This window comes from Chiloscyllium punctatum, chromosome 49 (assembly GCF_047496795.1).
Source record: "Chiloscyllium punctatum isolate Juve2018m chromosome 49, sChiPun1.3, whole genome shotgun sequence".
In the NCBI taxonomy this organism is placed as follows: domain Eukaryota; kingdom Metazoa; phylum Chordata; class Chondrichthyes; order Orectolobiformes; family Hemiscylliidae; genus Chiloscyllium; species Chiloscyllium punctatum.
The window spans coordinates 18,161,543-18,984,738 of NC_092787.1; the positions used below are offsets into that span (position 1 = coordinate 18,161,543).

Sequence of the window (823,196 nt, forward strand, 5' to 3'; positions counted from 1 at the left end):
AGCATTAAAGTAGGGAAGTGATGTGCAACCATACAGACCTGAGTTATATCGTATAAGAAGCACTGCATATGGTTTGGATCTGTTTATTTAAGAAAGGTTTTAGAAGCACCATGGAGGAAGTTCACTCAACTCATCCCTGGGCTGAAGAGGTTATTTTATGAGGAACAGTTAAATACGTTGGGCCTGTATGATTTGGAGTTTGGAATAATGAGAGATGATTTCACTGAAACATACATTCTGAGGGGACTTGACAGGATGTTTCCCCTTCAGGACTAGAATGCAGTTTAAAAATTAGGAGTCTTTTATTTCAGGCAGACATTGAGACAATGTTCTTATTTTTCAAAGAGTCTATGGAATTCTGAACCCAGAGAGAGCAGTGAAGGCTGGTCATTGAATACATCCAAGTTTCAGTTAATTTGTCTTTTGTACAATAGGGCAGTCAGGCTATGGGAGACGGATAGATCTGTGGAGTTAAAGCAACAACGAGATCAACCATGATTTTACTGAATGACAGAGCAGACTTAAGGGACGGAATAGTCCTGCCGTCAATTATTGTGCTCCTGGTAGAGATGGCACACCTGACAATGCCGTGCATTTTCAGTACTGCACTGTAATATTGCCTTTGATTTTTGTACCCAATCCTTTAGGACTGGACTGAACCTACAACTTTATGAATCAGTGGTGAGAGTGGTACCAACTAAGCTATGGCAAAAGCTGCATTTTAGTAGTAAAATATTTCAAAACCAAATACTAAATAATTTAGTAAAAAAAAAATCCTGTAACTAACAGAAACCACCAGCTCATCTGAACAGCTTGCTACATCAATCAGAAGTGGTGACTAATCGATTGTTTTAATAGCTTTTAGTACAGCTTTCCAACAGGTCTGCATTGTTCAGATCAATAACTTACAATTCCAGAGTGCTGACGATGCAATGCATAATCTGAAACTTTGCCTGTCCGTTTATATAGCAGAGAGCTGGCATGCCTGCTAATGCTTTATTCAATGGCCATTCTTAATGTCAGTGTTGAAACCAAATACCGGCAAATTATTCAACTGTTGGTCATCATAATCTGACTCAACCCTGTTCATATCTGACACTCCCCTACATGATCTCTGGAAAGTACCGGTAATGGATAAACTAAAACAGGAACCACCTGTGTCAGAAATTGCAGCTGTGAAGGCAAAAGGACTTAGAACAGAAACAAATTGGGACACAAATAGTGGCACTTATTAGATTTGGATCGTAAAATGTCCAGGAAGCAGCTAACAAAAAGGCAAAAACATTCCAAATTTAAGTGGTGAAATTTCTGGATTACAATATCAAAGTAACTTGCATTTGTATAGTGCCTTTCATATCTCTGGCATATCCCAAAGCACATTGCAGCCAATGATTGCTACGATTGAGGTGTTCTCTATTCTTTACAAGTATTAGCATCTTAAGTTAAAACTTTCTGTGTATGAGATCTGTGTATCCCAACCAATTCTAATTAACAAGATGCAAACAGGAAGTGCTGGAGAAACTCAGCACATCTGGTGGCATCTGTAAAGAGAGAAGCAGTGTTAATGTTTCGAGTCCAGTGACCCTGTCATCAGAGCAATTAACGAGATACTAGGGAGGTATTCAGGGTTGAGAGGCAGCAGAGATGAGCAGTAAGGTGGATGATATCTTTTGTTAGAAGACTGGGTGAACCTTTTAGTAATTTGAAACAAAATGCGACAGAGGAGCCATGAACAGAAGGTTTGTCAGCTTTTCTAGTTATCTTTAATTATCCAGTCTAGGCACAGTGAACCAAATAGCCTGCTGTTGTGTTGAAACTGTTCAATGATTTTGATTAGCACAGCAGTTTCATTTTCCTTTAATCCTATCAGGCGAGTCCTTTTCCAATAATAAGTATATTAGAAAAGAGATGTTGGAAAAGACCTCTTGATCCTTCAAACCTGTTCCGTCATATAGAAATATGGTTTATCTCCTACCTCTGCATTCTCCCACACCATCCCACATCTCTGCATTTGTTTAGTATCCAAAAATCTATCAACCTTTGTCTTGAATGTACTCAATGACTGAGCATCCTCTCAAGTAGGGCATTTCAATAACTCACAATCCTTTAAATGAAGATGTTTCTGCCCAACCCATGCCTCATGTTAATCTGAGACTGTCACTCTGTGTTCCAGATTCTCCAGTCAAGAGAAGAATTTTCCCAGTCTCTACCTTATCTAGCCCCTCCAATATTTCATGTTTTAATGAGACCATCTAAAATCCAGGGAATATAGTCTTCATCAACTCAAAATCAGCTCATTTCAGAAACTTGTAATGAACTCCCTCTAGACCAAGATGTAATAACATGCCTTATCTTGGTTAAATAGAGAGAAATATCTAAAATCTTTAATCTAGAATATGAACAACACATTCCTGAGTGGGGAGATAAATAGACTTACAATGCATTGTGACACAAACAGTGAGAGGTAGTTCCAGTCCCCAGATCCTCTGCTGCCTCACACCACTGAGTCACAGTGGAAGAAAGCTCTTACAGAGTTGATTGCATTGTTGGGAGCTGTGCAGTCTAATTTATTATACCTTGTTTACGTACTGAAATAAAATCCCAAAGATCATTTGTAAAATAGAAATACGTAGCCATGTTGTGAGCGATGCTCCAATGCATCACCATACACAGCAGCTTGCCTTGGGCAAAATAATGCCCACTTTGTAATTTCTGCAGTTCCTCAGGATGGCCAGAAGGTGGTGGTCCAAGACTGTAAACAGCAGCAGGTTTCCCCCTTGATTTCAAAATCAAGTAACATTTTGGGTTCGTGTTGAGGGACATAGAACATAGAACATCATTGAACTAACTACAGAGTACTTATGTTTCAATTGTAAAACATCCACCCTGGAAATCTGTAAAAACTGAAATAAAACCAGAAGTGTTTTCAAACTGATTGTGGAAACAAGTGTTATAAAATACATCTCTGTTGATCTGTGAATCGATTTACTGCCTTGCTAATTTACAGTATTTAGGTAGGATAGTACCTCAGTTCGAATTCCAGACAAAACGATTGTGTCCGTGTGGGGTGAGGGCAGCACTGGATTTTATTAGCCTGAAGGTGTATTACTGGAGAAATGGAAAGTGCCAGGTATTATGCCAGCTGATGTCGCATCACGAAGCCAAGTGCAGCAATGAAGGCAGTGGAGGATCACCCTCCCAGTCATTAGTGATGCTGAACATCAACCAACATCTCCACTTCTGATCTTATAATGGAGGGAAGGTTTCTGATGAAGGTTGGGCCTAGGACACCACCCTGAGGAACTCTTGCAGAGGTGTCCTGGAGCTGAGATGACTTATTTGCAATAACCACAACCATCTTCCTATGTGCTAGGTATTACACCAAACAGTAAAGAAACTTTCCCCAATACATTGTCTCCAGTTTTGCTCGGGCTACTTGATGCCCCATTTAAGTGCTGCATTGATGTCAAGGACAGTCACTCTCACCTACTCTTTGGAATTCAGCTCTTTTGTCCATGTTTGAATCAAGGCTGTAATGAGGTCAGGAATTGAATGGCCCTGGCAGAACTCAAACTGGGCGTCACTGAACAGGTGCTGCTTGATAGCACTGTTGATGACACCTTCCATCACTTTACTGATGATCAAGAGCAGTCTGAGGAGACCTAAGGGGCAACTTTTTCACGCAGAGGGTGGTACGTGTATGGAATGAGCTGCCAGAGGATGTGGTGGTGGCTGGTACAATTGCAACATTTAAGAGACATTTAGATGGGTATATGAATAGGAAGGGTTTGGAGGGATATGGGCCAGGTGCTGGCAGGTGGAACTAGATTGGGTTGGGATATCTGGTCGGCATGGACGGGTTGGACCGAAGGGTCTGTTTCCATGCTGTACATCTCTATGATTTTATGATGGGCTGGTAAATGGCTGGGTTGGATTTGACCTGCTTTTTGTATACAGGACATACCTGAGCAATTTTCCACCTTGTCACATAGCTGCCAGTGTTGTAGCTGTGATGGAACAACTTGGCTAGGAGAGCAGCAAGTTCTGGAGCACATCTTCAGTGCTATTGCTGGAACATGGTCAGGGCCCATAGCCCTTACAGTATCCATTGCCTTCAACCATTCTTGATATCACATGGAGTAAATCAAACTGGCATCTGTGATCCTGGTGACCTAAGGAGCAGGTTGAGATTAATCATCTTTTTGACACTTCTGGCTGAAGACAGAAGCAAATGCTTCAGCCTTGTGTTTTGCACTCTGCTGGGCTCCCCCATCACTGAGAATGGAGATATTTGTGAAGCCTCCACTTTCAATGAGTTGTTTAATTTTCTACTGTCATTCACAAATATATGTTGCATGTACATCACATTGTTTTATTTGTAGAAATTACGAGAAAATACATTGTGCGCTAGAATCATTCTAATGGTGACACACTTGGGATGTACTACTGAAGTAACCTGCTTGACAGGAAACAGGAAATTGGCTCTTTGAATCTGTCCCATTCAACTCTCTGCAAGCATTAGGCATAAATCCTGTGACTAATCCCATCAAGTCAGTTCCCATTAGAGTACCAAGGTTACAATTGTCCTCTTTTTAAAATAATTTCTGTGACAAACCATTCCCTTAACCACCAGAATACATGTCCTCACTGCGAGTGTTATCTACAGGATGCACTGCAGCAACTCACCAAGCTGACTTTGGGTGGGTGAGCTCTATCAGCAGTAAGGTTGTGGGGACTGAGTCATTTCCATATTTCCCGTCATGATATATGTCATCAAACACTAGCCAGTCATTGATGAGTTCTACCTCTGCCAAGATCTTTCTGCTCTGTTCACTCAATGTCAGTCAGGACATCATCTTTCTGAATCACAGTCCCAGCCCTTCGTCCTCATTCTACATGTCCTCATCACCACCAGGGTGTGTTTGATGAGTCCATCTCTTCCTTGACTCTCTCAATTCTCACAGAGAACCCTCTCTCTCCTTTATCTCCCATGCCTTACATGTCAAAGCCTGTCCCTGGAGATAAACATTCCCTTGCATGCTCTCCAAAACCATTCTGAATGCCAAACCTTTCCCCTTTAACTGACATCTGCTCAATGACCATCATGACTTGGTCCTACACTGCTGTTCTGACCTGATTTTTGGGTGAAAATCCAGGAATTTTCCCCATCTGTCATCATAGGGAGAGCATTATCAGTGTAAGAAGAACAGCAACTCAGGAAAATGGTCCCCCACATCCATCCTAGGCCAGCTAGGACAGGCAGTGGATGCAGCCTTTCCTATGTCACCCATGTCTGAGAACAACATAAAGGTGGAGTTATTATTCATCTCCAAACTGCTTAACACACCTAAGGCATTAGGATTCTGGCTCACTTGGTCTCATCCTTTTAAAACACTAGCCAGTCATTGATGAGTTCTACCTCTGCCAAGATCTTTCTGCTCTGTTCACTCAATGTCAGTCAGGACATCATCTTTCTGAATCACAGTCCCAGCCCTTCGTCCTCATTCTACATGTCCTCATCACCACCAGGTTGTGTTTGATGAGTCCATCTCTTCCTTGACTCTCTCAGTTCTCACAGAGAACCCTCTCTCTCCTTTATCTCCCATGCCTTACATGTCAAAGCCTGTCCCTGGAGATAAACATTCCCTTGCATGCTGTCCAAAACCATTCTGAATGCCAAACCTTTCTCCTTTAACCGACATCTGCTCAATGACCTTCAGTCCATCTGTCTCCCACCACATCATCGCCCAAAGCGCGTACTTCTCTCCTTTAGTCTGACAATCACATGTTCAAGTGAATCTCCTGCATGAGTGATAAAGGCACAGTGGAGGCCATTCAGCCCATTGAAGCAAGCCAGACTCGTGCTGTTTGCTGTTGGCCATTGCTTGGTTAACTTTAGCGACATCATGTCTCTATCATAAGCCTGATTTTCCTAATCCTGTTCTCCAAACACCTTGGCAACAAAATCATGACAGTGACTATTGTCCATCCATAACCACCATGTGTTTTCCTGTAATAGTGATTTGTATTTATATCAAAGTGGTCAGGAAGGCTACTACATCCAGCATTATCAATCAGCTTTGCAGAATAGCATAAGAGTCAATCTCAGCAAAGTATGGGTAAAGGCCGCAAGCTCCCTTTAATGAGGGATAGTTCTGATTCAGTATTGGGTGGTTATGACAGTACTGTATTTTTCAGATCTCAGTCTCTAAGTGAACAAATTGATTCAAATAAATGTTATAACTTCCCACAGGGATTGGAACCCATGAACCCTGTATAGTATTATGCAGCTGGGTTCATAACCTCAACCTGACAAATCACTCAACCACTAATACCACCCTGAATTATTGCCTTTTTCCATCTACCTGTTGCATTATATACATCTGTGGGTGGGGATAGAAAAAAAAGAACTAAAGGTAAAGTTGTATCTGTAGTTACTGTATTCCATCACCTAATATTTGGAGCAGCTTAGGAATAGGGTCCCTACCCCTGAGACTGAGAGTGAAGTGAAAAACACCAGGGGCATTAGCGACATAGGCTGTCATGAGATATGGGGCAGAATGGCATGGGAAACCTGGTGAGGACTATCCTGATGTTGGGAGCAACTCGTTGCATCTCTTATGTACTTGCTGAGCGGTAGGTTTCTCAGAAATTGCTGGATAAACTCAGCAGGTTTGGAAGCATCTGTGGAGAGAGAACATAGAGTTATCATTTCAAGTCCAGTAACCCTTCTTGGGAATTGAATTCTGTTCCTTTCTCCACAGATGCTGCTAGACCTGTAGCTCTCTCTCCAGCAATTTTCATTTCTGTTTCAGATTTCCTGCATCTGCAGCTCCTACTTTTATTTTAAGGCAAGTTTTTCACTGGGCAGCAGAGCATTGCTAGTTAACAGGGTTACAGCCTGTTAACCATCTTATTAATGTCACACCTTGGTTCATTAATATTCCTTCTTCCTATCTTACCCAATGTGTGAACAAGCTAGATGCAGAGGAATCTCAACATAGAAATCAAAGCAGGATCCTGGTGTCTTAGGCACTCTGGTGACTGCAAAGGGCCTCCATGTTGAACCAGCATTTCACATCATGCTCCATGAACACCAGTCACGCACACTCCAGGCCCGGAGACATTGGTATCTAATATGTACCAGTGTCTAAGAACCCTCATGACACAACTCTGATCCACTTTACAGGACGCTTCTGCACTTCAAAGACGTACCTCAGGATGTATCATTGTAATGCTGCAGTACGGCCACTCTGTACTTAGGAAGAACACACACATCTAATGGGTTGAACCAATGACATGACCAGCCTGTTCTTTTGCTCTCTTAGCACTCACACACTCTAATCCTACCCAGGGTGCTCACAGTATCCCTGCCTCACATTGTTGTACCTTATCTTTTTGTGCTTTCCAACTCCCTCCCCAGCCAGAGATACCAAGTCATGGTCCTGCTGCGTTGCTGGGATATTGATTGCAGAGACAAAGCCATGAAGCTGATATGATTTTGGGCAGTGTTCATTTAAGGGAGATAGACTTCGATCAGGGCTGAGGTTGGGGGGGATTGGTCCCATCATAGTAACTCAGGAGCAGCTTCTGATATCAGACCAGGACCTTGGACACAGTCAAAGTGACACTCGGGGCAGTCAGAGTCAGGACGCTCTGAAAAGCTGAATGTCAGGCAGCCCACCACCATCCTGTTTCTTTATGTCTTAATATGGGCAGCTTTCCTCTTGGAACGAGAAAGAGGCAGATGTTGAGAAAGATGAAAGTGAGTGGCACAGCAATTAACATTGGTTGGGGGGGGGGTTTCGCACAGAGGGTATGTGCTAGGGTTATCAAGGTTAGTCGCATTGGGTACTGTGGTGGGTGACAGTGAGTCAGGAAGGGTGTGGCAGGTAAGAACATGAGCCTTGGTGGGTTGTGAGTGCAGTTAACAGAGATGGACTGGGTGTGAGTTAGTGGGCAGGAGATGGTCCAGTGAAGATGGACTCTGGCTGGGTACTTTTCCAGATGGCTGAGACTGCATTGATAATGGTAGCAACCTTGGACCAGGATGACATGGTCTAGTGTCTTGGCCTCCTCTGCTGCTGCTGGAATAGATTGTGTCCCATTTTTGGGATATCAGTTGCCAAATTTCCCTTGTTTGCCGTGTCTGGGGCAATTTCAGGAACCACACAGGAGACCCCTGAAATGACAGCATTTGTCTGGCTGCACAATTTCCTTTTGATGATCGTGCAGTGCCAGGAATGCCAGTCAATCCCAAGATATCCTAGCAGTGGCAAATTATTCTGGGAATGGCATGTGGTAAGATGGGGCTAGAATTAGATAAGAGGGATGCCATGAGGTGCAGTAGGTAGTTAATGAGGCAGATCTTGTAAGACATGATGAATAAACATGTTAGACCGTGGAATGAGAAGCCCTCCAAAAAAACCTAATGCAACTGCAACTTAGCCAAAAAAAAATGATTCAGCACGTTGTTTCCTGACTCACACAGAAGGTGCCGATATATGGCGAACAGTGTGGTGAAAGCTGTGACTTGCAGTCAGAAGTGTCAGTGGGTGGAAGGTTAGCTTTAAGAAGGAACTGTTATCACTGAATGTGTCCAGGGTTACCAGTCCCACAGAGACATCTTCTGAAGCCGCAGATGTCACCTAGCACTTTCCACTTGCTGCTGCATGCAGTGGAGCAAATGTGTTAACAGCGTCCCCCCATTTTGTCCTTTAACCTTCAAGAGCACATACTCTCTTCTCACAGAAGGCCATGAATTAATTGGACACAGGTGGAAGAATTTACGTCAGCCTTTCCTGATTTTCTTCTGTAACTTTAATGGGCATTTGCCAGCAATCCTGAGCTATTTATATCATTTCCCCAGGGCTTCAAGTAATGTCTTAAAGCAACTTCCCCAGTGATTCCAGATGAATGGACTTGTGTGCCTGAGCATGTACATGTGTGCGTACGCACATCCTTATTACAATGATTGTGTGTGCGCCTGTGTAGGTATGTGAAATGCAGGTAGATACACCAACTTTGAAAATGAGATTTGTATCACAGCATATGTGAGAATCATTAGCCAGCAGAGCCCAATGAAAGAAGAAAGACAGTGGATCCAGTATGGGATTGAGTGTAGGATCGTGTACAGGATAAGGTAAAGGATCAGGTGGAGCACTGGATGCAGAATCAAGCACAGGATCAGAGACAATGTCAAGTATAAAATCAGATGTAGGATCAGGTATGGGATTGAATATAGGATCGGGCATAGGGTCAGGTACAGGATCAGGTACAGGTTTGGATAAAGGATTCTGCCTGTCCTTACTGATGCTGTCTCCCAAATCCAGCAGAACCTGTCAGAGTTAAATTATCCATCACATGTTTGAATGGTTTTGTTGCTGATGTGCAGCTGATAGTTACAGACAATAGACCTCACCCCACAACCTTGCCTTCTGCCTCTGGAAAGAACTCAGCTCCTTTACCAGTTTGCTTTCCAACTTCCAATTCCCATTCCTCTGGCCACCCCCACTACATCCCCCCCCAGGACTTTGATTGCTACCAAAATTGAGCTGCTAAACTGCTTCAGCCCCAGCAAGTCACACTGCAGCTCCCACCACTCCTAACACTTCTGCACCAAGTTTCCCAGCTGCCTTTGCCCTAGGTTCTATCTTCTCGAGCCAATGCACCCTCACCACTTCCCCCTCCTCCTCTAGCCCCCCACCACCACCACCAAAACCAACTTCTCTCTCCCTTGTCTTTCCAAGGACCATGTCCCTGTGTGTATACAATGAACAGCAGTTTTCCACTCCTGAACACCAGCCTGTATATTATTCGTGGCATCTTTGAGTCAGAGCCAGTAAACAACCAATGAAGATAAATCAAGGTTTTAAAACTCCACATTTGAGTCCACCAAACTAACTTACAATGGCTATTGGGAAACTGTGGGATGGAGAGTTGGGAGGGGGGTGCGGGGGTTGCGCAGGGCCATTTTGCTGATCCCTGTCCTGCTCTCATATGGCATCCTGAGGGCTCACTGGCTCATGATAAGGAGTGTGACTCTTGCTGTTTATTTGATTCCTGACTCAGGTTGAAGAAGGACCATGTAGAAGGCAGTGTTACTATACTGGTAATCCAGTGCCCCAGGTTAATGTTCAGGGATTGTGGGTTCAAATCCTACCATAGCAGATGGTGAAATTTGAATTCAATAAATAATTAGCTAAAAAGCTAACTTAATGGTGACTATTTAAAAATTACCAATTGCTGTAAAAGCCCATTGTCTTTTAAGAAATGAAATTGGCTACCCTTTCTTGGTTTGGCCTATATATCACTCTAAATCCGCAGCAACATAGTTGACACTGAACTGCCCTCTAGGCAATTAGAGCAGGACAACAAATGCTGATATAACCAGCAACTTCCACATCTAATGAGTAACTTTTTAAAAATTACATTGTCAGGTTGCCTATTTATGCTACTTGAGTGGTTTCACTAGAATCTAATTGGGATGTCAACCATACACTGGCCACATGTCCTAACTTCTGTGTAGTCTGTTGTTAGGTAATATTGGCCAAAATGAGTTTGGAGGTAGTGAGCATTTAAGAAGAGTGCAATCTGTAAGGAAAGGAAATAAATATCAACTCCTTCAGGTTTAAGGAAGAAAAGAATAGAATGGAAGAACCTTTTAGCTCAATTTCATGGTTGCAAGTACAGGGCCTGATTCTGGACCATGTAGATTAAACTGATTTAATCTCAAATTGGTGACTCCTGTAGGTTTAGGCTTTGATGCCAACTCCATAGGTAGAACACAGAACATTGGAGCACAGTGCAGGCCATTCAGCCCTTAATGTTGCGCTGACTTGTGGATCCAATCTGAAGCCCATCTAACCTATACTATTCCATTTTCATCTATATGCCTATCCAATGACCTTTTAAATGCCCTTACAGTTGGTGAGTCTACAACTTTTGCAGGCAGTGCATTCCATGCCCCTACTACTCTCTGACTAAAGAAACTACCTCCGACATCTGTCCTATATCCATCAGCTCTCGACTTAAAGCTATGTCCTCTCATGCTAGCCATCACCATCCGCGGAAAAAAACTCTCACTGTCCACCCTATCTAACCCTCTGATTATCTTGTATATCTCAATTAAGTCACCTCTCAACCTTCTTCTCTAACGAAAATAGCCTCAGGTCCCTCAGCCTTTCCTCATAAGACCTTCCCTCCATACCAGGCAACATCCTAGTAAATATCCTCTGAACCGTTTCCAAGGCTTCCACATCCTTCCTATAATGCGGTGACCAGAACTGCATGCGATACTCCAAGTGTAGCTACACCAGAGTTTTGTACAGCTGCAGCATAACCTCGTGGCTCCGAAACTCAATCCCTCTACCAGTAAAAGCTAACACACTGTATGCCTTCTTAACAACCCTATCAACCTGAGTGGCAACTTTCAGGGATCTATGTACATGGACACTAAGACCTCTCTGCTCATCTACACTACCAAGAATCTTACGATTAACCCAGTACTCTGTATTCCTATTGTCCAAAGTGAATCACCTCACATTTTTCTGCATTCAACTCCATTTCCCACCTCTTAGCCCAGCTCTGCAGCTTATCTGTGTCCCTCTGTAACTTGCAACATCCTTCAGCACTATCCACAAATCCAACGACCTTATTGTCATCCACAAATTTACTAGCCCATCCTTCTACACCCAAGTTGGAGAAGTCACCAACACGCACAGTTCTGGTTCACACACAAGGAACAGCCATTCATTGAAGCTGCTAGCTCGAAGATAATACAATGTAACATAATAATCCCAGTTGGAAGGAACCCAGTGGATAAAAAGAATACACAAGATACAACATCCTATAACACACACATATGGAAAAGATAATATCGTTATAAGATATTTTACATTAGAGTAAAAATAGAAAGCATATGGTGCTATTTACCCTTTGAACTCCTGCATGTGGCAAGTCTAAAGTGACCAGTTTTATGATCTGGCTATTAATAGGAACACAACTGGAACTATTAAACTTTGTTCCTCTCCCTGCTAACTACCCATCTTAGTTTGAACATAAGGAGACTCTATATATTTCACCTTTTTTAGAAGTTGAGAGTTAATTTTGGGGCAATATAAAAGGAGATTTTCTTTCCTTTCAATGGTGTTTTGCCTGAACTGGCAATGATTGGGGAAGAAGAAGGTGGATGAATATTCTAATGTTGGAAACTGCCCTGTGACGTATATTTATCTCATGCTCAGCACATTAAAGGGCAGAAGTAAAGCTCCACGTTCCACGTTCCGAAGCTTGTATTTCAATTCCAACTTTAATGAAGCACCAACCAACCATGTACTTTTTCTAAGTGTGAACACAATTCTGTATCAACTTATGGGATTGTTCATACAAGGGATCTACACCCCCTGAGGCCTGCTCAGATGTAAACCAAGGGAGGGAATTAGCAGGAAAAGGGGTCAAGTTTGATAATTCCCCTTATGACTTGATCAAATCATAAAACTGGGCAAGGGAGGAGATACTGATTCTACCAGTGTAAAGTGTTTCAAGCAACATAAATTAGCAAGCGCAAGGGTGTTGGGGTATGGGAATTGCTGCAAGTTAAGAGACAGGCAGCAGAATGGCCTCAGCTTTACACAGGATAGAATGTGAGAGGCATTAAGTGATGCAGCATAGAAATGAATGAGGGTTTCAGCAGCAGGTGAGCTAGGACTGGGCAAGGTAACAGAGGTGGAAATGGGCAGCCTTAGTGATGGTATGTGTATGAGGCCATGCTAGAGGACTGCAGAATGGATTTCACAAATGTTCCTTTACAGATGGGAGTCAGTCACCTCTGTTCACATTTCTGACTCTAGTGTTGTCATTTAGAAGTGCAAGTTAGTAAAATCTATCCTTGTAGCTATTGCATCAAGCAATTCTCTAGTTTCTTTTCATTTCTAATTTACGTTACAAACTTTTTACAGTACAGAGAGCTCTCACACCCCTTCCCCTGCAAAAGAGGAAGTGCTTGGCTGATTTTTTTGCAACTAGATTCCAAGAAGCTCTTTTGCACCTCACATTGCCAATAGATGTTTATCTCTTATTTTTCAATTCTTCAGTAAGAGTCAAATCTCGAATACAGATCACATGCGTAAAGGTTAATGTTATCTCATTCTTGTTGTATTCTTGATTAAACATTTTGAGACCACATATTGGTCAATGTAATAATTTGAATTTTATGGTTGCTTTCTTTGACGTTTCCAATAGACTGGCCATTAATCACTGATGCTAGTAACTACTGAGTCCTTCTTATTCCTTCTAACCTTTCTTTGCCAGGATTCCATGAGTTTCACTCCTGTCCCTGAGTTCCTCAGCTTCATGAAGGATTCTGGTGAGTCAGAATCCCCTCTGTCCAATCTTTATTCTTGGCCAATTGTATTGTGCCCTTACGTATATTTCAGGAAGGATGCTTTACACACTTTACAGAAACAGAACCAAGGCACATTAGATATGAAAAAACTTGTTATGAAGAAAGTTTGAAAAGTTTAAAGCTGGCTTGAATTGAATTTCAAGATGGTAGCTGAGATTATGCAAATTCAATGAAGGATTCAAATTACAAATTACAACGGCCAAAAATCAATATTTAGAGATATTTGGAGGAAGAAGGAATGTAATAGAGTCATAAATTAAGGTGCTGCAGAAAACTAACCAAATGGCTTCATATTGTTACTGGAAGTATTTCTGAGAAGATAAGGCATTGACGATTCTGAATGAACACATACAAGTTTATGTATTAAATGGCACAGGTTTGTCAGGCTTAATGGCCCATTCTTGTCTCCTGTTGAAACTAAAATCAGATGGAATGCAAATAGGTACCAGTTGACTGTTGATTAATTTCACCCCAGCGTGAGGAGAGGGAAAGGAGGGGAATTAGGAAGCAAGTTAAATGTTGGTGATTGACTTTTGAAGTAAGGCTTAAGGAAGTTATTTTATTGAAAATCTAAAACCCGCATGGTTTTCTTACATTTGAAAAAAGGAGAACAGATGATTGGTAAATTCCCTGTCAAGTATTGTCTGGAGTACCACGTGCACTAGGAGCATTGCTGTATGCTCTGCTGGCACAGCCAGGTGACATCCTTGACCATTCTTCTTTGAGGCCAAACTGTTCTTATCCCCTCAACAACCTTTAAACTTCCCTGGAGTCAATCCGAGAGTTCAGGAGTTACATCCATGGAGGAGATCTGATTGCAATAATTTTGGGTGGAATCTTATAGGGGTCTGAACAATGAGAGCTATGATGAGCTCTGTGGCAGAATTGGATAAGAAGTTTGGTCAGGCTCATTTCAAATTTGGGAGCACCTCACTACATCTTTTATGCTTGTACTGAAGAACAAAGTGAGGTGGTGGCAATTGCCAATTGAAGGGTATTATTGCGTGTTAAATGCCTCATCTCATTCACAGTCAGCTTCCTATCTTACCAAACACATCAGGGAAGCTGGATGTCAAGAAAACAGAAAAATCAGAGCCAGATACCTGGTGATTTCCTCTTGGCACTGGCTGTGAAGGGCCTCCTTGCCGCTTGGCATCCAATGGCAATTCTTGGCATGATCCTTGGGCACCAGCCATATGCACCAATTGTCCACGGGCATTAGCAATCAATATTTGCCAACTTCCTGCATCCACCAGAGCACCTCTTTGATCCACTTTCAGGTCATTTAGGACAGGCTTGCATTGAAGGATGCACCAGCAACTAGCATTGAAAGGCTGCAGAAAGAATACTTTGCACCTAATTCACGGATTGAATCAGGCTGCATCTCAGTGCAGTAGGAGCATTGCTGTATGCTTCTTAGTGCATGCTTCTTAGTGCTTACCTAAATGCTTGCAGCATTCATACCTTGCCAGGCCATGTCTGTTAGAGCTTCAGTCAGAGCCAAAGACTACAGTACTGCTGCATGGATGTGCTGTACTATGCACATACGCAGACAGACTGCTGGCCATGCTTGTCTCTGGGGATCTCTCTGGGGTGCTGGGGTGTGGCTTGCTGTACGGCACATTGAGACATGAATCGAATGTGTGTCCACTGCCTGTGCAGTAAGTACATGGTATGCGTGTTCAACCAAATGGTCAAACTGAAAAGTGAGTGGGGGCTACTCCTCAGTCTAACTGGGGAGGGGAAGGTCAGAGGCATTTGTGGAAGTGGGAAACAAGGACAGTGATGGGGAAACTCAAGCTGTATTGGAGGTGGGGGGTGGGGGGGGGAAGCTAATGAGGAACAGCACTGGAGAGCATGGTATGCTACAGGGTGGTATACTACAGGGTGGCAGATTATTGACTGATTGCCATCACAGCCTCCACAGGGGGAGTGTACCGGAGCAAAGATGGGCAGTTACTAAGATGCAATGTTGGGATTCAGGAAGCAGGGAGGACAGTTGCAAGCAAAGTTCAATGTGGTGAGTCAAATTAGGCTGTGGGGGACACAGCGAGGTAGAAGAAGTGATGGAGGTTCACCAGGTGGAGCCTAATTCCAATTTTGTCCCCCCAAGTTGTGTTCCCTACAACCACTCACCGTTATCTCAATGCGAAATACCATTGGAATATGAATGAGTGAGCACCCGGGGCGGATAGAGTCAGTGTGAGGTTGAAGGCCAAAGATGTGGGATCCACGTCTATTGGGCATTAGGACACTGAAGGCGCAAATACATGAAGCATTCATTTACAAACTCTAGCTACAATCCATTTGCAATCATTTCTTAACACTAAGGTAATGCATGTGGACTGAACATGCTGATGAATTAAAGGCACATTGCACCAAGCCACTGGTGCTAGCTCAACTAACATTGTCACCTCAGACCATAAGATTGTAGGAGTACAAGTAAACCATTCAACCCATCAAGTTTGCCCCACTATTCACTGAGAAGATGGCTGATATGATAAACTTCAATTCTACACCAGTTGCACATTCCTCTCTAAGCCACGCGCCATTAAGACTTGGAACCATATCGCCATTCCTTCACTGCCACTGGGTCAAAATCCTGAAACTCCTTTCCCAAACTACATAGAGTGTTGCTATATGTACTGCAACTACTCCAGAGACAGCTCATCACTCCCTTCTCAAGGGCAATTAGGAATGGGCAAATAAAGCTGGCCCAGGCATCAATGCCCAGATCCCAATAAAGAATATTTTTTAAAAAAACATTTCCTAGCTATGTCATTATTAAAAGTACACTTTGTCGGGTGACTTCGTGGCAACTCAGATGTGGCTCAAGTCTATGTGAATGGCCCTTTAAATTGGCTCATGGAGCAACTGCACAATGTTTGATTGAGGAATGTGAGTGGATAAATATTTAGATAGAAAGTCAGAATGAAGATAGCTTATCGGCATTTATCAGATTGGCAGAAATGTGATGACTACAAAGGCCTTTGTGAAATCTCAGAAGAGAGAAGGCAAAGCCAGGATTACACGTCCTACAACGGACTCCTCCACTCACATCAACTCAGGAAATATGACTGAAACATAAGTTGCAAATTTCTAAGAAAAACTGAACAGAATGGAATGCTTTTAGTTAGTGGAAGACTGACAGATGCACTGATAGAGGCTTTTAAGGTTAAGAAAAGGTTTGCCAATGTAGATATAGAAGTGATGATCCATACAACAGTTCTAGAAGAAAGTTGACTATAATGTTTTAAATAGCAACTAAATGCTGGCTGTACCAGTCCGGCTCATATCACAAAATCGTGTAAAGATCTGAGGCAAAATGCAGTGGAAACAGATGATTCTAATACAGAGGTATGACAAAGGCCAATCCTGCTTTCACCCAATGTCCAGGTTTTCTAACTGAAGTGGCTATTAGATGTACCAGCCCCCACCACTTCATCAGGCAGCTCATTCCATGCACGTACCACCCTCTGCCTGAAAAAGTTGCCCTTTAGGTCCCTTTTAATTTTTTCCCCTCTCACCTTAAACCCTCTAGTTGGAGAGGTGGGAGGTGTGGGGTGGGGAGCAAGAGAGAAAGTTAGGGAAAGAGATAGAGAGAGAGAGAGAGAGAAAAGAAGAGAGACAGCATTCCCACGGCAGGGGTAGTCCAAGGAAGAGTCACTGGATGCAAAACAAATTCTTCTGTATGGCAGAATGAACTTCCCTGGCAAATCTCAGTCCTGAACTGCAATCATTTCTCAGTTGGCCCTTTCAGTTTTCCTGTAACATGCCATGGTCAGGCTGCCACATTGGTGCCAACTCAGTCAGTGTCAAATTTCAGCAGCTATCTAAATTTGGGAGATAAATCTGACCTCATTTCAGCCAATGCTGCGCAACTGTCAACATATGAGAAAGGTTTCCTCAGATTCAGATCATGATCCCAGGGCTGCAAGTCAGGATCAAATTCCAAAACCATCCCATCCCATTCCACACAATAACAAATCCAGGTAAATCTCTGAGTCCACTCAATCCCAATATCAGTCCTGACACCATCTAAATCCAATTCCTATTCAGGCTGAAATGCTCTTGTTACAACATTATAATTTATATAATTCAAATTATTTAGGAAGTAACTTACGAACTTCTTTGGAAAAGAGAACTCTCCCTAACCTACAATAACTAGAAAGCAGAAATATGACATTGAGATAGAGGATCAGACCTGATTATATTAAATGGTGGAGCAGGATTGAAGGACTAATGGCCAATTCCTGCTCATAGTTTCTATGTTTCTATAACAATGGGTCCTAATCCTCATTCTCTGAAGAATATCCTTACTGCAATCATTACTCCTTGTCAAACATGAATGTGCAGGGCTGTACTCGTTAGCTTTCAACCCTACCTATTTTTCTTGAATGCTGCCAACCTGTACTTCTTTCATCAATCTGACTCAAGAAGATTGCCTTCAACCCCTTCCAGCAACCTGTAATACCAATCCCACCATTTATACCACCGTCTAACTCTAATGTGTTGACCTGGCCTCAATCCTGCCAATCTAGCCTCAAACCAACTTGACCTCCAACACTCAAACCTGAAGATAGGTCCACCAATGTTGTTTTGCTTGTATTGTGGTGCTTTTGAAGTCACATTAGCCTCCGACTGACCCTCCCTCATACCCCAGCACCAACCACCTCCCCTCTTTAAGACTGAAAAACATTGAGAGGGAAATTGCACAAAAATATCACTTACCTCGAAAATGTCAAACTCATTGCTTCTTGGGTGAAGCTGTAACTGCTTAAAGATTCAATCCACGTTCACCATGATATCTTGTTACTCCGGCTCCTTTCCACCATTGTCCTGACATTTCACCACCTCAGCAAGAATCTCACCTGACGGTCTTGTGTATCATCCCTGGGAATGTGATTTATATCAGGTGCTCTTCTTGGAGCACAGGGACGTCCTGAACAGTCTGTCAGCAATTTGTATCCTTCTGCAGAGAGGGGGAAAGCCTTTTGAGTGGTAAAACCCAGAACAAAACTAGCAGCAGCTGCCAGCCAATACCCTTTGTCCTTCATCTGTCCAACTCTACTTACTGTTTGCGTGAAACTTAGAGCAGCTGCTTAAGTTTTTCTGTTTTCTGCCTATTGAGAATTTTCAGTCCATACTATTATATTTACCCCAATTTCTTGCAATCTCAAAGTGCTATGCATTGTTCTTGCCTTAAAGAGTGCATGGTTGTCCAAATGGCCCAAGATCCCAATATCAAAACGGGAGGAAGGAGGACAAATAATGTTAAAACTTTGAAAACACACATTCACTGGTCACCTTGCTTACCTTTGGCCCTCATTGTTTATCAGCTGTGGCTCAGTTGGTCACACACTGGCCTCTGAATCTAAAGGCTGTGGGTTTGAATCACAGCAGAGACCATGAGCACAAAACAATCAAAATCAATGTTTTTGTGCAGTATTAAAGGAATGCCATTGTTTGGGTGAGATGCTGAACTTAGGTGGCACAGTGGCTCAGCAGTTAGCACTACTGCCTCACAGCGCTGGGTACCTGGGCTCAATTCCAACCTTGGGTGACTGTCTGTGTGGAGTTTGCACGTTCTCCCTATGTCTGTGTGGGTTTATTCTGGGTGGTTTGGTTTCCTCCCACAGTCCAGAGATGTGCAGATTGCATGGATTGACCATGCTAAATTGCCCATAATATCCAGGGATAGGTGGATTTGCCATGGGAAATGCAAGGTTACAAGAGTGGGGTGAGTCTGGGTGGGATGCTCTTTGGAGAGTCTGTTCTGTGTGGACTTGTTGGGCCGAATGCCCTGTTTTCACACTGTAGGGATTATATCTATCTACGTGAGCTTGCTGAATACAAACTGGTTGTCATATTTCTTACAATAGACCTGTGACTACTCTTTTAAAAGTATTTAATTTGCTGTGCAACGCATCACATAAAGGTAAGACTTTCTTATTTCACAATCCCCTTCCTTTCCCACCACCCACACTTCTTCATTGCCTTCCAATCTTGATCTGCCTCAGTTTGGATGACAGCTCCACAGGCACTCGCAATCTCTAACAAAGTTTTTCAAGTGTAAGGCAAGACAATGACAGTCAATAGGCAATTCAACTATGAGTGGCAGCACTGGAATGGGACCAAACATGAAAGATCAGGCCAATCCCAAGCTTTGCTGAGTGAAAAACATCCACAAAGGTTGCAGCACAGTCAGAATGCAGCCATCGGACTGAACTTGGGGAAGAGAACTTACCAGGTATCCTGTTCAAGTCCAAACTGTGTTGGTCTGAATGTGATCTGGAATCCACTTGGGGATGTGACCGTGAGGAGGGAAGCATTTGCTTTCTATCCAGTATCTTCCCTAATTAGCTTGGAGGCAGTTTCTCTATCAGAGTTAAGGGATGGTGCTCTTGAAGCTGGAGGGCCAGAGATCTGCTAGCTTCAAAGTAGGTAACAACTACAGGAATGTATAAGTGACTGAGAGAACACTTCAGCGAAAAGCACCTCTCTTAAACTTTTTAAAAAGGTAGAGCAAGCAGCCAAGCCATCATCTATAGAACAGCCTATAGCTGTCGTTCCACCCAGGGAGGAAGGGACCTCCCCATCACATGGACAATAGTAAAATCATATTCAACCTTCTTGACTTACCTTAAGGTTCTTAAATCTGATTTGAATCATACCTGGCATATAGGAAGATGTATCTTGTTGTTGGAGATCACTCACCTCAGCTCCAAGACATCTCTGCTGGAGTTCCTCAGGGTGATGTTCTGGGCTCAACCTTCTTCAGCTGCTTTATCAATGACCTTCCCTCCATCATAAGATCAGAAGTGGCGATGTTCGCCGATGATTGCACAATATGCAGCACCTCAAATACTGAAGCAGTCCAAGCCCGAATACAGCAGGTTTAGGCTGACAATTGGCAAGTGACATTCATGCCTCACAAGTGCCAAGCAATGACCATCTCCAATGAGAGACAATTAACCATTGCTCCTTGTCGTTCTTGGCAGTTCCACCACTGAATCGTCCACTACCAACATTCTGAGCATTACTATTGACCAGAAACTGAACTGGACTAGCCATCTAAATACAGTGGCTATAAGAACAGGTCAGAAACTAGAAGTAACTCATCTCCTAACTTCCCAAAGCCTGTCCATCATCTATAAGGCACCAGGCATGAGTGTAAAGGAATAGTCTCCATTTGCTGGGATGAGTACAGCTCCAACAACACCCAACGTGACATCCAGGACAAAGCAATAGCCCATAATTGGCCACAACAATTCACACCGTCTATCCCCAATGCTCAGTAGCAGAAGTGTTTATCATTCTTAAGGCACACTTCAGAAATTCACTAAGGCTCCTGACTCAGCATTTTCCTGACCCAGGACCACTAAAATCTCGAAGGACAAGGGCAGCAGATACACCACCTTCAAATTCCCCTCCAAACCATTCCTGGCTTAGAAATATATTGCTGTTCTTTCAGAGTCGCTGGGCCAAAATCCTGGAATTCCCTCCCTAAAGGCATTGTGGGTCAACACACAGCATATGGACTGTAGCAGTGCAAGAAGTCAGCTCATCATGCTCTTCTCAAATGCTGGCCAGCCAGTGACTCTCATCCCATGAGTAAATTTTTAAAAATAAGCCTAAATGACAGCCTGTCTTGTGAGAGAGAAAAGCTCTCGCCGCTCTGAATCTGCTCCAGCTAAAATAAACTGATACTGGGAACAGGAAACCAGTACTCCAGCTAACTCTGGTATTTTTGGGCTCCATCCATCTCCATTCGCAAAACAAGCAAGGCCCCAAAACCCTATGCTGTTTTTGCATGTTGAACAGGGATAGAATAAAGTTTGGCTAGGGTGCCTGCAGCTGAATATAACGTTTGCATTCATTTTCTGAATCACAGATAAATAGAATCCAGTTGCATAAGATATACAAGAAGGAGCTACTGCCTGCACAATTGTAACCCTACCGAGAAAGAAGGGAAAGATTTAACATTGGGGGATGGAATTAAAGAAAAACATAAAATCAGCAACTTAAAATTTCAACCAGTATTCGCCTGAGACTACTCAGGGCAATTAATGGGTAGTGGTGGGAGTTAATTAGCAATGTGGAGCCTGAGGTAAATGCAAATTGCCACATTTTATTCAGCATGCTGTCATGTAAATGAGCATATGCAGAGCATGGGGATTGAAATGTTCAGTTAGATATTTCCTTCACAGATGCACGATGTTCAGGTTACAATTACCTGGAGGTAATCAGCTCTAGAAAGAATATTCACTAATAAAGAGAAGAAATATTGCAGTTTGAATTGCTAGGGTCAGCTCGTGAAGCAGTGGTTTAGATACAGGGTTATTTTTAACTGATCGGTCAGGGGATTTTATTGACTGAACAATTGAACTGTGAAGAAAAACAGGACAGTTCCTAGTTTGATTTGCAGTTTGTGCTGAATTAATTGATCGGTCGAGAGGTTGGAAACACTCTGAGTGCCCTGGAGGGTGCAGGCAGGAAATCAGCCAGCTGTTTCTGCTTTGGATCACAATCCACGGTTACTATTGGAGGTAGTGCACATGTAGGTGTCAGGCAATCAAAGGATTAGATTCTCTGGAATTTGGGAGTGCTGCTGATGCTCATTGTCAGATGTATACATGAAAATTAGTCACATGGTTAAGAAAACAGAGGTTCACCAATATCAATATAACAGTTGCCATGACCTTAATATTCCTTGTATCAAGCTATTGAAGCTTTAGTGTGGAGTCAGTAGGTGGTTAGCTCTAGGTTAAACAAACCACTATGGGTCTATCTTTGATACCCACACGTTCATGGAAACTTGCCTACATACCCAATTTGATGGGTGCTCAGGAAGCCCCTCACTCCTTACCCATTCTCCTTTGCTACCTGAGCAAGGAAGCTAAACTAGGTTAAAAAAGAAAACCACATTATGAATTATTAGGTGCCTGAGCTAGACAGCAGCTAGGCCGACATAACTCCCTATGGAGATCACCATACGTCCATTGACTTAATGATACTGCTGTATTACTTCTTCAGCCCACATCTAGTATCACAGCTAGGAAGTACAAAATCAAGAAGTTCACACATTGGCCATTATTTGTCTTGAGACAGAGTTTCTTAGACGGTAGCAAGGATGTTCTTAGAATCAATGTGGAGGTGCCCATGTTGGACTGAGGTGGACAAGGTCAGAAGTCGCGTGACACCAGGTTTTGGTCCAACTGGTTGATTTGAAATCACAAGCTTTCAGAGTACTTCTCCTTCATGAGGTGAAGACTCCACTTGACAAAGGAGCAGTGCTCCAAAAGCTTAGAATTTCAAATAAATCTGTTGGACTATAACTTCGTGTTGTGTGACTTCTGCTGTTAGAAACAACAGGCCTGTCATAATCAGGGTGCCCCCACTTTCCTGGGGTTTCTGTGGGTGGCTTGTGGGGGTTATGGCAAGATATTAGTAAAGCTCTCAAGGAATTTTATTCCTCTTGTCCTTAACTGAGTGGCAAAGAGAGAACATTAGCAAAGAAAAATCCAGATTTTTGGAATGGCAATATCTGGAGTGTGGGCATTACTTTATATATGGTGTACATTTTGTACTAGCTGGAACTAGAAGCAGTCAGCAATAAAATGTGTGACTAAACAAAAACACTTGAAGGATTTCACCCAAACTTAAAGAACATGAAACAGTGGGAGGAAAATACCTTGAAATAAATATTTAAATGAAATTAAATTGAATTGTTCCAAAGATAAGGTGTTGGGCTAGAAGCATTAATCATTGGGCTGAATGGCCTCTTTCCTTATTGTAGGGATTCTATGATTCTAACCCTCTTTCTCTCTCCACAGATATTGTCAGACCTTGCTCCATTCCATTTTAATTTTTATCAACATCTCTGTCATAATTAGCAACAAACCTTGCTACAAGGTCTATGCAAGGACAGTAGCTGCTGAGCTGTGCTAGTCTTCATGGCCAAACGACCTACTGTCCAGATTCATTCACAAAGAATAGCTGCCTGGATGATTTATTGAAAAGCATTCTACGACCATGTAACTGTGCTGTAGCAGGAATCATCGTCATCAGGAGGACAGTTGGAGGGCAAAAGATAAATGATGAAGAAAGATAAGTGATAAAGAAACTAAGGCAAGTCCAAATCAAGATTCCTGGGACAGCATGTCGAAAAAGAATTAGAAACTCGACCATTCGAAATTGTGACTTTCTCATTTCTGGCATTGCTTGACCTTGTTTGTACAATCTTTCAGCCCTGTATATTTAGGTCAGGTAGTCATAGCAACCTAGGGAGCCCAGGCCTACTAAACCAGGTTACTAAAAAAGAACAGATTTTCGAAACCCTTTCTAACCTTCAAGGAAATCATATCTGTGAAAGAAACAAACTACAAAAATACTTTCTTATCTGAGTTTTCACTGACAAAGTAATATTCCCTTCACCAATGACCCTGCATTTCTCACATTTTTGCTTTGTTTTGTCAGAGTTCCAGAGTTTGCACTTTTAATTTTATTGTGTTTGGAACTGCAGTAGACAGCAGTCAATCACCATTGTCAGTTCTCCACCAGTACACTGTCTGCGAAAGCCTGCAGCCTATTACTTTCTGAATCAGAGATGAAGTGAAAAACACAAATGAAAAGAAAACTGACATAAAGACAGAAAACACTGGAAAAAATTGAGCAGTGAGAAAGCAGATTAACCTTCGAAGTGGAATCCCTCATCATAGTCCTGAGCTTTTAACTTGCCGTAACTCTTCTATTTCAAGTAAAGACTTTCTTTGGAATAAAGAGGTCAATTCAGCACCAAATTGAGTAACCACCAAATCCCTCCCCCTCCATCCATCCCCCTTCCAGACACAGACACACATACAGTGCACAATTACTATACATATCTGATTGGCTGCAAGGTCAGTTGCTTTAAAAATGTTGGTCCCTCCTTTATCTCCAACAAGCTTCCACTGTGTGTGCCGTACTTCACTTCAGTTTCGACTTGCCCCTTCTGACTGCACTATTCTATCCAGCTCTCCATAGCATTCTTCTCATCACTTGACCTTCACCCCTTCTGATGTCCAGAGTTCCCTTAGAGAAGCAACTGAAGCTCAGCTTGTTCAAAACTGATACAAGGCCCCCACTGTCCTTATTTGTCTGAGACACTCCAGCCATTGACTGTCACATCCGTTTTCAGAGTTTCCAAAAGGGGAGACAAGTCTGCGGGGTTTATTTCAGTAACAGCGCCGGAGAGATCTGCTCCATACCTGGGACACAGGCTCACAACCAACAGGTACTTCTAAGCTGACAGCAAACTCTCTAGATTTTAATGAAAGTAGTTTGCATGTTCTTGTCTAAGTATGTATCAGCAATACTAGTTACCAATGAGATTCATACTCCTGTAAGGAGGGGATTTGTAGACAATCTAACCTTATCAATCAGCACAGAGAATTTGTTTTAAAAAATAACCTGAAAAATGTAATTTTAATGAAGAAGTCATATATGTCTCCTAATTTAGTTAATTTTAATACATTTTAGTTGTGCTAATTTTCTTCTTTCATTCTCAATGTGGCTTACTCTACCTTGCGTACAGTGGCATGTCTACCAAAGAATAGCCACTTTGGTGAGATGCCAACAAACTTCTGGTGCCCACATTAATGTATCATACTTCGAATATAGTCAGCACCCTCAGCAAAAGAGAAGGGAAGGGCAGGAACATTGGGAGAAACAGGAAGGAAAATGCTGGCTAGTTTTTGTCTTTGTCACTTTCATCTAATGTCCCTCCAGATGTCCCTTGGGCTAGTTACAGACTAATTCACAGGATATTTTAACTGGACACAAATACACTTTGTAGGAAGATAGATTTGACTGGGGCTTAGTGCTTTAAGGTTTGGATTAATACTCTGTTTTGTATTGGATCTATTATTTAGTAAATACCGGACTGTTGTTTCGTTTAAACGCCTCTGTAGATGTACATCATTGTAAGCAGTTCAGTGGCTTGTGCATTTTTGTCATTTAATTTAAAAAACCATACTAGAATCAATATCTATCATTTTTAAAGGAACTCTCATACCACTGGGCTGTACTCTTATATGAATGTTTATGAGAAGGAGATTGCTGTAAGTTCCTACAAGCCTCTTTTGAAAGATCTCAATTCCACTAATCATTTTTAGATAATTATTCAGTTTCCTTAGGCCTTATTTGCCAGCTTATTCCACAAGTCTATTCGTCTTTTGAAGTATGAAATAGAGTTTCCTTTTTCTCTTCTTCAGTTTCATATTTTTGAATTCAGTCCATTGAGTATAGAAGTTGGCATGTCACTTTGTGGCTGTATAGAACATTGGCAAGGCCACTTTTAGAATACTGCATTCGATTTTGGTCTCCCTGCTGTAGGAAAAATGTTGTTAAACTTAAAAGACCTCAGAAAAGATTTACAAGGATGTTACCAGGGTTGGAGGGTTTGGGTTTTAGGGAGAGATGAATTGGCTGGGGCTTTTCTCTCTGGAACATCAGAGGCTGACGGGTGACCTTACAGACGCTTATAGAAGAGTGAGGGACATGGATAGGGTAAATAACCAAGGTCTTTTCCCCTGGGATGGGGGAGTCCAAAGCTGGAAGGCATATGTTTAAGGGTGAAAGGGGAAAGATTTAAAAGACATCTACGGAGCAACTTTTCCCACAGAGAGTGTTGCATGTCTATACATGTCTATAATGAACTGCCAGAGGAAATGGTGGAAACTGGTACAATTACAACATTTAAAAGGCACCTGGTTGGGTACCTGAATAAGAAAGGTTAGACGGAAATGGGCCAAGTGCTGGCAAATGGAACCAAATCAGTTTAGGATATCTCGTTGGTGCAGACAAATTGGACCAAAAGGTCTATTTCCATGCTGTACATCTCTGACTCTGTAACTATTAAGCGTTGGAGCCTTTACAATCTTGAAAGTTCCAATTGCTCTCTTAACATCTTCACTACCTTATAACTTAAATTTTTAATGTGGATTCATTTTCTTTGCTTCTCTGCATCCTTTAACTAAACAATATCCTTCTTATTATAAAATTCCCAGAATGACTTCCAATACTTAGTTGTCATAGTTAGATACAACACACAGTTAGTTGTCAACAGATTTTCCCATTACATTTCAAACACTTTGCACAATTCATAAAATTGGTCCATTACAAACTCATTTAAATTAATTTCCAGACAAGGTATTGAAGTTATGTGTTTTGATATATGAGAAATGATTTCCCCTCAGAATTGTCAGATCTTGAAATTCTAACTTAAAAAGTGTTGATTCTATAATTAATTTAGAAATAGTGTTGGGCAAGGGCTTGGGGATGAGGAACTTTCAGGGCTTTGGACAAAATGCAGAGGATGGGGGATGAAGGCAACTACATTTTCAAAGGGACAACATGGTTACGAAAAGCAGAAATGGTTCCTTCTGTGCAGTAGGTTTCAATGACTCCATTAAAACTTTCTTTATGAAGCTGAAAACAAGTCATGATGTAAGAAAACCCTGTTGAATAGACTGTGCTATTGGCATTGCAAACAGAGATCTAATGTCTCTCCACAGTATGGGAGAAGACTGAGACTGAAGATGCATAAGGGTTTGGAGGTCATGCTGTGGTTGTACAAGACATTGGTAAGCCACTTTGGAATACTGTATGCAATTATGGTCTCCCTGCTGCAGGAAGGAAGTTGTGAAACTTGAAAGGGTTCAGAAAACATTTACAAGGACATTGCCAGGGTTGGAGGATTTGAGCTATAGGGGGAGGCTGAATAGGTTGGGGCTATTTTCTCTGAAGCGTCAGAGGCTGAGCGGTGACCTTATAAAGGTTTATAAAATCATGAGGAGCATGGATAGGGTAAATAGACAAGGTCTTTCCCCTGGAGTGGGGGAGTCCAAAACTAGGGGGGCGTAGATTTAAAGTGACAGGAGTAAGATTTAAAAGGGACCTAAGGGGCAACATTTTCTCGCAGAGGGTGGTGCATGTATGGAATGAGCTGCCAGAGGAAGAGGTAAAGGCTGGTACAATGACAGCATTTAAAAGGCATCTGGATGAGTATATGAATAGGAGGGGTTTAGAGGGATATGGGCCAAATGCTGGCAAATGGGACTAGATTTATTTCGGATATCTAGTTGACAGAGCCAATTTGGACCAAAGGGTCTTTTTCCATGTTGTACACCTCTATGACTGTATGAATCTATATGCCTGGCTCACTCTTGTGTCTTAGACTTACGTTCCAAGCATTGCTAGTGGAGGGCTTTGGACAGGACAGCCACCCACTCCCTTGTAGCTCAACTGTTGCCTGCAGAAAACTAATTATGGTTTAAGTAGTACAGTTAGCTCCGAACATATTCATGTTCTCTGTTTCACGCTTGCAACTAATGCACTGTGTAAAATAAACAGGTCTGTGTTAAACAATCTATGTTAAAATAGTCTGGAAAAAGATTTTTCACAGACATTCATTGGTGTGTTACCTGATGAAATAACGCAGAGAAACAACATATGAATGTACTTGCAAAATGGAAGTGGTTTTAATGATTTAAATTCTTTGCAATGTCCCATTCATTACTTATTTCTTAACCAAAGTCATGAAAATGGACTAATCAATGATTCTTACATTGCTGCACAAAATTCACTGCTGCAGAAATATGACCACAAAGGGCCTACATAGTCCTGACATTGTGAAGTCTCCATCCAGTCATTATTAAGGAGTGCTCATGATGGCACTTGGAGGGGTAATTCTCCACAACTGAAGGGTTCCATGCTGCCTCTGCTCTAAGTGCATCAAAACACTGAGTTGCTAAATTATACTTATATTTTGACTGCTACAATTGAACTGAACGACTACAAAAAGAAGAATTTCAGAGACATTATCAAATTGCTTTTTGTGGAATTTTGGTTTCCGCAAAGTGGTTGCCACGTTCCTTACATTGCAACAGTGATCACACTTCAAAAGTATATAATAGTCTGTAAAACCACTCTGAGACACCCTGGTGTTATGAAAGGTGCTATACAAATGCAAATCTTTTCTTTAATATCCCATGTGCGTATGTCTCCCTTTGGTTAATTGCAGCCTTCTGTTTTTATTAAATGTATGTTTCTGATATATAGCTTTATAATATTTTAACTGGAATCTTGTACTGAATCTTGCCCATTATTATCACAGCTTGCGACAGCACTGGCTTTCTGGGTGGCTTCTTTTGTATTTCTAAGTCAGGGCCTGTTGGTACTGTGTGGGGATAAAACTCAATGGGAACCTGCTCTCCTGGGATCAGCACTGAGTTTACAGGCCTGTATAATTTGACCTTTACATCCCAAAGGTCTTCAGCTAGTTTATGAGGATTGTCGTGTCATTACTAGTCTGCAATGTCCATTTGTAGTCTCAGTAATTAATTCTGAGAATGTGGACAGTAGTCAAATAATGTGACCAAGAGCTTACATTGTCTTCCTTGTAAAGAACCTTAGGCAGAGAGAAAGCTTTTTGCAGTGACTGTCCATCTCCTGCACTGCCAGACACATGCATCACAGCTCATCAGTGTTTTTACAGCTCCCTTAATCATCTACGGCGGGTAGACTTCTGGTTTTGAAGCGGGCAGTGGGGTTTTGTAGTGGACCAAGTAGTTTTGGAGTGGACCATCTGGTTTAGTAGCGAGTAGTTGGTTTAGTAGTGGACAATCTGGTTTTGTAGTGGACAGCCCAGTTTACTAACAGACAGTGTAGTTTTGTAATGGACTGTCCATTTTTCAGCTGGTCTGGCCATTATCTGGAACCAGAAGACTCCACAATAGTGTTTTGACTCTTAGTCCTCTCAATAAATCAATGGCTGGGCTTTATGCTTGACTCCCTCCCTATCTACATCAGCTTCGATGCAACTTGGAAGCAAGAGTAAAGTTTTTTTGATACAGTTTTTGTATTTAATTTACAACCTGCTCCCCGCTGACTGCCCAATAGAAACGAATCTCCAAATAGGATGCTGCCATTGTGTACATGTTCTCATTACCTGGCATGTGTCACCAGGGTGGCTGGTTTCAATGCCGCTCAGTACTGGCCCCCATGACCATCGTGCATTGCAATAAGTAGCACCCCTACCTCGGAGCCAAAAGCTCCACATTCGGATACCAGTCCAAGCTTTGATAGTCATGGAAGATACATTTGTGACATGACCCAACAGGTTAATTATCAACCTGCAAATCACTTCCAGCATATTTACAGCAAATGATAAGAAGTTCCATGTTAGCCAGAAGCATGCAGTGGTGGTAGTACAACAGTCTCCAATGTGAAAGGACTTCACGCAGAGGTTGTTGTCATGGGTTCCATGACAAATAGTTAGAGGGATTAGAGAAAGCGAGTGATAAACACTGCACTGCCTAACCTGTGGCACTCACATTATTCTGAATTGGAAGTGGGCTACTTATCCAGTTGTTGCTCTGATTGTTATGAATTGAATAACAGTGAGAGTTTGTAACAACAGATAGTGATCTGGTTTTGTACTGCCATAACTCTGCTGCAGATCAGGTGAGGCAATATTGAGGGTTATGTGAAGGTTGTTCAAGGAATAAATTGTGTGGAATAAATTACATGTGATTACAGTTTGTACTCAGTATCTTGCCTATTTCCTTGCCTTTCAGATCTGCAAGGTTTGTGGGTGTATGTTATTTCATAGACTGAGGCAGAGATTGAAGTTGGATCAATTTACAGTCAGTCACTTTGAAAAGTGTATAAATCATGTGGGGAGATATTCCCACTTGGGTCAACCTGACCTCAGTGTTGTGTAAACAACGAGTTCTCAGAATTCCCACATTCAGAGCAAAACTTTAGCTTTATTTATACTTTAAAATGCAGCAGCTGTCAATTTAACTTTGTGTCACTGATGGCACTAGGCTTCACTGTGGCATAACTTCAACTCAAAAAACATTCAATCCAACAGCTCGTCCAAAAATCAGGAGCTTGGAATTGGAATGAACTCACCAATTCTCTAACAAAGAAGCAACAGTGTGTAACCTTCCCAGTGAGAAACTGTTATGCTCAAGCCACAATGTTCAATCTTTTCCTATCCATTCTGGAGTTGTCCTCCCTGGCTGGAGTTATTCCTGGAGACTTGATCAAATGGTATCCTGATCCTGTATTCCCTCTATGTGCACCATTTGCTCACAGATGGTTTGATAATGTGATATCAGCAAGTTATATTGCATTTATCCTACATCTCCATTTGATTATCTTTCTGACATCAACATCCTGGAAGTTACCATTAACCAGACACCTAACTGAACACATAAATACCATAGTTACAAGAATAGATCCAAGTCTGGCAATTCTCTGGTGAGTATCTCACCTCCTGACTCCTCAATGTGAGTCCACCATTTACAAGGCAGGATTTTGATGAAATATCCTGTACTGGCGTGAATGGATACAGCTCCAATGACACAAGATGCTCAACACCATCCAGGACAAAGCAGCTGTTTGATCATCATTCTATTGAGCACATTAAACATTCACTTCTTACATTACCAACACATAGTGGTAGCAGAGTGTACCAACTACAGGAAACACGGCAGAAAATCATCAAACTTCAATAGCAGCTTCTGAACACATGGCTTTTACTGTCTAGAAGGACAAGGGCAGGACATTACTGCCTACAGGTTTTTCTCTATGCTATGCACCATCATGGAAATATATCACCCATCTTTCATTGTTGCTGGATCAAAAACCTGGAATTCACTTCCGAACAGCACTGGACTGCACAATGGAAGAAGACTGCTCAACACCACCTCTTCAATTCTCACTTATGGAAGGATAACAAATTCTGGCCCAGGCAGTGATGGTAACAATCTCGGAAAGAATAAAAATAGCTGTTGTGGATCAATACCATTCATGGTGAATAACCCCATAATAGCTCTCAATACAATTTTTCCTCTCTTCCCCTTTGGTTCTTCCAGTGTGAATCTTTGGTCTTTGTCTGTTGTCCTCCATCTCCAACACCAGAAGAAACATGCTTTTACTATGCACCAAAATATGGACCCAGGTTTTGTTCAGCTTTAGTGGTTGCTCCTCTCACAGTGCTATCTTCCCAGGTGCCCCATGCTGCAAATGTTCCCAGCCCTGCTGGAAATTATGCCTGCCCCACACTCTATTCACCTGTCTCTCGTTTTCCCACTGGGCAGAGGTGGGTACTGCGGTTGCTGGAGACTAGAGTCAAGATTAGAGCGGTGCTGGAAAAGCACGGCAGGTCAGGCAGCATCCAAGCAGCAGGAAAATCGATGTTTTGGACAAAAGCCTTTCATGAGGAAGGGCTTCTGCCTGAACCGTCAATTTTCCTGCTCCTCGGATGCTGCTCTCCCTTACCCCCTGCCTATTGCCACTCACTATAGTGGTGAAGGGAATAATGGAGCCCATAGCCTGAGGTTTCACTATGGTGATATCTTGGAGCAGGAGGGGTGGAGGGGGGGGGGGGGGGGGGGGGGGTACAAGAAGCTGCTATTGCAGTGAAACATTTAAAGGACAAAGCTCTCCTAGGCCATAACTGGGGACTGCTGACCCATCCAGGAAGGTTGGCAACATTAATTCACTCCCAATGTGCAGAATTCACAGAAAGCAACACTCATTATAAAGCAAAGTGATCCCAGTGTGTGGTATGTAATTATTAAATGGATGGAGTTTGTAACACAGTACACCAGAAGTATATCGGTGCTATTAACTGTGAGAAGATTGAGCCATTCATAGAAATTGCCAGCAGTAAAGTTGAAATCTTTCCTTATTTTGTGGGATGCTGAACTATTTCTGTTCCCTTCACAGGCTACTTTTACTGTCAATTTGTAGAGCTGTGATAGCCAGAAAACAGACGACATCCCTCAACTATGTCCAGCATCCATATTTACCCCAAGCACGAGAAATACAGAGGTGAGAAATATAGAGGTAAGCAATCATCGGGGGCCCATAATATGTTTCTGAATAAAATAAGATTCTGAGAATGTGACCACAATAACTCACGGTCTAGGTTAATGCTTAATGTACAAAATATGTTGTGGGACAGGATTTAAATCCCACTCATAGCCCAATAAATTCAAACCACTGGTGGGAGGTAAATCACTGAGTTTCTTGTTGTGTTCTCTATCTCTAGTGACACCAGAGACTACCTAATGAAACACAATCTGAGCAGTGCCAGGCAAACATTAATAATAATGCATTAGGTTCCCACACACACTTCCAAAAAGAAAATTTAGGGAGCAGTTATCCCAATTTATCACTGTGACCATCTCTGAGCACAAAATGAAGAAGTTATGAATAATCTGAGAACCGGATCATTCAAAATAGAGGCCACAAATATTTTGTGTTATTTATGTGGGCAGAAATATGAATAATATTGTGTGACATGGTTCTATGCTGGAATATGTCACTTGGTATGACAAATATATACATACTTAGGGGGTCCTGAGAGTCAACCACATGAAACAAAGCTCAGTGCAAGCTGAAAGAACAGCATCTCATTTTCCACTTGGGGACCCTGGAGACTTCAATGTCAAATGTAATAATTTTAGGGCCTGAAGACTTTCTTCTATGTTCTTTCCACCCCCACCCCAGGCCCTATCATTAAATGGGCTGCTTTCAGCAGACCCAATCCATTTTCACCTATAAATGGTCCCTATTATCAGCTTTTCTTTCTCTTTAGCTTACCATTATCCATATCTTTGTCCGCCTGTGTTTCTCTTTCTCTGGGCTCTGTCTCTGCTTATTGTGTACTCACCACTCCACCCCACCCCAACCCATATGTACCATCTTTTTTCCAGCTATCATCAGATCTGGAGAAGGGTCAATGGACCTGAAATATTAACTCTGCTTTCTCTCTATAGATGCTAGATTGATATCTGGAATGAGTGGATTGTCTTATGAGGATAGGTTGGACAAGTTAGATTTGTTCTTACTGGTGTTATAAGAGTGAGGGGTGGCCCAAGTGAAGTGTATGAAATCTTGAATTGTCATGACAAGATACACTTGGGAGAGATGTTTCATTTTGTAGATCAGTGCAGATCTTGGAGAATTGCTTTAAAATTAGAACATTAAAAATCAGAGCAGGCATAACTCATTGGCCCCTTAGGTCTATTCCAACATATGTTGGCTGATCTGCCCCAGGCCTCAGTTCCTCTTTCCTGCCAATTCTTTATAATTCTTAATTCCTTGATATTATAAGGTTGTTCCACCTCCTCTTTAAATATTTAAGTGATCTAGCCTTACAGCTCTCTGGATAAGAGAATTCCAGACACTCACGCCGTTCTGAGAAAAGAAATTCCTTGTACCTAAGTTTGAAATGAATGCCCCCTTATTCTGGAACTACATCCCCTAGTTCACTAGTGGAACGTTATCAAACATTGATCCATTTAAGCCTGCTCATTCTTCCACTTTTCATTGGGATCACCATTCATTCATCTCAGCTTTAATGCATAAATGTGTAACCTGTTTAGCTGTTCTTAATAGTTCAGTCCCTTTATCCCAGGAATCATTCTTGTGAATCTCTTTTGAATTGCCGTCTGTGGCAAGATATCCTTTCTTAAATACAGGGACCAAAACTCTACACAGGTCTACAGATGTGGCCTCACCAATACCCTGTACAGTTTTAGTAGAACTTCCCAATTTTTAAACACTAACTTACTCACAATAAATTACGTGCTGCACCTGCATGCTAACTTTGTGTTTCATGTGCAAGAATAACCAAATCAATCTGTGTTGCACTTTTATGGAGTCTCACACCATTTAAATAACAATCTGCCATTTGATTCATCCTCCCAAAGTATATGACCTAAGTTGCCTAAATTAAGTACCATCTGCTAAATTTTGCCCAAACCTTTATTCCCTTGTAAATTGCTTATGTCCTCATCATGACATGCCCTCTTGCCTGTTTTTATATCATCTGCAAATTCGATACATTACACTCTGCCCTTCCTTCAAGTCAGTAATAGATCGTAAAGAATTGAAACCCTATAACTGATCCTTGTGGCATTCCACTAGTTACATCGGAAGGATGTTGTGAAACTTGAAAGGGTTCAGAAAAGATTTACAAGGATGTTGCCATGGTTGGAGGATTTGAGCTATAGAGAGAGGCTGAACAGGCTGGGGCTGTTTTTCCCTGGAGCGTCAGAGGCTGAGAAGTGACCTTATACAGGTTTACAAAATTATTAGGGCCATGGATAGGATAAATAGACAAAGTCTTTTCTCTGCGGTCAGGGAGTCCAGAACTAGAGGGCATAGGTTTAGGTTGAGAGGGGAAAGATATAAAAAAGACCTAAGGGGCAACCTTTTCACAGAGAGTGGTACTTGTTTGGAATGAGCTGCCAGAGGAAGTCGTGGAGGCTGGTACGATTGCAACATTTAAAAGGCATTTGGATGGGTATATGAACAGGAAGGGTTTGGAGGGATATGGGCTGGGTGCTGGTAGGTGGGACTAAATTGGGTTGGGATATCTGGTCGGCATGATTGGGTTGGACCAAAGGGTCTGTTCCTATGCTCTACATCTCTATGACTCTATAACATTTTATGTAGCATTTTATTGACCACTTTCACTGTCCTCTACATATCCCAGTTTCCTTTTTTCAATTCTGCTTGTTACATCCTCAAAGAACTCTAGTAAATTCGTCAGAGAATGATTTCTGTTTAACAAAGCCATGTTGATTCTGTCTGATTACATTAAGCTCTTCTCATTATTCTTCTATTTCTTCCTTAGTAATGGAGTTCAGCATTTTACCAATGACAACGCAAGGTTAACTGACCTTTAATTTCCTGCTTTCTGTCTTCTTCTCTTCTTGAACAGGAGTGTCATGTTAATGGCTTCCAAACTGCTGGGCCCCTCCCAGAATCCAATGAGTTTTGAAAAATTTCAAACAAGGCATAGACCATCTCTGCAGCCACTTCCTTTAAAACCCTTTGATGCAGGCCATCAGATCCTGGTGACTTGTCTGCCATTAGTCCCATTAGTTTGTCAAATAGTTTGTCCGATGTGATGGAGATCTGTTACAAGATCTTTCTTCTTGAAATACAATAAGGTTTTCAAGTCCCCAGGGCCAGACAGGATCTATCCCAGGATACTGTGAGGGGCAAGAGAGGAAATAGCTGGGACCTTAACAGATAGCTTTACATCCTCTTTGGCCTCCAGCAAAGTTCCAGAAGACTGGAGAAAAGCTAATGTTGTACTTTTGTTTAAGAAGGGAAACAGGGATAATCCAGGTAATTAGAATATAGTGAGCCTGATGTCAGTGATGGGGAAGCTGTTGGAGAAGGTGCTGAAAGACAGGACTTATTCACATTTTGAAGCAAATGGACTTGTTTGTAATTGACAGCACAGGTTTGTGCAGGGAAGGTCATGTCTCACCAACTTGATTAAGCTTTTTGAGTAGGTGACAAGATTGATTATTGGAATAAGGGCAGTAGATGTTATCTACATGATTTTGTAAGACATTTGATAAGGTAGGAGAAAGTGAGGACTGCAGATGCTGGAGATCAGAGCTGAAAATGTGTTGCTGGAAAAGTGCAGCAGGTCAGGCAGCATCCAAGGAACAGGAGAATCGACGTTTCAGTCATCAGGCCTTCTTCAGGAATCTGAAGAAGGGCTGATGCCTGAAACGTCAATTCTCCTGTTCCTTGGATGCTCCCTGACCTGCTGCGCTTTTCCAGCAACACATTTGATAAGGTACCTCATGGCAGGCTGATACAAAAAGTCGAGTCTACTGGGATCCAGGGTGAGCTGGCTAGATGGATACAGAGCTGGCTTGGTCATAGAAGACAGAGAATAGTGGTGGAAGGGTGATTTTTGGAATGGAAATTAGTAACTTGTGGAGTTCTGCAAGGACCAGCGCTGGGACCTTTGTTGTTTCTAATATATATATATATATATAAATGATCTGGAGGAAAATGCAGGTGCTCTGATTTGTGGATGACAGCAAATTGGCAGAGTTGCAAATAGTGAGGTGAATTGTCAAATGGTACAGTGGGATATAGATAGTTTGCAGATTTGGACAGAGAAATCTGGACAAATGGGAGGTGATGCATTTTGGAAGATCAAATCCAGGTGCAAATTATACAATAAATGGCAGAACCCTTAGGAGCATTGACATACAGAAAGATCTGGATGTATAGGTCCACAGATTCCTGAAAGTGGCAAGACAGGTGAATACATTGGTCAAGAAGGCATATAGCACACTTGCCTTTATTGGCCAGGGCATTGAATATAAAACTGAGCAATTTGTGTTACAGCTGACAAACTTTAGTTAGGCCACATTTGGAATATTATGTGCAGTTCTGGTCACCACACTACCAGTCACCTGGTCTGGAGGGCTTAAGGTATGTGGAGAGGTTGGATAAACTCGAATTGTTTTCACTGGAAAGACAGAGGCTGAGTGGTGACCTGATAGAGGTGCATAAAACTATAAGAGACATAGATGGAGTGGATAGTAGAAGGCTTTTTCCCAGAGTGGAAAGGTCAACTACAAGAAGGTACAGGTTCAATGTGAGAAGGGGAAAAACTTTAGGGGAAAAAGTTTAGAAGTATCTTGTTAGACACATGAACGTGAGCCAACCAGAGGAATAGATACTGCACACGGCCAATACGTATTGGCTTTAAATAAGAATTAGGAAACAATGCAGACTTGCTGGGCCAAAGGGCCTGTTCTTGTGGCTGTATTGTATTGTATTATTATTGTATTGTATTCTCATTAGTAGCTTTGTTATCTGATATATTTAGAATGTTTTTAGTTTCCTCTGTGGTGAAGACCTATGCAAAATATTGCCTTAAATTATCTGCCACTTCCCCATTCCTCTTATTAATTCCCAAGGGTCCCTTACTTATCTTAGCTATTGCTTTTTCATATTTCCACAGAGCTCTTGCTCTTTGTTTTTATATTTCTTGTCAATTTACTTTCATAATCAATATTTGCCCTCTTTATTAGCTTTTTAGCCAACTGTTGCTGGTTGCTAAAAAATACCCAATCCTCTGTTTTTTATGCCTTAGGTTTTGATTGAATATTATCATTGCTGCCTTTGTTAATTATAGGCAGTTAAACTTTAAAAATAGTTAACCTTTTTGAATGGAATAAATTTTTGCCGAGTGTTTTAAATATCTGCTTAAATGTCTGCCACTGCATATGCACTGTCCTTCCCCTCAGTCTATTTTCCCAGCTTGTTTAAGATAATGCTTTCTCCACACATCTGTAATGGCCCTTATTTAAGTTGAGGACCTGATCTGAGACCTGAAACTGAATTTGAAATTCTACAAAGTTGTGATTGCTACCCCTAGTGGTCCTGAACTACAAGATCTGTTAGTAGTCCTACTTCAATACATATGAATAGATCTAAAATAGGTTGTTCCTGGATAGGTTCTGCTCTAAGAAACAAACCCTGATGCACTTCTATGCATCTATGTTACCCTCACTCTGTTAATTTGTCCAGTCAAAGTGCAGATTAAAATTACTCTGATAATTGTAATGCCCTTCTTATCTGTCCTTGTTATTTCCGAATTTATTCTTGGTCCTATAGTGAGGCAGTTCTTTGGGGCCTGTAGACAACTCCCCATCCATGACTCCTTTCGCTTACTATCCCTTAATTTCACCCAAACTCTATCAACATCACAATTCATATTGCAGTAATCGAGTTGCTCACTGTTGTCAGCTATGGCTTACTTGGTAAGCCATAGTCAGAAAGTACAAGATCTACTATATCACTACTCACCGACACAATGATACTTCCATTATTAACAAAGCAAACCAAGCTCCTTTTCCCTTTTACCTATTTCTCTGGAATGTTGAGTATCCTTCGGATATTGAATTACGACAATTTATCCCTCACACATCATAAAAACAGGTGAACTAATCATTGTTGTTTGCAGAATAAATTGCGCAAGTTGACTGATGTATTTCCCACATTGCAATATTTCTACACAAAAAGTGTTTGTAAAGTCCTTTGGGACAGTTTGAAGTTGTGAAGGATGCTATATAAATGTAAATCTGCCATTCTGGCAGACCTCTGTCTGTTTACTTCACCACGCTTAACAGAGTCCAGCTCTGGTAGTGACAGGCTGGAGTTCATCAGACTTTCAACAGTGCTGCAGCAACCCATAAAACACATCAATGACAATATCTTGTGAGGCGGTCAATGGCCGGGGAGCAGTAAAGAAGATTCAATACAATGCATATAACCTGAATAAAGAACATTTTCTTTTCCACATGGAACACACAGTCGTTACCCCTCCACAGAACAAGATTGAGGAACAAGGCCAAAGTTGAGAGTGGGAGATTCTCACTGAGTGATGAAACCACTGCTATTTAATAGGCAGGCTAATTTAATTAAGATATGAAGTTATAACTCAGGCATGTTGGTTGAGTGCAATGCAAGACTGTGATAGATTAAAGAGAACAGCACAAACTCTTGCAGCGTCTAAAAGTTTTTGCTACATACTGGCACCCGCCCTGCTCCAGTCCTTCCCTATTCTGAAAGAAAGGGTTAAGAAATGTTAATTTTTGCAGCATTTCATACCATTTTCAGCACTTTGCCACCAATGAATACTATTTAAAAAGCAGAAGCTGTTATTTTGATGACAGATGTGGCCAATTTCCAAAGTAAAATCTCAGTATTAGCAAATGACCAGTTGAAGTGGTTTTGTTGGAGCAGTCGAAAAAGGCGTGTTCATCAGGACCCCAGGGTAATTATCTTGTTATCTTTTAATTTGTGCATGGATATTTAAGTATGAGTGCAGGCAGATGGGTATTTCAGTTTAACGCTTCATCCCAAAGTCAGTGCCTCTAGCAATGCAGCATTCCCACAATGCAATCCTAAACTATGTTCTCAAGTCTGTAGTGGGTGTTTAAAGCCACTGTATTCTGATTCAGAGATGAAAGTGTTATAAATGGAGCTGTGCTGAAGTTGCTGGTTTTTGTTTAGATTCAATACTTGGTCTGCAGTGAGTTAGCTGATCCTAGTTGAGGTCATCTTACAGAATAGAGCCTAGAGTTGGCTTTTTTTAAAATGGGTTTATATTTGCTTTCATTGCCCCAGGTCAAAGGAGGAAAACTGGCCAGCATTCCTTGCTTTCCCATCCTCTTTTCTTCCCGACATACTTCATAGAATCATAAAATAACACAGCACAGAAAGAAGCCACTCACCTTCCCGTGCTTTTTCTGGCCCTTTGGGTAAAGCTAGCCAAACTATTTTGACTCCGCAAGGTTTGACTCCCTTACCTTTCCTGTTAACTTTGTAAATTTTGAAAAGAATTAGAAACAGAACGTGCAGAGCTTCAGGAGCAAAGGCAGAGTGATGTGGGGTGAATTGCTCATCAGAGAGCTAGTATTGATGAAACAGGTCCAGTGGCCACCTCTGTGCTGTACCCATTCTGTGATTCGATGAATTCGCTTTTTAATATTAATATTACATTTATTGACATCACCCATTAAGGCGGCACATTCCAAATAACACCCTAATGAGAAAAAGTATTTCTTCATGTTGCCTTCAGTACTTTTACCTTCAATCTTTGTCCTTTGGTTACTGCCCCCAACTGCCACTGGAGGCTGTTTCTCTTTATTTACTCAGATGTGCACATGTTTTTGATTAATTCCAGCTACAGGGCTCCAGCCTTTGTCATGCTTGTGGAGTGCTGTAATGAAATTCAGAAACTTTTTAAAGGGATCTCGTCATCTGTTCACAAATAGCAGACCATGAGATATCATCACTGTTTAAAAGGAGAAAATGAAAGAGTCCCATCCTCATGGGATGGCATTTATTTGCACCACTTGATGTAGTACTGAGCCAAACAGCCCAGGAAGGTCATGGGTTCAGTTCCAGTTAGTAATGTATTAATCAGTCTCAGCTTTGAAGGCACTAATTGAAAACAGCGAGGCAGGGCAGGGTAGGTGGGGTGGAAATTAGCCATGGTTCCAAGCTCTTGATTATTATCCTGTATAATCCTGAGAGAAAGTACATGCATTTGGAGTCAAGACAGAAGCAGTGATATACTATGTAGTCAAATATCTCATGAACATTTGCCACCTGGGAAAATACTATGTGCATGATTGTGGAGTCATTCCTCAGCCTTTAGGGAGAGTAAAGCAAATACTTTCTCTCGATTCCTCAATGTTTCCAGTCATTGTGGATATTTTGCAATGTGTTTGCACAATGTTGCTTGATATGCAGTCTAATATATATGAGAAAGAATGACATGGAGATTGTGCAAGTATATAACCAGGGAGGAAAGTCAGAATAGTTACATATTCTTTGAAGCCTGGGTAATGGAGGAATTCCAGGATCAGTGCTGTGTATAGATGTTTATCCCAACACAAACTTATGTTGTCAACAATAATTTGTATTTATATAAAATATTTTCATTTATAATACACATCTGAGACCTCAGGACATCTGAACAGACTCTACAGCCAACAAAGTAAAACAAAAGTATTTCTGTAGTGCAATCTCTGTTGTGATGTTGTAAGCATCCTCGGTGTTGTAAAACGTCCCAAGGCATTTTATATCATTAACAATCAAACACATTTAGACACTGAACTTTGAGATGTTAACTGTGATCAAGTCTATTCCTGTAAGTTTCATCACATGACTGGCCTCCATGCTTCAGCCATGAGTTGGCCAAGACATCCATTTCTCTATACCAATCAGAAAGCAAAAAGACTCACTAACCAATTGGTTCCTGTTTGACTATCAGTCAAATCTCTTTTGTTTCTTCCCATTTTCAATATCCTTCTAATTGGTAAAGAGAAATGTTCAAAGAAGTATGCAAAACAATCTTTTTGTTTAATAGCCTCTTGATTTTTCTCCAAGTTGCATGCAGCAGTATCCTGGAGATTGAACTCCAATTCCTGGAGATCTCAGGATGATCCTGGAGGATTGAAAACCCTGAGGTTGACTCAGGCAAATAAATATTAGGAGAGGTGGCCAAAAATGATGTCAAAGAAGTAGGAAAAAGAAGCAAGAGAGACAGTGAGACAATTCCAGAACTTGTGGCCAATGCTGTTGAAGATATAGCTGCCAATGGTAGAATGCTAACTATAGAAGTTCTTTGAGGTTCATCAGAGTAGCAGCTTTTGTTGGGCAATGTAATGAATGGAAAAGCAAGTGAAGTGCAAGCAATTGCAATTATACAAAGCCTTTTCCTTCTGCATTTAAACATGATTCTAGTAGTCAAAGACCTTCAGATCTAAGGCTGCGGTGTGGCATCTGACAAAGGAGTACTCTGAAAGCACTCTGTGATTTCAAATATACCTGTTGGACCACAATCTGGAGTCGTGTGACTTCTGACCCTATATAACTGAAGTATAGCTTCCCTACTTTTGTACTAAATAAACAATAATGCTCTGTTATTTTTCCTAATTACTTGCTGTATTTGCATACTTACCTTTTAATAGTCACACTGTAGGACAACCAGATCCCTCTGCATCTCAAGAGCTCTGCAATCTCTTACCATTGAGATATTATGCTTCATTTTGTTCTCCTGCCAAAATGGACAACTTCATACTTTTCACGTTATATTCCACTTGCCAAACATTGGCTTCACAATTTATTTTCCTACCTATCTTTGTATCATCGGTAAATTTAACAACCATACCTTTGGTAGCTTCATCCACACATTAAATGAAAAGAATTGAGGCTTCAGCATTGTTTGCTTTGGCAAACCACTTGTTATGTCTTACCAAACAGAAAATTACCCATTTATACCTTTTCTGTTTCCTGTTAGCTAGTCAGTCTTCTATCCTTGATAATATATTACACCAATAGCGTGAGTTTTTATTTTCCACAATGACGTTTGGCGTGGCACCTTATCAAATGCTTTCTGAAGATCTAAGTGTAGTACATCCACAGTTCTGCTTTATTCTCAGTCCATGTTACTTTTTCCAATAGCTCAAAAGAGAACATCAGAGAATAAATTGGTTAAACATATTTTCTTTTCACAAAACTGTTTGTGGGGGTGGCCTGGTTACTCAGTGATTAGCACTGTGGGCTCACAGCGCCATGGACCCAGGTTTGATTTCAGCCTCAAGTTCAAAGTTTGTGCGAAGATTTGTAGCTCAGGTGCTCATTGATGTGGTTCTGTTCGCCGAGCTGGGAATTTGTGTTGCAGACGTTTCGTCCCCTGTCTAGGTGACATCCTCAGTGCTTGGGAGCCTCCTGTGAAGCGCTTCTGTGATGTTTCCTCCGGCATCACATACCAGAGGAAACATCACAGAAGTGCTTCACAGGAGGCTCCCAAGCACTGAGGATGTCACTTAGACAGGGGACGAAACGTCTGCAAGACAAATTCCCAGCTCGGCGAACAGAACCACAACAATCAGCCTCAAGTGATTGTCTGTGTGGAGTTTGCATGTTCTCCTCTTGTCTGTGTGTGTTTCCTCCCACAGTCCAAAGATGTGCAGGTTAGGTGGATTGGCCATGCTAAATTACCCATAGTGTCCAAGGATGTGCCAGCCAGATGGATTAGCCATGGGAAATGCAGGGTTACAGGGATTGGGTAGCGGGTGTGTGTGTCTGGTTGGGTTGCTCTCTGGATGGTCAGTAGAAACTCAATGGGCCAAATGGCCTGCTTCCATACTTAGGGATTCCATGATTCTATGTTGACTCGATCTGATTATCTTGAATTCATTGAATTTCCCTGTAACCACATCATTAGCTTCTAATTTTCCCTATGATAGATGTTAAACTGACTAGCCTATATTTCCTATTATCTGTGTCCCTTTCTTTTTGAGTAAAGGATTTACATTAGCTAGTTTCCAGTTTAGTGGAACTTTCCCTGATCTTAGTGAATTTTGAAAAAGAAATAAAAGCAATGACTCACACAGCTAGTTCTTCAAAGACCCTAAGATGGAAACCATCAGGACCCATGATTTGTTGCCATGCAGTTCCAACAATTTGTTAAGAGCTACTTCCTTGGTGAAAGTAAGTTTCTGGATGTCATCTATCCCTTCCAATTCCTAATAGATTGCTATTTTTGAGATGTTATTTGCATCCTCTTTGGTCATGACTGACCAAAAACATTCATTCAATTCCTCTTCTCATTTTCCGTTATTAATTCCCAGTCTCATTTTCTACTGTACTGGCACTTACTTTGCTAAAAGGTTTTATTTTTAACTAGCTGTAGAAACTTCTACTATCTGCCTTTATATTTTAACTAGCTTTCTCTTATGCTCTAATGTTTGCTTTCTTATTAACATTTTAATCATTGTTTATTTTCTTTTATAGTGTGTCAAATCTTTTGATCTGCTTTTGCACAATTATATACTTACTCTTTCAGTTTAATATTATCCTGAACCTTTTTAATTAACCATGGATAGGGGGTTCTCCTTTTAGTGTTTCTTTCCCTTTGACATGTATCTATTCTGTGCATTCTGAAATGTTTCCTTAAAAGTCTGTCACTATGTTTCTATGTCTCTATTGGCCTATTCATTAAGTTGCCAGAAACACTTCCTCAAGCTCTGGTTTCATGCCCCCAGAATTGCCCTTTTTTAAGTACAAAATATTAGATTTAGTCCCACTCTTCTCTTTTTAAAACTATACGTAAAATTCAATTATATTATGATCACTGCTACTTAGAGGTACCTTCTTGAGAAGGTAATTAATTAATCTCGTCTTGTTGGTTAATACCAGGTCTAGTATAGTCTGCGATCTGGTTTGTCCAGAAGGTGCTGTCCTGCACAAACTATCCCAAGACATTTCATGAATTCCTCATCTAGGCTACTTTTGTTAATCTGATATCTCCCATCTATATGTAGACTAAAATCCCCGTATAATAATCATTGTATCCTTCTGACAAAATCATTATTTCTCTTTAATATCCTTCCCTGCCATGTGGTATTGACATAAATGACATATTTTAAAGGCTGGATCTTGATAGATGATTGTTAACAGCTTGACCCCACTATCTGATTATGTTATCAGCTCCCCATGACAGTACCCAACTAAAATTAAACAGAATAATTTAAAAGAGTTTATTTAATGTCATTAGTGAGGTGCTGGGAAATTTAAGAATGACAATGCCATCTGCTCAAGAGTAAGTTGACAGCCAATCCCATATTTATCTGATGATGAATATGTACAAATGTACAAATTCCTTACTGTTCAGTCTAATCTGCACAATGCCAAGTAGTCAAACCTCTTCACATGGACTCTTCCAGAATGAATATAAAATTCTAATGCCTCAGTTAAACTGTCATTCAAGTACTAACACACAAATATGAAGGGAGCTTTTCAGGAAATCTTAAGTATCACTTGTCACTGCTGAGTTAATGAAACACAAGCTAGATCTCACCATAAACAGCAAAGAATCCAATCATATTTGTATAAATTGCTTAATTTTCGTCAGGCTGAACTAATAATACTGGGTCAAAAAAGTTGGAAAAATGGGACCTCATAAACTGTGGTTTGCAAATTCCTAGTCTCCACATCAGCTTAACATTACTCAGTGTTTGGTTATGGAATAGTTTTGTAAGAGTAAGGTTGGGTGGGGAATAGTTTATGGGAAGGTAAATAAATGGCAAGTAATAAATTTCTATTTAAAATTTCCCACTCGATTGCAGTCCTGAAGTCTGCAGGACTTTCTTCACAAATATCTGACTATCTCTGAAGGATATCAATAATTCTGTGAAAGCTGTGTTTGCTTTTAAATTGGTAATTCATATTTTGCATTTCATCCATGCCATTCTCTATACCCCATGTTACTGGTAATTTGTACTCAATTGTTGGGAACCCAACTGAGCTCATGAAGTCATTAACTGGGATAGAGTAGGGTGCATGTGGGGATTTGCAGTTCAAGGGTACTCAGTAGGAAAAAAATAATACTTTTCAAGATTGTTTAATCAGAAACATTCTCTCTCAAGAGCTACAGCTTTCTAAAGGGGCATCAGCATGGAACAGGGATCAGGTACCTTACTCAACCTCTCAAACCTTGAGATGCTGCAGTGAGACGTGATAAGCATACATGCTTGTAGGACCAGTGAGTTACAATGATATCTCTTTCATAGAGATGACTTATGTGCGGATAGTGCTAATGCTCCAGATGTCCCTGGAGTTTCCTGGAATTAAAGATTAACCTCAAAGATAATGCTAAAAGCATGTCAGGAGATACATAAAACGGGTATTTAAAAATTTTCTTTTTAATTCGACACATTTTATTAATATTCATTAATTAATTAATTTTATACATTCTAAATTATTATTTAGAAAAATATTAGAAAGAAGATCAGAGAATAAGAACATAGGAGACCATTTGGTCCTCTGACGTGTACAAGCTCTTGCAAAGGACAATCTAATTAGTCCCACTGCCCATATTTTCTCTATTGCCTGCCATTTGCATTCTAAATTCTACCCACACATTACTTTAAAAAGGTCTGCCCTTATGTCGTTTCAATCACCTTAAAGCTGTGTCCTCTAGTTATTGACCCTTCAGCTGTTGGAAAGAGTTCTCTCTATTTACTCTATCTAATCCTTTTGTGAACTTCCGGATATTACTACCAAATTTTCTCTTACCTTTCTCTGCTGTAAGGTGAACTACCCCAGCTAACCATGTAATTATATTATTTCACAAGTAGAACTGTGCTAAATTAAATTTCTCCAAGATCATTAGATCCTTCCTAAAATGTAGTGCCCAGAGTTGAACGCAATATTCCAGCTGTAACTGAGCTGATGCTTTATGTAGGGTTAGCATTACTCCTTGGCTTTTGTACTCCATACATTTATAATGCTTAGGGTCACATTTATTTTATTAGAAACTGCTTTGTTAAGATGTCCTATCAGCTGCAAGGTGAGGTGGGGAATGTGGGGGTAGGGGGGGATGTTTGCAGAAGGATAATGAAGAGGCCAATCAGAACCCCCTTCATGGAATGACTGAAATTCTCTTCTCTTGACACCCAAAGATGACCAAAATACAGCCAGTGCAAAGGGGTGGCCTTTCTCAGCTGCAGCATGGACTGAGAGAGAGGGCAGCATTATATTAACATGAAACCAAAGAGCCCCTCCCTCTCACTAACCCATGTGACCATCCCACAATCACCATGAAGGATGGTCACAGTTTGTTGGCATCACTTGCCCTCTGAATAAGATCCTCCTCTACCATGATTGGCTAGTAGCTGTGGACAGTTGGAAGTTAGAGGGTACCTACAACTTGAGATGCAGTCACTATCTCTTTCTCTTTCTCAATCTTATGTGTGTTGACAAACTGTTACCCTGTCAGTCCTGGAGAGAGGCTTCCTATTAGCCCTGCTGTGCCCACTTACAGTCCTTAATTGGATAGCAAACTCATTGTGTGGCCATTCCTTCTGAAATCCTGTCAGGGAACTGTCTCTAACATGGTGTGGGGGTGAGGATTTGGATTTAATCCTGATGTCGGGATCCCAACCCAGAAACAAAATCCAACTGAAAGGGAGTGTTCATTTTCCAATTGGTGTGGGAATAAGACAAGGCACCATGGAAGTGATTGTGCCAGGTACCCTTCATTTGGAGAGTGACGGGCAGTTGGGTATGGGAGACCATGTGATAAGACACCTGCAATGCATTCAATCTAGTTAGCAATGTTGTATCAGTCAGTTTGACAACAACTGAATCCATAAGCTATTGGAGCAGAAGTAAGCCATTCAGCCCATTGAGTCAATCCACCATTTAATGAAATCATGGCTTATGTGATAATCCTCCCCTTAACCCTTGATTCCCTTACTGATTAAAAATCTGTCTCTTTCAGCCTTGAATATCTATAATGACTGAGCCTCGTCAGCCTCTTGTGGTAAAGAATTTCATATTTCATGTCCTCTGAAAAGAGTCAGGTGTTTTTCCAATCATCTCACCTTATGCAAGAGATTGTACGTTTTTCTGGCTCCTTATCTCTGGTATCAACTAACGTCAAAATGATCTGGTCATTATCACATTGTTCCCTCCGGGATCTTGCTGCATTGTGGCAGTGGCTACAGCTTAACATTGGCTGAAAAGTGCTTCGGGTTACGCTGAGGTCACAAGGGTGCTATGTGAATACACATCCTTTTCTTTTGTTATTTATCACATCCATCGTTGCAGCATCTGAATGATGCCCTGGGTTGAAGCTAAGCACTTATCTTTGGTGAATCTTCAGGAACTGCAGTGGTGTCCACCCAAGGTCAGTATCGGGCTTGTTTGGGCGGTGTCAGGCTTAGTCACGCAGGGAAGCTCTTTCTGCACCATTACTCAAATTGGGCAGACACAAGAATTTTATGTTTTGCAGATGAAATAGAATATGAGCTCAATGTCTGGCTGAGGTGAATTCACGGATCAAATTGCCCTTGGCCAAATGCAAGTTGGCATTCCAATGGAAGGAACAATTTTGCTGCCAAACTGGCGCAAACAAGCCATGAGTGGGAAATGAAACAGGGTGTGCTTGCCTGAGGAATGATGATGAGGCAGAGCAGATTTGTTTTTAATTTTGTAACAAACTTTCCTTGATTTAAAATCAACACATCCTCTCATTCTTGTGTGTCAACAATGTCCTAAATATAATAGACCAATCTTCCTAATAAAATCATAAGTGTTTTAAAGCATCAACCTTTATGTTATTGTGAAAAATAAAAAGTGGAAGATACCTTCCCTCCATGTTTACAATGTCATGAGTGTATAATACACAGAAAACAAAATCCTTTCAATCTGCAATATTGCTAACACATGGCCAATAAAGCATGTGATATGTTTACTGCCATGTTTACAATTTCACTAACACCCAGCAACCAGAGCAAATCCTTCCCCGAGAAGGTTTGATACTGGCACAGATATGAAAAACATAGTGTAATACCCCTTTATCACATCAAGTACAAAAATGAGTAAAACACAAGTTACAGTCTCCAATGGGTTAAAGGGAAACTCCTCAGAGAAATGAAATGAATACAGATGTCTTGGATAACTGTCAGAGAGAAACCATTAAGTGCCTTACTGCATTTTACAAGTGAAGAAAAACAGAAGATAGAATCTAGGTAACAGATGAAACTGAGAGTTCAGAAAAGAAACAGTAAACATGACATTTAAGATGCTCGTAGATGCATAAAGCGACCTTGTTAATTGAGAAGGCAGCGCAGGCATTTGACAGTTCTCAGGAAGTGACTGTGCAATGATTCTATGCAAGAAGCAGAAAGAGAGCTGCCGCTATTGCAATGGAGATTTTGTAAAAGTATGGAGGTTTCTGACTGACACAGAAAAGTGTTTTCTTCTTCTTCATAACAGTGCATCTACCATCCCTCACTGCCTTTCCAAAAGAGAGGAAATCTCTAACAACAGGAACCACCATGAGTTTGAAAAAACTAAGTAAGTGTCAACCGTTGATTTCACTAGGAGCTGAAAGAAGCATTTTTGTTCTGTGCAGATAGCTATCTTGTGCTTGTTCTGATATATTGAACTGTCAGATGATTTAAAGGGAAAGTTTCTCAATGGAAAATATGAATGCAGTCTGTGACTTTTGCTGCTTTTATTCTTCAAAATGTTTTTGATACTTTGATATCTGTCTTTTATTGTAAGAATGATGTGTCTTACTGTTATGTGTTAGTGGTGTATGTATGTGTGTGTTTGAAAGAGGGTAGTGTTTGTGTGTCTGAGTGGAGAATGTGTGTATGTGAGAGTCAGAAAGAGAGAGAGTAGTGTGTGTATGTATGTGAGAAGGAGTGGTGTAAGCGTCGCTGAGTATGCATGAGAGTTGTGTGTAAGTAAGAATGATGTTCATGTATTGAAGTGGTGTGTGTGTTTACTCTTGTGTATGTGTCATTAGTCTATGCCCTCGCCACTCAAGTAGTGTCTGCATGTACACAAGTGGTGAGTGCACATGAAGGAAGAGTGATGTGCATGTGCATTAAAGTAGTGAGTATGAAAGGTCATGGGTGCATGTGCACAAGAATGGTGCATGCGCATGATAGTGATGTGTCTGTGCATAAGGCTGATGTATGCTCATGAGAGAGTAATGCGTATGCCTGCATTGGAGTGACACGTGAGAGACGGATGTGCGTTTGCTGGCACAGGAGTGGTATATGCACGTGAGAGAGACTGGTGTCTGAGAGTAAATGTACATGAGAAGTGCATGTATGACAGTGGTATGTGTATATATGTAGGAGTGGTGTATCTAAATTGTTGTTAGTGTTTATATGTAAAAGCAGTATGATTACAAGAATAGTGGAAGTGTAAGAATGGTATGTGTGTAAGAATGGAGTGTGCACTTGCTGGATTACTGAATTTGATAAGTGTGAGTGAGTGTGTACATCTGAGAATAATGTGTGTGATCTGATTGTGAGAGTGATGTGTTTGTGTGAGAGAATAGCGTGCAGGTTAATTGTGCATGCGTGTATAATTGTGAAAGTGGTGTGTGTGCAAATGGCGACAGTGGTATGTGCACAAATATAAGAGTGGTGTGTGCGAGGGATATGTGTTATGTAAATGGGATGAGTGATATAAACAAATGGTATTTGTACATATATGCAAGAGGATTATGACTGTTGGTGGAGTGGGTGTGCAAATGTGTTATGCATATGGGTGAGTGTGTACAAATTGTGGGTGGAGGGGTAGCAGTATTTTTGTGTGTATAGTAGATGAGGTTGTGAAAGTTGGGTGTTGGTGTATTAGGAAAGGCAATGTTACTTTAGGAGTGGTCTTTTTTTTAAAATGTACTATTTGAAAAACAATCTATGACATCACTGAACTATTTGGCAACATACCCCTGACAGAGAAAATTCAGTCCCAACCCCTCAGTCTTATTATTGTCAGACTCATCAGTTTTGACATAATGAAGGAAGAATATAGAACTTTCTAAAGATAACTTTAAAATGGTACTTTTGCGCAATTTAAATGGTAATTGAAAACTTCATTGCTGCACAACTTTGTTTATAGTTCTTGGTAGAGGACACAGTTCACATTCTTACTGGTGCTCCTGCCACGAGCCGATGTAAAAAGGGAGGATAGGGGAATTGAAATACCATTTTTAAACACATGGGTAGTCAACTAAGGCTATTTCTGAATATTATCTAGTAAATGCCTGGCAGCAGTTTATCAATCTGCCTTTATCATCAGGGAATGTTGCAAAGCATGGAGAGAAGTATAATGACATTGAAAATGAGAGAATAATTTGACTCCATTTATAGTAGTGAAATTTTTAACAAGAGTTAACCACTTCCTCCTCATCTTTTCTGGTCTTAAATTCTCGACAATAATCCCAACTGTACTTCAGTGAATAAGAAGGTCCCATAAACAAGAATTAAACAAGGAGCTTAGCTTTTCTTTCCTTCAAGGATTCTGTTGGGATTCTCAGTAGCAGAAAGTAGGTCAAAACAATAACAACATTTTACATTTATGAGATACCTTTAACACAGCAAATGTTGCCATAGATCAAATTTAGATAAATGTGAGGTGCTGCATTTTGGAAAAGCAAAGCTTAGCAGGACTTATACACTTAATGGTAAGGTCCCAGGGAGTGTTGCTGAATGTAGAGACCTTGGAGTGCAGGTTCATAGCTCCTTGAAAGTAGAGACGCAGGCAGATAGGACAGTGAAGAAGATGTTTGATATGCTTTTCTTTATTGGTCACAGTATTGAATACAGGAGTTTGGAGGTAATGTTGCGGCTGTACAGGCCACATTTGGAATATTGCATGCAATTCTGATCTCCATCTTATTGGAAAGATGTTGTGATACTTGAAAGGGTTCAGAAACGATTTACAAGGATGTTGCCAGGGTTGGAAGATTTGAGCTATAGGGAGAGGTTGAATAGGCTAGGGCTGCTTTCCCTGGAGTGTCAGAGGCTGAGGGGTGACATTATAGAGGTTTATAAAATCAAGAGGGGCATGGAGAGGATAAATAGACAAAGTCTCTTCCCTGGGGTGCGGGAGTCCAGAACTAGAGGGCATAGGTTTAGGTTGAGAAGGGAAAGATATAAAAGAGATCTAAGGGGCACTTTTTTCATGCAGAAGGTGGTACGTGTATGGAATCAGCTACCAGAGGAAGTGGTGGAGGCTGGTACAATTACGACATTTAAAAGGCATCTGGATGGGTATATGAATAGGAAGGGTTTGGAGGGATAAGGGCCGGGTGCTGGCAGATGGGCCTAGATTGGTTTGGGATATCTGGTCAGCATGGACAAGTTGGACCGAAGGGTCTGTTTCCATGCTGTACATCTCTATGATTCTATGACTATATCTCAGTTGAGAGGCAAGTACCTATTGGATAAAACATTTGATGATTTTGTTTCGACAAAGAAAATTGTGAGGTGAATTTTGGAGATGTTTAAAATAGTGAAGCCTTGGTATAGATAAACAAACAAACCATTTCCAATGACAAGGCATCTAGGATGAGGGGACATAGATTTGAGATTAAACAGATTTAGGGCTGAGAGCAGGAGTAAACTGTTCACACAATGATAACCAGCACTAGTGAGTGAAGCAGAAACCATGACAATGTTTGAGAATAGGAATTGTGGAAAGGTGGGTCAAATGAAAAGGGAATAAAAGAACTTGGCAATAACATGAGCATGAAAAATTACAGCCACTTCTCATTTGGAGGGTAAATCCTAACATGAATTGTTAGGATGAATGGCCTGCTTCTGTGCTGGAATTCCAATGTAATCAGGGATATATCACTAACAAAGTATCTACAGTATCCCATGTAAAAAGATATTGAGGAGCAGATTTTAACCAGCTATATTCATAGACAGGCAATATGTTAAAAAGAAGCATTAGTTAAAACCCCAATTCTCGCAGCAGCATGTAAGGTCCCACCTCCACTCACCAAAAACCACAAGGAATTAAAAATGGGGCCCAAACCGTGAATCAATAGAGCCGATTTAAATTCTGCATAAATGATTAGATCTTGAATGAGTTAAAATCTTGCTCAATATTGTTGTATAAGCTTCAGCACTTTGTGCTGATGCCTTGAAACCAGTATTGAATTCCCAGAGATTAAAATCGGGAGCCTGAGTGGAAGGCTGCATATAAATGACCTTCACAGAAACCCTAGATGAAAACTTATTACAGTTTAATTAATATTATTTTTTCGCATTCTTTGTAATACTACAAAAATACCCACCACCTTCTCAAGAGCAATTAGGTATGGGCAGTAACTGTTAGCCTAGTCAATGGCACTCACATCCTATGAAAGAGCAATAAAATACATAGAAATGGGATGGTATAACTGCATCACGTACAGCAGCAGTTTCCCTGGGAGCAGTGCCAGTTTGGTGCAGTACTGAGCAGAAAGCAACGTGACATTCTGAAGACATCTGTGCACAGCTCATCAGAGAATGTTGCGTGGATGTTGCTTAGCTGATCTATTCAGTCCCATTGCTGCATGTGAAAGCTAGCCTGGTAACATAGAGACTATAAGCAAGGGAGAAAATAAATGCCTTCAGTTTCAAGGACAGAACATTGATACTTTACCAAACTATTCTTAATTTTATTGTCAGATAATGCACCTTGGGCTGTTTAGTCTTTCTGTGATCTGCACTTAACCTGCCAACTGTTCATTGCATGCTTGGACAAGTTTTCAGACCTAATTGTTAGATGCAGGTGAATATATTCTCATTGCAAAACTCATTATTATCTGCATCCAGGAGTAACCCAAAGCAGTAGAGGAACTATAGTCATTGGTGTTTAGAAGAATGAGAGGGAATTTCATTATAATCTTAACAGGACTAGACAGAATAAATGCAGGAAGGATGTTGCCAATGACTAGTGAGTTCAGAACCAAGAACCATAGTTTAACTAGATGGGGCAGGCTATTTACAACTGCTATGAGAGAAATGTCATCACCCAGAGAGTGGTGAGCTCATGGAATTCTCTGCCACAGGAAGCAGTTGAGGTGAAAACATTGAATGTTTTCAAGGAATGGATAAGTATAGATCTTAAGAGTAAAGGAGTCAAAGAATATGGGGAGAAAATGGGAACAGGGTACTGAGTTGGATGATCATTGAATGGTAGAGAAGGCTACAGGGCCAAATGGACTACTTCTATGCCCATTTTCTATGTTTCTATGTTTCTATGTTGAATCCTACTATGGAGAATAACAACATAAGGAACAGAATGAGCCATTCAGATCCCTTGTGCTAATTCCAATTTTCAGTTGGATCAGAGCTGATAAACTCCTTACCTCCCTTCAGGAAAACATTATTACCAAGATGTGTCAAATACAAACCACTGCTCAACACCCCACAAGCCAGAAGGACAGCAGAACAGAATAGTTGCAGGATGCTACAAGAAATAATAAATGATGATAACAAATGACTCCACAAATATAAATGAGAAATTTTGTGCCAAAAAACTGTACGCTAACGTGACTGACCATGAATAGACAAGTCCACTAGAACAAACTATCAATACTAAACAACAGCGAACCAAGACAAAGAAAAGACCAAACCTACAAGAAAAACTGGCCAAGCTCACCGACAATTCAGAAGCTTGGATAAAGAATCTGTCAGACTGACCACTCGCAGACACGGAAGAAATCGGCCTAGTACGAGGGATGAACTCCCAGGACCTGGACAAAAAGGACTTCCTTAGCAGCACTGAATCCACCCTGAAAGACAACAGACTTCCAGAAGAAATCCAGCAGGCCATCAGACAGACAGTAGTACTAAGCAGAAAGAAAGAAGCGAACACCCTCAACACACAGGAAAGGAAAGACCTGGAAGGACTCAGAAAAGTTAGAAATATTTTAATCCTACCAGCAGACAAAGGGCGCATGACCATCATCCTGAACAGAACACAATACACTGAAAAAGCAAACACACTACTTGCAGACACCGATACCTACCAACCAGTGGTGATGGACCCAACTGAACAGCTAGAAAACTGTATTACAGCATACCCTGAGGAAACTTCACAACACAGGTGAAATTAACAAGACAGACCTCCAAAGAATGAAACATGAAGGATCCAACACATCCCTTTTCTGCAGACTACAAAGGTACATAAACATAAACGTGCCCCCCCCCCCACCCCCCTCAGACCCACAGGCTCACTTCCTGGTATACTGACATACAGACTAACAAAGGAACTGCAATGCAAACTGAAACCTAGTAGAAGACTCAAGCCACTCCATCCACTCCACCCATGAATTCCTGAACATCATCAAAAACGCCAAGGTAGAGGACAACGAGGCCATGGTTTTCTTCGACATGACAGTCCTATTCACATCAATAAACATCAGCTTGGCCAAAGAAACACTGGCCTCACTGCTGGAGGTACCAATGATGCAAACACCTGACAGCACCAACTTCATTGGCAAGGACAGCATCCTCATGCTAGTGGACCTGTACCTCACAACCCTCATCACCTTCAACGACAAGACCTACAAACAAATCAATGGGATGCCTGTGGGATCACTAATATCAGGACTCTTAGCAGTGGTTAGAATGAACAGCCCTTCCCACAATCCAACCCAAGCTTTGGGTCTGCTATGTGGATGACACCTTTGTCATCACGAAACGCAACAAATTAGAAGAAACCCACAAAAACATAAACAGCATCCTTACTGGTATAAAGTTCACCAAAGAGGAAGAGAACAACAACAGACTCTCCTTCCTAGATTCCACGGTGGAACGTAAAGCCAATGGAGAGCTGCAGACCAGCGTTTACAGGAAAGCCACACACACTGACCAGATACTCAAGTACAGGAGCAATCCTCCCAACACCCACAAACAGAGCTGCATCAGGACATTATTTAAATGAACTACAATGTAATCAGGAACAACGGGTACCCGCTAAGTGCAGTCCGCCGATTCCTACACAACAGACCTAAACAAAAAGACACAACATGCCCAGAAACTCTAGCCACCCTGCCATACATTAAAGAAATCTCGGAGATGACGACCAAACCACTCTGGTCCCGAGGCAACATGGTCGCCCACAAGACCACATCACTGAAACAGCTCCTAATGAATTTACCTGCAACCATCAGAATGAAATCATATAGAATACCCTGCAAAGACTGCAAACAAATATTACATTGGACAGATGGACAGGATACTAATCACCAGGATACATGAGCACCAACTAGCCTCCAAAAGACATGACAAACTATCACTAATATCCATACCCACAGACGAAGACAGATATGTTTGACTAAGACAGTACATCCATCCTGGAACAGGCTAAACAGAGGCTTGCATGGGCATTCCTAGAGGCCTGGCCTTCAAACTGGAACTCCATCAATAAACACATTGATTTGGACCCCATTTACCAACCTCTCAGAAATAGAACTGGAAGTGATATCACTCACCACAACAGACCAAGACACACATATAGCAAGCGGCTCAGAACACCAGCACTCCATTGGAGACTCACTGATGATGTTACCTAGCATGGTAACGATACATCTAAGAATAAATCTGCCAGTTCAGCAAGCATACGTGCAAGCTGCTCCTTACCTCCATTTATGGACTGTGCTACATATCCTGAGACAGCCTTAACCAACTAAAATCCATTGACATCAGTCTTGAAAATTTCAATTTCAATGAAATTTAAATTGGCATCCTTCTGAGGCGAGATGTTCTGATTTCACCACTTTTTATTTAGAAAACATGATTGCTGAATTTGAGGCTCCAGTTCTAACTTTAATATTAATGCTGTCTCGTTGTTGATTACACCAACAGAGAAAATATTTTCCCATATCTACCTAAAGCACCTAAACTAGAATCTCACTCACAAAGGCAACAATGTCAGTCTTGAGGAAAAGAACCAGCTAAAGCTTTACACCTGCAAAACCTTCAAATTGTAAGGCGACGTTTTTGGCTCAAATCAAATGATTTGTATGCAGAGTTAGAAATGATTAAGTATTGAATATGTTATGATAGTTTCTGAGCAATTTAGATCGTAGAACTGTTCTACCAAAAAAAAACTCAACGAATGAATATTAAGCCTGGGAGGAATCTTGTGGACACCAGCTGAAGAGTTGATAAGAGTCCAAGTCACCCCTTTTCAGCAAAGCTGACCTTACCTTGTTCCATTCAAGCATGAGACTGGCCAGTGGCGGACTTTCCCCAGGATCAAGGACCCCAGGAATGAAGGGTCACCCTTTGTGAGAGCTGTCAGCCAACTAGAGGCACATGATTCTCTCCAAGGTTTTTTTGCTGCATTGTTTTAACCCCTTAACTGTTTTTTTTATGGTGACAATAGAGATTATGCGAGCTGAGAAAAGAAAATAATTAACTCTAGAAAGTAAGGTGGGAGTATCTTCCAGCTTCGTGTGACTCCTTACAAATGTCTTTTATCTGAGTGTGACCATCCATCTGCAGTGAACTACAGAGATGCTCGGACATCTGACCTACAACAGCAGCCAGCACAGCTAAATATCAAACCATTTATAGGAAACCAGACGTCTGGCCATTCTCATCTCCAGTTAAACATTAGAATTCAGTGACAATGTGGAATTCGAATTTCTGGCAATTCACCTGAAGGTTCCCAGAATGCTTTGAAAGCTTCTGCACATGCCCAGTCAGGTGACTTTTGTTGGCTCCTCATCAGGGAAAATATTGTCCACATTAAAACTTTGTCCAACTTCTCATTTCCACAGGAGCTGAGTCAGTGCATTTTAGCCTCAGCAACGTGGCAACATTTTCTATCAAAACCAATAAGAGTCTAGGAAGCGATTAATTTATTTCATGGATGCAGTGGTTCAAAAGGAGCAGCTCACCAACATGTTCTTGAGGGCAATTAGTGATGGACGATAAATGCTGGCCCAGCCAGAGACACCAGCATGCTGTGAAGGAATAACAAAAATAACTGTAGCTCACCCAGAAACCTTTGCCTGTCAGGGATGTGGAAGAGAAGACAACAAATTTATTTCAAAAGGAATTGGATCAGCATTTGAGTAAATTGAGCTTTCAGGACTACGGAATAGTGTGGGGGCATGGACCACATTAAATTAATAAGATCATAAGACCATAAGACAAAGGACCAGAAGTTAGGCCATTCGGCCCACCGAGACTGCTCCATCATTTAATCATGGCTGATAAGTTTCTTAACCCCAAGCTCCTGCTTTCTGCTGAAAACCATTGATCCCCTTGATAATCAAGAGCCTATCTATCTCAGTCTTAAATCCACTCCCCCGAAGGGTAAAGAATTGACATGATATATCTGACCCTCTGTCACAAATGTCAGCCTCACTGCTGTAGACCTGTGTACTCTGGAGATACAGCACCTGAGGCAGATTTTTTTTGTATTTGTTCAGAGAATTTGGTGTAACTGGCTAGGGCAGCATTTTTATCTATCGCTAATTGCTCTCGAGTAGATGTCATTGAGCTGTCTGCTTGAACAACTGTAGACTTTGTGATGTAGATACACACACAACACTTTTTTCGGGAGTGAGTTCCACCATTTTGAATCAATTACTGTGAAGGAACAGTGATTATACTTCCAAGTCAGGTTAGTGTTTGACTTAAATGAGACCTTGCAGATGATGGTGTTCCCCTGCATCTGCTGCCCTTGTTCTTCTAGGTGATTTAAGTCACAGGTTTGGAAGATACTGCCAGAGGAGCCTTAGTGAGTTACTAATGTATCTTGTAGATGGTACACACTGCTGCCACTGTTTCACAGTGGTAGAAGAAGTGAATGTTCAAAATGGTGAATAGGGTGCCAGTCAAATGGACTGCTTTCATCTTGGATAGTGTCTAGTTTCTTGAGTGTGGTTAAAGTTGCAATCATCTAGGCAAATGGGGAGCATTCTATCACACACCTAACTTGTGCCTTGTAGGTAGTAGAGAGGCTTCAGGGAAACAAGAAATGAATTAACTGTTACAGAATTCCCAGCCTCTGACCTGTTCTTGTTGCCACTGTATTTAGATGCTGGTTCATTATGGTTTCTGGTCAATAATAACCCTCAGCATATTGACAGTGAAGTATTCTGTAATATTTGTCCTATTGAACATCAATGGTGAGGTTCAATCTTGTTTGAAATGGTCATTTCCTGGCACTTGTGTGGCATGAATATAAATTGCCACTTATCAGTCCAAGCCTAGATATTGTTTAGGCCTTATTGCATTTAGGCATAGATTGCTTCAGTATCTGAGGAGTTGCAAATATTACTGAACATTGTGCAACCATCAGCAAACATTCCCATGTCTGATTTTATGACAGAAGGAAGATGATTGATGGAACAGCTGAAGAACTTTCTAGCTGAAGATGAAGCATCCCTTGCTGGTATCATTACAGAGCTGATAAAATGCAAAGAAACAACAGAAACTAGCACAGTATTTATGCCTGATAGCCACCAAGATGATCAGATATCTGTTAATTGGCTGGAGCACAGATTCCTGTAGCAAACCAATATTTCACCTTGTCTTATGACTTTGCAGTATTGTAACAAGAAACACAATTGAGTGTGTACATTCAGAGCATTGTAATTCAGTGTCTATCTGTAAGGCATGTATGAATTTCCCTCAGCCTCAAAGGAGATCCTGGAATATCACACCTAGTGAGTGTCAAAGAGAAAGAGTTCAAAAGGGAGAGACGAACTGCAAACTGAACTGTAATCTCCTGTGAGTTATCATAGACTGTGAACATGACAGAAGCAAATACAGCAGTGTGCTTGAAAGACATGCTTGTGTCTTCTCCTTTCAACAATACACAAGAACAGGGTTAAAATTGATTTCAGTACGTGTCTGTGAGTACAAATGAGTGAAGGTGTGTGCTGTGAAGTTCACAACTAAGAAAACCCCTACTCATCCCTGAGCTGCAAGTGAAAAAAGAGAAAGGAAGTCTCTCTCTTTTCTGAAGCCAGAAAGCTAGTGAAATCACATTGAAAGAAAATAGGGTGAAGGCATTTTAGCAGATCTATAAAGCCAAGTATATCAAAATCAATTGCTCATTCACAACAATCAGTGCTGCCAGAATCATCCAACTTACTATCTTTAATATCCCATCATCAATTCTTGATGGATCTCAGAGATTGATTCAGAATATTTTTAGCTTTTTATCTGTGTTGGATTCACCTCTTATTTTTAATTCTGTACATGTGTATTGCTTTATTGTTTCTTCTTGCGTTTGGTAACTAATAAATTCACAGTTTTGTTAGCTCAAGAAAGCATGGTAAAGTTGGCTTTTTTTGAGAGATCATTTCATTTTAATTGGTCTGTGAGAAAGCCAATCCAAGGTTAAGCCAGGTGACAGAGGGTGGTGGTGGTGGAGGGTTGCTCTTGGGACTTGAGGCCTGTGACCAGCAGTGTGTTCCACAGAGATCAGTTCTGGGTCCTCTTTTGTTTATCATTTACATAAATAATTTGGTTGAGAATATAGAAGACATTGTTTGTAAGTTCATGGACAACACCAAAATTGGTGGCATAGTAGACAGTGAACAAGGTTTTCTAAAATTACAAAGGGCTCTTGATCAAATGGGTCAATGGGCTGAAAAATAGCAGATGGACTTCAATCTGGATAAACATGAGGTATTGCATTTTGGCACAACAAACAAGGGTAGGGTGTAGACAATTAATGGTAGGCCCTTGGGCAGTGTTGTAGAACAGAGGGACCTAGGGGTACAGGTACATAATTCTTTGAAGCTTGCATCAAATATAAACAGGGTGGTTAAAAAGGCATTTGATATGCTTGCCTTCATTGCTCAGTCCTTTGAGTACAGGAGTTGTGATGTCATGTTGAGGTTGTACTTGACATTGGTGAGACCTCTTCTGGAATATTGTGTCCAGTTCTTGTCACCCAGTTATAGGAAGGATATTATCAAGCTGGAGAGAGTTCAGAAAAGATTTACCAGGACATTGCTTTGTATGGAAGGTCTGAGTTATTAAGAAAGGCTGGATAGACTGGGAATTTTTTTCACTGGAGGTAATGAGTTGAGGGGCAACCTGGTAAAAGCTTATAAAATAATGAGAGGCATGGATAGAGAGTTAATGGTAGTTGTCTTTTCCCTTGGATGGGGGATTTCAAGACTGGGGGTACATTTTTAAGGTGAGAGGAGAGACATTAAAAAAGACATGAGGCAAATTTTTTACACAGAGGGTGGTTCGCGTGTGGAATGAACTTCCTGAGGAAGTGGTGGATGTAGGTACAATTACAACATTTAAAAGACATTTAGATAAGTACATGAACAGGAAAGGTTTGGAGGGAAGTTGGCCAGGGGCAGGCAAGTGGGACTAGTTTAGTTTGGGATTATGTTCAGCATGGACCGGTTGGTCCAAAGAGGCTGTTTCAGTGCTGTATGACTCTATGACTCTATGAAAAGGATCCTTTCTAAATTAACCTTATTGTGACCAGCTGACATTGCAGATGAACAAAGAAGGATGCCAGTTCATCCTTCCTCATCCAGAAGCTTGAGAATTTGAGGTATCCTGTGTGATCCTGATAATTGCATAGGAACTGGGTGTAACCATACTAGTCATCAGCATTCCACACTGATAGGACTTTGTTAGATTATGACTTATTAGCACTTGAATGGATTGAAAATTACTCATAATTTATGCAGATGCTGGTGATTGAAGTTTCAAACTTCAAATGCTATCTCAAACATAGTCCTACTGTCTATATCTGAAGTTTTAACTTACACTACACTACACGCTGAGGTCACCTTGACTTTACACAATAGCTTAACATGATGCTCAACTACTTGTTAGACTCAATTTCTAAAATCTGTTTCCATGGGAACACAAAATGATGGGTTGCACAGTGGCTAAGTAGTTAGCACTGCTGCCTCATAGCACCAGGGACCCAGGCTTGATTCCATCCTTGGGCACTGTCTGTGTAGACCTGTGTCTGTGCAGGTTTCCTCCAGGTGCTTTCGTTTCACTCCCACATGCAAAGATGTGTAGGTTAGGTGAATTGGCTGTGTTAAGTTGCCCATGTGTATGTTAGGTGCTTTAGTCAGGGTAAATGTAGAAGATATGAGTCTGGGTGGGCTACTCTTTGGATGCTGAATGGACTGTTTCCACACTGTACTCTATGAAAATGGGCAGTTTCTAAGTGATGGTCAAATCAATACTTGAGACTTTTCTCTCATTGCCTAAAGTCAAAACCACTCTGATGTTGTGTTCACATCTTCTCACTCATGTCACGTGTGGAGACTAAGACCCGCTATATTCTATAATAATAAGTCATATTGTGAAATGTGATCTTCAAAATGCTGGAAAAGGTTGGCAATTGGCATAATGAAAGTTAGTTTAACTGACTGAGTCTCGGGCTTGGCCAAAGGACAGTTTCAGAGATATTCTTGAGCAGTTATCTGCTTTTTGAGTTATGTTAGTGAATATTCTAGATTGGAACTTTGACGAACATCCCTATCACTGGCCCAGCCGAAGTCAGTACAGAGTGACAATAAACCCTTCTCATTTAGATGGCTCGCTTACACTCTTCACATGGTCCAAAACAGTCAATGTTTGGCAACCATGGACTGTAGGCAGGATTTTCCCTATGAGATATGGGACCTTGACTTTGCAACCAAATGAAGGTCCTGAACCCACACTTTCTGGGAGACCAGCAGGTGGAGCTATTTTTCCCTCTGTGTGGGATGGGCTCTGAAATCTGGATGGACCATAGGAGAACACATGGCACTGAAAGATCAGTAGCCTCTCCATTGGAGATGGGCACCGGTGAAATATGGAGGGAACAGTCCCAGTTAGCACCCACAAATGCGAACATACTGCAGTACATTTAGAAGGCACGAAAAGATTAACAGACAGGAAGGGAAAGCTGTTGCAGTAATAGTCATTGTTGTAGCTGCTAAACAAATAAAACAAAGAAATGTGGATGCTGGAAATCAGAAGCAAAAACAGAAATAGCTGGAGAAACTCAGCATTTATTGTCCATTCATAGTTGGCCTTCAGTAATTGGTGGTGAGCTTCCTTCTTGAACTGCTACAATCCAATTAAACTCTTCCCTTAAATACCCACATTCCTGCACTACAAAGCTGGAACAAAGACATCAGTGGGAAGTGATTCTTCTTAACCAGGCTGTAATACTGTGAAAATCAGACCCTCATGGGCTGTGGCTCAGTTGGTAGTGCATATGCCTTGGGGGCGGAGGGGGAGGGGAGTGTCAGATGAATGGGATCCAATTTAATATGAGTGGCTCAATAGTAGATTGGACAGCACCGTTACTAACAGGGTCATCCAGGGACCCCAAATGTTTTATTTTCTTCAAAACGTTGGTTAGTTAATAAAAAGAAGAGTAGCTTCATTTTTGTTTGATAATACATGAGAAAACGTGTGATGCTAAAGGCACGACATAAATGCGGGTTGTTCTGGCTCACATATACATCGCTAACTTACAGAAATTGAGGGAAGGTTTGCAAAGACAGTTCCCCAGCAACGACTTATCTTTTAGTAAATGAGAAACATTCACTTTGAAACTTGTTTTTTTTTCTCTGTCCTGAATGGGACTGTGTCGGAAGTCTGATATCATGAAAGGGTTTTGTGTTCAATACATCCCTTTTAGGATTTAGAGTGTCTCTTTAAATAGTTCCTATTCATTTTCCACAAAGTAATCCACAGTTTTTCATACATACCAGGGAAGAAAAGTTTACAACCTACATAGGATTCTTAATTTATTCAGGTTTGGAGAGGAAGTTACCCAGATATTTTGATCAGTGGAAATTTGACTCTATTCCAGGACTAAATCCTACACATTCTATTCCATTAATGGCAGTCTCTCCATTAGGATCCATACTTAAAGCCAGGGGATTTTTTGGCTGGATTTGCTCCAGATTTTTTTATTATTGTTAAATTTTTGAACATTTTACAATCGTTTACAGTCATTGTACAATTGGCCAGTGCAATGGCTTGCGGTCAGCATATGTGAGCACTGTCATTTCATGAATGACAACCCATTATTGTGTAGCTGTCCTGTAATGTGAAAGAGTGAAGATGGTTGAGGAAATGCCAACTTATATTTACATAGCAGCTTTGATGTAACAAGATGTTCTAAATTGCTTCACAGAGGGATCATAAAAACAAAAAATGTCATGGGGAATAGTTGATCCGATGATGACCAAATGCCTTGTCAAATTGTGAATGGCTTCAAGGAGGTGGGGAGGGGGGTGGTGGTGATAGAGAGCTGTAGAAAAGGGAATTGTGTAGCTTAGGGCCTATGCAACATGGGAATCAATGGTGGAACGATTAAAATTAGGGATGTTAATGCAGTCAGAATGAGAGGACTGCAGATATTTAGAAGATTTTAGTTGGGGGGGACAGTGGGGCAACTGAAGGAAATTACTGAGGGCTGAAGCCATGGAGGGATTTGAAAACAAGGATCAGAATTTTAACTCCAAGACAAGACCTGGGTGAAAGTGTTAGTTCCTCCTCACCTCTATCCTAAATGGGCAACTCCTTAGTCTGGAATTATGTTTTCTAGCGCCAGAGAAATGCCAACCTGATAAACTTTCAACCCCTTGCATAATGTCAATCTATCTACCTGTGCCTTAAAAATATTCAGGCAGTCTGCCCCATGCCTTTTCAGGAAGAGAGTTCCAAAGACTCATGATTCTCTGATAGAAAATATTTCACCTGATCTTTGTTTTAAATGAGTAACCCCTGATTTCTAAACTTCCATCCAATCAAGGTCCCTCAGGATTTTATGTTTCAATCAAATAGCCTCTAAACTCCGGTGGATACAAGCCTGACATGTCCCAACCTTTCCTCATAAGGCAACCAATGCTCCACCCCACCCACCCCTCTATGGTTAATTTTCTCTAAAAAGCCTCCAATGCTTTTGTATGTTTCCTTATAATAAGATGATCAATACTGTACTCCAGAAGCAGTCTCATTGCATGGAATCTTACAGGGGTCTGAGTGATGTGGACTGTGGTGAAATGTGTGGCAGAATCGGGCAGGAAGTAGATGAGGCCGATCTTGATGTTAGACGCTCACTCCATTTTTCATGGTTTACATAAGCAGCATGGTGAGATTTTTGTTAGGCAGTGGTGAGTAAAGGAAAAGACTCACTGATTCTCCAATTTGCCTCCCTAATATTCAACTTGCTATCTTACCAAACTCCACCAAACAAGTTGGATGCCAAGGATGGGGTGGCATAGTGGCTCAGTGGTTAGCACTGCTGCCTCACAGTGCCAGGGTCCCAGGTTTGATTCCAGCCTCTGGCAACTGTCTGTGTGGAGTTTGCACATTCTCCCTGTGTCTGCATGGGTTTCCTCCGGGTGCTCCGGTTTCCTCCCACAGTCCAAAGATGTGCAGGTCAGGTGAATTGGCCATGCTAAATTGCCCATAGTGTTAGGTGCATTAGTCAGAGGGAAATGGGTCTGGGTGGGTTACTCTTCGGAGGGTCGGTGTGGACTGTTTGGGCTGAAGGGCCTGTTTCCACACTGAAGGGAATCTAACCTCAAAATTTGACATAGAAACCAAAACGTGTGCTTGGCCTCCATGTTGGACCAGGCACTACTTTCTCACTGCCTGGTCCATGGGCATTGCGAATATGCACCCAATGTCCATGGACATTGGCATCCGATATGTGTCAGCCTCTAAGAATTGTGATGGCACCTTCCTGAAAAGGTGGGGAAGCAGACTCCTTGAATTACAGGACTTTTCTGCAACTTCGATGCTGCACCTCAGGCTGCATAGGCAGTTCCGATTGTTATAATACAGCAACAAGCACACTGTGTGCTCAGAAACATGGACCAGGGACAGGCTGCATCACTGGGCTGTTCACTTGCTCACTTCGCACACACTCACTCTTACCTGGATGCTGACAGCGTTTCTGCCTTGCTTTGCCTTGAAGGTGATAGCCTTCAGTCAGAGGATCCTGGCACAGTAAGTTAAGGGCAGCCTCTGATACCAGTGCAAGGGCTTGGAAATGGTTAGTGAGTCATTCGGTGTTGTGCTCCTCACCTAAGCAGCGGGAAGCTTTCAGGGAGCCCAATAACAGTCTTGACTCTCTTTGCCCTACTGGGTGCTATTTTGATCCTGCAATGAGAAAGAGAGAGAGAGATAAGTAGTAAGAGAGATAAAAATGAGTGGTGCAGCATTTGGCACAGATGGGGAGGTGTCCTGAGTGAGTGAGTAGGCAGCACACAGGGTGTGCAGGATTTGGTGGTATTTGGGCTAAGGGGGTTGAGAACAAGTGGGGAGGATGTTGCAGGCAATAGTTAAGCTTGGTGAGATGGGTATTGTAGCAGAGACTGAGCAAATGAGTGGTAATGAAAAGAATATGGTGGCACTTTCTCTGGTGGGGTGGAGAAGGTCATTGACTTTCTTCCTACATTGCTGAGTGTTCTCCAAATGGTTAAAACCCCACTGACCCAGGTAGCAACCACAGTCCAGACTGGCAGAGTCTGATGTCATAGCCGCCACTGCTGATCCTGGAGGAGGAAGAGGTCCCAGCTGTGCACCATTCCATCCAGCAGGATCTCCAAGAACCCGCTCCCAAAGCAGGGCACTATATTTCTCTTGTCTGCCGTGTCTGGGGCAAATGTCAGAAGCCATGCAGGACAGGTTCAGACTGGCAGTGCTTGTCCGGATGCTCAGCGTCTTTTAATGATGGGGTGAGTGTACGTGATAGTGGGATAACTGCTGAGTGGTGAGTAGTTCCCAGAGCGTGTGTGGCACAATGCAGCCGGGATCTGATTACAAGGATGCAATAGGGCAGGGCTGTGCGTTAATGAGGCGAACCTGGTGAGATATGATGAAAAGACTCACTAGGCCTCACAAAGGGAATTCCTCCCAAAACTTGACACAACTCAGACTTAGCCAGAACAAGCCCAGTAAAAATCTTGCCAATCAACATCACAAGAACAAATACAAATGCCAATGGCTGAAAAGTGCTGGACGTCTGAAGTAAAAACAGGTCACGAGGTCAGGCAGAATCTGTGGAGAGAGAAACAGTTATGCTTCAGGTTGATGGCCTTTCACCTGATGGTGATATCACTTGCCTTGTAATCAAGAGGCCTCAGGATAGATTTTGTGGATAGGAGTTCAAATCCCAACAAGGCAGATGGTGACTTGAATTCAATAAAATCTGGAATTAAAAGCTATCTTAATAGTAGCTACAGTCAATTGTAGTGAAATTCCATCTGGTTCACTAAGGTCCTTCAGGGAAGGAAGTCTGCTGCTAGTACCTACTGACTCCAGACCCTCAGCAATGTAGTTGACTTTTAACTGCCTTCTTAAATGGCCCTGGCAAGACAGTTAGGTCAAGGGCAGTTGGGGATTGGCAATTAAATGCTGGGCTTGTCAGCAATAACTAGATCCGGTGAATTAGTTTTTAAAAATGCAAGTTGATTATCCTTTACAGTAGTTTTGGGAGAGGAGAGAATTGGCTTCTGCAGATAACAGCTTCAGTGTGAAATGGGAAGGTAATGGTTTCAGTGCTAAATTTACAGTTATAAACTCAAAAAAAACATTTGCATGTTACGGAAATCTGAAAAACAGACATTGCCTTTGAGTGCTGAATCTGGTTAGTCTTGATGGGTGAAACAGTTTCCTGTCAGAGATACAAATAGCTTCCCCTTAATGAGCTGCATTATAAACTGCAAAATATGAAATAATATGAGACTGAGAAGAGAGATGGTGTCACTTGAAGATGAGTGGCTTAGATGCCATCTTTTTCTTTGGAAGTGAATAGATAGCATCTGTCTCAGTGCTGTGCCCTTACATGCTTGTATCAAAACACTGCACGGCACCTCTCAACCAACTAATGCAAGACATCTCTGAGATAGCGTTAAAGCTGTCATTGCATACATTTGGTGCAGAGCGTTCATGCTCTTTGCAACATCTAAACATGCATTCGACTACCCTCACTTCCTTCCATTCCCCCACCCACAGCCCACTTTGTTTGACAAAGCTTCAGTGCAAACTGAGTTTCTGGTCAGATAAAAGCACAGTTTGAATAGAACAGGAATTACTTTAAAGAGAACATGCCCCATGTTGCCTGGTTAACCAGAGTTGTCATGAATGCAGAATATTAGCTGAGAGTACAGGATGTGGTAGTGGCCCCTCGTAGTGGTTAAAAAGAGGAGGCAGTTCTTCAACACGGTTTGGTTTTAAAAGAAGAAAAATTGGGTCAAGTTATTTAAACTCTGTCATGACCTCAGGATGTCCAACAGCACTTTACAGTCATTGAAGTATTTTTGAGGAGTAGTCACGGTTGCAATATAGGAAGTGTGGAAGCCAGTTCGCACACAAACAAATTGCAATGCCATGACCAGATCATCTGTCTTTATAATGTTAATTGAGATACAAATATTGCCAGGGTATTAAAGAGAATTCCTGTCTATTTTATAAAGTAAGGCTATGGTTTCCTCTGAAATACCAACAACTTCTCAGGGTAAATGAGTGGCAAACCCATGAGTTGCAATTGGCAGCTATGAATTTTACCCCTCACTTACATTTTTCACCAGGGTCACAGGTTCAGTGAACAAACCTTGGGTTAATTCTGTTGAAAGACACATTTCTGTCAATTGTGGGAAGACATTGAAGCTGTTGGGAGAAAGAAATATGACAGAGGAATCAGAAAGGACCATATTCAGGAAGGGAGTTGGGGTTTTTTGTTTATTTTTAAATCACTTTGAAAAGTAAAACAAAACCTAACAGAAACTGTAAAAGAGAAGCTAAAATAGTCAAACTATTTCTGATCCAACTGACTTGGATTTCTGTATGCAAATAAATTAGTGACTAAATTTAAAATTGGTAGACGATATGTATGATGTGCTGTAATGTGCACAGCAGTTTCATAAATTGCAAATGTACATCCAAACCCCAAATAATTTTGTTTTAAAGACAGTCAAAACTATAGAAAGTTTTATAGAAAACGAATGAAAAAGAAAAACTAAGATAGGCAGATCATAGAATGGCTCAGATGGGCAGATTAAAGGATTGGTAGACAAACATATAGACAGAGCTATCAGAGAGAGAAAAACAGACAAAAAGATAAATTGAAAATGAGCAAAAGCGAAGGAGAGGGAGAGATAGACAGATAAACAGACAGACCATAACCAAGAAGGAGCCAAAAGGAACTGAGATCAAGATAGAGAGCAAAACAGAGAATCAACGAGATTAGAATCTGTTTGCTCCAGTACACGTTCTGACATTATTATTCTGTTTTCTGTGATCTCTCAGCTAAAAATTGCATTTCAGATTGAGCAACAAAACAAGATGTAGACCCCTTACTCTCCGGTCATATCCCTTTCAATTGTCATTCATGTATAAACCTGGCAATCCTGACCCAATGGGAGACTAGCTCCACCCGATGGATCAGTGGGCAAATGCACAGTGTGGTAGAAGGGGAAGTCAATGTTTGCCTCGATCGATGGGACAGATAGTGCGTCAAACTTGTTCTTTCTTCACTATTGCTAGTTTTTGTTTTAATTTGACTTGAATTAACTAGTATCAATTTTGTGACACGACTAATTCACAGATAGTTGGAGAGGAAGTGGATCTGAGAAAATAACCCACCATAGTTGTACCTCCTGTCCAGTGACACCCATTGGTGCCAGTCCTCAGCGGGTGAGAAAAGTAACTGAAAACAGACAAAGGATCCTATGTGGTGCCTTCCTCCATTTTGCTACAGAAAAAGATGTGAATTTAAATGTTGGATTATCATTTTAAAATGCAGTAGAACTTGGTATTACCTCACAGTCACAAGATATTCCAGTGTTCTACAGCTAATCAAGTTTTTGTTTAAAATGTTGTCGTAGGAAATACAGTAGTCAACCTGTACACAGCAGGATCCCAAAACAGTCATGAAATAACTACCAGATAATCTGTTTCGGTGATATTGGTTGATGGATAAATATGGATCAGCACACCAGGGGTAAATTCCCCGCTCTACCTCAAAATAGATGGGAACCTATGAAAAAATTGAGAGGGCAGATTGGAGATCTCAGTTTAATATTTCATCTGAAAACTAGTGCCTCTGACAGTGCAGCACCCCCTTAGTGATTAACATCATGAGATACTCTAGGTTAAAGTAGTTTCCAGGTGTTATGCTGTGAGAGAACTGAATTAACAAACACAGCAGAAGTCAAAGTCTCGCCCAGTGAGGCTCGGTGAGTGCTCCCAGCTAGTTTCCCTGTTAGTACAATCACCATTCCAAGATTGACCAAAAATAGTCAAAAGAAAAACTCCGTGAGGAAGAAAAAAATGTAATTACAGTTTTTGAATTTTTACAATATACATAGATTCGTGTTGGGAAAAGGGGTCCTTTGACACACCAGTGGTTGAATTTCATAATGCTGTGCGGCTGTTCAATGTGAGGAAACGCACTGTTTTGTAAACGTGGTAAAATATGTCACTGGAATGTATTTGCAGCTGTTTTGCAAGCCAGGAAATGTATTTGTGGTGATTATCTTGCTGCAGACAGCTGGGGCTCAGAGCGTGAAGAAAGAGCAAGAGGGAGATCAGCTAGATGGCGCTGGTCCCTTGGGCTTTATCACCTCTCCGTGCTCAATATTCAGCATTTGCAATCAAATTCCACCTCACTGACATTTTAACGTGATGAAAAATGAATTGAAAAAGTAAGAAATATTTTAGACGGATATTCCCCAGCTCGGATTACTCAGCTTCAAACTGAAGTTTGCAGCACAAAATTCCTTTCACATCTTTCGTTTTCGGTCAGAGACTTTTGTCATGATAATCTGTACAATCATTAGGTTACATTATGTGTGGTAAACAATACATTGGAATGTTACTCTCTGTAACACGCAGAGTTCATGTATTCACGTGCAGGAGTGTTAGGTTCTTAAGATCATGTATCATAAAGTCATAGTAAACGCCTCATAAATGAGTAAAATTTTAATTATTTATTAATTCATGTTTAGCAGCAAATGCCTACTTTGTTTCACTAGTTATGCTGCTTAATTTAAACTGACGAATAAAAATGGAATAAACAAGAAAAATTTACATTTAGATAGCACCTGTTATGCCCATAAGATGTACTGAATTGCTCTAAAATTGTAAAATTACTTTTTAAGTGTCCTCATTGTCGTCAATTTATTCCCACATAGTTCCCACATAGTTTAGCAATGACCAATGTTTTTTAACCACTGTGGATGCTGAATACTAGTCAGGACACCAGGGATAACTCCCTGCTTTTCTTTGACATCTTGCCTTAGAATCTATTACAACTAACTGAGAGAGCAGACAGGACCCCAGTCTAATGTCTTATTCAAAGCATGGTACCTTCAACAGTACAGCAGTCCCTCCATAGTGCACTGGAGTGCCAAGTAAGATTATGGTGCTTAAGTAATGAGGCAGGGTTTCATCTCAAAATCTTACAGGCAAATATCGTATAAACTGAGCTGTGGTTGACACAAGAATGTGATTGATCCAATTTATTTAATGCAAAATATGATTTCATGTTATTTGATGATATACGGGAGTGCTAAAGCAAAAATGCAACCCCATTATACACATTCCACCCAAATTGTATTGTTGACATTTCTTTGCAAGAATTTAATATGTCACATGTAGAATCTTAGAATCATACAGCAGGAAAACAGATCCTTTGGTCCAACTCATCAGTGCCAACCAAACATCCCAATCTGACCTAGTGTCATTTGCCAGCATTTGGCTCATATCCCTCGAAACCTTTTCTGCTGCCTAGCAGCGCCAGGAACATAGGTTTGATTCCAACCTCAGGCTGTGCAAAGGTTGCATGTTCTCCATGCTTCTGCATGGTTCCCCTCTAGGTGCTCCAGTTTCCTTCCACAGTCCAAAGATGTGGAGGTTAGGTGGATTGGCCATGCTGAAATTGCCCATTGTGTTGTGGGATATGTAGGTTAGGTGGATTAGCCATGGGAAATGTAGGGTTATGGAATACAGTAGGCTTGGGTGAGATGCTCTTTGGATTATTGCCATGGACCTGATAGGCCAGACGGCTTCTTTCTGCACTGTAGCAGATCTATGATCTAGGTGTCTTTTAATTTTGTAATTGTACCCATCTCTGCCACTTCCTCTGGCAGCTGATTCCAAACACACACCACGCTCTGAGTGAAAAAGTTACCCCTCAGATATTTTTAAAATCTTTCCTCTCTCACCTTTATGGGCAGCACGGTGGCACAGTGGTTAGCACTGCTGCCTCACAGCGCCAGAGACCCGGGTTCAATTCCCGCCTCAGGTGACTGACTGTGTGGAGTTTGCACGTTCTCCCCGTGTCTGCGTGGGTTTCCTCCGGGTGCTCCGGTTTCCTCCCACAGTCCAAAGATGTGCAGGCCAGGTGAATTGGCCATGCAAAATTGCCCGTAGTGTCAGGTAAGGGGTAGATGTAGATGTGGGGGTATGGGTGGGTTGCGCTTCGGCAGGGCGGTGTGGACTTGTTGGGCCGAAGGGCCTGTTTCCACACTGTAAGTAATCTAATCTAAACCTTAAACCCATGTCCTCTAATTGTGAACACCTCCACCTTAGGAAAAAGACCTTGGCTTCTACCCATGCTCCCCACGATTTTATAAACTTCTATAAGATCAACCCTCAATCTCCAACACTCCAGGGAAAAAATCTCCAGCCTCTGCCTATAGCTCAAACTTTCCAGTTCTGGCAACATCCTTGTAAATCTTTTCTGAATCCTTTAAGTTTAACAACATCTTTCCATTAGAAGGGCAACCATAATTGTACAGTACACAGTATTCCAAAAATGGCCTCACCAATGTCCTGTACAGCTGCAACATGATATCCCAATTCCTACTTACTCAGAAATACATTCAGGGAAGTTATTTGGGTGGAACTGAGAAATACGAAAGGGATGATCACCTTATTGGGATTGTATTATAGACCCCCCCCCCAATAGTCAGAGGGAAATTGAGAAACAAACTTGTAAGGAGATCTCAGCTATCTGTAAGAATAATAGGGTAGTTATGGTAGGGGATTTTAACTTTCCAAACATCAACTGGGACTGCCATAGTGTTAAAGGTTTAGATGGAGAGGAATTTCTTAAGTGTGTACAAGACAATTTTCTGATTCAGTATGTGGATGTACCTACTCGAGAAGGTGCAAACCTTGACCTACTCTTGGGAAATAAGGCAGGACAGGTGACTGAGGTGTCAGTGGGGGAGCACTTTGGGGCCAGTGACCATAATTCTATTCGTTTTAAAATAGTGATGGAAAAGGATAGACCAGATCTAAAAGTTGAAGTTCTAAATTGGAGAAAGGCCAATTTTGACGGTATTAGGCAAGAACTTTCAAAAGCTGATTGGAGGCAGATGTTCACAGGTAAAGGGACGGCTGGAAAATGGGAAGCCTTCAGAAATGAGATAACAAGAATCCAGAGAAAGTATATTCCTGTCAGGGTGAAAGGGAAGGCTGGTAGGTATAGGGAATGCTGGATGACGAAAGAAATTGAGTGTTTGGTTTGGTTAAGATAAAGAAGGAAGCATATGTCAGCTACAGACAGGATAGATCGAGTGAATCCTTAGAGTATAAAGAAAGTAGGAGTATACTTAAGAGGGAAATCAGGAGAGTAAAACAGGGACATGAGATAGCTTTGGCAAATAGAATTAAGGAGAATCCAAAGGGGTTTTACAAATATATTAAGGACAAAAGGGTAACTAGGGAGAGAATAGGGCCCCTCAAAGATCAGCAAGGCGGCTTTTGTGTGGAGCCACGGAAAATGGGGAAGATACTAAATGAATATTTTGCATCAGTATTTACTGTGGAAAAGGATATGGAAGATATAGACTGTAGGGAAGTAGATGGTGACATCTTGCAAAATGTCCAGATTACAGAGGAGGGAGTGCTGGATGTCTTGAAACGGTTAAAGGCAGATAAATCCCAGGACCTGATCAGGTGTACCTGCGAACTCTGTGGGAAGCTAGAGAAGTGATTGCTGGGCCTCTTGCTGAGATATTTGTATCATCGATAGTCACAGGTGATGTGCCGGAAGACTGGAGGTGGGAAACATGGTGCCCCTGTTTAAGAAGGGTGATAAAGACAAGCCAGGGAACTATAGACTAGTGAGCCTGACCTTGGTGGTGGACAAGCTGTTGGAGGGAATCCTGAGAGAAAGATGTACATGTATTTGGAAAGGCAAGGACTGATTCGGGATAGTCAACATGGCTTTGTGCGTGGAAAATTATGTCTCACAAACTTGATTGAGTTTATTGAAGAAGCAACAAAGAAGATTGATGAGGGCAGAGCAGTAGATGTGATCTATATGGACTTCAGTAAGGCGATCGACAAGGTTCCCCATGGGAGACTGATTAGCAAGGTTAGATCTCATGGAGTACAGGGAGAATTAGCCATTTGGATACAGAACTGGCTCAAAGGTAGAAGACAGAGGGTGGTGGTGGAGGGTTGTTTTTCAGACTGGAGGCCTGTGACCAGTGGAGTGCCACAAGAATCGGTGCTGGGCCCTCTACTTTTTGTCATTTACATAAATGATTTGGATGCGAGCATAGGAGGTACAGTTAGTAAGTTTGCAGATGACACCAAAATTGGAGTTGATAGTGGACAGCGAAGAGGGTTACCTCAGATTACAACAGGATCTGGACCAGATGGGCCAATGGGCTAAGAAGTGACACATGGAGTTTAATTCAGATAAATGCAAGGTGCTGCATTTTGGGAAAGCAAATCTTAGCAGGACTTACACACTTAATGGTAAGGTCCTAGGGAGTGTTGCTGAACAAAGAGACCTTGGAGTACAGGTTCATAGCTCCTTGAAAGTGGAGTTGTAGGTAGATAGGATAGTGAAGAAGACATTTGATATGCTTTCCTTTATTGGTCAGAGTATTGAGTACAGGAGTTGGGAGGTCATGTTGTGGCTGTACAGGACATTGGTTAGGCCACTGTTGGAATATTGCATGCAATTCTGGTGTCCTTCCTATTGGAAAGATGTTGTGAAACTTGAAAGGGTTCAGGGTTGGAGGATTTGAGCTATAGAGACAGGCTGAACAGGCTGGGGTTGTTTTCCCTGGAGCGTCAGAGGCTGAAGGGTGACCTTATAGAGGTTTACAAAATTATGAGGGGCATGGATAGGATAAATAGACAAAGTCTTTTCCCTGGGGTGGGGGAGTTCAGAACTAGAGGGCATAGGTTTAGGGTGAGAGGGGAAAGATATAACAGAGACCTAAGGGGCAACTTTTTCACGCAGAGGATGGTACGTGTATGGAATGAGCTGCCAGAGGATGTGGTGGAGGCTGGTACAATTGCAACATTTAAGAGGCATTTGGATGGGTATATGAATAGGAAGGGTTTGGAGGGATATGGGCCGGGTGCTGGCAGGTGGGATTAGATTGGGTTGGGATATCTGGTCGGCATGGACAGGTTGGACCGAATGGTCTGTTTCCATGCTGTATATCTCTATGACTCTATGACTCTATCTGGGTGAAATTTCGTGTTATAATATTATAATTGCAAGAATGTCACACAGAATCTGATAATGCATTATTTGGGGAACAATGTGCTGAAGTTTATCATCAAGTCCTGCCCTTCCACTACCCCCCATTTTCAGAGTGGTGGTAAAGATGAAAGTTCACCATGGCATATCATTGTTGAATGTTAGCTGACCTCCTGTGACATTGATGACAGGTACACAATTGTTCATTAACTGTCTCTATTGCTAATTCAGTGGCCCATAGTTTTGTTCAAACTCTGACCTGCACTTGACTCTTGGGGACCTTTACACACATATGAACTCGGGGTAGAGGTAGGCTATTTGAGCTTTGAGGCTGCTCTGTTATTGAATAAGATCATGGCTAACATGTTTGTAGTTTGAGTTCCATTTACCTCCAATAACTATTGAACTCCCTGCTGAATCTATTCACCTCTGCTTTGAGAAGTTGAAGTTATGTCACTTATTTAAAAATTAATTTTGCCTTGAAAAATATAATGCAGTGAGGTATGATCCTTGACTCTGATTGGTTGCTTGTAGAATAGCACAGGGTTAGCACACATCAATCAGAAAGAAAGATGGAACATTCTATTCATGAAATCATACTGAAGCCAGTGATTGTATTATTTAGATATGTTGAGGTGTGATGTCAATAATTCACAGAATTACTGCCAAGGAAATATTCCAAAGTTTCACACAATGGATTATTTCTCTGTAAATCCCTCTGTATTCCTGGTTAACAATGAACTGTATGGTTGAATTTAAGGCCAGTAGCATATTTTTTTGTGAAGAGGTTTGCGATTCTCCCTGGCTACAGCCAATATTTGTTGTACTGAGAGGGTTGAAAATGTGTTGCTGGAAAAGCGCAGCAGGTCAGGCAGCATCCAAGGAGCAGGAGAATCGACGTTTCGGGCATCAGCCCTTCTTCAGGAAACTGAGAGGGTGTCATTCACACCACAGAGTCAGAAAGCTTTGGGTACAAATGATACTTATATGCATTATTATCTAAGCTGACATTTTAGTAGAACTGTGGGAGTGGTGCTAGAGGGGACTTTTTATCAGATGAAACATGAACCCTCACAACAGTTAAAATGATTCCACAGCACTATTCAAAAGCAGAGTTGTGGAGTTATTCTGGTCAGCATTTAACTCTTAAAAAGATTACCAAGTGATTATCTTGTTGATCTGCTCTAGAGAAGACTGTGAAGAGATTTCATCAAAATGTTTGAAATCATGAGGGGTCTGTACAATGTAGAAAAGGAGAAATTGTTTTGACTGGATGCAGAGACAAGAACCAAAGGACTCCAATTTATGATGATTGGCAAAACAAGCAATGGCGATATGAGCAATGTTCCCTTGAATTTCTCCAACCTCTACGTGGATTTCTGAGAGCTGTGTTTGGCAACAGCTGGAAAAAAGTGGAAGTGAACGCATCAGAATGAGGTTGGAATGCTACTTGGTGTACACACACTCTCAGAGTGGCCGCGCACACCTTACAGGGACACTGGACATGTGGAGACACATTTTCACACGGCAACTAGTTAGGATTAGAATGTACAACCGATGGTGTGCTGGAGACAGATTCAATCACAGCTTCCTGAAGGGTTACAATCAGAGGAGAAAAGAATTGCAGGGCTGTGCGAAAAGGCAAGGGAGTGGGATTAGCTGAGCTGCCATTGCAGGGAGTGGCACAGACATGATGAGATGAATGGCCTGCATCTGTGTTGCAACCATTTGGTTATGTTTGTGCAAGGTTGCTGTCCGCTATGTCTCTAATAATAAAAAAGTGACTACATTTTAATAGTACATAATGAGCTGAAAGTGCTTTGGGAATCTCAAGGGCATAAAAAGGTGCTTTCTAAATGCACATCTTGCTTTATCTTTTTAACAAATCACAGGAAGACATAGAACTACATCCAAGAGTAACTTCCCATCATTTCTTTCTTCATATGGTGAGGATAAGCATTCTCTTCCCCTTGCGTCTACAGATGTTTGACATCTGCTTACAGGGACCCAGTCTGGGTTAATGAGAGCTGGCTGGGAAAACTCTAACCTTGTCACTGAATCCTGTACAAAAAATGCACATTTCCATTCAGCCTTACAGCTTTAACCTCAAAGCCACTGAGAAGGCCATGATTAAAAGCAAACATAACATCATTCCCAAACTACATAATTTCATTAAACAGAGGTCTCATAGACTGATTGTTATTTTAAGATGTCATTAAGTCACTAAACCGCACCAGGCATTCTCGTAATCAACCACACATGCTGGGTTGGAATGCAATCCAGAAATAGCTGAGAGCATTTGAATTCTCCTGGCTCCCAAACAATTGAACTCCCAAGCCCTGGGAACTTCTCAACTTTCTCTTCTCCCCCGCAACCATAGATGGCCCTCACTGACTAATTTGTAAATCCCGTGACCCCTAGTTATACTGGGGTGTCAGAACTTTGTACACACACTGGCCAATAAAACTCAAATATTTATTTTCTTTTGAAAATTCCATGACTAGATGAAATTTCTAAAGTGATTTGGGGTTGGTGGGATGGGTGCTGCAATTTGGGCAAGTGAAGGGCAAAAAGAAAAGCTTCAGGGTCCCTCCTCCTGATGGCAATCTTTGTGCACACATTGTTGGACAGGATGTCAGGAGTGAACAGTTGACCAGCCCTTTGGCCTTGCCATTCAGGCGGAGAATGGTCGTTCCGCGAAGCATGTTGGAATTCAACAGCCAACCCATGGCAGCCTTACCCTAGTTCACGTTGCTGGCTTGCAAACAGTGGTTGCTGTGAAATTAGCCTCATAATGTGGTCTTCTCCCCCTACCCCACAGGACATTACACAACCACCTCCATTTGAAGAGGCTGCAGATCATGGAAAAGCTGTTGATGACAGGGTTCCTTTGGTTTGAGCTTTTGCTTGTTAAAATGTCAAAATTAAGTAAGAGATTTGCAAAGTGCAAGATGTACCCCGCCTCAACAGACTGTTCCACGTTATTGATTCTGGACTCCCAGTACTACTATTACCAGTGTGATTGCTAAAACTTACTATTATTTTAAAATACTACTTATTTATTAAACTAAGGGATCCAGACCCACAGGAGATTGATTGCATCAAATCCTGGGAGGGCACCAATCAGAATGATACCACAGTTCAACCAAAGGCAGGTCCACAATGGCTATTGAACAGGCAACTCACCGGGCACTCTATAAAAGAAACAATGCTGCCTGAAATTAGTTTTGTGAAAGAGAAAACAGCTCAATCATTTAAATTACTTCCCAGTTTTCATTTTGAAATCAAACCTATTTCAACACAAGTTCCTTAATTTAGCTGGGTTTTTTTTTGGTGGGGGTGGGAGAATGGGTTGATGGTGAGCTGCCAACATTCACTCTCACTATTCCTCTGAAACAGACCATAACTTTGAGATATTGGGAATATGCAAATTAGTACGGACATCCTGTCACTCAGGGTGACAGTGGCAGACCAGACTGTAGCTCCCTCATGAACAGGGAATCACTGAAATCAAGGGAATTTTAATTTTTCTGCCCTGTATTGCCACTCAAAGTCCTTTACAAAACTATGCCTCTTTAATGAGGTGATTATCTTTGCATGAGATGTAGACATTGCTGGCCGGACCAACATTCATTGTGCATTCCTGACTGCCCAGGAGGAGGTGGTGAGCTGCCTTCTTGAACTGCTTTAGTCCTTGTGATGTAGAGATGCACAACACCATTAGGAAGGAAGTTCCAGGATTTTGACCCAGTAACATTGAAAGATATACTTCCAAGTCAGGAAGATAAGTGGCTTGGAAGGGAACTTGTAGGTGGTGGTGTTCCTATATATCTGTTGCCCTTGTCTTTTCAGATGGTAAATATGATGAATAAAATTTACAATTGACCCTGAGAAAATGTATTTTTCAATCATGAGTTGCTCTTAAAAAAAATTAGTGAACTTTTAAGGCAAGTTGAACATTAATTTTTAAACATTTGACAGGTTATTTTAAATTCCACCCTCAATGTGTAAATCTTAATATTTATTTTGTTCTAGGTAAAGAAAAGGATTTTATTTTAGGACATTTTATTTTCTGTTTGGTGGTAGGCGATCTAAAAAATATTAATGCAATTGGCAGCTTGGCAGTTAACAGGTTTTTAAACACACTGCAACTCTACTAAGCAAAGGGTTGTTGCCAAGTAGATTTCCAGGTAGAAAGAACCTTGTTGTCAATCATTCTCGAAACCTCCCCTTCTTTTTTCTTCCAAAAGCTACATTGCATTGTACAGCTCAATACAATACAAGACACTTGATTTTCATGTTGCAAAACGTTCTTCTATTTTAGTTCTAGCAGTCCGATTCCATTTTATAATCCCCAAAATAAATAAAACATGTAGTTCTGAGAAAGGGTCACCTCGGTCACGTTAATTCTGCTTTCTCTCCACAGATGTTGTCAGATCTGCTGGGTTATTCCAGCAATCCTGCTTTTTTGGTCAAAGATATGTAGTCTCTTACACTGTCAAAGATGTTCAAAGCCATTTTGAAAAATATAAACTGTGCAGACTTTCTGAATGGGGCAGCGTCTTATAAAAAACATCTCCTTTGAGTCCCGGTTCCTCTTGAACTATTCAAAACCAAGTATACTGTTTTTAACGTAACGCTATTCATTTTCTGCGTCCTGCCCACAGGGGATGCATGGGCTGATATTTCTGTTCCAGATGATTAGCTCAAGTTTCCCTCTCACCAATAAATTCCCCAAGGCAGGTAAGGTGAGCTCATCCAGAGATGGTGGGGGCTGGGTTTGAGGTTAGGAACAATGCCGTTGTCATCCTCTGTCCAGCCACAAGGGGGTGCAGAAGAGTCAAAATAACACTTTTTTTAAAAATACACAGCAGATGTTGCGGCATCTGGAAATAGGTTAAAATGCTGTCTCGGGGAGACCTTTCATCTGTAACTTAAATGTGAACCACATTTCCCTTTTTTGTCTGCTAAGGGGCTTTTACTGCACACTTTAGTTTTTATTAGCAGTAAGATATTGTTGGAAGATTAGCAAGATATTTCTCCTCGTTGAATTTTTTTTCCCCTGTGTTTAGTTTAATTGTCTGAGTCTCCTGCTGCTGTGGAACTCTTGCCTGCTGACACCGGTTTTGTTTCTGGCTTCCCTTGCTCCCCTCCCCCTCTAATGGTAATTCTTCACCAATAGAACAGTGGGAGGAGGGAGGGCGAAGAAAGATCTGAACCTCAGCACCTCAAGACTGAATCACCTTCATCTAACTGATCATATCTGAGCTCAGACACTCACAGATCCAATGGACATACTCCCTCCCAGGTTCTATATTCTTTCACTATGTAGAAGTATTTTTAAAAATGTGTTCTTGGAATATGGGCTACAATGGCAAGGCTGGATTAATTGCCCTTCCTAGGTCTCCAGAGAGCATAAGAATCAGCCACACCTGGAATCACCAGTAAGATGGGCTGGTTAGTGGGCTGTATACCTGGAGGACATTAGTAAACCATATTGGGTTTTTACAACTTGCAATTTCAAATAAACCTGTTGGACAATAACCTGGTGAGGTGAGTGTTTTGCTGGAAAAGCACAGCAGGTCAGGCAGCATCCAAGGAGCAGGAAAATTGACGTTTCGTGCCGTAGCCCCTCATCATTCCTGATAAAGGGCTCTGACCCAAAACGTCGATTCTCCTGCTCCTCGGATGCCTGACCTGCTGTGCTTTTCCAGCATCACACATTCAACCCTGATCTCCAGCATCTGCAGACCTCACTGCCTCAATAACCTGGTGTCATTTGAGTTTTGACCTTGCCCACAACAATCTAACTCTGGCATCTCCACCTCATGGTTTTTACAACAGACCAGAACCTTTCATGGTTACTTCTCTGCTGCTGGCCCACAGTTGCCAGATTTTTGTTGAGTTCAAGTTCATTGCATTGCTATGGTGAATTCACTCCTAATGTTTACTTCTCCAGGAGCATTAAGACTCAGCTACTCTACACCAAATATGGAAATGGTTTCTTATGATGTATTTGCCTCCCATACTAGTCGGGGTGCTTAGGTTCAGGAATATTGAACCTAATCACACAGAGTTCCGAAAAACAATAATCCCTTGAGATGATAGTCCATGTTTATCTTTTACCACACAGCTTACTCCATTTTTTTTGTTAAAAATCACAACATTTTGGACCGAAGGGTCTGCTTCCGTGCTGTACATCTCTTATGACTCTATGACCACCTTATGAAGGAGCAAGGCTCCGAAAGCTAGTGGTTCCAAATAAATCTGTTGGACTATAACCTGGCGTTGTGTGATTTTTCACTTCATCCACCCCAGTCTGACACCGGCTCCTCCACATAATTTTTTCTGCTGTTACGACTACATGTTAAACAATCCTAATTGGCTGTAAAATGCTTTGAGACCATCCTGAGGTAGAGAATGGAGCTTCTAGAATGCAAATCTTTCTGATGTTCTGTTTACAGGGAATTGCGGTCTCACACAATAGGAGTCAGACGTTTTGTCCATATTGCTACAGGGAATTTCCACAGATATGTCACCAGTGAACATGTTGTGGTGCATTAAACAGAAATTGAGAAATAGCTTTCAAACATTTAAGTGTACCTCATGCATTAGAGGAACAGGGCTTACCTGGAAAGGTTTGAAGAGAGTTTTTCTTGTTTGCAGAGAAAAAATATGACCATCCCTATAAAATATCAACTGTATGCAATATCAGTAGATGAAGGCATCAGCCTTCAAACTTCAGCCCATTGCCTTGAGCTGGTGAAGTCATGGTTCTTACTCCTCAATCCTAATTTAGTCTGAATGCAGTTAACCTTTAATCAAAGGTTAAAGAGACACAAGCCTCGACTAAGATTAGAGACTGAAAGAAATACAAGTCCCTTCTCATTTCTCTGATTGAACAGCAAATCTGGCAGACTTTTAACAAAAGCATTTAAGACTAAATCTTTCTTTTGATGGGGATTTGATTGGAAACAAAGTTAAGTGTCTCCAGGGACATGTACAGACTTGGTTGATGAATCACTTCATAGTTATGGTGGTTCCTCTAGCTTCTGGAGTTGGGTTTGATGAATGTTGGCTAAAAAGGGCAGCAGAGCAAAGTTTAAGACTGGTTGATCACTAAAATAAAAGCAAAACACTGAGTATCATAATAATCTGAAATCAGAACATAAAATGCTGAGAAGACTCAGCAGGTCCGAATAAACCAGTGGAAAGAAAAACAGAGTTAACATTTTAGGTTGTGATCTTTCTTGTCGTAACATTAATCCTGTTTCTTTGTCCACAGATGTTGCCAGTTGAATATTCCCAATATTTTCGATTTAGAATTTTGAATATTATAGAGATTTGGGTGAACATCCTTGAAGATTACAAAGTATTTATATCACATAGAATTACATACAAGTTATAGACAGAAAACTCCCATTCAGTCTAACTACTACATAACAGTGTTTATGATACACACAAACCTCTTGTCATTACACTTACACTTTATCCCATTAACATACTGTGCTATCCCTTTCTCTCTTATATACATACCTAGTTTTATTGTATTATATGTTCTGCCTGTATAGTACGCAAATCAAAACTTTTCACTGTATCTTGATATATGTGATAACCATAAATCAAACTCAAACTCATTTCATTCATGTGATACTGAAAGCCATATTCTAACCACTCTATGTGTTTAAAACCAAACATTCATTGAGTTAAACATGCAGTACATGGTTCATGATGTTAAAAAGGAGTAAATAAATAACTTATAATAATATAGCTTATTTTACAGCCTTTGGCTGCCCCACAATATTTTATGGTTGATTTTGAAATGTAGCAAATGTGGTTCCCTTGTTCAAGAAGGGGAGTAGGGATAACCCTAGTAACTATAGGCCGGTGAGTCTCACTTCTGTTGTGGGCAAAGTCTTAGAGAGAATTGTAAGGGATAGGATTTATGAACATCTGGATAGGAATAATGTGATCAAGGATAGTCAGCATGGTTTTGTGAAGGGCAGGTCATGCCTCACAAACCTTATTGAATTCTTTGAGAAGGTGACTAAGGAGGTGGACGAGGGGAAAGCGGTAGATGTAGTGTATATGGATTTTAGTAAGGAGTTTGATAAGGTTCCCCATGGTAGGCTACTGCAAAAAATACAGAGGTATGGCATTGAGGGTGAGTTGGAGGTTTGGATTAGGAATTGGCTGGCTGGAAGAAGACAGAGGGTAGTAGTTGATGGTAAAGGTTCATCTTGGAGTGCCGTTACTAGCGGTGTTCCGCAAGGATCTGTTTTGGGACCATTGCTGTTTGTCATTTTTATAAATGACCTGGAGGAGAGGTTAGAAGGTTGGGTGAGCAAGTTTGAGGATGATACAAAAGTTGGAGGAGTTGTTGACAGTGAGGAAGGATGTGGCAGGTTACAGTGGGATATAGATAAGCTGCAGAGCTGGCCAGAAAGGTGGCAAATGGAGTTCAATGTAGCTAAATGTGAGGTGATTCACTTTGGTAAGAGTAACAAAAAGATAGGGTACTGGGCTAATGGTCGGATACTTGGTAGTGTGGATGAGCAGAGGGATCTTGGTGTCCATGTACACAGATCTTTGAAAGTTGCCACCCAGGTAAATAGTGTGGTGAAGAAGGCATATGGCGTACTGGCTTTTATTGGTAGAGGAATTGAGTTCCGGAGTCCTGAGGTCATGTTGCAGTTGAATAAGACTCTGGTGCGGCTGCATCTGGAGTATTGTGTGCAGTTTTGGTCGCCATACTATAGGAAGGATGTGGAGGCACTGGAACGGGTGCAGAGGAGGTTTACCAGGATGTTGCCTGGTATGGTAGGAAGATCGTATGAGGAAAGGCTGAGGCACTTGGGGTTGTTTTCATTGGAGAAAAGAAGGTTTAGGGGTGACTTGATAGAGGTGTACAAGATGATTAGGGGTTTAGATAGGTTTGACCATGAGAACCTTTTTCCGCATATGGAGTCAGCTATTATAAGGGGGCATAGCTTTAAATTAAGGAGTGGTAGGTATAGGACAGATGTTAGGGGTAGGTTCTTTAATCAGCGAGTCGTGACTTCATGGAATGCCCTGCCAGTAGCAGTGGTGGACTCTCCCTCTTTATGGGCATTTAAGCGGGCATTGGATAGGCATATGGAGGATAGTGGGCCAGTGTAGGTTAGGTGGGCTTGGATCGGTGCAACATCGAGGGCCAAAGGGCCTGTACTGCGTTGTATTCTTCTATGTTCTATGTTCTATGTTCTATGTAGTTACTATTGTAATATAATAACAGCAGCAGCTAATTCGCACACAGCAATTACACAAATGATCAGATTACTGAAAACAACCAATGCTGAAGATTATAGTGGGTCATTCAGCAATATTTCGAGAATAGGTGACTCTTCATCAGAGCTGAACAACTTTGTTGAAGAGTCATCTAGACTTGAAACGTCAGCTTGTAGTCTCTCCATGGATGCTGTGTGACCTGCTGTGATCTCCACCATTTGGTTGTTTTCAGCACAGACTTCAGCATTTGCAGTAATGTATTCCTAAATGATCAGATTATCCAGTTAATTGTTAATTGAATATTGGCTAGGGTATAGTTGGTGGAAGGAAGAAAATTAATAGGCTCAGTGGTATTCTTTTACAATTTTTTTAAAATTACAAACCATTTGTTGCTTTTGTTTCAGAGTTCTTTAAGTTTAAAGGCTTTGGCAGTTTAACCAACATCCCACGGAATCTGTCACTACGACGATCTTCAAGCAGTGCCCTTGATGAGAAGAAGAAGCAATTGGAAGGGAACCACTTGGGCCTCCAGATTCATCAGGAGATAGGACAGGAAACGGTAGATGATTTGGAAACTATACCACGGAACCCCAGCTATGCCCATTCAAGTGAAATGTACACCTGCATTGGCACAATGCCACGCCGAAACTCCAACAGGGTGCAGAAACCAGTCAAAAGTCCCAGTATTTCAGATGCACAGGCTGGAGGGCGGGGCAGACTGGGACCACTGCCACCAGTGCCAAACAGTGACCAAGGTGAGCCATCAGGGAAGGGACCCGCACCGTCTGAGTCAGGTGAAGAGGCCACACCAGCTCAGGGATGTCTGAGTCCCAGTTGTTCACAGCCTGTGATCTCTGATTCCAATGCAGCAATGTCAAATTCTGCCAAACCCTCGGCCAAATCAGACACACTTCAGAATAAAAGTGACAGGTCGATACCAGTTGAATCACAAGTCATGGAGACCCAAAGAGGGTTGAGTGCACCAGAAAACGCCAATGGCCAGACCAAAACACTTTCACCTGAAGATGGGGCAAGCGATAGCAAGAGTGAGCTAATCGATGACAGGTATGTTCATCAGAGTTCATATCTGGTCTGTATTCTAGGCTTTATTTAGTACAATTTGTCTCACATATGACAAGAAAATTGTTCTTTAATCATTTGAAATTTGATGGTTAAACCCCCTTGGTTAATTTGTTCCCTTATCATTGTGCTCTGATAATCATTGTCACTAAAGGTTAAATTGAATCAGCACCTGATAAAAGGTAGGTCTAGGCTGCTGAAGCTTGTGGTTCTGGTGTAAAATTTCACTTCAACTGTTTTTCATTTCTGCCTTTAAGTTGTCAGTTCGATCAAAGTGATTGGTAAAGGGGTTAGACGGACACGTGTAAAAGGTTTTTCACCCAAAAAGCAGTGTTCCCTCTAAATTTCTTTTCAGTATGTGAACTCTGAGGCCTGTGTACAGGAGTTACTTCCAAACCAAGAAGTCGGTGCACTGTCATGACAATTACTCCGATTGATGTGGACAAATCTTGGAGCAGCTGTATGGGAGCTGGAATACACTGCCCAGTTTGGTGGTTGAGGTGGAAATCCTCAGTTCCTTAAAAAGGAATCTGGATCAGGACCTGAAGCATTGTAACCTGTAAGGCTACAGACCAAGTGCTGAAAGTGGGAAAGTTAGAATGGGTGGCTGGTTTATTCAGCTGGCACAGATACAATTGATGGTATTAGACAGAAACTTTCAAATGTTGATTGAGGGAGGCTATTCACAGGCAGAGGGATTTTTGGAAAGTGGGAGGCCTTTAAAACTGAAATAATTTGAGTTCAAAGACAGTATGTTCCTGTCAATGTGTCGGACAAGTTGGTAAGTGTAAGGAATGCTGGATAACCAAAGAAACTGATGTTCTTGTCAAGAAAAAGAGCATGTATCAGGTATGGACAGCTAGGAAGGCAGTAAGAGTATACTTAAGAGGGAAATCAGGAGGACAAAAAGGGGACATGAGATACCTTTGGGAAATAGAGTTCAGGAGAATCCAAAGAGATTCTATCAATGCAAAAGAGTAACTAGGGAGAGAAAAGGGCTGCTTAAAGATCAATGTGGCCCCTTATGTGTGGAACCACAAGAGATGGTTAAGATACTAAACAAATATTTGTATCAGTGTTCACTGTGGAGAAGGACGTGGAACCTAGAGAACTTGGTGAAATAAATAGTGAGGTCTTGAAAAGAATTTAAATTACAAAATAGATACTGGAGGTCTTAAGATGCATAAAGGTAGATAAATTTCCAGGACCTGATCAGATATTGCCCAGAACTTTGTGGGAAACTAGCAAAGAGATAACTGGGCCCGTTGCTGAGATATTTGTATAATTAACAGACATAGATGAGGTGCCAGAAGACTGGAGGTTGGCTAATGTGGTGCCATTATTTAAGAAAGGCAATAAGAAAATGCCAGGGAACCAATGACTTGTGCGCCTTACATCAGTGGTGGCAAGTTGTTGGAGGGGATTCTGAGGGATAGGATTTACATGCATTTGGAAAGGCAAGGACTGATTAGGGATAGTCACTATGGCTTTGTGCTTGGGAAATTGTGTCTCACTAACTTGATTGAAGAGGTGACAAAGAAGGTTGATGAAGGCACAGCGTTGTCTATATGGACTTCAGCAAGATGTTTGATGAGGTTCCACGTGGTAGACTGGTGAGCAAGGTTAGATCACTTGGGATCCGGGGAGCAAATCAATTGGATACAAAATTGACTTTAACCTGGTGTTGTATGATTTTTAACTTGGAAGGTTGGAGACAGAGGGTGCAGGTGCAGGTTTGCTTTTGGTCTGGAGGCCTGTGACCAGTGGTGTGTCACAAGGATTGGTGCTGAGTCCACTGCTTTTCATCATTTATACAAATGATTTGGTTGTGAATATAGGAGGGATGGTTAGTAAGTTTGCAGATGACACGAAATTATGTGGTATGTAATGGACTAGGCCAGACCACACAAAACATTCTTAAGCAGGCAGCCCTAACCATAATTTTGCAATGTGTTTTGGAAGTGTATGGTGAAATTACCTGGATTAAGTTAATAAGGTTGACTACCAGGTTTAAAACAGATGAAAAGTTTATTCACAAAATTACACAATGAAACACAAAGAACAGAATAAAGAACCCCTACAGAACTCAGTCAATCCAAACTAGTGTTAAGTACGCTGTTCTGAATATACACAACAGTACCAATAGGCAAACCCCCTGTAAAACACAGTATAAAAAAGGATCAGATGCTGACAGGTTGAAATTAGAAGGGCCGAAGAGTTTCCACATAGCTCACTGTTGAACTCCCAACCAGTTCTGAACTGAACTAAACTGCTCAGCTAAAGAGCTAAAGAGCTGACCACTCCCCTTTTATTCTACTTCTAAAACATGACCACTTTGGCCTGAACGCTCATCTGTTGACATATAAACAAAAGGCCTCTCAAAATCCTTTTCAGCTCTGTACCAAACCAGTCTAATCGGAGCCCGGCCTGGTTGATTACCCCTCTGGAAAAAAATCAAGGACAAAGTCTCCTTGGGCCAAGGAACAGCTTTTCGAAGTAAAAGGACTAGTTTTGTGACACCTCCCCCCTTAAAGATAATGAACCATCGACACCAAAAGGGCTTCATTTTTAAAACCCTTCAAAAACAAACTGGTTAGTAGTTAAAATGCACATGTACACAATATTAAGTATTAACATGCAAACATGCACAACCACATGTGAATTCAGGCCATGGCACACCCTCCACCAAATGCCCCCATATCTCATTCGAGTCTCGATAGCACATTGGCAATCATGTATTCGTGTCCTGCCACATGCTGAATTGCCAAATTTAATGGCTGCAATAACAATCTTCATCTAAATAGTCTGGCATTTTTATCCTTAACTACTTCCACAAATGTCAATAGGTTATGATCAGTGTGTACGATTGTCTTAGATGCTTTGCTGGTAATATCAACACTGAAATGTTGCAATGCCAACACCAAGCTAAAGTCTCTTTCTCCACCGTTGAATATTTATGTTGATGCATGTTCAAAACTCCCGATGGGTCTTTCTATTCCCTCGTCATCCTCCTGCAGGAGCATCGCACCGACACCCACATCACTGGCATCGATAGCCACCTTGAAAGACTTCGAGCATTCCGGTCTGGTTAATACTGGGGCAGTGGTTAACACAGTGTCCAAGGCTGTCAAATGCCTTTTGACAATCCACTGTCCACTGAAATTTCTTGCCCTTTTTTTAACAATTTGGTGAGTGGAGCAGCCACACTGCTCTAGTTCGGCACAATCTTCCAGTAAAATCCACTCAAACCCAGGAACCATAGTACTACTTTTTTCATTGATGGTGTGGGAAATTCCCCAATTACTTTTGTTTTCACATCCCGTGGAGCCATTTGTCCATGTCCAGTAACATGGCCCAGGTGGGTGACTTGGCAAGTTCACTTTTAGCTAAGTTTACCACCAAGCCTGCCTTCCAAAGTCGAACGAACAAGTCCGATAAATACTGTAAATGTTCCTTCCATGAGTGACTAAAAATCACCAGTTCATCAATGTAAACAACACAATTGGGTAACACAGCAATGACCTTATTAGTCAGTCTCTGAAGTGTGCCTGGAGTGTTTTTCATACCAAATGGCATGACCTTGAACTGATATAGTCAAGATTAGAGTGGTGCTGGAAAAGCACAGCAGGTCAAGCAGCATCCGAGGAGCAGGAAAATCGAAATTGCGGGCAAAAGCCCTTCATCAGCAATGAGGTCCCGATGAAGGGCTTTTGCCCGAAACGTCGCTTTTCCAGCTTCTCGGCTGCTGCCTGACCTGCTATGCTTTTCCAGCACCACTCTAATCTTGACTCCGATCGCAAGCATCTGCAGTCCTCACTTTCGCCTTGAACTGATATAGTCCATTTGGCGTTATGAAAGCCGATATTGCCTTTGCTCTCTCTGACAGAGGTACTTGCCAGTAGCCTCTGAGCAAGTCCAACTTAGAAATGTAGGTTGCTTGTCCCACTTTTTTGACACAGTCCTCCAACCATGGAACTGGATATGCATCAGTCTTTGTAATGAAGTTGACTTTACGATAGTCCACACATAACTGTTGGGTATCATCTGGCTTTGACACCATGACTATGGGTGAGCTCCAGTCACTATAACTCACTTCGATTATGCCATCGTGGAGCATGTGTTCTATCTCCTTCTGAACCTGTACCAATTTTGGAGGGTCATGCCTTTAAGGATGTTGTTTAATCGGAACAGCATTTCCTATCTCTACATCATGCATAATTAGGTTAGTACTTCTCAGTTTATTTCTACATATCTCCCTGTGTGATAGTAATAACTCTTTTTCAGGTCATTTTGATTTTCTTATGGAAGGTAACTCAATAATTTATCCCAATTTTTGACAATTTCCTCATTGGCCAGTTTGATTTGAGGAAAGTCCAATTCAGAATCCCCTGAGTTTGGTTCTTCCTTCTGTGCTGTAATCAGTAACACCTTCCCCTCTTGCTTTCCCGCCCTATCAAAATACCTTTTGAGCATTTTCACATGATACACTCGGTGAGATTTCTTCCTCCCTCATTAAGTAGTTCACCTCACTCAATTTCTTCTCAATTTGATAAGGTCCACTAAATCTTGCTTTTAAAGGCTCATCTGTTACTGAAGTAACAACAAAACCTTACCCCAATTGTAAAATTGTGAATTTATGATTTATTATCTGCTTCCTTTTTCATTGTATGCTGTGATACTTTTAAATGCTGTGTAGCCAACTTCCAGCTCTATTTAATCGTTCTCTAAAATTTGACACATATTCCAAATAGGTGGTCTCTGAATTCTGACTTATGAATTTCTGTTCAATTAATTTTAACCGTTTTCTTACTTCATGCCCAAAAATTAATTCAAATAGACTGAATATGGTTGATTCGTTCAGTGCATCTCTGATCGCAAAAAGTACAAATGGAACTTCCTTATCCCAATTATCTGGATAATCCTGACCATAAGCCCTTAACATGGTCTCCATTGTTTGATACCATCTCTCTAGTGCTCCCTGTGATTCTGGATGGTACGCAGTAGATTTGAATTGCTTTATTCCCAAGCTATCCATAACTTCCTAGAATAGTTTGGATGTGAAGTTTGATCCTTGATCTGACTGGACCTATATTGGCAGTCTGTATTTAGTAAAATATTTAAGTAATTCTTCGACAACCCTTTTAGCTGTGATGTTGCATAACGGGATTGCCTCTAGAAATCTAGTCAACACATCCATTATTGTTAATAAATACTTATTCCCACTTTCTGTTTGAGGTAGGGGACCTACGCAATCAATCAAGACTCTTGTAAAAGGTTAATCAAATGCTGGAATAGGTATTAAAGGTGCAGGTTTTATTACTGCGAGTGGTTTTCCAATTAGTGACATGCTTGACACATCTGGCAAAATTCAATGACATCTTTGTGTAGTCTGGGCCAGTAAAAACGTCTTTGTATTTTAGTCTGTGTTTTCCTCACCCCTAAATGATGCAAAGTGGTAGCTCATGAGCCACTCGCAGCACCTCCTTTCTATACCCTACTGTCAAAACAATTTGATGAATCTCTGTCCATTTCTCATCTGCTTGAATGCGTGATGGTCTTTATTTCCTCATTAAGACATCATTTGTTAAGTAATAACACACAGAGATGCATTCACTCTCCTCTGTAAATGCCTTTTGGTATAACTGTTTTAATTCCATCTTTCTGCTGTAATTCAATCAGCTTAGCAGGGCTAAAGATACTTGCATGTTTACCTATTTGCTCCTTTTCTGTTCCACTTGTCTGATCAAAAAAGGTCATGGATAACACTATGTCAGCTTCCTTATTTGTGCCTTTTGATCTCTCCTGCATCAGCTTGTGCCTCTGTGGTCTTGTGACTATACAATCCGGGAAAATTCCTGGATAAATATCCTTCATGTCTTCAGTTGCCTGTGTCTCCACTGGCTTTTCAACTAGAGTAGGCAGCACTCCTACCAGTGAATCAGCTATATCATTTGCAAGGACAAGTTGTATTCCTGGAGCTGAGAGTTTGTCCAGTACTCCTACCACAAATTCTCCACTCTTCTCTAGATTCTCTTGCCTCACTTTACATAATTAAGCACTTTTTTGTCTCACTATGAATTCCTGTTATCAGCACATTTTCTGGCAATAGTCCCTCAGGAGTACATATCTCCTCACCCTTCAGCATTACAGACTGAGAGGATCTTGTGTCCGTTAATATTGTAACCTCCTTACCTACTGCTCCTGGCCTATGTGAATAAACTTTACCCTTGAATGTATGTTTTTTTAAGCAGATCTGGCTCTTCCTCCTTAATCAACCTCTGATCATCTTGTACTCACTGAGGCAGTTGTCTAACTTCCCTTGTGCTTTTTGTTACGAGTCCAACAAAACTTCCAGGCTTGTCTGGTTTTCCTACATTTGACTTTCTCCTAACCCACCAACATTGATTTTGTGTGGCCCACTTTATTACAATGAAAACACCAGAACTTTTTGACTTCTTTGTCCCCTTCAAGGGTTTCCTTTTTACACTGTGGTAAATTATCCTTATGATCTTCACTGACATCCACCTTTCCCTTTCCACATGAGGATTTCTCTTTGGCCCAATTTTGATCCCTCATGGACTGAAATTGTTTCTGGAAGCCAAGCTGAGTTTTATGGACGAGCTCATAATCATCAGCCACTTCAGCTGCTGACCTTGCTGTTTTAACTCTCTGCTCTTCCACATGAATTTACACTACTTCAGGCAGTGAATTTTTGAATTCCTCCAAAATAATTACCTCCCTAAGGGCATCATAGGTTTGCTTGATTTTTCAAACTCTTATCCGTCTATTGAAATTACTCTGTTTGATCCTTTCAAACTCAGTATAGGTTTGACCAAGGTCCTTCCTTAGATTTCTGAAATGTTGTCTATAGGCTTCTGATACAAGCTCATATGCACTTAAAATGGCTTTTTTTAACTTCCTCATATTCCTCAGATACCTCCTCTGATAGTGATGCCAATACCTTACTAGAACTACCTACAAGTTTCGTTTGGATCAACAAAACCCACATTGGCACTGGTCACTGCATTTGTTTAGCCACCTTTTCAAATGAGATGAAAAAGGCTTCCACATCCTTCTCATCAAATTGAGGCAATGCTTGAACATACTTAACCAGTTTCTCACTAGGCTTCTGACTACCAAGGGCTTGCTCATCCTCACTCTGTTCTTCACTAAGCCTACCCTCAGCCTTTATCTCCAGCCTTCAAAGCTGACTTTCCTTTTTAAGTGTCAGTTTTTGAAGTTCAAAAGGTCTCTCTTTTTCTTTCTCTGCTCTCATTTTCTCTCTCTTCTGCTTTTAATCGTAACTCAAATTGTTTCACTTCTGCTGCCCTTTCCTTATCTCTAGTCTCTAACTCAAGCTGCTTCATTTGCAATTGAATTCTTGCCATCTCTATAGATTCTGATGGTTTCTCCAGCAAGTTTAAATGCTGAGCTATTGATGTAATTATCTCTCCTTTCCTCACAGAAGCAGGCAGATCCAATCACAGCTGGCCTGCTAATTCCTGCAGCTTGGTCTTATTCACCTTCTGCAAACCTTCCAAAGTCACCACATCCACTTCCAGAAAACTTGTGGTGACTGAAAGAGCCATTACTATCCTAAGCTTTGTCTACTCAACCAAACCAACACCTGAAATAAAGAGCTGAAAATGTGTTGCTGGAAAAGCACAGCAGGTCAGGCAGCATCCAAGGAACAGGAGGATCGATGTTTCGGGCATGAGCCCTTCTTCAGGCTCATGCCCGAAACATTGATTCTCCTGTTCCTTGGATGCTGCCTGACCTGTTGTGCTTTTCCAGCAACACATTTTCAACTCTGATCTCCAGCATCTGCAGTCCTCACTTTCACCTGAAATAAAGACACTAGCACCTACCACTCGCTGTTTAAAATCCTGCGAAGAGCCCCTAGTCTATTATGGACTAGGCCAGACCACTCAAAACATTCTTAAGTAGGCAGCCCTGACCATAACTTTGCAATTTATTTCAATAAGTGTATAGTGAAAATTAACTGGATTAAGTTGGTGAGGTTGACTACCAGATTTAAAACAGATGAAAAATTTATTCACAATATTACACAATGAAACACAAAGAACAGAATAACGAACCCTAATAAAACTCAACCTATCCAAACTAGACTTAAGTATTCTGTTCCGAATATATGCAACAGTCCCAATAACAAACCCCCTTTAAAGCACAGTACAAAAAAGGGTCAGATACTTACAGATTGAAGTTAGAAGGGCAGAAGAGTTTCCACATAGCTCACTGTTGAACTCCCATCCAGTTCTGGAGTGAACTAAACTACTCAACTAGAAAGCTGACCACTCCCCTTTCATTCTACAGGTCACTTCTAAAGCATGACCACTTTGGCCTGAAGTCTCATCTGTTTACATATAAGCAAAAGGCCTCTTAAAATCTTTTTCATCTCTGTACCAAACCAGTCTGAGTGGAGCCTGGTCTGGTGTATTGCCCCTCGAGAAAAAACCAAGGACAGAGTCTCCTTGAGCCAAGGAACAGCATTCAGAAAAAAAAGGACGAGCTTTGTAACAGGTGTAGTGAACACCAGAGATGGTTATCTCACAGTACAACAGGACCTTGAGCAGATGGGTCCCTGGGCCAACGAGTGCCAGATAGAATTTAATTTAGATAAATGTGAGGTGTTGCATTTTGGTAAGGCAAACCAGGGGTGCACTTATACAGTTCATGGTAGGGCCCTAGGGCGTGTTGTTGAACAAAGGGACCTAGGGGTGCAGGTGCATAGTTCCTTGAAGGTGGAGTCGCTGATGGAGAAATGAAGAAGGTGTTTGGCATTGTTGCCTTCATTGGTCAGAACATTGAGTATAGGAGTTGGGAGGTCATGCTGTGGTTGTACAGGACATTGGTGAGACCACTTTTGGAATACTGCTTACAATCCTGGTCACCTTTTTATAGGAGGAATGTTGTTAAACTTGAGAGGGTACAGAAAAGAATTCCAAGGATGTTGCTGGGACTGGAGGGTCTGAGCTATAGGGAGAGGCTGAATAGGCTGGGTTCTTTCCCTGGAGCATCAGAGGCTGAAGGGTGACCTTTTTGAGGTTTATAAAATCATGAGTGTATAGATAGGGTTAATACCCCAGGTCTGTTTTCTGGGATGGGGGAATACAAAACTATAGGTTTAAGGTAAGGGGGAAAGATTTAAAAAGGACCTGAGGGGTAACTTTTTCCACACAGAGGACAGTGCGTGTTGAACAAGCTACCAGAGGAAGTGGTGAAGGCTGGTACAATTAGAAGGCATCTGGATGGGTATGTGAATAAGAAGGGTTTACAGGGATATGGGCCAAATGCTGGCAAATGGGACTAAGTCGGATTGGGAGGTGTGGTCAGCATGGATGAGTTGGACTGAAGGGTCTGTTTCCATGCTGTATTACTGTACGACTCTGGGCTGAATGACCTCTTTCTGTGCATCAAATGCATCTTTTCCAAGTATTATTTAAATTGTTTGAGATTTGTAAATTGTGAGCTTCAGTAATTGTGGATCCTTCATACAAATAAAACTGAGCAAATATAGTCTGACAAAAGACTATGCCCAATAAGTTGACTGTTTCCAAAGGTCAGATCAATCTGGATCTCAAATCTCCTGCCCTAATAAGCAGAAGTTATCAAATGATGTGCAGTGTATTCACCCATTACCCCAACTCCGCACTATGTATTTCTGGTCTGCAGTTTTCTCATAAACTAAAAAGAAAGATAGACTTGCATTCATATAGCATCTATGGATCACAGGACACAAATTGTGCTTTACAGTCAATTAAGTTTCTCCAATGGAGTGAAAGCAGCCAATTTCTAATGGCAAACTCAAACAAACAATAATGTGATAATATAGGTCATCTGTTTCTGTGATGTCGATTGAGGAATACATTTTAGGCAGGACACCAGGGATCACATGTTTCTTGTTCTTCAAACAGAGGACGTGGGATGTGGGAATCACTGGCAATGGCAATATTTGTTGCTCATCTCTTGAACTGAGCAGTTTACTAGGCCATTTGCAGAGTCACCCATATCACTGTTGGCCTGCTGTCACCAGACCACATCAGGTTTCCTTCGTTAAAGGACATGAGTGAACCAGATGAATTTTCAACAGTCAAGAGTAGTTTCTGAAACTGCTTTTAATTCCAGACTTTTTTTAAAAATTAAGTGAATTTATAACTTCACCAGCTGCCATGGGGAGAATTTGAACCCATATCCCCAGAGCATTGGCCTCAGTCCCTGGATGACTAGTCTATTGACGGTACCACTATACTACCACCTTCTATTTAAAACCCACCTGAGAAAACTAATAGAGTCCCAGTTTCAAATCTTATCCTGACAACGCCCCTGACAGTGCAGTACTCCCTCAATACTGCACTAGAATCTCAGGCTTGATTGTTGAACTCAGATCCTGGAAAAAGATGTGAACCTGCAACATTCTAATACACACAGCCACAGCTGACTCGACGCACCCAAACAGGAGTGGAACCATTGTGCTTTATGGAGTATTTAATCACCCTCAATCTGTAGCTGGTCCTATACCTATTAATTCTCTTCTCACCAGATGTTCATCCAGCTTTTCTTGTGAAGAATTTGAGAGGATCTCAGGCTCAACTGCTCTCATTGGTGATTCTCATTCACAAATTCATCGCTCTGTGGCACAATTAGTGCAGGATAATTTTAACAGAAACTAATGATTGAGGAGGGGTAGGCAAAAAGTGAGATGCTGGAGATCAGAGTCAAGATTAGAGTGGTGCTGGAAAAGCACAGTAGGTCAGGCAGCATCCAAGGAGCAGAAATATCGATGTTTCGGGCAAAGCCCTTCATCAGGAAGGGCTTTTGCCCAAAATGTCAATATTAGTGAGGGATACTGATTCTGAACTTTGGTAACTTGATGTATCCTTAAATCTTGATTGGCTCAAAAATTATTGTCCAGATATTGCAAACTGTCTCAATTAGAGTTTGTTCTTGTATACCAGTCACTGAAAGTAAACATGCAGGTGCAGCAGGCAGTGAAGAAGAAAAATTGTGTGTTGGCCTTCATTGTGAGAAGATTTGGATACAGGAACAGGGATTCTTGCTGCAACCACATAAGGTTTTGGATCAAAGGTTATAGGGAGAAAGCAGGTACAGGGTACTGAGTTGGATGATCAACCATGACCATACCAGTCTTGAATGGCCCACTCCGATTCCTATTTTTCTGTTTCTATGATTCAAGGGTTATGGGAGATAGACAGAAAAGTTCTAGGTTAGCTAAGTCATGGGCGTGCTTGACACTGATTCTCTCAACGACTTCCTCGTTAGGTCCACGTCCCCCACCAACCCACCCCCCCCACCCCCAGCATCTTCCCTTGCCAGCGCGAGGTGTAAAATCTGCGCACACATATCCCCCCTCATCTCCATCCATGGCCTTAAAGGATCCTTCCACATTCGGCAGAGATATTCCTGCATGTCCAAACACCTCATCTACTGTGTCTGCTGTTCTCGATGTGATCTCCTCTAGATTGAGGAGACAGGACACCAACTCATGGAATGTTTCAGGGAAAATCTCTGAGACACATAAACTAAACAATCCCACTGTCCTGTGGCAGACATACAAGTCCTGGGATGCCTCCACTGCCAAATCCAAGCCACCCGTGCCTGGAGGAAGAACGTCTCATCTTCTGTCTTGGAGTCCTCCAACCACGTGGCATCAACATCGATTTCACCAATTTTCTCACCTCTCCATTCCTCACCTTGTCCCAGATCGAACCCTCCAACTCGGCACTACCCTCTTGAACTGTCCTACCTGTCCCTCTTCCTTCACACCCTCCCCACTGACCTATCACTATCACACCCTACTTGCATCTACCTATTCCCTTCCCAGCTACCTTCCTCCAGCCCTACCTCCACCTTCCTATATATCTCTCTCAGACCGCACATTCCTGATGAAGCCGGAAACCTCGATACTCCTGCTCCTCAAATGCTGTCTGACGTGCTGTGCTTTTCCAGCTGCCACAGTTTTCGATTCTGATCTCCAGCATCTGCAGTCCTCACTTTGTCCATTACCACACACATGTATGCCACAGGGCAATGCACAGGAGAGGCAATCTTCGAAGCTCCTTTCTGTAGTTGAGTGGTGAAAAAATCCATTGCGATGACCTTCTCACTGAAGTAGGAAAAATCAGCTAACTTCGCTGAAAAGACTCTGCTGATAGTCAATGAGCAGCTTACTGACAGCTCGCCTGGTTAACATAGCAATTCATAGAAATGTACAGATTCGGAACGTTCCACATTCAGTCTATTCAAAGTGAACTGTTTTGTGACAGGGGAGAGATTGGGATGTTCCAATTGAAAGATGCGTAATGGAGTTAGCAAGGGAAAAATCAGAGTTTCACACTGGAGACAGGAAACAAGGACTATGTTTGTTGTTGAGTCATAAGCATTTGTCCACGAGATGGTGGTAGGGTGTAAGGTAGGCAGGGGCTTAGTGTAAGGATTGAGGGAGGGAACTAATTAATGTTAGGTCGTTCAAGTGGGTGAGCCCTTAATTGGTGAGGAAACAGGTTCCTTGATCAACCAGCAATGTGGAGGGTATTGGATTCTCAGGGGAATATAGCACAAACAGCCAAGTTTCTGGTATTGAGACTGGCTAATGTAATCAGGGGTACGTCAAGTTCCAAGAAATCGATTGTGTTAGGGGACTTTCTAGTCAGAGGCACAGACAAATGTTTCTGTGGCCAGCAGCGAAAAGTCAGAATGGTGTGTTGCCTGCCTGGTGCCAGGAGCAAGGATATCTCAGAGAGGGTGCAGATGTTCTCAAGGGGGAGAGGGCCCAGCAGGAGGTCATTGTACACATTGGAACCAACGACATAGGAAGGGAAATGGATGAGATTCTGAAGGAAGGACATAGCGAGTTAGGCAGGAATTTAAAAAGGAAGTCCTCGAGAGTAGTAATATCTGGATTACTCCTGGTGCTACGAGCTAATAAAGGCAGGAATAGGAGGATAGAGCAGATGAATGCATTGGTGAGGAACTGGTGTATCGGAGAAGGATTCACATTTTTGGATCATTGGAATCTCTTCTGCGGTAGAAATGACCTGTTCAAGAAGGACGGATTTCACCTGAATTGGAAGGGGACTAATATACCGGCAGGGAGAGTTGAGAGCTGTTCGGGAGGATTTAAACTAATAAGGTAGGGGTGTGGGATCCAGGGAGATAGTGGGGAAAGAGATCAATCAGAGACTAGTACAGTTGAGAACAAAAGCGAGTCAAACAGTCAGGGCATGCAGGGACAAAGCAGAACAAGGTAGGACTAATAAATTAAACTGTATTTATTTCAGTGCAAGAGGCCTAACAGGGAAGGCAGATGAACTCAGGGCATGGTTAGGAACATGGGACTGGGATATCATAGCTCAGGGATAGACAGGACTGGCAGCTTAATATTCAGGATACAAATGCTACAGGAAGGACAGAAAGTGAGGCAAGGGAGGAGGGGGAGTGGTGTTTTTAATAAGGGATAGCATTACAGCTATACTGAGGGAGGATATACCCCAGAAATATATCCAGGGACATTATTTGGGTGGAACTGAGAAACAAGAAAGGGATGATCACCTTATTGGGATTGTATTATAGACCCCCCAATTGTCAGAGGGAAATTGGGAAATACATTTGTAAGGAGATTTTAGTTATCTGTAAGAATAATAGGGTGGTTATGGTAGGGGATTTTAACTTTTCAAACAAAGACTGGGACTGTCATAGTATTAAGGGTTTAAATGGAGAGGAATTTGTTAAGTGTGTACAAGAAACTTTTCTGATTCAGTATGTGGATGTACCTACTAGAGAATGTGCAAAACTTGAACTACTCTTGGGAAATAAGGCAGAGCAGGTGACAGGTGTTAGTAGGGGAGCACTTTCGGGCCAGCGACAATAATTCTATTAGTTTTAAAATATTGATGGAAAAGGATAGACCAGATCTAAAAGTTGAAGTTCTAAACTGGAGAAAGGTTAATTTTGACGGTATCAGGCAAGAAATCTCAAAAGCTGATTGGGGACAGATGTTCACAGGTAAAGGGACAGTTGGAAAATGGGAAGCCTTCAGAAATGAGATAACAAGATTCCAGAGACAGTATATTCCAGTTAGTGTGAAAGAAAAGGCTGGTAGGTATTGGGAATGCTGGATGACTAAAGAAATTGTGGGTTTGGTTAAGAAAAAGAAGGAAGCATATGTCTGGTATAGACAGAATAGATCGAGTGAATCCTTAGAAGAATATAAAGGAGATAGGAGTATACTTAAGAGGGAAATCAGGAGGGCAAAAAGGGTTTTTACAAATATATTAAGGACAAAAGGGTAACTAGGAAGAGAATAGAGCCCCTCAAAGATCGGCAAGGTGGCCTTTATGTGGAGCCACAGGAGACAGGGAAGATGCTAAATGATTATTTTGCATCAGTATTTACTGTGGAAAAGGATATGGAAGATATAGAATGTAGGGAAATAGATGGTGATAGCTTGAAAAATGTTCATATTACAGAGGAGGATGTGCTGGATGTCTTGCTAAGCACAAAAGTGGATAAATCCCGTGGACCTGATCAGATGGATCCTAGAACTCTGGAAAGCCAGGGAACTGATTGCTGGGCCTCTTGCTGAGGCATTTGTATTATTGATAGTCACAGGTGAGGTGTCGGACGACTGGAGGTTGGCTAACGTGGTGCCAATGTTTAAGAAATGTGGTAAGGACAAGCCAGGGAACTATAGACCAGTGAGCCTGATGTCAGTGGTGGGCAAGTTGTTGGAGGGAATCCTGAGGGACAGGATGTACATGTATTTGGAAAAGCAATGACTGATTAGGGATAGTCAACATGGTTTTGTGCTTGGGAAATCATGTCTCAAACTTGATTGAGTTTTTTGAAGAAGTAACAAAGAGGATTGATGTGGGCAGAGCAGTAGATGTGATCTATATGGACTTCAGTAAGGCATTCGACAAGGTTCCCCATGGTAGACTGATTAGCAAAGTTAGATCTCATGGAATACAGGGAGAACTAGCCATTTGGATACAGAACTGGCTCAAAGGTAAAAGACAGAGGGTGGTGGTGGAGGATTGTTTTTCAAACTGGAGGCCTGTAACCAGTGGAGTGCCACAAGGATCGGTGTTGGGTTCATCGTTTATATAAATGATTTGGATATGAACACAGGAGGTATAGTTAGTAAGTTTGCAGATGACACCAAAATTGGAGGTGTTGTGGACAGCGGAGAAGGTTACTTCAGATTACAATGGGATCTTGATCAGATGGACCAATGAGCTGAGGAGCGGTAGATGGAGTTTAATTTAGATAAATGCGAGGTGCTGCATTTTGGGAAAGCAAATCTTAGCAGAACATACACACTTAATGATAAGGTCCGAGGGAGCATTGCTGAACAAAGAGACTTTGGAGTGCAGGTTCATAGCTCCATGAAAGTAGAGTCACAGGTAGATAGGATATTGAAGAAGGCGTTTGGTATGCTTTTCTTTATTGGTCAGAGTATTGAGTACAGAAGTTGGGAGGTCATGTTGCAGCTGTACAGGACATAGGTTAGGCCACTGTTGGAATATTGCATGCAATTCTGGTCTCCTTTGTATCGGAAGAATGTCGTGAAACTTGAAAGGGTTCAGAAAAGATTCACAAGACTGTTGCCAGGGTTGGGGGATTTGAGCTATAGGGACAGTTAAATAGGCTGGGGCTGTTTTCCCTGGAGCATCAGAGGCTGAGGGGTGACGTTATAGAGGTTTATAAAATCATGAGAGGCATGGATAAGGTAAATATATAACATCTTTTTCCTGGGTGGTGGAGGGCATAGGTTTAGGGTGAGAGGGGAAAAATGTAAAAGAGACCTAAGGAGCAACTTTTTCACGCAGAGTGGTGCGTGTGTGGAATGGGCTGCCAGAGGAAGTGGTGGAGGCTGGTACAATTTCAACATTTAAAAGGCACCTGGATGGGGGATCTAAGATGGCGGTGATCTGAGAAGATCACACTGCAGAGCTTCGCATCACAGCAGGAGCAGGACGGTCCTTTAACCCACCCAACCCAGGTCATCAGGATTCCTTGGAGTGTTGGAAAGATTGTAGAGCCCCAAGAAACATTTAAAAATTGACTTACCTGTATTTTCTGCTGTTCAGAAATGCCTAAAAAGGGAGGAGGAGCATCTGAGACCGGGCCTGCAGCAGCCTCAGAGCAGATTACTCTCTAGGACCTGGTGAACCAGCTCTCGAAATCTCGCGAGATGTTGGGGAAACAGATTGAAGAGAATCTGGCTCCAGTCTCTCTTATGCTGCAGAAGCGTGAGCAGCAGCTGGGAGACCTGGAGAGGAGGATGAATGAGGTGGAGCACAGGGTCACAGTGGTGGAAGCTGATGCCAGTTCATTCAAGGAAGACATCCAAGCCCTGAAGATGCAGGTTCGTAATTTGCGTGACCAAGTGGATGATCTTGAAAACAGGAGCAGGAGAAAAATTATTCGGATCATCGGTCTGCCTGAGGGTAAGGAAGGTGAGCGGCCTGCGGAATTTGTTGAAGATTGGCTTCCGAAATTCCTTGACTTGGAGACTGACATGAGAGGATTGAAGAGAGAGAGGGCTCACCGGGTCGCAGCACAGAGGTTGGGTCTGGGTCAACGCCCTCGTCCTTTCCTAGTGTGGTTCCATCATTACCGGGATAAGGAAAGAGTCATGGAGGCTTCCAGACTCCAGGGGAAGGATCCAAAGGCCCTAATTTATGATGGGTCTAAGATCATGTGTTTTCAGGACTTTTCAGCGGTGGTGATCTAGAAACGAAAATCATATGATGGTGTCAAGAGAAGATTGAAGGAACTTGGGATTCAGTACTCCGGCAGATATCCGGCAGTGCTTCGGATCACCTTAGATGGATCCATGCATCTCTTTGACACATCGGAGAAGGCAAGAGACTTTGTGGACAAAGTAACCTAAGTTAAACAATTGTAGTATGTATAAATATTGTTGCTTGGGTATGCGTTTATAATTCTGTAGAAGAAATGGAGGAAATTCGGTTGGAGCTTTGTTTTTCCCCTTTTTTTTACCTCTACTGATAATAATTTGGTTCAAACTATGTCTGGCGGTGGTTAAGATGTACATTTTAAATTTCTAAGTTAGGACATACCAAAGGATGGGTGGGGTATTTATTCCCCTTTTCTAAAAAAAAGAATTTTTAAAAAATTCATATTGATATTCTAAGGGGTGTTTATTCTTTTTAGCTTGTGCTTGTGATGCGGCTTTAGCTGGGAGAAGTGAAGGTGGTTGAGATGGTTAGATGCCTATTTATGGGCAGTTCGGGATGGGTAGTTGCCCCCTCCGGGCAGGGGGTGAGTTCCTCTACTCAGCGCTATTGGTGCTTTATATGTTGGTTTGTTTTCTGTTTTTTGTTGGTTTTTATTTTTAATAATTTTGTATGTTTGTTAAATGTAGTGGTTTTAGTTTATGTAGTTTTTATATTTGGTGGATCATGTGACACTAAGGCTCAGCAATTTGTGGTTCGGGTTCCTCCTCTCTGGAATTTAAATGTAATTGCAGAAGATTATGGCTAATGATTTGATTAAATGGTGTACCTGGAATATCAAGGGAAGTCATTCACCAATTAAGAGGAAGAAGGTACTCTTGAGTCTTAGAAAGGAGAAGGTGGATATTACTTTGTTACAGGAGACACATTTGGATGACAAGGAGCATCTGAAATTACAGCAGAATGGCTTTGACTGAGTTTATTTTTCATCATTTAATACTAGAAGTAGGGGAGTGGCTATATTGGTTAGGAAAAATCTCTCATTTAGATTGTTGGAATATGTTAAAGACACATATGGGAGGTTTGTAATTCTTAAAGCCTTGATAAATGGGGAAGAATATGGTATTTTAAATGTTTATTGTCCCCCAGCTCATCCTCTTAAATTCTTGGTAGATGCTTTTTCTAAACTGATAAGTGTCAAGTCTCGGCACATCATTTTAGGGGGAGATTTTAACTGCCTCATGGACCCCACAGTAGACAGGTTGCCTAAAGGTCCCTCGATACCCTCAGCACAAACTAAACAGTTATTGGGTTTGTGTGGGGAATTAGGATTGGTGAACGTCTGGAAGTGTCTCCACCCTACAGGTAGGGATTTCACATTTTTCTCCAATCCGCACAGATGTAACACGAGGATTGATTTTTTTCTGACCCCTGCGGTAACCCTGGATCTGGTGGCATCCTGTATGATTGGTAATATTGCGATTTCTGATCATGCTCCAATGTACCTCATGGTTAAAATTAAGGATGTTACAGTGGATTCAAGGTACTGGCGAATGGGCCCCTTTATTCTCATGGACAGCAAGTTTGTGGAGTATTTCTCTAGGGAATTTCGGGCATCCCTAGACATCAACATAGGCTCAGTTGATAGCTCATCTGTTCTCTTGGAAACTGCCAAAGCTTATGTCAGAGGGTTAGTTATTTCATATTTCACAAGTAGGAAGCGGCAGAAGGGTGAGCAGCAATGTCTCCTTGAAGCACGGTTGAAGGCAGCCGAGAAGGCCTATTTTGATAGACCCTCGTTGGTCAAACTACAGGGGATTATGGCACTGCAGTCTGCACTAAATTCTGTGCTCACACAGACGGCAAAGAAGGAGCTGGCTTTTGCAAAGCGAAGGTTATACGAGCATGGTGACAAGTCAGGCAAATACTTAGCATACCTTGCCAGAAAGAGAAGTGCCCCACAAACCATTACAGTGATTAGGGAAGGGTCTGGGAACCTAACATGTGATTCTAAAAAGATTAATGTGGCATTCCAGAGATTCTACTCTAAATTATATCAGTCTGAGAATTGTAAGGAGGGGCAGGCCAAAATGGAATCCTTTTTTAGAGATCTGAAGCTCCTGGGTGTGACTCCTGAACAACAGTCCTTTCTCAATGCCCCATTATCAGAGCAAGAAGTGCAGGAAGCTGTGAGGCAGCTTCAGAGTGGAAAGGCACCCAGTCCTGATGGACTTCCCAGTGAATTCTATAAGGAATTTATAAGTATACTGTCAGGCCCGATGCTGAATATGTTTAATGATTCATACAGTCATGTTTGTCTCCCACCATCTCTGAGAGAGGCCAATATTTCACTTATCCTTAAAAAAGGGAAGGATCTGGAAGACTGTGCTTCATACAGGTCCATCTCGCTCTTAAATGTGGACTTTAAGATCCTTTCTAAGGCTCTTGCGTTAAGGCTGGAGACTGTGTTACCTTCTATTATTAAAGAGGATCAGACGGGCTTCATAAAGGGTCGCAGATCCTCCAATAACATTAGGAGGCTGCTTAACGTAATTCAAGCATGCCAACAGCAGTCAATACAGGGATTGGTGATTTCTTTAGATGCAGAGAAGGCATTTGACCGAGTTGAGTGGCCGTATCTTTTCTATACTCTAGACCGGTTTGGTCTGGGCGAAGTTTTCATAAGATGGGTAAAGGTTCTCTACAGTGTACCTCTCGCTGCGGTCATTACCAATGGGGTACGATCAAGCAATTTTAATATTTCTAGGGGCAGCCGGCAGGGCTGTCCCCTTTCACCATTACTTTTTACGTTGGTGATTGAGCCGTTGGCAGAGGCCGTTCATGGGGATCTCAATATATCAGCTCCAAAAGTGGGGTCAAAATTACATAAGATCTCACTGTATGCAGATGATGTTCTAATTTTCTTGACAAATCCAGCAGTCTGTGCCTTGCCTGATACAATGCATTTACGCGTTTGACGCTTTTTCAGGGTATAAGATTAATTTTGCTAAATCAGAGGCTATGCCTATGGGTGGTTTTACAAAAGAGTTGGCTCTTGAGAGTGACTATAGATTCCCATTTAGGTGGTCACAGGGGGGTTGTGTATTTGGGCATATTCATTACACCAGTCCTGGATTGGCTGTTCAAAGCCAATTTTACTCAATTATTTGAAAATATTAAAAAAGATCTCCAAAGATGGGAGGCACTTCCAGTCTCATGGTTGGGTCGGATAGCGCTTATTAAGATGAATATTCTCCCTCGTGTGCTATACCCTATACGGATGCTCCCCCTGATTTTCAATAAACAAACACTCAGGAGACTGAACAGTTGGTTCAGCTCCTTTATCTGGCACTGTAAACGGCCTCTCATTAAATTAGCCAAACTGCAGTTGCCTCACAGATTGGGGGGAGTCGACCTTCCAGACATTAAAAATTACCAATTAAGCTCACTTTTGACCTACCTAAGTGATTGGGTTTGTGGGGACCCTCTTTCAATGTGGCTAGATATCAAAGTCTCCCAGGCAAGGTGCCCCCTTACCAGTTTGCTGTTTTTGGACAAGGTGAGGACAGTTAAGGAAAATTGCTATAACCCAATAGTCGTCAATACTGTTAAAGCATGGAGGGCAATTCGGCAGAGGGAAGGTAATATTGGCGAAACATCTTTGTTTACACCTTTAGTAGGTATGCCAAGTTTTCAACCAGGTATGATAGATTCAGGATTTAAACATTGGGCAGCTAGGGGTATATCTTGCATGGGTGATTTATTTGAGGGAGATGTAATGATGTCCTTCGATCAGTTCGTATGGAAGTACGAGTAACCTAATAGAGACCTCTTTCGTTTTTTTCAAGTTAGGGATTTTATTCAAAAAAAGGACCACACTTTTGACTGATCCCTACAAATCTGACATAGAAAAAGGGGTGCTATGAGTCAGTACTCTATATCACCAATTGGGGGGTGCCACCTCCGATGAGTCTGATTGACTCTGCAAGATGTGGGAAAGAGAGCTGGGTGTTGAAGTTTCTTCAGAGGCAAGGGAGGATATTTGGGAGAATGCAAGGAAGATATCAATTTGCAATAGGACCTCTGCTTTACAGTTGAAGATTCTCCACAGGGTCCACTTAGCCTCAGACCATTTGTCAAAATTTAAACCAAGGGTATCTTCAAGGTCTGTACAGGTACTCTTACCCATTGTCTTTGGTCTTGTGACAGGCTTCAAACATATTGGAGTGCTGTGGTGGGTGCAATGGAGAGGATTTTAGGTGTAGGGGTGCAGAAGGACCCTATTTCGCTCCTTTTGGGCCTACCCATTGTATTTCCTGCAGACTCGCATAAGGCAAAACTTTTCAATATTCTTACATTCTGTGCAAGGAAGAATATCTTGCTAGGTTGGATATCAGAAACCCCCCCAGGCCTGTCGGGTTGGCGGAAGATTGTTATGGAGCATATTCCCCTGGATTTTCTCACAAATATGGTACACCACAAAACTGAGAATTTTTACAAGACATGGCAACCCTTTTTGAAATACCTGGACACAGATTTATCTGCCACACTAACAAGGGCTTTTATATCGCCGTAATTATTGTGTTTCATGAGTCCAATATCCAGGGAGGAGGAATTGTGAATGTATGAGTGTTTTGTTTGGCTGGGCTGAGTTATTTGTTTGTTGGTAGGTATTTATTTAGTTAGTTAAATAGCTAGTTTAGGTTTTTTTTTAATTTTATACTTCTCTGTATATGTTTATACATTTGTATAGGAGGGTGGGTTGGGGAATTTGTTTTTATTATTTGGGTTTAGTTCTGTACTATTTTTGTACTGTTTTGAATTGCATTGTTCTGTATTTGTTGTTATATTTAAACATCTATTTTTTCTTAATAAAAATATATTTTTAAAAAAGGCACATGGATGGGTATATGAATAGGAAGGGTTTGGTGGGATATGGGATGGGTGCTGGCAGGTAGGACTAGATTGGGATGGGATATCTGGTCGGCATGGACGAGTTGGACCGAAGGGTCTGTTTCCATGCTGTACATCTCTATGACTATGATTCTATAACAGAGGCTTGACAAACTCTTGAAGGTGGCTGACCAATGAAAGGCCTTCTAATTTCAGGCAATTTTGGCCTCATGGGGAATTGAAGGATATGTGGAGTTAGTGGGAAAATGCAGTTGAAGTCCAAGATTAGATCAGCCTTAGATCAGCAGAGTAGGCTAGATGGGCTGAATGGCCTTTTCCTGCTCCTTTTTCTTAGGTTTTCTTGCAGGAGCATCATCCTGCTGTAAGAGATTAGTATCTGAGAGACAGCATTAAAAAAGAAGGTACCCTCTCAGCAACATTTTATAACAGAAGATATTAAAAACAAATCATAAAAAGCAGCGAGGTCACCATGATCGTTTGTCTGCATGGAGGAGCTACAATTTGCTAACAACCAAATCACTGCCCAATGCCAGTATATTCGCAACCTGCTGTCCTGCTTCCATTCTGCCTTTGTGGTGTGTGGATGGAGTGGGGTGAGGGGTTGAAAGCATTCATTCGTCTGTTTCAGATTCCTATTCAGGGATCACAGAGCTGGGCTAGGAGCTATCTCCTGACCATCTCACTCCAACCACCCCAGCTGCCTACACACGTGTGCACGCGCAAACACACACACACACACACACACACACACTCTACTGACATTCAAGAAGTGTGAAACATAGGAACAATGTGGACATTCGACTCTTTCAGCCAATTCCGTCACAGGTCATGACAGGCCTGAATCCTAACTGTATCTATGTACCTTGGTCCTGTGACCATGAGTACCCCTGCCCAACAGAAGTGCATCAATATCAGCTCTGAAATTTTCCAGTGACAACCCTCACGCCACCCCAACCACAGCCTGAACTACTTTATGGAGGAGGGCATTCCAGCCTTCTATTGCCAGTTGGGAAAGTTGGCAGTAGCTGTTGAACAGTGAGGAGTTAAGGTCTTCACTACCAATTTTTTAATGATCTCATGGGATGTGAGCATCACTGACTGGCCAGCAATTTATTGCCTGTCCCTGATTGCCCTTGAGAAGGTGGGAGTGAGGTGCCTTGTTGAACCGCTGCAGTCCATGTGCTGTAGGTAGACACACAATATTGTTCGGGAAGGAATTCCAGGATTCTGATCCTGCGACATGAAGGAACCATGATTTATTTCCAAGTCAAAGTGATTTGGAGAGGAACTTGCAGGTGATTGTGTTCCCATATATATATATGCTGTCATTGTCCTTCCTGCTGAAAGTTTGGAAGATGCTGTCTAAGGATCTTGGGTGAATTTCTGCCGTGCATATAGATAGTACACTGAGCATTGGTGGTGGAAGGAGTGTTTGCTTGTGGACGTGATGCCAATCTAGCATGCCATGATGGTATGGTGAGGGCAGGGGACAAACTGACTGAGAAAATAGTGAGGATAAAAGCAAGGCAGTGCAACGGGTAGAGCAGATAGCTCACTGCCTCTGAACCACTTGTGTATATTCAGTGTTTGTTACAGCATAAGCCTTTTTAGGAGAAGGCATTTTGGAGAAGGTGAGTTGCGGTTTCCCTCAGCTAAACTGAAACTGCTGATGATATGGAATCCTTTGTATTTAAATAAAAAGTTTGCCAAAATCTCTTTGGAATGTCTTCTTTGTGGTTAATTGTATGCTTTCAGGCTGGGGAAGAATGCCAATCTGCTTAAAACTCACCAATGTCCTCACTGTGTCCTGTGTTGAACACCTTAATCTAACAGTTGCATAAAGAGATGAAGAACTCAGTGTAATATTAAAACTACTTAAATTAGACAATATACAGAAAAATGCTCTGTGAACGCTTCAAGTGACTTGAACAGCTGGAGTTTTGTTTCTGGGAGAAGGCAAAGTTGAGAACAGGTTTGATGAAAGTTTTCAAAATCATGAGGGCTCTGGGCAAAGGAGATAGGGAGAAATTGCCCCGTTGGTGGATACTTTGAAAATGCCCTATTGAAACTTATAGGATTCTTCAGGGATATGACAGTATTTCACAGGCTGAGAGGTTGTTTGCCCTATGGCAGAATCTAGACCAGAGGGAATATTCATAAGGGGTCACCCACTTAAGACAGAGATGAGGAGGAATTTCTTCCCTCAGAGACTGTGATTCTCATTGATTGATTTGATTTGATTTATTTTCACACGTATCTGAAGAACAGTGAAAAGTTTTGTTTGTGAGCAGTGCCAAATGATCATAGTAAACAAGTACCTACAGATCATGGAGTGAAAAAGACTTGGACAGAGTGAGGCCTTTTACTGCACAGGACGTGTGCAAGTCAAGATCAACATTAACAAGATCAATATTATTTAAAGTTAGAGAGTCCATTCATCAGTCTAATAACGGCAGGGAAGAAGCTGTCCCTGAACCTGCTGGTGCATGTGTTCAAGCTTCTGTATCTTCTGCCTGATGGAAGAGGTTGTAGGAGGGCATTACAGGATGGGATTGGTCTTTGATGATGTTGGAAGCCTTTCCGTGGCAATGAGCCATGTAAATGGAGTCCATGGATGGGAGGTTGGCATCTGTGATGGTCTGGGCTGTGCACATAGCCTTCTGTAGTTACTTACAGTCCTAGGCAGAGCAGTTGTCATGCCAGGCTGTTGTGTAAAAGTTGGTGATGGTCCTTATGGACATGTCAAATTTCCTGAACTGCCTGAGGAAGGAGAGGTGTTGTTGTGCCTTATTGACCGTTGCATCTATGTGGCAAGTCCAGGACAGGTTGTCAGTTTTTAGTCATGCCTAGGAATTTAACTCTCTCAATCCTCTCAATCTCCACTCCATTGATATGGATGGGGGCTCATTCTCCTCCTTCCTTTCTGAAGTCAATGGTCAGTTCTTTAGTTTTGCTGACATTGAAAGAGAGGTTGTTATCATTGCACCACATCACCAAGTCTGCTATCTCCTTTCTGTATTCTGACTCATCCTTATTTGATATCCTTCCTACCACAGTGGTGTCATCAGCAAACTTGTAGATGGCATTTGTTCGCAATTTGGCAACCCTGTCGTGGGTATTCAGGGAGTACAGTAGGGGGCTAAGAATATGTCTTTGGGGGGTTCCAGTGTTGAGTTATCATAGAGGATGTGCAGTTGCTTTTCTTCACTGGTTATGTTCTATGGGTCAGGAAGACAAAAATCCAGTTGCAGAGGGCAGAGCCAACACCTAGATATCGGAGTTTTGAGATCATTCTGGATGGGATAATGGTGTTGAAGACAGAGCTGTAGTCAATAAACATGAGTTGTTGTTGTCCAGCAGGGCTAGGGACATGGTGTCTACTGTGGACCTGTTACATCAGTAGACAAATTGCATGGAATCGAGGCAGGCTGGGAGACTGGAGTTGATGTGGGCCATGACCAGCGCTCATTGCCACGGAAAGGCAGCCAACATCAAAGACCAATCCCACCCTGTAATGATTATGGAGGTCAGATCCAGTGGGCAGTAGTCATTAAGGCACATTGCATGTGCTTTTAGATTATATTAGATTAGATTCCCTACAGTATGGAAACAGGCCCTTCGGCCCACCAAGTGCATACCGCCCCTCAGAAGAGTAACCCACCCAGACCCATTCCATATATTCACTTCTGACTATGGGCAATTTTAGCATGACCAATTCACCTAACCTGCACATCTTTGGATTGCGAGAGGAAATTGGAGCACCCGGAGGAAACCCACGCAGACACTGGGAGAATTTGCAAACTCCACACAGTCAGTCACCCAAGGCAGGAATTGAACCTGGGTCCCTGGCACTGTGAGGCAGCAATGCTAACCATTGTGCCACTGTGCCGCCCCACCGTGCCGGTTCCTTAGGTCCTGGGATGATGGTGGTCTTCTTGAAGTAGGTGGGGACTTTGGCTTGTAGGAGGGAGAGGTTGAAGATACCTTTACCACAGTGGGCTGTAGAGGCTGGGTCATAAAGTATATTCAAGGTTGAGACAGGTAGATTTTTAATCAGTAAGGGAGTCAAGGATAATGAGGAAAAGGAAGGAAAGTAGAGTTGAGGATTATCATATCAGCCATGATCTCACTGAATGGCAGAGCAGACTCAATGGGCTGAATGGCTTCCTTCTGCTCCTATGCCTTATGGTCTTATGGTCAGAGGATGCTCATTTGAAGTGATTATCAAAAGAAGAAAAGATGACATGAGGAAAAGCTTGCATCAAGAATTTAGGATCTGGAATGCATTGCCTCATAGAGTGTAGTGCAGGCTGATTCTCTCATAGCTTCCAAAAGTGGATTGGATCATAATTTGAAGATGAAAGACTCTTAGGCCTGGGGAGGGGCTATAGCAGCAAAATAGGAATGGCCGAGATGCTCATGTAGAGTCATCAGGGGATGACCATTCTAAGATTCAATGATCTAAACCAATGCAGTTCTGACCAGATCTACCTAAAATTACTTGATGTGGTTTAAAATTAATCTTGACTGCTGGTTCTCCAAGATCTACCCAGGATTGTGTACATCAACCCAGGACTTGTTAGATTGATGTAAGTATACCCAGATCAATCTGAGTCTGCACAGATCTACCCACAGCTGTCCCAAGCAACATGGTATTGTCTAAATTAAATCTAATCAGATCGACTTGACGTTTTCAACAAACTGGAGAAATCAGGTCAACTGAGGCCTGCCCAGATTTATTCAAGACAGGAATGTTTTCTCCAGTTGTATCCCCTTCTAAAGACTGGGATCTGAATCTGTAAGGGTTGGGATCTATGATCCTTTAGGGGCTGGGATCTGTGATTTTATAAAAGTCAGGATCCATGATTCTATAAAAGCATACAAGTCTATTTCATAAAAGAAAATAAAACACAATCCAAATCGCATCATAGAAGAATTATGGGAACAATCTCATTATAAGTATAAGAAAGAGTCATCTTTTGAACTGTGCAGTAATGTTACAGACTTTCAAATCTCAGTGAAGAGTCATCACTATCTCTATCTTCTTGGTCAGCTGGCACAGCTGTAATCAGCTTCCTTTCTGTTGTGCATTCATTGCAAACTATTTTCTTTAGTTAATATATCTTCCCAAGATCCTTGAAACAAATGCTAACTCAGTTCACTTATTACTTAGCATTGAATCCCCAAAACGCATGTCTTCCGTAAGGCTATCTCCCATGCTATCATCTCAATGATACAGCCTTTTGTATCTTCCCACCTTTCTTCCCACTGACCCCTAAGCTTCTCAGGACTTATTCCCAGCACTGATTGCTTGGGAAACTGCTAACAACAGCACTTCTGCTCATATTGACTTCCTCTTTCAGCAAGGACAGGAAGAATCTCACTCTAGGCTTCCTTCTCATCACCTCAAAAGCTAACACCAGAAGAAACAAAAATCAGAGAAACGTCCATTCACTGAGACCTCAAGGATTCTGTAAATTTTGCAACAGTTACAGGACATTGATACAACAGCTATGGTCTCAGGTTCAACTTTGACAACGTAAGGATTCTAAGAACTTTTAAACTGCATTTTTTGTCTTCCTATTTTACTAAACTCTTTGTAAAACTTTATAGCCATGTTTCTGTGTGTTTGTTTTATCGTTTTTCTCAGCATTAATAAATAATAAATTTTCTCTTTCTTTCACTCAAGGAAGGTTTACAATTAGATCCTTAATCCAGATCTAGTACCTAAGTTTTAAATGAAGTATGATATATCTGTGTGCTGGAAAGAATTAAAAATCCTTGTTGTGACCAACCAAAGGGTTTAGAAGAGGGGAACCTATTTAGCTGTGTTCACCTGTTTGTAACATTTTAAAGTACCTCCCTGCCTCTCTTGAAGATTCTGTCTGCTCACTACAAATGTTTCATGGAATAGAGAAGTAAATTGAATAGACTAGGCTATAATCCCTAGAGGTTGTAAGAATGAGAGATCACTTTACTGAATCATAAATTGCAAGGAATTTGACAGACTAGATGGTGAGAAAATGTGGCTGGAGAGTCTAGAACTAAGGGTGTCAATCTCAGAATTGTGGTCAACCATTTTGGACTGAGATGAGAATATTTTTCACTCGGAGTTATGGGTGTGAGGAATTCTCTATTTCAAGAGCTGTGGATGCTCGGTCCCTGAGGATTTTGAGGACAGAGATCAGCAGACTTTTAAACTATGAGTCAAAAGATACAGAGATCATGCAGGAATTTCGAATTCGGGTAAACAATCAACCAGGATCATATTGGAACAGCAGGGCAGGTTTGAGGGGCTGAACGACCTGCTTCCTTTCCAGTTCCCATCCCTTACAATTCAAACAGCAATGGCAAGCTGCCTGTATCTCCTTGCATGGACAGTTTCCATGTGTATGTCACTAGTCTATTTGACTGTGGAGGGCTTAACCGTCAAGTCCTCCCCTGACAACTGCCTGTGTGTAACTTTCAAAAATCCAATTAGAAATAGAACATTGAAGAACAACCGTTCGAGATTATATTTAATCAAACTTGGAAAATGTGTTCTAGACATGGAGACTAGACAAACAAACATTCTACTGATCAGCATTAATTGTACTTTAAAAAAAAAACACGTTCATTATAGGTTCAGGAAAAGAGAATGTTGTGTCCCACAGACATGCAGGCGAAAAAAACCGACTAGGTTTAATGCACAGTCTTAGTTTACAGCATATTTCTCCAGCACCAATCCAACAAACAGAAAAGAATGGATGATGTGTGAGAAAGTGATGGAGAAAAATTTCTGGGCAACAAGACAGAGTGTTCATTCACTGTGTGGGAGAGCCTTGAGGTTTTAGTACAATCCTGTAATCCCATTCACAAGCTCCAACTCTCTAATACTATGCGTCTTTTAGTAATCCACTGAAGAAAGCTCTCACTACCCGGGTTAAATGGGATTAAGTGCCTGCCCTCTAGTTGGCTGGGATTGGTACATTCCATTAGTAGTTCTTTCCTCTCTCTCTCTCTCTCCGTCTTTCTCAACTATTCCGCCCTCCCCTCTCCGAGAGTTTTGTTCAGATTGGAGCAGTCTCTGTGTGAGACTGTCAGTTGGTCACTTGCTGTTTTAGTTGTGTAAAGCGCAAGACAACAGTCACCGTCTGCTGTCTGTGATATCGTGGGGGAGCGGTTGAGGCCAAATGGCCGAACTAACCAGTGAGGGCTGGACCATGGGTCTGAGGTATGTCTGATGGGCTTTAGTTTCTAGCCCCCCTCCCTGCCGTTCTTCAAAGTTCAGTGAGGTTAACCTAATCCAGCTGTTGGTTTGAAGGAATTTGGTTGTTCAGCCTGTGAAAAGTCCGCGGCGTTCTCTCTAATTTCTGTTTTGTTTCAGAAACAACTTTCTTCATCATTGCTACAGTTTAAGCTTGCTCTATCGCCCATGCAGACGCTCAGCTGCTGTGGCTCTCAGTCCACATCTGCCTTAGAGCGCTTTGTGTGAGGATAGATAAAGGCAGGTCCCGCTGTGAACAAACTCTGAGGACCCCCAGAAGAGAGAAAGCCGGGGACAGACTGTCAAAGAGACGACGAGAAAGTCAAATACAAGTGAGACAGAAGGCATGAGGACGACTGTTTTAGCAGATACTCAAGAGATGGACAGTGGGCCAAGAGAATGGAGACTAAAACACAATGAGAAATGTCAGAGAGTGAATCACGGAAAACAGACAGCAAGCCAGAAAGGACAATAGAAGAAAAAATGCTTTTAAAGATCAAAAATTAATTGAAAAGAAATACAGACAAACTGAAGAGAAGAGCATTCTTTCCGTTGTGTACTATTTAGGTCCAGTTATTTAGCAATTTCTAGATTTACTTGTTTAATAAATTTTTTCTAGGAATTGCCTTCTCCTCTCTCCCACTATTGACAGGTCACTGGACGGTTGCCATTATGAGGCCACCTGTTGGCTCCACTAACAGGCTATAGGACAATTTCCTCACCTTCACCTTCTGTCTAAGGCTCAGCAGTAGAATACACCAAGAGGCACTGAGCCATGTAGAGAAACGGTGCCAGGTTTGATTCCTGTCTCTTGCTCCATTGCTTGGTTTTAGTTGGGGTACCACAGTTGGCCTCAGGGTGGGGGAGTGTGTGTGTGTGTGTGTCAAGAAGGATCAAACCAACTAAGATTCCTGTTCCCGATCAGCAAACTGTGATTTATACTGGACATCAGATGAGGATGAGAGGGTTGCAGGTGAGATGTCCACACACTGTGCCGTGATTGAAGAGTTTTGCATTCTGGCTGCCTCGGGTCACATAAGGAAGGTTCCACACGGTATCAGGTACCTCTGCAGCTGTCTCACCACCGAATAGCCAATGGTTTAAGATTGTGCGAAGTCTGAAATGAGAGTAATATTCCTTTAAGAATACGCTTTGGGAAATATAATTTTTTAAAAACCAATTGGAAGATGGTTCTGCAAAAGTTCTCCTTTATGATAGGAAACACAATGATAAGGACAACAACTTAAATTTATACAGCATCTTTAATGCAGTGGCTCAGTGGTTAGCACTGCTGCCTCACAGCACCAGGGATCCGGGTTTGATGCCTCGATCTGTGTGGAGTTGCACATTCTCCCCGTGTCTGCGTGGGTTTCCTCCAGGTGCTCCGGTTTCCTCCCACAATCCAAAGATGTGCAGGCCAGATGAATTAGCCATGCTAAATTGCCCATAGTGTTAGGTGCATTAGTCAGAGGTAAAATGTAGGTAGGGAATGGGTCTGGGTGGGTGGGTTACTCTTTGGAGGGTTGGTGTGGATATGTTAGGCCAAATGGTCTGTTTCTATACTGTAGGGAATCTAATCTGAAAAAAGATGTGCCAAGGCTCTTCACTTGAGTAATATCAAGGATGTTTTAATTCTGACTCACATAAGACAATATTAGGACAGGTAACCAAAAACTGAGCACAGTTTAGAAAGCCAGTTGAAACGAGAGAGCGCGGATTAAGGAGGGAATTTCACCCAAGCAAGCTGCAGTCTCGGGCCACTGCTGGTGTAACAATTAAGATCCAAAATGATCAAGAGGGAAGAATTGGAGGAGCACAGATATCTCAGGGTGGAGTGTGGGTGTTTATAGGATTAGAGGAGATGGGGGGGAATAGAAGGGCATGGAGAGATTTGAGCATCAGAAGGTTTAAGGGTCGAGGCATTGTCAGTCTATTGCAGCACCAATGTTGCCCAGTGTCAGAACAGAAGCTTTGGAGATTGGCAGCTCCCAGTTCTGGGTGAAACTTTAAAACTGCTTCAAATGTTAGATAAACCTCACATGGCCTCAGTACAAAGGACGCTATAAATTGTTGACTTCTGCAGCATAAAGGAAGTTAGTCAGGAGCTTGTCACAAGAGGATTTCCCTTTCAATGTTTGACTTCAGAATTGTTTCAGTACTATTTTCCTGAGCTTCTCTTCTTTGAGCACTCATCTTCCTTCCCTTGTCATTCCTAGAATTGTTTTTAAAATCACTTGTGGGACATGAGTGTTGCTGAATGGCCTGCATTTATTGTCAGTCCTTAGTTGCTTCTGAACTGTAGGGCTTGCAAGGCTATTTCAGAGGGCAGTTAAGAGTCAACCACATTGCTGTGGATCTGGAGTCTCGTGTTTCATGGTCATCAGTAGATTCTTAATTCCAGATTATTATTGAATTTAAATTCTACCATCTGCCACAGTGGGATTTGAGCCCTGTTCCCCAGAACATTAGCTGAATGTCTGGATTAATAGCCTAATGATAATACAGCTAGGCCATCGCCTCCCTAAAAATTAGTGTTGTAGATTTTAAGTTAAACGTTGATTTCTGAAATGAAATGTCCTCTCCAGATTTCTCTATGGGAGGTGAATGGGAACAGAGTTGAGACATCGAGTCAGTGTGACATATGAAGCCAGGCAGAGAAGATAAGAAGTAAAAATTAATCAGATCAAGCTAGTGGATATTCTTCCTCTTTTGATCTCAAGAGCAGCTAGTTTAAGACAATTATAGGAACCTGTGGTTGCAGACAGACTGTGAAGAACAGGAAGAAATGCAACATAAAATGCTAAAAAATCTCCATCAGATGAGGCAGCATCTATCAGAGAGCGAATGTAAGAATGTACGTGAAGAAACACTGAACTTCCCTGATTCCTCACTTTCCATCATCACTAGCCAAAGTTGGACTTAGATACACAGCCCGGATGTCCTGGCTTCCATTTTAGTAGTGAGATCTCTAACATCAGGTACTGTGTATGGGTTGTCCTACCTGCCTATCTTCTTTTCCACCTATCCACTCCACCCTCCTCCTTAACCTATCACCTTCATCGCCTCCCCACTCACCTATTGTACTCTATGCTACTTTCTCCCCACCCCCACCCTCCTCTAGCTTATCTCTCCACCCTTCAGGCTCTCTGCCTTTATTCCTGATGAAGTGCTTTTGCCCGAAACGTCGATTTTGCTCCTCAGATGCTGCTTTGCTCTTCCAGCACCACTAATCCAGAATCTGGTTTCCAGCATCTGCAGTCATTGTTTTTACCCACTGTGTATGGGGAATCTATCTGCTAGAAGGCTATCACAATTAAGTTTATCCCACGCACAAAGTGCCAGGGATTTGGGACAGAAGCTCACCCAGGTTTTCCGGTTTTGGGATTGATCTTCCTAGAGATGGGTATCTAATCCATCCCATTTAGACTGTATATTTGTGGGTTTATGGGGGTGATGCTGCCATTTTCTTCCTGGAGTTGGCTGAGACCTCTATTGAGGGTCAAAGCCCCCTGGCAGCTAGTGGTGGCAGCCAGCTGGAGACTTGTCTGGGAGACTCACAGGGTTCCTATTGTTCCCCACCCTCCCCACCACAGCCACAACCATTGGTGGGGCACAGCTGAAATCACTGGCTATCACAGGAAGGAATTTCCCCTTTCATGCTCGAACAGGTAGTTCCTGAGTTGATGGAGGGGTTTACTCATTGGACTATGTATATAAGAACTGGGTTCATCTGAGAGTGTTATGGTTCAGCTGTAGTGTCCCTGCCTCTGAGCCAGGAGGCCTGGATTCGAAGTGCTAATTGCTTCAGTGGTAGGTCATAAAAGCCTGAAGCTGAGATTTTGGGATCTCATTGTGCTGCTATGGCCGTAAGGCCCAATTTTAAATCCCACTTAAAAAAGGAAAAAGAGATGGGCTCCTGGAGAGGTGGAGGAGTAATGGTAATCGCACTGACTTAGTTAAAAATCACACAATGCAAGGTTATAGTCCAACATGTTTTTTGGAAGCACTAGTTTTCGGTGTGCTGTTCCTTCATCTGGTGGTGTTGGAGCGGTGCTCCGAAATCTAGTGCTCCCAAATAAACCTGTTGTACTTTAACCTGGTATTGTGTGATTTTTAACTTTGTCCACCCTAGTCCAACACTGGCACCTCCAATTCACTGACTTAGTAATGCAGAGACCCCACTATAGCAGATGGTGAAATTTGAATTCAATAACCACCTGGAAGAGATAGGTTCTTGTTCCTTCCCTTATTTCCCCACATTTTTGTTTAGTTTTGTTATTGTGACACTGTCCCTGGTAGTCAGTACTTGTAATTTGTTAATTTTCTATTTAGATCATTACAAAAATGAGCTGAGTTATTTGTCTTTGGGGAGGGAGCATGTGGTATTCCCTGGTATTCTTGAATTTTTCAAAATAGGTGGACATAGCAGTGGGAAGGGGCATTATTTCTCCCAATAACACTATTTTGATTAAGACCCCTACCTTGTTTTCACCCACTTTTGATTTTTTTCTCTGCCACATTTGTTGGTTGGGTGGTTTGCTAATTTGATGGTTTGCCTATTTTGCAAAAGAAACTAGGGTTCTTTCCCAATTGGATTCTGTACAGGGATAGGATCAAGAAGTAAAAGGTGGAAACTGATATATATACTAATCTATGAACAACAATGATATTCTGAGATATTTCTGAGAGCCTTTTGCTGTCTATTTCAATATATGAATAGTGGTGTGTGCAACATACCTAACCTGTTTAGCGGGGTGCTATCAGATGGTGATGCCCTTGTATTCCCCTGTTCAATAGTCACAATGTCAAGGCTCCAGGCCCTCTGATTGACTCTGCTGCCACAAAGCCTGTCCACCATCCTTAATTGGACAGCAAATCTGGGAGCTTGTTCATAATGGACCAATTCTGGGAAGATGTCTGACAAGCAGAGTATGGTCAGAAACCTGGAAGTGGTCTCACTTAAAACAAAAGGTGGAGGATTCAGCCAAATAAGCGCAGTAAATAACAACTTATGGAGACTATTCAGCAACAAAAGTCTTCACAGTAATGATTCATTATTCGTTCTCTTGCAGCGCCCCAAAAGCTAGTGCTTCCAAACAAACCTGGCATTGTGTGGGGACATCACAGCCAAAGTTGGAACTTGTTTCCCATTCCTAACATCAAGTAACTTCCTGGATCATATTGGGAAGCACTTAGAGATAAAGCCATCACAGTATGGAATTGGAATCACGTAGAGGTTAAATCGGGTAACATTAGCAAATTTCCTTCCCAAAAGTACATGAGTGAATGTATTGGGTTTTGTACAACAATGAAAGAGCTTCATGGCCATTTTTGTTGATAACTAACATACTAATGCCCTGAAACATGTGCTGTACATTGGGAGTCACTGAATAATAATCATACTCAAGATCCCTTGGCTGGTCCTTTTCCTCTTTAAGTGAGTGCAAATCAACTTATGTTCTCTAACCAATACCCTGACAGAGATCATTTAACTCCTCCAAAACCAGATATTGAGTCTGATGCGGTATGAGAAATTTCATATATGAGGCTAGATTGAAGAAGTTGTGATTGTTCTCCTTGGAGAGAAAAAGGCTAGGAGGAGATGTAATAGAAGTTTTCAAAATCACGAGTGGGCTAAATAGAGTAGATAAGGAAAAACTGCTCCTGTTCGTTAAGAGGGTGCAGATTTAATGTGATGTAAGACCAGAGGAGCAGAAATAGATTAAAAATTTCAAAAAGAAGCAAACGTGGTATAAGAAAAACCTTTTCAAACAGTGAGCAGTTAGAGTCTGGAATACGCTGCCTCCTCTCTATGGTACCCTTCCTTACAAACATAGGAGATACAAACAAGGAAGAAGAGTAGGTTACTTGGCCCTTTGAGCTATTCATTAACATCATGGTTGATCTGATTTTAACCTCAACTTCTCATTCCTGAATGTTCCTGATATTCTTTCATCTCCTTGGTATTCAAAAATCTATCTATTTCTGCCAGAAGATGTTAAAGATTGTGCACCTGCTGCTTTTTGTGGAAGCGTGGTGAAGGTAGGTTCAATTTGATGCATTGGGTAGGAATAAAGTGCAAGGAAATGGGGAGTTGGCAGGAGGTAATAATGCTCATTTGAGGAGCTGGTACAGAATGATGGGCTGAATGGATTCCCACTGTGATCTTGTGAGTATCACTGAACCAGCAGATATCAGTAAGCATAATTTAGTTTTGTTGTTGTAATAACGATAAGTGACTTTAATAATATTGCATGGCACACTGACCTCATCACAAACATCTTTATTCCTAAATCTTTTGAAAGAAATTATATTCTCACTCAGAAGTCCTTAAACTGGCCTCCCAGCCCCGTTACTCTACCTAAAATCAGATATTCCAAACAATACCAAAAGTTTTGGGACAGAGTGACTGTGCCTCCTGGGTTTATCATAGTAACATTGGGGAAGTTCAACTTGTGATGCTTTGAGAGAAGCCACAGGAATTGAGGAAGGAAAATGTGCTCACCCTCCCCAAGTCTGTCTCTGCATGGAATGAAGTTTCATTCTTAGTGAAGGAAGTCAGTTTTGAACTAGACCGTAATTCTGGTTATTCAACTATCCCAGGATTAGAACTGTTTCTCACACACTAACATCCTTCTGTAAGTATGCTGACTGATATTGTACACAGTACTCCAGATGCAGTCTCTCTAGTGCCTTATATGACTGCACTCTTGTATTTGATTCCCCTCACAGAAAACCATAACATTTGATTACCATTCCTGATTACTTGCTTTACCTGCAAACTAACCTCCTGTGATTCATGCCTTCGGGTCTCTCGGCATCTGAGAGCTCTGCAACCTTTCACCATTTTGAAAATACACTTCTTTAATCTTTCCGTGAAGTGGACAATTCTGCACTTTCCCACATCGTGCTCCAATTGCCAAATCTTTACACATAGTGCATACTACTCCATTGTAAACACAATCGGAATGCATCATTATTTAACTTGTGAATTCAATTTGATTTTTGTCCCCACCCCAGAGTCAGCAATCCTACCCAATCTGACTACCATAAGTTAACACAGAACAGAAATTGAACTGCAGCAATTCAAGAGGGCAGCTCACTACCACCTTCTCAAGGGTAGCTAGGGACAGACAATAGATGCTGGCCCAGCCAGCAATGCCCATGTCCCATGAGTGAATTTAAAAAAATTTCCCTTCCAGCATTAAGAAGGGGCATTCCTTTCATGATACCTTTGGTCACTCTTTAATCGCCTCCACACTCTGTCCCCTCTCTATGGTACCCTTCCTTATAAACATGGGAGGTACAAACAAGGAAGAAGAGTAGGTCACTTGGCCCTTTGAGCTATTCATTGACATCATGGTTGATCTGATTTTAACCTCAACTTCTCATTCCTGAATGTTCCTGATATTCTTTCATCCCGTTGGTATTCAAAAATCTACCTATTTCTGCCAGAAGATGTTAAAGATGGTGCACCTGCTGCTTTCTTTGTGGAAGAGAAGTCCAAACTTTCTCAATCTTTTGAGAGGAAAAAATATTTCCTCATCTCTGTTTTAAGTGGGCACTCTCTTATTTTTAAACTATGACCCCCAATTCTAGATTTTCCCAGAAGAGAAAGCATTTTTTTGACATCCAACTATTCAAATCCCCTCAGGATCTTTTATGTTTCAATTAAGTCATCTCTGACTCTTCTAAACTCCAGACGATACAGGCCAAGCTTGTCTAGCCTTTCCTCATAAGGCAATCTGCTCATTGTAGGTAGTAATCCAGTAAACCTTACCTGAGCAGCTTCTAACACATTAACATCCTTCTGTCAGTATGCTGACCAGTACTGTACATAATGCTCCAGATATGGTCTCACTAATGCCTTATATAACTGACGTATTACCTCTGTTACACTTGCATTTGATTCCCCTCACAATAAACCATAACATTCAATTAGGGTTTCTGATTACTTGCTTTACCTTCAAAATAACTTCCTCTGATTCATGCCTTAGGGTCTCTCCGCATCTCAGAGCTCTGCAACATTTCACCATTTTGAAAATACACCTTTTTATTCTTTTTGTCAAATGGGCAATTCTGCAGTTTCCCACATTGTACTCCATTTGCCAAATCTTTACCCATTAACCCATCTATATTCCTTTGTAGGCTTTCCTACCTATCTTTGTGTCATCAGCAAATGTAGCTACCATACCTTCAGTCCCTTCATTCCAAATAATTTCTATAAATTGTAAAGTGTTGAAGCCCCAGCACTGACCCTGAGATATAATGTCTTCCCTTCTCCTCCTCCTCCTTTCCTTACCATCCAAGACCCAAACACTCTTTTCGGGGTGAAGCAGCAATTTATACGTATGTCTTTTAATTGAATCTACTGTATTCAATGATGTCTACCCACTAAACACCAATTGGCTGACAACTTAGTAGAGCAGCTGCATTTCCCATGGTGAAAGATCCTGCCCAAAATGTCGACCCTCCTGCTCCTCTGATGCTGCTTGACCTGCTGTGCTTTCTCCAGCTCCACATTTTATCAGCTCCATTTAGTCTACAAGAGTTGCCTTGAGTTTCTATTATCTGTCATTTTAATTCTCCAACTTTCTCTCACACTGACATATCTGTTCTAAATCTGCTGCACTGTTCTAGTGAAACTTTAAGAAACAGCACTACATCTTTTGATTAGGTAATATACGGCCTTTTGGATTCAACACCTGAGTTCACATTTTCATCATGCAGACTCTGTCTTCCTATTTTGTTTCCTTGTCTTTATATATTTTGGTTTTTCTCTTGGTTTCACTTTTAGACAGTAGCACCTGCTCCATGTCTTTGTCTCTTTCATTGCCTTAACACTATTTCCCCAGTGGAGTAAGATCATTTCTTCTGTCAGTCAAACTCCCTGTCTTCCATCTTATTATTAAACATCATCCCCTTGTCCAAATCCTATCACCCTTGTATAATTTCTCAATTTTCAAGAAAAGTCCTTGACCTGAAATGTTAACTCTATTTCTCTCTTCACAGATGTTGCCTGACCTGCTCTGTCTTTCTAGCATTTGCTGCTTTATATAAATGAAATTGACCTCGTTCTCGTGCATTTGACTTAATGTTTTGTACCGTTTAGGCTAAGCTCTCCCTCAGGGGTCAGGAATCTGACAATGGAACCATTTCCGACCCCAATCCTTGTATCTGAGGTCCACACTGCCCTACCCCATTACACAGGCACTCACACGTGCACACAAGAAATATTTTACAGGGGATGTCCAATGAATAAGCCAACTCCGCATTCACCATTCATTTAGGAAGACCAGTGGGTTCTGGCAGCAGGATGCAGTACAGCAGTGGAATGTAGTCTCAGCGTGGGTTACCTGTTTTAGTCCATAATTAGCAGTACATGAACCAACAACCTTCCGTCTTTGTACTACTCACCTTAGTTTTAAGGTACAGTGCAATAGATATAAGGCACCACTGTCTGTGAGACCTGTGGAAGTGCTGTGGGGGGGCTGGACCAACAACCTCTTCTCACTGCATGTTGGCAAAACTAAATCAGGGCTAATTTCCCTTTTGAAGCTCCTTAGTCTGTTACCCACCACTGCTTAATTGGTGACTGCTGCCATTGTGAGCCTGTCTCTGGGAAATTTATCATATCCTTATTCCCATCACCTCCAAAACAGTCTCCAGATGGCTGAGAAAATTTTGCCTTCACTTCACACATGAGTAATAATATTTTACCATTAAACCCAATCTAAAGTTTCTTCTACTCAGACCATATTTTAAAAAGACACTCATGTGACATTTTTCCATTTCTCACATCCTGTCTGACAGCAAGTGGGTACTTTCCTCAATCAGACTAGCTTTACACTGTGGACTTTACAGGATGACATAGAGAATTATAATCAGATTTTTAATGTATTCTCTTGTGGGATGTGGGTATTGCTGTTTGGCCAGCATTTATTGTCTGTCCCTCGTTGCCTTTGAGAAGGTGGTGGTGAGCTATCTGTTGAACTGCTGTGGTCCATCTGCTATAGGTTGATCCACACTAGAATTCCATAATTTCAACCCAATGGCAGTGAAGGAGCAGCAATATATTTCCAATTTAGGATGGTGACTGGCTTGGAGGGGAACTTGCAGATGTTGCTGCTCCCATGTATCTGTTGTTCTTGTCTTTCTAGATGGAAGTAGTTGTGCTTTGGAAGGTGCAGTCTAAGGATGTTGGACAATTTCTGCAGTGCATCTTATACATAGAACATATTGCTGCTACTGAGCATCAGTGGTGGAGGAAATAGATGTTTGTGGATACAGTGCCAATCTCAAAATTACCAAACTCAATTTGATGACATATTTTTGAAGGGTAACGTACCAATGTTGGAAACTCAACAGCCAATTAGTGCACTACATGGTCCCATAAAGAGCAATGTGATAATCATCAGATAATCTGTGAGAAATGACGTTTGCAGGATTGATATAGATAGCAATTGGACATTGTTTGTTTTTTGAACTGTATCATGAGAATGTATTATATCCAGCTGAAAGGGGAGGTAACACCTTAGTTTAATGTCTCATCAGAAAGACAGCATCTGCAACAGTTCCTCAGTGCTGGACTGTAGTGTCAATCTGGGTTATATGTCTGAGTCCCCATACAGCAGTGCCTGAACCAACAACCATATGGCTTTGCACTATCCATTGAGCCATCTTCATTTTAAAGTACGGTTAGTTACTGCATTGAGAGTTGGACAATAGGCTCAGATGAATTTGAATGCTCATCTTCTTTTCTGCAAGGTTGCTCACCATTTTATGAAGAAATGTGTCCACTGTCTCTGTACTTTTTACACACTTAAGAATCGTGTACATTAAGAGAAAACCTGAGGTGCAATTATATCCCAGACACCATGCAGCAGGACAAGACAGTAGGTTGCAGTTTAACCACAGTGGTGAACTTAGAGCATCTTGCCACCCCCCCTCAGCTGCACGCCTTACCTCCCCCACCATACCTGCCCATAGCCCCTCAACACTAGGACAGAAGAAACTCTCGACCATGGTGATTCCTGTTCATGAGAGACTGTGACACAGCAATGCTCTAGGGTCTGATTTAAGACCTCAATGCAGGAACTGTCTCCCTCCTGTCTAGGAAAAAGGAGAGTTGGGTAAAAAAACAACAAAGAAATGAACAAAATAAGTAAATGGGAGGTTATTTAGGTTTGATTGTAGTAATCTGTTGTCATGGAGACCAGTGCAGAGGAAACACATATCGTTGGGTGATTGATGGTGGAACTAATCCAGTGTCAACAAGAAGAGAGGGAGTGAGCACTACATCAGCTCCAGGCAGATTGGCTTGCACATATGATAACCTCCTCTGAAGAAATATCTCAAATGAGCAGCAGGGGATTCTGTGCTGTAGGTTTTCACATTTAACCTGCACTAATTTGCAGAGTGTGGTTACATTGTTTAATGCACTCACCCAGTTGTGTGTAGTTTGCAGACATACAGCACAGCAGGGTCTCAGCATTCAGTACCCCTTCTGGGCTGAGCTGGCTGCTCTGAGCCACCTCAGCAGCTGGAGGGAAACGCCCCTGGGTTACTTAGGAAACGAATGAAGCAGGGTTCCTGCTCTGGATGCAGCTGCAAGTTTTGTGTTTGCATGTTTTGATGAGAAAAAGGATGGAACCTGGCGGTTATCCCCTATATTGCCAACTGATACCAATTGTACATCCTATCACATGCCTTTCTCTGAACCATGACCCCTCTCCAGCACCTTCAGTGGATAAGGCGAAAATATCTGAAATAAAGGAATAGTGGCTCTGTCATGTAACTTCTCTCAAGATTGTGTTTTAATTCCCAAACTTGTGTTTGGTTTTTAGAAGCTGATGTGTTATTCTCCATACTGCTTCCAGCTGTGGCTCAGTTTGTAATGCACTCACCTCTGAGTCATAAGGTTAAGGTTCAAATTCAACACCAGAGACTTTAGGCATGAATTCTAGGTTAACATTCCAATATTGTACTGAGGGAGCTTTCCTCTGCGCTATTGGCTTCAATAACTTTCAACTGTCTTTTGAAAGTTTAACTGAAATCCTGTTTGCCTTCTTGGTTCGATGTAAAAGGTCCCCAGGCACTATTCCTTCACTATTTTGAGTCCGGATCATGGGATTTCCTTCCTAACAGCATTCCTTCCTAACATGGACTGGGATCTCATGGATCCCAGTCATTCAAAAAGGCAGCTCACCACCATCTAAGGAGAGGCTGGATAGGCTGGGACTTCTTTTTCCCGGTGTGTAGGAGGCTAAGGGGTGACCTTATAGAGGTCTATAAAATCATGACGGGCATAATTAAGGTGAATAGCAAAGGTCTTTTCTTCCCAGGGTAGGGGAATTCAAAACTAAAGGGCATAAATTTGAGGTGAGAGGGGAAAGTTTTAAATGAGACTTGAGGAGAAACCTTTTGGTGGTGCGTATATGGAATGAACTGCCAGAGGAAGTGATAGATGCAGGTACACTGCCAATACCTCAAAGACATTTGGATAAGTACATGAATAGGAAAGGTTTAGAGGGCTAAATGATGGCAAACGGGACTAGTTTAGCTTGGAAAACCTGGTTGACATGGATGAGTTAGACTGAAGGGTCTGTTTCTCTGCTGCATGACTTGATGACTTTATAACTAGGAACAGATGATAAGTGTCCAGGTCCCCCGAATGAATTTAAAAAGCTATCCTTAAGAAGAGTGGGGGAGGTTACTCTGGGTGTTCTGGCCAATATTTATCCCTCAGTCAGAATTATGTTAAAATAAATTATCTGATCATTATCATCTTGTTTGTGAGTGTTTGCTATGTACAAATTGGTTGCCATGTCTCCTACTTTACGACAATGTCTCCTACATTTCAACAATGAATGTTTGGTGACATCCCACTGTTGCGATAGCCACTAGCCGCTATGTAAAAATCAGGATTTTTTAGCTGCATTATACCTTCAACGAGATGATGGTTTTAAATGGACATTGCAGTGTGCAGACTCACAATCCGTGTAAAGTCTCAGTTCAGTTCACTTGCTTGTCAGATGCTTCGTGAACAGCTGCTTATGGATCTGTAACTTGAGAAGCACCTGTATAACAACAGATTATAAAACTGCCTGCATTCTTGACAGTCAGCACTCCTGTACACTCAACACTTGTCTAAATATCTTTCAACAAATTGCCTCCCCTGGAGAACTAGTCACTCACTCTTCCTATTCTGGCAATCAATGGATCCTGCTTTCAAAACCCCTTTAAAGTTCATCTATTTAATTTACTATTAATATTTTATTGCTTAAAATTAATTTGCTTTGCTTGTTCTGTATGGGCTGGTTAGTCTAGTTGATGATCTGATAACTAAAGGATGTAAGAATCATCGTCAGTAGAATAGACTATTCAGTGGAGAAGCAGTATTATAAAACCATCGGGTTCTTCCACCAGTTTACTGGGTGATAACACCATATTAATCAGGATCCAACTTCTCTGGTTAGTTGATCCCAAACTGGGCATCATAAATAGCCTCAAAGCTCTTGGGTTGGGGAAGGGAAGAATTATCCAGTGTTCCTGATCTATTATTAACTAGTGATCCCAGTTCAAAGCCTTCTGCACATGGGTGGGTGTTCACATTGGGAAGGAATGGTTTTACATCTAAGCACACACAACCATTGCCCACACTCACTGTCAAGGTTCACAGAGACTTGGACAAGTTAGCAAACAACAGCCTTTGAAGCCATGACACAAGTTAGTGCCTTGAAGGCAGCAAGGAGATAACACTCCATGTTATGTATTAAATAAAAGATGACTGAGAGTAGATGAGCTAACTGCAGTTAATTAATAGCATCATTACACAACCATTCATTGTTGCACAGCTACTATGTTTTATATCATGTTAATGTCTTGTTAATAGCCACTTTATCTCCTGGTAATTGCTTTTAATTGCTTCTTCATATTCCCCCCCACTTTAAATCAAAACATTACCCATAATGGGAAAGGAAACAGACTGTGAAACATTAACTCTTTTCTTGATGCAGCTCACTGCACTAGAGCACTCACTGTTGGAAAAGGATCTTTGTGTTGTGTTATTTTTTCCCCCAGTACACTCTCTTCCTGCCCTGAGAGGGCAGTGTGCTGATTCACACGCATGCTGCCCATCCTCGTGGACTTGAGACATGTGAGTTTCCAGAGTGATTCTTGTTGAGCTTTTCAATTGTGAGAGGTATTGCAACCAAACCTATTCTGCCCTCACTCGGCTTTGCACATGATCATCTGGGTAATGGATTAAGGGTGGGGAAACCCTCAATGATTTGTCATGATGTAGCTGCAATGTACCTAGTGGATTACTGTAAAAACCTATCTGGTGTCCTTTGAGGAAGGAAGTCTGTCGTCTCTAAAACCTGCATGCGTGTGTAAACTCATAGCTGTCTGGTGAGATGGTCTAGCAATGTCAGAGTAAGTTATTAATTTTTCCTGCTGAGTTAACCTTGGCACTTTTGTGTTCAGTTGAAGACGTGCTTCCTAGGGTGAATTTTATAAACTGACCCCAGCAGTATTCAAAGGTTGGTCACACTGGATAATGTCAACATACAAAGTAGCTCATCTGAAAGCTAAATCTGATTTGTGCCAAGTGCTGAATGGGTTAATCTTGGAAGTTGTCCGGATCCTTTTCTGAGGCAGCCTGAAAGGATGCACATGTCCAAAATACTAGTTCCTGAGTTTGAAATGCTTTTCACTTTGAATGTAGCAGAAACAGATGTTCCATAATGATCTTGGACATCTCTCTTGAGAGAAACTCTTTCTGTCAATTGAGCGCTAACTGGACAATATCACTGTGGTATTTGGGGAGTAAATGAATAATCTAAGTTAAATGAAATCTTTAGAGTACAGCACACATCACAATAAATCTACACGCCAGAATGTCACTTATGCACTATTAAAATAATCTATCCAATTTTATGCAGTCTCTTCAATAAATCACATTTTGTCTGGTGACTCATGCTGATTTATTCAAACTGTTTGGAAGCCAATATCCATAAATTGATCATTAACCATCAATATCTGTAAATTGAACCAATCAAATTGATATCCAGCCTTTGCCAACTCTTCCTATGTCCAACTGAAAGTAACATATACTTGACAGCAAAACTTTAACATTGTCGCAAACAGTAAAATTACTAAAGCTACCCACCTGAATTAGACACTCGCTGTCAGATTGGCCTGCATAAAAAGTTTTCCCTGCATCACCATTTTAAGTCCTGTTGCAATCATTTGTTACTCACAGATGGCAGCTCTGAGGCATGAATGCTATAGAAAATGTAATTCCTTGGAAATTTCAACCTGTCCAAAAAATGTTTTCCACATATTTTTGCCAATGCGTCACTGTCTTTAGGAAGGACAGAAGAAAGTGTCATAATTTACTGTGAGATTTTCCTGCTCTGAATTTCTTCTCTGATCATAGAGTTCATTCTTGCTGCAATAGGGCTATGTGAGCATCGTGCTCAGGTCCTTCATCCTTTGGCCTTGATCCTGTCTTTACATGATGGCTTGTGCAGGTTCCAGCAGACAATGATAAGGAATGTACTTCCTTACTCCTGGGATTCTGAGGGCAACTTTGTGCCCTCAGATTGTGCACTTTTACAAACCAGAAATTAGCAAACTCTGCACAGACCCAGGGATCAATTCTGGGAGTATTGTTTGTCTATATAGTTCAACTACTCAGAGAGTATGGAAATAGAACTGGGGTCAGAAGGAGCTGTACTTTGTTTTCAGATCAGCTAAAGCTAAATATTTCTTCCTCTGAGTGACTTTTGGCAGTACTGGTATCATTGAAGAGACAGACTTATAAACATAGACTCACAACACATACACATACAATTCACGCTTACTCTACACATACATAACACATGTAAACTCATTCACTCAACACGCACAGAATAGACACAACTCACACTTGAGAGACACACACACTACATGCACAAAAACTTAGTCACAAGTGAACTGTTTATTCTGATTGTGAAATACCTTTGATGTTACCATAACAATGCACGCAAAGAACTGGTTGCAAATATTCCTTTTGATGTTCATTAGTTTGAAATTGAGAGAGTTTGCAGTGTGGTTCTGTCTGTTTCATGCCCCAAATTTCTGGGCCAGCATTATTATCCACATTCACCTGTCAAGCAGGCGTATATGTGTCACTGAGCCCATCGTCATAAATACCTCAAGGCTTACAATATATAGAATAATATTGAGTATACAGAACTGAACCAGGCCATTGGTTCAACTGGTCTACGCTAGTGTTACCTTCAGCATGAGCCTCCTTCCACTCCTTATTATTTTACCCAATTAACATATCCTTCCATTTCTTGCCCCCGCATGAACATTTCTAGCTTTCCTATAAATGCGTCAACCCTATTCAATTCAACTATTCCTTGTGACACCCAGTCCTGTATTCAAATCAAGTAAAGTTGTTCCTCCCAAATTCCCTGTCAGATTTATTACTATCTATCTTATATTTATGACCTGCGATTTTAGTTTTCGCAACAGGTAGAAATATTATTTCTGTCTGTCCTCTCAAATGCCTGTATCATTTTAAAATACTATTAGCGTCCTCTTAAATTCCCCACAAAATAGCAACTTTCCTTTAAAGGTCAGAATTCCCTTCACTGAAAGATGAGATGACTAATCAAGCCAGGAAGCTCAGGAGGAAACAGTTCTGTCCAAATATTAGATCCAGATTCCGTTCTCAGATCAATGCGAATCACAGAGTTTGAATAGCTGGAAGTCAGATGTAACCCTGAGGTGAATGATGATTAACAAGGCCTCCTCTCCCTGTCGCTTTACAAAAGGAAAATAAGAGTTAGGCCCTTCTGCTCCTCTCTCTCTTGATTCATTGCAAGTTTCATTGTTTCCTAGATTGATGTATATCATCTCATTCCCCTTAGAACCAACCGTAGAACAATCCTCAGCTCTTGTCAACGTTCACGAATTAAACTGAATGAATGTTTTGAGACAAATAAGCCGGGTGAAAATTGGAGGAATGTTATATAGGATACCATATAGGAAATCGAAAAGAACAAGAGTGAAAAAGAGGATGGTCAAGAAGGAATGGTTGGGTGTTGTCATGTTTTAAAGCCTGTGGATGTAGGATGGAGGGATTGCTAAGTGATGTCAAGAATTCTCTGGTTGGTGAGGTTGGGGAAAGCATGGATTGTGAGAAGGAGACAATGCTGATCCTTGAATTCAGCACAATGAGGACTTGGGGTGTGTGATGCCCTATTGGATTTTAGTGAGAACAAGACGGAAAAACAGAAGTGCCAAGTTAAGTCTTTGTATTTTGTATAATTCTAGGGAGTGTTGTGGCAACTGGTCAAATTCAGGATTATGCAAAGAAACGTTGGATTCTCTTGAGTGGGTAGGAAAGGAGAAATGCTGATAGTATTTATCCTTTCATTTTCACCCCTCCCACAATTGTCTCTCACTTGTGGGTTCCCCAAGTACAGAGGTGGGTGAATGATCTATTCACAAGCTTCAGCCTCCTGCATAGATGCTTATATCAGGAAACCAGGTAAGTGCATGAGAGAAAAGGGAACAGAAAGACAGGCTGGGATACCAAAGATGCAACAGACAAAGCCTTATGTGGAGTATAAACATTAACACGGGCTAGGTAAGCTTAGTAGCCTGCTGGAATAACACAATTCCACCTCATTAGTTGAAATGATGCAGCTGTTGCGTGAATTTCTTATAACGCAAGATCGCATGAGAATGGAACTATCGTGTTACATCAGAACCAACTGTGGTTTTTGTTAAGCACAGTGAATTCTGATATAATGTGATAGTTCAGCCCTCGTGCGATCTTGCATTATAAGAAAATAGCACAATAGCTGCACCATTTAAACTAATAGCCAATACAGATAAGAAAAATTCACGTTCTAAAAATAATGCTCTAAATTCTTCAATTGCATTAAAGCCAATTCGTGTTGGAGAAGCATGCATTATAGTAGAATTGATTGTACAGGAATTTGGTCAGTATTCTCAGTTAATTTGATTTCAAAACACAGCTAAATTGGAGACTTTGTGCATTTTGATTCAATCACTAAGTTTTGAGTCATCCCCTGGGAGTAATGGGGCTGAAGAATCAATGTATTTTCCCAAGAGGGTTGTAACAGCCTCCTGAACATTTGGTGCAGAGGCTTGGAGAGACTCCTTATGTATTCTGTCTACTTCCCTTCTTGAGTTTGGCAACTTCTCCACCCTCTGGGCACAGTACATGGTTCTCCAGTTCACTGAGTCATCTCCCTAATGCCAATGGCATTGTAACCACCTGTCTAATCACCATGTGCCTCAATAATTTTCCTTTTTCTTTCTCTCTACAGTAACTTACAGAACATGGATTCCAAGTCAGAATATGTCAAGGTGAGAATAACTTGTGGTTTCTTGAAGGAGTGCCATGCTCAGTGGAGCTGACAGCCTATTTATGTACTGACTTCTCACAGAACCAATTTACCGCAAGAATTTCAGAACAATCTCCCTGGGCTTACTGAGTAAACATTCCCCTCCGAGGAGCAGCCCATTCTGGGACTGCTTTAACCAATTAGTTGTTCCAACCAGAAGATTAGATGCCACTTCAGTGTGGCAACTTCCCCAGGTGGGGCTGAGCGATCCAGTCTGAAAGCATTAGGTTCCCTTACAGTACTGTTTGCTGAGATTGATTTGTGCTGTGTTACCGTCTCTCTAGAATTGGCATCAGTGGATGAAGGTTAGCTAAGGCTTCTGCGGCCAGTCATCCTACGACTTTAAAAAAGAACTTACAAGCAGCTCCCTTGAAAATGGCGTGTATTGCATTTGCCTCCATAATCTTAGATGGCTAGAGTGTAGTGCAGAATAATGCCAATAGCACAGCACAGCTTGAATGCACTGCATCAACAGGAAGAGAAGTTGCATGTAGTGATTCTGATGACTGAATGGATGTTATTATTTAGTGTTATTGAACACTGAATATATACAGTTTTTTATTGTATGGTTTGTAATATCCAGAGTCTCCTAAAGCTGTTGTTCCCAGGTAGTGTATTATCTAAGGAATCATGCTTACAGTAAGATAAATGTATATTCACACTGTATATCTGTAATTAGCTTTAATCCCTAGGCAATTCTCATATGGTTAACTTACTAAAGTTAATAGATTCATAGAGTCATAAAGATGTGCAGCATTGAAATAGTAGGAGAAAGTGAGGACTGCAGATGCTGGAGATCAGAGTCAAAAAGCTGGAAGAGCACAGCTGGTCAGGCAGCATCCAAGGAGCAGGAGAGTTGACGTTTTGAGCATAAGCTGTTCATCAGGAATGTCCCTCACACGTAGTTTATGGTCAGAGGAGTAACGCATTTAGTGCAGGGCTTATCGCTTATGGATTTGTGACCTGCCATCCAACACAGAAGGAAAGAATGAGGAAGAGTTAATAGGAAATGAGGAACACCGGAGTGCATTTCAGCCAGTCAAATGCTAAACTCCTGCTAAGAACTCAGTATCAATGTTTAGTCAATGATACCGAGGCCTCAAACAACAGTATAATTTTAATATCACCAGAGTGTGTAAGATATTGAACAAATTAAATAAATGGGTGAGATGTCAATTCTGCACTGATCTCAACATAGAATCTTCAAATGTTACATCACAGGAGGAGGCCATTCACTCCATCAAGCCTGTACCAGCTCTTTAGTCCAACCATTCAATTTAAGCCCACTTTCAGGATCCTTCTCCATGGCTCACATTTTCCCTTCAAGTATTTATTCAATTTCCTCCTGAATGCCGGTGCTGAATCTGCTGCCCCCATTCTTACCGAACTTCCAGGTCACAACTAACAAGATGTTTTCTTGTGTCACCTGTGATTCTTTTTGCCAATACCTTAAATCTATGTCTTCTCTGGAAGTTTATTTCTCTTTATGTACTCTATCAAAACCATTCACAGTTTGGTATATGCTCGATGAAATCTTCTCCCAGTCTTTACTGTTCCAAGGAGAACAACCCCAGCCAATCCAATGTAATTGAAGTCTTCCCACTTCCATTATTATAAATCTCTCCTGTATCCTTCCTGAGGCTGGAATTAAACACAAAGCTCCAGTTGAGGAAAACCAGAATTTTTATGAAGGTTTAGCATCTCATGATGTGACATAATTTTTTGAAGAATCTTTTTAACTTAAATATCGACTTTTGAGTAGAACATGAGATATTCATTGACATGCTCAAGCAACTCTATTTCCAGTTTGCTTATAATTTTGTTTTAGCAGACATACTGAGTTGTAGATACAGGTGGGCTCACTAAATCCTTTAATATTGCAACAATTTGTTTTTGCATTGAGAGATCTAGGGAAAAGCTCAAGGCCCCACTGTCAGGACATCACCAGTTTGCAAACAGTAGGACAGAAGGGCATACAGATCAAGGAGGAGTCATTAGTGAGTTCCAACCTTGGACTAAAAGCCTTTGGTCACAGGAGGATGGATGGATGGAAGTGAGGAGTTTCAAAGTTTTCTATAAGGCTCAGTGAGTTTTAAGTTTAATAACAATGAGTTTGCAAGAAGAGAAAAGAACATTCTTGATGTTATGCTTGCAGCTCAGGAGAAACAAGATAAGAAGTTTAGAGAATTCATGATGACTATAGTATAAATAGATCAGAGACAAGTAGGTTTGTGATGAAGGGAGAGGATTAATGGAACCAAGAATAAAATTGCTGGAAAAACTAAGCAGGTCTGGCAGCATCTGTGGAGAGAAATCAGAGTTAATGTTTCGGGTTGAGTGATCCTTCCTCAGAACTGATGGTAGCTAGGAAAATGTCAGTTTATCTGCAGAAGATAGGGTGAGGGGAGTAAATCTTAAGTGGGGATAGAGCCCAGAGAGAGAGAAGAGCTGTTAGGCAGACAAAGGAGTGGGTAACGATCTGGCTAGGATGGTGAATGGCTATTAATGGGGACTGTTAGTGGCTAACAATGGGTGATGTGTAATAGCAGGCTATGTGATAACAAGGCAAAAGTTAGGACTGCAGATGCTGAAGGTTAGAGTTGAGAGTGTGGTGCTGGAAAAGCACAGCAGGTAAGGCAGCATCCAAGGAGCAGGAGAGTCAACATTTTGGGCAAAAGCCCTTCATCAAGAGTTCTAATAACAAGACCTGGTTTTTGGGGTTGGGATGAGCACATGGGAGAGCTCAAGCCCTAAAGTTATTGAACTCGATATTGAGTCTGGAAGGCTGCAGGGTCCCCATGTGAGATGATGTTCTTTCAGCTTGCACTGAGCTTCTCTAGAGCACTGCAGTAAAACACGACAACCCATCTCCTGCACTTCAGCCCTCACCTCTCTCTTCCTTTCCGCAACAACGATAGGGTCCCCTTTGCCCTTAGCTATCATCCCACCAGCACTCACTCCAGAAAATCATCAGCTGCCATTTCCAGTGAGATGCCACCACCAGAAACATTTCCCCCTCCACTGCGGGACTTCCTGGTCCACTCTTCTTTCACTACCAACACCCACTCACAGTACCTTCCATTGCATCTGCAGAAGGTGTAACACATAGGTAAAAACAAGGACTTCAGATGCTGGAAACCAGAGTCTAGATCAGAGTGGTGCTGGAAAAGCACAGCAGGTCAGGCAGCATCCGAGGAGCAGGAAAATCGAAGTTTCGGGCAAAAGCCCTTCATCAGGACTGAAGGTGTAACACATGTCTGTTTAGTTCCTCCTTCCTCAGTATCCAAGGGCCTAAACACACCTTCCAGGTGAAGCAGTGCTTCACCTGCACTTCACACAATCTAGCCTACTGCATTCACTGCTCACAATGTGGCCTCCTCTACATTGGGGAAGTGAAGGAAGTGATTGGGGTGACCACTTTGCAGAACACTTGCATTCTGTTCGCACAAAAGACCCTGAGTTTCCAGTTGCCTGCCATCCTATTCCCTAGCCAACATCTCTTTCTCAGGCTTGCTGCACTGTTCCAGCAAAGCTGGAAGAACAACACCTCCTTTTCTGCTTGGTGACCCTGCCGCCTTCTGAACTTAATATCAAGTTCAATAACTTTAGGGCTTGAGCTCTCCCATGTCTTTACCTTAATCCCCACAACCAGGCCTTGTTATCCCATACCCTGCTATTTCATACCACCCTTTGTTAGTCACTAACAGTTCCCATTAGCAGTTATTCACCCTCCTAGCCAGATCGTTATTTACTCCATTGTCTGTCCAACGGCTCCTCTTTCTCTTTGGGCTCTACTCCCACCTATCGTTTATTTCTTACCCCCTCCCCACACCCCACCTTCTGTTTAAAAACTGACATTTTCCTAGCTACCATCAGCTCTAAGGAAGGGTCACTCGACCTGAAACGTTAACTCTGAGTTCTCTCCATGGATGCTGCCAGATCTGCTGAGCTTTTCCAGCAATTTCTATTTTTGTTTCTGATTTACAGCATTTGCAGTTCTTTCGGACTAACAGAACTCACTGATTTGGGAGTTGAATGGAGATAAGCAGCTAAAGAGACTCCTGAATCATCAGAGCAAAAGCACCAGGCTGATACCTTGTCTGTATCATTGCAAACTCCGAACAAGAGAGACCCCTGAGCTTAATATTTTGAAACTATTGGGACTAGTTTGCATTTTTGTGCTTAACTCCAAGAATGAAGCCATTTGGGTATTTTCCTTCCTTTGCCATCCTTTCCATTGCAATATAAAAGGAAAGAAAAAATCGACCTTTGTAAGAGTTTCCCAGCAAGAGAAACATGAAGGATTTGAATGTATTGGGCACACAGTGGTGATTGTTCACACTCTGTTGCTTTCTGGCTGTCAACACTAAGAGAATGTAGTGATCTGAAAGACATTTGCTTGAAACGCCAGTGTTGCAGTGAGTCCACACTAAATCCCAGTCAAGCAAGTTTACACTTATTTTCTAAACACAAACAAATCTAACAGAAAGAATAAAGTATCTCTGCCCCAGGGTTTGTTGAACAATTTATTTGTGACAAGGAATTTAAATTGGTACTTTCCAGATGATATGGGGCTTTTTCAAGGCTGCACCATGGTGGACTAAAATAGGGGGCTCCAATACTGCAGACATCACCCCAATCTTTATGAGAATTGTGGCTATAAGCAGCACAATTTGAACTAGTAAGTAAAGAAAATAAAAAGCAGCCGGAATATCAGTTTCTCATCACTAGTAGTGACCTGTTGGTGGACATTGGCAGGTGAGTTTTGATACTGCTGTGATGGCCCAGTCAAATGATCAGTCAGCAGTTGCTGTGTACAACTGAACCTCTTGTATCTCTACAGCACCATTAAAGTAGCGAAACAACGCAAGGTTCTTCACAGGAACATTATTGGAAGAAAATATTGGTATTGAGCAACAGAATGAAGAGAAATGGTCAAAAGGAAATGTTAGGGTTGGGAAGTGTCTTAACTGTGGAGAGAGAAATGGGAGACAGAAAACCTTATGGAGGGACACTATAGCTTAGGGCTTAGACAGTTGAAGAGATGGCTATCACAGGTGGGGCAGGGTGGAGTGAATGAAGTGGATGATGCACAGATCTTGCTAATCAAACATAATTTGCTTGCTTTAATACCGGAGAGCAGTCTGTTCCTGTGGAATCCTACCCCTGCAAGAGTTAGCACCTTCAGGAATAGGGAGAGGGACAAATAACGATTATAAACGAAAATCCCGGAAACAATCAGTGGGGTCTTGCTTGTGGTCTCGATGCTGGACCTGCTGTGTGAAATCAAGGTGGAGAGGCAATCACTGGTCTGTGTAAATGTTTGTTCTGGGTTCCTTTTGCTTGGATGAAACTGGGTCTATTTATGTTTTCTTACCCCTGACCCAATAAACTTTATGAGCTGTATAGTATGGGACTAATGAAGTGTGCAGCATTTGACAGGACCATTGTCCCTCTCCCATCTCCTATTGCAGCTTACAGTTTGCTGTTGAATTTTGCACCTTACAAGTGAACTTCTGGCTTTGAACAGTAAACAAGCTGGTAATAACCAGGACTGAGTTGATGGGTGCAATGTTAAAGGAGTGGTAGTGGCCGGGGGTGGGGGGGGGGGGGGGGGGGTGTCGTCATTGGCAATGTGGTTGATTCATCAGAGAATGCAAAGGTTCAGATTTTGTACATTTGCATTCACAAATTGTAAATATGGCAAAAAATTTTGATTATGTTCAATTCATGCATTCAGGGAAGATTTACACTGGGTGTTATTTAGAAAAAAACTATAAAATTTTCCTCTGCACAGAAATGTTCCTGATGCCTGCAAAGCAAGAGAAGTAGATTTAAAAGGCAGAGAGACTGTGAGATTGTTGTGTTAGAGCAGCGGCTGCAAAGCTGTGAGGATTAGCAACTTCTATGTCCAATATATTCAGCAGCGTTATGGAGGAGGTGTTCAGTATTCCTTACTTGAGCTGCTAACAGTTGAGGCAGTTTCCATTTACATTCTTGAGTTTGGCTTGTCAGACAGTTGTGTTGTAAAAATCCTCTTTATTAACCGCATGGAGAGATAAAGCAAATGCAAAGAATTGACATCTCAGGAAGTGAGAAGAAAGTACCTTGGGGACTTTGGTGAAATCATTAAAATTTTTAGCGAACCGATGTTATCAGCACAATTTGGATTTTAAAAATTCTTGCAGCAGCATATATCCAACAATATCAATTTTTATTAACATTATCTCAAATTAATTTTGGCTATACCATTCCAAAACGCACCAAAGTTGCAACATAGCAACCTATTACTGCAAAGTGTCATGGGAAAACCTTTTTGCAATATCATTAATAAAGACGGAGTTAGAACTAAATGGAAATAGCTCCTGTAAAAATTAGAGACACTTTAATGAATTGTGCTGCAAATGATCTCTAGATTTTAAATTGAACACTGTATACTCATTGGTTTCTTGCAGTTTCCTCTTGTTTATTCGCTGGGGGGATAGACTACAAGTGCAGTCTTTTGTGTAGAGCATTCCCCAACCTTTCATTTCAGTAACTAATTCATTTCAGTAATTAATAAAAAGTGCTCACGACAGGACAATTTCCCATATCTGATAGCTTCCAGGGTGTGCCTACGCTGTATCTACAAAACATTAATTTGCTAATTAACACTTATATTTCGAGCGCTCTGATGGAGTTGATGGTTCTATATTAAAAAGAACTGATAGTTATATAGTCCATGCATGTTTTTAAGATATCCCAAAGCGCTTTCATGAAGTGGAGTTTTTATTGTCATGTGCATGCTCCCTGATTCAGAGGATTCAGATCCTTTTGCATTTTGAGTGGGATGCCCCTTTGGCACCTTGAATTTAAATCTTTTCGGGAATTGGGCTGTAACAGCAGCAGCTCACAGCCTGACCTTTTAATACTTTAATCTGTAAAATCAAGATGGATAGTGAAAAATATTTACACTTTCAGATCCTCCCTCTCTGCCCACTGATTCATGGTGGAAATCCTGCCTCTGACTATTAATAAATTAAACCATCATTTAATGATACTGGATTTGCTCGGGAGGTGATGTCATTGTTTCCTGTTTGGAGATTTCACGTTAGTCCTGGTGCATCTTTTTGGCCTGCTGGGAGTTCATGATGGTACATCCGACTGAGACAGGGCTGAAGGGAAATGACCGTGGTCGTCAAGAACATTGTGTGCAGGAGAGGAAACAGAAGACATTTCACAGGAAGCCTGCATAGCGACACTTGCTGTATCTTGACAACCCCAGTGCCTTTCAAGCTTGTTATATTGGCCTGATTGAATTGTCAGCTTTTTTCTAATCCCATCTTCATCATAATTAAGGCCAGCAAATTCTCACGTTCTGCAGCATTGCTGTTTCGCTGGTGTGTTTCTCCCACTCCCTTTTATCTAGCGAGCTGCAAGTGCAAGTTGATACCAATTGGATCAACTAAAGGGAATGATAGCTGTTGAAGTGGGTCTGTGTGGGTTACTCTTTGGAGGGTCACTGTGGATTGGTTGAGCCGAAGGGCCTGTTTCCACACCGTAGGGAATCTAATCTTAGGCCTGTTTTATATCTTTCCCCTCTCACCCTAAACCTATGCCCTCTAGTTCTGGACTCCCCAACCCCAGGGAAAAGACTTTGTCTATTTATCCTCTTCATGCCCCTCATGATTTTATAAACCTCTAAAAAGCCTCCCAACGCTCCAGGAAAAACAGCCCTAGCCTGTTCAGCCTCTCCCCATAGCTCAAATCTTCCAACCCTGGCAACATCCCTGTAAATCTTTTCTGAACCCTTTCAAGTTTCACAACATCTTTCCGATACAAAGAAGACCAGAATTATATGCACTATTCCAACAGTGGCCTAACCAATGTGCTGTACAGCCGCAACATGACCTCCCAACCCTGACCAATACTCTGACCAATAAAGAAAAGCATACCACTATCCTATCTACCTGCGTCTCTACTTTCAAGGAGCTATGAACCTGCATTCCAAGGTCTCTTTGTTCAAAAACACTCCCTAGGACCTTACCGTTATGTGTATAAGTCCTGCTAATATTTGCTTTCCCAAAATGCAGCATCTCCACTTCTTAGCCCATTGGCCCATCTGATTAAGATCCCATTGTAATCTGAGATGACCTTCTTCGCTGTCCACTACACCTCTAATTTCGGTGTCATCAGCAAACTTACTAACTATACTTCTTATGCTCACATTCAAATCATTTAATAAATGATGAAAAATAGTGAACACAGCACTAATCCTTGTGGCACTCCACTGATCACAGACCTCCAATCTGAAAAACAACCCTCCACCACCACCCTCTGTCTCCTACCTTTCAGCCAGTTCTGTATCCAAATGGTGAGTTCTCCCTGTATTCCATGCGATCTAACCTTGCTAACCAGCCTCCTAAGGGGAACCTTGTCGAATGCCTTACTGAAGTCCATATAGATCACGTCCACCGCTCTGCCCTCCTCAATCCTTTTTGTCACTTCTTCAAAAAACTCAATCAAGTTTGTGAGACATGATTTCCCACGCACAAAACCATGTTGACTACCCCTAATCAGTCCTTGCCTTTCCAAATACATGTACATCCTGTCCCTCAGGACTCCCTCCAACAACTTGCCCACCACTGACTTCAGGCTCACTGGCCTATAGTTCCCTGGCTTGTCCTTACCACCCCTCTTAAATAGTGGCATCACATTTGCCAACCTCCAGTCTTCCGGCACCTCACCTGTGACTATCGATGATACAAATATCTCAGTAAGAGGCCCAGCAATCACTTCTCTAGCTTCCCACAGAGTTCTAGGGTACACCTGACACCTGATCAGGTCCTGAGGATTTATTCACTTTTATGTGTTTCAAGATATCCAGCACTTCCTCCTCTGTAATATGGACATTTTTCAATATGTCACCATCTATTTCCCTAAATTCTATATCTTCCATGTCCTTTTCCACAGTAAATAATGATACAAAATACTCATCTAGTACCTCCCCCATTTCCGGTGGCTCCACACAAAGGCCGTCTTGCTGATCTTTGAGGGGCCCTCTTCTCTCCCTAATTACCCTTTTGTCCTTAATGTATTTGTAAAAATCCTTTGATTCTCCTTAACTCTATTTTCCAAAACTATCTCATGTCCCCTTTTTGTCCTCCTGATTTCTCTCTTAAGTATACTTCTACGGCCTTTATACTCTTCTACGATCTTCACACGATCTATCCTGTTCTTTTTCTTAACCAAACCCTCAATTTCTTTAGTCATCCAGCATTCCCTATACCTACCAGCTTTTCCTTTCACCCTAACAAGAATATACTTTCTCTGGACTCTCGTTATCTCATTTCTGAAGGCTTCCCATTTTCCAGCCGTCCCTTTACCTGTGAACATCTGCTTCCAAGCAGCTTTTGAAAGTTCTTGCCTAATATCATCAGAATTGGCCTTTCACCAATTTACAACTTCAGCTTTTAGATCTGGTCTGTCCTTTTCCATCACTATTTTAAAACTAATAGAATTATGGTTGCTGGCCCCAAACTGCTCCCCCACTGACACTCAGTCACCTGCCCTGCCTTATTTCCCAAGAGGTTAGGCCAATGACAAGTTTCCTCTTTCGAAAGGGAAACAGGCTGGCAGACATGCTGACACCATTAACACAGACTGATGCTTGATCCACCGTAATATTGATGACTTCTTTGGATATGTCTTAATCGCAGTCTGTCTTGTTTTCATTGGCACTGCAAAGTAAAGGAGGCATGCCAGGGATAAGGCAGCACCAGAACTGTATGGGCACATCTGCCAAGATGTAGGACAAAGTAATTCACTTGACTGAACATAAGAATATTAGAAATAGGAGCAAAGGAGTAGGCCATCTGGCCCCTTGAGCCTGCTCCACCATTCAATAAGATCATAGCTAATCTTGTTCATGGACCCAGCTCCACTTACCTGCCCACTCAACATAGCCCTTAATCCTTCACTGTTCAAGACTGGCACCTCATTTACCACTTAATCATTGCCTCCCCCAAACCACTGACAGACAATGGCTGCTGTGGATACCATCCCCAAAAAGCACCACTGTGACTTTGACATTCTCAAATTCATAATCTCCACCCTCTTGAAGGACAAGGCAGCAGGCACATGGGGACATCACATACAGGTTCCCCGTCAAGTTGCACGCCACTTCGATTTGGAAATATAAGAATATTAGAAATAAGCGCAGAAGGAGTCCGTATAACCATTGTGCCCACTCCATTATTCACTACCCTCATGGCTTATCTTTTACTTCTCACCTTCTCACCCAGTCCTGACACCCTTGATTCCATGACAGCTAAAAATTCTGTCTCTCAGCCTTGAATACACATGGCATTAGAGTACCTGCAACCCTCTGGCATAGTAAATTTCAAAGACATATCACCAGTAAGCTTCTTCGTTTTTCAGGAATAGTCTGGGGTTCAGCTTTGTTCAGTTTGAATTCTAATATTGAAAGTGACTTTACATCTAATTTGGTCAGTGTAATATCTCCCACCTAGCATGATACATAACAATTTCCAAACCAAACTTTCTTAAAAAAAAGAAGCAAATAGGTTTAAGGAGAATAAAAGGGATTGTACATTTAAAGACAAAACGGTAACTAGGGATAGAATAGGACCCCTCCAAGATCAGCAAGGCTGCCCATGTGTGGAACCACAAAAGATGGGAAATACTAAACGGGTGGTTGGCTTCAATGTTTACTGTGGAGAAGGAGATGGAAGATGCAGAATGTGGGGAAATAGATGGTGACATCTTGAAAAATGTCCATATTACAGAGGAGGAAGTGCTGAATATCTTAAAATGCATAAAGGTGGATAAGTCTCCAGGACCTGATCGGATATTTCCTAGAACTCTGTGGGAAGTTAGGGAGGTGATCGCTAGGCCCCTTGCTGAGATGTTTGTGTCATCGATAGTCACAGTTGAGGTGTCAGAAGACTGGAGGTTTGCGGATGCGGTGCCACTATTTAAGAAGGGTGGAAAAGGAAAAGCCAGGGCACTGTAGACTGGTAAGCCTGACATTGGTGGTGGGCACATTGTTTCTGAGGGAGTTACATCCAGTTGGATAGGCAAAGACTAATTAGGGATAGTCAACATTGCTGTATATGTGGAAAATCATGTCTCACAAACCTGATTGAGTCTTTTGAAAAAGTAACAAAGAGGATTGATGTGGGCCGAGCAGTGGACATGATTTATATGGACTTCAGTAAGGCATTCAACAAAGTTCCTCTTGATAGATTGGTTAGCAAGGTTGGATCACTTAGAATACAGGAAGAACTAGCTATTTGGATACAGAGCTGGCTGGGAGGTAGAAGATAGAGGATGGTCATGGAGAGTTGCTTTTCAGACTGGAGGCCTGTGTCTGCTGGTATGCCCCAAGGATCTTTGCTAGATTCTCTGCTTTTCATCATTTACATGAATGATTTGGATGTGAACATAGGAGGTATAGTTAGTAAGTTTGCAGATAACGCCAAAGTAGGTGGTGCTTTCCTTTATTGATCAATGCATTTGAGTATAGGAGTTGAGAGGTCATATTGCAGCTGTACAGGATGTTGATTAGGCCACTTTGGGAATATTGTGTGCAAAATAGTGGTCAGCAAAGAAGGTTACCTCAGAGTACAGCAGGATCTTGATCATATGGGCCAATGGGCTGAGAAGTGGCAGATGGAGTTTAATTTAGATAAATGTGAGGTGTTGCATTTTGGAAAGACAAATTGGGGCAGGACTTATACACTTAATGGTAAGGTCCAGGAGAGTGTTGCTGAACAAAGAGACCTTGGAGTGCAGGTTCATAGTTCCTTGAAAATAGAGTTCTAGGTGGATAGGATACTGAGGAAGGCTTTTGGTATGCTTTCCTTTATTGATCAGTGCATTTGAGTATAGGAATTGAGAGGTCATATTGCAGCTGTAGAGGATGTTGGTTAGGCCACTTTGGGAATATTGTGTGCAATTCTGGTCTTCCTGCTGAAGGAAGGATGTTGTGAAACTTGAAAGAGTTCAGAAAAGATTTACAAGGATGCTGCTAGGGTTGGAGGGTTTGAGCTATATGGTGAGGCTGAATAACTTGGACTGTGTTCCCTGGAGCGTCTGAGGCTGAGGGGTGACCTTTTAGAGGTTTATAAAATCATGAGGGGCATGGATAGGACAAATGGACAAGGTCTTTTCCATGGGGTGGGGGAGTCCAGAACTAGAGGGACATAGGTGTAGGGTGAGAGGGGAAACATTTGAAAGGGACCTAACGGGCAACTTTTTCATGCAGAAGGTGATGCGTGTATGGAATAAGCTGCCAGAAGAAGTAGTGGAGGCTGGAACAATTGCAACATTTGAAAGGCATCTGGATGGGTATATGATTAGGATGGGTTTAGAGGGATATGGGCTGGGTGCTGGCAAATGGGACTGGATTGGTTTAGGATATCTGGTTGGCATGGGCGAGTTGGACCAAAGGGTCTGTTTCTGTGCTGTACATCTCTATGACTCTATGACTCTATTTCTGAGTCAAAATCCTAGAGCTCCATTCATAACAGCACAGTGGGCAGTCTTGATTCGAGTAACTCATCACCACTTGCTCTTAAGAGGACACAGTGAGCAGAATCCTGGCCCTGCCAGTAATGGCCTTATTTCAGTAATCAGTTTTGTAAATAAAACTTATCATTCCTGCAGACACTAACCCCCCCCCAACTACCCCACTGCTTACGTTGCAATTGTTGTGGGGAACCATCTTCTTAGAATCTGAGTCAGCAGAGGGTCAGTGCAGTGTTGTACCACCTGCAGCTGACACATGCAATGTTATATAAAGGTCTGCTATATCTGAGCCTTTGCTGAGACCCTTAATAGGCGCTAGATAGAATAGCACAGCCCCACGTCAAACAATGTACCATCCTCATAGTCTTTCCAACTCAGCCTCTACCTAAGTAGGATTTCTCACTTGCTACTCAATGATTTTGGCTCTTAGTCAGATTCATGTGCATGTTCCCTGATTCAGAGGATTCAGATCCTTTTGCATTTTGAGTGGGTTGCCCTTTTGGCACCTTGAATTTAAATCTTTTTGGGAATTGGGGGCTGTAACAGCAGCAACTCACAGCCTGATCTTTTAATACTTTAATCTGTAAAATCAAGATGGATAGTGAAAAATATTTACACTTTTAGTAAATTAAACTATCATTTAATGATACTGGACTTGTTTGGGCAGTGATGTCATTGTTTCCATAAGATGTCTACAACCCTGGTTACCTCCCATAAGACACCAAACCCCCCTCACTTGGGTCATGACAGTCCTGATGGCACAGATATTGCCTTGCTTGATCCCTATAGACAGTCTAACACAGTGACAATGGATCTCATTTCACCCACAATCTTCAATTCTTGGTTCCTTCCAACTGTGTAGGGGTCTGAGCAATGTGGGTTGTGGTAAGATTTGTGGCAGAATCATGTAGGAATTCCAGCGAGTGCTATCTCAACATTGGGAGAAATATACTGCATCGTTTGTGATGCCAGACATCGAGGTGAAATTCTCACTAGCCAGCAGCGAGTTGCCTTTTCTTCTTGTTAATGACCTTATTAATGGCATATTTAGCCTCATTAATGTGCAACTTCCTTTCTTACCAAATACATTGAACAGCCTAGCTGCTGAGAATTCTGCACATGAAAGTCAGAGCAGGGCTCCCTGGTAATTTCAGTTGTCTGCTTTTTCCAAATGACTGGAATTCCCTCCCTAGCAATACTGCAACTGTACCTGCACCACATGAACTGGAGTGGTTTGGGAAGGTGACTGACCACCACCTACTCAATAGCAATTAGGGACAGGCAAAAATGCTGGCTAGTGATGCTCATGATCCATGAACGAGATAAATTAGCATTAGAGCTTTCTGCTTCATTTTCTCAGCCATGATATGTAAAGCTATACTTGATCGTGGGATTAGGTTAGAAGCACTCAGAGCTGTGGAGAGTTGCCAATCTCCCATCCTGGTGATCTTAAGATATAAGAGCTAAAACGATCTGGAGTAAGAGAGGTAGAAAGATGAAAGATCATAACCATTTTTGTCACTTTGAGACTTCATTTGCCTGCTGTTTTAGGCTCCCACCACTAGTGGTCCCTCTAGACCAGTGCAAAGCTGCACTTGAAATAATGGTCAATGGTTTTAAAAACTGTTTCCATCTGGATCTGTACAAAATCTGTATGTCGCCATTGAAACCGATTGAAATTTAGTCAATTAATTTACTGTTTAGCTTTGTCCAATTGCTCAGTTAGTAAACAAAATAACTCCACAGAGGCTGGTATCCCATCACCAAGTCACCCATGATTTACATGCGAAGAGTCATTGAGACTGTATTCCTCAGAGCCAGCTCTTAGAGTGACCAGCACCTCTGACACTTCCACTTCTATCTGTCAGCCAGGGGTCCCTGAGTGGACCAGATTAACAGCCTGAATCAGAGAGCTCATACTCTATGAGGTCCATCTGGCTGACCTCATTACAACCCTCTGCTTTTTCAGCCACATACAAACGGACCCCACCACCAGAGTATGGCATCACATATTTCCCATATTTCCCATCATATATTTCCCTCCCCACCCCTTTCCACTTTCAGTAAAGACCATTCCCTCTGTGACTCCCTTGTTAGGTCCACTCCCCCGACCGTCCCTCCTGGCACCTTCCCCTGCCACCGCAGGAATTGCAAAACCTGCGCCCACACCTCCCCCCTCACCTCCGTCCAAGGCCCCAAAGGAGCCTTCCATATCCATTAGAGTTTTACCTGCAGTTGCACACGTCATTTACTGTATTCGTTGCTCCCAATGCAGTCTCCTGTACATTGAGGAGACAGGATGCCTACTTGCAGAGCGCTTCAGAGCACATCTCCGGGACCCCTGCACTAACCAACCCCACCACTCCATAGCTGAACACTTCAACTCCGCCTCCCACTCCACGAAGGACATGCAGGTCCTGGGCCTCCTTCATCCCCACTCCTTAACCACCCGATGCATGGAGGAAGAACACCTTCCGCCTCAGGATCCTCCAACCCCACGGCATCAATGTGGAGTTCACCAGTTTCCTCATTTCCCCTCCCCCACCTTATTCCAGTTCCAACTTTCCAAATTGGCACCGCCCTTATGGCCTGTCCTACCTGTCTATCTTCCTTCCCACCTATCCGCTCCACCCTCCTCTCCGAGTTATCACCATCACCCCCTCCTCCTATCGCACTCTCAGCTACCTTCCCCCCCTCCCCACCACCTTCCATTTATCTCACCACCCCCTTGGCTCACAAACCTCATCCCTGATGAAGGGCTTTTGCCCGAAATATTGATTCTACTGCTTCTCGGATGCTGCCTGACCACCTGTGTTTTTCCAGAATCCCATTCTTGACTCTGACCTCATTACGATCACTGCATTAAAAGTGTGAACCAGCATAGTCGTGAAGACCAGTTAGTTTTAATTCCTTGTTCTGTATTGAGTTAGTTGAAGCCCTATGATTAATGTGAACTCAGCTGTAATCACTACTGTCTTAAATGATTGAAGAATGGTTAATTGAACCAGTAAAGAAAAATAAAATAAAAACCTTCCTGCCAATTCCAAATTTTAAAACATCTGTTACCTTTTCCTGGAAATTTAAAGCTGTCCTGCTGCAATTAGATTCTTTCTCTGTTCTTCTCTGGAAAAACTTCCTACTGTTGCCCAGCCCCTTTTCCACATTATTCCAGCTGGCAAGAGAGGATGATAATGCTGGAGCTGAATTTAGGATTTACCTCTCACTTTCCATTCCCTGTGTAAGTAATGGCAGAAGCATTCAGAATGTATTAGAATCTTTACACTGTGGTAATAGGCCATTCAGCATATCAGGTCCATACCAACCCTTCAAAGAACATTCCACTTGGACACATCCCCTATCCCATCCCTGTAACTCCACATTTCCTGCTGCTAAGTCATGTAGCCTGCACGTCCCTGGACTCTGTTGATGATATAGCATGGCCAGTCCACCTAACCTACACATTTTTGGACTGTGGGAGGAAACCGGAGTACCCAGAGGAAACCCTTGCAGACACTGGGAGAATGTGCAAATGCCACATGATCACCCGAGGATGGAGATGAACCCGGGTCTCTGGTGCTGTGAGGCAGCAGTGCTAGCCACTGAGCCACCATGCTGCCCATTGAGCCACCATACCAACCACATTCTACTGAACCCCTGACATCCTTCATTGTGATCCAGCTCTTTGGCTAAGGGTACTAATATCCATGACACAGAGTACCTAAAGAACAGGACGAGTGATGCAAACCCTGCTCCCCCTTATAGTCAATCAAAACTGAATAAGGTGGGGGGGTTGAGCCCTGAGAGGAGGCTGGAGGCAGTGACAGTTTGAGGTGGCAGGGAAAGAATGGAGTGAGAATATTTGAGTGATTTCTAAGGCTACTGGGTGGTCAGCAGTAAGGGTCAGTCTGGGAGAAAGGCATAAAACTGCTCTTCTAGTTAAAGAGTCATTCAACTAGACAGATGAAAAGAGGAGATAAAATGACAGGAAAGATGACTCAGTGACATCAAAGAAATCTTGCGCCAGCTCAAAACGAAATTGCAAAATGAGTGAAGACCATTATTGGTCTTAGTGGTTTAGCATACAGTTGAGTACAGCTCCAAGGAAGCAGAATACACATTGAGCAGAGTCCCTGTAACACCATTACATCCAAGCTGCTATGCTAGGTGCCAGGACTCCCTTCAATTCAAAAGCACTTGGATCTTGCCTATTAACAGGTCATGACTCTGAAAACTCCTTCAGCCATAAACTTGAACATCTACAAGCCCTGCAAACAGCATCACAATTCCTTGCCAGAGCACATAGTAATGAAAAAAAAATCCCTTATGAAGCAATAGTGTTAACATCTCTCAGGTCGAGTGGGTCGATATTGAGAAGCAAGTTACTCTGGCTGGTTAATTAATATTGCAAACACAATCAGAATGCAGCAGGAAAGCAGATTATCTCTGTAAATGAGTCTCGTATAGCACAAATGTGCTGACTCCATCTTTACAGTTCTGTCCAAGGTAACGTACTTGTTGGTGCACTGGGTTAGACATGGGCTCATCACTTCTGGGACCTAAATTGAAATCCAGCCCAACTGAAAGAACACAAGACTTTCCTAATTGCTGGCTGCAATGTGCTTGGGTTGATCTCAACCCAATGTTGGCTGTGGCCACACATTACAAAGCTGGCATTAATTGGCAGTCTGGCTCATTCCATTGGGATTTCATTGTGGGAAACGGAAAGAGCCACAATAATGTTCCACGAGGTTCTGGCCTGGTGTTGGTCACACTGTTGGAACAGCTTTAATCTGAATTTAAGCTGGGGAATTCTTGATCCAATTCTTCATAAAACAGTATAAAATGTGTGTGGATTATTTATTTATTTTGTCAGACAGCCATCCTTCAGCTTCCACTGATGGTTAATCTGAAGTGTTTTAATATGTCTGAATTCATCAAATTTCACCTTCATCACAGTTATATTTCCCTAAAAAATAAATTCATCCTTTGAAGCTGTTTTCCCCACCAAAGTTAAGACATGGATAAATGTGCAAATGGGTGTTTAATTAGCAAATGGATTTTAGTACAGATATTTGTATCTTGATGGAAAGATTAAAGGAGCTAGATACCCCTTAAATAATAAGTTTGAATGGGGGAAGGGGGCAAAGGGATCTAGGGGTGCATATTCATAATCAGTAAAAGAAACAACGCTGATTTATAAGGCCATTAAAAACAGATAATTGAACATGGGTTCATTTCTAAGGGAATAGAATTGAAAAGAAGAGAAAGGATGTTAAATGCGTATCAACCCTTGCTTAGACTATACTTGGAGTTTTGTGAACAAATATTATAATAAACTATTATTAATGAATTATTATAATAAAGGACACAAAGGCACTGGGAAAATACAAAAAGGATGTACAAGAATGATACCTAAATTATGATAATCAGAGGAAATCATTCTTGTAAAGAAGAGGGATGACCTAACAGAGATAAAGGGTTTAATTACTTAACTATAGACAAAATGTGATGGAATCCAATGGCGGAAATTCTGAATTTGCTTGTCTTTCTTATACCCTGTTTTTAAAAAAATGACAAAACATCCTATCTTTCAGAAATGTCACATCATGAACCAAATAACACCCAATCTGTTGTAAGAGCATTAATGCTCCAGTCAATCACAGAAATAGAGAGAAATCCTTTTCCAAAGCAAAAAAATTCTAAGAGGACACGATAGGACTCACACAAAACTGGAAAAGGGCAGTGATTCCTGCAATTGTAATATCTCCTTCAGCTGGGAGTGGCAGCCCTTACTCTAACCCTATTATTCCTAATACGTCTGAGACTCAAGGCAGTAACAGTTTAACTCCAGCATTCCTAAATTGAACATGGCGTCTTGAATAGGGTTCCAATTGGTGTTCAATATGACTTTAATTGCAGAGATTAGGGACTCGGCACAACAATGAGTTAGGACTCCAGGGAGCACGAACAAATGGGGGCAGGGGCACATGACATGCTTCTTTATCTTACTCTGCACATAGTTGTACTTGAATTAAATTATTTAAATCCCTTTCTACTCTGATCAGTCTGCTGATCTATTTTCTAATGCTGTGCTATCAAACGAGGAGCTCTCTCTCGTCCAATTGAATGCAGGGATTTATTTTTTGTCTTGGCTACATCAGGCTTTTTGGTTCTGTGGACAGAGAACTTGCTGAACAAACCAAATTGGGAAAAAAAAGAATTTTGATTTTTGCTAACTGTGACACATTTGCTGGTGTTTCTGTCAGACACTGCAGTGTCACAGGGAGCAGTTAACTCTTTCATTTGTTTCAACCTGCCATTGGATCAGCGAAGCATTATGGTTCATTGATGACATTCATGCCTCTGAATCAGAAGGTTATGGGCTTATTTCCGAAATTTGAGCAAATAAGTCTTGGCTGACACTCCCCAGTGTGGTGTTGAAACAGTGCTCTGTAGTAGAGGTGTATTTTCTGGATGAAACATTATACACGCTCTCAGATGGACATAAAGGATCCCGTGGTACTGTCCAAAAAGTAAATAGTGTATCAAAACATATAATACTTATTAGTAATATGTAACAGTCATACATAATATACAACAAGGTTAAAAACAGATTATTTTTCATTAAACTAAAAGTGTAGCTGGCAGCTTGCTAGTGCAAATTGTCTGCCATGTGTCCTCTGTGTGTCACAACAGTGACTATATTTCAAAAGTACTTAATTAGCTGTAAAGTATATTGGAATGTCCTGAAGGATACAATTGGAGCCGTCTTTTATAAGAATTTATTTACCCAGTTACTCACTCAAAGATCTGAGTTTCAGTCTGTGCTTTTTTATTACACAAGCTAATGTTCCTCACCAACATACAATTAAATACAATCAGTATTCAATTAGCAGTTTTGAGTTTAGAAAAGACACATATAAATATATATCAATTGTTTCAATCTTCTGATTTATTCTGGGGCTCATTTTCATGAGGTCTTTGGTACCTCATGGGTATGTCCATACACCAGCAATTTCACAATTGAATTTGATCTTACCCAACTTTTAAAACTTTATTTATGTAGCATCCTTGTGACTCAAGACTTTCTGAACTACTTTACATCAAATAAGTGTTTTTGAAGTATAGCCACTGTTGCAATGTCAGAAACACAGCAACCATTTTGTGTGCCACAAGCTCTCCCAAACAGCAATATGATAACGTAAGATGATATGCTGGCTGAAGGTCACATATTGGTCAGAAAACTGCAGAGAACTTCTAAAATAATGCTCTGGAACTGTTTGAGAAGGCAGACAGTATCTCAGTTTAATGTCTCATCCAAAAGACAGTATTTCTGACAGAGAGCACTCCCTCAGTATTGTGCAGGAATAACAGCCTACGTCATGTGCTGAAATTCACACATATGTATGTTAGTGGTCACTGGGTAGTGATCAAGAAACACTTGGTATTAACCTCTTCCTAATCCAGCGATGCTAAGGCTAGTTACACCATTCCTACAGTAGCTCAAACAGGGTAGGGCAACTCATCAAGGTATTGAAATCCCTTTATCATTTCACCAAATATTGCAAGCTCAGGAGTGAGCAGCAGGCAATGCTCAGCTTCATGTTTTTAATCAATTGTTTTCGCACATTGTATTGGTTAAATGGGGAATTATGTCCTAAGGGAGACATTGAGCCAAGGTCAGTTGCTTCATCACAGAAAATGGGCGGTAAAACTCACTGATTCAGCCAGGGCCTTTAACCACTTCCAATGACTGGTAACCATCCAGCATTGCCTGGGATTTAATTTACCATTCACAGTCAGCATGGCACTTGACATAAAATATTGGCAAAATATCCTTATTTAGGAAAACTGTATAAATATGCACCAAAGTTATTTATCTACTTTTAAAATATATATATTTCTTTAACTCTTTAACCATTGAATGCCTTCTCTCTCTCTCCAACATTGTTGATAGTTGAGAGACTGAGAGAGATCTATTACAAATGAACAAGGAGCAGGAGGCCATTCAGCCCCTCAAGCCTGCTCTGCTATTCAATAAGATCCTGGCTAATCTGATTGTAGCTTTGCATCTACATTCCCACCTACCCTTGATAACATTTCATCCCTTATTCAAAACAGTCTACCCACCTCTGTCTACAATATATTCAGCTGTCAGTCTTTTCAGGAAGGACTCAGCTTTCAATTTTTCAGGAAGAAAGTTCCAAAGAGTCTTAAACCTCTGAGAGAAACAATTTTGTCTATTCCCTTGCGCCATTGCTTTCCGTGTGCAATTTGTTGCTTTCCAATTATCGTTTGTCCACATTAATTTTAAAAAACAAGTTTGAAAGAATGAAGCAACAGAAAAATCACCAAATTGCAACACTCCCACCAGCCATAAATTAATCACACTAAAGGCCAGAGAGTATTCACCATGGACATTGATCTTCAGGTTTGGTTTCCACTGAGGAGCCATTCACTTTCAAACCGTGAAATGGTTAATGTCTTTCAAATCAATTCAACATGTTTAACAGTTTATCTCATCCCCTAACCTAACAGACTGACTTTATAAATTCTCCCAAATAATGGATTATTTAGCTTTCAGGCTATCTGCTGCATCCCTCTGGAGGATTAGCTGATTGAGCAGTGACCCTTTCAGTCCTGAGGACTCCAGATTAACCCTGCAAAATGATATGTTGAGGTGGTGGATCAGAGGCAGACACATAGATTGGGTTTCCAACCCTCCAGAAGAGTCCTGCTATCTCCAAGAAAGGAAGATTAATCACTGATGTGAGCAACCCAGGACAAAATTGACTGGAGCATTTTTGCATTTACGTTTCTTAAACAATGTTAGTTTTTTTGTTCATTTTATAATCACTTTCCTTTACTGGTGATAAAAATATACCAGCCAGTGTAAAATGCTGTTTAACAGGGTAGTTCCTGGGGGAGAAAATTTGATAAAACTTGAAAATTTGATTAAGTCCTATTAAAGCTAGCAACGTTGGTTAAGGGCTTTACGAATGGTGCAACTGTCAATGGAAATGTCAGGCTCCCTTCACCTGAGACTTTTGCTAATAAAATGAAGAAAAGACGAGACAGAAATGTAAGCCTCAATTCACACTAAACTGTAAGACTCCCATACACAAATCTTCCTATTCCTCCCTGAATTTTAAGGAACTCATAGCATTGGCTGCTGATTTGGAATGGCTCAGAGATTGTTACTCTTTTCCTGTTATTTAAATTCAGATTTCTGTCAGTTAGTGAAGTAAACTTTTCATCCTCACCCATTCTGGCCTACATGACACCGATATAGTTAACTCTTAAATGATACGACTGGCATGGTGGTTAGCACTTCTGCCTCACAGCACCAGAGACCTGGATTCAATTCCAGCCTTGAGTGACTGTCTGTGTAGAGTTTGCACGTTCTCCCTGCATCTGTGGGGGTGTCCCACAGTCCAAAGATGTGCAGGCTAAGTGGATTGGCTGTGCTAAACTGCCCTATAGTGTCCTGGGATGTGCAGGCTAGGTGGATTAGCCATGAGAAATGCAGGGTTATGCGGGTGGGGGTAGGTGCAGGTGGGATTCTCTTTGCAAGGTCAATGTAGATGACATCTGAAGTAGTCGAGCAAGCCACTTGGTTGTATCAAATTGCTATAACAAGCATCTCAGAGCCAACTGGGGATGGACAATAAATGCTGACCTTGTCAACCTTAACGCAAGAATCTATGACAAGCAAGAATATTCTGGAGTTTTTGACTATCAGAGCCTCTGACTCAGATAATCTCTGACTCATTACACTGTTTCCAGCCAAATGTTGCAAAGACGTCCTTGCTACAAACTGATAAATTGGGCAGGGTGAAAGTGAGAACTGCAGATGCTAGAGATCAGAGTCGAGTGTGCTGCTAGAAAAGCACAGTAGTTCAGGCAGCATCTGAGGAGGAGGAGAATCGACATTTTGGGCATAAGTCCTTCAGCCTTCCAGATTACCAGTGTGTATTCTATCCTCCTTCCTTATCAGCAACTATTGTGATGGGTTTAGGAGATGCTTTATTACAGTAGATCTGCTGGAGTCTCTAAAGCTTTTTTTATGCTTGGCTTCTGCTCCATCAGCTTCTTTGATTGATAGGACTGGTACAGATTGATTCCTGATTTAATACAAAAATCCACTGAACAAAGAACACTTATACACACAAGGCTGTAACCCCTGAGGTTGCCATATTATTTAGCAGGTATATAACCGATATATGTATATCACTTTCAAGATCTATCTAATGCCTGGAGGAAAGAGTAAGAAGTTACCAGAAAGAAAGACAATAAAAGGAGAGTAACATGTCTCATATAAAAGTATTTCCTTTCTTGCTAAAGACCATCTGCTATAACATGAGTGATGACCAAATCCATCAGTATGTTTCTTTGGATGGATGTGATTCTTAAGGAAATGGCACTCATTTTTTAACCTGCCTCAGGTAACTGTCTCACTGAAAGGTCTCAAATTGCTGAACATGTGGCCCTTTATTCTGAATGGACTGCTCCATGAATGACATCCAGAGATGAAACAGCACAGCTGTCTTCACTGACTTCATTTTGATATAATCTCACAGAGAATTCACATGGAATAAGGGGACTGTTGGCAACAAGGTAAAAGAGACAACATAAATGAACCTAGATATATTGTTGGGAAGCATTGTGGCACGGTGGTTCAGTGGTTAGCACTGCTGCCTCATAATGCAAGGGACCTGGGTTCAAGTCCAGCCTCAGGTGACAGTCTGTGTAGAGCTTGCATGTTCTCCCCCTCTCTGTGTGGGTTTCCTCCCACAGTCCAAAGGTGTGCAAGTTAGGTGGATTGCTAAATCACTCATCGTGTCCAGGGATGTGTAAGATAGATGGATTAGCCACAGGAAATGTGGAATTCCAGGAATGGGATGGGTCTGGCTGGTCTGGGTCTGTATCAGAGAGATAGCATGAATTTGATAAGCTAAATGGCCTGCTTCCACATTGTAGGGATTCTATGATTTTAGATGTCAGAAATGGACATGTATACTGTTAAATAGCTTGCCTTTATTCTAACAAAAGCTGTAAGGAGTAAAGCATGGTAACAATACCACAATTTCAGATACAAGAAAAAATGGCTTGTTAACGTTGGTATCAGATGAAATAGGTTTGAACTCACCTACAGCAATTTGCTGTTTCCATAAATAGTTATATGTAGTTATAGGAATTACCACTGGGGACAAATGTGATTGACAGGGTCCAACCACTGAATTATTTGGTCATAATGGAAGTGTTATTGGACATAATTTCATGGTGTATTACTGAAATCTCTGTACATATTATAGGGACAAAGGCAAATGGTGTAAAGAATGTAGAGAAGAAGCACGCTGCCAGTCTGGCTTACACACGACTATTCACCGTGTGGAAACTACACAAGCTGCCCAGTTGTTGAAACTATTACTTCAAGAAGAAGTCCAATCTTTGAAACAGCTCATAACAAATGCAATGGACAGGCACTAACCATACAATAAAACCAGGTTAACCCTGCAGAATAATACCAGCATAAATCTATTATAGAGAAATGAAAAATACTTACATTTATATAGCACCTTTTACTCCCCAGTGATATCCTGAAACATATCACAGCCAATGAATTACTTTTCATTACAGAGGTCAACTTGGCAGATAGTTTATACACATTGGGTCTCACAAACAGTAGTGAGGTAATTTGAATTTATGCTGTTACTTGAGGGATAAATCCACCCTGGTCTTCTTCCAAACTGCAGGGAATCTTTTACATCCACCTAATTAGACAGAAAATGGGTCAATTTAATGCCTCATCTAAAAATCAGCTCTTCCACCAATGTTGCACTCTTTTACTACTGCACTGAAATGTCAAGCTATATCAGATGCCCAAGTTCTGAGGGAATGTTAGAATGTAGAATTTCCTGGCTTTAAGAGTGCAGCTCCAGAAATGCAATGACATTATTTTTGCTTTCTTTCTGTTGAGAAATCGTGGAGTTGTCTGTATTACAGTGGAAAAGTCTATGTCGTTATATTATCAAGAATCATTGCACTTTATGTATTATAAAAGAATAGAGCTCTCAGTTTGTATGTAGAAGAGGGAGGATAGCATCAGCTTGTATGGCAATAAATGAGTAAACTACCACTTTGTGTGTATGCCACTGGAGGAATATATTAGCCAGTATATATTATAGAGGGATCAAGAAACCACCGTGTATGTAGTATCGAAAACAGCACTATCCTGACTTCTTAAAATTAATTCATGGAATTCATGGAATTCATTCATAATTCATGAAGTGCCAAGGCTAGCACTTATTGTCCTTCACTACCTGCTCTTTAGAATGTGGTATTGAATCACTGAAATCTATATTGTATAGGTACATGCACAGTGTTGTTAGGGACGAAGTTGAGGATTTTGACCCAGCGACAGTGAAAAACAGCGACATTATTCCAAGTCAATATGGTTTGTGATTAAGAGGGAAACTTTCATGTGGTAGCTTTCCCATGTGTCTGCTGCCCTTGTCCTTGTGGTTGTCGGAGTTGCAGGTTTGGAAGATATTATCTAAGGAGACTTGGTGAATTGCTGAATGAATCTTGTAGATAGTACACAATATTGTTTCACTTTGTAAGGTTAATAACTGAAAAAAACGTATCAAACATATGGGAATAGAACATCCTGCTTATGATGTGGAAAACATCACATCCTGGATATATTACATGGAATAACGCACCCTGGGTAGAAATGCCATGCCCCCCCCCGGTTGTATTGTCTTGAATGCATGATAGCAACAGTATATATTGTAGCACCACTGGATGTAGCAGAGGATAGCATACCCTAGATATACTATAGAATCCAAAGCACCCTATTGATATCAAGAAGAGCTACTCTGTTTATACCACAAAGAATAGCACAGTTAGAAGCAATGAGGAATTTGCAACAGCAATAGTATGTTGTGGATGGCAATTATAGGAAGGGGGTAAAGTCTCAGATACAGTCACATAGTTGGGTTAACTCCAGGAAAGGTAAGAGAGGTAGGCAGCTAGTGCTGGAGTCTTTTGTGGATATACCCACTTCAAATGTAGCATGAACAGCCAAGTTTCTGGTATTGAGACTGGCTCTAATGCAATGAGGGGTAAATCGGGTTCCAAGAGATCAATTGTGTTAGGGGATTCTCTAGTCTGTGGTACAGACAGACTCTGTGGCCAGCAGTGGGGCCAGCAACCATGATTCTATTAGATTTAAAATAATGATGGAAAAGGATAGACCAGATCTAAAAGTTGAAGTTCTAAATTGGAGAAAGGCCAATTCTGGTGATATTAGGCAAGAATTTCAAAAGCTGATTGGGAGCAGATGTTCGCAGGTAAAGGGATGGCTGGAAAATGGGAAGCCTACAGAAATGAGATAACGAGAATCCAGAGAAAGTATATTCCTGTCAGGGTGAGAGGAAATGCTGGTAGGTATAGGGAATGCTGGATGACTAAAGAAATTGAGGGTTTGCTTAAGAAAAAGAAGGAAGCATATGTAAGGTATAGACAGGATAGATCGAGTGAATCCTTAGAAGAGTATAAAGGAAGTAAGAGTATACTTAAGAGGGAAATCAGGAGGGCAAATAGAATTAAGGAGAATCCAAAGGGTTTTCACAAATACATTAAGGACAAAAGGGTAACTAGGGAGAGAATAGGGACCCTCAAAGATCAGCAAGGTGGCCTTTGTGTGGAGCCACAGAAAATGGGGGAGATACTAAATGAGTATTTTGCATCAGTATTTAATGTGGAAAAGGATATGGAAAGTATAGACTATCGGGAAATAGATGGTGACATCTTGCAAAATGTCCGTATTACAGAGGAGGAAGTGCTGGATGACTTGAACTGCATAAAAGTGGATAAATTCCCAGGACCTGATCAGGTGTAACCTAGAACTCTGTGGGAAACTAGGGAAGTGATTGCTGGGCCTCTTGCTGAGATATTTGCATTATTGATAGTCACAGGTGAGGTGTCAGACGACTAGAGGTTGGCTAACGTGGTGCCAATGTTTAAGAAAGGTGGTAAGGACAAGCCAGGGAACTATAGACCAGTGAGCCTGATGTCGGTGGTGGGCAAGTTGTTGGAGGGAATCCTGAGGGACATGTACTTGGAAAAGCAATGACTGATTAGGGATAGTCAACATGGCTTTGTGCGTGGGAAATCATGTCTCAAAAACTTGATTGAGTTTTTTGAAGAAGTAAAAAAAGAGGATTGATGAGGCAGAGCAGTAGATGTGATCTATATGGACTTCAGTAAGGCGTTCGACAAGGTTCCCCATGGGAAACTAGTTAGCTAGGTTTGATATCATGGAATACAAGGAGAACTAGCCATTTGGATACAGAACTGGCTCAAAGGTAGAAGACAGGTGGTGGTGGAGGGTTGTTTTTCAGACTGGAGGCCTGTGACCAGTGGAATGCCTCAAGGATTGGTGTTGGGTCCACTACTTTTCATTATTTATATAAATGATTTGGATATGAACACAGGAGGTATAGTTAGTAAGTTTGCAGATGACGCTAAAATTGGAGGTGTTGTGGACAGCGGAGAAGGTTACTTCAGATTACAATGGGATCTTGATCAGATGGACCAATGGGCTGAGGAGTGGCAGATGGAGTATAATTTAGATAAATGCGAGGTGCTGCATTTTGGGAAAGTAAATCTTAGCAGGACTTATACACTTAATAGTAAGGTCTTAGGGAGTGTTGCTGAACAAAGAGACCTTGGAGTGCAGGTTCATAGCTCCTTGAAAGTGGAGTCATAGGTAGATAGGATAGTGAAGAAGGCATTTGGTATGCTTTCCTTTATCAGTTAGAGTATTGAGTACAGGAGTTGGGATATCATGTTGCAGCTGTACAGGACATTGGTTAGGCCACTGTTGGAATATTGTGTGCAATTCTGGTCTCCTTCCTATCAGAAAGATGTGTGAAACTTGAAAGGGTTCAGAAAAGGTTTACAAGAATGTTGCCGGTGTTGGAAGATTTGAGCTACAGGGAGAGGCTGAACAGGCTGGGGCTGTTTTCCCTGGAGCGTCGGAGGCTGAGGGGTGACCTTATAGAGGTTTACAAAATTATGAGGTGCATGGATAGGATAAATAGGCAAACCCTTTTTCCTGGGGTCGGGGAGTCTAAAACTACAGGGCATAGGTTTAGGGTGAGAGGGGAAAGATATAAAAGAGACCTACAGGGCAACGTTTTCACGCAGAGGGTGGTACATGTATGGAATGAGCTGCCAGAGGAAGTGGTGGACGCTGGTACAATTGCAACATTTAAGAGGCATTTGGATGGGTATATGAATAGGAAGGGTTTGGTGGGAAATGGACTGGGTACTGGCAGGTGGGACGAGATTGGGTTGGGATATCTGGTTGGCATGGGACGGGTTGGATCGAAGGGTCTGTTTCCATGCTGTACATCTCTATGACTCTATGTCTCTAATAGGAAATAGCACAGCCTGGGCACATAATAGAGTATAGCTGACTCTGCTTATAGAGGATATTTTTCCTTGGATATAGTATAGTGAATACCTGACATATGATGAGAAGAGCATACCCTGGAATATTCAGCACCTCGTTTATAATGTAGAGGAAACCCTTACCCTCTTCATTTTATGGAGAATAGCACATTGGGTATTGGTAACGCTCTTAACTTCCTTCATTTACTGGGATGAATCATTCCTTTAGAAACGTGATGGTTGAGTTGCCGTAATTTGCCTCAGTACTCCAGGGCGAAATACCGGGAAAACCCAGCAAGGGTCCCCACCCCCACCCCGTGATCCCGCATATGTGCGGATGGAGCTCGGCAGGACTGCCTGTGAAAAGGGGAAAGGACGGGGGTGTGGGGGGGAGGGGGGAGAAGACGGCGGTGATAAACTGGGTTCCTTACTCAGAGTGTCCGGGAAAAGCAAGAGTAAATGGAAGTAAGGATGGAGACTGCCGTGTTAGGTGCAGACACAGACTGTATTTGTACCTTGACTGTTATGAAAAGCTTGCGTGAGCAACTTGCTACTGAAGCTGTAACCAACGGATACCGTAGGCTGTCCATTCAGAAACAGAGATTGCTGGAAAAGCACAGCAGATCGAGCAGCATCTGTGGAGAGAAATCAGAGATAAAGTTTCGAATCCAATGATCTTTCCTCAGAACTGATGGTAGCGAGGAAAAAAAGTTTGTTTTATACAGAAGAGAGGGTGGCGAAGGAGTAGACGACAGGTCCATCCAGAAAGCGGCTGCTTTGAGGTTTGTCTTTCTCATTTTTTTTTAAACACTCTCTCTCCCATCTCGACCCAAGAGAGGACCGGCTGTTTGAGAGCAGAGTCCAGAGAGAGCTTGACTCCGGGCATCAGCTATTGATTTAGTGTCGGACCAGGAGGTGACCAGGGACCTGGGATTTGCGTTTGTGTGAAAGTGTTTTCGACAGGGGTGTGCGGTGGTGGGCTGGGCATAGTGAGGGGGTGGGGGTGAGGGGGGTGAGGGGGTGGGGGTGAGGGGGGTGAGGGGGTGGGGGTGAGGGGGGGGGGGGAGGGTGGAGGAGGAAGAGTTGAGGTGGTCTCTCTCTTTCCCCCTTCCCCTGCACTCCCCAACAACTCCCGCCGGATCTGATTGAATTTTCATGATCCGGGAGCCTGAGTCGGCAGCTGCTGACACTCATTGCTGCATCGAGACTGAGCCACAAACTGGCAGCAGGAGAGAAGCGAGCAGGAGCGAGCTGGTGTTATCCAGACCCTATCACTCCGCCAATGTGCGTCTCTAAATATATACATTAGCGTGCCGCCAGAGAGCAGGCAGTGATTCAAGGTGAGAGTGTGGGAGGAACCCGCACCAGCGTTTATTAAAACACTGGATTACAGTCATTTGTAAAGACAGCTTGGGAAGAAGGGAAAAATGACTGACAAGTGCAGCTTGTGGAGCGCGATTTCTGCGGCAGCTTGCTGCTTCTACCGAGGCTCCTTCATGCAAGTTCAGGTAAGCAGGAACCCCCCACCCCGGTTTAGAAATGAAAGCCCAGCCCTGTCCCCACTCTGAGGGGATGCTGAGCCCCACACGGCTCCTTCACCCTGCATATTGCTACTTTATGAATGAGATTCTCCAGGTAATAGTAAATCGTGCAGTTGCTACCAGACACACCCGGTCTCTCTTGCTTGCCGAGATGCAGGGAAAGGATTTTGAAATTGCTTAAGGGACCTTAATGTTCACCCGCACCTCCTCCCCCCCCCCCCCCCCCCTCATCACACACACACACACGTATAATGTTAAAATCCTGTCACCGATACAGATCTGTATTTGAATGAGCACTCGGGGATATGCTGGCGAGATTTGATGTTTGAAAGGTCTGGACAGAGAGTCGCGGTGTTATAGTGTGGGATGCAGATTTACACATAGACCAACACAAAGATACAGAGAGAGAGATGACATAATCAGAACCGGGAAGAGATGCACACACACACACAACGTATATAAAGGCACACACACATACACACATGCTAGATAGAGAGATATTCAAAGATGCAGAGAGAGAGAGGGAGGGGTGAGGGAGGAAAATACAGATGTAGGCAGACTCAAGGATAAATAGAGGCAAGTTGGATGGAGGGATATAGACATCCCAGAGAATGACAGAACTACGCACCCATGAACACAGTTAGATATGTCGCTGGATGGATAAGGACCAGGTGTGTTCACTCAATGATACAAAGACATCGAGGTTTTAGCTGTATCCTGTATCAATGTGGATCCTTTGTGCTGATGATCTCAGGTCAGTCGCCCTGTTCCCCCGTGTCACTACTGAGCTGTGCTGGAATTTAAAATACTACCCGTGAAGGATGCGCATAGTTTGAGAATAGTCTGAGTTGTTTCAGCTTCCATTCAGTGCTTTGCTGCAGGCTGCTTCTCTTCAAATGATTAAACACTCGGCCTCTGTCACAAGGCGCTGAGCTGCTGACACGGTTTTCAACACCGGGTGAAGAGAGTGGGGCGGCCGGGTAAGGTTTTGCATCGAATCCTGAACTCTGTTAAGATGTCGGAACAATGGAACTGTCAGTATCACCATCCTCTAGGAAGGGGCGAAGTGACAGAAGCTTTCCCTCAGACACTAGAATGACCGGTGGCCCAGACAGTTCCAAACACAGACACAGAGAGCCCCGGGGGGATGGAGGGAGGGGGTAAAGCAGCCTTTAAAGAGGGACTTTGAAACTTTTCAGATGGTGAAATGCCTTCAGCTACGCAACCCAAGCAAACCATTTGCAAAGTTCCCTCAGTTCACTTCCCCTTGGTCCTTCTCACTCATCTCCTGCCGGTACTCCCGGGACAGAGGGGGAACAGCCAGAGTCCCTGCTTCCGATCGCAGGGCAGCGGTTGGCCCAGGACAGAATCGCTGGCCGCAGTGACGCCCTCCCAAGTCGAATTGCCGTCCAATTCCCACTTTAGACTGACAAAATGAGGAGCGAGTCACCCCCATCCTCAGCGGAGGAAGGAGAATAGCCTGGAGCAATGCAGATGGTGCAGACTGGGGAGCCGAAGTGAACGGAGGGTGTGTTAATTCGGAGTGAGACTGTGGCATGTTCATCTGGAGGGTGTGACAAGGCCATGACAGAGGCAATGGGCTTCTCGAAGAGTGAACTGACATCGCCGATGTAGTACGGAGATGTGGCTGAGGGAGGCTGACGATGTGAGGGAGCTGGGTTATCAGACGCAGGGACTGATAACCCAGCAATTGTACTGTCAGATCCCCTTCCTTGTCAGCTTCAGGAACTCAGCCCACCGCACACCCAAACAACGTGAAAGACATTACTCTGCTTTGTTGACCGCCTCCTTTTGCATTCCTCTATAAAGTCCCAAGCATTCTGCTTTCTGGAAAATCGATGTGATTTTGACAGGTGTGACCACAGGAGTTTCTCTCCTGCAAACCGGGTTTGTCAGGTGGAGTCCGTCACCTGGGCAAGGCCTGAAGAGCAGGATATTGGTCCCAACTATCCATTCCCCGTCCCAGGGGCAGGCCACGGCTGATTCAGAACCACAATATCTGCTCCATTCATGTTTGGGGTTATTTCGCTCATCACTCACCAACCCACCCCCCACCGTCCCAGAGGCTATTGGCTCAGGCTGGGGAATGTGCAATGCCTCATTATTATTCCGTCTTTGTCAGTGTTCAGTAGGTGCTTCAGGTGATGCCCACTCGGCCGACTTGCAACATACATTTCCAAAGAACAACGACAAAAGTTCTGCTCGCCTGACCTCTTCCAACGCACCAGCAGCACAACCAGTTACCCTCCAACCACCAGCACTAGTTACCCTCCAACCCACCAGCACCACAACCAGTTACCCTCCAACCCACCAGCACTAGTTACCCTCCAACCCACCAGCACCACAACCAGTTACCCTCCAACCCACCAGCACTAGTTACCCTCCAACCCACCAGCACCACAACCAGTTACCTTCCAACCCACCAGAACTACAGTTACCCTCCAACCACCAGCACTACAATCAGTTACCCTCCAACCCACCAGAACTACAGTTACCCTCCAACCACCAGCACTACAATCAGTTACCCTCCAACCCACCAGCACTACAACCAGTTACCCTCCAACCCACCAGAACTACAGTTACCCTCCAACCACCAGCACTACAATCAGTTACCCTCCAACCCACCAGCACCACAACCAGTTACCCTCCAACCCACCAGCACCACAACCAGTTACCCTCTAACCCACCAGCACGACAATCAGTTACCCTCCAACCCACCAGAACTACAGTTACCCTCTAACCCACCAGCACTACAACCAGTTACCCTCCAACCCACCAGCACTACAGTTACCTTCTAACCCACCAGCACTACAATCAGTTACCCTCCAACCCACCAGCACTACAGTTACCCTCTAACCCACCAGCACTACAATCAGTTACCCTCCAACCCACCAGCACTACAGTTATCCTCCAACCCACCAGCACTACAACCAGTTACATCTCCCTCTGTTTCATCCCTCATGCGAAATCCAAGCACACCGCACAGATCGGAAATTGAATCCGGGTCTTTTTGATTTGAGGTCGAGAGTGTGGTGCTGGAAAAGCACAGCAGGTCAGGCAACATCCGAGGAGCAGGAGAATCGACCTTTCGGGCATAAGCCCTTCATCAGGAATGGGCTTTCTGATGCTCCTCGGATGCTGCCTGACCTGGTGTGCTTTTCCAGCACCACACTCTCGTCTCTGAGCTCCAGCATCTGCAGTCCTCACTTTCTCCGATTTGAATTGGGGTGTTAAGTTTCACGCTGGCAGTGCATTTACAGACGGAATGACGGCAGTGGTTGAAGTTATAGAGCAAAATAATCAACGCATTTTTCTAAATGCACTTTCTGCCATCCACATTACTCCATCCCAGATTCTTTCATTTATTATTCAGATACAGGAGTCTGAATCCCACAGAGCCTCGATCATGGCACCGTGGCTCACTGCAGAAGGCGTGACCTTTGTCCATTGGTTTCCACTCTGTCTCTTTCCACCTCTGTCAAGCCACCTCGCTGTGACAGCATCTCGGCCCTCCCTCTGCAAACCCACCCAGACTCCAGTTTCAATATCTGAAGAGTTGGACTATTGGAGACACATCGACATTATTCATTGATATTTATTCAATTTTATCAGGAAAGCGAATAAGAAATACAACGACAGTCTGTCAGGAGTTAGTTTTTTTTAATATAGAGATTGAATTGGGCAAAACAGCAATTCAAATCCATCTCTATCCCGGTGAAGACAATTCATTTTCAAGATAGGGAGTTTGGGGGTGGGGGGGGGGGGGATTGTATCCCACTCATACACGCAGGATTTAATGCATAGACAGTTCAAATCTGCTGTAGGAACACAGTTGTGTTCCTGATTTATCCAATCGTACACAATGTGCTGGAGACCAGGTGAAAGGGTATATTTGCGGATTTGTTCAGTAATTTCACAGAATTTCTGTCCTGGTGTTCAGCTGTCAAGGGTTTCCAAATGAAAAGAGCAGCGAAGGAACAATGTCTGAAAAGTGATATAGTCGAAAATTACGATTGATAGTTTCACTTTAATACATTCACCGAACATCCCCTTGACTTCCCTTTTTACAGAGGCTTATACTGTTATTGTAACAAGATTAATCACCTCTGATGTCATAGCGGATGGAGAAATGGCGTTTGCATCTTAATCAATAAGCTATTTCTGATCTAACCTCACGGTAAACCTTCAACGATTTGGTTGCAGAACATTCCAAACCATCCAAACTTCTTTTCTAAATGTAAGAAAAACTCTGTAGTTTACATGCAGTGAAGAGATTTTGTCTAATAGGTGAATTCTTGACATCCAATTTAGTTATTTTCTTTTGAAAGGATCAGTTTGATTAACTGGAGCAGATGTGTGTTTAAACTTGCGAGTGATGATCTGGAATACGCTGCTTGAAAGGGTCTGGGAAGCCGGTTCAATAATCGCTTTCCAAAGGGAATAAGGTGGATCAATACTTGATGGACAGAAAGTTGCAAGGCGACTGGGATGAACAGGGGAGAGGGACTAATTGCATGGCTCCTCAAAGAATTGCCATAGAGAGAAAACAATTAGGATGTGGTTAACTCCTTCTCCAATCTGCAGCCCTTCTTGTGAAGAAATTACCCTTACCACCCACAGACCATCCCCATCCCCGCCACCCCCACTGTAGCACAGTGAGACTGACACTGTTTCTGGGTATCAGCTCCTTCAACACACCCGAAGCGGAGTGCGAGCACACCCAGAATCTGATAAGCTGGTGCTTTTCCAATGCATTTTAACATGAAACTGGGTCCATATAGCAATTCAGAAAAAAAATAGCAAAACAGGATAGGGCTTTAGATGACGAACATTATTGAGACTCAGAGCCGCCTGATTTTCTCTTCTAATTGTTACTGACATGCTGTATCGGTACAAGCTGCATGAGGAATTAGAGCTAGCGAGAGCACGGTTTGCTGCTGTTGGAGTGACATTTCAGTTCAGAGCCAGCAGCTGTTACTCTGCTGGGAGGCCAATGGCAGCCTTTCCTTTGTGGTCCATGGTTACATCATTGCTGGCCAATGACAGGGCTGTTTGATGACATCCAGAGAAAGGAGAGACAGAGAGAGAGAATCCTTAACACTTTCAGCACCAAACTCTAATTTGCAGTCTCTCGCCCCTCCCTCCTGACTTTTTAAAAATCTGGATTCCAGGACCACGGTGCCCATTAGCCTTCCTGCGTCCACTCAAATAAAAACAAAATACTGCTGGAAATCTGAACCGAACACACAGGGAATGCAGGGGAAACTCAGCAGATCTGGCAGTATCTGGGGAGAGGGAAACACATCTCGAGTCCGGTATGACTCTGCAGAACGAGTTCTGATAGCTCTTTTTCTCCCCACACAGATGGGGCCAGACTTGCTGAGTTTTTTTTCCGGCACTCTCTTAATGTTTCTTCCAGGGTCCAATTCGAGTCGTCTCTCCCTTTTCCGTACGTGAAATCAGCTGCGTGTACTAATCGTCTGTGACGGGCATCACGTTTGAAGTCAATCCAACTGGTTACTGGCATACAGCACAACTGCATGTAGAGAGTAAATCAATAAACCTGGAGTGAGTTACAGACCGGTTCAGAGTATCGGATTCCTCGGTTTACAACTGTTAGAGCTATCTAATTAGATTGCTATCTTGAACTTATTCCAGAATTAAAAATATAGTTCTATATACTGAAATCTGACGGGATGCGATTAATTTAGAGATTTATTTTATGCCAGTCAGAGACTGCTACTGCAATGCTGCCAATCCGTGCGCACCCACTCGCTGCTGAATGATGACATTTGGGCTGTCTGATTAATTGCTGTTAACGTCAGGGCTGGAGATTGAGAAGAAATCACATCCAATTCACTATCTGGAAATTCAGCTTCCCGGACATGTTAACTCTGGTTAATCATCTTTACCGATATTTACGACACTTTTCAGTTGCAAACTCAAACGGTAGTGAGATTGTGATTATGAGCTCATCTGATCTCAGGCATCACTAATATAAATGAGTAGGCAGCATGGTGTTGACAGAGGCAGCTGCTTCAGTGGAACTGGTTGGTGGTAGGTGCTGGTTGCCTATTATATACTTCCGGGCCCATGCACAATGGCAATGCAATTTTAATCTCTTTGTCTGTACACCTCAACCCCCCAGCCCCGTCTGAACTATCTCTAGCACCTTTTCAAGCAGTGCCTTTCAAACATAAACTCAAATGGTGGTGTTTCCTCATTTGTTTCCTTACTCATTTTAGGTCTGATTCATTGCAATGTTTCATCCTTGGCTCAATTGTAGCCCTCTCACCACTTAAAACAGAAAATTATGGACTTAAGCCCCATTCTAGGTAATTGATTCTATCACATAGACTGACATTTCAGTCCAGTACTGAGGAAATGCAGCATTATTGGCATCTTCTGGATAAGATGTTAAAATGTTGATGGGCATACAAGATCCAGAGACACTATTCACACAACAGCAGGGGAGTTCTCAGATGAACATATCACTCAATCACCAAAATAAACAAATTTTCTGATTACTATCAGGTTGTCTGTGTGAGTTTGCTGTGCACAAATAGAGCATTTGTTTTACAACAGAGATTTCACTTTAAAAATACAATGTTGGTTGTAAAGCAGATCAGCTGCAGTTGTGAAAAGTGCTCCATAATGCAAGATTTTCTTCTGTTGAGGTGGCAGCATAAGGGACCATGTGGTCAAAAGGTTTTTGAAAGTTTCCAGGAGCCAGAAAACTGCTTGTCATCCACCCATGAGTTAAGTCTGCTATTCCTCCCTCTACAGGACGGCAGGCAATGGCAGAGTGATAATGTCTGTGGACTAGTAATGCAGATTCCTTAGGCTAATGTTCTGGGAATGAGGAGATAATAGCTAGTGGTATTATTGGTGGACTGTCATCCAAAGACCCAGGAAATGTTCTGGCGACCTGGATTCAATTCACGCCTTGGTAGAATTTTAAAAATCTGGAATTAAGTGTCGAACGATGACCTTGAATCCATTGTTGACTGTCAGGCAAAAAGCCACCTGGTTCACTAATGTCCTTTTGGAAAGGAAATGGCCACTCTTACCTGGTCTGACCTACATGTGACTCCAGACACACAACAATGTGGTTGACTCCTAACTGCCCTCTGGGAAATTAGGGATGGGCAATAAATACTGACTTAGCCAGTGATGCCCTTGACCTGTGAATGAATATTTTAAAAAAGGTTTCAATCCCACCATTGCAAATAGTGAAATGGAGAAATGGAGCCTATAATCATCACTGTAAAAAACAATTTAGTTCACTAATGTCTTTCAGGTCAGGAAATCTGCTATCTGGCCTATACATAACTCCAAACCCAGCAGTGTGAGATGGGTAATAAATGTTGGCGTAGCCAGGGACCACCACTCATGAATTTTAAAATAATGGAAAGGAATCTGTTCATAGCTACACTGCTTCTATAAAACTAATGTTAAATGGGGGTTGGGTCCATCTCATAAAAGATAATTGGAGTTGACCTCTGACCCCATTAGCTGTCCAATCTCAGGATGGTCAGGTTTAGAGGCAATATCAGAACGCTACAGCTAGAAAACCAGGTTTGTCAGCTGTTTCCCTATTGCTGCTTTGGTCAATATTAATCTGTCTGGGTTCTGCTCGACCACTTGGGGAGAAGTGCAAAAACTGTTTGTATTGGTTAGAATAGGTCGTAACCTTCGTTTCAGGCAGTGCAGAGACTGAGAAAAGTCAAACATACTCTCGCCTCTTATAAATGAAATAGCTTTCTTGAGCAGATTATTTTCAGTTTGCGAATGTGCTGTGGTGAACTGTGCTTACAGATCTGAGATTGTCCATTTTCTACGAATGTCAGGGTTCTGACTCTGAAAATTTCTACATTTTGTCATTAGCAAAATAGAGTACTGTAAAGTCCTCACAAAGTTCATGTCTTCACCATTTGTGTATTCACTTATCCACACAAACCAGTTTGTAAACCATTTTGTGTACTGTGGGTCCAGTGTTCGCTTATCCACTGATTTCAGGAACAAAAATAAAAGAAAACTCACAGGACATGTCAAAAAATGAAACTAAGATAGAGATGCAATGATGATGTGGATCTGTGTTTCCTGGGACTGCATACATCATCTACCATGTTGCATGTGGGAATATAGGGAGCCTTATAATAAGGGTCAGCATGACAAATTACACATAATTTTTCATTTTATTACACTATTACTCCAATAGAACATCTTTATATTTGTCAAAAGCATTGCTTTATTGAATATTATTGAATTTTAATGTATGTATCATAAATTTGGATAATTGGAACATTTCAATTAATTCCCATTATAAAATAGTTTTGTCATTTGCAAATTCACTGTTTGCAAATTTTAACAGGAATCTAAGCCCTTTGAACAACTTGAGAGCTTTATTTTGAGATGGATGAATTGAGCAATGTTAGTCCTGTTATTATCAGAGTGTTGCAGTTTTGGGTAATATCAGAATTGAGAAACCTATAGTTACAATGAGAATCTTGATCTGTTACCTTGCCTTGGGATGCACAAGCAGTTTTAACTATGCAAATACATGGAGCTGGTGTACATATGCCTGCCTTCCACAACCTGAGCTAACAAAGTTAAAAGCATCTGGGAGTTTATCTCAACTGGCCTGATGAATGAAAGCGGCTTTCTTTACCTTTCTTAAGGCACTAACATTTGCTGGGAGATAGTTCTTTGGTTATTGGGCATTCTCTGATACCTTATGCAATTGGGAAACTTTCATGTTGGGATTTAGGCTATGATAATTAAGAGGCTGTCAGGATAAAAAGATTTTATTGGGTTGGAAAGATGGAACCAGTGGAGATCTGCAAGGATCAGTCCAGTGGTGAACAGTAATAAGCCAAACCCAAACTTGTCTTCACCTAAGTCCAGGAACATAGGAATATTAAGACCATCATTACCCAAGCTTCTTCCAAATTCCTATGAGATCCTGGCTGACCTGCAATCTAACTACACTTCACATTCTTTACCTCCTTTCTCTTAATATCTTTGCTTAATAAAAATCTAGCAATCTCAAATTTAAAGTCAACCACTGACAGTCCTGCATTAAATGATCATATGTGGAAGAGCTCCAGATTCTTTCATTATTTGTGTGTAGAAATGTTGCCAAAGTCTACTCCTGTAAGGTCTAGTTCTGGTCTATCAGAAGTAACATTCAGCAAGATTTCTACACAGAGTATCCACATGTCACTGGATAGTAATCCAAAATATGGTTTTTTTAAAAGAGAAATCACGATTGATAAATTTGATGGAGTTCTTTGAAGATATAATAAGCAGAGTTGATAATGGGAAATATGGGGAAATTGGTAGATGTGGTATATTTGGGTTTTCAGAAGGCATTCAAGAGATGCCACATAAAATGTTAATGCACAAGATAGGAATTCATGATATTGGGGATAATGTATTCACATAGATTAAGGATTATTTAACACATAGACATTAATACATCTTTTTCAGGTTGGAAAGACGTAATTCATGAAATACTACAAAAATCAGACTTGGGGGGAGATGGTAAATGCAATATATGAAAATTTGCTGATGGTACAAAAATAAGTGGGAGGACATGTGGTAATGATGTCACAAGGAATCTGTGGTAAGATATAGATAAATTCAGTGAGTGGGCAAAAAACCTGGCAGACAGTTTAATGTAGGAAGGTGTGAGGCCATGCACTTTGGGAGGAAGCATCAAAGAACAGGCTATTATTTAAATGTAGAGAGATTCCAAAATAAAATATGGTGCAGAGGGATCTGGGAGTTCTTGTGCATGAAACTCAAAAAGTTTTCAGGGAGGTACAAGAAGTAATCATGAAGACAAATGGAATTTGGGCTTTATTGTGAGGGTGGGAAGGAGGTTAAAAATAGGGAACTCTTGTTAGAAGTGTTGGTTAGGCTGCGCCAGAGTACAGTCAACAGTTTAGTTCTCCAGATTTAAGAAATAATACACTGGCTTTGGAGACAGTACAAAAGAGATTCATTAGGCTGATTCCTGGGTTGGAGGAGTTGCCTTATTAAGAATGACTAAACAGAATTCTGGGTAATCCAAGATGGAAGATAGGAAAAAAAATTGTGGCTGTAAGAGCTACTCCTTTTTTGAGGTTTTTGAGGTGTGAGAGGTGATGTTCTCGAAATTCAGGAGCAGCAATTATTATTTTGTATGGTGTTGCATTGTTTTGTAACTCTGGGGGACAAAAGATCAAAACACTGGCACTTTAAAAATGAGGAAGACAGACAAAGGCAGTGAACACTTGGTCAGAGAAAGAAACCTACACTGCTGTCTGACACAGCAGTGAATCTGCACAGTTACTGCCTTTGCTGTTTGAGTTCAAGTATCTCTGGACATTGGATTGCATCTAGGAAAAATTAACAAACAGCAAAATTCACAGCTGACCTTAGAGGAACCTGTGTGGGAGAACTCACAGCCCAGGAACAGAGTGCATGTATGGAATGAGCTGCCAGAGAATGTGGTGGAGGCTGGTACAATTACAACATTTAAACATCTGGATGGGTATATGAATAGGAAGGGGTTGGAGGGACAAGGGTCAAATGCTGACATATAGGTCTAGATTGGGTTAGGATATCTGGTCAGTATGGATGAGTTGGACTGAAGGGTCTGTTTTCGTGCTGTACATCTCTATAACTCAATCAGGTTAGGCCTTTACTAATGAGTTTAGAAGACTGAGGGTTGATCTAATTAAAACATTCAAGATTCTGAGGACGCTTCACAGGGTAGATGTTGAAAAATTGTTTCTACCAATGGGGGGAATCCCAAACTAAGGGGACACATATTTAAAACAGAACAGTGAAAGAATTTCTTCTCCTAGAGGGGAGTGAATGTCTGGAATTCTCCACCCCAAAGGGTTATGGAGGCTAGATCACCAAAAGCAATTAAAGAAAAGATAGACTTTTGAAATATCGTGGAGTTGAAAGCTGTAATGAGCTGGCATGAAAGAAGAGTTGAGGCTTGGGCAGATCAGCCATCAGTATGATGAATGGCAGGCAATCTTGAGGGGGCCAAATAGCCTTCTCCTGTTTCTTATGTTGTAATGAAATAGTAACTCCTTTTTGCCTTGCCAACTAAATCCCTTCTCCAACCACCTTTCTAAAATATCAATCATGAAAATCAAAGCTAAACATTTTCACCACCTCTTGACCAGCATGGATCAGAGGCCAAATTTACATCTGCTGGCACATTGGGTGCATTTACTCACAGTCACAGCAATGTATTCTTTGGCTTTTGTATGTTTCTCTGTTGCTCCCTCTGAAATTTTAAGGTACTGTTATTTACTCAGACTATTTGTCCACAGTTTTGAAGTTGGTGCTGGTTTGATAAGATATATTCATGATTTAATTAAGAGCTGTCAGGTTATTTGTTTGTTAAATAGAACAACATACTGTGCCAAAAGTGATTCATTGAAACACACTGTGTATATCACATTGAAAACTACTTCTACATATTTCATAGACTGCAGTTGATTGTGAGGTTACTATGGTAACTGCATCCTTCATCACCCTTGGCTCAAAGCCTAGCAATTTCAGATGTAGGGATGTAAGCTTTTGTTTTAAATCCTGGGTCAAATGTGGTCTTATTGCTGAATATTATCATTATTCTAAAGACAGGAGAGTGTATTCACCCTGGGGTAGAGAAGGAGTCTTGTATATGGATGGATGGATCATTGGATTGACTGAGGGTAGATAATGAATGAAGAGGCCAAGTGATCAGCCTGCAAAATTTAAATTAAAACTCAATTTTCAGCCTAAGGGTCACAACATGGATTGCTGAAAAGGCAGACAGTATCAGAATAGAGAGTTTGGTCATAAATAAAAGAACAGAGCAGTTTACTACTCTCCGAGCCAGTCAGAAATGATGCAACAAAAGCTGTTCGTATAAACTTCTTCCACAAGAAGCATTTTGTTAACAATGTACTGGTTTTGCGTTATTGATTTAAGTGCAATTCACTACAATAGGAAGGCAAAGTGAGGAATTTCTTTTATTCATTTGTAATACAAAGTGGAAGTGTTGGAAACAGTATTTTTGCTGCTTGTCCTCGTCCTTTCTAATCACTTTCACATAGGCACCACACCCAATGCATTGCTGCCACCCAGTGCTTTAGTTACCCATTCTTCAACATCACATTTTTTATCCCAGTGTTGCAGACTCCCTACCCTCAACAACCCTGCAATCTAGATGAACTATAAATGACAGACTTGTAGAAGATCTAATGGGAAGGATAGTTTACCCAGTTCGAATGATATCCTCTGAACTGGTATGAAGATCACAGATAAAATCTAATGGTTTGGAAATCTGGCTATAGTTTAGTAAAGGAAAATCATCTTATTCACAACCTTGTGCCAGGAGGTTGTACAGGAAATTGGTGAGGCCAATTTTGGCATACTGTGTACAGTTCTGGTTGTCCTGCTTTAGGAAGGATATTATCAGAACATCTTTTTCAAAGTAAGTACATTCCTCCTAAGGAGATGGAAATTGCATATGGCATTCTAAGTGTTGTCATTCCAGTGCTCTTTAACGCTACTGCCTTGCAGTATGCAGATGACCCAGCACGTGTGCACACTAAGAAGCTGAACTACAAACAATCATTGATGCATTCACCAAGGTATATGAGAAAATGGGCCTCAGACTAAACATTGAGAAATTGAAAGTTTTCTACCAGCCTGCTCTTGCCACACAACATTGCCCCAAACAATCAAAATCCATGCAAGTCCCTTGACAATGTAAATCATTTCCAGACCTCAGGAGCCTCATCTCAGTGTGAGGAGACATTGATGATGAAATCCAATCACAAATCTAATATACAAGCATTGCCTTTGGACATCTGAGAGACAGAATATTAGAAGTCTGAGATCTCAAACCCAGCACCAAACTCATGGTCTACAGAGCAACTGTGGTCCCCACCCTTCTGTATGCATCAGAAACACAGACCACATATAGCAGACACCTCAAATCCCTGCAGAGTTATCACCAGAACTGCCTTCACAAAATCCTGCAAATCCACTGTTAGGATAGACTTATCAATGTAAGTGTCCTCTCCCAGACCGATACCCCCAGTATTGAAGTACTGGTCATTCTTGACCAACTGCAACGATTTGCCATTGTTTCTGCATACCCATCATGAATGTCCCTAAACAAATGTTCTACTCTGAGATCTGCAATGATAAACAGAGGAAACAGTCCAAGGGCACCCTGAAAGCCTCCTTACATAAATACAACATGCCCACCAACACTTGGGAACTGCTTGCCCTAGAACTTTGTAAATGGTTGAGACCCCAGATGGCACTCCACTGGCTACAGCTTGCTATCCTGAAAATGACCCATTTATTTCAACTCTTTCTTTCTTCTCAGTTAGCCAATCCTTTATTCATGCTAATATATCACCTCAACATGTAAGTTCTTAACTGGTACAGTAACCTTTCACATGGTGACTTATCAAATGTCATTGCAGATCCAAATATACTGCACCTATTGGTTTTCCTTTTAACCATGCTGCTTGTTACATTCTCAAAGAACTCTTAACAAATTTGTTAAACATGATTTAATTTTCAAAAAGCTGTGCTGACTCTGCCTGATCATATTATGATTTTATAAATGCCTTGCCACTCCATTTTCTTCAAAAAAGGATATTTGCATTTTCCTAACGGATGTTAGACTACAGCACAATAGTTTGCTGCTTTTTCTTCCTCCTTTCTAGGTTTTTCCATTTGTAGTTTTCTAATCCATTAGGAATTTTCCAGAATCTAGGAATGTTTGAAAGATTAAAACAATACATTCATCATCTCTGCAACTACTTCGTTGAAGATCCTAGGATGCAAGCCATCTACAAGATGCACTGCAGAAATCACAAAGACTACTTAGACACCACCTTCCAAACCCTGCAACCATTAACATCGAGAAGGACAAGGGTGGCGGATACATGGGAGCACCCTGCAAGTTCCCTTCAAGCCATTCACCATCCTGACTTGGAAATATATTGCAGGTTCTTTTGCTGGGTTAAAATCTTGGAATTTTCTCTCCAATAGTGTTGTGAGTCATCCGACACAATGTGAACTGCAATGGTTCAAGAAAGCAGCTCACCACCATGCACTCAAGGGCAAATGGGGAAAGGGCAATAAATTCTAGCCCAGCCAGTGATGCCCACATCCTGTGCAAGAAGAAAAACAATTGGGTCAGGGGATCTTGTCAGCTTTTGGCCCCAGAAGATTTTTTTCTTAAGTAATTGCGACTGTTTTAAGTTTCTCTCTCCCTTTTCTTTCCTTATTTCTGCTACCCTTGGAATGTTTTGTCTTCTTCTGTGAAGATAGACCTAAATTATTTGTTCAAAATCGGTGCCATTTCCTTGTGTTCCTTCTTAACTCCCAGTCTAACCTTCTAAGGGATTACTCACTTTAATTTCCCCCCTTTTTTATGTACTTGCAGAAGCTTTTTCTGTTTTTATATTCTTTGCTAGTTTTCTTCCATATTCCAAATTTTTTTCCCTTTTACATTTTTTGTCATCCTTTTATATTTTCCCAATCTTCTGGCATATCATACAGTAAGATATCAGGTTTATATTTAACACCAGACTTTTAAAATAAGAATATAACAGAATCAGAGGTCTTCCCCGAGAAACTGAAGGGATTCTTCAGCCTTGCAGTGATGTTGAATCTCATTTCTGCCCTTTTCATAAAAGATGCTGAGTGTGTGGGATTGGCCTCCCCTGCCCTGTATATACAGGGCCAGCAGGTGCAGTATAAATGCTGCAAATCCCCAGGGACTGATTGCATTACAGTAACTTCCTGCCACTGTCGATATTTCTTACTTCGAGTGCATCTCTTTCTCTCACACACATTCATACATATAAAACACACACACACACGTGGATTAGTCCATTTCTACCACGGCAACAAATTCGTCAATTTCCATAATTTAATATTATTGCAAACCAAGAATCAGCCACTCTGTCTTAGCGCCTCTTACTCCCTCTCCGCTCTAATTTATTGAAGCAATCACAGCATTTTTTTTTCTGCTTGCCATCTTTATGTCGCTGCATATTGCTGGGGGTGGTGAAGGTGAGCTGTGTTATGCGGGGACAAAGCTGAAGGCTTGCGGTGAAACGCATTGTGTAGAGACGCAACGGAACCAGACATTACCTCATCCTTCTGCAGCCTCCTAGGCACAGAGTGACGGGGGAGGGGAGGGATGGAGAGAGCTGCATGAACCCAGACTGTGTCAGGTGCCTGAGTATTAGTAAAACCTCATCTTATTCATTCAGCTTGATTAATATTCAGAGCAGCATCAAACACAAAGAATATGTCTTGTTAAAGCACTTGTAGTCGTACCTATTCTCTTAATTTATACTGAGTGTCTATTAAAATATTCCTGAGATATTGCTGCTGCCAGGATGAAAAAGGAGCAATGTAAAAATCACTCATAAACTGATGGATTGTACTTGTTTTTAAAATGTGCCTTACTTGATAAATGGCATGATTTTTAGGTTGACTAATGGTCCTAATTGCTATCCTGCAGTCTATGGGAGGGCAGTTGAGGCATGGAAGATATTTTAGATTTTATATGAACACACCACCGTTACACTATTACAAATATTTATCACTCTTTCCTGCCACCACTCAATCTCATCTCTAAGTTCTTCCTCCAAAGGATATATTTGTCTTCCTGAAAAAGAGAGTAGGATTCTAGGGGATCCTAGCTGATAAAATGACTTATTTGTAGGAAAAGATGGCATAGTCTTTGGAAAGTCTCCCAGTATGTGATCAGTCCATCTCCATTCCTCCCCCTTGTCAAGTGACCTTCAGTCCCATTATGTTTCCCACTAAGACATTGCTTAGTTCTCTGGTCCCTTCCCATTGGACACTTACATTTTCTTTAGTCCAACCTATCCCTCAGCCCTGAGGAATTGCTTATTGTCCATTCTTTCAACCTGGCATTCTTCCAATTATCTTTGCCAATATTTGCTCCCCAAGAAACATCAGTTAAAAACAGATAATCAGGTCATTGTTTCATGGTTGTTTGGGAAGGGGGGGGGGGGGGAGGGACCTGGCTGTGCACAAATTGGCTGCCTCATTTACCCACATAAGTGACTACACTTCAAAAGTACATAATTGGCTGCAAAGCCTTTTGGCACTTGATGAGGTTGTGAAATATGCTGTACAAATACAAGTAATTTCTCTATACTATCTCCAGCATGCTGTAGAAGGGTATCTGCTTGCTGTTAAATATACTTTTAAGGAATATGTGGGGTGATAATGAGAGAACAACATTCCTCCATACACTTAACTGAGACAGTCGCTGTTCCCACACCCCACATGTTTCTAGTGGGTATGAATTAGAACTGTTTTATATGGTAATGAATGGCTGAATTGAAAACACTCATCATTAACTGGGACATGTAATTATCAGGCATTGGCTATTGTTTTGTCTTCCTCCTGATCTTGAAGAGCAATGGGAAAAGCTAACTGATAAGCAATTAATTAGAGTATACAATTAAACACTCCGGAATACTAAAATGTGTAACTGGGTTCAAGGGGATGGATTTTATTAGCAGGAAAGTATTAGACGCTGATCCATTCAAACTGCACCATTCAAAAAGGGTTGCAAGGGACATTACTTAATTTGTTGTTTGAGGTTCAAGGGTCACAGTTCAGCCCTGTTGTACAGGCTCACAGAACATGTCACTAATGACGAATCAGCTGCCTTAGAGGGAACCCCACATAACAAATGATACATTCAATAGGCCAAGCACAGGTCTGGTATCCAGCTGTTCAGCTTTGTAAAGTGTGATACAAATGCCCTAATAAAACTAAGATAATAGTCCATTTCCCCACGGATGTACTTTAAGACACAGAATAGCTTCCATTTGCTCAGTTTACACTAATACCAGCTTTGGATCAATCTTGCACAATGCTCAGTTGTCCAAAGTCTTGATTTTATGATAGGATACAGTATACATGATGAAACATCAGTCCATGATCTCAGAATTTCAGAGCTAAGCCTCAGAATTCACAGAAGATGTGGCTATGTATTTGCCTTTTATTGAAGCATCTGCCCTCACAATGCAAATGGGGGAATCCCAAAGCCTTGAAAACCACATATAATATCAGGTACTTCTGTAATGTTAGCAATCCAGACTAATGCCACCAAGCTCCCCCAGGTATGGCCTTGCACATTTCTCTGTTATAAGGTTGCTGGGTAGATTAGATTTTAACGAGGCAATACTGTATACACTTACATAGTGCACTTGATATACTTAAAATGTCCAATGCTACTTCACAGGAATGTAATCAGACAGAATCAGAGGAGACCGAACCAAAGAATGAGATATTAGGACAGGTGACAAAAATCTTGTCCAACGAAGCAGCACCTTCAAACTGGAAAGAGAGCTGGAGGCAGTGAAGTTTAGGGTGGGAATTCCAGAGATTTGGATCCAGATGGCTGAAAGCGCAGTCACTAATAGTGGGCTGAAAGAAGTAGAGTATGCATTAAATGTCAGATTTGCAGGAATGCGGAGTTCTTGGAGAACTATGGGAGAGATCACAGATATGGGAAGGTGTGAGGTCATAGCGGAATTTGAACAAGAAGATAAGAATTTTAAAATTGACATAGCTGCTTTGACATTAGTTCTGGGTATCCTACACTTTACATTGTATGTAGCCTAATTTCAGGGCATATATCCTTAACTCGGTCTGATTCTGGCATAGAAATAATTAACTGCATGGTCTTAGTTTTTGTGGTGTGGATGATATTCCAACTGGAGGATAAGATTAGATTCCCTACAGCGTGGGAACAGGCCCTTCAGCCCAACCAGTACATACCGACTCTCCGAAGAGTAACCCACCCAGACCCATTTCCCTCTGACTAATGCACCTAACACTATGGGCAACTTAGCATGGCCAATTCACCTGACCTGTACATCTTTGGACTGTGGGAGGAAACCCACGCAGACTCAGGGAGAATGTGCAAACTCCACACAGACAGTCATTTGAGGCTTGAATCGAACCTGGGTCACTGGCGCTGTGAGGCAGCAGTGCTAACCACTGAGTCACCATGCCACCAGTGTAGCCTGTTCAAAGAATTTTAAATCTGATTCCTCATCCTGCCCCAGGTTTTGCCTATTTTCTTCACTCCTCATTCAAAAGTGATGAAGATGGTGTAGAACTTTGACAAGTGAGTGTAATGGACATACCCTCTCCGCCCCCACCCCACTCCAGCCTATCACCCTCACCTTGACCTCCCTCCACCTATCGCATTTCCAACGCCCCTCCCCCAAGTCCCTCCTCCCTACCTTTTATCTTAGCCCACTGGACACACTTTCCTCATTCCTGAAGAAGGGCTGATGCCCGAAATGTCGATTCTCTTGTTCCTTGGATGCTGCCTGACCTGCTGCGCTTTTCCAGCAACACATTTTCAGCTCTGATCTCCAGCATCTGCAGTCCTCACTTTCTCCCCTAATGGACATAGACAAAGGTAGAGTAATGGGAGATAAAATTCAATGCAGAAAAAGTGTGAAGTGATTCTTTTTGATATAAAGAACACAAAGATGCAAATATAAAATACGGGGTACAGCATTGGTAGAAGAGATACAGCAATAAAGAGACTTGGGCATATGTGCCTTGAAGGCACAGGACAGTTTTTGATTGTGGTTAATAAAACATTCAATCTCCTTGGCTTTAGAAGTAGAGGCATAAAATTCAAGAATAAAGAGGTGATGTCAAACATATATCATAAACACTGGTTTGGCCCCAACTGGAGTACTGCATCCAGTTCTGGACGCTACAGTTTAGGGCAACATTAGAGAGAGTGCAGTTAAGATTCACAAGAATAGTTCCAGGTATGAAAAACTTTAGCACCATACATAGATTGAACAAGTTAGGACTGGATTATTTTCTTCAGAGAAAAGAAGGCTGAAAAGAGGTATTCAAAATCATGAGGGGTCTGGACAGAGTAGATAGGGAGAAACTGTTCCACCTGTGGAAGGATCAGGAATAAGAGGATGCAAATTCAACATAGTTAGAAGCACATTAAAGAAGCAAAGGTGACGTGAGAAAAAAACATTTTTACACAGCAAGTGGTTAAGATTTGGTGTATGCTATCATTCCTGAAGAAGGGCTGATGCCCGAAACGTCGATTCTCCTGTTCCTTGGATGCTGCATGACCTGCTGCGCTTTTCCAGCAACACATTTTCAGCTCTGTATGCTGTCTGAGACTATGGTGGAGTCAGGTTCAGTCAAGGCACTCACAAGGAAATTGGAATAATATCCAAAGGTGAAAACCATGCAAGGTTAGGGGGAGAAGGCAGGAAGGTGTCACTCGCTGAATTGTTCATTTGGTGCAAACATTATGGCCAAATGGTCTCTTTCTGTGCTGTAACTATTTTGTGATTCTGTGATGAGCCACTTGAGCTGGTTAAACAGCTGTAGTAAATCTGGTAGGAGTGCCTGTCAGAGATCTACAGTAAACTGGAGTGATGATGCTTCCTCGGAGGGATTGTACTTTGCCTCACTTGCTGACTACCCAACAAATGTAGTGTTGATGTGAAGTGAACGACATGGCTGCAATAGTTGTAGCCTCAGTACTTCTGACCATCTCTGAGCCCCTTTCATTTCACTCTTTTTTTTACTTCTTTCCTTGGTGCACCGTAGTCTGTAATCTCTTCAAGGCTTTTTCTCTTTCACTTGATCATTCAACCCTTTATTCATTTATCATTTCTTCATACCGATTTTCAGCCTATTCTTTCTCCACCCTCCTGAACATCTGATCTGGCTGCTAACAGGAGCCTGATGATCGGATCTCACCTGTCTCCTGGAAATCATAACTCGCAGAAGAGCTGGGTAAAGATAAAACATTATATCACCAGTTGACCTGGACTTGTACTGTGGGCTGCGTATTTGCCGCCACAGAAACAGTTCTGGGGATCATAAACCAAAAGAACTGCAGTTGCTGGAAATCAAAATCAAAAATCAGAATTCAGAAATTGCTGGAAAAGTTCAGCAGGTCTGGTTGCATCTGTGGAGAGAAATCAGAGGTTAATGTTTTGGGTCCAGTAACTCTTCTTCAGAGCTCAACACCACAACAGAATACATCATATTCACTCAACAGAATCAAAGGCAAACTGTCCTGGGTCAGCTAGTAAATCAGGATGCAGCAGGTGAATGAGATAAATAAAAATTAATGCCGTCACCGCAAACACTGATCAGCTAATTTCAGAGAAATTCTGATTCAATACATTTATGAGGTCCTGGTTATATTGTGATCCCATTTATGTAATGCACACTTCAGTATAACATATTTTCCTTATAATAACCCTCATTGTAAAAATAGCAGACACACCACACTCCCTTTATAAAATACATCCTTTCGTACAAGTCTGAAACTTAGACTGCTCCTTCAGCACACTCTTGTTGGATTTAAAAAGCCTTTCCAACACTGGAGATTATTCTTCACAGTTCCATGAGCAAGGATATGACAAAGGATGTCTGTGACTCCTTCTGTTCCAGTAACCGGAGTAAATATCTTTTGATACACTTTGATGTTACACACTTTTTCCCAGAAAGACTAATGCAGAGAAGATCTATTGTATTTATTTAATTTCCTAAATTAGAGGGAAGTAACTCCCATTGATAATTTTTTTCTTGGTATTTTTCTTAATTACATTTGATACTGCAGGTAAAAATAACTTTAAGTTTAAACATCGCTTTTTATGACTAATGGAGCCAGATAATGGAGAATATTTACCTTCAGGAACTATTTTGCACCATTGCATGTTTTATTATCTATATTAATGTTAGTTGTTGACCTATATTACTCTCTGAGTTTATAGTGAAGCATAAACCAGCCCCCAAACTCCTGTTGTCTGAGTGACAGAGTTTGTGTGGAAATGTTTTGCACCTCCTGAATTGTCTCCATTGGAATGTATTCTCAATGGATTAGTTATTGGAAAGCCAAAGTGTTCTGTGTATTAGTCTGAAACTTATCAAAAATTGACAAATGTCATGGAGGATTTCTCTCTGTCAGGCTGAGTATGCTTTCTCTGAGTTCCTATTACTTATGGTCTTACTTGTGAATGGTTGATCATTTGAAATACATGGGAGCCCAAAATGTCAGTAATATCTGTTCATTTTAGGGAATTGTTTCAAGTAGATATAGACTTTGTCAAAGCAGGATTCAAAACTTGTTTTTAACTCATTCATTGAATGTGAGTGCCACCAGCTTGGCAAGAATTTATTGCCCATCCTGAAATGCTAAACAAGGTGGTTGTGAGCTGTCTTCTTGAATTGTTACTGTCCATGGGGTATTCTGACAGTGTTGTTAGGAAAAAAGGTTCCAGGTTTTTGATCCAACAACAGTGAAGGAACAGCAACATGATTCAAGTCAGGATATTATGATTTATAGACTGATTATAGAATTTGGTAGAGCCAACAGATACTACAGATCAGAACTGGGTGACAGGCATTGAAAACAAATTGCAGTCAATAAACAGGGCATAATTCAGAGACTACAAATTATTGATTTCACTAGCGTCTAGTTTCTCTTATCTCCTGCAGTTTTCAAAAGACAAATACATCCTGGATTCCAGCCCTGAAAAACTGCACAAAGAGTTGGAGGAGGAGCTGAAACTGAGTACTACAGACCTACGGAGTCACGCCTGGTACCATGGACGCATCCCACGGGAGGTAAGTATTATTGAAGAAATGACACTTCACATTATTTTTGTATTCATGAAGAAGAGAAGAGAACTCTAAGCCTTTTCTTTTATATTACAGTGCAGGGTATATTGGAAATTATTATAACAAAGGATGTTATGTATATTGGAGAGTATTGTATCAAAGAGTATAGTATTCAGCATAGTTATCAAACAGAACATTTTGCAAAATATAATTTCAGTAGCTTCCCCAATGTGTTGTCATTGTTGTATGTTTTAAAGTTGAATTATATAGTTTTGTCAGTTTATACCTCAGTGTAGAAATCATGCTCCTTCCTCTATATCTCCGATCCCTTTTAGACAGCTGCCAAACACTTATGAGTTCAGGCTCCCCTGGGGGGCAAAGGTGGTTGGGAGAGAGTTAAGATGCCAAAGATGACAGCCAAAAAAATAGCAGAGCTTCTAGCTTTTGTGAATGTCAGAAAACAATTAGATGACAGCATTCATTGGCATTTAATTTTCACATTTTGCCTGCAAATTCTTTTGGCCAGCTCTGAAATGCATGAGTGGCTTAATGCTGGCAACTTGGTTTACACTGCGGCAGTCATTCAGCTAAAATACAAATATTTGAAAACCCAAGTATTTGGGCCTGGATATTTATGTGGCAAGTACTGTGTGCTGACCGACTGGAATCAGCACTTTCCACACTAAACAGCCTTTACAATTCTGTCAAAATATTTTGACTCTTCAATAGTTGAAAATCTATTTCTCCAGTCTATGTACTCAGTCCTTTTTAGGATATATGTCTAGATTTTATGTTAAGTCCACAGGGCTTGTAAACATTTTATAGGCTTCCACAGTATTGCATTAGGCAAGATACTGGAGTTGTACTTCAGCACAAACCTTCAGCAAAAGATGCAAGGGAATTGGAAGGGCACCATCATCATAAAAAAGAGGAAAACAAATCTGCTTCTCTTTCCTACTGGCTTTAAAAAAGAAAATCCAATTGCTCAAGCCTAAGGATAAGAATCTTCAACAACTGTGTCATGTGTATTGATGCCAAGATCCTTGAGTAAACGGAAGTCATCCTTCCGATTCTTCTATATGTAGTTTAAAACTTGGACTACATATAGATGCCATTTCAAGGCCTTGGAGAAGTACCATCAACACTGTGGAGGCAGGTTCTCTGCATCAGCTGGGAGTTCAGGCATACTGACATTAGCAAATGTAAAGAAGCCAAGAGCACCATCATCAAGGCCATGATTATCTATAACCAATTCCATTGTCCTAGCCACATGCTTAGGATGCCCGAGTTCTGACTGCCAAAGCAAATCTAAGGAAGGTGGTTGAACAGGAGGAGGACTGAGAAGTGCTTCAAAGACTCCCTAAAAGCTTTCCTTAAGAAATGCAACCTAGACATCAATATCCTCACTCAGAAGAAACTGACTTGGACGGAACTTCCTGTATGAAGGGACGCAATTCTTCAAGTTCACTTATTGACGAGGAATTATGGAAAAGAAACCTGAAAAAGGAATGTCAGCAGACTCAAGGCCAAGGACAAATCTCACATTCTGGAAACACTTGCTCTAGGATTGGGCTCATCGGCCACACAAGGACCCTCAGAGTTCATGATCAGTGACATGGAATTTCCTAGGTGGATGATCTTACTCATTAATGAGTGATTGCCAACAAAACAGAATTAAAAAAATTAAATGTATATATTTATGTATGTTTGTGATTTAATAAAATTTAAATGGACAAAAATTAAAATAGGAAAATGCAAATTATTGTACTTGCATATTATTAGGAAGGAATGAAAAAAAAGATTTGCATTTAAATAGTGCTTTTCATGACCACTGAATATCTTAAAGTGCTTTACCAATGAAATACTTTTTGAAGTATAATTACTGTTGTAATGTAGGAAACATGCAGCTGCCTGTTGGAATAACTAAAATGAAGTTGAAAGAGACCATGGTGCCTTAGTATAACCAGTATAAACCAGTAGTCAACAAAGTCAATGAGATATTGAAGGATATTTCGCACACTAAAGAACACCTGAGAGAACCTTTGCATAAACGTTATTATGCTTTTGGGGGTCAGTTAGCATAGATGGCTGGACAGCTGATTTGTGATGCAGAGTGATACCAAAAGCATGGGGTCAATTCTGGCTGAGGCTACCATTAAGGACTCTCCTTTTCAACTTTTTCCTTCAAGGATTTTGGTATCAGTACAGATAATGCGGTTGTTGAAGATTCGCATCCTTAGGCTTGAGCAATTGGATTTTCTTTTCTACAGCCAGTAGGAAAGAGAAGCAGATATATGGTGAGCCTCAGCATAAACTACCACCAATCATCACTCTCTCTCTAATGAGAGAGAGCCCATGATCCGGTAGGACTATGGCAACTTTACCTTTGATTGTGCTTTGATCAGATTCCAACTCTGAGATACGGGGGAGAACAATGAAGTAATGGAGTTGTGAAGGAAAAACACAAGACTAATCCTGAATGTCAGGGTCTTAAGTCATAACGGAAGAGTGGAGGACCTTTGGCCCTTTAAGTTTAAAAGGAAGCATTTGAGAAGTGATCTTAATGAAATAGGTACGAGATTATTCAGAATATGATAAAGGTAATTTTAGAAAACTAAGATAAATTTGACAAATATGAGAAAAGGATACAGTTTCAAACTAGGAAAAGGAGAAATTTGATATCAAGACTGATAAAGATTTTTCTTTCATACACAAGTTATTTATAAAAAGAGTGGAGTTTCAAATAGAGCAGAGCAGGTGAAAGTTTTGGAAGTTGAGGGAACAACTGGTAGTGTTGAAATGATAGAACAAGAGGGTTTTTGTGGATTGGTAAGTTATGATGGATCTAATTGTCATCTTCCTCAGTAATTATCTTGCGATTTTTAAAGATGCTCGACAGTTTATAACAATATTCTTCTGGCCACTATTTTATAATTAGAGTAAATTGGTTACTATCTCCTGAAGCCAGAGAATGTAAGAGAATTTGTCTGACATTTATACACTGAGATGGCATAATTTTTAGGTGTAGTTCCTGTTCACAAAATTTCCATGATTCAGTTAGTGCTTTCAAGGTAAAGCATTTGACAAGGAAAACAAAAGTCAGTTACCGGAAATGAATCAGATTCAAAAACAAATTGAAATGTCAAGGTGATAGCTCCCTTGAGTACTTCTATGAATATGAATTGAGCGATCAAGAGAGATAGTCACCTAAAAGCCGAGTAAACAACTGCAATAGATTTTCTGCTTTTCCTCTGCATGAAAATGGTTTGACATTTTTACTGCTGTGTGCACTACTGACATAAATATACACCACAGAGTGGCGCGTCTGAGGCACAGCTGACAGCCAAACATGCAGTCAACTTCTCAGTTTCTTCAACTGTAATCCTTCATTATATGCTTGTTTTTCTATGAATTCTGTGGCCATCCAGGCAAGATGCAAAATGGTGGAACAAACTGTTTCTTTACGTACCTGCAATAGTGATGAATGCTGACAGGTCAGGTACAGCTCAATAAAGCACCTTCTATTCTGCTCCAACAATGTGTCAGTCTCAACCATCTAGTGTACCATTCTGGCATTGTTCCATTTCTTGTTTAGGAAAGCTGTATGATCACAAACATGCTTTATAATGAGAGGTTGCTGGACAGTGATCAGGAGCAGAAATGCTGGCTGATTTTCCCCAACTCCTGATGTACAGATATTAAGGCTGATGATAGTAGCACAGCATCAAGTGCAGGTGAAATGTGAGACTTCCCAAATTTGTACGACTAGTTACCACATGGAGAGCCATGATGGCTGAATCTTACAAGTTTTGGCTAAGCGTCAATTTTGTTGTGTTTCATGGAAGGTTTCTCTCTATGAGGCCTAGTGAGGTTACTCACCACAGCATCCCAAACTTGCCTGTTTAACTATCCACTATGCATCTATGATTCCCCCGAAGTCCGATGCTAGCCCGATTCTACCACTCACCATTGAAGGAACTCACAACTCATCGGATCTCTTGGAATAGACTGACATTTCGGGAGCCAGCACCATCTTTAAACCCTTGACTAAGCACTGGTATTGTAGATTATACTCTCACTGGCAAAACAGCCCCAGCAAATGCTGCTCATAGCACATAACTGGCACAGTTGAGAGGTTCTGGCACATGCAGCTCCATTTTCTTGCCCCGTCACTGTTTAACCACCTAGTCACATAGCTTACTTGTCGTTAGCCACATCCCATTCTACTAACCTCTCCATGTCACCTCTACTCTGTCTCTGATTCCCATTGCAGACCAGCATCTTATCATTTATCCAGTGGGGTACAGTCAGAGACCGGCAAGCATTTGGACAGAGATGAACTTTTCTTCATCAAAAGTGAACTGAAGAAAAATTAATAGAATCTGCAGTTTTCCCCCACAGTGCAAGTGAAATACTGGCATGATGACCAAAGACTATTTTACAGTACGCAATTGTCAGTCACCTCTACTGGAACTGGATGTTAGTCAGGTCCTGTCTGACATGTAGCACTTGATGCAGCTGAGCACTATCATGCACAAAGAGAACTTCCTCTAGCTTAATGTCTTTATCCTCTTCCTCAGAAGACAGCTTCTGCTCTCCCAGTTTCTCAGTGTCCAACCCATCATTCTTGTTGCCTGCTTCAGTTATGGACAGCACAGCGCTCCAGGATGATGTGGCACACTCTATTTGGAATATATTGCAGGTCCCTCCTATGACTGTTCCAAGCAGCAGAACCACATCTTCAGTAGCCCTATTGTCAACTCCATCATGGCCATAGTCAAAATAAGGCATCATTGTATTTGTTCTCACAACAGACAGGGAAGCTGCATAGTGGTGTCATCAGCCATGGTTGCAGTGGGCAGGCCATTTCCCCCCCAGGGAACAGCCTTGTAAAGTATCTGAACCCTCAAATGCAGCAGGTACACAAGGGTTCTCTGGGATGTAAGGATTGTGGGCAGTTGCCAGGTTAGTGGGTACACAACTCCAAGAATTGAAATCTGCTCATTAGTGGAATGGAAGGCCTTCCTATTGATGAACTCTGCCCGCTCTCTCAGTGTTAATGTGTGGAGTTGATATCATCTGCACCTGTGGAATGCCATAATTTCCAAATCCTACTGCCCAGACTGCAGCACTGACCTCATGATAGGGAAGCAAAATGGACCTGTCTGATTTTACACAGAAGGCACCAGTCACTGTCCTGATGTATTTGTAGGTGCACAACTCTCACACAGGTTGCCCAATACACCCTGGAAGCAGCCAGTTGCATAAAGGTTCAAAGCCACTGTCACCATCACAGCTCCTGGGAGAGGATGCCTCCCCTTCCTGTAGGTCTCAGCTCCTGATCTAGCAGCTGGTACAATTCCATTATAGTGTCCCAAGACATATGCAGCCTGCATCAAAACTGCATCATGAGGAAATAGATTTAAAGATGAAAGACTCTGGTCCTCCTGTCAACCAACACATCCTGACATTCCCTATAGCTCCACCCACTTCTTGCATCTGCTTTCACCTTCTTAGCAAGGCAGCCATACGACCAACATCACACAATGGCTGGGCCCATGGCTCCTGTTGGCAGAAACCTATGTTGGGAACATAGGGAACAGAACATAACAGGTACTTAGCACAGAGAAGGTTCAGCGCTGGCAAACCCTACAGATAATGGTGGCACACACTGCTCTATAACCATAAGAAATGCTACATCCTGAAGATGAGGGCCACTTATGGAGTTTTCAAGGCTCTTTGGGAAAGCCACCTGCTTGGCGGAGGGGCTGCATTGAATAAGTGAGCAATTCAGAACAATCTCTGGGATTGTTCCATGCACTCTGAACACTTCCCACCCCAGCCCCACATCAACCATGGAAGTTATTATTACATACAGTCAGGTTTATCATTATACTCAGAGTGAACGTGTAGAGGGGATCAGTTCTGTGCACCACAGTGCTGTTGGAAGTCTGATTAGTAATGTGTTTTTGTGGCCAGTATCTGCCTCTTTTGAAGTTGGTGGTGCGTTCATTGAGATCTTCGTGTGCAATTTGCAAGGACCAGTGACATGATGGACATCACCTGTGACCAGCATTTGAAACCCCCCCCCGCCCCCTCACCTCCCCCCCCAAATTGTGTGCATTTCAATGAAATGATTGCAAGTGCAGTTTGCTCCTTTGATGTCCTCCTGTCCAGCAGAAGTGGGGCCTGCCATTTAAACCATCAAACTGACACTGACATCCCCCAGTGCTCCTGGTCACTGTTCCAGGTTTTATGAGTTGCAAGCTGCTTCTAAAAAATGGCGAGTAATGGTAGAGAATGCAGCTTGCAGTGGACACCCTCAGCACTGGGCTCTACCAGGATTCTTCCATGTGCCCTTTTACTTTGCATTTCCTGAACAGCCCATTTCCACTCATCCCTCCCCTACATACATCCCCTGAGCCCCAACATTACACTTTAAAGATGCCCTTTGTGGTCCCACTCTCCCCCTTAGCCTTCCATGTTTTCCCATTCTGTACTGCTTACTCTCTTTGTATCTTTACTTTTCCCCCTTCATTGCACTTTTCCCCACCTTAACAGATGCTTATGCTCCCCACTCCCTCAACTTGAATGCTCCCACTACCTATTGCCATAGATCTATAGTCTTTGCCATCAACCCCCATTCCCTGATTAACCCCCATTCCCCTTTCATCAATTGAGTAATCTCTTGGCCAATGACCAACTTTGATAGACAGACCCTGGACTGCTGTCGCTCCCTGACAGACAACATGCAAGTCTCCTGACTGCTTCTGATAGACCTACGGGATTGACCAATGCTAACTCCTTTGTCTGGAGATGGACATATCCCATGAACATGACTACTCAAAGTGGACAACTGACTGTGAGCCAGCCCCTGGATTGTGTGCAGATTTCACTCTTAGCTGATACTATCATGACACCGCTGAGTAATAGCAGACTCCCTTGATTAGGAGTACTACCCACCCACCCCCGTATTTTGAAATGGCCATCACTGTAGGTGTGGTGCTACTGTCTCACTGTGGCATACAGCAAGCTATCCACCCTTGGACTTATTACTACTGACAAGCGTGACGAGTAGCTTGGCTCTGTGTGAGTGTGAAATAGCAAGTCAGTACAGCAGCACTGTAGGGTTTTGGCTCTGGCTTAAGTGCCGTCATGTTAAAAGACATGGCAAGCAGGAATGCAGGTAGGCACTAAGTGATTGAGCACTAAGAGAGCAAGCGAGCAGCCCTGAGATACAATCTGAGATACAGTCTGGTCCAATCTGTACGCTGGGCCTTGGTCCCTGTGTAATGTACCCTTGCTACAGCACTTCAATGCTACTTGCCATTGTGCCCCTAAGTGCAGCTTTAAAGGATCTGAATCAAGGAGTGAATCAGAGAGATGCCGTGAGGGTTCTGGAAGGCTGGCAGTTGTCAGATGCCAATCCAGAGGAGCAGGTGGCAAGCTGAAGTCACCAGTTACCTGATCTGACTTCCATGGCAGGCATTGTCAATGACTTGCTTCCTCATGGATTGTGACAGAATAGTAAGTTGTACAGTAATGAGGTGAGATTCATTGTTAATTAAGCTATTAAGTAATTGTGCCTTTTAATAGGCAGCTTGTGTTGTTTGGTGAAAATTTTGTCTCAATGCTAACAAATGTACTGTAGCCAAGTTTGCAGATGGTGCAATAATAGGTGGGAAGATAAGTGGTTAGGATGACACCAAAACTTGGCAGATAGACTATAATGTGGGAAAATGTGAAGTTATGTGCTTTGGTAGGAAGAATAGGAGCTCAATGTTACTTAAATGGAAAAAGACTGCAGAAAGATGCAGCATTGAGGAATTTGGGAGTCCTCATCCATAAATCACAAAAGGCTACAACCAAAGATCAGTGGGTAATGGGAAAGGTACATGGAATGCTGTCCTTTATTTCAAAGGAAATACAGTATAAAAGTGGGGAGATTTTCATAAAACTATGGAAAACCCTAGTCATGCCACAGCTGGAATATTGTGAACATCTTTGGGCCCCTTAACAAAAGGAAAGATATATTGGTATTGAAGGTAATACAAAGAAGATTCACTAAGCCTCATACTAGGTATGGAGAAACTATCTTATAAGGAGAATCATAGAGTTATACAGCATGGAACAGACTCTTTGGTCAAGTTGTCCGCACCAACTAGATATCCTAAACTGATCTAGTCCCATTTGCCAGCATTTGACCCGTATCACTCAAATTCCTAACAATTCATGTATCCATCTAGATGCCTTTTAAATTTTGTATTGTACCTGCCTTCACCACCTCTTCCCGCAGCTCATTCCATACACACACCACACTCTGCGTGAAAAAGTTGCCTCTCAGGTCCCTTCTAAATCTTTCCCCACTCACCTTAAACCTATGCCCTCTAATTTTGGACTCCCCTACCTTGGGAAAGAAGATCTTAGGTTGAGTAGCTTAGGCTTATACTCATTGGAATTTGGAAGAATGAAAGGTGGCCTTATTGAAACATACATGATTCTTGGGGAATTGACTGGGTAGTTGTAGAAAGGTTGTTTCCCCTTGGAGGAGAGTGTAGAACCAGAGGATATAATCTCAGACTGAGAGGTCACACATTTAAGGCAGAAATGATTAGGAATTTCTTCTCTCAAAAGGTAATGAACCTGTGAAATTCTTTACCACAGAAGGCTGCTGAGACTGGGTTATTAATTATATTCAAGGCTGAGAGAGTGAGATTTTCAAACAGTAAAGGAATCAGGGGTTAAAGGAAAAAGACAGGAAGGTGAAGTTAAGGATTATCTCATCAGCCATGATCTCATTGAATGGTGGAGTAGACTCAACAAGCTGAATGGTCTACTTCTGTTCCCATATCTTATGGTCTTATGGTAACTCTGTTTGAAAATACAGTGACACTGAGAAAGGCCTTGCCTGTTTTCTCATGCATTTCTCCAGATTTCTCATCATAACCCACTTTATTCAGCTCTCTGTAAAAATCCACCAAATGAGTCCATCAATGGAGATGATGTTGAGGCATTGGCTGTTAGAGTTTATGAAGCATTGAGTGAGGTTAGAAATTGGAAAAGCTGAACTCTAACTCTCACCAAGAAGCTGTTGAGGTTAATTGAAAAATGTCAAAACTGCGATTAATGGATGTTTGTTTCAGTAATGATAATAAAGCTTATGGAACCATGCCAGGTAAATGGCCATCAACTGTGAACTAATTGAATGGTGTTACAAGCTCAATGGAGTGAGTCCTATCCTCATATTCCTGGACTCTATTTTTTAAAACAAAAATCAACTCTTTATTTTTTAGGTTTCTGAGAACCTGGTCCAGAAGAATGGAGATTTCCTCATTCGTGACTCACTCACATGTGTTGGTGATTATGTGCTGACCTGTCGATGGAAAAATGAACCCCTGCATTTCAAAATCAACAAGGTGATGATCAAACCTAATGAGACCTACACCCGCATCCAGTACCTGTTCGAGAGGGAGAGCTTTGACAACATCCCTGCCCTGGTCAGGTTTTACGTTGGGAACCGCAAACCGGTCTCTGAGCAGAGCGGTGCTGTTATCTACACTCCAATCAACCGCACCCTCCCTCTCCGCTACCTGGAGGCCAGCTATGGACTGTCCAATGGGAAACATGGCCTGACCCACCCACCAACCAACCAGAAAGGTGGATACATCAAGAGGCGCAGCGTGACTATGACGGACGGTCTGACGTCTGACAAGATGATCCGCAGTGACAGCTGTGGCAATAGGTAAATGCCTGGGGTTTTAAAATCCAGAAAAAAGCCTCATCTTCCCCTCCAAAGAAAACAAGGGTCAGCTTATTAGACAATAGCCCTGTAAAAAGCTCTGTCTCTGTGTAGATATGTATGTTAGTCAATAGCAGGATAAGCATCAACTCTGATTCCTCCACCTCTCTCATGATCAACTCACCTGATTGTTTAAAAGGCATTCGGCTGAGCATCTGGACCATGGTAAGTACTAAAGAAACCATTACGTGACCATGCCTTGAGGAGATGAGGTGGAGAGGGAGGGTGCATATCAAGCGACAAGCTTTTTTTAAAACGGACCATATTTTCAGAATTCCAATCTTGGGGTAGTAGTGCCCTGAAAATGGTGGGCAGACAATTAGCTTACTACTCCCCTGTCCCATCACCAGGGCTGCAGCAATGGTTTGGGTGGTGCTATGAAGTCTTTAAAAAGCAAATTGACAGTCTAATATATGGCAAAAGTGAGGACTGGAGATCAGAGTCTAGATTAGAGTGGAATCTCGATGAAGGGCTTTTGCCTGAAATATCAATTTTCCTGCTCTGCGGCTGCTGCCTGACCTGCTGTGCTTTTCCAGCACCACCCTAATGTATGTCAGACATCAATTACTCTATGTGAAATGCATTAGGTACAGATTTGCCCAACCTGAATAACAGGGAATAGGAATGCTCCTCAGGGCTGTCAGAACACCAGGCCTGTTGCCTTTCTCAATACCACAGTACATTTTTGTAGCCTGGATGTGGACTAGGGTGGTGGTTCGGAATGGCTAGCTGCCTCAGAAGCGTCTGACCTCCATCTTCATCCCGCTGTCCTGATGCTAACAAAGCTCCACCCTCAAAATTGAGTAGGCCACAAACCAGGAGCACAGGCTGGCAGGCCACTGGGGCCTGTGGTTCTGATCCACTCAGAGTGAAACATGCATTCACACATTACGAGCGGAGGCGAATTTTCTAAGTGTAGTTTGTGGCCTCTTTACAATTGAATGATGAGTTAATGAAGAAGTTCCCTCACCAGTCCCTTATTCTTTTTCCAGTATTCCATCACCACATCACAAGGAAACAGTTAGGAACTTTGCTCTGAGTATGGACCAAATCAAGGATATTCACCATGGAATGTCTCCAGTGAATGAGATTCCTCAGACTCCTGAATACAGCACAAGTAAGTGGGATATTAGCAATAATGTGATGGTAAACTCCTAATTGGTTCATTCACAAAACAGTTCATAAAATTCTGAACAAACATAAATCATCATTTAAAAATCAGTAATGTTCTGAAGGATAGAACATAGTACCCTCACGAGTTTATTTTTAAATCTAGCCTCACAATTGTAGAGGAACAATAACCATGGGTCCTGCTCCTCATCACTATCCAGTGACACCCTGAAGGAAAGTGCACTGTTTGTGGACAATCAAGTGAGATCCAGCTCTTGGTTGGGCCCATACGCTGGCTCATTTTCAGGTTGAAGGCCTGGCATCTCAGGCCTGGCCCTGTCCAAGGCTGCAATAAACTTCTGCTGTTAAAAAATCATCATAGTCCAGGCCTGTACATGAAGAATGGATACCAGCTGCAATGGGATGGGGCCCAAGCCTCATGGAGCTGTAGCCTCCAATGAGACAATGTAGGGAAGAACAGAGAAGTGTGTGAATCAGAACACTTATATTTAACTTTTTGTAACATCTTCCACAGGTTTGAAGCACAAAAGCCAGCTAGGCCGAGTGGAAAGAATGATGCCATCATCGCCAGTCCTGCGACGGTCTAGTGAGCCACAACTTAGCCCACCTATTGGTAACAAACTGTGTCAGGACCCTAATAGGGGAGGCTCCTCAGAAGCCTCAAGTGGGCCTCACTGTAACAGCACACATTCTACCCCAATGCATGGCTCCTCACAGTTGGCCCAGAGGAAGGCCTCAGATAATTTCAGAGAAGCGGAACACACCCACTACTGTGAGCTACGACCCTCTTCTCCCATCGACTGGGAGAGGCAGCAGCTAGACCTGGCCCTTAAACAAAGTCAACTGATGGCAAAGAGCTATGTAGAACGGTTGAAAGTTGAGGAATATCCCAACATCTCCAGCTGGCAGTCTGAGACAAACTTTGGGATCATGGAGACGGAAACATTCCTCAGTCAAATGCCAGTTTTCACAGAAGAGGAGGGGCTGCAGTGTCACTCCTTCACAGCCCCGATCATTGAAATGGTGTCATCCTTTAAGCCAAACGGATACCAGTCGATACTTATTCCTTCAGAGAACAAGCCACTCGAGATGACAGTGCTGAAGAAAGTCAAGGAGCTGTTGGCTGAGGAGGATCCAAAAACTACAGCCAAGCACATCACAAAAGTAGACTGCACGGTGAGAAAATCTGAGCACTGGTTTGATTTTCCCCAGTTGTATCTTCATTGTTGGCTTGTGGAATTAACAAACTTTCCTTTTTGGCAATTCCTCACCAAGAGCCTAATTATTCCAGTTGTTAATTACACTGCTTGGTGCCATAAAGTTTTCATTGATATCATCCATTTGTGTCCTCAGGATTTCCCAAAGCTCTGCAGCCAATGAATAACTTCTGAAGTGTGTAGTCACTGCAGTCCTGTAGGCATATGCCAACTGATTTAAGCACAGAAAAGTCTCACCAGCAGCAAGGAAATGAATAGTAAATCTTTTTTTTTGGACAAGGGATAAATTTTGACTATAACATCTTAGGAACACTTTGAAGTGCTGAGGGATATTCTGTATCAATCTGAATGAGTAAACAGGGAGAGTTCAAAGTCTCAACCAAACATTCGTACCTCCACCAGTGCAATACTCCTTCAATGCTGCACTGAAACCTAAACCTCGATTGTACACCCAAATCCACAGTAGAGTTTGAACCCCAGAGCCTCTGACTTAGAGAAAAAGCACCACCAGTGAGTCAAACTGAGACAGTATAAGCCTGAGAGGTAATAATCTACACTGCTAGTTAAATTCAGCCAGGAATTAGATGTTCATCTTGATACACTGATCTAGGGAAGATAAGTGAAGTTGGCCTGGGATATTACTCGAAATAGTTATCCCAGCACTTGCCTTGCTGCTAAGTACATGGGTGTATACATATCTGTATTGATAAGATCCAGTTCAATTGTGATGCCCGTACAGTTGAATAGAATTTGGACATTCATGACTGAGACTCACACAACAAGAGTAGCAACTTGGATGGGATGCTAAATGGTAGCTGAGCCAAAAACGTTTTATACTAGCAACAGTTAGCAAGCTTGAAAGAAGAAATGAAGGGTATTAATTTTTTTTTGTTTATTTATCTTGAAGTAATATTGTTGGCATATTATCAGTTGTTCCAAAATCTCAGTTCAATATAGTCTTTGGGACTGTAGTGATGCTTTTCTTTTAAAGTTAAAATCTTTCAATATGTTTGAAGGTTGACATGGATTCTAAATATTTATTATGTTTGTTTATGAGACAAATGTTTTTCCAAAATTGTTAATCAAGATTCTTGATGTTTCATACTTGGTAGAATAACTGCAAGATGCTGTTTGATAAACAGATCAATATTCAATGGGTGAATGTGATGCCTGTTATTTGTGTCTGTGTAATTGCTGAGAGTGCAAGTTGATTAATCTCCTTTATATCCTGTCCACACAGGTTGCTAGGATACTGGCTGTTTCTAAGGAACTGCAGAAGCAGATGGGAGTGAGCTCAGGCCTGGAGTTACTCACTCTTCCCCATGGGCACCAGCTCCGACTCGACTTATTGGAACGGTGAGAGAAGCAGAGAGTCGTGATGCAAACCACGTTCCTTGTTTTTGGCTATGTGGCAGATCATTTACTTTAAAACAGAAGGACTCATAGCAACAGCTTCTTAAAAGTTTGGCATCAATTCGTGAAATCTCTATTGAATTCAGTGGGACAACAACACTATATTTGAACAGACCTGTTTGCTTACACTCAATCAGACAGTGCAGCTACTGCAGCACAGATTTACAAATGTAGTTTATATTTTACATACCAACATACGAAATAGGAGAAGTAGACCATTTGGCTCCTCAAGCCTATTCTGCCATTCAATTAGATCATAGCTAATCTGTTTGTGTTTTGAATTCTACATTTCTATCTACCCTGATAATTTTGGATTCCCCTGCCTAATGAAAATCCGTCTACCCTGCCTTAAAAATATTCAATGATTCACTTACACAGCGATTTGATATGGTTCAGATGCCCTCAAAATATTTTAAGAAGGTAGCCCAGACCCTAACTTTTTCTTATTTTAAAGGCAGATGTGAAGTGGATATTCCAGGTTTGATGCAGCTTGTCAAACCACTCAGCTTTAAGCAAAATAGAATTTATTTAAACGCTGCACTTGAAACATGAACAAAAGAAAATGAAATTTAGAATAACTTAACTATCGGAAAACTAATTGACTTGATAAAGCAACTTAATTAAGGAACTGTTCCGATCCAGTAACATCCCATAAACACACCCCTTGGCAAAAAAGTAAATTGAAACACAGATTCTTACAGGCAGGAGGGAACAACTTCCAAAGAGATTTCAGAGAGAAAGTCAGTCTGGAATCATTTACTGAAGCTTGCAACCTTCCTGGACTCCAGCATTGTGTGACTGCCACAGCTAAACCAAACTATAAAAATCCTGAACTGGGAGAACTGGTCACTCTTCTGCCATTGTTAAACTAGGCTCTTCCTAGATCCTTTGGTCCCTGTGCCTTTATTACCTCTCTTTAAAAAAAGAACCCAAGACAAACTAACTTTTTTAAAGTGACAGCATTGTCACAGACTTCTCAGGCACACAGTTCCAAAGTTGCACAACCCTCCAAGAGAAAAAAAAACCTCTTTCTTAAAAGAGTGACATCTAATTTCAAAATGGCACCCCCAGTCTGGACTCACCCACAAGAGGAAACATCCTTTTTCATTTTTCTTTCCTGAGGGAAAGAGAGTGACTTGTCCATTTTCTTGCCCCTTTCTTGAAGATACAGGTCTCCCTGCTTTTCTCTGCATCTAGGCGCTCATTTCCTTCATATCGGAATTCTAAGTCATGGAGGTAAACAGGACTTTTCTCAATGAGGTGCATCACAGGATGGAGTCACTAGAGAGTAAACTGGAGCAGGAACACTTCTGATGTTTTCATCTTCCCTTCTATTGCTTGGGAAAATACAGATCAATTTTGACATTCCTACCAGTGCTGTATTCAATATCAGCTGCCTCAGTCTGTGGGCTGAACAAAACACCCAACATTTACAAGTGCCCCTCCAAGCCACCACCATTCTGACTTAGAAATATATTGTTGTTCTTTCACTGTTGCTGGGTCAAAATTCTGGAGCTCTCTCTCTATCGCCATTTTGGGTAAACCCACAGCACATGGACTGCAGTGGTTGAATAAGGCAGCTCACCAACAACTTCTCAAGTACAACTAGAGATGGGCAATAAATGCTGGCTCAGCCAGTGACACCCATGTTCCAGAAGTGAGTTAAAAAAATGATCTGGTTTTGTACAAAACCAAAGTGAATTAAAGTAGTAGGTTCTATGTTGTTGCTTTTCTCACTGAGCTTTTAGAATATGAAGCAAAGGCTGGTAACCAGCTCATATTTGTCTCTGTTGTCACCTCCCAAATTTCACAAAAACCTCAATATATGGGTCTTTAGAAGTAGAACCTGAGATTTGTTTGAGAGGGATGGTGGCCACCCCTCATTGGTGCTTTCAGGGGAGGAGTTAAAGGATGAAAAGCATAAGCAGGTATGTCAGGGTGATTGCCTTTGCTCTATCCCATTGCTTGCAACACAGCTGAGCTGAGGTGGGACTCATTCCCATAGTTAGAAAGGAAAATGTGGGAGGAACTTCATGCACTCCTTCACCCAACTTCTTGCCTACTAAATGTCTCAAAGATGATATTGGAGCAGTCTGTGTATGCTCCTTCGTTCATGAGGAATGATATTCTTCTGTGTACCAAAACAGGACCTGCACAGGAGTTGTTGCATTTCCAATGCAACTTTCAGCTATACTTTGCAGTTGAATACGTACTTGCTGTATTTTGCACAGTGAGTGAAAATTTTGTGGAAACTGTCAGGATGTTTGAAAACTCAAATCCCTTATTATCAATTACAATTTATATCTCTTACTTTGAAATTTTGATTACCTGTGAGCAACCTAAATATTAATTTAAAGCAGTTCAACATTTACTCTGAGGCTGCATAACCTGTTGAGCAGTTTATAGCAGCTCCAAATAGTGCCCTTAACAAACAGATACTACAAGTACCGAAAATGAATCTTTAGCTTGTTGGCAGGTAGATCATTGAATAGTTGCACCAGGTTAAAGCAACAGATGATAATGAGTGACATTCAGAGGTAGTAGTGTCAAATTTGAGATCTTGATTTTAACTGACTCTAAATTCATTCATTTAAACAGAGTTAAAATAAGACCTCTGAGAGTTTGGAACTGCACAGATGTGATCTAATAAATTTGGCTAATAGAGGAATCAGAGAAAGAAAGATCAAGGATAAGGAGTGTGGTGGGTCACTCAAAATCAGTGGGGTTAGAATAGGCGATGTGCATGTAACTTCACAGAATTTATTTGGTGATGTGGATTGTCCTATAAAGAGGACTCGACAACTACTGGAGGGAACTACTTCAGAATTCTGGCAGTCAACCACACAAGGAGCAATGTGGAGAACCTCTGAGTAATATTATTTTCCAAACGAATTAGCCTGAGGTCGGTGTTGCGTGCAACTATCAGACTTTGAAGAAAAACTTTGCTCTTCAACAGGAGTTCTAATGAAAAATCATCAATCTGAAACATTAACTATATTTCTTCCTTCCAAATGACTTGCTGTTTGTTTCCAGCGTTTGCTGTTTTCAACTGTGACTTTTATTTGTTTTATTTTCCCAGTTTTAATACAATGTCAATCATGATGGCGGTGGATATCCTCGGCTGTACTGGCAGCACAGAGGAGCGGGCCGCTCTCCTTCACAAAACTATACAGCTGGCTGCTGAACTGAAGAGCAATATGGGAAATATGTTTGGCTTTGCTGCTGTGATGAAAGCTTTAGAAATGCCTCAGGTAGGTGATGGAAACTGTGAGATAATTCTTTAGAGAGTTTCTTATCCTTGATTAATTTACTAGTCCCAATTGATTATAAGCCTCTTAGCAAAAAAGAAGTCTTCTCAAACCTTCCCACACATCTAGTGAGAACCAATATGGTTTGTTGAATGATTTCCCTCAGCAGCTGTATTTTGCAGGGGCCTCTCTGTTCACTGTTTTCTCAGAGACACAGGTTACAAACTTATCAGAGTAGGATGTAGTGGGGTACCAGAATGCACTGGCCTCAGTGTTTCTGCACCCCGTCTACCAGTGGGGTGCAGAAACAAAATACTGTGGATGCTGGAAATCTGAAACATAAACACTCAGCAGGTCAGGTAGCAACTGTGGAGAGAGAATAAATGTTTCAGGTTGAGATTGATCTTTCTTTGTGACCTGAAGGATTAACTTTATTTCTCTATATGGATGCTGCACTACCTACTGAGTATTTCCAGCAATTTTTGTTGTTTCACGCCTTGTTTCTTTTGTAATTTTGTGTACATCACATCCAAAAGTACCTCGACACCATGAAAATGCAGTAATTATGTCAGTCATATGCAACAACATCACACTAAATATTGTCACATAAAAAAACATTGACCATAACCCCTAAGTATTTTATGCCTGATGCACAATGCAGCTAAAGGCTTTTAGATGCCTCATTAAATGTCTTCACTCATCAGTCCTGATCCTGTATTGATCCAAAATCTATTAACAGGAAATATGAGAGCCATCCAGTAAATGTGGTTTGCTGCATCTTCTTATTTACAAGATGGCATTGTTCCAAAGATGAAGCATGTTTGTCCATTTCAGATGATGCATTGGCTTCTTTCTTGTTAGTCATGGTACATACAACAGTAGTGTTAAAATTTAATTTAAGAAATATTATAATTTTCCTTTTGTTACATTCCAGACTCAGCGTTTGATAACTGGATAATTATATAAATGAGCGACTTGTGTGTGTGAATTAAATTCTGTGCTTATTTGCTTGATTCTTTGTGGTCACTGTCAGGTGTCAGTTGGATTGCTGCAGATGGGGTGGGACGGATTGTTCAAGTAATTCAATTGAAACACAAGTATCCTTTAGACCTTTTTGTAAGACTATTTAATCCTCTCTGGCACTGCTCACAATAATTGTAAATCACTATTTTATGTAATAGAGTTGTTTTGTGAAATAACATCAGGGTTACAAATTTGGGGTGATTGAATAAATTGAATTCGATTTCCAGAAAACAGCATTTTGGTATTATTCCTGGTGTTCTGAGGATTAACTTCATTGATTTTGTCCATTATTCTACAAAAGGCTCTTGGATTGTGAGTTCATAGATTCTTACAGAACAGTAGGATGTCATTTGGCTATTGTACCTGTTCTAGATTTTTGAAACAACTGTCCAATTTGGTCTCAAGGTTTTGGTGGTGTGTCACAGACTCTATGGCTCACATTACAGAGAAATTTCTCCCCATTTCTCCTCCAGCCCTTTTGCCAATTATTTAATATTTATAAAATTGTTATCAACTCATTTGGCAGAAGAAACAGCTTTCCCTATTTAGCCCCTTATCATTTTAAACATCTCTATTAGGCATCCATTTAATTGTTTCTGCTCTAAGGAGAACAATCTCAACTTGCTCATTCTCCTATATCTTGCTGCTCAACCTCCACTCTACTCTCTCCAGGACTCTTGCATCCTTCCTTATGTATAATTCTCTAAACTTTTCTTGATGCTCATTCATGGGATGTGGAAGTCACTGGATGTTAAGCATTTAATGTTAATCCCTAACTGCCCAGAGGGCAGTTCAGAGTCAGCTATGTTGCTTTGTGTCAGGAATTGCATGTAGGCCAGACCGGGTAAGGCTGGCAGATTTCCTTCTTTAGTGCACGTTAGTGAACCAGGTGGATTTTTACAATGATTAACAGGCTAGCTTGTAATTCCCACTTTTCTTGAATTAAGATTTCACCATCTGCAATTGTGAGGTGTGAGCCCATAACCTTAGAACATTAACCTGGAGTTCCGCATTATTAATCCAGTGACATAACCACTATGTCACAGGTAAAAGGTAAAGTCGTCATAGTCTTACCAGACAATAGGGCTGTTGTCTATTATAAAGAGAGATGACTGGTGGTGATTTAACCTGAGGGTCATCAGAGCTTAGGCAAGGGGAGAGGTTGAGAAGGAGAGTCCTTCATGATAACCTCAGTCATTGCAGGAATTGAACCCATGCTATTGGTGTCAATCTGCATCACAAACCCACTGCATTATACATATTACTCCAGTTAAGGCCTAACCAGTGATAGCTTGTTTTCTTTTGTATTTTATATCCCTATTTATAAAGCCAACTTTCTCAGATGTTTTCTTAACTTGCCATCTTCAAGGATATGTGAATTTGTATCTCCAATTTATCTGCTTTTGCATCCCTTTCAAATATTTACATTATTATGCTTCTTTATGTTGTTTTTCCTGAATAACATCACATCACACTTAAACCCCATTGAATTGTATGAGCCACGTCTCTCTATGTCCTCCTGAAATTTGTTACTCTGCTGTTCATTACATTGCTAAGTGGTGCATCATCCACAAATTTTTGAATTGTACTGAATGTCAAAGTACAGGTTATTTATATAATGAAAAAACACTATTATTCTAACATTAATCCCTGGGACTTCACTACATATTTGCCATCAGTCAAACAAACATCCATTCCCCATTAATCTCTGACTCCTACCCCATGAGCCAACTTGATGCCTAGTTTGCCACTGTCCCTTTAATATCATTTGCTTGTGTTTTCTAAATAAGTCTGTTATGTGGTACTGGACTTTAATATATGCCCTTTGGAAGTTCTTACTTGCAACATCTACTGCACGATCATCATCATTCCACTTTGTTACTTCAATAAATAATCCAAGTGGAGGTGAAAAAAAACCGATGAATTACTGTCCTTTCTGATAGAAGAAGACATTGTAAAGATGAATATTGCAATGTAATTGCAAGATGCCCACCAATTGATGTCATGCAGTTTTAAAAATCCGTTTCCACACAATTATAACTTCTACTTACCTTTGTTTTCCTGCACTTTGTAGATCTCAAGGCTTGAGCAGACATGGATGATTCTTCGACAACGACACACTGAGGGGGCAATTCTCTATGAAAAGAAACTGAAGCCGTTCATGAAAAATATGAATGAAGGAAGAGGTGATTGATTCTTTAACAACTGTGTACAGCTTTTTAAAAAGAAAATCCTCCCCTTCTAGGGTAGAGGGGAACAAAGGGACAAAATCCCCTTTTAAAGTTTTTTGTCTAATGGCTGTTTCTGTGTGGCAAATCAGTCTCTCTACTATGGGACAAAATTCCCAAAGCCTGTTCGGTGCCTTGCCTGATGAGCTTGGACTTAGATTAGGAAACAACGCAGACTGGAATGGATACAGATCCAATATCTACTGACTGCTAAATTTTGACCAGGATTTTCTGGTCACTTTGGGGAGTGGGCGAGGCTGCCAAATAATGCAGAAGAGGAGTGGAGGTGCATGGAAGGGCGAAGGTCATTGACTGACATCCTCTGTACCATTTTGTCAACAGTGGGAAAGTTGGCAGAGGCTACTTTTTTTGGCCCTTCTCTTGACTTTCTTCAGGACTACTATTTGGTTTTCAGGGTATGTGGGGGCTACTTTTCCATTCTCACAAATTCCTTTATTAGATGATGCAATCACATAGTTATAATATTTTTGTATTTGTGTTGATATATGGAGTATTTGAACTCACACAGAAGCAGAATTAGAATAATTCAACAATATCCTTGACAAATTGTCTGTTAAACTTATAGCCCATAACACACAAGCAAATAATTAATTTCCTGGACTTTACAGTAAGTTAGCAAAGTTTTTATTTCTTCAATAACTGACACACACTTCACACAAAATGCCATCACTGGAAACACATCTTGTGCAGACTGGTAAGTCAGAACAAATACTTTACCCATTGCATAAGCACAAAGTTAGAAGAGTTTAACTAGGCAGTTACAAGCCTGCTTACAGCATCTCAGATAGCAATCTCAGATTTAAATTTAACAATGAGCACAATGTTCATTACAACTTCTGAATTTATGCAAACTTAAATGAGAGATTCCAAATTAATTTTCAATGAATTAATTATCCACATTATTTACAATCTTCTTGGTTCCTAATTAGTTAAGCATTTCTTTGTTGACAGATTTAGAACTGTCCACTCTCCTTTGAAGCCTCCCTTTCTCCCCCAAACCTATTCGCAGGTCCCTTCTCTTCTCAGACCCTTCTTGCAGCCTCCTCCCCCCATACCACCCCCATGACCACCACCCTGTGCAACCTGAATCTCCTTTAGATAGAATTAGATAGTACTGACAGTATTAAATGCACCACAGGATACTATAGTTCCTCTGCTACTGAGGCACTGAGGGAGACTATTTGTAGAGCTACAAAGCGAGAAGAGAACAGTGAAATTTTGGGGTTTTGTTTCAATACATCTGTTAATATTTATGCAGAACATTCCCTCGGAAGTCTGGTAGAGATCCTAATTTAACAGATAACTTAAAGAGATATTTTCTCATTCCATGCTTCATATCCTTATTCCTTTCGACTATTTCAATCTTCTCGTGTTTTAAAAAAAAACTCTATTTCAGAAGTATCTCCGCTGACCAACACGACCTTTCCTCATGTGGTTCCCCTCATCACTCTGCTTGAACGTAACGTTGTGAATGCTGACAACATGGAGGCATGGGAGATCAGTGAAAGTGGTGTGGAGGTAGTTATGTCACATCTGGAGGCTGCAAGGACGATTGCACATCATGGAGGCCTGTACAGAACAAATGCTGAACTGAAACTACAAGGTAAATGAGTAAGGAGTGTTGTTCTCCCTTTCACTTGATTAAATACTTCTATTTTTCAATAATCTCTCACTCCCCAATTGTCTCTCCACCTTCCGAATAATGGGATGACACACTGGGGGTGCAGCTTCATTGGTTGGGCCCTTCCCAGTCTCTTTAGTCCCCACCCTACCAAACTAATTTTCCATGAGTGAGATTTGAAAATGATCAATCACTGCAATAACAAACCTAACCCAATCCAACAGGGGTCACTGACAAAAATCTGAGCTGAATTTGGTTTCCCCATCTTAATTTAGAGATACTACTGCCAATTGCAGACCACTATTAGCCTGATTAAAGTCAATTAACATGGTTCAAACCAGGAAATGAAACCGAGAATCCCCTAACCTATAAAACCACACAATACTCGCTAACAATTCAAAGGCTTCATTCTAATGAAATGTACTTTGGACTTTCCATTTATATGCAATTGTTCTCAAGGGAGAATGGAAAGAAAGGCAGCTGTACCAAGGAAAAGGAGAATATGTATAGCTTCTCCTGAGCACATCCCCAGAAGGTATCTTTATGCATTTTGCAAGTACAGCCAGAGGGGAAACACTGAGAAATAGCAGTTACCTTGTCAGAGATAAGAAAGAAAATGTTCAGCAATAGGTCACGCCCCTATCCCTGTAGAACTGTTTACAAAGCAAAATTGTGAGGCCCTTGAGTCAGCTGCTTCTGAGAGTCTGGTTTGGGAAATAATACAACATGTAGTGTGGTTAAAAAGTAAGAGAATTTGTGTGTTACTACAATTCTGTAAGCACTATTAGCACATTGTCAGTTCTCAGTGCTTTCTCCTCTGAGATGTAGACTTGGATTCAGTCCAGACAGATGGGTTGAATGCCAGTGATGAAGCTCATTGTTCTTGTTGGATACAAGTCTGCAACACAGAGTGCATGTAATTCAGAACAATGGTTACTAATGTCAGTTTTATTCAGAAAGACTACGTGGGTGTCTGATACAGGGAATCGAAATATTACATGGAGTATTAAAGTGTGCTCTGTAGCAGTTAGTATGGTGGGCAGACATATTTTTACGCTGCATCTTATAGAGTCAAATAATGGTACAGTGCAGAAAGCTCACTTGGGCATCATTCCTATCACGGTTACATGATTAGTCCCACTTCTCTGACCCATGGTCCTGCAAATTTTCCCCTTCAAACATTTACTGAATTCCATTTTGGCAGTTTCAAATGAATGTGCTCCCACTACTCTTTCAGGCAGCTTATTCCAGATCATAACTTCATAACTCATTGTATAAAAAAAGTCTCCTCAGTTCCAACCTTTGACAGCTGCATTGACTGCTCAGAGTCCACTTCAGGAGCGAAAGATAGGAATATCCTACAATAACCCAGGGTTAAGATGTTTGTGGCATTCAGATAGAAACACTTGTTGTTCAGCTAGAAACACTTTTATCAAAGGAAGCTTAAAGATATGACTTCTTATTTGTTTTCTTCCTCAGGATTTCAGGAAAATGAACAAATTCTTGAAATCTTCAAAACTGAGTTCCAGATGCGGTTGCTGTGGGGGAGCCGAGGAGCAGAAGGCAACCAAGTCGAGCGATATGAAAAGTTTGAGAAGGTCCTAAGCGCACTTTCAAACAAATTGGAACCTCCAGTCCGTCATAGTGAATTGTAGCTTGGAAGGCAAAAAATAATTCACAAAGGCTCTTAAAAAGCAGTATGTGTTTGGTTAAAGGGAGCAATCACTGGAGAGGAACTTCCTAGTTTCGTATTTTTGTTTTATTTAAATTTGATGTTTTAAAAGAATTGAGTGTGTGATCGATAGAGCACTATCTTGCTAATGCTACTAGTGATTCATCATGGCTGTGCACAGAATCACAAAGAAACAGGAAGTGATGGAAATGGCAGGGTTTCTTTTAGGTAATCATAAGTATTTCTGACTCATTCTGGAGGTTAAGGAGTTTTAAAAATTCCACAATCCGGCTGATAAAGTCAGCACCCCACTTTGTACTGAGCTGAAGAGATCACATGAATCCATCATTTGCTCCTTGGTCTGTGTCAAATTAGCTCACCTTTCCAGGGGAATACCGAGTGACTGACTACAAAAATGATCAGTGATCATTATTTTGGACACAGCTGACAAAAGTCAGCTGTGATCATTATTCAGTGATAATTCTTAGAAAATGGATCATCAGACAAGATTGGGGTTGACCATGGTTAGTGGAGGGAAATAAACTTGAAGGACCAAATGGACTGCTCTCGAAAGAGCCGGTGTACATTCAGCAGGCTGCATGACTCTCTTTTGTATTGTTATGACTTAAGATGCCCTGATGCCTTATAGAGCTGAATGGGTTGTCAACATACAGTCTCCATACTTGTACATGAACGACTGTAATGTAAGTGAGGTCAGATGGTATCTGTGGAACTGCACCCGAGCAAAAGCCTTCAGGAGGAGGGAAAGAAGTTGGGGTGAAATGTCGGTAGCAATGATCAGAAAATGAATCCTAATTAAAGATCTCCAAAACATGACCACATGCAAGGTGATTAGCACTTTCTCCAGAAAGAAACTAACCAAAAAACATGACCAATAGACAACAACATGCATTTAACTACTGCATTTAATGTAAAAAAATGCTACATGTGAAAGTGAAAGAAAACTCCTGAGCAACATGAACGTTAACTCAATGCTGAGTTATCTAGCTTGAGATATTGTGAAAATCAAAGAAATTATTAAAAGGTAGATCAGTATTCCTATTGAGTAAGACAAAGGGGGAAATTAGTGAGTTTCTGTTTGGAATGTTACCCTTGAAGTGACAATGTCTGGCTGTCTCATTGTAAAGTTATTGTACAGTAAAGTTTTATTTCTCCACTCTAAGAGGGTCATTTTTGTTTAACCTATCCTCACCATTGTATTGGTGGGAGAGATTCTTCATCGATCATCATTCTCTGTGGCTTGTTGATCAAGAAGTGGCACCGTAAACACCATGAGCAGATGTCAATGAACCTGAGGTGGATAGTGTATGATAACATTCTTCTTTGGAGACAGGAAACTTAGGTACAAAATGCCATTACCGACTACGTGGTGAGGGCAACTCAGAAGGACAGTGGATATACAACCAAGCCAAGTGGCTTACTGAACAAGAACAAATTATCTAGTGAAGAACCTGTCAAACATTTTACTCCTCACACTATCCAGCGATGCTTTCACAAAATAAGCCAGGTTTGGTTGTCGAGAAAGATGCTTTCTATTTCAATGACCTGTTTGGTGCTCTTTACCTGGATTCACTGGAGTGAAGTGTCACAAATGAAGGGGAACATGTGGAACTGTACCCGAGCACAAGACAGAAAACTTGGGAGGGCGGAAAATTGAGTAGCTGTACTTTTATTAGCTTTCTATGTGGAAACTAACATTTCGCAGAGACTCCAAACCATTCCTCCACATCGAATATCTCATGCTGAGGAACTATGAAATCATGAGCATCTCATAATTTACTTTGGGATGGATGAAAGAAATGCAGAATTGAGTTTCAAAAAACTATTATAGGTGCATTTGGAGATATTAATTGTGTTATAATACAAGTAAACAAGGAAACATGCTATATATTGAAAGCCAAAGCTGATGAGCCACATACAGACCCTAAGTACTGGTCTCCATTACATAATATTTACTGTATTTCCAGGGCTAGGCTTTTGGAATGGACAGTGTTTCTGAGACAGCTGTTGTTGAACCTCCAGCCTTACCCAAACCATATGCACCAAAATAAAAACACAAAATTGTGCATTTTGACACTTATTAAGTGGAGTGACACAATATTACATGGTTTAAAACACAAAGATGCAAAATTTTTTAACCTAAATTTTATGTAAATAACATCAATTCTGCACCAAATCTTCAATTCCCAGGACTTGAGTGTACTTTACAGGCAGTCAGAATCCAAATTATATTGCATTTTTGTCTTTTAGCTCATTCTACATGAACCCACAATCCTTCAGTGTTCTATTATTCTGCTTTACAATTATGGCACAGTGTAAATACAGAGATGTACATATAAATTCTATGTCCTTGCATAAAAAACAAAGCCCTGTTTGATGTAGAGTATAATCCTGGATGTTGATGAATGTATTAATTTGTATTAATAGAGTTGTGTAAGGCAAAATAAGTAATTGTGTGTGATTTCTGGAATTCAATGGTGCAAATGAAGTAATTTTTTAAATGTACATGTGAACTATAAAATTATAAAAATAAACATTTCACATACTGAAATATAAGGAAAAATCTGATTTACAATTTTGATGTGAATAATATATTGTTTATAAATGATAAAAGTTGTAATGTTCCAATGGGTTAACTGCAGTGATCATAGAATGTCTGTGGATCTATACTCTCCCGTTACATATAGCCTACAGGAGAAGAGAAATAAAAGATACAGGATCACTAACAGTGTTTGACGGTGGTGAGAACACAGGTACCTCTCAATAACAGTTAAGATCGTGCAGCAATGCAATATACTTCCCCTTTGAATATATCTGTTGTCATTTTTGATCAATTTTATAGTTCTTTAGTAACCTTACCACACAAACTGCCCCATTGAAGCTGTGGAACTGTCCTTAATGTATCTCTCTTTGTTGGAGTTATCTGGCAAAGCATCAAACACATTGCAGACTGAATACTCTCGTTATGGAATTCAAAGGCTGTGTACACTCAGGGTACATATAAACCACAAATCTTTAATCTGCTGACAATGCTTGAGGAAAAGGCGAGCTTCACTTTACAGGCTGTTTGTAGACACTTTTAAATATATTTGTTTCTGTTATTCAAAGGGATGGATGGGAATGCTGAGGAACAGAGCTTGCTCCTTCGGAGCCTAGCACCAGTGTTGTGTGCTCCCAGATCACATAGAGCAGAGGTCAGCTGCTGAGTGAAACTTTCCTCATTCTGTCCCAACAATGCTTCAACTCCAGTTTCCAGTCACTCAGTAACCCCTAACTTAGTGTGAAATTTTCATTTTCCACTCTACGTCTCCTGTGGACGTAGAAGAGCAATTTTAGTGTCAGGTGGAGTAGCCTTGTATATTTGGTGCATAAACACAAGAATAGTGAAACTCGAGCAGCTTCATACTGCATTTAAGTTTTTGATTAAAATTATAAAATTAAATTAATCTGACAAAATGTTAAGATGACTACAGGTCTGATACATCATTCAAATCACATATACTTACAGCTTTCCAACCCTTCCAGAAGTTTAACAAAGATTATTAACTAGACAGTATACACATTATGAGACATTGTCTAGTTTCAAGACCTGATTGACAGTATTCAGGAGAGGAGTGGCAGAGTTGGAATGTGCCACATATGGTTTCAATGTGCTTCTAGACCAAAAACACAAAACTCAAAATACTTCAATACTGGCATCATTGCTGACTGAGTTAAATCAAATAAACAATCCGCTCCCTTGAGAGCTAGTGAAAATGCAAAAAAGCAGGATCCAATATATATGCAGATGTTGCATGAATTTCAAAACTTATAAATACAAACACTGAATATGGTTTCTCCCATGAACTTTTTGTGAAATTGATGACTATTGATGAGATTGACCACACCAAACAGCTTTGTCTGAAATGTGAACTCAGTGATGCCAGGCTGGTCAAGGTATGATGGCAGAGGATTAATTCTGCCCTCAATTAACAGGGTTGGATGGCCCTGATAGGGGGTCATTGGACAATGTAAATGCATGGAATTATTAGTTGATTTTCCCTGTCCTTCACCACCACATCCCAGCTTAGAGGTACAGAGATCAATATAACATGTTATCATATTGTGGGAAATTTTAACCCTAAATTTTTGCTGCAGCTTTGAATCACCTGGCAGTCTTGAGTACATTTTAATTTATCCATTGTCTAAGTGAATATTAGGAAGACACATAACAATGAGGCCATCGTCTATACTTTGGTAACTAGAATACACCATGTCACTAAATAATTATCCTATTTACATATACTCTTATAAACTGAGTGTCAGCACTCAATATCTTGAAGTTATACAGATGCAGAAAGCAATAGTCAGATGTATCCTTCAAAATTACATTTGGACAATCATCCACAAAGATTCCTTGCAAGATTTGAATGTTTGCCCAGTCTTGTTAGTTGATCATTGAATGGTATGCCTCTAGCCATTTATATCTATAACAACTCATTCTGGTATCTTTAGACGTGCATAGGTTGTGAAGCTGTCGCTGCTACTTTTTCTGGTTCCAAGCTAAGGATCTTTCTGAGCTTCTGAGTAGCTACTGTCCGGCTGGAGAACTGAGACCTTGGGTTCAAAGGGTTGGATTTCATTTTAGAAAATAGTGCTACCAAAGATGTGCTGGTTGGGTGGGCCACGCTAAATGGCCTCATAGTGTTCGGAGATGTGTAGGTTAGATGTGTTAGCCATGGTAAAACCCCCATGTGGATTTGGGGGTGGTGGGTCTGGGTGGGATGCTCTTTGGAAGGTTGATGCAGACTCAATGTGCTGAATGCCCTCTTTCTGCATGGTAGGAATTCTATGATTCTAAGCTTAAAAATGAATCCATTAATAAATGCTAAGCATACAATACTGAATATCAGGAGAAAATGTATCCTGCAAGAAACAAGAGAAATGCTAACAAATCTTTGAAGTTACATCCTGAAAGGATTTAGGGAGGAATGGGAAGAAGAATACTTTTTAAAATTGAAAGTGAACTTTAAAATAGATAAAACCTGGTCTCTAATTGGTTATCCATTACTGAATAATGATTTGATTGTAACAACAAGTCTCTCTTACTTTATCCAACTTTTGTCCATGTTGGGTTCCTTTAGAAGCAGATTCCATATCCCCCTCCCCCAAAAGTGGTCCTTCTTCATCTTGACCCTAGACTGTGAATTAGCAGACAAGTTGGATTGGGAGGTTTGGGATAAAAGAGTTAGTCATTGCTACAGTATGATCACAGATGTACAGTTTCTAGCAGTCATTCAATGGTAATCAGCAGTGGGAATTCTGGGTGGTTCTTCCCTGTTGCTAATATTGCAGCAGCAAGGTAGGTTATGGCAGGTCTCAGCTGACATATAGGATTGAATTTAGAAACTTCTCAATGTGATTGATGCATTAAAATAAGATGCATGTATTGTGCTATAGGGCACACATGAGAAATTTAGAAATTTCACCCCTGCAATTTGTGAACATTCGCACCAAGTTTTTGTTATTTATAATATGTGAGCATTTCAATTAATAAGATGGAAAGAACAATTGTGTTCTCTGAGTCATATTTTGCACAGTAGAACTATAGATGTTCGTTGGAATCTGGAAAGATAAATTTGTAATGAATATAATTTGAGACCAAATATTCCCCCATACTGTGAGATTTAAGACAAGAGATTATGCTTCCATCATCTTATGCTGATCTCAGTACAGCTTTTACTAAGCGATGCTATTTTAATCAAAGTTTAGACATATGATTGCAAACTTTCTTCTCTTTCTGAGTGTGATTGTATTTGTTTGTATTTCCAAATACATGCAAAAGAAAGGATTATTTCACAAGAAATATTTTATCCAAAGCAACATAATTAGTGTAATAAACGGGTCAAGAGGCCAGAAGACAGTGCAACTCTCCTTCAGCCCTGCATGGAAGTGACAGCTAGCGCACCCTACAACCCATCCTCCCATCCTGGCACCTTCCCCTGCCACCGCAGGAACTGCAAAACCTGCGCCCACACCTCCTCCCTCGCCTCCATCCAAGGGCCTAAAGGAGCCTTCCACATCCATCAAAGTTTTACCTGCACATCCACTAATATCATTTATTGTATCCGTTGCTCCCGATGCAGTCTCCTCTACATTGGGGAGACTGGAAGCCTCCAAGCAGAGCGCTTTAGGGAACATCTCCAGGACACCCGCACTAATCAACCACACCGCCCTGTGGCCCAACATTTCAACTCCCCCTCCCACTCTGCCAAGGACATGGAGGTCCTGGGCCTCCTTCACCGCCGCTCCCTCACCACCAGACGCCTGGAGGAAGAACGCCTCATCTTCCGCCTCGGAATACTTCAACTCCAGGACATCAATGTGGACTTCAAGTTTCCTCATTTCCCCTTCCCCCACCTCACCCTAGCTCCAAACTTCCAGCTCAGCACTGTCCCCATGACTTGTCCGACCTGCCTATCTTCTTTTCCACCTATCCACTCCACCATCCTCCCTGACCTATCACCTTCATCCCCTCTCCCACTCACCTATTGTACTCCATGCTACTTTCTCCCCACCCTCCTCGAGCTTATCTCTCCACGCTTCAGGCTCTCTGCCTTTATTCCTGATGAAGGGCTTTTGCCCGAAATGTCGATTTTGCTGCTCCTCGGATGCTGCCTGAACTGCAGTGCTCTTCCAGCACCACTAATCCAAAATCTGGTTTCCAGCATCTGCAGTCATTGTTTTTACCTAGCTAGATCATGTGTTCAAGTGGGGCTGGGCAGTACCACTACTGAGGGGAAGGTTGCACAGATCTCTGCTGCAGAGGGTTAGGAGGGGGAAAAGCAGAAATTGGTTCATGTATGTTCCCACCTGTGGGAGTGAGGTCTACTGAATTTCAGTTGTGAGTTCCAGCTATGTCTTGTTGAAGTTTACAGGATGTTGGTCAGGCCTCTTCTGGAGTACGGTGTCTCGCTCTGGTCTCCCTATTATAGGAAGGATATTATTAAGCTGGAGAATGTTCAGAAGAGATTTACCAGAATGTTGCTGGGACTGGAGCGTTTGAGTTATAAGTAAAGGCTGGATAGACTGGAACTTCTTTCATGGAGCATAGGAAGTTGAGGGGTGACCTTATACGGGTCTATAAAATCAGGAGTGGCATGGATAGGGTGAATGACAGGTTTCTTTTCCCTAGAGTTGGGGATTTCAAGACTAGAGGGCATATTTTTAAGGTGAGAGGAATAAGATTTTAAAAAAGACATGAGGGTCAATTTTAGATTAGATTAGATTAGATTAGATTCCCTACAGTGTGGAAACAGGCCCTTTGGCCCAACCAGTCCACACCGACCCTCCGAAGAGTAACCCACCCAGACCCATTTCCCTCTGACTAATTGACCTAACACTATGGGGCAATTTAGCATGGCCAATTCACCTGATCTGCACATCTTTCTTACACAATGGTTTGTGTATGGAATGAAATTCCAGAGGAAGTGGTGAATGTGAATACAGTTACAACATTGAAAAGACACTTCGATAAGTCCATGAATAGAAAAGGATTGGAGGGATATGGGTCAGAGCAGGTAGGTGGGTCTATTTTAGTTTGGGATTAAGTTCAGCATGTACTGGTTGGACCGAAGGGTCTGATTCCGTGCTGAATTACTCTGACTCTCTGACTCTCAAAGTGGCTGGAGTCAGACTTGTAGACCTCGAGCTTTAAAGTTGAAAGGGCTACCCATTGAGCCATGGCTAATATTGTAATTTTCAGACAGGCTGTTTTTTGCAGATTTGACAATACAAAATACAGTTGCCTTTTTGCATGTGCCAACTGGAACTGCTGCATGTTGCAACCAAATTAATGGACTATGTTTCACAGTGGGATTGATTGGTACTCTGTTATAAAGTGGAAAGACGTCAGACCTAAATCTCCTGTTATATCCCTGCCATACCCATTTTGGTTCATGGGTTTCCCACATGATGAGCTACCAGTCCTATGACTGGGGGTGCAGGCTACTGAATTATGGCTAACTGCTTTTAGAAGAGATGTGGGAAATCAGAGAGCGAGAGAGAGGAAGTGGTGGGGGGGGGGGGGGGGGGGCAAGGGCAGAAAGAAAAAGTTAAATCTATTCCAAAAAAGTCATGTTTATTGTGGTTTGTGGGGAGAAGCTAGGTAGATTATCACAAGACAAATTGCTGTGACAGGTGCAGTCACTACATCTGTCTGTTCTTCTGGGAATTCTAGCTTCTGGCAAAATCATTAAAGAATGGCTTGTGTTAAAGGAGCAGTGTTGTTAAGTAGAATTGCCTGTCAGGTTTGTTTCCAGGTATCAAGCTGTCTCAAAGTCTGTCCCACAAATTGAAAGATGATATAGAGCAAAATTGGAGGATAGTCAAAATATTGGCAACATTTTCTTCCCTTGAATTTTCTCTCACTTCTCTTCTCAAGGTTCCAGGGATAGTTCTGTGGATATGATTGCCCTCTGGCATTTAATGAAAGTGATTATCTCTAACCTTTGGCCAAGGCAACAGGGGCCATTTTGATTCTGGCCAATTGTTAACATACGTAATATTGGTTTGACCACTTGTAAAATACATCAGCACCATTTCACTGGCTTCAATGGGAATGAAAATCAGAGGTGGCATTTACAGGGTGGGCCAGCTAACATATTCTACTTTACACCATTAGCTAAAGTCAAAGTTAATTCCAGTGAGTTTTAGCAGGTTATGAATCATTTAGGAGCCAGATCCTGAGGGAGAGCTTGCTAACTGGATACAAAATTGGCTTGATGGTAGGAAACAGAGAATTTTGGTGGAGGGTTGTTTTTCAGACTGGAAGCCTGGAGGTGTTCTGCAGGGATTGGTGCTGGGTCCACTATCATTTATATAAATGATTTGGATGAGAATTTAGGAAGCATGGTTAGTAAGTTTATGGATCAGTAAGAAACAGCAGAAAGGTGAGTAGCAACGCTTGCTCGAGACATGTCTGAAGGCAGCTGAAAAGGCATACTTTGATAAGGCCCTTGTTGGCTAAACTGCAGAGGATCACAGTGCTTCAGTCCACACTGAACTCCATGCTCACACAGACAGCTAAGAGGGAGCTTACATTTGCAAAACAAAGGCTGTTTGAGCATGGAGATAAGCCAGGAAAAGGAATGCTCTGTAAGCCATTACCTCGATCAGGGAAGATACTGGAAATTTAATCCATGGAAATTTTACTACAAACTATACCAGTCTGAAAGTTCTGAGGATGGATGGGTTAGGATGGAGTCTTTTTTAAGAATTTGTACCTCCCAAGAGTGATCCCTGAGCAAGAGTCTCTCCTTAATGCCCCATTGTCGGTGCAAGAAGTGCAGGAGTCTGTGAGGCAGCTTCAGAATGGAAAGGCGCCTGGTCCTGACGGATTTCCCTGTGAGTTTTATAAGTAATTTATAAGTATACTGTCAGGACCTATGCTTAATATGTTTAACGATTCACATAGTCATGGCCTCCTCCCGCCATCTTTAAGAGAGGCAAACATCTCTCTTATTCTTAAAAAAGTGTAGGCCTTGGAGGACTGTGCTTCCTATAGGCCCATCTCACTCCTAAATGTTGATTTCAAAATCTTATCTAAGACTCTTGCACCAGGACTATGAACCTGTGCTGCCCTCCATTATTAAGGAGGAAATGGCAGGTTTTATAAAAGATCGCAGATCGTCGCATAATGTCAGGAGGTTACTTAATATGATCCAGGTATGTCAATAATGATCAATACAGGGATTAGTGATCTCTTCAGACGTGGAGAAGGCAGTTGACTGGGCTGAGTATCCATATCTTTTTTATACTTTAAAGCGGTTTGGCTTGGGTGAGGTCTTTATCAGGTGGATAAAGGTTTTGTATAGTGACCCTATTGCTGCATTCCTCATCAGTGGTGTGCAGTCAAGCAACTTCAATAACCTTAGGAGCAATCAACAGGGCTGTCCCTTTTCACTGTTGCTTTTCACATTGGTGGTTGAACTACTGACGGAGGCAATACAGAGGGATCCCAATATATCTGCTCCAGAAGTGGGGACAAAGTCGCATAAGATTGCATTGCATGCAGATGATGTCCTTATCTTTTTATCAAACCCAATGGTTTGGGTGCTGCATCTGATATAATGCATTAATTCGTTTGGCAGCTTTTTTGGTTCCAAGATCAACTTTGCGAAATCAGAGGCCATACCCATGTGAGGTCTCCCAAAAGTGCTTGATCCTGAGGGCAAATCTCTATTTTCCTTTAGATGGTCACAAGAAGGCTTTCCCTACTTAGGCATATTTATTAATTCCGTCTTTGATCAGCCATTTAAAATCAATTTTGCCCATTTATTTGACATAATCAAATAAGACCTTCAAAGATGGGAGGTGCTTCTGATCTCTTGGTTAGGTCGGATAGCCCTCATTAAAATGAACATTCTGCCCCGCCTGTTGTATCCTATGTGAATGCTTCCTCTGCTTTTTACTAAAGCAAATATTTAGAAGATTGAACGGCTTATTCTTAGTTTAGTTCCTTTATCTGGTATCGTAAGTGACCTCTTATTAAACTGACTAAACTGCAGGTACCCAACAGACTGGGAGGAGTGGACCTCCCAGATATCAAAAACTATAAATTAAGCTCATTGTTATCTTATGGGGTCCCTCACTCACTATGGCTTGACATCGAAGCATCTCAGGCGAGATGCCCCCTTACTCGCTTGCTATTCTTGGACAAAATGAGGACATTTAAGGAATATTGCCATAGCCCAGCAGTAGTTAATATTGTTAAAGCATGGAGGACAATGCATCAGAGTGAGAGCAATATTGCCAAAACATCTTTTTTTACACCCATAGTTGGTATGCTGGGTTTTCAGCTGGGGATGATGAACTCGAGGTTTACACTATCGGTAGCTAGAGGTGTGTCTTGCCTGGGTGACTTATTTGAGGGGGATATACTAATGTTATTTGAACAGTTGGCTGGAAATATGAGTTGCCCGCTAGGGACCTCTTCGTTTTTTTTTTCAAATTAGGAATTCCATACAAGAAGAGACCACACTTTTAACTGATTCTTATAGATCTGACACAAAGAGGGTGCTGAGTGCTGAGAACACAGTATCTGTCAGCAATGTCCATCAGCTATTGGGAGAGGGTCCCTTGGACGAGTCCGTATGGCTCTGTAAGGTATGGGAGAGGGAGCTGGACGTTGAGATCTCTTCTGAAGTATGGGAGGATATCTAGGAAGATGCAAGGAGGATCTCGATTTGCAACATGACCCATGCTTTGCAACTGAAAATCCCCCACAGGGTCTACTTGGCTCCAAGCCACCTTTCAAAACTTAAAGCTGGAGTATCTCCAATGTGTCCTAAATGCAAAATGCAGTATGGGTACACTCACTGTCTCTGGTCCTGCTACAGGCTGCGGGCATGTTAGAGCACTGTGGTAGGCGAAATAGAGAAAGTCTTGGGGTCAGAAGTGGAGATGGACCTAATCTCACTTCTTCTTGGCCTTGTTAATCCACTTCCATTAGACACTCACAAAAAAAAGCTTTTCAGTATCCTCACTTTTTGTGCAAGAAGGAACAATCTGTTAGGGTGGATGTCTGAAACCACTCCCACCCACCTCCCCTCCCACCACCCAGCATTTGCCAGCATTTTCTTGTTTTATTTCAGCATTCCAGTATCTGAAGTATTTTGCTTTAGTCTAGATTTCAGCTATGAATTAAAACCCAAGATACTTTGAAAAAAAATAATGAACACTAATCTCATGAATTAGAAACAACAGGAAATCTTATTTCAAACTTTTTTTTATGTAGCTTTTTTATTCAATTCATTCACAGGATGAGGGCATAACTGGCAAGCCAGCTTTTATAGCCCATCCCCAATTGCCCAGAGGGCAGTAAAAAGTCAACTACATTGCTGTGGGTTACATATACTGTGAGTCACATGACAGTTTCCTTCCCTAACCAGATGTGTTTTTCCTGATAATCAACAATGGATTTTGGTCTTCTTAAACTTGTAATTCCACATTTTTATTGAATTCCAATTCCACTATCTGCCATGGCGTGAGCCAAACCCAAGTCACCAAAATATTACCTGGGTCTCTGGATTAGGAATACAGCAATAATACCATTAGGCCTCCCCACACTATCTTCTAAACCGAATAATTTAATTATTGACGTTTAACCAGAGACCTGGGATGGTTGCCCTCACATTGAAGCTAATTATTGGCATGAATCTAATTCTAGAGCTGATTAAAATGTACTCCAGACACTAAGCAAACATAAAACAAACAAATTAATCCTAAAAATGAATCATGATTGGGTGCTGATGGGCAACTTTGTTTTGAAAAATGATAGGATAGGAAGAAGGAGATTTCAAAGGGAGGGTAAAGGAGGGGGTTGCAAAGTGGGGTGAGGAAAGGAGGGAATGAGGAGGCTTCAAGTGGTTGGGGGAAGAAGAAGGTTGCAGTTTGTAGGAGAAAGGAGGAGGTTGCAAAGGGAGAAGTTGGAGGCTGCAATGGGTCACTTGCAATTGAAAAGTCTGCAACAGAGTAGCAAAGAAGGAGGCTGCAAGGTGTGAATGGAGGAAGGAGGAGGCTGTGAAGGGTGGATGGAGAAGAAAGCTTCAAAGGAGAGAGAATAAACCTGACAACAATCAAATACTCAACTACTTAGGAGCCAGGAAAATTTGAAATCACAGAGATAATGAATTTCTTTAAAATGAATTTGGAATATCTAGTTTAAAGCTCCAAAGGAACAATTTTTTAGAGAAAATATACTGGATGCTATTGCAATCAACACTGTCAATAGTTAGATTTAAACCTGTGAATAAAATCTGAAGTACGGTAAATAGGGTAAAAGCAGCTTGGTTAACATGTTTCAACTATATGCATAAGCAATCAAAATGCAATAGTTGCAGTCTGTGGAAGGTGGTTCCAGGCTTTTTGTTCAGATGTACCTATCAGTCCATCAGCTATTTTTAAATAACTTTTGTTGCTAATTGCGCCTGTTGTCTTGTACCAATGTAAATACTGCTGTGTCTAGGAAATTAATGCTTTCTTTTTGTGTTGTGGTTTTAAATTTTGTAGAACACTGATAATGAGGAAAGTAATTAATTTTTCTAATTCTGTCTTTGTGTGAAGGTATGGCTATAGGTTGTATGCAACTGCATAACCTAATAAATTAACTACTGAGAATAGAAAAGGAGCCTTTACAAGTCAAAATAAGAAATCTTCAAAAATTATCAAGTAGTCTGTGAGAAAATCTCAAGAAGAGTCCTTGAAAAAATATTTTTGATATGCAGGCACGTTCAAAGAAGCAGTGCTAGTCGCATAATATGAATGATCAATCTATGTGCAGTTATTCGACAAAGCTGTGATTAAAAAGTATTATACTGGAAACAGAGCTATCAATAGATGTTGTAAATACAGGCATAGAGTACAAAAGATTTTTTCTGAACATACATAAAAAACTTCAACCCCACTGACTATGATTTCCAATTCTGGGCATCAGAAGGTTGTGAAGTCTTTGTGCAGAGTTCAGAACACATATCCTAGATCAGCTTCAGGGATGAGAGGTTACAAAGAAGCTAGGACTATTCTCCTAAGAGTCAAGAAGCCTAAAGAGATTTAATGGAGGCATGTAAAATTATAATGGGTTTAGTTAGAATAAATTGAAAATGTTCAATGGCTAAAATATTGATTGTAAAATGACTCAAATTTCACTTCATTTAAAGAAGTGATTGGCATAGATTAAATGTCTGACACAGGGGAAAACATTTAGAATGTGCTCTCTCCCTGTTATGGAGGTGGTTACAGGTTCAAATTAATGTTCAAAAGGAAATTGCATCAATATTTGGAGAAAATATAGAACAGATTGGTGGAGTGTGGGGGAGGCTGTGATAAGGCTGACTTTATTTCTCTTCGAAAGAACTGGGGCAGAATCAATTGAGTGAATGGCCTTCTCCTGTTCTGCACTATTCTATTGGGCCCAAAATGTATTGTGAAGGTGCTCAACAGAAGCCATTGAGGAGCTAGAAGGGCTGGTGAGGTGAAAGTGCTGAACGAGGAGAAGCATTTTGACTCAAGATTTCTCTCTCGGAACCCAAATTAATCTACCATTTGTATTGCTATTTCCTTTCTTTATCTAATTCTTTCTCAACATAAACTTCATTTCTGTGGTTGTGTAGTAATCAAACTTTTTGTTCACTTTGTTGCCTGCACGACTTTGTTATATCTCATAGTGCAGTGCCTTCTTTTTGCATTCTTTTACCCTTTGAGGTTCTTTCCATAAACATTGATCCATACACTCAGCATTCAGATATCTATGCTAAGCTCCATCCTTTCCAGCAGCACTCATTGACTAATCAGATAACTATAAGCAAGATAAAGGAGCTGGTCCCATGTAAGTTAATAGTGTAATAAGGACCCTTTGCAGAATGGGATAGGATGAGCAGACTTTAATACTCATTTTGCAGGTCATATTTATACAGCCATCCAGGAAGGAGTTCAGCAGCTGCACTCTTTATATATTTGTTTAACACATACAATGACCTGTCTAATCTGCATTCAATGACCCCACCTCAGCAGATGCCTGCCCTGCTGTTAGCCTCATCCATCACAGAGACAGGTATCAGCATGACAATGGTGATGCCCCTCTGTCTGCAGCTGCCAACAGGATTCCAAAAGAAAGTTACTGTGTGGTGGAATTACTAGAGATCCTCTCGGACTGTGTCCTTACATCAATTTCAATAAAAGCAAATTTATGTGAGTATTTTAAGAGTGGGGGAGGAGTTGAACACATATTTTGGTTTATGCCACTTTAAGTATATTACCACTTCATAAGACGGAGGGGAAGTACAGCAAGGACATTTGAAAGTTGCTCTTACACTGGCCCTTGTAAATACACCACACACTGTGAAACTATGCAGCAGTTGATAAAGCATGGCACTGGATAAAACACAGCAGACCAGGCCAGATATGATGAGGACGAGAGCCAACATTCCGGGCATAACCATTCTTCAGGACTGATGAAGGGCTTTTGTCCGAAACATCGATTTTCCTGCTCCTCGGATGCTGCCTGACCTGCTGTGCTTTTCTAATCTTGACTCTGATCTCCAGCATCTGCAGTCCTCACTTTCACCTTCTTCAGGACTGGGGGTGGGGGGGAGCTGAGAGGTAAATCCCTAGTTTCCATATACCCCTTCCCCCAACCCCATCCCAGATCCAATCCTTTGACTAAAATCTGGAAAATGTCTAACACTACTACAGAATTCCATCATTACCTGGATTGAATAAAGTAGAGAACATCCACCACTATCTTCTCTTAGAACAAGGGGTGGGCAATAAATGTGGCCTTGCCAGCTTTGTCCATAACTCAAGAATAAAGCATCTTAAAAATACAAGTCAGGAACCTTTCCAAATTTAGTCCATGATTGTATGCTTTGCACCTTTCAATTGGGTTGGCATGAGTGCTACACTGGCAAATATTCGTTTTGAACTCGAGTTGAAATTTAGGTTTAGATATAGATGTAGACCTTATTGTCACGTGTACTGAACTACAGAAATACAGTGACAAGTGTATAATGTCACCACACATGGCATCATCTTAGGTACAAAGGTACCTAGGTTCAGAAAACCTTGTACAAAGCAGTAAGAGAAACAGAGTTAAAAAGTTAAGTGTTACCTTCATAGAATAAGAAAAATAAAGAAATACATTAAAGTTCTTCTTAATTTAAACTAGAAAAACAAAGGAATTAAGTTAAAACTTCAGCAGTTTTTGATGAGTCCTCTGCTTATCTCGCTCTCCAGGAGACCTGATGCGTCAGTTGTTTATAGAGTCTCAATTCGAAATGTTTTGATATAAGTAATCTTAATAATGGTAAAACACTATCAGCTGTCACTATCAGAAACATCCAAGCTCCAAACATGCTACTTCCCTGCAATTTAAATAAAAGTGTTCATGGGATTTGAGCATCATTGGCTAGGCTTGCATTTATTGTTCATCTCTAATTGCCCTGAAAAGTTGGTTGGAGCTGCCTAATTGAACCACTACATTTTATGGAATGTAGGGACACCCACAGTTCTGGGTTCTTGACAGCAAAGGAATGGCAATGTAGTTCTAAGTGAGGATGGTGCGCTCATGTTCCATTCAGGTTCCCAATCCTCAAGCTTCATTTATTTAGTTTTCCCTTCCTCCTACCACATCCATTTTTAAGACATAAACTTTGAATAACCTAATTGCAATTTCTGACATAAATTGATCTCATCCAAGTTCCTAATTCTTTTAGCCTTGGGTGTCTGGCATTACAGGCTCTGGTCCTTTACTCAGATCTTTAATTTAAAACAAAACTCCAAGTTTATCCTTGCCAAAATCAGGGATCTATAAAATGTGCTGTCAAAGTATATTGAAACCAAGATGCTCAATAAGCAGCCCAAATTGGAGTCTCAATATCATCACTGATTATTCAACTTGAGAGTTTGGGACTCTTTGAATTTCAACCAACATAGGTGAGTTGGAAGGATGATGCAATCAGAACAGGGGAGATTGGGTATGAGTCAGAGGGCAACAGTGGGTTGGCATCAGCTGCGTGTTAACGCAGTGACAGGAAGAATCCTTCTGCTCCCTCTGACTCAGTGTCCATGAAAGTTAAGATCAAACATCCTCAACAGATTCTATGAGCAGTACTGCAAGCTGTGAGTACACCACCACCACCATCGGCATTCCTCCCTCCCCCCCAAACATTTGTGGAATAGTCGACAATTAGGGCAAGAGCCCTCATTCCAAAATTGAAAAGTGGTCTGCTTTGATTCTAGACAGCTGCCATGGCCCGCTAAAAAAATCTGTGTTGATTCTAGAAAAGGTTGAGCTTTTCCTGTGCAAAATTTGCCATTATTGAACTATTTTATTTTTGCAACCAGATGCAAAATGATGGCCCCACATTGCTTTCTTTAACAGAAGTCATCTCCAAATGAAGTTGTACTAGTTTGAAAGTTGGCAAAATGACACAATGCAAGAAATTCTCCATGCAAGTTGTTACTTCAACAAGGGTAAATGGTAAAAAAAGCATTTACCCAAAACTTAAGAATCATTATGCATATCCTACAGAGTGAGTTAGATAAGTGTTTCTTTATTTTACAAGCAAGTTAGCCCAGCATGTTTAATTATATCCATGTAACTATTGTTATTCTTGAAATGAACAACTCCTGTTAATGTGAGGTGTTTCAACCTGTCTAGTTCACTGAAGGAACAAATGTCATTCATTTCAGGATCACGCATTTCGATAAGACAAGAGATAATTAAGGTGAAGATTTTTTTGGAAATTGAGCAGGGCAACAAGATAACCTCTTGTTCTTTAAAAGGTTTTATTGCTCATGAAGAAAGATTGGGTTACCTTATGTTTTTTGTTTCTGATAAGATTGCTAAATGCAGTACTAAATGTATCTCAATCTTGATATTGCTTCCTTGTACAAAATTTCAAATAGTGTTTGTAATATACAAATTGAGCATTGCTGAAAAAGACATGTTGTCAAAGCTTTTCATCTTGCTCTCATCAGGATATTTTGCAAGAATACTCATTTAAAGGAAATAAACATTTGCACTGCTTGACAGCAGACCGCTGATTGGTTGGCAACTGATTTCTGACTGGTAGAGATGTTGCTATGGAGAATGCATCTATTAATACTGATTTACAGTTGACAGCAATGCCCTGACCAATCAGAATCAACTTGCTGAGTTTAAAATTTAAACAAAACCAGGCTGTTAACGGCCAATTGACTTTAAAGGGTATATTCCACAAGGCAAAGTTTCTACCAATCAGAGTTTATTTGGTAACTAATCAGCAATCTCAATCCTCACAGTATGAGTGTTGGTGTTCCTCTTTAATCGGCATTCTTGCAAAATGTCCTAATATGTGTAAGATGAAAACTTTTGAGAAAATTAATGAAATGATGTGGGCTGTGACAAGAAACTTTGGAGTTTTCATGCGATGTTGAGTGTTATGGACTAGGGAAAACCACTCAAACATTCTTGAGCAGGCAACCCAGACCATAACTTTGCAATTTGTTTTGGTAAATGTATAGTAAAAATTTCCCAGAGTAAGTTAGCTAGGTTGATTACTAAGTTTTAAAACAGACAGAAATTTATTCACAAAATTATACAATGAAACACAAAGAACAGAATAAGGAACCCCTACAGAACTCAGTCTATCCAAACTAGACTTAATTATGCTATTTTGATTATACACAATAGTCCCAATAAGCAAAACCCCTTTAAAAAAAAGTAAAAAAAGTAGAACAGATGCTTACAGGTTGAAGGGCAGAAAAAGAGTGAGAGAGAGACCATTTCCACACAGCTAGACTCCTAACTAGTTCGAGACTGAACTGCTCAGTTAGCCAGCTTACCACTCCCTTTTCATTATACAAGTCACTTCTAAAACATGACCACTTTAACCTGAAGTCTCATCTGTTTATATATAAACATAAAGGCCTCTCAATATCTTTTAATCTCTGTATCAAACTAGTCTAATTGGAACCGGGACTGGTTTATGATCCCCCTGAAAAAACCAAGGACATGGTCTCCTTGAGAAAAGGAACAGCTTTTAGAAAAAATGGGACTAGCTTTGTGACACGAGTGAAACAATGTTTTCCAAACAAGTCTCAGACATCTAGACAAAATTCTCACAAGTGAATGGCGAGAGTTCTATTTATGGAGTATATCACACATTATCATTACTATCTAATTTTTCCTCATTAATACAAACCTACTGTGTAGGTACTAGAATCTGGGAATTTCTGACATGGAAGTGTTGTGGACGAGACCAAACCTCCTCAAAATATATCAAGGAAATAGCTAAGATCTTAACTTTTTCTTATTTTAAAGGTAAGTGAAATGCTTTACATTCCAGATACAATTCGATTAGTCAAACTTCTCAATGTTATGCAAAATTTTTATACTTTATTTTTATGCTACAATTTAAATACAGATAAACTAAATTTAAAAGAATTGATTTAATTGTAACTCTATCGAAATGCTTAACAAATAATAGAAATATTAACTATGAGTAATTATCTGTTTCAATATAGTTACATCCCATAAACACATTCTTGGCAAAGGCAAATTCAATAAAATAGATTATTTCACATGCAATTCTAACAGCAGGAAGAGTATCTCAGCTTTTAGCTGTAGCAGAGAGAGGAACAAGAGCTTTCACAGCCAGCTTCAAGATCCCAGCAACTGCTGAAAACTACAACTAAAAATCCTGGTTCTGTGGGAGCTTGACTCCACACATTCAGGCTGCTTTTATTGTTCCAACTAAAAAACCCAAGGGCCCACAGGCTCTGTCTCAATCTTTCTTCATTAAGAAAAAGGACAAAATACACGTCCCTCAAACATTTCTCCTTCTTGCCATCTGGAAGAAGATACCAGACCATTTAGTCTGTCACGGCCAGATTGTGCAATAGTTTCTTCCCCCAGGCCATCAGACTCCTTAACATTGTATGATCAGACTTGATTCCATCTGAAACTCTTCAAACAACTTTGAATAGTGGCTAGAACAATGTTTATTAATTGTCATTCTTTTATTACACTATAATTTGTACATCACTGTGCCTATTGTCTTGACATGTCAGGAATTACTGTGCTATCTTGCGTGTCTTGCACTTCTTATGCACTTTATGCCACGCTGTGTATGATTGTATAGTTTTGTGCTGTCCACTTGGTCCTGGAGGACTGCTATTTTGTTTTTACTGTATCACTTGTGTATGGTAGAAATGACAAATACAGCTAATCTTGACTTGACATCTTAAAGTCACAGTATTGCCACACAAGCTTGAGCAGATATGTGGCAACTTTAGCTTGCTGCTGCTCATCAGGACCTTCAAGTCAGACACTTGGCAGTGTCAGGGGCTGCAGCCATACACACCCTACATCCATGGACAGTGGCATCTTGACACATGCTAGCCTCTCTGTATCATCATTGCACATCCCTGATCTACCAAGCCATACACTTCTGCACCTCCAAACTGCAGTTTGGAGTGCTTTGGCACCTTTCATTGGAATGCTGCATAAGAAGACAGGCACCCAACTCACAGACTGGATTGGCTGCACCTCAGTTGCTTGCTTGCTTTCTTAGCACTGAGTCACTTTGTACCTTTAGTATGTTTGGGAGGTCAGTCTGGGTGGTCATGGCCAGATGGTCTGTACTAAGATCTCTCTAGGTTTTGCTGCTGGTGCAACTCTGACAGATCTGGAACTACTCAATGTGTCTGTATGTCAACCGTTGTGCATGAATCCCAAGCAACTATATAACATGCAGCTTAGAGTTGACATTGGGACCTCTTCAGTCCAGGGAGTGAGTCATGGTCAGCCCTGTGAGTCCAGAATAATCCATTCAGGAAGTTGCAGGAAGCCACTAGGGGAGCAATACGGATATCAGATGGGGGTCTGGTCATTCATTTCTTGGGGCTATCAGGCTAAATCTCCCAAGAATGTGGGCCATGATCAGTCCTGTGAGGTGTGTTTGAAGGGGTGTGTGTAGTCAAGGGTCACTGCGACAAGAGAAAAGCTGAGGAACTTCATGGGGACTGGAGCCAGAATGCTGGGATGCAGTGAGGCTTACAATATTGAAGAGGGGCAACGCAATACATAAGTGGAGGGGAAACAATGCAGCATGGAATGGAAAGGGTTCCCTTGCATTCAGTGTGCTATTTATGCACAGGGGCAGTCTTATAATATTGTTCACCTATCATGTATATGGTATTTTTCTTCAGGCAACAATGAATTGGACGTCTGTGTGGTGTGCAGTGAGACACTACAATACCATCTGTCCATTGCAGCTGCGTAACTGCAGTTTAAAGGTCTGAGGTCTGGTGAAGTGCAATACATCATGTCTAACATGTCAGTGGGCCTCTCAGCAAGATGTCTTGTGATTGCAGTACAAATGAATAAAAAGATTTCACAACAAAAGTACATGCCTTCAGTACCCTACTGGTGACTACCTGCTATGTTTTGCATATTAGAGCAGAATTCCACATAATATTTAACTATGATTCTAGATTCTCATCTTCTGTCTTACTAATTTCCTCTCCTTTCTTCTCCAGAGTGGGTCTTTACTAAGGCTAGATTTTGTTCACTCACTGGTATTGATTCTTAACTCTGAGCCTCGGCAGTGAGTGCTGCAAGTCACTCTGTTGCAAAACTATATCACACTAACATAGGAATAGATGTAGGCCATTCAGTCCCTCAAGTCTGTTCCACTATTCAATTAGTTCATGCCTGATCAGCAGCTCAACTCCATTTACCCACCTTAGTGCGAAATTCTTTGACATCATTCCTTAGCAAAAATCTTCTTCAGCTTTGGAAGGTCCAATTGCTTCTTAGCCTTATGGGGAAAACATTTCAATTTTGACTAGCTTTTATAAGGGAAATCAAGTGTTATTTATCCACAAAGCTCTGATTTTAAGGTTATACAACCCCCCCCCCCCCCCACCCCCGCCACTTTCATTCTCCCACCAGAGGAACTCATTTTGCTGCATTCACCTTAAAAAACACTTAAGCACTCCTCACTCTTCAAAATTCTATCACAGCTGAGCCAGATCCTCATCTGAGTCACACAGTTCCCAGGATATAAAGCAGAAATGAGAATTTGGACTGAATTGCACTTTCTACCCAGGGGTCTTTGGCGAATTTCTACAGTGTATCTTGTAGATAGTACACACTGCTGCTACTGAGTGTTGGTGGATACTTATGGATGTGGTGCCAATTAAATGTGCTGCAGTGTCCTGGATGGTGTTAAGCTTCTTGAGTGTTCTTGGAGCTGTACACCCTCAGATCAACTGCAGCACAGCATGGCGCCCTGGCTGGAATAAGCTAATTCAACACAATCTCAATCATTTAGTAAAACAAAGAACTGTAGGTGCTGGAAATTTGAAACAAAAACAGAAATTTGTGGAGTAACCCAGCAGGTCAAGCAGCATCAGTGGAGAGACAGCAGAGTTAATGTTTCGGGTCCAGTGGCCCTTCGTTATAACTCTGAAACTGAAATGTTAATGAAACTGAAATGTTAATGAAACTGAAATGTTAACTCTGCTTTCTCTCCACAGATGCTGCCAGACCTGCTGACAATCTGTCATTTCTGAAACAAACACAATCAGAATGGGTCAGTTATTCCTCTTCACCCAAAGGGGAGCCATGTTTCTCTGACTTTTATGGTTTTCATGCCGAAAGTGCTTTATTGCACAGCCTTTTCTGTGACAGCTGTTTGCAATTATTTTTGTTACATATTCCTGTTTTAATAAATTAATATTAGCAACATATAGAATTGAATATTCAAGTTTTCCAATGTCACTGTTAGATATGTTTTCTGCTGTGGTAGAAATGAGAAAATGATTACTTTGGATCGGTTTCCTCTTGCTGGAAGTCATGTGGATGTTGGGTGAGGACAAGGCAGGGCTCAACTCTGATGCTTTCTAATATTTGATTTGGCTACGAATATACCTTGTTCAAATTCACACTTAGGACAGAGTTTACTGCCCTTCCCAGTGGTGGGTTTGGGGGTAGGTTGAGTTCTGATGGATGGGAACCCCACTGTCTTCTCACCCCACCATTATTAAGTCTGTGGCAGGAAGCCCATTTGAAGGCCATCCCTTCTCACCTCGAATGAGACCCTTAAGTGGACAATAAATATCTGATTGTGGAACCGGGAATCAAAAAGGAAGCAGGGTTCAATGACAAACTTCTGACCATTGTTGCCAAACTCTTGCTCAGCAGCCCTCACCCAGGACACCTTGCCCACTATCACTCACCTCTGATCCAGTGTCAATACAAGGCCTTAAGTATATTTTGTAGGTTAAGGGATAGATAGTAGATATACAGTAGAGATAATTAAGGAAATTTCAGAATAATTAGAATAGATATGCTCCAACGAGAAAGAAAAACTCAAAGAGTTGGACCCACCAACTATGGTTAACTAAAGAAGTTAAAGATAATGTCAAAGCAAAAACATATGATTATGCAAAAATATGAAGCAGGTCATAAGACTGGAGAGAGAATACAAGGATAATCCAAAAATTAATAACAGAAAGGTTACAGAACAAGAGAAAGCTACTTACTAATATGAAATCAGTAACCTTTGTTTATTCTCTCATGGGGTGTGGGTGTTATTGGCTGAGCCAATATTTATTTCCTGTCCCTAGTTGCCTTTGAGAAGGTGATGGTGAGCTGCCAAATTGAACCACTGCACTCATGTGTTGTGCGTTGACCTACAATGCCGTTAGGGAGGGAATTCCAGGAATTAGACCTAGCTCAAAGTATGTGAGAAGATTTGTAGCTCGGGTGCTCGTTGTTGTGGTTCTGTTCGCCGAGCTGGGAATTTGTGTTGCAGACGTTTCGTCCCCTGTCTAGGTGACATCCTCAGTGCTTGGGAGCCTCCTGTGAAGCGCTTCTGTGATCTTTCCTCCGGCATTTGTAGTGGTAACAACTAACTCCCATTCCTAGATGTGATGGTACAGAGAACGCCTAACGGAGAATTCACCACAAAGGTATACAGGAAAGCCACACACACAGACCAAGTCCTGAACTACGAAAGCAACCACCCCAACACACACAAAAGAAGTTGCATCAAGACACTGTTCAAAAGGGCCACAACACACTGCAGTACACCAGAACTGAAAAAGAGGAAGAAGAACACCTTTACAATGTATTCGCCAAAAATGGATACCTGCGCAATTTCATCAACAGATGCCTAAGGGAAAGACAATGGAACGAGGGCATGCCGCAACCCAAAGGACTAGCCACACTACCATACATCAAGAGTATTTCCGAACTGACAGCCAGACTACTGCGACCACTAGGACTCATAACAGCACACAAACCAACAGCCACTCTCAGACAACAACTCACCAGAACGAAGGACCCGATACCCAGCATGAGCAAAACCAATGTAGTGTACAAAATCCCATCCAAGGACTGAACAAAACACCACATAGGACAAACAGGAAGACAGCTAACGATCCGCATCCATGAACACCAACTAGCCACAAAACGACACGACCAGCTATCCTTAGTAGCCACACACGCAGGTGACAAGCAACATGAGTTCGACTGAGACAATACTACTATTATAGGACAAGCCAAACAGAGAACAGCCAAGGAATTCCTAGAGGCATGGCACTCATCCACAGATTCAATCAATAAGCACATCGACCTGGACTCAATGTACTGACCACTGCAACAGACAGCTGGAACTGACAACCGGAAGCGGCAGATTCAAACCACTCCAAATTCCGGAGGAAAGATCACAGAAGCGCTTCACAGGAGGCTCCCAAGCACTGAGGATGTCACCTAGACAGGGGACGAAACATCTGCAACACAAATTCCCAGCTCAGCGAACAGAACCACAACAATTAGACCTAGTGATACTAAAGGAACAGCAATATATTTCCAAGTCAGGATAGTTAGTGGCTTGGAAAGGAACTTGCAGATAGTGGTGTTCCCATGTATCTGCTGCCCTTGTCCTTTTAGGTGGAGGTGGTTGTGTGTTTGGAAGGTGCTGTCTAAGGATCTTTGGTGAATTTCTGAAAAACATCTGGGTGGCACGGCGGATCAGTGGTTAACACTGCTGCCTCATAGCACCAGGGACCTGGGCTCGAATCCAGCCTTGGGCAACTGTCTATGTGGGGTTTGCACATTCCCCTTGTGTCTGCATGGGTTTCCTCCCACAATCTAAAGATGTGCATGTTAGGTGAATTGGCCAAGCTAAATTGCCCATAGTGTTCATGGATGTGTAGGTTAGGTGCATTACTCAGGGGAAATGTAAAAGTAAGAGGGTCTAGGTGGGTTGCTCTTCAGAGGGCAAGTATGTACTTGTTGAGCCAAATGGCCTGTTTCCACACTGTAGAGATTCCATAATTTTTTTTAAAAATGCACGTACAAAAAAATCAGTATTAGGTAGCACGGTGGCACAGTGGTTAGCACTGTTGCCTCACAGCGCCAGAGACCCGGGTTCAATTCCCGCCTCAGGCGACTGACTGTGTGGAGCTTGCACGTTCTCCCCGTGTTGGCGTGGGTTTCCTCCGGGTGCTCCGGTTTCCTCCCACACTCCAAAGATGTGCAGGTCAGGTAAATTTGCCACGCTAAATTGCCCGTAGTGTTAGGTAAGGGATAAATGTAAGGGTATGGGTGGGTTGCGCTTTGGCGGGGCGGTGTGGACTTGTTGGGCCGAAGGGCCTGTTTCCACACTGTAAGTAATCTAATCTAATCTAGTCTGTGTGGGTTTCCTATGGGTGTTCTGGTTTCCTACCACAATCCAAAGATATGCGTGTTAGGTGAATTGATCATGCTAAATTGTACATAGTGTTCAGGGATGTGTAGGTTTGGTGTATTAGTTAGGGGTACATGTAGAGTAATAGGGTAGTAGGAATGGGTGTGGATGGGTTATTCTTCGGAGGGTTGATGTGGACTTGTTGGGCTGAAGGGCAGTCATTGGCTGGGTTGGATTGTCCCTCTTGTTGATTCCCTCATCACCTGTTGCAGACCCAGACTAGCACGATGTCTTTTAAGAACTGCCCAGCTCGATTAGTAGTGCTGCTACTTGTTTCCACACTGTAGGGATTCTATGGATCATATAGCATACATTGCTGCTACTGAATGTTAGTAGTGGAGGGTATAGATACTTGTGGATGTGGTGCCAATTAAATGAGCTGCTTATTCTGGATGGTATCAAGCCCCTTGATTGTCATTGGAGCTGTACACACACAGGCAAGTGGGATATATTCATAACACTCCTGACTTGAGCTTTGTAGATGGTGGACAGACTTTGGGGAATTAGAAGGTGAGTTACTCACTACAGCATTACTGGCCTCTGATCTGCTTTTTGTTTGGGCATTGTATTTTTGTGGCAAGTCTAGTTGGGTTTCTGGTCAATGGTAATCCACAGAATTTTGCTAGTGGGGATTTGGTGATGTTAACACCATTGAATATCAAGGGGCAGTGGTTAAATTGCCTCTTTTTGGAATGGTCATTGCCTGGCTATTTGTGTGGCACAAATGTTACTTGACACCTGGATGGTGTCCAAGACTTGTTGCATTTGAACATGGATTTCTTCAGTATCTGGTGAGTTGCAAATTGTACTGAGCATTGTGCAATCATTGACGAACATTCCCACTTCTGACTTTATGATGGAAGGAAGATCGTTGATGAAGTAGTTGAAGATGGTTGGGCCTAGGACACTCCCTTGAGGGATTCCTGCAGAGATGATCTGGAACAGAGATGACTGATCTCCAACAACAATAACTATCTTCCTATGCGCCAGATATGACTCCAACCGGCGGAGAGTTTTCCCTGTAATTCTGAATGACTCTAATTTCACTAGGGTTCCTTGATGCCAGACCCAGGTTGAATGTGGCCTTGATGTCAAGGGCTGACACTCTCACCATGCATCTGGAATTCAACTCTTTTGTTCATTTTTGAACCAAGGCTGTAATGAGGTTAGGAGCTGAGTTGCCATGGTGGAACCCAAATGGAATAGTGGGTAGATTATCGCAAAGCAGGTGCTGCTTGATAGCACTGTAGATGATATCTTCTATCACTTTACTGATGATTGAGAGTAAACAAATAGGGCAGTCATTGGCTGGGTTAGATTGTCCCTCTTGTTGGTTCCCTCATCACCTGTTGCAGACCCAGACTGGCACTATGTCTTTTAAGAACTGCCCAGCTCGATTAGTAGTGCTGCTGTTGAGCCACTCTTGGTGGTGGACAGTGAAATGTACCCAGAGTATATTTTGTACCCATGCTACCCTCAGTGTTTCCTCCAAGTGCTGTTCAACTTGGAGGAGTACCGATTCATCAACTGAAAGAGGACGATATGTGGTAATCAGCAGGAGATTTCCTTGTCCATGTTAAATCTGATGCCATGAGACATCATGGGGTCTATAGTCAACGTTGAGGGCTCCCAGGGCAACTGCCTCCCAACTATATATCACTTTCCAACACCTCTGCTGGTTTGGCCAGCTGATGGTGATGTTTGGGACATTGTCTGTAATGTATGATTCTGTGAATATGACTATGTCAGACTGTTGCTTGACTAATTGTAAGACAGCTCCCTCATTTTTGGCATTAGAAGGAGAATTATCAATGTTTTTTGCCATTGTCATTTCTGGTGCCTGGGTTAATGCCAGGTGATCCCGCCAGTTCCATTTCATTGTTGAGACTTTATAGCAATTGATACAATGGAGTGGTTTTCTTGGGCCATTTCAGAGAGTAGTTGAGAGTCAACAACATTGCTGTGGGTCTAGAGTCACATGTAGACCAGACCAGATGAAAATGGCAGACTTCCTGCCCTGAAGGATATTAGTGAACTATATGGGTTTTCCTGACAATCAGTAGCGGTTCTTTGCTAGTCATTAGATTCTTAACTTTTTGGATTAGTAGTCCAACGATAAGACAACTAGGCGGTTGCCTCCCTCACTGCAGGTATTTTAACTAAGCAAATGTTGGGCTTACAGAAAGTGAGAACTAAGAAGATGGAAGATGAATTAAACAGGTACTTTGCAGCAGTTTTTGCTAGAGAAGCTACAAACAACATCCCAGAAATAGTTGTAAAGTAGGAAATGGAAAGGAGGGAGGAATTTTAAAAAATTACAATTCATGTGGAGGTGGTACTGAACAATCTGTCGTTCCTGTAGGCTGACAAGGTCTCAGGTACTGATGAACCTCATCGTATGATATTAAAAGAATTAGCTAGTAAGACAGTTGATGCTTTGATTTTAAATTTCCAAAATTCCCTAGATTTGGGGAAGGTTTCATTAGATTAGAAAGCATTGAATGTAACTCCTTTATTCAAAAAGTGGAGGACATGGAAAGCAGGAAACTCTCGGCTAGTTAGATTAACATCTGTCCTGGTGAAGATGTTGGAAGCTGTTATTAAAGATGTCATAACTGGGCGCTTAGAAAAGTTCTACTTGATGATGCAGAGTCACCAATGCTTTGTGAGAGGGAAATAAGGTTTATCAACCTATTGTTGTTCTTTGACGAAGTAATACATGCTGTGGACAAAGAGGAGCCAGTGAACAAACTATTCCAGGGGGCATTTGAGAAGGTGCCACATTAAAGAAAATAAAAGTTCATGATGTAGTAGTGACATATTGACATAGAACGGAGATGTACTAGCTAACAGGAAACAGAGAGTAGGCATAAATAGATCATTTGGCAAGATGTAGTGAATTGGATGCCAGAGGGATCATTGCTGGAGCCTCAACTTTCTATAATTTATATAAAGACTTGGATGGAGGGATTGAAGGTATAACAGCTAAATTTGCTAATGAAACAAATATAGAAAGAAACGTAACTTGTGAATAGGACATAAGGCAGCTACAAATGAATATAGATCAGTTAAGTGAGGGAGCAAAGATCTGCCAAAAGAGTGTAACATGAGAAAAATGTGAGACTGTCCATTTTGGCAGGAAGAACATAAAAGCATATTGTCTAAATAGTAGGAGTTTGCAGAGCTCTAAGGCGCAGAGGAATCTGGGTGTTTTAGTGTAGGAATTACAACAGGTTATTAAGTACAACAAGTAATTAGGAAAGCTAATAGAATATTTATTTTATTGTGAAAACTGAATACTAAAAATAGGAATGTAATGCTTCATTCTTCAGGTCAGAGCATTGGTGAGACCATCTGGAATATTGTGTATAGTATTGATCTCTTTATTGAAGGAACAATATCAATGTGCTGAGAACAGTTCAGAGAATGTTTACTAGACTACGGCTGCAATGGGTCGGTCGTCTTCTCAGGAAAGGTTGGACAGGGTATGCTGGAGCTTATGAGTGAAAAAATGACTTGATTGATACATAATTAGAGGTCACCCTTTTAAGATAGAGATAAGGAAAATTAATTTTCCTCACATAGTATCGTGAGTCTTTGGAACACTTGTTCTCAAAACGTGATGTATGCAGAAATCTTGTCTATTTTGAAGGTGAGCTAGATTGTTGATATGCAAAATTGTGAAAGGCTATCAGGGTTTGGTGGAAATGTGCTGTAATCAAACCAGCCATGATCTAGTTGAATGGTGGAGAAGGTTCGAGCAGCTAAGTTGCCAACACCTGCTTCTAATTCGTACATTCATTTGTACTGGCAACAGCTGCATCACTCTGACGGTGCTACTATTCAATGTAGCTGGCAGCTTCTGATTGAAACTCACTGTGGGCGGGACATCAGGCCTGGTACCGTTTAATTCCTGAGATGGTCTGGTTGCCTGAGCAGGCCATCCCTAAAACAGGGATGGAGAGGTCAAACTTGCTCCCAGTCTGGCAGACAAGGGCCCCATTTATTCCATTAAAACCACACGAAGCATAGCTTACAACCTTTAAAATTGTTTTTGTTGCAAAACTAACTTCCATTGATGTTTTCCCAGACTTTAGTGGGTTGATGGATCAGCAGTTCAATGATTAGCACAGCTGCCTCACAGCAACAGGGACCTGGGTTCAATTCCCACCTTGGGCGACTGTCTGCGTGGAGTTAGCACATTCTCCCAGTGTCTGTGAGGGTTTCCTCCAAGTGCTCCGGTTTCCTCCTACAATCCAAAGATGTGCAGGTCAGGTGAATCGGCCATGCTAAATTGCCCATGGTGTTAGGTGTATTAGTCAGGGGTAAATATAGGGTCAGGGAATGGGTCTGGGTGGGTTACTCTTCAGAGGGTTGGTATAGACTTGTTGGGCCAAAGGGCCTGTTTCCATACTGTAGGGAATCTAATCTAATCGGTAAAAATAATCATTGCCCCTTTCTACCACCCAAATTAGCCCAACTCCCAATGGATCACAAGATAATCAAATGTTATGCTGGATTTGCAGTTACACACGTAAAAAGTGAGGAACACATCTAACATTAGCACTGAGCTGAAGTAGACCAAAAATGGTCTTCAGCAAAAATTTGGAAGGGCAACAATTTGAGTTGTTACATTATCTCCAAGGATAGTTCAGTAGCTATGTAACTGAACTGGCAAATCAGAGGTATGAACTAAAATCTTGAGAGTTCAAATCCTACTACTTGAGAATGTAAAGTTAGTTTAATATACCAGGAAATAAAATACTTTATCACTGAAAGTGTTCTTGAAGTTGTCAGATTATTGTAAAAAGCCAACTGGACTAATAACATTTTTAGAAGATAGCCTGTTGTTCTTTCCCAATAAAGCTGCACACAACATTGTTTCCATACCAATGTGGTTGACTTATTACTGCCCTCTGATATTGTACTGCCTTAAAAGTAGAATCAGATTCAATTATGGCTTTCAAAAGGGGATTGTATACGGACTTGAAAAGGGAAAATAAAACATAGGGCTACAGGGAAAATGCTGGAGAGTAGAACTAGTTAAATTGACCCTGCAGAGAGAGAGCATGGGCTCATTAAGCCAAAAGGTTCCCTCCACGTTATATCATTCTATAAATATGATAAAAACAAAAGCCAAAAATTGATATTTCTAAAATAGCACTTGGGTATGACAACAAAGAATTACGAGCACTTAGGGAACTATAGCACTTGAAAATGTCACTGCTTATGGAATAAAATCACTTAAATACAGTTTTATGTGTTCAGTTATCCTTCTTCAGTAATTTCTATTAATTTGATGAACTGGGTGAAATGTAGCAGTAGTACCTAGTCTGACAAAGCAGACAATTGAATGCAGTAAAATAAGAGGTAACCATGGGACAAGATTGGGAGAGAGGAGTGTGAATTATTTTGAAACAAAAACAGAAATTGCTGGAAAAACTCAGCAGGTCTGAAAAACTCTGCAGCATCTGTGGAGGGTATTCAGAATTAATGTTTCGGGTCCAGTGACTCTTCTTCAGAACCCTGGACTCAAAATGTTGACTCTGATTTCTCCCCACAGATGCTGCCAAACCCGCTAAGATTTTCCAGCAATTTCTGTTTTTGTTTCTGATTTCTAACATCCGCAGTTCTTTCAGTTTTTTAGTGTGAATTATTTGATTATTTGTATTTTGTAATATGCAGTCATGTTACATTAAAAAAATACTTTCTAAGCCAACATAAACACAGAAAGTAACCTGGAAATTAAACACTGCAATAAAAAAAAGCCTGAGAACAGTTGCCATCCTTCCTCTGCTCTACTATCATCATTGCTGCTGCACAACAGCTCCAAACATTCTCACTCACTTTCAACTTCATCACACTTAGAATTAATGCTTGTCTAAACATAAGAAGTTGCCAATAGTACAAAAAATAATATCAAAGTTGCATAATACCCAAGGTTTATAATGCAAGCGAGGTTCAATTCTGTACAGGTCAATACTGCTATCTGCTGGTAATAACAAGTCATTGCTACAGCAATCTACTAGGTTCTTCAGGATGTTCAGAAAGTGAGAGACAGAGAGATGGGTGGAATTGTCTCAGCACCAGAAAAGATGCAGAACCTGCTTCCTGCTGCAGATAATTGGAGTCAATATCACGGAGGATCTCCAAGACATGAAGAATCAGCAAGCCTTGCTCTTTGCCTTAAAGCCCTCCATGATAAATCTTCCAATTCAGGGTTTGCTCTGTGGAACAAGAGGAGACACACCTGCATTTCTTTTTCCCAGAAGTGCACAGGGAGAGCTCTGTCATTAGCAGCCTGAAGCAAGATGGCTCAGTAATGTCATTTTAGCCTGACATTTTGAGGATCAGCAATTCTTTTATGCCACACTGTTTGCTGTGAAGCCCACAGAGCACAGCTTATCAGTAATTCCAGCTATCTATCATGGAGAGCTTAGATAACAGCATGTGGGAGAGTCTGGACATACTGCTATCTTTGGACAAACTACGGCTCTCAAGTCTTTTGAGAAAAGCAAAACTCCTAGAAAAGATTGTTTACTGGCTGAGTTGTATTTGAATCTGTGGGATTTGAATTGGCCGGGGCTTGCTGGAGTATGCTTCTGGTTGGAAGCATATTCGAATCCATGAAAAAAGGCATTATTACCCTTACCTACAAGTGGAAAGGGAAGAGGAAGGAAGGAAATCAGGAACTGGCAAACAACATTGCTGAATGCAGACTACAAAATTCTGTCCAAGGTCATCGCCAACTGGGTCAGGTCTGTTCTGGGGACAATGATTCACCCTGATCTGTGCTGTCCCATGCAGAAAAGTCTTGGAGAATTTTGTACTACTCAGGGATATAATTGTCTGCAGGATAGGGGTGTGGGCTCCTCCCTCATCAGTCTGAAACAGGAGAAAGCCTTTTACTGAATATTACACACTCAAATGATGGATCGCTCTCCAAAATGGGCTTTGGGAAGGAATTCGCAATTGGTTCCAACTGCTCTACGCAAACATCAATAGTGCAGTCTTGTTCAATGAGTGGGAATTAGAACGTGTCCCAATCAAATCTGGAGTCAGGCAAGGCTCGTCACTCTCTTGCCTTGTTTGTGTTCCAAGCACAGCGTTTTGCTGAATCTATCAGGCAGGATGAGGGCCTGAGAGGGGTAACTATCCCAGGCAGCAGAATCCTGCAGGTCAAAATCCTCCTGCACATGGATAATACAGCCAGTTTCTGCATGGATCCTATGTTACTATGCAGATTCATGAGTATCTGCAACCAGCTTGAACTAGTCTCGGGAGCCAATGTAAATCGAAGAAAGAGCAAGGCTTTGTTCTTTTGGAATGAGGCCAACTGTTCCTTTATTCCTGTTACCACCAGGTCAGATTACCTAAAGGTGCTGGGCATATGGTTCAGAAAGCTTGAGGTGTGCACTAAAACTTGGGAGGAACTTACCACCAATGTGAGACAGAAACTGGGCATATGGGAGCACTGATCCCTTTCCATTGGTCATCAGGTATAGGTGTGGGTTACTGTTCATGGCACAGGTCCCCAAGCCATCTTCTACATCATCTGGAGGTTAAAGATGAATCACATTCAGAGGGGCACCATGTGAAAATCTCTGGAAAGAAGGGGGAAGAAAAAACCCAAAGTTGTCCTTATCCCTACGGCACCCTTATTTGTGGCTGCAACAGGATTTGTGTAGACCCTCTGTATGCAAACACTAAGTGTCATTATGTGCTGTGGTTCTACTGTCCCTGGTGCTGAAAAGGATGGGTCTAGTCACTTTACTATGGAACTCTCAAATTATTAGACCATACTATATCACCTGCCCCATATGGAAACGTGTTACAAGAAAACATCTTTGACTGTAAATCCATTAGGCAACAGTCAGCACATGTTCTCAAGGTCTTGTGGGGAAAGGGGGAAAATTGACCCTGTCAGACGGTTTGCCAAGATAACTATAAAGGTTTTTAGAATTTTTCAGCAAGTATCAAGATGTAGCATAGTTGGAGGTGAAACGGCCTCTACCTGTCAGATCTTTCACATACGCCCAAAGTCTTTGTACCACCAAAAGCTGCCCTCAAAATGGCTGTAGTAGTGAAGATACTGTTGCACATCATGTTCAGCTACATGTGCTTTTACAAAGGTGGTCTGGACAGAGATAGTGGTTTTTGTCCATGTTTGGCCTGAGAAGATCTGTGACACAGAACATTTTGCTATATGGATTATTCCTTGGGATGCTTTCTGAGGTGAACATCAACTGTGCCTGGAGGACCAACAACTCTGAAAACTGCAGACAGGCAAATTTTACAGGCCCGAGACTACATACTGAGGAAGGCACTAAAACTTGAGGCAGTCCTGAAGAAAGGATACATCCAAAACGTTGACTTCTCCACCTCCAATGCTGCCTGGCCTGCTGTGTTCTTCCAGCTTCCTGCCTGACTATGTTGAATTCCAACATCTGCAGTTTTTTTTGCCTCTAAAGCTTGAGGCAGCTACCATGAATTTGAAGTGGGAGAAGGCACTATTTGAGGCCTTTCTGTCATAACGTAACTTATAGAATCCCTCACCTCTTCAGTTGGAATGTATAAGGTTTCTGGTCATACTTCGTAAAGGTTCCATCTTTGAATTTGATCTGAGGTACCTAAGAGTACAAAGTGCTCAAATGAGAAATGTAATTAAAAAAAAACTGTACCTTCAGTAATGACTGACTCAAACTATTTTGTAATGTGCATGTAATTTATAAATAAAGTATATTTTGCAAAAAGCAAATCAGCAGTTTATTTCTGTGACATTCTGAATTGATACCACTGTCAAGGACAGCTTCCATCACTTCGTTGATGATTGAGAGTAGATAGATGTGTTGGTAATTGGCTGGGTTGGATTTGTCCTGCATTTTACAGACAGGGCATTGATGGGTAATTTCCACATCAGCTATAGATGAGTGCTGGAACTATAGAGGAACAGCTTGGCAAGGGGTATGGCTAGTTCTGAATATGTCTTCAGTACAACTGGTGTTGGGGCTGTTTTCAGTATCCAGGCCTTTAATGATTCCTTGTTATTAGATTAGATTAGATTAGATTAGATTACTTACAGTGTGGAAACAGGCCCTTCGGCCCAACAAGTCCACACCGCCCCGCCGAAGCGTAACCCACCCATACCCCTACATCTACATTTACCCCTTACCTAACACTATGGGCAATTGAGCATGGCCAATTCACCTGGCCTGCACATTTTTGGACTGTGGGAGGAAACCGGAGCACCCGGAGGAAACCCACGCAGACACAGGGAGAACGTGCAAACTCCACACAGTCAGTCGCCTGAGGCGGGAACTGAACCCGGGTCTCAGGCGCTGTGAGGCAGCAGTGCTAACCACTGTGCCGCCCATGTAAAAGAACTAAATGACATGAAGACTGGCATCTGTGATGCCGGGGGCCTCAAGAAGAAGCCGAGATGGATCATCCACTCATCGTATTTCTGGTTGAGTATGGCTGCAAAGGCTTCAGCTTTGTTCTTTCACGGTGTTAAGCAACTCCCCTCCCCCACCCCATCCCCAAACATCATTGAGGATGGAGACATTGCTGGACGCTTCTCTTCTCGTAAGTTGTTTAACTGACTACTGCAAGTGCCTTGTGTGTGGTAGGGCTGCAATGCTTTGATCTGAATTGTTGTTTGTGGCATGTATGTAATCCTTCAGGTTGACCTTCAATTTTAGGAATTGTTGGTACTACTCTTAGTATGCTCCTCTCAATCTCCATTGGTCAAGGGATAGAAACATAGAAAATAGGAGCAAGAGCACACCATGCAGCCCTTCGAGCCTGCTCCACAGTTCACTACGATCATGATTGATCATCCAACTCAATAGCCTGTACCTCCTTTACCTCCATATCATTTGATTCCTTTAGCCCCAAGCGTAATACTAATTCCTCCTTGAAAACATACAATATTTTTGCCTCAACTTTCTGTGGCAGAGAATTCCATAGGTTCACCACTACCTGGGCGAAGAAATTTCACCTCATCTCAGTCCTAAATGACTTACCTTCTATCCTTAAGCCTGTGACCTCTAGAATTCTCTATCATCAGAGAACACTCTTCCTGCATCTACTTTCTCTCGTCCTGTTATAATTTCATAGGCTTCTCCGAGTTTCAGCAAATATAATCCTAACCGATTCAACCTCTCCTCATATGTCAATCCTGCCATTTCATGAATCAACTTGGTAAATCTTGACTGCACTCCTTCAACAGCAAGAACATCCTTTCTCAGGTAAGAAGGTCCAAACTGTACACAATATTCCAGGTGTGGTCTCATTAAGGCCCCGCATAACTGCAGGAAACATTGCTGCACTTGAATGCGAATCCTCTTGCTATGAAAGCCAAAGTAGCATTTACTTTCTTGACTACCTTTGGTGAAAAGTGACATCCAGGTCTGGTTGCACATTCTCTTCTCAGTTTATAGTTAGATATTCATTACCTCCCTGTTTTTGTTCCCAAAGTGGATGACCCTTCATTTATCCACATTATACAGCATCTATCATGCGTTTGCCCACTCATTCAGCTTGTCCAAATCACATTGAAACATTCTGCACCATCCTCTCAGATCATTCTCCAATGTAAGTTTGTGTCATCTGCAAATTTGGAGATATTACATTTAGTTCCCTCATTTAAATCATTAATGTTGCAATTAGCTACAGTTCTAGCACTGATCCTTGCAGTACCTCACTGCCTGCCATTTGGAAGACCTGTCTATTCGTTCTCTTTGCTTGCTTCCTGCCTGCCAGCCAGTTTTCCATCCATCTCACGGCCCTCAATAACGTGCTTTAATTTTACACGCTAACCTTTTAAATGGGACTTGAGCAAAAGTTTTCTGAAAGTCTGAATAAATTACATCCATGGTTAGTGCTGCTAGTTGGTATACATGCAGGCTTAGGTCAATACTGGGCTTCAGTAAATAAGGCGAGCAAGGTAAAGGCAAACTAAGATTCTTTTATCTTTTTTAGTGTAGTGGGACAGAGTTAGGGCAGTCGTGTGCTCCTCCTGTCAATGTTGGAGATGAGGAAGCATTCTTGTGCCTCTGATGACTATGTTTGCAGGAAGTGTGACTGCAACTCTCAGCCTGTGTCATTTGACAGGAGCAGCAGTTGGACACATGCAGGTGCACACAAGGTGCAGAGAGTGTGATAAACACTAGTTACAGAGAGGCAGTCATACTACAGGTTTAGTCAGACCGATAGGCAACCACCATGAAAGGCAGGCAGATGGTACAGGAGTCTCTTATGGCTATTCTTAATAGGTATACTGTTTTGGATATTTAGATTAGATTAGATTAGATTAGATTACTTACAGTGTGGAAACAGGCCCTTCGGCCCAACAAGTCCACACCGCCCCGCCGAAGCGTAACCCACCCATACATCTGCATCTACCCCTTTCCTAACACTACGGGCAATTTAGCATGGCCAATTCACCGGACCTGCACATCTTTGGACTGTGGGAGGAAACCGGAGCACCCGGAGGAAACTCACGCAGACACGGGGAGAACGTGCATACTCCACACAGTCAGTCGCCTGAGGTGGGAATTGAACCCGGGTCTCTGACGCTGTGAGGCAGTAGTGCTAACCACTGTGCCACCGTGCCGCCCATATTGTTGGGGGGTGGACAGGAATGGCCTCTTAGGAGAGTATAACAGCAGCAGCCAGGCCTGTGGCACCACAACTGGTTCTGCTGTCGAGCATGGGTAGGTAAGAGCCAAGTGAGTGATAATAGTAAGACACTTGCTAGTTAGGGGCGCAGTCAGGCATTTCTGTGGCCTTGTTTGAGACACCAGGATGGTGGGTTGCCTCCTTGGTACCACAGTCAACGATGTCTCGGAATGGTTGCACAAAATTCTTGAGTGACAGGGTGAGCAGCCAGAGGTTGTTGTGCACATTGGTACCAAAAACATAGGTAGAAAGAGGGATGAAATCCTGTGGAATGAGTAAGGGAGTTAGGAAAGAGGCTAAAAAGCAGGACCTCGGCGGTAATAATCCTTGGGTTACTAGCAGTACCGTGTGCTAGTGAGGCAAAGAAGAATAGAAAGATAGGACAGATACATGGGTGCCTAAGGTGCTGGTCCAGGAGACAGGGTTTCAGGTTCTTGGATCATTGGGACCCCTACTGGGGCAGGAGGGACCTGTACCAGAGGGATGTTGCATTTAAACTGGAGGAGAACCAATATCCTCGCAGGTAGTTTTGCTAGTGCTACTCAATTTAAAGAAGTAAAAACAATGACTGCAGATGCTGGAAACCAGATTCTGGATTAGTGGTGCTGGAAGAGCACAGCAGTTCAGGCAGCATCCAAGTAGCTTTGAAATCGACGTTTCGGGCAAAAGCCCTTCATCAGGAATAAAGGCAGTGAGCCTGAAGCGTGGAGAGAAGGGCTTTTGCCCAAAATGTCAACTTCAAAGCTACTTGGATGTTGCCTGAACTGCTGTGCTCTTCCAGCACCACTAATCCAGAATCTGGTTTCCAGCATCTGCAGTCATTGTTTTTACCTCGTTGATATTAACCCTACTGCGAATCCTCTTGCAAGGATGCCTGCCTTGAAGAAGTTTTCCTCCTAGTCAATTTAAACCAGAGTGGCAGGAGACCAGAAACCAGAGTAACAGGTAAGCAAGTGAAGGAATCGAGGAGAAGGTAGATGTTAGGACCAGTAAATCAGAAAGGAAAAACAGGCAGAGACAGTTAATGGACATGTACTAATAGGCGGAAGTGTTTTTATTTCAGTGCAAGGAGTATTATAAGTAATGTAGATGAGCATATAGACTGGATTAGTACATGGGACTTTGATGTTGTGGCCATTACAAAAACTTGATTGCAAGGGGGACAGGACTGGCTACTCAACATTCCAGTGTTTCATTGTTTTAGAGAAGATAGAGAGGAAGGTAGAAGAGATGAAGGAGCTGCATCACTAATCAAGGAGAATGTCACAAATGTGGTCAGAGAGGACATTCTGGAGGATTCATTCACTGAGGCAATAATGGGTAGAGCTCAAAAATAAGATTGGTGCAATCACTCTGATAGGATTAATATTATATGACCCCCAACAGCCACTGAGACGTTGAATATTTAGGCACGTTACGGAAAGATGCAACAAAAATAGAGTTGTCATAATGGGTGGCTTTAATTTCCCCAGTATTGACTGGGACTCCCTGAGAGCAAGAGGCTTTGATGGGACAGAATACGATAAGTCCATCCAAGAGGGTTTCATGAAAGTAGCTCAACTAGAGGAGGGGCCGTATTGGACCTTGCATTGGTGAATGCAAGTTGCCAATGGTCGAGCATTTTGGAAACAGTGACCACAACTCCTTACATTTTAGGATAGCTATGAGCAAGGATAAGTCAGGACCATGTGGGTAGGTACTAAATTCAGGGAGGGCAGATTATGTCTGCATTAGGCAGGAGGTAGGGAGTGTTAATTGGGAGAAGCTATTATCAGGCAAGTCCACATCTTACATCTGGAAATTGTTTAAAGACCTGCTGATAAGAATTCAGGATTGGCATGCTCCAGTAAGGAATAAGGACAAGAATGGTAAGGTAAGGGACCCATGCATAATGAGGGAGGTCGTGAATTCAGTCAAAAGGAAAAAGCAGCATATGCAAGATTTAGGAAGCTAAAATTGGAAAGGGCCTGTGAGGAATACAAAGAAAACAGGAAAGAACTCAAGCAGGGAATTAGGAGAAGAAGGGGCCATGAAATGACCTTCGCAAGACATTAAAGAGAATCTCAAGACGTTCTATGTGTACATCAAAAACAAGAGGATAACTTGGGAGAAGGTAGGACCATTCAAGGATAAAAGAGGGAACTTGTGCTTAGAGGCAGAAGATGAGACCCTAAATTAGTACTTTGCATTAGCATTCACTCAGGAGAAGAGTATGGAGGTTAGTGAAATTTGTGTGGGGCATGCTAATATGCTCGGGCATTTTGAGATCAATAAGTGGTGTTGACTCTCTTGAAGAGCATTAAGGTGGATAAATCCCCAGGTCCTGATGGTATTTAAGGAGAAAGTGAGGACTGCGGATGCTGGAGATTAGAGCTGAAAATGTGTTGCTGGAAAAGCGCAGCAGGTCAGGCAGCATCCAAAGAGCAGGAGAATTGACGTTTTGGGCATTTCGGCCTTATGCCCGAAACGTCAATTCTCCTGTTCCCTGATGGTATTTACCCCACATTATTGAGAGAGGCAAGAGAGGAGATTGCTGGGACTTTGACCAAGACCTTTGTATCCTCGCTAGACATTGGAGAGGTCCTGAAGGACTGGCGAGTAGATAATGCTGTTCCTCTGTTCAAGAGGGGAAATAGGGATATTCCAGGAAATGAGATGGGCGAGTCTCACATTGGTAGCTGGGAAGCTATTAGAGAAAATTCTTAGGGGTAAGATTAATGCACATTTGGAAAAGCATTGCCAAGAGCTTTTGCCCGAAACGTCAATTTTACTGCTCCTCGGATGCTGCCTGAACTGCTGTGCTTTTCCAGCACCACTAATCCAGAAAATAATTAGGGAGTCAGCATGGCTTTGTGCAGGGCAGGTCATGTCTAACTCAGAGTCGTAGAGTAATATAGGATGGAAGCAGGTCCTTCAGCCCAAACTGGTCCATGCTGACCATGGTGCCCACTTAGTTAGTTCCACTGCCCAGTTTGGTTCATATACCTGTAAACCCTTCCCATCTGTGTACCTATCCAAATATGTTTTAAATGTTGCTATTCTACCTACCTCAACCACTTCTCTAGCAGGCCATTCCATATACACACCACTCTCTGCATGAAGAAGTTGCCCCTCAGGTCCTTCCTACATCTTTCCCCTCTCACCTTAAACCTATGCCCTCTAGTTTTCAATTCTCCATCCCTGGGAAAAAGACTGTATGCATTCATTCTATGCCCCTCATGAATTTATACATCTCAATAAGGTTGTCCCTTATTCTTCTACATTTCAAGGAATCATGCTCTATCCTGGCCAACCTCTCCCTATAACTCAGGCTTACTAGTACTGGCAACATCCTTGTAAATCTCCTTTGCACTCTTTCCAGTTTAAGTATGTCTTCCCTATAACAGGGTGACCAAAACAGAACATAATATTCCAAGTGCAGCCTCATCAATGACTTTTACAACTGTAACACAACATCCCAACTCCTATACTCAATGCCTCGACCGATGAAGGCCAGTATGCTAAATGCCTTCTTCAACCTGTGACACTGCTTTTAATGAACTACATACTTGTACATCTAAGTTCCTCTATTGCACAACACTCCTTAGGACCTTACCATTTACTATACAAGTCCTACCTTGGTTTGACTTTCCAAAGTGCAACACCTCACATTATCTGTATTGAATTGCATTTGCCAGTCATCTGCCCACTTTCCCATCTGATCAAGACCCCTCTGTAATTTTTTGATAACCTTCCTTGTAAAAATGATGCGTCCTACTTTTGTATTATCCGCAAACTTTCTAAGCATACCTGGTACATTCACATCCAGATCATTTATGCAAATAACAAATGTTCCAGCACCGATCTCTGTCGCACACCAAAACATGACTAAATTTTTCGAGGAGGTGACAAAAAGGGTAGAGCAGTGGATATTGTCTACATGGATTTTAATAAGGCTTTTAACATGGTAGGCTTATCCAGAAAATTGAGATGTATGAGTTTCACAGTGACTTGGCTATATGGGTTCAGAATTGGCTTACCCATAGAAGGCAGAATGTAGTGGTAGAAAAAGATGATACAAGGATTGGTGGAGTTGTGGAGAGTGTAGAAGGTTGTCAAAGGATACAGTGAGATATAGATCAGTTGCAGAAAGGGGCAGAGAAATGACAGATGGAGCTTAATTGGGTAAGTGTGAGGTGATGAACTCTGGGAGATCAAATGTTAACGAAATGTATACAGTTAATAGCAGGATCCTGAACAGCATTGATATACAGAGGGATCTTGGGGTTGAAGATCATAGCTCCCTGAAAGTGGCCACCCAAATAGACGGGATGGTAAAGAAGACACATGGTATGCTTGCCTTTATTGGTTGGGGAACTGCGTACAAGAGTCAGGATATCATCTTGCAGCTTTGTAAGACTTTGGTTAGGTGATACTTAAGAGTATTACTTTCAATTCTGGTTACCACATTACAGGATGGATGTGGAGGCTTTGGAGAGGGCTCAGAAGAGGTTTACCAGGATATTGCCTGGATTAGAGGGTATCAGCTATAAGGAGAGGCTAGAAAAACACGAGTTGATTTCTCTAGACGGGCGGTAATGGAGGAGAGACTCGATAGAAGTGTATAAAAATTATGATTTGCATCAATAGGATTGATGGTCAGAATCATTTTCCCAAAGTTGAAATGTCTAAAACTAAGGGGCATGCATTTAAGGTGGGGTGCGCAAGTTCAAGGGAGCTATGAGAGGCAAGTTTTTTCACACAGGGAGTAGGAATCTAGAAAATACTGCCGGGGTGGTCATGGAGGCAGATACAACAGGGGCATTTAAGGGACTTTTAGATCAGTACATGAATATGCAAAGGATGGAGGGATATCAACCAAGAGCAGGCAGAAAGGATGAGTATAATTTGGCATCATGTTCAGCACAACATCATGGGCCAAAGAGCCCGTTCCTGTACTGCACAGTTCGATGTTCACTGGCTCCCCCCTCAATTCTATGAGTTATATACTCAAAGAATTCTACTAGATTAGTCAAGCATGATTTTCTTATGGCACAGTGTGGGATATGCTAGGCCATGAGGTTATAGATGGTGGTTAAATATGATTCAACTAATGATGATAACTCTCAGCACATCATGGTGGCTCTGTTTTGAGCTGCTGTATCTATTCTTAACCTATCATCTAGCTCCATGACAATGCATTGAACAGTGCGAAGGTAGCACCAAATACCAAAGTAGGGAAATTCTAATTAATCTGTACAAAGCATTAATTAGGCCACAGCTAGAGTCTTTATTGTAAAAAAAATACAACTACATAGCTTTAAAGTTCAAAGCACTTCATATATAACTGACTTCTTTAAGTGACTGACTTGTTCTACAGTTAAACAGAAACAATTTTGCAACAGTAAGGTTCCTTACAGAGCAAGATGAAAGTGCCTTGATCACAAGGTTGGGGGAGAAATTTGTTGAAAGATAGATGTTGGCTCATATACACTGAAAGCTCTCTGACTCTCGTCAAACAGTACCACAGCATTTAAGTTCATATCAAATAGAGAAAGTTAACATTTCAGCCAAACACAACAACCCGTTTATTGCTAGATTCTCTCAGTACTGTACTATGAAGTCAGATTAAATTTTGTGCTTTAAATCCTGAAAATAATTTGAGACCATAATCTTCAAACGCAAATATGTTATCAGGCAGTTTGGACTATCCCAATATAAAAGACATCAGAGCAACAAAGAAAGTGTAATACAGATTTACCACAACAGGCACCACTCTGGAGTCATTTGTGGTAACAGCAGGAAAACTGTTCCCTATTTCAGATAAAAGGAGTGTGTACCATCTGTCCTGGAAACTCTGATGGTCTCAATAGCAGTCAGGGACCATTTGGTGACTTTGCATTCATAAAGCTATGGATCTTATCATAATGGATAGTCAAAAAAAAGGTAAAGTAATAATCTTTCTGCTAGATTTTAGATATTAGGGCCATTAGTGTACACTATTGTATCTCAAGATTTCCTCTATCTGAAAACACTAGGACAGCCATTTTGCTAATCTGCAAGCATGCAGACACAACTCCAAAGGAATGGTGATGACTAGAGTAGACCTGCTAGAAAGCAGTACATGCCCAAAACATTGATTGGTAGCTTGTAGGGATTGATAGCAGGCTGGCAGACACTCACGAAATGCAAATAGCAGCAGTTGCCTCTCAATACCAAGCTATGATAGGTGTCACATCTCTTACCCTTGAAGCCTTTGGAAGATGGGGGATGACAACCACCTCCTGTCAGTTTGCACCACTGGCATCCCTCCCTCCCTGGTTTCAACATGCACACCATTAGAAATAAAAACATTTAGATGATCAAGTAAAGCATAAAGTGGGTTGTTATTTTTTGATATTGTTATATTAAAGGTGAATGTATAATTATTTCACAAGTTTAGATTTACATGGAAAAACAGCAATGCTTTATGCTCACTTATTCAATTATATTATTTGGATTTGCAGATTAGACCTCCAAAAACTTGCAAGTCACAAAAGGGAAAGAAGGGACAATGCTAATCATGGCATTGTTAGGCAGTGTTGATTAGATCAGAATCCTTTACAGATAAGCTGAACCCTCCTATTGTCAGTCTACTGCACAACACCCAGTACCCAAGACAGCCAAGGTCACCAGCCTAAGAATCTCTGGCCAGTACTTTTCATAGAAAGGTTGTGCAATTATTTTAATGCTCTGCCACTACAATGAGAGCAACTCTTAAAACCCCAATATTTCTCCACAGCTATACTGCTTGATAGGTAACCCATGGCTGCATTTCTTGGCTGATGCTCTCCCAACTCTAGGATTGGAGGTGTGTTGAGGGGTAGAGAAGAGGTGGAGGAGAAAGAGAGAGCTAGAGAGAAGAGGAAGAGCTCAGGAATCCTTTTCCATAGCAGATGGGATTATGTCTGGATTCCTACAAGCCATCTGTTCACTTGATTATTTTTTATGAAGAGCTCAAACATGCCAGAATTCCTGATGGGCAAAAGCATCATCACAGCCTCCAGCAAATGTGGCATTGACAGATTTTTTTTTCTATACTGTCAAAAACAATTTTGGGCATCAAGTGGTCTCTATTTATATTATGGAAACTGAGTAGGTTTAACACTTAGCATTTCTACAGCTACAGGAATGAATTTAGAGCAGCTAATCACACTGAATCTGACAAGTCGCCTACCGTATTTTTGGTCAAACACACACAGCTCATATAGAGCTTCTCACTAAAAACTTCATAGGATCTTCACAGCTTGCAAATTCTTTTTGGGAGGGGCATTATCTTCGAGGGAACTTCGTCCATAAATGCTGCTTCACTCTCATTACCTCCGTTATACACTGTCGTTACTCCTCCTCCATCCTAACGGAAAACTAAGGGCTGCCCATTGGGATCTCAACCTTGGCATTCAGAAACTCTTATGTGGGATGGGCAAACCTTTCTGCAGCCTTTCAAGTCGTCAGAGACATATGCAGCTTATGCCTAGGTAGAAAGGAAACATCATGAAAAGGCTTATTCTATCTCAAGTAATCAAAGTTTACAGATTTTTCATGTGCTAATGTAAAGTCTCACTTGTTAATAACAAGTACACTTCAGTTCAATAATTTTAAATTAGGAGTGGCACTTGGGTGAGAGTTTAGAAAACACTTCTTCACATAAATTCTGTGGAACTCTGTCCTTTAGAAAAAATCATTGTATTTCAATAGAAAAATTAGCCAATGTGTGCAATTGGAACTAAGATACAGATCAGCCACAATCTGACTAAATGGTTGGAAAGGTTCAAGAGACTGAATGGTTTATGTTTGTTTCTATATTCCATAAGACCACTCTGCTTTGGCAAATGCATGGGGCACTATTCTGGAACTCTTACATTCCATGAGATCCAGAATAGTACCCCATATATTTGCCAAATGTGTTATTTTCAATAGATTTCTGTCTTTTTAAAGCAACAATCTAACTTGCATTAAGCTTGAAAGAATCCATCGACTGATTCTCAATTTGGCACTTAAACATATTTGAACTAGGGCCTGAAATTCTACAAGTGAAAATTATGCAGTTAATCTTTACTCACTTTTATTGTCAATACCATGTTTACTGGAAGATATCAGGAGACCTTTGCCTTCCTGGGGTTTGGGACAATGCAATGGCTTTTCCTTTATATACAATGAACAGTTTAAATTATAGAGTTTTATTTCAACCTATGTTTAAGTAGTTACTTAAGTAATGTTTACTTGTTCTGAACTTGAATATTGTTGAAAAACAAACAAGCTGTCAAAACTTTCTGCTTTGCACTCAAGACAGTGAAAAAGTGCTGACTTCCTCACACAGCAACAATACAGCCTGCATGAGAAAAGGGTGCTGATTGGTTAGCAAGTCAACTATGATTAGTCAACATGTTGCTATTTAGAATGAACCAGGGAGGTTTCTGAATGCCTTAAATTCCAAAAAAAGTAAAGGAGCAATATTCAAAGGATGACAAAGCATAGGCATCATTAGCTCCTTGGTGCATTCTCTTAACTACTAGTGGATCCAACAGAACTGACTAACCAATCAGTGAACACTATTTTCCTATGTTGAATTGTTACTTCTTTCAAAATTTGGCGTTATTATACCTGTCCACATGAGTGCAAGACAAAAATCTTCAATTGTGTGTCTTCTTTTTCAGCCACATTAAAAGAACTACTCTTCAAAGACACCAGAATATGGTTTGTGTGACTTCAGAATATCCAAAAGGGTTTTGCAGGGAGAGCTTTAAAAATCAAATAATATAGGAAGTCTAGCAGTCAATGGTGAATGGATTACACTAACAGAAACAAAATAAACCAAATTATCTATTTTACAGAGGTTAGTTAAAGGATAAATATCAAAGCTCTCCTCCAGTTTAAATAACCAACATAAAAAAAAGGATTGTACACTGAGGGACTGCTTGGACAGAGATGTTACATTTTTGGATTGAAAACAATAAATGCTAGAGATCACAGTGAGTCAGACAACATCCATGGAGATGTTGAGTCTAGATGAGTCTTCCAAAGAACTGAAGTGAAATGTGGAAGGGACAGCCTTTATGCTATACTTTGGGGCATGTGGAGAGGGTAATCTTCACGAGCATTAGCTTGCTGTCTCTCCATGGGTGCTGTCTGACCCACTGTGATCACCAGCATTTGTTATTTTCAGTACAGATTCCAGCATCTATAGTAATTTGTTCCTAACATTTTTGAATGATGGGTCAAGAAATGCAGTGTGAAACATTTGAACAAAAAGGAGGTAAATTATATCGACAGTGTACTATCATGGAACACTGCTGTAATCTGGGATACTTTTGGAATTTAACCTTCACCAATTTATACCTATTATCCAATATTCAGCCTTTATATGGCCCAACTGGATCAAAAGGAAGATAATTTGAACCTTGCTTTGCAGTCATTTCTAGTGGAGACTGGAACTCCAGCTGAGATCTAGATTGGGTGCCTGCCTGTAGGTGCAGCCTTCCCTCATTGCTTGATGTCTGGCAGTCCTTAAAAATCCAACCACTACTGCAGCAGCTGAGAAAAAGGAATTTGCAGACAATCTCCTGCTGGATTAAGCAACCTTGCCTTCGTTACAGTCCAGCTGATGGCATTCTCACCTCAAAGTCAAATCGCTCTGGGTTCAAATCTCCCTCCATCTTAGAGCACTATTTCAAAGAAAAGGTCAGTTACCCTGGTACAAAATAAGCATGATCCATTGGTTATGTTGAATGTTGTCACTTTGGTGCTTATGGGAGCTCATCACACAAACAAATTGCTGCCGCGCTTACTACAAAAGTGTCTACACTTCAAAAATATTTCATAGGTAATAAAGTGCTTTCAGATGTCTTAAAGCTGCAAGAGGTTCTACACAAATGCAAGTTTTATTTTTAATAAATAATTTTGCAACTTCACAGGATCCTCCAAATATAAGTAGGAAGATACATTTAAAAAAAGAGCAAAAGAGTGGATAATGTAAATGGCAGTTCTGAGAGTAGTGTGTTATTACTAACATAGGTAGAATTTCTTACATTAGGTCAAAGACAATAATTTTTAATACTGGATACATTATACCACCACGATGAATAAGACAAATATGATTTCTAATGAATGGCATTCTGAGTGCAGTGCTGCAGAAATCTAATTCTGTACCATTTAAATTTTGCTGTGAAAGGTGAATGGTGCTATTATTCTACTTTTCTGCATCTTTGATTGTTATCCCGCAGCTTGTGCTCCCTAACGTACTGACTAAGTAATGTTTTGATTCCAAAACTCCCTTCCTGTGCACAGATTTCTTGATGGCCTTGCCCTTCATTTTTGTAACAGGGGTGACAAGATGGCTCAGTGGTTAGCACTGCTGTCTCACAGGGACTCAGGTTCAATTCCCGCCTTGTGCAACTGTCTGTGTTGACTTTATACGTTCTCCCGTTGTCTGTGTGGGTTTCGTCTGGGTGCTCTGGTTTCCTCCCACGGTCCAAAGATGTGCAGGATAGGTGGACTGGCCGTGCTAAATTGCCCATAGTGTTCAGGGATGTGCAAGCTAGGTGGGTTAACCATGGAAACATGCAGGAATAGGGTAGGGGAATAGGTCTGGGTTGGATGCTTTTCGGAGGGTTGGTGTGTACTCAATAGGCCAAATGGGCGACTCCCACACTTAGGATTCTATTGGGGGTGGTGGGGGGAGGAAATTCCTACAATCCTCAGATCTCTGACCTTCTCCAGTTCTGGCCTCTTGACCATACACACTCACGATTGGTACTAACAGCTGAACAGTCTCTTGGGACCAACAATGTGAACGGTGACAAGAGCTGGCAATGTGGACTTTGTAAATTGAGAAAAATGAAGGTCCAGGAGAACCGAAAGTGATCCAGCTGGACTGGACAAAGCCATTATACAACTCCAAAACACAATCAAGAACGTGAACATAGTTCCAGGTCTGATAAACATTTCAAGTCAAAGTTACTATCATTGTATCTGATAACTAAAGCTGTAAATAATTGGAATGCTTACAATTAGACAATTGAGGCATAATTAACCTGCTTTGTTTCAGTTAAATGTATTCAAAATTACATTGTTTACCTTTGAATACAACTCCCTACATGGTAAGCTTTCCAGGATAAATAAGAAAATTGATATTTCATAATTAAGTAAAGTCATCATAGTCGTTCCCAGATCCTAAGGCTGTTTTATCTTTAGAGACAGACGACTCCTGGCGGTTTAATCCAAGGACCATCATGCCTCAGGTAGGGAGAAGAGGTTCAGAAGCCCTTCTGGTAACCTCAGCTGGTATGGGAATTGAATCCACACTGTTGGCATTTGTTTGCACTCAAACCAGCCAACTGAATTAACTGAAGAAATCAATTCTGTTTCTTCAATACTAGTTTTTGTTTCTTTCAGCTTAAAAAGCTACAAAGATGTGTAATATGCTCAAATCTCTCATGTATTTCATTCATAGACACAAGCTCCAAAATAAAGCTGATATATTGACTATGATATTTAATAAAGCCTGACAACTGACACAGGAATTGAGAGATTGATACACAAGGGATTTGAAGGGTGCAGCAGGCTGGAGTGGTGAAACACCTGAACCATATCAGTATTTTCACAAGTCTCACTAATTCACCTCTAGTGTTCCAATGTAGGCAGCTTTTGCTGCCTCCTCATTTAAATGGTTTTAGTGTGCAACCAGCTCTAAGCACATACAAACATCCCTCCAGATATTTTGAGTAATTTGATTAGTTAATCTTTCTTCCTTTATTAGTGGGTTCCCTGGCATGACAGTTATCAATATTTGTAAGAGTTATCAATTAATGGCCAAAGACATTAGATACAGCAAAGCCTACAGGTACTGACATCCTAGCTGCCGTACTCAAGCCTTGTGTTCTATAACTAACAAAGTTATTCCAATACTGGGATCTATCTGGCAATGTAGAGAATTGCACAGGTATGTCTTGTGTAAAAAAACAAGCGATATTGGATTCAGGGGAAAGACTGGCCACTGGTTGGAATCATAGCTGGCACAAAAGTGGTGGCTTTTGTCTTTGGAGACTAATCATCTCAATCCCAGTACGTTGCTGCAGGAGTTCCTCAGGGTAGTGTCATGGGGCGACACAGTGGCTCAGTGGTTAGCACTGCTGCCTCACAGCGCGAGGGACCCAGGCTCGATTCTAGCCTTGGGCGACTGTCTGTGTGGAATTTGCACATTCTCCCCATGTCTGCATTTCCTCCCACAGTGCAAAGATGTGCAAGTTAGGTGGATTGGCCATGCTAAATTGCCCATAGTGATTAGTGCATTAATCAGGGGTAAATGTAGGGGAATAGGTCTGGGTGGATTCTTCTTCGGGTCGGTATGGACTTGGGCTGAAGGCCTGGTTCCATACTGTAGGGAATCTAATCTAATCATCTTTGGCTGCTTCACCAATCACCTTCCTCCAATATCAGGTCAGAATTGAGTTTGCAGAGGGTTGCACAGCGTTCAGTGCCATTCAGATCTCCTCAGAACCTGAAGCAATTTGTATCCATAAGCAACAAGACAGAGACAACATTCAGACTTCAGATACCGAGGGGCAAATAATTATTGTACCACTTAAGTGCAAGACAATGACCAGCTTTAAGAAGAAAGAGTCTAATTATATCCACTTGATGGCCAATTGCAATGGCATTACTGAACTTTGCACTACTAATATGTCTGGGTTATCATCAATCAGAGTAACTCATCCAACTCACAAATCTTTTTCAAGGCATAATCAGAAGGGAGATGGAACATTTTCCACTTAACTGGAGAAGTGCAGCTCCTCCAATAATACTCAAGAATTTTGTCAGCAGCCAGGACATAACAGGCCACTTGACTGGTATTCTATTAATCATGTTGAACATGCGGTTCTGCATCATCTCATACAGTAGCAGCAGTATGTTCCATCTATACAATATACTTCAAGAACGTGACCTTCAACACCATCTTCCAAACCCACGTCATCTACCAGCAAAGGAGGAGAAAGACAGGATGTGCATGGAAAGACTACCATTCTACATTCCCTCAAATCAAACAGTATTTTGACTCTGAATGACTTTGACACTCCTTCAAAACGTGTGTTACACTTGTACTGTAGCATTTAAAGAACAATGAGGAAGTAAAGTAATTAGAGATAGGCAATAAATGCTGGCCTCACCCACAACAGCCCATTCTGTAGGCAAATAAAAATAAATAATTAAGGATTATTTACTTTAATTAATCCTTAGCAATTTTGCATACTTGTTTTCCAATAGTTTTTCTTGCTTTTCAGTTGTACGTTTCCTACTACTTTAGTTAATTTTACTTTGAACTGTCAACCAGAAATGCTACAGATATTTTACTTTAACTTTCATGCATGTAAATAAAGTTCAGGTACCTGCCAGGTTATCTCTCCCATCCTAAGTAGCTTTATCACCAACTTTTAATTCAACAACAGGAAATGTAGTCCACTCTTTATATTTTCAAATTAGTTGTTTAATTAAGCTTTTCATTTAGTTGTTTTAAGCTATTTGTTCATTTAAATCATTAGAAAGGGAAATGAAAACCAAATTACATTTATGACAATATTAACTCATTTCATGTTTGGCAAAACTCATTGAATAATCAAAAAAACATTTAAATCACAAGCTGAGTGCAAGCTTTCTACTGTCACAGAATAACACAAAAATATTTTGTAAATTTGTTTTCATTGAGGATTGCTGATTCCTTAATCTGAATTTTTGCTCCTTTCTTCTGGACATTCAAAGGCTCTTTGATCTTCTATTGCCATTTTGATCCCATTCCTTCTGCTTGAGTCGACTGCTTCTAGATGGCAGTGTTACTATTCTTTCAGCAAATATTCAAAGAAAACTATGTATTTTGTATATTTCAAATATTATCTGCAGCTACACAAGTCCATTCCTAACAAATCTTATCAGGTCATTTGCTGTGCCCGACTAGAATGCTCCAAAGAACAGACAGCAGTAGAGTTGTCAAGTATTGGCAAGTCTAAAAACAAATAGGGAGGACAACTCAATGGCTTTAGCTTTTGTATTTTCTTGCAGATGATGAAAATCATTGACAACTTTTAACAACACCTTCAAAACACAGAAGTGAGTCGGAAAGAAGAGATTTCAATTTATAATTTCTTTAGATTTTTGGGGATTAAGTTGATTGCTGATTTTATACCTTGCTCATGGGGGTAATTTTAACTCTTCCTTCATGTAGGAAAATGACTATTGATTTTAAATCTAACAGAGTTTTATTCTCCACTGAAACCATTAAGCAATCTTAAGTGGAATATAATATCAAGGTTCCAACCAATGTCATGGGTTTCTCAACCAGTGAGCTAGAATCAAATTGTCATTTAATGGCTAGTTGGCTGAAAGAAATTTCCAGACTTCAAACTAGACAGGCAACAAAGGCAGTGAACAGTATTTTGTAAAACAGTTCATATTTCAAATATTTTACTGAAATTATATACATAACCATTTTCTTAATGTACTTTCCCTGCCTGTGAAAATGCAGTTTTTTTCATATTCTTTATCAAGTCTTGCCTCCCTACTGTCACAGGGTGATCATATGAATGTGTGAACAGAGGAGTTTGAAAGCCTTTTGCATACTGGGCTGGAGACCAAATGTCCACTTTTACTAAAGATTACTGAGAATTGGATTATCCATTGAACTGATCTAATAAGAATCTGGAGTTCTTTCTGGAGATATTTCTGCATTGTTGTGCTCAATTTTAAAATCATTTTCAATAACAACCACTTCCTACGAAATGCTGAATTAAAAATATTTTTCATTGCAACTTTAATTTGGTTCCCATACGGCTTTACATATTTGAAACATTATCATGCTTTACTCACACTGTAATTGCTCATTCTGTACCCTAGATGTACGAGTTTAATGACTTCAGTCAACTTGTTGACCTGGCTCTTTAAGATGGCAATTTTCTCAGTAAAATTAAAAAAAAGGCAATTTTAGGCAATGATGCAAATGCACCTAGGCATATTTCTTTAAGGTCTGCACAGACCAATTCCAAATTGGAGATATGTAAAAGATGGGACGGATGTCTCTGGAAGAGATTGGTAGTTCATTTTATCTACATTTACTAGCAAAAGTTAATTGTAAGCAAATGCTCAAATCAAGTTAAATGAGAAAGCCAATACTCCCAATTTCTACTCCCTCTACTACCAGTTTAATGTTTTCTACTGATTTGTGCCTTGAAAGACCTGGAAGAATATATTTTCATGTAAAAAAAAATCACATTTAGAACAAAAACAGTTTAGAATAAATATTTGTCTGCCTTTCCTATTCAGATATAAATCAGCATGTTTTATTTGTGGATACAGACATGTTTTACGTACAGGATATATGTATGGAAGACGGCATCAACATCATTCCCCAAAACCTAAAATAAGCACAGCACTTACAGTTGTATAAACTGGAACATTCATGTTGGCACATTGTATAGGGTAACATGTTTATAAAAACAATATTAACTCAGTGCTCAGAAATAAGACATAACAAAAGTGCACATTATAGTATTTATATCAAAAATTAAAGCGCCACATTTAAGGCTCTAAATTGGCTATTTCTGGAGGTCAAAAATGGCTAAGAAGGAATTACATCATTAAAAAAAAACAAAAAAATTTAACCAACAAATATTTGTAATCTTCAAGCAAAAAAGGAAACAACTTTAAAAACCGGTTGCTTTTCCATCAAAGGTTTTTTTGAATGATTTATCCAACATATTTACACAATGAAAGGGATTAAAAGACAGTAAACCATTAATCGTAACATTCCTCTTTTTGGCTCATGTTGAATGATACATAACAAGAATCTATAGGAAAGGAAAAATCAAGGAGGAATTCCTCAAGTTACCATAAGAGAAAGCACAAAATTAATAAATTTCTGATGCCAGCTCATGCACATGCTAAAACAAGATCCTTGACTTCATCAGTAAAAATAACAAGTCATTTTGAAAACATTCTACTTGCTACTGCTCCTCAAATACTACTGCAGTCCATTGTGAATATTGCAAATATTCACAAAAACGTTGTCTGACAATAATGTTGTCTATCAAGAATTATATTGTGAAATCCAAAATATTCTTAACAGTTATTAATTTAGCCAGAAATCTAAAACTTTAACTTTATCCAATAGAAGGACAGAACTTGATCACTGATAATTGTATAGTGCACTCTAAACATAGTTGATATTGTAGCAGTTTGTGAAGAGCAGTTTTCTGTAAACACGAAGTGGCAGCAACAGACTCAGTTCTCAATACTTGCCATTTTTTCTAGATTCCTGCATGTTAAGTTTCGTAAACTATTAACAGTTGAACACTGTTAAAGATCTGATGACCTAATAATTATTTTAAAACATATAGCCCATGATGACTACCCACACACATAACATGTTCATAAACAAGTATGTATAAAGCCATTAATACATAATTGCAGTGGAACTTTTGTTTGACTTATATATTTTGTGTTGATTTTAGTCAAAAGATTAAAAGGGCCATCTTACCATAGATCAGAGAGCTTTCTTTAGCAAATTGTTTTATTTTCTTGTGGCATTACCATTTCATTAGACATGGTAATCAGAATTTGATATGCAGTTCAACTTGTAAACTGCTTTGAACAATAAAATGTATGCCCCTCTACTAGGTGTGTTCATATTATTGTTACTGGCATTTTTGTTTCTTAAAATCCTATTGCAATCTGACCATAAATTAACTGAATAGTATCAATCAGGATTGGTAATTAATTAGCAATAGAGTCCTTGTAACTTCTGGTAAGAAATCAAACAGAAGTTAGACTTGTAACTCATTTCTTGGGCAAGATTATTTTAATGTTAGGCCAATTTCGGCACCAACATGAAGTTGAAAAGGTTAAGTAAATGTACCATTCATAGACTGGCTTTTAAATGAACTGTTTTGGGTGTGTACATTTGTTCTTAAACAAGGCAACTCATCAAAGCTATTTTAGTTGGGTCTGTATTGTATTATTCTCAAATTGTGTGCATTAATTGTAAACAAAGACATTAGTGATTATGATCTATAAAATAAAATATATTTAACTTATGGAAACTGAAGTGATGCAAATACTTAAATCCATTACGATTATTAACACAATTTAACGTAAACCTTGGATCACCCATCATTGTGAAAGCAAATTACAGAATAAAAAATTTGTTTTTTAAAAAAGCGCAAAAATGGGGACTTCAATAAACTTTAGCTAACATAAGTAATAAAAATATATAAGCAAATCAAAAACAGTAAAATAAAGCTACAGGAGACATAGGTGACCGAACAAAGTTAGTAAAAAAATAAACTCAATATGTGGCTTTATACTATTGAGAATATCATGGAAATTTATGAAGTTGCTTCAGCCATTTTTGAAAAACATCTTGGAAAGTCCTTGGTATTATGAATGGACAGGTGGGGAGAGTATTATGATTTCCAATACAGAATCTAAAGTAAATTAAGAAACATAAATCCAAATTACAGCTTGTAACAGCTTTAACTGCTTGCAGGCATCCTAAACACCAGGAATCTATTGGCTAATTGATATATTAAATATTTTGTAACTGTCATAAAGGCAAAACAAAAATTGTCTCCTTCATAGAACCATAATCTTTATCAGAATTAAATTTGTATAGATGTCTACTTTTGTAATTAGTCATTAAGAACAAAGTGACGTGTATTTTTGAAAAAAAATTAAATATATGACAACCTGTATACTATAGGCCAGATTTTCTCTCAGAGTCGGGAAGACACTACTGATCTCTAAAAATGGCAGGTAGGAGTCGGATGCAGAAGTCCCACCCATTTCCAACTGGTTCAATTTTCACTGCAAGGGGAAAAGGAATGACATGAATCATGAAGAAAGGAAACTTGAACTCAGCAGGACCATTTGGAATTATCACTGAATTCAACTTGACATCATTTTGGCTATCGCAAAAGCCTGAACTATCATTGTGGGAGACAAAATTTATGGTACAAACACTCGAAGGGTGAGTAAGATTGGCATGACTGTTATAGCTGAAGTTTTTAAAATGCCCTACCTAAACTTTAAACAAAAAAGCAGGGTGCAATTGTCAGAGTTTGACAGTTTAGGTTACACAGCATCAGGTCATGCAACCTCATATGGCTCTTTGTTTCCAAAAAAAGGGCTATTTTTACTTCATTACAAATACTTAGCAAAGTTTTAATAAGCTACAATTATCTCAGTAAGTGTTGTTTCCCAGTTTGATTGACAGCTCAAAGAGGCTATGAAAGACTGTCTTTGATGTCTGTGAACAGAATTCTGATTTTAGAAGAGATCAAACATGAAGAAATTTTAACGTATTTGAAAGTAGCTTGTGGCAGTTTTGTTGCCCCCACTATCAAGTATGTAAGAGTAAGAATTGCATTACCGATTGTTTTAAGTTTATTTTTCTTCATTTTATCTGCATCCTCCAGCCCTCCAAGTCTTGATAGGAAATTTTCTAACTTGAGCTATTCACTTCAGTTGCCAAATGTCAGCCTGAGATCTCAATTGCCAGGTGATTTGAGGAAAATCATAAGACATCTGGATGAGTTTGACAGATTGCTAATTCCATTGCTGGATTAAAACACAAGACTTAACATGTTCTAGGAAAGATTGCAAGTATAGATTTGTAGGTCCTCGGGGAGGTCCAATGTGCAAAATAATTGTACAATGCAAAAAACAGAAACTCACACATGGTACCAATCAGAGAACACACAACAAAGCAATGTGCATTTTCATCCACTTTCAATTTAGTTCTCCCGTCCTACAGCTTAATGTGTTAATTTAACTGGGTCCATTTCATGAACTCAATGCATACACAACAGCTTCATTTTTAATAATAATGAATCTGAATTGTTTCACATAATTTCTGAATGCTTTCTTGATAAATAACAGCATAGATTTTTTGTTGAAAAACCAATGTTTCAGTCTAATCAATCAGGGTGTATAAAATTGATGATGTCATAGCTACACAATGCTCCCGTCTACTACTCTCCTTCAGATAAATATCTCTTGATTCAGAGAACCTTATGCACAGAGCTCCCCCATTACAAAGGAAACAACATATTTGCACGAGAGCTCCAATTCTGCAAATAAATGGCAGTGCCTTGTGTACAATTTCTGAATGCATTTGAAAAAGGCATTAATTTTTAAGTAGTTGTTTAAAACAATGCCTCCACATTTCAAAACTGAAAAACACAAATCACAGCAAACACAATGACTAGTGCTAAAGTTTCCCAGAGACTAAGTCAATCAGATGGATAATAAAAATCTTAGCATTTCATTGCAGTTTTTAGTCACAACCAATGATCTCTATGTAAAGGAAAACATTCAGACAATTATAACTCACATTCTTCTCATTGGCCGTTCATGTGCATTATTCCTTTTAGAGAGTTAATTAGGATTTAGGGCTGCTCTTTGTATTTCATTCTATCTGATGTCATTGCCAGGTGATGTTTAAGTTTTAATCCTCGTTTTAATGACTATACTTTAAAATGACTATTCAACATTTTGCTTGCATTGCTATCTGTAACTATTTTTCTTTAATTCTATTGCATTTAGTACCTAAGTATTACGGATATATTGTAGATTTGCAAACCAGTTAATTGCAACACTTTTTCTCATGTTCACTGATAAGGACAGGCTAGCAAACAGCAAAACAAGTCAAGTTTGTTGAAAGCAATCTCAGGGATCCTTACAGAAGAAATCTGATGGCCACCTTCTTCAAGTAAACTTAATTTAGGAGAAGCTAAATCTTTATTCATACCTTATCATCATTCTCCCATGACTAAATTACAATACTTACGATTTCCACCTTATGCAGATCCATACTTCCCATATTATATACTGTTAATCTTATCCCACCTAGCGATAATTCATTTTCATTTACCACCATGTTCCACTGTGAAATTCTGTACTGTTGTTATTAGGAGGTAAATGCTTAAGTGCCTTTAATAAGCAGTACAAAATACATTTAAAACCTGGCAGTAAAAGCTCATAAATAAAATTCATCAAGGCAAGTGGTTACATCATACTAAATTATTATTTTTGTTTAAAAAAAGACAATGTGGAGGTTGCCAAATACTTGTCATTTTGATACAAGGTAAAGATATGTTTCTTACTATCCCCAGTCACTGCTCCCACCTAACACCTGCTGTAGATTATGGTCTATTAACTTATATACAAAGTTCCTTATCTGCCTACACAATTAGAAGAGTTCATGAATTCTTTCTATAGGAATGAGGAAAGAAATTGAGTCAAAAAAACAAAAATCACAATGATTTCACATAACATCTGTTGATTCAACTGATGGGACTGCTGTGAGAAGCACAGGAAGAGTTTGTCACTCCACCTCCCAAAATTCATAAGGTTCATAAGAAGTTGACTGGGCTTGTATGGCACAAAAGTAAGAATTCTTTCTTCGATCTAAACTAGAAACAGACACGTATCCCTACTTCTTAGTAGGGTTTCCTGATGTAAAATAATGCTTGCTGAAGTCCCATCAAACAAACTATGATTGAGAGATTCAAACCTAGGTGGCTAAGTTGTGGTGCGACTACTGCCACACTTTCTGAACCACTTAATATTATGGAAATAAATAATGTGTTCAATCTTCAGTGATGCTTTCTGAGAAGCACCATTATATTTAGTGCCAATCTGCTCCAAATTCAATTTATTAATTTGTAAAAAAATGACCAGTAACATGACCACAGGTGACTCACTGCATGGAGTTTACACATTCTCCCTATGTCTGTGTGGGTTTCCTCTGGTTAGGTGGATTGGCCATGCTAAATTGCCCAGTGTCCAGGGATGTGCAGGCTAGGTGGGTTATCCATGGGAAATGCAGAGTTACAGATATAGGGTCAAGGGGTGGGTTGGGTTGGGTTGGATGCTCCTCAGAGAGGTGATAGGGACTCAATGGGTCAAATGGCCTGCTTCCAACACTGTAGGGATTCTATGATAAAGCAAATTATAATTTTCACATTAAATTGGAACTTTCAAACTGGAATTGTAGCCTGTTCTAGATAAAACTGGTTTTCTTTACTTGCTTATAGGATGTGAACACTTCTTACTAGACTAGCCAGAGGGTAGATAAGAGTCAACGACATTTGTGGATCTGGAATTACATGTAGGCCAGACCAGGTAAGGATGGCAGATTTCCTTCCTGAAAAGACAGTAAGGAATCAGTTGGGTTTTTACAACAGTTAACAGTGGTTACATGATCTCCCTTAGGGTAGCTTTTAATTCCAGATTTTTAAAAACGTACTGAACTCAAATTTCATTATGTACTACCTTGGGATTTGAACTGATGTTGCCAGAACATTAAACATTACCTCCCAAAATACACTTTATCAAATCTTAACTAACATATGCTCTAATGAAGCATAGACTCTGGTTCCTCCCCTGAACTTTGATACTACAGCTTCCTTCACTTCAATGTAGCTAGCCATTCAAAAACAGAGCAATGACATCAAACAGAATAATAATTAGGTAGAAAAACACACATTTAGAAGGAGTAACAAAAGCTTATGCAAGCCAATATGAAGCTGAACTTTTGCTAGAAAATAAATCAATGAGGTATTTGTTTTTTTTGCGACTGTTGTATTTATAATACTGATATAAATACAGGGTATCAGCTGAATTTGAAAAGAGACTCCACTGTGGAATTTTACTTCAGAAATTTTAGTTGATATATTTTTATACTAATCGATTTCCAACTACAATTGAGAGCAGCTTCTTAAGATAGCTTAATTCGGTTTGATAACTGAAAAATAATAGAACTGTTGATCAAATCATTACCTGCACAGAGAATTCAGAACAATCAATTTGATTGCTCAGATATATACTTAAAAATTTTTTCAAATCTTTGGACATCAATGGTAACGATTAATAGCAGCACACTTACTTGAGGAAGGATTGGAGCTGTTTCACAGAAGGGTCGCTAGATTGATTCCAAAGATGAGGGGTTTGTTTTACTAAGAGAGATGGAGTAGTTTAGGTGTATAATCTCTGGAGTTTAGAAGAAACAGAGGAGATCTAGTTGAGGTGTATAAGATGCTAAAGGGATCAACAAAGTAAACTTAGAATGGATGTTTTCTACAATCTGAAAATGAGAGGTCTAATTTTAGATAAGAAGTAGTGGATTTAAATCAGAGAAGAGGAGAAATTACTTCTCTCGAAGTGTCAAGAATATGTCGAATTCACTACCCAGAGTATGTTGGCTGCCAGGATATTGAGTACATTTAAAGAGGAGACAGACACATTTTTGATTAGTAATGGGCTGGAGGATTATGGAGAATGGACAAAAAAGTGGAATTTTGATTTTGTGTCTTGGGCCTGCAAATAGAATGTAGCAGGGAGTGTATGAATATGAACTTGAACACAATCCCCTCAAATAAAACAAGTTCCCAAACTCAGCCATTCATTTATTGGAAGAATCTGAATCGAAGTCAAGTTTGTTTGGACAGGAAGGGAAAAATATTTTGAGCAGCTCTTAGTGGCTGATTACAAAATACAACTGCTTTGAGAGCAGGTTCCATGCGTGACCTCACATGGAACAGTAAAAGGTTTAAGAGTAGTAGGTCACAAAATTAACCCTATCCCCGTTCACCCTTAACAGTTATTGTCAATTCGTTTTACTGTGGGGGTCATGGTGCCATTGATATTCACTGTTGTCCCTTGATTGCATGGTGCAGTGTAAAGCCTTTGCTTGAAATTGTGACCCTTGAAAGAGAGGATCACATATTTCTTCTCTATTCTAAATTATCCTTTAAAGTAAAAAAAACTCTGCAAAATCATTATTGCAATAATTCGATTCCAAGTGTCCATCATTCCTGGTTGTGTGTGTACTGGGAATGTAAACTATTAACTTTGAGTTTTTCTCTTGACATTTTAAAGCGGAGAAGAGAGTCATAAACAGCTGAAACCCTATTATTAAATATTTTAGCAGACAGTGGCTTGGAGGCAGCTTGAGGGAAAGCAACTACCATTCAGCAGAAACTCCAACAAACACACAGGTCAACATGCAAGAAAACAAAACAGAAGTATCACATGACCATAACTTGTATATCATATAGCAAACAAAATAAAACGAAAGAAAAATGTGCTGTTGAGTCACAAGGAGTGACCCTCAGAAGGTGGGCACAGGTACAGCAACAGGGCGAGCATGCAGATCGGGAAAAGTAGACTGAAGTTTGATATTGGGCAGTGCTATAAACAAAATAATAATAATGATGTGATGGTAACAAAGAAATCTACCACATACCAGATGTGTGTATTACATGACCACAAATACCTTTAGCAAGCCTGATTTGATTTATTTTCAATTTCTCCATGCTTTGGCAAAAACAACACAATTCACACTATACTGTAATGTGAATCAAGCATACCTGCAGTACATACAAAGATCTAAAATCATGATAGCTAGTTAAGTGGTTGTAACTAAATAACATGGCATTAATGCATAGGCACAAATGCCTCTGGCATTTTATTTGAAGAATATTAATGGGTACAACTTGAGAAATATTTGAATTGTTTTGACAAGGGATGAATGGAAATTGAGAAGAAGAAAATAAGTTATTTGAAATTCAATTTTAGAAAATATTTAGAATAGGTGAAAAGTCACTACTATTCTCTTAATGGGTAGTTACACATGAATTGTTAACAGCTCCCACACGCAACACAATTTTATCTTTGAGGAAGGGAAACCACATATTGCCTTTCCAGCATAAATTTACCCTGTAACAAAAGGGGACATTTAAAAAAAACCCTCAATATTTCCAAAGTCACATGCACAAGTTAGAAAATCAGAAACTTAAAGGAAAGCAGCATTCAGGTTACATAAATACAGGAATGGCTTGTGGCGAGTCCAGAAGATGCCTTCTCTTGTTATATAGTACAATAAATAGATTTATGAGATACCTTTAATTTCAATCTACAGTTCTCTCATTTTGCTCTCCCCCACCCAATCCCAAGAAACACTTTACTCTGGCTTGAATGTCAATTTTAGGTGTGAGTTGTCCAAAACGGTACACTGTTACTACTGTGGTCATGGAGTACATGTGTTCTGGTAAGTGGATTTCAAAATTCACTTATTTTTTGGTTCTTTCATTTTAAAAATGGGAAGCAACTTTAATAGTGGCATGCATCAGAAAACTGCTTTTGTTTTTAATATGGAAAAGTAGCCAAGTTATTAAGAGCAATGGATGGCATGCCATAAAATAAATAGCAGGCACTTGCACCTTTTGTTCATGTATTTTTAGCCCCCCCCTTTCGTGATTTGCATTTTATCATTAAAAACCAAACCAAATCAATAATCCAGCTAATCTTCCATTTTTAAAATAGTTAAGCAGAAGAATGTGTCCTTGCGTACCAGCTCGCCCCGTGATTCTTGGACCAGCACACCACCTTAGGTACCTAGAGTCCAGAAAGAGGTAGAAAGAGACATGTTAGTAACATAATGAACTGAGTTAGAAATATGCTAGAAGTCTTACAGGTCAATACCACTTTAAAAAATAAATATTACAAGAACTCTTGTACGTGGGCAGCACGGTGGCACAGTGGTTAGCACTGCTGCCTCACAGTGTCAGAGACCCGGGTTCAATTCCCACCTCAGGCGACTGACTGTGTGGAGTTTGCACATTCTCCCTGTGGCTGCGTCGGTTTCCGTCAGGTGCTCCGGTTTCCTCCCACAATCCAAAAAAAGTGCAGGTTAGGTGAATTGGCCATGCTAAATTGCCCGTACTGTTAGGTGAAGGGGTAAATGTAAGAGTATGGGTCTGGGTGGTATATGCTTCGGCGGGTCGGTGTGGACTTGTTGGGCCGAAGGGCCTGTTTCCACACTGTAAGTAATCTAAAACTTATTCAAAGATGGAAAAATGGTGAACCTGGGTCCAGCTGGAAACCTCTGGTATTTTTTGCCACAGCTACAATAAAAAGGGAACAGGTTAAGCAGGGAATGCTAGAAATCTGAAGTCTCAATAAAAAAAAACTGAGGAATACACAACAGGATTGCCAGCAGAGGACTGAAAGAGAAAAATGTTAACACTAAGTATGACAAAGTTGAAAATATTCAATTAAACAGAACATTATTGAAAGGAGTGACATTTTATCAAAGCTTTTCATTACATGTACGTAGCTGGACAAATGCTCAAATTGTAAATTTAAAATGATCACAAGGACTAATACTACAGGAGGAAACAACACTGATTGGTTGGCAAGTTAACTCAGATTGGCTGAGATGTTGCTATAGCAAAAAGAATAAGGAACTGCGAGATCCACAAAACTCCTGGTAGTTGCAAATGTTGCGTGAAGTTTTATCAAAATGGGCAACATCAAGGGCCCTACAAATATGTATTAAAACTTGCTGTCTAAAAAGGTTGATAGAGGAATTAAAGTCTTCAATGGGAGTTTGGCTTCTGTTCCCTTAAGGTCATAGGTCTCATAGCCCACAGTATATGCTCTGTTAGTTCTAGGATTCAACATTATTTGCTGTGTTTTTGTCTTAACTACAATGTCCGGTCTGAAAGATATCTCTTTTAAACACAGTCACAGATACAATCTGTGTTGTTACCAAAGAAAATAAGTTGTAGTCCCAACAAGACAAATAAACTTACATGATTTTCTTTTTAATAAACATTTGAATTAAATCAGAACTGACAATAAAAACAGCTATCAACTTGAGTAGAATGCTGGTTCAAAGTATGGTACTTTCAATATTGGAAGTTAAAATACAAAATCATACAACATGATGACACGATCTGACAGCAATAAATGCTTCTTTTCAAACATTTTGATTTTGTCTACCTATACACAGGTTTTCCTAACTTTCTGCTTATTACTTCTTCCTATAAATTGAATAATTATTATTTGAATACTAACTAAATTTAAGTGAATTTTGGCAAATAAATGCTGGCAGGTTTTTGTGAATTGTTCACACCAACTCTAAATACTATGATTCATTAGCTTGGTTACAATTTGTAATATTTCTGAGAACTTTTAATTTCTCAAATATCTTCCATGAAGGCACAAACACAGTCCCCATCACCAAATAAGTTATTTTATCATGCAAGTCAAACAGATATAGTAGCAATGAAATGATAAGATCTGGATTCAATTCCCCATTCTGAGCTATCAAACCCATCCACATTGTAGTGAAGTGATCCCAATAGAAGTTCCTTAATCTCCCATAAGACAAGATGAAGGACATAAAGTCACATAAAGAGCCACCTACAAAAGTGGCTTATAGCAGGTTTCTGCACATCCTCTTGATTACATGAGATGCATGATCTGGGAATTAAATGGAGTTGGGGTGAGTAAATGATTTGTTTTAAGAACATGAAATCTCATCACCATGCCTTCCTGAAAGAAATTGCAAAAGAGAAGCCTTTGCTCAATTTCACTGAAACATAATACAGGTACTACATTGCAATTTTAACTGCAACATAAATGCTAAACACTTTCAATGACCATTCCTTCAAAGGGCTGAGGCATTGACTTGCACTCAAACTTTATGAACTGGTAACTTTGGAAATAAATACACTTCCAAATAATGAAGCAAAAGATTAATATTTTGTTGTTGATATACATTTATTATTCTTTCATCAATTCTACACCTGCATAAAGCAGTTGTAATTTCTGACTTTGTATTGCTTATTATTCCAAAACCAACAATGAAGATATTTATCAACCAAACTATATTGTTGTGCTATGAAACCTAGAAAATTCTTGGAGTTAACTATACAAGATATAGAGGCAGAAACTGGCAACATTAACCTGCTCTGCATTCAACAACATAAGGCTGATTTTCTATCTCAACTCCAACTGCCATTCCATTCCCACACCCCTTTATTCCTCTAGTCTCCAATATAATTAATGACTGAGCATCAAGAGCCTGACAGGTACTTAAGTATAAAGATTTACAATGTGCCTCATTAAAAAAAATCTAACTTCAGTCTTAAATAGTTGAGTCCTTATCCTACAGCAATGACTCCTATTTCTAGACTCTCCAATTCGGACAACCTTCCACATTGACTCTTCCAAGTCCCATAAGAATTCTATAAATTCCAACAAAATCACCTCTCATCCATCTAAACTACAGAGCAAAGACTCTGTCTAAGCAATTGTTACACAACACCCGTCTCATACTCGACAATCTAGTGAATCTTAGCTGCAACTTAAACAATGCAACATTTACATCAGGTAAGAATATGGCATTCAGTACTCTTTAGTTTTGACCAGGTCTACCAGAATGTTTAAAATACAAATCTCAAAACCGATTTTGGCTCTATATTTTTATATATTAAATAAAGTTCAAGTTTTTGGACATAGAAAAATACTTTTTGTTGGAATCTATCAAACATGTTAACCTCATTGCTTGCTTGGCAATAACATACTGATTAACCATTGTCTGGGATTGTTATACAGCAACTTAAATGTGCCGGAAGGATATTATAGAGAGCATGCAATACGTATACTAAAACATACAAACTTGTACACTAATAACAGGAATGCATTACATATTGATTTTCTGAATTACACAGAGTTCAGCTATACATCAAAATTACATGAGGTCGTAAACAATTATTTACTCAATATAATGAGCTCTGTACTACCAGCTGAAGGTCAGCATTCATAAATGTGAATTTGGCATGATGGCAGAATGTCAGTTAGTGACATGAAAGCAAAATATAGCACAGGCTACAATTTTGCAACACAAAAATGTGGGCAATACTCAACAGGTCTGGAAACCAGAGGGTGGGTAAGAGAACAGGGGGTGGGGGGAGTGGAAGGAAGTGGAGGGAGAACAGAAAAAAAAGGGGGGAGCTCGTAGGAAGAGGAGCATGTAGGAGGGGGAAGCATCTGGGGGGGCATGTGTGGTGGAGGCAGGGAGAGCGAAAAAATGTGTAGGAGGTGGGGAGAGCAGAAAGATTTGTGGGGGGAAGAGTGTGGAGGATGCGTGCGGGGGGTGGGGGTGCATGGGGGCAGGAAGGGAAGGGGGGGCGAAAGGACACACATACACAAAGTTAATCCTTTCGTGCCTGACTTTTCAATTGAAAGTTCTGAAGAAATCTTGAACCATTAACTCTGGACAAGACATCTTGACTTCTGGGAATGGGCTTTGAACAACAGAAGCAGAAGAAATGGATAGAGTCAGGCTCCCATAAAACCAGGGTTTTAGTTTAGCTTTCAGCAATTGCTGGGGTCATAAAGATGGATGTGGAAGCTGTTATTCCTCGAGGTTATGGCTGGAGTTCTCTCTGTTCTGAGAATTGCATGTGAGAACGATTTACTTGTACTGAATTTGCCTTTGCCAAGGATGTTAATGTATTGGAATAGTTGCTGTTTAGTAGTTAAATAATCTGTTATTCTGTTCACTTTTCCAATAGGGATAAAATTAAACTAATTCTTTTTTCTTTTGTTTGTATTTCAACTGTCAGAGTCACAGAGATATACAGCATGGAAACAGACCCTCCGGTCCAATCCGTCCATGCTGACCAGATATCCCAACCCAATCTAGTCCAAGTAAGGATAAAGTGTGCTTTCTTAAAGCTGAGAAGTGTAACCAATCAAATTACATCTGGAATATATCACCTTACACTTGCCATTAAATTTAAAAAAAAAGTTAGGTCTAGGCTATCTTGATATATTTGAAGGGGGTTTGGTCTGGTCCATAACAACAGAGTGACACTCCTCTTGGAGATGTGTGTCCATGTGACCACAGGGCCACACTTCAGGGTATACTATTACAACCAGCACCACCTGAGCCAAAATAGTCCAGCCTCTGTTGCTCTCTTCACAGGTGCTGCCAGACCTGATAAAAGTTCTAGCATTTTTGGTTTAAATTACTCACATCAGAATGGATAGTACATAAGGGACAAATTCTGACACTATTTCTTAGAACCACTTCTACTTCAGATTGTGGAATCAAACTGGGTGTTTCTGTTTGTGCAATTATTCTAGCCTGCAAATAGGAATATACTGTGGAATAGTGTTAAAGATACCAAAAGGGCCTTTCCTGACATATTTGGTGAATTGCAATTCCCGCTCAGACTTTAAACATAAACTGTATATTGGATATACAAGTTGCTGTGTTGCGGAAATTCCAATATAGGATGCAACTGGTATGGAACTTAGTGCTCAGGTAACAATAATTACATTGGAAATAGTTGCATACTGTTTGATTTGGCAACAAATCCATTTTCAACAAATATAAGGAGTTAAGACATCGAGCACATGACACTTTCATTATATCAGAACTGATTAGCTTTAAAATGTATACCAAAATTTCTTTCAAAATGATTTGTTTTAGAAAAAGATAAAATAAGTGAAGCAGTGCATTAAACAAATAGCCAAACTTGTAACACTAATAAATTGATGGATCGTAACAAAGCACTTTCAGCTTGTAGATTTAGTACTGGTTCCATTCTACATAAATATCTCTGTGCACCTAACAACTCACTCCCAATATGATACTTAGACTCAGAAGAATGATAATTTGTAAACGTCCAGACTTGATTTGCAAAGCAGTTGCATTTAATACTATGACACACACAACCACTTTGCTCAGGTTCTCTTAAACACAAAGCAAGTAGATTAACAGCTGAAAAAGTACATCAATTCAAGTAAAATGTAGTTCAAACAAAGCTGCTGCCCTACACATACCTAGTATGCTAAATGGATAATAATGATCATTACCCTCATCAAATATGAACAGCATAAAATTTAAAATTAACAGCTTTTAAAAAAACTGTCAAGTAATAAAGGTATTGATATTGTAATACAGTGGACCAACTGAAATGTACAAGTTATACAATGAGTGCTATGTTTTAAAGAGAAAACACTACCATATTACTTAAAACAGATATGTCAATTAGTAAGCTAATGAATTGCATAATTCTTGATCCAGAATTTTAAGCTGGATACAACTTCAACATGGAGAAATTCAATTTTTTGTAATGACTGTTTTCTAAATTGACAATTATTTAATGTCCAATAATAATAACCAGTTCCTCAATTATAGTGGTCCTCACTGAGAACTATCCTATTAGACAGAGATGGGGAAAAAAAAGTGAAAGAGAAACAATGAATTTTCATTTATATTGCACCTTTCATTATTCCTGAACATCCTAGAGTTCTTTACAGCTAATGAAATACTTTGAACTGTAATTATTGCTGTAATGTAGCACAATGTCAGTGATGAAACAGCAAGACAGCAAAAATATCTCCACTGAAAACCATCTAGACTACAACTGGGCTTTCACTGCAGCGCACACCTTACTCTTGAGTATCTAGGAGATTCTGTTCATGAGTAAGCAGTTAAAATTTTGTTTAATAAATAAAATTAAGTAGTCATTCAACAAAAGATTAAAATATGCATACAAATTAGAAACATAAGTGATGTAATTGATTTGAGCATTACGTTTAAATTTTCTAAGATATCATTAAGTGATTTTAATTTTCAAACTTAAAAATGGGTGGGTATGGACCATGGTTATTAATTTTCACAATAAACTAATCCCAGTATTGGCACCGACATAAGTTTGTGACAAATGCAATCTCATTCAGTCAACAACAAAACACATTTGTATATTCTCCCTCTCTCTTCTACACAATCTTTTTAAAAAAAGTTTATATATGCACAATGATCCTGTATATTGCACTTAGTTGTATTCTCATTTCTGTTGTGTAACACAGATCATGCCCTGTAAGACATACGTTCACCTCAAGTTTTCTTAAAACTAGATGTAAGTCATTGCACCTTTGGTATTTCTGTCCAAATATACTTCCACATAGGATGTTGGAACGTATCCTTCCTCGTCTTCATTCCGTCGAACTCTTGTCCAACCATCTCCTTTATCCTCCTCTATCACACTCAGTGTTTCTCCTTCTGCCATTGCTATTGTTCCTTCATTTTGACCTGAATTGAAATGTGAAATAAATGAGATGACAAACACGAACTCCTTTCTTCTTTTCAATCATCCTTTTGCATGCTATAAAGCCTCTAATCTACAATTTGAGACAACAGTAGCTTCCTTGAGAACGTGTAGATTAGTTAATTATCTTCAGTTGGGATACAGAATTGTGTACTGTTGCTGCCTTTTTTTCTTTATGAACCCTGATTCCAATTAAAACAAAACGCATAAAAAGGCTTGGTCTGCGTTCCTCATTTCGCACATTTTTTTCTGTTCATATTGCAGCCATCTCAGCCCTAATCTAATGACAATTTTGTTCTGTAATTGTCTTCTGGTTAACTCTTCTGTCATCAGTGACCACCCTTGCCAAGGTAATTGAAGTAAACTTGGACCCTTTTGTTCAGTGACGTAACGGTGTGCATTTTAAACCCATTTTACTTTCCTATCGAACAGCATAAGCAAACAATCATTTTGGCATCTCTAAAAAGCACAAGTAAAAGTTTGATTCTCATCCTTTCCCACTCTCTTGATAGTTCATCACTATATCCATTTAAAATAAATACTTCCCTAAGAATTCAGTGGGAATGATTCAGTAGGGTTAGAGAGGCGTGATTAATTGACTCATTCTACTCTTGGGCCAGCATTTCAACAGTAATTAGTCCCTAGCCTCAACAAGCACATGGCAGGCCAGTGAATTTACTATGGGAAATTGTAGGGGTAAACCTAGCACTCCAAACGATATCTGGTTGGATATCTAGGAATTAAAACAAATTCAGAGAGGCTTCTGAGCAATAGTTTCCTCTGCAATGTATATATACCTTCAAAAGGATACATGGCTTTGCATGTGCCGATTGCTGCCAGTACTTCCTCATCATCAAATTCATCATCAAACTCGCACTGTGCTGCGACTTTTAATTCAGGGTCCTGGTTCTGTTCTTCGGTATAACTACCATCAGGGCTGCTCAAGAATGAAATACACAAAGTAACTATAGAACAGTGAGACCCAAACTATATAGAAATAGATGCACACACAACTGTTGAATTAGGAGAAATGGAGATGGTTCAGGAAGGGAATGAAATATCAGGTAACAACATACAGGATTTATTGCACTATAATCATAAATATATTTTCTGTCTCACAGCAATTAATAAATAAAGAAATACTTACTCCAAATAACAGTGAATTAACTTATTTCAAAAATTTACTTTATTCATAGAAATCTTTTGATATCTGTACAGTTGGTGATGCCATTCATATGTATACATTGCATGTCTTCACATACAGAGGTCAGACTGAGTCAATTGTATTTACAAGTCTGTAAGTTAACCATCCAGCCTCTTAGTGTTTAGCTGAGGCGTCAGCAGAGCCCAACTGAGAGCTCAGTGGGCAGCACAGTGGCACAGTGGTTAGCATTGCTGCTTCACAGTGCCAGAGACCCGGGTTCAATTCCTGCTTAAGGCAACTGTCTGTATGGAGTTTGCACATTCTCCCAGTTTCTGCGTGGGTTTCCTCCCACAGTCCAAAAAAATGTGCAGGTTAGGTGAATGCTAAATTGCCCGTAGTGTTAGGTGAAGGGTAAATGTAGGGGAATGGGTCTGGGTGGGTTGCTCTTCGGAGGGTCGGTGTGGACATGTTGGGCCGAAGGGCCTGTTTCCACACTGTAAATAATCTAATCTAATCAAACTACTGGGTATGACCCCGTTCTACTTTGGCAGGCAGACCTTATATGGTGGTCTTTCCCCATCACACCTTGGTGACAGCTGCTCCAAGCTCCAACGTGTCCCTCAACATCTAGAGTTGGACCTTGGAATGTGCCAGTCTGCAACACTCAGTAGGGGTCAACTCCTTTAGCTGGAAGGCCAACAGGTTTTGGGCAGACCAACGAGCTTCCTTCACCGAGTTGATGATCCTTCAGACACAGTTGATGTCGTCTCAGCGTGTTCCCCGGGGAACAGGTCGTAGAGCGCAGAGTCCCGCATCACATAGCTGCTCAGGACGAACCTCGACAAACATCACTGCATTCCTCTCCCAGACTTCCTTTGCATTGGCATATTCCAGAAGGAGGTGTGTGACAGTCTCGTGCCCTCCACAGCCACTTCGAGGGCAGTGTACAGTGGCGCAGAGAGTCCGGGCGTGCATGAAGGATCTCACCGGCAGAGCCCTTCTCACCACCAGCCAAGCCATGTCTTGGTGCTTGTTTGTAAGTTCTGGTGATGAGGCATTCTGCCAAATGACTTTGACAGTCTGCTCAGGGAACCGCTCGATAGGATTCGCTCTCCCCTTTTCGTGAAGGGTCTCAAGGACACTACTTGCTGACCACTTCCTGATGGACTTGTGGTCAAAGGTGTTTTTCTTCATAAACTTCTCCATGAAGGACAGGTGATACAGAACAGTCCAACTACGTGGAGCGTTCCGCAGCAGCGAGGCCACGCCCATCCTTCGCAACACTGGGGACAGGTAGAACCTCAGTCTGTAGTGACACTTGGTGTTTGCGTACTGGGGATCCACGCACAGCTAGATGCAGCCACACACAAAGGTGGCCATCAGGGTGAGGGTGGCATTGGGTGTGCTCTTTCCCCCCGTTGCCCAGATCTTTATACATGGTGTCCCTTCGGACCCAGTCTATCTTTGGATCTCCACACGAAGTGGAAGATAGTCTGGGTGACTTCAGTGGCACAGGTTCTGGGAATAGGCCAGACCTGTGCCACATATAACAGCACTGAGAGTACCTCACACCTGATGACCAGGTTTTATCCATGATGGAGAGCGACCGTTTTTCCCATCTGCCCAGTTTCTGCCTTACTTTACTAATACGCCCCTCCCAAGACTTGGCGCATGTCCCAGCCCCTCACATACCCAGCACCCTCAGGTAGTCAGTCCTGACAGTTCAGGGGATAGAGGATTGGTTGGCTCAGTTCCCAAAGAGCATGGCTTCGCTCTTTACCTTGGCCCCCAAGGCCCGTTCAAACTGGTAGCAGATGCACATAACACAGACAGCGGATCCGAGCAGAAAACAGCAACGTCATCCATGTACAGGGAGTCCTTAACCTAAACAGACTGAAAAGCTGTCTGATTCCCACCCATTGATTGAGACTGCACTGACAATGTTGGTGTAGAGCTGTCAGAACTAATTGCAGATTCCCTCCCCAAAGCTCATTTTGGAGAGAATATCTCTCATGTATGTGTGCGATATCCTGTCAAAGGTTTTCTCCTGGTCCAGGCTGATGAGGCAGGTGTCCACCCCCCTATCCTGCATGTAGGTGACTCTCAGCGATCTTCCTGTCCCGTACAGCACAGGTTTGGTCAGGGTGAATCACCGATCCCAGAGCAGACCTGACCCAGTTGCGATGACCTTTGACAAGATTTTGTAATCTACATTTAGCAGCAAGATTGGTCGCCAATTTCTAATTTCCTCCCTCTCCCCCTTCTGCTTGTAGCTGAGGGTGATGATGCCTTTCCTCATGGATTCACTCATGGTACCTGCCAGCAAACGGACATGCAGGTCCTGGCCAATCAAGTCCCATAGAGCAGAATAGAACTTGATCGGTAAGCCATTGCTTCCGAGAGTTTTATTTTTTTCAAAGGACTCGACGGCCTTGGTCAACTCATCCAGAGATAGCTACTGGTCCAGCCTCTCATGCATTCTGTCGTCTAAGACCTCCGTGACAGAGGACAGGAACAGCTGTCAGTTGGCTTCGAGTCGTACAGACTGGCATAGAAGGATTTGCTGAGCCTTATGATGTCAGCCTGACATGATTTTACCGAACCATTATCTTCCTTTAGACTGCTGAGCACGGAGCTCTCTTTGTGCACCTTCTGGAAGAAGAAATGTGAGCATGTCTTGCTCTGTGGAGCAGACCCTGGACTGAACATCTTTGAGGATGAAGAACTCTTGATGTTTCCCACCAGTCCACTGGAGGCTCAAAGAGGGGCTTCACGGTTCTCCAACCTGCGTAATCCCTCTTGAGCTCCTCAATGTTTCCTGAGGTCAACAACTTAGTGTTCAGCTTTCACGTTGCTCGTCCTGTAGGTGGCAGTTACCCAGCAGGAGGCAGTGGTCAGAAAAGAACACCGGCTTGATGTCGATAGATCTCACCGAGAATGTTTGGGACACAAACAGGAAATCTATCCTTGAGCGGATAGACCCACCTGCCCTTGACCAGGTGTATCCACGCTGCGCTCCATCTGCAGGGATGGTGAAGACTTCATGCAGCTTGGCATTTTTGACCGTTTCCATCAGGACTCTAGACGCGGCATCCAGTTTACCGTCCCCCCCACCGGATCATCCATCTGCATCAATGATACAGTTGAAGTCGCTGGCCAGAATGACCGGCCTGGACGTAGCCAGCAACAGTGGAAGCTGCTGCAGGACGGCCAACTGTTCACTCTTACCTGCTGGGGCGTACACATTAATTAGTCTCAGGGGAACATATTTCAAAAATAGTACAGGTAATCCAATGTAGCAGAGCATAGCCCAACAGAAACGTTACAATCTTCTACATTTGCCATGTGCGCTGCAACTATTACAGTTACATCGAGACAATACTGGAATCAGTAAATATACAAGCTTTTCAGCTAATCTAAAGAATAGCGTGTATAATGCAGATTACACTTTTTCACAAGCTATGGGGTGAAACTACACTTATATTTATTAGGTGTAGAGACAAATGCACAAATCTGGATATGACTGGACTTCCATTGCAACAAGAACAAATACCTTCCAGTCATGATTCCTTTCTCGTCATTTTAAACTCCATCAAAATTTGGGTTGGTTGTGTCTATGAAATAAGCCTAACAATTATTTGTTTCATTACATTTAATTGGCTGAGGGGAGATAAAAAGAATCAGCTAGAAAATGACTCATTAAATCTCTATATAAGAAAGGGATTTTTAAAGTGCACCATCAGCAAGAGTTCATGATATGTGTGTGTGCATTTGTGTGTGCGCTTGCATTTGTGTGCGTGTGTGGTGGGCTTAGTGTGAATAAGATAGAGGTAATGTGAGTATATCTAGAAATCCTATTCAAAGTAGAAATTTGGTGCAGTGAGGGAAGAGAGATATTTTGAGTTAAGTTTACTGCGAGAAGTTAAAGTGCACTGAGTAGGGGATTTGGTGAATGGCAAGGGCAAACTCTCTCAGCAAGTTCATTGGTTGTAGGAAATTACTATTAGAGGCTGGCTTTAAATGACTGTAAATAGCATAATATTTTTAATCAAGTGGCTATACTTGTACTTAACAGAGGAATACCAGAAATGACTCTCCCTTCTTGGCCTTCTTCAAGGCCAATATAATAAAGTAATATAAGTGATGTAAAATAAAATAGTTAATATAAAGGAAGTAAACGTAGGACATTGTAGCATAGCCTTGTAAAGTGGAATGCAAAGCCTATAGTATATAGGAAATCATGGACATCACTAGACTTCTAGATGACATGTGCAGGATGCGTTGCCAACTGCAGAAACTTGAGCTCTAGGTTTCACAGCTTGAGTGATAGTGAAGTCACTGTGACACATCCACAAGTCAGAGTTATGTGAGCAGCATGATGAGAAAAATGATCACACAGCAGCTGAAGGTCTGGGGACAGTAAGGGAATGGATGACTGCCAAGCATCCAAGATGAGCAGGAAATAGTATAACAGGGGGTGCCACTCACAATTGTGTTTTCTGATTTAGAAGCTGATAAGGGAGTAGCTCCACAAATGAGTGCAGTCAGAGCTACTATTTTGGCACCACAAACAGCTCAGCTGTACAGAAAGGGAGGGAGAAGAAAGGGAGGGAGAAGAAAGGAAGATGAATAGAGATAGGGATTAATTAGTTCTGGGAACAGACAGGTTATTTGTGGCTATAAATGTAATTCTAGGATGGTATGCTGCTGTCTGTCTGGTATAAGATTCAAGGATGTGACAAAACTGCTACCTTTGGGGGGGGGAACCAGAAATTGTCATCCACATTGGTACCAATGACTTAATTAGAAAGGGGGGGAATGTTATCCTGAAATCAGAATTTAGGGAGTTAAGTAGAAAGTTAGCAAACAGGACCTGATCAGTCCAGCGCCATATGCAAGTGAGTACAGAAATGGGAGGATAAGGCAGATGAAGAAGTGGCTGGAAAGATGGCTCAGGAGGGAAGGCTTTAGATTTCTGGGACTGAATTTGGGAAAAGAAGGCATCTGTAAAAGTCAGATGGTTTGTAGCTGAACAGAGCTGGATTGGAGTTCCTTGCAACGTATTTTGCTAGTGCTGTTGGGAGGGCTTTAAACTTATTTGGCAGTGACGTGGGAACCACAAGAGAATATTAGAGAATGCCGGGTTTCATAAAATGCCTGGAGTCACAGACAAAAGTAGCATAGAGAAGAATAACTTAACAGGTGAAACAGAATAAGGGAGAAGGTAGCAGTGTCTAGATCAGGGTTATTGTGTATGCAAATGAATGTATAGAGTATAGTAAATAAGATTAAGAGGTAGTCAGTTTGCCATATGGAAACACAATGTAATGGCAATAACACAGTTCTGGGTACAAAGTGTTCAAAAAAGACAGAAATGCAAAGGTAGCAATATTGATTAAGGAGAGAGAATTATCATGCTGGAGAAAGAGGATGTCTCAGTTCAAGCACAGAATCAACATGGTCAGAGTCAAACAGGAAAAGAATACAATTATATTGCTTGGCATAATCAATAAACCGAGTAGGTAGTATGTACAGGAACATATCTGCAAAGGAGTTACAGACAGATGTTACCATTATAGAGCAATTATAACGGGGTACTTAAATTACCCAAATGTAGATGGGGATTCCAATAATCGAGGAACACTTGTCCCTTGCACCGTGTTCAGGAGAAATGCCTAAAGAAGTATGTGACTAGTCCAACAAAAGAAGATGGACTGTTGGACCTAGTTTTTGGAAACAAAGTGGGCCAAATGGATCAAGTGCCAGTGGGAAACATTTAGGAGACTATGATTACTATATTGCAACATTTAGGGTGAATGTGGAGAATGACAATTGTCAATTCGAAGTTTAAACAAAAATCAAATGGCAGAGAGTTGACTTCAATAGGGCAAAATGGTACCCGGAATGAAAGGCTGGCAAGAAAATAACTGTAACTAAGCAATGGGCTATTTTCAAAGACAAGATGGTTTGGACACACTGAAGGCATTCTCCCTCAAAAGGCAAGTTTGGACAATCAAATACCAGGCACCCTGGAAGACAAAAGAGACTGAAATTAAGATAAAGAAGAAATGTGCTTATGACAAGTGTTAGATAGAAAATATAATTGAGAACCATGAGGAATACAGAACATTCAGAGTGAAGGTGAAAAAGCATATTAGAAAAGCAAAGAGAAATTAAGAGAAAAAAAATGTAGCCAATATAAGAGGGAATTCAAAGGTTTTCTATTGGTACATATATTGTGAAAGACTGGTAATAGGAAGAGGAGAATTGATTAGGTATCAAAGGGGGAATTTACACATTGAGGCAAGAGGTATGGCTGATATACTGTGTGATTACTTTGCATCTGTATTCACTAAGGAAAGAGATGCTGACCAGGTTTTGATGACAGTAGAGGAAACTGTCACCAGAATGTTCAAAATTGATAAGGTGGTAGATTTAAATAGACTGTGTGGGCTTACAAGTTGAAAAGGGACCAGGACCCAATAAACGTATCAAAGGATACTGAGGAAAGTGAGAGTGGAAATTGCAGAGGCACTGGCAATAATCCTTCAATCTTCATTAGACTCAGAAGAGGTGCCAGGAGACTGGAAAATTGTAAACATCATGACACTGTTCAAAAAGGTTGTAACAATAAACTCAGCAATTACAGACCTGTCAGTTTGATTTCAGTTGGCAATGTTGTTAAATGTGGTGGATATGGACTTCCAGAGGGCATAGGATATAGTGACACACAACAGACTTTTGAGAAAAACTTTAGCTCATGAAATAAAAGGGAGTAGCAACATGGATACAAAACTGGTTGAGTCAATGAATTTTTTTCATGTGCAAGGAAGGTTTGTAGTGGAATTCCCTGGAGTGTGTATTGTGACCAGTGCTTTTCCTGTTATAGATTAATGATTTAGATCCTAATGTGCAGAGGACAATTTCAGAATTTGTAGATGACATGTAATTGGAAACATTGTAAACTATAAGGAGGACAGTGCAGGACTTGAAAAGGGTAATAGGCACATTGGTGGAGTGGAGGAATGGGTCCAATGAAGGTCAAGACAAAGAAATGTGAGGCAATACATTTTGGTAGAATGAACATTGGAAGGAAGAGGATATAAAATAAAGCGTACAATTTTAAAGGGGATGCAGGAGCAGAGGGACCTGATGTAAAAATGCAGAGATATTGAAGCTGCCAGGGAAGGATGAGAGAGCAGTTAATAAAATATCTTGGTCTTTATTAAAAGGGGTATAGAATATAGCATGTGGAGGTCTGGGTGCCACACTTTGGGAACAATGTCGGTGCTCGGAGAGACTGCAGAAGAGATTTAAAAGAATGAGTCCAGGGAGGAGAGACTCTAATTGAGGACAGTTGGAGAGGTTGGGACTATTTTCTTTGAAGAGAGAAAAGCTAAGAAGAAATATGATATAAGATTTCAGTCGAAAGAGGGCTGGATCAAATAGATAGAGAGAAACCATTCCCTTTTGTAAAAGGGCCAAGAATGTAAAGTGAACAGATTTAAAAGGAGGAACATCATTTGCAAAAGAAGCAGGATGCCAGGAAAAAAACCTTTTCGCTCAATGATTGGTTCAAGTTTGGAATGTACTACCTGGAAATGTGGTGGAAGCAGGTGCAAATTGAGGTATTGAAGAAGGCATTTGTTAATTATCTGAATAGAAATAATATGTCAAGGATAGGGAAAAGGAAGAATGGCATGAGATCATGATGCTCATTTGGAGAGCTAGTGCAGACATGGGTTAAATAGCCTCCTTTTGTGATTCTGCAAATTCAGTTGAAATACATGGTACACCTGATTTTGAGTATAAACTGATACACTTCTATGGGAAAAAGTGCTGGAGTAACATGGCAAGAGGACAGATTTAGTTCCATCTAAAACATTATTGCATCAACCTCATCTGTTCTAAAATTTTCAATGTTTCTGACTTATTGATCAGATTCAAACTTCAATCTTACATGACAATATGCAGCATCACCTTTGGAAACTTCTTCGTCAATTTACTTATTGCTTCTCATCTCACATTTTACTCTAGAAGCTTTTACTGCAATTAGCAACCATACTGTACCTCTCTCGATCTTGTGCACAATTGTTTACAGCAGTGCTCTGCAACTCATGCATCTCACTTGGTCGTCTTGGTTGATCAGTCCTGACTGGTAAACGACCTTCTACCTCAGCAAGCCAAGCCTGAAATTAATTAGAGGGAAAAAAATGAAATTAACAAAGTTACTCTTAACAATGGTGACCAAAATTAGTCACACAAAGCTGGAATTTTACACTAGTGTCCATCCCTCCCTTCCACCTCACTAGGCTAGGAGGCGGCACAAAATCAATTAGGGTGGTGGTGGGAGGGATGCCATGTCAATCACATTTCCATTGTTGCTATTTGCCACTGGCCTTTTAGGTTGTGAATGGCCTGTTCTGTTAAGTCAGTTGAGATTCTTAACATACCATTTAATGGATCTGTTCCCAATGCCATTGAAGGTTTACCACTGGAAGATGAAAACTATGCAACTTGAGAAGAGTCCTCCCAGAAAAAGCTGGTGGTCACTCTGGAAGTAGTGATGCAATTCTCATCAGGCACTCTGTGAGCCTAAGCACCTTGTTCTCCTCTCTCACCCACCACTCTCCCAAGAGTAACTAGGTTCATGCACACTGAAAGAAATCCTCGCTGCCTTTGCAATCTACCCTTTACTTGTCTCAGTCCTCACCATGGCTGGGCATGATTGATTGATATGTGCAACCCCTGACCTCAACTATTTTCACTCTGGGCCTGCTAAAGTCCCAGCAGTGGTTGCCCACTCCAAATTGAGGTATCTGCCCTCTAATTAGTTGGCAGCCCCTGAAGGTCAGGCACGCACTTACAGGAAAGCTATAACCATATGCAACTGACTGCCTGTTCTAAGTGAAGTCTGGTTGCGACGTCCACGGCTGGTGAAGATGGCGTTGCTGACAATACGAACATGCCTATTAGAACAAGGGTAGACCATTAAGATTCTTTCGCGTGTTCTGCTCTTCAATATCATTGCTGATCTGAATGTGGCCTTAACTTCACCTCGTTACTTATGTCCTATACCTTTAGATTCTTCACTAACAAGGAAGTCAATCTATCTCAGCCATAAAAATATTTAATGGAACTGTCTCCATCATTCTCTTGGTGGGGCTAATGCTACCCTGTAAACTCCTAATATACATTTCTGATAGGTTTTTGAATTTTGTGAAAATAACCTGATACAAGGTGCTGCATGTATAATTATAAAAACATCAAGTTTATTAGAAAAAAAACATGATGTCACATGATGCATTTGCATAAGTTATAACTCAAACATTACAGTTCATGCAGAACAAATTTCCCAAATTAAACAAGTCCCCCCTGCCTGCGCTTGGCCCATATCCCTCCAAACCTCTTATTCATGTACTTATCCAAATGTCTTTTAAATGTTGTAATTGTACCTGCATCCACCACTTACTCTGGAAGTTTATTCCACACATGAACCTCAGCGTTTAAAAAAAAAAGAGTTGCTCCTCATGTCCTTTTTAAATCTTTCTCCTCTCACCTTCCGTGCTTAAGTTGGTTGACATCAGCTGGTATGGCAATAGGGGAACTACAATTAACACATTTCAGTACTCCTGATTTTTGAAGGATTGATGGTGTGATAATTTCAGGCAGATTTTGTGGTGAAATGCAATATTCTTTGTATGCTGCTGCACTCAATATGAATATTCAAGTGGCTGAAAGTTCTTTCCATTAAGAAAGTTAACAGAATTGCCTGTACCATTTTGTAAAGCAACACGGCTACCCAGCTATTGCACCTGGTCCTTAAACAAAAGTTCAGTAAAACCATAGGGCTTATGCTCATACCAAACATTCCAGCTCACTTGTAAAGTCAGTCAGTCATTTGACGCATACATATTGTGGAAGCAAGAGAGAAAACAGGGAACTAAAAACCTTGAATCAACAGAAGGGAATTGCCAGAATCTATTATAAAGGATGGGATAAGTAGACACCTAGTTGATAATGATTTGAATGGGCACAGTCAGCATGGATCTGTGAAGGGGAAATCATGTTTGACAAACTTGTAGGTGGTGTTATTTGAAGACATTACTAAAATTTGATAAAGAGGAGTTGATGGTTGAACCATACTTATATTTTCAGAAGGCATTTGATAAAGTCCCCCACAGGAGCTTGGTTGGAAAAATTAAACCACATAGTATAGGAGGTAATGCACTGGCATGGATGAATGATTGGCAAACAGACAGAAATCACAGAATAAGAATAAATGAATCATTCTTGCATTAGCACGCTGTGACTAATGGGATACCCCAAGGATTAGTACTTGGCACCAGTTGTTTACAATATACAGCAATGGCTTGGAGTTGGGTACCAAATGTAATATTTCAACATTTGTGAATGATACAAAGTTAATAGGGAACATATTTTGTGAAAAAGATGTAAAGCAGTTTCACAGAACGTAGACCAGCACAGCACAAGAATTGCCCTTTGGCTACCATGTCTATATTGAACATGATGTCATTCTAAACTAATCCCATCTGCAATATTCTTCTAATCTGCCTGTACATGTGTCTGTCCACATGCATCTTAACATTGCTAGCGTATCTGCTTCTACCACCTCCCCCAACAATATGTTTCAGGCACTTACTACCCTTTGTATAAAAAACTTGCCTTGCATGTCTCCTTTAAAATTTTCCCCTCACCTTGAATCTATGCCCTCTAGTATTTGACATTTCTGAGAAAAAGATTCCAACTATCCACTCTATCCATGCCTCTCATAATTTTATATACTTCTATCAAGTCAACATTAGACTCTGATGTTCTATCAAAAATAATCCAAGTTTGTCAACCTCTCCTTATAGATAATACACTCTAATCCAGGCAATATCCTGGTAAACCTCTTTTGCACCATCTCCAATGCCTCCACGTTCTTTCGATAGAGTGGTGACCAGAACTGCACACAATACTCCAAATGTGGTCTAACTGAAGCCTTACACAGCTGCAACATGGTTTGCCAACCTTTATACTCAACATCCGATCAATGAAAGCAAGCTTGCTGCACATCTTCATTACCACCTTATCCACTTATGTTGCCACTTTCAGGGAGCTATGGAGTTGCACCCCAAGATCCCTCTTGTATAACAATGCTCCTAAGGGCCCTGCCATTTTCTACATATTTTTCTCTTGCATCTAACCTCTTAAAATGCATCACCTCACATTTGTCTGGATTAGACTCCATCTGCCATTTCTGTTCCTAACTTTCCAACTTTGACCACCTTCCTCAATCATCCACAATACCACCAACTTTCATGTCATCTGCAAACTTACTAATTAGACCACCTACATTTTCATCTAAATCATTTATATATTATAAACAGAGGTCTCAGTGGATCCTTGCAAATCACTGCTGGTCACAGATCTCCGGTCAGAAAAGCACCCCTCCACAACCACACAGTCTATGATCAAGCCAATTTTGTATTCAATTTATCAATCACAGTGCTTCCCATGTGACTTAAACTTCTGGACCAGTCCCATGAGGGTCCTTGAAAAAATGTTTCAGTGAAGTTCAGGTAGACTACAGCCACTGCCCTACTTTTAATCATTTTAGTCACTTCCTCAAAAAAATGCCTAAACTTGTCCTCCCTTGCATAAATCTACGATGACAATCCCCAATAAGTCAATTCTTTACCAAGTGCGAATAAGAAAGAACCTTCTTCGATTATATCCCTAGCACTGATCTAAGAGTCCATGGCCTATAACTTTCAGGAGTACTTCTTAAACAAAGGAGCAGAGGGTGGAACGGATAGGTGGGAAGGAAGATAAACCGGGGGGAAGGGGATAGTTGGGAGGAGAAGCTGGGAGGTGGTGTAGTCCAGGTAGCTGTGGGAGTCAGTGGGTATGAAGTAGATGTAAGTGTTAAGTTGGTTGCCGGAAATGGAGATGAAGAGGTCCTCACATTCTCCTAGATCCCATCATGCCCTTGCGACTTATCTAAGTTAATGCTTTTTAAGACACCTAAAACCTCCTCCTTAATATTGACATGCCCTAGAAATATCAATATACCACTCCTTAATGTTATCATCCACGTCCTTCTCCTTGGTGCATACAATTGCAAAGAACCCATTAAGAATCTCACCCACATCCTTTGTCTCCATGCATAAATTCCCTCCTTCATTCCTGAGTAGACCTACCCTTTCCCTAGCAACACTCTGGCTCCTAACACATGCATAAAAAGAGGATTTGAGAAAACGTAATGAATGGGCTAGATAATGGTAGATAGAATATAATGTGGGAAAAATGTGAGGTTACTGGCTTAGGTAGGAGAAACTGATGTCTAATATTTCTTAGATGGTAAGAAATTGGAAGGCGTAGATTTATAAAGGGACCTAGTTTCCCTTGTTGTTTAGCCATAGAATGCTAACGTGCAGGTGCAACGAGCTATTAGGAAGACTAATGGAATATTTTCGTTTACTGTAAGAGGATAGGAGCAGTGAAGTCATGCTTTAATTGTATAAAACTTGGTTAGACTGCAACTGGAGTACTGTAGGCAGTTTTGGTTTTCTTATCTGAGAAAAGATATCATTGTTTCAAGGGAGCGCAATGAAGGTTTGCCAGAATTGATCCAGGGATGGCAAGACTGTCCTATGAAGAAAATGTGAGCAAACTGGGCCAGTATTCTCTACAGTTTCGAAGAATGATAGGTGACCTAACTGAAACTTACAAAATACTTAAAAAGGATAAACACCACACTTATGTGATCCCTTTCCACCATCAGGATGATCTTAGGGCTCTCTGCTTCTTCCTGGAAGAAAGCCTGAACTATCCCCATCTACCATCACTGTCCTCTGTCTGGCTGAGCTTGTCCTCACTTTGAGCAACTTCCGCTTTAAATCCTCTTGCTTACTTCAGATGAAAGGTGTGGCCATGGGCATGCCCACACGTTATGCCTGTCTCTTTATGGAGTCTGTGGAACCTTCCCTGTTCCAATTCCAATTTCCACTCTACTCTCACCTTCAGCTGCTCCAGCTCTAACTCTTCCCCAAAGTCTGAAGAAGGGTTACTGGATCTAAAATGTTAACCCTGATTTCTTTCAACAGATGCTGCCAGACTTGTTCAGTATTCCAGCAATTTCAACTTTCACTCTTCCTTCCCTTCTTCCAAAGAATGATTAGCTACAACCTCCAGACACTTATTCCTCCCTCGTCCCTTTTCAGCCTTCCGCAGGTTACATTCGCTCAGGTACACCTTAGTTTACTTGTCCTCCATCCCAAACGCCTCCCCACCCGCAATGGCACCCTCCCATGCAATTGCAGAAGGTGGAACAACTGCCTGTTTACTTTCTCCCTCTTCACTATCAAGGTCCTAGGCTCACCTTTCAGGTGAAGCAGTGCTTTACCTGCACTTCAATCAATCCAGTCCACTATTATCACTGCTCACAATAAGGTCTCCTCTACACTGGGGAGGCAAAATGCAGATTGGGCGACTGTTTGCAGAACACCTATATTCTGTCTGCAAAAATGATCCTGACCTTCCTGTTGCCAGCCACTTCAACGTACATCGTGTTCCATGGCCAACATCTTGAGCTACTGCAGTGCTCTAGCGAAGCTCAACACAAGCTGGAAGAACAGCACTTCATTTTCCTCTTGGAAATGCTGCCAAATCTGCAGAGTTTTTCCAGTTATTTCCATTTTTAGTCCAAGTAAGGTGTTTTCCCTGGTTGGGGAGTCTAGAACCAGGGAACTTAACTTTAAAATAAGGGGATTGCCACTTGGGTTTGAGATATGGAGAAACTGTTTTACACAATTGGTTGTGAATCTACGGAACTCTCTACTACTGAGGACCAGTTTTTCAGCATATTCACGATAGAGATTGATATATTTATGATTACTGGTGTCAAATGGGGCAAGTAAAAGATATTCAGATGTTCAATCAAGCATAACCTTACTGAATGGTGGGGCAGACTCGATGGGCTGAATGGCCTACTCCTATTCATATGTTCCTATGAAAGTAACAACATATATTACAAATCAAATTAAATAATTTTAAAAGTTTGTTAATTATAAATTAATATATATGATAATTGATGCAATTCAACCCATGTTAGAATTGAAACATGAGAATGTCTTTTACTTGTACATAATTTGAATTTCGTGTTGAGAATCAGAAATTGTTGATCGATCTAAGGCTTGAGGGAAACAGGGTCACACTATTCGAGCTCTCATGCTTGAAGCCACATGAGGTGAGGCTACTGTGGATGAAGATGATGTTCAGCTAAACAAGCTTAGTCAATTTTGTAAAACAGATAACCTTAACACAATATGGAAGATTGGCAGTCCTCTTTGGGTACAATAATCAACATCTTTTTTAATCTCCCAACTTTGAAACAGTTTCACTGCACATTATTCAGCTGAGGCCTTGAAATGAATTTGCAGATATTCTTATTAAAAGTTTTGAGAATTTCAGTTAACTATACAATTAAAACAGAAACTGAAATACAATTGTTCAACATTTAAAACCAGAAACATTTGATCAAGTTTTCAGCAGCTGCCTTTCGTTTCAACCAAGAATTTATCTGTTTTATCTAATTCCACAAGCTGACTATCTGCTCGGTGTGTGTGGCATTTTTTGTTTCAATTTAAGATTTAACTTTGGTGTTTCATTTCCTTTCTGGCAACCAATCAAGCAGTCTAAATTGATTTAATTTTTAGCCTATGCTGATCAGTGAGATGACCTACATCTAGACTGAATTTTACTATAATGTGCGTAAATTGAAACATTTGTTTAATTCTTCTGCACATAAATTTGGTTGGGCTTTTATGATGCAGTTGTAATGTCCCTACCTCTGAATCAGGAAGTCCAATTTCAAATCCTACTCGCAACAGAGGCGTAACTGAACAGGTTAATGAGAATGTTTCTATAATATTTTGGTTAGTTTCTTTTCCCGTTCTAAACGGAGGGGTCAAACTTGCACTTTACAGACACCAGGGGACACAATAATATTGAATTATAATCCTGGGGCCTGATTCAGTGTAAAATGTGTTTACAGGCCAAGTTTTGAGCTTGCTATCTTTCTGTAAGTAACTATTTAAGTGTTGGTACTTGGTGTCTGACTTAATTCCTAGAACTCGGAGTTCTTGACTGTGAATCTTGGTACCAGATGTGTAGGAATGGCTTGAACTGATGGCCTAAATTTTGCCTCCCTCCCTCTGGTGAAGCACCTGTCAACTACATATTTCATCTCAGTTGCACAATTAAGATTGTGGAGATAATCCTGGTTTGATAAGCCTGGCACCAATGTTTGTCAAATTGTTATTTTAATGAACTGGAAGTACTCAACCTTCTCCCCATTTCTACTGAAGATGTGACTTTGATTGGGATAAGACACTTCCAGTACCTCAAACAAGTAACTGTTTACATTTGATCTTAATGTCATTCGTTAACAGAATTTTTGACTATAGAAAATATCGGTGACAAGCCTAAATATGTTCTCACCTAAAAACCAATGAAATTAGATTTTCACTCCCTCATCTGAAAAAGTGCTGAGGCCAGCTATATCACTGTCTTGTTGAAGACCAGTTTATTCAGCACAAACATGGAATCTTCTCATTTGTATGGTTTGGTACTGCACTGCTTGTTCTAGGTTTTAATCTAAAATTAAGAAAAGCAAGTTTCAATCCCTTATAAAGTGCTTAGAAATCACCTACAAAAGACAGATATTTGTCAAGTGCTGTTTAAATTTGTTAAATTTAAACTTCCACAGTTGTTCAGCACTTTTCCTAATGAGTAGGCAATGATAAGCAATTTTATGATGGCTAAAATTGACAATATTTGGCAGTATGGATAAAGCGATGGTTCAGTATTTTTTTGATAAACTAACTGCCGAATTAGTGGTCAGGGTATTATAATGGTTGTTGTGTGTCATCTGAATTGTATTGTAAGTAGATCTTAGCATATATAATATTTTATGTCCAGTTGCACTAGTAATCTTAATAAAAATAAATGTTTACCATCAGGGATTAAAAATTAACACAGCCTGATAATCATCTTGTTTACTATTTAGTTCTGGTTTGGATTTCCCATGTCTCACACAGCTGAAATGTTAATTTGTACAATCAAGAAAACATAAATCAAAAACAGTAAGTGAGGTTCAATAGTGGACAAATTAATGCTGTTCCGAATAGAGTCACATAGATCACCAATACCCAGGATTGATGATCTCTCAGTTGTGCAAAGTTAGCTAATCTTGTTCACTGTTGTATAGGCAGTCCGTTTGACTTGAACATTCTGAGCTAAGATGGGGGACTAATTAAATAATTGCTACAACATAGAGATTCCTGATGGAAACTGTGTGCAAGTGAATACGTGCAAGGACAATAACAAATACCTGTACAGCATCTCTGAATGTAATAAAATGTTCTAAGTCTCTTCACAGGAGGCATTATAAAACAAAACATAATACCGAGCAACAGAGGAAGGTATTAAGTTAGATGACCAAAAGCTTGGTCAAAATGATGGTTTTGAGAAATGAGGAAGAGTTGTGGAGATGTGTAGGAGTAGGAATTCAGACCTTAGGAACTGAGCAATTGGAGATGCAAACATTGATATAGAAATGATTAAAATTGGGATTGCACAAAAAGGCAAGGAATAAATGAGCATAGATATCTGAGCCAGTGAAAAGTGCAGTGACAGGGCAAGAAACTTGGTGCATGTTAGGACATCGACAGAGTTCTTGATGACCTCTAGTTGATAGAAACAAAAACAAACTACAGATGCTGGAATCCAAGGTAGACAAGCAAGAGGCTGAAGAAGGGTTACACCCGAAACATTGACTTCTCCACCTCCTGATGCTGCCTGGCTTGCTGGGTTCTTCCAGCCTCCTGCTTGTCTACTCTGGTTAATAGAAGGCAGAACACGGGAGACCATCCAAGAGTGTGCTGTAATAGTCAAAACTAGAGATAATAAAGTAACAAAGAAACAAATTAAAGTTTTAGTTGTGGGTGAGTGGATGCAAGGGCAAAGTCAGGCAATATTATGAGGGTGGGAATAGGTTCAATGAAGAGCAGTGCTACAGAGGAAGGAGCAAGCAAGTCCTTGTGATAGTGCAAAAACTGGAGAGATTGTGGCTCTGTTGTGCTCCATGAAACAACTGAAGCTAATTTCTATGCTCATGTCAGAATAAGGGTCAACTGATTGAAGTATTGGTGGATAGTCAGAATGCATAGAATTGGACTATTCTGTGAAACAGAAGGGAAGAAACAGGAAAGCAAATATACATAACAAATCATTCACAAATGTCCTAATAAAAAAATACATTTACCATTTTTCTTCTATATTCTGCACAGAGCAGAAGCATTTTTAGACATTTTAAACCAAGTTATTGATAAAGCAGCAATATTATGTTTCAGGGCATTAATATGCAGTACCAGCAGCTCATCTACATAGTTTAAAATTTTAGCTTTACCCAATATTTAACCTGAAGGAAGGTCAAATGAAGGAACAGTTCAGCTAACATCTAAATCATTAAAACTTTGGATCATTCAACACAGGAAGGAGGCAACCAATTGGTCTACCATTAGAAAGAGCTAAGCAATTAGGAACACTAGTCCTTAGGAAAAGCTTGCAAAACTATCAAATATATTTTCAATTCCTCATTGAATGGAATTTGTTCTGCAAATCTCCTCTCTCACTTCTGGATCTTTAGCCAATTACTTTAAAACCATTTCCAGTCATAAGTAGGTTTAGTATCTTAAGCAAACATTGGAGTTCTGTTTCCCTAGCTATATTGCTAAGTTCTAAGTTATCAATGTCCCTGACAAAATTGAATCCTCAACCACTGTCATCAAAACAAATTATTCAGTCAGGCAACTTGTTATCTGTGAGAACTGTGGAAGTGTCCCTACCTCTGAATCAGTACTCAAGTCCTACCTGTCCCAGAAATAACAATAATTGTAACACCACTGAATAGGTTAACCAGAAATTTTTTAAAAATTCATTTGTGGGACATCGCTGGCTCGCTAGCATTTATTGTTCATCTCTAGTTATCCTTGTGAAGGTGATGGTGAGCTGTCTTCTTGAACTGCTACAGTCCACATGCTGTAGGTTGACCCACAATGCCCTTGGTAGGGAATTCCAGGATTTTAACCTAGTAACACCGAATGAATGATAATATAGTTCCAACTCAAGATGGTGAGTGGTTTGGAGGGGAACTTGCAGATGATACTGTTCTCATGTATCTGCTGCCCTTGTCCTTCTAGATGGAAGGACTGGTAGTGGGTTTGGAAGTTGTCTAACGATCTTTGGTGCATTTCTGCAGTGCAGCGCCATGAGTGGCACGGTGGCTCAGTGGTTAGTATTGCTGCCTCACAGCACCAGGGACCTGAGTTAAACTCCTATGTGGAGTTTGCACATTCTCTGTGTCTGCATGGGTTTCCTTCAGGTGCTCCAGTTTCTTCCCACAATCCAAAGATGTGCAGGTCAGGTGAATTAGCCATGCTAAATTGCCCATAATGTTAGGTGCATTAGTGAGGGGTAAATATGGGGTAGGGGAAATCAGTCTGAGTGAGTTGCTCTTTGGAGGGTCGGTGTGGACTTGGGCCAAATGGCCTGTTTCCATACTGTAGGGAATCTAGTCTAATCTTGTAGTGGAGGAAGTGGATACGGTACCAATCAAATGGACCACTTTGCCCTGGATAGTGTCAAGCTTCTTGAATGATGTTGGGGCTGCACCCACCCAGGCAAATGGGGAGTATTTTACCACACACCTGATTTGTGCCTTGTAGATTTTGAACAGGCTTTGGGGAATCAGGAAGTAGGTTACTGCAGTACTCCTAGCCTCTGATCTGCTCCTACAGTCACTGTGTACATGTGGCAAATACAGTTGAGTTTCTGGTCAATGGTAATCCCCAGGATGTTGATATTACCTACATTAACAGTAATAACTTATTTTTAAAGAAGCTTTTCAATGTCTATAAGAATGCTTTGGCACATGATCCTCAAGTATCAGGGGCAAGAGCTTTGTAATCATTTTGTTGGAATATGGGAAATCACAGAAGCTTATAGATTATGAGAGAGAGATGGATAAGCCTGAGGATTAAAAGCAATGAAAACCTTCTAAATTAATAACTAGATCTCAGTGGAGCACATTAAATTTAAAGGCAGCCAAGGATCTTAATATAAATTTACATGGCAAACTTGCTCATGTTCAACAACTATGATTGTGGTAAGGCTTTTTTTTTCTGATAACAGGTTGATGGCTATAACCTTTTTCGATATATGTTTAACATAATTAATTCACACATTTTTAATAAATGAAGAGAAGAATTAGTTTTCAATTATTTTACAACATGGAACAGTCATTTTTACAACTTCAATACATGCAACTTAGCAGCCTTGTTCTAAATATGGCAGTTCCCACCGAATACAAATATTGGTCAGCAGTGCTTAAATAATAACATAGTCCAACATGCAACATTTTAATAATTTAGAACAAAATCCTGGTGTAATCTTAGTCTGGGCTAATTTCTTGCCACAAGTTTATTTATTTTCCTTGGCTCAGATTCGATTGTATGCAAGATGGACAAGTTTGCAAGGTACTTCACTTTATTCACTTCTAATAGTTGACCACTGTATGGCATTCAGAGAACACAACAATGCCCTTCCAATCTTGTTTACTGACAAGGAGGATGCAATGATGATAGTTAAATAAAAGGATTTTGGCTAGAATTAATGGAGGTCATGGGGTCTCTTATCAGCTGAAGTCACAAGAAGAGTCCCATCTTGCCTGTTTTTGGGAAAGGACTGTTGCAAAAAGCATCACTGCAGAATTAGATAAATGGTGGTAGGTTTTGCCTGCAATGAAGGACCCTTGATGATACAAGTCCTGCTCATTCAGAGATCCTAGCTCTTCTGAATGGCAATGTCACAAGGAAAGCTTTGTTTTTGGACCCAGGTCAAAGATACATTATGGTGAAGGGGAGGTTGGGGTGAACAAATGGACTGGAAGTGTCAAGGGCAAGAGGATGATGCTTAGTGTCTTCTCTTCTTACTAATGCAGGTCCCTTGATCAAGCAAGAAGCATCATTGTATGATGTAACCTCTTGGGAATCAGCAAGCAACCGTACACATGTTTTCTTGTGATCCCTGCACAGTGACATCTCCTGTTTGCTTATATGTTAATACCAACGATAATGAGGCAAAGCCCTAAATCAGGCATTAATTTCCCTTTTAAAGGGTCAACTGGCAAAGTTTGTGAGAAGATTTGTAGCTCGGGTGCTGGTTGTTGTGATTCTGTTCGCCGAGCTGGGAATTTGTGTTGCAGACGTTTCGTCCCCTGTCTAGGTGACATCCTCAATGCTTGGGAGCCTCCTGTGAAGCGCTTCTGTGATCTTTCCTCTGGCATTTGTAGTGGTTTGAATCTGCCACTTCCGGTTGTCAGTTCCAGCTGTCCGTTGCAGTGGTCGGTATATTGGGTCCAGGTCGATGTGCTTATTGATTGAATCTGTGGATGAGTGCCAGGCCTCTAGGAATTCCTTGGCTGTTCTCTGTTTGGCTTGTCCTATAATAGTGGTGTTGTCCCAGTCGAATTCATGTTGCTTGTCTAATGCGTGTATGGCTACTAAGGATAGCTGGTCGTGTTGTTTCGTGGCTAGTTGGTGTTCATGGATGCGGATCGTTAGCTGTCTTCCTGTTTGTCCTATGTGGTGTTTTGTGCAGTCCTTGCATGGGATTTTGTACACTACATTGGTTTTGCTCATGCTGGGTATTGGGTCCTTCGTTCTGGTGAGTTGTTGTCTGAGAGTGGCTGTTGGTTTGTGTGCTGTTATGAGTCCTAGTGGTCGCAGTAGTCTGGCTGTCAGTTCAGAAATGCTCTTGAAATGTACATCAAGAGCATTTCCGAACTGACAGCCAGACTACTGCGACCACTAGGACTCATAACAGCACACAAACCAACAGCCACTCTCAGACAACAACTCACCAGAACGAAGGACCAAATACCCAGCATGAGCAAAACCAATGTAGTGTACAAAATCCCATGCAAGGACTGCACAAAACACTACTTAGGACAAACAGGAAGACAGCTAACGATCCGCATCCATGAACACCAACTCGCCACGAAACGACACGACCAGCTATCCTTAGTAGCCATACACGCAGATGACAAGCAACATGAATTCGACTGGGACAACACCACTATTATAGGACAAGCCAAACAGAGAACAGCCAGGGAATTCCTAGAGGCCTGGCACTCATCCACAGATTCAATCAATAAGCACATCGACCTGGACCCAATATACCGACCACTGCAACGGACAGCTGGAACTGACAACCGGAAGCGGCAGATTCAAACCACTATAAATGCCGGAGGAAAGATCACAGAAGCGCTTCACAGGAGGCTCCCAAGCACTGAGGATGTCACCTAGACAGGGGACGAAACGTCTGCAACACAAATTCCCAGCTCGGCGAGCAGAAGGTCAACTGGCAGTTGTGTTGGAAGCCAGTCCACAGGCTTGTTACCTTCAGATTTAATTAGGAAGAAGATGGGGAGGTAGCACTTTTTACCCTCCGAAGTATATGCTCCTAAGGCACCATATTCATCACAATGGAGGTCACTAAATTCCACCATATTTTTTCTAAAAACTCTATAGTATTGCATTGTGAATTCAAATTTACTTGTGAAAAATTAATAGGCAAAACAACATAATCACATCTTCGATTCTCAAAACAAAGTACAACATTGCTTAAATCCTATTTAGCTGGCTTTGCTACTAAGCAGCAATCATTTGTAACAAATCAGAACAATGACCTTCCTTCTCATTAAATCAAATCATAAAACCATTTTGCGCAGTAAAGACTACTCAATGTTAATTGGTGTCAATATGCTCAATTGGTCTTGAGATTATAGGATCTATATAAAGTTTCAATAATGTTGTGGCATGCAGGAAAATATAGAAACATCTTTATCTTATTAAAAAGATGTTAACAAGCAGCACAATTTGATTTAGATGGAAAGTCTCATTAATTAAATAGTAGAAGGTAAACGATTTTCAAAACTTTCTGCTAAGTATTATTTATCATGTTGACAAATTAACTCATGAGTAACATTTATTTCAGGATTAATGGTTCAGGAATACAAACCAGAAAGGATACGGGTAGATTTAGAGATTATAGTAGTTTCGTATAGGTCTGGAAAATACAAAAATAACATTTATTCAAATCATTCATACATTACCTCAAATTTCTGACTCTCTTGTCGCAGTTTTTCAATTGTTTGCTCAATTTCTGCCAGTTTGGGATCCACAGTCTCCGGCCTACCCAGTTGTGGATTCTTGATGTATGCATCCTTCATTTTCATTAAACCATCTCTTGAGGATTAAAAAATATAAATTCAGTGTGCCAATTTATGTTGCAGTTGGAGTTCACTCAAACAAACCAAATTAAGGTAAAAATTACCAGATTACTGGACAATTACTTGTTTTGCAAGAAAATTAGACAAATGCACATCAAAAGGGTCAAAGGATTTTAAACATGAACTCTCTCTCTCTGCAGAAGCTGCCAGATCTACGGAGTTTCTCAAGCACTTTGTTTTTGTTGGATGCTGAACAAGGTTCCAGTTACCTAAAGCACTGTCTCTTGAGAACATAGACCAACTTTCTACTATCCTTTTGGATTGCTCTTTACACATGTGTACTGTCTCTCCCGATATGTCTGTCTCAATGATTTCACACTTTGAATGTTTTTTCTTTATTCTTTCATGGGATGTGGGTGTCACTGGCATTGTTCTCCAACCTTAATTGCCCTTGAACCATGCAGCTTACTAGGTCTCATCAGAAGGCAGTTAAGAGTCAATTATATTTTGGTCTGGCATACTGTGGTATTCAGATAAATTCATAAAAGTGATTAGTAAACCAAATGACAACTGATAATTGCTTCATGGTCACCAATTCTCAGACTTGCTTTCACTTTTGGATTTCACTAATTGAATTTAAATTCCATGTGGAATTTGAAACCACATCCTAGAACATTAGCCTGGGGTCTGGATGACTTGTCTAGTGACATGACCATTACAGTACCTTCTATCTACTGAACTTCATGTCCATAATGTTATGCAATCTTTGGTCTATGATCCTCTATAACTTTACTCTTCAATATGCTGAACTTACAAGTCCTTCTAACAATGATATCTGCAATCTGAATACGTAATTCATTTTTCTTCCTGATCATTAAGTGGTAGTATCGCTACACCAGTAATTCAGAGGTCCAAACTATTAATCTGGGCACAACACATCAAAATCCTACGTTGATTCAGGAGCTTAAACAAGAATGTGTAAGTGATAGTTTCTTTTCTGTTGCTATGACAACACTGTATGAATAGAATTTGGGCAATTTCAAAATAAATTGTACTATTAGACTTGATAAGGTTGATACAGGAAATTAAATTTCATTCTGGCACTGTGGAGCTGAACGAACTGTGGTTGAACATAAAGCACAAAAATGGACTTTATTATACCGTATGCCAAAACTGAAAAGTATTCCACTTTCAATAACACTAACATGTGTGAATCTCTTCAACACCAACACTTTGGAAAAAAAAATACTTAAAATAACTGGAGTAGGCCAAAAGATTTCTTTGCATATTTTTTGGATTTTCAAGACAATCCAACACTTCAAGCACAGATCTCCAAGCAATTTTTTAATATAACGTTAATTTTAAAAAATGCACAGTTAACAATGTCTGCCTCCATCTCTTCTAACTTCTTTAAACAACTAGTTTATTTTATTGATAAAGTGTAAAGTCTCCTTGCCTTCTTCTTTGATACTGATATTTGAGAATACTGAGAAACTATTATACAAATTATGCAGAATTTTTAAAAAAATCCAATGTCAAAATTCAGTGTAAAAAGACACTTCTTTGTTGACTCAACTCACCAAATACTTAATGAATTAATACTTATTTCTCTAAGATTTTTGTTTTTTAAAAACAATCAACTACCTGCTGAAATATTTCCTGAGAAACAAATGAAGGGAGATGAACAGTAAAATGATAGTTAATTCAAGTTTCGAATTCAAGATGTGAAACACGTTTATAGACATTTAACAGATAATTATTGTTGCCAGTACTGTCATTACCTTAACATTTTTTTAACTCATTAAAAGAAAAATCACTCATGGGACGTGGGTGTTGCTGGCTGGGCTAATGTACCACTTTGGCTGGAAAACATTGAAATACAAAATCTGGGATATAATTCTAAAGAGCATAGAAGTTTTCAAGGACTTGGGTATATACGTGCACAACGATGGTGACAGAGCACGTGGAGAGGGCAGTTGAAGTATGCAGTGTTCTCAGCTTCATTAATGGAGTACAAGAGAAGGTAGGTGATGTTGACCTCGAACAAGACACCTGTCAGATTTCAGCTGGAATATGGTGTACAGTTGTGGGTCCCGCATTATAGCAAAGATGTGAATGCTTTGGAGACAGTGCAGAAGCAATGTACAAGAATGGTTCTAGGAATGAGAAATTTTAGATATTAGGATAGATTTAAGAAGTTGTGAGTGCTCTGCTTGGAGAGAAACCTACTGACAGGAGATTAGGTACAGGTTTTTCAAATCATGAGCAGGCTGGATAGGATTGTAATTCCCACTCAAAAAGGATCAAAAATAAGAGGGCAAAGATTTAAAGTAACATAAAAACAAAGCAGGAGTGATGAAAGTTTTTTTCAAGCAGCTAATTAGGGTATGGAATGCTTGGAAATGTGATGAAGACAAGTTCAATTGAGACAATCTAAGGTTTTGGATGATTATTTGGATAGAAATAGTGTGTAGGGATTTGAGGAAAAGGTAGGAGATTGATATTAAGTGACAGAGCCAGTGCAGGCACAATGGGCTGAATGGTCTCTTCCTATGCTATAACAATTCTGTAGTTTATTGCCCATTCCTATTTACCATAGAAAATGTAGTGGTGAACCTTCTTGAACCTCTGCAGTCTGTGTACTTTGGGTAGATCCAAAATGCCTTCAGGGACTGATTTCCAGGATCTTTACCTAGTGACAATGAAGGAAGGCAATATATTTCCAAGACAGGGTGATAAGTGGCTTGGAGGAGGACTAGTATGTAGTGGTGCTCCCATTTATCTGCTGCCCTTGTCCTTCTAGATGGTAATGATCTCAAGCTTTGAATGTTCTGAATTTCTATTGTGCATTTTGTAGATGGTAAATACTGCTGATACGAAAGTCAGTAGTGGTGGGGGTGAATGTTTGTGGATGTAGTATTAATCAAGTGGACTATTTTGATCTCGATTGTGTTAAGCTTCAACACTCATCCACTCAAGTGGAGAGTATTCGGTCACACTTTTGACTTATGCCTCATATATGGTGAGCAGTCAATACAAATGGAAAAAAAAAATCTCTTTTTTGTGAAGCATCACACTTACTTTTGATCAGATTCTTTTTGGATTTCTTTGTTAATCTCATCAATTTTTTGCTGAAGTTTCTTTCTTCGCTGCTCAGGTGGAAGATTGCTGAAGTCTTCTGGTCCTGAGCCCTGTGTAAATCACAATCATCAAAGTCAGAATCTCAAGCAGGATTTATATTTTTGGAGTCATATTTTTGTCTGGGTGCCAAACTTTAGTAAAGCGACAGTCATTGTAAAGAGAAACCTTTCTTGTCCAGGAGTTCTAATATGTCAAAACTAAAATAATTTAGCCTTAGTGCCATTGTGCAGACCATTTGCCGGCTTTAACCACCAGTTAATTAAAACTAGATACAGACCTTCATCAAGTATATTTTTCATTTGACTTGGAGTTGGTGTACTGTTTCCTATAATGTTTTGTGCTTAGTTCAGAAAAGGATTCCTGACACAGTAGAAACTCTCACACACGAATATTTGTGTGCATTTACTCATAGTATTCCAATTACTTCATAAAATATGAATCAGTTGCCAGTTGAAATTCTTTTGCAATTTTGGCAGCATCCCACTAACATAGGATCCCCAGAAACACTGGGGAATTTAATTGTCATTTCCGATGGATATTTTACAGTATGTGCTCCATGTTCTCAACGCTGGACAATGCAGTCATGAGATATCTTCCAGAACAACATTAGAAAGTGAACTTAATGACCACCTGGGCCACAGTTATCAATTGGAAGCTGTGCCCTTGATCTCTGCACAACTTAAGGACTAGACCTAGGGCAGGTTGGTGGTCACTGAGAGCCATCATTTACCCCTGCGTCCAATCCCCCTGTCCCAGTCTTCCCATAATCGTGAACACCAGAAACAATTGTCTATCCCCCCTCACCCTCAAATACCACTTACCTTTTCAATGGATAATCATCTATGTGGGGAATGTGAAAGAAGGGGCCATTTTAGCGTAGCCATGACCTTTGGCATGGGACTGTTGGAGTTCTGACCTCTGAATTGACTGGCAGCTCTTGGCAGCTGCCATTTCCTTATCCCTAATCCTGGTAGAAAGCCCAGCTACTTGCTGGAGATTTGGTGGGCTGTTCTATCTTTATAGATGATGGGTTACCCTCCTCCAAGTTCTTCTACTTTCAGACTTAGTCCAAGCATTTTTTTGGAAGATACCAGCCATGTTATAATTAAGGGCAAATCATAGAAATTAAAATTGTTAAAAATATAAGCAGCTGCTTCTAACCATCAAACTGAATGTTGTCACACTTGGAGAAATCAAAATAAATCTAAGCAGGCTAAATGATTACTTTAGATTAATATCAGAGAAATCTGATGTGTTCTTCCATTGCTCTTTAATCATGGAGGAAGTACATTCTCAAATTCCAACTTCAAACCAGAAAGATATTTGTGCATTGCCTGGACAGGAAAGGATTACATTAAAAATAATGCTGGTAAATGATTTTTTAAAAAATGAATATAGATTGAATGACAATAATTCCAAAAGTAGCACTGGCTAATTGATTAGTCTTTACCCTCATACAACAATTAGTGCATTTAAAAGGTACTATAAAGCATTAAGAGGGAAAATTAATCTGCAGAGTTCCCTTTCTGATGCATGCACTTCCACAAAATTTAACTTAGTCAGTTAAAGCTAATCAGCAATGTACAATATTTTAGTTATGTAACTCAATTTTTACTGCACCTTGCAGTGCATGTATGTTCTTTCATACTGTGAAAAATAATATTCCACAATGCAGATTTTGTGACAACAACATGCAAAGTCTGAAAACTGATGTTTTTTAATGTTGTTCTTGTGAAAGTAGTTCAGTCTTGATGCATCTTGTGTACACTGTGGAGTGCAGTGCTAAAAGATAAAGGGTTTCACAATATCTTTATTGTGGATACCCCTCCACATAAAGATAATAAAGAGACAAATCCATAGCAAATAATTCAGAAGGGAATACAGGTATTACAGATGACTAACTCCTTTATTTGTCAGCTTTTATTGCCCCAATATTCCCATTCCAAGAGGTTTAAAGCACTGGAGCAGTTCAGAGGTTGCCTGCTTCTAATAGAAGTGCAGCTAGAGGTGATCAAGGTGGGCATACCTGGGAAGGGATGTAGCAGTGAATTAAACATTAAGCAAACAAATTAAAGAACTGCACATGCTGGAAATCAGAAACAAAAACAGAAATTGTTGAGAAAACTCAGCAGGCCTTGCAGCATCTGTTGAGAGAAAGCTAGTTTTAAACTCTAGTTCTGAAGAAGGGTCACTGGACCTGAAACATTAATTCGACTTTTTCTTAAAAGATTCTGCGAGACCAGAGTTTTCCGAGCAATTTCTGTTTTTGTCTGATTTCCAGCATCCACAGTTCTTTGGGCTTTTTTTGCCTGCTTCTGAATCAGGTAACTAACCATGTGTTTGACTGAAAACATTCAGGACAGAGAGAAACCAGCTACACAAAAATACTCTTCATATAAGGTGGTACTTTCAAAAAGAAATTGTGCTGGTGTGGAGAATTCTAACGATGTTGCTACTTTCAAACAATGGCATTGCCAGTCTGTTTCTTCAAACCCAGATTTGCAAGACAGTTAAGTTAGCATCTCCTGTGTACAGTTTATGAAAACTACTCATGTAAAGTCGAATCCCAACAGGAATTTGGACACAGATGCCTGACTTTATCAGACTCTTTTAAAGTTTTAGAATCCATTACCCCACGTACAATCTGTACCTCTTGGCATGTTAGCTATTTCAAAAGGATATAATGAAGGTGAAAATACAAAAAAAAATTCTGGTCAATAAGCCGAAGGTCTTCTTGATGGCCAGCTTTACACATTCAGTAAGTTTGCTCTAAGCTCTGCCAGGTATCATTAATATTAACAACACGCTAAAGCCAAAACATAATTGCAGGTGAAGGTCTACATGTACTCCAAATACATTCTCACACATAAAAAGTTATTTCTGCTAATATTCATTGCTTTCATTGTCATTGTGTGTATATCAATTCATACATTGCTTTTAAAAAAAAGGTTTTAAACAAATGAAAGCTGAAGACTAAACATCGTTCCAAATTTGAATTAGATTAATTCTAAATTGAAAATCCATTCACACTGTACTGCAATTTTAAAAAATTCACATAGCAGTTTCATGAATAGGTGAGGTTACTGAAACAAACATTTCAGTAATGCTGACACTACGATCAATGATCATTAAAACACTTCCAATCATATCTTTCTAATGTTTTTTCTTGTGTGAATAGAGGTGCATGTAATAGACTAGTGATAAAACTCATAACACCTTTGTTTGCACTTTTAAGTGATCTTAGTTACTCTAAAGAGGCTAATTCATCTTTTGTAGAAAATTGAACACTGTATTCTTGTTTGGAGATTGAATTCTACTATGCAAAACCAAAATGCAAAAATTTTTAGATACCCAAAATGTGGGTACCCAGGAGGAGCAAACTTTCCATTCAATGGTTAAATATAAAGAGCCAATTAAATTCTGTGTCATCCTATTCTTGCTTTGTAGTGTATAAATTCTGCATACTACATTGTATATTTTCATTTCAATGCACAGCACAGTAACTTAATTGTTCTGTGATACACTGAAATTTACAATATGAGCATTCATGAAAATTGTTGCAAGCCATAGAGTCATAGAGATGTACAGCATGGAAACACATCCTTCAGCTCAACTCGTCCATATCGACCAGATATCCTAAATTAATCTAGTCCAATATCCCTTTAAACTCTTCCTATTTTATACCCATCCAGACGACTTTTAAATGTTGTATTTGTACCCAGCTCCACCACTTCCTCTAGAGGTTCATTCCACATATGTATCACCCTCTGGGTGAAAAGTTGCCCCTTAGGTCCCTTTAAATTTTACCTCATCACCTTAAATCTATGCCATCTAATTTTGGACTTCCCTATCTAGGCCAGATTATTGAGAAGCAGACTTTGGTGGAGGTGCCCCATCAGAAATTAAATTTATATTGCTTCTGCCCACTAAAGGCCAGCAAGCAGTAATGGTAAACTTACTTCTCTGGTTATACAATACAGGACGGGGACGGGTAGGGAAGAAAGCTTCAAAAGATTTTGGCCAGGAATTGCATATAAACAAAAGGTGCTGAATTTTCCTAAATGTCTCAAGTATTTTGTCAAATAAGTGTTTAAAATCCTGCTTTGAGTCTGTGGAATAACAGAAGATAGAAATAACTTTGAAATCATTTTTGTTATTCTGCAACCTAACTATTTATACACTACACATCAGTTAAATTATTGCCAAAGGTATGGTCTTATTTATGCACACTGTGTCAGATATGCCCTTCAGATTTGTCCAATCTTGAAATCTCTTTGTACAAACTTGCAGCAACAGTATCAATAAAAAAGAGCAAAAGCAAAATATTATAGATGCTGGAAATCTGAAACAAACAATGCTGGAAAAACTCAGATCTGATGGCATTTGTAGAGAAAGATTCAGAGTTAACGTTTTGAGTCTGGAATGATTCTTTTTCAGAACTTCAGAAGAGGCGTCATACTGGGCTCAAAATGGTAACTGTTTCTCTCTCCACAGATGCTTTCAGACTAGAGTTTCACCTGCATTCTCTGCTTGTTATCAAGTGAAGAACTCTATTCTAAATTGTGTGCTGGAGCAGTCAGACCTGGGTGTATATGTACATTAGTCATTAAGAGTGGCCAGACAGGTTGAAAATGCTATTAAGAAAGCATAAAGTATTCCAGGAGCATTAAGGAGGTTATGATGAACTGCTGTAGGACAGTGGTTAGTCTGCAACCGGAGAATTGCATAAATTTCTGGGTGCTATACTATAGGAAGGACGCAAATGCATTAAAGTGTGTGCAGAAGAGACTTACAAAACATTTTAAGGGATGAAACACCTCAGTTTAGTGAAAAACTGAAAACATTGAGGCTGTTCTCCTTGTAGAGGGGAAAGATAATGGGAGATTTGAAAGAAGTTTCCAAACACATGACAGTTCTAGACAGCAGATTAGGGGAAACTTCCCACTCATAAAAGAATTGCGAGCCAGATGGTACAGTTTTGGCATTTTTGCAAGGGTGAACAAAAAACTTTTTGACAGAGGCAGTAGTTAGGATCTGGAATACACTACTTGGAAGGGTGGTGAAGACAGGTTCAACTGAGGCATTCAAGGTAACAGCAGATAATTATTTAAATAGAAATAATGCACAGAGTTACAAGGAAAAGGAAGACGACAGAGAAATGCTTAGAGAACTGGTGCAGTCACAACGGGCCACATGGCCAGCTTCTGCACTGTAACAATTCTGAGATACTGGCTGCATGCAAAATTGTGATAAAGGTTCACTGAACACTGATCATAAAGAAGCTTTTTATTTATATTGAGCATTTAGCTTCATAGTTACGTATTATACTTCTTTGCTTCACTTGACATTAGAACTTCAAAACCCCGTTATATTGAAAACCCCAAAGCTACGGCATCCCTTCTAGCTTTCTTAATCTGATCTGAGTGTTAGTTTCACTGCGAAAAAAAGCATGTCCCTTCAATATCTGTAATTTTGCCAAATGGGAAAAAGATCTCCCATTGAAAATAAATGTTCAAGAAATATTTTCAAAGTACAGGTGAAGCAATTGCAAATAAGGTCAAGTTAGGATATACGTGTTTTGAGTTTGTGAAAGTGGATGAATGCTATTCTTTTGGATTACCTGATTATAACTTTGGGAGACAAATTCTCAGATTTGTAAAGAATCCTGCTGTTTTGAGAGCATTGAGAAAAAATATGTAATGTTTTGCAAAGTGTTTGGTAGCATTATTGGAAAGAGATAACCAGTTTTAAGAAAATTAACTACACACTGAACATGAAAAGATAATTTTTGACATTCAATACTAGACTAGTTTTTTTTCTACAAAGTATTTCAGACAATGATCCGTTAAATAAACGAGAGACACTTACTTTACAAAATTTGGTTAAAATTCTGACAGCTATCCAGATAATATGAATAATACAAGACACAACTGAGATTCATGCTTGAATTCATGGGATCATGTTTCTGTTAGCGATTTCTGTTAACTCTGTCATCTTTATCAGTGCAGTCTCTTCAAATTTGGACTCTTGCAATTTCATTACTCCTTCTTTGAGGGTGAATCCATGGTTCAAACTGCTCAAACTTCAATAACTGACATTACAAGAGACACATTTTCCTCAAGTGTATATGAAAAAAAGAAGAATTCTAGCCTAATCGACTAAGGAAGGTTTTAAGTATTTTTTCTTCACCTTTACAGAAACAGGAAAATATAAGTTGCCAGCAATGAATGATGAATATTCTGATAAATATAGTAAGGGTATGCAAGGCTTCTCAAAAGGTCAATGACAGGCAAAGAACTGAAGTCAGAGAGTCATACAGCATGGAAACAGACCCTTTGGTCCAACTTGTCCATGGCAACCATGGTCCTAAACTAAACTAGCCCCACCTGTCTATGTCTGGGTCATATCCCTATCAAACCTTTTCTGCTCAAGCAATTATCCAAAAGGTCTTTTAAACATTCTAACTGTACCTGTGTCCACCACTACTTTTGGCAGTTCATCCCAACACTAACCACTCTGTGTAAATAAAAGTGTAAAAGTAATTGTACCTTGATGGAAAATAAATTGAAGTCAATAGTAAACTTTCTTTTTTCAATACCTGCATGTATTGTGACCTTAGAATATAGAAAATATTCTATAATCCAACCTCAATATAGGCCATATGTGGATTATTTACAGTTGACGTACTTGGACTAATGTACCAAGAGTCTGTATGTGGACAAGTAAAATTAACATATGTGCTTAGATACACAAACTTATCACACAAAATACATATAAATTATTTAGTTTATTAGCATTATAAATCAGATATATGAAGATCAACAGAAAAAATGCTGCACTTTTAATTGCACGTTAATTGCTTAAAGCTTTAATTAAGACCAAGATACCATGATCACCTCAATTAGATTCCAGGCCTGTACATTCAAAGTTTTCTGACAAAACAAAACAGACATGGACAAAAGACAAATACAAGATCATCACAATTAACTTCACAGGTGGTTAACAGGATTGGTAAATCATATTAGAACTTGAACAGACACACAAAATCCAACATTGCTTACCAGTTTGAGAGAAAGCTTCACGCAAAATTGGAGAGGAAAGGTTGGAAAAAGAAAACAAAAATTGACAAGTCAATAGAAGATGATTACGTGTTTGAAAATTCTTCTTAAGAATTATCTGTATTGAATGAACATTGTGAACATTAGTGAACCTGGTTCATAAGGAAGCCATCTTAAAATGATCCATGAGGATGTGAAAATTATATTATCGTACAGTAAAAAAACTGTACAATATTAGTGCAAGGTTTGAACAATATCAAATAAGAACATAAGAGAATGAAACAGTCAGAGCATTATGTCTATTCCTACTACAGGCTATATACAATCAACTCTACTGGACTTTGTCCAGCACTGTTTACTTTCAGAAACAGGATTCTGTAAAATTTCTACCAAAGACTAAGCTAAATTCTAAGACATCAATCTAACTTCCTGAGAGTGTGGTGCTGGAAAAGCACAGCTGGTCAGGCAACATCCAAGGAGAAGGAGGATCGATGTTTCAGGCGTAAGCTCTTCATCAGGAGTGAATCCTGATGAAGAGCTTATGCTTGAAATGCCGACCTCTTGCTCCTCGGATGCCGACTGACTAGCTGTGCTTTTCCAGCAGCACACTCTTGACTCTGATCTCCAGCACCTGTAGTCCTCACTTTCTCCCTCTATCAATCTAACTTGCATTCACTGTCATATTTTCATAATTGCAGCAGCTTGGGGACCATCACATGCTGCAAATCAAATATCATCCTTACATCCCTAATTTCTAGTTACAACATAAATATTCTCTTTGGTCTTTCTGACAAGCGCTATTACAACTGCAAATTTAGTCTAATGCAAGCTTATTAGTGATATTCAAAATGACATCCGAGGTCTCTCATTCTCTTCGCCACAATCACTATTTGCATGTTTTAGCAGATACTTCTCATATCATCATGCAATTGAAGTGCCTTCAGAATATGCAATGGAAAATACGCATTAGCTGTTTACAAATCACTGATTAGGAAAAATGCTATTTACTACTTGCTTGTGAATTAGAGTGTGATGCATATTAATGAAATATAAAAATGATGTTATTTTCTGCTCCATATCCTCTGTTCCATACAGTATTATAAGGATAATACAACATTGTTTAAATTCCAGAGAGCTCAATTTTCTCATTTTCAATCCTTTCCGCATTTCACCTGTACAGAATCAAAACATACCATCTTTTACAATGTAGTACACTACCAGTGGTCTGATTAATGGCAATGTGTCAGATATGTTGTGACTGATTTTGGAGCCTGTAGACTACTGCATTCCAAGGCAAAGTGCTCATGATGCAAGTTTAAACTTGCAAGTACAATTTATTGGGATGATGATATTGTTACATTTTGATGTCACATCACAGTTTTTCTACTACATTATTCAGATAATTTGCAGGTACTATATGAGAATCAAGCAGAGTCTTTTCTATTAATTAAAGAATATTCAAAAACATGTACAATTTTCAGTAACGTTCTAACTATTGCTGAAACTCATGCCCACAGATACTCAGTCAACAACAAATGCCACTTCAACTAAACAAGACAAACAATGAAGAAACACTGTGCTTTCAAATAATGCTCCATTCACCAACTTGGCTAAAAGCTAGAAATACTTACTAAACAAAATCAAGTAATGTTCAGTGAGTAAAAGCCTACATCAAAGTTTGAATTTTACATTCAAGTGCTTAACTTCGAGGTACCATGGTTTCTATATAAAACAAAAACCAAAGACAATTTAAGTATTTCCTGCCCACCACCCCCTCACTGTACCTTATAGACATTAGTGTTTTAAAAACAGACACTTAGATTTGAAGAATAAGTGTTGGATGGGCTGAATGGCATGTGTTTCCCATGCCCTTATGGTGAGTGATTCATAGTGAAAGCCAACATATCATAATTAAGTACAACCAAGAATATTGCTTTACATGTCACAAACCTTACTGCCAAAACCATGTTATTTACATTCCAATAACATAACAGAATGGCCACCTTATGAACCTTAGCCCAGAACAATGAAGATGTAACAGAAGCTTTTCTAACAGACAAACTACTAGCACAACACAAACATGAAAAGCTTCACATTTAATGTACTACATATCTTGTGCTCTGGAAAAAATAAAACAGGATTTTAAAATCGAAATTTAGTTAAACTAAACTCTAATGCTATAAAAAAATGTTGTTAAATTGCCTTTAAAAACTCTCAAATGGAAAAAGAAATTATTCCTTTGGGGACAGAAGAATTAACTAAAAATAGGAAACTGAAATGCCAAAATAGGTTTTTTTGTATCAAACATAGACAATCCTTAAATTAAGTTCAACGGAATAAAATCATTTTCAGCTTTTCAACTGGCTTAGTATGTTGATAATTCAAGTGACATCAAGTCAGAATAATAATTATCAGGTATTTAAAACAGAACCAAAAATAAAATTAAAACTATGCATAACAAAATCAAACAAACAGAATTCAACTGAATTCAAGGTAACTTGGGATAGGCAATAGATTCTAGCCAAGCCAGTGATGCCCATTATTCTAGGAATTAATTAATTGGAAAATGAATGACAAATCTTCATAAATATCTAAATTCTAAATAAACACAAATGTTATTCTACAGTGTACATCCTTCTGGCCTTAGATAACTACACATTAAGCACAAAGTATTTATTCTGGATTCAAAACTTAATTTACTTTATTCAAATATTTAAACTAAAATTTTAAATTATTTTATGCAAGACTCAATTATGGCTAACATTACTGTAAAATATTGTAATATTGATGCATTACCTCAGAAAAAGGTTTTTACAAAAAGTACCTAGACTAGCCGCAATCCTAATGTTAGTTAGATGTGATCTTAAGTTTTATAAGTGCTGTTCAACAAGAGGTTAGTTCATTACCTAAACTATTTTAACTACAGCTACAAAATTCAGAGCTGTGAATTAATGCCCCAAACGCAGAATCCATATCAGCATGCCTTCTCAAAAATTACATCATCAAATGTGAATTTGCTGTCATCAATTTTCCTTTCACTCCACTACATTTCTCCTTTAGCTTACCCGACTGAAAACATGGGTAGATAGACGTGCTTAATTCACTGGTTAGAGATAGCAACAGTGTAGGTGTCCAATACACTACAGGTTAGAAGATCAAAGTACTGACCTATTTTTCCCAATTCTTCAATAGGCGCAGTGAAGTAATCCTCATGAAGTGAATAAATTCCCCAAAGGGTAGGTAAAATAACAAATTTCTTCTATGCAACCTACAATACCCAATTTTATCTGTTTGGTACAGTACTTGGGCTCGCTGCAGTCAACACTTACTTTTCACAAGTGCTATTCATCATCTTAAACCTGATTGTAATTTATTGTTGGCTATACTTTTCAGATTTCTGGCATGACCCATTGTGGATGATCTCAACATTTTCATAAAATATGACTTCATTCTTTTTCCATAGAAATCAGAGGTAACCCTACAGCTGAAATGAGCTATTTCCTCTGAAGAATCATGTCTATGACTTACACATATCCCAGAAGCAAAAATGGCTTAATACAAACTGAGGAGTCAATCGCAATCTGTTTGGAATTACATTGATTTACATGAAATACCCTCTTCTCTTCTTAAAAGTAGCTGTTTCCATCACCTTATTCCATTTATGTGGCTGCAGGCAGATTTGAGTAACATGTTGAAGTGGTCATGCCAGCAAGAGAAAAAGATCCCTACTGTCATGGGTTTAGCTCAGCTGTTTACAGGTCATAAATACTGATCCAAATTTTTATCTCTAACACAACAGCAAAACAGTTCTTGGCATCTACCTCAGCGATTTCAGGCAAAACTTCTTCACGAACAGTTTTTTTCCCCTCATGCCTCCCCACTCCGCAACCAACATAAATCTATATCCTAAGAATTTTTTGTTGCTCTCCAAAGAGTGGTATATTCATGGTATGTAATTAACTTTCCATTATCCATATTGTGCTTTATTTCCAGCGTCACATGTATTAGTGGGGCCCACTTTTATTTTTGAAGAGGGTTTCACTGGCATTATCTAGGTAGTATTGGATGAACACCTAAAGCATCTAAATACTTGCTTGTCAATATATTTTTCAAATTAGGGAGTGAACTATTAAAATCTGATGGGGACAATGAGAAAGTAGGCGGACTTGGAATTCCGCACCTCTGGCCAACCAAAGCAGACTTGCCTTAGGGTCAATTTCAAACAACTCAGACCAGTAGTGATATAGCACTATGCACATAAGTGACAGATAACAATTTTAAGTAATAAGGCCACTCTCCCCAGCTGGTTGAGGTGGAGGATATGTGTGTGTGTGTGTGTGTGTGTGTATTCTGACCGGTTGGGGCAATTTTATTTGAAAAATTGTTTGGAATGTTGAGTCAGCACTTCCACCTTGAGTTGTACTGTGCCTGCATCGGCACTGACAGGACGACACTTTGTCAATGCCTCATATTGATTCTGCAGAGTCAATGCTTTTGTATCATTCGGTGAGGACAGTGAGCCTGCCACTTTGAAAATCTCATTGAGGTCTACATCTGGCACAGTGTGGGGTTGTTATTCTCATGCCTGTCTTGACTGCAGGCTGAAAATGCAGCCCCTGTTGATTTCATAAGACTGAGAATTAGTTCTAATTTTTATTGCAGTATGGAATAAAACCATAAACAGCTACTGTGATTGCCAAAACAAATTTTGTATTAACTTTGCACCTAAAAAGCAGTGAGTTGCAGTGTCCCAGAGGAAAAAAATACCATAAATCTTGTTAGTGCAACATACTGATCTGACTCATCTTGCATCCTTCAAAATGGAGGTCCAGTACAATCATTTGCAAGTATCACTGTTTTTTAACCTTTGAGTTATGTTATCAAGCATATAGCTGACATCACAGACTTTACAGCTATTTTCAACAGCTGCACATATATACTTAACATTTGGGGTCTTTGGATAACAATTGTGAGAAAAATTGGGATTAATCTTTCTTTAACTCTTTGGGAGCGTGTGTTCGACTGTTGAAATACATTAAATATCCCATTTCAAAAGCCAGCAGTAGCTTCAAATGCACATCTGTTTTTCAATTTTGTTATTTTGCAGTGGTACGTTATTCAATTGGCATGCTTATATTACATATTATTTACTGGGAATTGAAGATTCACAATTTTCATTCAAAAGCCTTCAGAATTAAAAAAAAGTCAAACTGGAAAGCCAAATGAGAGATTAAAGGTACTTTGTACTAGTTAACTTCACCTGGGGCAGTAATGTATACTACAATTAGCCTCAGCACCGTTCAGTTAAGGTGGATGTTATGTTCAAATTATGCACCACTGTTTGATAAGTATTTGTTTCTAAAGGTTGAGGGTAGAAGTAGGCTCAACAGTGCTGAGCTCCATAATAGAATTTTTTTGTTGCTCTCCAAAGAGTGGTATATTCATGGTATGAAATTAACTTTCCATTTTAAGCACACAATTGCAAAATCAATTATTCCCATGCCAATGCATCAGAAAAAAAAATCCATATTGTGCTTTATTTCCAGCCTCACATGTATTAGTGGGGCCCACTTTTTTTTGAAGAGGGTTTCACTGGCATTATCTAGGTAGTATTGGATGAACACCTAAAGCATCTAAAATACTTGCTCGTCAATATATTTTTCAAATTAGGGAGTGAAATCTGATGGGGACAATGAGAAAGTAGGTGGACTTGGAATTACTATCATGGTCCTGAAATCTCCTTGTATGATACTTGAAACGTCGTGAACATTCTACTACATTAAAGGGAGTACACAAAAGCACTATACAGAAGCAAGCAGGTGTTTTTGATTCTGCATCACACAATTAGGACTCAATGTTCAGTTGGGTGAAAACCAGAGAAATAATTGTGATCCTATAAGGAATCAATGCCTTGGGAAGATGAGGAAATTACAATCTTATTGCCAGAGTAGAAATCTGCTAGTTTCTCCTTTTTCTGCATTAACTGTCTAAAATTTATTATGGTTTTAAAATTACATTTTTTTTTAAATTAAAAGAAAAAAGTGACTTGATTATTTTCTCCCACTGTGGATGCTCCTTTTTCCTAGTACACAGCATGCAGTCACCGACTCCCAGCTGTACATTTGTACCAGAGTTCCAAAATGACTTGTCTATTTTCCATTCTTGCCTGAAAAAATGAGTGTCCGCTATTCGATAGCACAAATTTATCATGGCTGAGATGAAGATTTCAAACAAACAGATGTTCAAAGAGATGAGATCATGGCCTATCATATTATAGCATGTATGTTACACTGCCAGAATGTTGAAATATTTTGGAAATATGGACATTTTCATTAAAGTACTTCTATTCCTATGAAAGCATGCTAATGAGAACCAGTACTTGGGAACATTAATTTAGTACAACACTGATTCAGGTTTTCTTTAAATAGTTTATCTTCTTGGCAAAAACGACATCACAGTTTTAAAAACCAACAATGAGAAACACAAAATCACAACCTTATGATTCATTGTATTCAGCCTGCATATGCTTCTCAATATAGCATTAGCAAGCAACTACTCTATGGATAATTATGATGGGGTTTAGAGCCACGAGATGCAATAACACATAACAATGAAGCAGCAAGTCCATGTGTTATTGTGAATTCTAGTCAGTAACCCCACTTACACAAATAAGTTAACCTCATTACAATAAACCGTACATGGCAGAGCTAGAATTAAATTTGTATTTCAAAATATAAGGTTTAGGTATAATGATCTCTTCTTTAAAAGGTACAATATTCTCATGATGAATTTTTGTTGTGTGCTGCAACTTTAGCCTTTTTGTTTTATATCTTATGAAAGATTTGTTTATTAGCATAATGATGAGGTTAACAGCTGGTGTTCTGGTGATACCAAAGAAGAAAGGCATCTCTGCGTTTATCGTCAGTATTCTTGTATCACTGGGATTGATCAACAGAGCTTCTATTTCAACACTTCCACAAGGAAAATCATGCAGCTCTGAAATAATTAACAACAAAACTGTGTCTTTAGTACTGTACTGTTGCTTCCTGGTCTTTGGGTTTGTAGGTTTTATTTACAAGCATAATATTCCAGGTATATGGTAAACCAACCACAAGGAATGCTCTGATCGGCCTTTATCATAACCCCACTCTTCACTAATCAATTAACTACTTGGATCATGTCTCCTTTCATGCCACAGCACAAATTAAAATCCAAATCTTTGAATTAATCATGCTAATACTCGTCAATATTAAAATTACCCTAGGACAAACTATGCAGTGTAATGGTAACTTTACCTCAGCAAAACACAAAGTAAGTACTTGCACAAGCACACCTTAAGCATTTTTAAACAACAGTATAAATGTTTGGGGAGTTTGGATTTGGGAGCAGGGAATCGATTTTAGAAATGCAAGTTGTCTCCAAATTGTAACATTTATTCTGTTTAACATACAATCAAGTGTTCTGATCCACAGAAAGGAGTTATGTGCTTTATCAAGTCAGGATCTTCAAAACCATGAAGAGGTTTGACAGGGTAGTCAGATATGTTTCCATTAGTGTGGTGAGTACAAAACAAAAGTCAAAAGTATAAAATAGCTATAATTTAGAATAATTAGGTGGTTGTTTCTAACCAGTGTTGACTCAATGGTCCGAAGGGCCCTTTTATGTGCTTTCGAGGTCTATGACTCTATAGCTATTAAATTCAATAAGAAACTTAGAAGAAACCTTTTTATCCAGAGAATAGGATATAGAATGTATCATATGGAGTTGCAGAAGTGAATATCATATGTACTGGAAAGCCAGACAACTGCAAATCAGAAAAAGGAATTGAAGAATATATTAATTGTGTTAGATGAAGGCAGGATGTACAACTCACTTGTTCTGTGCTGTATGTTTACCTAATTTGACCTCTGCACATCATTCCTATATATCCACCTTTTCGCAGCTGGGGACCCGTGTTCCTTCATCTACCTGAATTTATTTTCGAAGGTATGTAAAGTGACTTTCCTTTGTTGATGAACATGGATTCTGGGTAATCCAAGATGGAGGACGGGAAAAATTTCTGGCTGTAACAGCTGCTTTTTTTTGAGGTATTTTAGGTGCTGGAGGTGATTTCCTCGAATTCCAGGAGCAGCAATAACTGTTTCATATGCTATTGTTTTAGAACTTTGGAAAAAAAAAGTCAAAACAACAGCAGTTTTAAAAGGAAGATGATCAGACAAAGGAAGCATATGGTGAGGTCATTGCGAGAGAGAGCGAGAGAGAAAGAGAGAGAGAAAGAACGAACGAACCTGCACAGTTACTGCCTTTGCTATTTTGAATTCATGTATCGCTGGACATCGGAGTGCGTCTCGGAAAATTAACAAACAGTGAAATTCACAACTAATCTTGGAGGAACCAGTTCACAACATAGAATCAACTAAGTTAATCGTTGTTTTAAGTGTGGCTGACAGAGAATCTGCAGTAGTGAGTAGAATGGATTCTTTCTTGATCATATGTTTTTGGAGATATGTCTCTTGATTAGACTTAAAATATAAGCCATAACTATTAATTTAACCTGGGGCAGTGTTTTGTAGAGGAATAAGACGGTGTTATTTTCTGGGTCTGTAGATTGTGAAGGAGCAAAAATGGCCTTTAGTACAGTGATATGTACTTCTTGTCAGATGTGGGAGTTTAAAGAGAATTTAAGGATTACTGTGGATTATATCTGTCATAAATGCTGTTGGATGCGAATCTTATCAGATCGAATGGATTGGTTGGAGAGACAATTAGAAGCAATGAAGAATTTGCAACAGCAACAGTATGTGATGGAATGGCAGTTATAGGAAGGGGGGAGCGCGGGGGGGAAGTCTCAGATGCAGTCACATAGATGGGTTAACTCCAGGAAAGATAAGAGAGGTAGGCAGCTAGGGCAGGACTCTTTTGTGGATATACCCATTTGAAACAGGTATGCTGTTTTGGAAAATGTAGGGGGTAATGGTTTATTCAATAAGCTGCCAGAGGTAGTGGTGGAGACTGGTACATTAAAGAGGCATTTGGATGGGTATATGAATAGGAAGGGTTTGAAGTGATATGGGCTGGGTGTGGGAGGTGGGACTAGATTGGGTTGGGATATCTGGTCGGCATGGGCGGGTTGGATCGAAGGGTCTGTTTCCATGCTGTACATCTCTATGACTCTATGTGCATTAGCAGTCCTTACTAAAGGAAACATGCATTATTAGGTGCCGTTATGTGCCTTGACAAGAGGGCAAAAAGGTAGCAACTGCTCCAATTTTCCTTCATAATCAACAACTGATGCAGTGACAGAATTAATATCAAATAGTGGTTAAGTTAGTACTAAAACATTGCTGAAAGGAGACAAAATTTAAGCTTTTCGTAAGGACAAGGAAACAGAAAAAGGGACACCATTTTACACAACATAAGAAGAGAGTACCTATTGGATGGGTCATTGTCAGCATGAGATGCAGCTGCAACAGTCAATCTTAGGTCTCAAAATCTCCAATACCTGCTCACACCCTATGTCAAGCTGTTCAAGAACTCAGTCTCTATTTCTGAATTTGGTGCCTACAACCTCCTCCTCTGATGTGAAGTAATCATCTAACATCCTAACAATGTCCTCCGGCTACATGCTCAGAGCTCCTCCCTCTCCCCCGCCACAAAACTTGGTCCCTAATCTTTTCCTCATTATCCTCTTCCTCTTGATGTAGTTATAGAATACTATGAAATTTTCTCTAATCTTACCTGTCAGTGTGTTTTTCTGCCCCCTCTTTGCTCTAATGCTTTAAGTTTTCCTTGCACTGGCCATATTCGACAGAGGCCACGATTGATTTACTCCTTTTGTATCGATTAAATGTCACTTTTCCTTCTTATCCAATACTGAATATTCCTAGACATTCCAGGTTCTCTGAACTGGTTGCTTCTAAGTGTCACCCTAAAGGGAACACAATGTCCCCAATGTCTCCTCTCACCAAATTCTATTTTAAATGATCCCCTCTCTACTGCTCTGCAGATTTACTGAGAAGTAGCTATTTCCAGTATACTTTGGTCAGGCTTGCCTTATTTAATAAAATCCCAAACTAGTTTTTGCAGACCCTTTTCCTTTACCACAATAAATAAACTTAAAACAGAGTGTTGTGGTCACAGTTACTAAAATGCTCTCCTATTGCCGCCTCAAACACTTGTCTAGCTTCATTCCCCAGAATTAGTTTCAACATTACACCATCCCTTGTTGAACATTATACATGTTGATATCAGAAGCTCTCCTGAGTGCACTGCAAGAAATCTGCCCCCTGTAAAACCTTTAAACTATTACCATCCCATTTCATGTTGGGGAAGTTAAAATCTCGTAACACAATTGCTCTAATTGTTTTTACATATCTTGCTGAATAGCTGCTCCTCTTGGTCTAAAATACACCCCCAGCAGCGTGGCTGCTGTTTTCTTATTATTCAGCTCTACCAATAACATTTCATTTGAAGGCCTTTCTAAGATAGTGTCCTTTATTATTGCAATTATTACTTAAATTAATATGACATACCTCCTCTTTCATACCCTGCTCTGTCCTGCATGATGATCGTACACCCAGAATGATGAGTTGTTAGTCCTGACCCTTCCTCAACCACATCTGTGATTACAACATGTCAATTCTACATGACAACCCTAAACCTTGACTCATCTGTGTTACCTAAAATATTCCTAGCATTAAAGTTGGGGCCATCTAGCTTCACTTATTCCCTAAAAACTCAATACGATTGAACTCCCTCTGCCTGATTCCTTTTCTAAAGTATGGTGTGTGCACTCCCCCAGCCAAATTAATTTAAGCTCCTTCCAACAGCAGTAACAAAGCCACCGGTAGTGTTGATCCCATTCTGGTTAAGATGAAGATAGTCCACTTGTAGATGTCTCACCTTCCTCAGAAATAGTCTCCGTGATCCAGGAATCTGAGACCCTCCCTTCTGCACCAACTGTTGAGCCATGCATCCATCTGCCGTATTTTCCTATTTCTATACTCAATAGTAGGTAGCACCAGAAGTAATCCAAAGATTACAACATTTAAAATCCTGCTCTTTTGTCTACTGCCTACCTCCCCAAGTTCTTGAAGACCTCATCCCTCATTCTACCCATATCTACCAACATGCACCATAATCGGTGTCTTATTACCCTTCCTCTTCAGGATGCCCTGCAGCCAGCGACATTCCTAACCTTGACACCAGTGAGGCAATCAGGTCTGTGTCTATAGAAACACTTATCTAGTCTCCTAATTAATCCCCAATCAGTGTTGCTCCTGTTTTTTCCTTCATCTCTTCCTGCACAGTCAACCCACATGTGGTATCACAGCTTGGCTCTGTCTGCATTTCCTCAAAGAACCAGTGACCACAGTTTCCAAAATGGAAAAGTCAATTTGTCAGTGGGACTCCGTGGAACTGCTGCACTACCTGTCTGATTCACTTCAACTATCTAGTGGTCACCCATTTCCTTAATTCCTTCGGTCCCTTGAGCTGCAGTGTGACCATCTCTCTAAACATGCTATCACAGAGTCATACAGCATAGAAATGAACCCTTTCGTCCAACTCGTCTGTGTCAACTAGACATCCCAATCTGACCTAGTCCTATTTGCCAGTGTTTGGCCCATATCCCTCTAAACCCTTCCTATTCAAATAGCCATCCAGATGCCTTTTAGATGTTGTAATTGTACTTGCCTCTACCACTTCCTCTGGCAGCTCATTCCATACATGCACCACCCTCTGCATGAAGAAGTTATCCCTCAGGTCCTTTATAAATTTTTCTCCTTTTACCTAGTTTTGGACTCCCCAAACCATACGAAACGACCTTGGCTACTCATCCTATCTATACTCCTCGATTTTATAAACATCTATAGGTCACCTGTCAGCCTTGGACACTCCAGAAGAAAAGCCCCAACATATTCAGCCTCTATAACTCAAACCCTCCAGTCCCAGGAGCATCTTTGTAAATCTTTTTTGCATCTTTTCAAGTTTAACAACATCCTTTCTATAGAATGGCTACTATATTTGCAGTATTCTCACCAATATCCTGTACAGCCTTCGTCTTAAAGGGAACCCAAACTTTACAATTTTCCAGAGGACAATGGGGAAAGAGGAATGTTGAGTGGGAAGGACGATGTCAACTCCTAAACAGCTTGCAGTAGCAACATGACTTATCCATATAACACCCAAATGTGCCACTGTGTCTCCAGCCACTGCTCGAGCTCTGAAACACTGAGCTCAAGTTTCTGCGGTTGGGAGCATTTCCTGTACACATGGTCATCTAGGATGTCAGTCAAGTCCATGACTTCCCATATACGACAGGACACATTCTACTTGGCTGATCTCAGCTGCCCTTACTTAAATGTGAACGTATTTTGTTTTACAAACTTTCTTCAACCGATAAATCACAGAAAGACCTAATAAATTACAAACCACAAAAAAAACCTGTCCCTCACTCAGCCTGTGCCAATCATCCATGCAAAACTATAGCCTTGAAGAATCACAGATCATTCTATTGTGAATGTGATAAAAGGAAAGTATCCCTTGACCTGGCTGCAGACTTTGACATGTCCTTGCTCAACGCCACTGTACTATTATCCAGCTAGGTGGAACTGCATCTGTCTAGTACAAATCTTACTTAGTGAAATGTAACAACAGGATTACCTACAATGATTTCTATTCCTACTTCTAACATTCTCTCACTCACCACACCCACACACACACCCCTATTCTGGGTCTCTTCCAATTTATTACCTGGATTCAGTCCTCAGTGATTTCATCCAAAAACACATGGTAGCTCTATATGTATGCTGATAACACTGAGGTCTACCTCATCATCCCATCTCTTGACCCCTCCCTATCTCTAAATTAACAAACCATCCAGTACTGACTGAACAGAAATTTTATTCAATTCAATGAGAAAATCAAGCTAACATCTGCAGTCCTCACATCAAACACTGTTCCATCGCTACTAACACCGGCTTTCCACCTAGAAACTGTCTGAACTAGACTGTTTGCAATCTTTATGTTATTTTCATTTCTAAGACAAGCTTTCAATCAGACTATGAAGAATCATCCAGTACAGGAGAGGTCCTTCGGCCTATTGAGTCTGTACTGCCAAAAACTCATGCCGCAGCCTTGAATGATATGACATTTCAGGTTTACATTCAAGTACTTTTCAAAAGGTTGGAAGGTTATCCACTTCAACTACCTTCCCAGGCAGTGAATTATCTGTGCCACTTATAATTTCAATTTCTACCTTATGAACACTGCTTTGGTTTGTCCCTGCTTTAGCTCATCTGCTGAAATCCTCATTCATGCCTTTGCATCTTCTCAACTCGAATATTTCAATACACTCCAATCAGACTTCCAATTTTCATGTATCCTTTTTAAACTTGCCATCATCCAAAATTTCTGCTACTGGGTCCTAACCTTTTCAAGACCTCATTTAACCTCTCTAGCTGCCAATGAAGCAATGCCTCAAAATTAAAATTCACATCCTTGTTTTCAAAGCCCTCCATAGCTGCCTATATTTATAATCCTATTTGGCCTCGTAACCCAGAAGAAATTTACAATCATTTAATTCTGGCCTTTTCAGCATTCCTGATTTTAATTACTTTATAAAACTAATGGCAAAGCCTTAAATTTTTGAGACCATAAACTCTGGATTTTCCTCCCTTAACCTTTCCACCTCTCCTTTCTCCTTTAAATTGTTCCATAAAATCTATTCCAACTAAGCTTTTGGTCATCTGTCATGATAATTCATGGAATTGTAAAACTTTGTTTGTTGGTGTCATAGAGATTGGATGTTTTATTACATTCAAAAAGTGCTATTTAAATACAAGTTGTTGCTTTTGCTCTAGCTGATATGCATCAACAATATGTTCAAAAGAGTTTACTACAGTCTGATTTAAGATGGACAGTTCTAATGTTGACACTGTTTCAGCAACAATCAAATCTCATATAAAGAAACATATTTTTGAGTTAGTTTGTTCATTTTTCTTTGTTGTGTTTCCACATGTTAACCTGATCAGAGGAGGTAGTCATTCCTAATGTTTGTATATTTGGGGAGGCAATTATCTAGACTGTTAGATTGCTAGACTGTTAATTCAGAAACTCAGCTAATGTTCTGGACACCTGGGTTCAAATCCCACCATGGCAGATGGTGGAATGTGAATTCAGAATTTGAAGAATCTGGAATTAAGGGTCGAATGACGACCATTAAATCATGTCGATTGTTGGAAAAATTATATTGTTCACGAATGTCTAAGGGAAGGAAATATATCATCCTCACTGGTCTGGCCTACATGTGAATCCAGGTCAACAGCAATACGGTTGACTCTTAAACTGCCCTCTGGACAATTAGGGATAGGCAATAAATGATGGCCAAGGCAGAAATGCCCACTTCCCATGAGTGAATTTCAAAAAATATATTTTTGAGATTAGTTTCTGACAAGACAGCAATTCCTCTGAAGTTTTGTTTTTTGTGGGAAAGCACTTGGCCTCTACAAAACAAGAACTAAGTTTGGGAAAGATCAGAGACACAAACTCTTATGGGCACAGGGCTACTAATAACCTTCCAATATATGATATCAAAATGAAGCAATTTTAGCATGATACCTTAAACTGACCAACAGATGAGATTGTTAGCTAATTAGATTTTCAAATTTTAGTAATACCTCAATGACTTAAATTAATACTCCATTACACAAGCAGTTTCAATTGCTGAGAAATACCTACTTAGAAAAATGTAAACATTTTACCTTAATTCAAAAGCATATCCAGAATATAATATTTTAGACCATTAACTTTTCTAACAATAAACAAAATTAAGCTTGCACCAAAATTGTTTTCAACAAATAAAAATTAGACCAATTATGATATAGTAGTGCTCAATAGAGCTAAACACCTTTCTCCATGTCAGGTTTCTGATTTGATTTAGTGGTATAATTATGAATGCTTTCTGTATTATAACCAGTGCAAGCTATAGAAGCTTTAGAAACTGAACAGATTTTAAATTATGCCATTTTACATTTCATTGTAACATTGAATATGCAGAATGTATTTTGAAAATTTGTAATTAAATGTGTTTCTAATAATGTGAAAAGAGATCAATATATGATTAATTCCTTGTGTAAGTGGGGCTAGTAACTGTGGGTGTGTGTATGGCAAGTCACCATACATAGACTTACAACAAACTCTCTCGCCTCATAGGCATAAGTAGGTTTCCCTAATGTCCTCTTCATCAGCTCTTTGTGAAAATAGAAAGAACGAGTCTGAGGTGCACATTTGTGGGAAAGAACACATCTATGTTAAGAGCCAGCAATTCAAAACTAGCTTTTACCTGCTACATTCAAAAAAATACAGGGCAGTCCTTAAATACAGAAGTTCCTCAATCAAGGATGGAGTCTTTACAGCTTCTGCTCATGTTATAGGAATGTTCTATAGTCTAAATTTCTCTAATTTTGGAGAAATCAGAATCAAAAGACAAGTTTCATTTTTCATTCTCCTTTCCTTTTGAATGTGAAAGGAAAACATGGAAATGAAAAACATCTTAATCTTCCAATTAAACTACAGGACAGATAGTAATTTACTATTTTACATTTAGTCCAGTGTAATAGAAGGTTATCCATTGATGGCTTGTATAAGATGTACAGCAGAATTTGAATCTGTAAACATTTCAAATCAAATATTTGTGCAGCAATTTCCCTAGTTGAATAAGCATTTTTTTGAAAAAAACCTTCTTGATGTGGTGTTTTAACAGCCAAAACTACTCAGAACTTTTTACATCAATTAACTGAGCTCCAGGAAACAGTTGTGGTTAACAATAATTTTTGGGCTAATAAAAGGTTTGTGTGGAGTTCTCCAGGGGTCAATGTTGGGATCGTTGCTTGTTCATGGCTGAGACATTAGTGTCACAGGTATAATTTCAATATTTATGGATATGAAATTTGGAAGCATTATGCACTGTGAGGAGGTTTGTGTAGAATGTCAAAAGGACATCAAAAGAAGGGGCAGATAGGTGGCAGATGAAATTTAGATTAGATTAGATTAGATTACTTATAGTGTGGAAACAGGCCTTTCGGCCCAACAGGTCCACACCGACCCGCCGAAGCGTACCCACCCAGACCCATTCCCCTACATTTACCCCTTCACCTAACACTACGGGCAATTTAGCATGGCCAATTCACCTAACCTGCACATTTTTGGATTGTGGGAGGAAACCGGAGCACCCGGAGGAAACCCACGCAGACACGGGGAGAACGTGCAAACTCCACACAGAGTGTTGCCTGAGGCGGGAATTGAACTCAGGTCTCTGGTGTTGTGAGGCAGCAGTGCTAACCACTGTGCCACCGTGCCGCCCAAAAATGTTTAATGCGGAGAAATGTGAAGTGATACATTTAGATAGGATGAAAGAGAGACACAATATACAATAAATACAACAACTTGAAAGGGAGTGCAGGAGCAGGAGGCCCTAAGTAGTACATGTCCTGAAAATAGTAAAGGTGACAGAACAACTGATAAAGTATACAGTATCTTTGGCTTTATTATTAGGGGCACAGTCTATAAAGCAAAGAGGCTATGTTGAGCTTGCACAAGACAATATTTCAGCCTCAGCTGATTTATTGTGTCTAGTGCTGAGCGTATGAATGGGAAGGAAGCACAAACATTGGAGAGAGTACAGAAAGTATCTACAAGAATGATCTTAGGGATGAGGAAATCCAGTTATGACAATAGATTGGTGAAATGACTATTTTTCTTAGAAGATAACAGAATAGAGGTATTCAAAATTGTAAGTCGTCTGGACTGAGTGGATAGGGAGAAATTGTTCCCACTTATAAAAGGATTGAGAATAAGAAATCTCTGGTTTGAAATAACTGGTAAAAGCAAAAACAATACAAGAAAAATCATTTTCAATCTGTGAGTGGTTTAAGTCTGGAATGCATGTCCTGAGAGTGTGGGGGAGGCAAGTTCAATCAAGCCATTCAAGAGGGAATTAGACTGCTATTTGAAAAGGAATAATGTGCAGGATTACTGGTACAGAGCAGCAGAATGCCAATAAGTGAAATGCTAAAGGGCTCCTTCTGCACTGTAACAATTCTGTAGTTCTGTGAATTACTATCAATACACAAAGCTTATTACATAGGCAAAATAGTTTCCTGTACAAGAAATGCAGAATAAAGTTCAGATCCATTTGACCACTGTGGGCGGCACGGTGGCACAGCGGTTCGCACTGCTGCCTCACAGCGCAGAGACTCGGGTTCAACTCCCACCTCAGGTGACTGTGTGGAGTTTGCACATTCTTCCCATGTCTGCGTGGGTTTTCTGCGTGGGTTTCCTCTGGGTGCTCTGGTTTCCTCCCACAATCCAAAAATATGCAGGTTAGGTGAATTGGCCATGCTAAATTGCCCATAGTGTTAGGAGAATGGGTCTGGGTGGGTTATGCTTCAGCAGGTCGGTGTGGACTTGTTGGGCCGATGGGCCTGTTTCCACACTAAGTAATCTAATCTAATCTAATCCAAATGTTTCACAGGTCTGATGTTACTAAGACTCTACTATAATGTCTAGTGGCATGCAGAGTTTCTATATAATCCATGTTACTTGGTCCAATTGCAAATTTGATGAACTGATCATTCTGGAATACAAGAAAGTACAGAGGAGACAATTATTCCTATACTCCCTGCTTCAGAAATACATATTTCACTGTTTGTATAAGAATTTAAGAGTTTGGAAGATACATACATACATACAAGTAGAAGGTTAAAATCTTTGGATGATATTGCAACATATTTAGGAAGGCAAATTGATTTAGGTTCAAGAACACCTTTAGCTGATATGTCAACTAGTAGTGCAGTTAGATTGGCATTCTCCACTTTGCTAATGTCTTAAGATAATTTACAAGAGCACATTTATCCTCAGTATTTCTTATTTCACTAATACGGTTTGTTCTTTGACTTGGTTCTTGCCAGAAGACTTGAATCTGTAGAAAGACTTATGACTTGTCAATTTCAACTGTACTATTTTTATAGGGATTAATCAACTACAACTATCAATTCGTTCAATTCAAATTTCCAATATGATATTACACTTACAATCATTTGCACGATCCACATCAGCGTATTCAGCATGAAATTCAGGTATAATGACCTATTGATTTCTGCATGACTCTGAAGACTTTGTAATTATACTAAGCTTTTTTGCTGCATTGTGCTACATAGTGGACTACTTTATCTTGGTTAACCCTTAATTTTGCTATCATGTACTATCTGAAAGTAATGGCAACTGTACACCATCATTATTTGCAATTTGGAAATACACTGGTGGATTTTCTGATAAAGAAATTTTGCAGTATTTTTCAAAATACTGTGCAGACCCTTGATTGAGGAAATGTATCTTGAATTCTTAGTTTTCACTTTTATGTTCTTTACAGGCTAGATATAGTGGACATTATGAAAAGCAAATGTACTGAAAATGTCTGTTTTGAACTAAAAATCCCATTTTGGAATGCTATATAGAATGTGTAAAATCAAAGAAAATGCAAAATAAAAATAAATAAGAACATATTATTCAGTTTTCATACAAAGAAAATTCCAGACATTTGTTTCCATTCAGATACACCAGACATATAAAAGTTTGTACATTCAAAACATTAGTGATAGAAAGGTAGCTTAGGACACAAATGTCAAAGAAGTGACCATTTTGGTCAACTGTGTCCATTAATTGTCAATTAAAAGTAGCTATTCTCAATTAATTCTCAAATTCCCTTTATTTCTAAAAAGGTAGACACCCAGGATGTTTTGTACAGTTAAAGTCATGCACAATTTTTATACCATTGCTCTTGTAAAAACACAAATGACAATTAAAAGGTGTCTTGGAAGATATACTGACATTATGAATGAAAGAAGTGCACCATTCAGCAACACCTGCTACTTCTTGGAGCTCTATATTTTCTGAGGTGGTGAAAGATATGAGATCCCACCAATTTTGTTTTATTTTTCCAATGATTTCTGCTATGAGGTGTAAATTATTTACGTATTTTCCTACTCAAAAAGGACTTGTTAGCTAAACAGATCCACCAAATAATATGACTAGCTAGAAAGAGATTTCAGAGCTTTAAATGCATCTCTATGAACAGGAACATGGTTGATTTTTAAAAATGAATTCAATCCTCTCCACATAAAATGAAATTCAATCATAATTGGGTTACTGGCTATATTTCAGCATACATGCTGTACATTTGTGTTTATTTCAAATCCAAGCCAACCACCTTTGAATGTGTTCTAAATTTGCTCAGTACAAATGGGTCACAAGAGGATGAATTCTTTTCACAAGTTACTTACAATGAACTCCTCCATTTTATTGGCTACACACTCTTTATTTGTGCTGTGCTCCTGTGTTATGTAACAAATGGACATTGAGAGAGTTTGTGAGAATATTGAAATTGAATACTGAATCGGTCTGCTGACTGTGATGTAGATAAATTAGAAGACATCACTTTGCCAGACTTAAGTTCGTGATGTAATAGAAAAATATGAAGTTTGCAAATCTGATTCTTTGTTTGTCTTAGTGACAGTATAAAGTACAACGAATTGAACTTTCAGAATGGTAGTGAAACAGCAATTTTCACACTAGGTGATAAATAAAACTAAGCAGACATTTTTGAAACAATTAATTTCTGATATTGTCAAAATGTAACTTGAAAGCTGCATAATAAGGAATTCACAAAAATCCAAACTTTGTTTTTCAAGTACTGAATATAAATAAAATATTATTTATAAAATCACTTTGATCATCCAATGTTCAGCATTGTGGGTAAGCAAAGGTTCTGCAAATATAAATTGCAAGATGCTAAACCTGTCAAAAGAGGCCAAGTAACGCAATTAAGTTCACACTGTGTCAAACTGGTGACTTTGCTATTATTAGAACCTCTTGTTAACTTATATTTTTAAAATAGTTCATTATCCATGTAATGAAAGCTTTTCCAAATAATACAAAGGCAATTAAATTTGCTGAAACCAAAACCAGTAAGTTAACATTTGCATTTGTTTTGTCCTAAACTTCCTTGTGGAAGCAACATGAAATGCAACTTAAGCTTTCAATACATTTCTTATTCATTCATTCTTTTTAGAATTTCACTGTTTGGGAAGATACCTGTTTAGTGCAAAATTATATAATTGGTGACATCTGGTAGGATTTACAAAAATTAACCAGCAGAAAGACATATAATTTGTAAGAAATGTGAATTGCAGGTGTAGCTATTAAAGGACCACTATTAGGTCTTAGCCATACTCAAAAAAACTGATAGGATAGTGAGAATACAACTTAATTTGACAATACTATAGACGAAACAGAATGTGTACTATAAGTTTGATGTTTGTTGTTAATGGCAATCCTTTAAATAGAGTAGACCACAGCAGATTTAAAATTTTCTATAGATAGTAATGGAAAAATGCAGCATTGAGATCATAGGTAATTTACATATTGGTTTTGTATTAATTATTTTTAAGATCTCATTTCTAACAATTTACCATAGGATTGAATCAAATACCTTCCACTAAAATATTTCTAATGTGCATCATAATAATTACTAACTCCAAAGTATTCTTCTCTCAAAGGTACAGTCTAATGCTGGAATATTCCATGAGAGATATAAGCTCTCTTATTTGGTTAATTTATCATTTTTCACTTAGACAATGGAAGTTAGCAATCTAGTTGACAAGCCGCATTGAAATTAAAGCAAGCAGTATCCTTATTAAATACAGCAATATTCCAGCAGAAAATAGTTTTAAAAAACCAAGAGTGGGAATCCTATCTCTTTTGCCCTCCTAGCTCATGACTTTAAAGCCTTTCAATGCTTCACCTAGCTTTCAGCACATAGGAGGGGGAGTTTCTGGTAATAGTTAATATTCTAAGCAGACTGTTTCAAAGATTATCTCAAAGACCATATCAACTAAATCCAACACCATAATCATAAACATTACATCACAGGTCTGCTATCTGGTCCCTTGTGCCTCTGCTGCCTTTTTGAAATAGTTACCATTTAGTTCTATTCTTATCTCCTGGATCCTGCAATTTTCTCCCATGAAAGTAGTTATCCAATTCCTTTTCTGAAAGTTACTATTCATCCTTTCAGGCAAAGCCTTCCATAGCATAATAATTCACTGCGTAAAAATAAGTTTCATCTTACCTCTGGCTTTTTTGGTAATTATTTTAAATGTGTACCCTCCACTTATTGAAAATATCTTAATGTGATTTTTTTTTAAGCAAATTAGCAGAAGTCTTTTAGGAATTCTTCAGAAAGCATTGCAAAACCTAAGCTGCATTTCCATACATTTTAAAGTAATGTAATACACAAAAGAGAAATGGACATAATTTCCTTGCTGCAAATTGTTCTAAATTTCAGCCAGGATACAACATACACGCACACACACATATAGAGACGTGCAAAAGTTTAGAGAATTACGAAGAGATCGAAAGCAAACTTACCCCCCGCTTTAGGCTTCTGAAACAGTGGATTTTAGGTTTGGAGGTCATAAATTCATTCAGGCGGTGAGAGAGGGGCTCTTTTTGCTGCTTGGGAGACTGAGGGCCATTTGGAACAGCAGAAGGTGAGGAACAGGAAGGGGGAGGAGGAGGAGGCTGATGAGGAGATGTTAAAAGGGACATAAGCTACGAGTAAGAAATGGATAAGTAAAAAGGGTAAAACAAAAGGAGAAAAAAAGCAAACAGAAATAAGAACCACAAAAGCCCATGAACAAAAATATTTAAGCCATGATATTGCAAATAAAAACACACTGATACAATAAGATGAAAAAAGTTAATGAAAATATTCAAAATAAACAATACAAAAATGAAGTGAAATAAGAGAAGAATGTTTTGATAGAAAGCTCATGCAAAAGTTACAGTTTTGAAAACATGCACAGTTCAACTTCTGTAAATTATACTTCAGTAGATATGCCAAGACTTATTATGTTTCAAAACAGAAGGCTATGGTGTAACTTATCTTTTGACATGTCATGAGTAAAGTCAACATACTCGTAATCCATGTGCTCACAGAGATTGCGGTTTGTTCTGAAATTTAACTATTTGAATAGAAGGACCAGCTATGATATGTATATATAGAGATCTCTATTCTCTCTCACACACAAAAAACAACTTTCTGGTCAGTTGTAAAATAAAATGCATAGAATAAATGTCTGAGTGGGAGCAACAGAAAAAAATCCCTTACAGTTATGATTGCAATCCACCCACATAACCTAGCCTGGAGGGAAAATATATATGTCTGAAGATTCTTATAATTTGATTGTGGATGACCTAACAGCAAATGACTTTCTGAATCATATCCAGGCAAATGTCTTCTGGAAATATTATTCAGGATTCTGTTTATGAATTCCAATTTGATCTTAAATAAGCACTAATGCAACTTCTGGAGAAATTCAGAGTAGAAAGAATAGTTGCTACATGCTTGTACCATGAATTAAACTCTCAGAGGAACAGATTCCTCTGGCTAAAGTGAGTGGTTTCCAAAAGGACTCAAGAATGTAGAAAATTAAAATTCAATGACTTCTGGCTCAATGTTACAAATGAGAAGCTAAAGAAACTAAATAAAAATAAAAAAACTCTTTAAGCACTAAATGGTAACAAAATCAAACATAAAACTTCTTGGCTATTCACTCATTTTCTTCTCCGTTGCCAGCTCCATTACAGTTCATTCCCGTGACTACCCCCAAATACTTCATCCAGATACCACTCTCCATTCTTCAAGTACTGGCATAATTTTTCTCTGGAGTTCTAAGACTTGGAGCTCAAGTGATAAAACTTCGTGGCAAATCGGACAGACTTATTTGCCTAATTTGGCCAAGATTTAATGCTTGCAGCTTCCAGGTCCTGCAGAAATAGTACATCATTACCCCTTCATATAAAGCTATGTTGAGTTCATTTAGTTTTTTTATGTTTAAGTTTATATTATTCATTCATTTATTTCATATTACACCTTGGTGGAGTGGTTGGCATTGATTGTTTATTCCTTGGCTTTTTTAAAGACTTCCTCAGCTCACATCTCAATGTTATCCAAGTGCCTGTTTACCTTGTTCTATTTTACCTCAATTTCTCCTTGAAACATTAACAGGGAAAGGTTGTTAAACTTCATTTCCAATGTCTATGCTTAGCTGTCTTTCTGTAACTGCACTTAGCATTCTTTTCTTTCCAGATCTTTTTCTCAAGTCTATGTATCTTTCAGATAATTTACTTAACACTGTTCTTCATAGAATTCCAAGTGTCATTTGTCCTAAAGTCAAACTATTTCCACATCACTACAGTGTACTCTGAATTCCAGTTGTACTCGCTTGCAACTATCTCCATCCATATATTTTCTGGCATGAAATACTATCTGCTGAAAACACTAATTGATGCCTGTTCAATGACCTAGTTCATAGGAAGGTAGCTACTAGCTGGCTTCAGTTGTTTGCAGTTGAAATGTAAATTTAAATTTTAGCTTCATAAAAAGCAGTTGCTGTACTCACTGCAGCAAACTCCTGTTTTCATATTTCACCAAATGCCCATTGTTTGAGGCCTTTACAATCACTGCTCCCTCCTGTAAAGACCGTATTATTTTATTTTTATATGGACTGAAATGGAAGACAGACTGTTTTAAAACTGAAGTTTGAGAAAGGAATTGTTATTTAGAAACAAGTCACTAAGATTCACTGTACGAGTGTTTACACTGCTGCTTTGTTAAGCACTGAAAGAAGCTGTCTATAGACAGCCTGGCATTAGGGATTGTACACAGTGAGATTTGGCGAGCAACAAGTAGCTGATTCATTCCTGGGTAGCTGAACAGCGCATAGGTTTGAGTGATACAGTGAGACCTTTGGAAAGGTATGTTGAGTGTCTCCCCATTGCAGTAAAAATACCTCAAGTCTGAAGAAAGCCAGTTATTTTCTTTCACCAGTTGCTGTAAGCTGTTGCACTGGTAATAAAGAGACTTTGCAGTTAGTGTACCAGTCACCATGTGCCTCCGAAGAAGGTACCTGAAAAAATGAGTTTGAAGAACAGAAAGTCCTGGTATAACAAAAGGATCATCTCACCAAACCCTGTGGACTGATATTAGTTAAGTGTAGTTCCCAGCATTTTTCTCCTTCCACCCAAAAAATGTTTTTTTGTTGCCTCTGGTTATCTGTGTGTAGTGGTTTTAGATCAGGATTATATTTTTTGAACAGATGCTGATAATCTTTACTGGTTTTAAAGAGTAGCAGTTCTTATTAAGAACCACCTTGTCAGTATTTTCTGTTAACTTGGTTCCAACACTGGCAAATCAGGGACTTTGAGTGTTTTGGTCAGATCATTAACTTTTGTGGTGACCCAGGAGTAATGAGGCTTCAGAATCAGCTCACTTTCCCAGCTGGGTCATGATATTTTTCACCGCTTTACCAGTATTGCGTGTACCTACCTTTTTGCTTAAGCTTCCTTTTTATCTGCATTGTACTTTGAGGCTGTTCAAATGATATTACTCATTTGAGTGAGGCACATGTTAAGGATATTAGCCCACCTTGTCGAATTATATATCATCTGACCATACACAATTTACGGGAGGGTAGCCTGTTCCTTTTAACCAATATGTCCTGTTAAAAATAACAGTCTAAATGAGGCTAAGGTGCTGAATCATCTCAACTTATGAGACATAAATTTCTTGATCACTGAGACTCAGGATTAACACAGTAGTGTTGGATTGTAATTAAACCATAGCCACCACAAACAAAGCAAGAAAATTCAAAGCCAAAGCCAATGTGGTGAGGTGCTCATTAATTTATAGAATATAGATTATTACATCCATCAGATGGTCTATGTCTATATTTTAATATATTCCACACTTAGCTTTTTCATACTGCACAACAAATAGATCTAAGAATAGTTGCTAAGTGCCAGGATTACATATTATACTGATTTTTCTCATGCTCATAAATTTTGTTTTGAAATCATATTTTTTAACAATTCATATAAAATATTCATGACCCCAATATCTGAGAAGAATAGGTTTCTGACAGAAGCTTTTGTGAATCAGAACCTCTTTGATAATTACTAATATTCTGATCAATTATTAGAACAAATTTTGATGTTAAGTCGGCATACCTACTATGAACTACTAAATCCTATGAGAAAAATCAGAGGAAAGTACAAAGTGACTGTCCAGTGTTTAAAAAAAGTAGTGTCAATGCGTGACAGCGTGAGAAGAAAAAAAAATACTGCTGCACATGACGTAGAAAAATATGATCAGTTTGTTAGTCACTAGCATAGAAAATAAAAACATGACTTTTAAAGCAAAATATAAGAAACCATGCAAACACAAATAAACAAAACTACAATTTTAAAATTCAAGTAAAATCAAAAAGAATTCAATGTGATGCCACCAATCCCATTACAAAGTCATGGAATATTACATTTGTTACCAAAAACCATGATAAATATTAAATGAGGCAAATCGTCTGTAAGGTTAATAGGCACAGATGCTGAATGCTTTTACCTTATTTTTCTTGATGAAAGGCCAGAGTTTGCCCTTGGATTTGCCACCTTTAGATTCTTGTTTGCCGTCAGATCTGCTATTGGAGAGACTGCTTTCAGAAACAGTCCGCTTCATAGGCTGACTGAAATCCTCAAATTCAACATCACCAGGCTGTTCAAATCCAGATTTGAACGCTTCTATCACCAATTGTGTATCCTAAAATTACACAAAGAGAAAGACGCATTATTTTACCTTCTCTCCAACGTTTTCAGTAAAACTCTATTCAACAACAGCAAAAATAAGACATATTTGCCAGCCTGCCATGAAAATTCTTCAATCATATTGTATTTCTTACAGAAAGAAAATAGCAGTCGTTATATTTTGCAAAAAGTGTGAGAGCTAAAACTACTAAAGTATAAATGTTTTATTACTGCAACAATACCCATTTAGTCAGACCAGAATTTACTCTGCGGAAAGATAAGTCACAATTTCCAAGACTGCAAAATAAATTGGGTAGGCTTATTAATTCGGAACTCCTGCAATATTAAATTTTAAATTTAATGGGCAAAATGGGCAAAAATTTCCAGAGTTTAATGTAGGAAAGTGTGCACTTTGGTAGGAAGAATCAAAAGACAAACTATTACTTAAATTGAGAAGGACTCCAAAATAGTGCATTCAGAAGGCATTGAATGTTCTAATGCATGAAACTCAAAAGATTAGCAGGTGCAACAAAAAGGTAAAGAGAATTCTGGCCTTTAATACTAGGAGATTGGAGTTTAAAATTACAGAAGTCTTATTGCAGCTGTACAGGGTGTTGGTGAGGCCAGGTTTTGGCCCCTGCATTTTTACAACGGATATATTGGAATTGGAGACAGTTCAAAAGAGATTCATTAGGCTGATGTCTAGGGCAAAGAGACTCATATCAAAACAGCTGAACAGGTTAGGCCATTATTCATAAAATTTTAGAAAATATACAAAATTCTAAGGGAGCTTGACAGAGTACACATTGAAATAATGTTTTCACTGGTGGAGGAAATGTTAAAAATAGGTGACATAGCTACAAAACGAGGGAAAACGCCATTAAAACTGACTTACAAAGGATTTTCTTCTGCCAGAAGGCAGTGAATGATTGGATTTCTCTACCCGAGAGAGTTGTAGAAACTTGATCGTTATAGTATTTAAAGAGCACAAAGACAGAGTTTTGAAATAATGGGAATTGAGGGCTCTGATGAGCTGGCATGAACAAGGAATTGAACCCAAGGTAGATCAGCCATAATCTTGTTAAATAGAGGGCAGGCTGAGTGGTCACTCTGCAGCTAGTTCTTAAAGTTTTTCCATCAGGTTTGGGGGTGACATCTTTTTCAGTTCACAGTGAAAACCCACACAGATTCATCAACAATGTATCAAATAGTTCTGTGTATCTGAGAGAAAAATTAGACGGGTCTTTGCCTACAAAGATTCAATACTCCAACACTCTGGGTTCAATTTCATGGGACATTGCCACCAGTGATGAGGAAGGAGGGAACTATTTCAAAGAGAGATGCTCCATTTTAATCACGGTGGGACTAGAGTTCCAGCAAGTTGCATTACTAGGTGTTACGAAGAGGTGTACCTTTAAGAGAATGAAAGACTTGGCAAGTACACGGAGTGCTGGAGAATTTACAAAGTAACATTTGATTCAGAATAAACAGCACTCGCTGAGTTGCTATGAGACAAAAACACAATTTTGAATTCGGCCAGTTTAAATGATAGCCTGAAAAATATCAAACTCCAATCCAGTTTGAATTGAGTATCTTGTCAATCTTAAAAGCCAATGACACAATCTGATGCTTTGGGGGTATAAGACCAGGGAAAATTCAACAGTTGAGGGGAGAACTGCCAAGCCCGGCATATAAACAGACTGCTTGAAAAACAGCTCTCTTAAAAGTACCTTTCCTAAGAAGAAGAAAAAAAGACACAAAGATCCAAATAGAAGCACAAAAGCTACCTAGTTTTGAGATAAGAAGTGTGGTTTTGTAAATCTTAATTGGGAGTTTTATTGGACTAGTATTATAAAAGAAAAGGTAAAAGATAGGTTAAAGGAAGAAATTGTAAATAGTGGTTAGTTAATTATTCTCTGTTATACTTTAAGAAATAAAGTTAATTTTTATTTTAAATAGTTCTTGCCCACTTTGATTTTTACAGATTACTGCACAGGATAAATCTTTTCTGTATTGCTATTTTAATTTAGGGTTTACACTGTGTTCTTACATAGAGCTGTAGATAGGCCTTTAAATATTAGAACGAAAGGCTCAGTTTCATGAAAAATTAGAAGAGGTTGGTATGAGTGCAGGTTAGCATTGAGGCAAATTGTTATTGGAAGCTAAAAGGGACTGAATATGTGAATGAAATATTGCATTGAGGAATCAAAAGCATAGAAAAATTTGGTAGTGTAGAACGAACTTAAAGGCTTTTTGTCTGAATGCATGAAGCATTTGGAATAAAATTAATGTGTCAACAGCCCAAATAAAGACAAATGGGTAAGAGTTGCTATAATGGAGATGTGATTGCAGGGAGATCACATTTGGGAAATAAATACACACGGTACTCAGTGTTTCAGAAGGAAAAGAAGATGGAGTAGCTTTGTTAGTCAAGGATTCGATCAGTGCTGTAGCGAGAATGATATAGGCACTGCTGATCAAGACATAGAATCAATCCGAGTAAAAACAAGAAATAGCAAGGGAAAGAAGTCCCTGGCAGGATTATTCTATAGGTCCCCAAACAGTAATTCCTCAGTCGGTACAGTATAAAGCAGGAAACACTACGAACCTGTAAGATACAATACAGACTGGATTAACTCAATTTGCAAGGGTAGCCTCAAAGGTTAGGTCATTGAATTTATTAAAGGTTGCCTTTTGGAGCAAACTATTGGGCAACCAACCAGGGATCAGGCTAGACTGGATTTTTTATTGTGTAATGGAGTGAGATTAATTAATGATCTCAAAGGAAAGGATCATATAGGGAAGAGTAATTGTAGCATGCTAGAGTTTGAGGATGTGATAAGCCCTACAATGCCCATTGGAAATCACAAATTAATTTCATGGAGCTCTTTGAGTATGAGTTCCCTTGGTAAGAGGCAATACCTGCTTAGTTGGAACTTATCATCACAGCCTTTTACAAAGCAGGTGTCTGGCCCTCTTGTGGCACAGTGGTAATGTCCTTACCCCGGACCAAGAAGTCTGGTTCAAGTCCCACCTGCTGCAGAGGTGTGTAAAAATATCTCTGAACATGTTGATTAGGGAAAAAAAAAGCTGGAGAACAGTTTGTCCCAGACTGGGACTAGTCCACGTATGCCACAAATAGTGGTTCTATTTTGGTGTTCAAATAAGCATGTTCCTTTCTAATCAGGTTTAGTGAGTTATTACACTGGGTGAAAAAATGGAATCGCACACCTGTGCTCTGGAGTCAAACAAAGGTAATTACAAAAGGACATGAGGCCAAATGGACTATGCAAGGAAACTAAAGGGTAGGACACAGTTGATAAACAGTGACAGATGTTTAAGGAGACATTCAGTTCCTCCTAACTAAAATATATTCCAGGGAAGAAGGGAGATTGTAAAAGAAGAACAAAAAAAATCCATGACTAGACTACGAAGTTAAAGATAATATAGGCAAAAATTAAGGCATACCATTTGGAATATCAACAAAATCATAAAAAAGGAATAAAAAGAACAAAGGGTATATCATAAAAGAAAACTTATGAAAATATAAAAATGGATAGCAAAAGCTTCTGTAAGGATATAATAGGGAAGAGAGTGTTCAAAGCAAATGTTTGTCCATTGGAGACTGAGGAGTTAATAGTGGGGAGCACAAATGGCAGTGATACTAAATCAATATTTTGCCCTTGTTTCATGGTGGAGAATACTAGTACAATCCCAATAGTAATGATAATACAGAAATTATATAAAGGGAGGGACATGGAACATGGAACAATCACATGGAAAAGCTACTAAGCAAACTATTGGGACTGAAGACACACAAGTTGTCTGGCACTAATGCTTACATCTTAGGGTCTTAAAAGAAGCGGAAAAGGTAGTGTATTCATTGCTAATAGTATTCTAAATGTTCTGCATGTGGGAAAGGTTCCAGAGGATTGGAAATATGCTAATATAACACCCTTCATGTAGGGTGGAGGCAGAATGTAGATAGAATAGTTTGTTTAACAATCCATTAACGAATTGCAAAGAGGTAATTTGGAAAGTCAAAACGCAATCCATTTGACAGTATGGTTTTAGGAAAGGTAATTTATGTTTGACTGATTTGCTAGAGTCCTTTGAAAATAGAACCAAAGTAGATAATGGGAATCTTGTAGATGCAGTATAATTGGATTTTCAGAAGGCATTTATAAGGTGCTGTACAAAAGGTTAATACACAAGGTAAGATGATATGAGTTTTGAGGCAATTTATTCATTTGGATAGGGGATTGGCTAACCAACAGAAAGCAAAGAGTTGGAATAAAAGGATCTTTTTCTGGTTGACAAGATGTAACTAGTGGGGTGCCACAGGGTCTTTGGGCTCTAAATATGTACAACCTATATTAACGACTGGGACACAGGGACAGAATGCACTGTAGCCAAATTTGCAGATGACACTAAAATAGGTGAGGAACTAAATTGTAGTAAAGAAGTAAGAAAGTTATAAATGGATGTGGATAGTTAGATGAATGGGCCAAAATATAGCAGATAGAGTTTAATGTGGATAAGTGTGAGGTTATCTCTTTTGATTTGAAAAATAGAAAGGTAACTTGTTAACCAAATTGAAAGAAACTCCAGAGTGCTTTGGTGCAGATGGAGGAGTGTCCTCATGCATGAATGAGGAATGCATGCATGAAACTATGTGACAGCAGGAAATAAGGAAGGCAATGGAAATTTAACATTTTGGCATCCCCTTCTCTGTATAGATTCTGTGACATGCTCACAAATTGCTTTATCCAAGCCATTATTATACATTGAGAATTATCCGGCAGGTTTGTATGGAGGCACTAGTTTTCAGAGTGCTGTTCCTTCATCAGGTGGTTGTGGTGCTCTTAGAGCTGGTGCTTCCAGGTGGACCTGTTGGACTGTGGCCTGGTGTTGTGTGATTTTTAACTTTGTCCACCCCAGTCCAAGACCAGCACCACCAAGTTCTAGTTTAAAGTTAAGGACATTACCAATGTGCCACAACAGCTGTAAGGTCAATGCACCTGTTATTCGCAGGTAGTCTCAGGTGAGATTAGTCGCATTTTTTGGGGGTTACAGACTCACTATAGGTGAAGTGTACTTGTCAATATTTTTAATCAAACTATTCAAATAGATGATGCAAGTCTGGGCTAGTCTGAATGTAGAGTTTCTGACCCAGAGGTAAGGAAAGTGGAGTTGCAGATAGATAGAATAGTGAAGGCGGCATTTGGTTTGCTTTCCTTTATTGATCAGAATATTTAAGTATAGGAGTTGGGACATCATGTTGCAGCTGGACAGGACATTGGTTAGGCCACTGTTGGAGTATTATGTGCAATTATGGTCTCCTTCCTATCGGAAAGATGTTGTGAAACATGAAAGGGTTCAGAAAAGATCTACAAGGATGTTGCCAGGGTTGGAGGATTTGAGCTATAGGGAGAGGTTGAATAGGCTAGGGCTATTTTCCCTGGAGCATTGGAGGCTGAGGGGTGACCTTATAGAAAATTACAAAATTATGAGGGGCATAGATAGGATAAGTGGACAAAGTCTTTTCCCTGGGGTCGAGGAGTCCAGAACGAGAGGGCATAGGTTTAGGTTGAGAGGGGAAAGAAATAAAAGAGACCTAAGGGGCAACTTTTTCATGCAGAGGGTGGTACGTGTACGGAATGAGCTGCCAGAGGAAGTGGTGGAGGCTGGTACAATTGCAACATTTAAAAGGCATCTGGATGGATAGGAAGGGTAGGAAGGGTTTAGAGGAATATTGGCCAAATGTTGGCAGGTTGGACTGGATTGGGTTGGGATACCTGGTCAGCATGGATGGGTTGGACCGAAGGGTCTGTTTCCATGCTGTACATCTCTATGACTCTATGAAAAGTCCATCAGACAGCACTGGATTTCAAAGGGGAAGTGTTTCAACTGTTAGCAGTAATATATCATTTTACTTAAAACAATCCATACTCTTTATTACATCTGGGATATAGCTTTAAACACGTGCACTGGCCAAGATAAAGGCAAATAATGGTCATCTACAGATTTTCCAAAGGTTCTTCCCCATTTATGCAAAAGTTGATTCTAACTGCTTCCTGGCTATGTAATTTTCGCAAGAGGACTCCTAAAATAACAACCATAAACTTTCAATCTCCTTTACTTTCATTTCAAACAGGCAGATGCAAACCCGGAGATAATATAACTAAATAGAACATCTAGTTTCATTATTACAAACTTCAGCTTTCCAAATACCCACAGGAGCTGATAAATATTGTTTGACTGTGTAATTTTCCCATTTTGTAATGTGGAAAATGCTGCAGGGGAACAGATATACTTTAGAAAATTTGTTTATATTTTCTAAACATAGGTAGTCACTAATCACTCAGTAGCCAAATTAAATGTAGTGTTTAATTTAACAATTAGTGAATTTAAAAGAAAAAGTATAATCAACAAGGAGTATTTTTAAATCAAAGTTCACTCACCTTCAATGTCTCAAAGATACATTCAGAAAAATATTTATTTTTTCAGTTTCTAACTAATAAAGTTGGATTTGGAGGCTTCATCCAGTAAAATTACTGCAAAATATTCCTCGTCCAGTGTGGTAGAGTAGCATAGCAACAAGAAAATGTGCCAGTGGGTAAACATTTGATACTTAAAATGGAGTTTAGCTTTTAAAAACTTGTTAACAGAATAAATTAGAGCATTTTGCATTAAAAAAGTGTTTTACTTTAGTTTCCCTTTAAGTATTTCTTTTCAGGAGTGAATGCACAAATAAAAAATAAACAAATCACAATATCTCACTCTTCCCATGTGTATACAAAACCCTTGGAACAGATAACAAAGCAACATCTGGAGACAGTACAGCTTTGTTTCATCCATGAATGATGAATGAACCAGAAGGCATTACAGAGCTGTTTAGATGCACACATGTCAATTGGAAGAAGGAAGCCACCTGCAACAACGCATAGATCGCACTGCAAATCTAAATACAAGAATTCAGTCAAGCAAAAATAGCTTTCATAATGGAGCAACAATCATGCCCAAATTGACAAGCATGATGTTAACAAATCAGTTGAGCAGCAGCAAAGGAAAAACAAGAAAGGAATGAGAGATTATTTGAATAAGATGGGAAGTTGGACTTGAGAACACAAGATTCTAATAAATTCAATAAATGTGGATGCTGAAATTCTCATGACAGACAGCATCTGTGGAGACAAAGTTAATATTTCAGGATGGGATGACTTTTCCTCAGAAAAGTACATGACTGTTTGTTCTACTGTATAGTTCAGCAACTGATCCTGTCTCTATAGTCTTATAATGCTGCAGGAACTAAATAAAGAAGGCATAAGACAGCAGAGTGTCAAAAAAATCATTCACATCCCTGGGGTCCTGCTCATTACCTTTCTTCTGAAATAAGTGGGACAAGTGATCACAATTTAAACTCCACAGTTTAAAGTGACAAGGTGCTGCTCCATCAACGTAAAATCTTAAGAATGTTTGAACATCAGCTCTAAAACTAATGCACATATTAAAAGGATCAATTCCCATTTTGTTTATAGCCATCTCCATTTCTTTTGTGCTTATCATGCTCCGCAATTTTCAAAGCTGCAAAAAATTAGATACTTTGCAATGATCGCGAACTTTGTGTTTTGTCATATCCTGGCAAATTGTTAAACAGTGACTTTTGTCAATGTGCTTTTTATTTTGGACTAACGTAACAACTGCAGATGTGCTTACGTTGCAAAACATGATAAATATGTCCTGCAAACAAAAAAAAGCTAAATTCTGCCAATGTAAGTTGATTTGACTGGAACTGTTCATTCAAATTTAATCCAGTGAGTGAAGAATTAGATTTGGCTGAACATTGGACTCAGGGATCATGATGCGCTGCCTAAAATTCAGATCTGAAAGGAGAAGATGCTTTTTGGCTGGTGTGACAAATCCATACCCTAAGGTTCTTTGATGTCAAACTGGAAGCTTTGGTACAGGTGGTGGACAAGATGAGAGGTCAAGATAACCTTCAGATAGTCATCGCGAAGTTAATAAAAACAGCAAACTGTGGCAAAAACATAAATAAAAATAAAGTGCTGGAGAAACTCAGCTGGTCTGGCAGCATCTGAAGAGAGAAAAACTGAAAACTGTGGGTAGCAGTCCACTTCTAGGAACCAGATGAAGTCCTGCAAAACGCTCAATTTTCTCACATATGGTCAAGGTCAATGAACGCAAACACATATCATTTCCTTACAAGCAAATTATTAGCCCATGTGTTAGTCTATTCACATATCCCCAGTGATTTCAATTACTAATTGCCTCCCCACACAGTCTTCTGCAAGCCTCACAGATAAACCACAGCTAGCATACTTCTGCTATTGAAATGCTGTAGGTTCACTTTCACGAACATCGTTCCTCCTTCTTGCAGGACACATTTCCCCATAAATAGACAATAGCATCTAATTAGGGAGGGTTTGGGGTGTTAATTAGAGACTTGTGCAATTTATTAATCCCTTCAGCAGCTACAGCAACCCATGCCTGACAGACATCACTTTAGATATTGAAGACAATCAATTTTTCAATACAGAGAGAAATGCAAGAATACAGTGCAATCTACAAAATACTGGATTAATAATGTAGGACTTTTAAGGGTATTGAATTTGTCATCTAGTACCATAAGTAACACTGTGCTTGTTTCCATAAATTACATGACAATTCATCATCCTGCACATTGAGATGCAATCCTGTGTATCTGAAAAAAGATCAATGCACATTTCCTAGTCTTGACTGCACACTGTCTACCAGGACACTTCCTTCAGGTGATCTTCTTAGACGTAGAAAATTAGGAGAATCACTGTGGGTCCAGTTTCATCTATTTTAGAATGACAATCAGGTTCCTGGGCCTGTCGACCAAATCAGAGTATCTTCAGCTTTAGAAGAATGGCAGCCCCACTGCCAAGGATTGTGCATTGCCACTGTTGTGGGACAACCTGGCAGCATCTCCATCCTGAAATGCCTTCTAATGAATTATTCATTTGAAGATGACACAAAGCAGGGTGGAAAGGACAGTTGTGAGGAGGATGAGGACATGCTATAAGTGTGATTTGGACAGTCAGTGGGGAAATGCATGACATGCATTATACAGTGGATAAATGCAAGACTTTGGCAGCAAAAGTAGAAGGCAGATTATTATTTCAATGGCTGTAAATTGCAAAAGGGGGAAGGTTCAACGAGACCTGGGCGTTCTTGTTCATCAGGGCAGAAAGTAAGCGTGCAGGCGCAGCCAGTATCAAAGAAAGGAAATTGCATGTTGGCCTTCATAGCGAGAGGATTTAAGTACAGGAACAAGGATCGAGTGTAGTGCTGGAGAAGCACAGCAGGTCAGGCAGCATCTGAGGGGCAGGAGAATCAACGATTCAGGTGAGAGATGAGGGCTCTTGCCCGAAATGTTAGTTCTCCTCCTCGGATGCTGCCTGACCTGCTGCGCTTTTCCAGCACCACACTCTTGATTCTGATCTCCAGCATCTGCAGTCCTCACTTTCTCCACAGGAACACAGATGCCTTTTTGCAATTATACAGGACAGTGGAGGGGCCACACCTGGAAAATCATATGCAGTTTTGGACTCCTTATCTGAGAGAAGGATGTTCTTGCTATAGAGGGAATGCAGCTAAGGTTTACCCAATTGATTTCAGGATTGGCAGGACTGACAATGAGGAGAAATGGAGTCAGTTAGGATTGTATTCACTGGAGTTTAGAAAAAAAGTAGGGGTAATCTGATGGAAACCTATAAAATTTTAACAGGACCAATCAGGTTAGATACAGGAAGGATGCTCCAGATGGTAGAGGAGTCCTGAACTCAGATGGGTTCATGGTTTAAAGATAAGGGGTAAATTTTTTAACATGGAGAGAAGAACATTTTTGGACCAAAGGAGTGGTGAGCCTATGGAATTCACTACCAAAGGAAGTGACTGAAGCCAAAGCGTTACTTGTTTTTAAGGAGGCGGTAGATGTAGCTCTTCTGGTTAAAAGGATCAAGGGATTATGATGGAGGGTGGAGTTAAGGTATGAATACCGATATTCAGTCACAATCACAATTACAATGAATGATGAAGCAGACTCGAGGGGTCCCATGGCCTACTCCTGCTCCTATCTTGTACGTTAAGAAAATAAATGGCAGTTGCAGCTGTTCACTGATGAGGGTATTACAGCTCCTGGGGACTAGGTGTAGGACGTCTTGCGAACTCCCAGATGAACTCAGATGGAAAACAGCCTTCAGGCACCTGCTGAGCTGGGCTCTCTACAGGGATCCATCTGCCACTAAAATGAATCTGGCAGCATCACAATCTGCACGAAAACAAAGCAGATGGGCTGCTCCTGGATTGGAAGTCAGTGTTGGTGATGATCCACCTCCTGGGAAACCGCCTGGAAGTGTGAACACTTTGGCCTGCTGAACCCAAGCTCATCTCTCTTAAGTTCTATTCTTAAACTATCGCTTTGGAACTGCGAAGATTCTGCCCTGTAACTTCTATTATACACAGCAAATTTTTAAAAAGTGAGCATAAACAAAGATAAATTACAGATTAAGGCAATTCATTAATCAAGAAGGGTTAAAAGGAAGTTCCTTATAAAATAAGTGTAACAGCAAGGGTGAAGAATTCTGTTTTGTTATTAAAAAATCAGATGACACAGATTACAAGGTTTGCATACTCCCTTAGGCATAATTTCTCTAAAAGTTCATTGTTTTTATGCATTTTCCGTTCAGAAATGAAGACAGGCTAACCAACTCTGGGATTTCATCACAATATATTGTGAATAAAATTAGTGGTTCTTTCCCAATATAAAATACAACATTTCAGCTAGATAATTCACCCAATAGCCCAACTGAGAGCTGTTAAATCTCATTAAAAGCACTGCTAATTAAGCGGAGGAAAATTACAAGTACATTGAGGCATGAAACAACATTTGTGTAAAGGTAAAGTCGTCACTGGACAACAAGAACATATGACCATTCTCTCATTTGAGAGAGACGACTGATGGTGGTTTTACTTGAGGTAACTAAAAGAGATGGAAAGAGAAACAGAAAATGCGCTAATTTTACAAAATTCATTGCTTCTGGGGCAGCTCCAACAGATTGGAAAACAACAAATGAAGGGCTTTTGCCCGAAACGTCGATTTCGAAGCTACTTGGATGCTGCCTGAACTGCTGTGCTCTTCCAGCACCACTAATCCAGAATATGGGTTCATGAAAGGCAGGTCATGCTTAACTAATCTACTGGAATTTTATGAAGACAATAGGAGCATGGTGGACAATGGGGATCCAGTAGATGTGGTGTATCTAGATTTCCAAAAGGCATTCAACAAAGTGCTGTTGCATAAGATAAAGGTGCAAAGCATTACAGACAATGTATTAGCTAACTAATCCTCTATCCATGCTAACAGGAAGCAAAGAGTGGGGATAAGTTAGCGCTTTTCTGGTTGGCAATGTGACCAGTTGTGGGCCTCAGGAATCAGTGTTGGGACTGCAATTATTCACACTTTACATCGATGATTTAGAGTTGTGGACCACATGTAGTGTCAAAGTTTGCAGATGACACTAAGATGAGTGGTAGAGCAAAGTGCAGAGGACTGTGAAACTTTGCAGAGGGACATAGTTTATGCGAGTGGGCAAAGGTCTGGCAGATGGACTACAATGTTAATAAATGTGAAGTCATCCATTTTGGTAGGAATAACAGTAAAAAGGACTTTATTTTAATGTTAAGAAATTGCAGCATGCAGTTGTGCAGAGGGAACTGGGTGTCCTTATGCATGGATCATAGAAGGTCAGTCTTCAAGTGCAACAGATTATTAAGAAGGCAAATGGAATTTGGTCCTTCATTGTTAAAGGGATTGTATTTGAAAACACAAGAGGTTATGTTGCAGCTGTATAAGGTGCTAGTGAGCTGTACTGTGTGCAGCTTTGGTCTCCTTACTTGAGAAAGGATGTACTGGCACTAGATGGGGTACAGAGGAGATTCCCTAGGTTGATTCTGGAGTTGAGGGGATTGAGGACAGACTGAGTAGACTGGGATTATATTCATTGGAATTTAGAAGAATGAAGGGGGAGATCTTATAAAATTATGAAGGGAATAGATAAGATAGAAGTAGGAAGGATTTCCCACTGGCAGGTGAAACTAGGACAAGAGAGCACAGCCTCAAAATTAGGGGGAGTAGATTTAGAACTGAATTGAGAAGGAACCTCTTCACCCAAAGGACTGTTAATCAATGGAATTCCCTGCCCAGTGAAGTAAGTGAAGCTCCCTCACGGAAATGCTGTTAAAGCTAAGATAGATAAAACTTTAAACAGTAAAGGAATCAAGGTTATGGTGAGGGTGAGGGTAAACGGAACTGAGGCCAAAAATAAATCAGCCATGATCTTATTGACTGGTGAAGCGGGCTTGAAGGCCAGATGGCTTACTCTTGCTCCTAGTTCTTATGTATGTTCTTGCCTTAGGCAATGGGAGAGTTGAGAAAGAGAGTCTTCATGATAACTCCACTGGGAAGTGAATCCATGCTGCATCACTCAAACAACTCATCCAACCAACTGAGATAACTGACTGCCTATGTGTATTCCAGGTTCAAAACTAAAAAGATCATTTTGCTTGGGAAATTACATCCACAATGAAATTCACAGCCTAAAAAAAATGAATATTCTCTGCAATAAGAATATGAGATTGGTTGGGACTGAGGATTTGAGATATTTCCATTTGTGAGGGATACTAACACAAGATGTCTTAAATATAAGATAATCACCAATAAATCTAATAAAAAATTCAGAACATCCTCGTTTAAAAGAATACAAGGTGATTTCATTCCAACAGACAAAATTCTTACAGGGATTGATAGGATCGTTGCAAGAAGAATGTTTCCCCTGGGCCAGTGTGGGGGCTTGTTGGTCGCAGAATAGAACTAGGTACACTGCCTCAGAATAAAGAGGCAAGCCATTTTGGATTAAAATGAGGAAACATTTCTTCATTCAGAGGGTGGTGAATTTTTTGACATTTTCTGCTGCGGGGGCTGTCAGGACTTAGTTGTCGAGCTATGTTCAAAACTGAAGTTGAAAAATGTTTACAAAGATAAACAAAGGAACAGACGGATAGTGCAGGAATAAGATGCACCATGATCTCACTGAATGGCTCAGCAGAATTCCATGACCACAATGGTAAGGATATGGAACTCACTACAAGGAGCAGATGAGACAAACAGCAGATTCAAGGAGAAGCTAGGTGAGCACCTTAAAAAAAAGTAAGAAAAGGAGGACAGGTAGTAGTGCTGATGGTTATTTGGGTAGTGGGTTGGGGACTGGGGATGGGTGGGCGCAGAGTGTGGTAGTGGTGGTTAAACACTGAACAAGACTGACTGGACTTTTCCATAAAGGAATTGCTGCAGACTCAAATGAGCGATTTGACCTCCTTTTACGTCACACTATTCAATTCTATAGGAGCCAAGCATACTGTAAAGGTCCTTGACAGAAGCTGTCAAGGTTACGGGACAGGAAGGATAATGGACTCAGAAACAGGAGAAACATCAAGAGTCATGTTTTGGAATGGTGCAAGTACTTTGGAACCAGTATTCAATGAATAGGAATGCTGTAGTAGCAAATTAATGTAATTGATTGCAATATGGATCATAATTTTAACTCCATGTGGGAAATTACTTGAGATAAAGGAACAACTTAGTCCATCAGGTACATTTATTGGTAATACTAACTAGCTCGAATGCACCATTCTGAACTGTAGATTAAACGTAAAATTGGATTATGTCACAAAGCAGTACGATGTTTGAGGAGCTGAGTTAATTTCATAACCTGACACAGCAAAACCAACTCAGTTTACAATTATCCAAATCTGGAGTTTGACGCAGGCTTTTTAAACAAAATACTCTGTTTTTCATCTTTTGAATGCTTATCTCTTTATCTGACCTTGACACCAATTCAGATATTTTGTTCAGATCTTCATGGTTATTAGGTTTCTTGATGAAGCTCATCACTTTTATTAAATTGGCCAAAATATAAATCTACAATCCGAAAGCACAAAAGGAAATAAACGCAGCATGTTAGACTTATGTAACCACCGTACATAGTTAAAAATTTGTCCATCCCAGTCCAACACTGGTACCTCCACAATATTGTACATAGACTTACATGTTTTTCATCAATAGATTCAGCTGCTTTTGTGATTTCATCGAGACACTTTCCAATGATGGGTATGACTTGCCGGTCAACCTCAGAAAAGGTCTTCATTGATTCACCAATTTTAACTATTCTTCTTTCATCCAGATCTTGAATTCTCTGAAAATAACAATTTTATGGTTGAATTTTCGATATTTAAAACATGGTAAACTAAACCTCTGAGGAATGTCCCCAGGAAGAGCCTTGTGTACATTGTCATCGCTTGGTTATCTAATTCTGTTCTGTGATAAGCAGGTATTGTATCTTGCATTATATCAAAATCCTCATTAGAAATCTGATCTAACTGTAATGTGATTCAATAATTTAAAAGCCTAGAAGGAAAACCAGCGTTACTGTAAATTTATGAAAATATACAGGTGCTATAGGTCATGACATCAATTATTCTATGGATCCAGTTGCTGTAATTATAGTTATCATCAGTTTTCTCTTGACAACCTTCATTAATCATGCATCTAAATTTGATTAGCTTTTCTTTTAAAAAGGAAAGCATCCGGTAGCTGTGATGTAATGATCTAATTGCTAAAGCCACTATAATGACAAATCTTCTGTTACTATACTAACACAGACTCCAATCCCAGATTTGCTAGCCCAATAGGATAAAAAAAGTAAATGTTTTGACTTGGATTTTCATCACGATAGAGTGCCTTGGTAAATCTGGCAGCCCAGCCTGTAAATCAGAAGTGTTGCCCTAACCACGGCTCTTTCCACTTACGTGGTGTCAGGAATTATGCAGCTCAAACTTTGCACAAGCACATTTCATGAAGGCAGCCAGCCAGTTATGTCAGCAGCTGCCTCCTTTCAACCTGGATTTCAGTAGTGTAAGAGTGTAAAACCTGGAGTGTGCTGAGTAGACCTGTTAACAATATATATTAATTTGGATGAGGAAAGCAAATGTACTAGAGCCAAGTTTTTGCATGACACAGAACAGGTAACAAATAAGTGGTGAGGATGACACAAAGGGCTTACAGAGGGATATAGACAGGTTAAGTAATTGGAAATAAAAAGCTTGACAGAATAATTTGGGAAAATGTGAGGTTATGCATTTGACAGGAGAAATAGAAGAGCTGAATCTTATTTAAATGGAGAAAGACTGCATAAAGTTATAACAGGGAAATTTTAGAGTCATTTTCCATCAATCACAAAAAGCTAGCATAAAGTTCAGCAAGTAATAGGGAAGGCAAATATAATGTTGGCCTTTTTTCAAAGTGAGTGGTGTTTAAAAGTAGGGAGGCTTTGCTAAAACTTTACAAGGCCTTAGGTGGAGTACTGAGAACAATTTTGGGTCCCTTATCTAAGGAAAGATACATTGGAAGCAGCCCAGAGGCAGTTCATTCAGCTGGGATGTATAGGGGGACTATTGTATGAGAAGTTAAATAGGTGGGCCTATATTTTTTTGAAATTTAGAAAAAATGAGGGCAATCTTATTGAAACATGCAAGATTCTTCGGGGAATTGACACAGTACATGTGGAAAAGTTGCTGCTTCTTGTGGGAGTATCTAGGACCATAGAACATAATTTCAGAATAAGGATTGCATATATTACATATTTAATTGGAGACGAGGAGCAATTTCTCTCTCAAACAGTAATAAATCTGTAGAATGTTTGCCCACAGAAGGCCCTTGAGACTGGATCATTTAATATAATTAAAGCGGACATGGATTTTTACTCCGTAAGAGAACTAAGGGTTATGAAGAAAAGGGAGAAAAGTGGAGTTTGCATAAGATCCTGGGACACCTCTGGGAGAGCAATTTGGATTTGTTAAAAGCTGGAATAATTATATACAGAAATTGCCCAAACCATTTTACTTTCAAGGTCTTTGGAACCATCAATAAAACTATCAAAGTCAAGTATCAAGATTGTCAAAAGCATCTGTAAGACGATCTGTCAAAAGAGGGTCAAGAGTGTGGTGCTGAAAAAGCACAGCAGATCAGACAGCGTCCGAAGAGCAGGAAAATCGACATTTCGGGCATAAGCCCTTCGACAGAATGAAGGGCTTATGCCAGAAATGTCAATTCTCCTGCTCCTTGGATGCTGCCTGACCTGCTGTGCTTTTCCAGCACCACATTCTCGATTCTGATACTCCAGCATCTGCAGTCCTCATTTTCTCCAATCTGTCAAAAGAGCCAAGTTAAAATTCCTGACCTTTTAAAAATCAAAAGCATTACTAGAGTTAGCGAGTTTTGAGAAGATTTGTAGCTCAGGTCGAGGTTCTGGATGTAGGTTTGCTCGCTGAGCTGGAAGGTTCATTTTCAGATGTTTCATCACCATACTAGGTAACATCTTCAGTGAGCCTCTGGATGAAGCACTGCTTATGATTCCTGCTTTCTATTTATATGTTTGGGTTTCTTTGGGTTGGTGATGTCATTTCCTGTGGTGATGTAATTTCCAGTTCTTTTTCTCAGGGTGTGGCAAATGGGGTCTAAGTCAATGTGTTTGTTGAAATGCCATGCTTCTAGGAATTCTCGTGCGCGTTTCTGTTTGGCTTGTCCTAGGATGGATGTGTTGTCCCAGTCGAATTGGTGTCCTTCCTTATCTGTATGTAAGGATACTAGTGAGAGACCCCTTGGTATCATGGTAGCCCACAAACCCACCAAAACAGCAACTAATGAACTTGAAAAACCCTATACAGACAATAAGCAAAACTCTTGTCATTTACAAAATACCGTGCAAGAATTATAACAAACACTATTATTGGACAAACAGGCAGAAAACTAGCCACCAGGATACATGAACATCAACTAGTCACAAAACGACATGACCCTCTCTCACTACTATCCTTACATAAGGAAGGAAACCACTTCGACTGGGACAACTCATCCATCCTAGGACAAGCCAAACAGAGACACATACGAGAATTCCTCAAAGCATGGCATTCCAACCGGCACACTATCAACAAACACATTGACTTGGACACCATTTACTACCCCCTGAGAAAAAGAATAGGAAATGGCACCACCAACACAAAGATATAAATAGAAATCAGGAATCATCAGCAGTGCTTCGTCCAGAGGCTCCCTGAAGACGTTACTTCGTATGGTGATGAAACGTCTGAAAATGAACCTTTCAGCTCAGCAAGCAAACCTACATACAGCATTACTGGAGTGATAAAACAAAAAATGCTGTCTGATTGTTTTCATTATTGATTAGTGCAGCTCAGTTTTGCAAGTAACCATTACGACTGCAATATGCTTGCCATTTCAATGTTAGATTGACAGTTACAAATAATTATTGGTTCTTTGAAGCAGGTTTAAAAATTCCATTATGTAGTAATGAGGAATTATGCAATTGAATGAAGTGTTTGTTTTAAGACATGGCATTGAGTATAGAAGTTGGGAAGTTATGTCACAGTTGTACAGGACGTTGGTGAGGATGCACTTGGAGTGTTGTGTTCAGTTCTGGTCATCTTGCTACAGGAAGGATGCTATTAAACTAGAAAAAGTGCAGAAGAAATTTACAGGGATGGTGCCAGGACTCAAGGGTCTGAGTTCTCGGGAGAGGTTGGACAAGATAGGGCTTTTTTCTTTAGAGTATAGGAGATGGGGGGGGGGGGGGGGGGGGGGTTTAAAGAAGTGTATAATATTATGAGAGGCATGGATAGGGTGAATGCATTGTCTTTTTTCCAGGGTTGGGGAATTGAGCACGAGAGGGCATCAGTTTAAGGTGAGAGGGGAAAGAATAAAAGGGAACCTGACGGGCAACATTTTTACATAGAGGGTGGCACACATATGGAATGAAGTGGTTGAGGCGGGTATATTAACAACATTTAAAAGACGTTTGGACCAATACATGGATAGGAAAGAGTTAGAAGGATATGGGCCAAGTACAGGGAAATGGGATTAGCGTAAATGGACGTTTGGGACAGCATGGACCAGTGTGGGCCAAAGGGCATGTCTCCTTGATTGGCATTTAGCACACTGGTCGTCATCAGTAGGACTCTACGTATTTGAAGGAATGTTAATATGCCAAAGGTTTTTTTAAGATTAGGAGTCTCTTATTCAACAACTCCAGATCAGATTCTTTTAGCAGAATATTACCTCATTTTGGAATGGATGTAGAGTTTTGCCCATGAAGGGTACTAGGTGAGTTGGCATAGTAGGTGCAAAGGCAAAGGCTGTGGGTAGAAGGCATGAATTAGTACTAAGTTGGCTTTTGAACTACAAAGGACCTTAGGGTGGGTACAGGGTCATAGATGGGCATGAAAACTGTGCAGGGCTATACAATGGGTACAGGGTTATAAGGCAGAATTGAGGGGGCCTTGGCAGTCTGGACTTGTCTTCCCTAATTTCTAATACACCCATTCCCTGGAATGTAATCCTGAGCTTCAGGCAGACATAGTTAAGGCTGGATTTGCAATGATAGGAATTCTACCAATTTTATTCAACACTGAGCCCCAACTCTCAGACAGAAACCCAGGCCTTACAAATATGTAGTTATTCAATGACATTACTCTGTAATGGCTTAGATATAACACATCCATGCTGTGATGCGACACAGATGAATCTAAAATTACATATGCAGATGTTCAGTCATTTACTGGCAAGTGTTCAATTAGGTGGTCCATGCTAGTTTGAAGGAAAATCTGGACAACATTCAGCTTGACTTGATACGTGGCAAATACCATTCACAGTGCACAAGGTCCGGTCAATGACTATCTTCAACAAGAGAGAATTTAAACATCTTTCACTGACATTCAATGGCATTATCATTCTTGAATTATCCACTATCAAAAACCTAGAGTTTGACATTGACCAGACTGAACTGGACCAGCTATATCAATACTGCGGCCATATGCGCACATCAGAGGCCAAGAGATTTACGGTAGGTAATTGACCTGCTAATTCCTACCTATCATCTAAAAGCACAAGTCAGGAGAGTGATAGATTGAGAGCAGCTCCAATAATACGAGAGAAGTTTCACACCATTCATGGACAAAGCAATCCACTTAACTGGCACCCCAGTGACAACCTCAAACATTCACTCTCAGTCACCAAATAGCAATAGCAGTGAGTACCACCTCCAAGATAAAACGGAGCATCTTACCAAGCCTCCTTCAACAGCAGATCCTAAACCCATGGCTTCTTATTACCTTGAATGACAAAGGTAGCAGTGACATCTGCACGTTCCCTTCCCAGCCACATCCAATCTTGACTTGGAACTAACAGTCACGATCGAAGGATACTGGGTAGATCATTTAGGACTGAGATGAAGATCAATATGTTCACCCAGAATGGTGAGCCTGTGGAATTTTTTACCACAGAAAGTGATCTAGGCCAAAATATTATACTATTTTGATAGAGGTTGATTATAGCACTTGGAGCTAAAGGGATCAAAGAATATGAGGGAAAGGCTAATGAACTGGATGATCAGCCATGATCATAACAAACATTGGAGCAGCCTCAAAAGGTCCAAATGGTCAACTCCTGCTCATATTTTCTATATTTCTATTTAAATTACCATTATTCACTTCTGTTAGGTCAAACTCCTGAAGATTCCTTTTCAACTGCACTACAGGTATATCTAAACCACATAGACTGAAGGTGGTTCAAAGTGAAGTTCCCTACCTGCACAAGGACAATTAGGGATGGGGAACAAATGCATGCCCACATCCTGTGAATGAATAAAAAGAATTACAATGACCTTTGACAATTACAAGAATTGCACCTTTATAATAATTTAAAGTAACCAGGTTCTAACTTACCTGAAATATGTTTGGTATGTTTGTATAATAATGTTCATGTTGTTCCTTATTAAAGTTCTGCAAAACATTGGAATATTCAGTCTTACTCTCCGATGCCATGTGATGTCGGGTATGGGCCTGCTGCCGAGCCTGTTCAGAAACATTCACAAATCAATGGATTGATCAATGATGCTTTACTTGAAATTGATACTCGCCATTTATTCATTTTTATAAAAAAATGATGACTTTATTTTTCAGTGAATAATTATCAAACACATCTTGTATAAGCCAGCAAACGTAAGGTGTAAGAAAGAGAAACAAAAATTGTACATTTAGAAATGCAAGAGTGGTGGCAAACCTGAAATTAAATATGGGACTGTAAATAAATCAGTGAACTTCAGCTGTGTTCATGGCCAATGCTACATGTACACATAAATAGCTCCTCCTTTGGCTCGATGTTCATATATTTTTGATTATGCCTCCATGGAGTTCTTTTGAATGCCTTCAGTTTTAAAGGTGATAAAGTGTTTGCTATTTGTGCAAGGTAATAACAGGTTCCTAACCTTTGTTGCAAAGCTGAGAACAGGAACAGGAAGAAAAAGCAGGGAATCCCAATCATATCAGTGGTTTTTTGTGAATAATGTTTTTCTTGTTTGTGCAAAGGCAATGTTTTTCAGTTTCTTATTTGCTGAGCATCTGTATTTCTGGCAGATAATTTGTCAAGTCAGTTTGCCTTGAAACCAATTATTGAGTTGAAACTACTGAATGAAAAGTTTACATGGGCAGAAAATAGAAAACAGTGTGACATCATGGGTGTATGCACAGATTAGATTACTTACAGTCCACATTGACCCACCGAAGCGCAACCCACCCAGACCCATTCCCCTACATTTACCCCTTCATCTAACACTACGAGCAATTTAGCATGGCCAATTCACCTAACCTGCACTTTTTTTTGGACCGTGGGAGGAAACCCACGCAGAAACGGGGAGAATGTGCAAACTCCACAGTCAGTCGCCTGAGGTGGGAATTGAACCCAGGTGTCTTGGCACTGTGAGGCAGCAGTGCTAACCACTGTGCCACCGTGCCGCCCATAATTGCATTTGAAATTTGCACTCCCTAAATTCTAATAAGCATTTTACGAATAAATATGTGGATAAGGTAACATTTTACAGTGATAGCTTTTTCTGGTAATGTCTGTTAGCTATTTTAGAAAACCAATATATTCTGAAAACAGCACATTAACTAAAATTAGCTCAATTTATTATGCTGGAATTTAAACATTAGATAAAGATAATGTTGTCACTTTATTACAATTGCAGTTATTTTTTTAAACACCTACCACAGGGGAGACAGGTTGTGTCGCAAATGGGTATCTATACTGTACTTTAGCAGAAATGCAGGTTTCCAATCCTTTTGGCTTGTTTATTTCTGAGTAGTGCAGATAAAAAGGCCATTTTCATTCAGTGTATTCTTCTGACAGATACATTTAGCATATGATGCCAATGATAAAAACTAATACTTCGGCCCCTTGTCTTCTGGTTGGCAAGCTGATCAAAGTGAGGCTGGCAGTGGGATCTCAATATTTTAGACTCGATTAAAAATGACAGATGTAATTTACCAGTCTGATCACTATTTGATAAAAACAAGAACAAAGAACAAAACAGCACGGGAAGCTTGCACCGTTACATTTTGCCCTTTCTTACTAAAACTTTGAATCCTGCTGGAAAAATGCACGTGTATAAAACATGCAAAATAAGGATTAGTCTTGGTTGCGATACCCTATACAGTCCAATAATATGGCATCACTCAGAGTCTAAGTTCACAGAAGATAGCTGGTTATTTACATAAGGTGTCTCCTGCTGTTCATGTAAACAAAAGACACTATCAAAGGTTGCGGACCTAAATGACACATGTGAAAAGTTAAATGGCTGTGGGCACTGATAGTAAAAACCTCTCACCATCAACTAGAGATGGATCATAAATTTCAATGCCGATGGTGCTCAACTTCCATTAATATATAAAGACTACTATACATTTTTTTTATACACACACACACAAAATAGCACAGTAAAACTATAATAAATATTAATGACTTGTAGAGAAAACTAATTTGTTAATTACAAACCTCTAGCGTTTAATACTTTCCTGCCAAGCCACAGAAAACACGGAAATAAAGTCCAAGGAATTCAAATGACCTTAAAATACATCTTCAATAGAAAAGTAATTTCATTGGACATGGCAGCTTTGTGGTAATATTACTGGACTAGCACTGCTGAAATCAGGACTAATGATCTCAAAAGATGAGGTTAAGTCTGACCATTGCAGCTGAGAAATTCAATTCAGTCAGTTCAATAAATATGGAATAAAGGTCTCTTAATTATGAGTACAAATCTATTGGATTTCCAAGAAAACAAATTGGGTCATTTGGGTTCTTTAGGAAGAAAATCCACCTTCCTTATTCAGTCTATTTCTGACTCCATGTCAAATATGGGCAATGAAACCTCTGGGTGCTTACCACTTAATGCCTTGCTTCAGCTGATTAATCATTACCTCTCAATATTGTAAAGCAACCCAGAACAGAGTAGCAAGGGCATACAACGAACTTAGGGTTGAGGATTCCAATGTCAATTATAAATAGTGGCTTAGTATTACTGACACTGACTGAGCCCTGAAGGGAAAAACTGTCATACTGGCCCTGCAACATGTTCTAAGGGAAGTCAAACTGGGGAAGAAAAAACTATCTTGTCCTCAACAATATACAAGCCCCAGTTGCATTCATCTATGGCATTACAGGTAAGAATGGTGAACACTTAGTTTTTACCAAGAGAAAGTCCTATTTTCACAATGGAGGATACCCTACAGCACACTGTGTGGCTCTACCATCTATATGGGGTAGATTCACAGCAGATCTTGTGGTTCAAAACTGGGCATCCACATAGTACTTCAGGCCATCCGTAGCAGCATAGTTGTATACCATCAAAAAATGTAATCTCAGTGGTGATGTACTTCAGATGTGGGTGTTGATGCAATTGGTACTTCTGGCTGAAGATGATTACAAGTGTATGGACTATTTGAGTCTTCCCCTGAGGTTTCCATTCTCACAGGTGCCAATCTTTAAACAGTCTATTAATTCAGTGCATAATACAACAAGAAACAACTTAGCATATGAGATATAGCAAAAGCAATAGCCCCAACATCTATCCAAATTGGAAAGTTACCCAGGTATTTTCTGTCAATTAAAAAAGGAAGATCAAATTTAATTGATTACCATTTCACCTATCTGTTGTCAACCATCAGAAAAGTTACAGAAAGGGTCATCAACAGAGGCTATAATTTGCAATCTGCTTTCTGATGCTCAGGTTGTATGTGTTTTTTAAGGAGGGGGGAAAATGCCGTGAAGTTGGCATGCTCTTCATTAGTTGGATTTGCATCCAGTGCAAAGGAAGATGGCTGAGATTATTTTAGCATCCTCGTTTCAGAATGTCACTGTAGGAGCAATCTTGACATGAAACTGAACTAGATGGTGGCCACAAGAGCAGGTTAAAAGTTATGAATCCTGAATCAGTAACTTACCTCCTGACTCCTGTTAAAACATGGAGACAGAGAGGTGAATCAGTCAACCTTCCTATCTCTGTATTTGCAACACAGAAATATTAAAACGGTCAAAGCCTCTAAAAGTTGACCCCAATGTTCTTAACCAGATTCTTTTGAATAATCAATACTAGACAAAAGGTTTCGAACATAACTGAAAGACTTAATTTATTGACAATGCAGTAACTTCAGGAGAGAAAAGTTTAACCATAAGGTAATCAAATTAAAGTCTATGATTTAAACCCAATACTCTTGAATTCTAGCTCCTACTCTCTTACAGACAGAAACTTACAGTTACGAGATAAAAGAAAATGGAAAAATAAATGAAATGTAACTGGCTAATTCAATGAAGCAGAATGCACGATCTGCAACATCACCAGCATAAGGCACTATATTTTGTTAATTTTCCGATGACATCAATGAATGCAGGTAGCTTCTAGTAGGCTCTGAGAAATTTCATTTAATTCTTATCAGTGAGATTCTATTCTCTGAATTTTCAATAAACTGATAATGACAGGACAACTCAGAAGCAAACATACCTCCATCAAGTAGCTTTTTATAGGCTCTATCCTTGTGACACATTGTCCAAAAACCAGTTCAAACTTTGGCCTCTCTCCATTAGACTGGTTATCTCCCTATGAGACCCTGTTACTATTCAAACATCTGCTGTCTGTTTGAGCATAATGCTTCTCTGGAGTCAAAGATCTATGAAGCTCTGTGATCAAAAACCAAGCTGCAATTAGCTTGCAGGCCTGGCCTAAAAAAACCCAGCTTGTTTGTTCCTTTTTATTAAGGTAAGATGCTGCTCACAGTCCAAATGTGATCTTCAAACCAAAACTTATTTAAAAAGTACAAACAATGAAAAATTTGCAAGGGTTCCAACACTCCAGAAAGCATGTTCACCACTTCTACAAGGTAGTGGTGTCATGGAGTACTCTCCACTTGCTGGTATAAGTGCAGCTGATATAAGTGCAGTTCCAATAACACCTAAGAAGTTTACTACCATCTAGGACAAAGCAGCTTACTGGCACAATATCCACAAAATGCATTGCAGAAACTCATCAAGTCTCCTGAACAGTATTGTCCAAACCCACAACCACTATCATTTGGAAGGACAAGGGCAGCAGGGAACATCCTCAGGTGCAATTTTCCCTCTAAGTCACTCACTATCCTGACTTGAAAGCATGTCACCATTCCTTCACTGCCGCTGGAACCAAAGTCTGGAACTTCCTCCTTAACAGCCTTTTAGGTATACATATATCAAATGAACTTATGCAGTTCAAGGAGGCAGCTAATCATCTGCTCAAAGATAATTGAGGGGATAGGTAATAATTGCTAGTTCAGCAAACAAAGTCCAAATTCCCTGAATGAATTAAATCACATTCAGCTCTTCAATAACCTCTGTGATAAGGTCAATTGTACAATTTTCGATACCATTTCCAACTCAAGTACTAAGACAGTCCATGAATGAATGCAACAAAACCTGATCATTCAGGTTTGGACTGATAATAGCTAAGTAACACTGACGCCACATATGTACTGGTCAATGACCAACTCCAACCAGATAGAAATAACCACCTGCTTTTGACACTCAAAAGTATTTAATATTGCTTAATCTCTCACTGTCAACACCCTGGGCTTATCATGGAGCAGAAATTTAACTAATCCAGCTTCATAACTACTGTAACAAGTCAGTGGTTGGGACTTCTACAGTAAGCAATTCACTGAAATTCCCCAAAGCATGTCCACCATCTGAAAGGCGAAAAATAAACTGCAGATGCTGGATCCAAAGTAGAAAAGCAAAAGGCTGAAAGAACACAGCAAGCCAGGCAGCATTAGGAGGTGGAGGAGTCAATGTTTCAGGTATAACCCTTCAAGAATGGAGGTGGGAGCAGGGGGAGCTGCAGTTAAAGTTGGGGGGGGGGGGGAGAGAGGTGGGATTGAAGGAAAGGATTATGGGTTGGGAGAAGGGGAAGACTGGTGAGGTTGTGATAGGTGAATATAGGTGGTGGGTATGACCTGGTTGGTTGATGGGAAGAATGAATCTGGTTCATAGCTATAAAGAAGAATTGGTTGGAGGGATGGAAGGGAGGAGGTAGGGCTGAAAAGTGAGTCAGAGGATAGCTGGCAAGATTATTTGAAATTGGAGAACTCAGTGCTGAGTCCTCCAGGTTGTAGGCTGCCCAGAAAGGAGGTGTTGTTCCTCCAATTTGTAGTCTGATTAGCTGTGGCAATAGAGGACACTGAGGGTGGATACAAGATCTATGAAGTGATCTTCCGTTTGGATAGCCTATTTGAACATGCAACACATGCTGCTCAAGTTTTAACTGAAGAAAGAGTGAGGTGCCAGAGGACTGGAGAATAGGCAATGTTGTCCCATTGTTTAAGAAAGGTAGTAGGGGTAATTCTGGAAATTACAGACCTGTGTCTCACATCGGTGGTAGGGAAGTTATTAGGGACGAGATTCTCAGGGTCAAGATTTATAAGCATTTAAAAGCAAATGGACTGATTAGTGATAGACAGCCTGGTTTTGTGCAGGGGAGGTCATGCCTCACTAACTTTATTGAGTTTTTTTGAGGAGATGACGAAGATGATTGATGAGAGAAAAGTGGTTGATGTTGTCTACGTGGACTTCAGTAAAGCCTTTGACAAAGTCTCTCATGGCAGACTGGTACAGAGGGTGAAGTCACATAGTATCAGGGGTGAGCTGGAAAAATGGATACAGAACTAGCTTAGCCATAGGAGACGGAGAGTAACGATGGAAGGAATTTTTCTGGAATGCAGGGCCATGACTAGGAGTGTTCCACAGGGACCAGTGCTGGGATCTCTGCTGTTTGTGATCTACATAAATGATTTGGAGGAAAACGTAGCTAGTCCAATTAGTAAGTTTGCAGACAATACAAAGATTGGTGGAGTTGCGGTTAATGAGGAAGATTTTCAGACTATGCAGCAAGATATAGATCAGTTGGAGGAATGAGCAAAAAAATGGCAGATGGAATTTAATTCAGAAAAATGTGAGGTGATGCATTTTAGAAGGTCAAGTACAGGTGGAAATTATACAATGAATGGCAGAATCCTTAGAAGAATTGATATGAAGAGGGATCTGGGTGTGCAGGTCCATAGATCACCGAAGGTTGCAGGGCAGGTAGATAAGGTAGTAAAAAAAAGGCTTGTGGTATGCTTGCCTTCATTGGAAGGGGCATTAATTATAAGGAAAAGCAAGCTATGCTGAAGCTTTATAGAACTTTAGTTATGCCACATTTGAAATATTGCGTACAGTTCCAGTCATCACATTACCAGAAGAATGCAATTGTTTTGGAGAGGGTACAGAAAAGGTTTACCGGATGTTACTTGGTATGAGGGAATTTAGTTGTGAAAAAAGGCTGGATAGACTGGGTTTGTTTTCACTGGAGTGCAGGAGGTTGAGGGAAGACCTAATCGAAGTTTATAAGATGTGAGTGAATTGGATAGAGTGGAAAGTATGCAGCTTGTTCCCAAGGTGGAGGGGTCAATTACTTGAGGACACAAATTCGAGGTGTGAGGGGGCAAGTTTAGAAGAGATGTACAAGGCAAGTTTTTCACACAAAGACTGCTGAGTGCTTGGAACACATTGTTAGTGGTGGTGGTGAAAGTAGATACAATAGCAGCATTCAAGCAGCATCTGGACAAGGACATTAATAGGAAGGGAAAAGAGGGATATAAATCCTGTAAGTGAAGACAGTTTTAACATGGAAGGGCAAAATGTGATAGCGCAGGCTTGGAGGGCTGAAGGACCTGTTCCTATGCTATAATGTTCTTTGTTCAATAATTTTTCTCTTCAGATTATCAAATTCCCCTTTGAAACCATAACAGAATTTGCAATCATTAGTTTACTCCAAAATTTGGCCATTCAGTCCCTCAAACCTGTTTCTCTATTCAATGAGATCATGGCTGAATTCCATATACCTGCTTTGCCTGATATCTATAAAACATATTTGCTTAAACATTTGTCTCAGATTTAAAATTAACAATTGATCCAGCATCCATTGCCAATAGAGTTCTAAACACCGACCAAACGGTGTGTGTAAAAGTGCTTCCTAACATTTTTACTACATGGTCTAGCCTAATTCTCAGACTGTGCCCCCACTAGTAGAAATAGTTTATCTTTACCTATCTATCCTGCCTCTTCCTGTTAATATCTTGAAGACTTCGATCAGATCACCCCTTAACCGTCTAAATTCTACAGCAAATAGGCCTAACTTGTATAATTGCTCGTCATAACCTAACTCCTGAAGTCCAGGTATAATTCTTGTAAACCTATGCTGCCCTCACTCCAAGGCCAATTAATCATTCCTAAGGTGTAGGGTCTAGATCTGTTCTCAATATTCCAAGTGGGGTCTAACTAGGTTTTTGTATAACTGCAGCATATCTTCTGCATTCTTGTACTCTAGTTCTATGTATATAAATGCCAAAATTCCATTAATTTTCTTGACTATGTTCATGACATTTTAAAGTTTACACACCAGAACCCCGAACCACTTGCATTAAAAAAAATCCTTATGCTAAACTTGCAACATTTTAATTCCATTCATCTTGTACCAATTGTCTTAAGTCGGTGTATTCTGGTTCTCAATGCTCTGTCAATGAAAAATGTCTCTCAATGTCTACCATTCTGACCATATCTACCAAGTCGCTCAAATTTCTCTTCTCCAAGGACAACAGCCACAACTTCTCTATTCTCTCAACATTAGTGAACTCCTTCATCACTGGAGACATTCTGCTTTGCAAAGACAGACTTTACACCCTCATCATATAGTATCCAGAATTGGACATAATAACCCAATAACACAGTTGAATCTGTGTTTTAGACCATAAGACATAGGAGCATAAATTAGGCCATTCAGCCCATCAAGTCTGCTCCGCCACTCAATCGTGGCTGATACATTCCTCAACTGATTCTCCAGCTTTCTCCCTATAAACCTTGATCCTCAAGAACTCTTTCTCAGTCTTAAATATACTCGATGACCTGGCCTCCACAGCCTTCTGTGGTAATGAATTCCATAGATTCACCACTCTCTGGCTGAAGAAATTTCTCCTTATCTCCATTATAAAAGGTCCTTCCTTTACTCGAAGGCTATGCCCTTGGGTCCTCTTCTTTCCTACCAATGGAAACATCTTCTTAACATCTATTCTGTCCAGGCCATTTTGTATCCTGTATGTTTCAATTAAATGACCACCTCATCCTTCAAAACTCCATTAAGTATAAACACAGAGTCCTCAAACGTTCCTCAGGTGTTAAGCTTTTCATTCCTGGGACCATTCTCATGAATCTCCTCTGAACACACTCTAGGGCCAGTACATCCTTCCTGTGATATGGAGCCTAAAACTGCGCATAACACTCCAAATGTGGCCTGACCAGAGCCTTACAGAGCCTCAGAAGTACAGCTCTGCCTTTATATTCAAATCCTCTCAAAATAAATGCTTTCATTGCATTTGCCTTCCTTACTGCTGACTCAACCTGCAAGTTTACCTCAAGAGAATCCTGGAACACAACTCAAGTCTTTTTGTACTTCAGAATTCTGAATTTCTCCCCATTTAGAAAATAGTCCATGCCTCTATTCTTCCTACCAAAGTGTGCTCCCCATGTTGTACTCCATCTAATTCCTTCTGCAGCCTTTTCACCTCCTCAGTGCTCCCTGTCCCTCTACCTATTTTTGTATTGTCTGCAAACTTAGCCAGAATGCCCTCAGTATCTTCATCTAGATTGTTAATATATAAAGTGAAAAGTTGTGGTCCCAACACTGAGCCTTGCAGAACACCACTTTCGTCACCGGCTGCCACCCTGAGAAGGACACTTTTATCTCCACTCTCTGCTTTCTGCCAGACAGCCAAGCTTCCATCCATACTAGCAACTTGCCTCTGACACAGTGGGCCATTATCTTACTCAGCAGCTTCCTGGTGTGGCACCTTGTTAAAGGCCTTCTTGAACTCCGGGTTAATAACGTCCATTGGCTCTCCTTAATCTAACCTGCTTGTTACTTCCTCAAAGAATTCTAGCAGATTTGTCAGGCATGATTTCCCCTCGATGAAACCATGATGACTTTGCGCTATTTTACCATATACTTCCAAGTATTCAGAAATCTCATCCTTCACAATAGATTCCAGAACCTTACCAATGGTCAAGGTAGGCTAATTGGTCTGTAATTTTCCGTCTTTGGCCTTACTCCTTTTTTAAATAGGGGTGTCACATTAATGAATTTTCAGTCTTCTGGGATTCTCTGTGATTCTAGCAATTCCTGGCAGACCACCACTGACACCTCCAGCTATCTCCTTTGGAACTCTGGTGTGTAGAACATCTGGTCCAAGTGGTTTATCCACCTTCAGGCCATTCAGTTTTTCTAACACCTTCTCCTTGTTGATGGCCACCATACTCAGCTCTGCCCCCTCAATCTCTTGAATTTTTGGGATATTACTTGTGTCTTTTGCCGTGAAGACTGATGCAAAGTAATTATTCAGTTCCTCAGCCATTTCCTTGTTCCCCACTATCTCTCCAGCAGCCCAATGTTCTCTTTTGCCCTTTATATATCTAAAGAAACCCTTACTGCCTTTATATTACTGGCTACTTATCCTCATATTTAATCTTCTAACTCCTTGTTTCTTTTTTTGTTGCCCTCTGTTGGTCTTTGTAGCCCTCTGTTGGTCTTTGTAAGCTTCCCAATCCTCTGGTTTCCCAGTGTCCCTTCGCCACATGATATGCTTGTTGTTTTATAAAGTTTCATCATAAACTCCTTGCTTTCATACTCTGTAGATCAGATTAGAGAATGCAGAGTTCTATATATCTTTTAAACCACTTTCTCAACCTGTCCTGCCTCTTGGAAAAAAAAGGCACATTTTGGTAATAGTGGTGCAAAGGTAACGAATGCATATTTCCCTATTTAACCTTCAGCTGAAACAGCTCAGAGCGGGTGTGCTGTGTCTAATATATAAATAGGATATTCTTTGATCTCATTCAACTTGAGACTGTTATGGAAAACATTAACGTCATCTCCTTGGCAGTATTATTTGTTTGTTTATTCATTTCTGTTTAACACACATCCTTAAAAATAGTGAACTGTTGCCATTATTATACTCAAATTTACTATTCTGAGACTGTACCATTATAGAATCAAAGGAGGGAAGACCATGGTGAAGATACAGTTCTGCAGGATTTGAGAATCCAACTGTGGTATACTCAAAATTGCAAATACTTGGTCTGTGCCACCAAAGCACTTTTGAATGATAACATTATTCAGTAAAATTCAGAGGCAAGAAAGATGACTTGTTTCCTCTTCAATCCAAAGAAATTTGTCGTATTCGTGGGATTTCAGAACGTGAAATGTCATCTACTTAAAGATAGATGTTGAACAGAATAAAATGCAAACAGGTGTTTAATATTTCTTAAGCGCTGTTGAATGTAAACAAACATCTGTTGGTGCTCATACTCTGATGCCAGAGTTCATCTGATTCTGCAGAAAACTGGCATGATGTATGGCACAGAGAAGTCTCTTCTGATCAAGGTTAGGTAACACCAATCGATGAAGAAAACAAAAAGAGAAGAAACATGAAAGTAGAGTGATCTCTAGGTTGCTCACTGATAGCAAATGGATAGGTCTGGATGTATGTGTCCTTTCTGTTAGGATATGACAGCAGATAAGGATAAAGTAAAAATCTTATTAAAATGAATTGGTCTTACAATATAGAAAATTGTAAGAGAGTGAGACCTTTTAGATGGAACAAGCTTTTTTTTGTTCAGACTTTTAATCAGAGATTTTACACCAACACAAATTGGAAACTATTCACATTTTCTTCATTAGGAATTGCCTGTAACCAAGTTGGAATCTATACGAATACTATTTACGTCTACCATTACAAAACATGTAATGGCATACATCTGGCTTGTAGACAGAAATAAAAATAGAAACTGCTGAAGAAACTCAGAAGGTCTGGTAACACAGGTGAAGAGAGAAACATAACAGCTCAAATTGACTAAATGATGACTGAGTGACTGCTTTGGAGACACATCGTCCCTGTCCATAAGAATGACCCGAACCTAAAGTTGTTTGATAGTTGACCAAACCACCTTGCTCCCATGCTAACATTCCCGGCTTTGGTCAGCTACAATGCTCTGGTAAAGCTCAACACAAGCTGGAGAAACACCACCTATTTTCCACTTAGGCACTTAACAGATTTCCAACATTTGCAGCACTTTTATTTTATTTGAGGCTTGTAGGTGGAACTACTATCAGTCTTAGTTTATGCCTCTTGTTAAATTGGTCCTATTATAGTTACCGTTATATACTCAATTAATAATCAATCCTGTGTAATGGTTGAACTTAAATGTTTCATATATCTCATGTATAAGTCAATATCTGAATTCTGACCAAGAACCCCTAACACTTTCTACTCACCACCTACTCACCATGTTTCCTGCAATCAGATTCTCTCTTGCCGATTTCCTGTCCAATGCTGTCACTTTACTTTGCTAAATCTTTGATATAAATGTGGGCTTAGGAGGACAACTACAAGAGCAGGTGGGAATGAGAGAGTCAGATGAGGAATCGATGTTGAACAGGGAATTAGCAAGTAAACTAAACAGAAATCTGAGTGGTTGACAGGGAAGTAGTGAGTGAAGCATTTAGGCAGAATAGCAGATAGCAGGGAAAGGTCTCTGGTAGCAGGAGGAGCTGGTTCAAAACAGCATTGATTGGATCTCACACTTTCCATCAGCCCTGGCATAAAGTAATTTCAAGCATGCAAAAATATAATTCACACACTAGTTGGCACCTACCCTTTGATGAAAAGTTGTCTTAATCTTAACTCTAACCTGAGTCTTTATGGCATTTCTACCATTTCACTCATCAATAATTAATAATTCGATGAGATGCCATCCACGGGTAAATAATTACAAGGTATTCAGTGTTCTAATAGTCCACCAACTTGCAGCTGTTATATTCTCTTTGTTAACACCAACATTTTTAGCTGAATATATGTTTTACTAACTTCTGATGTGACTTACACTGTGCCTTCTTGTAAGAAGTACCAGTTCTTGAGCTGGTCCTAATCAGTTAAACTCTGCTGTAGGCATAGGACTAGAAGGCAGAAACTAGTCCTTTGTTTCGCCAGTAAAATAAAACCTGATGCCTCATTCAAGGCTACCAGGCTCCACTCTTCCCCTACTGAATGTAGTCAGGCAGCAGCAATGCCACAATCAAAGACAACAATGATCTCAATGGGATTCATTTAAATTCTGAAAACAAACAGCTAATTTAGCTGTTTTAAAAACAGTTTGTTTACTCAAAAATAAAATTGGACCTGGCAAAAGGTTGTTTTAACATAGCAAATAACAGCTCTGGCTTAAGAACATATGAACTGAAAGCAGGAGTAGACTGTATGACCCATCAAGCCTGCCTCACCATTCAAGAGACAATTGTTGGCTTCAATTCTACTTTTCCTCCTGCTTCTCGTATGCTTTAAGTTTCTGAGACACCAAAGATCTATCCATTTCAGCGTAAAATAGATCCAACAAACGAGAACCCACAACACTTCTGAGTAGAAAATTTCAAAGATTCATTGATCCTTTAAGTGAGCAACCTTCTTTGCATCTTGGTTCTAACTGAGCAGCCTTTACCCTGTCGATGTGTCCATGAAGGCATGGAAAAAGACCTTTCAGTCCAAACAGTCAATCCAGACCATAATCCCAAAGCCAACTGGTCCCACCTGCCTGTGCTTGGCCCATGTCAGCCCTAGTATCTTGTCAACTTCAAAAAACAGTTTATCCAGGAACTTATCATCAATTCTTTGTCACCATGGTCTGTGCAATATTTGTGACTCACACTGAGCAGGCATGCTGAAAGACTTCACTCAGAGAAAGCTGTGTGCAGCATTGTTGAGAAATTATTTCCACACGTAATTATTTGATCATCCAGCTCCATAACAGGAAAACAACTGAAATCAGATTGTGTGGATGCGAGTGGTGGCTGGCCTACTCAGCAATTGCCAAGGGGATGAAAGTCATCTATGCAGACAGCCCAGGAGAGATAATGCACAGGGGCAGAGACACTGTAGCATACGCAGCACTAATGCCAATGACAGACAGGGTTTTGTTTCTCTGAAAGCATTCTGAATGGGACAGTAAGAAAGCCTTAAAAGGCTCAGGGCAGCTGGAGCTACAGGTGATGACAGGCCTGCTAAACATTTTGCATCCTCCATAAAGCCATGTGCTCTTGATTCCACAGTCATCAGTTTACAATATGTAAAAGACATTTGGATAAGTACATGAATAGTAAACATTTGGAAGGATATGAGCCAAACACATTGGCCCAACTAAATGTTCCAGGATACAGATGCTTCAGACAGGACAGGGAGGGACGATATCACGGCTGTGCTAAAGGAGGACACGATGGAGGGCTTGAGCAGTGAGGCATTATGGGTAGAGTCGAGACATAAAAAGGGTACAGTTACATTATTGGGGCTGTACTACAGGCCTCCTAAAAGTGAACGTGAGGCAGAAGAACAAATAGGTAAACAGATTATGGAAAGATGTAAAGGCAACAGGGTGATGGTGATGTGAGATTACACTTAGTGTCAGAGGTCTGGATGGGACAGAATTTGTCAAGAGCATCCAGGAAAGTTTTCTAGAGCAGTATGTCAATAGTCCAACTGGAGAAGGGGCCATATTGGACTTGGTGTTGGGGAATGAGCAAGGCCAGGTGGTAGAAGTTGCAGTGGGGGATTTCTTTGGGAATAGTGACCACAATTCTGAAAGTTTTAGAATACGTGTAGATAAGGATGAGAGTGGTCCTAAGGGAAGAGTACTAAACTGGGCCAAGGCCAATTATATCAAAATCCAGCAAGAGCTGGGAATTGTGGATTTGGGGCAGCTATTTGAAGGGAAGTCCACATTTGATATGTGGGAGGCTTTCAAAGATAGGTTGAAGGTAGTGCAGGATAGACATGTCCCTTTGAAAACAAGGGATAGGAAAGGCAATATTCGTGAACAGTGGATGACAGGAGAAATTGTGTGACTAGCCAAGAGGAAAAGAGAAGCGTACGTAAGGTCCAGGCAGCTAAAAACAGAACAGGCCTTAGAGGAATATAGGGAGAGTTGGCCAATCTTAGATGAGGAATCAAGCGGGCTAAAAGGGGTCATGAAATAACTTTAGCGAGCATAATTAAGGAGAATCCCAAGGCCTTTTATTCATTTATAAGAAGCAAGAGGGTAAATAGACAAAGGGTTGGTCCACTAAAGGATAGGAAAGAAAGGTTGTGTATCAAACCTGAGAAAATGGATGAGATTTTCAATGATTACTTTGCATCTGTGTTCACTGAAGAGAGGGACATGATGAATGTTGAGATTAGAGATAGAAGTTTGTTTAAGCTGGATCACGTTGATATAAGGAGGGAGGGTGTGTTGGGTAGGCTAAAGGATATTAAGGTGGACAAAGCCCCAGGTTGCTGAGCGAGGTGTGACAGGAAATAGCTAGGGCCCTGACAGATATCTTTGTAACATCCTTAAACACAAATGAAGTGCCAGAGGACTGGAGGGTTGCTAATGTTGTCCCCCTATTTAAGGAGGATAGTGGGGATATTCCAGGTAACTACAGACCAGTGAGCTTGATGTCAGTGGTGGAAACTTTGCTGGAGAAGGTACAGAGAGATAGGGTGAATTTATATTTGGAACAGAATGGGCTTATCAGTGATGGGCAACATGGTTTTGTGTAGGGAGATCGTGCCTTACCAACTTAACAGAATTCTTTGAGGAAGTGATCAAGTTGACAGAAGGGCTATAGATGTCATATACATCAGCTTTAGTAAGGCGTTTGATAAGGTTCCCCATGGTAAACTAATGGAGAAACTGAAGTCACAGTGATGTTCATTTCAAAGTCCACTAAAGCAATTGCAAGACTTCTTCATTCATATTACTCTCAACGACTTGCATTATGGGCCAACATGTCATTCAATGAACCAATGCTTTGCTGTGCCTGCATGCTCACTTTCTATCTTACTTATTCATGGAAACTATATCAATATTTGAAAATTTCATGTCTCTAAAAATTAGATCTTTTTTTTTATCTTCACTATCATAGTTAGTGAGCGCATAATTCCAAACATTATGTGCCATCTTGTTACCTACTCACTTAATCTGTTCATAGCTCCTTGGTGTGCTACCCAAAGCATGCACACTAGCCACATCATGCCACCTTAAAATAACCCATTTATCCATACTCTCCACTTTGTGTCTGTTAACCAATTCTTTATGCTAATATATTGTCACCAACTCCATGATATTTTATTGTACATACTAACCTTTTGCATGGCACTGTAGTGAATGCCTCTTGGAAATCCAAGTCTACAGCATCTCCTCGTTCCCCTTTATCTACTCTACTAGTTACATCCTAAAAAATACTCTACCAAATTTGTCAAGCATGATTTCTATGTTGTAAAACTATGCTGATTTTCTCTGATCAAGTTACAACTTTCTAAGTTTATTAATTATCAAGAAAATTCAATGGCCCAACCAGTAAAAGCCAACTTGTAGGAAAAATCTATTGGTGGCATACAAATTTAAATCCATTGTTGTACAAATGATTGAATTTTTCAATAAATATGTTATTCAGCACTGGCTCCAAGCTACAAGTACACAATCCTTTATCTAAAATCCAAAAAGCTCCAAAGTGTGTCTTGTGAAGATTTTTTTCTCCGTAATAAGGTTGCTTGGCATGCAAACTCTACACCCACTTGAGCCAGGTCACTCAGATGTGACGTGGAGGTGTGGCCCAGCACTAGCAGGCATCAATTTTATCTCAGGGCTTGTAGTACTCACAGGTGCATGTGTTATTTGGTAAGATTTTAAAAGTTTCACTATTAAAGTGTCACTTATTCCAAAATGCCAAAAATTCTGAATTCTGAAAACCAGCTGGTCTTGAGGGGTTTGGTTAAAGGATTGTGTGCCTGTACTCATTTTCTGCTTTAATGGAATGTGGATGTCACTGTTGCCTATCCTTAATTGCCCTTGATTGATTTGCTGGGCCATTTCAGAAGGCAGTTAGGAGGCAACGCAGTCAGATCTGTGGATCTGGAGTTAGTACTATACTGTTGTACTTCTCTGGAGTAGATCAGAGAATCAGATAAGTTTTTACAACAATCAATGGCAGTTCCAGATTTTATTAATTGAATTTAATACCACAGATTGCCATGGTGGGCTTTAAACTCCTGTCCCCAGATCATTGATCTGGGCCACCGAATTACTAGTCCAGTGACATTACCACTGTACTACCATCTTCTCCTAATCATAAAACAAGTGTTATCAGCCTAACAGGTACTGTTTTATTATTTCAGAGTTAATTGCTAGAAATGACAATTTATTTTAAATACTGTTCCACCACATTTTTGAAGTGCCCAATATTAACATTTAGACAGTTAGTAATAGCTTACTTGTAATTTGCTGATCGAATAACGTTAGTACTAAAAGCTTCAAAATTTTGAAAAACCTAGCAGATTTCTAAAAAGATCTGTTATTGTTCAAGAGGTGTTTGGCATGAATCAGAATTATAATGATTTCCGCAAGGAACCAGCTCTTCGTCAGGTCTTGTCATTACTCAGGCTTTAGATTTAATTTCTTTTCATAAATTATATTATAATAAACTACATATAACATTTTAAGTTAAAATTTCTACCATTACTAAAATTCTGTGTAAATAAAACCTCTTAAAAGGATGTATGTATCTAAAACGATTAAACATTTTTGTGCAGATTCAGACACTCTCTCCAAATTTAAATCAATTCTACATTTTTGTGGTATAGTCACATTGGGTTAGAACAAAACAAAAGCATTATTTGAGACACAGCATGGATGACACATACTAGACGTGCATTTATCGAACACTATCCTCAGTGTTTTGTAATGTTGCTCCACATTCCATGCATTATGATAACCCTTTCAAGACTCATTCAACTCTCCATGTAATAGTGCAGTTGATACATTGATTTGATTACATATAATGTCTCAAAAATCTGAGCTTTTTTCTAGTTTACTTTACCTAGTGAAGCTCTTAGTCTTGGTATTATGTTAAGAAATCACTTCTGTATATTCTTGACAGCCATGAGTTCATTTCAAAAGAAAGAAACCTGACAATGGACACAATACTCCAACGGATCCTACGTTTAGTATAGATTTAATTTTTTTGTTAATGTTTTATCCTGTGCCCATGCTTATCAAATAGAGTCATACAACACAGAAACCCTTCCTTCCAACTCATCCATGCCGACCAGATTTCCTAAATTAATCTAGTCCCATTTGTCTGCATTTGTCCCATAAATTTCTAAACCTTTCCTATTCATGTACTCATCCAGATTCCTTTTAAATGTTGTCATTGTACCAGCCTCCACCACTTCCACTGGTAACTCATTCCATTCATGCACCACCCTCTACGTGAAAAGGTTGCTCCGGATTCCTTTTTAACTTAAATTGGGGCGGCACGGTGGCACAGTGTTTAGCACTGCTGCCTCACAGCGCCAGAGACATGGGTTTAATTTCCACCTCAGGCAACTGTCTGTGTGGAGTTTGCACGTTCTCCCAGTGTCTGTGTGGGTTTCCTCCGGGTGCTCTGGTTTCCTCCCACAGTTGAAAAAAAAATGTGCACGTTAGGTAAATTGGCTGTGCTAAATTGCCCGTAGTGTTAGGTGAAGTGGTAAATATAGGGGAATGAGTCTGGGTGGGTTGCTCTTTGGAGTGTCAGTGTGGACTTGTTGGGCCGAAGGGCCTGTTTCCACACCCTAAGTAATCTAATCTAAAAAAAATTAATTATCAGAATTGTTTTCTCTTTATACGATTAGTTCTAGATTTATCATGTTATTTTTATATGTTCGATATTAACTCCGACTTTTTTCCAATCTCTTAATTTTTTTACTTCAAACATATGCATGGTTTCTCTTTAAATTTCCTTTTCCCAAGTTAGGCAAACTTACCTTTTACTGTTTCCTTCTTTTATAAATTTTAAAATAAACCTAATCTTGTTTGTACAGGTCAAGTTATTCTTGCTTTATAGAAAATCCATGCAGCAATTTTGTGCACATAACGTGATGGGAAACAACGTACATGACCGATTTGCTTTAGTTAAACAAATATTAGACAAGGCATGAGAACCGCCCTCCCTTTCTCCATCAGTGCTACGGAATCTTTCACATTCATTTGTGTAGGCAATTATCTCTTCTTGTACGCACTATTTCTATCAACTAAGTACTCTCACAGTACTGCACGTGGGTATTAGCCAAGCTTATCTGGTCCAGTCCTGGAGTGGGTCTACAAAACACAATTCTCAGGCACAGAGTCTGTGATGTTATCACTGATCCTAAACTGATTCTGAAAGCAATCATTTTCAGATAATAGGGTAATAATATGCTAAGAAATTTATAGTAACACATGATAGGAGTTTTGGTGAAGAGTCACCAACTTGAAAATGTTAACATTGTTTCTCTCTTCATAGATAAAGCTGAGTATTTTTTGCATTTTCTGTTTCTATTTCAGGTTCTCAGTCCCTGCAGTTCAGTGCTCTTATAAAGCAGAACGAGGGACTATACAAGAGTTCTTTGAAAAAGTTGTTTGCAAAATCTGTTACAGTCTTGTTATTATATTTCAAAACTCATTATGATCAGTATTTATCAATGATGGTAGTGCCCAAGGATTAGAAAGTAGTAACATAAAACTAACCTTTGCAAAAACAAAACAGGGTCATCACAGGAAATTACAGATCAGTGAGCCTAACAGTTGTTGTTATAGTAAATTATACATTATTTTTAAATTATAAGGCATCCTGAAAGAGGATAACTGAACAGCAAGTTAGATAAATGAAAAAGGAGTTAGCACCAATTTGTAGGTGGAATTGCTTGCCTAATAAATCTACCGGAATTCCAGGAAAAGGCAAACCTAGTTAATAAAAACACTTCTGCAGAGGTGATAAATGTTCATATTTTAGCAAGGCAGACATGCGAACACACAAATAATGAACCCACCAAATTAGGATGACATAATTAACACCCAGCAAGCTTCTGAGGCAAACTCAAAATCAGCTAAATTAGAAAATGCAGAAAATGATTGTGAATGGAACTGTATCACCACTGTCAGCAATCACTAGTGAAATGCCACAAGAACCAGTACTCAGGTCAGTGCTATTTACACTGATTATAAGTGATCCGGAATTGGGACATAAAGGTTTGAAATCCACAAAGGACAGCAAATTGGTGAATGGGAGAATTTGATCAAGAATGAAGGGGAAAGCTACGTAAAGGAAAGATGAGCTGATAAACAGCACAAATGCAAGGTAGTGGCAGGAAAGAAAAATAAACAAAAGAAATCTGAATAGTTCTGGGTGATAGAACATATCACTGAAAAAGGATTGTGAATAATTCAAAAGAATGCAGAGCTAAAAAAAAACTTTGAGAATACATATAGAGGGATACACAATAAATTTCAGCACGAGGCAATGACATGCTCATTTCAAATAAACCTAGAGTACTGCATACAGATCTGTTCACTGTCCTACAAAAGGAATTTTCAGAATTTACAGCACAAATAAACTAAACTAAACTAATAAAAATTGCAGATCAGTGGAAAGTTTAAAGAGCCTTTACTCTGGATGAGATGTTGAGTATTACTGCAGATCGTTAAAGATTAGATTAATTTCTTTTCAATTAAACATTTGCTATGTCCACTCCACATTCCCAACATTGATATATACCCTCTATTTCTCAGTAATTAATTCTTTATTCTTCAGCTAAGTATCCAGAAATTATGTTGCATTAACTAAGGAGGACTAGAATTCTATTGTTCTAAACTCATTGTATAGAACTGTGCTTAAAATTGTAGCACTGTCATAAGAACTGCTAAGTTCAAATGTGGCTTAATAGTCAGGTACAATAATAACTGCAGTTCTGTATCCAAGATCATTATTAACCCCCATACCTAAAATTGTCAACCAGCTATAAACATACCGACAATAATTAACAGCTTCAGTTTTGAACTTTTTCAATGCATTGGTTAGAGTCCAATAACGCTTCTACACATATAATCCATCAAGTTACAGGTTTCGAGCAGTCAAATTGCCTGATTCATCAATGCAAACTTTGTTTACCATCTTTCAAGACACCTTAGACTTCAACTTGAAGGAACAAGATAGATGTACATTTAGATCACATTTTTAATGACTACTGAATACTTCACAACAGATTACAGTTAATTAAATACTTTCAGTGTAGGTACTTTTGCTTGTGGCAAATTTTCAAAGACAGCAATGTGATAATGACCGGATTATCTGTTTTTATGATTTGGTTGAGGAATAGATATTGACCAGGACATTTATGCATAAAACTTGAATTTTAAATTTTATTAAAAGATGACACTGCTAACAGTGTAGCATTCTCCCAGTTCTGTACCAGACTTTCAGTCTTGATTTTTGAATTGCTAGTTAAACAGAAATCACCTCACTAGCAGCAGTACTTTAGTGGAATACTACCGAAGTGTCAAATCCCTGGACATTTTGAATAGCCTTCAATGAAAACTAAAAAGCTAAATGAATTTTAACAAAAACAGGAAATTTGATAAGACTGAAGTAGAGAAGTTAAAGGTTGCAATTTTATTCAAATAAAAAGACAAAGACAGAATACATTGGATGGATACCCAGTAAAACAAATAAAAAGGAAAATACTAGAATAGCAAAAGTAACAGGTGATTAAAGCTAAATATAATGTAATTATAGATTAGAAACTACTACTGGAAAAATATGAGTGTAAATATTATTGAAATAGTTTATTGCTTGGAAGATCAGGGTGTCATGCCAAAATATTTCAGTACATTAACCTGTTGTAAACTTCATGCTTGATATTTGGCTAATAACAATATTTAAGTGCAATTAGAAATATGGCTGATAACCCAATAGTGAAGTACAATAAAATGGCTCAAAATTACTTGCAAAATAACAACACACAATATGCACAGTAACAATGTCTAACAAAAACGTGGACAAAAACGATGTAGAAATATCAGATCTCTGTTCATGTCTATCTACAAACAAATGAGATAAATGGAGGTTAGCAGTATCACAATTATGTAAAAACAAGATGCTTCTTCAGTCCCTTACATCCATAGGATGTAAGTTGTCATATTTCATCTGTTACAGATTAGAAGAAAAACATGCAGAACCAAAAGAAATCAATGCAGTTCTCCTATGATTTTATAAAAATGCACCTCATTATATTTGATCACATATTAAAAAGCACATTATATGGCTTGGCATTTCTAAGAGCAATCCATCTCTTCCACATCACCTTGCCTCAAACTATTCAGATTTTCCTGCATTTAGTTGGTTAACTTCTTACATGTATTCTCAGTCTGTTACAACAATTCTTGACAACTAATTCTGGCTTCAAATTCATGTACGGTGCTCACACTGACTCCTGGACACTGTAAATTACCAGTTTCATTTTGATGCAGCTCAATACAGAACAATCCTTTGCTCTAATTGAGTCAACTTTGACCATATCAACAGATCTCAGCGGATGTGCAAATGAAGAAGCCCAGCAACTGAAGAGAGAAAGGAAGTGAATAGGCAAGCAAATAAGCAAAAGCAGAAGCACTGGAAAATATGAAGTTGCTTATTTTTTGCAGGCATAGAGTCATACAGCAGGAAAAAAGATCCTTCGGTCCATCTCATCCATGCCAACTAAGTTTCCCAAACTAAACTAGTCCCACTTGCCTGCATTTGGCCCATATCCCTCTAAACCTTTCCTATTCATACACTTGACCAAATGTTATAACTGTACCTGCATCTACCATTGCCTCTGGCAGTATATTCCACATATGAACTATCTTGTGTGAAGAAGTTGCCCCTCAGACCTCTCAGATCTTTCTCGTCCCCTAGTTTTGAAAACATCCCCACTCTAGGGAAAATACCTTTCCTTTCACCTAACCTATGCCCTTCATGATTTTATAAATCTCTATAATATCACCCTCAAACTCCTATGCTCTGATGAAAAAGACCCAGCCTATACAGCCTCTCCCTGTAACTCAAACTCTCCTGTCTTGGCAACAATTGTATACATCTTTTCTGCATCCTCTCCAATTTAAGAATCTCTTTCCTACAACAGGACGAGCAAAGCTGTACACTGTACTCCAAAAGTGGCCTCACCAACGTCCTGTATGACCACAACATGACGGCCCTTCTTAATGTTCCTATTTACCTGTGATGCAGCTTTCAAAGAATTACATACCTGAACCTCTAGGTCTCCCTGTCCGATAACGCTATCCAGGGCCTTATCATTCACTGTGTAAGTCCTGCGCTTGCTCATTTTACCAAAATGCAATAGCTCATGTTTATCCAAATTAAACTCCACCTGCCGCTCCTCAGCCCATTGGCCCAATTAGAGTCAGAGATGTACAGCATGGAAACAGACCCTTCGGTCCAACCTGTCCATGCCAACCAGATATCAAAACCCAATCTAGTCCCACCTGCCAGCACCCGGCCCATATCCCTCAAAACCCTTCCTATTCATATACCCATCCAAATGCCTCTTAAAATGTTCCAATTGTTCCACCACATCCTCTGGCAGCTCATTCCATACACGTATCACCCTCTGCGTGAAAAAGTTGCCCCTTAGGTCTCTTTTATATCTTTCCCCTCTCACCCTAAACCTATGCCCTCTAGTTCTGGATTCCCCAACCCCAGGGAAAAGACTTTGCCTATTTATCCTATCCATGTAAACCTCTATAAGGTCACCCCTCAGCCTCCGACACTCCAGGGAAACCAGCCCCAGCCTGTTCAGCCTCTCCCTGTAGGTCAGATCCTCCGACCCTGGCAACATCCTTGTAAATCTTTTCTGAACCCTTTCAAGTTTCACAACATCTTTCCAATAGGAAGGAGACCAGAACTGATCAAGGTTCCTTTGTAATCTTGTATTACCTTCTTCATTGTCCACTATTACACTAATTTTGGTGTTATCCACAAACTTACTAACCATGCCTCCTAAACTCTCATCCTAATTTTTTTATATAAATGACAAAAACAGTGGACCCAGCACCGATCCCTGCAGAACACACTGATCATAGGCCTCCATTCTGAAAAACAACCCTCCACCACCTCACACTGTATCCTACTGTCAAACCAATTTTGTATTTAATTGGCAAACTCTCCCTGAATCCCATTGATCTAACTTTACTAGAAAGTCTACCATGCAGAACTTTGTCAAATTCTTTACAAAAGTCTATGTAGACCAAGTCTACCACTCTACCCTCGTCTACCTTTTTGGTTACAACCTCAAAAACTGAATAAAGTTTGAGAGACATGATTTCCTAAGCACAAAGCTATACTGACTATCTCTAATCAGTCCTTGCTACTCCAAATGCATGTAAATTCCATCTCTGAGAATTCCCTCTAACAACTTAACCATCACTAATGTCAGACTCACTGGTCAATGGCTCCCAGGCTGCTCCTTATAGGCTTGCATGAACTGTAATCCAGTACTTTGACACCTCACCTGTGGCTGTAGATGACTGAAATGTCTCTGTGATGGGCACTGCAATTTCTTCCCTTACTTGATTTCTTCCTTTTATTTGATTGGCCTTAAGATTTAGTCCATCAAATGCACAGGTCTGAATCAGACCGTTGACCGAGGTTCAAGTTCCATTTGCTCTGGAGCTGTACACGATCATCTCTGAACAGGCTGGTTAGAAAAATCTCTGTTTCAGACTGTTCATTCTCCAGCAACAACTAATAGCCCCAAATTCTACAGAGCAGAAAGAAATGTTCCTTCTAAGCTATGCAGCTGCTTCAAGGTTCTGCATATCGCGATAGACTTCGGCACACCAATTATAGCATTGAACACTGCTTCTGAAGTCAGTATTGGGCATGGTCATTAGAGACCTGTTTTGCCAAGAAGAAAATTAGAGGGAATGTTGACCATGCCACTTTGACCAACTATGCTAAATATTTATACTTGTCAGCTTGTATCTTAAGGTGAGTGGTGGCACAGCGATATTATCACTAGACAAGTCATCCAGAGACCTAGACGTATCTGAATCCAACTAATAAATTGGAAACTGGAAGCTTAACCAATGATGAACTTCTGCTATAGTTTGGGGGAGAGGTATGAGGGTTATGGGTGTAGGGTGCAGGTGGAGACTACCCCTACATCACTCCCTCCCTCCCTCAAAACTATTGCAGAAAATGTTGTCCCCCATCACACTTCACTTCAGCTCTGATGAAGTTATCTATACTTGAAACGTTTGCTTGCCGTCTCTCTCCATGGATGTTGTCTGACCCACTGTGATCTCCAGCACTGGCTGGTTCCAGGAGTGTCAGACATCCTGTTCACTGTGACAGCTGGTTCTCAGAAACCTGGATCTTTATAAGGACTTGCCACATATAAATAAAGGGTGATTTTGTGACAGGTCTCTGGAGTTATTTCAGTGGCGATGAGAGAAAAGCACACTCCTGAAGAAATTCATGTACAATAGTTGTATTTGAGTTATTGTAATTATTTCTGGCATCATGTCATTATTTGGGAAGATTGACTTGGTCAACCTTGAAGACTGGGCCCAGAACGTAGATAGAATGCATTGCTTTTTCTGCGCAAATGACATCAAGGCAGATGAAAAGTCAGGAGTAATTCTCCTGAGAGTTTGTGGACCTGCAGCTTTTTCTGTTACTGGAAGCTTAACTTTCCCTGACACACCAGACAATAAAATCTTTTAACAGTTGACAGATTTAGTTAAGGAATATTACGATCCCAAGCTTCCTCTAATTCTAAGTTGCTATCAGTTTTACTCAGCAATTTGAGAAATGAAGGAATCCATATCAGGATATTTGACTAGGTTAAGACAACTGGTAGAGACACGTGACTTTGGTTTAACTCGAGGTCCTGAAAGGCATTTGGTATGTGGGATTAACGATGTAACAACGCAAAAGTATCTGCTGGCTGAAGTCCAACTGGATATCAAGCAAGTACAACTGGCCTTGTTATTGGAAAATGCGGCAAGTGGACCATGAATTGCAGGGTACTCCGATGGAAATGGATACCCTTGTCAATCTAACTGAGCTTGTGGAACACCACTTGAGTGAAGCAATTGCATTGGGGGGCGGGGGAGGAGGAGGACGACGACATATCCTGAACAGAGGAACCCTAGGTCAGCCCACAGTAAACTCCAAAACAAAGTCAATCCTTTGTCAAACAGTTAAAATTTTTTTTAGGATCTGGGCCAGCAAGCCATTGTCATTGTTGCCAATATGGAGACATGAGACAGCAAAAGGGACCCACTGTACACATAAACGGAATAAAAGCACTATCCATGAGTGCGCACACCCTGGAAAGTCCACCTATATCTTGTTTGGAACAGTTAAACTGCTTAGAAACATTCAAATTACAAACAATATAAACATCTGGTTAAATAGTCACCCAGTTCTAATGGCGTGACAGTTTCAGTGATCACAGAACCAGTTTTTGACAATTTGTTAAGGGCTCCAGCCCTTTTGTGCAAGACTTCAGTTAAGCTGAGAAACTGTACCATGGAACCTTTACAGATTAAGGGTACAACTTTGGTTACGAGAAACAGTTGATTCAATTACCACTCATTGTAGCAAAAGGCTTGGGCCCAAGCTTGATGGGGTAAAAGTGTTTGACAAAGATTCACCTAGATTGGTTCAATATTTTCTGATTAGAAAATGGCTGCCTGAGGGAAGTCCTAATTAAATACATAGTGTTAAGATAGATCTGGGAACGATCAAAGGAGCCAAGGCCACCTTGGATGCTTCCCAGCAAGATATTCCACAATTTTGCAAGGCCCGAGCAGTGCCAGTTACCTTACCTGCAAAAGTACAGGCAGAGATCAGTAGGCTGGAAAGTGAAGGAAAAAATCAAACCAGCCCAGTTTTTGGAGTGGGTAGCATGAGGGATCTTGAACAAACAGGAAGATAGTGTGTCTGTGCGTCTCTCTGTGTGTCTGTGTCCCCTCCACGAAACTGGTGTGAGTCATGCATAATTGCCACTGCAGTCACAAAGTTTCCCAGAGGTATGTTCCAATTAATACCCTTAAGGGTTTTAACGAATATAGCAGAATACCATTTGGGGTATCTTCAGCCTGTGTAAATTTTCTCTCTGGCAGGCACTCGTCTTAGAAGGCAAAAATGCTTTGTTTGGGCAACAGTCGACAAGACTGTGGTATCCATTGAAAGATAAAGATAAAGCGAGAGTGGTAAATGTTGCCCTAGCTTCCACATCCATAGTGATGGTTATGTCTTTCCTTCGGGTGGTGAATTATTGCTGAAAGATCATGCATAACCTGGCCTCCATTCTGGCACCTTTGCATCAACTTTTGTAGAAGAGTCAGCCTTGGAAATGGTCACACAGCCAAGCCATAGCCTTCAGGGAAATGAAGAAACAGCTGTCATGCTCTAAAACGATGGCAGACTATAATCCCGAGCGAGATCTGGTATTGACGTACAATGCCTCCCCCTACAAAATCAGTGTAGTTCTGGCTCACAGGTGGACTAATGGAGAGGAATGCCCAATAGTATATGCATCCAGGACTTGCAGAGCATAAATACACCCAGGTAAAGGAAGGAAGGTTTGGCAGTCATACTTAGATTCAGGAAGTTCTACCAATACCTTTATGGACATAAATCTACAATAATAATGGACCACAAACCTCTGCTAGGTCTACCTAAAGAGAACCCATAGCTTCAGGCTGAATTCAATGTGGGCCAATTAGTAAATGCGGGTGCAGTGAGCCACCTCCCACTGACAGATACACCACCACTACCATGGTACCACCACTGGAAAAGTCCGTAATGGTTTCAATTTTCTGGACACAATTCCAGTCACAGCTGACAATATAAGACTTTGGACACAATGATCCAGTCAGAGCAAAACTGAAATAGTTGGTAGTGATGGTGGAAACCAAAGAACCAAAATTGAAACCTTCCTGGATCCAGGGAGACCATATCAGGTTAGAGAATGCAATAAATTATTATGGTGAGCAAAAGTGATTGTCCTGATCAAAGGCTGCTGCCAGATACTGGTTAAATTCCACCAAGGTCATCCTGGGGTTTCCAAGATGAAGATGCTGGTGAGAAGTTGTGACTGGCAGCCTGAATTGGATGCAGATACAGCCACATTGGTGGGCAGCACCCAGAGTGCCAATAAGAACAAAAGTTACTGCCAGCAGCTCCCCCCACATTCACGGGAATGGTCAGGTAAACCCTGGGCTCAAATGTTTTGAGTCATTGAGGACACCCACTCAAAGTGCCTGGTCGAGCACAGAATTCATTCAAACATCGGGACCATTATAGAAAAACTGCATGTATCTTTTGAATACACAGACTCCCGAAAGATAATGGGCAATTTACTTACCAGCAGGGAATGTGAATACTTCCTAAATTCGAATGTCATTTGTAATATAAAGACAGCCCTGTCCCATTCATCATTCAATAGTCTAGTAGAAAAAGCAATTCAAAATTTGAAGGTAGGCTTAATCAAACAGCCTACAGCTTCACTAGACACCAAACTGTCCCAGTTCCGGTCTGATTCTAGGACCACTCCTTACACAACTACAGGGATTGCTTCAGCAGAGGTGTTATTGGGGAGAAGACTCCACACCAAATTAAATCTGTTCCTTCTGGACCTGTGGGGCAAGGACAGCATCAAGGATGCTGGACACAAGAATCCACTAAGCAAGAATGACAGTTTACTTCAGGGAATAAGATTTGGTGTAAGTACCATGGGAACAGCCCTGCATGGGTAAGAGTAAGAGACATAGTCAATGTGAGATCAGGTCTGGTGGTGTACAATGTTTGGGTAGGTGGCTCTGAACAAGTACATGGACAATATGCAACCTGAAAACGTGCAAGGAGAGAAACATACCCAGTTCCTCAACAGCTTCTTTGACTGTTCTGGTACCTGTGGGTTCTCCCTCTTCATCACATGTTGAAGATACCCTCTGAATATGAGATGGACATGGCAGATGTCACCACATCAACAGATGCCACCTCAAGAGATGGAATTTCTTCCGAGATGCTCCGGGTGCAAGAGACATGCTACTGTGTGTTACTCGCTGCCTTTATCAGAAACAAAGTTGGAGGAAGTTGATCTGATGCTAAAATGCCCCAGGAATAGCTACAAAAGGCCTATGACTTTGATTCAGAGGAGGAGGGATGTAGTGATTGTAACGAGGTCAGAATATGAGTTCCCTGGTTGGGGCTGTTAATCTGGTCCAGTCAGGGAGTTCTGACTGACAGATTTAACAGGAGTGTCAGAGGTTCTGCTTATTCAGAGCTGGCTCTGAGGGAGCTGGATCAGTGTCAAGGACTTTCCATGTGTAAATAAAGGGTGACTTGGTAATGGGATACTGGCCTCCATGACGTTATTTCAGGAACCCAGGGTCATGGGGACTTCGAAGAAAAGTGGAGTTGAAGATTTTCAGATTGGCAACAATCTTACTAAACAGCAAAGCAGACTCAATTGGCCAAACATTTGGCTATTTCTGCCCTTACTTCTCATTAGCATTGTTAAAACTATCAACAACTGGGGGGAGGTTAGCATTGATCAGGGAATAAACTAGACTATCCATTTAAATATTTTGGTTACAAGAGGTCAGAGCTGAGTAATTCACCTCCTGACTCCTCAAATCCTATTCACCATCTAAAAGCTAGAAGTCAGGAGTATGATGAAATACTATCCAATAGCCTGGATAAGTGCAGCTCCAAATTCATGCAAGAAATTCAACACCACTGACAACAAAGAAGCCCAGCACACCAAATAAACTTTCAATGTTCAGTCCATCCACCACTGATGTACATTAGCAACAGTGTGTATTTTCCACTAGATGTACAACAACAACTCACCAGGACTCTTACCAGCACTCATCCTGCACCATTAAGACAGACAAGGGTCTGGATATATGCTGCCTCCACCACCAGTACTTTTATATGTTAATACAAAGAATTGAAGCAAATTTTCACCAGATTCATGACTGCCTCAAGTCACTTTCTCACAATTCTAGTCAGAATAAAAGCATTGTCATCAAAATCCAGGCACCTTCACCTGTTGAGTATAGCCTGCTCTGACCAGAAGAATGAGAATCATCAGACATAACATTTCATTATTATTTTAATAATTAAGTAACCTAAGTAATGTTTTACGTTAAATTACTACTACTTAAGTTTCCAAAAAAAGTGTCATGTCAAATCAAACTCTAAACTTCAAGGTGTGTAACAGTCACATGACATCAATTTTCAACTATTTATTAGCTGCTTTCAGCTTACCTTTTCCACATCAGCCTTTGTTACATTCAGGTCATTATCCATCTTTTCAAAATGTTGTTGAGCTCGTTCTGCTTCCTTACAATCTCGCTCAAATCTTCTTTTACTCTATTAGACAGCAGAACATAGAATTAAATGGAGCAATCCCAGTTAATACAGTCTTGCCAACTTTCAACATATGCAAAGGGCTTTAAAGCTAGCAACTTAAATTGAAAACACTTTTCAGTTTTGACTCCAACAGTGCATTTGCCAGCCTTGCAAAACATTGGGGTAAGTAAAGAATAGTCTATGTACTACAGTGTGACCAACTGGTTTCTCAATTTTCTTCCACTTCTTCATTGGTTAACTCTGAAATAATGACAAAAACCAGTCTTTTTTAAAATTATTGCTGGTTACTTTTGTCATTCATACAATTTAAATAAAACCATTTTCTCGAAACACATTCCAACAGAAAATGCCCCAATGATACTTTTGAAAAAGAAAAACTGCATTGTTATGCACCAATGACAAATCACACACAGCTCCATGGGAAGCTGATGAAATTATTTCTTTATTTAAAAAGTTGTAACATATTGCTCTTAACTGCTTCACCTCCAAATGCTAGCAGTACTAAAACAGTGCAAAATTAAATATTCAAGGATTCTTAGTTCCTGTGTAAAAATCATAATTGAAGGGATACATTCCTTTTCAAAAATGGGAAGTGACTTTTTAAATACAAAAACTGAAATCTGCAACAAAGTCACTTTCTCACAATTCTAGTAAGAATAAAAGTATTGTCATCAAAATCCAGGCACCTTTACCTGTTGAGTATAGCCTGCTCTGACCAGAAGAATGAGGATCATCAGACATAATATTTCATTATTATTTTAGTAATTAAGTAACTTAAGTAATTTTTTACGTTAAATTACTATTACTTAAGTTTCAATCTCTTCAAGATTTTAAACCTATATCTTAAGCCAGTAGCATACGATAAAACAAGTTCATTTTTGCTAACAATCAGAGCAATAACTGCCTGTAATCAAGGCAGCTATATGCATTACATGCAAACTGTGGATCAGACTTACATTCTCAAGTTGTTTCCAACAACTTTCTATATGTTGTTGTGCCCTTCTTCCTTCTTGGAAATGCTGAAAGAGAAACACCACTCATTATTATTTCTGTAAAAAAAATGTTCTGGTTCCAAACTAACCAATGGATAAATGCACCCTCTTAACTCCATCAATGATTCTAAGCCACACCGCCTTTCAGGAGAATATCAGATGATAAAATTAATTTTAAAAGCTATTTTTAAATAATGCCAATACATCTACAGCACATACATTTGCAAAAAAAAATTATTTTATGAAGCTTTTAGTAGCTATTTGCATTTTCTTTGAGGTTCCAAAAGTGTTAAAGGGATTAAAACCAGTTTTCATCATTAAAAACTTTTATTAATTTATTACTTTACAAATAAGAGTCTGGAAATTATTGCAGAACGTGAATCTGAATATATTCTAAAAGTAGTTGAGTTTTGATCTCAAATGTCAGCAAAATACATTATGTCAAGCAACAGAGAAAAAAATTTAAAGATAAAATAGCTACAGTTTTACCACGCCATAGGATTGCTCTCTCTCAAAAATGAATTGGTGGTGGTTTAACCAGAGGGTCACTATGCCTCAGGCAAGGGAGAGGTTGAGAATGACAGCCCTCACAGTAACCTCAGCCAGTATAGGAAATGAACCCATGCTTTTGGAATCACTCTGCATCACAAACCAGACATCCAAATGCAACAATTTGCAGTATATATTTGGGTAATGTTATAAACAGCAGAACTTTTGATTGCATAGAAGATATTGCAAGCGTCAGTTAACTTTTGGTCAAAGATATTGTTCATCAATAGTTAATTGATTAGTTCCCAAATTTAAAATTTTCTTTCAGCATTTAAATTTACGCAGGCACAAAGGCTTTAATGAAAGCCTAAGTCTCAAAAAATCCATCAAGCCTTAAGACATAATACAAGGCCATTTTGAACCAGTTTAATTCAGAGACACGTCCTTTATTCTAAATGAGCGGAATGACCCAGGATAGTTTCAAATATTTACCAGAAGAGGCTAAGAAATGGAGAAATTGATGAGTTAAGTACAGCAAAGGGTCTGGACAGGAGACTATGACATACAAAGTTAAAAATCACAACACCAGGTTGTAGTCCAACAGGTTTATTTGGAAGCACTTGCTTTTAGAGTGCTGCTCCTTCATCAAGTGGTTGTGGAGCACAAGACCATAAGACACAGAATTTATAGCAAAAGATCACAGTGTTATCTGACTGAAAGTATATACTGCAAAAGCCTGGATTGTAGTCAAGTCTTTTAGAATGGGTTGCAGGTTTCGGTTCATTAATATGTAAATCCAGAACTTCTTTGAATGCACATTCTTGAGATAACTTAAGGTTTTATTTTAAAAACGGTGACATCTCAGCTCAGACTTTGATGATGCAGTTTTCGGTTTGTTTTGAATGGAGTGTGTGGATTTGAAAGTACAGTCATAAATGCGCTTAAAGCAAAATTCAAAAACAGAAGAAGTTGGGCTTCTAGAGATTTTTAGTACATTGGATTGTATCAGGCAGAATACATTTGAGTGCCCCATTACATCAGAAATCTTACTTGGAAAATGTTAGCCCCATTGCAATAAGTCAAAGTAGAAGATTCAGTGGCTTCCAGAACAAAGTACACTAACAATAGAAATGCTTGCTCTTATTGATGGTAGCAAAAATATTTGAAGAATTTCTTTAAAAAAATTCAGCAGCAGCACCGATTGCTGCACTGATAATGTGTCATTGTGAGCACAATGGGTTAATAAACACTCAACAAGATGCTTGAATAAAGGAAGATTAAAGATTAACATTGCATTTTAAAGCTGATAGAAACATGGAAAATAGGAGAAGTAGGCAATTTGGCCTTTGAGCCTGCTCTGCCATTCAATTTTATCATCCAATTCAGTACTCAGTTTTGCCCCTTACCCTTTGATCTATTTAACTCTAAGAACTATATCTAACTCCTTTTTTGACAGCACTTTGCCACAGTTGAAGCTGAGAATTCCAAGGGCTCATCTCTCTTTGGGTGAAGAAATTTCTCTTCATCTCAGTCCTCAATAGCCTACCCATATCCTCAGACTGTGATCCTGGTTTTCGACATCCTAGTCATGAGAACATCTTTCCTGAATTTGCCCTCACTAGTTCCGTTAGCATTTTATAGGTTTTTATGAGATCCCCTTTCATTCTTCTAAACTCCAGTCAATGTTGTCCAAACTGATTCAGTCTCTCTTCATATGTCAACCTGGAAAACCTTTTGTGCGCTCCCCCAATAATCAGAAACACCCTTCCTCAGATAAGGAAATCAAACTACACACAATATTCCATGTGTGGTCTCACTGAGGACTTGTATAACTGCAGCAAGTTTGGTGCCTTCACTATCTAATGCACTGCATGCTTACTTTCAGTGACCGGAGTACAAGGACACCCAATCTATTGTCTTTCCCAATCTATTGTCAGTCAGGTAATAACGTGCTTTCCTGCTTTTGGTAGCCAAGTGAATAACTTTACATTTATCGGCATTATACTTCATCTACCAGATATTTACACACTCAGTCAACTTGCCCAAATCATACCGATATCCTCTTCACAGTTCACACTCCCATCCAGCTTTGTTTTGCCTGCAAACTTGATGATATTACATTTAGTTCCCTCAGCAAAATCATTAACATGCATTGCGACTAGCTGGTATCCAAGCATTTATGTCCACTGTAACCACCAGTGATTGCCTGCCACTCGGAAAATGACTCCTTTATTCTGATTCTTTGTTTCCTGCCTGCCAACCAGTTCGACCCTCAATCCCATGCACTTTAATTTACTCTGTTTTCCATCTTTAATCAGTCCTTTTGTCTTCCTCTCCTGGAGTTTAAACTATTACCAATCCTCAGGTTTGATGCTTTTTTGGCTGACTTGTATGCTCCTTCTTAGCATCTAATAATATCCCTAATTCCCCATGGTCAGGCCAGTTTTATTTTTATGCCAGACAGGAATGAACAATTGTTGTGTTCCTCCATGCATTCTTTAAATATTTGCCATCACCTGATCACCATCATCTCTTTAAGTAGCATTTTCTAATTTAACATCACCAGCTCACTCTTCGTATCATTGTCGTTTCCTTTATTTAGATTCAGGCCCCTCATCTCAGGACCACCTACATCACTCCCCATTTTGAGGAAGAATTCTATCATATTATGGTCACTCTTTCCCAAGAGGTCTGGCACAGCCAGATTGCCAATTACTCCTTTCTCATTAGACAATAGCACTCTAGGACAGTCTGTTCTCTAGTTAGTTCCTCAATGCATTCATCCAGAAAACCATATTATCGTACACATTTCACGAATGCCCCCTCTAAGGCATTGTTACTTGTAGCACAGAAGGAATGTCCCTACCTCTGGGCCAGATTCAAGTTGCATCTGCTCCTGACATGTGGCCAATCTGTATATAAATATCTTTAGGGTTTGATTAAAAATATCTACAAACATATATAAGGAAGTAGTAAGCTGCGATACTGGAGCGATAGGAAACAGGCAACCTGTGTTGTTGAAGTGATGAGTAGGAATAAAACTCTAACTCGACAATTGTGCCTGGATTCTCTCACCAATATTAAATATCTGATATTCAACAACTGCTACATGTAATTTGTTCTCCGCGAATTCATATTGTTTACTGAGTCACCGTGCTGCCCATGGATAATAATGAACATTAAAAAGTACAATAAGTAGTCATGCCAGTAAATACAACTATCATTATAACAAGGCTCACTGATAGAAGGATACTTTGTGGTAAAGCTACTGGACCTTATCTCCTGACTCTAATACCAAGCTGTGAAACATTGCAGCAATGTGAACATCATTATAATGTGCAGATAACTTGATTCATGGACCATCATTGCTCTTTTACACTCTATTCAGGAAGATCTTAGAGGGTGGGAGATGGAGAGGCAAGATGAAATATTGGGCCTAGTTTATTGTCAACAGTTAAGTAAGGTGAGGAGGATGCATAAAGGATCAGAGTTGGAGAAATTGACAGTATTGATACAGCTGTATAACTGTTTATCTGTGCAGATTCTCAGAGAAGGCAACTGAAGCTTGGAGGTAGCTTTGAGACAAGCAGAGAGATTCTCTGTAAAGAGCTGCAGGCAAATTAACTCAATTTTCTAAGTACAAATACCCTAGAACTTTCAAATTCAAACAAATGCTAATTTTAATATTAGATCACTGTGAACTTCGAAACATCCCATCACTTCTTAGAATTCCCTTAATTTGTTTTGTAGAACAGCAGTGCTGAGGATATGTAACTCTAAAAGGTAATTCTTAATTGCATGAAAAATGAAACTGTGCATTTTTGTAGCTATAATTTGAATAATTTCACATCAGAAAAAACTAATGAATTTGATCATTTTAAAATCTGCTGATAGTAATGTGCATGCGCTTGTGTGTCTGTATGTTCAGGTACATGCCTCAGACACAATAAATTTATCGCCAGCTTGTTAGAATTCTGCCCAAATCATTACATAGTTACAACACTCAAGCAGCATGGTGGCTCAGTGGTCAGCACTGTTGCCTCACAGCGCCAGGGACCCGGGTTCAATTCCCACCACAGGCAACTGTCTGTGTTGAGTTTGCACATTCCCCTCGTGTCAGCGTCGGGTTTCCTCCGGATGCTCTGGTTTCCTCCCACAATCCAAAGATGTGCAGGGCAGGTGAACTGGCCATGCTAAATTGCAGAGTGTTAGGTGCATTAGTCAGGCGTAAATGTAGCATAGTGGATGGGTCTAGGTGAGTTACTCTTCAGACGGTTTGTATGGACTTGTTGGGCAAAATGGCCTATTTCCATAGTGTAGAGAATCTAATCTCAACCCCTCTCTTGTAGCCATGCAAAGCATGCCTCTTCAGACAATAAAGCAGGTCGCTTTTAAAATCAACAATTGTTCCTGCCACTGTCACACTTTCAGGAATGCATTCTATGGAGTAACTGCTCACTGCATAAATAGGTTATTCCTTCTGTTTTTACTGACTGTTATTTGTCTACCAACGACCATGTCTGATTCTTTTGCCATTAACCTTTAAATAGTGTCTAGTTCTTAATCTTCCCAATGCAAACAACTTCTGCTTTGTCCAGACCCTCATGAGGTTGAATGCATCCACCAAATCTCCTCATCCCCTCCAAGGAGGGCAACCCAAGTCTTTTCAATTGATGTAAATGAAATTGCTCATCACTGGAACCATACTCCAGTCTATCCTGCTCTCTTTCTGACAGCTTCAGATCATTCCTGAAATTTGGCCCCTAATAAAGGGACAGAATATTCCAGTTTAGGCAAAACTAGTGGTTTAACTTTCTTGACTTTTTTGCTCTATTTCCCTATTTATAAGGCTAGAATCCTTTGTGCTTTGCTCGCTGCTCTCTCAATCTGTTCTGCCAGCTTCAATCAATCAATCAATAATGAGTACATACCCCCAGGTTTCTGTTTCTGCACCCCTGTAAGAATAATACCTATTATTTAATATTGCCCAACGCCTTCTGCTTACCGAAATGAATTCCTTCTTACTTCTCTCCATTAAATTCCATCTGTCAATTATCCACCCTTTCCAACATCCTGTCAAAGTCCTGGAGGTTAATACCATTCTGATCACAATTTGAAATATTCTCAAGAAATAGAATATTATTTGTTTCTCAAGCTAGTCTCAACTGGTTTTAGTCTTGACTGAGTTTGACTGCCTGGACATGAAATTATAACTGAAACACAAAACTAATGCACAATATGAAATACCCATGCTCATAGCACATAAGAGTGCAGCATGGGAAATGGAAAGAGACTAAGTCTGGAAATCTTAGAAATTTCAGCTTAAAGTTTGCACATATTCCTTTGCTACAGCAGAGGCATCTTCACTTTGCATGTAACTGTTCTATCATGACATTGAGTGTTTTGTTCTTGCAACAAAATCTAACCCTATCCTCACTTTTAGCAATTTAAACTGAAGTTACTAATTTATTATCTGTATCACAAATATTGAGTGCCCTCTTCGTCTCTATCCCCATGCCAAACAAGGGGCTCTAAAACCAATTAAAATTTCTGAGATTTCCACTTCAAATGTCAAACTGAATGCTAGTTAAAGCTTTATGGAGGTTTTAAATCATACAGTTCTAACAGTCATCATGTCTGTTGGAGGACTGATTTTTTTTTTCCCCTGTATAGTTTAGTTGTGTCAGTTCGAAATGATAGGGGTGATGTATAAAGGTCTACAAATAGAGCTTTGTTAGGAGCTCAAACCTTTGCATTAACAGCAGTAATAAACACAAATGGCCAATACACAGAAGTTACCAATTTCCGTTCTTGCTTGAGTTCCTGGATGTAGCGTGACAGCTCAGCAAATATTAGCCCGCTCATGTTCTCAGCAATCACCTCATGCTGGCCTGCATAATCATTTATTTCATTCAAAATGGCTAGAAATGCTTGACATGATGTGTATCTGCAAAATAATGTATTCAGTGATATGCTACTTGCATTTTCTTAAAGATTCAATTCTAAAATTCTTAAATCAAAAGTCAGATGGTTAAGATAGATCAAATCTAGAAGCAAACAACTTCCAAAATTTATCTTGAACTTCCAAAAATTGGATGTATTGATTTTGTAAATTTTCTAAAATACAAACAGAGACTAACACTAATAAATTCTTCTGACAATACTTTAACAATTGATACATAAAAGCAACACTTCAAAACAGAAATCGGCTTACAATAAATAACGCAATTAAAAAAAATCAATGTACAGTGTTGGAGAATTTGTATATCATCCAAATAGCACATGCATCAATTAATTTCAAACAAAAATAAACATAATACATGTATTTAGAATATTCCTGGATTATTAGTTTTAATTTGTGGTGTAAAGAAATGGGCAACCTTTGTTCATTTTCTTGGTTAATAGTAAAGCTCCATCAGCAGGTTTGCATGAGAAAATATATAGAAACCAAGCTAGGGTGAAAGAAATAAGCAGTGTCATTTTATCTCCACCACTTTCACGCATTTTCCCCTAACCTCTAACCATTTATCATCAACTTAACATTTCACAGGTTATTCTTCTCATACTACTAACACCCCTACTGTATAACAAGATGCTAAGCAAAGCATTAGAATAATCAGGTTTGAATGATCTTACTATTTACTGTCCATCTCCGCCACTCATCAGAAGGTGTCAACATTATATTTGCCAAATTCTGTAATTTAAAATTGTGTGCTATTTCAGAAGACAAAACTAGGTCACAGTAATTTTGGAAAAATCTTAAGTATCTGTTTCTGCTAATTTGAAAACACAACTGACTTGCATGATCATTTACAAACGAAGAAAGTTAAAGTACTGAAGAATAACTCAACACTATCTTTGAGGATCACTGAATCCGAAACGTTAACTCTGATTTCTCTCCACAACTGCTGGAAGACCTTCTGAGCCTTTCCAGCAATTTCTATTTTTGTATCCAAATCGGTGTCTGGTATTTTTGCTGCAGTTAACAATTCTTGGCTTGTGCTATTATTTTAATTAATTAAAAGGACAATCACCTCTGTTCTTCCTCTTCTCTGGAGTTCTTTTTTGGCTGATACTTCTTTGAAAGATTCCTGAAATGTAATTCAAATAAGATACATTAATTCAAAGAACTTTTTAAAAAATTAAACTTTGTAAGACATGAGTAACTGCTTAGTTAGTAAATAAATTTGTTCCAAAGTGCCTTTCCACCAAGAGCTTAAGACTGAAAATACTGACTTCTGTTTTCCCAATATTTTATTAGAGGAAGTGTCTGCTCCTTTACCCCTTCCTCCATCCATCTATTGCACTGCCAGCTACCTTCTCCCCCGCCCCACCCCCTCCCATTTATCTCTCCAGCCCAGAGGCTTCCAGCCTCAGTCCTGACGAAGGGCTCTTGCCCAAAACGTCGAATTTCCTGCTCCTCAGATGCCGCCTGACCTGCTGTGCATTTCCAGCACCACTCTAATCTTGACTCGAACCTCCAGCATCTGCAGTCCTCACTTTCACCTGGTAAAAACAGCTCTGTCAACTGTGAAATCTTCTTTACTAACGGCTGGGGTACTACCAAAATTGGGAAAGCTGGTTCACAGACTGATTAGCAACAGCCTGACATTGTTGGCACAGTGGTTAGCACTGCTGCCTCACAGTGCCAGGGTCCTGGGTTCGATTCCAAAGCCAGGCAACTATCTGTAGTTTGCACATTCTCCCAGTGTCCTCTGCATGCTCCAGTTTTCTCCCACAGTCCAAAGACGTGCAGGTTAGGTGAACTGGCCATGCTAAATTGCCCATAGTGTTCAGAGATATGTGCATTAGTTGAGTAAATCTAGGATAAAAGGGTAGGGAAGGTGTTTTGGTGGGGTACGTTTTGAAGGATCAGTGTGGAGTTGTTGGGCCGTCTGTTTCCACACTGTAGAGATTCTAAGATGATCCAGTGAGTATGGCAGACAATATCTTAGAAACCAGCAACATCATTCTGTATATGTCCTGTTCTACTGGCAAGATAGATGCAGCAGAGTTAAAGACACAGTGGTATACGGCTGGGAATGAGTTGCCTTCAGAGTGCTCAAAATGGACTCTGGGCCCAGAGAAGTCACATGGCTTCAGGATAAATATGGGCAAGGAAACTTCCTGCTGATTACCATCCTCCATTGCCGAATAAAATCAGTACTCCATGTTTGACAACACATGGAGTTAGCACAGAGGGTGGCAGGGGCACAAAATGTACTCTGGGTGGGGGATTTCACCATCAAGAGTGGCTCAGTAGCAGCACTGTTAACTGAACTGGTCGGGTCCTAAAAGACTTGCTGTTAGACTGCATCTGCTCATCCTTACCAATCTGCTGGCTGCAGATGCATCTGGCCATGAATGTTTCTGTAAGAGTGACCAATGCACAATCCTTGTCAAGAGAAGATGGTAAAAGAGGTGGAGGTGTGGCATTGTTGATCAGGGACAATATTACAGTTGTAGAAAGGATGTTTGGGGACTCGTTAACTGAGGTAGTATGGGCTGAGGTTAGAAACAGGAGAGGAGAAGTCACCATGCTGGGAGTTTTCTATAGGCCTCCGAATAGTCCCAGAGATGTAGAGGAAAGGATAGCAAAGATGATCCGCGATAGGAGTAAGAGAAGCAGGGTACTTGTCATGGGGGACTTCAACTATCCAAATATTGACTGGGATCACTACAGTACGTGTACTATAGATGGGTCAGTTTTTGTCCAGTGTGGACAGGCCTACAAGGGGCGAAGCCACTTTAAATTTAGTACTGGGTAACGAGCCTGGCCAGGTGTTTGATTTGGAAGTAAGTGAGCACTTTGGAGACAGCGATCACAATTCTGTCAGGTTTACTTTAGTGATGGAAAGGGATAGGTGTACTCCACCGAGCAAGAGTTTCAGCTGGGGGAAGGGAAATTACGATGCAATTAGGAAAGATTTAGGAAGCGTAGAATGGGGAAGGAAACTGCAGGAGATGAGCACATTAAAAATGTGGAGCTTACTCAAGGAAAAGCTCCTGTGTCCCCTAGATAAGTATGCACCTGTCAGGCAGGGAGGAAGATATAGAACACGTGAGCCATGGTTTACTATGGAAGTGGAATCCCTGGTCAAGAAGGAGGAGGCTTATGTTAGGACAAAATGTGAAAACACAGTTAGGGCGCTTGAGGGTTACAAGGAAGTCAGGAGAGACCTAAAAAGAGAGCTCAGAAGACCCAGAAGGAGACATGAGAAGTTGTTGACGGATAGGATCAGGGTTAACCCCAAGGCTTTCCACAGGTATGTCAGGAATAAAAGAATGACGAGACTTAGATTACAGCCAATCAAGGATAATAGTGGGAAGTTGTGTGTGGAGTCGGAGGAGATAGGGGAAGCACTAAATAAATATTTTTCGACAGTGTTCGCTATAGAAAATAAAAATGTTGGCGAGGAAGATTCAGAGATACTTGCATCTAGACTAGAAGAGATTGAAGTACACAAGGAAGAGGTATTAGAAATACTGCAGAGTGTGAAAATAGACAAGTCCCCTGGGCCGGATGGGATCTATCCTAGAATCCTCTGGGAAGCAAGAGAAGAGATTGCCGAGCCTTTGGCATTGATCTTCAAACCATCATTGTCTACAGGAATAGTGCCTGAGGACTGGAGGATAGCAAAATGTTCTCTTGTTCAACCCAGTGAGTCTCACTTCAGTTGTTGGTAAAGTGTTGGAAAAGGTTATAAGAGATAGAATTTATAACCACCTAGAAAAGAATAATCTGATCTGGGACAGTCAGCACAGTTTTGTGAAGGGTAGGTCATGCCTAATGAATCTTACTGAGTTTTTTGACAAAGTGACCAAACAGGTAGAGGAGAGTAAACAGGTTGATGTGGTGCATATGGATTTCAGTAAGGCATTCGATAAGGTTCCCCACAATAGGCTATAATACAAAATGCGGAGGAATGGGATTGTGGGAGACATAGCAGTTTGGATCAGTAATTGGCTTGCTGAAAGAAAACAAAGGGTTGTAGTTGATGGAACATGTTCATCTTGGTGTCCGGTTACTAGTGGCGTACCACAAGGGTCAGTGTCAGGTCTACTGCTGTTCGTCATTTTTATAAATGACCTGGATGAGAACTTAGAAGGGTAGGTTAGTAAATTTGCGGACGACACTAAGGTAGGTGGAGTTGTGGATAGTGACAAAGGATGTAGTAGGTTACAGAGAGACATAGATAGGATGTAGAGCTGGGCTGAGAGGTGGCAAATGGAGTTTAATGTGGACAAGTGTGAGGTGATACACTTTGGACGGAGTAATCAGAATGCAAAGTACTGGGTTAGATTAGATTAGATTAGATTACTTACAGTGTGGAAACAGGCCCTTCGGCCCAACAAGTCCACACCGCCCCGCCGAAGCGTAACCCACCCATACCCCGACATCTACATTTACCCCTTACCTAACACTATGGGCAATTTAGCATGGCCAATTCACCTGGCCTGCACATCTTTGGAGTGTGGGAGGAAACCGGAGCACCCGGAGGAAACCCACGCAGACACGGGGAGAACGTGCAAACTCCACACAGTCAGTCGCCTGAGGCGGGAATTGAACCCGGGTCTCAGGCGCTGTGAGGCAGCAGTGCTAACCACTGTGCCACCGTGCCGCCCACTATCAAAGAAGGGCAGCGAACACACCGCACCTGGGTGGGCTCGAACCACCAACCTTTCGGTCAACAGCCGAACGCGCTGACCAATTGCGCCACAGAGACAGGCGCTAATGATAAGATTCTTGGGAGTGCAGATGAGCAGAGAGATTTCTGTGTCCACGTACACAGATCCCTGAAAGTTGCTACCCAGATTGACAGGGTTGTTAAGGCACACAATGTTTTGGCCTTTATTAATAGAGGGATTGAGTTCCGGAGTTCAGGGAGAGCCTTTTTCCAAGTATGGGGATGGCAAACACGAGGGGACACAACTTTAAAGTGAGGGGAGATATATAAGACAGATGTCAGAGGTAGTTTCTTTACTCAGAGAGTAGTAAGGGTATGGAATGCTTTGCCTGCAACAGCAGTAAATTCGTCAAGTTTAAGTGCATTTAAGTCGTCATTGGACAGGCATATGGGCGGACATAGAATAGTGTGGGTGGGATGGGCTTCAGATTAGTATGACAGGGCGGCGCAACATCGAGGGCCGAAGGGCCTGTACTGCGCTGTAATGTTCTACATTCTATGTAAACTACTACCTTCACATTGAGAATTCTTTCCAACATGTTGTGTGGCACTACGAGTGCAAAAGGGGATAGATTTAGAACAGATTTAGCAATTCAAGACTGGGCATCCAAGAGGCGCTGTGGGCCCTCAACATCGGAATTGTACTCTCACACAATCTCCACCTTGAGATGCACAAATCCTCCATTAAACCATCACGGTCAAGACAGGGGAATAACTTTGGTTCAATGGAGAATGCAGGACAGCCTGCCAGAAGCACCACCAGGCATACTTGAAAATGAAGTGTCATAGAGTCATTGAGATGTACAGCATGGAAACAGACCCTTCGGTCCAACCCATCCATGCAGACCAGATATCCCAACTCAATCGAGTCCCACCTTCCAGCACCAGGCCCATATCCCTCCAAACCCTTCCTATTCATATACCCACCGAACTGCCTCTTAAATGTTCCAATTGTACCAGCCTCCACCACTTCCTCTGGCAGCTCATTCCATACACGTACCACCCTCTGCGTGAAAAACATGCCCCCTAGGTCTCTTTGATATCTTTCCCCTCTCACTCTAAACCTATGCCCTCTAGTTCTGGACTCCCCCACCCCAGGGAAGAGACTTTGCTTATTTACCCTATCCATGCCCCTCATAATTTTGTAAACCTCTATAAGGTCACCCCTCAGGCTCCGACACTTCAGGGAAAACAGCCGCAACCTGTTCAGCCTCTCCCTATAGCTCAAATCCTTCAACCCTGGCAACATCCTTGTAAATCTTTTCTGACCCCTTTCAAATTTCACGACATCTTTCCGATAGGAAGGAGACCAGAATTGCACGCAATATTCCAACAGTGGCCTAACCAATGTCCTGTACAGCCGCAACATGACTTCCCGACTCCTATACTCAATACTCTGACCAATAAAGGAAAGCATACCAAACGCCTTCTTCCCTATCCTACCTACCTGCGATTCCACTTTCAAGGAGTTATGAATCTGCACTCCAAGGTCTCTTTGTTCAGCAACACTCCGTAGGTCCTTACCATGAAGTGTATAAGTCCTGCTAAGATTTGCTTTCCCAAAATACAGCACCTCGCATTTATCTGAATTAAATTCCATCTGCCACTTCTTAACCCATTGGCCCATCTGGTCCAGATCCTGTTATAATCTGAGGAAACCCTCTTCACTGTCCACTACACCTTCAATTTTGATGTCATCTGCAAACTTACTAACTGTACCTCTTATGCTCGCATCCAAATCCTTTATGTAAATGACAAAAAGTAGAGGATCCAGCACCGATCCTTGTGGCACTCCACTGGTCACAGGCCTCCAGTCTGTAAAACAACCCTCCACCACCACCCTCTGTCTTCTACCTTTGAGCCAGTTCTGTATCCAAATGGCTAGTTCTACTTGTATCCCTTGAGATCTAACCTTGCTAATCAGTCTCCCATGGGGAACCTTGTTGAATGTCTTACTGAAGTCCATATAGATCAGATCTACCACTCTGCCCTCATCAATCTTCTTTGTTACTTCCTCAAAAAACTCAAATCAAGTTTGAGAGACATGATTTCCCACGCACAAAACCATGTGAACTAACCCTAATCAGTCCTTGCCTTTCCAAATACATGTACATCCTGTCCCTCAGGATTCCCTCCAACAACCTGCCCACCACTGACGTCAGGCTCACTGGTCTATAGTTCCCTGGCTTGTCCTTAACACCCTTCTGAAACAGTGGCACCACATTAGCCAACCTCCAGCACCTCACCTGTGATTATCGATGATACAAATATCTCAGCAAGAGGCCCAGCAATCACTTTTCTAGCTTCCCAGAGTTCTCAGGTACACCTGATCAGGTCCTGGGGATTTATCCACCTTTATGTGTTTCAAGACATCCAGCACTTCCTCCTCTGTAATATGGACATTTTGCAAGATGTTACCATCTATTTCCCTACCCGGTGAAGCTACCAAACAGGACTACTTTTTGTGACTGGTGACTAGTGATGGATTGAGCTGAGCAATCCCACAATCAACAGATTAGATCTAAACTCTACAGTCCTGCCACATCTAATTGTGGATAGTGGAGAACAACCAAGCATTCACTTAAGGAGGCAGCTCCACAAATAACCCCATCCTCAATAATGGAAGCACCCAACACAAGTGCAAAAAGGCTAAAAGCATTCGCAACAATTTTCAGCCATAAGCACCAAGTGGATGATCCATCTCAGCCCCTCCAGTAGTCCCCAACATTGAGACACCAGGATTCAAACATTCCATTCGTTTCATGTGATATCAAGAAATGAGAAGAAGCATTAGATACTACAAATAACTTGCCACTCTCCTAACCAAGCTTTTCCATTACATCGACAAAACTGGCAAATATCCAACAGTATGGAAAATTGCCCAGGTATGTGTTGTGCACAAAATGCATGACAAATCCAACCCAGCCAATTATTATCCTATCAGTCTTCTCTCAATCACTGAGAAAGTAATGGAAGATGCTACCAAGCAGCATTAGCTCACCAATAACCTGCTCAGTCATGCAGTTTGAGTTTTACCAGGGCACTCAGCTCCTTATATCATTACAGCCTTTATTCAAACATGAAAGAAAGAGTTTAATTCCAGAGGTGAGGCGAGAGTGATAGCCCTTGACATCAAGGCCACATTCGATCAAATGGCATCAAACAGTTCCAACAAAATTGGAATCAGTGGAAATCGGGGGCAAACTCTTTGCTCATTGCAGTCAAAGCTGACACATAGGAAAATGGCTGAGTTTGCCGTAAGTCAGTCATCTCAGATCCAGGATATTTCTGCAGGAGTTCCTCAAGATAGTGTCCTAGGCCCACCATCTTTGGCTGCTTCATCAATGACTTTCCCTTCATCATAAGGACAAAAGTGGGGATGTTTAGCACCATTCACAAATGCTCAGATGCTGAAGCAGTCCATGTTCAAATGCAACACAATCTGGACAATATCTAAGCTTGGACTGACAAGTGGCAAGTAACATTTGCACTACACAAATGCCAAGCTATGACCATCACCAGTAAGAGACAACATAACAACCACTCCTTGAAATTCAATGGTGTTACCATGACTGAATCACCGATCATCAACATTGAGTGCTACCACTGACCAGAAACTCAAATGGATTCGCCACTTAAACACAGTGGCAGGTCATTGGCTAGGAATACGGTGATGAGTAACTCTCCTCCTGGTAGCACAAAGCCTGCCTATCTACAAGGAACACTCGCCACTTGCCTGGATTGGTGCAGTTCCAACAAGAAGCTTGACACCATCCAGGTCAAAGCAGGCACCTGATTAGGACCACGTCCAGAAGGATCCATTTCTTCCATCACTGACACACAGTAGCAGCAGTATATACTATCTATGAAATGCACTGCAGAAATTCACCAAAGATCCTCAGAAGCACCTTCCAAACCCACAACCACTTCCATCTAGAAGAAAAAAGGCAGCAGATAGATGGGGACATCACCACCAGGAAATCCCCTTACACACCACTCACCATCCTGATTTTGAAGGAATGGTGATATATTTCCATGATGCTGGGTCAAAATCCTGGAATTCCCTCCCCAAGGCATTGTGGGTCAACCTACAGCATGTGGGTTATAGCGTTACAAGACAGCAGCTCACCACCACCTTCTTAAGAGCAACTTGGGATGGACAACAAATGCTGTCCAGCCAGTGATGACCACTTCCCTAAGTGAATAAAAATGAAAAACAGTGGAGGAGTCAGAACAGCAGGTGGAGATATCCAGTTGGGGGCTGTCATACAACTGATTGCAGTCAGCATATTGTGAAAAATAATGTTGTGCTTTCTTGCTGCACTGTGGTTACTGGAAGCAACAGATGTTGTTCCCCAGAGTTTGATTTTGACTTCTCATCTTTGCATCATATTTATTATGGACATGGATGAAGGAAGAGAGTTGTTTCCAGCCTTTGGTCTGAACCCCATGTGGAGTACAGTGTTCAATAATGGACACTGGATGCAGCATCTCTGAAACAAAGTTATCAAAATTCATCAAAAGATACTGAGGCCTGGAAGGTCAGATTACAATTGGATTTGTATTACACTAAATTACAACATTGAGGGCAGATTTGATCAAAGTATTTAAAATGTTTGAAAAGATTGGCAGCGGAGATGAACTTGTTTTTAAGTGGGGGAAATCAAGAAAAAGAGGACATAAATGACCCGAATTTAATTTTCATATTAAGAGAAAAATTAAGAAACATTTTTTTCACACCACAGATAGTAGAAGTCTTGAATCTGTTTCCTGAAAAGTATATTTTACATCATGGGAAATTTTAAGATTAAAAGATAGATTTTTGAGAGGGACGGATATCAAAGAAAATTGAGCAAAAGGTGCAGAAATGGGAGTTGAGGTACAGTTCAACAATGACCTTGTTGAATGATGGAGTGTGCCCAAACAGCTGAATGATCTCCTCCTTCTTGGGATATTGTAAAACCTGTTTTACCAATATAGCCAGTACATGGAATTCAGTCTTCTATATTCGGAATTGCACATACTCCAATAACAGCGCCCAAAATTAACAACCAATTATCAAAATATTGCTAGCTTTGCATAGCTGGCTTCCAATCAGATATTAAGTAAGTAGGCGTTTCTCAGTAAAATCAAAAACCTACTAGTGCCCATGAACTTTCAACAAATTACACTGAATCACAGGTCACTGATTTAAAAGGTTCAGACAAGCATCAACAATACTTGGTAAGGACTGCAAACCAACTCTAGTTGCTTCTCTAGAATGATCAGCATTCACTCTGACAATGTCACCATGAAATGATATATTTGAAGTTGGATCAATTTTTTACACAAAGCATACATGTTCCTGCAGAGTATGTATGATTACATTGATCGAATGGGAAGAACATGAGGATGCACAAACTTCATCTATGTTCATTTTGTTTCAATATAAATATCTTCAGACAGAAATACATGAGCATTCATGAACCTTAAGTGTTGTTATTTAAAATAAGTTCATTTTCCCATCCTAATTAAAATTTAAACACTTTCCCAAATACATGGGGTTTAGAATTAAGATTTTAGTTTAATTATCTTGAATAATGAATAAATTCCCTCACCACCCTTGGAATTCCCACAGGTAAGAGCAAAATACTATCCATGCAATAAGAATTAACTTTATTTATAACATGCTTTTCATAATGTGGGATTTCCAAATTACTTTAGAGCTAATAAGATACTCAATGTAAGGAAACCCAGCAGCCCATCTGCAAGCAGATAATTGGCTGCAGACATCAATGATTTGCTGAACTTTTCCTAAAAAAAGGTAATGGTCACTATTCCTCCTTCGCCCGTGGTTCACTGCAATGCCATGGCTACTACTGATAACCACTACACACCCACTGAATCCAGGGAGGAAGGGACTTATGAAAGTTCCACTCTTGAAGTACTCTGTGCCCTCCAATTCGATATCAGATCTCACCCTTCTATTTGGAGGTGCCCACCTTCATTGTCATCATCTCCCTCAGTATTATAGCATAATGAATCACATCCCAGATTTGTCAAAAGAAAAAAAATGCTGCAGATGCTCAAAATCTGGGAAACAAACACTGAGTTCCGAAGACATCATGCTGGACTCAACACATTGACACTGTTCCTCTCGCCACAGCTGCTGCCAGACTATTGAGTTGCTCCAGCACTTTTTCTCATCTCAGATTTGAGTTTCCCACTTTCCATTACACAGCATGGATGACCCCTGATAATCACACTTCATATTTACTGCCCAAATCTCTAGAACTGACCATCACCCAGCTCTGGATTCACTTATGAGAACATATCCAACTGAGTGTGGTTCAGCTACAGGAATCATGTTTCCTCAGCTTTGTAAATGATAGCCAATCTGTTATTCCCAAACTGATAGGGCTTCATGTGAAAGACTGTGACCCAATCCTTGGACTGCATGGTCTTGGAGTCCCAGACTCTGCGTGCACCAAGCACTTGACTGATTGCGGCAAACTCCCTGTACTGAGATCAAATGATGCCTTTTACTAATTGGTATGACCGCAGTCCCTCTTCATTTGACAAAGTATTGGTCCCTGTTGACTTTCAGCTATGGCAATTTGGTTGAAGCACATGTAGTGGGTTTGCCATGTAATCTACTGACATATGCTGTGGGTTCTTCACAGCACATTGCTGTACAGAAACATATTAGTCCCTTTGACTGTTCAACACTGGCAATAATGACAAGCTGCCTGCCTTTCTGGTAATACTGAAAATCAATTTAAGTCAGGAATGCTGTTAATCTTAAATTCTCATGGAAGAAGCAATTTGTGAAAATGCAAGACAAGACTTCAAGAGGTTAGTCATGGCTTATAGTCAAGTCTAGCCTTCCAGACTGCCCTGATCCCTTGCAATTCACCTTCCATCATAATAGGTCCCTGGCAGATGCCATCTCCCTTGTCTTATACTCATCCTTGGAACAGATGGATGACAAGAATACCTACATCAGGCTTCTACTCATGCACTATAGCTCCGCATTCAACATTATAACTCCAACCAAATCAAACCAAACTCAAAGACCTAGGGCTCTGCTCTTTCCTCTGCAACTTCCTGACCTACAGACTGCAAGTGAGAACAGGCAACAGCACCTCCTCTATGTCAATCGTCAACGCCCCGCAAGGCTGCGTATTCAGCCCCATATTATACAAACTGTACACTCATGACTGTGACCAAATTTCATTCTGGATTAGTGGTGCTGGAAGAGCACAGCAGTTCAGGCAGCATCCACCGAGCAGCAAAATCGACGTTTCAGGTAAAAGCACTTCATCAGGAATAAAGGCAGTGAGCCTGAAGCATGGAGAGATAAGCTAGAGGAGGGTGGGGGTGGGGAGAGAGTAGCATAGAGTACAATGGGTGAGTGGGGGAGGAGATGAAGGTGATAGGTCAAGGAGGAGAGGGTGGAGTGGATAGGTGGAAAAGGAGCTAGGCAGATCGGACAAGTCCGGACAAGTCAAGGGGACAGTGCTGAGCTGGAAGTTTGAAACTAGGATGAGGTGGGGGAAGGGGAAATGAGGAAGCTGTTGAAGTCCACATTGATGCCCTGGGGTTGAAGTGTTCCGAGGCAGAAGATGAGGCGTTCTTCCTCCAGGCGTCTGGTGGTGAGGGAGCGGTGGTGAAGGAGGCCCAGGACCTCCATGTCCTCGGCAGAGTGGGAGGGGGAGTTGAAATATTGGGCCACGGGGCGGTTTGGTTGATTGGTGCGAGTGTCTCGGAGATGTTCCCTAAAGCGCTCTGCTAGGAGGCGCCCAGTCTCCCCAGTGTAGAGGAGACCACATCGGGAGCAACGGATACAATAAATGATATTAGTGGATGTGCAGGTAAAACTTTGATGGATGTGGAAGGCTCCTTTAGGGCCTTGGATAGAGGTGAGGGAGGAGGTGTGGGCGCAGGTTTTACAGTTCCTGCGGTGGCAGGGGAAAGTGCCAGAATGGGAGGGTGGGTCGTAGGGGTGTGTGGACCTGACCAGGTAGTCACGGAGGGAACGGTCATTGCGGAAGGCGGAAAGGGGTGGGGAGGGAAATATATCCCTGGTGGTGGGGTCTTTTTGGAGGTGGCGGAAATGTCGGCGGATGATTTGGTTTATGCGAAGGTTTGTAGGGTGGAAGGTGAGCACCAGGGGCGTTCTGTCCTTGTTACGGTTGGAGGGGTGGGGTCTGAGGGCGGAGGTGCGGGATGTGGACGAGATGTGTTGGAGGGCATCTTTAACCACGTGGGAAGGGAAATTGCGGTCTCTCAAGAAGGAGGCCATCTGGTGTGTTCTATGGTGGAACTGGTCCTCCTGGGAGCAGATCCGGCGGAGGCGGAGAATTGGGAATATGGGATGGCATTTTTGCAAGAGATAGGGTGGGAAGAGGTGTAATCCAGGTAGCTTTGGGAGTCGGTGGGTTTGTAAAAAATGTCAGTGTCAAGTCGGTTGTCATTAATGGAGATGGAGAGGTCCAGGAAGGGGAGGGAGGTGTCAGAGATGGTCCAGGTAAATTTAAGGTCAGGGTGGAATGTGTTGGTGAAGTTGATGAATTGCTCAACCTCCTTGAGGGAGCACGAGGAGGCGCCAATGCAGTCATCAATGTAGCGGAGGAAGAGGTGGGGAGTGGTGCCGGTGTAATTATGGAAGATCAACTGTTCTACATAGCCAACAAAGAGACAGGCATAGCTGGGGCCCATATGTGTGCCCATGGCTACCCCTTTGGTCAGGAGGAAGTGGGAGGATTCAAAGGAGAAATTGTTAAGGATGAGGACCAGTTCGGCCAAACGAATGAGTGTGTCAGTGGAAGGGTACTGTTGGGGACATCTGGAGAGGAAAAAACAGAGGGCTTGGAGGCCCTGGTCATGGCGGATGGAGGTGTAGAGGGATTAGATATCCATGGTGAAGATGAGGCGTTGGAGGCTGGGGAAACGGAAGTCTTGGAGGAGGTGGAGGGCGTGGATGGTGTCTCGAACGTATGTGGGGAGTTCCTGGACTAGGGGGGAATAGGACAGTGTCGAAGTAGGTAGAGATGAGTTCAGTGGGGCAGGAGCATGCTGAGACAATGGGTCGGCCAGGGTGGTCAGGCTTGTGGATCTTGGGAAGGAGGTAGAACTGGGCAGTGCGGGGTTCCCGGACTATGACTTTGGAAGCTGTGGGTGGGAGATCTCCTGAGGTGATGAGGTTCTGTATGGTCTGGGAGATGATGGTTTGGTGATGGGGGGTGGGATACTGGTCGAGGGGGCAGTAGGAAGAGGTGTCCTCGAGTTGGCGTTTGGCTTCAGCGGTGTAGAGGTCAGTGCGCCAGACTACCACTGCGCCCCCTTTATCCGCTGGCTTAATGGTGAGGTTGGGATTGGAGCAGAGGGATTGGAGGGCTGCGCGTTGTGAGGGTGAGAGGTTGGAGTGGGGGAGGGGGGGGGGTCGACAGGTTGAGGCGGTTAATGTCCCAGCGGCAGTTGGAAATGAAGAGGTCGAGGACAGGTAATAGGCCAGCGCGGGGTGTCCAGGTGGATGCAGTGTGTTGGAGGTGGGCGAAGGGGTCCTCGGAAGGTGGGCGGGAGTCCTGATTGTGAAAGTAAGCTCGGAGGCGGAGACGATAGAAGAAGTGTTCGATGTCCCAGCATCCCAACTCTATCTGTAAGGTATTGGTAACACCACAGTTATAGGCTGGATCCCAAACAATGGTGAGATGGAATACAGGAAACAGATAGAGTGCTTTGTGGTGCAGTGTAAAGATAACAATCTCTTCTTTGACATCAGCAAAACAAAGGAGCTGGTCATTGACTTCAGGAAACAAAGTAGAGGGCACACCTGTATCTACATCAGTGGAGCTGAGGTGGAGCTGGTCAGACAGCATCAAGTTCCTAGGAATAACAATCACCAATCTGGTCTAGTTTATCCCAGTTGATGCAATGGCTTATACAATTAATGGTCAAGTCCTGGGTGTTGTTGTTAAACAAAAAGAAACAAGGGCACAGGTACATTCTTTGAAGCTTATGTCATATATAGGCAGGGTGGTTAAAAAGATGTTTAGCATGCTTGCCTTAATTGCTCAGTCCTCCGAGTACGGGAGTTGGGAAGTCATGTTGGGTACATTGGTGAAGCTTGTTCTGAAATACTGTGTCCAGTTCTGATTGCCCAGTTATAGGAAGGCTATTATTAAGCTGCTTAGGCTTCAGAAGAGATTTCCTTGAATATTGCCACTTATGGAAGGCTTGGAGTTATAAAGAAAGGTGTGATAGGCTGGGACTTATTCCATGAGCGTGCAGAAGGTTGAGAGGTGACCTTATAGAAGTTTATACAATAATGAGAGGTATAGATAGAGTTAATGATAGTAGTCTTTTCCCTAGGATGGGGGAGTTCAAGACTAGGGGCCATATTTTTAAGGTGTGAGGAAAGAGATTTAATAAAGACACGTGGGGCAAATTGTTTTATACAGAGTATGGTTACACATGTGGAATTAACTTTCCTAGGAAATGGTGACGTGGGTACAATTACAACATTTAAAATACATTTGGATAAATACACGAATAGGAAAGGTTTGGAGGGATATAGACCAGGAGCAGGCATATGGGACTAGTTTAGTTTGGGATTATGGCTGGCATGGACTGTTTATGTACTGTATGACTGTAACTCTTCAGAACGCCAAGGCAATTTTGGCATTCCGTAAAGACACTTACCAATTTTTACAGATGCATCACAGCTTGATATGGCAACTGCTCTGCCCAGGATTGTAAGAAACTACTGAGATTTGTGAACTCAGCCCAGTTCAGCATATAAACCAATCTTCCATCCATTGACTCCATCTACACTTCTCACTGCTTTGGAAAGGCAACCAACAAAGACCCCTCCAACACTGGTTATAATCTCTTTCTACCTCTCACGTTGGGCAGAAAATACAAAAGCTTAAACACACAGACCAACAGGTTAAAGAACAGCGCTTCTTCCCTGTTATTGGACTTCTGAACTGACCTTTCAAATTTGATGCTGACCTTGATCTTTGTGCGCCTTCTCTACAGCTGTAACATTGTATTCCTCACTCTGTTCTATTACCTTTATGCACCTTTTTTGGTACAATATGCTTGGAATGCATGTAAAACAAAACTTTTCACTGCACCTAGGTACATGTGACAATAATAAATCAATTGTTGTTGGTACATTTGCTAAGCTAGAAAGTTGGTTTGCAGACGTTTCAACCCTTTTCTTGGTGACATCCTCAGTGCTGTGGAGACTCTTGCGGAGCGCTGCTGTACTGTTTCGGTTGGAATTTATCTACCTTATATAAAGAACGTCTTGGAATTGACAGCCAGACTTCTCCAGCCTCTCGATTCATGAAAGCACATAAACTGACAGCCACGCACCAGAACAAAAACAAAATCCAACACCTATCATGCAGGACAAATATGGGGTAGAAGATTCTATGCAGGGACTGCACGAAACACCATATGGAACAAACAGGCAGACAGCTTGCAACCCGTACTCATGTTCAAATAGCCACTGAACACCACGACAGCTATCCCTTTGAAGCTATACACACACACAGACGACAAAGACCACTAATTCAGTTGGAACAATACAACAATAACAGGAAAAGCCAAACAGAGGACAGCTAGAGAATTTCTAGAAGCATGGCATACATCCACAGACTCCATCAAAAACACATTGAACTAGATAATACCAACTATTGCAACGAACAACCAGAACCAGCAACCAGAAGCAGTGGGCACAAAACCAAATAAATTCCAACTGACAAAGTAGAGCAATGCTTCACAGAAGGCTCCACAGCACTGAAGATGTCATTTAGAAAGGGGACAAAACTTCTGCACACCAACTTCTTAGCTCAGCGAACATACCCACAAGGACTGTAACTGGCACCCAAGCTAAATATCTTTACACAAACTTTGTATAATAAATCAAATCAAATGCTGTGATTGTCCAAGTAAACACAGGCATGTGACTGCTATGCAACCCAAGAACCATAAAATTCAACCTATGCAGTTGCAAGAGACGGATATGTCCCAGCGCAGGCAACCTAGCAGCACTATTGTCACACAGTGGCACAGTGGTTAGCACTGCTGCCTCGCAGCACAAGGCTCCCAGGTTCAATTCCAGCCTTGGGTGACTGTCTATGTGAATTTTGCACATTCTCCCAGTGTCTGTGTGGCTTTCATCCAGGTGCTCCAGTTTTCTTTCACAATCCAAAGATGTGTAGGTTAGGTAAATTGGCCATGCTAAATTGTCCATAGTGTTCAGGGATGTGTAGGTTTGGTGCATTAGTCAGGGGTACATGTAGAGTAATAGGGTAACGGGAATGGGTATGGATGGGTTACTCTTTGGAGGGTCAGTGTGGACTTGTTGTGCCAAATCGCCTGTTTCCACACTGTATGGATTCTAAGTTCCAAAGTGCAGTGGTAAAGTGCTGAAATGTATTACATGTTACTCTGACATCATGGTGTGGTAAAGCTGGTGTTTTGTTGATGTTGACTTCTGTGGCCAACAGGTAGAGGGGGTCACTGCCCATGATGTATGCAATGAGATATAGTGCATTAATTTTAAAATGGAGGCGCAGAATAGCAAGCATGATGGTCAAATTGGTAATTGGTGTTGTCCTGTTTTTAACCAGTGCATGGGAAAATCACAAACTGCATATAAACGAGTCAAGGTAAGTTAACAATAAAATGCAAACGAATGAAATAAGGGGCTTATTAATCTAGCTACTTAAACCTTAAAAAGGTAAAATTGGATCTGTTTCTCAATGCTGAGAATCAATATCCAATTTAGTTTCTTACCTCTGCTTTGCCCACCCATAACCCTGTAAATGAGCCAGCATTCTTCAAATACCTCAATCATCTTTTGGATTCTCATGAAATCTGATTTTGCCAATGTTTCAGGTTGCAAGTTGCAGATCATTAAAACTCTGAACTCATTTTTAAAAATTAAACCTTCCTCCTAAATGTCCTTTGCCGAAGATTTTAAATCGATGGCTTGCCTGAAGTGTGCAAATTCCAAGAACAACACGGCTTAAATCAGGAACTCACCATGTGGTAAGCACTGGACACAAAACTGGTCTTCTTCATGCTGTGTCACCATGCAACTTTGTTTCAAATCTTATGTTTGTATGTTTCTTACTTCTCCCTGTATCTCCATGGAATTCTTAATCACTGCTTTAAACCATCAAAATACCAGTATTTTACTAATTTTTTTAAACAAATTTTTTGTACAATATTTTAATTCTGACTGTTAAGACTTGTTGACATTCTAATGGTTAGCACTGGATGCTGATAAACCTCTCAAAGTCAAGCAATCACAGATATATATAATATGGAAGCAGACCCTTTGGTCCAAATTTGTCCATGCCAACTAGATATCCTAAATAATTCCAGCCCCATCTGCCAACATTTGGTCCACGTCCTTCTGAACACTTCTTATTCTTATACCCATCCAAATGGCTGTTAAATGTCGTAATTGTACCAGCCTCCACACTTCCTCTGGCAGCTCATTCCAGACATTCATCAGCCTTTGCATGAAAAAGTTACCTCCTTAGGTCCCTTCGATATCTTTCTCCTTTCGCCCTCTGGTTTGGACTCCCCCACCGATGCCCCTCATGATTTTATACACCTCTAATGTCACCCCAAAAGCCTTCTGCATAATGCAGTCTACCTGCTACTTCAATTTCAAGGGACTATGAACCTGCACTCCAAGGTCTCTTTCTTCAGCAACACTCCCCAGGACCTGACCAGTAAGCGTATAAGTCCTGCACCGATTTTCCTTTCCAAAACGCAGCACCGAACATTTATCTAAATTAAACTCCATCATCCATTCTTTGGTCCATTTGCCCAGCTGATCAAGGTCCTGTTGTACTGAGGTAACCTTCTTCGCTGTCCATTACACTTCCAATTTTGGTGTCATCTGCTAGCTTACTAACCATACCTCGCATGTTCACATGCATATAAATGACGAAAAGCACTGATCCTTCAGGAACGCTGCTGGTCACAGGACTCCAGTCAGAAAAGTAACCCTCCGATACCACCCTCTGTCTCTTACTTTTGAGCCAGTTCTGCATTCTAATGGTTCGTTCTCCCTGGATTCAGTGTGATCTAACCTTACAAACCAGTCTACCATGAGGTACCTTGTTAAAAGCCTTACTGAAGTCCATGTAGATCACGTCCACTGCTCTGCCCTCATTAATTCTCTTCGCTACTTCTTTGAAAAACTCAATCACATTAGTGAGACACAATTTCCCACAGACAAAGCCATGTTCACTATCCCTAATCAGTCCTTGCCTTTCCAAATACATGTAAATCCTGTCCCTCAGGATCGCTTCCAACAACTTGCCCATCACGGATGTCAGGCTCACCAGTCCATAATTCCCTGGCTACTCCTTCCCACCTTTCTTAAATAGTGGAACTATTAACCAACATCCAGTCTTCCGGCATCTCACCTTTCGCTATCGATGATGTAAATATCTCAGCAAGGGGCCCAGCAATCACTTTCATAGCTTTCCAGAAAGTTCTAGGGTATACATGATCAGGCCTGGGGATAATTCCACTTTTATGTGTTTTAAAGATGCCTAGCAACACCACCTCTGTAATGTGGACATTTTCCAAGATGTGGGCGAAAGAGAGTACCGCAGATGCTGGAGATTGGAGTCAAAAAGTGTGGTGCTGGAAAAGCACAGTGGGTCAGACAGCATCCGAAGAGCAGTAAAATTGACGTTTTGGGGAAAAGCCCTTCATCAGGAAACACTAGTTTCCAAAGATGTCACCATCTATTTCTGTCTTCCATATGCTTCTCCACACTAAACACTGGTGCAAAATACTGGTTTAATATTTCCCCCATCTCCTGCAGTTTCCCACGTAGGCAGCCAAGCTGATCTTTAAGGGGCCGTATTCCTTTGGCCTTAATGTATTTGTAGAATCCCTTTTGATTCTCCTTAACCCTTTTGGTTCTCCTGATTTCCCTCTTAAGTATATTCCAACTGCCTTTGTCGCCTCCTGTGGATTCAGTCAATCCCTGCTGTCTCTTATTGACACATGCTTCCTCCTTCTTCTCGGCCAAAACCTCAATTTCTCTAGACATCCAGCATTCCCTACACCTACTTGTCTTGTGCTTTACCCTGACAGGAACATACTGTCTCTAGAATCTCATTATCTCATTTTTGAAGGCTTTTCATTTTCCAGCCATCTCCTTACCTGAGAACATCCATCCCTAATCAACTTTTTAAAGTTCTTGCCTAATACTGTTAAAATTGGCTTTCCTTCAATTGGCAGGTTCTATTCTCCTTTCCATGCCTTCATATTGATACTCCTAATCCAGTTAATCCTCCACCGTCAGCACCTTGGGGATTATCACTCACCAGGAAATTAAGTAATAGTAATGTTATCGAATGTCAAAGGGGAGGTTGTTATCTTCCCTCCACTTGGAGATGGTCTCTGCCTGCCACTTGAGGGGTGCATATGTTAATTGCCATTTATTGTGCAAGCCTAAATGTAGCCCAGATCTTGCTGCATGCAACCACAGACTCTTCAATATTACATGCATTACAAATGGTGCTGAATACTGTCAGTAGCCAGTGAACAACCCTGCATCTCATTTTAAAGAGCACTGATGAAGCACCTAAACATGCCTGTCATCAGGCAGCACTCAAGAGCTATGTTCTGGGGTTCAGATGATTGACTTTCATCAGTCACAACCATCTTTCATTTATGAGGCATGACTCCACCAGTGAAGAGCCTTTGCATAGTTCCCAAGGACGTTTTGTTAAGGCTCCTTTGTGCCACATGCTGTTAAATGCTGTGTGGACGTCGAGGGCTGTTACTCTTACCTCACCAATGAAATCCAGATCTTTTGTCCATTCTTGGACCCAAGGATAAATGGTCAGGAGCTTAGTGATGTCAATAGGTATTGCCAATCACAATCTGGGAAACCTAATTAGCTGTATTCAAAATCTTTGGCAATTTCTCGATATCACAATGCACTATACTCCACATCACTGAGAATGTAAATGTTTCTGAAATCTTCAGTTAGTTGTTTAACTGACCACCAACATTAACAAATACAAGTGGCCGGTCTGTCCAGCTGTGATATTCCATGTTGGCTGTGAAATCTGTCAGCTCTGTTTGTAGGATGCTGCTTCTGTCACTTAGAACTCAAATTATGCCAATTAGGTTGGCACTTACTTTTTAAGTATGCTTCTGCTGCTCCTGGACTGCATTTCTCCACCCCTGACTGAACAAGAATCGGTTCTCTGACTTGATATTAATTACAGAGTGAGTGATATGTCAGACTATAAAGTTTTGGATTATGTTTGAACAAAATTTTGTTACTCCCAATAATCGGTCCACAATGTCTCACGGATGGACAGCTTTGAGCTGTTGGGTCTGGCCTAAGTATATTCTATTTAGCACAATGGTATTATCATACAATAAGAAGCAGGATATCCTCAGTGTGACAAGAGAACTTTGTCTCCACATGAACTATGTAGTGGTCACTTCTAGCAGCACGGTGGCACAGTGGTTAGCACCAGAGACCTGGGTTCATTTCCCGCCTCAGGTGACTCTGTGTGGAGTTTGCACATTCTCCCCACGTCTGCCTGGGTGTCTGCCTGTTTCCACACTGTAAATAAGTAAGTAATCTAATCATTATAGACAGCACACCTCCAAAAGGTAGATCAGAGGAGACAAGATCAAATAGATTTCTTCCTGTTGTTGGTTCTTTTACACCTGCTTAAGCTCAATCTGACAGCCATGTCTTTCAGGACTAGGTGAGAATTCAACAGCTAAGGGAGATCAATAAATAATAATTAGTAGAAGCTTCCTTGCCTTGGTTTGACCTAATTAACAGGTCCCTGGTCAATGTTTAAGACTCGCAGACCAATTCCCTCCTGTCTGTATACCATCTTCTGTCATCTCTGCTGAGTTTAGGTATATCCAGAATGAGGATGATGGCAGACAGGGCAGACCTGCAGTCTGAATCATACCTTACAAATAATGTTTCTGTTGAAGTATAACATGTGACAAATCTCTCATTTTGGCACGAGCACACAGATTTTAATAAGACAGACTTTACCAGGTCAATGTACCCTTTCAATGCCATTTTCAGTACGAGTTTGCTGGCAAATAGTCCATCTGGCTTTATAATTATTTAACTATTTAATCTATTCAAACTATCTAACTAGTCTGATAAACTGAGTGACTTGATTGATTACTTGAGAGGGCAGTTAAGAATCAACTACATTGATGTGGTTCCAGAGTCACACTGGACTGGATAAGAATGTTAAGTCCCTGCCCCTTCCCTCCTGGGGCATCAATGGCAAGTACTGACAAACTATGATTTTTATTTTTAACTTCTAAAAATACTCCATTCGGTAAGTAATTACAATGGTTCTAAATCATATCTATGCAGTCATTGCAGAGAAGAAAGAAACATTGAAATTTCTCAAGAGCTTCTCTAAGTTGCAAGAAACAAAAGCACTTCATACTGGTGCAGTTGTTAAGTCTGAGGTGCCGAGAGGTTCTGATAACCGAATCGACACTCATTATACTTTTACAGTTCTTTGACAGTGGTCTTTCCCCAATGCGCCGTGGCAGCAGCTGCTTCAGGCTTTTATGTAGTCCTGGAACATGGCTTGTGCCAGTTTGCAACAGTATCAAGGTCAATGCATAACACTGGAAGGCCAAAGAGATTCTTTCACTGTGTCGATGGCTCTCCAAGGTACAGTCAATATTTGTCTCAGCAAGTGTCTTGATAACAGTGTGGCAGAGCATGAAGTCCTGTGTCATGAAGCTATTCAGGACAGACCTCAACAAAAAATATTACCTTGAGACCTTCTTGACAAAGGCACACTCCAGAAGATGAGGAGCAACAGTCTTCACAAACGCAACCAATTCAAAGGCAGCATGTGTACACGAAGGATTTGTCAGACAGTGTCCTTCTCACTGCCAGCCAAGCTATGTCTTGGTGCTTAGTGTAAAGTTCTGGTGATGAGGCATTCTGCCAAATGACTTGGACAGTCTGCTCAGGGAACCATGAAATAGGATCCCGCAGGGTCTTGAGGACATTATGTCCTCTGCCTGATGGATTTGTGCTTTAAGGTGCTTTTCTTTGCAAATTTGTCCACATGGGACAGGTGAGACGGAATGGTCCAACTACTTGCAACATTCCGCAGCAATGAGGCCAGACCCATCCTTTACAACACCAGGGATGGATACAACCTCATTAAGTAGTGACATTTAGCGTTTGCATATCATGGGTCTACACACAGCTTGATGCCGCCACACACAAAGGTGGGCATCAGGATGAGGGCAGAGATGGGTACATCCTTCCTGGCCTTATCTAGAGCGTTTTACATGGTGTCCCTGCAGACACAGTCCATATTTGATGTCTAAATGAATTGGGTGGCTGTTAAGGTGCAGGCTCGGGAATGGGTGAGATCTGGGCCACATGCAGCACCTCCAACATACTTCACATCTGATGACCAAGTTTTTTCCTGCAGTGGAGAGGCAGCAGTGCTTCTGCGAGCCTAGTTTCCACCTCATCTTGGTGATATGCTCCAAGTTTTTGAGCACACCCTGGCCCCTTCAAACTATACTCCCAAAACCTTCTGGTAATCTGTCTTGATTGACAGTGAAAAGGATAAAGTTCCCAAAGAGCACGACCTCACTCTTACCTCTGTTTACCTTGGCTTCTGAGGCCAGTTTGTACTGGTCACAGATGCCCAAGAGTCTGTGCACTGACTATGGATCAGAGCAGAAAATGATGACACCATCCCTGAACAGGGAGGCTTTGACTTCCAGGCCTCCACTGCCTGGAACACAGTCACCCGTCAGGATCGCATCTTCCACTCAGCAAAAGATTCTACGCAACACACAAACAAGATAACAGAGAGTGGGCAGCCAGATAAGATTAAAAATGTTCAGATTCCCATCCATCAAGAATAGAGGACAGGAACAACTGGGAGGCTGTGATGTGTGTCATATAGTCTGGTATAAAAAGGACCTACTGACCCTCAGACTGTCAGACAGAAATGACATTATCAAGCCAAGTCCTTCCTTCAGGCTGCTAATTTTAGAGCTTTTCCTGTGCACCCCTGGAAGAAGAATCATGTGCACAACTCATCTTGCTCCATGGAGAGGACCCTGGACCACATGATGTTCCACAATAGAAATGTTAAAGGAAGGATAGAAAGGGAAGCAAGACAGGAGGGGAAGTAGCTTTTTTTGATAAGGTATAGCATTACTGCTGTACTTAGGGAGGATATTCCTGGGAATACATGCAGGGAAGTTATTTGGGTGGAACTGAGAAATAAGGAAGAAATGATAGCCTTACTGGGATTGTATTATAGACCCTCTAATAGTCAGTGGGAAATTGAGAAACAAATTTGTAAGGAGATTTCAATTATCTGTAAGAATAATAGGGTGGTTGTGGTAGGTGATTTTAATTTTCCAAACACAGACTGGGACTGCCATAGTGTTAAGGGTTTGGGTAGAGAGGAATTTGGTAAGCGTGTACAAGAAAAATTTCTGATTCATTATGCAGATGCTCTGACTTGAGAAGATGCAAAACTTGACCTACTCTTGGGAAATGAGGCAAGGCAGGTGACTGAGACAGACAGACAGGTAAAAGACATTGGGTGGGGTGGTGGATGGTTGCTTTTCAGACTGGAGGCCAGTGACCAGTGCAGCGCTACAAGCACCGGTGCTGGGTCCACTATTTTTCGTCATTTATATAAACGATTTGGATGTGAACATCGGAGGCATAATTAGAAGGTTGGAAGAGGACACCAAAATTGGAGGTGCTGTCGAAACGAAGGAGGTTACCTCAGAGTACAACGGGATCTTGATCAGATAGGCCAATGGGCTGAGGAGTGGCAAATGGAGTTTACTTGAGATAAATAGGAGGTGCTGCATTTTGGAAAAGCAAATCAGAGCAGGACTTATATACACTTAATGGTAAGGTCCTGGGGAGTATTGCTGAACAAAGAGACCTTGGAGTGCAGGTTCATAGCTCCTTGAAAGTGGAGTCGCAGGTAGATAGGATAGTGAAGGCGGCATTTGGTACGCTTTCATTTATTGGTCAGACCATTGATTATAGGAGTTGGGAGGTCATCATGCGGCTGTACAGGACATTGGTTAGGCCATTTTTGAAATATTACGTGCAGTTCTGATCTCCTTTCTATTGGAAGATGTTGTGAAATTTGAGAGGGTTCAGAAAGGATTTACAAGGATGTTGCCAGAATTGGAGGATTTGAGCTACAGGAAGAGGCTGAATACGCTGCAGCTGTTTCCCCTGGAGTAGAGACTGAAGGTGACTTTATAAGAGGTTTTTAAATTGGGGCAATGTTAATTACAACAGCATTAGGCAGAAACTGGAGAAGGTAACTTGATGGCAGTTATTTAAGGGTAAACCCACTTCATGCCCATCTCATCAATGCATCAAGGTCTTGTACTGGGCCTAAACTCGCCTCCCCGAATCTGCGCACATGCCAACAGGAAACAAACGTACCTTTGCTACAGCAGCCCTGAGTTGGCACTAGGACTGCCTCATTGATGCAGAAGCAGTAGGAATCCAAACTCTTTCTGATGCCACCACTACAAGTCTGCACTGGGCCTAATTGCCAACTGCTGAGAGTCTGTGCTGGGCCCACATGCTGACCGCCATGAGTCCACATTGACCCTATTCACCAAAGGCTCTTCACCAAGAGGCAAGTAAAATGGAAGAGAAACAAAAATGAAAAGAGAGTGGGAAAATTAAAGGAATAAAAAGAAAAGCAGATGGAGCGAACAAGCCCCACGCTCCATTTCTATCTTACCGGAAATTAAAAGGAAGCATTTACAGATGTACAGCATGGAAACAGACCCTTCAGTTCAACTCATCCATGCCGACCAGATATCCCAACCTAATCTAGTCCCACCTGCCAGCACCAGGCCCATATCCCTCCAAACCCTTCCTATTCATATACCCACCCAACTGCCTCTTAAATGTTCCAATTGTACCAGCCTCCACCACATCCTCTGGCAGCTCATTCCATACACGTACCACCCTCTGCGTGAAAAAGTTGCCCCTTCGGTCTCTTTTATATCTCACCCCTCTCACCCTAAACCTATGTCCTCTAGTTCTGGACTCCCCCACCCCAGGGAAAAGACTTTGCCTATTGACCCAATCCATGCCCCTCATAATTTTGTAAACCTCTATAAGGTCACCCCACAGCCTCCGACGCTCCAGGGAAAACAGCCCCAGCCTGTTCAGCATCTCCCTATAGCGCAAATCCTCCAACTCTGGCAATATCCTTGTTCATCTTTTCTGAACCCTTTCAGGTTTCACAACATCTTTCCGATATGAAGGAGACCAGAATTGCACGCAATATTCTCACAGTGGCCTAACCAATGTCCTGTACAGCCGCAACATGACCTCCCAACTCCTGTGCTCAATACTCTGACCAATAAAAGAAAGCAGACCAAACGCCTTCTTCACTATCCTATCTACCTGCGACTCCACTTTCAAGGAGCTATAAACCTGCACTCCAAGGTCTCTTTGTTCAGCAATACTCGTTATACACACAACGCGCTGCCCTCCAATCCCTCTGCTCCAATCCCAACCTCACCATCAAGCCAGCAGATAAAGGGGGCGCAGTGGTAGTCTGGCGCACTGACCTCTACACCGCTGAAGCCAAACGTCAACTCGAGGACACCTCTTCCTACTGCCCCCTCGACCATGACCCCACCCCCCATCACCAAACCATCATCTCCCAGACCATACAGAACCTCATCACCTCAGAAGATCTCCCACCCACAGCTTCCAACCTCATAGTCCGGGAAGCCCGCACTGCTCAGTTCTACCTCCTTCCCAAGATCCACAAGCCTGACCACCCTGGCCGACCCATTGTCTCAGCATGCTCCTGCCTCACTGAACTCATCTCTACCTACCTCGACACTGTCCTATCCCCCCTTGTCCAGGAACTCCCCACATACGTTCGAGACACCATCCACGCCCTCCACCTCCTCCAAGACTTCCGTGTCCCCGGCCGCCAACGCCTCATCTTCACCATGGATATCTAATCCCTCTACACCTCCATCCACCATGACCAGGGCCTCCAAGCCCTCCGTTTTTACCTCTCCAGACGTCCCCAACAGTACCCTTCCACCGACACTCTCATTCGTTTGTCCGAACTGGTCCTCACCCTTAACAATTTCTCCATCGAATCCCCCCACTTCCTCCAGACCAAAGGGGTAGCCATGGGCACACGTATGGGCCCCAGCTATGCCTGTCTCTTTGTTGGCTACATAGAGCAGTTGATCTTCCGTAATTACACCGGCACCACTCCCCACCTCTTCCTCTGCTACACTGATGACTGCATTGGCGCCACCTCGTGCTCCCACGAGGAGGTTGAGCGATTCATCAACTTCACCAACACATTCCACCCTGACCTTAAATTTACCTGGACCATCTCTGACACCTCCCTCCCCTTCCTGGACCTCTCCATCTCCATTAATTAGATTAGATTAGATTAGATTAGATTACTTACAGTGTGGAAACAGGCCCTTCGGCCCAACAAGTCCACACCGCCCCGCCGAAACGTACCCACCCATACCCCTACATCTACCCCTTACCTAACACTACGGGCAATTTAGCATGGACAATTCACCTGACCTGCACATCTTTGGAGTGTGGGAGGAAACCGGAGCACCTGGAGGAAACCCACGCAGACACGGGGAGAACGTGCAAACTCCACACAGTCAGTCGCCTGAGGCGGGAATTGAACCCGGGTCTCCGGCGCTGTGAGGCAGCAGTGCTAACCACTGTGCCACCGTGCCGCCCACAATGACGACCGACTTGACACTGACATTTTTTACAAACCCACCGACTCCCACAGCTACCTGGATTACACCTCTTCCCACCCTACCTCTTGCAAAAATGCCATCCCGTATTCCCAATTCCTCCGCCTCCGCCGGATCTGCTCCCAGGAGGACCAGTTCCACCACAGAACAAACCAGATGGCCTCCTTCTTTAGAGACCTCAATTTCCCTTCCCATGTGGTTAAAGATGCCCTCCAACGCATCTCGTCTACATCCCGCACCTCCGCCCTCAGACCCCACCCCTCCAACCGTAACAAGGACAGAACGCCCCTGGTGCTCACCTTCCACCCTACCAACCTTCGCATAAACCAAATCATCCGCCGACATTTCTGCACCTCCAAACAGACCCCACTACCAGGGATATATTTCCCTCCCCACCCCTTTCCGCCTTCCGCAAAGACCGTTCCCTCCGCGACTACCTGGTCAGGTCCACACCCCCAAAACAACCCATCCTCCCATTCTGGCACTTTCCCCTGCCACCGCAGGAACTGTAAAACCTGCGCCCACACCTCCTCCCTCACCTCTATCCAAGGCCCTAAAGGAGCCTTCCACATCCAAAGTTTTACCTGCACATCCACTAATATCATTTATTGTATCCATTGCTCCCGATGTGGTCTCCTCTACTTTGGGGAGACTGGGCGCCTCCTTGCAGAGCGCTTTAGGGAACATCTCCGGGACACCCGCACCAATCAACCACACCGCACCGTGGCCAAACATTTCAACTCCCTCTCCCACTCTGCAGAGGACATGGAGGTCCTGGGCCTCCTTCACCACCGCTCCCTCACCACCAGATGCCTGGAGGAAGAACGCCTCATCTTCCGCCTCGGAACACTTCAACCCCAGGGCATCAATATGGACTTCAACAGTTTCCTCATTTCCCCTTCCCCCACCTCATCCTAGTTCTAAACTGCCAGCTCAGTAACTGTCCCCATAACATGTCCGAACTTGTTCTACCTGCCTATCTCCTTTTCCACCTATCCACTCCGCCCTCTCCTCCCTGACCTATCACCTTCCTCCCCTCCCCCACTCACCCATTGTACTCTATGCTACTTTCTCCCCACCCCCACCCTCCTCTAGCTTATCTCTCCACGCTTCAGGCTCACTGCCTTTATTCCTGATGAAGGGCTTTTGCCCTAAACGTCGATTTCAAAGCTACTTGGATGCTGCCTGAACTGCTGTGCTCTTCCAGCACCACTAATCCAGAATCTAGTTTCCAACATCTGCAGTAATTGTTTTACCTACTTAATGATAAGGACCTAAGTCCTGTTAAGATTTGCTTTCCCAAAATGCAGCACCTTGCATTTATCTGAATTAAACTCCATCTGTCACTTCTTAACCCATTGGCTCATCCGGTCAAGATCTTGTTATAATCTGAGGTAACCCTCTTCACTGTCCACTACACCTCCAATTTTGGTGTCATCTGCAAACTTACTAACTGTACCTCTTATGCTCGCATCCAAATCCTTTATGTAAATGACAAAAAGTAGAGGATCCAGCACCAATCCTTGTGGCACTCCACTGGTCACAGGCCTCCAGTCTGAAAAACAACCCTCCACCACCACCCTCTGTCTTCTACCTTTGAGCCAGTTCTGTATCCAAATGGCTAGTTCTCCCTGTATTCCTTGAGATCTAACCTTGCTAACAGTCTCTCGTGGGGAACCTTGTCGAACGCTTTACTGAAGTCCACATAGATCACATCTACCGCTCTGCCCTCATCAATCCTCTTTGTTACTTCTTCAAAAAACTCAATCAAGTTTATGAGACATGATTTCCCATGCACAAAGCCATGTTGACTATCCCTAATCAGTCCTTGCCTTTCCAAATACATGTACATCCTGTCCCTCAGGATTCCCTCCAACAACTTGCCCACCACTGACGTCAGGCTCACTGGTGTCCTTAACACCCTTCTTAAACAGTGGCACCACATTAGCCAACCTCCAGTCTTCCAGCACCTCATCTGTTACTATTGATGATAAAAATATCTCAGCAAGAGGCCCAGCAAACACTTCCCAAGCTGCCCACAGAGTTCTAAGGTACACCTGATCAGGTCCTGGGGATTTATCCACTTTTATGCGTTTCAAGACATCCAGCACTTTCTCCTCTGTAATCTGGAAATTTTGCAAGATGTCACCATCTATTTCCCGACAATCTATATCTTCCATATCCTTTTCTACAGTAAATATTGATGCAAAGTACTCATTTAGTATCTCACCCATTTTCTGCGGCTCCACACAAAGGCCGCCTTGCTGATCTTTGAGGGGACCTATTCGCTCCCTAGTTACCCTTTTGTCCTTAATGTATTTGTAAAAACTCTTTGGATTCTTCTTAATTGTATTTGCCAAAGCTATCTCATGTCCCCTTTTTGCCCTCCTGATTTCCCTCTTAAATATACTCCTACTTCCTTGATACTCTTCTAAGGATTCACTCGATCTATCTTGTCTATACCTTATATATGCTTCCTTCTTTTTCTTAACCAAACCCTCAATTTCTTTAGTCATCCAGCATTCCCTATACCTACCAGCCTTTCCCAAAACCCTGACAGGAATATACTTTCTCTGGATTCTCGTTATCTCATTTCTGAAGGCTTCCCATTTTCCAACCGTCCCTTTACCTGCGAACATCTGCCGCCAATCAGCTTTTGAGAGTTCTTGCCTAATTCTGTCAAAATTAGCCTTTCTCCAACTTTGAACTTCAACTTTGGATCTGGTCTATCCTTTTCCATCATTTTTTAAAATTAATAGAATTATGGTTGCTGGCCCCAAAGTGCTCCCCCACTGACACCTCAGTCACCTGCCTTACCTTATTTCCCAAGAGTAGGTCAAGTTTTGCACCTTCTCTAGTAGGTACATCACATAACTGAATCAGAAAATTGTCTTGTACACACTTAAATTCCTCTCCATCTAAACCCTTAACACTATGGCAGTCTAAGTCGATGTTTGGAAAGTTAAAATTCCCTACCATAACTACCCTATTATTCTTACAGATAGCTGAGATCTCCTTCCAAGTTTGTTTCTCAATTTCCCTCTATTAGGGGGTCTATAATAGAATCCCAATAAGGTGATCATCCCTTTCTTGTTTCTCAGTTCCACCCAAATAACTTCCCTGGATGTATTTCTGAGAATATCCTCCCTCAGCACAGTTGTAATGCTATCCCTTATCAAAAATGCCACTCCCCCTCCTCTCTTGCCTCCCTTTCTATCCTTCCTGTAGCATTTGTATCCTGGAACATTAAGCTGCCAGTCCTGCCCATCCCTGAGCCATGTTTCTGTAATTGCTAGGATATTCCAGTCCCATGTTCCTAACCATGCCCTGAGTTCATCTGCCTTCCCTGTTAGGCCCCTTGCATTGAAACAAATGCAGTTTAATTTATTAGTCCTACCTTGTTCCTGCCTGCCCTGACTGTTTGACTCACTTCTGTTCTCAACTGTACCAGTATCAGAATGATCTCTTTCCTCACTATCTCCTTGGGTCCCACCACATCCCCTCCTTCTTGTACAGGTCACTTCTACCCCAAAGGAGACTCCAATGATCCAAAAATGTGAATCCTTTCCCCATACACCAGCTCCTCAACCATGCATTCATCTGTTCTATTCTATTATGCCCTTACTAGCTCATAGCACTGGGAGTAATCCAGATATTACTACTCTCGAGGACCTCCTTTTAAAATTTCTACCTAGCTCTCCGTAATCTCCCTTCAGAATCTCAACCTTTTCCCTTCCAATGTCATTGGTTCCAATGTGGACAATGACCTATTGCTGGCCCCTCTCCCCCGTGAGAACATTCTGCACTCTCTCTGAGACTTCCTTGATCCTGGCACCAAAAAACCAACACACCATTCTGCTTTTTCACTGCTGGCTACAGATACAACTGTCTGTACCTCGAACTAGAGAATCCCCTAACACAATTTATCTCTTGGAACCCAACGTACCCCTCATTGCATTACAGCCAGTCGCCATACCACAAACTTGGCTGTTTGGTGCTATGTTCCCTGAGAATCCATCACATCCTACATTTTCCAAAATAGCATACCTGTTTGAACCGGGTATATCCACAAAAGACTCCTGCACTAGCTGCCTACCTCTCTTACCTTTCCTGGTGTTAACCCATTTCTATGACTGTACCTGAGACTTTCCCACCTTCCTATAACTGCCATCTATCACATACTGTTGCAAGTTCCTCATCGCTTCTAACTGTTTCTCCAACCGATCCATTTGATCTGATAAGATTCACAGCCAGCAGCATTTATGGCAGATATAATCTGCAGTAACCCTTAAACTCTTTTTAAACTCCCACATCTGACAAAAAGTACATATTACTCTATTAAAGGCCACTTTTGCTCCTTCACAATCTACAGACCCAGAAATTAACACTGTCTTCTTCCTCTACAAACACTACCCCAGGTTAAAATATAAGCCATAACTATTAATTTAAGTTTAATCAAGACACATATCTCCAAAAACATATAATCAAGAAAGAACCTACTCTACTCACTACTGTAGATTCTCTGTAGGCCACACTTAAAACAACGATTAACTTCTCTGATTTTGTGCTGAGAACTTCGCCCACCAGTTCCTTCAAGATCAGTTGTGAATTTCACACTTTGATAATTTTCCTAGATGCACTCCAATGTCCAGCGATACACGAATTCACACATCAAAGGCAGTACCTGTGCAGGTTCTCTCTCGCTCTCTCTCTTCTGCAATGACCTCACCACGTGCTTCCTTTGTCTGTTATGTAAGGTTTAGAAGACTGAAATCAGAGGATTTCAGGGAATACAAAGGGACCAGTAAAGAACTTAAACAAGAGTTTAGGAGGGCTAAAAGGGCCTGTGAAATATCCTTGGCAACTAAGATTGAGGAGAATGCCAAGCCATTTCAAAGACATAAGGATCAAGAGGGCAGCTTGGGAAAGGCTAGATCTACTGAAGGACAAAGGAGGGAACTTATGCATGGAGTGAGACAAAGTTGGTCAGGCCTGTAATGAGTATTTCGCATCAGTATTCACCAAAGTGAAGGATAGAAAGATGATAAAATTAGGGAAGGATATTTTTAAATTTCAGGGCATGTCTATTAAGAAGGTGGTGATGTTGGGTGTCTTTAAAAACATTAAGGTAGATAAGTCCCCAGGACACTGAGGAAGGCAAGGGAGGAGATTGCTGGAATGTTGACAGATATGTTTGTGTCCTCTTTAGCCACAGAGAGGTCCCAGAAGACTGGAGCATAGCCAATATCGTTCCTTTGTATAACGAAGGCTTAAGGAACAATCCAAGAAATTACAGGCCAGTCAGTCTTAGATCAGTGGTAGGGAAAATTATTGGAGAATATCCTGAAGGACAGGATTTACTCACATTTGGGGAAAAAAATGATTTATTAGGGATGGGTGGCTTAGTTTTTTTTGTGATGGAGGCCTTGCCTCACAAATCTGAATGTGTTCTTTGGCGAAGTGATGAAGATGATTCATGAGGGGAGGGCAGGTGATGCAGACTATATGGACTTTAATGAAGCATTTGACAAGGTGCCCCAAGATAGGCTGATCCAATAGATTAAATCACATGGTATCCATGGTGAGTTATTAAGATGGATACAAAATTGCCTTGATCATAGAAGACAAAAGGTCATTGTCGAGGGCTACCTTGGTCCACTCCTCTTCTACCCTCAACATCTCCCCACAGTCCCATGGCAACTTCCCACACAATCATAGATGGGGCAACATTTGCCTGTTTACTTACTCCTCACTGTCCAAGACCACAGACACACCTTCCAGGTGAAGCAGCAATTTATCTGCACTTTACTCAATTTAGTCTACTGTACTTACTGCTCACAATGTGGTCTCTACACTGGAGAGGAGAAGCGCAGACTCGGGAACTGCTTTTCAGAACACCTACGTTTCATCCACAAAAATGACCTTGGGCTTCCAGTTCCATTTCAACACACCACTGAGTTCCCTGTCTTGGATATCCTACAGTACTCCAGCAAAGCGCAGCACAAGTTGGAAGAACAACACGTCATTCTGAACTTGGGAATCCTGCAACCTTCTGGACTCAATATCAAGTTAATTCATGTTATGGGCTGCCATCACTAACAACCCTTTGTCAGCCACTAATGATCCCCATTACCAGTTATTCATTCTCCCAGGCTGACCTTTACCCACTCCTTTGACTGCCCATCAGTTTTTCTTTTTCTCTGGGCTCCACTTCCACCTACCGTTTATGCCTTCCCCTTCTCCTACCCTTCTTTTCCTAGCTACTATCAATTCTGAAGGAGGGTCAATAGACCCAAAACATGAACTCTGTGTTCTATTTACTGATGTTGCTTTTACCTGCTGAGTTTTTTCAGTAATTTCTGATTTTGTTTCTGATTTCCAGCATCCACAGTTTTTTCTTCTCACTTTGTTTCTCAAGGCTTTTCAATGCATTACCTCTGCATTCTATTTCTGCACTCAAATTCCTGAAATTCTCTGTACCTCAATCCTCGAATTATGGATTAGACCACATTGCAAGACTAGATTGCTGACCTTTCTTTGAATTTTAATTTATTGTGATTTACTTCCAGCCCTTCGACCACAATCGCAGTTCTGTGAGCCTGAGATTAGCCAACCATGTTTACTGGGTTTCATTTGCGGTCTGCCCAAAGATGAGCTCTCCTGGGCTAACTGCACTCCTCTACCATTTCTGGATTTCATGGCTCGGCCAACTTCATCACCATTTTCTTTGTTACCCCATCCATCACAGCTTCTGCACATGACGTGGATTTTCTTTCTCATGAAATACCTCAATTCACACGTCTTTCAAAACCCTTCCCTTACAGTGGCTTCTGGTTCTCACCCTCCTGGCTTCAGATTTGACACCACCCTACTTCTGTCAGCCAACTATATCCCACCATGACACTTCTGACCTTGGGCTAGATTTTGTCAGGGAATGGTCTCATTCATCATTTTGGAAAAAACACAGTAAAGGTCCAATCAAATCAGGTGTCCTTCAGGCGTTTGGAGCTTCCATCAGTCTGCTCCCCAATTTGGCATCTAATGGCTCATATCCCACCTACTTAAATTGCCAGCCAAAGACCTGCTTCAACTTGCTGTCACCAATGCAACAGACCATGGAAGCTGGAGATATTGTACTTACCATTGGTCCTGGAATGTCATGGAACCCCGATCAAATTTGTGTCAGGGTGAGATGAGGTCATGGATCACAAGATGGAATGGGCACAGGGAATTAGAGGCTAAGGGGCGCCCTTTTGCAAACTCTCCCGAATCGGGTCTGCTTGAACCCCTCCAATTTAATTGGTGGAGGTTCTCTTGCCACACAATACTTACATGGGGCCTCTGTCATGGTTAAGTAGGTCTAGCCACCGTGGCTCCCACTGCACCCAGTTACATTAAATCCAATACTTTATCTCTGGACTCCAGCCTATTATCTCTTTCATGCTCACCCTCACCACTTACTGCCAAAATAGAGGTGCCTAATAATTACCAAGTATCCAGATCTACCTCAACACTCCTTGCGTCCATTATTGTACAGATTTTCCCTGAAGTTCCGGACTCAAGTCCAAGACTGCTACTTTCAATTAGAAAAAAAACTTTGTCTTCACTCCTTTCTTCAGTCATTATCCCTTCTTTCATTCCACTCTTTTTGGCGTACTGTATGAATCTAACAAATTACATTCCTGTCCAACTTATTCCTTCCAGTACTGACTGGGTGATTTTGTCAGCAGATCAGCCCTCATGACTCCTTGTCACTAACATATTAACCAGAATAAATTGTTGTTCTCTTCCCTGTATTAAAACTCAAATGTCTAAAATCTCCACTTACTATATCTAACCTCAACTCATGTCAAAGTTTAATATCAAAATTAAAACATTGCTTTTGTCTCTCCACAATATTTCTGTATACTGTCATAACTAAATATTAGTTGGCAAGGTATACTGTGAAATATCATTTTTCATCATGTTGCATCTCCAACTACAACTACTTTTGTTTCCTCTGTTAGAGCTGACTTCTCAGGTCAATCAACAAGCCACTTAAAAAGAGTCAAGAGAGTATGGTGCTGGAAAAGCACACTGATCAGGCAGCACCAGAGGAGCAGGAGAATCGACGTTTCGGGCATAAGCCCTTTATCCTAGTTGGCTATAACTTCCTGATCCCTAGTGAGGCAGTGTTGCCCTTGTCCATTAGATCCACTCCTCCAAGGAACTTAAGTGGAATTGTTGGGAACAACTTCCTAACCACAGAAGAAGTCAATCCCTTATTATTAATTATGTCTCTAGATGCTTCTTTCTTTCCTCCTTCACAGTGATGTCAATATTGGACTAACAATCAGATTTCAACTTGGCTAGTTCTATTTCAATTCTTAGATTTATTGTTGTTTCTAGTATTCAAAATAATTCGGCAAGTTATTCAGTCTTGATGCACTTTGAATGGCATGATCTGCTTGGAGCTCCTTATAAATCTGGAGAACAGGTCCAAAATATTCAACCGACTTTTCAATTTTTAGTTACCAAGCATTTTTTTTGTTTCCTGATACAGTCTGTATAGATGTCAGTATATCTGTTTGATCCATTGTCTCTTGTTGCAATTAAACATCATCTTTAGTTTAATAATTAATCAACATCAAATCATAACTCTAAGATAATCTGATGATCTGACAGACTGCTGTTAAAGTTTGTAAATACTTGAATTCAAAGAGCTGCTGGAAAAATGTTTTCTCTAATCATCTCATTCCCATGCAATACAAGAACTGAATTTAAGAAGAACATTCTTTCATTCACATTAATTTTGCTAGACCAAAATTACTGAATAGTCCAATAACACCATTTCAATCACATGCATTGATTTTAGCACAAATACCTTTAACATACAATGAAAATGCACATACCTGTGACAGGGTATGTATTTAATAATAATTTATCACCTTTCAGCAACCAAAGTAATTAAAGCAATGATTAAAAGTACTTATTTTATGTTATACTTTTCGAACAAAAAGATGGAATTAAGCATGTACATACCAAGTGGATACAAGCGCTGAGATCACAAGCCTAATGGACTGGATATGCTACTCATCTTTTATTTACTAAATCAGAAATGCAATGGATTACATTACTTTTCATAATACTCACCTAAGCTGCTTTGCATAGCTGATCTCAATTTCTGTCCGGTCCTTAACAAACTTGTTGTATCTCTCCACAAATTCAATTCCCCATTGTGTGTGTTTTTCCAAGTTGTCAAATTGATCCTGTTGGACAAAAAAAAATAGGAATCATATTTCTTGCAAAGTTTCAAGCCTATTTTCAAACTTCTACAAATTGTATATACTCGTGTACAGCTCAATCGCCTGTTTAAGTCAATCCCTTATTTTTGGCCAAAAAATCTTGTATTTTCCATATATCTCATGTATAAGTCAATTCTGGTTCTTCACAGCTACAGATCAACATTTGTGAGTCAATGTGTCTGCCTGCTGCGTTCCACTCCAGCTTTCCAGTCTGTGGGCTGTACTGCTCTGTTCCTGGTCTTCCACCTGCCAGCCATCACATTCCACTCCAGGTTTGCAGAATTACTATAATCAGTGGAGCCAGCTTCCACGGTTTCAGTTACCTGTGGTTTACCACGGAGCGAACATACTCCAGGGAATGTTCAGGGACTACACGGCTGCATGGAAGGTAAGTTTTCCATTTTAAATGACCACATGGATATTGACTTGTTTGTGCTTGCATTTTTCTTAAAAACTTATTACTATGCAAAGGTGAAATGCAAATGACAAAGACTTGAGTATAAACTTTTTCTTCACTGTGTGTCCTATACTCAACCACAGTAGATATTACCTATATAGTATGAAAACATCATAATTACTTTAGCACTTTGTTCAAGCTGGAGCCATTTTACTTTGTTTAACTTTGCTGATATCCAAGATATTATTGTTCATTTTATAGAGAGATCTGGCCCTTGTTTGATCATTTTTTTGACTCATGCCAAGCATGAATTTCATCCCCTTGTAAACAATACCTTATATATAAGTCGAACCCCTAATTTCAGCTCAAAAAATGGCCTTGAAAACTCGACCTATACATGTGTACATATGGTATTTTCACTCATCCAAGATGATATTTTCCAAGTCATATATACATCATTATTTATTTTTCCACTTGAAAAATGGAATGAAACAAAGTATTTCAGAACTACAATCAAAGCATTCATCTTCATGCAAATATTTAAAGAATTTACACAATGTAAAAATGGTTTTCTGTATTTTCTTGAATATGTAAATTGTCTTACAGTAGCATATTGCATTCTTAAGCAATACTGGAATACTGTATAGAGTGCTGCATAATGCACTCTAAAATGATGTATAGATTGCTAAATTAAGTATTTTGACCTACAGCTCAAAGTCTTGGCTTCCAGTTAGCTAGTGATTTCTTTCTTTATTCTAAAACACATTGCAATCATGCCAAATGGTCAATAATGTGCTATGTAACTGAGAAAACAGAGGGTTGAGGGAATATTTTTTTCACTGAGGGGCTGGCGCATGTCCGAAGTTCACTGCATGGAAGGTCGGCTGAGTCAGAAACTCGCATCACCCTTAAGTGGTATTTACATATTAACTGGCTTTGGTATCGCTTCCAGGGTTGTGGATCAAAAGCAGGAAATAGGATAACGCTGTAAGATCTATGTTGACTGGCAAGAAATAACATGCTAAATGTCCTCTTCTGTACTGTAAATTTCTATGAATCTAAGTCTTTACAAAAGAAACTAACTTTGTAGTGAATGAAACCTTTGAAGAGCAGGTGTGCAGGCTGGAATGGATAGAGATAGAGGAAGCTGATGTGCTGAAAATTTTGTCAAACATTAAGATTGACAAGTTGCCTGGCCTGGACCAGATTTGACCTTGGCTGCTTTGGGAAATGAGAAATGCAATTGCTTCACCACTAGTGAAGATCTTTGCATCCTCGCTTTCCACTGGAGTTGTACCCGAGGACTGGAGAGGGGCAAATGTAATTCCTCTCTTCAAGAAAGGAAATAGGGAAATCCCCGGCAATTACAGACCAGTAAGTCTCACGTCTGTCATCTGCAAGGTGTTAGAAAGGATTCTGAGGGATAGGATTTATGACCATCTGGAAGAACATGGCTTGATTAAATGCAGTCAACACGGCTTTGAGAGGGGCAGGTCATGCCTCACAAACCTTATCGAGTTCTTTGAGGATGTGACTAGAAAAGTTGATGAGGGTCGAGCTGTGGGATGTAGTGCATATGGACTTCAGCAAGGCATTTGATCAGGTTCCCCAAGTTAGGCTCATTCAGCTGGTCAGGAGGAATGGGATACAGGGGAACTTAGCTGTCTGGATACAGAATTGGCTGGCCAACAGAAGACAGCGAGTGGTAGTAGAAGGAAAATATTCTGCCTGGAAGTCAGTGGTGAGTGGTGTTCCACAGGGCTCTGCCCTTGGGCCTCTACTGTTTGTAATTTTTATTAATGACTTGGATGAGGGGATTGAAGGATGGGTCAGGGTTGTCTCATTTCCCAAAGCAGCCAAGGACAAATCTGGTCCAGGCCAGGCAACTTGTCAATCTTAATGTTTGACAAAATTTTCAGCACATCAGCTTCCTCTATCTCTATCCATTCCAGCCTGCACACCTGCTCTTCAAAGGTTTCATTCACTACAAAGTTCGTTTCTTTTGTAAAGACTTAGATTCATAGAATAGGAGGTGATTCATAGGTTGGAGGTGTTGTTGACAGTATAGAGGGCTGTTGTAGGCTGCAGTGGGACATTGACAGGATGCAGAGATGGGCTGAGAGGTGGCAGATGGAGTTCAACCTGGATAAATGCGAGATGATGCATTTTGGAAGGTCGAATTTGAAAGCTGAGTACAGGATTAAGTATAGGATTCTTGGCAGTGTGGAGGAGCAGAGGGATCTTGGTGTGCAGGTACATAGATCCCTTAAAGTGGCCACCCAAGTGGACAGGGTTGTTAAGAAAGAAATGGTATTTTGGCTTTCATTAACAGGGGGATTGAGTTTAAGAGTTGTGAGATCTTGTTGCAGCTCTAGAAAACTTTGGTTAGACCGCACTTGGAATACTGTGTCCAGTTCTGGTCGCCCTATTATAGGAAAGATGTGGATGCTTTGGACAGGGTTCAGAGGAGGTTTACCAGGATGCTGCCTGGACTGGAGGGCTTATCTTATGAAGAGAGGTTGACTGAGCTCAGACTTTTTTCAGTGGAGAAAAGGAGGAGGAGAGTGGACCTAATTGAGGTATACAAAGATAATGAGAGGCATAGATTGGCTATCGACTCAGACTATTTCCCAGGGCAGAAATGGCCAACACGAGGGGTCATAGTTTTAAGCTGGTTGGAGGAAAGTATAGAGAGGATGTTAGAGGCGGGTTCTTTACACAGAGTTGTGAGAGCATGGAATGTGTTGCCAGCAGCTGTTGTGGAAGCAAGGTCACTGGGGACATTTAAGATACTGCTGGACATGCATATGGTCACAGAAATTTGAGGGTGCATACATGAGGACCAATGGTCGGCACAACATTGTGGGCTGAACGGCCTGTTCTGTACTGTTCTACATTCTATGTTCTAAGTATTTTTCATTTAAAATGAAATGACAATAGTTTTTCCCTCTTAAAGATCAGAAAATAATCTATTAGTATGCTCATAGAAACTTCAGTTTACAATCAGTACCTTTGTGGAGATAGTACTACTGTGGTAATGTCAGTGGACCAGCAATCCAGAAGCTCAGTCCAATGCTCTAGAGCCAAAAGGTTAGTATCCTGTACAATTTAAATTGAATTAATTCTGGAATTGAAAACCATTCTCAATAATGACAATTGTTCCCATGACTATGCATTATTTCTTGTCATGAGAGCCTATCTGGTCCACCAGCATCTTTTAATGTAGATAGTCTACTACTTATACCTGGTCTGGCTCACAATTCACTCCAGATCCATAGCAATGTGGCTGAGTTTTAACTGCTCTCTAAAATTGCCTAACAAGCTAATAGGAAATAAGGAATGAACAATTCCCATATTCCACATAAGATTGAAAAAAGGGCTTAGTAAGCAGACTCAAATATGGATCAAATGAAGAATTGTATCAAGTACATGTGTGCATCTCTTCCCAGAAACATGAGAGGAATAGCAGATTGAGTCAAACAGAAGCACACTGAAATTAATCTTGTTCCAAAACCTGTTGAAGAGGCAATGTGAGAACTTGGCTAATTATGTAACCAGATTTTTATTAGGTTTTAGATCTTAATACTCAATTGCCATTATAAGACATTTATTCAGGACTTCATAAGAATGTCACAAATTTTTTCAGTTTATTTGAACACTTTTCTTACACTAACAATAACTCTAGCACAATACCATGCTAAAGAAGCCTGACGAGGTGGCCCACAAGTTTAAGAGAGGTCATGCAGGTCTTCTTTCTCCATTTGATAGTGCAGAAAACTAGTCTAATAATATGTTCTAATAACTCTGAGTGTGAATGGTCCATATTAAAACTGGATTTAATTTTTTTCCCCTCAATCAATATATTCATATTTCTCATGTTAAAGCCATGCGCAAAAGCTCAAGTTAATCCTTCAGTTTCATTTAAATATTTCTGCATAATTCATGAGACCATGCTTGGAATTTCTTTTGGCAAATTCAAAGTGAAGTAGGATAGAATTTGAAAGGTTAAATTATTTAAGTTTGACATATTTTTGATCTAGCATATTTTCTCAGACCAGCTACACAGACCATAATGCTGCAGTCCACTTTAAGTTGTTCCAAATTACTTTTGATGAGAATGTAATATTACACTAAAATTAACCATAATCAAATAATTGAACAGTTGAGGACGTCAGACAACTTCTAACAGAAAGATTCTAATTTATGAAATACAATGCATCCAAAGCCTTTAACACAGTTTCATTCCATAACCACAATGCGAATTTAAGTTTACTCACATTATCACAATGAAGGAATTTATGCACTAAATTCTTGTTCCAAATCCACAAGATATGACTAAGATTCACACAATAACTACAGGTCCCTTCAACACATCTTTTTTCTTTCTTTTTGCTGTCCTCTTGACTATCCACTCCACCCACCAAGGGTCAAACTCATGACTTCTGGATTGTCTCAATGCTTGTGGGAAAAGATCTGCCACCCTGCCAACCCATAATAGGCCCACACAGAACACAGGAAAGCAAACTTGGCCAAACTATACCAAAACACCCAGGATGCCTCAGCAGGGGCCAAGCAGACTGACAAGCGAAACCAGACAGAACTCGCAGACAAGGGAATACACTTCCCAGCATCCACTAACAATGTCAGATCAACACAGCTGTCCCAAAGCCCCGAGGGCAGTCTCATAACCCAGCAATACCAAAGCCACACAGAACAGGTCAGAGAGGCACCAAGAGCTGTGCTCCCAGACAAGCCAATGGAAGCACCTTACTGTTTCAGAGGAGACATTAGCACCGACCTGCGAAGGGAAATGGAAGCTCCAGACCCATTGATACTGTCAGGATGTTGCATTGTATCAAGAATCAGGACATTCATCCGATAACAGTTTTCCGATTAGCATCATTGTAACTAGATTACTCCATTTCCAGATTCATTGTATTTTTCCCCATTTCTAATTAGCCTTATTGTACAAGATTATTACAAAAACTGGCTTCTTCCTCAGCTTGAGGAAGAGAATTCTTGGTTACCTGGACAGACTGTCTGTGCTGTTTCAGCCTAGCCAATTTCTCTACCGTGATATCGCTGTACTAATAAACTGTTTGTCAATTTCACTTTGAACTGTGGTTTGTGATCTCTAATGTATTGGGCTAATTTCTCCGACAATGCTGTACAGCTTGTCTTTAAAATCTACTCATTTAGTTTAGTGAGAATACAATTGGACTAAAAAAAACGAATCAATTTTATCAAAGAGATGAACACAACATCCAGGGCTTAAGTGTTGCACTTGTTGATTTCACTCAGTAGTTCAGTGTTAGAAACGCATTTTGGATATACAACAACATTGCAATGCAAATATGTAGTGCTTTCACAAAACACTTTATTCAACTACTGAAAAAGAAAAGAACTGCACATTTCATTGAAGCTCAAGGTTGTTGTACATAATAATATCCACATTTCTTAACTCAAATTCCTTCACTTTATCGTCAAGTCAAAGAACCAATTAAAACAAATACCCCATCGCCATTTGATGATTCTGCCTCTCCAAACCCTACTTCCAGATTAACTTTCTCAACTATATGACCAACTCAATTTTATTATGACGTACAATGGATTTCCATCTCCCTCCTCCAACCTGAAACACAAAAGACATGCGATCTGAACTGTGAGAAATAGAAAGAAAGAAAGAAAACACCATTCAGTGTTACTTTTGTCTGACAAGAATTTAGAAATTCACAAAAGAAGCCAATCTCAACGTTCCCACACACAAAACAGTAATTTTACTTTGGTTTACACGGGGCAGACGCTACATCTAGCAGTTGGATTTTGTGGCATTTAAGGGGCAGGTTAACTGTTAAGCAAGTTTAGGAACACAATATAACTCAAAGCTTCAATAAAACTGTTAAAATCCTCTGTTAGAAGTTAAAACTGTTCAAAGCCTCCCCTAAATTGGGGTGAAATGTTGCAGATGTCTGAGCAACATTGGCAATATATGTGGCAGGATTGGACAACAAGTAAGGCGAAGCCAATCTCAGGAGCAACTCACACCGCCTTTTAAAGTGGTACAACAAGATTCTCATAAGGCAGTGTCAGCAGCGAGATGTTAATTGATAGGGATTAAGCCTTATTAAACACCTTGCTACGAGCACAACTCGACTGGTTAACATTTGGAAGACAGTAAGACATGGGCAGAAATTAGGCCGTTCAGCCCATCGAGTCTGCTCCACCATTCAATCATGGCTGATAAGTTTCTTGACCCTTTCTCCCACTTTCTCCCCATAACTCTAGATTCTTGATTGTCAAGGGAATCAATCTTATTCTTAAATCCACACAATGGCCTGGCCTCCATAGCCTTCTGTGGCAGTGAATTCCATAGATTCAACACTCTTTGGCTAAAGAAATTTCTTCGTATCTCTGTTCTAAAAGGTCTTCCCTTTACTCTACGGTTGTGCCCTCAGGTCTTAGTCTCTCCTACCAAGGGAAACAGTTTCCCAACATCCATTCTGTCCAGACCATTCAGTATTCTGTATGTTTCAATTAGATCTCCCTTCATCCTTCTAAACTCCATCAAGTATAATGCCAGAATCCTCAAACGTTCATCATATGTTAAGCTTTTCATTCCTGGGACCATTCCGGAGAACCTCCTCTGAACAAGTTTCAAGGCCAGTACATCCTTCCTAAGGGATGGGGCCCAAAACTGTGCACAATGTTCCAAAAGTGGTCTGACCAGAACTTTATAGAGCCTCAGAAGTACATCCCTGTTTTTCTATCCAAGTCCTCTCAAAATAAATGCCATTGTTGCATTTGCCTTTCTAACTACTGATTCAACCTGCAAGTTTATCTTGAGAGAATCCTGGACTAGAACTCCCAAGTCTCTGCAATTCAGCCTCCCACCTCCCCAAACAACACAAATAGACAATAGACAATAGACAATAGATGCAGGAGTAGGCCATTCAGCCCTTCGAGCCTGCACCGCCATTCAATATGATCATGGCTGATTATTCCCAATCAGTATCCTGTTCCAGCCTTATCTCCATAACCCTTGACTCCACTATCTTTAAGAGCTCTATCCAATTCTTTCTTAAATGAATCCAGAGACTGGGCCTCCACTGCCCTCTGGGGCAGAGCATTCCACACAGCCACCACTCTCCGGGTGAAGACGTTTCTCCTCATCTCTGTCCTAAATGGTCTACCCCGTATTTTTAAGTTGTGTCCTCTGGTTCGGCACTCCCCCATCAGCGGAAATATGTTTCCTCCTGCCAGAGTGTCCAATCCTTTCATAATCCTATACGTTTCAATCATATCCCCTCTCAGTCTTCTAAACTCAAGGGTATACAAGCCCAGTCGCTTCAGTCTTTCCGTGTAAGGCAATCCTGCCATTCCAGGAATTGACCTCGTGAACCTACGCTGCACTCCCTCAATAGCCAGAATGTCTTTCCTCAAATTTGGAGACCAGAACTGTACACAGTACTCCAGGTGTGGTCTCACCAGGGCCCTGTACAGCTGCAGAAGCACCTCTTTGCTTCTATACTCAATTCCTCTTGTTATGAAGGCCAGCATGCTATTAGCCTTCTTCACTACCTGCTGTACCTGCATGCTTGCCTTCATTGACTGGTGTACAAGAACACCCAGATCTCTCTGAACAGCCCCTTTACCTAATTTGATACCATTGAGGTAGTAATCTGCCTTCCTGTTCTTGCCACCAAAGTGGATAACCAGACATTTATCCACATTAAACTGCATCTGCCATGCATCTGCCCACTCACCTAACTTGTCCAGGTCACCCTGTAATCTCCTAACATCCTCATCACATTTCACCCTACCACCCAGCTTTGTATCATCAGTAAATTTGCTAATGTTATTGCTGATACCATCTTCTATATCATTTACATATATTGTAAAAAGCTGCGGTCCCAGCACGGATCCCTGCGGTAACCCACTGGTCACTGCCTGCCATTCCGAAATGGAGCCGTTAATCACTACCCTTTGTTTACCCCTGGGGTAAAACATAATAAAGAAACCAGTGGATTCAGCTTGCTGCTGTGGCTGTTTTCTTCGTGGAATGAGAGAGAAGCAGATAATACAGAAGATGAAAGTGGGGGCACAGAAATTACTATTGTTACAGGTGGGGACTTTTCCTGAGTGCGTGAGAAGACAGTGCAGAGGGCATGCAAGCGTAGTGGTTTCGTGAGTGGAGGAAGGTGAATGGGGAAGATTTGCAGGCAATAATGAAACAGCATGAGCCTTAGTGAATGTGGGTACAGCAGCAGAGATAGAACATGAGACATTGGAGGAAGAAAAATGGAGGCACTGAATTCTATTCTAGTGGACAAGGATATTGACCTGCTTCCTACAGTGCTGTGCATTCCTCCAGAAGGCAGAGACTACTTCCACTCAGGTTGAAAAGCTTGGACCAGGCTGGTTTGATCTGACATGTGGTCTCCACTACTGGTCCTGGTTCAAACTGTACACCATCCTGTTCAGTAGGACCTCCAGAAACTTGGCCACAAAATAGGGCATTGATTTCCCTGCTTGCCATATCCAAGACAAAATGTCAGAAACAGCAGCAAGCTGTGGACCAACACTGCTTGTCAATGTGAACAATGGGCTTTTAAAGAAGCATGGTTGCAAGGGATACCAGAATATTCTGGGTATTACTGATTGGAAATTTTTTTTAGGAATGGTGCATTGTAAGATGGTGGAGAAATCAGATATGACAGACACTACAGGGACATGGTCGATAATTAATGACACAAATTTGATAAGATAAGCTAAAAAATGCACTCGGCCTCTCAGGTGATAAATCCTTCAAAATAAAAACCCAACACAACGTGGACTCTTCCAAAAAATGCAAGATTCAAACCAGTATTTTTAAATATTAGATAATAATTTAAGAGAATACTTTACATGACCCTCCAGTAAAGTCTACAGAAGGATCTGAAGAAAATTGACTTATTTAAAGACTTAAAATTCAACATTGGGAATTAAAATGGAAACTTCAAATACCTCTAAATACAAGACATTAAATAGGAGAACTATGAAGTGTTCTATAAGGTTACCTTAACACAACTGCAACATCTAAACGCCATTTGGACAGGCACATGGATAGGAAAGGTTTAAAAGGGATATGGGCCAAACACAGAAAAATGGGATGCATTCAGTTCAGGAAACCTAGCTGACATGGACAATTTGGGCCGAAAGGCCTGTTTCTATGCAGTATGACTCCATGAGTGAACTGCTTCAGTATAATTTGCAGCACATTGAAGGATCCAGCAGTAGGACTTTTTATGTTCCTGTGATATGGGTCACTTTCAAGTTGCGCTGGGGTCATCTAAATAGTGCCAAATGATAGCCACCAGTAAAATAACTGGATCGAGTAACAAATTTCAAGCTTTGAAGGATATTAATGAACTAGTTGGATTGCAACAGGCATCTCACTTTTGGGTTACACTCTACAAATCACCACAGTTGAAGTCATAGAGTCATACAGCACAGGAAAGGTCTTTCAGCCCATTGATCTATGTATACTACCAATATATTAATTCTAATTCCACAACCCATAGTAGGACTTGAACTCTCAATCACTGGGTTACTAATCTAATACCATATCCATCACTATACAACCACATGTAACTCTATTTCCTTCAGTTCAACAAGTTATTCATCTGTTATGTGAAGAAATATCAAGCTAAAACTAAGTGTCTTCTTATTAAGAAAGCAACAAAACAAGTTGCAACTTGATTCTTCTTGTACATTCATAATTTACATAGAGCTAAAGAGACACGAAGTGGTCAACCACCTACATTCATGGTAGAAGTGTGCAACAGGGTAAAGATGTGGTTTGGGGCTAGGAAAGGAATGAACAGGAAACAAAACCTCTTCAGCAGAGACAAATGTTTTTGTTCAACTTTTGTTCAAAAGTTCAACTTCAAATCAATGCTAAGTTAGCTGATCACAACCAAAGCTGAGAGTTGGGCAACTGCAATTAGTCTTAGTGCACAATTGCTAAGACCTGAAATCACTCGACGATCTCACTACTGATGGCAATCAGGGATACTTTACCGGAAAATGCAACTGTGCATATGAGAGGGAAGACAGGACCTGAAACTGAACAGTTTAGCCCAGTGGAATATTCTGGAAAAACTCACAACAACAACGTCATGGTGGAAATACCAGAGAACACCAGACACATTTAAAAACAACCTCTATATGACAACAGCTAACTACAAATCATTTTTTTTAAAAAAAGTTCAATATATTTTGCATCATTTATTTTGTCTAAGATAATGGTTCTAAAGGAGTTAATGCTCATTTGCAATTAGTTCCACCCAATCATCGTCTATAAATGGAAGCAGTGGTGATCTGCTCAACAGGTACAGCCATGTTCGACTCAGCTCCTAATAATCCTAAATAATAATCATTGGCAAGTTAATATAAATTGGATTTACTACTATCATGCAATTAACTACCTTGTCACACAAGGCAAGTGCCTCATCTGCTATGCTAACAAAAGGTTTATCCCCTACCACTAGCCTCAGCATAACTGAAAAAAAGATTGCTGGTCGTAAACTATTCAAATCAGAACATTATCATATGCATCTTGCATTCATCAGATTGACTAAACACACAGTTTTAACTGAAGAATGAATTATGCAGAATATTGGGGAACTGGTAAATTGTGTGGGATAGAGATCTTTATGGATGACCAAGCTACCACTATCTTGCCCAAAGGAGAAAATTAGAAAGTAGTATCTTTTACAAGTTGGAAATCTTAAATATAAAGATTTGAAATTGAGTTCAGGTCATATAAAATCCTTGCAGCAAATAACAAGTAATGCAATGTGACAACACAACTAGCAAAAGCCACCACAGGCTTGGTTTGTACCTGGTATCATCATGTTAAATTTGAAGACACAATTCAGCTTCAGTATTTTGTTCATCCCTTTGTAGGAAAGATCAGCATACATTCATGAAAGCGTTACTGGCATAGGATATGAATTGGGGAAGGGAGAAGTTCCAGTTAGGAAAATAAGTGGTGTTTTCCACTAATGTCTAGTAAATGAAACTTTTGCAATGATGTCACCTCCAAGGTTGTGTAATATTAAGAAAGTGATGATCTCCATTGATTAGTGGAACTCAATGAAAAGGCACAAATTTAAAATAAATCATAGACAAAGTTTAGAAACAATCTTCAGATAATTTGTAGAAGCTTTTACAGGAAGAGTTATTCAATTTTTTTTCAAGTAATTAAATAATTGAAATTACTTCATGCTTCAGCTGTGCATTTGATTAAAAAAAAGTTAGCTACAGAACAGTGATTCCAGAAATTTGATTAACCTAGAATTCTGAAGCAACCTGTTAAAGAAATAATTGCACTCTCTGACGTGGCACAAGATGTTTTTCCATTATGTGCAATACATGCCTTTAAAATGGAAAGTATTTTGTGATTCAAGCGGTTGTTGTCAGACTTCCTTTTAAGTGCTCCCTATAATAGCCCTGAACATTAACAATGTGGCAAGTTGTCATTATTAATGTCATAAATATCCAAAGACTTAGATATATTTGACACTGAAAAAACAGCATTTTTATTAAGAATCCTTCAAATAGTAATAGGGAAGAGTCAGTTGCTACAGTATATTTTTGTGAAATGTTTAAAATGACTGTACTGGTAGCAGAAACCTGGCCAGATCCAATCTGCCTTTATAGGCCAAGTCACTGCAATCAAAGGGAAGATCAAGAAAGATTCACAACAAATATGTAAAATACCTAAAAATACAAAGCTGATTGGTATTGACAGTAGTGAGGAAATATTTCACTGGCTATAAAAATGTAGACACATAGGTCAAATAAATTTATCATTACTGATCTTAAAGTCGATTGAATAAACATGCTCATCATAAGTCCCTTACAATAGAATTTCCAACCTTAAAGTACCTAACAACTGCTGCAACAAATTGAAGTCTGCTCTTTAAAACTGCCACAATGTTACAGATTATGCAAAAAGTAAAAACTACTGATCAGTTCAATAAAACTCAAACAAGAATTGTGTGCATGTTTAATTCAGAAGAGGTAAAATTAAACATCCATTCTCAGTTCTTACAGAATCATATTTTTAATACAATGAAGTACTTGATTCACACATAGTTTGAATAGGCCATAGAATGAGTGAAACTTTTCAGTTTAGAACACAATAAACACCTATTTTATCCAAGGGGCAACATGTTACATGATCAGAAAATTAAAGCATGCTTGAGATTGGTTAAAGTTTTTTTTTCAAATACCAGGCTTTAAAATAGTCTGCATTCAGCACATTTCTACTTGTACTGAAAATCATATCAAGAATATAGTAGAAAGTTCCATTGTGCATTCATTCTAAACCAAATTAAGTTCACTAAATTTAAATTATCAAAAATATTTTCTCAGTCTAACCAAAATAAAAACAAATTCATTCAAGTGTTTAATTACTGAAAATGTTTTATTTCAGAATTATTTTGATATTAAAAGGTAAACTTGGTTAATGGAGGAAGTTTGCTATATTGGTATAGTTCAGCATAATACAAAAGGAAATCAAACATCCCCTTAGCCAAGGCCTTATGATATTAAACTACAAACTGCCACAATTTCTTTATTCCTATAAATCACTTTCTCACCTTACCTTTGTATTGCTCCAACAATCTCCCATCTTTACATCAACCATTACCAAAATCAGAGGTGTTTAACAAAAGTCTTCTGCATATCATTTAACATCAGGAATATGCATCCTAAATAACACAGGAAGTCACCTGCTTCATAAGTATATCTGCAATCATGACAGTGACCTATTGGCATGAAGAAGCTCTCACTTTATGACATACTTAAAAACTGCAGCAGCATGTTTCTGACCACATCCTGTAATGATAAAGCTTCAAACACATTTCAAACCACACAGCTCAAATAGCAGTTACAAAGCTATACTGCCTGAAGTACCTGCCTGAAATACTTAGTATTTAAATTTGAAGTACAGTTTAAGATCAAAATCACCTAGGCTTCTTCCTATTGGATCAGTCTATTTTTAAACAATTACGCTGTGCAACCTAAACTATAAAGTATGTAGTGAGAGAAATAAGTGACTAGACCTTTTTACAGAGCAAACTAAAGTAGGAAAGAAAGAAACTACTAAAGGTACGAACCTAAATCTCTGTTGATAACAAAATAAAATTTGCTTGTCCAGGAAATGGTGGTGGTTACAATTCAAAAACCTAAGGAAAATCTAAAAATATCTAGGCATAAATTATAATTAGACTAAGAGCAAGAGCAAACTAACAATCATGGACAATGCTGATTTACACATTCCAACCTTTTTCACACTGCCCTGAGAGAAACAGCGAAAAAAAAGAGAAAGGAAGTAGAAACACCACACTGCATATAATGGCTTCAACCAGTTACAAAGCATACGCTCTGAATATGATCACAGGATCCACATACATAAACTGATGTTTAGTAGTGCAAATTACTATTCAACTTGGAACATAATATCTAATGTTAGATATGATTCCATGATTGTTGACATTTCCTGAACAATGCTGTTTGTGTGCACACTATGAATTATACTAATAACCAAATTGAGATCGAGATCATCAGTAATTTTTAAACACTGGATAAAATTAAGCGTGAAGTGAAACTGTGAGTCAAGACACATTTGGAGACATAGGGTGATCAAGTAGGTACATTTTGCAGCACAGAATCCCTTGAAAATTTTCATTCGCATTGAAACGTGTCCATTCTGTGCATTCTGACATATTATCTTAAATGTCTGGCATTACATCTCTATGCCCATCCATTAACTTAATTTGTTTTTTCACTTTAGTCCACTGTTTTCATATCTACAGAATTGCTCTTATTTAAGAATTTTAAAAAGTGTCAGACACACTCTCCTCTCCCTTGAACAGAATGTCAAATTCAATCATATTATGGCTTCTACTACCTACAGCACTTTCACTATAAAACCATTAATTAACTCTCTCTCATTGTACAAGACCACATCCAGAACCGACTATCTGATTCGCAAGAACATGCTCTGAGACTATCCCAAAATGATTCCATGTAGTTCTTTGTAGGCTACCTTTGACCATCTGACTGTTAATGGACCAATACATCATTCCCACAAGTGTCTTTATCATTTTTCACCTTTACCCAATTGTTTATGCATCCCAGCTTCCTGAACTTAGGTTGTCCCTTTCGAGTTTGCCAAAATAATCACTCACTAACAGATTCACACTCCACTGTTTCTTGTTTCCCATCCATCTTAAATATCTTGGATCCTTTAATATATATGGTACTGAATCACATCATCTTGCAGCCAGTCTTTGGAACTGCAACCAGATTACATGTATTTTGTGACAATGCTGCCCCTTTAATAAGGTTATGTTATCCTTGATTTTTTTTCCAAGAGGGGTTAGAAAGGCAGTGGTGCTGACATGGCTGACAGAAACTGCTTAAATCAACAACCAGTATTCAGGATTTTTTTAGAAAGACAGTTGTATAATGGAAGGGGAGTGGCCAGATTTTTTTTGGTCTGTTTTTAGTAAGTAATCAAAAACTACTGGGGCCCCACAGTGAAAAGAAGTTCCATGCTTCAACAGATGTTTCCTGAACTTTCTCTCTGAGACCTCTCCTGCCTATAAGACCCTGTGTTTGAATTTACGTTTTGCCAAGGGCTGTGTTTATGGAATGTAGTAGGGATTGGAACAGCTTCATTAAGTTGCAATATCATGTTGTTTGGGTTTTTCAATCCTGTTTTGTTTTGTTTCATTCGTATTTCATCCATACTGTTTAAGTAAGTCCTGTTTTATTTAAAGCTAAGTGTTTTGATCAGCTGCATCACTCCTGGAATATCCACTATAGATATGCCTTTACAAAAAATAAAAATGTTAAGGTCTGGGTTACCTTCTTAAAATGTTTTGAGGGTGTCTGGCCTGGTCCATAACAATTTCTATTTTTGCTCTCACTTCATTTGTTTTGTTTCATTTGCTTTATCCTTGCATTCTTTCTATAATTTCTAATCCAAGGTTTTCCAAAGTGGGAACCAGGAGCCCACATGGTGTTGTGAGCTCTGAGACAGCAGTAGCCAACGTGGAACTCTGAGTTAGAACAGTTTTCCAGATATATTCTTGTTCTTACAGATGCCCAATCCCATAGTTCTCACTGACAGGTCACAGCAATGTTCAAGCCTCGAGTTAGAATCACAGTTGAAATAGGTTTTACACAGAAAAATCATCATTCTAGCCTCAACTGTTGATTTGGTCTCAGATTTATACTCCCTATCTCTTCCTGTCACATCTATTTATCATTTTCCATATTAGTAATGTCTTTTCTTTGCTTATTCTCCGCTCTTATTTATTGCATCTACCCAAATTTGATGTCTTGTCCACACTATTTATTTAAAACTCCTCTCTACTTCAAATGTTGCACAGTTTGCAATAATATGGATCCCAACATGGGATTCAAGTTGTGTCTGAGCCCATTCCAACAGCAGAGATCCCACTTTTCTCAGTACTGATGTCAGTACCCCATGAGCTAGTACACACCTTTCCCACGCCAGTTTTGAGCCCTGCATTCATCTCGAATCTGGCTTGTCTTTTGCCAATTTTCATGCAGCCCAGCCAGTAATCCAGAGATTGTTTAACTGTTGAGATTCTGCTTTTTAATTTGATGCCTATTTTCTCATACTATAAAGACCCTCAATTTTTTCATTGGCACCTACATCAAGTTTGCCAACTGTATCCCACAGCCCCCACTGCACATTTCTCTCCAACCTTACACTGGGCAGGCAACAAAACCATCGATGCTCATTTTCTTTTTTGCAAAGAATGGCATCAATCCCTCTGATTATACTATCCCCAACTATCAGTGCATTCTTTTTTGCTCTCCGCCAAAATGAATGGCTTCCTGTACCACATTGCCAAGGTCAGTCAGTTCATCTTCTCTGCAGACTCTGACACTCATCCAAACTGAAAGACCCTCAAATCTCTAAGTAACAGAGGGATCCATTCTCCATCATACTTGAATGTTTCAATCTCCATAGAATTATAGTCTGTACAGTAAACAGCCCAATGCTATACCCCGCTTGCAATGGATTGCTGCCATTTTTACTTTTGTAGTCAAAGAAGATACGGATAAGGGCTGAATCGTTTGAAGTAGGTTGAGAAAAATAGTTTAGCAGAAAAGACAGTTGAGGAAGAATGACAGACGTTTACGAAATTAGTTCACTACTCAGAGCAAAGATGTATCACAGTGGGAAGAGAACTCCAGGAAGGAATTAAACCAAAATTAATCAAAGTTTATGGACCTCATGAAATTGAGAAAACAACAATACAAAAGTTAGTGGTAAACCATAAGATTAGAAAAGATGACCAATTTAAAAAAAAGTCAACTATAGGGCAAACTGTAAAGTTATGTAAAAACAGACAGAAACAGCTTCCTAAAATATATAAAAATGTCAAGAGAAGCCAAAATGAACAAAGGCCTCCTTAGAGAGAGAGAGAAAGAAAGAAAGAGAGACTGGGGAAATAATAATAGGGAACCAGGAAGTGCTAAGGGTTGAACAAATACTTTGCATCAGTCTTCAGGGTGGAAGACATCAACAGCATTCCAAAAATGCTAAATAATCAAGAGGTCCAAGGTAATGGAGGGAGCGAATAAACAAAATAACTGATCAGTAGAGATAAAACACGAGGGTAACTAATGGATAAGAGGCAAATAATCAATCTGATTAGGTGGGCAAATTATAGTTGGAATGTGAGGAAACTTGTGACTGCATGGAATTCATGCCACAGAAAATTATTTAAATCTCTCCATCATCACTTTTAACCTGCATAAATTTATTTGTTAAGGAAACTACATATTTCCAGACTACTGCCCCATATATACAGGCACTGAATGCCTCAATTTATATTTAATAAAGCTGATAAGATTAAGTTGGGCACATGTAATGCATATCTTAAATATCCAATTTCCTTTTATTTCCAGGATGGGAACATGGAAAAGGAGTAAGCCAATTTTTCTATAAATATTAAATGCTTCAGCAATTCAGTTAACATTTGAGGAAATAATATTCATCCATCTTGACAACATTGAGAATTTGAACAATCCACACACTAGCCATAATTCAATATTATTGCTAGCTGAACTGAAAATAGTTAAAACCAATACTAACACATTACTGAATATAAAATGTTTTTGATTGTCGAGGCCACTGTCAAAATTGCTGAAAATGACAACAAAAGTCATAACATACAGGGTAGTAAAATGTGGCATATAGGAAAAAAAATCAAGCTAAAGTAATGAAGCAATTTCTTTCTAAACAAATACTATTCTTAGGCAACAAACAATGTATATTACAACAATGAGAAAAAAAATGACATTTCCAACTGGATTAGGTTTTCAAATCCTGTGGAGCTCACTGAACAATAAAAAATATCGCAGTGAAAAAGTCTAAATTTCTCTGAAGTTACTCAACTATGGTGTACAGTCTTGCCTCTCTAATTCATGTGCGCAGCAGCATTGACTTATTTTTTCTATTCATGTTCCCATAATGGAAACAAAAGGGTAACGCTTTCAAAATAAGTTCCTCACAAGTTAGCAATGATCAATATAGGAGTTATGATCAATACCAAAACAGAGATCACTGAATACTTTATGTTTATGCTCAGCAAATTACATTTAAAAGATTGACACCAATGTTCCTTTGCTTTCATAAAATAGGTTTCACTGCAGTAGTGGAAAACAAATAAATAAAATTTATTAATTGTTCAATGAAGGGGGAGTGACAATTCTACTTAATACTACTTAAAATTCTACAAAAATCCAAATTATTTTCCTTACAAACTCCACATTATTCTTCCATCTTTTAAAGAATGTTCTCTCGTGCAAAGCAGTCAACAGTTTATATGAGCATAGTTAGCATAATTTAGGAAATAGCAGTATTACTGTCCTAAAACAATTCAACATTCATTTCGAGTCTGCAAGAATGTCAATTTTTCCACATGAAATGTAAGCTAATTTTTTCAGATCCAAAAACAGCATAAATCAGCAGACTAACAGGAACAATTTGCTATTGATTTCATGATTTGTTCTTCAAACTCATTCAAAGTTTTCTTACCTTTGGTGAGAAACAGTGCAGCACATTTAAGGAAAAAAGTCATCATTCTAACTATTTGATGATTTGCCTTTCCTTAAAAATGAAAATCGAGGATGCATAGGCAGCATGATGGCACAATGGCTACTGCTGCTGCCACACAGTGCCAAGGACCCAGGTTTGACTCCAGCCTTGGATGCTGCCTGTTCGAAGTTTGCATGTTCTCCCTGTGTCTGCGTGGGTTTCTGCCAGATGCTCTGGTTTCCTCCCACAGTCCAAAAATGTGCAGGTTAGGTTGATTGGCCATGCTGTCTGAGATTATACGATTGGGTTTGTTGAGGATGACACATTCTTGTAAATCAAACAATAGCTTTTACTTGCATAAGGGCTGGTTTTCCTACTGGCAGTAAGGTATTGATATCCTAACTGTCAGTCTGAGGAAAGTAAAAAGTTATAAATACACACAGCTTTTACACATACCTGGAGCGATGCAAATCGTTCCCATTTGACAGTTGGATCAGGCATTGGGCGTATACTCTCAAAATAGTAACAAGATTTACAGAGAACTGAACAAATAAATTTACAAATATAGTAACACCACATTGAGAAACAGAACAAAAACAAGTGATCAGGTAAGCTAGAACAATGGTCACTGCTGCCTTGCCTAATGAGATTACAATTTCAACCCATTAGCCCTTCGTTAACAGATATACTCACACAATGCTCAGCAAGCAACTTGCCCAGTGGTGTCCAGGGATGTGCTGGTTAGGTGGGTTCGCCCTGGTAAAAATCTCATTTGGGGATGGGGTGGGTGTTCAAAGTTTGGGAGAAGATTTGTAGCTCGGGTGCTCGTTGTTGTGGTTCTGTTTGCCGAGCTGGGAATTTGTCTTGCAAACGTTTCGTCCCCTGTCTAGGTGACATCCTCAGTGCTTGGGAGCCTCCTGTGAAGCGCTTCTGTACTGTTTCCTCCGGCATTTATAGTGGCCTGTCTCTGCCACTTCCGGTTGTCAGTTCGAGCTGTCCGCTGTAGTGGCCGGTATATTGGGTCCAGGTCGATGTATTTGTTGATAGAGTCTGTGGATGAGTGCCATGCCTCTAGGAATTCCCTGGCTGTTCTCTGTTTGGCTTGCCCTATAATGGTAGTGTTGTCCCAGTCGAATTCATGTTGCTTGTCGTCTGTGTGTGTGGCTACTAAGGATAGCTGATCATGTCATTTCGTGGCTAGTTGGTGTTCGTGTATATGGATCATTAATGGTCTTCCTGTTTGTCCGATGTAGTGTTTTGTGCAGTCCTTGCATGGGATTTTGTACACTACATTAGTTTTGCTCATGTTGGGTATCAGGTCCTTTGTTCTGGTGAATTGTTGTCGGAGCGTGGCTGTTGGTTTGCGTACTGTTATGAGTCCTAGTGGTCGCAGTAGTCTGGCTGTCAGTTCAGAAATGCTCTTGATGTATGGTAGTGTGGCTAGTCCTTTGGGTTGCGGCATGTCCTCGTTCCGTTGTCTCTCCCTTAGGCATCTGTTGATGAAATTGCGAGGGTATCAGCTTTTGGCGAATACTTTGTATAGGTGTTCCTTTTCCTCTTTTTGTAGTTTTGGTGTGCTGCAGTGTGTTGTGGCCCTTTTGAATAGTGTCCTGATGCAACTTCGTTTGTGTGTGTTGGGGTAGTTGCTTTCATAGTTTAGGACTTGGTCTGTGTGTGGGGCTTTCCTGTAAACCTTTGTGGTGAATTCTCCGTTCGGCATTCTCTGTACCATCAGGTCTAGGAATGGGAGTTGGTTGTCCTTTTCTTCCTCTCTAGTGAATCGGATTCCTGTGAGGGTGGCGTTGATGATCTGGTGTGTGTTCTCTATTTCTGTGTTTTTAATTATTACAAAGGTGTCATCCACGTATCTGCACTGTAGAAATTCTATGATTGGCATAGATCTGTTTGAATCAAACTATATTTATGCTTGAAATAAACTGTTCACAAATTCTGGTGCAGGACTAGCAATTCGAAGTTCGCACATTTATAATTTCACCATATTAAGTTGCAAACCTGAAATCAAGAAATCTGGAAATTTGTGCACCTGCTCTGGGAAATAACTAATTATGAAAGCTCAATGATTGCTGTGAAGGTCCCATTAGCTTATTGAAGAGAAGCCAGCCACATCAATTCATTCTGATCTAAACATCACTCAAAGCCATGGAATCTCAATGCCCCCTGAAGTGGCCTGGAAAGTTAGAGTTAGATATAATAAAAGACTTAAAAGAAGCAAGTTAAATAGGACCCAAACATCCAATCAAGCTAAGATTAAAGAAATCTCTTTCCAAATAACTCTGCGACATCCTAAAGCTTTATCTCCAAGGTGGGAGAACTGCCTTTCAGAATTGTCAAATCAAAATCTAATTTAGTCTTATCCAACACTCAGATTCCTCTCACTCCAGAATATGCCGTTCCCTACCAGGAGACGGCAGGATGCAGTGATATATTTGACTAGGTGCGGCAATAATTAATACAGACTTTAAATTCTATGACATTTCATGGCTTCAAGTTAAACAAGGTGCGGGACAGTGGCTCAGTGGTTAGCACTGCTGCCTCACAGCACCAGAGACCTCGGTTCGATTCACACCTCGGTGATTGTCCGTGTGGAGATTGCACATTCTCCCCTTGTCTGCGTGGATTTCCTCCGGGTGCTCCGGTTTCCTCCCACAATCCAAAGATGTGCAGGTCAGGCGAATTGGCCATGCTAAATTGCCCATAGTATTAGGTGCATTAGTCGGGGTAAATATAGGGTAAGGGAATGGGCCTGGGTGGGTTACACTTCACAGGGTTGGTGTGAACTTGTTGGGCTGAAGGGCCTGTTTCCATACTGTAGGGAATCTAATCAAATCTAAGGTCAAGGAAACCTGGTCAAGTGATCACTGTTGCTAATCACACAGATGAACCTGAGACAAGAAAAGCATAGAAAGTCCCCTTGATAATGCCCACGAAGGAGGGTAGATCAATATTAATCAAGCTGACAAGAGTCCTGAATGCTATTCCTGGATGGTTATGTTTGTATCAATGGCAAGGAAACCAGCATGAGGACCTCTTGACCCCACATTTGTCGACAAGCAAGGGGAGAGCGTACCATAACATTCCTGATTTGTTTTGTACTTGGTGGACAAGCATTGGGCACAAAGAAGGCATGGGATTTACCGAAGAATTCCTAGCCTCCAAAACAAGACCTGCTCTTATTGGGCTACTTCAGTTTAACTTCTAAGTTTCTTCAGTTGTTAACTAATATATGGAGAAGATTCCATGAACACAATGGAGTCCTGAAGCAAACTGAGAGGGAGAGACAAAGTTTAAGCGCTTTAAGTTAGCTATAACTACCTGGTGAATGATCTGATTTCTCCTGCTTCCAGAATCCTATCAACAAGAAATGCTAGTGTCCAATTAATTTGAATAATTCTACACAGCATAAATAAAGTAAGGAGTCACATGGGATTACTGGTAAAGAGAAGGTAAGAACCCTTGGGATAATTTGGTAATTGAATGCAAAATTAACTTCGTGGAGGAGGGACAAACTGTGGATTGTTTGTAACTGGAAGCCTGTGAATTCTTAGGTGCATCATTGGTTTTGACACCGGGTCACGGGGTTTTATCAATAAGTTCACAAATGACACCACAATTGGTAATGTGGTAAATAAAAAGAGGAAAGCTTTGGAAGATAAAGTCAGGTCAGCCAGTTAGGCAGAAGAAGAAAATATGGTGATGCATTTGAGAATGACTAATAAGGCAACAGAGTACATAATGACACTGGATGGCAGGGAGGATCAGCAAGGTATTTTATGGGATTTAGGAAGGCATATAGGACACTTGCCTTTATTAGTTAAGGCATTGAATACAAAAGCTGGGAGGTAAGAGTGGAGTTGTAAAGATTATTGGTTAGACCACAAGTGGAATTGTGCGTGCAATCTGGTCACGACACTATAGGAAGGATTTGACTATAATAGATAGATTCACTCGGATGTCGCTTGAGGTGTAGCATTTCAGCTACAATGAGGGGCTACTAAAACTAGGGTTGATTTCCTTGGAGAGAAGGCTGAGGTCAACAAAATTATGAGGGACATATGTCGAGCTGATAAGAATAAAATTTCCCAAGTTGAGGAGTCAATTATCAATGGACGTCGATTTAAGGAAATGTTCTTTTCCAACAAGAGTGTAATGGGTATCTGAGTCTCACTGCTTGAAAGGATAGTAGAGGCATTACAATATCGAAGGATTATTTAGACAAACACTTGAAGTCCCACAGTTTATAAGGAGTTAGGGTAGGTATTGAGAAATGAGATGAGAACAGATAGGTGGTTGATGATGGGCACACACACAATGAGCCAAATATGCTATAATATTCTATGGCTAATTTGTCAGTAAATGGCTAAGTGCATTGGACATAGCAAAAATTAAGGAAGGTGAATATATTCTGGCCAGACTGAACACATCCACTACAGTTAGATACTGCGTCTACGATTGTCACTTCAGCAACTCACCAAGGTTATGCACCCCTGCCCTTTGTGACCAGTACCATCAATATCACTACCAAAAACAAGGACAGTAATGTCACAGGAGCTTAATCACCCCTGAATAGCACACCATACTGATCATACAGCAGTGGTGCCATATTATAGAAAAGATGCAAATATAGTGAAAAGAATGCAGAAAGATTCTAGGAATTAGAAACTTTAGTTATGAGGATAAATTGAAGAAGTTGGGACTGTCCTCCTTGAAAGGGAAATTAAATAGAGACATTCAAAACCATGAAGAAGCTGGATAGAGTAGATAGGGAGAAGCTGTTCCTGTTTGTAAAAGAAAAATGAACAACAGCACTTGATTTAAGGTGTTGGGTAAAAAAAAAGCAAGAGTGACATGAGGGCACTGGTCAACCATCTGGGTAGAAACAGTGTGCAGTGCTGTGGGGTAAAGGCAGGAGATTGGCAACAGGTAGCAGAATCAGTGCGTGCATGATGGGCTGAATGGTCTCTTTCAGCGCCTTAAGAGTTACAGTCATAGAAATCAAAAGGCAGAAAAAGGCCCTTCAGCCCATTGCGTCCATGCCAGTCAAAACAACCAAAAGGGTAATTAGGGAGAAAATAGGGCCCCTTAAAGATCAGCAAAGCTGCCTAGGTGTGGAAATGCAGGAGATGGGGAGATATCAAACGAGTGTTTACTGTGGAGAAAAATACAGAAGATAGAAAACATGGGGAGATAAATAGCGACATCTTGAAGAATGTCCATATTCCACAGGAGGTCATACTAGATATCTTAAAACACAAAAAGGTGATAAATCCCTAGAACCTGATCAGGTGTTCCCAAAAACTCTATGGGAAGCTAAGGAATTGATTGCTGAGCCCCTTGCTGAGATATTTGGTAACTGATAGCCACACTGGAGGTGCTGGAAGACTGGAGGTTGGTTAATGTGGGGTCACTATTTAAGAAAGGTGGTAAGGAAAAGCCAGGGAACCAGATCAGTGAGCCTGACATCGGTGGTGAGCGAGTTGTTAGAGGGAATCCTGAGGGACAGGATTTACATGTATTTGGAAAGGCAAGGACTGATTAGGGATAGTAAACATGACTTTATGCGTGGGAAATCGTGTCTCACTAACTTCATTGGTTATTTGAAGTGACAAAGAGGATTAATGAGGGCAGAATGGTGGATGTGAGCTATATGGACTTCAGTAAGGCAATCAACAAGGTTTCTCATGATAGACTGGTTAGCAAGGTTAGATAACGTGCAATAGAGGAAGAACTAGGTACTTGGATATAGAACAGGCTTGAATGTAGAAGACATAAGGTGATGGTGGAGGGTTGCTTTTCAGACAGGAGGCCTGTGACCAGCAATGTGCCACAAGGATCGGTGCTGAGACCACTGCTTTTCGTCATTTGTATAAATAATTTGGATGTGATCATAGGAGGTATGATTAGTAAGCTTACAGATGACACCAAAATTGGCGGTGTAGTGGACAGTAAAGAAGGTTACCTCTGAGTACAACTGGACCTTGATCAGGTGGGCCAATGGCTGAGGAGTGGCAGATGGAGTTTAATTTAGATAATTGTGAAGTGTTGCATCTTGGAAAAGCAAATCTGGGCAGGACTTATACACTTAATGATAAGGTTTTGGAGTGTTGCTGAACAAAAAAATTCATAGTTCCTTGAAAATGGAGTTGCAGGTAAGTGGGATAGTGAAGGCAGCATTTGATATGTTTGCACTTATTGATCAGTGCATTGAGACTTTGGGACTGGCTTGTTAGACACAGATGTCTACAGTACAAGGGTTGGGAAGTCATGTTGCAGCTGTACAGAGCATTGGTTAGGCCACTATTGGAATACTGCAATTTTGGTCTCCCTGCTGTAGGAAGGAAGTTGTGAAACTTGAAAGGATTCAGAAAAGATTTACAAGGATGTTGGCAAGGTTGGAGGGTTTGAGCTAAGGAGAGGCTGAAGAGATTGGGTTATTTTCACTACAGCTTCAGAGGCTGAGATGTGACCTTACACAGAGGTTTATGAAATAATGAGGGGGGTGGATAGGGTAAATAGACAAAGTCTTTTTCTCGGGATGGGGATGTCCAAAACTAGAAGGCATAGGTTTAGGTGAGACGGGAAAGATTTAAAAAGGATATGAAGTGCAACTGTTTTACACAGAGCGGTGCGTGTATAGAATGGGCTGCCAGAGGAAATGGAGGCTGGTACAAATACAACATTTAAAAGGCACCTGTATATGAATAGGAAGGATTTAGAGGGATATTGGCCAAGCACTGGCAAATGGGACTAAGTTTACTTAGGATATCTGGGCAGCATGGACAAGTGGGAGAAGGGTCTGTTTCCACGCTGTATATTTCTATGACTCCACATAGATTGAAAGAATATTTGCTAGAGGTTTCCAAAATCATAAAGAGATTTAGACATTGTAGACAGGACAAGGAAATTTGATAATTATCTAAGCAGGAAAAAATTGCAGAGTTACGCAAAAAGGACTCGTGAGTAAGACTCATTGAATTGCTCTTGCAAGGCAGCCTGTAAGTATACAGAAGGACTGAATGGCATCCTTTTTTGCTGCCACTATTCTGTGTTATTATCCAATGATTCAGTTGTGCATTAGTGCTTCTAACTAAGAGTTTAAAATTATAATACAGAAAACTCAGTAAGATAGTATTAACTCCATTTTTAGAAATGGTACATAGCCAAATTTAGCCAGCTCATTACAAAAAAATGGATTGCATCATACAAATTATATGATGCATTCATATGACTGAACTCTAAGCAAACTGCTATCCAAGTAGAACAGAACCATCTTCAAATATGGTAGAAGAATCAGTGTATATTTTGGGTACCAGCCAGGCAGATGAAGATTGTTTACAGCATTTGGTTTCTGGCAAACATGAAAACTGTCCAGTTTAGGAGACAAATGTGTGCCTGGATACATATGTATGGAATAATATTTCACATTTGAGCAAGGAATGAATGAAGAGAAAAGCTGCTCACCAGTTGTTTTAAGTACGGTCAAATTTGTTTAATTCATTTACGGGATATGGACGACACTGAGGGTCAGCATTTATTGCCCATCCTTAGTTACCTTCTTAAACCTCTGCAATACATTTGGTGTACTACTCCCAGAATGCAATTATGGATGGAGTTCCCTGATTTTGACCCAGTGATATTGAAGGAATGGCAGTTTCCAAGTCAGAACAGTGAGTGGCTTGGAAAGAAAGCTGCAGGTGGTGGTGTTCCATGAGTATTTTCTGCCCTTGACCTTCCGGGTGGTAATGGTCATGAGTTTGGAAGGTGCAGTTTAAGGAGCCCAGATTAATTTCTGCAATGCAAATTATAGCTAGCACACACTTCATTCATGGTATGTGTGTATGTAGTACCTGTCCTTGAAGATGTGGGGCTCTTGAGATCCAGTGGTAATGCTCCTAGCACTGGGCCAAGATACCTGGGTTCGTCCCACTTGTTCCAGAGGTATTATAATAATGTCTCAGGACAGTGATTAGAAATTCTGTCCTGGATTGTGTCAAACCTTTTGAGTATTGTTGGAGCTACTCTAATCTAGGAAAATGGGGAATATTCCATTACACTGCTGATTGTGCCTTGAAAATGGTGGAAAGGCTTTAGGAATCAGGTGGTGAATTCCTCTGAAGGATTCCTGGCCTCTGAGCTGCTCTCAAAGCCACTATATCGGTACAGTTAATCCAGTTCAGTTTCTGGTCATTCGTAAAACCGCAGAATTTTGAGAGTGAGTATTTGTTCATAGTTATGCCATTGAAAGTTAAGAACTGGTAGTTTGTTTCTTTTTTGCAGGAGATCATATGGCCATAAAACCAGATTAAGTCTGGTTTGAAAATGCTCTGCCCTTCAACAAGATCATGGCTGATCTGATAATCCTCAAATCCACTTTCCTGCCTTTTCATCAGATCCTTTTTTTAATGTTTCCATTTATTATGGTACCTTACTTTCCTTTAATGACTTTAGGAGAAGTTGTCTTCTCCCATCCCCAGTCCCACAAAGTGGCTTACAATGGCCTGGAACGGTGATAGAAGCCTGGCGGGGCCGTCTCCCAATGTGGTGGCCTTGGCCTGTAGAGGGGTTCCTGTCCTGGCACAGAAGTCTTGTCTCATTGTGGAGGTCTTTTTCGGCAGCTTCTGGGTATTCTTCAGCAGCCTGGCATGAAGATTCAGTCCCAGCGTGGAGATCTTGTCCTTGCTTTGGAGGGATCTTCCGGGTCTTCCCACAGTCCAGCCTGGAGGTGTAGGCATGGCATGGAGACCTTGTCTCAGTGTGGTGTGGCTATCTTGGTCTGACCCTGCATGGTGGTTCTGGTCCAGTTTTCCAGCATACCCCAAACCTAGGAGCTATTAATTGAACAGTAATGAACTTTTACTTTTTCTTTCTTTTTACTTAGAACTTCTATCATTAATTTAGGCACCTTATTATGGTGACATAAAACTTACTAATTTTTTTGAAAAAATACACATGATAATAAATTGCTGTTCTATTGTATTCTGATTCAAGGCTGTATTGGAAGAAATTTTAATAACCCAGTCTCAACAGCCCTCTGTGGCAAAGAATTCCACAGATGCCCACAAGGGGAAAACAAACCTCTCTGCATCTCCCGGTCAACTCCCCCAAGCATCTTCATTTCAATACGGATGCCCCCTTCTGTATTCTAAGTAGTACTGGCCCAACCTACTGAATCTCTCCTCGTAAGGCAATCAATCCATACCAGGTGTCAGCCTAATGAATTTTCTCTGGACTGCCTCCAGTGCAGAGTATGTTTCCTTAGATAAAGAGGCCCCAAAACCCAGCTGTGTTCAAACCACTGCCTTGTATGGAATAAGCAAATCTGCTCTAGTTTATACTTCAATCCCATTGAAATAAAAGGTCAACGTTCCATTTGCCTTCCCTCTTACCTGCTGAACCTGGATATTAGCTTTTTCTGATTTATGGACAAGGACTCCCAAATCCCTTTGTGCTGTAGCTTTCTGCAGTCTTTCTCAATTTAAGGAATATTCAGTTCCTCTATTCTTCCTGCCAAAATGCAAAACTTCATGCTTTTCCACATTATGTTTCAGCTGCCAAATTTGTGCCCATATTCCTTGTGTATTCCTCACTAATTGCCTTCCCTCTTATTCTTGTGTCATTTGTAAATTTGGCTATAAGACCTTCATTTCCTCATCCAAGTCAATAATATATATCTCAAATAATTATGGTCATTGTCTGGCGCAAGTTACTTGCCACTTAGCTGTCCAAACATGGATACTGACAAAAAGATGCAGATGCTGGAATCCAAAGTAGATAGGCAGGAAACTGGAAGAACACAGCAAGCCGGGTGGCATCAGGAGGTGGAGAAATTGACATTTTGGGTGTAACCCTTCTTCAGGGCTGGAGAAACATCGCCTTAGCAAGCCCAGCAGCATCAGGAGGTGGTTATGTTCTTCCAGCCTCCTGCTTGTCAAACATGGATACTATCTACATCTTGATTCATTTGGACATAACTGCTTTAACATGAGCAGTCGCTAAGAGTATTGAATCTCATGAAGTCCACTTCTGACCTTATAATGGAAGGAAGATCGTTGATGAAATTGTAGATGTATTTATAAATGGTGTGCAAATTGTCCAAATAGTTTCCTAAATACTTTGAGGAATACATGCAGTTACACTAGGTTTATAATTGATCTGTATCAAATTGAAACAGCCTGATGCGCTCTCTGTACTAATTAATATGTACTACTCTGGTAAGTTTGGACCTCATAATCTATGCCCTAGGCTTCTGCAAGAGACAGCTGCAGCCATAATGGATGGTGCTGGGATCAATGTTGCTGCCTCAGCTATTTCTATTTTCATGATGTGAATTAAGAGGCGGAAAACATTGTGTCTAGGTTTGCCAATGATAAAAAGGAAGATGCAAAGATAAGCTGTGGGATGGACACAATGAGGATACGAAGAGACAATGGGTAGGTACAGAGTGGTCAATTAGATAGCTAATGAAGCACATTGTAGGGAAGTACAAAGCTCAGGGTGAAGTCAGGAAGATCAATACAGGACTGATTGATCGCCTTGTTTTTTTTTTGGGGGGGGGGGGAAGGAGGGAAGTGGGTGGGGAGAGAGGTGGTCTGTGTCAGTCCATTAGTAATTATTGCTAAACTATTAATCCAGAAACTCAGCTAACATTCTGGGGACCAAGGTTTGAATTCTGTGATGGTAGATGGTGGAATTTGAATTCAATTTTAAAAACCTGGAATTAAGAATCTACTAACAACCATGAAACCATCATCAATCTTCGGAAAAACCCATCTGGTTCATCAACGGTCTTGAGGGAAGGAAATCTCCCATTCTCATGTGATCTGGTCTACATGTGACTCCAGACATGCTCTCAACTTCCCTTAGAATTGGATAGGGATAAAATTTGCTTCAGTCACAAGAGTAGAAAAGCTGAATGTTTCAAAAAGATGGGAAACTTGTAAATGTGACATTCAAAGAAATGTTGATTGCTTATACAAGGAACTAGATTAGGAAGGCAAAATATTATAATGGTCTTAATTATAAAAGAATTGGAGTATAGCCATAAAGAGATCTTGTTAATATTGTGTAGGGTTTTAGTGGGTACACACCTGGAGTACTGAGGGGAGTCTTGGTCTCTACAGTTACAAAAGGGTATACTTGTATTGAAGGCAGGACAGTGAAGAATCATTAATTTGATCCCTGGGATGCAAGGATTGCCCTATGATGAGTGGCAAAATAAACTGGGCCTACACTCTGGAGTTTCGAAGAATGAAAGGCAATCTCAAGAACAAGAGGTAAGATATACAAGATTCTGAAAGAGCTTGATTGGGTAGACACAGACTTGGAGAGAGAAGCTGGAGATTGTCTGGAGAGGCAATTGAAAACAAAGGGAAGTAGTCTTTGGATAAGAGAAATGAAAAGAAATTATTTCGCTGAAAGGCTTATGAAGCAATGGAATCTCTTTCCATTAGGGTTGTGGTTGCTCCATTATTGAATAAATTTTAGACTGGGATAGATAAATCTTTGGTGTGTCAGGGAATCAAGGAATATAAAGAGCAGGCAAAAATGGGGAACTGAAGCCCAAGATCATCCATAACATTAAATGGCAAAGCAGATTCAACGGGCAATAATCTACTTTTGCTCCTACTTGAGCATTTTTACCTAGATACAATGTAATTGCATCTTATGTTACCATGGAGATAGGCAAGCTTCCATATTCCTAAAAACTCTCAACAAAAAAAAAAGTCTTCTACAATTAAAGGAGAAGGAAAGTAGCTACTGGCAGCAATGCACTGTGGTTCACCAGGCAGTAATGTAGGTGAGATCTCATGTTTTGGGGGCAAATTTGCACATAGCCCCAGCTTATTGTGTGTAAGAGGAGCATGGATGCTCAAATCTACTGTATTTGTCCTTGGTTTGTGCATTTGATAAGCGAGTGATTGAAATTTTCTACCACCATGACTTTTCCTTCACAATTTGATTTTATTTGATTATGCACCTGTGGATCCATTTCCCTCTGTTGGCTGGCCTGTAATACAGGGCTAGTGTCACTCAGTATTTGTGTTTTTAAAAGCGAGACAAGTCTGCCCCTTTTGTTTGGTAAGTACAGCTAAACTCAGAGCACATAGAATGGTGGAAGCTACTCACAGGCAAAAGTGTTAACGACAGATTCAATTTATGCTGTACACTAAAAGATTGCTGATAACTAAAGGCTGAGATTAAGATGATGGTCCAGTGTATTTTTGCAACGATCTACTAAAAGCAGAGGTGGTGTACAATGATGGAAAGTGTACATTGTACTTCATTTTAAAATACTTCAATTACAACCAGGGTATATGGATTGTTAAATTTATTCTTTTTGGGTGGAAAAACTAAAGTAAACATTATATGCACTGGGTTTAGCCACCATTGTGAACATTAAGAGTTTGACAGATGACGGTCAATTCAAATTCAGAATACAGAAGTTAAGTTCAACAAATCTGAGGCAGTTCTTTGAAGTCACTACAGAAGTAGTTAAACAAGATTAAGTAATAATCTAGCTGTAATTCAAGGCGGCTTTGGATAAAGTGCCACAAAAGAGTGCTCAGAGGGCCAGAACAAGAGGGTCAAATTGTGCAAAAAGGCAAATAAATGCTGATTGTTGATGTGTGATTACTTGTGGGGTGTTCCACGGTTCGACACTGGTTGCACTCCTGATTACTAATAATCAGGAGCAGGACATAGATAGTAAATTCACAGATGATGCGGAGTTTATGCAGATGATATTGTAGAATTAGGATCTTTAAAAATGGAAATAGATTGTAAAAAATAAATCTTAGACAAGCAAAAATTTTTCAATTTTGATAAACATGTGGTTCAACTTATGTAATTGCAAATCCTAGATTCAATCTTTGGACAACAACAGGGAAAAATCTGGAAATGGTCAAGCTCTCTTCAAGCTGAGCATCTGGTCAGTGCAGCTAAAGTGAACTAAATCCTGGAACTCGTTTTCAGGGCAGCTTTGATTAAAGCTTAGGTCACAATATTAAAGTTAAGTAAGGCTAGCTTAACTTCTTACTTACAGTTTTACACATATGTTTGATCATTTTTCCTCCAGATAAAGTACAGAAGATGATCCTGAATATTGTATTCTGGAGACAGGCTTCATGCCCTGTGTTTGTAAGTGCTGGAGAGGCACTCATTACAAGGACCTGCTTTCAGGATTTCAGTGCTTTGACAGATTTTTCTAAAACTACAAAATAAAGACATAAGGTAAGAATGAACAAACTCAATAAGAGCTCATGCATGCACAAAAGCATTTGTATGTTAAGAGACATTTAAAAATAGATATTTCCTGATCAGCAATGATGCTCTGTGCTTTCTTAGTTTTCCATATTGTGATAGTGGGTGAAAGCAGTCTAGAAAATTGATGTAAATCCAAGGATAAGGCAAGTAACATTAAAAAAAAGCTAAAGGAGGCCATTTAGCCAACTGAGCCTGCTCTGCCATTCAACATGATCACGGTTGATCCTCTAGCTCAATGCCATACTCCCATTCTCTCTCCATACCCCTTGACATTAAGAAAAATATTTATAGAGGCTGAAATATATTCAGTGACTTAACTTCAATCTTCTCAATCCAACATGGCCTAACCCATATCCTCAATCGGTGACCCCTTGTCCTAGATCAGGGAAACATGATTTCTGTATCTAGACTGTCTAACCCTGCCAGAATTCTACATGTTTCAATAAATGTCCTTCTCATTCTTTGAAAATCCAGTGAATACAGGGTCCAGTTAATTCAATTGCTTCTCATACAACAAAACTACTATGCAAAATCAGTCTGCTAAACCTTCACTGTAACTACTGCATTTCCTTTGGTAAGGAAACCAAAACAATGAATATGTTTCTACTCATTTCAGTAGAAAAATGAAATAAATGACTCAACTCAAACATTAACAGAATTTGGACTGAACCAGGATTTTCCAAATTTAAATATCCATTAATTTTAGTCTAACTCCTATTTAAGCCAAAAAAACTAAAAGAACTGTGAATGCTGTAAATCAGAAACAAAAACAGAAATAGCTGGAAAAGCTCAACAGTTCTGGCAGTATCTGCAAAGAGAAATCAGAGTTAACATTTCAGGTCCAGTGAACCTTCCTCAGAACTAATGGTGGTTCAGAAAATGTCAGTTTTAAAAATTGAAATGTTAATTCCTAGTTAAGCCAATTGGTATACCTCAAACATTAATATTTTGACTACTTGGTTTTCATTTCCTTTTCTGATGATTCAGAACCAACACATCAAATATCAAACACTAATTATTTCACTTCTGTATTCCCATACTATAAATCTACACTTCTGCTTCATTGCGTTTTTTTCACAACCCAGTTCACAGAAAAAGTTCACTGACATTTTCAGAAAATATACCGGATTTCTTTCTCCAAGTTACATCTAATATGTAGTGCTACAGAGACAATTCTCTCACATCAGTGGATTCCCTGCTAGAGAAAACACTCATGCTGCACTTTCACTAATGAGCACTCATTAATCTAAAACACTAGCTCATGTATTAGCAAAACACATCTGTATATCATAACCTACAAGGCAGAGTTTCAGAAAATACCAATCCAATTTAATGACAAATTTGATTGGAAATCAAAATCCTGAATTTAATAGAAATTAACTCAAATACATTATCTTTCAAAATTGCTCCTCTTTTTAGAAAAGTATTATTTTTATTATAATCCTTCATTGTAAAATTTGGTAATTCTAGAATATAGTTTGTGTGAGAGCCTGCAATCTTCTTGTGACAAGACAATTTCTCTCCGTGAAGATATTTCACTGTGGGAACACAATAGATACTAGGAAACAGTGACTGCCATTCCTCCACTATATTCCAAGAATGCTCAAACTAATTCAAAGCCTGAGGTGAGAAATATAATGTAGAATATTCCTATTTATATTGTGTCAGATTAAAGAGATCTGATCCATCCTCAGAATTATGGAAATACTGGACTATTGTTTTCTTGAATGCAGAACTGTTCAATTTGACAGCTGCTCTGGCAAGGATATATATTATTCAATGATTATCAAGTTATGCTTTATAGCAGAGTGCTGAAATTTGAATTTTCTGAAGATGAATGAAACAAAACTGGATTTCATTTGCAAAAATACTGAACTTAGTAAGAAACAGGAACATCTAATTAGATCTTCTGTAGCCACAAACTTGAGGGCACATTTCCGAAGTACATTCTTTAAAACCATCATTTTAATAGCTGTGTCTGTGTTGGCATTTAAAGGCAACTACAAAAAAACATATTTGTTGCTGAGGTTTACCAGACATGTCATCTAAGTATATACAAAAACACAACTTCAATTACTGATGCATTTTGTCTGCAAGTTGCAATGACTGTTTTATTTCAGTTGCATTACTTATTGGCACAAACAAAACCACACTGATCACACTCGAACTCCCATGTATTTCATCCCAATTTGCTCCAATGCAAGATCATAATAGAAATGGAGTGAGAACAAAAAACTCTTCTTTTGTATTCTTCACTTTAGTCAAATACTAATTTTGTGAAAACATTCCTGAATAACCCATCAACTGTGCAATGATGTGAGAAGCTACGACATGGTGCTTCAAATAACATGGTTCACTGCATGTAACCAAACGTATACTGTGATACTCCATAATGCATCATTTCCAAGCACTAAAATGCAACCCATTATACAGTTAAGGATTTAATATTCCATTGAGACATCCTTGAATAAAAGGACAGAAACAGTGGGAACTATTAAAAACAAATAACAGAAATATTTTATCCAAGTTAATGCAGATGCTGATCAACATCTGCTTTTACACAAACTTTTACATAGGACATCAGCACAGCAGTATTCTGCTTACCCTGACCAACTTGGTATGGAATGTAGAATCTGATTTTCCCTGATCCATTTGAGAGAATATATTTCTTCAATGATAAAGATCTATTTGACAAACAGCCCATCAATATAAACAGTAAATAGGGAAGTGATCCACTGTCCCCAGAATGAGAGGAAATTAATTTGCATTTTTGCCACTTTTAATGAAAGTGAAAGCAAAGTAAAGCACAGAATCAAAAAAAAGTTCAAATCACCTTAAACCTTAAAGTTTCAGCTGTGATTTTAAAAATATTCAACACTAAAGTAAGATGATGCATCTTCAAATTCAATAATAATATCATTTGACTCTACACGTGCAAAAGCTTTGCAACTTAGCCATTATGTGCTTAAGACATGCTTCAAAATATTCTGCACACGGGAAAACCTTTTTTTAAAATGACAAATTTGCTTGGAGTTCTAAGAATTTGAATAAATTTCCAACATTCCATGTGCAGTTTGGTACTCTTTCTTCCCTTTAGACTTCCCAGGTTGAATACCCAGTTTACACTAAATTAGTTAATTGCAGACAGGTCAACAAGTGTAGCACTTCAATAAGCTTTTGCTTCCCTTTTTCAAGGGAGCCATGATTCATGATTCTGATTGCTACCCAGTGAAACCTAAACTAAAATTGCAATAATTATGTTCACAGTGCACATGAAATCACCATTTGCATTCATTTACACCAACTAGCAAATACTCACAGCATTACTCACATTAATTAGAGAATATGCTGTTATACAGACAGGAAAATTATACCATGTAGATCACAAACTATTGTTCTGAAATGTAAGAATCTGTTCAATTATGTGCAAAACCTAAAATTTTATTAAATAAATACTAGTTGATTGAGATATTCATTATTCATTTCAATATTCATTCACAGGATGGAGGTGTCACTAGCTAGGCCAATATTTATTACTTCTGTCAAATTCATCACACTGTTTCAGTCACCTTGAAACCTGTGCCTACACTCATCACTATTAGGAGCCAAGTTGATATCATCTGCAAATTTTGTAATCCCAAGAGAGATCCCTGAGGAATACCACTGCAAACATCACCTATTCTGAAAAGCAGCCATCCATCAAAACCCTGCGCTTTCTGTAGCTAAGTAATTTGTTTGTTTGAAACAATCTGAAATTTTTTACAGTTTATTATATGAAAGACATTACATGCATAAACAATGGAGGTTAATAGTAAAACTCCTCTGTGAAAATGAATTGTAACTTTTTAGTGTGCTGCGAGTTCATGTGAATCTTAAACATTGACCAGGTTACAATTTGTAACCATAAATTCTTGTGGCACAATGTTAGTGCCCCTAACTCTACGCCAGAAAGTCCAGATTCAGGACGGCCTTCCCCAAATACGTCATATCACGTCTGAACAAGTTGATTAAAAATATCTCAAGGTTAAATCCCAAATTCATATTCAGACAAACGGGTACAAGATTGTTTGTTTCAAATTCATGGAGTTGTGTAAAAAGCTCACTCCATCCTGAAATCATTTAGATTCCTATATTAAGTGAATATACATTTGTTATGTTAATTCATGGTTCCCAGCTGCATTTCTAAATTCAGTAAACCAGCCAGTATGTCTTATTCACAAAAAGGATCAGAAGAATCTCTCTATATTACAGGATGTTTAGTTGTATATCACATTGGGCATGGTGAAAAGACAGGCCTCCATGAACTGCTTGAGCTGATAGTGGATTGAACTCATCCCATTGGCGTCATTCTGTATGGCACTCTACCCAACTGTGCTAATTCACCCAAATTAAGGTGAATATATACAAGTCATCAGCTACTGGAGATGCCATTAATCCAATGACATAGAACACTTTGGTTAATGCCAGCCTGCAGTACAGTTGTGAAGAAAAAAATAAGGCGGAGTCAGAAGTAATCAAAATAATTGTAAAAAATGACAATATTTACACAAACAGATATGATGCGGAGGTGTCAGGGTTGGCTGAGGTGGATAAAGTTAAAGATCACACAACACCAGGTTATATATAGTCCAGCAGATCTATTTGAAAGCACAAGCTAAAGGAGCACTACTCTTTTGTCAGGTAGCCAGTGGGGCAGGACCATAAGACATAGAATTTATAGCAAAAGATCAAAGTATCATACAACTGATGCAATGAATTGAACAAACCTAGATTGCTGTTAAGTCTTAAATCACTAAGAATGGGTTGCAGGTTTCCATTCATTAAGATGCAAATCCCAAAACTTCTTTCAAGTCACATTACTGAGATAACTTAAGGTTTTATTTTTAAAAAGTAACACCTCAGATATAGTCTGTGCTGAGCTACCACTTTTTTTAATGTATGAAACCTTAAGTTATCTCGGGAATGTGACTTGAAAGAAGTTCTGGGATTTACATATTAATGAACTGAAACCTGCAACCCATTCAAAAGGATGAAAGACTTAACAGCAATGTAGGTTTGTTCAATACATCGCATCAGTTGTATGCGAGTGATCTTTTAATATAAATTCTGTGTCCAATGATCCTGCCCCACTAGCTACCTGATGAAGGAGTAGCGAAGTGAAAGCTTGTACTTCCAAATAAACCTGTTGGACAATAACCTGGTGTTAATATTAGATTAGATTACATTACATTACAACGTGGAAACAGGCCCTTTGGCCCAACAAGTCCACACCGACCCGCCGAAGCGCAACCCACCCATGCCCCTACATTTACCCCTTACCAAACACTATGGGCAATTTAGCATGGCCAATTCACCTGGCCTGCACATCATTGGACTGTGGGAGGAAACCGGAGCACCCGGAGGAAACCCACGCAGACACGGGGAGAACGTGCAAACTCCACACAGTCAGTTGCCTGAGGCGGGAATTGAACCCGGGTCTCGGGCGCTGTGAGGCAGCAGTGCTAACCACTGTGCCACCGTGCTGCCCAAGATTTTTAACCACATAAATATAGAGAGCCAATTTAAAAACGTCATCTCAGGTTTTAACTGATGACCTGATGATTTACGTCTATATACTTTATTTAGCTGCTTTTTGATAACAATCATGATAATAAACACCTCCACAATAATACAATACCAGTACTACAAAACATAGAACATAGAAAGTTACAGTACAGTACAGGCCCTTCGACTCTCAATGTTGCTCCGACCTGTGAAGTTAATCTGATGCCCACCTAACCTACACCATTCCATTATTATCCATATGTATGTCCAATGCCCATTTAAATGCCCTTAACGTCAGCGAGTCTACTACTATTGCAGGCAGGCCATTCCACACCCTTACTACTCTGAGTAAAGAAAGTACGTCTGATATCTGTCCTAAATTTATTACCCCCCGATTTCAAGCTATATCCCCTCATGTTAGCCTCTACCATCCGAGGAGAAAGGCTCTCATGTCTTGATTAAGTCACCTTCAACCTTCTTCTCTGCAACAAAAACAGCCTAAATTCCCTCAGCTTTTCCTTGTAAGACCTTCTTTCCATATCAGGCAACATGCTAGTAAATCTCCTCTGAACCCTTTCCAAAGCTTCCACATCCTTCCCATGATGCAGTGATCAGAACTGTATGCAATACTCCCTGTGTGGCCTTACCAGTGTCTTGTACAGCTGAAGCATGACCGTGTGGCTCTGAAACTCAACCAATAAACACCAACACACCATATGTCTTCTTAACAAATTTATCAACCTGGGTGGCAACTTTCAGGGATTTATATACCTGGACACACAGAGAGATCTCTGTTCATCTACACTGCCAAGAATTTCACCACGAGCCCAGTAATCTGCTTTCCTGCTACTTCTTCCAAAGTGAACCATCTCACACTTTCCCACATTAAACTCCATTTGCCACTTCTCAGCCCAGCTCTGCATCTTATCTATGTCCCTCTGTAACCCACAATGTCCTCCAGCACTATCCACAACTCTGCCTTCCTTTGTGTCATTTGCAAATTTACTAACCCAACCTTCTATGCCCATATCCAGATCATTTGTAAAAATGACAAACAGCAGTGGCCCCAAAACAGATCCTTGCAGCACACCACTGGTAACTGAGCTCCAGGATAAACATTTCCCATCAACCACCACCCTCTGTCTTTTTTCAGCTTGCCAATTTCTGCTAAATCACCTTCAATCCCAAAACTCCACATTTTGTGCACTGGCCTATCTTGTGAAACCTAATCAAACACCTTCCTGAAGTCCATATACACCATATCAACTGCTTTACCTTCATCCATCTGTTTTGTCACCTTCTCAAAGAATTCAATAAAGGTTAGTTAGGCATGACCTACCCTTCACACAACCGTGTCGACCATCCCTAATCAAATTATTCCTTTCCAGATGAATATAAATCCGATCTCTTAAATTTTTTCAAACACCTTACGCACAAGCGAAGTCAGGCTCCCTGGCTTATAATTACCAGGGCTGTCCTGACTCCCCTTCTTAAACAAGTGAACAACATTTGCTATTCTCCAGTCTTCTGGCACTACTCCTGTCGACAATGATGACAAAGATCAAAACCAAAGACACTACAATCTCCTTCCTGGCTTCCCAGAGAATAAATTCTATATGGCCCAGGGTCTTAACTATATTCAGATCTTCTGAAATTGCTAAAACCTCCTTTTTGTCAACCTCAATCCCATCTAATCTAATAGCCTGTATCTCCATATTCTCACTAACACTGCCCTTTTCCGATGTGAATACTGACGAAAAGTATTTATTAAGTGTTTCTCCTATGTCCTCAGATTCCACACACAACTTTCCATTACTGTCTTTGATTGGCCCTAATCTTACTCTAGTCGTCCTTTTATTCCTGATATACCTATAGAAGGCCCTAGGGTTTTCCTTCATTCTATTTGCCAACAACTTCTCATGTCCCCTCCTGGCTCCTCTTAGCCTTCTCTTTAGATCTTTTCTGGCTAACTTATAACTCTCAAGCCCCCTAACTGAGCCTTCATGTCACATTCTCACATAAGCCTTCTTCTTCCTCTTGACAAAAGCTTCAAGTTCTTCAGTAAACCATGCCTCCCTCTCTCGACAACTACCTCCCTGTCTGATAGGTGTATATACTTATCAAGGACAACAGGAGCTGTTCCTTGAAAAAGCTCCACATTTCAAATGTGTCCACCCCTTGCAGTTTCTTCCCCATCCTATGCATCCTAAATCTTGTCTAATCGCATCATAATTGCCTTTCCCCTAGTTATACCTCTTTCCCTGCGGTATATACCTATCCCTGCCCATTGCTGTTGTAAACATAACCGAATTGTGGTCACTATTGCCAAATACTCAACTACTTCCAAATCTAACCCCTGGCCAGGTTCATTCCCCACTAACAAATCCAATACGGCAACACCCCTTGTTGGCTTATCTACATAGTATGTCAGAAAACCCTCCTGCACACATTGAACAAAAACTGACCCATCTAAACTACTTTAACTATTATATTCCCAGTCAACATTGGAGAAGTTAAAGTCCCACATAACAACTACCTTGTTACTCTTGCTCCTATAGAGAATCATCTTTGCTATCCTTTCCTCTACATTCTCGAACAATTTGGAGGCCTATAGAAAACTCCCTACAGGGTGACCTTTCCTTTCCTGTTTCTAACCTCAGCCCAAACTACCTTGGTGGATGAGTCCACAAATGTTATCTCAGCTGCAGTAACAGTACCCTTGATTAACAATGCTCCCCTCTTCCCTTTTACCATCTGCTCTGTTCTTATTGAAGTCGCAAGACTTTTTCGAAACTAATCCCTAATGGTTTGGAGATGCCGGTTTTGGACTGGGGTGTACAACGTTAAAAATCACAACACCAGGTTATAGTCCAACAGGTTTAATTGGAAGCACTCTAGCTTTCTGAGCGCCACTCCTTCACCTGATGAAAGAGTGGCGCTCCGAAAGCTAGTGTGATTCCAATTAAACCTGTTGGACTATAACCTGGTGTTGTGTGATTTTTAACTTTGTAATCCCTAACGGGTTAGTTCAGATTTTTATACTTTGTGAGCTGTATTTGTACATAAGCTATATTAGTTTCTATGGCACATTACAAGAAAGAATCATATCACAGGTTGCAATAAAAAAAGAAATCTACAAATGGATAGAGATAGGTTACGTGAATGGACAAAAATGTATTGATGGAGTTTAACGTGAGTAAGCATGAGGTTATCCATTTTGGTTGAAAGAATAGAATGATCATCTATTATCTAAACTGAGAGAAACTTCAAAGTGCTTCAATGCAGACAGATCAGGATGCATGAATCAAAGATAAAAAGTACATTGGTACAGCAGATAAGAAGGAAGATGAATGGAATTTTGGCAGCTTTTGCTAAAGGAAGAGAGCAGAGAAGTGTTGAACACTACAAGGCATTGGTGAGACTTCAACTGGAGTATTGCGTACATTTTTGGTTTGTTTACATGAGGAAGGACATAGTTACTTTGGAGGAAGTGCACAGGAAATTCACTAAGATGATTTCAAAGGTAAGGGGTTTGTCTTCTGAAGAAAGATTGAGAGAAAGGAAGTTAGAAGAATGGGAAGAGATCTAAATTGAGGCATGTAAGATGCTAAAGGGGATTGACAGTAAATGTTGAAAGAAGGCTTCATCTTGTGGGACAAACTAGAGGGATAGCAAATTTAAATCAGATGAGGAGAAATTCTCTCTCTTAAAAGGAGTCATGAATCGATGGAAGAGTGCAATGGATACTAGGACATTAAGTAGATTTAAGGAACAGACAGACAGGTTCTTAGTTTGTAACAGATTTAGGTGTTAAAGGAAGCTCACAGGAAAGTAGAACTGAGGTTGAGATGAGATTATCCACGATTGCACTAAATGGCAGAGCAGGCTCAAGGGGCTGAATTGCCTGCTCCTAGTTCTTATGTTCTATGTATAATACAAGGGGTGGCATAGTGGCTCAGTGGTTAGCACTGCTGCCTCACAGCACCAGGCTGTCGGGTTCATTTCCACCATCTGGCAACCATGTGTGGAGTTTGTACATTCTTCCTATGTTCGCATGGGTTTCCTCTGGTTGTTCCAGTTTCCTCCCACAGTTCAAAAACAGGTGGGCTTAAGTGGGATGCTCTTCAGAGGATCTGTGAGGACTTGAAGGGCTGAATGGTTTGCTTCCATGCCGTAGGGACTCTATGAATACAAACAAAAATGGTGCTGGATTGTCGTACAAAGTGCCTTAGAATTGCAGAGCTCCAGAAATCAACCAGGATTACACTATTACCAAGATCTAAAGCTAATGAGCCTATTGAGCAACTGCATTGTAGCAAGCAAAACCTATTTGACCTACAATGTCTTTATTCAAATCTACCTTAGATTATTAGAAGGTGTAACCTCTTAGTCTGCCTAAGTGTCACAACTAAGATTGGGCTGGAGAATGCAACAAGTTTGTGTGGGTACAAGGCTGTAGCAGAAAGCAACTAATTAGCATGAATCATTAAAATCTCTCAGACTAAGGCTAATGATGACTGCTCAAGGAAAAATGTAACACTGGTTAAAAGAGAATATGCACACAGGAAAATGACACAGAAGCAAGAGGAGAATAGCTCAGTCCTTCTCATCAATTTTATACCATCCTAAAAACAGGTGCTTCCTGAGTTTGTGGCTGTTTCTGGAAACTATTAATTCTGTGCATGAATCATTATTTTTAAAAAATGCCTGGTTGTGCGCCACAATTGACTCATTTGCATGTTAAATCAAAATTTTCATTTTCCATAAACACAAACGCATGCTGCTGTCAAATTAGTTTGTTGAGCAGAATCAAGTTTTAATCTGCTGGTTTGAAAAGTTATCCAATGTATACTTAAGTATCACAACACCTCCAAACCTTTTATCAAAAACTGGCCAGCAAAGAGCTCAACTGCTTAGATCTCAGTGCAGTAGTGTAGTTTCAAGGTGATGAAATTGAGGGAAGACAAATTCTAATTGCACTATTGCAATTTGAGATTTTGAATTCAGTTTAAGCAGCTTTGGTCTACCTACACTAATAAAGTTGTATTTCAACAGTCTTCAGAAGTGAAGCTATTCAACTGTATCAAATTGGTAAAATGCAATCCTCGATGACAACATACATACCCTCTTTAAATGCTTTTTAAAATCCTACTAGCCATTCAGATACAGGATCACAAATAACTCAGTTTCTACACATTCAGTAGTCGGCTCTATTCTCCCACAATTTGTCACGCTGTTCATAAATGTTCTTAAAACATTTCTTATAAATTTACAAAATGAAAATATTGTATTATTGATAGCAAAAAAAAATTAAATTTCTATTTAGATAAGCACTTTGAAGTGCAGTAGCATAAAAGACCAAGTGTCAAAAACTAGATAACTGAATTAGAATAGATAGATGTTTGATAACTGGTGTGGACATGATTGGCCAAAGGGCCTTCTTTTACGCTGCAAAAGCTTTTTGACTCTTAACAAAACACATAAGATATTCATTTCTCATGAATTCTCATTAACAAAACACTTTTTAATGAATTGTTTTACTTATCCACTCGTTTCTTCATTGAAAACTACTACAGTTTGGTAAAGCATTATCAGCCCTTTAGAAATTAGGAAAAAGTCTTGTAGATAGAGCCAGTGACAAGTCATTTCAACTAATATTACAGAAATTTACCAACAAGTAAAGAAAAATTAATTGGTCTTTAATCTTAAGGCTTTTTCTAGTTAGTCTGACTTGCACACTGCTTGCCCTAGCCATTGCTTCCCCACTCCCACAACGTGCAACCATACCTTCTGCTACTTGGGTCTCATCAGTAGAGATAGACAAATTACACAGTAGTCATACAGGGCATTTCAAACAGGATAACAAAATCCCACAGCATGCCATTAATAGATGTTAAATATGTACTACTGGGCCACAAAAGTGAATATTAAATAGGTTGACAAAAAACTTGATCCAAGCTTTTAAGGCAGCTGCAAATGAAAGGCAGAAGAGCAGTCTAAATTCCAGATGGATCCTAAGGCTAGAGGTCTTGTATTGCTGGCGGAGTAGAGAGAGACAGGAGTGGGAAATAATGGGAGACCAAAAACCAACTGAGTCAGTGAGGCCAAAGATGATAAATTACTGCAAATTAATTCTGGCATGAATAGCAGAATTTTAGATAATCTGAAATCTATGGCACATAATGGATGGGAATCTGCCGAGAAAAGCACTGGAACAGCTGAGTTTGGAGGTAGCAAAGGCAACTGGGTTTGAGGCAATACAGGGAGTGAAGTAGCGACAGCATGATGGTGGAAACAAAAACAGAATCTCAGCTTTGCTCGAAAGTTATTCAAGTGGCCAGCAAGTTTGATCAAACCTATGGCAACTAAGTTTGATTGGAATAGAAGCCAAAGATAGCTGCCTTCACAGTAAACAAAGGTTATTCCACTTTAGATGTTAGACAGTCCGATAGCACAAAGTCAGTAAAGGGATTGAGACAGTGCTGAATAAATAAAGATATGCTGACTACATATCGACAGATGATATCAGCAAGGGGCAGCATGTAGATACAGAAAAACACAGTATTTGAATATTATTGCATAGGAACTTAAAAATAATTTATTGTTGGAGGAGATGTGCAGGGTATAATTTAATAGGCAAGGAAGAAATCAAAAATGGGCAATCCCTCAAAACTGGAAATTGGAAGACAGTTTTTGTGCAATAATGGGATGGCTGTCCATGACAAAAGGTCAAAAGAGGACAAAGGATGCAATCTGAAAGATTTTAGTACAATTTTGGTGCTGTGCAGGGATGCAACGAGAACAGTTTTACCAATAACTGAGAAAAGTGAACCTTCTAAAATGATAGCTAGAAAGAGGCCTGGAAGTGAAACATGTGTTTAGCAATTGAATAGAAATTAGGGCAAGGGAGCAAGATGAGATCTTAAATAAGATAAGCTTAGTGAAAACAGTGAGCCAACAGAGAAACCAAAGATCAGGGCTGCAAAAAAAAACTAAAGATACAAAGTGAATTATATTAAACAAACTGAAAAATAAAAGGTCATAATCTCCACACACTTGACAATGGAGACAAGGGTAAAAGGGAAGTAGGTTAGCCAAAGGAGAGATTCTAGTACAAAGTAGAGTTGGAATTATCTTTGTTCTCAAGAAGGATTCTCTAGGAATGGCTGGTTGAAGCAGGGAACCATGAGGCCAGATAGCATTTTTTATGATCCATGAGTTTTTGGTTTAAGCAACTTTGTGCTATATATGTTGTAGTTGCCACTGTTTACATTTGAGAAAGTGAGGAAGGGAGAAATACCAGATGGAAATAACACTGGGAATAAGGGTGAAGGTGTGGGGTTTATGAGGAATTAATATAAACTGTAGATGTCCTGTGGAAATAGCAATTGGAGGCAATGGTGTCAATGACAAGGCTCCTTCCAGTGTTTGGGGTGGCAGTGGTGGCAAAGCTCCTCCCAGTGATCGAAGGCGACTGCTGCATTGTCAGCAGCAGCAATAATTGAGTTGCTCCCAGCAATCAATACAACACTCTCAGACTGACTTAGACTCCAAGACATGGCTAGCTCCAGGTGCCTGCATTGGTGGCTGAGCAGTCCAAACACCTTTTATGGCAATAAAACTTTATACTTAAAGATTTACCTTTTGGCTTTTTTTTTCCCTGTGTTTTTTTAATTCTTGTTTTGTAACCACAGAATTCATGTATCCATACAATACATTTTAATTCTATTCTGCTTCATGGTTACCCTTTGATTGTGCCAACTCCTTTGACTTTTTTATTCTCCTTTCAAACTGTTAATAGATGGAAGTCTGAAAGTGTAGTTGTAAATTATTTGTAGGTGAATTTTTCCAGGTAGATTCACAGAAAGAATTGTTGTTATGTGGCATGCAGAGAGGTACAAATACAAGAAAACGATCATAGATGCCAAAGGAGAATAAAAAGTTTTCAGGAGATGACACAATCAAAAGGGTGACGACGAAGGGGAAGAGAACAAGAATTTATTGTCATGTGTACTCAAGTATAGGAATACAAAAGTAGCCATTATCTGGTACCATCTTGTTTACAAAACAAGAATTTTTTTTTTTAGATTAGATTACTTACAGTGTGGAAACAGGCCCTTCGGCCCAACAAGTCTACACCGCCCCGCCGAAGCGCAACCCACCCATACCCCTACATTTACCCCTTACCTAACACTACGGGCAGTTTAGCATGGCCAATTCACCTGACCTGCACATCTTTGGAATGTGGGAGGAAACCGGAGCACCCGGAGGAAACCCACGCAGACACGGGGAGAATGTGCAAACTCCACACAGAGAGTCGCCTGAGGCAGGAATTGAACCCGGGTCTCTGGCGCTGTGAGGCAGCAGTGCTAACCACTGTGCCACCGTGCCGCCGTGCCGCCCACAAGGAATTTAAAAATGAAGTACAAGTTTACAAAAAAAAAGCCAAAAGGCAAGAAAACGACCAGGTCTTAAAAGTTTAAAATTTTATCGCCATTAAAGGTATTTGGAATGCTCAGCCACCAATCCAAGCACCTAGGTCTAGCCGTGTCCTGGAAACTAAGTCGCCTGACAGTCATGCATCAATTGCTGGGATCAGCCACATTATTGCTGCTGAAGAAAACGCCGCCATTTCCGATCGCTGATAGGAGCCTTGCCGCCACTGCCATCCTGAACCCTAGAAGGAGCCACGTCATTGCTGTTGCTGACACCACCACCTCTAATCACTAGGACGGCTGGGACACTGCTGCTATTACGGGAAAGGCCAGCTCTTGCTGTTGCGTTGCCAAGGCCTTCAATCGCTGAGAGGAAACAGGAGGAACCATCACAACTGCCACAACGGCCCACTCTCACGCCACTGCAGTGCTGCTGCCTCCGATCCCACCACCTCTGACCACAAGGGCTGCCACCACCCCGCGCATGGACCGGTCTCACTGCCATGCCAATACTGTAAGCTTTAAAGAATAGAAAACAAAAAAAAACATATAAAAGAAACAACAGTGAAAAGAAGAGAAACAAGGAAAACAGATGGGAGTGGACAAGCTCAGGCTCAGTCCCACTATTATACAGGCAAATATTTTCAAGTACAGTATCCAATAAATTCAGAACAGAAAACGTAACGGGTGCTGACATGGACACGAAAATTAACAATGACTACATGTAGTGTGCCTTCAAGAGGAATTTATTTGGTGCTGTTTCTCTTGCAGAAAGATGTTGCTAGTTCTGCCTCATTCAGAAGCAGTGGAAAAACAATTTTCAGCTCAGAGTGTGCTTTTTTAAAAATGAGACAAAAGAAATAGGAATAGGTACAGTCAGGCTTATACAGACCCAGAATTTTAGTTTTTCTTTCAGCTGAAGTTGGGGCTTGAAGCTGATAGATACAGCTCTTGTTCTGCTGCAGCAAACAGCTCAAGTTCTCTCATTGCTACTAAATTGTTTATTTTGGTGTCCCTTTCTCCTAACTGGAGATAGCACGTGAAAAAAATCTGTTTTGCTAAAGTTGCTTTTGCCAAGGTGTGTTTAAGAGATGCTGCTGTATAGGAACAATTGATAATTAGTTATTAAAATACATTATTTTGTCAAGTATTTCAACAGAGTTTACTTTATGCCAATTTTTTTGGGTTCATTTTAAGTGCGTTGTAAGAATAAAGTGGATTTTGCTTAAAGCCTAGTAGTGGACCAATTGAATCACATTTGGAACAAGTGCCTTACACTTGCCTTCAGATAATAGTTAGGGTTACTGCCTTGATTTATTTTGATGGGTTTTGGTCTAGTCCATAACAAAAAATTAGTAAGTTCAGAGGTTGAGGGAGGAAAAGTGAAAATATATAGGGAAGAGGCTTCACAGTGTGAGGAACAATTGGAATTTTAAAAAGATCAAAATGGGATGCAGAACAAGTTTAGGTTCTCATACATGTGGATGTGGTGGCAGCAACAGGAGAAAGAGAATAAGTGGGGACTCAAGACTGACCACACCATTATTGACGAAGTACACAAACATCACATTTGCCACTCCAAACCTTCAGCAAGCAATTCTTTATACATAATTCTGAAAAATAATATAGCCAGCCTCTGGTATTATTTCACAAACATCCCCCAGAATCCTTATATGTACATAACTGCATCAGTGTAGAGAAGCCCATTCAGTCCATTCTGCCTGTACCAGCACCTCTGCAGATCTATTGAATTAGTCCTATTTCCCTACTCTTTCTCTTAAATCTTCTGAGTTTCCAATTGAATAATTATCCAATTCCCTTTTGAAGCTGACTACTGAATCTACTTCCACTACCCATGTTGGAAGTAATTCTGAAATTATCACATTTCTGGCATACAATTAAGTAGATGCAGCCAGTACTGTCCACCTCGCTCCCAATGATCCTACACCAACCAGTTTACGTTCAAAATTAAATTACAAAGTGCTCTAAAAGGTAATAAAATATGAAATAATTTATATCTGAAAGCAAAATAGCAAGGAGGGTTTAAACCAGTCTGGCAGGAGGTGGGTTCCAAAGTTGTAGGGTGAAGAGCGAGCAAGTTGAGGATAGTACAGAAGTTAACGTGAGCAAGTTAAATAGTAAAGGCAGTACTGGTAATCTTAGTACTAGATAGGGCAGGCAAGAGCATGGAAGGAAGCAAGGGAAATCTGGGTTAATCTGTACTTATTTCAATGCAAAAAGTCTGACAGGTAAGGCATATAAGCTCAGGGCACGGATAGGTACATAGGACTGGGATATTATAGATATTTCAGAAACGTGGTTGAGGGATGCTCAGGACTGGCAGCTCAATGTTCTAGGGCACAGATGCTATCGGAAAGATAAGAAGGAGGGGCAAAAGATGAAGGGAAATTGCGTACTTGATTAGGGAGAACATCACAGTAGTACTGAGAGAGGACATTCTTGAAGGCTTTTTCACTGAGTCCGTAGAATTGAGAAATAAAAAAAGGGGAGATCATTTTGATAGCTATTGTACAATAGGCCCCCCCACAGTAGTCAGCAGGAGATTGAGGAGCAAATACTTAAAGAGATTGCAGATAGTTGCAAAAATACTATGGTTGTAATAGTAGGGGATTTTAACTTTCCAAATATCGACTGGGGCTGCCTTAGCGTTAAGGGCATGGATGGAGAAAAATTTGTTACATTTGTTCAGGAAGAATTTCTCATGCAGTATGTAGATAGCACAATAGAGATGGGGCAAAACTTGACCCCTCTTGGGGAATAAGCCAGGGCAATTAATGGAAGTGTTAGTGGGGAGCACTTCGGGACCAATGACCATAATTCCATTAGTTTAAAATTGCTATGGAAAAGGATAGGTTTAGTCCACAAGCTAAAGTTCCAAATTGGGGGAAGGCCAACTTTAAAGGTCTTAGATAGGAACGTTCAAAAATTGATTTAGGGAGGCTGCTTGCAGGAAAAAGGATGCCTGGTAAGTGGGAGGCTTTCAAAAGTGAGGGTTCAGGATATTCTTGTTAGAGTGAAGCATGTTCCTGTTAGAGTGAAGGATAAAGCTGGTTGGAGTATGGAACTCTGAATGACTAGAGTCATTGAGACTCCAGTTCGAGAAAAAGGAGGAGGCATATGACACATACAGGCAGCTGGAAACTAGTGATTCCTTGAGTAGAGAGGGTGTCAGAGTAACTTGAGATGGAGATCAGGAGGGCTAAAAGGGGACACGAGATGGTTTTGGCAGATAAGGTAAAAGAAAATCCAAAGAGAGTCTGCAAGTGCAGGAAAGGGAAAAAAGTAATGAGGGAGAGAATAGACCTCTTAAAGATCAACAAGTTTGTTTATGTGCAGAGGCACAAGGTATGGGTGAGATCCTAAATGAATATTTCTTGTCAGTATTTATCATCAATGAAGGCATGGATTCTAAGAAACTTGAGGAAATAAACAGTGATGTCTTGAAGAGAGATCACATTACAGGACAGGGGGTACTGGAAGTCTTAAAAATGCATTAAGGTAAATAAATCCCCAGAACCTGATGAAGTATATCCCAAGACTACACAGGAAGCTAGGGAGGAAATTGCAGGGCCCTTGGCAAAGCTGCTTGTATCATCGACAGCCACAGGTGAAGTGCCGAAAATTGGAGGGTGCCTAATGCTGTGCTATTATTTAATTCAGGCTACAGGGAAATGCCTGGGGATTACAGACTGTTGACCCTTACATCTGTAGTGTGTAAATTATTAGAGGGGATTCTGACAGACAGGATCTACAGGCATTTGGAAATGGCAAAGACCCTTTGGGATAGTCAGTACGGCTTTGTGCGTGGGAAATTGTATCTCACAAATTTGCTTGAGTTTTTTTTTGAAAGGGTAACCAAGAAAGTAGATGAGGGCAGTGCAGTAGACATATGCGTACTACCCTCTATGTAAAGTCGTTGCCCCTCAGGTTCCCTATTACTCTTTCCCCTCTAACCTTAAAATAATACCCTCTATTCCTCGATTCCCAACCCTGGGAAAAAGATTTAGTGTATTCACCCTATCCATGTTGTTGTGGTTCTGTTCGCCGAGCTGGGAATTTGTGTTGCAGACGTTTCGTCCCCTGTCTAGGTGACATCCTCAGTGCTTGGGAGCCTCCTGTGAAGCGCTTCTGTGATCTTTCCTCCGGCATTTGTAGTGGTTTGAATCTGCCGCTTCCGATTGTCAGTTCCAGCTGTCCGTTGCAGTGGTCGGTATATTGGGTCCAGGTCGATGTGCTTATTGATTGAATCCGTGGATGAGTGCCATGCCTCTAGGAATTCCCTGGCTGTTCTCTGTTTGGCTTGTCCTATAATAGTAGTGATGTCCCAGTCGAATTCATGTTGCTTGTCATGTGTGTGGGGCTACTAAGGATAGCTGGTCGTGACATTTTGTGGCTAGTTGGTGTTCATGGATGCGGATCGTTAGCTGTCTTCCTGTTTATCCTATGTAGTGTTTTGTACAGTCCTTGCATGGGATTTTGTACACTACATTGGTTTTGCTCATGCTGGGTATCGGGTCCTTCATTCTAGTGAGTTGTTGTCTGAGAGTGGCTGTTGGTTTGTGTGCTGTTATGAGTCCTAGTGGTCGCAGTAGTCTGGCTGTCAGTTCGGAAATACTCTTGATGTATGGTAGCGTGGCTAGTCCTTTGGGTTGCGGCATGCCCTCGTTCCGTTGTCTTTCCCTTAGGCATCTGTTGATTAAATTGCAGGGGTACCCGTTTTTGGCAAATACATTGTATAGGTGTTCTTCTTCCTCTTTTTGCAGTTCTGGTGTGCTGCAGTGTGTTGTGGCTCTTTTGAATAGTGTCTTGATGCAACTTCTTTTGTGTGTGTTGGGGTGGTTGCTTTCGTAGTTCAGGACTTGGTCTGTGTGTGTGGCTTTCCTGTATACTTTTGTGGTGAATTCTCCGTTAGGTATTCTCGTCTAGGAATGGGAATTGGTTGTCCTTTTCTTCCTCTCCAGTGAATCGGATTCTTGTGAGGGTGGCGTTGATGATCCAGTGTGTGTTCTCTATTTCTGTGTTAATCCTATCCATGTCTCTTCTATAACACCCCGTCTCAGTTTCTTACAGTCTAAAGAAGAAAGTCCTAGCTTGTCCAACCTCTCCTTATAACTCAGGCCCTTGAATTCTGGCAACATCCTTGCAAATTTCTTCTGCACTCTTTCTTGTTGAATAACATCTTTCTCATAATAAGGTGACCAAAACTGAACACAATACTCCAAGTGCAGCCTCACCAATGTCCTGTACAACTGCAACATAACTTCCCAACTTCTATACTCAGTGCCCTGACTGATGAAGGCCAATGTGCCCAAAGACTTCTTTTCTGCCCGGCCTACCTGTGACTCCACTTTTAGAGAACCATTCACCTGAAATCCAAGGTCCCTCTGTTCAATCACACCCTCTGAGACCCTACTATTCACCATGAAACTTCTACCTTGATTTGACTTTCCAAAATATAAGTCCTCACATTTATCTATATTAAACTCCATTTGCCATTTCTCAGCCCATTTCCCCAACTGATCAAGGTCTTGTTGTAACTTCAAATAAATCTTCCTCACTGTCTACAATACCACCTATTATAGTGTCATCAGCAAACTTACTAATCATTCCTTATTCTCATCTAAATAACTGATATAGATGTATGTCTTATCTCTCAGAATCTTCTCAAGTAACCTACCTACCACAGATGTTAAGCTTACTGGCCTATAGTTCCCAGGATTTTCTTTGCAGTCCTTCATGAATAAGGGCTTAGTATTCATTACCGTCCAGATTTCCAGGACCTCACCCGTGGCTAACAATGATGTAAAAATATCAGCTAGGGTTCCCACAATTTCTTCTCTAGCCTTTTGCAGTGTTCCTGGATATATCAGGTCAGGACCAGGAGATTTATCCACCTTCATTGATTCTAATATAGCTATCACCTTCTCACTGTGATATGGACAGTCCCCAAGATATCACCACTAACTTCCCCAAGTCTTCATGTCTTTCTCCACAGTTAACACAGAGGAGAAATATTCATTGAGGACTTCGCCCATCTCCTGCGGTTCTACACATGTCCACTTGGGTCCTTGAGGAGTCCTATTCTTTTTAGTTTTTTTTCCTTTAATTTACTTAAAGTACCTCTTTGGATTCACCCTAATCTTCTCAGCCAAGGCTCTCTCATGCCCCTTTTTCATCCATCTGATTTCCTTCTTCAGTAAACTTCTGTATCCCCTGTATATCTCCAGGGATTCCCTTGATCCCAGCTGCCTGTACCTGAGCCATGACTCCTTTTGTTCTGGTCAATGAATCAATATCTTGTCATCTAGGGTTCCCTACTCTTGCCAACCTTGCCATTCACCCTTGCAGGAACATACAGACCTTCAACTCTAGCTATCTCACTTCTATAGGCCTCCCACTTGCCAGAGGTCCCTTTGCCTGCAAATACATTACTCCAGTCAACCCCTGCAAGCTCTTGTCTAATCCCACCAAAACTTGCCTTGCTCCAATTTAGAACTTGAAACTGTGTACTAGTTTTGTCTCTCTCCAGACCTATTTTAAAATTAATAGAACTATGGACACAAGTGCCAAAGTGCTCTCTCACTGTTACCTCTGTCACCTGTCCTGCCCTATTTCCCATGAGTAGGTTGATTTTTTACTCCTTCCCAAGCAGGGCTCTCTATATACTGCTCACAGAAACTCTCCTGAATTCACTTAACAAATTCCATGCCATCTAAGCCCTTATCCCAGTCAATGTTAGGAAAATTAAAATCCCCTACTGTGGCATCACAATTGCTCCAGCAAGTCTTGCCAGTCTCCCTGCACATTTGTTCCTCTAATTCCTGATATCTACTTGGGGGCCTATAGTACAACCCCAGTAACTTCACTATTCCCTTATTTCTTAGCTCCACAAAACCTCACTGGATGATCCTTCAGCTATTTCATCTCTGATTACTGCTGTGATACTCACCTTAATCAAAAATGCAATGCCTCCTCCCCTGTTTCCACCACCTCTGTCCTGCACCTGTACCCTGGCACATTAAGCTGCCAGTCCTGATCCTCCATTAGCCATGTTTCTGTAATGGCTATAACATACCAGTCCCATGTACCTATCCACAACCTGAGTTCATTGACCTTAGCTGTCAGCCTGCTTGCATTGAAATAGATGCAATTTAATTCAACAGGCATTCCTTGCTCTCTGACCTGTCTCTTTAACTTACTATTTTATCCTTCCAGTCTTGCAGTTGCCTCCCTACTGTTGAGAATCCCAACCCCACCACCTAGTTTTAAACCCTCCCTTGTAGGACTAGAGTGTTAAAGAACAAAGGGGTACAGATTCATAGCTTTTTGAAAGTGGAGTCAAAGGTAGACAGGGTGGAGAAGGCAGCTTTCCGCATGTTTGTTTTCATTGGTCAGAGCATTGAGTATTGGAGTCAGGATGTCTTGTTGAAGCTGTACAAACTGTAGGCCACATTTAGAGTACCCACGTGCAGTTCCGGTTGCCCCACTGCAGGAAGGATATTATTAAACTAGAAAGAATGCAAAAAAGATTTACTAAAATGCTACCTGGCCCAGAAGGTTTGAATTATAAGAAGCTGGATACGCTGGGACTTTTTCCCTGAAGCATAGATAAGGTAGAGAACCAACAGCTTTTCCCCATGGTAGTGGACTCTAAAACTGGACAGCAGACATTTAAGGTGAAAGGGGAGCAACACAAAGGGGTTCAGAGGAATGAGTGTCTGGAACAGGCTGCCACAGGTAGTGGTGGAGACAATTTTGTGATTTAAGAAACATTTGGACAAGCACATAGATGGCCTGGGTATGTAGGGATATGGACCAAATGGGACTAGATTAATTGTGAAAACTGGGCACATGGACACATTGGGCCAAAGGACCTGTTTTCATGCTGTAAACCTCCACAGCTCTATGACTCTTATCACTACACTGCAAAACATTTAAAAAAATCCCCAGAAAATCCAAGTATTTTCTCAAACATAAATTATTTATGGTTAATTTAACCATTAATTAAATTATTATGATGTAGTAAAGATGCAAAAGAGAATTACTTCTTCATATTATTCTTAGGGTGCTGGGGTGTCCTAAGCTTTCAATGCTTTTAATAATTTTGATAATTCATTGTGGCCTGAACTAATTTATTTTTGAGTATAACATACAGCATGGAGAGTTAAAATTGCTACTAAAGCACATTATGAATAACAACTCCTTCCTTCCTGTTATGTCATGTCTAAAATAGGCTGTATTTGGACTTAGCATTTGTCTTCTTCCTTTCTTAGTTTTCAAGCTACTTCAAGATAACACTGTTCCTATATAGCTAGAAATATAATTTGACAAGTGATTGCCTTCAAACTCGAAAAGCTTATTTAATTTTGAGAGGCTTCTAAAAAGAGAATTCCTTTGATTGGCATGCAAGGTTACAAACTAAACAAAGAGACAGGAGACCTAGAAAGTTCCAAGCGTGTATGCAGTAAATACAACTGAATCTCTTTCATGTTGCCAAATATGTCACTTAGAACTTAACTAAGCTACTGACCAGTAAGGATGATAAAGCACAATGACATTTGTGGGGGTAGTTAAGCAAAGTTTTAAAAAAATAGTCAATGGTACAATCTTTGTTTTGTTATTGGACCGATAATGCACAAATGTAGACTAATAATGTGAAGGACATTAGGTCAAAGCCCACGTTCGTGAATGAGAATTTGGTTCAAAAAGATTGCCTAATCGCAAGCATCAACTTACTTTCCATTATGATGTATTTTCAAATGACAAATCTAAACTAACCAAAATCAAGATGTGTAATAGATACAAATGGACAATTAATATCTTGTTTTCTCTCCAACAAGGGAACTGTCAATGAAATAAATGCTTAAAGAATCAGACCACACTGCAACACTAAGTAGCAACTTGTAATCATAAGAGTGTAAATGTCAGTTTCAGTCTCTTTTTAAATATGTAAATAATTAATCTGCAGTAAATTAACTGCTTTATCAACCATTTAATTCTTTCCAAACTAAATCAAACACAGTCTGCTATTTACAAAACAATCTTCACATACTTGTTTTCCTTTGAAGGTAATTGGCTGGATTTGACTTCAAATGTCAACTATAACATTGATAGTATTTGAATAATTCCTTCTTGCTCAGTTTAACTAAAACCCATTTCACCTATATCTGATATTTGCCAAAATAAATTTTGTTTTTTTATTTTACTGAGTAATATTCTAACTGAAAATCTAGTTATTGCATTTCATGCGGATTTACAGATAACAATTATGTTACTATATTTCAATTAACTACCTTTTAAGTCAGTCTAACAGCATTCTTTTAAAGTTCAGAAAATGAGCGAGTACTATACTGTTTCATGTAAACGTACAAGATTTACATAACATTTTATGTTTACTGATGAAACTACATTTCTCCAATTTTCTCCAATTGAGAAATACAATTGATATTGTAGACCCAACAAGTCGGTTGAGAAACACATCCGTTATCAAGTAGGACCAAAAAAAAGTTAGTAAAAGTTAGCTGCTAGTTCAAAATTTCTGTGCACCAAAACTTACATTGAATATACAGAACAGAAACTGGTCATTTGAAACAACTGACTTATGCTATTATGTTCCATATAAGCCTCTTTCTATGCCATCAGCATACCTTTATATTCCTTTCTCTTTCATGTATTAAAATGATTTGACTTAAATGTATCAATGCTATTCACTTCAACTAATCTTGTCCTAACAAGTTCCATATGATTGGGAGATGCTGGCAATGTACTGGGGTGTACAAAGTTAAAAATCACACAACACCAGGTTATAGTCCAACAGGTTTATTTGGAAGCACTAGCTTTCAAAACGCTGCTCCTTCATCAGGTGGTTGTGGAGTATAAGATCGTTAGACATAGAATTTATAGCAAAAGTTTACAGTGTGATGCAACTGAAATTATATAATGAGAGACACCTGGATTGTTTGTTAAGTCTCTCATCTTTTAGAATGACCATGCTGGTTTCAGTTCTTTCGTATGTGAATCCCAGAACATTTTAAAAATTACATTCTCAAGTGAGGAAACTGGTGAAATTCTTGCTTATGCTCCAAAGATCGACTCTCCTACTCCTCAGATGCTGCCTGACCGGCTGTGCTTTTCCAGCACCATACTTTTTGTCTTTGAGCTCCAGCATCTGCAGTCCTCACTTTCTCCCAGTCGGACCATTTACATTAGGAGGAGAAATCTTTTCAGAAGGTTGTGTGACTTGGAATCCTCTGCCCTAGAAGGCAGTGAAGATGGGGGTCATTGAATATCTTTAAGACAGAGGTGAATAGCTTCTTGTTAGGTAGGGAAATCAAAGGTTGTTGGGAATAGATGGGAATATGGAATTTGAAACATGAGTTATCAGCTATAATTTTACTGAATGGCAGAGTAGGCTCAAGGGGCCAAATGGTCCACTTCTGATATTGTTTGTTCATATCCTTTTAATATGGGAGCACTCAATTTACTCATTTAAAATGACTTTTATGACCTGTATCACTACTGTGTAGTTGTACCCCAATTCCTTTTAGATTCTTAATTTCCAAACAGAGATGTCAGTGCTGGGCCAATTCTGCCCCAATTTTAGAAAAGCAATGTTAACTTTTCCATTTCTCAAACTTACTGCTCTTTGTTCGTGTACCAATGGTAACATGATTTTAGACAATTTCTGTTTTTAAACAACATTTGCTCAAAGCTGCCTAAAGGCCTTTACTATATCAGAAAAACTGAATTGCTTCCCATTGTACCAAGCTACATCAGAACCCAAGTTCCAAATTTGGGAGAACAGCAATTCCGATTGTAAAATATTTAAAGCTCTAATAATTGAAAGATATTTTAGACTTCTTACTTAATAAGCTAAGTTATCAATTTACTAGGAAATGGAGCAATGAATGATGGTTCAGCTGCAACAACAATCTGATCAAGGAATCTGAATCACATAAGCACTTAGTTCATGTCTTCAATTCAAAATATCATAAAATTTGTCTCTGAAGTTTCAAGGATTAATAAAGAAAGGATAGGAGCTGACCTCCTATAGTATAGCTTGTTGGTCATCAGAATTTTATTTCACATCATATCACTCATTATTATTTAACAAGACAAGCATTTACATCTGGGAGATCACTTTCTGAACAGACTTGAAAAAGGAACTACTTTAAGCAAAGCTATAATCTAAGGTAGAATTGTGGTGAACAGCTGTCCTTTAAGGCCACCAATTACACTTTGGTTTGGGGTGGAAGAAAGAAAGAGTTTTCTAAGGAGGGAGTTATCTTGAAATATGCTAGGCTTACTCAGGCATGATTTGCTCTGGACTTACCGACATATCCAAACATAGGATTTCCTGTTTGGTGAGCATGTTAAATGTAGGTTGATCAATTTCTTGCATTACTCCAGATAATTTAAGACATGATTGCAGCATGAACTTACCAATATACTGTTCTGCTAAGATGTCAGCTGATAATAAGTTGATTGATAACTCAAATTGCTAAATCTACTAGCTGTAAAATACAAACTGCTATGGTGGATGATAAACAGACCATGTTTTCACTGGTTGTGAAGTTAAAGACAAATGTCTCCAACCGAGTTTGTAAATTTATTTTTACAACAGCTTCGAGGAGATTGGTAGCAATTGTCAGTCATTTGTAATGTCCATATTAAAAGGTAAGTGATGAAAAATGTCAAAAATCAAGAAACTACTCAGATTGTAAACAGATATTTTGAGGTAGTTTACTCAGTTTTAAAACTTTCCTCTTTGCACACATGTAAGACCACCATCAATGGTCATACATTTTACTGCTGCTAGAACTGCTATAATTGACAGTTAAATTCTTACCAAAATCATATTTATACTTTGTACATTTATACAAATAATTCTAATCTGCCACAAAGCAACAAATACACAGTATCCCTAATTTCTCTGCACAATCCAAAAGCAATTTTCTTACAAATTACAAATAACCGTTTCAATCCAATTGACCAAGATTGGGTTTTTTTAAAATGATGTCCTTTCCCTTCATCATCAACTTCATATGGTGTCGAATTTGCATTAACAATGTAATTTTCTTGTTCTGCTAGAAAAGCAAACAGTTCTGCTTGCTTCAGCAACAATATTTACCAGCGATTATCTCTGTGCCCTCATGAGCTCACCTCGATGGCCCTCACGGGTAAAACCTTTCTAGAAGAATCTGAATGCAAGGTATGTTTGGATACAGCCAAGCATTGCCATGCATATCCAAAGCGTGAGAGGCAGCATTTCTCCTTCAGGATTTACCCACTTTACTACTGGTTGGGGGAGGGGGAGAAACATTGTAATAACTTGCAACCTATTAAAATACCTTTGTCTGCCGTGATCAGGTGCCCAATGCGCACACTACCCGACTTGTTTCTTGCTTAAAATTCCATTTCCTTTCCTTGACTCTTCGTCTTTTACAGTAACAGAAATTTCCATTAACATAAATCAAACCACTTGAGATACTGCAATTTTTAATTCAGTATGATTCGATCATAAACAATTCGGCTTATTGATCTCCTCTTGGCTCAGACCGTTGGTTCTCCTTTCACATCAGGTAAAAATCAAAAAGGTTTTAACCATAGTAAAAAAAATTACACAATCATCTTCTACCCACGCCGATTCTGCATCCAATTCATATTAACACTTATATTAATCAATTCCATAAAAATGCATTTTAAAACATAATGCCTGTAAGTTTTAAAATCGCAAGTAATCCTTTAGATGGTTAAATAGCTCAGAAGTGATCATTAACCAGTTTGCAAATAATTACAGGCATTTTCCTCAACTCGTTTTCACCCTTCATCGATTTCGAACCGAGTGGCATAAGTGTCAACAGATTTGATCAAACACACTTTGTTTTTCATTTTTTTTCCCCCCCCCTGAATCTCACTCACCCACAGCTCCGTTCCCCAGCTCATGGTCGGCGTGCAATTCCAGAATTAAGATGAAAAATAGTCTGAACAAAGTCTAAAAGCGAACAGGCAACTGCTAATTGACACAAAACAAAGTGGCGACAATCCGCTTCGGGTCGAAGAGAGTTATTCTGAATTGGGTTCGGGGTTCATTCCTCCTTCATGGTTTTCCGTTAGACTCTTCCTCCCCCTCCCCACTCTGAGTTGGTGACAATATGGCCAACGGCTGACAGGGCGGGAGCGCGCTCAGGAGGACGGAGCGCGGCACAAGGGGGAGGGGAGAGGAGGCGGGGCAGGGAAACTGTAGGTGTGATTTTCGGGGGTGGGGGGCTGCGGCAGAGGAGGAGAAAGGGAAGGTTTGTAGACGCGGCGAAGTTTCTCGGGGGGGGGGGGGGGGAGGGAGAGGAAGTTTAAGAGCACATGTGTGCGCGCGCCAAGAGGGGAATTTGTGTCCCAATGGGCGCGGGATTGTTTTGCAATGAAGAAGGGACTGTGCCAATGGGGATGGTGGTGTCTCAAAGGAAATGGGTTGTGTTACAATTGGGCGAGAGAAGTGTCCTAGAGAGGAAAGGTTACACATCCCAAAGGGGAAGTGCCTCCCCAAAATGGGAGGGGGTGGCCCAAAGGAACAGTGGGCGTGATGTATTGGAGGAGGTGCTGGCCAAATCGGGGAGGATTTGGTCTCCAATCGAGTAGGTAATGTAACCCAAAGGGGTAAAGCATATCTCACTCAATTGAGATAGGGGTGGCCTATTGGTAAGGATGTGTATCTCCTAGTGGAGGTGGAGTTGTTCCGCTAGGAAGGAGTCGTATGCATGGAAAAGGAGTGTGCTCCCCAATGGCAATTGAATAGTGTATTAATGGAGAAGGCGGATGCCTCAATGGAAGAAAGGAAACGTCCCACGATGGATGAAGAGGTGTGTTAATGTATATATTTAGCTATAAATGGGCCCAGTGGGGAAGGGGATGTTATGAAGAAGTATCACCAGACCCCATATATTGACTTTTTTTTTCTCTGTAGATGTTGTCAGACCTGCTGAGTTTGTCCAGCAGTTTCTGTTTTTGATTTGGAGGTAGTAATGTCATTCAAAAGAAGATAAGGTGCCCATGAATGTGTTTGCATACTTACAAGGCCACAAAGGATAGTATGTGTCAATGAAGATAGAAAATGCCTCTCCTAATAGATGTGTGTGTCAATGGATGTCACGGTATTAATAGGTTGGGCCCCTCCCAATGGAGGAGGGTGCACACCAAAATGGGAGAGAGAAACTCTTCACTCATCCGTTAGAATATAATCTCCCAATGGAGGAATAGGGAGTTAATGGATGTGTCAGTATTAATGGAGGGATTATCCAATGGAGGATATTGACATTCTAGTGAGGGATGGAGGAAGAGTTATCAATGGACATACTTGTGCATTTGCAGATAGTGGTAGGCCCCATGGAGAAAAGTGAATAGTTATCTGGGGGGCAAAGTAGTCAATTGTTCGTATATTGATGGGAGGGGCTCTTTTGACGTAGTGATAATATCACAGTATCTGAGTTCGGTGTGCGTTTAAGTCTCTCCTGCTCCAGAACTACATAATATCCATGTTTGAACAGGTTGATTAGAAAACGTATTTTTTAAAATGAAAAGTCAAGGTTTGTGTGGGCTTGCTTAGGATCTAGGTGCGTGACTCCGTCGATGGTATGGCTCGGGCGAAAATTCAAAGGAGGAGCCTGACTAACGGTCCGCGCGAGGCGGGGGCGGAGGGAAGAGACACTAGCAGCCGTCCGCGGGCTTCAAATCTTAGATAAGAGTCCGCATGATCAAAGCTACCAAGTGTAACGGTCTGCTCGGGGAATTAGGCGGCGGTAGAAGGGAGAGATTAAAATCCTGAAGAATTTGTACATCAATCACGCATAAGTGAAGCTGATAGTGCGCGCGACACCTGCCACTGGGCGGGGCACGAGGGGGCGGGAACCGATACCGGAGAACAGAAAAATGGAAATATTAACGGAGGAAGAAATGGTGTCTGTCGTCTTTCGTTTCTTTTATTTTAACTACTACCGATTTCGGCCATGAAAAAAGGCGCTTGTGCTTTTGCGCGTTCCAGAGTAAGCCCGGAGCCTTCACGGGCACACGCCCCGCGCTTGAGATCCGGCATTCTACACCACTGCCGGCCAGCGACATCTATAGGACGAGCTGCGGAAATGCGCCTGAATGTAATGAAGGACAAAAACCGGTTACTGCGACAGTGGTGCAGCATACGTTTTTCTAGCAATGATATGCATATGAGAGCGACAGTGCAGCATTTTTTGAAAAAAATCGTCATATGTTGCTCGTTTGTAATTGCCTTTTGAGAAAGTCGCGATGGTACAGGCCGAATAGTGGTGTTAGCATCCACGTTTGCTGTTAAGGAGGGACTTCCAGGTAACTTAGCGACAGTGGACAAGTGAATAACCATATAAGACCAAGTCAAATGGCTTGCTGGGGAACTTGGCAAGCGGTAGTGTTACCATTCATTAACGTCTTTCTTGGTCAAAAGCAATTGATCTTGCTAAAGACATTAGAAAATAATCAACAATCGCTAGAGTAGTCAATGTAGCTCTGGGTGTGTCCTCATTTCTGACTGGCTCATTTCTAACTGGTTAAGTATTGTGCTGGTTGTTGGGATCTTAATGGCCCGTGTAAAGCATGAATGCAGACAAAGCAGCTGAGTAACCATATGAAGGCCGAAACGTCAGCTGAACATGTATTGTCCAATTCACTGACTAAGTTATGAAACTCACCATGTGATGGACGTACTGCAATCTTTAATGCCAGTAACGAAAACGTGTTGTGCAATTATGAACTTAAGGATTACAAAACTGTTGCTTGCTTGGTCATTGGTAGGTTTTTTTATTTCCCAAACAAGTCTCTCCCTTGCATAATGCTTGCTTGAATCTCTCAAATTCATGAGTGGTTATTTCAGTAGCCACAGCAATGTAGTAGAGCTCATGGATTTCAAATGGTGTTGGACTGTTCAGCTGATCTTTTACAACTTGGATGTGGTGCACCGGTGGGTGGAGATACAACTAAGTCTGCTGTGCCTTGTGCGATGTGAAGATTCTTTTGACTTTTGAACTGCATTTATCTACACAAGTGGAGCGCATTCCCTCACATTTGACTTGTGCCTTATGGTGGAGAGGTTTTGCAGAATCAAGTTTCTGAAATGCTCATGTCATCACAGTAATTATAGTGGTGGTTCAGTTTAGTTCCGTTCCCTAGTCAATGTTAATCCACAGCCTGTGGTGGTGCTATTGACTGTCAACACTCAACTTCCATTTTAAATTTTTTCATGTCTCCTCTGGCAGTTTTGAAATTTGACTTTATTTACAAAACTCCTTAAATTTGAACACCAATTAAAATATCTCATTTTTTTTAGCTTTAGATTTGAGAACAATTCTAGCTTTTGTAGTCTTGTAACTGATCTTCATTATCCCTGGAACCAACATTCCAATGCAGCATCCAATGACCTAATATCTTTCTGTAAATGTGTTTTTCAGAATTAAGCAGTGTCCAGCTGAAGCCTACCCAATGATTTATCAGGGTTTAGCATGAATTCCTTGCTTTTTACACACTACCCAAGATTTCATTGCCTTTTGGTGATACCATATCAACTTAATTTATTTTGTCTTTTTCTGACCAAAATGAATGAAAAACTTGGTGTCAAAGTTACAGAATTGTTTTTGTCGAGTAGAGGAAGCATCACTATTCTAGCTAGAACAGAAAAATCATTCTAAATTAGGATTTCTATTCATGTGCATAAGATACATGCATCCTGTGACGTCTACCATTTGGAGAAAGACTTGGGTGTTCCCAGCTCTCTTTGCAAGGGATATGAAAATAAACCACTTATGGCATTAACTGAGGATTATGGGTAGGAGAAAGTGAGGACTGCAGATGCTGAAAATGTGTTGCTGGAAAAGTGCAGCAGGTCAGGCAGCATCCACGAAGCAGGAGAATCGATGTTTCGGGCATGAGCCCTTCTTCAGGAATGAGGAGAGTGTACCAAGCAGGCTAAGATAAAAGGTAGGGAGGAGGGACTTGGGGGGAGGGGTGTTGGAAATGTGATAGGTGGAAGGAGGTTAAGGTGAGGGTGATAGGCTGGGGTGGGGGCAGAGAGGTCAGGGAGAAGATTGCAGGTTAGGAAGGTGGTGCCACGTTCGAGGGTTGGGGCTGAGACAAGGTGGGAGGGGAAATGAGGAAACTGGAGAAATCAAAGTTCATCCCTTGTGGTTGGAGGGTTCCTAGGCGGAAGATGAGGCGCTCGTCCTCCAGCTGTCGTGTTGCTATGGTCTGGTGATGGAGGAGGCCAAGGACCTGCATGTCCTTGGTGGAGTGGGAGGGGGAGTTGAAGTGTTGAGCCACAGAGTGGTTGGGTTGGTTGTCTGGGTGTCCCAGAGGTGTTCTCTGAAACGTTCCGCAAGTAGGCAGCCTGTCTCTCCAATATAGAGGAGGCCACATCGGGTGCAGCTGATGCAGTAAATGATGTGTAGAAGTGCAGGTGAATTTGTGGCGGATATGGAAGGATCCCTTGGGACCTTGGAGGGAAGTAAGGGGGAGATGTGGGCGCAAGTTTTGCATTTCTTGCGGTTGCAGGGGAAGGTGCTGGGAGTGGAGGTTGGGTTGGTGGGGGGTGTGGACCTGACAAGGGAGTCACGGAGGGAGCGGTCTCTTCGGAACGCTGATAGGGGAGGGAACTATATCCCTGGTGGTGGCAGAAATGACGACGGATGATACAATGTACCTGGAGGTTGGTGGGGTGGTAGGTGAGGACCAGTGGGGTTCTGTCCTGGTGGCGATTGGAGAGGCGGGGCTCAAGGGCGGAGGAGCGGGAAGTGGAGGAGATGCAGTGGAGAGCATCGTCGATTGTGGTCTGTGAAGGAGGCCATCTGGGTGGTTCGATATTGGAACTGGTCCTCCTGGGAGCAGATGCGGTGGAGACTAAGGAATTGGGAATATAGGATGGTGTTTTTACAGGGGGCAGGGTGGGAGGAGGTGTAGTCTAGGTAGCTGTGGGAGTCGGTCGTTTAGAGTAAATGTGACCGAATCAACACGGACCTGAGAGAAATGAAGAGGTCTAGGAAGGGGAGGGAGGAGTCTGAGACGGTCCAGGTAAATTTGAGGTCGGGGCGGAAGGTGTTGAAGTGGATGAACTGTTCAACCTCCTCGTGGGAGCATCGATGTAGCGGGGGAAAAGGTGGGGGGTGGTGCCAGCGTAGCTGCGGAAGATGGATTGTTCCACATATCCTATGAAGAGGCAGGCATAGCTGGGGCCCATGCAGGTGCCCATGGCTACTCCTTTGGTTTGGAGGAAGTGGGAGGATTGGAAAGAGAAGTTGTTCAGAGTGAGGACCAGTTCAGTCAGTCGAAGGAGGGTGTCAGTGGAAGGGTACTGGTTGGTACGGTGGGAAAGGAAGAAGCGGAGGGCTTTGAGGCCTTCGTGATGAGGGATGGAGGTGTACAGGGACTGGATGTCGTGATGGGGGGGATGGAAGTGTACTGGGAATGGAGGTGCATGGGGCCTGGAAGTTGTGATGGGGGGGAATGATTTTAGCAGTGATTACTGTGAAAGTATGCCTTTGTGCAGGCGTGGAGGACAGGATCAGACTATTAATGTTGTATTAGTCAGATAGCTTGAAAACATTTTTCTATTTAGGTTCATGCATGAATAATGGCTATCTAGACATGCATCATCTTTGAGACTTTTTTAAAACAAGGGACCAAAGTTGTGAACCCTTTGACTTTGTACAGAGTAAACTACATTAAGTTAATGTTTAACCTTCACAAAATATGCTCTCTCTATTCTAGTAAGAATAGAAGCATATTCCTTGGGCAACACTCATTTCAATATCATCTTATGCAATTCTTAAATGTTGAATGAGTATACGTAATGCTAATACTACACCACTTTATGTTGCAAGTTTACTAAATACCAACAGACACTTTTTGGCATAGCTTGCTGATTGGAGGAATGATCTCAAAGCCTTGGAAAGGCTCCAGGGATGATTTACTAGAATGATACCAATTATCTATAGAGACTGCGGTTGTTCACCTTGGAGCAGAAAAGGCAAAGACAAGGTTTAATAAAGGCTTTCAAAAGTTTTGATAGGATAAGTAGAAACATAAATTGGCATACTCTGATTATCTAAGACAATTGACAAATGTAGCAGAGAGAAAATGAAAAGTCATCTAGATGAAAAGATAATGAATTATAATGATGTGAATGTAATACCTGAAAACATGGTAGAACAAAATCTACTATTAGGTTTCAAGCTTTAATTTGAAATGGAAACATTTTGCAGATGCAAGAGATAAGTGTGCTGGAGTGCCATTAATTAGACAGCTCATTGGAAAGAGCTTGCAGAAGATCTCCACAGGCTGAAATGCTTATGTTGTACGATTCCATGACTTACTTTCTTCACAACATATGGCTGTTGCTGGTTAGGTCAGTGTTTATTGCCCATTTCCAAATTTGCCCTTCAGACAATAGTGAGATGATCTCTTCTGGCCAGTCTTGGCTCAATGGTAGCATGAATGCCTCAGTGTTGGGTTACGGATTCAAGGCTATGTATTCCTGTAACTGTCCAAAATACTAATTGCTGACTTTTCAGTGCAATACTGTTACAAATGGGATTCAAATATCAGGGTGCATCAAGTTATTTGGTTTATTATTGCTGTTCAATGATATTTGCTAAAAGTGTAAGCATATGATTAACTATGGCTCACTGATACTCTTTAAGGCTCATGTGGAGGTTGACCACTTGTGCAGTATTAACCAACATCAATGGAAATGTTTTCTAAGTCCACATCTTTGGGGTGAATGAGAAAAATCAAAGGATAAAAAATATCAGATATCTTCAATTGCTGATGTTTTGAAAAGGTTTGCCAAATAGTTTATTGGTTATTATGCAGTTTGCCCCATTTGCATGACCCATACTGATCCTGGTTGCACTATCGCCACTTTATTTTTGTTGCTTTCTAAAATAAGTGTCCACCCCTCCCCCTGTTTTATGGCATACTACAAATAAAACCCAAATTGTAAAAAGAAGAAAAACTTAAACTAAATAATATCATCCTCTTGCTTCACTACGCACTAGCAGTTAAAGTGCCCACAAATCTCCATTCTCTAGCATTTATAGTGTACTTAAACTTTTGTTGGTTCAAATACTTATGGCTCAAGGGCTGAATGTACTTCTAACAATACCTTTTTGTAATTAGGATAGGCACTTCACAGCAGAACATAAAATGTGATATTGTACTATAATTAGCTTTCCAGAATGATGGAATGGTTCATGATTTATATTCACAAAACAATTGAAGCAGGTATTTTAGTGATTGTAACAAGGTCAACCAGCTGGACCTCAATGATTCTCTGATTGGACTCCATCTGAGCCAATCAAGGAGCCCTGGCTAACAAAAAGGGTAAGTGTCAGAAATATTGACAACACTCATCTTGATTACTGCCTCATTCGGAATCAGGCAAAGAACTGTTTGTGTAAATCAAGGGAGACTTGGTCATAAGATATTGATCTCCCTTGCTGTGTGGTGTTATTTCAGGTATTGTGAGCGTCCATGCTGAAAATCAGCTTGGTCTCCCAATCTTGCATGTTACTTTGTGACCCTAAGAGGTTCACAATGGGACATTGTCTAGATTGATGACTGTACCACATTATGCAAAAGTCTGTATTCAAGCTCCAGACTGCCACACCGTCAATGTGAAGATCTCAACCCATGGGAGGGGTCCCTCGGTTCCGCGATCAGTCAAATAAACACGAGCAATTCTGCCTGGTTCTGCAAGATTTCATACTTTATCATGGTCAGGCTCAGGTTGTCCAGCAATATATAGGTTAAACACTTGTGTTCCTTGGATAAGGTACGCAAATGTCTTAAAACAAAGACCATTTTTAAACTGTTTTTGGAAAATAGTACAGCCTTTAGTTAGAGAAAATTTAATAAAATAACATTAAGGCTAAGCCAATTATATTTCCTAGGATCTATTTTTGTTTTGCACATTTTATCTCTCGGCAGCTGTGTCTCCAAAATTAGCTAGGATGGTTAATAATGTCCTATTTAGCTTAGTAAATTCCATACTGTGAAGGAAGCATTGTCTGCTAATCTTTGGTTCAATTAGTTCAGAAATGCAGCTTTTAGAAGGGTTAAAAGCCATTTTAAACTATTGTTGATTTGCAGCCAAGAAGCCATTTTATGTTACTTTGTTACTTGCATTAAGAAGCCATTTTGCTGTTTAGTAAGGGCATGTATTAAATGGTTGCTTCTGCCAACAGCCTGAAACCAGATTTTAGATCCTCAAATGTATACTTAAGCCAAAAACTGGTTGTCTGTGGAACAATTTGGCAGAAAGAATGAGCAGTTTAGAAATTTGGAAGAAAACAATATTGTGCAGTGTTGTCATCAATTTTTCAGCAAATTTTAGGCATTAAAGTAAAGGTTGAGTAATGTTTCTACATGCACATGATAAACTTTGCATTTTCCTGCTAATATGCAATGTCGTGAAAACTTTGAATTGATTATTAACCATTCCTGTTCACCAGTCACTCTTCATTGATAGCCTGCAAGCCTATTAAATCATAGTTGCATAAATAAGTTGGAGCTGAATGCGAATGTACAGGTATCATGTCCTATTGAAATAGAACCCTTTTGAGCCACTAAGAGGCTCAATTGTTTTTTAAAAAATGCATTAAACTCACTGAATACATATAAAATAAACCTTTGAATAAAATTTAAAAATCCTGGACCATAAAGATATTCTATATAATCCCTCTTGAGATTCTTCTCCAGATTCAGTAAAACTCCCAGGATTAGATCATCCTAATACCTATGAGCATGCATCCATTCACTAGCATTCCTTACTTCAGATCTACACTTTATCAAAAGCTCAATAACATCAATTATATTCTATAATTAAAACCAATTAATGGACATAAGACCATAAGACATAGGAGCGGAAATAAGGCCATTCGGCCCATCGAGTCCACTCCGCCATTCAATCATGGCTGATGGGCATTTCAACTCCACTTACCTGCGTTCTCCCTGTAGCCCTTAAATTCTTGTGACATCAAGAATTTATCAATCTCTGTCTTGAAGACATTTAGCGTCCCGGCCTCCACTGCACTCTGCGGTAATGAATTCCACAGGCCCTCCACTCTCTGGCTGAAGAAATGTCTCCGCATTTCTGTTCTGAATTTACCCCCTCTAATTCTAAGGCTGTGTCCTTGGGTCCTAGTCTCCTTGCCTAACGGAAACAATTTCCTAGCGTCCACCCTTTCCAAGCCATGTATTATCTTGAAAGTTTCTCTTAGATCTCCCCTTAATCTTCTAAACTCCAATGATTACAATCCCAGGATCCTTAGCCGTTCCTCGTATGTTAGACCTACCATTCCAGGGATTATCTGTGTGAGCCTCCGCTGGACACGCTCCAGTGCCAGTATGCCCTTCCTGAGGTGTGGGGACCAAAACTGGACACAGTACTCCAAATGAGGCCTAACCAGAGCTTTATAAAGTCTCAGTAGCACAACGGTGCTTTTATATTCCAACCCTCTTGAGATAAATGACAACATTGCATTCACTTTCTTAATCACTGACTCAACCTGCATGTTTACCTTTAGAGAATCCTCGACTAGCACTCCCAGATCCCTTTGTACTTTGGCTTTACGAATTTTCTCACTGTTTAGAAAGTAGTCCAAGTTTGTATTCTTTTTTTCTAAAGTGCAAGACCTCGCATTTGCTCACATTGAATTCCATCAGCCATTTCCTGGACCACTCTCCCAAACTGTCTAGATCCTTCTGCAGCCTCCCCAATTCCTCAGTACTACCTGCCCGTCCACCTATCTTCGTATCATCGGCAAATTTCGCTAGAATGCCCCCAGTCCCTTCATCCAGATCATTAATATATAGCGTGAACAGCTGCGTCCCCAACACTGAACCCTGCGGGACACCGGTTGTCACCGGCTGTCATTCCGAAAAAGAACCTCTTATCCCAACTCTCTGCCTTCTGTCAGACAGCCAATCCTCAATCCATACCAGTAGCTCACCTCGAACACCATGGGCCCTCACCTTGCTCAGCAGCCTCCCACGTGGCACCTTATCAAAGGCCTTTTGGAAGTCTAGATAGACCACATCCATTGGGTTTCCCTGGTCTAACCTACTTGTCATCTCTTCAAAGAATTCCAACAGATTTGTCAGGCATGACCTCCCCTTACTAAATCCATGTTGACTTGTTCTAATCCGACCCTGCTCTTCCAAGAATTTAGAAACCTCATCCTTAATGATGGATTCTAGAATTTTACCAACAACCGAAGTTAGGCTAATTGGCCTATAATTTTCCATCTTTTGTCTTGATCCTTTCTTCAACAATGGGGTTACAATAGTGGTCTTCCAATCATCCGGGACTTTCCCTGACTCCAGTGACTTTTGAAAGATCTCAGCCACCTCCCTCAAACTCTAGGATGTAGCCCATCGGGGCCAGGAGATTTGTCAATTTTAAGACCTTTTTAGCTTTTCTAGCACTATCTTTTTTTGTAATGACAACCATACTCGACTCAGCCCCTTGACTCCCTTTAATTGTTGGGATATTACTCATGTCTTCCACTGTAAGACTGATGCAAAGTACTTATTAAGTCCTCCAGATATTTCTTTATCTCCCATCACTAGGCTTCCAGCATCAGTTTGAAGTGGCCCAATGTCTACTTTTGCCTGTCGTTTGTTTCTTATGTATTGAAAGAAACTTTTACTATCATTTCTAATATTACTGGCTAGCCTACCTTCATATTTGATCCTCTCCTTCCTTATTTCTGTCTTTGTTATCCTCTTTTTGTTTTTGTAGCCTTCCCAATCTTCTGATTTCCCAGTGCTCTTGGCCACTTTATAGGATCTCCTCTTTTTTTTTCTTTAATACATTTCCTGACTTCCTTTGTCAGCCATGGCTGTCTAATCCCTCCCCAAGATAATCTTTCTTTTCTTGGGGATGAACCTCTGTACAGTGTCCTCAATTATACCCTCAAACTCCTGCCATTTTTGCTCTACTGTCTTCGCCGCTAGGCTCTGCTTCCTGTCTATTTTTGTCAGTTCCTCTTTCATGTCCTCGTAATTAGCTTTATTTAACTGTAATACTATTACATCCGATTTTGCCTTCTCTCTTTTTCAAACTGCAGACTGAACTCTACCATGTTATGATCGCTGCTTCCGAAGTGTTTCCTTACTTAAGACTTTATACAAAGTCTAGTTCATTACATGGCACTAAGTCCAGAATAGCCTGCTCCCTTGTGGGCTCCATGATCTGTTCCAAAAAGCCATCCTGTAAGCATTCCATGAATTCCCTTTCTTTGGATCCACTGGCAACATTATTTACCCAGTTCACCTGCATATTGAAGTCTCCCATGATCACCGTGATCTTGCCTTTCTGACATGCCTTCTCTATTTCCCGGTACATGTTGCGCCCCTGGTCCTGACCACTGTTAGGAGGTCTGTACATAACTTCCATTATGGTTTTTTTTTTTTGCCTTTGTGGTTCTTCAATTCCACTCTCTCAGACTCCACATCATCCGACGCCAAGTCATTCAGTGCCATAGGTTTAATTTTGTTCTTAACTAACAAGGCAACCCCGCCCCCTCTGCCTACCTCCCTGTCTTTTTGATAAGTTGAAAATCCTTGGATGTTTAAGTGCCAGTCCGGACCCCCCGCAACCACGTCTCTGTGATGCCTACCACATCATCATCATTCACGATGATCTGTGCCATTAGTTCATCTGCTTTGGTACGAATGCTACGAGCATTCAGGTAAAGTGCCTTCATGCTAACTTTCTTATCATTGGAGATATTGGAAGTCATAAGATGTCCTAAGTTATCCATCCTCTTTTGCTGCTTTCCCAGTCTGCCTCAAGTTTAAATCCACCTGCACACATGCTATCCTGCTGCTTATCTTTCCATTTAACTCCATACTTCCTGTTGCTTTCACTTTCCCTTCTTCTCTTCTCTTCTCTTCTCTTCTCTTCTCTTCTCTTCTCTTCTCTTCTCTTCTCTTCTCTTCTCTTCTCTTCTCTTCTCTTCTCTTCTCTTCTCTTCTCTTCTCCTCTCCTCTTTCTCCCCCGCCCCCCCCCCCCCCCCCAACTCAAGTTTAAAGTCCTACTAACCACCCTATTTATCCTCTTCGCTAGAACACTGGTACCTGATCAATTCAGGTGGAGACCGTCCCAACGCTACAGATACCACCCCACCCCGGTTCCAAAACTGATGCCAATGCCCCTGAAGTGGAATCCCTCTTTCCCATACCAATCCCTTAGCCACGTGTTTACTTCACTAATTTTCTTATCCCTATGCCAATTGGCATGTGGCTCTGGCAGTAATCTGGAGATTATGACCCTTGAGGACCTGTACTTCAATTTCCTTCCTAGTGCTTGATAATCCCCAAACAGGTCCTCCACCCTAGCTTTACTTATGGTGTTAGTCCCAATGTGGACCACAATTGGATCCTCCCCCCTCCCGCTCCAATATCCTTTCAAGCCAGTCGGAGATGTCCTGCACCCTGGCACTGGGCAGGCAACACATTGGGATGGTGTATGGCTGCAGGAGGGGAACCAAGGAAGCATTTTTAAAAAAGTGTTTTGACTTTTTTTTTCCCTGTCCTCGCATTTTAATTTTGCATGTAGATTCTTTGGTTAGTATGATTCTACACCATGCAGACTTGAGCACTAATTTGAGTAGCAGATGAAAAACTTGTAAACTTCAAAACAGATGTGGGAAATACCAGCCAGTTTATTTTGAGAGCCACTGAAAACAAGTTAACTCCTTATGTTCAGCAACTCCATTTTCTAAAAACAAAAAAATCATCCATAGAATGTGGTGATTTGGCTAAGTCAGTATTTTTTGTCTAAACTGCATGTCCTTCAAAAAGTGGTGATAAGCCACCACTTTGAAAGGCTGTAGTTTTTGTAGTGTAGGTATACTCACTGTGCTAGGTAAAAACAATGACTGCAGATGCTGGAAACCAGATTCTGGATTAGTGGTGCTGGAAGAGCACAGTAGTCCTGAACTGCTATACTCACTGTGCTGGCTACCATAAAGTACACCAATTCCAAACAGCCGGCCATTGTTCTTCAGGATCCTGTTTGAGTATCCAAACATTACGTAATGATAGAACAGAGTGCCACCCATAGGACTGACCCATTTTCCTTCTTCACGCACACTAGTTCTATTACAAGTCAAAAATGTGGCACTCCTTAACAAAGTTATGAGTGTATCTACCTTTTTAGATGAGGTGCAGTGGTTCAAGAACACAGCTCATCACCATCCTCTTGAGCAGTAATAATGAGCAATAACCTCTGGCCTTGCCAGCAATACTTGCATCCCATTACATAATATTAAATGAGTCTGAAATTATAGTAACATACTCCTTCCAGTAATTGCAAATATGAATGTGATTTGTAATTATTTAGCCAAATCTGTAACACTCTCATTCTTAATTGCATAGTCTTCATAAAAATATTCAAGCATCGTCATGGAGCTTCCTTCCATCATAAGGTCAGATGTGGGGATATTTGCTTCTAATTGCACAGTGTTCAGCAACATCTGTCATACTTCAGATAGTGAAGCAGCTCATGTCTGCAGCCAGACCTGGACAATATCTAGGTTAGCTCTTCACATCAACTCTGTACAGATTCTAGCATCTGCAGTAATTTGCTCCAGACAATATCCAGACATGTGCTGATAAATGCCTAGAATTTGTGTGACACAAACGTTACTTGCCAATCTCCAACAATATCATACCTAGCCATCATCCCTTGGAATTCAATGGAAATTACCATTGCTATTTTTGTCTGGGACAACCACACCACAAAAACTATAGTGCTTTCCGCTGGTGGTTCGTTACCACTTTCTGACGTGCAATTAGGGACGGGCAATAAATGCAGTTTTGCCAGAATTGACCACATCCCCATTAATGAATAATACATAAGCTATTTGTCAGTCTCCTGTGAGGGATGCCATTCCTCGAAGTATGGATACAGCAGATCAGAAATCAGTAATTTTGCAATGGGTAACTCCCCTGACTCCAAAGATTTTCTGATAACTAGAAGGCACAATTCAGGCGTGGGACAGAATTCTTCATTTGAATGGATGCAGCTCTAACATCACCAAAGAAGCTTGATACCATCCAGAACAAAGCAGCCAGCTTGATTGGAACCCTATCCGTCACCTTCCACATTCACTCCCTTCACTACCATAGCAATGTGTACGATCCAGAAGCACAGGAGCAATTCACCACCCTTAGACTTCACCTTCAAACTTGCAATCTCTACCATGAAGAATGTAAAGGAGAGGTGAGAGAATGTCACCATCTGCAAGTTCCTTGTCAAGCCACACATCATCCTGACGTGAAACTCTATAGCCATCTACTCATTGAAGTTGGGTCAAAATCCTGGTGCTCCTTAACACTGCAGTGGGTGTGTTGATGCCCACAATTCCATCTGACTGTAGGAAATACATAGCACAGCTGTTCATAGAGTCATAGAGATGCACAGCACAGAAACAGACCTTTTGATCCAACTCATCCAGTCCGACCAGATATCCTAACCTAATCTAGTCCCACCTGCCAGCAACTGGCCTATATCCCTTCAAACTTTTCTGAGTCATATATCCATCCAGATGCCTTTTTAAATGTTGCAATTGTACTAACCTCCATCACTTCCTCTGGCAACTCATTCCATACACATACCATCCTCTGCGTGAAAAAGTTGCCCCTTAGGTCTCTTTTATATCTTTTCCCTCTTCCCCCTAATCCTATGCCCTCTTCTTGACTCCCCCCACCCCAGAGAAAAAACTTTGTCTATTTATCCTATCTATGCCCCTCATGATTTTATAACGTCTATATAAGGTCACCCCTCAGCCTCCGATGCTTCAGGGAAAACAGGCCCAGCCTGTTCAGCCCCTCCCTACAGCTCAAATCCTTCAACCTTGGCAACATCCTTGTAAATCTTTTCTGAACCCTTTCAAGTTTCACAACATCTTTCTGATAGGAAGGAGACCAGAATTGCACGCAATATTCCAACAGTGGCCTAATCAATATCCTGTACAGCCGCAACATGACCTCCCAACTCCTGTACTCAATACTCTGACCAATAAAGGAAAGCAGACCAAACGCCTTCTTCACTATCCTATCTACCTGCAACTCCACTTTCAAGGAGCTATGAACCTGTACCCCAAGGTCTTTGTTCAGCAACACTTCCTTTTTCTGACTTTGTCTTCCTACCCTCAATATTACTCTCTGTCTGTGATACTGTCAGCGGGTAATCGTTATGGGAATAACGGGTCTCAAATATGGAATATTAACAAGAAAATATGAATATAGTATGAAACCCCAGAGTATTATCATCCCTTTATCATTTGTCACACACTTGTCACAAGCAGCCATTCTGTATTCCTGTGGGTATATCTTTACCTTTTAATACTTCTTGCTCTGTTTACATTGTGAATTCCTGATTAGGGGCTGAAATTAATTTTAATATCATGAACCTTGATTCCATTAATTTCATTGGCTTGATTAAGTGGATTGTGAAAGACTACTTTTGTCAGGCTGCTTTAACATGTCTTGGGAGTACTGTATGTACTAAGGAGCATACATTCCCACTAAAACAAGTGCAATTGTGGACCGTTTCAGGAGTACATACTTAAGAGGCAACTGTATTAAACTTAAAAGTAACTTATTGAATTGATAGTCTCACATTGAAAGTAATAGGTGCATTAAGTGAACACAGACAGATGGTCAGTGAGATGTGAATTGTTAGATTGTTATTAACTTGGAATTGTGGGGATCAGAAACCAGTTAATTCAGCATGTGAAAATGTATTCCACATCTAAGTATTTTGTGATGCAATCTCCCTCCTGCAATCTGGCAGAAGATACCGGAGTATTTGGTCTCTCACGGCCAGACTGTACAACAGTTGGATAAAAACAAGGACTGCAGATGCTGGAAACCAGATTCTAAATTAGACTGGTGCTGGAAAAGCACAGCAGTTCAGGCAACATCTGAGGAGCAGGAAAATTGATGTTTCAGGCAAAAGCCCTTCGTCAGGAATAGAGGAATAAACAAATGTGCAACAGTTGCTTTCTCCAACCCATCAGGCTCCTTAATGCAGTCAGATTGGACTCTGTCCCATCTGAAATTCTTTGCATGACTTTGAATTGTTTTATCATTCTTCTATTACACTATAACTTGCGTGTTTTGTACTTTAAGCCGTATACGATTGTGTAGTTTGTGCTGTCCGTGTAGCACCCTCTGTCCTGAAGGAACGCTGTCTCGTTTTTAATGTATCCGTTGTATATGGTAGAAATGACAAATAAAAAGCTACTCTGCTAAGTCCACAACACAGATGCTGACCAGGTAGTCGATGCAAATATTTATAGTCTGCACAAACCACCTTCCTCCTGTCTTCACAAAGACTAGCAGCAAACATTTCCATTGTTTTCTTTATTGCTCCTACCCTATGCAGCTTGATCCAAACACGTCCTTTAGTAATACACTGTGTTCCAATTTCTTAGTCAACTTTCCTGACTTAACCATTCAATTTATTAGTGCCTGTCACATTTCTGAATGAGTGTTTTGGTCTCCCCTGAAAACAGAGCATCTTCTATATTAGTTGTGATCCCAGCTGATGATATTATTGGACGAGCCTGATCCAGGCTGAAGTCTGGCTTGATAGATCATGTTTTGCAAAGAAAATTTAGGTGGGGTGGTCTTTCACTGAAACACAAGCACACCGTGGAAAGGACGGTTTTATTGATGAAGAGAGATTGGATAGAGATTGTGTTTTCTTTGGAACAGAGGAGGGTGAGGGGCTTATAATTGAGATGAATAAAATTTATGTGGGACATAGACAAGTTAGACAGGAAGGAAATTTTCCCCATAGTGGAGGGATCAGTGACAAGGGACATGGATTTAAGGTAAGGGGCAGGAGGTTTACAGACGATATAGGGAAATACTTTTACACAAGAGTTATGGGAATCTGGTTCTGCTTGTAAGGGATCCCTTAATAGTCAGATGTACATTTGTGATGCCAAGGCAGACAAGACTATGGGACAAGTACTGGAAAATGGATTAGAATATGTAAGTGGTTGTTTTTGACTGCTGCAGATTAGGTGGACCATAGGTCCTTTTCCTGTTCTGAAGACCTCAAACACTAATGGTTTTAACAATTTGGTTTACCATGAAGAAAGTGAAGATAAAATAGAACAAACCAAATTTAATACAATTTAAATATTTCAAAACCTAGAAAAAGACAATTTTACCTATTCCCAACACCATCATTTACACTACTCAAATAAGATAGTCCCCTTCTTTGTCACATCCATAGCTTTTGACTTAACTGTTTCTTTCAATTCCTAGTCTTGAGCATTTGAAAATTGTCTTTTCCTTGATTTTTTTTTCAAATGAATTTAAACTTTGTTAGGTTGAACGAACTCAGTAGAATTTTAACCAAACACTTCTGGTCTACAATATTCATACAGTGGTCGCCTATTTCCTAATTATTCTGAACTTTTTTTTTGTAGAAACAGTTATTAGATATAACTTCAGCTGAAACCAAGAGCTTTACAATTTTGTTTTTTTTCCCAAGCAATAAAAAATGTTTCTTGATTCTTCTAAATTGAAAGCAAGCTAATGCTTCTCAATGTTTATTCTTTTCTATCATAAAACACTCAATGCAAACAGGTTCCCATTATAGCTTCAGTTCAGGATCTGCTGTCACTCTCTCTCATAGTACTTTAAAACTGATGACTCCAGAAAGTCTGATAAATGAATTATTATACTCCGCCAAATATGTACAATGTACCACTTATTAAATATCAAATTCTAACTTTATATTAATAAATATAAAGCTCACACCTTGCATCAAACACCTCTTATCTGAGCATTCTTTTTATTATCTTAAAAAATCACTCTTCAGCCTTCTCTATTCTCAGCATATCTGTTTTCTGTACTTGTTGATTTTAGTACTGCCTTTTTTTTAATGCTCCTGAGAATGAATTATCATGCATTACTGTTTTCACGACATTGGGCAACCTTGTAACTTTTAGGAATTTATAAATCGGTAACCCTAGATACCTTTATTCATCTGTCTCATTAAACCTCTTAAATTATGTCACTATTCTGTCCTATATTGTTTATGTTGCATTGTACAAGTTTTTGCTCAAAGTGGTGTCGAATCTATAAGATCGAATTGTATTGGGAGTAAAGGAAAGTAAATATTAAATATATTCTGTTGCCTGTTTACTTCTGCCACTTCACCACTGAAGTCTCCTCATTACTCCCTCAACTTCTTTCATCCACCTTCCTCTCCATAATTATTAAATTTCTCTGATATGATGCCTGCCAACTGTACTGGTGAACTTTCCATTTCCCAAGATTCCGATAACCCAACTTTCAGTTTTAGTCTTCTGCGTGTTGATATTGTCTGTGGTGTTTGTAATGAGGTTAAGGTGGACCTAATAGAATGAGTTCCCTGAATTGGGCTGTAAATCTGGTTCAATCAGGGAGACCTTGGGGGCGGGGGGGGGGGGTGGAGAAGAAAGAAAAGAACATGAGTATGTGTCTGACACCTGCACACACATTACATTGGTGCTGGGGATAACTAAGTATTACTGCTGTCATGCAGTAGTGTGAGGAAAAAGATAAAAGAAAAAAATAGAAGTGTCAGAGGTTCTGCCCATTCTGAGCTGGCTCTGAGGGAGCTGGATCAGTGGTCCCTCAGAGCTCCATTTGTGCCAGGGAGGGCACTGACTCTGAGCTGGTGTGTAAAAGGGAAAAAAAGAAAAAGAACAAGAGTATCTGACACTGTGGAGTCCACGGACCATGTATATATTGGTTGTAGGCATTTGCACTCCCATTTTAGTTCCCTGAAGGACCTTCTGCTGTGTTATTGGTCGCACTTCAGCCCCTGCTCCTGATCCTCTGGTAGAGAGATGCAGGCAAGTTGGAGAATGCCTGGACCTGTTTATAACCAGCCTAGCCAGGCCCAGATGCAGACCCACAAGGACAATGGGCCATGGTGGGGGTCATTTTCGCTGACTGCCCCTCTTCTGTGGCTATGTTCTGGTCCTTGGAGAGGGAGCATGTGGCGAGGGAGATCTGAGCACCGAGTGGGTAGAATGCATTATTTCCCCTTCCAATTCTATTTTGATTTGAATTCCAACCCTCTCCCTTCACTTATCTTTCATGTCAGCATTGCTACCAGGTTTTGCTTGTTGCTGGTTCTCTGGGTACATGCATGTTTTTTCTGGTGATGGGAGTATTGAATACTAAGCTTTAATACAAAGTACGTATTGTTACAAGTTGGAACATTCTGGGAATGCAAATAGCAAATAATAATGCATTGAGCTGCTTCCCACTGGCAGATAAACACTGGTGGTAATGCCACTGGACGAGTCTGTAATGGTTTTAAATTTTCTGTACATGCTTCCAGTCACAGCTGACAATAATAGATTCTGGACACAAAGATCTGGTCCTGGCAAAACTGAAACAGCTGGTGGTGATAGGGCACAAATGGCTGTCACAACCAGAATTAAAACATTTTGAAACTGAAGAGACCAGATCAAATAGAGGATGGCATATTATGATAGGGAGCAAGAGTGATTGTCCCAAGCAAAGGTCACTGCCAGATACTGACTGAACTCTACCAGGGTCATCCAGGGATTTCCAAAATGAAGATGGAATGTCTGGTGGCCAGGATTGAATGCAGACATAGCCATGTTAGTGGGGCTGTTCCCAGAGTGCCAACAAGGACATACAGTACTGCCAGTACCTCCTTTTTTTTTTAAATTTCAAGAATGTACTTTTTTCATAAAAAATATCTTTGTTTCCTTGGTATACTACTCTACAGAACAGAACTGGCGTGACTATGCAGAAACAAACAAACATCGGATCTGGCAGCATCTGTGAAGAGAAATCAAAATGAGCAGCATGGACGAGTAGGACCAAAGGGTCTGTTTCCATGCTATATACCTTTATGACTCTCTGCCCCCAAGCTTAAATGAAAGACCTTTCTTACACCTACAAGATGATATTTACATGCAGTTGAGGTACGAGGAGGGTCCAATAATTGAATGGTCCTAAGACAGTGGTCTTTCTTAACTGTGCCTTAGCAGCAGCTGCTGCAAACTTTTAGTATGTTCCTCAGCACATAGTCCTGGACAACACTGGTTTGGGCTCAACTCCTTGTTCTGGAAGATCAACAAATTTCAGGCCGACCAAAGAGCATTTTTCACTGAGTGATGGTCCTTGAGGCGCTATTGATGTTTGCCTCAGTGCGTGTCCCAGGGAACACAGAGCATCTTCCCCCAGATTTTGTTTGCAAAGGCACATTTCAGCATGAGATGTATGACAGTTTGAACACCCAACCTCCGCCACACCTGCTTTGAGGGCAATGTGTGGCAGCACAGACTGACTAGGCATGCATTAAGGATTTCAGGTGGTACCCTTCTCACCAACAGCCAAGTGATGTCTTGGTACTTGTTGAAAAATTCTGGTGATAGGACATTCTACAAATGACTTTAATAGTCTGCTCAGTGAACCACTTGACGAGAGCCACCCTCTCCTCTTCCCAAGGATCTCAACAACACTACGTACTGACCACTTCCTGATGGACTGGTAGTCAAGGTTTTACTTTGCAAATTTCTCCAAAACTGACAGGTGATATGGAATTGGCCAACTATTTGGAGTGTTCCATGACAATGAGGCCAGTCCCACCCTTCGCAGCACCAGGGACAGGTGGAACTTCAGTATGTAGTGGCCCTCAGAATGAGGGCAATGTTGGGTATGTTCTTTTCACCCCTTATCCAAAGTTTTGTACATGGAGTCCCTTCAGATATAGTTCATCTTAGACCTCTAGATGAAGTGGAAGATAGCTTGGGTGACCGCAACAACAGTTTCAGGTAATGGACCAGACCTGCACCACATACAAAAGTGCACCTCACATCTGCTGACCAGGTTTTTATTTGCAATGGAAAGGGAGCAATGTTCCCAAAAGACCAGTTTACCTTGGCAATGTGCTCCTTTCAAGATTTTGGCCCCTAACTATATTCCCAGCACCTTCAGGTAATTGTCCTGATGGTGAAGGGGAAAAAGGATCCATCAGCCCAGTTCTCAAAAAACATGGAATTGCTCGTGTTGAATGACCTTGGCTCCCGAGACCAGTTGAAACTCATTGCGGATGCTCCTATGTGTGCATAGACAGCAGATTCAAATGTCGTCCAGTTACAGGGAAGCATTGACTTGCATGCCTTTGCTACTTGGAATAGCCGTCCCTCTTAGGCTCCCAAATTTCCTGATGGATTCAGCAAAAGGCTCTATATAACATAAACAAGGCAGGAGAGAGTGAGCAGCAGTTGAGTTCTTCTTTTTCCTGAGATTCTTACACACTTGATGCAACTGCAATATGCCAACTTCTGTGAACAGCAGCCACACTTTATTAAGCAAATACAGTACAAACTTTGGAGAAACTCTCAACGCTCTTCACCATGTTTGCGAAGAGTGTCGAGAAAGAAACAGCCTTTCTTTATACAAAATCTTTACATCAGTCAGTAATGCCCACAGACAACCCCCAGCCACTCTCCCACAGTCATATGCCACTCATGACACAATGCAGTGACCAAATCATCTCCAGAAACCATTATGTAAATCATCCCTTAATGGTCAAATCTGTTGCAAATCATTTTTTAACTACAAGTCAGAATTTCAACTGTAATGTTTTTATTGATTTTGATTAGGATGATGTTGCAAATGTAAACTCTCTCTGAATAGTGGGAGACTGTTATGTACATGGCTTTGAATGGCAAGGGATGTAAATTAACTTACATTCTATCTGTAGAACAGAGACATCCACACTGTCACCAGGACATCCAATTTCCTGCAGGTCAAGAGAGCAAATTAACTCTTTAATATCACACAGCCCTGCCTGACTCTGGATCTGATCAGGAAGTTTTCAGATTCCCACCCATCGATTTGAGACTGCACTAATGATGTTGATGGAGAGTAGTCAGATACAGTTGCAAATTCCCTGCCCAAAACCCATTTTGGACAGCACGTTCCACACGTAAATGTGCAATAACCTGTCAAAGACCTTCTCCTGGTCCAGGCTGATGAGGCAGGTATCCAACTCCTTGTCCTGCAAATAGGTGATTGTATCCCTGAGGTGCACGAGGCTCTGAGAAATTCCTGCTTGCTTGCTTGCTACAGGTCTGGTCAGGGTGAATCACTGATCCCAGAGCAGATCTCGCCAGGTTGGCGATGACCTTAGATAGGATTTTGTTGTATGTATTCAGCAATGAAATTGGTGACCAATTTCTAATTTCCTCCTGCTTATAGGTGAGGGTGATCATACGTAATGGATTTGCACATGCTACCTGACAGAAACATACTCTTGGTAAAAACAAGGACTGCAGATGCTGGAAACCAGAGTCTAGATTAGAGTGGTGCTGAAAAAGCACAGCAAGTCAGGCAGCATCCAAGGAGCAGGAAAATCGACATTTCTGGCAAAAAGCCCTTCATCATACTTTTGTTCATCTCCAGCAGGTCCTGGCCAATCAAGTCCCACAGAACCGAATACAACTTGTCTGGTTAGCTGTCACTTCCAGGAGTTTTATTCTAAAGACATGAGCTTTGGTCAGCTCATCCAGAGATAATAGCTGGCCCAGCCCCTCCCACGTCGTTCATCCATGAGAAAGGACAGGAATAACTGTTAGGTTGCACTCTCTGTGGGCTTTGTATCATACAGACTGGCATAAAAAGATTTGCTGATCCTCAGTATGTCAGACTGAGATGATGTTACTGAGCCATCTTCTTATTCCAGAAGGTGCACAAGGAGTGCTCTATGCTCAGCAGTTGAACACCCAGCTCTCCTTGTGCACCTTCTGGAAGAAGAAACAGAAGCTTGTCTCATACTGCTCCATTGAGCAGACCCTGGACTGCAAGATTATCTTGGAGGCTGCTAAAGCAAGAAGAGAGGCTTGCTGGTTCTTCACCTCCTTGGAGATCCTCTGTGACATCGCCCTCATTCGTCTGCAGCAGGAGTAAGTTCTGCATCGTGTTTTGGAGTTTTCAGTTATCCCCATCTCTCTCTCTCTCTCTCTCTCGCTCCTTCTAAACACCTTTTGATCTTCTCACCAGTCCAATGGAGACTCAGACTCTTTTTTTTAGTTTCTCAATGTTTTAGGAGGCCAACAGTTTCATTTTCAGCTTTCGTGTACCATTGCTGGTCCACTGGCTGTCCCATAAGTGAGGGAAGAACACTGGCTTGACGTCAGTGGATCTAACTGAGAACATGTGAGATGCAAACAGGAAATCTATCCTTGATCAGATAGACCCGTCTGGCCATGACCTGGCATATCTATTGCTGTGCCACATCTGCGGAGGTGCTGCAGCTGTCATGCATATTAGTGACTTTAACGGTTTCCATCCAGAATCTAGATGTGGAATCCAGATCACTGTCAGTCCTTCTGGATTCCTGATGAAGGGCTTTTGCCTGAAACATCAATTTTCCTACTCCTCAGATGTTGCCTGACCTACTGTGCTTTTCCAGCACCACTGTGATCTAAACTGTCGTTTCCAGCGTCTGCAGTCCTCACTTTTGCCGAGTCCTTTTGGATTGTCTATCTGCATTGGAGATGCACTTGAGGTCTCCAGCCAGAATGACCAATTTGGACATCACCAGTAGCAGTGCGAAGCTACTGCAGGACGGCCAGCCACTCTCTTTTTGCTACAGCGGGTTACGTGTTAATTAGTTTTAGGGGAGCATTTCTGTACCTAATTTCTGCTACAAGAAGGTGCCCGACCCCCATACTTAAACTTCAGAGATGAAGAAGTTGCTTCCTCGTAGCAGAATATCCAGATCGGAGGAACAGCTATCATTGCCCCTGACAAATCGAATGCCTGTGGGTCCATAAGCTTGACCATTTTCAGGTCCTGTAGAAACTGGAGGTCTGCTTTGATGTTGGCCAGGTAAGACAATGTGGAAACACAGCACGTAGATTTAACGGTATGCACATTAATACTGGTTGGGGGGCGCGGTGCTTCACTTGGTGAACGTCTACGCTCCCCTGGCCGGGCCGAGGCAAGCGAGCTTCTTTTGAAGAAGTGCCCACTCATCTTGCTTCCATTGACCAGAGGCAGTGCGTCGTCCTCGGGGGAGATTTTAATTGAGTCCTCGAGGGCAGGGACCACAGTGGTGCCCGCACTGGCTGGGCGTCGGGGAGGAGGTTGGGGGACTTGGTCAAGTCCTTCGACCTGGTGGACGTCTGGCGGAATCTCCACCCCGACTCCATCGCCTTCACCTTAGTGAGCCCTGGGGTCAGAGCGTCCAGAATCGACTGCCTGTATGTTTCGCGGGCGTACGCCTCCTGTTTTCAGAAGGCCTCCACGCGGCAGGTGTCGTGCACGGACCATCACCTGGTGTGGGCAGAACTCCTTCTGTTCGGCGCCAGGCTTGGCTCCACGTACTAGCACTTTAACAACCTGCTGCTGGAGGACGAGCGGTTCTGGGGCTCGTTATGTCGTTTCTGGGCTGATTGGAGAAGGAAGCGGGGAAGCTTCCCCTCTCTGAGGCTATGGTGGGAGGTGGGCAAGGCTCACGTCAGCGTCTTCTGTCAGGAGTACGCGAGGGGGTCGACCAAGAGGCAGAAATCCAGGATTGGGGAGTTGGAGCGGGAGATGCTTGACCTGGAGTCACGCCTCGGTCAGCAGGACGCAGACCCGGCCCAGTGTGGGACGTATGAAGAGAAGAAGGCCGCGCTCCAGGAGCTGCAGCTCGTCAGGGCTCAGGGCGCATATGTGAGGTCACGGATCCAGCTCCTCCAGGACCTGGACAGCGGCTACCCCTTCTTCTACTCGCTGGAAAAAAGGCCTGGCACCCGTCAGCAGCTCCTTCTGCTGCTGGCCGACGACGGGTCCCTCGTCTCAGATCCGGAGGGCATCAGGGCCCACGTCCGAAACTGTTACATGGCTCTGTTCTCTCCGGATCTGTCCAGCGAGGATGCTTGCAGAGTTCTGTGGGAGGACCTGCCGTAGCTCAGCCCGGAGGACGCCGGAAGGTTCGATGCTCCCGTCACTTTAGAGGAGCTGACCGACACCCTCGAGGGGCAAAACGCCGGGGCTGGACAGGCTGACTGTGGAGTTCTTCAGGGCGTTCTGGGACGTCCTGGGGAGGGACTACGCGCAGGTCCTGGGGGAATGCCTAAATGCCGGACGGCTGCCCCTTTCTTGGCGCAGGGTGGTCATCGTCCTGCTGCTAAAGAAGGGGGACCTTCGTTCCTTGAAGAACTGGCGTCCGGTCTCCCTCCTCAGCATGGACTACAAAATCTTTGCCAGGGTGTTGTCTTCTCGCCTGGCCTCCGTGCTGGCCCACATGATTCACCCGGACCAGTCCTACACAGTCCCAGGCCGGAGGATACACGAAAACGTCCACCTGGTGCGGGACCTGATCCATTTCTGGCGATGGGCTGGTCTGCCGAGCGCCTTCCTGTCTCTCGACCAGGAGAAGGCGTTCGACAGGGTCAATCACGAGTACCCGCTCGGGACTCTGTGGGCATTTGGGTTTGGGACGCAGTTCGTCGTCCGGATCCGACGTTTGTACGCCGCCGCAGAGTGTCTGGTTAAAGTTAACGGGTCCCTGACGGCGCCCCTTCACTTTGGGAGAGGAGTGCATCAAGGCTGCCCCCTGTCCGGCCAGCTGTATTCCCTGTGCGTGGAGCCTTTCCTGCACCTCTTGCAGAGGAGGTTGTCGAGGCTGGTTCTGCGCGGCGCGGGCACGGGGGTGGTCCTCTCGGCCTACGCCGACGACGTGCTCCTCATTTTCACCGACCCGGCTGACCTGGGGAGGATGCGCGAGTGCCAGGCCGTGTACTCGGCAGCGTCTTCCGCCAGGATCAACTGGGCCAAATGTTCCGGACTACTGGTCGGTCCGTGGTGGGTGGACTGTCTGCTGGAGGAGTTATGGGGGTTCAGCTGGAATACCACCCATCTCCTCTTCCTGGGGGGTCTACCTCAGCCCGGCTGAGGAATCCTGGCTGGCCAACTGGCAGGAGCTGGAGGCCAAAGTCTCGGCTCACCTAGGCCGCTGGACAGGACTGCTCTGAGTGCTATCTTACAGGAGTCGAGTGCTGGTCATAAACCAGCTGGTGGCCGCCATGTTGTGGCCTGCCCCTCTTCTGTGGTTACGTTAGAGCCAGGATGTCCTTGGAGAAGGAGCACGCGGTGTCCACCAACACCCTGGAGGAGTTCAGGGAGAGGTGGGCGCCGCAGGGAGTGGAGTGCATTATTTCCCCCTCCAACTCTATTTTGATTTAGTCCCTCCCTCCTCTTCACTGTTTTGATCACATAGTATTGCCCTTTAATGTGAAGGGCAGTGCTTGTCACTGGCCACTCGGGTGTTTTCCTATCTTCCTGGTGGTGGAAATTGAATAAAGATTCGTGTACTTTGTGTTTCTCACTGTGTCTCACACCTACGCACACACACACCATGGGTGCTGGGAAGAAAGGGGGAAAAAAAATAAACAGGGATTCTGGGCCTGGCCATAAACAGGTCCAGGCAGCGGGCCGTGGAAGGGGTCGTTAGGCCGACTGCCTGTCTCTCTTCTGCGGTTATGTTAGGGCCCGGGTGTCCTTAGAGAAGGAGCACGCGGTCTCCGCCAATACCCTGGAGTTGTTCAGTGAGAGGTGGGTACCGCAGGGATGGAGTGCATTATTTCCACCTCCAACTCTATTTTGATTTAATCCCTGCCCTCCCCTTCACTGTTTTGATCACACAGCATTGCCCTTTGATGTGAAGGGCAATGCTTGTCACTGGCCACTCGGGTGTTTTCCTGTCTTCCTGGTGGTGGAAATTGAATAAAGATTTTTGCACCTTTTGTCTCTCACTGTGTCTCACACCTGCACACACACATGGGTGCTGGGGAAAAAAATAAGCACTACTGCAGTTAGGCGGTAGTGTGGGGGTTAGCAGTAAAAAAGAAAACAAAAAGAACAGGAGTGTCAGAAAAAAAAGAAAACTAAATAAACAGGAGTTCTGCTCCTGGGCCTGGCCAAACTAGCCATTAACAGGTCCAGGCAGCGGGCCGTAGAGGGGATCGTTAGGGCCGACTGCCTGCCCCTCTTCTGCGGTAACGTTAGGGCCCGTGTGTCCTTGGAGAAGGAGCACGCAGTCTCCACCAACGCCCTGGAGCAGTTCAGGGAGAGGTGGGTGCCGCAGGGAGTGGAGTGCATTATTTCCCCCTCCAACTCTATTTTGATTTAATTCCTGCCCTCCTCTTCACTGGTTTGATCACACAGCATTGCCCTTTTGTGAAGGGCACTGCTTGTCACTGGCCACTCGGGTGTTTTCCTATCTTCCTGGTGGTGGAAATTGAATAAAGATTCGTGCACCTTTTGTCTCTCACTGTGTCTCACACCTGCACACACACATGGGTGCTGGGGAAAAAAGATTAAAAAAAACAGGAGGGTCAGAGGTTCTAAAAAAAAGAGAAAAAAAAATAAACAGGAGTTCTTTCCCCCTCCAATTCTATTTTGATTTAATCCCTACCCTCCCCCTTCACTGTTTGATCACACAGCATTGCCCTTTGATGTGAAGGGCACTGCTTGTCGCTGGCTACTCGGGTGTTTCCTTTCTTCCTGGTGGTGGAAATTGAATATAGATTCATACACCTTGTGTCTCAGACCTGCACACACACGGGTGCTGGGGAAAAAATAAGCACTATCGGTAGTGTGGGGGTTAATTAAAAAAAAACAGAGTTCTGCTAACTCTGAGGAAGCTGGATCAGTGTCAAGCTCTCTCTACATGTAAATAAAGGATGACTGGTTACTGGCCTCTGGAGTTACTTCATCATTCCTATCCCCTGAATCAATCAATTTCAAAATGGTTATCATTTTCTGTACTTGAAGTTCAAACTCTTCATCACTCCAGCTCCCAACCTTCCCTTTTTCTCTGTAAACTTGTAGCACTTCATTTATAATTTTCTGTTTGGAATTTGTTGTCGATGTTGATTTGGACCCAAAGCTGATCTGGTCCTAGCTCTTTGTGGGAGCTGAATCACTAAAGACATTCTTTTACTCATTGGTTCCCATAGGCCTGCGTTTCAATCTGTACCCTTTTGATAGTTGTCAGAAATAATTTCTCCTTATTTACTCAGTACAACCATTTGTGATTTTGAAGACTTCTGTCAAATCTCCCCTTAATGTTCACTGCTCTGAAGAATAATCCAGTTTCACCAAGCTTTGTGTCAATTAAGTGCATTTACTTTTTCCTCTATATTAGTTCATTATATTCTAAGTAAAAGTAACATTTCATTCCTTATAAAAGCAAAAATCTGTAGATGCTGAAAGTGATACAAAAGTAGGTCAGGCAGCACCTGCGGATAGAGAAACAGGATTAATGTTGTGTTTCCAACTTAGTGCCCTCTGTACTGTATGACAGCTGCTGGTTGTCCTTGCTCTGGGTAACCTCTGATCCCGGAAGCTCATTCGGATGGTGACGTTGTTCAAGACATGGCGATGGCGCGTTTGTTTGTTGTCTGGAGCTGGGCATTTCTTATCTGCATGTTTTTGTCGGCGTCGGTTCAAGGCCGAATTCATCGCCTGATCCTGAAGGTAAAGGCTGAGGCATTGAGATTTGGGAAATTGTGCTTATTTTCCCCTGGAATGACTTCTCGACTGGTGGTGGGAATGGGTTTAAATGACGGATCGAGCCTGATATCTGGACGATTCACCTCGGTTGGAGGCCGTCTTTTATTACATTTGCTTTTTTCTTCTGTGGTTTAACAACTAAAGAGAGTTATGTTTCCTCCTTGTACAAAGCACCCTGTGCGACACTTACTGAATTTTATGAGAATACTTAGGTTTTCATTGTAGTAATTGCGTTCTTTTTGATGAGTGCTTCACCCCAACTAAATCTTCAGTTCCGTTGCATTGATGCAGATCACCTTGTTATCTTGCCTATATTTACCTATACTCACTATTGGAGGCCAAAACAACGAATACCAGAGAAGCCTGTGAGTTTGCAACACTGCAAGCCCATCCTAATCCAATTATCAAGCATGCACATTTGTAGTACATGTCAATAATGTAAACATATGGTTACATGTATTGCATGTAGCTAATTCTTTTGACGGTGGAAATAAAATCCAAATGTCTTCAAAATTGGCAACTGTCAGTGGTAGATTGTACGAACATCCTTGGATACAATGAATTGTCAACATTTCTTTCTCAAACTTATGCACACGTGCAGTCTTGTTCTTTTCAGGTTAGGTGCCAGAGATAAATTTTATGTGAGGTATGATTATTTAGATGTAAAGCTGATAATTCTTCCAAGAGATAGGAAAAAGTATTTTCCTCGGAGCATGTTAACTGTATAATTGTGTAGATTATATAGATTATTCACAGGATTAAGTAATGACTTTTACTTCATAATCTCCAAAAGCTGACTCAATATTTTAATAGGTCAGCATCTCATTGAGAAAATAAGCAAAAGGATTTAAATGCTAGTGTTCACTCTAGAATTTATGTGAATTGTATTGATGGCTACTTGTAATTTTCACACAGGTGTGCAGTACTATTTACGATATTTGTTTGTACACAATCAACTTCAGCTATGTAGAACTGTCAACAGGCATATAATTTGTTGTTGAGAGTGTGGTGCTGGAAAAGCACAGCAGGTCAGGCAGCATCTGAGGAGCAGGAGAACCAACATTTTGGGCAAAAGCCCTTATCCTTAGAATATAAGGGCAGTAGGAGTATACTTAAGAGGGAAATCAGGAGGGCAAAATGGGACATGAGAACTTTGGCAAATAGGTTAAGGAGAATCCAAAAGGTTTGTACAAATACATTAAGGACACCAGGGTAACAAGGAAGCGAAGAGGGCCCTTCAAAGATCAGCAAGTCAACCTTTGTGTGCAGCTGCAGGAGATGGGGGAAATACTAAATGAGTATTTTGCATCAGTATTTACTGTGGAGAAGGACATGGAAGATTATAAAATGTGTGGAAATAGATGGTGACATCTTGAAAAACATCCAAATTACAGAGGAAGAAGTGCTGGATGTCTTGAAACGCATAAAAGTGGATAAATCTCCAGGACCTGATCAGGTGTACCCTAGAACTCTGGGAAGCTAGGGAAGTGATTGCTGGGCCCCTTTCTGAGGTATTTGTATTATTGATAGTCACAGGTGAGATGCCAGAAGCCTGGAGGTTGGCTAATTTGGTACCATTGTTTAAGAAAGGTGATAAGGACAAGCCAGACAATTATAGACTGGTGAGCCTGACGTCGGTTGTAGGCAAATTGTTGGAGGGAATCCTGAGGGACAGGATTTACAATATTTGGAAAGGCAAGGACTGATTAGGGATAGTCAATATGGCTTTGTGCATGGGAAATCATGTCTCACAAACTTAAAGTTTTTTTGAAAAAGTAACAAAGAGGATTGATGAGAGCAGAGTGGTGGACGTGATCTGTATGGACTTCAGTAAAGCGTTCGACAAAGTTCCCCATGGGAAACTGGTGAGCAAGGTTATATCTCATGGAATACAGGGAGAACTAGCCATTTGGATACAGAACTGGCTGAAAGGTAGAAGACAGAGGGTGGTGGTGGAGGGTTGTTTTTCAGACTGGAGCCTGTGACCAGTGGAGTGCCACAAGGATCAGTGTTGGGTCCGCTATTTTCCGTCATTTATATAAATGATTTGAATATGAACATAGGAGGTGTAATTAGTAAGTTTTCAGATGACACCAAAACTGAAGGTGTAGTGAACAGCAAAGAAGGTTATGATTCCACAGGATCTTGATCAGATGGGCCAGCGGGCTGAGGAGTGGCAGATGGAGTTCATTTGAGATAAATGCGAGGTGCTGAATTTTGGGAAAGCAAATCTTGGGAGGACTTATACACTTAATGTGGAGGTCCTAGGGAGTGTTGCTGAACAAAGAGACCTTGGAGTGCAGGTTCATAGCTCCTTGAAAGTGGAGTCACAGGTAGATAGGTTAGTGAAGAAGGTATTTGGTATGCTTTCCCTTATTGGTCAGATCACTGAGTATAGCAGTGGGAGGTCATGTTGCAGCTGTGCAGGGCGTTGGTTAGGCCACTTTGGAATATTGCATGCAGTTCTGACCTCCTTCCTACGGAAAGGATGTTGTGAAACTTGAAAGGGTTCAGAAAAGATTTACAAGTATGTTGCCAGGGTTGGAGGATTTGAATAGACTGGGGCTGTTTTCCCTAGAGTGTCGAATGCTGAGGGGTGACCTCATAGAGGTTTATAAAATCATGAGGGGCATGGATAGGGTAAATGGACAAGGTTTTTTCCCCTGAGGTGGGGGAGTCCAGAACAATAGGTTTAGGGTGAGAGGGGGAAGATATAAAAGAGACCTAAGGGGCAACTTTTTCACGCAGTGGGTGGTACGTGTATGGAATGAGCTGCCAGAGGATGTTGTGGAGGCGAGTACAATTGCAACATTTAAAAGGCATCTGATGGATATATGAATAGGAAGGGTATAGATGGATATGGGCCAAATGCTGGCAAATAGGACTAGATTAGGTTGGGATATCTGGTTGGCATTGACACGTTGAACCGAAGGGTTTGTTTCTGTTCTGTCCATCTCTATGACCCTCTGACTGTCAGGAATTCGGCCTTTTGCCTGAAACATTGATTCTGCTGCTCCTCAGATTCTGCCTGACCTACTGTGTTTTTCCAGCACCACACTCTCGACTCCAGTCTCCAGCATCTGCAGTCCTCCCTTTCGCCTGTATAATTTGTTGTTCCAAACTCGGTTTTTGACTTCAAGTAACATTTTGAATTGGAAATTATCGATGTGGAGAACTGTTTTTTAAGGCTTCTTCCACTGTAAGTGAGGGGCAAAAGAATTTGAGGAAATAAGAAAATCCCGGAAAAACAAATTGTGTTCGCGTAGCCCCGTAAACAACAAAATTTCTATGCTGCAGAACAGAGGTGTGAGGAAAGAAAATGGATATTGAATGAAAAGTGATGATGAGAGGTGATCAAAAATAAGTAAATGAGAGTGTTTCTGGAATGTTATAAAGTTGAAGAGAGAGCGAGGTGGAGGGAGATGAGGGACAAACTTTCAGAACGTGATGGCAACTGAAAGCAGGTTTACTAGTGATGAAGCGAAGGACGAAATAGTGCACAGAAAATGGACTTAGAAAAATTATGTCTGTTTTCTAGGCATAAATGAGGTAAGAGATGGAAAGGGTCGGGCATTGTCGGGATCGGAAAATTTGCTGAATATTGGAAGTTTGTACTGGAAGATTGTAAGTGTAGTCGATCGATGAAAGTGGATGAGATGAATGAACTAATCCATGTAGGTCTATAAATTTCAGTTGTTGACTGAGTTATGTTAACTTTGCCAGTTGCACTCAATTATTGGTTTTTCTGCTCCTTGAAAGGGCCATCTAGCATCATTGGTTTATTCTTAACATATATTTTAAGAGACAGAATTGTAGTCTTGGTCTTACTTTAGTCCTTTAATTTGTGTGTAAATTAAACATTTAGAATAATTGAGGAATGCCATTCGGTGTTTTCTGATTTTGCACAGGATATTTTTGCAAGAAAACTTGCTGAAGTTGACTAAGTCTGAAGATAATCAAACTGACCATGAAGAAATATTTTGCGTTTTTTCCTTTATTCAAATAAAGTAGCTCAGGTTGCTAAAACTTGCAAGTTCCTTCTGTTTGAAGTGAAAGACTTTGAGGGTTTTATCATGTTTGTATTTATGCAATGGAAGTCTATTATTAATGTACACATTTGATGGGCAAGGTTGGATCAGCTGGTCCAACGAAAGCTGTCCCAGGCCATGATTGCTAACCTCCCTCCATTCTTTTCCTGCACACTGGTAAATCATTATAAAAGGCAGAAACAAGAGGAAAAAAATAGACAGGAATGATAAAAATTGTCTGGGAAATTCTACTGTCATCCGTAGCCGCAATTTAAAATCAGCCTAGGAAGTTACATGCAGCTAGTGTTACTTATGAAGACACTCATCATTTATAAGTTGAGATATCTGTTCCACTCAAAACCTGTTGACGTCCCCATTGTAATCCAGAGTCAAAGCCCAACATACCAGCAAGAGTTGTATTCCACAAAGTCACTACTCTCTGGGAGGAGAAATACCTAACATCTGGTGCCTTCCTACTGTTGGGTAGTTTGCACTCATGTCCCAAATTCCTTCACAGTTTACTAAGCTGCTATTGTCAATGAAAAGGGATGCTAAAATGCTAAATTTTACCTCGTGACAGTGAAGGGAAAGTAATAGAATTCCAAATGTGATATTTGACTTGGAAGAGGAACACGCAGATGGTGATATTCTCATGTATTGGCTGTTCCTTCTCAGTGCTAGTGATTGCAGGTTTGGAAAGTGTTTATTTGTTCATAAGATACAGGAGCAGAATTAGGTCATTTGATCCATTGAGTCTGCTCTGCCATTTGATCATGGCTGATATGCTCCTCACCCCCATTTTCCTGGCTTCTCTCTGTACTCCTTCAACTCATTACCAATTAAAAATCTGCCCAATTCCTCCTTAAATTTACTCACTGTCCCAGCATCTAACTAATTTGGGTAGTGAATTCCACAGACACTCAACTGTTTGGGAGAAGTAGTTTCTCCTCAACTCTATAGCATCTGCTCCACGTCTATTTCATCCATATCTTTTATCATCTTGAATACCCCTTGATTTTCCCTCATTCTTCTAAATTCCAGAGATTATGGGCCGAAACTGTTCAACCTCACTTCATACAACAAACCCCTCATCTCTGCAACCAATCTAATGTTGCCTAAGGGGCTTTGATGAATTGTTGCAATGTATCGTGCAGATGGTACATACTGATGCTCCTGAATGTCAGTGATGTATGAAATGAATGTTGAAGACGTTAAATGAAGTTTCAATCAAGCAGCTGCTTTTTCATAATGGTGTTGAGCTTCTTGAATATTATTGGAACGACACTCATCCAGGCATACCCTCTTTTGTAGCCCTCTTGCAGCTCTGAATCACTGCAGTAAAGTAAACAGAATAGTTGATTAATGTTATCATTTATTGAATTTTATAGTGTAGAATGAGATCATTCAGCTCATATGCTTGTTGGATCCCTGAAAAATCTGTCCATTAATTCCCGCTAACTTTTTTCAAGACACCAAATACTAATTCACTGGCCTTTTAATATGGAAAGGTTTTTGTTTAGTTATATGTCATCTGTAAAATTTGATGTTTTATTTTTGAGCAGTGATCCTGGTACTCACCCCGAGGTTGTTACTTTTATTCATTCATGGGATGGGGATGTCGCTGGCTAGGGCAGCATTTATTCCCATCCACAGTTGTCCAGAGGGCAGTTAAGAGTCGACCACATTGTTCTGGGTCTGGAGTCACAGGTAGGCCAAATCAGGCAAGGATGGCTATATCCCTCCTTAACGGATGTGAGTGGACTAGATGGGTTTTTTATGACAATCAACAATAGATTCATTATTATCATTTAAGACTTTTAATTCCAGATTTTTTATTGAATTCAAATTCCTCCATCTGTTGTGGCAAGATTTGAACCCAGGGCCCCAAACATTACCTGGATCTGTGGATTAACAGTCTAGTGATAATACTAGTAGGCCATTTCCTCCCCGTAAATATTTACCAATATTTAAACTGCTTTAGAAAAGTTACATTTGCTTCCCTTTAAACAACTCTTCATCAGTGTTGCTACAGTCCTTTCAAAAGGGGATGCCTTAATTTGAACAACACGTCTCTTATTTTGGTTATTGTCAGGTGCCTTTTCAAAATCTATATGCATCGTGTCCATTATTTAACCAGTTAACATTATTATATAATGTTTAGAATTTAGGAAAAATCTTTGGCTCCTCTTTTAATTCATGTGGATCTTTATCAGTATTAATTACATCCTGTATTATGGCTTTTAAAAGCCTAATACTGGAGATGGGCTAACTCATCTGTTCTTTTCTTCTTGAGAAGGAATGCTGTATATGATTGCTTTGCCCTAAACCTATGCCCTCTAATTCTGGACTCCCCGATCCCAGGGAAAAGACTTTGTCTATTTATCCTATCCATGCCCCTCATAATTTTATAAACCTCTATAAGGTCACCCCTCAGCCTCCAACACTCCAGGGCAAACAGTCTCAGCCTGTTCAGTCTCTCCCTGTAGCTCAGATCCTCCAACCCTGGCAACATCCTTGTAAATCTTTTCTGAACCCTTTTAAGTTTCACAACATCTTTCCGAGAGGAAAGAGACCAGAATTGCACGCAATATTCCAACAGTGGCCTAACCAATGTCCTGTACAGCTGCAACATGACCTTCCAACTCCTGTACTCAATACTCTGACTGATAAAGGAAAGCACACCAAACGCCTTCTTCACTATCCTATCTACCTGTGACTCCACTTTCAAGGAGCTATGGACCTGCACTCCAAGGTCTCTTTGTTCAGCAACACTCCCTAGGACCTTACCATTAAGTGTATAAGTCCTGCTAAGATTTGCCTTCCCAAAGTGCAGCGCCTCACATTTATCTGAATTAAACTCCATCTGCCACTTCTCAGCCCATTGGCCCATCTGGTCCAGATCCTGTTGTAATCTGAGGTAACCCTCTTCGCTGTCCACTACACCTCCAATTTTGGTGTCATCTGCAAACTTACTAACTGTACCTCTTATGTTCGCATCTAAATCATTTATGTAAATGACAAAAAGCAGAGGACCCAGCACTGATCCTTGTGGCACTCCACTGGTCACAGTCTGAAAACCAACCCTCCACCACCACCCTCTGTCTTCTACCTTTGAGCCAATTCTGTATCCAAATGGCTAGTTCTCCCTGTATTCCATGAGATCTAACCTTGCTAATCAGTCTCCCATAGGGAGCCTTGTCGAATGCCTTACTAAAGTCCATGTAGATCACATCTACTGCTCTGCCCTCTTCAGTCCTCTTTATTACTTCCTCAAAAAATCAAGTTTGATTTCCCAGGCACAAAGCAATGTTGACTATCCCTAATCAGTCCTTGCTTTTCCAAATACATACTGTCCCTCAGGATTCCCTCCAACAATTTGTCCACCACGGAGGTCAGGCTCACCGGTCTATAGTTCCCTGGCTTGTCTTTACTGCCCTTTTTAAACAGTGGCACCACGTTTGCCAACCTCCAATCTTCCGGCACCTCACCTGTTATGTCTCCAAAATTAAATGTTTATCTTCCTCTTAACAACCATTCCTTGTGAATTGGAAATTGAGTACAGCTTAGTTCCATATTGCTGTCATTCTTCTACCCATTCCCAGAAAAGATCAATCAATTTACACATCTAATTCTTAGAAGACAAGTGCATTTAGGAGTGGATGAGATAGGAGGAGCGGGGTTCCCATTTTAACTCTGTCGTCTACTAGTTTTCTTCTTACGTTGTAGTGTTAGTCAGTCAGCATTTGAAAAATTATAGATTTGCTGTGTGAGAGATTTGATTATATAGTATGGCACACTCTGATGTGGACCAGTTCATAGAATCATTGAATCCCTGTAGTGCAGGAAAAGGACAGTCGACCTATCGAGTCTGCACCAACCCTGCAAAGAGTTGAAATTGAACCCGGGACCCTGGCGTTGTGAGGCAGCAGTGCTAACCACTGAACTGCCATGCCGCTCATTCCTGTATCCATTCTTGCATTGTACTATTTGCTGACCGTAATCTAAATCACAGCAGATGCATACAATTGGATGTAGTTCCTCTGGGATAGAAAGTGAAAGAAAATCCCAGCCCCTTATGGCTTTCTAGCCATTTATGCTCAGTTTTGATGTCTACAAGATGTGAATTAATGACCAAGTATGAGTAAGGAGGTTTAAATGAGTTATAGATTAGATTAGATTCCCTAGTGTGGAAACAGGCCCTTCGGCCCAACCAGTCCACACCGACCCTCCAAAGAGGGACCCATCCAGACCTATTTCCCTCGACTTAATGCACCTGACACTCTGGGCAATTTAGCATGGCCAATTCACCTGACCTGCACATCTTTGGATTGTGGGAGGAAACCAGAGCACCCAGAGGAAACCCACGCCGACATGGGGAGAATGTGCAAACTCCACACAGACAGTCACCCAAGGCTGAAATTGAACCTGGGACCCTGGTGCTGTGAGGCAGCAGTGCTTACCACTGAGCCATGTCCTCGAGTAGTAATATTTGGATTACTCCCAGTGCTATGAGCTAGTGAGGGCAGGAATAGGAGAATTGAGCAGATGAATGCATGGCTGAGGAGCTGGTGTATGGGAGAAGGATTCACATTTTTGGATTATTGGAATCTCTTTTGGGGTAGAAGTGACCTGTACAAGGACAGATTGCACCTAAATTGGAAGGGGTATACAGAGCATTGGTGAGACCACATCTGGAGAATTGTGTACAGTATTGATCTATTTTGTTAAAGAAGGATGTAAATGTTGTGAGATATTGTATTCTAGGTCCCTTCACTAACCTACTCACAAGCACTTTACATTTCCCAATCATAAGCGCTTTATGTTTCTTCATTCATAACTCCTTTATTAACTCACTCACAAGTGAACACTACGTTCCTGTTTCATTAATTCATAACTCCCTACTATAACACAGCTTCATTCATTCGTAAAACAATGGTTCTGTAATATATTTTACTATCATCAGATAGAACAAATTAAAATGACCCTTTCTAATCAAGACAACACTTTCAAACCCATCACTGCATTTTCGCACCTTATCAGCCCTTGCTACAAGCAGCGTTTAGGCCTATTTATCTCTGAATAAGTGTAGCATATTCAGACGAATACCATCCCCACCATCATGTCTCCATGAAAGATTATAATATTAATCAGCCCTTGCCAACCGTCCCTTGGCCCTGAAACACTGAACAGTTTTCTCAATCAGTATGTGATTTTTAAATACTTTTTATCTGGGCTGCTATCCCTTTAAGAAACTGACTGTCAAAACAGCGCTTTGCATGAAAGAATGAAACTCACATCGGCAATTAGTAAACAATCTCACAAACCAGCTACGGTAATCAGTTTAATATCCTTAATTCTTTTATTACGTGCAGGTACAATTTCTAACTTTTTTAGAGCATATAGGCCTGGTATTTTTTTTAACTAACATTTACTAACTTAAAAGACAAAAGGACTAACATCTCTTAATTATGCAAGCACACTGGACAGACACTCTTAATCTTATCAGGAGTAACAGCCAGCGGTTAGCCCGTGTTTTAACACATCTTCTGTTTCCTAGGACAGAAGTCCCTCAAACCTTTGTGTACTATAGATCAAACAACGTAACACCATTAGAAATGGAATTTTAAATATCTAAGAACTGTGTATATCGAGGCTATTGTAAGAACTGTACTTCGGGATTCTATTGCCGCCTCAAACTTGTGCTACTGTGACTATTGAATGAAGAGGCTATTTTCGGCATTCATCAATTTCGGTTGTTCTTTGAACATGATCCCACAATGTATTGGAAGCAGTTTAGAGAAAGTTTACTCGACCTGGAATGAGTGAGTCATCTTATGTAAAAGATTGTATCTGCTGGAGTTTGAAAACATAAAAGGTGACGACTGAAACATATGAGAGAGATTCTGACCAGAGATAGATTTGGAAAGGAGATTTGGATTTGTGGGAGACTGTAGAACTAGAGTCACTGTTTTAAAAAGCAGGGGTCCCCCAGAGTGTCATGAGTCTTTGAAATTCTCTTCTTCAAAACTTGGTGAAAGCTAAATCCATGAATATTTTAAGGCAGAAGTAAATAGATAGGATGAAAGGTTTTTTGGGTATAGGCAGAATTGTGGAATATTCGGATCAACCATGATTTTAGTGAATGACAGAGCAGGTTAGAGAGGCTGAGTGGCCTTCCTCTCTGATTCATTTGTTTGTATAAATTTCCCCTGCTGACTTCAAAGGGAAATTCCACTTGTATATGAAAACCCCAAGCCACCAAACAACTGCATGTTAAAATCAAGATTCACCTGGGTCTCCTCCAACATCTTAATTTCAGAAATTCTGAGTTATGGAGTTCTTTATCCCTTTTTTTCCTTTTTTCAGACAATCCCCCAACTCTTGGATATTTTCTATTTTAGGATGAAGGGCTTTTGCCCGAAACATCGATTTCGAAACTCCTTGGATGCTGCCTGAACTGCTGTGCTCTTCCAGTACCACTAATCCAGAATCTGGTTTCCAGCATCTGCAGTTATTGTTTTCACTTCTCTATTTTCTATTTTACTCAATCTTCTAAAAGCCTCGATTGAACCTGGGTCCAAAGCTCTCAGTCAGTGCATTCCAGATCTAACTATTTACTGAGTGAATATGTTATAAGAAGAACTAGGAAAGGACATATACCCTGAATGTAGAAAATGCAGAATAGATTTACTGAGAAAACAAGTGGGTTCAGATGTGCAAGCCTTTAAATCCAGGCAGGTAAGTAGGTTAAGCTGTATTTTTTTTTAAAAGTGAGATTCTAGGTTTTGAAAATAGTGGTATAGATCACAAGAGTAAAAGACAAACCGACATGAGATTGAATAGGGCACAGTTTTGAGCACTTTACTTGAGGAAGATGTATGAAGATTGGAAGTTTGACATTGAAGGGATGAGTTTAGTTATAAGGAGGGACTAGAGCAACTCAGACTATTTTGTTGAAAAAAGGGCAATTTAGACAAGACCTACTAGCTATTCAAAACGGAGAAATTTTCAAAAAAATGAGGAAAGCTATTTCCAATGGTTGGCAACTGGGCACTAGACAGGAGTTTTAAGATCATAATTAAAACGATAAGAGAGATGTTATGATATGTAATGCACAGCAAACAACTGGAAGAAGAGTCCCTAATAGCTTTTAAAGATGATGGATCAATATTTTGAAAAATTAACATGTTTAACAGTAAGGGAAAAGACTAATGGAATCAACTAAGTACCCTGTTTTCCCTTACAACTAGTATAGACTTGATTGGACTAGAACCTGTTCTCTAAATTTAGTCTTCTAATTTTGGCAAATATTGCTGTTGATTACAGAATATTTGTTTCTTTTTACAGGATGATATTAGGCAAAAGATCCATTTAAACACATTTGGTTTCTTCAAGAATGGAAATATGACCGTGGAAATGACCAGTTTGACATCAAAAGAGGTTGACTTCAAAACTGTTGATACCTCCGCAGTAAGTTCAGTCTCTATCATCAGGTATTTTTCACTTTCTTGTTATACAGAGGAACCTTGATTATCCAAAGGACACGGGCGATCAGTATCTAGTTCAGTTAATCGAATTCCGGGTAATTGAATTTTAGATAATCGAGGTTCCTCTCTAATGCTAATTGGACAATACATATTTGTGAAGAGGAAAGTGATGCTTCAGTATAGATTATTTTACCTGCAGTAATGTTTGATTTACTCTGAATAATATACTACTATTACTGTGCATGTTCTCCTTACAATAGATTCTGGTCTCTTCTATGCTTTGAAGTAGGGAGATGGTAAAGTTGCTCCATTAATAGTGCAGTTCATCAATGCTAAACATTGTGATTGTATCTTCAAAAAGAATGTAAATATATTTTGTGGCTAAAGTGATCAAGGAATATTGGGGGAGGGTTGGATTAGATTATTGAGCTAGATGATCAACCATGATCATATTGAATGGTGGAGCAGGTTCAAAGGGTCAATTGGCCTACCCTAACTCCTAGTTAGATTTCTGTATGTACTCCAGCCCTACTATTGACGCAGAGGAGATTGTGAAATTCTGGCATCTCTGTTTTGTTGGTTTGCGACAAGGCATCAACAGTAGAAATCTTCATTTGATTGATTATTGCCAGTTGTTCTTGAATCTGAAAAATTAATTTTTTTCTGTTTGTTTTTTCTTTGGAATGCATATGGCAGATGATGGCTTTTGCTGTGAAATGCGCTATTTTATCATCCATGATATGGATCCCAGAGGGTCCAATGGTATTATAGCATAGAGTTTAGATAAAACAAGCCTGTGCCTTTCAGACACTTGTGTGACATCATGACTTGTGATGTTCCATTGTAAAGAGACTTGCCTTTTCCCTGCATAATGGAATTAGTATGTAAAATATAAAATAATATTATTAAACATGGAACCCAGTCTTTGTGTGCAAGTCTGTGATATCATAGCCATGTAGCTAATTAGTAAGACTCTGTCTCAGCAAGAACACAACATTTTTCTCTCTCTTGGCATACTGTCAGAATTTCTTTGTTTATCTATTTTCTCTCTGTGCATCATCTCCATGTCTCTACGCAGTTCCCCAGTCCATCGGTGTAAATATCACTCTTTCCCAGCTATTTTCAGTTTGGCAAATGGTCACTGGACTTCAAACGATGACTCTGGTTTTCTCTCTGCAGATACTGCCAGACATGCTAACTTTCTCCAGAACTTCATTTTTAGTGTCACTGCCAGTGGGTACTAAGACACTGCTATATTAATAATATTGCTAGAAGTCACTGAGACCACTAAACAATTTTAAAACACTAGAAACCAATGAAAGACTGCTAAATTCACATTGTCAAGCCAGCGGTGTCACCAGAGACTGCTGGAAGTCTGCTGTGCTGACATGGTGTCACCTGCGGTAATTTTCATTGTGTTAAATAAACATAGTTCCATTAGAGAGTGCTGTGAAATTGCTAAAGTGACATTCAGCAGGGGCACCCTGACTCTGCTAAACTAATATAATATCACTGAGAGTACGCAGACTCTGCAAAAAACTTACGTGATGTTACCAGGGTAAGCCCTGATTGTGCTAAACTAATAGTGAGATTACTAAACTAATAGTGTCACCAAAGACCACTGTGAGACTGCTAAATAATGTAGCGTCACCAGAGAGCGCTGTGAGACTGCTAAATAATGCAGTATCACCAGAGAGCACTGTGAGACTGCTTAAACTGGTGCAGTGTCACCAGGGGGCACTCTGACCCTGTTAAAGTAACTGTGCCACCAGTGGCCAGACATTGCAGTGACAGTTAAGAAACAAATACGCTTTTGGGGATATGTTTGTACTAATTTTTATTTTAATTATACCATTATTGTTTGCAGAAATCACTTGCCATACTTTATTCAGTTTTAAAATTCCTAAGTTGGAATGGTTATATTTTCTATTTATGCAACACAAACTATATAACAGTCCATATTTACCAGGATGGCCCCAAGAGTATGGGAGTTCAAATTTGATAGAACTATTCAAATTCATAATAGTTTCAATAAGATTAAATAAAGAAAAACAACTTCTAGGGAATGGAAGCGTGAGGAAGCAGAAAACACGGATTTAAAATGGGAGCAAAAGATCCAGAGGTAATGTTAGGAAAATATTTTTACATTGCAATTTGTGAGTGGGATGTACTCCCAGAAAGTAATATTGAAACAAATTTAATGGTAGCACTCCAAAGAATCAGATAAATACATTAAGGTGAAAAATATTAGAGGCCTATGTGGAAAAAAAAGTGTAGTAGAGCCATACTGTTTGGATGGTTCAACCAAGCAGGCAAAATGGGCTAAATGGTCCTTTGTGCTGTATTAGCCCAAGATCCTATGATTTTATCATTAGTAAGGTGTTCAGAGGAGTGAAAAAAAATACCATAGCTACAGGGCTAGAACATTGTCATAAAACCTATTTCTTACAAGCATTCAGCAGGGTAGACGTTAACACTCTGCCTCCCTCAATCAGCACCATAGCTGCGTTGTATGTGTATGTGAATGTGAATTGTAACCGTTCAAGAAGGGAGCTTATTGCCACATCTCAAGGACAAATTATGGTTGGGCAGTAAATTCTGGCCTTGCTACTCCAAACTAATTATTTCACAAAAATGTAACGTGACACTAATAGAATAGTTCAGCTGGATAAATTTGAATATCTGCTGGAGTTATCAGCATGGATTCAAATGAAGAATATCCTGCTTGACATTATCAATAAATGTCTTGAGTTAGTAACCACCTAATTAGGCTTTGAATAAACCTGTATCATTATTTGACCATTGTCAAACCAACTGAAAACACCTGCATTTAAGATTTTTGTATGCATATAGTGTTTCTGATGTGACAAAAGCACGACGGACATGAATTTGTATTTGCAATATTGCTGAATTCCAAATTGTTTAAACTGATTTTCATTAATGTTGGATATCCTTTAAAGCTTTGAGATATTCAAGTCTAAGATGAATATTTAATATTAAAAGAAAGATCATGGTCCGATTGAGAAAAGAATTTCAGGAGTTCTTTGAGTATCCTGGCCAGAATGTATCCCTCAGCTACACTAAAACATATCGACTAGAATCAATCAATCGTTCTGTTTGGCTTTTTGTAGAATATTGCAGTGTGTTAAATGGGCATTTCATTTATATACATAATGACATTGTCAATATTTCAAAAGTAATTCATTGTCTGTGAAGCATTTTGCTATGTTCTAAAGTGCCAAGTCACTATATAAATGCAAGTATTTTTACTTTAAAATAACCCATTAATTTTTTTTCTGTGTTATTCGTTTATCTCAGCTGGGCCTTAGTTTGGACAAAACCAAAAATGATGGCTTCTCATCCTATTTGGTAAGTTGGCTTATTTACCATCAGATTTGCAATTCATTTTTTTTTCCCCATGGAAAGTTTCATCAGCAAGTCTCATGTCATGTCCACAATGGTATTTTTTGCTATGAGATCCATTTGAGCAGATAACTGAACTTTGGAGGCATCACAGTTAAGCTGTCTTCCCTCAATGTCCACAGATGTACTCTTCACTACATATTTAACTGTAACAGCAGTCTCAAATGGATGTTCCCCTTCCTTAAATCAGGGGCACTGAAACCACTTGCATTCCATGTGTGGTGTTGACTGTGATTGGTCAGACCAATATAGAAACTGCCTTTAACCACAAAGGTAGTAGTTTAAGGTTTGGAGCTAGAGGCTGGATTCATATACCACAACCTTTTGAATGGGCCACCTTTGAATAAAATGTCTTCTGATCAATGCATCATTTCTCTTGCCATTTTTAAAAAGAAAAGTATGAATTACCTCTTAAAGTGACAATATATTTTCACCCTTGACTCGGAAGGACCATTTTTAATGATGTCTGTGAAAATTTCTAGCCATACCTGGAAGCCTACCCATCCTCTCTCAGGTGATGGTCTGTGAATCAGTTTCTCCTCACCATTTCATATCTAATTAATGTTATTCACATTCCAATCACCTACACGGCCCAGCCAGATTCATGTCTGACTTCTGCATGAATCTCATGTTAGACTCCGTGCAAATGTAGGTGAAAAATTTCAACCTGCATAAACCTGACCTCCAGATGGAGCATCTGTGTGAATGCAAAGAGAACAGGGATTGCAGTTTATCAAAACTGTCATAATTCAAATTCAAGAACCCATTAAAAATGCTTTTTATCCTCTAGTGATTTTATTTTAACAGGAAGAAGATATTGATTTTTGCTTCTTGAAGAAAAAGCCTCCAAATAATATACCTATTACACTTTTCCTTATTGACTTTGGAAAACTTCAGTGAGTAAACATCAAACAAATTCCCATTGGAATCTTCAGCTGATGCTTGTTCCTTCATATTCCACTAATACCTGTTATTGATTCCCAGAGTTAAAGTTCTGACATCTGGAAACAATCAGCCAACAATCAATGTTGGAACTGCAGTAAGCCAACAAGTCAAGGATAAAAGCAGCAAGACAGATGTGAAATCACAGAGTGAGTTTAAGAAAGTGGGAGAACTCCAAAAAAAGAATGAAACCATAAAACAGTCTGAGCAAGTGCAAAAGGGTAAGCAGTTTCAGTATATGTTTACTTTGGCTGTTTCAGTAGTGGTTAAATATGGGCAACAGTTAGCAAATACGGGCAAGAAAAATGTTTTTAATCATGTCAACCCTATCTAACCACTCACCCAAGCCTGTCGTCCACAAGATATGCTCCTGCACTCTGTTAATTACTCTCAGAGGACATCTGAAAATGAACTAACATGGTTCACCTGTTTGTCTCCTCCATGTAAGTTGGGGAATATTGAAAGGTTCACGTGCCTGCAAGTTTTGCACTAGGATTTCTGAAATTATAATATTGAAGGTCATTATATTATAGGGTGCAGTTTGTTTGACCAAATATCTTTTCTTTTCATGAGTCTTCATACTTTAGACACATGATAGATTGTGAAATTTCAGTGCAGTCATTATCAAAAATAATGCCTGTAACTTTCAGAGCTAAAGTTTGGTTGTATTTCACATTTTGATTTTATCATACAATTCTTAAAATAAAATACATAGGCACATTTAAGGGTATCTGCATCATTGACTGCATGCTGAGAACCATCCTATGTTTCAGACTGGAATAATTTGCTCAGTTCTTGGGTTTAACACACCTCTGACATTGAGGGCAATATTTCACTTATTCTGTTAGGGTGTACCCAGTTAATTAGCAATGAAGCCCACTAAAGAGTGGAACTTCTGTTCAGGTTTTCATACAACGATTGCTCCCAGTTGCTTAAGTGCAATGCAGTTTGGTTTTTAGTGCACTATTGAAAGTGGAACATGGGAATAGAGATGGAAGAATAGCAATAAATGTCTCTGGCCAGTTTCTTGTAATTCTTGCTGTTAACCTCGTATACTGACAGTGAAGGATGAAATTCCTAACAAATTTGGCTGGTGAACATTTTCAGCTACATATTTGATTTAGTAACTAAAATAACTCAATATTTAACTTCTGGAACACTAGATTGACACATCTGTGATCTTGCATGATGCCGTGGATATCCTGTGGGTTGAGTATTACACTTGGGATTTTTAAATAAACCAAATTCCCTTTTATTGAAAAGTTGGGTATAAAATCTGGATTAAGATTTTTGTTTTTAAAAAGCAAAAACTGATAAACTGTTCTTTTTACTGACAGAAAATGCAAGTGGTAATATTAATTTTCCCTTCACAGCAAAACCGAAATCTGGAAGTGCTGTTGAACCAAAGGTTAGTGAATGTACTGATTGTTTTTGCTGTATTAATTTTTATTTCTTTTGAAATGATGTAATATAAAACATTTTCCTTGAAGTAAATGATTGGTAGAGGGTTATTATATCTAACCAAGTTCAATGTCTAATTGCAACACAAATTCTGGAACAACTGTACAGCCAAGGAGTCATAGTTGTCTGACACTTCTAACTCAAACCATCTCTCAAACAAGGAAGGGGTAGCAAACTTAAGTTATTTTAAGTATCCTAAAGGCAGGCACAGAGAACTTAAGAGATTTTATAGTTATGGATTGAGTAAAGCATAAAAGATTAAGTGGACAAAGGAGGAGGCGGCAACACAGTAATGGATATGAACATTGATGCTCACTGTCTCGGTTCAGACAATTTCATTGAACTATTAGAGGGCAACTGCTACAACATAAACTCCTTTCAGAGTACTGAAAGTGCCAGGAAAGTCTGACCATGGCAGAGTAAAGATAATCAATCATTACTATGGAACAAAAAGCATCACAAAGTAACTTCTTCTCTTTTAGGATGAAACTATTCCACTGCAGAAAAAAAATCTATCCTATTCATTCATGGTAAGTAGGATTTCAAAATTGCTCCTGCATGAGTTAGGTATTATATATACTGACTTACTCTAATTTTCAAATTGTCTAAACAACATGTTTTTCTTTTCTGCAGTTCTCACTTACTATTAACAGTGAAGAGGAGCAGGGACTTTACAGTCTGTACTTTCATAATTGCTACACTGATGAAAAGCCATCTCCGCAGTCTTTCCAGTTTGACATGGATGTGAGTATAAGGAAGTTGTCATTATTTTTTATGGAGCAAGGGAGCTGTTAGAAATATTGATGAAAATCATCAGTATTGGCTCAGACCAATTTTTTTTTCAGTATTGTGAAAGCTTTAAATGTGAGTTTGAAAGTAAGTTCATTTCTATAACAGGAAAATTCTGCAAATATACAGAAGGTCAATGAGAACCTTCGAGAAAAAGCTCTGTGTTTCTGGTTCTCGTTCCCTAATTGGAAGTGTGTGCTGGAAATCGAGCCACACCTTTTCATTTAATGGTCACAAATTTACAAATGAGCAATTGAGACACTCAGCTGGTTAATTTGCCTGACTTTGCCCGCTGTCTAAGGTAAAAGAAACAGCAGCTTTCATTAATGACCAAGGAAACAAGAGGTATTTATTATCAAGATATTTCTCCTTTTTAAAAGTGGAAAAATAGCTTATTAATAAGTGTGCAAACAAACTATACAAACTTTAAATTTGAACATATGCATGTTAATTCATAAGTGTAACAGACAAGATGCATAGCTGGAGAAGCACGAGTTTAAAAAAAGAACAAATTCTGTGGCTAAAGGGTAGATTAGGTGACTTGCTTCAGTTCTTTTGGCTTTTGTCAATTATATCACGTTGTTGACCAAGTGATCCTCCATTTTGTAGTTGATCAAGTAGACCTAGGTTTCTGCTTGAGATAGAAATGCTTCTTTTCAGAGTCTTTCAATGTGTGTCGTTTCCACTCTCAAAGAAAGAGAGAGAGCTGTCTTGAATTGCAGGCTTTTCAGAGGTCTGATTGCAATTGCCTTCCCTCAATTCTATGACAAACTGCAAATTGACTTCAAAGTTGTTGCTAGGCCATTGTTTTTAACCCAAAGACACTGTTACCAGCACGTGTTTCAAAAATATTAAATCCAGCTTCTACAAAAGTTGTATGACTTCGTGTAATGCAAGGATGTCTCTTTGCAATTGTACAGGACTTTGGGGAGATCACAGATGGAGTATTGTGTAGTTTTTGTCTCCTTATCTGAGAAAGTATGTAATAGCTATGGAAAGAGTACAGCAAAGGTTTACCAGATTGATTCCTGGGATTGCAGGACTGATGTATAAAATGGGAATGGATCAGTTAGGACTATATTCACTTGAGTTAAGAAGAATGAAGGGGGTGGTGGGATCTTGCAGAAATGTATAAAATTCAAACAAGACTAGACAGGATAAAAACAGAGAGAATGTTCCCGATAACCTAAGAGTCCAAAACCAAGGTAATTGCCTAAGAACACATGGTAGGCCATTTAGGATTAAAATGAGAAATTTCTTCACCCATAAAGTGATGAGCCTGTGGAATTCTTTACCACAGAATGCAGTTGAAGCTAAAACATTAAATGTTTTTAAGAAGACACTAGATGTAGTTCTTAGGGCTAAAAAGCTCAAAAGCCATGAGGAGAAAGCAGGAATGGGATTCTGAATTGGATGATCATGATTATATTGAATTGCAGAGCAGACATGAAGGCCCAAATGTCCTACTGCTGCTGCTCTTTTCTATATATTTTTCAATGTATGAATAAATGAACATCAGTTCAATTTTTTTTGTGTGTTGCAAAAGAAACCTGTTGATTCTCTGCAGCTCAATAGTGTCCAAATGTCCATTCGCACAGTTTATATTCCCAAGTAAAAATATGTGATGAGCTGACATGGTCTAAACTGTTGGAACCTGCTAAAAAGGATAACCTGATTTTAGCTTTTAAATGCTGACTATCTTGTGATTTTACAGTATTTTATCTTTTACTGTTAGATTTCTAACATTTACATTTTTAAGCTTCACATTATTTCTACTTAAGACATTTAAACTTACAATCACTCTTCTGAGAATTCAGAGCAATGGAGGCCACTAGTCTTTTTGCCTAAAGAAGGCATTATTTGTACGTATCAGCTTTTTTGAATTGCAATGTGCTTTCCTTCTCTATCATTTACACTTGTTGCAACCGTCAGTTAACTTTGTGCTTGTTTCCTTTACTAATGTTCCCTGTATTACCTTTTTCTGCTGTGCGTACCTCCCAAGGTCATATGTGGCAGCAATTTCAGCAAGTGGAACCCAGTGGGTCAGCATGCATGGAACCTTCCAGGGACTGCATGGCCACACAGCTTCGAGGGAAATTTGTCTTTCTGCAATATCAAACATTTCGGTTATGTGAAACATTTAAAAATAACAAGATGCAACACAAAATCGAGTAACAAGCTTTGAAGAAAACCTAATTAACAATATTGCATGCAGTATGCATTCATCACAAATCAGATGTTATATTTTGTCATAAGTGCAGTATAATCTTTTTTTTAGATTACTTAGTGTGGAAACAGGCCCTTCAGCCCAACAAGTCCACACCGACCCACTGAAGCGCAACCCACCCATACATTTATCCCTTCACCTAACACTACGGGCAATTTAGCATGGCCAATTCACCTAACCTGCACATCTTTGGACTGTGGGAGGAAACCGGAGCACCCGGAGGAAACCCACGCAGACATGGGGAGAATGTGCAAACTCCACACAGTCAGTTGCCTGAGGCGGGAAACGAACCCAGGTCTCTGGCGCTGTGAGGCAGCAGTGCTAACCACTGTGCCACCGTGTTGCCCACAAAATGAACCAAAATTTTAAAATTAGTGCTGCAAAGTTATAGCATCGTAATACAATTGAAGTCTGAATAACCTAACAACAGCAAGGCCTCACATTCCTTGGTGAGGAACTGATCCACTTCTCGACAAGATAATGTGCATTATATAGATGTTAGGCTCACCTGTGTTGCAACAGTCCTATTTGACCTCTAAGACCAAAGTCTAACATCAATAATTAAAGCTATCACACCTGAAACCCCTTTCTGCAGTTAGGAATTCATCTATCTCTCTTTTAAACAGAACAGTTTATCATGGATACAACAGTGGTAAAGAGCAAGGTGGAAGGAGCTAAAAGCAGAATGGCTAATGGTTTTAATGGTGTCATCAGACGTTTTACACTTTATTTAAGTTGATAATGATTAACTGAGTGGCCAAGACAGACAGTTTCGCAAAGGGTGGGTGAGGTTATTGAGAAAATGGAATGCAAATCTTGTGAAAAATGCCCACTTGCATTCAAATCCAGAAGTTGCACTTTGCTGGAAAGGACTTTCAGTGAGTTCATGGTGATTTATGACGTGACCTATCAGTCAGAAACTTGGGCTAATTGCCCTGGACTTATTTGCACTCGTCTGTTTAGAGCAATTCCCAACAGGTATGTAGGCTGCTGAAATATTGCAAATTATTAAATCAACCAGTGTGTCAAAACACTCCTGCAGACCCAACTTCTTGATCCTAACAGATTTTATGAACTGTTCTGATTGTCTGTCTGTACTCTGATTTTGATAATTGTTCCTTCAGTGTATTAAATAGCAGGAATCACAGATCAATATAATTACTAGTGTCGAAGAAGCCAAGGGGTACAACGAGCAGAGCAGTTTTGGTAGGATGGGATGGGAGCTCAATGACAGTCCATTGAGCTGAATGGAAGAAATGGGAACTAGAGTGTGTAATTTGTTGAAGTCAGGACTCTAGTAGTGTTTCTTCAGTTTGTGATGACAAGGGTTATGACTATGCTGGAACTGCATCTTGTACTAAGCCTCTCTGCTCGCCTCTCTTGTGGTACGAAGCTGCAAGCAGGAGAGCAGGTTCCCATTGTGGCTTACAAGAAAGATAGGCATGTAGTTTAAAAGACAGTCAGTGGAATATTGGTCACCGACCATTAATAAAGGCCTGGAAATTTACAAAGGAAGCAGTGCATCTCTTTTGGGCTTGCTTCATTGAAGGACTTCAGTTCACCAACTCTTCAATGGAAAATTTATTGCTGCAACAATTTTTGAACCAGAAAGGCCAGCTTCGGCATTGGAAACTTAGACTGTTGAGGAGTTTCTACACTATGTCTTAAATAATTTTGTTTGAAGAAGCAAACGAAAATGATTTTGCTCTCTAACTTCTGATCGGTGTAATTTTCTTTCAGATTACAATTGTGGAACAGAATCCTGGCAGTTATTTATCTGCAGGAGAGATCCCACTCCCCAAACTCTATATTTCTATGGCTTTCTTCTTCTTTCTGGCTGGAGTTTTCTGGGTTTATATCCTCCGGAAGCGCAGGTACTGTCCAAGTACTTTTTTTATCCTGGGGTGCAATGTGCAAATGCATGTGAATTTTACAGAGCTGCATCTACTGCTTTATGATTTCATAGATGCCAGCTATGTAAAACATTTTCTGATTCAATTTTTCTATTAAATTTTATACATGTTTCGTAAGTTATTCTGCTTTGAAATTTACCTAAGTATCTTGTTATATAATTTTATTTAATGTACAAGGGTTTCCTACACACTGTAGGTGTTGATTGTAATGTGTTGCTGGGTGGAGAGGAGGTGTGTTTGCAGTTCTTATGTAAATATGAATAGATTTGTGGGATACAATCTCAAAATGTGATACACATCCCGCAATAAAAACAGAATTTGATTTCCTTGGTTACTCTAAGCCAGTGGACCTGCTGATTTATCTGTAATTATGGTGGTGTTGCTGGGTTTATCTAGAATACTTATAGCATCAAATTATAAAAATAATCTGATCTTAAACCAGATTATATATGTTTTAACATGTATTTTTAATAGTTCATCAGTTCAAATCACCTCCATTATTACCATTGCCAGTAGCAGACTTTAATTGCAACAACTTCGTTCTGTTGTTATGCAGCTCTAGGTGCTTTTTCAGTGTACCTTTGATGGTTTTCACAATTCAAGTGTTTGTATATAGTACAATAAATTCCTGTCTACAATTCATTGAATTACAAGAGATTATGCCAAGTTAATAATTGTATTTTCTTGAAATTAGTTGTTAAATTCACAAAGGTGCCTGAATCTCAGGACTGGTAGTTTGATGTGCAAAATAGAATATATGAAGTTAAGTCTCAGTCACAGAATTGTTGCTGTAAAGGAGGCCACTTGGCCATCATTCTTGCACTGGTTCAATTACTTAGTGTCAATCTCCTGCCCTTTCCCCATATCCCTGCACACAATTTCGATTCAAGTGATCATGATTCGTTCCAGAGCTATAAATACATTTCACCAAGCTTTCTAACTCAGATTTGGAGATGCCGGTGTTGGACCGGGGTGTACAAAGTTAACAATCACACAACACCAGGTTATAGTCCAAACAGGTTTAATTGGAAGCACGAGCTTTCGGAGTGCCGCTCCTTCAGGTGGTTGTGAACGGCGCTCCAAAAGCTAGTGCTTCCAATTAAACCTGTTGGGACTATAACCTGGTATTGTGATTTTTCAACTTCTAATTCAAACACTGCAATTCCATTCAATTAGCTTAGCATGTTGCTAGTCTGCATTTCATTGATATTGTGAAACATATTTTATGGCTCCATGATAGTTTGTTAGATAAGTACATTGTGGTTCTTTGCTACATCACACTGAACAGCAGGTTTGGACACTGAATCCTTATTCTAATTTGTTTTGCATTTTTACCAATAAGGATGATGTAATTTTGAGTGAAGTAGAAGAAAGCTCAATTAGGATTTTCATCGCTGGCTACAAACTTTTGCTTGCTGCAGCATGGTGGCAGTGATTAGATTAGGCTTGGCTCTGATGGCCCCTTGAATAATGCAACAAAACACGTTGTCTGGATCCGCCAATGAAAAGTGGTTTAGGTATTAGAAGAAGGTTTGTACCAGTCAAATCAAACTTTTGCAAAGAATTAGGATCTTTTGTTTCTTGAAAAGACCAAAGGGAATAAATAACAAAAGGAGAAAAGCATTCCAAGTGAAATACATTGCCACTAGTTTTTTCCACTAGTATTTAAATGTGAAGCCATGGTAGGTCAGAAATCTGAAGTAGTCAGACAGTATTTTGGAGTAATGTCATGTGTAAATTAATTCAGAATTCATCAATTTTTTTGCTTGTTACATACAATCTGATATCCAGGCAAACTGAAACTGTAAAGATTGAGGTTTGACGTGATAACCACATCATGCAATAAACTGGGAAGTATGATCAACATATTTACTACTTGCATTCTTTTCTTCTTAGCAGTGATGTGTTTAAGATCCATTGGCTGATGGGGGCGCTTGCATTCACCAAATCCTTGTCTCTTGTTTTCCATGCTGTAAGTGACCTGAGTATCATTTCTTACATTTTTATTCCAAGAACAATGATTACAACATCTTGTAACAAAATCAGTGTGTGTGTGTGTATTGTTTAAGATCTGCCGATGTAACAACATCTGTGTAGTTCATGAGTAACACTGATATTTTTCTGTTATTGTGACAATAGTATTTTGTATTGTGGAGCCTTGCATCTAGGCAGTCTCTTTGATTTGCTTGCAGTGACTTAGTTCTCCTTGGGAGAATCCATTTTCCAGTGGGTTTTACTGCTTGTACTGAGAGCCAAGTGTTTGGGATTTGATTGCCTTCTGGTTTTCAGGCTGGAAAAAGTACCTTAAAGGAAGGCTACATGAAGGATGCTGTATCCCTCACCTTGTAGATCAAATCAACTGCTCATACGTAACCAACAACGGCCCCCAGAAGCATCAGTTCTTGTATGGATCAGGGACGGTCCTACCACAAATTTGTTTTGTTTTTGTTGATTTGGTCCTGGTTTCCCAAGCAAAGGAGCCTCAAGATTTTGCGTATGTGTTGATTGATGATTTATGATTCTGCAGTCTGTTGATCAAAGACTGTCAATTCACCAGAACATTTCAAAGCCCAAGTGGGCCATTCACCTTTAACCCCATGCCAGGACATATTTACATCACACATTGACTTACTGTAGCCAAGGTCTCATACAGAACTTGGTAAGTATCACGTGGGGGGCAGCAAATCCAATACTGTAAACACCATTTAGTTCATGCTGACCGACCCACCTGCAGAGTACTGCTGGCTCATCGGCTGCTGCACAAACATGGTTATATATCCACCTCCAGGAAGTCATGAGGAATCATCTCTGGGAAACTGTGACTAATACAGCTTGAATGGCTTCCTGTGTTGGCACACATTTAATCTGATGTCAGCAAGAGAAGCATCCCCTCAAAGGAACCATCAGCTGACTGCTAGGAAAGTGCTCCCAATAACAAAAGTCCTCAATACACAGAAAAACAAATCACCTATGCATCCATCTGGAACATGTTAGAACACCTTCAATACCTTACAAACTGATGACAACCCTACCTTTTGATAGCACACCACCAGATTCTCTACAAACATCATGAAATGCGACCTCGTAACTGACAGGTCTCAACTTCTCAAGAATAGGCAAAGGAAGATGGGCCACTTGTTCCATGTGGAACATGAGGAACAGCTCAAGTTGTGACTGTGACCATCCATGCCAGATCATTGCACTGAGAGATCCATTCTTGGTGGCATCACAGCCACTCACACTATGTCAATAAAGCCATTGAATGAATTGTTAATCTCCACATCGACCAATATCTCTGTTTCTCCATTCATAGAAATAGTAAAGGAACATAAACTGACAAGTTCTTAGTCTTAATCATGAGGAGGAGGAAGGAGCTTAATGACTTTGAAGTAAGTTGCCTCCTTGGAAGGAATACATGATAACCATAGTCTACCTGTTGCACAGTAGTGATTGAATGATATTATTTCACAGTCTTCTCTGTTGGGAAATAACAGTCATGAAAAGCTTTTAAAAAATACAGGGGGAGATAGATTTGAAACTGGTATTTAGAGCCTTTCTGCTTGCTTAATGACATTATCCATTACCATGCTGGACTGTATTGCTTATGTATTTAAAGACCCAAATGTGATCTGTATAGAATTTGTGGATCTCAGCCAGAGCTACAGTTGTTAACATCAACAGATACTGCCGGTAATTTTGTAGCTGTTTTCATGAGATGTCTGGCTAAGATTCTATTCCTGACTTGCTGAGAGCTTGGACTTCTGATCTGCTGCTCAGGTAGCCATTCCTCAATACCTGGCTAGCAGGAGATGTTGAGAACTGTCTAAGTTTGTCCTCATCTCATCTCTCCCTCCCTGATTAGCATGGAGTGCTGCACTCAATTCTTTCACATTGATGGCGCTGACTGGGAGTGATTTTCTAATATAGGTTCATAAATTTGTTTACACTGATTGTCAATACTCTATGCTTGAATCTCCTAAATTAATGTATAACCTTTTACAAAGAAACAAGAGTAGTCCACTAAACCCCTCAAGTTTGTTCAGCCATTCATTATGACCATACTGATAAGTAAGCTTAAAATCTTAATTCCACCCGCCCCCATATCTCTTGATCCCTTTAGCAACAAGAGCTATACCTATCTACTTGAGAACACACCATGTTTTGACCTCAACCACTTTCTGTGGTAATGAAATCCACAGGCTCATCATTCTCTGGATAAGGAAATTTCTCCTCATCTCATTCTTAAAATTATTTTTTAAAATTTTCATATTTTTAATTAACTTGCTATTAAAGAAAATAATTGCATACTTGCACCAAGAAGGCCATTTCCTTTTAATTTGGAATGGTACAATTCTTCATTCCTGTTTAGCTGCAATATATTGGTTTCCAGTCTCCTGTCTTAAGACCATAAGACATAGGAGCAGAAGTAAGGCCATTTGGCCCATCGCGTCCACTCCGCCATTCAATCATGGCTGATGGGCATTTCAACTCCACTTACCCGCATTCTCCCCGTAGCCCTTAATTCCTCGAGACAACAAGAATCTATCAATCTCTGCCTTGAAGACATTTAGCGTCCTGGCCTCCACTGCACTCTGCGGCAATGAATTCCACAGGCCCACCACTCTCTGGCTGAAGAAATGTCTCCGCATTTCTGTTCTGAATTTACCCCCTCTAATTCTAAGGCTGTGTCCACGGGTCCTAGTCTCCTCACCTAACGGAAACAATTTCTTAGCGTCCACCCTTTCCAAGCCATGTATTATCTTGTGCGTCTCTAATAAGTCTCCCCTTAATCTTCTAAACTCTAATGAATGCAATCCCAGGATCCTCAGCCGTTCCTCATATGTTAGACCTCCCATTCCAGGGATCATCCGTGTGAATCTCCGCTGGACACGTTCCAGTGCCAGTATGTCTTTCCTGAGGTGTGGGCACCAAAACTGGACACAGTACTCCAAATGGGGCCTAACCAGAGCTTTATAAAGTCTCAGTAGCACATTGCTGCTTTTATATTCCAACCCTCTTGAGATAAATGAGAACATTGCATTCACTTTCTTAATCACTGACTTAACCTGCATGTTTACCTTTAGAGAACCCTCGACTAGCACTCCCAGATCCCTTTGTACTTCGGCTTTACGAATTTTCTCACCGTTTAGAAAGTAGTCTGTGCTTGTATTCTTTTTTCCAAAGTGCAAGACCTCGCATTTGTTCACGTTGAATTCCATCAGCCATTTCCTGGACCACTGTCCCAAACTATCTAGATTCTTCTGCAGCCTCCCCACTTCCTCAGTACTACCTACCTGTCCACCTAACTTCGTATCATCTGCAAATTTCGCTAGAATGCCCCCAGTTCCCTCATCCAAATCATTAATATATAATGCGAACAGCTGTGGCCCCAACACTGAATCCTGCGGGACACCGCTCGTCACCGGCTGCCATTCTGAAAAAGAACCTTTTATCCCAACTCTCTGCCTTCTGTCAGACAGCCAATCCTCAATCCATGCCAGTAGCTCACCTGGAACACCATGGGCCCTCACCTTGCTCAGCAGCCTCCTGTGTGGCACCTTATCAAAGGCCTTTTGGAAGTCTAGATAGACCACATCCATTGGGTTTCCCTGGTCTAACCTACTTGTCACCTCTTCAAAGAATACCAACAGATTTGCCAGGCATGACCTCCCCTTACTAAATCCATGTTGACTTGTTCTAATCAGACTCTGCTCTTCTAAGAATTTAGAAACCTCATCCTTAACAATGGATTCTAGAATTTTACCAACAACCGAGGTTAGGCTAATTGACCTATAATTTTCCATCTTTTGTCTTGATCCTTTCTTGAACAATGGGGTTACAATAGCGATCTTCCAATCATCTGGGACTTTCCCTGACTCCAGTGACTGTTGAAAGATCTCAACCAATGCCTCCGCTATTTCCTCAGCCACCTCTCTCAGAACTCTAGGATGTATCCCATCGGGGCCAGGAGATTTATCAATTTTAAGACTTTTTAGCTTTTCTAGCACCATCTCTTTTGTAATGGCAACCATACTCGACTCAGCCCCCTGACTCCCTTTAATTGTTGGGATATTACTCCTGTCTTCCACTGTGAAAACGGACGCAAAGTACTTGTTAAGTTCTCCTGCTATTTCCTTATCTCCCATCACTAGGCTTCCAGCATCAGTTTGAAGTGGCCCAATGTCTACTTTTGCCTGTCGTTTGTTTCTTATGTATTGAAAGAAACTTTTACTATCATTTCTAATATTACTGGCTAGCCTACCTTCATATTTGATCCTCTCCTTTCTTATTACTCTGTTTGTTATCCTCTTGAATCAGGAAGATGTGCGCTGAAATACATGTCATAGTTCCAGACTCTTAAAATGTATTGTGTGAAGCTGCACCATCTAATCCATGTTATATTCATTTCGAGTTTTCTTTTCCAGAGTCTTACGTGGGCTTTGGGACTGATACAGCTGGTCATTTAAATGTGACACAAATTAAATCGGTTGTATTCTGTTAAAGAGGGAATCAAAAAATAATTCTAATGGGGAAAGAGGGGGAATTACTGTAGCTTTTGTTTAAAATCATGAAATAAAAAGAATTTTCCTTGGTTCCATTGTAATAAATGTATGAAGGTCAATTAAAATGTAGCATAAGTGTTTCACAACCTGAGAGTTCTATCTTTTTGTACAGCGTTCTCATTCTGAACTGCTCGCCATTTAATCCCCATGTGCTCAGAAATGCTTAACTGCCCCATCATCAAGCTGATGTAGCATTGTTGTCATTAAATACTTTTCAAAATATTATAATGAGTGATGATTGCCAGTGTTGCCTACAACATCATAATTAGCTTCCTGTTAACCATTCCATTGGGGCTTCTGGTTGAAGCTAAATGTTATGGCAGTGTTAGCTCATTCCTTGTTTGCGCTATGATCCCTTGATAGACGGTTGCATGATTTTTGGTATGAAGGTATGCTCAGTTTTGATTTAAAAAGCTGTAGCTGACTAATGAGATTGTTTGTTTGGATCCTGTTTTCTGATTCTTGCTACCCTTTGCTACCGAAAATGCTATTTAATGTAAATAATGCAAATTCCATATCTCAAACATTGCTCTCATTCAAAATCTTGGGGATTCCTGCGTAATGCTGCTGAAAGACATGAGAACTCCATTTCTGTTGGGGTACCAGTTGGTGTCTGTCAAAATCAAAGGCACATGAACAATGTAAACTTGGGGAGAGCAGCAATCACACATCACACATTTGTGTTTGAGCATCAATCTCTGTGATACTAATATGGTGAGAGAATAGGTGGAGTTTGTTGGAGATTGAGAAAGAGAGAAGAAACTTTGAATGCCATTTGTCCATGTTGGATCACTGGGAAAGAGCGCCATTAATTTTACACAAGGTTACAACATCTTTTCCAGCTGAACTGCAATACTTAGATCTGAAGACTGGTTACTGCAGGTACCTTAAGTTAACAGGAATCAACATATCTGTATACATTCATCGCAAAAAAATTTAAAATATTCATGAGCTCTCTGTATTGATTATTTGCCTTCATTGTCATCAATACCGAAGAGATTTTAAAAAGCTGTAACTAATGAGATTACTTTGTTACTGCTGATGTATGCTATGTTTGATGATGGTGTAGGGCAAGTATATAGGCTTAGTTCAAGGTATTTCTTGTGGGACAGTGGTAGTGTCTCTGAGCCAGGAGGTGTGGGTTCTAGCAAGCTTCACATGCTCCAAAAGTGTATCATAAAGTGTCTGAACAAGTTGATTATAATAATCTCCTTAAGCAATTATAGTCAGCACTGCCCATTCAGTTGAAGTTTCATAAACCTAAAAAATAGAAATCTCATCATCCATATTTATAATGACTTTTAATAATGTAGCCCATGCAAAATCCTTTATTTAATCCCTGCAAAACTATTTTTGGATTTTCAACACTTTATAATAAAGCAGTATTCAAGAATTTTGCTATTTAATCGTAGATCTGGGCTTAAATATTATGTAGGGAAAACTATTCTGCTGTTCTTTCTTGTAGCCAGCTCTCAAGCGTAACAGTGGAGGGCTGAGACCTCCGATCTCCTCCAGGAGTGCCAATGTGCAAAAGTGAGTGCAGAGACAGGCTGTGCGAAGAGATTCCACAGAAATTGTCCATAAAAAAAAAGTTTGTTCTTCCCTATGTCATCATTCAAGTGACATTAATGCCCCTTGTTCTTTACTCTTCCAACAGATTGATTATCACTTTATATCAACTCAGGGTTATCCCATTGAAGGTTGGGCTGTGGTATACTACATAACTCACTTGTAAGTAGATTTTAACATTGTCCTTTCACTTTTGAAACGTGTTTCTGAAACCAATTCCTAAAAACTACAAAAAAAGAAAAGGAATAATTGAAGGATCATAGCAATTCACAAACTATCATATCCTGTGTAAAGATAGTCATGAACAGTGGAATACAGGTCTAAACTTACAAATGCACTATATTTTATATATCTGCTTCTCTGGAGTATGTCAAGTTAGAGGCGAATGGAGTTATTGGCTCGCAGCGCCATTTCAAGATGCCATGACCCCAAATTGTTCATGCACTCCTCTTGAATCAAATTTTGGAGACTTGGACTGAACCATGGGAGCTGATCCTGCTGACTTGACTCTCACACTCACCAGGGAAATCTAAATGAGAAAACGTTTCTAAAAAACTATGTTAAGTTTTATTCATCATTCCGGTTATCCACAAATGGCTCAATACAGAAATATATCCTGATGAAGGGTAGAATAATTAATGCAATGAACCCTGGAGAATTTTCACATGATCCTAAACCTCAAAGAAATGTATGCATTGAGTAATCATGCTTAGTATTGCAAAATCAAAATACTGGAAATGCACAACAAGTCCTACAGCAAAAAGATAAACATTTCATGTGTAGACCTTTTATCAAAACTTTCCTGATGAGTTCTGACAGAAGTCTAACTGTTTATTTTTCTTGGTACTGACATGCCCATTGTGTGTTTCTGGAATTTCCTGTTTTCATTTCAGGTTTAGCATTTGTCTATTTTTGTATGGCCTCAGGCAGTTAGTTCTATGTGCTAAAACTGCTGAGAATATTGTGCATTAAGATATGTGCAACAACAAGAAGAATGCTATAGTTTCACTGTTTGCCAGTGCAAGGATAAACAGTGGACGTGATCTGATTGGATTTCCAGAAGGCCTTTCACAAGATGCTGCACAGGAGGCTGCTACATAAAATAAGAGCCCATGGTGTTAGGAACAAGCTACTGGCATGGATAGAGGATTACCTGATTGACAGAAGGCTGAAAGTGGGGATAGAGGGATCTTAGGATGCCAGCCAATGACTAGTAGAGTTCTGCAAGAGTCCATGAATATCCTGGATGAAAGTACTGAGGGAATTGTTACTTAGTTTGCAGATGAGGCAAAGGTAGGTGGAAGGGCAGGTTGTGTTGAGGAAGCAACAAGGTTGCAGAAGGACTTGGACAAGCTAGGAGAATGGGCAAAGAAGTAGCAGATGGCATACCTTGTGGGAAAGTGTGAGGTTATGCACTTTTAGTTAGAAGAAGAGGCATATACCAATTTTTTAAATGGGGAAAGACTTGGAAACTGAAGCACAAAGGTGCTTCAGAATTCAGAATTCAGAATTCTCTTAAGGCTAATGTGTAGGTTCAGTTGCAGTTAGGAAGGCAAATAGAATGTCAGCATTCGAGATGACCAGAATAGAAGAGCAGAAATGTACTGCTGAGGCTGTGACAGACTCTAGTCAGACTGCACTTTTAATATATTGAGCAGTCTTGGACCCTAGGAAAGGTGTGCTGGTGTTGGAGTGTGTCAAGAGGAGGTTTACAGGATTGATCCTGGGGGATGAAGGGCTTGTCAGATAAGGAGCAGTTGAGAACTCTGGCTGTGGAGGAGGCCAAGTCATTGACTGTATTTAAGACAGTGATAGGTTCTTGTCCATGAAGAGAATCAAGGGTTATGGGGAAAAGGCGCAATAATGGGGTTGAGAAACATATCAACCACGATTGAAAAGTGGAGCAGACTTGATGGGCTGAATGGCCTAATCCTGCTCCTATATCTTATTGTCTTATGGTCTTTTGGTAAACATTCCAAATTTTTTAAAGAAGAAAACTTGATTAAATTTCTACTTAGGTTAAATTTAAAGAAAGAACTTTTGTACTATTAAAGACATGGCAGGTGTGCTTAGTCACTTGTGCTGCACAGCCTGCTGAATGTGGAAAATCTCAGATGCTCCTTGCAGGCTGAATGACTATTCTGCAATCGGGTTTTCAGCCGGGCTTTGGAGTTTGAGCTTTGACTGGAGGCACAGCACTGCACAATGAGGCTAAGAGTTGCATGGAAAGGTGCTAGGTGCCGAATTGAAAAGCAGGACTTCAGAGTTTGATCATCTCTGAATTACTCCCATGGTGCCACAGTCTAGTGATACAGAAATAGGCAGTTAGAGGAGATGAATGTGTGGTTGAAGAGTTGGTGCAGGAGGAAAGAATTTTAGATCTGGGATTACTGTGTCTGTGTCTGAGGATGGTGGGACCTATACTGGGTTACCTTGAATCACAACAGGACCAACATCCTTGTAGGGTATTTGGTAGTGCTGTTGATGGTTTAAGTATTGTTATCCGTCTAATCTTCGACACTATAAGCGTTGTGCTCAGGATATCCATTTAGCAATATAATGATTTAGAAAGAAACATAACAACACTGGTTCCTGTTATAAATATGCCACACCTTCTGCTTAGACTGTACTGTGTAGATTTTCCTCTGTATTTTTCCATATCATCAGCTTCTGTTGCTCTTAAGCTATTCCCGCCAGAAATAGTGGGCACGACGAACAGGAGACAGAATTACCTGAAACTAGATTTGCATATATTTTTTGTAGGCAATTTTAGAGGGTATGATGGTGGAGGTGAGAGTGCAGATAATTTGCTCTCCCTTTCTGCATGTCACTGGAAAACTGCAATGCAGATACTAGGCTTTGAATCTTTTAAGCTCAGCGATTTCAAGTTTGCATTTTGCGAACCATTCAACTTGATTACTGAAATGCTTGAAACATTTTGTCAGCACGATAAAGCTTCATATGAATGCAAGTATTTTTAATCATGGTTAAGTATTCACCACATCCTATTCAATAAGAGACTGGTTCATTGTCAGCAACCAAGTATCCATTTGGTAGCTATCTTCTAGAAGTCAAATAGTTAGACCTCTGGATATCCAATTAAATAAAAAGCATCATGTATTTTGCAATGACGGCTGTAACTATCACTGACTCAGTTATATCCAGGGAAATGTTTTTGTCATTGACTGCCCTTGAATCCTCCTCTTTCCTAATGATATATGTTTATCTTTTTTTTTGCAAGGTTGAAAGGTGCTTTGTTGTTCATTACAATTTCACTAATTGGAACTGGCTGGGCCTTCGTTAAACACATCCTGTCTGACAAAGACAAGAAAATCTTTATGATAGTTATTCCACTCCAGGTAAAGAACAATGCAGCTGCCTATTGTCCTTACTGCAATATTTACAGTCTACATGCATCTGTCATTTGTCTGCATGTAAATTTTTTCTTCACTTATTTTGCTGTGAAAGTCTGAAAAAAAGGAATGAGATTCTTCATCTCAGATGTGGGCTTTTAAAAATCTTGATGCAAACTTCATGGGTGAAGCTTGGTATTTTCAGAGAGAGAGCTCGAAAGATCAACATCCATTGTATGGGATGCAATATTTAAAAGGAATAGAAGAAGAATTAATCGAGGGGGAAAGATCGGCATTGAAGAATGATACATTCATGTGTTGGCATTTAAGTTTACTCATGCCTTGAAGCTGATGGATGGTGATGTAGTGTATTTGTAGTCTGTTGTGCATTATTTGATGCTGATTACCACCTCAGTTTTGTCGACCTGATTAAGATTTAGAGAATTGTTGGCATCCATGTATGCTTCTTGATGGAGTCTTTGATAATGTGCTTGAGAGTGCCTTTATTAATTGCAGCAAGAACTACATTGACAGATGCAATAAGATGTAGTTAATTTCGCCCTTCCAGTGAGAGAGGGGTACCTTAGCATGGGAGAAAGAAAGGACATTCTGAAGGACGTGAGAATTTGAAGAGAAAATAAGTTATGCGCGAAAAGTAGTGGGAACAGTTTTGTTTTAAGCCATGCACTTTAATTGCTGGAATAAGAAATAGTAGTGCGAGAGAACCTTAGCAGATTTGGCAGCACCTGTGAAGTGAGAAACCAAGCTTATATTTCAAGTTCAATAAGACCCTTCTTTGGAATGGGATGGGCTGGAAAATTATGGTTTTTATGCTGGTGACAAAGAGAGAGTGAGTGAAACAAATGGGTCCAATTGTATGTGCATCTTTGGGGGTTTGTGACAAACACACATGCATACGCACGCACACATACATGCACTTAATGACATCATCGTTGCTGCTTACTTCTCTCATCTGGGATTGGACAAATTAATTAGTTTTTGCTGCCAATTTCAATCCTCCTGTGACAATACCCTGGCCCATCTGTGACTCTTCCCTTCCTTGACTTGTGTTTCTGGGGGTGCAATGACCACCAATATCCAATATATCTCGGTGACCCAGTAGAGGGTGCTTTGAGATCTCAAGTGTGGACTTGTATCATGAGTACAAAACCAAGTTTTGTCTATGCTGACCTGACTAGGGAGTGCTTTGCGTTGATAAAATTAACCAGGGATGCAATTTTTTTTCTTTCCTTCTCCCTCCTGCTCTCCCCCATTTTCTCAATTGCCCCAGCCCAAAAGAATAAACAATCCAAACCCAATTGCTTTCTGCAGCTGAATTAAATATATGCAGGTGATGACTTGTTGCCTAATCCTAGGATATGTGGTGAGGAGAGAAACATTTTTACCCCTGTTGCAAAAGTTTGTTAGTAAAACTGTTTTGTTCACTAGGTCCTTGCTAATGTCGCTTACATCATTATTGAATCGACAGAAGAAGGAACGACAGAATATGGACTGTGGAAAGAGATCCTCTTCCTTGTTGACCTCCTTTGTTGTGGTGCCATCCTATTCCCTGTTGTGTGGTAAGTGTGGCAATGGCTTAATCCTGATAATTTTGAGTGAGGTCATTTGACTGGTGGACATGATGAATTGTGCCTTGGGTGAGCTAGGAAAAGTTAAAGTGCCAACTGACCCTTCCAGACTACCCATCTATGGGATCTATTGGAAAATATAGCCCCTAGAATATTTTGAGTTCTCATTGTAGGAAAATCAACAATTCAACTAATTCAAGTCGAGATAACTTCTTCTACTAATATGCTAAAGCCCAAGTACAACCAAGTAGCTGAAATGCAGCTCAGTTTCTTTCCTGTGCTCTTATTAGCCTACTTTGCACTTGGTCTTCACAGACCTTCTTTTCCTGAAAAGTACAAGTTTGCATGGGAACAAACCTTTGGTATTTTTCTGAAGGATGCATTCTTCGTGTACAAATTAAGACGTCAAGAGTCAGGAACACTGGAAGGTTTAACCAAGTCAGAGTCTGACATCCACACCCAGTGGCATGGTCAACAATGAAGATGTGAACCATAGCCCACCTTATTAGTACCCAGACCCACACTAATCTAAGCTTCCCAAAGCAGATAATTGTTGTATATTCAAGATGGATGCTGACATTCCTTAAGCATGTGGGAGTACCAGACAGTCACTCTGCATTGGTCGTGTGCCTGATAATTGCATGTCAGACACAGCACACATTGATGTGTCTGCAGTTCCCCCAAACAAAAGTTGACAGACTGATTGAAAGAAAATTTGCTTTGCTCTTCTCCCTGTACACTTCTTTAAACAAAACATAGGCACAAATGATGCAGCATTGATGAATTTATGGGAGAGTCCTTCAGAACTCACTGTCAATAATGTGGGACTGTATCACTTAATTGTTGTTTTTTAATATATACAAACTGATGTAGTCATTAGATTAATCTTAACATGTAGCTCACATTATCTTAGTAAAAATCACAAGTACTTAAATTAGAAGTCTGTTGATTTAATTAAATTTGTCCATGGACTTAATTTGACACTGCAGCATTTTTCACAAGCTTAAGTACACTCTAATTGTTATTCATCTTTCCACTCGCAGGTCAATTAGACATTTGCAAGAAGCATCAGCTACAGATGGAAAAGGTAAGGAGTTATCTAGCGCTCTGATGGTTGCTGTGTCAGCAGTTTTAAACAGAATGCTAGCTTCGTGCAGCCAAAAACTGGACAATGCAGAAGTTGTATTTGTGTTAAATAGTCCAATGTGTCTTTGGAAAACCTGTACCCAGTGAACATGGGGTCTTCACTTGCTTATCACTAAAACTATGAACCACTATGGAAAATTAACATGTTTTTAAAAATTTACAGTGCAGAATTACTGTCTAAAATGGCTGTTAAATATAAGACAGAAAATAAAACTGCTAGCTGAGAATTAAGTGGAAGACAGAAAATCTAGCCTAATGTCGTCTTCAAACCAGTTTAAGTGGTTGTAGTGACTTTAAAACTGAAACAGTGTAGGGTGTATGAAACAATAAGTTTCATGCATTGTCGGTAGAAGAACACAGATGACAGGTTTTACAGTGTTTCTCTCTTAAAATAAAATCTCTGCTCTTATTGCTGGACTGGATTAGATCAGCATCCACTCCCTTCCATGACCTTGTATTTGCGGTCGTTCTTCAAAATGAAACCAGGACAATGCAGGTCAAGTATTTGAAATTATTGCAGCAGACCCTCATCGTGTTCTGGTTTAACATCGATCAATGGACCTGTCAGCAGAGATCATGGTTATCAATTATAGTCAAGAATCTTATGCTCCTCTCCCTTCTCCTGCTCACCCCTCAAAAAAAAAATGCTACATCAGTCATTCTTCATTGAAACTGTCCACCAAATCTGAAACTCCTTGTTTGGCATGGTCAGTATTTCACACAATAAACTTGATAAAATGTTAAACATTAAAAGCTGAAACCTGACTGTGTTCCTCCACTGACAATGCATACAACTTACTGTTTCATACACCCTGCACTGTTTGTTTTAAAATCACTGCAATCTTGTAAATGGGTTTGAGTAAAACACCATGTTAGACTTTCTATCTTCCACTTATTCCTCAGCTCCTCGCTTTTTTCAAGCCTCTTAGGAACAGTTAACATATTGGACTTCCTAGCAAACATTTCTTCAGAAACATTGAGGAAGCATGAGATGTAGCTACTCAACACACCTATCATTCATGGCCACCTAAAAGGAGACAGAGAAAATAAAAGTTGAGACTTTGGTTTTTGTAGAGTTCTTCTGCAGTGCTGTGATTTAAGACCATAAGACATAGGAGTGGAAGTAAGGCCATTCGGCCCATCGAGTCCACTCCGCCATTCAATCATGGCTGATGGGCATTTCAACTCCGCTTACCCGCATTCTCCCCGTAGCCCTTAATTCCTTGTGACATCAAGAATTTATCAATCTCTGCCTTGAAGGCATTTAGCGTCCCAGCCTCCACTGCACTCCGCGACAATGAATTCCACAGGTCCACCACTCTCTGGCTGAAGAAATGTCTCTGCATTTCTGTTCTGAATTGATCCCCTCTAATTTTAAGGCTGTGCCCACGGGTCCTAGTCTCCCTGCCTAACGGAAACAATTTCTTAGCGCCCACCCTTTCCAAGCCATGTATTATCTTGTAAGTTTCTATTAGATCTCCCCTTAACCTTCTAAACTCCAATGAGTACAATCCCAGGATCCTTAGCCATTCCTCGTATGTTAGACCTATCATTCCTGGGATCATCTGTGTGAATCTCTGCTGGACACACTCCAGTGCCAGTATGTCCCTCCTGAGATGTGGGGCCCAAAATTGGACACAGTACTCCAAATGGGGCCTAACCAGAGCTTTATAAAGTCTCAGTAGCACATTGCTGCTTTTATATTCCAACCCTCGTGAGATAAATGACAACATTGCATTCGCTTTCTTAATCATGGATTCAACCTGCATGTCTATCTTTAGAGAATCCTCGACTAGCACTCCCAGATCCCTTTGTACTTTGGCTTTATGAATTTTCTCACCGTTTAGAAAGTAGCCCATGCTTGTATTCTTTTTTCCAAAGTGCAAGACCTCGCATTTGCTCACATTGAACTTCATCAGCCACTTACTGGACCACTCTCCCAAACTGTCTAGATCCTTCTGCAGCCTCCCCAATTCCTCAGTACTACCTGCCTGTCCACCTATCTTCGTATCATCGGCAAACTTCACTAGAATGTTCCCAGTCCCTTCATCCAGATCATTAATATATAACGTGAACAGCTGCGGTCCCAACACTGAACCCTGTGGGACACTGCTTGTCACCGGCTGCCATTCCGAAAAAGAACCTCTTATTCCAACTCTCTGCCTTCTGTTAGACAGCCAATCCTCAATCCATCCCAGCAGCTCACCTCGAACACCATGGGCCCTCACCTTGCTCAGCAGCCTCCCGTGTGGCACTTTATCAAAGGCCTTTTGGAAGTCTAGATAGACCACATTCACTGGGTTTCCCTGGTCTAACCTACTTGTCACCTCTTCAAAGAATTCCAACAAGTTTGTCAAGCACGACCTCCCCTTACTAAATCCATGTTGACTTGTTCTAATCCGACCCTGCTCATCCAAGAATTTAGAAACCTCATCCTTAACGATGGATTCTAGAATTTTACCAACAACCGGGGTTAGGCTAATTGGCCTGTAATTTTCCATCTTTTGTCTTGATCCTTTCTTGAACAATGGGGTTACAACAGCGGTCTTCCAATCATCCAGGACTTTCCCTGACTCCAGTGACTTTTGGAAGATCTCAACCAATGTCTCCGCTATTTCCTCAGCCACCTCCCTCAGAACTCTAGGATGCAGCCCATCGGGGCCAGGAGATTTGTCAATTTTAAGATCTTTTAGCTTTTCCCGCACTATCTTTTTTGTAATGACAACCATACTCGACTCAGCCCCCTGACTTCCTTTAATTGTTGGGATATTACTCATGTCTTCCACTGTGAAGACTGACGCAAAGTACTTATTAAGTTCTCCAGCTATTTCCTTATCTCCCATCACTAGGCTTCCAGCATCAGTTTGAAGTGGCCTAATGTCTACTTTTGCCTGTCGTTTGTTTCTTATGTATTGAAAGAAACTTTTACTATCATTTCTAATATTACTGGCTAGCCTACCTTCATATTTGATCCTCTCCTTTCTTATTTCTCTCTTTGTTATCCTCTGTTTGTTTTTGTAGCCTTCCCAATCTTCTGATTTCCCAGTGCTCTTGGCCACTTTATAGGATCTCTCTTTTTCTTTGATACATTTAAACATAGCATCAGTTTCCAGTTGCCATGTCATCAAAAAATATATTGCTACAGGCTGTGATTAATGAAATTATGAATTTTACAGGCATGGCTGGTCTGTGTTAAACTTAGTTAACTTGTGGATTACTTTGGCAAATAAAAGTCAATACATTCAACTTATTATACCTGACTATTGCCTGTGCTGGCACGCAAGTCTGGAGCTGATGTCTGTTGAGGAAATGTTCTTGTTACACCCTATTTCAAGTTGGCTGCTCTCGTGATCCTGTTCAGCTTTTGGGTCATTGCATTCAGAATGTTAGAAGCTAAGGAAACTCTAAGTGCACATGTATTATTGATTCCATACTGTATTTTGCAACTGGAAGATGTGTCTTTTGAGATATTGAAGCCCAAACATTTTTGACAGCATTTTGCAGTATCTTATTTTCAGTCTGAGGAATCATGCTACTGCTCGGCTCTCTAATAGCAAATCCATGTGTAGGAAACCAGCTCCCCGTTGACTCTTTGCCTATCAACTCATTTGATCCTGATATATGAAGAGTGAGCCTGCAGTGAATGTTTCAAGACATGTTAACAGTTTATTGAGTGCTGAGCTTCATTTGGAAACCATTCGAGATTGAAGGACTAATTTATTTCTGTGGAGCATTGGAAATGGGCACAGGTGTGGCGTCTGAAGTGCACTAAAGTCCATCACATATCCCAGAAATGTTGAAAAATTGTATGTTTTGGAAAACAGAACAGAATTTGTCCTTCTCTTCCTCCACCTATGTCAAGTTGTATTTTGTAGGTGTGGTAGCTTTGCCCTACTTTTCATCCTTATTTCTGAAGCAGATCTATGTTTAATTTTCAGCTGAATGATTATTGCAGTGGTTCTGCTTACAGTTCATTTAAATGTAACAGAGTTCTTCCTTTTCTTCTTTGTTTCTGTCACTGACCACCTTTATCTCACAGAAAATATCCTGCTGAACTGATTTTCACTGGAATGAAATAAGGGAGAAATTGGTAGAGCAGGTTTAGACTGAAAAATGATATTTTTATGCAAATCTATTCATCTCCTTTGCAAGCATTGATGCACTGCAGTAAACACTGAATGGTTCACCTGACAGCATCATCCAAACTCAGAAGAACCAGAATGGAAGATGCATAGGAGCTTCTCCAATTTCCTTTCCAAGCTAGACACAATCTGAACATGGAACTATGTCCCTGTTCCTTCACTGTTATTGAGTCAAAAGTTTAGAATTCTCTTCCTAATAGCATCATGGATGTCCCCAGACCCCAGGGACTGCAGCAGTTCAAGAAGGCATTGCTTTCTCCAAGATTATTAGAAATGGGTAGTAAAGTGACACCCACATCTGTAAATGAATAAAAAGAAAAGTTAAACTTGAGTGGCTTAACAATGTTTGTTATGCAATTAAAGGAAACACTGTTAATGTTTCATTACTTTCAATATACCAAATTCTTAAGCCAGCATTTGGCAATGTTAGGAAGGAGAAAAATTGAAAAAGCAGCCCAAATTGAGACATTGCCTTAATACAAAAACATCTGGCTCCCAGGGTTAGGTGGAGGGCTGATGGAAGGAAAAACTGGAAAAGATTATGAAATTTTGCAGGAATGATATTGGTGCTAAAATCGTAAGAGTTGCGATGAATAATTTTGACAGAAGGAGAAAGTTCCTGGGAATTCTGAAAAACATGGGACTCACTTAATAAGCAAACCACACCTTCACACTCCATTCACCATTCATTTTTCTATAGAAATACATTTCAATTTTCTCAAATTCATTCATCCTGTTCACTTATTTTACTAAGTATTTAGCCTGTTAAATTAAAAAGATCAATTTATTGGGTATTTCACCTTTTATGTTTTTGCTTATTTTAGTTTCAAACACATGTCTGTTAGTTAAAAGTATTTAGATTCTTCTCAGCAGTGAATTTGGTATGCATCTTCCAGTGAAACCCTTAACATAATTATTGGAGTTCTCCAACTGCATGAACTGAGAGCACTGCACAATTATTATTTAATCTGAAGGTATGAGTGATAACTGGCTACCATAGAGTTGATACTTCATCCATCAAGGGATGATTTCTTGCTCTAAATTAACATTTTAAAGGACGACAGTAACTAATCGAGTGTTTTTAAAATTCTTCAGAATCACTTGAAGACCAACACCATCATAAATTAATTTGGAAAACAGTTTCAGAAATTTCTGCGCACTAAACCTGCAGTTAGGAAGATTAGTAGATTTTTATTTCTAACACAAATGGGGCTTGTTAGTTTTCCATGTGATCATTGCAGCTGAGAAGGAAACTTTCCATTTAAAATGGCTTAGACATGTCTCAAAAATTCTTTTTTTGAGGTCATACTATATCATGAATAGAATGAAAATGGAATAGGCTTGGACTCTGTTCACTGGAAAAGTGAGCACTTAGCAGTAACCGATTAAAATGTATGGATGTTGAGAATAAGTTTACACTCTGGGATGAGATCCGAACAAGGCAGATGTAGTTGTAAGATTAATATATCCAAAAGGGATTTTGGGAGAAATATTGTTCCCTAGTGGGTGAGTAGGATGTAGAATTAATTCGAACTCATGACCATAGCTGAGGCAAATATCATAGATGCATTTTAAGGGAAGTAGTGGAGGCCCACTTGTGGTGTAGAGGTAGTGTCCCTTAATCAAGAGTGCCAGGTTCAAGTCCCACCTGCTGTCGGGGTGTGTAACAACATTTTTGAGCAGGTTAGAAAAGTGGGTTACATTTTTTAAAATTTAAAGCAAAGTAGACAGGCACTTTAGGGAGAAGGAGATAAAAGGACATGTTGATGGAGTTAGGAGGGAGGTTTGCAGAGATCAAAAACAGCAGTGTGACCATAATTGACTGACCTCATTTTGTGTCATAAATTCTGTACATATTCTACTCTTTAAAAGTAGATTGATTTAATAGCGTCATAATTAAACTATTCTATGTGAAATGCTGTCCCATTGAACTTTGTCATTGAACATTAAAAAATGTCTGTCATGTAAGAAATCCTGATTGATTCAAATGTTCCACCGACAGAAAATAACTGAGCCTTGGCTAACGCAAAGTTAATGCATTTAATTGTTGCTTGGCGTAGCATGATGACAAAAATTGATTTGCATTTAGAATGTCGTGTTAATTTTGGCTGGTGTCCAGAATTAAGAAAGGACTCAAATTTATATAATTCAATTCACAAATTCACTTCATCCCAAAGTGTTTCAAAACCAACATAGTAAGTTTGAAGAGTAGTCACTTTTTTAATGTTGAACCCAAGTTAAACTCATTGGCTCCCAAAAAAAGCATCAGTGCTCCTGTAGCTGCATTTTAAGTATTGACATAGAGCAGACGTGTGCACCATGACAAGTTCCAGAAATGGAAATAATTAACGTCTTTCACCCATACCAGAGACCTATTTGAGGGGAAAAGTTTAGTGGATAGATTTTCTAAGAACAAAGCTAATGTTTCTGGTAAATTACTTAACGCATTTATTTTAAAAGTACTCTTGTGGGTTTGAAATAAACAAGGTGAGTCAAATAAATAAGAGAAAACTGTTTAACTTGGTTGGTTTTGTGATGTTTGCCAGCTGTAACTTATGCTGAAATATGGTGGTGAATTTCTTACACAAGGTCCAGCAAAACAGCAAGGATATAATAAATAAGGAGATAATTTGCTCTGTTGTTGCCTGTGTGGGTTTTTTTTTGAAAGATATAGATAAACTGAAGGCATTTTCTTTAGAAGGGTTCACATTACTTTTGAAATTCCTCCTACTCTTTCCATATCAGCTGCATGTAGACATGGCCTGCTCTACCTCCCACATTGTTTCCTTTGTATCTTGCCCCTGAGAGAAGCTCAGTGGGAGATCTTCTAATAATTTAGTACATTGTCCTTTGCAGTGCATGATAATTTTCTTATACAACGATACATTCTCTGACCCGCTGAGAGGAATTCTTGGGAGATTTACTAGTTTTGTAAATAATGCTGAATTCAGGGTGGAACATTAGATTGAATATGTGCTGCAGTGTTTCACCATGTGCTTGTGGCTGCAATTCCCCATGCATTCAGCACTGAAATTTTTGTGGTTGTATGGTAGAAGGACTGAGGAGAAAGGCATTGTATACTTGGCTTGCTTTCACACTGTTTTGAGCAAATGATACTGATGGAGGCATGACTACAAGTTTAAGGTCATGCTCTCAGGGGTGATGCATAGGGGAGGCTTTCTGAGGAATGGAGAAATGCTGAGAAATCTGATCTTTCCTTCACTACTTGAATCATCTTTAGCTTTTACTAGCAGCTAATTAGCAATGTAATTTTGCACCAAATCTCTAAAAAGTTTAGTTTAGAATGGCTGCAGCTCATTTTTTTCTCTCTGCATATAGAATTTCCTAATCCTTTCAGAGCTCCTGCTGTTGAGAATTCACCATACAGAATATTTCAAAACATTTAACTGCTTCTCTCTGCAGCGTGTCAGGGTTATACTGTTAAACAGACCTAAAGTTTAGGCTCTTGTGATAAGAGCCTGTCAATCATTGTGAGTTTTTCCAGTTCATTCTCTTTCTCATGTGCTGTAGAACTCAAGTATTTCCCTCATTTTCTTTGTGAGAGATAGAAATTTTGGAGAAGTGAATGCCAGCCATTCAGTGCTGTGTTAGAATCTGGCAGCAGCACCTGCACCTGGGTGGAGCGATTGGCAAGTTCTATCTGGCCACAGTGTGGTGCAGAGCACTTTTCATTTGAATTATGCTCGAGTCTGGAGAGAAAATGTTAATATTATAGTAGTTCTAGCCCAGACAATTGGAGTCAAATGCCAGCGATAGACTTAAAAATGTATGCTAAATTTCTGTTGAGGACATAGGTGCTGTAAGGCACAACTGTGCTGATCAATCAACATCACTGCTGAAACTCCTTTAGGATTTTTTGAATTTCATTGCTGGCTTTTCTGGTAGCTATATTTTGATCATTGTTTGTGTAAAAGCAAAAACAAAGGTCAATGAGTAAGGCCTACTTGTAAACAATTTCAAGTATTTGTTTCTTGCACTGGAAGTTGAATGACTGCCAGTTCCTAGGGTAGATCTGCAATTACTGCATCTTCTTTCTGGCATTAGCGGTCAGTATTATATTACAGATAGAATGTCTCTGTGGAGACAGCACAGCCTGTTAGAATTCCAGTCACTCTGTCTTGCAGCTGCTATGTTCTGCCTGAAAGGTGATCATTAGGTCTGAAGCTATTTGGCATGTGCCAAAGGCAGAGATATTTTGCACACGAATCTTCTGCTTAATGCAGCACTCAGCTACATTATATCAACCATTGTAGCCTGAGATTCTCAAAGAACTGATATTTTTTTCATGCAGCTCTGCGCCTTTTCTTACCCAGAACATGATGCATATGTACATTCACTTTCTTTATTGTATGTAGCCCTTACTACTTGAGCATTTAATTGAAGCGGATTTTATGTGATCACTTTTCTGATAAAGGTTGAAAGATAACAACATCCCCCTTAATAATTTAAAAGTACTTTGAATTTTTTTTTGTGGTTTCTCTGCTCTGCCACCATAGCATATACTTGATTGTTGAACCTTTCAGTACCTCACCCACATGGTCATTGTTTGTGCCAGTCTAACTGATCACAGCGAAATAAATGTGTATATCTACGTTTTCCAATGGAGTTCAATACATATCAATAAAGACCAGGCCCCAAATGAAGTCTATTTTTGTGCTTTTTCTTTCAACTCTACCATTCCACAAAAATTTCCGATTGGAAAGGAAGCTTGTCTGAAACAAGATGTCTCTATTTTGACCAACCTCTTCTCAGCTAAGTTGGTCACGGCTTCATGCTGCAAAAAATGAATATAGCTGTCAAGACACTGCCTTATATCTGATGTCACATTCTCACAGGCCTGAGCACCAACAACGTAAAGTAGTCTGAATCTGTAGATAGCACCACCGCGATTCAACTACTTGCTAAGTAAGTAATATTGCGAAGTAGGTAAGGATCAGGTGAATCTGTCCAGTAATTTCCAAATTAACCAGCACTGTCTAGAAATTAGTTGATTAAAATTAAAGAGCGGGTTTCTCCAGGTCACGTTTTGGATTTCTCTGCTGCTGATTATGAACTGACATGGGAAAGATTTGTAAACCAAGTTACTCGAATGCAACCTTGATCAAGAGTTGATCAACAACTCTAATTGACTGTGAGGAAGGTAAGAATATTTCGTGTTGCTCCCCAATGATAAAGATGAGTGAGTTTTTTTGGTTTCTGTTGGAACGAGGCCTGCCAATCTCCCAAACTTTCTGCATATTGACCATTGTTGGCAAATGTCTGGAAGTAGATTAATCATCTATTAATGCCTAACTCTCTCCACTAGAGTTCTTTCTTAATAGCACTAGCCTTCCCTTTTCCTTTAAAGTGCCTCTTAAAATCTACCTCCACTTCTCTGACCGAGGTTGCCCGAATATTTACCATATGTGGCCCGTGTGAAATTATTTTTGGTAAAGCTGCAGTGAAGCACTTCAGCTGAAGTTTTTACTGCTTCATAGAGGCTCTATAAATACTCAAGATAGTTGTGGAGGAGAGGCCATCTTTTGATTTAGGCTTTCTGTAGAAAGACACAATCTTAATCCAAATTGTTTTTTGGTACACTTCAAGTCCTAGTCCTCCTCACTGCTCTGTAATGAGTGTATTGTGTTGCTCACTGCAGCACTATAATGTGTGCTAAATATCTAAGGTTAGAAACACCTGTCTTATTTTTGAGTTCCTCCCAGCTCTCACAGCATTTTCTTTTCAACAGACTAGTGTTATGAAATTAGAGCAGGACTTATGCATTTATTGGTCAGATCCTGGGAAGTGTTGCTGAACAAAGAGACCTTGAAGTGCAGGTTCATAGTTCCTTGAAAGTGGAGTCGCAGGTAGATAGGATAGTGAAGGTAGCATTTGGTACGCTTGCCTTTATTGGTCAGTACATTGAGTATTGGAGTTGTGAGGTCATGTTGCGGTTGTACAGGACATTGTTTAGGCCATTTTTGGAATACTGTGTTCAAAAGAGACCTAAGGGACAACTTCACACAGAGGGTGGTGTATGTATGGAATGAACTGCCAGAGGAAATGGTAGAGGCTGGTATAATTACAGGATTTGCGACATGGGTATATCAATAGAAAGGGTTGAGAGGGATATGGGCCAAATGCTGACAAATGGGACTAGATTAGTTAAGGATAGTTGGTCAGCAAGGATGAATTGGACTGAAGGGTCTGTTTCGTGCTGTGCATCTGTGACTCTATTACTCTGGTGGGAGAATTGCGCTGGTAATCAAGGCCCATTATACCGAGCCACATCAAAAGTGTAAATGATTTACTTAATCATCAAAAGTAGTAAATTTGTTTCTCTTTATTAGTGTTATCCACAATGAAAGAGATTTTCACCTCGTTGCTTCAATAAATTATAAAGTAACTTTGTATAAATAAAGGTAGTTTTATAAGAATGAGAGGGTTATTAAAGCTATATATCTGAAGAGTTCATAAATTTAGTTTAGGACCTATTTTTGAAGATTGCTTGAGCATCTCCCCATCACAATGCATCTTCGTACACATATTTACAATAACAGTTGTACAAAGCTTGTAGCAGAAATGTGAAAAACATTTGTGAATTTGGAGTATTAGTTTTTGGCCTCTTTACGCTTTTTCTGTCTATGTTTCTATGTATTGTATTTATTTTCGTGTTTGTTTTGTTCATTTATCAAATAGAGTGAGTACACGTCAATGTCTATCTCCTCGGCCAGTAACTCAACTACACTCTTCTACAACCTATGTGTTAGCTTGTACAGACATTTATATAACCTATCTGACTGAATGTCATGTGACTACATCAGACTACAGCATGAAGAGTTATCCTTAATCGATGTGACCATGTACTATAGTGGGTTGCTGATACTAAGGATACTAGAACATAGAACAATACAGCACAGAACAGGCCCTTCGGCCCACGATGTTGTGCCGAACTTCTATCCTAGATTAAGCACCCATCCATGTACCTATCCAAATGCCGCTTAAAGGTCGCCAATGATTCTGACTCTACCACTCCCACGGGCAGCGCATTCCATGCCCCCACCACTCTCTGGGTAAAGAACCCACCCCTGACATCGCCCCTATACCTTCCACCCTTCACCTTAAATTTATGTCCCCTTGTAACACTCTGTTGTACCCGGGGAAAAAGTTTCTGACTGTCTACTCTATCTATTCCTCTGATCATCTTATAAACCTCTATCAAGTCACCCCTCATCCTTCGCCGTTCCAACGAGAAAAGGCCGAGAACTCTCAACCTATCCTCGTACGACCTATTCTCCATTCCAGGCAATATCCTGGTAAATCTTCTCTGCACCCTCTCCAAAGCTTCCACATCTTTCCTAAAGTGAGGCGACCAGAACTGCACACAGTACTCCAAATGTGGCCTAACCAAAGTCCTGTACAGCTGCAACATCACCTCACGACTCTTGAATTCAATCCCTCTGCTAATGAACGATAATACTCCATAGGCCGCCTTACAAACTCTATCCACCTGAGTGGCAACCTTCAAAGATCTATGTACATAGACCCCAAGATCCCTCTGTTCCTCCACCTGACCAAGAACCCTACCATTAACCCTGTATTCCGCATTCTTATTTGTTCTTCCAAAATGGACAACCTCACACTTGGCAGGGTTGAACTCCATCTGCCACTCCTCAGCCCAGCTCTGCATCATATCTAAGTCCCTTTGCAAACGACAAATGCCCTCCTCACTGTCCACAACTCCACCTATCTTCGTATCATCTGCAAATTTACTGACCCACCCTTCGACTCCCTCATCCAAGTCATTAATAAAAATTACAAACAGCAGAGGACCCAGAACTGATCCCTGCGGAACTCCACTTGTAACTGGACTCCAGGCTGAATATTTACCATCTACCACCACTCTCTGACTTCGACCGGTTAGCCAGTTTTCTATCCAATTGGCCAAATTTCCCTCTATCCCATGCCTCCTGACTTTCCACATAAGCCTACCATGGGGAACCTTATCAAATGCCTTACTAAAATCCATGTACACTACATCCACTGCTCGACCCTCATCCACATGCTTGGTCACCTCCTCGAAGAATTCAATAAGCCTGGTAAGGCAAGGCCTACCCATCACAAATCCGTGCTGCCTGTCCCTAATCAAGCAGTGTCTTTCCAGATACTCATAAATCCTATCCCTCAGTACCCTTTCCATTACTTTGCCTACCACAGAAGTAAGACTAACTGGCCTGTAATTCCCGGGGTTATCCCTATTCCCTTTTTTTGAACAGGGGCACAACATTCGCTACTCTCCAGTCCCTATTTGTGTTGCAGACGTTTCATCCCCTGTCTAGGTGACATCCTCAGTGTTTGGGAGCCTCCTGTGAAGCGCTTCTGTGATCTTTCCTCCGGCATTCGTAGTGGTTTGAATCTGCCGCTTCCGGTTGTCAGTTCTAGCTGTCCGCTGCAGTGGTTGGTATATTGGGTTCAGGTTGATGTGCTTGTTGATTGAATCTGTGGATGAGTGCCATGCCTCTAGGAATTCCCTGGCTGTTCTCTGTTTGGCTTGTCCTATAATAGTGGTGTTGTCCCAGTCGAATTCATTTTGCTTGTCATCTGCGTGTGTGGCGACTAAGGATAGCTGGTCATGTTGTTTCGTGGCTACACCAACTAGGCCAAGTTCCAACTAATGGATTGAATGTGATTAGGAACCAAAAAATCAATTATCAATGATTGTTGATCACTCGCATTATTGAGGCCATCAATCAGAAGCAGGAATACAATGCAACAGTCCTTCGAGGCCATGGTTATTGGCTGGTGAACTACATCTGAGGGGTTTGCTTGAGATTGTGGTTTTGGTTATTGCACTTGTTTTGCTTATTCATAAAATATGGTTTCTTCTTTAAATGAATAAGCAGACTTGTCAAAATGATACAGTGCAAGTGTTAAGGGGACATGCTAACTTTAGGCCCCACTTGAATAATGGTAGTATCAGTTTGTTTGGTTTGATACATCAGAAAAATTTCTTCTGACAGCTCAAACCAAGGACAGCCAGCCAAATCAAATCAGATCAAATCAAATCAGATCAAATCAAATCAATCTACCTATTCCTATATTTGTAACAAAGCAAAATCAATGATTCCTGACCAGACTTTCTGATTATTCAATACCAGAATTTGTGAATAACTGATAACAGATTTATAGCTTAAATGAAAGATTTAACTGTTTATTAATATCACAATAGCTTTATCAGGGGAAAATTAAACTAAAAAGTGATTAATGTCTAGGACCTAAACCCAATTTTCTTCAATTCTCAACTCCTGCTTTCTCACAAAGACAGACAGACGAACTGACACGGTTAAGGGATAAATCAGTAGAATAAAATAAATGGGATATAACTGGCCAGTTCATTTAAGCAGACTCTATTATCCGTAACACCTCAGACTTATGGGGTTATATCTTGTTTGATTTTTGAAGTCATCGTTGCATACAACTAGCTTCCATGCTGATCCAAGAAGTATTCACTTAATACTTATAACTGAGATTCTGATGTCTGAACGTTCAGTAAATTGATAATGAGAGGACAATGAGGGAGCAATCGTACATTTATCCTGTAGCTTTCAAGCTATAATCCTTTTGACTTGAACGTAGTTCAAAAATCAGTGTTTGAACTTTGGTTTCTCTTTGTTTGACTGGTTGCCTCAGTGTGAGGCCCCAGTTAGCATTCAGCATCTGATACCTGTTTGAGCAGAATGCATCTCCAGAAAAGTCTCGAGGGTTCTTTGAAAAAGAATAAACTCACAATTAACTTCCAAACCACAAATGATAAAAATAAAGAAATATCAGCAAGGGTTCTAACCCCTAGTTTGCTCAGCTTGCTGACATCGTTGCTATCGCGGGTCTGCCCTTGATTTAGTGCAAGATTTAAACTACCAACAGAAAAGTGAAGTCTGAAGAAGAGACCACTAGACCTTTAGAGGCAGCTTTCTTCATTATTTACTCCTGACCATAACATCCATGCTACTATATGTGATATGAGGTGTTGGGAACAGTAGTTCAATTCACCAAAAATAGACATTACTTTGAGATCTGAATTTAATTTCCTCATCACCATGTCATGCCTCATTGGGGTAATACCCTCGAAATCAAGTGGCACTATTCCTAGAGTCATTACGAAAGTTGAAGATTTTACACAAGTTTGCAAAATTCTTGAATTTACCTGTCTTTTGAGATCCAAGTTGACAAGTTGCACTGACTGTGTTTCTGAACTTAACAAGAATTACTGTTTACTACAAATAAATAGGTTTTAGGCACAAGTTAACTGCAGTCGACATATAATTCCAGTAACCCCCTTATAAATCTACCCCATATGTGCATCTAGACAGATACCAATTTCTTTTGTGTGTGTGTGTTTTGGGAGGGGTTGGGGAGCTGGGAAGGCAGTTGAATAGTCCCTGTCCATGTGGTTCGCACTGAGATAGCTTTCTGATTTATTGGTGCATAGCCCACAACTTACAGCAAATGGTGAGGGAAAATAAACTGGTTTTCTTCAGGCTTTAGGTTTTTAAAGTAGTGAAATATACAACACCTCTCTTTCCAGAGGTCCAAAGGCACCTGCCTATTTCATTCACACCCACAAAATGTTCAGCTGTCTGTGATCCAGTCACATTGTTGTTATTGACAATGATAAATTCACAGACCAAGCAACTATTGGTTGCTAGCTGATGGTTTTCCCATTTCAGTCTCCATCGAAACTACAGAAAAATAAAAAGAAATGGTTTTTGCATATGATTCATGCCTAATCAGAACTGATACTTTGTAGTTTATTTTGCAGAAAATTGCAAATCAGTTTGAAAAGGAAGAGCTCAATCATTTATTTGCACTTTACAGCAATTGAGCGAGTTGTGGCATGTTGTATTTAGAATAAATTGCATGCAGCACTTGAAGTTGTTGGTTTAGATGCTGATGCATTGCAGTAAAGAAGTGTATTCCAAGTGTGTGACCTATTCAACACTTTATTCAAGTCTGCTTTATTCAAATTAGAACTGGATTCTTTCTTTTGAGTTAAATATTCTATGAGAGGAATTGGATACCAGCCCAGACTTGCCAGATAAATTAAACAGGATAGTTTGCTTTATCTCTGTCTCTGTTGGATTGTATCAAACCTACCCTAGCAAAACATCAGGAAGTATATTGAAAATTTAAGAAATTCCTGCTGGTTTTGTGAACTACTCCAATATAATTGACAGTGTTTTGGAAACTGATCAGTTCTCAGTTTCTGCAATTTATTGTATTGTGGATGTGTGGATTTAGTTCCATAATATTATGCACTTTATAGAATGCTTTGGTAAAATAATTATTTGTTAATGTAAATGCTATGTTGAATTCAAACCTTATAGTTATGAATTTGGGTATTAAATGAGTGTTTCATGTATTTATCATGGTGTTAATATTTAGCCCCTGATTAAATCATATTTATGTTTTTCAGTTTGCAGCATATATTAGCAATGTGTGGCATCTCTATTTCTGTCATATATATATCATTGGTCTTTTGTGGGAGAAAGTGAATATGATATTTCCTTGAAAAAGATGAATTTGCAGTGCTATGAGGAGAAAAGTAAAGGAGTAGGACTAATTTTCTTTCAGGGAACTAATATAGATATGATAGGCCACCGTTTGTGCTGTTTGATTCTACACTGTTCCTTCAAATCACCGTCTTCTACCTATTGTTGCTTTTACTTCCTGTCCATGCTCATCTTCTGAAGCTCGCAACACATGCTGTGTGCAACTCCACGGGCAACAAAAAACTTTCATACACATGTGTAAGTCTAAATAATAAGCATTAATTGGGAAGAGGAGATTGGATTCTTTCTCAGTACAAATATTTAACGAGGGCCTTCTTGTGGCAGCTCATGAATGAACAGAATTAAGCAGCCATTAATATTTAATGCTGGAACATTCTGTGTAAAAGTCTCTTTTCTTTAGTTCACAACTTCCCAGGGAATAGCTCAGAGCAACTCTTCACTCTCAAACAATGTAAAGAGGCTAAGCACCTGCTGAATTATGACCTATTAACTGTCCTGTCAAACAGCCACAACCATGGCTTACCATCTGTAGAACAGAAAACCTGAGATACACTGGCTGACAGGCCATTTGTTTCCTTTTCTGAATTCCTCATAGTTGACTGGAGAAACAAGATGTAGTTTACATGGGCTCCAATCAACAGAAGCACACACAGAATTACACAAGCATGCTTCTGATGCTCTTATAACTTTAGTGTTTACTTTAGTTAAGATGTTCCTGTACTTACATTTAGAGCTTCTGTGTGTTTGATAGTTGCTCTTAGTTCTGTGAATAATACATCTGAATTTTCCACTCTTGTTGATCTAGGCACTATAGATTCTCTTGCTCTTGCATTATCACCACAAATCGAAGTAAACATTCCACTGCACCCTATCCTATTTTATTATTTCCCACAGGTGATTCTCTCCTTGGAGCAAGAGATTGAGGGGAGATTTGATTAAGATAATCAACATTATGAAAGGTTTAGATAAGGTAGGCAAAGAAAATCTGTTCCCATTTGTGCGATAACGAGGGGACACAGATTTGAGATTTTGGGAAAGAGATGCAAGGGAAATGTGAGGAAGAATGTTTTTTTTAAAATGCAATGAGTCATCACGGTCTGGACCAGGCTTCCTTTGAGGATGAAGGAAGAGGAGAGATCTGTGATTTCATAAGGAAATTAGATGGACACTTGAGAAATCAACTTGCAGAGTTACAGGCATAGATTGGGGGAATGGAACAGAATGGATTGAAAGACCAAAGTAATAGACTGGCCTCCTTCTGTACTAATTCTGAAATTGTAGAGTTCCTTGCTATCCGTCATCCTTCCTTCTGCAATTCATGGGTGTTCAGAATGAAAGATTTATCATACCTTTTCCCATATTTCAGCTAGCTTTAATGATATCTTTTGCTACAAAGCTTGATTTCTTAAAAAACATAATAAAGGCAGAATGGTGGTTTGCAAAACAAACCTCATAAATAGGTAGATGTCATATTAGAAAAAGTTTTACTTTGATTCTCTGTTTATTCCTGTTAAAATCCTATTACTTCTTACTTCTCTGTTTTCTTATAGCTGCAGTTAACTTGGCGAAACTGAAGCTATTCAGACATTATTATGTTATGGTAAGTTTCAGCTTATTCTCCTGATGTGATCAAAGGGAAACAATTTTGCCAGGGTAAGCAATCAAGTAAAAGGCACTGCTCCATGGCCTCAGTGTTTACTGGGGTAGGAATGATTGTTCGAAAACCTAGAAACTGAGTATTTTTCCAGGTTGCCTGCCCGTTTTAAATTGTGGCTGCTCATCAGAAAAAGAAGAATCAAGAAGAAGTCACAGCTGATGGATATTATTAAACTGGAAGGGGTACAAAAAAGATTTAGAAGGGCTTTACTGAGATTGGAAGGTTTGAATTATAAACAGAGGCTGGAGAGAGTGGCACTTTTTTCCCCTGGAGATAGGAGGCTGAGGGGTGATTTTAGAGGTTTATAAAATCTTGCGGGGCATGGATAAGGTGAATAGCCAAGGACTTTTCCCAAGAGTAGAGGAGTCCAAAACTGAAGGGCATAGGTTTAAGGCGAGAGGGGAAAGATGTAAAAGGGACCTGAGGGTCAGCTCTTTCATGCAGAGAGTGATGCGTGGATGGGCTGCCATAGAAAGTGTTGCAACCACAACATCTAAAAGACATTTGTACCGGAACGTGGATAGAAATGTTTAGAGGGATATGGGCCAAGCGCAAGCCAGTGGGATTAGTTCAGTTTAGGAAATCTGGTCAAAATGGACAAGTTGGGCTGAAGAGCCTGTTTCCATTACTTGATAATGAACAACTAAGTGTGGTTGAGGATGGGATGATTGGGAAGCTGACTCATCATGTTCTGGGTTCTTGAAGGGAGAGTCCTGGATGGGGAAAGCTGGAATTGAGGAAGATCTTGGAGGTTTCAGGCATTTACAGGGTAGATTTCTGTGCCTAACAGAAACACTCCTGCTTTTCTTGGCTGTAAAAGCACTTAACCTTTTGCATGCAGTATTTCTTAGTTGCAAGGCATCATGTGGCCTAAAACCTGAATGACAACAGTAAGAAATGTACAAAGTTAAAAATCACACAACACCAGGTTATAGTCCAACAGGTTTAATTGGAAGCACACTAGCTTTTGGAGCGTCGCTCCTTCATCAGGTGATAGTGGAGGGCTCAATCCTAAAACACAGAATTTATAGCAAAATTTACAGTGTGATGTAACTGAAATTATACATTGAAAAATTGATTGTCTGTTAAGTCTTTTCATTTGTTTGAATACCATGATAGTTTAACTTCTTTCATGTGTAAATCACAAAACCTTTTTTTAAAAAGTTGCATTCTCAGGTTAGTTGTTAACAATGGTGTTAGCTAGACAATATGTTGAAGGTGTTAGCCCCTTGTGTTCTCTGTCTATGCCATGATGTTTAGATTGATTCTAATCTAAAAAGTGAGATAAGAGTTTTTTTATTAATGCATGCAGTTTTTGAGCAAAGTACAATGTAACTCTGCAAGTACAAATTAATCCCACAAAATATGTGTGTGTGTGTAGTGAGTGCAGAGTGTCTTAATTCTGTGTGTGTGTGTGTGTGTGTGTGTGTGTGTGTAGTGCAATGGTGCTCACTTGTAATGTGACATGAACCCAAGGTCCCAGTTGAGGCCCTCCCTGTGGGTCCAGAACTTAGCTATCAGCCTCTGCTTGGCCACTTTTCACTGTTGCCTGTCCCGAAGTCCGCCTTGAAGGATGGTCACCCGAAGGTCCGAGGTCGAATGTCAGGGGATCCCCAGCTTCTGTCGCGACAGTAAGCATTTCTTACAGAAACTCAGTACCCACGAACCAGTCGAACCGGGAACATTCCTCGTCATAATGGACATTTCCGCATTCTACACTAGCATCTCCCACAATGATGGCATCGCGGCAACAGCCTCAGTACTCAACACCAACAACTGCCAATCTCCAAACACCATCCTACTACTCATCCGCTTTATCCTTGATCACAATGCCTTCACCTTTGACAACCAGTTCTTCATCCAGACACATGGAACAGCCATGGGGACCAAATTTGCACCCCAATATGCCAACATTTTTATGCACAGGTTCGAACAAGACTTCTTCTCTATGCAGGATCTCCAACGAATGTTATACACCAGGTACATTGACGACATTTTCTTCCTCTGGACCCATGGTGAGGAGTCACTGATAAAACTACACAGTGACATCAATAAGTTTCATCCCACCCTCAAACTCACCATGGACTACTCTCATCTATCTGTCTCATTCTTTGACACATGCATCTCCATCAAGGATGGACACCTCAGCACCACACTCTACCACAAACCCACAGACAACTTCTCAATGCTACACTTTTTCAGCTTCCACCCAAAACATATTAAAACAGCCATCCGCTATGGACAAGCCCTACGTGTACACCGGATCTGCTCAGATGAGGAGGAATGTGACAGACACCTGGAAGTACTCAGGGATGCCCTCACAAGAACTGGGTACGATGCCGAACTCATCGACCGCCAGTTCCGACATGCCACAGCAAGGAATCGTAATGACCTCCTCAGGAGACAGACACGTGCTGCAACCGACAGGGTACCCTTCATTGTTCAGTATTTCCCAGGAGCTGAAAAACTACGCCGTGTTCTTCGTGACCTGCAACATATTATCAATGAGGATGAGCACCTCACCAAGTCTTTCCCCACACCTCCACTGCTTGCCTTTAAACAACCAGCAAACCTCAAACAGATCATTGTTTGTAGCAAGCTGCCCGGCTCTCAGGGCAAGTCCATACAACCCTGTCACGGTAGGCGCTGCAAGACATGTCAGAGTGTGGGCATAGATGCCACCATTACGTGTGGGGACACCTCCCACCTTGTACATGGCAGGTACTCATGTGACTCAGCCAACGTTGTCTATCTTGTACATTGCAGGCAAGGATGCCCTGAGACATGGTACATTAGAGAAACCGAGCAAAGGCTACAACAACGGATGAATGGGTACCGCATGACAATCAACAGACAGGAGTGTTCCCTCCCAGTTGGGGGACACTTCAGTGGTCCAGGACGTTCAACCTCGGACATTCAGGTGACCATCCTCCAAGGTGGACTTCGGGACAGACAGAGGCTGATAGCTAAGTTTGGTACCCATAGGGAGGCCTCAACCAGGACATTGAGTTCATGTCACATTACAGGTCACCACCATTGCACTATACATACACACGCGCGCGCGCACACACACACACACACACACGTACACATACTCGTACACACACACACACGTACACATACTCGTGTGCACACACACACACACACACACGTACACTCACACTCTCTCTCTCTCTCTCGCTCACACACGGACACACACACACGGACACACACACAGGCACTCCTACACTCACGGACACATACATAGACGCGCCCACAGACACCCCCACACACCCTTACACACACACTCACGCATGTACCCCCTCACAGACTTAAGACACACTACAGTCATTACACACACACATACACTTTCTCATACTCTCAACCCCCAACCCAGACAGACAGACAAAGACCCACATGCACACACATATTTTGTAGGGTGAATTTGTACTTGCAGAGTTACATTGTACTTTTCTCCAAAGCTGCATGCATTCATGTAAAACTCCGTTATCTCACTTTTTAGATTAGAAACAATCTAAACATCATGGCATAGACAGAGAACACAGGGGGCTAACACCTTCAACATATTGGCACTACCTCGTGCTCCCACGAGGAAGTTGAACAGCTCATCACTTTACTAACACCTTCCACCCCGACCTCAAATTTATCTGGACCGTCTCAGACTTCTCCCTCCCCTTCCTAGACCTCTCCATTTCTATTTCGGGCGACCGACTCAACACAGACATTTGCTACAAACCGACCGACTCCCACAGCTACCTAGATTACACCTCCTCCCACCCTGCCCCCTGTAAAAACGCCGTCCCATATTCCCAATTCCTTCGCCTCCGCTGCATCTGCTCCCAAGAGGACCAATTCCACTACCGAACAACCCAAATGGTCTCCTTCTTCGAAGACCGCAATTTCCCCTCCGACGTGGTCGACGATGCTCTCCACCGCATCTCCTCCACTTCCCGCACCTCCACCCTTGAACCCCGCCCCTCCAATCGCCACCAGGACAGAACCCCACTGGTCCTCACCTTCCACCCCACCAACCTCCAGATACATCGTATTATCCTCCGTCATTTCCGCCACCTCCAAACAGACCCCACCACCAGGGATATATTTCCCTCCCCACCCCTATCAGCGTTCCGGAGAGACCACTCCCTCTGCGACTCCCTCGTCAGGTCCACACTCCCCATCAACCCAACCTCCAGTCCTGGCACCTTCCCCTGCAGCTGCAAGAAGCGCAAAACTCGCTCCCACACCTCCCCCCTCACCTCCCTCCAAAGCCCCAATGGATCCTTCCATATCTGTCGCAAATTCACCAGTACCTCCACACACAACATTTACTGTATCGCTGCACCCGATGTAGTCTCCTCAACATTTGGGAGACAGGCCACCTACTTGCGGAACGTTTCAGGGAACACTTCTTGGACACCCCCACCAACCAACCCAACCACCCCGTGGCTGAACACTTTAACTCCCCCTCCCACACCGTCAAGGACATGCAGATCCTTGGCCGCCTCCGTCGCCAGACCCTGGCCACACGACGCCTGGAGGAAGAGCGCCTTATCTTCCACCTAGGAACCCTCCAACCACACGGGATGAATGTAGATTTCTCCAGCTTCCTCATTTCCCCTCCCCCCAACTTATCTCAGTCCCAACCCCCGGATTCAGCACCACCCTCTTGACCTGCAATCTTCTCCGCCTCCTCCCCCTCTCCGGCCTATCACCCTCAACTCCTTCCACCTATCGTATTCCCAGCGCCCCTCCCCAAATTCCCTCCCCTAGCTTTTATCTCAGCCCGCTTGGCTCACCAGCCTCATTCCTGAAGAAGGGCTTATGCCCGAAACGTTGGTTCTCCAGCTCCTCGGATGCTGCCTGGCCTGCTGTGTTTTTCCAGCACCACATTTTCCAACTCTGGTCTCCAGAATCTGCAGTCCTCACTTTCTCCACCTTCAACATATTGTCTAGCTATCACCATTGTTAACAGCTAACCTGAGAATGCAACTTTTTAAAACAAGGTTTTGTGATTTACACATGAAAGAAGTGAAACTATCATGGTATTCAAACAAATGAAAAACTTAACAGACAATTAAGTTTTCAATGTATAATTTCAGTTACCTCACACTGTAAAATTTTTGCTATAAATTTTGTGTTAGGATTGAGCCCTTCACTATCACCTGATGAAGGAGCGACGCTCTGAAAGCTAGTGTGCTTCCAATTAAACCTGTTGGACTATAACCTGGTGTTGTGTGATTTTTAACCTTGTACACCCTAGTCCAACACCGGCATCTCCAAATCGTAAGAAATGTAAGCTTTGTTAAAATGATGGCACACAGTCCCTTTAAAAGGTCTCCGTGACCAATGCACCTGTTGAGAGTGGATTCATAACCTGCCCTCATCCCATGTCAATTAAAACTGGAAATAGGTGAATTTAAGGAGGACTGGATTCTTCTTTGAAATTTTAAACATGTTTAAATAATTTATTTTGTTTTCTCTCTTTCCTTTCTGTCTGTCTATCTCTAACAATATAACTCAAATATACCTTTTTCAGATCACACAATCTCCCCCACTCTAACCTCAAACCTGTTATTTAACCCAGTGTTTTAGATTTCAGAATTAGCCAAATTGTTTAAGTCTTTCAAAACATCTGTATTGAGCCAAATAGCCACAATTTCTTCCTCTCAATTCCCAAGTGTTTTACACAGGTATAAGTATTGTAAGGCAATTGGATCCCCATGGAATTTGTTTGCTGACTCGAACTGGAATTTATAGTACTTGGGTTACTATTGCACATTCTAAGCTGCTTTATTTTTGGATTTCTCACTGGTGCAACAGTGTTGCTTGTCCTGGCTTGATATAGAAACATAAAAAGTAAGTGTAGAAGCATGCCATTCGGCCCTTCAAGCCTACTCTACCATTCGGTATAATTATCACTGATCTTTCAACTCACTACCCTGTTCCTACTTCCTTCCTCTGCCTTTTCATTCTTTTAGCCCTAACTATTATTTGAAACAATGTAATATTTTTGCCCTCGACTACTTTATGTGGCAGAGAATTCCACAGCCTCAGCACTCTCTTGGTGAAGAAATTTCTCCTCCATTTTACTCCTAAATGGCCGACCCTGCATCCTTAGACTGTAACCCCTGATTCTGGACTCCCCAGTCATCAGGAACATCCTTCCTGCATTTACGTTGCTTGGTCCTGTTAGAATTTTTTAGGTTTCTGTAATGACTCTGATGTCCTAACTAATCTGGTCTCTCTTCATACGTCAGTCTTGCCATCCCGGGAATCAGTTTGCCACTCCTTCCAAGTCTAGAACGTCCTTTCTCAGATAAGGAGACCAAAATGACGCACAATACTCCAGGTGTGATGTCACCAAGGCGCTGTACAATTGCTGGAAGACATTCCTGCTCCTGTTCTCAAATTCTCTCACTTTGAAGGGAAACATACCATTTGCCACCTTCACTGTCTGTTGCACCTGCTTCTTACTTTCAGTGACTGGATACAAGGATACCCAGGCCTCGTTGCACTTTTCTTTACCCTTTCCTAATCAGTCACCAGTCACACAAAAATCCACCTCCCTGTTTTGCTCTCAAAGTGGATAATCTCTCTTTTATCTACATTATACTTCATCTGCCATGCATTTTCCCAATAAACTTGTCCAGTTTATCTGTATACACTCTGTGACCTCCTCACAGCTCACCCTCCCTCCAGGCTTTGTGTTGCCTGCAAACTTGGAGATGTCACATTTAGTTCCCTCATCTAAATCATTAATACATGTTGTGAATAACTGGGATCCGAGCAGTGATCCCTGTGTACCGCACCAATGATGCAAATCCATTTGTTTCTACCCTTGTTTTATGTCAGCCAACAAGTTCTCTAGCCATCTTAGTATACTACCATAAACCCACGTGCGTTACTTTTACATGCTAATCTCTTATTTAGAATTTATTAAAAGCCTTATGGATATCCAACTACATCATATCCACTAGTTCCTTCTTTATCAATTCTATGAGTTATATTCTTGAAAAATTCTGACAGATTTGTCAAACAAAATGTTACCTTTTGAAAATCCATGATGGATACTGCCCAATCCTGTCACTCTTTTCCAAATGATCTGCTGTTAAATGTTTGTTTGCTACCAATGTCATGCTAGACAGTCTTTAATTCCCTGTTTTTCTCTACTTTTTTTAAATAGTGAGGTTGCATTAGCTGCACTCCAATCCATAGGAACTTTTCCAGAGTCAATAGAATGTAGAAAGATAACCATCAATGCATCCATTATTTGTATGGCCAATTCCTTAAGTACTCTGGGATGTAAATTATTGGGCCCTGGGATCTATTGGCCTTTAATTCCATCAATTTCCCCAAAACCATTTCTCTGCTAATACTGATTTCATAACGTTCCTTCTCTCAGTAGATCCCATGTTTCCCAACATTTCATGGATATTATTTGTGTACTTTTTGTGAAGATAGAACCAATCTGCTTGTTCCCTCACTATAACATTTTTGTTTCTGATTGTAAGGAACCAACATTGATCTTATCTAATCTTTTATTTTTCACATCTATAGAAGCTTTTACAATCAGTTTGTACATTCCCTGCAAGTTTCATATTCTACTTTATGCCAATTAATAAATCTTTTTGACTTCCTTTGGTGGGAATTGTTTAGATTTTAACCTTCAGGTCTGTTTTGTTTTGGTCATTTTGTATGTTGCCTCCTTGGATCTTAATAGTATGCCTAATTTCCCATATTAGCTACAGTCAGGCCATCTTTCCGATTTTATTTTTGTCAGACAGAAATGAACAATTGTGGCAGTTCATCCACTTGCTCTCTAAATAGATTAGATTAGATTACTTACAGTGTGGAAACAGGCCCTTCGGCCCAACAAGTCCACACCGCCCCGCCGAAGCGCAACCCACCCATACCCCTACATCTACCCCTTACCTAACACTATGGGCAATTTAGCATGGCCAATTCACCTGGCCTGCACATCTTTGGACTGTGGGAGGAAACCGGAGCACCCGGATGTTTATCATTGCCTATCCATGGTCATCCCTTGAAGTAACATTCCCCAGTGTATCATCACCAGCTCACGCCCCATCCATCATAGTTTGCTTTATTGAGATTCAGGACCCTAGTCTCAGAATTAGTCCCATCACCCTCCATCTTAAGGAAGAATTCCATCATATTATGGGCACTCTTCTCAGGAGGCCTCGCACAGGTAAATTGCCAATTCCTTTCTCATGACACAATATCCAGTTCTCTAGTTGCTTCCCCAATGTAATGATCTAGAAAACCATGCCATGCACACTCCAGGAATTCCTCCTGTATGGTGTTTTTGCTGATTTGATTTGCCCAATCTGTACATAAGGCAAATAATAATTACTCGTAATTATAACTGCCTATATTGCTTGTGTTTCTAGTTCCTTGTTTAATGGCTTCCCAACATTGCCACTACAGTTTGAGGGTTAATATACAAACCCCACTCCTATTTTCTGGCCCTTGGTGTTTCTAAACTCATCCAATATAGAATCTACTTCACCAGAGCTAATAACATTCCTCACTGTTGCATTGATGTTCTCTTTAAACAGCAATGCTACTCAACCTCTTTTTTTTTTGTCTGTCCTTCCTAAAAACTGGATGCCCTCAAGCTAGAATTCCTGGAATGTGTGAATGACATTCAGTTCCTTCTCTGAACCTTGCAGCCACATGTCAACTGATCCCAATTATATCATTCCAGTTTATGTCTATTTGCATATTGCCAATGCACCGTGTGTTGAGACACACAACCTTGAGGCTAGTCTTTTAACATTCTTAGTCACAGAATCCTGACAGTGTGGGAACAGGTCATTCAGCCCATCCAATCCATACTGACTCATCTGGGAGGAAACCAGAGAACCTGGAGGAAACCATGCAGACACGGGTGAATGTGCAAATTCCACATGGATAATCATCCAAGGGTAGAATCAATCTTGAATTTCTGGTGCTGTGAGGCAGCAGTGCCATCCTCTGAGCCACTGTGCCATCCTCTGAGTCTTGCTCACATTATTTTGCTTTGTGGCCCCTTTTGATTCTTGCCTTTGAATTCTTTGCTTATCACTTTTCTTATTTCCCATTGTCTTTTTATTATTGCTGCTATTTTGTTCTTTTCTAATTGTATATATTCCCAAAGCCTTGCTGTTTTAGTTCAAACCTTCCCCAACCATGCTAGCAAATGCATACCCAAGGACATCAGTTCTGCTCCTGTCTACCTGCAATTCATCCAGTTTGTCCTGGTCCCACCTCCTCCAGAACTAGTCCTAATGTCCCAGGAATCCTCCTTCATCACGTTATCTCTCCAGTCATATATTCATCTGATACATCCTGTTATTCTGTACTTTGACTAGCACATGGCACTGATAGCAATCCTGAAATCAGCACCTTTTTGAGGTCCTACTTTTTAACTTGCTTCTTAACTCCCTGTAATCTGCTTTTAGAAACTCATCCCTTTTTTTCTAATCTATGTTTTTAGAACCATTATGTATCTTGGCCACTGGCTGTTCACCTTCCAGAATGTCCTGGAGCTGCTCCAATATATCTTTGACTCTAGCACCTCAGCAGCAACATACCATCTTGTTTGTGGCCATAAAAGCTTCTATTTCCTTCACTATTTTCATAAAACAAACGAGCAGGACTTACACAGTTAATGTTAAGACCTTGCATAGTGTTGTTGAATAGAGAGACCTATGGGTTCAGGTACATAGTCTTTGAAAGTTGTGTCACAGGTACACGGGGTGTCTGAGAAGGTATTTAGCATGCTTGCCTTCATTGCTCAGACCACTGAGTCTAGAAATTGGGACAGTATGCTGTGGTTGTAAAGGATGTTGGTGAGGCCAGCTTTGGAGTATTATGTACAGTTCTGGCCCCACTGCTATGGATGGATATTGTTAAGTTAGAGAATGTTCAGTAAAGATTTACAAGGATGTTGCTGGGACTGCAGGGTTTCAGTTACAAGGAGAGGCTGGATAAGCTGAGACTTTTTTTCACTGGAGTGTAGTAGGCATTTGAGGGGCTGACCTTATGGAGGTTTATAAAATCATGAGGTAAGGTGAATAGCAAAGGTCGTTTTCTTAAAGTGGGCGATTTCAAAGCTGGGGGGTATATTTTTAAGATGAGAGGAGAAAATTTAAAGGGGAGTTGAGGGGCAACGTTTTCACGCAAAGGTTCATATGTGGAATAATTTCCAAATGAAATGGTAGCTACAGTTACAGTTACAACATTTAAAAGACATTTGGACAGGTACATCAGTAGGAATGCTTGAGAGGGATGTGGGCCAAATGCAAGCAAGTGGGACTCGTTGAGTTTGGAAAACTTGACATAGATTAGTTGGACCAAAGGGTCTGTTTCCGTGTTGTATGACTCTGTGATTGAATCCCCTATTACGATAGCCTTCCTATGCTTATTCCTCCTTTCTTGTACAGCATAGCCAACTGTGGTGCAACAGATTTTGTTGTTGTTACTGGCTCCTAACTGTATCCACTAATTGTGAGGAAAGCTAATAGCATGCTTTCCTTCATAGTGAGAGGATTTGAGTTTCGGAGTAAGGATGTCTTGTTGCAGTTATCCAGGGCTACATCTTGAGTATTGTGTACAGTTTTGGTCTCCTAGTCTGAAGGAGGATATTCTTGCTATTGATGGAGTCCAGCCAAGGCTAACCAGACTGATTGCCAGGATGGCAGGACTGACATATGAAGAAAAGTTGGCTTGAATTCACTGAAATTTAGAAGAATGAGGGTGGATCTTAGAGGAACACACAAATTCCTGATGGGACTGGACAGGCTAGATGCAGGGAGAATTTTCCTAAAGTTGGACAATTCCAGAACAAGATGTCACAATCAGAGAATAAGGGGTAAGCCATTCAGGACTGAGATGAGGAAGAATTTCTTCACTCAGAATTGTGAACTTGTAGAATTCTCTCCCACAAGAAGCAGTTGGAGCCACTTCATTTGCCATATTAAAGAGGGAGCTGGATGTGGTCCTTGAGGCTAAAGGGGTCGAGGGGAATGGGAAAAGGATGAAAATGGGATACTACGATTGCATGATCAGCCATGATCCTAGTGAATGGTGATGCGGGCTCAAAAGGCTGAATTGCGCACTCCTGCACCTATTTTCTACCTTTCTATATTTCAGAGGAATATATCTGTTTGCAGAGGAATATCCACAGGGGATTTCTGCAATGTCTGTCTAGTCCTCTTGCTCTGCCTGCTGGTCATCCATTCCCTCCTGCCAGTGGAGTCTTAACCTGCAGAATGATCACCTTTATATGCTGTCCACGATCCTCTGAGCCTCACAGATGCTGCACAGTGTCCCCAGACACTGCTTTGGCTTTGAAATTTGGACTTCCAGGAACTATAGATTTCCTGCACATATTCTGATCCCTGCCACTGGAATTGTGCCCGACTTCTCTCTTTTAAAACTACACCTTAAATTAAAATAATATGAATTACTCTAGTGTCCTCATCCTCTGGGCTGCTGCACTATTACCCTTATGAACTATAAACCCAAAATGAAGATCCTACGAATTATAAATGATCAAAATAGGACAAATGCTAACCCGACCTTATTCATCCACTGATCTGCTTTCAGCTCTACGTATAAGTTCTGTGAGACTGACATTAGAATCTATTTTAATTAAATCATTCTGTAAAGCTCCTTAAAACCACTCAAGTGTAAATGTCTGCATCTTTGCTTTCCAAGAGGTTTTACCCATTAAATAGAATCCTTGATCAAGAAGATGGGATTGAGAGCTTAATAGGACTTTAAAAATTATGACCTTTTAATTTACTTCTGAGCTGGTATCTTTTAAGTTGCTTTACAGGATAGAGAGCTCCAAGGTAGAATAAAAATGAAAAAAAGGTTGTTCTGGTGAAAATGTATCTCTATATGTTGGATAACAGAATTTATCAGGTTAAGGTTCATTATTGTGTTTACCATTCCTACTTTGTCTGACATGTTACACCCTTTTTTAATCTTGCCTCACTCAAAAATATGTAATCACAATTGAATCTTAAGAGGCATCAACCTTGTAATATCACATTCAAGTAATTATCCTTGACAATTGAGTCTCAAAACAAATGTCAGCAGTGTACTCAGCCATGAACTTTGCTCATTTTCTAACTAATGATTACTTGTGTTGTCTTCAGTTGAGGACTATTAGATGATGATCGGGAGCAGGAACCTTAGCTGATCTTATTTCTACTTAGCCCTCAGGTCCTGCTGTCTGTTCTAGTAACCTACAGTACCTACCCAACTGAAATCAACTAGTCCCCATTGAACTGAGTTAACATTTAGAGTGATGAGTTTTGAAGAAGACAGCTATAGAACTGTAAACTGGGCAATTCATTAAACAGTTGGCACAGTAACTCTAGTTTCTAATGATTTGAATCAAGATCCCCTACATCAGATGTTAATATTTTTAGATTATTAGTTTTAAAGAATCCCATGATACATTTCTTTGCTATTCCTGTGGTACCCCATTTTGAGTTCCACTAATTAGTTTGTGATAAATAGCATTTAAATGAAGAACGCATTCTGTTAGGTTTGCCTGTCATATTGCTGTACTTTAAATGCAAATTTTGCTTCTCTGTATTCCAGATTGTGTGTTACATTTATTTTACGCGGATCATAGCAATTCTGATCAAAATCATTGTGCCTTTCCAATGGAAATGGCTGTATCAGGTGAGTACATTCACCATTTATTTATAGTAATCTTGCTGTAGTCTATTGTAGTGAAAAAGTAAAGATAAATCAGTCATGGGGTTCAAATTTAATTACAATGAAGAAAATTAATTAGTTTAGTAACGCTGTCCAGTATTTCCATTGAGTCAAGACAGAAGAGAAGGGTGGAAAAGGTGGTAATATCATATTGCATTTTACTGACCTTTTGGAAGATGATTATAGCACGTTTGGCCAATCTTTACCCATCTAGAAAGAACCTAAAAAGCAGATATAGTAACATGCAATTCTTTTTTCAGTGATCTCAAACGTTCTTGGATTTGCTTGTCTATCCATTCCATTTATTGAGTGCTTTGTGTGATACACACATTGCTGATGCCTGTGTTAGATTGGATTTTTACTCGTTTGAATCCTATTTTCTCATTTTTTTATCGAGATTTACATCTTCCATAAATAAAACAAAGAATTGTGGATATTGGCAATATTAAAAAACATAAAATCAAAATTTGCTACAAATTAACAGCTCTGGCAGCAGTTGTGGAGGGAAAACAGATTTAAGTCCCATGGTCCTACTTCTGAAGTAACTTCAGTTAACTGTTTTCTTCCACAGGCCCTGCTAACTCTCCAAGAATTTCTGTTTTGTTTGTTTTACTTTTTCCATACTATGTAGTTATATGATTCGTTTTTCTTCCTAACTCAGACCCTAACTCGGAGATCTTTGCACTGTCTACAGGTTTTCCCCTGTGTTTTGTTGACTGAATTGGATAGGGTATTCAGGGTGTCTGACTAGAGAACTGTCAATTTTGAGTTATTTTTAATCAACCTGTACAGAGTTGTTACTACACATTTTCTGGAGCAGGTGGGATGTGAAACTGGGCCTTCTGGCTCAGAGGCAAGAATACTATCACTGTACCACAAGAGGTCCCTACTGTCAGTTTTGATTGTGTTATGGTTATATCGTTCAACTTTCTATTGGCTCAGTTGATTAGTTGCTGGGCACGTTGAGTCCATAAAAGATTCTGAGATATTTTTCACTGTCTTCATTGGCTATTATGATATTATTTCATGATGTACACTTCTTGCCCAGTTTGTCACCCTGGCTGATGACTTTATTGTTGCCTGTCCTAAAATTAATTTGCCAATTTGTATAACTTGTCATCTCATTCTGTAATTTCTGGGCTGTATTTCCTGGTGGTCCAAAACAATGGTTCTGAAGGGGTTCAAGTCCCACCTGCTCTAGAGGTGTTTAATAATAGTTCTGAACATATTGATTGGGCAATATTGAAGATGGTATAAAAACTGTTACATGACATTGTTTGGAGTAAATATTCAGTAACACGCCATTGCAACTGGAATGCATTTCTATTATAGGAACATATTTTGCGTATGAAACTAATTTTATGTGTTTGTGCAATTCGATTAGCTTAGAAATCAGCCCTTAAATAATGACTTTCTGTATCACCAATTTTGCAGGATCTACCCATTTTTCTGAAAGCAGTGTCTTTCTGAATTTACTTAAATTTATTTCTGCTGATGCGTTTAATTACAAAATTAGCTTTCCCTTATAATTGATATTACTGACAGGGACAAAGCCACATATTCTGTTTTATGAGTTTGTTAGAAACTATAGTGCACCTTCAGAGGGGAAAAATCCCTTTTCTTTCATGGCACTGTCATATTTCCCGAGGTTGGAGATTACTGGATAATGGAAGTGCAAGTCATTATTGTCATGTTCATTCTTTGAATCTCTATTGTGTATCTCTGTTATGGCATAGTGCCATTCTTCTAGCTGTCCAATTTCCCATTAATGAAATAATTTCCTTTGTTTGACTCTTCTTTTAGAAGAATGAGGTGTTTTCTGCAACTGTCTTGCCAAATCTCCTAATTTGGGACTGGTGTTTTCCACCCTTTTTAGATTAAGACGTTAGGCAAACTAGTTCCAGGCCTCTGCTGAGATAATTGTGATAGAGGCAGCTCAAAGAAACCCAAGAGCATCACAAAACGTATGATTGAACTTCAGTAAAAGCCTTGACCAAAAGATGATTCTTAATCTTGTAGCGTAGAGGGAACAACATTGGAGGAGAAGAAAGATATCTGCATCTGGCATCAGTTTGTGATGGGGTCTTCTTTGGGTAAATACACTTCCACCAACTCTTCTAATAATAGTCCACAGGGCTTGCAAGTGTTATGTCTCTTTATTGACTCAAGAGACATGGACATTGCTGGTTGGCCAGTTTTTATTGCCTGTTCCGATTTGTCCCCGAGTATGCGGTGATGAACTGCCTTCTTGAACCGTAGATAGACTGTGCTGTAGATAGACCCACAGTGCTCTTAAGGAGGGAATTCAAGATTTGACACACACACTGAAGGAGTAGCAATACGTTTCCAATTCCAGGATAGTGATTGGCTTGGAGGGGATCTTGCAGGTGGTGGTGTTTCAATGTATCTGCTGCCCTTAGATGGTAGCGGTCATGGGTTTTGAAAGTTCTGTCTATGGACCTTGGCGAATATCTGCAGTGCATTTGGTAGATAGTGCATACTTCTGTTGTTGTGCATTGGTGCTTGTGGATGTAGTTGCTTGTGGATGTAGTGCCAATCAAGTGGCTGCTTTGACCTGGATGTGTCAAGCTTCTTGTGTTGTTGCAGCTGCACTGATCTAGGCAAGTATGTGTATTCCATCACACTCCTGACTTGTGTTGTATAGATGGTTAACAGGCTTTGGATGTAAGTTACTAATTTCTGAATTTCCTAACATCTGACGTGATCTTGTAGCCACTCTATTAATATGGTTGCGTCCAGTTGAGTTTCTCGTCAGTGGTAACTCCCAGGATGTTGATTGGGGATTCACTGATGGTAATACCTTCAATGTAAGGGGCTAGTAGTTAAATTGTCTCATGTTGGAGATGGTCATTGTGTGGCATTTGTGTGGCATGAATGTTACTTGCCATTTGTCAGCCCAAGCTTGGATATCGTCCAGATCTTGTTGTAATTGAACACGGACAATTTCAGTATCTAAGGAGTCATGAATGGTGATGAACATTGTGCAATCATCGGCGAACATCACCACTTCTGACCTTATGGTGTCATTGATGAAGCAGCTGAAGATGCTGAGGAGCTCCTGCAGGCATGTCCTGGAACTGACCTCCAGCAATACAACCGTATACATGTGAAGTAATAACCACAAATAAATCTATAAGATATAGGAGGAAGTTAGGCCATTTGGCCTATCAAGACTGCCCCATCACTCTTTTTGACAAGAGACACACACTTATATAACAAGAAGACCACTTTTGGAATATAGTGTGCAATTCTGGTTTCCTTCCTATCGGAAGGATGTTGTGAAACTTGAAAGGGTTCAGAAAAGATTCACAAGGACGTTGCAAGAGTTGGAGGATTTGAGCTACAGGGAGAGGCTGAATAGCCTGGGGCTCTTTTTCCTGGATCGTCGGAGGATGAGGGGTGTCTTTATGGAGGTTTATGCAATCATGAGGGGCATGGATAGGGTAAGTAGACATGGTCATTTCCCTGGGAGTGGAGTAGTCCAGCATTGGAGGGCATAGGTTTAGGGTGAGAGGGGAAAGATTTAAAAGGGTCCTAAGGCGCAATGTTTTCACGCAGAGGATGGTGCGTGTTTGGAATGAGCTGCCAGAGGAAGTGGTGGAGGCTGGTACAATTACAACATTTAAAACGCATCTGGTTAGGCACATGAATAGGAAGGGTTTAGAAAGATATGGGCCATGTGCTGGCCAATGGAGCTAGATTAGGTTGGGATATCTGGTCAGTGTGGATGGGTTGGTCTGAAGGGTCTGTTTCTCTCCTGTACATCTCTGTGACTCTATAGTAAAATAACAACTTATATTAGCTTAAGGCTAGTTAACTATATTAACACTAAGTAATATTGTTTTCTTCCAAGAGATTGTCACTAATTCTTTGGAATTCCCTTCTTTAAAACACAGGGGGTGGACATTTTTTAAAGTATTTTTTAAGGTAGATAGATTCTTGAATACCAAGGGGTTGAAAGATAATTGGGGATTATACGGAATGAGGAATACAGCTGAGATTAAAATTAGATCGACCACAACCTTATTGAATGATGGAGCAAGCTTGAAAGCCAAGTGGCCTTTTCCCTTCCTTGTTCATATGATCATATCTATGCTATACATTTGTAGATTTAACTAATAACCAGAGCATACTAAAACTGATTAGCTCATCCCAGAGACCATCAGTGAGTGAGTTCTTCCAAAGCGCGCTCTTTACTCCTCAAGGTCAACTGCTTTTTCTGGCAGATTTAAGGCACACACTAATAGAGTTGGTCGGTGCCACTTACTTTATATTGCATGTTCTTTATTATCAAGGGACTTAAGTTTTTGGAAAAAGAAAGCATTTTTGGCAAATGAATTTCATTCAGTATTAATTCTCCCTTTTGTGTTTTGAAACCCTTTGAAAAAAATTGTTGAACTAAAAATCCATAGCATTGTTTTCTGATCAGGATTCTATAAATTTTTAGTTCCTAGATGAACTTGCCACGCTTGTGTTCTTCTGTTTGACGGGATATAAGTTTCGACCAGCTTCAGACAATCCCTACCTTCAACTACCTCAGAATGAGGAAGATGTAGAGATGGATGAAGTGTAAGTACTTTCAGCTCAAAGTTTATTTTGGACTAAAACGTATTCATGAGCTTTCAGAAATCTATAACAACATTTTTATGATTTGACACAATGATCCCAATATGATTGTGATCAACCAATGATTTATTATTAGGTGCTAATTTCCACTTCTAGAATTACACCTTGAAACTGGTGGTTATTGTTTGTCAGTTGGGTGTGGTGCAGGTATCATTGGTAACATGAACGTGCAACACAGTTCACCTGTGTGAATTCTGTGTCACACAAAATGAAATGGAATTTTACAAATTAATGCCAAATTCCTTTTTCTCTTTGAGGAGTGCTAAAGAAGGGTGAACTCCCAGAAGAAAATAACCACTTCAGACAAAGCAAGGTAGCCAATATAAAAATATGCTGTTAAAGAGGTCACTTTGCAGAGGGAGGGAGTAGGCAAGCTGCACAGTGAAAATCAAAAATTCAATGTTTTCTAAAATCTTAGAGAGTCTGCTAAAACTGTGGAAAAAGTTTCATGTTTTAAAAGCAAACCTGGAAGAAGATACAGGTGTATACCTGCACATCAGTATTGTGTGTATCACTCTCAATTAAACACACAATCACTATAAAACTTGAAACCTCAGTAAAAATCATACAGTAAAGAAGATTGTAAACCTTGAAGCTGTGGAGGTGAACAACAGCTGGGAAGAGGAAAGAAAGTAAGAGACATTGCAGATCTTGTAAAGAGAAATGTTGGAAACCATCTAGTGTTTTTTAAAAATATCACGGGATGCACTTGTTTGATTTTTTTTTCATTTTGGCAGGAATGAATTTCACTTAGTATAAATTTTCTGAGGAAACTGACAGGTTGAGTGTGAGGTCCCCAATTCATGCCATTTTATAGATATTATAAGGTTTCCAAATGGAGCAGGTTTGATGCAATATCTAATATTGTATTCAATATCTAATAGTTTTGGTGCGAATGACTTGGCTGGCTATGTTCATATTGCTTAAACCATTCAATTTTTATGCATACTTTCAGTGTTTTCACTTTATTTTAGCTTAAGTTTCTTTGTTCATAGTTCATCTCTTTACACTCAAACTCATTTATATTATTTTTTCCTCAATGCATGTGCATAACTTCTTAAAGTGCATTGTCTACAGTTGTGTATTATATGTTAATTGTATTCTAACCAGGGCATTATAAAATCTTAAGCTAAACCCTATTGATTTATTTTTGCATTGTTCTGCTTGTCTGTCCAATTTTCATTTTACTTGCTGTTAGCATTTTGGAGGGTTGAAGCTACTGTGGGCCCTGATGCTTTTTGGTTGCTTCTAAAGGATTCCTGCTCTGAGCATTGTAAACTTAGCTCACTTATTTCACCAAAATGTATTCATCTGTTCTCAATTTAATTTGTCCTTTTTTTTTTCAACTTCACAACTGATTTAATTAGTTTGCTCTTGTCATTCTAGCATTATGTTTGCTGATTTGACAGGCTTAGAATTGACTTCTATACCTCAATCGTATAATATAAAATAGAAATAACCAATCTTACATTTCTCCATCCAGCAGCTGTTTCTTATCTGTTGCTATACCTTTGTCAAATCTATTGCATTTCTTTAGCCATGACCTATCCTTGATTCTCATGATTTTGCTTTTGTCAGAATTCTCGGTAGGGTTTTTCTATGTCTATGTGAGCTGCATCCTTATAATCTGAAATAAGGTAATGAAATTGAAGAAACAAGACTTTGCCTTCTTAGTTGATGTTTCATATGGAGCTGTTTCTGTAGTGATACTCTTTCAGTCAATGCCATTACAAGCATTTTGTTAGTATATCTATATTTCTTTGGGTTTTGTTTCTGATTATACACAACCCTCCTCTTTTTAACGTGATTTCATCCCAATCCTGTGAAGCTTCAGTATTTGTAAGTTGTTTCTTGAAATTATTCACAACTCTGAATCCCTGTTGATTTTAAATGGAAAAGGAAGGAGTATCGTTTACCCTAAAATATTTTTTAAATGGGACTAGGGAAGATATAGTTTGCTGAATAAGATGTCAGTCCACACAGTTTAAGGAAACATAACCTTTGCCTGAGTGCTTGAGGGTTCTGGATGTTCAAGTGTCTTACACCTATAACAAATCCAGCTGATGTTATTACCAGACAAATCAAATCACGTAGAGGAATCTGACTTGATAGATTGTGCTTTGATTTGTTTTGAATGGAATGGTCTCTTATGAATCATAACTATGCAGTACTGCAGATTTTTCTTTACCAATAAAACAAAGTTATCAACAAAATAAATTAATACGTCAGTAGTGGGCAAGTTGTTGGAGGGAATCCTGAGGGACAGGATGTACATGTATTTGGAAAGGCAAGGACTGATTAGAGATAGTCAGCATATCTTTGTGCATGAGAATTCATGTCTCACAGACTTGATTGAGTTTTTTGAAGAAGTAACAAAGAAGATTGATGAGGGCAGAGCGGTAGATGTGATCTATATGGACTTCAGTAAGGTGTTCGACAAGGTTCCCCATGGGAGACTGATTAGCAAGGTTATGTCTCACGGAATACAGGGAGAACTAGCCATTTGGATACAGAACTGACTCAAAGGTAGAAGACAGAGGGTGGTGGTGGAGGGTTGCTTTTCATACTGAAGGCCTGTGACCAGTGGAGTGCCACAAGAATCAGTGCTGGGTCCACTACTTTTTGTCATTTACATAAATGATTTGGATGCGAGCATAAGGGGTACAGTGAACAGCGAAGAAGGTTACCTCAGATTACAACAGGATCTTGACCAGATGGGCCAATGGGCTGAGAAGTGGCAGGTGGAGTTTAATTCAGATAAATGTGAGGTGCTGCATTTTGGGAAAGCAAATCTTAGCAGGACTTATATACTTAATGGTAAGGTCCGAGAGAGTGTTGCTGAACAAAGAGACCTTGGAGTGCAGGTTCACAGCTCCTTGAAAGTGTAGTAGCAGTTAGATAGTGAAGAAGGCATTTGATATGCTTTCTTTTATTGGTCAGAATATTGGGTACAGGAGTTAGGAGGTCATGTTGCGGCTGTACAGGACATTGGTGAGGCCACTGTTGGAATATTGCGTGCAATTCTGGTCTCCTTCCAATTGGAAATATGTTGTGAAACTTGAAAGGGTTCAGAAAAGATTTACAAGGATGTTGCCAAGGTTTGAGCTATAGGGAGAGGCTTTACTGGCTGGGGCTGTTTTCCCTGGAGCGTTGGAGGTTGAGGGGTGACCTGATAGAGGTTTATAAAATCATGAGCAGCATGGATAGGAAAATAGACAAAGTCTTTTCCCTGGGGTCGGGGAGTGCAGAACTAGAAGGCATAGGTTTAGGGTGAGAGGGGAAAGATATAAAAGAGACCTAAGGGGCAACATTTTCATGCAGAGGGTGGTACGTGTATGGAATGAGATGCCAGAGGATGTGGTGGAGGCTGGTACAATTGCAACATTTAAGAGGCATTTGGATGGGTATATGAATAGGAAGGGTTTGGAGGGATATGGACCGGGTGCTAGCAGGTGGGGCTAGATTGGGTTGGGATATCTGGTTGGCATGGATGGGTTGGACTGTTCCATACTGTACATCTTTGACTCTATAAAATAGAATTAAACAGCCCATCTACTAACAATTCAAAGGTTTTTAGACATACAGTAAAAGTATATTCACAGAACACACTTTTTAAATTGTGAAGAAACAAAACAACATTTGTATAGTACTGAAAGCATACCCCTGCTACAGCAGTCAAAAATGCATCATACAATACTCATGCCAGAGTCACTGTATCCAATATCACAGCAGGTTTAAGTCAGTTGTGACTTCCACTTTTAGACTGTCATTGCAGATAGCTTCTTCCTCGATTATGTACTTATTTAAATGTACTCATCTTTGAGTTATCTCTTCAGGGTTTTATCCCAACACTTCTCGTCTGAGACTAACATAACTCCTCAGTTTAAGGTTTATAATTCACTATATATATCCTTTCCTTCTCAAGTGCACAGGTTGGCACAACCATCTTATCCCAAGGATTTCACATGGCTGCTTCATTCCAAGTGAAATGAAAACAGAAAGTGCTGGAAAACTTCACCCTTTTTAAGCTACGGGCATTTCCCTTAAACTTAAAAAAAAGTATATACTTGGGTAATGGTCAAATTTTTTTGACAATTTTTGAATGTTCAATTTATGGGGTCGACTAATACATGTATATTACTTTTGAGGGGCTGAAATTCATGCACGTGAAAATTCATACTGTATCATTAGCAGAAGCCCAATTGATCTCTAAACAGATAAGGAAGAAAAACGACTTATGATAATTCTGAAAACATGGAGTGGAACACAACAGCCAGTGGACTGGAAGACAGAGAGCGGAGCAGAACAACTGGCAAACTGGAAAGCTGAAGTGGAACGTGACGGCTGGTACACTGACTCATAAACCTTGATCTGTTCTCTGTGAAGAGCTAGGGTCGATTTTTACATGAGATATATGGAAAATGTCAGGTTATTTGGCCATAAATATGGGGTTGACTTTTACATGAGATCGACTATTACTCGAGTAGTTATGGTAAAATCTAGAACACAATAACAAACCTTATATTTAACTTGCTGGAGCACAAAACAATACAAAATAAAACCCCATTTTTGTTGCAGAAAATCACTTCACTAGAAAGCCAAGCTTCAAGAAATGTCTTTAAAAGAAATTATTGTGGCTACAGAATAACGTAGAAATGAATTACTAATTTCAGACTCTCAGCCCACTAGTTACTAACAAAAAAACGGAAATCCGAAGTTACAACAAATAATGTCAAAAATATAATCAAAATCTCCCAGTTTACATCAAATACAAAAATGAGACAGTGCATGTATACTGTAGTGAGTTAACAGTGCACAAAGAATGGTACTTCAACCTGATATCTTGGGTACTTCTGTGAATCTGCATTTCTTTCTTTCTTTCTCTAAGGCAACTCATTAAAAGGAATTTTAAACTGTTCAGATTTTTAAACAAAAATGCTTTTTGTGATGATGACTTTATTTATATATATTTTTAATATTTATATTTACGTTTCTGTTAGTGACGTATGTGTTTTCTGTGTGTCACAAGTAAATAATTAACTTTGTAGGTATTTCTGAAGCCCTGCTGATTACTTTTAAAACTGTTTGAGGTGTCTACCTTGGCATCGAATAAGCTTTTGTTTATCTGAGGATGTTTTATGATTTGGCAAAGTATACATGTGCTTTAAGATCTGTTAGAAGTATCTGGATTTCGGTTGTTTCCCTTAAACTTAAAACCATTTAGCTTCATGGGAGAGACATTTCTTTTAGTGTTATTTTGTTTTGGGCAGTTCTGTGAAGTCCTTGGATTTAATAGTTGAATAAGACAACACTTCTCAGAAGTGGAGAATTTAGTAAAGTTAGATTACGTCAGAGTAAATAGTGATAAGTCTCAACCCTGAAGTATTGGGATAAAACCCTGAAGAGGGTACTTGAAATTGAGTACATTTAAGCTCAGGTGTTTCATCTAGTCGTTGTTACATGAAGCTATCAATGTATTAGGAAAATTTTTTTTTGGTGTGTACTATACATGGGGATGGTTTTGTTTTGGAATTTTTAAGGGGAAATTTGGGATTAATAGGAGTATACTTTTACTATCTGTTAAAAAATATTCTAATGTGTGTTTACTTTAGACAAATGTAAGTTGTTGCATTTTGGCAGTGCTTATACAGTTGAAGGGCAGGACTGGTACAGTTAATGACGTTGGTGAGGCCTCTTCTGGAGTATTGTGTGTACAGTTCCATTTCCCTCTGACTAGTGCACCTAATACTATGGGCAATTTAGCGTGGCCAGTTCACCTAACCTGCACGTTTTTGGACTGTGGGAGGAAACTGGATCACCCGGAGGAAACCCACGCAGACACTGGGAGAATGTGCAAATTCCACACAGACGGTTGCCTGAGGCGGAAATTGAACTCAGGTCCCTGGTTCTGAGAGGCAGCAGTGCTAGCCACTGTGCCACCCTATATAAAGCACATGAGAAAGAAATATTTGGAGGGATATGGGCCACGTGGAGCAGGTGGGACTAGTTTAGTTTGGGGTTATGGTTGGCATGGGCTGGTTGGACTGAAGGGTATGTTTCCATAATTTATGACTGTATGATTTTATGATAGATCCATGGAGAGTGTTACCAAACAATGAGACGTAGGGGTGCACATGCATTGTTCCTTGAAAATGGAGTCACAACGAGACAGGGTGGTGACAACAGCATTTGACATGTTTGCCTTCATTGGTCAGGATATTTAGGACTTGGAACGTCATGTTGCAGTGGTACAGACACTGGTGAGGCCACTTTTAGAATACTACATTAAATTTTGGATCCCCTTGTTTAGGAATGATGTTGTTAAACTTCAGCACGTGCAGAAAAGATTTACAAAGGTGTTGCCAGGACTGTAGAGTATGAGTTATAGGGAACAGCAGAATAGCTTGGGACTTTTGTTATTGGAACGTAGGAGGTTGAGAAGTGATGCTTTATAAAATCATGAGGGGTATGGATATGGTGAATAACCAAGGTCTTTTTCCTAAGGTGGGCGAGTCCAAAATTAGAGGACATAGGTTTAAAATGAGATGGGAATGATTTAAAAGGAACTGAGGGTGGACTTTTTTACGCAGAAGATGTTGCATGTATGGAACGAGCTGCCAGAGGAAGTGGTGGAGGCTAGTAAAATTACAACTGTTAAAAGACATCTGGATAGGTATATGAATAGCAACGGCTTAGAGGGATCTGGGTCAAGTGCTGGCAAACAGGACTAGGTCAGATTGGAATGTCTGGTCAGCATGGATGAGTTGGACCGAAGGGTCTCTTTCTGTGCTGTATGACTTTATGTCATAAGTAAATATTATTTATTTTGTCACATCTTGATTTTATTTTGATAAACTCTTGTTTTATTGTTGAAATGAAATCTGCAGCATTGTATGCTTATGAGAGATCACTTCATTAAAACCAAAATAAGTTTTGATCTCTTAAGCCAGGTTTCTGTCACAATCTGACTTGACTGATATTAATGTCAGTGGGATCTTAACACTGTTGACATGTCAGCTGCAGTTTTTATTCTATCATTGCTTCATTTCATGACAAGTGCACTGATGGATTTGTGATGTCAGCACTGATTGTGGTGCCGTGTCAACTTTGGATGGATAGGTAAAAGTTGCACGAAGTGCAATGAATTAATTGTGCAATTAATTGTACAATATTTCTCTGCTAATGTGTAAGTAGGAGATAGAAGTTGCCCTGACATGATTTTCTATGATGGGGGTACAAGCTTTGTACGCCTCCATATGTTAATTTTAATGAAGTAATTTGGTTAATATAATTGTCTCTCTTTTTGAGCAAAACAGAAATGTCAAACATTCATCTGAGTTGCAGCTATTTGCTGGAGTGTAAATCGTCTTCAATCTGCCTGTTGTGCAAATCTTTATGATGTAAATGGTTTAATGCTCATGCTGTTACATTCCCTGATTTAAAAACAGAATTGCTGAACAAACACAGCAGGTCTGATCGGATCTGAAAGAGGAAAAGCAAGTTTAAAATTATGGTTCATTTTCTAGCTTTAATTTGGAAAAGCAGTATTTTCAGCTTTGCTTTTTAATCCAGCCTGGTTACATGCTATTTAATTTTCTATGAATGATTCTTCTCTTGTCTCCTAAGCAGTGCAGCAATTGATCCTCTCTGGGTTAGAAAGGCTAAACAGTCTGCTGCCAGAGTTGTGACAATGCTGCTGTGGATTAAGCACTAGGATGAACTTGATCAAACTTAAAATCTGCTGTGGCTGTAAACCTCAGTCACCGAGAGACTGTGCTGAACCAAAGAAAGGTTACAGCATAAAGAAGCTATTCAGCCCATCGTTTCTGCACTGGCTGAATAAACCAGACATCTGGTTTCATGTCACTTTCCATCACCTGGCCTGAGACCTCACAGGTTATAGCGCATCAGGGTTTGGAAAGCTTATACAAGGAGGTGTACACAGGTGACTTTTGAGAGCAAGTATATCAAAATTTCAAAAGAACTTTCCAAGTTCTTTTGAAATTAGTTCAGGGTTCTGCCTCAACTACCAAACTAGGTAACCAATTGCAGTCATCCACTGCCCTCTGCTCTGGGTGAACAATGTTTTCCTCCAGTTCCGACAAATTCTTCAATCATCACCTTAAATCTGTGCCCCTGGTAATTGATCTCTCCACTAGGTGTTTCCTATCTACTCTATTCAAGCTCCTCATCATTTTGTATTCTTCATTAAATCACCCATCAATCTCCTTTTGTTCTGAGGGAAACAACTTACTGATCTTTACTCAAAGCTGCAACTTTAAAGCCCTGGTAACAGTCTTATAAATCTCCTCTGATATCTTTTGAGAGCAATTATGTTCTACTAGTAATGTGATGCCCAGAACTGGAAGTAGGATCAATTTGCCAGTTTTCCATCCACTCAGTCAAACCATTGATGTCACCCTGCTGTCGAAAGTCATCCTCTTCACTGTCAACCACCTCACCAATTTTTGTCATCTGCAAATTTTCAACCATGTCTCCCATTTTATGTCTATGAGGGTGTGGCATATTTTCCTCCATTCCTTTTGGAAACTTAGGAAAATGCTAAAAATTTCTGAGATGTACCCAAGATTATTGTATCTGGACCAATCTGTAGTAACCAAGTCTTTTGGACTCACCAGTCTTCAAAAACAAAAGTAGGAAACTATTTTTGACATTGGAGGATCCTATAGGTTTTAAACATCAGTTTGATTTATATCACGCTTTGAATATAGTAAAACATCTCAAAGCCTTTACATAAGCATATAATGGTAGAACAAAATATGAAATCAAGCTAGTAGTAGAGATAGTTGTGCAGATGACCAAATGCTTGGACCTGAGCCAACAATTGCCCAAGGCTAAAGAACTGTGGGCAGGCTAAACCACCTAATTGCAAAGCTTTCATTGTAACCTCAGGAATTGTTGGTCAATGTAATTAGTTATGTCATGAACCAGTTGGTGTCTCGTACTGCAGGCAGGCCATGAGCAGGCCTGATTAAAGTTGGCCCAAGGTATGTTTGCGATATTGGATCAGAGAGGGTTTGGAAAGCTTATACAAGGAGGTGTACACAGGTGACTTTTGAGAGCAAGTATATCAACAGGAAGCCAGAGTACCACCTTCAGAGGTAAGACCACATAAACCTGGCAAGAAAACATAATATCCAGCTCATTGTTTTTGGTTCCCATCACAAACTCTGTTCTGCACCTGCAAATACTATACCTAAATGAATGAATCAGACTGTTCACAATCTTGTTCCTGTATTTGGCTCCAAGCTGTAATTTAAGTCACATAATTGCTCCAACACCAAGACTGTCTTCTTTTTGTAATATCACCTGAATCAGCCTCTGCCACAGCTCATCTGTAAAGATGGAGTTCTACATTGCACTCTTCGCATTTAACAGTTTGTGTCACCTGCAAACCTCAACTGTCTCCTGAACAGCAAAATCTAGATCATAATATGTATCAAGCTGAAATAAGGGCTCCAATACCTGTGAAATTCCACTACACCTGCATTGTTCCTTGAAAATGGAGTCACAGCTAGACAAGGTGGTTCTTTATGGCTGTGGGACTGGCTTTCAATGGGCGAGTCGGCTTCCAATCTACTTTCCTTCCAGGGGCAAGCCATCTGCACTGCCTCTGTGTCCTTCCACTAAATGGCTTTGGTCTTAATGTTTAGTTGAAGACAGTTTCTGTTCATTCTGCACTGGATTTCAGAAGCAGTGTGACAAATCAGAGACAGCAATGCATGATCTTCATTTAATTGAGCATCCTCATATTCTATCTTGTTGAGGCAACATTGATTGTTGAGGCACAGTGGTAATGTCCCTACCTCTGACTGGGAGGCTTGGCTTGGCAAGCCCCATCTGCTGTAGACATGTAAAATAACATCCATGAACATGGTTTATTAGAACTATCTAGCATTCATTGTGAAGAAATAATAGACTATTTGAAAGAAAATAAATTCATAGCAGCTGATCAGTGTCTATGAGAGCAACTAGGTCATTGTTTGAATTGTACCTTGTCATCAGGAATGGAACTTGAAAAAATTTCTCTTTGTCTCTGAACCCTTGTGTTTCTAGCATTTCTTTTTTCTTTTTTATTTTATGCTGTAGTCGCAAGTATGATTTATGTCTCATTATCTGTATTTTGTCCAAAGAGGTTTTCACAAAATAATTCACAGATTGTAAAACAATACTCATCAGAGTTGCAGTTTCTGATATTGCCATCTGCTCATCTTGAGGATGTCTTGTTTGCTCTGTTTTTCTATATGAACCAGCTTAATTACAAATCATAATTCTACACAAGCTATTATTTTGCTTCAGCAAAATGAGCAACCCATTTAGCAAATCTTATTTAAAGAGACAAAAAACAAGTTTTCTTTTTGTTCAAGAAATCTTTGAAGAGGAATGATAGTTGTTCAATGTTTAATGTTGCCTTGTAATTTATCAAAGGATTTTGAGATTAAAAAGGGAATTGCCAAATAATTTGGATACTGTACTGAATACACCTTGTTCAGAGTAAAAGAGAACTTTTCTCCTAAGGATGAAAAATTTAGGAATAATTTATTCTAATGACAGACATACTTAAAGCAACAATATAACACAGTTTGAGATTCCGTTTCATTCCTGCTTGAAGGATATATGGGAAATGTCAGAATGACATTCAAAGAATTTGAAACTCAGATGAACAGTCTAGAACACAATGCCACTAATATTAATAGAACTGTGAGAAATGAGAATTTTTCATCAATAATAGAGGACTTCTAGAAGGTGTTTGATACCGTGCCACACAAGAGCCTTATCCAGAAAGTTGTAGAATAAAATGGACAGTAGCATCGTGGCTGAGTGATAGGAAATATAGAGTGGTGGGAAATAGATATTTTTCAGGCTGAAGGGAAGTTCGTAGTGGAATTTCACAGGTATTGGAGCCCTTACTTCTGCTTGATATATATTAATGATCTAGATTTTGCTGTTCAGGAGACAGTTTCAAGGTTTGCAGGTGACACAAACTATTAAATGCGAAGAGTGCAATGTAGAACTCCGTGAGATCATAGACAAGTTAGTGGCCGGTTGGATAGGTGGTAAATAGGGCTCAATGCGGAGAAGCATGAAGTGATACATTTTGGTGGGAAGAATGTTGAAAGACAACGTATTTAGGGGGTACATTTCAAAGGAGATGCAGACACAGAGGGACCTGGATGAATATGTGCACAAATCACTGAAGGTGGCAGAACAGATTGAGAGAGCAAATAATAAAGCAACAGTACCCTCTGCTTTATTAATAGGAGGATATCACATTAGAGCAAAGAAGTGTTGCTTAATGTGTATAAGACATATGTTAGACTTTTTGAAGTATTATGTACAGTTATTGGACCCATATGAAAAGGATATGAGCATGTAGGAGAGAATGCAGAAACAACTTCTAAGAACTCTGTGATTAAAAAATATCAATTATGAGTATAGATTAAAGAAGTTGAAATTCTTCTTGAAGAGAAGGCGGCCAAAAGAATATGTGGTTTCCAAAATGATGACATTGGATAGAATAGATAAGCAAAAAAAACTGTACCTGCTTGAACCAGAGGGCACATATTTACACAAGAAACAACTGTGAGGTGAGAAAACTCACTCTCTCTTTCGTGCAGCAAGTACTTAGGATCTGGATCACATTGCCTGGGTGTGTGTGGAGGCATGTTCAATTGAAATATTCCATTAGACCATAAGACATAGGAGCAGAAATTAGAACATCGAGTCTGCACTGCCATTCAATCATGGCTGATAAGCTTCTCTACCCCATTCTCCTACTTTCTCCCCACAACCCTTGATCCCCTTGATACTCAAAACCTATCTATCTCAGTCTTAAACATGCTCAGTGAGCTGGCTCCATAGCCTTCTTTGGCAATGAATTCCATAGATATAAAAGAGAGTATTGAAGAAAAAGTATTGAATGATTACATTCAAGAGAATATTGGATGATTATTTGCATGAAAATAAGGTGCAAGGGAATGGAGAAAAAAAGATTGGCAGATGGGTAATGATGCTTATTTGAGGAGCCTGTGCAGACACGATGGGCTGAATTGTGTCTTTCTGCATCGTATCACTTCTGTGATTACTGTGAATTTCATTATGAATAAACCTGTTGAATCAGCAAACTGATGTTTTGAGCTCCATGCTAATTTGTGTTCTCCTTCTAATAGTCCCAAATCCAATTAGATGTGGAGTGTTATTTGTCTCTGACCACACCTCTGACCCCACTTTGTATATCTTGGGAGTCAAACGTACATGTCAAAACAGGAAGAGACATCATACTTCAAAAAACAGTTAATTGTAACGAGGGGAGACAAATGAATGAGAGATGGGCTGAGAAAGTCAGTTTATGCACCTAAAGGTGTGTGGTGCTCAAAACTCAGATTTTCTTTATAATTTCCTTCAAGGCATTTCTGATGGGATTACTTTATCAAAGTTCAGCTGAACTAAAGAACAACTTTCATGCTGTGATCCCGTAACATATAGGAACTAGATTGAGAATCCTATACTTCAGTTTATATGGGAAGATTAAACCCAACAAATAGCAGTTTTGTCCTTTGTAGATTAGATTACTTACAGTGTGGAAACAGGCCCTTCGGCCCAACAAGTCCACACTGACCCATTCCCCTACATTTACCCCTTCACCTAACACTACGGGCAATTTAGCATGGCCAATTCACCTAACCTGCACATTTTTGTTTGGATTGTGGGAGGAAACCAGAGCACCCGGAAGAAACCCATGCAGACGCGGGGAGAATGTGCAAACTCCACACAGAGTCGCCTGAGGTGGGAATTGAACCTAGGACTCTGGTGTTGTGAGGTAGCAGTGCTAACCACTGTGCCATCGTGCTGCCCTGTCCTATTTGTTTAGGGCTGGATTTGAATGTAGGTAAAAGTCAGTGATCCAAAACAGGCCTACATTTTTAAGGTATAACAATGAGTGATTTGTTCAGCAGTGAGAAAATTACATTTTAAATCCACTGAGGCAGTTGACAATCACACCCCCACAATGAGTTGTTGTTATTATAGTTATAGAGGTGTTAATTAATTATTTATAATCTAATTCGTCCATTAAAATCCTTATTGAGCACAAGCTATTTACAAGATTTGACATTGCACCTGTCAACTTCAGAATGCCATTATTTAAAAGTATCCGGTACTGCCTGCCACATGTAATTTCCAGAACAGAACATTGTGGTTTTTATTTATTCATGGGATGTGGGCATTACTGGCTAGGTAGTCATAATTGCCCATCCTTAATTGCCCAGAGGATAGTTGAGTCAACCATATTGCTGAGGGTCACATGTAGGCCAGATGACATAAGGACAGCAGATTTCCTTTTCTAAAGGATAGAAATGAACTGGATGGGTTTTTGCAACAGTTGGTAATATTTAAGTGGTCACCATTTATTCCAGATTGTTATTGAATTCATAGTTTGCCACCTGCCATGGTAGGATTCAAGCCTGTATACCCAGAATATGCATCTGGGGTTCTGGATTAATAATTCAGTGATATTTGAAAAGGTTTATTATTTTTTAATCCATTGTTTTGTACATCTTGCATTGGTATTCACTGGGTAGAGAAAGAGGTGACAGGAATGAGGCTCAACTTAAAATGGTGTAAAGAAATCCATATACAAAATTTTAAGAGAACATTATAAATGAAGACAAGACCCATTTTAATGCAGTAGAATTTTGTCTGATATTGCACCAGTCGTGATATAATTTGAAATGGATGTCCACTCAGATTTATCTGTGGTTTTATTTAGTGAAAGTACTCAACAGTGGTTAGAAACTCTTTCCCAAAGAAAGAATGCTAGATTGTAGTGCAGGCTGATTTTGCTTCTGAGAGCTGGCTGAAGCTCATTTTTCGAGGGGAACAGACTAAAGCCAGAAACCGGATTGATCTGATGCCCGTCAGTGCAGAATCACAAGCAATTGAGGGAAGCTAGTCAAAAAAAAGAGAAAAGAAATTAGGGTGGAGACTTCCCAGTAGATTGTGAGAATTATGCCATGGATTAGTTTGAATATTACAGGGTTGTCAGGTGGGGAAGAGTTGAAGGAGGTTGGTGAGAAAATGTGGGATGTGTTGATCACCATATGGTGCATCTGATAGTGACAGTGCAACGTGAATTGAGAATAACAGTTTTCGTTTCTGTGAGAAATGTGCATTTGGGAATGTGAGAATATCATTGAGCAGTGCTCAAATGAAGAGAATAGAATATAATGGCAGTAATGTCAATAAAATTAAGATAAATGAATTAAATGAAAACTTATCAATAAAATAGATTGCGATAGAGTTGGCGTGACTGTTAACTTCAATATGAATGAGATAGTGAATCAGCAAACTGCATTGTCTTAGGTTCCTGCCTGTGAGAGTCGGTCGGTCTGTCTGTAGAGCTCAAAGAGGTGTCTTTGGACCCAGTGCTTTAAATCTGTTTTTCTGTCCCTATATGCTGTCAAGATCTGTTTTCTCCAATATTTTCTGTTTTTACTCTATCCTTTCTCTTATTCCTAACTAATATTTTCTTGCATTTTAATATCCAACTTTCTCTGTTTTTTCTGTAATTAAAAGTGAGATGAGCAATTTATTGTGTCTTTCTTGGGCATCAGTTGTTGTTCAGTCTACTTTCACCTCAGTTTGACATGCCATTCCCAAAAGCAAATTTGGAAGAATACTAGGCAAGGAAATTCAAGAAAATGTTTGGAAAAATAATTTTCTAGCAAGTAAATAAATATTTTTATTCCTAAATATTTTTAATCTCTTCAATTTTATTTCACTGTAGTCATTAGCACTGGCATACCAGTCCAAATTTGCATCGGTACTGTGGTTACCCACTCCAAATATGTGTCTGCATTGTGAAACATAGAGGAAGCAAATTCCTGATTTTGTGTTTGCTAACCCACTCCTCATGTCACTGTGAGACTGTTCCATTCTCCATTTACACCAGCACACTCTTGAACCGCCCCACACCCCCACAAAATGAAGTAACTTTTGATGGGCACACTGTATAAAACTGAATTCCTACCTTTGGTGCATTTTTGCCCTTTCTCACAATTCCTCTGCTTATCTACCATATACTCTTTGACTCCTGTCCTTCTCCTTGTCCTTTTGCATCTGTAGTGTCACGATTGTGCTCCATATCCTACAAATTTCCTATTGTTCTCCTTATTTGCCCCTCTATGTGGCTTTAGAGTGTTTTTTATTCTTTTCTGATAACATTAGTATTTGACATTAAATACAATTTTTAAAAGCAATCACATTAAAATTTGAGACAGAGTCAAAAAAGGAAATGTGAGAACAGGAGACTAAATGTTCAGGTGCTGAGTTAGCTTTAACCTAAAAACAAAGAGAGGAGGGGAAGTGGAATTACAGATGCTCATGGTGGAAACTACCAAATTCTGCTGTGACATCTGTACCTTGTCTCCTTAGTAACGGTGCTTACTGTCCTTGCAAAACATTGCAGATACAGAATTATGCAAAAATATATGTCTGTTTATTCACTATGATTTTAGAAGAAATGTCTATGCACAGGAAAGGCCATTTCAAAACATTTTTGACAAATTAATGTTATATTAGTATCATATTTCAAATTGCCCTAGGTGCTGTAAAAATAGATTAAATATTTATGGAATGTCTTTACTCTTGAAATGTTCAGGAGGAAAATAAGGCTGTTGGTAAATTGCTAGGGCCGCTGGAACACTTTCATTCAGCACCTGAGTTACTGCAGTGTACGATTCAAAACTGAGATCACTGTCTCCCAGACAAGGGTTGGAGGATTAAAACCCCAAGTATCCCCAGATTATTTATTTCAAAGAACTATTGTAAAAAATGCCTATAATATGTACTTTCACTTTCATTAAAGGGATTGAATGATTTGTTTCAAAATAGCTTGCCATGAAGCATATCCAAAGTACTCCTAATTTATGTACACTTTAGTAAGCATTCCTGACTGTTTTGAGCTGGGACACTGCCACAGATGCTGCAACTACACTTTTGTGGTTTGGAAGGTAGTTGTTTGAGGTTCTGCTCCTAATTGTACCTGTACTGTAAGTGCATCCAGATGAAGATCAAAACTTGTTCAAGTACTGAGGATGTTTTGTGCATCATGAGATAAACATTCATGATCCAACTAGAACAGCAAAAAGAAATTAAAAACTGAAGCCAGTGTGATACCTGGGTGCAGACAGTTCTAGAAATTGTCTCTGACTTCTTTAAGTGATTTAAACTGGTTTTGCAGACTCCATTGGTCCTAGTATATGTTGCAAGGCTTGTACTCTCTTATACAATGTGATCTTTGCCTCAGTCAGAAAGTCTTGCTTGGAGGCATGCAGTGAATTCGTGTTCATTTCACAAGTTGGTAAGCTAAATCATAGATCCACTGTTGGCTGGAAAAGGTTTTTCACATCTAATCTAGGTCTGCCCCATGTAACTTGTAAGCACAATAATTTATTGTTTAAAATCAGTATAGACAGTTAATTATTTTATCATCAATTTACCTAAGTCTGTTTTCACTAATGTATACAGACCCAGCTCTTGAGAATGAATTAAAATCCCTTCAGCTCAATAAGTCCACATCGACCCTCCGAAGTGTAACCCACCCAGACCCATTCCCCTACCCTAAATTTATCCCTGACTAATGCACCTAATACTTTGGACAATTTAACGTGGCCAATTCACCTGACCTGCATATCTTTGGATTGTGGGAGAATGTGCAAATTCAACACAGACAGTCACCCGAGGCTGGAATTGAACCCGGTCTCTGTGAGGCAGCAGTGCTAACCATTGAGCCACCCTACTGCCCCTCTTTAAACTTATTGGATACCTGAAGTATTTTGAATTGAAAATAAGTCATGTAGCCCTGATATGCACCATGACCAAAGCCTCAATATACGATACCCTGTAAGAGAACTAAAGCAGGTGACATACATCTCAATGAAACCAAGTCATCTTATGGCATGTTTTGTAGTGATTTTTTCTGTGGATGCAAACTAGCTATTAGCTCGTTGGATCTAATGTGGCGGTGTCAATGTGGACTGGTATGGACAAGGGCAGAAGTAAGATGACTACGGGTTATAGTCCAACAGGTTTATTTGAAATCACTAACTTTCTGAGCACTGCCCTGCAAAACTTTGAAAGCTTGTGATTTCAAATATACCTGTTGGACTATAACTTGGTGTCGTCTGACTCTGACCTTGTTAGATTTGGATAGAACTTTGTCAATTTGGTATTATCTGAGTTAGAAGGTGGAGAAAGCAGTGATGCTCAACATTACATAAAATGAACTGTTTTTTTATCAGTTCTTTAACTTGTGGTGAATATATGGTAAACTGTATGATTGCAGTCTGGATTGGTGGTGCTGGAAGAGCACAGCAGTTCACGCAACATCTGAAGGGCTTTTGCCCGAAATGTCAATTTCAAAGCTCCTTGGATGCTGCCTGAACTGCTGTGCTCTTCCAGCACCACTAATCCAGAATCTGGTTTCCAGCATCTGCAGTCATTGTTTTTACCTGTATGATTACACTGGCTAGACCTCATACTCTACCCATTGACTGCCAGAAATAGACAGCTACAGGCTGTGAAAAACCTTGCATGTATTAAAGCTGGGAAGTGAGTACTGTGGAGTGGTTGATCATTCTTGTGCCATACATTACTATGATTTGATGGCATGCCTATAAAATAGAAGTTATCTCATTAAATGTTTAATTGCAAAATTAAGATCACGTTTTATAAAGTAAAGTAAGATCTGAAATTCTGAAATAAAATTTCATTTCATTTCCCATTAATTTCCTGGCATGGTGACTTCTTACATCAATCCGAATGTCTCAAGGTGCTTCATGGTCAATGAACTTTCAAAACCAGTCACAACTGATAGGCAGGTGAAAGAAGCAGCATCTCGTATTTGCAGTAACATCCCACAATGAACAGAAAGATGCTGGAATGGGTTTTTTTTTTGATGATGGTTGAGGGGAAAATGTTGACAATAGAACTCCCTGCACTTCTTCAAATAGTACCATAAGATTCTTAACATCCACTTGCTGAAGTGGACTGGTCACATTTCATCCAAGTGATGACACTTTCAACAATACAACACATTCACTAGAGGCCTGGCATTCAAATTGGAACTCAGGCAAATAAACACATCGATTTAGACCCCATTTACCAACTTCTGAGAAACAGAACTGGAACTGATATCACCCACCTCAATAGACCAAGACACAGAAATAGAAATTAGAACAGAACACCAGCGCTTCAGTAGGGGCTCACTGATGATGTTAGCTAGCGTGTTGACAAAACGTCTGAGAGCAAACCTACCAGCTGAGCAAGCAAATTTACAACCTGATACTCTCAACATTTGATGAAAAAAAAATGTATTAAACAAATGGACAACTGCTTAATAAGTCAGTAAGTTAACGTTGTGAGTTGTACCTGAAATGTTAACCTCTGTTATTCTTTCAGCTGTTAAATCATTGTGCTTTTTGAGCATTTTCCGGTTTCCTTTCTTGTTTTCCCTGCTTTTCTCAGCTTAGTTAACTCTAAATGGATATTTTCTATGCCTTAGCTGTGAATGCAAAAAATAATTACACTTAAAGCATTACCCTTGCAAATTCAGTGACTCTAAAATTTTGGATTGTATTCATTTATGACTGTTTCTAATGACCGAAAAAAGGATTTGGAGTTTATAAAAAGTGCAGAGAAACTTTTCCAATGTCAGTTTTGCTCTAATGTGACTCATGGGTCTGTCATGGAGTAACTAACTGCAGGATGTGTAATTACGTAACAATTGGGCCTTGTGACATTAAAAACACACTCCCTTTTAACACGAGAATAATATTTTGTTCTGTAAATAATATGCTTAAAAAATGTGTATGGTGTCCCTCCGGTAAAAACTAAAATAGCTGATCTCTTACGATGTCGTACAGGTTAAGGTTACTCGTTGAGGGATAATTAGAGCAGGGTGTATAAATCTTGTTCAGTTCACTTTTTTTATATTTTAGTTGTACATTCTTGTGCTTATAAGGTGGAGCTGCCTACATATTATAACTATATCTTCCTGTGGGTAGTGTTACTGCAGAGCTTCCTGCTGTGCTTCTTAGGCACATGACAAGGAAGAAAGGTTTTAGTTATTCAGTCCTGGGATATGAGCACCTGGCAATAATTATCTATCAACACTTGTCCTTAAGAAAGGTGAGTCACCTCCACCTCTTGAACTGCTGCACTCTTGTCATGTATGTACACCCACAACATTGTTAGGTGAATAATAAGGGGAGAGCAGGTATTGAGGAATGATGATGATTTCAAATTTGAATGTTTTGAGTCTTTTGGCTCAACATCAGGCTGCAAAGTTATGGAGACCCTTGGAAATGAGATCTAACACAGTCCTTTTTTTTAAAAATGCTTTTATTTTCTGCCAGTTTCAGTATCCCTACTGGCTCAGTGAGGTAATTTTATGATGTGGAGATGCCAGGGGTGGACAAGGTTATAGTCCACAAGTTTATTTGAAGTCACAAGCTCTGGAGCACTGTCCCTTCATCAGGTGAAGTCAGGTAATTTTATGCCCCATAGAGACTGACACTAAATGAATGTGGTTGTACCTTTCAGCAGTTCTTCACGCTTCATTCCTGTATTCACCATTGTGTCAGTAGTTTACTAGAGTTGTTCAAATTTCTAACATTTTAAATAAAATTAAAAAGTGTGAAAGAATTAATATGGCACAGGAAGAGGCCAGTTAGTCTATGAGGTCTATGACAATATGATAAGATAACATGATTACATTTATCAGTTAAACTTTTAATGCTTTTAATAACAGCTTGAAGCTTTAATGAAAATAATAATTTTGAAAAACAAAGATTTTAAATTGCAAAAACATTACTGGGCTAAAACTTGTTTGTTTTTTAAAATGCTTGTCTTTGCAGTAAGTAGGAAATGTAGTTTTCAGTGATTTTTGTAAACTTCAGACAGTGTGCTCAGTATACTGAGAAGATGGACAGGAAACAAGTCACTGAGCATTTTTTCAGGTGATGATTAAAAGTTCAAAAAACATTTTTCATTAAGTCAGTTTCTTTTTAAAAATCAGTCGCTTGGTAACACACCACTTGAATGCTGCTGAAACGAGAGATACTGAATGCTGCCAACACTTTTCATTTCACACACATCAAGAAAAATACAGGAATGCCAAATTTAAAATGCTCATGACAACTTATCGTAGAAGAAAAGATTGTTATCACTAAGGCCACGAATGAATTTTAGGCACTGCATAATGTAAAAATTGGACTCAAAAGAAGTTCAACAGGAAGGAATGGTGTCTAAAAATATCTCTGTTTAAATCGCCCTGAGGCAGAGTACCGTCCTTGTTTGTTCCTGTATGGCAACACCTTGATCAATCAGAGTCAACTTGCTTCATTGTGTTTGACAGTCTTAGTGATTTGCACAGAGTCTATGGATATACTGCTGCAACTCTGCTCACAACAATGTTCTAACTCTGATCATAGCCTGGAGTTGGTTTTCAAAGTCACTCTTTCACTGTCTGATGCAAATTAAATCATCAATGATTCACAGGTTAGAAGTAAAAGCATTAATTTTTAAGAAGTTGCACATCATGATGAAAATCACAAATCTTTAGTTATCTGATAGCAGGAGACAGATGCAAGTCACTGAATTCAAATACTAATGTTCTGTACAATTTGTTTAGGACCCACTGTGAATATTGAATGCAAAATCTGGGAATAAGTGGCAGAATAAGTAGCTAGCTGGTTTCAAGACAATGGGAGTAAAAGGTGGATAATGGCAGAAAGTTGGAAATTGTTCCATAAGAATTATTGCTGTGATGAATTTTGTTTATATTAAGTATTTGGACTTTGGAATCAAAACCACAATTTCTAAATTTTAATGATACAAACTTAGGGTGATTGTAGTGATGTCCAGCTGGTGTCATCAATACTAAGAGGAGCTGCAACAAATTACAGGAGCACTGACAGAATAAACTGACAGAATTGGCGAATATCAGCAAATGAAGTTGAAGTCAAATGATTTTTGAACTCGTGTATTTCACTGGGAAAGGGCAGTTACTTATTACTTGAAAGGTATCTAAATAAATTTAGTATAAAATCAAGAGGATGTAGAGAAGATTTGCAAAGCTTGATATCAGAATGATGAGAGTGCACATGGAGGAAGGGTGAGCAATCTCGGTTTTGTTTCTCTCTTTGGGAGGGGGGGTCTGAGATGATAACGGGATAGAGGTCTTTAAAATAATGAAAGATTTTGATAGAATGGACACAAAAAATATTTTTCACTTTTAATGAAGAATAGTTCATTAAAGATGAATTCATTCTAGATGCAATCATTGTAAAATAGTCTCCAAATATCTTTGAGGGAATTCAGAATAAATCTTTTAATCCAGAGAGTAGTGAGAATATAGAACTTGCTATGACAGGGAAAAATTCAAACTAATGTTATTAATGCATTTAAGGGGAGACTAATAAACATATAATGGAGAAGGAAATAGAGGGTTATGATTTAAAGGTAGGATGCTTGAGCAAACATAAATGTTGTTATGGACTGGTTGGACAAAGTAACCTGTAAGATGCCTATATCCCATTTTATTCTTGCAAAATTGCTTAAAATTTGCAAAGAAATATTTCCAGTTCTAATGTGTCTCAGCAGGAATATTCTCTTTTTTAAAAAAACTAATTTTGTAAGTCATGTTAGTGTCATTCATGGTCTAGTGAATAGCACTTTCACCTCTGAATCAGAAGGCTTTCAGTCCAAGTTACACATCAGAAAGACTAGAACACAAAATCTAAGCTGACGTTCCAATATAGGACTGAAGCAATACTGCAATGTCAGAGATATCATCCAGTTGCTCAGTTGGATGTAAAACTATCCCACAGCACTATTTCAAAGAAGAGTACAGAAATTAGCCCCAGTTCTTAGCCAATATTTATCCCTCAACCTACATCGCAGAAAAGCTGATTATCTGGTTACTAGTACATTACTGGTATGAGATTTCGCTGTGTACAAATTGGACTGTGTTTCTTCAACTGCAACAGTGACTAAACTTCAGAAGTACTTCATTGGCTGTAAAGCACTTGGGTTGTGAAACGCACTGTAAAAATTACAATTCCTTTTTTCTTGAAACTTAGTAGGAGGATTTTGAAATGGCAACTGTCACGCGCAAGGTTTTTGTTTTTAATAAAACTTGTTAATGGTATAACCCTTTACCCACATACAGACAAGTCATTGATTAGCCACTTATGATGGACTATTTTTTGATCTCTCCCTGCTCTGTGCGATGGGAGGAGTATTAAGCAAAGTCAGAGAGGAAAACTTATAGTTTGTGAAAATGGATGGCAAGTAATGGATCAAGAAGCAGAGACTTCAGTCATCCATATATTTTTAAAAATTCTCTGAAATGCAGCTCTGTTTAATCATTTTCGTTTCCACTATGCTGTTGTTTGCAAAGATGCAGCAGCATCTGTGTTATGAAGAACAACTAGGGCATGTTTTTGGCAGGTCAGCTTTTATCTGCAGTCTTTATCTGTACACTGCCAGCTTGCTATCTCTTTGCAGTACTGCAGTTCTGCTTGAGCTTAAACATTTTTGTTTTCTGGCAGGCCTGAAACAAAATTACAGTAGGCCACTTAAATCTACCCTTTTGATCCCAATTGCCTGAGCTTCACAGAAATGTTTTCACGTAAAGACTTTCAGCAATATTGTCTACCCCATGATTAGACTACCAGCATGAACATTAAAATGTATTGGTGTGTAATGGTTAACTCCTGTTGATCTATTTGAGCAATATATGTTAGATATTCATCCTGTAAACTAGAATCTATCTGCTGTTAGCCTAAAATAAAGTATAATCGCGACGAAATAGAAAGTGAGGACTTCTAATGCTGGCGATCAGGGTCGAAAGTATGGTGCTGGAAAGGGCTGATGAAGGGTTTATGCCCAAAATGTTGATTCTCCTGCTCCTTGGATGCTGCCTGACCCTGTGCTTTTCCAGCACCACACTCTTGATTATAGCACAGAAGGAAAAGCAGCATTTGAGCAGCAGGAGAATCGACGTTTTGGGCATAAGCCCTTCATCAGCCCTTTCCAGCACCACGACTATAATCATGAACTAACTAGCATTTTGTTGAGTGCTACATTGAGTTCAGGTAACCATTTATTTTCTCTCGCCTGAATAGCTTATACATATCTGTACATTTTCCTTGTGTTTTGTAGCTTTTGGGATTTATTTTCCTTAACTAGGGATAATTCTTGAATAATATTATTTCACGATCATAAGGCTGCCTTATTTCACCTCTAAAGTAGACATTCTAAAAGATGCTCAAAGTTTAGGGTACAACCTGTACTGGTTCGTAGTACCAATAACTTCAGCACATATTTACATTGGCTGCATTCAAAGTGTGCCATGATGGCAAATTAAAGAGTGACCTCTTTTGGGGAGGTAATGAAGTCCTGAAAACCTCCCACTGGTTCCTGCCCACTTATTGAAAAGAGAACTTGCTGTTTGTGAGCACACTAGTCTGCTTGAATTGGGCATCAAAAGCTGGACAGAGAGATTCAATGCTCAATGGGTTCCATTTTCAGACTGAAGTAAGGGATGGGAATTTAGTGATACAAACAATTGTGAAGATACCTGAACAGAAAAACAGAACATTTTTCTTCAAAGCAAGAAATGTGTGATCGCCTTCTCAAGGTGCTCATTGACATTTTGGTGTTGTCCTGTGTCACACGACTGCAGTCACTAGTTGATATAAAGTGCTGAATTCACTTTGTTCTTGGCATATTTTCCATGTGAAGTGTCAACAGTGTTCTGCAAGAGTATCATATCATTTTTAGCTTTAGTTGAATTGGAGGTATCAGCAAGATCAACTGAACTGCTGTTTAGACTCAAAACCTCTGGTCTGTGAAGGGTCACACATCCAAGGATCTTGCTCATTAATTCTTTTTTCATGAACCCAAATGGAAAGTACACATATGTGTGTGTCAGATAAAGACTGGATTTGGCTTGGTTCTATTACCCTTCTGGTCATGTACTTTTCAGGTACTCTGCACCGGAGCTCTCAAATGCGACATGACCATTTGGGTGAGATATCCACAAACTTACTGCTAACCTAGTTGATAATACCCACTTGATGGTTTGTTTTAATCTACAATAATGCAGCAATTGTTCTTTTCATTTGCAGGGTGACTACAACTGGAATGATGGAAGGAGTGAAAAAAGTTAACCAAACATTGAATTGCCCTACAGAGCAGAGAGGAGAACTGGACAGAGTGGCATGACAAGCTGTCAACAGAGACACAAACAGTAATTTGAATGCCCTGCCCTCTGGATATGCACAGAAACCACTTAATTCAGGGCTCAAAGAAGTGCGTCTGCACCAAATGAAGTTCAGTATTTTGTTAAGAAAGACCAGATTTTCCTGTGAAATATTTGCAGTTTTTCAATTTTCTGGTATACAGGACTCTGGTGCCAGCACTACCCCATCCTTTAAATCAGTTTAGCTTAATCAAATCTAAAGCTTGTGAGGCTTTATCTTTGTTCACTTAATTTGAATCACTAGTTTTCTCTGATTCACCGAGAGCTGGTACTTTTTCTGTCATTATGTTGATACAAGTTTCCTCCATTTCTTTGCACATAATTTAAGGGTCGAAGTAAATCTATGTTGTAACTCCACAGCCATAAATGCAAACTCTAAGCTGCAGAATACTTCAGTCCGTCCATTGAAGTTGTGATGAATTTAGTTTTTCTGAGTCAGACTTCTGACCTAAGGTACTGAATGGATTACAGTGACAAACTCAGTCGTCATCAGCAGGCGTGTGGATGAGTCATGTGACTCAGATCAAATGTGAAAGCTGAAATCAAATTTGAGGGGCAAGAATCCAACTTGAGTTTGTTAGACCTCTTCGATAAAAGTGTACCGTGAAAAACTATTGAGTGGAAGCTATATATTTTTAGTTTAATTTCGTATTCCACCAAGTAATATAATTTTAAAATTAAAATAATTGACTGAAAATGAAAGCTATAACTTGTTGCTTTCACAGCAATTCCTGGATTCAGGGTGTAACTGATCAGTTCTGTAGTGTCTGTTTGCTCTATCTCGTGTGTGTTTTGAGCCAGGCACGTGGAGAATATCCAAGGTTTGATCCTTGGTCTGAACTTAGCTGATTTCAGCAGCTAGAAGTTGTCAATCTGGCCTCAGCTGCCTTGGTCTTTGAAAGAAGGGGGAAAATCGTCTCCATTTTCCACTTTTCATTGCTGTCTAATGACTTCTGATGTAATGTATGTATGGGGATGTGGATCTCAGATGAAGAATGGCCACTTGTGTAAATTATTAGTGGCAAGCAGTACAAATGGGGGCACCTTCAACAGAAGAGAAAATTTATGAGAAAAACCAGTATAATAATTTCAGCTAATATCTCCCGCAGTGCAGAGTAATCATCCAGCAGCTAAACAAGTGAGTTCCTCTCTGGAATAGCATGTAAAAGTAGGTGGTCTAATTTGGTCATATTTTAAATTTTAAATTTTCTTCTGAAATTGTATTTAAAATCAGGTAGAATTTACTGCACTTTGTGACTCAGCTCCTTCACTCCTTCAGCTTCTGGTACTTGGCTGCTATGTTGGTGTATCTGTGCAGCACTTGGATTGCTAAGTAGTGTGTAGGAGTAACATCGTGAGGCTGAGCTGTCAGAAATATGCTGCAGAGAGAAGTGCAGACTCATTACATTACATTAGAAGGGCTAATGTATGAGCTGCACTGCCTTTGAAAGCTTTATCACACAAGCAGTGAAATCCTTATGTGTTATAATCTACAAGTTAAGAAGATGGAAATGAAATGTTACTTTATAAACCAATTAGTCTTTTGTCCTTTTTGCGTTTTTATTTTTGAATTTTTTTAAAAAATGTATGGTTTTTGCTTTTTTTTCTGAAGATTTTAACATTGGTCTGACCACTTGCTGGCATCCTTCTTGAAGGTGCATAACAGTGGCAGTTTTTCCACGATTCAGTCCATTGCCCTCTTGATCTCTTTTTTTTTGCACCAATTGGTTCTTCGTGTAACGCATATCCTTGAATGATGCAGCTGCTTTCAGAAATGTGATTTCACTGGCAGAGGGAGCCAGGCGCAGCAGTAATTGCCACTGTTTGTTGCAGTGCAGTGGTGTAAGTGAATATTGAGCTTATAAATGTCTCTTTCTCAGTGAAGACTTTAAGTTTAGGTTACTAGTTGTTTAAGTACACTACTCCTGCTCAAAAAAAATGTAATACCTCTTCTTCATCACACTGCACAATGCACCCACAAAAGAACTGGCAGTCATTTTGCAAAACTTTTTTAGTTGTCTGTGATGTTTTAAAATGAGAAAATAGAATTTGTTCTGCTATTGTATGATCACAGAAAAGCATTGCTAGAAAGTGGGCTTTTGTTTCATTCCTGTATTTTATTTTGATCTCCCTTTTATGTATCTCATTTTTGAATCCTGTCTGTGAATGTTTTTTATTATTGTAAGTTTCAAGTACATAATGCATTAATGTAAGACATTAGTGAGTCATTGTAATTCAGTGTGCACCAAGGAGGTTAGAGCTTTTCTCTATATGAGCTGGATTTAGTAAGAATGCAACTAAACCGAACCAGGCCAGTATAAGCCTTGATGATGTATATTCCACAAAGCAACCTACACCTTATTTTATGCTTTGACTGAATTATTTCAATATTGTAAATTGATAATTTTTAAGAAACATTTAAGGAATGATGCATACAGGAAGAAAATGGTTTCTATATCAACGATTAAATCTCTGTGGTACAGTCAGTAGTTGCTTGGTATGGAACTGAGCCAGATAGGGGCAATTTTCTCATGAGAGGAGATGCTAAGTGCTTTTCCGTGACCAAGACAGTCTGAACTTTAGTACCAATTTACTGAATTAGTTGCTCTCAAATGGTGTATTCTAAGTGCTGCAAGTGACATTTCAGATGCCTTAAATGAGAAAAAACAGTTGGACCTTCTGAAGGAGTGTATATCTTTAGATTAAATTGCCATCAGGGATACTGGATACGTTGGCCCCATTGCTAATTAATAGTTAAAATGTCCACATGAAGGTAGACCACCTGGACAGGTTACTGGAGAGTGACAGGTACCTATTGGACTGGATCACAGCTAGAGTCTGTACCTTCAGAGATAGGAAGCAAATGGAATAATAATTGTTGCTGGAATAATAATTGCTGCTAACACAGAATTGAGTTGTCAGACCTTTTACTTAATATTGCATTCAGTAATTCCATAAAACAAGTAACTGTTGCATTTGAATCATTTCCATTTGTAAACTTCAATGCATTAATAACAGGGTTATGTCAGGGTTAGTAGCACTGAGTAGTAGATCTGCTATTTGAATTAAGTGTATAATCACATGTACTCACAGCTTTAAATGGTTATCATTTTTGCAATTAATATTTAATTCCAAATTGTTCTGATCATCCTTTGTTGATTTTTAGATGTTCCACCATACACGTGCACCATCTTTGAAGTTTTTCTAATTCATCATCTTGTCTTAATTTCTTCTGCATGCTCACCTACTTCATTTGTTGAAGTCAGTGTGAATATAAACCATACCCACAAGTTATCTGAAAAAATGGCAAATAAAAGCATCTCCCAACATTGCACTATATCGCACATTCAACACCCCAGTCAGTGCTATATTTGCTGATCTAATTCAAGAACTGTATAGTTGGCCCTGGCATTCCTATGCACCTCCCCAAGGTGAAAAATTACCCAATGTTCCTCCTTTCGAGGAATGTTCATTTTGTATCAATACTCTGCGAAGCTAAGTTCATTATTGGCTGTAATATATGTAATTGTCAAAATCAGCATACATATGCATAGTATCCGGTCACTCAAATAGGGCAGTTGATCTGTGAGAGCCAGAACTTTGAGAAAGGTAGACAGGCAGGAGACTGGAAGAACACAGCAAACCAGGCAGCATCAGGAGGTGGAGAAGTTATTATTGTCAATTTTAAGTATATATTGCATTAATGTAAGAGAAGTTATAACCGAAATGTTTACTTCTCCACCTCCTGATGTTGCTTGACATTCTGTGTTCTTCCAACCTCTTGCTTGTCTACCTTGGAATCTAGCATCTTCAGTTTTTTTGTCTCTAAAGAACTTTCAGAAAGGCAAACAAGAAAATTGAAAAGCAAAACATCTCTGTGTACTGCATGTTGAAAGCCCTTATTTGTCATGTATGAAAAAAGTAATTTGTTAAATAAAATTGCCAGGGTTGCCTAGGTTGTTTCAGTCAGTTATAGTATCTATCACGGGGAAAATCACAACTCCCTGGATAATTTACGAATAGTAGACATTCTTTTTAAAGAATATTTTTGTATTTTTATTAAGGAACTATCTTTGATCAGATAGTAATAAGAATTGAAGAAATTTGACAAACTTCATAAATCATTTGCTTCATACTTACAGTTTGTTTTTTTGGAGTCAGTTCAGAAGAAACAATGGGTCAATCAAATATCACTCCCATGACAAGACGGTGATGAATTAATTGGTTCAAACAATGTCACAAATTGCAATGGCAGTCTGAACGCCATGATGATGATGATGTTGCTATTGTATTGTCTCGTTGTTCATATTTTCCACTTCGTAGAATTTGGAGAGATGAACTATTAACTATCAAGTCTAGAAAAAGACATATTTTAAATGGGCTTTTACGGTTGTTGTGGCAGTCAGGAGCTTGAACCTTACCAACCAAAGCAAAGTGATCACCATGTACCAAATTGTTTCTTCTCCATTTTAGTGCTTTGGGATTGTTTTATACTAAGGCAGGTGATTAATGAGATTTGTGGACTTTATGGCAAAGTGTTATTTTATGACTACAGTATACAAAAGACAATTTGGAACACAAACTGGCACTACTGTTTCTAAGGGACTCACTTTTTAATATTTTTCCCTGACAATTCATTAAGCATCACCTTTAGTAATTGATCACAAGACTATTTTTGCAGCCTTAAAATTCTAGCCAAATCTCCCCTTAAACCTAATAGAATCGTGCAATTCTAGTGGTACAGAATTTTCAGCACTTTACTAAGTGTTCAGAACTGATACAGTAGGTAATGTTTCTTTTATTCTATCATTCTGTTGAAGGGCCATTGGAGTCAAAGCATTAACTGTGTCTGTCTCTACATTTGCTACCCGACCTGCTGGGTTTTCCCTGCATTTTTTGTTTCAGATTTCCATTATCTTTTTTTTTTGTTTTTATTTCTATTTGTCTCCTTTTTTAATGTTGCAAATTTGTTTTGTTCCAAACTGCTAAATCAGCATTATTGTATATTGCAAATAACAAACAAAGTAAGCTGTATTATGGACAGAGTCCTGAATGACAATTAATGCTGACAATTTGGAGCAAGGGTTCTACTTGTAGGTGCTACCAGGTGGTGTTGAATAATTGTTTTCTACAATTGATCTTGGTCTGGAAATTGATTTAGTGGTGTATCGCATCAGATAGCCTGTCAGGATTAGGAAGCTTGAATCAGTATTGATCAATATTGATATTCTGATATGAGATATCCCTCAATGGAAATAATAAAATACAATAAAAACATGATTAATTGCATCTTGCTGTGGTATCTAATGTTATCAACCAGTAAGATCTGGCAGAGATGTCTGAGACCAAATGAAACTATAGATTCACACACTAGAGAAGAGATACTTTGGCTAATCAAGTTTGTACTGCCAAAAAATATACTACCTATCTACACACGTCCCACTTTACCACACTCGGTCCCTGACTTTGAATATTATGACATTTTAAGTACTCATTCAAGTACTTTTTAAGATTGAGATTTCCATTTCATCCACCCTCCCAGGTAGTGGTTTCCAGACCCCCACCACCCTCTAGGGGAGAAGGTTCTTTCCTCATATTCCCTCTAAATCTCCTGCCTTTCACTTCAAAAATATACCCCCTTTTTATTGGCCCTTCAGTGATGGTTATATGTTAACTAAGGGATAATTGGATGAGCACTTAAGTGAGTTATAAAAGCAGAATATAGGAAGACCGAAGTCAGTGGTGGAATTTGTGGAATAACAGTAGAAATAAAACTGATTTGAAAAGTACATAGTTGGATTCTTTCTAACCAACATTTAATGTCTGATGGCTAACATTTCAATGGTTAGGTCACATCAAGTATTTTGAAATATATATGAAGTATGGCCACCCAGACCAACTCCCACAGAACTATCTGAATCATTTACTGATTGTGCTCATAGTTATGAAGCAAAGCAGAGAGAAAAATTAAAGACAATTATATAGAGAGTTTTATCAAGTGTCTTTTTTTTATACATCAGTAGTTAGCATTGCTGCCTCACAGCGCCAGAGACCCGGTTCAATTCCCGCCTCAGGCGACTGACTCTGTGGAGTTTGCACATTCTCCCTGCGTCTGCGTGGGTTTCCTCCCACAGTCCAAAAATGTGCAGGTTAGGTGAATTGGCCATGCTAAATTGCCCGTAGTGTTAGGTGCAGGGGTAAATATAGGGGTCTGGGTGGGTGTGCTTCGGCAGGTCAGTGTGGACTTGTTAGGCCGAAGGGCTGTTTCCACACTGTAAGTAATCTAATCTAATCTAATCTAATCAAGTCCATGATTCCAATATCGAATCCCAGAAAATATTGTTGCAGAAACCTGGGTAGATTCTTAGATTGAAATTCCTGAATTAAAGATGATTTGTAATGCTCTTTACTTTGAGCAAGGAAAACAAGTGTGTTAGAGTTTGGTGAGACACAAATACGTTGACTGAACTGAAAGAATTCCTGATGGTGGAATCAAAAATGAAAACAGAAATAGCTGGAAAAGCTCAGCAGTCTGGCAGCATCTGTGGAGAGAAAGCAGTGTTAGTGCAAGATAGTAATAAGGACAAAGTTGGTGTCGAAAAGTGAATATTACAGTATTAATTAATGCCAGAGCTGTAGGTGGTCAGCGACGTTGCAAGAGAAGTTGGGTTTCTTCATTGAAAGTGGTAATGATTTGAAGAGATTATGATCAGCTTAATGCAATATATTGCTTGTTTTATCTTTGCCAAATAAATCGATTTTTTGACTTGAAACACATTTTCTTAAGAAACCTATTTAAAAGGAATGTAGCACTCAGCTACATTCTTTTTGGAAGGATTATTTATTGTAGAATCTAGGAGACTGTTCTGGAGCTTTAGTAGATACCGATAGGTTTGATTATAATTAATTATTGTTTGTAGGACCAGTTGAAATCTCTAGTGTTAGAATGCTGTGGCATTATTCAGCTTCATTCTGTGTATTCTTTTGGGAACCTTGTGAAGTTTGTGTTAGACACAGATACTGAGTAACCTATCACACAAAGGCTTTGTCCCTAGCAGTCACTGAATTGCAACTGCAGCAATATAGCATAACTGTATTCAAGGTCCAGAGAAATGATGTCGCTGGTCACCTAAGGTGCACGGATGAGAGAAAGTTAGCTGTCAGTGATCTTTCATTATTGCAGATATCATGTGATTTAGGAGAAAGGTGATGCTTTTCAACAGGAAAATCCTGTTCATAGCATGGGTTTAGCACATTGTGGATTGTATTTTAGCATAAGTATCAAAAATGCACAATTATCTATATACCTTTAATTTCTTCCCAACTGAGTCCACATGGTGCCACATAAGGCAAATCAAAAGCAAGGGTTTCCATTGAATTTATGAAGCTGCATAAATTGCTTTATTCACGTGTCCAATTTACATTTCCTTTTTGAAACAGCTAGAGTGAAATAACCATTAAATTGCTTTAAATTCACTATGCAATCCATCGCCTTGCTGCTCCAACTGATCTCCTGTTGTTTTCTCATTAAGAGTTTGTCATTTAGCATGAAGACACCTTTTCCTACATGTATAAAGGTAAGAGAAGCGAAATGAAGCACAAATGTCATTCCCGCTTAAACAAGATGAGTGTGTCTCTGGACTCAGCAGACATTTTCTCAGTATCAACACCTTGCCCACTGCACATCTCCTCCTACCTTTGTTGGAAAAGATTAAACAGAATTTTGTTAATTTTTTGGTTTCCTGCTTGTTATGTAATCTCATTGTTAGTTTCTACCTCTGCTACTAGATGATTTTTTGTTATGAATTTTATTCAAAAGTCAGATTTACTTAGAAAAGGAGTACTTCCATACTTGATTATCTAAGATGGTATAATCCTGTTAATAATAGTGTTAACAGTGTTTCACCTCCAGCATAGATTTTGGAAAATGAGTAAAGGCTGTCTTTGCTGTAAATGTAATATTTTATTGGAAAATAAAGTTTCAAATGAGGCAAAAGATTAAACAAGTTTTGTAAAGCTGGCACCTAATCCTTTTGAATACACTCCATAAGAAGACAAGTGGTAAAATATTCCATGCATTCTTATTGAAAGTTTCCCCTCCTACCATGAAACTAAAATAAAAGCAACCTTTGGATTCAAGAAAATAAATCAATTCTGTTCCCATCTCAACTTCAGAAGAGCTAATCTTTATTGACATCATAAGATCTCTCCCTCATTTGGTGCTGTGCCACTATCCAGAACAATCTCTGTCTTCAGAAAATATGCAGCAAATTTGTATCAGCTCCAAATAAGAGTTATGATTCTCCACTGACTGGTTTTCCTACTTGCTGAGCTCCTAATTTTATCCTGCTGCCCAATAGCAACAATTAACAAATGGTTTTCGAGCAGAATAGCAGAGAAACTAACTGAGATTTTGAAACACGAGGGGTCACTTGAAGGGGAACATTATGATGTAGATTTGACCTGAAAGTTCAGATTAAGTTAATGTTAAATACCGAGAGAGGGGCATTAGAAAAAAAGGGGGAGTATTATTGCTTCGTTTTTCAGATTTAACTGAAGCATTTCTCACACCTGGAAATCTAATCAGTCAGTAAGTTTCTTGTTAATGAGGTAAATGTGTACAATTATCAATAACATGGTTTTTCCTGTAAATATCTGTTAATGTGAATTAAACAATGTTAGGATATGTCTGTCCTGAAGAACCAGCTTTTTAAAACTGAGGACAACCTATGAAAATGCTAATTAATTTAAAGGCAATGAGAACTGTAACCAACAAAATGTTGGCATTTTTACGTTTTTTTTTCCTCTGCCTCTGAAAAAGATTGTCAGGTACAGAGCAGATTGATAACCCATGAATTTCTCTTTCTACTGGTGCTACACATTTTACGTGTATGGTTCCATGTATGAGTAAATAACTGTTCCTGCAAATCACTCTTCTTTTAATGTTTCTTACTTTGGGAACTACAGAAACGTCTGATCCTACATCCCTCCCTCACTGCTTGAGGAATCCTTGAATTCAGACTTAACAAAAATGAGGATACAGTAAATAGATATTAATGAAAATTTGAAACCATTGGCGTAAAATGATTCAGACCCTTGGTGCACCAGCAGAATTTGAACTTGTATTTTAAGTTAATGCTTGCCCACATCCTTGCTAATTTCAATGTCCAATAAGAATCCATGTTCTTCAGAGAGAAGCACAGTTGTCCTTTTGGAATGGCAACACAGGAAATGACAGTCATTTTACTGTAATAAATCTTTAGATGAGCAAAAGTAACTAATTTGCTGCAATGTCCTCATGTCTGATCACAACATGGATCATGTTGAAACTATGGCTTGTTTTGGTTTTGATTTTGATAATTTTGGCTTCCAGCTGTTTTGTAGAATTAACTTTCCTCATGTTGATTTTTAAAATATACTGTTAAAGGTTTTGGTCATATTGGTGTCAAAGGGGAAAATTGATTGATCAATAACTGCAAGGCCAAAACAGCCATGGTTTCCCATGTCAGTATCTCATGATGTCAGCTTGGATCACTTGGGATAAACGATAACTAAGTGATCCCTTACTGGGAAACATCTGATGTATCTGAGACACATTGCCCACTTGTGTAGGCTACACAATCTAATTGTCCATGAAATAATAATTTAATCAAAAATTCTGGGACAGATAATTTGCTGACCTCTTCACAGCAAAACGGTGTGGGAACTGGGCTATGCAATGCTTTTCCTTTGCAAACAAATACTTTGCACCTTTTTTTATATTCTTAACATGATGCTGACTCAGGATTAATGTGGTCTGGTGGTGAAATTTCACAAATGGGATATTGCTTTTTTGTTCTTTAGAGCATGTTGAAAAAGTAGCAGCTTTGCTTGTCATAGTTCTAAGCCATCCGTACGGTCAGATTGAAAAACAAGGCAATAAGAACGCCTGAACCAGTGTACAGTTTGAGAGTATGTGTATAATACTTGTTCTTTTCTATGCGGATAATCAGTCAATTGGTGTTTCAAGATCAACTGGCTTGACCTATTGAGTTGGTGTTTGTAAAGATTCCACTAATCATGAGTATTTTTAACTAATAAATCTGAGTTGCCAGAAAATTTAAAAAATTTCGATGAAGTGTACTTGAAGTGATCTGTATTTCTAGGTTGTACTAATAAATGTGAATGATTTGACAACTTTCAGAAATTATTGTTTCATTTTTTGTAAGTAGTCCTCATAAAAAAATCTTAATCCCTGAACATTAAAGATAATAATGAAGAGCCCTTTGGGTGACTCAACCAGTAAATGCAATGCCATCTAGAATTGTACACCAGTTTTTGCTGAATTTGCAGATCTGAAACAAACAGATTATCTTCTCCTAATTCCCATTTCTATTGCTTCTACAAAAGGGTGAATATTAGCCAAAAGCAAGTCTTAAGATCAATTATCAATCATAGTGGAAAACGCACCAAAGCTGTTTAGTTGGGTATGTCTTGAGCTGCTGATACTCCTGAAATGTACTCTTTTACAAATATCTTACTTTGGCTTTGGCTTGAGCAGGAGAAAGGAGAATTAAGAGATGTAAGTGAAGGAAAATATTGAGAAGTAGGTTCTAAGGAAGCTGCTGGAGATGTTGAAGACAGACATGATGGCAGTCTGCTGTAAGTGAGTGGAAGAAGGCAGAAATCTCTGACAATGACAGTTAGGAAGAGAAGAGAATAGACCAGAATTGAAAGAGATAAATGTCAAAGCAGAGACATATGGCTGGAGGAAATAGCAAGAAGCAAGGATGTAGAGGGATTTTCCACTGAGATCACAGATGAAGTTGAGATGTGACAAAGATGATTAAATGTTGAAGTGGCAGTGGGGATGAGCTTGGAAAAGAGACTGGCAATATATTTTAGGCAGGTGTTTGGTGGTCTTATGTTGGGTTTGTAATTAAGCTCAGTTTACCAGGGCATTAGAAGTTAGGTATTGTTCATTTCAACTTTAGTGGGGGTCCAGGAAGATGAACCTACAGAATCTCTGGCAGGGTTTAACTGGCTAGCTTTGCATTCCTAATATTGGACAGCAAAAAAAAATCTGCTTCTTTAACTTCATATTGAATAAGTAATCAATAATGAGAGTGCACTGTGACAGTTTTGCAGGTCAAGTATGATGTTGACGAGGTAAATTGAAGTATCAGAGCTTTTTAAAATTCAGTTAGGGGCTGTGGGCATCTCTGATTGGCCAGCATTTATTGCTCATCCCCTAAGAAGCTGGTGCTGAGCTGTCTCTTAAAATGCTGTAGTCCATATTGAAGGGGGAGACCAACAGTTTTAATGGAGAGTTCTAAGATTATGACTCAGTGACACTGAATGAATCATGTATTGTCAAGTCAGGATGAAGAATGGCTTGGAGAGGGAATTGCAGGTGGTGTTCTCATGTATCTGCTGCCCTTGTCCTTCAAGATGGTAATGGTCATGGGTTTGAAGTGTTGGTGAATTTCCATAGTGCATGTTGTTGATGGTACACATTGTTTCTACTGAGCATCGGTATTGAAGAAGGAATGTTTCTGGATGTGGTGGCCATCCAGCAGACTGCTTTGTCCTGGTGACACGCTTCTTGCATGTGGAACTGCATTCATCCAGACAAGTGGGAAGTCTTGTGCCTTGAAGATGTTGAACAGGCTTTGCAAAATCAGGAGGTGAGTTACTCAATATAGCATTTCTCCCTTCTGACTTGAACTTGTAGCCAGAGTATTTCTGTTGGTAGTCTAGTTCACTTTCTGGTCAATATTAACCCCCATGATATTGATAATAGGAGATTCAATGTTAGTAATCTTATTGAATGTCAAGGGACAATGGTTTGATTGTCTCTTGTTGGATATGGTCAGTGCCTGGCACTTGTATGACATGCACGTTACTTGTCAACCCAAACCTGGATTTAGTCCAGGTCTTTCTGTATGTGGATGTGGATTGCTTTAGTATCTGAGGAGTCATGAATGATCATGAACAATATGCAATCATCAGTGAACATTTCTTCATAATATGGAAGATCATTGATGAAGCAGCTGAAGATTATTGGACCTAGCACAGTACACTGAAGAACTCAATGTCCTGGATCTGGGATAATTGACCTCCAACAACCATAATCATCATCCTTTGTCCAAGATGCAACTCCAATCCAGTGGAGATGTTTTCTCTCAATTCTCATTGACTCAAATTTTGATAGGGCCTCTTAAATTTGGAAGTATGGAATTCAGCTCTTTTATTCATGTTTGAGCTAAAGCTGTAATGAGGTCATAATCTTAGTATTCCTGGCGAATTTCAAACCAAGTGCCCATGAGCAGGTTATTGCAGAAGAAGTGATGCTTGATAGGACAGTTGATGGCGCTTTCTATCAATGTTGATGATCAAGAGTAGACTGACAGTAGTAATTGATTGGGTTGGATTTGTCTTGCGTTTTGTTCACAGGACATACCTGGGCAATTTTCCACTGTTGTCAGATGGATGGCAGTGTTGAAAGTGTATGGTAGTGTTGTAACTGTACTGGAACGGCTTGGCTCAGGTCACACGAAGTTCTGGAGGCCAAATCTTTAGCATTACTGCCAGAATGTTGTCAGGACCTCTAGCCCTTGCAGTACCCACTTGCTCCAACTATTACTTGCTGTGAAGTGGAGTAAATAAAATTGATTGAAACTTGGCATCTGTGCTGCTGTGGTCATCTGAAGGAGGCTGAGGTAGATCATCCACTTTTCACATCTGGCTGAAGGTTGTTGGAAGTACTTCAGTCTTTTGCACTGATATGCTGTGGTTCCCCCATTTATTGAGTATGGGATATTTGCAGATCCTCAGACTTCAACGGGTTGTTTAATTGTCCAGCACCATTCACGACTGATTGCGGCAGAACTGCAAAGGTGAAATCTGATCCATTGGTTGTGAAATCATTCGGCTCAGGCTATGTTTTATTGCTTATGCTGTTTTGTACACAAGTAGCCTTGTGTTGTAACTTCACCAGGTTTACACCTCATTTTTAGGTATGCCTAATGCTGCTCCTGGCATTCTGTCCTCCACTCTTCATTTAACAGGGTTGATTCCCTGGCTTGAGAGTAATGGTGGAGTTGAGGATATGCCAGACTTTGAGGTTACTGTGTGTGTTGGAGTATGAATTTGCTACTGCTGGTGACCCAGAATGCCTCACTGTTGTCCAGTCTTGAGTTGCTAGGCCTGTTCAAAGACAGGGCACTGAGAGTGCCACACAGGACTGTCAAATATTCTCAATGTCAGAACAGATCTTTGTCTCTACAAACTAACTGATACTGTCAAGACAAATGCATTTGTGGCATGCAGATTGAAGGGAATTAATCCAGGTATGCTGTTTTCTCTTTTGTTGATTTCCTCATCTCCTGTGGTCTCCCAGTATAATGTACAACTGAACATATTCTTTGAGACTTCACAACACAGTACCTTACAGAATGCACCTCCAGGTCATTGTCACCAATAAATGGATATATCCCTATAACATTATAGGGAGTGGGGGTAAACTGACCATTAGTTATATAGGGTTTTCAACTTGCAGTGTGCTATGTTTCCCTAACTACAGATACTGCTCTATCTGCTGAGTACATTCACCCTTTTCTGTTTTTACTCTTCAGTTATGAACTCAGGTGATTAGTATTGTGGATGAGAGACCAGGACAACCACATTTAAAGTTGGACAGCCTGTTACTGTACATGTTTTAAACAAATACATTATAAAAGCTTAGATCTTGTTTGAGGACGTAGGTACAAATTGGAAGCTTATTAACATCAGGTGTGTCGTGTTTCACTTTTACAATCTCACGTTTAATTTTTTTTGTGTGAAAGAGGGTAAAATTGTTTTCACTTTTAATGGTCGAGCTAAATTTGATTCTTTTTTTCCTTTGTTTTGTGTAAGCTCACTGGCATAACACACAACAAAAACAGGAGGCTCTTGTCTGCCGATTCCACTTGACTAAGTGGAATATTCCCTAGAGTACGTTTTCAGTACATGGTACTGTATCTTGATGATGCTTAGCTTTTAGATTCTCTACCTCAGTTTTAATCCCTTCAACCTTAAAATAACACTAAAATTCATCATTAGATCCAAGACTGCTGCAGATTTGTTGGCCAACAAAGGCTGCATTTCTAAGTGACAATTGAGTTTATAACTCATGCAAAGCTTGATAATACAGGAAGTGAATCAATCAATATTGTGATTCCACAATATATTGTGTTCAATCAAATGGCTGCAGAATGCCCTGAGGAAGAGGGTGAGCAGAAACAGTCCTGGTCCCCAATTGGTATCTATAGTATAAGTAGAGGGATTGGGTCCTGCTGTCAGAGACTAGGGGGTCAGGTAGGAAATTAGCAAGCAGGATTTCAAAAGTAATAATTTCTGTTTTATTCTTACCAACTCAATTAAATAGAGAAATAAAAGGATACAGCAGATTAATATGTGATAGGTGCAGGAGAGAGGATTTTAAGTTCTTATTACATTACAATCGTATCTGTGGGAAATGGATCTTTACATGTCAGATGATTATATCTGAATAGAACGATGATCAATATCCTTGCTAGATTATTTCTTAACTCTAGAGGGTAATTAAGAGTCATAGCCGTATTACTGTGGGGTCACATAGAGGTCAGATCGGGTAAGGTTCACTATCCTCCCTACATTAAGGATATTAGTGAACCAGATGCATCAACAATCGATAATTGTTTCATTGACATTATTACTGAGACTAACTTTCAATTCTGATTTTATTAACTTAGTTTGAATTCCACCACAGAGGAACAACATGATCATAGTGACTAAATGGCCTGCTGTGCTGAAACCTTTCTATATCTCTAACTCGAGGGAAAGGCAAAGATATTATACCAACTCTCAATATTCTGCAAAAGTTCTTGGTGTGGTCCTCAGACCAGCTAAGTCAGAGGTCATGGGTCCAAGGGCACATATGCAGAGAAAGCTACACATGACCACTGCCATCTTGAAGAACAAGGGTGGTTATTACGGACTCAACCACCTGCAAATTCCCCTCCAAACCACTTAACCATCTAGACTTGGAACGTATTGCCATTTCTTCAGTGTCACTGAGTCAAAATCTTTGATCATCTTCCTCAAAGGCATTGTGGATTTGGCCATGCTAAATGGACTGTAGTGCTTCAAGAAGGCAACTCACCACCACCTTGTCAAAGGCAACTGGGATGGGCAATAAATATTGGTCCAGTTGGCAATGCCCACATCCCATGAATTAATTTTTTAAAAGCAAACCAAATTTAAACTATTCTTTCTATTCAGTCTGCATTTCCCATTAATTCATGCATTGATCCAATTAAAAATTTAATTCTCTCTGTCTCAACTAATTTCTATGGAAAAGTGTCCCATGCTGCAACAATTCATATTAGTATCAAACCTGCATACCTGCGTGAATTTGTTTGTCAATCTTGACTATTCAACACAAAGAATGAAATCAACACCTAGTTTGATTGTGCAATCATTAACTTCTGAATATAAATGTAATTATCTATAATGCTGGAATATCAGCAGTATTAGTATGAATCCTAATTTTGTATTACTTTTAAATGGTAGAGACTTTTTCTTCTTAATCTTATGCCATGCTCTGTTATCTAATCTTTGCAGGGAATAGCTTCTGTGTAATTGTCTTTATTACATGGATATTCTAGAGTTTCAAGTCGAACAAGAACCTGGAAAAGGCAGTGAATATTTTTGCAGTTTGAATGAGTACATGTCTCATAGAAATTATGTTACGTTGGTCAAAAGACTGAGTCATGGGGATTTCAGGTGAGGTGCCCCAGGAGGTGGACGCTACATAAGAAGAAGGGAACCATTTATATTCTCGGGTGAGCTTGGGAGCTGATTATGAAAGTGGATCAGTCAAATATGGGTGGAGGAGCAAAAGGTGGGTCTCATAGACTAGATTAGCATGAAGTAGCTTCAAAGAAGGGGCACATGACCAGACAAAAAATGAAATAAAGGATATTAGTTCAGGGTTACATCCAGGTGGCTTGAAGAGTGGAAATGGAAAGGAAGAATGCAGCAGAGACTGCTGAACAGGTGGTCTCAATCATAGGTACAGGAATGCCTTGCATTTGTTGCTAGAAGTGAGGGCAAAATTTACAGAGATTGAAGGGAAATGTAAACCTATTCCAGAGAGAGTACATGGGAATGTAGAGGAATAATGAAAGGTTGGGATACATTTGTGGAGGCTAATTATGTGAAATGAGGGCGGTGTAGAAATGAAAGGCATGACAAAGTGAAGGAAGGCAAAGAGAGAGGCAGGAATGGTGTAAGAAGTGTTCAAAAGAAAGGAAAATCAAATTATGAGCACAGGTCCATTGCAGCAGCCACAGTGTGCACACAAAGAGCACATGGAAAGTAAGGTTAGAGACATAACAAAGATTAAGAGTGAGGAAGAAACAATGATGAGAATACAAAGCTAAAGTTAGAGGTCCTGTAATCATAAGAAGTTAACATTATTTGTGCAGATGGAGTAAGTTTGGAACATCAGTGAATTAATGCCTAGGCAGGAACTGTTTAAGAGGCAGAGTATCTGGAAGCTCTCATCTAGAAGTTTCTTAGTTAAAAATGGATGGCCAAAGAAATGTAGAAAATCAATAATGAATCAGCATAAATTGATTTTTAAAATGCTTGAAATACTCCACGCTGAAAAAGCCAGACCTACTTTTATTTTTATTTCAATTTTTTTCAGGATTTGCAATATTTTTGCTTTAATTCTGGCAAAGGTTGACCTCGGCATTGATTTTAAAATTCTTGCGTTTGTGTTCAAATCCTCCCATTGTTTTGCTCCCTTCTACTTTTTTTTACAATCTCCTTCTGTAGTATTACCTCATAGCAATTTCAATTCTACCCTCTTGTTCTGGGTCTCTTTCACTTCCTTTGCCCCACCTTCAGCCATTTCGGACCAAAACTCAGAATTCAATCCAAAACTCTTTCATCTCTGTCTCCTGCTTTAAGATTTGGAGATGCCAGTGTTGGACTGGGGTGTACAAAGTTAAAAATCACACAACACCAGATTATAGTCCAACAGGTTTGATTGGAAGCATTAGCTTTCGGAGCACCGCTCCTTCATCAGGTGGTAAGGAGCAGCGCTCCGAAGGCTGGTGCTTCCTCCTTTAAGATGCAGTTTAACACTTAGGTTGTTGACAATGCTTTGTATTTCATCTGGTTATGCTGCTGTGAAGTATCTTGAAATGTTTTATTAGGTTAAAGGCATTACATAAATGTAAATTGTTCCTGTTGTTGTTGCAGACCATGAGTTATACTCCTGTCAGTTGAACTGCTGCTTTAAAAAATTCTTCAAAGCATCCATTATTCACTATATAATGGTGTGTACATTTATAATACGTGGAAATGTTGTCAGAGACAATAGTTAAGGAGAGAAATTATTGATTCAATGAGCACAGTGCATACTATATTGCAGTTTCTGGACTCTGTTTACCAGTACAGGAATGCACTTATCTGCTTGCTGATGCCAGTCATTTCATTCCTTTTTCCTTTTGTAGCTAATCTATGTGTAATTCTATAAAAGAACATCTGAATAATGAAATAAGAATAATTTATCATTTGTAACAGTAATACCAGAGTTGCAAATTCTTGGTTTCTGCTGTAATCTGTACCCAGTATATGTCTTCCTAATTATGATATTTCCCAAATATCTGTATCCTACACGTACACATCTGTCCGAGAAGCTAAATGGGTTTTGGATACTGGCTTGCTTGGACAGAAGAAATATTAGATTTTTTTTAAGTGTTCATTCACAGGCATGAGTTTCATTGTCAAGGATTGCATTTATTGCCCAGTCCTGAATTGTTCTTGAGAAGGTTGTAGTGAACCACCTTCTTGAGCATGACATCCTCTGTGGCGAAGATGCTTCTGCAGTGACATTTTTGTTGACCTTTGGTATAACTGAATGGCTTGGTAGGCCATTTCAGAAGGCTTTTAAGAGTTGATCATTGTGAACTGTGTCTCAGTAAGTGTCAGTACATTTGAGAGCAGAAAAGGGAGAATGGAAGGATAGAGTCTATTTCTTATTAATGCCAGGGAACAACATTCTGTCCTACAGGTCACATTTATGACATTAGAATATCTTTGTGAATTTTTCACGGACTCTGTGGATTACTTTATTACAGTCTCACTCTGACTAACCTTGCAATTAATTCCACACATTAGCTTTAGGAAACACAATGCATGTGTCAGAAAAATTAATGTGTGGATATTTAAACCTGTTCCTTGGTAATAACCAGATAATGCATTCAGTGCTAGAATGTGGAATCTTCTGTTTCAATTGCTACTACAATGAGATAGAAAACCACCAGCTTTCAGTTGAAAGGAAATAAACTGTGAATTGAGCAACTTTCCTGTATAAAAAAAATTGAGTTCAGTCCAAAACAGTCCTTGTGTTCTCAGTTGTTGTAATTAAAATGCTGGAGATTTAAGCCATATTATGTTCTATTTTTGCCCTATTTCTCCTCCAAGTTGCTGAGCTACACTTCTGAGTATGTCCAAGTGGTAATCCTGCTCATGCAAGTTTGGGGAGTGAGTGTTAACCTCACCAAACATTCACAGATGTACATTGCCAACCATAGAATGGGACACAAGGCTCTTCTTCTCTCTCTCCATGAGATATTGAACCTAGAAAAGCATAGTTTTTCTGGCACAGTCCCACTACAATGTCATCTTTACCTTAATAGAAACAATTTAACTTGAAAAATATAACTAAATGAAGTACTGAGAAAGTCGATAGACAAACTTCAAAATGTATAAAAATGTACAGACTCTAGAATTTGGAATCCCTGAAACAGCGTTTGTGGTTTGTCTTTTGATTTTGCTGTGTTGTAGCAGGCTAATCCCAGGCATTATACAATTATCACCTATTAAGTAAGATGTTACACACAAATCTTATTTGGGTTTCAGTATGAAGTGATTAAAAAGGTTCCTCAGTGTTATACAGCCAATCTGCAGCTTTGTTACATTGTGGGGAGAGCTATTCCCATGAATTAACGACTCAAAGATGACAGATGGGACTGAGGCAAAACTGGGAGATACAGCATATGTGTTGAAAGTTGATTTCAAATTTTCAAAGTGATTCCTCAAAGTTAATGTTCTGAGTGTGGAATGAACCATAAATTAGAAATGCAGGGCTCATTTTTGTAATTTTTCATGTGTTTCCCATAAATATCTCAATAACTGTGCCCACTAAATTTTTGTTGAGGTACATTATTAGCTAAATAAAATCTCCATCCATTTTTACATATTATTTTGTTGTCCTCATCAAGACATTTAGAATCAGCATACATTTCTGAATTTTAGTTTATTTTCCTGAACCTTAACTGCAATTCCTCAACCCCTGCATTCTGCTCTTTACAGTTAACAGAATTTCAGAATGCAAAACTGTAACATCTGACCTTTACTTATTGATTAATTTGCCTTCACTCTTAGAGTTTACAACATAGACTTTGTACTGCTACTGTTTGACTGAGATTAAGTTTAAGTACATCACGTTGTTGATAAAAATGAGTTTTGAAATCCCTGAAGTCACCTCTTGCTGTTCCTTTTTCTCATTAAGACCTTTTAAATTAAAAAAAAGTAAAATTACTGTTGATTTGAGATTGTCTGCCTCAAATGTAAAAGCTACATTGTTTTCTAATTCTGTATCAGTATCAGAGAGGCTTTGGGGTTGACTATTGGCCAGATAACATTAGATATTACAGTTTATTTTCTCACATTAATTATTTTCTCTCTCTGTAGTGAACATACACTGGCCAGAATTGCACATAAATACTTTTGGACATGTTACTTGATTACTGCTGGTAAAGTAGGGATTATACCCAACAAGAGTCAGTGCTGTGAGGAGAATAATGGAAACAAAATAGGCAATCAATTTCAAATAACAAAATGATGGTGATGGGCAAGGGATAAACAAGTGCAAAAGAAGTAGTCTAAAGTGATGAGTTTAGAATGACTGCTGAGTAAAGTGAAATCGCAGTCAGCATTCAGAGGGATGCAGCTGCATTGCAACATCTTGCCAGCCAAATAAAATGGATTGCCATGATGTGAAAATGACTTTGTAATGCAGATCTGGAAAGGGGCTGTAAAGTTGTTAGTCCTGATCAACTCTATAATATAGGACCCTGTGCTCTACAAGCTGCTTGCAGGTGAACATGTGGAAACAAACACAACAGCTATTAGAGGACCATCAACTCATGAAAGTTGCTCTAAGGTCTGCTCAAAAAGAGCACATTCCAAGGCCTATGCCAATCTGCTGATAGATGCACTAAAGCTTGGGCAACCACCACAAAAACATAGTGGGGAAAGGCCACTGTCTAAATCCTTGTGTCATATACCAGGCTAGAGCCCTTCCAGGCGTAAAACCACTTGGGCTGTATCCACCTGAGAATGTAAGGCATAAAATATAAATATAACCAGATAAGGTAAATGTGAGAGATATTACATTGAAGAAAACCTGATGTATTATATGGGAGAAAGTGAGGACTGCAGATGCTGTAGATCAGAGCTGAAAATGTATTGCTGGAAAAGCGCAGCAGGTCAGGAAGCATCCAGGGAGCAGGAAACGTGTATGCGTGGGTTTCCTCCCACAGTCGAAAGATGTGCAGGTTAGGTGAATTGGTCAGGCTAAATTGCCCATTGTGTTAAGGGATATGTGTAGGTTAAGTGTTCTAGTCATGGGGAATGCAGGGTTATAGGGTATGGGGATGGGTCTGAGTGGCATACTGGTTGGAGGGTCAGTCTGGATTTGTTGGGCTAAATAGCACAACATTTGCTTATGTTCATCAATATTTCTTCAATAAATGTCAATAATTTTTATCTCCTGTATGTAATTTGTGGATATCAATATTGGAATTAGTTTGTCTTGCAGTCTTTTGTATTCCTCAAACTAAACGCATTTTACTGTACTTCAAAGATGGACTACTGCTCTGACTGAGTACCAGCTGTTGTAAATACCTGTACATGCTATCTTGCAATGGAATTATGATGTGAAAGGATATAAGCCCGACGAGATCGACGTGTTCTACAACGCCTGGCTGGAGGTCCTCCCGGGCGTACAGACACTCTGTTTATTCTGCACGTCGGAGTGCGACCCGCGGCCGACCTGCCTCCGGCGTACTGAGGTGATGGACTTGGGGGGTTGCATGTTTGGGACAATGCGTGCCATGCCGGAGGACCTCGCCTCTGCCCCGGCCTTTGATGCTTTTACTTTACAGGATCTGTCTGTTTGCGGGTATTATGAGCCCACCAATGCTGCGGTAATCTCCTTGTATTTGTGCTTTCCACCCGCCCCAACCACACCACCCCCGATCACGACTCCCGAGATACGGCATATGCCTATCACCCTCACCTTGACCTCCTTCCACCTATCGCATTTCCAATGCCCCTCCCCCAAGTCCCTCCTCCCTACCTTTTATCTTAGCCTGCTGGACACACTTTCCTCATTCCTGAAGAAGGGCTTATGCCCGAAACGTCGATTCTCCTGTTTCTTGGATGCTGCCTGACCCGCTGCGCTTTTCCAGCAACACATTTTCAGCATGGAATTATGATGTCCCTTATATTAAAACAGAATATTACTACAAGTTCTTAGCATACTGATTCACCGAGCAAAAAGCACAACAGTCATAAGGATATATTTACTTCAAAACGTGAAATGAGTTTGACACCCTCCATGAGTTTCTTCTGACCTGTAACTAAACATTGTTTCCAATATTCACTGGTATATTAAGTTTATTCAGAGCTTCAAATCTCATGGACTTTCAGGCAGAATGGAGAGCATAAGATAATTAGTGTTTTTCCGTCTCAGCCAAGAAAGACACTTTTTCTAATTTCATCATTCATATTTTTTAATGTTTCCTTGGTTTTTATTCCTTTTCTGTCCAGAAATCCATTACATGTCTTAATCACTTTTGGTGAATAGGAGATCCTGATATTAACTTGGCTTTTTACAATTCTGTTTAAACTCACGTTCTCTAATCTTATTTTGCCTGTAAAGATCTGGTATATCTTTGCAAATTCATCTGTAAGATGCCTTCTTTGAAGACTACTTTTTTCAAAGGCAATAGTCTGCAAATACATTTAATATAAATGTATAATGTGGAAGTATAATCCAAGTAATTTCATAGTGGTGGAAAGAAAAGGTTTTCCTCACAACAGAGCTTTATTTCTAGGTACTGTATCAGCTTGGAGCTGTTTATAGACAATAGGTGCAGGAGTAGGCCATTCTGCCCTTCAAGCCTGCACCACCATTCAATATGATCATGGCTAATCATCCTTAATCAGTATCCTGTTCCTGCTTTATCTCCATAACCCTTGATTCCACAATCCTTGAGAGCTCTCTCCAACTCTTTCTTAAATGAATCCAGAGACTGGGCCTCCACTGCCCTCTGGGGCAGAGCATTCCACACAGCCACCACTCTCTGGGTGAAGACGTTTCTCCTCATCTCTGTCCTAAATGGTCTACCCCGTATTTTTAAGCTGTGTCCTCTGGTTCGGCACTCACCCATCAGCGGAAACATGTTTCCTGCCTCCAGAATGTCCAATCCTTTAATAATCTTATATGTCTCAATCAGATCCCCTCTCAGTCTTCTAAACTCAAGGGTATACAATCCCAGTCGTTCCAGTCTTTCAGCGTAAGGAAGTCCCGCCATTCAAGGAATTGACGTCGTGAACCTACGCTGTACTCCCTCAATAGCCAGAATGTCTTTCCTCAAATTTGGAGACCAGAACTGCACACAGTACTCCAGGTGTGGTCTCACCAGGGCCCTGTACAGCTGCAGAAGAACCTCTTTGCTTCTATACTCAATCCCTCTTGTTATGAAGGCCAGCATGCTATTAGCCTTCTTAACTACCTGCTGTACCTGCATGCTTACCTTCATTGACTGGTGTACAAGAACACCCAGATCTCTTTGTACTGCCCCTTCACCTAAATTGATTCCATTTAGGTAGTAATCTGCCTTCCTGTTCTTGCCACCAAAGTGGATAACCATACATTTATCCACATTAAACTGCATCTACCATGCATCTGACCACTCACCTAACTTGTCCAGGTCACCCTGTAATCTCCGTACATCCTCCTCACATTTCACCCTGCCACCCAGCTTTGTATCATGAGCAAATTTGCTAATGTTATTGCTAATACCATCTTTTATATCATGAACATATATTGTAAAAAGCTGCGGTCGAGGTACTGATCCCTGCGGTACCCCACTGATCACTGCCTGCCATTCAGAAATGGAGCCGTTTATCACTACTCTTTGTTTCCTGTCAGCCAACCAACTTTCAAGCCAAGTTAGTACTTTGCCCCCAATACCATGCGCCCTAATTTTGCTCACTAACCTCCTATGTGGGACTTTATCAAAAGCTTTCTGAAAGTCCAGGTACATTACATCTACTGGATCTCGCTCGTCCATCTTCAGAGTTACATCCTCAAAAAATTCCAGAAGATTAGTCAAGCATGATTTCTCCTTCATAAATCCATGCTGACTCTGACCTATCCTGTTACTACTATCCAGATGTGTCGTAATTTCATCCTTTATAATAGACTCCAGCATCTTTCCCACCACTGAGGTCAGACTAACTGGTCTATAATTTCCTGCTTTCTCTCTCGCTCCTTTCTTAAAAAGTGGTACAACATTATCCACCCTCCAATCCGCAGGAACTGATCCCGAATCTATCGAACTCTGGAAAATAATCACCAATGCATCCACGATTTCTCGAGCGACCTCCTTCAGTACTCTGGGATGTGGACCATCAGGCCCCAGGGACTTATCAACCTTCAGACCTAACAGTCCCTCCAACACCAATTCCTGGCAAATATAAATTTCCTTAAGTTCAGGTCCTTCAGCCACTGTTACATCAGGGAGATTGCTTGTGTCTTCCCCAGTGAACACAGATCTGAAGTACCAATTCAATTCTTCTGCCATTTCTTTGTTCCCCATAATATATTCCCCTGTTTCTGTCTTCAAGGGCCCAATTTTAGTCTTAGCCATTTTTTTGCCTTTCACATACCTAAAAAAACTTTTACTATCCTCCTTTATATTATTGGCCAGTTTACCTTCATACCTCATTTTTTCTCTGCGTATTTCCTTCTTAGTAATCCTCTGTTGTTCTTTAAAAGCTTCCCAGTCCACCATTTTCCCACTTATCTCTGCTATGTTATACTTTTTCTCTTTTAATTTTATATGTTTCTTACTTCCCTCATCAGCCACGGCCGCCCATGCCTCCTCCTAGGATCTTTCTTCCTTTTTGGAATGAACTGTTTGTTAAAATGCTTTGAGTTTCCTCATTTTGGTGACCAGAATTAAACATGAAATGAGGTCTTATCAGAGCACTGTACAGCTTCATCTTTATGCCCTCTGACTTACACATTAAAATGTGACTTTTTTGTTTGCTGCTCTGTATTGATTACATTGAGCTCACTAAATCTCCTTGGATTAGATTAGATTAGATTAGATTACTTACAGTGTGGAAACAGGCCCTTCGGCCCAACAAGTCCACCCCGCCTCGCCGAAGCGTAACCCACCCATACCCCTACATCTACATCTACCTCTTACCTAACACTACGGGCAATTTAGCATGGCCAATTCACCTGGCCTGCACATCTTTGGACTGTGGGAGGAAACCGGAGCACCCGGAGGAAACCCACGCAGACACGGGGAGAACGTGCAAACTCCACACAGTTAGTCGCCTGAGGCGGGAATTGAACCCGGGTCTCAGGTGCTGTGAGGCAGCAGTGCTAACCACTGTGCCACCGTGCCACCCATTTTTAACTTCATTTAACTTCATTCTCATCATCCTCAGCTATTTTAATATAATTAACATTGGGAAATTTACATTGCATCTGACCTGGGAGGGCTTGAGAATGACACTGGATAGCTGGAATGGAAGCAAGTTCTAACATGCAGCACTAACCTTGAATAGAACAAAAGTAAAAATAAACACTTAACAAATCTATATCCAGAAGTATCAACTCTTCTAGCAACATCATTGCAAAAGAGCAAGTGCACAATCTGAGAGGAGAGGGGAGTGAGTGGAGAAACTAGCTGAGGGGGAGGGTTAAAATAGCTGGGTGGGATTCACAGATGGAATTTAATACCAGCAATTGTGAGGTTATCCATTTCAGTCTGAAAAGTGATAGACCAGAGAATTTATTAGGAGGTACAAAGTTAAATATAATGGAAGACCAATGAGATTTGGGGGTTCAGGTGTTTAGCTCTTTAAAATGCCACAAACAGATGTGAAAAATAGTCAAGAAGGCTACATATCCAAAAGGTTGGAGCAGAAGAATTCAAATATTATGCTGCAGTTATGCAAAAGCTTGTTTTGGCTCTGAAGGAAGTTCAGTGCAGGTTTACAGGGATGATACCTGATTCTCAGGGGTTAAATTATGAGGAGAGATTAGACATTATTTATTCTGTAAAATTTAGAAGGCTAAAGGGGTGATTTAGTTGAGGTCTTCAGGATATTAGCAGGGTAGATAAACTATTTCCACTGATTGATTGATCCTAGAACCAGGGGGTATAGTCTAAGATAGAAGTTACTGGAAAAGCTCAGCACGTCTGGCAGCATCTGTGAAGTCAGCTAATGTTTCAGGTCTAGTGACCTTTCCTCAGAATTGATGGTGGCTGGGTATATGTCAGTTTATATGCAGAAGATAGGGTGGGGGGGAGGGGATAAAGAGGAAATTATAGGTGGGGATAGAGCCCAAAGAAACAGAAGAACAGTTGGACAAAGAAGTAGATAATGATTTGTCTGTGTTGGCGAATAGCTGTTAATGAAGACTGTAATGGCTAACAAGGGGTAGTGTGTAACTGCAGACTACAGTATTTGATAATAAGGCTTGTTGTGTGGGGTTGGGGGCTAGGAGCTGGGAGAGTTCATGCTGTCTGCACTTCTGGTTTTTATTGGGCGTAGTCTAAGAATTAGGGTCAAGCCATTTAGGAGAAATGTTAGAAAGCACATCTGTAATACAAAGACCAATGGAGGTTTGTAATTCTACCTCAAACAGCAGCAGATACTAATTCAATTGTTAAATTTAAATCTAAGATAGACTCAAGGCAGGCCTATGGAATTATGCTGGAGATCAGAGTCAAGAGTAGAGTTTTGCTGGAAAAGCACAGCATGTCAGGCAGCGTCTGAGGTGCAGGAAAATCAACGTTTCCGGCAGGAATGGTGACGGGCTTTGGCCCGAAACGTCGATTTTTCCTGCTGCTCGGATGCTGCCTGACCTGCTGCGCTTTTTTCAGCACTCGACTCTACGGACTTGGGCTATGATCTCATTAAATGGCCGAGCGGCCTGGAGGAACCAAAGGGCTCGCTCCTGCTTCCATCCCAAGTTCAGACACCGGGGTTCGCGCGCGTGGGTGGGGGGGATGGGGGAGAATGACCATCACCATCACCATGACGTCACTGTCCAGGCACGCGGTGCGAGCGAGGACGTCAGTCGCGCGCGCGCCCCACCCCTACACCGACGCCGGCGGATGAGCGTGCAGGCGCTGCGGTTGCTGTGGGGCTTCATTCAAACAGGCGGAGGGAGCGCCGGCGGTGAGCTGAGGGATAATCCCGCTGCACGAATTAAAATCGCCGGGCAAGGTTCGGTGGATCTGGCCTTCGCAGTAGGTGCGCGGTCAGTAATGTTGGGTGATCGGTTCTCCCATCCCCCAACACACTGCTGTTGTGGGAGTTTTTTTTTGGGTGGGTGGAAAGTGACGCGAAAGCTTTGCGGTTGCTAAGGAGGGATGTCGGTCCGTCTGAGATTTACACTCCCTCCTGCAAGACTCACTGAGAGAAAAATAAAACCCCGCTCCCCTTCCCTCAAGATGCAATTTTAAAAATGTTGGAAACTTTTTTTTCTTCCAGCAGCTACGCGGGAAGTATTATCCCTCTTTGTGTTTGCAGTGCAATTGTATTTTGTTTGGTGTCGCTTATTTTCTGTGCGAGCTTCCAACCTACGTCGGGAACAAAAAAAGGAAAGAAAACGTGGGGGGTCCCCATATGTGTGTCTCCCGTTTGATGTTTTTTTTCGCAATGATTCAGAGCGTGTTGGTGTTTGTTTTTCTCTCTCTCTCTCTGCTTCACCATTCGAGCCTGCCGAGAGGCACGTAATAGATGTATTTATTCATACCGCATTTCACACATTTAAGTTCGATGGGCCAAAAATCTCCTTTCGGGCTGTTCATTCGATGGGCGAATTTGGAAATCTGTAGTTAAGTTCTGAAACATCTTGATCAGTCACGTTAGCTAGTGAGTGGGTTGCATTGTCCTGATTTTGTGTGTGTGTACAGTAATTTTTTTAAATCCCCTTTCATTTGTGGGTGGATGGGGCTTTATAAATATTCGTTCCGCTAATACAATGGGTGTAGGGTAATGATTTCCAGAAGGCGTGAATAAACCGCCGTTGGAGATACGAACTTGCATTTCTTACTCTCCCCCCCCCCCCCCCCCCTACACTTTGTCATTTTCCCGTTCCCTTTCCCTTTCAGTTTAGGAGTTAATTTATCTCCCTCTGTGTGTGAGAGAAATCGAGGTATTTGCTGTTATTCGTTGGAGAGTCTGATTTTAAGCTTGCTGGTGTGGTAGGGAGAAATGTGTTGACATCTGTAGCGACAAGGTTTTCTCTTTGTCTGCACTGTCTATGCCACATTGCTGTCAGCATCATAAGAAGGCTGGAATTCGACTTGATGTCTGAATGACACATCACAAGCTTCCTTGTAAACGGTCGTTTCTAAGAACGAGGTAGTTGAAGAAGTTATGGTTTTCAACTAAAATGAAATGCATTTGAGGTTACTACTAGTGTGTGAATAAAAATTGTCAATGAACAAAGTATATTGAATTCAGCTTTAAAATAGCCCATTAAAATCATTTGTCAAATTGTGTAAGTACACTGCAATTAACTCAAGCTTTTTTTTTGGAGTATCAGAATTAATGGCTTAACCGCAATGATAGTACGGTACATTTCATTCTCTGTAGTTGTATGGTCTGCATACAACAAGCGATCAATCAATAGTGCTGCATAGCAAAATGTCTTGCGTAGAATCTCAGGAATATTGTTTTGGAATGTGTTGCTGTGAGGTTAACTAGTCATATATTCATAGCTAGTAATGCAAGGATTATTACAGTCAAACTTTTGACATGAATGCAATGCTATATCAAAAACAGTACAAATTGAGAATTCTCAGGAGTACTGCAAAATGGCTGAAAGTTCTGTTCTTTTACATGATCAATGATCATAAAAGCAGGTTTGAAATTTGTAACATTACAAAGGGAAATCTCAGAAGTTAAAATTGGTGTAACATTTATGTGCTTACCCTAGGGGTCTCTGCAGTATTTATAATGCTTTCATATTCTGCTGTTTACAGAGAATGTGTTGAAGTGCTGGAGACACTATGCTGCAGGCTTTGCAATTTGGTTATGTGTGGAACAGATCAGAGGCTTGCTGAGAAGTGCAACAAGGTATTTGTTTGCACTTTGTTGTGAAACCTCTGAGTACAGCGTTCATTTTATGTATAGATACATTTATTTAAAAGTAATTTGGGTGGGTCTAACATAAATCTCGAGTTCTACAGTTCATAATCAGTCAGAGCTTCAAAGTTGACCGAGTGAATTATTAATTATAGAGAAGAGAACTGATCACTCCTGAAAACTTCACGAGTCCTAATGGAAATTGGTAAATGCTGGTTAAGGCCTGGAATCATTGAAGCTGTGTAGTGTCCCCTGCAGTCAATTAGCTAGCTAGAACTCATAATGCAGAATATTGGGAAGGTGATGACCTAATGGTATTAACGCTGGATTGTTAATCCAGAGACCCAGATAATGGGTACTCAGATGGTTGAATTTGAATTCTGTTTTTTAAAAAACTGGAATTAAGATGGTGACCATGAAACGATTGTGAATTGTCAGGAAAAACCCATCTGGTTCACTAATGTGCTTTAGGAAAAGAATCTGGCATCCTTACCTGGTCTGGGCTACATGTGACTCCAGAACTGCAGCAATGCGGTTGACTCTTAACTGCCCTCTGGGCAATTAGGGATGGGCAATAAATTTTGGCCAAGCCAATGACACTCATCCTATGAATGAATTTAAAAAAACGAAGGGAAACTTTGTTCATTGTTCCATAGCATGGTGTGTGGAATCGATACTTGGAGATGGGTGAGAAAATTGGAGGAAAAACAATGGAACTTTGAGAAACTGCCAAACATTTTTTTCAGTGCAGATTGTGATAAGCCAAATTCACTTGGCTGCTGTATTTCAAATTCTGATGTCCACAAAATAAGCCATATTGGACTTCGGTAATTAGACTGTGCAGTAGTTTGTATTGCAGTTTACTTAGAGTCATAGAGATGTACAGCACGGGCGCAGACCTTTTGATACAACTCATCCATGCCAACCAGATATCCTAACCTAATCTAGTCCCATTTGTCAGCACTTGCCCCCCCCCACCCTCTGGGTGAAAATGATGCCCCTAAGTCCCTTTTATATCTTGCCCCTGTCATGTTAAATCTACACTGCCTAGTGTTGGACACCCCCACCCAATGGAAAAGAGATTGTCGATTTATCTTCCATGCCCCTCATAATTTTATAAACCTCTGTAAGGTTATCCTCAGCCTCAGCTCCAGGGAAAACAGCCCAGGCCTATTCAGCCTGTCCCTATGGTGCAATCTTCCAACCCAGGCAGCATCCTTAAGTCTTTTCTGAACTCTTTCAAGTTTCACAACATCCTTCTATTAGGAAGGAGACCAGAATTGCACACAATATTCCAAAAGTGGCCTAACCAATGTCCTGTACAGCTGCAACATGACCTCCCAACTCCTTTCCTCAATGCTCTGACCAATAAAGGAAAGCATACCAAATGCCGCCTTCACTATCCTATCTACCTGAGACTCTACTTTGAAGGAAGTATGAACCTCCATTGCAAGGTCTCTTTGTTCAGCAACACTCCCCAGGACCTTCCCATTAAGTGTACAAGTCCTGCTCTGATTTACTTTTCCAAAATGCAGCACCTCGCATTTAGTCTAAATTGAACTCCATCTGCCACTCCTCAGCCCATTGGCCCATCTGATCAAGATACTGTTGTAATCTCTATTATCCTCTTGAGGATGGTGGTTAAGTAGGACATTTGACTCTAAGCTGAGTATAAACCCATTTTTATCCACTATGAAGACAGGATGCTTCAACTTTGCAATATTGTCTGACTTCATTTCAATGTTTTATCCATGCCATTTCACCATATCTTTGCCTTAACCATTGTCTGTACCTTTGTTGACATGTCATTGTGATGGATTTTTTAACTTCAAGGCCATATTCTGTACTACATTAAGTTTAGTTAATTCATAACCATAATTTTCATTTGATTTTCAGTTTCCTAAATGTAGAATATTTTGTGATCCTTCTCCCTTTTTAATTCTTTTCCCAGGCTGTCACCCTATCTGATACTGATCATCTCTTCAACCTCTTTTGCATACAGTTCTCTGACTTTGGGTCCTGCACATTTCTTTTTTCATTCTATGTAACTCATTGATTACCTTTGTGTCTTGACCCTACCTTAGGAATTTCCTCCATAGACTTCTCCAGCACACTGCATTGCAACTTGCCCTCATCACTGGTTGGCTACAGACACATTCTAAATCCCTCTTTCTTTGAGTTATCTGTTTTTCCTTTTTACCTTAGTCTAACAACAACAAGCTAATTGTTGTGTCCTCTGTATTTCCCGAGCTAAGATTACTTCACTCAATACATACCAGGGGTCAAATTTAGTTTTTCTTGTTTCTTCAGTACACCACGAGGGGTAAACATTGTGTATGCACGCTGAATTTATCTTTTAAGTAGTTAGTAACCAAATTATATACCTGTCCAACATGACCTTTTTAAAAAAAGTGGTCTTTCATTGCCTCTGTATTAATTCCCATTTCCTGTCTTCTTTCTGTGGAGGTATCTTGCAAACTTCAGGGGAAAAATTAGATGATAAAAACATTATTTTGATGTACTTAATGTGACATATTTAACAGGAAGAATGAGATATAATAAAACATAAAATGATGAAATTCTAAAAGGGGTGCAGGAGAAGAGGAGCCTGTGGGTCTAGGTGCACAAGTTGTTGAAGATGGCAGGGCTGTTTGAGGAAAGCTATGGAGGCAATCAGGATCCTGGGCTTTATGAAAGGATGCACAGATTAAAAAGCAAGAAAGCTTTGGAAAACTTTTCTAGAACACTCATTCAGCTTCAGTGGGAGTATTGTGACCAGTTCTGGCACCACACTTTTTAAAAAGCATGTGAGTAAAAGGAAATGTGATCAAGGTGCTCAGTCATGAAGAGGGTAGAGTAGTTCCGGAGAAACTGTTCACTTAGAATGAATAGATAGAAATTTAAGGTAAAGGAGAAGAGTTTTTTTTAGAGGGGTTAAAAGGATTTTTGTTTTACTTGGAGAGTTGTAGATATCTGGAACTCTTTGTCTGAAAGTGGTAGAGATGGTGATCATCTCAGCAGTTAAGAACTGTTTGTCATTTGAGGTGCCATAGCAAACGAGACTGTGGATTGAATGGTGGAAAATTTGCAACACGTGCATAGGGTGGTTAAGATGGTGCTTAGGACCTTGTCTTCATTGTTCAGACCATTGAGTGTAGGAGGCTGTACAGGATGTTGGTGAAGCCTCTTCTGGCATACTTGTACAGTTCTTTCACCTTTGTGATAAGAAGGATATTAAACTGGTGAAAGTTTACAAAAGATTTACCAGCAAATTGCTGGTAATGGAGGGTTTGAGTTATAAAAATAATCTGGATAGGCTGGGACATCTTTCACTGGGGCATAGAAGGTTGAGGGGTGCCTTGAGTGATGTTTATAAAATCTTGAGGGGCATAGATAAGGTGAGTAGCAAAGTTTTTTTTCTTAAGGTGGGTGAGTTCAAAACTAGGGGGTATATTTTTTAAGGTGAGAGGAGAAAGATTTGAAAAGGACCTGAGGGGCAACATTTTCTCTCACAGGGTGGTTCGTATGTCAAATGAATTGCTGGTGGAAGTGGTTGATGCAGGTACAGTTATAACATTTGAAAGACATTTGGATAAGTACATGAATCGGAAAGGTTTAGAGGGATATGGGCCAATTCAGGCAAATGGGACTAGTTTCCTTTGGGAAACTTGGTCAGCATGGACTAGTTGGACTGAAGGGTTTGTTTCCATACAAAATGACTCTAGAGAAACTTAGAATATAGTAGCAGGACTTCACTTTAGTAACCTGTAGCTAGTTTCTTCCCATATCTTTTGATCCCTTTAATACTAAGAACTATATCTACATGTTTCTTTGAAGTCTTTAATGTCTTGTCTGTCGCAGAGAATTCCACAGGCTCATTATATATGGGTGAAACAATTTCTCTTCAACTCTCTCTACAAGGCCCACCAGATAACCTTAAACAGCGACCTCTAATTATGGACCCCCCGTTATCGAGAAGATCATTCCTGCATCTACCCAGATTCATCCAGTTAAAACTTTACAAGCTTCTATGAAATAACCCTCATTCTTCTGAATTCTAGTGAATATAATCCCAAATGTCCCTCCCTATGCATCAGTCCTGCCATTCCAGAAATCAATCTTGTAAACTTTCTCTGTACTCCCTCAATTGCCAGAACATCTTCCTCAGATATGGGTTTCAAAACCACTCACAGTACTCCAGATGTAGTCTTACCAATGCCTATCCAGTGGCAGCAAGACATCCCTGTTTCTGTACTCAAATTCTCTCGCTATGAAAGTCAGCATACTCCTTGCTTCCTTCATCACCTGCTGCATCTGCATACATACTTCCAGTGACTGGTGCAGGAGGGCATCGCGATCTCACCACCCATTTCTCCAATCTGCCACTATTCAGATAACATGGTTGTCTGTTTTTGTCTGCAAAATGGATAACCTCACATTTATCCACATTATACTGCATCTGCCATGTGTTTGTCCTGTTACTTGTTGTATTGAAATCACATTGAAGCTTCTCTCTATTCTCCTCAAAGTATATCCTCGCACCCAGCTTTGTGCAAACTTCAACATATGGTAGTCCATGCACTGATCCTAGTAATACACCACCAATCACTGTCTGCCACTCAAAAAGACCCATTTATGTTTTTGTTTTTGATTTTGTTTTGTACTTTATCTGTGTACCAACCAATTCTCAGTTCATTACTGGACGCAACGTTCAATGCTATGCGCTTTAAATTTGAATGGCCATCTCTTGTGTGTTATCGAAAGCCTACTGAAAATTCAAGTAAACAACGTCTACCGATTTCCCCCATATCCCCTCTACCAATTACATTCTCAAAAAGTTTCCAGCAGGTTTGTTAAACATGACTTCCCCTTCTAAATCCACACTAACTCTGTCCGATCCTATCACTACCTTCCAAATAATCTGCTATTACATATTTATAATGGAGTCTAATGTTTTTCCCACTCAGTTTGATTTCCGCCTCGGGCGATTGCCTGTGTGGAGTTTGCACATTCTCCCCGTGTCTGTGTGGGTTTCCTCCAGGTGCTCTGGTTTCCTCCCACAATCCACAGATGTGCAGGTCAGGTGAATTGGCCATAGTGATAGGTGCATTAGTCAGGGGTAAATATAGGGTAGAGGAATGGGTCTGTGTGGGTTACTGTTCGGAGGACATGTTGGGCTGAAGGGCCTGTTTCCATACTGTAGGGAATCTAATCTAATCAGTGGCTACAAATTGTGCTATATGCAAAATGCATTGCATAAATTTACCAAAGATCCTTAGACAGCAACTTGCAAGTCCATGACCACCTCCATTCAGAAAACCGGAGCTGCAGATTGGCACACAGATAAAGTACAAAACACAATCAAAAACAAATGCCACCACCTGCAGGTTCCCCTCCAAGCCACTCACCTTTTCTGATTTGGAAATATATCGTGATTCTTTCACTGTTGCTGGATCAACATCCTGGGGTTCCCTCCCTAAGGGCATCGTGGGCCTACTAACGGCAGATGAACTGCTGTGATTCAAGAAGACAGCTCACTGCCTCCTTCTCAAGGTCAACTAAAGACGAACAATAAAAAATGCTTATCCTGTTCCAAGAATGAATTTTTAAAAAACTATTGATGTCAAGCAAATCAGTCTTTAATTCCCTGCTTTCTCTCTGCCAAGTCTCTTAGATAGTGGGGTTACATCAGCTATCCTCCAATCCACAGGAGCTGTTCCAGTGTCTGTACAGTTTTGGAAGATGACTGCTAGTGCATCTGCTATTTCTAGGGCCACTTCCTCAAGCTCTCTGGGATGAAGGTTATCAGGTCGTAAGGGTTTATCTGGCATAAATGCTATTGGTTCCCCAATACAATTTCCTTATTAATGCTAATTTATTCAAATTCCACCTCCAATTAGAATTGGAGATCCCCCATATTAGTGAAAATAGAACTAAATTATGTATTTAATTGGTCTGCCACCTCTTTGTTCCTCTTTATGAATTGCCTTGCTTCTGACTGTAGGGGATTTGTATTTCTCTTTATTGATTATCTTTTAATGCTTATATATGCTTTTGCTATTGGTTTGTATGTTTCCTGCAAATTACTCTTGTAGGTAGATGCTTGATGACCAATGCAGACATGATGTTTTAAAAGGTCTCTTTCTGTGCTTTATAACTCTAATTCAACAACTGGTAATTGTATAATATTGGATACCAATGGCACTACTCTGATTTAATGTCTCATAAGTTTGATGGTGAACGTCTGTTCACACTTGACTATGTGCACCACTATTGAATCCACTTATAACCTGATCCAGTATCTGAGTTTGTATTCTTCCATTAAAGAATGCAATCTGGAGTAAATAATTTAGTCTGTTTATCCCATTCCTAAAATGGTAGTTCTGAGATTAATTGGCAGCAGCTCACTGGTATTCCTGCTGAGATTAGCGAATGCAATAAAGTTTGAAACTCAAACATGGGTCCTCTGAGATCTGTACAGCTCAGCTGATCACTGCTTTATTTCTTTGAGCCATTATTAGCGCAGTCTGGCTTAGATTGTATAATTATTTGCTTAGCTTTAGGGAGCATGAGGTGTTATTTTGCTTCTCAGTTGCAATAAAAATTAATTTGACATGTTCTTGAAATCTGGATAACTATCATTGTGTACAATACCTGTACTGTTTTGTCTCTTTCAGGGTTCCAAGGATTGTAGCATTGATTAACTGCTCCACAAAGTAATCCAGGACATCGTGCTTTGAGATAGTTGACCATTTGCAGTTCAATAATGCTGTAATCACGCTTGAACTATTTAAACTGCATCATCAGTTTCTAAAATTAGAACAGAATAAAACAACTCTTTAAACTGCTTCAATTCAAAGGATACGAAAGATAAAGAAATACTGTAAACACCACGCATCTCCCATTGTGGCTAAATTGAGCAACTGTCATTGAAGCTGGGGTCAGTGATTATCAACTCTTCATACCAAAGGAAAGCTGAAAACATCGTCCATCTCCCGTAGGGACTATATTAAGTGAACCATCATTTCAATCGGGGTAATGGCTATTCAAAATTTCACACCAAAGCTTCTGTGAGGGTGATTTTGAAGAAAGGGTAATAAAGAGTGAATTTTGACATTGTGTTTGGGCTGCTTATCAAACCTGTGGTGGAGTGACAAACAGGCCATTATTAAACCGTCACCAAGGAAACCACAGCTGTGCAACATTACGCAGAGAGAACACAGGAGGCATCCTGAGAATTTTTCATTTCAAGAAATAACTCAAACTCACCATTAATATTTCTGACTTGTTTGGAGCTCTGATTTCTTCAGACTTTAATATACTCTTCCAAAAATCCACTTTCTCATGTGTTAAGTTGCTGCAATGGGGAAGTCCAACAGCAAGCTGAAACCTGACGTTGTAGAGGAGCTGACAAGGAAAACCTATTGTAAGTATTTAAGTAAATGTAAATTATGCAGGTGTGTTTATTATCCAACTTCATTTTTTCTTTATCTTCCCCTGTGTTATTCAGAATTCTTTAGGTTGCAGGTAGGTTCTGTATACTGGCTGTATCATCACCCAACTAACAGTTGGAAAACAAGCCATTAGGAGGTGTAGTAGGGCAACTGAGATTACTTTTTTTTAAGAAGAAGAATTCTGAGAGATTCTCTCGGCTTTTCTCTCCTTTATAACCTGCTGAATAAAGTTAACCCATGTTGTTCTGCAGAATGGTTGGATATAAGTTCAAGATAAAATTGTGTTGTTTTGTTGGCTTTTTTACTATTGAGAAATGTTCTGATTACTTAATTTAAACATCGTATACTTCAACCCTGATTCATTATTTTATTGATAGTTTAGCCTCAATATTTTTTAGACCCTGTCATGCAATATTAATCATATAAACAGTTTTGTATAATTGTATGACATATGTAACGTGCAGTAGATTTGTAGTTGTTATGCACCATTTCCCACAAGGAACAATGGCATCATTGAGCTTTTATTTGTCATTGACTATCAAGAACTCCAGTGTGTTGAACTCTTGGTAAATGTTACACATTTGAAGAGAAAAAGCATCTTTGCATTTACTACTTGATATGGTTATACTCTGAAGTTCAGCTAGACTCCTCCATTTGTCCATATCTATGTCTCTGTCTCCTCCATATCTATTGTATGACAGGAATACAGACAGCCAAATCAGATCAGCCTTCCTATTCCTGTACTTGCAATGTAGTAAAACTAAAATATTCAATGGTCCTCAGAATTGTGCCAATGATTCCTGACCAGTCGTCTTAAATAACCAAAATTCAGATTTTACAAATAACTGATATCCAACATGTAGTGATTGGAACCAGGTGGACCTTGTTGACTGAGGTCCTTGATTGGGATTGTTAACCTGGGCTAATGAGGGAGACGTTCGGTACATGGCCACCGCCATCCGACGCCTTAAAACGGCGGTGCTTGGGCCCAACGTAGTGCACCAGTTGGAGGACGCTCAGGTGTGCGGTGGGATCCCGTCCGTGCTTACCCCAGCCTGCACATTGGCTCCAAGGTCCTGTACTTCCCGCGGGAGCCTGTGCCCCACAACCTGAGCCACTTCCGGAATTTTAATTTTGTCCCTTTTAAGGACGTAAAAAGGGCCCTGTATCGACTGCTGCTGCACACCGTCCACCTCTTCTCCCTCATCCACTGTCTGGGCATGCCTTGGCGTGCCCATTTGCCACCGGGCGGTGGGGATCCCCAGTGGAGGGCTTGCTACGTGGGAGTCCTCCCCCTTTCTCTCGGGGATCTGGGGTGGAGGGTGCTGCATGTAGCGGTCCCCTGCATCCGCAGATTGCGGTGGTTCACAGACTCCCAGCCCAACTGCTCGTTCTGTGGCGCCGTGGAGTCCGTGGACCATGTGTATATTGGGTGTGGGCGATTACACTCCCTTTTTTGATTTTCTTTAAAACATTCTTCTCTGTTTTTGGTTGCACTTCAGTCCCACGCTCCTGATCTTCGGGCACCCGGTACGGAGGAGGGAGGGCAGGTCTGAAGACGTCCTCGTGGGTCTGCTCCTGGGCCTGGCCAAACTGGCTATAAGCAGGTTCAGGCAGCGAGTCGTGGAAGGGGTCGTTAGGGCCGACTGCCTGCCCCTCTTCTGCGGTTACATTAGAGCCTGGGTGTTCTTGGAGAAGGAGCACGCGGTGTCCACCAACACCCTGGAGTTGTTCAGGGAGAGGTGGGCACCACAGGGAGTGGAGTGCATTATTTCCCCCTCCACCTCTATTTTGATTTAATCCCTGCCCTCCCCTTCACTGTTTGATCACACAGCATTGCTCTTTGATGTGAAGGGCACTGCTTGTCACTGGCCACTCGGGTGTTTCCTAAATTTAAAAAAAAAGAGGGAGACCTGGCTTACCAGTACAAATAGGAGATGTTTCCTTTCTTCCTGGTGGTGGAAATTTGAATAAAGATTAAAAAAAATGTAATGAGGAGATTTGGGCCAAATGGCCTGTTTCCACACTGTAGATAATCTAAACGCATCCTATTCGTGCACCAATCCAGATATGTAAATAGGCGATTTAGAATCTTTTCAGTTTAGGTTACTGACTATGCTGGCTGGGCCACAGTCAGTGTGTTTCTGAAAAAAAAACAAATATATAAACAAGAGATTTGGAATCTCCTCAGTTCAGAGGACTAACTCTGAGCTGGCTAGACAACCAGTATTCTGTGCACAATGTAAATAAAGGTGACATGTTGGGATACCAACCTCTGCAGTTATTTGAGTGGCAACTAGAGAAAACAGTATGTGCCTTCACTCGCAACAGTCATTTTGGAGTTGGGGTAAGTATTTTTGGCATCATGAATTGTTTGATTCTGCCATTGAAGACTAGGTCCAGTTTGTGGAAAGAAAGTGTTTTTTTTTCCCCTGGGTTAATGACACTGGGGCAGATGAAAAGCTTATTTGTGGACTTGAGACAGCAGAAAGTCCTAGAAGGCCTAACTTGAGCAAGAAAACTCGCGAGCCAGTACCCAGAAGAGTGCACACCCTGGGAAGCCACATTACATGTGGGTTGGTTGAAACCAGCACAGTTGTAACAAGATTCGCTTGGGTCTCCAATCCTTAAGTTCACGCAAGACCTCATTTCAGACTGAGAACGTATACTGGGGGGCCGTTGCAAATTAAGCATACGACTTTGTTTCCGTCTGCTATGAGAAGCAGTTGGTGCAGTTGCTACTGATAATAGTAAGAGCTCGGGCCCAAACTTGGGTGGAATTGGTTGAGAAAGATTCATCTGGATTGCCTCAACATTTTTCAGTCAGAAAATGACTGCCGCATTGAAATCCTAGTGGAAAACCCAAGAGTTCGTCAAGAAGGGCTTGGGACTATTAAAGGACCCAAAGCCATTTTACTTGTTGACCACGAAGCTATTCCACAATTTTGCAAGGCCTGTCTGTTGCCATTTGCTTTGCGGGCAAAAGTAGAGGCAGAAATAAGGAGGTTGGAGAATGAAGGAATTATCAAATCAGTACAGTTTGCAGAGTGGGCAGCATGAGTCATACTGATTGTGAAGCCTGTTGGCTGGGTTTGCCTTTTATGGGGATTTTAAATAAATGTAAACTGCTTCTCGCAGCTAGATAAATACCCAATCCATTGCATTCAGAACTTCTATGCGAAGTTGGCGTGGGGGGTTGGGGGAGACGCTGTCCTTTATGAACCTGGACTTGAGCCTTGCCTACCTTCAATTGTGACTAGATAAGAAGTTCCAGAAGTATGCCACAATTAACACTCATTAAGGTTTATATCTGTATACCCAAAACGGCAGTCTTGTATCAACAGCTTATAATGGAGAACATTTTACAAGTGCTACCCTAGGTTGCCATTTATCGAGATGATGTGCTAGTAACTGACCAAACCAATTAAGAGCACTTGGACATAGGGAATATGCACTATTTAAGCACTTAGAAGGGGAAAATGTCTGTTCCAGGACCCACGTCAACTAGTTAGATTATAGAGCCGACAAAGCCAGGTTACACCCGTTGGAAGGTAAATTGAGGGCGATCAAAGGACTCCCAGCTCCCCCATCTGTACCAGAGCTTAGGTCTTTCCCCGAGTTGGTGAATTATGATGGAAAATTCATACGTAACCTTGCCTCCATCTTGGCACCCTTACAGCTGCTATTGAAAAAGGGTCAGCCTTGGAAATGGGCACATAGCCAACAAATAGCTGCTTTTTCACTTCCCTGAATGCTATCATCATTGAAGGTGTTGGCCCACTGATCCAAAATGAGAGGTAGCGCCAACAAGTGGTGCCTCCTTTTGCAGTAACAGGTTAGTATTTGACCATCAGGGAGCCAATGGAGAGGAATGCCCAATACTGAATACCTTCCTAGACTTTGGCTGACGCCGAACACAAATGTGCCCAGATAGAGAATGAAAGGTTTGGCGGTCATCTTCGGTGTGTGCCAAAGTACCTTTTACTTCTAAGTACCTTTTAGGCATGGGAATTTGTTTTGGTAACAGATCACAAACCCCTGATAGAGCTACTGAAGGAAGACAAAGTGTTGCCACCCATAGCTACTAGTAGAATTCAACAATGGGCCCTTACTCTCAGCGCTTACAAGTATAATCTAGAACATCATCCAGGAAGCCAAGTGGCTAATGTGAATGCCCTGAGTTGCCTCCCACTGGCAGATTCTCCACTGGTAGTGCCTCCCCTGGAAGAGCCCATTCTTAAACTTCCTGCACGCCCTTCTGGTCACTGCTGACAATACGTGACTGTGGACATTAAAAGATCCTGTCCTATCAAAACTACAACAGATGTGGTAATGGGGAGACAGGATGGCCATTGCAACCAAGACTGAAACCTTTCTGGACCCAGTGAAACCAGATCATTCGAGAGAGATTGTCCTGAGTAAAGGTTGCCGCCACCAGATAATGACCAAACTCCACCAGGGTCATGCAGGAGCTTCCAAAATGAAGATTCTATGGCTGGTGGCCAGGGTTGGATGCTGACATAGCTGTGTTGGGCACTTCCCACCAAAAATATATTTTATTCATAAAATTATTTTGATATCTATACAATTGGTGATGCCATTCATACGTTCCATTTCTTTTCATACAGAGATCGGAATTAATCATTCGTATATACAAGTTTGTGTGTTGACCATCCAGATATTTTGCTGAGGCGTCAGCGGAGCCCAATTACTGAGTGGGCCCCCTGTTTTTCTTAGGCAGGCAGACCTTACATGGTGGTCTTTCCCCACTGTGCCTTGGCAGCAGCTGCCCCAAGCTTCAGTGCGTCCCTCAACACGTAGTCCTGGACCTTGGAATGTGCCAGTCTGCAAGACTGAGTAGGGGTCAACTCCTTCAGCTGGAAGATCAACAGGTTTCTGGCAGATCAAAGAGTGTCTTTCACCGAGTTGATGATCCTCCAGGCACAGTTGATGTTCGTTTTGGTGTGCATCCCGGGGGACAGACCACTGAGTCCTGTGTCACGGAGCTGCTCAGGACGAACCTTGATCAACACCACTGCATTCCTCTCCAGACTTCCTTTGCATAGACACATTCCAGAAGGAGGTGTGTGACAGTCTCGTCCCCTCCTCAGCCGCTTTGAGGGCAGCGTGCGGTGGGGCAGAGAGTCCGGGCGTGTATGACGGATCTCACCGGCCGAGCCGTTCTCACTACCAGCCAAGCCATGTCTTGGTGCTTGTTTGAAAGTTCTGGCGATGAGGCATTCTGCCAAATGACTTTGACAGTCTGTCCAGGGAACTGCTCAACAGAATCCGCCCTCTCCCATTCCCAAAGGGTCTCAAGAACACGATGTGCTGACCACTTCTTGATGGACTTGTGGTCAAAGGCGTATTTCTTCTTAAACTTCTCCACGAAGGACAGGTGATACGGAACAGTCCAACTACTTGGTGCGTTCCGCGGCAGCAAGGCCAGGCCCATCATTCACAACACCGTGGACAGGTAGAACCTTAAGACGTAGTGATACTTGGTGTTTGCATACTGGGGATCCATGCACAGCTTGATGCAGCTACACACAAAGGTGGCCATCACGTGAGGGTGGCATTGGGTGTGTTTTTTTTTAACCCCATTGTCCAGACCTTTATACATGGTGTCCCTTTGGGCACGGTCCATCTTTGATCTCCACATGAAGTGGAAGATGGCCTGGGTGACTGCGGCGGCACAGGTTCTGGGAACAGGCCAGACTTGTGCCACATACAACAACACTGACAGTGCCTCACACCTGATGACCAGGTTTTTCCCCGCAATGGAGAGCGATCGTTGCTCCCATCTGCCTAGTTTCTGCCTCACTTTCCTGATCCGGTCCTCCCAAGACTTGGCACACGCCCCAATCCATCCAAACCAAATACCCAGCACCTTCAGGTGATCAGTCCTGACAGTGAGGGGGATAGAGGATTGGTCGGCCCAGTTCCAGAAGAGCATGGTCTCGCTCTTGCCTCCGTTTACCTTGGTCCCTGAGGCCAGTTTGAACTGGTCACATATGCACATGAGTTTGTGCACGGACAGCAGATCCGATTAGAAAGCTGTGACGTCATCCATGTACTGGGAGGCCTTAACCTGTAGGCCCCCTGCTGCCATGAATCGTCACCCCGCTCAGGCTCGTATCCTTCCTGATGGACTCGACAAATGGCTCTATGCAGCACATGAACAAGGCAGGAGAGCGAAGGCAGCCCTGCCTGACTCCAGATCTGACTGGGAAGCTGTCTGATTCCCACCCATTGATTGAGACTGCACTGACAATGTTGGTGTAGAGCAGTCTGATCCAATTGCAGATTCCCTCCCAAAAGCCCATTTTGGAGAGAACATCTCTCAAATACATATGCGATATCCTGTCAAAGACTTTCTCCTGGTCCAGGCTGATGAGGCAGGTGTCTATCCCCCTGTCCTGCACATAGGCGATCGTATCCCTGAGAAGTGCGAGACTCTCAGCGATCTTCCTGCCTGGTACAATACAGGACTGGTCAGGGTGAATCACTGATCCCAGAGCAGACCTGACCCAGTTGGCAATGACCTTTGACAAGATTTTGTAATCTATGTTTAATAGTGAGATTGGTCTCCAATTTCTAATTTCCTCCCTGTCGCCCTTCTACTTGTCTCTGAGGGTGATGATGCCTTTCCTGATGGATTCGCTCATGGTACCTGCCAGAAGCATACTGACATACACCTCCAGCAGGTCCTGGCCAATCCAGTCCCATAGAGCAGAATAGAGCTCGACTGGTAAGCTATTGCTTCTGAGAGTTTTTGCTGAACAGACTATATGCACATCCAACCACTCTGAAAGAGCATCAGAGTTCCAGTTCAATTTTAGGATCACCCCTCACTCAACAGAAACAGTTCCAGCAGAGTTGCTGATGGCGAGATGACTCCTCACTAGATTAAACTTGACATTTCCAGACTTGGGGGGGGGGGGAGCGCAGTTAAATGACAGCTGGAATCCAAGGCTGGCTACACGCCTCCACTAAGCAAGAGAGAGAATTTAATGCGGGTGTGAGGTGTGAGGCTGGAATCATGGAAATGGCCCTGATGCGTACAGTGTGAGGTGCATGTGAGTCCCTTGACTTACAAAGTTTGGGTAGGTGGCAGTCCTGGACCAACCTGTCGATCAACTGAAATCAGTTAGCTTGTAAATAGGGCAGAGGCAAACCATACCTGGCCCCTCAGAACAGCCAGGTCAGAAATCGTAGGTTCTCCCCTTTGATTTGGTGTCGAGGAAATTTCAAAGTCTGAGATGGATGCACCCTTGATACTATTGCTGACAGAAAACGAGGAGGAATCCCTTCCAGGATGCTCCAGAAGCAAGAAATGGGCTATGTTCCGGTGCGTGCTGCCCGTGTCACAATCCGAATCAGAGGAGCTGGGCCTGGGATGGGAAATGTCGCTGGAAAAGCTACAAGCCCAAAGACCAGGCTTACGTTCCTGGACTTAAGGGAGAGGGATATAGTTATTGAAACCTGTTTACTACACGGTCCTTGATTAGGGTTGTTAACCTAGGCTAATCAGAAAGCCCTGGCTGACCAAAATAAACAGGGGAGTTTACCCTTGTTTACCTTTCACACAGCCCCTACCAGGTCTTTGCTTGTCACTGATTCCTTGGCCACGGGTGCTTTCCTGGTGTTGGAATATTAATAAAGATATTTACACAACTGGTGTCTCTTACTGTGTCCTGCAGCTGCACGCATGCAACATGGCTGCTGGAGAAAATCAGCACTACTACTGTATGGCAGTAGTGTAAGGGAAAAAAGTACCAGGAGCTTTGAATCTCCTCAGTTGAGGACTGACTCCAAGCTTGCTGGTCATAGCCAGAGTAATAAAAAACAAAAAACTTGTAATCAGGGCAGTTAGAATCTTTTGAGTTCAGGGGGGTGACTTCAAGCTAGCTGGCCACAAATAAACTGTGTACAAGTTTTGATCACAGGATATTTGGTCTCTGTGCAGTTAATTCATACACCAAGTTTATAGCTTAAACAAAACAATTAATTTATTAATAATGCAGTAGCTTTAGCAGGGTAACATTAAAAACAGAATTTCATTATTTATATTTAAACCCAATTTCCATTGATCCTATCCCTTGTAAACACAAACAAAAACACAGTTAAGGAATAAATCAAAATGAAAGATAAATGAGATGTAACTGCCAATTCACTGGAGCAGACTGTACAACCTGTAACATCACAGGCAGATGGGATTGCATCTTGCTTGGATTCTGAAGGCGCTGATCAATGCAAGCAGCTTCCTCCACATTTGAGGAATCTTTGCTTAATACTTAGAACTGAGATTTTATTGTCCAAACATTCAAAACATTGATAATGGGAGGATAACCTGGGAGCAATCGAATCTCTGTTCTGTAGCTTTGGCACTCATAATTCTTCTGGCAAAAACACAGTTCAAATTTGAGTTTCTGTTTTTGTTTTTATTTTCAACATTGCCTTGGCATTATCCTGCCTGTGAAGCCTCTGTTAACATTCAAATATTTGCCATCTGTTTGAGCATAATGCTCTATAAAAGTACTTTGAACAACAATCAACCTATAATTTAACTTCCAGACCTGGCCTCATATAGAAATATCAGTTTGCTTATTCTCTTTAAAAAAAATTTAGACTGCTGCTCATGATTAAAGACTCATACAGCAAGGAAACAGACGGTTTGATCTCATAGTCCATGCCAACCAAATTTCCCAAACTAAAGTAGTCCCATTTGCCTGCATTTGGCCCATATTCCTCTAAACCTTTCCTATTTATGTACTTATTGGAATGTCTTTTAAATGTTGTAACTGTACCTGCACCTACCACTTTCTTTGGCAGTTCATTCCACATGCGAACTACCCTGTGTATGAAAAAGTTGCCCCTCAAGTCCCTTTTAAATCTTTCTCCTTTTCAGTTTAAAAATATGCCCCTAGTTTTGAACTCACTCAGCCATAGATAAGGTGAATAGCAGAGGTCTTTTTCCTATGCCCTTCATGTTTCTATAAACCTCAATAAGGTTTACCCTCAATTTCCTACCCTCCAATGAAAAAGTCCCAGTTCAAAAGTCACCCTTTGCTCTCAGTTCACAGCTCTAAGCCAACAGTTATAAAAATAAACAACAGTGAAGATCTCAGCACTCTATATCAAGTACTAAGTGTAGCTTGGTACTTCTATCATTAACCATATCGATGGAACCTGACATCATGGCCACACTGGGCTTCCATTTTGTATATTCATTAATGGAATATGGGTTTTGCTGTCAAAGACAGAATTTAGTTTCGGGTGTAGGTTTGATATCCAGACATTTAATTACCTGGCTAGGTAACATCATCAGTGGCGACCTCCAATTGAAGCGAAGCTGTTGTCTCCTGCTTTCTATTTATATGCTTGTCCTGGATGGGGTTCCTGGGGTTTGTGGTGATGTAATTTTCTGTTCGTTTTCTGAGGGTTGATAGATGGTATCTAGATCTATGTGTTTGTTTACGGCGTTGTGTAGGGCTACACACCATTTTGACTGGGACAACACATCTATCCTGGGACAGGCTAAGCAAAGACACCCCAGGGCTACACGTGGATGAAAAAGAAACACCATTTCAACTGGGACAACACAGCTATCCTGGGACAGGCTAAGCAAAGACATGCCAAAGAATTCCTAGAGGCCTGGCACTCCAACCACAACGCCATAAACAAACACATAGATCTAGATACCATCTATCAACCCCTCAGAAAAAGAACAGGAAATGACATCACCACAAACCCCAGGAACCCAATCCAGGACAAACATATAAATAGAAAGCAGGAGACAACAGCTTCGCTTCACTTGGAGGTCGCCACTGCTGATGTTACCTAGCCAGGTAATGAAACATCTGGATATCAAACCTACAGCTCAGCAAGCAAACCTGCCCCCCCGCCCCCCCACAACCTCAACCTGAGCTACAAACCTTGCAAAAACAGAATTTAGTGTCTAACTGTAATAGCCTTTGAACTGAGTGGCTTGCTATGCCCTTTCAGCAGGCAGTTAAGAGTCATCAACATTGCTGAGAGTTACTTGTAGGCTAGATCTGGTGAGGATGGTAGATGATGAACTAAATGAATTTTTGCAACAATTGTTTCATTTTGCCATGATACATTTTAATTCCAGATTCTTTTAAACTGAAGATTTCTTGCCCCAGAATATTAGACTGGCATTCCAGATTACCAGTCCTGTGACATTACCACTATCTCTCCACCTCTCCTGTCAAAATGTATAAATAAATTACATGACATTGTCTTCACCAGAATGCCTGTTTTGGGCATGTCTGTCCATGACAGAATTGGTAGCAATGACCATAATGGAATCATAGTGAAGATCAAATTTGTATTTATCAAAGAAAATTTCTGACATCCAGTGGGAGACCACTTCACTGTGATAATAGAATAGCACATTGGGGTGTCATGCATTTCAGCGTCAGCAGAAGTTTATACAGTCATTCCCTGCCCCGGGATCATCATTAAGGCAGGAAACCATCTCTCACATTCACATTTGGAAGGGCTAAACCAACCAGACATGAAAATGAATTTTAAAAATTCTCAAAGTAGTATAATTGATTAACTGCATGCTGGAAAAAAGAGCACAGGCCACAGATAAAGCCAAGCTATTCTAAAAATCACTGAATTAGGCAAAAGCTGTCTCCTGTTTTCAGTAGAGAATGGTATTTGACTTGGGAGGCAAGCAAATTTATGTGAAATGGGGTCAAAGCATTTGTATTCTTGACTCAAGTGTCAACTGAATGATCCTACTTGTTGTTGAGCTACCCCCATCATAGATATCAGTTTAGTTCATGCCACATGATATTAAAAAATTGGCTTAAGTGCAGTTGACACAATAATAGCTCTGGGGCTTGACAATATCTTGGCTGTTCTACTGAAAACATGGAAGCAGGTTGTGGCATGGCGTTCACCTGATAATTGCACAGACAAGTCTTATCCACAAAAAAAACTATCTTACCCAACTTGTTAGTTACTTTCATCTATCAGTAAAATCATGGAAGAAGTGCTATTAAGTGATGCTCCAAAATCACCTACTGACCAATGTGTCTTTCAGAACAACTTGGCTCCAAGTCTCATTACAGCCTGAATCTAGACATAGGCATTAGCTGAATACCAGAGGTAAGAAAAAGTAATTGCCTTTGATATCATGGTAATATCAAGCCAAGTATTGCACCAAGGCGCCACAACAACACTGGTCAAAGGGGTGGAAAGGAGAACTTCCGTTTACAGTGAGTTATGCCTGACATTCAATTTGGTCTGACAAGTAGCAAATCATGTCATGCCATGTTGTGCCACCTTGAAAGACAACACTATTGTTGAGTTTACATCTAAAAACTTCATAGTTGACCAGAATTTGAGCTGGAATAGCCATTTGAATACTATGATTACAATACCAGGTCAGAGGCCGATGTATTCAAAGGACTGACTCATACTTGAGTGCTCAAAGCCTGTCTCCAACCAAGTGTTAAGTTAGCACTGGAATTGATAGTTACCTAAATGGTTAGGAAAAGTAACTTGATTGAAAAAAATGTCAGAAAAATATGTGTTCTGTACTGATGCTTCACTGACAAAGAGCTGGTATACCCTCAGTCTGCAAGAACAATTGACCACAAAGCAAAGCCTACAATCTTAGTGAATGATTTTTTTTCTTTTGTTTCAACTTTCTCTCTTTTAAAATGTAGCTCTTGTTGCTAGGTGAGTTACGCTGGAATTCAAGCAAATATCTGAACAAACTTATCTGTAATTCCTGATTAGTGAATTATTTACCATTTACTCTACTTCTCTTTGAGGTGAGCACTTTTCCAACCTTTGGAGTCTGTGATGAGAATTGATTAGTGTTCTGTGTTTTAAGGCACAGTGTATTGTGCTAACTAATGAATGCAGCAAAAATAATTTCAGATGCTACTGCGATGTATGCAGCTTTCCTAGTTGTCAATTATAGTGTAATTTCTGCTCTGTCATAAAATTTAATATAATGAGCCTGCAACTTTTTGAAAATATTTTATGTTGTTATTGCTGTTCATCTTTTTTTTTATTTATCTCATAGATTGGTTTGCAGCTATACTTCAAAAAATATAGCTTTGAACAGACATTTCCGAAGCAGAGAACAGTTATTTCAAACTATCCTCTAGCTTTATTTCTAGATTGGATTAAGAGATACGTTATGTTTTACAATATTGAAACAAAGTGATAAATTTTATTATTGAAAAGCGAATTTAGATATACAGAGGAACCTCGATTATCCGGCATTCGATTATCCGAATTTCGGATTATCTGAGCAAGATCGCAAGGTTTTGATGCTTGGCTAAACTCTGTTATCAGGCATTCGATTATCTGAACAAAATACTCCCCGCCCATGTCATTTGGATAATTAAGGTTCCTCTGTATCGCCTTCTGTGACAATTATAATTCATCATATGAAAATAAAAGTTAAAAGAATGCCAAAAGTATTAATATCATCCAAAGTAAAAGCATTTGAGAGTCTGGATATGTAGCCCTAAAATAAATCCATCTTGTGGAGCATGGTAATCAGTTAATTCAATCATTTTAATGTAAATTATTTTTGTTTCTGGCAAATAAAAATGCTAGCAATATTCAATTTGATAAAAATGAATACTTGTACTTATATAAAGCTTTGCATCACCACAAAATATCTCAAACTGCTTTATTGTCAATTAAATACTTTTAAAATGCAGTCACTGTTGATATGTGTGAAACAAGGGAGACACTGTGTGCAGCAAGCTCCCACAAATGTCAATATGACCATGACTAGACTTTCTCTTCCTATGATGTTGATTGAGGGATAAAGATTGGCCAGGTTATTGAGAAACCAGGGATAACTCCCCGACTCTTCTTTGAAATAGTTCCATAGGATCTTTCCATCTATCTGAGCAGGGAGATGTGGATGCATTTATCATTTCATCCAGAAGGCTGTACCTCTAGCAGCATATTACATTCTCAGTACTCCACTAGAGTGTCAGCCTTGACTTTGTATTCAAGTAGGAGTAGAACTTGAACTTTGTGATTAGATATGTGCTTGTTGCCAAATGTGTCACTCTCAAACAGTGCACTGTATTGTAGAAAGTATGATGATCTCAGCTGATGTTAATACTGGACAAGTCAGATCCCTGAATGAAATCTGGCTTGATAAATCGATTATTAATTCTTAACAATTCCTTTTTAATTCTGCTGGCCTGAAACTTTCTTTCACAGTTCTGAAGGCCTAATCTTTGAGATCTATAAACTTGATCTCTAGCCAGCCTCCACTACTTCCTCTGGCAGCTCATTCTATATATGCACAACCCTCTGTGTGAAAAGGTTGCTCCTTAGGTCCCCTTTAAATCTTTCCCCTCACCTTAAACCTATGCCCTCTAGTTTTGGACTCCCCGATCCCAGGAAAAAGACCTTGGCTATTCACTTTATCCATGCCCCTCATGATTTCATAAACCTCTATAAGGTCACCCCTCAGCCTCTGACACTCCAGGGAAAAAACTCCAGCCTATTCAGCCTCTCCCTTTCAAGTTTCACATCATCTTTGTTATAGCAGAGAGTCCAGAATTGCACACAGTATTCCATAACTGGCCTAACCAATGTCTTGTACAGTCTCAACATGACCTCCTAACTCCTATACTCAAAGAAGTGACCAATAAAGGCAAACATACCAAATGCCTTCTTCATTATCATGTCTATCCATGATATATAAATGATTTGGATGTGAACATAAGAGATATAGTTCGTAAGTTTGCAGATGAAACCAAAATTGGACCGCGAAGACGGTTACTTCACATTACAATAGGATCTTGATCAGATGGGCCAATGAGCTGAGAAGAGGCAGATGGAGTTTAATTTAGATAAATGTGAGGCGCTGTATTTTGAGAAAGCAAATTTTAGCAGGATTTATACACATATTGGCCTGCACCAATCAACCCACTGCCCAATGGCCAAACATTTTAACTCCCCCTTCCACTTTATTGTTATTGTTATTTAAGAACTTACCTCGATGCCAACGGTCTTTTTGAGGCAGAGAGCGACGGGAGCTGGGCGGAAGTGAAGTCAGAGCGCAGAGCCGGTTGGGAAGTCCTCAGACTTGCCCCAAAAAGAGAGTCTAGGGAAGTTCCTGTTGAGAGAAGAGAGAGTCTTTAGCTCAGGAGTCTTCGACAAGGAGGTTGAGTGAAGTGAATACAGCACAGTTGAAGAGGGTGAAGACATGACTGCCCAGCTGGTTCAGTGTGCTACGTGCATGATGTGGGAGGTCAACGACTCTGGCGTATCTGGCTTATATATCTGTGGAAAGTGTGTGCACGTTCAGCTACTGACAGAGCATATCGCAGCACTGAAGAAAGAACTCGACGACCTTAGGCTCATCTGAGAGAACGAGATCTTTCTGGACAGGACCTTCAGCGAGGTTATTACACCAACCATACCAGAAGAGAGCAGAAGAGAGAAGACGATGAGGAAGGCAGAGAGGAGACAGGTGCAAGATACCGCGGGGGAAGTACCTGTCAGGAACAAGTTGAACCTTTTGGAAACAGTAGAGACAGATGACACTGCCAGTCTGCGAGGCGGTCAGGTTTTTCAATCTAAAGTTGGCGTGGAGGCAGAGCCGAGGAGTCAGACATCGCACAGAGCCATGGTGATATGGGACTCCATAGTGAGAAGAACTGAACGAGGTTTCTGTGGCAACAGGCGGGATTTAAAGATGGTGTGTTGCCTTCCTGGTGCCAGGATTAAGGACATCGCAGACAGAGTGCAGGAAATCCTCAAGGGCGAAAGTGAAGAGCCAGAGGTGGTGGTACATGTTGACACGAATGATGTCAGGAAGAAGAGGAGGAACATACTACAGTAGGACTTCAGAGAACTAGGAAGAAGGCTGAAAAGCAGGACGTCCAGGATGGTTATCTCTGGTTTGCTTCCATTCCTCGGGCTGGACAGGCCAGCAATAGGAAGATAATGGACTTGAATGTGTGGCTGGGGAACTGTGCAGGAAGCAAGGATTTAAACTTTTGGAACACTGGGGTATGTTTTGTAGTAAGCATAAATTATACAAAAGAGACGGTTTGCACCTTAATAGGTTGGGGACCAGCATTCTGGTAGGCAGGTTTGCAACTGCAACACAGCTGCATTTAAACTAAAGATCGGGTGGGGGGGGGGGCAGGGGAGGGGACAAACTGGAAGTTTAAGAAGGAAGTTGAAGGGAAAGTTAGAACAAGGGAAGTCAAGAAAGACAAAGGTATCAATGAAGCAGAAAACTCAAAAAGGGATCATGCCGTAAGGTTGAGTGAAATAGAGGTTGATAGGAAGAGTGAGGGCAGTAACAAATTAAAAATACTCTATATGAATGCACAAAGTATTAGAAATAAGATGGATGAGCTTGAGGCTGTTTTGGAAATTGGCAGCTATGATATTGTGGGGAAAACTGAGACATGGCTTCAAGTGGACAGGGCCTGGGAAATGAATATTCAAGGCTATATGTGCTATCGTAAGGACAGACTGACGGGCAGAGGGGGTGGGGTGGCCCTGTTGGTAAGGGATGATCTTTAGTCCCTTGCACGGGGGGACCTAGAATCAGGAGATGTAGAGTCAGTATGGATAGAGCTGAGAAATTCTAAGGGTAGAAAGATCATCTTGGGAATTATCTACAGGCCCCCAAACAGTAGTATGAATGTAGGGTGTAAGTTGAATCAGGAGCTGAAATTGGCCTGTAACAAAGATGTTACTACAGTTGTTATGGGGGATTTCAACATGCAGGTAGACTGGGAGGATCAGGATGGTATTGGACCTCAAGAAAGAGACTTTGTGGAGTGCCTCAGAGATGGATTCTTAGAACACCTGGTGCTGGAGCCTACCAGGGAGAAGGTGATTCTGGATCTGGTATTGTGCAACGAACCAGAATTGATCAGGGACCTTGAAGTGAAGGAGCCATTAGGAGGTAGTGACCATAATACAATAAGCTTCAATCTGCAATTTGAAAGGGAGAGGGTACAATCAGTAGTGACAATATTTCAGTTGAATAAAGGGAACTATGGAGCTATGAGGGAGGAGCTGGCCTAAGTTCAATGGTGCAATACCTTAGCAGGGATGACAGTGGAGGAACAATGGCAGATATTTCTGGATATACTGCAGAAGATGCAGGATCAGTTCATTCCAAAAAAGAAGAAAGATCCTATGAGGAAGCAGGGGTGGCCGTGACTGACGAGGGAAGTTAAGAAACATATAAAGTCAAAAGAGAAAAAGTATAACATAGCAAAGATAAGTGTGAAAACGGAGGACTGGGAAGCTTTTAACGAACAACAGAGGATTACTAAAAAGGAAATACGCAGAGAAAAAATGAGGTACGAAGGTAAACTGGCCAAAAATATAAAGGAGGATAGTAAACACTTTTTTAGGTATGTGAAAGGGAAAAAAATGGTTAAGACTAAAATTGGGCCCTTGAAGACAGAAACAGGGGAATATATTACGGGGAACAAAGAAATGGCAGAAGAGTTGAATTGATACTTCAGATCTCTGTTCACTGGGGAAGACACAAGCAATCTCCCAGAGGTAACAGTGGCTGAAGGACCTGAACTGAAGGGAATTTATATTTGCCAGGAATTGGTGTTGGAGAGACTGTTAGGTCTGAAGGTTGATAAGTCCACGGGGCCTGATGGTACTGAAGGAGATGGCTCTAGAAATCGTGGATGCATTGGTGATTATTTTCCAGAGTCCGATAGATTCAGGATCAGTTCCTGCAGATTGGAGGGTGGCTAATGTTGTACCACTTTTTAAGAAAGGAGCGAGAGAGAAAGCAGGAAATTATAGACCAGTTAGCCTGACCTCAGTGGTGGGAAAGATGCTGCAGTCTATTATAAAGGATGAAATTACGACACATCTGGATAGGTAACAGGATAGGTCAGAGTCAGCATGGATTTATGAAGGAGAAATCATGCTTGACTAATCTTCTGGAATTTTTTGAGGATGTAACTCTGAAGATGGACAAGGGAGATCCAGTGGATGTAGTGTATCTGGACTTTCAGAAAGCCTTTGATAAAGTCCCACATAGGAGGTTAGTGAGCAAAATTAGGGCACATGGTATTGGGGGCAAAGTACTGACTTGGACTGAAAATTGGTTGGCTGACAGGAAACAAAGAGTAGTAATAAACGGCTCCCTTTTGGAATGGCAGGCGGTGACCAGTGGGGCAGCTTTTTACAATATATATTAATGATATAGAAGATGGTATTAATAGTAACATTAGCAAATTTGCTCATGATACAAAGCTGGATGGCAGGGTGAAATGTAATGAGGACTTTAGGAGCTTACAGGGTGACCTGGACAGGTTAGGTGAGTGGACAGATGCATGACTGATGCAGTTTAATGTGGATAATCCACTTTGGTGGCAAGAACAGGAAGGCAGATTACTACCTAAATGGAGTCAAGTTAGGTAAAGGGACAGTACAAAGAGATCTGGGTGTTCTTATACACCAATCAATGAAGGCAAGCATACAGCTACAGCAGGTAGTTAAGAAAGCTAATAGCATGCTGGCCTTCATAACAAGAGGGATTGAGTATAGAAGCAAAGAGGTTCTTCTGCAGCTGTATAGGGCCCTGGTGAGACCACACCTGGAATATTGTGTGCAATTCTGGTCTCCAAATTTGAGGAAAGACATTCTGGCTATTGAGGGAGTGCAGCATAGGTTCACGAGGTCAATTCCTGGAATGGTGGGACTATCTTATGTTGAAAGATTGGAGCAACTGGGCTTGTACACCCTTGAGTTTAGAAGACTGAGAGGGGATCTGATTGAGATATATAAGATTATTAAAGGATTGGACACTCTGGAGACAGCAAACATGTTTCTGCTGACAGGTGAGTGCCGAACAGAGGACACAGCTTAAAAATAAGGGGTAGTCCATTTAGGACAGAGATGAGGAGAAACTTCTTCACCCAGAGAGTGGTGGGTGTGTGGAATGCTCTGCCCCAGAAGGCAGTGGAGTCCCAGTCTCTGGATTCATTTAAGAAAGAGTTGGATAGAGCTCGCAAGGATAGTGGGATCAAGGGTTATGGAGATAAGGCAGGAACAGGATACTGATTGAGGATGATCAGCCATGATCATAATAAATGGTGGTGCAGGCTCGAAGGGCAGAATGGCCTACTCCTGCACCTATTGTCTATTGACATGCAGGTTCTGGGCCTCCTCCACTGCCACTCCCTCACTGCCCAGCGCCTGGAGGAAGAACACCTCATCTTCCACCTCGGAACACTCCAACCCCAGGGCATCAATGTGGACTTCACCAGTTTCATCATTTCCCCTCCCCCCACCTTACCCCAGTTCTAACCTGCCAGCTAAGCACTATCCTCATGACTTGTCCCACCTGCCAATCTTCCTTCTCACCGATCTGCTCCACCCTCCTCTCCAACCTATCACCTTCATACCCACCTCCATCCACCTACTGCACGTTTAGCTACCATCTCTCCAGCCCCACCCCCCTCCCATTTATCTCTCCCCCCCGGAGGCTCCCAGCCTCATTTCTGATGAAGGACTTTTGCCCGAATCGTCGATTTTCCTGTTCCTGCTGTGCTTTTCCAGCACCACTCTAATCTTGATTTATTGGTAAGGTCCGAGGGAGTGTTTGTGAACAAAGATACCTTGGAGTGCAGGTTCATAGCTACTTGAAAGTGGAGTTGCAGGTAGATAGGAAAGTGAAGAAGGAGTTTGGAATGCTTTCCTTTATTGGTCAGAGTATTGAGTACAGGAGTTAGGAGGTCATATTGCGGCTGTACAAGACATTGGTTAGGCCACTGTTGGAATACTGTGTGGCAATTCTGGTCTCCTTCCTATTGGAAAGATGCTGTGAAATTTGAAAGGGTTCAGAAAAGATTTACAAGGATGTTGCCAGGGTTTGAGAATTTGAGCTATAGGGAAGGGTTGAATAGGCTAGCTCTGTTTTCCCTGCAGCGTCGGAGGCTGAGGGGTGATTGGGATATCTGGTCAGCATGGACAAGTTGGACCGAAGGGTTTGTTTCGTGCTATAGATCTCTATGACACCACTTTCAAGGAAATATAAACCTGCACCCCTCGGTCTCTTTATTCAGCAACACTCCCCAGGATCTTACCATTAAGTGTATAAGTTTTACCCTGATTTGCCTTTCCAAAATGCAGCACTTTACATTTATTTAAATTTAACTCCACCCACCACTCCACGGTCTAGCATCCCATCTGATCAAGGTCCCGTTGTACTTTGAGGTAGCCTTCTTCGCTGTCCACTACACCTCTAATTTTGGTGTCATCTGCAAACTTAATGACCATACCTTCTATGTTCACATTCAAACTATTTAACCAAGTGACAAAAAGCTGTAGACCTACTACAGATCCTTCTGGCACACCGCTGGTCACATGCCTCCAGTCTGAAAAGCAACTCTCCACCATTACCCTCTGTCTTCTACCTTTGAGCCAGATCTGTATCCAAATGGCTAGTTCTCTCTGTATTCCATGCCCATTCTTTGCCTCCTCCACTGCCTGAGCAAGGCCACCCGCAAATTTGAGGAGAAACATCTCATCTTCTGCTTCGGTAGCCTACAACTCCATGGCCTCAACATTGAATTCACCAGTTTCCAAATCTCTCCTCCCTCCAACCCAACCCAGATCCAGCCCTTCAACTTGGCTCCACCCTCTTGACTTGACCTACCTGTCCATCTTCCTTCCCACCTATCCACTCCATACTTCCCACAGATCTATCAAAATCACCACCGACCTTCGCCCACTAATGCCAACCCAACTACCTTTCCCTAGCCGCATCCTCCTCCTTCTATTAATTTCTCAGCTCCCTTCCCCCCTCCCCAGTCCTGATGAAAGGTTAAGCTTGAAGCATCGACTCTCTTGCTCTCAGATGCTGCCTGACTTGCTGTGCTTTTTCCAGTGCCACACTTTATCAACTCTAGGTCTCCCTGTATTGCATGTGATCTAACCTTGCTAATCAGTCTACTATAAGGAACCTTGTCAAACGCCTTATTGAATAATACTGAATATAGATCACGTCCACCACTCTGCTCTCATCAGTCCTTTTCATTTCTTCTTCAAAAAATAAATCGAATTAGTGAGACATGATTTCCCATGCAGAAAGCCATGTTGGCTATCCCTTGCCTTTCCAAATACATGTAAATCCTGTCCCTCAGGATTTCCTTCAAAATTTGCCCACCAATGATGTCAGGCTCACCAGTCTATAATTCCCTGGGTTTTCCTTACCACCTTTCTTAAATAGTGGCACCACATTAGTCAACTGCCAGTTTTCTGGCACCTCACCGGTGATTATTGATGATACAAGTATCTCAGCAAGGGGCCCAGCAATCACTTCCCTGGCTTCCCGCAGACTCTAGTGTACACCTGATCAGGTCCCGGAGATTTATTCACCTTTATGCATTTTAAGACATCCAGCACCACCACCTCTGTAATATGGATATTTTTCACGATGTTGCTATTTATTTCCCCACATTCTTTATCGTGCCTTCTCCACAGTAAACACTGATTCAAAATACTCATTTAGTATCTCCCTCATCTCGTGCGGTTCCACACATACAGGCAGCCTTATTGGTCTTTATGGGGCCCTATTCTCTCCCTAGTTACTCTTTTGTCCTTAATGAATTTGTAGAATCCCTTACTTACCAAAGCTATCTCATGCCTTTTTATGCTCTCCTGATTTCCCTCTGAAGTATATTTCTGCTGCCTTTATACTCTTCCAGGGACTCACCCTATACCTGACACGTTTCCTTCTTTTTCTTGATCTAAACCTCAATTTCTAAAGTCATCCAGCACTCCCTACGCCGACCATCCTTGCCCTTCACCCTAATAGGAACATATGTCGAGGAACAGAATTGATGTTTCGGGCATGAGCCTGAAGAAGGCCTCATGCCCGAAACGTCGATTCTCCTGCTCCTTGGATGCTGCCTGACCTGCTGCGCTTTTCCAGCAACACATTTTCAGCTCTGGACTGTTGTTACCTCAGTTTTGAAGGCTTCCAATTTTCCAGCCATCCTTTACCTGCGAATATAGTCCCCCAATAAAATTTTGAAATTCCTTGATTAATATTGTTAAAATTGGCCTTCCTCCAACTTAGATCTTTAACTTTTAGATCCGGTCTATCCTTTTCCATCACTATTTTAAAACTAATAGAATTATGATCACTTGCCCGCAAAGTGCACCCCCATTGATACCTCAGTCACCTGCCCTGCTTTATTTCCCAAAAGTAGATCACATTTTTCACCTTCTCTAGTCAATACGTGTACGTACTGAATCAGAAAATGTTCTCGTACACACTCAACAACTTCATCTCCATCCAAGCCCTTAACACCATGGTAGGCCCACTCTATGTTTGGAAAGTTAAAATGCCCTACCATTCTTATAGATAAGTAAGATGTCCGTACAAATTTATTTCTCAATTTCCCGCTGACTATTGGGGGGGTCTATAGTACAATCCCAGTGAGGTGATCATCTCTTTCTTATTTCTCATTGAATCACTGAATGTTCGCAAGATTGCTGGTAAATTCATTAAAATTAATGGATCCATTATCTTTCATCTATTGTCTTTCCTATTTTACTGTGCAATCTAATCTGCACACACCAAACCAGAAATAGTCAGAACCAAGAGTCTCATGACAGTGACAAATTTAAAATAATCAATATTAGCGAAGAAGAGTTTACTGAGAGCAGATCAATCTTTCGAACCTGATGGCGTACATTCTAGGTTCCAGAAGTGCCCAAGAAATAGCAAATGCACTCACTGTGATCTTTCAAAATTTTTTCCATTTTAGAACAGTTCTATTGGATTGGAAGGTAACAAATGTCTCACTACTATTCATGAAAAAAAGAGAGAAAGAATATAAGGAATAACATGCCAGTTAAGCTGACACAGTCATCAGGAAAATGCTGGAATCTATTATTAAGGGTGTAGTAATAGTAGACACTTAGAAAATCATGATTTTCTGAATCAACATATTTAGTAACCTTTTATAGGATAACAAGCAGTGTAACTATAGAATAAGTGAATGAATACCTTGTTTTTTTTGAGACATTGAATAAAGATATTATGTAGGATAAGGGCTGTGGGCTTGTGACTAAAGTATTAATTTGAAAAGGGGATTGATTAAAAGATAGAATAAAGGACACTATAGGAATAAATTGGTCATTTTCAGATTGGTTGACTATTCCTCGTGGGCTGCCGCAACAGTTCTGGAACTTCAACTATTTACCATTTACATTAATGACTTAGATGAAGCCATAGAGTGTACCATATTCCAAGTCTGCTAATGGTCCTAAGCTTGGTGGGAAGGTAAACTCTGAGGCAGCACGGTGGCACAGTGGTTAGCACTGCTGCCTCACAGCGCCAGAGACCTGGGTTCAATTCCCACCTCAGGCAACTGACTGTGTGGAGTTTGCACATTCTCCCCGTGTCTGCGTGGGTTTCCTCCGGGTGCTCCGGTTTCCTCCCACAGTCCAAAGATGTGCAGGTCAGGTGAATTGGCCATGCTATATTGTCCATAGTGTTAGGTAAGGGGTAGATGTAGGGGTATGGGTGGGTTGCGCTTCAGCGGGTCGGTGTGGACTTGTTGGGCCGAAGGGCCTGTTTCCACACTGTAAGTAATCTAATCTAATCTAAACTCTGGAACTATAAGGTCAAGTTATGTGAGCTGACAAGAAGGTGGTAGGGGAAGTATCAGCTTCTCTTCTGGGAGAAGAATAGAAACATAATTTGTTTGAAATCATGGGAAGCTGTTTGATGTTGGGTGTTGAAGGAAATTTACATCCCCTTGTACATTAATACAAAGTTAACATACATAATTAGGAAGGCAAATACAGTAATCACACTGGTATTCAGCCTACATAAAGAATGTGGTTTATGGTTAGCTAATTTGCCTGAGAAAAACTAATAGCAGCTAGAAAAGCTCAACACATCGCTGCCAGAAGATGAATGTTTGTTTTAAAAGCAAATGGCCAGGGTGGCTCATAAATACCTGATTATGATAGGTAATTCGTCTTTATCAGTAAAGTAAGTCTTGAACCTTTAGTAAAGAAGTCTTTAATAAAGCTCTGATCCACTTTTGCCTTCCAATGGCTAATGCCAGTAAAGTCCCTGTTGTCCAGAGTTTCCCTTTTGAATCTCAGATGCCAGTTACATGAGAATTCTGGATGCTTGGTATCTGGAGAACAGGATGTTTACTGTGGTATTTTGATCTTTATTAAAAGAGCGTGGGAGTACAATTGCACAGGCTTTAATGAGGTGACCTCTGAGTTCTGTGTATAGATTTGGTCTCTGTAGTTGAAGAATATATAGGTAACTCTTCTATAGTACGATGGTGGCATTCTTATGCACCCCGCGTTATCTTAAGAATCGCGCTTTCGAAACAGCACTTTAAAGTTTTGGCAATGTAATTGTGTCACAACCGACACATGCTTTAAAAGTTCGCACTTTAGAAACAGTGTCCCCAATTCATCAATTGCGTTACAGCGAATTCGCGTTAAATAAACACATGCTTTAGCAGAATGACGTTTACTTTTTTTATAACGTGTTTGGCAACAAATGTACACCAGATTGATTCCTAGGATGAGAGAATTGGCCTGTGAGTAAAGATGGTGTAGAATAGGCCCTTCACTTTGAAGTTTAGAAGAACAAGAGGTGATTTCACTGAAACGTACACAATTTTGAGAATATTTGGCAAGGTACATGCTGCAAGTCTTCTAACTTCTTAGACTCAGAGATAGTGAAGGCTGCAGATGCTGCAAAGTCAGAGTCGATAAAATGTGGAGCTGGAAAAAGCACAGCAGGTCAAACAGCATCAGAGGGGGAAGGAGAATCAGCGTTTCAGGCAGCAAGGTCCTGCCCAAAACGTACATTCTACTGCTCCTCTGATGTTGTGCTTTTTCTGTGCATCTCATAATTTTATCGACTTCTGTCGAGTCTCCCCTCAACCTCTGCTGCTCCAGAGAAAACAGACCAAGTTTTTCTAGCCTCTTTATAGCTCATACCCTCTAAATCAGGCAGTATCCTGATAAAACTCTTCTGCATCCTCTCCAAAGCCTCCACATTCATCCCATAATATGGTGACCAGAATTGAATGCAAGACTCTCAAGTGTGGCCTAATCAAAGTCTTAGAAAGCTGCAACATGACATCTTAACTCTTATACTCAATTCCCCAACCAATAAAGGCAACCATTCTGCCAAGACATGCAGGTCCTGGGCCTCCTCCTAACCACCCGACGCCTGGAGGAAGAATGCTTCATCTTCCACCTCAGGACCCTCAGGTGGATTTCAACAGTTTTGTCATTTCCCTTCCCCCCACCTTATCCCAGTTCCATCCTTCCAGCTCAGCACCGCCCTTATGACCTGTCCTACCTGTCCGTCTTCTTTCCCACCTATCCGCTCCACCCTCCCTTCTGACCTATCACCCTTACCTCCACCTCCATCCACCTATTGTACTCTCAGCTACCTTACCCCCAGCCCCACACCACTCCCATTTAGCTCTCCACCCCCGATTCTCCCAGCGTCATTCCTGATGAAGGGCTTTTGCCTGAAATGTCAACTTTCCTGCTGCTTGGATGCTGCCTGACCTGTTGTGCTTTTTCAACACCACACTCTTGACTCTAATCTCCAGCATCTGCAGTCCTCACTTTTGCCTTCTTTAGCACCCTATCTACTTGAATGACCACTATCAGGGAGCAATAGACTTGAACCCCATGCTCCCTCTGTACATCAATGCCAGGTCTTGCCATTAACTGTATACTTTTCCTGACCATTTAGTCTCCCAAAGTGCAGCACCTCACACTTACCCAGATTAAACTCCATCTGCCATTTCTTTGCCCATATCTGCAGCTGATCTATATCCTGCTGTATCCGTTGACAACATTCTACACTAACAACCGATCTTTGTATTATCTGCAAACTTACTAACCCACCTATCTACATTTTATCCAAGTCATTTATATATATCACCAACAGCAGAGATCCCAATACAGATCCCTGTAGAACACTATTAGTCACTGACCTCCAGCCAGAAAACCTTCTGCATCCACCACTACCCTCTACCTTCTAGGCAAGCCAATTCTGAATCCATGTGGCCAAATCAGATGAATTTAATGTGATGGTTATATCAAAATTATTTCTTGTTTATTTATTCATTTGAAGGATGTGGACATTGCTGGCTGGTCAGCATTTATTGCCTGTCAAAATGAAAATTGAAAGAACTGCGGATGCTGTTAATCAGAAATAAAAGCAGAAGTTGTTGGAAAAGCTCAGCAGGTCTGGCAGCATCTTGAGAAATCAAGAGTTAATATTTTGGGTCTAGTGACCCTTCCTCAGAACCCTGTCCCTAGTTGCCCTTGGATTGACCCACAAGGCCATTAGGGAGGGATTTCCAGGGTTTTGACTCAGCAACAATGAAGGAATGACAATATATTCCGAGTCAGGTTGGTGCGGGGAACCTGAAGGTGGTGGTGTACCCATACATCTGCTTGTCCCTGTAGATAGAAGTGGTCGTGGACTTGGAAGGTGCTGTCTGAAGATGTTTGATGAATTTCTGCAGTGCATCTTATAGACAGTATACACTGCTGCTACTGAGTGTCAGTAATGGAAGAAATGGATGCTTGTGGATGTAGTGTCAATCAAGCAGCTGCTTTGTTCTGGATGGTGTTAAACTTCTTGAGTGTTGTTGGAACTGCACTCATTGAAGCAAGTGGGGATATTCCATCACACTCCTGATTTGTGCCTTGTAGATGTTTGTCAGGCTTTTGGGGAGTCAGGAGCTGAGTTATTTGCTGTAGTATTCCTAGCCTCTGACCTGTCCTTGTAGCTGTTGTGTTTATGTGGTGAGTCCATTTGAATTTCTGGTTAATAATAACGCCCAGGATGTTGATAATGGGAAATTCAGTGATGATAACACCATTGAACGTCATGGGGTAGTGGTTAGGTTTTTTCCTATTGGTCATGGTCAACATCCAGCATTTGAGTGGTGTGAATGTTACTTGCCACTTGTCAGCCCAAGCCTGGATATTGTCTAAATCTTATTGCATTTGTACATGGACTATTTCAACATTTGAGGAGTCATGAATGGTGCTGAACATTGTGCAATCATTGGCAAACATCCCTACTCCTGACCTTTTGATGGAGGGAAGGTCATTGATGAAGTAGCTGAAGTTGGTTGGCCTAGGAGACTAACCTGAGGAACTCTTGCAGAGATATCCTGGAGTTCAGATAACTGATCTCCAACAAACGTTCCTGATGAAAGGCTTTTGCCCGAAACGTCAATTTTCCTGGTCTTCAGATGCTGCCTGACCTGTTGTGCTTTTCCAGCATCACTCTAATCTAAACTCTGGTTTCCAGCATCTGCAGTCCTCACTGCTGCCTCCAACAAACATGACCATCTTCCCATGTGTCAGGTATGACTCCAAACACTGGAGATTTTGTCCCCTGACACCCATTCCAGTTTTGCTAGAGATCCATGATGCCATAGTTGGTCGAATGCAGCCTTGATGTGAAGGGTTCTCACCTCATCTCTGGAAGTCAGCTCTTTTGTCCATGTTTGAACCAAGGGTATAATGAAGCCAGGGGCTGATGGCTCTGGTGGAACCCAACTGAGCATCACTAAGCAGGTTATTGCTGAGCATGTGCTGCTTGATAGCACTGTTGATGATATCTTCCATTGCTTTATTGATGACTGATAGTAGACTGATGGGATGTTAACTGGCCAGGTTGGATTTGTCCATCTTTTTATATACAGGACATATCTGGGCAATTTTCCACATTGTCTAGTAGATGGTAGTTGTGTAACTGTACTGGAATAGCTTGGCTAGGGGAGCGACAAGTTCTGGAGCACAAATCTTCAGTACTATTGCCAGAATTTTGTCAGGGTATAATCTTCACAGATATCACGTGGAGTGAATCGAATTGGCTGAAGACAGATATCTGTAATGGTGGAGACCACTGGAGGAAACCAAGATGGATCGACACTTATCTTTTGCACTGATTATTGAGGATGGGGATATTTGTGGAGCCTCTTCCTCTAATGAATTGTTAAATTATCCACCACCATTCATGAATGGATGTGGCAGGACTGCAAAGCTTAGATCTGATCCATTGGTTGTGGGATCATTTAGCTGTTTGTATCACTTGCTGTTTTTGAAGCTTGGCATGCAACTGGTCCTATTTGGTAGTTTCTTCTTCATTGTGCCTATACATTACTATAAGGTGTAATATATGCACAATCTGCTGTTGTATTTTCAGTTTTATATCTGTTCTTAAAGCACTGAAAACACTCTCCAGGAAATATGCTTTCGGTTGACCCCACCTTATGATTATGAAATTAAATTAATGGCAGGGAGTGGCTCTCCATGAAGTTGTGGTCTCAGGTAACATACTTCAGAATAATTGGAAACACACACACACACACACCAATGCTCATAGTAAGGTAGAAAACCCAATTTCAAGAGAGCTAATAAATTTCATTTAAGTTCTGTTTATAATAGTCAGAATTGTGTGACACATTAAATGAATCGTTATTGACCAAAATCAACATATTCTAATGGAAATATCTTTTCGGTAAAATTTAGAAATGATTAGGTACTTTGCAGAAGTCTGTATGTTTAGAATTTTCATCATTGAAGTGGAATTATGCCACAATATAGAATTAAATTGTCCAAACAAACTATAGTTAGTTGTTTTGTAACTGTACATTCATAACTGCCAAATGATTTTTATTAGAGCTATTCTACCTAGCCAAGAAATTGGAAGGTCCCCCCAACGTTGGAGGTCTTGCCTTATCCTTTCCAGTAGATGCACAAAGTTGACCTTGTATAGCTGGCCAAATATTGGGGTGATAAAAATGCCTTAATATAGGAAACCTTCTAGAGACCACCGAAAGGGAAAGTGAGACCCGTCCAATAAGTGGGACATACTAGCGAGACCACCCATCGGCATGGCCTCTGATTTTGAGAAATTAATTTTGTAGCCTGAGAATGCACTAAATATATTAATAACTTGGATTAAGTGAGGCACGGACATCAGAGGATTACTAAGAAAAAGGACGACATCATCTGCGTAAAGGGTAATTTTATGTTTACTTGTACCAACCCTCAGGGCTCTTATATTAGAGTCAGCCCATATAGCTTCTGCTCGTGGCTCAATTATGAGCGTGAATAGCAATGGTGAGAAGGGACATTCCTGACGGCATCCCCTACCCACTCTGAAGCTATCTGCGCCTAATCCATTGGTGATCACAACTGCTTTGGGATCATTATACAATGTTGAGACCCATTTAGCAAATACCTTTCCAACGCCAAACCTTTCCAATGTATAGAACAGGTAAGACCATTCAACTCTGTCGAATGCCTTCTCCGCATCCAGTGAGACTACTATTCCCGGTATTTTTTTCCTGATGACAAACTTGAATCACATTCAAAACCCTTCTAATATTATTAGATGATCTACGGCTTTGATAAACCCCATCTGATCCTCTTTTATGATATATGGCAATACCTTCTTCAGTCTCAATGCTAATGTTTTAGAAAGAATTTTAAAATCTGCAATTAGGAAGGATATTGGTCTGTATGATGCCCAATCTTCTGGGTCCTTTCCTTTTTTCAGAATAAGGAAGATATTCGCCTCTTTCAGCAAAGGCAGAAGCAGCCCTGACTATATGAGTAATTGTACATGTCCATAAGTGGACCAGCTAATACTCCTGTAAAGTCTTTGTAGAATTCAACGTGAAATCCATCTGGGCCAGGTTCCTTACCGCTCTGAAGCTGCTTGATTGCGTCAAGTATTTCCTGGGTTGTTAAGGGAGCATTCAGGACCGATACCTGTTTCGGGGTTAAGTCCGGAAAGGCCAGGCTTTTGAAAAAGGACTGCATCCTCCTGGCTCTATCTTCACAATCCCTTGATTTATACAAATCAGAATAAAACTTTCTGAAGATTGTGTTGATCCTTTTATGATCGTGAGTCAGAGTACCAGCACTTTCCCTGATGGATGTGATAGCTTGAGGGGCCTTTTCTTTCCTTGCAAGAAATGCTAAGTACTACCAGGTTTATTGCCAAATTCATATAATCTTTGCTTTACTTTGCCGTTTGGGTAAGCGCGGTATTCAGGGCTGTCCTAAGGGCTGTTATCCTTTGTAATTTAGCAATAGAAAGTCTATCAACGTACGCTGTTTCAGCTGCTTTTAAGCGAGCCTCAAGTAGACGCTGTTGTTCTCCCTTTAGTTTTTTCTGGGTCGCCGAGTATGAAATGATCAGACCTCGCGCATAAGCCTTAATGGTCTCCCACATAATTGACGGGTTACTAGTCGTACCTGAATTCATTTCCAAAAAAGTTTAAAAGTCTTGAGAAAAATATTTTACAAATTTACTATCCTTCATTAAGAAGGAATCCATATGCCAATGTCAGGGGATGCCTCATTGTTCCTAGCCTTGATTTCCATATACACAGCAGCGTGATCAGAAATTATTATATTACCTATTTTGCAGGATGATATAGAATTCAAAAAGGCCGAGAGGGCAAAAAACAATTCTAGTGTGACATTTATGTGGATTAGAGTAAAAAGAGAAATCTCTGCCTTGCGGGTGAAAGCACCTCCACACATCTACTAATCCTAACTCTTTATTCAAATCTGCCAATTGTCTGGATCTGGGGGAAACACTCGCCGTACTCTTGGGTATCCTGTCTATCTCCGGGTCCATAGTGCAATTAAAGTCTCCCCCTGTAATTGTATGACAAGCCCTGAGAGCCATCAGTTTGGAGAAGGCTTCCATTATAAATTTGAAAGGATGTGCTGGTGGACAATACAGATTTAAAATCCCATATTCCTCTCCATTTATAAGGGCTTTAATCAGTATATTTCATCCAGATTCATCTTTTATTTGACTTAGGATTTTGAAAGGGAGATTCTTCCGAATAAGAATGACTACTCCCCTACTTTTTGAACATCTCCCTATAGTTCAAACCTTCCAACCCTGGCAGCATCCTTGTAAATCTTTTCTGAACCCTTTCAAGTTTCACAACATCCTTCCTGTAGGAGGAGACAAGAATTGCACACAGTATTCCAAAAGTGGCCTAACCTATGTCCCGTACGTGATATAGTCATACCTTCCGCAAGAAGAAAGTCAAGACTGTTCTGGCCAAACCATCAGCTCACAAAAAATTGATCCCAAATGAGAATCAAAGGGAAAAAGTTCTATTCACATTATAAGCAGACAGGGCACAACTGCAGATACAAAATAATAGACGGCGGCATGATTATGTTACTGTACCAGTCCTTCATGGTATCTCTCCTTCTCAGCCCCTCTCCTCGCCTGTGGTGTGGTGATCCTCAAGTTAAACCGCTACTAGTTGCCTCTCTGTAATGAGAGAGTTGGACAATGGCAACTTTTGTTTTGCTAGTAATTAAGAAACCTGAGCAAATAATTAAGAAATCGTGAGCTAAAGTCCTTCCAAGACAATTCATTTAGACTTGAGGGGAAATGTATCACAACTTTTGAGTCCCCATTGAGATTTCCTGATCTCGGTGACACTATTATTTCATTTAGTATGGTTGTCTAACAAGGAAACCTTTAGTTTATTTATTTATAACAAAGTGTACACGATGAAATAATTTTTTATTAAATACAGGGAGGCAATCTGGAATCAGAATCAGAATTTCTACAGTTTTGAAACAGGCCATTTGGTTAATCGGGTCCACACTGACCCTCTGAAGAGCATCCCTCCCAGACTCTACCCTATCTCTGTAATCCTTCATTTCCCATGGCTAAACTACCTCACCTGCACATACCTGGACACTATGGGCAATTTAGCATAGCCAATCCACCTAACCTGCACATCTTTGAACTGTGGGAGAAAACTAAGAGACCCGGAGGAGACCCATGCAGATATGGGGAGAATGTGCAAATTCCACACAAACTCCACCTGATGCTGGATTTGAATCCTCTACCTGGTGCTGTAGGCAGCAGTGCTAACCAATGGGCCACTGTGCCATCTCTAGAAATGACATAAATGTGACCTGCTCCATAACTTAAATTTAAGCTGGATATGGTTTTTGATGATCTTTTATAAATATTTGGAAATCAAAGTGTAAAATGTGCTCGTGGCTTGCAGGATGGTTGAACTTCAGTATTAAGAATATTTCTTGGCCATTCCTCCCTTTTACGACAGAAAAGACTGAAAAGAAATAGAATTCAGTCTTTTAAAGTTGTTGGCAAATTGCTGATATTCACCAACATGATGCATATTTAGTGAAATTGAATTCACTTTGGAGTTTTCCTCGGCCAAATATCGAGGTAACACTCCATGTCCACTGTTGTACTCGTTGTGCCTTCATCATACACTCAGCACAGTTTTCACTTTCATATGTTACATTTGCTACATAGCATTTGTGTTTCATTGAAAGAGCATTGTAAGCAGCACTTACAGGAAGAATTATTACTGTGCAGTGTAAGTATTCTAATTACTGGCAGTTGCCTGGTGGCTGTAGTAAGGCGTAGGAGCGGAAGTCGTTCATGTGGCCCATCGATTCTGCACCACTTTCAATGAGATATGTCTGATTTGATAATCCTCAACTCCACTTTTCAGGTTTTTCCCATAACCCTTGATTCCCTTATTCTTTAAATATCTGTCCACTTCACCTTTGAATATACATAATGACCCAGTCTTTATAATCCTCTGCAGTAAAGAATTCTACAGATTCACTTCCCCCTCAGAGAAGAAATTGCTCCTCATCTCTGCTTTAAATGGGTGACCCCTTAATCTGAAAGTACACTCCTTGATCCTAGACTCTCCCACAGGGGAAACAACCTCTCAGCATCTGCCCTGTCTTTCAAGCTTCCTAAGAAACTTACATTTTTCAATAAGGTCACCTTCATTCTTTGAAACTCCAATGATCATAGGCCCAATCTACTGAATGTCTCCTCATAAGAAAATCCCTCTTTGCCCATGATCAATCTAATTAACCTTTTCTGGACTGCCTGCAATACAATATATATTTCTTTTTTAAGGCACTAAACTGTTCACAGTATTCCAAGTGCCTTGCATCATTTTAGCAAGCTTTTTCTGTTGTTATATTCCATTACCTTTTGAAGTAAAGGCCAACATTCCATGACCCTTCCCTCTATCCACTGAACTTGTATACATACATCTTGTGAGTTATGCATGACTATAGAATCCCTCTGTACTACAGCTTTCTGCAGTTTTTTCTCCATTTCTCCTCTATTTCTGTTGCCAAAGTGCATAACCTCCCATTTTCCCACATTAGATTTTATCTGCCAAGTTTAATCTGTCAATGAGTTGCCAACAAAAATGGCCTGTTTATCCCATGTTCTCTCTTTTGTTAGTGAGCCAGCCTTCTATCCATGCTACAATATATTACACCCAGCAACATGGGCTCTTTTTAGTAACGTTATATGTGATACCTTATGAGACACTTGTTGGAAATCCAAATATATTACAAGTACTGGTTCCCTTTTCTCTCTTCTGCTTGATATCGCCTCAAAAAAAATTTAATAAATTTGTCAGGCCTGAGAGAGAATTTTTTTGTTCAGCGAGGGAATTAAGGGAAATTAATCAAATGCAGATGCCACAGATCAACCATGTTCTCATTGAATAGTGGAACAGGCTTGAAGGGCTGAATGGTCTACTCCTGTTCCAGTGTTCCCGTACAGTGTTCCCCTTCATGAAGGCATGCTGATTCTGCTGGATTGTATTATGTATTTCTAAATGCTGTGCTATTAAATTATTTATAATGGACTCCCAATATTTTCCTAATGATACACATTATTGTTACCTGTACTTTCATTAGGTAGTCATTTTCTAAGGGCAACTAGACATCCCATGAACAAAATAAACAAATATCCGGTTAGTCGTACTCTCCTTTTTCCCTGTTGCCCTACAAATTTTTTCAAGTATTTATCCAATTTCCTTATAAAATTCATAACTGAGTCTACTTCCACCATTTTGGGATGGTAGGATTGTCTTATGAGGAGAGATTGAGGAGTTTGGACCTATTATTTGGAATTTAGAAAAATAAGAGAATGTCATTGTTGCATACCAAATTCTCAGAGGACAAATCCACAATGACCTGACTTATGCCCTCCTGCTCCTCGGATGTTGCCTGACTAGCTGTGCTTTTCCAGCGCCACACTTTTCAACTTTGATCGACAACATCTGCAGTCCTCACTTTCTCCAAATCCACAATTTATCAGGACTCAACAGGGCACATGCAAGAAAGATATTTCTTTCAGCTTTGTGAAATGCTGTAGAACCAGAAGAGACGTTCTCAGAATAGCAGTGGGCCATTTAGGACTAAAATGAGAATTTGATCATTCTGGCTTGTGAATAGTTAAAAATTTTTCAACTTGGAGATCTTTGGAGGTTCACTCGTTCAATACATTCAAGACTGAGACTGATAGTGTGCATGATCAATGTTTAAACAAAATATATTGTTTTTTAATGCTTTTATTGAAAGCTTTAACTTGTTCTCAGCCTTTTGCAAGAGCATAGACTGACATATTATTGTTCCTAGAGCTATGACATTTGTTGAATTCAGATTGTGCAGTTTGAACACACGCAGTATAATTAATTTCCCAGGATGCATCAGTAACCTGCATTGGTTGACATTGGAACATTTTCTTTTGCTTCTAGAATTTAGAACAGAAAGTGATAGAATAATGGTTTGATTTGTGGTGTTCAATCCCCACAGCACCAGAAAATGTCTTAGAATATCTTGTATTACAAATTGAATTTGACTTGTTCATTCAAATAAATCAGTGGCCTTGTATTGTTCCCTATATGTTATAAATGGTCTTAATATTATAAAGCTGAATCATTTATGTGTGAGCAGTGCAATGCAGATCTATTGATAGTTTTTATTTCCTGTGATAGTTGTCCTTTTGACCTTACCAAGGTTGTGGATTTGTCCTAAACCAAATACCTTCTGTGCTGTTAACAAATAATTACAAAAAAGTGCCCAAACTCTTTTAACTTGAGATCCTTAAAGGTACACAATGCATTCTAAACATAAGATCAGCTTCTCTTTGTGTGCCAAAAAGACTTAGTCTTCCTCTTGACTTTGTTGTCCAACTCACTATACTGTTTAAATGCTCATTTGATATCAAGCCTGTCTAATCTGAGATAAGCCATATCTTTCTTGGTGCAATATCAGCACAAGGAGAATTATCCTGCTGAATTTCATCAAAAGCTCATTCCATTAGTATTTTCTGTTGTCCCCTTATCCCAAATGTGAAAGCATGCCTCTTCAACATTCACCAGTTTCCAAATCTCCCCTTCCCCCCTACCCCATCCAGATCTCGCCCTACAACTCACCTTCATCCTCTTGACCTGACCTATCTGTTCATCTTCCTTCCCATCTATCTGTTCCACACTTCCCACTGACCTATTCAACTACCTTTCCCCTAGCCCCACCTCTCCTCCCCTATTTATTTCTCGGTCCCCTGCCCCTACCAAGTCCTGATGAAGGGTTAAGCCTGAAATGTTGACTCACTTGCTCCTCAGATGTTGTCTGATCTGCTGTGCTTTTCCAGTGCCACACTTTATCGATTCTGATGTCTCCAGTATCTGCAGTCTTCACTGTCTCCACAGTTCAGATTCCACTGTAAATTCCTAGTTAACAGTGTGGGATGCTTGTTTCTTGTATATATAGTGTGTGTGTGTAAATATTTATAAGTGTGTTTATGTGTGTTATATATACTTATACTGTTGATGTTTTATCTTGAGCTGCTTCCATCAGTGGTAGTTTGTCATTGCCTCCAACTGTCAGAGCAGAGTAAGAAACAAGGCCCCAAGTCCACCTGAGCTGGAACGGGAACTGAACCCATGCTGATGATGTTATTCTGAGTCATGTGCTACAAATATTGTCAGCTTAGCTAAATGACCCTTAAGTATAATACTCTTCAGAAATAATATTTGAAACACTTAATTCATTAGTTGTGTAAAATTTCAACACTTAATGCCAATAAAAACCTTCAAATGTTCTAACCTTCAAAACCGAAATATTGTTAATTCTGTTTGGAAGAAAGCAAATCCTTTGTCTTATCAAATGGACTACCAGTGATAATATCTGTCCTGTCTTAAATGTTATAAATGGCAAGGACAGATATTGTTTATCATGAAAACTTGACTTGAGCAGCAACAATAATTGCAGCTGCTCAATCTGACCACACCTGAATAAAATTTGAATATTTTGAATATAATTACTTCCAGAATTCAGAACCTTATGTATTTTTCCCTCAGTGCAGTTAATATCCACTGATTCCAAGGATGTGCATTAACAGTAAACTGCAATTTAGCTATAGTCACCACTTCCCTTTCAGGAAAATGTTATTTTCCAAATATGCAACAAATAAGATTTGCATGATTGTCATAAATCATTTGAAGAGTTGAGTGGGTTAGTTCTCTACTTTATCTGGACATTGTCTTGAATTGAGATGTAAATTTACTCATTGACTATAAAGATGTTAAGTGCCATTAATATAGAAAGGCTCACCAGGTAGATATTGATCCGTAGTGGAAAGCCATTCCTAATTTGCTAATGAAGACTCATGTAAGAAAATATGACTCAGGAAAACAACTCCTTGAGTTTGTTGACTACATGGAATGATTCGCAATTAAGCATTAGTGTACAGTGCAGATGATCCCTTTTGACCTATTGTGTATGTGCCTCCAATAATTTTTTTCCTCCAACCTCTCTAAATCTCCTGCCCTTCATCTTAAATTAAGTCCTGTCTTTAATGATCCTTCATCTAAGGAGAACAGCTGAATCCTGTCCAACCTGTCCACAATCATGGACATCTTAATTTGGTCTCCTCTCCTCAACATTCTGTGCTTTGGAGAAAGCAGTTCGAGCCTATCCAACCTCTGTTCATAGTTAAAATGCCTCAACCCACGCAACATCCTGGTGAATCTGCTCTTCATCCCCTCCAGTGCAATTGCATTCTTCCTGTGTGATTGGAGGTATTCAAAGCTAATTCTGGGGCTTAAAGTGGGAATATGTTCCTTTCAGCATTGATAAGACCATAAGATGAAAGGAGTAGGATTTGGCCTTTTGAATTTGCAGTTTGGTAAGGTCATGTGTGACTTGAGTATGGCCTTAACTCCACTTGCTGCCTATCTCAAACAAAGAACAGTAACAGCACAGGAACAAGCCACTAGGCCTGCATCAATTGCTAGTCCTTATTTACACTCACAACTTATTGCCCATACACAGTTTCTATCCCTCTATTTACCTCCTATTCATGTGTTTAATGAGATATGCCTTAAATGTTGCTAATGTGCCTGTTTCCATTACCTCCATTGGCAGTGCATTCCAGGCACCCACCACTCTCTGTGTGAAACATTTCCCTGCATTTCTCCTCTAAACTTCCCCCCTCTCACCTTGAACTTGTGTTGTATTGTAGTTGACATTTTCACCCCAGGAAAAAGCTACTATATCTATGCCTCTGATAATTTTGTAAACCTCTATCAGGTCATGCCTCAGCCTCATTGTTTCCAGTGAAAAGAATCTGAGCTTATCCAACCTCTCCTCATACCTAAAACCTTCCAGACCAGACTTTTGGTAGTGTGGCGATCAGAACTGCACACAATATTTCTAAAGTTTTATACAGCTGTAACATAACTTGCTAACTTCTATATTTGATATCCTGGCTGATGAAGGCAAGTGTGCTGTATGCCTTCTTGACCATCTTACTCAGCTGTGTTGCCACTTTCAGAGATGCCTGGATCTCTCTGTATGTCAATGCTTCTAAGAGTACTGCCATTTATGGTATAATTCACATCTGAAATTGATTTTCCAAAATGCAACACCTCACATTTGTCTGGATTAAATTCCATCTGCCATTTCTCTGCCCAAATCTGCTATCTATATCCCGCTGTATCCTTTGACAATCCTCCTCACAATCTGCAACTCCACCAATTTTGGTGTCATCTGCACTGATTCCTGTGGAATACCACTATTTACTGATCTCTGTTCCAAAAATTGCTCTGCCACTGCTACTCTGTGTCTTCTATGATCAAGCCAGTTCTGAATCCATATAGCCAGCACACCCTGGATCCCATTTGACTCTACTTTTTCTATCAGCCTGCCATGAGATATCTTATCAAATGCCTTACAAAAGTCCATATAGACAACATCCACTGCCCTTCTCTCATCAATCATTCTTGTCACTTGCTCAAAAACTCAACCAAGGTGGGAAGACAAGATATTCCTTACCCAAACCCATGCTGACTATCACTAACAAGTCCATTTGCTTCCAAATGTGAATTAATCCAATCTCTCAGTATCTTCTTCAACAGTTTCCCCACCACTGACACCTCACTTACAGACTCACCGGCCTGTATTTATCTGGATTATCTCTGTTTCCCTTATTAAAAAGGGAACAACATTGGCCATTTTCCAGTTCCTCTATAGCGAAAGAGGTTGCAAAGATATTTGTTAAGGCCACAGCTATTTCCTCCCTCGCCTCCCACAGTATCCTGGGATAGATCCCGTCTTACCCTTGGGACTTATCTGCCTTAATGCATTTCAAGACACCCCCCAACTCTTCCTCCTTCATTATGTTGACCTGCCTGAGAGTATTCACACACCATTCCTGAGCCTCTCCATTCCTCATGTCCTTCTCTTTAGTGACTACTAATGTAAAATACTCATTAATGATCTCCCCATTTCCTCCGGCTCATCAAATAACCTCCCTCCTTTATCCTTGATTCACCCTACTCTTTCCCTAGCTATCCTCTTGCTTCTGCTATAAGTATAAAATGCTTTGGGGTTTTCCTTGACCCTGCTGACCCCTTTTAGCCTCGTAACTCCCTGTTTGAGCTTCTTCGTACTTACTCTATATTCTTCAAAAACTTTGTCTCTTTTAATTGCCTAAACCTTAGGTGTGCTTTCTTTTTTTTTGACTAACCTGATAATTTTCCCTGTCATCCAAGGTTCCTGAATTTCTGTCCTTTATTTTGCCAGAAGAAGTCTGTCCTGTACTCTAATCAACTGGTCTTCCATTTACCTTCAAATGACCACTCTCAATCCACATTCTTCAATGTGACATTTTCATCCAGGATCTGCACTTGTCCTTATCCATAAGTATCCATTATACCTATGGAATTACGGTCACTATTCCCAAAATGCACCACCAATGAAACTTTGATCATCTGGCCAGGCTTATTTCCCAATACAAGGTCCCTTCCCTTGAAGGACTATCCACATACTGTTTCAAAAAGCCCTCATGGACACATTTAACAAATTGCTCCCCATCCAAACCCCCGGCACTAAGACAGTCCCTGTCAATGTGGGGAAAGTTAAAATCACCCACTGCAACAACCCTGTAATTTTGACATCTTTCCAGAATCTGACTACCTATCTCTTCCCCTAGCTCCCCATGGCAGCTGGGAGGTCTGTAGTACAATCCCAGTATTGTGATTGCAACCTTCCTATTCTTGGCTCTACCCATAGTGCCTCACTACAAGATCCCTCCAAGGTGTCCTCCCTCAAAACAGCTGTGATATGCTCCCTAGCCAGTAGTGCAACTCCCTGAATTCTTTTGTTGAATTTCTTTTCCTCCTATGCCTCATCCAAAGTATCAATAAACCAGAACATTAAACTGCCAATCATGTCCCTCTTTCAACCATGTTTCTGTGACCGCAACAACATGTATGCTTTAATCTAGGCTAAGTTCATCTGTCTTACCTGTCATACCTCTCATACTTGCATTGAAGCAAATACAATCCAAGTCTCCAGTATGCAGAGATCAGCAACCTCTCCCTGACTGCTGTCTTAGTTTCAAGCTCTTCTCCAGTCTCTATAGTTCCTGGTTGTTGCTCTGGTTCCCTGCCCTGTCACACCAGTTTAAATTGTTACAAGTAGCACTATCAAATCTCCATGGTTCCCCTCTAATTTAGGTGCAACCCATCCTTCTTGCATAGATCCCATCTTCCCTGGAAGACATCCCAATGATCCATGTACCTGAAGCCCTCCCCCTTAAACAGCTGTTCAGCCATGTGTTCAATTTGTGCTACGTCTCTGTTCATAGCCTCAGTAGCATGAAGCACAGGGAATAATCCTGAGATTACTAACCTAGAGGTTCTGTTGTTTAGTTTACTACCTAGCTCCCTAAATTGTTGTTGCAACCTTTTCACTATTCCTACCTATGTCATTTGTGCCAATGTGGACAATGACTTCTGTCTGTTTACCCTCCATTTCAGGATACCCCATACCTACTCAGAGATATCCATGACCATGGCATCAGGGAGGCAACATACTATCCTTGAGTCTCTCACAGCAACAGAAGCACCCATCTTTGCCTCTGACTATCAAACCTCCAATTACTATTGCTATGCTATGCATTTTCCCTCCAATCTACAGCAGGGCCAGTAATGGTGCCACTGCTCTGGCAGCTGATGCTGCTGTCACCTGATGCGCCATACACCCCATGAATATCCAAAATGGGATACTTGTTTGACAGGGACAGCTGCAAGGGCTTCTTGCACTGACTGCCTGTCTTGTCTAGTGGCCACCCATCAATCTTTGTGTGACCACATTTCCATAACTTTTATCTAGGACACTCTCCACCATTTGTGTGCTCCTTAGTGTCTCCAACTGCCTCTGAAGCTTATCCATTTGCTCTGAGCGGCTGAAGCTGGGTTTATTGCAGATGTAATTATCAAAAATGCTCACAGCGTCCATGATTGACCACGTTTCGCAGGTGGAACACAAAATCCCAGCAACTGACATGACTAGCCCTCTATTGGCTGTTAGATTATAAGTTAAGTTTTAATTAGCAACCTAAAAATTATAGTTATTACTTTTGGAAAATAGCCCCCCTCCAACTTACTATCTGCACGAACCCTTTAGAAAGACTGAGACACACATACCCTGCAGTGAGATTCCTCCACCTGTAGCACAAAGGAAAAACACAAACTAGTACTGACCAATCAGAAACTGTGCTCCCTTTTGTCCCCGTGGTGTCAACAGAATGCCTTCCCAGAATGATCTCCAGTAATGCTTAACTCCCTGTTGGCTAAAAATCTATTTTCTTTACCTATTTGTTTATAGGATGAGAATGGTGCTAGCTAAATCAATATTTATTGCCCACCCTTAATTGTCCTAAAGTATGTTGTAGAGATGACTTATTGAACCACTGCAGATCTTGGGATGTGGAACTACTGTGTATGAACTCACACTGCTCTTAGGGAGGGAGTTCCAGGACTTTGACTGAGCAACAGTGAAGGAACAGCAATATATTTTCAAGTCAGGATGGTGCGCAGGTTGGAGGGAAACTTGTAGGAGATGGTATTCCCATGCACCTGCAGCCTTTGTCATTTTACATTTTGGAGGTCAGGGCTTTAGAAGAGTGGTGAGTATCTACAGTGCATCATTTTGATTGTCATACTCTGCCTCTGTATGTTGATGATGAAGGGAGTGAATTTTGAAAAAGTGGAACCTCCTTAGTGCAAATCGTTTGGATGGAGCAGATTTTGTCAGGTATGTCCAGGAAGAATTCCTGACTCAATATGGAGATAGAATATCAATTGAGCAGTCTTAGTGCTGGATGATGTCAAGCATTTTGAGTGTTTTTGGAGTTGCAAGTGGAGAGTATTCCATCGCACGTCTGTTGTGTGCTTTGTAAGATGGTGGTTAGGTTTTAGGCAATCGGGGGTGACTTCCTGCTGCAGAATTCCCAGCATTTGATCCACTCACCTGTAACCAAAGCATTTATATGGCTACAGATTCAGTCTAACAGCTATGTCCTTTAGGACTCAGCTTGTTCTGTAGTAATGCTACCTATCAATCTTGGTATGAACCACATCGAGTCGACAGGATTCTTAAGGGAGAGTGTAAGCAGCCAGAGGTCGTGGTACACATTGGTACCAATGACATAGCTGGGAAAAGAGTTGAGGACCTGTTAATTGAATATAGGGAGTTAAGTTGGAAGCTAAAAGGCAGGGGAGCAGAGTAGTAATCTCAGGATTGCTACCGGTGCCACGGGCTAATGAGGCTCAGAACAGAGAGCAAGTGCAGCTGAACACTTGGCTGCAGAGCTGCTGTAGGAGGGAGGGCTTCAGATATGTGGATCATTTGGGTACCTTCTGGTGTACAAGGAGGGTAGGCTGCACTGAATTGGAGTGGTACCAATATCCTGGTCAGAAGGTTTGCTGGACCTTTTTGGGGGGTAGAGGGTTTAAACTAGGTTGTTGGGGGGGGGGGTGTGGGAACCAGACCTGCAGATCAGAGAATGCAGTAGCTGGTGGACAAGCACATACAGTATGCAGATAATCTGTGAGGAAAGATAGACAGTTGATAGGGCAAAGTTGCAGTCAGTGTGATGAGTTGAAGTGTGTCAATTTTAAAGCAAGAAGTGTCAGAAATAAGGTTGATGAACTTAGAGCATGAATCAGTACTTGGAGCTACAATATTGTGGCCACTACAGAGACTTGGATATCACAGGGGCAGGAATGGTTGTTGGATGTTCCAGGGTTTAGATATTTCAAAAGGAATAGGGAGGGAGGTAAAAGACGTGGGGGAGTGGCATTGCTAATCACAGATAGTATCACAGCTGTGGAAAAGGGATTCATCAAAGGGGGCTTGTCCAAAGTCAGTATGGATGGAAGTCAGAAACAGGAAAGGAGCAGTCACTTTACTGGGAGTTTTTTTGAGACCCCCTCCCCACCCACCCCCAAACAGGAACAGAGACACAGAGGAGCAGATTGGGAAGCAGATTTTGGAAAGGTGCACACGTAACAGGGTTGTTGTCATGGGTGACTTCAACTTCCGTAATATTAATTGGAACCTCCTTAGTGCAAATCATTTGGATGGAGCAGAATTTGTCAGGTATGTCCAGGAAGGATTCCTGACTCAATATGGGGATAGGCCAACTAGAAGCGAGGCCATATTGGATTTGATATTTGGCAACGAACCAGGTCAGATGTCAGATCTCTTGGTGAGAGAGCATTTTGGTGATAGTGATCACAATTCCCTGACCTTTACTGTAAAGGTAGAGCAGTGGATGTAGTGTATATTGATTTTTACCAAAGCATTTGATAAGGTTGCCCATGGTAGGCTCATTCAGAAAGTAAGGAGGCATGGGATACAGGGAAATTTGGCTGTTTGGATATGGAATTGGCTAGCTCATACAAGAGAGAGGGTGGTAGTTGATGGAAAGTATTCACCCTGGAGCTAGGTGACCCGTGGTGTTCCGCAGAGATCTCTTCTGGGACCTCTGCTCTCGGTGATTATTATAATTGATTTGGATGAGGAAGTGGAAGGGTGGGTGATTATTTTTGCTGATTACACAAAACTTGGTGGAATTGTGGATAGTGTGGAGGGCTGTTATAGGTTGCAGCAGGACATTTGACAGGATGCAGAGTTGGACCAAGAAGTGGCAGATGGAGTTCAACCTGGAAAAGTGTGAAGTGATTCATTTTGGAAGATTGAATTTGAATGCAGAATACAGGGTTAAAGGCAGAATTCTGGGCAGTGTGGAAAGACAGATAGATCTTGGGGTCCATGTCCATAGATCCCTCAAAGTTGCCACCTAAGTTGATAGGGTTGTTAAGAAGGTGTAGAGTGTGTTGGCTTTCATTATCATGGGGATTGAGTTTAAGAGACGTGAGGTTATGCTGCAGCTTTATAGAGCCCTGGTTAGACCACACTTGGAATATTGTGTTCATTTCTGGTTGCCTCAGTTTTGGAAGGATGTGGAAGCTTTAGAGAGGGTGCAGAGGAGATTTACCAAGATGCTGTCCGTACTGGAAAGCATGTCTTATGAAGAAAGGTTGAGGGAGATAGGCCCTTTCTCATTGGAGCGAAGAAGGATGAGAGGTGACTTGATAGAGGTGTACAAGGTGATGAGAGGCATAGATAGAGTGGATAGCCAGAGACTTTTTCCCAGGGTGGAAATAGTTATCATGAGGGGGGGGGGGGCATAATTTTAAGGTGACTGGAGGAAGGTTTAGGGGAGATATCGGAGGTGGAATGCAATGCCAGCAATGTTAGTAGAGTTAGATACATGAGGGATATTTAAGTCACTCTTGGATAGGTACATGGATGATAGTAAAATGTAAGATATCTAGGTTAGTTTGATCTTGGAGGAGAGTAAAAGGTCAGCACAACATCGATGGCCAAAGGGCCTGTACTGTGCTGTACTGTTGTATGTATTTTCTATGTATAATCTGTGCCCTTGGCATTCCTCAGTGCTCCTTACTTGTTCTATTTGCCTGATTATTGTCAAATATAGGTCTCTCTTCAAATACCTCCACAGATTCTGACTGAGAACCTTTTCCATATTCTGAACAATTTTGCTCCAGTGGCCATGTTGTTTCACAGAACAAAACTTTTTGCTTCAAACATTTACTGTAATACAAGTTGATAATTTAAGCCAGTGGGACATAAATTTAGATTGGTTGAACAATCCAATTATACTGCTTTTCCAAAAAGACAATATTATAATAATCGTTAGAAATGAGTTACAAATTGGAATTGAAATTGCAATGGTCAGGTACAATTGCTACATGTACAGTTCCTAAATTCATAATCCAGAGGTCATGAGTTCAAATACCACCATGACATATTGTAAAATTAAACTCAATGGTAGTGATTTAATTGCAGAAACAATTACCTTTCCATGAAAGCATTACATTAGTTTGTTAAGAAAGGTTCAGTTGGTTAACTTGTTTTTCCAGGAAGCAACTGCCACACTTTCCAGTCTGGTGTGCAGATAACTCAGTGAGATCAACCCTTAATGTACTCAGGGTAATTGGGGTTGGACAATATATATTGCATTGCCAGTATCACTGACATTTTTTTAAAAAGTTGTGCAGTAGGTTGGATGAGGAAAAAAACAAGTTGAAGTCAAGCTGCTAGACTGACCAGCCTTATTTTGATTTTCTGTTTTTTTCTTATGTTTCACATTGTCAAGAACTTCAATAAACGAGGGAACCTTCTCCTCTGGTTTTACTTACGAGTTCTGTGGCTCTCTTTACATTTAGGACAGTCTGCCAGGTCCATACCTGAGTAAGTCTTTTACCTATTTGACATTTCTGAAGGCCAATTTGCATACAGAAAATCATCAAACAAAGATATAAGAAATTTACAGTATGGAAAGATGCCCTGCATCTAAGCTTGTCAGTGCTGGCATTTTGTGAGGGCAATGCAAAACTCACTCTACTGCTCCACGCCTTGTTGTATTCTAACAGTGCAGTTGGTTTGAAACAATCTGCCTTGGTTTGATATTAAAATGTTGTATGTTATGGATATTTGCCTTAATATTTCTGAATATTCTTGTCTAATGTGAAAATATCTGATTTCAAAAAGCAATGGATTTAAATCCCAGGAATTGCACTTGGAAATAACAGGACTAACAGAAATTAGCCATTGTCATTGACAGTGAGGGAGTCTCTCTAGCCATTGTCTGTATTTAGCTCCTTCAACAAATTTATGGCTACTTGGTCATTGAATTAAATCCTTCTCCTAGCTAAGGTAAAAGATATGTAACAACAAATGTATGTAAAGTGAACAATATGGTGAAAACCTACAAAAAGCAAACACAAAGTAATTATCAAAATATATGAATATATGGGGAGGTAGTGGTCTGTTAATCCAGATACCCAGGTTTTTGGCACCCAGGTTTGAATGCACCCACAGCAGATGATGGAATTTGAATTCAATAAGAATCTGGAATTGAGAGTCTAATGATGACCATGAATTCTTTGTTAATTGTTGGAAAAAAACATCTGGTTCACTAATCCCCTTTAGGGAAGGAAACTGCCATCGTACATATGATGCCACACCCACAACAAAGTGGATGAATTTTAACTGTGAACTGGATCAGCAATAAATGCTGGCCTAGTGAGTGATGCCCTCATTATGTAAATGAATAAAATGTAAACTTGTGCATACATCTGTAAAGCTGTTTATTTGGACACTAACAAAATACAGTTCGATAGAAGGGAGAAATGGCTTTTGAAATCTGTTATCAACTGATTGGTACAATGTAAATTTGCAAATGCAATTTTTCTAATGGAAAGCACATCCAATCTCACCTGGAACTGTCAAATGCATCAAGTATATAAAGTGAAAGATGCATTCTTGTAGAAGAATAAGCAGTTGGTTAAAATGGAAGCTTTGAATTTGTTTAGCTTGGAGGTTTGGAAGACATGATTTATTTTGTTCTAACAGTCAGAAGATTATATGCAAGAACGTGTGATGTCTAAGTGTCAAAATTCCATAGAGATCTTCTGGCAGTAATTATATAAATTGAATTGTATAATTGTCAAAATTGAGATAAACCCTTTCTAGACTTTTAAATAAAGGCAATGTAATTTCCTATCCTTTGCAGTCTTTTCACTAGTGCAGGGAATGGAGTTTGCTGCATTTTAAAATCACATACTCCTACACTTTGTTTTTCAACAAAAAGTGCATACCTAATTCAATTCCTATACAATCTCAGAGCTGCATTGCACTTCATAATTGATGTGATCTCTGGAGCCCAATGCTAAAGGAGCAGAATATGTGTGCCTTTTTTTTGGTATATAGTTATATTCATTTGTTCCAGCTGCGTTTCTGTTTACTGATTCATGGGTTTTTGGGAGCTTTCCAAACTAATTTTTAACTTGGGTAAATACAATATTTTCTTGCCCATCTTTTTTTTATCCTTGCTCAGAAACAATTGTTTATCCTTATTTGTCAGTAAAATCCCAATGTCAGATTTTATTAGCGCATAATTCAATGGAATGAATCTGGATCAATCATGTTCCTCTCATTATAGCCACACCACAATTTTAAAAAATGTATACATAACATACAATGAAACCATCTTAGTATGTCACAAGATAGTACACGTTTTCAGTACTTGCATTCAATTGTTCTAGAATGTTTCATCAAAATGTGAGAATTAATTCAGTGCTACGTTGCAGTCTCAAGCCAGAATGTATGTTAAAGTTCGAAATTTGGATTGAACTTTCAATCTACTACTAATAAACCAAGCTGATACGTGTGATGCATGAAGTGTTGAGGTGCTACAAGTCATCTCAATAACTTGCCTAATCTCAGTGCAGCCACTTGATATCTCCCACACACATCTGTTTGTCTTTCTCCTCATAATTATTTTCAGGTTCTAAAAGTGTTTCTCTGATCCTGTGTTAAGACCAACCAGATAAGAAATCAAAAAATAAATCTGTGTGTTAAAAAGCTCTGCTGAGATGCAACTGTATGAATAAGGGATCATCTGTCCATCTGAATTACTTGGGTGATTGTCTATGTGGAGCTTGTACATTCTGGCTTGGGTTTCCACTGAGGTCACAGGTTTCCTCCCACGATCCAAAGATGTGCAAGATAGATGTATTGCATGCTAAATTCCCCCTTGTATCCAAGATTTGTAGGCTAGGTGGATTAGCTGTGGTAAATGCACAACTATGGGGATGGGGTGAGAGGGTGGATCTGGGTGGGACGCTCTTCGGAGGCTCAATCCAGACTCGATGGCTGAATGGCCTTTATCTGCACTACAGAGATTCTTTGATTCTATAACTTTGATACTAAAAGTGACCTGAAGACTGTTCCTAGATGGACCCTTGTTAGCATGCTCCTAGCAGATTTTGTAAACAGAACCATTTTAAATGGTTCTGTTTATTAATTATATTGCATTATGTTCCTATTTTTCATAGCCAGACTATTTGAATACATGGCATATTTACAGTTTCACCATTTGAAGAAAGAAACTCATAGTGCCCCTTTAGGATTATTTTCTTTTATGGCAACAAAAATCAAAGGGTGAATTAATTATTGGTTGTGTGGTGCCATATGATGACCTTAAAATTTAAATGTAACTTCAATTGTAACCATACTGTTAATTTGCCAATTTTAGACATGTTAATGTCCAGAACCATTTTAATGAGGCACTGTGCATCTCTAGAGACATAATGGAAATCAGTTGAACCTTTTTTTATTCCCACCAAATGATCAGGGCTGATGCATCATCACTTCATCTAGCTTTATCATTTTAAACTGTAGAGAATTGCACTTCTGTGAGTCCAGCCACCACTATGCTTGGATCACCCTAACACTAAAAGTAACTGTTGGTTCCTTTTGTGGGTCTTGTCTCCCACCTCTTCAAACCCTAGGCTTCTATCTTTTCCTGCTCAAAAAAAAACTGTGTGTATGCCCTCATTCTTAGTAGTGAAGATGGAAATGTAAGCAACTGATTTTGAGGAGGACAAAGTTAAAAATCACACAACACCAGGTTATAGTCCAACAGGTTTATTTGGAAGAACTAGCTTTTGGAGTGCCAACAAATAAACCTGTTGGACTATAACCTAGTGTTGTGTGATTTTTAACTTTGTCCACCCCAGCCCAACACCGGCACCTCCTTGTCAAGGTTTTGAGGAGGTGATGGTTTCTATTCCCTCATCTTCATCAATAATTTGTTCTGTGATCTACCAAAAAGGCTAATCAAATATAAAATAATGAATACTGTACAAAGTTCCTTAATCACTTATTTCAGGTCTTGAAACTTTGCGAAGTTTATCTTTATAAAATAAAACTTTCTTGCCTCTGCCTACAGTCAGAGAGAAAACACAATTACAATTTGAGTGATGTTTCATTGTTCTCTTTTTTTCCTGCTTTATTCTGCCTAATCAAAGAAAAGAAATACAGTGTTTTAAGTAATTAAGAATGAGAATGACTTTTTCATATGGTTTTTTTGGTAGTTGTTTTATTTTCTTGACTATGAATCTTTTGATAAATTTGATCTTTGAGTAATTTGAAATATTAGGCTTAAACTTGCAAAATTAAATAGCATGTTGTTTCAATTGAATTGAGAGATTATTTTTATATGGACAGTTAATTCTGTTCAATTTTTATGATTTTTCCAATGTTTGATCTTTATTATGCTCTTCCCCTAATCTTTTCCATGGTGTGGTATATGCCAAGAATGAACCTAATTTGAGTATTATGTAAATAAGTGTAAATCTTCCCTGCACCATGCAATGAGAGAAAACCTGATATAATTGAATTATAAACTGTTTTCAATTTGGAAGCTTAATATCCTTCACTCAAAATGCAGCAGTTGCTGGCAAAAATAACAAATCCTACAACAGATTTAAAAAAGATTCCCTCCATCACTCCTAACTCTACTGATGGTGTGAGGGGAAAAAAACATTGCTTTTGTTACTGTTTGTTTTTCTTTCCCTTCACAGATTCCCAACTAGACATATACCTGTATCAGAGAAGCACATTAACAGCTCTTTACACCTTAAGCTTTTATTCTCTGCAATATTCTTATCAAATGCTTTTTAAAATATAAGTATAGCACATCCATTGGTTCTCCTTTATCTACATCACTCCCTCAAAGAACACCAATAGATTGGTTAAACTTGGTTTCCCTTTCAAAAAAATATATTGACCCTGTCTGATTATCTTGAACTTACCTAAGTACTCTGCGATAACTTCTTTAATAATAGTTTTGAATATTTTCCCAACTGACCTGCACTTTGCTGCTTTCTGTGACACTCTGTTTTTGAATCGAAGAGTCTTTATCTTCCATTTGAATGGGATCATTCCCAAGTCAAGGGAACCGTGGAAAATTAAAACGAATGCATCAACTATCTACTAGCCATGTCTTTTAAGATCATAGGCTGAAGTCCATTAGGTCCATGGCAATTGTTAGCCTGTAGCTTGAAAAATGTGAACAGTACCATTTCTCCAGTTTTCCTGAGGTATTTCCTCTCCTCCATTTCCTTATTTATTGCTAGTTTTCAGATATTATGTATCCACTATCATGCAGACTGATGCAAAACAACTGTTCAGTTCATCTGCCATTTTCTGAATTATCATCACTAATTCTCCAGCCACATTATTTATAAGATAACTTTGTTAGATCTTTTTAAAATATTTATCAAAACTCTTGTCATCTGTTTTACACTGCATTCCATACTATACTTGCTGAGTGAAAAAGCTTTTCTCATTTCACTCTTGCCTCTTTTGCAGTCACTTTAAATTTAACCCTTTCATTCTCATTCCTTTTTGCAAGTGGAAACAGTTCCACCTTATCTACTGTATTCAGCCCCCTCATGATCTTGAACACCTGTATCAGATCTCCTGTTAGCTGCCTTCTGTCCAAGGTGTACAGTCCCAGCTTAGAACATAGAGCATAGAACAATACAGCACAGAATAAGCCCTTCGGTCCTCGATGTTGCGCCAACCATGTGAACTATTCTCAGCTCGTCCCCCTACACTATCCCAAAATCATCCATGTGCATATCTCAGGATTGTTTAAATCTCCCTAATGTGGCTGTGTTGACTACATTAGCAGGTAGGGCATTCCATGCCCTTACCACTCTCTGCATAAAAAACCTGCCTCTGACATCTGTCTTAAATCTATCAGCCCTCAATTTGTCGTTATGCCCCCTAGTACACGCTGACGTCATCATTCTAGGAAAAAGACTTTCACTGTCTACCCTATCTAATCCTCTGATCATCTTGTATGTCTCTATCAAATCCCCTCTTAGCCTTCTTCTTGCCAATGAGAACAGGTTCAAGTCTCTCAGCCTTTCCTCATAAGAGCTTCCCTCCAGACCAGGCAACATCCTGGTAAATCTCGTCTGCATCTTTTCCAATGCTTCCACATCCTTCCTGAAATATGGGGACGAGAACTGGACACAATATTCCAAGTGTATCCGCACAAGCGTTTTGTATAGTTGCAGCATGATATTGCAGCTCTAGAACTCAATCCCTCTATGAATGAAACTTAACACACCATATGCCTGCTTAACAGCACTATCCACCTGGGTGGCAACTTTCAGGGATCTATGTACGTGGACTTCAAGATCCCTCTGCATATCCACACTACCAAGAATCTTTCCATTGACTCTGCCTTCCTGTTATTCTTCCCAATCACCTCATATTTAGCAATGAACTCCATTTGCCACCTCTCAGCCCAATTCTGCAGTTTATCCAAGTTCCCCTGCAACCTGTAACATTCTTCCACACTGTCCACTACTCCACCGACTCTAGTGTCGTCTGCAAATTTACTAATCCATCCACCTAATCCTGCATCTAAGTCATTTATAAAAATGACAAACAGCAGTGGTCCCAAAACAGATCCTTGTGGTACACCAATAGTAACCGGACTCCAGGCTGAATATTCTCCATCAACCACCATTCACTGCCTTCTTTCAGAAAGCCAGTTTCTAATCCAAACTGCTAAATCACCCTCAATTCCATCCCTCTGCATTTTCTCCAACAGAATACTATGTGGAACCTTATCAAAGGCTTTACTGAAGTCCGTGTATACCACGCCAACTGCCCTACCCTCATCTACATGCTTGGTCACCTTCTCAAATAACTCAATGAGGTTTGGGAGACACGACCTGCCCTTGACGAAACCATGTTGACTATCTGAAATCAAATTGTTGCTTGCGAGATGATTATAAATCTTATCTCTTATAAACCTTTCCTACAACAGAAGTAAAGCTCACTGGTCTATAATTACCTGGGTTATCTCTACTGCCCTTCTTGAACAAGGGCACAACATTTGTAATCTTCCAGCCCTCTGGTACCAAACCTGTAGACAATGACTCAAATATCAAAGCCAAAGGCTCTGCTATCTCCACCCCAGCTACCCAGAGAATCCTCGGATAAATCCCATCCGGCCCAGGGGACTTATCTACTTTCACTACTTCTAGAATTGATAACACCTGTTCGTAACTAACCTCGATCCTTTCTAGTCTAATATCTTGTACCTCATTCTTCCCCTCTACAATATTCTCCTTTTCCTGAGTGAAAAACAATGAAAAATGTTCATTTAGCACCTGTCCAACCTCCACAGAGTCCACATTCAACTTTCCACTTCTGCCTTTGACTGGCCCTATTCCTACCCTAATCATCCTTTTATTCCTCACAAACCTATAGAAAGCTTTAGAGTTCTCCTTTATTCTATTTGCTAAAGAGTGCTCGTGTCCTCTCTTTGCTCTTCTTAACTCTCTCTTCAAATCCTTCCTAGCTGATCTGTAACTCTCCATCGCCTCATCTGACCCATCTTGCCTCATCAACACATAAATCTCCTTCTTCTTCGTAACAAGAGATGCAATTTCTGTGGTAAACCATGGTTCCCTTATCTTATCACTTCCTCCCTAACTATCAGGGACACGCAATATCTGTTCCTTAAACCAGCTCCACATTTTCATTGTCTGCATCCCCTGCATTTTGCTACCCCATTCTATGCACCCTAATTCCTGCCTAATCGCATCATAATTGTTCTTGCCCCATCAATAACTCTTGACCTGTGGCATGTACCTATCCCAAAGTGCAAACTTCACACAGACAGTTGTCCAAGGCTGGAATTGAACCCAGGTCCCTGGCACCATGAGGCAGCAGTGCTGACCACTGAGCCACCGTGCCCACTTCTTCACTCTATCTTCTTAACTTAAATCTCTCATCCTTGTAAATTGCTTCTGTATAGGCCTGTATATAGGACTATTACAGTATTCTCAGACTGGCACAAATGTGCTGATGTTTAAGATGGAAACTTCGTGCCCCAACAAAGTGACTTCAACTAAGAACCCTAAATCAGCAAAATTTCCTGATTTGACATCTGATTTTTCTCTTTTGCAGTTAAAACTGACAGTATGATCAAAATACCTGATGAATGTCTGATTTAAATATTACTTGGCATGTGATATAAACGTGTTCTGCTATTGGATTCTGTGTTTGCATACATATAATATGGACTATTTGGTGAACCTGTTAACTCTTTTGTTTTTCTTTTGTAGTTACCGAGAAAGAAGTCCAACAGTGGTAAGTTCAACACTCCTATATTTTTAAAAAGGAAAAATGTTTTCTATTGAATACCATCTAATTGAATGACAGAGTATTTCAATGGTCTACTCCTGTTTGTATGTACAAATACAATCAAGAGTGCGTCCCTGGTAAGCTACTCCACATGAGAAAGATCTCAGGTTTTATAACTTGATTGCCTCAGATTACTTAGCTCAACACAATGGAGTACTTTAAATGGTAATGCAGGAAAAATCAGCCAGTGTTTCTGCCACTGAATATGGTCAGCCAGTAAAATATAATGATTCAAAATATTATGTATGTTGCTACCTAGAGGTTCCTTCACTGAGATTTAATCAATCCAATCTATTCAGGCAGCACGGTGGCACAAGGATTAAAAACTTTTGCCTTACAGCTGGGTACCCTTGAATTCCTCCCAAAGTCCAAAGACCTCTAGGTTAGGTGGATTGGCCATGGTAAGGTGCTCCTTAGCATCCAGGATTTGCATGCTAGGTGGATTAGCTGTGATAGATGCAGTGTCTGGAATTTTTGGGAGGTTTAGTGGATGTTGATCTGTGGGATACTCTTCAGTGGGTCAATGCAGACTCTATGGGTTCAATGGCCTCAATCTCACTGTAGGATTTCTATGATTCTATTTTATTGCACACTGGCAGGTCTTTTATAACCTGCTCTTTGATCAGCTTCAGAGCATGCTAATAGCAGGAAGTAGGGAGGAAGAGGGACATGTCAGTGTTTGGTTGAGAAGGAACAAAGTTGAACATTATTCTAATGGGATCTGGCTAATATCAATTTGATCTAAACTGGATACTATAACGATGTACTAGGAAGTATCTCACATTTTGACTATCTCAAACTTGTTTCCATTGGGCCTGGGTCTACTCTTTACCCTTTTATTGTCCCATTTTTGACAAAAGTTTTCAGTTTCATCACTGATGGGAAAAGAAGTGACACCTAAAAAAAAAGGTAAAAACAAGGACTGCAGATGCTGGAAACCAGAGTCTAGATTAGAGTGGTGCTGGAAAAGCCCAGCAGGTCAGGCAGCATCTGAGGAGCAGGAAAATTGATGTTTCGGGCAAAAGCCCTTAATCAGGAATAGAGAGGCTTTTGCCCAAAACTTCGATTTTCCTGTTCCTCGGATGCTGCCTGACCTGCTGTGCTTTTCCAGCACCACTCTAATCTAGACCTATAAAAAAGATATTGTTCTTCAGTTGAGTTCTAGAATTTTTCAGTAAGTGTGCTGCATCTGATTTCACTCAAACCTTTCTAGAAAATATAAGTCCATAGTTAAGATCTTTCATCATTGATGATCACAAAAATAAATTAGAACTTCATGCAGAGCTTTTCATATCTGACTGTTTCGATGTCACATGTTTTGATACAACTATTGGTAACAGCAGATTCAGAAAACTAATCAAGATAACAGTTTAATTTTTATAATACTTATTTTCCAAGGTTAAACTTTAGGACATCAGTAGTATGTTATCTTTGATAGGATATCCTAATTACAAATAATGCCATTCGGAAGTAGCATTTCGTTGGACTGGTATATACAGTTGGTCCTGTTGTCAGCTGATGCAAATACTTCAAATTCTGGGCATCCAGTTAATGCTTTGGCAAATGAGCAGCTTCAGGAGTTTTACATGTTGTAGTTGTTGGAAAATCCTTTAGGGAAGAAATTGAGGCAGGCACAGGGAAAGATTTGGAGACAAATGTGCAGATTATGGCTGATTAAGATTACTGTTTGAGAGAGCAGTGGAGTTTATGTTTCCTTGAAATGACTCATTTTGTTAAACTGTGATGAAGTGAAACCATCAACTGATGGATGTGGATGAAGATATTTTGGTTAATACTTCAGAAGATTAATGTAAGGGTAATCACATTCAATTAACTCTGCCATCAGTTGACATTTAATTTCAAACTGTTCACCCATTACATTATTATTGTTTGGTGCACTGGTACAGTTGTTCTTACTGACTTCTAAGTATGGAAGTGGCATGTTCATCTTCTAACTAAAATTTTGTACCTTGAGAAAAATTGTCTTTTTTTAATAAAATATAGTCTCAGTTCAGCTCATAGCTATTTGTCAGAATTTATAAATCTTTGCTAAGTTTTCCTGCTTTTCTATGTATTTATTTTGATTTTACAGCAGAGTACTATTTGGCAGTCGGTTTTATTTTGGACAAAGCTTTTGATTGATTCATGTTTTCTTGTCAGAATAGTGTGTTGATTGGTGCTTCCAACATTTATAAAAACATGTCAGACATGGGTTTAAAGTGCTTCACATTCAGTTGGATGTTCCCAGCAATAGAATGCTTGCAGCATTTTTCCCAAATGGGTTAATTGGTTTAACCAAGCAAGTAACATCAACTACGCAAGCTAAGATACTCTGCAGCCATTATATCTGCTAGGTAACTTTTAAAAAATCAACTTGTACAGAGAAATTATTGTATACCCCTGGAGCAGGTGGGACTTGAACCTGGTTCTTCTGCCTCAGAGGCAGGAACACCATCACTGCTCCACAAGAGCTCTACATAAGCTGAGCTAAGACGATATGGTACTAGGAGAAATTTATTTCAGTGGAGAAGAAGATCAGCCAAGGTTTCTGTTATTGCTTTTTTTCAAGCTGGTACCCCATGCTTGGAGTTGAAAATATAAGGAAATTGCTGGCTGTGATACCCTTTATGATTTAACTTAACGTTTTGTCCTCTGAATATTTATAAATAAAGAAGTATTGCCTTGACTTGTGTTGTTTTTAAAGAATGGAGTCCTTTTAGTAATGTAAAGCGTGCCATGGTGTCTTCAAAATTTGTGGAAGGATCATCTTTGCTGGAGAAATCTGGTGCATAAAAGAGTTTTGCAGCCAACACAAAATAAAACATATTAATTGGCTGAAGGCTAAATAACTGAAGGTGTGAATTGATGTGAAGTTGAAAAGCAGTGGTTTTATTGTAGGGAACTGCTATAACATCCAGTCAATGAATGCCCTAAATGATGCTTTTCTATGTTTCGTTTAATTACAGTTCAGCGTTTTAAGGTGTTGAAATGGAAATTGGATACTTGTCACTATAGTATAGTTACACCAAGGAATGGGAAATTTAACATGATGTTGTTGAAGCAATTTAATTATTCTTGCTTGCAATGACGTTCATTTCCTCTGAAGTCCTGGCAACATTTTGGGCAGAAAGACAAATATTTTATTTTAACTTCAGAGAGCAACAGCCTAATCTTAGTCCTCTGGTAGAAATTGTGAACAGAACTTCTGTTTAAATGCCTGTAACTCTCAGTCAGAGGTTGCAATCAGCATTTAGGAAGGCAGAAATGTTTAAAAAAGATCTTTATGTATTTTTTTCTCGGAGGATCACCCCAGATTCAGTTAACTGCAATGTTATTATTTTAGTTCAAAAAGCTCGTCAACAAAATGCTGATCATGTTCTATTAAGAAATGACTATGTTGCCTAACCTTCAAACCAATTTGTGGTTACGAATTTCCAGCAACTTTCTAGCCTCTACCAACCTACAAATTTTCAGTTTTATAATAAAGACATTTCAGCAAATTTTACAAATGGGCATTGCTTCTGCCATTTTCCATGTTAAATTTATACAGCTGTATTTAAAAGCAAATTACCTTGTGCTGTATTAACGTCATCCTCCCAATGCTCATCATTTCCATTGATTCAAGGATAGAATTACAGCAATGATATGTTTGCATAAGCAGTTTTCATTTTAAACATGGATTTAGCAAATTATAAAGGACTGTGAAACCATTAATATAAAATGGGATAAAATTATGTCTTTGTGCTGAGTTAAAGAGTCACAGAAATTCACAGCACAGAGAAAGGTCCTTCAGTTTTTTGCATCCACCCTGGTCAAAAACCAACACCTAACTAGTCTAATCCCATTTTCCAGTACTTGACCCATAGTCTTGTATTCACTGTGGAATACATCTCCACTTAAAGATTACTCTTTCCTTGACTCCTCTAAAGCAACTTCATTTGGCAAGTAGATTGACAAATATTCTAATTTTACTGAAATACCAAATCCAGCTTGGATCCAGCTATTTCAGAACCATGTATGGAACCCTGCACCACTTGAAAAGGTTTTGTAACATAAACACCTTGTGCAAATGTTCTCTTTGTAATTGGAAATGTCCATTCTTCTCTCTTCACCCAAGAGTAATCAGGAAAATGGTTCATTTAGTATTTAATTCCCTTATTTTTCTGACCCTTGCTCTCTGCTCTTCTCAGTCCGGGCAATGAAGGCATTGGACTGGGGTGTAATTTCACAGACATTATGTGAATTTAAATCAAAATGTTTGTTCTTCAACCGGAGCTGATCTCCATTATAAGAATATAGGACACACTGGATATTTGATATGATCTGGCTTGCTAGATCATAATCTCTTAAAGAATAGAATGTGTAATAGAAACAAGGGTAAGATGTAAGTGGCAAGATTCCAGGACTGAATTTTGTTATACAAACTTGAACAAAACAAACATAAGCCATAATATCTTGTAAGTGTTCTGAACAGGTAAAATGCTGATTCTATACTATACACACTACATTTGCAACTTAGACTGTAACTTTTAGGATTAACACAAAGTAGGTATGAGTTAATAGACATATTCTCCAGTAAATATTTGGAATATTGAAACCATTTGTGAGGAGTGTATGTAGTAATTTGTGGATGCAGATTATGTTGGTAAGGTTCTTAGTGAGTTTTTTGACTGTCTTCGCAAAGGAGAGAGATGATGCTGGCATTCAAGGAAAAGAGGAGGATTGTGAAATATTAGATTAAGCATAATGGTAAGGGAAGTACTGGAGAACTGGCCACCTTGAAAGTAGATAATCACCAGGGCAGGATGAATTCTATCTTAAGGTGTCTAAGAAAACCAGGGAGGAAACAGTGGATGCTTTGAAGATCATTTTCCAATCCTTACTAGATACAGGCCAGACAACAGATTATTGGAGATCTGCAAACATTTAAATTATTTAAGGAGAATGTGAGAGATAGGCCTAATAATTAAGGGCAAGACTTTCGTGGCAGGCAGAGTGCTTGAATCAATATTGAGAGAAAGGATTATTTGGAAAGGCACAGTTAATCAGGGATAGTCAGCATGGTTTTGTTAAGGGAAGGTTATGTCTTAATAGCTAAACTGAATTATTTAAGGATGCAACAAGGAAGATTGTGGTACTGCAGTGGGTGTTGTCTATATGAATCTCGGTAAGCCATTTAGCAAGGTCCCATCTGACTGACTGATTAGAAAAATTAAAACCCACAGGAGAGAGGAGAGTGTGGCAAAATTGACAAGAAATAAAGGCTAATGGTTAATAGATGCTTTTGTAAATGGAAAGCAGCATTCAGTGGTGTTCCAGAGGCTGACTGTCAGGTGCCTTGCTATTTGTCAATATTTACTAATGATTTAGATATAAATGTGAGATGCACAATTGGGAGATTTGTGGACAACACAAAATGAGCTGGGCACAGTGGAGAGGGAGGTAATGTTGAGGAATGATTTGAACAGGCTAGGAGAGTGGGCAAAGAAGTGGCAAATGGAATACAGTGTGGGAAAGTGTGAGGTTATGCACTTTGGTAGAAGAATAGAGGTGCAGCCTATTTTCGAAACTGAGAAAGGCTTCAGAAGCCTGAGCACAATGGGACTTGGGAGTCCTGATTCAGTATTCTCTTAAGGTTAAAGTGCAGTTTCTGTTGGCAGTTAGGCAGGCAAATGCAAAATGAGCATTCATTTCAAGAGGGCTAGAATACAACAGCAAAATACTGAATACTGAGAGGTTTGGATATAGTGGACATGGAGAAGATATTTCCCATAGGAGGAGGGACGAGGACCCGATGTCACGGCCTCAGAGTGAAGTAGTGATCCTTAGAACTGACATGAGGAGGAATTTCTTCAGCCAGAGATTGTTCGACTGTGGAACTAATTGCTGCAGAAGGCTGTGGAAGCCAAGTTATTAAGTGTATTTAAGACAGACAGATATTGATTGGTAAGGTGATCAAAGATTATGATGAAAAGGCAGGAGAGTGGAGTTAAGAAACATAACAGCCATGGTGGAGCAGACTTGATGGACCAAATGGCCTAATTCTATGTCTTGTGATCGCATGGTAATGGATTTGGGGGTGCTAAACAAAGCAAGCGAATACTTAATAAATAGGCAGGTATTGAAAGAGAGAAAGGAAGTGAGCGACCTTGGAGTGCATGTGTAGACGTTCCTGAAGGTAACAGGGCAAATAAAGCTATTTATGATGTTTTCCTTCATTGGGTGATTTATTGAATACAAAATAGGGATATAATGCTGGAATTATAAAGGATACCAGTTAGGCCATCACTGGAGTTTTGTGTACGGTTTTGATCATCATATTGCATACAGGATGTAATTGCTGTAGAGAGTAGTATGGACAGTTACTGGAATATTGCCAGTGCTTGTAAATTGTATGGTTGTCATCTTTAGAACAGAGGAGACTGAGGGTACTTTAATTCATGAGCATAAAATGGTGAAAGGCTTTAGTTGAGTGAGCAGGGAGGACCTGTTTCTCCTATCGATAGGTCAATTACCAGGGCTGTACAGATTTACGGTGCTTAGTAGAAGTATTAGATAGGAGATGAGGAAAAGCTTTTTCACCGAGAAGGTCATGGGTGTCTGAAATTCACTGCCCAGTCTGGTGGACGAGGCGGAAACCTTCAACTCTCAAAAGGAATCTGGAGTGCTGTAACTTGCAAGGCTAAAGATGAGGTGCAGAAAAGTGGAATCAGACGGATTGATTGGCTAGATAATAGAGAGTTGAATGGTCTCTTTCTGTGCTGTAAGCTTCCTGTGACTCCAGAATGGCAATGATAGTAAGATAGTTACTCCACTCCTAACTTTTATGGCTTAGAACTGAGCTCTGCATTTCCAGCCAAACAGTCAGTTTTCAGCTCCTTAGAGTGCAGAAAAGAGTAAGGAGTCAGGGATGTGCAGTTGAGGGTGGTCACTTTTATCGTTACCCAGGAGTTAGACCTAGATTTTTAATCCTGCAATTTTTCCTGGGTAACTATTATTTTAATTGCTGAAATCCTTATCCATAATATGTTATCTATCTCTAGATGTGACCATTCCAATGCATACTTCGCTGGCCTTCAGTATTCTACTCTCCAATATATTGAGGTTGTAGTGATTGTAACAAGGTCAGTGAGGTAGAGCTTATAGAATATGAGTTCTCTGATTGAGGTTGTTAATCTGGTCCAATCAAGGAGTTCTGGCTGAGAGATATAAAAAGAGTGCCTGTTCCCTCTCAAAGCTGGCTCTGAGGAAACTGAATCAGTGTCAAGGACATTCCATTTGTAAATAAAGGGTGACTTTGGCACGGGATACCAGCTTCTGCGGAGTTATTTTGGTGGTGATGACAGAAAGGCATGCTCCTGAAGAAATTTGCTGACAACAGTTGCCTTTGAGTTGGAGTAAGCATTTCGGGCATTATGTCATTATTTGAGAAACTTGACTCATTCAGTTAAGGAATATTATAAACCGAAGCCTCCTCTAATTCTGAGATGCTATCGGTTATACTTAGCAATTTGAGTTCCTTGGAAGTGGAGTTACAGATAGATAGGATAGTGAAGAAGACCTTTGGTATACTTTCCTTTATTGGTCAGAGTATTGAGTACAGGAGTTGGGAGTTCATGTTGCGGCTGTATAGAACATTGGTTAGGTCACATTTGGAATAGTGTATGCAAATCTGGTCTCCCACCTTTAGGAAGGATGTTGTGAAACTTGAAAGGGTTCAGTTCAGATTTAAAAGGATGTTGCCAGGCTTGGAGGGTCTAAGATATAGGGAGAGGCTGAATAGGCTGAGGCTGTTTTCCCTGGAGCTTCGGAGGCTGAGGGGTGACCTAATAGAGGTTTATAAAACCATGAGGGGCATGGATAGGGTAAATTGACAAGATCGTTTCCCTGGATGGGGGTGTCCAAAACGAGAGGGGAAAGACTTAAAAGGGATCTAAGGGGCAACTTTTTCACACAGAGTGTGGTGAGTGGAATGAGTTGCCAGAGGAAGTGGTGGACGCTGGTACAATTACAGCATTTAAAAGGTATCTGGATGGGTATATCAATGGGAAGGGTTTAGAAGGATATGGGCCAAGTGCTGGCAAATGAGACTAGATTAATTTAGGATATCCGGTTGTCATGGACAAGATGGACTAAGGGTTCTGTTTCCATGCTGTACATCTCTATGACAAGACTCTATAACCAGGGGAAACCATATCACGATTTTTGACTAGCAGAGGCATATGACTGGTTTAACCCCTAATGTGATGCTGACAGACTGTTTGGTATGTGGGATTAATGATGTAACCATGCAAAAGCACCTTCTAGATTAACAGCTGGAGTTCAAACAGGCCCTGGTTTTATCATTGGAAAAGGCAACAAGTGGACCATATGAGTTGCAGGATATTCCAATGGAAGTGGATACCCTCGCAGTCTGATTGAACGTGGGGAATAGTATTTGAGTAAAGGCAATTGCGTAGCTGCATTCTTGGCTTATCCTGAATGGCGGGACTCTAGGTCAGAGCAAAACCCCAAAAGAAAGCCAAACCTTGGCATTTGGCAAACCATGTTGGTGCTGGTATGTGGACTTGAGCAAAAGAGTCCCACTCAACCTAAATTGAGTAAGAGAACTCCTAGGCCAGTATCCAGAAACGTGCAGACCCTGGAAAGTCCACCTACATCTGGTTTCGAACAGTTAAGTTGCTTTGCAACATCCACATCAGAACCATCAAAGTAAACGTATAATTAAATGGTCATCCAGCTCTAATGGAAGTTGATACTGGTGCTATCGCTTCAGTGGGGATCGCAGTACCAGTCTTTAACAAAACTCATGCAGGACTCTAACCCTTAAGTTTGCGCAGGTCATCGGCCAGACTGAGAACCTATACTGGGGATCCTTTACCGATTACGAATACAACTTTGATTCTGGTCTCTTATGAGAGACAGCTGGTTCGGTTACCACTGATTGTATTAAAAGGTTTGATGGGGTGAAATTGGTTGAGAAAGATTTGCCTAGATTGACTCAACGTTTTTCAGTTAGAAAATGGCTCCTGGGTGAAGTCATAATTAAATATCCGAACACTTTTCAGGATAATTTACAGACTATCAAAGGGTCAAGGCCATCTTGCATGTCGACCAGGAAACAATTCCGCGATTCAGCAAGGCTCATCCAGTACCATTTGCCTTATAGGCAAAGGTAGAGGCAGAAATCAAAAGGGTGGAAATTGAAAGAATCATCAAACCAGTTTGCAGAATCGCCTGCACTGGTCATACTGATTGTGAAGCCTGACAGATTGGTTTGTCTTTGTGGGGATTTTAACCAAATGGTAAACTGCTTTTCGAAGCTGGATAAATACCGAATCCCTCGCAAAGAGGTGCTATGAAGTTGAAGGCACGCACTGTACCTTTAAGAGAGAGTGAATGCTGTTTTGCGTGGAGAGCTTACAAGCACCTGTAATATGACAAGCTAGCATTATCCGGAAATTTAAAAATATGTTACATTTGGCTGTGAAATAAATAACTGAATTGTTTGTTATTTTGACAACAATTCAAATTTAACCAATCAGTTTAAACTATGTCCCAGGATACTAAAACCCAATTCATTCTGAATTTATTGTTTTGCCAACATCAAACCAATGAGACAATCCAATGTTAGGGCGATAAAAACAGCGGGCAGTTTGAAGGTTAGACAGAGTAACTGCCATCGACAGTAACTGCCATTCAGAAACACTCTCTATCAAAGATACTTTTTGCATATGAAAAATGTTCACAGTAAAAGAAAGAGGACAACCCTGGGAGATCTTAAGCCGAAAGAAGACAGACACTGACGACAACAGCTGCTGTATGGTTTGAAATTAAGTTGATATAATTTTAATAATTTTTTTTTCTTGGAACATTATATTGTTATAGATTTGGAGGCAGATAATAAGCAGATAAGAGAAAGGGGGTTTAGAGTTGTGAATAGTTGTTGTTTAATGTTCACTTTGAGAGTTAAAGAATAAATTGATATTATTTTCTTTGAATAATGGAATTTGGAAGTCCTCTGTCACTCATATTCTAACAGATTAAAAGGGGAGGTGAGCTTTTCTGGGTATTTGATTTAATAGAAGGGTTCACCTCTGTGTCGTAACAGAGGGTTTATTTGTAAAGCTGGTGGGGGGGTGGAGGGCCGTTCTTCAAGAAGTTGGACATGAGCAGTTGTGGTTAGATGAGGATTCCTAGAAATATGCTACAATTAATAACCATAATTTGAACCAATAAACAAGAGTGCCATTTGTTTTGCCAAGAGTATCGTCAGCCTGTGCAATTTTTCAGCAGACATTGGTGAACATCTTATAAGGGGTTTAGCCCCCCGTCATCATTAATTTTGATGGTGTGTTAATAACAGGGAAGACCAATAAGGAACACTTAGAGAACTTGGACACAGTTCTCAGTTGTTTCTCCCAGACGGGCATATGCTTTAGAAGGGAATAATATGTATTCCAGGCACCCCAGTGACCTGCTTGAGCTACAGAGTCAGCAAGACTGGGTTACACCTGTTGGAAGATAAAGTAAGGGCGATCAAAGATGTCCCAGCTCTCACATCTCTACTGGTGCTTAGGTCTTTCCTTGGGCTGGTGAACTATTATGGAAGGTTCATACATAACCTGTCCTACATCCTGGCACCTTTGCATCGACTTTTAAAAATAGGTCAGCCTTGGAAATGGTCATGTAACCAAGCCATAGTCTTTAGGAAAGTGAAGGAACTAGTATCACCCTCTTAAGATGTTGACACACTATGATTCCACGTGATATTGACATGCAATACCTCCTCTATGGCATCAGGGTAGCATTAGTTCTTACGTAACCCCTTGGAGAGGAACACCCACTAGTGTATGCATCCAAGACTTTGGTTAATGCAAGGTATAAATATGCCTAGATTGAGAAGGAAGGCTTGGCAGTCATATTTGGAGTCAGGAAGTTCCACCAATACCTCTGCGGGTATAAATTTGTAATAATAACGAACCGCAAATCCCTGCTAGGTCTACTTAAAGAGGACCAGGCAGTGCCACCTATAGCTTCAGGCTGAATTCTGCAGTGGGTTGAAATGCTAAATTCATATAATTACAGGTTGGGACATGGTCTGGGAGTCCAAGTAGCAAATGTGGGTGCATTGAGCCATCTCCCGCTGGCAGATACACCATCAGTGGTACTGCCACTGGAAGAGTCCGTAATGGTTTTAAGTTTTCTACAGACAGATACAGATACAACTGACTATCAGATGTTTGGTGCAGAAAGATCTTGTCCTGACAAAACTGAAACAATTGGTGGTGAAGAGGGAAACCCAAAGGGCTATCACAACCAGAAGTGAAATTTTTTTGGACCTGGAGAAACCAGATCACAGTAGAGAATGGCATATTATTATGGGGAACAGGAGTGATTGTCCTGAGCAAAGGTTGCTGCCAGATACTGACTAAACTCTACCAGGGTCATCCAGGGGCTTCCAAAATCAAAATATTGGTGAGAAGTTATGTCTGGTGGCCAGGATTGGATGCAGACATAGCTGCGTTAGTTGGGCAGTGCCCAGAGTACAAACAAGGACAAAAATTGTCACCAGTAGCTTCCCCCTTATTTGTGGAAATGGCCTTGTAAACCCTGGTTTTGGTTACATGTTGACTATGCAGGTCCTTCCATGGGCTCAATGTTCTTAATCTTTGTGAATGCCCACCCAAAGTGGCTGGACGTGCATAGAGTTCATTCATCAAACACTGGGACAATGATAGAAAAACTACACACATCTTTTGCAATACATGGCCTCCCGGAAGTGTTGGTCACAGATAATGGGCCATTGCTTACCTGCAGGGAATTTAAGTATTTCCTAAAGTGGGATGTTATGTGTCATATAAGGACATCTCCATACCATCCATTAAATGACAAAACTCCACAATTTTCCAGCCTCCACCACATCCTCTGGCAGCTCATTCCATACACGTACAACCCACTGCGTGAAAAAGGTGCCCCATAGGTCTCTTTTATATCTTTCTCCTCTCTCCCTAAACCTGTGCCCTCTAGTTCTGGACTCCCTGACCCCAGAGAAAGACTTTGTCTATTTATCCTATCCATGCCCTTCATAATTTTGTAAACCTCTATAAGGTCACCCCTCAGCCTCCTACGCTCCAGGGATAACAGCCCCAGCCTGTTCAACCCCTCCCTATAGCTCAAATGCTCCAACCCTGGCAACATTCTTGTAAATCTTTTCTGAACCCTTTCAAGTTTCACAACATCTTTCCGACAGGAAGGAGACCACTTCCTCAGTGAGTTTATTCCATACATGAACCACCCTCATTTTCTGTTGCTCCACACAAAGGCTGCCTTACTGATCTTTGAGGGGCCCTATTCTCTCCCTAGTTACTCTTTTGTCCTTAATATATTTGTAAAAACCCTTTGGATTGTCCTTAATTCTACTTGCCAAAGCTATCTCATGTCTCCTTTTTGCCCTCCTGATTTCCCTCTTAAGTATACTCCTATTTCCTTTATACTCTTCTAAGGATTCTCTCGATCTATCCTGTCTATACCTGACATAGCTTCCTTCTTTTTCTTAACCAAACCCTCAATTTCTTTTGTCATCCAGCATTCTCTATGCCTACCAGCCTTCCCTTTCACCCTGACAGGAATATACTTTCTCTGGATTCTTGTTATCTCATTTCTGAATGCTTCCCATTTTCTAGCCGTCCCTTTACCTGCGAACATCTGCCTCCAATCAGCTTTCAAACGTTCTTGCCTAATACCGTCAAAATTGACCTTTCTCCAATTTAGAATTTAAACTTTTAGATCTGGTCTATCCTTTTCCATCACTATTTTAAAACAAAGAGAATTATGGTCGCTGGTCCCAAAGTGCTCCCCCACTGACACCTCAATCACCTGCCCTGCCTTATTTCCCAAGACTAGATCAAGTGTATCTAGTAGGAACATCCATATACTTAATCAGAAAATTGTCTTGTACGCACTTAAGAAATTCCTGTCCATCTAAACCTTTAACATTATGGCAGTCCCAGTCAATGTTTGGAAAGTTAAAATCCCCTACCATAACTACCCTATTATTCTTACAGATAACTGAGATCTCCTTACAAGTTTGTTTCTCAATTTCCCTCTGACTATTAGGGGTCTATAATACAATCCCAATAAGGTGATCATCCCTTTCTTATTTCTCAGTTCCACCCAAATAACTTCCCTGGATGTATTTCCAGGAATATCCTCCCTCAGCACAGCTATAATGCTATCCCTTATCAGAAATGCCACTCCCTCTCCTCTCTTGCCTCCCTTTCTCTCCTTCCTGTATCATTTGTATCCTGGAACATTAAGCTGCCAGTCCTGCCTATCCCTGAGCCATGTTTCTGTAATTGCTATGATATCCCAGTCCAATGTTCCTAACCATGCCCTGAGTTCATCTGGCTTCCCTGTTAGGCCCCTTGCATTGAAATAAATGTAGTTTAATTTATTAGTCCTACCTTGTCCCTGCCTGTCCTGACTGTTTGACTCATTTCTGTTCTCAACTGTACCAGTCTCAGATTGATCTCTTTCCTCACTATCTCCCTGGGTCCCACCTTCCGTCCCCCCCCCTCCCCCCCCCCATCCCCACCTTACTAGTTTAACTCCTCCCAAGCAGTTCAAGCAAATTTCCCTGCCAGTATATTCGTCCCCTTCCAATTTAGATGCAATCTGTCCTTCTTGTACAGGACACTTCTACACCAAAAGAGATTCCAATGATCCAAAAATGTGAATCCTTCTCCCATACACCAGCTCCTCAGCCATCCATTCATTTGCTCTATTCCCCTATTCCTGCCCTCACTAGCTTGTAGCACTGGGAGTAATCCAGATATTACTACCCTTGAGGACCTCCTTTTTAAATTTCTGCCTAACTCTCTGTAATCTCCCTTCAGAATCTCAACCTTTTCCCTTCCTAGATAGTTGGTTCCAATGTGGACAATGACCTCTTGCTGGCCCCTCTCCCCCGTGAGAACATTCTGCACCCTCTCTGATGCTACCAAACATAAGGTAATATTTCTCTGCTATCCTTGATCTTGGCACCAGGGAAACAACACACCATTCTGCTTTTTCTCTGCTGGCCACAGAAACGTCTGTCTGTACCTCGGACTACAGAATCCCCTAACACATTTGATCTCTTGGAAGCCGACGTATCCCTCGTTGTATTAGAGCCAGTCTCAATACCAGAAACTTGGCTGTTCGTGCTACGTTCCCCTGAGAATCCATCACCCTCTACATTTTCCAAAAAAGCATGCCTGTTTGAAATTGCTCTGTCCTAACCTGCCGATCTCTTTCAACTTACCCTCATTTTAATTGACTCCCCTTGCTGCATTAATCAAGCTAAGACATTTAGCTGATTGAAATTCTAGTGGGCTGAGGACCACATAATTAAGAAACATAGAATGAATTGATTTCCACCAAATTGTCCTGATTAAATTGTTACCATTTTTTACATTTTTCACATTTCTCCCCCCCCCGGTTTCTCTCTCTCTCTCCCCCCGGTCTCTCTCTCTCTCTCTCTCTCCCTCTCCCCCCCCCCCCCCCCCCCGGTCTTATGTTTAGCAGCATCTATCATTCCCACGAATAGATCAGATATCCCTGTCATCTGGAAGCCGTTGTTGTTGCTCAGAATCTAACTAAGTGATGATGTGATGCAGGCTTTGTGATAGGGACCCATATGTCATGTGTATTCATCTTTTGTTCACAGAAGACAAAATGAAAAGTATTCTTGTGGCATACAATTATAAACCACCAATGGTTTAATTTACATAGGGTTCATGAATCCGAATACAGTTTTGAGTGAGATTCATCTGCTTTTGACTGATCATTGTACTAAATCAAACTTACACTTCTCAAATTAACTATCCTAAGCTCATTTCCTCTGCTATACACTATATGTGTTTCAACCCAAGAAAGGTAGATATCAGTACCTTGGCTGTTTCTCCTGTGATATTCTCTGATCCCTCTATCGCCTCAGTATTGAGGTTTGGCCTGCCAATTTATCAATTAAGGTAATAAAATTTAATAAAATCCCAACTGCTTGATGTGTGAACTGATGCCATTTGTTCAGCTAACTTGGACATACTCAATGAATACTGCTACGAAGATGCTTCGTTATTAATGTTTTTGAGAATATATGTTAAAGGATTGTGGGTAGTAGCGTATTTGGCAATTTGAACCTAATTTTTTTTTCAACCAGGTCATGAAAAAGATGGTGTGACTTGTATTTTCAAAAATTAATAGAGTTTATTATTAGAAATAAACATATTAGTAATATGTCATTATTAGAAATGACATGGTTTGAGTGCACTCAACAGTCAAGTACGTGGAGCTGCTGTTTTTTACCTAATGAACTTGCTAGAAATCACCTGCCTAGAATTTAAATCGTTGGTTTAGATATTGTTTGGAATTCACTTGAATGTGCTGAGAGAGAGAAGCTACCTAGCTCATCCTTCACCTTTGAGAAACCCTTGTTGTGAATTCATTGTGAGAACTGAAATCCTGTTTCTATCTATTCTCCTGAAAAGCGTTGGAAAAAGTTAAAATGTACATATATTGTCTTAATCAACTCTTGACCTAACAGAATTTTATGTAGGATATTAACCTCATATAGCCTCTTATTCACATTCTACAATATTTTCACGAGTCTTCTGCTCTACACAATAATCTTCTAAAACCTGCTTTAACCAAAAGAGATATCTTATTGTCACATCCTTAAATTCCTTTCTGCAGGTCGGTAAACCTTGGTCACATATACACACTGCCCCAGTACAATTTTTTGGAACTGTCAAGTCAAGGTTTAAAATGGTAAAACTTTGAAACTTATTTGCAGTTTTTGTATGAACTTATATCTTAATAGTTGCAGGCATTGGGCACTTGGTGGCACTGTGGTGTTGGTTTCTGAATTCTCTTCACCACTTTCGTTACCGCCAGCATTTTGTGAATGTTTAATTGTTAATTGTTTTTCCTTTTCTTTCAGTGTCCTTTTCAAGGCTGATTTTCTACAATGCTTTTTTTTCAAAAAATATTGTGTTCCTGGCAGTTCTGGTTTAATGTTTTACTGTTTAATTTGATACTTCTATGCTGGTTTGTGGCTCAGTCTGAAAACCATCTGTTCCAGTTCCTGAAGTTTTAATCTGTATCAAAATGCCCTTTTTTTGTGATTATTGGAAGAGGTAAAGAAATCTAAGACAACAGATGAAAGAGAAACACCTAAGTTTAAGGAGATGGGGTCCATTTTGCCTCTTGTGCCTGCTCTGCCAATTCAGTGAGATCATAGCTGATATTCAAGGAGCTACACTTTACTGAACTACTACCACATTTTTTTTGTTTGCCTTAGTATTCAAGTATCTGTGATGTCGACTTGTCCACGGTGTCTAAGAGTAGAGAATTCCAAAAATTCAAAACATTTTGGTGAGGAAATTTCTTATCTCAGTCCAAAATGGTTGATCCCATATTCTGACACTGTCAAGTCAGTCCCTTCATAATTTCATGGGGTTATTTTTATTTAAATTTTAAGAAATATTAGCATGTAGACTCTCCTCGCAAGACAATCTGCTCAAGTCAGGAATCACTCGTGAACTTCCATTACACACCAAAGTATATCCTTAGGTGAGAAGACCAAAACTGTATGCAGAATTATAGATGAATGGTCTCACTAAAGCCTTGTACATTTGCATTGACCACTTCACTGTTATAATCTTTTCCCTTTGAAGTAAAGACTAACATACCACTTTTTTTGTTTCCTAATTGCTTGCAGCCTGTGATTTGTGTTTAAGAATACCTCTAAATATCAACATTGATAACTCAGAACAGAAAACTATGAAGAACAATGAGGAGAGAAAGAGGAGCATTGAGAAAAGAAAGGTGTGGATGCGTGCCACAGTGAAAGAAACAGAATGCGCATTATAAAGCAGCAGTTAAGTAACAGTGTATCAGTAGGTGTGATAGAAGTAGGCAAACAGATGGAATATGACCAGACAAAAAGTGTGTGTTTCCTAACCTGTTGTCATTTATTCTCAGGTGTTTAGTCCACTGCTTCTGATTTAAAACCCCCACCTACACACCTCTTCACGCTGCTAAGTTAAAAATCATACAACACCAGGTTGTAGTCCAACAGGTTTAATTGGAAGCACACTAGCTTTCGGAGCGTCGCTCCTTCATCAAGTGGTAGTGGAGGGCTCAATCCTAGGATTGTTAGGATTGAGCCCTCCACTACCACCTGATGAAGGAGCGACGCTCCGAAAGCTAGTGTGCTTCCAATTAAACCTGTTGGACTATAACCTGGTGTTGTGTGATTTTTAACTTTGTATACCCCAGTCCAACACTGGCAACTCCAAATCATGACTTCATGCTGCTGTAATCTTGCCTTCCATCTTCAATTTTGCCATGTTAATCTCTCTCAAATAGGAGACCTTTTATTCTGAAATTTGTCTCCCAGTTATGGATTTCTCCATAAGGGGCAAGATGGTCTTATCTCCTCAGCATCTACCTATCACGCTTTTATCTTTTATGTTTAATGAAATTACCTCAAATTCCTTTGGATCTCAATGAGCATAATGGTTAAAGGTTATGTGGGCCAGGCAGGGATGTGTGGTTTAGGCCATATTTGGATCAACCATAATCTCATTTAATTTCACAGCAGGTTTGATTGACTGGATGTCCTACACCTGTTTTTATTTCTTATGCTATATAAGTATTATTAGCGATTTTTGAGAAGATTTGTAGCTCAGATTGATGATAATTCTGTAAGTTAGCTCTCTGAGCTTGAAGGTTTGTTTTCAGATGTTTTGTCACCATACTAGGTAACATCTTCAGTGAGAGTCTCTGATAAAGTGTTGGTGGTATGTCCCGCCTCTCTGTTTAAAGGTCTTGGTTTCTGAAGGTGGGTGATGTCATATCCGGTTCATTTCTTTTCAAGAGAAGGTAGATAGGATCTAAGTTGCTGTGTTTGTTGATGGAGTTCTGGTTAGAATGCAATGCCTGTAAGGATTCTTGTATGCGTCTTTGTTTTGCCTGTCCTAGGATGTGTGTTGTCTCAGTCAAAGTGGTGTCTTTCTTGGTCTGTATGACCAGTGAGAGTGAGTCGTGTCTTTTGGTGGCTAGTTGGTGTTCATGTATCCTGGTGGCAAGTTTCCTGCTAGTCTGTCCGATGTAGTATTTTTTACAGTTCTTGCATGGCATCTTGTAAATGACATTAGTTTTGCTGGTGGTATCTACTGGATCCTTTAGGTTCGTTAATCGCTGTTTAAATGTGTTGGTAGGTTTGTGGGCTACCATGATGCCAAGGGTTCTGAGTATTCTGGAGGTCATTTCTGCTGTCTTTGATGTAAGACAAAAAGACACGCATGAGAATTCTTCAAGGCATTGCATTCTAACCAGAACTCCATCAATAAACACATTGACTTAGATTCTATCTACTTCCCTTAAAAAAAGAACCGGAAATGACATCAAATGAAATACCACCAGTGCTTCACCAGAGACTCTCACTGATTATATACGTCTGAAAACAACCTTCAAGCTCAGTGGGCTAACTTACAGACTTATATAAGTATTGTGGTTACAAAAAACAAGTCAGAGGCTGCAAATTCTGTGGTGAGCAACTCAGCTTCTCACTTCCCCAAAGCTTGCCGACCATCTATAAAGCACAAGTCAAAAGTGTGATGGAATATTTTCCATTTGCTTGAACAAGTGCAACTTGGACAACATTCAAGAATGTCAATACCATTCAGAACAAAGCAGCCCACTTGATCAGCATGTCATCCACCATTTCATTATTGCTCCCTATGCGGTCAGTGCATAATGGCAACAGTGTGTACTGTTTTACAAGATGCATTGTAGCAACACATCAAATCTCTTTTGATAATACCTTACAACACTGTGACCTCTACCACCATGAAAGACAAGGGCAGTAGCTGCATGGGTACAGCATCATCTGCAGGTTCTCCTCCAAGACACACACAGTCCTAACTTGGAACTCTATCACCATTCTTCACTGTCACTGGGTAAAAATCTCATCTGGAACTCTAACAGCACTGCTGTTGTATGGCAGTACACCGCCATGTACTGGACAGTTCAAGAATGGTAATTGGGGAAGACAACTTCATATTCCATTAACAAGTTAGAAATAAAATAGATATTTGGAGAAAATTACTGCTCAGTGGTGGAGCAAAATAAAACATTAAGAGATAAGAAAGTTCCAGGTATAAAATAGCTATATATCCTTGAAGGGTGAAGGCAAGAAAGGCATCCAAAGCTCATGCCCCCACGTGAGAAAAGCAATAAATATTTAAAATTAAATAGGAAAAGTAGAGTTGTAACAAATCTCAGGAGACAGATTTGGTTAATTACCGCAAAGGTTGCATTAAAATACAGAAGCAATTAGAAAAAGTTAATATGGAAGCAAATATATGTTTACAAGAAAATGTTAGGAGGTAACATTGAATTGATCTCTCAACATTTTATAGATTTAAAGTATTCATGATCAGCAAGGGAAAATACTGGACCTATTAAAGTTCCAAAGGAAAATCTATGCAGTAGCATAGTAGTGAGTAAAGTATTTTATATCTATCTTCGCAAAGGCAGTGCATGACATAAAGATGCTTTGAATAGGAGAGAGAAGTTATGAACAAGATACCTTGAAGATATGCTAAAAAGATTAGCATCACTTAAAACAGAAAGTCATCTGATCCCAATGAAATGCCTATGATATTACATATATGTAACAGAGGCATTGGCCACCATTCTTTGATCCTTATTGGTAAAAGAGTATAACCACTAGACCAGTAGTTCTGAAACTTGGGTCCATAGAAACTTTATGGGGATCTGTGATTAAATGAGTGACGGCCAGAGACAGAATTGATGTGAGGCAAGAACAATGATCAGTGGAGAGTGAGCTCATCTCATGTGGAAATGATATGTGTTGAGAAATGCTGCAAGTGCATTAGGGTCTCTGTGTCTGACTGTAAATAGATGTAAGTAAATAGCTGATTTCTTAAAAGTAACATTAAAACACTTTTTTGCATGCAGTACATATTAAATTTGGTGTCCACAAATTCAAATCGATTTGAAAAGGGGCCCTTTGACTAAATAACTTTGATAACCAGTGGACACACAATATTACGCTGCTTTTCAAGAAAAGAGAGAGGGGCAAACCAAAAAGCTACAGGGCTGTCAACTAACTTTGGTAGCAATAAAATTATTGGTAATCATTATAAAATGATAAACTTTCATTTGCAAAGGAGATTCAGCATAGAGTTATTAATGATAGATCACACTGGATTAACTTGATTGACTTTCTCAGTTAAGTCAACAAATAATTCAATCAGTGCAATGCAATAGGTGTTGTATTAGATAAACTTTGAGAAGGCATTTGACAAAATGCCTATGGGAAGCTGATTAGGAAAGTAAAAACACATAGATTTGAAGGGGAAATACCCAAATTAATACAAAATTGATTAAGTGACAGGAAGCAAATGGTGGAGGTGAACAGACTTTTTTTTTGTTAACTGGTAGCTCGTTTGGAGTGGTGTTCCCGAAATGTAGTTTTCAAGATGATGAGAGAATTTAGTTTTGCAGATAGAGAAAAACCTGGTCCTCCTGATCAATGTGCCAATAATCAGAGATGATAGTTTCAAAGACATTAGCCAAACATTGGTTGAAAGGAAATATTTGCATTTGTCAGGATCTGGAACATTGTACCCGAACGATAGCAGAAACTGAGGTAGTCGTTTTGATAGGGAGTAAGAGGGAAGTTAACAATAGTAATCTTGCAAGTTTATTGATAAAAGAATAGATGTGACCAACACAGACTTAATGGTCTGAATATGGTTTGCTCTCTGCTCTACATTATTCTGATAGTAAGTGAACAGTTGTAGGAGTTTTGAGATGGCATGACCTTGATGCTGTGTAGCCAGATTAATCACAACTACTGCTTATTTTGATGTTAAAAATCACACAATACCAGGGTATAGTTTAATTGGCACTACCACCTGATGAAGGAGCATCGCTCCAAAAGCTAGTGTGCTTCCAATTAAACCTGTTGGACTATAACCTGGTGTTGTGTGATTTTTAATTTTGTACACCTCAGTCCAACACTGGCATCTCCAAATCATGCTTATTGTGATGACAGTTAGGGAAAGCTTGCATATAAGATTTTTAACAATCTGCTCAAATGTTGTTGATGTGCATTGCATTTTACAATATCTACAGAGTCATAGAAATGTACAGCACGGAAACAGATCCTTTGATACAACTCGGCAAAAGTGAGGACTGTAGATGGTGGAGACTAGCGACGAGAGTGTGGTGCTGGAAAAGCACCGCAGGTCAGGCAGCATCCAAGGAGCAGGAAAATTAATGTTTCGGGCAAAAGTCTTTCATCAGGAGGGCCATCTCATCCAACTTGTCCATGCCGACGAGATATCCTAACCTAATCTAGTCCCATTTGCCAGCACTTAGTCCATATCCCTCTATACCCTTCCTATTCATATACCCATCCAGATGCCTTTTAAATGCTGCAATTGTACCAGCCTCCACTACTTCCTCTGGCAGCTCATTTCATACACGCACAACCCTCTGAGTGAAAAGTTGCCTCTTAGGTCCCTTTTATATCTTTTCCCTCTCACCCTAAACTTATGCCCTCTAGTTCTGGACTCCCCCACCCCTGGGAAAATAGTTTCACTATTTATCCTATCTCTGCCCCTCATGATGCTACTTGAAAAATGGATTCTACTTTTGCTTGGATACTTTTCTTTAATTAGTTCTATGTTATAGTGCCAGTGACCAGATTCGATTCCAGCCCTGAGTGACTTTCTGAGTGAAGCTTGCACGTTCTCCCCTTATCAGCACGTGTTCCATGGGTGCTCCAGTTTCCTCCCACAGTCCAAAGATGGATAGATTAGCTGGATTAGCCATGGTACATGGGTTATGGGGAGAAGGTGAAGTGTGAGATGATCTCTGGAGGATTGGTGCAGACTCAATAGTCTGAAATGGCCTCTATCTGTAGGGAATCTATATGTGTAACAGATTCTAACCATTTCCTGTTCTAATTGAAGCAGAATCAGTTGTTCTATATACCTTTGTATAGATTATTAGGAGCAGAAGATCAATTTTAGTAGTGTTCTGGTATAAATTTCTCTGTTTTAAGAAGTATTGATGTGAATTATTCAGGAGACTTGAGGAAAGCTTTCGTAAAATACACAGCACAGAAACAGGCCATTTGGTCTGTTAGTCTATGCAGGTGTTTATATTCCACAGGCACTACTGTCTTTTACCATTCTCAGTCGAAGAGTATGGTGCTGGAAAGGCACAGCTGGTCAGGCAGCATCCGAGGAGCAGCAGAATCGACATCTTGAGCATAAGCTCAAAAGCTTGGGGGTGGACCAAGGAGGCTGAGGGATAAATGGGAGGAGGGGTAGACAGCTGAGAATGCGATAGGTAGATGAAGTTGGGGGTGAAGGTGATAGGTTGGAGAGGAGAGTGGAGCGAATAGGTGGGAAGGAAGATGGACAGGTAGGACAGGTTAAGAGGGCTGTGCGGAGGTCGGTGGGTGAACGCTGAGGACCGGGGGTTCTATCCTTGTTGCTTTTGGAGGGGTGGGGTTCGAGGATGGACGTACAGGAAGTGGATAAGATGCACTGGAGGACATCATTGACTACATGGGAGGGGAAATTGCGATCTTAGAAGAAGGAGGCCACCTGATATGTTCTGTGGTGGAATTGGTCTTCCTGGGAGCAGATGCAGTGGAGGCAGAGGAATTGGGAATAAGAGATAGCGTTTTTACAGGACGTGCAGTCCAGGTAGCTGTGGGTGTCGGTAGGTTTGTAATAGATGTCCATGTTGTGTCGGTCACCAGTAATGGAGATGGAGAGGTCTAGGAAGTGGAGGGAAGTGTCCGAGATGGTCCAGGTTAACTTAAGATTGGGGTCGAACGTGTTACTGATATTGATGAACTGTTCAACCTCCACATGGGATTACAAGGTGGCGCCGATACAGTCATCAATATAGCGGAGGAAGAGGTGGGGAATGGTGCTGATGTAGCTGCAGCAATGGACTGTTCCACGTACCCAACAAAGAGACAGGCATAGCTGGGGCCTATGCGAGTACCCACCAACCTCAGGATACATTGTATTATCCTCCAACATTTCTGCCACCTATAAACAGACTCCACCACCAGGGATATATTTCCCTTCCCAACCCTATCTGCATTCTGTAAAGACCATTTCCTCCGCTACATCTCTATGACTCTTTGACTCTATGACTCCCTTGTTAGGTCCACGTTCCCCACCAACCCACCCTCCCCTCCCGGCACCTTCCCCTGCCACAGCAAGAATTGCAAACCTGCACCCACACCTCCCCCCTTACTTCCATCAAAGGCCCCAAAGCAGCCTTCCACATCCGTCACAGGTTTCCCTGCACTTCCAAACCCGTCATCTACTGTATCCGTTACTCCAGATGTGCTCCTCTGCATTGCAGAGACAGGACGCCTACATGCACAACACTTCAGAGAACATCTCTGGGATACATGCATGAAATAATCCCACCATCCCATGGCTGAACACTTTAACTTCCCCCCCCACTCCGCCAAGGATGTGCAGTTCCTGTACTTCCTTTACTTGGAGGAAGAACGCCTCATCTTCTGCCTTGGGACCCTCCCACCACATGGGATCAATGTGGATTTCATCTGTTTCCTCATTTCCCGCACCCCCCCTCCACCACTTTATCCCAGATTCAACCTTTCAACTTGGCACCACCTTTTTGACTTGTCCTACCTGTTCATCTTCCTTCCCATCTATCCACTCCACCCTCCCCTCTGATCTATCACCTTCACCCCCAACTTCATCTATCTATCGCATTCCCAGCTACCTTCTCCCCAGCCCCACCCCCCTCCCACTTATCTATCAGTCCCCTTGGGCCACCTCCTCAATCCTGATGAAGAGCTTATGTTCAAAACATTGATTCTCCTGCTACTCATATGCTGCCTGACTGGCTGTGCCTTTCCAGCACCACACTCTTCGGCTCTGATTTCCAGCATCTGCAGTGCTCACGCACTTCCAGATTTTTACCATTCTCAGCCTGTCAGCATACGTCTCTGTTTTTTTTCTCCTTCCCACCTATCATGTATAGTTTCTTTCTGAAAGCACTATAAACTGTTTGGCTGAACCACTTATCCCAAGCAAGTAGCAAGTTCCACAATCTAACTAATCAGAGTAGTTATTTTTTGGAAATTTACTTTTGTTTCCCTAAGGAATTTATTTCTAAATATCTTTCATGTATGGCCACTAATTTTGGATTCTTCCACAAGTGAAAACACTCTTTCCACAACCAATCCAACACCCAATCCATTTATAATTTTAAAGACCCATCACATCACCCATAAGTCTTCTCTTTTGTTAAAAAAAAGTAGCTCCAAACAATGGCCTAATGGTAATATCACTAGATTGTTAATGCAGAGATCCAGGTAATGCTTTGGGGACCCAGGCTTGAATCTTGCCATGGCAGATGATAGAATTTGAATTCAATGAAAATCTGGAATTAAAAGTCCGATGATAACCATGAATTTATTATTGATTGTTAGAAAAATTCATCTGGTTCACCAATGCCCTTTAGGGAAGGAAACTGCATCCTTGCATGGTCTGGCCTACATGTGACTCTGGGCCCACAGCACAGCGGTTGATTCTTAACTGCCCTGTGGGTAATTAGGGATGGATAATTTTTTTAAAATGCCCATTAGCTGTAATGTTAGTCCTATCCTTATCTTTGTAAATACATCATGTATGGCACTAGTATCCATTACTTTTAAACGAACTGGACGATCACATTGAGTGATAGCTGTTGCAGTTTGGGGTGGCTGGGATGTCTTGAGTTCCTCAGCGTTTGAATGAATTGATTGACTTCATTTTGGAAATTTCATTATGCAAGGATGATTTACTAACTAAGCTCTTTGCATCACAACTCATATTGGTTTGTTTCTGCAAAATAGTAATCTACAATGGAATTCATTTAAATTTTGCTTTCCTTGATATAGGGAGTTCTTTATCACTGACATTTTGTATTCAGTAATGATTAGTATATTTGCTAATTTGTTGTTTGTGTTTAATTGGATAAATATACTGTGATATAGTATTAAGTCAACTTGGGAACAATGGTCTTAAGTTTGATTCCTATCATATTCTGGGACAGGTGATTTCATTTGAACTGTTGTGGGAAATGGTAGAATTGTGCTTTGCATCCCATAGCATTCAAGAACAGAGAAGTCAGCGACACTTCCTATCCTTGTCACTGTACAGTAACCTATAGTGGTATACATGGATTTTTAATATCTGAAATTGCTCAAGGTTGCCACATCTCATAGATGAGCCAAAACCAAAATAGTCAAGAGTGGAACAGAATTCTATAGTCATGTTGTTGTCCTTCTGTCTCTCCTTCAAATTCTGGACCTTAGGGAAGAATGACAAAATGTTAAAATTCCTAACTTTGTTTCTCAGTGGTTCATGGATTTACTTAAGGGTATGGTCTGACAAGATCAAAGTTCCTTCCATTGACTCTCTCGACCCTTCCCACTGCAGCAGGAAAGTAGCCAACATAATCAAATGATCCCTCCCACCACAGTTATACTCTCTTCCATCCTTTTCCATCAGGCAGAAGACATAAAAGTTTGAAAATACGTATCAACAGATTTAATAACAGCTTCTTCCCCGCTATCAGACTTATGAATAGACCTTTCATACATTAGAGTTGATCTTTCCCTGCACCTTCTCTGTAGTTATAACATTATATTCTGTTCTGTTTCCCTGTTGCATTTATGTAAGGTATGATTTTTCTGGTTAGCACACAAAACTACTTTTTGCTGTATCTCGGTACATGTGACAATAGTAAATCAAATCAAATCCAATCAAGTCAAAAGAGGATCAGTGAAGGCTGCCAAAAGCTCTTTCTTGAGAATTTTGACCTAAAGCCAAGTGCAGTCAATGCTACAAACAGTTGACTGTGTTAGAGTGTGATAGCGCACTCATAATTTGTATGATTCTGAGCTTTGAGCTTAATTGGTTTCCATTTTTCACTGGATAAAAAGGCTTCAGCGAACAAGCTGATACATTTATCTATGAATTACTCTGTATGCATTGTTTAGTGATTTTTAAGATGTATTTTAAACAAGTCAACCATTGTGTTGGAATATTAGTACACAATGCTAGGGTAGTGATGCTTTGATTTTGCAAAGGTGCTGAATTGGTATTATTGGTGGCGCTGTATGGGGAGATTCTTATGTTTTGCTTAGCAAGTATTGAAGGAAGAATAATTCCTTGCAATATTTTGCATACTGTACTTGATACAGCAAATTTACAGAGGCATAAGAGCATATGTCCACAATTATAGGGAGTGGTAGCATCGTGATTATGTGACTGGACTGGTAATCCAAAAACTAATCCAGACTAATAAACAGAAAGCATAAATTCAAATACCATTACACTAGTTGGAAAATTTAAATTTGGTTGATTAAATAAATCACGAATAAAGTTATTTTTGGTAATGGTGAACGTATAATTACTAACGATTATAAAACCCATTTGGTTCACTAATTTTCCATTCTTACCTGATTTGGCCTGTATATAATTCCACTTGCCCGCAATATGGTTGGTTCCTTACTCCATCTGAAATGGCTTAGCAAGTCACTCAGTGCTCTAGAAAGCTATGCCAAAGCTACAACAAAATTTAAAACTGGACAGGCCATTTGATCAACCTCGACAAATGGGATATAGATGTGATGTAAGCGCAACCAGCCTAGTTAAACTTAGTTCAATATTCTATTCACTAGCATCTGGAATTTTAAGCCAAAACTGGAAGAGCTATCCTGCAAATTAGTCAAGCAATATTCTTTTTATAGTCAGACTCTCAAAAGTCATACTTTCAGCCATTGTCTTAGACTTCTCCAGCATCATTCCTTGGTATATCCAGGAACACTGGTAGGGCAGATACACTATCTACGTTTTCTGCAACTTTCTTTGTCACAGCGTGGATCTCCAAGATCTGTGCATGGCAGCAGCTTCTGTCAATACGTTGTCACACTGATTGATATTTGTGGAATCTTCAAGACGCTGCTCAAATCGAGGTAATTTGCCCTCTGTAGGTGGAGGAAAAGTGATATACAACTGGGAGGGGGAGGCAGTGTCTTCAACATTGATTCTGACCATCAATATGTCTCATGGCATCAGATCAAATATAGAGAACAAAACATCCTGCTGGATACCACCTATTGGCTTCCCTCAACTGATGAATTGTTACTTCTGCATTTTGAGTGCCACTTTGAGGACAAGAATGGAACAGTGTGTACTCACAATGTCCATCATTGAGTGCTTGATAGCATCACTACAAATCTGGCTCACTGAATCCTAAAGGGCACGTCTGCTAAACTGGACTTGGAGCAACTGGTAACAGAACCAATAAGAGGGAAGAATCAATAAATGGATGAAATCAAAGCCCAGAGACCTATCACACCATAGCTAATCCAATATCTCACCCTTTCTCTACATTCCTGCAGATATTTTCTATTGTGGTAATTGTCCAATTGCTTTCTGAAACCCATGAATGTATAGGAGTATGTACGATAGTTTTGTTGACCTGTAGGTTGAGGAATCCACTGGGGAATACGCAACCCTATGTTTTGTTTTGTATTGTACAATGAGCAGGGCGTTAATTAATAATCTTCATATAAGAGGTCCATTTAAACAAAATAACCATCATATGATAGAATCATTCATTGGGTAGAAAGTGAAGGAGTCCAATTGGAAACTTACGTTCTTAATCTAAACAAAGGAAAACAAACCTGCTGAGTTCTCTACCACAGAAGGTTATGGAGACTAAGTCACTAAAATCCTGATTTAGAGACATACAGCATGCAAACAGACCCTTTGGTCCAACTTTTCCTTGCTGACCAGGTAGCTTAAATTAATCTAGTGCCCTTTGCCAGCATTTGGCCCATAGGCCTCTAAATCCTTCCTATTCATGTACCCATCTAGATGCTTTTTAAATGTTGTAATTGTACCAGCCTCCATCACTTCCTCTGGCACTTTATACACACGCCACCTTCTGCATGAAAAAGTTGTCCTTTATGTCGCTTTTAAATCTCTCCCCTTTCACACTAAACCTATGACCTCTAGTTTTGGAGTCCTCCATTCTGGGGAAAAGACCTTTTCTATTTACCTTATCCATGCCCCTCATGATTTTATAAACCTCTATAAGGACACCCCTCAGCCTCTGATGCTTAAGGGAAAATAACCCCAGCCTATTCAGCCTCTCCCTGTAGCTCAAACCCACAACCCTGGCAACATCCTTGTAAATCTTTTCTGAACCCTTTCAAGTTTCACAACATCCTTATGGAGGATGCAGAGAGATCAGAATTCAATTCAGTATTCCATAAGTGGTCAAAGCAGTGTCCCTTACAGCCTCAATATGACCTCCCAAATCCTATACTCAATGCACTGACCAATAAGGCAAGCATACCAAACGTCGTCTTCACTATCCTATCTACCTGTGATTCCATTTTCAAGGAACTATGAACCTACACTCCAAAGTCTCTTTGTTCCAGTGGATTAAGAATGTAAATCCTGTCCTGATTTGACTTTCCAAAATGCAGCACCTCACATTTATCTAAATTAAACTCCATCTGCCACTCCTTGGCTCAGCTGATCCATTGTACTCTGAGGTATCCTTCTTTGCTATCCACTACGCCTCCAATTTTGGTGTCATTTGCAAATGTACTAACCATACCTCCTCTGTTCACATCCGAATTATTTACATAAATGATGGAAAGCAGTGGACCCAGCACCAATCCTGTGGCACACTGCTGGTCACAGACCTCCAGTCTGAAAAGCAACCCCTCCCCCCCCCCCCCCCCCCCCCAAAAGACACCACCCTCTATCTTCTACCTCAGGCCAGTTCTGTATCCAAATGGCTAGTTTTTCCTGTATTCCATGCAATCTAACCTTGCTCACCAGTCTACCATGAGGAACCTTGTCGAACTGCCTTACTGAAGTCAATACAGATCACATCCGCCACTCTGCCCTCATCAATTCTCTTTGTTACTTCTAAAAACTCAAACATGTCAGCGCGACACGATTTCCCACGCACAAAACCATGTTGACTATCCCTAATGAGTCCATGCCTTTCTGAATATATGTAAATCCTGTTCCTCAGGATTCCTTCTAACAACTTGCCCACTACCACTGTCAGGCTCACCAGTCTATAATTCCCTGGATTTTCCTTACCACCTTTCTTTAATAGTGGCAACACCTTAGCCAACCTTCAGTCTTTCGGCACCTCATCTGTGGCTATTGATGGTACAAATATTTCAAGAAGGGGCCCAGCAATCACTTCTAGTGTTCACCTGATCAGATGCCAATGATTTATCCACCTTTAAGCATTTTAAGACATCCAACACTACCACCTCTGTAATATGGACATTTTTCAAGATGTTGCTATTGTTTCCCCAAATTTTATACCTTCCATATCCTTTTCCGCAATAAACAGTGATGCAAAATACTCATTTAGTATCTCCCCCATCTCCTGCGTTCCACATATAGGCTGCCTTGCTTATTTTTTAGGGGTCCTATTTTCTCCCTACTTACCCTTTTGTCCTTAATGTATTTATAAAATCCTTTCGAATTCACCTTAACCCTGTTTACGAAAGGTATGTCATGTTTCCTGATTTCCCTCTTAAGCATACTTCTACTGCCTTTATACTTCTCTAGGGATTAACTCGATCTCTGCTGTTTATACTTGACATATGCTTCCTCCTTTCCGGAGGCTAAAGGTGTCCAGAGGTATGGGAAGTAAGTGGGTGCATAATGTTGAGACAGAGGATCAGCCATGAACATGTTAAATGGCAGAATGAGATCAAGGAGCAGAATGATCTACTTGTGTTCCTAATTTCTATGGTTATGGAATCTCTTCACTTGCAAGGAAAACAGCCCCAGCTTCTCTAATCTATCCATATATGTGATTCAGTGAATGAGGGACTGCATTCATAGAACTCTATTTTTGGAATTTCTTTAGCATTTTCATGTCCAGCCTAAAGTCTCCAAAATTGGAAACAATGCTCTGGTTGAGACCAAACCATTGTTGCATAAAGGTAACCTTCCTTGTCTTTCTGTGTTACTCTGTTTTTTGTAAAGCCTAGGATCCTGTATATTTATAGTGTCCTCAACCTGCCCGGGGATTTTCAAAAACTTCTACCTCAGGTCTACTGCTCCTGCACCCCCTTTCAAATTTACATCTTTTACTGTATATTGCCTCCTGTTACTCTCCCTAGAAAAAAATGCATCTATAAAAGCTTTCTATGTTAGATTTCATCTATTTGACCCTTCCATCAGCTTGCCTTTGTCCTTTAGAAAGTTAAAACCACTCTGTTCCATGATATTTCTAATTTCTATGTCAGATGCATGTTTTGAAATTGTTGCCTGAACACCCAAATGTAGGTCATTAATAGAGGTCAGTAAAATAAGTGATACTAGTACCTACCCCAAAATTCCGTTCCACTACGGAAATCAACCATTCACCATTACTCTCGTTTTGTCATTCAACCTCCTTCATATTGCTGTTGTCACTTTTCCACATTATTTTATGTGCTGCAATTTTATGTAGCAATTCAACAACTTCATGGATACCATGTCATCTGCATTCCCCTCAATTGACTCATTACCCTCATCAGCTTTCTCCATTATCGCATTAAAAAGCAATTAAAGAATTACCTTTTCAAATCTGTGCTAACCTCCATTAATTAATCCCCTATTGTTGTTTGTACAAGCTTTTCCATTCCTAACATTAATGTGACTGACAGTAGTTGCTGAACTTATCTTCGTAAACAAATATTATAACTTCTCCAATTCTCCAGACTCTGTATCTAAAAATGTTTGGAAAATTCTGACCAGTGCCATTTCTACCCTTCATTCCCTCAATACGGTACATGTAAAAGACGAGGCAAAAGTGTTTGCAATCAACTTCAGTCAGAATGATCCATCTCTGCCTCCTTTTGGGATTCCTACTGCAAGAGTTGTCAGTTTTGAGCCAATTTGATTAATTCCATGTGATATCAAGAAACAACTGCATAAACGTCCCAGATCTGAAGAATGATATATTTTTCACTTGTCTGAATGAGTGAAGCGTGACACCTTCTAAGTCAAAACAAGCACTTGATTGGTAGCTCACCTGCTGCAATAAGCATTCACCAAAGTCAGAGTGGCTGCAGATGCAACATCTCACCAAAGCTTGTTTGATAACACTTCCCAAACCCAAGATTCAGATTCTGACAGGTTCACAGATCATTGATTTTTCCACTGAGCTAGCTCGAATCATCATGTCATCCTTTTTGGATGGAAACCTATTATTTACATTGCATTTTACATGTCCTCAACACATTGCAAAATACTTCACAGCTAATAAATTATTTTTGAAGTGCAATCACTGTTATGTAGCCAAGTGTAATTAAATAGTTTATTACCACATACAGCAGTTAAGTAAATGGTTGTTTTATCTGTTGGCTGAAGAATACACTTTGGGCCAGGATAACTCTTCTGTTCTTCTGTAAACAGTGCCATAGGATTTTTTTATGCTCAAATGAATAAACAGTCAGGACTGTTGTTTAATATTTTATCCCAAAGTTGACATCTTCAGATGCAGTACTCCTTCAGTATGAATTCAACCTAAATTGTGGTGAAGTGCTGCAGTGAACCTTCAGGTTTTCTGTTTGAGGCAAGTGTTACTAATGAACCAAACTGACTTTTTTAAACCTGATTAAACAGTTACATCATTATAGGTGTATTGCCAGCAATTAAGTTTCAGTATCCTATTTGATGAAACAGTAAATTGTCATAAGGTAAATATGTGATATAGACTAATTCCAACATACTGCTTTATCAAATTATTTACATCACAGAACCATGTAGAAATAACAGTTACTGAAACATTGGTATACAATTGAGTGTGCATGAAAACAAAAAATGACATGAAAAACACAGGATGAATTGTGCATGGATATGCCATGTTCATTTATGATTTTGTCAATATGATTTGATGTCTAAATTTTGATCTTTTGGATTGGAGGTGTATGTGTTGCTTCTGTATGTGAAGATAGTTGAGAAATGATGTTCTCTTTCGTGGAAATATCTTAATTTGATAGCGAGTGTAATCTTTTAAAACGGTCTTTGTGAATCATTAGCTAACACTAAATAAAGAAGCCATGCCTATTTTTACATTTACTATTGCAGCCTATCTTGCGAGTTCCTGAACCTGTCATTCTATGATTACAGAAAATTGTGGAATGTTTAGCTTCATAAATCTTCCTCACTAGAAACAAGGGCACCAGGGAATGCATAGGAATTTCCATAACCAGACAATAACTTTTTGTGGCTATTTTTGGCTATTTCTTTGGTTTGATTGTAGGGTGAGTATTTGGATTCCTTTTCTTCTCTATACTTTTGGCTTAACTCTCAACTAGCTTCTTCATTCTCAGCCAGCTTCAACCACAAATGTAGATCAATGTGGATGGATTGTTGAAAATCCTTTGTGATGTTTTCAGCTAATGTCAATGTTATGCTCTGTTAGGATTTAGAGATTTTAGAAAATAAATCAATCTTTCTTGACAGACAGATCAGGTGGTGGTGATAGGATCTGTCCCTGATCTGTGCAGAATTTAGTGATCTTATCTCAAATTAAAATTATAGTTAACGTTAGTGACACCACATTTCAAAGGGAAAAGTATTTGTTAAGATTTCAGCTACTAGTCTATTCAGTACTTCAGGGAATGTGGCATCAAACAAGGAAAAAAATAAACTCTGGTTTGAGGCATCTACTATTAAATAATAACTTTCACACTTTGAAAACTGTCATAGGAAAGAACATTCATTGGAGCAAGAACCTTGAGGGCCATGAATACCAATGGATTCATTGCCAACAACAATTCCTGTACTTGAGGGAAATGTATTGGGAGCAATACTCTTTCAGTTACAACATGCCAAATCTCCACAATGCCAGAAGGTTGACAAATCAGCCAATAGAATTGACAATTGGGGGATAAAAAAGCTGCATACAACTTGAGAAGTGGCTTTGAAAGAAAGTGTGTAACCAAAAACGTATGGGTGGAAGTCAGAAACAGGAAAGGAGCAGTCACTTTTTGGGAGTTTTCTACAGACTCCCCCCCCTCCCCCACCACCCCCCACCCCCCCCCCCCCCCCCCCCAGCGACAATGATGTGAAGGAAAGATTGGGAGGCAGATTTTGGAAAGGTGCAGAAGTAACAGGGTTGTTGGCATAGTGACTTTAATTTTTCTAATATTGATTGGAACCTCCTTAATTCAAATAGTTTAAATGGAGCAATTTTTGTCAGGTGTGTCCAAGAAGGCTTCCTGATTCAATAGACAGGAGATCATATTGGATTTGGTGCCTGGCAATGAACCATGACAGGTGTCAGATCTTTCTATGGGACAGTATTTCAGTGATAGTGATTACAACTCCCTGACCTTTACTATAGTAATGGAGAGGGAGAGGAGCAGACAGTATGAGAAAGTATTTAATTGGAGGAAGGGGAATCAATGCTATGAGGGCTACACGGTGGCACAGTGGTTAGCACTGCTGCCTCACAGCGCCAGAGACTGGGGTTCAGTTCCTGCCTCAGGCAACTGTCTGTGTGGAGTTTGCACATTTTCCCGGTGTCTGCGTGGGTTTCCTCCGAGTACTCCGGTTTCCCCCCACAGTCCAAAAATGTGCAGGTTCGGTGAATTGGCCATGCTAAATTGCCCTGGTGTTAGTTGAAGGAGTAAATGTATGGGAATGGGTCTGGGTGGGTTGCTCTTCGGAGGGTTGGTGTGGACTTGTTGGGCCGAACACAATGTAAGTTATCTAATCTAATCTTAAACCTGGGGCGCCTAAATTGGGACCCGATGTTCTCAGGATAATGCATGACAGAAATGTGAAGGTTATTTATGGAGCACTTGCTGCAAGTGCTAGATAGGTTTGTTCCACTGAGGCAAGGATGATACAGTAAGGTGAAGGAAACTTAGATGGCACGAGATGTGGAACATCTAGTCAAGAGAAAGAAGGAAGCTTACTTAAAGTTGAGGAGGCAAGGATCAGACAGGGCTTCGGGGGTTACAAGAAGGAACTGACTTAGAGCTAGAAAGGGGCATGAAAAGGTTTTAGCAGATGTGATTAAGGAAAACCCCAAGGCATTCTACACTTATGTGAGGAACAAGAGGATAGCCAGAGTGAGGATAGGGCTGATCAGGGATAGTGGAGGGAACTTGCACCTCGAGTTGGAGGAAGTATGGGGAGGTCCTTAATGAATACTTTGCTTCAGTATGCACTAGTGAGATTGACATGGAAGTTTCTGAGGACAGTGTGAAACAGACTGATATGCTCGAATAGGTTGACGTTAAGAAGGAGGATGTACTGAAAATTTTGAAAACCATGAGGATAGATAAATCCCCTGAGCCAGACAGGATATATCCTAGGTTACTACAGGAAGCGAGGGGAGAGATTGTTGTGCCTTTAGCGATGATCTTTGCGTCCTCATTGTCCACTGGAGTAGTACCAGATGATTGGAGGATGGCAAATATTATTCCCTTGTTCAAGAAAGGAAATAAGGATAATCCTGGGAATTAAAGTCCAGTCAGTCTCATGTATATAGTGGGTAAAGTATTGAAGAGGATTCTGAGAGATAGGATTTATGATTGTTTGGAAAACCATAGTTTAATTAGAGATAGCCAGCATGGCTTTGTGAGGGGCAGGTCTTGCCTCATAAACATTATTGAATTCTTTGATGATGTGACAAAACACATTGATGAAGTTAGTGCAGTGGTGTACATGGATTTTAGTAAGGCGTTTGATAAGGTTCCCCATGTTAGGCTCATTCAGAAAGTAGGGAGGCGTGGGATACAGGAAAATTTGGCTGTCTGCATAAAGAATTGGCTGGCCCATAGAAGACGGGGGTGGTAGTAGATGGAAAGAAAGTATTCAGCCTGGAGCTCAGTGACCAGTGGGGTTCCACAAAGACCTCTGCTCTTTGTGATTTTTAGAAATGACTTTGATGAGGAAGTGGGAGAGTGGATTAGTAAGTTTGCCGATGACATGAAGGTTGGTGGAGTGGTAGATAGTGTGGAGGGCTATTATATATTGCAACAGGACATTGACAGAATGCAGAACTGGGCTGATAAGTGGCAGATGGAGTACACCCTGGAAAAGTGTGAAGTGATTCACTTTAGAAGATCGAATTTGAATGCAGAATACAGGGTTAAAAACAGGATTCTTGGCAGTGTGGAGGAACAGAGGGATCTTGTGGTCCATGCCCATCAATCCTTCAAAATTGTCACCCAAGTTTATAGGGTTATTAAGAAAGCATATGGTGTGTTGGGTTTTGTTAACAGGGAGATTGAGTTTAAGAGCCGCAAGGTTATGCTGCAGCTCTATAGAGTCCTGGTTAGACCACACGTGGAATATTATGTTCAGTTTTTGAGGCCTCATTTTTGGAATGATATTGTGTGGATGAGATTTACCAGGACGCTGCCTGGACTGGAAGGCATGTCTCATGAAGAAAGGGTGAGGGAGCTAGGGCTTTTCTCATTGGAACGAAGAAGGGTGAGATGTGACTTGATAGAAGTGTACAAGATGATGAGAGGAATAGATAGAGTGGATAGCCAGAGACTTTTTTCCCAGGGCAGAAATGGCTATCACGTGGGAGCATAATTTTAAGGTGGTTTGAGGAAGGTTTTGGGGAGATGTCTGAGGTAGGTTCTTTACACTGAGAGTGGTGGGTGCATGGAATGCGCTGCCAGCAGTGGTAGTAGAATCAGATACATTAAGGACATAAAAGCAACTCTTGGATAGGCACATGGAAGATAGTACCATGAAGGGTATGTAGGTGAATCTGATCTTGAAGTAGGATAAAAGGTCAGCATAACATCGAGGGCTGAAGGGTCTGTACTGTGTTGTACTGTTCTGTGTTCTATGTTCTAACGATACTTCAACCTGTTGGCTATTTGTCAGGATTCTGTGAATACTTAGGGTCACATTTCACAATTCAGTAGATAGAGCCTCATATCGTAGAGGGACAAAAAAACAGAAATCAAACTCTGTTGCATAGATGTATGGACTTGATTAGGAGTTCCCCCAAATTTGCACCTCACAAATGAATATTTTTACTTACTTTACAAGTCGGCACGTAGGATCATGCAAACAATGTGGCCAGATTATCAAGAAGACACGCCCACACATTGCAGATTGTATATGGTTATCAATGAACAGAAATATAGCATCAGACACAGCATGAAGTATAAAACTGGTTTCAAGCAAAAATTTGTACCATTTGCAAAGTGTCAAATAACTGTGCTGCAGCGAAGGAATTCTATGTCAGTAGAAAGAAAACTGGTGCAAGAATGGAAGAAGAAGGAACCCAACCTGAAAAAGACCAAGTGAGCCATATGAAAAGGTACAAGCCACTGGTCTGAAGTTGAGAAGCACGTTTTGGAGTGAATTCTCAAACAGAATAATTTTATCAACATCAGAAATACAATGTGCATTTATGTGCTTAAGTGGGCCAAATCAAGCCCCAAGTTCAGCAAAGATTCCAGAGCAACAGTCTGTTGATGCAACCGTTCTTGGAATGAAAATGTGTACTGTTGTGGCAGGAGACCAAAATCTTCAAAGACTACCTGAAGACTTCTATGCCAGTTCTCAGTGACCGAACAGCAACAAAAACATGTGTACCCATTATGTCACATTCGCAACATGAATAAAATGCCCATGAAGTTCTTTAGGCCCACCAGCCTAACTGTGAAGTGGAAAGGATCAAAAACCTCCCCAGGATAAATCGCAATATCTGAAAAAAATGTTAGGGAACAGACTGATGTTGACAGTAACTAGAACCTTACTAGCCTGAAGTAATGTTGTCTAGAATCTGCAGTTGACCACCCCAGTGACCAGGGCCATTTCGTTTATTCAACAGTTGGTTTCTAACTTCCTTGCCAGGGATACAATATTCACTTTAGTAGTGACACGTGGCTGTTAACACCTCTCCTACTATAACAAGGTCATTCTTTTCATGTTTCAGAATGAATCCAAGATGGTGGCATCCTGGCTGCAACACCAGCTCGACAGAGCTAGAACCTATCCCATACACTTTACTATCCCATACACTTTACTACAGCAAAGGAGCTAGAATCTCCAAAAAATTAACTTACCTTTGTCCTTGCAGCTGGAAAATGCTGAAAAAAGAAGGAAGCTTGCCCGGGGCCGGTGCCACAGTCCAGCCCGCTGAAGCAGCGGACTTGCTTACTCACCAGACCCTGGTTGAGGAGCTGGTCAAATCCTGCGAGGTCCTAGGGAAGCAGATCCAGCAAAAAAATCAAAGAGAAGCTAGCTCCTGTATCTGCTATGCTGCAAGAGCTGGGAAAAAGGGCCAATGAACTCGAGTGCTGGGCTGCAAGAGTAGAGGCAGAGGCTGATTGCTCCAAGAGCCAGATTGAAGCCCTGGAAACACAGGTCCGTGGTCTGTTGGATCTGGGTGACAATGTCAAAAATGGGCAGAAGAAAGAACCTGCGTGTTGTTCGCATACCAGAGGGGATGGAAGGTGAGCGGCCGATGGAGTTCTTCGAGAAGTGATTCCCAGAATTCCTTGGTTTGGAGGTTAAGAAGAGAAGGATAACAATTGAAAGAGCCCACCAAATCATTGCACGAAAGCCAGGTGTGGATCAGCGCCCATGCCCTGTCCTGGTAAGGGTCCATCATGATAAAGACAAACAGAGGGTCATGGAAGCCTCCAGAGCCCAGGGGAGAGATCTAAGGGTGTTAGTATGTGGCGGCACCAGGGTCAAGTTTTCTTAAGACTTCTTTGAGCAGTGGTCTGGAAAAGGAAGTCCTCCGATGGCGTCAAGAGGAGATTGAGAGAGCTTGGGATCCAGTATTCTCTAAGATATCCAGCAGTGCTTCGGATCAATCATAATGGATCCACACATTTGTTCGACTCGCCAGAGAAAGCAAAGAGCTTTGTGGACACGTTGACTTAAGTCAAACGACCAAATAGACATAGAGGACAGAACTGTTTGGGTATGTTCTTCTTTAAAAAGGACTTGGTGGAGTCTCCTTTCTGGTAATACATTGCATGAAATGATGTCCAGGACAGATAGAGTATTTATCTTTAATCTCTAATTTATGTATAGGGATGGGGTACATACTTATTTGTAGTTTACTTGTCTATAGTACTCACCTTGCTCTTGGTGTTTTTTCTCATGAACGTGTGATCGGTGTAAGTGGAGTCACCCTAGCTGGTAGGACTTGAGATGGCGGCTGGGATGGTTAGAAGGGTTGTGGAATGTATAAGTGCTCTCTTTGAATTGGTGGGGGGAGGGTGGTAAATTTCTCCAATCAGTGCCTTTGGCGCTTTTTTGTTTTCCTGCTTTTGCTATATGTAATTTTTATAAGTTTTGTAGATTTGTTGGCTGTAGCTATTTTAGTCTGTGTAGTTTTATGGATTATTTTGCATTAAAGCTCAGCGATCTGTATTTTGGGTTCTTCCTCACTGCAGTCTAAATGGTGTTATAGAAGGTTATGGCGAAGGATGTGTTTAAGTGGTGCAGCTAGATATAAAGGGGTGTCATTCGCCAGGAATAAGGTACTTTCTAGCCTTAAAACGGAGAGGGTGGATGTTGCCTTATTGCAAGAAACACACTTGGATGATGCAGAGCATTTGAAACTGCAACAGAATGGGTATGACCGGGTTTATTTTTCATCTTTCAATGTGAGGAGTATAGGGGTGGCCATTTTAGTTAGAAAGAATTTCCCATTTAAGTTATTAGAGTGCATTAAAGACACATACAGGAGATTTGTAATCCCTAAAACTTTGATACATGGGGAAGAATATGGGATCTAAATGTTTACGGTCCCCCGGCCCACCCCTTAAATTCTTTGACAGACGCACTTTCTAGAGTGGTTATCCATGCATCTCAACATATTATTGTAGGAGGGGATTTCAGTTGTCTCATATACCCTATGGTAGACAGATTGCCCAAAAGCCCGCTGATATATTATTTACAATCTAAACAATTAAGGGATTTGTGTGCTGAATTGGCAGGGACTGAATGTTCTTTTCGGACCCACATAAATGCCATACCAGGACAGATCTTTTTCTGACCCCCGCAGCACATCTAGGCTCGGTGACGTCATGTACAATTGGCAATATCACTAATTTCCGATCACACCCCTGTGTATTTAATAGTTAAGAGTAAGGATACAGTGGGAGGTTCAAAGCACTGGTGACTGGACCCCTTTATCCTCAAGGATAACAAGATTATCGAATTCTTTTCTGCTGAATTCAAGGATTTTTTAGATATTAACTCAGACTCGGCCAGTAGCTCATACATTCTTTGGGAAACAGCTAAAGCCTGTGCTGGGGGTTGGTTATTTCCTATTCAGCCAGTAAGAAACGGTAGATGGGTGAGCAGCAATGCTTGCTCGAGACGCGTCTGAAAGTAGCTGAAAAGGCATACTTTGACAGGCCCTTGCTAGTTAAACTGCAGAGGATCATAGCACTTTGGTCTATGCTCATAAGGACAGCCAAGACATTTGCAAGTCAAAGGCTGTTTGAGCATGGGAATAAGTCGGGCAAATTCCTAGTGTATCTTGCTAGGAAAAGGAGTGCCCCCCAAGCCATTACCTCGATCAGAGAGGACACTTGAAACTTAACCCACTATTCTAAAAGGATTAATGCAGCATTCCAGAAATTTTACTCTGAATTATACCAATCTGAAAGCTGTGAGAATGGGCGGGTTAGAATGAAGTCTTTTTTTAAGAATTTGGACCTTCCGGGAGTGACCCCTGAACAAAAGTCTCTCCTCAATGCCCCATTGTCAGAGCAAGAAGTGCAGGAGGCTGTGAGGCAGCTCCAGAATGGAAAGGCGCTGAGTCCTGATGGACTCCCCAGTGAGTTCTTTAAGGAATTTATAAGTGTATTGTCAGGGCCGATGCTTAGTATGTTTAATGACTCACATAGTCGTGGGCTCCTTCTACCACGTCTAAGAGAGGCTAGCATCTCTCTTATTCTTAAAAAAGCGAAGGCTCCGGAAGACTGTGTTTCCTGTAGGCCCATTTCACTCCTGAATGTTGACTTCAAAATCCGATCTAAGACTCTGGCCTTAAGGCTAGAAACCGTACTGTCCTTCATTATTAAGGAGGACCAGACAGGGTTCATAAAAGGTTGTAGATCAACGGGTAATGTCAGGAGATAACTTAACATGATCCAAGTATGTTAACAGTGATCGGCACAGGGATTGGTGATCTCCTTAGATGTGGAAAAGACATTTGACAAGTTCGAGTAGCTTTATCTTTTGCACACTTTGAAGTGGTTTGGCCTGGGAGAGACCTTCATCAGGTGGTGGAGGTTTTAGACAATAGACAATAGGTGCAGGAGTAGGCCATTCTGTCCTTCGAGCCTGCACCACCATTCAATATGATCATGACTGATCATCCTTAATCAGTATCCTGTTCCTGCCTTATCTCCATAATCCTTGATTCCACTAAATAGACAATAGACATCCTCTTGTATAGTGATCCTCTTGCCGCAGTCCTCACCAATGGTGTATGATCAAGCAATTTTAATAATTGTAGGGGTAGTCGATAGGGCTGTGCCTTGTCACCATAGCTTTTCACATTGGTGATCGAATCACTGACGGAGGCAATACGTAGAGATGCCAATATAGCCACTCCATAAAGTGGGAATGAAGTCACATAAGACCACACTGTATACAGATGAGGTACTTGTCCTTTTATCAAACCCAACAGTCTCAGTGCCACACATGAAACAATGCATCAATTTATTTGGTGGCTTCTCAGGTTATAAGATCAATTTTGCAACGTCAGAGGCCATGCCCATAGGTAGTCTCCCAAGAGTGCCTGTTCCTGAGGGCAGATCTCAGTTCCCTTTTAGATGGTCACAGGAGGGCTTTCTCTACTTGGGTATATTTATTACTCCCGTTTTTGATTGGCTATTTAAAGTCAATTTTGCCCATTTATTCGACAGAATCAAGCAGCACCTTCGTAGATAGAAGATGCTTCTGATCTCTTGGTTCATTCAGATAGCCCTCATTAAAATGAACATTCTGCTCCGCCTGTTGTATCCTATGCAAATGCTACCTCTGCTTTTTACTAAGCAAATACTTAGAAGTCTGAATGGCTGGTCCAGTTCTTTTATCTGGTATCGCAAGCAGCCCCTAATTAAACTGACTAAATTACAGTTCCCTTACAGACTGGGAGGAGTGGGCCTCCCAGAAATTAAAAATTATCAGTGAAGCTTGTTGCTATCTTACGTGAATGATTGGGCCCGGGGAGACCCTCACTCACTCTGGTTGGACATCAAAGCATCTCAGGCAAGATGCCCCCTTATTAGCCTGCTGTTCTTAGACAAAATGAGAACAGTTAAGGAATATTGCCATAGCCCAACAGTCACCAATACTGTCATGGCATGGAAGGCAATGTGTCAGAGTGAGGTCAATATTGACAAAATATCATTTTTGACACCCATAGTTGGTTTGCTAGACTTTCAGGCAGGGATGATGGACTCTAGGTTTAAACTGTGGGCAGCTAGGGGCATGTCTTGCCTGGGTGATTTATTCGAAGGGGCCATATTGACCAGTTCACTCGAAAATATGAGTTGCCCAGTAGGGACCTCTGTTGTTTCTTTCAAATTAGAAATTTTATACACACTTCTAACTGATTCTTATCGGTCTGACATGGAGAAGTGGGTGTTGTGTGCTGAGGGTACATTATCTGTTAGCAACGCTTATCATCTACTGGGAGAGGGTCCCTTGTTTGAGACCGAATGGCTCTGGAAGGTATGGGAGAGGAAGTTGGAGGTTGAGATCTCTTCTGAAATATGGGAGGATATCTTGGAAACTGTAAGAAGGATCTCGATTTGCAACAGGACCCATGACTTGCAATTGAAGATTCTCCACAGGATTCATTTGGCCCCAGACTGATTGCAGGAGCATCTCCAACGTGTCCTAAAGGTAAAGTGAGCACGGGCACACTTACTCATTGTCTTTGGTCCTGTCACAGACTGCAGGCATACTGGAGTGTTGGGGTAGGCTGAATAGGGAAGGCCTTGGGGATGGAGATGGAGATGGACACAGTATCTCTTCTTTTTGGCTTTGTTAATTCACTTTCTTTAGAGGCACACAAAAAAAGGCTTTTCAGTATCCTCACTTTTAGTGCGAGAAAGGACATTGTATTAGAATGGGTGTCTGAAAATCCCTTGGCGCTGACAGGCTGGCGTAAACTTGTCATGGAGCACATCCCCTTTCTCACGAGTATGGTGCACCATAAAACTGAGAATTTCTATAAGACATGGTAGCCATTTTTGGACTACATGGGTACAAATTTGTCTGCCATACTAATAAGAGCCTTTATATAGCCATGGTAATTCAATGTCATGAATCTGGTATCCAGAGAGGAGGAACTGCGAACATATGAATATGTATAAACTTATGAGCTTGATGATCGAGGGCTATTGCTTTGTTTTGCTGAGCTGTGTTATGGTCATTATTATTATTGTTATGATTTTTCTTTGTTAGCTTAGTTATTAGTTGTTATTTGTTATTTATTATGTAATTAGTGTATTTGCTTATTTGGCTTGAATTGTTTGATTTTGTATTTGTTGTAATATTGAAAAGAAAATATTTCCTTTTCTTTAATAATTATTTTTTAAATGGCAACCACCAATGACAATGATTCTAACTTTCTCTAGCGGTCAGTCTCTGTTTATGTGCTCCTGTTCAATCCATTGCTTGTTTGAATGAAATAAATGGTGCGATGTTAGTGCTTCTTCAGACTTAATGAGTTACAATAACTCCCCTTTGTTCAGAATTGACTGGAGATATGTTGCAGGCTGTCTTTTTTTATGAACTGCAAGGTCCCTCGGTGCAAGGGTGTGACAAACCAGGAGGGTGATTGGATGAGTTCTGCCCTGATGACTATTGTGATGAAAGATTTGTAACATGTAAAAGATCAGTTTTGGATTTTAAGTTGTTTTAAAAAGGATAAATGATTTTTGTTAGTTCTGTCGTTTTAGAAGGATAGGACATTCCTTATGGTACTATGATTTGATGTACCAGTTAGACTTCCAAAGACTTCAGACTTTGAGGGCAGTCATAAAATTGTCTCCAAGCTGAAGGGAAAGTAACTGGAAGGATTCAGTTAGAAGTAATTTCTCTGAATTTGAGTCTTTGTAACAGGTAGTGTTTGGAGATAGGTTGAATTTTTTTCTGATAACTTGGCTTATTTGTTTTATTTTCTGTGATAAATGTATGTCTGTTATGAAAGAACCTCTGCAACCTCATGTAAATATGTTTTCGTGACAAACTGCCATGTTAACCAACTAAGCAAAAAAATAAATCTGATACATCAAGTCTCAACATGGGATCTGATTTGTCCAGACATACAGTCAGCTAGGATCATAACACCATTGATTGGAATCCTTCCAGAAGTTGAGGTCAATTTGAATCACGTAATTAGTGACAGCTGTAATTTAGAACATCAAAGTTCACTTTGAAATGTAAATGAGAAACTAAAGTCTTTGAAACAATTTACAGTATCTCTTCATATCTTGAAGGTATGAGAAAAGATTCATAGCAGTGTTAAATTGCATGCCAATGGAACAAAATTAAAACCTGTAGTAATTTTGTAGGGGATTTTGTGCACATATGTGACAATATTTGCGCAGTTGATAATTTAGTGACATTGTGGATTGATATGTATGGAATTTGTACCTAGTGATTTGTGCAAAGAACAAAGATCATTAGTGTTGAATATGTTTAGATCCCATATAAAGAGGTACAGAGATGCCTACGCAGAGAAAAAAACAAATTGAAGTTATTACCAGAAGTTAAAAATCACACAACACCAGGTTATAGTTCAACAGGTTTAATTGGAAGCACTAGCTTTTGGAGCGCTGCTCCTTCATCAGGTGGTTGCGGAGTACACAAAATAAACACAGAATTTATAGCAAAAGTTTACAGTGTGATGTAACTGAAATTATACCTTGAAAAATACCTTGACTGTTTGTTGAGTCTTTCATCTGTTCAAGTGACCATGTTAGTTTCGCTTCTTTCATATGTAAATCACAAAACGTTTTTAAAAAGTTATATTCTCAGGTTAACTTTAACAATTGATGTCAGCCCAGATAATGTGTTGAAGGTGTTAGTCCCCTGTGTGCTGCTCTCTGTGCCATAATGTTTAGACTGATTCTAATCTAAAAATTGAAAATTGAATTAACAGAATTTTACATGGATTCATGCAGTTTTTGAGCAAAGTACAATGAAACTCTGAAAGTACAAATTCACCCCACAAAGGTATATGTGTATATGTGTGCATGTGTGTGTGTGTGTGTGTGTAGTGCAATGGTGGTCACCTGTAGTGTGACATGAATCCGAGGTCCCGTTTGAGGCCTCTCTGTGGGTACCGAACTTAGCTATCAGCCTCTGCTCAGCCACTTTTTGCTGCTGCCTGACCCGAAATCCGCCTTTGAGGATGGTGACACGAAGGTCCGAGGTAGAATGTCTTGGACCGCTGAAGTGTTCCCCAACTGGGAGGGAACACTCCTGTCTGTTGATTTTTGTGCAGCGCCCATTCATCTGTTGCCATAGCCTCTGCTCGGTTTCACCAATGTACCATGCTTGAGGGCATCCTTGCCTGCAGCATATGAGATAGACAATGTTGGCTGAGTCGCATGAGTACCCGCCACGTACATGGTGGGAGGTGTCCCCATGCGTAATGGTGGTATCCATGTCTACACTCTGACACGTCTTGCAGCGCCTACCGTGACAAGGTTGTATGGAGTTGTCCTGAAAGCTGGGCATTCGACCTCGGACCTTCGGGTGACCATCCTCCAAGGCAGACTTCGCATAAGCAGCAGCGAAACGTGGCCGGGCAGAGGCTGATAGCTAAGTTCGGTACCTGCAGGGAGGGCCTCAACCAGGACCTTAGGTTGATGTCACACTACAGATGACCACACAGACACTCCTAGACACACACATGTACACACAGGCACTCTTATACACACGCATGCACACATGCACGCATAACCGTTTACATTTGTGGGTGAATTTGTACTTGCAGAGTTACATTGTACTTTGCTCAAAAACTGCATGAATCCATGTAAGAGTCTGTTAATTCATTTTTAGATTAGAATCAGTCTAAACTTTATTGCACAGAGAGCAGCACACAGGGGACTAACACCTTCAACACATTATCTGGGCTGACACCAATTGTTAAAGTTAACCTGAGAATATAACTTTTAAAAAACGTTTTGTGATTTACATATAAAGAAGTGAAACTAACATGGTCTCTCTAACAGATAAGAGACCTAACAAACAATCAAGGTATTTTTCAATGTATAATTTCAGTTACATCACACTGTAAACTTTTGCTATAAATTCTGTGTCTTACAATTGTACACTCCACAACCACCTGATGAAAGAGCAGCGCTCCAAAAGCTGGTGCTTCCAATTAAATCGGTTGGACTGTAACCTGGCATTGTGTGATTTTTAACTTTGTACATCCCAGTCCAACACCGTCATCTCCAAATCATTTATTATCCGAAGGTTTAAAATCTGTTGTTCAACCTTTGAACTTGTTTTATTTACCAGATTAGAGGATGCTATTGATCCACGAACTGTTATCAGATTGGGATATTCTGCGTTAGTGAACAATCGGTGGGTGGACAGGATGATACATGCTGGGGAGGGATGATTCTGAAACTGAAGGTGCCAAATCTAATCTAGGGTTGGATCCTTATAATGATGCTAAGGCTAAAGTGATTTATGTGTCAGATTCTGACACTCTTTGTGTCAGATTCTGAACACAAGTTATTTGACAGTTTTCAAAATATTTTAATTTTGCTTAAGGGTATTTTTGTTGAATTAATGCATTTAATAATTATATACATTTCAAAATGGCAACCACCAATGACAGTGATTCTTGTTTTACACTAGAGGTCAATCTTTGTTTGTCAAGGGATTTGAGAGGCTTCAGATGTTGTCTCATATACCATGATCTCTCATATTTAAGACTGAAACAGAAGAGCAGACGTGGTGAGCCAAATGGTAAACAGAAGTTAGAATGATTGAGATATTATTTGAAAGTAAGACTCATGGTATGATGTATTGCATGTCTTTCTGTGGCATGTGAGGCATTTTAGCATGTGTATGGAAGAGATTTTATGTGGTATATTACAGAGCACAAGTTTCATTGTGCAATTCCTATTGTTTGGTGTGAGCAATGTATACCATCTACGCAAAATACAGGAAAGTGAATATTGTTTCGATATTTCCAAATTTAAATTCACAAATATTCCAATTACCAACAGGATGAGAAGGTTCCATTCTGCAACAATCCACTTAAAAATGTGTTGAATATAACTTGAGACAGGTGGTTTACAAAGACTAATTCTTAGTTGAAGATAGTGAACTGCAGTTTAGGATGGTTCTTTTACTGTTCTTTGGATTGCAGTTTTGAATTATTAACTGAAGTGACTGCATGCCAAAGTACTGGCTAATTGGAAAATAATTGTCTTGAGGGTTTTTATTTGCAAAGGAGCTGTTGTTCTCTTCCTTTAAATCAATTTTAAGGATTCATATTCCAACTAACTTTTAAAATATAAGCTTATATTTCATGTTGTGGAATTGTTTTTGAAAAAAAAATCAAAAGGATAATTATGCACTTGTGCACAAGTACATGTGGCTTTTTTAAAATTAATATTGAAATCTCAAATAGTATTAATTGAATATATTCTATTTTTATATACTGCAATGATCTAAGCTGAAGGTACTATTGGACAAGTCAGATTCCAGAGTGAAACCTGGTTTGATAGATTGGGGGCAGAATTTTCCTAGCCACTGAATGATGTGGGCATTAGCAAGAAAGTTGGGTGAGTTGTTTATCCTCATTTTGTCGTCATCTCAGTTCACTGACATGCAATTCTAAATGTCCCATGTGCCAGATGGAACCGAGATGGCATCAATTCCTGACATAAAAGTCGGAATGGTAACCTGGCGATTCCAAATTCCTATTTGCTCCTGTGGCCTTCTGCTTTAGAGACCAGGCACCAACTTCTCAAGTTATATTCCATGGGCAAAGATTACATGAAACCGATGTCACTAAGACCTCCAGGCCCCTGTCAGCAAAATAGAGAGCCAAATTTTGACTGACATGTCTGGGACAACTGTAGGGAATCATGCAAGGCAGCTGGAGATTTCCATTGGTAGATTGGGACCAGGATGAGCCACAAAGATGGCTCCGGCACCAGGAATCTTGGAAGGTACTGACAGTGGCAGTAGAAGAATATGATATGTATGATGCTGTTGATGCATGATGAGATGAATTTGGGAAGATAGGAAAACATATGTGGGCCTCACTTATATGAGTTTTGCCAAAATTGAAATGTGGAGAAAGTGAGGACTGCAGATGCTGGAGATCAGAGCTGAAAATGTGTTGCTGGAAAAGCGCAGCAGGTCAGGCAGCATCCAAGGAACAGGAGAATCGACGTTTTGGGCATTAGCCCTTCTTCAGGAAAATTGAAAAATTGAAGAAAATTGAAATGTGGCCAATTACTGATCAAATTCAGCCCTGTTACATCAAAGAAAATAAGTTTATTACACCACAGCAATAAAACAAACCATATATATACACACACACAAATACAAGTGAAACTATTAGATCATAACACAAGAATTAAAATAAAGTTTTAACCTATTTCCCAACATTATCTGTTAAAGATACTCCAATCCAAAGAAATTACACTTCTATCTCAACTCCTTAAGTGTCGACTTAGCACACTCCTTCTAGTTTATCTCTCTTGAACTGTACAGAGAATTTTATAATTCTTCTCTGAATCTGATAGCTTGTCTGATTTCTTTTTTGTTATAATTGTTATAATAACTTGGTGATGTTTTGTGTTATATTCTTTGAATGATAGCCATTATGTATAAAATGTCATTGTATATGTGTTGGTTAGGTACATTTTATTTGATGACGACTGCTGACTCAACTGCTGGACCTACTACTTATAAATGTTGGAGTCTTAATTCAGGGTCTTACAGGTCCTTTAGGAGTTTTATAACCAACAACTTGACCAAACTAGTCCTGAACAAAATGGGATTAGGCATTCTCTCAGGCATGTTGTTTTTTTCAAATACACTTGTCAAAAAGTCAGTATTTTTGTTAAACCCACTGTTGAAGTAAAGTATGTTTGTGCTGGAAAAGGAAGCACATTGGATTTTTGGTTGCTTGTTGCAAGCAAAACAAGTCCAGTAATAACAGATTGTTGATGACTGGCTGTCAAACATTTTCTATTCAGTGTGTGAATAATAAATATGTCTTGGCAAATGAGATGCTTGTTCCATAGCCATTCTTCAGTCTGAAAGAACACATTCAGATCTACCTAAATAATGTTCGATGGATGAAATTGCAATTTATATTGTAGTGAATTATAAAGATGTGATTTAAATCAATTATCATCTCAAAGCAGGGATTAGAAATATGCAACTTTATAAATAGACAAAAAAAACAGATGTAGTGCAGGCTTGGGGGCTGATAAAAGGCTGGAACTAACCAGTCGTAATCTAATTAAAAGGTTATTGGTTGAATGTTACACAGTGCATAAAACTGGAGTGGAATATTTAATGTGTTCAACGTTGAAGTAAGAATACTTCTATGGTTTCCTGGAACTAAATTATTGTCAAAAGAGTAAAATATCAAGTTGAAGAGAAATTTGTTTCTCAAATTTTGTTTGACTTACTTTCTCTTTAAATCAATCTTTGTATAATTTCAATAATAATAATAGTGATTTCATGAATTGTTGATACTATGCCCACTCAAGTTTTAGTTAAAATTATTTTCATGTGAGTATTTTGAGCTGTATGACTTTGGGTAACTTACTTCACATCAAAGCAGATTAAATCATGAGTTTAAAGCTACGACATTACTGAGCAGAGGGCAGCAGTCAAGCATTGCACTTTGTCTTTTACTTAATCCATTTCCTTTTACCCCTTTGACATGTGCGCACTTACTGCTGCATGCTCTTTGACCACATCCACTTGGTCATTTTTAATGAATATAGTGAATTTTAGACTATTGGATTCCAGGGCATCAACATAGTTCTTTGAAAGTTGCATTGCTAGTAGCTAGGTGGTTAAGAAGGTGTTGAAGCTTCTTAAGAAGGTTAGAAAGCTTGCCTTCATTGCTGAGACAATTAGAATAGGAGTTGGGACATCATGTTGAGACTGTACAGGATATTGATGAAGCTACTTTTGGCGTACTATGTATGTTTCGGGTTGCCCTGATATAGGAAGGATGTCATTAAATTGAAGAGAGTTCAGAACAGATTTACCAGGATGTTGCCAAGACTGGAGGTTTTGAATTATAAGGAGAGGTGGTTTGCTGGGACTTCTTTCACTGGAGTGTAGGAGGTTTAAGGAAGTAGTTTGAGTTGCTAGCCGAGAGGCTGTTTTATCCTGGATAGTATTGAATTACTTGATTATTATTGGAGCTGCATTCATCCAGACAAAAAGAGAATATTCCATAACATTGTTGACTTATTCCTTAAAGATGGACTTAGAGAGTGAGGAGTGAGTTACACACCACAAAACTCCCAGCCTCTGACTGCTTTTGTAGCTACTGTATTTACATTGCTGGTCCAATTCAGCCTATTGTCAATGTTAATCTACAGAATATTGAGGATTCAGCTATGGAAATGGCATTGAAAGTCAAGAGGAGATGTTTAGGTTCTCTCTTATTGGCAAAGGTCATTGCCTGCTGCTTGTGTGGTGTGTAAGTCACTTGCCATGAAGCAGCTTAAGTTTGAATGTTGTCCATGTTCTGCTACAAATAGACACAACTTGTTTCAGTATTTGAGTAGTCTTGAAAGATGCTGCACATTGTGTAATCATCAAGAAACATCCCCAGTTTTGATCTTATGATATATGGAAGATCATTTGATGAAGCAACTGAAGATGGTTGAGCCTAGGATATTTTTGAGGAGCTCCTGGGGTCGTGTCTTGAGACAAACGAATGGCTTCCCACAACTACATCCATCACTCCAACCACTGAAGAGTTCCCACTGATTCTAATTTACTAGAAGTCCTTGATGCCACACTTAGTCAAATGCTGCCTTGATGTCAGTTATCCTCACCTAGTCTCTTGAGTGTACATTTGGACAAGATTGTAATGAGATCTTGAGCTGAGTGACCATTATGGAATTCAAACTGACCACTGGTGAGCAGGTCCTGGAAGAGCCTTTGGGACAGCACTGTCAATGATTACTTTCATTACTCTGCTAATGTTTGAATAGACTGAGAGGATAGTAATTGATCAGGGGGTTTGATTTGTCCTGCTTTTTTTGAGAGTTGTATAATTTTCCACATTATACTGTCAGTGCCTGTGTTGCAAATGTACTGGAATAGCTTGGCTCTGCAACTACTATCTGGAGCATAATTATTACTACTAACTAATACACAGAGCAAATAGCCTTTTCAGTATTCAGTGCCTTCAGCTGTTTTTTGACGATATCATGTTAAATAGTAGCACTTCTGAGTTGAAACATTTGAATTCAATTAGCACTCTAGAAACTTGAGCATGTAATCTTGGCTGACACTTCAGTGCAACATTGAATGAGTGCCATACTGTCTTTTGGATGGGATGGGATATTACCTTGAGGATCTAACAGTTCTCTCAATTGGATATAAAAGATCCCATGAGCTTTTTTGACAAATTGAGTAGTACTGGCCTGCATTTATCCCTTAACCAATAATATAAAACATATTATCTGATCTTTATGACAGTCTGTTTGTTGGATTTGCTTGCTGAAACTGGTTGCTATGTTTCCTGACTACAATTCCAAAGTTGTTCATTGGCTGTAAAATGTTTTGGTATAAATGCAAAATACTGCGGATGATGGAAATCTGAAATAAAAACAAAGTGCTGGAGAAACTCAGTAGGTCTGGCAGTAGGTCTTGGAGAGAGAAACGAAGTTAACATTTTAACTCCAATGCGATTCTTCAAATCTCTCCAAGATGCTGCCAGACCAAATGATTTGGGGTGCCCTGAGGTGGTGCAATGAGCTGTAAAAATGCAAGCTTTTTTCTTTCTTTGTGCTTCTTACCTTAAAATTGCATCCCCATGGTCATAGGCCCGTTTTGGAGGAAAAGTTTCTTCCTATCTACTCTGCCACTCAGAACTGTGCACACCTCAATCAGATCCCCCTTAGCCTTCTCTGCTCTTAGGAAAACATCCCCAACCTATCTAGTTCTCTTCATAGCTGAATCACTTTAGACCAGATAATATCCAGGTTAACCTCTTCTGCAACTAGTACAGTCACATCTTTCTGTAGTGTGGTGACCAGAATGACACACAGCATTCCAACAGTAGCCCAATTAATGTTATATATAGCTCTATTACAATCTAGTTGCTCTTGTATACAGTTTTTGTTTGGGAATATTTCTTTGAATCGTCTTGTGACTGTTCCTTGACTAATAAAAACAAGTATCCCATAAGCATTCTCATCCACCTTTTTTATCTGTCCTGCCTTCCAGAATCTACAAACATATACACCAAAGTCCTTCTGATCCTCTGTACTTCCTAGGGTCCTGCAATTTAACATTTATTACCTTGCTGTGTTAGTCCTCCCAAAATGCATCATCTCACAATTTTCAGATTAAAGTCCATTTATCACCATTCAGCTCCCTGTCCAGCTTGATTGTATCATCTTGTAGTCTAATGCTTTCTTCCTTGCTATTTATCACACCATCAATTTCATATCATCTGTGAACTTACTGATCATACCTCCTATATGAACCATAAACAGAAACCCACCCAGCACAAAATGCTGTGGTACACCACTGGACATAGGCTTCCAATCATAAAAATATCTTTTGACCATCATTCTCTGCTTCCTGCCACTAAGCTAATTTTGGAATCAATTTGTCAAATTGCCCTGAATCCCAGGGGCTCTTCGCCTTTTAACCACTGTGTCATTGGACCTTGTAAAAAGCCCTACTGAAGTCCATGTCGTAATCCACAAATCTAGTCACCACCTCAAAAAAAATTCAACCAAATTTCGCTTTCCGTGATAGTCAGATTTGAAGCTAAGTGCCCAGAGCATTAGCCTGCAGTCCTGGATTACTAGTCCAGTGATATTTCAATTACTCTGCCTGCCATTTTCTTATTATAATGGTGAAATTTAAAATTCCCCAAATTAACCATATTCACTCAAGGTCATAGAGGCTGTTTAGTGTCAATAATGAAGATGTTTTTTTAAAACCCTTTTTTTTAAACAGGTGTTGCCCATCCCTAAATATCTTTGAACTGAGTGGCTTGGTAAGTCAATTCAGAGGGCAGTTGGTAGTCAACTACATTACTCTGGATCTGGCAGTACATGTTGGCCATACCAGATAAGGACAGAAGCTTTCCTACTCTAAAGAATTTTATTGAATCAGATAAGATTATAATGACAATGAATTATAGTTTCTAGTTACTCTCATTTAGACTTGCTTTCAAATGCAAATTTTTAAAATTTAATTTAAATTCCTTTACCTGCTCTGCTTGGATTTGAACCTATGTTTTTACGTCAAGACAAAACCTGCAACAGGGAGAATACTTGTCAATTCTATGATATCTCAGTAAATCAAATACATTTAACAGTTCTGAAAAAGGGTCACTGTACCTGAAACGTTAACTCTGATTTCTCTCCACAGATGCTGCCAGACCCGCTGAGTTTCTCTAGCAATTTCTGTTTGTGACATTAAACAATGCATCCTTTGAAGAAGCAGAGAATCGGTGATAGCAATTTACTGATATCTGTATTTAACTGTGGCCTCCTGAAATTGTGTTTTAGAAAAGAAATGATGAGAAAACAGATGATTTTGCTGTGGTTACGAGAAAAGATTTTACTTAAAATTGCATATTTACATAATTAAAATGTTTAATGTTTTAATGTCAATAGTAGAAACATTGCTTTTCTTCAGCATAATTTTAGAAACTTTTAATTAAATGAAATCTATGAGAATTGACATATTTTGTTTGTATCATATCTACAAAATGGGAGTAAGCAACATCAAAATCATCCGAACTATCGTAATTCTTTTAAGTTGTCCAAAATAATCTCCACACACTGCCTGCCCAGTGTAATGTTTTTACTTCACTCAAGGTCCAATTATTGTATGGCTCAGATCATGCTGGCCAACTAGCCATGCCTGGGAGGCCCATAAATATAACAAACAATTGATACCAGAGCTTCAGTTGCAGAAGCTGTCGTTTGCCATGTGGCAGTCAGCCAGTATTTGAAATAGACATCACTGCAGTTTGGAGGTTGCGTGGGACCTTCTTTCTGTACCTCGTGATCAGCAATTAAAAACACGAAAAAGAATAAGAAAATAAGATGGCCTCTTGAGCCTGCTTCACTTTTCATGAAGGTCGTATTTAAATTTCTACATCAACTTCATCTGCTCCTCTAATCCTCATTTTACTGAGATGGGGCTAGGGAAAGATCAGGGCAGGGATATGGCATGAGGTGCACTCACATTGCAGAGTTTTGTTTACACAATTCATTGAAGTACATACTGTAGCACTCCTTTGATGCAGTATCAATGGGGAACTTGACAGTGTAGGCAATGAAGCTGTTTCTCATGTCTTGAGAATGATTCCTGATGAAGGGCTTATGCCCAAAACGTCGATTCTCCTGCTCTTCAGATGCTGCCTGACCTGCTGTGCTTTTCCAGCACTCCCACTCTCGACACTGATCTCCATCATCTGCAGTACTCACTTTCTCCCTGTTTCTCATGGCTGGCAAGCTGAGAAATAGGGATCATTATCTCAAATAAGGGATCGTTTGGGATTGCTGTGTGGAGAAACTACTCCATTCAAAGGCTTTTTAAATACTAGGAATTCTCCATCCAAGAGGGCTTTGGATGCTCATCAAGATGCCATCACTTGCCTGCTTCCCACATACTTAGTGAGAACTTCCCACTGAAGATAGCAGCAGAGTAGGGCTCCTCACTAGAGCTTGTCTGCTCCAACTGCTTTTCTTTCTTCTTCTTCCTTCTTTTCTTGCTTTTTTTCTTTCACTTAGGCCCTTAATCTTTAGAGTTTGGTAGTGGTGGCAGCAGCTGGGAGACTTGGACGGTGGGCCACACCACTGGGCGCAGTCAGCGGAGTCGTGGCTTCATCAATGTCTGGAGCGGTACCAGAGGGGTACTCTGCAGCGCGGTGGCTAATGCGGCAATGGAGCATAGCAGTGGCTGGGGCTCATGCGAGCCCGCATGGCAACAGTGCCAGTTTGCTGTGAGGCAGCGGGGAAAGATGGTTCTATTTGCTAGCCCTATCTGACACTATTTAATGGTAAATTTTGTATTTTTAAAATTATAAATTTATTGGTTTGTTTTAAAGGTTTGCTCAGGTAGTTGTTTAATATTTTCTTCATACCGTAACTCATTTTTGACATTCATGTTTAATGTTGTGCCAAAACAGATCTCAGGCAAATGTGGCTGGATTTCTTGCTGAAAGGGAATGACTCAAAAGAAGTCTTATTGTCTTTTCTGATGGAGTAAAAGTGCTTACTTTTACTTCTTGTTTTTATTGAAATTTTGGAAATGATCAGAAAGTCTGGCAGTATCTGTGTAAAAGCAGGGGTCAGTAACCCTTCGTCAGAGGCACAAGATTGGTTACATGGCTATCCAGGAGGTAGAAATGACAAAACAAAGAACCATAATTCACTCTGCACTAAATTCCAGATTATTAGTAAGGAGTCACATTCACAGCATCTCACAAAACTACCACCATACATTCATTCACCCTACCCAAAATACCATTCATTATGATGAAAGGGGAACAATATTTATGCACTTGCTCTCACATTTCCCATGTATTACATGGGAGGCACTTCATTCTAAAGTAGCCTACTGGAAGAAAGGATCATTAGGAGTAGTGCAAGGTCTCCACTTCACCATTAAAGCATAAAATGTGGGGAACTGTCGGAATCTTGTGGCAACTGTGAAATAAATTCAAGTAATAATACACTCAAGAGTTGGTCAGCCACTCAATCTGTGGCTATTAAAGCCTATGACATTTGAATTTCAGCATGTGCTACAAGGAAAGATGAGCAACTCTGTACTACCACCAGTGTGACCCTTACAAGAACCGTGCATCTCAGAGCATGTGCTAGTATTAAATCTATGCAAAAAAGCCATAACCATATTACTGGAGCTGCAAGCACTCATGTTGTCCTATTGTCAACTAAAGGGAGCAGGTTTGACCCAAGGATAGATGTGGAAGAATTGAAGCCTGTGGTCTACTGCCTGGCCTGGGGTACTGTCATGATGCCCAGGCCCATTGAGTCCTTCAAAATGGGATTTGTGTTGCTTAATGGAAGCAATTCAGCTTTCAAGAGTTAATGGTCCATCTCTGCTGACAGTTTGTGAGATTCAATATGGTCAGTGTCACAATGCAGCCGAATAGCATGAAGTTTTTAATGAGCACTTGTTCTACTGCCAATCATCATCATCACTGGTAGTCCCTCACAAACGATCTTGGAGGAACTGTTTGGGTGAACTTCACAGCACAGAATCAAATAAGTTAATTGTTTTAAGTGGCCTACAGAAAGTCTGCAGTAGTGAGTAGAGTGGGTTCTTGAGATATGTCTCTTGATTAAACTTAAAATATAAGCCATAACTATTAATCTAATCTGGAGCAGTGTTTTGTGGAGGAATAAGAGTGTTATTTTCTGGGTCTGTAGATTGTGAAGGAGCAAAAATGGCCTTAAGTAGAGTGGCATGTGTTTCTTGTCAGATGTGGGATTTTAAACAGAGTTTAAGGGTTTCTGCAGATTATGTCTGCAATAAATGCTGTTGGTTGCGAATCTTATCAGATCAAATGGATCGATTGGAGAGACAGTTAGAAGCAATAAGGAATTTGCAACAGCAACAGTATGTGATGGATGGCAGTTATAGGAAGGGGGGAAAGTCTCAGATACAGTCACATAGATGGGTTAACTCCAGGAAAGGTAAGAGAGGTAGGTACCTAGTGTAGGTGTGTTCTATACCGGTTTCAAATAAGTATGCTGTTTTGGAAAATGTAGGAGGTGATGGATTCTCAGGGGAACGTAGCACGAACAGCCAAGTTTCTGGTATTGAGACTGGCTCTAATGCAACGAGGGATACATCGGGTCCAAGAGATCAATTGTGTTAGGGGATTCTCCAGTCCGAGGTACAGACAGACGTTTCTGAGGCCAGCAGAGAAAAAGCAGAATGGTGTGTTATTTCCCTGGTGCCAGAATCAAGGCTGTCTCAAAGAGAGGGCAGAATATTCTCAAGGGGGAAGGGGCCAGCAAGAGGTCATTGTCCACATTGGAACCAATGACATAGGAAGGGAAAAGGTTGAGATTCTGAAGGGTGATTACAGAGAGTTAGGCAAGAATTTAAGAAGGAGGTCATCGAGAGTAGTAATATCTGGAATACTCCCGGTGCTATGAGCTAGTGAGGGCAGGAATAGGAGGATAGAGCTGATGAATGCATGGCTGAGGAGCTGGTGTATGGGAGAAGGATTCACATTTTTGGATCATTGGAATTTCTTTTGGGGTAGAAGTGACCTGTACAAGAAGGATGGATTGCACCTAAATTGGAAAGGGACTAATATACTGGCAGGGAAATTTGCTCAAGCTGCTCAGGAGGATTTAAACTAGTAAGGTGGAGGGTGGGACCCAGGGAGATGGTGAGGAAAGAGATCAATCTGAGACTGGTACAGTTGAGAACAGAAGAGAGTCAAACAGTCATTGCAGGCAGGGACAAGGTAGGACTAATAAATTAAACTTCATTTATTTCAATGCAAGGGGCCGAATGGGGAAGGCAGATGAACTCTGGGCATGGTTAGGAACATGGGACTGGGATATCATAGCAATTACAGAAACATGGCTCAGGGATGGGCAGGACCGGCAGCTTAATGTTCCAGGATACAAATGCTACAGGAAGGACAGAAAGGGAGGCAAGAAGGAGGGGGAGTGGCATTTTTGATAAGGGATAGCATTACAGCTGTGCTGAGGGAGGATATTCCTGGAAATACATCCAGGGAAGTTATTTGGGTGGAACTGAGGAATAAGAAAGGGATGATCACCTTATTGGGATTGTATTATATACCCCCTAATAGTCAGAGGGAAATTGAGAAACAAACTTGCAATAAGATCTCAGCTATCTGTAAGAATAATAGGGTGGTTATGATAGGGGATTTTAACTTTCCAAACATAGACTGGGACTGCCACAGCATTAAGGGTTTAGATGGAGAGGAATTTGTTAAGTGTGTACAAAACAATTTTCTGATTCAGTTATGTGGATGTACCTACTAAAGAAGGTGTAAAACTTGGCCTAATCTTGGGAAATAGGGCAGGGCAGGTGACTGAGATGTCAGTGGGGGAGCACTTTGGGGCCAGCGACCATAATTCCATTAGATTTGAAATAGTGATGGAAGAGGATAGACCAGATTTAAAAGTTGAAGTTCAAAATTGGAGAAGGGCTAATTTTGTCGGTAATAGGCAAGAACTTTCGAAAGCTGACTAGGGGCAGATGTTCGCAGGTAAAGGGACAGCTGGAAAATGGGAAGCCTTCAGAAATGAGATAACGAGAATCCAGAGAAAGTATATTCCTGTCAGGGTGAAAGGGAAGGCTGGTAGGTATAGGGAATGCTGGATGACTAAAGAAATTGAGGGTTTGGTTAAGAAAAAGAAGGAAGCATATGTAAGGTATAGACAGGATAGATCGAGTGAATCCTGAGAAGAGTATAAAGGCAGTAGGAGTATACTTAAGAGGGAAATCAGGAGGGCAAAAAGGGGACATGAGATGGCTTTGTTAAATAGAATTAAGGAGAATCCAAAGGGTTTTTCCAAATATATTAAGGACAAAAGGGTAACTACGGAGTGAATAGGTCCCCTCAAAGATCAGCAAGACGGCCTTTGTGTGGAGCCGCAGAAAATGGGAGAAACACTTAACGAGTATTTTGCATCAGTATTTACTGTGGAAAAGGATATGGAAGATAGATGGTGACACCTTGCAAAATGTCTAGATTACAGAGGAGGAAGTGCTGGATGTCTTGACATGCATAAATCCCCAGGACCTGGTCAGGTGTACCTGAGAACTCTGTGGGAAGCTAGAGAAGTGATTACTGGGCCTCTTGCTGAGATATTTGTATCATCGATAGTCACAGGTGAGGTGCTGGAAGACTGGAGGTTGGCTAACGTGGTGCCACTGTTTAAGAAGGGTGGTAAGGACAAGCCAGGGAACTATAGACCAGTGAGCCTGACCTCGGTGGTGGGCAAGTTGTTGGAGGGAATCCTGAGGGACAGGATGTACATGTATTTGGAAAGGCAAGGACTGCTTGGGGAGAGTCAATATGGCTTTGTGCCTGGGAAATCATGTCTCACAAACTTGATTGTGTTTTTTGAGAAAGTAGCAAAGAGGATTGATGAGGGCAGAGCGGTAGATATGATCTATGTGGACTTCAGTAAGGCGTTCGACCAGGTTTTCCATGGGAGATTGGTTATCAAGGTTAGATCTCACGGAATACAGGGAGAACTAGCCCTTTGGATATAGAACTGGCTCAAAGGTAGAAGACAGAGGGTGGTAGTGAAGGGATGTTTTTCAGACTGGAGGCCTGTGACCAGTAGAGTGCCACAAGGATCGGTCCTGGGTCCACTACTTTTTATCATTTACATAAATGATTTGGATGTGAGCACAAGAAGTACAGTTAATAAGTTTGCAGATGACACCAAAATTGGAGGTGTAGGTTACCTCAGATTACAACAGGATCTTGACCAGATGGGCCAATGGGCTGAGAAGTGGCACATGGAGTTTAATTTAGATAAATGTGAGGTGCTGCATTTTGGGGAAAGCAAATCTTAGCAGGACTTATACACTTAATGGTAAGGACCTAGGGAGTGTTGCTGAATAAAGAGACCTTGGAGTGCAGGTTCATAGCTCCTTGAAAGTGGAGTTGCAGGTAGATAGGATAGTGAAGAAGGCGTTTGGTATGCTTTCCTTTATTGGTCAGAGTATTGAGTATAGGAGTTGGGAGGTCATGCTGCGGCTGTACAGGACATTGGTTATGCCACTGTTGGAATATTGCATGCATTTCTGGTCTCCTTCCTATCCGAAAGATGTTGTGAAACTTGAAAGGGTTCAGAAAAGATTTACAAGGATGTTGCCAGGGTTGGAGGATCTGACCTACAGGGAGAGGCTGAACAGGCTGGGGCTGGTTTCCCTGGAGCGTCGGAGGCTGAGGGGTGACCTTATAGAGGTTTACAAAATTATGAGGGACATGGATAGGATAAATAGACAAGGTCTTTTCCCTGGTGTTGGGGGCATATGTTTAGGGTGAGAGGGGAATGATATAAAAGAGACCTAAGGGGCAACTTTTTCATGCAGAGGGTGATACGTGTATGGAATAAGCTGCCAGAGGAAGTGGTGGAGGCTGGTACAATTGCAACATTTAAGAGGCATTTGGATGGGTATATGAATAGGAAGGGTTTGGAGGGATATGGGCCGGGTGCTGGCAGGTGGGACTAGATTGGGTTGGGATATCTGGTCGGCATGGACAGGTTGGATCAAAGGGTCTGTTTCCGTGCTGTACATCTCTATGATTCTATTCCACTCTCAGGATGAGTCCATGAAAACAGTCCAATAAAACATCCACAGAGTCTGCTACATGGGCAGAAGGGTGGTCGTGGGATGTGGTTGGTGTGGCTGTACATTCCTTATGCTGTTTTGCCTGGCTTCTGCCTTCTTCCGACAGCAAATCTTGAGGTGCTTAACACCTTCCCGAATGCTCCTCCTTGACTTTGGACAGTCTTAGGCTCGTGATTCCTGTTGGCATGACTGCCGCACTTTGCCGATGAGGCTTTGAGGGTATCGCTGTAATGTTTCCTCGGCCATCTAAGGCTAGCAAATAGAACCTATTTTATTTTCTTACTTTAGAAGCAAGGCTAGAGTGAGAATAGACTAGGCTCCAAATCCTGGTCAGTAGTGAAAAGGTGATTCCTCATGAAGAGCAAATGCTTAAAACGTCAATTCTCTTGTTCTTTGGATGCTGCCTGACCTGCCATGCTTTTCCAACACCACATTCTCATCTCTAATCTCCAGCATCTGCAGTCCTCACTTTCTCCGACCAGTAAATGAAATTATTTGTGTTTAATTTGCATTACTTCTACTACATTACACTCTGAGTTGGCTTCCTCTGGAAATCATACAAGTTGGGTTGGAAACAGCTTGTCTTTCAACTTAAGTTTCCTCTTCTAGCCCAAAATGTTAATCGATTTTCGGGAGGAAGGTGGTGCTCCTTCTTAGAGTGTATATATGCGCGTTTATCCATCTGTGCCCCAGATTCCAGCTTCTCCCTTACACCCCCTCTCTCACTCTTTCCTTCTGACACATTCTCTTGTTTCCCTACAAGAGCACCATCAAGAGGGAGGGGGAAGGAGCCATCAGCCATGGGACACTGTCAGATGGAGAGAGGGGGAGGGAGGAAGGAGGTTGTGACATTGGATTACAATGTCAAAGCCAATGCTAGGGCTACCACAACATAACAGAGGAAATCAAGAAGGGCCTTCTAGATTATAGTTGATGCAGTCCGTGAGGTACCAGAGATGTAAGAAGGAATGTCCATGGAATCTGGCTTCTACTACTGGGCTAATGATTGCTGTTCAGAAAAAAAAAAGCAATCATTGGCCAATTAGCCCTCAATCAGGATTGTCTGCATGCCAGCTTGGTTATTTTAGGCGCTGACCATACCAGTCGACAGGCTACTTGGTCAATGAGTCCTGTTCTGTTATACATACAGGTATTGGTTAGTACTATCTACACCACCTCTCTGAGACCTGGAGTTGCAGCCTACATTGTCTGACCTTCAAGGTTGTCTGACAGTTCTATGACAGTTCCAGTGACCTTAACTACCTTGAAAGAAAAGGGCAGCAAGAGCCGAGAGCCATTACCAAAATGTTACACACCATTGCCACTATCCTGACTTGAGACAAAATTGTCATTTCTTTGTCATCCCTGGAACTTCTTGAGGTACAGAAATGTGGGAGCACCTGTGGATTTCAAGAGTAACGATAGGTATTTTGCTTACATTTTGTTAATGATTACAGCTTTTACAGTTACAGCTAGTGACCTGTTATGTTTGCTTGTTCATATGACCTAGTACGTTTTTGTGGAATATTGACTCATTAAAGGGAAAAGATTATTTGAATTTAATAATTTTTAGGGACTAATTCAATACTGTCAATACTGGAAGTTTGGGAGCCACTAGTAATATTAGAAATGTCTATTCCCAATCACTCCACTTTGTCAGCACTAAGAATCAATTTTGCCAAACTTGCAAGACAGTTACCTTATCAGAATGGGAATGTCGATGTTTAAAGACACTCAATACCTGATTGGGGAACCTGCCAAAGGGAATGGAGTGCCATATGAGAACCGACACCTACATTTAGTACCAGTGCACATACCTCTTGTCCATTCAAAGTTTGGAAGAAGATTTGTAGCTCGGGTGCTCGTTGTTGTGGTTCTGTTCGCCGAGCTGTCCATGAAACCCCTTCTGCTATTACATCTGCTTGAGTTGCCCCATGATGCTGGGCATCGATAGGTGTATTTCCAGCCAATACCACCCTGTGACAATGCTGAACAAAACAGCTGCTGACTTCTGGCAAACGACTCTCAGTAGGCATGAACTACACCTCAGGGTCCTGATCCCAGGGAAGGAGGCCAGTGGGCTCTCAGCTCTCTGATTGGCACATGCTTTGACAGGCTTGCTCCAAAAATGGCAATATAGTTTCTCTGCAGCTGGCTGGCAAGATCCCATCACCTCCACAAGTTTCCACCCTATGTGTGAGTAATGTAAACTGCACACTATTGACTTTGCAACTGTTATTTGAAAATCTCTGGTCTAGATCTTCCAGCTTTTACAGTGTTCATTTGTAGTTGTGTTTTATTCTTGTTCTCAATTATGTTTTTTAGACAATTTACTCAAATATTTAAACAACATAACATACAAAATAGAAAACAGAATTAAAAATAGCAGAAATAGAAAATTTGGCACTTCATGTCTGTTCTGCCATCAATAAAATTGTGAGTTATCTTTTTGTGTTTTGTATTTGCTATTCCTATCTATCCCTGATAATCTTTGATTTCTTTGCCTAATAAGAATCTCTACCTGTCTTAAAAATATTTAATGACCCCATCCTTACCGCACTGTAAGGCAGAGAGCCAAAGGTTCTCCAAAAAACCACAGCCCTCGAAGAGAATATTTTATCCTCGTCTTTGATCAGAAAGGGTGACCTCTTGTTCTAAAACAATTCTCCCTAGTTTTGGACTGACCCACATGAGGAAACAGCCTTTCTTGTCAAGCCCATTCAGAATCTATATACTTCAGTCAAATCACCCCTCATGCTTCTAAGCTCCAGTGGAAATATGAATGTTTGTTATGGCAAAGTGGTACATCATGGTTTTTACATGGTTCTGTGCTGGTGACCAAAGTGATTCATGCCATTGTAACTTCCTCCACTTTGGGGATAAAAGGTAAAACAGAGCATTGGGTCTTCATGGAGAAAGTGAGGACTGCAGATGCTGGAGATCAGAGTCAAGAGTGTGTTGCTGGAAAGACACAGTAGGTCAGGCGACATCCGAGGAGCCGGAGAATCGACGTTTCGGGCATAAGCCCTTGAGTCTTCATGCTCAGTATTGATCAAATTTCAAACCGAAAGAACTGCAGATGCTGGAAATCAGAAACAAAAACAGAAATTGCTGGAAAATCTCAGCAGGTCTGTCAACATCTCTTCTTCATTCATCATTCGTTCTTCAGAACTGTTCTCAAGAAGGGTCACTGGACCCGAAACGCTAATTCTGATTTCTCTCCATAGATGCTGCCAGACTTGCTGAGGTCGATCAAATTTCAAGTGCCTCTGAAGCTGGGAAATACCTGCATGTTGGAAGAGATAAAACTATTTTGTGCGACCAAGAACCTGGAGGATGAATGGACCAAAAAATATCCTTTCTCACATCCTAGATCCTTTGTTTCGCAATGCTTCTGCTTATATTACTGGTTAGTTTAACAGCCATTCTGGTTTTAAATTTTAAAAATTACAATATTTTTACGGTTCACTGCACATTCTCAAATTACGAAAAAGTGTCACACTTTAAATGTATGTTGCTTTTAATTGTATGCAATGATGCATTGTGCATGAAGTGGCAGTCTTTCAGGATAGAATCAAATAGGGGCCACAAGGTGGGTCACGTGACAAATGCATCAGTCAGGGGTCTTGGCATTACTTATCCAGGGATGCTCAGTCAGGTCACTCAAAGGAGTGGCCACGTTCCATCTATCTGGTCTGTCCAGAGAAGTTAGGGAAGGGCATGATGGAACTGATGTGGAAAAGAGATATTGTAAACTATTCATGAAGGCTAGGAAAGGGGAGGATAACTATTGTGAAGGGGGAGTTATTATATGTGTAAGGGGAAGATGTGGTAAAGTGTGGGAATGGGGTAATGTAAAAAGGGGAATCTTCTACAATCAGAGGTGTGCAGGCTTTGAGATTGGTGGGGGAGATAGTGTATGACCACACTTGGTATGGTCACCTCATATGTCAAGGGTTTGGAAAAAAGGTGTTCAGGTGCAGGCTGATGTAGCCAGGTTGGGTAGGGTCCTGGAAAAGGTCCTAGAAAGTAGTACTGAGCCTCTAAGTTATCAAGAAGGGGCCTCACTAACACATAGAGATGGAATCTAGAAGCCACTGTTGGAAGACTATGTAGGTGACACCAGATGAAGTAAAAGAAATGCGACCACACCCAGAATGGGCAGGGTTAGTGTCACAGCTTGTGAGTGAGGAGTCTGCCAGAGCCACGGATTTGAAGGCCTTTAGAATGCAAGAACATTACACACAGACCCAAGCGCTGTACAGAAAACAGATCTGCAGGAGCCCTAATCCTCAATGATCCTAATGCATTGGCTCCGTGTGTACTGTACACCTACCTTACCCCACATCACTGAGACCTTATTTGCACTAACATTTTATGCACAAAGTGACCTGGGGGAGAATAAGAATGTTTGACCATGAGGTGCAATTGTGCCAGTAGATTAGGAAGGCAATGGCCTCATGTTATTATTGCGAGATTATTAATCCAGTGACCCAGGAAATGTCCTGGGACCCAGGTTCGAATCCTGTCAAGGCAGATGGTAGAATTTAAATTCAATAATATAGCATTAATTAAGAATCTACTGATGACCATGAAATCATTGTTGATTGTTGGAAAAACCTACCTGATTCACTAATGTGCTTCAGGGAAGGAATTCTGCTGTCCTCACCTGGTCTGGCTTACATGTGAGCCAGACCCACAGCAATGTGGTTGTCTGTCAATTGCCCACTGAAATGGCAAGCAAGACATTCAGTTGTACGAATCGTTACAAAGTCTTTAAGAAGTGAAACCGGATGGATCACCTGGCATTGACTTAGACAACGGAAAAGACACTGCAGAAGCAGCACTATCGACCCAGCAAAGTCCTCCTTACTAACATCTGTGGGCCCATACCAAAATTTGGAGGACAGAACAGACCCAGCAGAGTTGACAACACTGTGGTATACAGTCAGAAGGGAGTACCCCTGAGAGTCCTCAACGTTGACTGTGGGCTCCAGGAATCCTCCTGGATGTACTGTCTTCCCTCAGCTTTTGAATCAGTACTCCTCCACGTTGAACAATACTTAAAGGAAGTACTGAGGTTGGAAAATGTATTCTGGGTGGGGGATTTCATTGTCCATCACCAAGAGTGGCTTGGCAGCAGTCCTCCCGATTGAGCTGGTTGCATCCTAAAGGCTACACCCTCTACCTGTGTTCACACTCAACTCCGAAAGGATATAGCTGTTGGTCTGGGACTGTGGCAGGTGGTGAGGGAACCAATAAGAAGGAAAAACATACTTGACCTCATCCTCACCAATCTGACAGGTGCAAATGCATCTGTCCATGGCTGTATTGGTAAGAATGACCACCACACAGTCCTTGTGGAGACAAAGCCCTGTCTTCACATTGAGAATAACCTCCATCGTGTTGTGTGGCATTACCACTATGCTAAATGAGACGAACTTTGAACAGATCTAGCAACTCAAGACTGGGAATCCATGAAGGGCTGTGGGCCATCAACAGCAGCAGAATTGTACTGCAGCACAATCTGTAACCTCATGGCCGAGCATATCCCCACTCAGCCATTATCATCAAGCCAGGGGATTAACCTTGGTTCAATGGAGAGCGCAGGAGGGCATGCCAGGAGCCGCACCAGGCATACCTGAAGATGAGATATCAAAGTAATGAATTGATAATGGGATTACTTACATGCCAAGCAGCACAAGCAGCAAGTGATAGACAGAATTAAGTGATTCCACAACCAACGGGATTGGATCTAAGCTGTATAGTCCTGCTACAACTAGTTGTGGATGGTCGTGGATGACTGAACAACTCATTGGCTCCACAAATATATGCATCCTCAATGATGGATGGGCCCAGCGTATCATTGCAAAAGATAAGGCTAAAACTTTCACAACAATCTTCAGCGACAATTGCCGAGTGGATGATCCATCTTGGCCTCCTCCAGTGGTCCCCATCATTACAGATACCAGTCTTCACCCACTTCGATTCACTCTGCATGATATCAAAATTAACGGTTGCACACACTGGATACTGCAAAGGTTACGGGCCTTGACAGAAGGTCCCCTAACCAAGCTGTTCCAGTACAGTTACAACACTGGCAACGACCTGACAATGTGCAAAACTGCCCAAGTATGTCCTGTACATAAAAAGCAGGACAAATTCAACCTGGCCAATTACTGCCCTATCTGTCTACTTTTGATCATCAGTGAAGTGATGGAAGTGGTCATCAACAGTGGTATCAAGCAGCACCTGCTCAGTGACGTCCAGTTGGGCTCTGCCATTCACCTCCTGACATCATTACAGCCTTGGTGCAAACATGGGCAAATGAGCAGAATTCCAAAGGTAAGGTGAGAGTGATATCAAAGCTGCATTTGACTTAGTGTGGCATTAAGGAGCGCTGGCAAAACTGAAATCTATGGGAATCCGGGGGCAACTCTCTGGCAGTTGGAGTCATACCTGACACATAGGAAGATGGTTGTGGTTGATAGAGGTCGGTCAGCGCAGCTCTTGGACATCTCTGCAGGAGTTCCTCAGGGTAGTGTCCTAGGTCCCCAACCTTCTTTAGCTGCTTCATCAATGATCATCTCTCCATCATGAAGTCAGAGTGGGGATGTTTGCCAATGAAGGCAAAATGTTTAGCACCATCCACGACTCCTTAGCTACTGAAAGGAATCCAAATCCAAATGCAACAAGTTCCGGTCAATATCCAGGCTTAGTCTGAATATCCAGGCTTAGTCTGACAGGTGGCAAGCAATATTGGCACCACTCAAAAGCCAGACTATGACCATCACCAACAAGAAACAATCTAACCATTGCCCTTGACATTCAATGGTGTTAACATCACTGAGTCCCCCACTGGGAATTATCATTGACCAGAAATGACTCGGGCAACTGTGTGTGTGGAGTTTGCACAGTCTCCCTCTGTCTGCATAAGTTTCCTCTGTCTGCTCTGGTTTCCTCCCACAGTCCAAAGATCTTCTGCCTCAGGACCCTCCAACCCTATGGCATCAATGTGGATTTCACCAGTTTCTTCAGTTCCCTCCCCTCCCCCCAACCTATCCCAATTCCAATCTTCTAGCTCAGTACCGCCCTCATGATCTGTCCTACCTGTCCATCTTCCTTCCCACCTATCCGCCCCACCCTCCCCTCAGACTTATCACTATTACCTCCACCTCCACCTCCATCCACCTATCACAGTTTCAGCTACCATCCCCCCCGCCAACGCCACCCCACTCCCATTTATCTCTCCATCCCTGATGCTCCCAGCCTCATTCCTGATGAAGGGCTTTTGCCTGAAACGTCTATTTTCCTGCTCCTCGGATGCTGCCTGACCAGTTGTGCTTTTCCAGCACCACACTCTCGATTCTAATCTCCAGCATTTGCAGTCCTCACTTTCACCTAGGTTATGTGAATTGGCCATGCTAAATTGCCCATAGTGTTTGGGGGTGTGTAGGTTAGGTGCATTAGTCAGGGAAAATGTAAGGCAATAGAGTGGGGGAATGGGTCTGTGTGGGTCACTCTTTGGAGGATAGGACCAAATGACCTGTTTCCACACTGTAGGGATTTTATGATTCTATGAGAAACTCAACTGGACTCACCACATAAACACTGTGGCTACAAAAGCAGGTCAGAGGCGAGGAATATGGCGGTGAGGAACAGGAGTGTGATGGAATACTCCTTACTTGCCTGGATGAATGCAGTTCCAACAACACTCAAGAAGCTTGACACCATTCAGAATAAAGCAGCCTACCTGATTGGCATTACATTCCAAAAGCATGTTCTCCCACCACCACCTATGCTCAATAGCAGCAGTATGTACTATCTACAAGTTGCACAGCAGAAATTCACCAAAGGTCCTCAGACCCTTCACCTTCAAATCCACTTCCATCTAGAAGGACAAGGGCAGCAGATATATGGAAACACCACCACTACCAGGTTCCCCTCCAAGCCACACACCATCCTGACTTGGAATATATCACTGGTCCTTCACTGGCGCTGGGTCAAAATCCTGGAATTCCCGCCCAAATTGCATTGTGGTCATCCCACAGCAGGTGGACTCTGGTGGTTCAAGAAAGCAGCTCACCCCCACCTTCTCAAGGGCAACTAGGCACAGGCAATACATGCTGACCAGCTCACATCCCACATATGAATAGATTTTAAAAATCCTATATATGCCTTACTCGTCTTGCTTTCACATGCAACAACAAGCTTTCAACATAGACATTGATCCATGATCTATCCTGTACAGACATGATGATAGGCACCATGGCACCACCCTGTCTCCTGATGAGGAAGGGACATCTGGAGTGTGTGCCCTGTTTCTTGGCCATTGCAGTGCCTTTGGGCCTGAGAACTAATGATTGGAGGATTGGAGTGCAGGTATATGCATCTCTCCTGCAAACCCTGAGGGAGCTGGACCTGGTTCTCTAAGGAAGCAGATGATGGCATGTTTGAGGCAGCTGGATCCCCATTTGCACTGTTGCAGCCTCCGAGCTATGAGGATCATTGCCTTCCACATTGCTCCAGTCCCACGCTATGCATGTTGACAAGACCTTTATTACCAAGACAACAGCAGTCTCTCCTATCTGGTGCTGAACAGGTGCCCAGTTTCTGAGAGTCCTCCAAATGCCAGCAGTCTGAAGTTTTGTGTTTGATCAGGTGGAGAGGTGTCATAATGAGCTGCTGACTAGATTTTGCTCCCAAGCTTTCTAAGCGAGACATTTCCAACAAGATAGTAGTTTCTGACCCGGTTGGGGTGCAAGATGCAGCCTTGCCAATGCTTTCTCTGAGGCCTTTGTACTGTTTTCCTCAGACTTTGAGAGGTTGGCTTGTAGTATAGCAGCCTATTTTTCTGTTGGATCCATGATATCCCATTGGTAACTGCAAGGCACAAGGGAGAGAATGTTGTTGCGGCCAATGTTTGTAAATGGTATGCAATGAATGGCACTGACAGTGGTGTTGAGAGCTGCGCCAGAAAGAATAATGTCACATAGTTGTTTGGTGGGATACGGATGTTTTGGCATCCCTTCAGGAGCAGTCCCAGTCTTCTGTTGCAAGAGCAGGATTCTCCTCATTGTGGATGAGGCACCTGATATTAAATGCACCTCCACCTCTCCCTTGTTGTTGGCTACCTTTTCTTGGAATGAGAAAAAGGGAGGAATTAAGTGAGATGAAAATGGATAGCACAGCTCTTAGAGTAAGTGCATGTGGTGAAAAGATGAGGTGCACTGAAGGGGTAAGGAGGCAGTGTAGAAGACATGCAGGGTTAGTAGTCTGGAAGGGTGGGGGTGAAGTGAGTAAATGAAGAAAGATATTGCAGGTTATGGTGAAAGTGGTCAAACTTGAGCCTTGGTGGGAAGGGGGTGCAATAGCAGAGAGATAATGAATGAGCTTTGGAATGCCAGTGCTTGTCTAGTGTACAGCAGCATTTTGAATATGGTATTTTTAACCAGGGATGCTGATCTTTCAGCGAATATCTGGTGAATGGTGAGTTCTTGCAGGAATGATGTGTAGTATGATGGAGCTAAAAGTAGGTGAAGAGGGACCATAAGGACAGGATACATAGTTAATGAGCAGAGCCTGGTAAGCTATGACAAGACGTCTTGCTAAGTTTCATTGTGAGAAGCCCTCCAAAAGACTTGACACACCCAAAAAAAAAAGACTTAACCCTGACTATTTGAGATTGTGCAGGACACCACTGAGCTACTGAGAATGTTGGTATAGTTGGGTGTCAGTTAGCTCAGTTGGCTGGATAGTGGTTTGTAATGTAGAGTGACACCTACAGCGCTGGTTTAATTTTTGCACCAGCTGAGGTTACCATGAAGGTCCCACCTTCTCAACCTCACCTCTCGCTTTAGGCATGGTGATCCTTGGGTTAAACTCAACATCAGTCAAATGGGGGAGCAGCCCTGTGGTCCTCTGGGACTATGGCAACTTTACCTTTACTTCGTGCCACATGCAATATAGCAATAGCAGTGAGTACTGTGTGCAGAACGACCAACAAATTCACAGGGTCTTCAACTACATGACCAGAACAGGAGTGATATGGGGGCTGGGTCCGGTTCAATTTCTGCACAGTAGGAATCCCCAGGATGTTGATCGGTTGGGGGGGGATTTGGTGATGGTAACACCGTTGAACATCAAGGGGGCGATGGTTAGATTCTTGATAGATGGTAACCCCCAGGATATTGATAGTGGGGGAAGGGGGATTCAGTAACAGTAACACCATTGAATGTCAAGAGGGCGATGGTTAGATTCTCTCTCAATAGGAACCCCCAGAATGTTGAAGCAGGGGGGAGGGGGATTTAGTGATGGTAACACCATTGAATGTCAAGGGGGTGATGATTAGATTGTCTCTTATTGGTGATGGTCATTGCCTGGTGTTTGTGAATGTTCCTCACCCGTCGTCAGCCCAAGCCTGGATATTGTCCAGATCTTGCTGCGTTTGGGACATGGTCTGTTTCAGTATCTGAGGGAGCGGGGAATGGTGCTGAACATGGTGTAACCATCGGGGAACATCCCCCATTTCAGAACTTACGGTAGGCTATAAACACTCTCTCTCCCTCTCAAGGTGAGAGGTGAAAAGTTTAAGGGGGATATAACATGGCATGTACTTTAGACAGAGGGTAGTAGGTACCTGGAACACGTTGCCAGCAGAGGTGGTAGAGGCAGACACGGTATCTTCATTAAAGGTGTGTCTGGACAGATACATGAGGAGGTGGGGAGCAGAGAGATACAGATGCTTAGGAATTGGGCGACAGGTTTAGACAGTGAATTTGGATTGGCTCAGGCTTGGAGGGCCGAATGGCCTGTTCCTGGGCTGTAAATTTTCTTTGTTCTTTGAAACAAGACAGAAGATATAATAATCAAAATGCACAATGCTCTGATCAGACTGTAGCATGAGTACTCTGTCTGGTTCTGATTACTGAGGCACCAAGGAGATACTGAAATGCTGCAGGCAGCAGAGAGAAGAGCAGCAATGTTAATCCCAAATGTCAAGACTCAGTGTTATGAGAAAAGTTATGAGATCTGGATTTTTGAGCCTGTAAGAATAGAAACAGACAAAGATTATTCATCTGCTCAAGCCTGTTCCAGCATTCAGTTGGATCATGCAAATCTGAACCTCAGATTTGTTTTACATCAAAAATTTATATTTTTAAAAACCTTTCAAGCTAATATGTATTGTTAGAAACTTGAAATAAACATCAACAAGTTCCAAAGCTTTCTGCCAGGAGACAACTCCAGGTTACTAACAATTTTGATACAAATTTTGTTCCTATATACAGAAGAACCTCGATTATCCAAATGACATGGGCGGGCAGTATTTTGTTCAGATAATTGAATGTTCGGATAATCGAATGTTCAGATACACAGTTTGGCCAAGCATCTGGACCTTGTGATCTTGCTCGAATAATCCGAAATTCAGATAATCGATGTTCGGATAATCAAGGTTCCTCTTTGGTCTGGTTCTAATTTTAAGATGCCTTTCACCTGCATTCCACTACAAAAGGAAATAGTTCCTTTGTATCTATTGTACTGACATCTTAATTAAAGCATTAACCTACCTTCCAAACTCTGATGAACATAAACTATGTTTTTGCATGATTCGGAGATGCCGGTGTTGGACTGGGGTGTACAAAGTTAAAAATCACACAACACCAGGTTATAGTCCAACAGGTTTAGTTGGAAGCACACTAGCTTTCGGAGCGACGCTCCTTCATCAGGTGATTGTAGAGGGCTCGATCGTAACACAGAATTTATAGCAAAAATTTGCAGTGTGATGTAAGTGAAATTATACATTGAAGAATTGATTGTCTGTTAAGCCTTTCATCTGTTAGAATACAGTGATGATTTCACTTCTTTCATGTGTAAATCACAAAACCCTTTTTTTTAAAGTTGCATTCTCGGGTTAGCTGTTAATAATGGTGATAGCTAGACAATATGTTGAAGGTATTAGCCCCCTGTGTTCTCTGTCTATGACCTGATGTTTAGATTGATTCCAATCTAAAAAGTGAGATAACAGAGTTTTACATAAATTCATGCAGTTTTTGAGCTCAGAGTTCTACATGAATGTATGTAGTTTTTGAGTAAAGTGCAATGTAACTCTGCAAGTACAAAAAAATTCACCACACAAAATATATGTGTGCATGTGGGTCTTTGTCTGTCTGTGTGTGTGTCTGTCTGGGGTGGGGGTTGTGAGTGTGAGAAAGTGTGTGTGTGTAGTGAGTGCAGAGTGTCTTAAGTCTGTGAGGGGATGCATGTGTGGGAGTGTGTGTGTCTATAAGGGTGTGTGTGGGTGTCTGTGTGCACGTCTGTGTGTACCTGTGTCCGTGTGTATGTGAGAGTGTGTGTGTGTGTAGGAATATCTTTGTGTGTGTGTGTGTGTGTAGTGCAATGGTGATCACCTGTAATGTGACATGAACCCAAGGTCCCGGTTGAGGCCCTCCCTATCGGTACCGAACTTAGCTACCAGCCTCTGCTCGGCCACTTTCCTCTGCTGCCTGTCCCGAAGTCCACCTTGGAGGATGGTCACCTGAAGGTCCGAGGCTGAATGTCCTGGACCACTGAAGTGTTCCCCACATTCTCCTTGAACTCTGTCCTGCACAATTTTCTTGAGATGCAGGGTCCAATGCAGAACATGATAGTTCAAATGGAGTCCGAACAAACCTCTGTACAATTATAGAGTCAAAGAGTCATAGAGATGTACAGCATGGAAACAGACTCTTTGGTCCAACCCATCCATGCCGACAGATATCCCAACTCAATCTAGTCCCACCTGCCAGCACCTGGCCCATATCCCTCCAAACCCTTCCTATTCATATACCCATCCAAATGCCTCTTAAATGTTGCAATTGTACCAGCCTCCACCACTTCCTCTGGCAGCTCATTCAATACCCATACCCCACCCTCTGTGTGAAAAAGTTGTCCCTTAGGACTCTCTCACCCTAAACCCTATGCCCTCTAGTTCTGGACTCCCCAACCCCAGGGAAAAGACTTTGCCTATTTACCCTATCCATGCTCCGCATATTTTGTAAACCTCTATAAGGTCACCCCTCAGCCTCCGACACTCCAGGGAAGACAGGCCGAGCCTGTTCAGCCTCTCCCTATAGCACAAATCATCCAACCCTGGCAACATCCTTGAAAGTGGAGTCGCAGGTAGATAGGATAGTGAAGAAGGCGTTTGGTCTGCTTTCCTTTATTGGTCAGAGTATTGAGTATAGGAGTTGGGAGGTCATGTTGTGGCTGTACAGGACATTGGTTAGGCCACTGTGAGAATATTGCGTGCAATTCTGGTCTCCTTCCTATCAGAAAGATGTTGTCAAACTTGAAAGGGTTCAGAAAAGGTTTACAAGGATGTTGCCAGGGTGGGAGGATCTGAACAGGCTGAACAGGGAAAGGCTGAACAGGCTGGGGCTGTTTTCCCTGGAGTGTCAGAGGCTGAGGGGTGACCTTATAGAGGTTTACAAAATTATGAGGGGCATGGATAGGATAAATAGACAAAATCTTTTCCCTGGGATCATGGAGTCCAGAACTAGAAGGCATAGGTTTAGGGTGAGAGGGGAAAGATATAAAAGAGTCCTAATGGGCAACATTTTCACGCAGAGGGTGGTACGTGTATGGAATGAGCTGCCAGAGGAAGTGGTGGAGGCTGATACAATTGCAACATTTAAGAGGCATTTGGATGGGTATATGAATAGGAAGGGTTTGGAGGGATATGGGCCAGGTGCTGGCAGGTGGGACTAGATTGAGTTGGGATATCTGGTCAGCATGGACGGGTTGGACCGAAGGGTCTGTTTCAATGCTGTACATCTCTATGATTCTGTGACTCTTTTAAATCTGGTCTATCCTTTTCCATCATTATTTTAAATCTGATAGAATTATGGTCGCTGGCCCCAAAGTGCTCCCCCACTGACACCTCAGTCACCTGCTCTGCCTTATTTCCAAGAGTAGGTCAAGTTTTGCACCTTCTCTCGCAAGTACATCCACATACTGAATCAGAAAATTGTCTTGTATGCACTTAACAAATTCCTCTCCATCTAAACCTTTAATACTATGGCAGACCCAGTCTATGTTTGGAAAGTTAAAATCCCCTACCATAACCACCTATTATTCTTACAGATTGCTGAGATCTTCTGACAAGTTTGTTTCTCAATTTCCCTCTGACTATTAGGGGGTATATAATACAATTCCAATAAGGTGATCATCCCTTTCTTATTTCTCAGTTCCACCCAAATAACTTCCCTGGACGTACTTCCGGGAATATCCCCCCTCAGCACAGCTGTAATGCTATCCCTTATCAAAAATGCCACACACCCGCCCCTTCTCTTGTCTCCCTTTCAGTCCTTCTTGTAGCATTTGTATCCTGGAACATTAAGCTGCCAGTCCTGCCCATCCCTGACCCATGTTTCTGTAATTGCTAGGATATCCCATGTTCCTAACCATGCCCTGAGTTCATCTGGCTTCCCTGTTAGGCCCCTTGCATTGAAATAAATGTAGTTTAATTTATTAGTCCTACCTTGTCCCTGCCTGCCCTGACTGTTTGACTTTCTTCTGTTCTCAACTGTACCAGTCTCAGATTGATCTCTTTCCTCACTATCTCCCTGGGTCCCACACCCCCTTCCCCTACCCCCAGCCTTACTACTTTAAATCCTTCCGAACAGCTCAAGCAAATTTCCCTGCCAGTATATTAGTCCCTTTCCAATTTAGGTGCAATCCATCCTTCTTGTACAGGTCATTTCTACCCCAAAAGAGATTCCAATGATCCAAAAATGTGAATCCTTCTCTCATGCACCAGCTCCTCAGCCATGCATTCATCAGCTCTATCCTCCTATTCCTGCCCTCACTAGCTCGTAGCACCGGGGGTAATCCAGATATTACTACTCTTGAGGACCTCCTTTTTAAATTTCTGCCTAACTCTCTGTAATCTCCCTTCAGAAGGTCATCCTTTTCCCTTCCTATGTTGTTGGTTCCAATGTGGACAATGACCTCTTTCTGGCCCCTCTCCCCTGTGAGAACATTCTGCACCTTCTCTGAAACATCCTTGATCCTAACACCAGGGAAGCAACACACCATTCTGCTTTTTCGCTGCTGGCCACAGAAACGTCTGTCTGTACTTCGGACTAGAGAATCCCCTAATAGTTGATCTCTTGGAAGCCGAATATCCCTCGTTGCATTAGAGCCAGTCTCAATACCAGAAACTTGGCTGTTGGTGCTACGTTCCCCTGAGAATCCATCATCCCCAACATTTTCCAAAATAGCATACCTGTTTGAAATGGGTATATCCACAAAAGATCCCTGCACTAGATGCCTACCTCTCTTACCTTTCCTGGAGTTAACCCATCTATGTGACTGTATCTGAGACTTTCCCCCCTTCCGATAACTGCCATCCATCACATATTGTTGCTGTTGCAAGTTCCTCATTGCTTCTAACTGTCTGTCCAACCGATCCATTCGATCTGATAAGAGTCACATCCAACAGCATTTATGGCAGATATAATCTGCAGTAACCCTTAAACTCTCTTTAAACTCCCACATCTGACAAGAAGTACATATCACTGTACTAAAGGCCATTTTTGCTCCTTTACAATCTACAGCCCAGAAAATAACACCGTCTTATTCCTCTACAAAACACTGCCCCAGGTTAAATTAATAGTTATGGCTTATATTTTAAGTTTAATCAAGAGACATATCTCTAAAAACATATAATCAAGAATGAACCCACTCTACTCACTACTGCAGCCTTTCTATTGGACACACTTAAAACAACAATTAACTTATCTGATTCTGTGCTGTGAACTTCGCCCAAACAGGTTCCTCCAAGATTAGTTGTGAATTTTACTGTTTGTCAATTTTCCCAGACGCTCTCCGATGTCCAGTGATACATGAATTCAAAACAGCAAAGGCAGTAACTGTGCAGGTTTTCTCTCTCTCTCTCTCCTGCACTGCCCTCACCACGTGCTTCCTTTGTCTGATCTTCTCTCTTTTAAAACTGCTGTTGCTTTGACTTTTTTTTCCAAAGTTCCAAAACAATGCAACAGCAAATGAAACAATAATTTCTGCTCCTGGAATTCAAGGAAATTGATGCATTACTTCCTCACTGTTATGTTCCAAGTCTTTTTGAGAGAAGACCGCTGTTCTGTGGCCTTTTTTCACGACTGTAGAAATCTGACAATTGATTTTTGAGGTAAATGAGAAGACAAGGTTTATCTGGAGTATTACTTAAAATATGAGAGGTTGACTGCAGTAGTTCAAGGAGGCAGCTCGCCACCAGCACTCAAGGGCAACTAGGGATGAGCAATAAATGCTGGCTAGCCAGCAACACCCACATCCCACAAATGAATTTTTAAAAAAACAAGAAAGGCCACTGGCTCAAGCAAGTAAGCAAAATATAAAGTATTTGTATTAGGGCATTTTACACAAAATTAATGATCATTTCATGATAGAGCAATGAATGCAAGAACATCAGAATCATTTAAAAGCTAATTAGGTTCATGCATCTTAATGGTTTTCCTTACATATAAATCTTATTTTACATGCAGTACTCCCATCAGTGTACTGCTCAATTCAACTGATTGCACATGTACTGAGGAGCATGTTCAGCCAGCAATGCTAGCCTGCTGCTAAATGCGATAAGCTAAATACACTGTAGAATTGACAAGTATTCTGCAGTTATGGCTCTGAACTGTGCCACACTTATTATCACAGAAATCGGTGCCCTAATTGTGCAGATCATAAAAAGCACATTACCTGTCACAACCATAGAATACAAGTTCTGTTAAAGATACAGTGAACATGCATTCTGATTTATTAATTGAAAGGATGCATTGTTCTGCAGGGAGTGCACTGATTTTCTGAATTGACTCAGCTCATCCAAATAAGAATGAAATATGACCATTCTGTCCACTCTCACGAATTAGTTTATATTCTCATACAAGATCATTGGAAACAATGTTTTGCTTCCTGAATATTTATGCAGAAAGTGTATTATTACATTAACAATTGCCTGAATACTGATCACGTTTGTTGAAGAAGAATGTATTGAAATTAACATGTAGTAATTGAACAACTGCTGACTAGTTTATACATTATCTGATGGGCTCCAAGTAGAATGATTTTTTTTGTGCACATTATTGAAGATATAATTACAACACTGCTCAAATCTGCAGGCTGTTTTTGGAGATGTGTACAGGATCTTTAAGCTCACAGTAACTGATTTCTATCATAAACTTTCAATATGTTGCAACATATTTCCCCTTTGTGGCTAAAATACATCTGTAGTTACAAGTCCCAATTGCGTTGGTGGTAACGTCTAGATAGTGACAATACAAAAGCCCTGAAACAAGATGATCTGTGCTGTTTCAGTTTCCAAAGCATATATAACCTTGTTTATGCTTTTGAAGAACATTTTATGGTCCACAAATGTCCTCAATTATGTACTTTATGGAACAGTATTGTGCAGTTATTTTTGATTAAACAATCTCTCAAAAGGCTACATCCCCAAAACAATGAGTTTTCAGCATCAGGAGAAAAAAGCCAATCAGAGTGGATCCTACACAAGTTTGAACCCATTTTCACAGTGCTATATTGTAACTGTTAGCATCGTCATCTTGCCTTTGTATTTAGTGGCTTTGAGCAATTAGATTTATTAGTTTGCAAAGCAGTGCATGCTCCTGGCTGTATTTACTCCAGCCTAGTACTCAGTGTCTGAAAATTGGAGGCACTGAGTACTGATATTCTCATCCAGGTTGGTGAGTGTATCCATCAAAGCCATGTTCCCCTGCTACCAAACTATTAGACTATCGGTCATGACTGTGTGCTGAGACAAAAGGTTGTAGTGTACCTGAGAGACTTCAGCACAAAATCAAGGATGACATTTCAGTAGAGTATTGAAAGAATATTGTGGTGACAGTGGTCCTTTCTCAGTAGGATTCTTAAACAGAGCTCCAGCCATTTAGATGGACTTTATATTCCTGATGAAGGGCTCTTGCCCGAAACATCAGTTCCCCTGCTGTTCGGATGCTGCCTGACCTGCTGTGCTTTTCCAGCACCCCACTCTCGACTCTGATCTCCAGCATCTGCAGTCCTCACTTTCTCCGAGTTAAAATGTGCTACAGCAATATTATGAAGAACAGGAACATTTTCCCCAGTACCCTGATCGATTTATAGCTTAATAAACACTACTGAATCAGATTATTTTGTCATTATCTCATTGTTATTTGGAAAGTCATAAGGCCATGAATGGCACATTATAAATTTTATCAGATTTGCTCTCAACTTAGCTAAATAACAAAAGTGTGCCAACATTTTGGTCAGTCAGGTTTAAAAAGACAAGATGAAAATGTCAGCCAAAGTACTCTCTGCTGATAGCTATCCAAAGAGATTAAAGTATGCATGTTTGTGGGCAGGGTGAGATGTTACAATTAAATAGCTTTCCAGGATTTTCTATGTGGGTTTGGATGTGAAGGATGTGCAAACTAGGAAGACATGATATTGCAGCAGGCACACGTGGAATTCGACTCTAGTGAAAATCACTTCTTTTAGGGGGAGATTTATTTTATTTTTAACTTCCTTTAAAATGAGACCTGCATCTGTGAAAAGAGCAGTAAATGTTGATACATGAAGCTCTAGCAACACACTCTGATAAAAGTGAGAGCTGGCATTACAATTGGATCAAACTTCAAGGTCTACTTCCATAGATTCCATGCCCAGTAATGTATTTGAGACAGAGATTTACAGTTACATTGTACCTTTGTAGTAAACTTGAACCAAGATGTGTTCACATTATTAATTCAGCAAGAAATATTATGCTTTGCTCATAATATCGGTTTTTAATTTGGAATATCAGAACTCCTTATGCCTGGGTTTAACGATCAGAAAGTTTTCACTAAAATCTTTTCTTTTCAGTCTTATTAGCAGTTTACCGTTACCTTTAAGTGAGAATGGAAGCAGTCCATACTTGAGAATGGAGCCAGTAAACTTCAGCTCTTGGTATAACTGGCCAGTTCAACCACAAACCAACTCAGTCCCATCTCAGCTTGCCTCTGTTTCAAATACCATTGAAAGGAGTATTTGCTATGATGTGGATTGTTATATTTTGTCTTTGCCATTCCTGGTTAATCTTGTTGTTTTTCTATTTTGCTCATTCTTTCTCTTTCTTTCTCTCATCTGTCTTTGTGGTTAGTTAGAAGTTTGGGGGTTGGGGTTTTATTTATTCCAAAATACTGGATATAGTAGGAGGGACCTGCAAATTGGATAAGCTAGCTTTTAGGTGATGGCTGGAAGAACCTCTAAAAGTCACAAGTTTATTCTCTGTAACTTTGAGGAAGTAATGAGCAGGTTAGACAAGGAGAGCCAACACGTTACCTATCTGAACTTAAGACAGCCTTTGACAAGTGCTCAGAAGGCTCCTGAGTAAGATAAGGGCCCATGGTGTCAAAGATAATGTGTTAGCATAGGTAAAAGCTTGGCTGTCTGGCAGAAAGTGGGGTAAAAGGGTCCTTCTCAGAATGGCAGCTGGTGACAAGTTGTTCTGCAAAGCTCAGTTCTGGGATCACGACTTTTTATTTTATACATTAGCAATCTAGACGAAGGAACTGAGGGCATTCTGGCTAAGTTTACAGACTTTACAAAAATATGTAGAGGGACAGGGAGCACTGAGGAGGTGGGGATTCTGCAGAAGGATTTGGACAGTTAAAAGAGTGGGCAAAGAAGTGGCAGATGCAATACAACATGGGAAAGTGTGAGGACATGCACTTTGGTAGGAAGAATAGAGGCATGGAGTGTTTTCTAAATGGGGAGAATATTTACAAGTCCAAAGTACAAAGAGACTTGGGAGTTCTCGTCCAGGACTCTCTCAAGGTAAACTTGCAGGTTGAATCAGTAGTTAGGAAAGCAAGTGCAATGATGATATTTATTTAGAGAGGACTTGAATATAAAAGCAGGGATGTATGTCTGAGGCTCTGTAAAGCTCTGGTCAGACCATATTTGGAGTATTGTGTGCAGTTTTGGGTCCCATATGTCAGGAAGGGTCCATTGGCCCTGGAGCATGGTCAGAGGACATTCGTGAATATGGTCCCAGGAATGAAAGGCTTAACTTTTAAGGAACGTTTGAGGACTCTGCGTTTATACTTGATAGAGTTCAGTAGGATGAGGGGGTATCTAATTGAAACATACAGAATACTGAATGGCCTGGACACAGTAGATGTTGGGAAAATGTTTCTGTTGATTGGAGAAGAGAGAACCCAAGGGCATAGCCTTAGAGTAAAGGAAAGACCTTTTAGAATGGAGATAAGGAGAAATGTCTTCAGCCAGAGAGTGGTGAATCAATGAAACTCATTGTCACAGGTCATTGGGCAGATTTAAGACTGAGATAGACAGGTTCTTGAGTATCAAGGGTAACGGGGAGAATGTGGGAGAAACTTATCAGCCATGATTGAATGGCAGAGCGGGCTCAATGGGCTGAATGGACTAATTTCTGTTCCTACATCTTATGGTCTAGGGAGAATTGCACTTTTCTTGCAAGGTGCCTGCTGCAGAGAGAATAGGATATTGCTTGACATTAATCAAAAAGTTAACAAGCAGCTACAACACGTAATTAGGAAGATAAATGTTAGCCTTTCGTGTTAAGTGGTTGCTGCTTGAGATTGAGGTAGTTTTGCTGAATTTATGAAGAACTTTGCTGAGATTGCACATGAAAGGAAAGAAACAAAATATTTGCATTCACATAGTGCATTTCACCGTATTAGAATGGCACAATGCATTTTACAGCCAATTAAGTACATTTGAGGTGTAGTCACCATTGTAATATAGGAAATATATTCATCCACTTGGTGCACTGCAAGCTCCCACAGCTAACAATGTGATACTGACTAGATTTGAAGGTCTATCTGGAAATGGTGGTTGTCTTATGTATGGGAAGGATATATGGTTACCTTTGATGAGAACCATTGAAAGTCCACTGAACTGATTCCAGGGAGGGGATGATTCGGAGGGATTGCGTAGACTGGGCATTTGTCCCGAGTAATTCAGAAGAACAAGAGGTTGTTTCATTGAAAAGTATCAAACTCTTCAAGGGCTTGATAGGGTAGACGCTGAGTAGTTGTTTTACCTTACTGTAAAGTTGAACTGTCAGAATAAAGGATTGGGAATTTAGAGTTAAGATGAGGAGAAATTTCTTCACTCAGGATTACGAATATTTATAATTGTCAGTGATTAAGTACTTCAAGACTAATGTTGATAGATCTTTGATCACAAGAGAAAAAAGTGAATATGTATTTTGTTTAGGAGTGTGGAGTTGTTTTAGATCAACCATGACTTTACTGAAATTTGGAGCAGGTTGCTATCAAGGAACTGTATGGCCAGCACAGTTTGAACTTATTTTCTTAAAAGAAGTAAAGTCTAGAGTAGCATTTGACAAACTTAGATAAACTTTAAACAAAATTTGTGTTTAAACAGCAGAAATAAAACTTAGCTGCAGGGAGCACAGCATGACAAGGAATAAATAGAAGGTTTATTTCTAAGGCTGTCAAAAAGAATTGATCTGGTAGCTGAAGCTAGAAAAGGCATCATATACTGTTGAAAGGATGAAAGTTAAGTAAATTATGTGTTTATGGTTAAAATTAAATATATATATACATTTATACATACATATACACACACACATACACTAACAATGTGGAAACGCATGATAAGTGAGTCATGACTAGGAAAATCGAGTGGGGATTATAATGTTGCTTGATTGAGTAACACCAGTTTAACATCACTGACAATTGGTATTTATTATCGCATATTCTTGGCTATCACTCATAGGTCCTAAGTGGCTAATGAGGCCAGTTTGGAATCTGTCAGTCTTCATGGTACATCAAGTTTTTGTTGTCACATGGGATGTCTGGACGTGTATCATGATCTCAAGTCATTAATAGTGCTTTTTGCTGCTTTCACTTTTTCTCTTTGACTTGACATTATTGAATCTCAAAATACTGGAATTCTTCCCACAGACCTTATCCTCATCTGGTTCTGTCCAGGACAATGGTCTCCAAGGAGATCAATGTGTGTTTTTTTGATGATGGCATTCTACATATCCCTTGAAGTGCTGCTTTTGTCCTCATATCATGTATCTTCCCTAATTAAACTGAAAAGAGACAACTTTCTCGGGAACCTGGCATCTGACAACTAAACTATATGACCAATTTAATGAAACTACTGGTGGATAATCACAGCCTCAATTTTTGTGATGCCTACTTGTGAGACAATACTGATGTAGTTTCTTACAAGTACCGTGTAAGACTGTTACGTGAATGTCGGGTTCCAAAAAGTGTAATATGGCAGAAATGTGGGTAAATATTGAAGGGTGATAGAGTTTAAATGGAATCTGTGCCAAAGCCAGCCCTTTTCACATGATCCTAATGCCTTTCTTACATGCAACACTATTTAAAACATCTTTATTTGATATTCTGTGAACAATATTGGTAGCTGTCATGCAGTAGAAGTTCATAAAGTAATAAACAACTTTGTGATAAAAGGTTCATCGCCCTAAGAAATATTAATTGGGACATTTGACTGCATTATTGCCTAGATAATTGTCATTCTCAGTGTGCATTCTAACATGGAAAAAAGGTAAATGTAAAAGATTAAGGAGAGAAGGTAAGTAATTGGGTCAGTGGAGAAGGAGGGGATTGGATCAGGATGGGGATTTTTGGTGAGGGTGATATTCAGGGCTGGGGATTAGGACAAGCTGTTAATTGTTTTAATTACTTTTTTCTATCATGTATTTTTGTCTGATGGTTTTAACGGAAGCCTGCATCTCTGTTCCCATCTCTCAGTTCTGTCTTTGGTGCAATTCCTTTGTGTAAATAGTTTTTCTGTTGGTTCCACAGTTGCAGTGTCTCTGTGTACAGATAGTGCGGAGTTATTCCCCAGGCATTGGTCTGTTTTTTGAATTGAGTGAAGGTCTTTGTTTTTTGTTTCAGCTGCTGACTCATCACAGCAGTGTTCATAAGCTTAAAAGGAAAGCTCCTTTCATCATTCTGACAAAAATCAATTTCATTCCGGGGGGGAGGTGGGGGAGGTGGGGGAGGAGGAAAAGAAAGCAAGAGAGAGAGAGAGAGAATAGCTCTGTAAAACCTCTGAGAGACTGGGGAAGCTTGTAAGCTTAAGAGACCAAAAAGGATCAGAGATAATATTAAAAGCTGTTGTAACTTGTCTCCTAATAAAGTTGGGACTACTTGCATGGTACTGGCTTGTGTTCATAGTAATTTGATTGCTTTGGTGTTGTGGGACACTTGTGCAAGTTCATTCATAACATTCCAGTTGGAGTTATCTAACTTGTATAAGTTGCAACTAAACAACAGGTTGGATATGGAAATCATAGAATCCTTACTATTTATTAAGAGGCCATTCAGCCCATCAAGTCTGTAGCAATCCCCCAAAGAGCATCCCACACTGAACCTGTAACCTGCATTTCCTGTGGCCAATCCACCTAACCTGCAATCTTTGGACTGTGGGGGGAAACCAGACCACCCAGACAAAACGCACGCAGACACGGGGAGAATGTGTGAACTCCACGCAGACCATCACCCAAGGCTGGAATTGAATCTATGTCCATGGCACTGTGAGGGAGCAGTGCTAATTACAGTGCTAATGTGCCACCCCTCAATCGTTGCCATTGTTAACAAAGTAACAAGCTGTAGCGTCTCAAATCCCAGGGTCAGAATCTCTGAGTTCAAGCTCGGGACTTGATGGTCAGAGAAGACTGGCTCATAATGGAGGTCAGATTTATTGATTTATAAATCCTTAGTGTAAAGCTTGAGCAGGATACAGAAAAATTTACAAGGTTATTGCCAAGACTGGAAAGTTTGAGCTTTGGGGAGAGGCTGAATAGGTTGCAGTTATCTTCCCTGGGGCATCGGAGGCTGATGGGTGACCATAGGTTTATAAAATCATAATGGGCATATATAGGGTGAATGGACATGGTCTTTTACTCAGGGTAGGGGAGTTCAAAGCTAGACGGCATAGGTTTAAGGAGAGAGGCGAAAATTTAAAAATGACCTGAAGGGTAACCTTTTCACACACAGGGTGGTGCATGTATGGAATGAGCTGCCAGAGGAAGCGGTGGAGTTGAGTACAATTACAACATTGAAAAGACACCTGAATGAGTATATGAATAGGAAGGGTTCGGGGGAATATGGGCCAAATGCTGCCAAACGGGATTAGGCCAGATTGGAATGTCCCTTGGCGCGGACGTGTTAGACTGAAGGATCTATTGCTGTGCTGTAAAACTCTATGACGCTATTGAAACATTCTCATGTGATACTAAGTGAGAAGAGTCAGAGTTCTCCTATGATGTCTTTAGAAATCAAGTGGAACAGTGCCTAGAGTCAATATTTGTCGTAGATGAAGCAAGACCATTTGGGAAAATTGATTAAGATTGATATTTAAAAGTATGATGATAGCTTTAGAATAGATAAATGTAGTTATGAGTATTTTCTTGAAACATGATGGGAAATGTTGCCAATATTGTAGGAATGACAGCATACGGTTCCCTTCCTCTGGAACCTCGCTAAGTATGCAAGTTGTAACAATTACCAAGTTACCATATGAAGCAACAGCCTTACAGATGAGATTGAGACAAGAATTAAGTTGAGAATTATAAACTTTGCTGAAACCTTTGTACTTTGGAGGAAGCTATCTTGGATAATAAGGAGAAAGTTGTTCCCAGCACATGCTTAAATAAAGCCTTGCTTACTGAATCCAAGACTTAAAGTGACCCATTTCGACCAGATCAGTGGAAAAGGGGAAAATGTTTTAGTGAAGGTCTTATTTCAAAAATAAATATTTAAGCTATTATAATTAAAAATTTACAAATTTTATCTGAATGATGATACTGGAGGTGGGTGAAAGGGAAGGAGAGATTCCTATCCAAAAATGTAGGCACAGATGTGAAGGCAGTGGAAGAAGAACTCAAAGCCATGGGTGTCAGGACTCTTGACTGTTTTCAAACCATCTCCTGTATTTTTGCCCTCACCCTTTCCCGAGCATGAACTCTCCATCCCATCTGTCTCCACAAATAAAGGATCATCCTCTGCTATTTCTTTCATCTCTAGCATGATGGCAAGACCAAACACATCATCCCTGCCCTGTCAGCATTCCAAGCGGATTGTTCTTCCATGACATCCTGATACTTCCTCAATCACCCCCAAGTTTTATCTTTCCTAAGACACTATCCCATGAAATCATAGAAGATTTAACATCTGTTTTGTTACATTCACACTCCTTTCCGTCTTAGTAGAGAATGTCATTTGTGTGTTTACTGCAAAGTAGCAGTGTAAGAGAACTAACTAGTTATGCCAGTTTACTAGTACATGTTAAAATAAAAAATTATGTCATTGGGATTGAAGTGCAAGAGAAAACCAACCTTGAAAGAAAGCTGCTATTTATACAACATGAAAAAAGAGTTGAACTATATTTGGTACAGTCGATTCTGTTATAACACAGTAGTTCCATTCTTGTGCAACCCCATGTAATAAGAAATTCGAGAACCATTTAAACTAATGGTGCCGGAATTGCCTTTTAACCAATACATGGTTTTAAAGGTCTCCCTATAGTAACAGTGTAGCCAATTCGTCAATCGTGTTATAGCGAATTTGCATTAACGAAACGTGTCTTATAGCGGAACGAGCTATATAGAGATGCAGCAGGATCTCTCAACTGCCTTAGTTAACTGATTAAATTCAGACCTAGTAGATAAGCTGACAATTTAAGGCATTGCCATAGGGATGCAGCAAGAATTGGTTGTTTTCATAGACCTTTACTCAGTGAAAAAGGAACAATGTGTTGACCTATTCTTTTTCCATGCAAAGAATGTGGTCCTGTGTGTGAATAAATATAGCAAATTAATCCCATTGTGAACCAAACTGATAATCTTAAATTGATTTTCAGTGTAATTCTAAGTGTATTAAGAGTTATTTTGCACCTATTGTCCAATATCAAAACCACATCTAATATTGGGAGCAATGTTGGCATACATCCTGCTGTAAACAGTCGAAGGAGTAGTTGGTACAGTCCACCAGTCATTGGAATATATGGCTAACATTCCTGGACTCACACCAGACTGAAATTCATAGAAAAGCAAAATATTGCGAATGCTGGAAATCTGAACTGAAGTTCATATACCATATTACTGATTTGTGTGATATGCAGACCGTTGTTTTTGGCTTGGCAGCAATATCCTCTTAGTGGAGAATGCCACTTGTGTGTTTACTGCAAAGCAGCAGTGTGAGAGGACTTACTGGCTTCACCAATTGCTCAAAACTTTGACACACCTTCCTCTTTCATGGTTGACTTAGCACCTTTTAGGCCAAAAGCAGCCTTTAGGCCTTTCCAGAGTTAGTGCAATAGATGGTAAGTGAATCTTGTTCACATTATGCAGTAAAGTCCCACTGTTCGCATGCCTGCCCCTCATGAATTTACTGACAAGTGGGACACTTACTGGGTATCCCTTTGACCACTGTGACTTTGATGTTCATTCATCTATAGTTTTCCAAGAATAAATGTGCACACTATGCCTGCTTTCTGAATTGTACACATGCAGTTGGCCATTTTCACTGTTTGTAAAAGCTGCCAATTACGATGTTTGTTGGAAATGCATCCCCTATGAACAATGGAATTTTATCTTACTGTGCAATATCATGGAAGAGCCCAAGGCTACCACCTTTGGCCCTGAAACATACTCAGTCTTTCTCAAATTATCCTGATGGGTGAATTGTAAATCAAAGGCAACATGAGAAATGGCTTTATAATACAGTATGTGATTAGGGGTTTCAAAATAAGAGTCTGAGGAAGCTGATTTGGTTGTAGTTTGCAAAGCGCAATTCCATTATAATGTGACGAGAGAGCATTGTAGGGCTACAAGTAAAAATAGGTGAGATTGTTGAGTAGCTCTTAAGAGAGCTGACGCAGACATGATGGGCCAAATGTGTGGGCCTGCCTCTGTGCTGTAACCATTCCATGATTAAATGATTTCTGAAGCTATTTTCATATATCACTGTTCTTTAATTCTAAAATTAAAATTTTATTTGAAGTGTGTCATTTTAATTTGTAAGTTTATTGGTAAAATAATCTTCATTAATATTTTGTCTGACAGGTACAAAGGTTTCATTAAAGACTGCCCCAGTGGACAGCTTGATGCAGCAGGCTTTCAGAAAATCTACAAACAATTCTTTCCCTGTGGAGACCCAACCAAGTTTGCTACATTTGTCTTCAATGTGTTTGATGAAAATAAAGTGAGTAGCTTGTTTTCTAGATTCTACCATTGAAGAAGATAAATTTTACCTCAGTGGAGTTTCACAAGAGAAGCAGACATAACTTGAAATTATGTGCACACTTCAAGCTGAGCTGAAATGCACATCCTTAAAATTAACAAGTTACTTGCAGGATTTCAGATCAATATGATGTGGCTTGTCTCCACAAGCTAATGAGTACATGGGACAAACTATCAAATAAAGCAGTTAGTGTGTCAGTTGACATGTTTAGAAGTGAGCTGAATAAATGTCTGTTTAGAATGGAGAGCTAGTTTATATTGTTTGGATTGTGACTGAATGCGGCTTGAAGAATAATTTTCAAACTAGTTGAATAGTGCATGTGAAAATTGCTCAATGAGCTTTGGCTACAGCAACATACATTACGTTTAAAATCCGAAATGATGGCACATCAGTTTAACATCTCATTCAAAAGACAGTGCCCTCAACAAGGCAACATTCACAAATAAATACATTGAAGTGGCAGCCTGTATATTGTATGCTGAATTACACAGAGAATGGTTTGTTGTGGAATGAACTGCCAGAGAAAGTGGTGGGTGCAGGTACAGTTACAACATTTAAAAAACATTTGGATAAGTACATGAATAGAAAAGGTTGGAGGGGTATGGGCCAAATGCAGGCAAGTGGGACAAGTTTAGTTTGGAAACATGGTCGCGTGCACTAGTTGGATCAAAGGGTTTATTCCATGCTGTATGACTCAATGACTCTATAAATCCCGCAATAGGATTTGAATCCAAAATCTTGTGAATCAGGGTCAAAAGCGTTGCAACTGAGATAAAGCTGAAAACCAAAGTAATTCACAAATGAATTGATGAAGGTGCATTTTTAAATGGATTTCAGGATGGGAAAATTGAGTTCTCTGAATTCATCCAAGCACTATCAGTAACTTCAAGAGGGACTCTGGATGAGAAACTACGATGTAAGTAACTCACTTGACCCAAATTTTCTGTTTTTAGTCTTCATTTCTTCAATATTTCATCTTCAATTCTCAGTACTAATTGCACACAATTGAACAAATGTGGAGTTTTAATGTTTTTTGAAAAAAAACTTTAGTGTTGCAATTTGAAATATATTCCACTTTCTAAAGCCACTGTCATATAATTTTAAAACTAATATAGTTCGCATTAACTGTCTATTCCTAGTTATCCTGAGAAAAGCTTAGTACAACTTAATGTTTACTAGGCCACTTGGTAGGGCAATTGAGAGTCATTCAAGTTATTGTGGGACTGGAGTGATGTATTGGTCAGGGGGTAGAGATGCCAGACTTCCTTCCCTGAAGGACATTAGTATACCAGTGGATTTTTATGACGTTCTTAATAGGTTTATGGTCACTTCTTTTCTTGTTTATCAATCAATCTCTGAATTATTAGTCTAATAATCAACCTCAGTTCCAGAACATCACTGCAGAAATTCCTCAAGGCATTGTACTTAGCCTAATCAACTTCAGCTACTTTGTCCTTCCATTATAAGGTCAGAAATGGGGATATTCTCCCAACGATTGCACAATAGTCAGCACCATTTGGAAATCCTCAGCTATCTAAAACAGTCCGTGTCTGCTTGCAGCAAGACCTGAACAATATTCAGGCTTATGCTGATAAATGGCAAGTATTATCGACACCATAAAGGTATGAGGAAATATCCATCTCCAACAAGACATGCTAACTATTTTCCCTTTACATTCAATGCCATGACCTTTGCTGAAGCCTTCACAGTCAACATCCTGGGAGTTACAATTGACCAGAAACTTAACTGAACCCCAGTCTCATAAGTACTGTGGCTACAAGAGTAGGCCAGAGGCTAGGAATTCTGCAGCAGGTAACTCATTTCCTAACTCCCCAACAACTTTTCTGCCATCTATAAGACACAAGTTATGAGTGTGATTGAAAATTCTCCATTGCCTGGATTTGTGTTTCTTCAACGCAAATTGGCTTTAACACGATTAGACCGTTATTTGTAGTATGCCAATAACCTGTATTGGCTATAACGCGATTCCTGCCCCATTAATTTAAATTAGTTTATTGTATGATTTTTTTAGAACATGAGATTCCACAAGAATGGAGCTATCGCGTTATATCAAAACTGACTGTATGCATGAAATTTACCAAAATAGCCCACTTAATTGGCATTCCATCAACTACCTTAATTGATTCCCTTCACCACAAACATACTGTAGCATGTGTGTACCATCCACAAGGTGTAACTCAGCAAGGCACCTTTGCCAGCACCTTCCAAACCCATAACATCTATCACCTAAAAAGACAAGGGCAGCAGATGCATGGAAACATCTGTAAGTTCTCCTCTAAATCTCACACTATCCTGATTTTTTTTCTATACCATCATTCCTAAATTGTTGGTATGTCAGAATCCTGGAACATCATTCTTTTGTAGCACTGTATGTGTGCCAACACTTAGAGACTGCAGCACTTCAAAAATGCAGCTCACAACCACCTTCTCAATGACAACCTGAGTTGGGCAATAAGTGTTGGCCTCGCCTGCATTTCATCCTTTCAATGAATAAAGAAGTGACACTACACTACATTACTGTACTCAGATAATTACAGATCACAACAACTCAAACTAATCACAGATCTTCTAACCATTTGTACTTAATTTTGTCACTTAAAATGCTGTCTATACACAACCTAAGTTTAAAAGAAAATAATCTGGAGTTCTCCTGCAGCATCATTTCACAGTAAAAGTAGATTTAACATAGACATTTCACATGTTTCATTGTGTTACTGAAATCCTAATTATAACCACATATTTCTTCTCCATCTACATGTGTCTTGTCTAATAGTGCCTCGCGGAATAATGGTTGTAGAGTAAATGCCAGCTTTGGTTAGATCGTAGTTGAGATGTTAACATGAACATGATTATCAAAGACTAGGTTTTGGTGGGCTGCCTGGGAGCACTAATTTTGAATATGCAGTAATGTTTGACATGTTGTTTCAGGGGCTTTTAAATTGTATGACCTAGATAATGACGGCTACATCACCAGGAATGAGATGCTGGATATTGTGGATGCTATTTATCAGATGGTGGTAAGTAATTTATTAATACCAACATAAATTGTACTTTTGTCTTCCAGTTTTGTAAATAAACTATATCTTCTCTCTTTTGCAATAGTCTGTTTCTTGATATTCAAGGAACATTTTCTCTTAATTTTTAAAAATAATTTCAAAATAAGGTATAAATTATATGCATTTTACTGTGCCTAAAGTTGAGAATTTTTATTTTTAAATACTGGCAGTTCCCTTATAAATAAGGATTTAACCTTCCATAGTTGTGTACATTTTTATTCTTGGAAACCCAATTTAGTAAATCATGAGTGCTGAATATATGTGGCAGGCTGTGGGCTTTGCAGGCACAAGCAATATACTATTGTATAGATTGTTTCCAGCATCCAGCTTAGAATAAGAACAGTTTCTTTGAATTGCACCACAGCTGATTTGAAACCCCAGTGAGGTAAGATGAGAGTGACAGCCTTTGACATCAAGGTGGCATCACGGAGCCCTAGCAAAACTGGAATCAATGGGAATTAGGGGAATACTGTCTGCTGGTTAGTCAAAGCTGGTGCATAGGAAGATGGTTTGAGGTCAATCACCTCAGGTCCAAGACATCTCTGCAGGAGTTCCTCAGGGTAGTGTCCTAGGCTCAACCATGCTTCATCAATCACCTTCTCTCCACCATAAGGTCAGGGATGTATGCCAATGATTACACAATATTCAGCACCATTCGCGACTCCTCCGATGTACAAATAAACAAGACCTGGACAATATTCAAGCCTGGGCTGAATAGTGTCAAGTAACATTCACACCACACAAATGTCAGGCAGTGACCATCTCTGATAAGAGAGCATCTAATCACTGCCAATTGACATTCAATGGTGTTACCATCACTGAATCTACTGTTATCAACATTCTGAGGGTTACCATTGACCAGATATTCAACTGGGCTCAACATATAAATACAGTGGCTACAAAAACAGATCAGAGGCTAGGAATGCTATAGTCATCTCCTGACTATCCAAAGCCTGTCCACCATTTACAATGCACAAGTCAGGAGTGTGATGGAATGCTCCCCAGTTGCCTGGATGAGTGCAACTCCAACTTCACTGAAGAAACTTGACACCATTCAGGACAAAGCAGCCTGTTTGATTAGCACCACTTCCACAAACAGCTATTCCATCCATCATTAATGCTTCATAGCAGCAGTCTGTAATATCTACCAAATGCACTGAATAAATTTGCCAAAGATCTTAGCACCCTCCAAACCCACAAAAGGTTTTTATAAACCTTAAAAGTAAACTTCAATCAAGATAAACTATTGCAAACTCTTGTAAAACTAAAACATAACCATATTGAAAATGAAAGAATCAGAATAAGGATGAATAAAGAATCAAATGTGCAGTTTCTGCTGAATAAAAGAGGTTGTCCTTAAGTTTCAGTCAGTAAGGATTATGATGATCCCATGAGCAGTTATTGATGATAATTTTAATTGGAAGCTAAAATAAAGGCAATTTTAACCTCGTTAGTTGGCAAATATGGCAGAGTAGGCAAAATTACCTGCAAAAAGAAGATGAAAAAGTTCATCTGCTTCCCATCCACTTTAAACTAGAAGTGAACTATAGAGAATGCACAAAATCAAAAATTTTTATTTGTCAAAAGTTATAGATTGATGAAATGGTCCCCACCTTGCACTGTGTCTGTAAGATGATAACAAATTAAAAGGCAGCCAACCCATCTTTCATTCATCTTTTAGTTAGAGGGAGATATCCAGACTCTTGAATATGTAGAGAACATCTCTGTTTGAATTATGCTCCACACTAAATTAAATTATCGTTCTTATGTAATAATGTTATAAAAGGATATGGAACATTGTGCAGGGGAATGGTGTTGTGGTAAATGTAGGCTATAGTCTAAAATAATGGGAAGGCACAAAGTGCTCAAATACCTACTTCAACACCTATGTTCCACCTCCCTCATTCTGTGAACATTTTCCTTGTTCACTGCAGTCAAGACAATGAGTCTTTTACTCCATTTTTCTTTATTATTGTTGATTTGTAATATTGCCCTAAATTTTCCAATTGCTAGATAGTTGTATTCCAGCATAGATAGGAGTTGTGCATAGAAGCACTGTAAAATTCCCATTCCTCAAAGGAATTGTTGAGGAAATTCTGCTCGACAGTTCTCCTACACTTGAAACCCTTTGATTGTATTCATTTAAATAATTAATCATGGGAAGTTAAACTATTAAATTCATAGTGTAATCCCTGAATAACTGTTCAACCACCTGTTCTCCCCTCCCCAAAAAATCCAACACCTTCCTGAAAACTATACCTTCACCAGACCCCTTACACACCAATGACATGACAGCCCCTCTCCTGCCCAGGACCCAACCTGCCTGCCCACCCTCTTTACCCCTTACCAGGTTAAGTCCCTTCTCCCATTGCCAGACTCAACCATACTCATTAACATTGAAGAACACATTAGTTTGGCAGATAATCTGTAATTGTTGCTCCTGGTCCAATTAGATTTGTATATAAACATGTGTTTAGGTCAGATTATATAGAATGTTGGTTTTTATTAAAGTTTTTGCCATTCTTAGTTTTTAAGATGTAATGTTCTGGGCCCTTTAGGGTAATACAGTGGAACTCCCTGAAGAGGAAAATACACCAGAGAAACGAGTGGATAGGATTTTTGCCATGATGGACAAGGTAATGAGATTTTGTATTGTTTCAGTTTTAATTAAATCGTAACTGAATTTAAAAGAAGACTAATTCTCAATTCAGAGAGTGAGCTGTTACCTGATAGATTACATTGACTGGCCATTCCAGAGTCTGCCCAACTGGCATTCCATTGAATGGCAATGACAATTGGATGATTCTTGCCATGTGCTCCATTCCGCTATGTCACTGCCAAGATGGAGCAGTTGAAAATAAGTACCACAATGTTTTTGCCAATTAAAACTTAACCTTGTATTTGCACTTATCAGTTGGTTTTGGTGAGCTTTACATATTTTCCCTACATTTATGGCAGTTCAGTAATTCTGGTTTAAAATAAAAACAAAGTAGTGGAGAAATTCAGCAAGTCTGGTAGTATCTATGGAGAGAGAAAGAGAGTTCATGTTTTGAGTCTGATATGACTCTTTCTGTAGCACTTTGTTTCTGTTTCAAATTTCCAGCATCCATAATATTTTGTTTTTATTTCAGTAATTTTGGTTACCTGTATTACAGAATGCTGATGGAAAATTGACCCTACAGGAGTTTCAAGAGGGATCAAAAGCAGACCCATCCATCGTCCAAGCGCTTTCTCTATATGATGGCCTAGTATAGTTCCTGTAACCACCCTTGTGCCATGGTAGGTTACAATAGCCTTGGTTCTTCAAATTACAGATATATATGTTTTCTGCCATAAAAGTTTGATAAAGTCTTGCTGTATAATTTTATGAATATAAAATAATATGTCCTAATACCATTATTAGGATTACTCCTTTGATAACTCAAACTATATTAGTGATCTGGGCTCTGGCTGCGGGGGTGTCAGGGGACCAGGGATTTTTAAATTCATTCTCAGGATGTGGGTATCGCTGGCTAAATCAGCATTTATTGCCCATCTCTAATAGCTAGAGTGCTGATAAGAGTCGACTACATTGCTGTAGGTCTGGAGTCATACATGGGCCAGACCAAGTGAAAATGTCAGTTTTTTTGTCTAAAAGACATTAGTGAACGAGATGGATCTTTCTGACAATCAACAATGATTTCATGGTCAACATTAGACTCTTAATTCCAGACTGTTAGGGAATTCAGATTTCACCATCTGTCAAGGTGGAATTCAAACCAGAGTCCCCATAATACTACCTAGGTCTCTGGATTAATAATATAGCGATAAACCAATGCCTCCCCATAATGGTGCTGGTTGTGGGAGAGCCTCGTCAATGGTGAGTTGGTTGTTCTCTTGAAATAACACAGGAATGAGAGTAGGTTTTTAATCCTGTAACTTTTCCTGGGTAACTATTAAGCTTAGATGAGTCAAAGCCCTCAAAGTCTCTTTGACTTAAAGAGCCTTTTTCAGAGGGTTACAGATGCAGCAGAATTATCAATTGAATGTTTCAATGTCCCAGTCAATTTCCATATAATAAGTTGTATTAGGGATTCAGCTGTGTCCCAACATGCAACTCCAGCCTACACTGCAGCATCAGCTGTCTGGCTGTTAGAATATCTGTATCACGATCTTTGTGCTTGATGATTTTTTATGATGCTCACCCGCTCAAATGTGCATTCATTCCAGCAAGGGTCACCGGATAACAGTCAAAGCAGAAAATCCATCTGATTTCTTTTCCTAACTCAAAGGCTCACTGTCACCTTGTGCAAGATCAGTTAACTGAAGACAGACTAGGTATGCACCTGGAATCTGTAAGAACATAGGTCAGGATAGGAAATGAAAAAAGAGAACGTAAACTGGCCCCAATTATCCTATCAGTAACTGCCCATAGACCCTGCCGGTTATGGGTCTATCTACAGTACTGAACATTTATCCATTTCCTTTCCAGATGTCCAGGGATGAACCATTTTGGTGCCATTTTAACGGTTCTGTGCAGAAGCTCGATGGTCCAGCAGTCGCTCACCTTCACGCAGATGTGAACAGGAGTGCACGGGTGTGTGCAAGCTGAGCTCTTTTGCTTGTCTCCATTTGCCAATCTCAGCTTAAGAACCCAAAATGTTTTTTTTACACTTGAGAACTCTGCAGTAGACACACACCTCATTTTTTTGGAAAGACTTGATCGAAAGGAGCATTGATATTTGCCTTTTTGTACAATTTTAGACTGAATTAAATTGCTCTAGCTGTAAGTTATTTTTGTTTGGCTGCACTGGCTGCCTCAATTACTGTTTTAAATGAACAAAAAAGAAATTGCTGTTCTTGTATTGTCAGAAAATGATAGCAGCGGAGTACTGCAAAATGAGAATTGTGTGTGTGTTTTGTGCTTTAAGTGAAATGTGTTTTATCATGTTTATTATTTATTTAGTCGCAAAATTGCATTGTATTCTTGTGCTGTCTTTTATTTTGAGGCAAAGAGGATGTTAGTTTTCAAAACTGTACTTGTACCTATCAGCAATTAAATCAAACTTGTAGGAACTATGAATATCTAACTGTTGTATCATAACTGAGCCAATTTCTTACCATTGCAAATGTTCGAGTTATGATAGTTTCTTGATTTAATATCTTCTCAGACACTGTTTAACTCTAGTTAATGTGCAGTTTGAAACGCATTATAGGGCAATAATACAAATCCAGGACAAAAGCTGTTGTCTAATCTTGTGCCCTTGCAATTCACATGTTTTTTTTCATCTGCTGTACACAATTGAGATTCTCAGTTGTAATATTTTAGATTGTAATATTATAAGTTAATGTTTCATTTATGGGTCAGCAGAAAAATAACCTGAAATGGGCTGACCATGGTTCAATAGGGATGGCACATAACATAATCATGGTTACATTGAAAGGAAGGAGGTTGTAGCTTGATCTGACGTGCATTGGTTCTGAGGCTTTAAATCACCATGTTACAGAATTAATTTAACTTAGTATCTTAATGAATGGTACAGTACTTGTACAGTGTTATTCACACAAGTCAGGACCTGTCAGACATACCCATGTCTAAACTCCTTTGGCAATTATGTGTTTTTGCTTGTTCTTAAATTTAGAAGGAAATATTTTTTTCCCCAGTTTGTGAATTAATGGAAGTCTCATAGTTACCAATGAGTTAGACAGTAAGGAAATGCTATGCACTGACAACATGTGCAGTTTACAAGAATCTAACTTTTAAAAAAGGGAGTATCTACTTACGTATTAAAAGTCCTGAGTTAGATATAATTGATCTGAATTGAATATGTGAAGTGCATATCAGTAAAGATTTATTGGTCCCTTAAAAATTTTTGAGCTTTCTAAAACTGATTGATATATTTAATGTAACCCCTTTAGGGTACATTGTTTTGTTTTGGAATTGTTTTGTTATCCTTTGATTTGTTTTCTTTACTACATTTAAAATTAAGAAATAGAAATGATATTATACCTGCTGCATGAATGATATTTTGTGGTTTACAATAGTGTTGTTATGATTTTTATATTTTTAAATTGCTTTGCTTAATGTTGCATTGTTCAATTTCATGCTGTGATGCCAATTATTCACTCAATGCACAAGTGCAAAGTCCTGCACTCCAGATTATTCCAGTTCTAAAATGTAATTAAGAGCCCCCACCTCCTGTCATGCACTAATGTTTGCCAGGCTCAGAGGAAACATTTCAAAAAGTGGTTTAGTGTTGCCTCTTGCTGGACTCCCTCTTCTCTGTCCCTTCTTCTTGGCACTTTCTCTATGCTAATCAATGGGCACTTTTTGCCACAGTTTTTCCAGTTCCAACTCAAGTAATTCCATTTGAATTTTTTTCCAAATTATTCATTTTCTTATTTTTGTTGTTCCTTTTCCATGTCACTTGGAAGAGTTTATTTACATTTAGCTTTTTCTGGAAATCAGACTTTCAAATTTAGCTATTGTTACTCCCATTTTCCGTGGCATACATCTGTGTCTTGTCTGAATCTTCTCCATAACTTTCTGTTTAATCATTTGCTATATAAAATTGCTATGCATGTTTAACAAATGCTGCATGCTTAGGAGAAGCTGTAATTCAAAGCAACGCATGCAAATGCAATACAACAAACTCATTTCAGTTAGAAGTGGTAGAAACTGTAGGTTTATCTCTTCATGGGGATACAATGAGTTTGTCTCGAGTTTGCTGAGATCAGATCTAATCTCTTGCTTAAATCGCATCGTTATTTAAAAGACCAACGTAACTAGGATCATTATACAGTAGCTTCATCAAAATGAAACCATTCTGAGCAGTGCTGACAGTTATCACCTTGGTGTATATATTTTCACTGAATCAAAGAATATTTGTGGCCCATAAAGAAGTCATGGGTCAGTTATATTTGTCATTTATATAAACAATTTGGATGAGAATATAGGAAACACAGTTAGTACATTTGGGGATGACACCAAACAGTGAGTAGACAGTGAGGTTATCTAGGTTACAAAGGGATCTCGATCAATTGGACCAATGAGCCAAAGAGTGGCAGATGGAGTTTAATTTAGATAAATACGAAATGTTGCATTGTGGTAAGATGAACAAGGGCAGAATTTGCACAGTTAATGGTAGGGTCCTGAAGAATGTTGCAGAACAGAAAGATCTAGGGCTTCAGTACATGGTTCATTGAAAGTTGTATCACAAGTAGACAGAGTGGTAAAGAAGGCATTTGGCATTCTTCCCTTCATCACACAGACCATTGAGTAAAGGTAACAAGAGAAAGACTTAAGAGAGAGACCTGAGAGACAGCTTTTTCATACAGTGTGGTTCACATGTGAAATGAACTCCCAAGAAAGTGGTAAATGCAGGTTCAGTTACGACATTCAAAAGACATTTGGACAGGTACATGAATAGGAAGTGTTGAGGGGGTATGGGCCAAATGCAGGCAAATGGGACTAGTTTAATTTGGGAAACTTGGCCATATGTACGAGTTGGACTGAAGGGTCTGATTCTGTGCTGTCTGAAACTCTGTCTGCACTGGCTGAGAAACGAGCCACTCTGTCTAATCCCACTTTGTAGCATTTGGTCCCTAGCCCTGAGGGTTACAGCACTTGAGGTGTATATCCAGACACCCTGCCATCAGATACACACTACAATAATTAGGAACAAGGTATTCATTGTATATATGAATAGTGCATTCGTCTCATGGTACATTTGGAAACTACTTGGCTGATCACAGAATGTAGTGATGGGTTCCGTTGCATCCTGGTAAATCTCCTCTGCATATTCTCTAAAGCTTCCACATCCTTCCTACAATGGGGCAACCAGAACTGAACACAATATTCCAAGTGTGGTCTAACCAGGGCTTTATAGTGCTGCAGATTAACCTCATGGCTCTTAAACTCAATCCCCCTTCTAATGAAAGCCAACACGGCATATGCCTTCTTAACAACTCTATCAACCTGAGTGGCAACTTTGAGGGATCTATGGGTGTGGACCTCAAGATCCATTTGTTCTTCCACACTGCCAAGAATCCTGTCTTTAACCCTTTAGTCTGCATTCAAATTTGACCTTCCAAAATGAATCACTTCACACTTTTCCAGGTTGAACTCCATCTGCCACTTCTCAGCCCAGTCTTGCATACTGTCTGTCCCACTGCAACCTATACCTCCGCACTATCCACAATTCCAATAACCGTTGTGTCACTGGCAAACCTACTAACCCATTCTTCCACTTCCTCATCCGAGTCATTTGTAAAAATCACAAAGAGCAGATGTCCCAGAACAGATCCCTGTGGAACACCACTGGTCACCATGCTCCAGTTTGAATACTTTCCATCTATTGCCGCCCTCTGTCTTCAATGGGGCAGCCAATTCTGTATCCAGACTGCCAAATTTCCCTGTATCTCATGCCCCTTACTTTCTGAATGAGGCTACCATGGGGAAACCTTATCAAACACCTTGATAAAATCTATGTAGAATACATCCACTGCTCTACCTTCAGCAATGTGTTTTGTCACATCCTCAAAGAATTCAGTAAGGCTTGTAAGGCATGATCTGCCCCTCACTATGCTTTTCCAAATAATCATAATTCCTGTCTCTCAGAATCCTCTCCAATAATTTGCCACTACCAATGTGAGGCTGACTGGTCTGTAAATCCCAGGGTTATGCCTATTCACTTTCTTGAACAAGGGAATAACATTTGCCATCCTCTAATGATCTGGTACTACTCCAGTGGACAGTGAGGATGCAAAGATCATTGCCAAAGACACAGCGATCTCTTTGCTTGCTTCCCCTAGAAAACTTGGGTATATCCCATCTGGCCTAGGGAACTTACCTGAACTCATGTTTTTCAAAATTTCCAGCACATCCTCCTTCTTAATATCAACCTGTTCCATGCTGTCCTCACAAGCGATAAGGTCCCTCTCACTGGTGAATACTGAAGCAAAATACTCATTAAGGACTTCCCCTAACTCCTCTGACTCTAGGCACAAGTTCCCTACACTATCCCTGATCAGTCCTCCCCTCACTCTGGCCATCCTCCTGTTCCTCACATAAGCGTAGAACAACTTGGGGTTTTTCTTAATCCTACCCGCCAAGGCTTTTTCATGACCCATTCTAGATCTCCGAAGTCCATTCTTTAGTTCCTTCCTGGCTATCTTATAACCATCTTGAGACTTGTCTGATCCTTGCTTCCTGAACCTTAAGTAAGCTTCCTTCTTCCTCTTGATTAGATGTTCCACATCTCGTGTCATCCAAGGCTCCTGTACTCCACCATCCCTTCCTTGCCTCAGTGGGACAAACCTATCTAGCATTCGCAGCAACAACCTCCACATTTCTGTCATGCATTTCCCTGAGAATAAATGTTCCTAGTTTATGCTGCACAGTTCCTGCATCATAGCATTGTAATTCCTCCTCCCCAATTAAATATTTTCCCATACCGTCTGTTCCTGTTCCTCTCCCTCTCCATGAGTATAGTAAAGATCAGGGAGTTGTGATCACTATCACTGAAATGCTCTCTCACCGTGAGATCTGACACCTGACTTGGTTTGTTGTCAACCACCAAATCCAATATGGCCTCCCCTCCAGTTGGCCTGTCTACATAAATGAGCCAGGAATCCTTCCTGGACACAACAGACAAAATCTGCTCTATCCAAACTATTGCACTAAGAAGATTCCAATCAATATTCGTGAAGTTGAAGTCACCCATGACAACAACCCTGTTACTTCTGCACATTTCCATAATCTCCCTCCCAATCTGCTCCTCTATGTCTCTGTTGTTATTGGTGGGTCTATAGAAAACTCCCAATAAAGTGACTGCTCCTTTCCTGTTTCTGACTTACATCCATAATGACTCAGTAGACAAACCCACCTCAATGCCCTCCCTTTCTGCAGCTGTAATACTATCCCTGATTATCGATACCATCCCCCACCTCTTTTACCTCCCTCCTTATTTCTTTCAAAACATCTAACCTCCAGAACACCCAACAACCATTCCTGCCCTTGTGACATCCAAGTTTCTGTCATGACCACATCATAGTAGCAGCAAGTGCTGATCCATGCTCTAAGTTCATCACCCTTATTCCTGACAATTCCTTCGTTAAAATAGACACAATTCCATTCAACACAGTGACTACAACTTTGCCTATCAACTGTCTATCCTTTCACACAGATTCTCTGCACGCTGTATCTGCATGTTCACTGGATATCCCATCCTCTGATCAGTAGCTCCAGTTCCCATCCCATTTAGAACATAGAACAATACAGTGTAGAACAGGCCCTTCTGCCTTCGATGTTACGCCGACTTGTGAACTATTCCAAGCTCATCCCCCTACACTATCCCATCATCGTCTATGTGCTTATCCAAGGATTGTTTAAATCTCCCTAATGTGGCTGAGTTAACTATCTTGGCAGGTAGGGCATTCCACTCCCTTACCACTCTCTGAATAAAGAACCTGCCGCTAACATCTGTCTTAAATCTTTCAGCCCTCAAGTTGTAGTTGTGTCCCCTCGTACAAGCTGACGTCATCATCCTAGGAAAAAGACTTTCAGTGTCTGCCCTGAAAAAGACTTTCAGTGTCTGATCATCTTGTATGTCTCTATCAAATGCCCCCTTTGCCTTCTTCTTTCCAATGAGAACAAACCCAAGTCTCTCAGCCTTTCCTCATAAGAGCTTCCATCCAGACCAGGCAACATCCTGGTAAATCTCCTCTGCACCTTTTCCAATGCCTCCATATCCTTCCTGTAATGGGGCGACCAGAACTGTACACAATATTCCAAGTATGGCCGCACTAGCGTTTTGTATAGTTGCAGCATGACATTGCGGCTCCAGAACTCAATCCCTGAAACAATGAAACCTAACACACCATATGCCTTCATAACAGCACTATCAACTGGCAACTTTCAGGAATCTATATACATGGACTCCAAGATCCTCCTGACCATTCACACTACCAAGAATCTTTCAATTGACCTCTGCCTTCCTGTTATACTTCCCAAAGTGAATCACCTCACATTTAGCTGCATTGAACTCCATTTGCCACCTCTCAGCCCAATTCTGCAGTTTATCCAAGTCCCCCTGCAACCTGTAACATCCTTCCACACTGTCCACATCTCCACCTACTTTAGTATCATCTGCAAATCTACTAACCCATCCACCTAAGCCTGCATCTAAGTCATTTATAAAAATGACAAACAGCAGTGATTCCAAAACAGATCCTTGTGGCACACCACTAGTAACTGGACTCCAGGCTGAATATTTTCCCTCAAGCACCGCTCGCAGCCTTCTTTCAAAAAGCCAGTTTCCAATCCAAACTGCTAAATCACCCTTAATCTCATGCCCCTGTATTTTCTCCAACAGCCTACCATGAAGAACCTTATCAAAGGCTTTACTGAAGTCCATGTACACCATGTCAACTGTCCAACCCTCATCCACATGCTTGGTCACCTTCTCAAAAAAACTCAAATGAGGTTTGTGAGACATGATCTGCCCTTGACGAAACCATGTTAACTATCTGAAATCAAATTGTTTGCTAGATGATTATAAATCCTATCTCTTTTTATCCTACAACAGAAGTCAGGCTCACAGGTCTATAATTACCTGGGTCACCTCTACTGCCCTTTTTTAACAAGGGCACAACATTTGCAATCCTCCAGTCATAGAGTCATAGAGTTGGACAGCTTGGGAACAAATCCTTCGGTCCAACCCGTCCATGCTGACCAGATATCCCAACCCAATCTAGTCCCTCCTGCCAGCACTCGGCCCATATCCTTCCAAACCCTTCCTATTCATATACCCATCCAGATGCCTCTTAAATGTTGCAATTGTACCAGCCTCCACCACTTCTTCTGGCATACCCGTACCACCCTCTGTGTGAAAAAGTTGCCCCTTAGGTCTCTCTTCCTCTGGTACTAAACCTGTAGTCAATGACGACTCATATCAAAGCCAAAGGCTCCGCTATGTCCTCCCTAGCTTCCCAGAGAATCCTTAGATAAATCCCATCTGCCCCAGGGAACTTGTCTTCTTTCACTCCTTGTAGAATTGATATCACCTCTTCGTAACTAACCTTGATCCTTTCTAGTCTAATATCTATCTCATTCTTCTCGTCTACAATAATCTTCTTTTCCTGAGTGAAAACTGATGAGAAGTGGTCATTAGCACCCCTCCAATCTCCACAGGGAGCACACTCAATTTCTTACTTCTGTCTTTTACTGGCCCTATTCCTATCCTAGTCATCCCTCTCCCGAAGAGCTCTAGCGAATCGCCTGCCCAAGAAATTGATTCTCCTCCAGTTCAAGTGCAACCTGTCCTCCTTGTACAGGTCCCATCTTCCCGAGAAAGATATCCCAATGATCCACATATCTGAAGCCCTCTCTCCTTCATCAGCTCTACATCTACATATCAGCTGCACTCACTGTCTGTTCCTAGCCTCACTAGCCTATGGCACCAATAGCAATCCTGAGATTACTCCTCATCTGACATACTTTCTGTTGTACTTCCTCAAAATGTGAATTTTACTTAATTTGTAGTACATACACATCTAAAACACACTGATATGTTAAAGCCCTGGAGTATGTAATCTATCCCTTGTCAAGCAATTCTTAAAGGCTTGAAAGTACTGTTCAGGGTACTAAAGGGCTCAGTGGTTAGCACTGCTGCCTCACTGCACTAGGGTCCCAGGTTCGATTCCAGCCTCGGGTGACTGTGTGGAGTTTGCACATTCTCCCTGTGTCTGTGTGGGTTTCCTCCGGGTTCTCCAGTTTCCTCCCACAGTCCAAAGTTGTGCAGGTCAGGTGAATTGGCCATGCTAAATTGCCCATAGTGTTAGGTGCATTAGTCAGAGGGAAATGGGTCTGGGTGGGTTACTCTTCGGAGGATCGGTGTGGACTGGTTGGGCCGAAGGGCCTGTTTCCACACTGTAGGGAATCTAATCTAAAGGAGGTGACCATGGAAATATGGGGATGCACTGGTTGTCATCCTCCAAAATTCCATAGATTCTTGGATAGTCCTAGTAAATTGGAGGGTGGGAAATGTAAAAGTAAATTAGATAATTGGCCATTACAGACTGATTAACTAACAAAAGAATGTGTCACCTTGCTGGAGATGCTATCTTTCAGATGACATAGTAAACCAAGGCCCTGCCTTCATGTTTAGATGGATATAAAATATGTTACAGCATTGGATGTAGGTTTGCTTGCTGAGCTGGAAGGTTCATTTTCAGATGTTTCATCACCACACAAGGTAACATCTTCAGTGAGCCTCCAAATGAAGTGCTTCATCTGGAGGCTCACTGATGATGTTACCAGGTGTGGTGACGAAATGTCTGAAAATGAACCTTCCATCTCAGCGAGCAAACCTACATTCAGAATTTCAACCTGATCTACAAATCTTCTCAAAATTCGCCGATGTTACAGCATTGTTAGCAGGAATTCTGTTAGTATCCTAAGAGCTCACTCAAACCATTCCCTTAATATCCTGAGAGCTCTTTGAAACAGAAACTTTAAATTGATGGTTATATTTGCTATAATAACAGTGGTGACCATCAACCAAAAGTCTTTAAATGGCTGTGAAATGGTTTGGTAAATCTCAATGATGTAATAATCATGGGAGTTAGTGACAAAGTTCTAATATCACTGGATTAGTAATCCAGAGGCTCAGATGAATCCTCTGTTCAAATCCCACATAAAATCTGGTAAAATTTAAATTCAAATGATAAACTCAATCCTTTTCAGGAAGTAACTTAGGATAGTTCCTTTCTGATCTTTTTTACGTGATCAAAATTGAACTGAAAGATCAATTCAGAAAAGGCCCTGGTTAATACTGTACAGTGCTTCTCTTTTGAGGAGTGACCTCATCCTCCTCAGACACTGAACTTAAAGGAGTTCAGTAAATTGGCGTTCACTGTTCCTAATGGTTTCCATAAATCCAAATTAATGGAGATTCTATCTTCTTAATTTGTGTTTTCTTTTAGGAAACATATAGTTCTCCACTTGATTGTAATTTGGCAGAACATTTCTGGAGCCTCAGGCTATGCGATATCAAAGTACACAAGAGATTTGACTATCTGGGTGAATGTTTTTTTTAATAAATAGATTAAGCATTTCAAACCTAATTTGTTTCCAAGCTCCCGTATTGTCAAAATTAAAGTTTTGGGACCAAGGGATTTCAGGCCTGGACTACAAGTTACCATTTTCGAATGCTGATTCAAAGGCAAGACAAGTTGACATTCATTTGTAAATATCAGCAGTATTGATTAGATTAGTGTTCACTTGTATGTGGTTGGAGGCTCAAAATCAAAGTCAGAGGAAGACTACAAATAGTAATGAGGCTTTTGCTGTGGTGATTTTCTCAGCAGAGACTTCAGCAGTATTTCATGAGGACATATGGCATGAACAAATCCTAAACTAATTGCTATCACTTACAGTTTTTTTGTGTGTTTCTCCCTCACCACCATGATTTGGTTTTCCACCACATTGCAAGCTGCCTGGTTTCTAGTGACTACTTATTGGTCCACACTTTGAAAGTTGATAAGTATGCTTGGGCTTGATTCCTGATCTCTCCTTGCTTGTAATTCTGCAATATTTTGTTTTACTTCCTTGTGTGCACTACCAGCTGTGGCAGCAGCAAAAGAACAGTAAATAATATGTTTCTTTTACCAGCTGTAAGCTTAGTGTCTGTGTGTTTTAAAGAAGCCACCTTTAAATTCTGAAATAAAAAGCAAAAATGCTGGAGAAAAACACCATCCACAGATGCTATTGTATCTGCTGAGTTTCTTCAGCATTTTCTATTTTAATTTCAGATTGCCAGCATCTTCAGCATGTAGCTCTTACATTTAAACCTCTTTGGATTTACAATAATTAGGTATCATTGATTTAAATTTTTAAACTTGGTGTAAATTTCACTGGCAGGATCTAATCTTGGATACTGATGTGATTTTGACAAGTTAAGGATAATTGTCAAATGTCAGCTATGTTATCATTTATTTCCTGTTCCAGCCCTTGTATTATATAACTTTTTGTTATAGTAAGGTTAGAGTTTAAGAATAGGTGTGGAATTTTCCTATTTACTTTCAGGGGAAAATGACCTCTGGCAGCTGAGTAATGCAAAATTACTTGACTTGTGTAGTCCAACTTGATTAGAATACATTGATCCTACATACATGCAAATGACATTGTTAATCATTAACTGCGAGAAACCTGGAAGACACCAAATAAATGGGATGCAATAAATGTTAACAGTTAAATGTTTTTCTGTGTTGTAGTATTCAGCCACTCAGACCAAAATATCCCAAATTTGATCTTGGTTTGTGCTGAGATGACTGATTTGAAATGGACCTGTGTTTTGGGTTTCTTGAGCCAGAAGGGGTCCTGCTCCTTATTTCAATCAGTTTGCTTATGGATGATGGCTGTGATTGAACAACTCATTGGCAGTCACGAAGAATGACTATTTGGCTATGGTCATAGAAGGCAGAATATATTTGGTGAGCTCTAACCGACTTAAGAGTTGGTTTATTCAAGAGGATTGCAAAAAATGCTTCAAAAATCATATACAAATTTTCATTCACATTTCTTTAAAAGACACATTTTGCCCTGTTTTGTCTAGGAAAGTATCTGTGTACAATTGTACATTTCTGCTACTTGGTCACATCAAGAGCCAAACCAATGGAGAGTGTAGTGCCACAGACCAAATGCAACCCAGAATCTATCTACATTAACGTTCCCTGGTTCTATTCATCTGGTTTGATTGCATGTCCCACTTACATCTTACATGTTTCAGCTCGAAATTTGTGTGAGCAATGTATTGCATGTGACACGTGAAGCACTGAATATGCAGCAATATTTGATCAGAGTAAGGTAAATAAAATCTTGGAGGAGTGATCATTAATATCTGGTGGTTTTATTTTGATTATGTGATTCTTATTGCCAACACCTTCTCCCTTGACAGCCTTGCAGAATTACTTTTGTGAATACTTCTCTGTTGGGAGAAGTGCTTTGTTGCTATATAATAGTTGGTTACAATTGTATAAATCAAAATGCTGCAAATTATGAAATGGCACTGTAGCTTCTGTGCAAATGGGGGCAAATCTCAATCTATATCTGGCCCAAGAGCAACAGCCCAAAGAAAATATTTATGTTTGGACTTGTTCAGGCTTTGCTATTATATGCAACTCCAATTGGAGGCACTAAGAAACACAAATAACTTGTATTTTATTGTGCCTTTGATGTAGTAAAACATTCCATTGAGCTTCACAGGAGCATAATCAAATATTGCATCAAAGCAGAGAAAACAACGAATGAAAATTTGAATTTAATCAACTGGAATTTTTTTGTTTGTTAATTCAAAAGGACGAACAGTATATTGGTTATTTCATTGTGGAGGATAATGAAATGTTTAAATATTGAACAATTCATTTATGTTGAACTGTTTATTTTATTGATGAAAGCAGTGATTTTTTTTGGATGAGCCTTAATCATTAAAAATTAACACTAAGTCTAAAGCTTGAGCACTATAAGCTACCGTGCACCTCATGAATGATGCAATCCCTGCCACGTCATCAGCAGTTACTTTTTTTATATTTCCCTCCCAAATTTAAATTTGCTGTTGTTAGAGTTTGAAGTTATATTATGACTTTCTCTCCAACTCCCAAGCATCAATATATTTGCTGCTTTTTTCCTCAGTCCCTTCAGTTCCCATAATCCATACTAACTTTAAACATTGAAGTCGAGATAAATAAACGAAGCGAGGCGTGCACTGAGCTAAATCTTTGTTCTTTGCGGGGGTGGAATTGCGGATAACAAAAAAAGGGGCTACCGTTCTACTGTTACTCTGTACCGCATATTGATACAGGATGAGTCAATGAGAGGAAAAAAACTGGGGGTCTGGGGCTGACTTTGCGACAATGTAGATCTGCAGATAGCGAATTAGCGAGAACGAGAGGTGAATGTACTCTTCAGTGTTCACAGCTGCAGTTTTCCTAATGACAACTGCCCAACATCAACTGGGATCAAGTAGAAGAGATCCTTCCTAATTAGCAGAGAAATGAAGATAGGTTATTAGTTTTATTTTTTGTCTGCACTGTGATTCAGTGCAAGTGTAATAGCCATTTAGAAGCAGAAATTTGAAGCAGAAGTAGGCCACTCGGCCAGAAAAGCCCACCCCTCCATTCAACATGATCATGTCTGAATCTCTATCTCAACACCATACTCCCACACATTCCTCATTCATTTTGATGCCTTTAACTTAAGGAAATCTATTTCTTCAATGTATTTCACCAATTGGTCAAGAATTACACGTGTTCAGCAATGTCTCAATGTAGAAATTTCTCATCTCAGTCCAAAATGGCCTACAGGGTATCCTGAGACCCTGACCCTGGCTCATTATTTTGGAATCCCTGGTTTAGGGGAAAGCATCATCCTTGCATACAGTCTGTCCAGGCTTGTCAGAATTTAATCTGTTTCAAAGAGATCCCCTTTCATTCTTATAAACTCCAGTAAGTACAAGTCCCATTGAAATATTTTCTAATCAAACTGCTTAGCAATGTTATTTCAGCCCTTTGGGACTTGAACCTTTATCTCTTGGCTGAAAAATAGGGAAATTACCATTGTGCCACAAGAGCCAGATCCAGTTAAACTCCTGTTTATTCATGTGACAATCCTGCAATTTCAGGAAAGACTGGTGGATCTTTGCTCCACTCTCTAAAATCAGCTTTTTGTTAGATGAAGTGTTGACACAGTACTCTAGATGTGATTTCACCAAGGCCCTGTCAGCTGCAGGAACACCTTATTCCTGTACTCAAGTGATGAAGGCCACCAACCCAATTGCCTTTCTAACTGCTGGCTACACTTGCAGCTTGCTTTAAATGATTAGTGTATAAGTACAGTCACATCCTTTGGTACAAGACCATTTCCCAATCTTATCACCATTGTGAGGAGACTGTCTTTAAGAGGGATCTTTCTCTTGCAGCATATTATCACTGTATGCAAAAATGTCTCCTTCAGATAGGCAGTTAGTAAACAGCTTTTCAATTCTCCCAGATGTTTTTGTTTTAAATGAGACAAAAAAATCATAATTAGGTGGGATCAGGGTTTGTAGTTTTGTTTTCAATTATGAGAAATTTTTCGCTGGTTGCTAAGGTAAAGGCTTGGGTTATTAGCTGCTAGACCGTGAAGCTTCCTCTAAATATCAAAAGGGCTGGTTGTTTCTTTCTTCTGCACTGGAGAAAGACAGCACATGAGCTTCATAACTTTTGCTGAACTGCTTTTTTTTGCCAAAGGGTGTGTGATGATTAATGATTAAGTAATATATTATCTTGTTAGATATTTCAATCAGGTTATACCAATTAGTTTTGTATTTTAACTGTGTTGTAAGCATATCATATGTTTTGATTAAAGCCAAATGGTAGACAAATCAAATAGCATCTGGAATACCACATAACACTTCATGATCGATTCCAGCATTTCTCCACTACTGATGTTACCTAACCAGTCTGTAATGTCTAATTATCTCACTTTATCCTTTTTATATTTACCACCCTCCAATTTGCTGGGAGTGTTCAAGAATCTATAGAATTTTGGAGGATGACAACTAATGCATTCATTTTTTCATGGTCACCTCCTTTAGTACTCTGAAGCATAGTTTCAAGCCCTGTGGAATTATCAGCTTTCAGTTCCGTTACTTTTTCCAGCATTTCTTTTTAACTTTACTAAACTCTTCCCAAAAGATACTCCATTCCCTCGCACTTTTGGGAGTTATTTCTAACTGCTTCTGTGACGACAGAACAAAAATAGTTGTTTCAGAGCTCTGCCATTTTCTTCTGCTCCAGTATGAATTCTCCCATTTCAGATTATATTTAGCTTTACTAATATTTTTCTTTTCTCATACTTATAGAAGCTCTTACACTTTGCTTTTATGTTCCTTTCAACATTATTCTCATACTCTACATTTCCCCTTTTAATCAATCTGCTGGTTCTTCTCTGCTGAATTCTAAACTGCTCGCAGCTTACTATTTCTTGGAAAACTTTATATGACTTCTCTTTGGATATAATAATATCCTTCTTTTGTTTTGCCATAGTTGGGCCAATTTTCCTGTTGTGTTCTTTCACTCAAAAGGAATGTATAACTGCTGCTGTGCATGCATTCCTTAAATATTAGCCATTGCCTATCCACTGCCATGGCCTTTAAATGAAGTTATTTAATTTATGCCAGTCAACTTACCTATCGTACGTATGAGTTTTAGAACATGGACTATTACAGCGCAGGACAGGTCCTTCGGCCCTCAATGTTGCGCCAACCTGTGAAATCAATCTGAAGCCCATCTAACCTACACTGTTCTATTATCGTCCATATGTCTATCCAATGACCATTTAAATGTCCTTAAATTTGGAGAGTCTACTACTGTTGCAGGCGGTATGTTCTACGTCCTGCTACTCTGAGTAAAGAAACTACCTCTGACATCTGTCCTGTATTTATTACCCCTCAATTTAAAGCTATGTCCCCTCGTGCTAGCTATTGCTATCCGGGGAAAAAGGCTCTCACTGTCCAACCTAACCCTCTGATTATCTCATTTGTCTCAATTAAGTAATCTGTCAACCTTCTCTCTAAAGGAAGTCCCTCAGCCTTTCCTCATAAGACCTTCCGTCCATGCCAGGCAACATCCTAGTAAATCTCCTGTGGATCCTTCCCAAAGCTTTCACATCCTTTCTATAATTCTTTGCTTACATTTAGAAAATAAGTTTCGGTTTGGACAAAATCTATCTTGTACATATTCTTCTGCCACATTATTATTGCAAAGGTGTTTTGCCCAGTCTACATGTAGATTGATAAATTTACTGGAATTTATCAAGGATGTATCTCATAGAATTGTTGCAGGGAAGCCAGATGTGATTTATTTGAACTTTCAGAAGACTTTCAACAGAGTCTCACTTAAGAGATTAGTTTATAAAATTAAAGCACATGGGACGTGGTGCAGTGTATTACAATGGATAGAAAACAAAGTAGGAGTAAGCCAGTAATTTTCTGAATAGCAGGCAGTGCGTGACACTTGGGATCAGTGCTAAGACTCAGCTATTCACAGTATGTATTAATGATTTAGATGAGAGAACTAAATGTAATTTCTCCAAATTTGCAGATAACATAAAGTTGCTTCGGGGTGGGGGGAGGTGAACAGAGATGCTTCAGTGTAATTTAGACAAGCTTAATGAGTGGGCAAATGCATAGCAGATGCAGTATAATGTGAATAAATGTTAGGTTATCCACCTTTGGAGCAAAAACAGCAAGATGATTAACTGGAAAGTTATAAATTAAAAGAGGGGAATCTGCAATGAGACCTGAATATCTTTGTACACCAGTTACTAGAGGTAAGCATGCAGGTGCAGCAGGCAGTAAAGAAGGTAAATAGTCTAGGCGAAAGTGAGGACTGCAGATGCTGGAAATCAGAGTCAAGATTAGAGTGGTGCTGGAAAAGCACAGCAGGTCAGGCAGCATTCGAGGAGCAGGAAAATCGATGTTGAATTTTTAAAATTCATTTATGGGATGAGAGCATCACTGGCTAGGGCAACATTTCTTGCCCATCCCTCATTGCCTAGAGGGCAGTTAAAAGTCAATTGCATTGCTTTGGGTCTGGAATCATATGTAGGCCTTGAAGAACATTTGTGAACAAGTTAGATTTTTCCATTAATTGACAATAGATTCATCATCGTCATTAGACTGTTAATTACAGATCTTTTCATTGTATTCAAATTCCACTATCTGCTACGGCAGGATTTGAACCTGGAAGCCAGAACACTACCTGGATCTCTGGATTAACAATTCAGCAATAAAAACAACTAGGTTATCATGTCCCCCTGGAGATAATGAGTTCAGCTTCTATTTGCTGGAGTTTAGAAGAAGGAAGGGTGAAATTTCTTCTGAGTGAATGGTTAACTTGTCCAATTCAGTACCACAAAAAGCAGTCAAGACCAAAATATTGTACAATTTCAAGAAGAAGTTGGAATCCATGGGGTTTAACAGGATCAAAGGATATAGGGGAAAGGCAGGAACAAGCTATTGAGTTAGATAATCAGCCTTGATCATCATATTGAAAAGCAGAGCATGCTCAAAGAGCCAAATGGTCTACACCTATTTTCGATGATTCTTTTAATGTCACCCATGATTACTGTAGTACATTTGTGATATCTATCTGTAATTTCCAGTTTAAGACCATAAGACATAGGAGTGCAAGTAAGGCCATTCGGCCCATCGAGTCCACTCCGCCATTCAATCATGGCTGATGGGCATTTCAACTCCACTTACCCGCATTCTCCCCGTAGCCCTTAATTCCTTGTGACATCAAGAATTTATCAATCTCTGCCTTGAAGACATTTAGCGTCCCAGCCTCCACTGCACTCTGCGGCAATGAATTCCACAGGCCCACCACTCTCTGGCTGAAGAAAAGTCTCTGCATTTCTGTTCTGAATTTACCCCCTCTAATTCTAAGGCTGTGTCCACGGGTCCTAGTCTCTTTGCCTAACGGAAACAATTTCCTAGCATCCACCCTTTCCAAGCCGTGTATTATCTTGTAAGTTTCTATTAGATCTCCCCTTAATCTTCTAAACTCCAATGAATACCATCCCAAGATCCTCAGCCGTTCCTCGTATGTTAGACCTACCATTCCAGGGATCATCCGTGTGAATCTCCGCAGGACACGGTCCAGTGCCAGTATGTCCTTCCTGAGGTGTGGGGACCAAAACTGGACACAGTACTCCAAATGGGGCCTAACCAGAGCTTTATAAAGTCTCAGTAGCACAACGGTGCTTTTATATTCCAACCCTCTTGAGATAAACGACAACATTGCATTCTCTTTCTTAATCACGGACTCAACCTGCATATTTACCTTTAGAGGATCCTCGACTACCTTCCCAGATCCCTTTGTACTTTGGCTTCACGAATTTTCTCACCGTTTAGTAAGTAGTCCATGCTTGTATTCTTTTTTCCAAAGTGCAAGACCTCGCATTTGCTCACATTGAATTCCATCAGCCATTTTCTGGACCATTCTCCCAAACTGTCTAGATCCTTCTGCAGCCTCCCCACTTCCTCAGTACTACCTGCCTGTCCACTTAACTTTGTATCATCGGCAAACTTCACTAGAATGCCCCCAGTCCCTTCATCCAGATCATTAATATATAACGTGAATAACTGCGGCCCCAAAACTGAACCCTGTGGGACACCGGTTGTCACCGGCTGCCATTCCGAAAAACAACCTTTTATCCCAACTCTCTGACTTCTGTCAGACAGCCAATCCTCAATCCATCCCAGTAGCTCACCTCGAACTCCATGGGCCCTCACCTTGCTCAGCAGCCTCCCGTGTGGCACCTTATCAAAGGCCTTTTGGAAGTCTAGGTAGACCACATCCACTGGGTTTCCCTGGTCTAACCTACTTGTCACCTCTTCAAAGAATTCCAACAGGTTTGTCAGGCACGACCTCCCCTTACTAAATCCATGTTGACTTGTTCTAATAAATGCCATTCCAACTCACTCTCACTTTTTTGAATGACACTCCCACCAATGTTATCCACCTTTGTTGCTTCTTACTCCACCCATATTGGTTACATCACATTTCTGTACTACTGCTTGCACTGTTAATTTGTCTATGTTATTGCAAATGCTCTCTGCATTCAGATACAATACCTTGTCCCTTTGAAACTTTTTCTTTTTTTTGTACTCCAGCCCTATTTCCTACTATCCCTTCTTCTGCTTTGTACTTATGCTTCCTACTTATCTTTCATCTCCATCTTTGTTTCCCTCACCATTGTAACCCCACTCAGGTTCCATATGAGTGCCACTCTATTTTAGTGAACACTTCTGCATGGATAATTCCAGAATCAGTCCTTAATGACTCAAGAATCTAAAACTCTCCAGTCACACATTAATTTGATTCTATTCCTGCTCTTGCTAGCATGTGGCACTGGGAGTAATCTTGAGATGACTACCTTTGAAGTCCTTTTAATTTAACTCTCTTGTTTTCCCAGTTTGCTCCTTGTGTTAGTATGATACATCTGCACATGTGTAATGTGTGGGATTCCAAGACTTGTTTCATGCAGTGTGATAGTCAGTATGTGTTGTTGGGTAGAAATTAATAATTTAGATCAGGTAAGTTAGTGTAATGGTAGATGAGTTCAGGGCACAGAGGGTGGGTGTAGGAGCAGACTCATTTTTGTGTTGCAACTAATAATACTGCAATAGATGATCTTTGTATATTTAAGCAATCTTTCTTGGTCCAAGCTGAAATTTAACAGCTCAAAGCAGGGCTGGATCTAACAACAGCCAAAATAACTCAAGAATTTTGTGGTGAAACACTGAAGTTGTTGAATATTCATTTCTCACTAATTAAATTGTGAATCCAGACTCTGATGGATTAATGACAAATGTTTAACAGAATTTTGTAAACCTGTGACCTTAAATGTAACTGATTTCTTTCAACAGATAGGTTTGAGATATAAAGACTTAATTCCTTCACTGATAACTTGCATTTAATCAATTTCCCAATTTTATTTAAGTATCTGGTGACAACAGTTCCAAGCTTTTTTTGTCCGAATTGAAACTCCACCAGCCTGGCCTCATCTTCCCCGCTGTATGATGTTACTGGCTCAGTGAAAAGCCAGCGAAACCAACTGCAAGTGATTAACTGGTTTCTTGTTGGGGGAGATGCCAAATATTTTTTTAAGCTGATTACCATCTTTAAAATATTTCCTTTGCATTAAAAACTGTCTGAACAGCTAAAGCTGATGGCATTCCACTACTCCAGATATTATTTAATCTAGAGCAACACAGAATCCAGAAACATGGACTTCATTTGAAGTGTGTACAGTGTGAAATATTCCCCAAAAAGATTAGATTACTTACAGTGTGGAAACAGGCTCTTTGGCCCAACAAGTCCACACCGACCCGCAACCCACCCAGACCCATTCCCCTACATTTACCCCTTCACCTAACACTACGGGCAATTTAGCATGGCCAATTCACCGAACCTGCACATTTTTTGGATTGTGGGAGGAAACCGGAGCAAACCCACACAGACACGGGGAGAATGTGCAAACTCCACACAGTCAGTCGCCTGAGGCAGGAATTGAACCCGGGTCTCTGGCGCTGTGAGGCAACAGTGCTAACCACCGTGCCACCCACAAAGATGTGGGGTGAAATAAAATATGTTTAATTTTTTAGTAACATAATATATTTTCAGCAACTGGAAAAGGCAAGTTCATCTCTTTATGCACATTCAATTCCAGTCACTTACCTTCTCATTGTTTCTCACTGATTCCCTTTCCAGATGAGAAACTCCTCTGAGTCAGCCTTCTGAGTCCATTCGCATAATCACTTCAAACATCAGCTGTGCTAATTTGTTCTTTGATTTCATTGTGTTCAGGGTTTGAATGTTTCACTAACCTATCTTTATTTAGAAAAATTCTAGTTTTACTCAGATTCTTTAAGTTGATGTTAGATGTCATATTATTAATTGTGATGTCACAGCTGCTACCAGCAAAACAAAACTTTACTGAAAAGTGATTGAAAAGAAGTAGCTTACCAAACTGCTTGTTTATTTTTAAAAAACTTGTTACATTCTCTTAACATATCCAGAATCAGATGTTAAGGAATTTGTGATTAGTACACAGAACTAAGCATCTAATTTACTGCATGTGCTGTCCTGTACATGCCTCTTAAGTTCCTTACAATTTGTCCTCGGAATTGTAAACACGTCACTTATGATGTACTTTAACAATATTAGTTATTGACAATTAGTTTTTCATACAGTAAATTAGTTCACTACAATTAATTGTCTGTTTCTTCAAGCATATCCACATTTTCCATCCTCCACAAACTCAATTGCACAAAACTCTGTCCATCCTGACCCATATTCTGATGCCTCAGCTTTAAAATTCTTGACTGTAAATGCTTCAATGACCTTGCCATTTATCATCTCCAACATCTCCTCCAGCCCTATAAGTCTCCATCCCAGAAACTCTACATTCTTATAATTTTGATCTCTCTCCTCTTATTCTGCCAACGCCCTCAACTGCTCTTCAATTACCCCCTTTAAAGCTAAACACTCATACTAGAAATCAACCTCTTCATTACCTTCATTACTCCTTTCCTAGCCCTAATACCCAATTTCTCTACCTTATTCTGTGAGGTACCTTGGATGACTTTAATATAGCCACTATATAAAGAATGTTATTTCAAGTTTTCCAGTTCATATTAAAACAATGGATGAAAAAGAAAAGAAAATTCACCAATATCCCTTAAGACAAGGGAGCAGAAGTAGTTCATTCAACTCATCGAGTTTGCTTCACCATTCAATGAGATGATGACTAATCTGATAATCCTCAACTCCAATTTCATTCCTGCATTTATTAATTACCACTCAAATGTTAATTCTGATCTCTCTCTTTGCACCTTTTCTGCAGCTGTAACACTCTATTCTGCACACTATTCTGCTACCCTAAAGTACTTTGTATGGTTCAATCTGCCTGTATAGCTCGCAAAACAACACTTTTTCATTGTATCTCGTTTATAAAATCATGGGGTGAATATTCAAGATTTTTTCCCCAGGGTAAGGGAGTCCAAAACTAGATGGCATAGATGAGAGGGGAAAGATTTAAAAGGGTTCTAAGGGGGACTTTTTCCACGCAGAGAATGGTGTGTGTGGAATGAACTGCCAGAGGAAGTGGTGGAAGCTGGTACAATTGCAACATTTAAAAGGTATCTGGATGAGTATATGAATAGGAAGGATTTGGAGGGATATAGGCCAAATGCTGGCAAATGGAACTGGATTAATTTAGGATATCTGGTCAGCATGGACGGGTTGCAACAAGGTGTCTGTTTCTGTGCTGTACATCTCTATGACTCTATAGGACAACAATAAATCATCAAATAATTGACAGATCCAAGCATTGCATAATCTTTGCTACAAGTTAACACTGATACTTTGGTTTTGAAATGGCAGTTATTCACTCAAAACTGTGGATGTATATAATTGCAAAATTGGGGAAAAATATAGCTTTTTATGTTAGGGTCAAAAATCACACAAGGTTATAGCTCGAAAAACTAGTGTTTTCAAATAAACCCATTGGATTGTAACCTGGTGTTGTGTGATTTGTGACCTTGTCCAACCCAGTCCAATACCAGCATCTGCACATCATGTTTATAATACTGTGGTGTGATTTGTCAATAAAAGGGGTGAGCTGTAAAGTCAATAATGGTCACCAGATGGCAGAGTGACTCTGCAAAATTTCTGAACATTCTCTTATGGTGTAATTGTGTTACCGTTTCCATCATTTTTGCATCATCATGCTTGCTGGGTTTTTTTTGGGCCACCATCAGTTCACAACATTTGTTCCTCGCTCACTCAATCCACAACAGTGTCTTAGTAGGTTTGTAATTTTTGAGGTACCTTGGGTATGACCAATTTCCACAAATTTAGTTGCCTTCCCATCTGGACAATTTTAACAATATGCTCTTGTCTGCAAACTTGTAAAAAAGGTTAACTGAATTGAAATACAGTTTAGGCAGAGATTTAAATTTTTTTCTATTAAGGGCTACTGATGTTTTACTAAAATTGGCATTGTAACACATTATTACTTTACCTGAAATTCTTTTGTTTAGTTAGTGATAGCCCTTGCCAACTCTCTCCTCTCCCCACCTGAAGGCACCTACTCCTTTTGAGGGTTGATTCTATTTATACTCGCATCAATCTCAAATCTTGTCCAAAGTATAATTCCTCATGTGGATTAAGCCATGGTGCTTAGGTCGATTAGCTATGCTAAATTGCCAGTAGCATCTAGTGATATGCAGGCTAGGTGGATTAGCCATGGAAAATGCAGGTTTACACGGAGAGGATAGGTGGGTGGGATGCTGTTCGGAGGGTCGATGTGGACTCAATGGGCTGAATGGCCTGCTTCCACGCTATAGGATTCTGTGTGGGTCCAGACAGTGCACGTTGACAATGAAATGGACGTGATTCAGAGATTTCCACACCCTCCCCACCCTCAAACCAAATACTTCCTTCACCCAGCATCTGAATTCTTTGTCTTTTGAAGGCCAGTGAGCAAGTGGAGGATCTCCAACTGTTGTCTCTTCTAAGACATCCATTCTAGTGCTACTCTACCTAACTCAATAGAGACTCCAATGTTTCCCCTTCCCAATGTGTAATGGTCACTGGTACTCCAGATGATGCATTCATTAAGAGTACTGGTAGGAGATCCGATAAAAATAACTTTAAAGTTGAATGGTTTGTCAGAGAATTTGCTGGGAAACAAATTTTTGAAATGGATGATACCCAATTTTCCATTCAGTCACTGAGACAGTAAGTACTGGGAAAGCAGGTGTGATACCTTCCACATCCCTGAATGCACAATGCCATGTTTGCAGTGTGGCTAAGTGTAGTAATACACTTCTTTAAAATAGAACAGAAGCAATCTGTTGTCTAATTGCAGCAAGATCTGGAATACATCCAGACTTGAGCTGTTAAGTGGCACATAACATTCATGGAACATAAGTGCCAGATAAAGACCGTATTTAAAATCAGTAGTGAGAATATTATACAGTCTCCACTTATTTACAGAATGTATAATATTCTCACTTCACTTTGAACTTACTTAATCAATTTAACTTCCTAAGGACTCTGCAGGAAAATACTTCCTATCCTCATAGATAAGCAAGGGAAACTCCAAAACATTCATCTATTCTCATATCTTTACAATTCATTTCAGCCTCTTGTCCTTGACAATATCTCCAAGCAAAGAACCCACCACAACGCCATCTTCCCCAGATCATTGTCTTAGATTTGGGCAGAGACATGGCAGATGGAGTTTACTCCAAACAAATGCTAAGTAATGCTTTTTTGGAAGATCAAATTCAGGTGAAAATTATACAATAAATAGAAGAACCCTTCGGAGTATTGACTTACAGAGGGACCTGTGCAAATAGGTCCACATATCCCTGAGACTGGCAACACAAGTGGATAAGATGGTCAAGAAGGCATACAGCACGCTTGCCTTCATTAGCCGGGGCATCGAATATAAAACTTGGCAAGTTCTATTGCACTTGTATAAAACTTAGGCCACATTTGGAATGTTGGGTGCAGTTCTGGTTGCCACACTACCAGAAGGACACAGATACTTTGGAAAGGCTTCAGAGAAGGTTTACCAGGATTTTGCCTCGTCTGAAAGATTTAGTTATGAGGAGAGGTTGGATAAACTCAGATTGTTTTCACTAGAACGATGGAGGATGAGGGGTCACCTGACAGAAGGCTACAAAATTGAGAGGCATAGACAGGGTGGATAGACTTAAGCTTATTCCCAAGGTGGACAGGTCAACTAAAAGAGGGTACAGATTCAAGGTGAAATTGGGGGGGAGTTTAGGGGAGAGGTGCAAGGGAACTTTTTCACACAAAGGATGATGAGTGCTTGGAATGCAGTACCAGTGGAGGTGGTGGAAGCAGGCACATTAGCAACATTTAAGGCATATTTTGGTAGACACAAGAAGAGGAGGTGAACAGAGGGACAGAAACCACATTTGGGGAAAGTACCAGGTCTGAATAAGAAGTGAGAATCAGCGCAGGCTTGGTGGGTCAAAAGGCCTGCTCCTATGCTGTATTGTATTGTACCTAATAATATGAGGACAGGAAGAGGCCATCTATCCCTAGGAGTATATTTATCATTCAATTAAAACTTGGTTGAGTGAAGTTGAGATACAAATCAGCAGTTTAGCTCCATATCCTTTGGCATCTTAACTGACAAAAAAAAATCATTGATTTGTTTTAAAAACTAAACTTTTTTTCGATAAAAATGATGGCTAATTACAAGTCAACCTTGAAAGCTGGGCTGTGTTGAGCAGTATTGTCTCTTCACAATCAATGCTCTACAGGGAAGCCCTTAACCTCAGTCTGTCTCATTCCACTGACCACTCTTCTGAATTTGAACAAAAGTAAAATATTGCAGGTGCTAGAATGTGAAGTAAGACCTCTGTTTTCTCTCCCCCTTCCTCCTTTTTGTGGTTCTGTGTTTCTGATGCTACTCTGAATAAATTAATGTTCCCTGACTCACACTTTCGCTTCTTTAGTTTTTTCTACACAACACTGAGCTGCTTGTCACTCATTATGCATGTGAATCCTTCCCTGATATGGCCCTCTGCATCATTGCACTGTGCACTGCTCCCACCTAGTTAAATTATATCCAAAAACAAAAGCTGAGACTTTCGTTTTTTTTTAATGAATTTTTGGAGACAAATCTACTCTGGAATAAATTCCTGATTTTCTTAGGTGAATACTATTGGGTTTACTTCTCAAAATCAGGGTAGCCCTACATTCCCAAGCAGAAGGTTTATTTGCCTTGCATTCCAATTTCCATTTAGAGATTGCAAGTATCACAACATAATATGTTAGCAAGCTTGGAGAGAATCAGGAAGAAAATTGTGCATAATTCAGTAAGGAGAGAAGCAAAAATAAAAGAGTTCAATTCTAAACAGGCAATTCAGCTATGTGGTTAGATTAGAGAAGCTAGGACTGCCCTCCCGAAAGAAGGGAAGGTTGAAACAAAATTTAAAGCGAGTTGATCAAAACCATAGGAAGTCTAAATCAAAACAGAATCACTGAATGGTTATAACACAGGAGGTAATTTGATCCATCGTATCGATGCAGGATTTCTGCAAAAGCAATTCAGCATGTGCCACTCGCCTGGGTTTTACCTGTTGCCCTGAGTAGATAGAAACTACTCCCTTTGGTGGATGGGTTGATAACCAGAAGACACAGTTTTAAGGCAATTGGCAGAAGAACCACTGGTAATGTGAAAACTTTCATGCCGCAAGTCGTTACGGTTTGGAATACACTGCCTGAGAGTGTCATGGAGATAAATTTAATCAGTAAGTTTTGGGAAGGTTTTATAGCTCAGGTTGAGGTTCTGGATGTAGGTTTGCTCGCTGAGCTGGAAGGTTCATTTTCAGGCATTTCGTCACCCTACTAGGTAACATCTTCAATGAATCTCCAGGTGAAGCAATGCTGATGTTTCCTGCTTTCTAATTATATGTTTGGGTTTCCTTGGATGGATGGTGTCATTTCCTGTGATGTCATTTCTTGTGGTGATATATTTTCCTATGGTGATGTCATTTCCATTCTTTTTCTCAGGGGGTGGTAAATGGGGTCCAAGTCAATGTGTTTTTTGATCAGAGTTCCAGTTGGAATGCCATGCTTCTAGGAAGTCTCATGCATGTCGCTGTCTAGCTTGTCCTAGGATGGATGTGTTGTCCCAGTCGAAGTGGTGTCCTTCCTTAGCTGTATGTAAGGATACTAGTGATAGTGCGTCATGTCATTTTGTGACTAATTGATGTTAATTTATCCTGGTTTTCTGCCTGTTTGTCCAATGTAGTGTTTGTTGCAGTTCTTGCACAGTATTTTGTAAATGACATTAGTTTTGATTGTTGTCTGCATAGGGTCTTTCAAATTCATTAGCTGCTGTTTTAGTATGTTGCTGCGTTTGTGGGCTACCATGATGCCAAGGGGTCTGAGTAGTCATTTCCGAGACGTCTTTGATGTAGAGGAGAGTGACTAAGGTTTCTGGATATGTTTTGTCTGCTTGTTTGGGTTTGTTGCTGAGAAATCGGTGGACTGTGTTCATTGGGTACCCATTCTTTTTGGATACACTGTATAGGTGATTTTCCTCTGCTCTGTGTAGTTCCTCTGTGCTGCAGTGTGTGTTGGCTCGTTGAAATAATGTTCTGATGCAGCTTCATTTGTGGATGTTGGGATGATTGCTTCTGTCATTCAATATTTGGTCTGTGTGGTCGTTTTCCTGTAGATGCTGGTTTGAAGTTCCCCATTGGCCATTCGCTCTACTGTGACATCTCAAAGTGGCAGTTTGTTGTTGTTTTCCTCCTCTTTTAGTGAATTTTATGTCAGTAAGGGTATTATTGATGGTCTTGAAGGTTTCCTCTAATTTGTTTCATTTAGTGATGATAAAGGTGTCATCCATGTAGCAGACCCAAAGTTTGGGTTGGATGGTTGGCAGAGCTGTTTGTTCAAGTCTCTGCATTACTGTCTCTGCTTTGTCCAGAGGCTCACTGAAGATGTTACCTAGTGACAAAATGTCTGAAAATAAACCTTCCAGTTCAGTGAGCAAACCTATTGAACTACAGTCCGCCGATTTCTCAGCAACAAACTCAAACAAGCAGACAAAATGTGTCCAGAAACCCTAGCCACTCTCCCCTACATCAAAGACACCTCAGAAATGACTGCCAGACTACTCAGTTGGCATCATGGTAACCACAAACCCACCAACACACTAAAACAGCAACTAATGAACTTGAAAGACCCTATGCAGACAACAAGCAAAACTAATGTCATTTACAAAATACTGCAAGAACTGCAACAAACACTACATTGGACAAATAGGCTAAAAACCAGCCACCAGGATACATGAAGATCAAGTAGCCACAACGACATGACCCTCTCTCTCTCTAATATCCTTACATACAGATAAGGAAGGACACCACTTCAACTGGGACAACACATCCATCCTAGGACAAACCAACCCAAGACAAGCACGAGAATTCCTAGAAGCATGGCCATCCCAACCGGAACTCTATCAACAAACACATTGACTTGGACCTCATTTACCACCCCCTGAGAAAAACAACAGGAAACAACATCACCATAGGCAATGGCATCACAGGAAATGACATCACCAACCCAAGGAAACCCAAACATATAATTGAAAAGCAGGAAACATCAGCAGTGCTTCGTCTGGAGGCTCACTGAAGATGTTACCTAGTATGGTGACAAAATGTCTGAAAATGAACCTTCCAGCTCAGTGAGCAAACCTACATCCATAAATTTCATTGTGTCTTTTTAAAAGAAAATTGAGTAGTCCCTGAAGCTACATAAAACATATGATTATGGGATATGGATGGATGGATTGGAATGAGCTAAATAGGTATGCCAAAATCCAGGAAGGACTTGATGGACCAAATGGCATCCTTCTGCATGGTAACCATTGATTTCAAAATCAAGAGTAAGTGGGTATGTACTACCAAGCTTTGTTTTCTTTATTCATTCATGGAATGTGGGTGTCATTTATTGGGCCAACACTTATTGCCCATTCCCAGTTGCAGTCCATATGCTGTAGGTGGACCTGCAACACCATTTAAAGAGGGGGCTCCAGGACTTTGATCCAGCAACATTAAAGGAATGTTGATATATGAGCATAAATCTGGAGGACTGGGTGGGGGTTTTGGTCTCCTTACATCAGAAAGCATGGACTTGCCTTAGAGATTTGCAATGTAGGTTTGATGCATTGATTCTTGGGAGGAAGGGATTGCCATATGGGTTTGAGATTGAGTAAACTAGGCCTCTGTTCTCTGAAGGTTAGAAGAATGAGAAGTTACCTCAGTGAAACATATAAAGTTTTTAAGAGCTTGACAGGGTCCATGCTGGAAGCATGTTTCCCGCTTTACAGTATAGGAGTCACAGTCTCAATAAATGTTTGGCTATTTAGGAATGAGGTTAAAAAATACTCCTGCACTTCGAGGGGTATGCATATTTGGGAATCTGAGCTATAGATGTTCAGTCCTTCAGTTTATTCAAGATACAGATTAATAGATTTTCATACACCGAGGAAATTGAGGGGTATGGGATATTACAAGAAGGAAGGGCTAAAGCTGGGCTTCAACCTATTGAATGACAGAGCAGCTTAAGGAGCTGCCATTTTATGACAAAGAGGAAGGTAAGAATTTCTGTGGTTTTTGAGGTTGAGACAGGAAAATGAGATAAGAGTCAGCTACAGGGTAAGCCATTTAGGACAGAGATGAGAAATCTCTTCACTCAGAGTAAGTTTGTGGAATTTCTGCCATAAAGTGGCAGAGGCCAAAGCATTAATTGTTTTCAAGAAGAAGATACATATGGTTCTTAGGGTTAAAGATATCATAGGGTTTGAGGTGAAGGGGGTAACAGGGGATTACAAGGGCAATCAGCCATGATCATTCTGAATGATGGAGCAGTCTCAATGGGCTGAACGGCCTACTGCTGTTCCTATTTACTATATTTCTATAGCACAAGGTGGGAGGGCACATTATATATCTGAGTTGTTGTTATAAATAAACTAATTTTTCAAAGAAAATGATTACGATATTAAAACATCAAATATGATATGGCATCAAATAAATTATTAAAGTTGATCTTTTCTAAAGTAAAATAATTTAAAAAACAAAATACATCACTGTATCCATAGCTCGAAAGATTTCAAATATATAGATGTTCCAACATTTTACAAGCAACTCTAATTGTTTTTTTCTAATGTATCAGGTTAACTTAAAAGTGTCCCTTAATACTATGCGATTGTTAACAGTACTATCAAACAGAACATAGGGTGGCGCCTTGTAAGTACCTGAACATAGCGTTCTAATACTGTATATGGAGCGATAAAAATCTAGTGGGTGGAGCCTGTGTTTACATTATGACACTGCGTATAAAATGAATGGGAAATGCTGTCACAGGAATGTATAATGGTAAATATTGATTCAGATATTCTAGGCTTTCAATGTATATAATGACCAGTTCCTGCAGACTCAGAGACTAGTTTGTCACTGTGCCATGGCCTCTCCTTCTGTCTCATGGGAGTTCCATGAACATTGAAAGAGAAACCCAGCTATTACACCAGATGGACAGCCCCTAAATA

The 823,196-nt window shown here is 40.5% G+C and overlaps 4 protein-coding genes, 1 long non-coding RNA gene and 1 other non-coding gene across 35 annotated transcripts; 3 read left to right on the forward strand and 3 right to left on the reverse strand.

Annotated features, from left to right (window-relative positions):
• Positions 1 to 24,374: 24,374 nt before the first annotated feature.
• Positions 24,375 to 209,484, forward strand: LOC140469301 (SH2 domain-containing protein 3C-like). Of its 8 annotated transcripts, none has more exons than XM_072565665.1 (14): positions 24,375 to 24,680; positions 32,189 to 32,308; positions 48,599 to 48,679; positions 84,283 to 84,943; positions 132,217 to 132,256; positions 183,435 to 183,563; positions 192,851 to 193,299; positions 194,349 to 194,473; positions 195,002 to 195,663; positions 196,945 to 197,060; positions 200,197 to 200,368; positions 203,463 to 203,574; positions 205,034 to 205,240; positions 206,738 to 209,484. In XM_072565665.1, the coding sequence occupies exons 2-14, from the start codon at positions 32,251 to 32,253 to the stop codon at positions 206,911 to 206,913; spliced, it is 2,988 nt and encodes a 995-aa protein (XP_072421766.1). In that variant the 5' UTR covers positions 24,375 to 24,680; positions 32,189 to 32,250; the 3' UTR covers positions 206,914 to 209,484. The 8 variants fall into 8 exon arrangements, with proteins under 8 accessions (XP_072421766.1, XP_072421767.1, XP_072421768.1 ...); XM_072565666.1 differs by having other exon boundaries at positions 32,189 to 32,293; XM_072565667.1 differs by lacking the exon at positions 48,599 to 48,679.
• LOC140469303 (uncharacterized) lies at positions 156,417 to 162,651 on the reverse strand. The gene is made up of 3 exons (XR_011956058.1): positions 162,457 to 162,651; positions 160,803 to 160,922; positions 156,417 to 156,599 (listed from the first exon to the last, which is right to left on the reverse strand). It is a non-coding gene; the product is annotated as an uncharacterized lncRNA (long non-coding RNA).
• A 49,751-nt stretch (positions 209,485 to 259,235) lies between the features above and the next one.
• Positions 259,236 to 487,487, reverse strand: fnbp1b (formin binding protein 1b). Of its 14 annotated transcripts, none has more exons than XM_072565696.1 (19): positions 487,220 to 487,485; positions 428,333 to 428,448; positions 392,708 to 392,764; positions 391,473 to 391,620; positions 385,149 to 385,211; positions 384,088 to 384,192; positions 354,191 to 354,319; positions 348,445 to 348,591; positions 334,113 to 334,307; positions 330,080 to 330,262; positions 323,785 to 323,868; positions 308,597 to 308,611; positions 301,476 to 301,585; positions 298,278 to 298,410; positions 284,105 to 284,223; positions 275,688 to 275,830; positions 274,716 to 274,874; positions 268,329 to 268,372; positions 259,236 to 259,764 (listed from the first exon to the last, which is right to left on the reverse strand). In XM_072565696.1, exons 1-18 carry the CDS (start codon positions 487,241 to 487,243, stop codon positions 268,365 to 268,367), a joined length of 1,938 nt encoding a protein of 645 aa, XP_072421797.1. In that variant the 5' UTR covers positions 487,244 to 487,485; the 3' UTR covers positions 259,236 to 259,764; positions 268,329 to 268,364. The 14 variants fall into 14 exon arrangements, with proteins under 14 accessions (XP_072421797.1, XP_072421796.1, XP_072421795.1 ...); XM_072565695.1 differs by having other exon boundaries at positions 259,236 to 265,932; XM_072565694.1 differs by having other exon boundaries at positions 259,236 to 268,372.
• On the reverse strand, positions 396,327 to 396,406 carry trnan-guu (transfer RNA asparagine (anticodon GUU)). Its single transcript has one exon. It is a non-coding gene; the product is annotated as a tRNA-Asn (tRNA).
• On the forward strand, positions 428,815 to 646,780 carry gpr107 (G protein-coupled receptor 107). 7 transcript variants are annotated; one of them, XM_072565712.1, is made up of 20 exons: positions 428,815 to 428,872; positions 460,111 to 460,265; positions 463,800 to 464,024; positions 527,314 to 527,436; positions 530,772 to 530,822; positions 531,684 to 531,772; positions 531,861 to 532,039; positions 533,192 to 533,226; positions 533,762 to 533,809; positions 533,913 to 534,023; positions 538,036 to 538,169; positions 540,105 to 540,180; positions 546,429 to 546,502; positions 549,582 to 549,699; positions 551,143 to 551,273; positions 552,326 to 552,369; positions 569,691 to 569,740; positions 582,419 to 582,502; positions 587,007 to 587,128; positions 611,401 to 621,720. In XM_072565712.1, exons 4-20 carry the CDS (start codon positions 527,371 to 527,373, stop codon positions 611,495 to 611,497), a joined length of 1,509 nt encoding a protein of 502 aa, XP_072421813.1. In that variant the 5' UTR covers positions 428,815 to 428,872; positions 460,111 to 460,265; positions 463,800 to 464,024; positions 527,314 to 527,370; the 3' UTR covers positions 611,498 to 621,720. The 7 variants fall into 7 exon arrangements, with proteins under 7 accessions (XP_072421813.1, XP_072421812.1, XP_072421808.1 ...); XM_072565711.1 differs by lacking the exon at positions 463,800 to 464,024; XM_072565707.1 differs by lacking the exons at positions 428,815 to 428,872; positions 460,111 to 460,265; positions 463,800 to 464,024 and adding an exon at positions 488,019 to 488,154.
• Positions 646,781 to 647,292: 512 nt separating this feature from the next.
• Positions 647,293 to 805,383, forward strand: LOC140469321 (neuronal calcium sensor 1). 4 transcript variants are annotated; one of them, XM_072565714.1, is made up of 9 exons: positions 647,336 to 647,454; positions 699,280 to 699,304; positions 762,336 to 762,517; positions 786,251 to 786,389; positions 787,266 to 787,344; positions 789,378 to 789,466; positions 792,064 to 792,141; positions 792,661 to 792,784; positions 793,977 to 805,383. In XM_072565714.1, exons 3-8 carry the CDS (start codon positions 762,336 to 762,338, stop codon positions 792,757 to 792,759), a joined length of 666 nt encoding a protein of 221 aa, XP_072421815.1. In that variant the 5' UTR covers positions 647,336 to 647,454; positions 699,280 to 699,304; the 3' UTR covers positions 792,760 to 792,784; positions 793,977 to 805,383. The 4 variants fall into 4 exon arrangements, with proteins under 4 accessions (XP_072421816.1, XP_072421815.1, XP_072421817.1 ...); XM_072565715.1 differs by lacking the exon at positions 762,336 to 762,517 and having other exon boundaries at positions 647,293 to 647,454; XM_072565713.1 differs by lacking the exons at positions 647,336 to 647,454; positions 699,280 to 699,304 and adding an exon at positions 716,128 to 716,227.
• Positions 805,384 to 823,196: the final 17,813 nt, after the last annotated feature.

Excerpts from the sequence above, each read along its gene's own strand:
- gpr107 (XM_072565707.1), top strand. The coding sequence starts at position 488,053 with ATGGAAAAGGAGTGTGCTCCCCAATGGCAATTGAATAGTGTATTAATG. Across the intron at positions 488,155-527,313 it reads GTCCCACGATGGATGAAGAG|GATGATATTAGGCAAAAGAT; the intron begins GTGTGTTAATGT and ends TTCTTTTTACAG. Across the intron at positions 587,129-611,400 it reads GATGTAGAGATGGATGAAGT|GGTGACTACAACTGGAATGA; the intron begins GTAAGTACTTTC and ends TTTCATTTGCAG.
- LOC140469301 (XM_072565665.1), top strand. The coding sequence starts at position 32,251 with ATGTCCAGCATCCATATTTACCCCAAGCACGAGAAATACAGAGGTGAG. Across the intron at positions 193,300-194,348 it reads AGTGACAGCTGTGGCAATAG|TATTCCATCACCACATCACA; the intron begins GTAAATGCCTGG and ends TTCTTTTTCCAG. Across the intron at positions 195,664-196,944 it reads TCACAAAAGTAGACTGCACG|GTTGCTAGGATACTGGCTGT; the intron begins GTGAGAAAATCT and ends CTGTCCACACAG.
- LOC140469321 (XM_072565713.1), top strand. The coding sequence starts at position 716,183 with ATGAAGAACAATGAGGAGAGAAAGAGGAGCATTGAGAAAAGAAAG. Across the intron at positions 716,228-762,335 it reads GGAGCATTGAGAAAAGAAAG|ATGCTGCCAGACTTGCTGAG; the intron begins GTGTGGATGCGT and ends TTCTCTCCATAG. Across the intron at positions 786,390-787,265 it reads ATGTGTTTGATGAAAATAAA|GATGGGAAAATTGAGTTCTC; the intron begins GTGAGTAGCTTG and ends AATGGATTTCAG.
- fnbp1b (XM_072565692.1), bottom strand. The coding sequence starts at position 487,243 with ATGAGCTGGGGAACGGAGCTGTGG. Across the intron at positions 428,449-487,219 it reads GCTGGGGAACGGAGCTGTGG|GATCAATTTGACAACTTGGA; the intron begins GTGAGTGAGATT and ends TTTGTCCAACAG. Across the intron at positions 354,320-384,087 it reads CAAAGGCTGATGTGGAAAAG|GCTCGGCAGCAGGCCCATAC; the intron begins GTAAGCTGAAAG and ends GTTTCTGAACAG.